Source organism: Triturus cristatus, chromosome 7 (genome assembly GCF_964204655.1).
Source record: "Triturus cristatus chromosome 7, aTriCri1.1, whole genome shotgun sequence".
Taxonomy (NCBI): Eukaryota; Metazoa; Chordata; class Amphibia; order Caudata; family Salamandridae; genus Triturus; species Triturus cristatus.
Window position 1 is genome coordinate 1,848,375,531 of NC_140590.1, and position 1,131,979 is coordinate 1,849,507,509.

The following is a 1,131,979-nucleotide window of genomic DNA, read 5'->3' on the forward strand; positions in this document are numbered from 1 at the left end:
ACTCACAGTGATCACTCTGCACTCACAATGCACTTGCGCTGTTCACCCTATACCTCACCCTGCAGTCACACAAGCACACTACTCACCCTGCATGTAGTGTTGGCGCAACGGACCAAACCATTGCCCGAGGGTCCGTGTGTGTGTGTCAGGGTCACACCCCCCCTTCAGCGTAGCCGTAGTTGGGTCAGCCCGACGTCCCCACGGACGGCACGAATGTACATCAATAAAAAAGCCCAGGGCGCTGGGCGTGGCAGGCATTCCACTGACCACTAGCCTAACACACGTGCACCCTGCGATTTATTCCTAGGCCTTAGGCACGACTTTACACTGGCGACGAGGTGGTCTCGCCACCCCATCGCGCGATCTCGAACCCACGCTCTTGCCCAAGGAGCGGTTCGCACCACCTGCAGCTGGCCTGGCCCCCGCGCTACCTCTGGCCCCTGGACGCCCTGCGAGGTCCCCCTGCTGGCCTCACCTGTTTGGCTGTGCTCCCGGTGGCTTCCCCGGGCCCCGACGACTGCCTCCTCCCTCTCCGGCAGCCTGCCTCTCCTGCGGAGCCTGCTCGCGCGGAACGCTGGGACCCGCCTGCCAAGTCTCACGCATCTCGCGTGCAACACGCGGCCCGGGCCTGCCATTTCTCACGCATCTCGCGTGAGGCCCGTTTTTGCTGTCGAGAAGGTCCCTGGTCGACCCTGCCTACTCCCCAGCGGCCCCTGGCCCTCAGCACGGCCTCCCTGCCCACGGACGACGCCAGGAAGGTTGGTGTGCCTCCCCGAAGAGAGCTAGTGACGCCCCCTGCAGCCATCCTCGGCGGCCATGGCCAACGTGCCTCCCTTGGAGCCCTTCGAAGTCACCGGCACCCCGCCGTCTCAAGCCGCACGGTGGAAGAAGTGGGTGGGACGCCTGGAGAACTACTTCGTGGCGGCGGACATCGCGGTTGTGTGGAGGCGTGCCATGCTGCTACACCTTGGAGGTGAGGCGATTCATGATATTTCAAAAGACGTGGTAGAAGGTGGGCCGCCCATGACGTACGCCACGCTGCGCGACGCTATCACGGCGTACTTTGAGCCGTTCGCAAGCGCTGACTATGAACGGTTCCTGCTCCGCCAGGCCCGCCAACTCCCAGAAGAGTCGGTGGACGTCTTCTATGCCAGGCTGAAAAAGCTAGCCAGCACGTGCACTCTCCCTGATGCGGACGACGAGATCCGCGCACAGTTCATCCAAGGCTGCGCATCGTCCAAACTCCGCGAAAGGGTGTTGGAGGCGGACAACATGCCCATGCGCGACATCCTTACGCTAGGGCGCTCAAAGGAACTGTCCAAGGCCAGAGCCGCGCACATGGAGCCAAAGCCGGCGGTCGCAATCAAAACGGAGCCGGTGTGCGCCCTCCAAACGGAGGTGGCCGACACTCGCACGAAGCAACCCCAGCAGAGAAACCCGAGACCAGTCCAGCCGTCCCCCCGCCGAGCCTGTGTGTGGTGCGGAGGAGTGACACCGCACCGAGGAGCATGCCCGGCCCAAGGCAAAATCTGCAGCGCATGTGGCAAAGCCAACCATTTTGCGAGTGTGTGCCTGTCATCGTCAAGAAAGAAGCAAGGAGGCCCGCCTGGGAGGGTAAGACAGCTGGTACCACTACCCAGCACCTCCACCAGCAGCGACATGGACGACGACGACGAGGCGGATGTAGCCTCTGTGCATGTCGTGCGGATGCTCAACACCCTGGCAGCGACGCCTTCGACAGGACCCATGTGCACAATCACTGTACAGGACCAGGCCGTAGCCGCTCTGATCGACACCGGTGCGTCAATCAACCTGATGGCTGCCAGCGTATACCGGACGCTGAGGAGCGCACCGCCACTCCATCCAACGAGGGTGCAAGTGTACGCCTACGGCACCCACCGGCCCCTACGCCTGTGTGGGGCCTTCAGGACGGATCTGTCCCACGACACCACTCGGCTGCAAACCAAAGTATACGTGTCGCAGGAAGGTACGGGATTCCTGCTTGGGTGCCGCACAGCCCAAGACCTGGGCCTGATCCACTTTGCACTCACCGTCCAAACCCGCAACTTGGACCACCTGGTGCAGGAACATGGGGCCCTGTTTGAAAGGATCGGGTGTCTCAAAGGACCTGCCATACACCTCCACATCGACAGGACAGTCGCCCCGGTGGCCCTCCGGCACCGACGCATTGCGTTTCACCTACGGCCCAAGGTGGAAGCAGAGCTACGGACACTCGAGCAGGCAGGAATCATCGAAAGGGTGAGTGGACCCACCCCATGGGTGTCACCCATCGTAGTAGCCAAGAAGCCGAAACAGCCGGATGCAGTGCGGATCTGCGTTGACATGCGCATCCCCAACCTGGCCATCAGGCGCAAGCGCCACCTGACGCCGACCATAGACGACATAGTCGGAGAGCTATCGGGCTCAAAGTGGTTCTCCAAAATGGACCTGAGATCGGGATATCACCAGATCCCCTTGCACCCGGACTCCCGCCCCATTACCACCTTCTCCACGCACGCAGGCCTCTGGCGCTACACCCGGCTCAACTTTGGGATATCGAGCGCAGCGGAGGTGTTCCAGAACATTATCCAGAACGTCCTGCAAGGGCTGGACGGCGTCTTAAACGTCAGTGACGACATTCTAGTCCACGCCCCAACCCTGGACGAACATATCCGACGCCTCCGAGCAGTGTTTTCCCGGCTTCAGGAGCGAGGCCTCACTCTCCACCGGGACAAATGCGATTTTCTGCGTAAAGACATTAGCGTCTTCGGATACCGATTCTCCGACCAAGGAATAGGCCCGGATCCGGATAAAGTCAAGGACATCCACGCGGCCCCCGCGCCTACCTCCGTGACGGCTGTCCGCAGTTTTCTTGGGATGGTCACCTACTGCGGGAGGTTCATCAGAGACCTGTCCGACCTCACTGGGCCCCTCCGCGACCTCACCAAAGCCTCCGCCACCTGGGAGTGGGGCCCGGCACAGCAAGAGTCGTTCCAGAAAACCAAGGAGGCGCTCTCAGGCGACACGACCTTGGCGTATTTCGATCCTCGGCTCGAGTCACAACTCCTAGTGGACGCCAGCCCGACAGGCCTAGGGGCCGTGCTAGCCCAGCAGCAGAGGTGTGGAGAGTGGGCCCCCGTCGCGTACGCAAGCAAAACCCTCATGCCGACGGAGCAGCGGTACTCGCAGATCGAGAAGGAGGCCATCGCCATCCTGTGGGGGTGCCGCCACTTCCACATTTACCTGTATGGACACCCGTTCGTGGTGCTCACAGATCACAAACCCCTGGTCCCGCTGTTCCAAGGCTCCTCGTCACGCCCTCCCCCGCGGATAGAGAAATGGGTACTCCAGCTTCAAGAATTCCAATTCACAGTGGAGTATCGACCAGGCGCCCGAAACCCAGCCGATTTCCTGTCCAGGCATGCCCGCCCGGCTACGGACGTGGAAGCCACGGAGGCTGCAGCCACAGAGGAGTATGTCCGGATGATTGTGGAAAGGTCCCGACCCCTGCCGATGTCACTGGAGGAAGTAGCGCTAGCTACCAAAGAGGACGACTGTGTCCAGATGGCTATCCGAGCGGTCGCGTCAGGAAACTGGAAGCCGCTCCAAAGTCCGTCGTCTTTTCGCACGCCAGAGGCTCAAGCATCACTGAAGGCGCTCCACCTCATCAGGAACGAACTGTCGGTGTCCCCTGAAGGCTGTCTCCTGAGAGGCCCCCGCCTAGTGCTGCCTAGCAGCCTCACCCAACAAGCCGCCCTCCTGGCGCACGGCGCCCACCAAGGCATCGTCAAGTCAAAAAACCGCCTCAGGTGCAAGCTCTGGTTCCCGGGACTTGACAAGATGATAGAGGACACGGTCCAGCGGTGCCCGGTGTGTTTGGCGACCAGCCTACCCGACCCCCCAGCACCCGTAATCACTGAAGAGGGCCCTACCTCACCCTGGGTATGAGCCAGTGCCGACTTCGGCAGCTTACCTGGAGGACGACACATGCTCGTAGTGGTAGACGACTACTCGCGGTACCCAGAGGTAGAGATCCTTCCCTCAACAGCCGCAACGGAGGTGATCCTCAAGCTGGAGAATATCATGGCCACCCATGGACTCATAGGTGAGCTGCGCACGGACAATGGTCCACCGTTCAACGGCGCGGAGTTGGCCGAGTACCTGCAGTCCCACCGCATCAAGCACCGACGCATAACCCCGAGGTGGCCGCAAGCAAACGGAGAGGTTGAGAGACTGATGAGGAATCCAAACAAAACTATTCAGATCGCCCTAGCAGATGGCCTAAACGTGGAGCTAGCTCTCTACCAATTCCTGCGCGAGTACAGGCTGACGCCTCACTGCACCACAGGGGTCCCTTCGAGCCGCCTGTGTCTGGGCCGAGCAATCCGGGACACCATCCCGCACCACCCCGTGTGGGAGTCGTTACCAAACCCACCCAACCGCTCCACGGAAAACCGAACAAAGACTAACCAGGAAGCCTCCCGGAAGAGGAGAGCAGCTGACAGTACAATCCAAGTCGGCGACCAGGTGCTAGTAAAGGACCGCCACCCCGGGGGAAAGTTCCGCCTGCCCTTCGAGCTAGCCCCATGGACTGTCACCAACGTCAAAGGGACCCTGATCACGGCAATCAGGGGCGGTGAAGAAGTCACTAGAAATGTATCGTTCTTCAAGAGGGTCCCGCATGAAGCGGAGGAAGACTTTCCGGAGATAGAAGACTACTACCCAACGCCTTCTCCAGGCCCTCGGAATCCCACGGGAGCTGATGAGCCACGCGTGGCGGAGAGTGCAGGAACGGGTTCTTCCACGCAAACCGGGAGAGAAGAGGTGCCACATGGAATGCAAAGCCGCCCGGACACGGTGGAGGCGGACAGTTCAGAGGACATGTTTCTCACCCCACCGGACGGGCGCAGCCAGAGCAAATACCATCTACGCCCGTGCCCGCGACCATCCCAGAGGTATCGAGACTTTGTGGCCCGCTGTCAACCACTGGAGTGATGGGAGGCTGTACCTCCACCAAAGCCAAGTAAGACTGTTCCATTGTTTTCCCTCATGAGACTCTTAGAAACTGTTAAAACTGTTGGGTCGCGCTAGGCGGCATGTTTGTTTGTTTTTCATTTCTGGGTAAAGGAGGAATGTAGTGTTGGCGCAACGGACCAAACCATTGCCCGAGGGTCCGTGTGTGTGTGTCAGGGTCACACCCCCCCTTCAGCGTAGCCGTAGTTGGGTCAGCCCGACGTCCCCACGGACGGCACGCATGTACATCAATAAAAAAGCCCAGGGCGCTGGGCGTGGCAGGCATTCCACTGACCACTAGCCTAACACACGTGTACCCTGCGATTTATTCCTAGGCCTTAGGCACGACTTTACACTGCACTCATGTGGCACTTCACTCCCCTGTCCCCCTCACTGCTCAATATTCAACTCACTCAAACAAGCCCATCAGTAATCATACATTCATTCATCCTATTCTGAACTTGCATCCGCACGTAAATTCATACGCCACCTCACTCACCCTGCAGTCACTCCTCTTGCCCTACTCTCACACTGTTGCATTGCTCACCGTGCACTCACATGGGCACTCTTGTCACCCACACAGTGCAGAGGGTTAATGTGCCTGCTACAAAGCATAGGTACCATGCAGATCACAGAAATGAGTCTGAGTAAACTATGAGTAGCGCTATAAAAAAATTAAATGTTTGTCAGAACGGTGCTATAGAGAGATGAGGTGCATTGTTGGTGAGTGCAGGTTTAGAAATTTTGGTCAGGAGGGGGTCCTTACGCCTCAAAATGTTGACAGGGGGGTCTCGGCATCCAAAAGTTTGAAGACCTCTGCCTTACAGTAACTTGCTGCGCCTTTCTTCACAGCATGACATTTGATGACGTCACATTTCCTTTATGGTTATCTTGATAAATAACTACCACGTATAGCGTGTGCTGTACAAACTGAGAAAAAGACACACCATTGATGGACAGAATGCAGGACAAATCAAAACATTACTGGTTTTGTTGCATAGAGCCTTGTGTTACCTGCAGGTCAAACGTTAAGATCTTTGTAAAATAGCTTAGTGAGTTACGCGCGACGTCCACAGGGCTCTCAGTCGCTCCCGTGGAGGTCGCGCTCGCGTGGCAGTGCGCGCTCGCCTCTGCTGCGCATGCGCACCCCTCCCCTCCCCTCTGGGACGGCAACGTGTGTCTGAATTGGCGCGCAGCGAGGCCTGGAGCAGGTGAGGCGGCCGCGTCCCTTCACGCCTCAGGGTTCGTCCGTTAGACCGCTGGGTGGGAAGCGGCTGCGTTGCACTTAGCGTGTTATCTTATCCTAACGCGGCGTTACTGTCCGCCCCCGGCCTGTGGCGTGGCCTCGGCCACCAAACGAGCCTCGTGGCGTGGCACTGCATCAGCGTTTGCGTTGGGGGCTGTCGAGCTTCGTGACACTGTTTAAATTACGAGTTTCTTGCGCCGGTGCACCAACATTATTAGCTGGCGATAGCTCATGTACTGGGTTATTACTGAGGCTGCCTTTGGGGCGCACAGCTTTTACCACCGCCTTATGGAAACAAGGTTTTGGACGTAATGTGTCACATTTGTTGTGCTGATGATCTCCTCTGTTGTTTTGTGCTACAGTGTGCTGCTTTATTTCAGTAGGATCTGTGCTACAGGGACCCAGTGAAGACCTCTGCAGCCTCTGCTGTGCATGGGGCCCATTCAAACTTGCAATGGATATGTGAGAGATGGGCGACTCTGGAGCCCCTCTCACTTTCTAAGGGGGCGGGCGGCATCATTTTGGATTAGGCCATTGATGTTGAATTGTGATTGTTCCGTGCCTGGTATTATTGTGCTTTTTGGGTAGTATCCTGTTATGTTTTATCCTTCTTTGTGTATGCCGGAAATGAGGAACAACTATTCCTTGATCACTAAACCTGGGAGCCAAGTTGTGGAATAAAGTTTGTTGGGTAACGAGGGGTGGAGGCTGATGCTCCACCTTAACATTTTTTTAAAATTGCCCAGAGACACTGGAACCAAGGACAAATGTGACAGTTAGTATTTTCTGATTTGTGTCATCGGGCACAAACAGCTTGTAGTTCAAAAATAGCTTATGGGGTTAAGCCACCTACTTCAGAGATCCTTGTCTATCGAGCCATTTCGAGATTATAATAATAAGGTTAAGATAACTTTGGTGGTTAATGCACTTGCTGAACAGATCTGTTTATAGTTAAATCACAGGTTTGATTATAAACCAGCATACATTACTAATGTACCTGTTGCAAACCGCAGCGTGTACCATGCAGTTCACTGATTTCTATTTTCTGAAACTAGTTCAGGGATTATGCTTTTTAGCCCCGATCCTTTTGTAACCTGTAGCTCACAAACCTTTTACTAAAGCACATTGTGTTATGAACATGGATTCAGGAGTGGAATGCAAACTGCAGGAACTTTTTTTTTTTTCAATCTTTGATAATTCTGAGGTTGCTAAGGACAACACCAATGACCGTGGGCCTGATGTACTAAATTTCCATTTATGAAAAGCGTTTGGAAATTTTGCACCGAATTGTGAATGGAAAGGAATTTTGCAAACCGACCTCTGCACAAATAGGTCACACATACTGGCAACAGGTCTTCACGGCGTTCGACTGCATGATTTCTATGCATGTTTCGTGGTCCCCCCTTGTGGCACTACTAGGATACACTAAACAAATTCCAGTCAAATATCGTAAATTTGTGTCCTTTGGCCTAGTTCTAGCCAAGCGACGAGTGGCTTGTAGATGGGGTCGGGGACGTGCGCCCAAATTCAATGACTTTCTTGGGGAAATGATACTATGGCAGTACCAAACATGTACATATGCTGAACTTCTCTCACGCTCCTCACGCCCTCGTGACATCTGGGGCCCACTACAGACGTACCTGCTGGAACATCCAGACAGCACTGACCATGAGTCCTGATACTCACTTTCACCATCACATAATTGACCAATCCAATACACGACATGATCTTCCCCCATATGATCCCCAGTGGGTAATAATAACCTTCTTGAACTACGCAGCATTACCTGGCAGTCCAAACGTATCACATTCCAGTATGGTAATACTATGAGACCAATTTAGAACCGAACAATTGTCCTAATTGCCTAAATATATTTGATCATAATGATACACATGCCATCTGCTCCATTTTTGTACACTTTTGCTTATTCTCTGCTGAATGTCCGCTGCATATGCTGAAACTGTAGTTGTGCAATATCGATGAAAACCTTCAATAAAAAAAATAAAAAAATCTTTAGACCAAAGACCACAAAATTTAAAAAAAACAAAAGGAAAAAACAATATTTCAGTGGCATCCCTAAACAATAAAACTCAAGCAGAATAATATTAGTCCAAACTTTCTTACTGCTAACTTGTATAACAAAGTTACATTGTATTGGCCCCTTCAGGAAGAAAAACAGGACTCTTTCACCCTCTTTTTCCATTATTTGAATGGCATTTAATTTGTGGTTGTGCAGGTGTTTTTTCAGTGTTTATATATTTTCACTGGTGAGGGCTATTCCTCTTACAGTGGGGTTTTATCAGTTATTATATAAACCTAAAACCGGACAGCCTATTCATAGGGTATTGTGCTTGCACCTGCAAACTGGTGCTTATATGTATAACATGATAAGGTTAATCTTTATCCCAACCCGTCTGATTGCGATATAACGCTGGGACATGAGCAAAAGCCCATTCTGCAGGCATATGCTGCATTAACATCTTTGCGAAAATAACGGAAAAGGTAGGTATGATTACATACTCCCCTTTTGGGACTTTCCTAACAAACTCTAGTGACCACCTCAGCCAGGAGAATGTTGTATTCATTAGTTAAATTCTGCCAGAATTTTACTTTATCAGTACGCGGTATGTCACCTTCAATTTGTGTGTCTAAATCATATACTCTATCAGGAGGGCTTAGCTGCTGATGTGGAGTTTCTACTTGTATGTAAACATTAGTCGGTCTCCCCACCTGAAACTCTTGAAGAATCTGGTGAACTATTGTGACCTTTGCTGCGCTGTCGAGCAGAGTTCTTGCTCACTTCTTGTTCCAAAGAAGAGTTCCTAGTATTTGTGCCATATTTAATGGAAATTCCAGACCCTTTCTTTTTTTGAATTGTGCTTGTTGCTCCCTCTCAGCCAAGCCCACCCCTAAGGTGTCCCGAGCTGAAGTGTCCCCGCTCCTTGGAAAATACTCTATATTTGAAGGAAAAGATTTTGCCATCAGGATTAGGGGATCTCCCCTCCCCAAAGGGAAGGTACATTCAAAGGGTGTAGTCACCCTGAAGGTAAGTAGCCCATTGTCTAGAACCTGACAATGCCTGTAACACCCCAAATTCAGTATTTAGGGGCACCAGTGAATCTTGATTCTCAGATTCCTGCAACCTACGAAGAAGGACGAAGATGATGCTGTGAAGCAAAGCCAAAGACAACTGACTTGGCCGCAGCCCTACCAGCCTCTTCCCTGCTTCAAACTCTGCAAAGAAGACGACGCCTGCCCTGTGGCCAGTGACTTCCAGAAACCCAAGGAAGTCTCTCTGCTCTTCAACGAAGACCAGATCTTCTGAGGACAGTGGCACTTTCCAGAAGAATCCAACTTCAAGGACTCCAAATCCAGCTGGAACCGCGATTCGTGGCCACTCTGAACCCGGCGTCCACGGCCGGAGTCTGAGTGGCTCATCTATCCAGTGAAGTCTCCCCAGTGATCCTGACCCCATTAGTGGCTGACTTCTCCTGGATTCAGCGAAGCCGCCTGCCGCCTCTTCATGAAGGGTCCCCACTGACCGCTACCGGCTCTAGTAAAGAAAATCCGATACTTAAAGGTACCCCTGCATCCTCAGCCCCTGATTTAGGGAAGCCCCGCCGACGGTACCCAGGCATCCACCAACTCCTCTACTTACCAACTCCTCTACTTACCTGCCCAGCTGTGGTCACCTTTGTCAAGCCTCCTGGTCCGAGCTTGCAGCCTCTTTGTGCGATCGTGTTTCCCATTTGCTTGCATTAGGCGCCCAACTCTGATTTGCACCCTGCACCTGACCGACCCAGTGCTGCTGGTGGTGTATGCTTGGTGCTGCCTTGTGGCCCCCCAGGGGCTTGGGCCCTGAAACCACGGATACTTGGCTGCAACCCGCCCCTCTCGTGGGTGACCCCAGTCTCCATTGACTAACATTGGGCCCAGTTACCTCTGCACCCAGACTTCCCAGTGTCGCTGGTGCAGTACCTACCTTAATCTGACTCGTGCCCAGTGTTGATCTAAACCCCTGAAGACTTGATGTGTAAGTCGAGCATTTACCTGTAAATGTACATAACTGCTTTCCTCCTGTAGAACTGCATTGACTTTCTTGCTTATTGCACTGGTGCTAAGTGTCTATCTTTCACATTGCTGAGTCACTGCTATTGTTGATTGACACCACAAAGTATTTTCAGTGTCACTGTAAAGTATTTTACTGCCTTTGCAAACACATTTCCACCGTACCTGAAAAGTATTGCTATTTTAAAACTGGTACTTACCTGCAACTAAGTTTATCTTGGTTTTAGAAATAAAAGTAACTTTTTTCTTTTTAACCTCTATATAAACGGCCTGGAAGTCGCATTGGTAAAGGAACAGAATGACTACCCTCGGGTAAATGGGCGCTCGATTGCCGCCCTTCTTTATGCCGACGACATGGTGCTAATGTCACGGACACAGTTAGGTTTACAAAAGGTCTTAAATGGTTTTACCGATTTTATGATTAATTTAGGACTCCAGGTGAATACTTCTAAGATGTTCGTTATGAGATGTGTCAGAGGGAGTCAGAAATGTCGGGATATGTTCATGAATGGCAAAGGAATAGAGGCAGCTAAGACATTTTCGTATTTAGGAATATTATTTCACGAGGATGACTTGTGGACCCAGGCCATCTAATCAAAAAAGTTAGCCTTCCTACGAACTATTACCGCACTTGCCCAGTTCTCGAAGAAACTAGGGAGAAAACCCCTGGTGGATATATCAGGCAAAAAGTATTCCAACGGCGTTGTATGGAGCAGGGGTGTGGGTCTGGCAAATACTCAATCACTCCAGATTGTGGAAAACAATTTCCTAAGGTACTTAGTATCAGCACCTAGAAGTATCATTTGTTTGTTACGCTGAACTGGGTTTATCACACTTGTCAGATCCTATACAGCTTGAGCCTGGTCTTCTATGGCATCGGGTATGGACCAAGGAGGAGACTAAATTAAATAGAGATATCTTAACTGATATTTTGAAGATGGAAAAGGTTTTAACGATTCCTTGGGTCAGATACGTCCGTGATTTCATGCAGAATCTAGGCCACCCAGAGTACTTTACTGAACCAACCACCATGCGAGAGGTTCGCAGAAAGATCTAAAAAAGGAATGTTTGATGATGTTGGATATGTCACAACTGACTACAGAGATTCTGAAACCCACCGTATTAAAAAATCAACTTATTTTAAGTGTTTTTAGTATTCAGCCATATTTAGAAATTGCTCCTGGAGGCTATGATAGATTTCTAATAACAAGATTCAGGTTGGGAATATTGCATAGAATTGTAAGTTTTCTCACTATTAATGATTGGTCACGAACAATGATTCTGTGCCCCTGTGATAATTCTTCCAAACAATCTACCATCCATGTCGCTCTTTTTTGTAGATTTTACTGTCACATAAGGAAAGTGGATTCTCCCTATCCTGAAATCTATGGGGATTAGACAGTGCCGTCCAGCGTTCATTGCTTTACAAACTTTGGATAACATGCACGTAATGTGGAGAGTAGCAATGTTTTTTTAAAAAGTAGTTAGTCTCAGAAAATCTATCGTCATCTAATTGATTCACGCATCACTTTTTTTTCTTTGGCATGTTTTTTAATGCACCCCACGTGCTATGATTCTATTCTGTTTTAATCTAATTTTTAATTCTGATGGACATCAATAACTTATTTTAAGCTTGGGCAGAATCATGAATTAAACTTGTAAATATAAGATATCTATTAAAACTATGTTTTTATGTGCTGCTTTTATGATAGTATTGTACAACAATCGAATAAAGCTGCTCTTTGACTTTGAGTGAGTAGGTGTATGAGTACTGGTATGGGTCTAAGAATGGGCATGTGAGCGGTTGGGCAGGTGTGTGAATGGGCGTACAAGAGGTTTTATGGGGGTGTGAGTGAGTGTTTCTGTGGATGATGTCATCAATGATTTCATTTGAGACATTATCAGTGATGTCGGCAGTGATGTCACTGATCATGTCATGAGTGATGTAAAATGTGAGATCCTATGCAGTGCATTGCGGGGAGAAATTTAGAGTTCGCTCAGGTACCTATTACTGCTGAATTTCCCTGGTTTTGTTCGAGTGAAGTCTGAGCCTAACTATAACGTCTCTGTAACCTTTGTTTTTTCCAGTGAAAAAAAAAATATATATACAAAAAAAAAAAAAAATATATATATATACATATAGATATATAATATATATATATTTATGTATTTATATAAAATTCACCAGTTATAGTAATTTCAAGTTACTATAACTAGTGTCCTCTCCATGCACTGCTTATGGCTTTGCATATTACATCACTATGACATCATTGAGAACATCACTGATGACAGCTGAAATTACATTATTGATGAGAATACACTGCATGGCAGGGAGTGAGTTATAGTTACTTAAAATAAATATAAGAGGTGAATTTTAGTGGGTTTTTTCAGTTTTAAATGTTACGTTTAAATTGACACTTTTACCTAACTATAGCATTGCTTTAACTTTTGTTTTCTCAGTGAATTTCTTACTTAAAAAAAAAACGTAAAGTAACATTATTAACATACCTAACTAGTATTTCACTTGATTGGTACATGTAAGTTATTCATCACTTGGACGCCACTACTTTATACATAAGGTGGTTACTTGATGGCTTGCTCTTTTTTTTATTCTGTCTTTGTGTGATTAGATTTTGACCTTTTTGAAGTACATAATTCCAACTTTGCTGGTTATCAGTTGCATAGACCTGCAATTTGAAGGGTTACACAGTTTGGATAGTAAAAGCAGTTCCTATATGACCGGTTTGAGACTGAGTCTAATTTGATGTGAGAGCTCAGTACATAGTGTGAGGAGAAGGTCTGTAGTTAATGTCACATCTGTTTATTTTGTCTAGCTCTTATCAGCCCATGATACTTGTGGCCTTGTATGTTCTTTGACTCCAGAGTTATAATTTTGACCTAATGCTATCCACTTTCAGTCTTTCTAGGAGAGCTTTCTTAGCCACAATGGTGAAGGTTGGAATCAATGGGTGAGTATGTATTACTGAAAGTATCTGTTATACAGCCAAACCAGTATTTGTTGTGCTTTTCTATGACTGTTTTTCTCCTTACCATCACTACTCTATCTTTGGGGATAACATTTTATTGATTTTGTCAGTTGCACATACAGGGTTATATTTGTAGCAGCAGCAACATAAAGCACTTTTCTGAATAACGTATAACAAATTACATTCCTTGGTTCAACACTCCCTTAAGTTCTTTCCGTCGGATTGCCAGATCCGCCAGTGGGAATGTACATAGGGACCCTCTGTACCTATTCCACGCTTTCCATTTCTTTTCCCACTTCCTAGGGCATCCCCGAATTATGAAGACTTCCTTTTCAGGTACCATACATCTGTCTAATTCCTGTACCCATGTCCGTATGGATGGCACCCCTGTAGCCCCCCAGTGGCGCGCTATTTCCCGCTTGACCAGGCTTAAAGCCCAGCGTCACCATCTGCTGCTCTATTTCCGTGAGGTCTGTATCCTCCCATATGTTCAGTAGGCCCACCTGAGGCGTGAGGGTCAGAGTTTTCCCCAGTGCGGTTTGGAGCTTAGTTGTAGCCCCCTCCCATATCGATCGAATCGCGGGACATTCCCATATTGTGTGATAGAAAGTGGCCTCCTGGTGACACCCTCGAATACATAGTGAGTCCTCCCTAGCCCCCATACGCGCAAGAACCACCCCCGTGATATAGGCCCTATGCAGGACTTTTAGTTGGATCAGTCGGTATCGGAGGGTGATCGCAGCCCCCCTGGGAGACATCAAAGCCTCCCTCCAGTCTTCTTCCTCAATGGGTCCTATGTCGTGTTGCCACTTCTCCCGAAGCGCCTCAAATGTATCGGGGAGGTTGTTACATAGCTTTTTGTACGTCAGGGATATGGCCTTCGAGTGCAGTTGCCCATCTAATAGTCTGTCCTCTAGAGGTGATGAGTCAGGGATATCTTGTGGGTTCGTGAATGCTGTCTGAAGGGCATGCCAAACCTGAAGGTAGCGAAATAGTTCACCTTGCGCCATGTGGTAGGTTGCCTTCAGTTCCTCAAAGCTAAGGACGGCTCCTTTCTTTATCAAGTCTCCGACCTTTGAGATGCCGATTAGGTCCCATTTGTCGAACCCTGGTTGAAAACACAGTAAACCAAGTCTTTGGGCCTGCCACAGCGGTGTCACCTTTGTAAGGACGTTTGCCCACCCTAGTCGAGAATTCGCTCGGCGCCAGTTGTCAATTGTATGGGACATGGGGCCTATATATGCATGTTTTTTCCCCTTGGAGTAAAGCGCTCCCAAATAGTCCGCACGGCCCGTCTGATATTTATCGAGCCCGAATGCTGGGTCGTCAGGGGGGTGATACAGCCGGTTATTTATAATCACCAACTGTGAGGCCCAATAGTAGAGTTTCAGGTCTGGCAAGGCTATGCCCCCGTCGTCCCACCCTTTGGTGAGTTTTTTCAGCGATATCCGGGGGCGCCTCCGTTCCATAGTAGCGAACGAACCTCACCCTCTACCGCTGTAAAGTAGGTATCCGGAACCTTATTGGGGCAGTTTTGGAGGATGTATAGGAATCGCTGGAGTGCAAGCATCTTAAAAAGGGCGGCTCGACCCGCCAGGGAGAGCGGCAGTGTCCGCCAGTGTTCAACATCGGATCTCAGTCGGGTCAGCGGGGGGGCCAGGTTGCGGCTGTAGAACAGGGCCGGATCTGCAGTAACATACACTCCCAAGTATCGAAACCCCTCCTCAGCCACCTCTAATCTGCAGGCGGTGGGGAGCATATACAGTTTAGATTTGGTCCAGTTAATCGCGTATCCAGAGTATTTACCAAAGTTAGTGAATATATCTAGAACTGCCCTGATGGACCGGTATGGGGAGGCAAGATAAAGGAGGATATCATCTGCGCATAGTGATATTTTATCCTCCAGATCTGGCGCCCATTTCAACCCTTTTACCATCGCATCTCGTCGAATCCATGCCGCCAATGGTTCAAGCATAATGGAGAATAGTAACGGCGACAATGGGCAGCCCTGTTGGGTGCCTCTCCTTAACTGAAAGGCTCGGACTACTCTATCTTTGACTGTAGCCGTAACATTGCATGTTTCTCACTGTGAAATGTCAGTTGTTGTATTGTTCAAACAATATGATAGCTTTGTAAAATAATTTGTATTCACTTACGGTTAAACAGTCCAGTAAGAACAGATTTTTTTACAATTCAGTATGTTTTCATCCAGTCTAGATAATCTCACTTCTCTAACAGTTTTAGGTGTCAGGTATAAAAAAGTTTGTAGTGTGAATTAGTTTCAACACAGCCTGGATAGCAAATACTTTGTTGATGTGTTAAGATGCTGCCATCACCTTGTTGTCCTGATGAAGACTGTCTACTCAATTGATTGTCAGGTTCGAAATATCAACATACTTGATTTATTGGCTGGACTTTTATAGTGTTAGCAAAAAGCCTAAACCAATATTTTTCTCAGCGCTTATAAGAGAACTGTTAATACAGCCAATATTTTGTTTTCCTTTCCTATTGTTCAGCTGTGCATAGTTTACTAATTACGTGCACTGCACCCTCACATGGAGCACCTACTTGTTTAGTTCAAATTTATTGTGCAAATATAAGTACGAGTCTGTATATTTTCATTAGTTCATTACACAGAAATATGTGTTTTTAGAGGTTTACTACAAGTGTTCCCACCTCTTAAAATAACTGAATTCATTGGAGAAGCAACTCAATCCTGTCATCTTTTTCACAAAGATACTTGTGCTCTGTGCTGACCTTATGTGGATTGATCTATATCCCCATTCTCTCAGTCAGCCCCTGCAACTTTACCTCTATGGGTTAGACCGCCCGCACTGTTCCCTTTTGTAGGTATGTAGCACGGAAATCAATTTAAACATGTCTCTCTGCCTGGAGAGTATCCAAGGAGGCGAAGAATGTAGAAATTTTTACTGAGGTCCATCCTGGTCCTCAGCAATCCTTTAACATGCTTTCTAAATTTGGCCTCATAGCCTCCCCAAAATGGGGCATCTGACCCTTGGGGCTCTCCAACCTTGTTCTTGTGGAGTTGTGGCTGTGGCGCTAGCCAAACATTAAGCAGCTCTAATCCATAGTCTGTCGCAAGGCGACATCATAAAAGAACTTTGAAGACAGGATTAAGGACACAGTAGGGCATGCGAGAGAAAATCATCTGCAGTTAATCAGTTTCCCAGTAAGAATTTAAGGCAATGGGCCGCTAACCTTGAAAAATTCTTTAAACTGGATCACAAGCTTCATTCTGATTTTTGTCTCTCTTCCTTTCTTACTTGCAATGTGGCGGGCACACAGTGCTTTGGTTAAGAGACCCTTCCCAAGTGAATTCTGCTTCCCGATGATTGCTAAGGTCCTCACTTACAAGGACTGAAACTCATTCTGAAAGTGCATAATCTCTGCTACCGATCCAATGTGAATCTCATCACTTGATATTTTCTGATTACACAAGAATGGAACACCGCCAAGGGACATTCTTTTACGAGGTCAAAGAGAAGCTTTGTTCAGTGAACCTCCCCTACATGTTGCTGTACGGAGTCAACCTCAAAGTTCTCTTCCAGTTCGAGATCCTTCTTGATTGAGACACCAGAAGCTGCTTAGTATTGTGTGTAGTTGAGAAAATACATTAGATCGAAACCTAGAGATCCTCAGTAACATTTATGAAACACAGTAGGTATGTTATCATATTTGGCTGTATAGAAGATAAATCTCTCAAGTGCCTGAATTTTTGTGTTTCACCTCCAGTTATGGCCTACTTTCTCTCATTCCTGAGTACAATGCTTATAGAAGCCCCTCCTGGTATCATTATAGTAAGAGGATTTCATTGGGCTCATGTAATGGGAACTAGACAGACAAAACAACACTAAGCTGACCAACTGAACTGGCCACACCCACGGTTTGACTTAATTTAACTAATGTGTGCCAAGCCTTTATCCCATGACCAGAGCCTTGTCATTTTACTCAAATGTTCACAGTTCCTTTTTCTAGGTTTTAATATATCTTTCTTTCCCTAGCCGACGTTCACCTCTCCCACTACTCTCAAAATTATATTACACTAGGGCGCGCTAATACCCATAATTGAGATCTGTGGTGATAGATCACTATTTCTCCGGCCATCATTCCAAAAAATCCGACTCCTATTTTTCAACAATACAGGCTCTGTACAATCCTTGATCACCCTCTCGGAGACCTTCATACCTATTCTTCATGGCCACTCTTAATGTTATATCTCTTGGATTAGCAAAAACAGAAAAGAAGCAGTGGCACTCTTTGAGTCTTTGCTCCTGGACCTGGAAATTAAAAATAGGCACAGCGAAGAACGTGAGCTTGCTGCTAGGAAAGGTGCTAGAATTAGGCTGAAGCTGCACCCAGCCGATAAAGTCAGGAGACTGTGCCTGCTTTATGAACATGGACACAAGACAGGGAAACTTCTTTATTGGTTGTCCAAAAGGGTCAACCCGTGTATGCACGTGGGTGAGGTCAGATACCCATCTATGGAAATCTGAACTGAATAGCAAGATGTGTTTGCCTAGCTCTACAGCTGCTGAGATAGCCCTGAATGCATGCTGAGATCTTGAATATCTACTTTAACAGCATTTCCATTCCACGCCTGCCTAGGGAAGAGAGACAGACGATCAACCTTGAGATCACAGAAGAAGACTGGTGAAGTTTCTTCATCACATCTCCTCATAATTAACCCCAAACCTGACCCGTATATTTCTTCTGGCTGCTGAGAAGGGAAATCTTTCTGCCTCATTAAGGTAGGCTAGCATTACTATACTTTTGAAGCCAGATAAGCCAGTTGACCAGTGTTCATCCTACAAGCCTGTCTCCCTAATCTACACAGGCAAAAGGTTTTATCCAAGGTAGTGGCTAGTAAGTTGCTCTGTCACATTTGCTTTCTTGTTCAGGTGGATCAAGATGGTTTCAAGCATAGTAGACCCACAGGACATTAGCTTAGATGCCAGGATAAAGGCCCTCTATCTTTCGTACTAGTAGATTTCAGAAAAATGTGTTTGACTCTGCCAGGTCTACTTGCTTACAGTCCTTACTAAATTGGGCTTTGGTCGATGTTTTTTTAAGGCAGTACCTAAAGGCCAATTTATTGCAGAAGCTGCAAAGCTCAACTAGATGAGAGAGGCACTGACAAATCAACTTAGAGCAGAACTCGAGGTGGTAGAAAAAAAGGATAAAGCAACACAGTCGCAAAAACTTTGGTCAATGGTCTTTACAGTTAGTGGAGAATGAGAAACCTAAATGCAGAAAACCTCCCCAACATACTAAAAAGTTAAACACAAAGGACACTATTCACACAGAAAAGCTTTGACCAAAAGTCTCCGTTTACAACTTTCAGTATTCGCAAGGGTAAACTTAGATCAAAGTCTAAGTTTGCGACTTTCGATATTCACAATGATAAACTTTGATCAAAAGTCTAAGTTTACAACTTTCGGTATTCACAAGGGTAACCTTAGATCAAAGTCTAAGTTTACGACTTTCGGTATTCACAAAGGTCAGTTACGAGTAGTATCTTTACATGTGCACTCTGGGCGGAATCTCCGGTCATTAGACGCTAAAAAAGCCTTTGACAGGTTTGACTGAGCCTTTCTGGAAGATACAATGAGAAGGATGGACATCCACTGCCCCAATACGAGTAAGCGAAAGGCTCACCAACAAATTGGCAGAGATGGTACTCCATCACTCTCATCAATGATGATGGAGTATCCTTTCCGCCAAACCGAAGATTTGGGTGCCTATTTTACTTCAGATGGGTCTTAAGTATGAAAGCAATGGAGACTTCTTTGTTTCTGTCGTTGATATATGCCTCCAACGGCCCGTTGGAGGCTTGCCCGTCAGAGGATTGCACATTTAACCACCCGCCCAATTTAGAGTGAATGGCCAGAAGGCCAGTTTTTGCTCTCTCTTACTGCTGCGCAAAACCTGGGGATAAGGGACACTGAAAATGTTTAAGTGATCCTCCCTCCGTGTCTGGGGAGAAAACTGCCAGCGTGTGGATTGCTTCAGTATTTGTTAATTCAAAAACAACAAGCATTTGCAATCCAAAAGGTCTTGCCTTTGCGAGAGTTTGAGCTATTGGCATTGTAAATGACAATGCCTTTTATTTATGTGTTTTGAAAACCTGCAAGCGGTGCGTAAACACACACTTTGTACTTATAGTTGTTGCTTACGAGAAGCAAGGCTGGCAATAACTGCGCCTCTTTTACTGCCAGCTATTAGTACAAACTGCGTGTTTACGGACCGCTTACAGGTTTTCAAAACACATAAATGAAAAGCATTGTCATTTACAATGACAGTAGCTCAAACTCTCACAAAGGCAAGACCTATTGCATTGCAAATGCTTGTTAATACTTATATATCACCCCTTAGGTTGGCTATAACTGTTCACTGGGCAAGGTACATAGTATTAAAAAGTAGGACATATGTTTTACAGTTGTTGTTTCTCTGTATCAGGGGAATTTAAGAGCCCATTTAAGAAAACGAGCACCAAAATGGCAAAAAGAAGCCTGGGACACTATGAGCGACCTAGAATAGGCAAATTTAAGCACCTATTAGGGATACAAGTACCATAATGCAAAGAAAACAACCTAGATGAATGAGTTCCTCTCTCATTGAGATATGAAAACGTAAGAAGAGCCCGTTCAGGATAACAAGTGCTTAATGCAAAGAAGAAACCTGGACTTGAGGACTTACACAAGCAAGGCCAGGGGAAACGTGAGAAGCATGCTTTACAATGGAATCTGGCATTTACAGGAAAGGTTTTTAAACACCTGGGGGCGGGTTGTACGCAAAATGACACCCCCTTTCAATCAAACATTGCCTAAACACAGGAAATTAAATAAAATTGATCAAAAAGACTCCGTGTAAGAACAAAGAAGGGATGAACAGAGCAAAGATAAGATACATAGGATGTTGCACCAACTTCAGCAATTGCTGATGCATTACAAAGGGAATGTGTGCGCTGCTCTGTCGACAGGGCTTTATTTTGTTGAATAACTACTGGCTGCTATCGCTAAGCCATTTGGTCACCTATCCAAACAAAGTACTACTGCCCATCATGTCTGAGTTTAGCACAACCCCGGGCATCTTAATAATAACTAAACTAGAAGGCCTCGTGGCTTGCCTGTGCTGTTCACCGCCACTCACCTGGAAGAGAGGAACTTCGAGGCTGCCATGGCCTCTTTGTGGTGGAGCTGACATTTGCCACTTAGAGCAGTACTCAGAAGGCCTCTTATCCTCCCTGTAGCGGTCCCTGTCTCTGGCCTGAAAGAGAAGCACTTAGAAGGCCTCAGTGCTGCTCACCGCCACTCACCTGAAAGAGCAGCACCTTGAAGGGGCTTCGGTTCATGAGCAGCTCGTGGCGCTCCTCCAGGCGGGTGACCTGCCCGCTGCGCACCACAGCGTGGTGCCGGGCCTCCTTCATGTCGGCGCTGAGGTGCAGGGAGCGGTCCATCAGCTTGCTGACCATGTTGCTGGTGGAGGTGTGCTCCTTGGAGAGCCGGCTCACATGGCCCTGCATCCTCTTCATCGAGTTCTCCATGCCCGTCTGCCACTGGGCCATGCGCAGCTGCTTCTGCTGCACCGAGTCCAGCATGCTGACCAGCTTCTCCAGCAGGGTCAGCACGTTCACCTGGGCCCCCTGATTGCTGGGGGTCGCGTCGGGCCCCTGGGACTGAGGCTCCTCCGGACTGAGACCCGGAGTCACCAGGTCGGGGGATTCAAAGCTGTACCTCGGCTCGGGGTTGATGCTTCTCCAGGAGTCCGGGATGGCGGCTTCTGCCATGGGGTTGGTGGATACTGTGCGCGCCGAGGCAGGCTCTAGGAGCTGTCAGACTTGTGCTGGAGTTGAGGGAAGACGTCTGACTGCTAGAGCCCAGAGAAGAGGCCGACTCCTGAAGGGTCCGTCCACGCCCAAAGTTTTCCAGCTCCTCCCAGGCCTTGATTTGTTGGATTCACTTCTGTTCCACTGTGTGTCGAGGGCAGAAGGAGTAAGGCGCGCACTGTGAAAACCCCTCCCTGCAGGTAGACGCATTCCTGCACCCCTGGCACGGCTCCACCAGCGCTGCCTCACCCCGCAGGAGGTGGGAGTGAGGAAACCTCACAAGGGCATTCCAGCAGTATTCCTTCCAGCGGCGATAATTCCTTCCCGGGGTCTCCCACTCCCTGCCCCACCCTCACCCAAAGTGTCATGGAGCATTCTTCATGGAAAAACGTGCACAGCAACCCCGGCCCCTCAGCTACAAGTGATGTGTAACGTGCTAGCGATGTGAGCTCTCAGGCCCCGCTGTAATGTATAGATAATAACAATATGCAGGGCCGCATTCTATCGGTGCCTGGGCATAAGCACGGGTACCACACACCCCCTGAAAGCCCAGTGTACGGCAGAGGTGACATGCAGCGCTTCCTCCTCTCAACTCTCGGCTTCGAGGAATAGCTAGCATACCCCCGCACTCCGCCTCTCGGAGGTTCGGAAATCTTTCTTTATGGATAAACCGAGAACACAACCCCTGCCCTGCGCGCACAAGTACATCAACTATCAGTGAATCAAGCAATGCGTATAGGTCCTCTGAGCCTGCGCAATGCACAGCATGTAGGCAGCCGCTCAACATCTGGGTGCAATGTACAGACACTTCACGGCCCAGCGCTGTCCGAAGCCCCTGAGTGCTCTGCCAGCCAAGTCTTTGAAGCGCCCTGTCCAGATATCACGTGTGATCTGGGCCGGAATATGGCGTACTGACGCTGCACCGCCCACTCATCTGCAGTGCCCTGTTATAAAATATGCAGCCTCTGAGACCTCCCAGTCTCCACCTATGAATGCACACATCTTTAAGAGTTTAGACTCCAAACTCGACTTCATGCGGGACCAGGCAGGGCTTTCTCCCAACAGGCAGCTGTGCTACTCGTGAGCCCAAATTGGACCTGCAAATAAGAGAATAGTTGCCGCTTTGAATATAGGGGTCCCCTAGACCCATGTAACCGCTGACAAGCGCTTGTAACCAAGTGCGCCAGCAGAGTTCGCGTACTGCCTAGCAACCCTCTACCCCCCGCCCCACCCCGCTGCCAGACTCCGGCAGAGTCAAATTCTCAAGGAGGGGAGATTTCTTTTACCTAGGTGCGACTAGAAGATGGCGAGGTCGTTTAAAGACAAGCACGGTCCGCTTTCACTTTCGTCCGTCACGACAGCTTTCTTGACTTTATGGGGCCATGTGTTTGAAACACATGGCCCCATAAAGATAAGAAACCTTTCGAGATGCACGGAAGGCAGACGAACCCGTCCAAGTGGGACGGTTCAAAAAGCCAAACGTGGACGTCATGAACAGCTCTTTTCCAATGGCTGGCCACCGTTTAGCATAAACGGTGACGCCGGACAACGGAAAAGAGGGACGGGGCTTAAAGCCTGTTACTGAAAATACTCCAGAACGTTAAATCTCGCCAGCGAGACAGCGCACGTGCGCAGCCCACGCCAACCGAGACCTAAAAACCTACTTTTGGATTTTTTTTCATTTATTTAGAAAAGATAAAATAAACTAATTGACAGGTACTGCCTTAAGTGAGATTCCTGTCGACGACTATAGAGATGTCTGCTAGACATCTCTAGTAAGTCAATCTGAGGGAGTACAATCTGCACTCTGACCTCTAAATCAGGCCGTATGTTCTTATCATTAAGGGAACTCAGCAGAGAATCCCTCTCTCTCCTCCATTATTTGCACTGTCTCTGTACCCTGGGTGCGGAAAATTAGAGCAAATCAAGAATGGAATCTAGCTAGGCCTGTTGAGTTTAAACTAGCCATGTCTGTTGATGATGTTCTGGTCCCTGCCTCAGTACCTTGGAGTTTGTTGCCTTTCCTGATAACAGAGCTGCAAGTCTACAAGAGTATCAGGATATAGAATTATTGCCACGAAGTCTGAAGACCTCAACATTTCGTTAAGAACAGCAGAGATAAAAACAAATCTGCAACAAATGATGCATTTCAGGTGGTCGCACACTACTATTGAATACCAAGGAACAGAGTTAATAGAAACCAAAAATTGGAAGCGCCTGGTGTTGGCTTGGGCATATTACAGCTTACAAAATGATGATTCTTTTAAATAAACTGTAGCTCTTATGCTCAGAGTATATATAGTTGAGAAAAAGGACAAGGGAACCCAACTCACTAAGGAACCTGGGTGGGTAAATTATTGTCAGAAACAATGGTTCCTCCTGTGGAATAATAGGATCAATATAGGTGCAAGGTGCACAATCGCAATGGAAGGGTTAAAATGATGTCAGTGGGCGAAGAAACCACATACACCTATGCTTTTATTTTGATACAATCATATTTTATATTTTACAAACAAAATTCTATATACAATGAAAAAGAAAAATGTGCACAGTGTCCCCAGTGAGAAACAGGAACCTAAAATATTGGTGACATAATTGTGACAGTATTGTACAAGGTTTCCAAGGTATTCAAAAAAGTCGACCAGAAACATCAAATCCCCAGTGGCTGTACACTTTAATAGCACACAACAGAACATCAGTCAATTACGTTTTTGTGTCCTGGAACAAATTCCTGTAATCAGTGGACGTGACAATTCCAAATATCTCTTACAAAGAGAAGTACATTGGATCAATTTTCTCAACTCAGTAAATCCTAAGGGACTCAATGAAAGGATTGTTTTTTGTGAACTGTGTATCTTGTATAAACCATGTAACATTTTTCAGAAGCATGAAGTAGTAAATGTCATACCTACAGGAGTTAATGCCATTTGTATCCTAATGAACCCAAAGATAAGACTATGTACAATTGACCCATGTGGAAACCATGTTGGTTGAACTTTTCTAATGCACGCGTTTTATCTTATAGTCTTAAGAAATTATTTTTACATTCACCTAGTTAAATTCCTTATGACATGGTCAATATCGGTTTGAGTGTTATTACTAGTATTCCACATATCCTTTTACTTTAGGCATCGGCCTACAGGGTACATTTTTCATCACTTTTCATGCACCCAGGTTCGTTCTATAAGTAATAAATTTTCGCAGTTCACTCACGAACGCACAAGGTAGACTTTTTCTTCTTCCTCTATTTCAATTGTAGTTTTTTTAAGACACTTTTTTTCGTTCAGATCATCGGTTCGAAATCTGTTTATAACTTTGGGTAGTTGAAGACAATAGAGATCTTTTCATTTACGCTAATCTAATTTTCTAAGATACAAACTTTCAGACAACATTCTTTTCAGTTGCTGGAAATCGCAACAGTAACTCTTGAATGTATGACGTTACAATGCATACATTTACAACGTATGCCTTAACAACGCAGTTTTTACATCGCAACATACTTTACAACGCATACATTTACATTGCATGCGATTACAACAAATTTTTTAAAACTACATTTACAATGCATACCGTTACAACACATACCATTACATTGCATTTAAGGTAAGTGTTGGATAGTGTAGGGGTACAAATTACTATTCTAACTCCAGGGGGTGCAACAGTACGGTAAGTGTTGGATAGTAGGGGTAAAAATTGCTATTCTAACTCTAGGGGGTGCAACAGGAGGGTAAGCCTGGATAGTGTAGGGGTACTATGCATTGTAATGGTATGCGTTGTAATGACATGCGATGTAATGCCTGCGTTGTAGTGACATGCAATGTAATGGCTGCGTTGTAGTGACATGCGTTGTAAAGGATGTTGCGATGTAATATAATGACTGAGTTGTAAATGTAGTGCGATGTAATGACTGCGTTGTAAAGGTTGTTTCCCGTAACTCTTCCATGGATTTAGCAAGGTACCAATCTCATTGGCTCACGGACTCTACCGGGCCTTTAAACTTCAAACCACTAAACTAGGTCACAGCAGTCTGAACGGAACACGCAAATGTTTGGATTCGCCCTCATGCCGGTAAGATATTTTGTATCAGACTCAGCTACACGTCTTTTGTCAGAGTAAATTACCCCATAAACTCGGGTTAATCTTCTTCTTCTTCTTTAATGCAGTAAATTGTACGAAGCCAATGTTATTGTCTACGAAGCTAAACCGGCCGTTCACATTTTAATGCACATTAGCTTGGTTCTACATATGAGCCGACTCAAGTAAGCTTTTTTTGCAAGCATAAGAATGAAAATAACATAAGGAACTAATGATCATAATGAAGAAATTATGAACCTACAACATTATTGACAAATAAATTGAATTGTGAAACAAACTTTATTGACAAGACCGTGATTATTTGAATACAGTGCTTTTGAGTGCGAGTGGGGGACTCCCCTCAACCTTGAGGATCGCGCTGTTAACTTTGGATAAGAATGGACTTAGGCATTTCAAGGTCATATCTATTAAGGCTGATATGTCCACACATGGGATATAGTGCACCCTGCCTTCGGACTGTAAGGCTTGCTTTAGGGTTGGCTTACCTATAATTTCATGCTGTGTCTGTAAGCATGGCATACAGTGCTGTATACATTGTCAACTCTTTGGTTTTGTCTGCATCAAGACACGTAGTCGGTAATGGCAGTATACATGATCTTCGTCAAGGGTCCTTAGGGTGGCACAGTTTGTGCTGCAGCCCATGTGGACCCTCTTCCGTCTCAATGCCTAGGTACCAGGGGTACCATTTACTAGGGACTTAAAAGAGGGGTTGAAGTTGTGCCAGTTTTGGAACAATGGTATCTTTTTAGGAAAGAGTTCTGGCATTGGGGACCTGGTTAGCAGGTACCCAGTGCACTTACAGTCTAAATCACATCAGGTATCCGGCAAAAAGTAGGGGTGACCATGTCAAAAAGGGGAACTTACCTACACAAACCCCCACCCCAAATGAAAAAGGATTAAACTAACCTTTCCCTACATTGTCTTTATGTTCTAAGTTGAAGAACCTGGAAATGCCAACTGCTTTGGCATTGTCATTTCCAGGATGGTCTTCCACTGTAAAGTCCATTCCCTTTAGGGATGTGGACCACCTCAACAGTTTAGAGTTTTCACCTTTCATTTGCAACATCCATCTGTGAGGCCTGTGGTCAGTTTGAACAAGGAAGTGGGAGCCAAACAAGTATGGCCTCAGCTTCTTTAGGGACTAACCCACAGCAAAGGCTTCCCTCTCAATGGCACTCCAGCGCTGCTCTCTGGGGTCGAATCGCCTGCTAATGAAAGCAACAGGTTGGTCATGGCCATCATCATTGGTTTGGGATAGGACATTTCTTGGGCATCTTTTTGGATGTCAATTCAGTGGGAGGGGGGCACAATGGACCCATACCCCTGCACAAACCTCTTACAGTACACAGCCAAGCCCAGGAAGGCCCTGAGTCCAGGTGGTTGGAGCTACCCAGTCAAGAATTGTATGGTTCTTGGATTGTAGAAATTTGAACTTAGCCTCCACCTGCAAAGTGGCCCAAGTATACAACTGAGCCCTGCCCTATCTGTCTCTTACTTGCCTTGATAGTGAGGCCTGCACTTCTCAGAGCCTCAAGGACCTTGTCAAGGTGGGTCAGGTGATCCTGCCAGGTGGAGCTAAATACATCAATATCATCAAGATAAGCTGCGCTAAAGGATTCCAACCCAGCAAGGACTTTATTCACCAACCTTTGGAAGGTGGCAGGGACATTCCATAATCCAAAGGGCGTGAACTGATAATGCCCATCTCGTGTTGAGAATGCTGACTTTTCATTTGCTCCAGGGATAAGACTTCTCTTCCAGTACCCTGATGTCAGATAAAAAGTACTGAGATACTTGACTGCCCCTAACTTGTCAATTAATTCATCAGTCCTAGGAATTGGGTGTGCATCAGTCTTGGTCACAGCATTAAGGCTGTATAGTCTACTCAAAACCTCAGCATTTTCTTTCCACCCTGGGTGTGCGGTTTGGGAACTAAGACAACGGGGCTGGCCCAGGAGCTCTCGGAGGGTTCAGAGACTCACAATTCCAGCATCTTGCTTACTTCAGCTTTGGTGCTCTCTTTGACATAATCAGACTGCCTGTACATTTTGTTTCTGACAGGAAGGCTGTCCCCAGTGTCCACATTATGTGTACACCAGTTGGTCTGACCAGGGGTTAAAGAGAAGAGCTCAACATACTGATGTCGGACTTGCCTGCAATCAGTTTGCTGTTGGGCAGAGAGGGTGTCGGACAATACCACTCCTTCAATTGACTCATCTTTAGGGTTGTTTGAAAGGAGGTCAGGGAGAGGGTCACTTTCTGCTTCCTTATGCTCATCCGTGACCATCAGTCACTTCAGCCCTGTTTAAGGTGGTTGCCATGGATGACCCTCTTGTGGTTCCTGCAACTGCCAAGGTCCACCAGATAGGTGACCTCCCCATGTCTTTCAAGGATAGGGTAGGGATCACTCCATTTGTCCTGGAGGACCCTTGTATACACAGGCTACAAACCTCACACTTTCTGCCTTGTTTAGTGTCAGTGTAGCCTTTTGTCTATACCACAGCCTCTTGAGATCTTGGCAGGCCTCATGTTTTTAGTTGCTTTTTTCATCAACTCAGCCATTCTGGAACGAAGGTCAAGCACATAATCCATAATGTCCTGTTTAAGTTCTTTGAGTGGCCTCTCCCATCCTTCCTTCACAAGAAACGATGGCCACCTTACAGGATGACCAAACAGAAGTCTAAAGGCGAAAAACCCTTCTCCCTTCTGTGGCACTTCCCTGAAGGCAAAAAGCGGGCATGGTAGTAAGACATCCTATCTCCTGAGTTTTTCATGGAGTCAAACAATTATTCCTTTTATGGTCTTTTTGAATCTCCCAACAAGACCAATCGTTTGTGGGTGATATGGGGTAGTGAATATATAAGTCACTTCACATTCTGCCCTTATGTGTTTTAGGTACACAGACATGAACTTTGTACCTCTGTTTGAGACCTCCTCCTTTTGGAAAACCTACTATGGTAAAGATACCAATGAGGGCCCCAGCTACTGCAGGAGCAATAGTTGTACTTATGGGAATTGCTTCAGAATACCTGATAGCATGATCCACTGCTACCAGTATGATTATGTTTCCTGAGGCTATTTGAGGGTCAAGGGGACCAACAATGTCAATCCCTACCCTCTAACGGAATCCCAACCACTGGAAGTTGTAATTAAGGGGGCCTTTAGGTGACCACCTGTATTGCCACCGGCTTGACAGGTGGCACAGGAGTTATAAAACTCCATCTGAAAGAGACTATTAGTTATAGATTCTTTACCTAAGAACTACCCCCGGGCATCAGACTGGATCCTGCGATTATTTTCGTCAGCAGTACGCCTGCGCGTTGATAGGTGGCGTCAGTCGACTCTGCGTCTGTCGTCGGCATCGTGGTGTCTGGATGACGTCCAGGTTCCTACTTAGACGCCGCCTCTGCGCACTGACATCAGTTCTTACTTTCTCTGCGCCAGCCTAGCAGATCTGGAGAGAATTTGCCCCTTATTCATTTTTTGACTAAACCTTTTTCGACGTCTGTTTTCTAGTCTTTGACTCCTGGTGCGCAAGGGATGTCCCATTGTCAGACCGGATTCAAGCCCTGTGACTCCTGTCACTAGCTGATATCCATGATGGATCTGTGCCTCTGGTGCCTGGAGTGCGACCACGACCCGAAGTCGTGCTCCGACTGTCGGGCCATGAATCTGAACTCTTTGCGGGAGCGGTCCCGAAAGCTTTTGGAGGCCCAGCAGTCGGCTCTGCGTCGCTCCGGTCTCACTCGAGGGGAAGGTCTTAAGACCGGTCGCGGGGCCATCACACTAAGTCTTCGCACTCCTTGGGTAAGTTGAAGCACAAGTAATAAAAGGCGAAGAAGCAACGTCACTCTTCACCTTCTCCCCGTTGGTCATCTGCCACATCGTGGGACCCGAAGCGTCGTCGCTCTAATGCTCTGTCTCCGGCACTTGACTCAGGGACGACTCCGTTCTTCCCCCCCTTTCCAGGATCAGAAGGGTCCCCTGCCCAGCTTTGTACATTCTACGAAACCCTCCACCGTGTGTTTGGGCATCCCGACTCCGCTGGTGCGCCTTCAGGCCCCACGGAGCTGGTTGGGGGCCCTGGTCCTTCAATAACGGCGGCTCTGGCCCCAGCTCCGCAGGGTCCCCATGGATCCGGATCCACGCTGGTCGACCTTACTCCGAACCCGGCAACAACACCCCTGGCGCCGTCCATGCCCCCTCCGGCACTGTCACCATCCTCAGCCCCGAAATAGACCTAGAGACAGATCGACGTCGGGGTACTTTAGTTCCCTTGTTCATCTCAGGTGTTTGCTATCACCCTGAGGGTGGTGATGAGGACTGGGATGGGTCGCTGGACCCTTTAACAGACCAGCTGGAAGAACTGGACTATAGAGAGAGGAAATAGGTGATGCCAGTGGTCTGGATACTTCCCCAGACTTTGTCATGCTTTCTCCCCTTACCGTGGCTACGGAGGAGGGAGTGTCCTATGCAGTGGTGGTGCGTAGGGCAGTCAAGGATTTGGGCCTTGAGCTCCTTACAGGGGCAGTCAGTATAACCTCTTGGCAGAGGTGCTTCAGCCAGCGGCCACTTCCTCTGAACCCCTCTTGTCCTTCAATGAATCCCTCACGGGCGTCCTTTTGGGCACAGGGACTCCTGTGGAACAGACGATTGCCCGCCACCACCGCGCAGCCCCGGGATATCCCATTTTCCTCAACCAACTCCCTTCCCCTTAGAGCTTGGTGGTCCAAGCCTCTTCTTCCAAAGGTGCATTCCCTTCTGCACCCCGTATAGGAAATCCAAGAAGCTTGATCATCTTGGGAAGCGCATGTTCTCTTCCTATAGCTTGGGGCTGCGGTCTGTGAACACCGCATGCCTCTTGGGCTGCTATACCCATACAGTCTGGGATACAGTTGTGCAAGTGCTGCCTCAGTGCCCCGAGGAGGCCTCGGCCATTCTCTCCCAGGCAGTGGCGAATGGGAGAGACGCAGCAAAATTCACAAACCGCTGTGGACTGGATACCACTGACTCATTGGGCACAACGATTGCCACGTCGGTAGCCCTTCGGCGCTATGCCTGGTTGAGGAGGTCTGGTTTTTCGGGGCATGTTCAGTCAACCTTCCTGGACATGCCCTTCGATGGCAGACTCGGCGCTGGAGTGCTTTAAGGATTCTCACGCTATGGCCAGATCCTTGGCCCTCGCTGTGTCCTCCTGTCCACCACAGTCTGCCTTTCGTGTTTGCGGTAGGTGCACCCCTGCACGTCCGACCCAGCCCATCCTCTGGCCCACGCAAGCTGCCCAGCCTCTACATGGCTGCGAACGTGGGACCCAGCGACGCGAGTCTGGGAACCAGCCGGGTGGGCCAGTCCACCCTTTCCCCCTGCAGCAGCCTCCAAACCCTCCTAGTCTGACCCTTCAGGCCCATCAGTGGCCAGTGGGTGGCAGGATTTGCCATCACCTCCCACAGTGGCAATCCATCACGTCAAACAGATGGGTTTTTCAGCTAGTTCGAAAGGGCTACTCTCTCCCCTTCGAGTCTACCCCTCGGAGGATCACTTACCGCTTTTCTGCCAGGAAGTCTCAGCTCTCTTGGCCAAGGGAGCTATCGACAGGGTCCTGGCGCCAGAAAAGGTCGTGGTTGGTATTTCCGCTACTTTCTGGCACCCAAGAAGGACAAAAGCCTGTGTCCTATTTTTGACCTCAGAGCCCTCAACTGCTTCCTCAGGAAGGAGAAGTTGAAGATGCTAACTTTGGCTCAGGTCCTACCTTGGAGACTGGATGATGGTGTTGGACTTGCAGGATACCTATTTTCATATCCCCGCCCTGCCAGCCCACAGACATTACAGGTGGTTCAAGGTAGGCCACAGGCACTTTCAGTTCACCATGCTCCCCTTCGGAATTACCAGTGCCCCTCGGGTGTTCACGAAAGTGATGGCGGTGGTCGCAACTCATCTGCGCAGATCAGGGGTTCCAGCCTTTCCCTATCTCGACGACTGGCTGGTGAAGGTGGGCTCGCCCCAGGCTGTCGTCTCCCACCTTCAGACTACGCTGGAATTCCTGCAGTCACTGGGGTTCACTGTCAACGTGCCAAAGTCACACCTGACTCCCTCTAATCTGAGCTGTTCTGGACACAGTGCAGTTTCGAGCATATCCTCCCGAGCAGCGAGTCCCGGATATTCGGGCTATGATACCAATGTTTCAGCCTCCATCCAGGATTTCGGCGGGAATGACCCTGACGCTGCTGGGGTCTCTTGGCCTCCTGCATCCTGCTGGTGGATCATGCCAGATGGCATATGCAGGCTATGCAGTGGGACCTGAAGTTCCAGTGGGCACAGCATCAGGGGAATCTTTCTGACTAAGTCTAGATCTCAGAGGGAACTGCGCGACAACTGCAGTGGTGGTTAAAGGACCAGGATTGTGTCAGAGGCATATCCCTCTCCCTTCCCCAACCGGACCTCTCAGTGGTTACTAATGCATCACTCCTGGGATAAGGCAGCCACCTGTGCGAGGCGGAGATCAGAGGAGTCTGGTCTTCGGCAGAGTCCAGGCTCCATATCAACCTGTTGGAGCTCCAGGCGATTCGCTTGGCACTGAAGGCAATCCTTCCCTTCCTCAAGGGGAAGGCAGTGCAGGTGTTCACGGACAACACCACTGTCATGTGGTACTGCAACAAACAGGGCAGGGTGGGATCGTGGACCGTTTGTCAAGAAGCTCTTCGCCTTTGGACATGGCTGGAACAAGACATTACCCTGGTGGTTCAAAATCTGGCAGGGTCTCTGAACGCCAGTGTGGACGAACTCAGCCGCCAATGCCTGGTGGATCACGAATGGCATCTTAATTCAGAGGTGGTGCAAGGTCTCTTTCAGCAGTGGTTAGAGCCTTGGTTATTACACTTTACCAGCTACCATCCACAGTCACAAAAAACTAGCATTCCTTTTGGACAGTTCCTACGTCTCCGTAGGAACTGTACCAATCTTGCCGATTATGACATCAGAGGCATCAAAATGAAAACCAAATTCTTGGCCAGGGGCTACACCAGGAGGCTAGTACATGATTCTTACAAACGAGCACGCTACTACGATAGGCAACATCTTTTGACATAACGAGACATCAAACTAAACATCAAACTATGAATGAACAAATGTGCCCCCTCCGTCTCTAGCATCACCCACTCTAATCTCTTATCGAACTGGGGCTTGGAGACGCTTGCAGACTCTGGCACCCGGCGACCTGACAATACACCCACACATCGGCATCTCATCACACACATGCACGACTTGACTACGTGTTCATGCCGGCCCTGGATTGTCGGGTAATTCAGGATATCACCATCCTCCCCAGAGGTGTATCTGACCACTTCCCAGTGGCGATGCGGATGGGTAACCTCCCTGAATCTTCGCGCCCGATCTGGCAGTTCAACGCCTGGTTTCTCCAGCATAAGGAATTCAGGGACTCAGTGGGCGATGAGCTCCGCCAGTACTTTATTGCCAACCAGGGCTCGATTTCCTCCCCTGGCACCCTTTGGGAGGCTGGTAAGGCCACCATTCACGCCAAGGGCCACCTCAAACTGAAACGGACGGCGCAGGACTTCTGACTTACGCTCCTAGAAGCCCAAGCTGTCCTAATCGAAGGTCAACCCCCGGACGAGAGAACTGAAACCCAGGAAAGGAGACTAGCGTTTCTGAGGGACGAGATTAAGCAGGCCTCCCTGGAGGTCGCCAAGCTGCTGTGGAGGTCCTCTATAGCACAAGTGTATGGGGGGGGGGGATAAAAATGGGAAGCTCCTTCACCGACTAGCCACTTACCCAATGGCCATCCGTATCATTCCTGAGGTGCTCGCCTCAGATGGAGCGGTCCAACGATCCCTGATGGCGGTGGCCCAATGCTTCGCCGCATACTACGCCACCCTCTACTCAGCGCAGCCTCCCAATCTCTCACTCTCGGAATTACTTCAGCACAAACGGTTTCCTTTTCCGCGACTCAGCAAACCTGAGGCAGAGGCGCTGGACCTTCCCATCACCCCAGAGGAGGTCAACGTCGCCATGTCACGCATGGCCTCTGGTAAGACACCGGGGCCAGATGGACTCGCGCAGGAGTTTTTCGCGACCTACCGCGACACACTGGTTCCCCACCTTCTGGCAATGTATCAGGAGGCGACTGACAAAGGCTTGTTCAGCTCCGAAACTGATATGGCCACTATCGTGGTGATCCCCAAGTCTCAGCCTCCCTCGAAGCACTGATCCGACTATCGCCCCAACTCTCTCATTAATTTGGAGCTCAAAGTGTTTGCCTCTGTCTTAGCCAACCCCGTACGACTGTACCTGGCCAAACTGGTCTACCCCGACCAGTGCGGTTTCATGCCCTCTTGGGGAACCAGACACTGCCTTAGACATCTGCACCTCGCTCTAGCGAACCACCAACAGCTGACCCCATACTTGTCCCTTCTTCTCTTTGATTTTGAGAAAGCGTTTTATTCAGTGGACTGGCGGTACCTGGAGGCGGTGTTGACGGAAATGGGATTTGTAGCCGCCTTCCGTAACCTTGTCAAGACGCTATATTGTAAGCCGCGGGCTCGGGTACTGGCTAATGGAGCTAATGGCCCTTTCCTATCAGGAGGGGCCCGAGGCAAGGATGCCTCCTCTCACCCCTCCTCTTTGCTTTTGCGACGGAGCCTTTTGCCTGTCTTATTCAATCTGACAAGCAGATCACGGGATGGTGATGGCCCGGCCTGGAAGAGGACAAAATCGCCCTTTACTCAGACGACGTTCTCCTATTTTTAGTGGACCCAGCACAATCGGGACCGCGGTGTCTCCGGGTGCTGAGTCTCTTCGAGCAAACCTCCGGCCTTCGACTAAACTCGGCTAAATCCGTCTTGGTCCTGCTTTACCTCTCGAGGGAGTGCTTTGACTGGCAGTCCTCGATATCTCTTTGACGGCAGTCCTTCAGGTACCTGGGAATCTGGGTTTCACTCCTCCCAGACCTTGCTTGGTCACTCAATGTAACTCCGCTAGTGAAAAAGACCCATGCTGATCTCCTTAAATGGCAGGCGCTGCCGCTGAACCCTATGGGCAGAATAGCTTTATTTAAAATGATGATTCTGCCCAGGTTCCTCTACATGCTTCAGAATATGCCCCTATCCTTCTCATGGCCGTGGTTCTGGGAGATGGACGGCTTGGCCGCCGGGTTCCTGGGAGGGGGGGGGGAGGGGGGGGGGGGGGTTGGAGGCCCCGGCTGGCCCTTGCCCAGTGCCTGATTCCGCCCTTCGATGGCGGCCTGGGGATTACAAATCTCTACCTTTATTATATAGCTACTTGGCACCTCACATTGCATGACTGGTTTAATGGTGGCTGGTCGATCCGGCATATCGCTTAGAACTGCACACCCTGGGTTTGCATAACATCCAGGGGATGCTGTATGGAAACGTCATTCCCCAAACCCTGCATGAGGTCACCGTGGGGTGCTTTTGGCTTGGCGGGCTTCCCTACGCCACACCCGCTGGTCGGACAAACTGACTCAATATACCCCCCTAGGGCGGGGTGCTTGGCTACGGGAGGTCGCCAACCTATCTGGCTGTAGAGCACGGGACCTCATCGGGATTTCCCAATTGTGAGACGTCTGGGCTGGGGATCACATACGCACCTTTCAGGACTTGCAAAACTGGTACTCCCTCCATGCTTCCCAGTTTTATCGTTATCTGCAGTTGCGCCACGCCCTTCACTTTCATATCTCAGAGGGCACCTCCTTACCCAAATACAGTTCGCCGAAGCCCAGATCATGACTGGCGACTTGGGGAAGGGGGGGATCTCCTGTATCTATCGCTCCCTTACAAACAACACACCCAACACACTATCCCGGCTCAGGGACAGATGGGAGGGATGGCTTGGGTCCCTGGAGGATGCCGATTGGAGGGATGCACTCATGGCCCCCAAAACAATCACAACCTTGGCAAGACTCCGCCTAGTCCATGTATACTACCTCCATACCGCCTACCTCACACCGCTGCGCCTCCACCGTGCTGGGCTACGACCCGATGTTTCCTGTCCCCGCTGCAATCACCCACAAGCTGATTTTTACCACATGGTATGGCTTTGCTCCGCAGTTGCGCGCTACTGTGAATCAGTGATAGGGGAGCTTACTGAAGTCCTGGGCTGGGAAGTCCCTCTCAACCCAATGAATGTGCTCCTGGGAATCACAGAGGGGATGGATGGCTCCAGAGCTGATAAACTCTTTCTGAACACGGCCTTGATGGTGGCAAAAAGAGACATTGCAGCGAACTGGCTGAGATCGACTGCTCCCACCATGGCATGTTGGTGCAGGGGGGTGGACTGGTGCGCTGCACAAGAACGGCCCTTGTATGAGACCAGAGGATGCCAGAAGACGTTTCGCAGAGTGTGGGGCAAATGGGTTGGGGTGATAGAAGATTGACACTTTCATTGAGCAGCCGAGGGCTGGAGTGGGTGCTGCTATGTCGTTCCCTTACGTGTCGGGGTCATGTACGCTGGTATAATATCATCATATTTCTGCTTTGCACCAATATGTGTTCAAACTGCTGATCTGTTGTTCTTTTTTGTTGCTCTCATAAAATCAATAAAATTGATTATCAAAAAAGACATCCAACATTATATACCTTATTCTGTGTCCCTGCAATCAAGGATATGTGGGGGAAACCTCAAGGTCAATGGCAACCCGACTTACAGAACAAAGGCCAGCCATCTTGTTGTGCTCTGTACATGAAGACACTGATAGCCATGTTGTAAGTTTCTGTGTCTTCTTTATTAGTTCCAAGCCAAGTGGTATCAATCAAGGATCAGTCATGTACCAGCTCCTACACCAGCCCCACCAGGAGCAGCCTGACTAGCTGCTCAGCCCATCTCCAACTTTCACCACTCATCCACACAGGCACCCAGGCATTCCATTCATCATAGTCACACCAACATTCCGTTACCATCTCTCACTCTGGCTGAGCAGCTAGGAAGACCTAGGCTGATTACATTTAAATGTAATACTCAGGATATAACATTATCCCTTTCCTTTTAAAATGAAAACAAAGATTACAATACTAAAGCAGAGAACTATACACAAGAGAAGCAGTAACTCAAGGATGTAACTAAAAGTAAAACATCACAAAAGAGAGAACATTACAAATAAAGAAAAGATGGGCAAAATAAGACATATAAAAACATGCATCAAAATCCCCCATCCTCTCTCATGAAGATTAAGTCATATCAAAGCGTGAAATAAATTATCAAATCACAAACGATGTTAAAACGCAGAGAAACAGACTAACACTGCGTACTTTTGGGAAGGAATAAAATTGTCAATCAATTTAAATTGCAAACTAGCAATAACCCCATCCTTCCCCATGAACATTTGAAAATAAAGTAGTGAAGGGTGCACACACCCCACGACAAACACCCGAGGCCAGAAACAGACAACAAGGGTGAACCAACACTACAGATACACGTGTACCACAATATGGACCACATAGAGGGTACACACAGTGAGGCGCAGGGCGACTTACACACGACCACATCTGAAGCGCTGGGCGACTTACACAGGACAACACGTGATGCGCAGGGCGACTTACTCACAACAAATGAAGCGCAGGGCGACTTACACAGGGCAACACTTGAGGCGCAGGGCGACTTACACACAACAACATCTGAAGCGCAGGGCGACTTACACAGGACAACATGTGAGGCGCAGGGCGACTTACACACATACAAACAGACAAGACATGCAGGGCAAGACGACTTATCAACAAACACAAAGAAGTGGGAAACCACCCACCAAGACCAGAACCACCCCCAAGAAGGAATGACATGTGATGTCCACCCACCAGAAGACTAGGACGTCCCAACAATAAACAGCGTAAAACTGTGGAATCACAACATAAAATTGCTGTAAATGTTACATTTACTGTAGAACACTAATGACCTGTGCCCCACGCCGGTGAGCGACCTCTCACCCGAATACTACTAGTCTAGGAACTCCAATGGGGCAGGATTAACAACACCTACTCTTTAAGAATTTACCTAGTAGATTTAAAACATTTGAGAAAAACTAGATCCTGTGCCACTTCGCTGCCTGTTAACACGAAAACTGTGACACCAAAAGACAGCAAGAATGGGCACAGACTTACCGGGGTGACACAACAGATATTACGCGAGCAAAAAGTGCCCAGATGTAAACCCGCTTAAATAAACATTTCAAACACACTGCATTGGAGCGCTATAATTGCAAACCTTAGCAATAGCAATCGGGTAACGTAACGTGTTTCCATGTGCAGAATGAGACTCCATAAAGAACAGCTGTCGTCAGTTGAAAAGTTAATCAGTACCTCAAAACGTCCATCTAGAACAGGAAGGCGTACACGCTGGAAAAACAGCTGAGGCCACAGTATGCTAATCAATTAACAGGCTCCCCACACGATGATAGACGGAAGAGCTAACCCAAAGGCAAAATAATAGAGCGACAACCCCACACTACATCCGTTTTTGTTCATCATACTACCGCGACATTCCCTCACCTTCTAAGTTCTATAAAACTTTATTTGGCAAAACGATGCAGCATGCTGGACTCCTTTGAAGGCTCCGATGGAGGTGTAGTGCTGCCAATCCCAACATGGTGGCACGCAGGAGGCGCCATGCCGGATGGCTCCCGGCATTGCCGTGCTGACAAATGTCTATAGGCAGCAGACATCGGGATACTTCGAACAACGTCACTGAAGGCACTGCACGATTCCATAATGCAGGTGAGGTTGCGCTCGCTGAATCTGACACGCGCCTCATTCTTTTAAACAACAACATGGCGGTTAAATAACGCTCGCCGCAGTCAAGTCTCAACAGGGCTCAAAAACAATCCCATCCTCGTCGCCAAAATTATGTTGTGCTCTGTACATGAAGACACTGGTAGCCATGTTGTAAGTTTCTGTGTCTTCTTTATTAGTTCCAAGCCAAGTGGTATCAATCAAGGATCAGTCATGTACCAGCTCCTACACCAGCCCCACCAGGAGCAGCCTGCCTAGCTGCTCAGCCCATCTCCAACTGTCACCACTCATCCACACAGGCACCCAGGCATTCCACGCATCACAGTCACACCAACATTCCGTTACCATCTCTCACTCTGGCTGAGCAGCTAGGAAGACCTAGGCTAATTACAATTAAATGTAATACTCAGGATATAACACATCTGAACCAATAAAATCAATGCCCCATTAGTCAAACACTATATGGAGGCTTAATATAGCACTCACCAAATAAGATGGCTGATCTAGGAAAAAATACGCATTAATACTGGAAATTTGAGTAGAAAAATAGCTAAACGTAGAGAGGTGTACTGGATCTCTACTTTGGATACATACAGAAATGGGATGAACAACGAAATCCCATGAGATCAAGCCATTAGGTACAACCATGGATAAGGGAGCTGCTCCTGCACTGAGCTTAGGCCCTTCTTGCTCCATTCTGTATAGAGAGAACTGAGCCTCATTAACACTATTGCCATTTGAGTATTTTCCTTTTTACCCTATTATGCTTTCTTCCCCTTCATGGGTTTTCTATTTTCACTATCACACTCTGCGATGATACATTTATGTCACTATCTGGGTTTCCACTTCTTAGTAGTGCGTTAACACTTCTCCTACCTACTATTTACATAGAAATGTTTAATCTTCAATACATTTTCGCTTATCCTCACTTTCAGTGGATTTGCATGTTATCATATTAGGAATTCATATTATATTCATTTATCAGGTAGTCTCATCTTTCTATAACCTGTATTTGCCATTCTACATAGCCTTTATGAGCACCAGCCCAAGATGGCCACCACAGGCTCCACATAGTTTATACATTAGGCTGGGACGGCATTCAGACGCTCCGAGTCAGATCCCGTGACTTTTTATCACCTATCACGGAACCACACACCTTTCAGGCGATACATCCCTCCACTGTTGGCGCGGTATTAGGCATCTTTAAATAAGGGACGGCGTCACGGCAGTCTGCTGACAAACCCAGCAAACCATTGTGCGCGTGCATGACGACCAGCGCTGGATACATCCTTAAGCAAGCATTGGAGCCTGCACTACGGTCCAAGACGACGCCGCATCAATCGGTTACGTGATCCAGCGGAGTGGTTCACCACCCGAACACCAATATCCGTCCTCCTCCCGAAGGGAAGAGCAACAAGAAAGTGAGATGCCGCACCAACCCCCTGAATGGGTGCACTGACTGGTGTCCAGAGTCGACCCTATCCTCTAGCTACTAGAAATCCAATCAGGGATACTTAGAAGTACTCTCACCGCTTTCTGTTTACTTCTTTTTCAGTGTGGGACATCGTCTTTCCCACCTCCTAGGCATTGCACAGCTGTAGGCTCGTATACAAGTGCTAACACCTTGGTGACGTAAGCTCGCTTAGCTCCTCTTATGAAGTTTATTTAGTCTATGAATAATGCCCCTTCCGCATTTATTTTGTAGTTTATCGTTTCATCTATTCCAATGGAGCGCAACTACACATCGCCTTGCACTGCCGCACCATTTACAAGCATATTGAGCGCGGCCGCATATCGAATCCATAGGTAAGTAATATTGATCCCACCCCCTTCAAGCTTTTCCTCTTCACATCCTTCTTTCATTGTTTGGTCATAAATATATCTTGCGTGGCTTTCTTTAAAGGTGCACTCCATACTCCAGCACCAGAGCTACCAGCCCATCGTTCTCTCTAGGTTGGATCATTTTCGATTTCAGATAAGGTACATCTCTTCCAAAAAACATCTGACATCTATGTGTAGCTCGGATATGTGGTTCATAGTAACCGTGAGGCACACATTGGGTATCACTATGATATGTCTGTTTTTAAAGTGGCCTCATGGTGAGGAAAATAAAAATTATGAGGCCTATGTGTCCCCATGTGCCCCCCCCCAACGCTTATGTGCACATGCATGTAACCTATGCATTTCCCCTCCATGGCCTTTCTATCATGATGCTTATGCTATAACGTGGCCTGCCATCATCCAGTCTCCCATGAGAGAAACGACAAATCTGTATTGAGGCCTACACGTTTTGTATCATGTTTTCCTGCACCACATGAAAACCCGTGTTTTGTGGCTCAGCCAGACCCGAAAAGAGGTTTCAGGCCTCAGACGTTCAGAAAGCTGCAGCTGCGTATCCTTGGCCTTGCACACTTGGGCCTCATCCAAAGGGGCCCTGTCAAAGGTGCCGAGACAGTATTGAGCACGGTTATCTGCTTACTCCTACAGAGCCGCATTCCTGCCTGGAGAAGGAGGGATAAACATAACCCATCTGCAAAGGAGAAAGCCTAGTCTCTTTCTGTGAGATTGCAAAGCTCACGTCAGTAAAAAGCCCATAGCCCCCATGTAAGGCCTCTGCAGTAAATGAAGTAAATGAAGAAATAGATGCCACATCGGCTCTTGGTGATGGGCAACCTATGTCACAAATCAGTCCCTGCTCCAGACATCAGATATCAGATAAAACAAGATGTGCTGGTCGTCCTGACACTGAAGGCTTCACTGAAGGCCTCACTTCCAGACTCCCCGGTTGCACAGTAACCCCTCCCCACGTCAGCTACACGTCATGCTCGAGTCGAGCACAAGTAAGGCAAAGTTCCAGTACAATTCCAGCAAGATCACGCAACCCTCTCCAGGTATCCACCCACCTATGACAATTACCTATTATCATCAAGTGGACGCCCACATGGACGCCCACCCCACGCCTACCTACACACCCACATGCTCTTATCTCATTCTCTTTTGCTCTTTTGCTTACGTATATTATAGAAATGTATATATACTGTACTCTGTGAATAATGTTTTGAGAATACTTTGAGACCCTTCCAGATCCCTTGTGGTGATGGTACTATTCTCCCTATGACTCGAGTTATTGGAATAAAGCCCTTTTGAACCTGATACCACAGACTCAGCCTCTTGCTTTATGCATGATCATATTGATATCATAGAAATTCCGAGTGCGTAATATTTTATTTACGACATAAATGGCGCCCGAACAGGGACAAATCTCCTTCCCCATGCGCCGGAGATGAAGGTCCAGTTTTGCCCCTTCCACAGCCGTGACGGACTTCAAGTGTACACGCCGCGGGTTTTCCCCGCCAACTCCCTCAGGCCGACGAAGGAGACGGACTGCGACCAGGCATCCATACGAGGCGAAGAGGATTGCGGATTGTCCCGACCCAGAGCCCACCCTGCGAGAGAGCTGTGTCCGAGGTTTCTAGAGATCCACCTAAGATACGCCATTCCCTGCGCAGCGTCAAGTATCCGAGGCCTTCAAGTTCAAGTTCTGCTTCCCGGTGAGTTTCTCATGGGGGTTGCAATACAGACGGGTTCATTTAATGAACACGGTAAAGACGTGTCTCACTTGTGAGACCGGTATGTTCAAGAGCATGCATTCAAGAATTAAAGTCCAAGTTTTCAGGTGCACCGATTTAACTGTATGAATGTTATTGTCTTAGTCAGGTTCAGTTAGGTTTGAATGTGTCAGGTTTTTATGTAGGTTTGTTTCATTGTGAGTTTTGTTTTTGGTTCATTGTGATTTTTGTTTTCGGTTACATTCCAACATGCCGTTGTTTTCAAAACTGCGTAAGATATGTACCAGGAAAGGTGTACTAGAGGAACCAGTTAACATTCCGCCTAGGGACACACCTGGACATTTCATGTACTGTAAGCATGGTTTAGATGCCGTGTTGTTTTTAGAATTATGGGTGGATTACACAAAGGATTTAGAGACAAAGTATAGATGGCCTATCACGGGAACGTGGGATGCGGAAAGCATTATGAAAGTAGAGGAAGAAATATGGAAGAGAAAATCTAGACCTGCTCAGAAGGACGCCATTGAGTTGTGGCGCAAGGAGTCTCATAGAAGAACAGAAAAAGAGTTCCACAAAATAGAGAGAAGTAAAAATGAGTCTGAAAAAGCCAAAGAAAAGAAATTACAGGAGGAAGGGGAACGGGTAAAAAGAGAGCAGATCGAAAGAAAAAAGAATACTGTCGTTGCTGGTATTTACCCCGTCCTTTTAGAGGAACTAGCAAAAGTGACCCCAGTAGAAAGTTCCATTAGAGAGCCACCGCCAGTACCCCGAAAAATAAAACAAACAGCATCCGAAAGGTTTATTAACACCTATCTAGAGGAATCCCCACCAGCATACGTGGACGGATCTTTCCCTGCACCCCCAACGCAAGAACAGCTCCAGGAGCTCGAGGACGGCGGGGAGGGAGGATCCGGAATAGCGTCAGGAGGGGGGCCGACAGTAAAAGTAGACATCCCCGAATGTATATACGATCCCGATCCAGGAAAGGACAGAATGCTCGTGTTTTCACTACGGCTTAGACGAGCAGTCACAGATTTGGAAAAGTTACCGGATATGGATAAACATCTAAAGAAAATGTACACATTCATAAGAACAGGGGAAGGCTCGGAGAGCATAGCAGATGCTGTACAAAATAGAAAAGTGATTATTAAGAACCATATCCTTCGCTTCCTAGTTAACTGTCTGATCAGGGAAAAAGACGAAGGTAACGGGGATGTAGACCGTCGTTATATTGGTTGGAGTGACCACATAGATGCCGGTCAGCATGATAAATCAGGACAGACAGACAACATGTTGGCCAAAATCAGAAAGGCAATAATATCGTCACACGAAGCAGGACCGAACGAAAAAGCTGCGTTATCATCTGATGATGATGAAGTAGGGGACCAAGATAAAATACAATATGTGGGCCATGCCCGACGATTCGAAAGGCCCAAGGGCCTAAACCACCGTAAACAGGGAACGGCTATAAAAAAAAGATATCCCCTTGAAAGTCTGTTCCAAATCACCGACAAAGCGGTGAATGAATGGTTAGGTAACGAACAGCCCTTCACCCCGACCGAAAAGGAACTAGCACGGTCAGCCACTCGGTGGGTATCCCAATATGATTTATATAATAATGATATCGTAGCACAGACGTTCTTGAGCCTTCCACCAAACGAACAGCGCATAGCTGGTGTTTACATGGTCCAACATTTAATAACATTGTATGAGAGCCAATATTCTGGTCCTGGTCTATTGTATAGGTTGCTGGACGACATAATACTAGACAGATGGATGAACTTGGGTACAGAATTGATTAATGTCATCTTGGATCAGCGACAAAAATATATAGTATACGTAACTAGGTCCCTCCTTCCCGCTCCACCCCAGGTTAAAGGGCAGGTGTACGACAAGTTGAACCCCCTACGGGAGGTTCATCCTGTAAAGGGTACAAATAACGAACTGCAACGGGTGTATGTCTACACCCCTCTGTCAAAATTAGAGATACTGGAAATGAAAAAAATGTTACCCTCCCATGATAAAGATCCAGGGGGTTTTCACAGGGAACTAAAAGACATTCTCCGCTTAGGGGAATATACATATGCAGACATTCTAAAGCTATTAAAAGTACTATTGCCTGCTGGTATTTACGAGAAGCTTAAAGAAAAGGACTGGGAGGTGGGAGAGAAAAAGATCGGCTGGGATGTTTTGCAAGGAGAAGAAGACGCAAGAGGCCCGGGGGTTGGTCTGGGTCCCCGAGCTAAAGAATTACCTGAACTCCTTGTGCAAGTTTTGCCGAGATTATTAACTACCAAGAAAGAAGACTGGGATGCTATTTCAGCTTGTAAACAGAAACCAGACGAGGACACTAGCGATTTTTACTCTAAGTTTGAGAAATGTTTCACTATCAATAGTGGCCTTAAGCCCGGTAGCGATTCATATCCCCATCTTTTCGTGAGCAAATTAGTAGAAAATTCCATACCTGAGGTAAAGTATAGGGTACTGAAGGTTGAGAGCACTTGGCAAGCAAGCAGCCCTTCCCAAATGTTACAGATGTTACAATATCACCAGAACAGAATTAGAGAGGAACATGACCAAGAAAAGAGACGCATGAAAGACACAAAGATGAAGATGCTGGTGGCCCAATCAACACCGGCAAACACAAACACGAACAAGAATAGCACGAAACAAACTAATGGGACTTGTAATTATTGCAAGAAACCAGGCCACTTCGTAAATGAATGTGCAGTGCTTAAACACAATATAGCAATAGGTAAAACAAAGCCTCGTCAGTATCCTCCCAAGGGCAGTAACTCACATCAGGAATCAGATACGTTTCCACCGCCGCCACCGCCTGTCCATACACCTGCACCAGCCCGAGCCACAACACAAATGTATGAGCACGCCCGAACTACCTATCCAGAATACCAAGCATATTCATGAAGCAGCCCAGAGAGGGAATTCGACTTGCCCCTTATTCCTGTTCCTGTGGACCAAGCGAGTCCCTATGTACATGCACGTTTACTAGGACAAAATAAAAAGTTTTTGATTGACACAGGGGCGAGTAGAACAACTATCAGTCATTCCGAGGTGCCAGGGGCACCCCTCTCGGGCTCAAAGAGTGTATCCCTGGGATTTTCAGGTAGACCTATTATTAATGAGGTTTCGGAACCAATCTCCTTAGGAGTTGGTCCACTAATACATACTACAGACTTACTGCTCACTAAATCATGTCCAGAAAACTTACTTGGTATAAAAACATTAAAGGAACTGGGAGCGATTATCTGTTTCTCGGCAGAAGGAGTGCGACTGTATTTACGTGATTTCAAGGGACATTTTGTAATGAAAGATATTGACATCAGGCTCCAAAATGTACCACAGCACCTATGGGCACAAGGCCCGACTGACGTAGGTTACATGAACATTACACCGCACCAGGTCACCCTCAAGGAAGGTGTAGTGCTGCCACGTATTAGACAATACAAAATACCACCTGAGGCTGAAGTAGGGTTACTGAAAATAATAGATGACCTAATTGCACAAGGGGTGGTGATTGAGACTGATTCAAATGTATGCAATTCACCAGTTCTTCCTATTCTTAAAAGAACTGACCCCAATACACCACCTGTATATAGATTAGTTGTGGACCTGCGAGAATTAAACAAATGTGTGGTGCCACAGTACCCTGTGGTCCCGGACATCTCTTCATTATTGACTGCCATTGATGCACATGCTACGTTCTTTACCGTTATCGATCTGAAGAACGCTTTCTTCAGTGTCCCAATACATCCAGACAGCCAATATCTTTTCGGTTTCAGTTTAAAAGGCCGCAGCTTCAGATTCACAAGAGCACCACAGGGCTTCACGGAAAGTCCTAGCATCTATAGTCAGGCACTCAAAAGACAACTAGACAGTATTCATATGCCTAGCTCTACAGCACTGATACAGTATGTTGATGACATTCTCATCACTGCAAGATCGGAGCGTGATTGTGAGGATGCTTCACTGACGGTCTTACACTTTCTGGCTGACAAGGGGCACAAAGTGTCCCCTTCGAAGTTACAATTCTGTGAACAGCAAGTGGCGTACCTTGGGCACTTGCTCTCCAAGGAGGGTAGGAGGCTAACACCAGAACGTATACAATTGATTTCTGGCCTTTCACAGCCCAAGACGCAAAAGGAGGTACGTGCATTCATTGGCCTCACTTCATATTGCAGGCAGTGGATCCCCCAGTATGCTTATATAGCCAAGCCCCTCATACAGTTGACGACACAGGAGGCAGCTTCTACTAATGTCCTACCTTGGACACAGGAACACACTGTAGCATTTGAAGAATTAAAAGGAGCTTTATGTCAAGCACCAGTTTTAGCGATCCCTGATTACAACAAATCTTTTATGCTTTTCGTGACAGAGCGGGATGGAACAGCACTATCTGTCCTCACACAAGATCATGCAGGAAAACACAAGCCCTGTGCTTATTTCTCTAGTACATTGGACCCAGTAGCCCAGGCCTTGCCTGCGTGCCTAAAATCTGTTGCAGCAACGGCCTTAGCCATAAGACAAAGTGACTCGATAGTGCTGGGCCACCCCCTGACAGTACAAGTACCACACGCAGTAGAGGTTCTCTTGAACCGAACACAAACACAACACCTGACTGTAGCGAGACTGACAGGTTATGAGCTGACGTTGTTTCAACCACACATAGAGATCAGACGATGCAACATACTGAATCCTGCTACACTTTTGCCCTCCAGTACAGAAAACGTTCCACCACATGACTGTGTTGAAGTAATACATACCGTGACTAAGCCAAGACAAGACTTGACAGACGTTGCACTCCCAGCCCCCGACCTAACACTCTATGTTGACGGCTCATGCATGAGGACGGGGGCGGGAGAATTAGTGGCAGCGTATGCAGTGACCACTGCTACTGAAATCATAGAGACTAAAAGAATAGACATACTGTCAGCACAAGCAGCAGAGCTCATCGCCCTGACACAAGCGTGCATAAGAGCTAAGCACCTGAGAGTAAACATTTACACCGACTCACAATACGCATATGGGGTAGTTCATGATTTCGGAGTACTGTGGGGAGAAAGAGGTTTCTTGACCTCTCACGGGGCCAAGATACAGCATGGCCCCCTTATTCAGGCCCTTCTGGAAGCGATACGTTTACCAACAGCTATAGCTATCCTGAAATGCAAAGCACATACTAAAGCCACAGATACCATTTCTCAAGGCAATGATCTGGCAGACCGAACTGCTAAACAGACAGCTCAGACCCCACTAGACATGATAAAGTCACAGGTACCATCAGTGTCCAAAGCCATGACAGTCCGGGATCCTTCCAGGGATGTACAAGACATACAGACACATGCTACTCTAGAGGAATTAAAGAAATGGTCGGAACAAGGAGGGGTACTGACTGATCAGGGTTGGATGACTAAGGGCAAAACAACATGGTTTCTTCCTGATTCGATGGTACAAGTGATCATAAATACCGCACATAGTCCTGCACACTTAGGAGAGAAAGCAATGCTACACAGCTTACAGAATATATGGTTCAACAAGCACCTGCGTGCTGCAGCGAAACAAAAGGTCAGAACATGTATGATCTGTTGCCAATTCAATCCAGGTAAAGGCATACCGATGGAACAAGGTGGATTCCATCCACCAGACCATCCTTTTGAAGTCCTCCAAATGGATTATATCCAAATGGACAGATGTAGAGGTTACAAATATGTCCTGGTAGTAGTATGTTCACTGTCAAGGTGGACCGAAGCTTATCCAGTCCCTGATTATACTGCTGTAACTACCGCCAGACAATTAGTGCGAGAGTTTTTCCCACGTTATGGATTACCGCGTGTCGTATATTCCGACAACGGTCAGCCTTTCTCCTCTGAACTCATGAAACAAGTGTCCCTTTTGTTAGGGTATACCTGGAAGTTCCATTGTGTACGACATCCTGAGGCAGCAGGCCTTGTAGAAAGACATAATCAGACCTTAAAGATAAAACTAGCGAAGATTTGCGCAGACAAAGGTGTAGAGTGGATGGTAGCCCTGCCGGTTGCCCTCTTTTACATGCGAATGGTAGCCCATTCTAGAACAGGCTTATCTCCTTATGAAGTGGTCTTTGGTAGACCACCGAATATGTGGGGCACTCCAATGCCTAAAAAGATCACTGATGTTGATAGTAACATGCTGACAGATTACCTGGCTTCCTTGATGTCTGCACTACTCTCTTGTCGTTCGCAGGTTGCTGCCGCCTTCCCTGACAACACCCAGGTCAAAGAATACTCGATCGCTCCTGGGGACTATGTACTGATTAGGAACTTTGATAGATCAAGTCCTCTTGAGCCGAGGTGGAAGACGCCAAAGTTGGTGTTGTTGACCACAAGGACCGCCGTTAAAGTCGAAGGACGGAAAGGATGGGTTCATCTTCATCATTGTAAACGCTACTTCGGGAATAACGATTCGTTCAAAAAGGACACTAACTTTTCGGACTTTGAGCCCCCTTTACTAGAGGAGACTCTGCAGCAGGAGTACAAAGCTAAACTTAGATCTCATAAGTCAGAACCCGTTTGATCAATTAAGTCCACTAGGTGGTGAAGCGGTTGAACATGTATTCTGGCTTGCATAAGATCTCGAATGATACTAAAGATAAGAAGAGCAAGATGAAAAGCAAATACTGTAAAATATTACGTGGTAGATGTATAGTGACTTTGATTTTTCTATCTCTTCTGTGTATCACGATAATATGTATCAGCTTAATACTACATGCTATTTTTCCTCCTATTGCTTCACTCTTACACTCCTCCACTAATGATACCATAGTACACACATTTAGTGATCTGCCATCCCATGAGCAAACATATCGACTTGCCTTACGCAACAATACGTTTATTCAGATGCTGCACCATTCACATCAGACTAGCAATGCTACAGACTGCTGGGTCTGTGGCCGACTTCCCCCGTATCAGAAGGTGAAGGGAGTGTTGCCTCTTTTCCCTTTTCCGTTCTCCCATAATGGATCTTGCGGAGCATGGTTTGCCTTAATGACATCCATCAACGGTGATGCCAAAGAATGTCAAGACAAGGAGTGTAGGGGCGACTGGGTATGGGGTAACTTGAATAAAGTCATGAATGAAGCATGTTTCCCAGATGAAGAGGGTCTTCCCCAAAGGAAAGGTACAGATCTAGAAAATGAAGAATATCTGCAAGGAAATGCGACCCTCGATTTTATAGTGTTGAATGTAAAGCCCATACACATGTCAGGTCCATCCTCAATTACTGTTCTGCCAGTGAAAGGGAACTTGTGTGTCAGAAAAGAAGGCTCGGTACATTTGGGACACAGCGAGTGTAATACTATAATAGTGTTTAAAGACAAAGGAAAGTCCTATTTCAGAGCATCACGACACACCTATTTTATTTGTGGCCAGACAGCCTATGTGCAATTGCCCTTAGACTGGGGTGGGACGTGTTACAAATTATTTCTTTTACCACCCGTTTTCTTGGCCCCATCGAACTATCATCAAGATCTTCGACTCACACTTGTCAGACACAGACGAAGGCTCGGTGCCTCTGGCATTGACCAGACTGAGACAGCTTGGGAGCAATACACGGATTTCAACAAAGGATTCTTTTTCTTCATAGGTCCGGTCCAGAATAGTAAACTTATCCGCAGGCTAACAAGGATTTTAGAAACAGTTGCTAATGAGACTGCATCAGCCCTGGGGAATCTGACCCAGGAACAGTCCGCTATGAGACTGGTCGTTCTTCAGAATCGTCTTGTTCTTGACGTCATCCTGGCGGATAGGGGCGGGGCCTGTAGGGTCATCGGTTCTAGCTGTTGCGTTTTCATTCCTAATAACGCACCTTCTGTATACAAAGCGATAACAAGGCTCCACAAGATTGCCCAAAGCATACACCAAGACCCAGGCACGTGGACTTGGTCCAGTTGGCTCTGGGAAACAATATCGGCATGGGGATGGAAAGTGTTGACCGTCTGTGGGTTGATACTATTAATGATATTCAGTTGTTGCCTATGTCTGCAGTGTGGCCCGGCCATTTGCGGCATTTGTGCTGCTGCATGTGTTCCACATCCCCATTTACAGAACATTGAAAATGGAAAAATAATGCTGCAAGAACAGATCGACTGTCTCATGAGAATAGATGTGACATGAAGGGTCCACTAGGGGACAAGGAGGGAATGAGGAAAATAAAAATTATGAGGCCTATGTGTCCCCATGTGCCCCCCCCAACGCTTATGTGCACATGCATGTAACCTATGCATTTCCCCTCCATGGCCTTTCTATCATGATGCTTATGCTATAACGTGGCCTGCCATCATCCAGTCTCCCATGAGAGAATGACAAATCTGTATTGAGGCCTACACGTTTTGCATCATGTTTTCCTGCACCACATGAAAACCCGTGTTTTGTGGCTCAGCCAGACCCGAAAAGAGGTTTCAGGCCTCAGACGTTCAGAAAGCTGCAGCTGCGTATCCTTGGCCTTGCACACTTGGGCCTCATCCAAAGGGGCCCTGTCAAAGGTGCCGAGACAGTATTGAGCACGGTTATCTGCTTACTCCTACAGAGCCGCATTCCTGCCTGGAGAAGGAGGGATAAACATAACCCATCTGCAAAGGAGAAAGCCTAGCCTTTCTGTCTCTTTCTGTGAGATTGCAAAGCTCACGTCAGTAAAAAGCCCATAGCCCCCATGTAAGGCCTCTGCAGTAAATGAAGTAAATGAAGAAATAGATGCCACATCGGCTCTTGGTGATGGGCAACCTATGTCACAAATCAGTCCCTGCTCCAGACATCAGATATCAGATAAAACAAGATGTGCTGGTCGTCCTGGCACTGAAGGCTTCACTGAAGGCCTCACTTCCAGACTCCCCGGTTGCACAGTAACCCCTCCCCACGTCAGCTACACGTCATGCTCGAGTCGAGCACAAGTAAGGCAAAGTTCCAGTACAATTCCAGCAAGATCACGCAACCCCCTCCAGGTATCCACCCACCTATGACAATTACCTATTATCATCAAATGGACGCCCACCCCACGCCTACCTACACACCCACATGCTCTTATCTCATTCTCTTTTGCTCTTTTGCTTACGTATATTATAGAAATGTATATATACTGTACTCTGTGAATAATGTTTTGAGAATACTTTGAGACCCTTCCAGATCCCTTGTGGTGATGGTACTATTCTCCCTATGACTCGAGTTATTGGAATAAAGCCCTTTTGAACCTGATACCACAGACTCAGCCTCTTGCTTTATGCATGATCATATTGATATCATAGAAATTCCGAGTGCGTAATATTTTATTTACGACAATGGTATCTGTAACTTAAGTGCCACATGCACATTCTTAGGGAATTCTTCTGTGCATGCATTTGATTGCCTTATTCATTTGGTGCTTTCTTAACTCACGGGCTTCACTTTGACTCCCTTTATTTGTCTTCCTATAAAACACGTTTCGGGTGATTCTAAGGATTCTTTATAAATCTATGATTCAGTCCATCTTGGACCTTTTTTACCCTTCACTTCCACTTCTTGTGACAGGGTTTTATCATTCTTTCTCTATATATCAGATCTGACTATCCTTTGAAGCAGAAATTTTATGTAGGACCCTCAAAATGTGACTTTCAAGGTTTTTTTATTCAAATATATTCCTTTAGGTTTCTTTACACACATGGCTACCTGATGAAGGTGAAACGCGCGTAGGACATGAAAAACTTCAGCCATGATAAATATGTATATTTTCTATTCATGAAACCTTTGTGATGATAATTGGTCTATAGTTACTCCATTGTTTCTTCCATGTTGTGTCACTACCTGCATATAAACTGTACACAGTATTTTTACTAAATATTTATGCTGCAAGAGGTAGAGTATGAGTGCGTTAGCGTGCCTGTACACCGAATGTAGTGACCATGGTTTAACAAATGTGCTAAACATTGAATAATTATATTGCACATATTGAGTAACTGTTTAGTATGGTATATTGCTTTCTATCTTGCTCTAACAAAGAATGTAACATTTAAAATTGGTATAAATAAACATATATTTTTGATACCTTATTTCACTTGGCTGTTCACATAATATTTTTGCATATTTACAGGTCCACTTTGCTATAGTATTTCCTAAATGTTTTTTTTACACGTGTAGAGCCTTGATTGGATCTGTTCGCCACCGAAGAGAACGCGCAGTGTCAGCAGTTTTGCGTATTGGAGTTTCCAAGGTGGCACTCACTCGGCGATGCTTTTCGTCGCAAGTGGAGCTGCGGACGCCTGTACCTAGTGCCCTGAGTGCTTAAGAAAATCAAGAAAATTAAGAAAATCAAGCTTGACCGGGCCCAAGTCCTTCTTGTGGCTCCGGACAGAATACAAAGAGTTTGGTAACCCGAGCTCCTGAGCATGGCCATCGATTCTCTGATCAGACTGCTACTTCGGGAGGATCTTCTGTCTCTTTGAGTTTCTTCACAACTGTCCTCTTAGGCTTCTCTCTCTTAAGACTGCCGTTCTTGTTGCCATCACATCTGCTCACAGAGTGAGTGAGCTTCAGGCTCTTTCTTCTAAGCCCCCTTTCGTCTCAGTCCAACCGGACAAAGTGGTGCTTCAAACTAGGCCCTCCTTCCTGCCTAAAGTTGTCCCTCCTTTTCACATCAGACAGACTATTACTCTAGCCACCTTTTTCCCGCCTCCTCACCCTTCCAAAGAGGAGAGACTCCACCGCCTGGACCCGAAATGTGTGCTGTCTTTCTACCTTGACCGCACAAAAGATTTCTTGGTGGACGATCAACTCTTCATTGGCTATGTGGGTGCCAAGAAAGGTTAGGCGGTCCAAAAGCGTACTATCTTTCAATGGGTCGTCCTTTGTATCAAGATTTGTTACGCTTTAGCTAAAAAGGAACCTTCAGTGGGGCTGCGAGCTCATTCCACTAGAGCCCAGTCGGCCACATGGGCTTCTATGCACATGTTCACCAGACATTACTGCCTGTACAATCAAGTCCAGAGGGACGGCTACTTTGCCCGTTCTGTCCTCTAGGACATTCTGGTGTGAACTTGGTTCACAGAGTGAGTGAGCTTCAGGCTCTTTCTTCTAAGCCCCCTAAGAGCCCTGCCATGTATGGCCCAAGCTCCTGGGGCTCAGTTCCCTCCGGGCTGACAGGTCTTCTCCCTGAGGAGAGGGGACCTGATCTGGTATCTTTTTAGAAACTGGTTTTCAATTCTTCTAGCCCTTTCTCTTGGAAGGTTGGTCCATTGTCTCAGGCTCCATCTCTTCTTGTGCACCCTGGGGTTTGCTCTGTGTTCTTGTTTTTACGCACACCCATTCAGGTATACCCAGCATTGCTGCATGTGTCTTTCTTTCGGCCTCAGCCGATGCTGAGGACTCCAGATCATTGTCTAGCAGACACAGTACATAAATTGCAGAATATACCAGCACTTGTGGCCAGTAATCCATCCTCATTCTAAGGATCATTGCCATGGAATGTACCTTAGCCTGATTATCAGTATTGACGACTTTATAAGTCTTACCAGTCAACTATTTTTCTTAGGACACCAGTTACTCTGTCACTATGGCACAAGTGTCTCTGTGTGCTTTAACTCTAACCCCATTGATATGTGGCTGCTGTTTATACGGCTCCAGGTTACTGGGCCAGACAGCCAGGGCAGCTACATCTACGCCACCCGCTAAGACTAGAGTTGCCTCAGTGATCTCCTTGACATGGTCAGGGCTCACCTGTGATCCCATCTGGAGACCTACCACTGTATTTACTGCAGGTGCACTAGAGGCTTTCCTTTTGCTATTACAGCTAGGGGCTCCAGTTCTGTGTCCAAGAGCTCTCCAATCCAATTATGACACCAAGACTTCTTGGGATCCCAGTCCTTACTCTGGTACCCTCCCTTAGACTGTGTAGAGGTTTGAGGCCTACCTTCCTGAGCAGGTTTTTGGGAGCCTTGAGAAGACTTTGTTTTTATCTTTTGCTCGATCCCCTTCTTTCCCTTGGGGGACGGGGGGGGGGGGTGCTTTTTTGATGGTCACCCCCACCAGTGGAAGTTTTGGTCACCCTTCTTATGACCCTGTGGTATGCCTTCATCCCGACTCTTGTGGATAAAGTGGAACTAGGTCTACCAGGAACTGATGTAATGGATAAATGTGAAATCAATGAGTACTATGATGTGTGCAGGCCCGACAGTACCTGATAAATGCAATACCAACATATGCCATAACCTGTGCCCATATGAAAATGTCAATGCTCATAAATGCAATGTAAAAATATGTTATTATCTATGCCTACACAACAGTGATAATACCAGCAGTAGCAATGTCAATTTATGCCATCATTTATGTACTAACGACAATGGTGTTACCAGTAAAAGCGATGTCAATGTAGGTTGTGATCTAGGGATGCATAGCCATGTCAATATTGGTAAAAACAATACCAATGCAACCTATGACAACTGTACACAAACTATTGAGAATGTTGATAAAAATAACACCAGTGACTGCCATATTATTTTTAGTAGTTCCAGTGAACTCGTACCATTGCTGTCGGATTTACCCAAAGTGACCTCCTCATCAACCAGAGTCAGTGATACGTGGTTAGACAGGCCCTGCGACCTGCACCCACACCTATCGAATAACAGGTCACAGGTGGGGCTTCTCTTAACCCAAAGATAAACACATGCCTATGAAATACCTTGATTGATCCACAGCTAGTTGCCGAACTTCCTGGGTGTAGGAAGAGGATCGCTTGGACTTTTGGGTGTGGTACAGAGGTAGCATGGACCCTGTGTGTTCTGTAGGGATACCATCTTGATCTTAATTTTTACCCAAATTGTTTTTCTTATGTACTGCCGGTTTCACAACTGACAGTGTCTATAGAAAGTGAAAAGTGTTTTTTTTCTTTTTGTGTAGACCACTGGGTGTTAGGCAGTTGGCACGCACTACCCCTGGGTGTGATATAGGGTGTAATTTGGACGTTAGGGAAAAATGTAGACCTTGGTGAATAACGTATAGCTTGTGTATGACCACAGAAGGCCGATAATTGTCAGCTTACTCCTTTTTTCCGCATAAATCATTGCTAATTTTTGTCCCCCAAGCTGATCTCAACAGACTATTGGGCTTAACAAATGCACGCAGTACATGCACGTCAGATGGACACCCCTGCCCCGATCAAAGTGTCACATAATTAAATGAAAATAGCCCACAGGGAAGAAGTACGCACTCTTACACAAAACATGGTATCAGCACATGACTGCTGTGGGCACCCAGACATCGGCTAGGTTGTGCTATGTCTGCTCACTGATTCCTCACGCCCTAGGTGCAGACAGACTTGACTTAATCCAAGACACACCCCCTGAAAAATCAAAATGTCTCATCCACTTGTACCTATGCAGGATTAGGGCCAAGATACAACCTAGTTGAACAGAACCCCATAGAGTAGTAGTAAACATCAGCCGGTATGAGACCAACTCCACCACACTGTCCCTTCTCACCGAGCCTAGCGATATTCAAACTGAGCTAGACAGGATATGCAGTTGGGGCAGGAGAGAACACTGTTTGTCCCTGAGATTTTCCAGAAAAGAGGCTCTTGGAGGTAGCAAGACCACCACACCAGTGCACAAACACGTCCGCTCCCATCTCCGTCTGTGGTCCCAGGTGGCTCTAAGTGTGCCTGGGGCCGTCTTCTTTAATAACAAATGGACCCCATGCATGGAGTTCCAGCCCCGATGATACAAAGGGAAATTAGTCTAGAAGGGATGACTTGAATGCCAGCCCAGATACCCCATGTCAGGAAATCTGGAATACTGAGATACATAGATACATGTGGCTTGCAGGGAAGGGGCAGCCCCTTCTTGTATGTAAAATTACACTGTATTCCTTGTGTTTCAGAGGTAACGGAACGATCCTGCTGGGCACAAATGAAAATTGTGGAGCAATACTGTATGTACCAGACATGCAATGGGGTATCTCCGTGCTGATGGATATCTACTGGCAATGTAGGGAGTTTGCCTCCCAGATAATGGGGCCTCTGGGCCCTAATAGCTATACACACCCCGACCCTGGTCATCCTTGGAGAAGATCTGTCTGAATTGTTCAAACATCTGTTACAGAAGAAAGCTCTATTGCATCAGGCTCCAGAAAAAAGAATTGCTGATTATTTTAATTAGGCTCAGTACAAGGACATTCCTGAAAAATAGACTGTTTTCTGATACTCAAGTAAATGCGGGAGGGTCCATACACTTCTTCATTCTGCAAACAAAGGAGATCCCTAACTGGTTACAAATAACCAGGTATGAATTTTCTAAAAATGATCAACAATACTGAGCTCAGCATAAATGCTATCAAGGAAGAACTAAGAGCCACATGCCTCATGGTGATGCAACATTGGTATGTACTGGACTTAAAGACTGCAATGAAGTTGGGGTGTGGGATAAAATCGGTTTATCTTGCTGTACTTTTATCCCTGGAAATGATAGGGACAACGGGACGTTAACTCTTGCTATCCAAGCATTGCATCGTCTACAAGCTGACATGGAGAAGGAGGGAGGTGTAGGAGGCTGGTTCTGTATATGGTATACACCTATTGGTGATACACCCTGCACTGAGTCCAGGCAACCTTTAGTGATAGTGTAAGTGATCCCTGATAACCAAAAGCTTTCAAGGGGTAGCTGTGGAGAGCAGCTAAGGTTTATTCAGAAGGGTGTTAAGCAGGTGCAATTACCGCATTAGGCAGAACAGCAAGGGCCACACGCAGAAAAGAACCACACCAGTGTTAGCAAATTAAAGTATTTTTGATTACAACACCAAACACTAACCTACTTGGTATATATCCTACCTGGAACCACTACACAAAACAAATATGGGGAAGTCTTGGTTAGGATTTTCAGGATCCTTTCCAGAGGATCTAGGGAACCCCGTTGAGACAAGGGAGGTTGGAGAGCACTCCCACCTGTTTATACCCAGAGAATCCAGATGCCTATATCAGGGAGCCCGGGTGCCTAGGTGTGAAGTGGTGGAGGAACTGCCCGTTGACGTCAGTGGGGACTTCGATGTTCAACTACTGCAATGACCTGTGGACCAGGCCGGTGGAACCCATACATGGATTCCGGAGGAGGAGTACCTGTGGAGAGTGGAGACAGAGTTCAAACCTCCTGGAGTTGTCTAGGAGGAGCAGGAGCACAATGCCCACTCTTCTCTGGGGTACTTCAGTGCAGAACGGAGGTCTTGAAGATGCAACTGTGGAATCTAGGCGATGCTGTTGAATCTCAGGAGCTGTCCACGAGCTATTCCACGTCGGTCGACGAGGAGCCGGACGGCCCGTGGACAGCAGCGTCACCAACAAGCCTTGGCAAATGCAACAGACATTTTGCAGGATGAAATGCAGAAAGGAGGGACCAGCAGGGTCTAGGGAACACACCCACCACAGGTACGTTAGAACTGGCCCTCAGCAAGCCGGAGAGCCAGCAGGAATAGATCGAGACCCCGGAGGGACCCTCTGGCAGCAGGCACAGGAAGTCGCAAGGAGACCTCAGTAGCACAGCGAAGATGAATGCCTCAGCAGCACAGGGAAGATGAAGCTCCACCTCGCAAGAGATGCAGTGAGGATGTTGGTTTGGATGCCAAGTGATGCTTGAGGCAGTGACTTGGAGCTCGAATATCTCGGGACTGGAGAGCTAACAAGCCTTGGTAACGGCAAACAGACAGTTTGGTTTGAGCAGCTCCACAAAGGATTGCAGTCTTTCAAATTGCACAGAAGACAGTTCAAGGCCTTGGAAGAGTCACCAAACCCCCACCTTTGTTGAAGAGCCTTTGCGAGTGCGTGGGACAGCAGGATCCATAGGCTGGTCATCATTGTTGAGGTGCCTGCGGCTGCAGGCTAGTGATTGCTTTACTCCTAGGGTGATTCCTTCTTGCTGTTCCTGATGCACACAGAGTCGTTGTGACCCTGGAGGATGCACGGCCACAGAGGTTGCAGAGTCTTTGCAGAATGGGGACAAAGTTGCAGTAGGAGTCCTCCTACCAGAAGTCGACTTGTCTTGGTTCCCGACGAAGTCCAGCAGCAGAAGAGTGTCTAGGCAGAATCTTGCAGAGGGGTCTGTAGAGGAATCGTGTTCCATACGAATCCAGGGTTCCAACCTCAGGGGAGACCTTAAGTAACCCAGGAAGGGGTTTGGACAGCTTCTGGGGTGACCCACCTATTGGGGGGGGGGGGGGGTTCAGGAATGCTACTCAGGTGGACTGACCAGTCAAATTGTCCCAGGGGCCTCTGCTTACCTTGCTTTCAAGATGGCAGAATCAAGTGGCCACTGTTTAAGCTCTGGGTATTTCCCTGGGGGAGGAGCTGGACAGGGGGGTGGTCACTCCTCTGTCCTTTGTGTGGTTTTGCGCCAGAGTGGGAGCCAAGGGCTTGTTCCCTTCAAAGCAGTCTGGAGGCACACAAAGTACCCCCGCCCTAGCCCGGAGACACCTATTTCTAAAGAAATGGTGGCTACACTTCTCCTATACAGGAAATCTTTTGTTCTGCCTTTGCCTGCCCTAGTTAGGCTCATCAGCAGGGGGGCAGTAGAGTGTCTGGGGTCGGCGGCAGAACTGGCTTGCACGCAGACCCTGCAAGTCTACATAGGCAGATATGGGGGGCTCCTCTAAGGAGCCCCCCAGTACATGGTATCAGACACCTAACACTGGAAGTGGTGTAGTTGAATGATTCCAACATGTTTGATACCAACCATGGCTAGGTTTGGAGAAGTCATTATGTGGTGGGTATCAAGTGTTGATCAGTGTCCACTATGTACTTTAAGATGGCTTCCCTGCACTTACAAAGCTCTGAGGATGGAATCGGAGGTTTGTAGGGGTGCCTCTGCTCATGCAGGGTACCCTCACACTTAGGACCATGCTCCCTGCCCTTGGGCTGAAGGGCCTACCTTGACTTATAGCGCTTAAGTGCAGTGACTGGTATATAAGGTATGCCTTATGTCTGCGTTGAAGGGTCCATGCACCATTTCACAAAGGCTGCAATGGCAGGCCTGTAGACACAGTTTGCACGTGCTCCTATTGGTGACATAATTCATGCTGCAGCCCATGGGGGACCCCTGGTATACTAATGCCCTGGGTACCTTAGTACCATCTACTCAGGATTTTCAGGGGTACACCAGTATTCCAATTGCAGGGTGTACAAAGTACTTGCAAGTAAATTTATGGGAGAGAGCACTGACACTGGGGTTCTGGTTAGCAGGATCCCAGTGCATTACAGTCTAAACACACTGACACCAGGCAAAAAGAGTGGGCATCCATGTCAGAAAGATCCTACTTTCCTACACTGAGCAGGATTAGTTCATTGATTTGTATTCCTGGCTCCCCAGGTGGGTGACCAGACTGTGCATGTCATTGCTCCCGATCGTCATTTTTGTGCTGTTTTGTATGGTTTCCTACAAGAGGGGGTTTCCTGTTGTAAAAATGCTGCCCTCAAATTAGGTAGAATGCAAGTAACTAGGGAGGTAGTAACAGACACAACAGAAACCTCAAATAATTTGACTGTCATGAAGCATGGGGAAATTGATCTAGTTGAAAATTCAACTAGAGGACGGTATGTTAATATCGATGAATACAATGTTGATGTAAGCCAGGATATATGTATGTAATAACAACGCAATCGATATGACCTCCCCATCAACCCCGATCATAAATACGTGGTTTGTAAGCCCCGGCGACATAGGCTTGTAGCAACTGATTGACAGATCATAGGTGGAGTGACACCTAACCCTTCGACAAACGTACGAACAGGAAAACCCAGATTGATCCCACAGATAGGCAGCGACGCTACAATGGTCTTAAGTGATTTACCCCAGTAAAACCCATTTAGCCGGTGGGATGCGCATTCCCAAAACACCATAAAGTCAGATGTGACACTAATTTAGGGACACTTAGCCAATCAGAACCTAGCATGCACACTACACACATGATCACTCCTTCCGCATGCCAGAGATCTGGAGACGTCCCCAATGGCCCCACATTGTGTCCACGCAAGGTCGACACCCACCTGTACTTCTTCTCAAATCATCAAATTTATGGCCGTGTGAATTGGCCCAGATTTCTGTCTCCAAAGGACTGTATAAATTGTTTTATGACGCTTCATGTAAGAGGGGGATCTTGCCTGCCCATTTGGTTCCCCCTTTCGGGCTGCGTGGACCGGCCTCTTCCCTTCCCTTACCGGGGGCTTGGGGGGGATTGCCCTCTGCGCTGGCCCGCCCTTCCTTCTTACCCCCCGCCCCCGGGATATGCTGTGAGTCCCCCCCAGACTAAGATTGTTTTCTTTGTGGCATAGTTGGGTATGGAGGGTGTGTTCCGGGTGGGAGGTGAGGTAATGGGTCAGTTGAGCGGACAACGCTCCCCTTGGGCACAATAGGTCGGAGGCTAGGAATGTAATGCTCAACACTGTGATAAACTGGTGGCCTCCTTAGTTGTATTGCGACATTCTTGATAAGCTTCGTAGACAATGCCACGATTGGCACAGATGGCGCACAATGCCTGCACTGTATCCTGAGCTCTCTGTATAACTAAAATGCTCAATGTAATGTGTACTATGATGTACCCACTAGAAAATCCCAATAAAGTTGTTTAAAAAAAAAAAAAATGACGCTTCATGTAATGTATAAAAAGACAGATGAAACCAATGGGCTTTGAGAGCCTGTTCTCCCGGCCACTACGTTTAATTAAACCAACTGCTCCTGGTCTGCCAAAAGCCTCTTGTCTTTATTTTTTCCAAAGTAAATTCATAATTGAGAAACACCTGTTCACATACAATGTCTAAAAAAGGACTTAGACTGTGCAAGGTAATTTCTGCTCCGGCAGATACGTCCACACGTGGGATATAGTGCACCTTGCCCTCAAGTTGTAATGCCCGCTGTAGGGGTGGCTGACTTATAGCTCATGTGGTGTCTGAAGGCATGGCACACAGGGCTGTGTGCAATGTCGATTCTTCAGTTTTGTTTGCACCAAGACATGCAGCCTGAAATGTTAGGTAGCATGATCTTGGTGAGGGATCCCTAGGGTAGCACAATTTGTGCTACAGCCCTAGTATACCCTCTTCAGTCCTAATGCCCGAGGTACCAGGGGTACCATTTACTAGGACTTACAGGGGGTTGAAGTTGTTACAATTGTGGAATAATGGTATATGTTTGGGAAAGAGCTCTGGCACTGGGGGCCTGGTTAGCAGGGACCCAGTGCACTTCCAGTCGAAATCACTTCAGGTATCATGCAAAAGATGGGGATGCCCGTTTAAAAAAAAGGGGCACTTGCCTACACCTGTCAACACTACTGTACATGGTAAAACTGGATCACAGGATTTGGTTTGCTGTGGGACCCATCAATCTACACAAGGACCAGCCCCTTATCCAGCTTGGTATGCAGGCACCACGAGGCCCTTAATGCCACACCTCCTGTGCACTTCCAGAGGCCATGTCAGTGTGCACCAGTTCCCTTTTTTGGACAAAGGCAAAAGTGTATCATTACAATTCCTAAAAATGTAATTATAAAAATGTTGTTAAAGAGAAGTTATAGATCGTTACTCTGAAGAGAATATTTGTTATGAAAAATACTGAATTCCAGTCAAACACCTCTGGTGAAGGGATGCCATAGTGACACTACGAAACATGAGAACCGCTTAAATTCATCAGTCAAGATGAGCAGTGCTTCTTACACTCTTTACAGTAGCTCTAACATGAATAGCATGGACTATAGTATTTCTTGCTCTTACCTCTCTGATTATCAAATGACACTTCAAGACTACTTCCTTTGCTCTTGTTCATACTACCACGGTTCTATCCTGTGCTTGGTGCTCTATGTATCTTGAGTTGATAGGTGTCAGTTCAGGCCTACTGACTGTGAAGCTGTTGACAGCAATTTTTTCATTTTTTTAGCATGTCCCTCCAAGTGGTTCCATTTTGTGGCATCTGCCTTCTTAGCTGGGATGGTAACTGTGCCCTGACTAAGCAAGCATTGCAGGTTGTGTTTGGAATGTTCTGCCTGGCTGGTATGTTGTAGGAAATTCTCTGCCTATGCTAAAGAACCCGCAAACCGTTTCAGATCTTCATGGCTTCATAGAAGCATTAACAGGCTCCACTTGGTGTGCTTCTCTCTAGCTGTGTGTGGTAGCAGAATTGTTCTGTTGTGAGGGATACTTCTACTTGCAGAGTCCCCACCTCTACCCCCAGGTGTCAGACTCGATCCAGAAACTTCAAAGCTTCGATGTCGCCAACAAAGAATGCTGGATTCTGTTGGCACTGGAAGTGTCGTCACTGGACGCCACCGAGCCCATTTAGCACTTGCCCTGTAGTACTGACCTCAGTTCCCTTTTTTCCGTGCCGTCTACGTGGATCCCGACCTTCTATTCTGAGGAAAATCTTTTCCCCACAAATTAACATGCAGTACCTTTGTTAAAAGAAGTCACAGGTCCCCATGGCTTTGTCTATGGTGTCTGGGCTCCGACCACGACACTAAGTTATGCTCTTCATGCCTAGCTATAAATCCCAATGCCATTAAGGAGCACAAGGCCAAACTGGTTATGATTTGAGCAAAGGACTATCAATGTCACCAAAAATGGTCTCACCGCTCTCGATCCCCTTAGATGTTGTCTGGGAAGAAGTGGTGTACGTGCAAGGACAAGATTCAGCCTAGAAGTAGGTCTCCTTGACGCTCTCCCTCTCCAACAGGATACTTGTCCTCGAAGTCGCAGCTTCTCTCTGTCTCTAGAGAAGATCCTCTGTGCAGCCCTACCTCCCCTGCGAAACCAGCTCCAGACCGACCTCCAGCCTTGATGCCAGTAACTCCATTGGCGCCAGCACTCCCCAATATTCTGGTGCCTAGTGTGGATCCTGCGGCATTTAACACCATGTATCCCATTCTCTCAAAGGCGTCAATGTCATCTGGAGCCGCATTGGGCCCAACAGAGCTGCAAAGCTTCCTGCTCTTCATGCCCTTCGGGCTGTTCCTGCAGAGCCAACGCCATTCTGCTTCGACCCAGCACTTTTCTTCGTGACATGACAACCACAGCGCCGATTCCGCTAAACCGGTGCCAACTCCACTACCTTCATTGGCCTTGGGTATGGAGCTAGCAGTGCCACAGCCTGACGTCAAACCATAAGCTCACTCCTGTGGAGAGGCCCGGAGTATTGTGGAAGAAGAGGAGCCCATTTCCATTAAAAATCTTCTGAGCCAACTTTGGCCCAGTCGAGCACTAGCCTGATGACAATCCAATTCAGGCATCCCTGAACTTTCAAGTATGGCCATCTGCAGGCTGACTGGAAACCTCGTGAGAACTCAATATGGATTATCCAACAGGACCGCCTTCACTAGAGGTGGTTTTATTCCACAAAGTGATGCTCAAGGCTGCTGAGATGATAGATCTGAAATTGCCACCACAAACGAAAAACTAATGTCCTCACGGAGGTTCTACTTCCTTCAGTGGCTTCAGCTAAACCACTTCTCCCGTGCAACAATGCTCTGCAGGTATACTAGCAGCATGGGGAAAAGCCTCCTCTTCCCCAGCAGCGAATCGCCTTGTGGCTCTCTGGTATCATACGGTTCCTGGTGACTCAGCTTTCTTGATTTCTCACCCATCCCAGAAAGCTTAGTTAAACTAGCTATCTGTTTAGAGGCACAATCTGGTGGCACCTTTCCGACTACCCCGTCTAACAGGGAATGAAAAGGATGGAGGCTTGGGGAAGAAAGTCTTCTCAGCAGGGAGCGTGGCCCTCAAATCTCTTAATGAAACATGTCTCCTTGCCTGATATAGCCATGCTTTGTGGGACATGGCGCAAATGATGCTCCCTCATGTAGCACCTGACGTGAAAGAACTTCCACAAAGTCGTAGCGGATGGCCAGAATGCTTCTCAGCACATCATACAATACAGCTTGTATACTGTGGATTTGGTCGCCAAAGCACTGGGCACCACCACCTTGATAAGACAGCCTACTTGGCTTTGCGCTTCAAATTGTTCCTTCAGTGTTCAAGTTATTCTCATAAACTTCCCTTTTGATGGCGTTTGACTCTTTGGAGATAAAGCTGACTCTGCCCTGGAGAGGTTTAAAACCGGCAAAGTCACCGCAAGATCCTTAAGCTTGCAACCACCGCCTGCTAAGGGCTGTAAAAGCATCATCGTTTTTGAGGGTTCATAAAAGGATTCTCCTTTTGTCGTTACCAGTACGCACTGTCACTCCTGCAGCAACAACAGCAGAAGAACCGCATGTCAGGCAATAAAGAAGCCGTGGCAAAGCAAAAGGTCTAGGATCTAATCTTTAACCAACCTATTCTACAGGTCTTATTTAGCGCATGGCTACTCAGAGGTCACCCTGCGCTAGAACAGTCAAAAGGAGGTGAAGTTGAAGAGGCACGTTTTCTAAGTCTTGTGAAATGAAAGTTCATTGGAGAGCACACACAGTTCCAAAGGGAATGTGTTACAAAGTTTGGGGGTTCAATAAGAAAAGTAGCAAGCACCCCAACAAGATCTCTCAAACTTAACCTGCAGTAGATGAGCTGAAGAAGATCTAAGTAGCCTCCCAAAAGAGTAGGGGGAAAGTAGTGGTCTTAATAAGAAGGGGCCTTTCTCATGATACAGTCTGTGCATGACGCAGAGTGTCTTACACTAAACACTCTGCTCATTTTGGAGCCAGTGGAGGTCTTGTAACTCTCTTTTTACAGATTGGTGTTTCAGGACATTCAGTAGAAGCGGAGCAGCAGCATTCTGCATAGTCTGCAGTCTCAAATGCAAAAACAACAGTTGATGGACAGAATGCAGAACAATGTCATACATTCACCCCAGTACAGAGATCTGGTCCTAAATCCATCGTTTTTTTGCTCAGCATGCCACCCCAGTTTAGACCTGGCCACATGCAAATCAGTCTTGACCCTGTGCCTCATGGGAACAGTCCAGCCCGAAATGCCAAGCTAGGTCCTCCCTGGACCGGAAACAAGCATCCTAGGTCCGGTTTCGGGGTTTCACCCCTCTTCAGCCAGGATAGCTTGATTCCAGTGGCATCGAGAGCACGGGACTCACGTCTGAGCATACCCGTCCCACTCGGGGTGACAAATGCAAAAACAACAGTTGATGGACAGAATGCAGAACAATGTCATACATTCACCCCAGTACAGAGATATGGGCCTAAATCCATCGTTTTTTTGCTCACCATGCCACCCCAGTTTAGACCTGGCCATATGCAAATCAGTCTTGACCCTGTGCCTCATGGACCGGAAACAAGCATCCTAGGACCGGGGTGGCGGAGTGAGCTAGAGAATGATGATGGATTAAACCCAGATCAGTTGACTGGGGGTGAGTGCTTGCATTGTTCAACACTCCGTCCATCATCCCCTTTGGTTTTGCTTTGTTCGCCCTAAGTTGGCAGGGTATGCCCAGACGTGGATCCCTTGCTCACTTTGCCACTGGATTCAAGCTAGCCTGGCTGATGACGGCTGAATAGCCAGAAACCGGTCCCAGGATGCTTGTTTCCGGTCCAGGGAAGAAATGGCTTGGCAGTTCGGACTGGACTGTTCCCATGAGACACAGGGTCAGACTGATTTGCATATGGCCATGTCTGAACTGGGGTGGCGGTGTGAGCTAAAGAATGATGATGGTTTAAACCCAGATCAGTTGACTGGGGCTGAGTGCTTGCATTGTTCAACACTCCGTCCATCATCCCCTTAGGTTTTGCTTTGTTCCCCCTAAGTTGGCAGAGTATGGCCAGACGTGGGTCCCTTGCTCACTTTGCCACTGGATTCAAGATAGCCTGGCAGATGACGGCTGAATAGCCAGAAACCGGTCCCAGGATGCTCGTTTCCGGTCCAGGGAAGACATGGCTTGGCAGTTAGGGCTGGACTGTTCCCATGAGGCACAGGGTCAGACTGATTTGCATATGGCCATGTCTGAACTGGGGTGGCGGAGTGAGCTAAAGAATGATGATGGATTAAACCCAGATCAGTTGACTGGGGGTGAGTGCTTGCATTGTTCAACACTCCGTCAATCATCCCCTTTGTTTTTGCTTTGTTTGCCCTAAGTTGGCAGGGTATGCCCAGACGTGGGTCCCTTGCTCACTTTGCCACTGGATTCAAGCTAGCCTGGTTGATGACGGCTGAATAGCCAGAAACCGGTCCCAGGATGCTTGTTTCCGGTCCAGGGAAGACATGGCTTGGCAGTTCGGGCTGGACTGTTCCCATGAGGCACAGGGTCAGACTGATTTGCATATGGCCTTGTCTGAACTGGGGTGGCGGAGTGAGCTAAAGAATGATGGTGGATTAAACCCAGATCATTTGACTGGGGGTGAGTGCTTGCATTGTTCAACACTCCGTCCATCATTCCCTTTGGTTTTGCTTAGTCTGCAGTCTCTTCATAACATGGCTGGGCAAGCCTAGGTAGAGAACATTGCCATAGTCAAGGAGTGAAATAATAAGAGCCAGGACAAATAATTTTCAAACAAGTAAGAGAAGCAAACTCAATACTTTCCTAAGCATTCTCAGGATGCCAAAGCACGTGACCACGAGTTTCTTTACTTGGCAGTCCATAGTGAGATGGGCATCTAGCAATATTCCAAGGCTCTTGATCACCCCTTTAGAACTGGGGAGAGATAGCAGACAACCTGGCACAGAGGATGGAGGCCTTTTATTCAAATTGTTGCCCAGTGTCATCACCTCTGTCTTTTCTTCATTAAGCTTCAGCTTAGAGTTGGCCATCCGTTTGGCCACCTCCTAAAGATAGGGATCCAGGCTGAGGTGGCTAGAGCTGGAGTTGGGGGAGATTGAGATCACTAACTGGGTATCGTTGGCATATGAGACTAACAATAACCCAATGGAGTAGACAATTTCAGCCGAGGGGCACAGGTACCTCAGGGGTACTGTGGGGTACCCCTGAGGTACCCCACAGTAGAGTGGAAAATTATCGGAGTACCAGGAGCAGGAGTGATCAAGGACCTGGAAAGTTCCATCCGTCACGAAATAAGAGAATCAGGTCGTTACCTACACCAGACATCCTATGGTTGAGTGTGGAGTGATCTACCATATCAGAGGTAGTTTTCAGGTCCAGGAGAATGATGGCCTCTGAGCCTCCTTTTTCTAGTAAAGTTATACGTTCCTCTACCACAGCCAGCAAAGCAGTTTCTGTGCTGTGGTTTGAACCCGATTTGTGTGGGGTGGAGGACACTTGGATTCCAAGAAGGCAGAAAGATAATTGTTAACATACCTCTCCAGGAGCATTGACAGGCCAGGTAAAGACGTGAGGGGGCTGATTCAGGCTTTTTTAAAAGAGGCTAAACCACCGCATGTTTTCATTGTGGCAGAACTTGCCAGCATGCAAGGGAAAGATTCAGTAACTCTACCATAGTAGGGGAAATACAATTGAACCCTTGGCGGAAGATTTAAAGAGGGACAGGATCAAGGGGTGAACCATATTTCACTGAATTCACAATGTGAAAGTAGGCTTACTGTGTGATTGGGGAAAGCCAGGTACATTGGCACGGGCTGTGTGGGGAGGGATCCGCCTCCCAGGAGCTCCTCAGCTTTTGAACTGGTAGGAAAGGAGGAGTAAATATCTCCTCTTCATCCTCCTCCCTAACACTCCTAGGAAAGCAGGCCTAGCTCTATTCCTCAACCCCACACAAGTCCTGTGGGAAAAAAGGGTGTCCCATTTTATAGAGGTCTAGAAGGCCATTACTTCGGACTAATGGGTCCTATAAATTGTAGAAGAGGGTTATTCCCTCCCCTTTCAACAGGTGATGCCTACCATCCCGACTCCCTTGTCTTGCCCCTTGGGTTTATAAGCATGTTACTTCTTGCTGCCCAAGAACGATGATGGTCTCTGCCATATCCTGGGCCTCAGGAGCCTGATCATCTCCCTAAAAAAAAAAAAAGGGTCAAGATGCTGACCCTACTTCAAGTTATAATAGCATCGGAGCTTGGGGACTGGATGGTGTCCCTAGACTTGCAAGACATGTATTTTTACATTCCTGCCTTGTAGTTTCCACAGAAGTACTTGCGATTTGTGGAATGCTCTGTACACTACCAATTTGCGGTACTGCCATTTGGGTTAATATCGGCACCTCAAGGTTTCACGAAGGTGATGGCAGTGGTGATGGCCAGTCTCAGCTGGACCGACATACCATTCTTTCTGTACCAGGACGACTGGCTCCTCAAAGCTAGTTTGCTGGAGATGGTGTTGCGCCATCTACAGTCGACAGCATCTCTGCTGTTCGACTTGAGCTTTTCAATCAATGAGCCCAAATATCACCTGTGTTCCTCCCAATTAATACAGTTTATAGGGTCTGTACTGGACACCAATTTTCTGTGTGTCTTTCCACCTTCGAAGAGAGTCCAAAACATTGTGGAAATTTCTCCCTCCTTGCAACTAGGTGCAACAATTATAGGCCTGCGGTCCATAGGACTGCTGGCTTCCTGCATTCTCCTAGTTACTAACACATTAGCACATGAGGGCCCTGCAGTGGTGCCTCTGCAGTCAGTGGCTGTGGTACGTGGGAGATCTCGTGGAATCCATGGTGATCTCCGCAAGCGCTGCGGCAGAGTGGTTTGTGGGGAAACGAGATGAGCCTTACCTGCAGGATTGTCTCCACTCCTCTGCCAGTCAAGGCTACTGTAGTGACGGATGCCTCGATCCTTGGTTGGGGTGCTCTTTAGGAGATCAAAGGCCTCAGGTCTCAGGAGGAGCAGGTGCTTCACATCAACCTGCTAGAATGGCAGGCAGTTTGACTGGCACTTAAGGTCTTCCTCCACTCCATTGTCGGTTAGTCCATCCAGATCTTGATAGACAACACAATGGCAAAGTAGTATGTCAACAAGCAAGGGGGAGTAGGATCTCCACTTCTTTGAAAGCATTGAGACTGGTCTTAGACACACAGTCAAGGGTTCTGGCTCACCGCTAATCCCCTAGCGGGGTCTCTGAATCTCAGAGCCGAAAGTCTGAGCCAGCGTCATCTTGCCAGTCACAAGTGCCGTCTTCTGCCTGAGGTACTCGAGAACATTTTTGCCCAGTGAGGCAACCCTCGGGTGCACTTGTTTGCTTCCTCGGACAATGCTCGATGCCTGCAGTTCTGCTCCCTTCAGGAACTGTCCAGGGGCGTAGTTGAAGTGGAACTATCAGCCACACTATGCATTTCCCCCATACGTTTGGTTCCCAGGGTTCTGAGGAAGACCGGGCCCAAGTCATTCTCATCGCCCTGTATTGGCCAAGAAGGGTTTGGTATGCAGACCTGCTGCGCTTCTCCACGTGTCCCCCTCTCTGCCTGTCATTCAGGACGGATCTTTTCTCCCAGGGGGGCTGAATAGTTCTACACCGCAATCACCGGGAACTGAACCTACATGCTTGGAGATTGAACGGGAACAACTGAGCTCCTTTTAGCTGCCACCCGTGGTGGTAGACATAATTTTTTATGCGTGTTGCTCCTCCACTAAAGTAGTCTGTTCCGGCAGATGGGACAACTTTGTTGCATGGTGTGCACATAATGGAGTGGATTCCTTACAGGCCAAGTTATACCATGTGTTGCAGTTTGTGCTTTTCTTGCCTCAGAGGAGATGCTCCATTGGCACTATATATGGGTGTTTGGCGCCTTGTCTGCCTTTCTTGGATGGATCAGCCATCCCTGTTTAGGTCCCCAGTTTTCATGCGTTTCCTCAAGGGCTTGACTAATCTTTTTCCTCCCACTCCCTCTGTAGGTCCTCAATGGAAATTGAGTTTGATTCTCACATTTTTGATGGGGTCTCAGTTTAAGCCCCTTCACAGTTGTACCCTTTTTATGTAAAGTGTATTTTTAGTTTTAATAGCGTCTCCTAGGAGGGTCATTGAGCTACAAGCCCTTAGCTGTTGTCCTCCTTTCACAACATTTTCCCCCAGACAACTTGGTGTCGCAAACCAAAGCTGCTTTCATTTCCAAGGTGGTCAACCCCTTCCATCTTGCCCAGTCCAACACCCTTCCTACTTTTTACCCTCCCCCTTATCCCACAAAAGAGGAGGAGCAGTTGCATTTGTTAGATCCCAGGAGAGCGGTTAAATATGACCTAAATCGCACCAAGGAACACAGTTAGGATGAGCAGCTCCTCAGTGGCTACTGTGGTGCCAAAAAGATCAAAGCGGTTCAGAAGAAGACGCTATTGAGATGGATAATTTTCTGCATTAAAACTTGCTACACTTTGGCCAAGAAAAGACTGACTGAAGGATCCATGCTCAATCTACTAGATCCAAATATACCACTTCTGCTCTTGCGCTGAGGGTTTCAATTGCGGATATCTGCAAAGCGACAACTTAGGCCCCCTTGCACACATTTGCTTAACACTGTTATCTGGACTCTAGTGAGAAAGGATGGTCACTTCGCTAAGGTTGGTCTTACAGGACTTCCTGGTATAGTCATCAATCAACCCACCTCGTAGGTGAAGTATTGCTGTGGAATCTGTTCTACAGGTGAGGAATCTGCAGGTAGAAGTATCCATCAGAAGAAAAAGTTACTTACCTGCAGTTACAATCTTTCTGGTGGGTACTCTATCTACCTGCAGATTCCTCACCGACCCACCCACCTCCCTGTGTAATGGATGACCCATACTGACCAATTAAAAAGATTCCCTGATATATTCTTTTGGTACTGCAAAAGATTTTCACTGATGTAATTCTGCTCTCTCGCCTTGAAGGCCTTGGAAAAAAACAGAGAGTAACTGTTGTGGGTACACCAGGGTGGGGTCTTTTTGGGCTCGCTGGCGTCATCTGACGTCACTTTCGGTGCAAACTGAGCCTATCGTCTTCTGTTGGTGGCCTTGATGCTTTGAAGTTTCCAGAAGCAGCCTGGCACCTAAAGTAGTTCTACTGGTGACAAATCTGCAGGTAGATAGAGTATCCACCAGAAATATTGTTACCGCAGGTAAGCAACTTTTTCTTCTTTAATCTATCTCCTTTTCACTGGACTCACTCATAGCAAAACAAAGAAACTGTGGCTCACAGGTGAGCTGGCCCATAGAAGGTAAAACAGAAGAGCAAGCCAACTGAAGCTTAATGTGTGGTGAAGTTAGGACACACGCAGCAAAACATTAGTAATCAGCATAGGTGAAGAAGGTTAGGCTGTTACTTTCAATCACTCACTGTAATAATGTTGTCCTATTTTTTAAGTTTAGGCTGTACAGTAGAATTTATATTTTGACACTGGCCCGCTCTATCCTTAGTGAGGTCAGTCCCTTTTTTAAATTAATAGCAGTTTTTCAGAAGAAACCCCATTTTTCTCTCTGGCACCTTAACAACTGATGGCTTTATTTAGAATTTGATGGAGCGGAATTCCTGCCAGAAATCGGTGGGGCTTCCCGTCCATCAAACTTGTGGTGGGTGAAGTGCCAGGATTCCAGTAGCAGAGCCTCACCATCTAACTTTTTGGGCCAGTGGCCAGTCAGCAACATGCTGTCAATCAATATATCATCTAACTTTTTGGGCCAGTGGCCAGTCAGCAACATGCTGTCAATCAATATATGTTAGAAGGTCTGTCTTATTTAGGTAAATCCTTCTGATGTTCATTTTCCCTGTTTGGGACCACCAGGAAACAGTAGAAATGACCCCATGGTATATGTTTTTGCCTTGCAGAAACAATTCCTAACTACAGTGATTTGTTCCTGAAAAATGAAGTTGTGTTTTCTAGTCAAAACAGCATGGCTACCGCTCTGCAAACTTCTCTGCCTGCTGGGCAACTGCCACACTGGCAGATGCACAGAAAGTAAAGAGAACCTGGTCAAGCAGGCAGGTGTGGAATCTAAAATACAGCCGGCAGTCCTTCGCTGAAGGAGTAGAGGCCACAGCCTCCAATGACCTGGGGGGCTGCCGGGCCACTGGCCAGGGTCTACATTTCCATCTATTCGATTATTTTCCATGACTTTTGTGATCCCTTTTAATCTCTTGGTGCTTTCTCTTTTTACCCTCAGATTTGGGCGTATTGGTCGCTTGGTGACTCGTGCCGCAGTTAAATCATCAAAAATCCAGATTACAGCCATTAATGATCCCTTCATTGACCTGCATTACATGGCAAGTCAGTCATGAGAAGATAGGGCTGGCTGTGGTAGCAGTAGTTGGTATGATTAACTAAGAGGTTTTGCAGTCTACCCAATTGGACACATTATTTTCCTCATGTAAGGCAACTTCATTTTGGCAGCTGTGCTCTTAAGCCATTGCATAAATTTGAAACTTTTTGTTGGAAAATACTATTACAGAAGGGCTGTAACAATTGCACTGTGCTGCTTAACTTTTGTAAAGAATGTAAGAAACATTAGAAGGTTGGTTGTTCAATCATGATGTTAAAAAATGAGTAAATGCACAATGTGGCATCTAAAAATTGGATATCATTTATAAAAGAACTTTAAGTGTACACTTCAACCTGTAAAGTGATCTATTGTTTTGTGTCACATATTGCTGTCATGATTAACCATTTTGAAGCGCTAGACAAGAGAGCCTTTTATATATATTTTGTTTATTTTCAGGTATTTTAAGCTGCACCCCTAATAGAGGCTTATCAACCGCCCCCTCCTTTTATTCTCACCTGACAGGTATACATGTTCAAGTATGACTCTACACACGGTCCTTTCCAGGGAACTGTGAAAGCTGAGAATGGCAAGCTGGTTGTCAATGATCAGATCATCGCAGTCTTTCAAGAGTGAGTGAGGGATGCAGATGTGGTAGTAGCATCTTAACGGGAATAGTGCTCCGATGCATCATTCTATCATGCATCTTAATGGGAGTAGTGCTCTGATGCATCATTCTATCATGCCTGTAACCTCCTCAAACTTAACTCTAGTTCTTCTACACACTTTTCTGTTGCAGGAAGGACCCTGCCCAGATCAAATGGAGCGAAGCGGGTGTGGATTATGTGGTGGAATCCACTGGGGCCTTCACAACCATTGACAAAGCATCAGTAAGTTCAACATTTTCCATTTCGATATTGATAAATATTGTGCCTTTGAGACTAAAGTGATAGTCCCAGCTCTTCAAGATCCATCTTGCAGATTTTTGTAACTTTCGTCAGATTATTGAAGATGTCTTCTTCGTTTTTGCCACATACATTATTCTCACTCTTTGCTCCAACTTTTTGTCAGAATGTAGAGCAGAGATTTCACTAGCTTGAGTTTGAGTGAAACCTTTGAATCTCTGCATCTTGCACATTTTACCATAATTTGTGCTATTGTATAGACAGACTACAATCTGGGGCTGCTTGTCACTTGTAATTTGTAAGAATGATTCTCCCCTGGGGATGTTATTAGTCACAACGACTACATTGTCCAACCAATGAGTGGGATCTCAGATCACTTCTAACAATCATATATAGTTGTATGTATGCTTTTATTTTGAACAAAAGGCATTTTTTTCTAAGAAAAAATAAACTATTTTTAACAGCCTACGAAAGGTTATTTTGGCCTGTTTTTGGCTATTTACTTTAAAAATAATAACCACTTTTAGTAGATAAACAGCCAATAGAAATAACTTTGTGAGGAGAAAACGTTTTCACAAACATTTTTTAAAGGAGAGGTGTGAGAAAATAAGGACAAAGTAGTGTACTAGCCTAAAAGGCTGAGAGAATTGCCTTATTCCTGTAAGGTATAGAATACCATCAGCATCCCATCTTGCCCTGTAGGTGGCAGTTGAGCTATTTTGTTTCTTCCAGCTTCTGCTGACAGGATTCTGGAGAACTGAGTTAAAGTATTTCTTCCTTCACAAAATGGCATCCCTTTTTATGAAGTGTCCTATGTGTGGATGATAGAGAGCCCAATCTGACCTAGATTCCCTAAGGTCTGACTCCATTTTATGTAGGCCTTAGCTCCATCTTTGATAATGAATGGTGCTAACCTCGCAATGTTAGACAATGGAAGTCGCCATCTTTTCAAAATTATTTCCATGTCTGCCATTAGATGTCATCTGACCTTATGTTTTTAAGACCTATGAAAGCGTCAAGTCGTTCTATAATGACATAGTTCTCTTCCAGGGGATCCTCATCAATAGTCATAAGTACTGAATATTCCCGCCCATGTGCGGGGACCCCGGAAATAATAAAAATCATATAAAAATTATATATGAAAAATATATATATACAGCTCTATATATATATATATATATATATATATATATATGTATTCACTGAAAAAACCATAGGTTTCAGGGGCGTTATAGTTAGCTGGACATTTCCCTCGTACAAAACCCTAGAAATTCCCCTATTCTAGTTAGTTCAGCTAACTATAACTCGCGCCCCCGCAATGCACTGCTGATGACGTCACATATTACATCACTCATGACATGGTCAGTGACATCACTGATGACATCTCAAATGACATCACTGATGACATCATCCATGTGATAAATTAGTGCATCTTCTCACACCCTAATATAACCTTTGATACTCCGACTCAAAATTTCAGACGGCCATTTTGAAAACCATAGATACTCCAATACCAATAACTACATACCCACTCATTAACTCTTAGGTCTACATACACCTCCACTCACTCACCTGTACAGTCACTCATACTTACAGTCACTCCGTACAAGACTATCATATGCATTTATACACCTATATAGACACTCACACCGCCAATCATCCATTGAGGTACTGACACACCTAGTCAGTTGTGCAAGTAATTAAACACAGTCCAATTTACTCACCTATACAGTTAAACACACTCAAGTTCACTTACTCATAAAAATAGTACCACATTCTTACGCTCTTATACAATCATTGATACAAGCACACACTCATCCATACAGCCACTCCCACAATCACACACTCTCACATATACCCACTTATATACTCTTAAACACATATATACTGCCTTTCATATATGTAGTTAGTCCCACATGTACCCCTGAGATATACATTCAATCCCTAACACACCCATACATACACTCACCCAACCATACAGTCCATCACAGATGCACTCTTAAAACCATGCACCCATAGAATCACCCACTCACACATCTATGCATAGAGTCACACACACCCTACCCACACAAACACTCAGGCACCCATACAGATACTCAGACAACCAATCAATAACCCATATAGACACTCATAGCTATTCACAAAACCATGCAGCCACTTATACACCTACCCACAGACACATACAGACATTCACACAGTTTAGTCACTAGTCTGCAGTAAGATACATAGTCAGTTACACACCTAGAAAATCATCCATTCACACACTTGTACACCCACTCATTCTTCAACAGACCTTTCCCTATATATATTAAACATATTAAAACCGTACAGAAACACATACTCACTGGATGATGTCATCAGTGAAGTCACTGACCATGTCATGAGTGATGTAATATGTGACGTCATCAGCAGTTCATTGCGGGGGAGCGAGTTATAGTTAGCTGAACTAACTATAACAGGGGAATTTCTAGGGTTTTGTACGAGGGAAATGTCCAGCTAACTACAACGCCCCTGAAACCTATGGTTTTTTCAGTGAATTTCTAAGGTTTTTTAAATGCCAATTCCTAACTATAACACCCCTGAAACCTTTGGTTTTTTCAGGGAACTTCAAAGGTTTTTTAAATGGTAATTTCTAACTATGCCTACAGAGATAGGACATGTGAAGAAAGAAGAAAAACCAACAGAAAAAAAAAAAGAAATGTAGAAAGAAGCAACAGAAGTCCTCAAAGACGAAGAAAAGTGCAGGAAGAAGGATAACGTGCAGAAAGAACAAACAGAAGAGCAGAAAGAAGCCTTGTTGCAAAATCATCCTGTACCCTCAACTTTTTCAGACGGATACTGGTGGTAACTGAGTCTGACTAACCAGTCCTAGAGCCAGTGCTATGTTAAAAGACACTCAGAATACAGTGAAAACACCTACATACACTAGGGAACACTATGCGTTGGGGTCCCCCTGTGATCAGCATGACCTCCTCTGTAAGCCCCTAGTATATAATAGGGCAGTGGATTAAAACTACCTCTTAAAACGCGCCACAGGCCCCGTCCCCTCACTTCCCCACTGTGTAAACACGCCCTGTGGCCGTTTTAAGTTGGGAGATTAAGTCCCCTTGAATCCTGAGGGTCCCTAGGGTCCAACTAGACCACTAGGTACCTCCAGTAAGCGCCACAGAGCTGCGTTGCAGAGAGATGTAAAAAGGGGCACAGCCTAGACCACCTCTCTGCAACGCAGCGCAGTGGCGCTTACTGGAAGCACCTGGTGGGCTAGTTGGCCCCCAGGGTCCCTCAGGATTGAAGGGGAATTATTTCCCCAACTTAAAACGCGCCACAGGGCTTGTTTGCACATGTTAACTCAGGCCCGTCCCCTCCCTTCACCACTGTGAAAACACGCCCTGTGGTCGTTTTTAGTTGGGAGATTAAGTTCATTTGAATCCTGAGGGTCCCTAGGGTCCAACTAGCCCACTAGGTACCTCCAGTAAGCGCCACAGAGCTGCGTTGCAGAGAGGTGTAAAAAGTGGCCCGGCCTGGACCACCTCTCTGCAACGCAGCTCAGTGGCGCTTACTGGAAGCACCTGGTGGGCTATTTAGCCCCCAGGGGCCCTCAGGATTGAAGGGGAATTATTTCCCCAACTTAAAACGCGCCATAGGGCGTTTGCGCACACGTCACCTCAGGCCCCATCCCCTCCCTTTACCACTGTGTAAATATGCCCTGTGGCCGTTCTAAGTTGAGAGATTAAGTCCCCATGAATCCTGAGGGTCCCTAGGGTCAAACTAGCCCACTAGGTACCTCCAGTAAGCGCCACAGAGCTGCGTTGCAGAGAGGTGTAAAAAGGGGCGTGGCCTCAGAACACCTGTCTGCAACGCAGCTCCCCGGCGCATACTGGAGATACCTGTTGGGCTAGTTGGCCCTCAGGGACCCTCAGTATTGAAGAGGAATTAATTCCCCAACTTACAACTGGCCAGGGGGCGCGTTTGCAGAGTGCTGCAAGGAGGTGGCGTGGCCTCCGGCGCGATGCCGGTCTTTTATTTATTTAATTTTTTTAAGAAGGAGGGCTGTGTGGCCCCCCTTCTTTTTCTAATTTACTGGCCCTGGGGACCCCATCCCCCAGGGCCTGCACCCTAATTTTTTTTGTTGAAAAAAATTAATTTGGCCCTCTCAAGGCCTTAATCGGCCCCGGGGACCCCAACCCCCGGGTCATGACCTTTTTCTTTAGGAGGGAGCTGCGTTGCCCCCCTCCTCAGGCCACTTATGGCCCTGGGGACCCCATCCCCCGGGGCCGGCCTTTGTTTTTTATTATTTAAAAAAAATATATATTTATAGAAACACCTAGGACATGCTGGACAAACCGTATGTACCTATCACCGTGACGATTTGCGTGATATTCTTTAAAAGGCGACTATGCATAGAATGAATCCACATGGAATGTATTTACACCGCTTGTGAAGCTCTGACGTGTCTGACGCCCTACCGTGCCTAATCTCGGCACCCCCGCCGGTGGGTACTCTCCAAGTAGACACCCTTGTCGTTTATTTATACAAACATGGGTAGCTATTGACAGGCACATGTAATATACACGCACACCAAGCCATTCAAAGGGGAATCGACAAAAATTCGACCAAACTATGCAAGAAATCCCCCTCACGGTTAATAAAACACACATCCACAGCCGGATGTGTAATACTTTTAATTTTACTCTCTGGAAAGGAGACGAACCTCACTTGAGAGTCACAGCATGCTCCTGGCTGAGCCCAATGCTATGTTACACCCACCAGTGCCCGCCGAGTGCCTCAAACCTCTGTGTTGTATTCCACCAGCTAGTGCGTATGCTATGACACTCTCTAGCCCATGTGCAATGTAACACCACCCCGTGAATATGTCATGCCACACTTGCCGTCGCACGGGTTATATTGCCCCATCTAACGTGCCTTCCTCGATGCCTATGGTATAACGCACAGCGCTATGCCATACATATTACAATCTGGGATCCATATCTTTGTCACAGTGCATATGCAACGTTACACTCCCCAGCACATATTTTATATTACAACTTTAGAGACTAGTTAGGTTACACAACACTGCCCTGTGCATATTACACTCCAAGGCGCATATCGCATAGCACGCGCTAGTGCCTGTGCTATCTCGCGCTCTCCAATGAATCTGTCATTGCGCACAATGTATTGCATATTATATTTCACGCCCCGGTTCATCTTATATCACACTTTTTGGTGCATAGTTTATACCATATACTATATCTAGTTTTCATTTTCAATCGTGCTCTCAGGACTATGTTCTATATACCACTGCGTCCACCTGCCCTTTTCACGGGCATTACATTTTGCGATGGGGGGTGGAGGGTCAGGGGGTGTTTCTGCCAAGTGAGCCCGGGGTCACAGTCACAAACGTCCTCTTCTTCCTGAATAAAAGTGAGATTATGGGGCATACTTGTTCATATTTTAAGTAGTTTGCACAGACACACATTTTAAAAACAATAAAGTTCCTAATACCCACCTTCTCTGAAGAGTTAGCTTGCTGCCCCATCCACCTCCTCCCTATCCTCTGTTGTCTGAATCCATGGACTAGCCTCCTCCCTCCTGCCGTGCATGGTCTAATATGCTGCTGCTGGAGCGGGTTATGCAACATTTTTGTATACCCATCCCATTTTGCATGTCGTTTTATTAATTTAATTAATTAATCATAATCGTACTAATGGTTTGGAGTGATGTGGAAATAACTAATCAACCTTATTAATGACCGAAATACACGTGGAATTTGCATCTGCATGGCCTAATTAATGACGTGAACTAAATTTTGTACGCATATTAATGATAGATAATTAGAACATTGCATGATATATGTCGCTTCGGTGATGAAATTGTGATTCGTGCTTTATTTAGTAAGTATAAACCGCATTGAGTGTTGCTTTTGGCTAGATAAATACACACACATATGGGTATTAGCGAGGGAATAACATTTCATTAAGTCATTTCTATGTATTAATTACGTTTTTGTGTTTCTTTGCTTAAGTTGACTATTCTGGCCTATCAAATGATGGCTGCTTTTGGTGCCTAACCCAACTGCCGATGCTGAACCAGGCTTGGGTGAAGTACGCCTGCGCTAAAAGATGAGCAACAATGGCCCTGTCTTGACCCCAGGCAAGCTGTACTTATCAAGGCCACTGGGAAAGGTGTCAGCGCTACAGACAAAAGGCTTTATTAAAGAACTGGAACCAGCAAGTATGCTGACAACATGGACTAAACCTTATGGGAACGGAGAGGTTGACCCCTGATCAGCCAATCAGAACAGTTTGAAACTCAATATTGTTACATTTTGCTATTGAAATTATTATAAAACCCATAGAATAGAGAGGTTGGAGGGTCGCTCCTTCGATTTCCTGATGATATGCTGACGAAGAGGACGGTGACACTGCAGGACAGGTGTTAGCCTGAATCTTTGACGGACTGAATTAATACCCAAAATCCTGATGAACTTAACCTGCTAAATTGATGGCCATAGATTTGCGAGCTTGCCAGATTTGACATAGAGGATGACTTTAGCCAGAATAGGTAAATATGAATGGCAACTTGATCAAATTAATTATTTAATCTGCAATATTAATATAAATTTGGATTTGAACATCTACAGAAATGAGTTGGGTTGTTTATTCATTGAAATGTGTTAATGAAACGGTAAATTAGAGTATTAGACATTCACTTAAATCTACAACTAACAGATCCATCCCGGTCATGAGGGGAACACCAAATGTAGAATCTAGGGCCTAATGAATATAAGAAGGGTTTGTAGGTTTGTTGCTCATTAGGGTAAAGTGGCATCTTCCTCCCTCATTATCCAGCACTTGGAAGGATAATCGCCTCTCGTACGGACTGATGGTGAGTGTGTGTTGGTGTTATGAGCCCCACCAGCGATATGTGACCAGACGTCACATATTACATCACTCATGACATGGTCAGTGACATCACTGATGACATCTCAAATGACATCACTGATGACATCATCCATGTGATAAATTAGTGCATCTTCTCACACCCTAATATAACCTTTGATACTCCGACTCAAAATTTCAGACGGCCATTTTGAAAACCATAGATACTCCAATACCAATAACTACATACCCACTCATTAACTCTTAGGTCTACATACACCTCCACTCACTCACCTGTACAGTCACTCATACTTACAGTCACTCCGTACAAGACTATCATATGCATTTATACACCTATATAGACACTCACACCGCCAATCATCCATTGAGGTACTGACACACCTAGTCAGTCGTGCAAGTAATTAAACACAGTCCAATTTACTCACCTATACAGTTAAACACACTCAAGTTCACTTACTCATAAAAATAGTACCACATTCTTACGCTCTTATACAATCATTGATACAAGCACACACTCATCCATACAGCCACTCCCACAATCACACACTCTCACATATACCCACTTATATACTCTTAAACACATATATACTGCCTTTCATATATGTAGTTAGTCCCACATGTACCCCTGAGATATACATTCAATCCCTAACACACCCATACATACACTCACCCAACCATACAGTCCATCACAGATGCACTCTTAAAACCATGCACCCATAGAATCACCCACTCACACATCTATGCATAGAGTCACACACACCCTACCCACACAAACACTCAGGCACCCATACAGATACTCAGACAACCAATCAATAACCCATATAGACACTCATAGCTATTCACAAAACCATGCAGCCACTTATACACCTACCCACAGACACATACAGACATTCACACAGTTTAGTCACTAGTCTGCAGTAAGATACATAGTCAGTTACACACCTAGAAAATCATCCATTCACACACTTGTACACCCACTCATTCTTCAACAGACCTTTCCCTATATATATTAAACATATTAAAACCGTACAGAAACACATACTCACTGGATGATGTCATCAGTGAAGTCACTGACCATGTCATGAGTGATGTAATATGTGACGTCATCAGCAGTTCATTGCGGGGGAGCGAGTTATAGTTAGCTGAACTAACTATAACAGGGGAATTTCTAGGGTTTTGTACGAGGGAAATGTCCAGCTAACTACAACGCCCCTGAAACCTATGGTTTTTTCAGTGAATTTCTAAGGTTTTTTAAATGCCAATTCCTAACTATAACACCCCTGAAACCTTTGGTTTTTTCAGGGAACTTCAAAGGTTTTTTAAATGGTAATTTCTAACTATGCCTACAGAGATAGGACATGTGAAGAAAGAAGAAAAACCAACAGAAAAAAAAAAGAAATGTAGAAAGAAGCAACAGAAGTCCTCAAAGACGAAGAAAAGTGCAGGAAGAAGGATAACGTGCAGAAAGAACAAACAGAAGAGCAGAAAGAAGCCTTGTTGCAAAATCATCCTGTACCCTCAACTTTTTCAGACGGATACTGGTGGTAACTGAGTCTGACTAACCAGTCCTAGAGCCAGTGCTATGTTAAAAGACACTCAGAATACAGTGAAAACACCTACATACACTAGGGAACACTATGCGTTGGGGTCCCCCTGTGATCAGCATGACCTCCTCTGTAAGCCCCTAGTATATAATAGGGCAGTGGATTAAAACTACCTCTTAAAACGCGCCACAGGCCCCGTCCCCTCACTTCCCCACTGTGTAAACACGCCCTGTGGCCGTTTTAAGTTGGGAGATTAAGTCCCCTTGAATCCTGAGGGTCCCTAGGGTCCAACTAGACCACTAGGTACCTCCAGTAAGCGCCACAGAGCTGCGTTGCAGAGAGATGTAAAAAGGGGCACAGCCTAGACCACCTCTCTGCAACGCAGCGCAGTGGCGCTTACTGGAAGCACCTGGTGGGCTAGTTGGCCCCCAGGGTCCCTCAGGATTGAAGGGGAATTATTTCCCCAACTTAAAACGCGCCACAGGGCTTGTTTGCACATGTTAACTCAGGCCCGTCCCCTCCCTTCACCACTGTGAAAACACGCCCTGTGGTCGTTTTTAGTTGGGAGATTAAGTTCATTTGAATCCTGAGGGTCCCTAGGGTCCAACTAGCCCACTAGGTACCTCCAGTAAGCGCCACAGAGCTGCGTTGCAGAGAGGTGTAAAAAGTGGCCCGGCCTGGACCACCTCTCTGCAACGCAGCTCAGTGGCGCTTACTGGAAGCACCTGGTGGGCTATTTAGCCCCCAGGGGCCCTCAGGATTGAAGGGGAATTATTTCCCCAACTTAAAACGCGCCATAGGGCGTTTGCGCACACGTCACCTCAGGCCCCATCCCCTCCCTTTACCACTGTGTAAATATGCCCTGTGGCCGTTCTAAGTTGAGAGATTAAGTCCCCATGAATCCTGAGGGTCCCTAGGGTCAAACTAGCCCACTAGGTACCTCCAGTAAGCGCCACAGAGCTGCGTTGCAGAGAGGTGTAAAAAGGGGCGTGGCCTCAGAACACCTGTCTGCAACGCAGCTCCCCGGCGCATACTGGAGATACCTGTTGGGCTAGTTGGCCCTCAGGGACCCTCAGTATTGAAGGGGAATTAATTCCCCAACTTACAACTGGCCAGGGGGCGCGTTTGCAGAGTGCTGCAAGGAGGTGGCGTGGCCTCCGGCGCGATGCCGGTCTTTTATTTATTTAATTTTTTTAAGAAGGAGGGCTGTGTGGCCCCCCTTCTTTTTCTAATTTACTGGCCCTGGGGACCCCATCCCCCAGGGCCTGCACCCTAATTTTTTTTGTTGAAAAAAATTAATTTGGCCCTCTCAAGGCCTTAATCGGCCCCGGGGACCCCAACCCCCGGGTCATGACCTTTTTCTTTAGGAGGGAGCTGCGTTGCCCCCCTCCTCAGGCCACTTATGGCCCTGGGGACCCCATCCCCCGGGGCCGGCCTTTGTTTTTTATTATTTAAAAAAAAAATATATTTATAGAAACACCTAGGACATGCTGGACAAACCGTATGTACCTATCACCGTGACGATTTGCGTGATATTCTTTAAAAGGCGACTATGCATAGAATGAATCCACATGGAATGTATTTACACCGCTTGTGAAGCTCTGACGTGTCTGACGCCCTACCGTGCCTAATCTCGGCACCCCCGCCGGTGGGTACTCTCCAAGTAGACACCCTTGTCGTTTATTTATACAAACATGGGTAGCTATTGACAGGCACATGTAATATACACGCACACCAAGCCATTCAAAGGGGAATCGACAAAAATTCGACCAAACTATGCAAGAAATCCCCCTCACGGTTAATAAAACACACATCCACCGCCGGATGTGTAATACTTTTAATTTTACTCTCTGGAAAGGAGACGAACCTCACTTGAGAGTCACAGCATGCTCCTGGCTGAGCCCAATGCTATGTTACACCCACCAGTGCCCGCCGAGTGCCTCAAACCTCTGTGTTGTATTCCACCAGCTAGTGCGTATGCTATGACACTCTCTAGCCCATGTGCAATGTAACACCACCCCGTGAATATGTCATGCCACACTTGCCGTCGCACGGGTTATATTGCCCCATCTAACGTGCCTTCCTCGATGCCTATGGTATAACGCACAGCGCTATGCCATACATATTACAATCTGGGATCCATATCTTTGTCACAGTGCATATGCAACGTTACACTCCCCAGCACATATTTTATATTACAACTTTAGAGACTAGTTAGGTTACACAACACTGCCCTGTGCATATTACACTCCAAGGCGCATATCGCATAGCACGCGCTAGTGCCTGTGCTATCTCGCGCTCTCCAATGAATCTGTCATTGCGCACAATGTATTGCATATTATATTTCACGCCCCGGTTCATCTTATATCACACTTTTTGGTGCATAGTTTATACCATATACTATATCTAGTTTTCATTTTCAATCGTGCTCTCAGGACTATGTTCTATATACCACTGCGTCCACCTGCCCTTTTCACGGGCATTACATTTTGCGATGGGGGGTGGAGGGTCAGGGGGTGTTTCTGCCAAGTGAGCCCGGGGTCACAGTCACAAACGTCCTCTTCTTCCTGAATAAAAGTGAGATTATGGGGCATACTTGTTCATATTTTAAGTAGTTTGCACAGACACACATTTTAAAAACAATAAAGTTCCTAATACCCACCTTCTCTGAAGCGTTAGCTTGCTGCCCCATCCACCTCCTCCCTATCCTCTGTTGTCTGAATCCATGGACTAGCCTCCTCCCTCCTGCCGTGCATGGTCTAATATGCTGCTGCTGGAGCGGGTTATGCAACATTTTTGTATACCCATCCCATTTTGCATGTCGTTTTATTAATTTAATTAATTAATCATAATCGTACTAATGGTTTGGAGTGATGTGGAAATAACTAATCAACCTTATTAATGACCGAAATACACGTGGAATTTGCATCTGGATGGCCTAATTAATGACGTGAACTAAATTTTGTACGCATATTAATGATAGATAATTAGAACATTGCATGATATATGTCGCTTCGGTGATGAAATTGTGATTCGTGCTTTATTTAGTAAGTATAAACCGCATTGAGTGTTGCTTTTGGCTAGATAAATACACACACATATGGGTATTAGCGAGGGAATAACATTTCATTAAGTCATTTCTATGTATTAATTACGTTTTTGTGTTTCTTTGCTTAAGTTGACTATTCTGGCCTATCAAATGATGGCTGCTTTTGGTGCCTAACCCAACTGCCGATGCTGAACCAGGCTTGGGTGAAGTACGCCTGCGCTAAAAGATGAGCAACAATGGCCCTGTCTTGACCCCAGGCAAGCTGTACTTATCAAGGCCACTGGGAAAGGTGTCAGCGCTACAGACAAAAGGCTTTATTAAAGAACTGGAACCAGCAAGTATGCTGACAACATGGACTAAACCTTATGGGAACGGAGAGGTTGACCCCTGATCAGCCAATCAGAACAGTTTGAAACTCAATATTGTTACATTTTGCTATTGAAATTATTATAAAACCCATAGAATAGAGAGGTTGGAGGGTCGCTCCTTCGATTTCCTGATGATATGCTGACGAAGAGGACGGTGACACTGCAGGACAGCTGTTAGCCTGAATCTTTGACGGACTGAATTAATACCCAAAATCCTGATGAACTTAACCTGCTAAATTGATGGCCATAGATTTGCGAGCTTGCCAGATTTGACATAGAGGATGACTTTAGCCAGAATAGGTAAATATGAATGGCAACTTGATCAAATTAATTATTTAATCTGCAATATTAATATAAATTTGGATTTGAACATCTACAGAAATGAGTTGGGTTGTTTATTCATTGAAATGTGTTAATGAAACGGTAAATTAGAGTATTAGACATTCACTTAAATCTACAACTAACAGATCCATCCCGGTCATGAGGGGAACACCAAATGTAGAATCTAGGGCCTAATGAATATAAGAAGGGTTTGTAGGTTTGTTGCTCATTAGGGTAAAGTGGCATCTTCCTCCCTCATTATCCAGCACTTGGAAGGATAATCGCCTCTCGTACGGACTGATGGTGAGTGTGTGTTGGTGTTATGAGCCCCACCAGCGAATGTATGGATAGTGTGCGTGTGTGAGATCTTTTGGCCCGCAACGGTAGGGAGGGATTTTGCACTCCGCGCTGGAGCACTGCCACTGCCCTCCATTTAGCATGATGTGCCAGTCCACTCCTCCTGCCCTCCATTGCCCAATTCTATGGCCCTTCATTGACCTCCTGATTAGCCTCTGTGCTTAGCTTGCTTCCCCTATTCTCCTTCCCCCTGCCCTCCGATGTCTTTGTGCATGCCCCTGCTCCATCCTTTTTGCCCACCATGTTCCATGGACCTGTCACTCCTATCTACTCTGAGTGCTCTGTTGAGCTGCCACTCCCCTCCCACCTGCCTAGCATTGTCAGATGACTTTAACCTGTCCCTGCCACCTCCACCCTGCCTGTCCACATGCCATGCCCCTATCCCCTTCCTCCTGTCCTCCATGGTCCGTTTTACTGCCACACCCTTCTGCCCTCCCTGGTCTGTTGTGCTGCAACTGCTCCTCCTGCCTGCCCGCGCGGTCTGTTGTGAGGCCCCTTCCCCTGAACTCTCTTCTCTGTGCCCAGGTCCTGACCCTCCCTTCTATCCTCCATGCCCCTGCACCCTCCTTCTTGCCCATCATAGCCATTGTGCTGCCACTAACCCTCCTGCTTGCCATGCATGGTCTTCTGTGCTGCCATGGCCCCTCCCACCTTCCCTGTGTGGTCAGCTAGCTGCCTCTGACCCCCTCCCACCTTCCCTCCATGGTCTGTGTGTATGCCATCATAGTCTCATTGTTGCTCTCCATGGTGTGTTTTGTTACTAGTGCCCAACCTGCCTGACCTCCATGGTCATCTTGCTGCTCCTGCCTTGCCCCTTTGCCCCCAGCCCTCTGTTTCCATGTGCAGACCCGTATTCCCTCCCTCCTGGCTTGTCTGTTCCAATGTAATGCCCCTGATCCGTCCCTCCTGCCCTTTATGGTCTGTTATGCTGCAGCTTTCTCTCCTGTCTGCCCATTATGATCAGCTAGCTACCATTGCCTCTTTCCCCTATGTTCTCTGTTGTCCATGTGCATGGTCCTGTCCCCTCCCTATTGCTTTCTATGAATTGTTGTACTGCACTCCTGTCCCGCATGCGCTGTGTGGTGTATTGTGCTGCTGCAAACCCTGATGCCTGCCCTGTAGGGTCAGTTTGGTGCACCTCTCCATGTCACTCCTGTCCTCTGTTATCCGAGTCCATGTCCGTACCCCAATTCCTCCTGCCTTCCATGATCCAATGTACCATACTTGCGAACATTTTGAACTTGTTAAGAGGGAGATTTTGAAAAAAAACTGGGGTATTGAATTTCCCCTTTGAGTTACATTGAAAAAGAGAAGATTGTAGACAGGAGAGAGATCAAATAAAGCCCATTTGAGCTTAAAAACATTGGACGTTTCCTGGCTGAAACGGGTCTGTTGGCATGTATGGTTGTACTACCACTGCCTCTTCCTTCTGCCCACAATGGTGTATTATATTGCCACAGCCTCTCTTGCCAGTCCTGTATTGTTGGTTTGTTGCCCCTGCCCCCCTTTCCACTGCCCTCCATAGTCTGTTGTGCTGCCACTGCCCTTCCTGCCTGCCCAGTGTAGTCAAATTGTTGCATCTGCACTCTCCTACCTGCCTTCAATTTTCAGAGTCCGTGCCCCTGGCCTCTGCCTCTCAACAGTATCCCAATGAATAACTAGATTGCTAACATTCTATATTTATTACAAAAGTGTGGAACGCCTGACGTCATCTTGATGTAATCAAAACTGTAATACCTAGAGTATTTCCTTTAGAAATTACATATATGAGAGGGTCTTATTTGCATCAAAATTATGGTTAGTGCTCTAAAAAACTAAAATGAGGACATATTTTCTGAGTTTTCAAATAGCGACAAAGAACTTTTACATTATTTGTATTCTTTATGTTTTTTTATCCAGTTGACCACTTGATTAAATGTTGCACCTAGGGGAGAGGATGTGGTGTTACTTCCAGAGCTGCAGACTTTGCAACTGGGGAACCAGGTTGGAGTTTCTGCTTCAGCTCAACATTCTGTGATTCTGGTCAAATCACTTAATCTCCCCATGTCTACAACCAAAATGAATTTGGTCTTATGTGATGTAACCCATGCTCATGTAAAGCACTCCAATACCTGACAAGTCTGCACTATATAAAACTGCAAATACTCCAAAAATAAGTGTTTTGCACACTTCTGTCATTGGGCTACATGTGGGCTACATCTGGGTGATATTTGTGCTGCATTTGGGCTCTTTTGTCTCTGGTGGCCATCTTGGGAGATTTATTTGTTATGAAGTTTCCTAATTTCCTCATTTACTGCAGTCTCCTCAGTAGGAAATGCTTTCAGTTTTTTACTTTGATTCCATCAAGAAGGTATTCAGATATGTCACACACTTGCCATACATTCTGAATGTTAGCACTCTAGTTGCTCATTAGATCACTGTAGTAAAGCTACTGCTCACCACGGAAGTCTGCTGCTGGTATTAAAAGTGCATGTTTCAGTCTGCATATCAGAAGTTTTTAATGAAATAGAAGAGGATTTGAGAAGTCACTCAAAATGTGCCCTAATTTTTCTTTCTTCAGCACTAATCATAATTTCTATGGCAAAATGAACCCCCTCATTGTGTTCCTTTTTAAATTAAATGTTTTAAGTGTTACCAGTTTTTTTCCAATCAAGATGGCTTCAGGTGTGCCATACTTTTGTCATAAGTAAGACAGTAAGTGCTCTAGTTGTTCTTAAGAACATTCTGGCACATTCTGTCATTGGGCTATACTTGGGCTATATCTGGGTGATATTTGGGCTCTTTTGTCTCTGGTGGCCATCTTGGGAGATTTATTTGTTATGAAGTTTCCTAATTTCCTCATTTACTGCAGTCTCCTCAGTGGGAATACTTTCAGTTTTTTATTTTGGTTCAATCAAGAAGGCATTCAGATGTGTCACACATTTGCCATAAATTCTGAATGTTAGCACTCTAGTTGCTCATTAGATCACTGTAGTAAAACTACTGCTCACCAGGGAAGTCTGCTGCTGGTATTCAAAGTGCATGTTTCAGTCTGCATGTCAGAATTTTTTTATGAAATAGAAGAGGATTTGAGAAGTCAAAATGTGCCCTAATTTTTCTTTCTGCCTAACTAATCATAATTTCTATGGCACAATGAACCCCCTCATTTTGTTCCTTTGTAAATTAAATGTTTTAAGTGTTACCACTTTATTCCAATCAAGATGGCTTGAGGTGTGTCATACTTTTGTCATAAGTAAGACTGTTAGCGCTCTAGTTGTTCGTTAGAACACTCTGGGACATTCTGTCATTGGGCTATACTTGGGCTACATCTGGGTGATATTTGGGCTACATTTGGGCTCTTTTGTCTCTGGTGGCCATCTTGGGAGATTTATGTGTTATGAAGTTTCCTAATTTCCTGCAGTCTCCTCAGTAGGAAATACTTTCAGTTTTTTTCTTTGGTTCCATCAAGAAGGCATTCAGATGTGTCACACATTTGCTATAAATTGTGAATGCTAGCACTCTAGTTGCTCATTAGATCAATGTAGTAAAGCTACTGCTCACCAGGGAAGTCTGCTGCTGGTATTCAAAGTGCATGTTTCAGTCTGCATGTCAGAATTTTTTTATGAAATAGAAGAGGATTTGAGAAGTCAAAATGTGCCCTAATTTTTCTTTCTACAGCACTAATCATAATTTCTATGGCAAAATGAACCCCCTCGTTATGTTCCTTTGTAAATTAAATGTTTTAAGTGTTACCACTTTATTCCAATCAAGATGGCTTCAGGTGTGCCATACTTTTGTCATAAGTAAGACTGTTAGCGCTCTAGTTGTTCGTTAGAACACTCTGGGACATTCTGTCATTGGGCTATACTTGGGCTATATCTGGGTGATATTTGGGCTCTTGCCATACATTCTGAATGTTAGCACTCTAGTTGCTCATTAGATCACTGTAGTAAAGCTACTGCTCACCACGGAAGTCTGCTGCTGGTATTAAAAGTGCATGTTTCAGTCTGCATATCAGAAGTTTTTAATGAAATAGAAGAGGATTTGAGAAGTCACTCAAAATGTGCCCTAATTTTTCTTTCTTCAGCACTAATCATAATTTCTATGGCAAAATGAACCCCCTCATTGTGTTCCTTTTTAAATTAAATATTTTAAGTGTTACCAGTTTTTTCCAATCAAGATGGCTTCAGGTGTGCCATACTTTTGTCATAAGTAAGACAGTAAGCGCTCTAGTTGTTCTTAAGAACATTCTGGCACATTCTGTCATTGGGCTATACTTGGGCTATATCTGGGTGATATTTGGGCTCTTTTGTCTCTGGTGGCCATCTTGGGAGATTTATTTGTTATGAAGTTTCCTAATTTCCTCATTTACTGCAGTCTCCTCAGTGGGAATACTTTCAGTTTTTTATTTTGGTTCAATCAAGAAGGCATTCAGATGTGTCACACATTTGCCATAAATTCTGAATGTTAGCACTCTAGTTGCTCATTAGATCAATGTAGTAAAGCTACTGCTCACCAGGGGAGTCTGCTGCTGGTATTCAAAGTGCATGTTTCAGTCTGCATGTCAGAATTTTTTTATGAAATAGAAGAGGATTTGAGAAGTAAAAATGTGCCCTAATTTTTCTTTCTACAGCACTAATCATAATTTCTATGGCAAAACGAACCCCCTCGTTTTGTTCCTTTGTAAATTAAATGTTTTAAGTGTTACCACTTTATTCCAATCAAGATGGCTTCAGGTGTGCCATACTTTTGTCATAAGTAAGACTGTTAGCGCTCTAGTTGTTCGTTAGAACACTCTGGGACATTCTGTCATTGGGCTATACTTGGGCTACATCTGGTTGATATTTTGGTTACATTTGGGCTCTTTTGTCTCTGGTGGCCATTTTGGGAGACTTATTTGTTATGGTGTTTCCTAATTTCCTCATTTACTACAGTCTCCTCAGTAGGAAATACTTTCAGTTTTTTTACTTTGATTCCATCAAGAAGGCATTCAAATGTGTCACACATTTGCCATAAATTCAGAATGTTAGCACTCTAGTTGCTTATTAGATCACTGTAGTAAAGCTACTGCTCACCAGGGAAGTCTGCTGCTGGTATTGAAAGTGCATGTTACAGTCTGCATGTCAGAATTTTTTAATGAAATAGAAGAGGATTTGAGAAGTCACTCAAAATGTGCCCTTATTTCCCACAGAGGTTTGGAAGGTGATCTATAAGCTAAACTGAGAGCTTATTTTCTGTAAATTCACATTATCTTTCTCAGTCATGTGAGAATGAAGTCTGACATTCTCAGTAAAACATGTACATCCAACAAGGACAGAGACTGTCAGTTGATTCCTTTGTGTTCTACTGCAGCTTCCCAGAGTATTCCAAAGAACAACTAGAGCGCTAACAGTCCTACTTATGATAAACGTATTGCACACCTGAAGCCATCTTGCTTGGATTAAAGTGGTAACTTTTAAAACATTTCATTTAAAAAGGAACAAAATGAGGGGGTTCATTTTTCCATAAAAAGTATGATTAGTGCTGCAGAAAGAAAAATTAGGGCACATTTTGAGTGACTTCTCAAATCCTCTCCTATTTCATTAAAACATTCTGACATGCAGACTGAAACATGCACTTTCAATACCAGCAGCAGTTTTCCCTGGTGAGCAGTAGCTTTACTACAGTGATCTAATGAGTAAAAAGAGTGCTAACATTCTGAATTTTAGGCAAATGTGTGACACATCTGAATGCCTTCTTGATGCAATCAAAGTAAAAAACTGAAAGTATTTCCTACTGAGGAGACTGCAGTAAATGAGGAAATTAGGAAACTTCATAACAAATAAGTCTCCCAAGATGGCCACCAGAGACAAAAGAGCCCAAATGTAGCCCAAATATCACCCAGATGTAGCCCAAGTATAGCCCAATGACAGAATGTCCCAGAGTGTTCTTAAAAACAGCTAGAGCGCTTACTGTCTTCATTATGACAAAAGTATGGCACACCTGAAGCCATCTTGATTGGAATAAACTGGTAACACTTAAAACATTTAATTTAAAAAGGAACACAATGAGGGGGTTCATTTTGCCATAGAAATTATGATTATTGCTGAAGAAAGAAAATGAGGGCACATTTTGAGTGACTTCTCAAATCCTCTTCTATTTCATTAAAAAATTCTGAAATGCAGACTGAAACATGCACTTTTAATACCAGGAGCAGACTTCCATGGTGAACAGTAGTTTTACTACAGTGATCTAATGAGCAACTAGAGTGCTAACATTCAGAATGTATGGCAAATGTGTGACATATCTGAATACCTTCATGATGGAATCAAAGTAAAAAACTGAAAGCATTTCCTACTGAGGAGACTGCAGTACATGAGGAAATTAGGAAACTTCATAACAAATAAATCTCCCAAGATGGCCACCGGAGACAAAAGAGCCCAAATGTAGCCCAAAATCACCCAGATGTAGCCCAAATATAGCCCAATGACAGAAGTGTGCAAAACACTTATTATTTTGTGTCTTTGCAGTGTTATATAGTGCAGACTTGTCAGGTATTGGAGTGCTTTACATGAGCATTGGTTACATCACACAAGAACAAATTCATTTTGGTTGTAGACATGGGGAGACTAATCGATTTGACCAGAATCACAGAATGTCGAGCGGAAGCAGAAACTCCAACCTGGTTCCCCAGTTGCAAAGTCTGCAGTTCTGGAAGTAACACCACATCCTCTCCCCTAAGTGCAACATTTAATCAAGTGGTCAACTGGATAAAAAACCATAAAGATAACAAATAATTTAAAAGTGCTTTGTCGCTATTTGAAAACTCAGAAAATATGTCCTTATTTTAGTCTTTTAGAGCACTAACCATAATTTTGATGCCAATAAGACCCTCTCATATATGTAATTTCTAAAGGAAATGCTCTAGGTATTACAGTTTTGATTACATCAAGATGATGTCAGGCGTTCCACACTTTTGTAATAAATATAGAATGTTAGCAATCTAGTTGTTCATTAAGATACTGTTGAGAGGCAGAGGCCAGGGGCACGGACTCTGAAAATTGAAGGCAGGTAGGAGGGTGCCAAGGCAACAATTTAACCACACTGAGCAGGCAGGAAGGGCCGTGGCAGCACAACAGACTATGGAGGGCAGTGGAAAGGGGGGCAGGGGCAACAAACCAACAATACAGGACTTGCAAGAGAGGCTGTGGCAATGTAATAGACCATTGTGGGCAGAAGGAGGAGGCAATGGTAGTACAACCATACATGCCAACAGACCCGATTCAGCCAGGAAACGTCCAATGTTTTTAAGCTCAAATGGGCTTTGTTTGATCTGTCTCCTGTCTACAATCTCCTCTTTTTCAATGTAACTCAAAGGGGAAAATCAATACCCCAGTTTTTTTTTAAACTCTCCCTCTTACCAAGTTCAAAATGTTCGCAAGTATGGTACATTGGATCATGGAAGGAAATGGGGTAGGGACATGGACTTGGATAACAGAGGACAGGAGGGACATGGAGAGGTGCACCAAACTGACCCTGCAGGGCAGGCATCAGGGTTTGCAGCAGCACAATACACCTCACAGGGCATGCGGGACGGGAGTGCAGCACAACAATCCATAGAAAGCAAGAGGAAGGGGACAGGACCATGCACATGGACAACAGAGAACAGAGGGGCAAGAGGCAATGGTAGCTAGCTGACCATAATGGACAGACAGGAGAGAAAGCTGCAGCATAACAGACCATAAAGCGCAGGAGGGACGGATCAGGGGCATTACAATGGAACAGACAAGCCAGGAGGGAGGGAGTAGGGGTCTGCACATGTATACAGAGGGCTGGGGCAAGGGGGAAGGGCAGGAGCAGCAAGATAGTCATGGAGGTCAGGCAGGATGGGCACTAGAAGCAAGACACACCATGAAGAGCAACAGTGAGACTGTGATGGCATACACACAGACCATGGAGGGAAGGTGGGAGGGGGTCAGGGGCAGCTAACTGACCACACAGGGAAGGTGGGAGGGGCCATGTCAGCACAGAAGACCATGCATGGCAAGTGGGAGGGTTAGTGGCAGCACAATGGCTATGATGGGCAAGAAGGAGGGTGTAGGGGCATGCACAAAGGACGATGGAGGATAGAAGGGAGGGTCAGGACCTGTGCACAGACAAGAAAGTTCAGGGGAAGGGGCCTCACAACAGACCGCACGGGGCAGGCAGGAGGAGCAGTTGCAGCACAACAGACCAGGGAGTGCAGAAGGGTGTGGCAGTACATTGGACCATGTAGGACAGGAGGAAGAGGATAGGGGCATGGCATGTGGACAGGCAGGGTGGAGGTGGCAGGGACAGGTTACAGTCATCTGACAATGCTAGGCAGGTGGGAGGGGAGTGGCAGCTCAACAGAACACTCAGAGTAGATAGGAGTGGCAGGTCCATGGAACATGGTGGGCAAAAAGGATGGAGCAGGGGCATGCACAAAGACATCGGAGGGCAGGGGGAAGGAGAATAGGGGCAGCAAGCTAAGCACAGAGTTTAAGCAGGAGGTCAATGATGGGGCATAGAATTGGGCAATGGAGGGCAGGAGGAGTGGACTGGTACATCATACAAATTGAGGGCAGTGGCAGCACATCAGACCATGCATGGCAGGAGGGAGGAGGCTAGTCCATGGATTCACACAACAGAGGATAAGGAGGATAGGGAGGAGGGGGATGGGGCAGCAAGCTAACTGTTCAGAGAAGGCGGGTATTAGGAACTTTATTGTTTACTTAAAATATGAACAAGTATGCAGCATAATCTCACTTTTATTCAGGAAGAAGAGGACGTTTGTGACTGTGACTCCGGGCTCACTTGGCAGAAACACCCCCTGACCCTCCACCCCCTATCGCAAAATGTAATGCCCGTGAAAAGGGTAGGTGAACACAGTGTTCTATAGAACATAGTCCTGAGAGCACGATTGAAAATGAAAACTAGATATAGTGTATGGTATAAACTATGCACCAAAAAGTGTGATATAAGATGAACCGGGCATGAAATATAATATGCAATACATTGTGCGCAATGACAGATTCATTGGAGAGCGCGAGATAGCACAGGCACTAGCGCGTGCTATGCGATATGCGCCTTGGAGTGTAATATGCACAGGGCAGTGTTGTGTAACCTAACTAGTCTCTAAAGTTGTAATATAAAATATGTGCTGGGGAGTGTAGCGTTGCATATGCACTGTGACAAAGATATGGATCCCAGATTGTAATATGTATGGCATAGCACTGTGCGTTATAACATAGGCATCGAGGAAGGCACGTTAGATGGGGCAATATAACCTGTGCGAAGACAAGTGTGGCATGACATATTCACGGGGTGGTGTTACAGTGCACATGGGCTAGAGAGTGTCATAGCATATGCACTAGCTAGTGGAATACAACACAGAGGTGTGTGGCACTCAGCAGGCAATGGTGGGTGTAACACAGCATTGGGCTCTGCCAGGAGCGTGCTGTGACTCTCAAGTGATGTTCGTCCCCTTTCCAGAGAGTAAAATAAAAAGTATTACACATCCGGCAGTGGATGTGTGTTTTATTAACCGTGAGGGGGGTTTCTTGCATAGTTGTGGTCGAATTTTTGTCTAATCCCCTTTGAATGGCTTGGTGTGCATGTGTATTAAATGTGCCCGTCAATAGCTACCCATGTTTGTATAAATAATTGACAAGGGTGTCTACCGGGATAAGGCACGGTAGGGCATCAGACATGTCAGAGCTTCTCTAGTGGTGTAAATACATTCCACGTGGATTCATTGTATGCATAGTCGCCTTTTAATGAATATCACGCAAATCGTCATGGTGATAGGTACGTACGGTTTGTCCAGCATGTCCTAGGTGTGTCTATAAATATATATTTTTTTAAAATAATAAAAAACAGTGGCCGGCCCGTGGGATTGGGGTCAAAAAAATATAATTAGGAGACAGGCCCTGGGGGATGGGGTCTTCAGGGCCAATAAATTAGAATAAGAAGGGGAACCACACAGCCCCCCTTCTTAAAAAATTAAAATAAATAAAAGACTGGCATCGTGCCGGAGGCCACGCCCCCTCCTTGCAGCACTCTGCAAACGCGCCCCCTGGCGAGTTGTAAGTTGGGTAATTAATTCCTCTTCAATACTGAGGGTCCCTGAGGGCCAACTAGCCCAACAGGCATCTCCAGTATGCGCCAGGGAGCTGCGCTGCAGACAGGTGTTCTGAGGCCAAGCCCCTTTTTACACCTCTCTGCAACGCATCTCTGTGGCGCTTACTGGAGGTACCTAGTGGTCTAGTTTGACCCTAGGGACCCTTAGGATTCAAGGGGACTTAATCTCTCAACTTAGAACAGCCACAGGGCGCGTTTACACAGTGGTGAAGGGAGGGGACGGGGCCTAAGGTGACGTGTGCAAACACGCACTATGGCACGTTTTAAATTGGGGATATAATTTCCCTTCAATACTGAGGGCCCCTGGGGGCTAACTAGCCCACCAAGTGCTTCCAGTAAGGGCCACTGAGCTGCATTGCAGAGAGGTGGCCCAGGCCATGCCACTTTTTACACCTCTCTGCAACGCAGCTCTGTGGCACTTACTGGAGGTACCTAGTGGGCTAGTTGGACCCTAGGGACCCTCAGGATTCAAATGAACTTAATCTCCCAACTAAAAACGGACACAGGGCGTGTTTACACAGTGGTGAAGGGAGGGGACGGGGCCTGAGTTAACGTGTGCAAAAACGCCCTGTGGCCTGTTTTAAGAGGTAGTTTTAATCCCCCTGCCCTATTATATACTAGGGGCTTACAGTGGAGGTCATGCTAATCACAGGGAGACCCCAACGCATAATGTTCCCTATGTAGGTGTTTTCACTGTATTTTAAGTGTCTTTTAACATAGCACTGGCTCTAGGACTGGTTAGTCAGACTCAGTTACCACCAGTATCCGACTGAAAAAGTTGAGGGTACAGGATGATTTTGCAACAAGGCTTCTTTCTGCTCTTCTTTTTGTTCTTTCTGCACGTTATCCTTCTTCCTGCACTTTTCTTCGTCTTTGAGGACTTCTTTTTGCTTCTTTCTGCACTTCCTTTTTTTTCTTTCTATGCATTTTTTCTTCTTTCTTCACATGTCCTATCTCTGTAGGCATAGTTAGAAATTAGCATTTAAAAAACCTTTGAAATTCACAGAAAAAAACATAGGTTTCAGGCACGTTATGGTTAGGAATTAGCATTTAAAAAACCTCAGAAATTCACAGAAAAAACCATAGGTTTCAGGGGTGTTATAGTTAGCTGGACTTTTCACTTGTACAAAACCATTGAAATTCCCCCGTTATAGTTAGTTCAGCTAACTATAACTCGCGCGCCCACAATGCACTGCTGATGATGTCACATATTACATCACTCATGACATGGTCATTGACATCACTCATGACATCACTGATGACATCTCAAATGACATCACTGATGACATCACTGATGATATCATCCTTGTGATAGAGTGACAGACCTCCTCTCACCCTAATCTAACCTTTGATACACACGTTCAAAAATAGAGACTAACATTTTCAAAACAATGGACATACCAATACCAGTTACAACAACCTCGTCAGTAATTCTAAGATCCACATACACATCCACTCATTCACCAACAGTCCTATACAGTCACTCATACATGTACTCACTCATCATATGTACTCATACACCTATATATCCTGTTACACAATGCCACTCATCCATAGAGTTACTCACACACATAGTCACTCATGCTAATAAAGAATCAAACATACATTTACTTGCATATACAGTTATACACACACACCACCACACTTACTTCTACACATACTTAGTCTTTTAAACAATCACTTATAGAAACACATACTTATTCATACAAGAACTCTTTCAATCTCTCACTCTCACTTATATACACCAATAGTCCCATATACTAGTTTAAAAAATATGTAGTTGCTCAGAAAGACACTATTGAGACAGTCATTCACTCAGTAACACACCCATACACACACTCATCCACCCATACAGTCCTGCACACATGCTGTCTTCAACACATACAAACAGTGAGTCACTCATTCATGCACCTATGCATTACGTAATACCCCCCACCGAACCATGCAGACACTCAAACTGATACTCAAAAAACCAACTAATAACCTATATAGACACCCATGTAGCTACTCACCAACCCATGCAGCCACTTATACACAAAGTGAGAGACTGATACAGATATTTACATATTTAAACATTACTCACTAAGCCATGTATTCACTATGATACACTTAATCAGTCAGTTACACAATCAATTTTTCAAAAACAAATCATCCATTTAGACACTTATATACCCATTTATTCTTCCTTCGACCTTGAGATATACATATATAAAACATATTTAATTTTCAGAAAAACACACATTCACTGGATGATGTCATCAGTGATGTCATCCGTGATGTCATTTGAGATGTCATCAGTGATGTCATGAGTGATGTCACTGACCATGTCATGAGTGATGTAATATGTGACATCATCAGCAGTGCATTGCGGGCGCGCAAGTTATAGTTAGCTGAACTAACTATAACGGGGGAATTTCAATGGTTTTGTACAAGTGAAAAGTCCAGCTAACTATAACACCCCTGAAACCTATGGTTTTTTCTGTGAATTTCTGAGGTTTTTTAAATGCTAATTCCTAACTATAACGTGCCTGAAACCTATGGTTTTTTCTGTGAATATATATATATATATATATATATATATATATATATATATATATATATATATATATATATATATACATACATATACATATATCATTTTTTCTCTTACCAATGCAGCCCCCATCTAGGAGGCTAAACAATGGGATAACAAATAAACTGCTTTCGCAAACACATAATGTATGTATAAAAACACAGGAGGGCAAGTACCACTTGAACTCTTTTTTAATGAGTAAACCTCATGAAAAAACTGCAAAAAAGCAGACATTGTTAGCCTACAGGCTGCATTGTAAACCAATAGCTTAGAAAATGAAAGCATTTGCACACAAAACTGGCACAATGCCTTTGGGACAGCCATGACCCCCAGCTTCCAAACATGCCTCAGGGGTGACAGTTAGGTCAGTTGTTCTTTCCGGGTCCTTCAGACAGGACCCTGGATTCACAGCTCTTCCTTTTTTGACTTTTCTGTCAAAAATGGTCTAGTTTTTTTGTGAATTTTTTGCTTTCACTCAACGTCTTTTGGCTCTAGAGTGAAGGTTAAACCTTTTTGGAGTTCCAGAAAAGTTTTTTTTCTGTCAAATATGCCTTCCTTTGCTCAGAGAGCCGAGATTTCTGCCCCGGAGGGTCGAGGCCTCCATCCTACTCGTGATCCGGGACCCACAGTGGCCGCGAGGAAAGGACTGTCGGGCGCCCGGATCGGAGCCGCACCATATGCACTCAGCCCAGGTGGAGGCTAGCTGGCACAGCTCCCCCCCCTTCTGCACTGTCAGAGGTGCCTGAAATATACTGTGAGGCTGGGGTTTCACAGTGACACCAGGACCACCACAATTAAACCTGTGCAGAGACATCAGGGACCCGTGGCTGCAGCAGTGATCACACTTCTACACCTGGAGTCTGGTGAGGGGAGGGGGCACTAAGGAGGGAGGATGGCGCGGGATGTGCCTGCCGTTCCTCTGCTGGTGAGGGCAGTGCAAGTGGGTGACACATCTTCCTCAGCCTGCCCTACTAGTGTACAGTTGTGCATGGATGCAGCAGGAGAAACACTGGGGGCCACGATTTTAGCCCATTAAGGCACCGAGGTGAGGGCCACCCCCAAACCCTCCCAGCCGGTGGCCCTTCGCAGTCTTCCGGGGTTGCGGGTCTCGCCCCCTGGGGAGAAAAGGCTTGACTTCAGGCCTCGGGGGCCTGCGCTTTGGTCGCTGATGCTCTGCATAGTCGACCTCACTGGTGTGTATTGTCAGATTGGTGCCTTTGCCTTCCCCCGGTACTTCGGCTCCTTTGGACCACACCTTGGACACCACGATGGATCGCGTCAAAGGTTCCGGGTCTCGTGGGGCAAAGCTGGTCCAGACGAATAAACTGGACAGGTACACCGTTTTAAAAGATGCCCAGCAGAACTGGCTGTCTGGAGAGATTGTTAAGGAAAATCCAGGGGAAGAGGGGCAAGAGACGTCGCTCAAGGATGTCCTGGAGGCTATCACTGGGGTCAAAACCTTACTGGAACACAAAATGGACACCATGGCGATCGACATCAATCTTATTAGGGCTGACCTAGGGAAACTCAGCAACAAAGTCAAGCAGGTGGAAATAACGACCTCCAGCCTAGTGGGTGATGTCGCACAACTACAAAGGGAGGTGCATGACCTCCAGGATTCTCGCAAATACACTGATCTCAAGTTGGATGACTATGAAGGCCGGCTCCGCCGCAACAACCTCCGCATCCTAGGAGTTCCAGAGAAATCGGAGGGGCAATCCCTGGACCTGTTCGTTTAGGACCTCATACTTAAACACCTGCAGCCCAAAGGCCTCAGCAAATTTTTTGTCATTGAACGTGCTCATAGGGTCTCGGGCGGCCGTCCCAAGCCGGGCGCTCCCCCCGCGGCCCATACTATGCCGGTCTTGAACTATCGGGACAGAGATGTTATTCTACAAAACTCCAGGGCGGGGATCCCCCTTCACTATGAAAATGCCAATATTTTCTTCTTTCTGGACTTCACGCGGAGAGTACAGAAGCAGAGGAGGTCCTTCCTTTCTGTGAAACGTGACCTGAGAGAAAGGGGTCTAAAATACTCAATGCTGTTTCCGGCTCGTCTTCGGGTTGAAGCAGAGGGAGGAGCGTGGTTCTTCGAACAGCCTGAAGCAGTGGCAGAGTGGATGGAACATCGCGAAGCAAAGAATCGGGTGGATCGAGACGCCGGAGAATAGGCGGGCATCGAACCAGCTTACATTGGAACTCTGGAGATGGCGACATAGAACTGAGTAACGGGGACTTTGATCTGGGGTGGGCGGGGTACTTAAGTTTTCATTGCGGGAGCTGGGGATATGATATATGTTTTAAGTTTCTTTTCTATCAGGGGTGTTACACTTCACATAAGTAGGGGCGGGGACACGGAGCACACTATTCCCCCTTTTTTCTTCCTTTGAACTTCTCGTTAGGGCGACAGGCACTCTGCAGGTTCCTGATGGGCAGTTCTGAGCCCAAAGTGCAGGGCAGCGGGGTGGGGGGTTGTTGGACAGGGGTAGTTGGTTTACTTGTTATTTGTTACAGTTATTTTATTGGTGCAATGGATGGGTACACATGCAGAGGAGTTGCAGAAAGATTGCAAGCCAGGGGCTTCTTGACTTACGGTTCGCATTGCAGGCATGATGGGGGATAAAAAAGTAAACATTGTGAGTTGGAATGTTAACGGCTTAGGTGATAAAATCAAACGAAGCGTGGTTCTCCAATACATTAAGAGGCACTCTCCGGACATAGTCCTGCTCCAGGAAACACATCTGGTTGGAAATTTATGTAGGGCGATGCACAGGGTAGGGTATAAACTCATTGCGCAATCTGGTTTCACATCAGGCTCTAGGGGCGTAGGTATTATGATGAAGAACACCTTCCCATTGACAATTAACTCCACATGGGTAGATGATAGAGGCAGATATGTCGGTATTTCCGGGATGTGGGAGGGACGGCTCATCACCTTTATGTATGTCTATGTTCCACCAGGCCTACAGGGTACAACATTTGCCGATCTTGGTGCAGCCTTGCTCACACTTCTGGGGCACACAACAGTCTCTCCCGCCTAGACTATTGCCTTGTGCCAGTGGCACAAGCCACATATATCAACGAAATTAAGCACTTGGCTAGGGGTATCTCGGACCACTCGCCTGTTTCGGTCCACTTGCACATAAGTATGGGTGGAGTCGGTAGATTGGCCCCAATCAACCCTTGGTATCTTCGTAACCCTAAGAGCGTAAAGAGCTAATTAAAGCTATTGACAACTATTTTTCAGAAAATGAGGGGTCAGTGTCCTCTTCGCGGTCCCTATGGGAAGCATTTAAAACTGTAATTCCGGGACAAGCCCTGTCATTCATATCTGGCTCCAAGAAAGACAAACAAAAAGCGGTCCTCGAGATTGAAGCGGACATATATAGACTGGAAGGGGACTTGGAGTCGGGTGTCACGCCGGAGAAGCTCCATCTGCTGAGTCTGAAACAGCACGACTATAAAGCATTGACCTGAGAAAGGCCCTGAGTAGAGAGCAGCAAGGCAGACTTTATGATTTGGGAGACAAAGCCGGGAAGCTCATAGCGTGGCTAGACAGAAAGGAATGGACGAGTCGATCAGTCCCGGAGCTCAGGGTGCAGGGAGGTGTCTCAATCACAGAGCCACAGGACATAGTGGACCGAATTGCGGAACATTTCCACTCAGTATATACAGCGGTGTCCTCCCACACTGTAGAGGACTCTCAGAACCTACTGCGAGATATCAATCTTCCTTGTCTCTCCCTCGATGACCGGAATTATATGGATAGCCCTCTTACAACCGATAAGATCGCACAAGCTCCTTGATTTCTGGGAAAGCGTTGGGCCCAAATGGGCTTCCTATTGAGCTATACAAGCTGAAACCGGATACGCTAGCCCCCTATTTAAAGTCTATGTTTGAAGTATCTAGAGAAGTGGGAATGATGCCCCGGGAACAAAGAATAGCAACTATTGTCATCATCCACAAGGAAGGGAAGGCCAAAACCGACTGTGCCTCGTATAGGCCCATCTCTCTTTTAAACGCTGAACCTAAGATTCTGGCCAAACTTTTAGCTAACCTTTTGATGAAGGTGATTGGTGGCTTAGTGCACCCGGACCAATCCGGTTTTATGCCACATCGAAATACAGCTTTGAACTTGCGTAGGGTACATGGGGTGATAGTCAGAGCCCATACCCTTCAGGAGCCGGCCGTGATCGTGTCATTGGACGCAACTATGGCCTTCGATACCATCGAGTGGCCGTACTTGTGGGCGGTTCTGGCGAAACTGGGACTTGGCCCGGAGTATATTTATTGGGTACGTCTTTTATATTCTGAACCACTGGCTCAAGTGGTGGTAAACAATTAGGTTTCACCCTCCTTTGTGCTTGGTCGGGTTGCCCACTATCCCCCCTTCTCTTTTCCCCGGCCTTGGAACCGCTTGCTGCCTGGATTCATTGGGACTCAATGATAAGGGGTTTGCGGTGGTCACCCGGCTGGGAGGACCGCATATCCCTGTATACAGACGATGTCTTACTCTATTTGGCCTCCCCTAGGAAGTCGCTAGCAGTGGTGCTGGACATTCTCACAGTTTTTGGTAGATTCTCGGGACTTTCCATCAATTGGGGTAAATCCTTTTTGTTTGTTCTTAGTGGAGACCCTCCCGTCCCTCCCCGGAACTGCCCAATAAAAATCAACTTGGATGGATTTAAATATTTGGGGATCTTTGTCTCGCTGGAACCCTCGGTCCGCTATGCCCAGAATCTCCTTCCCCCTCTTCGTAGACTTAAAAGTGACATTGCTAGCTGGAAGTCTCTCCCACATTTCTCTTTTGGGCAGAGCTACTCTGTTCAAAATGATGGCATTACCACGATTCTTGTATGCCCTACAAAATACCCTAAATCTAGTTCCAGCACGTTATTTCAGGGAGGTTGAGAGCCTACAGAGGGACTTATTATGGGATGGAAGGCCTTGAATTGCCTTGAATAAGCTTACGCTACATTGGTATGATGGAAGCATTAGCCTCCCGGATATTAAGAAATACCATTGGGCCGCTCATATGGCAGCTATCAATCATGGCACATATGGCCGGGCGGATGACCCGGGTTATGCCATGGACAGTTGGCTCCTTCCGGGCGGCACATATGGTAGGGCACTGTACTCCCGCCGTCAGCGGTTTCAGCTAACAGGCCCCACAAAGCATTCGGTTAAAATCTGGCACGATGCTACTAATTTTCTTGGTTGGAAAAACAGACTAACATTAGCCACCCCCTTTGGGATTCAGAGAAGTTGGGCGACCTGTGGAGGACAAAGGGGTTCGATAAGTGGGACCTTATTGGGATCTCAGCGATTAAAGATGTTTGGGGAAGGGGGGAAATTAAGTCCTTCAGCGCGCTTCAGAGTGAATATGATTTGGCAGATACTGAACGCTTTCGCTATACACAGGTCTCACATTCACTTCAGTCTTCATTGCCTAGAGGAGCTGATCCCCTGGAGGACAGTCTTAGATGGGTACCTTCCAGATAAAACGATATCATTAATATATAAAAAGTTAATTAACCACATGGCAGACCCCCTCATGCTATTGCGAGATAAGTGGGTACAGGATGGGGTAGAGCTGGACGATGAAAATTGGTAGGCAGCGGTTTCCTCCCCCAAAGTGGTAGCCATCCTGGCACGCTTGCGACTGGTTCAGCTTAAGATCCTCCACAGAACCTACATAACAGGACCTAGATTAGTGCACATGGGGTGGTCGGATGCAGGGGAATGCAGACGGCGATGTGGCCTTACCGGAACGTTTATGCACATCATCTGGGAATGCTCACATATCAACCTTTTTTGGCGCCAGGTGAATGACACAATTAACAAAGTATTACATATCTCCCTTCACCCGAGGTGAGACGGTGCCTCCTGAATATCTGGGAGCCCACGGACTTGAACACTTCACAGACCCAGTGGGCCACTCTGGGGTACATGTTGGCAAAGCGAAATATCGCTCAACTGTGGGGGGGCAGCTCACCCACCCACATTGGAAGCTTGGGAGAAAAACCTTGATTGGTGTATGTTTAGAGAAAAGACAGTGGTGCCAATTAGGATCCTGGAAAAAAATTCCCCGTACGACTCGTATCCGTTCTTTTTACCGTACGATTCGTACAAGTGCCGTACAAACTGCCAAGTACGATTCGCATGGGAAAAAGTCCATACGAATCGCATTGGGAATAATTCCCCACACGTCCTCGGGTCGGAAAATGTGCCCGACACGTCCCCGGACTAATTACCGTACAAATGTGAAAAGTGAAGTCCGACCGCGGAAGTACGATCCATCCTGTGCGTCCGATGTTACAACCGGATGGAAAAAACACCGTCCACACCGAACTCCTATAGCAACCATGGAGACATGTGCCCGCATACGCGCCCAACACCCCCCCAGCCCCCGTATGTACGCGCCCAATCACCCCCCCAGCCCCCGTATGTACGCGCCCAACCACCCCCCCAGCCCTCGTATGTACGAGTCGAACCCCCACCCGTGTATGTACACCCGTGTACGTACGAGTCGAACCCCCACCCGTGTATGAACACCCGTGTACGTACGAGTCGAACCCCCACCCGTGTATGTACACCCCCGTACGTACGGCCCGTACCCCCACCCGCGTATGTATGGAGCGTACCCCCACCCCAACCGTGTATGTACGACCCGTACCCTCACCCGCGTATGTATGGAGCGTACCCCCACCCCAACCGTGTATGTACGACCCGTACCCTCACCCACGTATGTATGGAGCGTACCCCCACCCCAACCGTGTATGTACGGCCCGTACCCCCACCCGCGTATGTATGGAGCGTACCCCCACCCCAACCGTGTATGTACGGCCCGTACCCTTACCCGCGTATGTATGGAGCGTACCCCCACCCCAACCGTGTATGTACGGCCCGTACCCTCACCCGCGTATGTATGGAGCGTACCCCCACCCCAACCGTGTATGTACGGCCCGTACCCCCACCCGCGTATGTATGGAGCGTACCCCCACCCCAACCGTGTATGTACGGCCCGTACCCTCACCCGCGTATGTATGGAGCGTACCTCCACCCCAACCGTGTATGTACGGCCCGTACCCCCACCCGCGTATGTATGGAGCGTACCCCCACCCCAACCGTGTATGTACGGCCCGTACCCTCACCCGCGTATGTATGGAGCGTACCCCCACCCCAACCGTGTATGTACGGCCCGTACCCTCACCCGCGTATGTATGGAGCGTACCCCCACCCCAACCGTGTATGTACGGCCCGGACCCCCACCCGCGTATGTATTGAGCGTACCCCGACCCCAACAGTCTAAGTACGGAGCGCACCCCAGGCCCCAACACCAGCACCTTCACCCAACATCGCGCATGTACGAGTCGTACCAAGCCAGAGACAAGGACAGCACTGTACAACAAAATGGCCGATGTACACACCGTACACACGCTAAAAACACACGTACACAACCAGGACAAAGCAAAACAACACAAGAAGACTCTATTCGAATCGCACAAAGCCACAAAACATGTCCAACAAGCACAAATACAACACATTCACTGACCTGCAACTGCCAAACTCCCAAACAGAGGCCCAAAACACAACCACTCCTTATAACACACCCACCCAAAGTTCAAACACAGCCACACCCACCAATGGACCAATAAAAAGGCCCAACACACACAAACCATGATCCTTTGCAACAGACCCACTGCTGCCAGACCACACCGAGAAACAACTGCACCATACTACAACCTCCACTACACCTTACACCTGCACACCTTCACACTACCACCTTCACAAACACCCCCTCATCACATTCACACACACACCTGCACAACCACACCCACACACCCACAACCATCCACACCCACACCCCCGACAACCATCCACACCCACACCCCTCACCATGCCCACTAACAAGAATCCAAAGTTCACTAGCCAAGAGTTGGAGGGCCTTGTCGATGAAATCCTCAGAGTTGAGCCACACCTCTTTGGAACATTGGTCAGACAGACCAGCATTTCCGAAAAAACAGCCATGTGGCAGACGATTGTCGATGCTGTGAATGCTGTTGCGTCCACCAGAAGGACCAGGCATGAATGCCAAGCCAGGTGGTACGATCTGCGGAGGAGGGTCCGAGCCAAAATGACCGACGACCACAACCAGGCCAACATCACTGGAGGAGGGCCGCCCTGCAGACGCGTACAATACCATCCCTGGGAGGAGAAGGTGATGGCCATACTGCCGGTGGAGGCAGTGGACGGAGTAGAAGGACTCCGAGAGCCTGGTGAGTACACAAACAACTCACCTCACATGGGGGGAACGTCATCCACAACCAAACTCACAATCATGCACGCAAACACCCCAAGCTATCGCATGACTCAACCACACTCCATAAACACGCACATGCCACTAGCGCCACCATGCCCCATGCAACCAGCTGGACAATCCCAAGTCACAGGCCATAGAAAACACCAATACAAGACACGGTAACCCGGATGGCGGGAGTGTGGGCCTCAAAAATCACATAGTGCAACTCAGAAGCAGACAACAATGCCCTCTGCCCATATGGCCTAGGTCACAGCCAGACAAACAGTGTGTCCCCACACAGGAAAGACTTGCCAGCAAATGGCGGATGCCTTGCATTAAGACATGGGGGTGAAGGCACTTTTTGCACATGACAGCAGCTAATGAACAGCCAACACTGTGAAAGAGTGGCAGCACACACCACCACAGCAGCAGCGCAGACACAGACACTACACCCAATGGGTGCCTGGAGATCAGAAACAAACTCACATGAACAAGCCAAGGGCCATTCAAAGATCTGCAAAAAGTGTGTGCCTTGGAAGCTGGGCTGAGGTGACAGAGGGTGACACACAGAGGGAGGGAGAGGGGGAGAGAGCGGGAGGGAGACACAGGGAGACGGACAGAGGGAGGAGGCTGACACAGGGAGGGAGGGAGAGGGGGACATAGAGGGAGTGAGTTAGGGAGACACAGGGAGACCAATTCAGCCTTGGGTGGTGTGGGAATGTCTGCTCGTCAGCAGGTGGACTGCGTGCATGTAGACAAGGGTGGCCAGTGCCTGAATCCCCCTCTCTTCTCCATGGCAAAACACTGGGCCATGTCTCAACCTGTGCACGAGCACAACGACAGCTACCTGCATTATATAAGTGTGTGGAACAACTCCATGTGCCCACGTACAGTGCAACACGGAAGGCGCCAATGCATGGCTCGCCACACCTGCTCACTCCACTGCTGACTGCAGTCACAATTGACGCAGCAAGTAAGACTGTGTAACACATAGGTAAAGTCTCAAAAGCTGTGGCCAAGGGACATACCCATGCACAAGTGCACTGTGAGTGGAATGCAAGACATATCCAAATACCCAGAGGAAATGTGCCAACTTTGAAACGAATGAAACATGGATGTTGCATGGAACAAAAATAACATTGTCTCTCTCACACACAGGTCAACGTCGTGGATCACCCCCCAACACTGGGGGGGAAGACTCACAGGACCCGGCTCTGCGGGATGACGATCCCACCGGCAGCGACGACTCTCACCACTCTGTGGACGACCCCGACCAACCTGGCCCCTCTGGTGTCCAACCACCTGCAGCACCTGCGTCAGGTACAACTGGGCCAACCACCACCCCCACTCCTGCCACATCCCAGGAGACACCCAGGATCCCTGCCCCACCACCACAACGCAGCCAGGCTGACCAGGAGGGACACGGTGTACCGGGCACCCAGGAGGAGGCATGCGACAACGCTAATGCCACCCCTCAGGGTTCCCGGAGACCCGATGTGCCCACAAGGGCAGGCCAGGTGCAAGTAGGCAGGGGTGGTGGGAGTGGAGGACGGCGGAGGCGCGAGCCTGACCAGTTGGCTGCGGAACCGGTATATTCCCATGTAAGAAACATCCTGGACACATACCGGCAGGACACTACGGGCATGAGCCAGGTTGTGTCCACCCTCAACGAGATGAAGGGGACCCTCGAGGAGATCAAGACCCAGCAGGCCCAGCAACATGCGGAGCAACATGCCTGTCAACTGCGACACCAAGGGCGGATGGAGGACAGACAGGCTGAGCTCGTGACGGTGTTCACGGGAATTCACCGTACACTCCGTCGGATAGCCGACAACATGGGCAACCCTCCCTGTGCCACCAGGCGAAGAACATCACCACCCACAGGGAGGGATCAGGAGGAGGAGGAGACATCCGACGGAGCATCCCAAACATCGTCACGGCCTGCTTCTGAGGGTTCCCGCAGGAGGGCGGGTCGTCCACGGAAAAGACCGTGAGGGTCGGCGCAACAGCACCATCTCCCAGGACACCTGGCCTGGCACCTGGCCCACTGGACCAACAGCAGCACATCAGCAAAAGACATTCTCTGCCACATGGACTTGCTGGTCACTGTCTGACCAATGTTGACAAAGACTGTGGCATGGACTCTGATGATTTCCAATGGCAAGGACACCAACTCCCCCAGTGAACTTTGGATTCCACACACCCAGAAAGCCCCTCTTGTCATACCCCCCCAACACGTACCCCAACACAAATAAAAAGTTACACGATAAAGAGACGATGCCTACATTTTGCATTATTACCTTACATGTGTCTTGTAAAGTGTAACCATGCCTGAGTTCTCATATGACTTCAACCATCCATACCCTGGGGCCTGAGTCTGGCACAGGACGCACATGGGTCACAATGTATTAGGCAAGACAGACATGGAGCACCATACACACCCGTGATGGGCCCAACCAGCTGAGGGGGTGGCCGCACAACCGTGCCGACAGACATATTGAGTACAGCAACAGTCATGCGCAGAGGTCAGGGATCATGTGGAGTGTCCTGAGGGGCACCCAGGTATGTGTAGACAGGTGGCAGAACCATGTCCTGCAAGCTTGAGTCAGGTGGATGCAGAGAATGGTGGCCTGGCCAACGTTGGATGCATGGGGATGGCACATGTCACAATACCCACACAGTCATGGACATCATGCACAATACAGAGTCTAATCCCACACAAACAGCTTGCATCTTGCTACTCTACACATAGACACATAGCCACTATCACGGAAAACCATGCCAGACATGCCCTATGCACCGTGGCAACACACCAGCATTGACTGAGAAGAGGCACCTTGGAGGCATAGGGACACCTTTATTAGTCATGTATTCCGGAATGCAGAGGCAACTCGGAGTACACATACACTGGTCATGTGGAGTAACATGTGGGTCCAACACTGGCACCCCCCTTCTGCAGCACAAATGCGTGATAGCCATGGAACTGGCACACAAGTGTCGGGTAACAGCTAAACACCCCCTGCTGCTCACGGAGAGGCTGCCATACACCATTGATCCTCTGATGTGGAAGTCCCACACCATGTCAAGCCAATGCAAACAGTATGTGTCCGAGGGCAGTGTTACACACATTGATGCCATCATCACAATCCACTATCCCATCACAGATGACTGTCAACAAGTCTGACCATCTATTCAGGTGTATCCAGCTACATGTAATGTGTCCCATGGTGATGCGACATGTCTGCAGAGGAACCAAACATCGACAGGGGCAGTGTGCACACATCGTAAACAACTGCCACACCCAATACACCCCTGATGCATCCCTTACCCTAAGGAGACTTCCAAACTTGTCAGTGCGTGTAACGCTGAGTCAGCACACGATGACGTGTCCATGAGGAATAGCAGTGCCACAACAATGCAACCAGCAGACGGCATGCGCAAGTACCTGGGGATGAGAGACACACAAGAAGTCAGCCACAAAAAGCACAGCCACTTGCATGTGCATGTACTCGACACATGTAAGGATGACAACATGCTAGGTCACAATTATGACTGTGAAAATACACTCATCACTGGCATCATCACTCGAGTGACACATCCACACACACCTCTGACTCACGTGGCATACATGCAGATGGACACACACATGGCAACACATGCCACACGGGGACCAATGCGTGCACACTCAGACACTGGTACTCACCACTAAGCAAAGAAGTCGCGTATGAGCCGACTCCGGATATCCTCTTGCGGAACCACATCCTCCACATCACTAGCCACATTGCCAAGCCCTTCGTCCTCCACGGGTGGATGGTCCTGATCATCTTGATCCAGGATGAGTGGCACAGCTTTCTCAACTGCCATGTTGTGCAGCATGCAGCAGACCATGAAGATTTTGCAGACCTTCGCCGGGGCATATGGGAGGGCGCCGCCGGTCTTGTGTAGGCACCTGAATCGGCTCTTCAGGAGGCCAAATGTCCTCTCTATCACTCGCCTTGTCCGGCCATGGGCGGTGTTGTAGCGGAGCTGGGCCGGCGTGCTGGGGTTGCGGAGAGGTGTGATCAGCCATGGCATGTTGGGATAGCCAGCGTCCCCTACATGGAAACCACATGGACATAAGTAGGACAGGAGAAGCGGTCGTGCTGGAAGTCTACGCAATATGCAGGACAGACAGAGTGTACCCACCAACAACACATGCTCGTTCGTTGCGCAGCTGCGTCATCATTTCAGGCACCCTGCTACGCCTCATGATGTAGGCATGTACCTCCTGTGCCTGTGGTGGTACCAAAGCCACATGTGTCCCATCTATGGACCCAATGACATGGGGCATCCCTCCCAGGGCATAGAATCCACGCTTGACCCCAGTCAACTGTTCAGGAGTTGGGAAATGGATGAACTCATCCAGGTGAAGCAACATGGCCTCTAAGAAATCATGCAGCACACGGCTGAACATGCTCTGGGACATGCCACCAACATGAGCTATGGTATATTGAAAGGTACCCGTGGCAAGAAAATGTAGGGCTGCCATTACCTTCAGCTTGGGTGTCAGTGCCGTAGGATACCTGTGCAGCGGTTGCAGGTGTGGTGCCAGCCTTGCCGTCAACTCCTCAATCAACGGTTGTGGGAAGCGGTAGCAGCGTATACAGTCATTCTCCCGCATGTCAGCCAAGTCCGGAATTGGTCGGGGAAGAGGCGGCGCTCTGCAGTAATTTGGAAGTGACAAGGAAGAGTGAGTGCACTACAACAACAATTTATATGTACTGAGCACATGTTAATCTGTCAATACACATATGCTACATAGGGAGTCAGGTATGTGCTACATGCCCTGGACACGTATGGCTGCCAGGTGACACTCCTACCAAGACCCAGCTACACACGGAGATTGTGAACCTCCACATCCCATGGCATGGGACTAGCTGTGTCCCAGTGTAAGTGAACAGCCAGACGCAACACAGGAGTGACATACATCAACACATCAGCAGAAGTAGGATGTTGATTGCAGAGACAGGTAGCGGAACACTAGAGCCACAGGTCACATGACATTACACTAGGACAGCCCACACACCTTGCCATTAAGGTGTACATGTCATGACTGACCACACATACATTGAGAGGATGTAGACAGGTCCTTGTTACGCTACTCCGTGTCCCCTGCATACATACACACCTTACATCCGATACCACATGTGGCCTGGTGTGCGTAACAGTGTGCCATGGCCATCTACACACAGACACATGTTGGTTGCTGCAACAGCAGATGCTTTTGAGGGAACACCAACATCAAGCTAATGTGAACACACCACACATACATGACATAGACACATCGTGCACCGTGGGTAGTCACATGTCTGGTGTGGTAACCCCTGTAGCGGGCATCAGGGGACACTTGCGTGTGTTGTTGACTGTGCCATGCCAGTGACGCTCATCCCAAGTGTGCAGTACGACATGCACACATGTCAAAGGAGTTAAGGGCATGTCTGGCACATATTGCACCGTCACACATAACATCTGTACACATCTCATCATACATCTATTGCCTTCACAACTCAGGAGTAATGTGCCACATCACAGCCTTTCACACCTGTGCCCCACACATGTAGTACTGCCCAGACAATGCCTTGATGTCCATCCATGGACAAGTATGTCAGCTCTATTCCTTCCTGTGTGCTGCCTGTCACCACTGTTATGTGTGAAAGGCACCGTACAGTCGCTCTGAGGTCGTGTGTACGTTCCCTATCACTATGGGAGTGCTGCCGTAGGCCTACCCATAGTGATAGTGAGCGTACGCGCGTGTGTACGGTCCGTATCACTATGGGTACGCATACGCGAGCACACCCATAGTGATAGTGAGCGTACGCGCGTGTGTACGGTCCGTATCACTATGGGTACGCATACGCGAGCACACCCATAGTGATAGTGATCGTACGCGTGTGTGTACGGTCCGTATCACTATGGGTACGCATACGCGAGCACACCCATAGTGATACGGACCGTACACATGCGCGTACGCTCACTATCACTATGGGTGTGCTCGCGTATGCGTACCCATAGTGATACGGAGCGTACACACGCCTGTACGGGCCGTTGCTATGCATTTGGGGTGCCCTAGGGCCCCGGAACGCACCGTACCTGTGTGTGAATCTCCAAATTACATAGGGGACACATGAGGAACAAGTATAAAGGCCTACATGCATGCTGGTTGTCATGGAGACCAAGTTTAAAGTATGAATTTTTTTCTGCAGGTGCACAGCAAAAGTCGGTTTGAATGAATCTACTTTGTTGCAAAGTGGTTGTGGAGTTGACATCATGCTCAAGAAAAAAAAAAACACTGACTGTGCTAGGTTTAAAGGGATTGGAGGAAACATAGGATGCAAATGTGAGTGACCAATCACTCTGTACTCCTGTGCATGAAACAGGCCAGCAGGGCAGATATAATGCAGCCAGGTCCCATGAGAGAGCACTTGCCTGCACATCTTTGGATTCTACGACCCTGCTGCTGCTCGTGATTCCCTGGAACCATGTCAACGTCTGTGGAGAGGGCCCAGCCTTTCACCCTGGAGATGAACCTGGCATTGCTGGATGTGATCCTCCCACAGTACCCCATGCTGTATGGGCGACCAGGGTATCAGGTGAGTGCAGAGTTCACTAGCACAGACTGTGTCCCTTTTTTGTGACTGTGACTTCTGGCATTGTGTCCAGGTGTGACACACATGCAATGTACTGTAGGGGGGTCCCAGGGGGGGAAATGCCTGATGTCTCCCAGCCAGAGCATGCTGAGGTGCATGTCTGCCGTCCTCACTTGCATTGTGTTTACTGTGACAATCACTGCATGGTGCATGCCACATTCTGCCTGTCTTATCCTCCTGGGAATGTTGCCTCTACAGTCCTCATGTGATTATGTGGTCAGCCCAGTGTGACAGTTGACTGTACCCACAGATGTGTGTTAGTTCTGTGTACCTGTGCTGAGAGTGTCCACATGATGTGTTCGTACCCTGGACATCGGTGTGTGTGCAAGTCCCCTGTCATGTAGGTGGGTGCATATGTGGAGTGTAGCACCCAAGCTGCATGAGGGATGGATATACCCTGCCCATCTGATGTGAGCAGGGAGCAGTGCTGTGTGTCTGACGTGCAGAGCCAGCCCCACACCTGTGAGCCCCCCCGTCTAGTGGCACATGTGCAGAGTGAGGTTTGTAGCTGCATTTGGCAATGGCAGGTGAATGTCCTGTGCCTGTGTGTGTCTGTGTACTCTGCTGAGGTAGTGTCAATGGCATGTGGCATGTGACTGCTTTGAGGTGCTGCACATACTCCTGGTGTAGCTTGTGATGCACAGTGTGAGCCTGGATCATTGATTGTGTCGTTGCCCTCATTCCACCTGTGTACTTTCAATGGCACGTACTGCTTTTGCCCTTCCCCAGAGGATAATGTCCCTATGACAAAGGTGCAATGCGTTGGCTGCATACTATGCCTTGTTGTAACCAGCAAATTTGTTCTAATATGTGTCTCTGTGACATGTGCCAGGTGTATTGATGTAGTGTCACTTGTTCATCCTCACAGGTAGGCGCCTCTGCCAAGAAGCAGATCTGGATGAACGCCGTCAGTGCCGTGAGGAGGACGGAGGGTTGCAAGGGGCGCCTGGCCCAGGTGAGAAAACGCTGGCAGGATATCCGGTGCTGGACGCGGAGGATCGCACGGGTCCTGCTGGGGGACTCACCTGAGACCCATAAGAACCGTGGGCGCCGCCGTCTGACCCACATCCAGAAGCGTGTGCTGGCGGTGGTCTTTCCAGACTTGGACAGGCGCTTACGGGAGAAGCAGCAGCAGGAAGGGGGTAGGTACATGTGTGTTTGTTGTGTGTCACCAGCATTTGTAAGTGCGCAGTTGCATGGATACACTGCCAGGGTTTAAATGTGCTGTGCAGATCCTGTTACCCACAGTATAGCGGTGCTCTCCTGCCTCCCTTCCCCTCCTTGCAATGTGTTCCCTGGTCTGTGTGTAGTCACTCCTTCACAAGGTTATCTAGGCTGGCAGTTTATCCACGTGAACAATGCCTGTAGCATCATGTGTGGAGGTGGTGTGTAACAGGTTTTGGGACCTTGCCTGTGACCTGTCCAGTTCAGTACTTGTGGGTTCCATGTCAGTTGGCACTGATGCTGAGTCCAGACATGGAAGTTAGTCTCTCAAGTGTCATGCCTTACAGCACGCATGTCCTATGTTGTGGCCTGTGACATGATGTGCATGAGTGTGCGATACGCATAGTGCAGGGATGGTGGCGTGTGTTGCAGTCATTCCCATTCAGGACCATGGAGTTGTGTGGCCACTACTGTCCCCTGGGGCATATTTTCCTAGGTGTCATGTGTGTCATCACAAAATGTGGACACTCTCAGTGTCTACAGCATAGGTTGTGCTCTGTGCCATTGTCCCCTGGCACCATGTATATTGACGTAAAATGTAGTACAAGTGTCCACTGTACAGCCTGACCTGATTTTCCTTGTTCATACTCACGGTGGCCAGTGCCTGTGTGTCTTGTTACAATCATCTGATGATGCCCATTTGTACATGATTATTTGGACAGGCGCACCTTGGGTATTTTGTGTCCAATCTTGCATTTTCCAGCCCATGTGTATTTCACCCAGACTAAGAGATGTAAGTGCTTCCTGTGTCTCAACAAATTGTTTCATGTAGGGGGTGGTTGGTGCGGGCAAGGCCTACATGTCAAAACCTGAAATCTCCTTGCTAGGTCTGGCCAGTGTGTGATGTTTGACTGGACATACACTCAAGGTGCAGTGAGCCAGTCATGGTGGGCATGTTTTCAGTATTACCTATGCAGCATGTGCCTCAAGTTCATGGATATGGTCCCTGCTCATCCCTATTTTCGGCAACGCTGTGTGGTGCAGATGCAGTGCTGGATTGTCCCCAAAGCCTGGCTCCTCTGTCAAAATCCATTTCATGTCATTTGCAATTGTGTCATGCTCTCCATAGTTTTTCAGTGGCATGGTGGGTCAACCAACTGTGTGTTGCAGGGCCTACATACGTACCTTGTATTGTAGATGTTACTCATCTTTCTTTTCAGGCTATGCACTGTAACCTATGTAGATTGGACTCATGTGACATATGTATACAGGTGTATGATTAATTCCTGTCTCTTCACCTTGCCCACAGCATCGTCGGGGGACACGGATGGAGACATCAGCACAGACCGTGCGGAGGGACCGAGCACCAGTGCCAGCAGTGACATCTTGGCTGGCACATCGAGTGGAACTGAGGCGGAGGGGAGTGAGGCGGAGGACCTGTCCAGTGCCACCACAGAATATGAAGCTGACGGGTCCGAGGCTGAGCTCTCCGAGTGGGCGGAGGCTGCACCACCAGCTGACAGCGGCACAACATCTCTCCCCGCCCCCTCCATTGCCATCAGCCGCCTCCCACTTGCTTGTGTCCCTTCCCAGCGTACCCGGTCACCACATGTCTCCTTCCTGCCAGGCACCGCACCCCTGCCCCTGTCTCCACTGCTGCCGCCAATGCCGAGTCTGTGGACATCCAGCGGCAGTTGCAGGTTGGTCAGGCTGCGATGCTTAATGTCCTCCATGGCCACAGCCAAGTGCTAAACAACGTGGAGGCATACTTGGAGGGCATTTTCTCATCGCAGGTTGACCAACGCAACTTGCTGAGGTCCATTGACTCGACACTGACTGCAGCAGTGGGTCTCCTGCAGCGCTTCGTCCAACCCCCTACCCCTGACCCATCCACACTTCCCACTCCCATGGCTGTCCCACGTACACCCAGACGTCAGCATGCTCCCACCACAACAGACACAGGCACCACACCAGCAGGGAAGGTCAAACGCACACCTCCTGGCACGCACACACAGGGTGAAGTAGGCACACCCACTGGGTCGGGGAGCAAACGTAAGACACGCAGCCAGAGTGGGAATCCGCATTCCACAAAATCCACTCCCTCTAAATCTCCTCCCCTCTGCTCTCCTGGCCAAGAGTCGGATACAGGGTCAGTCCTGCCCAGTCTGTCCATCAGCCCCAGTGTGGCACCACCCCGCAAGCGGTGGAGGCAGGACACCGGCAGGGGAGTTGAGGCCCCCCCCCCCCTGTCCACACCCTCCCCCAGTGGCGCTGCGACCCATCCGTCCGACCCCCCCCCCCCCCCCCTCCTTGGGGCCTGTGGTTCCTTCGGGTGCAGGGGAGACGCTGGGGGACCTTGCTAAGGTGTGCAGCGCCATCCTGACCTCCACCTTTGGCGCTGCCCCACCCCCTGTGGTGGAGTCCTCCGTCCCTGCACCCACGACGCCTACCCTTCGCCCTCATGTCCCTGCGGTGCCTGGTCCTTCACCCCCACATGATGCCCCCCCCCCCTCTGGAAGACAAAGGAGTCTGACTGTGCAGGCAAGCTAGGGGACACGCGTCCCACTGTGTCCCCCTTCCGGATTGGAGTCATGGACTGCCCTATGGGCCTTGTATATATTGACATTTATAAGGATTATTAGTTAGATCCTGCTGAATAAAGCATTTTTTTTTAAAAAAATAGAACACTACTGTTTATCTGGTATTGCTGTTGGTGGACCTGCTCCATTATTTTGGGTGGTGGTAATGTGTTGGGTGTGTGGGAATGGTAGTCTTGTGCTGGTCAAAGGGTGGACCCTGGTATCTGTGTGCCATCACAAGCTGTTGGCTACATAACTTTGTTCATGTAAGCAGTTACTGCATGGTGACATCGTCCCAAGGTGTGTTCCTTCCTCTGTGTAACCTGACATCTTCCCTGCAGGGTCATTCCAATATGTGGTGCTGAGCTGTGTCTACATTGGCTGGGTGTGTGACGGACTCGTTAGACTTGAGCCATGCATGCTGAGCGATGTCTCCACCTGCATCATTCGTGGCATCCTTGGTGGTCACTGTACTTGTGTATGTAAACTGTTGACATGACTTCATGTGGACATGTTTTCTTTTCGGCGCTATGCATGTGTATACTCCCAGCCTAGCACACATGTGGTACATGTACTGCAGGGTCTTTGTGCACCTGACTGACATTTGTGGCCATTGGATCTGTGGGTACTCCACCCTTTTCTTTCCAGGGGCACTGCTGTGAGTGTTAGGAACCCACCCCTCCTGTGTCTGGGCACTGCTGGGAGGACTCTGCACCCACCCCTCCTATGTGTGGGCACTGCTGGGAGGAATCTGCACCCACCCCTCCTGTGTCTGGGCACTGCTGGGAGGACTCTGCACCCACCCCTCCTGTTCTGGGCACTGCTGGGAGGACTCTGCACCCACCCCTCCTATGTGTGGGCACTGCTGGGAGGACTCTGCACCCACCCCTCCTGTGTCTGGGCACTGCTGGGAGGACTCTGCACCCACCCCTCCTATGTGTGGGCACTGCTGGGAGGACTCTGCACCCACCCCTCCTGTGTCTGGGCACTGCTGGGAGGACTCTGTACCCACCCCTCCTGTGTCTGGGCACTGCTGGGAGGACTCTGCACCCACCCCTCCTATGTGTGGGCACTGCTGGGAGGAATCTGCACCCACCCCTCCTGTGTCTGGGCACTGCTGGGAGGACTCTGCACCCACCCCTCCTATGTGTGGACACTGCTGGGAGGAATCTGCACCCACCCCTCCTGTGTCTGGGCACTGCTGGGAGGACTCTGCACCCACCCCTCCTGTGTCTGGGCACTGCTGGGAGGACTCTGCACCCACCCCTCCTGTGTCTGGGCACTGCTGGGAGGACTCTGCACCCACCCCTCCTATGTGTGGGCACTGCTGGGAGGAATCTGCACCCACCCCTCCTGTGTCTGGGCACTGCTGGGAGGACTCTGCACCCACCCCTCCTATGTGTGGGCACTGCTGGGAGGAATCTGCACCCACCCCTCCTGTGTCTGGGCACTGCTGGGAGGACTCTGCACCCACCCCTCCTATGTGTGGGCACTGCTGGGAGGAATCTGCACCCACCCCTCCTGTGTCTGGGCACTGCTGGGAGGACTCTGCACCCAACCCTCCTATATCAGGATATGTACGCTTAGAACATACACGGGTGTGGGTTCGCTCCATGCATACGCGGGTGGAGGTACGGTCCGTACGTACACTGTTGGGGTGGGGGGTACACTCCATACATACGGGGGTGGTGTTACGGTCCGTACGTACACTGTTTGGGTGGTGGGTACGCTCCATACATACGGGGGTGGTGTTACGGTCCGTACATACGCTTTTGTGGTGGGGGTTGGCTTCATGCATACGCGGGTAGGGGTACGGTCCGTACGTACACTGTTGGGGTGGGGGGTATGCTCCATACATACGGGGGTGGTGTTACGGTCCGTACATACGCTGTTGTGGTGGGGGTTGGCTCCATGCATACGCGGGTGGGGGTACGGTCCGTACGTACACTGTTGGGGTGGGGGGTACGCTCCATACATACGGGGGTGGTGTTACGGTCCGTACGTACACTGTTGGGGTGGGGGGTACGCTCCATACATACGGGGGTGGTGTTACGGTCCGTACGTACACTGTTGGGGTGGGGGGTACGCTCCATACATACGGGGGTGGTGTTACGGTCCGTACGTACACTGTTGGGGTGGGGGGTACGCTCCATGCATACGCGGGTGGGGGTACGGTCCGTACATATCCGTACCCACGCTGTGGAATGCTTGTGCGGGCCGTAACCAGGCCTTTGCCACGTGGGTACGAGTCCCGCCATTGTTGGGTTGACGTAGGTGTGGGTGTGGTACGACTCGTACCCACGCTCTTAAGGCGTGGGTACGGGACGTACCTGTATTGTTGTGTTACCGGTTCGCGTCGTCAACCACTTCCGTTGTGGCGGACGCTGGCTTTGCTGGACACGCCCCCACCCCCTCGTAGTGACCAGGGCCTGGGGGTCAGGTATGTCCAGGGCATGTGTGCTGTGTGACTTGGGTGGGGGTTTTGTGGCCTGCCCCTGCTCCTGCCCCCCCACCCCCTTTTTCCCCCTCCCTTTGTTGTTCTGACCTTCTGCGGCGTCTGCGTCGGAACCTGTAGAGGAGGTTGACTGCTATGAGGGCCGGGATGACACGTAGGTTCGGGTCCATGTCTGTCCGTCGCGTGCAGGTACTCCTTGTTCGCGTCGTCCTGATTTCCTGGCAGTTTTTGGCTGCCGGAAAATATTCTCCGTGCGGGATGACGTCGGTGCGAATCGTACTTCCTGGTTCGTGGAAGGCAGGCTGCGTGCGTCCCGACGTCACGTCGGCGCTTTCCCGGATCACATTTGGATGTATATTTTCGTCGGTCGGTGTTTTGTACGAATCGTACGGAAATAGTATTTCCGTGCGAATCGTACTTCCATGTTGGTATATTGTTCCGACCGGGTACGCGTCGGACGGAGAATATGCTCCGTCCGACGGTTCGTACCTGGTTTTTCCAGGATCGTAATCGGCACCAGTGTATTTGGCAAGAGAGTGCCCCAGGAAGTGGTCGCTTATTTGGAACCCATGGAACACTTTTAGAGGAGAGATCTGCACACCACCTCGAAATGTTGATCATGATGACCCTATTTTGCTGTGATGACCTTCTCATATGTACTATCTGTATATCCTTCCATTCATGCATTGTGCGAAGTGTTAACTGCATGGCTCCACTGTAATGTACCACTCACCGGTCATTGTTTAATAAAAAGAATTGTTAAAATTTTTTTTTTTTTAAATGCCTTCCTTATTTGATCCTTGCCCTGCCTTTGGCAAAAAGAAGGCTAGATCAGATACACACTCTGTGTGTATACTCTGCCTCCCTGGTTCTCACTCTTCTGCCACCTGTCATCACTACAAGAAGTTGTCGAGAAGAACCATCAAGGACAGGGAGAGAATTCGACTATATGACCTCTCTGAAAGAGGTAGGTCTCCAGTGAGGCAACAGAAAAAGAGAACACGGTTGACGTCGAGAGGCAAGGTCCAGACCTGCTCTCCTTCGGCGTCGGGATTGGCGTCGAAGCTGCTGGCGGCAAAGCAGCAGTCGTCGTCGAAGACTACGGTGGTGCAGGCGCATCACACTTCTACGAAGTCGAAGACGGCGCTCTCAACGTCGACGAAGGTAAGGGGTCCTCCGTTGTCGTCAACCAGGCGACGTTTAACGTCGAGGAGGAAATCTCCATTGACGCTGGCTAGGCGTTCGATGTCGTGACAGATCACTCTGTTGTCGCCACCTCAACGGCAATCGACGTCGAGACACAAGTCTACGTCGAGATTGGTGCAGAGATCTTCGTCGTCGAGACACAAGACTCCGTCACCGACATCGAAGCAGAAGTCTCCGTCAACATCAGCACACCAGCGGTCGACGTCGAGACACCGGCCATCGGAGCAGAGGCAGTTGACGTCGAAGCAAGGCACTCCGTCGGCGTCAGCCAGACATTCAACGTTGAGGCACCGATCGACTTCGAGATTGAGTCCTTACTCAAAGATGAGACGGTCGAAGCAAGGATCACCGTTGCCGAGGCAACATTCGAAGTCGAGGAGGCAGTCTGTCCAGAGGGAACGTTCAAGATCGACATCGAGGCCGCAGTCTGGAGGGGCCTCACATCCAGTAAGCCTTTCTCCGTCACCATCACAGACGTCGAGTACAGGTTCACACTGCTCCCCTCACAGATTATCATTGTCCAGATCTCTGGAAGTAGTGATCTCTCCGTCTAGCAGTTCACTGGACATCCTGATTCAGTGGACAGGCCTGCACAAACAGAGGGAAGAAAATCTCCTTGTGTACGCTCTCCTGAGGGACGAGAAAGGCAAAGATCGCCTTCTACTCATCTCTCACAGAGATGGAACCTGCCTCTGCATCACTGGGCAACAGATCCAGCAACACTACTCAAGCCCCTTCCACAGGTCCCTATTGGCTTAACTGGTGCAGGCTGTGGACAGGGATCGTACTCCATCAAGAGGCAGAGATCGCAGTCGCACTCCTGCGCACTCTTTGAGAAGGAGGTCCAGATCCAGAAGCGGGAGGAGAAGGCACAGATCTCCAACGCCTTCCTCCTCTCCCACACACATGTCACAGAGAGACTACTCACCGACTCTTACTGACAGCCCATTGTCGAGGGTCTCTCAGGGGATGATGTTGGCACTTTCCAGGATGTGCTGTCCAGAGGGGCAAGTAAACGGAACATCCCTATGCCGACTCGGCAGAGCTCTTCTGCAGTTATCCTTGAGACATTACACCAGAGGGCTGCATCTAGACGGCTGTTGCCATTGGTGCCGGGACTACTCCAACCGGTCATGGACATTTTCCTTACGCCGGCGACCCTCAAGACCGCGCCGGCTAGGATTCTTAAGAAATATCATCCACCGGAGGAGAACCCGTTATTTCTTAGATCGGACCCCCCACCGGATTCTGTTATACTCGCTGCGGCAAAAAAGACTCACTCAGTTGCCTCCTCCTCTACTGTTCCACCAGATAAGGAGAGTAAGGCACAGGATTCGTGGGGGAGGAAGGTCTGTGGCACATCAGCCTCTATGCTCAAGATCTCAAGTGCATCGGCTCTCTTGGGTCGCTAAGACAGGTCTTTGTGGGACTCCCTTCAAAGATTTACGGAAAAGCTGCACAAGGAAGATCACAAAGATTTTGAGGAAATCTTGAAAGAAGGCAGCTTGGTGGTGAACCAAGTGATCAGCGCCGCAGCTGATGGAGCTACTCTTTCAGCTCATGCCTATGCCCATCGGATATGCGCTAGGGGACTTCCTGGCTTCGTCTCACAGCACTTAAACCAGAAGCGCAGTCTCGGATCCTCAATCTCCCGTTCTCCAGCTCATCTTTATTCGGCGCACACACAGAGGAGGAAATGTCCCGAATGAAGACAGAGCTAGACACACTAAAGGCCGTGGGTCTAGAAAAGAAAAAAGCATTCTGAAGACGCTTCAGACCTTACATTCGACGATCCTCCCAACAGAGGGTTCAAAGCCCTCATTGGCAGAAACATCAGAACCAGCAAGGTCAGCAAAGGTCTCAGTACCAAGGCCGGCGTTCCTCCAGAGGAAGAGGAAAACAGCGTCAGTCCACTACCTCCGCTAAGACGCCGACCAAACAATGAGTGCCCACTTCCCCGTCGCCATTTACCACTCCAGTGGGGGGAAGTATTGCAAATCATCTCGAACAGTGGTGTGCTATCACAAAGGACCAGTGGGTGTTAGCTACGCTGCAGAATGGGTACTCTCAATGTTTTCAACACCATCCCCCCCTCAATCCCTCCGGTTCCATCATTGTGCCAACAGATGAAAATATTGCAGAGCGAAGTTGCCACCCTTCTGCGAAAATCAGCCATCGAGAAGGTGCCAATATCACAGCGAGGTCGAGGGGTCTACTCAAGATACTTCTTTGTAAAGAAGAAGGGTCGAAAATCAGAATACAGACCCATTCTGGATCTGCGAACACTCAACAAGTCAATCAAAAAGTAGAAGTTTTGCATGTTGGCTCTCCATCAAATATATCCACATCTTAGACAGAGAGATTGGATGTGTTTGCTGGATCTGCAAGATGCCTACTTTCATGTTCCGGTCAGTCAACATCACAGGCAATATCTGAGATTCCTGGTGGGATCGTCCCACTACCAATTCAAAGTGCTACCCTTCGGGTTTAAGTCAGCTCCCTCAGTGTTCACGAAGTGCATCGCAGTGGTGGCTGCCGCACTACATCGCAGAGGCATCTTCGTGTACCCTTACCTGGACGACTGGCTGTTGAAGGATCCCTCCCCCCACAGCGTGAGGAATCGTTTCCTGCAATGCCTAGAGCTTTGTCACCAGCTGGGCCTACATGTGAATTTCGAAAAAACAACTCAGCAACCCACACAGAGAATCCATTATCTGGGAGCGCTGGTAGACTCCGAGGTAGCAAAAGTGTTTCCTTTGGAGGAGAGACCGTTATCCATCACACATAAAGGCAGACAAATTGTGGACAGCAAAATGCCGTCAGATTGCCTCCCTGCTAGGGTCGATGGCATTCTGCATTTTCCTGGTCCCCAATACCAGGCTGTGAATGCGTCCTTTGCAGCAGGATCTGGAGGACAAATGGGATCAGCAAACAGCTCGCTGCGACGACAAGATAAATCTCTCAAATGCAGCAAGAGCATCCATCCCATGGTGGATGAAGAAGGAGAATATGCAAGTAGGGATTCCTTTTTATCAGGCACCTCCCTCTCAGATGCTGATCACGGACGCCTCCCTCCAAGGCTGGGGAGTTCACATGGGGTCTCTCCAGATAAAGGCCAATGGTCATCAAAAGAGCGCTCGGTGCTTTCCTCCCTTCAATTCAGGAAAACTCCATTCTAGTACAGACGGACAATACCACCACCATGTAATACCTGAATAAACAGCGAGGAACTCGCTCACAGACTTTGTCACAGCGAGGAACTCGCTCACGGACTTTGTCACTGGAAGCTCAAGTTCTCTGGCACTGGCTCCTGGCAAGGAACCTATCGATCACAGCGGTACACCTGCCGGGGGAGCAGAACTCACAAGTGGATGCTCTCAGTCGACACTTCAAGGACCGACAAGACTGGGTACTGAACAACGAGGTCAACGAAGACATTTTCCAGGCGTGGGGTCGTCCCAGCATCGATCTCTTCGCGGACGACGGAAATACAAAATGCCCAGACTTCGCCTGAAGGTTCTATCGGCCATGGTCGAAGGGGAATTCCCTTTTGATAGACTGGTCAGGGGCATTTGTGTACGCCTTTCCAACCCTTCCTCTCATCCCGAAAGTGGTGACGAAACTCCCACACGATCCTGATTGCTCCGGACTGGCCGAGGCAATGGTGGTTCTCATCCAGGGGATACTCATCAATAGTCATAATCTATGAATAATCCCCGCCCATGTGCGGGATCCCGGAGCATATAGAAAATACATATATATACACATATATATATACATATGTGATAACATATAAATGCAGCCTAATAATGTTCAAAACATGGCAATGCTGTAAATTACATATTTTTGCATAGTAGTGCCCCCGTAACCCATAAGGAAAAAAGGAAGCATCAGGCAAATTATAACACAGCACTGCTTTATTGCCATAAAGCAACATGTAATTGTAGGCATTCGCCAGTAGGCTGCAGTAGAGTATCAAGAAACCAAGAAAACTGACACCCTGCCTTTAAGGCATTAGAGTAGGGGGACCGTGCCTTTAAGGCCTGCCTGTGACCCCCTGCTCCCATGATGCACTACAGGTGGCAGTTGGGCCAGTTCTTTTTTCCGGCTCCTTCTGTGAGGATCCTGGAGCTTGAGCTCTTCAGTTTTTTGACTGAAATTTTGAATTACAGCTTTTTCAAGCTTTTTTCGACGTTTTCTGGCTTTTTAGGGCTGATTCTGCTGGTTTCCACTGAATTTTCCAATTTTTTCCAGTCAGAATGTCTCCTTTATTTAGGAAATGCCCTTCTTGTGGTAATAAAATGGCACTGGCGGATCCACACTCGGTGTGTATTGTGTGTTTACCATCTAAACACGATCTTGACCAGTGTCCCCACTGCCAGAAGTTCTCAAAGCGCACTCTGAGAGACAGAGAGCGCATTAAACTGCATGCAAGACTGGAGAAGGAACGAAGCCGTCGTGAAGGCGAGCATTCCTCATCAAGACCACCTTCTTCAGCTACGCAAGTACAGAAACGGCGACATACCAGCTCCCCGGGCTCCAAGAAGACCAGGAGTCCAAGAGGTTCGCCGTCGACGTCGAGGATGCCGGCGAAAAGGCAGAGAACTTCGGCGTTGAGGGATTCATCCCACCATCAAGAGTCTCCGCCGCGCAAAAGTAAGTCGGCGTCGAGAGGCGGCCCTTCGGGCTCGAAGGCTGCTAGTCTGGTGGCATCTGGACTGTCTCCGTCGAGGCTTCCGTCGACGTCGAGACACTCTCCGCCACCCTCGAGGGGGTCGACGTCGAGAGATGCGGCGACGTACATTCCGCCGCGAGTGGGCCGGTCGCCGTCGATGGTTACCCCCACTCGGCGACATAGAAGGTCGACGTCGAGAGGAAGATCGACGTCAAGATCACCAGGTCGACGTCGAGAGAGGTCGACGTCGAAGTCGCCCAGTCGACGTCGAGACAGGTCGACGGCGAAGTCGCCCGGTCGACGCCGAGAGAGGTCGAAGTCGTCCAGTCGACGTCGAGAGAGGTCGACGTCGAAGTCGCTTGGTCGACGGCAGGAGAGGTCGACGTCGAAGTCGCCCAGACGACGTCGAGAGAGGTCGACGTCGAAGACACGGCCGACGTCGAGGTCATCTAGCCGACGTCAGGTGCCAGAGAAGAGGAGATCGACGTCGAGGTCTCCGCGATCGGCGTCGAGACCGCAGTCGAGACCAGAACGGCATACCTCACACTTGCCGATGGTGACGCAGACGTCGTCGACGTCAAGGGATTCGAGGGCGAAAGCTGGACCGCCCGCAGAGAGGTCCCCAGGAGAACAGTCATCATCTCCGGGACTGCACATCGTGCAAATATCTCCGGAAAGATCACCCGAGGCTCCAGAGCGGTTTGGACTGTCACCGCGCTGGTTACGAGATGTGGGCGCTGGCGCATGTCGGAGTCCGGTATCGGACTACTCCCGCATGTATTCCCCACCGCGCAGGAGTAAATCGCCTCCGAGGGATCCAAGGCCAATTTCACCACGCCGGTCTCGTTCCAGGGACCGTCGCACCGCGCCAAAACGTCCAAGATCTCCGTCCAAGCGCAGATCAGGATCAAGGGCTCACCATAGCGAACGCTCCCACAAGAGGCGACGCACCAGGTCGTCCACTGGGACTTCATCCACAAGATCTTCAGTCCGGGACTACTCTCTTACTTTTTCATCCACGCCTCCATCGCGAGTGTCCCCGGTGGATGACATTATAACTTTCTCGGACGTCCTGGGTAGAGGGGCGCAGAAGTTGAACATCGCACTGCACGTCCCTCAGGCACCCACTTCTGTGATCTTTGACACTTTACACCATCGGTCAGCTCCCAGACCTCTGCTCCCGTTGGTGCCAGGATTGTTAGAACCAGCGATGGCCACGTTCCTTACACCGGCTACAGCGGGCTCGGTCCCCTCGAGAATAGCAAAGAAGTACAAGGCTCCGACCGAGGACCCTTTATTCTTGAGGGCGGACCCGCCAGCGGATTCGGTGATAGTGGCGGCGGCCATGAAGTCTCACTCAGCCTCAGTATCTGCTACTGTCCCCCCTGAGAAGGACAGCAAGCTGATGGACTCCTACGGCAGGAGAATGTGCAACACCTCGGCTTCGCACATGAAGGTCGCTAGTGCTTCAGCCCTGCTGGGGAGGTATGATCGTTCCCTATGGGATTCCCTGGCCAGATTCGTGGAGAAATTGCCTAGGGAGGACAGGCAGGACTTCACGGAGATCCTCCATGAAGGCGGACTGGTGGCCAACCAAGTAATAAGCGCAGCGGCGGATGCATCAGACCTAGCCGCGCATGGCTACTCCCATGGCATCTGCTCCCGCCGTTCGGCCTGGCTCAGATTAACGGGCCTCAAGCCAGATGCACAAAAAAGAATTCTTAACCTGCCGTTTAATGGATCATCGCTATTTGGAGCTCATGCGGACGACCAAATGAGCAAGATGAAAACGGAATTGGACACCGTAAAGGCTGTGGGACTGGAAAAACGCAAAGAGTTCCGCAAGCGCTTTCGCCAGGGCGACAAACGTGCCTTTCACCAGCGCGTTCAAACGCCCCAATGGTCCTCTCAAAACCAACAGAGGTCCCAGTTTCAGCAAAGGGGCCGGGGCAGAGGAAGAGGAAATGCCAAACAGCAGCAGTCCTCTAACAAGCAGCCTCCCAAGCAGTGAAAACTTACTTCCTCCACGCTCGTTCGCCACTCCTGTAGGAGGAAGTATCACCGCTCACCTGGCAGAGTGGAATGCAATTACAAACGACAGATGGGTGCTGAGTATTGTAGAGCGGGGCTACTTGCTGAGGTTCAAATCACCCCCTCCGCAGGTACCCCCACGGAAACAGCCACTCCCTACCAGCCAAAACAAGCTGTTAAAGGACGAAGTTGCCACTCTCCTCTCCAAAAACGCCATAGAGGAAGTTCCAAACAGGCAGAGAAATCAGGGAGTGTATTCCCGGTATTTTCTTGTTCAGAAAAGAGGAGCGATCGGAGACTACAGACCCATCCTCGATCTCCGCCTACTCAACAGATTTCTCAGAAGAGAAAAATTCAGGATGCTAGCACTGCACCAGATTTTCCCACATCTACACCAGGGGGACTGGATGTGTGCCATAGACTTACAGGATGCATACTTCCACATTCCTGTCTCAGCGAAACATCGGAAGTTTCTCAGATTTCGCATCCTTCGCCAACATTATCAATACAAGGTCCTGCCATTCGGCCTCAAGTTCGCGCCACGAACATTCTCAAAGTGCATGGCGGTGGTGGCTGCATTTCTCCGCAAACGGAAGATATTCGTCTATCCCTATCTAGACGACTGGCTCTTAAAAAGTTCCACTCCGGCTCGTCTCCAGAGTCATCTCTCGTTCTGCCTAAACCTTCTACACTCGTTGGGCCTTCAGGTCAACTACAGGAAGTCGATCCTCAATCCAACTCAGCGGATCCACTACCTGGGCGCCTCTCTAGACTCCGCAAGCGTGTGTCCTTCGGAGGAGAGGTTATCCTCCATGCTGCAAAAAAGCAGCACGCTTCTCAGCACGGAATATACCACAGCCAGACAAGTGTCATCTCTCCTGGGATCCATGGCCTCGTGCATCTACATCGTGCCCAACGCACGTCTGCACATGCGTCCTCTGCAGCAAGACCTAGAGGATCAGTGGTCGCAGAGGTCCGGCCGCTGGGAGGATCACATTACCCTTCATCAAGCCGCCAAAGATTCCATCCGGTGGTGGATGAAGCGCTCCCATCTGCTTCACGGCGTCCCTTTCCATCAGGCGCCTCCGACACAGACAGTGGTCACAGACGCCTCCATGCAGGGCTGGGGGGCTCATATGGGCCAGCTTCAAGTACAAGGTCTCTGGTCCACTACCGAACAGAGCTATCACATCAACTTCTTGGAGCTCCGAGCAGTCCATCTCGCTCTCAAGTCCCTGTACCCATCCCTGCAGACCGACTATGTTCAGGTTCAGACGGACAATACCACAACTATGTTCTATCTGAACAAGCAAGGAGGGACCAGATCACGGGTCCTGTCTCTGGAGGCCCAATCAATCTGGAGATGGCTTCTGGCGAGAAACCTGACGATCGTCGCGGTTCACCTGCCAGGGACCCTGAACGTGCAGGCAGACGGCCTCAGCAGAGACTTCGTCGAAGCGCACGACTGGGTGCTCAACGAAGACGTCGCTCAAGACATCTTCCGCTTGTGGGGCACACCGGACATCGATCTGTTCGCAGACGCGGACAACAAGAAATGCCCCGTCTTCGCCTCCAGGTTCCTTCAACGGGGGTCCCAGGGGAACGCGCTTTTGATCAGCTGGTCGAGGACATTGCTTTACGCTTTTCCTCCTCTCCCTCTCATCCCGGCTGTGATTCAGAAGTTCTACAGGGCCAGAACTCGGATGATCCTAATAGCACCGGAGTGGCCCCGGCAGTAGTGGTACCCAGATCTACTCCAGCTGTCGGAGGTACCACAGAGGAGGTTGCCATGCCTGCCGAACTTGCTGACCAAGGACAAGGGGAGAGTGTTCCACCCCAATCTCCCCTCCCTCCGCTTGACGGCATGGCTCCTGAATTCATCCAGTACGGACATCTAGATCTTCCACCGGACTGTATGAACATTCTTCGGGAGGCAAAGAGGCCCTCCACGAGGAAGTCGTATGGCTTTAAATGGAAAAGATTCTGCTTCTGGTGTAGAGATAACACCCTTGATCCGATCCGGGGTCAAGAACAGGTTATTCTCCCCTACTTACTGTACTTGGCGAAGTCTGGGTTAAAGTACTCTTCCATCAGAGTACACTTAGCTGCTATTACAGCCTACAGGAAGTCTCCTACCCAGACCTCATTCTTTCAGATGCCAGTGGTAAAGGATTTCTTAGAAGGGCTTAAGAAAGTTTACCCACCTGTGAGGTCTCCTTCCCCTTCCTGGGAACTTAACATCGTTCTCTCTAAGCTGATGGGAGCTCCTTTTGAGCCGATTCATAAGGCCTCCTTGCAACATTTGACCTGGAAGGCTGCCTTCTTAGTAGCCATCACTTCGGCCCGTAGGGTTAGTGAAATTCAGGCCCTCTGCTGCAAGGAACCTTACACTGTGTTTCATGCTAATAGGGTGGTGCTCCGTACTCATCCGAGCTTCCTGCCCAAGGTGGTTTCGGACTTCCACATTAATCAGGTGATCACGTTGCCCACCCTCTTTCCTCAGCCGACCACTCCCCCGGAGAGAGCTCTACACTCTCTTGACCTCCGGAGGGTTTTGAAATTCTATCTGGCTAAGACCCTTACTCTTAGAAAGTCAGACAGGCTCTTTGTTAACTATGGACCCACTAATACCGGGCTGGCTGCGACCAAGAGGTCTATCTCTAGATGGATTGTCTCTTGTATAGCTTTGGCTTACCAACTGTCCCACAAAGTTCTACAGGGGAAACCTAGAGCACACTCTACTCGAGGGAAGGCTTCTACGGTAGCACTCCTTCGCAACGTTCCCATGTCTGAGATCTGTAAAGCGGCTACATGGCGCTCAGTCCATACTTTTACGCGCCATTACTGCCTAGATTCAGACGCGCAGGCCGACGCCCAGGTGGGGCAGGCTTCTCTGAGGAAACTGTTTGCATAACTGTAAATGCAAAATGTGTTTTGCTGTTTATTTTTTAACTGTTTTTGCTCGTCCGCGAGACTTTGGGTATGGGCTTGCTACTCTATTCATAGATTATGACTATTGATGAGTATCCCCTGGATGAGAAGGATTAGTTACTTACCTGTAATCCTAGTTCTCATCCAGGGGTATACTCATCAAAGTCATAAGCGACCCACCCACCTCCCCGGACGAGCAATTTTTCTCTTTAAATAAGTGATGTATGGAAGGCAGATCTACTCAGGTGCGGAGTCACCGCCAAAAAGAACTGGCCCAACTGCCACCTGTAGTGCATCATGGGAGCAGGGGGTCACAGGCAGGCCTTAAAGGCACGGTCCCCCTACTCTAATGCCTTAAAGGCAGGGTGTCAGTTTTCTTGGTTTCTTGATACTCTACTGCAGCCTACTGGCGAATGCCTACCATTACATGTTGCTTTATGGCAATAAAGCAGTGCTGTGTTATAATTTGCCTGATGCTTCCTTTTTTCCTTACGGGTTACGGGGGCACTACTATGCAAAAATATGTAATTTACAGCATTGCCATGTTTTGAACATTATTAGGCTGCATTTATATGTTATCACATATGTATATATATATATGTGTATATATATGTATTTTCTATATGCTCCGGGATCCCGCACATGGGCGGGGATTATTCATAGATTATGACTTTGATGAGTATACCCCTGGATGAGAACTAGGATTACAGGTAAGTAACTAATCCTACCCGGACCTTCTGCACCTGTCAGAATGCCCACACAGGAGACTGCCGTGCAGACCGGACCTGCTGTCCAAAATGAATGGGGGGATTCATCACCCCAACCTTCCCTCACTGAAATTGGCAGCATGGCTCCTGAGGTCCTCCAGTATGGTCATTTAGGGCTGCCACAAGACTGCATGATCATCTTAAAAGAAGCTAGCAGACCGTCCACTAGACACAAATATGCTTGCAAGTGGAAACGTTTTTATTTGTGGTGAGTACAAAACAATTGTAGTCCCACCAAGGGGCAGGAGGAAGTCATTTTCCCATGTTATGTTATGTTAGGAGTGCTTGTATAGCGCATGGCTGCCCCAGCAACAGGGCGTCCCTGCGCTTGCGGACAGATACCACCACCATGTAATACCTGAATAAACAGCGAGGAACTCGCTCACGGACTTTGTCACTGGAAGCTCAAGTTCTCTGGCACAGGCTCCTGGCAAGGAACATATCGATCACAGCGTTACACCTTCCGGGGGAGCAGAACTCACAAGCGGATGCTCTCAGTCGACACTTCGAGGACCGACAAGACTGGGTGCTCAACGATGAGGTCGTCGAAGACATTTTCCAGGCGTGGGGTCGTCTCAGCATCGACCTCTTCGCGGACGACGGAAATACAAAATGCCCAGACTTCGCCTCAAGGTTCTATCAGCCAGGGTCGAAGGGGAATGCCCTTTTGATAGACTGGCCAGGGGCATTTGTGTACGCCTTTCCACCCCTTCCTCTCATCCCGAAGGTGGTGACGAAACTCCCACACTCACACACGAGGATGATCCTGATTGCTCCGGACTGGCCGAGGCAATGGTGGTACCCGGACCTTCTGCACCTGTCAGAATGCCCACTCAGGAGACTGCCGTGCAGACGGGACCTGCTGTCCAAGATGAACGGGGGGATTCATCACCCCAACCTTCCCTCACTGAACTTGGCAGCATGGCTCCTGAGGTCCTCCAGTATGGTCATTTAGGGCTGCCACAAGACTGCATGATCATCTTAAAAGAAGCTAGGAGACCGTCCACTAGACACTCATATGCTTGCAAGTGGAAACGTTTTTATTTGTGGTGCGTACAAAACAATTGTAGTCCCACCAAGGGGCAGGAGGAAGTCATTTTACCATGTTATGTTAGGAGTGCTTGTATAGCGCATGGCTGCCCCAGCAACAGGGCGTCCCAGCGCTTGCGGACGGCTAGCCATAGATGGTGACAGCTAGCCAGATGGAAAGACAGCCTAGAGAAGTCTGAATCTAAGAACCCGGGAAGTCGAGGCGCAGCCAGGTTTTAATCTGTTTTCTGAATGCCCAATGAACATGTGTGCTGCGCGCCATCATTGGAATAGAGTTCCATAGGTCTAGGGCCAGGGACCTAAACGAGCCCCCCCAATCCCCCCGTATCTGCTCCTGCGCACCCTAGGAGTGCAGGCCAGATGTAGATCTGCGGATCGCAGAGCTTGCGTTGGAACATAGAGTGTACAGAACCCCTGCAGTATCTGGGGTCCATGACCGTGTAGGATCCTGTGGGTGGTACAGAGAGTTTTGAAGTGAATTCTCTGTTCGATTGGCAGCCAATGTGGGCGGTATAGGAGATGGGAGGTGTGAGAAGTTGGCCTGATGTATGATGTCACTAGTTCTAGTGTACACCCTATATCAGTCCAAATACCCTTATGGTGATTGGTTGTAAAGTCAACCTTATAGACCAGCTATCCTAGTGGTAGCATGGACAAGAGCAGTCTTAGGCTAAACTCTGAATGGCATGTGAAGCCAGCTGTGATACCATATATAATCCCTTGAATACCAAATGAAAGGACACCACAACAGATATATATATAAAATAAAGTGTATTTATTCTAGTCAAACCCTCAGCACTCTTTATGAGATTAGAGGTAAGTACAACACAGTCTTATTTAAGCATACATTAAGTCACACAGGTAAGTAATACAGTTAGGCCCTAGGGGCCACGCAAACCATATACTAAGTAAGTGGTATAAGAACCACTGTCATGGAAATAGAATAGGCCTAGGCCTAGGGAATCGCTGGGGCTACACTACACTAGCGTTAGTTAGGAAGTGGGAGGCCCACGGGATTCGTGTGCAGAGTGGAAACACTCACGCGTAATGCGTAAAAGTCAATAGCAATAGTACGGTTTAGAAAACGGTAGATTTAGGACACTTCCGGAGTAGCTAGGAAGTTGAGACTTGAAAACTAGACACTAGGATAGTCACTATCCTGATGAGCACCGGAGTACCCAAGTTACCTAGCCCACAGGCTGCGGGTGCATAGGGGTGAAGATGCGTCGTTTTCGTCGTCGACTCCTATGGATGCCTGAAGAAAGATGCTGACAGGCAGTCAGTGAAGAGTGTCCGGTGGATCCCAAGGCTGGGATCAAGAAGAGAAGAAACCTGCAAGCAGAAGGGACAGAGTCAAGGTCACTAGCCAGTGACCACGTGGAACCAGGAAGGAACCAGGCGATGTCGTGAAGATTGCAGGTGAAGGTGAAGCTTGTCGCTGCAGCCAGGAGGACCAGGAAGCGTCGAGGACGACCAGGACCAGGAGGCGAGCTGTCCCACGAAGGCTCTTGCTGTCGGCGGCGTCGAAGTTGGACTAGGACTCACCAAGCCTTGGCAAGCTGAACCCACGAAGAACGGAGGACTTGCTTAAGGTGCAGACCAGGAAGGTCTGGGGTGCTTCTTCTTTGCAGAGAAGCGGGAGCCAGTCTGGAGGAGCCAAACCAGCGCAGAAGATTTCAGGGAGCGTCGTCACAAAGGCCACTAGCCAGCGGGCAAGCAACCGGACAGACGCGGCAAGCAGGAAAATGCAGAAGGGCCCCACGCAGGACTCGTGGAGTGTGGGGGGCTGATCTTCGGTGCAGATGGTGCTTGGGGTTGGGGCTTCTCAATCCCCGGTGCACAACTTCGAGGGTACCTCAGAAGCTGCGCTTTAAGTTACTAGCCACTTTTTCCAGGTAGCCGGTCCCACGTCGCTCGTCGCCTCCACGGATCTCAGCTTTGCTGTCGATGTGGATCAGGGTCGGAGAAGTCTGGAAGTCAAGGCTCTGGTCGGGCTCTGCAGTCGGTTCCTCGTAGAACGTGGGCAAAGCAAAGGGTAGTCTCTTGATGGTGCCTGTTTGCACAGGGTAGCCACTCCTTGGCTACAAGGGAGATTCTTCAGTCTTCTTCTTTCGTCGAATGTCGAAGGTCCAGAGTTTCTGTTCAGTTTTGCAGGTTCAGGATAATCTAAAGTCTTGAGGCCCAACTCCCACTCTTATACTAATCTGGGGGGCTGGAATACCTGCTAGGTCACGCCTTATGGGTGGGACCTGGGAGGGGGTGGTTACACCCACTTCCCTTTGTCCAGTTTCGCGCCAGAGCTGGGGCTGGAGTGCCCCAGCGCCGGTTTGAACTGGACTATGCAAGGAACACCTTGTGTGCCCCAGGCATGTCTCATTCCTTTCAGCCCACCCTGCCCCAATACACTAAAGGCTGTCTGGGGAGGTGCTAGCACCTCCCCAAGCAGGAAACCTATTGTCCAGGCCTCCCTGGCTGGGATCACTCCCAGCAGCAGGAGGTCAGACTTGTGTCTGTGGCAGCAGCATCCATTTTGTGATGCTGAGGCTCTGGTCAGAGTTAAACAGCAAAGTAGGATTTTAACATGTCTCTCCCTCTAGAAGGGAGGAATAATATCCTCATCACCAGAAATGGTATGGGGGTATTATTCCAAAGTGTTAGACACCTTACACGACATGTTTTGATAAAGCCAAACCATAGTTACCATAACCGTTTAAGATTATAAGGCACTTTAAGAGTATATGGTAGGATATATCATAGAACAGCTATAAGGACATGGTTCCGAAAGCTGCAGACAGGCTCAGCTCATGCTAGAGCACCATCTCACATGTTACCAAGCACTCTGCCTCCAGGATTGTTAAGGCCTGCCATAGGAGTGACTGATAGGTACACATGTGTCTATATATAAGGGTAGATATAGGCATACTATATCTAAGCAAGGGGTGATTACACGACCTTGCCCCAGCTGAGTGATCAGCCAGTTGTGTCTGATTGGAAGGCCAGACCAGGGGTGGCATAATACATGCTGCAGCCCCTGGGAGGCGTAGGGTACACCTATGCCCTGGGTACCTAGGGTACACTGTACAGGGTCCAATAAGGTGATCCTTACCAATTGGTTATGTACCTAGGGTACATGGAGTCCATTTTAAAGAGAGAGCAGACAGCCTGAGACCCTGAATGGCAGGATCTCAGGCCAACTAAGTTGAAAAACCAGCTAGACACTAGGCAAAAAGTTGGGGGTAACCATAGTCAGATATCCACCTTCCTACACAACCCCCCCCCAAACGAAAGGAGATAAGGCTGGCCTTGACAAGGTAAGCCTCTATTGCCTAAGTGGCCATATAAGGAAGAACCAGCACTGGCATGGTTACCCCCTGTCTTATGGTCCACTAGGCAATCCCTCATCCTAAAGGTATCATAGGGTCTCCACCATAGGGAATCTCTACCTTGGGTGTGTCTTTGCAAAGTAAAAGGCTGGTGTTGAGATGGAGTACTGAAGTGAGTGTCCTCAAAGTGAGGCCTCAGCTTCCTCCAATCATCCTCCACCATGGATGCCTTTCTTTCTTTAACTGAGTTGCACTGTGCTCTCAGGGTCAGCCTCTGGCTACCTAAAGCTGGAGGCTGGGTCCCTTTTGTGGGCTTACTGGAGGGACAGGTCAGTTTTGGGGCCCTAAGGTCCCATGTTTGCCTGTGCCCAACAGAATCCCTCTGGGGGAGGTCCCTAACTACCTGTAAAGGGGATCCCTCAGGAATGTTTTTACCCATCACCTGGCTAGGGCTACTAGCCAGGCAATCCTCATTCTTTTGATGGGGGGGTTCTTGTGGCCAGGGGCCCTCTTGGGGTCCACTGGCCTCCCTGACCTCTGCAGCCCTGGGCTGACTGAGGCAGGGTAGAGAGAAGCAGGCTACCTGCACCAGACTGCGTCCCACCTTGGAAGGGGTCACTGACATCAGAGGCTCTGCCAGGCCAGGCCTGGCTACCTCTGGGGCAGTTCCTTCACAAGGGGTGAGGTCAGATCCCTGAGGAGGCTGACCTTTTCCTAATGTCTGGGGAGAGGGAGACTTTTCTTCCTCCCCACTACTCTCTGTTTGTGTGGAGTGATCCATAGTTTCAGGCTTCACTACACCTATGTCAGTCTGAGTATGGGCTGAGACCATTACAGCCTTGCCAACCTTTTCAGGGAGGCACTCAGTTTGGGTTTGAGCTGTGACTGTCACAGCTCTGCCAGTCTCTACAGGGAAGTCTGTCTTTGCCTGGGCGGTGGCTACCACTGCCCTTCCAACCTTTTCAGGGAGGAAATCTACTTGGACAGGGGTTGTGGCTGGCACAACCCCACTACCCTTTTTTGAAGGCCTACCATTTTAGAATGGGTGTCTTGTTCAACTCCAGCCCAAGCTGAGAGTTCTAAGTCATTCCCCAGTAAGCAGTCCACAGGCAAGGTTGGAGACACTGCCACCCTTTTAGGGCCAGTGACACCTCCCCAGCTGAGACATACCTCTGCCATGGGATGACTGTTCTGTTTGCCATCAATGTTAGTTACCTGGTATGAGAAACCAGGCAAAAGCTGCTCAGAGGGAACTAGCCTATGGGCCACCCTAGTGTTGCTAGCTCCAGTGTCTCTGTAGGCCTCAGCTTTTCTACCATTGATGTAGGGTTCCTGTCTGTACCTACCCAAAGTGTTGGGACAGGCAGTGAAGTTGGCAAACCCCATGCCACCATCACAGACAAGAGTAGCTGCTGTAGGGGAATTGGCTAAGCCAGAATCCCCCTGTGTTCCCCAAGAAAACCCAACCAAATTTTGGGGGGCACTCCCACCACCTAAGGGATTACTGCTGACAGTAATAGGTGGTGTGACAGGAGTAGTTGGAGGAACAGTTTTGTTTTTAGCCCTTGGGCAACTGCTGTCAGTTTTCCAATGCCCAGGAGTTTTACACTCATGGCAGTAAGGCTTTTTAACTGTGGTAGAGGAGGGAGCTTGGGACCCACCACCCTGTGTGGAGTTTTGGGGCCCTGAGGAAGATTTCTCTTTTGCTTTATCCCCACCCTTCTCTTGAGGCTTGGTGGTATCTTTCTTTTGGTCACCACCCTGATTTTTAGGCCTAATCCTGGTCCTGACCCATTTATCTGCCCTCTTTCCCAATTCTTGGGGAGAGGTCAAATCTGAGTCTACCAGGTGTTGATGGAGAAGCTGGTTCTGACAATTACTAAGGATCTGCTCCCTCATAATCAAGTTGTACAATCCTGTATAGTCCTGCACCTTGCTGCCATGTAACCAACCTTCCAAAGCCTTAGTGGCACAATCCACAAAATCAGACCAGTCCTGTGTCTGTGTCTTCTGGGTGTCTCTGAACAACAACCTATATTGCTCAGTGGTTAAGCCAAACCCATCTATCAGAGCACTCTTCAGGACTTTGTAATTGTTTGCATCCTCATCACTGACTGTGAGGAGCTTGTCTCTACCTTTGTCAGAAAAGGAGAGCCACAAGATAGCTGCCCACTGACTCTGGGGAACCTGCTGTACTTTGAAGGCCCTCTCCAAAGCAGTCATCCACTTGTGGATGTCATCCCCATTCTGATATGGGGGGACTATCTTGCTTAGGTTTCTATGGTCATAAGACCTATCCCTATCTCTAGGGATGTTGCTGCCACCAGTGGGTTCTAACCCACTTAACTTTTGTTCTCTAGCCAGAGCAAGCTTCTCCTTGGCAAGGGCAAGTTCTTCCCTCTGAATCCTCAGATTAGCTTCCCTCATTCTGGCTTCATGCTCCTTTCTCTCAGGGGAAGTCATTCCCCTGTGAGAGGAAGCATTAGAGATGCTAGAGACATGGGAGTGGATGGATTCCCTTGAAGGGGATCTGTCCCTCCTGCTTCTCTTTGTAAGCCTACTTGGGGGACTGTATGGGGGACCCCATGCAAACTCCCATGTAAGCTTAGGTTAGCCTGGCTAAGTCTTCCTACTTGGCCCTGGCTGTCTACCTCTTCCTCTGAAGTCTCATCTGACTCCTCTGTGGTGGGTAGACCCTCCTCTGTACCTAGGGTACCTGCCTGAGATGCCCTAAGAGTATCATACTCCTCTAGGAGTTGTCTTAACTGAAGGAGGGTAGGGTTTGCACCCTGTTTTATTCCTCTGGAGGTACACAAGTGTCTCATCTCCTGGAATGTTAAGGTATCATATCTAGAGGGGGTCTTTTGCAGACCTGCCCCTCCTGAGAGAGCATCTACTTGATCTCCTCTCAGAGACATGATCTAGTGAGGGTGTGGTGTGTGCACCTACCTACACTAGTTGTTTCTACTAAACCTCTCTAGTAGTTGTAGTCAGGGTGTGTTACTCCCTTCAACCTACAACTACTAAGTCCAGTAGGACTTAAGTATTATAATCTTATGTTATATGTACCTAGACAATATCTGTGTGATCTTTCAATTTAGTATCTCAAGATTACAATGGTATTACAACAGCAAGCTCAGATCCCAACCGCTGCTCACCAATGTGAGAAGTTGGCCTGATGTATGATGTCACTAGTTCTAGTGTACACCCTATATCAGTCCAAATACCCTTATGGTGATTGGTTGTAAAGTCAACCTTATAGACCAGCTATCCTAGTGGTAGCATGGACAAGAGCAGTCTTAGGCTAAACTCTGAATGGCATGTGAAGCCAGCTGTGATACCATATATAATCCCTTGAATACCAAATGAAAGGACACCACAACAGATATATATATAAAATAAAGTTTATTTATTCTAGTCAAACCCTCAGCACTCTTTATGAGATTTGAGGTAAGTACAACACAGTCTTATTTAAGCATACATTAAGTCACACAGGTAAGTAATACAGTTAGGCCCTAGGGGCCACGCAAACCATATACTAAGTAAGTGGTATAAGAACCACTGTCACGGAAATAGAATAGGCCTAGGCCTAGGGAATCGCTGGGGCTACACTACACTAGCGTTAGTTAGGAAGTGGGAGGCCCACGGGATTCGTGTGCAGAGTGGAAACACTCACGCGTAATGCGTAAAAGTCAATAGCAATAGTACGGTTTAGAAAACGGTAGATTTAGGACACTTCCGGAGTAGCTAGGAAGTTGAGACTTGAAAACTAGACACTAGGATAGTCACTATCCTGATGAGCACCGGAGTACCCAAGTTACCTAGCCCACAGGCTGCGGGTGCATAGGGGTGAAGATGCGTCGTTTTCGTCGTCGACTTCTATGGATGCCTGAAGAAAGATGCTGACAGGCAGTCAGTGAAGAGTGTCCGGTGGATCCCAAGGCTGGGATCAAGAAGAGAAGAAACCTGCAAGCAGAAGGGACAGAGTCAAGGTCACTAGCCAGTGACCACGTGGAACCAGGAAGGAACCAGGCGATGTCGTGAAGATTGCAGGTGAAGGTGAAGCTTGTCGCTGCAGCCAGGAGGACCAGGAAGCGTCGAGGACGACCAGGACCAGGAGGCGAGCTGTCCCACGAAGGCTCTTGCTGTCGACGGCGTCGAAGTTGGACTAGGACTCACCAAGCCTTGGCAAGCTGAACCCACGAAGAACGGAGGACTTGCTTCTGGTGCAGACCAGGAAGGTCTGGGGTGCTTCTTCTTTGCAGAGAAGCGGGAGCCAGTCTGGAGGAGCCAAACCAGCGCAGAAGATTTCAGGGAGCGTCGTCACAAAGGCCACTAGCCAGCGGGCAAGCAACCGGACAGACGCGGCAAGCAGGAAAATGCAGAAGGGCCCCACGCAGGACTCGTGGAGTGTGGGGGGCTGATCTTCGGTGCAGATGGTGCTTGGGGTTGGGGCTTCTCAATCCCCGGTGCACAACTTCGAGGGTACCTCAGAAGCTGCGCTTTAAGTTACTAGCCACTTTTTCCAGGTAGCCGGTCCCACGTCGCTCGTCGCCTCCACGGATCTCAGCTTTGCTGTCGATGTGGATCAGGGTCGGAGAAGTCTGGAAGTCAAGGCTCTGGTCGGGCTCTGCAGTCGGTTCCTCGTAGAACGTGGGCAAAGCAAAGGGTAGTCTCTTGATGGTGCCTGTTTGCACAGGGTAGCCACTCCTTGGCTACAAGGGAGATTCTTCAGTCTTCTTCTTTCGTCGAATGTCGAAGGTCCAGAGTTTCTGTTCAGTTTTGCAGGTTCAGGATAATCTAAAGTCTTGAGGCCCAACTCCCACTCTTATACTAATCTGGGGGGCTGGGATACCTGCTAGGTCACGCCTTATGGGTGGGACCTGGGAGGGGGTGGTTACTGTGAGAAGTTGGCCTGATGTATGATGTCACTAGTTATAGTGTACACCTTATATCAGTCCAAATACCCTTATGGTGATTGGTTGTAAAGTCAACCTTATAGACCAGCTATCCTAGTGGTAGCATGGACAAGAGCAGTCTTAGGCTAAACTCTGAATGGCATGTGAAGCCAGCTGTGATACCATATATAATCCCTTGAATACCAAATGAAAGGACACCACAACAGATATATATATAAAATAAAGTGTATTTATTCTAAGCAAACCCTCAGCACTCTTTATGAGTTTAGAGGTAAGTACAACACAGTCTTATTAATGCATACAGTAAGTCACACAGGTAAGTAATACAGTTAGGCCCTAGGGGCCACGCAAACCATATACTAAATAAGTGGTATAAGAACCACTGTCACGGAAATAGAATAGGCCTAGGCCTAGGGAATCGCTGGGGCAACACTACACTAGCGTTAGTTAGGGAGTGGGAGGCCCACGGGATTCGTGTGCAGAGTGGAAACACTCACGCGTAATGCGTAAAAGTCAATAGCAATGTTACAGTTTAGAAATAGATAGATTTAGGACACTTCCGGAGTAGCTAGGAAGTTGAGACTTGAAAACTAGACACTAGGATAGTCACTATCCTGATGAGCACCGGAGTACCCAAGTTACCTAGCCCACAGGCTGCGGGTGCATAGGGGTGAAGATGCGTCGTTTTCGTCGTCGACTCCTATGGATGCCTGAAGAAAGATGCTGACAGGCAGTCAGGGGAGAGTGTCCGGTGGATCCCAAGCCTGGGATCAAGAAGAGAAGAAACCTGCAAGCAGAGGGGACAGAGTCAAGGTCACTAGCCAGTGACCACGTGGAACCAGGAAGGAACCAGGCGATGTCGTGAAGAGTTGCAGGGGAAGGTGAAGCTTGTCGCTGGAGCCAGGAGGACCAGGAAGCGTCGAGGACGACCAGGACCAGGAGGCGAGCTGTCCCACGAAGGCTCTTGCTGTCGGCGGCGTCGAAGTTGGACTAGGACTCACCAAGCCTTGGCAAGCGGAACCCACGAAGAACAAGGGACTTGCTTCTGGTGCAGACCAGGAAGGTCTGGGGTGCTTCTTCTTTGCAGAGAAGCGGGAGCCAGTCTGGAGGAGCCAAACCAGCGCAGAAGATTTTAGGGAGCGTCGTCACAAAGGCCACTAGCCAGCGGGCAAGCAACCGGACAGACGCGGCAAGCAGGAAAATGCTGAAGGGCCCCACGCAGGACTCGTGGAGTGTGGGGGGCTGGTCTTCGGTGCAGATGGTGCTTGGGGTTGGGGCTTCTCAATCCCCGGTGCACAACTTCGAGGGTACCTCAGAAGCTGCGCTGTAAGTTACTAGCCACTTTTCCCAGGTAGCCGGTCCCACGTCGCTCGTCGCCTCCACGGATCTCAGCTCTGCTGCAGATGTGGATGAGGGTCGGAGAAGTCTGGAAATCAAGGCTCTGGTCGGGCTCTGCAGTCGGTTCCTCGTCGAACGTTTCACAAAGCAAAGGGTCGTCACTTGATGGTGCCTGTTTGCACAGGGTAGCCACTCCTTGGCTACAAGGGAGATTCTTCAGTCTTCTTCTTTCGTCGAATGTCGAAGGTCCAGAGTTTCTGTTCAGTTTTGCAGGTTCAGGATAATCTAAAGTCTTGAGGCCCAACTCCCACTCTTATACTAATCTGGGGGGCTGGGATACCTGCTAGGTCACGCCTTATGGGTGGGACCTGGGAGGGGGTGGTTACACCCACTTCCCTTTGTCCAGTTTCGCGCCAGAGCTGGGGCTGGAGTGCCCCAGCGCCGGTTTGAACTGGACTATGCAAGGAACACCTTGTGTGCCCCAGGCATGTCTCATTCCTTTCAGCCCACCCTGCCCCAATACACTAAAGGCTGTCTGGGGAGGTGCTAGCACCTCCCCAAGCAGGAAACCTATTGTCCAGGCCTCCCTGGCTGGGATCCCTCCCAGCAGCAGGAGGTCAGACTTGTGTCGTGGCAGCAGCATCCATTTTGTGATGCTGAGGCTTTGGTCAGAGGCTACCAGTTGAAGTATGATTTTAACATGTCTTTCCCTCTAGAAGGGGGGAATAATATTCTCATGTCCAGAGATGGCATGGGGGTATTATTCCCGAGTGTTAGACACCTTACACGACATGCTTTGATAAAGCCAAACCATAGTTACCATAACCGTCTAAGATTATAAGGCACTTTAAGAGTATATGGTAGGCTATATCATAGAACAGCTATAAGGACATGGTTCCGAAAGCTGCAGACAGGCTCAGCTCATGCTAGAGCACCATCTCACATGTTACCAAGCACTCTGCCTCCAGGATTGTCAAGGCCTGCCATAGGAGTGACTGATAGGTACACATGTGTCTATATGTAAGTTAGGTATAGGAATACTACACCTAAGCAAGGGGTGATTACACGACCTTGCCCCAGCTGAGTGATCAGCCAGTTGTGTCAAAATGGAAGGCCAGGCCAGGGGTGGCACAATACATGCTGCAGCCCCTGGTAGGCCTAGGGTACACCTATGCCCTGGGTACCTAGGGTACACTGTACAGGGGCCAATAAGGTGATCCTATCCAAATGGGTTATGCACCTAAAGTACATAGTAGTAATTTAGAGAGAGAACAGCAGGGCTGTGGGTCTGATTAGCAGGCCCACAGCCACATCTAAGTCGTAAACCAGTAAAGCAAAAGCAAAAAGTGGGGGTGAACATAGAAAGCAGACCCTACTCTCCTACACAACCCCCCCCCAAACTTAGGGACATTAAACTAACCTTGACCAGTTGAGTCTTCATGTTCTAAGTGGAAATATCTGGAGAGTCCATCTGCATTGGCATGGTCAGTCCCAGGTCTATGTTCCACTGTGAAGTCCATCCCCTGTAGGGAAATGGACCACCTAAGAAGTTTGGGATTTTCACCCTTCATCTGATTTAGCCACAAGAGGGGCTTATGGTCTGTCTGAATCTTGAAGTGAGTGCCAAACAAGTATGGCCTCAGCTTCTTCAGGGCCCAAACCACAGCAAAGGCCTCCCTCTCAATAGCTGACCAACGTTTCTCTCTAGGGGTCAGCCTTCTACTTATAAAAGCAATGGGCTGGTCTTGACCATCTACATTCAGTTGTGAAAGAACAGCTCCCACACCTAACTCAGAAGCATCTGTCTGGACAATGAACTCTTTGGAGTAGTCTGGACTTTTCAGAATAGGTGCACTGCACATGGCCTGCTTCAGGTCATCAAATGCTTTTTGACAGCTTGCTGTCCACTGAACTTTCTTTGGCATCTTCTTGGAGGTCAAGTCATTAAGTGGTGTCACTATGGACCCATAGTTCTTAACAAACTTTCTGTAGTACCCAGACAGGCCCAAGAAAGCTCTGACCTGAGTCTGGGTAGTTGGAGGAGCCCAGTCCTTTATGGTCTGGATCTTGCTCTCCAGTGGTTGAACCTGACCCCCACCAACTAGGTGGCCCAGGTATACAACCTTGCTCTGCCCTATCTGGCACTTAGTGGCCTTGATAGTGAGGCCTGCCTTTTGCAGGGCCTCTAAAACATTCCTCAGGTGGACCAGGTGATCCTCCCAGGTGGAGCTAAAGACAGCAATATCATCAAGATAAGCTGCACAATAATCATCCAACCCAGTAAGGACTTGATTCACCAGCCTTTGGAAAGTGGCAGGTGCATTCTTCAAACCAAAGGGCATTACCACAAATTGATAATGTCCTCCTGGGGTCGAGAAAGCAGTTTTGGCCTTTGCACTCTCAGCTAGTCTGATTTGCCAGTAGCCTGCTGTTAGGTCAAATGTGCTCAAAAACTTAGCAGCTGCCAGTCTGTCAATGAGCTCATCTGCCCTAGGTATTGGGTGGGCATCTGTCCTAGTGACAGCATTGAGACCTCTGTAATCCACGCAAAACCTCATCTCTCTCTTACCATCTTGGGTGTGAGGTTTTGGCACAAGGACTACAGGACTAGCCCAAGGGCTCTCTGAAGGTTCAATGACTCCCAGCTCCAACATCTTTTGTACCTCAACTTTTATGCAGTCCCTGACATGGTCAGGTTGCCTGTAGATTTTACTCTTCACAGGCAGACTGTCACCAGTGTCCACCTCATGGGTGCACCAGTTTGTCTGACTTGGGGTCAGAGAGAACATATGTCTGTAGGCCTGCAGAACTTGTCTGCAGTCCTGTTGCTGATGGACAGTGAGGCTGTCAGAAAAGACCACACCATCAACTGAGCCATCATCAGGGTTCTGAGTCAACAGGTCTGGGAGAGGGTCACTCTCTTCCTCCTGCCCCTCATCTGTAGCCATGAGTAGCCCCATGTCTGCCCTGTCAACATATGCCTTCAATCTGTTGACATGAAGCACCCTGTGGGGGCTTCTGGGAGTCCCAAGGTCCACCAAGTAGGTGACTTCTCCCTTTTTCTCAACAATAGTGTGGGGTCCAGACCATTTGTCTTGGAGTGCTGCTGGGGCCACTGGCTCCAACACCCACACTTTCTGTCCTGGCTGGTAAACAGTCAGTACAGCCTTTTGGTCATGCCAAGCTTTTTGGAGTTCTTGGCTTGCCTCAAGGTTTTTAGAAGCCTTCTTCATATACTCTGCCATCCTGGAGCGGAGACCAAGTACATAATCCACTATGTCTAGTTTGGGTTGTCTGAGAGGTCTCTCCCATCCTTCCTTCACCAAACACAGGGGTCCTCTTACAGGATGCCCAAACAAAAGCTCAAAAGGGCTGTAGCCAACCCCCTTTTGTGGGACCTCTCTGTAAGCAAACAGAAGGCAGGGTAAAAGGATGTCCCATCTTCGCCTAAGCTTGTCTGGTAATCCTTTTATCATTCCCTTTAGGGTCTTGTTGAATCTCTCAACAAGCCCATTGCACTGTGGGTGATAGGGTGTGGTGAACTTATAGTTAACACCACACTCCTTCCACATTGCAGTCAAGTATCCTGACATAAAGTTGGCACCTCTGTCAGAAATGACCTCCTTTGGAAAGCCCACTCTGGAGAATACTCCCAGCAGGGCCCTTGCCACAACAGGAGCTGTTGTGGTCCTCAGGGGAATTGCTTCTGGGTACCTGGTGGCATGGTCCACTATCACCAGTATGAATCTGTGCCCAGATGCTGTTTGTGGGTCCATTGGTCCTACAATATCTATGCCCACTCTTTCAAAGGGGACCCCCACCACAGGTAGTGGTATGAGGGGGGCCTTTGTGGTGCCACCTGATTTGCCACTGGCTTGGCAGGTGACACAGGAGCGACAAAACTCCTTAGTATCTTCTGACATATGGGGCCAGTGAAAGTGAGGGACAAGCCTGTCCCAAGTCTTGTTCTGGCCTAAATGTCCTGCAAGGGGAATATCATGGGCCAAGGTTAGAAGGAAGCCTCTGAACTTCAGTGGTATGACCAACCTCCTGGATGCACCAGGCTTGGGGTCTCTAGCCTCTGAGTACAGTAGCCCTTCATCCCAATACACTCTATGGGTACCTTGAGCATTCCCTGCAGCCTCAGCAGCAGCCAGCTGTCTGAGGGGTTCAAGAGAGGGGCAGTCTAATTGAGCCTGCCTCAGATCTGCCCTGGAAGGTCCCCCTGTCCCAAGAAACTCAACCTGATCAGGTTCAAGTTCTTCTAGGACAGTTCCTTCAGGGCTCTCAGAACCATCCTCCTGGGAGGGCTGATCCACCACCTGAGGCAGGGGGGAAGGCACAGCCTTAACCCTACTGCTCTTTCTCTTGGATTGTGACTGGTCCATAGTTTCAGGATCCAGCACTTGTTCAGTGTTGCACTTTTTGGCCTGTGACCTGGTCACAGCAAGGACATGTGCATCTATCCCCAGCATTTCTGCATGGGTCCTATACTCCACTTCAGACCAAACTGAAGTTTCAAGATCATTGCCCAGTAAACACTCTACAGGAAGGTCTGAACTAACAACAACTTTCTTGAGGCCAGTTACCCCTCCCCAGGAGAAGTTAACAATAGCCACACTATGGGAGGTAGTGGCATTGCTAGCGTTGGTCACTAGGTAATTCTCACCTAGTATGATCTGTCCAGGGTCCACAAAAGCAGGTGTCACCATTGTGACACTAGCCCCAGTGTCCCTGTAGGCCTGAGCCATTCTTTGGTTGATAAAAGGTGTCTGTCTGTACTTGCCCAGGTTACTGGGGCCTACAGTAGAGGACAAAGCTAAGTCCCCATCACAGATCAGGACAGCCTGAGTAGGCACTCTGACTAGGCCAGAATCCTCCTCAGTTCCCAGGGTTAACCCTACTACACCCTTTTGCTGGGAACCACCACTTACAGCTGAACTAGGGGGTACAGTTGCCTTAGGGGCAATGGTGGCTGGGGGCTTATCCTTTTTGGTGCACTCACTAAACCAATGTGAGGTAGACTTACAATAGTTGCACCATGGTTTCTTTTGGCCTTCTTTCTTCTTATCCTTTTTGGAACCACCCTCCCCCTGAGCCTTTTGGGGGCCTGGTGAAGACTTCTGGTCTTTTTGTTTCTGCTCATTACCCTTCTGGTCTGCCTTTTTCTGATCACCGCCCTGGTTCTGGTTTTTCTGCTTAACTCTAGTCCTGACCCATCTATCTGCCTTCTTTCCCAATTCTTGGGGAGAAGTCAGATCAGAATCAATCAGGTGTTGATGCAATAGCTGGTTTTGACAGTTGTTAAGTATTTGTTCTCTCATGATCAAATTATACAATCCTGTATAGTCCTTAACCTTACTTCCCAATAGCCAGCCTTCCAGAGCCTTAGTGGCACAATCTACAAAGTCAGTCCAGTCCTGAGTCTGTGTCTTCTGGGTATCCCTGAACAACAACCTGTATTGTTCAGTGGTTAGGCCAAACCCATCAATCAGAGCACTCTTCAGGACAGTGTAATTATCTGCATCCTCATCACTAACTGTGAGGAGCTTGTCTCTTCCTTTCTCAGAGAAGGAGAGCCACAAGATAGCTGCCCACTGACTTTGGGGTACCTGCTGTACTTTGCAAGCTCTCTCCAAAGCAGTTATCCATTTGTGGATGTCATCCCCACACTTGTAGGGAGGGACAATCTTGCTCAGGTTTCTATTATCATAGTGCCTGTCTCTATCTCTAGGAATGTTGCTGCCACCAGTGGGTTCTAACCCACTTAACTTTTGTTCTCTAGCCAGAGCAAGCTTCTCTTTGGCAAGGGCAAGTTCTTCCCTCTGAATCCTCAGATTAGCCTCCCTCATTCTGGCTGCATGCTCCTTTCTCTCAGGTGAAGTCATTCCCCTGTGAGAGGAAGCATTAGAGGTGTTAGAGACATGGGAGTGGATGGATTCCCTTGAAGGGGATCTGTCCCTCCTGCTTCTCTGTGAATGTCTACTTGTGGGTCTGTATGGGGGGACCCCATGCAAACTCCCATGTAAACTTAAGTTAGCCTGGCTAAGTCTCCTTACTTGGCTCTGGCTGTCTACCTCCCCATCTGAAGGCCCATCTGACTCCTCTGTGGTGGGTAGACCCTCCTCTGCGCCTAGGGCACCTTCCTGTGATGCCCTCTGAGCATCATACTCCTCTAGGAGTTGTCTTAACTGAAGGAGGGTAGGGTTTGCACCCTGTTTTATTCCTCTGGAGGTACACAATTGTCTCATCTCCTGGAATGTTAAGGTATCATACCTAGAGGGGGTCTTCTGCAGACCTGCCCCTCCTGAGAGAGCATCTACTTGATCTCCTCCCAGAGGCATGATCTAGTGAGGGTGTGGTGTGTGCACCTACCTACACTAGTTGTATCTACTAAACCTTTCTAGTAGTTGTAGTCAGGGTGTGTTATTCCCTTCAACCTACAACTACAAAGTCCAGTAGGACTTAAGTATAATAATCTATGTTATATGTACCTAGACAATATCTGTGTGATCTTTCAATTTAGTATCTCAAGATTACAATGGTATTACAACAGCAAGCTCAGATCCCAACCGCTGCTCACCAATGTGAGAAGTTGGCCTGATGTATGATGTCACTAGTTATAGTGTACACCTTATATCAGTCCAAATACCCTTATGGTGATTGGTTGTAAAGTCAACCTTATAGACCAGCTATCCTAGTGGTAGCATGGACAAGAGCAGTCTTAGGCTAAACTCTGAATGGCATGTGAAGCCAGCTGTGATACCATATATAATCCCTTGAATACCAAATGAAAGGACACCACAACAGATATATATATAAAATAAAGTGTATTTATTCTAAGCAAACCCTCAGCACTCTTTATGAGTTTAGAGGTAAGTACAACACAGTCTTATTAATGCATACAGTAAGTCACACAGGTAAGTAATACAGTTAGGCCCTAGGGGCCACGCAAACCATATACTAAATAAGTGGTATAAGAACCACTGTCACGGAAATAGAATAGGCCTAGGCCTAGGGAATCGCTGGGGCAACACTACACTAGCGTTAGTTAGGGAGTGGGAGGCCCACGGGATTCGTGTGCAGAGTGGAAACACTCACGCGTAATGCGTAAAAGTCAATAGCAATGTTACAGTTTAGAAATAGATAGATTTAGGACACTTCCGGAGTAGCTAGGAAGTTGAGACTTGAAAACTAGACACTAGGATAGTCACTATCCTGATGAGCACCGGAGTACCCAAGTTACCTAGCCCACAGGCTGCGGGTGCATAGGGGTGAAGATGCGTCGTTTTCGTCGTCGACTCCTATGGATGCCTGAAGAAAGATGCTGACAGGCAGTCAGGGGAGAGTGTCCGGTGGATCCCAAGCCTGGGATCAAGAAGAGAAGAAACCTGCAAGCAGAGGGGACAGAGTCAAGGTCACTAGCCAGTGACCACGTGGAACCAGGAAGGAACCAGGCGATGTCGTGAAGAGTTGCAGGGGAAGGTGAAGCTTGTCGCTGGAGCCAGGAGGACCAGGAAGCGTCGAGGACGACCAGGACCAGGAGGCGAGCTGTCCCACGAAGGCTCTTGCTGTCGGCGGCGTCGAAGTTGGACTAGGACTCACCAAGCCTTGGCAAGCGGAACCCACGAAGAACAAGGGACTTGCTTCTGGTGCAGACCAGGAAGGTCTGGGGTGCTTCTTCTTTGCAGAGAAGCGGGAGCCAGTCTGGAGGAGCCAAACCAGCGCAGAAGATTTTAGGGAGCGTCGTCACAAAGGCCACTAGCCAGCGGGCAAGCAACCGGACAGACGCGGCAAGCAGGAAAATGCTGAAGGGCCCCACGCAGGACTCGTGGAGTGTGGGGGGCTGGTCTTCGGTGCAGATGGTGCTTGGGGTTGGGGCTTCTCAATCCCCGGTGCACAACTTCGAGGGTACCTCAGAAGCTGCGCTGTAAGTTACTAGCCACTTTTCCCAGGTAGCCGGTCCCACGTCGCTCGTCGCCTCCACGGATCTCAGCTCTGCTGCAGATGTGGATGAGGGTCGGAGAAGTCTGGAAATCAAGGCTCTGGTCGGGCTCTGCAGTCGGTTCCTCGTCGAACGTTTCACAAAGCAAAGGGTCGTCACTTGATGGTGCCTGTTTGCACAGGGTAGCCACTCCTTGGCTACAAGGGAGATTCTTCAGTCTTCTTCTTTCGTCGAATGTCGAAGGTCCAGAGTTTCTGTTCAGTTTTGCAGGTTCAGGATAATCTAAAGTCTTGAGGCCCAACTCCCACTCTTATACTAATCTGGGGGGCTGGGATACCTGCTAGGTCACGCCTTATGGGTGGGACCTGGGAGGGGGTGGTTACACCCACTTCCCTTTGTCCAGTTTCGCGCCAGAGCTGGGGCTGGAGTGCCCCAGCGCCGGTTTGAACTGGACTATGCAAGGAACACCTTGTGTGCCCCAGGCATGTCTCATTCCTTTCAGCCCACCCTGCCCCAATACACTAAAGGCTGTCTGGGGAGGTGCTAGCACCTCCCCAAGCAGGAAACCTATTGTCCAGGCCTCCCTGGCTGGGATCCCTCCCAGCAGCAGGAGGTCAGACTTGTGTCGTGGCAGCAGCATCCATTTTGTGATGCTGAGGCTTTGGTCAGAGGCTACCAGTTGAAGTATGATTTTAACATGTCTTTCCCTCTAGAAGGGGGGAATAATATTCTCATGTCCAGAGATGGCATGGGGGTATTATTCCCGAGTGTTAGACACCTTACACGACATGCTTTGATAAAGCCAAACCATAGTTACCATAACCGTCTAAGATTATAAGGCACTTTAAGAGTATATGGTAGGCTATATCATAGAACAGCTATAAGGACATGGTTCCGAAAGCTGCAGACAGGCTCAGCTCATGCTAGAGCACCATCTCACATGTTACCAAGCACTCTGCCTCCAGGATTGTCAAGGCCTGCCATAGGAGTGACTGATAGGTACACATGTGTCTATATGTAAGTTAGGTATAGGAATACTACACCTAAGCAAGGGGTGATTACACGACCTTGCCCCAGCTGAGTGATCAGCCAGTTGTGTCAAAATGGAAGGCCAGGCCAGGGGTGGCACAATACATGCTGCAGCCCCTGGTAGGCCTAGGGTACACCTATGCCCTGGGTACCTAGGGTACACTGTACAGGGGCCAATAAGGTGATCCTATCCAAATGGGTTATGCACCTAAAGTACATAGTAGTAATTTAGAGAGAGAACAGCAGGGCTGTGGGTCTGATTAGCAGGCCCACAGCCACATCTAAGTCGTAAACCAGTAAAGCAAAAGCAAAAAGTGGGGGTGAACATAGAAAGCAGACCCTACTCTCCTACAGTTACACCCACTTCCCTTTGTCCAGTTTCGCGCCAGAGCTGGGGCTGGAGTGCCCCAGCGCCGGTTTGAACTGGACTATGCAAGGAACACCTTGTGTGCCCCAGGCATGTCTCATTCCTTTCAGCCCACCCTGCCCCAATACACTAAAGGCTGTCTGGGGAGGTGCTAGCACCTCTCCAAGCAGGAAACCTATTGTCCAGGCCTCCCTGGCTGGGATCACTCCCAGCAGCAGGAGGTCAGACTTGTGTCTGTGGCAGCAGCATCCATTTTGTGATGCTGAGGCTCTGGTCAGAGTTAAACAGCAAAGTAGGATTTTAACATGTCTCTCCCTCTAGAAGGGAGGAATAATATCCTCATCACCAGAAATGGTATGGGGGTATTATTCCAAAGTGTTAGACACCTTACACGACATGTTTTGATAAAGCCAAACCATAGTTACCATAACCGTTTAAGATTATAAGGCACTTTAAGAGTATATGGTAGGCTATATCATAGAACAGCTATAAGGACATGGTTCCGAAAGCTGCAGACAGGCTCAGCTCATGCTAGAGCACCATCTCACATGTTACCAAGCACTCTGCCTCCAGGATTGTTAAGGCCTGCCATAGGAGTGACTGATAGGTACACATGTGTCTATATATAAGGGTAGATATAGGCATACTATATCTAAGCAAGGGGTGATTACACGACCTTGCCCCAGCTGAGTGATCAGCCAGTTGTGTCTGATTGGAAGGCCAGACCAGGGGTGGCATAATACATGCTGCAGCCCCTGGGAGGCCTAGGGTACACCTATGCCCTGGGTACCTAGGGTACACTGTACAGGGTCCAATAAGGTGATCCTTACCAATTGGTTATGTACCTAGGGTACATGGAGTCCATTTTAAAGAGAGAGCAGACAGCCTGAGACCCTGAATGGCAGGATCTCAGGCCAACTAAGTCGAAAAACCAGCTAGACACTAGGCAAAAAGTTGGGGGTAACCATAGTCAGATATCCACCTTCCTACAGGAGGTGTGACAATGCTTAGGAAGGGCGAAAAGAGTGCGGGCAGCTGCATTCTGTGCCCTTTGAAGTCTCTTTGTAACCGTTTTATTTGCGCCCAGTAGAAGTCCGCTACAGTAATCAAGACATGACAGCACCACCAATTGGATGATAACTTGTCGGGTGGGAGGGTAAAAAAAAAAAAACATGGGTTTTAACACACGTAGTTGGCCAAAGCATGTACCTGCCACTTTTTTGGCATGACACTCGAAGGAGAGGGAGTCGTCCATCAAGACCCATAGGTTCTTGACTGCGCTTTTCGGCTGGGGTGGAGAGACCAGTGTAGCGGACCACCACTGGTAGTCCCATTTATCGGGTCCCTGCCAACCAAGAGCACCTCAGTTGTTGAGGAATTAAGTTGGAGGTAATTTTCTGCCATCCACTCTGAGATGGCCGTGACATCCTCCCAAAATTTCAGCTGGTCTTGGGCTGGATTGTTGGAGAAAGTGAATAGCAGTTGCGTTTCATCCGCGTATGATATCATGTTAATCTTCCGGGCTTTAGCCAGTAGGGCTAGAGGGCGGACGTACACGTTAAACAACGTGATGAAATAGCGTGCCAGAGATTCACAATGTAGGTCGTGGATATGATATTTTCGCTTTCTACTGGGGGTTTTGTCATGTCCTTTATGAGAGAGAAAATGGTTTTGGAGGGATTGGAACTTGATGAAATCAAATTGGTGTAGAATGCGGCTTTAGACTTTTGGACAAGTTTGTGGTAGGCTTTAATCGCCTGCCTGTAAATATTTTTAGCTATGTGGTCGTCGACACATTTCCAGGTGCGTTCCAGAGATTTTCAATGTTTTTTTTCCAACATAAGGGTCTCGTTATACCAGGCATGCGATTGCATGCGCTTAATGCAGGTCAGTTTCTTAGGGATACAGTGGTCGAGTGAGTTGTTAATCCACCTCCTAAAGGCTCTGTCCGCTTCCTCCAAGTCAGTGGGCCATACGGGACAGGATGATTTTAAACTGGACACAAAGCTAGGGGCGTCCAGTTTGTGCCAAGGTCGTTTCATAGAAATTAAATGAGGGATCTGCCGAGGAACACCGGCTAGACCAAGGCACATATGGATAAGAAAGTGATCCGTCCAAGTTAGTGGGAGGGGAGCGTGGACTTTGAGGGAGCAGATATTAGAACATACTGGGTCCAATAGGTGGCCTGCGAGATGTGATGGGCCCTCTACTAGTTGAGCTAGTTGGCAGGCATCCATGTCTCCCAGGAAATTAGTGATCTCCTGGGAGTCAAGGCATTCCAGGTGTAAATTAGGGTCGCCCATGATACTAAAATTGGCTGTCTCTAGGGCCAAGGTAGATGTAGCGAGAGCTAGGGCTTCCATACCTGCTTCACCAAGCTAGGGCAGGCTTAAAGTTCCCTTCCATTAAGGTGCATCTAACGGCCATTACTGCATATAGGTGTTCGCCTTCTCAGCCGTCCTTCTTTCAGTTGCAGGTTGTGAAGGACTTTTTACAAGGTCTTAAAAAAGGTTTACCCTCCAGTCTGACCTCCTTCACCGCCCTGGGAGCTGAACCTGGTGCTATCAAAGTTGATGGGTCCACCTTTCAAACCTATCTACAAAGCAACCTTGCAACACCTCACGTGAAAGGTAGCTTTCCTGGTTAGCCATCACCTCCGCTCGCAGAGTGAGCGAAATACAAGCGCTCTGTTCAAAGGAACCATATACTGTTTTCCATCTCAATAGGGTGGTATTGAGGACTCATCCCTCCTTCCTTCCGAAGGTGGTGTCAGATTTCCATATGAATCAGACGATTTCACTTCTGACTTTTTCCCTAATCCCTCCACTCCAGCTGAGAGGGCTTTCCACTCACTTGACCTAAAAAGAGTTAAAGTTCTATCTGGATAGGTCCAAGTAGATTAGAAAGTCTGATCAACTGTTCGTTAACTATGAGTCGATCAGAGCAGGTTTTCCAGCTTTAAAGCTATCCATCTCCAGGTGGATAATTTCATGCATCAAGTTAGCTTATCAATTAGCTCAAAAGCCCCTTGGGCCTGCTCCCAAGGCGCATTCCACCAGAGGAAAGGCGGCTACGACTGCTATCCTTAACATGCCTATCTCTGAGATCTGTAAGGTGGCAGCTTGGAGGTCCATCCAAACATTTACAAGGTGCTATTGTCTAGATTCAGACACCAGAGCAGACACCCAAGTAGGCCAGGCCTCCTTGAGGAATCTGTTCAACAGCTGATTGCTGCTGTTGTTGTATGTTGGGTCATTCACTCTCATTTGCCTGTAGGCGGAAGATGGGCTTGCTATTCTATCCAGTGCTTATGACTATTGATGAGGATCCCCTGGAAGACATGGATAAGTTACTTACCTGTAATGCTAGTTCTCTTCCAGGGGTATCCTCATCAAAGTTATAAGCAACCCACCTGCCTCCCCAGGCAAATGAGATTACTTCATTGTTAAACAATATCTTTGTGCCCTGACCGTCAGGGTTACGCAAAGAATAACTGACCTAACTGTCACCCATGAGGCATGATGGGAAGCTGGGGGGTCATGGCCGCCTTAAAGGCACGATGCCAGTTTTGTGTGCAAATACTTTCATTTTCTATGCTATTGGTTTACAATGCAGCCTGTAGGCTAACAATGTCTGCTTTTCTGCAGTTTTTTCTTGAGGTTTACTCATTAAACAAGAATTGGCATAGCCAATAGGTCTCGCTTTTGGGACCTTATAAGTATTTAGTAATGCAGCACAATATCCTTGGTGCAACAACATCAACTGTTGCATGGCTAAACTCTTATAAGGTTCCAAAGGTGATACCTATTGGCCATGCCAATGCTTAATGTTTAACTCTCAGGGAATGAGAAAATACGCTGTTCCAAGAGCTTATCTCCCTCCTTCCGTCCGGAATGGCACCGTCTAATCACAAGGTGCTGGACAGACCCAGGTGGCTTTATGAAGAGCTGCGGCGGGCGTCATTGGTGTCTATAGGGACTGAGAAACACAGACTGCAACCAGTGAGGCGCCTAATGCACAGCCTGCAGAGTTCAAAGGTCGCCAGCCAACGTCCCGCTACATAAGATTCACAGGTTTAAAGGCCATGTTGGCACTGCCTACACTCTTCATTAGTGGTGTGTTCTACCTTCTATCCGTGGTGCTTTGACATTTAAGAGCAAGCACTGACACAACTGACCCCAAGTGTGAGGGTCTGTGGGAGATGTCAGTGGTATAAAGCACCAACGAGATATCACCAGCTCCTCCCCACTGCAGCATTACTTCTACCGTGCGCGTGAGGTGGCGCGAGGCATACGCTGGGACTCTGGCGCGTCACATCCAGAGTGGCATCTTTATGTCACTGCTCTGCACGTTTACCAGGGAACTGCAGGCGTCCCTCTCAAGTAATGTAAGCACACTTAAGGAAAGCAGCGTGGGCTCTGCAGAGTCAAGGAGCGCCGGAGCCAAGCCCTCCATGGCTGTTACTGAAGCGTGAGAAGAAGAAAGTGGGAAAAACCCACTCGGTACCTCACACTGTTCACTGAGTGGGAAAAAATCCCTAAGTACACATTATTACAAAACAATTTTTAAAGGATTAATTCTTAATTACAAGCAAAACAAATGTGAAAGGAGGGTGCTTCCTTAATGTGACATGAAAGTTTAAAGGGAGAATGGGTGTAAGGAGCACACCAATTTGTAGGCAGTACTGAAAATAATTGAAAAATTTCAATAAGGGTGTTGAGGTACTGCATCCGTTGTCACCACGGATGTGAGATTAATGAGAGAAGAAGAAAGTGGGAAAAACCCACTCGGTACCTCGCACTGTTCACTGAGTGGGAAAAAATCCCTAAGTACACATTATTACAAAACAATTTTTAAAGGATTAATTCTTAATTACAAGCAAAATAAATGTGAAAGGAGGGTGCTTCCTTAATGTGACATGAAAGTTTAAAGGGAGAATGGGTGTAAGGAGCACACCAATTTGTAGGCAGTACTGAAAATAATTTTTTTACCTGTAAAGGTGAAAAATGTCAATAAGGGTGCTGAGGTACTGCATCCGTTGTCACCACGGATGTGAGAAAAATGAGAGAAGAAGAAAGTGGGAAAAACCCACTCGGTACCTCGCACTGTTCACTGAGTAGGAAAAAATCCCTAAGTACACATTATTACAAAACAATTTTTAAAGGATTAATTCTTAATTACAAGCAAAATAAATGTGAAAGGAGGGTGCTTCCTTAATGTGACATGAAAGTTTAAAGGGAGAATGGGTGTAAGGAGCACACCAATTTGTAGGCAGTACTGAAAATAATTTTTTTACCTTTAAAGGTGAAAAATTTCAATAAGGGTGCTGAGGTACTGCATCCGTTGTCACCACGGATGTGAGATTAATGAGAGAAGAAGAAAGTGGGAAAAACCCACTCGGTACCTCGCACTGCTCACTGAGTGGGAAAAAATCCCTAAGTACACATTATTACAAAACAATTTTTAAAGGATTAATTCTTAATTACAAGCAAAATAAATGTGAAAGGAGGGTGCTTCCTTAATGTGACATGAAAGTTTAAAGGGAGAATGGGTGTAAGGAGCACACCAATTTGTAGGCAGTACTGAAAATATTTTTTTTACCTGTAAAGGTGAAAAATTTCAATAAGGGTGCTGAGGTACTGCATCCGTTGTCACCACGGATGTGGGATTAATGAGAGAAGAAGAAAGTGGGAAAAACCCACTCGGTACCTCGCACTGTTCACCGAGTGGGAAAAAATCCCTACGTACACATTATTACAAAACAATTTTTAAAGGATTAATTCTTAATTACAAGCAAAATAAATGTGAAAGGAGGGTGCTTCCTTAATGTGACATGAAAGTTTAAAGGGAGAATGGGTGTAAGGAGCACACCAATTTGTAGGCAGTACTGAAAATAATTTTTTTACCTGTAAAGGTGAAAAATTTCAATAAGGGTGCTGAGGTACTGCATCCGTTGTCACCACGGATGTGAGATTAATGAGAGAAGAAGAAAGTGGGAAAAACCCACTCGGTACCTCGCACTGTTCACTGAGTGGGAAAAAATCCCTAAGTACACATTATTACAAAACAATTTTTAAAGGATTAATTCTTAATTACAAGCAAAATACATGTGAAAGGAGGGTGCTTCCTTAATGTGACATGAAAGTTTAAAGGGAGAATGGGTGTAAGGAGCACACCAATTTGTAGGCAGTACTGAAAATAATTTTTTACCTGTAAAGGTGAAAAATTTCAATAAGGGTGTTGAGGTACTGCATCCGTTGTCACCACGGATGTGAGATTAATGAGAGAAGAAGAAAGTGGGAAAAACCCACTTGGTACCTCGCACTGTTCACTGAGTGGGAAAAAATCCCTAAGTACACATTATTACAAAACAATTTTTAAAGGATTAATTCTTAATTACAAGCAAAATAAATGTGAAAGGAGGATGCTTCCTTAATGTGACATGAAAGTTTAAAGGGAGAATGGGTGTAAGGAACACACCAATTTATAGGCAGTACTGAAAATAATTTTTTTACCTGTAAAGGTGAAAAATTTCAATAAGGGTGCTGAGGTACTGCATCCGTTGTCACCACGGATGTGAGATTAATGAGAGAAGAAGAAAGTGGGAAAAACCCACTCGGTACCTCGCACTGTTCACTGAGTAGGAAAAAATCCCTAAGTACACATTATTACAAAACAATTTTTAAAGGATTAATTCTTAATTACAAGCAAAATAAATGTGAATGGAGGGTGCTTCCTTAATGTGACATGAAAGTTTAAAGGGAGAATGGGTGTAAGGAGCACACCAATTTGTAGGCAGTACTGAAAATAATTTTTTTACCTGTAAAGGTGAAAAATTTCAATAAGGGTGCTGAGGTACTGCATCCGTTGTCACCACGGATGTGAGATTAATGAGAGAAGAAGAAAGTGGGAAAAACCCACTCGGTACCTCGCACTGTTCACTGAGTAGGAAAAAATCCCTAAGTACACATTATTACAAAACAATTTTTAAAGGATTAATTCTTAATTACAAGCAAAATAAATGTGAAAGGAGGGTGCTTCCTTAATGTGACATGAAAGTTTAAAGGGAGAATGGGTGTAAGGAGCACACCAATTTGTAGGCAGTACTGAAAATAATGTTTTTACCTGTAAAGGTGAAAAATTTCAATAAGGGTGCTGAGGTACTGCATCTGTTGTCACCACGGATGTGAGATTAATGAGAGAAGAAGAAAGTGGGAAAAACCCACTCGGTACCTCGCACTGTTCACTGAGTGGGAAAAAATCCCTAAGTACACATTATTACAAAACAGTTTTTAAAGGATTAATTTTTAATTACAAGCAAAATAAATGTGAAAGGAGGGTGCTTCCTTAATGTGACATGAAAGTTTAAAGGGAGAATGGGTGTAAGGAGCACACCAATTTGTAGGCAGTACTGAAAATAATTTTTTTACCTGTAAAGGTGAAAAATTTCAATAAGGGTGCTGGGGTGCTGAGGTACTGCATCCGTTGTCACCACGGATGTGAGATTAATGAGAGAAGAAGAAAGTGGGAAAAACCCACTCGGTACCTCGCACTGTTCACTGAGTGGGAAAAAATCTCTAAGTAAACATTATTACAAAACAATTTTTAAAGGATTAATTCTTAATTACAAGCAAAATAAATGTGAAAGGAGGGTGCTTCCTTAATGTGACATGAAAGTTTAAAGGGAGAATGGGTGTAAGGAGCACACCAATTTGTAGGCAGTACTGAAAATAATTTTTTTACCTGTAAAGGTGAAAAATTTCAATAAGGGTGCTGAGGTACTGCATCCGTTGTCACCACGGATGTGAGATTAATGTTACTGAAGCGTGCCATATGTCATGTGCGACTGCATCATCCACGCCTGACAATTCATGTATTGTAGTATAACCAGTATCCGAAATCAAATACATGCCTGAAGTCCGACAATACATACCTACTAGTAACATTGATACTCTTACAGTGACGATACCTGGATCACATACAGCCCTAAGGTTAGCAGTTGTACAGTACATACCCGTCATGGCGTCCGAGGGACAGCACCCACTTGTGAGGGGGAAGGCACCTTCTGCTGGAAGCACGCTGTGGCGGGCTTCTGACCTCCATGGGGGAGCATTCTCCTCCGGATGGGCGAGAGTCCTTTAGAAGTCCTGCGCCTCCGCAGTGTAGTGGTCTCCAGACACCCAGCCGGCCGGGCTGCGCTGTGGAGGCTGTGTGAGCCCACCCTGGCGCCATTGTCCTTAACGGAAGCTAACTGATCAAGAGGAATAACACCGAAATCCAGGAAAAAAAAGTGACTGCATAGGCAGTCCCAGCACAAAAGGGACAAAGAGACTACCAAAAAGAAATTCGTAGTGATGACAAAACGGGTAATAAGGGGGGGATTTAATGAAGTCAAACACAGGTAAAACTCGGGAGTCATTGAGAACATAAAAAGGCAAGTGCTCAAAAGTGCACAAGTAAAGCACCTATGTGTGTGTAAAATGCCAGGAGTCACAAAGCGCTAAATTATGTGGGCACTTTAGGCAGCAGTAAAGAGAACTGGGCTACACGCTAAGCATAGCAGCCGTGGGCACTGTTGTTGGGGTGAAAGGGCCACAGACAGCTCCCCGGCCTGGTGTGTGTGTGTCTGTGTGTGTGGAGTGGGCAGGCGGGGCAGAGGCGCAGAGATGGGAAGCCGAGCCTGCTAGCCCCACAAAAAGGCACTGTGTGCCAGGAAGCACAAACACACTGAAGGAGAGAGGCACACAGAAAACCAAGCCGCTATTCTGCCGGAGTGCGAGCAGGGGCACGAAGAAAGCAGCTCACATTGTGCACGCATGAAAGTACCCGAGCAAATAAAAGGTTGCAAAACACAGGAAATAAACAAGTGTCCGGCAGCCACACTAGCACCATAACACGTGCACTCACACTCACTGCAGCTGTAGTGTGGGCGGCCAAGAACAACCCTGCGGCCCGGTGCAAAGGTCTGCTGACATCAGAGGAGAAACTTGGACCTTTTCTCCACACAGAGCATTGTTTTATTCCTGCGAAACCAGGAGGGGGTAGGGGAAAAGGGACCTGGGAGCGGGATACGCTCTGTGGTGGGGGAGGGGGGAGAAGCTTTGAAGCGTGCACAAAGCAGGCTGGCGAGTGGTGTACGATGCTCAGCACCGGTGAAACCCTGCCCACTAGAAGCCCTGCCTATATCGATAAAAGTTCAACTTCGTCCGTACTTGATCACCTTGGATTGTTACTTGATTTTGCTAGCGAGAAAGTGTCACTCATGGTCGTTCAAATATCACTCATAATTACACTGAAATTATGAGAATGTCACACAGCAATTCGAAAACTTGGCAGCTATGTATGACGAGCTCGGATCAGGGGTGGGGCAGCGGCCATTCAAGGCTTGTTCGCCGTGACCTGTGGAGTGTGTCAAGGAGACATTTGAGGCGGGGACCAAACTCTGCGGCCTCAGGGCGCAGGTGGCGGTGTTCCATCACGGGCCAAGAAGGGTGCGGTACAGTCAGTGAAGGGCCGTGGGAGGAAACGCGTTATCGCGGCACGAGGCAGATGGCTATTAGAAGGCAGATGGCGCCACAGAAGCTAATACAGGGCGGAGCCCACGGTGACCAAAAGAACCAGCTTTGAAGGCCCTAGTCACCACCATCGTTCCCGTTCACACTGCTTGTGGTGCCCTTTTAGCTGCTTTAGGCCCGGGCTCTGACTCACTATGATGTGGCCTCAAAAATCACTCATTCCACAGTAAGATGCCTGCCTGCTCTATTCATACAGAAGCTCCTACGTGCAGCAGGTACAATTTCTAAGCCACTTCCCAGAAAACCCCCACAGCCAATGAAACAGTCAGTAACGTAGCTTCACCCAATCAAAACTCACACCACAATCTCCGATGTTCTACAACCTACGGGAAATAAAGAAGAACTCCATTAGCCAATCCCGTAATAAGAGTTCTTCCGACAAATGCAAGATCACCACACTTTACTACTGCTCAATCGAATATGTGTTGAACTGCTTGATTGGTTGTGAGCACCTGAGACACTCGCACGCCGGCCCTGCTTGCAATAATTACAAGAAAGAAGACGTCTGTTAAAGGAGTAAATAACGGAACACGGATTTCTTTCTCAAAATACTGGCTCTTCTTCTGAGGCATTCTGGACTGCTGGCCACCCGAGGTAACCCTAGAAAAGAGAATGGCAGTTAAAGGGCAATATGTCGGTTTGGTTGGTGTAAAGCCATAGAAAGATAAGGTTTGATGAGCGTTTTTTTTTTGTATGTCTAGACGAGGATGCTGTTAGTTGCTGCGTGACTGTGGGAAATGCTGCTGGTTGTTGCAGGGGGGCTTCTAGAGAGAGGCCGGGAGAGTGAAGGTGGAGGAAAAGCGCTCACATTGGAAAACGTAGATGCCAATTATCAGTGAAAGCATTGGCCGCGCGGCCACGAAAGTGACGCGCCCGCGGAAGTAAAAGTGAAGGATGCGCTGGCAGCAGGGGGAGGGGAGAGAGGAGGGGGCCTGCGCCTGTTTCCCTTGCGGGAGCGAGCAGGAACCATATGTTTGTAATTAACGCATGGTTTGAAAGCTCGCTCCCGCAAGGGAATCGCCAAACGTGCACGCGTTGCATTCAAAGCAATGCAATGCGTGCACGTTTTTGGCAGCAAAGCTGAAGCGATTGCTAAAGGTCTTTTCCTATGGAGCGCATGTGCGCTGCCTAGGCGAGACCTAAAAAAGAGTTTAAGTGGTACTTGCACTCCTGTGTTTTTATACATACATTATGTGTTTGGGAAAGCAGTTTATTTGCTATTGCATTGTTTAGCCTCCTAGATGGGGGCTCAATTGGTATGAGAAAAAATTATATATGTATATGTTTTTTATATATAATTTTAATTATTTCTGGGGTCCCCGAACATGGGTGGGAATATTCAGTGCTTATGACTTTGATGAGGATACCCCTGAAAGAGAACTAAGATTACTGGTAAGTAACTTATCCATACAACAACTGATGCAACATTTGTCTGGGACAAATGTCTACTTGTCACCTTGTCAAGGTTGAGTAAAAAGAAATGCAGACATATAGGCGAAATAGTGTAGTCTGAATGGATGTCCTTTCACCTTTTGTGTTCACAAGGAAGCTTCTGGGACACATACCTTGAGGCACATAATCTATATCAGACATTCCTAAACTTGTGTCAGAAATTCCAATTTCTGATAAGATTTAGTATATAAGGACTGATACTTGACCACTTGTCAAGAGAGGTAGTTCGCACAGATTATCACACAAGATTTTACCAGAGACGGTCTCACCTACTGTCTGCACACTTTGCAGATGTTACATCTTGTCTGAAGCCTGAAACAAATAAAGTAGAGTCCTGGAGGAAGACTGCTACTGCAGTGTGTGTTTGCCGTTCGTGCCCTTCGTGCCTCTGTTGATAAAGACAGCCTTTGCTGTCAACAGATTATGCAGTGCATTTCTTCTCCACAAGAAACTCTAGAATGAAAGTTGCTCTGACTTCCAGGCTCTCTTAGTATAGCCAACAAAAGAAGATGGTAGGGTGTTAGATTCTAGTGGACATTTTAACCATGCTAGAAATGTTCATTTTATTCTTGTTATCTATAACGTGCTGTTTTTTAATAATATTCTATGTGGTAATTATAGATGTACTTAGAAACAGATTATTCCTGTAGTAATACATATTTTTTTGCTTAGAAGTGTTTATTCTTAGTACTGTGTGTGTGATATTTTGACTAGCGAAATCGAAGGTAATTATTTACTGTTTGATTAATTAAAGTTGCTACAATAACATGAATAAAACAGTATCCTTTAAAACATATCTTAAAATACAATGTCCATAAGATGCTGGTATGGCCATATGCGCAACATGACTGTAAGCATCGTTGATATGCAAAATGCATTTTCCAGCACAGCGGATAAGTAGAACAATTCTATATCAAAAAGTACAAAATGCACATTAATGGACAAGTAAACTAGACATTAATTAGTGTAGGAGAGTAGGATATGCTTCACATGCTTACCCCCACTTTTTGCTGGTGTTTCACTGTTTTTCGACTTTAGTCTGGCTGGGACCCTGCTATTCAGGGCCCCAGCCTAGCTGCCTCCTCTCTAAATTGATTGCATGTACTTTAGGTACACTCCAGATTGGATTCTGGGGTACCCTTGTAAGTCCCTAGAATATGGTATACTATGTACCCAGGGCATAGGTACCCCAGAGGCCTACCAGGGGCTGAAGCATGTATTGTGCCACCCCTGGAAAGCCCTCCAAAATGACACCACAGGTCTGCTACTGCAGCCTGGGTAAGGTGGTGCATGCACCCCTTACTGAGGTATAGGTTCACTATACCTCACCTATCATTGTACATAGTAACCTATTAGTTACCCCTATGGCAGGCCTTATCATTCCTGAAGGCAGGGTGCTTGGTTTTATGTGAGAGGGAGCCCAGGCATGAGCTGAGCCCCTCTGCAGCCTTCGGAATCTCTTCTCCGGTGTTGTCAGTGGTGCAGCCTGACCATATACTCTTAAGTTTGGTTTGGTCCTGACTCGTTTCTAAGTGTCCCTAATCTTTAAAAATCTAACTGCGACTTTCCCAATAGAAGCTAACGGGAGCTCGCGGCTGTGTTCTCACACTGCACACGGCCCCCGTGGGTCCCCTATGTCACTACCTTGGGTGGTTCCTTGGGGTCCCAGCGATTCTACAGGCTCTAGGCCTTGTGTCTAGTTAAGTCGTGGCTCCTATACCACTATTTTAGTATATGGTTTGGCTCGCCCCTAGGGCCTGACGTGTATTTGTGCTTATTACTGTGATAATTGAAGTGTAACTTATGTGTTTTGACCCACAGCCTCATAAAGAGTCTAGGAGGGTGTGTTTAGAAATAAATACATATATTTTATATATATATATATATATACCTGGTGTGGTTGTCTTTCATTTAGGCACTCAAGAGATTATAGACTGGTAAAAAAAAGCTGCTTTACATTCCTTCAAGACTTAGCATGAAGGCTGCTCTCCACAGCTACCACTAGGATAGCTTTCAATAAAGGTTGTCTTTAACCTATAACCAATAAGGGGTTGTTTGGACTGGTACAGAGTGCCCACTATAATTAGTGGACAGCATATACCAGGCCAACTTCTCACAATTAGCAGTAGGATTAAAACCAGTGACTTAAAGTGTACAAGTTTGCTGGAGTTCATATAGTTGAATGATTTCATAAGTCCATAGCTTTAAGTCCACTAAATTGTAACCAGACATTGCTTAGCAGCAAAACGTATAGACACGACCAACAGAATTTGCCTATGTGCTAAAATGTAAGCAATTCATTAATAAATATCAGTCAGGACCTTCTGAGCATGTCAACAAAGATTCTGGAGCTATGTTAAAGGGCATGCAACCAATTAATGTTGTCAGTCCAAACCTTTAAATCCCAAAGTTAAAAAGGTTTTGCAAATGTACTGAAGTACATATGTTAAAAGATTTTTCCTATTCAACCATTTAGTGACAGATATTCTACTGAAAATGCAGTGACTTAAAGGCCCTGGGAGTTAATTAATTCAGCTAATTGGCTATTAACGAGTAAATAAAGCCTACTCAGTTAGGAAGCAGGTTTAATTGTAAGGCAAAAAACACTTACTGCCATGGCTCTGAGACAGCTTTGTCTCAGCTTTGGCAAAAAACTTGACACACTGGCAGATGTGTGGAATAGGGTGGCCAGGCAGACATAAAATCAGAGCTCGCTTGCATGTTTTTACCCTTGCTTGTAAGTAAAAAGGTTGCAGCAAGGATTAGAAGATTTGGGCAAATGCAAACTATGTGCAGTCATGTTTCCTCTGAGTAGTTGCAAAACCTGCATTTGCTGTCTGGCCAATCATGTTGCCATTGATGGGTCCCCTCCTTAGTTGGGGAAGCGCCAAGTCTTAGCCTCAGGAATGAATCTCGCTTGTATGAAGGAAAATGCGAGTTAGGGTAGGCTGGATGGCCAGAATTTCATTGGAGTTGATGATTGGCCAGGCATGCTTTTTTGCTATATTGGCTTCTTTGTCAAGTCTAGTCGAATGTAGGCCTGGTCAATATGCGAAAGAATCTTAAAGAACCATTTTGCTGCCTTAAACTGTAGTAGTTCCAATAGTTTGGCATCTTCCCCTCGAAAAATAAATAAGCTATACGTTAGGGTTGGGATTAATTTAGCTCATATAATATTCATGAAATGGGCATGCCAGTTTGTCAGAAAGGGCCTTAAAGGCAAAGATGTTAGCAGGGGCGTTGGCCCTGAGTAAGCTGCTCCTGAACGAGATTTTGTTGTCAAACAAGATTCCAAGGTACTTTTAACTATTTCAGTTGATTTATCTCTTAAGTACCAGGATCGTGATGTGAACGGAGATATTCCAATTGACATGTTCTTAGTTTTTTGATGTTAAGCTCAAGGTGGTGAAGTGTATTTGTCAAAGGAGTTGATTAAATTCTGCAGACCTATAAGTGTTTGACAAAGTAAAACTGTGTCATCAGCATAGTTAAGATATTTTAAAGCCATATTAGACAGCTTGGGGAAGGCAAGAGTTATATGTTTCCAAATGTTGATTGAGGTCCGCCATAAAGAGATTAAGGGCCATATGTAGGTAAATAATTTTTACCGATTCTTAAATACCGAATTTTACCGAATCGGTATTTAAGAATCGGTAAGTTATATGTAGGTCAACAATCGGTAAACATTACCGATTCGGTAAAATTCGGTAAACATGAATCGGAATTTACCGAATCGGTAAATACCGAAGTGGTATTTTCCGAATCGGTAAATACCGAATCGGTAAATACCGAATCGGTAGTTCAAAAACACATGACTTGAATCAGCCAATCCTGTGCTACCTAAACCCCACCCAACCAGGGAGTGGCCACACCCAGGCAGGTGCACACAATCAGCAGACTCTGGAGAGGCTGGGAGTGCTGAGGAGAGGAAGAGAGCAACTGCCTGATTCAGCCCTGGAGACTGCAAGAATGGCCAGCCAGGACACAGAGAGGGAAGGAGGGGAGAGGAAGCGAAAGCTGAAATTCAGCCAAAAGGAGCTGCAAGTACTGGTGGAGGAGGTCGTGAAGCAGCACCAGAAGCTTTTTGGAAAACAGTCACAGCAAGTGCCTGAGTCAGAGAAACGTAAGGATCTGGCTTGGAATCCAGGCACAGGTGAATGCCATGGGAGTGACCCCCCGGGACATCGATGTCCTCAAGAAGCGGTGGTACGACATCCGTATCATCACGAAGAGGAAGGTGGCAGAATTAAAAAAAGAGGCCAGCCAGACAGGAGGTGGACGCAACAGGGCACCAGCCCTGACAGAACTGGAGGAGCTAGTGGAGACAACCATTGAGCCAGAAAGCATCGTGGGGATTGGGGACGCTGACAGCTCCGCCAGAGGCACCTCCAAACAAGGTAAGACGCTTGCACAGCAATGTGCCCCCCCCCCCCCCCTACCCCTATCCCAACTCCCCAAATGTGCTATGAGAATCCCACTCCAGTACAGGTATTAGTGCATGCCAGCAATGCATCATGGGAGATGTAGTCCCTGAAAGCCCAAACATGATACGATTAGCACAGAATAACAGGGCATGTGACACACAGTAGCGAGAAGCAGGCAGAGGACATTGAGATACTGTTCAGAAAATGTATTGTCATGTCATCAAATCAATGCTTCAGGTACACTTAGCTGATGTCGCTTTTCTGTCCACAGGCACTACTGCGCACAGAACTGCCCATGACAAGGGAGAGAGGGCACACCACAAACACAGCGCAGAGAAGGCCACCACCAGTACTGCCCAGGGAACGGCACCACAGGCAGTCACACCACCCCAGCCAGCATCGCCGCTCCTGCCAGCATCCCCACTCCTGCAGGTGTCACCACCATCTTCACCACCTGCATTGCACAGGTTGAGGAGGCGTCCTGCAGCCAGGTTGGATGTGACCGACTCATCGTCCGAAGACTCGAGGGGGCCGGAAACGTCCACTGTACCCCAGGATGTAACCCATGCCAGTGTGCATTCCGACTCTGAGGGAGAACACACAGTTGGCAGACGGCGCCGCAGGGCTCGGCCGCAGAGTCCACCTCCCCTTGGGCAGGGCCATGGAGTGTTCTCAGGGCTTGAGGGCACCATGGTGAAAATACAACGCATCCAGGCAAGGGCAATGGTGTCCGTACAGCGACAAATGCGTGGCCTCAATAATACTTTTGGAAACATTGACAAGGGCATCAGCGCCATGGCAGGGGGCATGGCTGAGATGGCAGCGGGCATGCGGGACATGTCCCAATCCATCATGCTGCTGTGCTCAAAGTACGATGAGGACAGGGCAGCACGGCGCAGGGGACATCAGAGAAAGGATCTGACCTCGAGGGCAGTGAACCGGCTGGCGACTGCCACATCGCTGCTCTGCAGGCGCTCTGTGGCGATGCAGGAGGGCCTTGCACACTGCAGCACAGATGTGTCCAGGGGGATGGTTAGGGTCACGAGTGCACTAGAAGTGCTGCTCACCAGCCAGTCTGCAACAACTGGCGCTTTGGATGCTGGTGACACAGAAGACACGACCAGCAGGAGCAGCATAACCCCCCCTGTCCCAGACACTCGTCGGAGCAACAGGCGTCAACGTGGTGCCACTGGTACCCCAGCCAGTGAGGACGCTCCCTCAATTCCATCCCGCACTGGTGCGCGTGGGCGCAAACATTAAAGCGTCAGGCAAAACAATGACACAATTGGGCGAAGTAACCCTTAACTGACAAAATTTTATTTCTCATTGTTGTTGGAATACGTTTTCCTTTGTGTCGTGGCGTAGTGCTGCCTGATTAAACTACGTTATGGCATCCAACTACTGGCTGTGTCCCCTTACTCATTCAGAAATAGTTGCATGTGATCTCTGCCCGTCTCACTCTCCCATCTGTTGCTGTTGGCACTCCTGCTGCGTTGGCCTCTGCCTGTGCAGACTCATCATCATTGTCCTCAATATATATAATTTCGACCTCTGTGCCTCTCTTTGTGGCAAGGTTGTGCAGCATTGCACAAGTGGCAATTATCTTGCAGCAGAGGATGGGTGTGTACTGGCGTGCACCTCCACTCTTATGGAGGCAGCGAAACCTGCTCTTCAATAGTCCAAACGTGCGCTCCACCACATTGCGTGTAGATTTGTGTGCCACATTATATCGTCTCTCACTCTGGGTTGATGGGTGTAGGTAGGGAGTGAGGATGAATGACCGCACGGCATATGCACTGTCCCCTAGGTGAGTAAAAGGGAGACATCAGTCACATGCCTCAATACACTATGATTTGCACTGAGTACTATGGAGCGTCACTGTTACTTACCTAGCAGGTATCCTTCTCCAAATTCTCCCGCAAGCAGTCGTGTGTAGATCCCACTGTTCTGGAAGATGTAGGAGTCATGGGTGCTCCCAGGGAATTTGGCAACGATATCAGTGATGATGTTCCCTGCATCGCAGATTACCTGCACATTGATGGAGTGGGTGGACTTTCTGTTTCTGTAGATGTGCTCAGTGGCAGCTGGTGGGCAGATTGGGATGTGTGTGCCATCTATACAGCCAATGACATGGGGGAACTGTGCCATGTGATAAAAGTCAGTTTTAGTTTTCTGCAGTTCAGCCTGTGTGTTTGGGAAGCTGATGTAGTGGTGCATTCTCTGCATCATGGCATCCAGGAACTTCCTGAAGAAACGGGACAGGCAACTCTGGGATACACCGCCCACCGCAGCTATCACCCCCTGGTAACTGCCAGATGCAAGTAGGTGTAGGCTGCAGAGAACCTGCACATGTGGTGGTATGGCATGCGCCCTTCTTGTTGGCTGGTCCAGGAGTGGGTGCAGGTCCCTTATCAGGTCCATGATGGTTTGGGGGTGTAGCCTGTACCTTTCATGTATCTCAGCGTCAGTCATTTGAAAAAGTGTGATTCGCTGTCTGTAGATGCGTTCCTCCCGTCTCCATATCCTCAGTCCTGCTGCCTGTAGACGTAGCCGCCTTGCAATGACATACAGAGCGGCCATGTTGTCCACGCTGTTGCATTTTGGGATTGCTTATATGCACTGTTGATGCTTACCACCTGCTTTCTATCAGTGTTAATTACCGACTCTTATTTACCGATTTTCATGGATTTCTTAATTACCGAATTTACCTACATATCTTTTCCTGTTTTACCACTTCATATTTACCACTTCATATTTACCGATTCGGAAAATATGTATTCGGTAAATTTGAAGCGGTATTTTAGAATTCGGTAAATATGAATCGGTATTTACCGATTCATATTTACCGAATATGGTTTTTTGGCCTCCTACATCTCAACTATCTAAATACCGGTCGGTAACAGGTTTTTTACCGAATTTCGGCCGTTACCGACCGGTATTTAGCTACCTACATGAGGCACTAAATAAGCTAGGGTAAAAACGCACCTCTGTTTCAGGCCGTTTTAGGTTTAAGTTCTCTGGGAACTGGAGTCATACTAGAATGTCTCAAAACGGCCAAGTCACACCACTACTAAAAAAAACGTGTTCTTACCCAAACAATCCCAATAACATGTAGGCCTGTTTCCAATCTCCCATTCTTATCCAAAATCCTGGAAAGATTTGTTCTCCTCCAACTGAACCAACACATTGACAGAAACAACCTTCTGGATACTCACCAATCAGGCTTCAGAAAAGAATACAGCACAGAGACATCGATTCATGAATGTCATAGATGATGTCTACAAATCACTCGACACAGACTGATGCTGTCTACTCATACTCCTTGACATGTCTGCAACCTTCGATACGGTCAACCACAAACTGCTCATTAACGTACTCCGAGAAAGGATTGGAGCAGACGAGGTGGTCCTACAATGGTTTACCTCCTTCCTTCAGAACCGCTCCCAAAGAATAAAGATTAAAAACTTCACGTCTGACCTGCTCCCCATAACTAGGGGCGTCCCTCAAGGATCAGTGCTCTCCCCATCACTGTTTAACATCTACATGGAGCACCTCACCGACATACTCAAAAACGCCAACATCCCCTTCCACCTCTATGTGGACGATACCCAGATCTACCTAGAAAGTTCCTCGATCGGAGACATACAGAGACTAAATGACACTCTAAGAGAAGTCCAACACTTGCTATCTCACTTTCACCTAAAACTTAACCATGACAAGACCGAAATCCTCCTCATCTCCAACAAAGAGCAGACCCCCAAGTCACAGAATGGCTAAACACCATTCATGCTCTTAACTGCAATCTGACCCTGGCCAACTCTGTAAAATCCCTGGGAATCACTCTGGACCCAAACCTAAACATGGACAAACACAATAAGAACACTGCAAAAAGCTCATTCCTCAACCTAAAACTACTCAACAATATAAAACCCTTCATCCCTCCCAAGGACCTCAAACAGGCCACACAATCCCTGGTTCTGTCCAGATTGGACTATGGGAATGCAATACTCATAGGCGTGGGAAAATCTCACTTAGCTATCCTCAGATCTACTCTAAATGCAGCTGCCAGGATGATCACCGGAGTAAGGAAATACGACCACATCTCTCCCTCTCTTAGGGCCATATGTAGGTGGCCTAACATTTACCACTTCATAAATACCGAATTTTACCGATTCGGTATCTATGAAGTGGTAAATGCTATGTAGGTAATCCATCGGTAATATTTACCGATTCGGAATGGGTCGGTATTTTAGAATCGGTATTTACCGATTCGGTAATGGTAACTGGCTTCCCATTGATTCCTATGGGCCAGGAGGCCCATAGGAATCAATGGGAAGCCAGTTACCATTACCGAATCGGTAAATACCGATTCGGTAATGGGGGGAGCACAATCAAGGGTGGCAGGGTGTCACAGTGACACCCTGTTGCACCCCTGATTCCTGCATGTGTGCACATGTGGCACACATACATGCCCTAAGGGCATGTATGTCTGCCACATTGCACACTTCTAAGTGCAAAAAAATGCTTTTTCAAAGCCATTCGTCATTTACCGCCAACTTTTAGTTGGTGGTAAATAACGAATCCACACAACACCCACACACTCCCCCTACATCTCATTTCAGGATTCGGTATTTACCGAATCGGTAAAATTACTGATTCGGTAATTTTACCGATTCGGTAAATTACCGAATCCTGAAATGTGCCCCCTACATACCAAAAGCCTGAATACCGGTCGGTAACGGGATTTTTACCGAAAATCGGCCGTTACCGACCGGTATTGGGCTTCCTACATATGGCCCTTAGAGAGCTAAAATGGCTCCCAATTGAAATACGTTCCAGCTTCAGAACTACACATAAAGCTCTTCACATTGGTAAACCTGCCTACTTGGCTTCCAAACGTAACGAGGCAGGCCAGACAAGGAATCTCAGGAGTACTAACACCCTACTTCTCATTCCCCCGAAACTCGCAAACAAAAAACCTTATCACTCTCCTTCTCTGGAAATGCGCCAAAAATTTGAAACTCCAACCCATTCCACATCAGGACTAACCCCTCCTTCATAAACTTCAAAAGTCAGCTCAAAGACCACTTCCTCAACCGAATCCATTCGAATAGATAGCTGCCGCCTAAAGACACAGAGTCCCTCTGTCACTGGAATCTTGCCCAGCACAGAATATAGAATCTTCGATAAGAAGGCATCTACATCACCCGCCTTTTGACTTGCTCCTTACCCCCAACCCTGAAAAGGATTGGACACATGACAATGTTGTGTATTGATATACTTTGTGTTTGACTGCATCACGATAAATGTTTTAAAGAGCTCTGATACCTTCGGGTCTGGCCAGCGCTATATAAAACTCTTAAATAAATAAATAAGAACTGTTCCGTTCCCCAACTTGATCTGAACCCAGGTGTTCCTATAAAGGCATATTATGAGGTCCACGAGTTGTGGTGGTGCAACCCTTGCGGCTAGCTTGTGCTTGATTGATATGGCGGTCTCGACCAGGAGCATCAGCACAAGCAAGTCGGTAGTGGTTGATGGGCCTTTGCGAAATCCAGTTTGATTTAGTGGAATGAGATGCGCTGCGGCTGCCCTGGCTGCTAGCTCTTCTAGTAGATGAGAGGCAAATACTTTTACCTCTATGTCTGTTAGAGCACTTAAACAGTAATTTGCAGGTTATTTTGGGGGAATGGGGTGCTCTTACAGATGGCTTGCAAGATACTTCCTTCTCATTAATCTAGGATGGCCCTGGTCAGGGTCCCTTCATTGTAGAGGGGATTCAACACCAGTGACCACATGTCGGCCCTAAAGATGGCGTTTGACAGGCAGTTTTGACCCAGCACCCTGTTACTCTTTAATCCATTTGAGAAATGTTGATCTCTCTTCCTATTCGAGCGGCACCGTGGTAGAAGAGAACATTGTAATGTAGAACCCCTACTGAGTACCATGGTAGGCCTTTGCTGTTTTTCATGGGGCCGACCTCCTACTTTACCCTCAGTTTTTCGTGGAAATCGGTTCCTTTGGGATACCCATGGATCAAGTGTGGCTATCGACTGGGATCCATACAGGTTGGTTATGTGGTCGGCCCTGGTGGCCTCCGGGATAATGGCACCATGGGCCTTATTTCCTTATTTTCTAGGTCATTAATAATGGACCAACAACCCCTGCTGTTTTGAACTTGCTTGCAGATAGTAGTTCCAAAGCCCCTGATTGTAACAGTTCTTTGCTTTCAATATAATAGCAAAATAGGTGTGTTACTATTACCACGGTGCCCCTGACTCCTTCCTGTGGATCATTAGTAACCCAAAAGCAATAACTCTATTCCAATAACACATTGAGTATTGTTCTGCAGGGCTACAATAACCTGTCTTTCATGTTCAGTGTTGGTGCATTGAAACCACTTCACCTATGGGTGGGAAAGCACACCTTGTAGAGTTATGCCAAAGTCGTAGATTATGCAACAGAACAGACCTGCACGCAGTCTATATTGTGTTTCTTCAGGATTAACACTCCTGGCTCCTGCGAATTTTGTAAAAACATGTAAAGAGCACTTTAAAGGTCAGGGAAGAGATCAAGTTGCATGGACTTCAAGATGACTGATGCCGGCTTGCAAAAGTGTTAGGAATACATGAGGGGTGTGTTTCCAAAAACCCTCTGTGGGGGAGATCCAGATCAAGATCTGAGATAAAGAGAAGATACATTTGGTTGACGTGGAAGACCATTACATTGGAGGTAGGGTCTGTTAGTACCTGCTTGCGGTCAGGAGCTCTTCTCAACGTCAAAGCATTCTGTTTGCTAAATAGGCCCACAAATTGAAAAAGAAGAGATTGCCTCTTAACAGCTGACTCCGAATACCTCAATATGTGCCTTCCTTCTACAGATACATCTCCAGCTGTGACTCTTTCCATCCCCTTGTTTCAGTCACCTAAACATAGAGCTTCTCTACTTTCTCCTCCTTCTCTGGAACTTCCTGCAGCCTTTCTTTCTACACTGCCTCTAGCTGTAATGCAACCACCTGCTGAAGTTTCCTTAATGTGTATAGGGAGCTTGAGAACTTCAAGATGTGAATCCAGACATCCCACAAGCTGTTCTAGAAGTCCTCATCGTTTGAGGAGTAATCCACGTCACTTATAACATCCTTATTCTATATCCATTTGCTCAACAAGATGATCTATATCATCTAGATATTCAAGGTCTCCTCATGGCACATTCAGAAATTCGTCCTCCACTTCTTCAGTTCAGTAATATTCTCTGACCCTTTCTGAATCTCCACCTACAAGGAATTCATAGATTGCATTATCACATTCAATGAAGTTTTGGTGAGAAATGCTGCTGAGTTGAATTTCCCTGTTCCAGTGACTCAACCAAAGACTTCAGTCAGCTTTGGAACTTTGTCTCATCGTACAGCAGCCCTCCTCTTGCTTCTGCTAGTTCTAGAACTTCTTGACCAGCGATGGATTTAATCCTAACCCCTGCATTGGCAAAATTTGCTGTAGCATTTTTATAGAAAAAATATAAGCCTCCTGAACAGGACCATCTTTTTCTGACCTCTTACATACCTCCGGACTCAGACATAATGTGTACTACAAGCATATATCATCCTATCTTGCCATCGTCACTGATACCGCCTGAAAAGCAAAGAAGATGTTACAGTTGACAGAAAGATCTGTAGCACCTTAGTAACTGCTATGTAAACAGCAAGTGTCATTGCTTCATTTGGTTGCTCTGACAGATCCTTATGGGACACTGTTAAATACTTCCAGGAAAAACTTCCTCAAGAAGAAGAAATACAGGATTTGTCTGAGGTTGACAAGAGGAGGAGATGGTCTGCAATTAGATCATAGGTGTTCCTTCTGATTCCACAGGCTTAGATGTGCATTGCTATTGTGATGAACTAACCATAAGCCTGAAGTCCAGCAGAGAATCCTAAATGTTAAATTTTCTGGAACCACTTTGATTAGGGTGAGAGCGGTTAAGTGTGAACCCGGGAAAATAAAACATGTGGACATTGAAAGGCTTAAGAAGAAACCCCCTCAGTGTCTACAGACATTCTACCAACAATCTCAACATCAGCTACTCTTACAGGTTTGTTTAAAAGGTGGACTACAAACACAGGAAAACCTTCCAAGCATTTTTCCTGTCTTTCCCCTCATTCATTCAATTGAGGAAGCATTAGCAATCATCTGGATGAGTGGAAAAAATAACATCAGAAATATGGGTCCTGTATATTGCACAGAATGGCTATTCTGATAGAGACATTGTACTGCAGATTCCCTACAATACGAATTTTTTCCTAAGGCGCCAGACTGGATCTGAAAACTTTAATAGCAACTCCCTCACGTATTGACAGATGGTGCTGTGTGGCACTGAATGGAGTGCCTTGGTTGTGGATGTGACATCAGGGACACTAAAAGACTACCATCTCCCTGCGCTGATGTCAGTTCCTTTCTTTTTGCGCCTTTCAACGTGGATCCGGTGCTAGCAGTGCTGTCTCTTGACAGAATTTTCTACCAGAACAGTTGTTTTTCCTGAAAATTATCACAGCAGGCAGATACGTGGTCCAGAATGACAAGATTTAAAACGTGTTGTGATTGTAAATAGCGTATGTTGGTGACAAACACTCACAAAGCCTGCCTAGGAGACTTGGCGTCGTGCATGACACAAAGTCATGCTCTTGTGCTAAAATTAACTTTAAGGCCATTCAACACCACACCACCAAGCTTGTCATCGCTGAACTCTGGAAGAAGTCGCAGAAGCAGTTTGAGGGCACATCGAGATCCAGGAGATCTGATACTTTGAAAAAAACACCAAATAAATAAGAAGTTGAAGCACTATTCTCTGTCTTCCTTCCACTGTCATCCCTCAGAGTTGCTTGATGCCATGGGTACATCTAGACCTTAGACCCACTATATAGATCAGATTCCACAAGTGTTTCTGCTTGACCACATTCCCCATCAGCCAAGAGCCACGGCATTCAAGATATGTCACTCGAAGTAGGCCTTAGCAGTTATTCTTGTGTAAACCACTGGATCTCTCTGGAGCATATTTGGGCCTTCAAGGATTCGAGGTGACAGCTTATTAGAGCCTTGTTGGCAGATTCATCCCCAACGTCGACTGCAGCACTCTCCCTCCACCTGATGTCAATATCCTCCTTGAGCATGGTGCCACTGGCTCCAGGCCAAGTATAAAGTTTGATGCCATCCCCAGTCACAGAGACTGACATCACAGGTTAGAGTCTCAATGCCAACACTGATGTGGAACTATGATCTGAGTGTTTTATTTGTTTCAGAAGCTTTACCCCTTTGATCTCCACCGTTGTATTGTATTTTTTCTGATGCTGATCAGCAGTTCATGATCAGGATGCTAAAGGGGATGTATTTTATGATGAGGGCAATGATTTTCAGGACCTGCAAGATGCCAGTGGGTTGGATACCTCCCCAGGCATCAATTTAAACTGTTTTAACCCTAAGGCAATAAAAGAGTCTGCCTCCTTTGCCAAAGTTCTTGACCTTAACCTACCAATTGAAGAGGTAAGTGAAGGAAAGTAGGATCTTTCTGGCTTAGATACCCCCACTTTTTGCCCTGGTGTCAGTGCATTTTGACTGTAGTTCACTGGGACCCTGCTAACCAAGACCCTGTGGCAGTGGTCTCACCTCACAATTCCGGTAAGTACTTTGTACACCCGACAATTGGCATACTGGGGTACCCTTGTAAGTCCGTAGTAAATAGTACGGAGGCACGCAGGGCATTGGTACACCAGGGGTCTCCTATGGGCTGTATTGTGCCACCCATGGGAGCCCATGCAAACTGTGTCTGCAGAGCTGCCTTCGCAGTGTGCGTGAAATGATGCATGTACCTTTCACTTTAGATGTAAGGCTTTCCTTATATCCTGGTTACTGCACTTTTAACCTATAGGTCAACCCTAAGATAGGTCCTTCAGTCCAAGGGCAGGGTGCAGGGTTCTAAGTGTGGGTACTCCTTCACGAGCACAGGTATCCCTGCAAACCCCAGACTCCATTCTCTGAGCTTTATAAGAGGAGAGCTGCCATTATAAGGTATGTAGTGGACACTGGCGAGTCGAGATGTCCAACCACATAATGGCTTCTCTGAACCTGGTCATGTTTGGTATCAAACAGGTTGGAATCATGCAACTACACTAATTCCAGTGATAGTTGCATTATACCATGTACTGGGGGCTCCTTAGGGGACCTCCCAATACTAACTGTGAAGCCTGCGCTGCTGCCGAACCTAGACAGTGTTCTTCCCCCCTGCTGATGGGCTTAACTCAGGCAGGGGAAGCTGAACTAAGGATTTCCGCAAAGTGGAAGTGTGACCACCTCTGCTTTAGAATTGGCTAGGGTGGGGGCGCTTCCGAGCACCACCAGACTGCAACGAAGAGCACATTTGGTGCCCTCCTTATATACACAGTTTTGTCCAGCTCAGGAGCCTTTCCCTCCCGGTCTGGTGCGAAACCACACAAAAACCAGGGGACTGTCCATCCCTCTGTCCAGTTCCTCCCTAGGGAGGTGCCCAGAGCTCCTCCAGGTGGCCTCTTGATCCTGCCATGTTGAATCTTGGCCCCTAGTAGCATCTGACTCTCTAGCCAGCTGAGAAGTGTCCCTGGTAGACACTGGAACTTTGCTGTTCTTCAAGCCATGACCCAAGACAAGACTGCTTCAATGGGTAAGATTCCTGATGCATCTTTGTCCCTGTGCTTCTTCAAGTTCTGCAACTAAGTGGCCGTGCATCCTCCAAATTACCAAGGACTCTGCCTGCATCCAAGCAAGAAGGAATCTCGCTTGGAGTAAAAGAGTCACTTGTCTGTATCTGCAGGTACCTCTACTTCGACTAAGCAGTTAGCTGATCCTGTTGTCCCATGAACATCGCTCGGCTCTGCAACACAGATGGTGGTTTGTTGGTTCCCAAGAGACCTTACCAGTACTCTCTGCCACTTGGGCGATTGTAATCCCTCTCCAGCCAATTTCAACCCTTCCTGTGCACTACATCTGTTTGTCGTTACCAAGGCTTTTTGTGTCCCTTCACAAAAGATCTTCAAACTCCAAGAAGCCCTCCATTCAGCACTGCACAGTACTAAGAATGACGTCCTGCCTACATTCTCTGCATCGAAGCCCTTCACCTCCTGTGTGCTATTGAGGCTTCCCTGCGACTCCCTGTGCCTGCTGCCCGAGGGCCCTCAACAGGGCTCCATCCATTCCTTCTGGCTCTCCTGCATGTTATGGGCCCGCTCTGACTTACCTTTGCTGGGTTAGTTCCACTGACCCTGGAGGTCTGCAACATAGCATCTTTTCCCACCAACTGTTGTTTGTGTTTGCCAAGGCTTGTTGGTGGTCCTGCCGGCTTTTAACCTTCCTGAACTCGTCGACCGGCGTGGAACAGCTCGTGGACAGCTCCTGTGCTCCTTCATTGTTGTCTGGTCTCCACAGCTGCTCCTTCAACCTGACTATGCTACAGCAACAAGGTCTATTATTCTGCTCCTGTGCCTTCTGGTCACCTCTGGGTGATTTCCACGCCCTAGTTTCATCGGCCTGGTCCACGAGACTGTAGCTGCTGATCCTCTACGATCCTCCATTAGCGTCAATGATTGGGTCTGACACCACTTCACCCCTGTGCACCCGGGTTTCCTGGTGTAGGTATCTGGGTTTCCTGGGTAACCATGGGTGGAGTGATTCTCCAACCTTCCTTGATCCAAGTGGTTCCTTTAGGGTCCTTAGGGAAGGGTCCTAGAAGTGTAAAATTCCAACCACAACGTACCCTGTGTTATCCTATGGACATCTAACCCTGTGTAACCACTCTGCACCTTGGAGCCTTTGGGTCCCTGGCTACTCACCTTGGGTGGTTCCGTGCCTTCCCCGGGGTCCTCCATCCTTGGGTATTGGCCCACTATTTTAATATATGATTTGGCTCCCTCATAGGGGCCCATGTATTTTCCTATGGTACTTACATGTTTCTTATGTCTATTTGATATCTCCAGTTATGAGATTTACCAAGTTAGTGTCTAGTGTTTGCTGATAAATACAAAGTATGTTTATACTCACCTAGTTTTGTTATTTTTTATGTTTAAGCTTGCAGACTGACTATAGTGGTAAATGGACTAACTTTACACCCTCCTGAATAAGCCTTAGCTGCTCTCCAAAGCTACCCCTTTATAGCTTTGATTTTTAGGGACCTAAACACTATCACTAAGGGTTGCCTGGACTCAGTGCACAGTGCCTTGCCATAGGTGGTCACTATCTTCTGAGCACGCCTCCTATGTTGATGGTGCAGTGTTTGAGATAAAGACCTGTATTTGCTTTACCACTTTCTCATCAGTAGGGTTTCCATAAGAGACCACTACTACCATTGGTGAGTACAAAATAGTTGATAGGTAAGACATTGCTAAACGTTTAGGTTAGGCGTCAAGGGTCTAGGATAGCCCTTTGTCTAACTTTGTTTTTGGAAGTTTAGATTGCTAGAGTAGGGTACGCTACACTACACTAGTACCATGTCCACTACTGGGGAATCTAGTCAGACTCAGGAGTGTGGGTATAGTCTTTTATGTTCCAGGAACGTAGGACCCTGCAAAGCTAGAAGACTTAAAACAGGTAGTAACCCCACTAGGTCTTTTCTTAGGGAGTTACTACTCCAAGATGGCCTCCTGAATCCTGGAAGGCCACTGGAGGAGGAAGGCCTTGGAAACGGGGATGACCTTGCAGGACAAGCGCAAGAAATACGTAATACCACAGGGTCTGTCACTGGACATGGCCATGAGAATTCAGAAGACAATCTCATGGACAACCCTATACTTGGGGGTACTGATGGAACTGGAGGGGGTCATGGCAGTAGGCCCACTTCCACTCCCCCTGGGTTGGTACACAGAGTTCTCATCCAGGGGATACTCATCAATAGTCATAATCTATGAATAATCCCCGCCCACGTGCGGGATCCCGGAGTATATCGAAAATAAATATATATATATATATATATGTGTGTGTGAAAACATATACATGCAGCCTAAAATGTTTCCAACATGGCAAAAATGCAGAAATTACATAGGTTTGCCTTAAAGGAAAAATACCCTCCTAACCCATAAGGAAAAGAGGACATGCACTGAATAATTGTCATATACCAATGCTTTATTGCCACAAGGAAAACTTGTAATTGCAGGCATTTGCCTGTAGGCTGCATTGCAGAGCAATAATGAAACAAAGACAAAAAACTGACACCTTGCCTTTAAGGCTTCCAAGGGTTAGGGTACCGTGCCTTTAAGACCTGCAGGAGACCCCCTGCTTCCATCATGCACTCAGGTGACAGTTAGGTCAGTTCTTTTTTCCGGCTCCTTCTGTGAGGATCCTGGAGTTTGAGCTCTTCGGTTTTTTGACTGAAAGTGATATATTTGACATTTTCTTTGAAAATTTGACAGTTTCTGATCCCTAGAGGTATATTCTACTGTTTTTTTTCAATTTTTTTCCAGTCAGAATGCCTGCTTTATTTTGGAAATGTCCTTCCAGTGACAAGAAAATGGCACTGTCAGACCCACACTCGGTGTGTATTATGTGTCTTCCAACTTCACACACACCTGATCAGTGTTATCATTGCCGGAAGTTTTCTAAAAGGACTCTGCGTAACAAAGAACTCATCAAGCTTCATGCCCAACTGGAGAGGGATAGAAGCCAGCAGGGAGGTGGACATAGAGACTTCAGAACTCCCTCATCAAGTAAGCAACATCGAAAACGGCGTCCTTCCACCTCCCCTGAGTCCAGGAAGAAGCAGGTGACTGAATGTTCGCCGTCGACATCGAGATCGCCGTCGAAGAGGCCGAGGCATTCTTCAGCGTCGAGGGAGAAGTCATCGCCTCGACATCGAGACTCTCTGCCACATGCCAGTAAGTCGGCGTCGAGGCACAGCACTTCGGGCTCGAAGACTGTGGGCCCAGAGAGACCTGCCAAAACCCTGTCGACGTCGAGGCTTCCGTCGACGTCGAGGCATTCTCCGCCACCCTCGAGGGGGTCGGCGTCAAGAGACTCGCCGACGAAGACCATGCTGCGAGTGGACAAGTGGACGTCGAGGAGGTCGACGTCAGTGAGGCGTCATGGGAGCTCGAGGTCCCCCCATTGCCACCGACAGCCGACGTCAAGGTCTCCCCATCGCAGTGGGCGGTCGACGTTGAGACCAACGTCGAGAGGACGACGTTTCCACAGCAGATCAATGGCGATGGTAACACACACCCTATCGACGTCGAGGCGTTCGACGTCGAGAGACAAAACTGCAGAGGCCACTGAGGAGGTCCGGCGCATATCAACTTCGAGATCCCGTTCGACATCAAGGGCCCAGTCATCATCTCCAGGGCTGAATATTGTGCAGATTTCACCAGAGAGATCTCCTAGAGGTGGCGAAAACAGGGTTTATGGTCTGTCGTCTCAGTGGCTGCAGGGCGTCGGAACAGTTGACCGCAGAAGTCCGGGCTTGGACTACTCTCGGACATACTCACCCTCTAGAACCTCAAGAGACCCTGATAGAGGCGCCCCTGCAAAACCTTCAAAGTCGACTTCCAAGAGACTAAGGTCGCCTTCTACACACCGATCATGGTCAAGTGGTCGTCACAGCTTGCGCCGCGAACCTTCACACAAGAGGAGGCGCAGAAGATCATCCACCTGGTCTTCTTCCACGAGGTGTTCTGTTCAGGACTACTCGCCAACCTTTTCAGCTACTCCACCTTCAAGGGTTTCTCCCATTGATGACATTGGGACTTTCTCTGATGTTCTTGGCAGAGGAGCTAAGAAACTGAATATCAATTTGTACACTCCTGTGGTCCCTACATCTATTATATTTGAGACATTGCACCATCGTACAGCACCCAGACCTCTGCTACCTCTGGTGCCAGGCTTTATAGAACCAGCTATGGCCACATTCCTCACCCCTGCCACAGTGGGGTCAGTTCCTTTGAGGATCGCAAAGAAGTATAAAGCTCCAGACCAGGATCCCTTGTTCCTTAGGTCTGATCCTCCGGCGGATTCCGTCATTGTGGCAGCCGCCAGGAAAGCGCACTCCGCAGCCTCATCAGCTTCAGGTTCTCCAGAAAAGGACAGTAAGCAAATGGACTCTTATGGCAGGAAGATGTTCAATAATTCTGCATCATCTATGAAGATTGCAAGTGCGTCAGCCCTTCTTGGGCGCTATGACAGGTCTCTTTGGGACTCCTTGGCTAGGTTTACCGACAAGCTTCCCAAAGAAGATTGACAAGACTTCCATGAGATCCTGCAGGAGGGTGGTTTGGTAGCCAACCAGATCATCAGCGCGGCGGCGGATGCCTCAGATCTCGCCGCGCACGGTTATTCTCATGGCATCTGTTCGCGGCGCTCAGCGTGGTTGCGCCTCACAGGTCTTAAACCGGACGCCCAGAAGAAGATCCTCAACCTTCCTTTTAACGGCCCCTCCCTATTCGGTTCTCATGCTGAAGAGGAGATGACAAAGATGAAGAATGAGTTAGACACGGTCAAAGCTGTTGAACTGGAAAAGCGAAAGGAATTTCATAAACGCTTTCGTCAGAACGACAAGCGACCCTTCCAACAGAGGGTTCAAACCTCTCAATGGTCCTTCCAAAAATAGCAGAGGTCCCAATTCCAGCAGAAGCGTCCTGGCAGAGGAAGAGGAAACAACAAACAACAGCAGTCCTCCTCCAAGCAGCCTTCAAAACAGTGAGGCATTGCTTCCTCCGCACCCATTCGCCACTCCGGTAGGAGAGAGTATAGTTTTTCACCTGGAAGAGTGGGAAACCATAACAAGAGACAGATGGATGCTGAATATTGTGCAGCATGGTTACTTGCTGAGGTTCAAGTCCCCTTCCCCGCAAGTTGCCCCACAATTGAAGTGCCTTCCTCAACAACACAATCTACTGTTGCAAAACGAAGTGTATACCCTCCTCTCCAAGAAGGCCATAGAGGAGGTCCCACCTCACCAGCGAACCCAAGGGGTATACTCACGGTACTTCCTGGTCCAAAAACGAGGAGTAGTCAGAGAGTAGAAACCTATCCTCGACCTGCGCCTGCTGAACAGGTTTATAAGGAAAGAGAAATTTCGGATGCTAGCCCAGCACCAGATTTTCCCACATCTTCACCAGGGAGACTGGATGTGTGCCATCGACCTGCAGGACGCCTACTTTCACATTCCTGTTTCAGTAAAACATCGCAAGTTCCTCAGGTTCCAGGTGTCTCAACAGCACTATCAGTACCGAGTACTTCCGTTCGGGCTCATATCTGCCCAGTGACGTTCTCCAAGTGCATAGCGGTGGTAGCTACTTTCCTCCGCAAGCGGAAAATCTTCGTCTATCCCTACCTAGACGACTGCTCCTTAAAGAGTTCCACACCTTCACTACTCCAGAGCCATCTCACTTACTGTCTCAACCTGCTTCACTCCCTTGGGCTGCAAGTCACCTATAAGAAGTCAGTCCTCAACCCTACGCAAAAGATACATCATCTGGGGGCATCCCTGGACACCGCAAGGGCAAGCGTGTGTCCTTCGGAGGAGAGGTTGTCATCAGTGTTGATCAAGTGCCGCGCTCTTCTCAGCACTACATTACCCACAGCAAGACAGGTGTCATCATTGCTGGGATCGAGGCCTTGTGCATCTTCATTGTGCCCAATGCCAGACTTCACATGCGGCCTCTACAGCAGTCCCTCGAAGATCAATGGACACAGCGGTCAGGCCCTTGGAAAGATCGTGTCTCTCTTCCTCAGGCTGCCAGGGACTCCATCAAATGGTGGATGAAACGTTCACATCTCCTGCAAGGGGTCCCTTTTCATCAGGTCCCTCCGACCCAGACTGTTGTTACAGATGCCTCACTGCAGGGTTGGGGAGCTCACATGGGCCAGCTTCAGGTACAAGGTCTCTGGTCCGAGACAGAGAGAAGTTATCACACCAACTTCTTGGAGCTAAGGGCAGTCCATCTGGCTCTCAAGTCTCTGTACCCGTCCCTGCAGTCCAGCTCCATTCAGATTCAGACAGGCAACACAACAACAATGTACTATCTGAACAAGCAGGGAGGCACCAGGACACGGGTCCTGTCTCTAGAGTCCCAGACCATATGGAAGTGGCTTTTGGCGAGGAGTCTTACGATCGTAGCCGTTCACCTTCCAGCAACCTTGAACGTGTAGGCAGATGTTCTCAGCAGAGACTTCGTAGAAGCACATGACTGGGTGCTATACGAAGAAGTTGCTCAGGAAATTTTTCATCAACAGGGAGTGCCAGCCATCGACCTGTTCGCAGACGCGGCAAATACAAAATGCCCCGTCTTTGCATCCAGATTCCCACAACAAGGATCACGGGGGAATGCACTTTTGATCAGATGGTCGCAGACATTGCTGTACGCTTTTCCGCCACTCCCTCTGATCCCGGCGGTCATAGAGAAGTTTTACAGGACCAACACTAGAATGATCCTGATAGCACCAGAGTGGCCTCGCCAGTGGTGGTATCCGGACCTCTTGCAGCTGTCCCAAGCTCCACACCAGAGGCTGCCCTGCCGTCCGGACTTGCTGACAAAGAACGAGGGGAGAGTATTTCATCCCAACCTTTCGTCCCTGCGATTGACTGCATGGCTCCTAAAGTCATCCAATACGGACACTTAGACCTCTCTGCTGACTGTATGACCATTCTCAAGGAAGCAAAGAGACCCTCCACCAGGAAATCTTATGCTTTCAAGTGGAAGAGATTCTACCTGTGGTGCAAGGACGATGCTTTTGATCCGACTAAGGGTCAGGAGCAAGTGATCCTTCCCTACTTGTTATACTTGGCAAAGTCAGGCCTGCAATATCCCTCCATCAGGGTTCACCTGGCGGCTATTACAGCTTACAGAAAGTCTCCTACCCAGGGTTCATTCTTTCAAATGCCAGTGGTCAAGGACTTTCTGGAGGGACTCAGGAAGGTTTATCCCCCCGTGAGATCTCCTTCTCCGCCTTGGGAACTCAACATTGTTCTCACTAAACTGATGGGTGCTCCTTTCGAGCCTATTCATAAGGTGTCTTTGCAGCATTTGACCTGGAAGGCTGCTTTTTTAGTAGCCAACACTTCAGCCCGCAGGGTGAGTGAGATTCAGGCGCTGTGCTGTAAGGAACCTTATACTGTGTTTCATGCCAATAGGGTGGTGCTATGTACACATCCGAGCTTCCTTCCTAAGGTGGGCTCGGATTTTCACATCAATCAGGTTATTACTCTGCCCACCTTCTTTCCTAAACCATCAACTCCTCCTGAGAGATCATTACACTCTTTAGATCTCCGGAGAGTGTTGAAGTTTTACCTTGCCAAAACTCACACACCTAGGAAATCTGACCGGCTCTTTATCAACTATGGTTCCACTAACACCGGTCTAGCTGCATCTAAGAGATCCGTCTTTGTATAGCTTTATCCTACCAGTTAGCTAACAAGACCTTACAAGGCAGACCTAAAGCGCACTCTACCAGAGGGAAGGCTTCTACCACAGCTCTCCTTCGCAATGTTCCAATGTCTGAAATCTATAAGGAAGCCACATGGCGCTCGGTGCATACCTTCACACGCCATTACTGTCTAGATTCTGATGCACAGGCTGATGCCCAGGTAGGGCAGGCCTCTTTGAGGAATTTGTTTGCATGATTGCAATTTGAATGTAATGGTTTTTCATGTTCTGTATACTCTGTTGCTCATCCGCGAGATAATGGATATGGGCTTGCTACTCTATTCATAGATTATGACTATTGATAAGTATCCCCTGGATGAGAAAGATTAGTTACTTACCTGTAATCCTAGTTCTCATCCAGGGGTATACTCTTCATAGTCATAAGCGACCCTCCCTCCTCCCCGGACGAGCATTACTGGAGTTGTTCTATATTAATTGCATCCTCTACTCAGGTGTCTATACATAATACACCGTCAATAAGAACTGACCTAACTGTCACCTGTGGTGCATGATGGGAGCAGAGGGTCTCCTGCAGGTCTTAAAGGCACGGTACCCTAACCCTTGGAAGCTTTAAAGGCAAGGTGTCAGTTTTTTTTCTTTGTTTCATTATTGCTCTACAATGCAGCCTACAGGCAAATGCCTGCAATTACCAGTTTTCCTTGTGGCAATAAAGCATTGGTATATGACAATTATTCAGTGCATGTCCTCTCTTCCTTATGGGTCAGGAGGGTTTTTATCTTACAATGCAAAACCTATGTAATTTCGGCATTTTTGCCATGTTGGAAACATTTTAGGCTGCATGTATATGTTTTCACATATGTATATAAATTTCTTGCAAAGGGGAGGAAGGAAGCAGATTTGCTGCGAAGGGGATTACAAGTGAACTCACTGTGCATCTTTTCATGCTGAAACCGGCTGCTGTGGATGGTGTGCTGCCCGAGAGCCAGCATGATGTTGGGACGCCATTGTACGCCGAATAGCTAATTACATAATTGGCTCTCCTCCCGGTGTGGGCATACCGTTCTGCAGCAGCTCCAAGCATTTCGTCCAGTGGAAATCCTTAAAGAGGGATGGGGTCGCGTCATTTCCTCATTGGAAGTGGAGGCAGTAACATTCAGGAGGACCCCAGGCGAGAACAACTCTTTGTGGAACTGGCACTGAGGAAAGCTTAATGAAGCTGAAACGCGTCTGCATTGAAGTTCCACAGCCACATGGACTTTGCTATTTTGGTGAGAAATAAATCCACGAGTTAATCACCCTTGCTGTGTCGGACCTCTTCTATTGTGAGGGGGTTATTGGACTTTATGTTTAAAACAGTACGCTTTCACTGTTTACGGCACGCCCTCCCGTTCAGGTGCACCGCGATAGAAGGCAACCTTTGGAGTGGAGTACGAAAATACTACGCGGAGCCCCCCCTAGCAGTTATTGACGACGAAGTCACCATTTCTTGCAAAGGGGAGGAAGGAAGCAGATTTACTGCGAAGGGGATTACAAGTGAACTCACTGTGCATCTTTTCATGCTGAAACCGGCTGCTGTGGATGGTGTGCTGCCCGAGAGCCAGCATGATGTTGGGACGCCATTGTACGCCGAATAGCTAATTACATAATTGGCTCTCCTCCCGGTGTGGGCGTACCGTTCTGCAGCAGCTCCAAGCATTTCGTCCAGTGGAAATCCTTAAAAAGGGATGGGGTCGCGTCATTTCCTCATTGGAAGTGGAGGCAGTAACATTCAGGAGGACCCCAGGCGAGAACAACTCTTTGTGGAACTGGCACTGAGGAAAGCTTAATGAAGCTGAAACGTGTCTGCATTGAAGTTCCACAGCCCCATGGACTTTGCTATTTTGGTGAGATATAAATCCACGAGTTAATCACCCTTGCTGTGTCGGACCTCTTCTATTGTGAGGGGGTTATTGGACTTTATGTTTAAAACAGTACGCTTTCACTGTTTACGGCACGCCCTCCCGTTCAGGTGCACCGCGATAGAAGGCAACCTTTGGAGTGGAGTACGAAAATACTACGCGGAGCCCCCCCTAGCAGTTATTGACAACAAAGTCACCATTTCTTGCAAAGGGGAGGAAGGAAGCAGATTTACTGCGAAGGGGATTACAAGTGAACTCACTGTGCATCTTTTCATGCTGAAACCGGCTGCTGTGGATGGTGTGCTGCCCGAGAGCCAGCATGATGTTGGGACGCCATTGTACGCCGAATAGCTAATTACATAATTGGCTCTCCTCCCGGTGTGGGCGTACCGTTCTGCAGCAGCTCCAAGCATTTCGTCCAGTGGAAATCCTTAAAGAGGGATGGGGTCGCGTCATTTCCTCATTGGAAGTGGAGGCAGTAACATTCAGGAGGACCCCAGGCGAGAACAACTCTTTGTGGAACTGGCACTGAGGAAAGCTTAATGAAGCTGAAACGCGTCTGCATTGAAGTTCCACAGCCCCATGGACTTTGCTATTTTGGTGAGAAATAAATCCACGAGTTAATCACCCTTGCTGTGTCGGACCTCTTCTATTGTGAGGGGGTTATTGGACTTTAGGTTTAAAACAGTACGCTTTCACTGTTTCCGGCACACCCTCCCGTTCAGGTGCACCGCGATAGAAGGCAACCTTTGGAGTGGAGTACGAAAATACTACGTGGAGCCCCCCCCTAGCAGTTATTGACGAAGAAGTTACCATTTCTTGCAAAGGGGAGGAAGGAAGCAGATTTACTGCGAAGGGGATTACAAGTGAACTCACTGTGCATCTTTTCATGCTGAAACCGGCTGCTGTGGATGGTGTGCTGCCCGAGAGCCAGCATGATGTTGGGACGCCATTGTACGCCGAATAGCTAATTACATAATTGGCTCTCCTCCCGGTGTGGGCGTACCGTTCTGCAGCAGCTCCAAGCATTTCGTCCAGTGGAAATCCTTAAAGAGGGATGGGGTCGCGTCATTTCCTCATTGGAAGTGGAGGCAGTAACATTCAGGAGGACCCCAGGCGAGAACAACTCTTTGCGGAACTGGCACTGAGGAAAGCTTAATGAAGCTGAAACGCGTCTGCATTGAAGTTCCACAGCCCCATGGACTTTGCTATTTTGGTGAGAAATAAATCCACGAGTTAATCACCCTTGCTGTGTCGGACCTCTTCTATTGTGATGGGGTTATTGGACTTTATGTTTAAAACAGTACGCTTTCACTGTTTACGGCACGCCCTCCCGTTCAGGTGCACCGCGATAGAAGGCAACCTTTGGAGTGGAGTACGAAAATACTACGCGGAGCCCCCCTAGCAGTTATTGACGACGAAGTCACCATTTCTTGCAAAGGGGAGGAAGGAAGCAGATTTACTGAGAAGGGGATTACAAGTGAACTCACTGTGCATCTTTTCATGCTGAAACCGGCTGCTGTGGATGGTGTGCTGCCCGAGAGCCAGCATGATGTTGGGACGCCATTGTACGCCGAATAGCTAATTACATAATTGGCTCTCCTCCCGGTGTGGGCGTACCGTTCTGCAGCAGCTCCAAGCATTTCGTCCAGTGGAAATCCTTAAAGAGGGATGGGGTCGCGTCATTTCCTCATTGGAAGTGGAGGCAGTAACATTCAGGAGGACCCCAGGCGAGAACAACTCTTTGTGGAACTGGCACTGAGGAAAGCTTAATGAAGCTGAAACGCGTCTGCATTGAAGTTCCACAGCCCCATGGACTTTGCTATTTTGGTGAGAAATAAATCCACGAGTTAATCACCCTTGCTGTGTCGGACCTCTTCTATTGTGAGGGGGTTATTGGACTTTATAAATATATATATATATATATATTCTATATACTCCGGGATCCCGCACGTAGGCGGGGATTATTCATAGATTATGACTATACCCCTGGATGAGAACTAGCATTACAGGTAAGTAACTAATCCTTCCTAGGTGGAGGAGGTCTTCCTCTTCCTTGTCCTCACTTTCTCACAGCTTCAGTTGCTGGGTCCACTCACTCTAGTCTAGATGAGGCCATCCTAGATAGGGGGTACTATCTGCTGAAGTTTGAGAAGGCCAAACTCAAGCTGAAGAGGGGCAGTTGGCCCTTAAAATGAAAGTCCTAGAAATGGAGAAGAAAAGGAAGAACTTGGGGCTAGACCCCAAGTCATGCATTGGGCAATGAGTAATTTCTTTTATGGACCAAACAGATGAAAATACTAACAGTTGTTTACAACAAATAATATGTTATGTAAGAAACCCTGTTGAATTTAATTTAGTTTTTTGTGATTATGTCATAATAGAGTATTGTGACGTTTAAACACATGTATAAATGTATTAAAGTAATCATTGATAAATAAGACAAACTTGTGTTGAATATTATTCTGTAAAAGTTTGTATAATATTGTATTAAAGTGTTTGGCTAAGTAGTGAAATACACGCAGCACTGCACACAGGTGATTCTGTTAATTTTTCTGGAATTTGCTCTCACACTGATAAATGCACCTGCCACATAATAAAGGTTGGTGAATCAAGTTCTGTCAGGCCTGGAAGATTTTAGTGCAGCATATCTAGATGATATAGCTATCTTTAGCTCCACCTGGCAGAATCCCCTGGTCCACCTCAGGAATGTACTTGAGGCTCTGCAAAAGGCAGGCCTTACTATCAAGGCCAGTAATTGCCAGATAGGGCAGAGTAAAGGTGTATACCACCTGGTAAGTGGAGGCCAAGTTCAATCTTTGGAGAGCAAAATACAAACCAAAGTGGATTGTGTTACTCCCACTACCCAAACTCAGGTCAGAGCTTTTCTGAGCCTGACTGGGTACTACAGAAGATTTGTTAAGGTATATGGGTCCGTTGTGACTCCCCTTAATGACTTCACCTCTAAGAAGATGCCGAAGAAGGTGAATTGGACAGTTTGCTGTAAAGAGGCATTTATTGCCCTAAAGAAGGCCATGTGCTCAGCTCCCATTCAGTCCTGACTATGCCAAACAATGTATTGTCCAGGATAATGCATCTGAGATAGGAATAGGAGCAGTTCTGTCACAACTTAAATGAAGAGGGCCAGGATCAACCAGTAGCTTTTATCAGCAGATGGTTGACCCCCAGAGAGAAATGTTGGTCAGCTATTGAGAGGGAGGCCTTTGCTGCATGGCACTCACCTAATTGTTGAGATAAACTATAAGCCCCTGTTATGGCTAAAACAGATGAAGGGTGAAAACCCCAAACATTTGAGTAACCCTGGGCGTAAAACTCTGCTCCGCTTGTGGAGTTTGCGGATTTTTGGCAATTCTGCGTTCCACGTACAACAGGGGAGTTGCCGGAAAATTCTGCACTCTGCAAGGGAGCAGAGTTGTTTTTGTGTTTGCGCGCCCAAAATGCATTTTTGCGTGCGCGAGAGCGACTTACCGGGTGCCTGCGATCGCTGACGAGATTTTCCGTTCGCGAGCTCCTCGAGATTTGCTAGCTGGCCGCATAGTCCTGTAAGAGTTTGCGATCACGAACACGTCATTCAGGCGCGCCGTCAGACTTCCGGCGGAAGTTTTGTGAAGAACGCGAGCCCGAACATGCAGAATCTGCAATCTGGAGAAGGTTCTCTCCCAAACAGCATCAAAACCTTCTCGAAATGATGATTGGATTAAATAAAACTCCTCAGATTCACCTTTGGCTGTACTTTTTTGTGCATGAAGTCCGTTCTTTTTTTTTGCTAAAGTAAGGAAGTGCCCCAGAGTCTCCAACTTCCTCTCCAACAGGCTCCTCCCAGTGGTTTGTCTATCTCCTTGTTGTGTGCAGATTTAGATTCCGTATATAGGTTTCCCGATTTATGCCCTGATATAGGTACAATTCACATTGCCCTTATTTGGACACAGAAATCCGGCCCTTATTTAGACATTGTCCGTACAAACCAAATACAGGCATGGCCACCTACATCCGTCCATCCACGTCACAACGAATTCTTGGAAAACCAGACCCTTAAGCCTTTAGGGATTTCCCTCAGCTTGAATATTGATTTCTCCAAGAACATATTAAGTATGCATGAACATCTATTCCTTTGGGGTTCATTCATGACGTTCCTCTGCCTGACTTTTATGTCAATAACACCTTCAAGGTATAAATATACCAGCACTTGCCTTGGCAAATTGCGGTTCCTGGAGGATTCGATCCAACCCATACTACACGGTTCGCCACGGCAAGTTCGGAAGGAGATCGAGGTCCAGCCTGATGCTCTGACCTGACGCTGCCATCCTCCTCGCAGATAATCCAGCTCCAGTGCTCTCTAGCTTCCCTTGCGGGGGGGTTAAACTATCGAGTCCAGAAAAGAGATTTCAACCTCTCTCATTCTCAGGTATGGAGCTGACTAGAACTTAGAGAAGCTTTTGGCAATTCTTGACTAAACTAAAATATAGCTAGCTATACTTTAGAAATAGCACCTACTTCAAACCTCGTACTGCACTTAGGTTAGATACATTGGGGTAGAACAATTTAGAAGCATCAGATGAGTATCACATTTTAGCATTATGTTATTTATGTATGCGTTTTGATTAATATATGTCATAGCTACAAACCATGCTATTGCAGTATTATTTTATCTTACTGCTAACCTCGTACATATTGTACTTCGCAGTCTGTCTTACGATTGTAGCAATTCATATCTCTTGCATGAGAAATAAGACTGTTCAATAAACCCTTTTTATTATTATTATTTATTGAAACGCCCGTCTCTCTATTTCTGTGCAACTCTGTAGAAACGAAGCATTCAGGATTGACTGAGTGCATCTGTTATCTATTGTTTCCACGATTCTGAGACTGTTCCGATTCTAAAGGGAAGCAAAGTTGTCATGTTTATACGGTTGTCAGAGACTAATCCCTTCTTGTATATTCGAGAAGTTTCTAGTGACCTCTGAGTTAGCTGGCACACACAAGTAATTAAGTTTAATATACTCGATAGAGACATACTGACCTTAGTCCTATGTCAAATCTATAGTGTATGTTATTCCAATGCGCAGAGCCTATCAGGGATACAGGAACTACGCTACATGGCGCCCAACGGTTTGGTAAGGCACTAATTTAACGCTAGATACTGAAGTAACTCAGTCGTGCTTTTCACAGAGACCCTCTACTCATAAAAGTCCATAAGACGTCTGGAGTGGGTAGGGATAATATCCGCCATAGCTGAGTAGGACGAAAGTCCTATGTATTAGCTGTTTGTTTTTGTTCAACGTTGAAAGGATACAGTGTTCCAAAATATTGTGCACCTTTTTTATTTTTTTATTTTTTTGCAGCCTTATTGTTCCCTTGAACCTTGCTCTGCATTTTTCATTTCAACATGTCAGAAAACGGCACAAACACCGATGCTGGTGGAGCTGCGGCTGACCAAGTCGCAGCAGCTTTTAATCGTACAGGTTTTCTAGAAACCGACGAGGATACTATAATCATCCATCCAAATTTAAGGAGAGCCATCACTCTAAAACATCCAAGAGGTGGTAGAGCAGTTTTCGTGATAGAGGCACATGAATATCACCAGACAGAGGTATTCTATTCAGGGATAGTATTCCCGGAATCAAATCCAGTAACACACTTGTTTTACTTCTACAAAGAAGATGAACCACCAGAGGAATATATTCCTTTCGAGGATATTGAAATTCCACTCACATACCAGGAGCATGAGCTCTGGTTTAAAGGTGCTCTAAAACATTACAATCACATTACCCGGCTCGGTCCACTAGGTAGACCAGGAGCAACATGGACGATTTTAGCCAGCTAAACACCTCATCCTGACATTGAAGAAATGTCAGATGTGGATCTACTAGCTCATCTCAAGGAGCTAATCAAAATTTATAGAAAATTGGTTCAATATGTCATGCGGACTTTTACAGTCCAACCACCATTAACCATTCAAAATCCAGCCCCTCATCAGGGGAATACACTAGAAATCACTCCACAGACTTTACACACTGTCATGGGAAAAATGCCCACAAAATGTGAACAAGTTCCATTCTCGATAGCTCAAAAAATTACTCAAATCGAAGCAGTATTTCCTAATACTAGCCCTTATGAGAAACACAGATTTCTAACAATCTGTTTACCAATGGGGATTACACCACATCTGGAAGAATGCACCTCTTGGGGCACAGTCTTTGCTGCAATCTACACAAAAACACATGGTGTTCCGTCCATGGCGGCAATACCAGATGTCCTGAAACAGATGCAAAACGAATATGGGGCAGAGCGTGCTCTGAATTTAGGTATGAAGTTAGCTAAAAATTTCGGCCAGGTCTCAACAATAATATTATCCAATATTAAAGGAGAATCAGCATCAGTGGCAATCCGCCAGAAACTAAGGAAATTTGATATAACAGGACAGCCTCACAAACTAGCCAGAATAATTGAGAAATCCTATGAAGAATTAGGCAGAGACAGTTTGGGGGGGGGGGGGGAACCAGTAAAACCACAACTGTCTGAAAGTCCTGATAAGGTCTTTCCAAAAAACACTCCTACCTCTTCTAAAAAGAAGTGGGAATAATAAAGCAAACAGAATTCCAAAGAGAAGCGTCCTCATTCCCGAGGCAGGTCTCCTCCACAGAAGCAGCCCTCTGAAAGGAGGTACAACCTCAGGAATAGGGATAATTTGAGAAAACCTGACAGATATCAAGATAATGATACACATTCCTATCGTACCTTTCAGATATCATCACAGATATCCGAAAGAAGAGGACGGTCAGAAAACAAGGAAGAATGCGTGAAGTCCAAAGCCGATCAACACGTTCAGAAAAATAAAACAAAACCTCAATTCTCCAAGAAAAAGGTAGCAGGTCTGAAGATCAGACATGCCGAGAATACTGAGAACGCAACTCAGGAACAGAGAATGGGCCCAGACCATGCTGGACAGCGCAGCAGAAGTTACAATTGCTCGCCAGAACCTGAAGGGACTTCTGGAGACAGTGGACTTGAATGAAGACATACAAGTTGAGACTGTAGACACCAGGGTTAGTTTTCCACATAGGTTATATGAAATAAAACTCCGGATGGAGAGAGACATACCAAGAAAAGTGAAAGGACTCTTTTGGGAGCATCTTTCAAAGGGTTATGATATACTTCTAGCAGAACAGGACTGGCCACCAGAATTTGTCAGGGAGTGCCCACATGGCGAGGCCATCATCATGCCTGCCTTCTCCAACCATATTCCAGTTCATTTAAAATATACATTAGCCAGGAAACGGGCAGTAGCCCATGCCCCAGCACTGTATAAAAATCATGTAGGATGGGATGAGGACTCACCTCACCATAAAATCCAGTTAAAAAATCAACGACTGCACAAAGTACCCAGTTAAGCAAGGAGCTAAAAAACAGGTCAGGGAGATCTTAGATCAACGTGAATATCAGGGGGTGATTGAAACCTGCACCTCATCAATGAACAATCCTTTGTTTCCTGTCTCCAAACCAGACAATACATATTGTCTAGTTTTGGATTACAGACACTTAAATTCTTGTTGCAAAACATTTGCAGTGCAAAATGCACACAGTACAGCATTAATGAATAACATTGTGCGTAAAAAATATAAAACCACATTAGACATTTCAAATGGTTTCTTTTGTCAAAATATTGCACCAGAAAGTAGATATTTGACCGCTTTCTCTATAATGGGTACTCAGCGTTAATTTTGTCGACAGCCCCAGGGATTCAAGAACAGCCCGGGGTTATTCTCAGCAATGATAACAGAGTTACTGCAAACTGATGATGACGAGGCATTGTCGTATGTTGATGATATATATCTGACAGACGATGACCTGGATAGGCACTTGAACAGGGTGAGCACCATAATATTGGGCTTCGCCTCAGAGGGTTACAAATTCAACTTTAAAAAGTCAAGAATTGCCCACCTCAACGTCCTGTTCCTAGGATATGAACTATCAAGTGAAGATAAAAGCCTGACAGCCAACTTTTTAGAAAAGTGTGCCCTGCTCCAACCTCCAAAAACGCTGAAAAATTTACAGTCGATTCCAGGTTTCCTGAATTTTGGAAGAACTTACATTTTAAATTACGCAGAAAGGGTTAAACCTCTCTACGAATTAATCAAACCTGATTTTAAAATCACACATTGGACACAAAAGCACACAGAAATTTTGCGTTTTCTACAAACAGACATGTTAGCAACTAAACATTTGCAAACATGCATAAATGTGCGCAATTTAGTGATCCGAATAATTCCGGGTCAATGCGGATTCACCTACTTAACTTTTAACGAAGGTGAAAAAGTACCAATTGCATACAAATCCCACTTGCATACACAAGCAGAAATGAAATTCACTTCTACAGAAAAAATTCTGAGAGCAGTTCAAAGCGCTGTAGCAAAAGAAAGAGCCCTAGCACAGGGGAAACGCATTATGGTTGTGACTCCTGTACCAGCCCTAAGAGGCAGTTACAAAGACTACCCTTCCAAATGCAAAAGCTTTACATCCAAGATGGATACAATGGGTTAATTCTCTTGCTGCAACTGATGTTGAATACATTTTTGATCCATATTTAAAAACACAAGTGTTCCTGCAATATGAACATGAATGTCCTCTGCCTACTGAAATTCTCCCTCTTGACCAGTACGAATTTATAATTTATACTGATGGATCTGCACAGCCCGCTACGGGGAGTAAACAAGCTTACAGTGCAGCATGTGCTATCGTTAAAGGTCGCATGCGAGATGGCAAATTCAGACCAATGGTCACAAAAACCCAATCTCTAGGAGATTGTACAGCTCAGCGAGCTGAACTGCAGGCATTTAAGATGACACTTGAAAACACGGATTGTGAATTCCCCCCACTCATTGTCTGCGATTCTTTTTACTGCGTTCAATCTTACAATTAATATTTACAGAATTGGATTTAAAATGGTTTCAAAGGTGCAAAAGGTGGCACAATCAAGCACAAATTGCTTTGAGAACAAGTAGTTTAGTTGCGAAATGGACTACAAAACACTCACGTGATACACGTTGAAGGGAATTAATTGGTTGATGAAGCCGCGAAAGGGGCTGTGCAAACGGCTTCAGTAGCTGCAATCACTCGTTCAAAAACGAAAATAGACAGCAAAATAATGCTGGCTGTCAATGCATCAAGCAAAGGCAGCGGTGCTGCATTACCTACAAAGTTTCCACTCAAATACTCATATATAATTGATGCGAATGGCGTTCCGTTTGCTCGAATCCCTGGTGTGAGGGATAGAGTAATTCCAAACAGGGAACGTAGAGCAGCTTTGATTTACGAAGCACATCTGGGAGAGGGTCTGATACATCAGTGGATCTCAAAGAAAATTTTAGAACTAAAAGAGATTTACTGGTGGCCAGGGATGAGTACTTTCATTCACATTTTCATTAAAAACTGCGTAGACTGCAATAGAGATCGCAGTACAGAACGCAACCAGATACCTGACTAGTTCAGACACCATTATTAGACAGCATTAGACTATCTACGTGCAGGCGTCCTCTTGGACGAATGCAATCCCAGAAACACTGAGTCTTGGTTCCTATGGATGTGGACTCAGCGCTCGGCTGACGCTCGAACTGTTATAAAAGATTTGTGAGTCTTTATCGGCACATACATAATAGGCACACTACATTCTGACCAGGGCCAGTCTGGGCGTAGCATTGCGGTATTCTTCTCCATTTCATCCTGAGGGAAATTCTGTTGTGGAAAGAAAAAACCGGGACATAAAGCAGTCTATAACAGCTAGGGTATTAGGTTCGGGTGATGGGTGGGTCAAACATTTATATGGGGTCCAGCGCTCACTTAACAACTTGCCAAGAAGTTCTCTAGGGGGTGTCACTCCATATGAGGTCCTATTTGGGACTAGAATGTTGGTTCCGGACTTAGATATGAAAGGCACAGTGGTGGAAAACAAACAATTTGATATCAAAGATCGTTTGGCTGTTTTACAGAACTTAAATGAAATTAGAAAGCAACAAAGCAACGTGGTCCTGAAGCCAACCACCACTGAAGAAAATCCGGCCGTCCCAGCAGGGCCTGTCTGGACCCCAAAGCTTGAGGATCTAGTCAGAGAAAAGATCGCGGACAAGAAGGAATTTGGGCCTTCTTACAGACTACCAGTACCTGTCCTAGCAATCCACGGATCAAGAACAGTACTTTTGCCGCCCCTTGCTGGTAAAAAGGAGAAAAGATTTGTGTCCATCGACCTGATGAAACCACACTATGTGGTCGATACTGAACAGTAGGCCAAGTGGACTCCGCCAATGTAGCAGACGCACTCCTCTAGCTACAATCCAAGAGGTTCAAATTGAGAGACTCATCACCTTTGAAGATTCGACAGTAAGAAATAGAGGACTAAGCAACAATGCATGGACCTTGTACCTCTTGAGACCCAAATAACAGTTCGTCCAGATACAACTATTTACAACGAAGTAACAAGTGATCAACTGGTTCCAGCAATTTAATCAAATACGGATGCAATTCCAACCATTGACTGAACTGCTTCTGGCTATTTCATGAACTTTGATACGTTTTTCTAGGATCCCAGCGAGCCTGAAACAAAGCCAGCTCAAAGAACTTTCAAAGAACAAGCAACAGACTTTTTTCATCTACTAAAAAGACTTATCTGGTTTCACCATGGATTGAACTATGGATTGTTTTTGGAATATTCTTCTTTCTACTTTGGTTAGCTCTGGTAATAACTCTGGGTAATCTGATTAATGGAAGATATATTCAAATGGACACAGCAAGTAAAAGAGTGAACTTACTTCTCCAGCCACACAAATCATCCCATCGTGAAGCAAGAGACTTGTCAGCAGTGAACATCGCAGCTATTCCTATAACAGATGGTATAGTTTGGAGAAAACCAAATATTACATTTTTGGTCCGTCTGAGCTTTTGAAGATTCCAGATTTATTTAATTTCTTCAATTTTTTTTAATTCAAATTAATTTAAATTAAATTAATTAAAATGTATTGAAAAAATAATTTCTTCGAATTTTCGACAGAAGGCAAGCGTCACAGGCCACAGACAACGAGCTACTAGAGTTAAAACAAGGGAATCGCAAGCTGGTCACTTACCTGGCCCAATTCAATAAGCTTGTGGTCGAGACAGACTGACAAGAGAGCAGCAGTTTTTTACAGAGGGCTAAGAGAAGAATTGAAGGATGCATTGGCACAATTCCAAATCCTCCTACAGAGATCTCTGCTTTAATTGATTTGGTTTTAGAGCTAGACTTTCGAGTGAACAAAAAGGAGAACGAAAGAGAGAATTTCGAACTAGCATTCCTTGTTTCGATCGAATTAAGTCTGAAACTACTCGATCTACAGAAGGTCCTACCGGAGTTGAAACGATGCAAATTGGAGCCATTCGAGGTCCTTTGTCCAAGGAGGAAAAGGAGAAAATAATTACAGAATAAACTATGTTTGTATTGTGGAATCAGTGGGCATTTTGTGTAGGCTTGCCTGAAGAGACCTAAGACTCCAATAAAGGATAAGTAAAACTTACAGCACCACCAGTAAGCGGAGTTGTACTGGTGGATGCGAACGATGGTACAACTCCAATAAAACACAAATTGGCAAATACCCTGCAAGTTTCGTCTCCTCACCTAATTATCGCCATGACGTTTACATTTCTAAACGTGATTTTGAAGAATATCACAGTTATGGTTGATTCTGGTGCAACCGATAATTACTGCGACCTAAAATTCGCTGCACAGATAGGTATACAAGCCATCAAGAAAGAAAGAAGTGAAGTTGTGAGAGTAGTCGATGGAACCAACTTAACATCAGGACCAATCACCAGTCACAAAGAAAACGTAAAAATGATATCCAACGAAGGCCATAGTGAAATATTACAGTTCAATTTGATTGATGCCCCACAGTTCCAACTCATTTTGGAGCTTCCTTGGCTAAGCACAACCCGTCTATCGATTGGGAGGCTCGAACGGTCCAGTTAAATTCTGAATATTGCAGGAGACATTGCTTTAAGGAAAGAAATGACCGAACAGAATCCAGCATTGCCGCACAGCTTTGCGAGAATGGAGCGTCTGTGTGTGTCATTCAGATAACTGAAATTTCAGAAGAATATCGAGATTTTGCTGGTGTATTTGACTAAGTCATGGCTGAGAAGTGACCACATCACAGATCCTACGACTGCAAGATTGATCTGGAACCTGGGGCGAATTTGCATTGCAGTCGCATCTACGCTTTGACTGAAAAGGAAAATCTGCATTTAAAAGAATACATAAAGAAACACCTGGAGAATGGATTTATCAGACCATCGCAGTCCCCGGTCTCTTCTCTTCTCTTTTTCGTGCCCAAGAAGGGAAAAGATCTTAAGACTTATATTGACTATAGAGTAATAAACAGGATAACTACAAAAAATCAATACCCCTTACCTCTCATTTCTGTACTTCTAGACCAGGTAAAAGAAGCAAAGATTTACACCATGTTAGATCTGCATGGAGCTTACTACTTCGTCAGACTTCGGGAAGGTGATGAGTGGAAGATGGCCTTTAGGACCAAGTACGAACTCTACGAATACCTTGTGATGCCGTACGGCTTGTGCAACGCTCCAGCAGCGTTTCAATACTTCATCAACAATGTATTAGGTGATTTTATTGACACATGCGCAATTGTGTACATAGACGATATATTAATCTACTCCAACACAGAAGAAGAGCATCACGTGCAAGTACAAGCTGTCCTCCAGCGCTTAAGGGAAAATTCTCTATATGCTAAGCTAGAGAAGTGTATATTCAACACAAACACTGTTGAATTTTTGGGGTTTGTATTGTCACCCTCCGGCATTACAATGGATGAACAGAAGGTGAAAGCAGTAACCGAATGGAAGTCCCCTTCAACCATCAAGGAGGTTCAGAGTTTCATCGGGTTCGCAAACTTCTATAGAAGATTTATACAGGATTCCTCCCAGAAAATTCTACGTTGACACAATTATTGAAGAAGGGAGTAACCTTCAAATGGTCTGAAGAAGCGGAGGAAGCTTTTCATTTGCTTAAAAAGAGTTTCACCACTGCACCTGTCTTACTTCATGCAGATCCTTCTGATTCTTTTTACCTTGAGACAGATGCTTCAGAGTTTGCCATCAGGGGAATACTTTCTCAGAGGCATAAGCAAACTGGGCAATTGCATCTGGTAGCTTACCACTCTCGTAAGTTGAATCCAGCAGAATGTAACTACACCATCACCGGAAAAAGAACTTCTAGCCATCAAGGATGCATTTAAGGACTGGAGGCACTATTTGATGGGTGCAAATCACACAGTGACTGTGTTTACCGACCACCGTAATTTGAAGTTCCTAAGATCAGCTCGAACCCTTACTCCTCGTCAACTTTGATGGTCGGTTTACTTTGCAGATTATGACTTTGTTGTAACCTACAGATCGGGCTCAAAGAATGGTAAACCAGACGCGTTATCCAGGTTGAATACCGATAACCAGAAGAAGAATATTGACAATTAACTGATCGTACTGGAAGACAAAATCATAGGAAGCATTTCACAAGTACCTTTGGAAGAACAAATTTGATGCTCCATGAATGAAAAGGAAATCAAAGACTGGGTCTCTGAAGACCCTCAACGAATGGTTCGAGATGGGTTACCTTACCAAGACAAAACATTGTTTTTACCCACTGAAGACCTTCAAAACAGAGCAATGTATGAGTGTCATGACAATCCTCTGGCTGGCCGTAAAGGGGTACAAAAAACTGAAGACTTACTCAAACGAAAGTTCTGGTGGCCTCACGTGAGTCGAGACATAGTTCAATACGTTTTAGGATGCGAGATTTGTGCTCGTGGACAACCGGACAGACAGGCCCCAAAAGAGCTTTTACAACCACTGGCCACTCCTCCGTATCCTTGGCACACCATCTCCTTTGATCTAATTGTAGATTTACATCGTCCCAAGGTTTCGATACAATCTTAGTTTGTGTTGACACTGTCAGGAAATTGACTCACTTTATACCTTTCAAAGGAATTCCCACAGCAAAACAACTGTCCCACCTTTTTAACCAGACTGTAATTCGGCTCCATGGTGTACCTAAGGTATTAATCGCTGATAGGGGGGGTCTCAATTTTTGTCATGGTTCTGGAAGGCTTACACCAAGGGGTTGTTTATTGACCACCGATACTCCACCAGTTTCCATCCAGAGACTGATGGCTAAACTGAGAGAACAAACCAAGAACTTCAGCAGTATCTCAGACTCTATTTATTAGATGAAGAAGGTGACTGGCCAGATTACCTGTGGACAGCTGAGTTTGCTCATAATAATGCCCCAAATGTGTCCACAGGTTACTCCTCTTTTTCATGAATTATGGCAGACATCCTAATTCTCACATACAATTTGGTAATGTAGAAGTTCCAGCAGCTCAAGAAATGGTGCAACACATAATCAAGATTCATCAGGCAGTAACTCAGAGTTTAACATTAGCTAAAAACCGCTATAAACACTATGCTGATCTTAAAAGAAAGAAAGAACCTACTCTTCAAATAGGAGACCAGGTCTGGCTCTGCACCACAAATCTGAAATTAAAGGGAGTCCGTAAGGTTCAGCCACTCTTCGTGGGGTGCTATCCGATTGAAAAAATTATCAATCCAGTTACTTACCATTTAACTCTCCCAGAAAACACTAAGATACATCCAGTCTTTTATATCTCCTTACTCAAAAAGGTTCAACCAGTTTTGAGACAAAAGCCTCCTCCTGCTCCTTTGGTTATAGATGGAGCTCTGGAATATGAGGTCAAAAGAATCTTAGACTCTAAAAAGATAAACGGCGACCGTTACTACCTGGTTGACTGGAAAGGTTATGCACCTGATCAAAGATCATGGGGAAAAGGCACTGATGTTCACGCTCCACGCTTAATTAAAGCCTTTCACAGGAAATTTCCTTTTAAACCAGGTATGGAGGAAACCCCGTTGAGAGGGGGTACTGTCAGGGTTCACAGGAGGTTTCCTCCTCATTACGCTACCCTAGAAACCATTTCTGCCTTATATTTACACAAACAGGGACCAAGACCCTTCAGGGATCTCAGTTGGCTGAGTTGCTGGCGGTGCTGGATTTCCAATATGGCCACCAGCTTACACAATAGTCAACATTCTAATCTGCCATAGAATCTTGGGGTTTGGTGAAGCACGCTTCAACGTTCTAATGCACTTCACCGATAAATTTACAGTGTCAACAGCCTGTCTCCTTGTGTCCGTCGCGTTTAGCCAGTTAGGGTAGTTCTGTCGTATCCGACGTTAAGTTTCGCCGGTACGGGGCTTCCGTGTTCCTAAGGTTAAACTTAGTGTATTTCCTCACGCATGCGCTCTCTCTCCTCATTCAGTTCTACGCATGCTTGTGAGAAGACCACTTACTAAAGGCTAAGCTATCGAAGTGATTTTGCAAGTGTGAGTTTCCTCACATCGTAATTTCTCGCAATTATTTCTGGGTTCAGAGGATTTGTCCCTATACTTTCTAAGTTAATAAGTATTGTATTGTTTGTAGCTGTTACCAGAAGAAAGAAAGACGCAGTTGAGCTGGCGGAATCTAATACTTGGCAGTCTCTTCTCTCTCTCCCCACACCCTTTCCCCCCACGGTACTTACCTGCGTAGGATTTACTACACCTAACAGGGATGTATTGAGAGGGGCATTGGGAGTTAGGTTTCATTCTGGTTCGGTGCTATTTGGAAACCAAAGAGTCTATTGATCCTGACATACCATCAACACTTTACAGGAAAGGTGTCTCCTTCGGAGAAACAACTGTTATCCATTCAGTGGATAACCCATCCATCAGTCCGTATGTTCTCCTTGCGCCTCGGGTTGATGGCTTCCTGCTTATTTCTGATTTCCAATGCTCACCTCCACATTCGCCCTCTCCAGGAGTGCTTGGAGACCAGTGGAACTAGTTCCCAGGGAACTGGGAGGACAAGATCACTTTCTCCACTCATGATGTAGGATCTCTCCAGTGGTGGTGTTCCCAGAAAAATCTCCTTGGGGGAATGCCTTTTCACCACTAACTACCAACTAAGACCATTGTCACAGAACCCTCACTGCTTGGGTGGGGAGCCACATGGACCTCCTACAGATACAAGGGCTATGGTCCTCGAGAGAACAGACATATCATATCAACCTTCTGGAACTCTGTGCAGGACACCTGGCACTCAAGGCTTTTCATCCTTCATTCACGACCAACACCCTACTTCTTCTGACGGACAATACAATCACAATGTACTACCTGAACAAGCAGGGGGTAACGCGGTCCAGAGCCCTGTCACAATAAGCTCAATCGATCTGGCACTGGCTCCTCACCAGGAATCTAACGTTGGTTGCTGCGCACCTGCCAGTGGCACAGAATATCCTCGCAGACACGCTGAGCAGGGTTCTCGACGAAAACCATGAGCTGAAGGAAGAAGTTGTACAAGATATCTTCAACTTGTGGGGCACACCTTCTACAGATCTGTTCGCCATAGAGGAAAACAGAAAATGCTGCGACTTCGCCACAAGCTTTTACCATTCAAGGTCACTAGAGAATGCCCTATGAATCGACTGGTCCAACAAATTTCTTTACCCTTTTCCTCCAATACCACTGATACCGGCAGTCCTGCACAGACTGGCGTCCACGACAGCCAAGATGATCCTCATCGCCCCAGAGTGGCCGATACAACTGTGGTTCCCGGACCTCCTTCGCCGGTCTATCCGTCCACATCTCAGGCTGCCTTGCAAACCAGAACTCTCATGAAGTTTATGGGTCAACTGCTACCCCCCAGTCTTTCCTCCTTGAGTTGGGCAGCATGGCTCCTGAGATAGTGTGGTATGGTCATCTAAACCTGCCTCAGGACAGTATGGACATTCTAAAGGTAGCGAAGCGATCATCTACACGATCAGCCTATGCATTTAAATGGAGGCGATTTTGCATTTGGTGCTCCTCCAAACAGATCAACCCAACCTCTTGCCAGGAGGAGGGCATTCTCCCATATTTATTACACATTGCCAAATCTGGCCTACAATACTCTTCAATCATAGTCCACCTGCCTGCTCTCACAGCAGACAGTAAATGCCCTTCACAAATCTTTTTCTTTAGGAATCAAGTTATTAAAGATTTCCTAGAGGGGTTAAAGAAGGTTTTTCCTCCCATTAGACGCCCATCTCCATGGGAGCTGAATGTAGTACTTTCTCGCTTTATGCTTTCTCCCTTTGAACCTATGCACAAAGCTTCATTACAGCATCTCACATGGAAAACTGCTTTCCTGGTGGCCATTACGTCAGCTAGGAGGGTTATTGAGATCCGGGCCCTTTGCACCCATGAGCCTTACGCAGTCTTCCACTCTTCCGAAGTAGTGCTGCGCACCCACCCTAAGTTCCTCCCTAAAGTGGTCTCAGATTTCCACGTCAACCAGACTATTGCTTTACCCACTTTCTTTCCAAACCCTTCATCTCCAGCAGAGAGGGATCTCCACTGGCTGGATGTTAAAAGGGTGTTAAAATTCTGTTTGGACAAGACTAAGTCCATTCATAGCTCACAACAGCTGTTTATCAGTTATGGCCCAGTCCGCACAGGTTTTGCGACTTCCAAACAGTCAATCTCTAGGTGGATTGTCAATTGCATTCTATACTGTTATCAGGTAGACAACAAATCTCTTTCTGGTAGACCCAGAGCTCACTCTCCCAGAGGCAAGGCAGCTGCTGCAGCCTTAATGAGGAAAATTGAAAAACCAAAGCTGATGATGGACAGAGGTTTGAACATTGCAAGCACTAACCCCCAGTCAACTGATCTGGGTTTAATCCATCATCATTCTTTAGCTCACTCCACCACCCTAGTTCAGACACGGCCGTATGCAAATCAGTCTGACCCTGTGCCTCATGGGAACAGTCCAGCCCGAACTGCCAAGCCATGTCTTCCCTGGACCGGAAAGAAGCATCCTGGGTCCAGTTTCTGGCTAATCAGCCGTCATCAGCCAGGCTAGCTTGAATCCAGTGGCAAAGTGAGCAATAATGAGGAATATTCCTTTAGCGGATATTTGTAAGGCAGCTACTTGGAGATCAGTCCGTACGTTCACTAAACACAACTGCCTGGATACAGATGCTAGGGCATCTCTCAGAAACCTCTTTATCTAGCGGTGTACATACCTGGTGTTTTCTGTCTACTTTACCACCTCAGGGGGATGAGCTTGCTATTCTATTCAACGCTTATGACTATACATGGAAATCCCCTACAAGAGAAGGTATAGTTTCTTACCTGTAACTCCAGTTCTCATGTAGGGGTATTTCCATGATAGTCATAAGCAGCCCTCCCACCTCCCCGGTGGAGTGGACAGATACTTTCCTGCTCTGCTAATATTAGTTTAGTACTGCCTTCAAAAAGAACTGAGGTAACTGCCTCGGGCTGAGCTTGATGGGTTATTGGTGGTATCTCTGCTCTTAAAGGCACAACCTACTTTTTATTCACGTATAATGACAGCCTATGGGCTACATTGCCTTGCACTTCTTCATCTCTTGTTTTCTCATTGCAAAAGGGTATATGAAGGTTCTTTTTTTCTGTGCCAGTACAAAAAGATCATGTACTGAGAGCATATGTAATTACAATCTCTTCTTTTGCCATTCCAAGATGAAGAATTCTTACCCCTGTAGCCTACTCTCAGGCTGCATTATGACTTTCCTAAGTGACTTTTCAGGCCTTCCCGAAAGAAGTGAACTTCAGCACTTAAGAACCCATATTGGATAAAGAGCTCTGGGGTCCCCGTAGATGGGCGGGACTATTCAACGCTTATGACTATCATGGAAATACCCCTTACAAGAGAAGTGGAGTTACAAGTAAGAAACTATACCTTACTTACCTTTGGTTACGACTTATCTTGTAGAGACAGGATATAGTCCACAATGCTTTACTGATCCTCCCCTTTCTGCGCACTGGTTTCTCTTTCTACGTAAAAAATCCCTTTCTTGGCATTGTGATGCCTTTCATTAGGATTTCATAAATTTTTGATACAAAGATGTCTCTTTTTTGGCACATTGTTCCAAAGGCAGTTTTTATGAGTGGCTCCGCGTTTTTAGATGGGGAAATTAGTTATGGAAGAAACTGACATCAGTACGTCAGGGAAGGCTTATATGGACTTACGGAGTCGCTCAATGCCCTCTGTCAGTGCACAGAGATAAGGGTATAAAACATTTCCGTGTCCAATCTGGAGCCTGGGGAGAAGAAGGAATCTGCTGCTAGATCCTGTCTCTACCAGATAACCATTTGAGAAAAATTAACTCACTACATCTCAGCTAGACACCTTAGATCCACTTTCTTGCTTAAACTGTCACAGAGAAAAATTTCCTGGCGGTCGATCATTTTCCCATTTAGTTTCAATCATTTTTATTGGTCTTTCCAAGGTATACAAATGCAAGGATAAAAAGGTTGCCAGAAATTAAAAGCTTACACTTCCTGCCACCTAGGTGAGCAGGCCAAGGCCTGTAGACGTCTAGGGCATGTCAGTTCTCTGTGATCTTGGTTGAAGTATTCCAGAACGGGGTCTCACATTCTGGCGAATTTGTTCTATGCATACTGGAGGTCATGCGCTATCTTTCCATGTTCCATAAGCAGCCACGGGCCAGATGTATGACCGCTAAAAAGGGTTGTAGTATGTACAAACCCTACGTTGCGAGTCAGTAACCTATTACTACTCCCAAAATACAACTCACTATTAGGATGGGGCGTGCCAAGGGCGTCCCTTCCTAATAGCGACTAACAGTGCCATGTACAAATGTTTTACGACTGAAATGCGGTTGCAAAACATTCTCATATTACCGCCAATGGAAAGTTGGTGGTAGACGAGTCGCGAAGGGGTCCCCAAGGGACCCCTTCCATTTTGCAAATGTGGGCGCAAATAATTTTTTCAGAGCAGGCAGTAGTCCCGCGGACCACTGCCTGCTCTGAAAAAATTAAACTGAAATGTTGAATTTTTCTTTTTGAAATGCATCCCGTTTTCCTTTAAGAAAAACGGTCTGCATTAAAAATAAATGTGTTATCAAAAAGGTAGCCACAAACATGGTGGTCTGCTGATCCCAGAAGGCCACCATCCCTGTGAGTGCCGTCCATTCCCAGTGGGTTGCAAATTGCAAGCTGCCTCATGAATATTAATGAGGCAGGTCCTTTGCAACCCGTTTGGGTATCGCAAACAGTTTCTCAAACACTGTTGTACATTACATTTTGTGAGTCGCAATAAAATCGCAATTTGCCCTTCTATGTCTACTATATTTGCTAGAACTTCCTCCCGGGATCCCCCAGGCGTGGGCAAGACCACATGATGTGGACGATGGTTTCTGTCTCTCCGCATCCTCTCCAACAGTCCTTAGATTTGCTGTTGTCCATGATATGGAGTTGCGCCGGTGTGTAGTGCCGTCTATATAATATTCTATTGAGTACCTCTCAGCCCTGTGCATGTTTGGCAAAGTTTGTTGTGCGTGTGTGAATGGACCCCTGGTGCTTGTCGCTCAGTGCTACCCTCAGATCTTTCTCCGAGCCCTTCTTGTAAGGAAGGGGTTGTTTTAGTAGCCTTAAGGAGAGAGTGAGGTAGTCTTAAGACCTCTAGAGTGACCCTTGTGATTGGGGAGGTAAATAGATTGTGGCACCTCTGTCTCTTAGGGATCCATACAATCTCTGTCAGTGGCCGGGCAGTCGTGTTCTTGTTTATAAAGCACCATGGTTTATCCTTCTTGCCCTGTAGCCACTCCACCACATGTCGCACCTGGGATGCAAGGTAATAGAAGTGGAGATTAAGGATTCCCAGCCCCCTGTGTGTTGGGTGCAGTGTGCTGGTCATGTAGTGAAGTTGAGGTCGCTTTCTTGCTCAAATAAAGGATCTGCAAATGTCGGTCAAGTGTGCTGTTTCTACCTACTGCAGGGGTAGTGGGGGAGTTTGGAAAATGTAGAATATCTTGGTCGCCATTTTAAAAGAGGATAGTCTCCCCACCCAAGAAAGAGCATGAACGCACTAGGATGAGGTGAGTGCCTTAAGTGATCGCACTGTTTGTTTGAAATTAGTTCTTGTGCTGGTGTAGAGATCTAGGGTCAGACTCATCCCTAGGTATGGAAGAAAATTAGGCATCCATTAAAAGGGGGTCTCTGACTGAAGCTTGTGGAGGAGCACTCTGCCCACTAAACCACCATACCCAGTGATTTCACCAGGTTAACCTTAAGACCTGCCAGTGGCTTGTTTTCTGCAGTAGTGGCAAGAGATTCTGTAAAAATTAAGCCAGATCTGTCGGAGAAAGCAAGATATTGTCCCCGAAGGCCACTGCCTTGAAGGTGTGCTGGTAAAAAGGCACTCCCAGGATCCCCTCATGCTCTTGAATCCTCTGAAGAAGTGGCTCTGGATACAGGGCGAAGAGAAGGGGATAGGTGGACAGCCCTCTTGTACCCGTTTGGATCCAAATCTTCTGCAGTTTGGTACCACTGATGCTAACTCTGGCCCAGGGGGAGTCATAAAATGCTCGATCTAATTCTGAAAGCGTGCACTTAAGCCTGTCTTGTCTACGATAGCCCTCAGCATAGACCAGTCTACCCAATCAAATTCTTTCTCCGTATTGAGAGAAAGCAGAACCCCTTCTCTCTAACGTTTTCATGCCAGATCTATGACATTAACGTCATGTTGGGTGCTGTCAATGGTAGATCTGGACAGTACAAAGCCCATCAGATCTGTGTGGCTCAGATGGGGAAGGTGGGTCTCCAGACAGATTGCCAGGATGTTTGCCATAATTTTGGTGTCTATGCTTAAGAGTGAGATGGACTGGTAGGATTCACACCAGCTCAGATCTTCATCTGGTTTGGCTATCAGTTCTTTTGTGGCCTCTGCCATCATTGGGGTCATTCCGCAGGACCAGGACATTTGGTTGTAGACCTAAGTTAGTAGGAGTGCTATCAGTGGGGCACAGTGTTTATAAAACACAGCTGTAAAGCCTTTGGGCCCGGGCCTATCCTAGTTTCAGATGTTTTATAGTTGTCAAAACCTCTGATTTTGAGTTGGGCCTCTGTCATCACTGGAGAGGCTCGGTACGGAGAGAAACTGTATGTAGGCGTGCTGGGCCTCTGTGTCAGAGTGGTCAGCCTTATACAGAGTACTGTAGAATTCATGGCTTCTTTGATGAACACCCCTCTCACCCCTGCGTTCCATACCATTTGGGGGTTCTTCTTCCTTGTATGCTTGCATTGGGGTATCTTCATATGGAGGTCATTGTCTCATGCCGTAGTACCCGGTTTCTCGGGAGACAGTCATTCAGTCTCCAGGCACCCCGCTTACATGTCTGGTTGGGGAAGAGCCAGGACAACAACATATGGATTGGCCCAAGATCCGAAAGCGTCTTTGATTCCTGCAAAACGTAATCTACTTAGGGCAGTAGCCGCTGGTCTAACAACAATAATCAATCCTGGCATAGGTGTCATGGGCTGCTGCATAATGGGAATAGTCAGTAGTGGGTGCCTGTATCTCCAGGCATCGGTCAGACCCAATTCGTAGAGGATAGTTCTACTTGATGCCGACAAGGTTGGCATACCTCCCACCCTCTTTTTGCGACTTGTCGAGGTTAGTGTTCATGACGCAATTGAGGTCGCCCCCAATTTAAAGGGTGATCTAGAGCACCGGCTATATTCTATATTCCTGACTAGACTAATTTTCTGCAGATTTGCATGTAAAAAGGCCCAACTAACGATGTCAGAGGCCTTTTCTGCATCTAGGGAAGGGAGGCAAGCTGGAATGTCCCTATGATGAACCTTTTCGACCGAGTGGGCTATACAGTGAATATTGTTTGCGCCCTGGCGGTGACGGACAAAGCTAACCTGGTCTGTGTCAATCAGGCCGGAGAGATAAAGGTCTAGACGGTTGCCAAGATCTTGGCGTAGATCTTGGTGTCCGTTTTTTGCAAGGCATTGGGGCAATAAGGTGGGCATGAAGTTAGGTCCTTGCCAGCTTCTGGATGAGTACTATTTCAGCCGCAGACATAATAGGGGTAAGGCCTGTGACTTCATAAAACGAGTTGAAATGCCCTAGTCCTGAAACTGGGGCAGAAACATACAATAAAACGAAACCGGAAGGCCATCTGGTCCTGGCGTTTTACCCATCGAGTGATCGTGGAGGGCCCGCTGTAGCTCCGCCAGGGTGGTCAGGGCCTCTAAGGGCTGCGTATGTAGACAATCAAGGCGTGTCCACGGACAAGAGTCCAGGAAGGAGTTAATGTCATCCCGGGAGGAGCTTTCACCTTCATAGAGGGCAGTGTAAAAAGAGTGAAACGCCCATTGCTTATCTTGCTCAATGACTGCCCACGTACCATCTGCAAGTTTCACTTTGGATATGTGGGCCGTGCCGTCTGTTGGCGAAGCCAGCAAGCAAGAACGGCGCCCACCTTATCATCCCTCTCATAGAATCTCTGCTTTAAGGCATTCAAGGATCTTTCTGCCTTGTTTGTTCAGTATGCCCTCAGCTGGCCCTGGCGCAAGGCCGGCTGCCATTTGTGGCACCTAGAAGGGGCCTAATGATCCAGTCTCTCTAAAGCTTTGTTGTCCCTTGTCTGGCCAGACTCTACTAGTCTAGCTTCTCATGTACGGGCAATAGTAATAGACGTAATGACTCCCCCGATTGTCACCTTAAAGGAATCCCGTAGAGTAAAGGACGGGGTCTCGGAAAGGGTGTTTCACTCAAAATAAGCTGAGATCTCTCTCCGGATCCTAGCTACAATAACAGGGTCACGCAATAGATGAGGGGGAAGTCGCCAATGAAAGCAGAACTGTGAAGATGGTCCCCGGCACCGTGGTGTCATTTCCACATGGGCGTGGTCAGAGAGGGAAATTTCGGGAATGCGGACTCCAGGTCCGGCAGCAGTGAATGCGAGTTGAAAAAATAATCAGTGCAAAAATAGGAGTGATGAACATTGGGGTAGAAGGAATAACCTTATGAGTCAGGAAACCTATAGTGGCAGGCATCAGTGAGACCCATGTCCGTGGAGTCCCTTTTTAAAGCAGTGGACATCGCCTCCGTGCCCTGGAAAGAAGCAGCACTGTGGTCCAACTCAGGATCCCATGTGTCAATGATTAGGTGCATAGATGTTGAGGAGGGTAAGAGACAGAGCGCTGCGCTGAACCTTGAGTTTTAAGAAGAGACCTTCCCTATCCCGGACCACCCATAACACCTTGGAGCAGAAGCCCGCTTTGCACAAAATTGTAACCCCAGCTGTTTTAGTGATAGAGACGGCAAATCAGGTTGAATACTCTGAATGAGACATTCGATGCATGTCGAACTGCAAAAGATGGGCTCATGAAGGAAAATGACATCAGGGTCTTGTATAAGAAGATAAAGCCAAATTTTGTGTTTCTTGTTTGGAGCGTTGAGGCCCCAAACGTTTAGGGAGAGGAATTTGATGTGAAATCTGTCAACCATGGCCCGGGGCAAGGGAATCAGCTAGTGTAAAGGAGTGGGAGGAGGAAAGCAGCTGCCCCGAGCACATATAGGGCCATTATTGTGGGCCCCGGTGGAGGTGTATAGTAGACAAAGAGGCAAAACCCAGTCCTCGGGGTGAAATGTGAGACCAAAGAGCAACCCCAGAGCACAAAAAGGAGGGAACTACCCCACATGGCAAAGCAGGCAAAAGAGATGCTCCAAAGAACATATACCACTAGCCCTGGACCATTCAAGAAAGGGAAAAGGATAAGGGGGGTAGAACAACATAACTAACAAGAGGCCGACTGGGCCAAAGGGCTCTATTCAAGTCCTGGAATGACCCACTTGTCTTAGCTCAAGCCGTTCTGGAGAAGTCACTCTCCAAGGTGACGAATAGAGTGAGGGGGGCACGGAGGCTACAGGTAAGTCTGCCAGTCTCTAGCCTCCGTAGGTAGCGGTCGTCATGGTGGGGATCCATTCTGCCAGGATTCCAAGCTCTTTGGTGCAGAAGGCCCTGAGGCAGTGCGGGCACGGGCTCTAGATGCCAGGTCATAGGGGAAGTAGAGCTCCAGGGTGCAAAGCCGTTAGTCCCTGGGAGCAAACCCCATCAGCATATTGTGATATAGAAAGAGTCCATAACCCAGCTGTATCAGTATCCAAAAAATTTAACCACCAGGTAGCCAGCCCAAGGCGTGTTTCAGGACAAAGTAACTCCCAGGTCAGATAGAAGCCGAAGTGGAGCGGGCCAGAGAGGATGCACCGTCCATGGTGCGGAGATGGTGAATAAGGGAAGGCTTTTCCTTGCTATGCCTTCTGGGTTTGGTAGGTTGCACTGTAGATCATTCTGGACGTATCACCTGCTTGGGGTGATGTGCGAGGGGGTGATGGACAGGCCTCATGAGAGTTGGATGGGTTCTGCAAAAGCTTTTTGGATTTGGGTTCCGTAGAGAACGGATCACCCGGTGTCTGCCCTCCCACGTGACGATCAGGGCCACCACCGACTCTCCTCCGGCCTTCACGTCCAGTGACCCCATTGTCGCCCCCTCACACAGGCTTATATGAACAACGTCCTCCAAGAAATAAGGTCTGAAACTGGCTCTCTCAAGACAGAATTGAAAGCCTGCCTACATGATAAACCTGAAATCACAGAAGGGGGGGGGGGGGGGGGGTGGCTGACGATCTGGAATGCACGGTGGATGCCTGCTCGGAGGATCAGGCGAACCTATGGTGCAGAATGGCCACCCTAGAACCCTAGAGGAACAACAAATTGACCTTCAACTAATGCTGGAGTATTTGGAAAACAGGAGCAGGGGAAAAAACCTTCACATTAGTGGTATCCCCAAAGGAGCTGAGGCCTCGCACATCATGACATTCACAGTATACCTCCTTCAGATGATCCTGGGGGAAGAAGAGGCCTCCCCCCCCCCCCCCACCCCTGGACAGGGCTCATCGAGTGGCCAGGGCCCCAGGATGCCCAGCCGTCGCTGAGCACCGGAAGAGCCCGGCCCACTTAAATCCCTGGCTGTGGGTCCCTCTGCAGATGCCCGAGGTCAGCCGAAGCACATCTTGCGCAGCCACGTGCCAGCAGCAATCCCACGACCAGGCTAATTTTCTTTTCCTTTAAGTCGCTGGGGTGAAGGGGAGGGTCAGGGGAAGAACCATCACCGGCGCTAATGCTGCTGTCTCCCTGTAGTCGGCAGTATCCGGTCCCAGAGGTCAGTTCGCGTTTAGTGGGCAGGGCCGCTCGTAGGCCTCCTCGCCGCAGCTGCGCAACCTCTCTCCGCTCTGCTTAGCCCGGACAGATCTGGGCTCGTGCGGTCCCTGGACAGAGTCACAGGCTCATGCGGGCCCTGATTTCAATGGTGAGCTGGCCCCAGAACTGATAAATGGAGAGGCATGCAAGCTCCCAGCCGGAGCCCCAGCCTCAGGCCTGCACTATGTTTGGCTACTGGAGACACCCCCATCATGCTCCATTTAGGGAGAGGAGCTCTGGAACACTCTTCCTGGATCTTTGAAGTAATCTCTTTTTGCCTAATCAAACATTTCTTTAGGCTAAATCAGCTGTGGTAACCACTTGTCCTGAAGTTCCATTGTTTAATTCATTAGCACCTGAACACCCTGTGGGTACCAGTCACACTCCATAACAAGCATTTGCAATGCAATCGGTCTCACATTTATGAGACTTTCAGCTATTGTCTTTGTAAATATAAAAGTGGGTGCCCTGCTTCAACATAAAGCACGGCGGCCGTGTTGTAAATACCCCTTGGGCCTTTTATGTGCAATAAAAGAACCAGCACAGATACAAAGAAAAATGCATACACAGACACACACACAGACATGCACACATTTGGAAACACAGGTACTTGCAGCCGCATACACAGATAGATGCAACCACACAAGCATACATACACACACAAATACGCATGCAGGCACAAGCCCATACAAACAGACACACATGTGCACATAGACATACTCATAAACAAGCATGCACATACATATACAGCATTACCATGGAGAATTTACACACCACACACGTATGCACATATATACAAGCACTCCTACATACCTATGCAAATATACACGCACACACTTGTGTCTCTTGTCCCACCCCTCTAAGGTGGTTTCAATGAAATATTTATTTTACACCTTTGGAAAATGCATTTGAAGTGCTCTGATGGGGGCAGCGTCCTGGTGGAAGCAGCCTCGACGTGGGAGTGGTGTGGGAGGCAGGACCAAGTATGGACGGGGGAGGAGGGGAGACGGCTTGCTGGAACATGCACTCTCATAGAGCGCAACAACAATAAAAATGTTAATTATCTACCGAAGATGGCCCTCCCTTGTAGATGGGAGAATATTATTACCAGCGATCACTTTAACTGAATCCTTTCTTGTACAGATGACTGCACAGCGGGTCATGTAAACCTGTTTAAATACTCCGGTTTGGGAAGAAGAGAAATATATTGACCCTGCACTTGTGGTCTCTTGACACCTATTGCAGCTTAATAAGACACGTGCCACCTGTGCTGTTGTAACAAAATTAGAACCATACCTGTCCGTGTAGTGCACACATGGAACACACTTGGAAAACCAAACAGAGCGCTGGAGCAGTACAAACTCTGCATTCTTTTCAGAGAGGGGAAGTACCTTTTTGAATAACATGCTGGTCCGTGAATTTGGTTACCACAAATAAATAAATCCTGTATTTGTAAAGCGCGAACTACTCACCCTTACGGGTCTCAAGGCGCTGGGGGCTGTTGTGGAAATTAAGTGAGCTATTGCCCAGAGTCACATGGTGCTGAGCTGATCTGCCGCCGGAGCCAGGGATCAAACCATGAGCCCTGTGCTTCAAAGTTAGGTGCCCTGGCCGCTGCACCACACCTCATCACAGAAACCCAGAGGATTGTGGGCCTCCCTGCACAAAGAATTCAAGCGTTCCATCGCGCCATGGAGGCACCTATTTCAAAATACTCACATTGACCGTTTATTTAGATTTTGTTTGCTTCGTAGAAACACACACGGTAATTAAGACGGGTGCTGCACAATGACCTGCAAGGTCAGGTGTAAAAACCCAAAAATGTGGCGATATAAAAAAGCTATAGACTACTCAAATAAGATTAATGTAGCTTATTGTGATATAACGAATAGAAAACACTTATGACGTGAAAAAAAGATGAATGACTAGTTGATACAGGTGTAAATTACTAACAACCACCACACACGCCTGTAAAATTAAAGAAAAAAAAAACAATTTGGCATGTACAGGATATGGCAGAACTTAAAGGATGTGAGGAGTAAGGGGAATTAACAGCTGCCGTTACTGTACAATAAAGAAGCAGACAATGGGCAGCTCGGCGTGATGCTGTGTGAACACACATCACACCCCTGCACTCTCTTTGAAAGTCTAGGGCTGATTGGGCAGATATGGTTATTTGGGCTAAAGCGTGCCCTGCTCCCTTTCCCGAGGCACTTTAGCTGCGATGGCCGTGCCCGGAGGCATGTTTCCGTCCCTTCCTGCCTTTGTCGCACTCTTCCATTTGTAAAAGTGAAAGCAAGCATGGGGGGGGAGGGGTGGCTCCTAATGTGAAGCAGGGGGGAGGAAGAAAAAGAGCTTCAAGGAGCACGCACAGCCTGCAAAAGAAATACTAAGGGGGGGGGGACTCTTAATGCAAATTGGAGGCGAAAGAGAACTTCAAAGAGCACGCCACGGCGTGCAAAAATGTGTTGCACTCTGCCACGGCTAAAGTGAAAGCACGCGTATGGTGGGAAGTCAAATGTGTCCTGCTCCCCTCTCCCGAGGCAGTTTACCTGTGATGGCCTTGCCCAGGGGCAGGTTTTTGCGCCTTCCTGCCATTATTGCACTCTGTTGTGTATACAAGATAAAGGCACGCACGTAGCCAAGACTCTTCAAACACGATTACAACAATCATTGACCCGGGCTGCTTTGAAAGTGAAAGCGCGCATGGTGTGCTGCACGGCGTGCCTGCAGGACCAGAAACTCATTAATAAAATAGTGCTTACAAACAAAAATAAACATACCGTGTCGCAACGGAAGTAAAGGGGCCAGTAGCCATGGGAGGTTACAAATGAGGATAAGACCGTTCTAAGGAGGGACTAACAAGCCAATTACTGAATCAGAAGCCAGCAATTACGAAGGACAAAGACACAAGCCAATGAAAAATCTGGGCGGGGTTTCTCTTCCATACTCCACTACAGTAGTCTCGCAGAGCAGCGCATGCGCGCTGACTCAGGCTTGACTTAAAATTCATTTGCACCAAATTGATAGATTACATTTTGGATTGGCAGCTTGACTTGAGTTAGAAAATGTTGCCAGCTATTGACATGCTTTCTTTTTTTAAATTAATTCGAAAATTGGAAATAGGTATTTAAAACGTGTATTCTGGCTTCCTACACTGGGACTATTCTATTTTCCATAAATTCAGAGAGAATATCAGTGTGAGGAAAAGGATTGCAGGTAAGTAACTTTTACTTCCCTGCCATGATGTGCTTCGCTGAATTCACAAATAACCCAACCACCTGCTTAAAACAATATGTTCAAAGCTTCCTGTAGAGGTTTTGGTTGAGTGCGGGAATGCTGTCGGCAAATGAGAACAGGCGAAGGGGGGCGCGTACTGAATGTGTGCGCCTCAAGATAGTGTAATATTTACCTCTGAGGTGGGCACACGCCGAATTCTGCCTCAGTAGTTAGATGGTACACCTGGCAGGGCAACCCCATTTTCAAGGACACCAAACTCTTATTGTGTACGAAATCATCAATCTCCGTGAATAGATATCACTGTTTAGCAAGAAAAGTATTGCATTTAATCATCATTAATGTTTTAATGAACCCTTGTGGTATAGAAATCATTTTCTGTCTCTCTAGGTTCACCTTAAGGGTGGTGCAAAACGTATCATCATTACCGCTCCCTCTGCTGACGCCCCCATGTTTGTCATGGGAGTAAACCAGGACAAATATGACAATTCTCAAGCTGTGGTCAGGTAGTTTTGGATATGTGCAGTTTGCTCTTTGCAGCATGACTGCATACAGTTGTTTACTTTTATCTTCATAACTGTGCCTTTTAAGGACCTGCTTTTTTTGCTGATTGGTTTGTCTTTCTCTGCACAGCAATGCTTCCTGTACCACAAATTGCCTGGCTCCTCTGGTCAAGGTCATCAACGATAACTTCGGTATCATTGAAGGCTTGATGGTAGGTGTAGTGTGTGGAAAAAAAGAAGATAAGGTGGAGGGCTGTCCTGCTGCCCACTTAATCTTGCCAAGCTTGTTATGTGTTAAGAAAACCCTAATTCGAATCCCTATAAAGAACAGAGGCTTTCAGTTGTTACGGTTGGGCTTTTGGGTGAGCGTGTGTAGTGCTGAGTGGATGTGAGAGATTGAATACAAGACGTGGATTCAAATATGATCCATGCCTCTGCTCAGAAGAAACTTTTCCTTCTCAGTAGGATCCACATAGAGTTCCATGTGCACATTTTCTGTCCTAGACCACTGTCCATGCTGTGACTGCCACCCAAAAAACCGTGGACGGGCCTTCTTGTAAGCAATGGCGTGATGGTAGAGGCGCATACCAGAACATCATTCCAGCCTCCACTGGAGCTGCCACGGCTGTAAGCAAGGTCATTCCAGAAATGAAAGGGTGAGTGCTCCAGTCAGAGCTTTCATAATACAAGTGATCAAAGAAAGTCAGAATGGCTGAGGTGTGGGGGCTCTGCAGTTGTATTGGCTGATACCATCATCCAGTGTGTGGAGTGATCCAGGAGGTGAATACTGAGGCCTTGATTCTTGCTGCTATTATACGTCTCTAGGAAGCTCACTGGCATGGCGTTCCGTGTACCCGTCCCCGATGTGTCTGTGGTGGACCTCACATGCCGCCTGGAAAAAGCAGTGAGTACTCAATTTTGCACCTTCTCCTTTGCCTCTAGGCCAGATGTTCCCAACTCCCATTCTTCTTGACATTATAGCCTCATTATGAGATCCCCAGATGTAGGTGTGGGGATACTGGGGGCGGCAATCGTTGATCCCAGCTAGTATTCCTGAATCGGACTCGAGGGATTACAAGTAATTTCCCGTAGAACAGTGAATAGCACACGTATCCCTGCTTGGTAAATAGTGCTTGGAGCAGGTGGTAAAAGGGTTATTGAAGACTGGGGGAACATTAGACTAGGTGAGAGGAGAGCTGGGGAAATCATTTTCAGCTCCCCAGGTAATGCAGGAGCATGACGGGATGGGGCCAGGCACAGCAGCTAAACACAGCTCCAACAGCACCACTCATGGGTTCAGATCCTGTGTCCCTGGGCCTAGAATGTCCGATCTGATGGACCTTGGGAGTACTGGATCTGGTAACTCCGGGCCCAGAATCAATGAGCAAGTGGTGCCCAGCCCCTCCTAATGTGGCCTCGAGTCTCCTGCATACATCTGCTCTGTTTTCTGCAAGGAATAGTGGAGCCTCTCAGGAAATCACTATGTTGAAATTTAACCCCCTAATGTGTACAGTAAAAAGTGATCAAATGTAGGAGTAGCAGTAGGGTTTTAGCCTTATATGTTATATGCAGCATTTGTTCTCTTTGTAGGCCTCATATAATGACATCAAAGAGGCAGTAAAGGCTGCAGCAGAAGGACCTCTGAAGGGAATTTTGGGATACACCGAGGACCAGGTAAGGCGGGTCCACTCTGGGCTTATTATCTCCTTCTGTTCTAGTTCTCTTGTATTCCACATCCCTGGATATTCTGAGGAGGGACAGGAAACTTACTTAGAGGTGTGTAACTGGAGCTTGCTTGCCAGCACTCAGTGTTTCATTGCTTAACATGCTGGAATTATTATCGCTTATCAGGCTTGGAATCCTCTATGTTTAAGCACTAGTAGTAGTCACATTACCCCAAAAAGCATTGGTTCATCCTTGACCTATGTGCATACTTACCAGCATTCTATCACTAAAAAGAATTATGTATTTTTTTTTCAAAATGTCTGATTAGCTTAATGATGATTTAATTAGAAATGAAGTAGTGCAGGCTTTCACTTGCCCTTGCTTTTGATACTGCATATTAATCAACATAGAAAAAAATAGTAAAAACATTCTTCTTGCCTGAATAACTGTGGGGCTAGAATGATTAGTTTAGGAAGCTGGCTCTGTATTTACTAAACCAAAGTAAGATATAGTGTGCACAGAATCCAGTGGATCCTCAGAAGCTTTACAGAGGCTAAAGTAGATAACACTAATGCTCTGGTAGTGTGAGGTAGCAGTTAGGCTAATTAGAGGGCAGTGCTAAGCCTTTGTTGTACACACACAGGCAAGAAACGATTACACACACTCGATGACTAAATCCAAGACAAATTGTAGGAAAGTAGGATCTGCTATCATGGTTACCCCCACTTTTTGCTGGTGTCAGTATGTGTTTTTGACTAGTCTGGCAAGGATCCTGCTCATCAGGACCCCAGTCACAGTGCTTTCTCCCTAAATTGACTATGGAAAGTACTTCTGTAAATCCATAATTGGCTACTGGTGTAACCTTGTAAGTCCCTAGTGTACGGTGCTTAGGTACCCAGGACATAGGTCACCAGGGGTCTCCCATGGGCTGCAGCATGTATTGGGCCACCCATGATAGACCACTCAAACTGTCTACAGGCCTGCATTTGCAGCCTGTGTAAGTTGGTGCTAGCACAACTTACAACAGATATACGTTTTCTTATCTCTAAGGTTACTATACTTAAAACCCATAAGTCACCCCTAAGGCAGGCTTTTCAGTCCTGAAGGCAGGGTGCTTGGTTACGAGTGTGAGGGTGCCCCTGCATGATTAGGATACCACTACAAACCCCAAAGTTGATTCTCCAGGATTTGTAAGTGTGGTCAGCCATTTTAATACATATAGTGGACATCCGTCATTACAAGATGTCTAACTATATAGTGGTTGCGCCTAACACAGTCATTTTTGGTATCAAACATGTTGAAATCATACCCCAACACAGATTCTAGTGTTGGAAGTATGATCACGTACTGGGGGCTCCCTTGGGGTACCCCTCTGTACTCCCGGTAACAGCCTTTAAGAGTCTGCCGGCAAGCTTGTGCTGCTGCCGACCCCAGACATGATTCTGCCCTCCTGCTGCTGAGCTGAGCTCAAGCAGGGGAAGATAGAACAATAGGTTTCCTGTTACAGGGAGGTGTGACAATCTCCCAGACAGAATTTAGTGTAGTGGGCTGGGGGGCTTGCCAGCGCCACCAGACTGCTTTTAAGGGCACCTTTGGTGCCCTCCTTGCATACTCCGGATTAAGCCAGTTCAGTGAGCCCTTGGCTCCCGCTCTGGCGCAAAACTGGACAAAGGACATGGGAGTATCCTCCCCTCTGTCCAGCCCCTACTCTGGGAGGGACCCCTGAGTCATCCTAACCCCTTTCCTAGAATATTTAAGGGCTTACCTTTGGGTGGGTCCTCAGAATTATCATAGGACAAGATTCAAGCCTGAAACCACGTCACTGTTTGACCGTCTGGATACTTGGACTTCGCTGAAACTGAGACTGCAACTGTTTGACCGTCTGGCTACTTGGACTTCGATGGAACCTAGACTGCATCAAGAAAGACTCCTGCTGCTCCTGGTCTCACTGTTCTGCAAGACTTATTCATCGTCTGTGCTTCTCCCAGGATCTTCACCAGACCTGTGAACATCAAGGACACCCGAAGTAATCTTTCCTTGGAGTGAAGGAGTCTCTCCCCTGCATCTGCAGGCACAGCAAAGAACCTCTCTGCTGCTCCTGACGTCCCACAGACATCGAACAGCTCAGCAAATACAGGTGGTGGTTCTGCAACTCCCTCAAGGCCTGACCTGTCCTTCCTGCAAATTTGAGACCAGTATCCCTTATCGAAACCGCTGGGACGAACCGCTGTGCACTGCGTCAACACGCCGTTGCCAAGGCTTGCTAGCTCTGCACTCCAGAGATCTTTGGGCTACAAGAAGCTCCAGCATCTCTTCCTCCCAAGTACAGCGTTCTCACCACATCCTCTGCACCGTGGGCCTTCATTCTTAGTGCGCTGCTCAAGGTCCTCTTGCGACTCCTGTGCAGTCAGCCTGTGGGTCCTCCTGAGGGTTTCTCCTGCTTCAGTGGGCTTTCCTGCTTGCTTGGGGCCTGCTCTGACTCTTCTGCTGTTTGTGAGTCCCTTGCATCTTGCTGGTCCCAATGTTACTCCTTCTTCATTCTCCATGCCAGTTGACGCTACCAAGTCTTGTTAGTGTTCCCACCGGACACTGACCCCCGGCCACCAACATCCGACGCAGGGCAGCTCGTGGACGGTGTCTGGTCTTCCTCAGCATCGCCTGGCCCTCATATCTGCAGCAACAAGTTCACCGTCAACACTTCTGAACCTTCTGACAACGGCGGGCACTGCTCTTTCATACCTCCTGGTCTCCTCTGTGTTCTATAGCCTCTATCCCCTCTGCTTACAGGTTCTCCTCTTCAAGAATCCCCCCTTGGATTCCACCGGACTCCTGCACAGTCTTCTCTAGCGACATCTTCTTCAATTGCGGTCGGCGGCGCTTTCCGACATCACTTCCCAACAATGCATCCGGCTTCTCTGGTGTAGATATCCTGGTTTCTCGCGTACCCTGGGGTTGGGTGACTCTCCAACCTTCTGTCTTCCACGGTGTTTCTTCAGGGTCAGCTGGGGAGAGTACTTCTTCTTGAAAACTGCGGCCGCGACTTTCCCATTAACTTGAATTGAGTACGCAGCTGTGTTTCCACACTGCACACAGCTGCCGTGGGATTCCTGGGTACTTACCTCGGGGTTCCTTGTGTCCCCCGTTCTTCTGAGTCTCCTGGCCCAAGTCCCGATTTGGTTGCAGTTCGCATTCCACTTCTTTAGTATAGGCTTTGGTCTCCTGGAAACCACCGTATTGTGTGCTTTCTTACCTGTTTACAATTGAAGTATTATTGTGTATTTGTGTTTATATCTCCGGGTAGGAGATATACCAATGTGTTAGTGAGTTTTGTGTAATAAATAGAGATTTTAATATATACACTGTGGTTCTTTTTTGTTTAACCTACGCTACATTATTAGAATTGGTAAACAAGCTGCTTAACACTCCTTCATGATACGCCTGAAGGCTGCTTTCCACAGCTATCACTTTGATAGCTTTTTATGGTTATCAAAGACCACTAAAATCACCATAAGGGTTGGCTGGATTAGTGCAAGGTGCTTAACTTAAATAATTGTGAACCATATACTATGCCAGACCCCTATGCCAATAGTTGGTAAAAATATTACTTTTAGTATATTTATTTTATAGAACCAAAGATACTTTGTTGCAGTAAAATACATTTTGCAATATGATTTCTTTTCAACATAAAAAGTGAACACTGCCTTTTTCAATCAGTACAATGTTATGATATGGGTGGAAACACAATCAGCAATTTGCAGGTAAGTAATTGATTTAGAATATTGAGCTTTTGAATGAAGAATCAGTGCCAGGCAAGGTACAGGTAAGTGGTCTCACTGCACCACCAGTGGCATTGGGGCGGCCGGATGCAGAGGTCAAATTCGGGTTCTGGTGCCAATGTTATCCAATTGAGAAAGGGGGCAATTGGAGTGGTACTACTTACAGATAAATTGAACAGTTTAGTAATGCAGTCTCCAGGGCTAAGGTAAGGACAGGGGGGTCGAAAAGGCCACACCAAACCTACACCCTCAGCAGTACAAGGGTGGCCGGGTGCAGTGTGCCAATACAGCGTTGGGCTCCCAATGCAAACAAATGGAGAATCTTGAAGTTGGGAAAAGGTTACAGGCTAAGACCAGAAGGCGGGAGGAAAGAAACCTACAGCTGCACAGGTAAGATGCAATGTGCTGGAGCGTCGGAACAACATTGGTAGATCTCTCCAAGGGCCCGGGGCTCCGGGTGCAGGGGTGTCCTTCGGCATCAGAAATCAGCTTACCGGTGCAATTGGGGGGGATCGTCATGCAGAGGTTGCACGTGGAAGTGGAGTCCGGCAGAGGTACATCCACAAAGACTCTTGCTCAGGATCGCTGGGGAACCAGTTCTGGACCAGTGGTCCACTTGGACTTGGGCCGTGGGCAACACGTGCAGAGGTGGTTGGTTTTGCGGTTCAACAGGCAGGGCACTTAGTCCTTATAGTTGTTTTTCTTCTAGAAAAGGGTCGCTGTCCACAGGATATTAGGAGTCTTTATAGAAGGCAGGAAGTCCTATTAGGGTTATGGAGGTTGCTGGGCTGCAGGATGAGTAGCTCTTCTTTAGCAGGGTCATTTGGGCTGTAGACAGGCTGGTAGGGCTGGGGCCAGGTCAGTTGGTGTCTTCAACCTCCGCTGTTGCATGACTCTTCTTTGTCCTCTTCTTCATAGGTCGTTGGCAATCTGAGGATTAAGGTTCAGACGGTGCCCCTAAATACTCAATTTATGGCATAACAGGGGTTAGAAGGTAGTAGCCAGTGGGCTACAGACCTTTAGGGTGACTACACCCTTTGTATGTCCACTCCCTCTGGGGAGGGGGGCATACTGGTAACACTATTGGCTAAGGACCTCCCAAACATAATGGAGAATTTTGAAAGGAGGGAGTCACTTCAGCTTAGGGAACCTTAGGGGTGGCCCTGGCTGAGGCTGATACACCTCTCCTGCTTACTAATTTTCCCATCTACCTTTGCTGCCAAAAGTGGGGCTTGGTCGGGAGGGCCGGCATCTCCAATAGCTGGAGAGGCCTTGGTCAGCATAACAAAGGGCAGTAAGCCTTTGAGGCTCACCGCCGTTCTATGCTGTTCCTGCTTGGTGGTAGGTGTGAAGCGCCTCCACCCAGAGCTGGCTTTGTTTCTGACCCACAAGAGGAAAAAAACTCCCACCTCAGGGGGTTAGAAGCATGTCTAGTGATGGCAGGCTAGTGCAGACCAGTCAGGCACACACTAGTGGTTTGGTAGATGTTCAGGGGGCACCTCTGACGTGCCATCCGAGTGCATTTATTAATTAATCCACCTCTGGCATCAGTGTAGGCTCATTAATCTGAGATGTTTGGTACCAAACATCTTGGAATTCAGTGAAACCATCATGGGGCTGTGAAACCCGTAGTGACAAGCTCCCAGCCCATGTACTCAGTATGGCTTCACAGTGCACTTATAATGTCTAAGAATGAACTTAGACACTATAAGGGCATATGTGCTCATGCACTTTTGCCCTCACATGAGGTATAGTGCACCCTTAGGCCTGTAAGGCCTTCTGTAGGGGTGACTAACCTACGCCTCTTTCAATGCTGGTAGGCCTGGACCACAGGGATGTGTACCAGGTTGACTTTTCACTTTTATCTGCACCAAAACATGCAGTGTGCATGTGTTTGTTAAGGGGCCTCTTAGGGTTGCACAATACATGCTGCAGCCCTTAGAGACCCTTTTACAAAGGACTTATAAGTGTGCCAGAGATGTGCCAGTTGTGGAAACAAAGGTACAGTTTTGGGAAAGAACACAGGCACTGGGAACCTGGTTAGCAAGAACCCAGTGCACATTCAGTCAAAGATGCATCAGTCAGGCAAAAAGTGGGGGGTAACCATGCCAAAAAGGGTACGTTTCTACATTAACCGCATCCTTTCCCACCCATTCACCATGGCCAGCAGACTCCCCAGTCCTTTCGTGGTTGCAGATGCGGTTCCCACAAGCCTCATAGACCAACCAGCCAGAGGTCGACCCAGTACGCCAATTTCACCCCCAACCCCTCTTGCTACCGCAGCCTCCAAACCGCTTCAGTTCTTCCTCGTACAATCACGGACACCAAGTTGGTGGCAGGATCCACATCACCTGCCGCACTGGCTGTCCATAAAATCGGACAAGTGGGCACTTATCATTCATTGGGGTTACTCCATCTCTTTTTTAGAAACCCTGCTACCCATGCCACCATCTTCAGACCGGCTGATGCAGGACAACCTCTACCTGCTCTGTGAAGATGTACAGGCTCTATTAGCCAGAGGTGCCATCGAAAGGGTGCTGGCATCAGAAGTAGGTTGTGGTTGCTATTCCCGCAACGTTCTGGCGCCAAGAAAGACTGAGGCCTCCGTCCTATTTAAAGCCTGTTCCTTCTCATTTACTTCTTGAAAAAAAAATCAAGATGCTCATGTTAGCACCGGTTCTCTTGTAGGGGATTTCCATGTATAGTTAAAAGTGTTGAATAGTCCCACCCGCCTGCGGGGACCCCGGAGCACTTATTTCAGTATAGCCTCTTAAGTGCTTAAGTATGCTTTTCTTCAGGAAGGCCTTGAAAAGTCACTTAAGAAAGTCATAATGCAGCATATAGGATTAGGCTACAGTGGTCAAAATTCCTCATCTTGAAGGAGCTAAAGGGTAATATCCAAGTAAACATGCACCTAATGCGTGAACAACTTTGTACGGTCACAAAAAATTCCTTCATATACCCTTTTACTATGAGAGAGAAGGATGAAGAAATACTGGGCAATGTAGCCCATAGACTGCCATTATAAGGAAAGAAAAAGGTGACTGTGCCTTTAAGAACTGTGTGACCTCCAATGTCCCATCATGCTCAGCCGGAGGTAGTTACCTCTGTTTTTGTTCCGGCTCCTGCTGACAGGAACCTTGGAGCATTGAACCCGACCTTTTTAGGTTTTTTCTTCAAAATTAGACTTAAATATAGTGAATTATGCTTCACTCAACTTGTGTTGTCTTCATCTTAGGGTTGTCTTTTCCTGGCAGGAATAGATGCATTTTTCTGCATTAGAATGCCTTCTTTATTCAATAAATGTCCTTGCTGTGGAAGGAAAAAGGCCAAAAAGAGCCCCCTTGAGGCCTGTATCATCTGTCTGCCGTCTTCACATCTACCTGCCTCCTGTGATATTTGCAAGACTTTCACCAGGCGAACCCTACGTGACAGGGAGAAAATTTGCCTTTAAGGAAAAGATGAAAGAAGACGCCAGCAAGAAGTCAGTGAGACCTCTGAGCAAGGAGGAGGTAATTCTTTCACCAGAGCTCTTCCCTCAGCCTCCAGTGGTCGTGGAAGGTCTGAGGAGCGTTTTTCAGGAAAAAACACTATCGGTCCTGGTCAACGTCAAGGCGGGCGACATCAAGAGGAGGTACGGCACTGACATACTCGCCATCCATGACTTGCTCGATGCCGTATAAACGTCGCCGCTCGGCTGCAAGACACTCTCGTGTGACTGTAGAGATCGAAACGAGGACGGAGGTTGCCGTCGAGAAGTCTATCGACATTGAAGGGACCTCGGAAACCCTCTAAAAGAAGGTGAATCTATTCCTCATCTGATTCCCATCCAGATCTCCATCTCTAGTAGAGGTACAATCTTCTTCTATACTGGTGTCTTCACCTCCAGTACAGTCGCCAGCTCCACTGCCTCCTGTTTTGCTTGTACTACCAGCCTCTTTACCTCCAGTGGCTCCACATCCTCCAGTGTTGCCACCACCAGTTCTGCCGGCACCTGTTATTCCACCTCCTCCAGTGCCGCGTGTGCCTAGCACTCCAGCTCCCACAAGATCATGCTCAAGCTTGCACCATTGCTCACTCCATGACCATCATCCATCTGGGTGTTCTCCTAGTAGATCACAACACTCTTGTTCGCATCGCAGATTACCCCACAGATCAAGATCACGATCTCACCGTCATCACCATATATCCTCTTCCACCATGGACTATTCTCCCACCTTGGCTGACTCTCCTCAACCTCGTTCCTCACCGATTAATGACAAACACACCTTTCACAAAGTTCTTATTAGAGGTGCAGCTAAACTGAATATACCAATGGCCGTTCCAACACCATCGACAATAGTGATCTTTGAGACACTTCACCTACGCATGGCCTAGAGACAATTACTACCACTAGTACTGGGTCTTCTTGAGCCAGCCATGGAATTGTTTCTTACTCCAGCTGTGGCGAAGTCGGCGCCCTCCAGGTTCTAGAAGAAGTATTGACCCCGGAACAAGATCCATTATTTCTGCACGCAGACCCTCCCCCTGCATCTGTGGAGATTCTAGCTGCCCCTTAGTCTCATGCCACATCTCCTTCTGTGAATTTTCCTCCAGATAAAGAGAGTAAAAGATTGGACACTTCTGCAACATGACGACTACATCCTTGAAAGCGGCCCGCGAAACAGCCCTCCTGGGTAAATCCGATTGAGCCTTGTGTGATTCCATTCTCCACTACGCAGGACACATCTCAAAATATTACAGGGAGGATTTTCTGGAAATTGTTCAAGAAGGTGCCATGGTCTCTCACCAGATCATTAGTGCAGCGGTGGATTCCTGCATTCTGGCTCCTCACGGTTATTGCCATGGAGTGTACTTGCACAGGCATGCATGGCTCCGACATCATTAAAGCCTTATGCTCAGTTGCGTATACAGAACGTGCCATTTTTGGGTTCCATTCTGTTCAACTCACATGCTGAAGACGAAATGGCAAGGATGAAGGTGGAGATGGATACTTTAAAAGCCGTCGGGCTTGAAAAAAACAGCGCCGGTCGTTCCGACCCTACCATCGTTCTTTCTTGTCACAGAGAGTTCAAACCTCTAAGTGGCAGACTGGGAGATCGCAGCAGAACCAAAGGTCCTACCACTCTCACGAAAGCAGCAGAGGGGAAGTGGGGCACAACAACCTAACTAGGGGGACTGACAACCAACAGCATCAAAGCCCTGAATACTTTCTTCCCCCTCTTCCGTTACCCACTCCAGTAGTGTGAAGCATTTCAAATTACCTGGCAGAGTGGCAATGCAGAACGAAAGATGGCTGGGTCTTAAATATTGTCAAATATGGGTATTGTCTCAGATTTACTGCCCCACCACCGTCCATCCCACCAAAGTCATACACTTCCTACATCGACCTTCTAAAGGAGGAAGTCAAAACTCTGTGTCACAAGAAAGCGATGGAATCTGTCCCCAGAAGTCAGTGGGGAAAGGGCATTTACTCCAGGTACTTCCTTATTACGAAAAAGAGCAAACAAGAGTTCAGGCCTATTCTCGACCTTAGGATCGCCAACAAATTGATCCGAAAGAAGAAGTTCAGGATGTTGGCTTTGCACCAAACATACCCTCAAACTTCACCAGGGAGACTGGCTTTGCTCCAAATACCTGCACAATGCCTGTTTTCATATACCCATCGCAAAGAAGCATCGGAAGTTCCCAAGATTCGTCGCACAGCATGACCACTACCAGTGTGCCATGGTACCAAGTCAGCACCCAGGAAGTTCCCTAAATGCATGGCTGTGGTGGCAGCACATCTTTGAAAGTACTGAATCTTTGTCTACTCTTACATGGACGACTGGCTTATCAATGCATCCACCTTCCCAGAATCCCAACTGCATTTCAAATGGGCTTGCGATCTCCCCCATTGGTTGGGTCTCCAAGTCATTTTTCTCAAGTCCACTTCAACACAAGTCCAGAAATTGCACCACTTAGGAGCCACTATCAACACACTGCACGCAAGGGTGTGCCCTTTGGAGGAATGACCCTTATTTACGGTCCAGAAATGTCACACTCTTTAACAAATGTACCATCCAATAGTCCGCACAGTATCCTCACTTCTCGGCCCGATGAACTCCTGCTTCTTTCTGACTCCAAACGCTCGCCTCCACGTGCACCCTCTCCAGGAGCATTTGAGGACTAGTGGGACCAGTTGTCAGGAAACTGGGAAGACAGGATCACCCTATCCATTCATGCCATCAGGTCACTCAAGTGGTGGTGATCCCAGAACAATCTCCTGCAGGGGATGCCATTGCACCAATAGGATCCAACACAGACCATCGTAACGGATGCCTCTCTGCTCGGACGGGGAGCCCACATTGCTCACCTGCAAATACAATGCACATGGTCTCCGAAGGAGAGGACATATCACATCATCCGCCTTGAACTCTGCGCAGTCCATGAAATTAAATACACTTTTTTACCAATTCCTCTGATCCCGGCAGTCCTGCTCAAGCTTTGAACCACAACAGCCAAGATTATCCTCATCGCACCAGAGTGGCAGAGACAATTGTGGTTCCCAGACCTTCTTAACTGGTCGCTCCATCTACATCTAAGGCTGCCATACAGGCAAGACCTTCTAACAAAGTTCAGAGGACAACTGGTAAACCCCAACCTCTCCTCCTTGAATTTGGCAGCATGGCTCCTGAGATAGTGCAGTATGGCCACCTGAACCTTCCACAGGACTGTTTGGAGATTCTAAAGGAGGCAAAGCGACCATTCACATGACCTGTGTATGCCTTTAAATGGAGGCGTGTAGGCGGCTATCTTAGTATATGGGTCACACATATTTAAATGAAGCACCTTGCACTAATCCAGACAACACTTATGGTTGTTTTAGTGGCCTTAGACAACTGTAGAAAGCTCTCTAAAGTGGTAGCTGTGGAGAGCAGTCTCCAGGTCTTAGTCCAGGAGTGTTAAGTAGCTTGTTTTGCCAGATCTAATCATATAGTGTAGGTTAAATGAAAAAGAACCATACAGTGTAGTTATAAAAATAGGTCTATTTATTATGCACATTCACTAACACATTGGTATATCTCCTACCCAGAGATAGCAACACATTTACACAATATTACTTCAATTGCAAGAGGTCTCCAGGGGGAGACCAAACCATATACAAAGAAGTGGAATGCGAACTCGAGCAAATCTTGACCTGGACCAGGAGACTCAGAAGAGCTGGAGACACAAGGAACCACCCGAGGTAAGTACCCAGGAATCCCACAGAGGCTGTGTACAGAGTGGAAACCCAGGTGCTTACTCAATTCAAGTCAATGGGAAAGTCGCGGTTGCAGTTTTTAAAAAGAAGGACTCTTCCCAGTGGACCCTGAAGAAACCCAGTGGAAGACAGAAGTTTGGAGAGTCACTTCACCCGTGGATACCCCAGGAACCAGGATACTATAGGTGTGAAGTGACGTCGGAAACCGCCATAGACCACAATGGAGGACTACAGGATAAATATCACTGGCGAAGGAGGTGAAACAGTCCGTTGGAATCCAAGGGTGGCACAGTGACTGGGGTCCTGATTAGCAGGATCCCAGTCAGACTAGTAATAAAACAGATTAACACCAGCCAAAAGTAGGGGTAACCATCAAAGTAGATCTTACTTTCCTACAGACGGAAGGTCTGCAGTACGGCAGTAACCACAATGAAGGTGGCAAGCATCACAGCTCTCTTAGGCAGGTATGACAGAGTGGAAATCCCTGTGTAGGAGGCTGGCTTAGTATATGGTGCACACTTATTAAGTGATGCACCTTGCTCTATTCCAGGCAACCGTTATGGTGATTTTAGTGGTCTTTGATAACCATCGAAAGCTCTCAAAGTAATATCTGTGGATACCAACCTTAAAGCTTATCTTGAAGGAGTATTAAGCAGCTTGTTTTTACCAATGTCATCATGTAGTGTAGGTTAAATGAAAATGAACCACACAGACTATATATAAAAATATGTCTGTTTATTACACAACACTCAATAACACCTTGCTATATCTCCTACCTGGAGATATCAACACAAATATACAATAATACTTTCAATAAGGTAAGTAGCACAAATTACAGGGGAGACCAAACCATATACTAAGAAAGTGGAATGGAAAACTGCAAACACAGTTGAGACTTGGACCAGGAGAGTCAGTAGAGCTGGGGACACAAGGAATCGCCCAAGGTAAGAACCCAAGAACCCCACGGAGGCTGTGTGCAGAGTGGAAACACAGCTGTGTGCCCTATAGAAGTGAACAGGAAAGCTGTGATTGTAGTTTTTAAGAAGGACCCTTCCCAGTAGACCCTGAGGAAACTCCGCAGAAGGTTGGAGAGTCACCCCACCTGTGGATACCACAGGAACCAGGATACCTACACCAGGGATGCCAAGTGCGTTGGTGGGAATTGACGTCAGAAACCGCCATAGACCGCACTTGTTATTTTATGTTATGTTATGTTAATTTTATTTATATAGCGCATTAATGCCCTGGGGCATCTATGCGCTGGTTTTTTCAGTTGCGAGTGTGATCAAGACCGCCGGCAGAGTTACCACGATTTAAACAACCAGGGGCCATATGTAGGTAGAACGTGTTTTGCGATTCTCTAATTGCAATTTTTAGGGAATCGCAATTAGAGAATTGCAAAACGGAATGTAGGTAGGATTAGCAAATAATTTTGCGAATCCTACATATTCCTTAATTGCGAATTGCAAATTGCAATTCGCAATTAAGGAATACCTCCCCATTCATTCCTATGGGCCTAGAGGCCCATAGGAATGAATGGGAAGACATTCTCAATTTGCGGTTCTCAATTAGAGAATCGCAAATTGAGAATGCAATTTCAAGTGTGCCAGGGTGTCAAAAGGACACCCTGTTGCACCCCTGAAATGAGCATGGGTGCACATGTGGCACACATACATGCCCTAAGGACATTTGTGTGCACCACATGCCACTTTTAAAAATGCAAAAATATGCATTTTTGAAAGAAATCGCAAATTACCACCAACCTGTAGTTGGTGGTAATTTGCGATTCCTTAAGGCCAAATTGCACTTTTTTGGTGCTTCTTAAATTGCATTTAAGGAATCGCAAAATTTGCGATTCCTTAAATGCAATTGCAAAATAAGGAATCGCAAATTTAGCAAATCCTTATTTTGCACGCAGATTTGCATTCCTACATACCACTTAGCAAAATTGCGATCGCAAACGCCGAAATTCAGAGAATTTCGGCGTTTGCGATCGCAATTTTGCTTTCTACATATGGCCCCAGGTCTTTACAGCTAAAGAAAGAAGGCTGGGTTCATTTTTAATGCTTAAAGGGAGTGTATTGCATATTTTGGTTGCTTCCATCACAATGCTCTTTCCACCCCATCTAGTTTTAATAGATTAGCTGATGCCGAGCAAAGTTTCCTAGCTGGGGCATACTGCCTGAAACTATGGTTCAGAAAGGCTGGGCCAAATTGTGGATTGCTTTGTAGGTTGAGCAGAGTACCTTAAAGGTTATTCTTTGTTTAATAGGGAGCCAGTGTAGCTCTTTTCGTTTTTAATACAAAAACAACAGTTCTCTTCCAGGGGATCCTCATCAATAGTCATAAGCACTGAATATTCCCGCCCATGTGCGGGGACCCCGGAAATAATAAAATTATATATGTAAAAACATACATATATACAGCTCTGTATATGTATAAACATATATCATTTTTTCCAAGCAAATGCAGCTCCCATAAAAGGCTAGGCAATGTAAATATACACATCCAATAACACACATATATATATATATATATATATATATATATATATATATATATATATATATATATATATATATATATATATATATATATATATATATATATATATATATATATATATATAGGTATAACAATACACCTAAATCTCTTTTTTTTTTTTTTTTTTTTTTTTTTTTTTTTTATGAGGTAAACACTCATGAGAAAGCAAAAAATAAAGAGAACAAACTGTGGAAAAACACAGATGTACAACACATTGCCAGCCTGCAGGCTGCATTGCAATATAATACCATAGAGACTAAAAAGCCCTGTACAGGTAAAAACTGGCACCGTGCCTTTAAGGCAGCCCTGACTTCCATATCCCATCATGCCTCAGGGGTGACAGTTAGGTCAGTTGTTCTTTCCGGCTCCTTCAGTCAGGACCCTGGAATTCAGCTCTCTTCTTTTTTGACTCTTTAGTCAAGAATTATTACAACTTTAAGATTTTTTGGACTTCTTCTTATAACATCTGTGAGGAAGTTAGTATCCTGTGTTTTTCTGACTGATTTTTTTTGCTGTTTTGTCAGAAAAATGCCTTCTTTATTTGTTCCATGTCCATCTTGTGGAAAAAAGAAGGCTGCTTCAGACACACATGAGGTGTGTATTATCTGTCTGCCGGACTCTCACTCTCCAGCAACATGCCATCATTGTGAAGACCTTTCCAAAAGGACTTTAAAGGAGAGGGAGAGGATTAGGCTGTACGGCCTAGCAGAACGGTCGACGTCGAAGCAGTTGGTCCCTGTTTGCTCCCCATCGACGTCGGGCTCGGCGTCGAAGACTCCAGCGGCGGGATCGTCGCTGAGAGGTGAGGAGTCAAGGGGAAGTCATGCTGCAAAGAGAAAATCGTCGTCGACTTTAGATTCAGCGTCGAAGCGGAGGCGTTCGACGTCGACAGCGTCTAAAAGCTCGGCGTCGAGGACTCGGCGCCACAGTTCAACGTCGAAAAAGCATCTGTCGACGTCAAGAGAAGATCGATCGACGTCTGCACAGAGATATCGTTCGTCGTCGAAAGAAAGACATCGTTCGACGTCGAGGTCGGCGAGACATCATTCGACGTCGCAAGAAGTACGTAGGCGATCTCCACCACAGTCGACGTCGAGACCAAGATCGCCGTCAAGATCAAGATCGCCGTCGAGGAAACATCGTTCGACGGCGAAGAGGCTTTCGACGTCGTCGGAGCATTCGACGTCGAGACAGAAGTCTCCGTCAGGAGTGACGTCGAGGCAGACGCCTCCGTCAGGGCCGACGTCGAGGCAGGAGCCTCCGTCGGAGTCGACGTCGAGGCAGAGGCCTCCGTCGGAGTCGACGTCGAGGCAGAGGCCTCCGTCGGAGTCGACGTCGAGGCAGAGGCCTCCGTCGGAGTCGACGTCGAGGCAGGTGCCTCCGTCCTCACAGGTCTCCAAAGCTTTGGTGAGGTACATGAAGCCTCCGTCAAAGATAATCTCGACGTCGAGACAAGAAGCTCGGAGCCTCGAAGATTCGAGTCAAAGATCTCCGGTGATAGGCCTATCACCGTCGAGGCAGCCCTCTGTTGAGGGTACGCAGGAGGTGTCACATGTTCGCCTCACGATTCGTCCAGTCTCAAGGCGAAAATCTCCTCATAGACTGATATATACAACTCCTGAGTCACCGCGTCTCATATCTATCTCGCCTTCAGGATCAGAGGGCTCAGGTTCAAGGTCCGAATCACCAGAGCTTGTGCATCAATCTCCAGTACCTGCAAGAGAAAGTTCGCAGGAGGAGGACAATGCGGTACCTCAAAGTCCCGTAAGGGAGATGCCTCAGGACCCTGCTATGCCAGACGCAATAAAGGCATCGCTAACAAGAATAAGGGGCGTGGTATTCCCAGCGACACCGATCAGACCAAGATCTCGAGAAAGAGAATCCCGAAGTCACTCTCGAGCACCAAGAAGGCGATCCAGGTCTCCCTCCCGCAGAAGAGAGTCGACTAGATCAGAGAAAAGGCGCCGTAGAACACCTTCTACCTCCCCTTCTTCCAGATCATCCAAAAGGGATTATTCACCGACACTCTCGGAGACGCCACCCTCTCGGGTATCTCCGGTAGATGATATTTCTACGTTTCAGGAAGTGTTGTGTAGAGGAGCTACAAAATTAAATATCCCTATGCCGGTTCAGGAGACCACTTCATCCATAATCTTTGAAACTCTTCATGAACGCACAGTGTCACGCCCGTTATTGCCATTAGTCCCCGGTTTGTTACAACCGGTAATGGATATCTTTCTCACACCAGCAACCACCAAAACGGCGCCGGCGAGAATTCTAAAAAAGTACCGTCCAGCTCCGGAGGATCCTCTATTCCTTAAATCAGATCCTCCACCGGACTCTGTCATCACCGCCGCTGCCAGGAAGACACATGCAGTAGCTGGGTCTTCAACGGTACCACCAGATAAGGACAGTAAGACACAAGACTCCTGGGGGAGGAAAGTTTGCGGCTCAGCATCCTCAAGCTTAAAGGTGGCGAGTGCCTCGGCGCTTCTGGGGCGCTATGATAGGTCATTATGGGACTCTCTGCAGAGGTTCATTGACAAAGTTCCATCAGAGGACAGACGGGACTTTGAAGAGATTTTGCATGAGGGGAGTCTGGTTTCTAACCAGATCATAAGTGCAGCGGCGGACGGGGCAACACTGGCAGCGCATGAATATGCACATGGAGTCACAGCCAGAAGATCATCCTGGCTTAGATTGACGGCCTTGAAACCGGAAGCGCAGGCAAGAATTTTAAATCTGCCTTTCTCCGGTAGTTCTCTTTTTGGGTCCCATGCAGACGAAGAAATGGCCCGTATGAAGGCAGAGCTGGAGACCATGAAAGCTGTCGGGCTTGAAAAGAGGAAAGAGTTTCGACGCCGCAAGGGAAATGACAGGCGCAGTTACCAACAGAGGGTTCAAACCCCTCATTGGCAAAAGAACCAGGACCAGCAAGGTCAAAAGAAACAGCAATACCAGTCCCGCAAGCCATCCAGGGGACGGGGTAACAACAGGCAGTCTAATGCTGGAAACAAAGCTCCGGGGAAGCAATGAGAAGCCGCTTCCTCCGATGCTGTCCACCGCTCCGGTGGGAGGAAGTGTTGCACATCATCTTCCAGAGTGGCAGTCCATCACAAAGGACAAGTGGGTACTGAATATACTGCGTCATGGGTACTCGCTTCGTTTCAGAAGTCACCCCCCATCGATTCCTCCTGTCAATTCATCCCAGCATCTAAAGCAGCTCAGAGAAGAGGTAGCGACGCTTCTACTCAAATCTGCAATAGAGAAAGTGCCCATAAACCAAAGAGGAAAGGGAGTTTACTCCAGATACTTTCTCATCCAAAAGAGGAGTGTGAAGGTAGAGTTCAGACCCATTTTAGACCTACGGATACTGAACAAACACATAAGAAAGGAAAGATTTCGCATGCTGGCGCTCCACCAAATATATCCTCTTCTCCGGATGGGCGATTGGATGTGTTCATTGGACCTTCAGGATGCATATTTCCATATTCCCATCCTAAGGAATCATCGAAAATTTCTCAGGTTTGTGGTAGGCAACTCTCACTATCAGTTCAAAGTCCTCCCATTTGGCCTGAAGTCAGCTCCTCGAGTATTCACAAAATGCGTGGCAGTAGTAGCGGCTGCTCTGAGGCGCGCAGGAGTCTTCGTCTATCCCTACCTAGACGACTGGCTAATAAAGGGCTCATCACCACAGAATGTGCGGTCACAGCTGTCGCTATGCCTGAACTTATGTTGCAAGTTGGGTCTCAGAGTGAATGCCAAAAAGTCCAATTTTACACCAACGCAGAGGATCCACTACCTGGGCGCAACTATAGACTCCGTAGTAGGAAAAGTGTTTCCTTCGGAGGAAAGACAGTCATCCATTATGCTAAAAGGCAGGCAGATTATAGCCAACAATCTGTCGTCGGCAAGGCAAATCTCTTCTCTGCTAGGGGCCATGGCATCCTGCATCTTCCTAGTGCCCAATGCCAGGCTAAGGATGCGTCCTCTTCAGCAAGATCTCGAGGACAAATGGGATCAAAGGAACTCCCTGTGGGAAGAAAAGGTTTGCCTCTCCTCTGCAGCCAAACAGTCAGTCAAGTGGTGGCTAAAGCCAAGGAATCTACAAGTGAGGATCCCCTTCCATCAAGAGCCCCCAACTCAGACCTTAATCACCGACGCTTCCCTTCAGGGATGGGGTGCGCATTTTGGGACTCTGCAAACTCAGGGACAGTGGTCCAGCAGCGAGCAGTTGTACCACATCAACATGCTGGAGCTCAGGGCAGTCCACCTAGCCCTCAAAGCGTTCCTGCCTGCGATCACGACGAGTACCATTCTAGTGCAGACGGACAATACCACCACAATGTACTACCTGAACAAGCAGGGGGGTACTCGATCCAGAACGCTCTCGCTGGAAGCTCAGTCCCTGTGGCACTGGATCCTAGCAAGGAACATCTCATTGAAAGCGGTGCACCTACCAGGAGAACTCAACGTGCAAGCAGACTTACTCAGTCGGCATTTTCAAGAGCCAGAGGACTGGGTAATCAACGACGAGGTGTTAGAAGACATCTTCGGGGAATGGGGGCGTCCGCAAGTGGACCTCTTCGCGGACGAGCAAAACACAAAATGCCGAGGCTTCGCCTCAAGATACCATCGACCAGGATCCCTAGGGAATGCCCTTTTGATCAATTGGTCAATGACATTTGTGTACGCTTTTCCGCCTCTCCCACTAATCCCCAAGGTGGTGACCAAGTTGCAGAATTCATCTGCCAAGATGATCCTCATAGCACCGGACTGGCCGAGGCAGTGGTGGTACACGGATCTCCTACACATGTCGATCCGACCCCACAAGCCGCTGCCGTGCAGGCCGGACTTGTTATCCAAGATGCAGGGGAAGATTTACCATCCCAGCCTTCCCTCGCTGAGCTTAACAGCATGGCTCCTGAAGTCCTCCAGTATGGCCATCTGAACCTCCCTCAAGAGGGTATGTCCATACTGAAGGAAGCCAGGAGGCCTTCGACAAGACACTCCTACTTCTGTAAGTGGAAAAGATTTTATATATGGTGTGCTCAGCATCATTATGATCCCACTAAATGCCAGGAGGATGTAATTTTGCCCTATCTTCTACATTTAGCGAGGGCAGGGTTGAAATTTTCATCCATAAAGGTTCACCTAGCAGCCATAACAGCATACAGGCGTTCGCCTTCACAGCAGTCATTTTTTAAAGTGCAGGTAGTGAAGGATTTCTTGCAAGGACTCAAGAAAGTCTATCCCCCTGTTAGACCTCCCTCTCCTTCCTGGGAGCTAAACTTGGTTCTGTCGAAGCTCATGGGTTCTCCTTTTGAGCCTATTCATAAGGCTACCCTACAGCACCTCACATGGAAGACAGCATTTTTAATAGCCATCACTTCAGCACGGAGGGTCAGTGAGATACAGGCCCTCTGTTCTAAAGAGCCCTACACTATTTTTCATCTAAATAGGGTGGTGATGAGAACTCATCCTTCGTTCCTACCCAAGGTGGTATCGGAGTTTCATGTAAACCAAGCCATCTCCTTACCAACCTTTTTTCCCAACCCCTCCTCTCCGGCAGAGAGGGCGTTGCATTCTCTAGATGTCAAAAGGGTCCTAAAATTCTACCTAGATAGGACTAAGAATGTCAGGAAATCTGATCAATTGTTTGTGAACTATGGGGTTGTCCGTATGGGCTTTGCTGCATCCAAACGTTCCATTGCTAGGTGGATTGTTTCAAGTATTACATTGGCCTACCAACTGGCTCAGAAACCATTGGGGGCGCGCCCTAAAGCGCATTCGACAAGAGGAAAAGCGGCTACCGCGGCTTTTCTCAATAATGTCCCCCTCTCCGAGATCTGCAAGGCAGCCACTTGGAGATCTGTCCACACTTTTACCAGGCATTATTGTCTGGATTCGGACACCAGAGCAGACACTCAAGTAGGACAAGCCTCCTTGAGGAATCTGTTCCATGCATAATCATTTTCATGATTCTCTTTCTCCATGGGTGATACAACCTTAGTTTCATTTGCCTGCAGGTGGAAGGGGAGCTTGCTACTCTATTCAGTGCTTATGACTATTGATGAGGATCCCCTGGAAGAGAAGGGTAAGTTACTTACCTGTAATCCTAGTTCTCTTCCAGGGGTATCCTCATCAAAGTCATAAGCAACCCACCCACCTCCCCAGGCAAATGAGAAGAAGTGTATTATTCATTATGGAAAGGATATATCTTTGTGTTTAGGACTACGGTCCCGCAAAGAACAACTGACCTAACTGTCACCCCTGAGGCATGATGGGATATGGAAGTCAGGGCTGCCTTAAAGGCACGGTGCCAGTTTTTACCTGTACAGGGCTTTTTAGTCTCTATGGTATTATATTGCAATGCAGCCTGCAGGCTGGCAATGTGTTGTACATCTGTGTTTTTCCACAGTTTGTTCTCTTTATTTTTTGCTTTCTCATGAGTGTTTACCTCATTAAAAAAAAAAAAAAAAAAGAGATTTAGGTGTATTGTTATACCTATATATATATATATATATATATATATATATATATATATATATATATATATATATATATATATATATATATGTGTGTGTTATTGGATGTGTATATTTACATTGCCTAGCCTTTTATGGGAGCTGCATTTGCTTGGAAAAAATGATATATGTTTATACATATACAGAGCTGTATATATGTATGTTTTTACATATATAATTTTATTATTTCCGGGGTCCCCGCACATGGGCGGGAATATTCAGTGCTTATGACTTTGATGAGGATACCCCTGGAAGAGAACTAGGATTACAGGTAAGTAACTTACCCTTGATGGACAGAATGCAGAACAATGTCATACATTCACCCCAGTACAGAGATCTGGGCCTTAATCCATAGTTTTTTTGCTCACCATGCCATTACAGTTGAACCCAGCCATATGCAAATCAGCCTTGACCCTGTGCCTCATGGGAACAGTCCAGCCCGAACTACCAAGCCAGGTCCTCCATGGACTGGACATTCACAAAGATGGAGCCAAGGGGGTCATAAGGGCAGGTCGCCCCCCACTCATAACCATATACACAAAAGGACCTGCCCCGTACCCCAATCTTTATTTTCAGCACAGCGACACACTCGACACTTTCTACTCAACGTGCTGGCTAATGCACAACTTGTTGCTTTTTAGCCGTCTTTGCGGCGCTGATACCCAGTCGTTACGGAGTTCTAGTGTCTCTGGCTATCTAAATACCTGAAAACTAGGTGTGTTTGGCAAAGTGTTTCCCCTAGAGGACTGTGGTTACCCCACCACTGTGTGTGAGAAGAACAGAGGAAGAAAATGCAACCTCACATTCACCAGAACTATCCATTCTCATCCAGGGGATACTCATCAATAGTCATAATCTATAAATAATCCCCGGCTATGTGCGGGATCCCGGAGCATATAGAAAATACATATATATACATATATATATACATATGTGAAAACATATAAATGCAGCCTAATAATGTTCAAAACATGGCAATGCTGTAAATTACATATTTTTGCATAGTAGTGCCCCCGTAACCCGTAAGGAAAAAAGGAAGCATCAGGCAAATTATAACACAGCACTGCTTTACTGCCATAAAGCAACATGTAATTGTAGGCATTCGCCAGTAGGCTGCAGTAGAGTATCAAGAAACCAAGAAAACTGACACCCTGTGTAGGAGAGTAGGGTCTGCTTTCTATGTTCACCCCCACTTTTTGCTTTTGCTTTACTGGTTTTCGACTTAGATGTGGCTGTGGGCCTGCTAATCAGACCCACAGCCCTGCTGTTCTCTCTCTAAATTAATACTATGTACTTTAGGTGCATAACCCATTTGGATAGGATCACCTTATTGGCCCCTGTACAGTGTACCCTAGGTACCCAGGGCATAGGTGTACCCTAGGCCTACCAGGGGCTGCAGCATGTATTATGCCACCCCTGGCCTGGCCTTCCATTTTGACACAACTGGCTGATCACTCAGCTGGGGCAAGGTCGTGTAATCACCCCTTGCTTAGGTGTAGTATCCCTATACCTAACTTACATATAGACACATGTGTACCTATCAGTCACTCCTATGGCAGGCCTTGACAATCCTGGAGGCAGAGTGCTTGGTAACATGTGAGATGGTGCTCTAGCATGAGCTGAGCCTGTCTGCAGCTTTCGGAACCTTGTCCTTATAGCTGTTCTATGATATAGCCTACCATATACTCTTAAAGTGCCTTATAATCTTAGACAGTTATGGTAACTATGGTTTGGCTTTATCGAAACATGTCGTGTAAGGTGTCTAACACTGTGGAATAATACCCCCATGCCATTTCTGGACATGAGAATATTATTCCCCCCTTCTAGAGGGAAAGACATGTTAAAATCATACTTCAACTGTTAGCCTCTGACCAAAGCCTCAGCATCACAAAATGGATGCTGCTGCCACGACACAAGTCTGACCTCCTGCAGCTGGGAGTGATCCCAGCCAGGGAGGCCTGGACAATAGGTTTCCTGCTTGGGGAGGTGCTAGCACCTCCCCAGACAGCCTTTAGTGTATTGGGGCAGGGTGGGCTGAAAGGAATGAGACATGCCTGGGGCACACAAGGTGTTCCTTGCATAGTCCAGTCCAAACCGGCGCTGGGGCACTCCAGCCCCAGCTCTGGCGCGAAACTGGACAAAGGGAAGTGGGTGTAACCACCCCCTCCCAGGTCCCACCCATAAGGCGTGACCTAGCAGGTATCCCAGCCCCCCAGATTAGTATAAGAGTGGGAGTTGGGCCTCAAGACTTTGGATTATCCTGAACCTGCAAACTTGAACAGAAACTCTGGACCTTCGACATTCGACGAAAGAAGAAGACTGAAGAATCGCCCTTGTAGCCAAGGAGTGGCTACCCTGTGCAAACAGGCACCATCAAGAGACTACCCTTTGCTTTGCCCACGTTCTACGAGGAACCGACTGCAGAGCCTGACCAGAGCCTTGACTTCCAGACTTCTCCGACCCTGATCCACATCGACAGCAAAGCTGAGATTCGTGGAGGCGACGAGCGACGTGGGACCGGCTACCTGGGAAAAGTGGCTAGTAACTTAAAGCGCAGCTTCTGAGGTACCCTCGAAGTTGTGCACCGGGGATTGAGAAGCCCCAACCCCAAGCACCATCTGCACCGAAGATCAGCCCCCCACACTCCACGAGTCCTGCGTGGGGCCCTTCAGCATTTTCCTGCTTGCCGCGTCTGTCCGGTTGCTTGCCCGCTGGCTAGTGGCCTTTGTGACGACGCACCCTGAAATCTTCTGCGCTGGTTTGGCTCCTCCAGACTGGCTCCCGCTTCTCTGCAAAGAAGAAGCACCCCAGACCTTCCTGGTCTGCACCAGAAGCAAGTCCTTCGTTCTTCGTGGGTTCCGCTTGCCAAGGCTTGGTGAGTCCTAGTCCAACTTCGACGCTGCCGACAGCAAGAGCCTTCGTGGGACAGCTCGCCTCCCGGTCCTGGTCGTCCTCGACGCTTCCTGGTCCTCCTGGCTGCAGCGACAAGCTTCACCTTCACCTGCAATCTTCACGACATCGCCTGGTTCCTTCCTGGTTCCACGTGGTCACTGGCTAGTGACCTTGACTCTGTCCCTTCTGCTTGCAGGTTTCTTCTCTTCTTGATCCCAGCCTTGGGATCCACCGGACACTCTTCACTGACTGCCTGTCAGCATCTTTCTTCTGGCATCCATAGGAGTCGACGACGAAAACGACGCATCTTCACCCCTATGCACCCGCAGCCTGTGGGCTAGGTAACTTGGGTACTCCGGTGCTCATCAGGATAGTGACTATCCTAGTGTCTAGTTTTCAAGTCTCAACTTCCTAGCTACTCCGGAAGTGTCCTAAATCTACCGTTTTCTAAACTGTACTATTGCTATTGACTTTTACGCATTACGCGTGAGTGTTTCCACTCTGCACACGAATCCCGTGGGCCTCCCACTTCCTAACTAACGCTAATGTAGTGTAGCCCCAGCGATTCCCTAGGCCTAGGCCTATTCTATTTCCGTGACAGTGGTTCTTATACCACTTACTTAGTATATGGTTTGCGTGGCCCCTAGGGCCTAACTGTATTACTTACCTGTGTGACTTAATGTATGCTTAAATAAGACTGTGTTGTACTTACCTCTAATCTCATAAAGAGTGCTGAGGGTTTGCTTAGAATAAATACACTTTATTTTATATATATATATATCTGTTGTGGTGTCCTTTTCATTTGGTATTCAAGGGATTATATATGGTATCACAGCTGGCTTCACATGCCATTCAGAGTTTAGCCTAAGACTGCTCTTGTCCATGCTACCACTAGGATAGCTGGTCTATAAGGTTGACTTTACAACCAATCACCATAAGGGTATTTGGACTGATATAAGGTGTACACTAGAACTAGTGACATCATACATCAGGCCAACTTCTCACACCCTGCCTTTAAGGCATTAGAGTAGGGGGACCGTGCCTTTAAGGCCTGCCTGTGACCCCCTGCTCCCATGATGCACTACAGGTGGCAGTTGGGCCAGTTCTTTTTTCCGGCTCCTTCTGTGAGGATCCTGGAGCTTGAGCTCTTCAGTTTTTTGACTGAAATTTTGAATTACAGCTTTTTCAAGCTTTTTTCGACGTTTTCTGGCTTTTAAGGGCTAATTCTGCTGGTTTCCAGTGAATTTTCCAATTTTTTCCAGTCAGAATGTCTCCTTTATTTAGGAAATGCCCTTCTTGTGGCAATAAAATGGCACTGGCGGATCCACACTCGGTGTGTATTGTGTGTTTACCATCAAAACACGATCCTGACCAGTGTCCCCACTGCCAGAAGTTCTCAAAGCGCACTCTGAGGGACAGAGAGCGCATTAAACTGCATGCAAGACTGGAGAAGGAACAAAGCCGTCGTGAAGGCGAGCATTCCTCATCAAGACCACCTTCTTCAGCTACGCAAGTACAGAAACGGCGACATACCAGCTCCCCGGGCTCCAAAAAGACCAGGAGTCCAAGAGGTTCGCCGTCGACGTCGAGGATGCCGGCGAAAAGGCAGAGAACTTCGGCATCGAGGGATTCATCCCACCATCAAGAGTCTCCGCCGCGCAAAAGTAAGTCGACGTCGAGAGGCGGTCCTTCGGGCTCGAAGGCTGCTAGTCCGGTGACATCTGGACTGTCTCCGTCGACGTTGAGGCTTCCGTCGACGTCTAGACACTCTCCGCCACCCTCGAGGGGGTCGACGTCGAGAGATGCGGCGACGTACATTCCGCCGCGAGTGGGCCGGTCGCCGTCGATGGTTACCCCCACTCGGCGACATAGAAGGTCGACGTCGAGAGGAAGATCGACGTCAAGATCACCACGTCGACGTCGAGAGAGGTCGACGTCGAAGTCGCCCAGTCGACTTCGAGAGAGGTCGACAGCGAAGTCGCCCAGTCGACGTCGAGAGAGGTCGAAGTCGCCCAGTCGGCGTTGAGAGAGGTCGACGCCAAAGTCGCTCGGTCGACGGCAGGAGAGGTCGACGTCAAAGTCGCCCAGTCGACGTCGAGAGAGGTCGACGTCGAAGACACGGCCGACGTCGTGGTCATCTAGCCGACGTCAGGTGCCAGAGAAGAGGAGATCGACGTCGAGGTCTCCGCGATCGGCGTCGAGACCGCCGTCGAGACCAGAACGGCATACCTCACACTTGCCGATGGTGACGCAGACGTCGTCGACGTCAAGGGATTCGACGTCGAGGGCGAAGACTGGAGCGCCCGCGGAGAGGTCCCCAGGAGAACAGACATCATCTCCGGGACTGCACATCGTGCAAATATCTCCGGAAGGATCACCCGAGGCTCCAGAGTGGTTCGGACTGTCACCGCGCTGGTTACGAGATGTGGGCGCAGGCACATGTCGGAGTCCGGGATCGGACTACTCCCGCAGGTATTCCCCACCGCGCAGGAGTAAATCACCTCCGAGGGATCCAAGGCCAATTTCACCACGCAGGTCTCATTCCAGGGACCGTCGCACCGCGCCAAAACGTCCAAGATATCCGTCCAAGCGCAGATCAGGGTCAAAGGCTCACCATAGTGAACGCTCCCACAAGAGGCGACGCACCAGGTCGTCCACTGGGACTTCATCCACAAGATCCTCAGTCCGGGACTACTCTCCTACTTTTTCATCCACGCCTCCATCGCGAGTGTCTCCGGTGGATGACATTATAACTTTCTCGGACGTCCTGGGTAGAGGGGCGCAGAAGTTGAACATCGCACTGCACGTCCCTCAGGCACCCACTTCTGTGATCTTTGACACTTTACACCATCGGTCATCTCCCAGACCTCTGCTCCCGTTGGTGCCAGGATTGTTGGAACCAGCTATGGCCACGTTCCTTACACCGGCTACAGCGGGCTCGGTTCCTTCGAGAATGGCAAAGAAGTACAAGGCTCCGACCGAGGACCCTTTATTCTTGAGGGCGGACCCGCCAGCGGATTCGGTGATCGTGGCGGCGGCCATGAAGTCTCACTCAGCCTCAGTATCTGCTTCTGTCCCCCCTGAGAAGGACAGCAAGCTGATGGACTCCTACGGCAGGAGAATGTGCAACACCTCTGCCTCGCACATGAAGGTCGCTAGCGCTTCAGCCCTGCTGGGGAGGTATGATCGCTCCCTATGGGATTCCCTGTCCAGGTTCGTGGAGAAATTGCCTAGGGAGGACAGGCAGGACTTCACGGAGATCCTCCAAGAAGGCGGACTGGTGGCCAACCAAGTAATAAGCGCAGCGGCGGATGCATCAGACCTAGCCGCGCATGGCTACTCCCATGGCATCTGCTCCCGCCGTTCGGCCTGGCTCAGATTAACGGGCCTCAAACCAGATGCGCAGAAAAGAATTCTTAACCTGCCGTTTAATGGGCCATCGCTATTTGGAGCTCATGCGGACGACCAAATGAGCAAGATGAAAACGGAATTGGACACCGTAAAGGCTGTGGGACTGGAAAAGCGCAAAGAGTTCCGCAAGCGCTTTCGCCAGGGCGACAAACGTGCCTTTCACCAGCGCGTTCAAACGCCCCAATGGTCCTCTCAAAACCAACAGAGGTCCCAGTTTCAGCAAAGGGGCCGGGGCAGAGGAAGAGGAAATGCTAAACAGCAGCAGTCCTCTAACAAGCAACCTCCCAAACAGTGAAAACTTACTTCCTCCGCGCTCGTTCGCCACTCCGGTAGGAGGAAGTATCACCGTTCACCTGGCAGAGTGGAATGCAATTACAAACGACAGATGGGTGCTGAGTATTGTACAGCGTGGCTACTTGCTGAGGTTCAAATCTCCCCCTCCGCAGGTACCCCCACGGAAACAGCCACTCCCTCCCAGCCAAAACAAGCTTTTAAAGGACGAAGTTGCCACTCTCCTCTCCAAAAACGCCATAGAGGAAGTTCCAAACAGGCAGAGAAATCAGGGAGTGTATTCCCGGTACTTTCTTGTTCAGAAAAGAGGAGCGATCTGTGGTAAATAATTTAATTACCGGAACTTAATTTGATGCGGAAAATCTATAACAATAGCTCAGTAAAATAAGAGGCAGAATCCGTGGTATTAGAGGTTCGGAACGAGCTTTATTCCAAGATCAATTTAAATTGAGGAGCTCCATATTCCATCACCACGAAGGTTCAGGAAGTGAAGACGCTACTTTATTGATAAGTAATCATTTTTATACAATAGGCATTACAGTGAAGCAAATGCAGGAGGCGTAACAATTGATAGTAAAGATAAAACATACATGCGTAGCTAGAGTGGGTGTAACTAAAGAACGTCATCAGGTATGATGTCATAATAGGGCGGTTCCACGAAAGAATTTCGCAATGTCAGCAGAAATACCCGGCAGAAATGCGCGCGCAGCAGCATGACGTGTGATTGACGTGCAACTAGGGGGTGAAGGGGACTTGACATTTAGCTCTACATGTGGCGACAGAAGTCTGGAGGGTCAAGTCAACCTAATTCCAAATCATATCTAACATCCTATGTTTAAAGAACTGTGTTATCCAAAAAGAGAAGTCTCTTAGAGTAGAATCTTATTCTATACTGACTATACTGACTGTTAGTGCGTGTACAAGCGTCTAAGTGTCTACACTAGATGCGAGGGCAGAAATCTTCCATAGTAACAGGGCTTTGAATTACTTGTATAAAGACAGAGAAGCCGGGCCTTTTGCTCGGTAGCTGGAAGAATGTTTACTTAAACTACTAGACAGGAATGCATTGGGTAGGGAGCGGAGCAGATAATTTCGAAGGTGAAATACAGTTTTTGGCAGGCAACAGGCTGATGTCAGGCACCGTTAGCCGCGCAGAGAGTAGGGCAAAGTTCATGGATACAGATGCGAGCTCGGACTGGAGCTTTCAGAGGCAAAAGGCAAGAAAAGGCTTGATGGCAGAATCAGGGCCCACTCGCCTGGACTGTAAAATGGCATAAGTGAACCATATAAGCGGGTGGCCTTTCATACTTAGGAATAGAATATCCGGCCCATCCATGGCGGATCTGAAAGAGGACATGTTGGCGGTGGACGCACATGTGTTTGCGTCTTCATAACTGGAACTGGAGGGAACATACATGTACTTGTGATTTATACATGAAACCGTTGGGGTCCAAGATAGAGGACATAACTGATCAGAAAAATCCATATTTCCACATTCCCTCCTTGTCCCCTACTTGCCCGTCAAGAGATATCAATCTTCATCAATCCATCGATCTGTTCATATAGCATCATTTGTTCTTCTTTTTTCTTCTGGGATGAATGAAATCTTGGTGGTGGAATACACGATGTGGCACACAGACCACAGATCGCTGGTCCACATTGTAGGCATAGACAGCAACTGAATAATATGAGGAAGCCAATACCTAGGAAGGATAGGACCTTCCATCCAAAGGTAGATAATACACTCCAAAACCAACTGGACCAAGTCCAAGTGCCTGGATTCTGGTGTATCTGGCTTACAATCTTATGAAGACGAGTTATGGCTTTATATACAGATGGCGAATTTTCTGGTATGAAAATGCAACAACTTGATCCGATGACCCTACAAGCTCCGCCCCTATCGGCCAGGATGACGTCAAGGACAAGACGATTTTGAAGCACAACAATCCGCATAGCAGACTGCTCTTCTGTTAAATTGCCTAAGGCGGAAATAGTTTCATTCACTACTGCTTCAAGGGTTCTGGTTAATCTACGTATCAGCTTACTATTGGTAACTGTACCTATATAGGGAAAGAGACCTTTATTGAAATCTGTATATTTTTCCCATGCTGTCTCAGTGTAATCGACTATTGGGAGATCTCTCCTTTCTCTATTGTGTACTAAATGAGTGTTTCTGTGATAATCAGGAGGAGCTAGGAAAACAGGTGGCAAAAGGAATCCGATGTAGCAGGTACCATCCCAATCTAGTGGCAAACGTATGTATGCCATCTGACCACATATGAAGTAGGAATAGCGGGAAGCTCTAAATGTAGACTTGCCTTGATCACTAAATTCTATTACAGTGGTGCATCTACTATGGCCCATATGTATGGAACCATTCTTTCTTACACATAATTCACCTTTAACTGGAAATACTGACATGGCGGGCAAAATTGGTGTAGCTTCGGATTCGACATTTAGGATCATAAGATTAAGCGTAAAATTACCTAATCCATATACTTCATTTTCTAGATCAGTTCCTGTTCTTTTGGGAAGTCCCTCCTTGTTAGGGTGACAGACTTTGAGTAAAACTAAGTTCAGATTTCCCCATACCCAGTTATTCTGGTAAACTGCAGAATTCGAATCTAGGGAATTAATTAAACTAAACCATGCTCCACAGGAGCCGTTGTGTGTGAACGGGTATGGAAAGAGAGGTAGAATTCCTTTATAGTTCTGATAGGGAGGGAGTCGACCACATATCCAACAATTTGTAGCATTGCTAACCTGATGGGAATGATGTAACATACTAATAAAAGTGTTATTGCGCAGCGCAAATCTATAGGACAATTCATGCGGAGGTAATTCACTAAAAGAATGTTCAGCAGTAACATTATAAACATGTCTAGAAATAGGATAATATATGTGCAACAATATACTTGCAGTAATTATTAAAAGACTTAAGAAAAACAAAATTAATAACGTCACTGTGCAATGACTACGCAGTGATTTACAGTACGCATGTCGTTCCAACGTTATCCTTCTGTTTCTTTCTCCGTACAGGTCTAAGGGATACATGTCAGAGACAAATTCGACCGATTCACCTTGGAGAGGACTTAAACAATCAAATTTCCTGACTTGTTAGACCGAAGTTTTAGTTTATATAGTTCATGGTTATTCAGTTCAACCAAAGGAAGTTTTGAGTCAATCGGAGAAGACACGCAAGGTGTGTCGTTTACGTCTGACGGTAGTCCATGAAATTTCTTGATATGACTTGAATGTATCCAGCCTTTTCGTCCTTCGATCTTTACGGCTGTCCTCGTCGTTAGTAATACGAGTTGAGGCGATCTCCACCTAGGATCCAGCTGAGACTTCCGGTCAAAGTTCCTCACTAAAACCAAATCCCCTGGAATTACGTCATGGGGTTTCACCTCGGTGTTGTCGGGAAAGGCTGCAGCTACCTGTGAACGACAAGATTGTAGTGCAGACATCAAGGAAGCCAAGTAATCTGTCAGCATATTACAGTCAATATCAGTTATTTTGCGTGGTATAGGCGTCCCCCACATATTTGGTGGTCTACCGAAGATCACCTCATAAGGGGATAGCCCTGTTCGAGAGTGTGCTACCATTCTCATGTAAAAGAGTGCAACGGGTAAGGCTACTACCCAGTCGACACCTTTCTCTCTACAAATTTTGGACAATCTGATTTTCAGGGTCTGGTTATGTCGTTCCACGAGACCTGCTGCCTCGGGGTGTCGGACACAGTGAAATTTCCACTGATAGCCTAACAAAAGTGAAACGTGTTTCATTAATTCGGATGAGAACGGCTGGCCGTTATCTGAGTAGACAGCACGTGGTAAACCGTACCGTGGGAAGAATTCTCGAACTAACTGTTTGGCAGTAGTCGGAGCAGTGTAATCTGAAACCGGGTATGCCTCTGTCCAACGGGAAAGAGCACAGACAACTACGAGAACATATTTGAATCCTCGACATCGTTCCATCTGGATATAATCCATCTGGAGGACTTCAAAAGGGTGATCAGGAGGCTGAAATCCACCCTGTTCTACGGGAATGCTTTTACCTGGGTTAAACTGACAACAGATCATACAGGTACGAACTTTTTGTTTAGCTGCTGCTCGTAAATGTTTGTTGAACCAAATGTGTTGGATGCTGTCTAGCATAGCTTTTTCTCCTAGATGCGCTGGACTATGTACAGTGTTAATAACGACTTGGACCATTGAATCAGGAAGGAACCACACAGATTTTTCCTTCGTCATCCATCCTTGATCCGTTTGGATCCCTCCTAATTCAGTCCATTTCTTTATTTCGTCTGGTGTAGCATGTGTCTGTATGTCAATTACGTCAAGAGCGGGATCCTTAATCATCATGCAATATGTTGGTGTCGGGACTATTGTCTTTGTCATGTCGGATGTTTGAGTTTGAGCAGTCTGTTTAGCTGTTCTGTCAGCTAGATCATTGCCTTGAGAAATGATATCAGTAACTTTCGTATGAGCTTTACATTTCATAATTGATATTGCAGTGGGTAGATGTATTGCATCTAATAAGGCATGAATGAGGGGTCCGTGCTGAATGTGGGCACCGTGAGAAGTTAAATAACCTCTCTCGCCACAGCACGCCGAAGTCATGTACAACTCCGAATGCATAACGTGAATCAGTGTATATGTTGACTTTTTTATTTGTGGCTTGAATACAGGCTTGTGTCAGAGCGATGAGCTCTGCTGCTTGAGCTGACAGGGTATTTATGCAATTTGTTTCAATGATTTCAGTGTCTGTTGTGACTGCGTAAGCGGCCACTAGCTCTCCTGTACCTGTTCTCATACATGAACCATCTACATACAACGTCAGGTCTGGGTCTGACAATGGGACATCTGTCAAATCTTGTCTGGGTTTCGTCGTGATAGTGATAACTTCAATACAATCATGTGCTAGTGGGTCTGTTCCATTTACAGGTAACAGTGTGGCAGGATTCAATGTACTACAACGTCTGATTTCTATATGTGGCTGAAACAATGTTAATTCATAACCAGTGAGTCGTGCTATAGTCAAGTGTTGTGTTTGTGTGCGGTTCAAGAGAACCTCTACTGCATGTGGTACTTGTACTGTCAATGGATGTCCTAATACTATGGCGTCGCTTTGTCTGATTGCTAAAGCTGTTGCTGCCACTGATTTCAGGCACGCAGGCAAAGCCTGAGCTACGGGATCTAATGTACTAGAAAAATAAGCACATGGTTTGTGTGATCCTGCTTGTTCCTGTGTGAGTACTGACAAGGCAGTACCTTCGCGTTCTGTAACGAAGAGTGTAAACTGTTTATTATAACATGGTGTTGCTAAAACAGGTGCTTGGCATAAGGCTTTCTTTAGGCTTTCAAAAGCTTGTGTATGTTCCTGAGTCCAAGGGAGAACAGTCGATGTGGCTGCCTCCTGTGTTGTCAATTGAATGAGTGGTTTCGCTAGAAATGCATACTGAGGGATCCACTGCCTACAATATGAAGTGAGGCCTATGAAAGCCCGCACCTCCTTTTGTGTCTTGGGTATTGGCATATTAGCAATTAGCTGGATGCGATCTGGTGTAAGCTGCCTTCCCTCCTTGGACAGCGAGTGACCAAGGTAAACAACTCGCTGGACACAGAATTGCAGCTTAGAAGGGGACACCTTGTGCCCCTTTTCGGCCAAAAATTGTAAAACCGTCAGTGAGGCTTTTTCACATTCAGGTTCGCTTCTAGCGGTGATCAGCAGATCATCGACATATTGAAGCAGGGCAGTGTTGACTGGCATGTGGATACTGTCGAGTTCTCGTTTCAGTGCTTGGCTATAGATGCTGGGGCTTTCGGTAAATCCTTGAGGTGCGCGTGTGAATTTAAAGCTACGTCCATTTAAACTAAATCCGAACAAGTATTGGCTTTCCGGATCTATTGGGACGCTGAAGAAGGCATTCTTGAGATCAATTACAGTAAAGAATGTTGCATCGGAATCAATGGCTGTCAGTAATGAAGAAATGTCTGGGACTACGGGGTATTGTGGTACTATGCATTTATTTAATTCGCGCAGATCAATAACCAATCGATATACTGGCGGGGCTGTTGGATCGGTTCGTTTAAGAATCGGAATTATCGGTGAATTACATACATTGGAGTCAGTTTCCACAACCACTCCTTGGGTAATAAGCTCGTCAATGATTTGTAGTAAAGCCACTACAGCATCTGGGGGTAACTTGTATTGTCGCATTCGTGGAAGTACCACTCCTGCCTTTAGTGTGACTCGATATGGTGTAATGTTCATGCAACCAACATCTGTAGGGCCTTGTGCCCATAAATGTGTCGGTAAAGTCTGCAGTCGGTGATCCATGTCTCGGGACACGTAGTGCCCTTTGAAATCACGTAAAAACAATCTTACTCCTTCCGGAGAACAACATATAATAGCTCCTAGAGCTTTCAAAGTTTTTATGCCTAACAAGTTTTCTGGACATGATTTAGTAAGTAATAAATCTGTAGTTCGTGTCAAGGGACCGATCGTAAGTGGAAGAGGCTGTGTTACTTCGTTAATGATAGGTTTTCCTGAAAAACCAAGGGAAATATTCTGTGAGCCTGAGAGGGGTGCCCCTGGAACTTCACTACGTTTTATTGTTGTTCGGCTTGCCCCTGTATCAAGTAAGAATTTTCTATCTTGACCTAACAGTTCACTGTGTACATAAGGTCCTTCTTGATCTACAGGGACCTCAATAAGGGGTAAGCCAACTTCCCTCTCTAGGCTGTTTCATGAGTATCGTTGATAATCAGGATAGTCATACTGTGCGGTCTGATACATCTGTCGGGTCGTTGCTTGTGTGGCAGCAATAGGCTGCGGTGGTGGAGCTGGCATAGACTGTTGCGGAGCTGGCATGGACTGTGCATGCTGCAGTGCTCCTTGTTGGTTCTGATCCTGTCTAAGTGGTCGTGGTCTTTCTTTTGTGTTACCTATGGCGATATTATGTTTTAAAACGGGACAATCGTGTACATAATGACCTGGCTGTTTACAATAGTTACATGTCCCTTTTACAGGACCTGTTGAAACACTGGACTGTGTTATACCCTTCTTATGACCATCAGCTGGAACTGTCTGGGAAACTAGCATTTTCATTTTCGTGTCTTTCATGCGCCTATGTTCATGTTCTTGTTCTTCTCTAATTCTATTGTGATGGTACTGTAGCATTTGTAACATTTGTGACGGAGTGTTACCTTGCCAGGTACTCTCGAACTTCAATACTCTATTCTTAACTTGGGGCAAGGCATTTTCAACCAATTTTGTCACAAACAGATGTGGATACGACTCGCTACTTGCTTTTATTCCACTATTTATACCAAAACATTTTTCAAATCGGGAATAGAAATCACTAGTGTCTTCATCTGATTTTTGTTTACAGGCTGAGATTGCACCCCAGTCTTCCTTTTTCGTAGTTAATAAACGTGGCAGTACCTGTACTAGTAAACCTGGTAGTGCTTTGGTCTTGTCCCCGAGCCCTGAACCTGGACCTCGAGCTTTTTCTTCGTTCTCTAATCCTGTCCATTCTATCTTCTGGTCTCCCACCTCCCAATCCTTTTCCTTGAGTTTTTCGTAAATGCCCGCAGGCATTAATACCTTCAATATTGTCATAATGTCGGGGTAGGTATATTCTCCCATGAGTAACATATCTTTAATTTCACGGTGGAAACCCGCTGGGTCTTTGTCATGACTGGGTACCACTTTCTTCATTTCTAATAGTTCTATTTTAGATATGGGTGTGTATACGAACACACGTTTAAACTCATTGTCATCACCCTTTATCGGGTGCACTTCGCGTAAGGGATTTTGTCTATCCATGTAATACGTCGTTCTTTCCTTGATGGGCAGTGAGACATGTTCAGGACATACAAAAAGAATGTACTGCCTTCTAGATTCTAGTATTTCTCTAATTAACTTGGTACTGGAACCTCTCCATTTATTCGTGAGTAATTCAGTCAATATATCAGGTAAGGGGCCAGGATCGGAGTGTTGGCTTTTATATAATATAAGGAGTTGTTGAATCATATAGATACCAGCTAAACGCTGTTCATCTGGGGCGAGGTTCAAAAACGTATGTGCTAGTGTATCATCACCATATTTTCCAGGACTATCAACCCAGTGTACGGCTGACCTGGCTAATTCTTGTTCGTCCATAGAATCGAGTATATGATAACCCCTTCGTTCTCGGAGTAATTTGTCAGCGGCTTGGAATGAATGTTCGGGGGACCTTATATTTATTATAGGAGTTTGGAATTTTCTGTTATTATCTGGACGTATCGGACATATCGGATCAGTAAAGCATCTAGTATTATTGCAAGATCTTCCTCTACCTACATAGGCCATGGTTTCTAACTGTCCTGTGGGCAGTTCTAATTCTTCCTCGTCCTCGGTTTGTTCAGGCTCGTCTACTGCTAATCTTTCTTCGTGTATTCGTTCTATCTCTTTGCGGATCTTTCGGCTCATAGCTACTATACATGATCGTTTATCGTGTCTCCCCTCCGATATATTCTTACCCCAGGTGGTAAGAATTTGCATTTCTTCCGGATTTACCCCTGGTTGATCTTGATTTCTGATCACACAGTTTATGAGGAAACGTAACAGTTCCCCCTGTATTTCCACCTTTTGGTACTCCATGGCTCTGGTAATACTCTCAGGGTCTCGCCCTGACTGAACAAAATGATATATATTTTCTAAATGTGCAGTCATTCCTGGTAGCTTCCCTAAGTATATTGCAGCTCGTCGGATACGTAACGATGCCAGCATCATTTCGTCCCCTTTTCCGGGCACAGGGTCATATCTACAATCTATTAGAAGTTCCTTGAGCGTGTTGGGAGTTACTAGTTTGGGTGTACGTTGGTGGGCTAATTCTTGAAAGGAAAGTTTATTTGTTCTGGGTGGCGTAGAAAAAATGCTTGATGTACCTCCGGTAGCACCACCTGGGGTGCTGGATGTGAAAGGATTCGTTGAACGGGATATAGCAACCATAGGTGTGGACGCGGATGTAGAAACAGATGTGCTTGCCGGAACTTGTGTCGGAGTTTGCTGTTGCAGAGGTACAGACGAAGGAGGGTCTTGGCGTTGAACCCCCTCGGCAGGCGGTCTATGTGGCGCAGCATTAGCATACTCGGGAGCTGCGTCGTCTAAATAAGAGGAAAGAAAAACATCTTCTGCGGTTCTGGGATGCCCTTTGGGATGTGCTTTTATCGGAAACAATGGGGGTGGCAAGTCTTTTGGTATCTCCGGAGTAGCCTTAGGTAATCCTTCGGCCAGAAGAGGATACATACCATTCACAAGGGCATTTCTTTGTCTGTCTGTTTGTTCTGACTTTACTCGAGTACCTTCTTCAATTAATACACTTTCTCGAACTTTATTTGAATTCTCCTTACTTTTCTCTTCCTGTCTGAGCGCTTTTTCTGTACGTCTATATGATTCTTTACGCCATAATTCAATGGCATCTTTCTGTGACTGTCTAGCTTTCTTTTTCCATAATTCTTCTTCTACTTTCATAATGCAATCTGCATCCCAGGTCCCAGCTGCGGGCCACCTCTGACTTTCTGGTAATTCCTTGGTGTAGTCTACCCATAGATCAAGAAATAATATGGCGTCTAGGCCATGTTTATGATACATGAAGTACCCTGGAGTGTCCCTAGGAGGAATGGGAACAGCTTCTTCGAGTACCCCTTTTCTGGTTTTGATCTGTCTTAATTTCGAAAAGAGCGGCATATTGAGAACTGATCTGATACCTAATTTTGAACACGTTTAATACCATAAAACACAATAATGAACAGTCATTCACACCACAATATACGGAACGTATTTAAAACATTTTAACATTTAACATTTAATGAATAAACAATGATGGTCATTTAGGGAACTAGTCACTAAGCATAATACTCGATATTAACTAGGTAATTCTGAATTATATACTAGACATACTTGATATACTGCTAAACAGTACAGATACACTGCTGAAACAGTGCAGACCGGATTTGTGTACCCAAACCCGTCTTGACCGGCACAACCTATGTGCACGTCAGAACGCCTCCCCGATAATGGTACTCACCGGGTAGCTCGGAACGGAAGGCCTCGGAACTGAACTGAACTTGAACCGGACTGGACTCGACTCGAAACTTCGGAAACTTCGGAAACTGGTGGGCCTCTGTATACCTCGGATCTTGCTCTCTCAGCTAGGCTCTGGTCGGGATACTTCGCACTTCTCACCGCCTCGTCTGGGTGTTGATCGCAGCCTCAGTTACCCCCGCTCGGCAGGAGGGAGATACAGGAAATCCTGTGGGTACGCGTTGTTGTCCGTCCAGCTGTGACAGGAGACCGGGCCTGCAACGCACCGCCGGCGCGTGAGATGAGAAAGTGTCCCTATTCGGGCGCCATTTATGTGGTAAATAATTTAATTACCGGAACTTAATTTGATGCGGAAAATCTATAACAATAGCTCAGTAAAATAAGAGGCAGAATCCGTGGTATTAGAGGTTCGGAACGGGCTTTATTCCAAGATCAATTTAAATTGAGGAGCTCCATATTCCATCACCACGAAGGTTCAGGAAGTGAAGACGCTACTTTATTGATAAGTAATCATTTTTATACAATAGGAATTACAGTGAAGCAAATGCAGGAGGCGTAACAATTGATAGTAAAGATAAAACATACATGCGTAGCTAGAGTGGGTGTAACTAAAGAACGTCATCAGGTATGATGTCATAATAGGGCGGTTCCACGAAAGAATTTCGCAATGTCAGCAGAAATACCCGGCAGAAATGCGCGCGCAGCAGCATGACGTGTGATTGACGTGCAACTAGGGGGTGAAGGGGACTTGACATTTAGCTCTACATGTGGCGACAGAAGTCTGGAGGGTCAAGTCAACCTAATCCCAAATCATATCTAACATCCTATGTTTAAAGAACTGTGTTATCCAAAAAGAGAAGTCTCTTAGAGTAGAATCTTATTCTATACTGACTATACTGACTGTTAGTGCGTGTACAAGCGTCTAAGTGTCTACACTAGATGCGAGGGCAGAAATCTTCCATAGTAACAGGGCTTTGAATTACGTGTATAAAGACAGAGAAGCCGGGCCTTTTGCTCGGTAGCTGGAAGAATGTTTACTTAAACTACTAGACAGGAATGCATTGGGTAGGGAGCGGAGCAGATAATTTCGAAGGTGAAATACAGTTTTTGGCAGGCAACAGGCTGATGTCAGGCACCGTTAGCCGCGCAGAGAGTAGGGCAAAGTTCATGGATACAGATGCGAGCTCGGACTGGAGCTTTCAGAGGCAAAAGGCAAGAAAAGGCTTGATGGCAGAATCAGGGCCCACTCGCCTGGACTGTAAAATGGCATAAGTGAACCATATAAGCCGGTGGCCTTTCATACTTAGGAATAGAATATCCGGCCCATCCATGGCGGATCTGAAAGAGGACATGTTGGCGGTGGACGCACATGTGTTTGCGTCTTCATAACTGGAACTGGAGGGAACATACATGTACTTGTGATTTATACATGAAACCGTTGGGGTCCAAGATAGGGGACATAACTGATCAGAAAAATCCATATTTCCACAGATCGGGGACTACAGACCCATCCTCGATCTCCGCTTACTCAACAGATTTCTCAGAAGAGAAAAATTCAGGATGCTAGCACTGCACCAGATCTTCCCACATCTACACCAGGGGGACTGGATGTGTGCCATCGACTTACAGGATGCATACTTCCACATTCCTGTCTCAGCGAAACATCGGAAGTTTCTCAGATTTCACATCTTTCGGCAACATTATCAATACAAGGTCCTGCCATTCGGCCTCAAGTCCGCGCCACGAACGTTCTCAAAGTGCATGGCGGTGGTGGCTGCATTTCTCCGCAAACGGAAGATATTCGTCTACCCCTATCTAGACGACTGGCTCTTAAAAAGCTCCACTCCGGCTCGACTCCAGAGTCATCTCTCGTTCTGCCTAAACCTTCTACACTCGTTGGGCCTTCAGGTCAACTACAGGAAGTCGATCCTCAATCCAACTCAGCGGATCCACTACCTGGGCGCCTCTCTAGACTCCTCAAGCGCAAGCGTGTGTCCTTCGGAGGAGAGGTTATCCTCCATGCTGCAAAAAAGCCGCACGCTTCTCAGCACGAAATATCCCACAGCCAGACAAGTGTCATCTCTCCTGGGATCCATGGCCTCGTGCATCTACATCGTGCCCAACGCACGTCTGCACATGCGTCCTCTGCAACAAGACCTAGAGGATCAGTGGTCGCAGAGGTCCGGCCGCTGGGAGGATCACATTACCCTTCATCAAGCCGCCAAAGATTCTATCCGGTGGTGGATGAAGCGCTCCCATCTGCTTCACGGCGTCCCTTTCCATCAGGCGCCTCCAACACAGACAGTGGTCACAGACGCCTCCATGCAGGGCTGGGGGGCTCATATGGGCCGGCTTCAAGTACAAGGTCTCTGGTCCGCTACCGAACAGAGCTATCACATCAACTTCTTGGAGCTACGAGCAGTCCATCTCGCTCTCAAGTCCCTGTACCCATCCCTGCAGACCGACTATGTTCAGGTTCAGACGGACAACACCACAACTATGTTCTATCTGAACAAGCAAGGAGGGACCAGATCACGGGTCCTGTCTCTGGAGGCCCAGTCAATCTGGAAATGGCTTCTGGCGAGAAACCTGACGATCGTCGCTGTTCACCTGCCAGGGACCCTGAACGTGCAGGCGGACGGCCTCAGCAGAGACTTCGTCGAAGCGCACGACTGGGTGCTCAACGAAGACGTCGCTCAAGACATCTTCCGCTTGTGGGGCATACCGGACATCGATCTGTTCGCAGACGCGGACAACAAAAAATGCCCCGTCTTCGCCTCCAGGTTCCCTCAACGGGGGTCGCAGGGGAACGCGCTTTTGATCAGCTGGTCGAGGACATTGCTTTACGCTTTTCCTCCTCTCCCTCTCATCCCGGCTGTGATTCAGAAGTTCTACAGGGCCAGAACTCGGATGATCCTAATAGCACCGGAGTGGCCCCGGCAGTGGTGGTACCCAGATCTACTCCAGCTGTCGGAGGTACCACAGAGGAGGTTGCCATGCCCGCCGAACTTGCTGACCAAGGACAAGGGGAGAGTGTTCCACCCCAATCTCCCCTCCCTCCGCTTGACGGCATGGCTCCTGAATTCATCCAGTACGGACATCTAGATCTTCCACCGGACTGTATGAGCATTCTTCGGGAGGCAAAAAGGCCCTCCACGAGGAAGTCGTATGGCTTTAAATGGAAAAGATTCTGCTTCTGGTGTAGAGATAACACCCTTGATCCGATCCGGGGTCAAGAACAGGTTATTCTCCCCTAATTACTGTACTTGGCGAAGTCTGGGTTAAAGTACTCTTCCATCAGAGTACACTTAGCTGCTATTACAGCCTATAGGAAGTCTCCTACCCAGACCTCATTCTTTCAGATGCCAGTGGTAAAGGATTTCTTAGAAGGGCTTAAGAAAGTTTACCCACCTGTGAGGTCTCCTTCCCCTTCCTGGGAACTGAACATCGTTCTCTCTAAACTGATGGGAGCCCCTTTTGAACCGATTCATAATGTCAAGAATTCCTGTCATACGAGGGGAGGAAAACGGTAACCAGCGAAAACGGACTACATCTCCCAGGATGCTTAGCGGTTGAGAGGTTATGTAAACAGGAGAGCTGTTACATAACTCAAGGGAAACACGCCCTTATGTAAACAGGAGAGCTGTTACATAACTCAAGGGAAACACGCCCTTATGTAAACAGGAGAGCTGTTACATAACTCAAGGGAAACACGCCCTTATGTAAACAGGAGAGCTGTTACATAACTCAAGGAAAACACGCCCTATAAAGGGAGGAACCGGGAGGTACAAGGCTGTCGGATATTGTGTTTACACCGACGTACCTGCTTCGTGAAGAGCAGTGTTCCGGAGTGGTGCTCCAGTAAGGCAAGAACGGAGGTAGGTCGAGTCGTTACTCCCTGGGCCGTGTCTTGCCCCATCGTCACCTGTGAAGGACCCGGAAGCTCTACCGGTCAACCATTGAGCTTCGCTTTTTGACTCGGCTGAGTCCAAGCGCAGTGGCGCTTTTGCTGGTTGGAGTCGTAACTCCCAGCCCGACCAGAGACACAGGGACTGCCAGCTGTAACGCACACCAGGAGGTGTTTGCCGCGTTACAGACTCGGAAGTCCACAGGATCGATCGAGCGGCTGCTCTCGGTTCAGTCTTCTTGCTTGTGATTGGGGAATCGGTGACGCATCACCAGGAGGTGACTCCGCGTCCCGGTGCAGTCTGAGGAAGAGGTTGAGCGGCTGCTCCCTTCAGGTAGAGACCCCGGCTGGGTGTTTCCCTGACTCCTCGATTCTCCCCAACACTCTTCGTGCCCCTCACAGCCTACCGATTGGCATTGTCGGCCATTTCATTTCTGCCCTCTGTTGGCATACGCCGGGATCGGCGTATATGCAGAGGACGGTTAGGACCATCCGTGCTGTGGGCTGGTAACGTACTTAGCCTGGAGGATTCCAGTGACTATAACTTTTGTTTGTTCTTTGTATTTTATTTGCCTTCATTAAAAGAACTAACCCTTCACAAGTGGTTGCGTCCTCATTGTCGTGTCTGTTAAACGATCCTGAGACGTTCAGGGCGTTACACATAAGGCCTCCTTGCAACATCTGACCTGGAAGGCTGCCTTCTTAGTAGCCATCACTTCGGCCCGTAGGGTTAGTGAAATTCAGGCCCTCTGCTGCAAGGAACCTTACACTGTGTTTCATGCTAATAGGGTGGTGCTCCGTACCCATCCGAGCTTCCTACCCAAGGTGGTCTCGGACTTCCACATTAACCAGGTGATCACGTTGCCCACCTTCTTTCCTCAACCGACTACTCCCCCGGAGAGAGCCCTACACTCTCTTGACCTCCGGAGGGTTTTGAAATTCTATCTGGCTAAGACCCTTACTCTTAGAAAGTCAGACAGGCTCTTTGTGAACTATGGGCCCACGAATACCGGGCTGGCTGCATCCAAGACATCTATTTCAAGATGGATTGTCTCTTGTATAGCTTTGGCTTACCAACTATCCCACAAAGTTCTGCAGGGTAAACCTAGAGCACACTCTACTCGAGGGAAGGCTTCTACGGTAGCACTCCTTCGCAACGTTCCCATGTCTGAGATCTGTAAAGCGGCTACATGGCGCTCAGTCCATACTTTTACGCGCCATTACTGCCTAGATTCAGACGCGCAGGCCGACGCCCAGGTGGGGCAGGCTTCTCTGAGGAACCTGTTTGCATAACTGTAAATGCAAAATGTGTTTTGCTGTTTGTTTTTTAACTGTTTTTTGCTCGTCCGCGAGACTTTGGGTATGGGCTTGCTACTCTATTCATAGATTATGACTATTGATGAGTATCCCCTGGATGAGAAGGATTAGTTACTTACCTGTAATCCTAGTTCTCATCCAGGGGTATACTCATCAAAGTCATAAGCGACCCACCCACCTCCCCGGACGAGCAATGTTTTCTCTTTAAATAAGTGATGTATGGAAGGCAGATCTACTCAGGTGCGGAGGCACCGCCAAAAAGAACTGGCCCAACTGCCACCTGTAGTGCATCATGGGAGCAGGGGGTCACAGGCAGGCCTTAAAGGCACGGTCCCCCTACTCTAATGCAGGCAGGGTGTCAGTTTTCTTGGTTTCTTGATACTCTACTGCAGCCTACTGGCGAATGCCTACAATTACATGTTGCTATGTGGCAATAAAGCAGTGCTGTGTTATAATTTGCCTGATGCTTCCTTTTTTCCTTACGGGTTACGGGGGCACTACTATGCAAAAATATGTAATTTACAGCATTTCCATGTTTTGAACATTATTAGGCTGCATTTATATGTTTTCACATATGTATATATATATGTATATATATGTATTTTCTATATGCTCCGGGATCCCGCACATGGGCGGGGATTATTCATAGATTATGACTTTGATGAGTATACCCCTGGATGAGAACTAGGATTACAGGTAAGTAACTAATCCATATGGTATCTGTTCCAATGCCTCAAAAGAAAGAGGTGCAAAAAAGTGAGGGGGACGGCAGTACCTCACGGACGAACCCCCACGAGGTATATGCAGACAGGTACTCGCCCGCTACCTCACCTTCTCATCATCGGCAACTGCCGTCCGAAATGAAAATAAAGAGTGAACTAAAGGTCTAGTGTCTGTTCTAATACCTAATGTGAAGTGGAACTAATAATCTAGGCTGTGTCTATGTTCCAAAGAAAAAAAGGAGAAAGAAGTGGGTGTCGACCCTAAGACAAGGGAGAATGAGTCTGATCAGGACCCACAATACTCCCAATTAAAACCGGGCAATACCACACTGGCTAAATGAGACTTTTATTCAGTGCTGTGTGGCTGTCCACTAAAACCAACATGTTTCGTTGCCTGTATGGATCGGCGGCAACTTCTTCAGGGCTAGGGTCGACTAGCCTCTCTGCTTTGCTTGTTCTGACCAGTGTGGTATCTGTCAGGACCTACGGGAAACATAAAGTAGACACACATTCATTCAGCTAAGCACCCCAGTTGCTCATAACGGGGAGACATACATTCAATCAGACATTTTGGCAGTTTGCATTAATTAACTGCAATTGGCACTATGCCTACATCATTTGTATCAATCATATTTACCGTTGGGGTTGCTCACTTACAGCATACCTCACCCCTCAAAATGGGAGGATCTGTGCTACCTCAGATGCTCCTGAGCTGCTTACCCGCAACCCGCGGATTCATATATCTAAAATGCATAGAAACAGAAAATTATCACATTGCATATCAATATTCTACAACATACACACATATGTTTGTTACTAGCTGTGTGTGGGCCCACTACCCTGTAATAACCGGCTGCTCGAAATCCTATAATTGCCCCATGTAGCTGCCACACTTGTGTCGTTTTATACCAGACACATCCCCTCATATGAGGCTGGCCATATAAAAGACTGCACTTCGCTTCCTCATCGCGTTCGTGGTATTAACCATATACCTTCCTAGTTGTAGTGTCTGTATATAGTTAGTTTATAGTGACGGAATACCTCCAGAGTAGGCTCTCCGATGTCAACACCCCGTTCTCCAAAATCAAAAAGGCTAGATATGCTCGATGACCTCTAGCGAAAACTAAGAGTATCTATCTTCACCTTACTCTGTATTCAGTCTCCCGCCCATAACCCGATGTCGGTCTCACCTCGTCAGTGTTGCGCTCCGGGTTCTGTCAAGCCTCCATCACGGGCTCTATGGCCCTTTCCTGTTTAAATGCTACGCGCACGTTGGTTATGCCCATGCGCGAGCGTGTACTGAAGGCTGTAGCGGCCATCTTGTGTAAACCAGAACTAGCGTGTATGGTGTCATTGGCATGCACGAACGTGCATTGAAGGCAGTGGCGGCCATCTTGTGTCCACAGGGATACATACCCATACTAAAGATGCCTGTATGGTATAATTATGTCATTGTCCCTTACATCACCCTGCTCAATTGGCTTAATGTGTTAATTAATGGCTACAACATAGCAGAAAAATTGCGTGTGTGGTGTTATTGGCATACACGAGCGTGCATTGAAGGCAATGGCGGCCATCTTATGTCCCCAGTGAAACATACCCATACTAGGAGATGCGTGTATGATATACTTATGTCATTGTCCCTTACATCGCCCTACTCAATTGGCTTACTGAGTTAGTTAGTAGCTGCAGCATTGCACAAACTCCCAACCCCATCAACGATTATGTATCTTACTAACGTGTAATGCAAATAATTACCAATGCTCTCCCATGAATGGTCCTGCAGGATATGAGTCGGGGCTACATAGGTTGCCCTAACCAACCTGTCACTATGTGTGTGCTTGGTGATATAGATAATGCAGTTCATTTGGATGCGGTTGCAATGTGATGTAAATATTAATTTGCAACCTGATTCCACTCTATATAATCGTTGAGGCCATGTCGATCTGCTCCCTCCTGGTAGATCCACTGTGCCTCCTTCGTTGTTAATCTGGCGTTCATGTTATAGCTATCACCCCAGACCCGCTCCAGTACTACCCAACGTAGTTCGTGAGGGCCATGTGTGGCTGTCGTGCAATGCTGGACCAGCTTTGTAGTTAATTTACCCGTCCGGATGGTACTCAAATGTTCTTGCACACGAACCTTCACTTTTCGCGTGGTCAATCCAATGTAGTGGAGGCCACATGGACATGTCAGTCTGTATATAACGTTGTTCGTATTACAATTGCTGAACGCATTCAAATACCAACTCTTGCCATTTGCCAATATAACACTCTTAGTTGGAGTGGTTAGTTCGCATACATTACAGCCGCCGCATTGATAATGTCCTGGCGGGATCCCTGTGGACTTAATCTCACACTTGGGTCGTGAGTGCACAAGGCGATCGCGTAAACTGGTGGAGCGCTTAAAGGCAAAACAGGGTTGGGGCATGGTTATAGTAGGAGTGTGAAGTAATGGCCAGTGTTTCCTGATCACTTGTCTGATTTGAGTTGACAAGGGGCCAAAAGTGGTGACTACGGGAATACATTCTCCTGGGGTTTTAGGTGTTCTCTCCAAGAGGGCCGCTCGTGGGGTATTGAGGGCTCGTTTTTTAGCCTGCTTGATGACCTTAGTAGGGTAAGCTCGGGCCTCCAGTTTGCATGATAAGGTTTCTGCTTGTCGTACAAAGTCCTCGATGTTAGAACAATTCCTGCGGTATCGCAGGAATTGTCCCACCGGCAGATTGTCCCTCAATGCCCTAGGGTGATAGGATCTATAGTGAAGGAGGGAGTTCTTGTCGGTAGGTTTCTGGTGGACATTGGTGACCAATTTCCGGTTCGCTGCACTGATGTCAAGATCCAAGTATGTGGCTGTGGTATTACTGATGGTCCAGGTAAATTTAAGGCATTCATCGAGGCCATTGAGCCACTGAAGAAACCTGTCAAGATCTACAGCAGAGCCTGTCCAAATACAGAGCACATCATCGACACTAGAACTCCGTAATGACTGGGTATCAGCGCCGCAAAGACGGCTAAAAAGCAACAAGTTGTGTATTAGCCAGCACGTTGAGTAGAAAGTGTCGAGTGTGTCCCTGTGCTGAAAATAAAGATTGGTGTACGGGGCAGGTCCTTTTGTGTATATACCTCCATGGACTGGAACCAAGCATCCTAGGACCGGTTTCGGGATTTCACCCCTCCTCAGCCAGGATAGCTTGATTCCAGTGGCATGGAGAGCACGGGACTCACGTCTGTGCATACCCGTCCCACTCGGGTGACAAATGCAAAAACAACAGTTGATGGACAGAATGCAGAACAATGTCATACATTCACCCCAGTCCATCAATTGTGTGTCTTTTGCTTTCTCGCCATAAGTGCGCCAGGTATGCTCAGACGTGAGTCCTGGGCTCACTGTGCCACTGGAATCAAGCTATCCTGGCTGAAACCGGTCCTAGGATGCTTGTTTCCGGTCCAGGGAGGACCTGGCTTTGCAGTTCGGGCTGGACTGTTCCCATGAGGCACAGGGTCAATACTGATTTGCAAATAACCAGGTCTAAACTGGGGTGGCATGGTGAGCAAAAGAATGATGGATTTAACCCAGATCTCTTGACTGGGGGTGAATGTACTGATTTGTTCTGCATTCCGTCCATCAATTGTGTGTCTTTTGCTTTCTCGCCCTAAGTGCGCCAGGTAAGCTCAGACTTGAGTCCTGGGCTCACTGTGCAACTGGAATCAAAATATTCTGCCTGAAGGGGGGTGAAACCCCGAAACCGGTCCTAGGATGCTTGTTTCCGGTCCAGGGAGGATCTGGCTTTGCAGTTCGGGCTGGACTGTTCCCATGAGGCACAGGGTCAAGACTGATTTGCATATAGCCAGGTCTAAAATGGGGTGGCCTGGTGAGCAAAAGAATGATGGATTTAACCCAGATCTCTTGACTGGGGGTGAATGTTTTGATTTGTTCTGCATTCCGTCCATCAATTGTGTGTCTTTTGCTTTCTGGCCCTAAGTGCGCCAGGTGGATCACTGACATAATATCGACTACCAAAATATAGACATACAAAAATATAGTTAATCAAAATATCGAATTTTTTAAATGTCTTAAAAGTAATGTAAAATGAATGAAATAATACATATAGTTAACTGACACATACTTAAAAATACTTAAATAACATTAAAATTAATAAATAATTAATGTAAGTTAAAAAAAAACATTATACATATATATTAACGTAATATTAATTAAAAATATTCAATATTTTCTGCGTAGGATAGCGGGCGGGTAAAATTTACTATTACCACTCCAGTAAGTGCAATAGTAGGGAAAGCGTTGGATAGCGGGAGGGTCAAAATTACTATTCCCACTCCAGAGAATGCAACAGTAGGGAAAGCATTGGATAGCGGGAGGGTAAAAATTACTATTCCCACTCCAGTGAGTGCAACAGTAGGGAAAGCGTTGGATAGCGTAGGGGTATAAATTACTATTCCCACTCCAGTGAGTGCAACAGTAGGAAAAGCATTGGATAGCGTAGGGGTAAAAATTACTATTCCCACTCCAGAGAGTGCAACAGTAGGGAAAGCGTTGGATAGCGGGAGGGTAAAATTTACTATTCCCACTCCAGTGAGTGCAACAGTAGGGAAAGAGTTGGATAGCGTAGGGGTAAAAATTACTATTCTCACGCCAAAGAGTGCAACAGTAGGGAAAGCATTGGATAGAGTAGGGCTAAAAATTACTAATCCCACTCCAGAGAGTGCAACAGTAGGGAAAGCGTTGGATAGCGTAGGGGTAAAAATTACTATTCCCACTCCAGAGAGTGCAACGTAGGGAAAGCGTTGGATAGCGGGAGGGCAAAATTTACTATTCCCACTCCAGTGATTACAACAGTAGAGAAAACGTTAGATGCCGTAGGGGTAAAAATTACTATTCCCACTCCAAAGAGTGCAACAGTAGGGAAAGCGTTGGATAGCGTAGGGATAAAAATTACTATTCCCACTCCAGAGAGTGCAATGGTAGGGAAAGCGTTGGATAGTGGGAGGGTAAAAATTACTATTCCCACTCCAGAGAATGCAACAGTAGGGAAAGCGTTGGATAGCGTAGGGGTAAAAATTACTATTCCCACTCCAGTGAGTGCAACAGTAGGGAAAGCATTGGATAGCGTAGGGGTAAAAATTACTATTCCCACTCCAGAGAGTGCAACAGTAGGGAAAGCGTTGGATAGCGTAGGGGTAAAAATTACTATTCCCACTCCAGTGAGTGCAACAGTAGGAAAAGCATTGGATAGCGTAGGGGTAAAAATTACTATTCCCACTCCAGAGAGTGCAACAGTAGGGAAAGCGTTGGATAGCGGGAGGGTAAAAATTACTATTCCCACTCCAGAGAGTGCAACAGTAGGGAAAGCGTTGGATAGCGGGAGGGTAAAATTTACTATTCCCACTCCAGTGAGTGCAACAGTAGGGAAAGCGTTGGATAGCGTAGGGGTAAAAATTACTATTCCCACTCCAGTGAGTGCAACAGTAGGAAAAGCATTGGATAGCGTAGGGGTAACAATTACTATTTCCACTCCAGAGAGTGCAACAGTAGGGAAAACGTTGGATAGCGTAGGGATGAAAATTACTATTCCCACTCCCAAGAGTGCAACAGTAGGGAAAGCGTTGGATAGCGTAGGGGTAAAAATTACTATTCCCACTCCAGAGAGTGCAACAGTATGGAAAACGTTGGATAGCGTAGGGATGAAAATTACTATTCCCACTCCCAAGAGTGCAACAGTAGGGAAAGCGTTGGATAGCGTAGGGGTAAAAATTATTATTCCCACTCCAGTGAGTGCAATAGTAGGGAATACGTTGGATAGCGTAGGGGTAAAAATTACTATTCCCACTCCAGTGAGTGCAATAGTAGGGAAAAAAATTAATTCATATTTTATTAAAAATAAATGAATTATTAATACCCAAAAAAGTATTACAATTAATTACCAATCACACAATATTTAACAATTAATTAATTATAAATACCAATAAACTTTTTGATTAATTAATTACCTATTAATAATTAATTAACAACCAAATATTTTCATATAACAAACATTAATAAATGCAAATAATACCAATTAATAATTAATTAATAATATATTAATTATCAATATACACAAATTATTTAAATAATTAATGTTTTTAAATTATATTACTTCCCACCATATTCCCCTATAAACCCACTACTCGCTACAAATATTAAATGAATACAATTAACATAATTATCAATTAAACAATGAATACAAATTAATTACCAATTAATACAAATTATTTACCAATTAATAATTAATCAACAACCAATTAATTTTCAATACTAATTAATAATTAACTAATAACAATTAAATTACTTCCCACCCTATTCCCCTATAAACCCACAACCCGCTACAGAAGTAAAACGCAAAATTAAATTAAAAATAATTAATCATTCCTATAAATTATTATTTAATGTACTATAATTAAATTACTTCCCACCCTGCTCCCCTATAAACCCACAACCCGCTACGGAATTATATTACACAAAAATGAAATAACATAAAATTCATTACTTTAAAAATATTCTAACATACATTCCAATATTAATACATACTTTTAACACATATACTAACACTTAAAACACTATAAAAAAATCGATATTTTTAACTACTATATTATGACTGTCGATATTACTTACTTCTATATTATTTAAATCAATATTTCTTACCTGATTTTCGATATTCTTCACCACTATATTTTGGCAATTCGATATTCTGTCCATTCTATAATAAAAACTCGATATTCTGTCCAGTCGATATTTTTTTTTCGATATTATGTCTATTTACCGCGCCAGGTATGCTCAGACGTGAGTCCCGGGCTCACTGTGCCACTGGAATCAAGCTATCCTGGCTGAAGAGGGGTGAAACCCCGAAACCGGTCCTAGGATGCTTGTTTCCGGTCCAGGGAGGACCTGGCTTTGCAGTTTGGGCTGGACTGTTCCCATGAGGCACAGGGTCAAGACTGATTTGCATATAGCCAGGTCTAAACTGGGGTGGCATGGTGAGCAAAAGAATAATGGATTTAACCCAGATCTCTTGACTGGGGGTGAATGTTTTGATTTGTTCTGCATTCCGTCCATCTTTTCCGTGTGTCTTTTGCTTTTAGTTTTTGAGGCACTGAGCAACATTTAGGGATTTTTAGTAGGAGTCTGGCTGCGGCGTTTTGTAATACCTGAAGTTTGTTCAAATTATATTTTGGAGTTGTCAGAAGCAGACTCTTGCAATAATCTATTTTAGAGAGAACTAATGCTGTACCCAGGTCTTTTGCAGGTTAGCCGGTATAAAAGGCAGAACTTTTTTGATTATTCTGAGGGTGTTAAAAGTAGAGGAAGTGACTGCATTTACTTGTTTTGTAAAATTTAGTTTTTAATCGATAATCACTCTTAGGTTTCGTGCTTTTTCTTACGGGGGGACTGGACCCATAGTGGTTGGCCTAACATCAGGGCCCCAAAAATGTAATTCAGGCCCAAACAGCAGTACCTCAGCTTTTTCCGAGTTCAGTTTAAGGTAATTTTTCTCCATCCAACTGTGAACAGCTACCATACAGTTCTGAACTCTGTATCCAGTACTACCATCATTTTTCTCTACGGAGACAACAGTTTGGGTGTCATCAGCATAGGACGTGAGTGAGAAACCAAACTTTTGTATCAGTGTTGCTAATGGAGAGACATACATGTTAAAACAAGTAGGACTCAGTGATGATCCCTGTGGGACTCCACAAGGCAGGGAGAATGAGTGAGAAGTGAAGTTTTCTAATTTCACTACTTGTTCTCCATCTGCCTGGTAGGATTTCAGCAGGCTCCACGCCTGACCTGTGATTCCGCATCTCTTTAGGAGGTTTAGTAGTAATTGGTGGTTGACAGTGTCAAAAGCCGGCGAGAGATCAAGCTGGATCCGGGCAGCGTCTTTTTCCTGATCTAATACCTGCCTGATCTCTTTGGTTGCCTTGAGCAATGCTGTCTCTGTGTTGTGGCCTGTTCGGAAGCCAAACTGTGTCCTATCCAAGAGTTTATTTGTCTCAACAAAGGAGACCAATTGGTCGTACAAATATTTTTCCGCTATTTTCACGGGTAGTGGAAGACGGGAAATTAGTCTATAATTGCTTGGATCTTTGTGATCACAAGAAGCTTTCTTTAGATGAAGGATCACAGCTGCTTTTTTCCTTTTCTTAGGAAACATTCCTGTCTCACACATATTTGGGAATATAGGCTTTAATTTAGATGCAGCAGTTTCTGCTGCTAGTTTTATTATATTAGTTGGACATGGATCCTCTGGCGATCCCGAGGTGACTCTGTTTAATAGCTTTATGATGTACTCTGTTGATGGAGGGCTAAATTCCTTCAGGGGCTTGTTCAAATTAAGGTCACAATCTCCCTCTTTCCAAGTGTTGGCTCTGTGCATGCTTGATCGTCTGGGAAGTTTTTATTAATTTTTTCGACTTTCTCTAGGAAGAAATCTGCTAGCATGTTAGTAAAGGGCTGATTGGCATTTGTAGTTTTGGTATTGTGATTGGTTGTTAATTCAGTTACTGTGCGAAAAAGCTCTTTGGTTGAGTCTTTAGTGCTCTCGATCTTATTTGTACAATATGCTACTTTAGCTTTTACAATCCTGTCTTTATATACTGCTATTAACTGTTTGTATTTTTCTTTTTTTTCCTCCTTATATGAGACTCTCCATTTTCTTTCCTGCAGTTTTTCTCATATTTTCTAAGCTCTGGGGAGAACCAAGGGGTTTGTTGGATTTTGGCGTTTGTGTTTTATCATTTTAACAGATGCTACTTGATTTGATGCTGTTTCCAGCCATTTATTATATTGTTGGCTGCTGTCTCCACGTCATTTCCTGTCTCTACCTTAATCTGTTTTAGGGTATTATTGAAATAGTCCTCTTTCACATTTTGCCAGTTTCTTGACTCGTGGCAGGTGTCATTTTTCGCTGTGTTCTGGTTGGATTTCGGAAGCAGCAGGTCAAAAAATATTGCTTTATGATCCGTCCAAGTTACCTGGGTAGTCTTTATATTGACTAGGTTGGGATTGTTAGTAAAACTGAGGACTTCGAAGAAGATGCCACTGGAGAAGACTGTGCAAGAGTTCGGTGGAATACAAGGGGGGGATTCTTGAAGAGGAGAACTTGTAAGCAGAGGGGACAGAGACTATACCGCTCGGAGTTGACCAGGATGCATGGAAGAGCAATGCCCACTGTTCTCGAACGTTTCATAAGTGTTGACAGTGACCCTGTCTTTGTAGTTCTTATGACCTAGCTGCAGCCACCGTGGAGAACAAAGAAGGAGCAACAGTGGGACCAGAAATGTGCAAGGGTCTCACAAACAGCAGGAGAGTCAGAGCAGGCCCGAACAAGCAGGGGAGCCCACTTAAGCAGGAGAAGACCCTCAGGAGGATCCACAGGCTGAAAGCACCGGAGTCGCAAGAGGACTTCATGTAGCGCACCAAGAAGGAAGGCCCATGGTGCAGAGGATGCGGTGAGGACACTGTAGTTAGGAGGAAGGGATGCTGGAGGCTGGAGCTTCTTGTGGCTCAAAGATCTCTGGAGTGCAGAACTAACAAGCCTTGGCAACGGTAAGTCAATGCAGTTCACAGGGGTTTGGTTCCAGCGTTTTCGACGAGGGATACTGGTCTCTCTTGTTTACTTTAGGCTTTGCCTCATTAAGTAGTCTCAGCACGAGGACACACCAGTTGGTGTAACCAGGCGCTTTACAAGTGATAGTATTATTATTTAAATTGCAGAAAGGACAGGTCAGGCCTTAAGGAAGTTGCAGAACCACCAACTGTATTTGTGGAGCTGTTCGAAGTCCGTGGGACGTCAAGAGCAGCAAACAGGTTAGCTTTGTTACGCTGCCTGCAGATGCAGGGGAGTGACTCCTTCACTCCAAGGGAGATTACTTCTGGTGTCTTTAATTCCCAGAGGTCTGGTGAAGATCATGGAAGAAGCACAGATACAGACGACGAATAAGACTTGCAGAACAGCTAGACCAGGAGCAGCAGGGGTCTTCCTTGATGTAGTCTGCGTTCCAGGTGAAGTCCAAGTTTCCAGACGGTCAATGAGTGATGTGGTTTCAGGCTTGAGTCTTGTCCCACAATGAAGGATAAGTTACTTACCTGTAATCCCAGTTCTCTTCCAGGGGTATCCTCATCAAAGTCATAAGCACTGAATATTCAACAGGAGGGCAAGCATTACTTGAACTCTTTTCAATGAGCAGACTCAAAACCAATCTGCAAAAGAGCAAGCATTGTTAGTGTTAACCTATAGCTGTGGCTGCATTGGAAACCAATAGCATAGAAAATAAAAGCAATTGCAAACACAAAAAACAGGCACCGTGCTTTTAAGGCAGCTTGACCCCCAGCTTCCCATCATGCCTCAGGTGTGACAGTTAGGTCAGTTGTTCTTTGAGGAGACCCGAGGGTCAGGGCAGAAAGATATTGCTTAACGAAAATCTAATTTGTCTGGGGAGGTGGGTGGGTTGCTTATGACTTTGATGAGGATAACCCTGAAAGAGAACTAGGATTGCTGGTAAGTAACTTATCCTTCTCTTCCAGGGGATCCTCATCAATAGTAATAAGCACTGAATCGAATAACAAGCCCATCCTCCACCTGCGGGCAAATGAGATAAAATGACCAAACAAACAATCAAAGCTTTTTCAGCGTTGGAACAAATTTCTCAAGGAGTCCTGGCCTACTTGAGTGCCTGCTCTGGTATCTGAGTCGAGACAGTAGTCTGTCGTAAACGTATGTATCGATATCCAAGTGGCTGCCTTGCAGATCTCAGCAATAGGTACATACAGAAAAGCAGCAGTAGCCGCCTTCCCTCTATTGGAATGAGCCTTGGGCCTAGACCAAAGCAGCTTTTGTGCTAATTGATAAGCCAGTTGTATACATGACACTATCCACCTGGAGATGGAACGCTTGGAGGATGGAAAACCTGTTCTGAATTACCCGTAATTAATGAACAGTTGATCAGATTTCCTAATTGCTTTAGACCTGTCTAAGTAGAATTTCAAAACCCTTTTCAGGTCCAAAGCATGAAGGGACCTCTCTGCTAGTGTATAGGGATTATGAAAAAAGGTAGGCAATGAGATGGATTGTAGGAGAGTAGGGTCTGCTTTCTATGTTCACCCCCACTTTTTGCTTTTGCTTTACTGGTTTTCGACTTAGATGTGGCTGTGGGCCTGCTAATCAGACCCACAGCCCTGCTGTTCTCTCTCTAAATTAATACTATGTACTTTAGGTGCATAACCCATTTGGATAGGATCACCTTATTGGCCCCTGTACAGTGTACCCTAGGTACCCAGGGCATAGGTGTACCCTAGGCCTACCAGGGGCTGCAGCATGTATTATGCCACCCCTGGCCTGGCCTTCCATTTTGACACAACTGGCTGATCACTCAGCTGGGGCAAGGTCGTGTAATCACCCCTTGCTTAGGTGCAGTATTCCTATACCTAACTTACATATAGACACATGTGTACCTATCAGTCACTCCGATGGCAGGCCTTGACAATCCTGGAGGCACAGTGCTTGGTAACATGTGAGATGGTGCTCTAGCATGAGCTGAACCTGTCTGCAGCTTTCGGAACCTTGTCCTTATAGCTGTTCTATGATATAGCCTACCATATACTCTTAAAGTGCCTTATAATCTTAGACGGTTATGGTAACTATGGTTTGGCTTTATCGAAACATGTCGTGTAAGGTGTCTAACACTGTGGAATAATACCCCCATGCCATTTCTGGACATGAGAATATTATTCCCCCCTTCTAGAGGGAAAGACATGTTAAAATCATACTTCAACTGTTAGCCTCTGACCAAAGCCTCAGCATCACAAAATGGATGCTGCTGCCACGACACAAGTCTGACCTCTTGCAGCTGGGAGTGATCCCAGCCAGGGAGGCCTGGACAATAGGTTTCCTGCTTGGGGAGGTGCTAGCACCTCCCCAGACAGCCTTTAGTGTATTGGGGCAGGGTGGGCTGAAAGGAATGAGACATGCCTGGGGCACACAAGGTGTTCCTTGCATAGTCCAGTTCAAACCGGCGCTGGGGCACTCCAGCCCCAGCTCTGGCGCGAAACTGGACAAAGGGAAGTGGGTGTAACCACCCCCTCCCAGGTCCCACCCATAAGGCGTGACCTAGCAGGTATCCCAGCCCCCCAGATTAGTATAAGAGTGGGAGTTTGGCCTCAAGACTTTAGATTATCCTGAACCTGCAAAACTGAACAGAAACTCTGGACCTTCGACATTCGACGAAAGAAGAAGACTGAAGAATCTCCCTTGTAGCCAAGGAGTGGCTACCCTGTGCAAACAGGCACCATCAAGAGACTACCCTTTGCTTTGCCCACGTTCTACGAGGAACCAACTGCAGAGCCTGACCAGAGCCTTGACTTCCAGACTTCTCCGACCCTGATCCACATATACAGCAGAGCTGAGATCCGTGGAGGCGACGAGCGACGTGGGACCGGCTACCTGAAAAAAAGTGGCTAGTAACTTAAAGCGCAGCTTCTGAGGTACCCTCGAAGTTGTGCACCGGGGATTGAGAAGCCCCAACCCCAAGCACCATCTGCACCGAAGATCAGCCCCCCACACTCCACGAGTCCTGCGTGGGGCCCTTCAGCATTTTTCTGCTTGCCGCGTCTGTCCGGTTGCTTGCCCGCTGGCTAGTGGCCTTTGTGACGACGCACCCTGAAATCTTCTGCGCTGGTTTGGCTCCTCCAGATTGGCTCCCGCTTCTCTGCAAAGAAGAAGCACCCCAGACCTTCCTGGTCTTCACCAGAAGCAAGTCCTCCGTTCTTCGTGGGCTCCGCTTGCCAAGGCTTGGTGAGTCCTAGTCCAACTTCGACGCCGCCGACAGCAAGAGCCTTCGTGGGACAGCTCGCCTCCTGGTCCTGGTCGTCCTCGACGCTTCCTGGTCCTCCTGGCTGCAGCGACAAGCTTCACCTTCACCTGCAATCTTCACGACATCGCCTGGTTCCTTCCTGGTTCCACGTGGTCACTGGCTAGTGACCTTGACTCTGTCCCTTCTGCTTGCAGGTTTCCTCTCTTCTTGATCCCAGCCTTGGGATCCACCGGACACTCTTCACTGACTGCCTGTCAGCATCTTTCTTCAGGCATCCATAGGAGTCGACGACGAAAACGACGCATCTTCACCCCTATGCACCCGCAGCCTGTGGGCTAGGTAACTTGGGTACTCCGGTGCTCATCAGGATAGTGACTATCCTAGTGTCTAGTTTTCAAGTCTCAACTTCCTAGCTACTCCGGAAGTGTCCTAAATCTACCGTTTTCTAAACTGTACTATTGCTATTGACTTTTACGCATTACGCGTGAGTGTTTCCACTCTGCACACGAATCCCGTGGGCCTCCCACTTCCTAACTAACGCTAGTGTAGTGTAGCCCCAGCGATTCCCTAGGCCTAGGCCTATTCTATTTCCGTGACAGTGGTCCTTATACCACTTACTTAGTATATGGTTTGCGTGGCCCCTAGGGCCTAACTGTATTACTTACCTGTGTGACTTAATGTATGCTTAAATAAGACTGTGTTGTACTTACCTCTAATCTCATAAAGAGTGCTGAGGTTTTGACTAGAATAAATACACTTTATTTTATATATATATCTGTTGTGGTGTCCTTTCATTTGGTATTCAAGGGATTATATATGGTATCACAGCTGGCTTCACATGCCATTCAGAGTTTAGCCTAAGACTGCTCTTGTCCATGCTACCACTAGGATAGCTGGTCTATAAGGTTGACTTTACAACCAATCACCATAAGGGTATTTGGACTGATATAAGGTGTACACTAGAACTAGTGACATCATACATCAGGCCAACTTCTCACATTGGTGAGCAGCGGTTGGGATCTGAGCTTGCTGTTGTAATACCATTGTAATCTTGAGATACTAAATTGAAAGATCACACAGATATTGTCTAGGTACATATAACATAGATTATAATACTTAAGTCCTACTGGACTTTGTAGTTGTAGGTTGAAGGGAGTAACACACCCTGACTACAACTACTAGAGAGGTTTAGTAGATACAACTAGTGTAGGTAGGTGCACACACCACACCTTTACTAGATCATGTCTCTGAGAGGAGATCAAGTGGATGCTCCCTCAGGAGGATCAGGTCTGCAAAAGACCCCCTCTAGATATGATACCTTAACATTCCAGGAGATGAGACACTTGTGTACCTCCAGAGGAATAAAACAGGGTGCAAACCCTACCCTCCTTCAGTTAAGACAACTCCTAGAGGAGTATGACATTATTAGGGCATCTCAGGCCAGTACCCTAGGTACAAAGGAGGGTCTACCCACCACAGATGAGTCAGAAGGGACTTCAGATGAAGAGGTAGACAGCCAGGGCCAAGTAGGAAGACTTAGCCAGGCTAACCTAAGCTTACATGGGAGTTTGAATGGGGTCCCCCCTTACAGACCCCCAAGTAGGCTTACACAGAGAAGCAGGAGGGACAGATCCCCTTCAAGGGAATCCATCCACTCCCATGTCTCTAACATCTCTAATGCTTCCTCTCACAGGGGAATGACTTCACCTGAGAGGAAGGAGCATGAAGCCAGAATGAGGGAAGCTAATCTGAGGATTCAGAGGGAAGAACTTGCCCTTGCCAAAGAGAAGCTTGCTCTGGCTAGAGAACAAAAGTTGAGTGGGTCAGAACCCACTGGTGGCAGCAATATCCCTAAGGATAGAGACAGGCACTATGATAATAGAAACCTGAGCAAGATTGTCCCTCCCTACAAGTGTGGGGATGACATCCACAAATGGATAACTGCTTTGGAGAGAGCTTGCAAAGTACAGCAGGTACCCCAAAGTCAGTGGGCAGCTATCTTGTGGCTCTCCTTCTCTGAGAAAGGCAGAGACAAGCTCCTCACAGTTAGTGATGAGGATGCAGATAATTACACTCTCCTGAAGAGTGCTCTGATTGATGGGTTTGGCCTAACCACTGAACAATACAGGTTGTTGTTCAGGGATACCCAGAAGACACAGACTCAGGACTGGACTGACTTTGTAGATTGTGCCACTAAGGCTCTGGAAGGCTGGCTAATGGGAAGTAAGGTTAAGGACTATACAGGATTGTATAATTTGATCATGAGAGAGCAAATACTTAACAACTGTCAAAACCAGCTATTGCATCAACACCTGATTGATTCTGATCTGACTTCTCCCCAAGAATTGGGAAAGAAGGCAGATAGATGGGTCAGGACTAGAGTTAAGCAGAAAAACCAGAACCAAGGCGGTGATCAGAAAAAGGCAGACCAGAAGGGTAATGAGCAGAAACAAAAAGACCAGAAGTCTTCACCAGGCCCCCAAAAGGCTCAGGGGGAGGGTGGTCCCAAAAAGGATAAAAAGAAAGATGGCCAAAAGAAACCATGGTGCAACTATTGTAAGTCCAACTCACATTGGTTTAGTGAGTGCACCAAAAAGGATAAGCCCCCAGCCACCATTGCCCCTAAGGCAACTGTACCCCCTAGTTCAGCTGTAAGTGGTGGTTCCCAGCAAAAGGGTGTAGTAGGGTTAACCCTGGGAACTGAGGAGGATTCTGGCCTAGTCAGAGTACCTACTCAGGCTGTTCTGATCTGTGATGGGGACTTAGCTTTGTCCTCTACTGTAGGCCCCAGTAACCTGGGCAAGTACAGACAGACACCTTTTATCAACCAAAGAATGGCTCAGGCCTACAGGGACACTGGAGCTAGTGTCACAATGGTGACACCTGCTTTTGTGGACCCTGGACAGATCATACTAGGTGAGAATTACCTAGTGACCAACGCTAGCAATGCCACTACCTCCCATAGTGTGGCTATTGTTAACTTCTCCTGGGGAGGGGTAACTGGCCTCAAGAAAGTTGTTGTTAGTTCAGACCTTCCTGTAGAGTGTTTACTGGGCAATGATCTTGAAACTTCAGTTTGGTCTGAAGTGGAGTATAGAACCCATGCAGAAATGCTGGGGATAGATGCACATGTCCTTGCTGTGACCAGGTCACAGGCCAAAAAGTGCACCACTGAACAAGTGCTGGATCCTGAAACTATGGACCAGTCACAACCCAAGAGAAAGAGCAGTAGGGTTAAGGCTGTGCCTTCCCCCCTGCCTCAGGTGGTGGATCAGCCCTCCCAGGAGGATGATTCTGAGAGCCCTGAAGGAACTGTCCTAGAAGAACTTGAACCTGATCAGGTTGAGTTTCTTGGGACAGTGGGACCTTCAAGGGCAGATCTGAGGCAGGCTCAATTAGACTGCCCCTCTCTTGAACCCCTCAGACAGCTGGCTGCTGCTGAGGCTGCAGGGAATGCTCAAGGTACCCATAGAGTGTATTGGGATGAAGGGCTACTGTATTCAGAGGCTAGAGACCCCAAGCCTGGTGCATCCAGGAGGTTGGTCATACCACTGAAGTTCAGAGGCTTCCTTCTAACCTTGGCCCATGATATTCCCCTTGCAGGACATCTAGGCCAGAACAAGACTTGGGACAGGCTTGTCCCTCACTTTCACTGGCCCCATATGTCAGAAGATACTAAGGAGTTTTGTCGCTCCTGTGTCACCTGCCAAGCCAGTGGCAAATCAGGTGGCACCACAAAGGCCCCCCTCATACCACTACCTGTGGTGGGGGTCCCCTTTGAAAGAGTGGGCATAGATATTGTAGGACCAATGGACCCACAAACAGCATCTGGGCACAGATTCATACTGGTGATAGTGGACCATGCCACCGGGTACCCAGAAGCAATTCCCCTGAGGACCACAACAGCTCCTGTTGTGGCAAGGGCCCTGCTTGGAGTATTCTCCAGAGTGGGCTTTCCAAAGGAGGTCATTTCTGACAGAGGTACCAACTTCATGTCAGGATACTTGACTGCAATGTGGAAGGAGTGTGGTGTTAACTACAAGTTCACCACACCCTATCACCCACAGTGCAATGGGCTTGTTGAGAGATTCAACAAGACCCTAAAGGGAATGATAAAAGGATTACCAGACAAGCTTAGCCGAAGATGGGACATCCTTTTACCCTGCCTTCTGTTTGCTTACAGAGAGGTCCCACAAAAGGGGGTTGGCTACAGCCCTTTTGAGCTTTTGTTTGGGCATCCTGTAAGAGGACCCCTGTGTTTGGTGAAGGAAGGATGGGAGAGACCACTCAGATAACCCAAACTAGATATAGTGGATTATGTACTTGGTCTCCGCTCCAGGATGGCAGAGTATATGAAGAAGGCTTCTAAAAACCTTGAGGCAAGCCAAGAACTCCAAAAAGCTTGGCATGACCAAAAGGCTGTACTGACTGTTTACCAGCCAGGACAGAAAGTGTGGGTGTTGGAGCCAGTGGCCCCAGCAGCACTCCAAGACAAATCGTCTGGACCCCACACTATTGTTGAGAAAAAGGGAGAAGTCACCTACTTGGTGGACCTTGGGACTCCCAGAAGCCCCCACAGGGTGCTTCATGTCAACAGATTGAAGGCATATGTTGACAGGGCAGACATGGGGCTACTCATGGCTACAGATGAGGGGCAGGAGGAAGAGAGTGACCCTCTCCCAGACCTGTTGACTCAGAACCCTGATGATGGCTCAGTTGATGGTGTGGTCTTTTCTGACAGCCTCACTGTCCATCAGCAACAGGACTGCAGACAGGTTCTGCAATCCTACAGACATATGTTCTCTCTGACCCCAAGTCAGACAAACTGGTGCACCCATGAGGTGGACACTGGTGACAGTCTGACTGTGAAGAGTAAAATCTACAGGCAACCTGACCATGTCAGGGACTGCATAAAAGTTGAGGTACAAAAGATGTTGGATCTGGGAGACATTGAACCTTCAGAGAGCCCTTGGGCTAGTCCTGTAGTTCTTGTGCCAAAACCTCACACCCAAGATGGTAAGAGAGAGATGAGGTTTTGCGTGGACTACAGAGGTCTCAATGCTGTCACTAGGACAGATGCCCACCCAATACCTAGGGCAGATGAGCTCATTGACAGACTGGCAGCTGCTAAGTTTTTGAGCACATTTGACCTAACAGCAGGCTACTGGCAAATCAGACTAGCTGAGAGTGCAAAGGCCAAAACTGCTTTCTCGACCCCAGGAGGACATTATCAATTTGTGGTAATGCCCTTTGGTTTGAAGAATGCACCTGCCACTTTCCAAAGGTTGGTGAATCAAGTCCTTACTGGGTTGGATGATTATTGTGCAGCTTATCTTGATGATATTGCTGTCTTTAGCTCCACCTGGGAGGATCACCTGGTCCACCTGAGTAATGTTTTAGAGGCCCTGCAAAAGGCAGGCCTCACTATCAAGGCCACTAAGTGCCAGATAGGGCAGAGCAAGGTTGTATACCTGGGCCACCTAGTTGGTGGGGGTCAGGTTCAACCACTGGAGAGCAAGATCCAGACCATAAAGGACTGGGCTCCTCCAACTACCCAGACTCAGGTCAGAGCTTTCTTGGGCCTGACTGGGTACTACAGAAAGTTTGTTAAGAACTATGGGTCCATAGTGACACCACTTAATGACTTGACCTCCAAGAAGATGCCAAAGAAAGTTCAGTGGACAGTAAGCTGTCAAAAAGCATTTGATGACCTGAAGCAGGCCATGTGCAGTGCACCTATTCTGAAAAGTCCAGACTACTCCAAAGAGTTCATTGTCCAGACAGATGCTTCTGAGTTAGGTGTGGGAGCTGTTCTTTCACAACTGAATGTAGATGGTCAAGACCAGCCCATTGCTTTTATAAGTAGAAGGCTGACCCCTAGAGAGAAACGTTGGTCAGCTATTGAGAGGGAGGCCTTTGCTGTGGTTTGGGCCCTGAAGAAGCTGAGGCCATACTTGTTTGGCACTCACTTCAAGATTCAGACAGACCATAAGCCCCTCTTGTGGCTAAATCAGATGAAGGGTGAAAATCCCAAACTTCTTAGGTGGTCCATTTCCCTACAGTGGATGGACTTCACAGTGGAACATAGACCTGGGACTGACCATGCCAATGCAGATGGACTCTCCAGATATTTCCACTTAGAACATGAAGACTCAACTGGTCAAGGTTAGTTTAATGTCCCTAAGTTTGGGGGGGGGGGGGGGGGTTGTGTAGGAGAGTAGGGTCTGCTTTCTATGTTCTCCCCCACTTTTTGCTTTTGCTTTACTGGTTTTCGACTTAGATGTGGCTGTGGGCCTGCTAATCAGACCCACAGCCCTGCTGTTCTCTCTCTAAATTAATACTATGTACTTTAGGTGCATAACCCATTTGGATAGGATCACCTTATTGGCCCCTGTACAGTGTACCCTAGGTACCCAGGGCATAGGTGTACCCTAGGCCTACCAGGGGCTGCAGCATGTATTATGCCACCCCTGGCCTGGCCTTCCATTTTGACACAACTGGCTGATCACTCAGCTGGGGCAAGGTCGTGTAATCACCCCTTGCTTAGGTGTAGTATTCCTATACCTAACTTACATATAGACACATGTGTACCTATCAGTCACTCCGATGGCAGGCCTTGACAATCCTGGAGGCAGAGTGCTTGGTAACATGTGAGATGGTGCTCTAGCATGAGCTGAACCTGTCTGCAGCTTTCGGAACCTTGTCCTTATAGCTGTTCTATGATATAGCCTACCATATACTCTTAAAGTGCCTTATAATCTTAGACGGTTATGGTAACTATGGTTTGGCTTTATCGAAACATGTCGTGTAAGGTGTCTAACACTGTGGAATAATACCCCCATGCCATTTCTGGACATGAGAATATTATTCCCCCCTTCTAGAGGGAAAGACATGTTAAAATCATACTTCAACTGTTAGCCTCTGACCAAAGCCTCAGCATCACAAAATGGATGCTGCTCTCACGACACAAGTCTGACCTCCTGCAGCTGGGAGTGATCCCAGCCAGGGAGGCCTGGACAATAGGTTTCCTGCTTGGGGAGGTGCTAGCACCTCCCCAGACAGCCTTTAGTGTATTGGGGCAGGGTGGGCTGAAAGGAATGAGACATGCCTGGGGCACACAAGGTGTTCCTTGCATAGTCCAGTTCAAACCGGCGCTGGGGCACTCCAGCCCCAGCTCTGGCGCGAAACTGGACAAAGGGAAGTGGGTGTAACCACCCCCTCCCAGGTCCCACCCATAAGGCGTGACCTAGCAGGTATCCCAGCCCCCCAGATTAGTATAAGAGTGGGAGTTTGGCCTCAAGACTTTAGATTATCCTTGTGAGAAGTTGGCCTGATGTATGATGTCACTAGTTATAGTGTACACCTTATATCAGTCCAAATACCCTTATGGTGATTGGTTGTAAAGTCAACCTTATAGACCAGCTATCCTAGTGGTAGCATGGACAAGAGCAGTCTTAGGCTAAACTCTGAATGGCATGTGAAGCCAGCTGTGATACCATATATAATCCCTTGAATACCAAATGAAAGGACACCACAACAGATATATATATAAAATAAAGTGTATTTATTCTAAGCAAACCCTCAGCACTCTTTATGAGTTTAGAGGTAAGTACAACACAGTCTTATTAATGCATACAGTAAGTCACACAGGTAAGTAATACAGTTAGGCCCCAGGGGCCACGCAAACCATATACTAAATAAGTGGTATAAGAACCACTGTCACGGAAATAGAATAGGCCTAGGCCTAGGGAATCGCTGGGGCTACACTACACTAGCGTTAGTTAGGAAGTGGGAGGCCCACGGGATTCGTGTGCAGAGTGGAAACACTCACGCGTAATGCGTAAAAGTCAATAGCAATGTTACAGTTTAGAAATAGATAGATTTAGGACACTTCCGGAGTAGCTAGGAAGTTGAGACTTGAAAACTAGACACTAGGATAGTCACTATCCTGATGAGCACCGGAGTACCCAAGTTACCTAGCCCACAGGCTGCGGGTGCATAGGGGTGAAGATGCGTCGTTTTCGTCGTCGACTCCTATGGATGCCTGAAGAAAGATGCTGACAGGCAGTCAGGAGAGAGTGTCCGGTGGATCCCAAGCCTGGGATCAAGAAGAGAAGAAACCTGCAAGCAGAAGGGACAGAGTCAAGGTCACTAGCCAGTGACCACGTGGAACCAGGAAGGAACCAGGCGATGTCGTGAAGAGTTGCAGGTGAAGGTGAAGCTTGTCGCTGCAGCCAGGAGGACCAGGAAGCGTTGAGGACGACCAGGACCAGGAGGCGAGCTGTCCCACGAAGGCTCTTGCTGTCGGCGGCGTCGAAGTTGGACTAGGACTCACCAAGCCTTGGCAAGCGGAACCCACGAAGAACAAGGGACTTGCTTCTGGTGCAGACCAGGAAGGTCTGGGGTGCTTCTTCTTTGCAGAGAAGCGGGAGCCAGTCTGGAGGAGCCAAACCAGCGCAGAAGATTTCAGGGAGCGTCGTCACAGAGGCCACTAGCCAGCGGGCAAGCAACCGGACAGACGCGGCAAGCAGGAAAATGCTGAAGGGCCCCACGCAGGACTCGTGGAGTGTGGGGGGCTGGTCTTCGGTGCAGATGGTGCTTGGGGTTGGGGCTTCTCAATCCCCGGTGCACAACTTCGAGGGTACCTCAGAAGCTGCGCTGTAAGTTACTAGCCACTTTTCCCAGGTAGCCGGTCCCACGTCGCTCGTCGCCTCCACGGATCTCAGCTCTGCTGCAGATGTGGATGAGGGTCGGAGAAGTCTGGAAATCAAGGCTCTGGTCGGGCTCTGCAGTCGGTTCCTCGTCGAACGTTTCACAAAGCAAAGGGTAGTCTCTTGATGGTGCCTGTTTGCACAGGGTAGCCACTCCTTGGCTACAAGGGAGATTCTTCAGTCTTCTTCTTTCGTCGAAGGTCCAGAGTTTCTGTTCAGTTTTGCAGGTTCAGGATAATCTAAAGTCTTGAGGCCCAACTCCCACTCTTATACTAATCTGGGGGGCTGGGATACCTGCTAGGTCACGCCTTATGGGTGGGACCTGGGAGGGGGTGGTTACACCCACTTCCCTTTGTCCAGTTTCGCGCCAGAGCTGGGGCTGGAGTGCCCCAGCGCCGGTTTGAACTGGACTATGCAAGGAACACCTTGTGTGCCCCAGGCATGTCTCATTCCTTTCAGCCCACCCTGCCCCAATACACTAAAGGCTGTCTGGGGAGGTGCTAGCACCTCCCCAAGCAGGAAACCTATTGTCCAGGCCTCCCTGGCTGGGATCACTCCCAGCAGCAGGAGGTCAGACTTGTGTCGTGGCAGCAGCATCCATTTTGTGATGCTGAGGCTTTGGTCAGAGGCTAACAGTTGAAGTATGATTTTAACATGTCTTTCCCTCTAGAAGGGGGGAATAATATTCTCATGTCCAGAAATGGCATGGGGGTATTATTCCCGAGTGTTAGACACCTTACACGACATGTTTTGATAAAGCCAAACCATAGTTACCATAACCGTCTAAGATTATAAGGCACTTTAAGAGTATATGGTAGGCTATATCATAGAACAGCTATAAGGACAAGGTTCCGAAAGCTGCAGACAGGCTCAGCTCATGCTAGAGCACCATCTCACATGTTACCAAGCACTCTGCCTCCAGGATTGTCAAGGCCTGCCATAGGAGTGACTGATAGGTACACATGTGTCTATATGTAAGTTAGGTATAGGAATACTACACCTAAGCAAGGGGTGATTACACGACCTTGCCCCCAGCTGAGTGATCAGCCAGTTGTGTCAAAATGGAAGGCCAGGCCAGGGGTGGCACAATACATGCTGCAGCCCCTGGTAGGCCTAGGGTACACCTATGCCCTGGGTACCTAGGGTACACTGTACAGGGGCCAATAAGGTGATCCTATCCAAATGGGTTATGCACCTAAAGTACATAGTGTCAATTTAGAGAGAGAGAAGAGCAGGGCTGTGGGTCTGATTAGCAGGCCCACAGCCACATCTAAGTCGAAAACCAGTAAAGCAAAAGCAAAAAGTGGGGGTGAACATAGAAAGCAGACCCTACTCTCCTACAATCCTGAACCTGCAAAACTGAACAGAAACTCTGGACCTTCGACATTCGACGAAAGAAGAAGACTGAAGAATCTCCCTTGTAGCCAAGGAGTGGCTACCCTGTGCAAACAGGCACCATCAAGAGACTACCCTTTGCTTTGCCCACGTTCTACGAGGAACCAACTGCAGAGCCTGACCAGAGCCTTGACTTCCAGACTTCTCCGACCCTGATCCACATCTACAGCAGAGCTGAGATCCGTGGAGGCGACGAGCGACGTGGGACCGGCTACCTGGAAAAAGTGGCTAGTAACTTAAAGCGCAGCTTCTGAGGTACCCTCGAAGTTGTGCACCGGGGATTGAGAAGCCCCAACCACAAGCACCATCTGCACCGAAGATCAGCCCCCCACACTCCACGAGTCCTGCGTGGGGCCCTTCAGCATTTTTCTGCTTGCCGCGTCTGTCCGGTTGCTTGCCCGCTGGCTAGTGCCCTTTGTGACGACGCACCCTGAAATCTTCTGCGCTGGTTTGGCTCCTCCAGACTGGCTCCCGCTTCTCTGCAAAGAAGAAGCACCCCAGACCTTCCTGGTCTGCACCAGAAGCAAGTCCTCCGTTCTTCGTGGGCTCCGCTTGCCAAGGCTTGGTGAGTCCTAGTCCAACTTCGACGCCGCCGACAGCAAGAGCCTTCGTGGGACAGCTCGCCTCCTGGTCCTGGTCGTCCTCGACGCTTCCTGGTCCTCCTGGCTGCAGCGACAAGCTTCACCTTCACCTGCAATCTTCACGACATCGCCTGGTTCCTTCCTGGTTCCACGTGGTCACTGGCTAGTGACCTTGACTCTGTCCCTTCTGCTTGCAGGTTTCCTCTCTTCTTGATCCCAGCCTTGGGATCCACCGGACACTCTTCACTGACTGCCTGTCAGCATCTTTCTTCAGGCATCCATAGGAGTCGACGACGAAAACGACGCATCTTCACCCCTATGCACCCGCAGCCTGTGGGCTAGGTAACTTGGGTACTCCGGTGCTCATCAGGATAGTGACTATCCTAGTGTCTAGTTTTCAAGTCTCAACTTCCTAGCTACTCCGGAAGTGTCCTAAATCTACCGTTTTCTAAACTGTACTATTGCTATTGACTTTTACGCATTACGCGTGAGTGTTTCCACTCTGCACACGAATCCCGTGGGCCTCCCACTTCCTAACTAACGCTAGTGTAGTGTAGCCCCAGCGATTCCCTAGGCCTAGGCCTATTCTATTTCCGTGACAGTGGTCCTTATACCACTTACTTAGTATATGGTTTGCGTGGCCCCTAGGGCCTAACTGTATTACTTACCTGTGTGACTTAATGTATGCTTAAATAAGACTGTGTTGTACTTACCTCTAATCTCATAAAGAGTGCTGAGGGTTTGACTAGAATAAATACACTTTATTTTATATATATATCTGTTGTGGTGTCCTTTCATTTGGTATTCAAGGGATTATATATGGTATCACAGCTGGCTTCACATGCCATTCAGAGTTTAGCCTAAGACTGCTCTTGTCCATGCTACCACTAGGATAGCTGGTCTATAAGGTTGACTTTACAACCAATCACCATAAGGGTATTTGGACTGATATAAGGTGTACACTAGAACTAGTGACATCATACATCAGGCCAACTTCTCACATGGATTGATTGACATGGAAATCCACCACCTTCGGAAGGAAGGAGGGGTGGGTTCTCAGAACTACCCTATTGAGATGGAAGACTGTGTATGGTTCCTTAGAACAAAGAATTTGCCCCCCTTGTAGCCCTTAACCCCCCCACCCAGTGCAAACCACCTCTGCAGCCCCTTCCCCAAACCCCCCCCCACCTCCCTACAATCACCCTGCCACCCCCATAAGGCATTGGGACCAAAGTCCCTTGCGATGCAGAGTCGGGCACCCACCTCTCCCACTCCCCTCTTCTCCTCACCCAAATCCAAAATAAATCTGCTTATCTGCTTTTCAGATTATCAATCAAACGAATTACTATAACCAGGAAATCAAGAGCTCCTAATTGACTGAAAGCCTTACTATTCAAAAAGATTAACACAGTCATCAATTAAATGTTATAAGGATTTAAGAAACTCCTTAGCTGACGGCTCATCAAAGAACACCAATGTCCGCCCTTTAGCAACAATCTTCAGCTTTGACGGGTTCTGGAGGAAGACTTGAGCGCCTTTAGCCTGAAACTGTGGGATCAGCTGCTGCATCCTCCAACGAAGATCAACTGTGGACTGGCAGAAATCAGGCCTCACAAAAAAATCGAAGTCCTTCGCATGGCCTTTCTTACTAGGTCGTGCGATATCATACAGGGCTTCACGGGCCAGAAAGTTATTTAACGATATAAGAATTGCGCGAGGAAAGCAGCACTCTGGCCTGGCTTCTTTCTCTGGCTAGCTGGAAAACGGTGCGCTCGTTGTATCTCTACTCGCCAGTCCCATTGTACAAGCTCCGGAAAAGCCTCTCCCAACAGTTCGGCTACAAACTTGCACGTATCAGCTCCTTCTTTGCCTTCAGGAACCCCTAAAATTCTAAGATTGTTACGTTGTACACGATTCTCTAAATCGATCATCTTCCACTGTAAATCATCACGGTGAGCTTTCATAGATCCCGTAATTTCTCTCTGCTTGGTGAGGTCATCCTCCAGAGCGGAGATCCGTGTTTCAGCCTCGCTGATTCTATTAGACATATCCGCACATGTCTTCACCACCCTCCGAATTGAGTTCTGTAATTTCCTGGATGAATTTTGCATACGAATACTCTCGGCCTGAGTTTCTGCCCTATGTGCCACAATCAGGTCGTAGATAGTTGCCAGCGTTATTTCCCCTTTCTCACTCCCTGCAGCAGCATGCCCAGCTGATAAGAGTAAATAGGATTCTGAAGGGGGAACGATTGTATTTGGCGAGCCCTCATAATCCCAGGAAAGTGATGCATCTGATCCAGGCGGACTCAGTCTTTCGGCTCCTTCTGCTGCAATCGTACCGCATATTACATGCTCTGTATTCATTCCAATTAGAGGCCTTGCCACTTTATCAACAACTTTGCCAGATCCCGCTTCCTCCATCCCATCTTCTAAAAAGCTCTCATCTGAGGAATGGTCCGACAAAGAAAAAAAATCGTCTGCATTGGATATTTTATCAGGTGGCTCACAGAGCTCCACATGATGCTGATTGTCTGCCACATTAAAGACCACAACAGGATCCGTAGCGACAGCGGTCCTTTCATCAATCCTGGCATTCTCATTTATAGTATTTCTAGCTCCTCCACTGTCATCCACAAATGCTAAAGAGACATTATCAACAGGCTGTTTAATTAAATCTGCTAACTGGACTTCATCTCCCAGAATGCCATCTGTAAATGCATTACCACCCGGCTCAGCACCCTGCAGGGTAGCTAAATGAATCGAGACTGGAGGCAAAACAATATCTTCCGCTACCCCCGATTTTGTATTCTCCCCACTCGTCACTGTCACAGTACCTTCATTGCACACCGGGCCATCCGAATCCTCACCCTGATTCACCCAGGTAGCGGTCTCATTCTTTCGTTTCTTTCTGCTCACCTTTTGTGTGAACATCGCCGGTATAGCCGGTATTGCCGGACTCTGCACTTTCTCCGCGCCTTGAAAACCATCCATCGAGCTTTTTGTACCCTGTCCCGAGGCTTCCATCGCTGCTACTGACCGTGGTTGAATATACCTCCGAGCCCCTTCAGAGTCGGGTAAGGTTAAAAAAAAATTGTTTAAAGCAGCATTAGCGGCATTAGCGGCCAACCGTGTTTTAGCCGTCGTGCCGGTCTGCGGTGCAGCAGTTCGTGGTCCTGCTGTGCGCGATGACAATTTAGTCGCCATAGCTTGTGCTCCGTAGTCAGGCAGCCTCAGCATGAACCAGCAGCAATCCAGATAAGAGGGCCGGTGAAGGGACTTACGGAACAGCAACAGCCGCCAGCACATCAGGAGTTTTCCACAGTTCGTTCTTTTTCCTTCAATCTCATCTAGTCATCATCAAAGCAGAATCGGCCAAAGCAGAATCACAGCGTCTGTAACAAAGATGAGGGGAGTGAGGAGCAGCACGCTCAACCGGCCAGCGGCGCGGCCGCCATCTTGCCTCTGCGATCCTTTCCCAGGCTTGTGATCAGAGTACGAATAAGACATACGGCTTGAAGTGGAAGAGGTTCTGTCTCTGGGACCAGAATTTGGGAGTTCATCCTTTCTCCAGTATTAGGGTGTCTTTCATAGATTCACATGCTTGAATATTCCACGTCGTCGGAGTGGGAGTCCCACGGTAAATAAAATAGCAATATATATATATATATATAGTAAAATATATACACAAGTAATCATATAATTAGCGCATGTAGGTGTAAAACACACATAGTGTACCTATAAGAGAAAACTCCATAGGAATACAATGGAGAGAGACAAAAGACCTTTGTAGTCTATCTCTGTCATTATGTAAGTCCGAACTCCAGCCAATCAGGCGTCAGCCCCTCTCTAGAACCTTCTCCTCAGAGCTTCTCACCTCAGATTTTCTACCGCACGTCGTGTGACAGGGAGTCTCCCTGAGCTCTGCTCAGTTTTTGTCAGTGAGGATGTCTTCTAGTAAGAAATCTTTGTTTAGACCATGTTCTTCATGTGGAAAACTGCGTTTGTTCTCTGAGGACCCACACAGTAAGTGTATTTACTGTTTATATCCTGACCATGAGGTGGCAAAATGTAAGTTTTGTAGAACTTTTTCTACAAAAACTCTATAGGACAGAGAAGGCCGCCTGCTATTATGGCTACAGAGACTGAAGGACAAGGATAACCCTCTCTCTGATGTGGAAAGTCTCTTTTCTGGTCGTTCTCAACCAGCCTCTAAGCGCAGTAGTGTGCAGGAGTTACCATCTCCTTTCCTGAAGAAAAAGAAGCTGGCTTTGCCTCTGACAACTGCCACCTTTGTGGTTTCACCTACTGCTTTGTCGCCTAAGGGACACTGTTCTCAGGCTGCTGAGGCGTCTACTTCCCATTCCTCGGGAAAAAACTTGTCAGCCTCGTCGACGATGCTCCCGACGACGAGATCTGCTGTTTCTACCTCGTCGACGGTGACCCCGACGACGACGTCAGCTGCTTCGTCGTCGACGAGCGTTATGTCGACGTTATCCTCGTCGACGATTACCATTAGTTCTTCAAGGGCGGTGACTTCTGTTGTGCCCATTACTTCGACGTCGACGAAGAAGGTAAAGGTTCCGTCGACGAAGACTGTGTCGTCGACGAAGACGTCGTCGAGCTCGTCGGCGCCCATTCCGTCGGCGAAGAAAAAGAAGATCCCGACGACGACACTGTCGACGGTGGTTCCGTCGACGAAAGCCTTGTCTACGAAGACCTCCGGCTCCGTCGACGGCGAATCCGACGACGGCAATTTTGTTGCCACAGACTTCGTCGACGATAATTCCGTCGACCATCATTCCTTCGACGACGGCTCCATCGACGAGTACATCTCCACAGACATTCGTAAGGGTACGAATAAGCGGTGTGGCGGCTACCCAGAAAACAAGAAGGGAAGGAGTTTCTTGGACACCATTACCTCCTACTGTGGGCTCGGAGAGCCAGGAACATAATATTCCTTTGGGAGTTGCACAGCCTCCCTCACCATTATTCGCTACAGATTCGGATCAGGAATCCGAGGGGTTACCGGAGTCTTTCGGAACGGCACAAAGTCCATCCGACTTGGTTATTAAGTGCCAGGATGTCAGTAGTGAGGATGAGGATCCGGTATATATACACCAGGCCCCTCCGAAGCATAAAACGGCGACTCTTCCTCTGTCGCTTATTACTAATCTCCAACGCATGTTGGACGACTACAACCAACGGTTCCCTCTATCCCCTCAACGTTCAGAGGTTCCGTTAACCCCGGTGATTCCAGCAATTATTCCACCGGTACCTATTGTAAATCCTGCTCCTCAGATGCCGCCTGTACCTCCACGACAGGTTCCGGAAAGGTTGTTGCCTCATTATGAGCCTGTAGAGGAAGGCCCTCAGGACACAGAAGAGGGTGAAATCCCAGATGATGATGGGGATGTAGATGACAATGATGATGATATGGCGGAGTGGGACAATTACCAGGCACAAACACCATCCCCCTCACAGATAGTAACAGGGGATTCACCTCCAGTGGACATAGCCAATTTTCACCAACTGATGGAAAGGGCATCACACCGTTTTAAGTTAACAACGGAGCGCAGGGAGGAAGATTGCTTCCTTTATGATTTCAAGAATCAACCCTACAAACAGACTCATGCTATTCCCATAGTTGAGTTTATTTGGGAAGAAGGCAAGAAATTAATGCAGACACCGAATACCTTGCCAGCTCAGGTGCCTCGATTAGAAAAGAAATATAAGGCACCAATAGGAACCCCAGCATGCCTCACGGGTCAGGCTAAACCTGAGTCGGTCGTTACGCAGGCAGCGCAACGTAAGGCGAAAAATCCGGCATCTTCTATCACCTCGGGATCGTGACGGACGTCGGATGGATGCCATAGGGCGTAAATTCTCTTCTATGGCCTCTACGGTGGTTAGAGCAGCTAATGCCTTGGCCATCCTGGGATGATATGACAGACAAGTTTGGGCTGATATCTCGGATGTGGTTCAGGAGTTACCAGAGCCATCTAAAGTGGAGGCAATGAAGTTGCTCCAAGAGGGAGAAGCGGCATCGGCGGAAATAATCGATTGTGCAGTAGACATTGCCTGCATGGGTTTCCGTCAGCTTGCCGGAGCGGCTGTTCTGCGTAGGCAAGGATGGTTAAAATCTACATCCTTTCGTCAGGAGGTTCAGTCCATGATCCTAAACATGGCATATGACGGCGAGTCTTTATTTGGGAGCCACGTCGATGAAGCTCTACAGTCCATAAAGAAAGACACTGAAACAGCTAGATCACTAGGAAACCTTCAATTTCAGCGGAGTAATTTTCGTGGTGCACGCGGACGCGGCACCTCCTCAAGTTTTCGAAGAGACAATAAACAATACAAACCTTACAATCAAGGGTCCAACCGTTACTCTTATGGACAGCAACAGCAAACATCACGGCAGCAAACCTCCAAGTCATATAGAGGAAAATCCTCATACAGAGGAACCGCATCAAAGAGACAGTGACTCTTACCGGACAGACAAGGTTGGAGGTCGAATCTCTCTGTTCTTTTCCCAATGGTCCTCCATCTCAAAGGACCGTTGGGTTTTGGACATTGTGAAGAAGGGACACGCCTTAGAATTCACCAAATTCCCTCCTCCCACTCCACCCTCCGGACCGCCACCAGCTCACATGAAAGAACTGTTGCATCAAGTACGACTTTTAAGGCAAAAAGGAGCTATAGAACTGGTACCAGTGTCTCAGAAGGGAAAAGGTTTTTATTCCCGGTTCTTTTTGATCACAAAGAAAAACGGAGAGTGGAGGCCCATCCTCGATCTAAGAGCACTAAACAAATATATAAAGAGCCAATCCTTCCGTATGATGACGCTGGTAGACATCTTGCGCTTACTCTTGCAGGAAGATTTTCTGGCGACGATAGATCTCCAGGATGCCTATTTTCATATCCCTATTTTACAGCGGCATCGAAAGTTCCTGCGTTTTCGAGTGGGTCAACACGATTACCAATTCAAAGTGTTACCATTTGGCCTGCGCTCGGCCCCTCGAGTGTTCACGAAGGTACTGGCTCCAGTAATAGCGTATTTGCGCCTCCAGGGAGTGCAAATATTTCCATACCTGGACGATTTTCTCCTGAAATCTCAGTCAAGCACTCACCTGCGACAACACACTCTTCTGTGCCAGAACGTGTTTCGCTCTTTAGGCCTGTCCGTAAATGTGGAAAAATCCCAACTTCATCCGTACCAACAAAGAGATTTCCTGGGCGCAACTCTGGAGACTGTGTCAGCGAAGGCATTCCTCTCCCAGGAGCGTCTCAAAAAGATGCTGCGACTGGTGGCTCTGATCAGATCAAGAGAGTCAGTTTCTGTGAGACTATTAAAATCATTTCTGGGGATGGCGTCATCATCCATTGCCTTGATCCCTCATTGCCGGCTGAGGACACGTCCTATACAGGAAGCTCTGGATGCTCAGTGGCGTCAGGTAACGGGATCTTTCCACGACATGATATGTGTCACAGATCAGATGAAGTCAGCACTCGCATGGTGGGCAATTCCAGCCAACTTGACGGAAGGCATGTCCTTTCTGTCGCTGCCACCGGACAGAACACTCACAACAGACGCCTCATTGGAAGGATGGGGCGCTCATTTGGAGGATCTCTCTGTGAAGGGAAGATGGTCCACACATCAAAGATCTTGGCACATCAACAAGTTGGAGCTCATGGCGATTTTTCTGGCTCTAAAATCGTTTCTGCCTTTGCTCCAAGGAGAGTCAGTGCTAATACAGACAGACAACACAACCTGTATGCACTATGTCAACAAACAGGGCGGAACAAAATCCCCAAGTCTCTCCAGGCTAGCTCAAAGAATTTGGGACTGGTCTCTCAGTCATCAGATCTTGCTTACGGCAGTCCACCTGCCAGGAGTATCCAATGTCCTAGCGGATTCCCTGAGCAGGTCCTCCTCGTCGACCCACGAGTGGGAGTTACACCAACCCACTCTAGAGAGGATATTCCAACTATGGGGCCGTCCGCAACTCGATCTCTTTGCCACGCCGGAGAACCGGAAATGCCGAAATTACGCAAGCTGGCATCCCCACAAGCAATCACAAGGGAATGCCCTTTTGATAAACTGGTGCAATCTATTTGCGTACGCCTTTCCTCCAATACCCCTCATACCTCGGGTTCTTTGGAAGATGAGGAGACAACCTTGCCACCTGATCCTAATAGCCCCGCGCTGGCCACAGCAAGCGTGGTTCTCAGAACTGCTCCTCCTGTCCCAATGCCAGCCAATCCTCCTGCAACATCGGACGGATCTGCTCACAATGAGCGAAGGGAGAATTTGTCATCCAAATCCCTCCTCACTGAGCTTATCAGCATGGAACCTGAACACCATGAGTTCGCCCACCTAGACATCCCCCAGGATTGTAGGGATATTTTGGCCCAGGCAAGAGCACCTTCTACAATCAGGACGTACAAGTTTAAATGGAAACGATTCTGCCATTGGTGTGCTGCTAACGGAGTTCATCCGATACATTCCACGGCAGAGCAATTGCTACCATTCTTCTTGCACCTAGCCAGTTCTGGACTGTCGCATGCAACCCTAAGGGTTTTTCTAGCAGCCATTTCCCGTTTCCGGCAAGATGGATCAAGTTCCCTTTGTTCCTCAAGAATAATCCGCCAATTCTTTAAGGGCCTATTCCGGAAATTTCCGCCAGTTCGGCGTCCTCCTCCGTTGTGGCACCTCAACGTTGTGTTGGCACAATTGATGAGACCTCCGTTTGAGCCCATTCACAAGGCCGACCTAAAATATCTCACTTGGAAAGTAGCTCTACTTCTGGCACTAACGTCTTCTCGTCGTGTCAGTGACATCCATGCTTTTACCATCAAACCTCCGTTCCTGCAGTTCAAACCGGATGCTGCAGTGTTACGCACCAATCCATCATTTCTACCCAAGGTGCCTACTGACTTTCACATTAATGAGCCAGTAATATTAAAGACCTTTTTTGCCAATCCTCAGACACCTGCAGAACAAAGATTACATTCTTTGGACGTCAAGCGGTGTCTTAAGTTCTACATCAGTAAGACAGCTTATTTCAGGAAATCCGATCAACTTTTTATAGCATATGGACGCTGTCATAAAGGACGTCAGGTTACTAAACCAACGATTGCACGCTGGATCTCGGCAGCTATTGTCTTTTGTCACCAAAGGGCAAATAAGCCTCTGCAGTCTCCAGTGAGGGCACACTCCACTAGGGCAGTATCATCATCTACTGCCTTATTTGCTGGAGTATCTTTGCAACACATCTGCAGAGCAGCTACGTGGTCGACCAGACACACGTTTACTAAGCACTACTGCTTGGCAACTTTAAGCGAGGAGGATGCTGCAGTGGGACAGGCAGTGCTGCGCAATCTTTTTAAGTAAGGTGAGCCTCTTCCTCCCGCCTCCATATTGTTTCCATATATGTATATTATGCATTTACAATGTTACAGTTGTTCAATACTGTTTTTATGCATAAGAAGATTGATTATCTATATATGTTGAATCTATTTTGGCATGGAAACAATGGTGATTGTTACTGCTAGCTATTCTATATTCAAGCATGTGAATCTATGAAAGACACCCTAATACTGGAGAAGAACAATTGTTACTTACCTGTAAACAGGTGGTTCTCCAGTATTGGTGTCTTTCATAGATTCACATGCGACCCTCCCTCCTCCCTTCAGAGGCTCTCTTCTCCTCATGCACTTTACAGTCACTCTTGTGCTACGAAAATCTGAGGTGAGAAGCTCTGAGGAGAAGGTTCTAGAGAGGGGCTGACGCCTGATTGGCTGGAGTTCGGACTTACATAATGACAGAGATAGACTACAAAGGTCTTTTGTCTCTCTCCATTGTATTCCTATGGAGTTTTCTCTTATAGGTACACTATGTGTGTTTTACACCTACATGCGCTAATTATATGATTACTTGTGTATATATTTTACTATATATATATATATATATATTGCTATTTTATTTACCGTGGGACTCCCACTCCGACGACGGGGAATATTCAAGCATGTGAATCTATGAAAGACACCAATACTGGAGAACCACCTGTTTACAGGTAAGTAACAATTGTTCTTCTCTTCCTCGGCTCAGGAGATTCTTCCGTACCTCCTTTCCTTGGCAAAAGCTGGTTTAGCTCACACATCCATCAAGGTTCATCTCGCAGCCATCTCTCGTTTCAGAAGAACTTCTTCAGGCCCTTCTCTATGGTAAGCAAGGATAATTAAACAATTTATGAAGGGGTTTTTTCGGGTGTTTCATCCGATCAAACCTCCTCTCCCACTCTGGCACCTTAATCTGTTCTTGGCTCAGCTAATGAAACATCCTTTCGAACCTATCCATAAAGCTGAGTTAAAATTACTTTCTTGGAAGGTGTCTCTTCTTTTGGTGCTAACATCTGCAAGAAGTAGTTACCGAATTGCAGGCACTCACAATTCAGGAGCCCTTTCTTCAGTTAAAAAATGATACAGTGGTTCTTCGTACTAACTCCAAGTTCGTCCCTAAGGTGCCTTCGGACTTTCATCTGAATGTACCCCTGGTTCTTAAGACTTTTTTCCTTCAGCCCACTACTCCGGCTGAGAGATCGGTTCATTCTCTGGACATTCAGCGTTGTTTAAAACTCTATTTTCAAAGAACTAAACACTTCAGGAAGTCACCTCAGCTCTTTGTGGGTTATAGTGCTCCTCGTAAGGGTTTTCCCCTATCTAAGTAAGGTATTGCACGTTCGATTTCCAGCTCGATCCAGTACTGTCATCTATTGGCTGGGAAACCCCTCCAGGGAAAGGTTTGTGCTCACTCTACGAGGGCAGTCTCTTCCTCTACGGCCCTCTTTGGTGGGGTACCCATCAGGGATATCTGCAGAGCGGCTACCTGGAAGAGCATCCATACTTTTACCAGATATTACTGCTTGCATTCTTCAACGCACAGTGATACTGCAGTGAGCCAAACAGTCCTGAGGAACTTGTTTCATTAGCGGTGCGGTTTCCCTCTCATCCCTCCTTCTTTTTCTTTCCTAAATCCTCGCACATTCTTTGATAAATGTATAATTTCTGACTATAGGGTCTGCATATAAGTTTTGATGATGCCTTTTGTTTTCTTGCTACTTCTTTACATTTTCTGTAGGATTAAGCTTAATGTAGTCTTGATGTTTTACAAAGCATAGAATTGAAGAAATGGTTTCCTTTCCATCTTTTTCTATATATTATGTATGGTTCTTCAAGACAATAAGACCAAACAATGTGCTCATAACTGCTAGCTACTCTGATTAAAGCATGTGGATCTATGAAAGTTCCAATACTGGAGTAAGAAAACAAGTTACTTACCTGTAACTTTAGTTCTCCAGTATTGGAATCCTTCATAGATTCACATGCGAGCCACCCTCTCCCCTGGGAAAAGCTCAGCCTTTTGCGTTTTATGGTTACCCTATAGCACTACGGCTACGAAAATCTGAAGGTCTGAGGTTCTCTCAGGAGGGTTCTAAAGGGTGAGGCTAATCTGATTGGTTGTGTGTTTTATTTGGTCTCTTTTACAAAAAGAGGTGTATATGTTATATAACTGGAATGGGCCTAGGCCTGGTTTCTAGCTTGTAATATCTACACATTGTGAGAAGTTGGCCTGATGTATGATGTCACTAGTTCTAGTGTACACCTTATATCAGTCCAAACAACCCTTATGGTGATTGGTTGTAAAGTCAACCTTATAGACCAGCTATCCTAGTGGTAGCATGGACAAGAGCAGTCTTAGGCTAAACTCTGAATGGCATGTGAAGCCAGCTGTGATACCATATATAATCCCTTGAATACCAAATGAAAGGACACCACAACAGATATATATATAAAATAAAGTGTATTTATTCTAGTCAAACCCTCAGCACTCTTTATGAGATTAGAGGTAAGTACAACACAGTCTTATTTAAGCATACATTAAGTCAGACAGGTAAGTAATACAGTTAGGCGCTAGGGGCCACGCAAACCATATACTAAGTAAGTGGTATAAGGACCACTGTCACGGAAATAGGATAGGCCTAGGCCTAGGGAATCGCTGGGGCTACACTGTACTAGCAATAGTTAGAAAGTGGGGGGCCCACGGGATTCAGGTGCAGAGTGGAAACACTCACGTGTAATGCGTAAAAGTCGATAGAAATAGTAGTTGTTAGCAATTAACAGTTTAAGGACACTTCTGAAGTAGCTAGAGAGTCGAGACTCGGAAACTAGACCCTAGGATAGTCACTACCCTTGTGAGCACCGAAGTACCCAAGTTACCTAGCCCACGGGCTGCGGGTGCATAGGTGTGAACTTGCGTCGGGTTTCGTCGTGGACTTCTATGGATGCCTGAAGGAAAGTTGCTGACAGGCAGTCAGTGAAGAGTGTCCGGTGGATCCCAAGGCTGGGATCAAGAAGAGAGGAGACCTGCAAGCAGAAGGGACAGAGTCAAGGTCACTAGCCAGTGACCACGTGGAACCAGGCGATGTCGTGAAGATTGCAGGTGAAGGTGAAGCTTGTCGCTGCAGCCACGAGGACCAGGGAACGTCGGGGACGACCAGGACCAGGAGGCGAGCTGTCCCACGAAGGCTCTTGCTGTCGGCGGCGTCGAAGTTGGACTAGGACTCACCAAGCCTTGGCAAGCGAAACCCACGAAGAACGGAGGACTTGCTTCTGGTGCAGACCAGGAAGGTCTGGGGTGCTTCTCTTTTGCAAGGAAGCGGGAGCCAGTCTGGAGGAGCCAAACCAGCAGTGAAGATTTCTGGATGCGTCGTCACAAAGGCCACTAGCCAACGGGCAAGCAACCGGACAGGCGCGGCAAGCAGGAAAATGCAGAAGTGCCCCACGCAGGACTCGTGGAGTGTGGGGGGGCTAATCTTCGGTGCAGATGGTGCTTGGGGTTGGGGCTTCTCAATCCCCGGTGCACAACTTCGAGGGTGCCTCAGAAGCTGCACTGGAAGATACTCGCCACTTTTCCCAGGTAGCCGGTCCCACGTCTCTCGTCGCCTCCACGGATCTCAGCTCGGCTGTGGATGTGGATCAGGGTCGGAGAAGTCTGGAAGTCAAGGCTCTGGTCGGGCTCTGCAGTCGGTCCCTCGTAGAACTTCAGCAAAGCAAAGGGTAGTCTCTTGATGGTGCCTGTTTGCACAGGGTAGCCACTCCTTGGCCACAAGGGAGATTCTTCAGTCTTCTTCTTTCGTCGAATGTCGAAGGTCCAGAGTTTCTGTTCAAGTTGCAGGTTCAGGATAATCTAATCTCCTGGGGCCCAGCTACCACTCTTACCCAAATCTGGGGGGCTGGGTTACCTGCTGGGTCACGCCTTATGGGTGGGACCTGGGAGGGGGTGGTTACACCCCCTTCCCTTTTATCCAGTTTTGCGCCAGGACTGGGGCTGGAGAGCCCCAGCACCGGTTAGAACTGGACTATGCACGGGACACCTTGTGTGCCCCAGGCATGTCTCATTCTTTTCATCCCTCCCTGCCCCAATACACTAAGGCCTGTCTGGGGTGGTGCTTGTGAGAAGTTGGCCTGATGTATGATGTCACTAGTTATAGTGTACACCTTATATCAGTCCAAATACCCTTATGGTGATTGGTTGTAAAGTCAACCTTATAGACCAGCTATCCTAGTGGTAGCATGGACAAGAGCAGTCTTAGGCTAAACTCTGAATGGCATGTGAAGCCAGCTGTGATACCATATATAATCCCTTGAATACCAAATGAAAGGACACCACAACAGATATATATATAAAATAAAGTGTATTTATTCTAAGCAAACCCTCAGCACTCTTTATGAGATTAGAGGTAAGTACAACACAGTCTTATTAATGCATACAGTAAGTCACACAGGTAAGTAATACAGTTAGGCCCTAGGGGCCACGCAAACCATATACTAAGTAAGTGGTATAAGAACCACTGTCACGGAAATAGAATAGGCCTAGGCCTAGGGAATCGCTGGGGCTACACTACACTAGCGTTAGTTAGGAAGTGGGAGGCCCACGGGATTCGTGTGCAGAGTGGAAACACTCACGCGTAATGCGTAAAAGTCAATAGCAATATTGCAGTTTAGAAATAGGTAGATTTAGGACACTTCCGGAGTAGCTAGGAAGTTGAGACTTGAAAACTAGACACTAGGATAGTCACTATCCTGATGAGCACCGGAGTACCCAAGTTACCTAGCCCACAGGCTGCGGGTGCATAGGGGTGAATGTAGGAGAGTAGGGTCTGCTTTCTATGTTCACCCCCACTTTTTGCTTTTGCTTTACTGGTTTACGACTTAGATGTGGCTGTGGGCCTGCTAATCAGACCCACAGCCCTGCTGTTCTCTCTCTAAATTACTACTATGTACTTTAGGTGCATAACCCATTTGGATAGGATCACCTTATTGGCCCCTGTACAGTGTACCCTAGGTACCCAGGGCATAGGTGTACCCTAGGCCTACCAGGGGCTGCAGCATGTATTGTGCCACCCCTGGCCTGGCCTTCCATTTTGACACAACTGGCTGATCACTCAGCTGGGGCAAGGTCGTGTAATCACCCCTTGCTTAGGTGTAGTATTCCTATACCTAACTTACATATAGACACATGTGTACCTATCAGTCACTCCTATGGCAGGCCTTGACAATCCTGGAGGCAGAGTGCTTGGTAACATGTGAGATGGTGCTCTAGCATGAGCTGAGCCTGTCTGCAGCTTTCGGAACCATGTCCTTATAGCTGTTCTATGATATAGCCTACCATATACTCTTAAAGTGCCTTATAATCTTAGACGGTTATGGTAACTATGGTTTGGCTTTATCAAAGCATGTCGTGTAAGGTGTCTAACACTCGGGAATAATACCCCCATGCCATCTCTGGACATGAGAATATTATTCCCCCCTTCTAGAGGGAAAGACATGTTAAAATCATACTTCAACTGTTAGCCTCTGACCAAAGCCTCAGCATCACAAAATGGATGCTGCTGCCACGACACAAGTCTGACCTCCTGCTGCTGGGAGGGATCCCAGCCAGGGAGGCCTGGACAATAGGTTTCCTGCTTGGGGAGGTGCTAGCACCTCCCCAGACAGCCTTTAGTGTATTGGGGCAGGGTGGGCTGAAAGGAATGAGACATGCCTGGGGCACACAAGGTGTTCCTTGCATAGTCCAGTTCAAACCGGCGCTGGGGCACTCCAGCCCCAGCTCTGGCGCGAAACTGGACAAAGGGAAGTGGGTGTAACCACCCCCTCCCAGGTCCCACCCATAAGGCGTGACCTAGCAGGTATCCCAGCCCCCCAGATTAGTATAAGAGTGGGAGTTGGGCCTCAAGACTTTAGATTATCCTGAACCTGCAAAACTGAACAGAAACTCTGGACCTTCGACATTCGACGAAAGAAGAAGACTGAAGAATCTCCCTTGTAGCCAAGGAGTGGCTACCCTGTGCAAACAGGCACCATCAAGTGACTACCCTTTGCTTTGTGAAACGTTCGACGAGGAACCGACTGCAGAGCCCGACCAGAGCCTTGATTTCCAGACTTCTCCGACCCTCATCCACATCTGCAGCAGAGCTGAGATCCGTGGAGGCGACGAGCGACGTGGGACCGGCTACCTGGGAAAAGTGGCTAGTAACTTACAGCGCAGCTTCTGAGGTACCCTCGAAGTTGTGCACCGGGGATTGAGAAGCCCCAACCCCAAGCACCATCTGCACCGAAGACCAGCCCCCCACACTCCACGAGTCCTGCGTGGGGCCCTTCAGCATTTTCCTGCTTGCCGCGTCTGTCCGGTTGCTTGCCCGCTGGCTAGTGGCCTTTGTGACGACGCTCCCTAAAATCTTCTGCGCTGGTTTGGCTCCTCCAGACTGGCTCCCGCTTCTCTGCAAAGAAGAAGCACCCCAGACCTTCCTGGTCTGCACCAGAAGCAAGTCCCTTGTTCTTCGTGGGTTCCGCTTGCCAAGGCTTGGTGAGTCCTAGTCCAACTTCGACGCCGCCGACAGCAAGAGCCTTCGTGGGACAGCTCGCCTCCTGGTCCTGGTCGTCCTCGACGCTTCCTGGTCCTCCTGGCTCCAGCGACAAGCTTCACCTTCCCCTGCAACTCTTCACGACATCGCCTGGTTCCTTCCTGGTTCCACGTGGTCACTGGCTAGTGACCTTGACTCTGTCCCCTCTGCTTGCAGGTTTCTTCTCTTCTTGATCCCAGGCTTGGGATCCACCGGACACTCTCCCCTGACTGCCTGTCGGCATCTTTCTTCAGGCATCCATAGGAGTCGACGACGAAAACGACGCATCTTCACCCCTATGCACCCGCAGCCTGTGGGCTAGGTAACTTGGGTACTCCGGTGCTCATCAGGATAGTGACTATCCTAGTGTCTAGTTTTCAAGTCTCAACTTCCTAGCTACTCCGGAAGTGTCCTAAATCTATCTATTTCTAAACTGTAACATTGCTATTGACTTTTACGCATTACGCGTGAGTGTTTCCACTCTGCACACGAATCCCGTGGGCCTCCCACTCCCTAACTAACGCTAGTGTAGTGTTGCCCCAGCGATTCCCTAGGCCTAGGCCTATTCTACTTCCGTGACAGTGGTTCTTATACCACTTATTTAGTATATGGTTTGCGTGGCCCCTAGGGCCTAACTGTATTACTTACCTGTGTGACTTACTGTATGCATTAATAAGACTGTGTTGTACTTACCTCTAAACTCATAAAGAGTGCTGAGGGTTTGCTTAGAATAAATACACTTTATTTTATATATATATCTGTTGTGGTGTCCTTTCATTTGGTATTCAAGGGATTATATATGGTATCACAGCTGGCTTCACATGCCATTCAGAGTTTAGCCTAAGACTGCTCTTGTCCATGCTACCACTAGGATAGCTGGTCTATAAGGTTGACTTTACAACCAATCACCATAAGGGTATTTGGACTGATATAAGGTGTACACTATAACTAGTGACATCATACATCAGGCCAACTTCTCACATTGGTGAGCAGCGGTTGGGATCTGAGCTTGCTGTTGTAATACCATTGTAATCTTGAGATACTAAATTGAAAGATCACACAGATATTGTCTAGGTACATATAACATAGATTATTATACTTAAGTCCTACTGGACTTTGTAGTTGTAGGTTGAAGGGAATAACACACCCTGACTACAACTACTAGAAAGGTTTAGTAGATACAACTAGTGTAGGTAGGTGCACACACCACACCCTCACTAGATCATGCCTCTGGGAGGAGATCAAGTAGATGCTCTCTCAGGAGGGGCAGGTCTGCAGAAGACCCCCTCTAGGTATGATACCTTAACATTCCAGGAGATGAGACAATTGTGTACCTCCAGAGGAATAAAACAGGGTGCAAACCCTACCCTCCTTCAGTTAAGACAACTCCTAGAGGAGTATGATGCTCAGAGGGCATCACAGGAAGGTGCCCTAGGCGCAGAGGAGGGTCTACCCACCACAGAGGAGTCAGATGGGCCTTCAGATGGGGAGGTAGACAGCCAGAGCCAAGTAAGGAGACTTAGCCAGGCTAACTTAAGTTTACATGGGAGTTTGCATGGGGTCCCCCCATACAGACCCACAAGTAGACATTCACAGAGAAGCAGGAGGGACAGATCCCCTTCAAGGGAATCCATCCACTCCCATGTCTCTAACACCTCTAATGCTTCCTCTCACAGGGGAATGACTTCACCTGAGAGAAAGGAGCATGCAGCCAGAATGAGGGAGGCTAATCTGAGGATTCAGAGGGAAGAACTTGCCCTTGCCAAAGAGAAGCTTGCTCTGGCTAGAGAACAAAAGTTAAGTGGGTTAGAACCCACTGGTGGCAGCAACATTCCTAGAGATAGAGACAGGCACTATGATAATAGAAACCTGAGCAAGATTGTCCCTCCCTACAAGTGTGGGGATGACATCCACAAATGGATAACTGCTTTGGAGAGAGCTTGCAAAGTACAGCAGGTACCCCAAAGTCAGTGGGCAGCTATCTTGTGGCTCTCCTTCTCTGAGAAAGGAAGAGACAAGCTCCTCACAGTTAGTGATGAGGATGCAGATAATTACACTGTCCTGAAGAGTGCTCTGATTGATGGGTTTGGCCTAACCACTGAACAATACAGGTTGTTGTTCAGGGATACCCAGAAGACACAGACTCAGGACTGGACTGACTTTGTAGATTGTGCCACTAAGGCTCTGGAAGGCTGGCTATTGGGAAGTAAGGTTAAGGACTATACAGGATTGTATAATTTGATCATGAGAGAACAAATACTTAACAACTGTCAAAACCAGCTATTGCATCAACACCTGATTGATTCTGATCTGACTTCTCCCCAAGAATTGGGAAAGAAGGCAGATAGATGGGTCAGGACTAGAGTTAAGCAGAAAAACCAGAACCAGGGCGGTGATCAGAAAAAGGCAGACCAGAAGGGTAATGAGCAGAAACAAAAAGACCAGAAGTCTTCACCAGGCCCCCAAAAGGCTCAGGGGGAGGGTGGTTCCAAAAAGGATAAGAAGAAAGAAGGCCAAAAGAAACCATGGTGCAACTATTGTAAGTCTACCTCACATTGGTTTAGTGAGTGCACCAAAAAGGATAAGCCCCCAGCCACCATTGCCCCTAAGGCAACTGTACCCCCTAGTTCAGCTGTAAGTGGTGGTTCCCAGCAAAAGGGTGTAGTAGGGTTAACCCTGGGAACTGAGGAGGATTCTGGCCTAGTCAGAGTGCCTACTCAGGCTGTCCTGATCTGTGATGGGGACTTAGCTTTGTCCTCTACTGTAGGCCCCAGTAACCTGGGCAAGTACAGACAGACACCTTTTATCAACCAAAGAATGGCTCAGGCCTACAGGGACACTGGGGCTAGTGTCACAATGGTGACACCTGCTTTTGTGGACCCTGGACAGATCATACTAGGTGAGAATTACCTAGTGACCAACGCTAGCAATGCCACTACCTCCCATAGTGTGGCTATTGTTAACTTCTCCTGGGGAGGGGTAACTGGCCTCAAGAAAGTTGTTGTTAGTTCAGACCTTCCTGTAGAGTGTTTACTGGGCAATGATCTTGAAACTTCAGTTTGGTCTGAAGTGGAGTATAGGACCCATGCAGAAATGCTGGGGATAGATGCACATGTCCTTGCTGTGACCAGGTCACAGGCCAAAAAGTGCAACACTGAACAAGTGCTGGATCCTGAAACTATGGACCAGTCACAATCCAAGAGAAAGAGCAGTAGGGTTAAGGCTATGCCTTCCCCCCTGCCTCAGGTGGTGGATCAGCCCTCCCAGGAGGATGGTTCTGAGAGCCCTGAAGGAACTGTCCTAGAAGAACTTGAACCTGATCAGGTTGAGTTTCTTGGGACAGGGGGACCTTCCAGGGCAGATCTGAGGCAGGCTCAATTAGACTGCCCCTCTCTTGAACCCCTCAGACAGCTGGCTGCTGCTGAGGCTGCAGGGAATGCTCAAGGTACCCATAGAGTGTATTGGGATGAAGGGCTACTGTACTCAGAGGCTAGAGACCCCAAGCCTGGTGCATCCAGGAGGTTGGTCATACCACTGAAGTTCAGAGGCTTCCTTCTAACCTTGGCCCATGATATTCCCCTTGCAGGACATTTAGGCCAGAACAAGACTTGGGACAGGCTTGTCCCTCACTTTCACTGGCCCCATATGTCAGAAGATACTAAGGAGTTTTGTCGCTCCTGTGTCACCTGCCAAGCCAGTGGCAAATCAGGTGGCACCACAAAGGCCCCCCTCATACCACTACCTGTGGTGGGGGTCCCCTTTGAAAGAGTGGGCATAGATATTGTAGGACCAATGGACCCACAAACAGCATCTGGGCACAGATTCATACTGGTGATAGTGGACCATGCCACCAGGTACCCAGAAGCAATTCCCCTGAGGACCACAACAGCTCCTGTTGTGGCAAGGGCCCTGCTTGGAGTATTCTCCAGAGTGGGCTTTCCAAAGGAGGTCATTTCTGACAGAGGTGCCAACTTTATGTCAGGATACTTGACTGCAATGTGGAAGGAGTGTGGTGTTAACTATAAGTTCACCACACCCTATCACCCACAGTGCAATGGGCTTGTTGAGAGATTCAACAAGACCCTAAAGGGAATGATAAAAGGATTACCAGACAAGCTTAGGCGAAGATGGGACATCCTTTTACCCTGCCTTCTGTTTGCTTACAGAGAGGTCCCACAAAAGGGGGTTGGCTACAGCCCTTTTGAGCTTTTGTTTGGGCATCCTGTAAGAGGACCCCTGTGTTTGGTGAAGGAAGGATGGGAGAGACCTCTCAGACAACCCAAACTAGACATAGTGGATTATGTACTTGGTCTCCGCTCCAGGATGGCAGAGTATATGAAGAAGGCTTCTAAAAACCTTGAGGCAAGCCAAGAACTCCAAAAAGCTTGGCATGACCAAAAGGCTGTACTGACTGTTTACCAGCCAGGACAGAAAGTGTGGGTGTTGGAGCCAGTGGCCCCAGCAGCACTCCAAGACAAATGGTCTGGACCCCACACTATTGTTGAGAAAAAGGGAGAAGTCACCTACTTGGTGGACCTTGGGACTCCCAGAAGCCCCCACAGGGTGCTTCATGTCAACAGATTGAAGGCATATGTTGACAGGGCAGACATGGGGCTACTCATGGCTACAGATGAGGGGCAGGAGGAAGAGAGTGACCCTCTCCCAGACCTGTTGACTCAGAACCCTGATGATGGCTCAGTTGATGGTGTGGTCTTTTCTGACAGCCTCACTGTCCATCAGCAACAGGACTGCAGACAAGTTCTGCAGGCCTACAGACATATGTTCTCTCTGACCCCAAGTCAGACAAACTGGTGCACCCATGAGGTGGACACTGGTGACAGTCTGCCTGTGAAGAGTAAAATCTACAGGCAACCTGACCATGTCAGGGACTGCATAAAAGTTGAGGTACAAAAGATGTTGGAGCTGGGAGTCATTGAACCTTCAGAGAGCCCTTGGGCTAGTCCTGTAGTCCTTGTGCCAAAACCTCACACCCAAGATGGTAAGAGAGAGATGAGGTTTTGCGTGGATTACAGAGGTCTCAATGCTGTCACTAGGACAGATGCCCACCCAATACCTAGGGCAGATGAGCTCATTGACAGACTGGCAGCTGCTAAGTTTTTGAGCACATTTGACCTAACAGCAGGCTACTGGCAAATCAGACTAGCTGAGAGTGCAAAGGCCAAAACTGCTTTCTCGACCCCAGGAGGACATTATCAATTTGTGGTAATGCCCTTTGGTTTGAAGAATGCACCTGCCACTTTCCAAAGGCTGGTGAATCAAGTCCTTACTGGGTTGGATGATTATTGTGCAGCTTATCTTGATGATATTGCTGTCTTTAGCTCCACCTGGGAGGATCACCTGGTCCACCTGAGGAATGTTTTAGAGGCCCTGCAAAAGGCAGGCCTCACTATCAAGGCCACTAAGTGCCAGATAGGGCAGAGCAAGGTTGTATACCTGGGCCACCTAGTTGGTGGGGGTCAGGTTCAACCACTGGAGAGCAAGATCCAGACCATAAAGGACTGGGCTCCTCCAACTACCCAGACTCAGGTCAGAGCTTTCTTGGGCCTGTCTGGGTACTACAGAAAGTTTGTTAAGAACTATGGGTCCATAGTGACACCACTTAATGACTTGACCTCCAAGAAGATGCCAAAGAAAGTTCAGTGGACAGCAAGCTGTCAAAAAGCATTTGATGACCTGAAGCAGGCCATGTGCAGTGCACCTATTCTGAAAAGTCCAGACTACTCCAAAGAGTTCATTGTCCAGACAGATGCTTCTGAGTTAGGTGTGGGAGCTGTTCTTTCACAACTGAATGTAGATGGTCAAGACCAGCCCATTGCTTTTATAAGTAGAAGGCTGACCCCTAGAGAGAAACGTTGGTCAGCTATTGAGAGGGAGGCCTTTGCTGTGGTTTGGGCCCTGAAGAAGCTGAGGCCATACTTGTTTGGCACTCACTTCAAGATTCAGACAGACCATAAGCCCCTCTTGTGGCTAAATCAGATGAAGGGTGAAAATCCCAAACTTCTTAGGTGGTCCATTTCCCTACAGGGGATGGACTTCACAGTGGAACATAGACCTGGGACTGACCATGCCAATGCAGATGGACTCTCCAGATATTTCCACTTAGAACATGAAGACTCAACTGGTCAAGGTTAGTTTAATGTCCCTAAGTTTGGGGGGGGGTTGTGTAGGAGAGTAGGGTCTGCTTTCTATGTTCACCCCCACTTTTTGCTTTTGCTTTACTGGTTTACGACTTAGATGTGGCTGTGGGCCTGCTAATCAGACCCACAGCCCTGCTGTTCTCTCTCTAAATTACTACTATGTACTTTAGGTGCATAACCCATTTGGATAGGATCACCTTATTGGCCCCTGTACAGTGTACCCTAGGTACCCAGGGCATAGGTGTACCCTAGGCCTACCAGGGGCTGCAGCATGTATTGTGCCACCCCTGGCCTGGCCTTCCATTTTGACACAACTGGCTGATCACTCAGCTGGGGCAAGGTCGTGTAATCACCCCTTGCTTAGGTGTAGTATTCCTATACCTAACTTACATATAGACACATGTGTACCTATCAGTCACTCCTATGGCAGGCCTTGACAATCCTGGAGGCAGAGTGCTTGGTAACATGTGAGATGGTGCTCTAGCATGAGCTGAGCCTGTCTGCAGCTTTCGGAACCATGTCCTTATAGCTGTTCTATGATATAGCCTACCATATACTCTTAAAGTGCCTTATAATCTTAGACGGTTATGGTAACTATGGTTTGGCTTTATCAAAGCATGTCGTGTAAGGTGTCTAACACTCGGGAATAATACCCCCATGCCATCTCTGGACATGAGAATATTATTCCCCCCTTCTAGAGGGAAAGACATGTTAAAATCATACTTCAACTGTTAGCCTCTGACCAAAGCCTCAGCATCACAAAATGGATGCTGCTGCCACGACACAAGTCTGACCTCCTGCTGCTGGGAGGGATCCCAGCCAGGGAGGCCTGGACAATAGGTTTCCTGCTTGGGGAGGTGCTAGCACCTCCCCAGACAGCCTTTAGTGTATTGGGGCAGGGTGGGCTGAAAGGAATGAGACATGCCTGGGGCACACAAGGTGTTCCTTGCATAGTCCAGTTCAAACCGGCGCTGGGGCACTCCAGCCCCAGCTCTGGCGCGAAACTGGACAAAGGGAAGTGGGTGTAACCACCCCCTCCCAGGTCCCACCCATAAGGCGTGACCTAGCAGGTATCCCAGCCCCCCAGATTAGTATAAGAGTGGGAGTTGGGCCTCAAGACTTTAGATTATCCTGAACCTGCAAAACTGAACAGAAACTCTGGACCTTCGACATTCGACGAAAGAAGAAGACTGAAGAATCTCCCTTGTAGCCAAGGAGTGGCTACCCTGTGCAAACAGGCACCATCAAGTGACTACCCTTTGCTTTGTGAAACGTTCGACGAGGAACCGACTGCAGAGCCCGACCAGAGCCTTGATTTCCAGACTTCTCCGACCCTCATCCACATCTGCAGCAGAGCTGAGATCCGTGGAGGCGACGAGCGACGTGGGACCGGCTACCTGGGAAAAGTGGCTAGTAACTTACAGCGCAGCTTCTGAGGTACCCTCGAAGTTGTGCACCGGGGATTGAGAAGCCCCAACCCCAAGCACCATCTGCACCGAAGACCAGCCCCCCACACTCCACGAGTCCTGCGTGGGGCCCTTCAGCATTTTCCTGCTTGCCGCGTCTGTCCGGTTGCTTGCCCGCTGGCTAGTGGCCTTTGTGACGACGCTCCCTAAAATCTTCTGCGCTGGTTTGGCTCCTCCAGACTGGCTCCCGCTTCTCTGCAAAGAAGAAGCACCCCAGACCTTCCTGGTCTGCACCAGAAGCAAGTCCCTTGTTCTTCGTGGGTTCCGCTTGCCAAGGCTTGGTGAGTCCTAGTCCAACTTCGACGCCGCCGACAGCAAGAGCCTTCGTGGGACAGCTCGCCTCCTGGTCCTGGTCGTCCTCGACGCTTCCTGGTCCTCCTGGCTCCAGCGACAAGCTTCACCTTCCCCTGCAACTCTTCACGACATCGCCTGGTTCCTTCCTGGTTCCACGTGGTCACTGGCTAGTGACCTTGACTCTGTCCCCTCTGCTTGCAGGTTTCTTCTCTTCTTGATCCCAGGCTTGGGATCCACCGGACACTCTCCCCTGACTGCCTGTCGGCATCTTTCTTCAGGCATCCATAGGAGTCGACGACGAAAACGACGCATCTTCACCCCTATGCACCCGCAGCCTGTGGGCTAGGTAACTTGGGTACTCCGGTGCTCATCAGGATAGTGACTATCCTAGTGTCTAGTTTTCAAGTCTCAACTTCCTAGCTACTCCGGAAGTGTCCTAAATCTATCTATTTCTAAACTGTAACATTGCTATTGACTTTTACGCATTACGCGTGAGTGTTTCCACTCTGCACACGAATCCCGTGGGCCTCCCACTCCCTAACTAACGCTAGTGTAGTGTTGCCCCAGCGATTCCCTAGGCCTAGGCCTATTCTACTTCCGTGACAGTGGTTCTTATACCACTTATTTAGTATATGGTTTGCGTGGCCCCTAGGGCCTAACTGTATTACTTACCTGTGTGACTTACTGTATGCATTAATAAGACTGTGTTGTACTTACCTCTAAACTCATAAAGAGTGCTGAGGGTTTGCTTAGAATAAATACACTTTATTTTATATATATATCTGTTGTGGTGTCCTTTCATTTGGTATTCAAGGGATTATATATGGTATCACAGCTGGCTTCACATGCCATTCAGAGTTTAGCCTAAGACTGCTCTTGTCCATGCTACCACTAGGATAGCTGGTCTATAAGGTTGACTTTACAACCAATCACCATAAGGGTATTTGGACTGATATAAGGTGTACACTATAACTAGTGACATCATACATCAGGCCAACTTCTCACAGTGAAGATGCGTCGTTTTCGTCGTCGACTCCTATGGATGCCTGAAGAAAGATGCTGACAGGCAGTCAGGGGAGAGTGTCCGGTGGATCCCAAGGCTGGGATCAAGAAGAGAAGAAACCTGCAAGCAGAAGGGACAGAGTCAAGGTCACTAGCCAGTGACCACGTGGAACCAGGAAGGAACCAGGCGATGTCGTGAAGAGTTGCAGGTGAAGGTGAAGCTTGTCGCTGCAGCCAGGAGGACCAGGAAGCGTCGAGGACGACCAGGACCAGGAGGCGAGCTGTCCCACGAAGGCTCTTGCTGTCGGCGGCGTCGAAGTTGGACTAGGACTCACCAAGCCTTGGCAAGCGGAACCCACGAAGAACAAAGGACTTGCTTCTGGTGCAGACCAGGAAGGTCTGGGGTGCTTCTTCTTTGCAGAGAAGCGGGAGCCAGTCTGGAGGAGCCAAACCAGCGCAGAAGATTTCAGGGTGCGTCGTCACAGAGGCCACTAGCCAGCGGGCAAGCAACCGGACAGACGCGGCAAGCAGGAAAATGCTGAAGGGCCCCACGCAGGACTCGTGGAGTGTGGGGGGGCTGATCTTCGGTGCAGATGGTGCTTGGGGTTGGGGCTTCTCAATCCCCGGTGCACAACTTCGAGGGTGCCTCAGAAGCTGCGCTGTAAGTTACTAGCCACTTTTCCCAGGTAGCCGGTCCCACGTCGCTCGTCGCCTCCACGGATCTCAGCTCTGCTGCAGATGTGGATGAGGGTCGGAGAAGTCTGGAAGTCAAGGCTCTGGTCGGGCTCTGCAGTCGGTTCCTCGTAGAACGGTCGCAAAGCAAAGGGTAGTCTCTTGATGGTGCCTGTTTGCACAGGGTAGCCACTCCTTGGCTACAAGGGAGATTCTTCAGTCTTCTTCTTTCGTCGAATGTCGAAGGTCCAGAGTTTCTGTTCAGTTTTGCAGGTTCAGGATAATCTAAAGTCTTGAGGCCCAACTCCCACTCTTATACTAATCTGGGGGGCTGGGATACCTGCTAGGTCACGCCTTATGGGTGGGACCTGGGAGGGGGTGGTTACACCCACTTCCCTTTGTCCAGTTTCGCGCCAGTGCTGGGGCTGGAGTGCCCCAGCGCCGGTTTGAACTGGACTATGCAAGGAACACCTTGTGTGCCCCAGGCATGTCTCATTCCTTTCAGCCCACCCTGCCCCAATACACTAAAGGCTGTCTGGGGAGGTGCTAGCACCTCCCCAAGCAGGAAACCTATTGTCCAGGCCTCCCTGGCTGGGATCACTCCCAGCTGCAGGAGGTCAGACTTGTGTCTGTGGCAGCAGCATCCATTTTGTGATGCTGAGGCTTTGGTTAGAGATAAACAGCAAAGTAGGATTTTAACATGTCTCTCCCTCTAGAAGGGAGGAATAATATCCTCATCACCAGAAATGGTATGGGGGTATTATTCCAAAGTGTTAGACACCTTACACGACATGTTTTGATAAAGCCAAACCATAGTTACCATAACCGTTTAAGATTATAAGGCACTTTAAGAGTATATGGTAGGCCATATCATAGAACAGCTATAAGGACATGGTTCCGAAAGCTGCAGACAGGCTCAGCTCATGCTAGAGCACCATCTCACATGTTACCAAGCACTCTGCCTCCAGGATTGTTAAGGCCTGCCATAGGAGTGACTGATAGGTACACATGTGTCTATATATAAGGGTAGATATAGGCATACTATATCTAAGCAAGGGGTGATTACACGACCTTGCCCCAGCTGAGTGATCAGCCAGTTGTGTCTGATTGGAAGGCCAGACCAGGGGTGGCATAATACATGCTGCAGCCCCTGGGAGGCCTAGGGTACACTTATGCCCTGGGTACCTAGGGTACACTGTACAGGGTCCAATAAGGTGATCCTTACCAATTGGTTATGTACCTAGGGTACATGGAGTCCATTTTAAAGAGAGAGCAGACAGCCTGAGACCCTGAATGGCAGGATCTCAGGCCAACTAAGTCGAAAAACCAGCTAGACACTAGGCAAAAAGTTGGGGGTAACCATAGTCAGATATCCACCTTCCTACACAACCCCCCCCCAAACGAAAGGAGATAAGGCCGGCCTTGACAAGGTAAGCCTCTATTGCCTGAGTGGCCATATAAGGAAGAACCAGCACTGGCATGGTTACCCCCTGTCTCATGGTCCACTAAGCAATCCCTCATCCTAAAGATATCATAGGGTCTCCACCATAGGGAATCTCTACCTTTGGTGTGTCTTTGCAAAGTAAAAGGCTGGTGTTGAGATGGAGTACTGAAGTGAGTGTCCTCAAAGTGAGGCCTCAGCTTCCTCCAATCATCCTCCACCATGGATGCCTTTCTTTCTCTAACTGAGTTGCACTGTGCTCTCAGGGTCAGCCTCTGGCTACCTAAAGCTGGAGGCTGGGTCTCTTTTGTGGGCTTACTGGAGGGACAGGTCAGGTTTGGGGCCCTAAGGTCCCATGTTTGCCTGTGCCCAACAGAATCCCTCTGGGGGAGGTCCCTAACTACCTGTGAAGGGGATCCCTCAGGAATGTTTTTACCCATCACCTGGCTAGGGCAACTAACCAGGCAATCCTCATTCTTTTGAAGGGGGGGTTCTTGTGGACAGGGGCCCTCTTGGGGTCCACTGGCCTCCCTGACCTCTGCAGCCCTGGGCTGACTGAGGCAGGGTAGAGAGAGGCAGGCTACCTGCACCAGACTGGGTCCCACCTTGGAAGGGGCCACTGACATCAGAGGCTCTGCCAGGCCAGGCCTGGCTACCTCTGGGGCAGTTCCTTCACAAGGGGTGAGGTCAGATCCCTGAGGAGGCTGACCTCTTCCTAATGTCTGGGGAGAGGGAGACTTTTCTTCCTCCCCACTACTCTCTGTTTGTGTGGAGTGATCCATAGTTTCAGGCTTCACTACACCTATATCAGTCTGAGTGTGGGCTGAGACCATTACAGCCTTGCCAACCTTTTCAGGAAGGCACTCAGTTTGTGTTTGAGCTGTGACTGTCACCGCTCTGCCAATTTCTACAGGGAAGTCTGTCTGTGCCTGGGCTGTGGCTACCACTGCCCTTCCAACCTTTTCAGGGAGGAAAGCTACTTGGACAGGGGTTGTGACTGGCACAACCCCACTACCCTTTTTGGAAAGGCCTACCATTTTAGAATGGGTGTCTTGTTCAACTCCAGCCCAAGCTGAGAGTTCTAAGTCATTCCCCAGCAAGCAGTCCACAGGCAAGGTTGGAGACACTGCCACCCTTTTAGGGCCAGTGACACCTCCCCAGCTGAGACATACCTCTGCCATGGGATGACTGTTCTGTTTGCCATCAATGTTAGTTACCTGGTATGAGAAACCAGGCAAAAGCTGCTCAGAGGGAACTAGCCTATGGGCCACCATAGTGATGCTAGCTCCAGTGTCTCTGTAGGCCTCAGCTTTTCTACCATTGATGTAGGGTTCCTGTCTGTACCTACCCAAAGTGTTGGGACAGGCAGTGAAGTTGGCAAACCCCATGCCACCATCACAGTCAAGAGTAGCTGCTGTAGGGGAATTGGCTAAGCCAGAATCCCCCTGTGTTCCCCAAGAAAACCCAACCAAATTTTTGGGGGCACTCCCACCACCTGGGGGATTACTGCTGACAGTAATAGGTGGTGTGACAGGAGTAGTTGGAGGAACAGTTTTGTTTTTAGCCTGTGGACAACTGCTGTCAGTTTTCCAATGCCCAGGTGTTTTACACACATGGCAGTAAGGCTTTTTAACTGTGGTAGAGGAGGGAGCTTGGGACCCACCACCCTGTGTGGAGTTTTGGGGCCCTGAGGAAGATTTCTCTTTTGCTTTATCCCCACCCTTCTCTTGAGGCTTGGTGGTATCTTTCTTTTGGTCACCACCCTGATTTTTAGGCCTAATCCTGGTCCTGACCCATTTATCTGCCCTCTTTCCCAATTCTTGGGGAGAGGTCAAATCTGAGTCTACCAGGTGTTGATGGAGAAGCTGGTTCTGACAATTATTAAGGATCTGCTCCCTCATAATCAAGTTGTACAATCCTGTATAGTCCTGCACCTTGCTGCCATTTAACCAACCTTCCAAAGCCTTAGTGGCACAATCCACAAAATCAGACCAGTCCTGTGTCTGTGTCTTCTGGGTGTCTCTGAACAACAACCTATATTGCTCAGTGGTTAAGCCAAACCCATCTATCAGAGCACTCTTCAGGACTTTGTAATTGTTTGCATCCTCATCACTGACTGTGAGGAGCTTGTCTCTACCTTTGTCAGAAAAGGAGAGCCACAAGATAGCTGCCCACTGACTTTGGGGTACCTGCTGTACTTTGCAGGCCCTCTCCAAAGCAGTCATCCATTTGTGGATGTCATCCCCATTCTGATATGGGGGGACTATCTTGCTTAGGTTTCTATGGTCATAAGACCTATCCCTATCTCTAGGAATGTTGCTGCCACCAGTGGGTTCTAACCCACTTAACTTTTGTTCTCTAGCCAGAGCAAGCTTCTCTTTGGCAAGGGCAAGTTCTTCCCTCTGAATCCTCAGATTAGCCTCCCTCATTCTGGCTGCATGCTCCTTTCTCTCAGGTGAAGTCATTCCCCTGTGAGAGGAAGCATTAGAGATGCTAGAGACATGGGAGTGGATGGATTCCCTTGAAGGGGATCTGTCCCTCCTGCTTCTCTGTGAATGTCTACTTGTGGGTCTGTATGGGGGGACCCCATGCAAACTCCCATGTAAACTTAAGTTAGCCTGGCTAAGTCTCCTTACTTGGCTCTGGCTGTCTACCTCCCCATCTGAAGCCCCATCTGACTCCTCTGGGGTGGGTAGACCCTCCTCTGTGCCTAGGGCACCTTCCTGAGATGCCCTCTGAGCATCATACTCCTCTAGGAGTTGTCTTAACTGAAGGAGGGTAGGGTTTGCACCCTGTTTTATTCCTCTGGAGGTACACAACTGTCTCATCTCCTGGAATGTTAAGGTATCATATCTAGAGGGGATCTTTTGCAGACCTGATCCTCCTGAGAGAGCATCTACTTGATCTACTCTCAGAGACATGATCTAGTGAGGGTGTGGTGTGTGCACCTACCTACACTAGTTGTATCTACTAAACCTTTCTAGTAGTTGTAGTCAGGGTGTGTTCTTCCCTTCAACCTACAACTACAAAGTCCAGTAGGACTTAAGTATAATAATCTATGTTATATGTACCTAGACAATATCTGTGTGATCTTTCAATTTAGTATCTCAAGATTACAATGGTATTACAACAGCAAGCTCAGATCCCAACCGCTGCTCACCAATGTGAGAAGTTGGCCTGATGTATGATGTCACTAGTTATAGTGTACACCTTATATCAGTCCAAATACCCTTATGGTGATTGGTTGTAAAGTCAACCTTATAGACCAGCTATCCTAGTGGTAGCATGGACAAGAGCAGTCTTAGGCTAAACTCTGAATGGCATGTGAAGCCAGCTGTGATACCATATATAATCCCTTGAATACCAAATGAAAGGACACCACAACAGATATATATATAAAATAAAGTGTATTTATTCTAAGCAAACCCTCAGCACTCTTTATGAGATTAGAGGTAAGTACAACACAGTCTTATTAATGCATACAGTAAGTCACACAGGTAAGTAATACAGTTAGGCCCTAGGGGCCACGCAAACCATATACTAAGTAAGTGGTATAAGAACCACTGTCACGGAAATAGAATAGGCCTAGGCCTAGGGAATCGCTGGGGCTACACTACACTAGCGTTAGTTAGGAAGTGGGAGGCCCACGGGATTCGTGTGCAGAGTGGAAACACTCATGCGTAATGCGTAAAAGTCAATAGCAATATTGCAGTTTAGAAATAGGTAGATTTAGGACACTTCCGGAGTAGCTAGGAAGTTGAGACTTGAAAACTAGACACTAGGATAGTCACTATCCTGATGAGCACCGGAGTACCCAAGTTACCTAGCCCACAGGCTGCGGGTGCATAGGGGTGAAGATGCGTCGTTTTCGTCGTCGACTCCTATGGATGCCTGAAGAAAGATGCTGACAGGCAGTCAGGGGAGAGTGTCCGGTGGATCCCAAGGCTGGGATCAAGAAGAGAAGAAACCTGCAAGCAGAAGGGACAGAGTCAAGGTCACTAGCCAGTGACCACGTGGAACCAGGAAGGAACCAGGCGATGTCGTGAAGAGTTGCAGGTGAAGGTGAAGCTTGTCGCTGCAGCCAGGAGGACCAGGAAGCGTCGAGGACGACCAGGACCAGGAGGCGAGCTGTCCCACGAAGGCTCTTGCTGTCGGCGGCGTCGAAGTTGGACTAGGACTCACCAAGCCTTGGCAAGCGGAACCCACGAAGAACAAAGGACTTGCTTCTGGTGCAGACCAGGAAGGTCTGGGGTGCTTCTTCTTTGCAGAGAAGCGGGAGCCAGTCTGGAGGAGCCAAACCAGCGCAGAAGATTTCAGGGTGCGTCGTCACAGAGGCCACTAGCCAGCGGGCAAGCAACCGGACAGACGCGGCAAGCAGGAAAATGCTGAAGGGCCCCACGCAGGACTCGTGGAGTGTGGGGGGCTGATCTTCGGTGCAGATGGTGCTTGGGGTTGGGGCTTCTCAATCCCCGGTGCACAACTTCGAGGGTACCTCAGAAGCTGCGCTGTAAGTTACTAGCCACTTTTCCCAGGTAGCCGGTCGCTCGTCGCCTCCACGGATCTCAGCTCTGCTGCAGATGTGGATGAGGGTCGGAGAAGTCTGGAAGTCAAGGCTCTGGTCGGGCTCTGCAGTCGGTTCCTCGTAGAACGGTCGCAAAGCAAAGGGAAGTCTTTTGATGGTGCCTGTTTGCACAGGGTAGCCACTCCTTGGCTACAAGGGAGATTCTTCAGTCTTCTTCTTTCGTCGAATGTCGAAGGTCCAGAGTTTCTGTTCAGTTTTGCAGGTTCAGGATAATCTAAAGTCTTGAGGCCCAACTCCCACTCTTATACTAATCTGGGGGGCTGGGATACCTGCTAGGTCACGCCTTATGGGTGGGACCTGGGAGGGGGTGGTTACACCCACTTCCCTTTGTCCAGTTTCGCGCCAGAGCTGGGGCTGGAGTGCCCCAGCGCCGGTTTGAACTGGACTATGCAAGGAACACCTTGTGTGCCCCAGGCATGTCTCATTCCTTTCAGCCCACCCTGCCCCAATACACTAAAGGCTGTCTGGGGAGGTGCTAGCACCTCCCCAAGCAGGAAACCTATTGTCCAGGCCTCCCTGGCTGAGATCACTCCCAGCTGCAGGAGGTCAGACTTGTGTCTGTGGCAGCAGCATCCATTTTGTGATGCTGAGGCTTTGGTTAGAGATAAACAGCAAAGTAGGATTTTAACATGTCTCTCCCTCTAGAAGGGAGGAATAATATCCTCATCACCAGAAATGGTATGGGGGTATTATTCCAAAGTGTTAGACACCTTACACGACATGTTTTGATAAAGCCAAACCATAGTTACCATAACCGTTTAAGATTATAAGGCACTTTAAGAGTATATGGTAGGCCATATCATAGAACAGCTATAAGGACATGGTTCCGAAAGCTGCAGACAGGCTCAGCTCATGCTAGAGCACCATCTCACATGTTACCAAGCACTCTGCCTCCAGGATTGTTAAGGCCTGCCGTAGGAGTGACTGATAGGTACACATGTGTCTATATATAAGGGTAGATATAGGCATACTATATCTAAGCAAGGGGTGATTACACGACCTTGCCCCAGCTGAGTGATCAGCCAGTTGTGTCTGATTGGAAGGCCAGACCGGGGGTGGCATAATACATGCTGCAGCCCCTGGGAGGCCTAGGGTACACCTATGCCCTGGGTACCTAGGGTACACTGTACAGGGTCCAATAAGGTGATCCTTACCAATTGGTTATGTACCTAGGGTACATGGAGTCCATTTTAAAGAGAGAGCAGACAGCCTGAGACCCTGAATGGCAGGATCTCAGGCCAACTAAGTCGAAAAACCAGCTAGACACTAGGCAAAAAGTTGGGGGTAACCATAGTCAGATATCCACCTTCCTACAGTGCTTGCACCTCCCAAGGCAGGAAACCTTTTGTCCAAGCCTCCCTTGCCGGGATCACTCCCAGCAGCAGGAGGTCAGACTCGTGTCTGTGGCAGCAGCATCCATTTTGTGATGCTGGGGCTCTGGTTAACTTTAACCGGGTAAGTAGGTTACAACATGTCTTCTCCCTCTAGAAGGGAGGGATAATATCCTCATCCCCAGAAATGGGATGGGGGTATTATTCCAAAGTGTTAGACACCTTACACGACATGTTTCGATAAAGCCAAACCATAGTTACCATAACCGTTTAAGATTATAAGGCACTTTATGGTAGGCTGTATCATAGAACAGCTATAAGGACATGGTTCCGAAAGCTGCAGACAGGCTCAGCTCATGCTAGAGCACCATCTCACATGTTACCAAGCACTCTGCCTCCAGGATTGTTAAGGCCTGCCATAGGAGTGGCTGATAGGTACACATGTGTCTATATGTAAGTTAGGTATAGGAATACTACACCTAAGCAAGGGGTGATTACACGACCTTGCCCCAGCTGAGTGATCAGCCAGTTGTGTCATAATTGAAGGCCAGGCCAGGGGTGGCATAATACATGCTGCAGCCCCTGGTAGGCCTAGGGTACACCTATGCCCTGGGTACCTAAGGTACACTGTACAGGGGCCAATAAGGTGACCCTATCCAAATGGGTTATGCACCTAAAGTACATAGTATCAATTTAGAGAGAGAACAGCAGGGCTGTGGGTCTGATTAGCAGGCCCACAGCCACATCTAAGTCGAAAACCAGTAAAGCAAAAGCAAAAAGTGGGGGTGAACATAGAAAGCAGACCCTACTCTCCTACACACATTGCTATTTTATATATATCGGGGACTCCCATCTTGATGACTGGGAATGATTCAAGCATGTGAATCTATGAAAGATTCCAATACTGGAGAACTAAAGGTACAGGTAAGTAACTTGTTTTTTTCCTCTTGCCCCTTGGTAGGATGGCAATCATTTTACACACACTACAAATAGAAACGCTTCCATTTACAAGCATAAGAGTGTCTTGTGGAAGGTCTTCTTGCTTCTTTCAAGATGGTCATGCAGCCCTGAGGGAGTCCTAAATGACCATATTGGAGGACCTCAGGAGCCATGCTACCAAGTTCAGTGAGGGAAGGTTGGGGTGGTGAATGCTCTAGTTCATCTTGCACGGCAATCTCTTGTGTGGGCATTCTGATAGGTGCAGAAGGTCCGAGTACCACCACTGCCGTGGCCAGTCCAGAGCGATCAGAATCATCCTTGTCTCTGAGTGGGAGAGTTTGGTTCTCATCCAGGGGATACTCATCAATAGTCATAATCTATGAATAATCCCTGCCCACGTGCGGGATCCCGGAGCATATAGAAAATACATATATATACATATATATGCATATGTGAAAACATATACATGCAGCCTAAAATGTTTCAAACATGACAATGCTGAAATTACATAGGTTTGCATTGTAGTACCCCCTAACCCATAAGGAAAAAAGGAAGCAATAAGCCAATTGTCACACAACAATGCTTTATTGCTATAAAGCAAACTTGTAATTGCAGGCATTTGCCTGTAGGCTGCAGTAGAGTATCAAGAAAACAAAGAAAACTGACACCTTGCCTTTAAGGCATTAGAGTAGGGGGACCGTGCCTTTAAGACCTGCAGGAGACCCCTTGCTCCCATGATGCACCACAGGTGACAGTTAGGTCAGTTCTTTTTTCCGGCTCCTTCTATGAGGATCCTGGAGCTTGAGCTCTTCCGTTTTTTGACTGAAAGTTTTTTACTTCAGATTTTTTCAAACAATTCGACATTTTCTGGCTCCTGAAAGCTTATTCTGCTGGTATCCTGAATACTTTCTAATTTTTTCCAGTCAGAATGCCTGCTTTATTCAGGAAATGCCCTTCCTGTGGCAATAAGATGGCACTGGCGGATCCACACTCTGTGTGTATTGTGTGTGCCAACTTCACACAATCCTGACCGGTGCCCCCACTGCCAGAAATTTTCCAGGCGCACTCTGCGCGATAGAGAGCGCATTAAGCTGCATGCCCAGCTGGAGAAGGAAAGAAGCCGTCGTGAAGGCGACCATTCATCCTTAAAACCACCCTCTTCAGCTAGACGACCTCAGAAACGGCGACATACCACCTCTCCTGACCCCAGGAAGACCAAGGTTCCAGGAGATTCACCGTCGACGTCGAAGGTACTGTCTAAAAAACCCAGGACGACTTCTGAGTCGAGATTCATCTCGACGTCAAGATTCTCCGCCGCATACAAGTAAGTCGGCGTCGAGGCACAGCCCTTCGGGCTCGAAGGCTGTTAGTCCGATGAGATCCGGACAGTCTCCGTCGAGGCTTCCGTCGACGTCGAGACACTCTCCGCCGCCGTCGAGGGGGTCAGCGTCGAGAGCTGCGACGACGTATGTCTCGCCGCGAGTGGGTCGATCGACGTCGAGAAGATCAACCTCCACTCGACGTCATGGAAGATCGACATCTAACACACCGGACCGCCGGCAAAGGTCGACATCAAAGTCGCCATCTCGACAGCAAAGGTCGACATCGAAGTCACCAGCTCGTCAGCAAAGGTAGACGTCGAAGTCACCGGCTCGACGACGAAGGTCGGTGTCGAAGTCACCGGTTCGACGACGAAGGTCGACATCGAGGTCTCCGCAACGCCGTAGGCGATCGGCGTCGAGACCACCGTCGAGGGTGGAGCGGCATTCCCAGCAATCGGCACCGATGGTGACACAAACATCATCGAGGTCGAGACGTTCGACGTCGAAGGATAGAACTGCAGTGGCCACGGAGAGGATTAGAGCCAGATCTAGATCTTCAGGAGATCGCTCATCATCTCCAGGTCTTCATATCGTGCAGATCTCTCCGGAGAAATCACCCAAGGCACCAGAGAAGTTTGGTCTTTCACCTCACTGGTTGGAGAATGTGGGTATAGGTGACAGCAGAAGTCCGGGCTCAGACTATTCTCGCACGTACTCTCCCTCCAGGATTTCTCCGCGTAGAAGCAAGTCTCCTCCTGGTAGACCAAAGTCACCTTCTCCACGCCGGTCACGGTCCAGGGATCGTCCTTCCTCTCACAGAAGGCCAAGATCTCCTTCTAAACACTGATCACGGTCCAGGGCTCATCACAGTGACAGTCCCCACAAGAGGTGATGCACTAGATCACCCACCTGGTCCTCCTCCACAAGGTCCTACGTCCCGGACTATTCTCTGACCTTTTCCTCTACACCTCTATCACGAGTGTCTCCTATTGATGACATTGCTACTTTCTCTGACGTTCTGGGTAGAGGTGCGCAGAAATTGAACATCACGCTGCACACCCCTCTGGTTCCCACATCAATTATATTTGATACCTTACATCACCGTTCAGCACCCAGACCTTTGCTGCCATTGGTGCCAGGACTGTTGGAGCCAGCTATGGCCACATTTCTCACTCCTGCTACGGGGGGCTCTGTGCCTTCTAGAATCGCTAAGAAATATAAGGATCCCTTATTTCTAAGAGCGGACCCGCCAGCGGACTCGGTTATTGTGGCGGCTGCCATGAAGTCCCATTCTGCGTCTGTGTCCTCTTCTGTCCCCCCGGTGAAAGACAGTAAGCAAATGGATTCGTATGGCAGGAAGATGTGCAACACTTCTGCTTCATACATGAAGGTGGCTAGTGCTTCAGCCCTTCTGGGGCGTTATGATCGCTCACTTTGGGATTCCCTCTCCAGATTTGCTGATAAACTGGCAAGGGAAGACAGACAGGATTTCAATGAAATTCTCCTTGAAGGTGGGCTTGTAGCCAATCAGATCATAAGTGTGGCTGCGGATGCTTCGGACCTCGCCGCACATGGCTACTCTCATGGAGTATGCTCTCGGCGCTCAGCCTGGCTGCGGCTAACGGGCCTCCAGCCTGATGCTCAAAAGAAGATTCTTAATTTGCCTTTTAACGGGTCATCCTTGTTTGGGGCTCACGCTGATGACCAAATGAACAAGATGAAAACAGAGATGGACACCGTTAAAGCTGTTGGTCTGGAAAAGCGCAAGGAATATCGGAAGCGCTTTCGTCAGGGCAACAAGCGCGCTTTTCATCAGCGCGTTCAAACACCCCAATGGTCCTCTCAGAACCAGCAGAGGCCCCAGTTCCAACAAAGGGGTCGTGGCAGAGGGAGAGGAAACGCAAAGCAACAACAGTCCTCCACCAAGCAGCCCTCCAAGCAGTGAGATCTTACTTCCTCCGCGCCAGTTCGCCACTCCAGTAGCAGGAAGTATCAGTTTTCACCTGGAAGAGTGGGAAGCCATTACAAGAGACAAATGGGTACTGAATATTGTACAGCATGGCTACTTGCTGAGGTTCAAGTCTCCCCCTCCGCAAGTATCCCCACGGAGCAGCACCTTCCTCAAATTCAAAATCGGCTTTTACTGGACGAAGTAGCTACTCTCCTCTCCAAGAACGCCATAGAGGAAGTACCTCCCCTGCAAAGAAATCAAGGAGTATACTCCCGGTATTTTCTAGTTCAAAAACGAGGAGTAGTCAAAGAGTACAGACCCATTCTCGACCTGCGTCTGCTCAACGGATTTGTCAAGAAGCAAAAAGTTCAGAATGCTAGCCCTGCATCAAATCTTTCCATATTCCTGTCTCAGTGAAACATCGAAAATTCCTCAGGTTTCAGATCTCTCGTCAGCACTACCAGTACAGAGTTCTGCCGTTTGGCCTCAAATCCGCCCCACGGACATTCTCCAAGTGTATGGCGGTGGTAGCTGCCTTCCTCCGCAAACGGAAGATATTTGTCTATCCCTATCTAGACGACTGGCTCCTGAAGAGTTCCACTCCTGTTCGACTCCAGAGCCATCTCTCGTTCTGCCTCAATCTGCTACAGTCGCTGGGCTTACAAGTCAACTGCAAAAAGTCGGTCCTCAATCCCACTCAGCGGATTCACTACCTGGGCGCCTCTCTGGACTCCGCAAAGGCAAGCGTGTGTCCTTCGGAAGAAAGGTTATTATCCATGCTTCAGAAATGCCACACACTTCTCGACACTGCATTCCCCACAGCCAGGCAAGTGTCGTCACTTCTGGGGTCGATGGCTTCGTGCATTTACATTGTACCCAATGCACGTCTTCACATGCATCCTCTACAACAAGAGCTAGAGGATCAGTGGTCGCAGAGGTCTGTTCGCTGGGAAGATCTGATCTCTCTTCACCAAGCCACCAAAGACTCCATCAGATGGTGGATGAAACGCTCCCATCTGCTTCACGGCGTCCCCTTCCATCAGACGCCTCCGACACAGACAGTGGTCACAGATTCCTCCCTGCAGGGCTGGGGTGCTCATATGGACCAGCTTCAGGTACAAGGTCTCTGGTCCAATGCCGAAAAGAGTTATCACATAAACTTCTTGGAGCTACGAGCAGTCCATCTGGCTCTAAAATCCCTGTACCCGTCTCTCCAAACCAGCCACGTTAAGATTCAGACAGACAACACAACAACTATGTTCTATCTGAACAAGCAAGGAGGCACCAGATCACGAGTCCTATCTCTGGAAGCTCAGTTCATTTGGCGATGGCTACTGGCGAGAGGCCTTTCGATCATCACTGGTCACCTGCCAGGGACCATGAACGTGCAGGCAGACGGCCTCAGCAGAGACTTCGTCGAAGCGCACGACTGGGTGCTCAACGAAGACGTCGCCCAAGAGGTCTTCCGGCAGTGGGGAGTACCGGACATCAACCTTTTCGCAGACGCGGCAAACAAAAAATGCCCCGTCTTCGCCTCCAGGTTCCCTTAACAGGGATCTCAGGGGAATGCCCTTTTGATCAGCTGGTTGCGGACATTGCTGTACGCTTTTCCTCCTCTCCCTCTCATCCCAGCGGTGATACAGAAATTCTACAGGACCAGAACGCGGATGATCCTTATAGCTCCGGAGTGGCCCCGCAAGTGGTGGTACCAGGATCTACTCCAGCTGTCAGAGGTGCCACACCGGAGATTGCCTTGCCTGCCGAACTTACTGACCAAGAGCCAAGGGAGAGTGTTCCATCCCAACCTCCCCTCTCTTCGCTTGACGGCATGGCTCCTGAACTCATCCAGTACGGACATTTAGATCTTCCGGCGGACTGTATGAACATTCTTCGAGAAGCAAAAAGGCCCTCCACTAGGAAGTCTTATGCCTTCAAGTGGAAGAGGTTCTACATTTGGTGTAGAGATAACGCCCTTGATCCAATCCAGGGTCAAGAACAGGTTATTCTCCCCTACTTATTACACTTAGCAAAGTCTGGTTTGAAGTATACATCTATCAGAGTCCACTTAGCTGCTATCACAGCTTATAGAAAATCTCCTACCAAGGCCTCATTCTTCCAGATGCCGGTAGTCAAAGATTTCCTAGAAGGGCTTAAGAAAGTATTTCCACCAGTGAGGTCTCCTTCCCCTCCCTGGGAACTCAACATTGTTCTCTCTAAGTTGATGGGAGCTCCTTTCGAGCCTATTCATAAGGCATCCTTGCAGCACCTGACCTGGAAGGCTGCCTTCTTAGTAGCCATCACTTCTGCCCGCAGGGTTAAGTGAAATTCAGGCCCTCTGCTGCAAGGAACCTTATACTGTGTTCCATACCAATAGAGTGGTGCTACGTACTCATCCGAGCTTCCTGCCCAAGGTGGTCTCGGATTTCCACATTAATCAGGTTATCACGCTGCCCACTTTCTTTCCTCAGCCAACCACTCCTCCGGAGAGAGCTTTACATTCTCTAGACCTCTGGAGGGTATTGACATTTTATCTTGCTAAAACCCTTTCGCTTAGAAAGTCTGACAGGCTCTTTGTCAATTACGGTCCAACAAATACCGGGCTGGCTGCCTCCAAGTGGTCTATTTCTAGATGGATTGTTTCATGTATAGCCTTGGCTTATCAACTGTCTCACAAGGTTCTACAGGTTAGACCAAGAGCACACTCTACTAGAGGGAAAGCGTCTACTGTAGCTCTCCTTCGCAACGTTCCCATGTCTGAAATTTGCAAAGTGGCTACATGGCGATCCATACATACCTTTACAAGCCATTATTGCCTAGATTCAGACGCACAGGCCGACGACCAGGTGGGGCAGGCCTCTTTGAGAAATTTGTTTGCATAACTGCTATGCTAATGTGATGTTAATGCATGTTCTAGATGCTATATTGCTCGTCCGCGAGACTTTGGGTATGGGCTTGCTACTCTATTCATAGATTATGACTATTGATGAGTATCCCCTGGATGAGAAGGATTAGTTACTTACCTGGAATCCTAGTTCTCATCCAGGGGTATACTCATCAAAGTCATAAGCGACCCACCCACCTCCCCGGACGAGCATTTCTCCTCAAGTTATTGTTTATTGATTGCAGATCTACTCAGGTGCGAGTGCACCGTCAAAAAGAACTGACCTAACTGTCACCTGTGGTGCATCATGTGAGCAAGGGGTCTCCTGCAGGTCTTAAAGGCACGGTCCCCCTACTCTAATGCCTTAAATGCAAGGTGTCAGTTTTCTTTGTTTTCTTGATACTCTACTGCAGCCTACAGGCAAATGCCTGCAATTACAAGTTTGCTTTATGGCAATAAAGCATTGTTGTGTGACAATTGGCTTAGTGCTTCCTTTTTCCTTATGGGTTAGGGGGTACTACAATGCAAACCTATGTAATTTCAGCATTGCCATGTTTGAAACATTTTAGGCTGCATGTATATGTTTTCACATATGCATATATATGTATATATATATGTATTTTCTATATGCTCCGGGATCCTGCACGTGGGCGGGGATTATTCATAGATTATGACTTTGATGAGTATACCCCTGGATGAGAACTAGGATTACAGGTAAGTAACTAATCCTTACGACCTTCGGAATGAGAGCAAGGGGAGGAAAAGCGTATACAAAGCCTCCTCACCAATTGATCAAAGGGGCATTCCATCTCGACCCTGGACGGTAGAATCTTGAGGCCAGGTTGCGGCATTTCTTGTTTGTGTCGTCCGCGAAATGATTGATGCTTGGACGACTCCATTCTCAGAAAATTGCATCGCTGACTTTGTCGTTTAGAACCCAGTCCTGCTGGTCCTCGAAGTGACTACTGGGAGCGTCTGCCTGTGAAGTCTGCTACCCCGGCGGGTGCATTGCTGTAATGTCAGATTCCTTGCAAGGAGCTAATGCCAGAGAGCTTGAACCTCCAGAGACAGAGACTGCGAACGAGTCCCTCCCTGCTTGTTCAGGTAGAACATGGTGGTTATTGTCTGTCTGTACTAGAATGGAGCTGGACTGAATAGATGGGAGGAAGGCCTTGAGGGCTAGATGCACTGCTCGTAGCTCCAGCATGTTGATGTGATACAATCATTCTTTTGCCGACCATCGACCATGAGTCTGGAGGGTCCCCATGTGTGCTCCCCATCCCTGGAGGGAAGCATCTGTGATTAATGATTGAGGGGGAGGGGACTGATGGAATCAAACTCCTACCAACAGATTCTCCTGTCGCAGCCACCATGGAATCGATGCTCTGTCTGCTTTCGACAGATTTATCCTGTCTTCCCTTCGAGCCGTTCGTTGATCCCACTTGTCCTCTAGATCGTGCTGCAAAGGACGCATCCTCAGCCTGGCGTTGGGGACAAGAAAAATGCAGGATGCAATCAACCCTAGGAGAGAGGCTACCTGACGGACTGAAAGTAAGTTGCTGCGCAGAATGTGTCTGCATTTCAGAGTGATAGATGACAGTCTCTCCTCCGAAGGAAACACTTTTCCTACTGCGGAGTCTATTGTTGCACCCAGGTAGTGGATTCTTTGCGTGGGATGCTGAGTCGTAGGCAAAGTGCTAGATATTGTTGATGGTGTGCCCTCACACTCTGGGGTGAAGGGCCCTTCCGAAGCCAGTCGTCGAGGTAAGAGTAAACAAAGATTCCCTGTCACAGCAGTGCAGCTGCTACTACTGCCATGCATTTTGTAAGCACTCGGGGACCCAAAGGGCAGGACTTTGAACTGATAATGGGTCGATCCCACCAGAAAACGCCGGAACTTTCGGTGATGTGGATTGACTGGGACTAGAAAGTGTGCATCCTGCAGATCTAATGAACACATCCAGTCCCCTAGATGTAGGTTGGGATATATTTGATGGAGAGCCGTCATGTGAAACTTCTCTTTCCGGATGGATTAGTTGAGGGCGTGAAGATCCAGGATAGGTCTGAATTATGATCTCCGACCTTTCTTCCTCACTAGGAAGTACCTCGAGTATACCCCTTGATCTCAATGCTATATAGAAACTTCCTCGATGGCTTATTTTCGCAGAAGGATGGATACTTCCTGCTGCAGTACCTGCAGCTGGTGGCACGCAGTTTTTACTGGAAGGATCGTAGGACGTCGATGTCTGAAACGTAGAGTACCCATTCTACAACATACCTAATACCCATTGGTCTTTTGTGATGCTGCGCCACTCTTCCAGGTGGTTGGCTATACTTCCCCCCCACTGGAGTGGGAAACGGCAATGGGGGAAGTGAGCATTGATTGCTTTGAAGGGTTTTTTGCTGAGGCAGTAGATTGACGAGGAGCTCCTCTCCCTCTGGGAGCCCGACGTTTCTGATATTGGGATCTTGATTGGCTCTGCTGGTGCTGGTGCCTCTGCCACTGAGGGCATTGAACCCTATGATGGAAGGGCTGCCGATCGTATGGCCTGTATCGGTGCCTGAACTTCTTTTTCTCTCAAGCCCCACTGCCTTCAAGGAATCTAGCTCCACCTTCATCCTTGACATTTCCTCATCTGTGTGAGTGACAAACAAGGAGGATCCTGAAAAAGGGAGGTTTATGATCCGTGATTGAGCTTCAGGTTTTAGAGCAGTTAGTCGAAGCCAGGAAGAAAGTCTGGCACAGATCCTTTGTGCGTAGGAATGTGCAGGCAAGATTGCCCCATCAGCTGCGGGGCTGATAACTTGATTTGCCACCAAACTTCCTTCCTGCAACAGCTCTTTAAAGTCCCTACGGTCTCCTTTGGGAAGTTTTTCCGTAAACCTTTGCAGAAAGTCCCACAAGGATCTATCGTAGCGCCTTAAGAGCGCCGAGGCGCTGGAGACCTTCAGCATGGAAGCCGAAGTGCTGCAGACTTTTCTTCCCCACGAATCCTGTGCCTTGCTCTCCTTATCAGGAGGAACTGTTGATGAGGAGGCCACTGCATGTGTCTTTTTCGCAGCTGCAATTATCACAGAGTCAGGAGGTGAGTCTGGAGCCCTGTATTTCTTCAAGATCCCCGCTGGTGCAGTCTTGAGCATTGCCGGTGTAAGGAATGTTTCCATAACCGGCTGTAGAAGCCCCGGTACCAAGGGTAATAACGGTCTGGCTGCTGCTCTTTGATGCAAGGTTTCAAAGTTTACTGAGGATGAACTCTGATGAGTAGGCATAGCAATGTTCAACTTTGTTGCACCCCTGGACAGAACGTTCTGGAAAGTACTGACATCGTCCACCGGAGAGTCCCTCGAAGGTGGGCTGTCTGTAAGGGTCGGAGAATAGTCCCTCTTTGAAAAAAGGGTAGAAGAGGGTGAAGGTGTCGTGACCTGTGCATTCTCTGATACCCCTGAGATGTAGATCTTCTTCTTGTGGAGGCTGCCGGCATAGCCGTGTGATCTCGAACCCTCGAGGGAGTGGTAGGAGAGTAATCTACTTCTTGTACTAGCCGAGCCAGTGGAGCCTGTGTAGAGGACTGGAGTAGACCTGATTTCTGCCAGTGATGCAGAGGTAATATCCACCTAGGAGAGAGGTGCACCGATGGAGATTTCTGCCTCTCTTCTTGTGCAGAGCATGAACGGTGGCGTACCGGTGGAGATGCAGGACTGCTTCATGGCTAAATATTCACCTCAGGTGATCTTGAGGTTGATGATGACATGCGTCTTGAACTTGACCGTGCGTGATGGGTTGACACTGACTGATGTGAATGTCTCGACGTTGGACGTGGAGTCACTATGTCCTGAATCACCGAAGGTGATTTGGCCCTCAACGTTGGGGATGGTGATGGAGAGATGCTCACCGGACGCAAGACCGACGGAGACCGATGCCTTGACGTCGACCGTGTCAGTGACATTGGCCGTTTTCTGGAGATAGATCCATGCTTTGACATCGATCGTCGGTGAGTTGACGACGGCGGAGGTGTGCGTCTCAACGTTGATCGTCCTTGAACTGACGACAGCGGAGTCCCCTGTCTCGACGTTGAGCACCCCTGAGATGGCGCGGACGGAGTCTTGTGCCTCGACGTCGAATGTCTGTGTGATGAAGTTGACAGAGTCATTTGCCTCAACGTCGAATGCTTTTGAGATGATGCAGATGGGGTCTTATGTCTTGATGTCAAACGCTGAGCCAACGCCGACGGAGACCTACTCCTCGATGTTGAGCGTCGCCTGGTTGATGCCAACGGAGGATTTGTTACCTGATGACTCGAGGTCGAAACTGTTGTCTTCAATCTTGACATCGATTGGTGCACAGGAACCGTTGACTGTGGAGGTCTCACAGACGACATCCATTTCTTTGCCACTGGTGGTAAATTCGACGCCGATCCCGACGCCGATGAGGAACAGATCGTGATCTTACTCCTAGATGTCGATCTGGACCTCTTTTTCTTCTGACTCACCGGAGAACTTCCTCTGGAAGTAGATTCCTTCCTCTCAGAAAGCCCATCGAGACGTATCCTTTCTCTCTCCTTGAGAGTCCTCCTAGACAGCTTTTTGCAATGCTGGCAGGTCTCTGCGGAGTGAGAGTCAGGAAGGCAGAGAATACACACAGAATGTGTGTCAGATTTGGCCTTGTTTCTTACCACAGGAGGGGCAAGGATCAAAAAGAGATGGCATTGAAACAGAAAAATAACCAATTTCTATATTACCTCACTCTAAGATGTAAAAGACGTTGAGTGAAAGGTAAAAAACCACAATTAAATTTAGGAATATTTGATAGAAAAGTCAATAAGTGAGAGCTGTGAATTCCAGGGTCCTGACTGAAGGAGCCGGAAAGAACAACTGACCTAACTGTCACCCCTGAGGCATGATGGGAAGCTGGGGGTCATGGCTGCCTTAAAGGCACGGTGCCAGTTTTTTGTGTTTGCAATTGCTTTCATTTTCTATGCTATTGATTTTCAATGCAGCCTATAGGCTAACAATGCTTGCTCTTTTGCAGATTGGTTTTGAGTCTACTCATTATAAAGAGTTCAAGTAATGCTTGCCCTCCTGTTGTCTGTATTCTATAGTATTTGATTGCAAAATCAGTTGTTTCTTGTTACATTGATTATCCTCTTTTTATAGGGGCTGCATTCATGTGTAAAAAAATGATATATGTATATAAATTTATAGAGCTATATATATATATCCCCAAACGTGTGTGGATATTTACAAGTTTATCCGAAAATTAGAATCACGAAAATATCATCTCCTAAGACAGGACAAAAATAAGGAGGAAATATCACAGGAAGCATCTGACAGCACAGGGAGTGCATTAAGAGCCTCAGATATTAGCCTAATATGTGACCTCCAGCAACTGCAAAATGACGATATAGAATCATCACACAATGAGTCAACACAACAAACAATGCCACAACAAGGAATCAATGTCAAGTTGGCGCCAAAAACAAAGTTTAAACCAAAATCCAAGTTTATCCCAGTATCATTAAGGAACTCCATTGACACATTCAATGAAATCCTAATAAAAGATGTGAGATCTTTACACTATAAAACTCAAGCTCAGAGAAAAAATCAAAATGTACATCAACTGAAATATCAGCAATTAATTAAAAAACTACGAGACAATGACACAGTCGTGGTACGTAATTCGGACAAAGGCGGAAATGTGGTCATTTGGCCAAAAACCCAATACTTAGAGGAAGCCTCTAAACAACTAGGTGATCGTGCGTGCTACACAATAAGCAATAGAACAACAACCAAGACAGCGCAAAATGAGCTGCATGGGAAGCTATTGGCTTGGAAAAGTAGTGGCCTTATTAACCACTGTGAGAAGTTTGCCTGATGTATGATGTCACTAGTTCTAGTGTACACCTTATATCAGTCCAAACAACCCTTATGGTGATTGGTTGTAAAGTCAACCTTATAGACCAGCTATCCTAGTGGTAGCATGGACAAGAGCAGTCTTAGGCTAAACTCTGAATGGCATGTGAAGCCAGCTGTGATACCATATATAATCCCTTGAATACCAAATGAAAGGACACCACAACAGATATATATATATATAAAATAAAGTGTATTTATTCTAGTCAAACCCTCAGCACTCTTTATGAGATTCGAGGTAAGTACAACACAGTCTTAGTTAAGCATACATTAAGTCACACAGGTAAGTAATACAGTTAGGCCCTAGGGGCCACGCAAACCATATACTAAAGAAGTGGTATAAGGACCACTGTAACGGAAATTGGATAGGCCTAGGCCTAGGGAATCGCTGGGGCTACACTACACTACCAAAGGTTAGGAGGTGGGAGGCCCACGGGATTCAGGTGCATAGTGGAAACACTCACGCGTAATGCGTATAGTCGATAGAAATAGTACAGTTTTGAAATAAGCAGTTTAAGGACACTTCTGAAGCAGCTAGAGAGTCGAGACTCGGAAACTAGACCCTAGGATAGTCACTACCCTTGTGAGCACCGAAGTACCCAAGTTACCTAGCCCACGGGCTGCGGGTGCATAGGTGTGAACTTGCGTCGGGTTTCGTCGTGGACTTCTATGGATGCCTGAAGAAAGATGCTGACAGGCAGTCAGTGAAGAGTGTCCGGTGGATCCCAAGGCTGGGATCAAGAAGAGAAGAAACCTGCAAGCAGAAGGGACAGAGTCAAGGTCACTAGCCAGTGACCACGTGGAACCAGGAAGGAACCAGGCGATGTCGTGAAGAGTTGCAGGTGAAGGTGAAGCTTGTCGCTGCAGCCAGGAGGACCAGGAAGCGTCGAGGACGACCAGGACCAGGAGGCGAGCTGTCCCACGAAGGCTCTTGCTGTCGGCGGCGTCGAAGTTGGACTAGGACTCACCAAGCCTTGGCAAGCGGAACCCACGAAGAACAAGGGACTTGCTTCTGGTGCAGACCAGGAAGGTCTGGGGTGCTTCTTCTTTGCAGAGAAGCGGGAGCCAGTCTGGAGGAGCCAAACCAGCGCAGAAGATTTCAGGGAGCGTCGTCACAAAGGCCACTAGCCAGCGGGCAAGCAACCGGACAGACGCGGCAAGCAGGAAAATGCTGAAGGGCCCCACGCAGGACTCGTGGAGTGTGGGGGGCTGATCTTCGGTGCAGATGGTGCTTGGGGTTGGGGCTTCTCAATCCCCGGTGCACAACTTCGAGGGTACCTCAGAAGCTGCGCTGTAAGTTACTAGCCACTTTTCCCAGGTAGCCGGTCCCACGTCGCTCGTCGCCTCCACGGATCTCAGCTCTGCTGCAGATGTGGATGAGGGTCGGAGAAGTCTGGAAGTCAAGGCTCTGGTCGGGCTCTGCAGTCGGTTCCTCGTAGAACGGTCGCAAAGCAAAGGGTAGTCTCTTGATGGTGCCTGTTTGCACAGGGTAGCCACTCCTTGGCTACAAGGGAGATTCTTCAGTCTTCTTCTTTCGTCGAATGTCGAAGGTCCAGAGTTTCTGTTCAGTTTTGCAGGTTCAGGATAATCTAAAGTCTTGAGGCCCAACTCCCACTCTTATACTAATCTGGGGGGCTGGGATACCTGCTAGGTCACGCCTTATGGGTGGGACCTGGGAGGGGGTGGTTACACCCACTTCCCTTTGTCCAGTTTCGCGCCAGAGCTGGGGCTGGAGTGCCCCAGCGCCGGTTTGAACTGGACTATGCAAGGAACACCTTGTGTGCCCCAGGCATGTCTCATTCCTTTCAGCCCACCCTGCCCCAATACACTAAAGGCTGTCTGGGGAGGTGCTAGCACCTCCCCAAGCAGGAAACCTATTGTCCAGGCCTCCCTGGCTGGGATCACTCCCAGCTGCAGGAGGTCAGACTTGTGTCGTGGCAGCAGCATCCATTTTGTGATGCTGAGGCTTTGGTCAGAGGCTAACAGTGGAAGTATGATTTTAACATGTCTTTCCCTCTAGAAGGGGGGGATAATATTCTCATGTCCAGAAATGGCATGGGGGTATTATTCCCTAGTGTTAGACACCTTACACAACATGTTTTGATAAAGCCAAACCATAGTTACCATAACCGTCTAAGATTATAAGGCACTTTAAGAGTATATGGTAGGCTATATCATAGAACAGCTATAAGGACAAGGTTCCGAAAGCTGCAGACAGGCTCAGCTCATGCTAGAGCACCATCTCGCATGTTACCAAGCACTCTGCCTCCAGGATTGTCAAGGCCTGCCATAGGAGTGACTGATAGGTACACATGTGTCTATATGTAAGTTAGGTATAGGAATACTACACCTAAGCAAGGGGTGATTACACGACCTTGCCCCAGCTGAGTGATCAGCCAGTTGTGTCAAAATGGAAGGCCAGGCCAGGGGTGGCACAATACATGCTGCAGCCCCTGGTAGGCCTAGGGTACACCTATGCCCTGGGTACCTAGGGTACACTGTACAGGGGCCAATAAGGTGATCCTATCCAAATGGGTTATGCACCTAAAGTACATAGTATTAATTTAGAGAGAGAACAGCAGGGCTGTGGGTCTGATTAGCAGGCCCACAGCCACATCTAAGTCGAAAACCAGTGAAGCAAAAGCAAAAAGTGGGGGTGAACATAGAAAGCAGACCCTACTCTCCTACACAACCCCCCCCCCAAACTTAGGGACATTAAACTAACCTTGACCAGTTGAGTCTTCATGTTCTAAGTGGAAATATCTGGAGAGTCCATCTGCATTGGCATGGTCAGTCCCAGGTCTATGTTCCACTGTGAAGTCCATCCCCTGTAGGGAAATGGACCACCTAAGAAGTTTGGGATTTTCACCCTTCATCTGATTTAGCCACAAGAGGGGCTTATGGTCTGTCTGAATCTTGAAGTGAGTGCCAAACAAGTATGGCCTCAGCTTCTTCAGGGCCCAAACCACAGCAAAGGCCTCCCTCTCAATAGCTGACCAACGTTTCTCTCTAGGGGTCAGCCTTCTACTTATAAAAGCAATGGGCTGGTCTTGACCATCTACATTCAGTTGTGAAAGAACAGCTCCCACACCTAACTCAGAAGCATCTGTCTGGACAATGAACTCTTTGGAGTAGTCTGGACTTTTCAGAATAGGTGCACTGCACATGGCCTGCTTCAGGTCATCAAATGCTTTTTGACAGCTTACTGTCCACTGAACTTTCTTTGGCATCTTCTTGGAGGTCAAGTCATTAAGTGGTGTCACTATGGACCCATAGTTCTTAACAAACTTTCTGTAGTACCCAGTCAGGCCCAAGAAAGCTCTGACCTGAGTCTGGGTAGTTGGAGGAGCCCAGTCCTTTATGGTCTGGATCTTGCTCTCCAGTGGTTGAACCTGACCCCCACCAACTAGGTGGCCCAGGTATACAACCTTGCTCTGCCCTATCTGGCACTTAGTGGCCTTGATAGTGAGGCCTGCCTTTTGCAGGGCCTCTAAAACATTCCTCAGGTGGACCAGGTGATCCTCCCAGGTGGAGCTAAAGACAGCAATATCATCAAGATAAGCTGCACAATAATCATCCAACCCAGTAAGGACTTGATTCACCAGCCTTTGGAAAGTGGCAGGTGCATTCTTCAGACCAAAGGGCATTACCACAAATTGATAATGTCCTCCTGGGGTCGAGAAAGCAGTTTTGGCCTTTGCACTCTCAGCTAGTCTGATTTGCCAGTAGCCTGCTGTTAGGTCAAATGTGCTCAAAAACTTAGCAGCTGCCAGTCTGTCAATGAGCTCATCTGCCCTAGGTATTGGGTGGGCATCTGTCCTAGTGACAGCATTGAGACCTCTGTAATCCACGCAAAACCTCATCTCTCTCTTACCATCTTGGGTGTGAGGTTTTGGCAAAAGGACTACAGGACTAGCCCAAGGGCTCTCTGAAGGTTCAATGACTCCCAGCTCCAACATCTTTTGTACCTCAACTTTTATGCAGTCCCTGACATGGTCAGGTTGCCTGTAGATTTTACTCTTCACAGGCAGGCTGTCACCAGTGTCCACCTCATGGGTGCACCAGTTTGTCTGACTTGGGGTCAGAGAGAACATATGTCTGTAGGATTGCAGAACCTGTCTGCAGTCCTGTTGCTGATGGACAGTGAGGCTGTCAGAAAAGACCACACCATCAACTGAGCCATCATCAGGGTTCTGAGTCAACAGGTCTGGGAGAGGGTCACTCTCTTCCTCCTGCCCCTCATCTGTAGCCATGAGTAAGCCCATGTCTGCCCTGTCAACATATGCCTTCAATCTGTTGACATGAAGCACCCTGTGGGGGCTTCTGGGAGTCCCAAGGTCCACCAAGTAGGTGACTTCTCCCTTTTTCTCAACAATAGTGTGGGGTCCAGACCATTTGTCTTGGAGTGCTGCTGGGGCCACTGGCTCCAACACCCACACTTTCTGCCCTGGCTGGTAAACAGTCAGCACAGCCTTTTGGTCATGCCAAGCTTTTTGGAGTTCTTGGTTTGCCTCATGGTTTTTAGAAGCCTTCCTCATATACTCTGCCATCCTGGAGCGGAGACCAAGTACATAATCCACTATATCAAGTTTGGGTTGTCTGAGAGGTCTGTCCCATCCTTCCCTTACTAAACATAGGGGTCCTCTTACAGGATGCCCAAACAAAAGCTCAAAAGGGTTGTAGCCAACCCCCTTTTGTGGGACCTCTCTGTAAGCAAACAGAAGGCAGGGTAAAAGGATGTCCCATCTTCGCCTAAGCTTGTATGGTAAACCTTTTATCATTCACTTTAGGGTCTTGTTGAATCTCTCAACAAGCCCACTGCACTGTGGGTGATAGGGTGTGGTGAACTTGTAGTTCACTATTCAGACAAAGGGGGGTCCCTAGTGTGGGATGGGTAGACAGGGGAGGTAGGGAACAAGGAGGTCTACGGCGAAAGAAATAAGACCCACTGTCTACACTAGCTCTGATGTCATTGGGCCCAGAATTGGGTCACATTGATGAGAAAAGACCAGGGGCAGAATTAGACTCAGAATAATAGGGGAATCAGGGAGATAAAAATAGAACAATTTTTTATTTCAATCACAATATTCAACAAATGATGATTTTGATATAAAGGTTAGGTCATGTAACATACAAAATATTTGGTATATGCATAAAGGTCCCACACGAAAAGACCTGATGAAGGTGTAGTTCACACCGAAACGTGCGTTGGCCTCTGCTACCTCGTGCTCCCTGAGCGAATTCATTTATCCCCATCTATCGGAAATGAACGAGTTTACCTGAAATGTTACCTCCTTCCCTTTTGTTGAAACCCCATATCGCTGAGGCGATTTTTAAACCTTATTGACAAACTATATGTATATTGTTTGTATTTGTATTGGATTTGGTCTATATATGAATATGTCGTCTGAATGAGTGCATGTTTGTTTGTCTTTTCGTGTGGGACCTTTATGCATATACCAAATATTTTGTATGTTACATGACCTAACCTTTATATCAAAATCATCATTTGTTGAATATTGTGATTGAAATAAAAAATTGTTCTATTTTTATCTCCCTGATTCCCCTATTATTCTGAGTCTAATTCTGCCCCTGGTCTTTTCTCATCAATGTGACCCAATTCTGGGCCCAATGACATCAGAGCTAGTGTAGACAGTGGGTCTTATTTCTTTCGCCGTAGACGAACTTGTAGTTCACACCACACTCCTTCCACATTGCAGTCAAGTATCCTGACATGACGTTGGCACCTCTGTCAGAAATTACCTCCTTTGGAAAGCCCACTCTGGAGAATACTCCAAGCAGGGCCCTTGCCACAACAGGAGCTGTTGTGGTCCTCAGGGGAATAGCTTCTGGATACCTGGTGGCATGGTCCACTATCACCAGTATAAATCTGTGCCCAGATGCTGTTTGTGGGTCCATTGGTCCTACAATATCTATGCCCACTCTTTCAAAGGGAACCCCCACCACAGGTAGTGGTATAAGGGGGGCCTTTGTGGTGCCACCTGATTTGCCACTGGCTTGGCAGGTGACACAGAAGCGACAAAACTCCTTGGTATCTTCTGACATATGGGGCCAGTGAAAGTGAGGGACAAGCCTGTCCCAAGTCTTGTTCTGGCCTAAGTGTCCTGCAAGGGGAATATCATGGGCCAAGGTAAGAAGGAAGCCTCTGAACTTCAGTGGTATGACCAACCTCCTGGATGCACCAGGCTTGGGGTCTCTAGCCTCTGAATACAGTAGCCCTTCATCCCAATACACTCTATGGGTACCTTGAGCATTCCCTGCAGCCTCAGCAGCAGCCTGCTGTCTGAGGGGTTCAAGAGAGGGGCAGTCTAATTGAGCCTGCCTCAGATCTGCCCTTGAAGGTCCCCCTGTCCCAAGAAACTCAACCTGATCAGGCTCAAAGTCTTCTAGGACAGTTCCTTCAGGGCTTTCAGAATCATCCTCCTGGGAGGGTTGATCCACCACCTGAGGCAGGGGGGAAGGCACAGCCTTAACCCTACTGCTCTTTCTCTTGGGTTGTGACTGGTCCATAGTTTCAGGATCCAGCACTTGTTCAGTGGTGCACTTTTTGGCCTGTGACCTGGTCATTGCAAGGACATGTGCATCTATCCCCAGCATTTCTGTATGGGTCCTATACTCCACTTCAGACCAAACTGAAGTTTCAAGATCATTGCCCAGTAAACAGTCTACAGGAAGGTCTGAACTAACAACAACTTTCTTGAGGCCAGTTACCCCTCCCCAGGAGAAGTTAACAATAGCCACACTATGGGAGGTAGTGGCATTGCTAGCGTTGGTCACTAGGTAATTCTCACCTAGTATGATCTGTCCAGGGTCCACAAAGGCAGGTGTCACCATTGTGACGCTAGCCCCAGTGTCCCTGTAGGCCTGAGCCATTCTTTGGTTGATAAAAGGAGTCTGTCTGTACTTGCCCAGGTTACTGGGGCCTACAGTAGAGGACAAAGCTAAGTCCCCATCACAGATCAGAACAGCCTGAGTAGGTATTCTGACTAGGCCAGAATCCTCCTCAGTTCCCAGGGTTAACCCTACTACACCCTTTTGCTGGGAACCACCACTTACAGCTGGACTAGGGGGTACAGTTGCCTTAGGGGCAATGGTGGCTGGGGGCTTATCCTTTTTGGTGCATTCACTAAACCAATGTGAGTTGGACTTACAATAGTTGCACCATGGTTTCTTTTGGCCATCTTTCTTTTTATCCTTTTTGGGACCACCCTCCCCCTGAGCCTTTTGGGGGCCTGGTGAAGACTTCTGGTCTTTTTGTTTCTGATCATTACCCTTCTGGTCTGCCTTTTTCTGATCACCGCCCTGGTTCTGGTTTTTCTGCTTAACTCTAGTCCTGACCCATCTATCTGCCTTCTTTCCCAATTCTTGGGGAGAAGTCAGATCAGAATCAATCAGGTGTTGATGCAGTAGCTGGTTTTGACAGTTGTTAAGGATTTGTTCTCTCATGATCAAATTATACAATCCTGTATAGTCCTTAACCTTACTTCCCACTAGCCAGCCTTCCAGAGCCTCAGTGGCACAATCTACAAAGTCAGTCCAGTCCTGAGTCTGTGTCTTCTGGGTATCCCTGAACAACAACCTGTATTGTTCAGTGGTTAGGCCAAACCCATCAATCAGAGCACTCTTCAGGACAGTGTAATTGTCTGCATCCTCATCACTAACTGTGAGGAGCTTGTCTCTACCTTTCTCAGAGAAGGAGAGCCACAAGATAGCTGCCCACTGACTTTGGGGTACCTGCTGTACTTTGCAGGCCCTCTCCAAAGCAGTTATCCATTTGTGGATGTCATCCCCACACTTGTAGGGAGGGGCAATCTTGCTCAGGTTTCTATTATCATAGTGCCTGTCTCTATCCTTAGGGATATTGCTGCCACCAGTGGGTTCTGACCCACTTAACTTTTGCTCTCTAGCCAGAGCAAGCTTCTCTTTGGCAAGGGCAAGTTCTTCCCTCTGAATCCTCAGATTAGCTTCCCTCATTCTGGCTTCATGCTCCTTCCTCTCAGGTGAAGTCATTCCCCTGTGAGAAGAGGCATTAGAGATGCTAGAGACATGGGAGTGGATGGATTCCCTTGAAGGGGATCTGTCTCTCCTGCTTCTCTGGTTAAGCCCACTTGGTGGTCTGTATGGGGGGATCCAATGCAAACTCCCATGTAAGCTTAGGTTAGCCTGGCTAAGTCTTCCTACTTGGCCCTGGCTGTCTACCTCTTCATCTGAAGTCCCTTCTGACTCATCTGTGGTGGGTAGACCCTCCTTTGTACCTAGGGTACTGGCCTGTGAGGCCCTAAGAGTATCATACTCCTCTAGGAGTTGTACTAGCTGAAGGAGGGTAGGGTTTGCACCCTGTTTTAACTTTCTGGAGGTACACAATTGTCTCATCTCCTGAAAAGTTAGGGTATCATATCTAGAGGGGGTCTTCTTCAGACCTGCCCCTCCTGAGAGAGCATCTACTTGATCTCCTCCCAGAGACATGATCTAGTGAGGGTGTGGTGTGTGCACCTACCTACACTAGTTGTTTCTACTAAACCTCTCTAGTAGTTGTAGTCAGGGTGTGTTACTCCCTTCAACCTACAACCACTAAGTCCAGTAGGACTTAAGTATTATAATCTATGTTATATGTACCTAAACAATATCTGTGTGATCTTTCAATTTAGTATCTCAAGATTACAATGGTATTACACCAGCAAGCTCAGATCCCAACCGCTGCTCACCAATGTGAGAAGTTGGCCTGATGTATGATGTCACTAGTTCTAGTGTACACCTTATATCAGTCCAAACAACCCTTATGGTGATTGGTTGTAAAGTCAACCTTATAGACCAGCTATCCTAGTGGTAGCATGGACAAGAGCAGTCTTAGGCTAAACTCTGAATGGCATGTGAAGCCAGCTGTGATACCATATATAATCCCTTGAATACCAAATGAAAGGACACCACAACAGATATATATATAAAATAAAGTGTATTTATTCTAGTCAAACCCTCTTTATGAGATTAGAGGTAAGTACAACACAGTCTTATTTAAGCATACATTAAGTCACACAGGTAAGTAATACAGTTAGGCCCTAGGGGCCACGCAAACCATATACTAAGTATGTGGTATAAGGACCACTGTCACGGAAATAGGATAGGCCTAGGCCTAGGGAATCGCTGGGGCTACACTACACTAGCAACAGTTAGGAAGTGGGAGGCCCACGGGATTCAGGTGCAGAGTGGAAACACTCACGCGTAATGCGTAAAAGTCGATAGAATTACTAGCAGTTAGAAATTAACAGTTTAAGGACACTTCTGAAGCAGCTAGAGAGTCGAGACTCGGAAACTAGACCCTAGGATAGTCACTACCCTTGTGAGCACCGAAGTACCCAAGTTACCTAGCCCACGGGCTGCGGGTGCATAGGTGTGAACTTGCTTCGGGTTTCGTCGTGGGCTTCTATGGATGCCTGAAGGAAAGTTGCTGACAGGCAGTCAGTGCAGAGTGTCCGTTGGATCCCAAGGCCGGGATCAAGAAGGAAGGGTACCTGCAAGCAGAAGGGACAGAGTCAAGGTCACTAGCCAGTGACCACGTGGACCCAGGAAGGAACCAGGTGATGTCGTGAAGATTGCAGGTGAAAGGTGAAGCTTGTCGCTGCAGCCACGGGTACCAGGAGACGTCGAGGACGACCAGGACCAGGAGGCGAGCTGTCCCACGAAGGCTCTTGCTGTCGGCGGCGTCGAAGTCGAACTAGGACTCACCAAGCCTTGGCAAGCGGAACCCACGAAGAACGGAGGACTTGCTTCTGGTGCAGACCAGGAAGGTCTGGGGTGCTTCTCTTTTGCAAAGAAGCGAGAGCCAGTCTGGAGGAGCCAAACCAGCGGTGAAGATTTCAAGGTGTGTCGTCACAAAGGCTGCTAGCCAACGGGCAAGCAACTGGACAGACTCGGCAAGCAGGAAAATGCAGAAGGGCCCCACGCAGGACTCGTGGAGTGTGGGGGGCTGATCTTCGGTGCAGATGGTGCTTGGGGTTGGGGCTTCTCAATCCCCGGTGCACAACTTCGAGGGTGCCTCAGAAGCTGCGCTGGAAGATACTCGCCACTTTTCCCAGGTAGCCGGTCCCACGTCTCTCGTCGCCTCCACGGATCTCAGCTCGGCTGTGGATGTGGATCAGGGTCGGAGAAGTCTGGAAGTCAAGGCTCTGGTCGGGCTCTGCAGTCGGTCCCTCGTAGAACTTCAGCAAAGCAAAGGGTAGTATCTTGATGGTGCCTGTTTGCACAGGGTAGCCACTCCTTGGCCACAAGGGAGATTCTTCAGTCTTCTTCTTTCGTCGAATGTCGAAGGTCCAGAGTTTCTGTTCAAGTTGCAGGTTCAGGATAATCTAATCTCCTGGGGCCCAGCTACCACTCTTATACTAATCTGGGGGGCTGGGTTGCCTGCTAGGTCACGCCTTATGGGTGGGACCTGGGAGGGGGGTGGTTACACCCCCTTCCCTTTTTCCAGTTTCGCGCCAGGACTGGGGCTGGAGTGCCCCAGCACCGGTTTGAACTGGACTATGCACGGGACACCTTGTGTGCCCCAGGCATGTCTCATTCTTTTCATCCCTCCCTGCCCCAATACACTAAGGCCTGTCTGGGGTGGTGCTCTCACCTCCCAAGGCAGGAAACCTATTGTCCAAGCCTCCCTTGCCGGGATCACTCCCAGCAGCAGGAGGTCAGACTCGTGTCTGTGGCAGCAGCATCCATTTTGTGATGCTGGGGCTCTGGTTAACTTTAACCGGGTAAGTAGGTTACAACATGTCTTCTCCCTCTAGAAGGGAGGGATAATATCCTCATCCCCAGAAATGGGATGAGGGTATTATTCCAAAGTGTTAGACACCTTACACGACATGTTTTGATAAAGCCAAACCATAGTTACCATAACCGTTTAAGATTATAAGGCACTCTAAGAGTATATGGTAGGCTATATCATAGAACAGCTATAAGGACATGGTTCCGAAAGCTGCAGTCAGGCTCAGCTCATGCTAGAGCACCATCTCACATGTTACCAAGCACTCTGCCTCCAGGATTGTTAAGGCCTGCCATAGGAGTGGCTGATAGGTACACATGTGTCTATATGTAAGTTAGGTATAGGAATACTACACCTAAGCAAGGAGTGATTACACGACCTTGCCCCAGCTGAGTGATCAGCCAGTTGTGTCATAATGGAAGGCCAGGCCAGGGGTGGCATAATACATGCTGCAGCCCCTGGTAGGCCTAGGGTACACCTATGCCCTGGGTACCTAAGGTACACTGTACAGGGGCCAATAAGGTGATCCTATCCAAATGGGTTATGCACCTAAAGTACATAGTATCAATTTAGAGAGAGAACATCAGGGCTGTGGGTCTGATTAGCAGGCCCACAGCCACATCTAAGTCGAAAACCAGTAAAGCAAAAGCAAAAAGTGGGGGTGAACATAGAAAGCAAACCCTACTCTCCTACAACCACGATGAACTAAAATATCTAAAAAAATGTTCACCCTGTACTGCCTGTAATGTACTTTATCCCCAAAATTCACAAGGATAGCTCTAATCCCCCTGGTCGACCAATCATTTCCGCTATACAAAGCCTCACAGAAAATGTTTCAGTGTATATCGATTCATTTCTACAAGAATCAGTGAAATAATTACCATCATACATACAAGATACTACAGATTTCCTGAGGCAGTTACATGGACTCAATTGGCAGGAAGATTACCTATTGATTTCCATGGATGTATGTAATCTCTATACATCAATACACCATCGTGATTTAACTAGGTTTTGTTTGCATAACAATTACTTTTTATTTCAACAGCAAGTATATCATCAAGTGAGGGGCGTAGCAATGGGCGCAAACTTTTCACCCAGCTACTCCTGCCTCCATATGGGATGGTGGGAGGAGGTAGTTGTAAAAAACAAATATGCGGAAATCTGGAATAACAACATAATCAAGTGGGTACGGTTTAATGATGACCTCTTTGTAATCTGGCAGGGGGATAAAATAAGTGCAGAGGAATTTATTAGGGAGTTGAATGTAAATGATGTTAACATTCAACTTACATATACCATCAGTGAAAGTGTAATATGTTTCCTAGATGTAGAAGTTTATGTTTCAAATAATAAGCTGGAAACACGTTTACATCGCAAACCTACATCGGGTAACACAATTCTGCACTCTAAGCTTTCACCCCAAGCATACAATTTTTTAGCATACCCTACGGGGAGATGCTAAGAATTCGAAGAATATGTAGCAAGAAGTCAGACTTAACCAAAGCACAAAGTGAATGTAAGACTCGTTTCTTAGCTAGGGGATACACAGAAAAAAACAATAAAGGAGGCAATAAGTCGAACTCGATCCAAACTACGAGAGGACTTACTTTTTAAACCTTCCACCAGTAAAAACAAAAAGGGAAAAGATCTAACCACTGAAAGCAGCCCCCGACTAATCCTTACGTATAATAAACAAAGGGACAGCCTAAGGAAAATTGTCAAAAACAACTGGCATTTAGTGAAGAATGACCCAGTAATTTGCAATAAAATGCCGGCAAATCCCTTAATAACATACAGGAAAGCGCCGAGCACAGGGGATTATATAGTCAGCAGCAGCCCCGAACTGTCCAAGGGTACTACTTGGCTGTCCAATAGAAAAGAATTTGTCCGTTGTTCAACATGCAGGGCTTGTAAATGGGGTGAAAGTAAGACCTCATATTCTACAACATTCAAGGATAGATTTCCAGTCATCAATAAATTGTTGACATGTAAATCGGAGTTTGCACTATATGTGCTGGAGTGCTCTTGTGGACTGCGTTACGTGGGAAGCACGAAGCTGCAGGTCCACAAGAGGATACTCCAGCACATACGGGCCATCACTTATAAAGATATGAATTATCCGGTGGCCCGACACTTTGAAGAGGTCCATGCTAGTAGCCTGGACCATTTAAAATACTTTGTAATTGATAGCATTCCGCCACCAAGAAGAGGAGGAGATAAGGAGGCTATGCTCCGGCGATTAGAAACAAAGTATATCCTTGAACTAGATAGCAAGACCCCGCATGGGCTGAACACCACTGAAGATTTATATACATGGCTATAACTGTAATTATGCAAGCTGAAAACAGCAGAAACTGTAGCCAGTAGATGTGCATTTTGAAATTATGAAAACAGAAAGTTCAGTTATCAATTATTTTTAATTTTAGTTTAGGAAAAGACCCCTCCCCCGAAAATAGTTGGGTTTTATCTTCTTGTTTGTAGTTGTAAAACATGGGCTCATGTGACAACACAAAATTGTTTGTATATACAGTATTTTTCCACAGGTGAATGGTAATGAATATTAGCACTGTTTTGCACAATATAAAGCACTTTTTTTGCTAACATTTGCACAGTAGAAACAGGTCTGAAGAGAATAAAACTTTACATTGTTTACATGTGAATGCGTATTTTGCACAGAAATCCATATGAGACCAGGATTTTTATCATATTTTAAGGGTATTTCATTTAAATAATAACAAAAATAATGTATTTAGACAGTTATTTTTAGAACCCGTAGGCGTATATTGCACAAGGTCGAGGATGATCTACTCTGATTTGATTAATTAGAAATGTTAATCTAACATGTAATGTGATCAAAACATCTACAAGTGTAAACTAATATCATAATGTAAAATTGCAATGTATTTATACAGCCAGTAAAATGGTTATTGATCCTCTGAAATAAGACCGTTTTCACTATAGAGGTTTCTTAAATGTGTAAATGAGGAAGTCAAACGGATAGTCTGTTTTCCAGTTTCATCGTGTAAAATAATGAGCACTTGGCACTTTAAATAGTGGAAGAAAACCATGATATGTCATGTGATCAAGGACCCTAGAGGTCTTAAACGCTTCAATGCGGCTATGCACTGTGAAAATAAATAAAATAATGAGCACTAAGTAAGTGGAGTTCGTGCCTTTTATATATATATGTTTTTCATATATATTTTTTATTAATTCCGGGGACCCCGCGCATGGGCGGTAATTTTCAGTGCTTATGACTGTTGATGAGGATCCCCTGGAAGAGGATCTAAGGAACCACCCACAGGTAAGCCCTTAAGTGCCCTAGGAAAAGGGTTGAAACGACTCAGGGGTCCCTCCTAGAGGGGATACTCCCATGTCCTTTGACCAGTTTCGAGCCAGAGCGGGAGCCAAGGCCCCCATGAACTGGCTCAAACTGGAGAATGAAGGAGGGTACCAAATGTGCCCTTCAAAGCAGTCTGGTGGCGCCTGCAAGTGCTCTCACCCCAGCCCAATACACTAAGTCTTGTCTGAGAGGTGGTCACATCTCCCTGTGACAGGAAACATGAAGTTCTACCTTCCCCTGCTCGACCATGGCTCAGTTGCAGGAGGGCACTAGCTTGCTGTCAGACCCTGAAAGGCTGTTACCGGTAGTACAAGGGAGCCGCCCAATACATGGGATCATACTTCCAACACTGGAATCGGTGTTGGGGTATGATTTGAACATGTTTGATACCAAACATGAGCAATCACTATATTGTTAGACATCTCTTGATGACAGATGTCCGCTATATGTATTAAAATGGCAGACTACACTTACAAAGCCTGGAGAATCGACTCTGGGGTTTGTAGGGATAGTATCCTACTCATGCAGGGGCACTTTCACACGTATAACCAAGCACCCTGCCCTCAGGACTGTAGAGCCTGCCATAGCGGTGACTTATATGTTTTATGTGTAGTGAACCCAGATATAAGGAAACATATCTGTGGTGAGAGGTGCAAGCACCAACTCACACAGGCTGTAATAGCAGGCCTCTAGTCACAGCTTAAGTGGACTCCCATGGGTGGCACAATACATGCGGCAGCCCATGGGAGACCCCTTGGTGTACCTATACCTTGGGTACCTTAGTACCATAAACTAGTGACTTACAAGGGTGCAGTAGTAGGCAATTGTGGATGTACAGAAGTACTTACCATGATCAATTTAAGGAGAACGCCCAGTGGCTGGGGTCCTCATTAGCAGGATCCCAGTCAGACTAGTCAAAAACATACTGACACCAAGCAAAAAGTAGGGGTAATCATGAAAGTAGATCCTACTTTCCTACACTCTGCAACAGTTTGTTGAACATCTCCCAAGAGACAAATGTGAGGACTTTACGGAAATCCTGAATGAAGGGCTAATGGTCTCTAATTAGGTCATTAGGGTTGCAGCAGATTATCCCCTACTTGCAGCTCCTAAGCACTGCCACAGTGTCGCTCTCCTCAAGCATTTTCGGCTTCTCCGTACCTCTCTCAAGCCAGAATCACAGCAAAAAATATTCAGTCTTCCATTCTCCGGTACCATCCTCTTTGTCAGTCATACTGATGACTAGATGATGAGCATGAAGGCAGAAAAGAAGACTTTAAAGGCAGTTGGCGTAGAAAAACTTAAAGAACCAAGGAAATATTTCAGACCATTCCAACTCTGTTTTTATTCTCAGAGGGTTCAAACTCCTCACTGGTATCAGGGACGCCAGCAAAGCAGTGCACATCAACAGCACTAACGACCTTATCAGCCTCACCTGAGAATGCAAGCTAGAGGAAGATCAACCTAGCTGCTGTCTCAAGGAGGCAAGCAACCATCTAGGTCAAAACCCTGAACCAAAACCCTGAATCATTACTTCCCCCTCTTCCGTTACTCACTCCGGTAGGGTGAAGCATCTAACATTATCTGGCAGTGTGATAAAACATCACACAGAACACCTAAGTTCTGAATATTGTTTGCAATGGATACTCTCTCAGGTTTACCAACCCTCCACTGTCCATACCTCCAAAACCATCCAGTTTCCAGCTCCCTCGCTTACGATCGGAGTCAACATCCTCTTACAAAATCATGCGGTGGAACCTGTTCCTCACCAACAACGAGGGCCAGGCATTTATTCCAGGTACTTTCTCATCAAGAAGAAAGACAAGAACAAATTCAGACCCATTCTCGTCCTCAAGACAGCCAACAAGTGGACTCAGCGAGAGAAATTCTGGATTCTAGCATCACACCAAATGTATTCCCAATTACACCAGGGCGATTGGCTCTGTTCCATCGACCTTAAAGATGCATACTTTCATATATCAATCGCCAGAAAGCATTGAAAGTTCTTAAGGTTTGTAGTGGGGCAGGACCAGTATCAGTTCCAAGTGCTTCCTTTTGGCATGAAGTCAGCACCCTGGACATTCTCCTAGTGCATGACAGTAGTTGCTGTCCATATCGGCCTTCATGTCGACAAAACAAAGTTGACATCTGTCCCGGTCCAAACCTTACACTATCTGGGAGCATCCATCAACACACTGCAGGCAAGAGGAGAGATGCTTATTTATCCTTTGGAAATCTCATGCTCTTATGCAATCCTCTCATCCAAAGGTGAAAACAGTATTCTCTCTCCTCTGCTTGATGGCCTCCTGCATCTTTCTAACACTGAATGTCCGTCTCCACATGAGACTCTGCTGGATCTTGAGGACTAGTAAGACCAACTGACAGGTAATAGGGACAACAGGATACACCTTTCCCTTCCTGCAAAGCTGTCCCTGAAATGGTGGTGCTCTCCAAACAGTCTACTTCGAGGTATGCCATTTCATCATGAGATCTCTCCTCAGACCATAGTTGTGGATACCTCACTACTGGGATGGGGAGCCTACATGGACCACCTCCAAATTTAGGGCAAGTTGTCGCAGAGAGAATCAACGTTCCATATCAATGTCCCAGAGCTACGTGCAGTCCATCTGGTGCTGAAGGTGTTTTATCCGTACAGTAAGGGATGGTCCCAGTAAACAATATCATAAGCAAAGGGAATAAAATAGGCAAATACTCACAATACGTAAAAGACAATACATAAATCAATGACTGAGCAATGTTATTTAATCACACCCTCGTATTTACAAATATATGAAAAACACATTTAGATTACATTGACATTGTGCCCAGGAGGAAAGAAAGGGGGTATTAGAAATAGTGGGTGATTTGTGTGAGGATGGAGTGTCATGGACAGGTAAGAGAAATGGTGCAATCAACCGATTTACATTAGGCGTCCAAATTAGGCTTGTTATTTCGCCACTATTACACATAAATTTGCACAGTTGTTACTAGCCAAGCTACACAGTGAAACACAGTAAAAAATATATCCGTTGTTTGTAGGCTGGTTTAAATAGAAGTGTCGACATTTTGACCCCAGAGAATCGTAGATTATTGTCCACCTTACATAGGGGTCTTCCTCAGGACTGTGAAGGGGGAAAAGGGCACCTAGGGTAAAGTGAAATAGTATTAAAAAAGGGTTGTCTCACTGGAGACATTAAAACATAAACTAGAGGCGAGAGGTCTTCACATTTACCATATACTGCCCTACATGAACTGCTGAAGCATGAAAAAGTCGGGCACGTGGGCTTCGACGAACAGAGAGCACGGCAATTGCATCTGCAAAAGTAAGGTATAGTTTACATATTCGCCCGTTCATGAATGACATATGGTCAAACTTCCATTATTAACCAAATACTACAAACGTTAGTGACCGCTTAAACACTTACACTCCTCTGATGTATTCCGGTATGTCCCAACAAGGCCATATTAAATTATACTAGCCGTAATCATCAGCTTTGACCACTTGTTAAAAATCTAAACAAACGGAAAGGTGATATATTAACCAAAAAGGCGAAGGCCTCGCAACATCTAAACTAATTTTGAATAATTGGCCACCACCCAAAACGCTCAAAGGATTACCTGCTCTGCTCCCAGAGGTGCATCACACGAGGGCACTCGATCTGGGGAGAGAGGGAAACGGTGCGGAAACATTAGTGGCAACATCCACCTCGGCATGGGAAACGTGAGCGGGACAGACTCTGAAACTAAGAACTCACCGCTCCTCGGTGGTCCCGCCTCAGTCAATGGTGACGCTGTGCACAAATCTAGGGTTAAAAAGGGGGCCAGAATTAGGTCGGGATGCGGACTCCACATAGATGATTACAAAAAAGAGGACGCCTCAAAGGAAATATGGAGCGCATATTGCTCAGATGCGCTTACCGTCAGTATGCTGCCAGCTGTCTCAAAGGGAACGAGGGAATCGAGCCGGTTTCCCGTTCTCCAGTATTGGGGTGTCTTTCATAGATTCACATGCTTGAATATTCCCCGTCGTTGGAGTGGGAGTCCCACGGTAAATAAAAATAGCAATATATATAGTAATAATATACATAAATAATACCATAAATAGAGCTATGCAGGTGTAAAAACACCAAGAATGTACCTATATGAAATCTCCATAGGGATACATGGAGAGAGAAAAAAAGACATTTGTAGTCTATCTCTGTCATTATCTTGGTCCAAACTACAGCCAATCAGGCGTCAGCCCCTCTCCAGAACCTTCTCCTCAGAGTTCCTGACCTCAGATTTTCTACCGCACGTCGTGTGACAGGGAGTCTCCCTGAGCTCTGCTCAGTTTTTGTCTGTCAGAATGTCTTCAAGTAAGAGATCTCTGTTTAGACCTTGTTCTTCGTGTGGAAAACTGCGTTTATTCTCTGAGGACCCACACAGTAAGTGCATTTACTGTTTGTACCCGAATCATGAGGTGGCAAAATGTAAATTTTGTAGAACTTTTTCTACAAAAACTTTGAAGGACAGGGAAGGCCGTCTCTTATTGTGGCTACAGAGACTTAAAGATAAGGAGGATCCAGTTTCCGATATGGAAAGCCTTATTTCTGGCCGTTCCCAGACAGCCTCAAAGCGCAGTAGTGTGCAGGAGTTGCCATCTCCTTTCCTGAAGAAGAAGAAACCGTCTTTGGCTCTTACATCTGCCACATCGGCTGTTTCACCTACTGTTTTGTCACCTTCGAGACCTAGTTCTCAGGCTATTGAGGCGTCTACTTCCAAGTTTTCTGGTAAAATACTGGCAGCCTCGTCGACGATGCTTCCGACGAAATTTGCAGTGACCGGCTCGTCGACGGTGACTCTGACGACGACATCAGCAGCGTCTTCGTCGACGATTGTCCCGTCGACGTTAGCCTCGTCGACGGTAACCATCAGTACCACAAGGTCGGTGACTTCTATATTACCCATTACATCGTCGTCGATGAGAAAAGAAAAAGTTCCGTCGACGAAGACTTCGTCGTCGACGAAGGGTGTGAGATCGACTTCGTCGTCGAACTCGTCGACGGCTATTCCGTCGACGAAGAAGAAGAAGATTCCGACGACAGCTTCGTCGACAACGGCTTCGTCGACGATGGGTTTGTCGACGCAAATTTCGCCGATGATAGTTCCGTCGACCACCGTTCCACCGACGGTAGCTCCGTCGATGAGGCCCTCTCCGAAAACGTCCTCGGTGAATAACATGCAGCCGTCGACGGCAATTTCATCAGTAAGGATAAAGGTGAAGAGATTATCATCTGCTCAAAGGTCATTGAGAGAGCAGCTGCCTCCCGCGACTTCAGCGCCGGTTTCATCTTTCGCTGTGGTCCCTTTGATGTCACTGCCACCTAGTACTGGCCTAGATAGGCAAGACGAGATTATTCCTGTAGAGGAGTCGCAGCTTCCGTCACCATTATTTGCGACAGATTCTGAACAGGAGTCCGAGGAAGGTTTACCTGACTCTTTTGGTACGGCGCAAAGCCCATCCGACTTAATAATTAAATGACAGTAGTGAGGATGAAGATCCAGTTTACAGGCAGCAGGTTCCTGCGAAACATTCAACGGCGACTCTGCCATTGTCACTCATAGCTAATCTCCAACGCATGTTGGACGATTATAACCAACGTTTTCCTCTGTCGCCGCAACATCCTGGGGTTCCGTTAACGCCTGTGGTTCCGACAGATATAACTCCGGTGCCGATTGGAAATCCTTCACCCCTGATGCCGTCAGCACTACCAAGACAGCCTTCAACGAGGGTTTTACCTCATCATGAGTTCGTGGAGGAGGTCCCTCAGGAAAGAGAAGAAGGTGAAATCCCAGATGATGATGGTGATGTGGATAATGATGATGATGATATGGCGGAGTGGGACGAGTACCAAGCACAAACACCATCCCCCTCTCAAGTGGTATCTGGTGACTCACCTCCAGTGGACATAGCGACTTTTCACCAACTAATGGAAAGAGCGGCACAACGTTTTAGGCTGACAACGGAGCGCAGGGAGGAAGATTGTTTCCTTTATGATTTCAAGAGTCAACCTCTTAAACAAACGCACACTATTCCCATTGTGGATTTCATTTGGGAAGAGGGCAAGAAGTTGATGAAAACACCTAATACCTTGCCAGCACAGGTGCCTCGATTAGAAAAGAAGTATAAGGCGCCACTAGGAACCCCAGCATGCCTCACGGGTCAGTCAAGACCTGACTCCGTCATTATGCAGGCGGCGCAACATAGGGCGAAAAATCCTGCATCTACTGTCACCGCACCACCGGATCGTGACGGACGTAGAATGGATGCCATAGGGCGTACGTTTTCTTCTATGGCCTCTACTGTGGTTAGAGCGGCTAATGCCTTGGCCATTTTGGGTCGTTATGACCGACAAGTGTGGGCTGACATTTCGACCTTGGTTCAAGAACTGCCGGAGCCATCTAAGGGCGAAGCAATGAAGTTGCTCCAAGAGGAGAAGCTACGTCGGCGGAAATGATTGATTGTGCAGTGGACATCGCATGCACGGGTTTCCGTCAGCTTGCTGGAGCGGCTGTTCTGCGCAGGCTGGGGTGGTTACGATCGACATCCTTTCGCCAGGATGTGCAGTCCATGATTTTAAACATGGCTTATGACGGAGAGGCGTTATTTGGAAATCACGTCGATGAAGCTCTCCAGTCCATAAAGAAGGATACTGAGACGGCTAAATCTCTCGGAAATTTACATTTTCAAAGACAAAATTTTCGTGGTGCACGCGGACGCGGCACCTCCTCAAATTTTCGAAGGGGAAATAATCAATATAGACCCAATAATCAAGGATCCAACCGCTATTCATATAGCCAGCACCAACAATCATCACGACAGCAGGCCTCCAAGTCGTATAGAGGGAAATCCTCATACAGAGGAAACGCGTCAAAAAGACAATGACTCTTACCAGACAAGCAAAGTTGGAGGTCGAATCTCTCTGTTCTTTTCCCAATGGTCCTCAATTACAAAGGACCGTTGGGTTTTGGACATTGTGAAAAAGGGGCACACTTTAGAGTTCCCGAAATTCCCTCCCTCCACATCACCCACCGGACCACCACCAGCTCACTTCAAGGAACTTTTACATCAAGTTCGTCTTCTAAGTCAAAAAGGAGCTATAGAGTTGGTACCAATATCTCAAAGGGGGAAAGGATTTTATTCCCGGTTCTTTCTTATCACAAAGAAGAACGGAGAATGGAGGCCCATCCTCGATCTGAGGGCGCTCAACAAATATATAAAGAGCCAATCCTTTCGTATGATGACGTTAGTAGAGATCTTGCGTTTACTCTCGCAGGAAGATTTCATGGCAACGATAGATCTCCAGGATGCCTATTTTCATATCCCTATATTACAACGTCATCGGAAGTTCCTGCGTTTTCGAGTGGGTCAACACGATTTCCAATTCAAAGTGTTACCGTTTGGTCTACGCTCGGCCCCTCGAGTGTTTACAAAGGTACTAGCTCCAGTGATAGCGTTTCTGCGACTCCAAGGTGTGCAAATATTTCCATACCTAGACGATTGTCTACTAAAATCACAGTCAAGCGCTCGCCTGCGACAACACACACTTCTATGCCAGGAGATGTTTCGCTCATTAGGTCTCTCCATAAATGCAGCGAAATCCCAGCTTCATCCTTCGCAACAAAAGGACTTTCTGGGAGCCACTCTAGAAACGGTATCAGCAAAAGCGTTTCTATCCCAAGAGCGTCTACAAAAGATACTACGGCTGGTGACTTTGATCAGGTCAAAAAAGTCAGTTTCTGTAAGACTGTTGAAATCATTTCTGGGGATGGCATCATCGTCCATTGCCTTGATTCCTCACTGCAGGCTAAGGACACGTCCTATCCAGGAAGCACTGGATGCTCAATGGCGTCAAGTGTCGGGATCTTTCAACGACATGGTATGTGTCACAGATCAAATGAGGTCAGCACTCGAATGGTGGACAATACCAGCCAACTTAGCAGAAGGCACTTCATTTCTGTCGGTGACACCGGACAGGACAATCACGACAGACGCCTCATTAGAGGGATGGGGCGCTCATTTGGAAGATCTTTCTGTAAAAGGAAGATGGTCAACACATCAAAGAACTTGGCACATCAACAGGTTGGAGCTTATGGCGATTTTTCTGGCTCTAAAATCATTTCTACCCTTAATCCAAGGAGAATCAGTGCTAATACAGACAGACAGCACAACCTGTATGCACTATGTGAACAAACAGGGCGGGACGAAATCCCCGAGTCTGTCCAGGTTAGCTCAATCAATTTGGGACTGGTCTCTCAGTCATCGCATCATGATTACAGCAGTTCATCTACCAGGAATATCCAATGTCCTAGCGGATTCCCTGAGCAGGTCCTCCTCATCGACCCACGAATGGGAATTACACCAACCAACTCTAGAGAGGATATTCCAACAATGGGGGGTCGTCCACGGCTGGATCTCTTTGCTACGCCGGAAAACCGAAAATGCCGAGATTATGCAAGCTGGCATCCCCACAAAGGGTCACAGGGAAATGCCCTTTTGATGAACTGGTGCAATCTATTTGCGTACGCTTTTCCTCCAATTCCCCTCATACCTCGGGTCCTTTGGAAGATGAAGAGACAACCTTGCCACCTGATTCTAATAGCCCCAGGTTGGCCCCGACAGGCATGGTTCTCAGAACTGCTCCTGCTGTCCCAATGCCAACCAATCCTCCTGCAGTCTCGGACAGATCTGCTCACGATGAGCGAAGGGAGAATTTGTCATCCGAATCCTTCCTCACTGAGTTTATCGGCATGGAACCTGAACACCATGAGTTCGCCCATCTAGACATCCCGCAGGATTGTAGGGACATTTTGGCCCAGGCAAGAGCACCCTCTACAGTCAAGACGTACAAGTTGAAATGGAAAAGATTCTGCCACTGGTGTGCTTCTAACGGAATCCACCCAATACATTCCACGGCACACCAATTACTACCTTTCTTCTTGCACTTGGCTAGTTCCGGACTATCCCATGCAACTTTACGGGTTTCCTAGCAGCGATTTCCCGTTTCCGACAGGATGGCTCAAATTCCCTTTGTTCCTCAAGAATAATCCGCCAATTCTTTAAAGGCTTATTCCGAAAATTTCCGCCAATTCGGCGTCCTCCTCCGTTGTGGCATCTTAATGTTGTGTTAGCGCAATTGATGAGACCACCGTTCGAGCCCATTCACTAGGCCGACTTAAAACATCTAACTTGGAAAGTGGCCCTACTTCTGGCACTAACGTCTTCACGTCGTGTCAGTGACATCCATGCTTTTACCATCAAACCTCCTTTCCTGCAGTTCAAACCGGATGCTGTAGTGTTGCGTACCAATCCATCATTCCTACCCAAGGTGCCTTCTGATTTTCATATTAACGAGCCAGTCATATTAAAGACTTTCTTTGCTAATCCTCAGACACCTGCGGAGCAAAGGTTGCATTCTTTGGATGTGAAACGATGTTTGAAGTTCTACATCAGCAGGACAGCTTCGTTTCGAAAATCCGATCAGCTTTTTATAGCGTATGGACGCTGTCATAAAGGACGTCAGGTTACTAAACCGACGGTTGCACGCTGGATTTCGACGGCTATTGTCTTCTGCCATCAAAAGGCAAACAAACCACTGCAGTCTTCAGTGAGAGCACGCTCCACTAGGGCAGTATCATCATCTACCGCCTTATTTGCTGGAGTACCTTTGCAACACATCTGCAGAGCAGCTACGTGGTCGACCAGACACACGTTTACTAAGCACTACTGCTTGGCGGCTTTAAGCGAGGAGGATGCTGCAGTGGGACAGGCAGTGCTGCGCAATCTTTTTAAATAAGGTGAGCCTCTTCCTCCCGCCTCCATATTGTTTCCATTTCCTGTTCAATATTACTCATTGCATTTAGATACATGCTGTATGTCAACAGATATATGTATATATATATATATATATATATGTGATGTTTTGATAAGAAGGTTATGATCATTGCGATCTCACGTTGATGTCATTATGGAAACAATAATTTGGTTACTGCTTTCTATTCATATTCAAGCATGTGAATCTATGAAAGACACCCCAATACTGGAGAAGAACAATTGTTACTTACCTGTAAACAGGTGGTTCTCCAGTATTGGTGTCTTTCATAGATTCACATGCGACCCTCCCTCCTCCCTTCAGAGGCTTTTTCCTCCTCATAAACTATGCATACACTTTGGTGCTACGAAAATCTGAGGTCAGGAACTCTGAGGAGAAGGTTCTGGAGAGGGGCTGACGCCTGATTGGCTGTAGTTTGGACCAAGATAATGACAGAGATAGACTACAAATGTCTTTTTTTTCTCTCTCCATGTATCCCTATGGAGATTTCATATAGGTACATTCTTGGTGTTTTTACACCTGCATAGCTCTATTTATGGTATTATTTATGTATATTATTACTATATATATTGCTATTTTTATTTACCGTGGGACTCCCACTCCGACGGCGGGGAATATTCAAGCATGTGAATCTATGAAAGACACCAATACTGGAGAACCACCTGTTTACAGGTAAGTAACAATTGTTCATTCCACTTATAAACGTGTACGTGTCCCGCGTCATGGACAACATGTACCGCTCACTGACGCTAGATGCTGATAAGGCAGCATCACCGCCTTACCGTCCCTAGCATGGAAAGGGACAATAGACTCAGCCACGTTAAAAGATATTATATGCTTGTGCTTGTATATTTAAGAATAGAGGAAAAAACCCTTCCAATGATTACAATAAAGAGTGTATCAAAGTCCCGTCGATATGAGGAAGGTAACCCCTAATTAAATAGAAAATATAGCCGTTATTACTGCATATGAAGGACATTTCCAAAACTGATGTATTAACTTAAACATGTGGCATTATAGACAGGGTTCGATACATTAAAACAATGAATTTACAATGCGTTTTTACTGTATAGGTCACATGTTATGCTAACATACTGTATGCTACATTTGTTCACGTTAGGGTAGTTATCTTACCCACACGGCTAACCATTAGAGCACAGTTTAGGATATGGTAGATGCACATATAAACACACAGTTTAACCTTGGTCTTGAGTAAAGTACATTCCATCAAGGAAAGTGTATTACATTAGAGTCAGGACGGCAGACCCAATGCGGAATATACTGTTTCTTTCTAGCAAAGTGGTTATGAGAACTCACCCAAAGTTCCTTCCTAAAGTTGTTCTGGACTTCAATGTCAACCAGACAGTCTCATTGCCAAAATTCCCAAGAATCCCTCTACACTAGTGAAAAGAACACTCTATTCCCTGGATGTGAGGAGAGTTCTAAAATTCTATCTAGACCAGACATGAGACATCAGCAAATCGGACCAATTGTTAATCAACTACGGTCCAGTCCGTACAGGCTTATCCACCTCCAAACAATTCATTTCACAGTGGATAGTTTCATGTATTTTGCCGTGCTATCAAAAGGCAAACAAAACACTACCAGCTAAACCTAAAGCACACTTAACCAGGGGGAAAGCGGCTGCGGATGCTTTACTGTGCTACATTCCTATTACAGAAATTTGCAAAGCAGCCACCTGGAAATAAGTACATTCATTCACCAAGTGCTGCTGCCTAGACTCTGACGTAAGAGCAGATGTTCAAGTAGGGCAGGCTTCCCTCAGAAAGCTATTTGCTTACACTTTTTCGTTGATCCTTATGTCTCCACCTTGCTATATGGGAATGGGCTTGCTACTCTATTCGGTGATTATGAATATACATGGAAATCCCCTATGAGAGAAGGAATAGTTTCTTACCTGAAACTCCTGTTCTCTCATAAGAGCACTTCCATGACAGTCATAAACAACCCTCCCTTATCCCTTATCCCCTGTGGAATGGACAGGTGTATCCATACAATCTACATCTGTTCAGACATCGCCTTAAAAAAGAACTGAAGTAACTGCCACCTGCTGAGCATGATGGTACTGGGGTTCTCTGGGTTCTTAAAGGAAAAGTCTCTTTTTTAACATATAATGACAGTCTATTAGGCTACTCTGTCCTCCTCCCCCCCCCCCCCTTCAGCTCTATCATAAAAAAGGGTTTATGAGGGAGATTTATGCTGTTTGAAAAACATCTTGAAATTATACACAAATACTTTGTGCTTGCCCTTTGTTGACTTCATGATGAAGAATTCAGCAAATGTAACCTATGTATGTAGACTGCATAATCTGTCTTTCTTAAGTGCCTTTGCAGGCCTTCCTGAAGAAAAGTGACAATTTTACACTTAAGAAGATTTATATTGAAGAAGTGCTCCAGGTTCCCGCACATGGGCGTGTCTATTTAGTGATTATGACTATCATGGAAATTCTCCCACGAGAGAACAGGAGTTGCATGGAAGAAACTATTCCTTTGGAATTAACCAGACAGTTTGTAGGTAATTCCCCAATTTTGAAACATGCATAAAACAACTGTAAAAGGTAGGAGTGAATGCATTTCAAAGTGGCAACTAGAAGTGAACACTCTGATATTCCACGAAGTATAGCTCAAAAATATTTTCCCACTGGAAAGGGAAAAACAGGCATTGGCATAACCAATGGGTCTCGCCTTTGGGACCTTATAAGTTTAGCCATGCAGCAGATTATCCCCTGTTAGCATGCACACACACTCAACATTTTCGAATAATCATACACTTTTTATTTAAAGTCGATATGAAATGAGCCAAGATGGGTTGGAGATAAATGGCCAACTCTCATGCCATAATTCAAAAATCAAGACTTCAATGAAAGTTATTAAAATTTTAAAGAAGCTGAAGGAAGCACTGAACCCAAGAGAGCTGATTTAAAGTATGGCAGCATTAAGATTTCCCAGACTGTCCCATGTTTGCGCAGCATAATTGTGCTTTTCTTAGAAACACAACGGCAGAGATTTCTGCCTGTAACATTCACTGCATCTGCAAAAATTACTGGGAACCTAAAAAATGTAAATGTCGCAAAAAAATCAACCTCTCTAGGGAGACAAGTTTCTGAAAAGTCCCACTTTTAGGTAGAGGTGGAACTTAAAATCGCCACTGCACTTTCCAAGTCCCTGCAGAGGAGATGGAGATTAAACAGGCACCCAGGCATAGCAGTATTTCCCCCACACTCTCTTCCATATTATTTGAATTCTTTTGCTGTGAGAAGACCAATTAATGCCGGGGAGAAAGCGCTGGTGTGGTGACACAGCCTGAATAGACAGCATTGTGAGGTTTTTGGCACGCCTCTCAGTTTTTGGGCTTGCATGGTTTCAATGCTGATCGCAATTACATATGTGAGTGTTAAACTACATTTTTATCTAACCTTGACACGTATAAGGTCTAAAGATTTCTAAATCATAATCAATGTGTCACCATTAATGTATTCTTACACTACAAGCCTTAACAATTCTGTTGCACAAGGAAGCAAATACTGTGGCAATTCATAAAGGGCCTTAATTTAGTGAGAGGTACAACCAAGGGGACATGTTTTAATCAATGTTTATCTAATACAGTAAGTAAAAATCAGTCCGGTGTTCAGAACGACTAATACACATGGAAATAATCTGCATTGAAATTCACTGCATGCAAACCTCTCTCATACATATTCATTATGCATGCACTCAAAACCTGACTGGATTCAGTGGCTCAAAAAGCTCGGCCCTATTTTCACCCATTTCTTTTCTCCACTTCAAACGCAGATTTGTTCAGTTTTGCCGGTTTGGTTGAATCAAATGCAGATTTAAACTGACACACAAACACAATGACGTTTATAAAATCAGAGATATTGATCACACAAGAGTGTTAGCCTTTAACAATATTACACAGCCAGTGGTAAAGTTGTGGAGGGTCGATGGCAGAAAGACACAGATGTATACAAATATTAAGCACGATGGGAAGAAAAGACGGCCGCCCCTGAGTTCTGCATAGATAGTCGGATTCTGCAAATGCTCCCTAATTTTCTATTCCGCAAAAAATGCTGTTTAAGAGCTTTGAAAGGGTTTGTTATTAACTTGCACAAATCTTTCCACTCATGAGAAAGGGCCACACGTTAAATTCCTAAAACTAGAGTTATGTATTAAAAAACCCTCTCTCTGGTGTGTATTATACGCACTTGCTTTGCTGTGAAAGGTTTTCAGGTTGCGTACAGCACAAAAAGACACAGACATTAATTCAAAAAAGCGGAAGCAGAGGCAGGGATTAACAATGCCTGGGAAGTACGTGTGCCGGGCTACTCTGGGAAGGGTTTACAGGAAGAAAGTGACGTTATGGCCTGCTCCCAAAAAAAAGCTTATAATTAGGCATGACGCAGTGCTAATGGAGGAGCGTGGTGTCTGGATGGAGGGGCCGACGCCTATTAATGGACAAAAGCCCACGACAACCGCGCGCGAGTCTCAAGTCAGCTGTGCATTTTGCACATATTGTGAGAAAATGAAGAAACACGAGTCTGTCCAAACGGGACACTCTGAACACTGCTGATGCTAGAATCAGGCTGGGAGAATGATCAACTTTCAAGGCGCTGGTGCTGATGTCTCACGGGGCCGTTAGGAAAGCATGATTGATATGTCACGTGTCTTCATAAAAATAAAAATCAACACTTGATATCTACCCTGTCTTAAATTGATCTGAAGTCAAGTTGTACTTCCACTGAGCCATCTTATTACAAAGCAGACCGTCGTAGAGTGCCCTCCATCTCATCATGTGTTACACCGGGAAACATCCTTTACCACGCAACCATTACAACGCGGTATGGTTACATCGTGGTTTTTACAACGAAAGTCGTTACACCGACTTGCACTGGAGGGCGCTCTAGACTAAGGAATAGTGTGAATTACTCTTCCAACACCTTCCCTACTGTACGTAGACTGGAGTTGGAATAGTAATTCACACTATTCCTAAAGCCAGCGCCCTCCAACGCAAGTCGATGTAACAACCTGCGTTGTCAAAACCGCGATGTAACATACCGCGTTGTGATGGTACGCGTTGTACCATCATACATCCGTTACACCACCAGTCAGTGCCGGCAGTAGGAACTTGTATTGTGTAAGCGCTAATTTTTTTGTGCTAAAGCGAAGCATACCGAAAATAAAGCGCTGCAATGTGTTTGTAAGTGACAAAAAGCTCAGCGCGGTGCCATGAAGCGGAGAGTGTGAGAGAGAGGGGGGCAGGAGGTGAGCCTGCGAGTGGTGCGCGCGCGCTTGGGAGAGCAGTCTTCACTTTTCAAGCACTGCACTCGTGCTTGTGGTGCGCCTCTGCTCGCTCCCGCAAGGTGGATGACGCCACAAGCACGAGTGCAGTGCTTGAAAAGTGAAGACTGATGGCTAAAGGTCCTCCTAGAGCAACGCATACGCGCTGCCTAGGCGAGACCTAACAGCATGTGCAGCTTTCTGGCATGAACACAATCACAGATGGGCTGCCACTCAGGTAATAAAGATTAATCCAGGAACAACGGTGGTGCACATGAAATCTAACTTCCATGTGTATGTATGCAGACTGAGAGAATCCCCGAAACTTATGACACTTACACAAATAGTAGGGGTACATCTTTAATCACTCTTTTCCATCTTTGCAGTCGAACCTTTATGAATGGCATGAGATATTTGAAGTGACTGGGTGAGACGCGAGGTCATTAAGGCCTTGTTTGGATTTACTTTGTCCTTTGGTTATTAAACAGGTGGTGTCTTCTGACTTTTACTGTGATGATCGCTCCTCTGTCTTTGATGCTGGTGCCGGAATCGCCCTCAATGAGCATTTTGTGAAACTGATCTCTTGGTGAGTAAAAGTCTTAAACTTCTTCTTGGCATTTTCAGGGCCACCAGCACAGGGTGCTCCTTTATCACTGATTATGAGGTGCTCCTGTGACATGTTTTGGGATTTCCTTCTGGCAGCGTCTGCTTTAGTATCCATCAGTGCCTACGAGATAACACTCTGGTCTCCAAGGAGTTTACCTTATATGGTGTTCAAGGCTAGTGAACTGGCCTTGCAGATAGGTAGTTCATACTAAGTGAACCATTTTGTTTTGGTTTTCTTTCTGATTCATAGGATCTTTGTTGATAGTTATGAACTTTTAATATTATTTGCTTCTTGCAGGGATCGTGGCTCAATTCAAATCTATACAGTGGATGTATCAGTAATAGAGCTGAGATCTGACATTATTTTCAAATGCAGTGATAACCTCTAATGTCTAACCAGGCACATTTTTCCATAGTGTACTTTGTGGTAGATAAGACTGCTTTACAGCAACATTTCCTGAGGCCCTTACATGTAGGAGCCTTAGTTCAGAAATGTAAATTTCAAAAAGTGAAAAATACCCTAATAGACATGACAGAAGAAACTGGAGAGAGGGGAGACAACAATTTCAATCTCCCAGCTTACCCCATGACGAAATTGCTGGTGAGCATTAGTTTATTTTGTTATCATCATGCAGCGAGGATCTCAGAAAACCTCAAGGCTTTTTCAGTCTTTTTTGTGAGGATTTTCCTTCACAGTAAAATTAATCTTTGCTTCACTCAACATCTTTTAAGCATCTGAAGCATTTTCGCTCACTTTCAGTTTCTTTTGAAGGAGTCTTTTTTAAACAATGTCTTCACTTTTTGGTGAAGTGCCCTTCTGTGAGAAAAATAAGTCAGCCTCTGCTCCATGTACTATGTTTTGTGATGGGTCCACTATCGTTATATTCGGTTGAAGAATGTGAATTTCATGAAAAAAAGATAAAGCAGTCACTGAAATACATGAAGGATATTTGCCTCAGAGGCAAGCTGGAAGACCTCAAACCTAAAGAGGAACGAAAACATTACTGCTGGATGGCCAAGAAAGACCCCATCTACTGCGTCCAGGCCTTCGCCTCAAAATGCTCCCACAGAGACACAACCGTCTGCCTCAGTTAGACCATTGCCACCACCCCTGTGACTCCTGATCGATGATGAAGATCCCACTGTCAATGCACAGTTCCATACCAACCTGTTTGCTGTCCTTGTTGTTAACACATTCAGCATAATGACACCAATCGTTATCAACGGCAGTTGATGTCAAAGCAGTCACTGTCAATCTCATCGTCCCACTATTTGCTGTCACACCGCTTGACATCAGGATGTTGAACGCCAGTTCGACATTGACAGTGGCCTCTCCATCACCACCTGGACACTCACCTCTATCTCCTTCTCCAGTGAAGACTCCTCTGCCTTTGAAATCACCACATTTGCTGATACCAGCTGAAGACCCTCTTAAGGAACCCCTCCAGCCTTGTTTCCGCCTCTAAAGCTAGTCATGATTACTAGTCATACTGCAGTTTCTCAATTCAGGAAGGTGCCTATCCCAGAGACATCTTATCTGCTACCAACAGTATTGAGCCATTCCAGAGATACGTACTCCTGCATTAATCCTGAAGATTCAAATAGAACAAGGACACCTTTGCCACTTTCAGAAAAAACGTTATGGTCGGGTACAGATATCTCCACTTCATACTTAGTATGTTCTAGTTAAGGGGGAAAATAAACTGAGAATCACTTTGAAGGGCACATGAACATATGAAGACCTCTCAGCCACAAACCCCGCCCAGATCTTTACTTCTTTTGGTTCCAAGTTTTGCAGAGCTTGCAGAGGAAAGGTTGCTTATCCCAGCAACTACGAAGGCTGCTACTTCTAAAAAAATATTATGCACCAGATCAAGTCCTATCTACCTATGTCGTGAGTCTAAACCACATAGAGTGACTGTATCGGCAGCAAGGGCGTAACACAGGCCCCCGCATCCCCCTTTCGTTACGCCAGTGATCGGCAGCCAGAAAACGACATGCATCTGCACCTGAATTATCAGTCCCTTCTGAAAGGAAGAGTTTATAAAAGGATAGATGACGGTGGAAAAATGTTTTGTGGTATAGTGACTACAGCCTTTAAAGTATCTAGTGCAATAGCTCTGCTGCAGAGACATTACAGACCTATGTGGGAACCCTAACAGATCTTTGCAGATGATCTTCCCAGAGAACGAAAACAAGACATTATGGAAAAAGTCCAAGAAGGAATACTAATTTGCAATCAAGTCATCAGGGCAGCAGTGGATTTAACGGATCTTTCTGTCTCTGAATTCTTCCACAGAGAATCAAAAATAAGATAGTCCTGGCTGCAATCAATTTCTTTAAAGCCAAAGGTAAAGTTAAAATTCTGACCATGCCTTTCTTTCACGGGTCTAGTTTTTGTCTCTCCCCATATAGACCATGAAATGCAGCTCATGAAGAATGAGTCTGAAATATTTAAAACTGTTGGCCTGCAGGAAAAAAAACATTTTTCAAGTCGCCTGACTGCCACCATCACCCAAGGAAGATACTTCAATCGCCTTGGAGGCCATTTCAAAATCAGAAGGTCAACAAAGATCATCCTATCAAAGGATAACAGCTAGGGCCTGCTTACAGGTTGCGGCGTTATTTATTGCCCCTGATAAATCATGGTACCACATGGTACGTGATTTATCAGGTGCGATAAATAACACCTAATATGACTTTATGGTGAATAACATGCAGATTTTGGTGTTTTAACGCATTCAAATCCGCATGATACGGAAATTGCTGTACATTTTCGCCTGCTAAATCTCGCAGGTTTGACCTGCCAAAATTTAACAAATATTTGATATTTAACACATCCGATAATTATCTGCTGCATCACATAAAATCAAACTTGTAATTCCGATCTGTGTGTAAATACGTGTTTTCGTAACGGATGGAATTAACCGCCCAACTTGTAATCAGGGTCCTAAAGATAGAGGTCAACAGTAACAACATCAGCCTCATCTGGCAAAACATCCCAGGCTGAACAATGACTACCTCACTTCGTCTGGCAAAACATCATCTCACGCCGGACGATGACTGCCTCACTTCCTCTCTCTTAGCTCCACTTTTTAGGTCTCGCCTACGCAGTGCGCATGCACTGATTAGGCAAAAAGACCTTTTGGAATAGCTTCGGCTTTTCAGCCAAAAACGTGCACACGTTCCATTGACTTCAATGGCAACGCGTGCACGTGTGGCGATTGCCTTGCGGGAGTGAGCTTGACACCATATGTTTGTAATTAACTTACAAACTCATGGTGCCCGTGGCTCGCTCCCGCAAGGGAAATGCTTTGTGTGCTCTCGAACTCCCCCCACCCCTCCTACTTTCAGCGTGAGGCGCGCGCTGGTTTGTGCTGTAGTTAATTAAAGAAAATAATCACGCCATGCTTTCTAGCACCGTTATTCTTGGTGACTGAACAGATAAAGGTTTTTGGGACACTGAACATAGCTGCCGGTGAGATGTTCCAGAAATGTTCAATTTTTTTTTTTAAACATCCGTGACAATATTCCTTTTTTTTCACTATGCTATTTCCTGCGTATATCCTGGTGTTTGCCTCTTTTTGAAGCCAACAGCCAGTCTCTTTAGACAGACCAGCATAGGCGAAAAATCACACCTGTGGCAGAGGATCGTCGATAGGGTGAATGCTGTTGCACCCATCAGAAGGACCAGGACTGAATGCCAAGCCAGGTGGTACGATCTGCGGAGGTCGGTCAAGCGAAAAATGAATGACGACTACGCCCAGAGCAACATCACTGGAGGTGGTGGGCCCCACAGACCAGTACATTTCCATCCCTGGGAGAAGAAGGTGATGGCCCTGCTTCCGCAGGTGGGAGTACATGGACTTCAAGGACTTCCAGAGCCTGGTGATTACACAAACAACTTATGTAACATGGGGGTAATGGCATCCACACCCCAACTACACAAAATGCACGCAACTACCCCCAAGCCCTCAACGGCCAGAACCACAGTCAAAAACAACGCTAATGCCACTAACATGTGTATGCCCCATTGAGAAAGCAAGGCCATGCTACACGAAGCACTAACCCAAGAATGGATGTCCGGTATGCTGGGAGGGTGGGTGTCACAGAACGCATTGTTGAACTCCAAATCAGACACAATTGCCCTCATCCCATATGGCCCAGGTACATACCCATGCACCATGCGCAATGCACAGGGACTGGGAAAGTACGGACAAGATAGCTGACACTTGGCTCTGGTGTAGGCAGCACAAGGCCCTCCTGTGAACAGTGCAAACACAAACACCAAGACAACAAGGTCAGATATCTAGGACAGGAACTCACACTCACTGTCATGGCAGCATGCTCCATGGGGGGACAGCTACATCACCTGGGAGCCACAGTGCCAAATCACACTACACCCACCAGCAGGCCCTGTGACACACACCCCTTACACAAGCAGACACCCCCGGGACAGGCAATGGATTTACCCACTGTCACAATGGACATGTAACACAACAAGACCAATACATAGCCGAAGAAGCATCCAAGCCAAAAATCTACATGTCAAAGACTCAGGAGAACATATCAATCTGTCCCCCGCAACATACCTATCCACAAGTGAACATTGAGGAGAATGCTAGGCACATACAACTACCTGGAGGAACAGTGCCAACTTGAATGTGTATGAAACATGGATGTTGCATGAAACAGCATTAACATTGTCTGTCTCTCACACACAGGGCAACGTGATGAATCTCCCCCCAACAATGGGGGTGAAGAATCACAGCACCTGGCTCGGGAGGAACCTGATCCCACCGGCAGCGACGCCTCTCAACACTCCGCAGGTGACCCCGACCGACCTGGACCCTCTGGTGTCCAAGCCCCTGCAGCACCTGGTTCAGGAACATCTGTGCCAACCACCACCCCCATTCCTGCCACATCCCAGGAGACACCGAGGAGCCGTGCCTGCAGTGAAAAACTGAGCCAGTCTGACCAAGAGGGACAAGGTGCGCCGGGCACCCAGGAGGAGGCAGACAACACCGCCACTGCCATCCCTCAGGGGTCCCGTGACCCGATGTGCCCACAACGGCAGCCCAGGCTCCTGTGGGCAGGGGTGGTGGGAGTGTAGGCAGGCGGAGGCGAGAACCTGACCAGCCAGCTGAAGGGACCGGTATGTCACACATACAGAACATCATGGACGCATACCGGCGTGACACCAGGGAGTTCAGCCAGGTAGTGGGGACCCTCACAGAGATAAAGAGGACCATAACAGAGATGAAGAACCAGCAAGCCGAGCAACACGCCAGTCAACAAGAACACCAAGGACGGATGGAGGCAAGACTGGTTGAGCTCCTGGCGGTGCAAAGGGACATAAGCCATTCACTCCGTCGGATCGCCGACAACATGGGCAACCCTCCCTGTGCTACCAGGCGAAGACCACCACCAGCCACAGGGAGGGAGGATGAGGAGGATTCATCCGACGGAGCGTCCCAAGCATCGTCAAGACCTGCATCTGTGGGTCCCCCGAGGAAGGTGGGTCATCCATGGAAAAGACCGTGAGAGGCAGCGGCCCATCCACATCTCCCAGGTCACCTGGCCTGGCACCTGGCCTTCATGTGCGACAGCATCACCTCATTGACTGACATCATCTGCCACATGGACTTGCTGGTCACAGTCTGACCAATGATGCCAAACACTGTGGTCTGGACTCTGCTGACTTCAAATGCTAAGGGTCCCATCTCCCCCTGTGAACTTTGGATTCTATGGTCCCTGTATTGCACCTTTTTCTTTGCACAAATCACGCCCCAGACCTATAATACAAAACAGAATGGGATCTGAGTCCGGTCGAGGACACACATGGGTCACAATGTATCATCAAATACAGACATGGAGCCCAATACTCACCCGTGATGGCCTCAAGCTGCTGAGGGGGGGCTTGCAATACTGCTCGGACAGACCAATTTGGAAGAGTATCATGAAGGCGTAGAGGTCATGGGTCATGTGGAGGTGCCCGGGGAGGGAGTCCCAGCTCTGTTTGGCGAGGTGGGAGAACTATCTCCTGCATGCAGTTGTTCTGTGGATGTTATGAATGGTGGCCAGGGCATGGTTGGCTGCACGGAGTTGGGCCAACGGGGTGTTGGATGACAGACGTCCAAGGTCTGGGGTTGTGGACTGCCTCCTGAGTGTGGTTGAGGAGTCTGAAGGTGATCCTGTAGCAGACAGTGAGCCATTGTAGCTATCTCAGGTGGACGGTGATGTGGCTGGGGCGGGGGATGTTGAAAATGAGGTGTGCGGATGCACCCTAGATGTGGACAAGTTCTCCTGCAGTTTTGCTGTTGTTCCTCCGTAGAGGGCGGTGCTGTAGTTGACCCGGCTGGTGTCGTGGACCTGGCGGACGGTCTGTCTTGCCTTGGAGTGGATCTATCTGTGGATCATTTGCAGCATGCGGAGGGTGTTGCAGCATGGGGTGCAGATGGTGTTGAGTGGCATGGTAATTGTGAGCGATGAGTCCATGATGAACACCAGCTTGCGTGCATGGCCACTGGGTGCTGGTGCGGTGCCCAGGCCGGTGGGACACAAGGAGTTGACCCAGCCGTAAGGGAACAATCCTCAGATGATGACCTCAGTCCTGTCCAAGTCCAGCCTCAGGTGACTGATGTTCAGCCATTTGTCAACGGATCTCATGCCTTCTTGAAGGTTGGATCTGGCAATGGCTGGGTCTTTGGTGAGGGTGAGGAGCAGCTGGTTGTCAATGGCATATGAGATGATGATAAGGTCGTGTGCGCATGTGATGGTGGAGAGGGGGGTCATGGAGACATTGAAGATCGTCACGCTGAGAGATGAGCCCTGGGGCATGGGCCAGATGACCCCAGTGTACTACATGCTGAAGGGTGGAGGCCGACTCCCTGGGCCTTGCTGGTGAGCTACTTGTTGTTCTCTTCCAGGGGATCCTCATCAATAGTCATAAGCACTGAATATTCCCGCCCATGTGCGGGGACCCCGGAAATAATAAAATTATATATGTAAAAAGCATACATATATACAGCTCTGTATATGTATAAACATATATCATTTTTTCCAAGCAAATGCAGCTCCCATAAAAGGCTAGGCAATGTAAATATACACATCCAATAACACATATATATATATATATATATATATATATATATATATATATATATATATATATATATATATATATATATATATATATATATATATATATATATATATATATATATAAGGTATAACAATACACCTAAATCTCTTTTTTTTTTTTTTTTTTTTTTAATGAGGTAAACACTCATGAGAAAGCAAAAAATAAAGAGAACAAACTGTGGAAAAACACAGATGTACAACACATTGCCAGCCTGCAGGCTGCATTGCAATATAATACCATAGAGACTAAAAAGCCCTGTACAGGTAAAAAAACTGGCACCGTGCCTTTAAGGCAGCCCTGACTTCCATATCCCATCATGCCTCAGGGGTGACAGTTAGGTCAGTTGTTCTTTCCGGCTCCTTCAGTCGGGACCCTGGAATTCAGCTCTCTTCTTTTTTGACTCTTTAGTCAAGAATTATTACTACTTTAAGATTTTTTGGACTTCTTCTTAGAACTTCTTTGAGGAAGTCTGTATCCTGTGTTTTTCTGACTGACTTTTTTGCTATTTTGTCAGAAAAATGCCTTCTTTATTTGTTCCATGTCCATCTTGTGGAAAAAAGAAGGCGGCTTCAGACACACATGAGGTGTGTATTATCTGTCTGCCGGACTCTCACTCTCCAGCAACTTGCCATCATTGTGAAGACCTTTCCAAAAGGACTTTGAAGGAGAGGGAGAGGATTAGGCTGTATGGCCTAGCAGAACGGTCGACGTCGAAGCAGTTGGTCCCTGTTTGCTCCCCATCGACGTCGGGCTCGGCGTCGAAGACTCCAGCGGCGGGATCGTCGCTGAGAGGTGAGGAGTCAAGGGGAAGTCATGCTGCAAAGAGAAAATCGTCGTCGACTTTAGATTCAGCGTCGAAGCGGATGCGTTCGACGTCGACGGCGTCTAAAAGCTCGGCGTCGAGGACTCGGCGCCATAGTTCAACGTCGAAAAAGCATCTGTCGACGTCAAGAGAAGATCGATCGACGTCTGCACAGAGATATCGTTCGTCGTCGAAAGAAAGACATCGTTCGACGTCGAGGTCGGCGAGACATCATTCGACGTCGCAAGAAGTACGTAGACGATCTCCACAGTCGACGTCGAGACCAAGATCGCCGTCAAGATCAAGATCGCCGTCGAGGAAACATCGTTCGACGGCGAAGAGGCTTTCGACGTCGTCGGAGCATTCGACGTCGAGACAGAAGTCTCCGTCAGGAGTGACGTCGAGGCAGACGCCTCCGTCAGGGCCGACGTCGAAGCAGGAGCCTCCGTCGGAGTCGACGTCGAGGCAGAGGCCTCCGTCGGAGTCGACGTCGAGGCAAAGGCCTCCGTCGGAGTCGACGTCGAGGCAGGTGCCTCCGTCGGAGTCGACGTCGAGGCAGGTGCCTCCGTCCTCACAGGTCTCCAAAGCTTTGGTGAGGTACATGAAGCCTCCGTCGAAAATAATCTCGACGTCGAGACAAGAAGCTCGGAGCCTCGAAGATTCGAGTCAAAGATCTCCGGTGATAGGCCTATCACCGTCGAGGCAGCCCTCTGTTGAGGGTACACAGGAGGTGTCACATATTCGCCTCACGATTCGACCAGTCTCAAGGCGGAAATCTCCTCATAGACTGATATATACGACTCCTGAATCACCGCGTCTCATATCTATCTCGCCTTCAGGATCAGAGGGCTCAGGTTCAAGATCAGAATCACCAGAGCTTGTGCATCAATCTCCAGTACCTGCCAGAGAAAGTTCGCAGGAGGAGGACAATGCTGTACCTCAAAGTCCCGTAAGGGAGATGCCTCAGGACCCTGCTATGCCAGACGCAATAAAGGCATCGCTAACAAGAATAAGGGGCGTGGTATTCCCAGTGACACCGATCAGACCAAGAACTCGAGAAAGGGAATCCCGAAGTCACTCTCGAGCACCAAGAAGGCGATCCAGGTCTCCCTCCCGCAGAAGAGAGTCGACCAGATCAGAGAGAAGGCGCCGTAGGACCCCTTCTACCTCCCCTTCTTCCAGATCATCCAAAAGGGATTATTCACCGACACTCTCGGAGACGCCACCCTCTCGGGTATCTCCGGTAGATGATATTTCTACGTTTCAAGAAGTGTTGTGTAGAGGAGCTACAAAATTAAATATCCCTATGCCGGTTCAGGAGACCACTTCATCCATAATTTTTGAAACTCTTCATGAACGCACAGTGTCACGCCCTTTATTGCCGTTAGTCCCCGGTTTGCTACAACCAGTAATGGATATCTTTCTCACACCAGCAACCACCAAAACGGCGCCGGCGAGAATTCTAAAAAAGTACCGTCCAGCTCCGGAGGATCCTCTATTCCTTAAATCGGATCCTCCACCGGACTCTGTCATCACCGCCGCTGCCAGGAAGACGCATGCAGTAGCGGGATCTTCAACGGTACCACCAGATAAGGACAGTAAAACACAAGACTCCTGGGGGAGGAAAGTTTGCGGCTCAGCATCCTCAAGCCTTAAGGTGGCGAGTGCCTCGGCTCTTCTGGGGCGCTATGATAGGTCATTATGGGACTCTCTGCAGAGGTTCATTGACAAAGTTCCATCAGAGGACAGACGGGACTTTGAAGAGATTTTGCATGAGGGGAGTCTGGTTTCTAACCAGATCATAAGTGCAGCGGCAGACGGGGCAACACTGGCAGCGCATGAATATGCACATGGAGTCACAGCCAGAAGATCATCCTGGCTTAGATTGACGGCCTTGAAACCGGAAGCGCAGGCAAGAATTTTAAATCTGCCTTTCTCCGGTAGTTCTCTTTTTGGGTCCCATGCAGACGAAGAAATGGCCCGTATGAAAGCAGAGCTGGAGACCATGAAAGCTGTCGGGCTTGAAAAGAGAAAAGAGTTTCGACGCCGCAAGGGAAATGACAGGCGCAGTTACCAACAGAGGGTTCAAACCCCTCATTGGCAAAAGAACCAGGACCAGCAAGGTCAAAAGAAACAGCAATACCAGTCCCGCAAGCCATCCAGGGGACGAGGTAACAACAGGCAGTCTAATGCTGGAAACAAAGCTCCGGGGAAGCAATGAGAAGCCGCTTCCTCCGATGCTGTCCACCGCTCCGGTGGGAGGAAGTGTTGCACATCATCTTCCAGAGTGGCAATCCATCACAAAGGACAAGTGGGTACTGAATATACTGCGTCATGGGTACTCGCTTCGTTTCAAAAGTCACCCCCCATCGATTCCTCCTGTCAATTCATCCCAGCATCTAAAGCAGCTCAGAGAAGAGGTAGCGACGCTACTACTCAAATCTGCAATAGAGAAAGTGCCCATAAACCAGAGAGGAAAGGGAGTTTACTCCAGATACTTTCTCATCCAAAAGAGGAGTGTGAAGGTAGAGTTCAGACCCATTTTAGACCTACGGATACTGAACAAACACATAAGAAAGGAAAGATTTCGCATGCTGGCGCTCCACCAAATATATCCTCTTCTCCGGATGGGCGATTGGATGTGTTCACTGGACCTTCAGGATGCATATTTCCATATTCCCATCCTAAGGAATCATCGAAAATTTCTCAGGTTTGTGGTAGGCAACTCTCACTATCAGTTCAAAGTCCTCCCATTTGGCCTGAAGTCAGCTCCTCGAGTATTCACAAAATGCGTGGCAGTAGTAGCGGCTGCTCTGAGACGCGCAGGAGTCTTCGTCTATCCCTACCTAGACGACTGGCTAATAAAGGGCTCATCACCACAGAATGTGCGGTCACAGCTGTCGCTATGCCTGAACTTATGTCGCAAGTTGGGTCTCAGAGTGAATGTCAAAAAGTCCAATTTTTCACCAACGCAGAGGATCCACTACCTGGGTGCAACTATAGACTCCGTAGTAGGAAAAGTGTTTCCTTCGGAGGAAAGACAGTCATCCATTATGCTAAAAGGCAGACAGATCATAACCAGCAATCTGTCGTCGGCAAGGCGAATCTCATCTCTGCTAGGGGCCATGGCATCCTGCATCTTCCTAGTGCCCAATGCCAGGCTAAGGATGCGTCCTCTCCAGCAAGATCTCGAGGACAAATGGGATCAAAGGAACTCCCTGTGGGAAGAAAAGGTTTGCCTCTCCTCTGCAGCCAAACAGTCAGTCAAGTGGTGGCTGAAGCCAAGGAATCTACAAGTGGGGATCCCCTTCCATCAAGAGCCCCCAATTCAGACCTTTTTTTTTTTTTTTTTTTTTTTTTTTTTTAAAAACCTTTATTCGTGCATCTTAAAAGAACAAATACGGGCCTACAACCGTCAGGCCGGCCACGATACAATGAAGCACTGATACCCCCATTAAATCCCCCGTGCGTCAACAGTCAGGATTAACAACAAGTTATGGATCACATGCTGGAGATATCTTTGACACCCGGGGAAGGAGAAGTGAAGGTTAATTTTAAGTTTTTTAGATAATTTTATCAAGAAAAAAGTCAATGAAGGATAGGAACAAAGGAGACTCGAGTCCGCAAGATAGCCTCACCACACGGGAGAGCAGCAACAGCAGTAAGAACAACAATTGAAGTAAAAACTCAAACAGTGAGGCGGTGCAGAAATATAAAAGGATAGTCACATGAGCAAGTACGCACCCCTCCGGAGCCGCCCCCACTCGATCCACCCCACACCCGGACCCCGAATCGAAGAAAGTAGAACGCAGAGACATAAAGGAAAAAAGGCCCATAGAACTAATTAAGAACAGAGTATTACCCCCCCACCCTACACCAATGCGGAGGCTACGGCCTACCCCCCCCCCAGCATAGTGCCTGTCGCCCAATGAACCCGAAATATAGAGGAGAAAGAAAGTAGGAATAGAGGAAAGAAAGTAAGAAAACAGAAAAGAAGGCGGGGAGGAGCCCACGGGACACCAGAGCGCCCCAAACCATCAGCCAATCATGGCCCCCACACACTGAGAGCCCACTACGCCAAAAAACGGCATGCGAAGATACCATGGCACCACAGTGTAAGCGAAGGGATACAAGTCGCAACAGTGCGCGCATAACATACATACAGTTCCAGTCCCAGGCCAGCCCGTCCATAAACCATGACAATAGAAATCAGTCTAGCCCTGGCCCGATCGCGGGCTTGGGATTAAACCAGCCCCTGCATGAAGGCCCCGTGTCCCGAACAAACAAAAACAAGATGGTCGCTTGTGAAAGGATGGTGAAGTAGGATCACGAAATGGCCGCCGCCCATCGATTAAGGTCCCTCTTTGCACCACATAAAATCCAAACCTGGCAAGTAAGGTACAGGAGTTCCACAAAAAGTCAGCAGTGGGCCACCGCGAACGGTTCCTCGAAGCCGTTAGGCATCTCTCAACAGGATAGTCCAGTGGACGCGGTGAGGCAGGCAACAATGAAGCAGGCAGCCATGACCAGGGGGACAAAGCATCCGCAGTTGAGGTGTAGAGCGGTGTACCCTGGGCGCCGGGAGCGCCAGGTGAAGGCACCAGTGTAACACAGTCACACACCGCCGTTGCGTCCCCGCAAGCGGACAAAAGCACCGGGAGACCCACGCCCTGTAGATGGCACACAGTGCGCTCACGACCCGCGGCCGACAGTATGGGGTCAAACCGCTCACTCAGCGCCTGCAGGCCAGCGCACATCTGTAGTTGGAAGTCCCGCAGGGCAGCCAGAACGGAGCCGCATGTAAGCGGAGGCTGGGCCCCCACAGCGGCAGCAATCCGGGACGGCACCGTGGAGCTGGTGTCCGGAAGAGGGGGGGCGAAGTGGGCAGCAGGCGAGACCGGAGTATCGCCCCCCAGCCGCAAGCAGGCACTAAACGCCATGTTTTGCCGCTATACGGTGCAATGGCCGGGGGGGGGGTCGTAGCAAGGAGTCAATTCCCCTCAGGTCTACGCCGCAACGGGAAAGGCCAACAGTCGCTTCTCTTCTCGCAGGTTCCCTCCGCCGCTGGCTAGGCAATAGGTGAAGGGGGCAGCTGCCTCCCACAGCGCGGTCCTCAGAGCGGGGCAGGGGACCCGCCGCACCGGGGCCCACCCCACAGCTCCAGCCCGTCCGGCACAGGGTGCAGAAGGTGTCCGGCCGTCCCTCTCCGGGCTCGTCCGGCAACGATCCGTGGTGCGAGGTGAAATCGGGACCGCGGGGCTCAGGTTAGCGCTAGCTGGTCCGGCAACTGCGGAGCTTCCAGGGGGCCAGCAAAGGCCGTAATGGCGCAGGGTTTCAGTGCAGAGGACAAAAGCACCCAGAACTCGGGCATCCGGGCGGGCTGAGACTCCGGGAAAGCGGCAGCGCGGTCAGCGCGTCTTCGCACACGTTGCACCTCGAAAATCGGCGAGGATGGGCATCAGGATAGTAGTCCGAGGCCACGGACCGACGGAGCCGGGCGCTCAAGCGTCTGCTCCGGTCGCCATCTTGGCTCCTCCCCCAATTCAGACCTTAATCACCGATGCATCCCTTCAGGGATGGGGTGCGCATTTTGGGACTCTGCAAACTCAGGGACGGTGGTCCAGCAGCGAGCAGTTGTACCACATCAACATGCTGGAGCTCAGGGCAGTCCACCTAGCCCTCAAAGCGTTCCTGCCTGCGATCACGACGAGTACCATTCTAGTACAGACGGACAATACCACCACAATGTACTACCTGAACAAGCAGGGGGGTACTCGATCCAGAACGCTCTCGCTGGAAGCTCAGTCCCTGTGGCACTGGATCCTAGCAAGGAACATCTCATTGAAAGCGGTGCACCTACCAGGAGAACTCAACGTGCAAGCAGACTTGCTCAGTCAGCATTTTCAAGAACCAGAGGACTGGGTGATCAACGACGAGGTGTTAGAAGACATCTTCGAGGAATGGGGGCGCCCACAAGTGGACCTCTTCGCGGACGAGCAAAACACAAAATGCCGAGGCTTCGCCTCAAGATACCATCGACCAGGATCCCTAGGGAATGCCCTTTTGATCAATTGGTCAATGACATTTGTGTACGCTTTTCCGCCTCTCCCACTAATTCCCAAGGTGGTGACCAAGCTACAGAATTCATCTGCCAAGATGATCCTCATAGCACCGGACTGGCCGAGGCAGTGGTGGTACACGGATCTCCTACACATGTCGATCCGCCCCCACAAGCGGCTGCCGTGCAGGCCGGACTTGTTATCCAAGATGCAGGGGAAGATTTACCATCCCAGCCTTCCCTCGCTGAGCTTAACAGCATGGCTCCTGAAGTCCTCCAGTATGGCCATCTGAACCTCCCTCAAGAGTGTATGTCCATACTGAAGGAAGCCAGGAGGCCTTCGACAAGACACTCCTACTTCTGTAAGTGGAAAAGATTTTATATATGGTGTGCTCAGCATCATTATGATCCCACTAAATGCCAGGAGGATGTAATTTTGCCCTATCTTCTACATTTAGCAAGGGCAGGGTTGAAATTTTCATCCATAAAGATTCACCTAGCAGCCATAACAGCATACAGGCGTTCGCCTTCACAGCAGTCATTTTTTAAAGTGCAGGTAGTGAAGGATTTCTTGCAAGGACTCAAGAAAGTCTATCCCCCTGTTAGACCTCCCTCTCCTTCCTGGGAGCTAAACTTGGTTCTGTCGAAGCTCATGGGTTCGCCTTTTGAACCTATTCATAAGGCTACCCTACAGCACCTCACATGGAAGACAGCATTTTTAATAGCCATCACTTCAGCACGGAGGGTCAGTGAGATACAGGCCCTCTGTTCTAAAGAACCCTACACAATTTTTCATCTAAATAGGGTGGTGATGAGAACTCATCCTTCGTTCCTACCCAAGGTGGTATCGGAGTTTCATGTAAACCAAGCCATCTCCTTACCAACCTTTTTTCCCAACCCCTCCTCTCCGGCAGAGAGGGCGTTGCATTCTCTAGATGTCAAAAGGGTCCTAAAATTCTACCTAGATAGGACTAAGAATGTCAGGAAATCTGATCAATTGTTTGTGAACTATGGGGTTGTCCGTATGGGCTTTGCTGCATCCAAACGTTCCATTGCTAGGTGGATTGTTTCAAGTATTACATTGGCCTACCAACTGGCTCAGAAACCATTGGGGGCGCGCCCTAAAGCGCATTCGACAAGAGGAAAAGCGGCTACCGCGGCTTTTCTCAATAATGTCCCACTCTCCGAGATCTGCAAGGCAGCCACTTGGAGATCTGTCCACACTTTTACCAGGCATTATTGTCTGGATTCGGACACCAGAGCAGACACTCAAGTAGGACAAGCCTCCTTGAGGAATCTGTTCCATGCATAATCATTTTCATGATTCTCTTTCTCCATGGGTGATACAACCTTAGTTTCATTTGCCTGCAGGTGGAAGGGGAGCTTGCTACTCTATTCAGTGCTTATGACTATTGATGAGGATCCCCTGGAAGAGAAGGGTAAGTTACTTACCTGTAATCCTAGTTCTCTTCCAGGGGTATCCTCATCAAAGTCATAAGCAACCCACCCACCTCCCCAGGCAAATGAGAAGAAGTGTATTATTCATTATGGAAAGGATATATCTTTGTGTTTAGGACTACGGTCCCGCAAAGAACAACTGACCTAACTGTCACCCCTGAGGCATGATGGGATATGGAAGTCAGGGCTGCCTTAAAGGCACGGTGCCAGTTTTTTTACCTGTACAGGGCTTTTTAGTCTCTATGGTATTATATTGCAATGCAGCCTGCAGGCTGGCAATGTGTTGTACATCTGTGGTTTTTCCACAGTTTGTTCTCTTTATTTTTTGCTTTCTCATGAGTGTTTACCTCATTAAAAAAAAAAAAAAAAGAGAGATTTAGGTGTATTGTTATACCTTTATATATATATATATATATATATATATATATGTGTTATTGGATGTGTATATTTACATTGCCTAGCCTTTTATGGGAGCTGCATTTGCTTGGAAAAAATGATATATGTTTATACATATACAGAGCTGTATATATGTATGCTTTTTACATATATAATTTTATTATTTCCGGGGTCCCCGCACATGGGCGGGAATATTCAGTGCTTATGACTTTGATGAGGATACCCCTGGAAGAGAACTAGGATTACAGGTAAGTAACTTACCCATTTAATCCTGGGCCCTCCTCTGGATACCATTGTTGGAGATGTGTGAGCTGACAGTGTGGTAGCACATGGTGTAGAATGCCGTTGAGGGGTCATGGGGGGTGGTCTCACCATTGTTGAGCAGGGCAAAGTTGTCGTTGGTGGTGGCAATGATGATGGTTGCAGTGGTGTGATTACTGTGGAAGATGGTCTGTTGCCGGTTGCCTGGAGCTGTTTGCGTGGAGGAAGTTTGTCAGTTGCTCGTTGAGTGATTTCCTGATGACATTTGCTGGGTAGGGAAGCAGGGTGATGTTCCAGGAGATCCTGTGGTACTGCCGTCCGTTGTTTAAGAAGGGCCTGGGTCTCTGCATGCCTCCAGCTCCCATGGAATGTGGCAAACTCAAAGGAGACATTCATGACGCGCTGGACGTGGGCTTCAAGGATGGGGAATGATGTGGTTGAGATGTTGTGTGGGGAGGGGCCTGATGGAGAGCCATAGTGGATGGTGCACATGAGCCAGGTGGTGTATTTGCTGCTGACGGTAGTCCAGAACCTGAGGGGGGTTTGTCCCGCGGATAATAGTGCTGTCTGCCTCTGTGTGCCAAGGCTGTCGTGTATGTCCATGAGCTTGCAGTGGTAGAAAGTTGCAAGGGATTTGATCTGCCTTGCAAGGGTGGGGTGTCTTTTGGATGGAGATCTGCTGTCAGTTCACTCACAATGCTGATGAGCTCCTTGAAGTCATGTGTTTTGGTGCCTCAGCCCTATCTGAAGGATCTCCACTTGTCCTTGCTGATGATATGGTGATGGCTGTGTGTGGCGTTTTCCAGGGCTGTAAGATAACTGATGGTTCTTTGTGTTGCAAGGTTTGCACAAGAGTCCGGCTAGTTCTGTATGAGTCCAGTAGGTCTGCCTTGACCCAGGTGGCTTAGCTGTAGTTGTGCTTCACAGGAAAGTCCGTCAATGTGGCAAGATTGTTGGATCAGTTGCTGATCCAGTGTGTGAGGTTGCAGGGTGTGGCGGTGGTGTTGGTTCGAGTGTCCCACACAGCTTGTCTGTGGTGACTTACATCAAGCATCTTTGGGGGATCCTTAGCGGGGTGTGGGGCAGTGTGTTGCTTGTCGGAGACGTGGATGCAAATGTTGATGGACCAATGATGGATGGTGGTGTGGTTCTCCTCCAGCAAGAAGTTACTGGCCCCCAGCCACATGGTGGAGGTGAGGGCGTGCGTGCAGATGTACGTGTTGATGGCTTAGCGCAATTGTGGATGTAGGCCTGGAGATCTGTAGATGAGTGTTACTCTGAGGGTTGCCAGGGGGTTGGTACGAAACCGGATTTGTGACTCTGAGGGTGTACTTGTGAATAAATTGCAATTCATCCTCCGGGATTGTTGGTGCCGTCCCTGCGGGTGATCTTGTATCCGTCTGAGATGGCAATGAAGAAGTTGTGTGCTGAGGATGCTTTTATCCAGGTTACTATCATGAAGGTGATGTGTGGGGCTGTTGTGTTGAGGAGGTAACAGTGTCCAATGGCGTGCTGGTGGACGGAGCGGGTGTGGAGTAGGAGGCACATGACCTGGTTGTTCTGAGAGGGTCTGGTAGGCGGGGCAGCGCTGTGTAGGCAGTTGGAGTTGTCGTGTGTGCTCTTAGGGGTCGCCTGATAGCAGGCGGTTGATTGTCTGGAGGACATTGCTTGGAAGGTGGCTGCAGCATGAGCCTGTTGTGCAAGGACCAGAGGGTCGTGCACGTTGCAGGCGCAGACGGTCCTGCCTTTGGCACGGCGTTGGCTACAGTGGCACAGACAAGCTGCTGGCTGCATTAAGAATGGGTGGAAGGGGGAAGGGAGGAGCATTTTGGAGGCGTGTGGGTTGCAGAATCAGGGCACTCGGTGGGGCGGTGCCGCAGGTGAGGCAGCAGCAGGCGGAAGGGGTGAGAAACTAGGCAAAAAGTAGCACACAAAGACAAGGAGGTCAGAAAGGCACAGTGCAACAGGTGTATGTAAAGGAAGGAGTGTCAGGTTACTCATGGGTCACTCCGAGAAAATGTATGAACAATCACCAAAAATGACGGCCACAGGATCAGGCAACAAAATGCGGAGCTGTGCACAGGAGACACACCGTCAGCAGGCGTTGACGTCCCGTTGTGGGGAGCAACCTGCACAAATACATACACAACCAGGTACTTCATGCACAATAGAGATTATTAGCCATGAAGAACTGCATGCATGTTGCCGAAGTACACATACACTCATATGCTCAATCTTTGACAATTATGCCATAGATGACTGTAAGACCTGGGGTCTCCAGGCCCTAAGGGGGTAACGTGACACGAGCGGCTGGGCACCCAAAGGCCTGTGTGTTAAGCGACCATACAACACACGCATCCTCTGAAGCAGTAAACGCACATAATAATGGACGCCACACAATAAGGTGAATGCAAATTAATCAGGTTTTATCTAATCAAAGGATCACACGCGGTGATCTTGGAGGGCAATATATCTTAGCTTATACACATTCACATTTGCATTACAGTTTCTCATTACTGGTACACTTTAACATGTGCATTACAGTTGTTCATGACCTGAACGCTTCAACATGTGCATTACAGTTGTTCATTACCTGTACGCTTTAACATGTGCATTACAGCCTCTCAGTACTGTTACCTCCGCAACCCCTGCAGTATGAACTTCCCTAGTGCTGCGGGCCGGGGCCTGCACACGTGGCGCTACGGGTGTCTACGAAGAAACAAAGGCACATGAGCATAACTGGCGGTCGTATAATGCCTGCCTAGCACCCTGAGCATAAGCGTGGTGGGCACAGTAAGCGCCTTGCACTTGGGACCTTCACTGGCGAAAGGAGCGCTCGTGGGTTGGTGAATACACAGGAATGATTAGCGCTACTGAGACATAGAACGCATTGAGCACTGTTGAATACAATGGAACGATCAGCGCTATTCTAACATAGAACGCATTGAGCACTGGTAACTACACTTGAGCGATCAACGCTACTCTAACATAGAGCGCATTGAGCATTGGTAAATACAATTGAGCGATCAGCGCTACTCTACCATAGAACGCATTGAGCATTGGTAAATACACTTGGACGATCAGCGCTACTCCAACATAGAACGCATTGAGCACTGTTGAATACAATTGAACGATCAGCGCTACGGGGACATAGAACGCTTTGAAAACTGTTGAGTACAATTGAACGCTCAGCGCTACGGGGACATAGAACGCTTTGAACACTGTTGAGTCCGGCGAACGGCAGTCCCCAGGAGAGGGTAATCCCACGGAGGGGAGACTCACAATTACGGCGGGAAATCCCACGGAGGGGGGAAAGTCACAGTTCTTGCATGCGGTGTCCTTCCCACGACTCCCGGGGAGCAGGGGGGGGGGCGAGTCTCAGGCCTCCACACGGCCGCGCTACCTCCCAGCCCCCGGGGGTTACCTTGATCTCGTCGCTCGGTTCCGCTCCGGGTCCTCCTTCCGACGCGCGCAACGGCGCGGGACACTCCCGGACACTCGCTCTTCCTTCGGACGCTGCGACGGCAGCGGCGGGGCCCCGGGCTCCGACTTGACACTGACACTTCCCTGAGGCCTACGGGCCGCGGCGGTGATCGCGTTGCGGGTCCTGGCACCCGGGGGGGGGTCACAAATTAAGCGGGAGCTCGGCCAGCTCCGCGCTCAACAACAGATCTGCACAGGGGGTCACAGGTCGGGTCTGGCAGCGCAGGAAACACAGCGCCAGCACCTGGTCGATCCCCAGCAGTTAGGCAATCAGTCGTTTCACGAAGTTACAATAGTCAGCTTGGCATGAAGTTTCAGGAGGGTACTTCTGCAGTTTCAAAAGTCAGTCTTTGTGGTGCAGATGATACTGGCGCCCTTGGGGTTCTGTTCCTTGGGGGGTAGGGGATGAGTTGGCGACTAGGTCCTTCCTAGTCAGGCTGAGCAGAGGTTCCCTGGGTCCTCCTACTGCTGGGCAAGATCAGTGGGTTTCACAGGATCCCTCACTCACTTAAGAGGCAGCACCTAAGCCCTGTCACTCTCAGGGGCATAAGTCCCTGGCTAGGCCCTACCGCCTACACTCCTGCGTGGATTCTCCAGCTCTGCTTCACCCCAACTGGCCAACTAACTAGAAAAAGTTCCCCCCCTCACTTAAGTAGCCCTAGGTCAGGTGACCTCTATCCAAGGCGGCAAAAATAAAACCACACCTCCCTTCTAGAAGGTTCCAGCACATTCCAGGAGCTTCCCCATTCTACCTATGGGACAAAAAAGGCGGGCTGGTGTCGCAACATTGTTGTGGGGTTCCAGCCAGCTCCTGGCAGCTAGGGTGCTACTAATAAAGACCACTCTGCAGTAGCAGGGGTCTGTGGCAGCCATCTTGGGAGAAGGGAGCACCTGCACCTTAACACTGATTATCTGTATTAAAAAAACGAAAAAATTCAGGGAAAAAGGCCAAGTCCAACAATGACGCATGCAAACTGGGAAGAAGAGATCTGCAGTGACAGAGATGAGGCACTTTGGATTGTGGTGAACACCTTTATTACACAGACTCACACAAAGGGAAATGCATCCATATGAACAGACTCACAGGTCAGTTGGCATAACATGTGGGACATACGCTGGAACCCCCCTTCACAACACGGATGTTGTAAATCCTAATGAACTGGCACACAAGTTAAGGGGATGAGCCAAACACATCCTGCTGCACACGGAGAGGCTGCAATTCCTCATAGAGCCTGTTGTTGTGATGTCCAACACTATGTCCACCCGTAGCATCCGCAATGTTTCAGAGGCAAGGTTTACACACATTGATGCCTTCATCAGACTCCACACTCCACTACAGATGACTGTCAAGAAGGATGACTATCATGTCATGGGAGTGATGCTACATGTTATATGCTCCATGGTGAGAAGACATGTATGCATGGTACCACAACATGCACAGAAGCAGTTCCCACACATTCCCAACCCGTACCACCACCAAAAAGCCTTGCTCCAATCCTTACCCAAACTGACATTTCCACATGTCCGTGCATGGAATGCTGATTCAGCACACGTTGCAATCCTCATGAGGAATAGCAGGAGGACAAAGATGACATGAGCAGACAACAGGCGCAAAAACCTGGAAATGACAGACACACAAGAAGTCACCTAAAACAATTCTCGCCGCACACATGGTCATTTACGAAACATGAACAATGTTGGACACATGCAAATTTCAAAGAAAGTCTCTCCGCAAAAATGTGTGGCATGACATCATCACTCGAGTGACACATCAGAACACACATCAAAGTCACTATGCATTCAGTCAGCTGGACACACACATTGCAACACATGCCACTCAATGCTACAAGCTTGCACACTCATACCCAGTGACTCACCATTATGAGAAGAAGTTGCGTATGAGCTGACTCCGGATATCATCCTCCTCCTCTTCCTCCTCATCACTTGCCTCTTGACCAAGCCCTTGATCCTCCACGGGTGGATGTTCCTGCTCATCCGGATCCAGGATGAGTGGCACTGCGTTCTCAACTGCCATGTTGTGCAGCATGCAGCACACGATGAAGATTTTGCAGACCATCTCCGGTGCATATGGGAGGGACTCGCCTGTCTTGTCAAGGCACCAGAATCGGCTCTTCAGGAGGCCAAACGTCCTCTCAATCACTCGCCTGGTCTGCCCGTGTGCATTGTTGTACCGGTGATCTGCAGCTGTTCTTGGGTTGCGGAGAGGAGTCAGTAGTCATGGCATGTTGGGATATCCAGAGTCCCCTACATGGAAACATCATGTAAATAAGTGGGTCAGGAGATGCCGTAAGAGCCAAAGATACCGCAACACACAGGACAAACAGAGTATACCGACCAACAAGACATGCTCGTTCGTTGTGCAGCCGCAGCATCATTTGTGGCACCCTGCTACGCCTCATGATGTAGGCATCGTGTGCTGATCCTGAAAAACGTGCACAGACATGGGAAATCAGCATGTTAGCAAGACACACCACAAGGTCATTTATTGAGTGGTAATGTTTTCGGTTGCGATAGGCTTGCTCCTGTGCCTGTGGTGGTACCAAAGCCACATGTGTCCCATCAATGGACCCAATGACATGGGGCATCCTTCCCAGGGCATAGAAATCACCCTTGACATCTGTCAACTCCTCAGGATTAGGAAATTTGATGAATTCATCAAGGTGCTCCAACATGGCTGCCAAAACATCACTCAGGACACGGCTGAACATTGTCTGTGACATCCCACCAACATCAGCTATGGTCAATTGAAACGAACCTGTGGCAAAAAAATTTAGGGCTGCCATCTTGGGGGTCAGCGCAGTAGGATACCTGTGTCGCGATTGGAGGTGTGGTGTCAGCTTGTTAGTCAAGTCCTCAATCAACTGTCGAGTAAATCTGTAACATCAGATGCAGGTACGTTCCCTCATGGCAGCCAAGTCTGGCATTGGTCTTGGGACAGGCGGTGCTCTGCAGGACATTGTTTGGAATAATGAAGATTGAGAGTCTGCCAACATCAATGTCAATGAACATAGCACATGCTAAACTGCTATTAAACATCAGGTAACTATGGAGTCTGGTGTGTGCAATACATCCAGGACACATATACCAGTTTGCTGGCACTCCTACGAAAAGCCAGATACACCTGTTGATTGTCAAGTCTACATGACATGCCCTGAAATGAGCTGGGGGCCAGTCTGAGTGAACAGCCAGAGATATCACCGGTGTGAAACACATCCACATAGCTGCATTGGAAGGATGTCATCTCATCCAGACAGCTGACTGCAAGGCACACGCACAGGTCACATGGAATGTCAAATGTACATATCAAACACATTGCGAGGAAGGGGTACACGTGACAACAAAAAAAACACAGCCATTGAGACGACGCAGACATGTATGCCTGGGAAAATATGATGTCCGATGCACACAGACCCTACAGCCGTGGGAATCCACATGTGGCATGGTGTACGTAGATGTGTGCCATGCCCATCTCCACACAGACCCATGTTGGATGCACCAACAGCAGATGCAGTTGACTGGACACTAATAGCAAGCTCATGGGAACACATGACACACACCTGACATAGTCACATAGGGGCATGCTGATCGTGACATGTCAGTTGATAGAGTGTCCCTGTCCCTGGCATCAGGAGACAGGTGCGGGTGTTGATGACTGTGCCATCCCACTGCTGCTGTGCATGACACAGTTGGACTACAGACACACATGTGGCAAGTGTCAAGGTGATGTGTGCCACATAGTGCCCCATCACACATGACATGTGTCCACCGGTCATCACACATCAATTGTGCAACTAGATGAGATGACCTGTGCAATATCACTGGCTGCCACACCTAGGGCCTGCACATAAAAGTATGCAATGACATGTACTTGATGGACATCCTTGTGCGACTCGTAGCCCTCTATTCCTGGCGTGTGTACACCTCGTATCACCGTTGTAAGAGTGTGAAACGCCTCGTATCACTATAGTACTGGTGCCGTACGGGTACGTGTGAAACGCACCGTACACCCGCATTCATTGCGTGTGTACGCCTTGTATCACTATTGTACTGGTGCCGTACGGGTACGTGTGAAACGCACCATACCTCCGCATTCATTGCGTGTGTACGCCTCGTATCACTATTGTACTGGTGCCGTACCTGTATGTGTGAAACACACCGTACCCCCGCATTCATTGCGTGTGTACGCCTCGTATCACTATTGTACTGGTGCCGTACGGGTACGTGTGAAACGCACCGTACCCCTGCATTCATTGCGTGTGTACGCCTCGTATCACTATTGTACTGGTGCCGTACGGGTACGTGTGAAACGCACCGTACACCTGCATTCATTGCGTGTGTATGCCTCGTATCACTATTGTACTGGTGCCGTACCTGTATGTGTGAAACGCACCGTACCCCCGCATTCATTGCGTGTGTACGTCTCGTATCACTATAGTACTGGTGCCGTACAGGTACGTGTGAAACGCACCGTACACGTCCACTTCCGTTGTTGCGGTATGCAGGGGTTGCTCTACACACCCCCCCCCCAAGTGACCAGACCCTGGTGGTAATGTATGGGCTCCATATTATAGGTTTGACTTTGGGTATGGGGTATGTGAGAAGTTGGCCTGATGTATGATGTCACTAGTTATAGTGTACACCTTATATCAGTCCAAATACCCTTATGGTGATTGGTTGTAAAGTCAACCTTATAGACCAGCTATCCTAGTGGTAGCATGGACAAGAGCAGTCTTAGGCTAAACTCTGAATGGCATGTGAAGCCAGCTGTGATACCATATATAATCCCTTGAATACCAAATGAAAGGACACCACAACAGATATATATATAAAATAAAGTGTATTTATTCTAAGCAAACCCTCAGCACTCTTTATGAGATTAGAGGTAAGTACAACACAGTCTTATTAATGCATACAGTAAGTCACACAGGTAAGTAATACAGTTAGGCCCTAGGGGCCACGCAAACCATATACTAAGTAAGTGGTATAAGAACCACTGTCACGGAAATAGAATAGGCCTAGGCCTAGGGAATCGCTGGGGCTACACTACACTAGCGTTAGTTAGGAAGTGGGAGGCCCACGGGATTCGTGTGCAGAGTGGAAACACTCACGCGTAATGCGTAAAAGTCAATAGCAATGTTACAGTTTAGAAATAGATAGATTTAGGACACTTCCGGAGTAGCTAGGAAGTTGAGACTTGAAAACTAGACACTAGGATAGTCACTATCCTGATGAGCACCGGAGTACCCAAGTTACCTAGCCCACAGGCTGCGGGTGCATAGGGGTGAAGATGCGTCGTTTTCGTCGTCGACTCCTATGGATGCCTGAAGAAAGATGCTGACAGGCAGTCAGTGAAGAGTGTCCGGTGGATCCCAAGGCTGGGATCAAGAAGAGAAGAAACCTGCAAGCAGAAGGGACAGAGTCAAGGTCACTAGCCAGTGACCACGTGGAACCAGGAAGGAACCAGGCGATGTCGTGAAGAGTTGCAGGTGAAGGTGAAGCTTGTCGCTGCAGCCAGGAGGACCAGGAAGCGTCGAGGACGACCAGGACCAGGAGGCGAGCTGTCCCACGAAGGCTCTTGCTGTCGGCGGCGTCGAAGTTGGACTAGGACTCACCAAGCCTTGGCAAGCGGAACCCACGAAGAACAAGGGACTTGCTTCTGGTGCAGACCAGGAAGGTCTGGGGTGCTTCTTCTTTGCAGAGAAGCGGGAGCCAGTCTGGAGGAGCCAAACCAGCGCAGAAGATTTCAGGGAGCGTCGTCACAAAGGCCACTAGCCAGCGGGCAAGCAACCGGACAGACGCGGCAAGCAGGAAAATGCTGAAGGGCCCCACGCAGGACTCGTGGAGTGTGGGGGGCTGATCTTCGGTGCAGATGGTGCTTGGGGTTGGGGCTTCTCAATCCCCGGTGCACAACTTCGAGGGTACCTCAGAAGCTGCGCTGTAAGTACTAGCCACTTTTCCCAGGTAGCCGGTCCCACGTCGCTCGTCGCCTCCACGGATCTCAGCTCTGCTGCAGATGTGGATGAGGGTCGGAGAAGTCTGGAAGTCAAGGCTCTGGTCGGGCTCTGCAGTCGGTTCCTCGTAGAACGGTCGCAAAGCAAAGGGTAGTCTCTTGATGGTGCCTGTTTGCACAGGGTAGCCACTCCTTGGCTACAAGGGAGATTCTTCAGTCTTCTTCTTTCGTCGAATGTCGAAGGTCCAGAGTTTCTGTTCAGTTTTGCAGGTTCAGGATAATCTAAAGTCTTGAGGCCCAACTCCCACTCTTATACTAATCTGGGGGGCTGGGATACCTGCTAGGTCACGCCTTATGGGTGGGACCTGGGAGGGGGTGGTTACACCCACTTCCCTTTGTCCAGTTTCGCGCCAGAGCTGGGGCTGGAGTGCCCCAGCGCCGGTTTGAACTGGACTATGCAAGGAACACCTTGTGTGCCCCAGGCATGTCTCATTCCTTTCAGCCCACCCTGCCCCAATACACTAAAGGCTGTCTGGGGAGGTGCTAGCACCTCCCCAAGCAGGAAACCTATTGTCCAGGCCTCCCTGGCAGGGATCACTCCCAGCTGCAGGAGGTCAGACTTGTGTCGTGGCAGCAGCATCCATTTTGTGATGCTGAGGCTTTGGTCAGAGGCTAACAGTGGAAGTATGATTTTAACATGTTTTTCCCTCTAGAAGGGGGGGATAATATTCTCATGTCCAGAAATGGCATGGGGGTATTATTCCCTAGTGTTAGACACCTTACACGACATGTTTTGATAAAGCCAAACCATAGTTACCATAACCGTCTAAGATTATAAGGCACTTTAAGAGTATATGGTAGGCTATATCATAGAACAGCTATAAGGACAAGGTTCCGAAAGCTGCAGACAGGCTCAGCTCATGCTAGAGCACCATCTCACATGTTACCAAGCACTCTGCCTCCAGGATTGTCAAGGCCTGCCATAGGAGTGACTGATAGGTACACATGTGTCTATATGTAAGTTAGGTATAGGAATACTACACCTAAGCAAGGGGTGATTACACGACCTTGCCCCAGCTGAGTGATCAGCCAGTTGTGTCAAAATGGAAGGCCAGGCCAGGGGTGGCACAATACATGCTGCAGCCCCTGGTAGGCCTAGGGTACACCTATGCCCTGGGTACCTAGGGTACACTGTACAGGGGCCAATAAGGTGATCCTATCCAAATGGGTTATGCACCTAAAGTACATAGTATTAATTTAGAGAGAGAACAGCAGGGCTGTGGGTCTGATTAGCAGGCCCACAGCCACATCTAAGTCGAAAACCAGTGAAGCAAAAGCAAAAAGTGGGGGTGAACATAGAAAGCAGACCCTACTCTCCTACACAACCCCCCCCCAAACTTAGGGACATTAAACTAACCTTGACCAGTTGAGTCTTCATGTTCTAAGTGGAAATATCTGGAGAGTCCATCTGCATTGGCATGGTCAGTCCCAGGTCTATGTTCCACTGTGAAGTCCATCCCCTGTAGGGAAATGGACCACCTAAGAAGTTTGGGATTTTCACCCTTCATCTGATTTAGCCACAAGAGGGGCTTATGGTCTGTCTGAATCTTGAAGTGAGTGCCAAACAAGTATGGCCTCAGCTTCTTCAGGGCCCAAACCACAGCAAAGGCCTCCCTCTCAATAGCTGACCAACGTTTCTCTCTAGGGGTCAGCCTTCTACTTATAAAAGCAATGGGCTGGTCTTGACCATCTACATTCAGTTGTGAAAGAACAGCTCCCACACCTAACTCAGAAGCATCTGTCTGGACAATGAACTCTTTGGAGTAGTCTGGACTTTTCAGAATAGGTGCACTGCACATGGCCTGCTTCAGGTCATCAAATGCTTTTTGACAGCTTACTGTCCACTGAACTTTCTTTGGCATCTTCTTGGAGGTCAAGTCATTAAGTGGTGTCACTATGGACCCATAGTTCTTAACAAACTTTCTGTAGTACCCAGTCAGGCCCAAGAAAGCTCTGACCTGAGTCTGGGTAGTTGGAGGAGCCCAGTCCTTTATGGTCTGGATCTTGCTCTCCAGTGGTTGAACCTGACCCCCACCAACTAGGTGGCCCAGGTATACAACCTTGCTCTGCCCTATCTGGCACTTAGTGGCCTTGATAGTGAGGCCTGCCTTTTGCAGGGCCTCTAAAACATTCCTCAGGTGGACCAGGTGATCCTCCCAGGTGGAGCTAAAGACAGCAATATCATCAAGATAAGCTGCACAATAATCATCCAACCCAGTAAGGACTTGATTCACCAGCCTTTGGAAAGTGGCAGGTGCATTCTTCAGACCAAAGGGCATTACCACAAATTGATAATGTCCTCCTGGGGTCGAGAAAGCAGTTTTGGCCTTTGCACTCTCAGCTAGTCTGATTTGCCAGTAGCCTGCTGTTAGGTCAAATGTGCTCAAAAACTTAGCAGCTGCCAGTCTGTCAATGAGCTCATCTGCCCTAGGTATTGGGTGGGCATCTGTCCTAGTGACAGCATTGAGACCTCTGTAATCCACGCAAAACCTCATCTCTCTCTTACCATCTTGGGTGTGAGGTTTTGGCACAAGGACTACAGGACTAGCCCAAGGGCTCTCTGAAGGTTCAATGACTCCCAGCTCCAACATCTTTTGTACCTCAACTTTTATGTAGTCCCTGACATGGTCAGGTTGCCTGTAGATTTTACTCTTCACAGGCAGACTGTCACCAGTGTCCACCTCATGGGTGCACCAGTTTGTCTGACTTGGGGTCAGAGAGAACATATGTCTGTAGGCCTGCAGAACTTGTCTGCAGTCCTGTTGCTGATGGTCAGTGAGGCTGTCAGAAAAGACCACACCATCAACTGAGCCATCATCAGGGTTCTGAGTCAACAGGTCTGGGAGAGGGTCACTCTCTTCCTCCTGCCCCTCATCTGTAGCCATGAGTAGCCCCATGTCTGCCCTGTCAACATATGCCTTCAATCTGTTGACATGAAGCACCCTGTGGGGGCTTCTGGGAGTCCCAAGGTCCACCAAGTAGGTGACTTCTCCCTTTTTCTCAACAATAGTGTGGGGTCCAGACCATTTGTCTTGGAGTGCTGCTGGGGCCACTGGCTCCAACACCCACACTTTCTGTCCTGGCTGGTAAACAGTCAGTACAGCCTTTTGGTCATGCCAAGCTTTTTGGAGTTCTTGGCTTGCCTCAAGGTTTTTAGAAGCCTTCTTCATATACTCTGCCATCCTGGAGCGGAGACCAAGTACATAATCCACTATGTCTAGTTTGGGTTGTCTGAGAGGTCTCTCCCATCCTTCCTTCACCAAACACAGGGGTCCTCTTACAGGATGCCCAAACAAAAGCTCAAAAGGGCTGTAGCCAACCCCCTTTTGTGGGACCTCTCTGTAAGCAAACAGAAGGCAGGGTAAAAGGATGTCCCATCTTCGCCTAAGCTTGTCTGGTAATCCTTTTATCATTCCCTTTAGGGTCTTGTTGAATCTCTCAACAAGCCCATTGCACTGTGGGTGATAGGGTGTGGTGAACTTATAGTTAACACCACACTCCTTCCACATTGCAGTCAAGTATCCTGACATAAAGTTGGCACCTCTGTCAGAAATGACCTCCTTTGGAAAGCCCACTCTGGAGAATACTCCAAGCAGGGCCCTTGCCACAACAGGAGCTGTTGTGGTCCTCAGGGGAATTGCTTCTGGGTACCTGGTGGCATGGTCCACTATCACCAGTATGAATCTGTGCCCAGATGCTGTTTGTGGGTCCATTGGTCCTACAATATCTATGCCCACTCTTTCAAAGGGGACCCCCACCACAGGTAGTGGTATGAGGGGGGCCTTTGTGGTGCCACCTGATTTGCCACTGGCTTGGCAGGTGACACAGGAGCGACAAAACTCCTTAGTATCTTCTGACATATGGGGCCAGTGAAAGTGAGGGACAAGCCTGTCCCAAGTCTTGTTCTGGCCTAAATGTCCTGCAAGGGGAATATCATGGGCCAAGGTTAGAAGGAAGCCTCTGAACTTCAGTGGTATGACCAACCTCCTGGATGCACCAGGCTTGGGGTCTCTAGCCTCTGAGTACAGTAGCCCTTCATCCCAATACACTCTATGGGTACCTTGAGCATTCCCTGCAGCCTCAGCAGCAGCCAGCTGTCTGAGGGGTTCAAGAGAGGGGCAGTCTAATTGAGCCTGCCTCAGATCTGCCCTGGAAGGTCCCCCTGTCCCAAGAAACTCAACCTGATCAGGTTCAAGTTCTTCTAGGACAGTTCCTTCAGGGCTCTCAGAATCATCCTCCTGGGAGGGCTGATCCACCACCTGAGGCAGGGGGGAAGGCACAGCCTTAACCCTACTGCTCTTTCTCTTGGATTGTGACTGGTCCATAGTTTCAGGATCCAGCACTTGTTCAGTGTTGCACTTTTTGGCCTGTGACCTGGTCACAGCAAGGACATGTGCATCTATCCCCAGCATTTCTGCATGGGTCCTATACTCCACTTCAGACCAAACTGAAGTTTCAAGATCATTGCCCAGTAAACACTCTACAGGAAGGTCTGAACTAACAACAACTTTCTTGAGGCCAGTTACCCCTCCCCAGGAGAAGTTAACAATAGCCACACTATGGGAGGTAGTGGCATTGCTAGCGTTGGTCACTAGGTAATTCTCACCTAGTATGATCTGTCCAGGGTCCACAAAAGCAGGTGTCACCATTGTGACACTAGCTCCAGTGTCCCTGTAGGCCTGAGCCATTCTTTGGTTGATAAAAGGTGTCTGTCTGTACTTGCCCAGGTTACTGGGGCCTACAGTAGAGGACAAAGCTAAGTCCCCATCACAGATCAGGACAGCCTGAGTAGGTACTCTGACTAGGCCAGAATCCTCCTCAGGTCCCAGGGTTAACCCTACTACACCCTTTTGCTGGGAACCACCACTTACAGCTGAACTAGGGGGTACAGTTGCCTTAGGGGCAATGGTGGCTGGGGGCTTATCCTTTTTGGTGCACTCACTAAACCAATGTGAGTTGGACTTACAATAGTTGCACCATGGTTTCTTTTGGCCTTCTTTCTTCTTATCCTTTTTGGAACCACCCTCCCCCTGAGCCTTTTGGGGGCCTGGTGAAGACTTCTGGTCTTTTTGTTTCTGCTCATTACCCTTCTGGTCTGCCTTTTTCTGATCACCGCCCTGGTTCTGGTTTTTCTGCTTAACTCTAGTCCTGACCCATCTATCTGCCTTCTTTCCCAATTCTTGGGGAGAAGTCAGATCAGAATCAATCAGGTGTTGATGCAATAGCTGGTTTTGACAGCTGTTAAGTATTTGTTCTCTCATGATCAAATTATACAATCCTGTATAGTCCTTAACCTTACTTCCCATTAGCCAGCCTTCCAGAGCCTTAGTGGCACAATCTACAAAGTCAGTCCAGTCCTGAGTCTGTGTCTTCTGGGTATCCCTGAACAACAACCTGTATTGTTCAGTGGTTAGGCCAAACCCATCAATCAGAGCACTCTTCAGGACAGTGTAATTATCTGCATCCTCATCACTAACTGTGAGGAGCTTGTCTCTTCCTTTCTCAGAGAAGGAGAGCCACAAGATAGCTGCCCACTGACTTTGGGGTACCTGCTGTACTTTGCAAGCTCTCTCCAAAGCAGTTATCCATTTGTGGATGTCATCCCCACACTTGTAGGGAGGGACAATCTTGCTCAGGTTTCTATTATCATAGTGCCTGTCTCTATCTCTAGGAATGTTGCTGCCACCAGTGGGTTCTAACCCACTTAACTTTTGTTCTCTAGCCAGAGCAAGCTTCTCTTTGGCAAGGGCAAGTTCTTCCCTCTGAATCCTCAGATTAGCCTCCCTCATTCTGGCTGCATGCTCCTTTCTCTCAGGTGAAGTCATTCCCCTGTGAGAGGAAGCATTAGAGAGGTTAGAGACATGGGAATGGATGGATTCCCTTGAAGGGGATCTGTCCCTCCTGCTTCTCTGTGAATGTCTACTTGTGGGTCTGTATGGGGGGATCCCATGCAAACTCCCATGTAAACTTAAGTTAGCCTGGCTAAGTCTCCTTACTTGGCTCTGGCTGTCTACCTCCCCATCTGAAGCCCCATCTGACTCCTCTGTGGTGGGTAGACCCTCCTCTGTGCCTAGGGCACCTTCCTGAGATGCCCTCTGAGCATCATACTCCTCTAGGAGTTGTCTTAACTGAAGGATGGTAGGGTTTGCACCCTGTTTTATTCCTCTGGAGGTACACAACTGTCTCATCTCCTGGAATGTTAAGGTATCATATCTAGAGGGGATCTTTTGCAGACCTGATCCTCCTGAGAGAGCATCTATTTGATCTACTCTCAGAGACATGATCTAGTGAGGGTGTGGTGTGTGCACCTACCTACACTAGTTGTATCTACTAAACCTTTCTAGTAGTTGTAGTCAGGGTGTGTTATTCCCTTCAACCTACAACTACAAAGTCCAGTAGGACTTAAGTATAATAATCTATGTTATATGTACCTAGACAATATCTGTGTGATCTTTCATTTAAGTATCTCAAGATTACAATGGTATTACAACAGCAAGCTCAGATCCCAACCGCTGCTCACCAATGTGAGAAGTTGGCCTGATGTATGATGTCACTAGTTATAGTGTACACCTTATATCAGTCCAAATACCCTTATGGTAATTGGTTGTAAAGTCAACCTTATAGACCAGCTATCCTAGTGGTAGCATGGACAAGAGCAGTCTTAGGCTAAACTCTGAATGGCATGTGAAGCCAGCTGTGATACCATATATAATCCCTTGAATACCAAATGAAAGGACACCACAACAGATATATATATAAAATAAAGTGTATTTATTCTAAGCAAACCCTCAGCACTCTTTATGAGATTAGAGGTAAGTACAACACAGTCTTATTAATGCATACAGTAAGTCACACAGGTAAGTAATACAGTTAGGCCCTAGGGGCCACGCAAACCATATACTAAGTAAGTGGTATAAGAACCACTGTCACGGAAATAGAATAGGCCTAGGCCTAGGGAATCGCTGGGGCTACACTACACTAGCGTTAGTTAGGAAGTGGGAGGCCCACGGGATTCGTGTGCAGAGTGGAAACACTCACGCGTAATGCGTAAAAGTCAATAGCAATGTTACAGTTTAGAAATAGATAGATTTAGGACACTTCCGGAGTAGCTAGGAAGTTGAGACTTGAAAACTAGACACTAGGATAGTCACTATCCTGATGAGCACCGGAGTACCCAAGTTACCTAGCCCACAGGCTGCGGGTGCATAGGGGTGAAGATGCGTCGTTTTCGTCGTCGACTCCTATGGATGCCTGAAGAAAGATGCTGACAGGCAGTCAGTGAAGAGTGTCCGGTGGATCCCAAGGCTGGGATCAAGAAGAGAAGAAACCTGCAAGCAGAAGGGACAGAGTCAAGGTCACTAGCCAGTGACCACGTGGAACCAGAAAGGAACCAGGCGATGTCGTGAAGAGTTGCAGGTGAAGGTGAAGCTTGTCGCTGCAGCCAGGAGGACCAGGAAGCGTCGAGGACGACCAGGACCAGGAGGCGAGCTGTCCCACGAAGGCTCTTGCTGTCGGCGGCGTCGAAGTTGGACTAGGACTCACCAAGCCTTGGCAAGCGGAACCCACGAAGAACAAGGGACTTGCTTCTGGTGCAGACCAGGAAGGTCTGGGGTGCTTCTTCTTTGCAGAGAAGCGGGAGCCAGTCTGGAGGAGCCAAACCAGTGCAGAAGATTTCAGGGAGCGTCGTCACAAAGGCCACTAGCCAGCGGGCAAGCAAACGGACAGACGCGGCAAGCAGGAAAATGCTGAAGGGCCCCACGCAGGACTCGTGGAGTGTGGGGGGCTGATCTTCGGTGCAGATGGTGCTTGGGGTTGGGGCTTCTCAATCCCCGGTGCACAACTTCGAGGGTACCTCAGAAGCTGCGCTGTAAGTTACTAGCCACTTTTCCCAGGTTGCCGGTCCCACGTCGCTCGTCGCCTCCACGGATCTCAGCTCTGCTGCAGATGTGGATGAGGGTCGGAGAAGTCTGGAAGTCAAGGCTCTGGTCGGGCTCTGCAGTCGGTTCCTCGTAGAACGGTCGCAAAGCAAAGGGTAGTCTCTTGATGGTGCCTGTTTGCACAGGGTAGCCACTCCTTGGCTACAAGGGAGATTCTTCAGTCTTCTTCTTTCGTCGAATGTCGAAGGTCCAGAGTTTCTGTTCAGTTTTGCAGGTTCAGGATAATCTAAAGTCTTGAGGCCCAACTCCCACTCTTATACTAATCTGGGGGGCTGGGATACCTGCTAGGTCACGCCTTATGGGTGGGACCTGGGAGGGGGTGGTTACACCCACTTCCCTTTGTCCAGTTTCGCGCCAGAGCTGGGGCTGGAGTGCCCCAGCGCCGGTTTGAACTGGACTATGCAAGGAACACCTTGTGTGCCCCAGGCATGTCTCATTCCTTTCAGCCCACCCTGCCCCAATACACTAAAGGCTGTCTGGGGAGGTGCTAGCACCTCCCCAAGCAGGAAACCTATTGTCCAGGCCTCCCTGGCTGGGATCACTCCCAGCTGCAGGAGGTCAGACTTGTGTCGTGGCAGCAGCATCCATTTTGTGATGCTGAGGCTTTGGTCAGAGGCTAACAGTGGAAGTATGATTTTAACATGTCTTTCCCTCTAGAAGGGGGGGATAATATTCTCATGTCCAGAAATGGCATGGGGGTATTATTCCCTAGTGTTAGACACCTTACACGACATGTTTTGATAAAGCCAAACCATAGTTACCATAACCGTCTAAGATTATAAGGCACTTTAAGAGTATATGGTAGGCTATATCATAGAACAGCTATAAGGACAAGGTTCCGAAAGCTGCAGACAGGCTCAGCTCATGCTAGAGCACCATCTCACATGTTACCAAGCACTCTGCCTCCAGGATTGTCAAGGCCTGCCATAGGAGTGACTGATAGGTACACATGTGTCTATATGTAAGTTAGGTATAGGAATACTACACCTAAGCAAGGGGTGATTACACGACCTTGCCCCAGCTGAGTGATCAGCCAGTTGTGTCAAAATGGAAGGCCAGGCCAGGGGTGGCACAATACATGCTGCAGCCCCTGGTAGGCCTAGGGTACACCTATGCCCTGGGTACCTAGGGTACACTGTACAGGGGCCAATAAGGTGATCCTATCCAAATGGGTTATGCACCTAAAGTACATAGTATTAATTTAGAGAGAGAACAGCAGGGCTGTGGGTCTGATTAGCAGGCCCACAGCCACATCTAAGTCGAAAACCAGTGAAGCAAAAGCAAAAAGTGGGGGTGAACCTAGAAAGCAGACCCTACTCTCCTACAGGGTATGTTTTCTGACCCCCACCCTGGCCCCTGGGTATTGTTCTCACCTTCTGCGGCGTGTGCGTCGGTTTCGGTGCACCAGGTCGTAGGCTAAGAGGACCGGGATGACACGTACGATGGGGTTCATGGCATGTACATCGCGTACCTGGGCTCCGTTTTTAGGACTCTGCTTTTACGGCTGTTTTTGGCTCCCGTAAGAAAAGAGCCGTGCGGAGTGCCTTAGGGACGAATCATACTTGCTGGGCCAGAAACCGCTGCTTAAATACGTCCAGACGTCGCGTACAGGCTGTTCCGGATCTGAATCGTTTTTTTTTACCCGTACGGTCTTTTGTACGATTCGTACGGAAAGAGGCTTTCTGTACGAATCGTACTTCCTAGGTTGTAAGGAAAGTTTACCAGGTACGAGTCGTACGGAGAAAACGCTCCGTACAACGATTCGTACAGCCTTTTTCCAGGATTGGAATCGGCCCCTAATTAGGGTTTAAAAGAAAAAAGTATGTATTCGTTTGTGATGTGACTTTTCTGTCTTTGTTCCCTTTAATTATCAATCATGGATCAATTAGGCAGCCCTGCAACACAATTAAAAGTGCTTTTTTTAATTATATTTGCTGTTCGAAGTATGCACAGATACGTGCTGAAAATACGGCTTTAGGTGATTGCTTATTTTTGTACCGTCTGGGACATCAAAATAATGAGCTGGCAACCCTAATCATAAGACTGGAAGTTTGTTGCAATAGTTTAACTTATATCTGAAACCCTACGCTGCCATCAATAGCATGCTGAGTTACTTCAAGTGTCTGGGAATGCACCCTGCATTCAGACAACGCACTCCTCATTCTCGCTCTTCACTTTCATGCTCGCCCTGCACACTGATCACCATGCACTCACACCATTCACCCGCACACCCTGCACTCACAGTGATCACTGAATGGTTAGGCAAGAGAATACCTACTTTCTAAAAGTGGTATTTTCAAACACAAAATGTAAAAATCACCCTCACTAAAAGATGTATTTTAACATTCTGGGTTCAGGCATACTAAACTTTATTTTTAGACCTTGTTCCTAAGGTCATTTATGTTTATAAGATGTTATAAACAAACTCCCCATTCTGTCCTATAGGAAGAGGTAGCCTTGCAATAGTGAAAAACAAAATTAGCAGTATTTCAGGACATGTCACACACATCAGTGCATGTCCTACCTTTCAGATACACTGCACCCTGCCCATAGGGGTACATTGGGCCTACCTTAGGGGTGACTGATATGTAAGAAAAGGGAAGGTTAGGGCCTGCAAGTGTGTGCACTTGCAAAGTCGACATGGCAGTCCCAGCAATGGCAGGCCAGAGTTACATTTTACAGGCTGCTTCTGTGGGTGGCACAATCAGTGCTGCAACCCACTAGCAGCATTTCATTTACAGGCCCTTGGCCACACAGTGCACTGTACTAGTGTATGACTAGTAAATCAAATATGCCAATCATGGAATCACTAATCCATAACAACAATTTACAGGGAGAGCATATGCACTTTAGCACTGATCAGCAGTGGTGAAGTGCCCAGAGTCATAAAACCACCAACAACAGATAAGAAAAAATATAGGAGGAAGGCAAAAAGTTCTGGGATGACCCCGCAGAAAGGGCCAAGTCCAACACAACTCCCTTTGAGCCTAATGCCAGGGTAGACTAATCAATACCTTGATAGGCTTCCGTGCTTGAGGCGATAAAACATGGACCCTGGCCCGCAACTGCAGGGGCTTATTCCAGTTATATGCCAATCTGAACCCATTTGAAGATCTCTGTCCGTACTCTCAGGGCCCACTATGCTAACCCATGGGGAACCCTTCTCCTCACCAGTGGACACCATCTGTGCAGCACCTAACCTTAGCTTGGGCACAGGTGCATCCCAACAGACTGACAGTACCCACATAGCCAACACAGTGGTGTGGCCCAGCCCACCCCCTCAGGGGCCACTCTGTCCTCCAGGACTGCAAGCCACAGTGGCCACTGACAGTTGTCAGTGGTGACACCCAGGCCTCATGCCTCTCAGGGCTCTCAAACCTCTGTGGCGTCAGAGAGTGGGGGCAGTAGCCCCAGGGGCCTGGCACCTTTTGTCCACTCTCCCTCCTGTCAGGTCAGGTATGACATCCTGACACTGACCCACAAGCCCCGGGCCTGTACCCGGCAGCTGGACAGGAGACTGGGGTGGGCTTTCCCACACCCGGTCCTCCTCCTCGGGTCTATGCATCCTCCCACCTGGAGCGGTACCCCCTTCTAGAACGGTCAGGGCACCTGCGGCAGGTGTCCTGCACAATTCGCCCACCAGTTCAGGGGTTCTATCCTGCAACCGAATTCCCAGATTAGGGTCTGTGCCCTTAGACTGGGCAGTGGTCAGGGGTGAGGTTGCCCTCTCCCCACCGCCCTTACTGAGGCCCTGCACCCTCTCTCCAGGAGCGGTGCCCCCAGATGACAACCCTGGGTCTGTACCCTTAGGCTGGACCTGTACCTGGCAACTCACAACTTCTGGGGGAGTACACCAACTCCTCTCCTCCCAAGGGAAACACACTCCTCTGGAGTTGTGTTAGAGTCTTCCTAGCGCAGGTCTCCAGCCTCCTGTCCACCTGACAGAGCACAAAGACCCCGCCAGGCCAGAAGTGGCCTCACCAGGGTCAGTCCTGGTGTGCTTTGACTCCAGAGCTAGCAACCCTTGACCCACTGGTCCTCCCACTGGGGACGGTGTCCCCCTCTCACCTCTCTCTGGACTCATGCCCTCTCCCTACTGGAGAGATGCTGCTAGACACCAGAGCTGGTGGAATGCTAGTTACAGCAGTCTCCCCCTGCTCTACTGACACCTTGGGATCCCCCTCAGGGGATGGCCTCCCGGTACAGCCTAGGCTCCCCACCTGGTGTTCCCTTAGGGAACCCTCCAGGCCCTGGGACTGGGTTTCGGGCACCTTGGGACGCATCCCATTCTCACTCCTCCGCAGAGACAGGACGTGAGTCTCTACACCCCTCTCACTACACTGGGACATATCTGGGCTACTAAGAACCTTGCCCATCCCCCTCGGTCTGGAAATACCTGATCCACATCCATCAGGATCACCCCCAGATGCCTCCTCAGACCCTCTAGAATCCACCAAAAGGCCTGCCTCCATTGTGAGCTCCCTGGGGTCAGAGAACTCACTCTGTACCAGGCGTTGATATAAGTCTGGAAAACAGGGACTTAAAATATGCTCTCCACCAATTAAATCACACTGCCCCACACAGGTATTAACCAAGCTATCCTTTGCCTTACCATCCAGTGCCTCGCACACGTACCCCACACCACTCTCCTGATGGCAAGACAATGTCTGACTACTTCTGCCACTTAACCCACTCTCTTCTGGGCACTCTCCACAATCACACACCAGGACTTCTACCATGGCGGAACCCCTCTTCCTGCACCTCTCATCTAGAGTCCGCAGAGTGTCCCTCCCACAACTAGGACTATGAACTCTCTGTGCCAGTTCCCCAATCCAGTTCATGCACACTGCGCACCACTAGAGCTTCCTCGTATCCTTGAACCCCCTCGTGTATGTTAACCACCTGCTTCAAGTCAGGCACCACATCTCTGGGTGTGTGTACTGCTCCCTCAGCACTAGATAACATCATTTTGCTGCCACCAACTGAGCTGGACTCCACCTCCAACCCAGCCAAGCTCACTTCCTGAGCTACACACATTTCTTCTTCTTGGGTTAAGGCCCTCTAGGCCTCAGCCCTCTCAAACTCCTCATCAAGCTCTCTCAGCCTCTGCTCACAAGCTAGAAGCAAGACATCTTTTTCTGTTTCTCATTTTCAGAGAAGTCCTCCTCCTCAGACTCCACTGGTAGTGTTGGCCCCCAGCAGGGTAACTCATAATGAAATAGGGATGCATCTAGATCCTCCCTGGACCTTCTTTTCACAGATATCCCTCTTTCCTTGCAGAACACACATAGCTCCTTCATTGTGTAGATGATCATGTGCCAGAAGTTAAGTTCCATTTTGCAACAACAAACCAGAGACCTAGTATCAAAAAATACTTCGAGGAGGACACCAGAAAAAACAGTATGTGGTTGTGTAATGGCCTGCACTACACTAGTAGTGTACACCAATCACTGTATGTAAGACACAAATGCAAGTCCAGATCCTCACCGCTGACCACCAATGTTAGAAATGGGGGTCTCTAGTTGGCAACGGTAGGTACCATTGTCCAAATAGGGACTCTTGCTTCTAGTCAGTGTAAGGGGGATACACTTCTAAAATAACCCCTGCGCACACCCTTGGTAGCTTGGCACAAGCAGACAGGCTTATCTCAGAGGCAATGTGTATAGCATTTGTGAACACACACAGTAATACAGTGAAAAAACTACAAATGGACACCATACCAGTATAGAAAAAAAGTAATCTTTATCTAAACCAAAACAAGACCAAAGAACAAAAATCTACAGTACAGTAATAAAAATATGACTTTCAGATGGTAGAAATAGTTCAGGTCAAAGCAAATTGCGGTGGCAATCCACCCTACATCATACCCCGCCCGCCACCCATTTCCCCCGCCATATTAGTATGGCAGGGGGGACCCCGGCGGATGGAAAGACAGTTTGCCGGTTTTCCGCCGGTCACACAGGGACCGGGCGGAAAAGGGGCCTGATATGGTGGCAGTGTCTGCTAGACACCGCCATCCATATTAGGATGGCAGCGGGAAGCAGCCTTTCCGTGGCGGCGTTCCCACCACAGAAAGGCATGCGGTTGCCTCAGTTGGGGGCCCGTTGCGGGACCCCATGATGTTTTAGGGGTGGGGGAGGCACATGGGTGGTACCTATTGTACCCCCCAGCATTTGCATGGACGACGTGGCAGGCACCGCGCCACGTTGTGCATGCAAATGCACACATGCCTTTTTTTATTGCGGCGGGTGCTGCTGACAGAACCGCCCGCCGCAATACAAAAAATGCGGGATGCGACCGTCAGTAAGGCGGGCACATCCTAATTGCCCATGCGGGACCGCCGCATCCTTAGTGGGCGGTCCCATTTGCCGGGGCGATGTGGGTGTCCGCCCGCCATCATAATAGACCCCTATGTACCTGGGGTGCGTCACGCAAACAAACAAAATGGGCCCCAGGGAAGGCGATGAATCGGTTCCTTACACTCAGGGAAGGTGATGAGTTGGTTCCTTGCTCCGGGGGAGGTGATGCGTTGGTTATCCAGTATTGGGGTATCTTTCATAGATTCACATGCCTGAATCATTCTTCGTCGTCGAGATGGGAGTCCCACAGTAAAACATACAAGCAGTGCCATAAATAATACATAGGCTAAAATGGCCCAAGGCCATCTAATAGTAGCCTATCTATGTCCTTTTTTTTAAAAAAAGGACCAAATGTCGGCTTCAGCCAATCAGCTGTTAGCACCCTCTAGAAAACTACCAGCAGAGGCAAGTTCTCTTCAGATTTTCACTGCACATCGTTTGGAAGAGAGTCTCCCTGAGTGCTACTCAGTTTCTTCTCTTCAACAATTCTGGACATCATGTCAGAGAAAAAAGTCCTTTTCCGCCCTTGTAGTACATGTGGGAAGAAATGGGTCCATGTGGATGATCCACACAAGGAATGTTTTTATTTCCTGTATCCTAGACATGAGGTGAGAGATTGTAATATCTGTTGCACCTTCTCAAATAAGAGCCTCAAGGAAGAGAGGGAAGACTGTTATTGTGGCTCCAGACCACAAAACAGCAATCTCATTCCTTGGATGAAGAAGAGGGCAGAGCTTCATCATCCCAGAAGAGGGCGAGATCCAAGGACAGTTCCTCAGATTAGTGGAGAAAACACCTTAAAACTTCCCAGGAAAGGGCTTCAAGTAAGGAGAAGGAGGCCAAACACGCCTCTGAAACGGCGTTGTCTGTGCCCTCTACACCTGTTAGGAAAGAAAGAGATTGCCCTAAAACCTCCTCTTCTGATCCTGTGAGTAAGGAAACTTTAAAAAAAAGCCATCGCCGATGACAATCTCTCCCTCGTCTACGACAATCTGTGTAACATCGTCGACGGCAACGGTAGTGACAACAGCGATCCAGTCTCCTGTTCTTTCTGTCAAAGTTTCCACATTGACGAAGGCTTCATCGTCGTCAAAGACCGCCGACGGCTCTCCGCCGGCTTCGACGCCGTCAACGAAGAGCCCTGTGGCAAAAGACTCATCCACTGAATCACTGACAAAATATCGAAGGATAGAATATCGACCTACAAAAATATCGAAGCAAGAATATCGAAGTCAAGAATATCGACATCCTATCTACATTATGGTAAGTACAAAAATATCGAGAGAAAAAATATCGATGTCAAAAATATCGTTGTTAGAAATATCGTTTTTTATTTAAGTTAAAATAACTGATGTAAAATAAAGTAAATAATACATATAATTAAAATAAACAGTTACAAATATTTTAAAATGTTTAGAAATTATAAGTAATATATATATATAAAATGTAAAAATAAATGAAACATACATATAAATTATAATAAAAATACTTACTAATAATTTTTAATAATTATTTTAATAACTTATACTTTAAAAAAATCATATAAATTATAAATACATCTATGCACCAAAAAATAATATAAATAAAAATTAAAATAATATATATGACATTTTTTTTAAACATTATTTTTCATTTTTTTAATATTAATTATATATTACATTAACTAAAACAATACAAAAAATATTAGATAGTGGAGGTAATAAAATTACTATGCTAACTCCAAACAGTGCAACAGTAGGGAAAATGTTGGATAGCGTAGGGGAAAAAATTACTATTCCCACCCCAGTAAGTACAACAATAGGGAAAGTGTTGGATAGCGTAGGGATAAAAATTACTATTCCCACTTCAGTGAGAGCAACAGTAGGGAAAATGTTGGATAGCATAGGGGTAACAATTACTATTCCCACTCCAGCGAGTGCAACAGTAGGGACAGTGTTGGATAGCTCAGGGGTAAAAATTACTATTCCCACTCCAGGAAGTGCAACAGTAGGGACAGTGTTGGATAGCGTAGGGGTAAAAATGACTATTCCCACTCCAGTGAGTGCAACAGTAGGGAAAGTGTTGGAAAGCGTAGGGGTAAAAATTACTATTCCCATTCCAGTGAGTGCATCAGTAGGGAAAGTGTTGGATAGCGTATCGGTAGAAATTACTATTCCCACTCCAGTGAGTGCAACAGTAGGGAAAGTTTTGGATAGCGTAGGGATTAAAATTAATATTCCAACTCCAGTGAATGTTTTTTTATTTAAATAATTTTTATTAATTTTTATGTCACAAGTATCAGCACAAATCTGAGTAGCATATACAGCACATAGAAAACAACCACTCATACATGAAGAAAAGGAAATAACAATCTTAAAATTATAGAATTAGAAATACATGATTTGGTTGTAGGCACAGTAAACCAGATAACAAAAAATCCAGAGAGACAAACAAAGGGACCCCAAAGGAGGGGATCCCCCCAGCCCTTCATCCCACATTAATCCCACTGAAGACTTGACCAAATCCTTCCAAATTTAACCTTAAAACTTATTCCCCGAGCTTTAGCAACTGCGGATTCCATTTCATAAACCCCTCTCAATAATACCCAAAAATCGGTAATCTTGGGACATACTGGGTCAATCCAGGCCCTAGCGATACACAGCCGAGCAGTACTAATACATATTGAAACTAGAGAAGTCGAAAGGTGCCCTGGACCCAATACCATACCCAAAACAATTTCTTTCTCCGTTAATTGTATTTCCTTACCAGCAAGCCGACTGATAGCATTATAGCATTTCTAACATCATGCCAAAATATAGTAAGAGCAGGGCATTTTATAAACATATGTCTAAGATCCGCCGCGTATTCCTTACATTTGGGACAAAATGACGTTGATGAAGCCTGCACTGTAATCCATTTAGAAATAACCTTCGGAGTATAATATAACATAAACATAATACGATGATGTTGTAGTTTTAAATTAATTGAGATAACAGCCGAGTTAATTATGGCCATAGAGTCAGTAACTTCTTCTATATTAATATCTGTTAAAAACATAGAAGAAAGTTTAGTCGCTATCAACAAGCCGTCGCTTTCACTTACAGATCGAAAGCTCTTATACATTTTCCCAATCTGACCCCGGCCAGAGATCCTATAAACAGCCCGTAATACCTCAGTAGTACAAGGGAGGGTAGATAAACCCTTCCCTTGTAGGAAATAATCCCTGATTTGTAAATACTTGAAAAACATCTTATGGGATAGTCCAAACTCCTCTTGTAAAGAGGCAAACGATCTAAACCCACAATCATCGTATAACTGCCCTAACCAAATTATACCCGAACCTAACCACAGCCTGAATGCTGAGTCTGAGAATATATCCGGAAATCGAGGATTTCCCCATAGAACAATAAATTTGTGTAGCTCTGGTAGGGCAAACTTTTTAGCAATATCTTGCCAAATATAGTAAACATGTTTGACTAACTTAAAACGAACTCTTTTAAAGTAGTTAGGATCCGACATACTATGTAAAAAAAAACCTGTATTAAAGCCAACAGCAAGCTGATACGCTAACCATGTTTTAACTACATAAGGTCCCAGGAGTAAACTCTGAATCCGATTAATGAAAGCTGACCAAAAATACGTTTTAAAATCAGGAAGAAGGAAACCGCCTTGCTCATATGCCATCTTTATGTATTTAAGTGCTCTTCTGGATTTTCGAAAGCCCCAAATAAAACTGCCAATGGCTGAATAAAGCCGCTTAAAAAAGACATTGGAACTCGAAAAGGAATGGATCGAAAAAGAAATAGAAATTTCGGCAAAATATTCATTTTTACTATATTACATCTTCCAATAATGGTTAATGGTAATCTATGCCATTTACTTAAATCCGCTATAGTTTTCTTGAGTAACGGTTCATAATTTAGGAGCATAAAGTCCTTAATACGGCAACTGATACAGACCCCCAAATACGTAGCCGAATTGGCTAACCCCAGATATGATATTGGAGATAAAGTAACTACCTGAGCAAGTCAAGTAAACAAGAACCTAACCAGGAAAAGGTACATAGACGATGTGTTGTTAATCTGGGAAGGGAATGAACAAGAGGCTGAAAATTTTCTAATCTGGCTTAACCAACAAGACCCCTTCCTGAAATTTACTTTTACAATGAGCAGATCCAGTATGGTCTTCTTAGACCTTAACATATCAGCACACGACGGACATCTCATCAGTACCACACATTTCAAGCCAACAGCAAGAAATTGCCTACTGGTATACGATAGTTTCCATCCTCGCAGCCTAAAAGACAACCTTCCTTTTGGCCAATTTCTGCGCCTCAGACGGAATTGTACGACACAGCAGGATTATAATACCCAAGCCAAAGAACTATCAGAAAAACTGATACGACGTCAATACCCACAGCATCTTGTGTCTAGAGCCAGAAAAAGAGCACTAAACAACAACAGGGAGGCTCTGTTGGAAGATAAACCTGTGGCCACACAAAATGAGCCACGAAAACAAATCTGCATTACCACGTATAATATTGCATCAAATTTGGTTAGTAAAATAATCAAGAAACACTGGCGCATCCTGAATAGTGGTGGTTTGGACCTACAGAAACCTATGTTCAGCCATCGTAAAGCTAAAAATTTGAGGGACTTTCTAGTCCATACCCGTCCCACCTCGACAAAAACTACAGGCCCCCAACGTCTGCTCCATCCCTTACCTGAGGGCCATTTCCCGTGTGGTAACTGTAGTGTATGTCACCTCACCAAGGTGACCAAGACAGTGACCTGCAATAATGGAATGACATGGAACCTTCGGTCTTTCACTAATTGCAATACAACAGGGGTGGTTTACCTGATCACCTGCGTTTGCAATTTCCATTATGTAGGGATGACCACAAGGAAGGTAAACACCCGAATGATTGAACTCCGGAGTAATTTCAGGTGTAAACGCGACAACACCAAGATGACAACCCATTTTCTGGAAAAACGGCACACACCAAACGACTTCAATTGGGTCATCTTGGAGCATGTCAACAATCACCCTAATATGGAAAAACAACTACATGAAAAAGAACAACGCTGGGTCTTTAAGCTACGTTCAGACAACAAGGGTCTGAATGATGACATACCCTGGAGCCAGTTCTCTTGAATATCCTTTTTTCCCCTGGTGAATTTGGTTAATTAGCCAAGTTCATCTCCCTTTCTCTACCCTTTTGTGCCCTGTGAAACTATGTCAATTAATTTTCTTCTAGTAGCTAAGGATTCGCCTAGTTATTAGAAAACATCACTACCATTGATCACCTGACTGGTCACCAATGTTTAACTGTCAGTACTATGAATAAAGTTTTGTGAAAATTCCCCTATATACAAAACATAGGAAGGAAAACGCCCGGGTAACGAATATCTCGCCCCCACCACAACCTTCCATACTTTTGGGCAAATTGTGACTATCCACATAGGGCTAAAGCGCATTATTAACATTAGTCTCTACTCTTTTATCGTTATTTGATTCCAACTTAATATTTTTGGCTTTATTCACTTGGCTTCCGATCCCTATCCAAGATGGCGGCTCAACTCGCGTACTGGCACAGAAGCCCTCCTCGCTTTCTTTTGCAGGCTCACTTGCTGATAAAACAGCTCGGCTGCGAGGACACGCCAGAATGCGGTCCGTGAGGTTTGGCTCCTATTAGGTACTAATGAGTGTGGTGTTCGACGTACAAGTAAGTGTTCACTGAAGGGTTAGATCTCCATACCCGTACGCTACGAGGTGATCATATCTTTCATCCCTTCCCCCGTAGGGCGAACCTTCACTACGGAGCACGCCATTACCCTAACGATCTCAATTACTATCCTCTCCTAGATGTACGAGATCGCCGCACCCCCTCCGTTGACCATGAAGCACATTGTTGCTTTTTACTAAGTATGTTATGTCTTTTTTATGTTTATTGTATGTTTGTGTGTGTGTTATGTCAGACATGTCAGTATTACGTATTTCGATTCACTATTTTTTAGCACAACGCCGGCATGAGTGAATAACTATATTTCTCTTCATTTTAAATCACAAAACGGCACATCAGAAAGAAAAAATGTGCGAACACTTGGGTGTAGTGTGCTCACAGTTAACATTGACTACAGTACTTATTATCAAATATTTTTTCCTTATTAACTTTTGTTTTATATCCTACAGAATATTGCTGACGTACATTACGTATGTATTTTAAAACGCATGCCTTATAATTACGGCATCACACTTATTGCACCTTATTCAGGTTAACTAGGAGTGGAAAGTTTCTCGACACTGGGCTGGTCCCAGTGTAGTCCTGAAGAAGAGCTGGGGAAGCTCGAAACTAGTTGACCAGATCATATGCTAGGCACACCTTTCCATTATAGTTAGGTTCCCCTGGCATATTACCCCGTTTTTAATCTTTTCAGCTTGGAGCACTAATAAAGTCTATTCTTGGCCCACTAGCTGATTATTTTAATAATCCCACTCCACCACATTTTCACTTACACTACACATAGTCCAAAATTTTTCAGTGCTCCTACGTAACCTCGCAAGTTGTAGCACGCCTCAGTCCGTAGAGGACTGGGAGGACCCCTATGATGAAGCATGTCACCGTGGGGAAACCCTGGTGAGTGAGGGGACTCAAGAAAGAGATAATTCTTCCCTTTCTTTCCAATCGGTGTTTTTCAGGATCAAATTGACTTCTGACACCACCTGTTTGACACCACCTGTTTTTCCTGGTTAGGTTCTTGTTTACTTGACTTGCTCAGGTAGTTGCTTTTGAAATATGTATTAGTGGAGGGTGAACCTAACCTATAACCTCTACTTCCCCCCGTTTTTTGGTAATTGGAGATAAAGTCTCATAATTTAAGATTGATTGTGTTTTATTAACATTAAGCTTATATCCCGAAAAAGAGCCAAAAAGTTCGTCCGATTGCGGTATTGCAGTAATTGCTATATCGGGATTAGTAGTAAACACAGCAATATCATCTGCATAAGCCGTAACTTTTAAAGTTATACCGTTGAGTATTACCGGTGCTATAAAAATATTCTGAAGTAGGTGTCTAATAAAAGGCTCAATATATAGAGCAAACAATAATGGGGAGAGTGGACATCCCTGACGCGTGCCCCGCTGAATCTGAACAGTTAGATGTAAACCTGTTAACTTTAATAACAGCAGATGGACTAAAGTAGAGTTGCTGGACCGCCGAGACAAATCCTCGACCGAGGCCTAAAGAGAGCATAGTGCTCCAAAGAAACCCCCAGGCTACTCGATCCTGCATTAACATACCTATCTGATGACCCTCTTGACTAGCAATATCAAAAGCCGCATATGCAGTATTTATATGAGTTACTGTATCTCTACCAGGAACAAAACCATGTTGTTCATCTGAGACCAGCCGGTGAATGTACAAAGAGAGACGAGAGGCGAGGAGTTTTGCAAAGATTTTCGCATCCGAATTGATAAGAGAGATCGGACGGTATGACCCCAATTCTTCTGCAGGTTTGCTCTTTTTAATAAGGGTGGGCGTAGTTCGCGATGTAGCACTTCGCGAAGCTACGCAAAGTGAAGTTCGCACTACGCGAGCTACGCGTAGCACTACGCGAACTGCGTAGTAACATGTTCGCACTATGCAAGATGTTGTTTTCAATGATTGCACAGTGCGGACAAGCAACCGGCACTGTGCAATCATTGAAAATGGCATCTTGTACAGTGCGAGCTGTAGTTTTCTGCTGCTCGAGTAGATTTTTACTCGAGCGGCAGCTTTCTCAACGCGAACTGGTAGTTTCTCATTGCGAGCGGTCGCGAGCATACGCAACCCCTCGCAATGAGAAACCTGACCTCCTCGCGTTGGGAATCTCGCCGGGAGGTTTATTTTCCATGCTCGCGATCGCCAACTTGATGTTGCGGATCGCGAACAAGGAAAAAGTCTCGCCGGGATGTCATTTTGCTTGCTCGCGGTCGCCAACTTGATGTTGAGGACCGCGAACAAGCAAAAAATGACCGCAGCACTACGCAACACTACGCTACGCGTGTTCGCACTGTGCTACGTGCAGTTCGCGTAGCGCGAAGTAGCGCGAACTTCGCAAACTACGCGAGCGTAGCGTAGTGCTTCGCCCAGGCTTACTTTTTAAGGAAAACCATGATATTAGTTCGATTCCAAGAAGAGGGAGCCACCCCTCCCTGAAGTATATCATTAATCAGCTCGAGAAGGAGCGGCATCAACAGGTCCCAAAAGATTTTATAGAACTCAAGAGGAATTGTATCCTCGCCTGCCGCCTTGCCATTAGACAAAGAGCTGGTTGCTAAATTCAACTCCTCCAAATCTGCACTTTTCTCCATATTCAGAGTTTGTGGTAACTCCAAAGATGGTAGACCACTTTCTTCTAAGTACTTCATAGCTATCAGCTGATTGAAACTACCAGACTGTTTATATAAACTATCATAAAAAATCCTAAATTGCTCTGCTATATCCTCTGTTCTTGTGTATGTGATACCGTCTACCCCTTTAATAATCTTAATGTGCGATTTAGCCTTTCGATCCGCTAGTTGATAAGCCAATACTCTGCCAACTCTTTCCCCATATTCATATTGCAAGGATCTAAACTTAATAAAATTATTAGCAGCCTTATCCTTCATCCCTCTAATCAATTTAGCTCTAACTGCGATAATTTGAGCATGGATTAATGATTCGCTACTATCTTTTGAAGCAATTGCCTGGGCATGTTGCTGCTCCAATTCAGAAATTTGCCGACGTTCATAGTTCATTTGAATATTATTAAATCTATTTTGCTTAGCTATAAACTGAGTGGTAGCACCTCTGACCACAGCTTTTAAACAATCCCATACCACCGCAGGAGAAGATGTATTACGATTATTAGAAATATATTCCTTTAAAATAAGATGCATATGATCAATAAAATCCGAGTTACTTAACAAATGCCGAGGAAATGAAAATTCCCTAACTTGGCCCTGTCTAGATAAGCCTAAATTAATCGACAGCAAAATAGGGTTATGATCCGAGGTTATTTTAGGACATACAGCCATGTGTGCATTAGTCAAAAGCCGACCAGCAATAAAAATCATATCAATCCTAGAATATTGTTTATGAGGATAAGAGAAAAAAGTAAATCCAGGGCTAGTAGGAAATAATATTCTCCAGGCATCTTCCAGTTGATGAATATGCAATAAGTCCCTTATCGCGTCCCTAACCCGAACCATTCTAGCTCGGGCAGATGCATTTGTAGTATCAATTTTTTTATCTAAAATGCAATTAAAGTCGCCCATCACAATAAGATCCCCATCCCAATCCAACAATTCGGAGTTCAGATAAGAAATAACCTCCGGACAATCCACATTAGGGCCATAAACCATAGAAACAGTGACCTTCCTGCCAAGAATAAGGAATTGCGCAATTGCCCCCCTACCCCGGCTATCGGCAAGAGTTCGCAGTACAGTGATTTGAAAAAACCTATCTTTTAAGAGAGCAACCCCGCGTATAGAGACTGTCTGCGAAGTGCATACCACTAAGTCATACCCAAGCTGCTTAAACAGATTTCTATCTTGATAAGACAAATGAATTTCTGCTAATCCGATTATTTGAGGCTTAAATCCTTTAAGCTCTTCAGCCACCAATCGCCTTTTACTGGCTAAATTCAGCCCACAAACATTCCAACTCATAAATTTCACTCTAGCCATTCCCAGCCAATTCATTTTCTAAAAAACTAAATGATTCCTCCTCTTCACATTTCTCAAATTTATTTTCAGCAGTTTCCTGTGCCGTTTTAGCACCCCAGTGACTATTTCTCCCCACCAACCCGACCCCCCCTAAAGCCAACCCCAAACCCCTCCCCCCAGTTTCTAAAGAAAGGAATCGCCTCCCTTAACCCTGTCCTAACCGACAGCATATAAAGGACGCTACCACCAACCCCCCAACCCATCAGCCTGCCAGCACACCCCACCTCCAAAAGTAAAATTCCAATAATTATGCTCTGTTCCTCTAATAAACGCCCTTCAAAGGAACATCACCTAAATCCCCCCAAACACTAAAGCTATCAGAGAAAAAAAACATCCAACCCAATCTTAGCTCTCAACCTTTTAGTAATCAAGGCTTAGAAGTGGTATGCCAGTTAGCAAGTGCTGTTTTAGCCTCCTGCTCATTTGAAAAAAAATATGAGCGACCATCCCTTACCACTTTAAGCCTAGCAGGCTCCTGCAAAAAACTTGAGGACATAATGGCTTAAAGGAATCTATAAGTTGCCGTAACTGCCATCTTTTCTCCAAAGAAACCTTACACAGATCTGATCTAACAAATATTGTCATAGATTCCACCTGTACCGGAGCCGTCGGTCTAGCTTTAAAGAAAATAGCCTGGCGTAATAAAAAATTACCAAAAAAACCCAAAATGGGCCTTGAAAAATTCGATTTAGCTTGTAAGTTTGGTTTTAGAATTAAAGGGAGACGATGTGCCCTTTGAACCTGTGTGTCCTAATCCCAATCCCCCAACTCAGGGAACGATTTCTGAAGTAAGTCCACAATGAATGCACGAGGGTCGGAGCCCTCCTTCCCTTCAGGTATCCCAAAAACCCTAAGATTATGACGGCGCTGTCTATTTTCGATATCTTCAATCTTTGACTGCAAGTAGACGAGCTGCGACAGATTTAATAACTTGAGTATTGACTTCAACGTCTGCGACGCGCTGTTGCAACTCAGTCACGTCCACTGTTAAATGATGAACTTTGGCATTAACTTCAGATAATGCTTTTTTGATTTCCGCGGAGTTCACCCTCGCTTGTTGATAATGTCCTTGTGCCTCTGCTCTCTGTATATTTAAAGCCTGCATTATATTAGAAAGAGTAGGCTCATCATCAGCATCCCTACCATCTTGTTCATCCAACTGTTTCGACAGAGATGTATGATTTGTAATGCCTTCTGTATCACCCTGCGTGCCTTGGGAGGAGAGGGGGACAGAGGAATGTGATCTTATAAATACATTATTACACTCAGCTGGTATAGAACCCTTAGAGTGATGGGGGGCCCCATCAGCAATATTTTGACCACATTTGGTAGACTGGCCAGTGAGTGAGGCTTGTACATAGTCCAAAGCAGATGCATCGGTATAAGCGGAAGAGAAGCCACTAGTCGTTAAAAGAACTGGAAGAGAGGGGGTAGTCGTATCTGAGACTACATCAGCCATCACATCTGACCCATTTCGCAATAAATGGATATTTATCCCCCACCCCCCGAACCTGAATTAGACAGTTTAGAAACAATGTTTCTTACTCCACTCTTTGAAGATACCCACTTGCGTAATGGGCTAGCCCCCCCAGAACCAGTCTTACAGGAACTAGTACCCTTCAATCGGCCAAAAACATCAGTAATTTGAGCCACATTACCGGTGCTGCCTCGGCCACGTCCTCTGCCACCTTTACCTGACCGGTTTAATTTAACACCTTTAGTTTTTGGTGTATCGCCCACTGAGCCATGTACAGCGCCGCTAATCCTCATGTTCGAGGCATGTGGGCTGCTGAATTCATATCTGTGCATAGATCGCCGCCTAGTGTTGGGTCCGGATGTTTGCACGTTGTTGTCCTGGAAGAGTATTCGAAGTATCACGAGATAGGTGATTCCTCCCCTGGACCACAGTGCGCATGGGCATCCTCTCCATCCCTAGATTGTTTTTTTCCGCCATTTGGTTCGGATGTGCTTATCTTAGCTCAAGTTAGGAAAATTTAGTTTAAGGCCAAAAGGCCTTTAATTTTCGTCGGTACTGTTCCCGCTCGGTATCGACTGCTTTCTTAATTAGTTTAGAAACTTCTTCCAGGTCCGAACATCGACCTTACATCGACGATGGAATCGAGGACCCCATTCAAACGGTGTCCTCTCTACCACGCCAAATACCCACACATCGACGTCCACCCGGTATGCAATAAATGTCTCTCACCGGATCACAACATATCGAAATGTATGGCCTGTGCCCGATTCCGATCGAAGAAGACTCTCCGGAACCGGCGGTCAGCGAGATTAGAAGCGCAACAATCGGCGCCTGCCCCGGCCAACATCTTCAGCACCGAGGACGAAGATGTTGAGAGCGTGGAAGAAGTAAACTCCAGCCCCGCTTCCGACCAAGATTCCCGATCGGAAGACGCCGATGAAGCGCTTTTTCACAGGGAAGAAGCCGTCGACGAGGTAGGAGACTACGATGAGGCCTTTGGGGCCGAAGAAGATAGCTCTAGCGAAGAGCCAGGCCTACCCGTCGATACGGAGGCCGTCAAAGTGCGTCATTCTACGGCTCTGGTCAAGGGATCGCCTCCGGGCCTTACCCGAGATCAATCCCAAAGTTCTTCAGCCCCGCCTTCGGGCCCGGCCTCGAACATCCAGCACGAGCCATTGTTACCAAAGACGACTGGTTTCCCTTCTACGAAACCGATCGTCGCAACAGTTCCACCGAAACCAAAAGTGAAACTGGCCATCGTCGGCTCGAAGCCCTCAAAGACCTCCACTCCTTCGACGCCAGCACAAACCATCGGCTCCGAACGCACTAAAAGAGATTTCGGCGCCGAACTCGCTGCAGCGGATATCGGAACCGACCCGAAAAGGAAGGCCCTCGGTCCCACTAAAGCGCCTCGGCCCCTGGCACCGAAACAGCGGCCCCGACCACCAAAGTCAAAATGGCCGCTCCATCTGAGTCCACTTCCAAAACGGCGGCACATGCCAAGTCATCGACTCCGACGACCACCGATACCTCTCTTCGGATCGATGACCCTGGGGCTCCAAAGCAGTCGGCGCCTACCTCCACGGTACCGACCAGCACCAAAGAACCTTCGGCGTTCTCGGTGCGACAAGTCGCGGCGTCGTTGCAACGCATCAGAGAACGGGCTGCCCTCCGATCCACATCGGGCCCCGACACCACCAAGGCACCCTCGGCACCAACCAGCATCACTTTTGATTTGCCGCCATCCACGGCGCCGAAGATGTTCGAGATCCGAACACGTGTCCGCCAGTCACAGTCCCCTTCTACTGGACACTCACCTTCTGAGCCTTCACAGCCACAATTCATCGACGCCGACACTGGCAGACTGATGCTCCGCAAACAGAAGATCACTCCAGAAAAAGCCTTGGACTCCTACAGAATACCTCTGAAGCATAAATTGCCATCAGAGTCGGAACCGGTTCTGTATGAACGCTTACACACCTCCTATCAGGATCCCCAGTCCTTTTCTCCTACGCCCTCCGAAACGGACGCTATGGAGGACTACATGGGTGATGATACCACCTACCCTAGGGATATCGATCCTGAAGAGCAGCAGGACCCAGATCAAGCATGGGATGACCCTACAGACCAGGGTACCGCGACAGATACCCAGGACACGCAGCTTTACGGCGCCAAAACATCTCCCACAGAGGACACTGCTGCCTTCAATGCCCTCATAGAACGTGCTGCCGCCAATCATGGAGTACAACTCCACTCTGACACGGTTGAGGAAGACTTCTTAGTGGACACTTTCGCCTCCTCCGAGAGGACTGTCAAAACTTTGCCCATGTTGAAAGGTGTTCTCAAACCTGCAAAGGACATTTTCAAGGAAACAACCAGGGCACGGGTGCTAAACCCCAGGATTGAAAAAAAATACAAACCTGCGCCCGGAGACCCTATGTACATTAGAGATCAGTTACCTCTGGACTCCATGGTGGTTGCTAACGCTCGCAAACGAGCCCACTCGCAAACAGGTGATGCTCCTCCCCCAGACAAGGAGTCCAAGGTGCTGGAGACCTTAGGCAAAAGAATTGCAGCTCAAGCAGCAAACATCTGGCGCATTGCCAATACACAGGCCCTCCTGGCCCGCTATGATCGTTCGCACTACGACACGCTAGAATCACTACTCCAGCATCTGCCAGATGAATTCAAAGAGGCAGCGGAGCTCCTCGTCAGAGAGGGACAACTCCTTACCAACGCATCCATTAAGTGCGCACTGGATGCTGCCGACACTGCAGCTAGGGCGATTAACACTAGCGTCATGTTACGCCGACACGCTTGGTTGAGAATCTCCGGATTCAAACCAGAGATTCAAAACAACATCCTGAATCAGCCAGTCAACCCCGACTACTTATTCGGCCCAGAGGTTGACACCACCTTAGAAAAAATAAAGAAAGACACTGACACTGCGAAGTCGATGGGGGCTCTGCAAACGCAGCAATTTCGTAGTGGCTCCTTTCGTCGCCCCGGGAATAGAGGAGCAGCTAGAGGCCAGGGGTCACAGCAGCAATACCCTAAAGGGGGCACACAGAGTACCTACGATAAAACCAACAGAGGCGGATATCGTGGCTCCAGCACCAAGGGCAGAGGACGTGGTTACGGCAACACCAGGTCCTCAACCAAAAACAAACAGTGACGCCCTCTCCCTTCCCCCCGACCACATAACACCTGTCGGGGGGAGACTCCAGCGGTTCCTGTCCACGTGGAAAACCATCACCACAGACAGGTGGGTCAGGGACATTATCCAGCATGGTTACTGTCTCCAATTAACCTCCACTCCACCAAACATACCGCCAAAGCACCGTCCTATGTCCGTAGAGCACTTAGCATTCTCCAGTATTTGGGGTGTCTTTCATAGATTCACATGCTTGAATATTCCCCGTCGTCGAAGTGGGAGTCCCACGGTATATATAAAAAGCAATAAGTATCATGTATATATACATATACACATACCTAACCACATAAGAGTATATACATACCCAAATAAACATATATATATATAGTTCAAATAACATATCAAGTTAAAAATACCATAGGATAGCATTGAGACATAGGAAAGCATTGAGAAAAAGAATCACTTTGCTAACATATCACTGTCACTTTATAGTCCAAACTCCAGCCAATCAGGCGCTAGCACCCTCTAGAACCTTCTCCTCAGAGGCTCAGGCCCTCAGATTTTCTACCGCACGTCGTGTGAAGGGAGTCTCCCTGAGCTCTGCTCAGTTCTTCATCTGGTTTGAGGTTTTTTATCTCTCATCATGTCTGCAAGTAAGAAATCTCTTTTCCGTCCTTGTTCATCTTGCGGAAAGTCAAGACTTTTCTCTGAGGATCCCCACGAGAAATGTATTTATTGTCTGTATCCTGATCATAAGGTGGCTAATTGTAAGATCTGCAGAACTTTCTCTCACAAAACTTTGAAAGATAGAGAAGGTCGCCTTTTAATATGGCTTCAAAAACTAAAGGACACAGACAACCCACTTTCTGAGGTGGAAAGTGTAGCCTCTGTCAAAACAGGAGTCTCCTCAAAGCGTGGAAGTGTCCAGGACTTGCCATCTCCTTTTCTGAAAAAGAAGAGACTTCACCTTGAGGAAGTGTCTACAGGCAAAGTCTCTGTCTCCACGTCTGCGCCCCCGAGACGTAGCTCTCAGGCGTCTGTGACTCCGTCAGCACATGTTTCCAGTCAGAAACTTTCAAAACCGTCGACGGGCCCGTCGACGGCCCCTCCGTCGACGAGATCGGCTACTTCATCAGCCTCGTCGACGACGGTGACGACGGTATCGAGTAGATATCCTTCGTCGACGACACTGACTTCGTCGACGTCTTCTCCGTCGACGATAGTATGTGTGTCTCTTAGAACTGTCTCGTCGACGATACCACTCACTTCTTCGTCGACGACTGGGAAGCTGGCGCTTCCGTCGACGTCCACAACTCCGTCGACGATGGGTAAAAAGAAGAAGAGGAAATCTTCCTCGTCGACGACAGCCTCGTCGACGACAGCCTCGTCGACGACAGCCACACCGTCGACGACAGCCACACCGTCGACGACAGCCATTCCGTCGACGGCAGCCACCCCGTCGACGGCAGCCACCCCGTCGACGACAGTCCCGTCGACGGCAGCAACCTCGTCGACGGCAGCTCCGTCGACGATTGCTTCGTCGACGGTCGCCTCGACGACGGTAGGGTCAAATTTTGCGACAATGCCATTGGTGCCAATGTCAACACCAGCACCGGGGTCTGTGGACAGCTCCTTAATGCTTCGTCGTAAGGCCATGCTAGACCCAGTTATGTTACCACCTGGACCACGGCCACCTCGTCAACTATTTCCCTCAGGGGATGAGGACGATTCGGATGAAGGCGATCAGTCTCTTTTTCGGGATGCTCATAGTCCTTCGGAGCTCCATATAAAATGCCAAGAGTCTGAGGAGGATGAATTTTATGAACAGGAAGAAGAGCAAAATACCTCTGCTCCGGTTCCTATGATGCAGCTTCCTGTGCAGCTTGTTTCCAACCTCCAATATATGTTGGAAGACTATAATCGTCGTTTTCCAGCATCCCCTCAAAATACTCCACGTGAAGCACCATCTGAGGTTCCACCTCCTATATTGCCAACGATACCCACGCCCTCCACACCTGCACTGCCTTTCAATGCAGAGGATGATAATATGGACAATCCGGATACGGAAGAGGGCGAGCTCCCAGAGGACGACACTATGGCGGACTGGGATGATTACCAAATCAATTCGCCCGCATCACCGCCAAGGTCACCAGTCAACTCGCCACCTGTCGACATAACAGGGTTCCATCAGCTGATGGAGAGAGCAGCACAACGCTTTCACCTTCCCATGGTGGTTAGGGAAGAGGACTGTTTCTTATATGACTTCAAGTCCCAGCCTCAGAAACAAGTACGAGCTGTGCCAATCATAGACTTCATATGGAATGAAGGCCTAAAATTAATGAAGACACCTAATTCTATTCCGGCGGTGCTCCCACGCCTGGAGAAAAAATATAAAGCTCCGGATTCTTCCCCAGCCTGCTTGGTGTCTCAACCTAAGCCGGACTCAGTGATCACACAAGCGGCACAGCGCCGCTCCAAGAATCCATCATCTCCAATGTCGGCGCCTCCGGACCGCGACGGCCGTCGCCTGGATGCTATAGGCAAGAAGTTTTCAACCATGGCGTCAACAACGGTCCGGGCTGCGAATTCCTTGGCTATCCTCGGCCGTTATGATAGACAGATGTGGTCGGACATGGCTGCATTGGTCAAACTTATACCGGAGGATTCAAGAGCAGAAGCTCAGAAAATCCTGCAAGAGGGAGAAAGGGCGTCATCCGAGATCATTGACTGCTCTGTTGACATCGCATCCACCGGTTTTCGCCAATTGGCGGGAGCAGCCGTCCTAAGAAGACAGGGCTGGCTTCGGTCAACCTCTTTTCGGCAAGAGGTCCAGGCTAAGATTTTGGACATGCCATATGACGGGGAGTCATTATTCGGCCAGCATGTAGAAGATGCCTTGCAAACCATTAAAAAGGATACGGATACGGCTCGTTCCCTCGGCACTCTACAGTTTAAGAAGCAGCCCTTTCGAGGTGCGCGCGGCCGCGGCACCTCCTCATCATCATCCTTTCGTGGCTCCTCGTCCCAATACCGCTCGTACAATCAGGGGCAACAGCGGTACTATTCACAACCGCAGCAGTCCTACAGACAGCAAACTAGCAAGTCATACAGAGGAAAGTCGAATTACAGAGGAAATTCAACCAAGAAGCAGTGACTCTGTACGGAAAGAACTTCCTTTTCCCAGTTGTCCTCTAGTTCTTGTTGGAGGAAAAATCTCCCAGTTCTTTTCAACCTGGTCCTTAATCACTTCGGACCGCTGGGTCCTGGATATAATTTCAAGGGGCCACGCCCTAGAGTTTGTGAAGGTTCCTCCACGCACACCTCCATCCGGGCCACCACCCGCCCATCTCAGAGAACTTTTCAAACAAATCCAAATAATGTTAAACAAGGGTGCCATCGAAGTGGTTCCGAAATATCAAAGAGGGTTGGGATTCTATTCCCGTTTTTTCCTCATACTAAAGAAATCAGGGGAATGGCGTCCGATCCTCGATCTCAGATTGCTCAACAAATTTCTCAAGACTCAGTCCTTTCGGATGCTCACATTGAAGGACATCCTCCAATTCTTTTCTCAGGAGGATTACATGACAACGATCGATCTGCAGGACACATATTTCCATGTGCCCATTCTACCACGCCACAGGAAATACCTACGGTTTCGAGTGGGCCACAGGGACTACCAATTCAAAGTCCTACCCTTCGGACTCTGCTCAGCCCCGCGGGTCTTTACAAAATTTCTAGCCCCGGTGGTGGCTCACTTACGACAAGAGGGTATTCAGATATACCCCTACCTGGACGATTGCCTCATCAAAGCTCAATCCTCTCACCAGGCGGCCCTCGATACCCAGCGCTGTCTCGATCTGTTTCAGTCCCTGGGGTTGTCGATCAATGTACAAAAATCTCAACTCACGCCGACTACGTGCAAGACTTTTCTCGGCGCTTGTATCAATACGAGCACAACCATGGCCTTCGCTTCAGCAGAACGTCAGGAACGGATTCAACAGCTTGCGAGCTCCATCGCAGCAAAGCAGTCAGTTTCAGTCCGCATATTAAAATCCTTTCTGGGAATGGCGTCCTCATGCATCGCTTTGATCCCTCTCTGCAGACTAAAAAGTCGCATCATCCAAGAGGAGTTAGACAAGCAGTGGCGCCAGGTTTCCGGTTCCTTCAACGATCAGGTCGTGGTGTCACCCCGCATGGCTCAAGCGCTGCATTGGTGGACTTGTCCTGCCAACATCGCAGCAGGAACATCCTTTCTGTCGTCAACCCCAGAACTCGTCCTTACCACGGACGCATCCATGGAGGGTTGGGGCGCACATTTTCAAGATCTATCCGTCAAGGGCCTATGGTCAGCGGCTCAGCGTTGCTGGCACATCAACAGACTGGAACTGATGGCCATTTTCTTGGCGTTGAAATCCTTCCGCCTGCAGTTCCAAGGGAAGTCAGTCCTCATTCAGACGGACAACACCACGTGCATGCACTACCTGAACAAACAGGGCGGGACAAGATCTCCACTGCTCTCCCGTCTGGCGCAGAGGATTTGGAGTTGGGCCATACTCCATCAGATGACGTTACAAGCAATTCATCTGCCCGGCATTTCCAATACTCTGGCGGATGCACTCAGTCGGTCAGCATCATCAACCCACGAGTGGGAGTTACATCAACCGACGCTGGAATTCGTCTTCAACCTTTGGGGTCACCCGACAATCGACCTCTTCGCAACCCCGCAGAATGCAAAATGCCAGTCCTACGCAAGCTGGTTTCCCCACGAAGGGTCGTGCGGAAATGCCCTTTCGATCAATTGGTACGGGATATTTGCGTACGCTTTTCCGCCGATTCCGTTGATTCCACGAGTGCTGCGGAAGATGAGACAACAACCGTGCCATGTACTTCTAATAGCTCCACGGTGGCCTCGGCAGGCATGGTTTTCGGAGTTGCTTCTCCTATCCCAACGCGAGCCCATCCTTCTCCACCTGAAGCCGGATCTGCTCACAATGAACGATGGTCGGATATGCCATCCGAATCCCAGATCTCTCAGCTTGTCGGCTTGGAACCTGAGCACCTTGAATTTGCTCATTTGAACATTCCTCCAGCCTGCAGGGAGGTGTTAGCTAAGGCAAGAGCTCCATCCATAGTGAAAACGTATAAGCTCAAATGGAAGCGATTTTGTCATTGGTGTGCTTCCGCCCACATTCATCCTGTGCACGCTCCTCCAGAACACATTCTGCCGTTCTTCCTACAACTAGCGCAGTCTGGATTATCGCACTCTACCTTAAAGGTCTTTCTAGCGGCAATATCTCGCTTCCGACAAGATGGCTCGTCCTCTCTCTATTCATCCAGAGTCATTCAACAATTTTTCAAGGGTCTCTTCCGCATGTTCCCGCCCATTCGGCGTCCTCCACCCACGTGGCGCCTGAACATCGTGCTGGCTCAGCTTATGAAGGCGCCCTTCGAACCTATCCACTCAGCGGATGTCAAATTTTTAACTTGGAAAGTGGCCCTCCTCCTTGCTCTGACCTCTTCCCGCAGAGTCAGTGACATTCACGCTTTTACAATAAAGCCTCCGTTCCTTCAATTCAGATCGGATTGTGTCATCCTCCGCACTAATCCGGTTTTTATACCTAAAGTGCCATCCGATTTCCATCTTAACGAACCAGTGCTCTTAAAGACTTTTTTCCCGCATCCACAAACCCCGGCGGAGCAAAGCTTACACTCTCTGGACTTGAAGAGATGTCTAAAATTCTACATTAGCAGGACTCAATCCTTTCGCAAATCTGACCAGTTGTTTGTGGCCTACGGGCGTGCTTGCAAAGGACAATCTGTCACCAAACCTACTATTGCCCGTTGGGTTTCATCAGCAATCTCTTTTTGCCATCAAAAGGCTGGTAAGCCTCTGTCTTCGGGAGTGAGAGCCCATTCAACGAGGGCTATGTCATCTTCCACTGCCCTGTTCGCTGGTGTGCCCATCCATCAAATATGCCGGGCAGCTACGTGGTCCAGCAGGCACACGTTTACGAAGCACTACTGTCTGGAATCCATTAACGAAGCAGACACGGCTGTGGGACAGGCAGTTCTACGAAATCTGTTTAAATAAGGTGAGCCTCTGCTACTTCCCTCCTCCTGGGGTATTATTATTATTATTGCGCTTTAAATACATTGTTTGTATTACATGCAATATCAATACGGCTTGGTCAGCCGAATACTGTTTACTGCTTACTATTCTATTCAAGCATGTGAATCTATGAAAGACACCCCAAATACTGGAGAAGAACAAATGTTACTTACCTGTAAACTGTGGTTCTCCAGTATTGGTGTCTTTCATAGATTCACATGCGACCCACCCTCCTCCCCTCAGAGGCTCTCTTCTCCTCTTTCGGCTCTATGGTCACTCTCGTGCTCGAAAATCTGAGGGCCTGAGCCTCTGAGGAGAAGGTTCTAGAGGGTGCTAGCGCCTGATTGGCTGGAGTTTGGACTATAAAGTGACAGTGATATGTTAGCAAAGTGATTCTTTTTCTCAATGCTTTCCTATGTCTCAATGCTATCCTATGGTATTTTTAACTTGATATGTTATTTGAACTATATATATATATGTTTATTTGGGTATGTATATACTCTTATGTGGTTAGGTATGTGTATATGTATATATACATGATACTTATTGCTTTTTATATATACCGTGGGACTCCCACTTCGACGACGGGGAATATTCAAGTATGTGAATCTATGAAAGACACCAATACTGGAGAACCACAGTTTACAGGTAAGTAACATTTGTTCTTATTGCAGCAGGAAGTGCTAAGTATGCAGCAAAAGGGTGCAATAGAGGTCGTGCCCGTCAACCAGCAGGGGACAGGGGTGTACTCTCTGTACTTCCTCATCCCAAAAAAGGACGGGTCGCTCAGACCTATCCTAGACCTGAGACCCCTCAACCACTACATTCTGTCAGAGCATTTCCATATGCTCCCCCTACAGCAGGTTCTCCCGCTGCTCAGCCAGGGAGACTTGCTAGCCACACTAGACCTCAAAGATGCGTACTTCCACATACCCATACACCCATCACACAGGAAATATCTCAGGTTCACTATTCAGGGACAGCACTATCAATTCAAAGTCCTCCCCTTCGGCGTGACAACAGCACCCAGGGTTTTCACCAAGTGCCTGGCTACAGTGGCTGCACATCTACGGAGACAACACATTCACGTCTACCCTTACCTGGACGACTGGCTTGTTCAAGCAAAGTCAGCCCAGCAATGCGCCAGCCACATGCCCCTCAACATCCACCTTCTTCACAGTCTGGGATTCTCACTAAATTACCCAAAATCTCATCTCCAACCCGCACACATACAACAGTACCTGGGCGCAACCATAAACACTCTGGCAGCCACAGCTCAGCCAAATTTAGTGAGGATCAACAGCATGCAACTGCTGATCTCAAAGTTCAAACCTCAACACTCCCTTCCTGCGTGAGTGTTCATGCAGTTGATAGGCATGATGGCCTCCTGCATCTTCATAGTCCCGCACGCGAGACTACATATGCGCCCGCTTCAGGAGTGCTTAGCACGTCAATGGAATCAGACTCAAGGACAGTTGAAAGACCTGGGTGCCGATCACAATCCGGTAAAAAATTCCCCCGTGCGACTCGTATCGGGTCTTTTTACCGTACGAATCGTACAAGTGCCGTACGAACTGGCAATCACGATTCGCATGGTAAAAAGTCCATACGAACCGCACTGGGAATCATTCCCCACACGTCCTCGGGTCGGAAAATGTGTCCGACACGTCCTCGGACGATTTACCTTACAAACGTGAAAAGCCAAGTCCGACCGAGGAATCACGATCCATCCCGTGCGTCCGAGCGTACAACCGTATGGAAAAAACACCGTCCGCACCGAACACCCATAGCAACCATGGAGACATGTGCCCACATACGCGCCCAACACTCCCCCCAGCCCCCGTACGTCCGACACGTACCCCCCGTGTATGTATACCCCCACCCGTCTAGGTACACCCCAGTACGTTCCAGTCGAACCCCCACCCCAGTACGTGTCATACCCCCGTCAATGTACACCCCCCCACCCCTGTACGTGTCGTACCCCCGTGTACCCCCACCCCAGTACGTTCCAGTCGTACCCCCACCCCTGGACGTGTCGTACCCCCCGTGTACCTACACCCAAGTACGTTCCAGTCGTACCCCCACCCCAGGACGTGTCGTACCACCGTCAATGTACACCCCCCCACCCCTGTACGTGTCGTACCACCGTCTATGTACACCCCAGTACATTCCAGTCGTACCCCCACCCCAGTACGTGTCATACCCCCCGTGTACCTACACCCCAGTACGTTCCAGTCGTACCCCCACCCCAGTACGTGTCGTACCACCGTCAATGTACACCCCCCACCCCTGTACGTGTCGTACCCCCCGTGTACCTACACCCCAGTACGTTCCAGTCGTACCCCCACCCCTGGACGTGTCGTACCCCCCGTGTACCTACACCCAAGTACGTTCCAGTCGTACCCCCACCCCAGGACGTGTCGTACCACCGTCAATGTACACCCCCCACCCCAGTACGTGTCGTACCCCCCGTGTACCTACACCCAAGTACGTTCGAGTCGTACCCCCACCCCAGGACGTGTCGTACCCCCCCGTGTACCTACACCCAAGTACGTTCCAGTCGTACCCCCACCCCTGGACGTGTCGTACCCCCCGTGTACCTACACCCAAGTACGTTCGAGTCGTACCCCCACCCCAGGACGTGTCGTACCCCCCGTGTACCTACACCCCAGTACGTTCCAGTCGTACCCCCACCCCAGTACGTGTCGTACCCCCCGTGTACCTACACCCCAGTACGTTCCAGTCGTACCCCCACCCCAGTACGTGTCATACCCCCCGTGTACCTACACCCCAGTACGTTCCAGTCGTACCCCCACCCCAGTACGTGTCGTACCCCCCGTGTACCTACACCCCAGTACGTTCCAGTCGTACCCCCACCCCAGTACGTGTCGTACCACCGTCAATGTACACCCCCCACCCCTGCACGTGTCGTACCCCCCGTGTACCTACACCCCAGTACGTTCCAGTCGTACCCCCACCCCAGTACGTGTCGTACCACCGTCAATGTACACCCCCCACCCCTGTACGTGTCGTACCCCCCGTGTACCTACACCCAAGTACGTTCCAGTCGTACCCCCACCCCAGTACGTTCCTGGCGCACCCCCAACACAACCTCCTAAGTACGGAGCGCACCCCATGCCCCAACATCACAACCGCATGTACGAGTCTTACAAAGCCACACACAAGGACAAAATCGTACAACCAAATGGCCCATGTACACACCGTACACACGCTCAAAACGCACGTACACAACCAGGACAAAATAAAACAACACAAGAATACACCAGTCGAAAGGCACACAGCCACTAAACATGGCCAACAACCACTTAAATAACACAATCACTGACCTGCAACTGCCAAAAACAAACAGAGGCCCAATACACCACCACTCCTTATAACACACCCACCCAAAATTCAAAAACTGCCACACCCACCCATGGACCAATAAAAAGGGCCCACACACACAAACCATGAGCCTTTCCAACAGACTCACTGCTGCCAGACACCACAGAACCAGACTACAAGCTACACCACACCTTACACTTGCACACCTTCAAACGACCACCCTCACAAACACCCTCTCATCACATTCACACACACACACAACCATCCACACCCCCCCCCCAACATCCACACCCCCCCCACACCCACACCATCCCCACCCACACCCCTCACCATGCCCACTACCAAGAATCCAAAGTTCAGTCACCGAGAGTTGGAGGTCCTTGTTGATCAAATCCTCAGAGTCGAGCCACAGATCTTTGGAACATTGGTCAGAAGCACCAGCCAGGCAGCCAAAACAGCCATGTGGCAGACCATCGTCGATGCTGTGAATGCTGTTGCGGACACCAGGAGGACCAAGCAGGATTGCCAGAACAGGTGGTACGATCTGCGGAGGAGGGTCAGAGCCAAGAGGCAGGAGGAACACGACCAGGCCAACGCCACCGGAGGAGGGCCCTCCCGCAGAGCCGTACAGTACCATCCCTGGGAGGAGAGGGTGATGGCCATACTGCCGGTGGAGGCAGTTGAAGGAGTAGAAGGACTCCGAGACCCGGGTGAGTACACAAACAACGCACCTCACATGGGGGGAACTGCAACCACAACCAAAATCAATAACAGGCACGCAACCACCACAAGCCATCGCATTACTCAACCACACTCCATGAGCAGGCACATGCCACTGCTGCCACCATGCCCCATGCACCCAGCTGGACAATGTCAAGTCACAGGCCACAGAAGACAACAACACATGACACGGTAACCCGGATGGCGGGAGGCTGGGCACCAAGAATCACATAGTGCGACTCCAAAGCAGACAACAATGCCCTCTGCCCATATGGCCTAGGTCACAGCCAGACAAACACTGTGTCCCAACACAGGAATGACTTGCCAGCAAATGGCGGACGCCTTGCATCAACACATGGGGGTGAAGGCACTGTTTTGCACATGCCAGCAGCTAATGAACAGCCAACAGTGTGAAAGAGTGGCAGCACACACCACCACAGCAGCAGCGCACAGACACACAGCAGACAAAATGGGTGCCTGGAGATCAGAAACAAACTCACATCAACAGGCCAAGGGCCACTCAAAGATCTGCTAACAGTGTGTGCCCAGGAAGCTGGGCCAAGGTGACAGAGGGTGACACACGGAGGGAGGGAGAGGGGGACACAGAGGGAGGGAGACGGACAGAGGGAGGAGGCTGACACACGGAGGGAGGGAGAGGGGGACACAGAGGGTGGGAGAGGGGGACAGAGAGGGAGGGAGAGGGGGACTGAGAGGGAGGGAGAGGGGGACAGAGGGAGGAGGCTGACACACGGAGGGAGGGAGAGGGGGACACAGAGGGAGGGAGACGGACAGAGGGAGGAGGCTGACACACGGAGGGAGGGAGAGGGGGACACAGAGGGAGGGAGAGGGGGACAGAGAGGGAGGGAGAGGGGGACAGAGAGGGAGGGAGAGGGGGACAGAGAGGGAGGGAGACGGACAGAGGGAGGAGGCTGACACACGGAGGGAGGGAGAGGGGGACAGAGAGGGAGGGAGAGGGGGACAGAGAGGGAGGGAGACGGACAGAGGGAGGAGGCTGACACACGGAGGGAGGGAGAGGGGGACACAGAGGGTGGGAGAGGGGGACAGAGAGGGAGGGAGAGGGGGACTGAGAGGGAGGGAGAGGGGGACAGAGGGAGGAGGCTGACACACGGAGGGAGGGAGAGGGGGACACAGAGGGAGGGAGACGGACAGAGGGAGGAGGCTGACACACGGAGGGAGGGAGAGGGGGACAGAGAGGGAGGGAGAGGGGGACAGAGAGGGAGGGAGAGGGGGACAGAGAGGGAGGGAGACGGACAGAGGGAGGAGGCTGACACACGGAGGGAGGGAGAGGGGGACAGAGAGGGAGGGAGAGGGGGACAGAGAGGGAGGGAGACGGACAGAGGGAGGAGGCTGACACACAGAGGGAGGGAGAGGGGGACACAGAGGGAGGGAGAGGGGGACACAGAGGGAGGGAGAGGGGGACACAGAGGGAGGGAGAGGGGGACACAGAGGGAGGGAGAGGGGGACACAGAGGGAGGGAGAGGGGGACAGAGAAGGAGGGAGACACAGGGAGAGCAAATCAGTCCTGTGGTGTGTGGGAATGTCTGCTCGTCAGCAGGTGGACTGCGTGCATGTAGACAAGGGTGCCCAGTGCCAGAACCCCCCCTCTTCATCATGGCAAAACGCAGGGCCATGTTACAACCTGTACACGAGCACAAGGACAGCCACCTGCATCATATGAGTGTGTGGATCCACTCCATGTGCACATGTACAGTGCTACAAGGAAGGCGCAAACGCATAGCTCGGCACACATGCACACTCCACTGCTGACTGCAGTCACACTTGACGCAGCAAGTAAGACTGTGCCACACATAGTTAAAGGGGCCAAATTGGTGCCCAAGGGACACACACATGCACAAGTGCACTGTGAGTGGAATGCAAGACAGATCCTAATTCCAAGAGGAAATGTGCCAACTTTGTAACGGATGAAACATGGATGTTGCATGGATCAAAATTAACATTGTCTCTCTCACACACAGGTCAACGTCGTGCTGCACCCCCCAACACTGGGGGGGAACACTCACAGGACCCGGATCTGCAGGAGACCGATCCCACCGGCAGCGACCACTCTCACCACTCTGCGGACGACCCCGACCGACCTGGCCCCTCTGGTGTCCAACCACCTGCAGCACCTGCGTCAGGTACAACCGTGCCAACCACCACCCCCACTCCTGCCACATCCCAGGAGACACCCAGGATCCCTGCCCCAACACCACAATGCAGCCAGGCTCGCCAGGAGGGACACGGTGTCCCGGGCACCCAGGAGGAGGCAGGCGACAACGCCAATGCCACCCCTCAGGGGTCCCGGAGACCCCATGTGCCCACAAGTGCAGGCCAGACGCAAGTGGGCAGGGGTGGTGGGAGTGGAGAGCGGCGGAGGCGCGAGCCTGACCAGTTGGCTGGGGATCCGGTATTTTCCCATGTCCGTAACATCCTGGACTCATACCGGCAGGACACCACGGGCATGGCCCAGGTTGTGTCCGTCCTCGAGGGGATCAAGGTCCAGCAGGCCCAGCAACATGCGGAGCTAATAGCCTGTCTACAGCTACACCAACGGAGGATGGAGGACAGACAGGCTCAGCAAGTGACGGCGTCCCAGGGGATTCACGCTGAACTCCGTCGGATGGCCGACACCATGGCCGACCCTCCCTGTGCCAGAAGGCGGAGAACATCACCACCCACAGGGAGGGATCATGAGGAGGAGGAGGAAACATCCGACGGAGCATCCCAGACGTCGTCACGGCCTGCTGCTGAGGTTCCCCGCAGGAAGCCGGGTCGTCCACGGAAAGGACCGTGAGGGTGGCTGCTACATCACCATCTCCCAGGACACCTGGCCTGGCACCTGGCCCACTGGAGCAACAGCATCACAGCATCAAGAGACATTCTCTGCCACATGGCCCTGCTGGTCACTGGCTGACCAATGTTGACAAAGACTGTGGCATGGACTCTGAGGATTTCCAATGGCAAGGACACCAACTCCCCTACTGAACTTTGGATTCCCTAATCCCGGAAAGGCCCTCACTTGGCCCCCCCCCCCCCCCCAATAATAAATCACACTATTAAGAGTAGATGCCTGCTGGTAGCATTATTACCTAACATGTGTCTTGTACAGTCTAAACATGCCTGAGTCATCTGTTCACTTCAACCATCCACACCCTGGGGCCTGAGTCTGGCACAGGACACATGGGTCACAGTTTTCTAGGCAAGACAGACATGGAGCACCATACACACCCGTGATGGTCAGAACCAGCTGAGGGGGTGGCCGAACAACCGTGCTGACAGACACATTGAGTACAGCAACAGTCATGCGCAGAGGTCAGGGATCCTGGCCCGTGTCCTGGGGGGCACCCAGGTACGTGTAGACAGGTGGCAGAACCATGTCCTGCAAGCTTGAGTCCGGTGGATGCAGAGAATGGGGTCATGGACAACGTTGGATGCATGGGGATGGCACATGTCACAATACCCACACAGTCATGGACATCATGCCCATTACACAGTCTCAGCACACACACACAGCTTGCATCTTGCCACTCGACACATTGACACATAGCCACAATCAGGGAATACCATGCCAGACATGCAGGATGCACCGTGCCAACACACCAGCATTGACTGAGAAGAGGCACCTTGGAGGCATAGGGACACCTTTAATAGTCATGTGTTTGGGATTGCAGAGGCAACTTGAAGTACACATGAACACATCATGTGGAGTAACATGTGGCTCCAACACTGGCACCCCCCTTCTGCAGCACAAATGCGTGATAGCCATGGAACTGGCACACAAGTGTCGGATAATAGCTAAATACCCACAGCTGCTCACGGAGAGCCTGCCATACACCATACATCCGCTGATGTGGAAGTCCCACGCCATGTCAAGACAATGTTAACCGTATGTGTCCGAGGGCAGTGTCACACACATTGATGCCTTCATCACAATCCACCATCCCATCACTGATGACTGACAACCAGGCAGCCCATCTATTCAGGTGTACCCAGCTGCATGTCGTGTCCCATGGGGATGCCACATGTCTGCAGAGGACCCAAACCCCGACCGGGGCAGTGTGCACACATCGTGAACAACTGCCACACCCAATACACCCCAGATGCATCCCTTACCCCATGGAGACTTCCAAACGTGTCCGTGCCTGTAACGCTGAGTCAGCCCACGATGCCATGTCCATGAGGAATAGCAGTGCCACAACAATGCAACCAGCAAACGGCATGCGCAGGTACCTGGGGAAGAGAGACACACAAGAAGTCAGCCACAAGAAGCACAGCCACTTGCATGTGCATTTACTCGACACATGTATGTATGACAACATGCTAGGTCACAATTATGCCTGGGGAAATACTACCATCACTGCCACCATCACTCCAGTGACACACCCACACACACCTCTGACCCACGTGCCATACATGCAGGTGGAGACACACATCACAACGCATGCCACACGGGGACCAATGCGTGCACACTCAGACCCTGGTACTCACCACTAAGCAAAGAAGTCGCGTATGAGCCGAGTCCGGATGTCCTCTTGCGGCTCCACATCCTCCACATCACTAGCCCCATTGCCAAGGCCTTCGTCCTCCACGGGTGGATGGTCCTCGTCATCTTGATCCAGGATGAGGGGCACAGCTCTTTCAACTGCCATGTTGTGCAGCATGCAGCAGACCATGAAGATCTTGCAGACCTTCGCCGGGGCATATGGGAGTGCGCCGCCGGTCTTGTGGAGGCACCGGAATCGGCTCTTCAGCATGCCAAACGTCCTCTCTATCACTCGCCTTGTCCGGCCATGGGCGGTGTTGTAGCGGAGCTGGGCCGGCGTGATGGGGTTGCGGAGAGGTGTCAGCAGCCAAGGCATGTTGGGATAGCCAGCGTCCCCTAAATGGAAAGCACATGGATATCGTTAGAACTGGCGAAGCGGTAGTGCTGCTCGGCCAAACAGAATACAGGACAGACAGACTGTACCCACCAACAACACATGCACGTTCGTTGCGCAGCTGCATCATCATATCAGGCATCCCGCTACGCCTCATGATGTAGGCATCGTGTGCTGATCCTGGAAAACGAGCACAGACATGTGAAATCACCATGTTGGACAGACACACCACAAGGGCATTGATGGAGTGGTAGTGCTTCCGATTGCGGTACGCCACCTCCCGTGCGTGTGGTGGTACCAAACCTACATGTGTCCCATCTATGGACCCAATGACATGGGGCATCCCTCCCAGGGCATAGAAACCACGCTTGACCTCAGTCATCTGTTCAGGGGTTGGGAACTTGATGAAGTCATCCAGGTGAATCAACATGGCCTCCAAGAAATCATGCAGCACACCGCTGAACATGCTCTGGGACATGCCACCAACATGAGCTATGGTATATTGGAAGGTACCCGTGGCAAGGAAATGTAGGGCAGCCATTACCTTCAGCTGGGGTGTCAGTGCCGTAGGATACCTGTGCTGCGGTTGCAGGTGTGGTGCCAGTCTCGCCGTCAGCTCCAGAATCAACGGTTGGGTGAAGCGGTAGAGCCGGATCCTGTCATTCTCCTGCATGGTGGCCAAGTCTGGAATTCTTCGGGCAACAGGAGGCGCTCTGCAGTAATTTGGAAGTGACAAGGAAGAGTGAGTGCACTACGAGAACAACTCATGTCTACTGAGCACATGTAAATCTGCCAATACACACATGCCACATAGGGAGTCAGGCATGTGCTACATGCCCAGGACACGTATGGATGCAAGGTGACACTCCTTCCAAGACCCAGCTACACACGGTGATTGAGAACCTCCCCATGCCACGCCATGGGAATAGCTGTGTCCCAGTGCAAGTGCACTGCCCGACGCAAGACAGGAGTGACATACACCCACACATCAGCAGAAGTGTGATGCTGATTGCAGAGACTGGCAGCGGAACACTTGAGCCACAGGTCACATGACATTACACTAGTCCAGCCCACACACCTTGCCATGAAGGTGCACATGTCATGACTCCCCACACATTCCTTGTGAGTTTGCTGACATGGCCTTGTCACGCTACTCCGTGTCCCTTGCATACATGTGCACCTCACATCCGGTAACACATGTGGCATGGTGTTGGGAACAGTGTGCAATGACAATCTACACACAGCCACATGTTGGTTGCTGCAACGGCTGCAGCTTTTGAGGGTGCAACAACATCAACCCGATGTAAATCCCGGACACATATATGGCATAGTCACATTGTGCACTGTGGGTAGTGATGAGTCATGTGTCATGACCCCTGTACCGGGCATCATGGGACACTTCCGTGTGTTGGTGTCCGTGCCATGCCAGTGACGCTCACCCCAAGTGCGCAGTCCCACATGCACACATGTCAAAGGAGTCAAGGGCATGCCTGGCACACATTGCACCCTCACACAGTACACATGTACACATCTCATCATACATCTGGTGCCTTATCCACTAAGGAGGCATGTTCCACATCACAGCCTGTGACACCTGTGCCCAACACATGTGGTAATGCACAGACGATGCCTTGGTGTCCATTCCTGGACAAGTATGTCCATCCATGGACAAGTATGTCCGCCCTATTCCGACATGTGTGTCGCCTATCACCACAGTGATGTGTAAAATCCGCCGTACTGCTGCTGAGAGGGCCTGTGCATGTTCCCAAATCACTGTGGGAGTGCTGCCGTATGTGTACCCATCGTGATGGCGAGCGTAGATGCGAGTGTACGGTCCGTACCACTACGGGTACGCATACGCGTGCAGACCCATAGTGATAGTGAGCGTAGATGCGAGTGTACGGTCCGTACCACTACGGGTACGCATACGCGTGCAGACCCATAGTGATAGTGAGCGTAGATGCGAGTGTACGGTCCGTACCACTACGGGTACGCATACGCGTGCAGACCCATAGTGATAGTGAGCGTAGATGCGAGTGTACGGTCCGTACCACTATGGGTCTGCACGTACCCGTAGTGGTACGGACCGTACACTCGCATCTACGCTCACTATCACTATGGGTCTGCACGCGTATGCGTACCCGTAGTGGTACGGACCGTACACTCGCATCTACGCTCACTATCACTATGGGTCTGCACGCGTATGCGTACCCGTAGTGGTACGGACCGTACACTCGCATCTACGCTCACTATCACTATGGGTCTGCACGCGTATGCGTACCCGTAGTGGTACGGACCGTACACTCGCATCTACGCTCACTATCACTATGGGTCTGCACGCGTATGCGTACCCGTAGTGGTACGGACCGTACACTCGCATCTACGCTCACTATCACTATGGGTCTGCACGCGTATGCGTACCCGTAGTGGTACGGACCGTACACTCGCATCTACGCTCACTATCACTATGGGTCTGCACGCGTATGCGTACCCGTAGTGATAGTGAGCGTAGATGCGAGTGTACGGTCCGTACCACTACGGGTACGCATACGCGTGCAGACCCATAGTGATAGTGAGCGTAGATGCGAGTGTACGGTCCGTACCACTACGGGTACGCATACGCGTGCAGACCCATAGTGATAGTGAGCGTAGATGCGAGTGTACGGTCCGTACCACTATGGGTCTGCACGCGTATGCGTACCCGTAGTGGTACGGACCGTACACTCGCATCTACGCTCACTATCACTATGGGTCTGCACGCGTATGCGTACCCGTAGTGGTACGGACCGTACACTCGCATCTACGCTCACTATCACTATGGGTCTGCACGCGTATGCGTACCCGTAGTGGTACGGACCGTACACTTGCATCTACGCTCACTATCACTATGGGTCTGCACGCGTATGCGTACCCGTAGTGATAGTGAGCGTAGATGCGAGTGTTCGGTCCGTACCACTACGAGTACGCATACGCGTGCAGACCAAAAGTGATGGAGAGTGTAGGCATGCATGTACGGGCCGTTGCCATGCATTTGGGGTGCCCTAGGGCCCCCACACGCACCGTACCTGTGTGTGATGCTCCAAATTACATGGGGGACAAGTATTAAGGCCTACATGCATGCTGGTTGTCATGGAGACCAAGTTCAAAATTGGAAATTGTTCTGGAAGGTGCACAGCAGAAGTCAGTTGGGATTTGTCTACTTTGTTGCAATGTGTTTGTGGGGCTGACATCATGCAGGAGAATGAAACCGATAGAGAACCCACAGACTGCTAGGTTTGAAGGGATTGGTGGAAACATAGGATGCACATGTGAGTGACCAATCTCTCTGTACTCCTGTGCATGAGACTGGGCAGAAGGGCACATATAAGGCAGCCAGGTCCCATGAGGGAGCACTTGCCTGCACATCTTTGCATTCGTCGACCCAGCTGCTGCTACTGATTCCCTGGAACCATGTCAAGGGCTGTGGAGAGGACACAGCCATTCACCCTGGAGGAGAACATGGCTCTGCTGGATGTGATCCTCCCACAGTACTCCATGCTGTATGGGCGACCAGGTTATCAGGTGAGTGCATAGGCCACTGCCACAGACTGTCCCTATGTGGTGACTGTGACTTCTGCCATTGCGTCCAGGTGTAACACACATGCCATGTACTGTCGGGGGGGTCCCAGGGGGGGGGGTGCCTGATGTCTCCCAGCAGTGCCCTGAGACAGGAGGGGTGGGGGCCTATCACTCACAGCAGTGCCCTGAGACAGGAGGGGTGGGTGTGGAGTCCTCACAGCAGTGCCCTGAGACAGGAGGGGTGGGGGCCTATCACTCACAGCAGTGCCCTGAGACAGGAGGGGTGGGTGTGGAGTCCTCACAGCAGTGCCCTGAGACAGGAGGGGTGGGGGCCTATCACTCACAGCAGTGCCCTGAGACAGGAGGGGTGGGGGCCTATCACTCACAGCAGTGCCCTGAGACAGGAGGGGTGGGGGCCTATCACTCACAGCAGTGCCCTGAGACAGGAGGGGTGGGGGCCTATCACTCACAGCAGTGCCCTGAGACAGGAGGGGTGGGTGTGGAGTCCTCACAGCAGTGCCCTGAGACAGGAGGGGTGGGGGCCTATCACTCACAGCAGTGCCCTGAGACAGGAGGGGTGGGGGCCTATCACTCACAGCAGTGCCCTGAGACAGGAGGGGTGGGTGTGGAGTCCTCACAGCAGTGCCCTGAGACAGGAGGGGTGGGGGCCTATCACTCACAGCAGTGCCCTGAGACAGGAGGGGTGGGTGTGGAGTCCTCACAGCAGTGCCCTGAGACAGGAGGGGTGGGGGCCTATCACTCACAGCAGTGCCCTGAGACAGGAGGGGTGGGGGCCTATCACTCACAGCAGTGCCCTGAGACAGGAGGGGTGGGTGTGGAGTCCTCACAGCAGTGCCCTGAGACAGGAGGGGTGGGGGCCTATCACTCACAGCAGTGCCCTGAGACAGGAGGGGTGGGTGTGGAGTCCTCACAGCAGTGCCCTGAGACAGGAGGGGTGGGTGTGGAGTCCTCACAGCAGTGCCCTGAGACAGGAGGGGTGGGGGCCTATCACTCACAGCAGTGCCCTGAGACAGGAGGGGTGGGTGTGGAGTCCTCACAGCAGTGCCCTGAGACAGGAGGGGTGGGGGCCTATCACTCACAGCAGTGCCCTGAGACAGGAGGGGTGGGGGCCTATCACTCACAGCAGTGCCCTGAGACAGGAGGGGTGGGGGCCTATCACTCACAGCAGTGCCCTGAGACAGGAGGGGTGTGTGCAGAGTCCTCACAGCAGTGCCCTGAGACAGGAGGGGTGGGTGTGGAGTCCTCACAGCAGTGCCCTGAGACAGGAGGGGTGGGGGCCTATCACTCACAGCAGTGCCCTGAGACAGGAGGGGTGGGTGTGGAGTCCTCACAGCAGTGCCCTGAGACAGGAGGGGTGGGGGCCTATCACTCACAGCAGTGCCCTGAGACAGGAGGGGTGGGGGCCTATCACTCACAGCAGTGCCCTGAGACAGGAGGGGTGGGGGCCTATCACTCACAGCAGTGCCCTGAGACAGGAGGGGTGTGTGCAGAGTCCTCACAGCAGTGCCCTGAGACAGGAGGGGTGGGTGTGGAGTCCTCACAGCAGTGCCCTGAGACAGGAGGGGTGGGGGCCTATCACTCACAGCAGTGCCCTGAGACAGGAGGGGTGGGTGTGGAGTCCTCACAGCAGTGCCCTGAGACAGGAGGGGTGGGTGTGGAGTCCTCACAGCAGTGCCCTGAGACAGGAGGGGTGGGGGCCTATCACTCACAGCAGTGCCCTGAGACAGGAGGGGTGGGTGTGGAGTCCTCACAGCAGTGCCCTGAGACAGGAGGGGTGGGTGTGATGCACAGTGTGAGCCTAGATCATTGATTGTGACATTGCCATCATTCCACCTGTGTACCCACTGTGGCACGTACTGCTTTTTCCCTCACCAGGGGATGATGTCCCTATGACAAAGGTGCAATGCGTTGGCTGCATGACATGCCTTGTTGTTACCAGCTAATTTGTACCCATATGTCTCTCTGTGACATGTGGCTGGTGTATTGATGTGGTGTCACTTGTTCCTCCTCACAGGTAGGCGCCACTGCCAAGGAGCAGATCTGGCTGACCGCCGTCAGTGCCGTGAGGGGTGTGGATGGTCGGAGGCGGCGCCTGGCCCAGGTGAGGAAACGCTGGCAGGATATCCGGTGCTGGACGCGGAGGATTGCACGGCTCCTGCTGGGGGACTCACCTGAGAGCCACAAGAACCGCGGCCGCCGCCGTCTGAGCCACCTCCACAGGCGTGTGCTGCCGGTGGTCTTTCCAGACCTGGAGAGGCGCTTACAGGCGATGCAGCAGCCGGAAGGGGGTAGGTACATGTGTGTTTGTTGTGTGTCACCGGCATTTGTAAGGGCACAGTAGCATGAATCCACTGGCAGGGTTTAAAGGTGCTGTGCAGATCCTGTTTGGCCCAGTATAGCGCTGTGCCCCTGCCACCCTTCCCCTCCTTGCAATGTGTTCCCTGGTCTGTGTGTAGTCACTCCTTCCCAGGGTAATGTAGGCTGGCGCTTTGTCCACGGGAACAATGTCTGTAGCATCATGTGTGGGGGTGGTGTGTAACAGGTTGTGGGACCTTGCCTGTGCACTGTCAAGTTCACTGCATGTGGGTTCCATGTCAGTTGGCACTGATGCTGACTCCAGACATGGGAGTTGGTCTCTCATGTGTCATGCCTTACAGCGCGCATGTCCTATGTAGTGGCCTGTGACATGATGTGCATGACTGTGCGATACACATAGTGCAGGGATGGTGACGTGTGTTGCTGTCATTACCATTCAGTAGCATGTAGTTGCGTGCCCACTACTGTCCCCTGGGGCACCTTTTCCTCAGTGGTGTATGTGTCATCATGAACGTGGCCACTGTCAGTGTCTACAGCGTAAGTTGTGCTCTGTGCCATTGTCCCCTGTCACCATGTATATAGACGTGCTAATTTGTACAGGTGTCCACTGTGCAGCCTGACCTGATTGTCCTTCTTCATACTCACAGTTGCCAGTGCCTGTGTGTCTTGTTATACTCATCTGAGGATGGGCACTGGTACCTCATTATTTGTACAGGCGCACCTTGGCTGTTTGGCGTCCAATCTTGCTTTTTGCCTGCCCCTGTGTGTATCACCCAGACCATGAGATGTTGGTGCCACCTGTGTCTCCACAATTTGCCTCGTGTAGGGTCTTGTTGGGGCGGGCAATGCCTATGTGTTAAATCCTGATTACCACTTGCTGGGTCTGGGCAGTGTGTGATGTGCCTGGACACACACGCAATGTGCAGTGACCGAGTCATGTTGTGCATGTATTCAGCATTACCTATGCAGCATGTGTCTCAAGTTCATGGATATGGTCCCTGGTCATCGGTATTTTCGCAAACGCTGTGTGGTGCAGATGCAGTGCTGGATTGTCCCCAGGACCTGGGTGCTATGTCAGACTCCTTTTCCTGTGTTTAGCTATTGTCTCATGCTCTCCATGGTATTTCAGTGGCATGGTGGCTCAACCAACTGTGTGTTGCATGCCCTACATCGGTACCCTGTTCAGTAGATGTTAGGGATCTTCCTTTTCAGGCCATGCAATGTTACCTATGTAGATTGGACTCATGTGACAGATGTGTACAGGTGTCTGAATAATTTCTGTCTCTCCACCCTGCCCACAGCATCGTCGGGGGACACAGAGGGAGACATGGACACAGACCAGGCGGAGGGACCGAGCACCAGTGCCAGCCGTGACATCGGGGCTGGCACATCGAGTGGGACAGAGGCGGAGGAGAGTGTGGCCGAGGACCTGTCGACTGGCACATCAGACTACGAAGCTGACAGGTCCGGGGACGATGTCTCCGAGTGGGCGGAGGCTGCACCAGCAGCTGACAGCGGAACAACACCTCGCACCGCCCCCTCAGTTTCCACCAGCCGCCTCCCACTTGCTCGTGTCCCTTCCCAGCGTGCCCGGTCACAGCATGTCTCCTTCCTGCCAGGCACCGCGCCCCCTGCCCCTGTCTCCACTGCTGCCGCCAATGCAGAGTCTGTGGACATCCAGCGGCAACTGCAGGTTGGTCAGGCTGCGATCCTTAATGTCCTCCATGCCCATGGCAAAACCCTCACCAACATCGAGGCTTTCTTGGAGGGCATTCATTCATCGCAGGCTGACCAACGCAACTTGCTGAGGTCCATCGACTCCACACTGACTGCAGCAGTGGGTCTCCTGCAGCGCGACCTCCCCCCACCTACCCCTGCCCCATCCACACTTCCCACTCCCATGCCTGTCACACGTACACCCAGACGTCGGCATGCACCCACATCAACGGGCACCACACCAGCAGGGAAGGTCCACCGCACTCCTCCTGACACGCACACACAGGGTGAGGTAGGCACACCCACTGGGTCGGGGGGCAAACGTGTGACACGCAGCCATAGTGGGAGTCCGCATTCCACCCAGTCCACTCCCTCCAAATCCCCTCCCCTCAGCTCTCCTGGCCACATCTCCCCCAAGGACTCCTTCATGGCCGCTCTGTCCCTGAGCCCCACAGTTACACCACCACGCAAGCGGTCACGGAGGTCCCCGGTCAGGGTGGTTGAGTCTCCCCCCCTGTCTCCACCCTCCCCCGGTGGCGCTGCGACCCATCCCTCTGACCCCCCCCCCTCCTTGGGGCCTGAGGTCCCTTCGGGTGCAGGGGACTCCCTGGATGACCTTGCAAAGGTGTGTAGTGCCATCCTGGCCTCCGCCTTTGGCACTGACCCACCCCCTGTGGTGGAGTCCTCCATCCCTGCACCCACAACGCCGCCCCTTTGCCCTGATGTCCCTGCGGTGCCTGTTGCTCCCCCCCCCCCTGATGCCCTCACCAGTGTGGAAGACGATGCCATTTGACTGTGCAGGCAAGGTAGGGGACACGCATCCCACTGTGTCCCCCATCCAGCTGAGAATCATTGACTGCCCTATGGGCTTTGTGAAGATTGAACTGCCTGCGATCCACGGACATTGTGCTCCTGCAGAATAAAGCTTAATTTTGTTTTCATTATCACACTACTGCTATGCTGGTATTGGTGTTGGTGGGGCTGCAACATGGTTTTGGGTGGTGTGTAAGGGTTTGGGTGTGTGGGATATGTAGTAGTGTACTGCTCATTGGTGGGACCCTGTGATCTGTGTGCCATCACAAGGTGTTGGCTAACTTTCTTTGTTCATGTAGGCAGTTACTGCATGGTGCACTTGTCCAAGGGTGTATTCCTTCCTCTGTGTACCCAGCTTTCTTCCCTGCAGGGTGTTCCCAATGTTTAGCGCAGAGCTGTGTCTACATGAGCTGTGTGTGTGACGGAGCCCTTCTACTTTGGCCATGCATGCAGGGCCATGTCTCCACCTGCGACAATCGTGGCATCCTTGGTGATCACTGTACTTGTGTGTGGAGTCTGTTGACATGAGTTCATGGGGACATGTTCCCTTGTAGCCAGTATGCATGTGGATAATTCTGGCCTCACACACATGTGTTACACCCCTCCAGTCTCAGGGCACTGCTGGGAGGACTCTGCACCCACCCCTCCTGTCTCAGGGCACTGCTGGGAGGACTCTGCACCCACCCCTCCTGTGTCAGGGCACTGCTGGGAGGACTCCACACCCACCCCTCCTGTCTCAGGGCACTGCTGGGAGGACTCCACACCCACCCCTCCTGTCTCAGGGCACTGCTGGGAGGACTCCACACCCACCCCTCCTGTGTCAGGGCACTGCTGGGAGGACTCTGCACACACCCCTCCTGTCTCAGGGCACTGCTGGGAGGACTCCACACCCACCCCTCCTGTGTCTGGGCACTGCTGGGAGGACTCCACACCCACCCCTCCTGTCTCAGGGCACTGCTGGGAGGACTCCACACCCACCCCTCCTGTGTCAGGGCACTGCTGGGAGGACTCTGCACACACCCCTCCTGTGTCAGGGCACTGCTGGGAGGACTCCACACCCACCCCTCCTGTCTCAGGGCACTGCTGGGAGGACTCCACACCCACCCCTCCTGTCTCAGGGCACTGCTGGGAGGACTCCACACCCACCCCTCCTGTGTCAGGGCACTGCTGGGAGGACTCTGCACACACCCCTCCTGTCTCAGGGCACTGCTGGGAGGACTCCACACCCACCCCTCCTGTGTCTGGGCACTGCTGGGAGGACTCCACACCCACCCCTCCTGTCTCAGGGCACTGCTGGGAGGACTCCACACCCACCCCTCCTGTGTCAGGGCACTGCTGGGAGGACTCTGCACACACCCCTCCTGTGTCAGGGCACTGCTGGGAGGACTCTGCACCCACCCCTCCTGTGTCAGGGCACTGCTGGGAGGGCTCCACACCCACCCCTCCTGTCTCAGGGCACTGCTGGGAGGACTCCACACCCACCCCTCCTGTGTCAGGGCACTGCTGGGAGGACTCTGCACACACCCCTCCTGTCTCTGGGCACTGCTGGGAGGACTCTGCACCCACCCCTCCTGTCTCAGGGCACTGCTGGGAGGACTCCACACCCACCCCTCCTGTGTCTGGGCACTGCTGGGAGGACTCTGCACCCACCCCTCCTGTGTCAGGGCACTGCTGGGAGGACTCTGCACCCACCCCTCCTGTGTCAGGGCACTGCTGGGAGGACTCTGCACCCACCCCTCCTGTGTCAGGGCACTGCTGGGAGGACTCTGCACCCACCCCTCCTGTCTCAGGGCACTGCTGGGAGGACTCTGCACACACCCCCCCTGTCTCTGGGCACTGCTGGGAGTGATGGGCACCCACCCCTCCTGTCTCAGGGCACTGCTGGGAGGACTCCACACCCACCACTCCTGTCTCAGGGCACTGCTGGGTGGACTCTGCACACACACCTCCGATTTCTGGATATGTGCGCTTGGCACATACACGGTGGGGTTACGCACACTGCATTAGAGGTGAGGGTACGAGTCTACTGACACTGGTGTGGTGGGGGTACGCTCCGTACGTCCGCGGGTGTGGGTACGGGTCGTACTTACACTGTTGGGCAGGGGGGTACGCTCCTTGCATTCGTGGGTGGGGGTTCGAGTCGTACTTACACTGTTGGCATGGGGGGTACGCTCCATGCATACGCGGGTGGGGGTACGGGTCGTACTTACACTGTTGGGCAGGGGGGTACGCTCCTTGCATTCGCGGGTGGGGGTACGGGTCGTACTTACACTGTTGGGCAGGGGGGTACGCTCCTTGCATTCGCGGGTGGGGGTACGGGTCGTACTTACACTGTTGGGCAGGGGGGTACGCTCCTTGCATTCGCGGGTGGGGGTACGGGTCGTACTTACACTGTTGGGCTGGGGGTACGCTCCGTACGTCCGCGGGTGGGGGTACGGGTCGTACTTACACTGTTGGGCTGGGGGTACGCTCCGTACGTCCGCGGGTGGGGGTACGGGTCGTACTTACACTGTTGGGCTGGGGGTACGCTCCGTACGTCCGCGGGTGTGGGTACGGGTCGTACTTACACTGTTGGGCAGGGGGGTACGCTCCTTGCATTCGTGGGTGGGGGTACGGGTCGTACTTACACTGTTGGGCTGGGGGGTACGCTCCTTGCATTCGTGGGTGGGGGTTCGAGTCGTACTTACACTGTTGGCATGGGGGGTACGCTCCATGCATTCGTGGGTGGGGGTACGGGTCGTACTTACACTGTTGGGCAGGGGGGTACGCTCCTTGCATACGCGGGTGGGGGTACGGGTCGTACTTTCACTGTTGGGGTGGGGGGTACGCTCCTTGCATACGGGGTGGGGGTAGGGTCCGTACATATCCGTCCCCACGCTATGTGATGTTTGTGCGGCCCGTACCCAGGCCTTTGCCACGTGGGTGCGATCCGTCCCGCCATTGTTGGGGTGACGTGTGTGGGCGTGGTCCGACTCGTACCCACGCTCTTCAGGCGTGGGTACGGGACGTACCTGTCTGGTTGTGTTGCCGGTTCGCGTGGTGACGGACTTCCGTTGTGGCGGTCGCTGGATTATCAGGACACGCCCCCACCCCCTCGTGGTGACCAGGGCATGGGAGTCAGGTATGTCCAGGCCATGTGTAGTGTGTCACTCATGTGGTTGTTTTGTGGCCTGCCCTGGTAGTGCCACCCCCACCCCACCCCACTTTCCCCCCTCCCTTAGTTATTCTGACCTTCTGCGGCGTCTGCGTCGTAACCTGTAGAGGAGGTGGACTGCTATGAGGGCAGGGATGACTCGTAGGTTCGGGTCCATGTCTGTCCGTCACGTACTGGTCCTCCTTGTTCGCGTCGTCGTCTGTCCGTCGCGTACTGGTGGTCCTTGTTCGCGTCGTCCTGATTTCCCGGCAGTTTTTGGCTGCCGCAAAATATTCACCGTGCGGGGTGACGTCGGTGCGAATCGTGATTACTCCAGTATTGGAGCCTTTCATAGATTCACATGCCTGAATCATTCCCCGTCGTCGAGACGGGAGTCTCCGGTACATAAAAAAGCTTTGCTTAGTATCATAGCAAACAGAAAAAAGGCCTAGGCCCATTTTCCTTTGCAACCCATAACCTTCGTTATGTAAAAAAGGACTAAACCAGTCCCTGAGCCAATCAGAGCCTCTCACCCTCTAGAACACTCCTGAGAGAACCTTCTGCCCTCAGATTTTCTACCGCACGTTGTGCTAGGGAGTCTCCTTTGAGCTCTGCTCAAATTCTACAGTTGGTTTTAGATTGAGGAGATTTTTTCTACTGAAATTTCTACATCATCTAGGAGAATGGCTGATAAAGAAAAGAAAGGCTTGTTTAGGGCCTGTGCCACCTGCTCAAAGAAGAGATTATATACTGATGATCCTCATAAGGACTGTATATACTGCCTTTACCCACACCACCAGGCGAAGGAGTGTAAGGTATGTCGCACCTTTTCTAATAAGACTTTAAGGGATCGTGAAGGCAGACTGCTAATTTGGCTCCAAAAACTTAAAACCAGGAAGGACGTCGTGTCTAGTGACAGTGAGGAGGCGTCAAATGTTTCAAGGAGATCTCAGAAGAGAGGCAGATCTCCTCAGGCTCATACCTCAGGGGAGAAACCTGAGAAGGCTCTTAAAAAGACCACTGCTGGGTCTTCAGAGCGCAGTCCCTCAAAATCTCCTAAAACTAAAGAAAAGGAGAGCAAGGGTCATGCTTCAGGGGTGGAACAGCCAAAGAAAACAAGTTCTGAGCCTTCAAAATCACCCCTTAAAATTAAACATGCGCTTAAAAAGCCAGCGTCTACTTCACCTGAGGAGAAATTAGGAAAATCTACATCGTCGACGGGATCGTCGACGAAGAAGGTAGCGTCGTCGACGACGAAGAGTGAAGTAAAAGTCATTATTAAGCCTGTACTCTCGTCGATGATGGCATCGTCGACGGCAGTGTCGACGACGAGAGCGCCGACGGCGACGGCAATGACGACGACGACAACAACTACATCGTCGACGGCACCGTCGACGACGGTGACAACTACATCGTCGACGGCGGCAACGACGACTATGTCTACAGCGTCGACGACGGCATCGACGACGACGATGTCGACGGCGGTTAAAATGGCAATCTCGTCGACGGGCTCGTCGACGAGGGAAAAAACCCCGGAAAAGCGGGGTTTTGACAGGAAAAGAAGGATTACCCCGGATATTACGTCTCCTAGTAAGGTAACGCCTCTGGTTCCATCCCATTTATTGGAAGAAGAAGATTCGCAGGAAGAGGATAATGAGGGCCCGTTTGGCTATGCAAGTAGCCCCTCTCAGTTGCACGTTAAATGTCAGGAGGATGACTGGGAGGATGAGTATGGGGGTTATCAGGACCCCCCCCGACAACATGAACAGGAAGAGATGGTGAGTGTTCCAGCTTCTCTTCTGACGGATTTGCAGTTCATGTTGGATGATTACAAGAAGAGGCATACTTTGCCTCAGTCTACCCAAAGGATGCCAGTGGCTCCGGCGCACTCTGTGCCATGTACACCACTGCGAAGACAGGAGATACCGGTTCCGCGGCCACTAACACCTTTGCCACAGCCGGCTCTGGACACTTCTGAGGATGAAGAGCAGGAGGAAGGGGAGATAACAGATCCTAGTAAGGAATGGGATGAGTATTTGATTCCGTCCCCTTCATCTCCGTCACCAAGACCTGTGGATTCCCCTCCGGAGGACATTGGAGGGTTCCATAATCTGATGGAAAGAGCCGCTCAGAGATTTGCGCTCAGTATGTCATCAGATAAAGCAGAATGCTTTTTATATGATTTTAAAGAACCGTTTCGCAAGACTGTTAGATCTCTTCCAATTGTGAGTCATCTATGGGAGGAAGGTCTCAAAGTGATGGAGACGCCGGCAACGGTTACTCCAGTGCTGGCTAGGCTGGACAAAAAATACAAGGCGCCTTCCGATGCTCCGGCTTGTTTATTAGGTCACCCCAAACCGGACTCGGTTATAACTCAAGCGGCGCAGCAAAAGTCGAGGAATCCCTCTGCTCCAATTTCCACGCCACCGGATAGAGAGGGTAGGCGCTTGGATAATGCAGGAAAAAGGTTTTCGTCCATGTCTGCTCTTCTGGTTAAGGCAGCAAATGCACTAGCCATCCTGGGCAGGTATGATAGGCAGATGTGGTGCGACCTATCACCATACATTGATAGCATACCTGAAGCGGACAGACAAGAGGCTAGAAAAATCCTCCAGGAGGGTGAAAGGACTTCGGCTGAAGTCATAGATTGTGCAATGGACATTGCGACCACGGCCTTCAGATCTCTGGGAGGAGCGGCGGTTTTGCGCAGACAAGGATGGTTGAGAGCAACATCTTTTAGGCCTGAAGTCCAGAATAAGATCTTGGATCTTCCGTTCAATGGGGAAGATCTGTTCGGAAAACATGTGGATGAGGCCTTACAGAGTATAAAAAAGGATACGGAAACAGCGAAATCTCTGGGAACATTGCAGTATAGGAAAGTTCCTTTTCGTGGCTCACGTGGTAGGGGCCAGTCCTCTTATAGAGGGGGTTATCAACAAGGCCGTTATTCTTCCTACTCCACATCATCTCAACCATAGCGTCAACAACAATATTCACAAAGAGGAGGTTTCACAAAATCTACTCCTAGAGGTCGAGGAGGTCGTCAAGGGAAAGACACCACCCGAAGACAATGACATTCTGGTGACACTTACTCCTCATATGTCACATATTCCCCTGGGTGGAAGAATTTCCTATCATCATCAAAATTGGCAGCAGATAACGACGGACCAATGGGTCCTCCAGATAATTCAATTCGGTCATACTCTAGAATTTCTGGAAAGCCCCCCTTGTTCACCTCCAAGATTTCAAGAGGTCAAGTATTTGCATCAGATGCGTCAAGAAATTCGGACAATGCTCCGAAAGGGAGCAATAGAACCGGTACCGAATTCCCAGAAAGGAAGGGGATTTTATTCCCGGTTTTTTCTGATCAAGAAAAACATTCTTCAATGGCGCCCCATTTTGGATCTCAGATCCCTAAATACTTACCTCAAGGATCAGACCTTCAGAATGATTTCCCTCCAGGATATTCTGCTGCTGTTAAACCCAGAGGATTATATGACCAAACTGGATTTACGGGATGCATATTTCCATATTCCAATCCATCCTTCACACAGGCAGTACCTTCGGTTCGTGGTGGCCGAAGATCATTACCAATTCAGGGTGCTTCCTTTTGGTCTGAAATCGGCCCCGAGGATTTTTACAAAATGTCTGGCTCCAGTGGCAGCGGTACTAAGGAGACAGAAACACCAAGTGTTTCCTTACCTCGACGACTGGCTAGTCAAGGCTCCATCGAAAGCGTCAGCCCAGTTGTCAACAGAGGCTTGCATAGAACTATTTGCCAGTTTAGGCCTCACTCTAAACGAGGAGAAGTCGACTCTACAACCTTCAAGAAATATAACTTTCTTGGGAGCGATTCTGGATACGGAGGTAAACAGAGCGTTCCCCTCCGAGGAGAGACAGCGCGGAATAATATCTCTATCCCAGGCGTTTATAAAAAGAAAGTCTCTTTCAGTACGCAGGTACAAGTCTTTGCTGGGAACGATGTCATCTTGCATTCCCCTCGTACCTTGCTGCAGACTACGGATGCGTCCGTTACAAGAGCAATTGGATCTTCAGTGGCATCAAGCGACAGGATCCTTCGAGGATATAATCAAAGTGACGCCGATCATGGTCCACGCGGCGACATGGTGGACCCGAAAACGAAACATCTCACAGGGTCTTTCTTTCCTGACTCAGCCAGCTCCATTGGTCATTACAACAGATGCATCCTTGGAAGGATGGGGAGCATTCCTTCAGGATCTGCAGGTCAGCGGTCGTTGGAAAGCGGACGAACAACAATTGCATATCAACCTTTTGGAGCTCAGAGCCGTCCGCTTAGCATTGTTAGCGTTCCTGCCAAGGATTCAAGGTGCAGCCGTGTTGGTAAGAACAGACAACACAACAGCAATGCACTATTTGAACAAACAGGGAGGCACAAGATCTCTCTCCCTGTCTCGGGAAGCCCAGTGGATATGGGAATGGGCTCTACGACACGAAGTATCCATTACAGCGGAACATCTTCCAGGGGACCAGAACACCAAAGCGGATACTCTAAGCAGACTAAAGTCTGTCTGTCACGATTGGGAAATCGACAACGGGATTTTGGACAACATCTTCCAGAAATGGGGAACTCCAATAGTAGATCTTTTTGCGACAAGGGAGAACAGAAAATGCCGGTTCTTCGCAAGCTGGCTTCCCCAACGGGGATCTTGGGGGAATGCGTTTTTGATGGCATGGTCAGGCATCTTTGCCTACGCCTTTCCTCCAATTCCCCTCCTGCCGCGGGTTCTTATGAAGATCAAGAAAGAACCATGCAGGTTAATCCTGATAGCTCCGTGGTGGCCCAGACAGCATTGATTTGCAGAGCTTCTTCTACTGTCAGAGGAGCGCCCGATTTGCCTGCAGCCGATACCGTCTCTGCTGACAATGTTCCAGGGGGAAGTGCTGCATCCGGATCCGAAATCTCTGCAGTTAGCAGCCTGGCTCCTGAATACCGTGAATTTCAACATCTGAATATCCCTACGGAGTGCAGAGAGATTCTATCTAGAGCTAGAGCGGATAGTACAAACAAGACATATCGGATGAAATGGAAAAGGTTCTGTTTATGGTGCAAAAGGTCTAACATTCATCCGCTGCTTTCAGAAGCTCACGAGATTATTCCATACCTCTTGCTTTTGGCTAAGTCTGGTTTGGCGCATGCGTCTATAAAAGTACATCTAGCTGCAATTTCACGCTTTAGAAGAACGGCCTCTGGTCCATCTCTGTGGTCTGCTAGAGTCATCAAGCAGTTTATGAAAGGTCTGTTCCGAGTTTTTCCTCCAATAAAACCACCACCACCTCTCTGGCAATTGAATGTCGTTCTTTCCCAGTTGATGAAACAGCCCTTTGAACCAATTCACAGGGCGGAACTGAAATTTCTTTCCTGGAAAGTTGCGCTTCTCATTGCACTCACTTCAGCCAGGAGAGTGGGAGAAATTCAGGCTCTCACGATCCAAGAGCCTTTCTTGCAGTTCAAGGAGGACAGGATAATACTCAGGACTAATCCAAGATTCATCCCTAAGGTTCCAACTGACTTTCATTTGAACGAACCTTTAATTCTCAAAAGATTTTTTCCACAACCATCAACAGCGGCGGAAAGAGCTCTCCACTCGCTGGATGTCCAGCGTTGTTTGAAATTCTATTTGCTGAAAACTAAGCCTTTCCGCAAGTCTTCACAGCTTTTTGTGGCCTACAGCGCACCCAGAAAGGGTTTCCCTTTGTCAAAGAGAGGAATTGCCAGATGGATATCAAGTGCCATAGGGTATTGTCATCAGGCAGCTGGCCGACCTTTGAATGCACGAGTCCGTGCTCATTCTACAAGAGCAGTCTCCACCTCTACTGCTCTATTTGCAGGAGTACCGATCCAGGATATCTGCAGGGCGGCGACCTGGACGAGTGTACACACCTTCACCAGGCATTACTGCTTGGATGCAGCCACAGAGAGAGATGTGGCAGTGGGAGAAGCGGTGCTGAGGAACCTTATCCAGTAACGGTGAGCCTTCTTTACCATCCCTCCTTCCTTTGTTATGTACGTTGGCACATTTTATGGTTGTTTATTGTATTACCATTTGCAAAGAAATTTTGAGAGGTGGAATTTGGTTTACAGATACCATTTTTATCACACTGTATATGTTTCCTGGATTCACTTTCTAGGTAACAAAAAATGTGCATTTATTTACTGCTCGCTATTCTGATTCAGGCATGTGAATCTATGAAAGGCTCCAATACTGGAGTAAGAAAACAAGTTACTTACCTGTAACTGTAGTTCTCCAGTATTGGACCTTTCATAGATTCACATGCAACCCACCCTCCTCCCCTGAGAGGCTCACCTCGGATTTAGCACAAAGAGTGTTATTGCACAAGTGCACGAAAATCTGAGGGCAGAAGGTTCTCTCAGGAGTGTTCTAGAGGGTGAGAGGCTCTGATTGGCTCAGGGACTGGTTTAGTCCTTTTTTACATAACGAAGGTTATGGGTTGCAAAGGAAAATGGGCCTAGGCCTTTTTTCTGTTTGCTATGATACTAAGCAAAGCTTTTTTATGTACCGGAGACTCCCGTCTCGACGACGGGGAATGATTCAGGCATGTGAATCTATGAAAGGTCCAATACTGGAGAACTACAGTTACAGGTAAGTAACTTGTTTTCTTCCTGGGTCATGAATGGCTGGCTGCGTGCGTCCCGACGTCAGGTCGGCGCTTTCCCGGATCGCATTGGTAGGTGTTTTTTGTTCCGTCGGTCTTTTTTACGATTCGTACGGTTATGGTGTACCCGTGCGAATCGTAATTCCATGTTTGTATATTTTGACGACCGGGTACGCGTCGGACGGAGAATATGCTCCGTCCGACGGTTCGTACCCGGTTTTTACCGGATTGTGATCGGCACCCTAGTGTTGGTGAGCGGTCGGGCATACAACTCTCTGCATTGGTGGAATCCACAAAACCTTTGCAAGGGCCGACCGTTCCAAGAGCCTGTTCTACAAATAATACTGACAGCGGACGCCTCTCTCCAGGGATGGGGAGCTCATGTGCTCAGCTACACAGTGCAGGGACTATGGACGACACAACAAAAGAAGATGCACATCAACGTTCTGGAACTGATGGCAATCTTCCTCGCCATGAAGGCATTCAAAGTACACTTGTGCAACAAAGTCGTGTTGATCCGGACGGACAACATGACTGCCATGTACTACATACAGAAGCAGGGAGGAACACACTCTCCACAGTTGTCTCATCTGGCTCAGAGCATGTGGAAGTGGGCCATTCAGAGGAACATATTCCTCATGGCGGAACACCTCCCGGGCAAGGACAACCAGATGGCGGATCTGCTCAGCAGACACAGCCACCAGATGCACGAGTGGGAGCTACACCCATCAGTACTCCAACCGTACTTCCAACAGTGGGGTCATCCAGAGATAGACCTATTCGCCACAAACGAAAACGCAAAATGCCAAAGCTTTGCCGCCAGGTTCCCACATCCACAGTCGCAGGGCAATGCGATATGGATGAACTGGTCCGGCAGGATTTGCGTACGCTTTTCCCCCAGCGCCATTAATACCGCTGGTGGCACGCAAACTGCGACAGCACTCACTGACACTCATCCTAGTTGCTCCAACGTGGGCGCGCCAGCCATGGTACACCACCTTTCTGGAACTTTCCGTGGTGCTGCATCAAAGGCTGTGGATAAAACCTGCACTCTTAACGCAGAGCCATGGCGAAATTCAGCACCCAGATCCGCAACAGCTGAACCTGGCAATCTGGCTCCTGAAGTCTTAGAGTTTGGCTACCTAAACCTGCCACCTGACTGTATGGAGATCATCAAGGAGGCCAGGAGACCCACTACCAGAGCTTGCTATGCAGCTAAATGGAAGAGGTTTGTCATTTACTGCACCAATAATGACATTAACACGCTAGACGCATCCATTCAAAACATAATCTGTTACCTCTTACACCTATACCGATGCAATCTGGCATACACCTCAATCCGTATCCATTTAACCGCAATAGCAGCCTACCTCCAAAACAGGCAGCACCTCTTTTTATTCTGAGTGCCTGCCATCAAAGCCTTCTTGGAAGGACTTAAACGAGTGATTCCCCCAAGACACCCACCAGCACCGGTGTGGAACCTCAACTTGGTCCTCACCAGACTGATGGGTCCACCCTTCGAACCTCTCCACTCATGTGAGATTCAATTCCTCACCTGGAAAGTAGCTTTCCTAGTAGCAATCACTTCGTTAAGAAGAGTTAGTGAACTCCAGGCACTAACCATTCAAGAGCCATTCATACAGGTTCACGCAAACAGGGTCGTACTACGTACCAACCCCAAATTCATGCCTAAAGTAATATCGCAGTTCCACATGAATCAAACTATTGAACTGCCTGTTTTCTTTCAAAATCCACAAAATGTCGCTGAGAGAATGCTCCATACACTAGATGTAAAGAGGGCCCTCATGTACTATATAGACAGGACTAAAGATTTTAGGAAAACAAAACAACTTTTCGTTGCCTTTTCTCCACAACACAAGGGCAACGCCATTTCCAAAGCAGGGATAGCCAGATGGATCGTTAAATGTATTCAAATTTGCTATCAAAAAGCTAAACGCACACTAACGATTCCCCCACGAGCCCACTCAACACGAAAGTTAGGGGCGTCCATGGCTTTCCTGGGAAACATTCCTTTACAGGAAATATGTAGAGCAGCCACATGGTCCACTATACATACATTTACCAAACACTACTGTGTAGATGTACACTCAAAACAGCAGGCAGCTGTAGGACAGGCTGTTCTCAAAACTCTTTTTCAGACTGCTGCAGCTGGCACTGGTAGCCGCCGCTAATAGGAGGTACTGCTATGTATTCTATGCACAGATATGAATTCAGCAGCCCACATGCCTCGAACTGAATATGCTACTTACCAGTATGCTTCTGTTCTTGGCATTTAGGGCTGCTGACATTCATATCGCCCACCCTCCTCCCCGGCGCCTGTCGCAGCTGCAGCTCTCAGAATTACTGTATAGCATGGTCATCACTTACTGTATCCACTCCATCACTGCCACAATGGCAAAAAACAATCTGGGGATGGAGAGGATACCCAACACTAGGTGGCGATCTATGCACAGATATGAATGTCAGCAGCCCTACATGCCAAGAACAGATGCATACTGGTAAGTAGCATATTCAATTAGCACCAATGCATCCCAAAAAGTCAATGTTTTCTTGAGAGAGCACCTCCTTACCATTTTTCGTAAGTAACTTCTTCTGCTCCTCAAGCCCCCCGATGACACCCTCATTATCCTCATTATCAATCGCATTACCAGCATCAACAGTCAGTCCGCTACCAGGACTATTTAGACTTGCCTCCCGACCGGGGACTTCCGTGCCCTCCTCACCCATATTATTAAGATCTTCATCTCTGCTATCCACATGAGCTAGCATGTTCACCTCGGTTGTGTCACCAAGAAGAGATTCATCGGAAGATAGCAAGCCGTCAGTTACCCCTGGCGTACCGGCATCAACAGATCTTGTCCGTAGAGTATCAGAGGAAGACTTCGTGCTCCCCTGCCCCTCAATGACCGTGGCGTTAAGGACTTCAGCCATCTGGGAGTGAGGGGGTACAGACTCAATGTCACAGGATTTCCCTGATCGTAAAAGTTTTAAGATTGGCTTCACCACGTGAGAGTCCGCTGGGCTAACTAAAACAGCATTACCAGGTAGAGCTCCCCGTGTCGAATTAGCCTTATCCGGTACTGTAGTAATCAAAGAGGGAGTCTCACCTGCCAAGCACTCCCGAGCAGTAGAGTGAGCGTCCTTCTCTGCTTGTGCTTCAGCTCGTCCTCGACGAGTCGACCGTGGAGGGGCCATGAAATCCGGCTGTGCTTCCAGCCAACTCAGACAACTCCACTTAATGCGACCGCCGCCTCCACTCCTACCTCCAATCCACAGAACCCCCACAAGTCCGTCGATGAGTGAAGACCGAGTCTCAGACAGCGTAAGTGGAGCGGCAGATTCGAACATGCCCCCAGCTGAGAGCCATCCCGCTGCTCGAGCAATGCGGAGCACAGAGCCGACACCCACCAGCCGGCACATCCGCACAGCCGCAGCCCGCAGTCAGAGAAGCCGAGAGCACACAGAGCGCCGTAAACAGCAGAGAGAACGCCAAGTATTCAAAAATAAGAGTTATTTTTGTAAAAGCGGCATTAATCTCTCATCCCGCATCCTACGATAAGACTTGGAGGCAGCGCGGCAGGCATCCGGAGCCAGGAGAGGGCAGCCGCGTCCTTCAGCGGCGGAAGCAACCCGCCATCTTCCTTTCTCCGCCGGAAAAATTACTATTCCCATTCCAGTGAGTGCAACAGTAGGGAAAGTGTTGGATAGCGTAGGGGTAAAAATTACTATTCCTACTCCAGGGAGTGCAACAGTAGGGAAAGTGTTGGGTAGCGTAGGGGTAAAAATAACTATTCCCATTCCAGTGAGTGCATCAGTAGGGAAAGTGTTGGATAGCGTAGGGGTTAAAATTAATATTCCAACTCCAGTGAATGTAACTGTGTAAAATGTAGGATAGCGTAGGGGTTAAATTAACATACTTGCTAATTAAGTAATTTAAAAAAAATAAATAACAGTAAAAATTAATTAGCTCAAAAATTAATAATAAATACCAACAAAATTAAATTAATATTTACTTAAAAACCATTAAATTACTTCCCACCCTATTCCCCCATAAACACATAACCCGCTACACATAAACATACACAAATCATTTAATTGTCAATTAATCAATTAATACAAATTAATAATAAATTAATTAACAATAACAATAAATAAAAAATAATAATAAATTAATTATAATTAATATAATTATAAATTAATGAATTAATACAAATTCATTACCAATTAATAATTAATTAACAATAAATTAACTGTCGATATCAATAAATAAATAAAATATTAATTAATTATAATTAAATTACTTCCCACCCTGTTCCCCTATAAACCCACAACCCGCTACACATACAAATTAACATAATTAATTTAGTTATCACCTAATCAATCAATAAAAAATAATTTCCAATTATTAATTAATTAACAATCAATTAATTATCAATAACAATAAATAAAATAATACATGAATTATAATTATGATAATGATAAATTAACCAATTAATAAAAATTATTACCGATTAATAATCATCAATAAATTAATAATCAATAACAATAAATAAAAACATATTAATTAATTATATTTAAATTACTTCCCACCCTATTCCCCTATAAACCCACAACCCGCTCTGATACTAAAACACATTTACTCAAAAAAATTACTAATTTCTAAACATTTAATACATATATTTAAAAATAATAAAAATACATTACAAAAAATATTAAACATACATATAAAATACATACTAAAATACATAACACTAATATAAATATCAATATTATTAACAACAATATTTTTGATAACGATATTACTTATTTCGATATTACTAACTTCAATATTTAAAAAACAATATTCCTTACCTAAGGTCGATATTCTGGTCAACGATATTCTTCACATTGATATTCTGTCCCCACGATATTAAAAACTCGATATTAGTGTAGGTTGTTATAAATAAAATCTATATTTTGACTGCTCACCTTGTCCACTGTTTGTCCGTCGACGAAGATACCGTCAACGGCAGAGACATCGTCGACGAAGGTACTGTCGACGTTTACACCGTCGACAAAGCCACCGTCGACTTCTACACCGTCGACGATGATATCGTTGATATCAGCTCCGTCGACGACTGCACCGTCGACAAAGGAAATACCTTTTCCAGTGATTTCTGCACCATCGACGAAGGTACTGTCAATGAAGACATCGTCGATGAAGACACCATCGACGAAGACACCATTGACGAAGAACACCGTCAACGACGGAGACACCGCCGAAGACAACACCATCAACGAAGATATCGTTGATACCAGCTCCGTCGACGACTGCACCGGCGATGAAGGAAATGCCTTTTCCAGTGATTTCTGCACCGTCGATGAGGATCACTCAGGTCACTGGAGTGACAAAGACAATCTTACACCCGTCTATGCAGGACTATAGCAAAGTATCGCCTTTACTTCCTTCACATCTATTGGATGGGTATGTAGAGGAAGAGGATGATGACGATGATGGCCTACATGGTATAGCTGACAGCCCATCTGAGCTTCTCGTGAAGTGCCAGGAGGATGACGAGGAGGATTAAGAATTTCAAGAAGAGGTGCAGTATTACCAACAAGGGTATATTCCACGTCATAGTTACCTATTCAATTTCCGACTGGAACCACGTCCTAGGGTCACGGCCCTTTTAACACCAACCTTAATTGAGGACCTTTAAGCCATGCTGGCGGATTATAAACAAAGATTCCCTCCCACGCAACATCAGTCAGGGAATCAGTTTCCTCAAGTGGAAGAGCCTACAGGAACACCAGGTCCTCAACTGCCTATCACACCTGTGAATTTACCAGGCTCCGCGGCAGTCGACCCCGAAGCACACAACACTTCCTCCTCTGAAGAAGAGGTAGAGGAAGGTGAACTGCCAGATCCAATATCTGCTCCTGATCCTTGGGGTGACTATGTGATTCCTACACCATCCCCTCCTTCACACCTACCATCAGACTCTCCTCTAGAGGATTTCGGGGGTTTCCCAATTTAATGCAGAGGGCAGCCAACAGGTTTCATCTACCCATGACTGTGAAGCAATCTGAGTGCTTCCTATACAATTTCAAGGAGGACACAAGGAAAGTGCTACGCTCCATACCTATCATTGACCATATATGGCAGGAGGGCATAACAATTATGAAGACACCAGTGTCCATTCCACCAGTACTACCTCGTGTGGAAAAGAAGTATAGAGCGCTGGATGATTATCCGTCTTGCCTTATCAGACATCCTAAGGCAGACTCGGTCATCTCTCAGGCTGCACAAAGACAATCTAAAAACCCAGCTCCCCGGTTACTACCCCTCCTGATAAGGAAGGGCGTAGAATGGACATTCTTGGCAAAAGATTTTCTTCTATGGCAGCTGTAACTATCAGAGCAGCGAATGCTCTAGCCATTATCTGCTGATATGACCGCCAGATGTGGTCCGATATGGCAGGGCTAATAGACTTCATCCCGGAGGAAAGCAGACAGGATGCACGCAAGATACTGCTGGAGGGTGAGTGTGCAGCTTCTGAAGCAATTGACTGTGCCGTTGATGTGGCTAATACTGGTTTTAGACAGTTAGCTGGAGCACCATGCCATGAATCTTTACTTCACCCTCTTATGATACCCACTCCAGTAGGGGAAAGTATTTCCAATTTTCGGACAGGTTGCAATCCATCACAAAAGACTCCTGGGTGATAAATATTGTTCGGAATGGGTATTGTCTCAGGTTCACCAATCCTCCACCGAATATTCCAGCAAAACTATCCAGGCACCATCTACAGATGCTGTGCTTGGAAATCAACATCCTTCTGCAGAAGCATGCGGTGAAAACTGATCCTCTCATACAACGGGGAACAGGCATTTATTCCCTATACTTTCTGGTGAAAAAGAAAGGCCGAGAAATTAGTTCAGACCAATTCTTGATTTGAAACTGGCCAACCAGTGGATTCAACAAGAATATTTTGAATGCTGATACATCATCAGATCTATCCCCAGTTACACTAGGGAGACTGGCTCTGCTCTGCCTCTAAGATGCTTACATTTATATACCAATAACCAAGAAGCATCACAAATTCTTGAGGTTTGTCATGGGTCACGATCATTACCATTACAAAGTGCTTCCATTTGGCCTCAAATCAGCCCCCAGAACTTTCTTGTGAAGCATATGGCAGTGGTAGCTTCCCACCTCAAGAAGCATCAAGTTTTCGTCTACCCCTACCTAGACGATTGGCTCATCAAGGCATCGACTCATCAGGAAGCCTGCACAGGGGGAGGATGAGAGGTAATATAATTAGTAAACAGTACAAAGCAAAGTAAACAGTATACAAAACAATCCGTATTCTTTAGTTTGGAGTCTTTTTCTTTTATTTCAAGAGCGATTGATTTGCACCCTCACTACTGCCACCCCCACTCATAGGGCTTATGTTGCCCATCACTCCTGCCACCCCCACTCATAGGGCTTATGTTGCCCATCACTCCTGCCACCCCCACCCATAAGGCTTATGTTGCCCATTACTCCTGCCACCCCCACCCATAGGGGACCTGTTGCCCATCACTCCTGCCACCCCCACTCTTAGGGCTTATGTTGCCCATCACTCCTGCCACCCCCACGTATAGGGGACCTGTTGCCCAGCACTACTGCCACCCCCACTCATAGGGCTTATGTTGCCCATCACTCCTGCCACCCCCACTCATAGGGCTTATGTTGCCCATCACTCCTGCCACCCTCACTAATAGGGCTTATGTTGCCCATCACTCCTGCCACCCCCACTCATAGGGGACCTGTTGCCCATCACTCCTGCCTCCACCACCCATAGGGGACCTGTTGCCCATCACTCCTACCACCCCCACTCATAGGGCTTATGTTGCCCATTACTCCTGCCACCCCCACTCATAGGGCTTATGTTGCCCAGCACTCCTGCCACCCCCACCCATAGGGGACCTGTTGCCCATCACTCCTGCCACCCCCACCCATAGGGGACCTGTTGCCCAGCACTAATGCCACCCCCACCCATAGGGGACCTGTTGCCCATCACTACTGCCACCCCCACTCATAGGGCTTATGTTGCCCATCACTCCTGCCACACCCACTCATAGGGGACCTGTTGCCCATCACTCCTGCCACCCCCACTCATAGGGCTTATGTTGCCCATCACTCCTGCCACCCCCACTCATAGGGCTTATGTTGCCCATCACTCCTGCCACCCCCACCCATAGGGGACCTGTTGCCCATCACTACTGCCACCCCCACCCATAGGGGACTTGTTGCCCAGCACTAATGCCACCCCCACTCATAGGATGTTTGATGCGCCACACATCCATCATACACCAACATTAGGTAAATCAGCAAAATACATCACCCCTAACATCATGACAACAGTGTGTAGTCTGTGACAAATGCCCACAACAGTGATCATGACTTCGAACATACAATGTAACTACCACCACATGTGTGACCAAAAACTGAGTGTGGCCTACACAAGGCAAGCATCACTAGCACTGTGGCAATGTAAAAATAACACCCCCTCACTGTGTAGAACAAAAAGTTAAGTGTGGGGTTCCAAACTGCAGCAGCTGTTGAGCATTGTGGTGATGGGGTCCAAAACCCCTCTCATCACAGTAACCAAAAGGTAAGTGTCATCATGGACAAAGCTGCAAATGCCAAACAGCATGTATGATTTCTGGTCCCAACACATGAAACACTTTTGGGCCAAAGTAGTGGTTGTGTCCCATACCCACAGAGATGTGGTGAGGCTAACAGTGCTGTGATAACCTAACATACTCTTGGCCATGTGCAGACAAGCACCACCCATGGGGGCTGACAATGCATACAGTGTACAATGACACAAACGCAGAAGTGACCAGCACAAAGCATATACACACTAATCAAAACAACCTGTGTAGACTGTAGGTGTCACAAACTCCCATTCCATGCCAGCAATGGCACCTAACAACCAGGATGAATGTGCAGAATGATGTGATGTGACTCACAGGGACAGCAGGGAAAATCACAAAAACAACATCCAGACAATGGCCCACAACAGCAATACCAATGCACACAAACAGGCAACCTCACACTGCACATCAGTCACAACGTGTGTGTGTGTGTATTTCTCAGTATCCCCAGGCAACTACACAACACATGAGGGAGGCTGAACCACAGTGACACAGATGTGGACACAGTGCCTACAAAAGTAACCCATCAATGGGCCCTCCTAAGTGGGCAATCATGCATTGTGAGATGGGAGGGAGCACAACAGACACATGACACAAGCTGGAATGAACACCAACTAACACAGCAAGAGACTGACACACAACAGCACTACCCCCAGGGAACAGACATTGGGGTGACACAAGCATGCATGACACCTCCACTGTGCTGACAAAGGTAGATGTCGTACAAACTGTGACAGCCAGACATGTGTCCTGTGCCACAAACGTACATCACACCTACACAAACACAAATCACTCAGCTTGGCCCGTCATCCATGGACAAACGAGAGCTAGGGGCCCATCCATGCAAACATTTACATCAGTCCACCCTCAACACCACACACCCTGAACTGCACCAATGTGCATCTGTGAAGCCCACATGGACAGGTGACATTGCACATGCACCCATGACAAACACAGTAATGTTGGGAGGAACTAAGGTGCACAGACTCATCACACAAGGACAGTTTACAACCCTGGTGAATGACAATACTGCACAGTATGCGGTACATGGCCATGACGTCAAAGGTCACGTAACCTGCGGAATACCTGCCACAGTCCCAGGACAATGAAGAAGCCAAGGATTACCACAAGGCACACGTGCTAACACCTGCAAACATTGCAGCCCTGAACCAGACAAGTGGGAGCAGTCACACACGCATACACATGTCTCAATCACTGAAAGGTACCACCTAGGTACAACTACATGATATTGCGAACAAACAAGTGCCTTGGGGACCCCTGACTGGGTCCCATCTGCGTCTGACAACATCATCACCAGTCAGAACTGACAAATCCCAATGATGAAACACCAATTAACAGTAGTGTGTCATGCAGTCACACATCTGGTAGCCCAGGACAAAGATGTGGGATAAACACAGTACAACTCAGCAAGCATCAACAACAGGAACATATCAAGGGAACACTGCCTGTGTATGAAAAGTGATGTGGACACACACACACACAAGCTCACACAACATACACCATGGGCCCAGGCAATGTCACAGAACAACACACATACTTTTAGGGGACTCAACTCCTGTGGAAGCTCAGCCGGCCAAACATAGTCACAGCAGGTCTCAGTCATGTCAGCAGAACACTTGGTCAGTCAGCCATCAGTTACCACACAATGAAGGCTCTGGTCACAACAGCCTGGGTACGGGAGTGTCCCTTAAGTCATCTGCACATACTCAACACATATGTCCAGCAAGTTGCACAGAGGACCCAGTTGCTCCTACACCAATGATGCCCACACCTGCAGGTCCAGTGGAGATGCGCCCACAGTCAGGGAAATAGACAAATTGGACAATGGGAAGCACATCATATGTACATGTGTGCAAGCCACAGATGTGACCATGCAAATGAAATGTTTACAGAGATGTTCACAAATTGTTAACCATGACACACCCAGTTAACTGCAAAGGATGACATGGATACCGACCAGAATAGGATACATATCTCATGGACCACATGGAGTACCTCACATCAACACCTCAGTATTCAACATTTTAAATACAGCATTAGAACTGCAAGGTCATGGTAAATATCATCAACATAATGTACAGCTAAATCAAATTCACAAGGATAAAGAAAAAAGCTTTATTCAGCATAGGAAAAAATAAAAGTCAGTTCAAAAGAAAGGCCAATGGCCAGTCCATTATCAAATGACAAGAAGTGAACTTGAGTGACAACTGTCACACGTTGCTTGCCTGCACTGCTAAGGACAGGGGACATCCCTTCGGAGGGGCATACATGGGGGCAGGCCAGGCACCGCAGGGACAGGATCAGGGCGCAGCAGAAGGAGGCAGTGAAGGGGTGGTGGATGCAGGAGAGTCACTGGCAACTGCAGTGAAGCTGACTGAAGTAGTGGGTGCAGTCACAACTGTGGGGCACAAGTCAGATGGGGTGGGTGCCGGCACAACTGCAGTGGGCAGGTCAGATGGAGTGGATTGGGTCCCCACTGCAGTGCTCAAGTCAGACGGGGTGGTTGTGGACTCCACTGCAGTGCCTAACTCAATGGGAGCGGAATGGGGTTCAGGTGAGGTCGGCAGGACAGAGGGGGGGATACGGTCCCCACATCAGTGGCCCTAACCGTCTGACCGGAGATGGAAGAACAAGTGGTAGAGGGGGAGGGCCTGAGCATTTTGGGGATGGTGTATCTGTGGGTGGGGGAACCTAGGGCAGGGTGTGGCGGGGGAACCTCTGGAGTGGTGGCCTGGGAGATGGAGGACGGAGACTTCGCCGTGGAGCTGCGTGCGGGGGTGGGGTCTTGCTCTTCTGGCTCCGGGAGGACTTGCGGGTGGGGGCCTCAGTCTGACTGCGCCTGGGGGAGTGTGTCCGGGTGTGAGGGGCACTCCCCTCTGTGTGTGGGGACTTCTCCTTCCCCTTGTAAGATGGATCTGCTGGGTCGGTGGGGAAGAGGCCAAGGTCACAGAGGAAGAGCTTCTGTGGAGATGGGGTTGCAGGTGAGGCAAGGGAAGGGGGCTGGGAGGGAGAGTTATCGGAGGACTGCGGAGTGGTTGTGGATGACTGTGTGTGTCTGCAAACCATCACCTGTGAGTGTGGTATCAGTCACCAGCACTTGCTTGTGTGCACATCTAGACCTTGTTTTGGGTGTTTGTGTGCTGCCCGCGTCTGTGGCTTTGTGAGAATGTGCAGGTGTGTGTGTGCTTGGGACAGGTAGGGTGCTAGGAATCGTGGGTGGTGCAGGGGTAGGAGGGGTGCAGGACTGTTGGAAGAGGGACACTGCTGCCGTCGGGGAGGAGGCCACGGGTTGATTGGTCCTCTGGAGGGCAGACATGCCCGATGAAATGGATTGGTCCTCTGGAAGGCAGACATGCCCGATGAAATGCCCTCCATGAACGACACCAGTTGCGTCAACAGACTGGTGTGTGCATGGAGGACACTCAGAATTGATGTCTGCCCTACATGGATCTGTCTAAGTAAGTTCACAGACTCCTCACTCAGGGCAGCAGGGGACACAGGGGCACGGGGTGTGGTGCCTGGCACAAAGGAGACATGCTCACGAACACGGGAGACTCCACGGACCTCTGGGATGGAAGCCGATGGGGGTTGGTGGGGGCGGTGGCGGGGACAGCCTCACTAGCTGGGGTTTGGTGGCTGCTGACACCCGCCTCCAGCAGGGAGTCATCCTCCGAGCTGCTGTGGCCCTCAGCTGGGGTAGATGGTGCTGAGGACTCCTCGGTGTGGCTCCACTCGCCCTCCGTGCCACTCGGTCCCCCGACCCCTCGCATTCTGTCCCAGTCAGGCTCTGTGGCTCCTCCTTGTCCGTGGAGCTGTCCCCTCCTGTGGCCGTGGATGTATCTGGATAGAAATAGGAAAAAAGAGAACAATATCAGTCACCTGCAGTGACTGCACACACCACAGTGAGTACATCACATCATAGGGTAAGCCCTGGCATCATCAGCTGAACCCTGCTCAAAGTGCTCACACTGTTTAGAATAAGCCAATTGTCATTCTCATCATCAACCATGACACTGATATCCCTCCTGGACTTGCACCCATATGTCTGTTGCATGTTGGATGCTAATACCCCAATGTGCCGACATGCACCACCCACACATTTTCTGGACATGCAAGTGAACATGTAGGAGTATGTCACTATACACACAGCACATCTCTTGCCACTGACTCAGTACAGGTGTCCGGATGAAGGGATGGGCAGAGACTCATTTCACATGCTTGTGATTCATGCCAGCCACACACACTATGATGTTCTCATGTCCTGATAGTCAATGCCACAATGGGGTGCATGTAGCACACTTGAACACAATGCAGGATCACTCATAGCAAGTTAAATGACATGGCACTGGCATGCCTGGAAAGTCAGTCAACACTGTCTCCTGTCACAGGGGCAGGGCATCCAGACAACAACAGTATGCACTGTGTCACAATCACAGCTCAGGGGTAAAGCAAACTCTGCAGCTGACAAGTGCACTTGCCCATCCCCTGCAAACAACATATCCCGGACCCAGAAGACCCCACATCATACAAATCAGACATATGAGTCTCTGCGAACACAACTCCCTGTACATTAGCACATCACAGTCTGCTGTGCATGTAACCAAGCTGCATGAAGTGCGCATTTGCATACTCCACTGTGCTCTGTCAAATGATCACACACCTATATGTCACACAGGTCTTGTCTCTCATAGTCACATCTCAGATGTGCTGCTGACCCTCAAACTCATGAACACCCCAGTTGTACGGTAAAGGAAGCCACACCACAATGACAGAGAGGCAGACACCTGAATGCACATGTCACTAAGCACAACCTGTAAGTTGATACACAGGAGTGGGATTACAGAGTGTTTCTAAATGCCCTTGAGTAGGCATGACTGCCCAGGTCTACGTGAAACAGTGTTTGGCCCTGGACAGTAGTTAGGTGGCTAAGCAAGTGTCACACACTTTATATACATACTTCTGAGGCACACAAATTGGAGTCACCTGCTGCATGGGTTTGTTTGAAATACCCCAGCCACATGTGGCGAGTCAGACCAGTAATTGGAACACATATCAAGGGCACACACAGATCACGTCAGATCTCAGGCATTGGGTAAGTAATTGACCCACCCATGAAACACACAACAGAGTCACAGGAACATATGCTGTCCGGAAGCTGAAGCATAGCTGACTGCAGGGACACAGTGCCCTAGTGATACAAGCAACAGACTGTAGGGGCCACACCTGTGGATCAGATGAGGAGGGTGCATCACACAATTGAGGGACATGCGTATTGGACTACAAGACCTACGTAATGTGAGAGTGTGACCAGGCCAAAAGACTGCAATTAGCATGTCAGACATAGTACACAGATTAGGCATGGACTTACCCCCTCCTTGCTGCTGTCTGGTCTTCAGCAGCCTATCCAGGTCTGGGAAGACCACCGCCAGTATCCAGAGCATGTGGGGGTCAGGGTCCGGTGTCCGCCCTTCCTGCGAGGAGGGGACAGCTTCAGCTGGACCCTTGCGATCCTCCGGGTCCAGCCCTGAAGGTCCTGCCACCTCTTCTGGCAGTTGCGGACCCGGCGCGTGTAGACCCCCACCGAACGAACTGCCCGGGCGATGGTCAGCCATATCTCCTTCTTCAGGTGGGTATCAACCTGTGAGGATGACAAAGTAATAAGTCCATTAACACACATGCCCCATATTTGTGCTGCACACATTTGGATATACATGTCATCATCACAAAGGGGAATGAGTGACCCAGGTAGTGCACCCATGGAAAAGTACAAATGACCTGCATGTCTGACATGTTAACAATGCCTGGGAAGTTTAAGCTTGCTCAAATACACTTTAGCTGAGGAACACCTGTTCATTACATGTAACTACACACTTTGGGGGATGAAAGTACTCAGTGAGTATGCTTGCCACTGGTGTACACACTGCTAGTACTGCTAGTCAGACAACATGCATAATTAGGAAGGCAGTGGACTGCACACTCACCTGCTCTCCTGCTTTCCCATACAGCTTGCTGTACTGCAGAAGGAGCCCGTCCAGCAGGACCTGGTTCTCCTCCTCAGTGAAGGCTGGGGCCCTCTCCAGAGTACGTGCCATAGCAGTAGCCAGAGGATGCAGAGACAGCAGCAGTGGTTGCAGGGATGTGGTCCAGTAGCATGTAGTGCAGGCAAGTGAGCTCCCTGGGGGCCAGCCAGCCTTATATCTATGCTGCAGAGGCAGACTCTGTGCCATGTGTCCACAGTGATAGGTCCAATACGGTTGCATTCTATGAATCTGGCCAATCCATGGAAATGTACGACTCCTACACATCTTCCGCATCGTTCAAATCTTCACCTTCATAAAACCTCAATCTGCATCCGTCTCCATGATAGTCCAGAGCCAATGGGTGTGCCCGGCTTTGTCAACTGACTGTACAATGCGTATTTTGAAAATACACATGCACCCGTCTCCATACAATTTAATGGCCAAGGCGTACGCGCATGCATGATAGTCCCTGCGTCGGACCTCATTGCAGTCAATGGCAAAGCGTACGCACGGCTCGGTCATTTACCGTGCAATGCGTACGCATTGTCACCCACGTCGGACCTCATTGCAGTCAGTGGAAAAGCGTACGCACGGCTCGGTCATGAACCGTGCAATGCGTACGCATTGTCACCCGCGTCAGACCTCATTGCAGTCAGTGGCAAAGCGTACGCACGGCTCGGTCATGAATCGTGCAATGCGTACGCATTGTCACCCGCGTCGGACCTCATTGCAGTCAATGGCAAAGCGTACGCACGGCTCGGTCATGAACCGTGCAATGCGTACGCATTGTCACCCGCGTCGGACCTCATTGCAGTCAATGGCAAAGCGTACGCACGGCTCGGTCATGAACCGTGCAATGCGTCGGACCTCATAGCAGTCAATGGCAAAGCGTACACACGGCTCGGTCATGAACCGTGCAATGCGTACGCATTGTCACCCACGTCGGAACTCATTGCAGTCAATGGCAAAGCATACGCACGGCTCGGTCATGAACCGTGCAATGCGTACGCATTGTCACCCGCGTCGGACCTCATTGGTGTGACTATTTGACGGCTTCAACATACAATTACTTGCCAGGGACACATGTGCACACCTACCACACTACAGCATTGGCCACACAGTGTCCCATGGCATGTAAGGCTGCATTCCCTGTGTGCAGGGGGGTGGGCAACATTTGGTTCATTGTGTGGCACTTTTGTTCAGCCACTCCCAGGCTGTGCACGTGTTCATGGGGGCAGAATCCTTTGTGTGTTGTGCACATTACCTCTGTGATGTGCAACTGTACAGTTATGGGCATGAGTCATGGACACAGTTGCATGTTGGATATGTTTAGGACATGTCACATACACCCTGAGTCCTGGCGGTGATGGCATGTACGTCACAGTGAGACCTGTAGCCACAATTCTGATGTACATCTACAGTCTATGTGCATGTTGTGTCTCAGATATGGCTGATCAAATGTGCCCAATGGGAGACAGTCTCCACATCCATGTGGTATGTGCAGCAACCTTGATGTTGTGTGTGTGTCTAAGAGACGTCCATGTAGGGCCTGCAGAGAAAACACTACCTGTGGGACTCACGCTTGCCTTGTGGCATGTATGTGATACGCCATGTCATGCCAGTGTCGATGTGGCAATACAGAGACCCTGGGTATCTGCATGGCAAAGATCTGTGATGCCTGGGAGACATCAGGCCTCACTTGTCACTGTCGTGTGTGTTTGTAATGTCACAGCAGTACATAGGTAGGGTGACACAGCCCAATGATTGGCCATTGCACTACATGGGATTTATGTGGACATGTGGACTTGAGATGTGAGGTGATGTCCATGTAGGCGACATATGTGTCCATACCCAACAGCACACACCTCAGTACAATGTGTATTGTCATGATGTATCATGTGATATTTTGCTTGGTAATGGCCATATGGGTGGATGAACCAACCATCTTCCTTTGTGCATCTCTGTTCTGCAGGGCACCAGCTGTCCATCGACCGTTCCCAGACCTTGAAACCATGCAGGAACGCGACTGCATCCGATGGTACCGCTTCACCAGGCCACTGATTGAGGAGTTGGCGGAGCAGTTGGCGCCACATCTGCTACCTGGCCGGACATACCCTACAGCACTGACCCCAGAGGTGAAGGTGATGGCAGCCCTGCACTTCTTTGCTACTGGTACCTTCCAGTACACTGTGGCTACTGCTGGTGGTATGTTGCAAACTATGTTTAGTCGTGTGCTACGCAATGTCTTGGAGGGGATGTTGCATTTCTTTGACCTGTACATCAAGTTCCCAGCCCAGCTCAACTCCCTGAAATAAAGGATGCCTTTTATACACTGGGGAGGATGCCGAATGTCATCGGATCTATTGATGGTACACATGTGGCCCTGATACCACCACAGGCACATGAGCAGGCATAGCATACCGGAACAGGAAACATTTCCACTCGATCAATGCTCTGGTGGTATGTCTTGCAGACATGTGTATCACACATGTGTGTGCACGTTTCCCCGGTTCTCTTCCAGGGGATCCTCATCAATAGTCATAAGCATTAGAATATTCCCACCCATGCGTGGGGACCCCGGAAACACTATATTATATGTGCCCCACATATATATATCCATATATATATATATATTTTTTTTTTTACTGCCAATGATGCGGCACACAGGGATTCAGTAAGTTAAGTTAATTTATTCAGCAACACTCAACCAACGCGTTTCAGCCTCCTGGCTTTGTTCACGGTTAGTGAGCCCTCTTCTCTTTCTACATTTATACCATATATCCATTATGAGGCATTATGGGATATGTAGTTTAACATTGAAAGTTACACAGTTAACATAACTTTTCTGAGGGACAATTAGACAATAAAGTTATTCAATTCATAACTATTATTATTATACATTGCCGTTCATATGGTTCGCGTTAAGCAGCAATTACCTTTGAATCTCGTGTAGTACCATGAGATTCCTCAAGTGAGTATAACTATGTATTGGTAAAGTACCATACGGCTCGCGCTAAGCAGTCAATGGGCATATCATTTTCTCCGAACTATGCCAATATCACCATGGGCTGGTGGGAGAAGGTGATAGCATGGAGCTCTGAAAATCAAGCAGAATTGGATAACATAATACTATGGGTCCGATACATTGACGACTTGTTTATAATTTGGAACGGATCTCAACAGAGTTTTGAACAATACTATTCAAAATTGAAAAATAATGACATTGGTTTATCATTCACATGCACCTCAAGCTGTAAAGAAATTGACTTTCTGGATACCAAAATCTACATTGCAGACAATAAAATCCATTCCACACTGTTTCGCAAAAAAACAGCGACAAACAGTATTCTTCATGGCACGAGCTTCCATCCGATCAGTCTGATTAAAAGTATACCCTATGGAGAGTTCACCCGGTTAAAACGAAACTGTTCTGAACCGAAAGATACAGAGAATCAGATTGCAGCATCAATGGATAGACTCAGAGCAAGAGGCTACAATGAAAGAAACCTACAAAAAGCCAAGAGAAGGATTGACACGAAATCCAGAACAGAAATTCTTAAACCCAGATGTAAAAATCAGGAAAAAGACCAAATACCGAGACTCGTTACAACCTACAGTAAGGAGAGTGGCCAAATAATAAACAAAATTAAGAAGTATTGGCATCTGATCTCTGGTGATCCTGATATTGGAAAAACTTTAGGAAATGGACCAATGGTATCGTACAGAAAGACTAAATCTCTGAAAGATGCATTAGTACCGAGCCATTTTAAAGCAAGTGACCAAACAAATTGGCTAGAAGATCAACAAAGAGGCTTCAAGAAGTGCAATACATGCAAGGCATGCAAGATCGGAAAAAACATGAACTCATTTACAGAACCTGATGGAAAAATCTTTAAAATAGACCAAAGAATTACATGCACATCAACACATGTGGTATATGTAATTGAATGTAATTGTGGAATGCGGTACATCGGCAGCACAATCTGTATGTTGAAGAAGCGCATCCTTGAGCATGTGAGAGCAGTAAAAAACAAAGATATAACCTACGCAACTGCCAAACATATGGCATCATGTCAAGGAAGTAATTGGAGAGCGATGAGCTTCTTTGGAATCCACATGATATCACAAGATGAACGAGGAGGAAACCGTACAAAGAAACTACGCCAAATTGAATCTAAATGCATCATTCGACTGAGAACGAAGACCCCCAAAGGGATGAACAATGACGAGGAACTTTATGTACATTTGGACTGAGAATTAATTGGAATCGAATAATATGGCAAAGATAGACATGTTAAAACCGCTGTAGATACTAATATTGGGTACTATACCAAATCACACCAAATGACATAATCTTTTGCAAAAACCGTTATAAATTGGTACTATACCAAGATACAACCATATTTATCAAAATAGTGACTTACGGTACTTAACATGTCTCTATGTGATTGACTGCTTAGCGCGAGCCGTATGGTACTTTACCAATACATAGTTATACTCACTTGAGGAATCTCATGGTACTACACGAGATTCAAAGGTAATTGCTGCTTAACGCGAACCATATGAACGGCAATGTATAATAATAATAGTTATGAATTGAATAACTTTATTGTCTAATCGTCCCTCAGAAAAGTTATGTTAACTGTGTAACTTTCAATGTTAAACTACATATCCCATAATGCCTCATAATGGATATATGGTATAAATGTAGAAAGAGAAGAGGGCTCACTAACCGTGAACAAAGCCAGGAGGCTGAAACGCGTTGGTTGAGTGTTGCTGAATAAATTAACTTAACTTACTGAATCCCTGTGTGCTGCATCATTGGCAGTAAAATTGATGAATTGGGTCTGGATCCGACCCCTATGCAGAGCACCCGCAATTGAGCGCGCAGGATCGATTGGATCCCATTGTGGCAAATATATATATATATATATATAAAATAAGCTAATGCAGCCTAATAAACACCAGAGCTGAATCATGCTGTAAGGAATTTCCACCACACATGAAAAATGTGCTTTAGAAACAGGAGAAACAACAACAAAATTTGTTTAGAAACTGTTTTAATGCTCAGCAAACAGTAGAAATTCTCCTAAATCACTGAAAGCATAGGAAGCTCCCAGGCTGCATTGCAAATACCCAGTCTAAGAAGACTGAAAAGCTAACCTGTAGCTGCATAGCAATAAACTGAGACCGTGCCTTTAAGGCACACCTGACCCCCAGCTTCCCATCATGCCTCAGGGGTGACAGTTAGGTCAGTTGTTCTTTCCGGCTTCTTTAGGAAGGATCCTGGCAACACAGCTCCACTCTTTTCTGCTTTTTGTCAGAAAAATCTTGTCATTTTTCACAACTTTTATTCCTTACTTCGACGTCTTTCATCTTTTGACGTAAGAAGCTGTCTTTTCTGACAGGTTTGGGCATTTTTTAACAACTTAAAATGCCATCTCTTTTTGACTCTTGCCCTTCTTGTGGTAAAAAGAAGGCCAAAACAGATTCTCATGAGGTCTGTATTCTTTGTTTGCCTGAGGATCATGATCCTAAGACCTGCCAGAACCTGTCCAGAAGAACCTTAAAGGACAGGGAAAGAATTCGCCTGTATGGCCTGGCAAATAAATCATCTAGAGGAAGGTCTCCAGTAAGGAAGGGCTCCAAGAGGTCTAGAACACCTTCTAGAAGCAAGTCCTCGCGTCCTTCTGCTTCAGCGTGGGGCTCGGCGCTGAGGCATGATCTTCAGGTGGGTCATTTATCAAAGAAAAGACCTTCGACAGCGGGCTCGCCGTCGAGAAAAGGTACGTCGTCGACGCCGAAGATTCGAGATTCTCCGTCGCCGTCAACCCGGCGACGATCGGCGTCGAGAGATAAGACACCTCCGCCGTCGTCAACCCGGCGACGATCGGCGTCGAGGGGCAGAGACCCTCCGCCGTCGTCAACTCGGCGACGATCGGCGTCGAGCAGTGTCACCCCTCCGCCGTCGTCAACTCGGCGACGATCGGCGTCGAGAGAGAGAGACCCCCCGCCGTCGTCGGTACAACGTTCGGCGTCGAGGGCAGGCTCACTTCTATCATTGCAGTCCCATCAGCGATCGACATCGAGAACAAAGGCTCCTCCGCCGTTGTCAGTTCGGCGACAATCGGCGTCGAGGATGAGGTCTCCGTCGTCGTCTCAACGGCGTTCGGCGTCGAGGGCGAAAAATACCCCTCCGCCGTCGTCTCGCAGACCTTCAACGTCGAGATTGGACACAGCTCCGCCATCGTCTAGACGACGCTCGGCGTCGAGAGAGAGAGTCCCTCCGTCGTCGGCTTCACATCGCCGTTCAACGTCGAGACAGCATTCTTCACCTGCTTCTCATCGGCACCGGTCGCCGTCGAGACGGCGTTCGACGTCGAGCAGACGGGAGGCCCAACTAGCGAGAAGTAAGGAGCCAAGATCGACGTCTGGAATGCGTGCAGGTTCGGCGTCGAGAGCACGCTCGACGTCGAGACAGGCCTCGGTGAGGTCTGGGAATGGATCGGTGGTCCTGGTGACGGAGTCAGCCTCGCGTCATTCGTCCTCTCACTCTTCCAAGACGGCTCCTTCAAGGTTAGCCACTCCGGACGCTCAAGACAAAAGGAGGCCCCTTCTGCTGTTCAGTTGTCCCCAAGATGGCTGCTGCCCTTTCGTCACTGGCAGGACTCAGGGGCGACAAGGCGAATGCAGGAATATGCCAGTCTGGCTCATAGATCTCCTCTTCAGAGATTGGTGGGCGAAGTGGACAGAGTGATTTCTCCCAGGAGGTTCCCTGAGAGACGGCACTATGGATCGCGTTCCCCCAGGCGAGAAGAACGCGTAGTCAGATCACAAGAAAGGAGGCACCATGCTCATCGGCGCAGTAGAAGAACACCATCTACTTCTTCGACTTCCTCTACCCGGTCCTCCAAGAGGGATTATCCCTCCACACTATCGGACAGCCCGGTTTCCAGGGTCTCTCCCATAGATGACATTAATACATACCATGAGGTTCTGCAGAGGGGTGCTCAGAAGCTCAACATTGAGATGTCTGTCCCGCAAGTCACGACAACAGTGATTTTCGAGACTCTTCATCAGAAAACTGCATCTCGACCATTGCTTCCATTGGTTCCTGGGATCCTCGACCCGGTCATGGACACTTCTCTTCCAGGGGATCCTCATCAATAGTCATAAGCACTGAATATTCCCGCCCATGTGCGGGGACCCCGGAAATAATAAAATGATATATGAAAAACATATATATAGAGCCCTGTATATGTATAAACATATATTATTTTTTCCAAGTAAATGCAGCCCCCCTAGTAGGCTAGACAATGTAGATATAAATATCCAATAACACACCAAAGGTATAATAATACACCTAAATCTCACTTTTTTTTTTTAATGAGGTAAAACTCATGAGAAAGAAAAGAGAACACTGTGCAAAACACAGATCCACAAAACATTGTTAGCCTGCAGGCTGCATTGCAATACAATACCATAGAGACTGAAAAGCCTTATGCAGGTAAAAACTGGCACCGTGCCTTTAAGGCAGCCCTGATTCCAATATCCCATCATGCCTCAGGGATGACAGTTGGGTCAGTTGTTCTTTCCGGCTCCTTCAGTCAGGACCCTGGAATTCAGCTCTCTTCATTTTTGACTTTCTAGTGAAGAATTGTTACTTTTCTAGTGACTTTTTTGCTTCCTCTTAATATATCCTGTTGGGGAAGCAGATTTCCTGTGTTTTCTGACAAGATGTAAGAATTTTTTTTCTGTCAGAAAAATGCCTTCTTTGTTCATGCCCTGTCCATCCTGTGGCAAAAAGAAGGCTTCTTCAGACACACACGATGTGTGTATCGTCTGTCTACCGGATTCACACTCTCCTGCGTCCTGTCGTCACTGCAAGGATCTTTCAAAGAAGACTTTGAGAGAGAGAGAGAGAATTAGGCTTTATGGCCTTTATGAACGGTCGACGTCGAAGCAGCTGATCCCTGTGTGTTCTCCATCGGCGTCCGGCTCGGCGTCGAAGACTCAAGCGGCGGGATCGTCGTTGAGAGGTGAGGAGTCCAGGGAGAGTCATGCTTCAAAGAGAAAATCTACGTCGACACTCGATCCGGCGGCGAAGCGCATTGGTTCGTCGTCAGCAACTTCGACGTCAAGAAAACATCGATCGGCGTCGAAGGAGAGACATCATCGTTCGACGTCAAGAAAACATCGATCGACGTCAAAGGATAGACATCGTCGATCGACATCGAAATCAACATCAAGGCAAAAGTCGACGTCACAAGAAGAACGCAGGCGTTCGGCATCGAAATCTACAGCGACTTCGAGGCAAAGATCGTTGTCAAAAGATCAGGGAAGATCTTCGACGTCAAGACCTAAATCGCCGTCGAAAGCATTACCGACGTCGAGACGAGGATCATCGTCGGAACATTCGACGTCGAGGCGGGCGCCTCCGTCGGGATCGACGTCGAGGCAGGTGCCTCCGTCGGAGTCGACGTCGAGGCAGGTGCCTCCGACGGGATCAGCGTCGAGGCAAGTGCCTCCGTCGTCAAAGGTCTCCAAATTGTCGAAGAAGATACTGACGTCGAGGCGAAGTTCCCCGTTGGGTTCTAGGCCTCCGTCCAGGACAAGTCCTCCGTCGACTACAATGCTCTCGACGTCGAGGCAGGACACATCGCCGGTTATCCACTCGGCGTCGAAGTCCAGATCTCCGGTGATAGGCATATCACCGTCAAGACGGTCCTCCGCCGGGGAGTACCGCGAAACGTCACAAATTCGATCGACGTTCAAACCAGTGTCGAGACGCAAATCTCCACATAGACTGATTTATACCACATCGGAACATGGTTCATCTCGACCTATTTCAGTTTCACCTTCAGCCTCAGAAGGCTCAGGATCTCATTTGTCTATTTCAAGATCCGGATCGCCAGAGGTGAGGAGTTTCTCTCCTGCTCTTCCAGTAGAAAAGAGCCCTCAAGTGAGAACGCCGACGAGACCATTAAGACAGGAAGAGGGTCATACTCTGAGTCACAGTCCCACCAGAGTACTGCCTCAGGAAATTTCTATGGCACAGGCGGTTAATATTTCCTTAGCAAGGTTGAGGAATCTGGCTCAACCGTTAAGACCAGCAAGTTCCCATTCTCGAGGAAGAGAATATCAACGACGCTCACGTTCGCCCAGGAGACGATTCAGGTCCACCTCTCGTAGGAGAGAGTCGGTGGGATCGGAGAGAAGACGACGTAGGTCTCCTACATCCTCTTCGTCAAGCCAGTCGTCCAGAAGAGATTATTCACCCACACTCTCAGATACCACCATCTAGAGTTTCGCCAGTGGATGACATTAGCACCTTCCAAGATGTTTTGTGCAGAGGAGCGGCAAAATTGAACATTCCAATGCCTGTTCAGGAAACCACTTCCTCTGTCATCTTTGAGACCCTTCACGAACGAGCGGCGTCTCGTCCACTGTTGCCTCTGGTCCCTGGGTTGCTTAAACCAGTCATGGATATCTTCCTCACGCCGGCTACTATCAAATCAGCTCCGGCACGAATACTTAAAAAATATCGTCCAGCCCCGGAGGATCCTCTTTTTCTCAAGGCGGACCCTCCACCGGACTCTGTGATCACTGCTGCAGCCAGAAAAACTCACTCAGTGGCTTTGTCATCTACAGTGCCGCCGGATAAGGAAAGTAAGACACAAGACTCTTGGGGAGAAGAGTATGTGTGTCGGCGGCCTCCAGCATAAAAGAGGCCAGTGCCTCAGCGCTTCTGGGGCGCTATGACAGATCACTCTGGGACTCTCTTCAAAGATTTATAGAAAAAGTTCCTCCTGAAGATAGAAAGGACTTTGAGGAGATATTGCAAGAGGGCAGTCTAGTCTCAAATCAGGTGATAAGTGCAGCAGCTGATGGAGCAACGCTGGCAGCGCACTCTTATGCTCATGGGATTTCCGCCAGAAGATCATCTTGGCTAAGGCTAACGGCTCTGAAGGCTGAAGCACAAGCAAGAATTTTGAATCTGCCTTTCTCTGGTAGCTCGCTTTTCGGTTCACATACGGATGACGAGATGGCTCGCATGAAATCAGAACTCGAGACCATGAAAGCCGTGGGGCTAGAGAAACGAAAAGAGTTCCGTCGTCGTAGGGGAACCGACAGGCGTAGCTACCAACAGAGGGTTCAAACCCCTCACTGGCAGAAAAACCAAGACCAGCAAGGGCAGAAAAAGCAGCAATTCCAGTCCCGCAGATCATCTAGAGGACGAGGAAACAATCGCCAGTCCAACAGTGGAAACAAGGCTCAAGGCAATCAATGAGCTATCGCTTCCTCCGAAACCGTCCACCGCTCCGGTGGGAGGAAGTATTTCGCGACATTTTCCAGAGTGGCAAAACATCACCAGAGACAAGTGGGTTCTGACTATACTGCAACATGGATACTCTCTCCGTTTCCGGAGTCCTCCTCTGTAGGAGAGTAGGGTCTGCAATCCTATGATCACCCAGATTTTTTGCTTTTGCTTCATTGGTTTACGACTTTCTCCGGCTGTGGGCCTGCCAATCAGACCCACAGCCTAGCTGTTCTCTCTCGAAATTAACACACATGTACATTAGGTGCATCCACTAATTAGAACTGGGCCGCCTTGTCAGTCCCTGTCTCAGCATACCACAGGTATCCAGGGCATCGGTGTACCCAGGGCCTACCAGGGGCTGAAGCATGTATTATGCCACCCCTGGAATGGCCGCCCAAATCTGACACAACTGGCTGCACGACAGCTGGGGCCACGTGGTGTAATCACCCGTTGCTGTAGGTGTAGTATTCCTACACCTAAAACCCTAAAATGGACACATGGATTCCTATCAGTCACTCCTATAGCAGGCCTTATCAATCCTGAAGGCAGAGTGCAGGGAATCATGTGGGACGGTGCTCTGGCGCGAGCTGAGCCCGTCGGCGGCTTGCGGAACCAAGTCCTAATAGCCGTTCCATGGTGACGCGGGCCAACTACTTTTAATGCATTATAATCCTTGCGGTTATTTGCTAACTTTGGCATTGCATCACCTACACATGTCGAGTAAGGTGTCATACGAATGGGAATACGAACCCCTCGCCAGCCCCGGCGACGGGGTTAGCATTCCCCCCTTTTAGAGGGACACGACATGGAAGTAACCTTGAACCCCGGTTAAAGTTGACTCAAGCCTCAGCATCACAAAATGGATGCTGCCACCAGACACAAGTCTGACCTCCTGCTGCTGGGGGACCTTCCAGCAAGGGGAGCTTGGACAAAGGGTTTCCTGTCGAGGGCGGTGTTAGCACCATCCCAGACAGGGTTTGTGTATCCCAGGTAGGCAGGGCTGAAAGGAAGGTGATTGCCAGTGGCACCCCGGTGCTCACTGTGCATAGCCCGGCTCAAACCAGTTTCGGGGGCACACCAGCCCCTGAGCTGGCGCGAAGCCGGACAAAGGATAGGGGTGTAACCACCCCCCTCCTGGCTCCACCCATAGGTAGAACCTAGTCACGGGCCAGCCCCTTTTCTTAGAATAAAGGTAGGAGCGAGTCCCCTTCCCAAATTGGATAATCAGATAATCGGATAACTCCGAATCACGAACTACTTTCCACGAAAGGAACTCTTGACTACTTCTGAAGACTCTCCCTTGTGGCTAAGGAGTAGCCACCCTGCACCAGCAGGCACCATCTAAGCGCTTGCGGTTTGCTGTAAGTCCCTCCTACGGATCAAGACTGCCCAGCTCGACGAGACCCGAGTACCCTGCCATCTCTGACCTTTTACCTACCTCATCAGCCCAACTGAGAGTCGTAGGTGTGACGAGACCTGCGGGACCGGCTATCTTCAGAACCTGCACGACGCTTATCTAGCACGCCCACCGAGGGACCCTCGAGTGAGTGCACCTAGGGTTTGAGAAGCCCTAACCCTGAGCAGCTCCAGCATCGAAGTCTGCATCCCCGAGATCTGCGTGGGGGCCCTTCCGCTCCTTGTTGTTCACCGCGTTGTTCGACCACTTGCCGACCGGCTTGTGGCCCTCTTCACAACGCACCACGATTGTTTCATCACTAGTCTGGTTGCTCCAGACTGGCTCTTGCTCCCCTTCAACAGAGGAGTACCACGGACCCTCCTGGTCCACTCCCGACGCCATCTTGACTCCCCCGCTTGGGTTGCCACTGCCAAGATCCGCTGCCCCTGCCTGGGCCCAGCATAATCGACAGCAGACACCTTCGTGGGACAGCTCGCCCTCCATCCTGGTCGCCGCCGCGCCTCCTGGTCCGAGGAACAGCCGAGTCCGGCGTCACCCACTCACCTGGTCGAGGTGACTTCAGCCGGTACCCCCCTGGTACCCACACGATCGCTGGCTAGCGGTTGAGAACTGAGTCCCCTCTGCTTTCAGGTTTCCTTCATCACCGATCCAGGCTTGGATCGCTCCGAACATCGTCACTGGTCGCCTGCCAGCAACTTCTTCTTTCAGGCTCCTGAGACTACACGAGGACTCCCGACATCTTGCCGAACTTCACGCAGCCGCAGCCTCCGGGCTAGGTAACTCGAGCATCTCGGTGCTCCATCGCAGGTTCGCTCTACAAGTGTCCAGTTCCTTTTTCGTTTAGTCCCACTGATCGGATCACTCCGGAATCAGTACCTCCAGACTCTAACCATTCGCAATTCACTGTTAGTGTAGATGGTTTCTCGTGCCCCTCGGGCATTTGTGTAAATTGTGCAACTGAAGTATTTTCCTAAGAGTTTTGTAGTGTGCTTAGCTCCCTGACTCATAAAGAGCCAGGGTAGTCTTGTTATAAATAAATATCCTTTTATTTTCATAACAACTTGTGTGGTGTCCTTTCACTTGGTGTTCAAGGGGTATATGTGATGGTAAACAGCTGGCTTAACACGCCCTCTAGAGTTTAGCCTAAAGACTGCTCGTATCCACGCTACTAGGATAGCTGGTCTAAAAGGTTGACTTACAACCAATCATCAATAAGGGTCGTTTGGAATGATACACAGTGATCACTAGAATAGTGAGCACTACATATCAGGCCAACTTCTCACATTGGTGAGCAGCGGTTGGGATTTGAGCTTGCTGTTGTTTTACCACACACGTATCCTAAGAATATCGCAGTGAAAGATCACATAAGTACCCAGGTACATATAACTTAACTTAGAATACTCCGAGTTCTACTGAACCGGCTGTTGTAGTGTAACAGGGCTTAGCACACCCTGACTACAACTCTTAGCAAGGGATCAGTAGGTAAACCCATAGTGTAGGTAGGTGCAACACTTACACCTCACTAGAAAAGCATGTCGGTCCACGGAGAGTCTGCAGGGACTCCCTTAGTGGTCAGTGACCCTCCACAGGTCGTGTCACGATATGCAACTCTTAGCTTCAAGGAGATGAGACAACTGTGTGCCTCCAGGAAGCTAAACCAGGGTTCTAACCCTACCATCGCAATACTGATAGGTCTCTTAGAGGCGTACGATGCTAGGAGGTCCTCTAACCCAGGTCCCCCCAGTGCAGATGGGAACATGCCTCCCTTAGAGGGAACCCTCGGTGACCCAGACCTCGACCTCCACACAGAGGAGGAGGACGAGGACGAGTTATCGGGAGACGAGGCAGACAAAGGTCCAGTGGTAGTCGGCAGGCTTACAAGGACCAACTTAAGCAGGCATGAGAACGGAACTGGGGGAGCCCCGGGCCCACGCTCAAGCAGGCTTAACCTTGGGAACGGACGAGCTAGGTCTCTCTCCAGAGGCTCTGGCAGATCGGTTCATACACATGTCTCTCAGGCACCTTCTCAGAGAGGAATGACTTCCCCTCAGAGGAGGGAGCATGAAGCGAAGATGCGGGAGGTCAATCTGAGGATCGAGCGGGAAGAACTTGCCCTCGCCAAAGAAAGACTTGCCTTAGCCCGAGAGCAGAAATTAAGTGGGTTAGATCCCACTGGTGGCAGCATTCTCAATAGAGAGAAAGACAGGGGTATAGACACTAGACACCTGAGTAAAATAGTGCCCCCCTTTAAACAAGGGGACGACATCCACAAGTGGATAACTGCCTTGGAGAGGGCCTGCACTGTCCAGTGCGTCCCCCCAAGTCAGTGGGCAGCTATACTGTGGCTTTCCTTTGAAGGTAAAGGAAGGGACAAGCTCCTCACTACAAGAGCTGAGGATGCTAACAACTACCAAGTCCTGAAGAACACACTGATTGATGGGTTCGGCTTAACCACGGAACAGTACCGGGTGCTGTTCCGGGACACCCAGAAAATTCAGTCTCAGGATTGGGCTGACTTTGTCGATTGTGCCACTAAGGCTTTGGAAGGCTGGTTGCTGGGTAGCAAGGTTACTGATTACACAGGATTGTACAATCTTATCATGCGAGAACAGATTTTAAACAACTGTCAGAACCAATTGTTGCATCAGCACCTTGTCGACTCGGATCTGACCTCTCCCCAAGAATTGGGAAAGAAGGCAGACAGATGGGTCAGAACAAGGGTCAAGCAGAACCAGAATCAGAATCAGGGTGGTCAGAAGAAAGCAGACCAAAAGGGTAACAAGAACGAACAAAATGACCAGAAGTCTTCGACAGGTCCCCAACAAACCAAAGAGGGTGGGGGTCAGGCTTCACAGAAGAAGAAGACTCAAGAAGGCCAGTCAAAAAGGTGGTGCCAGTACTGTAAAAGTAAGACTCACTGGTTTAGTGAGTGCACCAAGAAAGGAGGGCAAACTCCTACCACTGCAGCCCCTAAGGCACCTGCGCCCCCTAGTACAGTCAGCAGTGGTAGTGCGCCTCCCAAGGCATTAGTTGGGTTAACCTTGGGAACCGAGGGGAGTGACGACTTAGTCGGCACGCTCACTCAGGCCGTCCTTGTCTGTACAGGGGATATGGATATGTCCCCTGATGCCAGTCCCAATACTTTGGGCAAATACAGGCAGACACCTTTGATAAATGGAAGAGTGGCTCAGGCCTACAGGGACACGTGTGCCAGTGTCACCATGGTGACGCCTAACTTCGTGGACCCTGGACAGATCATGCTAGGTACCAGTTACCTAGTGACCAATGCCAGCAACGTCACTACCAATCACAGTATGGCAGTTGTTGATTTCTCCTGGGGAGGGGTAAGTGGCCCGAAAAAGGTTGTGGTTAGTTCAGACCTCCCCGTAGAATGTCTGTTGGGCAATGATTTGGAAACGTCACAATGGTCAGAAGTGGAGCAAAGGACTCACATGGAAATGTTAGGTTTGCCAGCACATGTCCTTGCTGTGACCAGGTCACAGGCCAAAAGATGCCCCACTGAACAGGTGCTGGATCCTGGAAGAACGGACCAGACACCTTCCAAGAAAAGGAGCAGTAAGGGTAAGGCTTCGCCTTCCCCCTTGCCCCAGGTCGTGGATCAAGTCTCCGAGGAGGCTGACCTTAAAGAACTGAGGGAAACTGAGCCGCAAGAGCTTGAACCTGGTCAGGTTGAGTTTCTGGGCTCAGGGGGACCCTCCAGGGAAGACCTGGGGAAGGCACAGTTAGACTGCCCCTCACTTGAACCCCTCAGACAGCAGGCCGCTGCTGAGGCTGCAGGGAACGCCACAGGTACCCACAAAGTGTACTGGGACGATGGACTCCTGTACTCTGAGGCAAGAGACCCCAAACCTGGTGCGACCAGGAGGCTGGTCATCCCCTTGTCTCTGAGAGGTTTCCTTCTCACCTTGGCCCACGAGATTCCCCTTGCAGGTCACTTAGGCCAGAATAAGACTTGGGACAGAATTGTTCCACACTTTCACTGGCCCCACATGTCCGAAGATACGAAGGAGTTTTGCCGCTCCTGTGTCACTTGCCAAGCCAGTGGTAAGTCAGGTGGCACGACAAAGGCCCCCCTCATACCACTACCAGTGGTGGGGGTACCCTTTGAACGAGTGGGGATCGACATTGTCGGACCAATGGAACCCCAGACAGCATCAGGGCACAAGTTTATACTGGTGGTGGTGGACCACGCCACCAGGTATCCTGAAGCTATTCCCCTTAGGACCACTACGGCACCTGTGGTGGCACGGGCCCTACTTGGAGTGTTCTCCAGAGTGGGCTTCCCTAAGGAGGTCGTCTCAGACAGAGGTGCAAACTTCATGTCGGGATATCTGACTGCTATGTGGAAGGAATGTGGTGTCAACTACAAGTTCACCACACCCTATCACCCACAATGCAATGGGCTTGTTGAGAGATTCAACAGGACCCTAAAAGGGATGATTCACGGGCTACCTGAAAAGCTTCGGCGGAGATGGGATGTCCTGATACCCTGCCTCTTGTTCGCCTACAGAGAGGTCCCGCAGAAGGGGGTTGGCTACAGCCCTTTCGAGCTTCTGTTCGGACATCCTGTAAGGGGACCCCTTTGTTTGGTAAAGGAAGGATGGGAGAGACCTCTCAGAAAGCCGGCATCAAACATTGTGGACTATGTGCTCGGTCTCCGCTCGCGGATGGCGGAGTACATGGAAAAGGCGTCTAAAAACCTGGAGGCGAGCCAAGAATTACAGAAAGCTTGGCACGACCAAAAGGCTGTCCTGACTGTGTACCAGCCTGGACAGAAGGTGTGGGTGCTGGAGCCAGTGGCCCCAGCAGCACTCAAAGACAAATGGTCTGGGCCCCACACGATCATTGAGCAAAAGGGAGAGGTCACCTACTTGGTAGACCTGGGAACTCCCCGGAGCCCCCACAGGGTGCTCCATGTAAACAGGCTCAAGGCATATGTCGACAGGGAGGGCATGGGCTTGCTCATGGCCACAGATGAGGGACAGGAGGAGGAGAGTGACCCTCTCCCAGACCTGCTCTCTCAGAACCCTGACGATGGATCAGTAGATGGTGTTGTCTTTTGTGGCAGCCTCTCTGGACATCAACAAGAGGATTGTAAACAGGTTCTTCAATCCTTTCGACATATGTTCTCTCTGACACCCAGTCAGACCAAGTGGTGTACCCACGAGGTCGACACTGGGGACAGTCTGCCCGTAAAGAGTAAAATCTATCGGCAACCTGATCATGTCAGAGACTGCATCAAGACAGAGGTGCAGAAAATGTTGGAGCTGGGAGTCATTGAACCCTCGGACAGCCCCTGGGCTAGTCCCGTAGTGCTCGTGCCGAAACCTCACACCCAGGGCGGTAAGAAAGAGATGAGGTTTTGCGTGGACTACAGAGGTCTCAATGCGGTCACTAAGACCGACGCCCACCCGATACCAAGAGCAGACGAACTTATCGACCGGTTGGCCTCGGCCAACTACTTAAGTACGTTTGACCTGACAGCTGGGTATTGGCAAATCAGGTTAGCTGAGGAGGCCAAGCCCAAAACAGCATTTTCTACCCCGGGTGGGCATTATCAGTTCGTGGTAATGCCCTTTGGTTTGAAAAATGCACCTGCCACCTTCCAAAGGCTGGTGAATCGAGTTCTCACTGGGTTGGACGACTTCTGTGCGGCGTATCTGGACGATATCGCTGTCTTTAGCTCCACCTGGGAGGATCACCTGGTCCACCTGAGGAAAGTGTTAGAGGCCCTGCAGAAGGCAGGCCTCACTATCAAGGCCACCAAGTGCCAGATAGGGCAGACACAGGTTGTATACCTGGGCCACCTTGTAGGTGGAGGCCAGGTTCAACCATTGGAGAGCAAAATACAGGCCATCCAGGACTGGGCTCCTCCAACCACCCAGACTCAGGTTCGAGCTTTCTTGGGCCTGACTGGTTATTACCGGAAATTTGTCAGAAATTATGGATCCATTGTGACCCCGCTAAACGACCTGACAAGTAAAAAGATGCCAAAAAAAGTTCAGTGGACAGCAAGCTGTCAGAAGGCATTCGATGACCTAAAGCAGGCCATGTGCACAGCACCTATCCTAAAGAGTCCAGACTACTCCAAACCATTTATTGTCCAAACAGACGCTTCGGAGCTGGGTGTGGGAGCTGTTCTATCGCAACTGAATTTTGATGGTCATGACCAGCCCATAGCTTTTATTAGCAGGAGGCTGACCCCCAGAGAGAAGAATTGGTCAGCTATTGAGAGGGAGGCCTTTGCTGTGGTTTGGGCCCTGAAGAAGTTGAGGCCATACTTGTTTGGCACTCACTTCAAGATTCAGACCGACCATAAGCCCCTCTTGTGGCTAAATCAAATGAAGGGTGAAAACCCCAAACTACTTAGGTGGTCCATTTCCCTACAGGGGATGGACTTCACAGTGGAGCATAGACCTGGCACTGATCATGGCAATGCAGATGGGCTCTCCAGGTATTTCCACTTAGAGCAAGAAGACTCACCTGGTCGAGGTTAGCTTATTGTCCCAAAGTTTGGGGGGGGTCATGTAGGAGAGTAGGGTCTGCAATCCTATGATCACCCAGATTTTTTGCTTTTGCTTCATTGGTTTACGACTTTCTCCGGCTGTGGGCCTGCCAATCAGACCCACAGCCTAGCTGTTCTCTCTCGAAATTAACACACATGTACATTAGGTGCATCCACTAATTAGAACTGGGCCGCCTTGTCAGTCCCTGTCTCAGCATACCACAGGTATCCAGGGCATCGGTGTACCCAGGGCCTACCAGGGGCTGAAGCATGTATTATGCCACCCCTGGAATGGCCGCCCAAATCTGACACAACTGGCTGCACGACAGCTGGGGCCACGTGGTGTAATCACCCGTTGCTGTAGGTGTAGTATTCCTACACCTAAAACCCTAAAATGGACACATGGATTCCTATCAGTCACTCCTATAGCAGGCCTTATCAATCCTGAAGGCAGAGTGCAGGGAATCATGTGGGACGGTGCTCTGGCGCGAGCTGAGCCCGTCGGCGGCTTGCGGAACCAAGTCCTAATAGCCGTTCCATGGTGACGCGGGCCAACTACTTTTAATGCATTATAATCCTTGCGGTTATTTGCTAACTTTGGCATTGCATCACCTACACATGTCGAGTAAGGTGTCATACGAATGGGAATACGAACCCCTCGCCAGCCCCGGCGACGGGGTTAGCATTCCCCCCTTTTAGAGGGACACGACATGGAAGTAACCTTGAACCCCGGTTAAAGTTGACTCAAGCCTCAGCATCACAAAATGGATGCTGCCACCAGACACAAGTCTGACCTCCTGCTGCTGGGGGACCTTCCAGCAAGGGGAGCTTGGACAAAGGGTTTCCTGTCGAGGGCGGTGTTAGCACCATCCCAGACAGGGTTTGTGTATCCCAGGTAGGCAGGGCTGAAAGGAAGGTGATTGCCAGTGGCACCCCGGTGCTCACTGTGCATAGCCCGGCTCAAACCAGTTTCGGGGGCACACCAGCCCCTGAGCTGGCGCGAAGCCGGACAAAGGATAGGGGTGTAACCACCCCCCTCCTGGCTCCACCCATAGGTAGAACCTAGTCACGGGCCAGCCCCTTTTCTTAGAATAAAGGTAGGAGCGAGTCCCCTTCCCAAATTGGATAATCAGATAATCGGATAACTCCGAATCACGAACTACTTTCCACGAAAGGAACTCTTGACTACTTCTGAAGACTCTCCCTTGTGGCTAAGGAGTAGCCACCCTGCACCAGCAGGCACCATCTAAGCGCTTGCGGTTTGCTGTAAGTCCCTCCTACGGATCAAGACTGCCCAGCTCGACGAGACCCGAGTACCCTGCCATCTCTGACCTTTTACCTACCTCATCAGCCCAGCTGAGAGTCGTAGGTGTGACGAGACCTGCGGGACCGGCTATCTTCAGAACCTGCACGACGCTTATCTAGCACGCCCACCGAGGGACCCTCGAGTGAGTGCACCTAGGGTTTGAGAAGCCCTAACCCTGAGCAGCTCCAGCATCGAAGTCTGCCTCCCCAGCATCCCCGAGATCTGCGTGGGGGCCCTTCCGCTCCTTGTTGTTCACCGCGTTGTTCGACCACTTGCCGACCGGCTTGTGGCCCTCTTCACGACGCACCACGATTGTTTCATCACTAGTCTGGTTGCTCCAGACTGGCTCTTGCTCCCCTTCAACAGAGGAGTACCACGGACCCTCCTGGTCCACTCCCGACGCCATCTTGACTCCCCCGCTTGGGTTGCCACTGCCAAGATCCGCTGCCCCTGCCTGGGCCCAGCATCATCGACAGCAGACACCTTCGTGGGACAGCTCGCCCTCCATCCTGGTCGCCGCCGCGCCTCCTGGTCCGAGGAACAGCCGAGTCCGGCGTCACCCACTCACCTGGTCGAGGTGACTTCAGCCGGTACCCCCCTGGTACCCACACGATCGCTGGCTAGCGGTTGAGAACTGAGTCCCCTCTGCTTTCAGGTTTCCTTCATCACCGATCCAGGCTTGGATCGCTCCGAACATCGTCACTGGTCGCCTGCCAGCAACTTCTTCTTTCAGGCTCCTGAGACTACACGAGGACTCCCGACATCTTGCCGAACTTCACGCAGCCGCAGCCTCCGGGCTAGGTAACTCGAGCATCTCGGTGCTCCATCGCAGGTTCGCTCTACAAGTGTCCAGTTCCTTTTTCGTTTAGTCCCACTGATCGGATCACTCCGGAATCAGTACCTCCAGACTCTAACCATTCGCAATTCACTGTTAGTGTAGATGGTTTCTCGTGCCCCTCGGGCATTTGTGTAAATTGTGCAACTGAAGTATTTTCCTAAGAGTTTTGTAGTGTGCTTAGCTCCCTGACTCATAAAGAGCCAGGGTAGTCTTGTTATAAATAAATATCCTTTTATTTTCATAACAACTTGTGTGGTGTCCTTTCACTTGGTGTTCAAGGGGTATATGTGATGGTAAACAGCTGGCTTAACACGCCCTCTAGAGTTTAGCCTAAAGACTGCTCGTATCCACGCTACTAGGATAGCTGGTCTAAAAGGTTGACTTACAACCAATCATCAATAAGGGTCGTTTGGAATGATACACAGTGATCACTAGAATAGTGAGCACTACATATCAGGCCAACTTCTCACATCCTCCATCTGTCCACCCGGTACATTCGTCTCATCAACTCAAGATGCTAAGAGAAAAGGTGGCAACCCTCCTACTCAAATCGGCCATAGAAAAGGTTCCGAGAGCGCAGAGAGGGAGAGGAGTCTATTCCAGATATTTTCTAATTCAGAAGAGAAGTACAAAAACAGAGTTCAGACCCATCTTGGATTTACGAACACTCAACAAACATATCAAGAGGGAGAATTTTCGCATGCTTGCACTTCACCAAATATATCCACATCTCCGTCGAGGCGATTGGATGTGCTCTCTGGACCTGCAAGACGCGTATTTTCATATACCCATCTGCCAGCGTCATCGGAAATTCCTAAGATTTGTGGTAGGAACCTCCCACTACCAGTTCAAGGTTCTACCATTTGGCCTGAAATCAGCCCCTCGAGTGTTCACAAAGTGCATGGCGGTGGTAGCTGCTGCCCTGAGACGCGCAGGAGTCTTCGTCTATCCCTATCTAGACGACTGGTTACTAAAAGGTCCATCGCCTCAGGCTGTACGTTCACAACTGACACGCTGCCTGGATCTGTGTCACCGATTGGGGCTCCAGGTGAATCATAAGAAATCCACCTTCACACCAACGCAAAGGATACACTACCTGGGAGCGATTGTAGATTTCGAACTAGGAAAAGTGTTTCCTTCGGAGGAGAGACAGTTATCCCTCTCTCAAAAAGGCAGGCATGCGATAACCAACAGGCTGTCTACAGCGCAACAGATATCATCCCTGCTAGGGGCCATGGCATCTTGCATATTCCTAGTGCCCAACGCCAGGTTGCGGATGCGTCCTCTCCAGCAGGATCTAGAGGACAAATGGGACCAAAAGTCTTCTCTGTGGGAGGACAAAGTGTGCCTTTCGACTACGGCCAGGCAGTCAATCAAGTGGTGGCTGAAGTCGAGCAATCTGCAGGTGGGGATTCCTTTCCATCAGGAACCTCCATCGCAAACGCTGATCACCGACGCATCACTACAAGGTTGGGGCGCGCATCTGGGGTCTCTACAGACTCAGGGGCTGTGGTCCAGCAGTGAGCAGCTATATCACATCAACATGCTAGAGCTCAGGGCAGTACATCTCGCCCTCAAGGCGTTCCTGCCCTCAATCAGCACGAGTTCCATTTTAGTACAAACGGACAACACCACCACAATGTACTACCTGAACAAATGGGGTACTCGTTCCAGAACACTCTCGCTGGAGGCTCAATCCCTGTGGCACTGGATCCTGGCAAGGAACATTTCCATAACGGCGGTGCACCTGCCAGGCGAGCTCAACGTTCAAGCGGACTCACTCAGTCGACATTTTCAAGACCCAGAGGACTGGGTCCTCAACGACGAGGTGCTAGAGAACATTTTCGAGGAGTGGGGCCGTCCGCAAGTAGACCTCTTCGCGGACGAAAACAACACAAAATGCCGAGGCTTCGCCTCAAGGTACTATCGACCAGGGTCTCTGGGGAATGCCCTTTTGATCGACTGGTCAATGACATTTGTGTACGCCTTTCCTCCTCTCCCGCTAATCCCGAAAGTGGTGACCAAGCTGCAACACTCGATCACCAAGATGATCCTAATAGCACCGGACAGGCCGAGGCAGTGGTGGTACCCAGATCTCTTTTCACCTATCGATCCGACAGCACAAGCGCCTGCCGTGCAGGCCGGACTTGCTAACCAAGATGCAGGGGAGGATTTACCATCCCAACCTTCCCTCGCTGAGCTTAACAGCATGGCTCCTGAAGTCCTCCAGTATGGCCATTTAAACCTTCCCCAAGAATGTATGACCATATTGAAGGAAGCTAGGAGGCCTTCTACGAGACACTCATACTTCTGTAAGTGGAAGAGATTTTATTTATGGTGTATTCAAAATCAACATAATCCTACGAAATGTCAAGAGGAAGTGATATTACCCTATCTGCTTCACTTAGCCAGGGTAGGGTTAAAATTCTCCTCCATCAAAGTGCACCTGGCGGCCATTACGGCCTATAGGCGCTCTCCATGTCAGCATTCATTCTTTAAGATTCAAGTGGTAAAAGATTTTTTGCAGGGACTCAAAAAGGTTTACCCCCCAGTGAGGCCTCCTTCGCCTCCTTGGGAGCTGAACCTGGTTCTTTCAAAGCTTATGAGTCCACCTTTCGAACCCATACATAAGGCTACATTACAGCACCTTACGTGGAAAGCAGCCTACTTGGTAGCTATCACCTCAGCACGTAGGGTGAGTGAAATACAGGCCCTCTGCTCAAAAGAACCCTACACGGTTTTACACCTTAATAGGGTGGTGATGAGAACTCATCCTTCATTTTTACTTAAGGTGGTGTCCGACTTTCTTGTGAATCAGTCTATCTCACTACCAACTTTCTTTCCCAATCCCTCCTCACCAGCTGAGAGGGCGTTGCATTCTTTGGATGTTAAACGAGTTCTCAAATTTTACCTAGATAGAACTAAGGCTGTCAGGAAGTCTGACCAATTGTTTGTGAACTATGGTGCTGTCCGTACAGGTTTTGCAGCATCTAAACGTTCTATTGCCAGATTGATTGTGTCAAGCATTAAATTAGCTTACCAACTAGCTCAGAAACTGTTATGGCCTCTACCTAAGGCACATTCCACATGAGGGAAAGCGGCTACTGCTGCGTTTCTCTATAATGTCCCACTCTCCGAGATCTGTAAAGCAGCTACTTGGAGATCTGTCCATACATTCACAAGGCATTATTGTCTGGACTCGGACACCAGAGCAGACACTCAAGTAGGGCAAGCCTCCTTGAGGTATCTGTTCAACAACTGATTATTTCAGTTGTTATCTTCAATGTATAGTGCAGTTCTCATTTGCCTGCGGTGGAAGATGGGCTTGCTATTCTATTCAGTGCTTATGACTATTGATGATGATCCCCTGGAAGAGAAGGATAAGTTACTTACCTGTAATCCTAGTTCTCTTCCAGGGGTATCCTCATCAAAGTCATAAGTAACCCACCCGCCTCCCCAGGCAAATGAGAGAACTGTATTATTAAATATGGAAGAAGTATATCTTTGTGTTTAGGACTACGGTCCCACAAAGAACAACTGACCCGACTGTCACCCCTGAGGCATGATGGGATATTGGAATCAGGGCTGCCTTAAAGGCACGGTGCCAGTTTTTACCTGTACAAGGCTTTTCAGTCTCTATGGTATTGTATTGCAATGCAGCCTGCAGGCTAACAATGTTTTGTGGATCTGTGTTTTGCACAGTGTTCTCTTTTCTTTCTCATGAGTTTTATCTCATTAAAAAAAAAAGAGATTTAGGTGTATTATTATACCTTTGGTGTGTTATTGGATATTTATATCTACATTGTCTAGCCTACTATGGGGGCTGCATTTGCTTGGAAAAAATAATATATGTTTATACATATACAGAGCTGTATATATATGTTTTTCATATATAATTTTATTATTTCCGGGGTCCCCGCACATGGGCGGGAATATTCAGTGCTTATGACTTTGATGAGGATACACCCCTGGAAGAGAACTAGGATTACAGGTAAGTAACTTATCCTTTTTTAACTCCAGCAACCATCAAAGCGGTGCCGGCTCGCATCCTAAAGAAATACAAGCCGGCTGCCTCAGATCCGGTCTTCGTCAAGACGGACCCTCCTGCGGACTCAGTCATCGTGGCGGCAGCAAAGAAGACGCATGCTGTAACGGCCACTTCTTCTGTTCCACCGGATAAAGAGAGCAGGTCTCAGGACTCGTGGGGTCACAGAGTCTGCACTTCTGCGGCTGCATCCCTTAAGGTCTCCAGCGCGGCTGCGTTGCTAGACCGTTATGACAGGGCTCTCTGGGACTCTTTGGAGCGGTTCAAAACCAAGCTCCCAAAGGAAGACCAAAAGGATTTTGAAGAGATAGTCACTGAGGGATCTTTGGTGGCAAATCAAGCGATTAGCACAGCGGCAGATGGTGCGGTGCTATCAGCGCACTCTTACGCGCATGGAATATGCGCCAGGAGATCGTCCTGGTTAAGATTGACAGGTCTAAAACCAGATGCGCAGCAGAGGATCTTGAACCTCCCATTCTCTGGCTCTTCTCTCTTCGGCACACATGCAGATGAAGAGATGAATAGAATGAAGACCGAGTTGGACACCCTCAAGGCGGTTGGGTTGGAGAAAAAAAAGGAGTTTAGACGCCGCTTCAGACCCAACCAGCGCAAGGGGCCTCAACAGAGGGTTCAAACCCCTCAGTGGTCCCAGAACAAAAACAAGGGGAAGTCCCAGTTTCGAGGAGGAAAGTCCAAGAGGTAGAGGGGGTCACCAGCAACAGTCCTCTACCACAGCGAGAGCGGGAGGGAAGTCATGAGCAGTGGCTTCCACTGCCGCCGTTGCCCACTCCAGTGGGAGGAAGTGCTTCACAACATCTGGCAGAGTGGGACAGCATCACAAAAGATCGCTGGGTGCTCAGTATACTGCGCAATGGATATGCGCTACGTTTCCGTGCGCTTCCAAAGGACATACCACCGAAAAAGTCTCGTCCTCACCAGTTAAAGCTGCTTCGAAAGGAGGTGAGGGCTCTTCTTCAAAAGCAGGCTATAGAAGAGGTTCCACCTTCTCAAATAGGAAAGGGAGTTTACTCCAGGTACTTTCTTGTCCCCAAAAAAGATCGGGAGCACAAGTTTCGACCGATCCTGGACCTTCGGCTACTGAACAAGGTCATAGTGAAGAAGAAGTTTCGCATGTTGGCCCTTCATCAAATATGTCCACATCTGCAAGTAGGGGATTGGATGTGTTCGGTGGACCTTCAAGATGCGTACTTCCACATTTCCATTACAAAACGCCATCGCAAGTACCTACGGTTTGTGGTCGGCCACAAACATTATCAATACAAGGTCCTGCCCTTTGGACTCAAGTCGGCTCCGCGAGTCTTCACCAAATGCATGGCGGTGGTGGCAGCTTTTCTTCACAAAAAAGGTATCTTCGTCTATCCATATTTAGACGACTGGCTGCTGAAAGGTCCATCCCCGCTGCAGGTGAGGCACGACTTCCAGATTTGTCTACAACAGTTGCATGATCTCGGCCTTCATGTCAACATGGCGAAATCAGTGCAGCAGCCCACCCATACCATCCACTACCTCGGCTCCGTTCTGGACACAAGCGTGGGAAGAGCGTATCCTTCGGAGGAGAGACTGTCTTCGATGAGACAGAAGTTCAGGCTTCTGCTCCAGGTGCAGAATCCGAAAGTCCGGCAGGTGGCATCCCTGCTAGGATCCATGGTGTCCTGCATCTTTCTCATTCCCAACGCCAGGCTGAGGATGCGGCCTTTGCAGCAGACTCTGGAGGATTAGTGGGATCAGTCAACAGGTCGCTGGGAAGATCAGATATGTCTCTCCCAGGCGGCGAGATCCTCCCTCACATGGTGGACTCAGCAGCGGAATCTGATGGTGGGAGTCCCTTTTCACCAGCCACTTCCAGTGCAATCGGTGGTGACAGATGCGTCTCTGCAAGGCTGGGGGTGCCTTCAGACAGAAGGACGGTGGTCGGCGAAGGAACAGACCTACCATATCAATATGCTGGAGCTACGAGCAGTCCACCTTGCTCTGAAAGCTTTCCTACCGGCAATCGAGTCCGATTCGGTCCTGGTCCAGACCGACAACACGACGACCATGTTCTACCTAAACAAACAGGGTGGAACTCGGTCGCGTCCTCTTTCCCTGGAGTCACAGGCGATCTGGCACTGGCTTCTCGCCCGGAACCTCTCGGTGGTGGCAGTACACCTTCCAGGAGAGCTAAATGTCAAGGCAGACGCACTCAGCAGGCACTTCGAAGATCAGCCAGACTGGGTGCTACACGACGAGGTGGTGGCGGACCTTTCCCATCGTTGGGGTCGTCCGGAAATAGATCTATTCGCAGACGACGAAAACACAAAATGCCACGCCTTCGCGTCCAGATTCCACCGTCCAGGGACAAGGGGGAATGCGCTTTTGATGGACTGGTCAGGGACATTTGCCTACGCCTTTCCTCCTCTGCCCCTGATCCCGAAGGTGGTGTCCAAGCTACTCAGATCCAGCCTTACGATGATTCTGATAGCTCCAGACTGGCCACGGCAATGGTGGTACCCGGACCTTCTTCATCTGTCGGTACTTCCACACAGGAGACTACCTTGCAGGCCGGACCTGCTGACCAATGTGGGCGGGAGGATTCTTCATCCCAACCTTCCCTCACTGAACTCGACAGCATGGCTCCTGAGGTCCTGCAATACGGACATTTGAATCTGCCTCCTGATTGTATGCATATTTTGAAAGCAGCGAAAAGACCCTCCACAAGAGCGTCATATGCGTTTAAGTGGAAGAGGTTTTTTCTTTGGTGTAGAGAACATCACCTTGATCCTACGAAGGGGCAGGAGGATGTCATTCTCCCTTACCTTCTGTACTTAGCAAGTATGCTTCTATCAGGGTGCATTTATCTGCCATTACGGCGTACAGGAAGTCTCCTAGTCAGCCCTCCTTTTTCCAAATGCAGGTGGTCAAGGACTTCTTACAGGGGTTGAAGAAAGTGTATCCCCCTGTTCGAAACCCTTCTCCTCCGTGGGAGTTGAACCTGGTGTTATCTAAATTGATGGGCCCACCTTTTGAGCCAATCCACAGAGCTTCCTTGCAGCATTTGTCTTGGAAGGCCGCTTTTCTGGTAGCCATTACATCAGCGCGCAGAGTAAGCGAGATCCAAGCGCTGTGTACCAATGAGCCTTACACTGTTTTTCCCCATAACAGAGTAGTTTTAAGGGCGCATCCATCTTTTCTCCCTAAGGTGGTGTCTGATTTTCATATCAATCAGTCCATTTCCCTTCCATCCTTTTTCCCAAATCCAGCTACCACGGCCGAGCGGTCGCTTCATTCCTTAGACCTCAAGAGGGTGCTCAAGTTCTACTTAGAAAGTACCAAGGGCATAAGGAAGACAGATCAGTTATTTGTCAATTATGGCGCCATGAGAACAGGCTTCCCAGCAGCTAAGAGATCCATTTCCAGATGGATTGTATCCTGCATTACCTTAGCTTACCAGCTGGCGAAAAGACCCTTACCGTTGCCTCCTAAGGCGCATTCCACTAGGGGGAAAGTGGCCACAGTTGCTTTCTTACATGACGTCCCAATGTTAGAGATCTGCAAGGCTGCAACCTGGAAATCGGTTCATACCTTTACGAGTCACTACTGCCTAGAATCGGATTCCAGGGCTGATGCTCAAGTAGGCCAAGCCTCCTTGAGGAATCTGTTTGGATAGTTTTTGCTCTATCCGAGCTTGGTTTTCTAAGCTTACTGATCACATTTCTGTGTTCTCCTTTGCCCGCAGGGAGATGAGGTGAGGCTCGCTATTCTATTCTAATGCTTATGACTATTGATGAGGATCCCCTGGAAGAGAAGGATTAGTTACTTACCTGTAATCCTAGTTCTCTTCCAGGGGTATCCTCATCAAAGTCATAAGCAACCCTCTCGCCTCCCCGGGCAAAGGATTGTTATATTTTGAAGATATTGTTAACTCTTTGTACCATGCCTTTTTCAGTCTCTGCAAAGCACAACTGACCTAACTGTCACCCCTGAGGCATGATGGGAAGCTGGGGGTCAGGTGTGCCTTAAAGGCTCGGTGTCAGTTTATTCCTATGCAGCTACAGGTTAGCTTTTCAGTCTTCTTAGACTGGGTATTTGCAATGCAGCCTGGGAGCTTCCTATGCTTTCAGTGATTTAGGAGAATTTCTACTGTTTGCTGAGCATTAAAACAGTTTCTAAACAAATTTTGTTGTTGTTTCTCCTGTTTCTAATGCATATTTTTCATGTATGGTGGAAATTCCTTACAGCATGATTCAGCTCTGGTGTTTATTAGGCTGCAATTGCTTATTTAGATATATATATTCAGTGAAAAAACCATGGGTTTCACACACGTTATAGTTAGGAATTAGCATTTAAAAAACTGCAAATTCAGTGAAAAAACCATAGGTTTCACACACGTTATAGTTAGCGGACATTTTACTCATAAAAAACCAATGAAATTCCCCCGTTATAGTTAGTTAAGCTAACTATAACTCGCGCACCCGCAATCCACTGCTGATGACGTAACATATTACATCACTCATGACATGGTCAGTGACATCACTCATGACATCACTGATGACATCTCAAATGACATCATCCAGTGAATGTGTGTTTTTCTGAAAATTACATATGTTTTATATATGTATATCTCAAGGTCGATGGAAGAATAAATGGGTATATAAGTGTCTAAAAGGATGATTTGTTTTTGAAAAATTGATTGTATAACTGACTGATTAAGTGTATCTTACTGAATACATGGCTTAGTGAGTAATGTTTAAATGTGTAAATATCTGTATCAGTCTTTCACTTTGTGTATAAGTGGCTGCATGGGTTGGTGAGTAGCTACATGGGTGTTTATATAGGATATTAGGTTGTTTTTTGAGTATCAGTCTGAGTGTCTGCATGGTTCGGTGGGGGGTATTACGTAGTGCATAGGTGCATGAATGATTGACTCTCTGGTTGTATGTGTTGAAGACAGCATGTGTGCATGTCTGTATGGTTGGATGAGTGTGTGTATGGGTGTGTTAGTGAGTGAATGACTGTCTCAATAGTGTCTTTATGAGTTACTAAATATGTTTTAAAGAAGTATATTTGACTATTGGTGTATATAAGTGAGTTTATGTGAGAGTGAGAGATTGAAACAGTTCCTGTATGAATAAGTATGTGTTTTTATAAGTGATTATTTAAAAGAGTAAGTATGTGTAAGTTTCCGTAGAAGTAAGTGTGGTGGTGTGTGTATAACTGTATATGCAAGTAAATGTATGTTTGATTCTTTATTAGCATGAGTGACTATGTGTGTGAGTAACTCTTATGGATGAGTGGCATTGTGTAACATGATGTATAGGTGTATGAGTACATATGATGAGTGAGTACACGTATGAGTGACTGTACAGGACTGTTGGTGAATGAGTGGATGTGTATGTGGATCTTAGAATTACTGAAGAGGTTGTTGTAACTGGTATTGGTTTGTCCATTTTTTTGAAAATTTCTGTCTCTATTTTTGAATGTTTGTATCAAAGGTTATATTAGGGTGAGAGGAGGTCTACCACTCTGTCACAAGGATGATGTCATCAGTGATGTCATTTGAGATGTCATCAGTGATGTCACTGACCATGTCATGAGTGATGTAATATGTTACGTCATCAGCAGTGGATTGCGGGTGCGCGAGTTATAGTTAGCTTAACTAACTATAACGGGGGAATTTCATTGGTTTTTTATGAGTAAAATGTCCGCTAACTATAAAGTGTGTGAAACCTATGGTTTTTTCACTGAATTTGCAAGGTTTTTTAAATGCTAATTCCTAACTATAACGTGTGTGAAACCCATGGTTTTTTCACTGAATTTGCAAGGTTTTTTAAATGCTAATTCCTAACTATAACGTGTGTGAAACCCATGGTTTTTTCAGTGAATTTGTATGGTTTTTTAAATGCTAATTCTTACCTATAACATGTGTGATTCCCATGGTTTTTTCATTGTTTTTGTATGGTTTTTTTAATACAAATTCTTATATTAAACGTGTTTTTTTTTATTTGCAAGCTTATTTACTTTTTTTTATTTTTTTACTTTATATTCTCTTAAAACACTATGCTTAATTTTTTAAAAATCAGCAATATATTATTTTTTCTCATTTTTTTTTTTGCCAAACAGGTAAGATATATTAGTATAACATAGTGATTTTTTTTTTTTTTTTTTTTTTTTACGTGCGCGTACGGTAAGCTTACGGTTTGCGTAATGTTCGTAATATTTCTACTCTTTTTGCGTATGGTTACGCAATTTACGTAGCCGTGCGTACTGCGTACGTGGCGCGTAAGCCTGTACGCTACACGCGCACGTTACGCGGAAGTGTTGGGGCGTGCCTGTTATGCGCATGCGCGCGAGCGCGTGTCTTTTTTACGCGCATGCGTACTTTTACCGTAAGCGCTCCGTAAGCGCTCCGTAAGCGTAACGTACGCGCACGGTGGGTCATGTGATCAAGAAACAAAACTTTTGATTGGTTCAAAGTAGTTTCAGTTCTAGAACTCTCCTACACCACACCCATTCCCCTCATTTCTGCTTGTGATCCCTTAGGAGAAGGAGCTGAGTTGTCTTTGTGATACGATGGCAGACCAGCACTCCTCTGCTGAGAGTGAGGCTAGTAGCACCACCATCAGGCAGAGAAAGAGGAAACAGAAGAGCTCTTTTATATGGGAGTATTTTACTTTTCCTGAGGGCGAGAAAAAAGTCAAAGCTGCTTTGGTGACTTGTAAGCTGTGCCAGCGTGTACTTTCAAGAGGTAATCCTAACAAGAAGTATTCCTTCGGGAATCACACTATGTTACGACACCTTGAGGATGTACACCCTAGGACACATGCACGACATACTAGAGGTAACCGTTCAGTAAGTCGAGCAAGCACATCCACAGCAGCTCAGCCGAGTCCATCTTCGGAAGCTCAGCTGAGCCCTTCATCTGTGGGGGCAGATTCACCTTTTTCTGGTCCTGTGGAAACTAACCATCGGTTTGCGAGGGTTACAATGCGGTGTTCATTTTGCCATGGTCTAATTGTTCATAGGGAGACCAGTCTTCCCCTCATTAACAACAAAATAGACCAGCACATTTGTCCTACCAGCTAATGTTCCCATTCTTCCTTTCCTCTGTCCCTGCATGAACACAACGGCTCTTTTAAGAGCCAACCTTACCTCTCAACTTTTTTTAATTTTTTCTTAAAAACTTTTTTTTTTTTTTTTACCGTAAGCGTATTTTTTTTTTTTTTTTTTAAAAAAGTCTAAAAAACAATTACCACATTACAAGGTCCTTGAGGGATTAATAACTAAATACTGAAAATCTGTTTGAGGAGAAGTGGAAGAAAGGGACCATCTAATTTCTGACTTACCTGACCCACCCAACAATTTAATTTTTAATTAAAATTTAATTGAAATTACTTGTAAAAATGGTTTTTTTTTCCGAACATTTTCTTTCACAATCTGAAAAAAAAGAAAAAAGTATTAATATTTAATAAATCATTATATAATACAGTATACGTATTTACATATTTTCCAAAAACAATTTTTTGCCATTTTTTTGCTGTTTTCAGAATATATTGCATCTCACTATAAATCGTGAAAGCAATTGCATTCATCACTTAACAGCGGGCAAAAAAAAAATAACAATCTCAAAGATTGTTTTAAAAAAGCCCAGAATCTCTTGCAAAATATTCCAAAAAAATATCATCTAATAACAATAACTATTTCTTTAAAATATCGTCTGACAATTTTGTTACAGAAGCATAATCACAAAAATAATATATCTCAAATAACTCCACAATACATCTGGTTACATTTCCTTTAGGCCAAATGGTAATTTTAAAATTCTTTTTTGATTAAATTTCCAATGGTAATCTAATAAAATTCCAAAATTTTAATTGTACAGATGTTACCGATTCTCTCTAAAATTTTGGTTTCCGAAAGATTAATTAGTAATTAAATAAGTCCACAATACAATTGGTTACCTTTCCTTATGGCCAAATGGTAATTTTAAAAATCTTTTTTGATTAAATTTCCAATGGTAATCCAATAAAATTTCAAAATTTAAATTGTACAGATGTTACCGATTCTCTCCAAATTTTTGGTTTCTGAAAGATTCATTGGGAATTAAATAAGTCCACAATACAATTGGTTACCTTTCCTTTAGGCCAAATGGTAATTTGAAAAATCTTTTTATTTGAAAATTCAAATGGTAATCCAATAGAATGGTAAAATTGTTTTGTACAGATCTTGCCAATTCTCTCTAAAATTTAGGTTTCAGAAAGATTAGATAGGAATTTGCTAAATCAAAAGGCAAACGTTGCTTGAAAATCAATTGGGAATCATTACACAGTGTCCAGCCTTTTTCACATTTAAGATAAACTGTGTAATGTCCAGAAGTTACAGTAGGTCCTTCATGGAAAATTATTGCAACTGTTACAAAAGTTTTTCCTGAAATTGATAATTGCTGTCCTATAAACTTCTTTATTAAAGTATCCAATTTTGAACCATCAGCTCTACATCGTTGCATCATTAAAATTACATACTGTCCGTAGTCCTTTAAAATTAACGTTGAAAACATGTCAGATTTACACTCACCGCATTCCATGCTATGATTAGCATCTTTAACTAATTTAGCAAAAGTGACTGTTTTACTGTCTGGCAATGTTAAATAAATAAACCTTTCAGAATCAACATTAGAGCCACATGTATTGAAACAGTTTTCACAACTATGTTCCAATTTATAAGAGACACCAAACATATTTTCAATGTGTACCCCTTCTTCTTCCAGTACCTGAAGAAAATACATCAAGAATTCCTGTGCGTCTTGCTGTACATTTTGAGAAAACTGTTCGTCCTGAACATACATCTAAAAGTTTTCTAATTTCAGTAGCACTTTCTATTTGAGTTTTATCATTACTCAGCTTTTGAAAAAGGAGACTCAACTCAGAACAGAATCTTTCTCTGATTTACTATTATCTGCTCTTGCAAACTTTCCAGATAAAATGCAACATTCAGCAGTACATTAGCGTAGCAGTTGACACCAGAGCTATTTTCAAAATGACAACCTACAACCTCTTCAACATTTTCCTTTTTCTTTTTGCTTGCAATTACATTAGTCTTCTTTTTTTTTCTCCTCTCTACATCCTCATTACAGATATTCTCAATTCTCCTTTTTCGAGAAACTACACGTTTCTCCAACACAGGATACTGACCTAAATGAGGAGCATAGGTTCTTCTTAATCTATTATACTCCTTTACACAGTTTGTATCAGCACTAACTTTTGAATCATCAAAGTCTATCATGAATAAACCAGATAATGTTTTCACTCGTGACAAAGCTACATAAGCCATACCTTCTTTGAACACAGTTGAACCAATGTTTACAAATGCACAATCTACAGTGAATCCTTGAGACTTGTGAATAGTTACAGCATAAGCTAGAGAAAACGGAAACTGTTTCCTACGTACATATAAGTCTTTCACAAGCATGAAACGAACTGTACAACGACAAATGTCTATAATTCCTTCTATCTGATCAAATTTTATTTTTAAACATTCAATTCCATCTTTTTTCTGATAATTAATAAAACCCACAACTCTTCCCATAGCTCCATTTACTAAACCTTTTTCAACATCCAAATTTCTCCTTAAAAATACTCTACAGTTCATGCAAACATATAGATTTTTTTCTAATCCAGCAGTTTTTGAAATGTTCTTCTCTAGTGAATCCAATTTATTTTTCAGTTTGCCTGTTAATGTAATAGTAATTCTTTCATGCTGAATTTTGTCCACTGCTTCCAATTTCCTAATCTCTTCCTTTTCCAATTTCAAAAGCTCCTCATTGAATATTGAGCATTCACGTAGAGTTGGCATTAAGCAGATGACACTTTTCTTTTCTGCAATGTTCTTGTATATCTTCTCTGCAACTATTTCTTCCTTTGGAAATAAATTATGTAGCAACCGACTCTGTAATGCTTTCGTGCCAGCTTCAGTGAGTAGTCCAATTCTGATATCTTTCAGAATACTTCCATATTCTTCATCGTTTGCTTGCCTCATATTAGTAGTAAGTTCCTTGTACTCAAAGAAGGACCAAATATTTGCATTACCAATGCTTCCCAATGACTTCTTTGTGTCTTCATGTGTCACTGTATTAAACACTGGTTGTCCTTTAACTGGAGTAAGCTGTAGAAGATCCCCAAAAACTATGACATGTTTTCCACCAAATAACACGTCATAGTCTGTCCTTAGAATTTGCTGCATTCTTAAATGCACAAAGGCAAGCATTAAGTTTGATACCATGCTCACCTCATCAATAATGAGAACTTGCATCTTCTTCAGTACTCTTGAAACTTCCAAGCATGCTTCTCCAGTTAGCTTGTGGTATTGTATTTTGTTCTCATGCTCCACTGGTAACATTAGCAAATGATGTAAGGTGATTCCTTTTATGTTATATGCTGCTAACCCAGTTGGAGCAGTAACCACACAAGACAAAGTTGAATCCGTTTTTTGCTGTAGGTAGCTTCTGATGACTTTTATTAAGAAACTTTTTCCAGTTCCAGCTTGTCCGCTTACATACATCCTGGTTGGTTGAAATGATGTGCATGAGCACTCTTTTTTTTCATGTAGTAATCCGTGATCAATTTTGTTTCTGATCTCTTCATAAATTTGTTGCTGCTCTTCATTCAGTTGTCTTTCTGAATTTGGTAAGTCTATTAATTCTTCTTGAGCTTGATTCATAGCCGTTTCCACTTCAGCCATAGCTACTGCAGCTTCATTTTCTACGATTGGTTGTCCTAGGGGATCTTGACTGAGTGTTCCAGCACTTTGGCTGTCTTGAGAACTGTCTCTAGCTACTTCAGCTGCAATTGTAGTTTCTCGTTCAATTTCTTCATTTAACATTTGGACATAAGTTATGAAAGTACTGCATTCTATGCTGTCTTTGCAAGCATTAAAGGAATCTTCATAGCTTTGAAATTCTCCCAGTAGTTCGTCCTCTGAACGCCATGGATTAAACAGCTGTAAAAGAGCCAAATAGTAAAATTCCTTTTTGTCAGTAGTTTCGCAACTGAGCTTCCTGTGATTTATCAAACTTCCTTTTGTTTGCTTCACCAAACATCCTTCCTCACCAATGACTTTATATTTTCCATTGTTGATGTCTTCTGTGGCTTTCCGTGAATAAATGTAGTTCTGCAGCACTTCATAGAGACACATGTTCTCAAGATGATGACTTCTCTTTGGGTAATATGTGTCCAACATGTTTGATTTCAAAATATCTGTACTTTCTGGGTCATTCTCGGCCAAATATTCAATTTCTCCAACAGATTTCAGTACCCGATTTCTCATTGCTGCAAGGCCTAAACTTGCCCAAATTATTCTTCGTGATTTCGAGTAAAGACTTGCAGAAGATAACCTATCTGAACATTCGTAGGATCCAATTTCTCGATGCGATAACATCTTTAAACTGAAACTGTACAGCTTCTTACTGACAGTCTTCTCGTGAGAAATCTCTTCCCACATTTCTTTCAATTCAGTTTTTTCTGATTTAGTAATGTAAGACGTTACATATCGAGCAACAGCAATGGAATTGTCAGCTACATACTGTATATCCATGTTAGCATTCCACATGGATAAAATGACTGGGTTGTAGTCATTTATATTTTTTGATTCTTCTTTTCTTTTAAGGTTGTAGGTATTCTTAGGTGATTTTCTTGTAATAGTATGTCTCACAGATGACATAAAACTGTTTACTCTTCCATTTGAAAGAACAGGTCTAGGAAATCCAAATCGACATTTAGTGTAGTATTTATCTTTGCTCTTGTATTTCCGTCGACAGTATTTTCCACACCGATGACTTTGGAAACGTGAAACTTGCTCGTTTAACTTTTTCTCTTCTGTGCTTTTTGGTATAGCACATGTTGCATATTCTTCAATGAAAGATAACACTGCTTCATCAGTATCTGTTCCAAACTTTGGGGCATCCTTGATCCACAACAGCATATGAATATGAGGAGCACCTCTTGCCTGGTACTCTTTTCTCCAAAAGAAATCCACTACTTCTCCAAGAGGTGGATTTTTTTTATTGCAGATGAAGGACATCATAGCCTCAAATCTATGATTGAAATATCTGCAAACATTAACCGGATCCAATGAGCACAGTTCTCCTGCTGTCTTGTATTCAATGTTTTTAATGTTTGAATTTGCCTCTCGTAGAAAATCCAGTAAATCATCCCAAGCGTACTCGGCACAGCTTAGGGTAAGGAACCATGTTGGAGTTCCTAAATTCCGTAACATGCATTTTAATTCACCATGGCGTCGGTACCAATATTCATTTGTCCCACGCTGACAAGCCATCAGATTGATCAGTTGGGTTTCCAAATGATCATCTCGGTGCTGCACTTTCTCCATAAAATCCTTAGCAGACACATTTTGTAAATGTACTCCACTTTTTAAAATGTGATTTACTGCATAAGATAATGCATACAAGTCGCTTTCAAATAAAAGATGGAACAAATAAGGAATACTTTGTCGAAATCTTGGATCTTCTGCATATAGTCTTGTAGTTCGATACTCAGAAGCTGGAATCTGTTCTGGACGTTCATCGTATCGTCCTCCTTTTCCTGTAGGAAACAGCTGGGGAAAACATCGAGCTTCCAAGCTCTCCTCCCATACACTCACAGGAGTTCCTTTTGCTTTCTTCATCTGAAACAGATCAATATGGTCTCCCATAACTTCTTTTGAATGAAGAGGATGTATGCTAAAATGTTCATAAATTTCTTCTTCCTTTGACTTGTCCACTTTTTCAATTTGTCCAGTTGGTGTTTCTGTGTCTTCTTGTAAATCTTCTTCTTCTTCTTCTATATAAATTGATTCATACCATTTGTTATTCCTTTTCAAATACAAATTTGCTCTTTGTACTTTCCGTACATCTACCAGCTCCTGCCAAATCTTCTTATTCTTTGTAGGTACACCATTAACCAGAATAACTAAGGGTTCAGTTTCCAAAGTATCTGCATCAATAGTTTCCATATTTTTTTTTCAAATCCAAGGGCAAATACACCACTCTACCTTTTAAACCTCTCAGTAAATCTGAAGGAGGTAATTTACCAGTTTTGGGCTCCATACGTACTATGGTCTGGAACGGATGAACACATTGAATAAGAATAGACTCATATGTATTTAATTCAGAAAGTTCGTCAGGAATAGCATCCAATTCTAAATTATTATGTACAGCTCTGGTTGGCATTCTATTTTCTTCTAACTTGTTGTAACAGTATTTACAAATACGCTGATCTTCAACCAATTCAAAACAATTTTCAAGAAATATATATGTGGCAAAATCCTTCCACTTATAATTATCTTCATTTTCACTTTTTCTGTAGAGATCAACATTCCTGGTTTGTTTTCTATAATGAGTTCTGCGGCAACAAATACAAGTAATATTTGGTCTTTCATTAGAGATTATTGCAAATTTTGTTATGTGATCATTAAATTTCTTACTCACAGAGGGTTCTACATTCTCTTCCACTTCTTCCTCATTTACTGTGTCCTTTTCTGCACTTTCTTGTTCTGGACCAAAGTAACAAAACTGAATTTCATCAGTAACTTTCTCTACATCTGATACCGATCCACGGAACAGAGCCCTATTCAATTCATCTAACTTTATTGCTGGACTTTTAGCAAAATACAATCGTCTCACAAACTTTCTCATTTCAGTATGATGAACAGCCAGCATCCTAAAATGATGAAAAACACTTTTACACACTTTTCTAGATAGACAAGCCAGAGAATGTCCCTGCAAACCAGTATTCTCTCTCACTCTGCATGGATCTAGACTTTGAAGCACCTTAATCTTCTGTTTAACACTTTTTTTACTATATTCTCTTAGAAACTCACGAAATTTATCAATAGATTCCTGACGCACAGTGCAAATACTACTACAATTCCAAGTGTACACTGGGGCTTTAGGACGTCTCCCCATAGCCTCATCCGCCATCACTTGTTCCTCATCTCTTGGAACCATTTTCTCCTTCTCCATTATACAACCATTTTTCACTTCATAAGCACGACCTCTGGTGTCAACTGCATGCAGCAAACTATTACTTTGAAAATAACTCTCTTCATTAAAAAAAGGTTCACTACTTGAACTATGCATCCATTCTCCTAAAAACACTTTACAAAAGTTTGTTCTTTTCACTAGTCTTTTCCCTTTGCTTTGTGATTTCAGTACATTGACCATTTTATCTAATGTACGCATCCTGTTCAAAATTAAAATGAATAGTTTCCTTTTTAATTCTAAAGCCTTTGCTGCAATGGCTTCAATTTCTTTTTTTCTCTTATAAAATTTAGCTTTTTTCTTATATTTCTTCACATCCTTTATCAAATTGGACATAACTCTTCTCTGAAACATTTTTCTACGAATCTCTTTAAACGCTGTTTTTCTTTTTAAGTTAATCTTTATTGTTTCTGAAGGTATATTTTCATTAACTAAATGCTAAATTTTTTCCTGTTGTTTTCTATTTAAAACATTCTTTCCAGTACAGACATTTTGTACATTTTTCCTTTTTTTGAAGATATTGTTTAAAAAATCTTTTGTCTGCTTACCAGAAGACTTTCTCTTTTTCCCAACATGAGCATCTCCAACTAACTTAGGTCCTCCAGTTGTCTTCAAATATAGATTTTTTTGTGGTTTTTCCTTAGTCTGGATTTTGTAGGCATCTTAAATTTTGCTCACTGCTCTTCAGCAATACCTGAAAAAAACTAAACAAAAATTCCTTTATTTTATTTAAATATATTACTACATTTTTTATGATCTTTTCAAATCTTAAAATACTATGTACCCCTTTCCTACAAGTGAAAATCACAATAACACCATCACAAATTAAATATCTAAAAACAATTCCTGTGTGCACACAGAGTCATGGTTTGATATTAGTCAGAAAACGAAATTTGTTTGCCAATTGGAAAGCACACTTACTACTCTTTTTTTGGCAAGTGATAAGTACTTTTACAGTCTGACACATTTTCAATCCACTTTTCAGATTCTGAAAGCAGCACATGTCCAAACAGCTTTTTGAGACCAGCAACATGTGTAACCTGGGTGACTGACTACACTCCAGCAAGGGCAACCAGCCTTAGTGATGCTGAATGTATTTGCATTACTGACTGCAACCTCAAACCCCACTCAGTTGTGAATACTATGCATGATTCTACAGGATAAGCAGCTGGGTGTGTGCTAAGAGTCTGCTTCTGCAGAAAAAATAGCTCCCCTTTCCTACTAATGCAAATGTAAAATTACCAGAGTAATACGCAATAAATCTCTGTCTATAATTCCTCTTTGCACACACAGTCATGGTTTGATATTAGTCAGAAAACGAAATTTCTTTGCCAATTGGAAAGCACACTTACTACTCTTTTTTTGGCAAGTGATAAGTACTTTTACAGTCTGACACATTTTCAATCCACTTTTCAGATTCTGAAAACAGCACATGTCCAAACAGCTTTTTGAGACCAGCAACATGTGTAACCTGGATGACTGACTACACTCCAGCAAGGGCAACCAGCCTTAGTGATGCTGAATGTATTTGCATTACTGACTGCAACCTCAAACCCCACTCAGTTGTGAATACTATGCATGATTCTACAGGATAAGCAGCTGGGTGTGTGCTAAGAGTCTGCTTCTGCAGAAAAAATAGCTCCCCTTTCCTACTAATGCAAATGTAAAATTACCAGAGTAATACGCAATAAATCTCTGTCTATAATTCCTCTTTGCACACACAGTCATGGTTTGATATTAGTCAGAAAACGAAATTTCTTTGCCAATTGGAAAGCACACTTACTACTCTTTTTTTGGTAAGTGATAAGTACTTTTACAGTCTGACACATTTTGAATCCACTTTTCAGATTCTGAAAACAGCACATGTCCAAACAGCTTTTTGAGACCAGCAACATGTGTAACCTGGGTGACTGACTACACTCCAGCAAGGGCAACCAGCCTTAGTGATGCTGAATGTATTTGCATTACTGACTGCAACCTCAAACCCCACTCAGTTGTGAATACTATGCATGATTCTACAGGATAAGCAGCTGGGTGTGTGCTAAGAGTCTGCTTCTGCAGAAAAAATAGCTCCCCTTTCCTACTAATGCAAATGTAAAATTACCAGAGTAATACGCAATAAATCTCTGTCTATAATTCCTCTTTGCACGCAGAGTCATGGTTTGAAATTAGGCAGAAAACGAAATTTCTTTGCCAATTGGAAAGCACACTTACTACTCTTTTTTTGGCAAGTGATAAGTACTTTTACAGTCTGACACATTTTGAATCCACTTTTCAGATTCTGAAAACAGCACATGTCCAAACAGCTTTTTGAGACCAGCAACATGTGTAACCTGGGTGACTGACTACACTCCAGCAAGGGCAACCAGCCTTAGTGATGCTGAATGTATTTGCATTACTGACTGCAACCTCAAACCCCACTCGGTTGTGAATACTATGCATGATTCTACAGGATAAGCAGCTGGGTGTGTGCTAAGAGTCTGCTTCTGCAGAAAAAATAGCTCCCCCTTTCCTACTAATGCAAATGTAAAATTACCAGAGTAATACGCAATAAATCTCTGTCTATAATTCCTCTTTGCACACACAGTCATGGTTTGATATTAGTCAGAAAACGAAATTTCTTTGCCAATTGGAAAGCACACTTACTACTCTTTTTTTGGCAAGTGATAAGTACTTTTACAGTCTGACACATTTTGAATCCACTTTTCAGATTCTGAAAACAGCACATGTCCAAACAGCTTTTTGAGACCAGCAACATGTGTAACCTGGGTGACTGACTACACTCCAGCAAGGGCAACCAGCCTTAGTGATGCTGAATGTATTTGCATTACTGACTGCAACCTCAAACCCCACTCGGTTGTGAATACTATGCATGATTCTACAGGATAAGCAGCTGGGGTGTGTGCTAAGAGTCTGCTTCTGCAGAAAAAATAGCTCCCCCTTTCCTACTAATGCAAATGTAAAATTACCAGAGTAATACGCAATAAATCTCTGTCTATAATTCCTCTTTGCACACAGAGTCATGGTTTGATATTAGTCAGAAAACGAAATTTCTTTGCCAATTTGAAAGCACACTTACTACTCTTTTTTTGGCAAGTGATAAGTACTTTTACAGTCTGACACATTTTGAATCCACTTTTCGGATTCTGAAAACAGCACATGTCCAAACAGCTTTTTGAGACCAGCAACATGTGTAACCTGGGTGACTGACTACACTCCAGCAAGGGCAACCAGCCTTAGTGATGCTGAATGTATTTGCATTACTGACTGCAACCTCAAACCCCACTCGGTTGTGAATACTATGCATGATTCTACAGGATAAGCAGCTGGGTGTGTGCTAAGAGTCTGCTTCTGCAAAAAAATAGCTCCCCCTTTCCTACTAATGCAAATGTAAAATTACCAGAGTAATACGCAATAAATCTCTGTCTATAATTCCTCTTTGCACACAGAGTCATGGTTTGAAATTAGGCAGAAAACGACATTTCTTTGCCAATTGGAAAGCACACTTACTACTCTTTTTTTGGCAAGTGATAAGTACTTTTACTGTCTGACACATTTTGAATCCACTTTTCAGATTATGAAAACAGCACATGTCCAAACAGCTTTTTGAGACCAGCAACATGTGTAACCTGGGTGACTGACTACACTCCAGCAAGGGCAACCAGCCTTAGTGATGCTGAATGTATTTGCATTACTGACTGCAACCTCTAACCCCACTCGGTTGTGAATACTATGCATGATTCTACAGGATAAGCAGCTGGGTGTGTGCTAAGAGTCTGCTTCTGCAGAAAAAATAGCTGCCCCTTTCCTACTAATGCAAATGTAAAATTACCAGAGTACTACGCAATAAATCTCTGTCAACAATTCCTCTTTGCATACAGAGTCATGGTTTGATATTAGTCAGAAAACGAAATTTCTTTGCCAATTGGATAGCACACTTACTACTCTTTTTTTGGCAAGTGATAAGTACTTTTACAGTCTGACACATTTTGAATCCACTTTTCAGATTCTGAAAACAGCACATGTCCAAACTGCTTTTTGAGACCAGCAACATATGTAACCTGGGTGACTGACTACACTCCAGCAAGGGCAATCAGCCTTAGTGATGCTGAATGTATTTGCATTACTGACTGCAACCTCAAACCCCACTCGGTTGTGAATACTATGCATGATTCTACAGGATAAGCAGCTGGGTGTGTGCTAAGAGTCTGCTTCTGCAGAAAAAATAGCTCCCCTTTCCTACTAATGCAAATGTAAAATTACCAGAGTAATACGCAATAAATCTCTGTCTATAATTCCTCTTTGCACACACAGTCATGGTTTGATATTAGTCAGAAAACGAAATTTCTTTGCCAATTGGAAAGCACACTTACTACTCTTTTTTTGGCAAGTGATAAGTACTTTTACAGTCTGACACATTTTGAATCCACTTTTCAGATTCTGAAAACAGCACATGTCCAAACAGCTTTTTGAGACCAGCAACATGTGTAACCTGGGTGACTGCCTACACTCCAGCAAGGGCAACCAGCCTTAGTGATGCTGAATGTATTTGCATTACTGACTGCAACCTCAAACCCCACTCAGTTGTGAATACTATGCATGATTCTACAGGATAAGCAGCTGGGTGTGTGCTAAGAGTCTGCTTCTGCAGAAAAAATAGCTCCCCTTTCCTACTAATGCAAATGTAAAATTACCAGAGTAATACGCAATAAATCTGTCTATAATTCCTCTTTGCACACACAGTCATGGTTTGATATTAGTCAGAAAACGAAATTTCTTTGCCAATTGGAAAGCACACTTACTACTCTTTTTTTGGCAAGTGATAAGTACTTTTACAGTCTGACACATTTTGAATCCACTTTTCAGATTCTGAAAACAGCACATGTCCAAACAGCTTTTTGAGACCAGCAACATGTGTAACCTGGGAGACTAACTACACTCCAGCAAGGGCAACCAGCCTTAGTGATGCTGAATGTATTTGCATTACTGACTGCAACCTCAAACCCTAAAAGTATTCCTCTTTTATACCAGTACACCTTAATTTATGGTGAAAACATAGTCCATATTATTTTACATGTTCCTTACATTTAAATTTCTCCCAAAACACAAAATGATAAACACAACTTCAACAAAAGGAATTCCAATTCTATTATTCATTTCTTAATTTACCATATACATCCCCTCTCAAACTCATAACTCAGCTTTAAAATTAGTTAGTTGTGAAAGAAATGTGGCACTCAAACAGCAGATTATCAGAGCCAGGATCTCTGTTCTGTACACCTCTCTCTTCTCAGCAGAACCAGATAATGGCAATGTTTCCCTCTCTTTTTCCACACATATACATGTTAATTTCAAATCTCAGTGCTTCCCCCTTTTTTTCAAATGTAATCACACATTTCTATTGGTTGAAAACCAACCCTTTTCCAAAAGTACCCTTCCCCCAACTTGACTTCTGCCTAGTACCCTCCCCCAACTTGACTTCTGCCTGCTACCATAGCAACAGCTCATGGAACACTGCTGTGTGGAGTTAGGTCAGAAGTTCACCACACAATGTTTCATTTCCAAAGAGCAAGAGTGCTTGACTTTTCAAACCTAACAGCAAATCCATAGTACTGTTCTTTGGTAACACATTTTTCTGTAGCAATACAAAACATGCTTCTATAAATTGACACATACAGCCTAGTTTTTAGTGTAGAATGGTATGAAACAGCCAATGAGTTCTTTTTATTTTAAAAAAATATGTATGCCTCCATTTCCAAAATGTGTTTCATTTCTTTTTCCCATTCTACTGAAATACACCTCCTGAGTGCATCCAGATCTCCTTTGAAGATGTTCACAGTGTGGATTGTAGGGCACAGCTATGTCTTCTGGAGTGAAAAGTATGCAGAGAAAACAGGTATGGTGAGAGACCTTGCTTTGCCAAATGTAGACATTAAATGGATTGGTCAGAGAGGGTTAAAGTGGCACCAATTGATGCCATTGGTGAAATCCTTCATGCAAATCCAACACCCTGACCGCATAATAGTGCACTGTGGTGGCAATGACCTAGGCACTTTGACTGGGGTAGGTCTGGAAATGCTTATGAAGGAGACCTTTGCACAACTGTTTTCACTTTTCCCTAAAACTGCCTTTGCATATTCTAACATATGCCAAAGGCAAAAATGGAACTGGTCCAATCATTCTTGTCCGCAGATTGACAAAGCAAGAAAGCACGTCAACAAATCTGTTTCTGCTTTCCTCCGAGACTATGGTATGGGTTCCATTTACCACAACAACTTGCGTTACGACATGCAAGACATTTATAGAGGAGATGGTGTACACTTCACTGATGAAGGGAACAGAGTCTTCCTCTTGGACCTTAGACTCTGCATCGGTACTTACTTGTAGGTACCACTAAAAAATCACTTCATAAACACAACGGCTCTTTTTAGAGCCCCCTAATATCTAAACACTTAAATCTGAATTTTATTTCTTTTTTTATTTTTTTTTTCTACCGTACGCGTACGGTAAGCTTACCGTAAGCTTACCGTACGCGTACCCCGCGATTTTTTTTTTAAATTAATAAATGTTTTTTTTTTACTTTTCTGTCCTTCTTTGACCCCCTTTCAAATGTTAGGGGGTCTGTAACTCTCTTCCTTGCCCCCTTTTCAAGTTATCTCCCTTTTTTTTTCTGTGTGAAACACACGAAATGGCGGCCGACACTTCCTGATTTCGTCCGATTCGAATGTTTACAGTCATGTGACAACCAATCAGATTTGAGCTCGCGCACGGCACCGTACGCGTACGGTAAGCTTACCGTAAGCGCACGGTAAGCGCACTGTAAGCTGCCACAGATATATATATTGATTTAAATGCTATTTTCTCAGGAACTACTGAACAGATTTACACCAGACCTACAAAAGGCACTTCCTTGACCTGTAGACTACCTCTCTGCCAAATTTCAAGTAACTCTGTTCAGCCGTTCGGGCTGTAGCTGTGTCTAAAGGTCCTATGGAAAAATGCATGGGGAAAACGCGTTTTGGGACCCCCCTTTTTTCTCAGCCCCCGCTTGACGAATCCCCCCGAGACTTTCAGGGTAGGAGCGGAGCGTAGCGCCCCATTAGTTTTGAAAATTTCGCGAGGATTCGTCGACCGGCGCCAAAGTTATTCAAAATAGAATGTTGCGGTTTTCCTATGGAAACAGGGTCCTAACTATAACTACCTACTGGCGACCGCCAGTAGGTAATATATATATATGGATATATATATGTGGGGCACATATGATATAGTGTTTCCCGGGGTCCCCGCGCATGGGCGGGAATATTCTAATGCTTATGACTTTGATGAGGATACCCCTGTAAGAGAACTAGGATTACAGGTAAGTAACTAATCCTTCTGCACACGATGCCTACATCATGAGGAGTAGTCGCATTGCAACGCTGAATTCACAGATGCCGGACCATCGTGCCTGGCTTGTCGGTGTGTACTGACTGTTTACCAATGTGTGTGTTTGGCAATGTTGTATTCCGCACTCCTACAAAATTCTGCTAATTGTTCAATTGTTTGTGTGTAGGTGACTCCGGATACCCCAACATGCTGTGGTTGCTGACACCCTTCAGGAACCCTGTGACACCAGCTGAGATGCGCTACAATGAGGCACATGGTCAGAGCAGGAGAGTGATTGACCGGACATTTGGCCTCCTGAAAAGCCGCTTCCGCTGCCTGGACAAGACCGGAGGGGCCCTCCCATATGACCCTGCAAAGGTGTGCAAAATTATCCATGTATACTGCATGCTACACAACATGGCAGTGCGGAAGAAGGTCTCTCATCCAGGATGACGATGACCTACCTCCGCCACCTGTCGAGGATCCCGGCCTGGGCCACGATGCCAGTGATGATGAAGATGAGGGTGACGTCCGCACACAGCCCATCAACAACTTCTTTACCTGAATGTGAGTTTACAGTGTTGTCATGTCAATGTATGGAATTAGCCTGAAATGTGTTGTGGCTGCTCTGTTGCTGTCTGAGTGTGTCTGTGTGCCACTTGACTGGATGCGTGCAGTGATGTGTCCATTCAGGTGGTCTGTACTCCACAATAGTGTAGTACTGCTAACTTGTTTCTGTGTAGGTTTCTTGTGACATGTTTTGTGCATGTGTGTTGCATTTCTCTCCTGTACTGCTGTGCTTTTGACTGTGTCTTGTGTCTGTCCTTCCCAGGGTACTTTGCCTGTTGTTTGGTCAACATTGACCCCCAACACCCAGAATCCAACACCAGAGGGGGAGTAGTCAATTGCCATCAAGTGATGTGCCACACTCCCCTGGACTTCAATTCTCTGACACTCTGTGACCGTGTGTCCACCGTAACGTACAATTGCCTTGCAACTATTTGAGAAAAAACATGTTGCTGATGTGTAATGAACCTGTGCTATGCTTTGTTAGGTGCGTTGTCTGTCTTCCCACATCTGAGTGACATTTGCTTACCTCACATGTGGACTTGTTACCACTGACTGTGGATAGGTGTTGTGTCTGTGCATACCAATGTGTTTCAGGTCAACATCATTGTGTGGGATGAGTAACATGGCCATGGTGAGTATGTGTTGTGGTGCCATAGTGGTGTGTCTCCCTCACATGTGTCACATCACCATGACTCACCTAACGGTGGTCACATTGTTGTAGTATTTGGCCTGCACTGTGTTGTTTAGCAGATCAATACTCCATGACACATGACAAGTTGGAATCACAACAGAGGCAAGTATGGTGTACTGGTGAGTTTATTTTCGAACATGTGTGAGGAAAGTGCACCGGATGGTGGGTGCTGTACATTGGGTTTTGAATCCAAAGTTCACAGTAGAATTGGAAGTGTTGGTAGATGAAATGTCCAGAGTAAAGTCCACAGTCATCTGCTACATTGGAACAACATGAACCCTCCATGTCATGTGGGTGAGTTGTGTCCGATCGGACAAGGTGAATGGGTTGCGCACAAAGAACATTGTCCAGAACAGGTTTAGAGGCCCTGGGGGATGTGCAGGGACATCTGTGTCTCACATGTCCTTCTTCGGACGACCCCTCTTCTTCTTGGGTGGGGATCCTCAGGTGCAGGCCTCTGCGGTGCAGGGGACTCTCCGCCAGAGTCTTCCTCCCTCCCTGTGGCACTGGCAGATGGTGTGGCAACAGATGTTGTGGCCACACAGGGAGGTGTGGACATGTTTGTGCTGATCTGGCGGAGGCATTGGAGTATGTCCCGATGCACCGCAGTAAGTGCATCCCACTTTGCCTCCATGCGGGCATGGTGGGCAGCCTGCTCCTGTTGTATGTCCTTGAGGATCCCCACTACCTGGCCAAATCCTCCGGTGCTATCCTGGTACGCATCGATGATGCGTGCCAGTTGGGAGTCATTATGCAGTCCAGACCCCTCTGCAAGGCGCGCCCTCTGCCTCCCACCCCTCTCAGCACCCCTATCCACACGGGCAGGACCAGCGGCGGCACACACAGGTGACACTGAGACCCCTTGGGTGGTGTTGCTGGTGGTGTTGGATGCAGCTTCCGGGGGGTGCCCTGTCTGTTTCCAGATGCTGGAGGCGTGGGTACAGGGGGTGCAGATGTTGGTGCTGCATGATGACTCACACCGGAGGTGCCAGGTTGTTCGTCGTCATCCGAAGAGGACAGAGACAGAATCAAACCAGAGAGCTGAGTGTCCATCTGGGACTGGGAATCCTCTTCATTTGGTGCTGTGTCCCCAGCACCACCTATATTTGGAAGAGACGCACAGTGAAAGTTATGTTTCTACAGGCATTAATGGTTCACAAACATGACATTTTCTACTGTGCAAACGGACAGAGATTGATATTGTTGGTGCACATTGCCCAGCCAAAATGAAACATTTCAATGTGCATGTCGAAGTGTGTGCATGCTCAGCTCATGGATAGATTTGTCGGTACATGACCTTTACTACTCAAGGGCCATCACGTTGCTGACACAGGTGTGTCATCCCTGTACACATGTGAGATTTAACAAGGACATACGTGCTATTCCACTGGGGAAATGTTGTACTATTGGTGCATGTATGGTAGCAGAGTTTGCTAGTCTTTGTGTGCCACATTCGTACGACCTGGTCACCTGTCCGGTATGCCTGTGATCTCTTTGGAGGAAATGTATTTTTCCAGTGTTCCTAGTTCCCATCTCATTTCATACAAGTGATGATGTCACCATCGTTAATGAGTCTGGTGCTGAGTTTTGTACGTGCATATGTGATTTGACTTGTCAATGTTCTCCATGGTATGGATTGGGCAATGTAGCACTCTGGCTTTTCAATGCTCATGACAGTGAGGGCCGGTGGTGTGTGTGTGTTGCAGTTTGGCTGCTATGAGTAGCATGTCTCCTCCAATGCTATCCAGGTTTGACCTTGTGTCTACAGTGTCTATGTCAGTGAGTGGTGTGTTGTGTGAAGGATGCCTATGTTTCAGCACGATGTAGGAGTGGAATGCAGCTCACAACAGCACCGGGATGTATGTCGTTACAACGCACACTTTTACAACGCATGCACTTACAACGCATTTTTTACAACGCAACATCCACTACAACGCATTCCATTACATAGCATGACACTACAACGCATGTTTACCTTTACAACGCATTCCATTACATCGCATACTACCTTTACAACGCATACCATTACAACGCATAGTATAGGGGTAAAAATTACTATTCTAACTCCAGGGGGTGCAACAGTAAGGTAAGTTTTGGATTGCGTTGTAATGGTATGCGTTGTAAAGGTAGTATGCGATGTAATGGAATGCGTTGTAAAGGTAGTTTTTAAACATGCGTTGTAGTGTCATGCTATGTAATGTAATGCGTTGTAGTGGATGTTGCGTTGTAAAAATTTCGTTGTAAGTGTAGTGCGTTGTAACAGTTGCGTTGTAAAGGTTGTTCACCACAGCACCGAGTGTGAATGCGACCATGCTATGGTGTCGGATATATTGGTGTGTCCATTCCATTCACTGTCAGATGTCCCCAGTCAATGATGTATATGTGAGTTCCTGTGTGTTTTGTGCAATGTACCATATATGGGTCTCCACATTTGTCATCTGCAAGACACACCTCCCCTGCCTGGCCAGGGGGCACCCCTGGACACTGCATCCCCAGACAATGATTTGGAACATATGGTTGCAATGGCTGTGTGTGCGACCGGGTTTTGTTTGGCCAGTGCATATGTGTGATTGTCAGCCACATCATTTCTCAGGCACAGTGTCAGACATCTTGTCAGTCCCTTCCCACTTCCTGTGAGGCGAGCATGGTTCAGTGTGAGCTTGCTGGGCCATGTGGGTGGCTGGTATTGTCTGTGACTGCAACTCCCATCATGCTCTTGGCTACACCCCCTTCCCAGCATGCCCATACTTCCTTCCTCTTGACTCTGCTTCCCTGTGAGGGGGTGTGACAGCAATGGCAATATGGCTGACTGTGCAGTCCTGGTGTTTGTTGTTGCCCAGTTCCCATCACGGCCTTGTGCTCCCCACAACAGAGCCCAGTGTCAGACATCCTGTCAGTCCCTTCCCACTCCCTGTGAGGCGAGCTTGGGTCAGTGTGAGCTTGCTGGGCCATGTGGGTGGCTGGGGATTGTCTGTGACTGCAACTCCCATCATGCTTTTGGCTACACCCCCTTCCCAGCATGCCCATACTTCCTTCCTCTTGACTCTGCTTCCCTGTGAGGGGGTGTGACAGCAATGGCAAGATGGCTGACTGTGAAGTCCTGGTGTTTGTTGTTGCCCAGTTCCCAGCATGGCCTTGTGCTCCCCACAACAGAGCCCAGTGTCAGACATCCTGTCAGTCCCTTCCCACTCCCTGTGAGGCGAGCATGGTTCAGTGTGAGCTTGCTGGGCCATGTGGGTGGCTGGGGTTTGTGTGTGACTGCAATTCCCATCATGCTCTTGGCTACCCCCCCCCCTTCTCAGCATGCCCATACTTCCTTCCTCTTGACTCTGCTTCCCTGTGAGGGGGTGTGACAGCAATGGCAAGATGGCTGACTGTGAAGTCCTGGTGTTTGTTGTTGCCCAGTTCCCAGCATGGCCTTGTGCTCCCCACAACAGAGCCCAGTGTCAGACATCCTATCAGTCCCTTCCCACTCCCTGTGAGGCGAGCATGGTTCAGTGTGAGCTTGCTGGGCCATGTGGCTGGCTGGGGATTGTCTGTGACTGCAACTCCCATCATGCTCTTGGCTACACCCCCTTTCCCAGCATACCCATACTTCCTTCCTCTTGACTCTGCTTCCCTGTGAGGGGGTATGACAGCAATGGCAAGATGGCTGACTGTGAAATCCTGGTGTTTGTTTGGCTACAAGTCCAAAGAGACCCCCTGTGCTTCACACAGCAGCACCCAGTACAGTGTATCTTTTGCTGAGATTTCACTGAGGTGTGGGTCAATGCATTCTACCCGGTGAGTTGTGTGGAGTTTGTGTTGGGGGGTGGTGTCTCCACATGCTGGTAAGTATGGTCAGAGCTGTCAGTCCTCCTTCCCACCCGGCCAGACATCCCACCATGAAACATGCTTTCATTGGAGGGCGTGCATGTTGTCTTTCAGGATGTCAGTCAGTGGTGTCCTGCTTCTGATTTGTACACAACCCCTACCAGGGCCTTGTGCTCCCCACAGCAGGACCCAGTGTCAGCCATCTTGTCAGTCATTTTCCACTCCCTGTGATGTGGGCATGTTTCAGAGAGGTCTTGATGGGCCAGTTTGGAGGGGGAGCATTGTCTGTGACTACAAACCCCATCATGCTTTTGGATACACTCACGTCACCTGCATACCCACTATTTCTTCCTGTCAGTCAGCTGCGCTGTGGAGTAGTGTGTTTGTGTTGGCAAACTGTCTGACAGTGTTTATTTGGCTTTGTGTCACTGCCTTGCTCTATTTGTTGGTAAGTTTGTACATGTCATGATACAGTTCCAAGTCCCTATGAGATAGCAGGTATTGTGTTTGTCTGACTGGCATACACATATTGGGATGATTATCTATTGGTTACTGTGGCTTTGCTAACGGTGCATGGTTTCACTGTCCCCTTGCCACACAATATTGAGTATGTTGTTTGTGTACTCACCAGGCTCTGGTATGTCTGTTAGACCATGGACGCTCTCTGGTGGTAGGATGTCCCGCACCTTCTCCTCCCAGGTCCTGAAGTAGACTGGTTTGTCAGGAGGGCTACCGCCGGTGCGCTGACTCAAGGCGTGATCTTTCTCGATGAGTTTCTTGACCCTCCTGCGCACGTCATACCACCTGTTCTGGATATCGTCCTTTGTGCGCCTTGATGGTGTTTGAGCGTTCACCTTGTCCACAATCCTCGCCCACATCTTGGTTTTCTGTGACATGGTGGTCCTTTGGACCAATGTACCAAACAAATGTGGCTCTACTCTGATGATCTCGTCTACCAGCACTTCTAACTCACTATCTGTGAACTTTGGATTCTTTTTTGGGGGCATGGTGATGGGTGGTGGTGGTGAGGGATGTGTGTGTGAGGGTGCAAGTGAGGGTGGGTTGGTGTTGGTTTTGCTGGCTGTATTTGTGTGTGCTTTTGGAAGAGGTGCTGATGGTGTGAGTTGTGAGTGTGTCTGGGGTTGCTGTGTGGTGGTGTTTGCTGCTGGCTGTGTCTCCTATTTGCAAAGGATCATGGTAGTGATTGATGTCCTTTATATAGGTGGAGTTGTGGGTGTGTCTTTGTCCCAGGTTTTTTTTTTATATTTATTGGCTTTGTCATTGCTTGTTTGGTCCTTTTTTTGTCTTTTTTCCTTTGGGTTTTCTAGGTATGAAGGAGACGTTCTTCTGACCGAGACGGACGCTGATGTTGGCTCGTGCAGGCTTCTCCGCCTCGTTCGCGCTGACTTTCTTCTGTGTTTCATACGCGTCGGTCTCTGAGATCTCCATTGCTTGAGGTCCCTGTTTTCTGTGCGTGCCGGTCATGCGGCTTGGGCTCCCTGTGAGTCGGTCTGGGTTTACACGCATTGCATCGTACTGCGCAGATCGGACATCGCGGGTACGTGTCGGTCGGGTTCATTCCGGGTTCGTGTCGGTCGGTGCAACTCGTGTCGGTTTTCCAGCCGGATCACTATTTTCCCTACGGCTCGGTCGTACGGCTTGTATTCCGTACATGTCGGTTGTAATTCACATGCGTTGCATCGTACTGCACGGATCGTACGGCGCCGGACCATGTCGGTCGGTCTCCGTTCCGGTTCCGTGTCGGTCGGTACGTTTTGTGGCCGGAATCAGAATCGGCCCCTTAGTGTTCAAAATGTTTAAGCAGACTCCCTAAGAAGAGTCCTGCAGGAAAACCATGAATGGGTCATACGCAACGACATCATGCAAAACATCTTCAAGCTGTGGGGTGCTCCATGCATCTACTTGCTTGACACGGCAGAAAACAAAAAAAAATGCCCAGGCTTCGCCTCAAGGTTCTTCCAACCAGTGACACTGGGGAATGCCTTATGGATCGACTGTTCCTGCTAGTTTCTGTACGCCTTTTCTCCGATCCCCCTGATCCCATCAGTCCTTGTCAAACTGTCTTACTCATGAGACAAAATGATCTTGACTGTTCTGGAGTGGCCACGTCAATGGTGTTTGAAGGAACTTCTTCACCAGTCAGAGAATCCACATTTCAAGCTGCCATATAGAATGGATCTTCACAAAAAAAATTCAGGAGCCAGATGGTTCATCCCAATTTCTCCCCCTTGCATTTGGCAGCATGACTCCTGAGCAAGTCCAATATGGACACCTGAACTGCTTGCAAGAATGCATGAACAATCTCAGGGAAGCTAAAAGAATATCAACTCGTTCTGCCTATTTATTCCAAAGGAACAGGTTTTACATTTGCTGTTCTAAAAAGAACGTGGACCCAACAATCTGCCAATTAATATTAATGAGCCTCGCAATTTGCGACCCCATTGGGAATCGCAAAACAGTGTTAACACACTGTTGTACATTTAATTTAGCGCCTTGGAATTTGCGACTCGCTAATGTGTCACAAATTGTGAGGCGCTAAATGAAAGGGTTGTACATCTGGCCCTTAAAGTTTTATCTGGACAAAACACGACATACGTAAATTGGGCCAATTATTTGTAAACTATGGCCCAGTCCGTACAGGTCTAGCCACTTCCAAACAGTCCATCTCCCAAATGATAGTATTTTGCATCCTATTATGTTACACAAAAGCTAATAAGAATGTGTCTGCTACACCTAAAGCTCACTCCACCAGGGGAACAGCTGCTACTGCTGCTTTGATGAGAAATGGCCCTATAGCTGAAATTTGCAAAGCGGCTACATAAAGATCTGTTCACATGTTTACCAAACATTATTGTTTGGACTCGGATGCTAGACACAGACTAGAGCAGATGCTCAAGTAGGACATGCCTCCCTGAGAAATGTAGTTGCTTGATCTGGTGGTTTATTGATTCTCTGTCTTATCCACTGCCGTTGGTGGAGATGGACTTGCTACTCTATTCAGTCCTTAAGACTATCAATGGAGATTCCCCAAGAGAGAACAAACAGTTTCCTATTTGTAGCCCTAGTTCTCTCTCAGGGGAATCTCCATTGAAGTCATAAGCAACCCTCCCGCTTTCTTGGTGGAGATGACATGGGGAGATTATAAGACCTAGTTCTCACTGCCACATTTAGTCAAAAAAACAGAAACAAATGCCACCCGCTGAGCATGATGGAATACTTGTGGTCTCCGGGCCCTTAAAGGCACAGGTGCTGTTTTTGTACTCACATAATGACAGCCTATATGGCTACACTGCCCTTCTGTCCTTTATCTTTCTACTTTTACAAACAAGCATTGGCAATGCCAATAGGTCTCGCATTTGCGAGAATTAGAGCTATTGGCGTTGTAAATGACAATGTCTTTTACATAGGTGTTTTGGAATGGATGTCTGGTGTGGAGGAGAATAATGCAGGTTGGATTGGAATTGTTAGTTGTGGAATTTTTTGGAGTGAATGTGTGTCTGCATGGTCTGCAGTGGAATTATGTGGATAGAAAGTATGTGGTTTTGGGTGTACTGGAATGTGGAGTGGGATTGTGTGTCATGGAGTGGATATTATGTGGAATGGCACTTTAGGATGTGTAGTGGTATTTTGTGGAGTTTAATAATGTGGTGTGCTGTTGAATTTTGTGACATGATGTGTTATTCTGTCGTGTGGATTGGATGTACGTGGTGTGTTGTGTAAATGTGTTGTTGAGTTGAAATATATGGTTTGTTGCTGAATTATGTGATGTGGAGGGGAACTTGTGGCGTTGAGTGAAATTATGCTGATTGGAATTATGTTTGCATGATGTGGAGTGTAAATGTATATGGATTGTTGCTATTTGGCTGTTGCCTGTGTCCTAGAGTGGAGTGGTAGAACTAGATGTCATAGACTGTATTTTTTGGAGTTGGGGGAGTAGAGTTGAGTAATTGGGGGCAGAGTTCGGTGGCAGAAAGTGTCATAGAGTGCAGTGTTGTCGAGTGGTGTGGAATAGGATGGAGTGGGTTGGAGTGGATTGAGGTACTGGGTTGGATTGGATTAGGGTAAAATGGGTTGGATATTAGTGGGTGGACTGGTGCAGTGGATTGAGTTGGGTGAATTATATTGGGGTGGGGTGGGGTGGATTGGAGTGCGATGGATTGTTTTGGTTTGGAATGGGCGATTGGAGTGTGTGTGACGCTAAAGTGTATTTGGAGGCTTTGAAAGAAAGTTAAATAAAAGGTGTTTTTTTTAGGCTTACTGTTGGTAGGGTCTGTGATGGAAACCAAACTTTTATCAATGTATGTTAAAATGTTATGAAGGAGCTGTCAGTCAGCTCCTGGACACACTCTGCCTGCATGAGGTCAGGGAGTGTACCCAATAAATCCTTAATCAGACTTCAAATGAGTAATTTGATGAAGCTCTTCTTTCCGCCACAATTGTTCTAAGGCAGATTTATACCAATGTGCTGGGCTTTGCAAAGATCTTTAATTCATTAAAAGTTATTAGATTTTGGTTGGGCAAATTGTGGTCTCTCTGTAGTGCATGGGATGTTTTATGAGCAACAACCACATCTTTATATGATTATCTCCAGTGAAACTGACTTGGTCTTGGTCCTTGATATAACATAGTGCTTCCATCACTTAATCAGACAGTATGGAGTGGGTGGATCAGGTGACAAATAGGAAGGAAGGTTGTAAATCCTTTAGAGTAACAAATAACAGTAGGTTACTTCATAGAAAAACACTGGTGCATGCATTAGAAGCCATTTTTTAGGGGGGGGGGTGATATCTTCTTGGCTTGTCATACATATTGCACAATAGTTTCTTGGTAATTTGTAATACTGCAGGATTAGCCAGACACCACACAAAATACATATTAAGCACACACAGACACTCAAAGCAAACATGCACACACATACTCGAGCACACACAGTCAAACTGAAGCACATGCACACAAACACACTCAGTCACACAAGCCCACACACTCACTCAAGCACACATACAAACACAAGCACACACACAGAGACACTTGAGCACTCAAGGACACACACAGATACATACAAGCACACACAGACATACAGTTCCAGTTTATAACGCTGCAGAACTCATTTTATACACCTCAGAGGTAAGAACAACGGAGCTGGAAAAAAGTGCCCTCATTACGAGTATGAGCCCACAGATTATCACATTTATACTTGACAGACAATAGTATCGACTGGTAAGGCATCTCAGTGGGTTTCAGTGCTTGCTGCAGAGACACATGCAAAAAGAACAATTGATGGACAGAAAGCAGAACAATGTCATACATTCACCCCAGTACAGAGATTGGGCCTAAATCCATCTTTTTTGTTGCTCATCATGCCATTCCAGTTAGGACCCAGCCATATGCAAATCAGACTTGACCCTGCGCCCAATGGGAACAGTCCAGCAGGGATGACCTGGCCTGGCAGTTCGGGCTGGCCTGTTCCCATTGAGTGCGGGGTCAGGACTGATTTGCATATGGATGGGTCCAAACTGGAATGGCATGTTGAGCAAATAAGCGATGGATTTAGGCCCAGATCTCTGTACTGGGGTGAATGTATGATTTAGTCAGCATTCTGTCCATTATTTGTTTGCGTAGCACTTTTCACCCTAAGTGGGATGGGTATGCCCAGACGTGGGTCCCTTTCTCACTGTGCCACTGGATTTAAGCTAGCCTGGCTGATGTAGGTTAATACCCAGAAACCGGTCCCAGGATGCTTGTTTCCAGTCCAGGGAGGCCTTGGCCTGGCAGCGCGGTCTGGACTGTTCCCATGAGGCACAGGGTCAAGAATGATTTGCATATGGCTGGGTCTAAACTGGGGTGGCATGGTGAGCAAAAGAACAAAGGATTTAACCCAGATCGCTTGACTGGGGGTGAATGTATGATTTGTTCAGTATTCCGTCCATCATTTGTTTGCGTAGCACTTTTCACCCTAAGTGGGCTGGGTATGCCCATACGTGAGTCCCTCGCTCACTGTGCCACTGGATTCAAGCTAGCCTGGTTGATGAAGGGCAATACCCAGAAACCGGTCCCAGGATGCTTTATTCCGGTCCAGTTAGGACCTGGCTTGGCAGTTCGGTCTGAACTGTTCCTATGAGGCACATGGTCAAGACTGATTTGCATATGGCTTGGTCTAAACTGGGGTGGCATGGTGAGCAAAAGAACAATGGATTTAACCCAGATCTCTTGACTGGGGGTGAATGTATGAATTCTTCAGCATTCCGTCCATCATTTGTTTGTGTAGCACTTTTCACCCTTAGTGGTATGGGTATGCCCAGACATGTGTCCCTTGCTCACTGTACCACTGGATTCAAGCTAGCCTGGCTGATGAAGGGTAATACCCAGAAACCGGTCCCAGGATGCTTGTTTCCGATCCAGGGAGGACCTGGTTTGGCAGTTCGGTCTGGACTGTTCCCATGAGGCACAGGGTCAAGACTGATTTGCATATGGCTGTGTCTAAACTGGGGTAGCATGGTGAGCAAAAGAACAATGGATTTAGCCCACATCTCTTGACTGGGGGTGAATGTATGATTTCTTCAGCATTCCGTCCATCATTTGTTAGCGTGCTGCAGAGACACAGCAGCTCTCAGATGCCAATTCGTGTATATACACCAGTTGCTAAGGGTGTTTTTGTAGAGATCTGTGAGTAATCCAGGTTGAGGGTATGAAAGACTTAATGGACCAGTGAACTCTGAAGCAGCCATTTATTCAATCGTTCAATCCATTTGTAAAGCGCACTACTCACCCGTGAGGGTCTCAAGGCGCTAAGGGGGGGGGGGGGGGGGTGGTGCTGCTACTGCTCGAACAGCCAGGTCTTGAGAAGTCTCCTGAAGGTCAGCAGGTCCTGGGTCTGTCGTAGGCGGAGGGGTAGGGTGTTCCAAGTCTTGGCGGCGAGGTGGGAAAAAGATCTACCGCCGGCGGTCGCTCGTCGGATGCGGGGGACGGTGGTGAGGGCGAGGTCAGCGGAGCAAAGCTGGGGGTTCGGGGTGTAGAAGGTGAGTCGTTCGTTGAGGTACGCTGGTCCGGCATTGTGGAGTGCTTTCTGAGTGTGGGTGAGGAGTTTGAAGGTGATCCTCTTGTTGACGGGGAACAAGTGCAGGCCTTTCAGGTGGGCTGTGATGTGGCTGTGGCGGGGGATGTCGAGGATGAGGCGTGCAGAGGCGTTCTGTATGCGTTGTAGTCGTTTCTGGAGCTTTGCTGAGGTTCCTGCTTAGAGGGCGTTGCCGTAGTCCAGCCTGCTGCTGACGAGGGCCTGGGTGACCGTCCTCGTTTTGGTGGGGATCCATCTGTAGATCTTGCGAAGCATGCAGAGGGTGTTGAAGCAGGAGGAGGAGTCGGCGTTGACTTGCTGGGTCATGGATAGTGACGAGTCTAGGATGACTCCGAGGTTGCGTGCATGGTCGGTGGGCGTCGGTGGAGCCAGCCACCATGAGTCTTCCCTGGCGAAGGGGGTGGATCCGATGATGAGGACCTCCGTCTTGTCCGAGTTCAGTTTCAAGCGGCTGTTCTTCATCCATTCGGTTTAGACTCTTTTTCAAGTGTCTGTCTGGGGCCCTTCTCCGAGTTTCCTTTGAGGAGGTCTAGGGCGGGGAATAAAGCAAAGTCACAAACAAGCGAGAGGCAGGCAACAGCACAGAGCAGCCGTACTTTGCCTTGCGCGGTAACTCACGAATACTCAAGCCTGAGCTGTTGTCAGTGCGGGGTAAGGTAAGAAATGAGGATCAGATCTGCCTCGTGGAGAGGTGGGTGCAGTGGCTGGGACAGTGTAGTCCATCACAGCAAAAATGAAACAAATGGAACCCCGAACGTTACTTCAGTAACACTGGTTGCATATACACCCGTCATGGTGGCCACAGTGGCGATGCTGGTCCGAGGTGGGTTGTGGAAGTAGCAAATCAGTTGGCCTGGACACAGATGTGCCATTCAGCAGCAACGGCATTGGCGAGACCACATGAGGTGCTTGGAATACAGTGACTGAGGAGGACGCAGGAGGTGACGCACTTAAAGGCCGTGTCGTTCTCGGCGATGGATAGCTGCACAAATGCCAGCGACTAGTTGGAGTCCTTTTACAAAGTTGGGGAAGAATCTTCTTACCAGCACCGAGACCCTCTCTCTGCATCACAAAGGCCCTGTCGAGCTCTGCCCCGACCACCTCTAATTCAAATAATAAAAAACAACCATGACTCCCTTCAAAAGAATCCCAAAAAGTCATATCCTACTAAAAGAAGCCCAACCATGAAAACAAAAAAAAGACGATTGTTTAATAATAAGAACGAAATAGGAGGTAGTGTGAAGGGGACAGCACACGGCGAAACCGTAGGTGGAAGGGGAAAGCAGTTACACAGGTTGCAAACATCAATTGCGCTCATACATCAGAACACAGGGCAATGTAAAAAAAATAGTGCGCAAAACGAATTGAAATGGACAGAAGCAAAATGAGACATGTAATGGGGCCTATCGCCATAGGAGGGAATGACATTACAAAAGGAGTGAGAAATGTACCACTATTTACACTATTTACCTCTCCAAAGTAAAGAATTTAGAAAGGCGCACGAAAGAACCAATGAAAAGCGATGGGTGGCTTTGAAGCCCATATGGTGAATATAGCATGTCTTGAAGGCAGCACATGCACGCTGCCTAGGCTCGACCTCAAAAAGTGTTTGTGAAAGAGATTTAAGCTTTCTACTAAAGAATTTGGCTTTAAATGTACATATATATGGGTTCCTTCACCATTAACCTTTTTAAGTACAATCTGAAGAGTTTGGCCATTGTAGCCTTCCTTATAGGCTGCATATTCTTCTTATCACAAGTGTTTGTACAGGCCTTATTGAAGAAAGGCAAACATCTACACTTAAGCAGAAAGATAGGTCTCTTTATGTGCGTAAACTCAATAATTTTTAAAGATACTACTTGTAAATCCCTTTGTGACTAGCAAGCAATCGTAATATTACACATATGTGTATGTTTAGCTTTGTGAATCAGGCCCTCGTTGCCTTTAATGAAAAAAAAGGCAGTAGCAGTCATCACATCACTCAAAGCTGTCAGTAGTTCTTTTACTCTTGAGATGTCATTGCAGACCTTTTCATCCATGACACTTGATGTTAACTGTCGATACTGTTGGGAGGTCTCTTACGGCAGGACGTTTTCTTGACTGATCGTACTAATTGGGTTAAAAAATGTCTCATGATTAATTACAACTTCTGTCTTCTTGTAGGTATGATAATGAATATGCTTACAGCCAACGTGTTGTGGACCTGATGTGCTACATGGCTGACAAGGAATAAATATTGTTTCTGATTTAACTCTACTGTTAATTGCAGATGTGTAATGTGTTCTATACTATCCCATGTTCTGTGCAAGCATATTAACATGCACCATGAATATATGAGATATATATCAAACTGATAGCAAAGACAATAGTTGTGTTTGAAAAACGTGAAAATAAAAATTAATGTTGCCACTAAATGAGAAGTGTAGTCTGTCTTTTGAGCTTGTTAAGTTTCTTTGATCAAATGTTTTATGGCACATGGCTCGATTAGTTGGAGTATTGTATTTAGCTCAATTCACTGTTTATTTTAAAGGCATTGTGCATCATGGAGGTCTTGCTGGCTTTTGAAAATCGTTCAAGCATCCTGCCCCTTTTTAATTTTCCTCATGGAAGCACATTATTTTTGGGTCTGATGTGTCCCAATCAGGATGAAGAATAGGCTGGAGCAAACTTAATAGGAACAAAACACAGAAGCCATTTGAACAGAAAAATTACAAGGCATCTGAATTTATTTAAAACCCCTCTGTTGCATTGGGTACAAATGAGCTTGTCTCACAATTAGATCACCTTCTCTATTAAAATTCAACCTGCAAATCCTCAGTAGACATTGTGAAATAAGCATTTTCAAGTACTTTAGCTTACTTTGTTTGTGAATCGCTATACGCAGTACACACAAATTTCAATGTGGAAGACCTATAAACACGAGGCACTTTTGTTTTTCCTTCCTGGGATCTTTGATATTCATAAACAGTGTGGCATCTCATCCTGTGTGTGGGATTGTTTTAGCTTTAAAAGTTATTATATTAATACTATTTGACACTATGAGATTCCATTCTTTTTTTTTGTTTTAATGAGATCAATTGAAATCAAACCAAAGCACTATAGGACTTATTTGGCTGGAAAACCCTTGAAATGGCCCCAAGAAAAATATTAGAAAGCAGTAAATTGTACCTTCAGGTGTTGCCCCTAACAAAAAAATAAATTTAACACTGACCCTTTAAGCAGTCCAGAAGCTCCACTGTACCAACGTTCACAGCAGTATCAACACACAACTCATTTTGCTGCTGTGCTCTGAACAGAATTGGGCATTTTTTGTTTTTGTTTAAAATTTGTTTATTGGGATTTTTACATTACTTATTGCACATTAACATTTGGCATCATCGTGTTGTATTGACACATAACTGCAATTGGGAATGGAATGATTGTGCGATATAGCTTACACATGTTTACTGCATTACAGCAAAAAAGAAACCCAAGGGGAATCATGACAACTGTGTATTAGTACAAGTTTCTGTGAGGATCCCTCCTGTTGGTCTGTACTTATCAGTGGTAGTGTCTTATGCCCTGGTTGGGCCTGCTTTCGATGAATATGTAAATGTATTCCACTCTCATGTTTTCCTTCCCTATGTTATCGTGCCTAATTGTGCCTGTATGTATTCCCATCTAACTGTCATCGGAGTCTAAGCTACCGATGTGAAACGGCTAATTGCCAACTATGGGGGTAAATCTAGGGGAAGCGCAGAGGAGCTGTCAGATTGTGCATAGATAATGTCACTAGTGTGGATGGTGTCATAGTCTGTGTACTGTGTGGTGATCCGTAGGTGCAATGGTGCGCATGCGGCGGGGAGGGTTAAAGCCCTCATGGGAGGTACCCCTGTGTGGAGGAGGAGAGCTCCCGATATTACTTCAACGGGACCTTGAGTCTAGGCGGAAGGGTCCTGATGTGGGACTTCTGCTATTGCCTCTGCAGGGGACTGGGGTGGGGTCTGGGATTGAAGGGCTACCTGTGCTTCTGTCGCGGTTGTTTCGTGTGTGAATGCATACAGCAAATGTGTCCATTCTAAGGAAATGGGGTGGTTACGAATGCCCTTTACTTCCTCGTCTCTCAGCACCTCTTCTTCTGCTTAACCCCACTTTTCTACAGCGCCTATCCACGCTGCTTCCGGCGGTCCCGTTGGGGCCCGCCAGTGCATAGCTATTCCTCTTTTTGCTAAAAGAACGGCAAGAGATACAAAGTGGTTTTGCACTTTTTCTGGTCTTCCGCCTGCAGAAGATCCGAGTGCACATGCTTCCCATGTGGTCATGGTCATAGTGTCGGTCGTCGCCCTGAGCGTCTTGTGAACACAATCCCAGTAGCCTTGGATTGTGGGGCAGTCGCAGAGCATGTGCTTGAAGTCTGCCTCAAGGGTCTGACAGCGGGGGCATGCAAAGTGTGTGTCTGGATAGAAACGGTGAAGTCGGTGAGGTACGCTCTGTGAAGGACATTAAATTGAATGTTCCTAAAGCGTGCATTTCTGGGGACCTTTTTGGGATATTCTAAGGCAGTATCCCACTCATTATCGTTAAAAACTCTGCCTACTTCCGTTTCCCATGTCTGACGCAGTGCCTGTAACGGGGGAAGAATCAGTTTCCGGATGGCCTTATAGAGCCACGTGACCAGGTGTCGGCCCGCTCCCATGTACAAGATGGTGTGTATTACTGGATGCGTTGGAGGTTACCCTCCGTTGGGGTCCCAGTAATGGCGGCTACTGTCTATGAGTTGCCTATTTGTTAGAAACTCTCCCGCCGGGAGGCAGTATTGGTCCGCTACCTGGGCGTATGTCCGAAGTTGTCCCTCCTCAAACAGGGACTCCATCTCTGTAATTGCAAGATCAGTCCAAATCTGAAGAGTGTCTGCAGTATAGTATTTCTCCTCTGGGAAAGCCCACCAGGGGGAGAAGGGGTGAGTACGGGGGTCTACCTTTCGACATGCGATGGATTCTCATCATGCATGTACGAGTTATGGATATCTGGAGGGGTCGAGTGCGCATGGGTTTGGTGCCTGGTAGCCAGAATTGGGCATTTTAGGTCTATTTTTCTCTTACTCGCCCTCATCTTAAGAGCATTTTTTGACTTGGGTTTATGCCTTTTGTGACCACTGTGAGAAGGTGGCCTGATATATGCTGTCCACTAGTTCTAGTAGGCACCTTGTATCAGTCCAAACAACCCCTTATGGTGATAGGTTAAAGACAACCTTTATTGAAAGCTATCCTAGTGGTAGCTATGGAGAGCAGCCTTCAGGCGAAGTCTTGAAGGAATGTAAAGCAGCTTGTTTAACAAGTCTATAATCTCTTGAATGATCAAATGAAAAGACAACCACACCAGGTATATATTTAAAATATATGTATTTAGTATAAAACACACCCATCTAGTCTCTTTATGAGACTGGAGTTCGAAGTACTTAGTTTACAAGTCAGCAATTATCAGTAATAGCACAAATACACGTTTGGGCCCTAGGGGTGTACCAAACGATATACCAAAAAAGTGGTATAAGAACCACGACTGGAATAGACACTAGGCCTATAGCCTCTAGAATCGCTGGGACCCCAAGGAACAACCCAAGGTAGTGACACAGGGGATCCACGGGGACTGTATGCAGTGTGTAAACACAACCGGGGGTTCCTGTTATCTTCTATGGGCAATGTCGCGGTTGGAAATTTAAAGATTAGGGACACTTCTAATCGAGTCAGGACCAAACCCTTTTGGACTTAAGAACTCTAGGGCTAGCACCCACGAGAGCACCGGAGTACTCGAGTTACCTCACCCAGGGAAGCCGGGTGCTTAGGTGTCTTTTGGTGTTGGGTCGCGTCGTCGATTTCAATGGGAGCCTGCAAAGAACTGCTGCTGCCGTGCAGAGGAGAAGTGTTCGCAGAGATCCAAGCCTGGATCTGGGATGGAAGGAACCTGAAAGCAGAGGGGGCAGAGTCTGGGTCACTTGCCAGTGACCTAGGGCAGGATGGACCAATGCCCACAGATGACGGGTGCTTCAGGTGAGTTGATGGGTGTCTTGACTCTTCAGCCACGAGGTCCAGGAGACGTCGACGAAGTCCATGAGCCGGATTCAAGCTGTCCCACGAAGTCTGTCGAGTGCTGGGGTGTCGGCGACCAGAAAGGACCCAACAAGCCTTGGCAACGGCAAGTCACTGGAATTTAGAGAAAGGACTGCGGTGCAGACCAGCAAGGTCTGAGGGACTCACCCAGCGAGGGTAAGTCAGGGCACGTCTGGAGCAACCAGGAAAGCCCAAGCAGAAAAGGAGTTGCCTTCGTGGGGACCTGCTAGCCAACGGGCTAGTGATCGCGACGGAGCCTCGAGCGGTCGCAATTGAAGCAGGCCCACGGGTCACTTGTGGAGTGGAGGCCAACAATCTTCGGTGCCGGAGGTGCTCAAGGCTGGGGCTACTCGGAGCCCAGAGCACAACTTCGAGGGGGACCAGGAAGATAGTGTTGCTGCAAAAGTTCACGGTGTCCAGGGGTCACAGTTCCACGTCACCCACAATAGCCACGGGCCTCTGAGATTTCTTCAGTCTTCTAGTTAAAGTAGAACGTCAAAGGTCCAGGATGTATGTTGCCGAGTTTCGTCCAGAGTAATCTAAAGTCCTAGGGACTGGATTCCTATACTTATAGTAAGTTTAGGGGATGGACTAACTCTAAGGCCCCACCTATGGGTGGGCCTGGAAAGAGGGGTGGTTACACCCATTTCCTTTGTCCAGTTTCGCGCCAGAACATGGGCAGGTAGCCCAGTCGGTTTGAACTGGACTATGTTCAGGGACACCAAGTGTGCCCCCAGTGCAGGACTTCAAAGCACCAGAGAGTGCTCCCGCCCAGCCCCAATACACATCTGCCTGTCTGGGGAGGTGGATACACCTCCCTGCGACAGGAAACGTATTGTCCAGGCCTCCCCTGCCAGAGGTTCGGTCAGCAGCAGGAGGCCAGATCCATGTTTGTGGCAGAGGCATCCATTTTGTGATGCCAGAGCTCAGGAAAGTCCTACCGGGTTTAGCCAGTGTGAACATGTCTACCCCTCTAGAAGGGTGGAATGCTACCCCTGCTACCAGAACTGGCGGGGGGGGGGGGGTAGGATTCCAAAGCGTTTGACACCAAACACGACATGTTTTGATGCAGCCATTCCAAAGTTAGCATTTACCGCGAGGTTATAGTGCACTTAAGAGTATATGGTATGGCTGTATCACAGAACAGCCATAAGGAAGTATTTCCGAAAGCTGCAGAGGGGCTCAGCTCATGCTCGAGGCTCCTTCGCGATCACAAGCCCGTTGGCTAGCAGGTCCCCACAAAGGCAACTCCACTTCTGCTTGGGTTTATCTGGTTGCTCCAGACTTGCTCTTACTTACCCTTGCTGGGTGAGTCCATCAGACCTTGCTGGTCAGCACCGCAGTCCTTTCTCTGATTTCCTGAGACTTGCCGTTGCCAAGGCTTGTTAGGTCCTTTCTGGTCGCCGACACCGCAGCACTCGACAAACTTTGTGGGACAGCTCGAATCCGGCTCATGGACTTCGTTGACGCATCCTGGACCTCGTGGCTGAAGAGTCAAGACACCTATCAACTCACCTGAAGCACCTGACATCTGTGGGCATTGGTCCATCCTGCCCTAGGTCACTGGCAAGTGACCCAGACTCTGTCCCCTCTGCTTTCAGGTTCCTTACATCCTAGATCCAGGCTTGGATCTCTCCGGGCACTTCTCTTCACGGCAGCAGTAGTTCTTTGCAGGCGACACGACCCGACACCAAAAGACACCTATGCACCCGGCTTCCCTGGGTGAGGTAACTCGAGTACTCCAGTGTTCTCGTGGGTGCTAACCCTAGAACTGTCTAAGTCCAAAAGGGTTTGGTCCTGACTCGATTAGAAGTGTCCCTAATCTTTAATTGTGTTTCCACACTGCATACAGTTCCCGTGGGTCTCCTGTGTCCCTACCTTGGGTGGTTCCTTGGGGTCCCAGCGATTCTAGAGGCAATAGGCCTAGTGCCTATTACAGTCGTGGTTCTTATACCACTTTTTTAGTATATGGTTTGGTATGCCCCTAGGGCCCAAACATGTATTTGTGCTTTTACTGATGCTTAAACACTTGTAACTAAAGTAATTCGAACTCCAGTCTCATAAAGAGACTAGAGAGGTGTGTTTTATCTTAAATACCTATATTTTGAATATATACCTGGTGTGGTTGTCTTTTCATTTGATCATTCAAGAGATTATAGACTGGTAAAACAAGCAGCTTTACATTCCTTCAAGACTTCACCTGAAGGCTGCTCTCCATAGCTACCACTAGGATAGCTTTCATATAAGGTTGTCTTTAACCTATCACCATAAGGGGTTGTTTGGACTGATGCAGGGTGCCCACTAGAACTAGTGGACGGTATATATCAGGCCACCTTCTCACAAATATCATCAACATATGAGTAGGCATCAGGGTCAATGCTCTCTAACAGAGAGAAAACACGTGCGGCAAAGACGCCTGGACCATTTTTATTGCCCATGGCTAACCTTTTAAACTGTTTCTGTTTGCTGCCAGAAGTAAAAGCTGTCCATTGACTACTAATAGAGGACAGGTTATGACTATAAAAGCCATTTGAAATGTCAAGTGTGGTCTTAAACCTTTTTCTCACGAGACTATCCACGAGGGCAGAACTGTGGGTATTCTGTACGGCGCACGTACGAGAATGAGAGTTCAAATGGCGATAATCCAAAAATAGGCGGTACGACCCATCAGGTTTGGCTACAGTGAAAAGAGGATTGTTCATGGGTGACACACATGTTTCAATTATGCCTTGATATTCCAATTGTTCAAGGATTTCTGCGATGTGAGCTCTAGCTTCTCAGCGCATGGGATATTGGGGTTGTGGCTGTGGCATTGACCGCAATGGAATCTCATGGCTTGGCGATAGTTTTTCCCAACCAACCTGAGTACAGTACAACGCTGGTGCAAGCACCTGAGCCCATTCGTCTGCAAAGTTCTGAGCCTGCTCCTTCGGCATAGTGTGCACAAAAGATGGGAGGATTACCTCCTCCCCTCTCGGAGCTGCCAAAACGAAAGCTTGGGGCCAGTACGCCTCTGCTAACAAAATGTCATATGTAGAGGTCAGATTTTCCCCAAAAATCCCTTTTATTGTGCGTTGTATGTCACCTTCAATTAAAAGGACTATATCATATAGCCTGTCAGGGGGAGCCACTCTAGTGTCAGCAGTTTCTACAGTAATAAATGTGTCAGTTGCTGTCGCCTTCAGATATGAGCACAGTGCTTGCCGCACTATTGTAACCTCCGCTGCGCTGTCTAGCAGCGTTAGTGCCCATGTCAGGTTCCGAAGCTGTGTTCTCACTATCTGTGGCATACCTTGCTATTAGTGCAGCAACTTTCTTTTTCTGAAACTGAGGTCGTTGACGTGTTCTGTTTGCCATTACCGTCAACCGGGCGGGGCTGCTCACGTCCTTGAGAGGCACCCCGACCTCTGCCGTGTTCACCTCCACCTCCACTGGCTTGTAAGACCGATGTTTCCTGTGAAGAACGAGAAGAACGTTGATCATGAACCGGAAATCTATCAGGAGACCTAATTCGCGTGCGATCGCGCAACTTAACCATCTGAGTTTGCGGTTGTGCTGTTATTTTTGCAAAAGGCTTAACACCCAAACTATTGCGGCCAATGGTCTTATAAGCCTCCGCAATAATCCTCGGTAACTGCCGGGGTTTCGGCATCGGCGAGGAGGCGCAGCTCATTCGACACCTGAAAGTTAACTGCATCTCCCTTGACGTTAGCAAGGATGAGATCAGCAACTACGTCAAACACGCCGACAAGCCTCATTCCCAACTTGACCGCCGCCTCTGGACCGTGCTCATCCTGAACACACTTAATCACGGAGGGCAGTAAAGTCATAGACGGTGTGCCGAAGCACTTCGCGTAGACTGCTGCAAATACTTTACCCCAGTTCTCACAATCTGTTACCTCAGGTACTAAGTCTTTCTGTAAACTAATAGTTAGAATCCTGTGTTTCTCCACAGGCGTTGTATTAGGAAATACTGCTTCCAGCTGGTCAAATTTCTCAGCAAGCCAATAAGGCATATCGTCCTTATTCTGGGGGCGCTTGCCCATTACCGAATTAACCATGACGAGACTAATAGAATTCCTGGCCGGTCCAACTGGTTGCGTCGCATCACCAGGTGCCCCCACCTGGAGATTGCGTGAGATGTATTGTACCAAAGCCCTATACACCGCTCTTAAGGTGGTATGTATCTGACATAAGTCGTCCACCGGGGCTAGTAAATAACGTGGATGAGGTGTGAACCCGGCCAAGACTGGCCAAGTGGCCTCAGGGATGGACAAGGGACCTAACCGAACCGGAGTTACGGTGTGGGGGAGGGCGCCATTGAACCAAATACGATGCTGCCATGCGGAAATTGGAATTTCCTGCGTCCTACAAGGCGTGTAATTCGCAGGAACTGCCGTAGGAGTGTAAGAGTGGAACGTGTTATCCGCATCCACTTCAGGAAACGTAACCCAAGAGTAGAAAAGCTCATAGGGGAACGATGCATCGGCACTCACTACAAAGATTACTGACATTCCATCGTCGGGCACCCCAAACTGCGTCAGATGATTAGCGGAGTGGTGCGCGACTATGCGCTGCAATAGCAACATCAGCCATGAGGACGCAGAGAAGAAAAACAATCTATAGTAAACTGTAGCACAAAAAAGGGTAGTAATTCAAAATGAAACCTTTTTAATTGTCAAGCTTGAATGAACCTATAATTTATTCATATAGGTAGGTTAATCCGTCACTTCTGTCAACCGGAAACAGGAGTGAGGGTGTCGTGGACAAATATAAGCACTACTACTCAAGCGTCTCGAATAAAAGACCAAACCTTAGGTGCGCCATGTTGCAGGGATTCTGCTCATGCACAGAACTATGCTCAGGAAACCAGGACCTCAGTGAATTGTGGTGTACCAAAAACTCACCTCAGTACCCAGAACCCCTATCCGACTAGCATCAGTGTCTCATTCGTTCTCCGTACTACAGCGAAGCTACCAATGATTTGACAACCCAGAACAAGCGACTTAGGTTACTCTCAGGAATGGTGGGAATCAAGACCACTCTTTCGTTTTTATTCTCATATCAGTCCACGACGTGAGTAATCAGAGACACGGAAAAGTTTAAAATGTTTATTTTTAACTACGTGCTCTAAGATGCAGTATTTTGGCTAACATAAGCAGGCAAATGATTAGAAATAAAACAATCAGCATTGTTACAATTCCATAAAACACAAAAGGAGAAATCATATAATGATAGTGAAACAGGTCTTATAGCGCCTTGTGTACCACCCTCCCCTGGCTAGAAGCTAGTTTTATAATAATAGAAGGACTCTAGGTTTGAATGGGGAACCCCATTCCTCCAAGATCAGCTTAGGTGAATCACATCACAGGATCAGCAACGCTCTCTGTAGCTGGAAAGGTTTTCTTCAAGTGCCAGCATCATGCATGCAATGCAATATTAAAGGCACCCGAGTTTCAGATATTTGCAGCTGTGTGCTTGTTGTGTCTAGAGTGTGGGCCGATCGACCTGAATTCAACAGCATACATTGTTATTTGACCTTGAAGGCTTCTGCACACAGTGGAGCAAAAAAAAAGGTAAAAAATTTGAGTTAGTACGTGTTGAAGATGGACGACTGCCAATTTAATCCATCAACGTATAGGCACAGTATGTTGCAACAGCGTCCAAGAGGAAGTCATTGTAATCATCAGTAAAGGATTCAGCCATCCAATCTAATAAATTAAATAAACATACATGTTCTTCGATAGCCAGAGCCTCTAGCACCATCAGAGGCAAACTTGCGTGTTCTTCGAGATAACTTCGCGCCAGGAAGTCATGGGCCGCTGCACATATATCCCAATTTCCTAGGATTCCATGCGCAGCCGCACAGGCCATAATCCGGATACCAGAACAGTCCAACTCATGAGCCACTAAAGGACTCATCAGTCGATCATAATCCGGGGCAGGAGACGCCGTGTTTGAGAGGCACAAATCCAGGGCCCATTCAAATGAACAATCTAGGCAATGGGAAACAGGTTGCACGCAAGTAAAGTATGAGAACCGGAAGGACAATCCATAGGCTACACTCAAAGTGGTCAGAGGTAGTGTTCCATAGTATTCAAGCATCCGGTTGCGAAGTTGGAGCAGTTGGGCAGGCTGTCATGTGACACAGATTGTGCAGCCATTGCGGAGCAAACAAATCAACAGCAGCACACCAGCAGCCAAGGTGAGGATTAATGGGAGCCCGCCGGAGACACTGGAAAAAATAGAAGGAAAAAATGCCGGTATCACACTAAATATAGTTTGGAACGAGGTCACAAGGCCGGAGCCCACAACTTTGAAAAAATGCGCCAAGCCAGTTGTTGACGAAGCATTGAATATAGTGTGAATCAGATCACCAAAATGAAGTGGGAGATCAGTATTCAAAAGCGCATGCACCTCGGTGCGGGTGTTGGCTACGTGAAGAACAAATGTTTCACAAGAGGAAGTTAGGGTGGCTTCTTTTTGGGACAATAGAGCCCTTATTCTGCTCATCTTGTTGAACTCTGCTTTCAAGGTTGGTATGGAAGGCCAGATGGATATATCGAGTCTCCCATGCGGGGGCAGGAAAAGCACATTCTTACAACAGACTACAAGTTGTGAGACAGTTACAATATACAGATCCCTGCTAGCATCCCACAACACGCCTCATTATTTAAAAACAAATACCGTTAGCTAGTAAACTGAAAGTTGGTGTAATAGCTGGCACAGGATTTCCCTTTCAAATGCAAGCTAAATTCGGTGCGTGATCGTTGCACGCGCCATGCAATTATATATTCTTGCAAACTAACGAGTGATCAGGTGTGGAAGTGCACTCCTCTCCTTTTAAATAAACCTCTTTACCCTCTCTCAGGCACCTGTATGGGAGTGACCAAACTTCATGGAGAAAAGCGCTACCCAATGGTTCATATCTGCCTAAGGCACAGTGTTTCATACATGAACTGAACTTAAACAAAGGAAAAGGTAGTGTGATCAACCCATGAATAAGCCACACAGCTGAGTTCGATTCGGCCACAGAAAATGGCAAAGGTTCCAACTTTTCAATATGCAATAGCGAATATGTTGCATCTTTCATGGACATGAACTGTTTATCTGTCAGATTAAACGGCAAAAATAAAGATGATGTATTCATGTAGTCCCAGGGAACTTTCCCAGCCTTCAATGTTTGTAAAGTCCATGCAAACTGCATTATAGTACGCAATTGATTTTGACCATGGTATAAAACAGACATGTCATCCTGTACAATATCCACAACAGAAGAAACAATATTATCCAACATGTAAATTCTGGAAGAAAGAGTATTAATGCTATTATCAATGACAGCAAGAACTTTTTCCAAATTAGCTTGATCAATAGCCCTCAATCTAGAAGCAGCTTCAATTTGAGATAATTTCCAAACTTCGTTGTAAATATCATATACCCATCTTTTGGACCTGCCTCCCACAGGGCCTTTAACAAACTCTTTCAAATCAACATCGTCAGTCAATTGGGACAAATGAAGTTTAACTGACGCTAAGGTGGAATGTTTAAGCCAGTTTTGACATAATATCCCTACTGAATAGGTAGTAACAGAATGTGAAGTTTCAAACCGGGGGTCCACCCTAACCTGTGTATAGCCTGATCTCCGACCCAGAAAACAAAGTTGGCCTGAATCTGAAGTTTTTTGTCACAATAACCATCCTTGGGGAACTAAGTTGGAAATATTGAAGGATGTATTTGTAATTAGTGACTGCAGTTCATCAAGGGACAGATCTGTGTGATTGCCCCAGGTAGGATAAGCACCTAGATCAGGAATGTTAGGGGCAATCATTTTTTTAGAAGTAGCCAATCCAAAGCAAGTGGTTTGAAAAATAGCAGAATTAAAAAACAACATGGTTCGGGATAAGGCACGCACGATGTAAAGCCTCGGTGCCCTACGCACTTCAGCCTTTAGAACCCCAAACAGATTTAAGATCAATGATATCTTTCTATATCTCATAGCCCCCTATAGCTAATTCTTCTATAAAGGACTTTGAATACAGTAATTTAGTGTGTGTAAGTCTAACTTTGGAAGTGGATTTAGCCGACACTTTGAAATAAAATGCTTCAGGATTGGATTCACTGAAATATGTAAAATATGTAAATTGTTTCAATAGAGTTTTCAAACTACCTTCAATGGGAGCTGGGCAATGTTCCCATTGTGTATAATTAACAATATTTCTAAATGTATTTGCTTTATGCAGGAAATGATTGCCATAGTGCTGGTAACAAAATAATTCTCCACAATTCACTGAGTCTAAGTACAAATCTTCAGCATCAAAAGCAGCATAATATTTCAAATCAGAAAAAAGAGCCTCAACGGCTTGGACATCCCAATCATCGGAGCGTATGTTTTGTTTCACAACATCCCCCATAGAAACACGAAGTACATTGGGGACATTAATCACCTCTGTAGGGCCATGAATTTTAAATTTTACAGCATCCCATACAATCCCATCTAACACAGGCTAGGCAGTAATATTAACAAAAGTCTGGTCCCTCTTCATGATGTGTGATGAGGAGTGGGGTACCAAAGTTCCATCAATTAATTAATTTAATTGCAGATCTTTCAGTAAGATAATGTCCATTCACTAGACAAAAAAAGACAACCACAAATCCAATCGACATAAACAAAAAAATAGATATGAGCACTAGCCAAATGTAAGTCCAAGGGGAAAATAAAAAAATTATTTTTAACCAAACAGCAAAAATAGAAATTTTTGATGGGGCATTCAATGTTGTAGAGTTAGTGTCAAATGAAAAACGTGACTGGTCAGCTGCACGTGATTGCACACCAGGCAACGACACATCTGTGGGATAGGTATACTCAGTATCTTCATGGGGACCACCAGCCGATGGAGTCAATAAAGGATTAGTAACTGTATGCATCTCAATGGCAATGTCAGGCCTGTTCGTATTTGCCGGAGCCAAAACAGAATTTCTCAGCATTGCTGGACAAGAGACCGTTGGAGTCATACTAAGAAGAATCAGCCACTCGTTGTAGTTTGACATTGTCAATGGAGATGTACCTGTTATCCTTGCAACCAGGAAGTGGAGGTAAAATGACTGTTCTTGTACCCTGCACGCCAAGCACTGGAACAGGTGCACGATAAGAGGGGCCGAACTCCTTCTTGGTCTCCACCTTCTCACGGACCAGTTCACCGACTCGAGGTAGCCAGCCAACTACCGGAATCTGAAGTGCAGCATCAGTTGTGGAGGGCAAGTGTTCCTTTGTAAAACTGTCTCGAGCCTCTTGTAGATTCTGTAACACAGCAGAATGATAATCTACGTCACAGGATGCGGCCGACGCCTCCATGTCTAGACCATCAAGGTCCGGGACAAACATTTTTATGCCAAAGACCATTTCGTATGGGGTCCGCCAAATCAGAGACCTTCTAGGGAGATTATTAAGTGCACGCTGTACGCTATACAAATGGGCCAACCAGTTTCTGCCAGTACCTAAAACCCTAGCTGTCAAGGATTGCTTTAAGTCACGGTTCATTCGTTCCACAAGAGAATTGCGCTCAGGCCTGTATGGAGACGAAAATTTGACTTGGACCCCCAAAGACATCATGGCTTCCTTGTACGCCTTAGAGGCGAACTCCGGACCCTGGTCCGAATGGAGGGTACCACATGCAAAAATTCCCACAAAGACACGCAAATCCCTGATGACAGTTCGAGCATTGGCACTCCTTTGTGGCCAAACCCATATAAAACGTGTGCACGAATCCACTGCAACTAAGATGAACTTATAAGCAGTATCAGAGGAGAAAGGACCACAGTGATCTAAATAAACACACCCAAGTGGTTTATTAGATATGTACAACTGTGTTTGAGGCGGATGCGCAGCAGTCGAAGGTTTAATCTGCTGGCAAATGTCACAAGTAAGGACATAATCACAAGTCTGTTTATACAATCCGCGCCACCAGTAACGCTGTTGTAAGATAGTGACAGTCGCTGAGATGCCTGCATGAGCCGAGGCCATACCTTCGTGAGCGGCTGTTATCAAAGAAAGCCTGCGGTCCGCGTTGGGAATCAATCTGTCACCAATGTTGTTAATTCTCACATAGGGAACTTTATCAGGACTTAAACGATAAGAGTATTTAGAAGGGAAACGTCTAGGGTAAGGTTCACAGGAAGTTCACATTCATGAGGTTCACTCCCAGCTCACATGAGGCTCATAGTAAGTTCGCGACTCATCCTGGGCATCATTCATGAGGCTCACTCCCATCTCACATGAGACTCACAGCAAGTTCACGAATCATCCTAGAGTTCGTTCATGAGGCTCACTCCCAGCTTACATGAGGTTTACAGGAAGTTCACAACTCATCTTGGGCTTCTCTCATGAGTCTCTCTCCCACCCCACATTAGGCTCACAGCAAGTTACCGACTCATCCTGAGCTTCATTCATGAGACTCACTCCCAGCTCATATGAGGCTCACAGGAAGTTCACAACTCATCCTGGGCTTCATTAATGAGGGTCACTACCACCTCAGATGAGGCTCACTGCAAGGACACGACTCATCCTCGGCTTCATTCATGAGGCACCCTCCCAGCTCGCATGAGGTTCACAGCAAGTTCACGACTCATCCTGGGCTTCATTCATGAGGCTCACTCCCAGCTCACATGAGGCTCACAGAAAGTTCACCGCTCATCCTGGACTTCATTCATGAGGCCCACTCCCAGTTCACATGAGGTTTACAGGAAGTACACGACTCATCCTGGGCTTCACTCATGAGGCTCACGCCCACCTCACTTGAGGCTCACAGAAAGTTCACTACTCATCCTGGGCTTCATTCATGAGGCTCACTCCAAGCTCACGTGAGGCTCACAGGAAGTTCACAACTCATTCTGGGATTCATTCATGAGGGTCTCTCTCAGGAAGTTCACGACTCATCCTTGACTTCATTCATGAGGCTCACTCCCAGCTCACATGAGGTTCACAGGAAGTTCGCAACTCATCCTGGGCTTCATTCATAAGGCTCACTCCAAGCTCACATGAGCTTCACAGGAAGTTCACAACTCATCCTGGGCTTCCTTAATGAGGCTCTCTCCCACGTCAGATGAGGCTCAAAGCAAGTACACGATTCATCCTTGGCTTCATTCATGAGGTTCACAGGAAGTTCACAACTCATCCTGGGCTTCATTCATGAGGCTCACTCCCAGCTCACATGAGGCTCACAGCAAGTTTGCAACTCATCCTGTCCTTCATTCATGAGGCTCACTCCCAGGTGACATGCGGCACACTGCAAGTTTGTGACTAATCCTTGGTTTCATTCATGAGGCTCACTCCCAGCTCATATGAGGCTCACAGCAAGTCCACGACTCATCTTGGTCTTTGTTCATGATGCTCACTCCCAGCTCACATGAGGCTCACAGCAAGTTAATGACTCATCCTGGGCTTCGTTCATGAGGCTCACTCCCAGCTCACAAGAATTCACAACTCATCCTGGGCTTCATTCATGAGGCTCACTCCCAGCTCACATGAGGCTCACAGAAAATTCACGACTCATCCTGGGCTTCATTCATGAGGCTCACACCCAGCTCACAGGAGGTTCACAACTCATCCTGGTCTTCATTTATGAGGCTCACTCCCAGCTCGCATGAGGTTCACAGGAAGTTCACGACTCATAATGGGCTTCATTCATGAGGTTCACTCCAAGCTCAGATGAGGTTCTCAGGAAGTTCACGACTCATCCTGGGCTTCATTCATGAGGCTCACTCCCAGCTCACAGCAAGTTAACGACTTTTAGAAATGGGGGTCTCTAGTTGGCAATGGCTGGCCACTGTCCAAGTAGGGATCCTTCTTCCTAAGTCAGAGTAAGCGGGCTACACCCTTTTGATAACCCCTGCTCAACCCTGTGGTAACGTAGCACGAGCAGTTAGGCTTATCTCAGAGGCAGTGTGTGAAGCATTTATGACCATACGCAGTAACACAGTGAAGAACACTACAAAGGGACACCACACAAGTAGTTATAAAAAATAAGTATCTTTATATATAGACTTAACACAAGACCAATAACAGTAAAAAGCCACAATACTAGAAAAATAGGGTCACTCTTGAAATGCTGTAAAAATAGTTCAAAGTGTGCAAAGAGGAGTTCAGTTCAAAGCAGTGGTCTCTGCGACCCTTTTACTTACAAAGTACCTGGATTCTGTAGCAAAACAACCAAAATGTCGCAAAGGAGCTGTAGCGATGATTTTCCTCACGCGATGCCAGCGATGCGTTGAATCCTTACCGCAAGGGAGGATGATGTGCTGATCTGCAGAAGCGTGTGGGACAAAGCAACAAACTTCTCCACGCTAAGCCGGCGATGCGTTGAAATCCTTGCCGCGAGGGAGGATGATGCGCCGAGCCTGTTGCGTGTGCGATCTTGTTGCGATGAAAAGAAATGGCACTCTGCGAGGGAGCGACGATCCAGGTGCGATGCGATGAAAATGGCGGGTGCCTGGCGTCCGTGCTGCGATGTCGTGAAGCGAGGAGCTCGATGCGATGATCTTTAGTTAGCGCGCACTTGGAGGCCCGCAAACATGCGATGCGATAATCTTTGTGTTAGCGAGCAGTTGACAGCCTGCAAACGTACGATGCGATAGTCCTCGGGTTAGCGAGCCTTTGGCAGCCCGCAAACATGCAATGCGATGATCTCCGGTAGCGAGCCTTCAGCGGCAGCAGCGCGATGATTCTTCGTACGTGCTTCAGCTGCGGCAGCTCGCAAACGGGCGTTAGCGACGATTTTCAGCACTCTTTTCTCTGTAGTAGAACTAGAGGCCCTGGAACTCACAGGAGCCTCACCTGCAGATAGAAATCCTCGCTGGGAGGAAACAGGAGGCTGGTGGTGGAGTCTGATGTGCCTGAGACTCCAGCAGGAGGCTAGCTCTCTTCTAGCCCTTGGGTGATTGCTTTAGCAAGTTGAAATAAAAGTTCTCTTCAAAGTCCTTTTCCTCTTCTTCCAAGTCCAGTGAAAACTACTGCAGGCCAATCCAAGAAAAAGCACACAAGCACAAGGACAGTCACCTCCTGCAGATTCCTTCAGTTTCACGGACAGAGGTTCTTCTTGTTGTCCAGGAGCAATACAAATTTTAGAGGTTTCAGCACAGATATTTATACCCCAAAAGTCTTTGTTCTCAGAAGCTACAAGTCACTGAACCCAGCCAGAACCAGTTCTGCCCAGTCCTGGAGCACTTTGTTTACCACGCTGCATCCTTCCTTTCAGAAAGAGGGGGTCTGCCATCAGACGCACAGTGGGAGGTGGAGCCAGCATTCACCTTGCCAGGCACAGCCCTATTCAGGTCAAGGAGCTACCCCTCCCCATACTCCAATGCAGATCTCTCTATTCAACTCAGGTCAGACTCAGCCTGCCCTGTCCCTCCAAAACCAGACAGCCAATACACATAACAACAGAACACACTGGAAGGCTTAGGTAAGAAAATACCTACTTTCTAAAAGTGGTATTTTCAAACACAGAATATGAAAATAAACTTCACTAAAATATGTATTTTAATATTCTGAACTCAGGCATACTAAATTCGTTTTTCTACCATGTTCTTTGGGTCAGTTAGGACTATAGAATGTAATAGTCAAACTGCCCATTCTGACCTATGGAGAACAGGTAGCCTTACAGTAGTGAAAAACGAAATTGGTGCAATTCACTACTAGGACATGCTACACACACCAAGGCATGTCCTACCTTACACATACAATGCACCCTACCATACACATGATGCCAAGGGAAGGTTCAGGGGCTGGGAAGTGGGTGCACTTCACAGCCAAGATGGCAGTTCTGGACTGCACACAGACACTGCAATGGCAGGTCTGAGACACACTTTACAAGCTGCTTCTGTGGGTGGCGCAAACCAGCGCTGCAAGCCCACCAGCAGCATTTAGTTTACCAGCCCTGGGCACACACAGGCCACGCTACTAGGGACTAACGGGCAAACAAAATAAGCCAATCATGGATATACCAATTCACATGTGTTGGACCTGGCCCTTTTGGCAGGTTCACCCCTAAACTTTTTGCAATTATCCTGGCCTTTTTCCCTATGTAGTGTTAGTAGTTTTAGGCCTCTAGGCACTTTAGCACTGTGTCCCAGTGTAAAGTGCGTGCGCTCTGTGTTACATGTAGTGAGACTGGCCTGCCCTCCCATAGGAATGCATGGGGGATATGTGTGTCCATGGTAGTTCCTGATGTGAGAGGAGTGCAGGGGCGAGTTTGGTATGTGTGAACTCGTGAGAATAAATGCTGCGCAATGATGTGCGCAAATTTATTATAACTATAGGAGAAGTGCCACTTCTAGAGGTTGGCATGTCTGTGTGCTGTATGATGTGAATTGCCTGTCTGGAGTTTGAGTGACAGGGCTGGGGAATTCCAGGAGCCAGGGTGAGTCTGCCCGGTGGTGAATGGAGAGATCTCCATGTAGATGGGAGGGAGTAGTTGCACCTGGGACCTGAATAGGGCTGGGCCTTCCCTCCACTATGCTGTCTCCACCCCCGTGGTGCGTCTGATGTCCCTGGCCTGTGAATAGAAGAGAGGGGCTGAGCAAAACAAAGTGCTCAAGTGCTCCTGAACCAGTTGTATCTGGTTCCCCCCTTGCCTGTGCTGTGTCACAAAGGGAAATGTGTGTATAAAAGAAGGGGCTGTGACCCCAAGAAAATGTTCTTGTTATTGACTTGAAACTACCAGGGGAGTGCTGCTGCTGGGGCGCAGGGGAAGGCTTGCCTCCCTGGGCCCTGCCCAGCCCCTGGATACCTGGAAGACTTCTGGGACCTTTTTGACTTTATTTTCTTTGACCCAGGACTTTATTTGCAACCTTTTTGGGCACCCTGGGAGCACTGTGCTCTGTTTCCTCTAAATTTCCCCAGGAAGAGGAACTGGGGCTGTGCAGTGTTGCACTGCTGAGCGAGAGAGAGAGAGAGAGGGAATCCCCAGGTTAGGGATTCCCCTGTGACGCCTGCAGCGTGGGTGCCCACTCTGCTTATTTTTAGTTACCGTGCGCAGGTGCCCACCCTGCGTCTTCGCTTGCATCGTTTGATAAGTGCGCGGGTGCCCACCCCGCGACTTTGCTTTATTGATGGTGCGGGTGCCCACCCCGCGTTTCTGCCGAGTCTTTCTGTATTTAGGAGAGGAGGGAGCCCACCCCGCTTATTGTTATTCTTAGTTGCGAAGGTGCCCACCCTGCGTCTTCGTTTTTGTTGTTATAGCCAATGCGGGTGCCCACCCCGCTTTCTGTTTTATTTTTAATAGCGGGAGCCCACCCCGCGTTTCACCGCTGCGGGCCGAGCCGCTAACGAATCCCTCACGGGGCCGCGCTCAGCGCGACCCGGAAGTCAGGCGAGCCTTGCCCGGGACGTGGGCGGGGCACCAGGCGGAAATGCGGCCAGACGGAAAGGCCGCATGCAAGGAGAAGGGGAGTCCACCCCGCCTCCGCGAGTCGTGGTGAGCTAAAGTCCCGGGTCCCAGGAGGGGGCCCGGGTGAAGGCAGGGAGGTGTTGTGAGGTTCAGCAGGGCTCCCATGTGCAAGGGAGAGCCCCGCCTTGGCCGCAGGAGTCCCGGGTCCCAGGCGGGGGCCCGGGTGAACAGGATAGGCGGCTGAGTCCGCCAGTAGCAGCACGGGGCGAAGGGAAGCCCCGCGGACCGAGAGAAGACCGAAGGAGTCCTGCCCTGGTGAGTGAGCACCTCTCCTGTGTTTGGGCCGATCGTGGCCAGTATCAATTTCGATTTCCTGAGTGGCCCCCGCCTGATAGGGGGTCGCTCCAACAAAGGGGACCTGTTCATTTTTAGAGCCTGTGTGTGGCTCCACCATGCGCATAAATATTTACAGCGCCAGTGCGCGCCACGTTATTAGGGGCATTATTTGTTTGCAGAACCCCGTACGGCTCCAACACTGGCATAAGCATTTTCAGAGCCCCGAGTGGCTCCAACGTTTGGGGGCATGGGTATTGCTAGAGCCTGTACGTGGCTCCACAGTGACATTATTATTCTAGAGCCCCAGATTGCTCCAACGCTCGGGCCATATTTATTTACGGAGCCAGTGCGCTCCAGAGGAGCAGATGATTTTTAGAGCCCAAGTGGCTCCAACGTTTGGCCCCTTTTGTGTTAAGGGCTACTGAAAGCCCAGGCCGCATTTGAGTCTTTACAGCTGCCCAGCAAGTAGTGGGCAGCTGCATCGTTTAGGCGTACCGTTCTTTTGGGGTCTTGTGAAGTCAGGAGTCAGATGCGCTCCTTTGCCCCACACTTTCCCAGCTGCCCAGCAAGTAGTGGGCAGCTGCCACGTTTAGGTTGGCGCAGTGGCGCACCCTTGACTTTCGCTGCCTAGGCAGCCACCCCGACTCTTGGGACCTAGGGCATTTGAGCCCCTTTTCTGAGATGGCCAGTTGGCTAGGGGGGGATGGTTAGATTTATAGGGCGCCAGGCCCTAATATGATTTATGTTCATGTGATTATGCCTACTGTGAGTTATAATTAGGACGTTGGTGTCTAATGCGTTAGACTTCTAATGTGACTTTTGTGCTAAATATGATGTGGTGCTAGGAAATGTAATGTATGATTACGCACCCTGTGTTGATACCTCTAACTGTGCGTTATGATTATGAGGTTGGTTTGCATATAATGGTTTATGCTAGTGAGAGTTATTCCCTAAGATGAGTTATGCTTAGGAGGTTAGGGTCTAATGTGTTTAGACTTGTGAGAGAATTGCTTAATGTGGTTATGCTGATGAGGTTGGCATACAATGTGTTTGGAGCCTGATGTAAGACTGAGCCTAATGTAGTTGATGTTACAGGCTGATGCTAAGTGCAGTGATTACCAGTAGTACTAGTTGTGTTCTATGTTTATGCTAAATTCTACCTTTACTAAGTTCACTTTGGGATGGTTCTGACAGTGGTCCATGTGACCCTGTCATGTGTACATAATCCCTTGTAAATATTGCCCAGTGCCAGTTGGCACAGTGTATATGTGCATACTATTCTAATGTGTTATGATAATACAAAGGCTATTTTTGTATATATAACCTTGTGTGGAGTTTCTTTTGTGGTGGACCTGGGATGTTGTTGCTGTGTGCGTGCGCAAATGCTTTACACATTGCCTCCGGGATAAGCCTGACTGCTCGTGCCAAGCTACCCAGGGGGTGAGCAGGGGTTATCTTTATCGTGTAACTTCCTTGCCCTGACTAGAGTGGTGGTTTCTGCCTGGCTTTGGCGCAAGCCCTAGCCAACCAGAAATCCCATTTCTAACATTGGTGATCAGCGGTGGGATTAGGACTTGCATTTGCGCAGTACCACAGCGACAACTGGCTACACTACAAAACTCTGCATTTTAGATAGTCACATGGAAAGGGATTATTGTGTCTAAGTTTGTTTTAAATGTCATTTCTTTAGAAATGTGGTTTTTGTTGCACTATGAGTTGGGTGTCCTGCCAAGGACAGAAACCAGAGAATCTGGAGGAGTGACTGCCCTTGTGCAGACTGCTATTTCTTGGGTTTGCCTGAAACTGAAGGAGTATTGTACCGCTCTTGTGCAGATTGGTATTTATGGGGTTGGCCTACAGTGGTAACTTAATTGGCATGGAGTAACTAGCTCGGGAGGGTAGATTATCCCCTAAGTGCAGTTTTTTGTTTCAGTTTTCTGGTATCCCCAGGAGGGTGGGATCCAGTGGTGGCAGCGATTTTTAGTCCAGTGCAAGAAGTCCCATTCCCAGTTCCCAGAGTATGGTACCAGGTTGCCAGTTGAGTGAGGTACAGGTTGTGTTTCAGGGGCAGTAAGATGCTGTCTCACCAGTATTGGGGGGAGTGTGGATGAATGTTGTGTTGCACTGGACGATTGAGTGTTAAATGGTGTTAAAAGGTTCTTCAGTCTGTTGTGTCAGAGAATCTCCCAGTAATTGTTTTCCGAAGTCGCACCAACACCTGGAGTGTGTAAATTCTTTTGAGTCTTTGGAGCTTGTTTCAGGGAGTGACCCTAGAAGAATGGTGCAGGTATCTCCACAAACCCTTGCGGCGGAGATGGTTCAGAGTAGCCCAGCTAGGTACCCTTATTTGTGAGGAGGTTGTGTGGTCTCACGCCTGAACTGGTTGAGGGGGTGACACTGGGTTGTATGCCAAACCCCAACCTCAGTCTCCAGGACTGGTTGGTTCCATGAGGGAACACCAGGTAGGGAGCCTAGTCTGTCCTGTTGGACTGTTCTTCGAGGTGGTTTTTCCTGTTTTAGGTAAGCTGGGAGTGTCTGTAGTCAGGCCTCTATCAGTTTTGGTGTCTAGCAGTGCCACTCCTAGGTGGAGGGTGCAGAGGTTCAGTTTGAGGGGTGAGAGGGGGAAAGAGTCCCCAGTGGGAACCAGTGGGTCAGGGGCCGGCCAGAAGGGCTGAACCACCAACGAGTGACTATGGTGACGCCACTTCTGTCCTGGGGCATCTTCACGCACTGTCAGAGGGACAGGAGGTCGTGAGCTCTGCATCAGGCAGACTGTCACACGACACGCTAGGTATGTGTCACCCTCGGGAGGGTATATGTACCCCCAGGAAGTCCTGGTTCTCCGGGCAATTGTGAGGTGGTACCCCCCTGAAAGCAGGTGGGGTCCGGCTGTGAGGAGTGAGAGGGGGAGAGGGTCCCCAGTGGGAACCAGTGGGTCAGGGGCCGGCCAGAAGGGCTGAGCCACCAATGAGTGACCATGGTGACGCCACTTCTGTCCTGGGGCATCTTCACACACTGTCAGAGGGACAGGCGGTCGTGAGCTCTGCGCCAGGCAGACTGTCACACGACACGCTAGGGATGTGTCACCCTCAGGAAGTCCTGGTTCGCCAGGCATCTGACCAAAGGGTACGTCCCTCGGTTGGGGAGCCAGTAGCCGGTGTTTCCGGACCTGGACGTAAGGGCGACTGTAGTCAGTGTCCTGGATGTTAGATATGTATCAAGCTTGTGAAGTCCTGGTTCGCCGGGCATCTGACCAAAGGGTACGTCCCTCGGTTGGGGAGCCAGTAGCTGGTGTTTCCGGATCTGGACGTGAGGGCAGCTGTAGTCCTGAGGGCAGGTGGGGCTCATCTTAAGTGAAGAGACCCTGCTCTACAGTGGAAGGGGGTGCAGAGGGAAGGAATCCTCGCCTCTGACCCCGGTGGTTCCCAGATGGTAGACAAGTTGATGGAGAGAGGTCCTGGACTGGTGGAAGGGTTGTGTTCTGGTGGGTGCTTCCCTGGGAGGGTGCGGAACCCCAGAAGTAGAGGTAGGGTGGGGCATTCTTGCCCGTGACCTCTGGTCAGCCTGAGGTTGCAGACTAGGTTGGAGGATGAGTGGTAGTTTGAAACTACCCTGAGAGGGAGAGTGGAGAATGGTTATTGTATACCAGGGGTTACTGCCCCCCACTCTGTGGTTTGGCAAGGACCAGTGGTATCTGGGTGGCCTAGGGCCTGGTCCTGGCCATGGGCAACTAGGGAGTACCCATGGGGTAGCCTAGTTGGGCCCACATTTTTTTAATTTTTTTTTTATTATTGTTGTTGTGTTTTATTATTTAGAGAAAACAACGTGAGTTCAGGGTGGAATAGAACCGGAGGGTGTCCCTGCAGTGCGGGCCCACGTCCATGTTTTCTCGCCTGAAAGCAGGGAAGCCCATCAAGGGAGTGATTGGTCTACCCTGCGTTTTGGCTGGAAGGGGGTCGTGTTGGACCTGGCCCTTTTGGCAGGTTCACCCCTAAACTTTTTGCAATTATCCTGGCCTTTTCCCTATGTAGTGTTAGTAGTTTTAGGCCTCTAGGCACTTTAGCACTGTGTCCCAGTGTAAAGTGCGTGCGCTCTGTGTTACATGTAGCGAGACTGGCCTGCCCTCCCATAGGAATGCATGGGGGATATGTGTGTCCATGGTAGTTCCTGATGTGAGAGGAGTGCAGGGGCGAGTTTGGTATGTGCGAACTCGTGAGAATAAATGCTGCGCAATGATGTGCGCGGATTTATTATAACTATAGGAGAAGTGCCACTTCTAGAGGTTGGCATGTCTGTGTGCTGTATGATGTGAATTGCCTGTCTGGAGTTTGAGTGACAGGGCTGGGGAATTCCAGGAGCCAGGGTGAGTCTGCCCGGTGGTGAATGGAGAGATCTGCATGTAGATGGGAGGAAGGAGTTGCACCTGGGACCTGAATAGGGCTGGGCCTTCCCTCCACAATGCTGGCTCCACCCCCCGTGGTGCATCTGATGTCCCTGGCCTGTCCTGTGAATAGAAGAGAGGGGCTGAGCAAAACAAAGTGCTCAAGTGCTCCTGAACCATTTGTATCTGGTTCCCCCCTTGCCTGTGCTGTGTCACAAAGGGAAATGTGTGTATAAAAGAAGGGGCTGTGACCCCAAGGAAATGTTCTTGTTTTTTACTTGAAACTACCAGGGGTGTGCTGCTGCTGGGGCCCAGGGGAAGGCTTGCCTCCCTGGGCCCTGCCCAGCCCCTGGATACCTGGAAGACTTCTGGGACCTTTTTGACTTTATTTTCTTTGACCCAGGACTTTATTTGCAACCTTTTTGGGCACCCTGGGAGCGCTGTGCTCTGTGTCCTCTAAATTTCCCCAGGAAGAGGAACTGGGGCTGTGCAGCGTTGCGCTGCTGAGAGAGAGGGAATCAGGTGCCCACCCTGCGTCTTAGCTTGCATCGTTTGATTAGTGCGCGGGTGCCCACACCGCCACTTTGCTTTATTGATGGTGCGGGTGCCCACCCCGCGTTTCTGCCGAGTCTTTCTGTATTTAGGAGAGGCGGGAGCCCACCTCGCTTATTGTTATTCTTAGTTGCGCAGGTGCCCACCCTGCGTCTTCATTTTTGTTGTTATAGCCGATGCGGGTGCCCACCCCGCTTCCTGTTTTATTTTTAATAGCGGGAGCCCACCCCGCGTTTCACCGCTGCGGCCCGAGCCGCTAACGAATCCCTCACCGGGCCGCGCTCAACGCGACCCGGAAGTCAGGCGAGCCTTGCCCGGGACGTGGGCGGGGCGCCATGCGGAAATGCGGCCAGACGGAATGGCCGCGTGCAAGGAGAAGGGGAGTCCACCCCGCCTCCGCGAGTTGTGGTGAGCTAAAGTCCCGGGTCCCAGGAGGGGGCCCGGGTGAAGGCAGGAAGGTGTTGCGAGGTTCAGCGGGACTCCCATGTGGACCGAGAGAAGACCGAAGGAGTCCTGCCCTGGTGAGTGAGCACCTCTCCTGTGTTTGGGCCGATCGTGGCCAGTATCAATTTCGATTTCCTGAGCGGCCCCCGCCTGATAGGGGGTCGCTCCAACAAAGGGGACCTGTTCATTTTTAGAGCCTGTGCGTGGCTCCACCATGCGCATAATTATTTACAGCCCCAGTGCGCGCCACGTTATTGGGGGCATTATTTGTTTGCAGAGCCCCGTGCGGCTCCAACACTGGCATACGCATTTTCAGAGCCCCAAGTGGCTCCAACGTTTGGGGGCATGGGTATTGCTAGAGCCTGTACGTGGCTCCACAGTGACATTATTATTCTAGAGCCCCAGATGGCTCCAACGCTCGGGCCATATTTATTTACGGAGCCAGTGCGCTCCAGAGGAGCAGATGATTTTTAGAGCCCAAGTGGCTCCAACGTTTGGCCCCTTTTGTGTTAAGGGCTACTGAAAGCCCAGGCCGCATTTGAGTCTTTACAGCTGCCCAGCAAGTAGTGGGCAGCTGCATCGTTTAGGCGTACCGTTCTTTTGGGGTCTTGTGAAGTCAGATGCGCTCCTTTGCCCCACACTTTCCCAGCTGCCCAGCAAGTAGTGGGCAGCTGCCACGTTTAGGTTGGCGCAGTGGCGCACCCTTGACTTTCGCTGCCTAGGCAGCCACCCCGACTCTTGGGACCTAGGGCATTTGAGCCCCCTTTCTGAGATGGCCAGTTGGCTAGGGGAGGATGGTTAGAATTATAGGGCGCCAGGCCCTAATGTGATTTATGTTCATGTGATTATGCCTACTGTGAGTTATAATTAGGACGTTGGTGTCTAATGCGTTAAACTTCTAATGTGACTTTCGTGCTAAATATGATGTGGTGCTAGGAAATGTAATGTATGTAGTATGATTACGCACCCTGTGTTGATACCTCTAAATGTGCGTTATGATTATGAGGTTGGTTTGCATATAATGGTTTATGCTAGTGAGAGTTATTCCCTAAGATGAGTTATGCTTAGGAGGTTAGGGTCTAATGTGTTTAGACTTGTGAGAGAATTGCATAATTTGGTAATGCTGATGAGTTTGGCGTACAATGCGTTTGGCGCCTGATGTAAGACTGAGCCTAATGTAGTTGATGTTACAGGCTGATGCTAAGTGCAGTGATTACGAGTAGTACTGGTTGTGTTCTATGTTTATGCTAAATTCTACCTTTACTAAGTTCACTTTGGGTTGGTTCTGACAGTGGTCCATGTGGCCCTGTCATGTGTACATAATCCCTTGTAAATATTGCCCAGTGCCTGTTGGCACAGTGTATAATATGTGCATACTATTCTAATGTGTTATGATAATACAAAGGCTATTTTTTTTATATATAACCTTGTGTGGAGTTTCTATTGTGGTGGGCCTGGGATGTTGTTGCTGTGTGCGTACGCAAATGCTTTACACATTGCCTCCGGGATAAGCCTGACTGCTCGTGGCAAGCTACCAAGGGGGTGAGCAGGGGTTATCTTTGGCATGTAACTTCCTTACCCTGACTAGAGTGGTGGTTTCTGCCTGGCTTTGGCTCAAGCCCTAGCCAACCAGAAATCCCATTTCTAACAACATGTGATATTTACACAGGGAGCATTCGCGCTGTGGCACAGAATGGCAGTGGCACAGCACCCAGAGCATCTAATACCAGCAAAAACAGAGGAGACAACAGCAAAAAATGGAAGGGAGACCCACGCCAATGGTGCCAGGTCTAACAACGACTCATCCTGGGCTGCATTCATGAGGCTCACTCCCAGCTCACATGAGGCTCACAGCAAGTTCAGAACTCATCCTGGGCTTCATTAATGAGCCTCACTCAGAGAGCAGATGAGGTTCACAGGAAGTTCACGACTCATCCTGAGCTTCATTCATGAGGCTCACTCCCAGCTCACATGAGGCTCACAGAAAGTTCATCACTCATCCTGGACTTCATTCATGAGGCCCACTCCCAGCTCACATGAGGTTCACAGGAAGTTCATGACTCATCCTGGGCTTCACTCATGAGGCTCAATCCCACCTCACATGAGGCTCACAGTAAGTTCACTACTCATACTGGGCTTCATTCATGAGGCTCACTCCAAGCTCACATGAGGCTCACAGGAAGTTCACGACTCTTTCTGAGCTTCATTCATGAGGCTCACTCCAAGCTCACATGAGGTTCACAGGAAGTTCACAACTGATCCTGCACTTCATTCATGAGGCTCACTTCCAGCTCACATGAGGTTCACAGGAAGTTCACAACTGATCCTGGGCGTCAGTCATGAGGCTCACTCCCAGCAGAGAGGAGGTTCACAGTAAGTTTACGACTCATCCTGGCTTCATTCATGAGGCTCAATACCAGGTCACATGAGGCTCACAGCAAGTTCGCGACACTTCCTGGGCTTCATTTATGAGTCTCATTCCCAGCTCACATGAGGTTCACACGAGGTTCACGACATCCTGGGCTTCATTCATGAGGCTCACTCCCAGCTGAGATACAGTAAGTTCACTGCTCATCCTGGGCTTCATTCATGAGGTTCATTCCCAGATCACATGAGGCTCATAGTAAGTTCACGACTCATCCTGGGCATCATTCATGAGGCTCACTCCCACCTCACATGAGGCTCACAGCAAGTTCACGACTCATCCTGGAGTTCATTCATGAAGCTCACTCCCAGCTTACATGAGGTTCACAGGAAGTTTACAACTCATTTTGGGCTTCACTCATGAGCCTCTCTCCCACCCCACATTAGGCGCACAGCAAGTTCATGACTCATCCTGAGCTTCATTCATGAGACTCACTCCCAGCTCATATGAGGCTCACAGGAAGTTCACAACTCATCCTGGGCTTAATTAATGAGGGTCACTAACACCTCAGATGAGGCTCACTGCAAGGACACGACTCATCCTGGGCTTTGTTCATGAGGCTCACTCCCAGCTCACAGGAATTCACAACTCATCCGGGGCTTCATTCATGAGGCTCACTCCCAGCTCACATGAGGCTCACAGGAAGGTCAAGACTCATCCTGGGCTTCATTTATGAGGCACACTCTCAGCTCTCATGAGGCTCTCACGAAGTTCCCAACTCATCCTTGGCTTCATTCATGAGGCTCACTCCTGGCTCACATGAGTCTCACATGAAGTTCATGACTCATTCTTGGATTAATTCATGAGGCTCACTCCCAGTTCACATGATGCTCACAGCAAGTTCACGACTCACCCTGAGCTTCATTCATGAGGCTTACTCCCAGCTCACTTGATGCTCACACCAAGTTCACGACTCATCCTAGGCTTCATTCATAAGGCTCACATGAGGTGTACATCAGGCTCACATGACGTATACACAAGGCTCACATGATGTGTACAAGAGGCTCACATGATGTTTATATGAGGCTCACATGAGGTGTACACGAGGCTCATATAAGGTGTCCACAAGGTTCACACGAAGCTAACATGAGTTCCACACTGACTCTAGTGAGGTCCGCACATGTGAGCTCTGTAAAAAATTCATTTGAGGTCCACAAAAGGATCAAACAGCGCGTGCACAGAGCTCATCTAAGGTACCAATGAAGCTCAAGTAAGGCCAAGAAGCAATTCTTATGGGGCGACCAAGGACGCCACAGGAGGCTCAAAGGAAGTTCATGACTCATCCTAGGCTTCATTTATGAGGCTCACTCCCAGCTCACATGATGTTCACAGCAAGTTCACAGCTCATCCTGGGCTTTAGTCATGATGCTCACTCCCAGCTCACAGGAAGTTACAACTCCTCCTCGCCTTCATTCATGAGGCTCACTCCCAGCTCACATGAGGCTCACAGCAAGTTCACAACACATTTTGGGCTTCATTTATGAGGCTCACTCCCCTCACATGAGGCTCACAGCAAGTTCTCTACTCATCCTGGGCTTCATTTATGAGGCTCACTCCCAGCTGACATGAGGCTCACAGCAAGTTCACGACTCTTCCTGCGCTTCATTCATGAGGCTCACTCCCAGCTCACATGATGCTTACAGAAAGTTCACGACTCTTCCTGGGCTTCATTCATGAGGCTCACTCACAGCTCACATGAGGCTCACAGCAACTTCATGACTCATCCTGGGCTTCTTAATGATGCTCACTCCCAGCTGACATGAGGCTCACAGCAAGTTTACGACTCATCCTGGGCTTCATTCATGAGGCTCACTACTGGCTGAGATGAGGTTCACAGTAAGTTCACGACCCTTCCTGAGCTTCATTCATGAGGCTCACTCGCAGCTCAAATGATGCTTACAGGAAGTTCACAACTCTTCCTGGGCTTTATTCATGAGGCTCACTCACAGCTCACATGAGGCTCACAGGAAGTTCATGACTCATCCTGGGCTTCCTTCATGAGGGTCACTCCCAGCTCACATGAGGCTCACAGCAACTTCATGACTCATCCTGGGCTTCATTAATGAAGCTCACTCCCAGCTGAGATGAGGTTCACGGTAAGTTCTCGACTCATCCTGGGCTTCAATCATGAGGCTCACTCCCAGCTCACATGAGGCTCACAGTAAGTTCACGGCTCATCCTGGGCTTCATTAATGAAGCTCACTCGCAGCTCACATGAGGTTCACAGTAAGTTAACGACCCATCCTCATCATCATTCATGAGGCTCACTCCCAGCTCACATGAGGTTCACAGTAAGTTCACGACATCCTGGGATTCATTCATGAGGCTCATTCCCAGCTGAGATAAGGTTCACAGCAAGTTCACGACTCATCCAGGAGTTCAATCATGAGTCTCACTCCCAGCTCACATGAGGCTCACAGCAAGTTCACGACTCATCCTGAGCTTCTTTCATGAGGCTCACTCCCACCTCACATGAGGCTCACAGCAAGTTCATGACTCATCCTAAGCTTCATTCATGAGGCTCACTCCCAGCTCACATGATGCTCATAGGAAGTTCACAACCCATCCCGGGCTTCATTAATGAGGCTCACTACCACCTCAGATGAGGCTCACAGCAAGGATACGACTCATCCTGGGCTTCATCCATGAGGCTCACTCCCAGCTCACATGAGGTTCACAGGAAGTTCACAACTCATCCTGGTCTTCATTTATGAGGCTCAATCCCAGCTCGCATGAGGTTCACAGGAAGTTCACAACTCATCCTGGGCTTTATTCATGAGACTCACTCATGAGGCTCACTCCCAGCTCACATGAGGCTCACAGCAAGTTCATGACTCATCCTGGACTTCATTCATGAGGTTCACTCCCAGCTCACATGAGGTTCACAGCAAGTTTACGACTCATCCTGTGCTTTAGTCATGAGGCTCACTGCCAGGTCAAATGAGGCTCACAGGAAGTTCACAAATCATCCTGGGCTTCATTCATGAAGCTCACTCCCAGCGTAGATGAGGTTCACAGTAAGTTTATGACTCATCCTGGGCTTTATTCATAAGGCTCACTCGCAGCTCAAATGAGTCTCATAGAAAGTTCACGACTCATCCTGGGCTTCATTCATGAGGCTCACTCACAGCTCACATGAGGCTCACAGCAAGTTCACGACTCATCCTGGGCTTCATTCATGAGGCTGACTCCCAGCTTACATGAGGTTCACAGGAAATTCACGACTCATTCGTGCTTGATTCGCGAGGCTCACTCCCAGCTCACATGAGGTTCACAGGAAGTTTGCGACTCATCCTAGGCGTCATTCATGAGGCTCACTCCCAGCTGACATGAGGCTCACTGCAAGTTTACGACTCATCCTGGACTTCATTCATGAGGCTCACTCCCAGCTCACATGAGGTTTATAGGAGGTTCAAGAATCATCCTGAGCTTCATTCATGAGGCTCACTCCCAGCTCACATGAGGCTCACAGGAAGTTCATGACTCATTCTGGGCTCCATTCATGAGGCTCACTCTGAGCGCACATGAGGTTCACAGGAAGTTTGCGACTCTTCCTAGGCGTCATTCATGAGGCTCACTCCCAGCTGACATGAGGCTCACAGCAAGTTCATGACTCATCATGGGCTTTAGCCATTTGTCTCACTCCCAGCTCACATGAGGCTCACAGAAAATTCACGACTCATTCTGGACTTCATCCATGAGTCTAACTCCCAGCTCACATGAGGCTCACAGGAAGTTCAAGACTCATTCTGGGCTTCATTCATGAGGCTCACTCTGAGCTCACATGAGGTTCATAAGAAGTTCACGACCCATCCTGGGCTTCATCGGCTCACAAGTCGTGAACATAAGGCTAACTTGAGGTCCAGAAGAGGATTACATGAGGTCCACAACAGGTTCACATGAGGTCATCAGGATACTCATAGGAGTGTCACATGAGGCACAGACAAGGCTAAAAGGAGACTTCCATTTGCCAGTCATGAACCTCATATAGTGCTTATAATTCCTCACATGAGGCGCACATAAGATGCTTCTTTTGATATTAACACCACCATTTCAGATGTTCATATGCTAGTGAATGTGAATCAGGAAAGGGACTCTCTCCCTTGGGGTGGTTTCTACTGATTTATCGATATGCAGATATTCTTGGGAGACAGAACTTCCACCGAGGCCTTGATCCTGACCCCTCAGTAGGATTGTCCCTTTGCGGCACACCTGCACACTTTACCCTGTCTTTTATGAACCTTCTGATTGGATCTGGATATGTTAAGTCGATTGATGACTCTCTCTTTGAGACTCTTCCTCCAGTCGAGAAGATGCCTCACTGGTCCCCATCCTCAGAGACTTGCCCTGGATTCTAAACCCAGATCTGGGGATGTAGGAGAGACGTCCCACCTGCTCCTGGAGTCTGCGTGGGGCACCCTCCCACTGGCTTCATGCCGGCCCTCCCGATCTAAAGGAATCATCATTGAATAAGGTAAACCTCTCTGTAGGTGTTTGATCTTTTATCTTCTGAGAGCTGAATAATACAGGGGACCAGAGAAGATGGCCGCGTCTTCCCTATACAGGCCTCCATTGACAGGCAACAGCAAGGTCTAAGGTGAGGGCTGAGGTCCTCCACCATTAGGGTGACCAGATTCTCAAAACAAAAAACGGGGACAGGTCATAGACATAGAAGTAGGACTACGGTTTGCAGTAACCATCGACATAAAGTAGGACTATTTGACACTGTCATAGACATAGAAAAAGGACTACAATGACAGCTCCCTCCACAGACCGAGATGAAGCATTACAGTCAACAAATCTGCGGTCTTTTATTTTGCACCCCTCTCCTTTACACAGCAGCATTAGTATTTTTTATTACATTTACTCTTTTAAGGACTTTAGCATATATTTGCCAAAAATCAATAAAACATCACAGGCTAGCAAACGCCAGATTTACTAGCTTTATCGATGCTAGTTTCTATAGCTGCGCATCAGCACCACGTAAAGTACAACTCACCAATGTTGCTTAGTTGCTCGTGACAGAAAAGCATGGGAGGTAAACTGCGAAATGCTAAATTGCCAAAGGGCAGCCATGTACCAATGTAAAAAACCCACTTCTCTCCAGGTATTACTGCCTTAGGGTCTTAAGGATCGCAAAGGCTGGTCGACCACACAGTTCTCCCACATTTGCGTGGTCACTGCTGGGATGTCATGTTACCTTACTGGGATATGTATAGTGCACTCTAGCCATTGGTATCGTCTCATAGTGCAATAGTGTGAAGACCTGAGCAAAAAGCTCGAGCAGCGCTGCTCGCCTCTCCCACAGGCGTAAACCCTGCTCCTTTAAGTCCTTTCCAGCTAAACAGTTTGCCGTGATCTGAAAGGTCAGTCAAAAGGTCAAGTCATAGCTTTGATATGGAGAACACAGAGTATGCATCAATTGGGTAGGAATAAAACATGCAATGAGCAATGCATTAATCCTTGCACGGAATGCATAAAGGCTACTGAAAAGTTTGTATGGCTATGAATACAAGCTACAGGGCGAAGAAACATTGTTTTATCCAAAGTAGAAACTTTGGCTGGCACGATGAAGTAGGTGGCGCTGCGTGTAAAATGTCTCTCTTCAAAGGATTTCCCTTCTTGCTACAGCGATCACCTCAGTGACAACACATGACGTAAACAGTGCAAAGAGAGCATGCGCGCGCCTGCTCAACCAGAACAATGAAAAACAGGGACATTTCTGTGTTTAACCTGGACACTGTTTGAAAACAGGGACATTTGAGTCACTTGGAGAAAAGTGTCGGGACACGGGGACACTTCTCCAAAATTAGGGACCGTCCTGGGAAAACGGGGACGTCTGGTCACCCTATCCACCATCCACAGCAGATAAAGTGGCCTCAACCAAAGTGCTGAATACAAAGGAACATGGCAGGGCGCTCAGAAGAGAGAGAAGGAAGCTAGCAAGGCCGCCTGGGTACAATCCAACCAAGAAGAAACCAATCTTCGAGGTAAGAGACGTCTCAAGTGGACGCCCAGCATCAGAGACGCCTAAGAGACGCCACCCGGCAAGTGATGCAAAGTCTCTGGTCACAGAAGGAAGAAATTAATGCAAATACAGTGAAAAGACACTCGCGTTCTCTTTCACAGCACCCAAAAAAACATGACAGACACTAACAAAGAGCGCATAACGCACAAAAAGCAGCAAGAAAGGAGGGATCTATAGGTGACAGATCCTATGCATAGTTTTTGTTGTCCTTTCTTTGTGTCTACTTCTTGCCTACTGGAGCAGGTGTGTAGTAAATGTAGTGTGTCTTAGAATGTATGTGCAGCTGTATTAAAGTAGTAAGAAGGGAAACTACATAACAGAGCCTCCTGACTTGTAGGAAAATGATATTTTCCCTCATAAATTGGCACCAGTGAACAATACTTATTTTAATCGAGCCTAAATCATTCTTTTCCCTTTCTAACTACATTAGAATATTTTTCACTATTATTTGTCATCTTGGGGGTTGGGGGGGGGGTGGGGGGGGCAGCCAAAGAGATCTAAAGTTGGTCCTTCCCATCAGATGTGCTGTCTTGTGGACTCAGAGTAACTCTCTGGTCTTTGCATCCGGTGCCACTCCCCAGAGCGGAGGGTTATCGTCCCGGATGCTGAGGCGCGCGGCGTCTCTCCCAGTGCACACCCCTCTGATAAGAGACTTCCGCCCATAGATAAGGTTCAAGGCCTCTGGGGTGCGATAATCCGGGGTTACACTTCTCACACAGTCAGTCAGTTGACCCTGTTCCGGGTGTGCATCAGTCCTCTGCACCTGTCAGTCATTCCCATATCCCCCTGTGCTCATTCTTGACAATGATGAGTTGATAAAGTCCTTTTACATTTTTACTTCATAATTCTGATTCCATTCCTTTCGTTTCTGGGGCTCCACATTTGTAAATTGACATTTTGAAGTTTTCTCTTTGTCCGTCTGGATCAGTCTGAGGGTCTGTATTCATTCCTGGTCCGTGGAGGAAGCAGTTTGAGTTTCCTCTTTAGGGGCGGTGTGCAGACCTGGGATGTGAGGTGTCTGTGTAGTCACTTCTGTCAGACCCAAGCCCCACCAGCTTCTCAGATGTTTAGTTTAGTCTTAGCAGAAGCTGCTTCTTGTTTTAGTCTAACTTGTTTTTTGTTTCTATCTCACCTGTTCCAATCTTTTTTTGTCATTTATATCCGCCTGAAACTGCAGCACAACATAAAGTTACCTTTCATCTTGAACTGTTGCAGCTCATAAAACTAAAAGTCAGTCTTAGGTACAATTTATTTCCACATTAAGGGGCTTCTCTTGGGCTGGGCATTCTACGGTGCAGGTGGTCTTTTTGGCCACAACATAAATGGGCTCTTTCCCCTTATTTTGCTGGTTCCAGAGGCACATGGTCCTCTCGCGGACACTGCCAATTTTAAGAGTCGCCAACCAGTCGATCGCGAGCGACCACTAGCTCGCAGACGCCTTCAGAGCAGCTCACAGCCTTGAGTTCACTTTTAAATAAGTACAGCCTCACATTTTCTGTTTAAAGATAATGGGAGGCTATGTTATTTTACATTATTATCATCAGGCTGCCGATACCTGGGCCTGATAATGAGCAGTGCTCAGTCAGATTCATGCCCCAGGCCTGGGGCAAAGGAATGAAGAACTGAAGCACTGAGGTAATTAACTCTTAGATAAAAGTTCTTGACAACTCAATATTGGAGTGTGAGATCAAAATGATGTTTCTGAATGCTTTTAAATTGGAGAAAATGAAAATGAAAAGTTACCTTAAAGATTAAGTTAACTCTTCATTTACATTTTCTCCCATTTCAAAGTGTGGCATTTGCAAACAGCAGGCCTCTTGCCCCCAGTAGCCAGTAGGCACTATGTCATATGTATAACTCAAAAATACTGTAATTTTGTTTTATGTGGGAGAAATTTAAAGTGCAGAAAAATGTCCCTTTCTTTGAACATTTATGCAGAAAAAAAATTCAGCACTTTAAATTCCTCCCATAAAAAAAACGATTGTATGTTTGTGTTACACATGTAATAGAGCCACATATGGTGAATGGTATGTCCTGTACCACAGGCGCATACGACACAGGCTCCCAGTCACCCATATAAATATATCTCATTCATACAGACACATGGTCAAATGTTACTTGGATATGAATTTACTTTTGAATAAATGAAAAGATAAGAGGCGTTTGGCAAAACAGGAACACGAAGGTTTAATTGAACACAGGGGCCGGTGGAGTATTGACAGAGGCGTGTCTGAAGACAGTTTCGAAGTACAGAAGTTTTGGTAGCACATATATACATTTTGTGAGTGAAATAAAACAATCTGACATTTTTCTCAGTCATAAACAAGTACAATCATCTAATAAGGGGGCACAGTTGTCTGTCGACTTTGTGTAGAGCTAGTGTGGATATGTGTGCGTGTCCAGATGTCCGGTGTGGGGAGTGTGTGATCATCCCATGCAGTGTACATGTCGTGTCCTGATTGACTTAGTATTCCTGACTACATGTGGCATCTAACTTTGTGGTATTTTGGGAACGCGAGCCTTTGGCCAAACAGGTTTTATTGGGGTCAATCGCCTCGGTCCTGTTTGTGGTGTGACTACCTATCTGTGGGATCAATCAGGGTTTTCCCTGGGTGCGCGTATGTCTTCAGGTTAAGTGCAACCCCACCTGTGACCTGTCAATAGATAGGTTTGGGTTTGGGTCACCGGGCCTGTCTGACCACGTATCTCTGACTCAGAGTTGATGGGGAGGACATCTCGGATGAATCCGACAGCAATGATACAAGTTTGTGAGTGTGCGTACGTGTAACATGATGGTTATTGATGTCGGATTTACTGACATTCTAAAAAATATGTGTACAGTTATTACAAGGACTTTTGTCACTCCTCATCTAGACATTGGGTTTTATCACTCCTCATCCAGACATTAGGTTTTATTATGCTGTAGTTTTCCCTATGTTAGCCTAACTGTGCACGTTGTATGCATAATTTTCCTTTGCACTCGTTACTATGTAAACACGCTTGCTTTTGAGCCACATTGTACTTTTGCATGGAGCCTGCATATGTTTTCACATTCTGTTCTTTCCCTGGGATTTAGTCTGAACACCATAGACAAGGTAAAACAACAATGTACCTTGTTATTCTCTCTGGTCAGGCACTGGCACCTAGTCATAACATGAGAATGCAGCTGTTGCTTATGCGCACACATGTCTTGTCATAGAGATGAGCACAGGAGTCCTAAAAAACACATGGAGAGAGAGTTCTGAGACAAGAGCACTGCGTCTGCTGAGATGCAGAACGTCCACCTGTGAAAGCTAAGGTCTTGGGTCTGCCAGTACTCCCAGAGTTTTGATATATAACCATTTAGTTTCAGTAGCAAGGGAGGGGTTTTAGGTTACTTTGTCCTATAAAATTACCAGGCTTTCCATGATATATAGATTATTATGCTAACAATATTTTTAGTGTGCATTTGTTTACTAGCTGTGTCATGCATACTGCATTTCAGAGCACAATAGTTTAAATAAATATTCTAAACTTCCTTCGTGTCTTCTTATTATCATATTGTGGGTGAGTACGAGTGAGAGAGCGAAAGGGTGTGTCCTGTTACCGCCATCCCTGAGAGGGTCGAGAGTGTTGTGTTCCAGAGGTGCAATTCACTTATTTCTCTGGTAAGGTTAGGAGGGCAAATGAGGCACTATAGCTATTCGGACTCAGGCTCCTAAACACTAAAGTAGTATGGTGACTCAGTCCCTAAATACTGATGTTCTATGGTCGCAAGCATAGTTCTGTTCCAGAGCTGAAACCCTGCAACATGCTGCCGCCAACATTTGGTCTGGTTCTTACTTGCGGGAACCCTGAGTAGGGCTTTTGCTTGCCCACAATATCCCAGGACCTTTTCCCGGAGATGTCTGTGGTGCTGGGGATTTTACCTCTGCAGTGATTAGGCAGCACTTTGGTTCTGGTGGTTTTTCAAGCTTGAATATTAAAGGTTTGTTAAACCCTGACAGTGCTTTGCCTTGAATCCTTTCTCTGTTAACTATGTCACAACCTGTAGTTATTTCTGTTATTTGACTCCCAGCGGTAACTCAACATTTATTTCAAGATTTTTATTCATGGGTCACTTTCCCGGCTGTGGATGGTAATGATAATACTTCCATGAATATACAGTAGCACCCGCTCCGGCTGCATATAGACTGTATGCTCTTACTGAGATTCCCCTTATGGTCTGGGAGCGCCAGACTTGGTTTAATTGCACCTTCCCCAGGTGTTTGCCACTGTCCGAATGTCCCCTTAAGTACTGAAGAGGCCACCTGGTAGGCACCCCGAATCCAGATTCAGGACATATCAATTTAGTACAAACTCATGCTTTATATAATGGTCTTGTTGCCCCATATAGATGCATGACCCAATTTGTTTCACGAGCCTTGCTGGACAGAGCACCCAGGGTTTCCCTTCAGGGACAACCACAGGTGCCTGAAGGTGATGTCATCAGTCCTGTAATTGTTAATTCAGTTATGGGCAAACGGCCTGCAAATTGTGAAAAAATACCCTTTTGGATTGCCCAAACAATAGATCAACTTGAAGCTGTTTTTCCCCTTACAGGGCCACAAGACAGGCACAGAATGCTGACTATATGTTTACCCAATGGCTTGGTCCCCCCTCTAGCAGACTACAACACCTGGGAGACTATATTTGCCACAGTTTACACTCTTTGTAATGGCCCTCCCTCAATGGCCATTCTACAGAACGTCCTTAAACAGATACAGAATGAGGTCCTGCCCTCGATTTAGATATGAAACGAGTGGGAAATATTCCTGTTGTCTCTGAAATTATTCTTTCTAATGTTAAAGGTGAAGCAGCATCTTTGGCTATATGCTAGCGACTTGCCGCAGTGGCAGTAGCCAACCGCGAATGTGCGTGCATGTATCTCACCTCGAGTGCGCAGTGTGGTTTGTGAAGAGTGCACAGAGGTAGGTAAGTTCAGCATCCTGAACTTGCTGCATTTAGCTTGTTAAAAGGGCATGGCTGCGGGGCAGACTGTATGCCTTTGCGAAAGTAATCATGTTAATCCCAGCTCCCGCCATGTGCTGCCATTATCATGATTACTTTCACAAAGACACACAATCTGCCACGCTCTTTTGACAATAGAAATGCAGCAAGTCCACAAGCACGACGTGTTCTTTCAGGTGATTCTGAAAGCACAGATCATGCTTGTAGACTTGCTGCACTTCTTTTGTTAATAGAGAAAGGCAGATTGTGTTCCGCGCTCTATTAACAAAAGAAATCCAGCATGAAGCTGCTTTCTCAGATCGAACGTCAGTAGCTCTAGCCTTACGTCACAACCTCACCTACTGAACTGAAGCATTTTCAATATTATATACAACAAAGTCATAGTTTTTGCTTATTTCTCTTATGCAATTTACAATCATTGACAAAGCCAGGAGCCCTGGCTTGTTGTAGGTGTAATGTTAGTTGTTGTGTTATATATATAGATATTTGGACAGACGCAGCCAAATACCAGTGGGGCAGCATGTAGGAGAGTAGGATCTGCTTCACATGGGTACCCCCATGTTTTGCTGGTGTTTCACTGTTTTTCGACCTTAGTCTGGCTGTGGTCCTGCTAATCAGGACCACAACCTAGCTGCTTCCTCTCTAAAATGGTTTCCATGTACATTAGGTACATATCTAATTGGATTCTGGAGTGCCTCATAAGCCCCTAGTATATGGTATACTATGTACCTAGGGCATAGGTCCCTCAGAGGCCTACCAGGGGCTGCAGCATATATTATGCCACCCCTGGGAAGCACTCCAAAATGACACCACAGGTCTGCTACTGCAGCCTGGGTAAGGGTGTGCTTGCACCCCTTACTGTGGTATAGGCTACCTATATCACTACCCTATACAGACACATATAAACCTATAAGCCACTCCTTGACAATCCTGAAGGCATAGTGCTTGGTTTTATGTGAGAGGGTGCCCAAGCATGAGCTGAGCCCCTCTGCAACTTTCGGAAATACTTCCTTATGGCTGTTCTGTGATACAGCCATACCATATACTCTTAAGTGCAGTATAACCTCACGGTAAATGCTAACTTTGGGATGGCTGCATCAAAACATGTCGTGTTTGGTGTCAAACGCTTTGGAATACTACACCCCGCCAATTCTGGTGGCGGGGGTAGCATTCCACCCTTCTAGAGGGAGAGACATGTTCACACTGGCTAAACCCGGTAGGACTTTCCTGAGCCCTGGCATCACAAAATGGATGCCTCTGCCACAGACACGGGTCTGGCCTCCTGCTGCTGACCGAAACTCCGGCAGGGGAGGCCTGGACAATAGGTTTCCTGTCGAGGGGAGGTATATCCACCTCCCCAGACAGGCTGATGTTTATTAGGGCTGGGCGGGAGCACTCTCTGGTGCTTTGAAGTCCTGCACTGGGGACACACTTGGTGTCCCTGTGCATACTCCAGTTCAAACCGGTTGCAGGGGCTACCTGCCCCTGCTCTGGCGCCAAACTGGACAAAGGAAATGGGTGTAACCACCCCTCTTTCCTAGCCCACCCATAGGTGGGGCCTTAGATTTAGTCCATCCCCTAAACTCACTATAAGTATAGGAATCCAGTCCCTAGGACTTTATATTAGCCTGGACGAAACTCTGCAACGTACATCCTGGACCTTCGACGTTCTATCCTGACTAGAAGACTGAAGAGATCTCCCTTGGGGTCAAGGAGTGACTCCCCTGCTTGGCAGGCACCAAAGAAGCAACTGACTGGTCAATTCTGAAGCTCCCGCCGGATGCCGAAGTCTCTGCATCCCCAGAGGTGGATTTCCAGACTTCCCCGAGGCTACCCTGAGTCCACAGCAAAGCTGAGGCCTGTGGCTACCGTGGGTGATGTGGAACCGTGACCCCTGGACACCTTGAACTTTTGCAGCAACACTATCTTCCTGATTGTCCTCGAAGTTGTGCTTTGGGCTCTGAGTAGCCCCAGTCTTGAGCACCTCCTACATTGAAGATTGTTGGCCTCCACTACCCGTGGGCCAGCTTCAAGTGCGACCGCTTGAGGCTCCTTCGCGATCACTAGCCCATTGGCTAGCAGGTCCCACAAAGGCAACTCCTTTTCTGCTTGGGCTTACCTGGTTGCTCCAGACGTGCCCCGACTTACCTTCGCTGGGTGAGTCCCTCAGACCTTGCTGGTCTGCACCGCAGTCCTTTCTCTGAATTCTAGTGACTTGCCGTTGCCAAGGCTTGTTGGGTCCATTCTGGTCGCCGACACCGCAGCACTCGACAGACTTCGTGGGACAGCTCGAATCCGGCTCATGGACTTTGTCGACACCTCCTGGATCTTGTGGCTGAAGAGTCAAGACACCCATCAACTCACCTGAAGCACCCGACATCTGTAGGCATTGGTCCATCCTGCCCTAGGTCACCGGCAAGTGACCCAGACTCTGTCCCCTCTGCTTTCAGGTTCCTTACATCACAGATCCAGGCTTGGATCTCTCCAGATACTTCTCCTCTTCACGGCAGCAGCAGTTCTTTGCAGGCTTCCATTGAAATCGACGACGCGACCCGACACCAAAAGCAGCCGGCTTCCCTGGGTGAGGTAACTCAAGTACTCCGGTGCTCTTATGGGTGCTAGCCCTAGAACTTCTTAAGTCCAAAAGGGTTTGGTCCTGACTCGATTAGAAGTGTACCTAATCTTTAAAATTCCAACCGCGACATTGCCCATAAAAGATAATAGGAACCCGCGGTTGTGTTTTCACACTGCATACAGTCCCCGTGGGTCCCCTGTGTCACTACCTCGGGTGGTTCCTTGGGGTCCCACCGATTTTAGAGGCAATAGGCCTAGTGCCTATTCCAGTAGTGGTTCTTATACCACTTTTTTGGTATATGGTTTGGTATGCCCCTAGGGTCCAAACGGGGATTTGTGCTTTTACTGATGCTTGCTCACTTGTAAACTAAGTACTTTGAACTCCAGACTCATAAAGAGATTAGAGGGGTGTGTGTTAACCTAAATACATATATTTTAAATATATACCTGGTGTGGTTGTCTTTTCATTTGATCATTCAAGAGAATATAGACTGGTAAAACAAGCTGCTTTACATTCCTTCAAGACTTAGCCTGAAGGCTGCTCTCCATAGCTACCACTAGGATAGCTTCATATAAGGTTGTCTTTAACCTCTCACCATAAGGGGTTGTTTGGACTGATACAAGGTGCCCACTAGAACTAGTGGACAGCATATATCAGGCCACCTTCTCACATTGGTGTGCAGCGTATGGGATTCCAGCTTGCTATTGTTTTACCAGATAATCTCAATTGAATTGATCAACTGAAAACCGCTAAAGGTACCTGAGGTACATATAATATCAAGTTTACCTACAGTAAGTTCTACTGAACTTAGAGTTGTGTGTTAAGGGATCGCACACCCTTTCTACAACTCAAGAGAGTTTACTAGGCCACACTAGTGTAGGTAGTGCAATACACCACACCACATTAGTAATGTCTAACCAGCCAGGAACCAGTGGGTCCCTACCAGGAACCAGTGAGCTCCTTCCCTATAAATATGAGGATCTCTCCTTTGCTCAGCTTAGGGCCTTATGTTCCATTAGGAAGCTGAAGACAGGCAAAAGTCCATCCACCCAGCATCTCATAAAGATACGGAAACTTGATGATATCACAGGGCCTAGTGGGCCTGATGATTTAGACAGTGCGGGTGGGTCAGCACCTGAGGGTGGGTCCAGGGGTGGAAACTCCCCTGACCCTAACTCTAATGCTGACCAGACTGGTGACAATGACCAGACTCTGGTGAACACAGACCACCAGGATGAGGATGAGGAGGATGACAATAATGCCACTTTCTTTATTCCTCCTGTTAGGCCTGACAACAGGGCTAGAAGGGATAGATCTCTGTCTAGGGGATCTATCCAGTCTAACCCCTCTATTGGAACCTCTGTTTCTTCTCACAGAGGGAGGGAAACCTCCCAGGAGAGGAGAGAGAGAGAGACTGTTGAAGTATGAGCAAGACAAGTTCAACCTCAGAAAACAGCAGATGGCCTTAGATAGGGAAGCCCTAGAGCTCTACAGAGCTAGTAAAAAGGAGGGACTAGAGTCCCTTGGTGGCAGCAATTTCCCTAGAGTTAGGGAAAGGTATTATGACCATAGAAACCTAAGTAAGATTGTCCCTCCCTACCAGAGTGGGGATGACATCCACAAATGGATAACTGCCTTGGAGAGGGCCTGTAAAGTACAGAAGGTCCCTCAAGGTCAGTGGGCAGCAATCTTATGGCTCTCCTTTGCAGACAAAGGTAGAGACAAGCTCCTCAGTGTAAGAGAAGAGGATGCTGATGACTACAAAGTCTTGAAAAGTGCTCTGATAGATGGGTTTGGCCTAACCACTGAACAATACAGGTTAAAGTTCAGAGACACCCAAAAGGCACAAAATCAGGACTGATAATGAGGGAGCAGATTCTTAATAACTGTCGAAATCAGCTGTTGCACCAGTTCCTGGTAGACTCTGATCTGACCTTTCCCCAAGAATTGGGAAAGAATGCAGACAAATGGGTCAGAACCAGGGTGAGGCAGAAGGTACAGAACCAAGGTGGTGACCCAAAGAAGCAAGATTCCAAAAACTCTGACAAGGGTGGGGACAAGGGTAAAGACCGGAAGTCTTCTCAAGGGCCCCAAAAATCTTCTTCAGGTGGGGATACACAGTCAGGAAAGGGTAAAGGCCAAAAGAAGCCCTGGTGCAAAATCTGTAAACAGAAAACTCACTGAACTAGTGACTGCACCAAGGCCAAAGAAAATACTCCAGCCCCCACCAATGCCGCTAAGGCACCTGCTCCCCCTAGTGCAGTTACAATTGGTGGTGGGAACACACAGAATAAGGGTGTAATAGGGTTGACCCTGGGTTCTGAGATGGACTCTGGCCTAGTCAGAGTACCAACTCAGGCTGTGCTTGTTAGTAATGGGGGCATGGCTATGTCCCCCTTTGTGAGCCCCAGTAACCTGGGCAGATACAGACAGCAGCCTTTAATTAATGGAGTAGAAGCTTGGGCATTCAGGGACACAGGAGCAAGTGTCACAATGGTGACAAAAGATCTTGTGGATCCTGGGCAGATTATACTTGGTGAAATGTACCAAGTGACCAATGCTAGCAATGTCAGAACAGACCATTCTCTGGCAGTTGTTAACTTCTCCTGGGGAGGGGTAACTGGCCTTAAGAAGGTTGTGGTAAGTGCGGACCTACCTGTACAGTGCTTGCTTGGCAATGATCTGGAAACTTTTGCTTGGGCTGAAGTGGAGCTCAGGACACATGCAGAAATGTTAGGGATCCCTGCACATGTCTTTGCTGTGACCAGGTCACAGGCAAAAATGTCAAAAGCTGGACAGGCCCTGGATTCTGGAATAATGGACCACGTGCCTCACAAGAGGAGGAGCAGTAGGGTTAAGGCAGAGCCTTCCCATCTGTCTCAGGATACTGATCAGTCTCCTCAGGGAGATGATCTTGAGCCTGCAGAAGCAACTGTCCCAGAGGAGCTTGAACCTGACCAGGTTGAGTTCTTGGGGTCAGGGGGTCCTTCCAGGTCTGATCTGAGCCAGGAGCAGTAAACCTGCCCCTCTCTTGAAACCTTCAGACAGCAAGCTGCTGATGAGGCTGCTGGGAATGCTAGTGGCACCCATAAAGTTTATTGGGATGATGGACTCCTATACTCAGAGAGTAGAGACCCCAAGTCTGGTGCATCCAGGAGGTTGGTTATACCTCTGAAGTTTAAGGGTTTCCTATTGACACTAGCCTATGATATTCCCCTAGCAGGACACTTAGGCCAGAACAAGACTTGGGACAGAATTGTTCCTCACTTTCACTGGCCCCACATGTCTGAAGACACAAAGGATTATTGTCGCTCCAGTGTAACCTGCCAAGCCAGTGTCAAAGCAGGTGGCACTACAAAGACCCCCCTGATAACACTACTTGTGGTGGGGGTGCCCTTTGAAAGGGTAGGGATTGACATAGTTGGTCCCATGGATCCCCAAACAGCATCTGGGCACAGATTTATACTGGTGGTAGTGGATCATGCCACCAGGTATCCAGAAGCAATTCCCCTAAGGACCACTACAGCACCTGTAGTGGCAAGAGCCCTCTTGAGTGTGTTTTCAAGAGTAGGTTTTCCAAAGGAGGTAGTATCTGACAGTGGTGCAAAGTTCATGTTAAGTTACTTAACTGCTATGTGGAATGAGTGTGGAGTGAACTTCATGTTCACCACACCCTATCACCCGCAATGGTTTAGTTGAGAGATTCAACAAAACCTTAAAGGGCATGATCAAAGGACTCCCAGAGAAGCTTAGGCGAAAGTGGGACCTTCTCTTGCCCTGCCTTTTATTTGCATACAGGGAGGTGCCTCAGAAGGGAGTTGCCTACAGCCCTTTTGAACTTCTGTTTGGTCACCCTGTCAAGGGTCCATTGTGTTTGGTGAAGGAAGGATGGGAGTTACCTCTCAAGCCCCCAAAGCAAGACATAGTGGACTATGTACTTGGTCTCCGCTCCAGGATGGCTGAGTACATGAAAAAGGCATTCAAAAACCTTGAGGCTAGCCAGGAACTGCAAAAAGCCTGGCATGACCAACAGGCTGTACTGACTGTTTACCAGTCAGGACAGAAAGTGTGGGTGTTGGAGCCTGTGGCCCCGGCAGCTCTCCAGGACAAGTGGAGTGGACCCCACACTATTGTTGAACAGAAAGGGGTGGTTACCTACTTGGTAGACCTTGGAACCCCTAGGAGTCCCCACAGGGTACTTCATGTCAACAGGCTAAAGCCATATGTGGACAGGGCTGACATGGGCTTGCTCATGGCAACTGATGAGGGACAGGAGGAAGAGAGTGACCCACTCCCTGACCTCCTCTCACGGAACCCTGATGATGGGTCAGTTGATGGTGTAGCCTTGGCAGGCAGCCTCACTGCCCAGCAGCAAACTGATTGCAGACAGGTTCTCAATCAGTTCAGACACATGTTCTCACTGACTCCAACTCAGACTACCTGGCGCACTCATAAAGTGGACACTGAGGACAGTCTGCCTATTAAAAATAAGATTTATAGGCAACCTGACCATGTCAGGGACTGTATCAGGACAGAAGTCCAGAACATTTTGAATTTGGGTGTGATTGAACCCTCAGATAGCCCTTGGACTAGTCCAGTGGGCCTTGTGCCAAAACCTCACACCAGTGGCGGAAAAAGAGAGATGAGGTTTTGTGTGGACCACAGGGGTCTCAATGCAATCACTAGGACTGATGCCCATCCAATACCAAGGGCAGATGAGCTTATAGATACTTTGGCCTCAGCCAAGTACCTTAGCACATTTGACTTGACAGCTGGCTACTGGCAGATCAGACTAGCTGATGATTCAAAGCCAAAGACAGCATTTTCTTCCCCTAGTGGGCACTATCAATTTGTGGTAATGCCCTTTGGTTTGAAGAATGCACCTGCCACTTTCCAAAGGTTGGTGAATACAGTTCTCACAGGCCTGGAAGCCTTTAGTGCAGCATATCTGGATGATATTGCTGTCTTTAGCTCCACCTGGGAGGATCACCTGGTCCACCTAAGGAATGTTTTGGAGGCCCTGCAAAAAGCAGGCCTAACTATCAAGGCTACTAAGTGCCAGATAGGGCAGAGTCAGGTTGTGTACCTGGGCCACCTTGTAGGTGGAGACCAGGTTCAACCATTGCAGAGCAAGATCCAGACCATAATGGAATGGACTGCTCCAACTACCCAGACTCAGGTGAGAGCCTTCTTAGGCCTGACTGGGTACTATAGGAGATTTGTCAAAGGGTATGGATCAATAGTGACACCCTTGAATGACTTAACTTCTGAGAAAATGCCCAAAAAGGTTCAGTGGACAGCAAGCTGTCAAAAGGCATTTGATGACCTGAAGCAGGCCATGTGTACTGCTCCCATTCTGCAGAATCCTGACTACTCCAAGAAGTTCATTGTTCAAACTGATGCATCTGAATTGGGGGTTGGGGCTGTACTGTCACAAATGAATGAAGAAGGTCAGGATCAGCCAGTAGCTTTCATAAGCAGAAGGCTGACGACTAGAGAGAAACGTTGGTCAGCCATTGAGAGGGAGGCCTTTGCTGTGGTTTGGGCTCTGAAGAAGTTAAGGCTATACTTGTTTGGTACTCACTTCCTTGTTCAGACAGACCATAAGCCCCTCTTATGGCTAAAACAAATGAAGGGTGAAAACCCCAACTGCTTAGGTGGTCCATTTCCCTACAGGGAATAGACTTTACAGTGGAACATAGACCTAGGAGTAACCATGCCAATGCAGATGGACTCTCTAGGTATTTCCACTTAGAACATGAAGACTCAACTGGTCAAGGTTAGTTTAATGTCCCTGCGTTTTGGGGGGGGGGGGAGGTTGTGTAGGAGAGTAGGATCTGCTTCACATGGGTACCCCCACTTTTTGCTGGTGTTTCACTGTTTTTCGACCTTAGTCTGGCTGTGGCCCTGCTAATCAGGACCACAGCCTAGCTGCTTTCATGGTTTCCATGTACATTAGGTACATATCTAATTGGATTCTGGAGTGCCTTATAAGCCCCTAGTATATGGTATACTATGAACCTAGGGCATAGGTCCATCAGAGGCCTACCAGGGGCTGCGGCATATATTATGCCACCCCTGGGAAGCACTCCAAAATGACACCACAGGTCTGCTACTGCAGCCTGGGTAAGGGTGTGCTTGCACCCCTTACTGTGGTATAGGCTACCTATATCACTACCCTATACAGACACATATAAACCTATAAGCCACTCCTTGAAAATCCTGAAGGCAGAGTGCTTGGTTTTATGTGAGAGGGTGCCCAAGCATGATCTGAGCCCCTCTGCTGCTTTCGGAAATACTTCCTTTTGGCTGTTCTGTGATACAGCCATACCATATACTCTTAAGTGCATTATAACCTCGCGGTCAATGCTAACTTTGGGATAGCTGCATCAAAACATGTCGTGTTTGGTGTCAAACGCTTTGGAATACTACCCCCCGCCAATTCTGGCGGCGGGGGTAGCATTCCACCCTTCTAGAGGGAGAGACATGTTCACACTGGCTAAACCCAGTAGGACTTTCCTGAGCCCTGGCATCACAAAATGGATGCCTCTGCCACAGACACGGGTCTGAAACTCCGGCAGGGGAGGCCTGGACAATAGGTTTCCTGTCGAGGGGAGGTGTAACCACCTCCCCAGACAGGCTGATGTGTATTGGGGCTGGACGAGAGCACTCTCTGGTGCTTTGAAGTCCTGCACTGGGGGCACACTTGGTGTCCCTATGCATACTCCAGTTCAAACCGGTTGCAGGGGCTACCTGCCCCTGCTCTGGCGTGAAACTGGACAAAGGAAATGGGTGTAACCACCCCTCTTTCCTGGCCCACCCATAGGTGGGGCCTTAGAGTAAGTCCATCCCCTAAACTCAATATAAGTATAGGAATCCAGTCCCTAGGACTTTAGATTACCCTGGACGAAACTCTGCAACTTACATCCTGGACCTTTGAAGTTCTATCCTGACTAGAAGACTGAAGAGATCTCCCTTGGGGTCAAGGAGTGACTCTCCTGCTTGGCAGGCACCAAATAATCAACTCACCGGTTTGCAATTCTGAAGCTCCTGCCGGACACCGAAGGCTCTGCATCCCCAGAGGTGGATTTCCAGACTTCCCCGAGGCTACCCTCAGTCCACAGCAAAGCTGACGCCCGTGGCTACCGTGGGTGACGTGGAACTGTGACCCTTGGACACCGTGAACTTTTGCAGCAACACTATCTTCCTGGTCCTCCTCGAAGTTGTGCTGTGGGCTCCGGGTAGCTCCAGTCTTGAGTACCTCCTGCACCGAAGATTGTTGGCCTCCACTCCACGAGTGACCCGTGGGCCAGCTTCAAGTGCGACCGCATGAGGCTCCTTCGCGATCACTAGCCCGTTAGCTAGCAGGTCCCCACGAAGGCAACTCCTTTTCTGCTTGGGCTTACCTGGTTGCTCCAGACGTGCCCCGACTTACCTTCGCTGGGTGAGTCCCTCAGACCTTGCTGGCCTGCACCGCAGTCCTTTCTCTGAATTCCAGTGACTTGCCGTTGCCAAGGCTTGTTGAGTCCATTCTGGTCGCTGACACCGCAGCACTCGACAGACTTCGTGGGACAGCTCGAATCCGGCTCGTGGAATTCGTCAATGCCTCCTGGACCTCGTGGCTGAAGAGTCAAGACACCCATCAACTCACCTGAAGCACCCGACATCTGTGGGCATTGGTCCATCCTGCCCTAGGTCACTGGTAAGTGACCCGGACTCTTTCCCCTCTGCTTTCAGGTTCCTTACATCACAGATCCAGGTTTGGATCTCTATGGACACTTCTCCTCTTCACAGCAGCAGCAGTTATTTGCAGGCTTCCATTGAAATCGACGACGCGACCCAACACCAAAAGACACCTATACACCCGGGTTCCCTGGGTGAGGTAACTCGAGTACTCCGGTGCTCTCGTGGGTGCTAACCCTAGAACTTCTTAAGTCCAAAAGGGTTTGGTCCTGACTCGATTAGAAGTGTCCCTAATTTTTAAAATTCCAACCACGACATTGTCCATAGAAGATAATAGGAACCCGCGGTTGTGTTTTCACACTGCATACAGTCCCCGTGGGTCCCGTGTCACTACCTCGGGTGGTTCCTTGGGGTCCCAGTGATTCTAGAGGCAATGCTATGTACACATATCTGACACTACACACAACATGCAACCATCATCTTCATCAATATTCATGCTCTGTAAAGTAGCCTTCCACCTGTGATATCCATGCATCTAAAAGCTACATAACAGAAGTTTTCCCCACTGCCAGAGGTAACATGGTTGCATACCCTGTCTACAGCACAATGTAATGTGGTACGGCCCAGGGGCAGTATCATGCATAGATAATGAACACACAGACACAGATAGATGGTGGAAGTGGGTACGGCACATGCGCTCGACTCCTTTTTATTACCAGGGTCACATATCCAGTGATGTCTGTGCTGAATGCGTGTGGGGTGAATGTAAACCAGCCCTCAGGGAATGGTTGCTGCTAGCATCAACTACAATAGTAATCATTGGATCACACACAGAGATTCAATAATAAAAGGGTCAATAGTTTGTGCTGCAGTAAGGTAGGGACACTAGATGTGAAATAATACAGAAAAGATTCTATCATAAAAGAACCATAACTTGTGTATACTGAGATACAGGCAGTAGATCTGAAATAATACACAAAAAGATTGTATCATAAAGGGTCCATCAGGTCTAGTGCACTCAGATAGCCACATCAAAAGCATTCAGCATTCAGCCAGCGATGATGCGTGCTGCGGGCGGGCCGTACTAGGAACAATGTCTGTTGCCCACAGGACTGCGTCATCTACAATAGCGACTCGATCTGAATTGTAAACTCTGTTGTCTGCAGTGTAGGCCAGAGAGCGGTCAGCAAGGGCCCACAGCCACGTGGCGTTTACTTGAGCTGCCCAGTTTGTCATACGCGAAGCAACAAAAAACGTGTGCGGACCCTGTGATGATGCTTATGCTTGATGCGGACAGAGCACCCTGGAGCAATGTCTTTTGCCTACATGACTGCGTCATCTACAATAGCGACTCGATCTGAATTGTGAACACTGTCTGCAGTGTAAATTGAAGGCAGTAGTTAGCACAGTCATCAACAGGGGAGAGGAGTTGGCCTAACGGCTAGGGCGCTCGACCTCGGACCTGGGGAACTGTGTCTCGGTAATGACGCTGAACATCCTGTGATTCTGGGCAAATCACTTAATCTCCCTGTGCCTAACAAAAAATGAATGTGCGTCCGCATGTAACGTAACTGGTGCTATGTAAAGCGCTCTGATACCTGATTGGATTCGGGTCAAGTTTGCGCTATATAAAACTTTGTAAAAAAAAAATTAAAAATAGGCCTAGTGCCTATTCCAGTCGGGTTCTTATACCACTTTTTTGGTATATGGTTGGTACGCCCCTGGGGCCAAACGTGTATTTGTGCTTTCACTGATGCTTGCTCACTTGTAAACTAAGTACTTCGAAGTCCAGTCTCATAAAGAGACTAGAGGGGTGTGGGTTAACCTAAATACATATATTTTAAATATATACCTGGTGTGGTTGTCTTTTCATTTGTTCATTCAAGAGATTATAGACTGGTAAAACAAGCTGCTTTACATTCCTTCAAGACTTAGCCTGAAGGCTGCTCTCCATAGCTACCACTAGGATAGCTTTCATATAAGGTTGTCTTTAACCTATCACCATGGGCCATATGTAGGTAGCCTAACATTTACCACTTCATAAATACCGAATTTTACCGATTCGGTATTTATGAAGTGGTAAATGATATGTAGGTAATCCATCGGTAATATTTACCGATTCGGAATGGGTCGGTAATTTAGAATCGGTATTTACCGATTCGGTAATGGTAACTGGCTTCCCATTGATTCCTATGGGCCAGGAGGCCCATAGGAATCAATGGGAAGCCAGTTACCATTACCGAATCGGTAAATACCGATTTGGTAATGGGGGGAGCACAATCAAGGGTGGCAGGGTGTCACAGTGACACCCTGTTGCACCCCTGATTCCTGCATGTGTGCACATGTGGCACACATACATGCCCTAAGGGCATGTATGTCTGCCACATTGCACACTTCAAAGTGCAAAAAAATGCTTTTTTCCAGCTATTCGTCATTTACCACCAACTTTTAGTTGGTGGTAAATAACGAATCCCCACAACAACCACCCACTCCCCCTACATATCATTTCAGGATTCGGTATTTACCGAATCGGTAAAATTACCGATTCGGTAATTTTACCGAATCAGTAAATTACCGAATCCTGAAATGTGCCCCCTACATACCAAAAGCCTGAATACCGGTCGGTAACGGGATATTTACCGAAAATCGGCCGTTACCGACCGGTATTGGGCTTCCTACATATGGCCCCAAATGTTTGGACTGATACAAGGTGCCCACTAGAACTAGTGGACAGCATATATCAGGCCACCTTCTCACACAGCACACTATGCTAAGTATAGATTTTTAGCTTGATTGTTTTAAGCCACTCCCTTAATTACATTGGCCACTACCATATGAAAGACCCCCAAGTTTTTTCATCCCACTTAAAGCCCTGACTACAAGAATGACGTGCTTTGATGTACCATCTCGTGGTGTCAACGGACTTACTTCACGCCTGTGACTCGCTGTGCAGGAGAGAGGACGTACACAGAAACTAACCCCAAACCCAGGGCTTTTAGTGGGTCGGGTCCTGCCAGTGCTCAGCAGGTGCTGAGGCAGGTCCCTATCGGGCTCTCCATTTTCACCCGCGCCCTCAGAGTGAAACCAAAAAATCTTAGCTCTGCAACAGTACCACCCTTCACTGCCTTTTAGGTAACTACAAAGAGACTTGTTATAGTTCTTTCAGTGTCAACATGTCAGAACTGAACCATTTGCAATGTTATATACAACGAAGACATAGTTGGTGCCTATTTATCATATACAACTAAGAAGCATTGACAAAGCCAACAGTCCTGGCTTGTTGTAGGTGTAATGTTACTTGTATTAGAGAGATCGGAATTTTCTCCAGTGGAAGTTTTAAGGTAGCGCAGAGGGTTAATATGCCTGCTGTAAAGAACGTGTACCATACAGATCACAAAGTGCATAGAATGAAAATTGGTTAGTGGGTTACTACTTTTTTCAGAGAGGTCATTTTGTTACTTGCAGTTTATAAGTTAAAATCCTAATATAGAACAGTAAACTATTAACTGTCATCAAAGAACTTCATCCATACCTCAAGGTATAGATTAGAGCGTTATGATTTTTTCCCCAGCCATTCACTATCCTAATGCTGCATTTGGGTAGGATGCAATTTTTATTAAAGAGAAACCCTAACCATGGTGTTACATTTTAAATTCATAGTTTGTGCTTCTCCAGACAAAGCACTCAAACTATACTGCCTACCAGAATGAATGACGTGTCACTCCTATGCCTTGCAATCCTCTGTCATATGTAACATTTCGTACACACTGATTTACATACCTATGATTGATTGTGTCTGTTTAATGTGTGTGCAATGTAAAGTACACCCTACACTGGTATGAGTGGCTTTAAAAACCGATTAAATGCATCTCAGAAAGAGTGGTAATGGAGACTTGAGGGGCACTGTTAAAGGGTAATAGTGAGGGAATCACTGGCATAGATGATCATTGGGGGGCGCCAACAAACATTGTCACACAGGGTGCCACCAGCGCTAAGGCCGGCCCTGTGTGTGGGGCATATTGTGTGCCTCTGAGAAAGTATTCATGTGAATTGCAGCACATGACTGGCGTTGCGATTAACATGACTACTCACACAATCTGCACTGATATTTGTCGCTGTACCCACATGCGCGGTTGGGTTCCTTGCGCACAATGCCATGGCTGCAGCTCACAGAGACCTGACACTGCCGCACACAGAGGAAAACAATTAGAGGGAACATTGGTGGTGAATCTCCTTGACAGCGCAGCAGAAGTCACCATAGTACACCAGAATCTCTGCCAATTTCTGGTAGTGAAAGCAACTGAAACATGTATTACTGTTGAAACCGCGGACAGCCGCGTAGTTCCCCTTGATAGACTATATCATGTGGGTATACAAATTAAAAGTGACGTTAAACGCACCTTTAAAGCAATCTTCTGGGACAATTTAACTACATCCTATGATATTCTTACCGCGGAGGTTGACTGGACCCCACCTTTTGTACTTGCATGCCCCCAGGGAGAGGATATCATTCTCCCTGCTTTTTCACACCTTGAACCTGGCGAAGTTTAATACGCTTATGATTCCGAATGGGCTTTGGCCCCTGCACTTTACCGTAACACTACGCTTTGGATGTGGATTCTCCTTATCACATTTTTCCTATGCAGCCAACACCTCAGGTACAACCACAGTATCCTATTAAACGGGATGCTAAAGAACAAGTTAAGGATATTCTTTCCCAACTTAGAGTAATTGTGTCTCTCAAATTAATAAACCTATTTTCCTGTTTTGAAACCTGATAATTCCTATTGCATTGTCTCAGATTACAGACATTTAAATAGTCATACTCGCACTTTCTCTGTGCAAAATACTTATAGCACGACACTGATCAATCATATCATCTGTAAAAAATATAAAACCACTTTAGATATTTCTAATGTTTTTTTAGTCACAATTTGGCTCCAGAGTGCCGCATTTAGTGCCCTCGGCTTTCAGAGGCGCTATGCCAGACTTCCTCTAGGGCTACAAGAGCAGCCCAGGAGTCTTTGTGGCACGCATTACATCAATTCTTTATGAGATCAACTCTGATACACTGTCCTATGTTCATGATATCTACATAACCGATGATGAATTGAATCCCCATTTGGTGAGAGTGGAACACATCATTTTGCGATTTTCTGAACTTGGTTACAAGTTCAACTTCAAAAAAGTCTTTCATAGCTTTTCCCAGTGTCCTTTTCTTAGGATATGAACTAACCAATGAGGGAAAAAGTCTTGCCCCTCATTTTCTGGAAATGTGTGTTCAACTGCAGCTGCTGAGTACACTGAAAAAATTGCAGTCTCTGCTAGGGTGTTTACATTTTGGCAGGAATTACATACTTGATTATCGCCAACATATTAAATCTCTTTATGCCTTAATACGCCCTGATATTTCTGCTCCCTGCTGGATGTCGGAGCATACTGACACGCTCAGATCTTTACAGTTTGATTTACTGGAAACCCGCCATTTATATACAAGTGTCAATACTACCAAGTTGCCCATCTGGGTCTTGCTGGGTGCGATTGGATTTACTTATGTGACCTTTAATGACAGTGCCCATTGCACATAGATCACATTTGTATTCTTCTGCAGAACTGCGTTTTGCTACTACTGAAAAAATTCTCACTGCTGTCCAAATGGCCATCCTAAAGGAATGGCCACTTGCTCATGGTAAATGCATTATTGTCGTTTCTCCAGTGCCAGCCCTAGAGGACGTCACGAAAGCCAGCGTTCCTAATGCTAAAAGCCCTCCACCTTCATTAGATACAATGGGCTACGTCCTTATCAGCCGTGGATGTCGACTTTGTCTTTGATTCCTCTTTGCAAACACAAGAATTTTTGCCATATGAACAAATGATTCCCTTCCCTTTTTCAATTCTGCCTCTTGACCAATATAGATCCATAATTTATGTGGATGGATCTAGACAACCGGCTATAGGTTCTAAGCAGCACTATTCTGCTGCATGCGCTATCGTTCTATCGTTTCACCTGCAATCAACTCACACACAGTTAGCTGAATTGAAGGCTTTTTCTTCTGGCACTTGAAAAAACCTATCCTAGATTTGCTACTCTTATAGCGTGTGATCCATATTATTGTGTACAATCATTTAACAACAATTAGCATTTTTGGAAACAAAATGATATCAGGGATTCTAAAAGTAGCACAATCAAGCGCAAACTGCTTTAGGATAAAGTGGCAGATTTTAAGGATAAGTTGCCCCAAGCTCATGTAATACATACTTTGAGCCAAAAAATGCAGGACGCATTCTCGAATATAAAAACCCCATCACTGAATGCATGGTTGTTGTGGATTTTGCCAGGGTGGGAAAACGAGAAGCCAAAAAGGACGCTCAGTGCCTCCGAAGAGCCGTCACGTACCAGGTGGCCGCGTGAGACCAAAAACGCTGGACATACAAAGCGGCGGCCCTGCAGCGGGAAAACAATGGGAGAGTGGACGCTCGTCATCGCAAACCACACATAACGCATGCAAAAATTACCTCTGATCTCACTAAACAGTTCAGAATGAAAAGAACCGGCTGTCCTGGTGACGTGCTTCCCCCTTTATGCATGCTGGGTAGGCAGCGCCATATTAGGGGAAGTATTTTGACCTCAACTAGGTGATAGGTCCTGTGGAGCAGGTGAACTGATTATATGTAAGGAATGGGTTGGGAAGACAGATGAAGAGGTAATGCTCTATATAAAGCACTCTGTCAACTCCATAGCGCTATAGAAAAACTATGTAAATAAATGGCTCATCCTGAATAAAACTGACAACCTGTGTGGCCAGATCAACAAAGTGCTGCAGACCAGTGTTGGACCCTGTGAGCCTCTCACTCTGCAGGTGTGAGGCCAAAGTCTGACTCTGCGAGAAGAACCATACAAGGAGGTGCGACATTCTGAGCTTATAAAAATGTGCAGTTATGATTCTTGTGAGTGACACATGTGTTCCTTGAACTAGATGTTCAAACCTCACCCCCACTTGCAGGGGTAAGTGTTGACTGTTTGACCCCCACTGACCCATGAAAGTTTAAGCTTTAAAAGGAGCCCCTTGGGTTAAGCAATGGGAGGGATGCATTCCTACGGAACCTTTCCGAATGTCCCCAATATGTCTTTGCACCCTGACAGCTGGGCTGGCCGGCCGGCTTCAAGCTAATAAATCTGTGTAATGTATTGTCGTGCTCATGTAAAGCGCCATATTGCCTTTGGGCCGAGGTCGTGTTATGTAAATACTGCACTCCCAAAAAAACAGATAAACTATAAGGAAGTCAGGGTCACAGATAAGATTATTTATTTAAAAACCCGCATTCCTAAATTGGTACTACGCATTAAATTACAGTTTCAAGAGCACTTTACTGAGTTTAGAAACTATGCAATATGTACATCATCGTTGTGATCACACCCATGCTCCAAAGCAGTGCGATAAAAGAACCTGCAAAACTGTAGCATAAAACAAAAGAGCTAATGTTTCTCAGCAGGATATGCTAGTGTGGGTGGGGGAGTGTGGCAGTTTTTGCTCCTGGTCAGAACCTTACCGTCCCGCCCTCCCGTCCCGCTGCGTGACCCCTTGTTGCCAGATGTGGTTTTGAGGAAGTAAATTAACAGCCGGGTAAAGGCCGGTAATGAGTTGCAGAAGGCGGGCAGGATGGCCGTGCTTGAGAATTCATATAGAGCGCGGGAAGGACTTTATTTAATAGTGTCTCAGGGGACGGACTCCGCGTGCTGCACGTTATTGACTTTGGATGAAAAGTTAGAATGTTTTCTGTCATTCACGCTTTAGCAATAAATCCCTAGACGTGGAGTTAACAAGAAACGCAAGTGGTGCACGTGAGAAAAGTGAAAGTAGGCTGCGCGCGTGAAAGTGAGCGCGGCTGTACATATTGCAAAGCTGCCGGCTGCGCGCGTGCACACTCGCGTGAACGCAAGCTTGTCGCCAGCCAGCAGCACTTTGAAAACTCACCTACTAAAGGTCTCTCTGAGCAGCGCATGCGCACTGACTCAGCGAGACCTAAAAATGAGTTACGTTGTACCAGCTAGCACCGTAAAAGTGTGCTTGGTTAGTTAGAGAATGGTAGAATAATAAACAGTGATTTTAAGATCATTTTTATAACTACTTATATTTTTAACAAAGATGTCATGAAAATATAACATGAAAACTTAGCATTTATTTCAGACTGACTTGAGAACACTAAATCGGTGCAAAACATATATGTTACATTAGAGCATTGAAATGTTTAATATATATTTAAAAGATTCTGGATTTATGAAAATGATTTGCACATTATGTGTATTAATCACCGAAAAACATTTCAGAATGCTTATACATGATATATTGGAATGTTTTCTTTTTTTAACAAAAAGATGGAGTTTTACTCTAAATGAAGTGTGAACTTTTAAAAAGATGTTTGAATTAATGTTTAATCTTTAGGCTGTGCTCTTTCCTTTGCCTGATACAACGAACTTTGACACGTTTTCAAATGTTGCTAATTTGTTCTGATCATGCCACGTGCAAAACGGGACACTTTTCTTACATTTTCTTTGTGGGGTTTCCAAGAGAACCTGACCTTTGGATCCTGTCCATGCATAACTACGTTGTAAAAGTTTTTTGTCAACAAACCTGTGAGGATGCGATGTACTATTTTTTCTCATGAATCTCATGGGAAGATGAACTGGAGTATCAATTTCTACCTGCTACCTGCCTGATCCAATGGGATCGCACCACAATGGACAGACTATGATGTCCATGATGACGAATGCGCTCTATGAAGACTATTGGACCTAGGAGGAGTCAAACATTCTTTTTTGAGCTATTCTTGGTCCATTCCTTTGCCTTTTTTGCACACATCTGTTTGACTTCCTGAGGACTCTTTGGTGATGTTCTTGAGAACTGTAGTCATTGCCATTCTTCCAAACTTCCTTGACTCTTGCCTGCATGCCAAGCTACTTACCCTTGTCGTTTCTTATACAGACTTGCATTTTCTACTTGATGCTCCATTTTCCTTTGCCCATACTTATGGACTCTCCCCAAGTGGACTTTAACTGGAATCCTGTGTCTCTTTGAGGCATTTCTAATGGAACCATTCTTTTATCTTGGAATCCATCCTCGGCATTCTTTGATTTAATTTGACTAAATGGTTGGATTCTTACTGCATGCTTTAGGATGCATGATAGAATTGCTAAAGATGTTCCTTACTTGTATTGATTTTGAATCTCTAATACAATAATCAATTTAGGTTAAAGATCTGTTGTGAGTCATTTATTTGAAGCTGTGCTTGGAGGTTGGTTACCAATTAATGGTTCTCATAGGGTAGACCAGAAGTGAGTTATCCTAGATTTTCAACCCTTCCTACGACGAACAAAGGTCCATCGGAAGACCAATGCCTCTATGATAAATTTAGAAAGTAGACTTGAATTTAGCACTCGTATGGGCCCAGAGCTAGACAACCATTAAAAGTGCTTCTGCTGCCACACAAGCAGGCACTTCTGTGCCCTCCACGCCCAGTGCCCCAACCCCTCTACTGAGACATCCCCTATCGGGTCGTAACTATGTGTGCTCCAGGCCAGGTGCTAATGTTCCCTCCATCCCCCGTCTTGATGTGACCTCTAAAAGGTGCTGATATGCCCTCCATATCAGGCGCTGATGAGTTCCTAGACCTTGGCACTGATGTGCCCTCCACCCTCAAGGCAGAAGTTATGCTGATGTTCCCTGCTTCAGACATGTTGTTGCACATTCAACTCTAGGCATTAAATTCTTTCCATCCCTGGCATTCATTCACTCATCACCCCAGTTGTGGATATTCCACCACTATAGAAGCTGATGTGCTCTCCACCACAGCTGCTACTGGGCCCTCCAACCAAGGCGTGGATGAGTCCTCCATTCCAGGTGATGATGGCCCCTTCTCTGAATCTTCTCATGTGCCCTCCACCCCAATGGCTGATGTTCCTTTGTCCCAAGGTTTTTTTTATGTTCTCCACTTGAAGCACTGGGATGTCCTCCGACCCTGGTGCTTAATTACTCTCCACTCCATCTACTGATGTGCCCTCCACCGAGGAGCAGAGCGACCCTCACTCTTGTGTTTATGTGCCCCCAATTCCAGGGCCGTATGTACCCTCCACCCTCAAGTACTGATGTGCCATCAAACCCATATGCCTCCAGCCCTCATACGGATGCACCAGACACCCGAGTGTTCATGTGCCCACAAATACTGGTGTCCATATGCCCTCCATCCCAGGTGATGATGTGCCCTCCAGACAAGGCGTTGATGGGATCTACATCACAGGTGGTTCTGAGCTGTCTACCCCTGGTGATGATGTGCCCTCCACCTGTAATGCTGTGTGCCCTCCTTATCTTAAGGTACAAATGTTCCCTCCTCAATCAGTGCTGATATGCTCTCCTTCCCAGGTGCTGATGTATCCAAAGTCCCGGGTGTGTTCTCCTCCCCGGGTGATGATGTACCCTCAGTCCCAGGTGTGCTCTCCTGTCAAGGTGCTGATGTACTCTGAGTCACAGGTGTGCTCTCCTCCCCAGGTGCTGATGTACCCTCAGACCCAAATTTGAACTCCTTCCCTGGTACTGATGTACCCTCAGACCCAGGTATGCTCTCTTTCACAGATGCTGATACCCCTTCAAACCCAGGGGTGCTCTCCTCCCCAGGTGCTGATGTACCCTTAGTCCCAGGTGAACTCTCCCCCCTAGGTGCAGATGTACCCTCAGTCCCAGGTGTGCTCTCCTCCTTGGGTGCTGATGTGCCCTCAGTCCCAGGTGAGCTCTCCTCCCTGGGTGCTGATGTACCCCCAGTCTCAGATGTGCTCTTCTCCCTGGGTGCTGATGTACCCACAGTCCCTGGTGTGCTCTCCTTACCGGGTGCTGATGTACCCTCAGTCCCAGGTGAGCTCTCTTTCACAGATGCTGATACCCCTTCAAACCCAGGAGTGCTCTCCTCTCCAGGTGCTGATGTACCCTTAGTCCCAGGTGAGGTCTCCTCCCCAGGTGCTGATGTACCCTCAGTCCCAGGTGTGCTCTCCTCCTTGGGTGTTGGTGTACCCTCAGTCCCAGGTGTGCTGATCTCCCTGGGTGCTGTTGTACCCTCAGTCCCAGGTGTGCTCTCCTCCCTGGGTGCTGATGTACCCTCAGTCTCAGGTGTGCTCTCCTCCCTGGGTGTTGGTGTACCCTCAGTCCCAGGGGTGCTGTTCTCCCTTGGTACTGTTGTACCCTCAGTCCCAGGTGTGCTCTCCTCCCTGGGTGCTGATGTAGGCTCAGTCCCAGGGGTGCTCTCCTCCCTGGGTGCTGATGTACCCTCAGTCTCAAGTGTGCTCTTCTCCCTGGGTGCTGATGTACCCTCAGTCCCAGGGGTGCTCTCCTCCCTGGGTGCTGATGTACCCTCAGTCTCAGGTGTGCTCTCCTCCCTGGGTGCTGATGTACCCTCAGTCCCAGATGTGCTCTCCTCTCTGGGTGCTGATGTACCCTCAGTCCCAGATGTGCTCTCCTCCCCGGGTTCTGATGTACCCTCAGTCTCAGGTGTGCTCTCCTCCCTGGGTGTTGGTGTACCCTCAGTCCCAGGGGTGCTGTTCTCCCTTGGTGCTGTTGTACCCTCAGTCCCAGGTGTGCTCTCCTCCCTGGGTGCTGATGTAGGCTCAGTCCCAGGGGTGCTCTCCTCCCTGGGTGCTGATGTACCCTCAGTCCCAGGTGTGCTCTCCTCCCTGGGTGCTGATGTACCCTCAGTCCCAGATGTGCTCTCCTCCCTGGGTTCTGATGTACCCTCAGTCCCAGGGATGCTCTCCTCCATAAGTCGTCATGTACCCACAGTCCCAGGTGTGCTGTTCTCCCTGGGTGCTGATGTACCCTCAGTCTCAGGTGTGCTCTCCTCCCTGGGTGCTGATGTACCCTCAGTCCCAGGTGTGCTCTCCTCCCCAGGTTCATATGTGCTCTCCACCCTAGATCTTGATGAACCCTCCTCCGAAGGTGCTGAGGTGCTCCTCAGATGTACCCACCACCCCAGGTGTTGCTGTGCCATTTTTCCCAGTGTCAATGTACACCCAATCACGGGTGCTAATGTGCCCCCCCCCCCCATTGCAGACACTAATTGGCCCTCCACCTGAAGAAGGGTTATGCCGTATACAAGCGATGCTGATGAGCCCTCCCCCCATGGTGCTGATTAGCCCATCTCCCCAGGGCCTTCTCAGCTGGAGATAGCTCAGTGGGTTAAGTGACTGTAGTAGATCACATCCATGTGTTCTGTAGTTCACATGTTTGAGTCCTGTTTAACCCATAGCTGTTATCATGTGTCAATCAGGGACACCCAGGTGTCGACAGGTGAGCTGTACCTCACAAAAATCTCTGCAAAGAGGGCATTTTGTAGTTTAAATATGCTTCGTCGAAAAAGTAATTAAACAATTCTGATCAAAATTTAGATAGAAAATAAGAAAGAAACTAGTACAAATATGCAAATATAAAGGCAGTATCCAAACATAAATATGGTACAAAAATGCACATGATAGTAATCATAAAGGAAAAATATATTTTATAATTTGTTATAGAGAGAAAAGAGGAGAAAAAGATAGAAAGTGACGGAAGGGGCACAGGGAAAGGAAAAAGAAATCCATGAATAAAATACATTGAATATGTTAATATGTGAAATAACCAGATGTTAACAGACGGCCTGGGCAGAACTGCAAGTACGAGTAATCAGAGTGCATTACATTTTGAGGTGGAATACTGATAACTACATGATAACTACTGCTTAGGTATCAGAGTAATTTGGGAGGAAAAGTCCTTCTGCGAGAGCACATTTAGAGCGCGCAAGTGGCTGCTCGCAGCGCTATGTGTTCCGTTGCGTAAAGCGCCATGTTTTAGCGAAAATGCTGCGTCCATTTTGAGCGGAAGACAGCATGTTTGAGCTAAGAAATAACACCAAACCTACAATTACTCTTCTCGCATGATTCAAGCATAATCTCACGGACTTCTTACGAAATTCCACACGATTACTCTACACTGAATTACTCGAGCGAAATCCTCCCCGAGTTAATAGTAACCTCAAGAATAAACCATGCTTACAAACATCTCCTCACAAAATAGAGAAAAAAATACAATTCAAAGAGGATAAAAATGCCAACCATATTAGAAGCATCATCTGGAAAGAAAGTAAGACAGAGGCATCCATAACAAATATCTTTTAATAGTAATCTGAATAAATGGTGAACAGGCTCTGCCCAACCTAAGATTATAACCAACCACGTGACACCACTTAGCAGCAGCAATATCTTTGGCACTTTTCCAATTGAATGTCATTTTTGGTGGGCATTAGCGATGGGAGGTCTAAAAATGTACCCATCCCATAATTATGTAACATGGAAGAAATAAATAAAGCGCTTAAAATTTTGAAGTAATTTAACTGTGCACCATATACATTTTAGAGCACTTAATTCGATTTGTCTCCAGGACTACACTAGTTCTATTTCATGGGTGCACATGTGTACATGCGGTCCATGTGTGCGGAATATGTCTGTGGGCCAATTCCAAATTACTTTCATTTCTAAAATGATAGAGCAATTTATAGAGTAATTTGAGGAGCAGTGTTTTGGGAGACATCATCAGTGATGTCATCAATGATGTCATAAGCGATGTTACCTATGATGTCATATAACATGTCATGAGCGATGTTATATATGAAGTCATAAGCAATACATGGCAAGGGAGCAAGTTATAGTTAAATTACTGAGACATACCAGGTGAATTTCAGTGTTTTTTTGTTTTGAATTTTTAGTGTTTAACTAATTCAACAGCGAACTATATTATTACTTTAACCTTTAGTTTATTCAGTGAATTTCTGAGGTTTTAATATAAATGATTTTTTTATTACCATATTTAACTGTAATGTCACTAACTTTTTTATTAATTAATGAATTTCTCGAGTCATTAATGTTAGGAGGGTCATATTATCACACCTGACTGCCGTCTATTTAACCTTTGTGTGACCTTTGAGGAGCCGGTTCTATGGTTAGAGAGTAAGCGAGCAGGCCCGGTTGGTTCTTTTGGGACCAGCGAACCCAGGTCAAGAAGACATCCCTAGGGAGGACTCTCCACAGGCTGAACCAGAACCAGGACAAATAATTCATGAGGCGGGAAGGCCGTGTTCAACAGGAGCCAAGGAAAACCAACCAGGGTCCTCTACAAGGAGCCACAACACTCTTCATAAATACTTTACGAGGGTAGGGCAGTCCCTCCAAACCCACTGATAACCAATAAAGCTCATGTGATGAAACAACTCTCAAGGTCCAGTTCTACACTTAGCCATAGGCAGGCCTCCGATGAAATAACACCAGAGGAGAAGGTGGGCAAGCTAATGGAGGCAAGCGATCAAAGGGCTTCAGGACCTCGCCCAGAACTAGGGCCTCAACATGAGGACGTGGACATGAAGATCAGAGAGCTCTCCTCAACAATCAAGAGAGACACCATATCCAAGGCATGTCAATATGACTTTATGAGACGAAGGAGTCCAACAGGAGGAGCTTGATGGGCTAGCGAACGTGAGGACGTGGAGATGAAGATCAGAGAGCTCTCCTCAACAATCATGAGAGACACCATATCCAAGGCATATCAACAGGACTTTATGAGACGAAGGAGCCAAACAGGGGGGGCTCGATGGGCTAGCGAAGGGGCTGAACGTGAGGACGTGGAGATGAAGATCAGAGAGCTCTCAACATTGATGAGAGACACCATATCCAAGGCATATCAATATGACTTTATGAGACGAAGGAGCCAAACAGGAGGAGCTTGATGGGCTAGCGAAGGGGCTGAATGTGAGGACGTGGAGATGAAGATCAGAGAGCTCTCCTCAAAAATCAAGAGAGACACCATATCCAAGGCATATCAATATGACTTTATGAGACGAAGGAGCCAAACAGGGGGGTCTCGATGGGCTAGCAAAGGGGCTGAACGCTGAACGTGAGGATGTGGAGATGAAGATCAGAGAGCTCTCCTCAACAATCATGAGAGACACCATATCCACAGGACTTTATCCACGTCAGTGAGACAAATGAGACCAATAGAGGGGACTTGATGGGCTAGCGAAGGGATTGAACATGACCCAAATCAATCAAACTACCAATCTTCAATACAGCCTGGAGAGACAGCGGCCCAAGGGCCTGGAAATGGATGAGTTGGCAAGCTCTAGTCTAATTGACAGTCTCAATGAGAGACGTTGGTCACTGCCCAACTACTCCGATCAAACCTTCAATGGAGTCTTAAAGTTAAAAAGCCCAAGTTTTTCCAAGCACTTTACATATGAACCATTTAGGGCAGACAAAGCTGCAGGGTCAGAGGACGGGGCACTCACCTTAGAAAGGGTAAAGAAGGAGACAAGGCCTTGTGCAAACTAATGAACAAATGCTCACAGAGGAACATGCATGCGCCCCAATATGATTGGCAGCCAAAAATAAATTTGTTCACAAGGAATTCATTTCAACCAAAAGATGAAATTAAGCAAGGAGTATTAGTTTCTTGCATCTAAATTAGAATTGCAGTTAGAGCGGAAAAATATAACATTCTAACACTATTGTTTCATAGGTTATGGTACAGAATCAATCAAAGTTAGAAAAACTGAGAAAATGGAATAAAGCCCAGATACAACAGAAATTCTGTAATGCACTTCTGCCGAAAATTGGCATAATTTTATTTGCAGAAACAATCATTAGAAAAAGTGTAAGACATCTACTGTGTATTCACACTATATACAAGATTTTAAAAAAATGACTGATGTGCCCCAGTGTTGTGACCATAACCAACAGTGAAGTATTTATACAGTGACAGTAAAAAGAAGCAGTTGGTTATTGGAATAATAAAGGAGGTAACTTGGGAGATATGGTTTTTATCCATTTTTTGAAATTATTTCTTGTGTTCTGGGACTCTCCCTTCCTTTGTTGTCGACGATGTTTCGACCCTCTCGTGTTACGGGGTCTCTTCAGGACGGGGGGTTCTGGGGACCTAGGCACTCTGTCTTGGCCGAAGGTGTTGTGGAATCAATCGTCTTACAGTTGTGGTAGCCAGGCGGCTAGTAACCATATCGTTGTGTAATAGCACTCGCAGGACTCTCTCAATAGATCAGCAGAGTACATTCCTTCAAAAATGATTGCTGACATCCAGAAGGTACCAGTAGTCAGGGTGGCTGGTTAGAACAGTTTGAAGAGCGCTGATTACGTGGGAGCCAGTCGTGGTGATTCCTTGCTGCTGTTTTCAGTATGGATCTAAATCTCCGATCAGTGCATCCATATGAATCTGGAGCATGAATGATATAATCCTAACACCATCAACTCCTCCCTAGTAGCCACTGTCCAAGCCCTGACGTGGCAGTCACATAGACTAGAGGTTCAAGCGGATCTCACACAACAGCTGTCTCAAAGTATTGCAACGCTTAATAAAAAGATGGCGATGCTTAATCACAAATTGGCCACCTTCATGAGCAGTTCCAAGCCACATGGTAAGTCTGGGGATGATGGGAGTCATGACGCCAAATTGATAAACTCTCCACCTTACCTGATTTGCTATCAACACTAGTGAACCACATAAAAGCCACAGGCTCCAGTCAAAGCTTGGCTGATGCCACATGCATTAAAGTAACAAAAGAAGTCGCCCTTGAGCAGGCAGGCAATGGCACCATGGCTGGCCAAGTAGGGCGTCAGGTACTCACTGCCACTAGAGAGGCTGGGCAGAATAGAACATCCCAAAGAACGGAATTTAAGGAGCACCTACACGACAACACTAAACGAGCATTTAGTCACCCAATGCACAGGTGACAGTGTAAAAAAAAACAGTAGGAACACCGCATGTGGAGACCTCTCAAAAGAAGGAAAAGCGACTAAAACCCCTTTCTCACAGAGAAAAGAAAAAACTACGGTAATCTATGAAAAGACTTAAAAGAAGCGAAAGTTACATTGTAAGATGCTGGCTCTCTAGATAGTGCACTAAAACGAAGTGCAGAGAGCCCAGTGAGTCCCTGATTTGTAAACAGAGGCTAAAGTAGATAATACTAACGCTCTATTTGTGGTAGTGTGGACGAGCAGTTAGGCTTATCAGAGGGTCGTGCTAAGCATTTGTTGTTACTCACAGAGGCCATAACTGAGACACACACTCAAGAATAAATACGAGACCAATTTATAAAAATAAAATTGAATTTTATGTATTTTTTTAGATCAAGTTCTTCTTTCTGCAGTAAATACTTTTTAAGATAGCATCCTTTTATTAGCAGCGAATCGTAGTGGGTCACAAATTGCGACCTACTCAGAGTTAAGTAGCCCTCCATTAAAGGGGGCATGGCCAAAACCCCAGAGCGAAGCGCAGGCTAGCAAATAAAACTTGTGTCGAAATAAATAAAGAGGGTCTTTGAACGGGGGTACAGCAACCCCAGCAGCTCTCACAGGCTCCACAAAAACATAACATTTAATCACACATAAAACATTAAGCAATATAAGAATACATTTTACTAAAAAAGTATTATACGTTACAAACATTACCAATTAAAAACAATATAGGTGCCGATTCCGATCCTGGAAAAACCGGGTACGAACCGTCGGTCGGAGCGTTTTCTCCGTCCGACTCGTACCCGGGAAAAAAACCCTACAAACTTGCAAGTACGATTCGTACGGAAACACCATTTCCGTACGAGTCGGACAAAACACCGACCGACAGTAAAATACATACGAATGTGATCCAGGACACCGCGGACGTGACGTCCGGACGGAGTTAGGCATGTTTTTACATACCAGCAAGTACGATTCGTACCGACAGCAGTCCGGACGGCAATATTTTTACGGCACCCAAAAAGTGCCGGAAAAGGTAAGTACGCCGCGATGCGAGCGGTATAGGGGGCCCGGAACACGCCGCCCCCCCCAGCCCCCGTATGTACGCGCCGTCCCCCCCCAGCCCCCCGTGTATGTACGAGACGTACCCCCACCCGTGTATGTACACCCGTGTATGTACACCCGTGTATGTACGAGACGTACCCCCACCCGTGAATGTACACCCGTGTATGTACGAGACGTACCCCCACCCATGTATGTACACCCGTGTATGTACACCCGTGTATGTACGAGACGTACCCCCACCCGTGAATGTACACCCGTGTATGTACACCCGTGTATGTACGAGACGTACCCCCACCCGTGAATGTACCGTGTATGTACGAGACGTACCCCCATCCGTGAATGTACACCCGTGTATGTACACCCATGTATGTACACCCGTGTATGTATGAGACGTACCCCCACCGTGTATGTACACCCGTGTATGTACACCCGTGTATGTACGAGACGTACCCCCACCCATGTATGTACACCCGTGTATGTACACCCGTGTATGTACGAGATGTACCCCCACCCGTGAATGTACACCCGTGTATGTACACACGTGTATGTACACCCGTGTACACCCGTGTATGTACGAGACGTACCCCCACCCGTGTATGTACGCGGGTGGGGGTTTTCACCGGCACAGCACTACCAAAGCCATGCAAAGACCATCCACCTGATTACAAGTTGAACCTGTGCAGGTAGGCGATCCTTTTGCCAATCCCATGGCGGTGCCCTGATAAAAGGCACCGCAATGAGAATGGCAAAAATGTTCCAGCACAGCACTGTGAAGTCCATGACATGTTGGAACTAGGGGTGCAAACAGACAGGGGGTCACAAGCTGTGCCCCCTAGAATGCATCTCCATGGTAGGGGGTATGGGGGCCCTGTAGGGCCCCCTTTGTTTCCTCAACGCCAGCCTTTTCGTTTTGGGCTCACCGCCATGAAAAGGCTGGCGGTGGAGGAACTCGAAATATGCTCGGCGTGACTGTGTCAGTCCTGCTCACCATACTGTATTGCCCCGCCGCTGCGCCACCGCCAGGGAACGGCAGTTCCCTGGCACAGCTGTTAGTCCACTGACGGAACGACGCAGACAGTCGTAATCCGGCGGTCAGACCACCGCCACCGTGAGTCTGGCAGTCCATGGACCACCAGACTCAAAATCAGCCCCTTAGTATTCCCACTTCAGTCTGTGCAACAGTAGGAAAAATACTTCACTTCAAACACATACCTTATTTTAATGCAAGTATTAATTTGATAAAATTATAGAACTATTAACATAAAATTAAATATATACATAAAAAAACAATTAAAATAAATATACATTTGTTAAATATTTAATATAAGAACATTTGTAATTTAATAATCATTTAATTAAATTCCCACAGTATAATCACACATATCAAGAAAAACACATTTAACATATATCTTACTTAAAAGAATTAGAGTAATTACACAATTTACATAATTAACTAACAATTAATTTATTGATAATACCTAAACATTTTTTAATTAATTAATTATTATTTAATTAACTTCCCACCCTATACCCCTACTAGCCCAACAACCCACACTTAAAATACAGCTTACAAAAGTATAATAATTACACAATTTACGTAATTAATTAATAATTACTCAATAATTTGTCAATAATTAATTATCAATTATTTAAATAACTTCTGACCCTATACCCCTACAAAACCAACAACTTGCACATAAAGTGTAACTTAAAAAAATATTATTTACACAATTTACAGACTTAATAATCAAATAAACAATTAACATCATAAAAAAAAATATATTATATTTAACTTCCCACCCTGTACCCCTACAAACTTCACAATCCGCTACAACTCTATAAATTAATATTTTACAGTTACATTAAAAATATTACATGAAATTGCAAACTATATTAAAAAACATTAACAATTACACAAACAATATAAAATATATACAATTAAAATATTTGTAATCACATAATGAAAATTTAAAAACAGTATTTACCTTAAAAAATCAATATTTTCTCCAACTTTATTTTTGTGCATGATATTTCTGTTTCACTTTTTTTTCAACTCGACATTTCTGCAACTCAATATTTTTAACTCAATATTTTGTCCGAATACCGTTTCATACTTTATAATTCGCAAAAAATTGCAATTAGGCAATCGCATTCCTGGCCCTAAAGTCTTTATCTTAAAGGTATTTTTAGCTGATTTGTAAGATAGGTTTGAAAGTTATGCTACCGTTTTCAGTTCCTCAAAGAGAATGTGCACATATTTTAACAGTGCTGCCTTACAGCATCTATTTTTATATCTTCATTTCTTAAGCACTTGAGAAGGAGAGAGTCTTTTAGTTAATTATTTTTGTTAATTAACACTTACATAGCACGCACTTTGCCATTGCACTGCAGCCTTTCAGTCCTCCAGGATCTGACTTTCCACATCTCCATCTCTGACTTTAATCTGATTTGTTTAAAGGGCTGAGTGAGTCATCTCTATTAAACTGTGAATTTTGGAGAGCGGTCGAGGTTGCAGGGCAGTATACGTGTGTTTGGTAAGTGACATTAGCAAGTGCTTGTTGAATGTGGGGCAGTGTTATATCTAAGTAAACAAAGGATGAACCAGCAAGACAGGGAGTGAAGGGGTTTGAGTGCTGGATTACAATTTAGTGCAAAGTGCACATCTGCTAATATTGGTTATCAGGGAATGTGGTAATTATCAGGGGCTCAATTTGCCTCCTCCTTTGAGGGTCTCCATGCATTACATGTAAATTTCACATTTGCATAAATAGGCACTTTACATTATCTCTCCTCTCCATCCTGACTTCTGCTGGGTTTGCCTGGTGAAAATCTAGACAAAAAAACCTTGTGAATGATAATACAAATGCAGACACAAGTGGAGTTTACTCTTGATATAGAATTAGTAATCCAATGCGAGTAACAGCCTGAATGAACTAGCAGGTAAAGGGGCTGGAGTGATTATGAAAGTGTAAGAGTGTTAGCAGTGAGTCAGAAAGCAAGCAAGAGGGAGTAGAATGAGTCAATGAATGAGTGACTGAGTTAGAGAGAGTATGCCTGAGAGTATTAGAACACAGGACAGGTACCTCTATCCAATGTAAACAGACATACAAACGGACAAGCACAGTAACAAGGTCATGTGTGGCATAATTCTCTCTACCATAATTACCTAATTGCAACAAAATTACAACAAAATGTCTCATAATGATCCACAACTAAGGGTCATATCAGCAACACCCGGCGATAATTATCGCTCAGCGCTCTTAGCGTGAGGATAATTATTGCCGGGTAACGTGGATTTTTATCGCTGAGATAGCGTGGTATTAGCAACGCTTATCTCCTCAGCGATATAAATCCTCACGCTAACTGCCTAACGTGAGATTATCGCTGGAAACCCAGCGATAATCTCACGCAATGTGGCGTTAGCTTGCTGATAGGGACTCACAAACTTAGCCATGATATCCACCTTCCGTAGGATATCATGGCTAAGTCAGTCCTGAAGCAGGCGTAAGGAAAGTAGCGATAACAGGGGTTCTGTAGTAAGGGATCTCTGTGTATAGTCATAATCTAGTGAATAGTCCCGCCCATGTGCGCGGACCCCGGAGCAATAAAAATAATCTCTTAAATTGTCAAGCCATGAAGACCTGCATCTACACTTAAGAGAGGATTCAAAGACAGATAATGCAGCCTATATCCACAGGCTACACTGTCCAGTACTTCAACTAGAAAATTCCACCAACATCCACCAACAGCACTGCCTGCCCAGCTTTTTCCACAGAGAAAAACCTGCCTCTACCAGCAAAAGCCTCTGAAATGATAGAGAGGGAGGAATGGACAGACAAGCCCCATAGGCTGCCATTATGTGGCTCAGAACAGGATACTGTGCCTTTAAGAAAACTTTCCAGAACTTTTCCAGTATCCCAGAATGCACAGCAGGTCCCTTTTACTTTCAGTTCTTTTTTCCAGCTCCTGCTAGCAGGACCCTGGAGCATTGAGCTCTCCCTTTTCAAGGGTTTATTTGGATTTGTTCGCTTTTCAAGTGCTTATTAAGTACCTTGTTGCCTTCCTTCTTGTGTGTGCTCTGTGTTGTCAGCATGCCTGGCTTGTTTGACAAGTGCCCAGAGTGCAAGAGAAAGAAGGCCAAGTCGGACCCACACAGGGTGTGCATCGTCTGCCTTCCCCAGTCCCATGCTCCAGAGGAGTGTGACATTTGCCAATCTTTCTCAGCCAGGACCCTGAGAGAAAGGATGATATCAGGCTCCAAGGCCTGGAGGACAGAAGGCTGAGGGAACAAGGTGGGTCAGGACAGGCTGGTTCTGCCCATGCTGAGGCCCCTGGGGGGCTCCCCAGGGGCAGGAAGCCCAGCAAACGTCCCCATTCTCAGTCGATTGCGTCGACTACGGCATCGAGGGGGATGGCTGCAGTCTGTTCACCGTCTCCCCAGGGCTCTGGGGAGAAACGGCGTCGACGCTCGCCGTCAAGGGAGCTGAGCAGTCCGCCGTCGACGACATCATCATCTTTGTCGACGCCGTCGACTTCTCCGTCGAGTCATCGGCGTCGAGACCAGTCCCGGCGTAGGCGCTCGCCGGCGAGGCGAGGTCGCCGTTCGCCGTCGGCAAAGAGGAGAAGGTCACCGCCGAGAGGATCCCCGACGTCGAGGACCTGTCGGACGCATTCGCCGTCGAGGAGACGTTCGCCGTCGAGGAGGCGTTCGCCGTCGAGGAGGCGTTCATCGACACCGAGGCAGCGCAGGAGGAGTCCTGACGCCGGGAGTCCCAAAGGAAGAGAACGGAGTCACCGGGCTCGGTGTACTCAGTGGTGTGTATGATAGAGATCAGGGTGTGTATAATATTCCCACTACCACAGATAGAGTAATCTCACAGTTACACGCACATACATTCATCATACGCTAGGGCCCATTTCACTAACATACGCTCAAATACTCTACCAGCAGCAATAAACCAGTGGAAAGAAAACTCCTAATCACCCTGCATCTATATCGAGGTTGATAAGACCTGGTTATTGTGACTGTCCATAAACATAATCTATACAACCTATACGGCAATAATCAAAAATAATACGCAATAATTGACAAGAAATAATATCCAACACATGTTCAAGTTATATTGCTTTATCTAAAATTAGTCAAAGAAAATCAAGCAGCATAAATCATTTCTTCTCATAGTTACCTATTCTAGCTAAATGTCAGAACGGGTCAGGACAAGTCTCTCGGTAAAGTCTCTCAAGACGAAGTCCCTTCAGCATCAATCCTCAACATAGCAGATTCGGTACGCGGCAAAGGCAAATGGCAAGTGGCAAGACCCTCTCTAGGCTAACAATTCTTATACTGAATCGAACAAAAGAAAGATACATAGAAAAGTTGTAATGTCCGCTGGACCGCTGAGCAGAGCGAGAAGGAAAGGATGTAACATTGCTACATTCGAAAATCTCCGCTCAGGAAAAATCACAAAATAAAGACTACGGAACAGGAACCAAGAATCACAAATGTATCTTGTTAGTTCTACTTCTCCTCGGCAATGAGACCAATGCTCAGAGTCTTTCTCTAAGGCTCCTTTGTTTTCCCAAGGCTGCCAAGGACGTTCCATTTCACTCGAAGATTACCCAGGCTGCTGATGTCCTCACGGAAAATTTCACAAGGCAAGCAAGGACTGTGGTCAGCTGACTTCAGGACCATATTCAGCAGGGCTCTCTTCCATCACAGTTTTCTACTTTCAAATCGAGGCCAGGATTACAAAATCGACCATCTTTAACTAGGCCACCATAGGCCACAATAGACCATCTTAATCAAAAGAAACAAAAACAACGTTACCACAGCATAGTGATTAAACAGTGTTAACCCCACTAATACCCTTATGTGTATGCATCTATCTAGCACTTGCAACATAGAAAAGCATTAATTCGGAAAGCGTTTTGTGCTCAAAAATAAACAGCACATACCCTTATGTGTATGCATCTATCTAGCACTTGCAACATAGAAAAGCATTAATTCGGAAAGCGTTTTGTGCTCAAAAATAAACAGCACATGGCAACGTTTAAACATGAAAACACGCACGTTATTGTTAAACAGCACATTTATGCGCACCCACGTGTAACTCTCTCTTATTAGGACAAACGGATTGATTAATATAAACACACTTGCACAAGACAAATAATTAATTGCTAGTAATTAATACAATTAATATGACAAATAGACATGCCAGAGCTTCACAAACCAACGAATTTTCAAACAGAAAACTCTGCTCCAGCAATCCCCCCTTTGGTGATTTTATCACCAAATAAACCCAAAAAAAAAAAAAATTAGTGAAAATTTAGTCCCATTTTAGGAGAAATCGGAAATGTCTTTTCCCCTTACACAACATTACACACCAGTCACTCTTTCATCATCCCTTTTTGTCTCTAAGTAAACACTCTCCCTCAATTCTTCTAATTCAATTTTTTGAGGTTCTCTTTTCAACCTCTTGTTTTTCTTCTCTTTATTCAATTTCTTCCTCCCTCCCCTGTTTTTACAACACACACACACTAATCTTATTATCAATAAAGCAACAATTATACAAGTTAAAGGAAACAATATTCTACCTATAATAGTACTACCTATTTTTGCAATAAAATCCATAACAGCTATCATTTTATTAGCTATTTTAGTCCATAAATTCTCAGCTTCAAGTGGTACTAATTCTTCATGCAAATCAGTAATATTTTTGATATAGACCTTCAGGTCTTTGCTTTCGTCTGGAATGTAAGTGCAACAATGTTGAACTTTCAGCATTCCACAGACTCCACCCTCCTTGGCCAATAGAATATCAAGGGCAAGTCGATTTTGCATAGACATGGCACGTACGGCACTTAATTCCGTATTCACCAAAAGAAACCCTCCAGCGGTATTTGTCGATAAGCGATCAACCACTGTGGACAGTTTCCGAATTCCATAAGCATTCAAAGAAATTCCCACTGCTGGAATCAAAACTCCAAAAATGTCACCCACTATTTCAGACCAAGTTTCTCTCTTAAAACGCATTAGTAAATTAATATGTTCTACATCTGTTATTTTATCTATATGAAAAATCTTTGGAAAAACTAGGCCCACATAACACGTGCCATACCAATGGTCAGGCAACTTGTAATAAGCCTTGTTCCCACAAACATAGTATACTCCTGGAAAAATTGTATCTTCTCCACCTCTGAAACCCCAACCTGTTGCAATGAAGTATGTATCATGGCACTCACTAGTCCCAACAAAATATGTATCATATTGGGATTTCCTTCTTGTAATACAAAGTTTACCCTTCTGTGGTGCATCTAAAGCTAAAGTTGGACTAGCCCCATTCTTCAACTCTTTTCCCATCTCAATGTCCCAGATTGTCTCACTCACTTTATATTTTCCTGCTTTCTCCTGCATGTTCAATCTCCTTTCCTCTACCATATCCAGGAAAGCTTTCTCCTCTCCTTTCAGACTGCAAGTTAAATTATTCTTAAAAATGTAATCTAATGTTAATCCTTTTTCTTCAATAAAAATTTCACCAAAAGTGTTAGCTTCTTTAGCTGGATTCAGCTCTTTGTTCATTGTCAAATGCCCAAAAATACTATCTCTGTTAGACATCTTATAATCTACTTTCCCTAACAAATAAAAAACACTACTTAAAATACTACAAGAAATACCATAGGTAGCTGGTAAATGATGATAAGTAACACCCTCTGAAACGGATGCAGGTAATTGCATACAGACGTAGCAATCCCTTACTTCCATTGTTTTCACATATTCATATAACAATTTTGAAAAAACATTACTAGAAAAGTTATTAATTGACCTATCTTTGTGTATGTAAGTATTACTAATTCTAATTGGAACTACCTTTTGCGAATTCTTCTCTATATTTGTTACATTCTCTGTATGCATTTCAAACTCTACTTTAAAAGTAATTAATAAAACTAAAACACCCCATAGAAGCATTAATAATCCAGTACAGCAGCAGCACATTCTACACCACCTTTTAAAGAAAGCACATCTATTTCGATTATCTTCTATGTTAGCCATTTTACTACTTTAGTTTAGCCTCTACTACTCCACTACTGAAATTGGAACTCTTAAATTCTTCAGCAATTCTTCAGGTTTCAGTTTTTTCAAATGATCCTTTCGTTCACTTAATCCAAGTGAATCCTTCCTTTATTCAGTTTGGATACTTGTCATTCTTCACTTCAATTTCTTCAACATCAAATTGTATTAGATCTCCAACATCAAGATCCTCAGTACTCGACTCTCCTCCAATGTCAGTCAAGAGTACTTTCAGAATTTCACCAGTATCTTCCTCAACCACTTCTCTCAAGATCTCTTCCGGATTATCTCGAGTCACTGTTTCTTCTTTTCCTCCTTCAGACAGTGCCACATAAGACCATTCCGGTGATCTGTACTTTTGGTTGGGTCTTCTTACTCTTTTTATTTCTACTGGTTCTTTTGACTCCTTTGATTCTTCTCCTTCAGCTTTTGAACTTTGACTCGAAACTTCATTCACTTGTTCAGCTTTCGATGTACTTGCTCTTATTATTTTGTATCTCAGCTTCTTAACTCTGTTGTTAGGCCAACGATCTCCTTTTATCACCTTTTTCTGCTTTATTTCTTTATTACTTCTTTCTCCAATCCAAGTTCTCTTTCTCAGAACTCGACCCTCTGTTTGTTCATTTTCATCATCCAATTCTGTTTCAAGTGCCTCTTGTTTCCGTTTTCTAGCAGCTTTCTTCTTTTCCACAGATTCTTTTACCACTGTTTGAGATTTCCCTACTTTTGTCCCTCCTCGAGTCTCCGACACGCAATCTTCTTGCTGTCTACTTGTCCCTTCACCTAGCTCATCAAGAATGTTCCCTACACCTCCTCGGGGGTCTTCCGCAATCTGTCCCTCTCTATCTTCTTCTGACCCTACTTCTTCAAGTATAATCTCAAGTGGTTCTTCAATCTCCTCCTCTTCTGATTCAGGAGTAGTCTCTGTGAAATTTCTCTTTTCTTTTCTTTTTCCTTCACTGCTTTTTGAAACTTCAGGCTCTCTTACAGAATCTGATCTCTTCTCTGATACTCGCAGTGGTTCATTCGAAGCTTTTCCTACTTCTTTCCCCACTGATTCTGTATCTTCATCATCACTGGAATCTGACTCTTCAAAATACTCTTTACCAGTCCCTTCTTTTGGGTTTGGAACTCTCAGAGTATGACTTGCATGTACCCAGTGTCTCACTCCAGCACACTTTACTGCAGTCGTCGTAGTCAGAATAACTTGTCTTGGCCTTCCCCACCTTGGAACCAAGCAATTTCTTCTTCTGTGTACTTTAATCCTCACCCAGTCTCCTGGACTCAGATCATGGGCTTGCTTCTTCTCAAGTGTGGTAGCTTCTTCTCCAACCTGGTGAAACACAGAATGAACTGCGTCAGCCAGGCCTTTACAGTAATCCAAAATCATGTCATCAGTTATTGTCACCAACTTATTGACAGGCACGAATGCATGGCGCATTGCACGTCCCATAATTATTTCGTGCGGACTCAAGCCAGTAGTTCTATCTGGAGTAGATCTAATAGTCATCAGCACTAGAGGTAAAACATCTGGCCATTTCATGCCAGTGGCTAAGCACATTTTTCCAATCCTGTTCTTGATTGTGCCATTAATCTGCTCAACCACACCAGAAGCCTCTGGTCGGTATGCACAATGTAGCTTCTGCTGTATTTTCAATGCCTCACAAATCAAACCCATTAGTTCATTTTGAAAATGTCCACCTCTATCAGACTCAACTGTTACTGGAAACCCATACCTAGGAATCAACTCTCTTAACAGTAACTTTGCCACTGTTATCCCATCATTTCTTCTAGTCGGGTAAGCTTCCACCCACCTTGAAAACAAACAGACTACCACTAGAACATACCTCAGTCTGTTCACTTGGGGCATTTCAATGAAATCAATCTGCATTCTTGTAAAAGGACCTCCTTCTCTGCCTATTGTTCCCAGACTCACCACTGTCTTTTTCCCAGTGTTAAATTGCTGACAAACCAAACACCTTTGACAGATGCTTTCTGCAATTGTCCTGAACTTTGCATTGTACCAGGTCTGTTTAAATGACCTTACCATCGCATCCCTCCCCAAATGTCCCTGGCCATGACACATTCTTGCCATTGACGACAAAATGGAGTTAGGCATTACTGGTCTGCCATCTCTGTAGACCCAAACATGGTCTGTTTCTCTTGGAGCACATCCTGCCTTAATCCAATCTTTTTTCTCTTCCTCTCCTGCCTCATCTTGCAACTGTTTCACTTCATCCCAGGTTTCTAAGACATTAGTAAACATCACAGAGAGAAAAGACATTTCCCCCTCTCCGTCCCGATTCATGGACTGATTTGTCTTAGCACAGTATTGCGCAACATCATTGGCGTAACGGTTTCCAACCGTGATAAAATCTTCTCCCTGTCCATGGGCAGCACATTTTACAACTGCTAACTCTTTAGGCAGCTGTATCGCCTCAAGCAATTTACCAATCATTTCAGCATTCTTTATTGGAGTTCCACTCGATGTCAAGAAACCTCTTTGTAGCCAAAGCTGGCCAAAGTCATGCACCACTCCAAATCCATACTGACTATCAGTCAACACAGTCGTCCTCAAATCTTTCCCAATTTCGCAAGCTTTTGTCAATGCTATCAATTCAGCAACTTGTGCAGACTTCACTCCTTTCAATGGTGATGCTTCCATGACCTCTGAAACTTTGCACACCGCATATGCTGCACATAACACACCATCATCATTTCTCAGGCATGAACCATCCACAAACAACACATGATCACTCTCATGCAAGGGAAGATCCCTTATGTCTGGTCTCGGTTTTGTACAGTACTCAAGCACATCCAAACAATCATGATCATCTTCCATTTTCACACCCACGTTTTCAATATCCGGCAAGAGTGTCGCTGGATTCACATTCACACATCTCTCAAGAGTCACATTTGATGCTCCCAGAATCACTTTTTCATATTTAGTCAACCGACTATGTGACATGTACTGGGTTCTGCTTCTTGTCAAAAGAATTGCCACATTGTGAGGTACGAATACCCTTACAGGATATCCCATTATGATTCCCTCACTTTGTTCTAGACTTCTGCATGTTGCAGCCACGGATTTCAGACAACCTGGTAAACCCACAGCTACAGGGTCAAGTGTCGATGAGAAGTACGCAATAGGCCTCCTCAGTAATCCATGTTTCTGAATTAACACTGAAAGTGCACATCCATTTCTCTCACTGCAGTACAGCTCAAACTCCTTTTCGTAGTCAGGCATGCCTAAAGCTGGAGCCTCACACATTTTACTTTTGAGCTCTTCAAATGCTGCCATTTGTTCTGCATCTAGACTCAATGGGTCTGTCATCTCACTTTTTATCAGTGGCTTTGCTATCAAGGAAAAATTAATTATCCACTGACGACAATAACCCACCATACCCAGGAACATTCTCACTTCTCTCTGAGTTTTTGGGGCTTTCATTTCTCTGATTATTCTGATTCTGTCGTCCGTCACTTTTCTCAGACCCTTTTCAATATTGTGTCCAAGATAATGCACCTCTTTCTTGCAAAATTGCAATTTGGCTGGAGATACCTTTAACCCTCCATCTGCCAGATGATTCAGTAAAGCTATGGTATCTACTTCACAAGCTTCACGTGTCTTTGATGCCACAAGTAGGTCATCAATGTATTGCACTAGTACTGAGCTCTCAGGCATGATCAAACTCTCCAACGATTTCTTCAATAACTGATTGAATATCGAAGGACTCTCCGTATACCCCTGTGGGATTCGACACCATGCTAAGATACGCTGGCCAAACCTAAATGCAAAAATCGGCTGGCTATCATGATGTAATGGAATTGAAAAGAACGCATGACACAAATCAATTACTGTATACCACTCGGCATCATGTGGAATTTGATACAGGATCACTGATGGATTTGGCACGATAGGACAACATGCCACCACAATTTGATTAACTTTTCTCAAATCCTGTACAATTCTAAATTTCCCATTAGGCTTTTTCAGTCCCATTATCGGTGAATTACACGGACTACTCAGTAGTTCTCTCAGGACTCCCTGCTGAATCATTTTCTCAATTATAGGAGTTATCCCTTCAATTATTTCTGGTGTCATTTTGTATTGAGGAATGTTAGGGTATGTAATTCCCTCTTTTACTGCAATTTTCACTGGATCTACATTATTCATCAATCCCACATCCTCTCCAGTAAAATCCCAAACTGTCCTTTTCACTGTGTCTCTCAGCTCTCGAGGCAAATCCTCCGGATTAAACACAGCAAATGCACCAATTAACTCACTTTCTCTATTTTCTAGAGTCACTCGGTACAAAACATCCTCATCTGGTGTCTCAAAGGCTATCCCATCCGGTGTACAAAAAATTGTGCAGTTCATCTTGCACAACAAGTCCCTACCTAACAGGTTCACTGGACTCGTGTCACAGACAATAAATCTGTGCATGTCTGAAAATTTCCCTATCTGTACTCTTACTGGTTCAGTAAGACGTGTTCTGATTTGCGTATTGGCTACACCAACTACTTGGATTGCTTCATCCGAGAGAGGAAGATTTCTAACATCTGTTGACCTGACAGTTGATCTTGTCGCACCTGTGTCTACCAAAAAAGTAACACTCTCCTCATTTATTTTCCCATCCACAAATGGTCCTGCCTGGTCTATTTCTAGAGTTGCACCAAGTATGCACTCTTCTTCCTCTCCTCGGCACCGTCAATAATCACCCTCAGATTCACTCCCTTCACTCTTTAACAAGTACTGTTGTACCTTGTTTGAACGCCTTGGTTTGTTTACCTGTTCATCATTGTAGAATCCTGAATCCTGATTATACTTTTGTAACCCTTTATTCTGCGGCAAGGGCGGTTTTGGCTCTTGACTCTGCTGTCTCACAACTTTCTGTTGTTGCTGCTGTTGATTATTTCCTTCATTCTGCACCTGTTGATTTAAGGATTTATTCTCATTACTCACTAATGGTGGATTAGGACACTCCGATCTCCAATGCCCCAATTGGCCACAGTTGTGACAAGGAAACTTTTTCTTCGCTTCCTCAAGACTTCCTTTTCCTTTCCCTGCATATCTAGGTCTATTCCCTGCATTATTTCCTGAATTATTCGCCTGTTCCACTAACTGTGCTTCCTGTCTTTCCGCAACTTTCACTTGTGCCCACATTGCTTTCTCTTTCAGCTTTCTTTGTTTCGCTTCAATTTCATCACTGAAGTATTTCGCATGTCTCAGAATCTCATCTACTTTCTTACTCTGCCAATCCACTGTATGCTCACGAATTCTCTCACCAATTTCAGGTCTAAGGCCATATACAAATCTGTATACAAAATGACTCAAATCTTTGTCACCCAGGTGTTCATCTCCACTGAATTGTTTAAATGCTAGTATCAGCCTCTCGTAAAAAGCATGAACTGATTCTTTCGCTTCCTGTTGTGTTCGATCTATCTTTACCCAGTCTGTCTCTTTTGCAGGAACTTTACTCTTCAGGTATACCATCACCTGATCATACTTTCTCATTACCTCTGGATCTGGTGCCCCTGTTCTTGGGTCTCTTGGATATTCCTCAGTAGGCCAACTCACAACTATTTTACACTCAGTCCACAAGTCTGCTGGAACAATTATATCAAACAGACTATTCAGGTCAACCCACAGCACTTTTGACAATTTCACAAACCTATCTACCTGCCTATACCACTCGACGGGCTTTTCTCTCAATCGAGGGAAATCATTCGTGAATGATAAAATATCCTGTCTGGTCCATGGAACATGTACATATCCTCCTCCAGGTATTTCTCTCATAGGATAATTATCCACCGGTTTCTCTTTTTCTCTCACTGGAAATGCTGAATAAGTTGTTCTATCTTCAGCTTCGTCTCTTTTCTTATACCACCTATCCTTCCACTTTTCTACATCACCCCATCTTCGCAATAATGCTACCATTTCCTTAATCTGTCCTGTTCTACCAGTAGCATTCAAATTTTCAATATCCTTCTCTGTAAAATCCATCCTGTAGGTTTTTTGTAAAGCTTTCACTTTATCAATGTCAACTCCCTGTTCATTCGCTATTGCTCTTAGCCTGTCATGTGTATTTCTTGCTCTCCAGGTAATGTTCTTACACATGAACATTAGTTCACCATCATGATGACTCTTCAGAATTTCTGTTGGAACTGTTCCTGTAACAAGCTCTTCTAGTTCTACACGTAACCTAGCCACATCAATTACTTGTGAATCTTTATCCTTTTTCTGTAGAACTTTCATCCAATCATTCAAATCTACAACTGTTATTTCAGCAGTTTTTCTCACTGGAACCACTCTCTTCTGCGGTTCTAAAATTGGCATCCCTGAACAACTAGCTTCACTAGCATCCAATATTTCACTACCTATGTCATGTCTTGATTGTCTCAGGTCACTTCTTTCTGCTCTTTTGCCTGAATCTCCTGAAGGACCAACTGAATTTGTCAAATTATTCCCAACATATGGAATCACCAGTCCATTCTCACCTGTCCTCTGTTTGTCAAACACAGGCATAACCGGACCTATAGTTACAGGCACTGTAACAGCTTCCAGATTCTTCGTTAACTCCCTAATCTTCTCAGTCAACTCTGTTGTAGTTCTGGCTAATTGTCTGGCATTCTCATCAAGGTAGTGATCACTTCTTACCTCAGGTGTCTCATTTTCTGTCTCACTAACACAAACTGTATCTCTTATCGGAGAAACAACTGGTGTACTTTTGTCTGGTTCTGGTCTATATGGAGGTGGTCTCTTGTAAATCATGTCATTCAAGACCTCATCCTCATACTCATTAACTCCATATTTTCTCATTTCTGACTCAGGAACCCTTTCTGCTCCTCCTTCAACTGTTCTCATCGGATATAATCCCTCTGACATACTAACATCTCGCCACCTTTTCATTCGATCATGATGAGTCTCACGATCATGTCTCCTCCCAAACATGTATCTGTAGTACCCTCCAGATCTCTGTTTTTCTCGCTCATGTACTTCCTCTTCCCATTCCACTAAAGCCTCGAACTGTGTAGGTCTTGGTTTCGGGTCTAGACATAACATCTTTTCCCGTAAATTTCTCAACACGGCCAGATTAAATGAACCATGTTCTGGAAATGCTAGAACACCATCTTCTTTAGTATACCTAACCCAATTCTCCAACCATATACAGGTATGAAACCCATGTCTTGCAGCCATAAAGGATGCAGGTGTTTTCGGTGGAGGTAACAACTCACCCTCTCTCGTTTTAACATCTTTATCCTTGTTAAACCACTTTTTAATTTTACCAAAAAATGTTTTCTTCTTTTTCTCTTCTTGGTAATACATTTTAGCGTTTACCAAAAACTCTCTACTCTTTCCGTATTATAAATATACAATACGAATTTTCAACCAATAGCAGCGCGACTTACACTAACGCACCAATCCTGGAGCGTCTACGTCACTAAATAGCTCTTCCAATCCTTGCGCGGCTCACACTAACGCACCAATCCTAGCGCAAGCACTATTCTGATCTACTATCCAATCAGAGCGCGGTCTTTCTGACGTCAACAGTCGCTGCAGTCGCTTGTCTCCTGTCTTCTGTCACTCGTCTACCCCTCCTTTACAAAATCTTTTCAGTAGACTTCGTGTCAAAATTTCTACAAAATCTATTAGTTACAACATAAAAACATCTCCATTGTCTGCTTCGCTAACCACAGAATAGTAAAAGAGAGTCTATTTCACAAGAAACCTCTCATTGACACAGTAGCACTTCCCTCTACTCTGCCCTTCTAACATACATTCATTAACTGTTTCCTCTAGGACTTGTCCAAAGAGTCTTACAGTCAATTAAATATACGAACATTCACGCACATTCATACAAGGAAATATAGTTCATACATACAGAATTCTGCTTCCCGAGAACAGCGAACAATCTGCTCCACTACAGAATTATAACATACATACATCAACTAAACAGCTTTCCTCTGTTCAGTTTCTCAAATAAGCTCAGAGAATACCTATTACTTCTCCCGCGATAAGCTTTAACGGTAATCCTTACGGATCCCTGGGACTTAAGACCAGAGTTTCACAGATAACCTTCACTATCATACACACTCCTTATATACCAGAAATATCTAATAGTAACATACGACGATGTCACTGATTCCGAACCCAGACTATGTGACGCGCAACTTCAATTGTCACACGTTATTCCTTACAATTCCGTCTTTCCCGAGAGCAGCATATACTTCCCTCTGCCCTACTACGGAACTGCTACCAGCTCCCAAGTTCCAGAAGCACTACATATAACTCAACATTACGACTCCAACATATAGTATTAGTACATATACCAACATCAATCAATAATCAATAATCAATAAGCTAATGTACAAGCAATCTTATCAGATCAAGACAATCATCAATAACCATCCTACTCTGCTACCAGGAAATTGATAGAGATCAGGGTGTGTATAATATTCCCACTACCACAGATAGAGTAATCTCACAGTTACACGCACATACATTCATCATACGCTAGGGCCCATTTCACTAACATACGCTCAAATACTCTACCAGCAGCAATAAACCAGTGGAAAGAAAACTCCTAATCACCCTGCATCTATATCGAGGTCGATAAGACCTGGTTATTGTGACTGAACATAAACATAATCTATACAACCTATACGGCAATAATCAAAAATAATACGCAATAATTGACAAGAAATAATATCCAACACCATGTTCAAGTTATATTGCTTTATCTAAAATTAGTCAAAGAAAATCAAGCAGCATAAATCATTTCTTCTCATAGTTACCTATTCTAGCTAAATGTCAGAACGGGTCAGGACAAGTCTCTCGGTAAAGTCTCTCAAGACGAAGTCCCTTCAGCATCAATCCTCAACATCGCAGATTCGGTACGCGGCAAAGGCAAATGGCAAGTGGCAAGACCCTCTCTAGGCTAACAATTCTTATACTGAATCGAACAAAAGAAAGATACATAGAAAAGTTGTAATGTCCGCTGGACCGCTGAGCAGAGCGAGAAGGAAAGGATGTAACATTGCTACATTCGAAAATCTCCGCTCAGGAAAAATCACAAAATAAAGACTACGGAACAGGAACCAAGAATCACAAATGTATCTTGTTAGTTCTACTTCTCCTCGGCAATGAGACCAATGCTCAGAGTCTTTCTCTAAGGCTCCTTTGTTTTCCCAAGGCTGCCAAGGACGTTCCATTTCACTCGAAGATTACCCAGGCTGCTGATGTCCTCACGGAAAATTTCACAAGGCAAGCAAGGACTGTGGTCAGCTGACTTCAGGACCATATTCAGCAGGGCTCTCTTCCATCACAGTTTTCTACTTTCAAATCGAGGCCAGGCTTACAAAATCGACCATCTTTAACTAGGCCACCATAGGCCACAATAGACCATCTTTATCAAAAGAAACAAAAACAACGTTACCACAGCATAGTGATTAAACAGTGTTAACCCCACTAATACCCTTATGTGTATGCATCTATCTAGCACTTGCAACATAGAAAAGCATTAATTCGGAAAGCGTTTTGTGCTCAAAAATAAACAGCACATACCCTTATGTGTATGCATCTATCTAGCACTTGCAACATAGAAAAGCATTAATTCGGAAAGCGTTTTGTGCTCAAAAATAAACAGCACATAGCAACGTTTAAACATGAAAACACGCACGTTATTGTTAAACAGCACATTTATGCGCACCCACGTGTAACTCTCTCTTATTAGGACAAACGGATTGATTAATATAAACACACTTGCACAAGACAAATAATTAATTGCTAGTAATTAATAAAATTAATATGACAAATAGACATGCCAGAGCTTCAAAAACCAACGAATTTTCAAACAGAAAACTCTGCTCCAGCATATACTCCTCCTCCTCCTCCTCATACCATTCCGCCTCACACACCGTCGGGCCCACCTGTGGCCCCGTCACGGTCAGTGTCGTTGCCTAGGTATCCGACGCCGCCGAAGAGAACTCCGAGGCCGCGGCACCAGGTTACGCCACAGTCGCCTGCGCCTGCGAGGCCGGCTGCGTGGCCGAAGCCAACCAGATCGCGCTCCCGCTCCGGACGGAGAGGAAGATCACGGAGCCGTGGACGGTCGTCATCGACATCTGGGCAACGCCACAGGAGGCGCGGAGCCAGATCCCGCACCCAATCGTCTGCCAGGGACTACATGCCGACGCTGTCGGACTCACCAGGGACGGGAGTATCGCCTGTCGACGATTGTTAGACCCGGCCTCGTAGCATAGCCATCCCTGTCCCCGCACCACATAACCTGACCCATGCACCTCACGCAGCCCCCGAGCCCACGGCCTAGCCGCTCCTTCCCACCAGAACCCACACACACCTGACCCGGACTGCCCCGTCCGTGGCCTTCCTCCTTTCGGCTACACCGGGCCCGCGTGCCCACTTCATGCACCATGATGGCCGCCCGGCCCCAGCGCGACCCTGGCCCAGAGGCGCCACTCCGGCTGGGGGACATCGCGCTCCCCTTAGGATGAGAGAGGGAGGAGCAGTTTCCATCGCACCTCCGAGCTCCCCTGGGAAGGTGGGTTTCGATCGGCCCGCCGGCCTCCCCGAGGGCTGGCTCCACGCCTGCTGGGTGTCTGGGACTCCTCCCGACCCGGCCCTGAAAGGATCAAAAGACAATGGCAGAAAACCCCGACAAGCGACCCCCAGGTGACAAGACCCCTGCCTGCACAGACTCCGGACATCAAAGAGGAGTCGTCCTATAACAAGGGGTGCTCTGGGACTGTCCGGCAGATTCGCCTTTGGAAACACCTGAGCCCTGCTGAGTGACTCGCGGCTCCCTGAAGATCGTAAGACCTCCGAACTTGTGCTTGAGCCCTGCTGAGTGACTCGCGGTTCCCTGAAGATCGTAAGACCTCCGAACCTGTGCTTGAGCCCTGCTGAGTGACTCGCGGCTCCCCGAAAAGATTGTAAGACCTCCGACTTGTGCTTGAGCCCTGCTGAGTGACTCGCGGCTCCCACAGACTCTCTTGGTCCCGCCGGACCCCGACGACGACAGGCGTATCCCCCAGCTCAAGGATTGTGAGCTGTGCGCCGGGTACGCCCCTGCATTTGATCCATATCCCCAAAGACTGTCCCGCTACCTCCTACCCCCTCCAAGACTCTGTGAGCCCGCGCTCCACGTGTATATATTTGCCTTGCTGATCATAAAGATCCTACAACTCCGATCTGATAAAGGTTCGTTCTTAAGAACTCCCGGTGTGGTGTCTCTTTGTCGTGTGGTGCCGAGTGTACGATCCTAGATACGAGATTCCTCCCCTGAGGAGTCTCCCGCCAGTGCCCGGCTACGATACCTTGAGGGTTGGTCTCAGGATAGTCAGGGCCCCCTCCGGGCTCCTCTGAGGTCGCCTTCTAACATTGGTGGCAAGCGACGGGATTCGGGCCCATAATCTAGAGATCGTACCGTGAACGGCTGACGCACTACCGACAAAGATGGCAGAAGGAAACGCCGTGGTTCTCACAGAAAACGACACCAGTACTGTGTTCCAGGCGGAACAACTGGAGGAGTACACACACAGAGAACTGAAGCAATTCTGCAAAGAACTCAAAATCGCTACCACTGGTCTCAACACCAAAGAAGATATGCAGAAGGCACCGAAAGCTTGGGTGGATTCTGGAGCCCCCCGCCCAGAAGGAGCGGTGGAGCCCCACGACGAAGCTGGACCCTCCCAAGGAGAACGCAGCAGCAACCAGGTGCGAGGCTTCGTACCAGACGGGGGCCTATCCCCGGAGGAACTCGCAGACCGAGAAAGAAGTCGCCATCACAAACTCGAATTAGCCAAACTCAAAATCGAGGGCGAGTTGAAATTAGCCGAGAAAAAGCTAGCAGTGGAACAGATGCGGGTGCAAGGAGAACTAGAAGAGAAGAAACTCCAACGGGAACACGAAGGAAGGAGACTTCAACTGGAGCACGAACGCAGCTTGAAGGAAATGGAGCTAAAAGCAAAAAGCGAAGAAGCACGGCCCCCGGGGAACCGAGAGACGGCCTCCCCGGTGGAGCAGAAGGTCCACATCCCCAAGGATGTGGTCAAAGAATATTATAAAAACGATGACATTCAACAGTGGTTCAGGGCCTACGAGGTCGCCATGACCTCCCATCGGGTCCCGCAGAAGGATTGGGGGGCCGGGTTGTGGGGACGATTCCTGAGCGAGGGGAGAGACACCCTGCTCGACCTACCAACCTCCATGCAGACCTCCTACGACCACATGAAAGAGGCCCTCCTCACCAGGTACGGCCTCACCCCGGAGATGTACCGCCAGCGGTTCCGGGACTGCAGGAAGATCCCGGGCACCACCTGGGTGGAGTATGTAAACTTCTTCAGCCGCGCCTTCGATGGGTGGATCAAGGGCAGCAAGGTAACCACCCTAGAAGAACTAACCGACCTTATGTTGTGGGAACACCTGGCTGCGAACTGCTTTGTGGAACTGCGCCAGCATCTGCTCGACAGCAAGCTCACGGATCCGAGAAAGTTGGCTGTCGAGGCGGATCGATGGACCAACACCCGGGTCTCCCGGGGCCCTGTAGGAGAGTACCCCCGAGCCAGTCAGGGACCACCCCGCCAGAGAGGGGGGGTAACCAGGGAGGGCAGAGAGAGTCCCAGTCCAGTCCCCCGAAAACCCAACCTCCGCCTTTCCCGGCACCCCCACCAGCTGTATCCGCCCCCCCCTGAGACGGGGGCACCGGGTGACCATCACTTGCTTCCGTTGTCAGAAACCCGGGCATTACGCCAATGACCCTGAATGCCCCATGGCCCCACACATCACCCAGGCAGCACCCCCCGCTAGACAGATAGCCAGTGTAGCACTGGGGGAGGAGGTTGAGGAGACCGTAGAGTGGGAACCCGCAGCCATGGCCCTAGTATCCTTAGGAGATAGAGAAATGGTCCCTGGAAGCCTCCTGCCCTCCAACACGAAGAAATATGGACAGCTCGTAACGATCAATGGCCACCAAGTAGAAGCCCTTCGTGACACCGGGGCCAGCATCACCGGTGTCCTCAGTCATTTGGTCAACGAAGACCAGGTCCTTCCCAACGTCTTTTGCCCGGTCATTTCCGCTGACAATACGGAAAGTCTGTGTAAAGTAGCCCTGGTGCCTTTTGAATGGGGAGGGGTGGTCGGTAAACTGAAAGTCGCAGTGAGAACCTCCCAGCCAGTCGACTGTCTCCTGGGGAACGACCTGGAAAGTTCCCCCTGGAAACAAGTCGAGCGCAAGACCCACCTAGGGATGATGGGTCTCCCTGAGTGGGTGTGTGCCACCACCCGATCCATGGCAGCCCGACTGACCCCCCTTGGGGAAGTCGACGACGCCCCGACCACTGAAGACAGGATGGTCCCCGCCGAGGGTCCCCACATCCCCCCACAAGGAGGGTCGGTCGCCAGTGACGAACCCCCACCTTCCGACGCCGCACAGGTCACCGAGTTAGGCGATCTGCCCGAATTGGCCGAGTGGCGCCACAAGGGGGGCCCCTCCCGAGAGGAGTTCTGCCGAGAGCAGGCTACCTGTCCTTCCCTGGTCGGGCCCCGGCAACAGGCAGAGGCCCAGGCCGCGGGCGACCAAACTGGAACGCACCGGGTGTATTGGGAGAATGACCTTCTGTACAGCGAGCAGAAGTCGGTGGAGCTAGGATCCGCCCGGGTGCTGGTGGTGCCCTTACGCTTCCGAGACCTCCTCCTGGGCTTGGCACACGACGTTCCCCTCGCAGGCCACTTGGGCCAGGACAAAACCTACAGTTGCCTCGTGACTCACTTCTACTGGCCCAGAATGAAAGCAGATGTAGAAGCCCACTGCAAGTCCTGTCCCACGTGCCAGGCCAGTGGGAAGAGCGGAGGAAAGCACAAGGCTCCCCTCCAACCCTTCCCTGTCGTCAGTACCCCTTTTGAACGGGTCGGGATCGACATCGTGTGGCCTCTGGACCCCCCAACCTCCCAAGGGCACCGCTTTATCCTCGTCCTGGTGGATCATGCCACCCGATACCCTGAAGCCATACCCCTGCGCACCGTCACAGCCCCCGTGGTGGGCCGGGCGTTGATGGGAATCTTTTCCCGTATGGGTTTTCCCCGCGAGGTCGTGAGCGATCGCGGTACGAACTTCATCTCCAGATACATGACGTCCTTGTGGCAACAATGCGGAGTGTCCTATAAATTCACCACCCCGTACCACCCCCAAGGAAACGGCCTGGTAGAGCGGTTTAACCGGTCTCTGAAAGGGATGATCGCGGGCCTGGAAGAGCCCCTCCGGCGTAAGTGGGACGTCCTGCTCCCCTGCCTCCTGTTCGCATACCTATAAGTTCCCCAGAAATCCTTGGGGTTCAGCCCCTTTGAGTTACTCTACGGGCACCCCGTCCGGGGGCCCCTCAGCCTGGTCAAGGAAGGGTGGGAGGCGGCGCACCGAGGCCACCCCCGAGATGTGTTCCGATACATCCTGACCCTCCGAAACCAGACTAGGAAGTTCCGAGAGATGGCCGAGGCCAACCTGGAGGCGAGCCAGGAAGAGATGAAGCGCTGGTACGACCAGAATGCCACTCTGGTCGAGTTCCAGCCGGGCCAGCAGGTATGGGTCATGGCCCCCGTGAAACCCTGCGCCCTCCAGGATAAATGGACCGGGCCCTTCAAAGTGATTGAGCGGAAGAGCCAGGTCACGTACTTGGTGGACGTCCAGTCACCACGGGACCCCCTCCGGGTCCTCCACGTGAACCGCCTCAAGCCCCACTTTGTGCGGATGGAGCTGAGCCTCCTGCTGGCCACTGATGACGGGGCCGAGGAGTAGTCGGATCCCCTCCCTGATCTCCTGTGCCCCAAAGAGAAGGACGGCTCCGTAGAGGGAGTGAACCTCTCCCCATCCCTCGCTTCCCAGCAACGTGAGGATTGCCGCCAGCTCCTAGGGCAGTTTTCCGACCTCTTCTCCCTGGTCCCCCGAGTCACCGACTGGTGTGTCCATGACGTGGATACCGGAGACAGCCCGCCGGTGAAACACCGAGCCTACCGAGTCCCTGATCGGGTCCGGTCCTGCATTCAAGTCGAGGTCTCGAAGATGTTGACCTTAGGAGTGATCGAACCCTCAGACAGTCCCTGGGCCAGCCCCGTGGTCCTGGTCCCGAAAGCAGCTGCCCCCGGTGTCGCCCCAGAACACCGCTTCTGCGTGGACTACCGGGGACTCAATGAAGTCACCCGAGCCGATGCCCACCCCATTCCCCGAGCCGACGAGCTCATTGACCGACTCGAGGCTGCTCGGTTCCTCAGCACCTTCGATCTCACCTGCGGCTACTGGCAAATTGCGCTCACAGAAGGAGCCAAGGAGCGGTCCGCCTTCTCCACCCCGGATGGGCACTATCGCTTTCGCGTGATGCCCTTCAGGATGAAAAATGCCCCGGCCACCTTCCAGCGACTGGTAAATAGAGTCCTGGCCGGGCTGGAAAAATTCAGCGCTGCCTATCTGGACGATATCGCAGTTTTCAGTTCCGAATGGAGTGAGCACCTCCAGCACCTCCGGAGGGTGCTAACCGCCCTGCGCCAGGCAGGCCTCACCGTGAAAGCCAGCAAGTGCCAGATTGGGCAAGGTTCGGTAACCTACCTGGGGCACCAGGTCGGAAGCGGCCAGGTCGCCCCTCTACAGCCCAAAATCGACGCCATCCTAGCCTGGGAACCCCCCGCTACCCAAACGGAGGTCCGAGCCTTTCTGGGCCTAACGGGCTACTACCGGAGATTCATCCGGGGGTACGGCAGCCTAGTCGGTCCCCTCACGGGACTCACGTCCAAGAAACAGCCCAAGAAAGTGCAGTGGACCCCTGCCTGCCAAGAGGCGTTCGATGCCCTAAAAACGGCCATGTGCACAGCCCCCGTCCTTCAGGCTCCTGACTACTCCAAGGAGTTTGTGGTACAAACGGACGCCTCCGAGCATGGGATTGGGGCCGTCCTGTCCCAGGTGAATGACCAAGGCCTAGACCAGCCCGTAGCCTTCCTCAGCCGAAGGCTGTTGCCCGGAGAACAGAGATGGAGCACCATCGAGCGCGAGGCGTTTGCCGTAGTCTGGGCCCTCAAGAAGTTACGCCCTTATCTGTTCGGCACCCATTTCAAGGTCCAAACCGACCATCGCCCCTTGCGATGGCTCATGCAGATGCGAGGAGAAAACCCCAAGCTACTGCGGAGGTCAATCTCCCTCCAGGGGATGGATTTCACCGTGGAACATCGCCCTGGTACTGACCACGCCAACGCCGATGGCCTCTCCCGGTTCTTCCGCCTCAGCGAAGAGAACCCCCAAGAGGATGGGTAGTTCTCTCCGGCTTTCAGCTGGGGGGGACGTGTGTTAGACCCGGCCTCGTAGCATAGCCATCCCTGTCCCCGCACCACATAACCTGACCCATGCACCTCACGCAGCCCCCGAGCCCACGGCCTAGCCGATCCTTCCCACCAGAACCCACACACACCTGACCCGGACTGCCCCGTCCGTGGCCTTCCTCCTTTCGGCCACACCGGGCCCGCGTGCCCACTTCATGCACCATGATGGCCGCCCGGCCCCAGCGCGACCCTGGCCCAGAGGCGCCACTCCGGCTGGGGGACATCGCGCTCCCCTTAGGATGAGAGAGGGAGGAGCAGTTTCCATCGCACCTCCGAGCTCCCCTGGGAAGGTGGGTTTCGATCGGCCCGCCGGCCTCCCCGAGGGCTGGCTCCACGCCTGCTGGGTGTCTGGCCCTGAAAGGATCAAGACAATGGCAGGAAACCCCGACAAGCGACCCCCAGGTGACAAGACCCCTGCCTGCACAGACTCCGGACATCAAAGAGGAGTCGTCCTATAACATGGGGTGCTCTGGGACTGTCCGGCAGATTCGCCTTTGGAAACACCTGAGCCCTGCTGAGTGACTCGCGGCTCCCTGAAGATCGTAAGACCTCCGAACTTGTGCTTGAGCCCTGCTGAGTGACTCGTGGCTCCCTGAAGATCGTAAAACCTCCGAACCTGTGCTTGAGCCCTGCTGAGTGACTCGTGGCTCTCCGAAAAGATCGTAAGACCTCCGACTTGTGCTTGAGCCCTGCTGAGTGACTCGCGGCTCCCACAGACTCTCTTGGTCCCGCCGGACCCCGACGATGACAGGCGTATCCCCCAGCTCGAGGATTGTGAGCTGTGCGCCGGGTACGCCCCTGCATTTGATCCATATCCCCAAAGACTGTCCCGCTACCTCCTACCCCCTCCAAGACTCTGTGAGCCCGCGCTCCACGTGTATATATTTGCCTTACTGATCATAAAGATCCTACAACTCCGATCTGATAAAGGTTCGTTCTTAAGAACTCCCGGTGTGGTGTCTCTTTGTCGTGTGGTGCCGAGTGTACGATCCTAGATAAGAGATTCCTCCCCTGAGGAGTCTCCCGCCAGTGCCCGGCTACGATACCTTGAGGGTTGGTCTCAGGATAGTCAGGGCCCCCTCCGGGCTCCTCTGAGGTCGCCTTCTAACAACGATGTAGTCTCCTTCCAGGAGGTGCTACTGAGGGGTGCGGCCAAGCTAGGGATCACGGTGACGGTGCCAACACCTACGACGTCCGTGATCTTCGAGACGCTGCACAAGAAGCACCTGCCTCGCCCCCTGCTGCCACTAGTGCCGGGATAGGTGGAGCCCGCTACGGAGTTGTTCCTCACTCCGGTGGTGATGAAGCCAGCCCCCTCAAGGCTCCTGAAGAAGTATTGGGCGCCGGAATTGGACCCGACCTTTCTGAGGATGGACCCGAAACCGGACTCGGTCATTGTGACGGCGGCAAGGAAGCAGCATGCTACCACTCCTTCCTCGACAGTGCCGCCTGATAAGAATAGCCGTTGGCTAGACTCGGCGGGCAGAAAGGTCTGTGGGACGGCTTCTACCACCAGGAAGGCGGCAAGTGCCGGGGCTCTGTTGGGGCGCTACGACCGTGCCCTATGGGAGTCTCTCCAGTAGTACGCGGAGCTGCTGCCTCGCGACAAGAAGGAGGACTTTCTAGAGACTTTGCGGGAGAGGATGCTGGTGTCAAATCAGATTATCAGCGTGGTGGTGGATGTGTCTCTGTTAGCGGCACATGGATATTGTCATGGCATCAACCAACGGCGTCACGCTTGGCTTCGCCTTACCTCACTCAAACCGGAGGCACAACAAAGAGTGGCCAACCTGCCTTTCTCGGGGGAAACCCTGTTCGGCCAGCATGCGGACGACGAAATGGCCCGCATGAAGACGGAGGCAGAGACCCTGACGGCTGTCAGGTTAGGGAAGCCTGAGAAGAAAAAGCGCCCGCAGAGGGCGTGGGCAGGCCTCGGGACAGCAGCAACAACAGCAACAGCAGTTCCGGAAACCCTTCCAGAAGCGCCAGAAGGGTAGAGGAGGCTAGCAGTCCGCTACAGCGACCAAGGGCCCGGCTGGGTCTCGGCCCTGAGCGATTACTTCCCCTGCAACCGTTACCCACTCCAGTGGGGGGAAGCGTTCAATCTTTTCTGGCAGAGTGGAGAAAAATTACTCGGTACAAGTGGGTGCTGAATATTATTTGCAATGGATACAGTCTTCGGTTCATCAGCCCGCCTCCAGCGATTCCGCCGGTAAGCTCACATTATCAACTGCGAGAGCTCCAGCCGGAGGCAGACATCCTGTTGAGGAAAAAGGCGGTGGAAGACGTACCTCTGTCTCAAAGGGGAAGAGGTCTGTACTCTCGGTTCTTCCTGGTTCGCAAGAAGGACAAGAACGAGTTCAGGCCCATTCTGGATTTGCGGCAAGCAAACAAATGGATTCGCAGAGAGAAATTCCGCATGCTATCGTTGCACCAGATTTACCCTCAGCTGCAACGAGGAGACTGGTTCTGTGCCATAGACCTACAGGATGCGTACTTCCATGTGCCCATTGCACAGGAAGTTCCTGCGATTCCAAGTCGGCGCCACTCATTATCAATACACAGTACTGCCATTTGGGCTAAAGTCTGCGCCCAGGACCTTCTCGAAGTGCATGGCAGTGGTAGCTGCACACCTGCGGAGGAACAAGGTGTTTGTCTACCCGTACCTGGACGATTGGTTGATCTTCTCCTTCTCGGAAGCACAAGCGCACTTCTAGAAGATGTGCGTTCTCTTGAACAAACTGGGGTTGCACGTCAACATGTCCAAGTCTGTCCCGACTCCGGTCCAGTGCATACAGTGCTTGGGGGCCTCCATCAATACGCTGTCAGCAAGCGTGTCTCCTTCGGAGGAGAGACGGTTATCACTCCTTCGGAAGGCTCAGGCTCTTATGACCGCTCCATCGACGACAGTGAGGAAGGTGTCTTAGCTGCTGGGATCGATGGCCTCATGTATCTTCCTCATTCCTCACGCACGGCTGCACATGAGACCACTGCAGGAGTGCTTGGAAGATCAGTGGGATCAGAGGACAGGTTCTTGGGACGACAAGATATGGCTGTCTCTGCATGCTCTTCAGTCGCTGAGGTGGTGGTGTTCGGCGGAAAATCTCCTCAGGGGGGTTCCCTTCCACAAGGACATTCCCACGCAGAGTATCGCGACGGATGCGTCTCTCCACGGCTGGGGAGCGCATTCCGGACACTTACAGATACAAGGAAAGTGGTCCCCGTTGGAGTCGACGTACCACATCAATTTCCCGGAACTCAGAGCCGTTTACTTGGCATTGAAGGCCTTCCATCCGTCCTTCCAGACCAACTCGCTGCTTGTACAGACGGACAATACAACCACGATGTATTACCCCAACAAGCAGGGGGGGTCGAGATCACGCACTCTGTCGCAGGAGGCGCAGTCGATCTGGCACTGGCTTCTGGCCCGAGGACTGACGATTACGGCCACGCATCTGCCAGGTGTGCAGAATGTTCAGGCGGACGCGCTGAGGAGACTGATTCAGGAAAACCACGAATGGGTCATAAACGACGAAGTACTAGGGGACGTCTTCGCATGGTGGGGGACTCCAGACGTAGATCTGTTAGCCACCGCCGAAAACAGCAAATGCCGAGACTTCGCATCCAGGTACTACCAGCGGGGGACGCTGGGGAATGCGCTATGGATCGACTGGTCGAACAGCTTTCTGTACGCTTTTCCACCCATTCCCCTGATTCCGGCGGTGCTCATCAAGCTGTCCCAGTCCGGGGCGCGGATGATCCTGATTGCCCCGGAATGGCCCAGACAGTGGTGGTTCACGGACCTGCTTCACCGGTCTCTCCTTCCTCACATACGGCTGCCGTGCAGGCCGGACCTTCTCACGGAGTTCGGGGGCAGTTGGTGCACCCCAACCTCTCGTCTTTGAGTTTGGCGGCATGGCTCCTGAGATAGTGCAAAATGGCCATTTGAATCTACCAGCAGATTGTATGGATATACTGAAGGAGGCTAAGCGACCTTCCACTAGAATGTCCTATGCTTACAAGTGGAAGAGGTTCTGCATCTGGTGCAAGTCCAAGCACTTTGACCCGACGACATGTAAGGAAGATGTCATCCTTCCGTACCTTTTGCATTTGGCGCAGTCTGGCCTTAATTTCCATTCCATTAAGGTCCATCTCGCTGCTTTGACTGCTTACAGGAAATGCCCTTCACAGACTTCCTTCTTTCAGATCCCTGTGGTCAAGGATTTTTTGGAAGGCTTGAAGAAAGTGTTCCCTCCTGTCAGACTTCCTTCGCCTTCATGGGAATTGAATGTGGTGCTGTCCAGATTGATGAAGGAGCCTTTTGAACCTATTCACAAGGCTTCGTTGCAGCACCTGTCTTGGAAGGCGGCGTTCCTAGTGGCCATTACGACGGCCAGCAGGGTGAGTGAACTTCAGGCGTTGTGTTGCCTAGAACCTTATACGGTATTTCATGCTGCTAAGGTTGTTATACGTACTCACCCTAAATATCTTCCTAAGGTTATATCTGATTTTCATGTCAACCAGACCATAACTTTACCTACGTTTTTTCAGAATCCTTCTTCTCCAGCGGAAAGGTCTCTACATTCCCTGGACGTTAGGAGGGTGTTGAAGTTTTATCTTGATAAGACCAAAGATATTCGTAGGTCAGACCAATTGTTTATCAATTATGGATCAGTCAGGACCGGTCTTGCTACCTCCAAACAGTCCATCTCTCGGTGGTTTGTGTCCTGTATACAATTGTGTTACCAAAAGGCTAATAAGACCTTAGGGGGTAAACCTAAGGCTCATTCCACCAGGGGCAAAGCTGCCACGACTGCTTTGCTGCGTAATGTTCCGATTGCAGAAATCTGCAAGGCAGCCACTTGGAGGTCGGTCCATACCTTTGCTGCGCATTACTGTCTGGACACGGATGCCAGGGCAGATGCTCAGGTTGGGCAGGCTTCGCTGCGAAATTTGTTCGCACAGTAGTGGTATTATCTTGTAGTCTTCTCCACCGCCGTTTTGGTGTGGGGATGGGCTTGCCATTCTATTCACTAGATTATGACTATACACAGAGATCCCCTACTACAGAAGGAGTAGTTTCTTTTCTGTAACTCCAGTTCTGTAGTAGGGGTATCTCTGTTATAGTCATAAGCGCCCGCCCTTCTCCCCGGTGGAGAGATAAATGTTAATGTAAGGAATGCTACAGGTCTGGCGTGTTACGCCTTCAAAAAGAACTGAAAGTAAAAGGGACCTGCTGTGCATTCTGGGATACTGGAAAAGTTCTGGAAAGTTTTCTTAAAGGCACAGTATCCTGTTCTGAGCCACATAATGGCAGCCTATGGGGCTTGTCTGTCCATTCCTCCCTCTCTATCATTTCAGAGGCTTTTGCTGGTAAAGGCAGGGTTTTTTCTCTTGTGGAGAAAAGCTGGACAGGCAGTGCTGTTTGTGGATGTTGGTGGAATTTTCTAGTTGAAGTACTGGACAGTGTAGCCTGTGGATATAGGCTGCATTATCTGTCTTTGAATCCTCTCTTAAGTGTAGATGCAGGTCTGCATGGCTTGACAATTTAAGAGATTATTTTTATTGCTCCGGGGTCCACGCACATGGGCGGGACTATTCACTAGATTATGACTATAACAGAGATACCCCTACTACAGAACTGGAGTTACAGAAAAGAAACTACTCCTTATCGCTAGTTTTCCTGACGCTATGCTTCATAGCGTGGGGCTTGATGATAGGAGAAATGTCACTTAGCGACATTTCTCCTGTCATGTTAGGTCAGGAACGCCCACTTTGCATCTCATTAGAGATGCAAAGCTGGGCGTTAGGAATCCTGACGCTATAGCAAGGTTTCAAGCATTAGTGTGGCCTTGCTAATTAGGCGATAAAATTATCGCTGCTTTTCGGCTGAAAACGGCCACAAAAGCGGCGATAATTCTTTATCGCCTGCTTGTAAATATGCCCCTTAGTGAGAAGCGTAATCTAGTATTTAGCGCTATTTTCTTAGTGCAAAATGGACCCTTGCTCCTAAAATGGGCCAGAGGGTGTGTTTTGCACTAAGAAAATAGCGCTACCTGCCGCAGGGCATAAACAGCAGTAGCCGCAGCCGCTCGCTCCCTCTTAGTTTGCTGTTCCTGCGCTCCTGCGGCACAATGTGTGCCCCACATTACTGGCATAATTGTATAAATTTGGTAATTGTGCATCCCAAGAGTAATGCGCAATTATTGACATTACTCCAATTATTCTGGCGTAATAAACATTTCTCCCAGGACTATCACATGTGCGGTTACGTCTAAGATGACGTGCTGGAGTGGGCCGCACGCAGGGAACTGTTTGATGAAGGAGTAAATGAATCGTTGGAATCTTGTGGCAAATGCTTGTTGACACATTACCTCTGAATGGCATATGTAGATGAATTAGATATTGATACGCTTTATATCTATATATAGATATATATATATATAGGTTAGATATTTACACATACCTCTGCTAAGAGCTTATTTTTTCTCTGCACCGTCCTTCTGGAACAATAACTTTATAGTGCAAAGAAATTCCGATTGACAATTCAGCAGCTCTTGAGAGTACATGAGACCGCCATTACATCTGCTGTTATGGCATATATGATGGATGTATTCACCTGCCACAGGAATTAGGAATTAGTGCATGAGACCGCCATTACATCTCCTGTTATGGCATATATAATGGATGTATTCACCTGCCACAGGAATTAGGAATTAGTGCATGAGACCGCCATTGCCTCTGCTGTTATGGTATATATAATGGATGTATTCACCTGCCACAGGAATTAGGAATTAGTGCATGAGACCGCCATTACATCTCCTGTTATGGCATATATAATGGATGTATTCACCTGCCACAGGAATTAGGAATTAGTGCATGAGACCGCCATTACTTCTGCTGTTATGGCATATATAATGGATGTATTCACCTGCCACAGGAATTAGGAATTAGTGCATGAGACCGCCATTACATCTGCTGTTATGGCATATATAATGGATGTATTCACCTGCCACAGGAATTAGGAATTAGTGCATGAGACCGCCATTACATCTCCTGTTATGGCATATATGATGGATGTATTCACCTGCCACAGGAATTAGGAATTAGTGCATGAGACCGCCATTACATCTCCTGTTATGGCATATATGATGGATGTATTCACCTGCCACAGGAATTAGGAATTAGTGCATGAGACCACCATTACATCTGCTGTTATGGCATAAATGATGGATGTATTCACCTGCTACAGGAATTAGGAATTAGTGCGTGAGACCGCCATTACATCTCCTGTTATAGCACATGTGATGAATGTATTCACCTGGCACATGAATTAGTCCATGAGACCGCCATTACATCTCCTGTTATGGCATATATAATGGATGTATTCACCTGCCACAGGAATTAGGAATTAATGCATGAGACCGCCATTACATCTCCTGTTATGGCATATATAATGGATGTATTCACCTGCCACAGGAATTAAGAATTAGTGCATGAGACCGCCATTACATCTCGTGTTATAGCATATGTGATGGATGTATTAACCTGGAACAAGAATTAGTGCATGAGACCGCCATTACATCTCCTGTTATGGCATATATAATGGATGTATTCACCTGCCACAGGAATTAGGAATTAGTGCATGAGACCGCCATTACATCTGCTGTTATGGCATAAATGATGGATGTATTCACCTGCTACAGGAATTAGGAATTAGTGCATGAGACCGCCATTACATCTCCTGTTATGGCATATTTGATGGATGTTGTAGGAAGGTGGATATCTGACTATGGTTACCCCCAACTTTTTGCCTAGTGTCTAGCTGGTTTTTCGACTTAGTTGGCCTGAGATCCTGCCATTCAGGGTCTCAGGCTGTCTGCTCTCTCTTTAAAATGGACTCCATGTACCCTAGGTACATAACCAATTGGTAAGGATCACCTTATTGGACCCTGTACAGTGTACCCTAGGTACCCAGGGCATAGGTGTACCCTAGGCCTCCCAGGAGCTGCAGCATGTATTATGCCACCCCTGGTCTGGCCTTCCAATCAGACACAACTGGCTGATCACTCAGCTGGGGCAAGGTCGTGTAATCACCCCTTGCTTAGATATAGTATACCTATATCTGCCTTTAAAATAGACACCTGTGTACCTATCAGCCACTCCTATGGCAGGCCTTAACAATCCTGGAGGCAGAGTGCTTGGTAACATGTGAGATGGTGCTCTAGCATGAGCTGAGCCTGTCTGCAGCTTTCGGAACCATGTCCTTATAGCTGTTCTATGATATAGCCTACCAAATACTCTTAAAGTGCCTTATAATCTTAAACGGTTATGGTAACTATGGTTTGGCTTTATCAAAACATGTCGTGTAAGGTGTCTAACACTTTGGAATAATACCCCCATACCATTTCTGGTGATGAGGATATTATTCCTCCCTTCTAGAGGGAGAGACATGTTAAAATCCTACTTTGCTGTTTAACTCTAACCAAAGCCTCAGCATCACAAAATGGATGCTGCTGCCACAGACACAAGTCTGACCTCCTGCTGCTGGGAGTGATCCCGGCCAGGGAGGCTTGGACAATAGGTTTCCTGCTTGGGGAGGTGCTAGCACCTCCCCAGACAGACTTTAGTGTATTGGGGCAGGGAGGGCTGAAAGGAATGAGACATGCCTGGGGCACACAAGGTGTCCCATGCATAGTCCAGTTCAAACCGGTGCTGGGGCACTCCAGCCCCAGTCCTGGCGCGAAACTGGACAAAGGGAAGGGGGTGTAACCACCCCCCTCCCAGGTCCCACCCATAAGACGTGACCTAGCAGGTAACCCAGCCCCCCAGATTTGGATAAGAGTGGTAGCTGGGCCCTAGGAGATTAGATTATCCTGAACCTGCAACTTGGACAGAAACTCTGGACCTTCGACATTCGATGAAAGAAGAAGACTGAAGAATCTCCCTTGTGGCCAAGGAGTGGCTACCCTGTGCAAACAGGCACCATCAAGAGACTACCCTTTGCTGAAGTTCTAAAAGGGACCGACTGCAGAGCCCGACCAGAGCCTTGACTTCCAGACTTCTCCGACCCTGATCCACATCCACAGCCGAGCTGAGATCCGTGGAGGCGACGAGAGACGTGGGACCGGCTACCTGGGAAAAGTGGCCAGTATCTTCCAGCGCAGCTTCTGAGGCACCCTCGAAGTTGTGCACCGGGGATTGAGAAGCCCCAACCCCAAGCACCCTCTGCACCGAAGATCAGCCCCCCACACTCCACGAGTCCTGCATGGGGCCCTTCTGAATTTTCCTGCTTGCCGCGTCTGTCCGGTTGCTTGCCCGTTGGCTAGTGGCCTCTGTGACGACGCATCCTGAAATCTTCACTGCTGGTTTGGCTCCTCCAGACTGGCTCCCGCTTCCTTGCAAAGGAGAAGCACGCCAGACCTTCCTGGTCTGCACCAGAAGCAAGTCCTCCGTTCTTCGTGGGTTCCGCTTGCCAAGGCTTGGTGAGTCCTAGTTCGACTTCGACGCCGCCGACAGCAAGAGCCTTCGTGGGACAGCTCGCCTCCTGGTCCTGGTCGTCCTCGACGTTTCCTGGTCCCCGTGGCTGCAGCGACAAGCTTCACCTTCACCTGCAATCTTCACGACATCGCCTGGTTCCTTCCTGGTTCCATGTGGTCACTGGCTAGTGACCTTGACTCTGTCCCTTCTGCTTGCAGGTATCCTCTCTTCTTGATCCCAGCCTTGGGATCCACCGGACACTCTTCACTGACTGCCTGTCAGCAACTTTCCTTCAGGCATCCATAGAAGTCCACGACGAAACCCGACGCAAGTTCACACCTATGCACCCGCAGTCCGTGGGCTAGGTAACTTGGGTACTTCGGTGCTCACAAGGGTAGTGACTATCCTAGGGGCTAGTTTCCGAGTCTCGACTCTCTAGCTGCTTCAGAAGTGTCCTTAAACTGTTAATTTCTAACTGCTAGTAATTCTATCGACTTTTACGCATTACGCGTGAGTGTTTCCACTCTGCACCTGAATCCCGTGGGCCTCCCACTTCCTAACTGTTGCTAGTGTAGTGTAGCCCCAGCGATCCCCTAGGCCTAGGCCTATCCTATTTCCGTGACAGTGGTCCTTATACCACTTCTTTAGTATATGGTTTGCGTGGCCCCTAGGGCCTAACTGTATTACTTACCTGTGTGACTTAATGTATGCATAAATAAGACTGTGTTGTACTTACCTCTAATCTCATAAAGAGTGCTGAGGGTTTGACTAGAATAAATACACTTTATTTTATATATATATCTGTTGTGGTGTCCTTTCATTTGGTATTCAAGGGATTACATATGGTATCACAGCTGGCTTCACATGCCATTCAGAGTTTAGCCTAAGACTGCTCTTGTCCATGCTACCACTAGGATAGCTGGTCTATAAGGTTGACTTTACAACCAATCACCATAAGGGTTGTTTGGACTGATATAAGGTGTTCACTAGAACTAGTGACATCATACATCAGGCCAACTTCTCACAGATGTATTCACCTGCTACAGGAATTAGGAATTAGTGCGTGAGACCGCCATTACATCTCCTGTTATAGCACATGTGATGAATGTATTCACCTGGCACATGAATTTGTCCATGAGACCGCCATTACATCTCCTGTTATGGCATATATAATGGATGTATTCACCTGCCACAGGAATTAGGAATTAGTGCATGAGACCGCCATTACATCTCCTGTTATGGCATATATGATGGATGTATTCACCTGCCACAGGAATTAGGAATTAGTGCATGAGACCGCCATTACATCTCCTGTTATGGCATATATAATGGATGTATTCACCTGCCACAGGAATTAGGAATTAGTGCATGAGACCACCATTACATCTGCTGTTATGGCATAAATGATGGATGTATTCACCTGCTACAGGAATTAGGAATTAGTGCGTGAGACCGCCATTACATCTCCTGTTATAGCACATGTGATGAATGTATTCACCTGGCACATGAATTTGTCCATGAGACCACCATTACATCTCCTGTTATGGCATATATAATGGATGTATTCACCTGCCACAGGAATTAGGAATTAGTGCATGAGACCGCCATTACATCTCCTGTTATGGCATATATAATGGATGTATTCACCTGCCACAGGAATTAAGAATTAGTGCATGAGACCGCCATTACATCTCGTGTTATAGCATATGTGATGGATGTATTAACCTGGAACAAGAATTAGTGCATGAGACCGCCATTACATCTCCTGTTATGGCATATACGATCGATGTATTCACCTGCCACAGGAATTAAGAATTAGTGCATGAGACCGCCATTACATCTCCTGTTATGGCATATATAATGGATGTATTCACCTGCCACAGGAATTAAGAATTAGTGCATGAGACCGCCATTACATCTCGTGTTATAGCATATGTGATGGATGTATTAACCTGGAACAAGAATTAGTGCATGAGACCGCCATTACATCTCCTGTTATGACATATACGATCGATGTATTCACCTGCCACAGGAATTAAGAATTAGTGCATGAGACCGCCATTACATCTCCTGTTATGGCATATACAATGGATGTATTCACCTGCCACAGGAATTAAGAATTAGTGCATGAGACCGCCATTACATCTCGTGTTATAGCATATGTGATGGATGTATTAACCCGGAACAAGAATTAGTGCATGAGACCGCCATTACATCTCCTGTTATGGCATATACGATCGATGTATTCACCTGCCACAGGATTTAAGAATTAGTGCATGAGACCGCCATTACATCTCCTGTTATGGCATATATGATGGATGTATTCTCCTGCCACAGGAATTAAGAATTAGTGCATAAGACCGCCATTACATCTCCTGTTATGGCATATATAATGGATGTATTCACCTGGCACATGAATTTGTCCATGAGACCGCCATTACATCTCCTGTTATGGCATATATGATGGATGTATTCACCTGCCACAGGAATTAGGAATTAGTGCATGAGACCGCCATTACATCTCCTGTTATGGCATATATGATGGATGTATTCACCTGCCACAAGAATTAGGAATTAGTGCATGAGACCGCCATTACATCTCCTGTTATGGCATATATGATGTATGTATTCTCCTGCCACAGGAATTAAGAATTAGTGCATGAGACCGCCATTGCATCTGCTGTTATGGCATATATGATGTATGTATTCTCCTGCCACAGGAATTAAGAATTAGTGCATGAGACCGCCATTACATCTCCTGTTATGGCATATATGATGGATGTATTCTCCTGCCACAGGAATTAAGAATTAGTGCATGAGACCGCCATTACATCTCCTGTTATGGCATATATAATAGATGTATTCACCTGGCACATGAATTTGTCCATGAGACCGCCATTACATCTCCTGTTATGGCATATATGATGGATGTATTCACCTGCCACAGGAATTAGGAATTAGTGCATAAGACCGCCATTACATCTCCTGTTATGGCATATATGATGGATGTGTTCACCTGCCACAAGAATTAGGAATTAGTGCATGAGACCGCCATTACATCTGCTGTTATGGCATATATGATGTATGTATTCTCCTGCCACAGGAATTAAGAATTAGTGCATGAGACCGCCATTACATCTCCTGTTATGGCATATATGATGGATGTATTCTCCTGCCACAGGAATTAAGAATTAGTGCATGAGACCGCCATTACATCTCCTGTTATGGCATATATAATGGATGTATTCACCTGGCACATGAATTTGTCCATGAGGCCGCTATTACATCTCCTGTTATGGCATATATGATGGATGTATTCACCTGCCACAGGAATTAGGAATTAGTGCATGAGACCGCCATTACATCTCCTGTTATGGCATATATGATGGATGTATTCACCTGCCACAAGAATTAGGAATTAGTGCATGAGACCGCCATTACATCTCCTGTTATGGCATATATGATGTATGTATTCTCCTGCCACAGGAATTAAGAATTAGTGCATGAGACCGCCATTACATCTCGTGTTATAGCATATGTGATGGATGTATTAACCTGGAACAAGAATTAGTGCATGAGACCGCCATTACATCTCCTGTTATGGCATATACGATCGATGTATTCACCTGCCACAGGAATTAAGAATTAGTGCATGAGACCGTCATTACATCTCCTGTTATGGCATATATGATGGATGTATTCTCCTGCCACAGGAATTAAGAATTAGTGCATGAGACCGCCATTACATCTCCTGTTATGGCATATATAATGGATGTATTCACCTGGCACATGAATTTGTCCATGAGACCGCCATTACATCTCCTGTTATGGCATATATGATGGATGTATTCACCTGCCACAGGAATTAGGAATTAGTGCATGAGACCGCCATTACATCTCCTGTTATGGCATATATGATGGATGTATTCACCTGCCACAGGAATTAGGAATTAGTGCATGAGACCGCCATTACATCTCCTGTTATGGCATATATGATGGATGTATTCACCTGCCACAAGAATTAGGAATTAGTGCATGAGACCGCCATTACATCTCCTGTTATGGCATATATAATGGATGTATTAACCTGGCACATGAATTTGTCCATGAGACCGCCATTACATCTCCTGTTATGGCATATATGATGGATGTATTCACCTGCCACAGGAATTAGGAATTAGTGCATGAGACCGCCATTACATCTCCTGTTATGGCATATATGATGGATGTATTCACCTGCCACAAGAATTAGGAATTAGTGCATGAGACCGCCATTACATCTCCTGTTATGGCATATATAATGGATGTATTAACCTGGCACATGAATTTGTCCATGAGACCGCCATTACATCTCCTGTTATGGCATATATGATGGATGTATTCACCTGCCACAGGAATTAGGAATTAGTGCATGAGACCGCCATTACATATCCTGTTATGGCATATATGATGGATGTATTCACCTGCCACAAGAATTAGGAATTAGTGCATGAGACTGCCATTACATCTCCTGTTATGGCATATATGATGTATGTATTCTCCTGCCACAGGAATTAGGAATTAGTGCATGAGACCGCCATTACATCTCGTGTTATAGCATATGTGATGGATGTATTAACCTGGAACAAGAATTAGTGCATGAGACCGCCATTACATCTCCTGTTATGGCATATATGATGGATGCATTCACCTAGCTCATCTGTTTATGTATTTATTCGTTTAATTTATTTAGTTTATTTATTGATTACCAATTTTATGTTCAAATATATTTTGTATGCCTCTTATTAGGTGGTTTATTTTGTATTTCTTGATAAAACTGTGTATTGTTTGTGTGTGAACCCTGAGCAGGATGCCTCTGGTGCAAGAGCTACTTATCCCAGTTATTGTCACCCCTGTACACACGCATCTGTCGGTGTGTGCCATGTGTGCTCTTGGTGTCATACTTAAAACACAATCTTAGTGAAACACACACTTGCACGAAGGTGGGCGACTCGCCCCCGCGGTGCTGTGGGCGTCTGTGTGTGATGTCTGTCTGTCTGTCCAACAATAGGGAAGGGGATCTTCACTTGCAGGCAGGTGTGAATGACCCCTTATTGGACCTGGGCAGCAGGCAATCTGATCAGGTGTACTAATACCCGGTGAATTGAACTGCTTCCAATGATTACCGCTAATGAAGTGACCCGTAGTGGGCGCTAAGTGCCAGCTTCCAAGGCCGCAGGCCGGGGCACCGCCCACCCGTGTCCAGTGTGACTCCAAGGCAGGGAAACATGCCTGACTCTGACGCCAGGGTCAGGCACCTCCAGGAAAGAACACAAAACACGCGAGAGCCCAGGCACGGCACGGTTCGCCTGGGAAGAGTCTCCGAGGCAGAGGGGCATTAATAATAATAATGACCTGTCGCCCATGCACTGCAAAGGCTGGCTCTGTGCACGGGCAGCAGGCCATTATTAAAACGGGCCCTGGCCTCAGAGACAGAGGGTGGGCTCACGCGGCCGCAGTGCCGCACGTTCACATTTAGTGCGCCGCCTGCGCGCCATCACGCATTGCTCTGCAGGGTGGGGCAGGGTGGGCCATGTGCCACCTCAGCACCAGTCATCTGCGCCTGCTCTCCTGGACATTACTGAAGCAGCCTGCAAAGCATCTGTTAGGTCACGTCTCCTTCCATTTCCTCAGGCACATTTTTTTCTCTAGTCATTAAAATGTTTCCATTACAACGGGGCCACATAGTCAGAAATTCAAATTTGGTGCTAATGCACATATTACTGCATTGGCACACGTGATGGTCGAGGAGGGGGGTTTATGGCCATCTCTTGACCCGGCTTCCTTTGCACCCTTTGTGGCCTTGAAGGGTGACTTTACGAGTTGTTTTACATAAAGGCGCGGAGAAAGCCCACGGTCTGCAGGGGGAGAGGGGTATGTTTAAATGAAGGAACTCTCATTAGAGGCTCTCCAAGCCGGGGCAGCTTCTGTGGGCAAACTTTGCAATTAGAGGGCCTGACGAAAAGAGCAGAGCTCCCCCACCCCACTCCCAACAAACATTTGGGGGCCGCCCTAATGATTTTAAGAGCTTAAACCCTTGAAGGTTTAAGTAAAGTGTAACAAGTCTTGGGGTGGAGTTGCTGTGAGCAGATGATGTCCGTTGCACGGGGCCTCGAAGCCTTGAAGTCAGAACTCATCTACACAGGATGTCTCTGGGAGCACTTGTGCACATGAATTGCATTGAAATTCCATGTATATAGCGCTTACTATCCCCGACGAGGCATCGAAGCCCTAGTGCGTCAGTGATTTGAGCAGTCCCAGACTTTGGTTTACTTCTTTATTGGTTGGTATAGCGCCAATCAATGTCGATGACAACACATTCGTTTTCAAATTGGAAACATATTGTAGGTTCTAGGTCGAGAAATCTCCCAGACTTAAACTATAAAGCCCCACATTGGTCTCTGTAGGTAAATGATGATCACCGGTGACAGTAAACGCCACGGTAGTGTCAAGGGCATTAACTCTCTGCGCCCGACTGTAGGGCTGCACAGACTCCAAAAAGAACTTGTTTTTTGCAGAACACCACATAGCAGAAGTGTCATTTTCAAACACTGTGAATTACAGATGTTACATTACCTAATTTAATCGTTTTTAATTGTTTAATATCAGAAGGATGGAAAGTGGCCTTGCTCCTAGTAGAGTTCAAACTGGTGACTTGCAAATTACAGTCAATGTCAAATGATAAAGTTAACACAAGGAGCCATCTTGCTGGCTTTATTCATGTTATAATTCGTTTTGCTGCGTAGTTTGATTTTTTTTGTTTGTAATTAGAAAGGAAACATTGGTAAACTCAATAGGCCTGGTTTATATAGGTCTGGCTATCAAATGTGAACGCAGGCATGCATATATATTGGTTGCAGGCTTTGCAAAAGAAATTCTGCTTAGCATAGTAAAGCCAGACCTATTGACTTTGCCAGACTTGGGAGCCAGGGAGAGTAGCGAAATAGCAAACAAGCACTAGAAATGGCAATAAGTATGGGAAAGCAACACACTCAAGGATTACTGGCATCAGATATGGACCCATCTCTCTCCTACCTTTTTGGATAAAGTGATGGAGAAATGTGAATAATCCTGTGGTGGGCTTCTTAGAGAAGCATCAGACAAGGGCGTAACATAGGCCCCCACAGCCCCGTGGTGAGGGGAGGCCCCCAAGCTCCAGGGTCCCATCAGCTCAGTACCCCGACCTGAGGGGGGCCCTCCTTGCACCTTGCAGGGGGGCCCCCTCAAGTTTCGTTACGCCACTGCCCTGCAATCGGACAGGCGGCCTGGAAACAAAGCAATGGTTCGGGCAAATAAGGTATTGTCTACTCTTCCTCTACGGTGTCGGGGTTAGCGGAACGCATTGCCTGACAGACCGCCATTATTTGTTGTAGCATATATGATGGATGTATTTGCCGCCGCATGAATTAGTATATGAGACCGCCATTACATCTCCTATTATAGGATCTATAATGGATGTATTCACCTGCTGCACGAATTAGTACATGAGATCGCCATTATATCTCCTGTTATGGTATATATGATAGATGAATTCACCAGCCACATGAATTAGTTCATGAGACCGTCGATACATCTCCTGTTATAGCGCATGTGATGGATTTATGCACCGGCCACATGAATTAGTTCATGAGATCGTCGATACATCTCCTGTTATAGCGCATGTGATGGATGCATTCACCTGCTACATGAATTAGTACATGAGGCCGCCATTACAGCTCCTGTTTTAGCATCTATCATAGATGTATTCACATGCCACAAGAATTAGTGCCTGAGACCGCCATTATATCTCCTGTTATAGAATATGTGATGGATGTATTCACATGCGACTTGAATTAGTACATGAGTTCGCCATTGCAGCTCCTGTTATAGCATCTATGATGGATGTATTCAGTGGGCACATGAATTAGTACATGAGACCATCATTACATGTTGTGTTGTAGCATATATGATGGATGTATTCTATGTTTAATGAATTAGTACATTAGATCGCCATTATATCTCCCTGTTATGGTATTTATGATAGATGTATTCCCCGGCCGCATGGATTAGTTCATGAGACCGCCATTACATCTCCTGGTATAGCACATGTGATGGATGTATTCACCGGCCACATGAATTAGTACACAAGACCTCCATTACATCTCCTGTTATAGCACATGTAATAAATGTATTCACCAAGCATATTCATTCGTTCATGAGACTGCTATTACATCTCCTGGTATAGCATATGTGATGGATGTATTTAACCGCTGCATAAATAAGTACATGAGACGGCCATTACATCTCCTGTTATAGCATATGTGATGGATGTATTCACTTGCCACACTAATTAGTACATGAGACCACCATTACATATCCTGTTATAGCGTATATGATGGATGTATTCACCTGGCACAATAATTCTGGCAGAGGAAGTTAAACATTGCAGGGCTTATTTACAAGCCCCTTGTGCCATTGGTGTGTCACTTTTGTGACGTGCGGGCACCATATTTACAAGGACATGTAAAGCCACCCTGCCTGGCTTTTCGTGTCCTTGTAAATATGCCTCCTTTACACGGAACACTTTGAGTGAAAGGGGCATGCCATGGGTGTTGCTGTGGGTGATCCCACGCAACACTCAATATGTGGTATTGGAGCACTCCCAGCTATACCTTCTAAATAAACTAATTATATAACCTTAGCATGCTACATTGGTAGGCATGATGTCGAGCATGCCTGTTTACCAACACAATCATATATCAAGTACTAGTACTTGTTCCAATGGGCATTATCGCAAAAACAAATGTTACTCTCAATTATTAACTTTAAATTCTTACAACAAATGTTTTTATATACATCATAAACACATACAAAATCTCAGAAGTGTACGTTAACACTTTTTGTAATATTAGACAGTGCCAGTTTGTTTTTTAAGGAAGAATAATGCCACACCCTGCATTTTGTCACTTGAGATTTATTTTTGTTATTTACAGATTTCGGCCCATGACGAAGGGACACATGTCCCGAAATGCATTGCGCATGGATGAACAGCATATTTGTATATGAATAATCAAACGAATACATCTCTGGGATATGAACAGAATAAAAAAGTGTTAATGAACACTTCTGAAAAATTGCATTTGTACGTGTTTATGATGTATATGGAAAACATTTGTAGTAATAATTTACCATTTTTGAAAGTAAATAATTGAGAGTAACATTTGTTTTTGTGATAGTGCACATTGGAACAAGTACTAGTACTTGATATATGATTGTGTTCCCACACAACACCCATGGCTTCTGCCACATTTCCAGATTTACGAGAATAAATTACTTCCCAGGGGAGGCATAAGAATGCGTAATGAGGAGAAATGTTTTCATTACTCCTCTTTTTTTCCTCTTTCGATGCGGGCTGCATTCTGCAACACACATAGAACGAGGACATCACCTCTTGTGATTGTTAATGTGCAGGAAGGTGTCCCTCCCTGCACATAAACAATCATTTTTTTAAAAACTTACGTTTTTCAACTTCTACGTGCGCTGCTTTAAAATGCCATTTCAGATTGTTTATGTGCAGGAAGTGACACCTTCCTGCACATAAAGAATCTTTTCCCTCAACACAGGCACCCTTGCACTGTGGTGCAATGGTGCCTGCATAGGTGCATGGCAGCATATTCTGTGCCAGTGCAGGGGAGAACAAAGTAATCCGTCATATGGTTGTAGATGTAATCCATCCCTGTGCTTTGGAATTAACGCAGCGCGGCGAAGCCAAATGGCGTGCGGCACCGTGCTGCATTAATTCCTTGTAAATGAGGCCCTACATCTTCTAATATGATGGATGATATAAAACACGGTTTCATTTTGTGGATTACCATGATTAATCCTGGGCCACTGACAGGTTCTACCATGCACCTAACACGGACCTGCCATGCACCTACCATACACCTGCCATGCACCTGCCATGCACCTGCCATGCACCTGCCATGCACCTACCATGCACCTACCAAGCACCTGCAATGCATCTGCCATGCTCCTGCCATGCACCTAACATGGGCCTGCACAGCTTCTGGCACTTCAAAAATACATACCAAAGTACATAACAGGATGTTGTGTCTCAGAGTTATAATTGTAGTGGAGGTGCTGGAAGATGTTGGAATATTGTATTATATTAAAAGCTCTACGAACCCGTCTAGAATTGTCTCTAAAACCTAGGACCTTTAGCAACGCTAGTAGAAGTTAAATATTCACCTTTCAGTCCATTTCTTTTAAAAATTAAATTGATAGGTTGCCTCAATCACCCTTAGAACCGGCTAGCGAGGTCGTACTGTTGAGTGTTGTTTGTACACCAAGAAAAATAACTAGAGGGAACATTGGTCCTGGCACTAAATACAGACTGCCCGTCACTAACTGTGATTAAAATGCGTGGTAATGTGCATGAATGCCGAGCCCGCAACAGTATCGAAAACAGGTACAGAAGCGATGGTGGATGAATGCCAAACCCGTGACAGGACTGTAAGCAGGTACAGAAGTAATGGTGTATGAATGCCGAGCATGACAGGTCTGTAAGCAGGTACAGAAGCGATGGTGCATGAATGGCGAGGCATGACAGGACTGTAAGCAGGTACAGAAGAGATGGTGCATGAATGCCGAGCCCGTGACAGGACTGTAAACAAGTACAAAAGCGATGGTGCATGAATGCCGAGCCCCTGACAGGACTGTAAGCAGGTACAGAAGCGATGGTGCATGAATGCCGAGCCTGTGACAGGACTGTAAGCAGGTACAGAAGCGATGGTGCATGAATGCCAAGCCCACGACAGCACTGTAAGCAAGTACAGAAGCGATGGTGCATGAATGCCGAGCCCCTGACAGGACTGTAAGCAGGTACAGAAGCGATCGTGCATGAATGCCGAGCCCGCGACAGTACCGAAAACAGGTACAGAAGCGATGGTGCATGAATGCCAAACCCTTGACAGGACTGTAAGCAGGTACAGAAGCGATGGTGCATGAATGCCAAGCCCACTACAGCACTGTAAGCAAGTACAGAAGCGATGGTGCATGAATGCCGAGCCCCTGACAGGACTGTAAGCAGGTACAGAAGCAATGGTGCATGAATGCCGAGCCCCTGACAGGACTGTAATCAGGTACAGAAGCGATGGTGCATGAATGCCGAGCCCCTGACAGGACTGTAAGCAGGTACAGAAGTGATGGTGCATGAATGCCGAGCCCGTGACAGGACTGTAAGCAAGTACAGAAGTGATGGTGCATGAATGCCGAGCCCGTGACAGGACTGTAAGCAAGTACAGAAGCGATGGTGCATGAATGCCGAGCCCCTGACTGGACTGTAAGCAGGTACAGAAGCGATGGTGCATGAATGCCGAGCCCCTGACAGGACTGTAAGCAGGTACAGAAGTGATGGTGCATGAATGCCGAGCCCGTGACAGGACTGTAAGCAAGTACAGAAGTGATGGTGCATGAATGCCGAGCCCGTGACAGGACTGTAAGCAAGTACAGAAGCAATGGTGCATGAATGCCGAGCCCCTGACAGGACTGTAAGCAGGTACAGAAGTGATGGTGCATGAATGCCGAGCCCGTGACAGGACTGTAAACAAGTACAAAAGCGGTGGTGCATAGATGCCGAGCCCGTGACAGGACTGTAAGCAGGTACTGAAACAATGGTGCATGAATGCCGAGCCCGTGACAGTACTGTAAGCAGGTACCGAAGCGATGGTGCATGAACTAATACACACAGGCATAATACACACAGGCACACAATACTTTGTCACTAACCACAGCGTAGGTGAATAAAGTTGCATTTATCAATTTCCTAACCCTAAGATTGATTAATTAGAAATAGAGTCGGTCAAAGCTTCTAAGTCGGTCTGACAACTGACTTTGAGTTTAACCAGTCTAGCTGCTACCTAAACCTGGACAGACTGGTCAGACTCCTAAACTCAAGTGAGTCTGACTACTAAGGCGTTCTGAGTCCTTGGTGCATATATAATCAGATCTATAGCTGCTTCCTGAATCTATAAAAACATGTCTGACTTTAAAGATTGAGAGGCCACTAACAGGAGAACAGATGGACAGACAGACAGACCTACTTTCTGTCTGGACTCAGGGCAGGAAACTCACAAAGTCTTCTGTTAACAGAACACTCCCCTGGATTGGAGGAGACCTGAAGCCCTCTGATTGGTTGTGGGAAGCACCGAAACCATCAGGGAGTACAGGTACGGGGCCCTTCTGCCAGTACTTGGTTCATTGTCATTGACCGTTCATCGGAGGTGATGGAGCACTGGGCCTTACAATGTAATATCTTGGTCCAGTCGTTTTTCCACATTGGTCGTATGGACCATTGATAGCTGACATGAAGCATTGAAAGGGAGAGAACATCAACAATGCATTTCTAGCTTGTGAAGCCTACGCGACTCCACAATAAGGACCAGGAATCACTGAATATGCTTAAAGGGTTTTATTTCGGTCTGCCAATCACTCCGGTATATACACAAACCAAGAATAAGTGCAGTAAATGCAGCAATACAATTGGTAAACTGAAATATCTCAGTAGGTTAAGGCACAACAGACTGACATATCGAATTGTAACAATCACAATTGATAAGCAGAGATAAAAGCAAACAGGTGTTCCATAAAGAAACTTCCCTTCTCTCTCCTAAACATGGATCAAAAATAGGGTTATCTATCAAGGGTCTCTAAATCAGAAGCACAAAATAAGATTCAGACACGTTCTTATCTCCTTCACACCACCAGGGACCAATCAGAACACCACTTGAGTTCATCTACAATATGGATTCAGGGTCACATCGCATTGAACTAACGCTTCGGTTCTCAACCTTGAACAGCTCGCCATCCTGGGACATGATGAACATCAGGCCTTTTTCGACCATTGTTTCTCCACGTTCACTGCCAAGACTCTCTCAGGCCTCTCTATCAGCCGTCTAATACAGACAATAAACCTTTCTCTAGCTAACGTAATTTATGATAATGAACCTGCAAGGATAAGAGAACACATGCTGGAGAAGCAAAATGCATTTCAACTGAGGCCTGTAGCCAGACTAACTTTATTCAAGCATTTAATGTGCGCTTCGAATACATGGTTGCAATACATAATTTGCAAAAGAATACATGCTTACAATACATATGCAAATATAACATGAAGTGTAAGTGTAAACCGTGAATAAGAAAATACATGTCTTCATGTTTAAACTAAACATTACTGCACATATATATATCACAATGGCCTCAATAATGATTTTTTGCAGTGAGGGCAGAGCCGCAGGCATTCCTGCTGTGCTACCCTATGGCGAAAGAAAAAGGGCAGGAATGCGCCATACCTATCAGATATGGTGCATTCCTGTCATTTTCCACTGGTTGGCGCACAATGGGCTGCCCTGCACCAACGCAGGCACCTTCGCACCATGGTGCAAGGGTGCCTGCATTGCAGGGATGATTGTTTTTGTGCAGGAGGTAAACCTTCCTGCACAAAAACAATCACAAGAGGCGTTTTCCTCTTTCTATGTATGCTGCAGAATGCCTATTGCACACCCCTTCAACGCAGAAAACTGTGTTAAAGGGAACTATATTTACAAGGCAGCATTAAGCCAAAAAAAGTGGCTTAGTGCTGCCTGGTAAATATGGAGCAGGCTCCTGCGCCACCGGAGCGTCACAAAAAGTGACGCAACGGCGACACAATGGGCTTTTTTATAAGCCCCCTAGTTTCTTCTGCTAGAGATGAGACCCCATGTGTCGGTGCTGCTGAGGAGGGAGGCTGCCTTTTGTGCTTAGAAGCCGCCTTGCAATGCTAGAGGCAGAGACCCCATGCGTTGGAGCTGCAGTGAGGTGCTTAGCTCTGCTACTTCCATCAGAGGCTGAAGACAACGCTCCAAGGCCCCTACATACCTAACTTCTGGGTACAAGACCATCTCAGACTCTCGTCCATACATTACGTAGTAGCCCAACTCTGAGGGCAATTTTAATTCAATTAATTTCCTTAGCATGTAGTTTTGTTACTTAACCCCTCGAAGAGACCCCTCTCACTCTCTCCCTCCCCTCCCCTAACCTCCTTGTTACCCTTCACCTTGTCACTTAGTTTTTGCTTGGTGTTGTTTGTAAGTTTATCCTGCACATACAATTAATGTTCTATGTAAAGCGCTCTAATACCAGCTGGTAAAGTAGCGATATATACCTAAAATAAGGTATCATAAATGGCTCATCCCGAAAAAACTGACCACCCGATGGTCAGTACAACAAAGCGCTGCAGACCAGTGTTGGACACTCAGAGAAGAACCAGACACAGTGGCCTGTCACCTCCGTGAGACCCTCTTTCTGCAGCTGAGAGTACGAAGTCTAACACTGTGAGAAGAGCCCTGTGTCATTCTTGTGAGCGACACATGTGATGATTGAACTAGATGTTCACACCTCACCCCCACATGCAGGAGTAAGTGTTGACTGCTTGAACCCTGCTGACCCATGAAAAGTCTATGTTTTAAATGGAGCCCCTTGGCTTTTCAGCGAGCTTGCAGCAATATCTGCACACTATTACCAGGGCCCTTGAGTTGTGCCAGACAAATCTACTGTACACCAGCAACAAGCCCCATACTCTTCACTGCTACAACTGTCATGACGGATGTGCAGAACGTAAGCAATGAGAATGCAGAAAGCATGCCGAGCTCGATCTTCCAACGCCCTTTACCCTTTGACCTGTCTGAATCCCAAGCAAAGGGCGCTCGATGGGAGAAATGCATTCAGAGCTTCGAGCACTATCTGCTCGCCACCTGCAAAAACCACACGGATGAACAAGCCAGGGACCTGCTCCTAAACCTGGTCGGCGATGATGTGGAAGATCTGCTCATCACGTTCCCGCCTGACTCAATCACGACATACAAGGGCATAATAAAATGTCTTACCGACAGTTTCGACCACCCCAGCAAATTGTTGACTTTGAACGATACACATTCAACACAGCGTGTCAATGAGCGATACGTTTCTTGATGATTTTGCAATCAAATTTGACAATGAGGCGGCCATCGGGCTGTTCATCATTGAAGGTTGTTACTCAGTCGCCTTTGGCACAAAAATACTGAAAGAAAGACAAGCTTGACAGAATACTGACCATGGCATGATCAGAAGGCAGGGCCTCATCACACGCCATTCATATGGAAAATGGGAAGGCTAGAACCATAGAACAAGCCCATCACATGGCAGGGTGCCGTGGCAGCAAACATGAAAAGCCTACGCCTCCTCCAAAAGACATGAGAGAGCATGCTATCGCTGCACATCGGTGCCTGCCCGGCCATGGACACAAATGCCGGAAGTGCAGCAGGGACAATCACTTTGCGAGCTTGTGCAAGGGTGGACACATCCAACCAGAGAAAAGGTGACTTGCTAGGCTGCGAGCGACTTCCAGTAGAGATGGACAACACACAGAAGCCTGCAGTCGCAACCCATTCACTGACTCTGATGCTGCCTCGACCCGGGGAACCACCAAATGCCTGTACCTCGTGATGGATGCCTCAGCACAGATCCCTGATGCTGAACTTATCCAGCTAGTTGACGAACGGTAAATTAAGAAGACAGCAACGGTGGAGCTCCAGGTCAGGAATCACAGAAGGCAATTTGCACTCAATTGTGGAGCCATGTGCAACATACTGTGTGACTCAGAACATGAGAAAATAAATCACAAACCTCCCCTGTCACTCTTTATGGTTGATGTTTTCATATGGGGGAACACCGGGTAGTGAACGTTTGGAACTTTGTGAAGATGCTCACGGACAAGGTAACATCTGTTAAGGAAGAGGTACATGTTCTACAGTGAAACATTCCAGCTCTGTGTCTGCTCAGCAATTTCATGGCTCAAGTAATCGGCCTCCTGGCCCTGACATACCACATGACTGAGCATCCCATCATCTCAAGAGAGTTCCCATCACTCAACAACGTGCTTGGGAAGCTGAAGGATGCACAAGTCACCCTTCACATTAATGAAGCAGTCAAACCGACGGGTCAGAATCACCTTCAGCTGCAAGTAGAGGAAGAGATAAAGAATCTCTTAGCACAAGACATCATTGAGCCTGCTGATGGGCCAACTCCATCGGTGTCTCCCATTGTGACTGTTCCAAAGAAAAACATGCAGAAAATACACATGTGTGTTGAAATGCGTTTACAAAACACGGCCATTGAAAGAAAACGGAACCCAGGCCCTCACCTAAACGACATGATCAGCTGGCTAAATGGAGCCTGCATGTTCTCCAAGTTAGACCTATTCAAAGGCTATCACCAGCTGGAACTCGACCCACAATCACAGTACATTACCACATTCTCCACTCACCTGGGGCTATTCCGCTAGAAATAGCTAAGCTTTAGTGTGTCATCGCCAGCCGAAATATTACAAGAGACAGTGCAAAGAGTGATAAGGCTGGTAAAAAACTGTTTGAACTAGAGTGATGACATTTTGCTATTCAACCACACAACTGAGGAGCATGACATGGCTCTCCGGGAGGTATGCAGGGCGTTGGAGAAGGCTGGCCTGAAGCTGAAAAGGGTTGTTGCAAGCTCCAAAAGGGTGAACTGGTCTTCTTCCATCACATATTCCCCTGAAAGGGAATGAGACCAGACCCCAGCAAAGTTGAAACACTCAGCAAAGTTTAGCCCTCTGTGAACGTAGCAGAAGTGAAGTCATTTCTGGGACTGGCAAGCTACTGCGCTTGCTGCATCAAAAACTTTGCCACAGTGAGCACCACACTTTGAGAGCTCACAAAACAATGTCGACCATTTCTCTGGAGCTCAGAGTGCGACAAGGCATTTGTGGACATCAGAAATGCTGTCACAGCGATGGATCACCTTGCCTACTTCAACACAGCACTGTGCACAGAGCTACCAGAAGATGTGGGCCAGGTGGGCTTAGGGGCCATCCTTGACCAATACACACCTGAATGGGACTCGCTAAGGCGCATTGTGGCGTACTTATACACACAAGGGAGCTATAGAGGGAAAATAGATCAGGTCGCCCTCCACTCAAAGCAACAAACAAACGCAATTAGACCTGATCAACAAGGGCACTGGATTCTTTTGACTTCCTGAGTGGGACTTGGAATTCATTTTCTACCCCAACAACAATCATATTTCTAAGGTATCGTCCCTACTCACGCTGGCCCTATCTTTTCATTTGTTATAAAACTGACCTTCAAATTAACAGTCACTGTGTTATCCACAAATACCCGCCACTTGAACAGGTGTATTTAAGACATAACATTGTGAATGAATTTATGAAAAAACTGTGAAAAAACAAGATAGCTCCTCACGTGCGCAACACCAACAGAGCTTACTGGTTAATTATCACCAGTTGTGCCCACGTTTTTCATCATCGGACGCGATCTCGCAAAAAATAATGGTGTCCAGAAAACCAGTGAAAAATAGATATGTGTCTGCTGACAACAAAAATAAATCCAGTTAAGTTAAAATTGAGATAGGCCACACCGTCACCAAACCACTTTATTCTGATCTCGTGGGTCTATTCAAAGTAAAGCCAAGCTGCATGCTTGCAGACCATTTAATGATGGGCCGACATGTTTCATTGCCTGTATGTCGTAGAGGCAATTTCTTCAGGGCATGGGGTCTTAATCCACCTTTCTGGACCCTTGTTCTGTACACACAGTGACCGTTAAACGCAAAGAAGGTTCGTTAAAGAAAGGACGTCCAACCAATGACTTATCAATCTCACTTCTTAAAACACACGTATCTTGTATCTTCACACCATAGGGTCATATTTACCGGGTAGTAGCCAAGGCTCCTCGTACCAGCTGACCACCTCGTCACGCAGGAACTCAATTCTATTGTGAGCCCTGTTTCGTTGTTAGGACACTTGTGTTGTCCCACTTCTAAAAAAAAAAGACAAACAGACGTACATGACTGGGTGTATTAAAATGCTGCACCCCCATGTCACTAATGCGAGTACAGCTCTTTATGATTATAGCTACACATTACTGTGCCCTCCTCATGTCCAAATCCTGTCATTAGCATATTACTCGGGCGCGCCTCTTTCTCACTTTCTAAATCGCCCCATCGATGAGTCGCTATTCCGCTCAAAGATGTCAATTTCTGCGCTCACATTGAGTATTTTCAAATGTAAATGGTTACAATTCTGCACCCCCGTGTTACTCATGCAAGTCCAGCTCTTTATAAGTATAGTTACACGTTACTGTGACCTCCTCATATCCCAGTCCTGTCATTAACACATTACTCGGGTGCGCCTCTTTCTCACTTTCTAAATCACCCTCATCGCTGAGTCGCATTGCCACTCCGAGATGTCAATTTCTGCGCTCACATTGGGTATTTACACATGTAAATACCTATTTACACATGTAAATACATATATAAAAATACATATTTTATATATGTATTTTAATAGATGAAACAGATGTAATGTACACTTTTATGGTTGTAACAAACTAAATAAAGTTAAATTGACTGACTGACTGACTGACACATGTAAATGATTTTTCACCCACCCCTTTGCGCATTTCACCTTCCATTCTCCCGTACACCACCATACCTGTGCCCCAGACCTCTTACCGCGTGTACCGCCGGACGAGCGTTTTCTCGTTCCCGTGTGGGTAGAGGATGCCGGTCCTGATTTAAATGGCGCAGTTCGTAAAACCGGAAACACACTTGTTTCCGTATCACTTGATCGCACTGTTCTATGGGGGCCATATTGGAGTGGGGAACTTAAACCATACTTGACTCCTGATGTAAGCAACTATTGTAATTCTCTTGTGAGCTGTCCCCTAATGTTGTAATATTTTCCTAAATAAACAAACCAAGCGCCTGTCTCCTTTACAATATACGCCATACAGGAACCATACCATTACTTCCCAATATGATATCTCACATGTATCACATGTGTAGGCATCTGGGGCTAATTCTTGTATCTAGCTGAACAGTCCAGAACTTATATTGAAAACAGATCCTTATGAATTTGTTAATTAGTTCTATCTGCAGCTGAATGTTCTGGGACTGTTATAAAAGCACGCAGCCTGCAAGCATTTATTGGATAAGGGAACACGCAGTATTACCACCAATTTGATTAAAAAGTCTTCCAGAGGATTTTATTAAAAAAACCTTATGCAGATACCGTCTACTGATCAAAAGAGCAGTTGTGTGATCCATATCAGGGCCCTGATACAATCACTCACACGCTGACCTTATTCCACTCAATATAATCGTTAAGGCCAATCTGGTCAGCCTTCTCCAAGAAAATCCAACGGGCCTCCCTTTTGGATAATATTTTGTCAATATTATGGATGTCTCATACCACTTTCTCAAGTACCACCCAAGTTAGTGATCTAGCATCATGGTTCTTCTCTTTAACATGTTGTACTAGCCTTGTCGTGAGTTTTCCTGCTCGGATCGTACTCAAGTGCTCCTGAATCCAAATCTTGATTTTTCGAGATGTGAGCCCTATATAATGCAATCCATATGAACAGGTCAAACGGTAGATCACATTCACCGTATTGCAGTAGCATCGTGGCGTACGCCAGCAGAAGTATGATGGAAGTTGAAAGGGTGTGCTCTCAACCGGAGAGGGCGAGCCTGGTAGTTGTGTGGGCCTGCGAGCACAACCACATGCTCATCTATGGGAAGCCATTCACTATGTGGCAGATCATCAAGCACCGGTATAAGGTAACTCGAATCCAAGAATTCCACCGTGTATTGAGAGGTGGGGGATTTGCTTGATGTACTAAGACTTCAAAATTGTCCACAAACCCGGGAAGGAACACAACTCTGCAGACTACATGTCACAATACCCCCTGCCGTGTGCAAAACAGACAGTCTCCATGCCTGAAGAATATCTCAACTTTGCTCTACGACAAAACACACCTGCTTCAATAACGATGGAAGAACTGGCACAACAAACAATGTCAGAGGCTACGCTGGAGGCAGTCAAAACACTCATACAACAACAGAGGTGGAGACATGTGAACCATAACAGCCCAGTGAGTGAAGGGGTCAGGAGAGAGGAACTACTTGAATTCAAACAAGTACAGGAATAGCAATGCGAAACAGAGTGAGGAATACTTTTTCGAGGAACCAGGATAGGGATGTCCCACACCCTTCAGCGGCAGACATTAGCACTGCACATGAAAGTCAAAAGGGAATGGTGGCCACCAAGTAAATGCTTGACTGTCTGGTATAGGACATTATCAGATAACAGGAAGGCCATCCAAACCACAGCAGCTACGCATGTCTCACCTCCCTGATGCGGTGTGGTTGACTCTGGCCGCGTACGTCTATGGACCTTTGGACGCTGGTGTCTACCTGTTGGTTGTCAGTGACGAGCACTCTTGTTTCCCCATAGTGTGCCAAGTGTGGTCCACATTGGCAATGGCCGTACTACCAGTCCTAGATGATATCCTTGCAGCGTGGGATGCCCCTCTGATACTAAATGCAGACAAATGAACCCCCTTCTCAGGAGAAACATTTCGCAAGTTCAAGACCTACCGGGGGTACACCATCAGAAACTAACACCCTTTTGGCCGCAGGCCAATGGTATGGAGGAACGATTCACGGGAAACATTAAGAAGGCTGTCGAAAGAGCAAAGCTGGTGCAGATCGACCTCCAGGCAACCCTTCTCAATGGGTATCAAACTTTGCAAATTTTATTACTCCCTACTATATGTCATCAAGCAATTTTTCCCTGCTGGGTGATCTAAATCTACACCTAGAAGATCCCACTATCCCCTCATGCTCTAATCTGTTGGAAGACCTAGCTGCACTAAATTTGTTCATAATAAATTCCAGCCCTACTCACATAGCGGGCCATTTGTTGGACCCCATAATATCCAACATCAGGGAACTTACGTACATTGCCACCGTACCTTCTGGCTGGTCCGACCACCATCTCATTAATTTTAGCATTACTTTTCCACCCTCCCCCAGTTTGGAACAAAACACTGATGTCACTTTCAGGAAAAATTGGAAGTCAGTCGACATCGATGCTTTAAATGCGGCACTAAAACATAACCCTCCAAGCCTAAACTCCAACATGGACCGCGTAGCAATTGAAACACAAAACTGGCTAACAAATGCAGCAAATAATTGTCTGCCCTCTACTCGCACCAAAGGGAGTAGGCATCGTCCTCCAGCCCCATGGTTTAACGACAGCCTTAAAATAGAAAAATCAAAATGCAAAGTACTAGAACGCAAATGGCGTAAAAAGTACGACCCTAATGCCAAAAGAAGCTATCATGAAGCCAGAAATCATTATCATGCTGCCTGTACAAAAGCGAGAGCTGCTTTTGTCTCTAAAACAATTATCGAAGCAACTAACATGCCTAAAACTCTTTTTTCCAAAGTCAAGGAATTGGCGGGCGCACATACTACAGCTGTTGCACCCCCACTAAGCACACAACAATGCCAGGCGTTAGCTTGTTTCTTTACTGAGAAAATCGATAAAATTATCTCAGACATCAAGACAAAAAATTCTGATCCTGACCCTCCCCCTCTTTCTGACCCATTTTTGCCTCAACCCATTGCTCTGGCTGAAAATTTACTGGAAGCCTGGCCGACTCTTTCATTAGAGAAATTGAAAGGAATCCTAAAAACTGTTAAATCCGGCTCCCCTAGGGACCCCATCCCTATTAAAATTATTAAAAAATTGGATGACCTGTCTTTGGAAATCATTGCCAATCTCTTAAACTTATCCCTCGATCTCGCCACTGTCCCAGCCTTATGGAAGCATGCCATGGTGACACCCCTTTTGAAAAAGCCTACTGCAAACCCAGAAATACTGGCCAATTATAGACCTATATCTCTGCTCCCTGCTTTTTCTAAATGTCTTGAGAGACACGTACACTCTACTTTAGCCATTTTTGCAGAAGAAAATTCCCTAGTCCATCCTTCGCAATCTGGCTTCAGGGCTGGTTTCTCGACTGAAACCGCCCTGTTAGGTGTCACTGAACACATCAGAAAACTTCTTGACCAAGGCCAGACGGTCGCACTTGTGTTATTGGACCGAAGTGCGGCGTTCGACACCATCTCTCATGAAATGCTTATTAAAGAGCTATATACAAATGGTGTAAGAGGAAAGGCTCTGGATTGGATCAAATCCTTCCTGGCAAATAGAACCTTTCAGATCGCATCTGCACAAGCCGTGTCAGACACCCTACCTGCATCACATGGAGTGCCTCAGGGGTCCATCCTGAGCCCTCTGTTTTTTAATATCTATCTTAAACCTCTGGCAGAACTTGTTGAAAAGTTAGGTCTAACGCTTATGAATTATGCCGACGACACCCAAATCATTTTTTCCCTATCTGAATCTTGTCCCCACTCCCCGTCGTTACTCAAGGAATGACTATTAAAAATATTGAACTGGATGACAACAAACCAGTTAAAATTGAACGGCGACAAGACGGAAATACTGATTTTGGGTAAGGATCAAGTTCTCTGGAACCCTGCACATTGGCCGGACCAGATGGGCACCTTTCCTACCCCGGTGTCCCATGCTCGAAATCTGGGCTTTATATTGGACAATGCCTTATCCATGGACAAACAGGCCAGCAAAGTAACCGGCCTTTGTCTCACCATAGCTAAATGGTTGAGGAAGATCCTGTGGATGTTGCCAGTGTCAACGCAAAAGACCGTAGTCAATGCCCTTATCACATCAAGGCTTGACTACGGCAACATCCTCTATCTGGGCGCAAATAAATCTGTGATCGGACGACTACAGGTAGCGCAAAACGCTGCGGTCAGACTCCTTTGTAATATTCCGAAGAACTCTGGAGTCTCGAACCATCGTCGGAATCTTCATTGGCTCAGGATAGAGAGCAGAATCCGCTTCAAGGCCCTGAACTACATGTTCAGAATAAAAGCAGGAATAGCACCAAAATATCTCCAATCTCTTGCCTGCCTTTATACGCCCAAGAGAAACCTCCGGTCACAGACAGCAGCCTGTTTCTGCATACCAAGGTTTAAACGTGCAAGAACAGGTGGCAGATCTTTTGCCTATCTGGGACCCTCCCTGTGGAACACGCTTCCCTCCGGTATCCGGAAGGAAGAAAACTACTGTAGGTTCAGAAAGCTTGTAAAGACCTGGCTGTATAAACAATAACCACTTAACAGTCACCTCCTTCTCTGTCCTCAATCTAGCTGTGTCTAGGCGCCGGGAAACCCTTTTTGGGTAGCTGTTGCGCCCTATAAATTGATAAAATAAATAAATAAATAAGATCTCTGTCGGCTAAGCACTGTGCCAAGTGCTCCAGGACTAACACAACACCCCACACAGCACCACTGGGCAGTGCCCATTTCAACTGGTACTGGGACGAAAAAGCAGGGCCTGGTTGCCGCAGCGGAAGACAACGCCCCACCAAAGCCCAGTGACATTGCCGCACATGACCAGGAGGCTAAGAGGAAAATGAAACAACAAGCTGACATGCGCCGTCACGCTACGCCTTCCAAACTGAGACCCGGAGACCTGGTCCGGGTGCGCCAGCGCCAAGTACGAAAATCAGACAGTCATTTCTCCAGTCGGTCACTGAAGCTAATGAGTGTCAAAGGGCCAATGATCACAGCAGGGGCGGCGCTTACTCCATCACCAGAAACAGCTCTCACTTCAAAGAGCTCAGAGTGTCAGACGATGATGAAGGAGATGAAAGAGCAGGGGCTGAAAGGAGGCCTGAGAGCAACTCAGTGGCAGGGCCGCTGATGCCAGCTCCTCCAAGTGGTGATGGATCCCTCTGTGTTGAAGCTGGGGATGAAGACCGAGGCTGTGGAGCATAGAGCTCACGCCCAACCAGAGTGTCTCGGAAGCCCAGACAACTAATTGAAGAACTATAATGCATGGGACGAGACACAATAGTGATCTTGGAGGCAGATATTGATTCTCTCTCTCTCTCTCTCTCTCTCTCCCTCTCTCCCCCTCTCTCTCTCTCTCTCTCTCCCCCCATCTCTCTCTCTCTCTCTCTCTCTCTCTCCATTTCTGTAATTGGGGAATGTGTTCATTTGTCACCATAGTGGGAAGATGTCGTAATGACCGAGTGCACAGTGGGCACTAGACCCTGCGCAGGGGACTAGACACTGGGCACCACTTCTGGTCAGCTCAGCAGGGGCAGGAACTGGTCACCACACACTGCCGAGGTGGACACGAGGCAGGAGAACCAACATACCAAGACTGCAAGAGGGAAAAGAATAAGGAAGCCTTGTACTCACAACTAGCCTCCCTGTGTCCCTCTTTTGGGGCGGGGGGCAAGAGGATTCGACAACTACGTCTCTCAGAATGCATTATATTGTTAAAAAAGAACCCAGGTCTAACAACTTATACCACTGATGACACAGATTTATTAGGTAAGCTTTGGGGCATATTTACTACAAATTGGCGGAGCGCAGCGTTAGCCTCCTTGGTTTAATGCCGTGCTCCGACACTTCTGAAATTGAGGGCTGCACCATATTTACAAGTATATGGGGACATCTCCCTCCCTCCCTCTCTCTTTGGGGACATCTCCCATTCTTCCCTCCCTCAGGGACATCTCACACTCCCCCCTCCCTGGGAAACATCTCCCGCTCCCCCCTCCCTGGGGGACATCTCCCGCTCACCCCTCTCTCCAGGAGATCTCCTGCTCCCCCTTCCTATGGGGACATCACCTGCCCCCTCCCTCCTCAGGGACATCTCCCACTCTCGCCCTCCCTTGGGGACATCTCCCACTCCCCCCCTCCCCCAGGGATATCTCCCACCCCCTCCCTCCTCAGGGGCATCTCCCACTTCCCCACCTTCCTGGACATCTTCCGCAACCCCCTCCCTCAGTGACTTCTCCCGCTCCCCCCCACTCAGGGACATCTCCTGCTCCACCTCCCTGGGGACATCTCCTGCTCCCCCTCCCTTGGGGACATCTCCTGCTCCCCCTCCCTCGGGTACATCTCCTGCTCCACCTCCCTGGGGACATCTCCTGCTCCCCCTCCCTTGGGGACATCTCCTGCTCCCCCTCCCTCGGGTACATCTCCTGCTCCACCTCCCTGGGGACATCTCCTGCTCCCCCTTCCTATGGGGACATCTCCTGCCCCCTCCCTCCTCAGAGACATCTCCTGCCCCCTCCCTCCTCAGGGACATCTCCCACTCCCCCTCCCTTGGGGTCATTTCTCACTCCCCCCTCTTTTGGGGACAACTTCTGCCCCCTCCCTCAGGACATCTCCCGATTCCCCTCCCTGGAGACCTCTCCCGCTCCTTCCTCCCTGGGGGACATCCCATGCTTCCTCTTCCCTCAGGGACATCTCCCACTGCCCCCTCCCCTAGGGACATCTCCCACCCCTTCCCTCCTCAGGGACATCTCCCACTCCCCATCCTTCCTGGATATCTCCCGCTACCCCCTCCCTCAGTGACATATCCCGCTCTCCCCCTCGGGGACATCTCCTGCTCCTCCTTCCCTGGGGGACATCTCTCGCTCACCCGTCCCTCGGGCATCCACAGGGCAACACTACCCCTCCAAAGGTGGAGGTCTATCAGTGGATGAAAAGAGGTGTCAGGTCTGTCTCTGGGCAGTAGAAGAAATAGGGGTGCAGCCCCAAGTTAAAGAGGGTGGGAGGGTTAATACCAGGAGATGCAGGAAATCAAAGAGTGGGGGTTATGAAAGGAGGTGGGTGGGTGGGTTGTCTCTCCCTGCCCTGTTATTGACCGGGGGGGGGGGGCGGTGCTGCTGCTCTCCTACACCAGGCGCAGGACTGTCTCCGGCCCGACCCAGAAGAAGGGGTGCAGCGCCCCTGTGAAGGTGTCATTGAAGGTGCTGAGATGCTCCCAGGTGTCTGCGTTGTACAAGGTCAGCTGCCCCCCCTCATAGTCAAGGTAGAGCCCTAGCTTCGGGGGGCCCTGAAGTGGGGACATGGGGATGGGATAGAAGGAGAGAGTCCTGTACCGACCATCATCCCATCGCTGCACAGCCCAGAGCCCGTCCCTAATGTGCTGTCTCGTAACTGCTCCCCCTCCCATAATCTCTTGTGCGACCCCCAATGCCCACCGCCCCACATGCAACACCTGCACCTCCCAGTAATGCCTCCCTGAGGTGAACTCCTCCCTCCCCAGCACAGTGAAATAGTCAGTGAATGTCTTGGGATTGTCGGTCCGGGGCTGCCAGAGTCTGTCTGTCCGTGTTACACGTCTCCCGTCCTCAGACAGGATCAGGCCTCCATGAGCTGTGTCTGGATCCAGGGTCACCAGTGCTGCGGAGAGAGAGAGAGTTAATAACACGCTGTGTAACCTCAGACAAATCACTGCCCAACCTGGAGACCCCAGCACTGCAGAGAGAGGAGAGAGTTAGTGACACACTGTGTGACCTCAGACAAGTCACTGTCCCGCTCAGAGACCCCAGCACTGGAGAGAGAGAAGACAGAGTTAATGACACACTCTTTGATCTCAGACAAGTCACTGTCCCTCCCACAGTCACAAGAATGCACTGATGTGCCCTCCACACCTAGTGCTCCAACCCTTCCACTGGTTCACCCTCCATCACCGGTAATGATGTGCGCTCCAGTCCAGGTGCTAATGTTCCCTCCATCCCACGTCTTGATGTGACCTCTAAAAGGTGCTGATATGCCCTCCATACCAGGCACTGATGACCCTCAGACCTTGGCACTTACGTCCCCTCCACCCTCATGGCTGAAGTTATGCTAATGTTCCCTGCTTCAGACATGTTGTTGCACTTTCTATTGTAGGCGCTAAGTGCCCTTCAACCCTGGCACTCAATCACTCATCACCCTGGTTGTGGGTATCCCCACCACTAAAGAAGCTGACGTGCTCCCCACCACAGCTGCTAGTGTGCCCTCCAGCGAAGGAGTGGATGAGCCCTCCACTCTAGGTGAAGCGGCCCCTCCTCTGAATCTTCTGATGTGCCCTACACGAGGAGCTAATGCTCCCTCAACCCAGAGACCCCAGCACTGCAGAGAGGAGAGATAGTTAATGACACACTGTGTGACCTCAGACAAGTCACTGTCCCGCCCAGAGACCCCAGCACTGCAGAGAGGAGAGCTAATGACACACTGTGTGACCTCAGACAAGTCCCTGTCCCACCCACAGTCACACGTATGCACTGATGTGCCCTCCACGCCCAGTGCGCCAACCCTTCCACAGGTTCACCCTCCATCACTGGTAATGATGTGCGCTCCAGTCCAGGTACTAATGTTTCCTCCATCCCGTCTTGAAGTGATCTCTAAAAGGTGCTGATATGCCCTTCATATCAGGCGCTGATGAGCCTTCATACTACCCTGGGTGTTGCAGTGCCCCCTTTCTCAGTGTCAATGTACACCCCACTGCGAATGCAGATGTGCCCCCCTATTGGAGGCGCTAATTGGTCCTTCACCCCAAGAAGGGTTGTACCCTACACATGCGATACTAATGAGCCCTCCAACCAAAGAGCTGATTAACCCATCTCCCCAGAAACTTCTCTGCCTTCAACACATGTCATGATGTGCCTTGAAACTCTTGTACTGGTAGGTCTTCCAATCAAGCTGGAGGTGAAAACTTCAGCTAAAGATAGCTCAGTGGGTTAAGTGTCTGCAGCAGATACACATCCATGAGGTCTATAGTTCACATGTTTGAGTCCTGTTTAACCAATAACTGTTATCATGTCTCAATCAATGGAGCCCAGGTGTCAACGGGGGAGCTATACCTCACACAAATCTCTGCACAGGGGCCATTAACCCAAAAGGTTGCATTTTAACAGGCTTTAGTTCCTACTGGTATTTATAATTGTTAGCAACTTTTCCAGTGTTATTTAAACTCTTAAATTACCTTTGTGACTCAAAATGTGTGTGATTTCTTCAGGAAGTTATAAGTGGGTTTTGCAGCAATGGAACAACAAACCGAAGAATTCATTTTATCATTTACATTTGGTTTCTAATCTCAAAGCTTAATTATAGACACATTTATAAAAACAGTCACCACAGTTTTGAAGGTGAAGCACAATTCCCCTCTGAGTGGCAGACGCCTAAAACATTTCGGGGCAGATCTATGTTGGAGTTGCGCCACTTTTACGCCGCCGTTGCGTCACTTTTGTGACGCAGCGGCAGCGTAAACACTGCGCCACGTTGCGCCCTATTTACATCGTGACGCATCTATGGAGATGCGTCACGGTGTAAATCCCTGCGCCACATGAAACCTGCGTCAGGTTTCATGTGGGCGTTTCCACGCAGGGGGGGCATTCCGTCGCAGGAACGCCCCTGAAAAGTGACTCAGTGAAATCTATAAGATTTCAGAGTCACTTTCCCAACGCTGATGCGTCAAAACCCTGCGCCTGCTTGAAGCAGGCATAAGGCTTGACGCACCATATTAGGTATGGGGTAAGTTGGCACAGTGCTGAAGTTGCGTCGCGCTTGCGACACAACTTCAGCACTGCGCCAACCTTACGCCGGCAGATACGTCACGTCAAGGGCAAACTTGCGTGACGCATCTTCCCTGGCGCATCCATGCTGATTTGCAGGGATGCGCCAGTGAACATAAATCTGCCCCTTCATGAGCACAAGCTTAACATGAATGGATTTAAGTGCACAAACCTCACTGGTTTCACCAACCCGTCTTTCAGCACCCAAGCGTCACCTAAGCTTGAGGAAAGTCTACCCTGATTGCAGTTATTTCCAAGTGAGTGACATTGCATGAGGACCAGTTGGTGTGAGTGACACCTGCAGGATGAGCAGTGGATGTGAGTGACACCTGAACGAGGAGCAGTGGATGTGAAAGAGACACTTGCACAAGGAGCAGGGGGTGTGTAAGTGACATTTGTTCAATGAGCAGTGGATGTGAGTGACATCTGGTGCACAAGGAGCAGTGGGTGTGTAAGTGACACCTGGATGAGAAGCTGTGGATGTGTAAGTGACACCTGGATGAGAAGCCGTGGATGTGTAAGTGACACCTGCACGAGGAGCAGTGGGTCTGTGAGGGACACCTGCATAAGGAGCATTGGGTATATGAGTCACACCTGCACAAGGAGCAGTGGGTGTGTAAGTCGAATGCACAGGGAGTAGTGGGTGATTGACACCTACACGAGGAGCAGTGGGTGAGTGAGTGACACCTGCATGAGGAGCAGTGGGTATGTGAGTGATACTTGCATGAGGAACAGTGGGTGTGAGTGACACATGGTGCACAAGGAGCAGTGGGTATGTAAGTGACACCTGGATGAGGATCAGTGGATATGTAAGTAACACCTGCATGAGGAGCAGTGGGTGTGCGAGTGACACCTGCACGAGGAGCAGTGGGTGTGTAAGTCGCATGCACAGGGAGTAGTGGGTGATTGACACCTACACAAGGAGCAGTGGGTGAGTGAGTGACACCTGCATGAGGAGCAGTGGGTGTGCGAGTGACACCTGCACGAGGAGCAGTGGGTGTGTGAGTGACACCTGCACGAGGAGCAGTGGGTGTGTAAGTGACACCTGCATGAGGAGCAGTGGGTGTGTGAGTGACACCTGTATGAGGAGCAGTGGGTGTGCAAGTGAACCGTTCAATGAGCAGTGGGTGTGAATGACACCTGGTGCACAAGGAGAAGTGGGTGCAAGTGCCACCTGTAAAATAAGTAGTGGCTGTGTAAGTTACACCTGCACAATGAGCAGTGGGTGTGTAAGTGGCAACTCACGAGGAGCAGTGAGTGTGTAAGTGACACCTGCATGAGGAGTCGTGGATTTGTAAGTGACAACTACATGAGGAGCAGTGGGTATGAGTGGTGCCTGAATGAGGAGCAGTGGGTGTGTAAGTTACAACTGAATGATAAGCAGTGGGTGTGTAAGTGACACATGCATGAGGAGCAGTGGGTGTGTAAGTGACACCTGCACAAGGAGCAGTGGGTGCATAAGTGATACTGTACCAGGAGTAGTGAGGTTGTAAGTGACAGCTGCACAAGTAGCAATAGGTGTTGGAGTGAAACCTGCGCAAGTCGCAATGAGTGTGTAAGTTGCACTTGAGGAGCAGTGGGTGTGTAAGTGAGACGTGCATGTGGAGCTGTTACGTGCCCGGGTTAGGCCCATGTGGTGAAGCTGCTCATTTCTTACATTGTCACATTAACATTTCTGCTGTGACCTGTTGCACATATTTGCGTGAACGACAATGTTGGATTTGTTTCTGTGAAACTACTTTGTTTACACAGCTCGCTTTGCACAATATTATCACGATGCCTCGAACATCATGTACAAGGTCCTTCTACATAGTATGTGCAAATATCATTTCTATCTTCATCCACAGGGCGACAGGGCTAGCTACACATCCATAACATCACTAATCTATACGCACATCACAAGGCTGCTTTCTATTATAAATATAGAGCATCCCATAAGATTAGTAGAGGAGACACTTCAGGTGACACTGGGGGTTCTGCATGCTGAGACGTCACCATGCAGTGGTCTGACATCTACGTGAGGGGGTGTCCAGTTCATGACCAAGACGGGTTCCTACATTCTCTCCCACCAGGTAATAGGGTTGGATTGTCCCTTGTAGGAATTCTTGGCGCTACACCTACACACACTCTAGGTATACTTAGAGTAGGGGTATGCATTGTAGGAGTACACCTGATTACTGCCTTGTTTATATGCCTGTATATATACAGTGTTTTAGCACTGTGGTAGAACTATATCTACTATTTACGCTCTTGGGGCTTGCAATCACTTTCATCTGCTTCTGTCTCCTGATTATCGCAGCACATGTATTCTATACAGAAATAACGTTGGTTCAATAAACATATTGACAACATCCCACTGTGTATTCTCTGTATACTTCTCTGAGTACTAGTAAGCACGACTGACTGAGCGAAAGGTTCTGGTCTGTTTCCACGATCCCTGAGGGGTCAGGGTTGTCATGGTCATTAGTTACCAGAAGCCATTCGCTCCCTGATAAGGTTACGGGGGAGCTTATGGTGGCACTGTGCGCCAGCTGGTCAATAGGCCAACATATCCTGTGGGGGTGCCCAGAATCAATCTAGGCACCTCACCCAAACTTCATGCTGTCCAACAAATGCACAGGTCCTACGGATTAGTAGGAACTACACGACATTGCGCCACCAATGTTGGTTGGGTTCTTAGTTAATAACCTATTTGAGTAGTTCATTCGTCCTTTTCTCAGAGAGCTGTACTCACCTTCAAACTGGAGAAGTCCGTGGTGAGAAGGGAAATCCGCCTCAGTTGAGTAAGTATACCCTATGTTTTGGCTGTAGGTTACTCAAGCTCGAAGGATAACATTTTCCCACATTGTGCTAACCCTATCTCCATAATTTCATTAACTAGATTACTTCTCTCTCCACAATGTCCGTAAACGGAGATAACGGGGGATAGTGAAGATCAAGAAGTTGGACTAAATATTACAGAAAATTGCAGACATGCAGTTACTATGAAATTATTACATTACAGCCTCCCGGCAACAGGGGGGGGGGGCGGGGGTCGTAACCTTCACGGTTGAGGCACACAAAGCATTCAGAGCAGAGGTATTCTATTCTTAAGTTACATTCCGGGCTGCGGATGCTTGCATAAAATCGTTCCACACTTACATTGAAGATGAAACACCAGAGGAATACTTTCCATATGTGGAAATAGAAATTCCGTTAACTTACCAAGAACACATAAACTGATTTAACGGCACCCTCCTCCATACTGTAGAAAATGTGAGACTTATTCCGCTCAGTAAAGAAGACTAAGAAGACAGAACGCCATTAGTACAGACTAGAACATTAATTCTATCGCTACCTGCTTGTTAGCAAAGGCTTAAGCCATAGTTTTAAAATTACTGTTATTTTACTGTTTTTTAAATGTGATGGAATTGTACCTTTTTTAACGAGGCTACTTTGCATTTGGCCAGCATATTTTACACGTATATTTTTGAAGGAGTGGAACAGCATTTTTTTGCTCTCTGAGATCCCCTGGTCCACCGCAGTCATTAGCGGGCTGTTTGTTGTGGAGGGAGATCTCGTGAAATCTAGAATAAATAGGTGACTCACTTCCTGGTTGGGCCTGGTTGGGCACTGGTTTGCCATCTTGTAAAAGGAACGGTCTAGTTCTCCCGCTCCCACACTAAGCCGGGCACTACAAAAGGAGGCTATGGCGCGTGCGCGCAGATGACTAAGAAGACAGAACGCCATTAGTACAGACTAGAACATTAATTCTATCGCTACCTGCTTGTTAGCAAAGGCTTAAGCCATAGTTTTAAAATTACTGTTATTTTACTGTTTTTTAACTGTGATGAAATTGTACCTTTTTTAATGAGGCCACTTTGCATTTGGCCAGCATATTTTGCACGTATATTTTTGAAGGAGTGGAACAACATTTTTTTGCTCCCTGTGATCCCCCTGGTCCACCGCAGTCATTAGTGGGCTGTTTGATGTAGAGGGAGATCTTGGGGAATCTAGCATAAAAAGGTGACTCACTTCCTGGTTGGGCCACACTTAACCGCCATTTTGTAAAAGGAACGGTCTAGTTCTCCCGCTCCCACACTAAGCTGGGCACTACAAAAGGAGGCTATGGCGCGTGCTTGCCAAAGGCAAGCCCGTCCACGCCTGGACCGCGCCCAGCGCCGGAACCCCTGGTCCTGTGGCACCAAAGCCCACCAACACTATCAGGTATTCGCGCGAGAAACTATTAGCACTAAGACAATGTAGCTCCAACAATGCCCCCTATTTCCCCTATCAAGGTAACACTACTGACCAAGTCCAAGTCAAATGGTCCCCTGATAGTCATACACCAGAATGTATCGGACCACCTGAGCATAAGAATCAACAGGGTCCCCTCAAACAAATAAAAGTAGCATCCATTGCCTACTCCTAAATACTAGATCTCTGGTGAAACATCAGCTGGAGTTTCACGATTTTGTCCTAACACTAAATATAGATGTAGCATTTATAACAGAAACGTGGGCAGATGACAGCTCCGGTCCTGATACTGTTGCTGCTATAAATCCTGGGTAGATCACTTTCAGATTAGATAGGCAATATAAAAGAGGAGGGAGACTGGCAATCCTTTATCGAGACAACTATAGTACTACATTCCAACCATTAGTCATGGTGGGCTTCGAAGCAATGACTTTCTCGATCGAGCCGCCAGACTCATCAGTTTTAAAAGGAATTCTAGTTTATCGTCCTCCAAGAGATAGGAACAGTTTCATTGATAAACTCGGTACTGTGATGGAAACTTTAATAATCAATGAGAACTTCACGGTGTTGGGAGATTTCAATTTCCATTTGGAAAACTCTGAGGACCCTGACTCGCTAAAATGTATTGATATAATGGATGCATTTGGACTGCCTTTAGTTACCAAGGGCCCAACACACAAGGCCGGTCATATGTTGGAAAGTGTATTTTCCAACCGGGAGGACATTGTGGTGTCACCTACCCTCCCAATGACTTGGTCGGATCATTATGCGGTCAACTGGCTTATGATGACCAAAACAGTCCCCCAACATAGACCAACCATACAACAAACCATCGGTAGAGCTTGGCATAAAGTCTGCCCAGATGAACTTGAAAAGGCGATCACGGCCACCCCATGCCAACTGGAGAACAATGTGGATCATAATGTTGAGATCCTCTCTTGTTGGCTTAATACTGTGCTGGATAAGATAACACCTATCATTAGCAAAACAGTAAAAAGAAAGATGTCCCAACCATGGTATAACGAGAATCTAAGACTATCGAGACAGGAATGTCGTAGACAGAAACAAAAATGGAGAAAAAACTATGAGGTAGAGGAGAAAACCACATATAAAGCCAAACTTGCAAGGCATAAAAAAGATATCATTCAAGCTAAAACAGAATACTTCACTAAGCACATACAAAAAGTGTGCGATACTAATAAAACCGCCTTCTCGGTTATCAATAAGGCTGGTCAAACCTAATAAGGCTAGTCACACGGAATCAAATCAGGACTTTTGCGATCTATTGGCCAATTGTTTTCAGGAGGAGGTGGTCAATATCTATGACAAATTTGCGTGTAACAACACTCGGACGAAGCACGAATCGGACACCAGGAAAAACATAAATAGTCTTTCTATGTTTATGAACCCCTCGGAAGACCAATTAAAAGACCTTATCCTGTCAATTAAGTCTGGCCCCCCAGACGACCCCTGTCCGCCTAGCATAATGCATCTAATACCCTCCCAACTGGCAGTGAATATGGGGCAAATTATTAATAAAGTATTTTCTAGCGGAATTATTCCCGCCCAATGGAAACGTACTTCAATTCTTCCACTTTTAAAAAAAAGACAACCTGGACAGTACTGAACCCTGCAATTACCGCCCTATTGCAAGACTCCCTTTTTCCGCCAAATGTATAGAAAAATTAATGAACAAACAAATCACAGAACACATTGAAACAAATTAATTGCTAGATGAAACACAACATGGTTTCAGGAAGTATCATAGTAGTGAATGTGCTCTTATAATAGCAACTGAGGATGTCCGTGTGATTCTTGATGGAGGTGGTTCAGCAGCATTGGTGCTGCTTGACCTCTTGACGGCCTTTGATACGGTCAGCCGTGAGATCTTGGCTGACCGTCTCCAGGAGGCAGGAGTAAAAGGCACAGCATTTGAGCTTTTAAAATCATTTTTAACAGATCAACAGCAAAATGTAGCAATGGGGTCAGCAATTTCCAAGCAGTTCTCCCTACCATGTGGAGTCCCTCAGGGCTCAGCCTTGAGCCCCACCCTTTTTAACATATATGTAGTGCCATTAACCCTGATCATAAAAGAGGTGGGTTTCTCATTAGCTTTATACACTGTTGTGGTGTCCCTTACAAATGGAGGAAAGAAACCGGGAGAGGCTTTTAGTGCATGTATGAAGAATGTGAGTGAGTGGATGGATGGAAACTATCTGAAGTTGAACGCATCAAAAACAGAGGTTATCATATTTGGTAACAAACCTTCCCTCTGGACGCCCAATTGGTGGCCAGCAGAACTGGATGCGCTGCCCACACCCTCTACTAAAATCAAGGGGCCCGATTCACAGAACTAACTTAAGACAAAATCCTAACCTTACTACTTTTGGTATTCACAGAAGGCATTTAGTAGTAGTAAAGTTAGGATTTTGTCTTAAGTCTGTCTTAAGTCTGTCCAAAGTCTGTCTTAAGTCTGTCTTAAGTCTGTCCTAAGTTTGTCTTAAGTCTGTCTTAAGTCTGTCCTACTCATTTTGGTATTCACAGAAGGCATTTAGTAGTAGTAAAGTTAGGATTTTGTCTTAAGTCTGTCTTAAGTCTGTCCAAAGTCTGTCTTAAGTCTGTCTTAAGTCTGTCTTAAGTCTGTCTTAAGTCTGTCTTAAGTCTGTCCAAAGTCTGTCCAAAGTCTGTCTTAAGTCTGTCTTAAGTCTGTCTTAAGTCTGTCTTAAGTCTGTCTTAAGTCTGTCTTAAGTCTGTCTTAAGTCTGTCTTAAGTCTGTCTTAAGTCTGTCTTAAGTCTGTCTTAAGTCTGTCTTAAGTCTGTCTTAAGTCTGTCTTAAGTCTGTCTTAAGTCTGTCTTAAGTCTGTCTTAAGTCTGTCTTAAGTCTGTCTTAAGTCTGTCTTAAGTCTGTCTTAAGTCTGTCTTAAGTCTGTCTTAAGTCTGTCTTAAGTCTGTCTTAAGTCTGTCTTAAGTCTGTCTTAAGTCTGTCTTAAGTCTGTCTTAAGTCTGTCTTAAGTCTGTCTTAAGTCTGTCTTAAGTCTGTCTTAAGTCTGTCTTAAGTCTGTCTTAAGTCTGTCTTAAGTCTGTCTTAAGTCTGTCTTAAGTCTGTCTTAAGTCTGTCTTAAGTCTGTCTTAAGTCTGTCTTAAGTCTGTCTTAAGTCTGTCTTAAGTCTGTCTTAAGTCTGTCTTAAGTCTGTCCTAAGTTTGTCTTAAGTCTGTCTTAAGTCTGTCCTACTCATTTTGGTATTCACAGAAGGCATTTAGCAGTAGAAAGTTTGGATTTTGTCTTAAGATTGACTTAAGTTTGACTTATGACAGACTTAGGACAAACTTAGGACAAACTTAGGACAGACTTAAGACAGACTTAAGACAGACTTAAGACAGACTTAAGACAGACTTAAGACAGACTTAAGACAGACTTAAGACAGACTTAAGACAGACTTAAGACAGACTTAAGACAAACTTAGGACAGACTTAAGGCAGACTTAAGACAGACTTAAGATAAAATCCTAACGTTACTACTACTAAATGCCTTCTGTGAATACCAAAAGTAGTTAGTTGAGGATTTTGTCTTAAGTTAGTTCTGTGAATCGGGCCCAAGGACTTGGGCGTCATCATAGATAAGGAATTCAAATTCAAAGAACAAATTAGTAAAATCACATCTGTTTCCTTTTGTGGTATAAGATGAATCAATAAAATTAAGAAATACATACCAGGGGAACTCCTGAAAACAGTGACACTGGCCATGGTCCTCTCACGTATAGCCTATTGCAATAGCCTATATCTAACCCTCAACTCAGGTCTGGTCAACAGGCTCCAGATCATACAAAATGCGGCAGCCAGTCTCATTTTAAAGATCCCTAAAAATATAACAGCAAGAGAAGCCATAAAAAAACTGCACTGGCTGCCGGTTAGACAGAGATGTAAGTTTAAAGCCCTTTGTTTGGCTTTTAAATCTTTGCACGGTCAAGGACCAGTGCAATTTAGGAAAAAACTAAAGTGGTATGTTCCCAACAGAACCTCACGGTCAGGATTGGCTAGGAACATGGTAATTACTCTTTTCAAGAAGGCCACCTGGGGAGGCAGGAGCCTCTTCAGATCAACAGCGATGCTTTGGAACAAATTACCTATTACCCTAAAAACTGCTTCATCTCTGCTGAGTTTCAGGAAAAGCTTAAAAACTTGGCTATTTACACAGACTACATGAACTAACTAATTTATGCTTTTACCTATCCCTAGTAGTAATGCCCCTTCTGTCCTCAGTCTTTATAGCGCCAAGACTTCTTCGGGCAGTAGTTGCGCTTTATAAATCTGATTTACATTTACAATTACAACTTGGCCAGTCCTAGTTGCTTATACACCGCATCCTAATCTTGCTAATTTAGGTGCAGCAGAAACAACAACACTATATGAAGATCTAATACAATTTTACAGAAATCTCACAGAGTTCATTATGCGAACATTCACAGTTAACCCTGTGTGGACTGCTCAGGCTGCACAACCTCAATTGGCTGCTCCGGGTATCAGCCCTCAAACGCTGAATGCCGGTATGGGAAAAGTTCCAACCAGTCAGGAGCAAATTCAGTTTGATGGGGATGACTCCCCCGGTGGAAGATTATACCACTAGGGGTACAGTCTTCGCTGCGGTTTACACCAGATCTCATAGTACCCCTTCAATAGTAGTTTTACCTGATGTACTGAAACAAGTACGGAATGAGTACGGGGCAGGACCTGCCCTGGACTTGGGGATGAAACTGATGGGCAATTTTGCCACCGTATTAACCATTATGTTAAGTAACATAAAAGGGGAAGCAGCAGCATTGGCTATAAACCAATACCTAAGCGAAATTCACTCTTGCACAGCAGGAGCTGGGATAACCTAAAATGATCAAAGAAACCTATGCTACACTAGGAAGAGATGATTTGGGAGCCAGACCTGGGAAAGCATAGGTTAAGAGCAATTCTGAAAATGATAACTCTAAGCAAGCACCCGATTCTTCGAAGAAGAAATGGGACAACAAACAAAAAAATTAACAAAACAATACACGATCTTGGAGTGGGTCTCCTCAACAGGAAACCATTGAGAAAAAATACAATTTAAGAAACTGTGATGATATTTGAAAGCCTGAAAGGTATCAGGATACTGATACATGTTCCTCTCGTTCCTTTTAGGATTCACCCAATCCATGTTCGGAGGTAGTGTATGGTCAGAGCGCAGATCAGAAGAGTGTGTGAAGTCGAAAAGGGAAACACACTGCACTTCAGACTACATCCATATGGAAGACAAAGGACTCCTAAACCTCAACTAAAAAAGAAAAAGGTAGCTGGGATTAAAATAAGCCATGCCCATGGTACTGAGGACTCTGCTTCTGAATGGGGAATGAGCAGTGACGATGCTGGACAGCGTGGCAGAAGTAACAATAGCTCGCCGAATCCTGATGGATAATCTGGCAATAGTAGCGCTGGATGAACATATCACGGTGGAAACACCTGATACAAGGGTAAGTGTTTCACATTGTTTATACAAAATAACACTTCAATTGGTGGGGGACATACCCAGAAACATCAAGGCTCTCTTTTGACAGAACTTGACGTATGGTTACAATATTCTTTTAGCTGAAAAAGATTGGCCACCTGAGTTTGTCATGGAATAACCACTGGGAGAAACTGGGGGGACTCTTACAAACTCCTGGGGGCAACTGTGCTCCTCACCTGTTTTCTGCCATTGTGTTTGGTTCGCCCTCCCGCCGCCATTTATCCACCATACGGCCGCAGTGAGGAGGCAGGTACCACACCACCCAGACTACCTAGCGGCTCCTCCCACAGCCGCCACCAGACAATCACGCGCCTGGAGGCGCTAGAAACCGGCAGCCTAGCCCCCGCATCGCGAGACGCATGCGGGTGACGCCGGGAGAAGCCCGAGACAAGGGCGGGACCATCTGCGACCATCAGAGGCCAGAGGAGGCCGGGCTGGGCCACCCCCATTGTGACTGTCTCAGAGGTACTATATTACTAACTCCACCCCAGTAGCACGTTTTTTCAGACATCTACCCATTCTGGAACTGATTGCAAGCAAAAAGACATTATAAACAGTGGATTATAGATCATTGTACAATCGCGGGAGGGTTTAATTTTTATATATCTTGTTGTAAAGCAGGGAGGATTCAATCACCAGCTAATCAGGCAAGGAGGTAGTGTAGTGGCGGGTTGCTGCAGTGTAAGTTTCGTTCCTACGCCTTCCTCCTTTCCTGTTTCAGTTATGTCCAACAGAACCAAAACGCGCTCTGTTACAAGCAAAGTAAATTCATCTCGGACCTCGAATCCTTTAGGGTCTGAACCAAATGTTGCGTTACAACCTACTGCGATTGACCTGATGTTGCAAAATGTTAATAGGGAGATTGAGTGCACAGAGAGAAGTCTGTCTATTCCAAATACACCCACACAACCCACTGTTCTAAACACATCAGCAATTTCTCATACCGACTCTCCAAACAATTTCACTGAAGGTATTCCTTGTGCGCAGGTGGTAAAAGAAGTAGTCATAGACACAAATAGGGAATCAAAACAAGGGGGAAGCAAGAAGGGCCAACTTCGGAAAAACAAACAAAGCAGGGTTACACACGGTTCGAAAGATAGGGAGGCAGCAGTCACCGAAGTGCCAGTGACACGTCATCAAACTCCACCTGGATGGATGGACGAAGTAATAGGAGACCTCCAAAAACACATGGAAACTTTCATTATGAATCAGCTGAAACCAATAATTAGCAGGCTAGATAAAGTGATTAATGAATTGACAAAGCAGGGAAGATCTAAGGGCCTTATAGATTGTAATTTAACAGCAAACCGTTCCCTAGCAGGCCCCACGTTAGCTGGTCAGATAGTCGGTAATAATAATTGTGCGAGTAACAAGCAATGCACAATTGTACAAGTCCACGAAATACCCAAACCTACAGGCCAGGTAGAGAGGGGAAGTACTCAGAAGGGGGGGACAAAGGACACGGATAAGGCCCAACAGCGAACAAATGCCCTGCTAGCTCAAATAGGAAATCTAATAACCCATGTCCACACTAACACAAATCTGACAAGCCATGAGCCGAATGACAGATTTGTTCATCACGCACCACCACATATTAATTTGCCCATTGAAGCATGCCCTTTTGTTGTTGCCTTTACAGGGGTTCCCAAACTCAGGGAAGGGGAGAAAGAGTCATACACGGAACTGAAAAGCAAAATAATAAAGTGGTTAAACATACACAGGCCCCTGCGGGGAGGAGAGTGCGGAGAGATTGTCCATGTGAGAAGGGTAAACTGGATAGGCGGCAGGAGGAAAGATATCACAGGGGATTGCATCGTAGTAAACTTTAGGAACGCTGATCTAGTGAAATACATATTAGGCAGCTATAATAAAAACCATACGAGCACCATATGTTCCTTACCATTAGGATACTTCTACCCGAGAAGACGCGCTGCAAACGTCTATGCTTATGCTAGAACAGGAAACACACCAACAAGACATTGGGCCAGAATGGAAGAGCAGAGAGGACAGGATTATACTCAGTGGGCAAATACAAACAGGTTTAGCCCGCTACAGTCCCTTGACGAAAACGACTGACTATCCCAAATTGGGAAATGTCATGAAAAGATGGCTGAAAGGGTGGACAATAAATTAAGTGCACAGAGGGTCCCAGAAAGCTATCAAGCAAAGAGGGTGGGTGTACATCGAACATCTGTAGGTGAGGATGATCAGGGAGTGACATTGCTTTGGAAGGATGATCTAAGGACACACAACCAGGGAGGAGAGGTTGGAAAAGCACCGAGAGAAGGTCTGATGTTACTGTCCTGGAATATTGCAGGCTTGGCAGGGAAATTTGAAAATTGTGATTGGAAGAAAATCTTCCGTGGCTATCATATATTAGCTTTCCAGGAGACATGGGCGGTAGAATCCTCCCCTTATCAAATAGAGGGTTACAAGTGTTTCTTTGTACCAGCTATAGAAGGCAGATCAGGCAGAGCTGAGGGAGGGCTGGCTTTGTATGTCGATCTAGATGTAGAAGGCTCATGGTCACAACCTTCCTAGACATCGCACACCTTCCAGGCAGTTGTATTTCAAGGTCAAGGGCTGAGATTACTGATATTCAATATCTATAATTCAGGGCCAGTGGATGGGAATTACTCAGTAATCCAGGAACTAGATTACAGACTTAATTATGAGATTAGTCAGAGGAAAGGGGTGGGAGAACCTATAGTCTTGATTATGGGTGATTTAAATTGCCATCTTTTCCCAAAATTGTCCCCCGTAAGTGCTGACTGGTCATCATGCCCGGCAGAGAGTGGGCCACACTTTGAGCACAACAAGGAGGGTACAACCTTTATGAAGCTATTAGACACTTATGCTCTAACACATACAATAGACTTGGTGGCCCCGGGTAGGGATGGTACTCTCACTCCAACATTCAAAGGTAGGGGATGCCACTCCATTATAGACTATATTATGATATCTACCTTTGCAAAGGACCGGGTCAAGGAGGTGAAAATAGATTGGAGTCCCTTCAGTGACCATAACCCATTGACGATGGAACTAATATATAGTGGTCGCTCTATTAGAAGTAAACCGGCAGCCATCGAATTGCGACCAGTGGACCAGGGGAGGCGACTTAGATGGGCAAAAATTAATGCCCAGGAGTTCTATGGAACTCTAGTAGAAAAAGGTAAAAAACAGATTTATGATTGTCTTGATCCCTTAGCAGAGGGAGGTGTGCTGGTCTCAGTGTTCGAGTCATTAACTAACTTGGTGGGTGAACTACTGAAAGTAAAAGGGACCAAAAAGAACGGAACCCAACCACGTTGGTTTGATTCCGAATGCTCGCGAGCACTGAGAGACTTAAAATCATGCCTTAAAACCCAACTTAGGGACAAGCAGAAAGTAGCTCTCTATAGAAACATATACAAAACAAAGGTAAAACAGAGGAAAACCACGCTTCAAGCGGAAGTCTGGGCTGACCTAAGGGAGGCTGGGGAGAATAGAGATTTTAATGAATTCTGGAAAATCATCAATAGACCCTGCTTTCAAGACAGTAATGCTCCGGTGCTTAGCAATAATATACTCCCCGAACAGTGGGTGGCTCATTTTAAGGGCCTTTACAATCATAGCAATGATACTGTGTCTGTAGGGGGTTGGGACGGGGTTCAGCTCGGTGAATCAGAATTTTCACTTCAAGAAATCACCCAAGCAATCCAAGGCCTGATACGTAACAAAGCTCTGGGGCTTGATGGTACGCCACCAGACCTCTATCTAAGCAACATCGAGCTTTGGGCCCCTTTTATGACAAGGGTGCTAAACGCAGCTATAAAATCTGGTCTTCCGCGATCTTGGTCTACAGCATTGATTGTCCCTATCTTCAAAAAAGGGAGTAGGGACAATCCTCAATGCTATAGACCAATCTCGTTGATAGACGTGTCAGACAAATTGCGGGGCAGGGCGGTTTTAAATCGCCTTATGGCCTGGACATAAGAGCACCACGTCATGGTAGACACCCAATATGGCTTTAGATCGGGTAAATCAACAAGCGATCAATGCATTAACCTTTACTTATGAGCAGCAAAATACATAAAGGCTAGTAAAGGTACACTCTACATGGGTTTTATGGATCTGGCTGCGGCTTTTGATAATGTAAATAGGAGTAAACTTTGGGCCATGATGAGCAATCTGGGAATTGATCCCGGACTTATTAACATTCTCAAGGAATTACATTGGAACACCACGGCCAAGGTCCGCTTTAGCACGGGGGGGGGAGTACCGATCCCTTCCCGTGCACCAGCGGAGTGAGGCAGGGATGTATCCTTGCCCCCTTTCTATTTTCCCTTTATATAAATGAGTTGGAGAGAACACTGGTTGACTTAAATGTGGATTGTCCCAAAGCAGGAACGCGTCATATCCCGGTACTGTTGTACGCGGATGACGCGGTCCTGCTTGCTCGAACAGCTCTGAGTCTACAACATCTCGTTGATGGGTTTGTGGAATTCATGGACAAATTAGACCTGTCCGTGAATCTGAACAAATTCTACGTGATGGTGGCGGGCAAGAAACCATGTAGAAAATTTGTATTTAAAATAGGGTCCCACACACTAGAAACTGTAAACTCCTTCTCCTACTTGGGCCTTTTGTTTGATGGGGAGATAAAGTTCGACTTTTTAATTGAGGAAAGGTGTAGAAAGCTGGTCTCCGCAAACGGTGCGATACTCAACTTTGCCCGAAGACTGGGTCGTTGGTCACCAGAGCAAGTAATGAATCTATACGTAGCTGTAAGTACTGCAAAGGCCTTATATGCAGAGGTCTGGGGCTTCAGGGATGCAAAAACTTTTACAGTTGGAGGAAGACAAATTCCTACGTAGGATCCTGAAGCTACCACAGAGTACCCCAGCAGGAACTGTACACGCTGAGCTTGGGATTCCATTTATCACAGACCAGGTGAAGGTGAGGCCTATTATGACATGGCTCAGAATTTGGGTGAATCCCGAAGCTGAGCTAAGTAGGGTAATAGTTGGCGATTGCTTACAAAAAGACAATTGCCTCCAAATTCCTTGGCTGAAGTATATCAAGGATACATTAGGAATCATCGATCAGTCGCTACTATTCACTGATCCGACTTCCATTACCACCGCTTGCAGACATCAAATTAAAAAACAGCTACTAGAAAAACTTGAATTGCGAAGATTAAGTTCCGAATCTGCAAAAAAATCGATTGTGGCACACCGTCTAGTGAGTAATGGAGAAGGCATGGAGCCCTATTTATTTTTAATGTACAACCAGCAGGATAGATTTTTAATGTGTCGTTTTAGGCTCAATTTGTTACATAATATTTTAGCATATCCATCAGGTTTTACTTTAACAATTGAGCAGAAGGGAGTATGCGGCTGCGACAATAGGTCTCCGCAGGACACCCTTCAGTTTGTACTTTTGTGTTCTTTTTATCGAATTCCCCGCCGCAGATTTCTTGTTGATATTTTAAAAGAAGTAAAACTCCGTCAAGCCAAGACTGCTCTACTATTTTTGCAAAAGGCCAGTGATATGCGTATCCTGTGCTCTATTATGAATTTTCTGAAAATAGTAGTAAGACTAAGAAATACAAGAGACTGAGCAGCGATGTATATAATGCCATATGTTTAAATGTTTTAACCCTCCTTTTAATGATGTATGGTTCAGAAATGTAACTAATGTATTTTGTATAATGTATTTTTATGATGGTTTTTAATCATCGAAATAAAGATCTACTGAACTGAACTGAACACTGGGAGAAACAGTAATTTTACCTGCTTTTTCTGACCTCATTCCGGAATCAGTTAGACATTCATATGCCAAGAAGTGGGTGTTAGTGCTAGCTCCTGCACTTTACTGAAATCGTGTTGGGTGGGATGATGAGTCTCCTCATCACGAAATCCTGTTAAAATCAGTTCCTCAACCCCAGAGACAGTACCCAATGAAACATGAAGTTAAAAAGCAAGTTAGGAAAATCCTAGAACAAAATTGCACCTCGCCCATGAATAATACCTTGTTTCCCTTAATAAAACCGGACAATTCATAGCATCTAGTCGTAGACTACAGACCTTTGAGCACTACACATGCACATTTGCTGTACAGAATGCACATAGTGGCGCACTAATGAATAACATTGTGCGGAAGAAATACAAAACAACACTTGAAATCTCAAATGGATTTTTCTGACAGAATATAGCGCCTGGAAGCAGATATTTGACCACATTTTCAGTGCTAGGTTCACAAGGTCAGTTTTGCCGGTTACCCCAAAGGTATGAGAAGAGCCCTGGGCTGTTTTCAGGTAAAGTAACAGAGTTACTTCAAAATGTTAATGAGGTGGCCTTGTCCTATGTAGATGATATTTATCTAACAGATGATGAGATAATGAACACTTGGCTAGAGTGAACCACATAATTCTTGGTTTAGCTCACCTGGGTTACAAATGTAATTTTGAAAAATCCAAAATTGCCCACCTCAATGCCCTGTTTCTGGCCTATGATTTGTCAAATGAAGGCAAAGGCCTGGCATGCACCGCTCCAACCTCCAACAACTCTGAAAAGACTACAATCCATGTAAGGATCCCTAAATTTTGACGGAACATACATTTTGGATTACGCAGAATGAGTAAGACCATTCTAGGATTTAATCAGACCAGATTTTTCAATCAACCATTGGACACAAGAACACACAAACATTTTACGTTCTGTAAAAGCTGACACAGCTAACCTGGTGATCCACGCAGTCACTGGGCCTACCGGATACACCTGTATCACTTTCAACAAAGGTGATACAGTACCTATTGCTTACAAATCACATTTGTACACAAACGCTGAAATGTGTTTTGCACCCACTGAGAGAATTCTCATAGCGGTACAGACTGCAATATTGAGAGAGACAGCACTGGCTCGGGGTAAGCGAATCATTGTCGTTACCCTTGTACCAACCTTAGAGGCCGTTACTGAGCAAGTGTTTCAAATGCAAAAGCATTGCATCCATGATGGATTCACTGGGCTAACTCTCTCACTGCAACAGATGTAGATTGCAAATTTGATTCTACACTACAAACACAAGCATTCCTGCATTACGAACAAGAATATCCACTGCCGAATGAAAGAATGCCTCTAGATCAATATGAATACATCATTTATATCAATGGATATGCTCATCCTGCCGTGATTCATCCAACTATGTCCAGTCCTATAACGAATATCTTCACTATTGGGGCCAGAATGGATTTCAAGATTCCAAGGGTTGCACAATCAAGCACAAGCTGCTTTTGGTACAAGTGGCGAAGCTGAAAGAATGCTTGACACAGGCTCATGTTATCCACACATTGAGTCATCAGCATGTTGGCGTTCACGTTGAAGGGAATTCCATGGCAGATGAGGCCACTAAAGCAACAGCCCACACTGCTGCCATTGCAACAATCACTCATTCAAGTATGAGATAAGACAGAAACGTCATGGTGGATGTCAGTGCTGCCCACAATGGCACCCACCTGCTGAATGGTTTTCCACTGAAGTACTCCTACAATTTAAATGCACAGAATATTCCATATGCTCAGATTCCAGGGGTGGGGGATAGAGTAATACCAAATGCCGACCGCAGATTGGGACTGATACTAGCTGCACACGAGGGTCTGGCTTCTGCACACACAATGGTTACTGCTACAGTCTTGTTACTGAAGCAGTGCTATTGGTGGCCAGGTCTAACAAAACAGACCAAGAACTTTGTCCTTAAATGTGACATCTGCCAGCAGATGAAGGGATCAACCATAGCATGACCACCTCAAACACCTCTATTGATCTCAGACAAACCTCTAGGGGTTGTTTATTAGGATCACTGTGGTCCCTTACACTCAGATGGACCCTACAAGTGCATCTTGGTGCCAGTGGATTCATGCTCCAGATTCTGGTGGGATTGGCCACAGTGCTTGGATGACGCTCTAACTGTTATAAAGGAGTTGCGAGTCTTCATCTGGACCCATGCAATTGGCACACTACAGTCCGACCAGGGCCCCACGTTTAGCTCTTAGACTTACAAAAAAGCCATGGGAGGTTTGGGTGTGGCCTTGCGGTTATCCTCCCCCTACCATCCTGAGGGAAATTTGGCAGTTGAGAGGAAAAACCATGACTTAAAGCAGTCCTCAACAGCAACGGTATGAGGCTTGGGTGGCAGTTGGGTCAATCACCTATATGGGGTCCAGGGGGCACTCAATCACATGCCAAGAAAATCCCTGGGGAGGTCATACTCCTTATGAACTCCTGTTCAGTGTGAGAATGTGGGTGCCAGACCTCGATAATGTCAGCGCAGTGGTGGCAGAAACACCATTTGACAACAATGAACGTTTGGCTGCTTTTTTTTTTGATAAACTAATTTTATTGTTTTCACACACAATTTCAACCACATATTGCAATGCATAAAAAGCATAGATATATACAAAAGGCAAGATTTTCCCGATGTACAAATCTGGCAGGGTATAAAATAATATAAGCAGACATTTCCTATAAATCTAAACCAGTCCCCCCAACCATTTCCCCCACACCCTACGATATTTCTTGGGACAACCACGTGCCACATAAAGAGTTTTCTCCTGCGTGGCGCACCAGTTAACCCCGCTCCGCCAGCGTCCAACGCTCGGGGAGTCTGAACATATCCAGGAGGCGGCTATGTCCCTTTTAGCCACGGCCAATGAAGTAGTGAGAAACAGTTTTTTATTCCTGGACCGGTACAGCCCATCCGTAATCCCCAGAAGTGCGTATCGAAGATGGTGGCAGACCTCCCAACCCAGCACCTCCACAAGTTCTTTTTCAATGTCACCCCAGAACCGTGTCAACTTGGGACAAGCCCATACCATGTGGAAGAAGTCAGCGGGATCATTTGCACACCTGGTGCATGCGGGGGATGGGCGAAGTCCAGCCTGATGAAGGCGTGCTGGGGTCAGGTAGGCTGCGTGCAAATAGTATAGTTGGACCAAGCGAAGACTGGCAGAAGCAGTGACAGTCCTAGGGGCCATAAGGGCTTCATGCCAATCCACCTCGTCCAGAGTTCCCACCCATTTCTCCCATTGATGTCCGAGTCGGTCTAGAGTGGTCGGGGTATTATTGATTAGTGTGCGGTAGATGCGGGAGACTCCCCCTTCCCCAGGTCCCCAAGCATGATCTGTGCCTCAGGCGGGCTGTGCTCAGGGATCCGCGTGCCCCCAGGGAGGTGTACATGGAGGGCGTGGCGCAGCTGCAAATATTTGTAGAATTGGGACTGGTGCATGGAATACCGGGACCGCAGGTTCGCAAAGGAGTGCATATGGTCACTCGCCCATACATCGCCCAACTGAGAGATCCCTATAAGATCGCAGGAGCAAAAGACCTGTAAGCCACTCACCTCCTTAAGCCAGGTGCCGTGCCAGAGGGTGTGCACCGGGTCAACTTGTGTTTCCACTGAGTATGCTGCAGCGCAGCCCACCAGGCAAAGAGCACGGAGCGCGTCACGTCTGGTAGTCGAGATGGAATGGGGTCCCCATAGAGCATGGATTGGATGTCAGTCAGCGTCATTGTGTGCAGCTCAAGCCTGTAGGCCGGGTCGGACCACACCCGTTAAACCAATCGTGTATGGAGAGTAAGCGCGTGGCCAGGTAATAAAGATATAAGTGAGTCATCCCCAGACCCCCGTCAAATGATGGTATCCTGCAGGTGTTTAGGGCCAGGCAAGCCCTTCCCTTCCCCCATAGGAATTTAGAGACCATACTGTCTAGCTCCCGGAACCAGGTCCTTGGGAAACAGAGGGGGGTATTTTGAAGAACGCAGAGGAACCTGGGAAGAATCATCATTTTAAACAGGGCGACTCTCCCCATGAGGTTCAGAGGTAGCGTCTGCCATTTCTGAAGATCCGATTTGGCTTTCTTAAGCAAAGGAGTAACGTTAAGGGCCCATCCCAAGTCGGGGAGCAGGGTCACCCATGTCCCCAGGTATTTAAACGAATGGCGCCGGATTGGTATGTTGGACTGCCAATCATAACAATCTCTGAGTAGGTGTAGAGGTACCAGGAATGAATTGTCTGGGTTCAGCCAGAGGCCAGAAGCCCGTTCAAAGGACTGGAGAATCCGGAGAAAGTGAGGCCCGGACCAAGAGGGTCTGCCAAATAAATAAGAACATCGTCCATGTAGAGGGCGATCTTGTCGGCCCCTGCATTGGGCCAATCCCAACCCTGCACACATCTCTCGGACCTTATCAAAGCCGCCAAGAGTTCCATCACCAGGGCGAAGAGTAGTGGAGAGAGTGGGCACCCCTGTCGCGTTCCTCGGCAGACAGGAAATGGCTCCGACAAAACCCCGTTGACTAAAACACGAGCTCTTGGGTGGGCGTAAAGGACACGGACCAGGCTCTGGAAATGTGGACCAAAGCCTACCGTGGTGAGAACGGCGTCCAGAAACCCCCAATCCACCGAGTCGAAGGCTTTCTCGAAATCCACCAGGAGGACAGCCAAGTATGGGGTGAGCAAGTGATGGTGGGCCAGGGCCAGGTGCAGTCGCCAGAGACAATGCCGGGTTCCACGGGAGGGCATAAACCCGCACTGGTCCGGGTGAACCAAGACGGACAGGTGTGGCTGGAGCCGCTGAGCCAGGATTGTGGCAAAAAGTTTTAAATCCGGATTAATAAGAGAGATGGGGCAGTAGTTCGCAAATCGTGGAGGGGGTGGCTGGGATTTGGTAAGAACCACAATGGTGGCCAGGTCTGTCTTAGGTGGGAAGGATCCCTTGTCAACCACTTCCGCAAACAAGCCAGCAAGGTATGGAATGAGGGTCTCGCGATATAGAGCATAGTATTCTTGGAGGAGGCCGTCTGGACCCGGCAATTTGCCGGAGGAAGTAAGGGTTATTGCCTCGCCGATCTCCTCATGAGTGATAGGGCGGTCAGGATCCGCCTAGACCATGGGGTCTATTTGCGGAAGGCAGGCGCTCCTGGTTTCTAGCAAGCCCTTGAGTGAAAGTGTCGGGGATTTGGCCGCATATAGTTGGCGGTAGAATGAAGCGAAGGCGCGGGCCATCTCTGTAGGGGAGCGGTGCACCGAGCCATCCAGATCAACTATTTCAAGAATAATGCGGTTCACCCTGGGATAGGTAGCTAGCCTGTGAAGGAGGGAGCCATTCTTGTCACCCCATGCATATACCCTGGCAACTGACGAATGCTAGAGAAGTTTAGCTGCATCCATGGAAAGTTGGCTAATCTCTGCATGGAGGTGGGCAAGAAGTTTTTCCCCGGGCGTGTCCACAGCTACAGACAAGTTTTGTTTGAGGTGCAGCACCTGCGCCTCGCGGGAGGAAATCTGTTGCAGTTGCTCCTGCCGCTGACGCTTAAGCTGGCCCTTAGCGACACCACGGATTGCGGCCTTGCTCGCCTCCCATAGGATACCCGGAGAGGACACAGACCAGTCGTTGGCCAAAAAATACTGCTTGAGTTCCTGCCCCACTGCCTTTTGGAACTCCTTATCTTGGAGGAACCACGCGTTCATCCTCCGCGTCTGACGCATTGAGGGAGGAAGGGGTCCCGTGCAGAGTAGGACCGGCGAGTGGTCAGATAGACCCCTAGGGTAAATACGTACATCTTGAATCACGGCACAGTCCGTCGAGGGTACAAAGATAGCGTCGATGCAAGCGTGCGTGTGGTGGGCTGCCAAGGTGTGGGTGAACTGCTTGGTCTGTGGATGCCAGATACGCCATGTGTCGCAAAGCCCCAGTGATTCGGACCAGGTCAGTAATTGTTTCACCTGTGCGGTTCTACTGTGGGACGGGGGGCGGACGTGTCTAGAACAGGAGAGGAAACCGTATTAAAGTCCCCTCCAATGAAAGTGGGGCCCTGGGGCAAGGAGGACACGAGGTCGATTGAGTTGGCCAAGGTCGCTGCAAGTAATGAAGGGGGTGAGTATATGGATACTAAGTTCAGGGGGTTACCATTCAAAGAGCCGCAAAGGGCCACTGACGTGCCCTGCGGGTCGTGAATGACCTTTGAAGTCACGTAGGGAAGGGAACGCTTCAACAGGATTGTGACCCCGTGGGAACCCCTGGTAAACCCAGATTGCCAAACCCAATGAAACCCGTAACGTGGCAGAAAGGGACAATGATTCCCCAGCAAGTGCGTTTCCTGCAGTAGGAGTACCTCTACCCTGAGGCGTTGTGCATACCGCAATACAGCCATACATTTGAAGCGGCCCAGAAGGCTATAGACGTTCCAGGACAATAGGTGAAGGGAGGCCTTGGTACTGGTGTATCAGTCATGGCTGTAGGTGGTCGTAAGGATGGAAGGAGGCCATACCAAAAGTCATGGTCATGGGAGGGGTCGCTAGCGCGTCAGACCAGGTGTCAGGAAGAGGCTTGAAGAAGGGTTGGTGTCGTGTGAGTGCTCGTGTGACAAAACAACAAAAAACAAAAACAAACTGTGGGAAAAAACAATCCCAACCCCCTACCCACCCCACCCCCCACCCCATACTTCGAGAACAGAAGCATCTGTCGGCCCCCCTAAAGAATTAGAAACCAAACTAAAACGCTCGGGTTGAGATGCGTGGATGGACCCCTCCATATGAACGGATGTGTAGTGTCTTGGCAGAAAGACGAAGATTCAGAGCAAACAGTCTGCCATAGCTCCAGGCCCCCAGCAGGTCGGGGCATGACCCCAAGCGCTTACAGGTGCAGCAGACACCCGCCAGCCCATCAGAGGGACTCCCGCCGGGTTGACAGTGGGAAATCCACAGGCGAGCCTCCAGAAGATTGCGGCTTGAGATGGGGAGGGGAGGTCCAGGGGCTTGAAGAGTCTTGGAGTTTCTGTGCTGTTAGGCTGGAGGATCTCTGGGACGCCTCCTGAGACCGAAGCCTCCTGCAGGAGTGCGTGCCGCTTCGGCGCTGGCGCCCCGGAGACCGGGGCTGCGAGGGCAGGGCGCTCGGCGGCTTGAGGGTCTGACTACACAGCAGCCTGAAGGGTTGTTCCTCTGTTAACCAAGTCCAGGCTGCTTGAGGAGGCTCGAAGAAGTGCGTCTTGTTCTGGAAAACAACCCACAGACGTGCTGGAAACTGCAGTTGGCATTGGAGGCCCAGGGAGCATAATTTCTTTTTGACCTCGATGTATGAGCGACGCTGGTCCTGTACTTCTCTGGTGTAGTCCGGGAACACCATGATGGTGTGGTTTTGGAATTTTAGGAGACCCAGGGAGCACGCCTCACGCAGGATGGCATCCCGGTCCTTGAAGTTGAGAATCTTCAGGATGATAGGACGAGGAGCGTCCCCGACCGGCGGTTTGGGGGCAAGGGACCGGTGTGCCCTCTCTATCACGAACCAAGCTGAGAGGGAGTCCTTCGGCATCCAGGAGATGAACCAAGCCTCCACACAGGCAGCTGTCTGGTTCTTCCCAGCCCCATCCGGAAACCCCACCAGTCGGAGAATGTTGCGGCGCGCGCGATTTTCATTGTCTTCTGCGCGCCAGTGGAGTTCCTTGGTGTGGGAACTGAGGTTGGCCAACTGATCTTTAAGCTGATGGATATCATCTTCTGCCATCGAGATTCGGGATTCAGCTTCGGATATTCGGGCCGTAGCATTACGGAGGTCCTGCCGGAGGAGAGACACATCCACCTTGACCTCTTCTATCTTTTCCTCCACCGATGCTTGCGAATTACTTATGGCCTGCAGGATGGTCGCTAGGTCTGTGCCCAGGACGAGGGGAGCGCCCTCGGCCTGTCCAGGTGGCTCGTGCCCAGGGGTGGTGAAGCGGTCCATTTTGGTTTGTGTAGGGGCGACCGCCGCTTTGGATGTCTTATCCTTTCCCATGGTCGTCGGCTGGGTAGGGCCACTGGGACTGCAGGGGTCGGAAAGAAGGGACGCAGACCCCAGCCTAAGGGCCCAACCGCGGGCGTGGGAATCTTCACAGTACAGCCACCGAATCAGGGGGAGCTCCACGGGTCACGAGATCAACAAGGATATCCTAGGGGCCCCCCAGTTGGCATGTGGCAGAGCAGTCTGTCGGTGTGACTAGCGAGGTGGACGGCAAAGGCCGCATGTGCCCTCACCGGTGAGCCCCTGGTCGGTTGTCATCCAGGAGGGAGGAAGCAAGGGGGCCGCCTGAGGGGGGGAGCCACACAGCAGTACCCCGCCAGCCGAAATGGCGGTCAATAGAGGGATAAGGCTGGGTACGTCTGGAGTAGGCCTCACAGGCCAGGGTGATGGCAACAAGTCTGGGGGGCAGCACAGCATCTGGCCCCGCACACCCCCCTTGCAGGACCTCAAGGACCAGGTCAGAGAGAGGCGGGGGTTCGATGGGTCAAGATCACTGAGGAGAAGGGGACCCTTCCATCCAAGGTGCAGCGCCGGCAGAACTCCCCAGGGCCTCACCGGGCAAGGCCAGATGCAGACTCCTGGGATAGCGGATCACTCTGGTGGACAGGGGGAGAGGGGGAGAGGTGGGGGGTCTCCCTCTGGAATGCACAACGCCTACCTCCCGACCCCGCTGTTCGATAATGCAGCCGAACCCCAGGCCCACTCCCCACTCACCAGTGAAGTCGAATGCTCGGTCCCACTAACTTCGTGGGTCGCCCAGCCACAAGGAATTCACCAACCCGGGAGGCGATGCCTAGGAGAACACCTTGTATGGAAGATGCGTGGGGAGGAAGAGGCGCCCGCTGCTCGACACCTCCAGCCGAAGGGCTTCCCGCCGTGAATAGCGGAGATCACCTGATGGATGAGGAGGAGGGGGCCCGAGAGGGCCGGGCATCAATCCTACACCCTGCTCCCCGGTTTGGTAGCCGTCGCTTCAACGGTCCGCTACGCGCTGCCTCACCTCATCGGCTGCAGGCGGGCCCCAGAGCTGAGCCGATGCACTGCTACCACTGGCTGCCCCGCCTCCTTCGTGGGCTCGGAGGACACAGGAGTACCACAGTGGAGGCCCAGTCTGCCCCCCGCACAGCAGGCCCTCACAGCAGGAATGGAGGCAGCCCGTCCAGGACACCGGGCACCGACACCTCACATCCGCAGAATACAGAGAGGTTAGGTGAAATCCGGGAGGCTTTGGAGTCCGCCGCAGGACCAAGGAAGAGCCACGATCTCAAGCGGCACCCCCAGAGCAGGAGCTTCGGGTCCAACGGCTCAGAGCGGTGAAGGCCGCCATCGAACAAATGAGAGGCCTCGGAGATGCAGCAGCTGGCCGGCCGCCCCGGAGGCCGATCCGGCTCACAAACGGCCCCCGGAGGACGCCCCACACACCGGGGGCTATGGCAGGTACGTGAGGAGGACGGATGGGTGCCACAGATTGCAGGATGCGAGGCAGATGACAGAGGGGTCCCAGAGCACTCTTAGAGTGCGACCGCCATCTTGACGCCTCAGACCATGCTCTACGTTTGGGTGCTTTACAGGAACTCAATGAATTCCGAGCACACAAAGCAACATCCATGTAAAACGCACCTCCACTGGAGGTGTAAAGGTTGCACAGGCAATACCTGCCTGGGTCCCGAAGATTGGGGACCTGGTCAAAGAAAAGATTGTGTATAAGAAATAATGTACCTGTCCTGGCTGTCAAAGGTACTAGAACTGTACTTCTTCTGCCCCTTGCCGGTCGCAGAGACACAAGGTTTGTCTCAATTGATCTGATCAAACCACACTATGTTGCCGATTCTCAACAGTAAGCATCGTAGGCTCCTGGGTAGCCGCCACACTCTTCTTGCTACTGTTCAGGAAGTACAGATGGAAGCTTTAATAACCACAGAAGATTCCTTACTCCAAAGAGAAGCTGTAAAAAACAATGAAGCAATACTTCTTCCTATTGAAACAACTACACCTGTACAGTCAACAAGTACATAAATCCCAATTTGAAAAATTGACGACGTCTATGTGAATATGCCACAGATAGAGTCTTCTCCCAGATCTACAAAAATGGCTGAGCTGCCAAAAATAGATCAGAAGCCATCTGGCTACTTCATGCATTATGATGACTCTTCATCGGATTCAAGTGAACCAGAGCTGCCACCTCCACCTCTCCCTTTCAAGCTGCCAGTTTATACTCTCTGTCTTTGGTTGAAAAACACATCCTTTGTTGTTCCATGGATACATCTCTGGATTACAATTGGATTAATTTTGCTGGGCCTCTGGATTGGTTTGGTAACCGTCTTTTTCCTACTTCTGAATGGACAAAATCTCACAGAACGCTCTGCAGTACCACTTGTGAACTTGGTTCTGAAACCACATGCATCATCGTACCATGAACTAAGGGACCTGTCCCTGGTGAATATTTACAGCAGTTCCAGTTCCAGAAGGAACAGTGTGGGACAGGGTATCGTATAATGTATATGATCCTACTGAACGTTTGCAAATACCTTATTTGTTTAAATGTTCCTCAAATGAGATCATCACCTCTAGTACTTTCTCTGATGATTGGGACATTGAAACTGTGCATAATTTTCTTGAAGTATCTAGAGCAATCAGCTACATTTTCTAATGATGAATTGCATGATGTTACATCTAAATTTGGCAACATGTTATTAACATCATGGTCACCATTTCTTACACAAAAGCAGTATCCCACGTGCTGTTTACAATTACACAAACATTTGTACAAAGTTTGCTTATTTTTCTGGTTTGGGCACATCAGACCCATCCTCTTACTATTATAGGCTTGCACCTACACCTGAAAAGAAAAATATCGTAACAAAAACCAAGCTGATATACTCTGCTTTCTGTATTTCCCAACTCTTCGTTTAGGTACGTATAACACCCAAATAAGGGGGATGTGAGCCGTTGCTGAAAATGTTGTGAATAACATGTTATTCAAATTTAAAGCATGAATATATTTTTAGGACGAGCATCAGTGCGCATGCGCTGTCTGCAAGATCTTCTGAAATCACTCGCACTGAGTGTAATCCCGCCTGCCATTTGCCATTGGTTCCCTCGTGTGTTGCTTTTATTTCCTGGCTCCTTATTGGTTGGTGCTCCCCATACACCACTTCCATTTTTAGGCGAGGAGCACCGGCCAACTACAGTTTCCCTACACTATAGGTCATTATGTATTTTATAGCCACCATCGTCAGTAGCTACGGAATAAACATCATCTCCTACGCTGACGACACCCAACTCATCCTCTCCCTCTCCAACGAACCCAACAAGACCAGACACAACTTCCACGAAGGCATGAAAGCAGTCGCCGACTGGATGAGAGACAGCTACCTTCAACTCAACACAGACAAGACAGAAGTACTCATCATGGGCCCTCAACCCAACGCATGGAGCAACTCCTGGTGGCCTCCCACCCTCGGAAACCTGCCCACCCCCGCAAACGAAGCCTGTAGCCTCAGAATCATCCTGGACCCCGACCTCAGCATGAACCATCAGATCAACTCAGTCACCTTCACCTGCTTCGGCGCCCTCCGCCTCCTACGCAGGACCTTCAAATGGATCCCCCTCGAACATAGAAAGACCGTCACACACACCCTTATCACCAGCAGACTGTACTACGGCAACGCACTCTACGCCGGTATCAAGAAAAAACTCACCCACAAATTGCAAAACACCCAGAACGCCGCCGCCAGACTGATCCTCGACCTACCCCGACACTGCCACATTTCGCAACACCTACGTACACTGCACTGGCTCCCCATTGAGAAAAGAATCACTTTCAAGATCCTCACCCACGCACACAAAGCGCTCTGCAACACCAAACCAGCCTACCTGAACCAATGACTAAACCTCCACGTACCCCACAGGACCCTACGCTCAGCCCAGCTCTCTCTCGCAGAAGTACCCTGCATCATGAAAACCAGAACAGGAAGACACCCTTTCTCCTACCCCGCAGCCACCGCCTGGAACACCCTACTCATCCACATCAGACAAACCACCTCCCTACCCAGCTTCACGAAGGAACTGCAGACTTGGCTTTTTTAATCCACCTCACCGGCACACGCTACACTCCCCCCAGCGCCTTGAGACCCTAATGGGTGAGTAGCTGCACTTTATAAACTTTGATTGATTGATTGGGGACTACTTATTTCTTAAAATGGTGCACGCTTCACTCGCAGCCACGCAATACATTTTATGTATACGGGTGCCGACTACTTACTTACTAACATGGCGCCCGCTTCACTCGCAGCCATGCAATACCTTTAACATGCACGGGTGCCACGCTTTGTTTCAGCACTGCACCCACTTTCCTGTAATCTCTCTTGGTCCACCTTAAAAGAAGCAGCAGCGGCGCTGCCGATCACCTTCCTGGCACTGCACGTCTTCCGCTGCTGCCGATCAGACTGTGAACGTTTTAAGAGCCTAGTGGGGTGGGAGGGAGCCCCGCAGGACCGAGCCTCTGCCCCCACTACCACTGCACGTGCTGTTATAACAAACATCCTCGCAGACGTCTCTTACCCTCACAAAAGGAAACTGTATGGTATGGTTAAATTTAGTGGATGCATTTCGCTCTCATTTTCTTAAGCGTTTTGTGTCGCCAAATAATTTACAGTTCTATTCCCCTACATGCTGCCAACAATGGTGTGCTTTGGCTTGCCGTTAGCCACTTTCAGGTACTTGTTCCAAATGCAGAACAGCACTGTGTCCCTCTGCAGATGCAAATGGGTCCCGAAGTTTGTTTCACTTTGGATGCTTTTTGAAATGTATTGAATTTGTCACACTTCCATGCTTGTTTAGCATTTATGCATTGCTATATTAAGTATTGGTACTTTTTTTTAAACATATTTTTATTGACATTTTGCATTTACTGTGACATTTTGCATAATTTAGCAAGTCATCAAACCACATATCCCGGCAGTTAAAACATAATGCATTGTTATTCGTACAAGTATTGGTACTTTTTATGATTATTTATATATAATCTTAATCAACTTTGTATTGATTGATTGTTCCGCTACTGTTTTTTATGCATGAGCATGCGCTGTAGACAACTTGATTTCCTTGCCTAAGCGTTTAAATCTTTTTTTTATGATGCAATCTAGCTCCATTCACCTAGTTGAGTCATTAATGGCTATCCCCACTTCGACCCATCTTTTTCATTGACATGTTGTGATTCAGCCACTTGCACCTTGCAAGAAACACTCACATCTGGATGTCAGCTTGGAGATTCCACCCGCCAAGGCAAGGATAAAAGAAGAGAATTATCCCAATTGATGCAGTATCTGAATATTCACCATAAATGCGAAAGATCTGCAGTATCCTGTCAATTGACTGTTTCGGTCTCCTGACATATAGGAGGATATTGTCTTCATGCAATGAGATGCGTTCCTCTCATTCTTCCCCAAACAGGACTCCCCAAATCAAGGGGTCCTGCTATATGCACACTGCCATGGGCTCCAGGTCCAGAGCTAATAATTTTGCCCTCCATTTGACTAAATTCCACCACACTTTACAGACCTATTGCGTTGTTTACATTAGGTAAGGATGGAACTTTTACGATGGCTTGTCAAGGGGGTGCAAAGTTGAAACAGGCTCCTAAAACACATTTGGGCACCACTGCATTTTTCCATAGACTCTGCACTCACACGTAGCAGCCCAACTCCCAGTCGGATATACATGAAATTATTATTTATTTATATAGCATGAACTAGACCCGTTGAGCGTATCAGAGCGCTTTACAAAAGTTACATCAAATGAAAAGTTTTGAGCTAGTCACATAGATATGAGTAGCTACCATGAGATTGTATATGTTGTAGGTACTCTTTAAAGGTCAGGAGTTTGTTAGTCAATCTCGCTTAGAGTTCATCACGAATCCTGGTAGGTAAGCAGCATCTGGTTGGTATCCAACCCACATCAGAGCTGGTATCAGGAGAGAGTTTTATTCATTAGAAGTAGTTTGACTTTTTTTTTTAAGGATGTGGTAAATAATTTAATTACCGGGACTTAATTTGATACAGAAACATAATAAAATAGCTCAGTAAATAAGAGGCAGAATCCGTGGTATTAGAGGTTCGGAATGGGCTTTATTCCAATGGTCGATTATAATCGATTGCTCCAAGTTCCATCACCACGAAGGTTCAGGAAGTGAAGTACATACGTTATTGATAATCAATTACTTTTATACAATAGGCATTACAGTGAAGCAAATACAAGAGGCGTAACAATTGATAGTATGGATAATATATTCGTGCGTAGCGAAAATGGGCGTAACTGGGAGTGATGAAAGAACGTCATTAGATGTGATGTCATAATAGGGTGGTTCTATGAAAGAATTTCGCAATGTCAGCAGAAATACTTGGCAGAAATGCGCGCGCAGCAGCATGACGTGTAATTGACGTGCAACCAGGGGGTGAAGGGGACTTGACATTTAGCTCTACATGTGGCGACAGAAGTCTGGAGGGTCAAGTCAACCTAATCCCAAATCATATCTAACATCCCATGTTTAGAGAACTATGTTATCCAAAAGAGAGGTCTCTTCGAGTAGAATTTTATTCTATACTGACTATACTGACTGTTAGTGCGTGTACAAGCGTCTAAGTGTCTACACTAGATGCGAGGGCGGAAATCTTCCATAGTAATAGGGCTATGAATTACTTGCATAAAGACAGAGAAGCCGGGCCTTTGCTCGGTAGCTGGAAGAATGTTTACTTAAACTACTAGACAGGAATGCATCGGGCAGGGAGCGGAGCAGATAATTTCGAAGGTGAAATACAGTTTTTTGGCAGGCAGCAGGCTGATGTCAGGCTTCGTGAGCCGCGCAGGGAATGAGACAAAGTTCATGGTCACAGATGCAGGCTCAGACTGGAGCTTTCAGAGGCAGAAGGCAAGAAGAGTTTGATGACAGAATCAGGGCCTACTTGCCTGGACTGAAAAATGGCATAAGTGAACCATATAAAGCCGGTGGCCTTTCATACCTAGGAATGGAATATCCGGCCTATTCATGGCGGATCTGACAGAGGACATGTTGACGGTGGACGCACATGTGTTTGCGTCTTTATAACTGGAACTGGAGGGAACATACATGTACTTGTGATTCATACATGGAACCGTTGGGGTCCAAGATAGGGGACATAACTGATCAGAAAAATCCATATTTCCACATTCCCTCCTTGTCCCCTACTTGCCCGTTAAGAGATATCAATCTTCATCAATCCATTGATCTGTTCATATAGCATCATTTGTTCTTCTTTCTTCTTCCGTGATGAATGAAATCCTGGTGGTGGAATACACGATGTGGCACACAGACCACAGATCGCTGGTCCACATTGTAGACATAGACAGCAACTGAATAGTATGAGAAGGCCAATACCTAGGAAAGATAGGACCTTCCATCCAAAGGTAGATAATACACTCCAAAACCAACCGGACCAAGTCCAGGTGCCTGGGTTCTGGTGTATCTGGCTTACAATCTTATGAAGGCGAGTTATGGCTTTATATACAGATGGCGAATTTTCTGGTATGAAAATGCAACAGCTTGATCCGATGACCCTACAAGCTCCGCCCCTATCGGCCAGGATGACGTCAAGGACAAGACGATTTTGAAGCACAACAATCCGCATAGCAGAATGCTCTTCTGTTAAATTGCCTAAGGCGGAAATAGTTTCGTTCACTACTGCTTCAAGGGTTCTAGTTAATCTACGTATCAGCTTACTATTAGTAACAGTACCTATATAGGGAAAGAGACCTTTATTGAAATCTGTGTATTTTTCCCATGCTGTTTCAGTGTAATCGACTATTGGGAGATCTCTCCTTACTCTATTATATACTAAATGAGTATTTCTGTGATAATCAGGAGGAGCTAGGAAAACAGGTGGCAAAAGGAATCCAATGTAGCAAGTACCATCCCAATCTAGAGGCAAGCGTACATATGCCGTCTGACCACATATGAAATAGGAATGGCGGGAAGCTCTAAATGTAGACTTGCCTTGATCACTAAATTCTACTACAGTGGTGCATCTACTATGGCCCATATGTATGGAACCATTCTTTCTTACACATAATTCACCTTTTACTGGAAATATTGACATAGCGGGCAAAATTGGAGTAGCTTCGGATTCGACATTTAGGATCATAAGATTAAGCGTAAAATTACCTAATCCATACACTTCATTTTCTAGATCAGTTCCTGTTCTCTGGGGAAGTCCCTCCTTGTTAGGGTAGCAGACTTTAAGCAAAACTAAGTTCAAATTTCCCCATACCCAGTTATCTTGATAAACTGCAGAATTCGAATCTAGAGAATTAATTAAACTAAACCATGCTCCACAGGAGCCGTTGTGTGTGAACGGGTATGGAAAGAGAGGTAGAATCCCTTTATAATTCTGATAGGGAGGGAGTCGGCCACATATCCAACAATTTGTAGCATTGCTAACCTGATGGGAATGATGTAACATACTAATAAACGTGTTATTGCGCAGCGCAAATCTATAAGACAACTCAAGCGGAGGTAATTCACTAAAAGAATGTTCAGCAGTAACATTATAAACATGTCTAGAAATAGGATAATATATGTGCAACAATATACTTGCAGTAATTATTAAAAGACTTAAGAAAAACAAAATTAATAACGTCACTATGCAATGACTACGCAGTGATTTACAGTACGCCTGTCGTTTCAACATTTTTCGGGTGTGGTTTCTATTCAGGTCCAAGGGATACATGTCAGAGACAATTCAACCGCTTCACCTTGGAGAGGACTTAAACAATCAAATTGCTTGACTGATTGGACCTAAGTTTCAGTTTATACAGTTCGGAATTACTCTTTTCAACAAAAGGAAGTTTTGAGTCAATGGGTGAAGACACACAAGGTGTGGTATTCACATCTGATTGTAGTCCATGAAATTTCTTGATATGACTTGAATGTATCCAGCCTTTTCTGCCCTCGATCTTCACGGCTGTCCTCGTGGTGAGCAATACCAGCTGCGGTGACTTCCACCTGGGTTCCAGCTGAGTTTTTCGATCAAAGTTCCTCACCAGGACCAGGTCCCCCGGGACTACGTCATGGGGTTTCACCTCAGTGTTGTCAGGAAAGGCTGCAGCTACCTGTGAACGACAAGATTGTAGTGCAGACATCAAGGAAGCCAGGTAATCTGTCAGCATATTACAGTCAATATCAGTTATTTTGCGTGGTATGGGCGTCCCCCACATATTTGGTGGTCTGCCGAAGATCACCTCATACGGGGATAGCCCTGTTCGAGAGTGTGCTACCATTCTTGTGTAAAAGAGTGCAACTGGTAATGCTACTACCCAGTCGACACCTTTCTCTCTGCATATTTTGGACAATCTAATTTTCAGAGTCTGATTATGTCTTTCTACGAGACCTGCTGCCTCGGGGTGCCGAACACAGTGGAACTTCCACTGATAGCCTAACAAAAGTGAAACGTGTTTCATTAATTCGGATGAGAACGGCTGGCCGTTATCTGAGTGAACAACACGTGGTAAACCGTATCGTGGGAAGAATTCTCGAACCAACTGTTTGGCAGTAGTCGGGGCAGTGTAATCTGAAACCGGGTACGCCTCCGTCCAACGGGAAAGAGCACAAACAACTACGAGAACATATTTGAATCCTCTACATCGTTCCATCTGGATATAATCCATCTGGAGGACTTCAAAAGGGTGATCAGGAGGCTGAAATCCACCCTGTTCTACGGGAACGCTTTTTCCTGGGTTGAACTGGCAACAGATCATACAGGTACGAACTTTTTGTTTGGCTGCTGCTCGTAAATGTTTATTGAACCAAATGTGTTGAATGCTATCTAGCATAGCTTTTTCTCCTAGATGTGCGGGACTATGTATAGTGTTAATTATAACCTGGACCATTGAATCAGGAAGGAACCACACAGACTTTTCCTTCATCATCCATCCTTGATCCGTTTGGATCCCTCCTAATTCAGTCCATTTCTTTATTTCGTCTGGGGTAGCATGTGTCTGTATGTCAATTACGTCAAGAGTAGGGTCTTTAACCGTCATACAATGTGTTGGCGTCGGGACTATTGCCTTTGTCATGTCGGATGTTTGAGTTTGAGCAGTCTGTTTAGCTGTTCTGTCAGCTAGATCATTGCCTTGAGAAATGATATCAGTAACTTTCGTATGAGCTTTACATTTCATAATTGATATTGCAGTGGGTAGATGTATTGCATCTAATAAGGCATGGATGAGGGGTCCGTGCTGAATGTGGGCACCGTGGGAAGTTAAATAACCTCTCTCTCGCCACAGCACGCCGAAGTCATGTACAACTCCGAATGCATAACGTGAATCAGTGTATATGTTGACTTTTTTATTTGTGGCTTGAATACAGGCTTGTGTCAGAGCGATGAGCTCTGCGGCTTGAGCTGACAAGGTATTTATGCGATTTGTTTCAATGACTTCAGTATCTGTTGTGACTGCATAAGCAGCCACTAACTCTCCTGTACTTGTTCTCATACATGAACCATCTACATACAACGTCAGGTCTGAGTCTGACAATGGGACATCGGTTAAGTCTTGTCTGGGTTTCGTCGTGATAGTAATAACTTCAATACAGTCATGGGCTAGTGGGTCTGTTCCGATCACAGGTAAAAGTGTGGCAGGATTCAATGTGTTACAACGTCTGATTTCTATATCAGACGTTCTATACTCGTACCCTGTAAGTCGCGCTATAGTCAAGTGTTGTGTTTGCGTTCTATTTACAAGAACCTCTACTGCATGTGGTACTTGAACTGTCAATGGATGTCCTAACACTATGGCATCGCTTTGTCTGATTGCCAAAGCTGTTGCTGCCACTGATTTCAGGCACGCAGGCAGAGCCTGAGCTACGGGATCTAATGTACTAGAAAAATAAGCACATGGTTTGTGTGCTCCTGCTTGTTCCTGTGTGAGTACTGACAAGGCAGTACCTTCACGTTCTGTAACAAAAAGTGTAAACTGTTTACTGTAACATGGCGTTGCTAAGACAGGTGCTTGACATAAAGCTTTCTTTAAGCTTTCAAAAGCTTGTGTATGTTCCTGAGTCCAAGGGAGAACAGTCGATGTGGCTGCCTCCTGTGTTGTCAATTGAATGAGTGGTTTTGCTAGAAATGCATACTGAGGGATCCACTGTCTACAATATGAGGTGAGGCCTATGAAAGCCCGCACCTCCTTTTGTGTCTTGGGTATTGGGATGTTAGCTATTAACTGAATGCGGTCGGGTGTAAGCTGCCTTCCCTCCTTGGACAGCGAGTGTCCAAGATAAACAACTCGCTGGACACAGAATTGCAGCTTAGAAGGGGACACCTTGTGCCCCTTTTCGGCTAGAAATTGTAAAACTGTCAGTGATGCTTTCTCACATTCGGGTTCGCTTCTCGCGGTGATCAGCAGATCATCGACATATTGAAGCAGAGCAGTGTTAACTGGCATATGGATACTGTCGAGTTCTCTTTTCAGTGCTTGACTATAGATGCTGGGGCTTTCCGTAAATCCTTGAGGTGCGCGTGAGAATTTAAAGCTACGTCCATTTAAACTAAATCCGAACAAATATTGGCTTTCCGGATCTATTGGGACGCTGAAAAAGGCATTCTTGAGATCAATTACAGTAAAGAACGTGGCTTTGGAATCAATAGCTGTCAGTAATGACGAGATATCTGGGACCACAGGGAATTGTGGCACAATGCATTTGTTTAATTCGCGCAGATCAATAACCAATCGATATACTGGCGGGGCCTTCGGATCTGTTCGTTTAAGAATCGGAATTATCGGTGAATTACATACATTGGAGTCTGTTTCCACAACCACTCCTTGGGCAATGAGCTCGTCAATGATTTGTAGTAAAGCCACTACAGCATCTGGTGGTAGCTTGTATTGTCGCATTCGTGGTAGTACCACTCCTGCCTTTAGTGTGACTCGATATGGTGTAATATTCATGCAACCAACATCAGTAGGGCCTTGTGCCCATAGATGTGTAGGTAAAGTCTGCAGTCGGGGATCCATGTCTCTAGACACATAGTGACCTTTAAAATCACGTAAAAACAATCTTACTCCTTCCGGAGAACAACATATTATAGCTCCTAGAGCTTTCAGTGTTTTTATTCCTAACAAGTTTTCTGGACATGACTTAGTAAGCAATAAATCTGTAGTTCGGGTCAAAGGTCCTATCGTAAGTGGAAGAGGTTGTGACACTTCATTAACAATAGGTTTTCCTGAAAAACCAAGGGAAATATTCTGTGAGCCTGAGAGGGGTGCCCCTGGAACTTCACTACGTTTTATAGTTGTTCGACTTGCCCCTGTATCGAGTAAAAATTTTCTGTCTTGGCCTAATAATTCACTATGTATATAAGGTCCTTCTTGATCTACAGGGATCTCGATAAGGGGTAAGTCAACTTCCCTCTCTAGGCTGGTTCATGCGTATCGTTGATAATCAGGATAGTCGTACTGTGCGGTCTGGTACAGTTGTCGTGTCGTGGTTTGGGTGGCAGCAACAGGCAGCGTGGGTGCAGCCGGCACAAACTGTATAGACTGTGGTGGAGCTGGCATGGACTGTGCATGCTGCGGGGCTCCTTGTTCATTCTGATCCTGTCTAGGTGGCCGTGGTCTTTCTTTTGTATTACCTATGGCGATATTATGTTTCAAAACTGGACAATCGTGTACGTAATGACCTGGCTTTTTACAATAATTGCATGTCCCTTTTACAGGTCCTGCTGAATCACTGGAATGTGTCGTACCCTTTTTATGTCCTTCAGCTGGAACTGTCTGGGAGACTAGCATTTTCATTTTCGTGTCTTTCATGCGTCTTTGTTCATGTTCTTGTTCCTCTCTAATTCTATTGTGATGGTACTGTAACATTTGTAACATTTGTGATGGAGTGTTACCTTGCCAGGTACTCTCGAATTTTAATACTCTGTTCTTCACTTGAGGCAGGGCATTTTCTACTAATTTTGTCACAAACAGATGTGGGTATGATTCGCTACTTGCTTTTATGCCACTATTTATACCAAAACATTTTTCAAATCTGGCATAGAAATCACTAGTGTCTTCATCTTGCTTCTGTTTACAGGCTGAAATTGTACCCCAATCTTCCTTTTTCGTAGTTAATAAACGTGGCAGTACCTGTACTAATAAACCTGGTAGTGCTTTAGTTTTATCCCCAAGCCCTGCTCCTGCAGTTCGGGCCTTTTCTTCTGCTTCTAATGTTGACCATTCTATCTTTTGGTCTCCTACCTCCCACTCTTTTTCCCTGAGTTTTTCATAAATGCCAGCAGGCATCAATACCTTTAATATTGTCATAATGTCGGGATAGGTATACTCTCCCATGAGTAACATGTCTTTAATTTCTCGGTGAAAACCTGCTGGGTCTTTGTCATGACTGGGTACCACTTTCTTCATTTCTAACAATTCTATTTTCGATATGGGCGTATATACAAATACGCGTTTAAACTCATTGTCCTCGCCTTTTATAGGGTGTACTTCTCGTAAGGGATTCTGTCTGTCCATGTAATACGTGGTTCTTTCCTTGATGGGCAATGAGACATGTTCTGGGCATACAAAAAGAATATACTGTTTTCTTGATTCTAGTATTTCTTTAATTAATTTAGTACCTGAACCTCTCCATCTATTCATGAGTAATTCAGTCAATATATCAGGTAAGGGACCAGGATCCGAATGCTGACTCTGATATAGTATAAGGAGTTGTTAAATCATATAAATCCCAGCTAAACGCTGTTCATCTGGGGTGAGATTCAAAAATGTGCGTGCTACTGTATCATCACCATACTTTCCGGGACTGGCAACCCAATGGACGGCTGACCTGGCTAATTCTTGTTCATCCATAGAATCGAGAAAATGATAACCCCTTCGTTCTCGGAGTAATTTGTCAGCGGCTTGGAACGAATGCTCGTTAGACCTTATATTAATTATAGGTGTTTGGAAATTCCTGTTATTATCTGGACATATCGGACGTATCGGGTCAATAAGACATCTATTATTATTACAAGATCTTCCTCTACCTACATAGGCTATGGTGTCTGACTGTCCTGTGGGCAGTCCTGATCCTTCCTCCTCGCCTTGTTCGAACTGGTCTACCGCTAATCTTTCTTCATGTAAACATTCTATTTCTTTACGGATCTTTCGGCACATGGCTATTATACAATTTTGCTTATCATGTCTCCCTTCTGATATATTCTGGCTCCATCTGGTAAGAATTTGCATTGCTTCCGGGTCTACCCCCGGTCGGTCTTGATTTCTGATCACACAATTTATGAGGAAACGTAACAGTTCCCCCCGTATCTCCACTTTCTGGTATTCCATAGCTCTGTTAATACATTCAGAATCTCGCCCTGTTTGGACAAAATGGTATATATTATCTAGATGCGCAGTCATTCCTGGTAACTTTGCCTAAATACACCGCGGCTCGTCTGATACGTAATGATGCCATGATCATTTCGTCCTCTTTGCCGGGCACAGGGTCATATCTACAATCTACAAGAAGTTCCTTAAGCGTACGGGCATTTATGAGTTTGGGGGTACGTGAATGTGCTGACTCTTGAAAGGTAAGTTTATTTATTCTGGGTGGCGTAGAAAAAATGTTGGTAGCACCTCCCGTAGCCCCATCTGGGGTATCGGGCGTGAAAGGATTCGTTGAACGTGATACAGCAACTATAGGTGTGGACACAGCTATAGAAGTAGCTGCAGGAACAGATGTAGAAACAGATGTGCTTGCCGGAACTTGTGACAGGATTTGTTGCTGTAGAGGTACAGATACTGGATCTTGGCGTTGAACCTCCCTGGCAGGCGGTCTATGTGGGGCGGAATTAGCATACTCGGGAGCTGCGTCGTCTAAATATGAGGAAAGAAAAACATCTTCTGCGGTTCTAGGATGCCCCTTAGGATGTACCTTTATTGGAAATAATGGGGTTGGTAAGTCTTTTGGTATCTCCGGAGTAGCCTTAGGTAATCCTTCGGCCAGAAGGGGATACATACCATTCATAAGGGCATTTCTTTGTCTGTCTACTTGTTCTGATTTCACTCGTGTACCTTCTTCAATTAATAGATTTTCTCGGACTTTATTTGAATTCTCTCTATTTTTCTCTTCCTGTCGGAGGGCTTTTTCTGTACGTCTATGAGATTCTTTACGCCATAACTCAACGGCGTCTTTCTGTGACTGTCTGACTTTCCTTTTCCATAACTCTTCCTCTACTTTCATGATGCACCCTGCATCCCAGGTTCCCGCTGTGGGCCACCTCTGACTTTCTGGTAATTCCTTGGTGTAGTCTACCCATAAATCAAGAAATAATATAGCGTCTAAGCCATGTTTATGATACATGAAGTACCCTGGAGTGTCCCTAGGAGGAATAGGAACGGCCTCTTCGAGTACCCCTTTTCTTGTTGTGATCTGTCTTAATTTCGAAAAGAGCGGCATATTGAAAACTGATCTGATACTTGATTTTGAACAAACTTAATACAGTAAATACGATAATGAACAGTCATTCACACCACAATATGCAGAACGTACTTAAAACATTTAACATTTAACATTTAACTGAGCAACGATGATGATGACGATCTAAGGAAAACGTAATCACTAAACATAATACTCGACTTTAACTGAATTATTCTGAATTTATATACTTGATATACTAGATATACTGCTAAACAGTACAGATACACTGCTGAAACAGTGCAGACCGGATTTGTGTACCCAAACCCGTCTTGACCGGCACAACCTATGTGCACGTCAGAACGCCTCCCCAGTAATGGTACTCACCGGGTAGCTCGGAAACGGAAGGCCTCGGAAACTGAACTGAACTTGAACCGGCCTGGACTCGACTCGAACACTTCGGAGACTGGACTCGACTCGGGACTTCGGAAACTGGTGGGCCTCTGTATACCTCGGATCTTGCTCTCTCAGCTAGGCTCTGGTCGGGATACTTCGCACTTCTCACCGCCTCGTCTGGGTGTTGATCGCAGCCTCAGTCGCCCCCGCTTGACCGGAGGGAGATACAGGAAATCCTGCTGGTACGCGTTGTTGTCCGTCCAGCTGTGGCAGGAGACTGGGCCTGCAACTCACCGCCGGCGCGTGAGATGAGAAAGTGTCCCTGTTCGGGCGCCATTCATGTGGTAAATAATTTAATTACCGGGACTTAATTTGATACAGAAACATAATAAAATAGCTCAGTAAATAAGAGGCAGAATCCGTGGTATTAGAGGTTCGGAATGGGCTTTATTCCAATGGTCGATTATAATCGGTTGCTCCAAGTTCCATCACCACGAAGGTTCAGGAAGTGAAGTACATACGTTATTGATAATCAATTACTTTTATACAATAGGCATTACAGTGAAGCAAATACAAGAGGCGTAACAATTGATAGTATGGATAATATATTCGTGCGTAGCGAAAATGGGCGTAACTGGGAGTGATGAAAGAACGTCATTAGATGTGATGTCATAATAGGGTGGTTCTATGAAAGAATTTCGCAATGTCAGCAGAAATACTTGGCAGAAATGCGCGCGCAGCAGCATGACGTGTAATTGACGTGCAACCAGGGGGTGAAGGGGACTTGACATTTAGCTCTACATGTGGCGACAGAAGTCTGGAGGGTCAAGTCAACCTAATCCCAAATCATATCTAACATCCCATGTTTAGAGAACTATGTTATCCAAAAGAGAGGTCTCTTCGAGTAGAATTTTATTCCATACTGACTATACTGACTGTTAGTGCGTGTACAAGCGTCTAAGTGTCTACACTAGATGCGAGGGCGGAAATCTTCCATAGTAATAGGGCTATGAATTACTTGCATAAAGACAGAGAAGCCGGGCCTTTGCTCGGTAGCTGGAAGAATGTTTACTTAAACTACTAGACAGGAATGCATCGGGCAGGGAGCGGAGCAGATAATTTCGAAGGTGAAATACAGTTTTTTGGCAGGCAGCAGGCTGATGTCAGGCTTCGTGAGCCGCGCAGGGAATGAGACAAAGTTCATGGTCACAGATGCAGGCTCAGACTGGAGCTTTCAGAGGCAGAAGGCAAGAAGAGTTTGATGACAGAATCAGGGCCTACTTGCCTGGACTGAAAAATGGCATAAGTGAACCATATAAAGCCGGTGGCCTTTCATACCTAGGAATGGAATATCCGGCCTATTCATGGCGGATCTGACAGAGGACATGTTGACGGTGGACGCACATGTGTTAGCGTCTTTATAACTGGAACTGGAGGGAACATACATGTACTTGTGATTCATACATGGAACCGTTGGGGTCCAAGATAGGGGACATAACTGATCAGAAAAATCCATATTTCCACAAGGAGGTGGTGGAGGGGTTCATTCTGACTGCTGGGGTCAGGGCATTCCAGATCCTAGGTGCCAGGCCAGAGAAGGCGCGTGTGTAGGTTTTCTTTTTCATAAATTTTTGCAGTTTCAATAGCAGGGGGTTGGAGCTTCTCAACGTTCTGCTATTGCCTAATAATTCCAGTGCATTGGCTAGACACTTTGGTGTGTTGTAGGGCAGGGCTTTGTGTGTCATGCACGCAATATTTAGCTGTGATCTTGCCTCATAAGGGAGCCAATTCAGTGCCTTTAGATCAGGGAAGATGTTGTTGTTCTTTGAGGAATCAGTGACGAGTCTTGCAGCCGCATTGAGTGAGGCTCTTAGAGGAGCCAGACTGGATCTCGGCAAGCCACATAGGGTTGTATTTTCATTATGCATTGCATATGATTCTTTTTGGGGTTACAGGTGACAGAATTACACAAAATTTGGCAGAAAGGTAGATTCTGTTCCGTAGGTTCTGTTTTTTGTTATTTGATATAAATTAGTTCAGCAATTGTTGAGAAATTTAAGGAAATCTAAATTTGGATATCTAGGGCTGCGGATTTTCCATAACGATTTTGTAATTATTGCGGCGTATGCGCGAATTCGCAAGCCAATAGAAATGCTGTGATTGGCTGTCCACAACCTGAGCATAAACTTACGACCTTGATTGTAGCTAAAGGGCCACGGTCCCCAGGGATGAAAATCAAAATCAAAAGTGCTACAAGGAGTCATGGTAGAGCTACCCTGATCCTATGTGTGTAATATAGGGGTGATTGATGCACCCCTGATGTGTATATGAGTTGAAAACCAGGTCTTTTTTCATAGGCAATATTCATGAATTCATTGCAATTGTCAGCGCGGGACCTCGTGTAACATCGCAATGAATTTGTGATTATCGGCAAGGAAATAACATCATGAAGAATTTGTGAATTTGGGAAAAAATACATTCACAGATTCATTCAGGTACTAATGGATTCACTCATAGACACACTCAGAGACTAAGGCACCTATTTACACACCCACTGAGACCCCCATGCACACAGTCACACACTCACGTACCCACTCAGAGACTCATGCACCCACTCACACACTCACTTAGAGACACACATGCCCACTCACAGACCCAATCAGACTCACGCACACAGTCACAGACCCAATCAGAGGCTCACAGACCCACTCAGATACTCATGCACCCACTCACAGACCCACTCACTCACGCACCCTCTCACAGACCCACTCAAAGACTCATGCATCCACTCAGAGCACTACTCAGGGACTCATTCAACCACTGAGAGACCCATTCAAAGACTCACACACCCAGTCACAGAGCCATTCAGATACTCACGCCCTCACTTACAGACCCACTCAGATATCCTGTGGGAGGTTGGCCACAGGCCATGCATGGAGTGGAGTTGGATGCCAGAGCCATCCCTGCCACGCATGACCACGAGGTTAGATGCATCGGCCAGGCCCCTGCTGCATTAAAAAATAGAATAATTCACAAAAAAACTAAGGTTTCAGGGACATTATAAAGGTCGCAGGGACGTTATAGTGAAGCTCACATTTTATAACAATGTAACTCGTGCGCTTGCCATGCACTAATTACCCCAAATATTACAACACACATGACATCTTTGACAACATCATTGATTATAACAATGTAATATTTGCACTAACATTATTAATTAGAAAACTGTGTATGGCGGGGTGGAAGTTATAGTTACCTTAGGGCACAAGATATAGTTACTTGAAATAACTCCACCCAGAACATTTAAATTTCTGTGGCTTTGTACGGTTTAAATGTGAGCCTAACTATAACGTCTCTGTAACCTTTGTTTTTTTAAGTGAATTTGTAAAGTTTCTTAAATGCTAACTGCTAACTATAAGGTCTTTGTAACCCTTGTTTTTTCAGTGAATATATATAAATACACACACACACACACACACAAAAGGTACATTATAGTTAGGAAATAGAATTAAAAATACCTTAGAAATTCACTGAAAAAAACAGAGGTTACACAGTCATTATAGTTAGGCTCAGATTTCACTTGTACAAGACTGTCTACATTTTTAAGTTATAGTTACCTGAGTGAACTTCAACTTACACCCCCACAATGCACTGCTTATGACTTCACATATTACATCACTCATGACATGATCAGTAATTTAACTGATTATGTCATCCAGTGAGTGTAAGCGTTTAGAAACGTTTCTGAGACTTAAAGATACAAACTAAGCTACTGTATTAGTTAAATTATTATTATTTTTGTACTACTAATGAGTGATACTTTTTCTAATATATGACATCAGAGTGGCTGTGTGTAGGAGAGTAGGATCTGCACTTATGTTGCCCCCACTTTTTTTCTGATGTTAACACTGGTTTCTGGCTATAGTCTGGCTGGGTCCCTGCTAATCAGAGCCCCAGTCTCTCTGTCCTCTCTAAGCAACTTGGAGTGCATATTAGATGCACTAGTGATTGGATACTGTGGTACCTTATGAGCCCCTAGTATATGGTACCTTAGGTACCAAGGGCATAGGTACTTCACAGGCCTACCAGGGACTGAAGCATGTATTATGCCACCACTGGGAAGCAGACTAAATCTAACACCACAGGCCTGCTACTGCAGCCTGGGTGAGGTAGTGTTAGCACTCCTCACTGAGGTACATGTTCCTATATCTCACCATACACACACATATAAACCTATCAGTCACCCCTAAGGCAGGCCCTATCAATCCTGAGGGCAGGGTGCTTGGTTTACAATGTGAGGGGGTGCCTCTGCATGAGCAGGACCCCTCTGCAGCCCTCAGAGTCTATTCTCAGTGGCTGTTTGTGGATGCGGTTAAACCATATACTCTTAAGTGCATTATAACCTACCGGTAAATGCTAACTTTGGAATGACTGCATCAAAACATGTCGTGTTTGGTGTCAAACAACTTGGAATCATACCCCCACACCAGTAACTGGTGTGGGAGTATGATCCCACCCTTCTAGAGGGGACGACATGCACCCACTGTGGAAACACAGTAGAAATCTGAAAGAGCCCTGGCATCACAAAATGGATGCCACCAGCACAGACACTGGGCTGCCCTCCTGCTTCTGACTGAAATTCACAGTGGAGGAGGCCCAACAATAGGTATCCTGTCACAGGGAGGTGTCACCACCTTCCAGACAGGATTTAGTGTATTGGGGCTGGGGTGGGTGCACTCCTAGAGTGCTTTGAAGTCCTGCACTGGGGGAGCAGTAGGCTCCTCTGTGCATATGCCAGCTCAAACCGGTTCAGGGGCTACCTGTCCCTGCTCTGGCACGAAACTGGACAAAAGGAAGTGGGTGTAACCACCCCCTACCCTGACCCTCCCAGAGGAGTGGTCATGAAGCTAGTCACTCCCTTTCTTTTAGTATAAGATAGGGAACCCTTGCCATTGCAAATCTGGACGACGCTTTACAAGAAGAATCCTGGCCCTTCGATGTTCCACTACCTTTGGAAAATGGAAGAATCTCCCTTGGAGTCAAGGAGTGACTCCTCTGCTTGGCAGGCACCAAAAACTCTAATCAACGGTCGCAAACTTTCCTGCTTCCTCTCCCGCTGGAGTCCGGAGTCCCTGCAGCCCCAGAAGTGGATTTCCTGGCTTCTCGATGGTCATTGTGAGTCCCCAGCAGAGCTGAGGCAAGTGGATCCTACGAGTGACGAGGAACAGCAATACCCGGGTACCGTGCACTATTGTCAAGTGCAACCCTTTCCCGACGTTCTACGAACTTGTGCACTGGACCATTTGTGGCCCAAGCCTCCAGCAGGTTGTGCACCGAAAATCAGAGGCCTACCCCATCCCGAGTGACCGTGGGCTCCTGTGAAGAATTTCCTCATGAGGTGTCTTCGCGATCCCTTGCCTGTTGGCTTGTAGGTCCCCTGAAGACTTTCTCATCAAACCAAAGGGCTCCCCTCATTGCTCCAGGCCTGCCCTCACTTACCCTTTCTGGGTGAGTCCATCAGACCTTGCTGGTCTGCACCGCTGACTTTATTCACTTTCCACAAGACTTGCTGTTGCCAAAGCTTGTTGGCTCCAATCCGGGTGCCGACACCTCAGTAAGCTGCAGACTTCGTGGGACACTTCGAGTCCAGCTCTTGGTCATCCTTGACGCCTCCTGGACCTCGTGGCTGAAGAGTCAAAACACCCTTGATCACCTGAAATCACCCGACTTCCGTGGGCATCCATCTTCCTGGCCCCGAGTCACTGGCAAGTGACTGTGAACACTGTCCCTTCTGCTTTCAGGTCATCTTCATCTTGAATCCAGCCTTGGATTCCACTGGATACTTCTTCAGTCTTCACAAGCAGCAAAACGTCTTCGGCTTCCATAGAAAACAACAACGTGACCCGATACCAAAAGACACCTATGCACCCGGCTTCCCTGGGTGAGGTAACTTGTGCACTCCAGTGCTCTAGTGGGTGTTGGGCCTCAAACTACTTACCTTGTAAGTGACTTGCTTGTAGACTTCCTAGAAGTACCCTTAAACTTTAAAAATGCAACCGCGACTTGCTCCATTGAAATCAATAAGGAACCCGCGGCTGTGTTCTCACACTGCACGCGTCTCCCGTGGGTCTTTTATTTACCTGCCTTGGGTGGATTAGTGAAGCCCCAGCGATTCTACAGGCCCTAGGCCTTGTCCCTCTGCAAGTCGACATTCCTAAACCTCTTTTTTAGTATATGGTCTGGTACGCCCCTCGGGCCCCAGCCATATTTGTGCTTAACTTACTGTGAAACGTTGATATTTGAATGTGTTCCTGACTTCTAATCTCATAAAGAGATTAGTAGAGTGTGTCTAGTAATAAATACATACATATTTGATATATATACCTGTGTGGTGTCCTTTCATTTGGTAATTCAAGAGATTATAAGGTAAAACAAGCTGCTTTACATTCCTTAGCCTGAAGGCTGCTCTCCACAGCTACCACTAGGATAGCTTTCTTTAAAAGGTTGTCTTAAACCTATCTACCATAAGAGTCGAATTGGACTGGTGCAAGGTGGCCACTATAACTAGTGACCAGCATATGCCAGGCCAACTTCTTACACTGTGTGACTGTATCTGTGTGGGAGAGGCTGTGTGAGTGACTGCATGGGTGTGTGAGTGGGTGTGTAAGTGGCTGTATGGGTGAATAAGTGGGTTTGTGAGTAGCTGTGTGGGTGAGTAACTGAGTATCTGTATTGGTGAATGAGTGGGTGGGTGTGTGAGTGGCTTTATGTGTGGGTGAGTGGCTATGTCAGTAACTCTATGGTTGGGCGAGTGTATGTGTGGGTGGTTGTATGGGTGGGTGAGTGGCTGTATCGGTGACAGAGTTGCTCTGTGAGTAGCTCTATGAATAATTGAGTGGGCGTGTGAGTGGGTGCATGGGTGAGTGAGGGGGTGTATGAGCAGCTGTATTGTTCAGTCACTGTCTTATTGAGTGGTTATATAACTGAGTGACGTGGTGTGTTAGTGCTGGTTTTGATGTGTATATGGGTTTGTAAGTGGTTTTATGAAAGAGTGAATGTATGTGTGAGTGGCTGTATGGGTGAGTAAGTAGCGCTGTTAGTAGCTGTATTGGTGGGTGAGTAGCTGTGTGAGTGTATGTATGGGTGGGTGAGTGGTTGCATGAGTGACTGTATGAGTGAGCAAATGGCTGTGTTTCAGTAGTTGTTTGGAGCTGTGAATGGTGTGAGTGGTTGTGTGGGTTTGTGAGTGGGTGTCTGAGAGGTTGTATGGGGTGTGAGTAGGTGTGTGAGTGGTTCTGTAGATAATATCATCAGTGATGTCATTTGAGACTTCATCAGTGATGTCACTGACCATGACATGATTGATGTAATGCGTGAGGTCACAAGCAGTGCATTGCGGGGGCGTAAGTTACAGTACGCTTAGGTAACTATAACTGTAGAATTTCAATGGTTTTGTATGAGTGAAATCTAACTATAACATCGCTGTAACTTTTGTTTTTTCAGCGAATTTCTATGTTTTTTTAAATTCTGTTTCCTAACTATAAAGTCCCTGTAACCTTTGTTTTTTTATTCTGTGAATTTTGAAGGTGTTTTTAATTTTATTTCCTAATTGTAATCTGTAACCTTTCAGAGTGGGTATTTGAGTGACTGTATAGGCTGGTGAGTGGGTATGTGAGTGGCTGTATGGGTCTGTTACTGGGTGTGTGTGGGTGTGTAAGTAACTATGTGGGTGTGTGAGTGGGTTTGTGAGTGGCTGTATAGGTGTGTGGGTGGGTGTGTGAGTGGCTGCATGCGTCTGTGAGTGGGTGTGTGAGTGGCTGCATGGTTCTATACAGTGGGTGGAGAAAGGGGGCAGGGTCTCCGGTGAGCTCTCAGCAATCCTGCTGTGTGGGGCTTACTGGTGGTAACAAACACCCTCAGCATTCAAGGGGACTTCATTCCCCAACCATTAGGGTGCCTGAAGACACATTTGCAGAGTGGTGGTCAAAGGGGGCGGGCCTCTGATGAACTCTCAGTTAGGATAGGATAGGATAGGATAGGATAGCCATTTGTTAAGTGCGAACGAATGCCGAAGCGTCTTGGCGCTGGTAAGTAGAGAGATACCGCCCCATCTTAAGCCCTAGCCACATCAAAAAGCAGTGTTTTTAGCAGTTTTCTGAAAATGCGATGACTGTCTGTTAGTTTCAGAGAGCCAGGAAGCTTATTCCAGAGACTGGCAGCATGAAACGAAAAGGCTCTGCCGCCCCATCTGGCTTTCCTGACCCGGTTTAGCTTAAGAAGGCATCGAGAAGAGGACCTAAGTGTTCGACCCGGGGAATAGGGAGTAAAAAGCTTCTGAACCTCCTTGGCTCCCCCCCAAACACAGCCTTATGTACTAGGCATAGGGCCTTAAAGTCTATACGCTGCTGGACTGGGAGCCAGTGCAGTGCCTTGAATTCCCTCGGCGACAGACTGATCTCTAGGAACGTCTAGCAGGAGTCTGGCTGCCGCATTCTGCAGAACCTGCAATCTCCTCATCAAGGTCTTATTAATTCCTAGTAGTAGTCCGTTACAATGGTCCATTCTGGACAGGACTAGGGCCACCACCACATTCCTGCGCAGATCAGGTTCGATAAAAGGGAAGATCTTCCGCAACGTCCTGACTAGATAAGAGCAAGAGGAGGCAAGATTACTGACATGGGCAGAAAAATTGAGCTGATTGTCAAACACCACTCCCAAGTTCTTGACCTTAGATACGGGGCAGGGGCATTCGCCGGCCTCTGCCGGCCACCAAGAGTTATTCCACACGTGTCCCCGGCCAAACTCTATTATCTCGGTTTTCTCCGTATTGATTCTCAGACAATTTTCTCGCATCCATCTCATGATTTCAGACATGCAGCTATGGAACTTAGTAGCCGTGTCCTTTGCTTCTTCACCAGCAGACACAATGAGCTGGGACTCATCAGCATAGGAGATGATAGTGAAACCATGCACCCTAATGAGCCTGGCCAAAGGGGCTACATAGATGTTAAAGAGCGTTGGCGATAAAGCAGAGCCCTGTGGCACTCCACATGGTAAGTGAAACGGGTCGGACTGTAGACCATCCCATGACAGACTCTGCTCCCTACCCTCCAAGAAAGAGGCTAGGAGGGCCAAAGCCGTTCCCTAGACACCAAACTCCTGGAGCCTTCGAATCAGCATCTTATGGTTAACGGTATCGAAGGCAGCCGAGAGATCTAACATCACCAGGACTGCCTGCCCTCCTCCATCAACTATGGTCCGAACATTTTCCGCTGCCATCAAAAGTGCTGACTCCGTGGAGTGCTGGGCGTGGAAGCCATGCTGAGAAGAGTCGAGTAGATTGTGGGACACCAAATATGCCATCAAGGAGCGATTTAGCTCCTTCTCCAGAATCTTGGCCGCCATGGGCAACGCGGCAATGGGCCGATAATTTTTTAGGACAAGGGGGTCTAGTGTAGGTTTTTTTAGCAGTGGCTGGATTATTGCCCTCTTCCAGCTAGCGGGATAGCAACCGGACTGCATTGCTATGTTAATTAGCTGAGCTAACTCCTCTGCAATCACATCGGCAGCCAAATAAAAAACTGATGGCAGACAAGGATCTAGGGGTGATCCTGAATTGATTAAGAGGATCAGCCTACGAGTTTCCTCCAACGTAATCGGAGCAAACTCTCTGAGAACCGTAGAGCCCCTAGAGCCCAGTTCCTGGCTCTGCTCGCTCCACTCTACGCTAGGGGACATACTGCTGAACTCATTGTAGATAGTCTGTACCTTCTCCTGGAAATATACTGCCAGCTTTTGGCAGGTTTCCAGCTCAGGTCGGTAGGGGTTGTCCTGCGGTGGTTTGGCAAGAGATGTTATAGTCTTGAAAAGCTCCTTGGCCGAGTTGCCAGCCTTCCTAATTTTAGTAGCAAAATAGTCGCTTTTGGCTGCCACTATTGCATGCCTGTAAGCTACAAGAGTGGAACTATAATGTAATTTGCCCTCAACACTATAATCCCTTCTCACAACCGCTCGGCTCTCCTACATGCCCCCTTCAAAATCTTAAGCTCATTGTTATACCATGGCGCGGATGGTTTGGCTCTCCTAGAGCCAAGCAGCTTCTGAGGAGCTACTATCTCTACCGCCGCAGCCAACCAATCCTTAAAGAGCAGCGACGCCTCTGTGATATCATTAGTGTAGGAGGGACGTTAGTCTCGCAGGATAGGGAGGAGCTTATCAGTGGTCACCTGTGACCATGGTCTGATCATATGTTTCTCTGCCCTATGGCCTGGGGGAGTAACCGATGTCCCGGTCATGACAGTAAAATTCACTGCCTTATGATCGGACCAGGGAAACGGCAAAGTATTGGCCTCCTTCAGATCCATGTTATTAATAAAAATGCCGTCTAATGTGTGTCCCAAACTATGAGTGGGGCTCGTGACCATTTGAATGAAATCCATTGCTGCAAGACTGTCAATTAGCACGGCCACCTCAGACTGATCTACGTGTTCTAGGTGATAATTTAAATCACCGAGGATCATAAAAGGATGGTGATCCATCCGGGATTCTAAAAAATGCATAAGCATTGCAGGGAAAGTGGACTTGGGACCTGGCGGGTGATAAAGTAGAATTCCTTGGAATTTATACAAATTGGCTACATAAATAGTGAAAAACAATGCTTCCGCGGGGAGGTCAAAGTGGGTTTCCACACGAATTTTGAGCCGTGTAGAATGAACAACTGCTATTCCCCCTCCTTTCTTGTCTAGTCTGTCCTGGGAGGCGACCACATACCCACTGGGTAAAGCAATATTCCAGTCCGGACCGGATGTATTGTCCGTCCATGTTTCAGTCAAAAAGATTAAATCATACGCCTCTTTCTCAATCAGGTCATGAATTTGATAGCAGTGTTTATGAAGCGACCGAACGTTCACCAAGACACAACTGAGCGATTGGGGTGGTCGAGACCTCATTATTGGAAGGGACCTTGCCCGATTCATATTCGCTGACTCTCCCCCATGCTGCCTATCCGGTATGGTCTGGCCACCCATCTCCCTGTAATACTTCCGGGACTGGACATTACATTCACAACATGAACTTGGCCCTGAAGCCTCCCGACACAGATCCCAATCATGGGGCCTGCATGGGGCGTTGTCCAGAGCCAAAGGCTGTCATCATACTCGTCTTGGAGGAGTTTGCACGACCAGTAGTTTAAAAAGCACATGCCTGACTCAAATTGCAGTAGATACAAAAGTGTGTATACCAGGGGGGATAAAGATAAAGTCAGGGCTGGTCCTAGGATTTTTGAGGCCTTTGCATGTGACATCACAAGAAGTGACATCACGGAAAGTGACATCATGGGACTTCTGATCTTCTTGGGTATCGCCAAAAGACCTTGAGTGTGCATATCAGAAACATGGATAAAAAGATAAACACCCAAATGAAATAAGTCAGACTATTTTAAAGCTGTATTAGGTGGATTACATTAGTCACATTGAACGGAAAGCTAGGCACAGGTCAAAAAGATGGACTTCCATACTCATAGTTAACTGATTGCTTCTGGATCAGTGCATGATAAAAGGTTCAGAGCTCTGCAGAATCTTATTTGAATGGCATCACTACGATAACAATTATGCAACCGGATATAGCGAAATAAAGTTGAGTTCAAATGCATGTACCTTTTCATTTGATAGCTTTAAAAATCACAGGTCAGAACTAGAAGGGCAGGAGAATTCTGTAGAAGAAAAGAATGTTTTGTAGACTAGCTCCTTGCCCCCCTGTGAAGCTGCATCAAAGAAGGGTTCACATCACCCCTGTACTGAAATGGCTGTTTAAAATGTGAGTTTTGACAGTTCCCAAACCTATACGTCTTTTGATTTATTCCTTTTATTTGGCTCTTGTGCTGCTGCATTTATAAAATAAAAATCAAAACTCAAGTTCCAGAATGCGAGAAAATAACAGCAGAACTACTTACACATGATTTAAAGAAGCAACTTGAACCCTCCTCTGGTGGAAGTCTGTGCTAGTGAGAGTTACAGTTTTCATATAAATCCCTTGCACTGGGAGCGGAAAATGTTTGATGATGCACTTATTTTGGAACCAATAAGGAAGCCAGTTGTGAAGATAAAGCAGTGGACAACTTTGGTGTGACTGTGTTCACACAAGTGTGTGCTTGTTGCAGCATTATACCAGTGCTGTTTATTCCTGCTGCTGTGATGAGAGTTTAGGCCTTTGTATCCTCTGGACAGAGAAACAATATCAGCAATTAGGTTTTGCCTCAAGGCTACTATGGAACCGCTCTGTTTCTTAGCTAGAAACTGGAAGCTGACACCTTACTCACCCCCAGAGAATTGGTCTTATATCATTAGTGGCTGCTACCAGACCTAGGTGGTGAGGCGGGGCAGGAGTTTTTTTTTAAAACACCTATCTGTGACAGCCGGCAGCCGCCTCTCCTCCGTCCTCTTCTTCCTGACTTAGGTCCCGCAGCAGGAAGCACCCGGCTCCCAGCCACCTGATAGCCAATCACAACGCTACAATGCAGTGTTGTGAGTGGTCTGAGTGCCGTGTCTCAGAGCTGAGCCAGGGAATGGGGGCCTGGGCATGTTCTCCACACAGGCTGTAATGCAACCTGCATGGAGAAGGTGCGAAGTGTACAAGAATGTGTGGCCCAAGAGGGCCAGCCAAACAGTCATGTGCACTTAGGAGTGGTAAACTACTCCTCCCCTGCTCCTCTGTCGTTGGAGCAGCCCCGCCCCAAATGCAAAGCTGCAGCAGCAGGAAACATAAAATGATAATAACGTGAGTTATTATCTTTTTATGTTTCTTTTGCTCTACTGCAGCGAAGCAGTGGGGCGACGCCCCTCCGCCTTAAAAGAGGAGCCGCCACTGTCTTATATACTCCCATTAAGAAGTTCATGCATTGCATTGCTGAGGGGATGTTACTAAAGAGCTCTTGCTGTGGGGGTGAAAAGGGGGGGCTGCTGTGGGGAACACACTATAGGGGGCGCAAGTGTATCAACAAGTGGGACTTAAAATAAAGAGTCCACACTACGTTTATGAGGGCATTTCATAGAGCTGCAATAAGTTTGCCATACCGAGAGGCTAGCACTGGCTGGCAGGGGCCCCAGAGTTGCTTTTCTCTGCAGCACTCTTGAAGAATGCACATCGAAAAAACATTTAAATCGTTTATTTTGGACACCTTGCCTATTGCTACAAGCATGTTATATACCTCAATACAAATACTAGTGTAACATTCAAGTAGCTGTTGTATGGCACTTAAAATGTCATGCATATGATATAGATATACCATAAGTAAACACAGGGCAAATACAGAAATGTCACCCATAGGTAAGTGAATAGGCAGAATACTAAAATAGTCCCCACCAAGCAAGTCATTACAACCCTCCTCAAAAGAGCTCTTTTGTCTCTTACATCTGAGCATCTATCCATTCATCCTTTCACTCACCTGCTGATATCCATCCTTTCCCCTTTACATTCTTTCATCCATTCAGTCTTTCACATTTTGTATGTCTGTCCGTCTGTATTCCCATCCATATCCAACCTATTCACATGTCAATTCACTTATTCATCCCTCAATACACCCATTTACTCATCCATCTATCCTTTCACTCATTTACCTATCTGTTCACTCATCCGTCCATCCACCATTTCACTCCATCCATCATCCCTTTCACTCTTTCATCTACCCACCCATTTAGCAGGGGATTTATGAACCACAGTGCCAAGCTGTGAGGTGACTATCACATGGCATTGTGGTTCCTTTTTTTGCACTTTTATATTGCAAAAACTCAGGCCAAGGTATTTGGAGTGCTTTACAAAAGTACCTATACCATTAAAAAAGTTCAGGGTTTTTTTAGGCATTGGGAGGTTTAATGATTTCCCCAGAAACACAGGGGCAGATTTACAAGAAGTTGTGCATCTCTGCATATTATCAGAGATGCGCCAGTTAATTTGCGTCACCTAAAAAAAACCTTGCGCCACCATGGATGCATCGCATTTACAATGCAGAGCACTGTGGTGCACCCGTAGCGCAAGGATAGACGGATGCATGACGCATCTTTTGGCCTAAGGGCAGCGCATTGCTGGAGTCATGTCGCAAGCACGACGCAACTTCAGCAATGGTCAGGAATGCCCATTCCTATCATGCTTAACTCCTTACGGCTGCTTCAAGCGGGAGCAAGGTTTTGACGCAGTGGCGTCGTAAAAGTGACTCAGTGCATCACTTTTATGAGACTTTCTTACGTCGGAACGCCCACCCTGCATACATTATACCTGACTCAGGTATAATGTAGTGCAGGGCTTTACAACGTGATGCATCTCCCTCGATGCGTCACATTGTAAATATGTCGCAACATGATCTTTACCACCTTCAGACCTTTCTCGGTTATTTTAAGCGAATAGTCTCTCTTTGGACATGTTTTGCGTTGAGTGTACCCTGTTCTTAGTAGATTATTTTTAATACTCTGTGGCGTAGCACTCACGAGATTTCCTTGTCTGCAAACAGTGTGGTAGAGAGTAAACTGTCCAGTGTTAACACTGTTTACAGTTCTCACTTTTCTACAGATATCCACTTCCTGTCTCCCTGTAGGCTCAGTGACTGTCAGGGGTTTGAGCAGGTAAAGACGGTTCATAGTAGGACATTAGTTATGTAACAGGAATTGGGCTACTCATTAAGGGCCATATGTAGGTAGCATACAAGTTACCACTTCTTAAATACCGAACTTTACCGATTCGGTATTTAAGAAGTGGTAACTCGTATGTAGGTAATCATTCGGTAAATATTACCGAATCGGAGAAATTCGGTAATTACCGAATCGGTATTTACCGATTCGGTAATGAGGCATACCTTCCCATTGATTCCTATGGGCCTGGAGGCCCATAGGAATCAATGGGAAGGTATGCCTCATTACCGAATCGGTAAATACCGATTCGGTAATGGGGGGAGCACATTCAAGGGTGGCAGGGTGTCACATTGACACCCTGTTGCACCCCTGATTCCTGCATGTGTGCACATGTGGCACACATACATGCCCTAAGGGCATGTATGTCTGCCACATGGCACTGTTCGTTCAGCAAAATATTGCTTTTTGCAATGAATTCGGTATTTAGCACCAACATATATTTGGTGCTAAATACCGAATTATTTTCCCTACACATCACTCATTTGAGTGTCACCTACATCTCATTTCAGGATTCGGCATTTACCGAATCGGTAAAATTACCGATTCGGTAATTTTACCGATTCGGTAAATTACAGAATCCTGAAATGTTCCCCCTACATAGCACAAGCCTAAATACCGGTCAGTAATGGGATATTTACTGAAAATCGGCCGTTACCGACCGGTATTAGGCTACCTACATATGGCCCTAAGTGTATTGTATAGGGTCAGTGTTGCACAAAACACACACTTGCTTTACCTATGGGGGTTGTTTGTACGATAACAGTAATTATGCTCCATATTATTCTTGGTTATTTTGCACTTACTTTCATAACTCTAATGCTTGGATGATGTCATTGATGTTCTCATCAGTGATGCCATAAATTATGTCATAGAACATGTCATGAGGGATGTAATATGTGAGGTTATAAGCAGTGCAGGGCGGTGGCGCAAGTTAAGTTAGCTATGCCACTTATAACTGGTGAATTTCTGTGTTATTTTTAGTTCAAAACGTTAATGCTGTCACTTACATATTCACCTAACTATAACCTTACTTTAACCTTTGGTTTTTTAGTGTGTGTGTATATATATATATATATATATTTATAGATTTAATCATAATGTGCATGTTTCTGTGTCTGTGTACGTAAATCCTCGCGCCTCTGTGAGACTATCCAAGTATTATGTGATTCTGGGTGTCTGCTTAAGTGTGCATGCACATGTGGGTCTGTGTGTGTTTGTTTGTGTGTCTGTGTTTGTGCATGTGACAGCATTGAGTGTTTCTCTCTTTCTTTCTCCCTCTTACCCTGTCTTTCTTAGTATTCCTTTCTTCTTCTCCAAACACAGATCCCAAACATGTCCAATGTGCTGAACACAACTGGAGTGAAAGTGCCAGGTAAAGCCACCCCCTCTCTTCACTACATCTCACAACCCCTCCCCGTGCTCTGCCTCCCCTTTCACTGTCTCCTTGGAATCGAACGGAGAACGCTCTAGAAAACTTAAACTATTTTCAGAGTTGTTACTCTGATCTGTCCAAGAGCACAGGTGTTTTACAATATATGCAAACTAGGGGCCTGCAAAACACACATACATGACAAGCAGTGCTCTGTAGAAGTCTTGTAATTACATTGTAAATGCCCAGAGCAATATGTATTTAAATTCAAAAATCGAATGTGTGCGTAGAAAGTTACAAAGTAAAATATTCTCACCTCTGTGGAGACACAGAGTCTCTCTCAGATGAGGCTGTAAATCTCTCCATGGAGAGGAATCTTCTGTTCCAGGCTCATTCCTCACCCTGGGGCAGCTCTGTCCAGGGAGACGTCCTTGTCTGTCATGAAGGTTGCACTGGGAAACTGGTACAGAGGAGGGACAGACAGGTACAGAGAGCTGGAGGGAGGGAGGAGGGAGAGACAGGTCAGAGAGGTGGGGGGAGGGAGGGAGAGACAGGTACAGAAAGACAGAGGGAGGGGGAGAAGAGAAAGGTACAGAGATGGAGGGAGAGACGGGTACAGAGAGATGGAGGAAGGGAGAGACAGGTACAGAAAGACGGAGGGAGGGGGAGAAGAGAAAGGTACAGAGAGATGGAGGGAGAGACAGGTACAGAGAGATGGGGGAGAGAGGAGGGGGGGGAGACAGGTACACAGAGATGGAGGGAGGCAGGAGGGAGAGACAGGTACAGAAAGACAGAGAGGGGGAGAAGAGAAAGGTACAGAGAGATGGAGGGAGAGACGGATACAGAGAGATGGAGGAAGGGAGAGACAGGTACAGAAAGATGGAGGGAGGGAGAGAGAGAGGCAGGTAAGAGAAGAACAAGGGAGGAGAAAGAGATAGGTATGAGAGACGGAGGGAGGGAGGGGGAGAGAGAGAGAGAGAGAGCCAAGGAGGGGAAGAGACAGGTGCGGAGAGACGGAGGGAGGAGAGAGAGACAGGTAGAGAGAGATGGAGGGAGAGACAGGTACAGAGAGAAAGAGAGGGAGAGACAGGTACAGAGAAATAGAGGGAGGTAAATTGACAGGTGCAGAGTGATAGAGGAAAGGAGGAGGGAGAGAGATAGAGGGAGAGAGGAGGGAGAGACAGGTACAGAGGAGGGATGGGGGAGAAAGGAGGGAGAGACCGGTACAGAGAGATGGATGGAGGGAGTGGCAGGTACAGAGACAGATGGAGGGTGTGAGCGAGAGAGAGAGAGATACAGAGGAGAGATGGAGGGAGGGAGGAAAGAGAAACAGAAAGAGAAATAGAAAGATGGGGAGATCAAGAGAGAGAGATAGATATAGGAAAAACGAAGAGGAAGAGAGTTGGTAGAGAGACAGTGGAAGCGAGAGAGAACGGGTGTCAGAGAAGAAGAGAAAGAGAAAACGAGAGGAGTCCAGATCAACCTGATAAAGTGGTTCATGCAACAAAGTGTTGAAATGTTTGATGGGCTTTGAAAGTGACTCCTCCTTGCGGGTCTGGCAGCAGAATATTGTGGAATAAATATTGTCTGACAACATTATTGTGCCATAAGTATTGCACATTAAGGTGAGAAAATCTACACTGAGAGAGATTCACTTTTTGTAAATTATATTTTAGACACGATATTAAAGTCAGACACGATGTGTGTCAATGACACTCTGACACACAACCCTCTGTATGTTTGTGTTTCTTTGCACAGTTGTAGATAGAAGTGCTGTCCACAGTAACACAAGAGCATCAGCAGTGGTGCAGGTACCACAGACCAGGGATGAAGGACTGTGAGTGGTGTGAGCTTGAACAGTCTAGTACATACAACATGACATATTAGGAACATATTTACATGTGAGAGTGTGAGGTGGGAGTGGTTTGCAGCAGGGGGATACCTACCAAGTGTGCATCACGTGCAGTGGCACCGGGGCCCAGGGCTGAGTGATGTGAGCCTGAACAGTCTAGTACACTACAACATGACATGTTAGGAACATATTTACATGTGAAAGTGTGAGGTGGGAGGGGTGTGAGGCAGGGGCGTACCTACAAGCATGCAGCAGGTGCAGTGGCACCAGGGCCCAGGGGTGTGAGGGATGTGAGCTTGAACAGTCGATTACAATACAACATGACATGTTAGGAACATATTTACATGTGAGAGTGTGAGGTGGGAGGGGTGGGAGACAGGGGGATACCTACCAAGCGTGCAGCAGGTGCAGTGGCACCGGGGCCCAGGGCTGTGAGTGATGTGAGCCTGAACAGTCTAGTACACTACAACATGACATGTTAGGAACATATTTACATGTGAGAGTGTGAGGTGGGAGGGGTGTGAGGCAGGGGCGCACCTACCAAGCGTGCAGCAGGTGCAGTGGCACCGGGGCCCTGTGCTGTGAGTGATGTGAGCCTGAACAGTCTAGTACACTACAACATGACATGTTAGGAACATATTTACATGGGAGAGTGTGCGGTGAAAGGGAGTGAGGGAGCGGAGTACCTACAAAGCGTGCACCAGGTGCAGTGACACTGGGGCCCAGGGCTGTGAGGATGTGAGCTTGAAGAGTCTAGTGCAATGCAACATGACATGTTAGGAACATATTTACATATCAGAGGGTGAGGTGGAAGGGCGTGAGGCAGGGGGGATACCTAGCAAGCGTGCAGCGGGTGCAGCAGGTGCAGTGGCACCAGGGCCCAGGGCTGTGTGGATGTGAGTTTGAAGAGTCTAGTACAATACAACATGACATGTTAGGAACATATTTACATATCAGAGGGTGAAGTGGAAGGGCGTGAGGCAGTGGTGTACCTATCAAGTGTGCAGCAGGCTGTGAGGGGCCCTCTGCACTACAATCGTAGCTGCTTCAGAGCTCCTAGCATTCCTGCTACACCACTGGTATGAGGCAGATATGTTCATCGAGCTGCACTCGGTAGTAGTAAGAAGCCTGCATTTACCACGACTACCCAGGACTGAACAATCCCTGTGTCTACAACCCCCGCCCTCACTTACAGCATCTGCTGTCCCAGAGTGACGGTCACCAACATGGCTGAACCCTAACACACATGAAGGCCAGTCCATGCCAGGCTGGAACTATGCACATCTGGCACGATGCATGTACCTCAACATGCAGAAACAAAAGACGAAAGGGTGTTTACCTGGACGGAGGCACAGAGAGGTTTTCAGAAGGGAGCGCGGAGGATTCTGGGAAGACCCTGGACCATCTCCAGCCTCATCTCGGAGACCAGCAGAGCTCTGCACCCTGGGGCTGTAGAATACTGCTCTCTCCACTGAAGGGGGGAGAACCAGAAGAGAGGGGAGGGGAGGAGAGAGAGAGAGGGAGAGGGGAGAGAGGCAGAGGGAGAGGGAGAGGAGGGGGAAAGGGAAGGGAGAGGGAGATGGAGAGGGAGATGGAGAGGAGGGGAAGGGAGAGGGAGAGGGAAGGAAGGGGAAGGGAAGGGAGAGGGAGATGGAGAGGCAGAGGAAGAGGGAGAGGAGGGGAAGGGGAAGGGAGAGGGAGAGGGAGAGGGAGAGGAGGGGGAAGGGAGAGGGAGATGGAGAGGGAGATGGAGAGGGAGAGGAGGGGGAAGGTGAAGGTGAAGGGAGAGAGAGAGGGAGAGGGAGATTGAGATGAAGAGGGAGAGGGAGATGGAGAGGGCGAGGCAGAAGGAGAGGGAGAGGAGGGGGAAGGGGAAGGGAGAGGGAGATGGAGATGGAGAGGGAGAGGAGGGGGAAGGGGAAGGGAGAGAGAGAGGGAGATGGAGAGGAAGAGGGATATGGAGAGGGAGAGGCAGAGGGAGAGGGAGGGGAAGGGGAAGGAAGAGGGAGAGAGAGATGGAGAGGGAGAGGCAGAGGGAGAGGGAGAGGAGGGGGAAGGAGAGGGAGATGGAGAGGGAGAGGAGGGGGAAGGGGAAGGGAGAGAGAGAGAGGGATAGGGAGATGGAGAGGAAGAGGGAGAGGGAGAGGAGGGGGAAGGGAGAGGGAGATGGAGAGGGAGAGGGAGATGGAGAGGGAGAGGAGGGGAAGGGAAGGGAGAGGGAGAGGAGGAGGAGGGGGGAGGGGAAGGAGAGGGAGATGCAGATGGAGAGGGAGAGGAGGGGAAGGGAGAGGGAGAGGGAGATGGAGAGGGGGAGGAGGGGGAAGGGGAAGGGAGAGAGAGAGAGGGAGAGGGAGATGGAGAGGGAGAGGGAGATGGAGAGGGAGAGGGAGGAGGGAGGAAGGGAGAGGGAGAGGGAGAGGGAGAGGGAGAGGGAGGGAGGAGAGGAGATGGGAGAGGAGAGGGAGAGGGAGGGGAGAGGGAGAGGAGGGGAGGTGGTGGTGGATGGAGTGGGGTGAGAGAGGAAAGAAAGAGAAAGAGAAGAGAAAGAGAAGAGAAAGGAGAAGGAAAAGAAGAGAAAGAGAAGAGAAGAGAATGATAGAAAGAAGGGGGAAGGGAGAGGGAGAGGAGGGGGAGGGGGAAGGGAGAGGGCGATGGTGAGGGAGAGGCAGAGGGAGAGGGAGAGGAGGGGGAAGGGGAAGGGAGAGGGAGAGGGAGAGGGAGATGGAGAGGGAGAGGAGGGGGAAGGGGAAGGGAGAGAGAGAGGGAGAGGGAGATGGAGAGGAAGAGGGAGATGGAGAGGGAGAGGCAGAGGGAGATGGAGAGAGGGGAAGGGAGAGGGAGAGGGAGAGGAAGAGGGAGAGGGAGAGGGATAGGAGGGGAAGGGAGAGGGAGAGGGAGAGGAAGAGGGAGAGGGATAGGAGGGGGAAGGGAGAGGGAGAGGGAGATGGAGAGGGAGAGGAGGGGGAAGGGGAAGGGAGAGAGAGGGAGAGGGAGATGGAGAGGAAGAGGGAGAGGGATAGGAGGGGGAAGGGAGAGGGAGATGGAGAGGGAGAGGGAGATGGAGAGGGAGAGGAGGGGAAGGGGAAGGGAGAGGGAGAGGGAGGAGGAGGGGGGAGGGGAAGGGAGAGGGAGATGGAGAGGGAGAGGGAGAGGAGGGGGAAGGGAGAGGGAGAGGGAGAGGGAGAGGGAGATGGAGAGGGAGAGGAGGGGGAAGGGGAAGGGAGAGAGAGAGGGAGAGGGAGATGGAGGGGAAGAGGGAGAGGGAGAGGGAGATGGAGAGGGAAAGGCAGAGGGAGATGGAGAGGGAGAGGCAGAGGGAGATGGAGAGGGAGAGGAGGGGGAAGGGGAAGGGAGAGGGAGATGGAGAGGGAGAGACAGAGGGAGAGGGAGAGGAGGGGGAAGGGGAAGGGAGAGGGAGAGGAGGGGGAAGGGAGAGGGAGATGGAGAGGGAGAGACAGAGGGAGAGGGAGAGGAGGGGGAAGGGGAAGGGAGAGGGAGAGGGAGAGGAGGGGGAAGGGGAACGGAGAGGGAGAGGGAGATGGAGAGGGAGAGGCAGAGGGAGAGGGAGAGGAGGGGGAAAGGAAAGGGAGAGGGAGAGGGAGAGGGAGATGGAGAGGGAGAGGAGGGGGAAGGGGAAGGGAGAGAGAGAGGGAGAGGGAGATGGAGAGGAAGAGGGAGAGGGAGAGGCAGAGGGAGATGGAGAGGGAGAGGCAGAGGGAGAGGAGGGGGAAGGAGAAGGGAGAGGGAGAGGGAGAGGGAGATGGAGAGGGAGAGGGAGAGGGAGAGGAGGGGGAAGGGGAAGGGGAAGGGAGAGGGAGATGGAAAGGGAGAGGGAGATGGAGAGGGAGAGGAGGGGGAAGGGAAGGGAGAGAGAGAGAGGGAGAGGGAGATGGAGGGGAAGAGGGAGGGAGAGGGAGATGGAGAGGGAGGGGAAGAGGGAGAGGGAGAGGGAGATGGAGAGGGAAAGGCAGAGGGAGATGGAGAGGGAGAGGCAGAGGGAGATGGAGAGGGAGAGGAGGGGGAAGGGGAAGGGAGAGGGAGATGGAGAGGGAGAGACAGAGGGAGAGGGAGAGGAGGGGGAAGGGGAAGGGAGAGGGAGAGGAGGGGGAAGGGAGAGGGAGATGGAGAGGGAGAGACAGAGGGAGAGGGAGAGGAGGGGGAAGGGGAAGGGAGAGGGAGAGGGAGAGGAGGGGGAAGGGGAACGGAGAGGGAGAGGGAGATGGAGAGGGAGAGGAGGGGGAAAGGAAAGGGAGAGGGAGAGGGAGAGGGAGAGGGAGATGGAGAGGGAGAGGAAGGGGAAGGGGAAGGGAGAGAGGAGAGATGGAGAGGAAGAGGGAGAGGGAGAGGGAGAGGGAGAGGCAGAGGGAGAGGAGGGGGAAGGAGAAGGGAGAGGGAGAGGGAGATGGAGAGGGAGAGGGAGAGGAGGGGGAAGGGGAAGGGGAAGGGAGAGGGAGATGGAAAGGAGGGGAAGGGAGAGGGAGATGGAGAGGGAGAGGGAGAGGAGGGGGAAGGGGAAGGGAGAGGGCGAGGGAGAGGGAGATGGAGAGGAGGGGGGAAGGGGAAGGGTGAGGGCGAGGGAGAGGGAGATGGAGAGGAGGGGGAAGGGGAAGGGAGAGAGAGAGGGAGAGGGAGAGGGAGAGGGAGATGGAGAGTAAGAGGGAGAGGGAGATGGAGAGGGAGAGGCAGAGGCAGATGGAGAGGGAGAGGCAGAGGGAGAGGGAGAGGAGGGGGGAGGGAGAGGAAGAGGAGGGGTAAGGGGAAGGGAGAGGGAGAGGCAGAGGGAGAGGGAGAGGAGGGGGGAAGGGGAAGGGGGAGGGAGAGGGAGATGGAGAGGGAGAGGCAGAGGGAGAGGAGGGGGAAGGGAGAGGGAGAAGAAGAGGAGGGGTAAGGGGAAGGGAGAGGGAGAGGCAGAGGGAGAGGGAGAGGAGGGGGAAGGGGAAGGCAGAGGGAGAGGGAGAGGCAGAGGGAGAGGGAGAGGAGGGGGAAGGGAGAGGGAGTGGGAGATGGAGAGGGAGAGGGAGAGGCAGAGGGAGAGGGAGAGGAGGGGGAAGCGGAAGGGAGAGGGAGAGGCAGAGGGAGATGGAGAGGCAGAGGGAGAGGAGGGGGAAGGGAAAGGGAGAGGAGGGGGAAGGGGAAGGGAGAGGGAGAGGGAGAGGCAGAGGGAGATGGAGAGGGAGAGGGAAAGGGAGAGGAGGGGGAGGGGAAGGGAGAGGGAGAGGGAGATGGAGAGGGAGAAATCAAATAGGAGAGATTAAGTGAGGCAGAAATGGGTGAATTTATGTTCTTGTCCAAACTGCAGGGCCCTAACTCACTTCACTGACAATAACCAAGAAGTACTTCAGCCCTTTCCACCCTCGAGTAGCGCAGTAGCAGGTGTTAGACATGTTTAGCTTCAATGCGCTATTAATAGAGTTTTTCTTATTCACTACAAGACCCTTTACTGTACATCTCTGAATGTAGCTCCTTTCTCTCAATCTCAATAAGATGTGGAGTGTTCCTTGGCGATGAGTTCAGGGAGCTAAGTCTGGCTGCAGCAGCACACTGGCCCCAATATACACACAGGGCCTGGGGTAGAGTTTGAGGGCAGTGAACTCTGTTGCAAACATGAGGGAGCCGCCTGTCCATCAAACACTCAGGGGCATATTTAGGGGTGAGGGGGAGATGGAGAGGTATCAAAGCAGCACAAATCACTGCGTTGCCTTACTCTGTGCTAGCGAGGCGTTGCGTGGGTCATGCCTGCAACTCCCATGGTTTGTGAAGAATTCGCAGGCTTACCATGGTAAACCTGGGAATGTGCCTAGAAGATATGCCCTCCCAGGAGTGGAATAATGTGCAGAAATATCTTTATTTCTCCTCATTCCTCCCTCTTTCTATGTGTTCTGTATTCTGCAGCACACATAGAAAGAGGAAAAAGCCTTCCAGCTTTGTTTTTGTGCAGGAAGGTGCCCAATGGTGTACCATGGTGTCTGTGTTGGCGCAAGGCAGCCAAAAAGGTGCCACAGCAGTGACAAAGACAGGAATGCGCTGTATTTTTTCAAGTACTACACATTCCTGCCCTTTCCGTGTCACACAGCGCAGCATGGTGACTTGCTGCGCTTCACTGCGTGACAAATCTCATAAATATGCCCTGAGTGTTTGATGGGGTGAGGTGGAGAGGGAGAGAGGGAAAGGAGAAGGGAAAGAGGGAGAGGAAGAGGGAAGCGCGGTTGAAATTCTGCCTTTTTATGACACTTCGTGAGTGGCACTGGACCCCTACAAAGATACGGAGAGCTAACCCCCTGTCCCACTCAAGGTGTTGGAGATGCCCAGACACCTGCTGCGACCTCCCCCACATTCTCTGGGACTGCCTTTCAATTCGGTCTTTCTGGTCCTATATTGGAGACACCTTTGGAGTGTTCATGCCTCTCCATCTCCCCCTAACCCCTGTTCTCCTCCTACATTACACCAGAGACTCCCTGGACATCTCTCGCTTACAATGCCACCTCTTACACACAGCTGGCAGTGATGCTTCAAACAGCGTCCTACGAGCACGTTATCTATGGCATGCAGGTGGAGGTATATGCACAGACAGGGACCCCCTTCCTGGGGGAGGCCCCTCACTAATGCCCTACTTAGCAACCATAGGCCCGAAATCCCTGATCGCGGCAAACATGGGTCAGATAGGCCTCCTCCCCCACCCCCTCCTTTCCTCCCCTTGCAGCAACCCTGATCACCCCCACCCCCTCCCTTCTCACCCCATACCCACCTCGCCTCTCCCCTCTCCCCTCTCGCCCTCCTCTCACCCCAGTCCCTTTGTCCCCACTCTTCCCCACGTCCCCTCACCCCTCCCAGCCCCTCCAATGTTGTTTTTTTACCCTCCCCCTGTCTTCCCCTCTCTCTCACCCCCCCCCACCAGACACGTATGCAGGCGCCCACATCCCCTACTCAGCACGGGCATTCGCCTTGCGACCCCACGTACCACTCTCCCCCCATCGGGCACACTGCACTTATGGGGGCTCCATTGGCACGTCATCCCCATATGGACCCATAGAGATACCCCGCCAACCACAGGCCAACCTCCCCCGAGACTCATGATGACCTTACCACCAGGGCCCAAACATTGGACCTCCACACCCCGAGTCCCCCTCTATCCCTCCTGCGCCCTCCACCGTGAGGGGGGTCTTTCAGACTTGGAACCCCTTTCTCCCCTATTTCAGGTATCTATGACCCGTAGCCTCTACCTCTGCTGCTGGCACTGACAATGACTGCTGTACCCTTTCTGACCCCCAGGGCATTGGGCTCGGCGCCCAGCACCAAATTGTTTGATCTACCAAACTGTTTTTGCTGATGCTATGTCTTTCTTCACTGTTCCACCTACCCCTCCTTAACCCCCACCTCTTTCCCCATGGCCCCTTTATTGATGCATCAAATGTTGCATCTCCCATCTTTTGCCACATTGTGTGTAACCCAAAAAATTGACGACACAAAAAAAAAGAAAAAAACTGACATCTGTGAATATTATGTGATAGGGCGGGACAGCATCAGGGGTTTCATAGCACAACACACCTCTTTCTTCACTGCTAAGAGCCTAAGGTCTCCAGGCGCTACTCACAAACGTAACTTACACTTTTGAGTAACTTACACATGTATTTACTCTTACACCATTGAGTATTTTACACATGTATTTACTCTTACACTCTTGAGTAACTTACACATTAATTTACCCTTACACTCTTGAGTAACTTACACATGTATTTACTGTTACACTCTTGAGTAACTTACACATTAATTTACCCTTACACTCTTGAGTAACTTACACATGTATTTACTCTTACACTCTTGAGTAACTTACACATGTATTTACTCTTACACTCTTGAGTAACTTACACATGTATTTACTCTTACACTCTTGAGTAACTTACACATGTATTTACTCTTACACTTTTTTGATAGCTTTACTACTTTTTGCTGTTCTCAATATCCAAGTGCAAAGTTACTTAAAAGTGTAAGAATAAATTACATGTGTTCATTACTCAAAGTCCATGTTACCTATGAGAGTAGCCCCTGCCGTGTTTCCTCCTTTGCATTGGGCCACACCCCATGTGTGCAGGAAGTGAGTGCCTTTAGCCACCCATTGTGCCCAAAGGGCACTCACTGTAACACGGCCCCTGATGAACATCTAAGTGATGGAAAATGAAAGGGTCCTCGTGGCCACAGTGAAAAACAAGCATTTGCAATGCAATAGGTCTCGCATTTGCGAGAGTTTGAGCTATTGGCAATGTACATGTGTTTTGAAAACCTGCAAGCGATGTGTAAACATGCACTTTGTACTTATAGTTCTTGTTTACGAGAAGCAAGGCTGACAGTAAAAGAGGCGCAGTTACTGCCAGCCTTGCTTCTATTAAGCAACTACTATAAGCACAAAGTGCATATTTACGGACTGCTTGTAGGTTTTGAAAACAAATAAATAAAAGACATTGTCATTTACAATGCCAATAGCTTAATCACTAGCAAATTCGAGACCTATTGCTTTGGAACATGCCTTGCAATTTAGGGGTTAACTAGGGCCTACCATTTCTAAAAGACAACTGCCTTTCTTAAAGGTGAGGAGGGCTGCAGTTTGCCTACAAGCAGCTTACCGTGGCTAGGCTGTCTGTAGCAAAAGCAACATACTGCTGCTGCGGTGCTTTAGTACTCCTACAGGAAGGTACTGGCTCAAAAACTGTTTGCTTGCCCTTAATAAAGACGCATGCATTTTTCCCATATTAAACAAAAATGTCAGGGGGCTAGTCCTGCTTACCCTACTGCCGCTTTGGTGAGGGAATGTTGCATAATGGCCATAGCTGTCGACATGGGAACTGGGGAACCAGACTGAGCCTCGGCATTGCCTCAATATGCTGTGAGTCTGTGCAAATCACTTAATTTCCCTGGAATTATGCGGCATAGACAACTCGGGTTGCAGTGTTTTAGTGACTTTCGATCTGTTTAAGTGTGAATTATTTTTTTATTTAGATTTGCAAATTACTAGGAAGATGATAAATTATGTGGCACGTGCGGAAACTCGATAATGACACAGAAAAGACCACAGCCACAGAGCAGCATAATTCCAGTGGCCCTGCGTTTAAACCATCATTACCTAATAAATTAGTCCTTACTTCACTTGCTACAGTGTTAAGTGCCATGGGCCATACAAATGGCAAAATTCTGCTATACAAAAGCACTTAACATACGTGCACTAATTCAGGTTTTTCTTGTCAAAAGCAATATGAGGTGCACATCTCAATTCGCTCCATAAGCGTCTCTCTCTGATAGTGGTCGCTACAAAAGACCCAATTCAATAGAACTCATTGAGTCGACCTTGCAAGGATGAAAGTCTAGGATGACCCTGCTGAGAGAGTCAAACTTCTGACCTTCAAATTACTCGCAGATCTCTGCAACAGGCACACGAACCCACGGAGGAAATCTGGTGAGTACCTCCTGCACACTGATGGCGCTTGGTCCCTGGCCCGTCCTGTGACGCAAGGTCACAGGCTGAGAGAGAACATCAGGAGTGCACTGAGAGCAGGTAAAGTGACACCTGTAGCTCTGTGTGTGTGTGCGCTAGTGCCTGTGTGGGCCTGTATATGTTTTGCTGACTTCAAAGAGAACGCTTTCCGCTTATGAGTGCATTTTTATCGCGGTCTGCATCACTTTCACTGCTTTTTCTTCACACTTACCTCCCACCCAGCACCTTGGGTCTCACTGTCTTCGCTTTGAAAGCATTACGCTTTTTTCTCTCTCTCATGTGTCTCATTCTCACAGCTTTCTCCTCTAGTATTCAATAACCCGTTTTTTATTTTTATTTATGGCTCTTTGTCATAGTTTCGTTTTGACAGTAAAATTCTACACAGAGCTCAAACATCTGGCTGCAAAGCGCTCAAAGCTGCCCAAACGGATAATAATAGCAGCACATCAACACTCTAGTGGGGGTGCTCAGGGAAACAAAAGAGGAAGGGGTTTAGGGTGGGTGCATAGTGGGAGTGTATCTCAGTGAGCGATACAAAGGCAAACAACCATAAAAAATGCTGGTTGTTTAGTGAGAGAGGATCATGTGGTATACTATTCCGACCTGCGGCCTTTGGAATTGGGGAACTGGGTTCGATTCGAGGCTGGCCCCGTCCATACAAAAAAAACATCAACGCAGAGACATGCCCGCCTGAAAAATGTAAATAAAAGAATGACGAAAGCTGTAAACAAATGCCTCAAGTTTATTAGCAATACAGGCAATCGGAAGTGTGAACCCGTACAGACGACATTTCAAACACACGTACAGAACAAAATAAACCAGAGACAGCTGACGCTGTGAACAGGAAGATGGTGCATTAAGCGCTTCTTAGGATATAAGCGAAAGAGAAAGCTACCAGTGCAGCGCCCATCTGAGATAGAAAACCGCTCCATTCTGGCAATGGGTTAACACGTCCAGGAAGAAAAGACCACATCAAAGAAAACAAGGCGCGAGGGGCGGGTGGTGATGAGGGGGGGCGACAACACCGAGGAAAACGGCCGTACAACACTGAGCAGCCGTGCATATTAAACGTATGCGTGAACCAGGCGCCATGGCAAAAAAACAACAAAGTAGTCCGTAAGTTAAAAGATACAGCCCTGCAGTGTAACTTAACTGTAGTTGGTCGGTGCTGCTTCCTTCAAAAACGGAAGTGATGTATCGCATCCACAGCCAACCATAAGCCTGCTAACAAAAGCAATGCCACAGTTAACCAATGGCAAGCAGCAGGTGAAATTACCCTCAATATTGTATTTACTACAGGTCTTGCGACAGCGCATGCGCTGTCTAGGCTCGACCTAACAACTGATCATCGGCAAGTGAGGTTCATGCTTCCAAGGCCTGGATCAGCCACAATCTTCTGATGCGCTGCACATGGTAGGTGTCACGTGGTTGTCTGTGCAAACCTCATTTCTTAAAACATCGGTCCACAAAACAGGAATGTTTTTTCCCTTCTTAGGTGCTCAGTGCTTGAATCTGCCTTTCATTATGACATCGTATTAAGTGCCCTTGCACATTGATTTGTGTTACTTTGCTATTGTTGGATGTATGTCTCTTTTGTTTACAAGGTAAAGACTTGACCACAGAGGCTTTCTTAACGATTCAGGGCCATATATATAACCTGAATTGCATTGTGTCTGCACCACAGGACATGGTACATACACTACGCAAACTTTAACTTATATTTATCAAGCCGCGCAAGGCCTCGTTGCGTGGCCCTGAGTGGTTTCATAAATCTGGAGTAACGCAGCGCAGACTGCTGTGTTGCATTACTCTGCCCGGGGAAGGAGTTCCATGGGCGTTCCCACACAACTCTCATGGTTTTCGACAAATTCCCAGATTTACCATAGCTGGTAAACCTCGGAATGTTCCAGAAAGATGCACCTCCCCAGGAAAGGTGTCACGAGGAGAAATATCTTTAATTCTCTTCAGTACTACATAGATAGGGGAATTTGCCTCTCAGGATCGTTTTTGTGCAAGAAGGTGCCCTGTCCTGCACAGAAACAATCCTACATGCAGCACGGGCACACTTGCACCATGGTGCAAGGATGCCTGCATTGGAGCTAGGCGGCAAAAAAGTCCCCACGGGAGGGGAAAAGGCAGGAGTGTGCAGTGTTATTTTAAATACAGCGCATTACTGCCCATTCCCTGCCACTCGGTGCAGCGCTGCAAGGTGACTTGCTGCGACACACGGCGTGACAATCCCCATAAATATGCCCCACAGTGAAAATAATTCAATGAAAATACTTGCCCTAAGTCAAAGCTACCAACTGTGTAAAATGTTGAATTGTCTGCTTTTGCACTTACAACTTCATCTTCTCTCTCCTTTTCATAACACTCTTCTTTGAGGACTCAGCTTTAGCTCAACAAAGTGTTAGCTGTTTGACAAGACCTCGTGTCACCACCACACACTACAGAATACACATTATAGAAAAAGCACAACACACACAAGACAACATATCATCTTCAGAAAGAGGCTTTGGTCAACCCTTTTACCATTGGCTTGTCTGACAAACATAATGTACCACATCTAACCAACCATCCCTTCCAAAGCCATCTGATCTGCCTAACTAGTATTACTTCAATACCTAACCCAACTACCTTCCTACCATTCCTACTTCAAACCTAACCTACCATATATAACCAACCATACCTTCCAAAGCCATCTGACCCGCCTAACTAGTATTACTTCAATACCTAACCTAACTACCTTCCTACCTCAAACCTAACCTACCATATATAACCAAACACACCTTCCAAAGCCATCTGACCTGTCTAACTAATATTACTTCAATACCTAACCTAACTACCTTCCTATCAAACCTACCTCAAACCTAACCTGCCAAATATAACCACACACACCTTCCAGAGCCATCTGACCTCCTCACTACTGTGCCTTCAAGCTAACCCTCTCCAGGTACAGACCTGCTGTACCACCATCCCCACCTACCTACCACACCCACCTACAATATGCATCCTTGCATATCTATCACACCTAACCTAGAACACCTAACCTACCATACCTTCCAAAGCCATCTAACCTGTCTAACTAGTATTACTTCAATACCTAACCTACCTTCCTTCCTAACAATCCTACCTCAATCCTAACCTACCATATATAACCAACCACACCTTCCAAAGCCATCTAACCTGTCTAACTAGTATTACTTCAATACCTAACCTACCTTCCTTCCTATCAAACCTACCTCAGACCTAACCTACCATATATAACCAACCATACCTTCCAAAGCCATCTAACCTGTCTAACTAGTATTACTTCAATACCTAACCTAACTACCTTCCTATCAAACCTACCTCAGACCTAACCTACCATATATAACCAACCATACCTTCCAAAGCCATCTAACCTGTCTAACTAGTATTACTTCAACACCTAACCTAACTACCTTCCTATCAAACCTACCTCAAACCTAACCTACCATATACAACCAACCATACCTTCCAGAGCCATCTGACCTCCGCACTACCGTGTCTTAAAGCCAACCCTCTCCAGATACAGACCTGCTGTACTACCCTCTCCACCTACCTACCACACCCACCTATAATAGGTATCCTCCCATATCTATCACACCTAACCTAGAATACCTGACCTACCCATTAATATCTACCATAACTACCAACCATCCTGTACATAGCTGGAATACCTACCATACTTAACCTACCCTTATTCAACACTCCATACATCCTGTACTTAAAATAGATATCTAACCTACAATACCAAAACGACACCACTTAACCTGCCCACTTGCCATACCTACCACACCTAACCTACCTTACCTCTGTATTGTGTATACTGTGGTACCTTTGTGTGTTTATGTGGAATTTGACAACATTGAAAGATAAGTCTTTAAACATTGAACCCTGTGATTAAACTAACACATCCCACAAATGCTAATTACACACTTCACACACTCTAATCATTTGCACAATAACACAAACTTACATTCACACATCATACAAATGTACAGGCATCAAGTATCACACTTTAGAAACACTCACAGTAAACTTTACAATAACCTAAAAACAACCTCACAACACTGTCACAACAGTCACGCTACTTCAAAATATGAACATTTAGCAAATGAAACTACAGCTCTATTGACTTCACTTGCGGACAATTCCACTCTCCTTAAAAAACTAAAAAAAGGAAACAACTACAAACACATTTCTATAAACACCTCGTCCTCTAATCTATTTATATTTGACTAACTTTGTGCAAGTGCACAGTGACAAGAGTTTCATATTATGAAAAAATATAAAACTAAACTATCAATTGTAGCATAACAATGAAATAATTAAATATTGAGAGAGACCTTTGGGCATTGACAGTGCTTGTTTTACCTGGTACAGGCGATGACCTACATCCCCCTCCCATCTCACTCTGTTCTCCACTTGTAGGTCTGGCTTGAGCCAGCTCTAGCTTTCTAGCAAAATGTAAACCAGTAATACACAGAAAGAGGTGTGGTAGATCAGCCGCTCTCAGCCATTGGTTGTTGCGTGTGTCATTCACCTGTTGACAGGGCCTTGTTACAGCCATTGTGTTGAGAGACTGTAATTCATGATATATTGGATATGGCCTGTGTAGTGGTGCCTGTTAATTTCATTCATTCATTCTTTTAGTGGGTGAAGGGTGGGAGATTTTCTCTATTTCTACTGACCATACTTGTATTATTGTTTCATGACCACTATAGCCTGCTCAGCAGAACTAAAGTCTCGCTCCAGGTGGGGCTGGAAGATGGCTGGAGTTCAAAGAAGGGTGAAGGGGTGGGGAGAACCAAACTGTGCAGATTTTAGACACAACTGGAGTGTAAAGTACAGGCAGGCGGGAGCCTTGAGCTCCAGACAAGAAGGACAATGAAAGTCTGTACCTCAGGAAACTAACTCATCCAGGCAGGGGAGAGAGGTGGCCTACACCCAAACCGGAAGTGAGCAAAGAGTGGCCGGGAGTTAGAAGAGAACGGGGCATACACCCAAACCGGAAATGAGAAGAGCGCGGGGCTATACCCAAACCAGAATTGAGAAGAGAGGAGTTCGGGGACTGTAACCAGCCGTTGGCGGAGTCTCGGAGGCAGGACCTGTGCTGGTACTGACTCTCCATGGGGCATATCTACAAGGCGGCGATAGAAAATTATCGCCGCTTTTGCGGGCGTTTTCGGCTGAAAAGCGGTGAGAATTTTATCGCCTAATTAGCAAGGTCACGCTAACGCGTGAAACCTTGCATTAGCGCCCGAATTCTTAACGCCCAGTTTTGCATCTCTAAAGAGATGCAAAGTGGGCGTTCCTGACCTGACATGACATGACATGACATGACAGGAGAAATGTCGCTAAGCGACATTTCTCCTATCATCAAGCCCCATGCTATGAAGCATAGCGGCAAGAAAAGTAGCGATAACCCCTGTTATCGCTACTTTCCTTACGCCTGCTTCAGGACTGACTTAGCCATGATATCCTATGGAAGGTGAATATCATGGCTAAGTTTGTGAGGCCCTATCAACAAACTAACGCCACATTTCGTGAGATTATCGCTGGGTTTCCAGCGATAATATCACGTTAGGCAGTTAGCGCTAGGATTTTTATCGCTTTTGAGATAAGCGTTGCTAATAGCACACTATCTCAGCGATAAAAATCCACGTTAGCCGGCAATAATTATCCTAGTGCTAAGTGCGCTTAGCGATAATTATCGCCGGTTGTTGCTGATATGCCCTTTTGTTTGTTCGGTAATTGGTAGCGAGAGTGTCCAAAACTGTTTTGAATTACAATGCAAGTTTTCAAAAATGTGGTAGCAACAAAACTGCATCTGCGAAATTGCTGATGTTAAAACCAAAACATGTGCATAAAAGAAAACATTTTGAACAATGGCAAACAGAGGTATGCATTCATACCACGCTTAAAGTATGGATTGAACCTTTACAAGAGTAATTACAAAGAAGACATGAACTCCATGAACACAGTGCTGGTAAAAACGTGGACTGCCAAGTTCATAACGTATAAAACAAGCATTTGCAATGCAATAGGTCTTGCATTTGCGAGAGTTAGAGCTATTGGCACTGTAAATGAAAATGTTTTTCCCCATGTGTTTTGGTTTGGAGTGTACAAATATCGCTGCACTAATAAACATAGGCTTGCCCCAAAACCAACCAGCAGCCATTGCTAGAGTCTCAAACCATTCCAATGGTATTGTAGACTACGCTTTCGTTGATATTGAGCCGTTCCAATCGATCAGTAGTTCTCAAATAAAACCAAGACTGGAGAGTGACCACTTCCCCCGACTGGTAGAGCTCACCATTCATCCATCAAGAGTTCCACGAAGTAACGATATAAGCCTCCTATCTAGCGCAAGCAACCTGAAAAGGCTCACGTAGAACCGCACGAAGGCATCTACAATAATGGAGTTCATTGCCAGGCACACTATATGCACACCCGATAACAAATCACAGACTCTGTGGAATATATGGGAATTCACAACAATGTAACTGATTGATCATTTTTCTGCTCACCACTCACACCATCTGACGAGTCAAAGAAAAGATGCACCTTGGTTCACCAAATCGCTTCTAGGAAAAAAAGGAAACTAAACAAGCAGATTGGAAAACTCTGGAAACAAGATTCAATGCAGAGCTCAGACACAGGACAGCAAATATTCTAAGGCGCCTCTAGGAAATCTGGTCAGCAAAAAAAGTACATCAATCAAACATCTGGATAAAGCTCTTTCTCACGATCAAAACAAAGAATAACAAACAGTTCTGGGCAGAAATTAACATTGTAGCCAATGGCAGATTCCACCACCACAACGCAAACATCACGGGGGCAGACAGGACAACACACCTGGAATCCTCGAATGCACAACCATCAATCCTCGAAGATTTCCAATGTCGAATAACTCAGGCAAACACGTATCCTGACAACCAACCTGAAGAAAAATGGCTGAATGAACTATAAGTCCGTAAAACCTTAAAAAGACTGAGAGCATCATGGAGAGGTAGTATCCTCCACCCAATCTTTAAAGCAGGTAGAAGATCAGATCCTACGAACTACCGACTGATCCCTCATTGACGTCAAAGCCAAACTGTACGCCTCTAATCTTCTTTTAGACCTCAATGCACGGGTTACGGATAAGAACATCATTCCAACCACGCAAACTGGCTTAAGACCGGGCACTAGCAACCTTTTGGACCTTTCCCTCCTTGTCGAAAAAGCTTTTCACAATGCCATCAAATTGTATACTTGCTTCGTAGATTTAAATGCTGCTTTCAACATGGTCATAAGAGAGTGCTTATGGTAAAAGATGGCTAAATTGGGTATTCCCTCCAAGCTACTCAAGGCCATAGTTAACCTTTACTCAGGAACATGTGTCCACATCTATATGGGCAAAGATGTCAGGACAGCGGAGAACGTTCCTACGTACACAGCTCTAAAACAAGGGTGCATTCTTGCCCCCAGCCTATTTAATATCTATTGGGCGGATCTAGATAAATGGCTGTCAGAAGCTGAAACCGATCCGCCCACGCTAGCAAATCATCCAGTGAGGTGCTTACAATATGCGAACGACATAGTCCTATGAAGCCAGACACCAATTGGTCTCCAGCGTCTGATACATAAATTACACAAAAACATGGAGGAGCTTGGTTTGAAGTTAAACTACAACAAAACAAAGGTGATTTGTTTTTCTGCAATCGGGCACTTCACAATGTGAAGATCGGTAGTAGGTTAAAAATGAGATCTTGCTGGATCGAATAAATATATTGGGGTGGTCCTGGACCCTAAATTAAGATACAAAGATCACCTAGTCCACATACGGGCCCAGGCGAACAAACTTCGATTCGCACTTAACACACTACAAACAAAGTTAGGGTGCCTGTCCCATGCTCACCTTTTACAAGTGATTGCAGCCAAGTTCAGAACTCTTAAAGGGGAAGGACGTGACTGTACTGAATCAACAGCAATCCACTCTGTTTAAATGTATCTTCCGCCTCCCGCAATTCACTTCTCAGGCACAGGAGCAATTGGAATTCTGCCTATTCCACCAATCTCTGGTTAGGACAGCCCCACTTATTAAACTGTGCTGTAGAGCGAGAGGAGCACAGCCAGACTCGTTGGTCGCCCTATGTTGGACAGAAATAAAGAACCAGCCAAAATCTAGGACTGGCCAACAGTGCTCCAACAGGCGCTAATCTCTCTTAAATTGAATTAAGCATGGGACCTTAACATCAGTTTCACCGCCATTAAAAAAATCGGCAGCATAGTATCAAAAATACTGACCTGGTCACTCGATAAAGCTGAAATGGTCTTGCAGTCATATGGAAGCTGGGGCCCACAACCCTACCTCATAAGTTATATATCCCCATCAATACAGTATTCTCTTCTCCTTATTCGTCTGGGAGCTTTTACATCAAAAGACCAAGTCCCATTGTGGAAACAAACCTGGCCAAACCTCCATTGCCGTTTATGCAGCATTTCCGACGAAACCATTTTACATCTCCTGTGCATCTGCCCCGTGGTCGGCCCGCTGAGATGACAAATATTACTACCAGCTCTCTGGTCACTTCAGATAAGACCTTGTCGATCAGCTGTGATGACAGTTTTGAATAGCCAGTCGCTGCAGCTTGCTTGCTGGGCAATAAAGTTTCTTCGATCAGTCAACAGACAGTTACAAACACAGTGGTAGGAGAGCGAGAGGTCCGAGAGAGTCAGCGTGGCACATGGGAAGGATACTAAACCTAAAACCACAATTACCTAAGCTACAATGGCACATCAGCAACATCTGGGAATCCGTATCCCCTTGAGTTGTTCAAAAGTCCACGAGGTTCTATCAGACCAGGGGCCACACCTGAAGCAAAGTTGCTGGAGTGTTTCCCCCCCAGCCATATGGAATCACACATCTCGCAAAAGGCCGTCAGTGAGGGTAGTGTGGGTAGTGGGTAGCAGTGCGCGTGTTCCAAGATCAAATCAGGCTCCGCTTCCGATCCTCTGAAACCTGACCAGTTTATGAGATCACTACCTTTGCTCTTGTCACCTCTAAGACAGGTTATTAATAACTCTCTGTCTAGTGCGACTGTCCCTAATTCCTGGAAGCGAGCAAAGGTGATTCCTTTGCTTAAGAAGCCTGCTATGGACGCTGCTAAATTGGAAAATTATCGTCCGATCTCCCTCCGCTCATGGATTGCCAAGATTACTGAGACTTACGTCCATTCCATTCTTGCCAGATTTCTGGAAGAAAACAGCTGTCTGGACATCTCTCAGAATGGCTTTCACTCTGGATGAGGAACATACGTCGGCGCTGGTTTTGTTAGATCTCAGCACCGCATTCAACATGGTCTCTCATGAGATCTTGTTACGTAGGTTAAAAGAAGCAGGTGTGGTGGGCTTTGACCTAGTGGTGCTTCCTTTCTTTCACATAGGACCTTTCAGGTTATAGCCCCCCCCATTCGCCTCTACGTCTCATGCCAATAAACAAGGGGTCCCGCAAGGCTCCGTATTGAGCCCTCTGCTTTTCAATCTCTATGTTCAACCCCTGGCAGCCCTGGCTCAGAGCAGAGGGCTCACCATCGTATCATATGCTGATGACTCACAGCTAGCGGTAGGCCTCTCCTGACAGCTCTGGGAGTGCAGCACCTAAGTTTTGGGACGATCTCACGGCTGTTGCAGAGTGGATGACTGACAATTGTCTCCAATTGAACTCCAGCAAGTCTGAGGTCCTGCTGGTGGGCAACCATCAAGAGCTATGGGGGGACGGGTGGTGGCCAGCCATATTGGGTTGTGCACCAATTCCTAAGCAGGTGGTGAAAGATCTTGGAGTCTGGGTAGATTCTGGTCTCAGTTTTCAGCACCAAACCAAAAAAGTCACGGGGACCTGTTTTGGCATACTTAGGGGGCTTAAACTGCTGCTCGGGTTCTTTGACTCACCAGTCAGGCAAATGATCATCCAGGCCTCCATCCTATCAAGACTGAACTATGCCAATGCACTGTATCTAGGGATGATGAAGATCGAAACCCTGAGACTTCAGGGAGTCCAAAACACGGCGGCTAGAACCCTGCTGGGCCTCCCCAGAACCTTCCCCACCTCTATGGCTATCCATCGGCTGCACTGGCTTCCTGTTGCCAACTGATTGGAATTTAGGGTCCTCTGTACGGCATTTAAAATCCATAAATTCTCCTCTCCGGCCATCCTGACCAATCTGCTGTCACCTTACCACCCTATGTGCCAGCTCCGCTCTACTGGACAACTGGACAACATCTGGCAACAGTGCCTCAAATGAGGAGGGTACGGTTGGGCGGACGCTCTTTCCGTCTTCTGGCTGCCAAGCTCTGGAATTCCCTACCATACTCCATTCGCGCCATGGAGAACTACTTGGCCTTTCGTAAAGCCATTAAAACCCATCTCTTCCCTGTAGCCTAATGTTCTCTCTGACTTGCATCCTCTATGTTCTGCTTCAGCGCTGGGACGCCTCTTTGCTGGGGCAGCTGTGCGCTATACAAGACCGATTAACATAACATAATATAACGTGGCAAATCGAGTTTTATGCGATTCCACTCTATGAGAGGCTTACTTAATTCTGCGGGACAGCTCCACTTACACTGAACTATAAGCTTATAAAACAAAGTGTCTCTCAATATTGCCCAAGCCCCCTGATGGCGATTTGAGCAGGACCTTGCTCTTTAGTTGATCAAAAACATCACTACGGACAATTTTATTCCTATTAGTTCAAAAATTCATACCCTTTGTTATTTGTGTGCGGTTTTCAACTTGCAATGCAATTTTAAATACTAGCTGCCATGCAAATGTTTCATACTATTATAAAGGTTTTAACTGACCAAACAATAAAGATTTTTTTTAAAATTGGTTTAGAGTTGAATTATGCATGAAATGAAGAGGAAATTGCAATTATTGATTGTTTATGTGCAGGAAGGTGTCACTTCCTGCACATAAACAATCACTCCTGCGGTGCAGGCACCCTTGCAACATGACGCAAGGGTGCCTGCGCTGGTGCTAGGCAGCTTTTTTCGCGCCAGCACTAGGGGAAACACAGGGGTGCGCCATATTCTTGTGAATACGGCACATCCCTGCATTTGAAAAATGTCAGAGCGCGGCGTGGCCAAATTTGGCATAGCACCGCGCTCTGACATTTTTGTTGAGCTTTCATGAGAAAAATACAAGTCTTTGGACTATTGCTCAACATAGGAACAATCGAATAATTGTTCATTCTCTGCTGCAAAGATGTCAGAGACGTTGTGACCCTGATTGAATTGATGGGTCATCATCAGGACTAAAAGCAAGGAGCGCAGTGGATAAGCGATTACACTAAATGGTTACAAATAAGGATCATTTATAACCTTGGTAAGGGGTATTTACTTACACAGGATATAGCAAGAATTATCAGCTCTTGTTGACAAAAGATGCCCGCTATCAAATTAGGAGACGGGTACTTTAGAACTAGAAAAGAAAAGGAATAAATTACAGGAATAGGGAAAAAGGCACTAGTGGGCATATGTGCGAAGGTGCATAAAGAGTGTGAATTAACAACTCCCGCGGGGCATCTGGCATCAACTAAATGACAATGGCAATGCATGACCACAACTCAGCACAGATTACCATTCAAGCAAGCATTTTTTTTAAAAGACACATGCACAGGCCAATTGCGGGCTAGTAAAACAAGCATTGGCATAGCCAATAGGTCTCGCCTTTGGGACCTTTTAAGTGTTTAGCCATGCACCACATTATCCCCACTCACATGCTCACACACTCCAACAAGACATATCACACTGGGACCTGTAGTGCCAATCTTATAAGAAGAAATGTGAATAGACCAGGCCTACTCTTGTTGGTTACAAATAACAGAACTGGAAGAAGTACATCATCAGGCATGGGTCAACTTAAAATCTAAGCAGTCTTCTAAAACTGTCAACAACCACAGACACTAATTGCCCTGTTGGCGCTAGTGAGGGGCAAAGATGCTTGAAGGGTGGTTAAATAGCAATTGTAGTGTCAGTAGATGACGGTTCTCAGGCTAATCCAGGCTGTCAGATCCCTACAGGAGGCATCATTCTAAGTCCTAGTTGGTTTGCAGCCGAGTCCATACATGTATGCAGCACAGTATTGCGCTACACTGGAGAACACATCATGCACAGCCTCAAAAGACAGTGGGGCAGATTTACAAGCCCCTTGCGCCTCTTTTACGCCGCCGTTGTGTCACTTTTGTGACGCAGCGGCGGCGCAAAACCAGTGCCATGCTGCAGGGTATTTACAACGTGACGCATCAGGGAGATGCGTCACGTTGTAAAGCCCTGCACAGGGGGGGGCGTTCCGTCGCAGGAACGCCTCCTAATAGTGGCTGAGTGAAATCTACAAGATTTCACACAGTTACTTTTGAGCCCATGCTGCGTCAAAACCCTGCGCCTGCTTGAAGCAGGCTTAAGGATTGACGCAGCATTGTAAAGATAGGGCACCCCAGAGCCTTGCTGGAGCTGTGCCGCGCTTGCGACGCAACTCCAGCAATGCGCTGCCTTTACGGCACAGATGCGTCACGCATCTGTCTGTTTTTTCCCCATGGTGCGCCCCATTGTAAATGCGGCGCTTCCATGGTGGCGGAGCCATGACGCACAACAACTGGCGCATCCCTGCTGATATGCAGGGATGCGCCAGTTATTGTAAATCTGCCCCAGTGTGTCAATCTGATGAACACATATGGCACTCGTGCGTATGCGTTGGCGTGGAAATATTTAACATCTCCGGTGGTGGGATCGTGGGATCGTGGGACGGATTGCAGGGCTGCTCTTTTCAGTCAAGGAGGAAGCCTCCCTCATGGGAGCCAGTAGCAGTGACTCATTAAGGGCTGTATTTACTTCTCAGAGGTCAGCATTGGATCATCATGTGCGATGTATCTACCAAACACATATTCGTTTCCTTTCTTAAACGCTCACAATTGAGGTTAAATTGTAATTGCATTGCCACTTTTAGAATATGTTTACCATATATACTTGTATTAAAAAAAAAACAAGAGATACTTTTTTCTGCAACACATTGGCTACTGTTTCTACAAAATGAATGTAGTCCTTATGTAACTATATTGTTGCTTCACCTGGTGCTAGCCTGCATTCAGTTCCTGAACGTGCTCGTGACGTCTTAGGCAGGTGTGTGTGGAATAGTTATGCACATGGATAGTGTCAAAAAGCTTCCCAAGTGTGTATTCTTTAAACGTTGAATTCATGCGCAGCTACGACATATGGGTGCGTCTTCTATTCACGTGGGAGAGTGTGCTATGCATCGGGTTCTAGGTGGCATAGGCATTTGTTGGAGTAAGGCGTTGAGGTGTGGTGTCTGCAAGCCAAGTGCATGTGTGTATGCTCTATGTGCTACAATATGTTGTGCATTGCTTTCTGTACGGATTTCACTTGTGCCAGTGTATGAATGACCTGCAGATGTATGTTAAGTATGCAGGTGCAGGATTCAGTGTGTCCCAGTGTGCTGTGGACGGTGTTTCAGATGTGTTAGTCAGAGGGTTCAAGAGAGCAGCGGGGATCTTGTCTTGGTTTCACAACGCTGGTTTCTTAGACATCTGATGTGGGTGCTTCACAAATGTGTATCTGTTTATTTTGTTAACAAATAACAGAAATGAGTGCTCCAAGCTCCTTTGCGGCCATTTCAGACATCTTAATACAGGGATACATTTTCAAAAGTAATGGGGAGAGCACTGATATAATGTGCTCATCCCCAAGCAGGGAAGGCTACAGAATGCCACTGGCCTCCTTTATTGCCACCATCACTCCCCCTTATCAGCCCTGTCAGTGCCCACATGCAGCAGTCGGACGCTTAGGCTCACGTTTCAGGGAAATTCTTGCAGCTGAAAATCTAGCAAAACATCCATGGAAAGGACAAAAATAAAACCTGGTCGAGAGCTTTATCTAATGACCAGACTGGACTTGCATTTATTTTATTTTCAGCCATGAGGCATACCTGAGGCCTGTTTTTAGGTCTCGCCTACGCTGCTTAGGCAAAAAGACCTTTTGCAATCGCTACGGCTTTTCAGCGGAAAGCGTGCACGCGTTCCATTGCCTTCAATGGCAACGCTTGCACGTGTGGCGATTGCCTTGAGGGAGCGAGCTTGACACCATATGTTTGTAATTAACTTACAAACACATGGTGCCCCTGGCTCGCTCCCGCAAGGGAAACGCTTTGTGTGCTGTTGCACTCCCCCCACCCCCACCCCTCCCACTTTTAGCGCAAGGCGCGCACGCTTGTTATTATTTTATATTGCACCTCCATTTAAAAAAAAAAAAACTTTACACTATTCAGTGCGGCACCAATTTCACGAGCGCCGTGCTTTGAACTTTAAAGCTCCATCTCCGTAGGGTGCCCTCCCTCCTTGTACATGCTTATCTAGATTTGAAAACCTTATTTGGGGAATGTAATCGCATGCTATACACCTATAAAAAGTTATTGTATTTATGATTATATCTGGACTTATCTATCTACCTTTCATAAATTAGGAGCCCTTCGCACCCTTTTCAGTGTACAGTCAAAGCGCATATGTTAATCATCAGGTTTGTGGTGTATTTTGTTTTGAGCGGTCACTGGGTTGTGTAACTGTTTCTACTTTGATGGCAGAATGCAGAAATTAAATTCCTTGGGATATTACATCACGTCCTGTCTGATCCAAAATGGATCGTGCAAGTGGGGGGGCCCTTATCAGCTGCCCCCACACCACCAGGTGTCTCTTGTGCTCATGACAGCTTGTTCAGGTGAACGGTGGCGGAGAGGTTTGTGACCTGAGCCAGGCAGTCTTTACAGTGGGTCCAGCACATTTACAGACAATACCCCAAGCCCAGCCTCTGTAGGATCAAGATGACGACAGAGCAGCGTGGCGGCGGGCCCAAGGGGCATAGCTTGAAATACCGGTGACCCCCGTGGACACTATGTGGAGCAAGGTGAGGGTCAGGCTGTGTTTACAGAGGAACAGAAAGCAGAACCCCAACTCGCCCTGGGCCTTTCTCTTGGAGATCCCAATCTCTCCGCATTTTAACTCATTTCCAAAAACCACATACGAGGTACATAGTTTGAGTAGCGCCTAAAACACTTAAACACACTCAAAGCACTAAGTGGCATCAGCACTCCTTTCCTACCCCATTGGACAGAAGGGAGAGTGCTCTAGCGGGACACAGACGAGCCATCGCATTGATACATTTGGCGACACCTCGCCATTTCTTTTTAAGATCCATTTTTCGTTAACTGTCTGATAAAATGCAGAGCCTTTTCTAATGTGTCACACAATATGACCCGCTTCCAGCATTGAAACAACAGCTTTCAGTGGCTTTAAACTCTGCATGGCTAGGAGGTGATAATTACTGCTATGCCATACAATGATGACATATACTGCACTTCTCATGACACTCTTAAAAGTCCTGCCATTTTCTCTGCTCCACTTTGCAGTTTATGTATTTGTTCTTTGAAAGTGGGAGAGGACGTTGGGTCAGCAGCTGAGGGGACTAATGTCTCTTTTGTAAGATTCTGTGTTTTCCCTCATAGTCACAGGTCTGCATCCCGGCGGGCCTTTCCTCCCTGAAAAGGTTGATAAAATGAGTATCACTGAGTTGGGTAACAACAAGCATCTTTTATTTCAGGGGCAAGAGACCCTTGGATGACTGTGTGCTTTACAAATATACGTTATATGTCTTGTGCCCACAACATATATATTTCTGGTGGTCGCCAAAGTGCAGTTTGTTTTTAGGTTGAGCTTACTGGCCCCTATGTAAGGCACAGTGTAGTTAAATGTATGCTGTCACTTTCTGTTAGAAGATGTGCTGAATGTCTTTTACTGAAGCGTGCCATTCACTGTAGCAGAAACACAGGTACTCCATGACATGGCGAGTGTAGGGACACAGAGAAACAGGAGTACTGGATGTCTGGACTTCCTGGTTGACTTTCACCTGCTCCTCATCTCTTCTCTACTCTACTCAGTACGCCCTTTCATTCTGCCAGGTTTTATAGGTCCTGAAATACGACTAATGCCGCGTTATGTAACGTAAACACTGCTCGTGGACATGTGCAGGGAGATCCTTGTCGAGTCTCCAAGGGCTAGGATCTGTTTAGCACTGTCGCTGTGTTTGTTTCTGTCGTGGGGACTTGCTGTGCCATGTGGATCCTGCTGAGATGCGATGGTTTTCATCTGGTGTCTACTGGCTGTTATTCTGTCTGTGTCAAACACAACCAACACAGGGAGCCCAGAGGTCGCATCTATCCTGGGCCCTCATCCAGATGCAGAACACGCTACTATGGCCTTAGCTCGAGTTACTGGGCAGGCTGTGAGATGACTTCCTCTCTGCTGGAATGCCCATGGCAGCCTGGTGCCAGCGGGCCAAGACTGGCAGTGCACGTGCGCGCCCGCTACACATCATGGCCCACTGTGGATGAGACCACAGACCTCAGTGCTGGAGGAATCCGTAGCAGCATCAGCACTGGCTCCCCCTCACAGCTCTGCCCCTTGGTCCTGCTCTGCTAGTACATCCCAATTCTGATAATGCACCTAAGCACTGGCGCGCACTCCAGTGGCATCCCTGAAACAAAACACATCCCTCCCAATACACACCACAAAACACCCTTCTCAACTTACATGGACACCTTCTCCCAGGTTGGTAGGCTGCATTAGTTTATCTCAATCCTGCATCACGCTTCAGTACTCAAATTTCGGGGAAGGGAGGTGTTAGAACTGGGGTCTCTAGTTGGCAGAGGTAGGTACCTTTGACCAAATAGGGATCATTGCTTCTAGTCAGGGTAAGGGGGTACACTCCTAAAATAACTCCTGCTCTCCCGCTTGGTAGCTTGGCACTAGCAGACAGGCTTATTTCAGAGGCAGTGTGTAAAGCATTTATGAACACATACAGTAACCCAGTGACAACACTACAGATGGACACCACACAGGTTTTATATAAAAAATAAGTATTCTTTATATAGACTTATCACAAGACCACAAACGACAAAAATCCACAATACTGTACTTTAAAAATGATAGAAAATAGCTTAGTTCTCTTAAGATGTAAAATGAGACACTTTGAGTTCAATGTACCGTAGTATGCATAACGCTATACAACGAAAGTGTTGCAGGGAAGGTGATGCGTCGGTTCCTTACACGCAAGAACGGTGATGCGTCGGGTCCCTACTGATGCGTAGGGGATGCATCGGTTCTTCTCTGCGAGGGGAGGTGATGCGTCGGTTTCTTACTATGCTTTCGTGGCGATGCAATCCGCAACGCCGTGATGCGATGAAGATCCGGTGCAATGAAACAAAGATGGAGTCTTCTTCTTGATGCAACACGATGCGTGCATGCCCGACGGCTGTGCGGTGACTCAACGAATCTTCTGAGCCGCGACAGGCCCTGCGACACGCTTCCCGGTGATGCGGCAGCATCTGATGCGACGTCAATCCTCTTCTCCAGCGATGCGAGGCACTTCAGGCAACGATGCGACAACTGCAGCGGCGACACGCTTTCCCATCGATGTGATGACAGCGGCTGTTGCTGCGACACACTTCTCCGATGATGCGTCTGGTGCGACGTCGATCCTCTTCTCTGGCGATGCGAGGCGCTTTCGCATTGTGAAGCGACAGCGGTAGTTCAGCGACACGCTTCTTCTTCGTGCATCGCACTTCCAGATCATTGTGACACGCAGTCCCTCAGAAAGCCCAACACAACTGCAGGCACTTCCAAAGAACTCTTGGGGAGCCGGTGGTTGAAGTCAGTTGTCCCTGAGACTTCAGCAGGAGGCAAGCTCTATCTCAAGCCCTTGGAGATCCTTCACAAGTTGAATAAAGTACTCACAAAGTTATTTTCTCCTCTCTTTGGCAATCAGGCAACCACTGCAGGCCAATCCCTCATGCTTAGTGATAGTCTCTCCTCAGACTCTCTGGTTCCTCTCCTCAGCAAAGGTTTCTTCTTGTTTCCCAAAAGTGATCTAAAGTTCTGGGGTCTGGGTCCCCCCTTTTATACTCATTTTCTCTTTGTTCTCTGAAGGCAGAGAGGCCTTTGCCTAGTCCAAACCAGTTCTGGTCAGTCCTGGAGCACTTTGTTGACAAGACTCGTTCTTTCCTTTCACAGTGCAGGCCAGGGACATCAGACACACCACAGAAGGTGGAGCCAGCATTGTGGAGGGAAGGCGCAGCTCTATTCAAGTCCCAGGTGCAACTCCTCCCACCCATCTACATGTAGATCTCTCTATTCAGCCCTGTGCTGACTTACCCTGTCTCCTGGAATCCCCCAGCCCCTGTCACTCAAACTCCAGACATGGAATACACAACCTAGCAGAGGCAGGCTTGGATAGTTAGGCAAGAAAATACCTACTTTCTAAAAGTTGTATTTTCAAACACCGAATGTTAAAACCAATTTCACTAAAAGATGCATTTTATCATTTTGAGTTCAGGTATACTAAACTCGTATTTCTACCTAGTTCCCTGAGTCAGTTAGGATTATAAGATGTAATAATCAAACTGCCCATTCTGGCGTATGGGGAACAGGTAGCCTTGCAATAGTGAAAAACGAAAATGGCTGTAATTCACTATTAGGACATGCCACACACATCAGGGCATGTCCTACCTTTTACCTAAAATGCACTCTGCCCTTGGGCCGACCATAGGGTTGACTAATATGCAGAAAAGGGAAGGTTTAGGGACTGGCAAGTGGGTGCTCTTGCCCAGTCAACATGGCAGTACCAGTCTGCACACAGGCTCTGCAACGGCAGACCTGAGACACACTTTACAAGCTGCTTCTGTGGGTGGCACAACCAGTGCTGCAAGCCCACTAGCAGCATTTGATTTACAAGCCCTGGGCACACTCAGTACACTGTACTAGGGTCTGACAAGTAAACCAAATCAGCCAATCACGGAGTCACTAATCCATACATCAATTTACAATAGGAAGAGCATATGCACTTTAGCGCTGATCAGCAGTGGTAAAGTGCCCAGAGTCATAAAACCAACAAAAACAGGTCAGAAAAATACAGGAGTAAGGCACAAAGTTCAGGGATGACACTGCAAAAAGGGCCAAGTCCAACAGGAGCCATAGGCAAAATTGTGACAAATAGGGTCGGACAGGGACAGAAAATAGGCCCGGCGGGAACCAAAATAAAAGTGGCTCCTATCAGTGTATTAGACACCTGCAAAAGTGGCCCTGTTTGGAAATTATGGCAGTTTTGACATTGCAGAATATACGCTGTATTGGTGTTTCGCAAGGTATGGAAGACTACATGAACTTGAGCTTGCTACCGGCTATGTTTGTTTTAATATAAGGGAAATCAACAGTGAAAATTGGCCCACCAGACCTTAAAACAGGCCCAAAACCAGCTAAAACAAGCATTTGCAATGCAATAGGTCTCGCATTTGCGAGAGTTTGAGCTATTGGCATTGTAAATGACAATGCCTTTTATTTATGTGTTGGTTGTTAAAACATAAATAAAAGGCATTGTCATTTACAATGCCAATAGCTGAAACTCTCGCAAATGCGAGACCCAATGCATTGCAAATGCTTGTTTAAAAATCTTGCTGCCAAGTCCGATTCCGGGGCCGGGGCGAAGTGCACGCAATTTCTGTAGAAAAGTGGGTGCCCCTTTCAATCGACTGCTCTGTGCTGTGGACTGAGGGAAGAGCTGGATGTGCTGAGCAGGGAGTAAGGAGAGAGTGTTTCCAAGCAGCCAGAGAGACCGGGACGGGCCAGAAACAGACCTGTTCTTGTAATTTGGAGTGAGGCCGGAGCTGCTGCGTTAACTGCGAAGTGCTCTCCGGCCTTGACTGGTGGGGACAGAGCGGTGGAAAGGGGCTTCACGAGGAATGTTAAAGGAGCACTGTGCCATCTACTGCCAAAAAATATGAATAAAATTCAAGTCCTGCAACTAATGCAAGCGCGCTGCTTTTGCTCATCCTAGTGGCTAATTAGTTATGTAAGGCTCAGAGCACAGGCTGCAGGAGGGGGCTTCGGTCTCGGAGGGAGCCCGGTGGACACTCGTAAGCATGGTCAGTGACTCACTCTGCAGCCAGCTTCATGAAACGGCCAAGGAAGGTGAACAAAAAAAAACCCGAGCACCATCTGTTTCCAATTACCACCAACGCGATAATTGGAAACAGATGGGATTAAATCTCGCTCTTGCGGACCCTAGGCCATGGAACAAACAAGGCGGACAATCAACCACCTCGCACCAATTGCTTGCTGTGTTTTTAAAAAAGACACATGCACAGGCCAATTGCGGGCTAGTAAAACAAGCATTGGCATAGCCAATAGGTCTCGCCTTTGGGACCTTATAAGTGTTTAGCCATGCAACAATTGATGTTGTTGCACTACGGATATTGTGCTGGATAACTAAACACTCATAAGGTCCCAACGGCGAGACCTATTGGCTATGCCAATGCTTGTTGTAATCTGAATTCCAGCAGACGGCAGGCACAAAGTACTGTTCCATATTTTCAATGCTACAGATTTTAGGCAGTAGACTACTGCTTTTTTATGGCAACACAACAACCTACAGATGTCTTGGGGCAGCTGTTTTTTTACCTTTTGGTAGGCGAATGCCAAGTTTGTGTGTCAGAATCAAGTGTAAAAAAATTCCATGTGACATAAATATATTCCTAAATATCGCCCAGGGGTTGTAAGCCATTTGCCGACAAGCCTCGAAGTACAGTGCAAATTCACGCCCATTCAGAGCAACTACATAGTTCCTGGAATGCTTCTGCAGTAACTCGACGCTCAGATTTCCCTAATGTACTTGAGCAACAGGAAAAACAAGCACAAGCGCGCACGCCTCGCATGGCAGGAGGGGGCCTGCGCGATTCCCTTGCGGGAGCGAGTAGCATGGCGCGATAATTTATAACATATGGTGTCAGCTGCTCGCTCCCGCAAGTGAATCGCCAGATGTGCACGCGTTGCCATTGGAAACAATGCAACGCGTGCACGTTTTTGCCTGGAAAGCTGTGCCGATTGCTAAAGGTCTCTTTCCTATGCAGCGCATGCGCGCTGCGTAGGCGAAACCTAAAAAACTTTTGCCCCAAGCATCAGATTAAAATTTCCTGAAAAGTACAAACTCTGTACTCAAATGGCAGGTTTTTAGGTCTTACTTGCACAACTCATGAGTTGTGCTTCAAGACGCATTGTTTACAATTTAGTGGACTTACAACGCGCCCACAGTGTATCATTACTTGTTTTCATTGTCACTCTCATTTGAATCTTTCGATTGCTTAGCTCCCATAGGCTTACCATCTTTTCTTGTATTAGCTCCTCCCTGGAGCATGTACCAAGTACAAGTACATTGCAATATAACTCTTGGACGCGCAATTTGCTTTGCTGCTTTCCACACAGGTATACGGCTCCTTATTTATGTTGCTTTCACCTTATCTACTGCCTCCATTGACGCTTTAATCACTTACAACTACAACTGTACTGCTTTATGCCACTCTACTCTATGCTACTCCTCTCTACATCACTCTATTCTACATCACTCAACTCTACTATTACCCTCTCTACTCTATGGCACTCTATTCTACTCTATGTTACTCTACCCCAATCTACTATACTCTAGTCTGCACTTGTTTACACCACTCTCAACTACGTCACTCCACTCAATTCTATACCACTCTGCTCTACTTTAGGCCATTTCATTCAACTGTACACCACCCCACTCCACTGTATACCACTCCACACAATGCCATTCTATGCCACTCCACTCCGTGCCACTTTAATCTATGACACTCTCCTCTGTGCCACTCTAGCAACACCACTCTACTCTACACAATGCAACTCTATGCCACTCCACCCTACACCAATTTATGCTACTCTACTGTACACCGCTCTACTCTACGCTACTCTACTCTGTGCCTCTCCACTCCATGCCACTCTACTCTATGACACTCCACTCTCCGCCAATCCGTTCTACTCTACACCACTCAACGCCACTCAGTACCACACTACGCCACTCAACTCAATGTCACTCTCCTCACTTTGCTCCAGCCCACTCTATGCCACTGTACTCTACACCTCTCTACTCTATGCCTTGCCACTCTATCCACTCTACTCCACTCCACTCTACGCCTCTGTACTCTACCCCACTCTACTGTATGCGATTCTAGTGTACATCACCTAACTGTATGCCACTCCACTCTATGCCTCTCCTTTCTATGCTACCCTACTCAACGCTACTCCACCCTACACTACTCCAGTCTCTGCCACTCTTCTCTACTCTATGCCACTCCACTCTATGCTTCTCTACGCCTCTCCATGCCACTCCACTCAATACCACTCCACTCTCCTCTCTGCGACTCTACTCTATGCCATGCCACACATGTTTAACCATGCTGAACAGCAGCCACGCTGCTGTACAAAATGGCCAAAAGGCATTAGCAGAGCCAATAGCTCTCACATGGGCGAGACGTATTGGCTTTGCCGATGCTTGTTACTTTTTCTAGTTTTCTTCACAATGGCACTGCTGTGCCTCTTCAAAATATCCTGCTCCCTTGAAAGAAGGGAGCAGTCTGTAGTATTTGCCCCCATGGCTGCCCCTCCAGCTACTACACTGAACAGAATGCATGTGGGTCTTTACATGTACATAAGGGCCAGGTGTGAGCCTTACGCTGCCCATGTGAGGATTGTGTAATCCTAGTATGAGCTTCCTGGCCATCTCTGGAGAGCCCCATGCAGGTCTCCATGCAGACCCCATGAAGAGCCTCACATGAGCCTTGAGTGGGTTTTGTGTGTCTTCATGTGGGCTTCATGTTATGAAGGCATCGTGAAAGCACATTATGGCTTTGTGTAATCCACAAGGCAGTATCACGTTAGTCTTTTGTAAGTATTATCACAGCCTCTCGTGAGCCTTATGTGGTCTTCAGGTGAGCTCATGTGACCTAATTCTGGGCACGTGAGCCTCATGTTGGCCTCATTTGAGTCTTTTAGAAGCAGCAGGTAAGCCTCATCCATGACCATCTCTCTCTTACTTTGCTTCTGCTCATGGTGATCTTGTTAGGCCTGTGCCTCCATCAGTCTCTCCATCTAGGGGGGGGGGGGGGGGGGGGGTGAGAGAGAGGGAGAGAGAGCGAGAGAGAGACTGACTATCAAGACTGTGCTTCTTCTGACTGTACCTTCATTACCTCAGTCTGTCCCAGCTCCACAGTTTGTCTGAGCTCTCAGAGGTACGCTGCACAATAAAAAGGCCTTCAACTTCAAGACTTGGAGTGCTTGTTCAGTTCTTCATGCAAATCGGTTCAGAAGTTGGGGTTCTGTGGAACTGAAGCTGAAGTCAAAGAGGACCGCAGACCACTCTGCCCCCGCTCTCAATAGGTCTGCCATTGCTCCTTGGTGCCACAGGACACTTGCTGCAAAGGCTGTAATTACTTGAATTGTGTGGCTGTATCTCATCATGGTTCTTTGGGTAATTGAGATGAGTATTCAAAGCTTTGTCATTGTTTTTTCAAATATTTCTTGGAATTGGTGAACCCCAAACTTCCTAGGGGTGGGTCAGGCTTGTTTGACACACAACGCAAGTATTGTCCTACTCAGTGAGTGTCACTGCACAACCTTTGGCCGTTCAGCCAATTTAGTTGAAATAATATTTTCTTGGCTGAATTATTTCATGCACAACTGTGCACTTATTTCAGTCAGTTGAAGTCAGTGCATGTATTTACAGCACTTTCACATTTCATCAGCGACAGCACTTCACAGTAACACTTTCTAACACATTATCATCCATCACTAACCGGGGCAGCCCCTTCAGGAGCCTTATGTCACTCTCAACACTAAGAACACTTAATAATAATAATATTAATAACCATAATCACCATCAATATCATCTCCATCGTCAGCATCAACATCATAATCACCATCAACATCATCTCCATCTCCATCATCAGCATCATCACAATCACGATCAACATCAGCTCCATCATCAGCATCATTATCATCATCATCCATCACTAACTCTCAGCACAGGGAACACTTAATCATCATCATCTCCATCATCAGCATCAGCATCATCACAATCACGATCAACATCAGCTCCATCATCAGCATCATCATCATCCTTATCCATCACTAACTCTCAGCACAGGGAACACTTAATCATCATCATTTCCATCATCAGCATCAGCATCATCACAATCACGATCAACATCATCTCCATCGTCAGCATCAGCATCATCACAATCACGATCAACATCAGCTCCATCGTCAGCATCAGCATTATCATAATCCATCACTAACTGTCAAGCATTCAGAACACTTAGGGCCAGATGTATCAATCGTTTTACCATTCGCAAACGAGCCAATTCGCGGAATTGGCCCGTTTGCAAACGGTAAAAAGCCTTTCGGGATGTATCATCTCAAAAGTCATTCACAAAATAGTGAATCACAATTTATGCGATTACCTATTTTGCGAGTCTATTTAGGGAATCTCAATTTGTGATTCCTTAAATGCAATGCTGGAAGTAAAAAAATATTGCGACCGGGCTTCAAGGAATCACAAATTACCACCAACTTCAAGTTGGTGGTAATTTGCAAATTCCTAGAAAAAAGCACTTTTCTAGGTGCCATGTGGCGTACATGCATGCCCTTAGGGCATGTATGTGTGCCACATGTGCACACATGCATATTTCAGGGGTGTAACAGGGTGTCATTTTGGCCCCCTTGCACCCTTGAAAATGCATGCGCAATTTGCGAGCAACTATTGGGTACTCGCAAATTGCGCATGCTATTCCATTCATTCCTATGGGCCTCTAGGCCCATGGAAATGAATGCGAAGCCATTCCTTATTTGCGACTCGCAATTTGCGAGTCGCAAATAAGGAATGCGTAGGAATCGCAATTTTATTTGCGAAACCAACATACACTGCATTTTGCGAGTCCACAATAGTGAATCGGTAAAATTTGCTATTAACGACTCGCAAAATACAATGCTGATACATCTGGCCCTTAACACTTACTAATAATAATAACCATCATCATAATCACCATAAATATCATCTCCATCATCAGCATCATCATCATCATCATCCATCACTAACTCTCAGCACTCGGAACACTTAATTATCATCATCTTCAGCATCATCACCATCTCCATCATCTTCATCATCCAGCAGAATGTACATATTAAACAATGTTTATGACAAAACTTTGTATCAGACATTACTGCTGAGGCCGACGGCCACCTCCTAACTGTAATTCTGTGGTTACAATGTAGAATCAGGAGCCTCTATTTCTATTCATCTGTAGTTTTTCTAACCATGTCTGAGGCAGAGAGGCCCTTTCACATGCCATGGGGGGGGAGGGGGTCTTAGGGTGTATAAAACTCAACTCCACACTTCTTACCCAGACGGTAGAGCACGATGTTTATGAATATGTTGACTGCAACCATCACTCCCAGGGTTATCGCCTGCCTCCTTAGACGAGGGATGACCTGGCCACCTGGAGAGGAAATCACAGAATCCTGCGTTAACTTTACTTGTGGGAGTGGATCACCTGCCTGGAGCTGGAGTACAATATCACAGGACGACTTGTATCCGCAGTTAATGTGTGCCAAGTCCCTCCAATGACTGTCAGTATGTGCCAAGACTGGTCAAGATGTCTCAATGTATGCCAAGACTGGTCACTGAGTCTCAGTTTATACCAAGGCTGGTCACTGAGGCTCAGTGTGTGACAAGGCTGTTCACTGATTCTCAGTGTGCCAAGACTAGTCACTACGTCTCAATGTGTGCCAAGGCTGGTCACTGAGTCACAGTGTATGCCAAGAATGGTCGCTAAGTCTTAGTTTGTGACAAGACTAGTCACTGAGTTTTAGTTTGTACAAAGACTGGTCACTGAGACTTCGTGTGTTGCAAGACGGGTCACTGAGTCTCAGTTTATGCCAAGACTGGTCACTGGGTCTCTGTTTGCCAAGACTGGTCGCTGAGCCTTAGTGTAGGCCAAGACTGGTCACTTAGTCTCAGTGTGTGACAAGACTGGTCACTGAGTGTCAGTGTGTACAAAGACTGGTCACTGAGACTCAGTGTGTGACAAGACTGGTCACATACTGAGTCTCAGTGTGTGACAAGACTGGTCACTGAGCCTCGGTGTGTGCAAAGACTGGTCACTGAGTCTCAGTGTGTGCCAAATCTGGTCGCTGAGTCTCAGTGTGTGCCAAGACTGGGCGCTGAGTCTCAGTGTGCCAATACTGGTCACTGAGTCTGTGTGTGTGCCAAGACTGGTCGCTGAGTCTCAGTGTGTGCCAAGACTGGTCGCTGAGTCTCAGTGGGCCAATACTGGTCACTGAGTCTCTGTTTGTGCCAAGACTGGTCACTGAGTCTCAGTGTGTGCCAAGACTGGTCGCTGAGTCTCAGTGTGCCAATACTGGTCACTGAGTCTCTGTGTGTGCCAAGACTGGTCACTAAGGGCCTGATTCACAAAGGACCACCACACTCATGGCGGAGTCCCCACAGTCATGCAGGAGAGTCTCCCCACTCAGGGCGGAATCTCTGCAATGAAAATTCTCATTACGGAGATTCCGCTCGAGGGTGGACACTCCCCCACGACTGTAGGGCCTCCGCCACAAGTACTGAGGCCCTTTATGAATCAGGCCCTGAGTCTCAGTATGCACGAAGGCTGCCCACTGAGGCTCAGTGTGTGACAAGACTGGTTACTGAGCCTTGATGTGTGCAAAGACTGGTCACTGAGTCTCAGTGTGTGCAAAGACTGGTCACTGAGTCTCAGTGTGTGCAAAGACTGGTCACTGAGTCTCAGTGTGTGCTAAGACTGAAAGTGCTTCTCCGTACCTACCAAGTTTGACCCTCGGCCAATATTGAATATTGAATCTTATTGAGCACCCAGAAAAATCAGTGTGGATTGGTGCCAGCTAAGAATCTGTGAGAAAAATGATTGACCCTCAGTGTTTGCCAGGTCTGGAAGTAAGTCTCACTTTGATGCAAGACAGGACAGTGACTCAGTGTTTCCACAGGGACTGACTGGTGACTGTCAGTGTGTGCAATGTCTTGACTGAAACTTACTGCATGTACCAATTCAGCATTATACTTCACTGTGTGTGCTGCATCTGGACTGCCACTTACTGCATATAAGGCTGGTCTGTGACTCACTGTATGTACCATTTGTGGACTGTGGCTCAGTGTGTGTGCCAATGTTGTGCCAAATCTAGACTCAGTCTATGAATGTGTTCAAAGTCTTAACACTGAATCTCAGTTGATGCAGAGGTGGACCAGAGACTTTGGTACTTTTCAAAGTATGACAATGTCTGTTTGTTTGTGTGTGTGTATCAATGCTGATCATAGCCTCTGGGTGTGTGTCAGTGCTGACCATAGCCTCTTGGTGTGTGTCAGTGCAGACCATAGCCTATCGGTGTGTATCAATACTGACCCTAGCCTCTTGGTGTGTGTCACTGCTGACCATAGTCTCTCGGTGTGTGTCAGTGCTGACCATAGCCTCTCTGTGTGTGTCAGTGCTGACCATAGTCTCTCGGTATGTGTCATGCAGACCATAGCCTCTTGGTGTGTGTCAGTGCTGACCATAGCCTATTGGTGTGTGTCAATGCTGACCATAGCCTCTCGATGTGTGTCAGTGCTGACCAAAGCCTCTCAGTGTGTACCTGTGCTGACCATTGCCTCTCAGTGTGTATCAGTGCTAATAATAGCCTCTCAGTGTGTATCTGTGCTGACCATAGCCTCTTGGTGTGTTTCAGTGCAGACCATAGCCTATTGGTGTGTATCAATTCTGACCCTAGCCTCTTGGTGTGTGTCAGTGATGACCATAGTCTGTCGGTGTGTGTTATGCAGACCATAGCCTCTTGCTGTGTGTCAGTGCTGACCATAGCCTATTGGTGTGTGTCAATGCTGACCATAGCCTCTCGATGTGTGTCAGTGCTGACCATAGCCTCTCAGTGTGTACCTGTGCTGACCATTGCCTCTCAGTGTGTATCAGTGCTAATAATAGCCTCTCAGTAAATTTCAGTGCTGACCATTACCTCTCAGTGTGTGTCAGTGCAGACCAGAGCCTCTCGGTGCGTGTCAGTGCTGACCATAGCCTCTCGTGTGTGTCAGTGCTGATTATAGCCTCTTGGTGTGTGCCAATGCTGACCATAGCCTCTGGTTGTGTGTCACTACTGACCATAGCCTCTTGGTGTGTGTCAGTGCAGACCAGAGCCTCTCGGTGTGTGTCAGTTCTGACCATAGCCTCTGGGTGTGTGCCAGTGCTGACCATAGCCTTTCGGTGTGTGTCAGTGCTGACCATAGTTACTGGGTGTGTGTCAGTGCTGACCATAGCCTCTCATGTCTGTCAGTGTTGAATATAGCCTTTCGGTGTGTGCCAATGTGGGCCATAGCCTCTTGTTGTGTGTCACTGCTGACCATAGCCTCTCGTTGTGTGTCAGTGCAGACCAGAGCCTCTCGGTGTGTGTCAGTGCTGACCATAGCCTCTCGGTGTGTGTCAGTACTGACCATAGCCTCTGGGTGTGTGCCAGTGCTGACCATAGCCTTTCGGTGTGTGTCAGTGCTGACCATAGCTACTGGGTGTGTGTCAGTGCTGACCATAGCCTCTCAGTGTGTGTCAGTGCAGACCATAGCCTCTTGGTGTATGTCAGTGTTGACCATAGCCTCTCGGTGTATGTCAGTGCTGACCAAAGCCTCTCGGTGTGTGTCAATGCAGACCAGAGCCTCTCGGTGTGTGTCAGTGCTGACCATAGCCTCTCATGTCTGTCAGTGTTGAATATAGCCTTTCGGTGTGTGCCAATGCGGGCCATAGCCTCTGGTTGTGTGTCACTGCTGACCATAGCCTCTCGGTGTGTGTCAGTGCTGACCAGAGCCTCTCGGTGTGTGTCAGTGCTGACCATAGCCTCTGGGTGTGTGTCAGTGCTGACTATAGCCTCTTGGTGTCTGTCAGTGCTGACCATAGCTACTGGGTGTGTGTCAGTGCTGACCATAGCCTCTCGGTGTGTGTCAGTGCAGACCATAGCCTCTTGGTGTATGTCAGTGCTGACCATAGCCTCTCATGTCTGTCAGTGTTGAATATAGCCTTTCGGTGTGTGCCAATGCGGGCCATAGCCTCTGGTTGTGTGTCACTGCTGACCATAGCCTCTCGGTGTGTGTCAGTGCAGACCAGAGCCTCTCGGTGTGTGTCAGTGCTGACCATAGCCTCTGGGTGTGTGTCAGTGCTGACTATAGCCTCTTGGTGTGTGTCAGTGCTGACCATAGCTACTGGGTGTGTGTCAGTGCTGACCATAGCCTCTCGGTGTGTGTCAGTGCAGACCATAGCCTCTTGGTGTATTTCAGTGCTGACTATAGCCTCTTAGTGCATGTCAGTGCAGACTATAGCCTCTCGGGGTGTGTCAGTGCAGACCAGGTAACTCCAACCCGAAGCAAAGTAAAGCACGGCAGCGCAATGTATTTACTAAACCACGCAGAGCAACGCAAAGTGCAACCATGAAAACCCTTTTCTCAGTGCGAAAAGCTCTTTCTGTCGCTTTGCACCAAGTGGATGATTTTGAGGTGTTACATGGGTGGAGCAACACAAACACCCCCAATTGTTTATTTGAGTATAAAGCTAATACTTCCCTGAAACAGGCATTAACAAGGGGACATTTTTTATTTCTGCAAAAAATCTACAGACTGCATGTGAGTTGCAGGACACAGAACTAGTCCAAATAACTGTCATCCGTCTGCATTTCTGTTGGTGCAGGAATTTGCACTGGAAGGGTGTGCTTCCAGTACAAATCATGCACTATACTACACAAACTGACCACTGCACCATGGTGTTAGGCTGTGCATTGTGTAAGGCATCCTAATTATAGCAGCATCACAGGTGACAGCAGCAGCAGGGCCATCTCAGCTGATATGGTCATACACAGTTTTTAACTTTCCCCTGCGCTATAGAGTGCAGCAAATCCATCTGCTGCGTTGGGAGTGCTGCTGATAGGTGTGATTCTGTCAGTTGACCTGCAATCACCCTGTGAAGAATATCATTATTTTTTTCTGGACAGACTGCATGAGACACACTACTAGATAAGGCGGGTCTTTAGCTACTCTACACAGACTGCATTTCACTAACCCTTGTCTTCATAGCAGGTGTACTCACCTCTGTCCTGAGAGAGTGCATCAGAATTACCTGTAGATGAGTTTTGATTCATTCTGTGAGCCCTCCTCAGTGCCGCATCAGAATTACCTGTAGATGCAGTTTGATTCATTCTGTGATCCCTCCTCAGTGCCGCATCAGAATTACCTGTAGATGAGTTTTGATTCATTCTGTGATCCCTCCTCGGTGCCGTCAGAGCCTCCACTAATGCTCAGGATACTCAGAGGTGCAGGAAGCAATGAGAGCTCCTCGGGTTTGAGCCACATCGGATGAGCAGCCTCTGTGAGTGTTCTATAAAGCAGGCACAGATACAGGAAACTGCACCTAGAAGGAGCTGAGGGTGGTATTGTGAAATCTGTGTGAGAGGGAGGAAATGATGAGTGTGCAGAAACCAGCCTAGAATAAACTCCATATCTCACTCCTGAGGAGTGTGCGCATGTGGTGAAACTCTAGACAACACTCCAACATAAGCCATGAGTCACCATGGAATGTGTATGTGAGTGTGTCTGAGTGTGTGTGTGTGACAGAAAGTGAGAAAGAGAAGGAGATGACCAGACTGAGGACAAATGATATGCCTCCTAAGCCATGTGTCACCGTGAACTGTGTGACAGGGAGCGAGAAAGAGAGGAGAAGATGATCAGACTGAGGATAAATGATATGCCTCCTAAGCCACGTGTCACAGTAGTCTGTGTGTATGTGTGTGTATGTGTGAGTGTGTGTGTGACAGGGAGAGAGAAAGAGAGGAGTAGATAATCAGACTGAGGATAAATGATATGCGTCAAAAAGAAGGGGGTACCGGGAGCAGTTATTTAAACAGGTCCTGCACACAAGGCTCCTAGTTACCTTAGCTGCAAACCGGTATGCAGTTCCTAAAGGGGACAAGGGAAGGACAGGTCTTTCTTCGTGATGCCATCACACACTCCGAAGGATGTCATGCTTCATCATTGGGCTCTGCTACTGATCGGGCCGGCGCTGCAATGCCCGACGGGCTCCCATAAATGGGACTCTTTGGCGGAGATCTTTTGAAGAAGCCGTGGGGTGCGTGCGGGTAAGAGGGCAAGGATAGTGTAGTGCACAGGTAGTGGGTATTAAAATAAGTCTGGAGCAGTCCTGTTCAGAAATAATTTTAATGGTTCAGGTAGTTCCAGCTTAGTTAAAATATATGTGGACGCCCTACATGGATGCAATGTTCCTAGAGGGCTATCGCTATGTGATGGGTCGACATGTTTCGTGCCCTTATTGCTCCTAACTAGTCGTGTGGCACTTCATCAGGACCTAAGTGAGTGGATGGTGCACTACTAGAGGTCTGGTTCCCTAAGTGTATTATGGTAACCAGACACAATAGAGTGGAGCCCTAGTAGACCTTTACTGGGCAGTTGGAGACCTGTAAGGGGAGGCAAGGGGAGAAACAAACAACAACAATGGAGGTTAAAACCTGAATGAACAGGGGGTATCTCTTATGAGTATAAGACCTAACACCTGGCTAAGTAGTGGTGGGTCCTAAGCATGCACGCATAGTGGTACTTGATAGCATGCAAGTGCTTGTATAGTAGGGGCATAGTCGCATTGTGCCGCTCACAAACACCAATGGTTGCGGTGATAATGCCCCTAGTGGTAAACGGTGTTGACCACTTAGATAGTACGTTGTGTAGTTTGGATGCATACTTGATGGTGGTCAGGATAAAGAGCCCCTGAGACGCATGCTCAGTTAGAGGCTCGTGAGTTATTTGATGTTTAAATTGGTGCATAATTGAGCAGTGGAACCCACTACAGACAACGTGCGATTCGTCGTTGGATTCATGTACATGCCATGCCGCAGACCGAGCAAATGAAAGCGGTCCCACGCACTCGGTTAGAAAACCATTGGTAACTGTTACATTGGTAGTGTGCTAGCCAGAGAGTCCTGGCTCACCGAGTTTCACACGCTTAAAAACGATGCACACTCATACTAGGACACACACGTGTGGCATACTTAGGAAGCTGAGGAAGTTCCAGTTCGTCATAATGCTCATATGCACGCTAATTGGCATTGGTGTTTGAGAGAGGGAGAGTAAGAAAGAGAGGAGATGATCAGACTGAGGATAAATTATATGTCTCATAAGCCACGTGTCACCATGGACTGTGTGTGTGTGACAGGGAGAGAGAAAAAGAGGAGAAGATGATAAGACTGAGGATAAATGATATGCCTCCTAAGCCATGTGTCAGCATGGACTGTGTGTGTATGTGTGTGTGCGTGTGCGTGAGTGTGTGTGTGTGTGACAAAGAGAGAGAAAGAGAGGAGATGATGATCAGACTGAGGATAAATGATATGCCGCTGGAAACAAGCTGTATCCTACTGATGAGCTCCAACTCAGGCAAAACAGGTTTGGTGTGGTATGTGAGTGTGTCTGAGTGTGTGTGTGACAGAAAGAGAGAAAGAGGAGAAGATGATCAGACTAAGGATAAATGATATGCCTCCTAAGCCATGTGTCGCCATGGACTCTCTGTGTGTGAGTGTGTGTGTTTGTGTGTCTGTGTGACAGAAAGAGGAATAGAGACAAGATGATCAGACTGAGGATAAATTATATGCCTCCTAAGCCATGTGTCATAGTGGAAAGTCTGTGTGTGAGTGCAAGTGTGTGTGTAACAGGGAGAGAAAGAGAGGAGAAGATGATCAGACTGAGGATAAATGATATGCCTCATAAGCCATGTGTCACCGTAGACTTTGTGTGTGTGTGTGTGTGTGTGTATAGTCTGCTTGGCCTAGGACACAGCGCCAGCATCGGGCCGGTTATTTGCAGGTGTTACTGATGTCCTCTGTGTTACTTGTGAACAGGGCGTGCTTCTGTGGTAATTTATTCTAGTTCTGCAACTGCTAGGGTGCACGCTGTTGGCACAAGTACCTCAAGGAGCACAAAGGTAATCAGCAAACAGCTCGATGAACCGCTGTCAATAATCAGAGACCACCTGGCCAACAGTGTGGGGTGGCAGGAGACAGGCGCCGGCTGTCCGGCGGTGTGGGGTGGGTGTGCTAGGAGGGAGGACAGGGCTTGTTCGGTGGAGTGTACTGGAGGAGTGAGTTTTAGGAAGGACTCTGCGGAGGGCACCAAGGTGAGGCTGACTTTGCTGTCGGTGAAAGATTGATCCACCTATTAGATGTTTGATTGGAGGAGATGCAGAATCGCCTATCTTGCAGGACCTCATGTGTCTGGTCAGAAAGCAGCCGCCTGGCCGTGCAGTGTTGCAGGATGCTTCTGCGGGGGGAGGTTAGCTTGGACTAGATTAGCATATGTGTGTGAGTCAAAGGGCTTCACTATTAACACTGGAGACTATTGTTTCTCCTCTATTGATTGTATTGGTGATTTATTAAACATATGTGCATGAACCTCCTGACAATGAAGCTTCATCGTTTGGTGTCTTTGACTGACAGACTCTTGTTAATGGAACCACTGGTGAGTTCCTCGGTGTGTGTTAGGCGTGTTATCTACTGGATGGTACCTGAAGGAGCTATTACCGCGTGTTGTATTTAATGGTCGAGGTTCACGGTAGCTCAAGAGGGCCCTTTCTGTTGTCTAACTCTCGCTGCTGACCAGGTCACCATTGAAGCACTGGACCCAGTGTTGAATATTTTGGTCTTGCCAAGGAGCAGGATTGACAGCAATTACCCTATTCTTTGAGGGACCCCATGGAACATCAGAAAATGTCCCAGCGTCTGCCTTGGTGAAAGACTCATCTCCCCTATGTCTTCTGCTCTGTAGGACACCACAGGTGATTTCCCACAGACCGAGCTTGGCCACTGGTCGAACACCATCCATAAAGTCAGGTGACAAATGCCATAGCTCTCAACTCTAGGAGAGTCTTGAAGGCAGACCAGACAGACTGCAAGCTTGTCCTTCCAAGACTTCTTCTCATGAAGATTTATCAAAAGGAGGCAGCAAAGTCACCTAAAGAAAACAGGTGAAGTGACCTCCCTTCATGAACAGAATCTAGATATCTCCCAACTCACGGAATAACATTTAGAGGCAGGACTCTTATAAGGCAAGGGAATGGTTCCAGTCAAACATAAGCCTTGGGTAACAGGCGATTTTAGGCCTCCGCCGCATAGACTTGGAAGTGATGACACACACAGGTCAGTGCTTTATATGTCATATGCTGGGCACTGCCAGACAACTCATTGCCCTTCACTGGAAGAAACTCTCTGCTCACCAGGTAGCCCAATGGCTTCCCCACCTCGGGCTTGTCATGGCCATGGAGCTTCTGGCCCATAAGATAGCGCACACGGACCCCAAGCTCACCCGTGTTTGGCTGCCCCGGATAGATGATTTCACTCCTCTGGAAAATGCCTGCTTTACACCGCCCAGGCTCAGAGCGCGCCAACTCTTTGATTAGGACATCACCCGGCTATACTATGAGGTCCACCCCTCCACTGCCCTTTCCCACCCACCTCCCTTGCCTTTTTCTCCCCCTTAAAAGGCCTTGTTTCTCTTTGGCCAGGTGCCAGGCATTTTTTCGACCTCTAATGCTCAAAAGTTCCCTTGTGTTGTCTTGCATATTGTTTTCAAATATGTGTGCAGATTTAATATAAAGTCATCAATAAAAAGATTTCTAGTAAAAAAATAAATAAGCCTTTGAAATTTGGATGTGTTCAGGGCTCTTTGCTAAGTTGGGAGAAATAAAGTTACTTTCTGACTGATCCTATTGTGCATTCGTGTATGGGGCGCCTCGGGGGGGGGGGGGGGCATATAAATATATTTTCTGGCAAATAGTTGGGTACAGGCGCTTTCAGCCGAGTATGGTGAGGTGTCTGTCCGATTTCAAAAGGAATTTTTGCATAACCGCAGGCAAAAAGGCGCGCGCCCTCCCTCTCTGCTCTGAAGGAACGTTGGTTATTTTACAGAAGATTGTATTTTCTCTTGTTTACTACCCCTGCCAATCCACATTTGTCTGCCTTCCCACTGCCCCTTTAGCCCCTCTCATGGGCCTTTCTTGGTTGGAACGATGAAGCTCACGCCCCCCCCCCCCCCCCAATCTTATTGCCAAGTCACGCCCCTGCGCTTCGGGAATCCCTGAGCGAACCCCCTAATATTTGTACCCGCAAAATCGTATCATTACTAGCACATATTATGTTTTTTTCTTTCTTTGATCATAAATGGTTTGGGAGTTCTGTTTTCAGTTAATTGTACTTAATGTTGTAACTAGAAATTAGCTGGGTATATGTAAAAAAACACAGGAAATGTTGCACACCAACACACGTGTTTTGATTACATCAGTATTACAATTTAAAAAAATAGAAATACTGTAGACTTGAAATGGAATCTGGAATTCTGCAAATGTGCAGAAATATTCTACTGTTTATGAATATTAAAGAATATCCCATGGTGGGAACCACTGTTCTGTGTCTAAGAGTAACTTTAAAATGTAAATATTTCGTGTGAAGCTAGGGAACAATGCAGTGTTTTGAAAATCAATGAGGCTTGAAGACCGGTGTGTGAGTAGATTGCATTGATTCCTCACAGTGCACAGCTGCACTGACCGGCTGCTCAGGTGAGCTCTGGGAGGCAGGTGCACAGCACATTTACTCCTGGGTTACAACATCTGTTCCTCCTGCACCACAAACAGTTCCTTTCCATAGCATTCTCTTTCCATATCTGATGTACACAATCTCCTAATGAAGGGTGCTTACAACAGATGGAGTGTGAAATATACACTGGCGGGAAACAAAGTTACAAAGAGAAACTTACAGACTGTTCACAAATGAAGCTCACTTCTCCCACAGACCATGTCCTTGATGGAAGGTCATGTCTTCTGCCTTCCCTCACATCCTGTGGTAATGGCTGTCCCTGAAGCCCTCCTCACAGACCCAGAGAAGGGGTGACCAGAAACATGTGTCTAAAGGCCACCTAGAGCGCCCTGGTACTCCTCCAGAGGCCCTCACCCTACCTCCTTGGCACAAAAGAGAATGCTGAGCAGGCATTACAAGACCCCTGCTTGATGGTGAATTCAACCATGTGGATGTCTCGTGACATGGCTCACATCAGTACCACTCCCTGTTGCTGGGTGGGCCCGGTGCTGAGGATCAGGGTCTGAAATACTAAGGAGGTGTTCATATGTTCTCCATGTATGGGCAATGCCAACTCTATTCTGCCTAATATGTACTCACGGCCTAAGAGGAGTATTTTCCCCATAAATAGAGGTTGACCTTCATCAATCTAGTCTAACATCATGAACTCTAGTAAAACTGAGATCTTGCTATTCGGCAAAGCTGAGGAGTTATGGTCCTCGGAGTTATGGTCCAGAAGAATTAGGGGAAGTCCCCATTTCAAAAATATGTGCTAAGGTCCTGGGTGTGGTTATTGACGACAAACTCTCGATGGAGGAGCACGTAAAAATCACCTCGGGCAAGTGCTTCGACATAATGTGCATGCCAAGAAAGGTCATTCCCTGGATTCCCCTTCACACCAGGAAAGTTCTCATTCAGAGAAGATCTGTTATCACGGCTGCAGGTTGTACAAAATACGGCAGCACGCCTGGCCCTAAACAAGCCGCCACAAACCCCATCACTACCTCTATCACAGCACCTTCATTGGCTTCCAAATAGGAAAAGATCAATTTTTAAACTCCTGTGCCTGGTATTCAAAGCCCTGCAAGGACAGGGACTGACATATTTAACTGAACAGCTCCAACGGTACTCCCCCGGGCGCCTCCTGAGATCTAGCAGTCAAAGGCTGCTCTGTACCTGCAGAATTAGAACAAGCATTTGCAATGCAATAGGTCTCGCATTCACGCGAGTTTAAGCTATTGGCATTGTAAATGACACTGCCTTTTATTTAAGTTTTAAAAAAGAAAACAAAAATAAAAGGCATTGTTATTTGTAATGTGAGTAGCTCAAACTTGCGTAAATGCGAGACCTATTGCATTGCAAATGCTTGTTCTGCAAATGTAGAGGGGAGTAGAATTACGTGTTGTCAAGTAGAGTGGAAATATGCAGAGTGAAATTATGATGTGTGGGGTGAAATTATGTGGCATGAAAGTATGTTGAGTGGCTTGGAACTGTGTGGCATGGAGCTGAATTGTGAGATGTGGAATTCTTTGGCGTGGTGTGGCATAGACTGCAATTGTATGGAAATAAATTATGTTACCTGGAGTTAAATTATGTGGCATGGTGTGGAATTAAGGGATGTGGTGTGGAATTAGTTGGCATGGCGTGGAGTAGGATTATATGGTGTGGTGTGGAATTGTGTGGAGTGGAATTGTGTGGCATGGAATTGTGTGGCATGGAATTGTGTTGAGAGGAATGGAAGTATATGTCATGGAGTGGAAATATGTGGCATGTAATGAAATTATGTGGTCGACTTGAATTATGTGCCGCTAAGTGGAATTATGTTATTGAGTGGATTCATTAATAGTGGAGTGGAATTATGTGGCATGGAATTACGTTCCATGGAGTGGAATTATGTGGTATGGCATGGAATTAATTGGTGTGGATTTGTGTGGTGTGGCCTAGAATTGTGGGGTGTTGAGGGAAATTGTGAGACATGGAATTGTGTGGCGTGGTATGCAATTGTGTGACATGGAGTGCAATTCTGCGGAGAGGAAGTATGGGGGTGGAGTGGAATTATGTGATGTGGTGTGGAATTATGGGGTGTGGTATGGAATTATGTGGCATGCAATTGTGTGCCATGGAATGGAATTATGTGGTGTGGATTTATGAGAAGTGGAGAGCACTTTATGTGGCATGGAATTATGTGGAGTGGAATTATTTTGCATTCACTGAGATAGACATGTTACTGTGTGGCGTGAACTACAATTATGAGACGTAGTGTGCAATTGTGTGGAGAGGAATTCAGTGCCGTGAAGTGGAATTATGTGACATGGTGTGAAATCAAGTGGTGTGCCATAGAATTAGGTGGCAAGGAGTGGAATTATGGTCCGTGGAGTAGAATTATGAGATGTGACATGGAATGGTCTGGCATGGAATTGTCTGGTGTGGAATTGTGTGGTGTGCAATTATGTTGGTTTGGGGAGATTAAATTTAGGTGGTACAGTGTGGTACAATGTGGAATTATGTGGTATGAAGTGGAATTATGTCTCATGGAGTGGAATTATGTAGCATGATGTGGAGTCGTGATGTTGCATGGAGTGAAATTATGTGGGATGGAGTTGAATTGTGTGGCATGGAATTGTGGGGTGTTGACTAGTGGAATTATGTGGTGTAGAGTAGAATTAGGTGGCGTGAAATTATGTGGAGAAGAATTGTGTTGCATGGAATTGTTTGGCATGGTATTGTGCGGCATTGAGAGGATTGGAATTATGCGATATGGAGTGGAATTAAGTGGCTTGGATTGGAAATATGAGGGTGGATTGCACTTAGGTGGCATGGAGTTGAATTGTGTGGTTCAGAATTGTGTTGCATGGAGTGTAATTGTGTTGACTGGAGTGGAATTGTGCAACGTGGAATTGTGTGGCGTGAAATGCAATTGTGTGATGTGGAGTGCAATTGGGTGACATGGAGTGTCACTGAGTGGAGTGGAAATCATATAGCATGGAGTGGAATTATGTGACATGGTAATGAATTGTGTGGTGTTGAGTGGAATTACGTGCCGTGGAATTATGTGGCATGGAGCCGAATTATGTTGATTTGAATTGTGTGGCATGGCATTACATGCCATGGATCGGCTTTAAGTGGCGCAGAATTTTTTGGCATGGAATTGTGTGGTGTGAAATTGTATGGTGTGCAATTGTGTGCCATGGAGTGAAATTTTGAGACATGGAATTGTGAGGAGGGCCACTGTGTGACATGGAGTGCAATTGTGTGGAGTGGGATTAAGTGATGTGGAGTGGAATTATGTGAAGTGGTGTGGAATTATGTGGTGTGGAGTGAAAGTGTGTGGCATATAGTAGAATTATGTGGCATGGATTTATGTGATGTGCAATTGTGTCGCATGGCAAGGAATTGAGTTGAGTGGAAATATGTTGATCTGAATTATGTGGCACGAAAGGGAAGAGGCATTATGTGACACAGAGTGGAATTATGTTGTAGGGAGTGAAATTATGTGGCATAGTATGTGGCATGATGTGGAATTATATGTTGTGCACTGAAGTGGAATTATGTGGTATGGAGTAGAATTATGTGGCATGGAATTGTGTGAGTGGAAATTTGTGGCATGAGTGGAATTATGAGATGTGGAATTGTGTTGCATGGAACTGCGAGGCCTTGAGTGGTGTGGAATTATGTGGCATGGGGTGAAATTATGTGGTATGGAGTGGATTGAAAATAGGTGGAGTGGAATTATGTGACTTGGAGGGGTAATATATGGCATGAAATTATGTGGTGTGGAGTTGAATTACGTTGCGTGGAACTTGGTTGCGTGGGATTCTGTGGTGTGGAGTCGAATTGTGAGACATGGAATTGTGCAGCATGGAGAGCAATTGTGTGGCATGAAGGGCAGATGTGTAGCTTGGAGTGCAATTGTGTGATGTGGAATGCCATTGTGTGGAGTGGAGTCATGTAGGGAGGAGTGGAATTATGTTACACTTTGTTGAATTATGTGGTGTTCTGTCAAATTATGTGGCATGATGTGGAGTGGCATTATGTGATGTGGATTAGAATTATGTGACATAGAATTGTGTAGCATGGCGTGGAATTGTGTTGCATTGAGTGGTGTAAAATTATGTGGCATATAATAAAGCATGATTATGTATAGAGGTCATTTAAGTGCCTGCTGCTTGTTTCCTCTGACAGATGGTCACTTGAGAGCAATGTATCGGAGTTTGGAGCTGATCAATAACGTGTCCACAGGACCCGATGTGTTCTCGGCTCAGAGGGGAAACAGCAATTAAGGAGGATGTCTCTGTCTCCCTTCACGCCCAGGGAGGAGGGAGATGTGAGCAGAGCATCAAAGGGCTGGGTGAGAAGGGAGGGGGGAATGCAAGGGTCAAAGCGGCGAAAGTGAAAGTAATCGAGCAGACCATCAAAGGACTGGGTGAGAAGGGAGGGGGGAATGCAATTAGCAGAGGAGCAGCTGTGCACGTGCATGTGATCTCGTGCACTCAAGGTTTAGGCCAGCCAAAAGTGTGGGTAGCACTTTGAAAATCCCACATATAAAATGTCTCTTCTAGCCTTTGGCTCACGAGACCTAAAAACGAATATGAGAGGAAGGGCATTCTCTTATCTAGCCCCCGTCCACTGGAATAGCCTAACAGAGGAGCTGTGAGCATGTCCTAACCTGTCACAATTCAAGAAGCTTCTTAAGACATGGCTGTTTTGTTACAGCACCACCCTTCCGGTAATCTACCTCCCAGGCACCGAGAGATCCCTTAGGGGATGATTTGTTGCGCCCTACAAATATTAAAATTAAAATTAAATCACCAAATGTGTCATCATTCTCTGCCCCTAAGCAGTATGTGTTGTGCCCTGGCTAAGTATTGTTTCACAAGATGTCAGAGAGTTATGTGTTGAACTGTAACTGTGCATAATGCGGGTGGGGTGTTAGGAGAAGGTTAGTAAACAGTTCTAGGGGTGGGTTCTGTTTCCTCAGCTCTGAGAGTGATTGGCATCTCTTGATGGGTGCTGTGAACCTGCAGCAGGAGGTGGAGTTAGAACCCCCCCCCCCCCCCAGAGCCCACCAGGCAGACAAGGACACTCACTCATGTGTGTTCCATGTATTCTTTACTTTATTCTGCAGTCCCTCTGGACTTCACGCTAAGTTTGAGGACCGATATATTTACAGTCCAAAGGTGCAAGTTTGATATCGTATTTATTTACTTTAGGAATGTATACAAGGTGGGCTCAGTTGCAACGTCAGTGGAGCACTTTACACCCAGTAAGCTGTGGGTACTGGGAACGAGCATTAAGTAAACAAGGCATTCAGAGAGGGAGGGGCCTAGGAATAGAACAGCACAGCCGGAAGTGACAGAGGCTTGGACCGGAAGATGCTCCTTGAAGGGAGGAGTCTTAGGTCTTGACTGACAGGAGGGTTCGGTTCATTCTGGAGGCGTCGGCGATGGAGTCCAGTGTCGAGGAGCCAGGAGCAGAAGGCTTGGTTAACTGTTTTGCTTTCCCTTGTTTTAGGAATTTTTAGAAGTTTTTTTTCCCTGCTTGTAGGTCTTTCGCCACCTGTGGAGTTCGTCTGTGAGGTGAGGTGGACCAAGACCATGGGTGACCCTGTGGGCCTCACAGGCGGCTTTGAGGCTGACGTGGACTCCCAGAGGCAGCCAGAGTAACGATGAAGGAGTGGGGAGAGGGGTCCTGATGAGGCCTTTAATGCACAGCGCGGCTGAAAAGTGTCAACTGTGAGGGTTATGAGGACTGATACAAACCAGGAATGCATGAAATAAGAAGACACAATGTATTGAGTGGCTTGAGTGGGGGCATTACACTCCTCTAAATAGCTTCTTCCTCTTTATTCACATGAATAGGCGCTCAGCATCCAGAGAAGATAATAAGGCCTAAAATGATGTACTAAGATGATGATGAAATGTCAATCATCCAACCGATTTAATTATACATTAATCAGAAAAAAAAGGTGCATTGATGAAATAAGGTAACTAAGTATATTCGCCAAAACAACGGTGAAGTAGTAATTCCGTAATTAGTTTTACTACATCCAATTGGGTCTAAGTGAATACATTTCGAACCCCTTCTGTTTTATTTGTCACTCTTCATACACTGGCACGAGGAGGCCCCAAACACAACCATGAATCCTAGGTCTGGAGTACAAGAGGTGCTCAGGAGTAGATGGAATTCCAAGCTAGCCACCTTAGGGACAGCGTCAGGGCTTGTGCCCCAAATGCTTCGCCTCCTTCATATTTATTCCTCTTGATCTCTGAACCACAAGAGAAGGAGAAAGAGAGCGAGGACACAAGGGAGGAGGATTTATTGGACATGTGCCTGTGCCGGCCAATGGGGTTCTGCAGGCAGCTGATGAGGTGCCTGGAAATGGAGCAGCTTCTGCAGGACCACTGGCAGCTCGGGCACCAGGAGGAAATGTGCAAGTCAATCTATCAATCAGGGTTTGTAAAGCGCGGCTACTCATCCATGAGGGTCTCAAGGCGCTGGGAGGGGTGGGGGGCTGCTGGTCCCTAGGCGCTTAGGTATTCAGTCGGAGAGCCAGGTCTTGAGGTTCTTCCTGAATAGGGTCAGCGATGGGGATTGTCTGAGGTGGGTAGGCAGTGTGTTCCAGGGCTTGGCAGCGAAGTAGCAGAAGGATTTTCCTACGGTTCTTATCTTGCGGATCCGAGGGACGGTGGCCAGAGTCAGCTGGGCAGAGTGGAGATGTCTGGTGTGGTGTGGAATGAGAGGCGGTGGTTCTGGTATGCTGGGTCTGCATCGTGGAGAGTTTTGTAGGCATGAGTGAGGTGCTTGAAGGTGATTCTTTTGTTGACTGGGAGCCAGAGGAGTTCTCAGAGGTATTCGGAGATGTGGCTGCGCCGAGGGCTTCGAGGACCAGTCTGGCTGCGGCGTTTTGAACGTTCTGAATGTTCCTGAGAAGTATCTAGGTGACGCCAGCATAGAGTGCGTTGCGGTAGCCTAGTTTGCTGATGATGAGTGCCTGGGTGATTGTTTTTCTGGATTTGGTGGGGATCCATTTGAATGTCTTTCGAAGCAGGCAGAGCGTGTAGATGCTCAATGAGGCGACGGCATTGATCTGATGGTTCATTGTGAGCGAGGAGTCCAGTATGATGAGGCGATGTGATTAGCAGGCATTACAGCTACTAGGTCGGAGGTTGATTCCACTACTGTGGATCAGTCTAGAGCAGACACACATTCCATAGCAGGACGTAGAAGCCAAAGGAAACAAAGGCCCACTATTGCCTTAGAGAGCTTGAGACAGATGACAGGATGACTGCCTCGAACGTGTTTACCCACCCTTCATTCACGTGATGATGAGAGCTCTTCTTCCACTCTTCTCCCCTTGAGGGACTAATCCTGAGGCAGAGGGACGAGTTATGGTCCATGTTCCTTGTGCCCCTCTAATTTAATGTGTAACAATTACCCCGATATTTGGGAGAATCCCACTCAGTTCTGGCAAGAACTACAGAGTGTGTTTGAGGTATACAAGGCCAAATGGGCAGAGGTGAATCCGCTATTGAGGCTGGCGGTGCCGACTGAGGGCTAAAACTATTGACCCTCAAAGTGGCCATTGATCAGATGCAAGCTTTCAACCCACTGTCTATTTTAACTCCCTGTCTGTCAGCGCCGCAGACTCGGGTACGACGCATACGCATTCCAACCCCGCGCAGTGACGTGTCAGTATAAAACCCTCCCAGTTTTCCCTAAGTACAGCAAGGATCGCAAAGCCCTCCCTCAAATATTTGAGGACTGGAGGTAGAATAGGAAATCTTCATTCCTTTAGTATTTTGGGGTGTTCATGTGCTGCTCCTCTGTGGTCCAGGGAAACAAAGTGCAGTTACTTCCAGGAGGCACGGGCAGGCGGGGGTTGGATGGTTGACAAATCAGCAGTCCGCTGCAACCCCCCTGGGCACACATAGCTGCACTTGAAACTGGGGCGTTCCCCTTCAACGCATTAAACAGTAACATATACAATCTTTTGCCCCGGTGCCACTGCACCTACTGCACTCTTAGCCGTGCTCCTGGCGACACTCAGACTAAAGTGTTGTTTGTTTAGTCTCTGCTTAAACCAAGTATACTCTTTGATTTGGAGCCTCCTTGCCGGACTGTGAGTGCCAAAGCTAAGGCACAGCAGACATGGAGCAGCCAGAAGAGGAGCCTGGTCATGAGAACACAATGTTCACACATTATCCACACGTGTGTCATCAGAATCATCATGTGGAAAAGCAGATGGCATGGGTTGAATTGGTGGTATGCTGGAGCAAAGTCCAATGAGACTGGAAGTACGAATGCGCTTCTGCCATTGGTCAGGGTGGATGCCAGTCACACTAAAGGTGATGGGAGGAGTGCTGGCAAATAGTCTAACCACTGACAATCCCCCAGGACAGCATTCCAATCCATTGTTTTATGACCCCAGTGCAGCTCTAGACAGAAACCCCTTATGCCTTCAGGACAGCATTCTAACCCATTGTTTTATGCACGCTGTGCCGCTGTAGACAAAGACCCACCTTATCTCTTCAGGACAGCATTCTAACCCATTGTTCTATGCTCACTCTGCCGCTGTAGACAAAGACCCACCTTATGCCTTCAGGACAGCATTCTAACCCATTGTTCTATGCTCACTGTGCCGCTGTAGACAAAGACCCACCTTATGCGTTCAGGACAGCATTCTAACCCATTGTCCTATGCTCACTGTGCCGCTGTAGACAAAGACCCACCTTATGCCTTCAGGACAGCATTCTAACCCATTGTTCTATGCTCACTGTGCCGCTGTAGACAAAGACCCACCTTATGCCTTCAGGACAGCATTCTAACCCATTGTTCTATGCTCACTGTGCCGCTGTAGACAAAGACCCACCTTATGCCTTCAGGACAGCATTCTAACCCATTGTTCTATGCTCACTGTGCCGCTGTAGACAAAGACCCACCTTATGCCTTCAGGACAGCATTCTAACCCATTGTTCTATGCTCACTGTGCCGCTGTAGGCAAAGACCCACCTTATGCCTTCAGGGCAGCATTCTAACCCATTGTTTTATGCTCACTGTGTTGCTCTAGACAAAGGCCCCCTTATGCAAATCAGTACTAACCCTGCTCCCCATGGGAAAAGTTCATCTCTAACAGCCAGGCGCGGCCCCCCAGAGGGGAACACAAGCGTCACCAGGCCAAAACCAGTCTTGGGTTGCTTCTGTTCCAGTTCACGATGGACCTGGTTTGGCGATTCAGGCTGGGCGAATAATACCAGTTGATAAGCCTAACTGCCACTCATTTGGGCTCTCGTGCTCAGTTTTACGATATTTATTTTTTTATAATGTTTTTATCTGCATGTATTTATTTTTATTATTTTTTCTCATCCTATTTTTATTCTATCTACATCTATTATGTCATCTTTGTGTTTTGTTAACTGATATATAGCCACATTTGTTTAACCAATAAAAGTAAACTCTCACTTGCTACCTGTGGTACCTATATATAATAAGTAACCGAAGATAATAAACCCATGCACTCCTCTATAAACGCAGTACAAGTACATGCGCTAATGAGAAGCTCTTTAAATCAACGTTTTTATTAACTCCCTATGTGTCAATCTGCACCAATGTTCAAGTCATGGTTGACGACATGGAGAGTCACTCCAAACAAGGCCCGGCGTCTGTATTTTTATGTTTAAAAAAAATACAGAGAAAGAGACAACAACATTTTCTGTATTTATCTGTAAAAATTGGTCAGAACGGTAAATTCAGCGCCTTTACAATAATTTTTTCCCAAAAATATCTTTTTATTAGCATTTTATCAATTATACAACCACAGATGTATATCAAGGCAATGCACAGAGAGAAATAGGTACTTATACAATAAAGGAGAAATAAAGAGAGTTTTAAGTAGTTTACTGTGCAATAGTAATTCACATTTGTTCATAATTATACCTGTTAACTGCTAGTTACAGAGCTTTGCCTTGAGTAGAAACAACCCGTTTGAGCTCTCAAGGTTTGCTAATGACATATCATTCTTTTCATTATAATAAGCGTAAACATATTTTGCAAACATATTAAACCAATAACAACCAATTCCGCCTGGGGTATAGTTCTCTATTGACCATCCTTCATACATAGTACTTGTCGGATAGGATTCTACAGTACTTTGAGGGGACGTGAAGTTAAGGGGTTCTCAGGGCATCCAGTCTTACTGAGTGATGGATTTTTTTAATGCTACTTAATTACCTTCTCTCTAGCGCCTTTACAATAATTAGCACACACATAGGGGCATATTCTCAAGGAAGTATCGTTGAGTTAACGGCACTTTATCGCAGCCAAAGTTGCGATAAACTTAACGCCCCATTCACAAGATGGTGTTAACAGCCCATAACACCAGTTTACCCGCGATATCAGCCACAAAAAACATCACCACAGATGATCCCCGCAACTATCGCTAATGAGATGCAGAGTAGGCGTTCCCGAGCAAAAAGCCGCAACAACACCACTCCTCAACATTCTCAACGACCAGCCACATCGACGATACGATCACAAAACAGGCGATAAGGCGCATTAGCAGCAGGAAACTAACAGCTGCTCTTACCTGGTGAAAAGTCGGACGACAGCCTGCACCACAAAACGGAGCCCAGCCCAGAGCCACACCTGAAGGGCAACAGATGCCATGGAGCCACTGATCATGCAGCTCGGAGCCCCAACAGGGCCCATCACCCACCGCCACCACCCCCAGGATTCCCCCCCCCCCCCCAGGTACCTCCCCCCGGACAAAGACATGCCACATCAACCACACGGAATCATGTACCAAATAATCCTCCTGATGTTGCGTAATCACATTTGGTGACATGCATGTGTCGTCACAAAAATGAGTATCACACATTCACCTTTGATGTAACAAATGAAAATGTATTCAAAGAAACACAGAACAGAAATGAAGACACATGGCGCATCCCCTCAGGACAATCCATAGGTCAGAGCCTGCAAGACAAAAATCACGATGAGAAGGTGTGTCTTGCGCACATCAAAGGACAGAGAGAGAGCGAAGGAAAGAGAGAGAGAAAGAGAGGAAGAGAGAGAAAGACGGACAGAGAAGTGGGGAGAGAGATAGATGGACAAAGAGGGGGAGCGAGAGATAGACGGACAGAGAAGGGGGAGAGAGATAGACGGACAGAGGGGGGGAGAGAGATAGACGGACAGAGAGGGGGAGCGAGAGATAGACGGACAGAGAGGGGGAGAGACACAGATAATAGAAGAGATGTACAGGGAAAGAGAGTGCCAACAATGCGCACCCAGGCCACACTGCTCACCTGCTGCCACTGGTGTGGCTCCAACCACGTGCCGGTATGTAGTGTATTTCACCAGGTCACACATCTGAAACAGATCCGTCATCTGAAACAGAGTCCAGACACATACATGAATGGCAAAGTACATACAATTGCACAAGACATCCTCGCCTGTCCGCCCCTGCGCACCCAGGCAGATGCACCCCAGCCCCTCTCACTGCCCAGCGGTGCATACCCGCCCCTGCGCACCCAGGCAGATGCACCCCAGCCCCTCCTGCCGCCCAGCAGTGCATTGCCTGCCCCTGCGCACCCAGGCCTCACTGCTCACTTTCTGCCCTTGGCGTGTAGCGATGAGAGCCCACCACATGTCGCTGCAAGCCACATGCACGGGGCCCATGGATATGGCACCCTCCACATCATGCAGCCCCACTCCGCCGGCCACCATTTGATGCTGGGTCTTGATTTCCCATGGCAGAGGACATACCAGTGCACCTGGAATCATTGCAGGCTGCACACCCGCTCAGCCTTTAGTGTGCCACTAACTCCGTGATCCAGGAAGCGACGCCAAGAGGCGGTAGGCCCCCGCTGGCTCAGGCCTACACTGAGGTCCAGCAGGCCAAACAAAACTTGAGCAGTCCGGAACGCCGGGACGGGGCATCATCGCAGGCTGCACACCCGCTCAGCACTTCAGGTGCCCCTACCTCAGTGCACCGAAAGTCACCGTCCCGTGGCAGTGTGCCTGTGCCGGTCGCAGTGTATTCGGTGCCACCAAGTCTGTGCCCCGCTAGTCATGGACCGTCTATGATTGGGTCTCGTGGTGCGGGTGCCATCATGTCACCCCCGGGCAGGCTGAATGTGATGTGGCTGGCCCCTGGGCCCCCATGCCCACAACACGGATGCACCCAGGGAGAGGCTGGAAATGGCGTCGAGCACGTGCGCTCGGCCCTTTTTATTGGCAGGGTCACATGTCCTGTTACACGTGTGCTGGATGGGTGTGTTGTGGGTTACTACTAGCCGTGAGGGAGTGGCTGTGACATGCTGACAACTAGATCTGTGATCAGCAGATTACTACAGGGCAGACCTGGGACATGTAGTGTTGCCGTCCCCCCATGTGAGCATAAGCAGAGTGGGCTGGCCTGGCGTATGCCAGTCCAGCATAAGGGTTTGAACAATGACCCCGGGGCTCTGTGTGTGGTTCCGTACGGGGCTGGACAAGGAAGTAACAAATGCGTGTGTCTCTGTTGTTGCGTCGGCACCACCCGGAAAACATTCGGCAATGTGTCACCCTGTGACCCAAGTCCAACGACATGAGCCACATGGACGTAAGAGGAATTCACGGACCCCACATTCATCCATACTCCCACACTTGAAAGGCCATAGACACGACACATCTGTGTGATTATGAATGTTTAATGCACATTCAGTGGAGTGTTGCATTTGAGAAGTACAGGGCCATGTAAACCCCACATGACGATGTTGGCCCGTGTAGGGCCAGCAAGAGTCCTTCAGGGAATAACAAGTCCAAAGAAAGAGAAAGTGTTCAGTCCGCAGTCTGATTGCTGTGTCATTGACGATCAAACAGTATATGGCAGTCCATGTATTGGTCCAAGGTGAGTGTCACAGGGTGTATCGGGGGACAGTGGAAGGTGATAATGCAGAGGGAACAACCAAGCAGAAACAGGCCCATAGGTGGAGATGCATGCTACTGCGTCCTTCTTAACATGAAGCCAGATTCATCCGCATCTTCATCCTCTGCTGTTTCAGGTGCCCCATGTGTGAGTGGTGGTGCCCTTTCTCCAGCACTGTGTGTCAGAGACACCTCAGGGGCCGGAGATGGAATGTCTGCCGCACTGTGTGGCACTGACACTTCAGGGGACGGAGATGTGGATGTAGTGGTAGCATCAGGATGCATCAGTGCCAGGCCTTGTGGCAGCAATGCCATGAGGATGGTCTTGAGGTCATTGAGGAACCCAGCTACCACTCGCTGGCATGCAGCCGTGGCAGCCGCACTTTCCGCATTCGCCCGCTCCATGCTCTCCATTAATCCCCGCATGTTTCCCAACTCCCGTGTGACATCGCTAGAGCCACTCTGACTGGACAGTTGCTCTATTCTATGAGTCAGGGCTCCAGCGATGTCAGCCATGGTTCGTTGGAGAGCATAGAGCAGACTGTGGGTGTCCGTCAGGGACCGTGAGTGGTCCCTGATGGGACTTAGACACCCACGTATGGCATCTAGTTTGTCTGCCGTGCTGTCGAAGCCCACCCGCACCTGTTCAGCCAGCTGCTCCTGGCACCCCAACACACGGCGTTAGAAGGCCATGTGTTCTTCGTGGGGGCCCTGGGAGGCAGCCGTGGTGGTGGGTGCTTCCTGCTGTGTGGTCTATGCAGGGGGTGGGGTCTCCTCATAGCACCTGGGCTGCCCAGCTCCTGGAAGTGGGCTGCGGAGGCTGTCCACGAGCAGTTGGAGGGTGTTGGAGTCGAAGTTGTGGCGGTTATCTTCGTCATCAGAGAAGATAGGTTTGGGCTGCTCTGCAGGAGGTGTTGATTCTCCCTCTGCAATGTGAAGGAGAGATGCAGTCTGACAATGTGTTCACATGTATGTTGTTGCATTGTACATGTTTATATACAGACTGCATGACTGTGTACATCGTGGCTGTTTGTGAGGAGCTGCCTATTTGATGTGGGACAGTGGACATTTCGACAACAGACGTGTGTGTGTTTGTACTTGTACGTTATCAACTCCATTTCCCTGCAATGCCAATTGTGATTGACCAGTGTCTACACCCAGTCGGCACCAGTTGTGGCCTGTGTTCTATTGTGTATTTTAAAGAACAAAGGTCCTTAGCATAAGAGTAAATAGTGAAAGCATTTCTACATAGACTACAATGAGCACTATGAGTAGTCTTCCAATGTCCAGCCGGAAAAAGGAACATTTATTCAAACAAATAAAAGGGGAATGAACGGAATACGGGAAACAACAAGGGTGGAAAAAGGCACAATCCTGTACCGAGCTTGGAAGTAAAGGGATGGAAAGAATGGAAACAAGAAAGAAATAACAGGCAAGACTTGTTTAGCAAACACCACAATTTAACCACTGTGTAAATTCTATTGTGCTGTTTGAGCTTACTTAAGATTATTGTGTAATGTAAGCCACCTTTTGCTCTTCAATCAACTAATTTCTTTGCCTGTTATTTCTTTCTTGTTTCCCAATCATGTTCAGTTCAGGGACTTGTATTTTGAAATATATCTGTTGCATACAGACTTTCTATAGGAGGGGGCACCCAAAGGTCTGGGGGCACTCTCTACAGCTAACAAACGCACCAGTGGGCACCTTGAGACTTTGTTGGCACAGGAGTACTTTCCAGGGGTCGGAAGTATTTAGGCTTGTAATAAAATGCTATCATTTCTGACATCGGTACTGTAGGAAGCTGTCTCTTTATATAGTGGACAAAAAGAGGTACGCTGTGTAAAGAGTCCAGGCAAACCCCAAAGGAATTACAGAGACATAAATGACACCCCAAATGCTCTCTTTTGTGGTAGCATGGGTGAGCTGTTAGGCATATCACAGGGTAGTGCTAAGCATATATTGCACATACAAAGGCAGTAAGTGATACCAAACTCAATAAAGAAATCTGACACCAATTTATAAAAGGAACACGTACTTTTATATAAATTTAGATACAAAGATGATTGGAATCAGGTAAGTACTTTTTGAATTATGAATTTTTTCAGTTTTTAAAAATGGACACACTGCAATTTCTGGAGCAATAATGTTACGCTCTGGAGGAAAGACATACACTGCATACAGGTACTTCACAGCGACTTATAGGAACAATCTCCTGGACTTAAGGTAAGTATGGGGCAAGGTCTAAGGCAGCACCAACAGGTCACCTCTGGCAGCACTGGGGCGGCTGGGTGCAGAGCTACTTTTCAACGTAGGTGTCCAATGCTATCCAAGGGGAGGGAAACAAGTACTGCATCCGGGCACTTCGCAGCGACTTACTGTTACTGAATTTAAGGATGAATATGGGGCAAGTTCCAAGGCCAGACCAACAGTTCACCTTGGGCAGCACTGGGACGTCTGGGTCCAGAGCTACTTTTCAACGTCAAGGGGCCGATTCTGATTCGGGTCTGAAAGTACTCCGACTGAGTTGGATCCGGAGTGTTTTCCGACCGAGCCGGACCCCTACAGTCCGACCGAGCGAGTACGATGCGCACATATGCTGTCGGACTCGGTTCGGTCGGACTCCCATAGAAGTCAATGGGAGCCAGTTGTACGATGCGTACATGCGCTCCCATTGACTGAATGGGTACGTCTCGAAAAAGTGCGCCCCCTACAGAGGGTACGCGTCAGTGCCATCCGCACCGTACATGCCTGTGTTGGGGACGCGGACCCCTGAAGTCTGACTCCGGGAGCTTTTGCGAACCGGACACTCCGGCTCGCACAGGCTATCCGACGCGTGAATTGTACTGGCTCGGTCGTGAATCGCATCCATTGCACGCCACGGTTAGCTTACGACTGAGACGTACGGAGCGGTTTGGACCCGGAAACGACTCGGTCGGTGAATTTCATGTAGCTCGCATCGTACTGGCTCGCTCGTACAGCTTTACGAGTCGGCCGGAAAACACGCGTACAGCTCATAGTTTTTCTGGCTGGATCGCATTCAGTGCCCTTCCGACCCAGATCGGAATCGGCCCCTGTTAGACCTGTCAGCCCTTTGGGTGGTCCCTCCTCATCATTATTTATTTTGTCCCACTTTTGCCTCAAACCCTGTTTGAATTTTTCCTTTTTGGGAACCACCAGACTTTTTCGTGTTGCTACAGATTCAGGGAGCCATTTTAGCTACCCCTGAAACTTCTGTCTGAGGGCCTGGAGCACAAAATGGTGGCCACCTGTGACATCACCAGCATCCACTGGAACCTACCAGCACCTTCCAGAACATTCCAGAACTCTGTGACAGTTGGAGGCGGTTTAGAATGTTGGGAGGTTAAGACAGAGTGTTGGCAGTTGGAGCTGGCAGTTGGCACCTGACTGGTGAAGGGAGAGCAGCACAACAGTGAAGGAGGAAGGAGTGAAGCAGCAGGGGTGGAAACTTGTGCCTGGAGTGGGGTCCATAAACCCACCCTTGATACTAGTCCCTACTGATGGATCCCAGCCTGTAGCCCTGTGTGGGAAGAAGCCAGAAAAACTCATCCTAAGGACCTGGACAGCAGGAACAGGCCTTAGAAACAGAAAGCAGCAAGATCCTGACCTGGAAACTGGTTTCCCTGGAGTCCGGCGTCGAGTAGCCTGAGACCTGGAGCCCGAGGTGGAGAAGCGGCGCTGACTGAAGAAGCAGACGTCGAACCCGGAGCCGCCTGAGGTCGTAAGAGGGCGCCGACGGAGGTCGTGAGGAATACCAGAGGTCGAGGAGGAAGTCAACCGAGGTCGAGTGAGCGGCGTCATCGGAGGAGTGAAGTCCGCCCTCCGGAGTCGTCGGAGACCGAGGTGAAGTGTACCGGAGGTCGGGAGTGAGGATCGCACTCCGGAGTCGCCCGGAACCTGAGAGGAGGAGCACCGGAGGTCGGGGGTGAGGATCGCACCCCGGAGTAGCCGGAAGTCGACATCGAGGCCAGGCCGGCTGACGTCATCGAAGCCGAGAGCGCCATCGGACCGGAGCCGCCCGAAGTCGACATCGAGTAGAGACTGCCCGACGCCGTCGAATCGGAGGTCGAGATCGAACCGAGGCCGCCGACATCGGACCGGAACCGCCTACCGGCGTCGTCAAAGAACTGACATTGTGCCGAGGCCGCCGAGATCGAACCGGAACCGCCTCACGGCATCGACACGACTCCAGCGGCGTCGGAGCATCAGAAAAAGGGCAGTAAGTGGAGTAGAGGGCGCCTAAGGCCCTGTGGAGACCTGAGAGACTACTCTAAGGGGCTAGGGAGGTGCTGAAACCAACCTGACTGTGCCAGGGGTGAACTGGGACTAACCTAGAGAGGTTGTGTGGAGAGAGAAAGCCAGGGCACTGGTATTCCCCCCTTGATCTACCTCAGTTTAGGCCTCAGCCTTGTCCCAGCCAGGGAGTAGCCCCCCTCAAGCCTTCCACAACCCTACAAGCTGTGCCTGGGCCAAATCAGCCCTTAGGAATTGAAAAGTGATCTGTTTACATGAGTGTTGCTGTATACTTTTAATTATTTATTGGGGGCACTGTATTTATTGTGTTTTACCTATTTATTGCTTTACTATATTTATTGGTCCACAGGACTTGTTGGTGCACAATATTTATTGGTACAGTATTTATTGCCTCCGAATATTTAATTGCCTGTATTACCTGCACTTATATTTATGTCCTTTATATTTATGATCACCCCTATTTATTGAATCTTCAGACAGTATTTATTTGACCTGCACTATTTAAAATTTGTATATTGTGATTGACTTATTTATTTTTCCAATCAGCAACTAAGAGAAAAAGATAAAGAGAGATATTTTCATAATTTTTACGGTGTAGAGTCGTTTTTGGAACGGATGCACGCATGGTTATTGTATGGGTATATTGTATGCTTAGCACGGTGCCTGACTCCTGACCACTCGAGCCAAGCTACCACAGTGTGTCCGGAAGACCACCACCACCCCTTCTAGTGTGGGAGTGGTTTTCCAACATAAATTGGTGTTCAGTGGTGGGATTGAGCTGTGCCTACATATACTCAACAATAACTGTGGGTAGTCCATAGGCCTACACCGGGAGTTTTCTCAAAGCGGCCTTCCTAATTGTGGGATTTTGTTTTTTCCAAATTTACTCTGGTGGTGGGAGGAGGTATTATTAAAGGTACCCCCCTGCATTGTTACTGCACAAAACCTGTCCTCTAACCTGAGTGGGCGAGATGGAGTTTGTACTAGAAAATCTAGAAACGTACACTGTGGCCCAACTCAGGGAGTTTTGCCAGCGGGAGGGGGTGTACTGTCCCCCAGGAGCAAAGAAGGGTGCACTCCAAACCAGCTTAAGGGCTTGGGGGGAGGCACGCAGGGAAAGCAAGGCTGAGGAGGAAGACAGGGATGGAGAGCCTGACCCCGAGGGGGCTGAGATGTACCAACCTGAGGTGGGGAACCTGTCAGCAGGGCCCAGGACACTTTCTAGGAAGGGCAGCACTGTCTCTAGTGGGGGCTTATCCGAAGTGGAGTTAGCAGATCGGAGGGAGAAAAGACAGCTCACATGGGACTTAGCAAAGCTGGAGAAGGAGAAGGAGGAACAGAGGATGGCTCATGAGACGGAGAAACAGAAGATGGCTCATGAGATAAGACTGAAAGAGATAGAGCTTCAGATCCTAAGAATTGGGGCACCAACTGTTCCTAATGGTGGCAGCAAAGACCAAGAGATCACCAGGGAATCCAAACCCTACCTGCCAAAGGACATAGTAGCTAGCTATGGGTTGGGTGATGATATCGCCAAGTGGCTAGCGGCCTATGAGGTCTCGTTAAGGGCCCATGGGGTTCCAGAGAAGTACTGGGGAGGGGGATTGTATAAGTACATGCCTCCAGCTGGTAGGGATGCTTTATTGGCCCTCGAAGAGGATGAGCAGACCCACTACCCCACCATGAAACTGGCGCTCATCAGAAAGTTTGGACTAACACCTGAAAAGTACAGACAGAAGTTCAGGGGTAGTCACAAACTGGGCACACAGAATTGGGTGGACTTCCTGGACTATGCAAAGAAGGCATTGGAAGGTTGGATTCAGGGCAGTGAAGTGAGGAACTACGAGGAGTTGGTTGACCTAGTACTGAAGGAACACCTGCTCGAGAAATGTTTCCCTGAACTGCGGCAACACCTGGTGGATAGCAAGCTGACCAGTCCCCGGAAGCTTGCTGAGGAGGCGGACATTTGGGCTAGTACCCGGGTGTCCACAAGGGGGACTGGAGGGGATACTCAAAAGGCCGGACAGGGCGCCCCCCAGAAGAAAGAGGGAGGGGAAAAGAAAAAGGAGTTCTCCAAAAGCCCCCAAAATAGCTTCCAAGGAAAGGGAACAGGATTCACCCCTAGGGCTAACCCACCCAGAAACCCTAATCCTGGCCAGATTCAGCAGCCAAGGGTTGTCCATTGCTACGAGTGCGGTGGCGTTGGACACTATAAAGGAGATCCGAAGTGTCAGAAACGATCACCCCCTCCCACTGGAGGAAAGACCCCCGGAGTAGCTAGTGTAGTGCTCGGGGAGGAGATGCCCTTAACTAAGGGAAGGGAGTGGGCGGGTGTCACTTTAGTGTCCCTGGGAGAACGGGAGATGGTTCCTAAGATCCAGGTGCCCGCAAATACCGCAAAGTATGGGCAGTGGATCACCATCAACGGCCAAAGAGGGGAGGCTCTGAGAGACACAGGAGCCAGTATGACTATGGTGCGTAGCCAGCTGGTGTCTCCAGAGCAGGTAATTCCCGATGTACTCCACCCAGCCGCGATGGCTGACGGCAGAACAGGCCACTATCCCGTGGCCGAGGTTCCCTTTGAATGGGGGGGGGTTGCAGGTTCACTTCGAGTTGCCGTAAGCCCTGCCGTGCCAGTCGATTGTCTGCTGGGGAATGACATGGAGCACAACGCTTGGAAGGAGGTGGAATACCGGACTCACACCGAGATGCTGGGTACACCTGACTGGGCCTGTGTTAGCACAAGGTCCGCGACTACCCGAAGAGGGAGTTCATTCCGGCTGGAGCCTGGAACAAAGGCCCAGCCAGCTGCCAGTCAAGGGAAGAACCGAGGACAGGAGGAGCCTGCCTCGGCGTCTCCACCCCGTAGGACGGATAGGCCACCGGAGGTGGTGGACCAGGAGTCTGCGGAGGGGGACGTTACCAACCTGGAGGACCTACCCATCCCGGCCGAGTGGCACGTGGAGGGAGGCCCGTCCAGGGAGGAATTCTGCCAGGGCCAGAGGGAGTGCCCTACCCTTGAGGGGCTGAGGCGACAGGCCGAAGCCCAGGCAGCAGGGAACGTTGAAGGGAACTACAGTGTTTACTGGGAGGATGGCCTCCTCTACAGTGAACCCAAGGCACCCCTACATGGATCGTCACGAGCCTTGGTAGTTCCTCAACGTTATCGAGCCTTCCTTTTGGAGTTGGCTCACGAGATACCATTGGCAGGACACCTGGGGCAAGACAAGACCTTCGCCCGTCTTGTCCCACACTTTTATTGGCCTCAGATGAAAGTGTCGTCCGATACCTACTGCCGGACATGTGTGTCTTGCCAAGCCAGTGGGAAAACAGGGGTGAAGCTGAAAGCTCCCCTGGAACCACTTCCTGTCGTTAGCACCCCCTTTGAAAGGGTGGGCATCGACATTGTGGGTCCATTAGATCCACCAACTACAGCTGGTCACAGGTTTATCCTGGTTCTGGTGGATCATGCCACACGGTACCCAGAGGCAATACCTCTGAGGACCATAACAGCACCTGTTGTGGCTAGGGCCCTGATGGGAATCTTTACCCGAGTGGGTTTTCCCAAGGAAGTTGTGTCCGACAGGGGGACCAACTTCATGTCAGCATATATGCGGGCAATGTGGAAGGAGTGTGGAGTGACCTACCGGTTCACAACTCCTTACCACCCCCAGATCAATGGTCTGGTGGAAAGGTTTAACAAAACCTTAAAAGGCATGATCAGAAGTCTGCCTGAAAGCCTGCGGAGGAAATGGGACGTCCTCCTACCCTGTTTACTCTTTTCATACAGGGAAGTGCCACAGAAGGGAGTGGGCTTCAGCCCCTTCGAGCTTCTGTATGGGCACCCTGTACGTGGACCTCTTAACTTGGTGAGAGACGGATGGGAAAGAACTCCCAGAAAGCTCCCCCAGGATGTGGTGAGCTACATGCTGACCTTCCGGAGCCAAATGGCTAAGTTGTGGAAGCAAGCTTCTGACAACTTGGAAGCCAGCCAAGCAGTGATGAAGGCGTGGTATGACCACAACGCTCACCCGGTGGAGTTGGAGCCTGGCCAGAAGGTGTGGGTGATCGAACCAGGAGAGCTTAGTGCCCTCCAGGATCGCTGGTCAGGACCCTTTGAGGTGTTGGAGAAGAAGGGTAAGGCTACCTACTTGGTGGACCTGAAGACCCCTCGTCAGCCCCTGCGGGTGCTGCATGCCAACCGCCTCAAACCCCACCACGAGAGGCCCGAAGTCATCTTGATGATGGTGACTGACGGAGGAGAGGACGTGGAAAGCGAGCCTCTCCCTGATCTGTTTGCGTCTCAAGAAAAGGATGGGTCGGTGGAGGGAGTGATTCTCTCCCCATCTCTAACTCCTGAACAGCAGGAGGACTGTCGCCAGGTCCTGGGGCAGTACTCTTCGTTGTTCTCCCTTGTCCCGGGTAGGACTCACCTGTGCGTCCATGACGTGGACACAGGAGACAGCCCACCTGTGAAGTCCAAGATCTACCGGATGTCAGACAAGGTGAAGGCCAGCATTCATAGTGAGGTCACTAAGATGCTGGAGCTAGGAGTGATTGAACCTTCTAGCAGCCCCTGGTCCAGTCCGGTGGTGTTAGTACCAAAAGCTGCACCACCGGGTGCCCAACCAGAACTGAGGTTCTGTGTGGACTACCGGGGACTGAATTCAGTGACAAAAACTGATGCTCATCCGATCCCTAGGGCGGATGAATTGATTGACCGGCTGGGAGCTGCCCAATATCTAAGTACCTTTGACCTTACTTCGGGGTACTGGCAGATCTCTTTGACTGATGGAGCAAGGGAAAGGTCAGCCTTCTCCACGCCCAATGGCCACTACCAGTTCTGTGTGATGCCCTTTGGGCTCAAGAACGCACCTGCCACGTTTCAGCGCCTGGTAAACCAGATCCTCACCGGAATGGAGAGTTTCTCTGCTGCTTATCTGGATGACATAGCCGTCTTCAGTAACAGCTGGAAGGATCACTTGCGTCACCTGCAAGCTGTTCTCCAGGCCCTGAGACAAGCTGGATTGACGATCAAGGCCAGCAAGTGCCAGATCGGGCAGGGGTCGGTAGTGTACCTTGGACACTTGGTGGGTAGGGGAGCGGTGCAACCCCTCCAGGCGAAGATCGAGGCCATCATGGCCTGGGAACCCCCCAAGACACAGACTGAGGTCCGAGCATTTTTGGGCCTCACGGGATATTACCGCCGCTTCGTGAAGGGGTACGGTACCATCGTAGCCCCCCTCACGGAGCTCACGTCCAAGAAACAACCTCGACGGGTAGTCTGGACGGAGGCTTGTCAGCAAGCCTTTGAGAGATTGAAGAAAGCCATGTGCGAGGCCCCGGTCTTAAGGGCCCCAGACTTTTCCAGGAAGTTCATTGTCCAGACAGATGCATCAGAACATGGCATTGGGGCAGTGTTATCGCAACTCAACGAAGAGGGCCTGGATCAACCCGTGGTCTTCCTATCCAGGAGACTACTTCCCAGGGAACAGAAGTGGAGTGCAATAGAGCGTGAAGCCTTTGCAGTGGTATGGGCTCTGAAGAAGTTGCGGCCATACCTGTTTGGCTCGCACTTCCTGGTTCAGACCGACCACAGACCCCTTCGCTGGCTGATGCAGATGAAGGGGGAGAATCCCAAGTTGTTGAGGTGGTCTATTTCCCTACAGGGGATGGACTTTCAGGTGGAACATCGGCCTGGAGTGGACCACGCCAATGCAGACGGTCTCTCAAGGTATTTCCGCCTTAGTGATGAGAACTCCCAAGGGGTTGGGTAGCTCTCCCCACTTTCAGCTGGGGGGGACGCGTGTTAGACCTGTCAGCCCTTTGGGTGGTCCCTCCTCATCATTATTTATTTTGTCCCACTTTTGCCTCAAACCCTGTTTGAATTTTTCCTTTTTGGGAACCACCAGACTTTTTCGTGTTGCTACAGATTCAGGGAGCCATTTTAGCTACCCCTGAAACTTCTGTCTGAGGGCCTGGAGCACAAAATGGTGGCCACCTGTGACATCACCAGCATCCACTGGAACCTACCAGCACCTTCCAGAACATTCCAGAACTCTGTGACAGTTGGAGGCGGTTTAGAATGTTGGGAGGTTAAGACAGAGTGTTGGCAGTTGGAGCTGGCAGTTGGCACCTGACTGGTGAAGGGAGAGCAGCACAACAGTGAAGGAGGAAGGAGTGAAGCAGCAGGGGTGGAAACTTGTGCCTGGAGTGGGGTCCATAAACCCACCCTTGATATTAGTCCCTACTGATGGATCCCAGCCTGTAGCCCTGTGTGGGAAGAAGCCAGAAAAACTCATCCTAAGGACCTGGACAGCAGGAACAGGCCTTAGAAACAGAAAGCAGCAAGATCCTGACCTGGAAACTGGTTTCCCTGGAGTCCGGCGTCGAGTAGCCTGAGACCTGGAGCCCGAGGTGGAGAAGCGGCGCTGACTGAAGAAGCAGACGTCGAACCCGGAGCCGCCTGAGGTCGTAAGAGGGCGCCGACGGAGGTCGTGAGGAATACCAGAGGTCGAGGAGGAAGTCAACCGAGGTCGAGTGAGCGGCGTCATCGGAGGAGTGAAGTCCGCCCTCCGGAGTCGTCGGAGACCGAGGTGAAGTGTACCGGAGGTCGGGAGTGAGGATCGCACTCCGGAGTCGCCCGGAACCTGAGAGGAGGAGCACCGGAGGTCGGGGGTGAGGATCGCACCCCGGAGTCGCCGGAAGTCGACATCGAGGCCAGGCCGGCTGACGTCATCGAAGCCGAGAGCGCCATCGGACCGGAGCCGCCCGAAGTCGACATCGAGTAGAGACTGCCCGACGCTGTCGAATCGGAGGTCGAGATCGAACCGAGGCCGCCGACATCGGACCGGAACCGCCTACCGGCGTCGTCAAAGAACTGACATTGTGCCGAGGCCGCCGAGATCGAACCGGAACCGCCTCACGGCATCGACACGACTCCAGCGGCGTCGGAGCATCAGAAAAAGGGCAGTAAGTGGAGTAGAGGGCGCCTAAGGCCCTGTGGAGACCTGAGAGACTACTCTAAGGGGCTAGGGAGGTGCTGAAACCAACCTGACTGTGCCAGGGGTGAACTGGGACTAACCTAGAGAGGTTGTGTGGAGAGAGAAAGCCAGGGCACTGGTATTCCCCCCTTGATCTACCTCAGTTTAGGCCTCAGCCTTGTCCCAGCCAGGGAGTAGCCCCCCTCAAGCCTTCCACAACCCTACAAGCTGTGCCTGGGCCAAATCAGCCCTTAGGAATTGAAAAGTGATCTGATTACATGAGTGTTGCTGTATACTTTTAATTATTTATTGGGGGCACTGTATTTATTGTGTTTTACCTATTTATTGCTTTACTATATTTATTGGTCCACAGGACTTGTTGGTGCACAATATTTATTGGTACAGTATTTATTGCCTCCGAATATTTAATTGCCTGTATTACCTGCACTTATATTTATGTCCTTTATATTTATGATCACCCCTATTTATTGAATCTTCAGACAGTATTTATTTGACCTGCACTATTTAAAATTTGTATATTGTGATTGACTTATTTATTTTTCCAATCAGCAACTAAGAGAAAAAGATAAAGAGAGATATTTTCATAATTTTTACGGTGTAGAGTCGTTTTTGGAACGGATGCACGCATGGTTATTGTATGGGTATATTGTATGCTTAGCACGGTGCCTGACTCCTGACCACTCGAGCCAAGCTACCACAGTGTGTCCGGAAGACCACCACCACCCCTTCTAGTGTGGGAGTGGTTTTCCAACAGCCCCCAAGTGTCCAATGCTATCCTGGGGCGGGGGGAACATGTACTGCATCCAGGCACTTTGCAGCAACTTTCGGTTACTGGGCCCAATTCACAGAATTAACTTAAGACAAAATCCTAAACTTACTACTTTTGGTATTCACAGAATGCACTTACTACTTTTGGTATTCACAGAATGGATTTACGACTACTAACTTTACGTCCGCACTCGGGCCGGAAATTCCGGCCCGAAGGCGGGGCTTCCGGCTCGGAGGCGGAGCTTCCGGCCCGGTGGCGGAGCTTCCGGCCCGGAGGTGGAGATTTTGGCCATGGCTAAATCTCCGCCACTGGACGGAATCCCCACCTCCGGGCCGGAAGCTCCGCCTCCGGCCCGGAAGCCCAGGCACACACTTGCCAGGCCCAAACCTTCACTTTTACTACATGTAAGGCCCCCCTAAGGTAGGCCCAAGGTAGCCCCATGGGCAGGGTGCAGTGTATTTAAAAGGAAGGACATGTAGTGGTGTGTTTTGCAAGTATTGATAGTGAAATACTGTAAATTGTGTTTTTCACAATAGCAAGGACTATCTCTCCCATAGGTTATCATTAGAACTGTCTTGTAACCTCTTACAGGTGTGAAGAGATAGAGATTTGAAGTGTGGGGTCCCTGAACTCACAATTTAAAAATATATATTTTAGTGATTAGGGCCTGTTCTCACACATAGCTGTCTCCATCCCCTGTAGTGTGTCTGAAGCCAGGTCAGGGAAAGGCAGGGTCTTGTGCACTACAAAGACTTTCCTTTGAAGTTTGCCTACTTCAAATGCAGAAACTGGTATAAGTACTGAAGCTGTGACACCAGAACACATCACCTGATTTGTAGCTGGGCATAGACGCAGCTCCTGTTCTGCCGCTACATCGACCCAGCACATCTGGATTTTCAATGCATTTTCCCTGTGTGCTAAGTTCTTCCTCAACGTAGCCCAGCAGTAAGGAACCGAGGCTGTGTGTCCGGAGATCGACGCATCACCTTCCCTTGCAGTAAGGAATCGACGAATCACCTCCTCTGACAGTAAGGAATCAACTAATCACATCCCCTGCGTTGTGGTAAGGAACCAATGCATCACCTCCTCTGGCAGTAAGGAATGGACGCATCACATCCCCTGGGAGTAAGGAATGGACGCATCACCTTCCCAGAAAATAAGGAATTGACGCATCACTTGCTTTTCCGGTGCATCACCTCCCCTGCGCCTGTTTTCGTCTTTGATTTTGATGCATCACTGGTACTTTGTGATAAAAGTGACGCATCCATAGTTTCCTATGGACTGTATTGATTTGAACCTTTTAAAAGTGATATCTTTGCTTGTGTATGTTGGATATTTGTTGTTTTGGTATTGTTTTATTCAGATCAACAGTGGCTATTTTTCTAAACTGGTGTGGTGTCCTTTTATAGTGTTTTCACTGTTGCTGTATGTGTTTGTACAAATGCTTTACACACTGCCTCTGCGATAAGCCTGATTGCTTGCCAAGCTACCAAGGGGTGAGCAGGGGTTATCTTGGGTGTGTAACTCCTTTACCGTGACTAGAATAAGGGTACCTACTTGGACAGGGTGAAAACCACTGCCAACTAGAAACCCGCATTTCTAACACTACCTAATTTGAGGACTGCGATTTTACTGCAGAAAACCCCCACTTGTAGGAAACCAAATAACAGAAGTACAGTAATGAAAACTGGCATTAATGATGTGAATAGTTTGGATACCTATAGGAGGATCCACGAAAAAATACTATCAACCAGTCCTGCTCCAGAGCATCTCCCTCCTTCTTCATGGTGGATTGCAGACAATGCATTTCTTGCATGGCAGAAGCTAATGTCCCATTATCCATATCATTTTTGGGAATAAAAGTACAACAGGAAGCACCAATCTTGGCACACACCCCACCGTCCATCGCGGTCATCAAGTCCAACACTTACCGATGTTGCATTACCATAAGGCGAATGGCTCTCAGTTCTTCCTTGCTAGAATTTAGGCTGAGCTTCGTATTATTGATCATCTTCACCATTTCTCACCTAGTTATTTGCAACCAGCGGGCGTTTGCCTTTCTTTGCATGGTGAAGAAAGATATTGACCCAACAGCATTTTCTTGAGTCTATGAGAATTGTTTACATTCTTCTGGAATTTCCTTGTTCTGAGCCCAGTCAAAATAATTGGGAATTCTTCATCAAATGATGCAACAGAGTTGTTTTCTTCTGTAACGGATTTTGAGACAACTCAGATAGATCTTCTACATGGATGACCAGCATTGGGATGTGTATGATCACGAGGGTGCAGTGGCCCCGCCATCCGGGGACAAGCTGGGTGTGGGCAAGGTCACCACATTGCCAGTAAAAATGTATCAATGTGTAGGTGCCCCATTGTAGGTCCGTTATGTGTAGTATCACGCCACAGTTCTCATTATTGCACAACGGTATGATTCCTTTGCCTCTAAAACACATAGAGTATAGTGTAAGTTTCCATACAATTAAGGGTTGCTCCTTCCCCTCCAACAACGTGTACCTATTAATCTCTGTATCTCACGCAGGAGGCTGGCCCAGTATACAGTGTCTACCTGTGGTGAAGCACTTTGCAAACAGTCCAGGCAACCCTTAGTGGTAGTGTTTATCTCCCTGAAAAACAGAGCTCTCAGGTGGTAGCTGTGGAGAGCAGCTAAGGCTTATTTAGGAGGATTAAGGCAGGTGCATTTACCACTACAGTCAGTCAGTAAGCTTTCAACACAAGAAAGGCCCTCACCAGGTGAGTATAAAAATACTTTGTATTTATTAACAAACAGTAGACACTAACTTGTTATAGATACTATCTGGAGATATCATCTACACACTAACACGTTAGAAATAGGTAAGTAGCATAAGAAAAAGCATAGGGCCCAGCTGGGGGGCCAAGCCATATACTAAAATCGTGGGATGTGAAGTAAATGCCAACACAGGACTAGTACTCAAAGATGGAGGGCCACAGGGAAATCACAGAACCACCCAAGGTGAGTAGCCAGGGACCCCAAGGCTCCTGGGTGTAGAGTGGTTACATCGGGTCAAACGTCCATAGGATAACACAGGGTAGGTAGCGTTTGGATTTTTACAGATCTAGAACCCTTCCCAAAGGACCCCGAAAGTACCACTTGGATCAAGGGAGGTTGGAGAGCCACACCACCTGTGGATACCCCAAGATCTAGGATATCTACACCAGGGATCCCAGGGGCATAGGGAGGAAGTGGTGTCGGAACCGCCCGTAGATGCCAATGGAGGTTCATTGAAGATCAACAGCTACATCTTGTGGACCAGGCAGGTGGAACCAGGATGTGGAATCCAGACACAAAGAACCTGAAAGCAGATGGGACAGAGTCCAAACCACCGGTAGATGACCAGGGGGCACAGGAGCACAATACCAGCCCTTGTCGGACTATCTTGCTGTTGCACGGTGGGGTTGAAGCAGCAGCTGTGGAGCCCAGGCAGCGATACAGGAGAACAAGAGCCTTCCACGAGCTGTCCCATACCGGTCAACGAGTGCAAGAGGGTTAGTGGCTGGCAGGACCACCAACAAGCCTTGGCACACACAAACAGATTGTGGATGCAGATGCTGTGTTGCAAACCAGCAAGGTCTGTAGGACTAACCCAGCAAGGGTAAATCAGGACCGGCCCTCAGCACACAGGAGAGCCAGCAAGAATCAGTGGAGCCCACTCAAAGACCCTCGGTCAACAGGCACAGTGAGTCACAGGTAAGCCTCGTCAGCCCACAGAAGAACAAGGCCCACAATGCAAAGGATGCAGGCAGGACATTGTCCTCGTAGCTGTGAAATGCTGGAGGCACGGGATTTTTGGAGCTTGAAGATCTTTTGTGAAGAGAACCAACACGCCTTGGTAACAGCAAACAGACACAGTGCACAGGGTGGTGGTTCACGTCAGCTGGAGAGGGATTACAGTCACCCAAGTTGCAGGGAAGACTGGTCAGGCTTCTGGAGAACTAAGAAACCTCCACCTGTGTTGCAGAGCCGGGCAATGCCTACTGGTACTGCTTCAACCCTTGTGTGCATGTACAAAGGACTGTACCCTGGCCTACTGGTACTTCTCTAACCCATGTGTGCATGCACAAACAACTGTACCCCAGCCTACTGGTACTGCTCCCATCAGTGTGTACAGGTACAAACAACTGTACCCTTGCCCACTCGTTATGCTTCACCCAGTGTGTGCAGGTACAGAGGACTGTACCCCAGCCTACTGGTACTGTTCCCACCAGTGAGTATAGGTCCAAAGCCACTTGACTAGGGAGGCTCACTTTGGTTGCCCCTTCACATCTGAGGCCGCTCTTATGTCTCATGCTGTGTAAGACGTGAGAAGCCTCAGTGGGCTCACATGACTGCCTCCCTCACTGAATGTAAAACGGCAGAGAGCTATGAAAAAACATGTGAGTACAGAGCAGCACAACTTCAGCAAGCCAGGCAGAGGGCTTGTGTCCCATCAAATGCCTCGTATTTTGTGAAAGAGCAAAGTCACCACAGCTAACTATCCACCCCAGCCCCTTGCTCTAAGGATGTAAGCCCTGTTGCAGCCTTTACTGGGAAAGAGAAGAAAGCCAAATTCAGACAGATCCTGGCTTAGGAAATGGTGTCAATCGTGACAATGTATTAGTCAGCTTTGAGATCGCCACCTCATCACAAACGCATCACTAACTTTCAGTGACATCTTACAAAAGATAACTGTAGTGTCCCCTCTTGTAAGTGAAACCAGTCACCTCGAAAAGAGGCAGAAACACTTCAAAACAAACCTTTCATAGCCCACCTGCACCGAGAGTAGCTTTGAATCCACAACCATCCTGAGGTTTCCGCCCCTGGCAGGATCTCACGAGACCCATCATAGGTGTCACTGTGGATGTCGGTGTGAAAGGACAGAGACTGGATGAGATGGGTGGGAGGAGATGGGGTACAGCCTGCAGGGGGTTTGTGTCTCATTCTCTAGTCAGCAGGCATTCCTCCTAGAGCCTTGTATGAGAGGGCAGTAGCCCGTCTCGGTGATTTGGGGGTACACTGTGGATGTGCCTTTCTGTCCGGAAGAGTCCACAGCTCTGCTCTTATTAGGGAAGTCAGAGAGCCTCATCAGCAGGCTCACAGTTTGTTTAGTCAAATGAGGAAAACACAGAAAATGCCACAAAAGGTGGAAGTGTGGTGGTGTGCACAGCTTTCTTGGGATTTTTACCTCTTTACCCTACATATAGCTCCAGCCTCCACTACAAGTCCTAAAAAAGGTGACTTTCTGCCCAATCTCTTAGGAAGACTTTGTCCCAAGCTCAGGTCATGATGTACTTTGATCATTTTTGAAGGCATAATTTTCACCTTTGCAAGAACAGCTTGCCTACCTTGTTTATAAGAAAATATCAGCAATCAGGGTGTCTGAGAACACTGCCTCCCTTGATGTGGCCAGCACCAAGTATTAAAGCAGCTGGAGTCCCATCCGGCACCAGTCGCACACGGCTTCCTTCATTCTCCTGGTGATCCGCTGCCTGCACCCAGCTATGCTCACCATTGTGGTTCTGTGTACCTTCCTGGCCCTGAACATGGGTAATCCTCTTCCTATTTCTGGTAAGAGAATTCAGGATGGAGAAGCAACAGAGGAAGGGAAGAGAGGCTGGTGCATCTAGAAGAGAGGATAGGGGGAACATGTGAGGCTGTGGGCAGGACATAAATACCCTGCTGTAGAAATAGTGTGCATTCCCAGATACACTTATGTATCCTAAAGGGGTACTCATTCCCACACTCCGCTTTATCAGTGGGATCTCCCTCATTCCCACACATCAATGGCCTTTGCCCGTTTATTGGATCTTAACTCATTTGCACATAGTTCCAGCCTTTACCCATTCAGAGTGATCTCACTCACTCACACATCACTAGTATTGCACATTTAAATAGTTTTCCCCTCACTGCGACATTTTAATGCATTGCTTTATGCTTTCAGGATGGTCTCATTCATTCATACATCACTAATATTGCACATTTAAATGGTTTCCCACTCATTGACACATTGTATTGCATTGTCCGCTGAAACGAGCCAGGCTAGTGATGTGTGAAGGAGGAAGCCCATACTGAAGGGGTAAACGGGGATGCAATACTGTGGCAATGAGGGAGGACCTGCTGAAATGTGCAAGGCTAGTGATGTGTGAAGTAGGAAGCCCATACTGAAGGGGTAGAAGGGGATGCAATACTATGGCAATGAGGGAGGATCCGCTGAAATGTGCCAGGCTAGTGATGTGTGAATGAGGAAGAACATACTTAAGTGGTGAAAGGCGATGCAATACTGTGGCAATGAGGGAGGATGCGCTGAAATGTGCAAGGCTAGTGATGTGTGAAGGAGGAAGCCCATACTGAAGGGGTAAAAGGCGATGCAATACTGTGGCAATGAGGGAGGATGCGCTGAAATGTGCAAGGCTAGTGATGTGTAAAGGAGGAAGACCATACTGAAGGGGTAGAAGGCGATGCAATACTGTGACAATGAGCGAGGATCAGCTGAAATGTGCCAGGCTAGTGATGTGTGAAGGAGGAAGCCCATACTGAAGGGGTAGAAGGCGATGCAATACTGTGGCTATGAGGGAGGATCCGCTGTAATGTGCAAGGCTAGTGATGTGTGAAGGAGGAAGCCCATACTGAAGGGGTAGAAGGCTATGCAATACTGTGGCAATGAGCGAGGATCAGCTGAAATGTGCAAGGCTGGTGATGTGTGAATGAGGAAGAACATACTGAAGTGGTAAGGCGATGGAATACTGTGGCAATGAGGGAGGATCCGCTGAAATGTGCAAGGCTAGTGATGTGTGAAGGAGGAAGACCATACTGAAGGGGTAGAAGGCGATGCAATACTGTGGCAATGAGGGAGGATCCGCTGAAATGAGCCAGGCTAGTGATGTGTGAAGGAGGAAGCCCATACTGAAGGGGTAGAAGGCGATGCAATACTGTGGCAATGAGGGAGGATCCGCTGAAATGTGCAAGGCTAGTGATGTGTGAAGGAGGAAGCCCATACTGAAGGGATAGAAGGCGATGCAATACTGTGGCAATGAGGGAAGATCCGCTGAAATGTGCAAGGCTAGTGATGTGTGAATGAGGAAGAACATACTGAAGTGGTGAAAGGCGATGCAATACTGTGGCAATGAGGGAGGATGCGCTGAAATGTGCAAGGCTAGTGATGTGTGAAGGAGGAAGCCCATACTGAAGGGGTAAAAGGCGATGCAATACTGTGGCAATGAGGGAGGATGCGCTGAAATGTGCAAGGCTAGTGATGTGTGAAGGAGGAAGACCATACTGAAGGGGTAGAAGGTGATGCAATACAGTGACAATGAGCGAGGATCAGCTGAAATGTGCCAGGCTAGTGATGTGTGAAGGAGGAAGCCCATACTGAAGGGGTAGAAGGCGATGCAATACTGTGGCTATGAGGGAGGATCCGCTGAAATGTGCAAGGCTAGTGATGTGTGAAGGAGGAAGCCCATACTGAAGGGGTAGAAGGGGATGCAATACTGTGGCAATGAGGGAGGATCCGCTGAAATGTGCAACGCTAGTGATGTGTGAAGGAGGAAGACCATACTGAAGGGGTAGAACGCGATGCAATACTGTGACAATGAGCGAGGATCCGCTGAAAAGAGCCAGGCTAGTGATGTGTGAAGGAGGAAGCCCATACTGAAAGGGTAGAAGGGGATGCAATACTGTGGCAATGAGGGAAGATCCGCTGAAATGTGCAAGGCTGGTGATGTGTGAATGAGGAAGAACATACTGAAGTAGTAAGGCAATGCAATGCTGCGGCAATGAGGGAGGATCTGCTGAAATGTGCAAGGCTAGTGATGTGTGAAGGAGGAAGCCCATACTGAAGGGGTAAAAGGCGATGGAATACTGTGGCAATGAGGGAGGATCCGCTGAAATGTGCAAGGCTAGTGATGTGTGAAGGAGGAAGACCATACTGAAGGGGTAGAAGGCGATGCAATACTGTGGCAATGAGGGAGGATCCGCTGAAACGAGCCAGGCTAGTGATGTGTGAAGGAGGAAGCCCATACTGAAGGGGTAGAAGGCGATGCAATACTGTGGCAATGAGGGAGGATCCGCTGAAATGTGCAAGGCTAGTGATGTGTGAAGGAGGAAGCCCATACTGAAGGGGTAAAAGGCGATGCAATACTGTGGCAATGAGGGAGGATGCGCTGAAATGTGCAAGGCTAGTGATGTGTAAAGGAGGAAGACCATACTGAAGGGGTAGAAGGCGATGCAATACTGTGACAATGAGCGAGGATCAGCTGAAATGTGCCAGGCTAGTGATGTGTGAAGGAGGAAGCCCATACTGAAGGGGTAGAAGGCGATGCAATACTGTGGCTATGAGGGAGGATCCGCTGTAATGTGCAAGGCTAGTGATGTGTGAAGGAGGAAGCCCATACTGAAGGGGTAGAAGGCTATGCAATACTGTGGCAATGAGCGAGGATCAGCTGAAATGTGCAAGGCTGGTGATGTGTGAATGAGGAAGAACATACTGAAGTGGTAAGGCGATGGAATACTGTGGCAATGAGGGAGGATCCGCTGAAATGTGCAAGGCTAGTGATGTGTGAAGGAGGAAGACCATACTGAAGGGGTAGAAGGCGATGCAATACTGTGGCAATGAGGGAGGATCCGCTGAAATGAGCCAGGCTAGTGATGTGTGAAGGAGGAAGCCCATACTGAAGGGGTAGAAGGCGATGCAATACTGTGGCAATGAGGGAGGATCCGCTGAAATGTGCAAGGCTAGTGATGTGTGAAGGAGGAAGCCCATACTGAAGGGATAGAAGGCGATGCAATACTGTGGCAATGAGGGAAGATCCGCTGAAATGTGCAAGGCTAGTGATGTGTGAATGAGGAAGAACATACTGAAGTGGTGAAAGGCGATGCAATACTGTGGCAATGAGGGAGGATGCGCTGAAATGTGCAAGGCTAGTGATGTGTGAAGGAGGAAGCCCATACTGAAGGGGTAAAAGGCGATGCAATACTGTGGCAATGAGGGAGGATGCGCTGAAATGTGCAAGGCTAGTGATGTGTGAAGGAGGAAGACCATACTGAAGGGGTAGAAGGTGATGCAATACAGTGACAATGAGCGAGGATCAGCTGAAATGTGCCAGGCTAGTGATGTGTGAAGGAGGAAGCCCATACTGAAGGGGTAGAAGGCGATGCAATACTGTGGCTATGAGGGAGGATCCGCTGAAATGTGCAAGGCTAGTGATGTGTGAAGGAGGAAGCCCATACTGAAGGGGTAGAAGGGGATGCAATACTGTGGCAATGAGGGAGGATCCGCTGAAATGTGCAACGCTAGTGATGTGTGAAGGAGGAAGACCATACTGAAGGGGTAGAACGCGATGCAATACTGTGACAATGAGCGAGGATCCGCTGAAAAGAGCCAGGCTAGTGATGTGTGAAGGAGGAAGCCCATACTGAAAGGGTAGAAGGGGATGCAATACTGTGGCAATGAGGGAAGATCCGCTGAAATGTGCAAGGCTGGTGATGTGTGAATGAGGAAGAACATACTGAAGTAGTAAGGCAATGCAATGCTGCGGCAATGAGGGAGGATCTGCTGAAATGTGCAAGGCTAGTGATGTGTGAAGGAGGAAGCCCATACTGAAGGGGTAAAAGGCGATGGAATACTGTGGCAATGAGGGAGGATCCGCTGAAATGTGCAAGGCTAGTGATGTGTGAAGGAGGAAGACCATACTGAAGGGGTAGAAGGCGATGCAATACTGTGGCAATGAGGGAGGATCCGCTGAAACGAGCCAGGCTAGTGATGTGTGAAGGAGGAAGCCCATACTGAAGGGGTAGAAGGCGATGCAATACTGTGGCAATGAGGGAGGATCCGCTGAAATGTGCAAGGCTAGTGATGTGTGAAGGAGGAAGCCCATACTGAAGGGGTAGAAGGCGATGCAATACTGTGGCAATGAGGGAAGATCCGCTGAAATGTGCAAGGCTAGTGATGTGTGAAGGAGGAAGAACATACTGAAGTGGTGAAAGGCGATGCAATACTGTGGCAATGAGGGAGGATGCGCTGAAATGTGCAAGGCTAGTGATGTGTGAAGGAGGAAGCCCATACTGAAGGGGTAAAAGGCGATGCAATACTGTGGCAATGAGGGAGGATGCGCTGAAATGTGCAAAGCTAGTGATGTGTGAAGGAGGAAGACCATACTGAAGGGGTAGAAGGCGATGCAATACTGTGACAATGAGCGAGGATCAGCTGAAATGTGCCAGGCTAGTGATGTGTGAAGGAGGAAGCCCATACTGAAGGGGTAGAAGGCGATGCAATACTGTGGCTATGAGGGAGGATCCGCTGAAATGTGCAAGGCTAGTGATGTGTGAAGGAGGAAGCCCATACTGAAGGGGTAGAAGGGGATGCAATACTGTGGCAATAAGGGAGGATCCGCTGAAATGTGCAACGCTAGTGATGTGTGAAGGAGGAAGCCCATACTGAAGGGGTAGAAGGCGATGCAATACTGTGGCAATGAAGGAGGATCCGCTAAAATGTGCAAGGCTAGTGATGTGTGAAGGAGGAAGACCATACTGAAGGGGTAGAAGGCTATGCAATACTGTGGCAATGAGCGAGGATCAGCTTAAATGTGCAAGGCTGGTGATGTGTGAATGAGGAAGAACATACTGAAGTGGTAAGGCTATGGAATACTGTGGCAATGAGGGATGATCCGCTGAAATGTGCAACGCTAGTGATGTGTGAAGGAGGAAGCCCATACTGAAGGGGTAGAAGGCGATGCAATACTGTGGCAATGAAGGAGGATCCGCTAAAATGTGCAAGGCTAGTGATGTGTGAAGGAGGAAGACCATACTGAAGGGGTAGAAGGCTATGCAATACTGTGGCAATGAGCGGGATCAGCTGAAATGTGCAAGGCTGGTGATGTGTGAATGAGGAAGAACATACTGAAGTGGTAAGGCTATGGAATACTGTGGTAATGAGGGAGGATCCGCTGAAATGTGCAAGGCTAGTGATATGTGAAGGAGGAAGCCCATACTGAAGGGGTAGAAGGGGATGCAATACTGTGGCAATGATGGAGGATCCGCTGAAATGTGCCAGGCTAGTGATGTGTGAAGGAGGAAGCCCATACTGAAGGGGTAGAAGGCGATGCAATACTGTGGCAATGAGGGAGGATCCGCTGAAATGTGGAAGGCTAGTGATGTGTGAAGGAGGAAGCCCATACTGAAGGGATAGAAGGCGATGCAATACTGTGGCAATGAGGGAAGATCCACTGAAATGTGCAAGGCTAGTGATGTGTGAATGAGGAAGAACCTACTGAAGTGGTAAGGCAATGCAATACTGTGGCAATGAGGGAGCATCCGCTGAAATGTGCAAGGCTAGTGATGTGTGAAGGAGGAAGCCCATACTGAAGGGGTAGAAGGCTATGCAATACTGTGGCAATGAGCGAGGATCCGCTGAAATGTGCAAGGCTGGTGATGTGTGAATGAGGAAGAACATACTGAAGTGGTAAGGCGATGGAATACTGTGGCAATGAGGGAAGATCCTCTGAAATGTGCAAGGCTAGTGATGTGTGAAGGAGGAAGACCATACTGAAGGGGTAGAAGGCGATGCAATACTGAGGCAATGAGCGAGGATCAGCTGAAATGTGCCAGGCTAGTGATGTGTGAAGGAGGAAGCCCATACTGAAGGGGTAGAAGGCGATGCAATACTGTGGCAATGAGGGAAGATCTGCTGAAATGTGCAAGGCTAGTGTTGTGTGAATGAGGAAGAACATACTGAAGTGGTAGAAGGCGATGCAATACTGTGGCAATGAGCAAGGATCAGCTGAAATGTGCCAGGCTAGTGATGTGTGAAGGAGTAAGCCCATACTGAAGGGGTAGAAGGCAATGCAATACTGTGGCAATGAAGGAGGATCCGCTGAAATGTGCTAGGCTAGTGATGTGTGAAGGAGGAAGCCCATACTGAAGGGGTAGAAGGCGATGCAATACTGTGGCAATGAGGGAAGATCTGCTGAAATGTGCCAGGCTAGTGATGTGTGAAGGAGGAAGCCCATACTGAAGGGGTAGAAGGCGATGCAATACTGTGGCAATGAGGGAAGATCTGCTGAAATGTGCAAGGCTAGTGTTGTGTGAATGAGGAAGAACATACTGAAGTGGTAGAAGGCGATGCAATACTGTTGCAATGAAAGAGGATCCGCTGAAATGTGCTAGGCTAGTGATGTGTGAAGGAGGAAGCCCATACTCATTGCCACAGTATTGCATCACCTTACCACTTCAGTATGTTCTTCCTCATTCACACATCACTAGCCTTGCACATTTCAGCAGATCTTCCCTCATTGCCACAGTATTGCATCGCCTTCTACCCCTTCAGTATGGGCTTCCTCCTTCACACATCACTAGCCTGGCTCATTTCAGCGGATCCTCGCTCATTGCCTCAGTATTGCATCGCCTTCTACCCCTTCAGTATGGGCTTCCTCCTTCACAGATCACTAGCCTTGCACATTTCAGCGGATCCTCCCTCATTGCCACAGTATTGCATCACCTTCTACCCCTTCAGTATGGGCTTCCTCCTTCACACATCACTAGCCTGGCACATTTCAGCGGATCCTCGCTCTTTGCCACAGTATTGCATCGCCTTCTACCCCTGCAGTATGGTCTTCCTCCTTCACACATCACTAGCCTTGCACATTTCAGCGGATCCTCCCTCATTGCCACAGTATTCCATGGCCTTACCACTTCAGTATGTACTTCCTCATTCACACATCACCAGCCTTGCACATTTCAGCTGATCCTCCCTCATTGCCACAGTATTGCATCGCCTTCTATCCCTTCAGTATGGGCTTCCTCCTTCACACATCACTAGCCTTGTACATTTCAGCGTAACCTCGCTCCTTGCCACAGTATTGCATCGCCTTCTACCCCTTCAGAATGGCACTGAGGGAGGATCCGCTGAAATGTGCAAGGCTAGGGATGTGTGAAGGAGGAAGGCCATACTGAAGGGGTAGAAGGCAATACAATACTGTGGCAAGGTGCGAGGATCCGCTGAAATGTGCAAGGCTACTGATGTGTGAATGAGTGAGGCTATATTTAAGAGGTAAAGAATAGTAATGGCACATATAAATCTTTATGTAGACTTGTACTCATTTTGTCATGATACAAGTTACATTCCTAGTATAAAAAATTAGGTTGTGACTGCATATCAAGTGCACATATTGGGGAAAGGAAGCATATCACTATCGAATAATGTGTTGGAGGCCAATGTTGTGGATGCTGGAGGGCAATGGGTAGTTGGAAACAGTATTCCGAAAGAGATGATATGTTTTATGAGAGAAGGATGGTCAAGAGAGAAAATGTTACAGTCTGGTGGGTCTCACCACTTAGGGACAGTTTGTGCCTTACGATAAGCGAAAGTTATGGAACTCACATCTTGCCAAACTTGTCACTTTTGAGGTTTCTCATTCAGAAAAACAAAAAAATGATGGCTGGAATTCTGAAAGTATTCTCAGCCATTAGTAATTACTCCGACGACAAATGTCTTTCCATTGTTTTTTCTCTCCATGCCACTACATACAGGGAGCTAATGTATGTATAGTGCATTGGCCCTGGCTGGGAATGGATTCAACAAGCAGACAGCTTCAGCCAGCTGTGGCTTCTGAGCCAGCCGTACTGTTGAGAATCAGCAAGAAACTACTGAAACGAGCCAGGCTAGTGATGTGGAAAGGAGGTAGCCCATACTGAAGGGGTAGAAGACGATGCAATACTGTGGCAATTAGCGAGGATCCGCTGAAACGAGCCAGGCTAGTGATGTGTGAAGGAGGAAACCCATACTGAAGGGGTAGAAGGAGATGCAATACTGTGGCAATGAGGGAGGATCTGCTGAAATGTGCCAGGCTAGTGATGTGTGAAGGAGGAAGCCCATACTGAAGGGGTAGAAGGGGATGCAATACTGTGGCAATGAGGGAGGATCCGCTGAAATGTGCCAGGCTAGTGATGTGTGAAGGAGGAAGCCCATACTGAAGGGGTAGAAGGCGATGCAATACTGTGGCAATGAGGGAGGATCCGCTGAAATGTGCAAGGCTAGTGATGTGTGAAGTAGGAAGCCCATACTGAAGGGGTAGAAGGCGATGCAATACTGTGGCAATGAGGGAAGATCCGCTGAAATGTGCAAGGCTAGTGATGTGTGAATGAGGAAGAACATATTGAAGTGGTAAGGTAATGCAATACTGTGGCAATGAGGGAGCATGAGCTGAAATGTGCAAGGCTAGTGATGTGTGAAGGAGGAAGCCCATGCTGAAGGGGTAAAAGGCGATGCAATACTGTGGCAATGAGGGAGGATGCGCTGAAATGTGCAAGGCTAGTGATGTGTGAAGGAGGAAGACCATACTGAAGGGGTAGAAGGCGATGCAATACTGTGACAATAAGCGAGGATCAGCTGAAATGTGCCAGGCTAGTGATGTGTGAAGGAGGAAGCCCATACTGAAGGGGTAGAAGGCGATGCAATACTGTGGCAATGAGGGAGGATCCGCTGAAATGTGCAAGGCTAGTGATGTGTGAAGGAGGAAGCCCATACTGAAGGGGTAGAAGGGGATGCAATACTGTGGCAATGAGGGAGGATCCGCTGAAATGTGCAACGCTAGTGATGTGTGAAGGAGGAAGCCCATACTGAAGGGGTAGAAGGCGATGCAATACTGTGGCAATGAAGGAGGATCCGCTAAAATGTGCAAGGCTAGTGATGTGTGAAGGAGGAAGACCATACTGAAGGGGTAGAAGGCTATGCAATACTGTGGCAATGAGCGAGGATAAGCTGAAATGTGCAAGGCTGGTGATGTGTGAATGAGGAAGAACATACTGAAGTGGTAAGGCAATGGAATACTGTGGCAATGAGGGAGGATCCGCTGAAATGTGCAAGGCTTGTGATGTGTGAAGGAGGAAGACCATACTGAAGGGGTAGAAGGCGATGCATTACTGTGGCAATGAGGGAGGATCAGATGAAATGTGCCAGGCTAGTGATGTGTGAAGGAGGAAGCCCATACTGAAGGGGTAGAAGGCGATGCAATACTGCGGCAATGAGGTAGGATCCGCTGAAATGTGCAAGGCTAGTGATCTGGGAAGGAGGAAGCCCATACTGAAGGAGTAGAAGGTGATGCAATACTGTGGCAATGAGCGAGGATCTGCTGAAATGTGCCAGGCTAGTGATGTGTGAAGGAGGAAGCCCATACTGAAGGGGTAGAAGGCGATGCAATACTGTGGCAATGAGGGAAAATCTGCTGAAATGTGCAAGGCTAGTGATGTGTGAATGAGGAAGAACATACTGAAGTGGTAAGGCGATGCAATACTGTGGCAATGAGGGAGGATCCGCTGAAATGTGCAAGGCTAGTGATGTGTGAAGGAGGAAGCCCATACTGAAGGGGTAAAAGGCGATGCAATACTGTGGCAATGAGGGAGGATCCGCTGAAATGTGCAAGGCTAGTGATGTGTGAAGGAGGAAGACCATACTGAAGGGGTAGAAGGCGATGCAATACTGTGGCAATGAGCAAGGATCAGCTGAAATGTGCCAGGCTAGTAATGTGTGAAGGAGGAAGCCCATACTGAAGGGGTAGAAGGCGATGCAATACTGTGGCAATGAAGGAGGATCCGCTGAAAGGTGCTAGGCTAGTGATGTGTGAAGGAGGAAGCCCATACTCATTGCCACTGTATTGCATCGCCTTACCACTTCAGTATGTTCTTCCTCATTCACACATCACTAGCCTAGCACATTTCAGCGGATCCTCCTTCATTGCCACAGTATTGCATCGCCTTCTACCCCTTCAGTATGGGCTTCCTCCTTCACACATCACTAGCCTGGCACATTTCAGCTGATCCTTGCTCATTGCCACAGTATTAAGGAAGGGAAACCTTTCTGTACAAAAATAATCACAAGAGGTTTTCCCTCTTTGTATGGGTGCTGCAGAATGCAGCACACATAGAAAAAGGAAAAACGAGGAGAAATAAAGATATTTCTCCCCGTTGCACCTCCCTTACACTTCCCCTGGGGAGGCGTAAGCTTTTGGCGCTGCCTCAGATTTACGATTTCTCGTAAATCTGGGGCAGTATCAAAAGGCCATTGATGTTGCTGGGAATGCCCCCAGCAACACCCATTGCACGCCCCTTTAACGCAGAACACTGCGTTAAAGGGACTGATATTTATGAGGCAGCATTAAGCCAAAAAAAGTGGCTCAGTGCTGCCTGATAAATATCACGCAGGCTTCTGCGCCACGGAACGTCACAAAAAGTGACGTTCCGATGGCGCAACGGGCCTCATAAATGAGGCCCATAATCTCTTTCGGAATACTGTTTCCAACTACCCATTGCCCTCCAGCATCCACAACATTGGCCTCCATCACGTTATTCGACAGTAATATGCTTGCTTTCCCCAATATGTGCTCTTGATATGCAGTCACAACCTAATTTTTCATACTAGGAAATGTAACTTGTATCCTGACAACATGAGTACAAGTCTACATAAAGATTTATATGTGCCATTACTATTCAAAGGCACCAACACATATCTGTGACCTATCCTAATGCAAAAGGACTTCCTCTACATGTAGAGTTGGGGGCCCAAAACCCCATTTACAAACGTAAGCCTCCCACTCAAGGGTGAAATGACTACTTTCTGCACTCGAAAAGGATCAGGATGCAAATGTTACAGGGTTTTTTCCTGCTCTTGACATTTCTGAGTTAAGTCTGCCTGAAGTCCTTCGGAACTTGTATCAACCATTTCCCTAAGCCCTTCACAACTGCATCAGCCATTGCCCCAACCCCTCCATAACTTGCATCAGCCATTGCCCCAACCCCTTCACAACTGCATCAGCCATTGCCCCAACCCCTTCACAACTGCATCAGCCATTGCCCCAACCCCTTCACAACTGCATCAGCCATTGCCCCAACCCCTTCACAACTGCATCAGCCATTGCCCCAACCCCTCCACAACTGCATCAGCCATTGCCCCAACCCCTTCACAACTGCATCAGCCATTGCCCCAACCCCTTCACAACTGCATCAGCCATTGCCCCAACCCCTTCACAACTGCATCAGCCATTGCCCCAACCCCTCCATAACTTGCATCAGCCATTGCCCCAACCCCTTCACAACTGCATCAGCCATTGCCCCAACCCCTTCACAACTGCATCAGCCATTGCCCCAACCCCTTCACAACTGCATCAGCCATTGCCCCAACCCCTTCACAACTGCATCAGCCATTGCCCCAACCCCTTCACAACTGCATCAGCCATTGCCCCAACCCCTTCACAACTGCATCAGCCATTGCCCCAACCCCTTCACAACTTGCATCAACCATTGCCTCAAGCCCTTCAGACCCTGCTTCCACTGTCACGTATCTTAGCAGCTTTAGAAAACCAGCTGAGAACACGAGCTTGCAAAATAGACTCCTCAAACTCATTTGAAAGATTCTTCTGGTTCTTTTCATCAGCTGTATCTGAAACCCTTTTAAAAAACTGAGCAAAGGTGCTGCAATCCTGGCAAAATTCGTGGCTAATCTTGAATAAAATGTGCATAATCATAAATAAATAGTGACCTTCCTAGACATAAAAGTAGCTGCTAGGTCATTCCATTGCTATGTCATTTAAAAACAAATAAAATGCTGCAAATATTCGACTATATTGCTGTACAGACCTGCCACAAAGAAGGATGTTGTCCTGGCAAGTGACCAACCACTCCACGTCCTTCTTTAATGTAAACATTCATTTTTGACGATAAACACAGAAGATACCATCCCACAGGGCATCAGGATGTGATGAAATACACCATCTAGAGTGGCAACTGTGGACGAATGTCCACATTCAAAGGCAAGTATAATTATTAGATATGCTGCCATAAATGCAAGCCGACAAAACCTAGCCACTTCAAATACTGCTAGTATTTTTTACAATCTTGGTAAATGATGGCAATTTATTATCATTGTCTTGTTCAGGCAGAGAAGGTCTACGCACAATCTAAGATAGGCTGAATTTGTTTATGCTAAAACTATGCAGGAAACCCATCCACTCTGTCAACAGATTCAATAACCTCTCCTTCACTCATCTTTCAAGATCTGGCTTAGGTCTTCTCTGCTACTGATAAGAACATTCTTAAGCTTGTGTTTCACAGGAATGGCATTTCCATTTAATTTCTTTCTATGCAAAACCTCTTCAATTTTACAGAAATCCCTGCGAAAAACATCATCATATCTTCTGATCATTTCTTTAATCCATTTACCCTACATGCTTAAAATCTACACATGAATAAGTGCCATTGTCACGTGTCATCCCCAATTAACCATGTGACATCACCCGAAAACATATTTGTCTTGCTAAGACATGTAAAAGTTTCTCCAAATTCTTCAAGAGTTTGAGGAGCGCTGTGCATGGACAAAGACATGTCCATTTCCCTTCTTTCAAGTTCTCATGGACATGCTTTCTAGTGCCTCATTCATTCACTGTCCATGAGTGGACTATTGCATTTCAATGGAATATGAGTCACATCCCCTAAACTGTTTGATGCTGTTCAGTGGAAGCTGGTTCACTGGCCTGCCTGAGATAGTTTAAGTCTCTCTCATAGTTGCTTTGGTGGCTTTACACACTTTAGATGAGTCTTACTTGTGGGTGTTTAATTGTCTCACTCATGGTTGCCTTACTAGTATCATACACTTTGACTGACTCTCACTAAGGTTGCTTCAGTGAGCACCAGCATCAGATGAGGTCTCACTCATGATTGGTTTGCTGGATTCTTACACTTTGATAGTCTTGCTCCATGGTTACTTTATTGGCCTCATAAAATTTGAGTATCACTCAGGATTGTGTCACTAGGCTTGACTATGTCTCACTTGGGGGATCCTTCAGTGACCTCACACTATTATGATGCAAAAGAAATCCTGTTTTAACAGAAACTGCCATTAAATAAAAAAAAATACTTCAAAAGACGAACTTCCGGAACCAAATTGGGCTAGGAACTCACAAGTCACATCACAACAGAGTGTTAAGCTACAGACTTTATAAATGTAACCAAAATACTGCAAACAATATATCTGAGCCCTCCTAAAATGGAAAAACGTGGACTGCTAGATATTGGAAAGTGCTGCTTGTGGCAAACACAATATGCTGATTATATTTATTTGATTATCGATCTCCCCAAAATTTGGACTAGCGGACACAAACTAATACGGAAAATGTTATGACATTATCACCTAAAAGAATCTTTTCGTTGTCACTTCGGAATATTTACATTTAGGAAAAGGGCGAGAACTATGGCTTCTGCATTGATTGTTTACCATGTCAAAAAATTAAGTCGGAAATTAATTGTCAAATCTCAGATAAATGCATGTCTACTGAAAATGGCAAACCTCGATAAACAAGAGAAAATGAGGATAAAACTCAAAGGTCACATGAATCTGTTCAGTTTCGTATGGAAGGACGTTTTGGAGCTACAAGACTGACTGTTAGACCAACACCCTGATAATGAGGCGCCTTTCTAAGACACTTTCTGTAAGGCTCTGAATACTCTTTTTACAAAAAAAATATTTTTATTGAGCAGAGCAGATGGGCAATTCATATAATATACACTAATCGATGATCGGGAATAATAATAAAAAAACTTTAAGAAAGACAAGCGAAGACTGGAGAGATCTTCTGGTCAATAACATTATCAAGAAACAACAGAGGACAATGTTTCTACTACCATGTTTAAAATACAGCAGGGTAGACCAATAGCATACATTATTGGTGATGTTTACCTTTACCCCCCAAAACAGGTTGTATTCATTAAACGAGTAAACATTCTATCCAATCAACAAAGCCCTGCTACATAAAATATCATTTTACCTTCCCTTAAACATGTAAGAAGAAAGTGCCAAGTGCTAACGTTCCTACCGTCCTAATTTCAAAAGTGCTAACAGTGCTACATATTAAAATATTGCTGGGTCAAACATCATTATTGATGTTATTTACCTTTCCCCCCCAATATCGATCGTATTCATTAATTGAGAAAACATTCTATCTAGGCAAAAGAGGCTTGCGGCATTAAAGTGCAATCGTGGCTATCCTTAAACATACACAAATAAAGTGCAGAGTGCTAAAGTGCTAACTATCAGTCATAGATTCCCAGATATCAGAGAACTTCCAACCATTAGTAAACCTTTTCGTTGCCCCGACTCTCTTGGCGTAAGCCTCTTCGAACGTCCTTGTCCTTAGCATTTTGTTCACCCATTTTGAGTAAGATGGTACATCCTCAGACCTTTAATTTTGGAGGATTAGGAAACGAGCTACTAGGGAACAGATCACCGTGTATGTCTCTTCGGCTATGGTTAGATCAGACCTTTTTTTGGAGATGCCAAAAAGAGCCACCTCGGCCTCGGGGTCAAGCGTTTTATTAATGGCCTGGCTTATTGACGAAAAGATCTTGATCCAAAATACTTCACATTTCGGACATGTAAAAAATATATGGAGCGAATCACCTCGCCTCGAGCCTGACAACGAAAGCCTTTATTTTCCACTCCCGGAAAATGTTTATTAAGAGCTTTCAGGGTGAAATAGGCCAACCGCTGGGATAAAAAGGCCATCCTTTTGAAATTGGCTGCTCTAAGGGCCTTACTTCCTAACTGCTATATCCTCCCACTCCCGCCCGAGAAGGAACAGTTGGTTTCATGGGTTATTTTGGCCAGAACTTCTTCAACCAGGGGGGGACTCTTCACCCTTTCTCAGTAAGGTATACTAATTTCCCACCCCCTTCAATTTGGCTTTGTATAAGGTGTAAGCCTGAACTGATTGCATCCCATCTGACAACAGATTATATTTATTTATAAAATTTACAATCTGGAGATACTCCAAAAACCCCGGTTGTAGTCGATTATCAGATCTATGTAAGACCTCTTGCCAGGTAATAAGTTTCCGTGAGGTAAGAAAGAGACCCAGTTCTCCTAGATCACAGTCCTTCCATCTTTTGAGCCTGCTGGAGTGAATTTGAAGCCCAAAGATTTTGCACTCCTCTAATTTCAAATAATAAAAGCCAGCAAACCCAGCTTGTTTAAAAAAGGACTGTGGTCTATCGGAGAAATCTCGGACAGTCTTGTATTGGGTCTTTTTTGGTAATTTAGCTGTTTTTAAAAATGTAGGAACTTGCGATCCAGACTCCTGGATCATTCTGTCATAGAAAAACATATCTATCAGACCATTAGGTTCCAATAAACGTGCTGAAAAATCCAAGATCGCTGCCATATAATAAGTACGAATATTTGGTAGCGCTAAACCCCCCTGAGCGGTTCCCAACTGTAATATGGGCAGTTTAACCCTAGAGGCTTTCCTATTCCAAACAAAGTCCCTGATCATCGACTCAATCTCTTTAAAATAATGGGAATTAATCTTAAGCGGTACATTTATAAAAAGAAAAACCAATAAAGGAAGAATAGACATTTTGATAAGTGCTAAGTGGCCAATCACAGTTAACGGTAGAAGAGTCCACCTATCGAGCAGAATTTTAATTTTGTTACGCATCGCCAAATAGTTCAAACTAAATAATTGTTCAAATTGATTGGTGACATATATACCCAAATATCAAATAGGTTCTGCCTTCATGGCTTGGGATTTAAAATGTAGGGGTAAAAAATTACAATCCACATTCAATGTTATAACCTTGGTTTTGTTTTGGTTTACTTTATATCCGCCAATCAGTTCAAATTGACTCAATTCGTGTAGAGCCTGATCGAGATTTTGTTTGTCAGGGCGCAGATATAGGATTATGTCATCTGCGAATAATTTTAATTTCGCCATCCCTTCTATTGGGGTTTCATTTCGGGATTTCCATGAATTCTTATAGCTAAAGGCTCGATAAAAAAGATGAAGAGTATGGGGGACATCAGACAGCCTTGTCTGGTGCCCCGATTTATATGTATTGCCCCTATGGTATTGGCATTTACTACCACCCGGGCTTGGGCACCTTGATAGATGTTATTCAACATATTAATTATCTGAACAGGGATGCCAAATTTTTGTATTCCAAAGAAAAGTGCATCCCAATTTACTAGGTCGAAAGCTTTTACGGTGTCGACCATCGTAACTAGAGTTGGAGTTTTGTTGTTTGTAGAAAAATAAAGGGCCTGGATTAAAAACCCAGTATTGGCGGACACTGACCTCCCTGCCACAAACCCGGACTGATCAGGAAGGCTCTGAATACTCAACTTTGTTTTATCGTATTCACTGTTTGCTTAGATTTCACTATAACAAAACTCGCCACACTTGTGCACTGAAATGTTGTCAAGGCACGGCTGCACAACCCTTTTTATCCTTCTTCTACCAATCTTCTTATAATGAATTTCCTGTTTTTATTGTATATAGTATGTTATTATGTCATGTGATGTAGTCTATTTTAGCCATAATCATGATAGTTGATCCTTTTTAACTTTTATTGTATGTTGTGCTTTTATGATATTTTTATCGAATAAAGCTATACCTACCTACCTATAACACAACTTGGATTGAATCAACTTTTAACAGGGGTTAGAAACCTGCCTCATGTAAACAGTGTGGTAATTCACACCAGTGTAATGACAACGACTCAAATTAGTTAAAGGAAATAAAAAAAATTGTACACATTTATAGGTTTATTCAAATTCTTGAATACGGTTTCACTTTAAGTTTAGCCTAATTTTATTAAATGATTTTAAGTAATATCAAATAATGTATTGAATTGCATTTCACCATCATTTGAATCTTACAGTACCCTGTGTCTACTCTCTAAAACCTAATTAATTGTCTATCAACACAATTAAAAATGGCCATTATAAAACACACTTCTGGAGCTAGTTACTGTATGTTGAAGTCAGGATACATCCATTCAGGGCCCTCTTTTTAACTATTCTTCTTTTACTCCCAGGTGCTGAAGAGAAGACCTCAGAGGTTGACTGTGAGAAAACTCTTACAATTTCCATTGTTTGTTTTGATTTCATGTTGGGTGGTGAAGTCCCCATGTGACTAAACTCATGTCATCATGACTTTCCAAAATAGTACTTGTTCGCCAAGTGATGGGGAACTGCCATGGGTAGCAACTGCTACTGCACACATACTGCAGGGAAACCACTGTGGACTGCTTTGCAAACCCTTTGATTTAACCAGGATTTGGTTGTTTTTGACGCGCTGTCAATTAATATGCTTCAGTTTGGAGTATTCTAAAGCATTCATTAACTGGTCATCTAGTACAAATTATGTGATATGTTATGTTGTACTGTTGTTTGTTACTGGGTATTCGAATAGCTTTCTTGGTGTTTAGGACAAATATTTTACTGCAAACAGAAAAATAAAGAGAACACTACGGGGAATGGGGATCATGCCACGTTTTAGGTTGTTTCGCAAAAATAATCAGTAAGGAATGAACACAGAATGGAAGAGTACGGTGTTCCGAAGCTTGGGCTAGACCACGGAGTGGGCCCGATTTAGATCATGGTGGATCAGATCCATCCGTTGATTTTTCAACGCTATTCCTGCTTGCTGACTTGATGGTCCGCCAGCCTGATTTAGATGTTGGCAGGTCTATGGGTAAAAGACCGCCACAGGCCGTCACGTCTGCCCGGAATCCTTTCCCGCGACAACAGCGCCATACGAAGAAGTGGCTGGCAGCGGAACTCTGGGCTGGAGTACCGCCGCAAGCCACTTCTGCGCATGGGTATGATGTGCCTTTCCGTTGAACCAACTGTGGCGGGAATCCCCCCAACTTCTAGTCGCGGAATCGGAGGAAATTGGGTAAAAACGTACCTTAGTTCATGTTTCCTGCTTCCATTTCCGTCATGTACCCCATCGTCCAGGCCCCTGCTTTGCTACTTTGACTTCACCACAACGCTAAATGACTCGGTTGTTGCCGAGATCCAAGTAAACCAACTTGTACTACTCTCCCATGTATTGTGTGTTTCCCATTGCTGTAGCATCATGCATTTCTGTATTGCTCTTTCATGCAATATTTGTATTATTTATAAATGCAATAGTGTTCATTTTCCTAATTATCAAGGTAAATTAAACACACTTGTATTGACATTTCATAAAAACATATTTGTTGTTGTGGTGCTTGAGGGAGTTGTGCTAGTGATTCCTGTTGTGCTAGTGGTGCCTGTGGGTGGGCATTAAATTGTATGTGTAAGTTATGTGTGGCATGCAATATGCAACACAGAGGGACAGAACACATTGCCTACATTTTCTTTACATGCAAACATGACACACGTGTATTGACCATTAATATGTTGTACTTACCAGTCTCCACTCCACCATGAAAACACTTTGTCAGCAAACCGCCGCTAGAACACCATTAGCGCAACATGAACATCGAAATCGGTTCGATGCAAACCTGCCGACCTGACGGTGACGGAGTACAGTTCACCCTGGTGGTCTTCTATCTATTGCTGCCAACATCTAAATACGGTGGGCGGACCGCCGTCATCTTGATGGAGTACTTAGAACCGCCATCGTGGTGGGATGACGGCAGTCCTGCCAAGATCTAAATAAGGCCCTCTATCTCCAGAGCTGGCCTTATGTCAGTGAGTTGGGAATCTCAAAGATTTATTGAGCTGAAGATTTCAAGGTGCAAGGCAACTAAACTTAGATGCCAAATGTGGGGGCTGAGGAAGAATAGAACAAAAGAGGAGGCAGCTGGTGCATTGTTCCTCGGTCCTTGCACCAAGAAGAAGCCCTGGAACCAGTCTTAATTACACATTTTCTAGCATTCTTTCTAGTATCCATGTTCAAAATGCATGCTAGAGGCAGTCACAGCAAAGACAGTAAACACGAATTATAAAGACAAGTAACAGCTAAAATGATAGATACACATAATAAGAACAAAAACGTATTGATGTTTGGATTTTGGAATAGTAATGATAACAGAATTAATAATTCTTAAGGTTTCTTTATTTCTTTAGTGAGAGAACATACCTCATTAGCGGATTACCTTAATAAGCACTCCGTGCCCTATTCACAAAAGAAATCAGTAGAACTTTTAGTCGTGCTACAATAGTACTACCAAGTACTACAGAATGCTACTCACAAACCTACGAGCGAAGATCTCCACCGCCGCCTCTCCTATATTTTCTTTGGGGCAATCCTCACTCTTGTATGTGAAGCAAATGTTGAAGGAACCAGAGGGAGTGGTTAAAAATGGTGTATACTTATTACACAGTAGGCAGAGTTAAGGAGGGGTATGTGAAGTGACAGACACCCACCCACAAAAGAAGTAATCCAATTACTATTCACAACTGCAATTTTAAAGTGACTACAACCAAATCTGACCCAATACTGCAAGAATTTCTCTCCAGCTCAGCGATAAATTACACACATATGGCCCATCTCTTGTACTGCAACACCCTCCCATAGAAATATAAAGAGATAAGAACTTAAAATAAAACCCTGTAGAAAATAAAGTCAAATTAAATCAAACTATTTAAACTATTTACAAGTATAAATACATTTAATTTATTATAAACTAAATAATATAAATACAAATTTAATTATTAGTAAATGTAAAATAATATAATAACTTTTTATTTAAAGATTAATCTGACATTTTTTTATTTAGTTACATTATTTTTAATTATACACATTACTTTTATCACTCTTAATAATTGTAAATGCATAATCAAAAATATAGTTTCTTTGCTTTAGGATGGATTTTTTCAATTTATACTTCAGAAACATGCTTTTGCTTACTTTAATGTATTTAAAATAATCACATATTTAATTTAAAATGATTTTAATAATGCTGCAGCATTTTTTACATTGCACTACATTTCAAATAAACATATGACATTATGTTACATTAATATATACCATACAAATATGTTTGTTATTTTTTCAAGTTTGATAAACTTGTATACATTTCAAATTCTTTACTATAGTGAACTCTTCATAGCCAGAGTGAAAACCTCCCTACAGTAAACCATAAGGAATATTTTAAAAGCTTATTAAACTTTAAATAGTGAAAATATTTTTATGCTAAATATTATTGTAAATTGATTTTATATTTTATTTATAAATGTAGAGCAAAACAAAAGAAAGCTGTAACACTATTGACCTTTTTCTGAACAATATAATGTATTAATTTAAATATATTCAATTTAATTAATAATATTTTTGCAAAGATTAACAAAAAATCTCACTTAAAGTAACATGCTTCTCTTTATTTACTATGCATTAAAAATTACAAAACCATATGCCGAGAAAGGATTTGAATTATTTTAATTAATATTTTTGAAATTAGTCACATTTAATTTTAAATGTAAAAAAATATTAAGATAGTTAGTTTTCTTAATTATATTTAAGTCTTTTAACATTTCATGAATTTTATATATCTATTCAAAAAGCCAAGATAACGTAATTTATTGTAAAATTGATTCAAATGTGATTCAAATTTAAGTCCCTGCCACCCATTATTTTCTGTTGGAGGGTGTTGCAGTATCTGTGGATGGCCATGTGTGGTGCTGGACTTACTACTGCTCCTTCTTTATGACAGTAACTTAACAGTCGTAAACTTTGCGCCATCCTGTTTCAAGAGGTGGAGACATGTGGGTCTATACTTTTAAGTAATTTACACTTGAATTTTGTGAATAGCAAAAGTATAAAGTTTCTCAAAAGCGTAAGAGCAAATTTACTAGTAGTAAATGTACGTGTAAATTCACCTTTGTGAATTGGTCCCTCACAATTTACTTACTGTACCTATTTGTTAAAGATGCCTATTTATAAAGGGGTAGTGGATGGGTGGAGAGGGATAGCAGGCTTCTTGGAATATGGCCCTGCAGCTAATGTTTGCCTCAGGCCCCACAAAATTGTCTAAGTGACCTGAGCTTAATATTGCTGCAATTTGCAGTTCCAAGGTCAATGGTGTTGAAGACCTCTGAAAGATTAAGCAAACTCCGTGCCTCCTCACCACCTTGATCACCCCTGTCCGAAGGTGGTGTGGCGCTCAACATCTCCTGTCCTGCTGGTGCCCAATAATTATGAATGGTCCCAGTGGCTGCAGCAGTACCACTAGGAGTGTGGTCGCATAGTACACCATGGAGTTGAGGTTGTTTAGAGGAGCCCAGAGACAGGTGTTAGAAGCTGGAGGCAGGTGCCATTTGGGTGTAGGTGATATCTCCAGTAGTAGCTAATATAGTTAAGGCCAGTTGGTAGTGGACTGCAAAGCTACAAATTAGGTCACAGAAACCCAGAATATTGATGTGGGAATCTCAAAGCTCCACTTAAGCCCTAGATTCCTCATAATCTGCGCTCTCAGTGGTCCTATTCATTACATTATCTCATCAGGGAGCTAAGAGGGTGAGGACAGAGTTCAGCTGGGCTTTGTTTATCAATCAGGGGAAGCAGGAAACATATTGTGTGCCCCAGTGAAGTCCACTGGTGTTTGAAGTAGAGTTTAAATAAGTAGATGGACTTAAGAAAGTGCTGAATGAATGAATGGTGAGGAAAGATAAGGGCTTTGCGTGTTCGTGGTTGTGCTTTCCAATGCCTGGTGAGTATTTTAAGGGGTAGAAGATGGTGTCTGATGAAACTTGCTGCCCTTCACACCCTGCCGTATAAAATAAGAATATCAGCTTTTTCATTCCTCGTTTTTTTCACATTTTCTTCAGTGATTTCACTTCTGCAGATATTATTATTATTGATCAGACCTTATACTTTATTATTTATTTGGCTCCACAGAGTTTAATAACCAGAGACTTTAATAAAAGGGCCGAAATCCCCGCATTTTAAGGACTATTATACATGGAAACTATTCCTGCCATAGCTACTGTAGGTTTGTTTCAGCCTATGCTTCAGTGTTTTAATGTCCTACTTCTTTGTGACGGTAATCGTTTGTTAAATACCGAATAATTTTATTGAGGAATTAGTATTTTCCTCTAAAGGACTCAGTCGAAGATAAATTAATTTATATTACTTCAAATATCTGATATTAATAAATTATGAAACGTTTCTCATGCACAAATCGGCTCCTTCAGTTGGACCCTCGCCCGCCCCAAGGTATATTAAGATTGGGTACAATTTCACGTATTGAAGGGACAAAAGGGGAGTTACCTTCGACCTCAAAACTTCTGGTGATTCTGATGAGCTCATATTCTGGACCTAAATTTCCACACACATCTTTGTAACTAAGCACTTTAATCCTACGCATGGTCCACTTCTGGTGATTCCTCATACCACTCCTAGAGATAAATTCAAAGTGGGGCATAGTATTGAGAAAATAAATCAACCGGAGCCCTTACTGACTGGAATCAATGAAGAAACCTCCAGACTCATCCTCTCTATTATTGTCTTCACAATTCATCTTATAACAGGCATAAGCCAATATCCCAATATAGCTCTTTAACAATGTTATGGGAAGCATACCATCTCCCCTTCTGGAAACTGAGACAGAGATTTAGATGAAGGTTAAAGAACTTGCACAAATTTGCAAGACACAGCAAACCTGGTTAAAAGTGTGAATGCCGGCCCTTCTTCAGCTTCTTCCATGCTTTGTGTGCTTCTTCTAATGCAAGGCAAGGTTGAAGGCATGCTTGAGGCACTAGTAATAGTAAATAGAAATCAACAAACCTAGGCAGATTTACCGAAAGAGATCTCGCTAGAATTCTGTCTGATCATTACCCGTCTTCTGAGACCTGTCACCAATCCAACCAGTGAGCTGAAGCTCGAGCCTGTAGCAGAAGTGGGAAATACTAATATTACCTCTTCGGACTCCTGCTATAGTGCAGTGCTACTATTACATCTTCGGCCTCCTCACTTACCTCTTATCATATATTTCCCTGAGGGCCCTGCTAGTTAAAAATAGATATTCAAATATTAAAGTTAATCTATAAATCTTTAATGGAGCTAATAAATGGGCCAAACAACATAGTTGGAATCGGAAGAACGCTCTCAAAAGGGAAACGTGGGATCAGTTAGTGACCACATGTGAGTTAAGAGCTAGTTCAACCTTTTAGAAATCAGTGACCAGCCCATTTTCAATGAAGCAGTTGCACCAGACTTGGTCCGAAATATCCCAGCGCAGGATTGGGTCACTCACTTTGAATCCATTCATTCTGTTGAATGTTATTCTCCTTCTGACATTAATACTTCCTTCTTCAGAGGGGGGAGAGTTACATTTTGAGGTGACCGACGTAGCAGAAGCCATATTGGCCCTTTGATCCAGAAAAGCGTGCACCTGATGGAGTGCTAGGGGATCTTTTTTAATTCTGTGTTGACCACTGGTCTCCCATAGTCACTCAACATCTATATACAGCTGTGTGAGGGCATAGCCCCCTTCCTGCCAAACGTTTGCACACAGAGAGGTGCTGCAGAAGGGAGTGGGATTCAGCTCCTTTGAACTTCTGTATGGACACCCAGTCAGAGGACCTCTGAGCTTGATGAAAGAAGGGTGGGAGCACGCTCCCTCGAAGATTCCCCAGGATGTAATGAGCTAAATGATGGCCTTCAGAAGCCAAATGGCTAAGTTGTGGAAACAGGCTTCACTCAATTTAGACACCTGTCAGGAAGTGGTGAAGCAGTGGTATGATCAAAATTCTACCACCGTAGAACAACAGCCTGAGCAGAAAGTGTGGGTTATGGAACCTGTGGAGCCCAGGGCACTTCAAGAGCTTTGGACTGAACTCTATACGGTGATTGAGAGGAAGGGTGAGGCCACCTACCTGGTGGACCTTAAGACCACTAGGCAACCCCACAGGGTTCTCCATGTCAATCGCCTCATACCCCACTTTGAGAGGCCTGAGCTCACCATGCTGTTGGTGACAGATGGAGAAGAGGAAGAGGAGCGTGAACCTCTCCCTGACCTATTAGACTCCAAGGAGAAAGATGGTTTGTAGGAACAAGTAATTCTTTTACCCCTGTCTGACTCCTGAACAGCAGAGGGTCTACCACCAGGTACTGGGGGAGTACTCCTCTCTGTTTTCCCTCATTCCTGGGGCTACCCACCTGTGTACCGATGATGTGGACAAAGGAGACAACCTTCCTAACAAGAACAAATCTTAGAGGTTGTCTGATAAGGTGAGAGCAAGCATTAAGGAAGACGTCTCCAAAATGCTGGAGTTGGGGGTGATAGACCCCTCCAGTAGCTCCTGGTCTAGTCCTGTAATAATAATAATAAAAGGCATTTGTAGAGCACGCAGCTACCCCAAATGGGGTGTCCCGGCGCTATAGCAGACAGTGAACAGGATAGAGGAGAGAGCAATACTAGATATTCTGGCTGAAAAGCAAGGTTTCCAAGGCCTTTCTGAATTTTTGTTCAGACTGCATCATACGTAGATGGGGAGGGAGGTTATTCCAACATTTTGTGGTCCCCACCTCGAATGTTCTACCTCCCATTCTTACTTTCGAAAAGCACGGTATGGAGAGAAAGCATTTGTGGTTGGACCTTGAAGGCCTGTCTTGTTGATAAGGGCGGGGTCTCGTCCTCAGGTAGATGGGCCCCTTCCCTATGTATGCTTGAATGGCAAGTGTCAGGGCCTTAAATTAAATCCGTTTGGCTATCGGAAGCCTGTGCAGTTGCCTGAGGTAAGGAGAGATGCGGTGTCGAAGCGGAACCCCACAGACCAGTCGTGCTGCAGCATTTTGAATAATGTAAAGTCTATGGATTAGACCAAGCAGCAGACCCATATACAGGCTGTCCGCGTAATCGAGGTGGGAGGTGATTAGAGCATGGACTACTGTTTTGCGGGTTGAGTTTAGCAGAAAATTTATACATTTTCTGATAGTTTTAATTTTGCCAAAACAAGCTGCCGAAACCAGTTGTACATGGGTCGTGAGGGACAGATCTTTGTCCCATCTCAAACCCAGATGTTTTACCGAGTCCTTGGGGGTGGGAGCGTCAGCCAATTCTGATGGCCACCAAACGTTGGACGGTGGGAGGATGGTTTGGTTAAAAAAGAAGACCTCTGTCTTGTTAGCGTTAATTTTTAAGAAATTACTTGTACCAAAAGCTGCCCAACCGGACACCATACCTCAATTCAGGTTCTGTGTGGATTATAGAGGGTTCACTTCAGTCAATAAGATGAGCTTATTGACAGGTTAAGGGCTGCCCAGTACTTAAGTACCTTTGATCTTACATCAGGGTACTTCCAGAGTGCCCTAACAAAGGGAGCAAGGGAGAGTTCAGCCTTCTCCACCCCAGAAGGCCACTATCGGTTTAGAGTGATGCCCTTTGGAAAAATTACCCTGCCACCTTCCAGAGGTTGGTGATACAGGCCCTTGTTGGTATGGAGGCCTTCAGTGCTGCCTATCTAGATGATATAGCTATCTACAGTAGCAGATGGAAGGACCACCTGTTACACCTTCAGTAAGGGCTTCAGGTTCTGCAACAGGGAGGCCTGAATATCAAGGCAAGTAAGTACCAGCTAGGGCAGGGGTCTGTGGTGTACTTGTGACACCTGTTGGGCAGGGGGAAGGCACTGCCGCTTCAGGCCAAGATAGATATTATCATGGCCTGGGAGCCCCCCTAAAACCCAGACTGAGATCAGAGCATTCTTGGGCCTCACTGGGTACTACAGGAGGTTTGTTAAGGTATATGGCACCATTGTTGCACCCTTGACAGGTCTGACTTCTAGGAAGAAGCCCAGAAATGTGATTTGGACAGAGGCATGCAAAGCTACATGTGACTCTATTAAGCAGGCCATGTTCACTGCCCATGTGCACACTAGGCCCTGACTTCTCCAAGGAGTGTATCATTCAAACATATGTGTCAGACCATGGCATAGGGGCAGTACTATCACAACTTAAAGAAGAGGACCTGGACCAACCTGGACCCACTTTTAAAGACTGAGCATTTCTCTGATCTTACAGCTCTGTGTGCCTGCAGCCTGTCTCCAATACACGTCCGGGGAGCGATGACAGCTTTACTTTGGCATTCCCTCTAGACAAACACAGACAGAGTATGAGTGTCTGAGTGCCCATCTTTATTCTGATGGCTCATCCTGGGAAGGATGGGAGGGAGGATCTGACACTTACACCTAAATGGGCAGTGTCCTGTCCCCATACAAAGGGCTGATTACCCCCTACAGACAGTCTGGAGCCAGGGCTGGGAAGAAAGGACTTCTATGCATTTCAAAGATCCTTCTTTGAAGTCACCCCCACTTCAAAGGCATAAGTGGGTATAAGTACGTACTGAGTCTCTGACCCCTTCCAATCAGACATCTGGACCTGTAAATAATCTCTGTCAGCAGAACTGCTGTGCTGCATCAAGGACTGACACTCTGTGGGACTGTTGATCTGAAAGACTTGCTTTTCTACTGTGCTGCCCTGCAACCAAAGTGCTCTCCAAGGGCTTGTTGGCTTGCCTCCAGTTGCTTGAGACTCAGGGCTATCAAAGTCTCTACCGCTGCTCCTGTGCCTGGTTCACTGGAGGTGGACTCAGATACTTGCACCAGTAAAATCAATGCATCTTTTTTCTGCTGGCAGCAGAGCCCGGTGCATCAAGTATGCATCGCATTTGGGGCCCGAACAGCATCATCAGAACCGCTGCATCGACCAATGCATCACCGCCACAACAGAAGGAAAATTGACGCATCCCATAATAGGTACTGTATCATGCTGTAGTCTCCTATGGTCTTTGTAGATACCAGTCCTGTGTTGAAAGGATCAGGTCCTCCATCGGAGGAGCAGTAAACAGACCAGCCTTCCTCCCTCCCTCCCTCCACTTCCTTAGTCATTTTGTCTTGTATAATCTGTTCTCTGCCCAACATGAATTTATGTTGTCTGCCTACTTCCTGATCCTCTGGCCTGTTTATGGTATTCTGAAACCCTCCGTAAAGCCCCTCACCAGTTATCCCTCCAATCTGCATTCTTTGAACAACCTTAACATTGTTGTAGCACCTACACTGTAATTGGTGTAACTGTCTTTTCCATGTATCCCCTTGCCTCTGTCCTCTTGCAGGCTCCCTTCTTCCCCTACATAGTTGTGAGGTGGACCAAGACTGATCTCGTTATACATCTCTACCTCCCGTACCTCCAACATGCAACCACAAAAAAAACCTGTAAAAAAAGGTTCAAACAACCACATGGCAGATGAAGCCCAAGCCCCACCTCAGCAATAGGCACCAGTATGACATCCCCTCACAGGGCTTCAGCCGCCATTCTGCCAACTAGCTGACCCAGCGACTGCCTCACCACGATCAAAAATATGGATCGAGCAAGTCAAAAACGACTTTGTCACTACGAGGGAGACCGATGGGCTGTCAAGAGGTCACTACTCCTCCACCATGCCGGAGAAGAAATATATAAACTATTTAAACACTTACCAAACACTGGCTTTGCCACAGACTACAATGCCGCTATATGGGCAGCCCTGCATCAACTTCCTGATCTCCCGAAGCACCTCCGGGAGCGACGCCTTGCTTTTACGAGACTGCTAGTCTCTTTTAACTTTGCACTCCTGTCAGCACTTGTGCCTTCCGCGCTCCTGCCATAGCGCTCCTGGATCGCTGCCTCGTCCCTTGCACACGCCCCAGACCGCCGCTGCTGGCCGCCCCCTCCTCACCTGGCTCTCGGTGCAAGACGGGCTGGTCTTCCATCTTGGGCGGGTCTGGGTGCCGCGTTGCAGCTCTCTGGCTCCTCCCCCCCGGCAAAGTACTTCAGGCTGACGGCTGATGGCACGCCCAGCCCTGCATCAACTTCCTGATCTCCCGAAGCACCTCCGGGAGCGACGCCTTGCTTTTACGAGACTGCTAGTCTCTTTTAACTTTGCACTCCTGTCAGCACTTGTGCCTTCCGCGCTCCTGCCATAGCGCTCCTGGATCGCTGCCTCGTCCCTTGCACACGCCCCAGACCGCCGCTGCTGGCCGCCCCCTCCTCACCTGGCTCTCGGTGCGAGACGGGCTGGTCTTCCATCTTGGGCGGGTCTGGGTGCCGCGTTGCAGCTCTCTGGCTCCTCCCCCCCGGCAAAGTACTTCAGGCTGATGGCTGATAGCACGCCCAGCCCTGCATCAACTTCCTGATCTCCCGAAGCACCTCCGGGAGCGACGCCTTGCTTTTACGAGACTGCTAGTCTCTTTTAACTTTGCACTCCTGTCAGCACTTGTGCCTTCCGCGCTCCTGCCATAGCGCTCCTGGATCGCTGCCTCGTCCCTTGCACACGCCCCAGACCGCCGCTGCTGGCCGCCCCCTCCTCAGCTGGCTCTCGGTGCGAGACGGGCTGGTCTTCCATCTTGGGCGGGTCTGGGTGCCGCGTTGCAGCTCTCTGGCTCCTTCCCCCCCGGCAAAGTACTTCAGGCTGACGGCTGATAGCACGCCCAGCCCTGCATCAACTTCCTGATCTCCCGAAGCACCTCCGGGAGCGACGCCTTGCTTTTACGAGACTGCTAGTCTCTTTTAACTTTGCACTCCTGTCAGCACTTGTGCCTTCCGCGCTCCTGCCATAGCGCTCCTGGATCGCTGCCTCGTCCCTTGCACACGCCCCAGACCGCCGCTGCTGGCCACCCCCTCCTCACCTGGCTCTCGGTGCGAGACGGGCTGGTCTTCCATCTTGGGCGGGTCTGGGTGCCGCGTTGCAGCTCTCTGGCTCCTCCCCCCCGGCAAAGTACTTCAGGCTGACAGCTGATAGCACGCCCAGCCATGCATCAACTTCCTGATCTCCCGAAGCACCTCCGGGAGCGACGCCTTGCTTTTACGAGACTGCTAGTCTCTTTTAACTTTGCACTCCTGTCAGCACTTGTGCCTTCCGCGCTCCTGCCATAGCGCTCCTGGATCGCTGCCTCGTCCCTTGCACACGCCCCAGACCGCCGCTGCTGGCCGCCCCCTCCTCACCTGGCTCTCGGTGCGAGACGGGCTGGTCTTCCATCTTGGGCGGGTCTGGGTGCCGCGTTGCAGCTCTCTGGCTCCTCCCCCCCGGCAAAGTACTTCAGGCTGACGGCTGATAGCACGCCCAGCCCTGCATCAACTTCCTGATCTCCCGAAGCACCTCCGGGAGCGACGCCTTGCTTTTACGAGACTGCTAGTCTCTTTCAACTTTGCACTCCTGTCAGCACTTGTGCCTTCCGCGCTCCTGCCATTGCGCTCCTGGATCGCTGCCTCGTCCCTTGCACACGCCCCAGACCGCCGCTGCTGGCCGCCCCCTCCTCACCTGGCTCTCGGTGCGAGACGGGCTGGTCTTCCATCTTGGACGGGTCTGGGTGCCGCGTTGCAGCTCTCTGGCTCCTCCACCCCCCGCCACGCCCACTGACCATCCCCCCTCATGTGCCCCTATAACATGGCCACCCACCCTCGGCAGCGCAGCGGACGAGCGCAGCGGGCGCGACGAAGGCGCGCCGAAGTTGCGCCTAAGTTAAGCCCGTCTGCACCCGTCCGCGACGGGCCGGGACTAGGGCCTATACATACTACTCCTACATTGGTCTATACCGCAGCTCAACTCACTGCTCTGTCGTCCTCCCTCCCTCCTCCTCTTTCGTTACTCCAACATTTGGATTCCCATGGCATCGCTTCCTCTCCCCCCTCTCACCCTGTACCCATCATTCATTGCCCCATTCCCCGCTCCTCCGACTCCCTTTCTACCCCTCGTTCCCTTCCCGTTCCCACTCTTGCCTCCGCCTACCTTCTTAACACCCGTTCGGCAGTCAAACACCAATCAGCACTTTTCAACCTTCTGTCCACGGATTCCACCGATTTTCTGTTTCTGATTGAAACCTGGTTCTCTTTTGATTCCCTACCTGATCTTTTGGCTATCCTCCCCGATTCCTATTATGCTCTTCGAGCTGACCGCCCGGCTGGCAAGGTTGGGGGTGGTGTGGCGATGATCATTCGGTCATCTCTTAAATTTCAACTTCTTACCTACCCTCCTATACCCAATGTTGACTACTTGGTGGCCCGTTCACTTAATCTCTCTGCCCCTCTTACTGTTGTTCTTGTATATCGTCCCCCCCAATCCATGCCCTCTTTTGTTGCTTCCCTCCAGGACTTATTGGCCACTTTGGTGGTCAATAACTCCTCTGTTCTCCTGCTCGGCGATTTTAATTTTTGGCCGGGAGATATTAGGGAAGACTCTCACTCCAAAGATTTCGCTGCCACTCTTCACTGTCTGAATTTCATATCTCACGTCACAGCTCCCACCCATGTTCAAGGACACATTTTGGACCAAATTTGGTCTACACGCTCGGTTATTTCATCCCCTTCTATTCTTCCTTGTGTCTGGTCGGACCATTCCATCATTTCCTTTTCTATTCACTTTGGTGCGGCTGACAAGCTTTCTTTTCCTAAAAACCGTTCAGCCCGCAATTGGAATCAGGTTGACCTTGATTCCCTCTCTCTCACTTTGGTTTCTTCTGCCCCGGTCCTCAATGATCTTCCTTTAGAATCCCAGGCCGAGATTGTTAACACCTGGCTTTCTTCCTCCTGCGACCGAGTTGCCCCGCTTAGTAAGATCAAAGCGGTCCGTCCTTACGACGCGCACAAATGGTTTTCCCCAGAGCTAAAAGCACTTAAACTCGACCTCAGGAGGGCGGAACGCCACTGGAGACGGAATTACAGCTCCTCTCTGCGCGCTAAATACAAATCACTCCTTAATGTATACAAAAAGGCGATCTTAGTGGCAAAAACCTCTTACTTTACTGAGAGAGTGGCTCTTGCCGCCAATAAATCTCGGGAAATTTTTTCCCTGGTCCACAATCTTGCCACCTTTGATCGCTCCACCCCCAGTCTTCTTCCCTCCCAGTCCCTCTGCTCATCACTCAATGATTTCTTTATAGACAAGATTCTGAAGATCAAAGCCAACATTCCCACAGTGGCCCAACCTAGCCCTACCTGTCTTCCCTCCCCCCCTCGTTCTTCCTTTGCCTCTTTCTCTCCCATTTCTCCTGAATTATTTTTTAAACTCCTAGCTAAAGTTAGGTCTGGTTCTCCTGCGGACTGCGCGCCAGCTCGTATCCTCAAAATTCTTTTCACTAATTGTCCCGCCCCTCCTCTTGCTCTTCTCAATTCTTCTCTGGTCTCTGGATTAGTTGCCTCTTCTTTCAAATCTGCCATAGTCTTTCCCATCTTAAAAAAAAACGGTCTGGATCCCTCTCTTCCTTCTAATTTTCGACCCATTTCCCTTCTTCCATACCTTGGCAAAATCCTGGAAGCCCACGTCACCTCCTGCCTTTCCACTTACGTTGGGGAGAACGGCCTATTGGCATCCCATCAGGCGGGCTTCCGCCCGGGCCACTCTACGGAGTCGGTGGTTCTCGCGGTTCTGGACGAACTAAAGGGAAAAGCCGATCTTAACCTTCCCCAAGCCTTGGTTCTCCTCGATTTATCCGCTGCGTTTGACACGCTCGACCATTCCATCCTTCTCGACCGTGTCAGATCAGCGGGCATCCGGGGCGCGGCCTTTTCCTGGCTCGTGTCCTTTCTCCGTGAGAGATCCCAGGCGGTTCATCTTTCCGGCTTTTCCACCCCCTCCCGCCCGGTCACTTGTGGGGTTCCCCAGGGCTCTTCTCTTTCCCCCCTTCTTTTCAATCTCTATATCCAACCTCTTATCACATCTCTTCTTCAGCTGGGGGTCTCTGTGTACAACTACGCAGATGACCTTCAACTCATCTTCGATCTGTCCTCTTCCCCTGATTCTCTTCCTAAATTCTGTTCTACTCTAGTTTTTATTTCTGAGTGGATGAGTGCCAATCACCTGAAACTTAATCCGGACAAGACGGAACTTGTCCTCACTGGTGGTCCCTCCAATCCCTGGTCTCCCGCACACTGGCCCCTCTCTTTCGGTCCCCCTCCCTTACCTGTTACCTCTGTTCGTACTCTTGGTATCAAAGTCAGCCATGACCTTTCAATGCACAACCAGATTAGCTCTGTTGTATCCTCTTGCTTTTTGTCCCTCCGTCTTATCCGGAAGATCTCACGGTTCTTTTCTACTGATGCTCTTAAAACCATAGTCGTGGCCCTTGTCACCTCCCGCCTCGACTATGGAAATGGTCTGTATGTGGGTATTCCCGCCTTTGAATCCCGCAGACTTCAGGCCATTCAAAATCAAGCTGCCCGACTTATTCTCTCCCTCCCTAAATCCTCTCACATCACTCCTGCGCTCAAGTCTCTTCACTGGCTCCCTGTCCGCTATAGATCTTTTTTCAAATTGGCCTGCCTAGCCTTTCAGGCTTATTCCCGTTCTGCCCCACTTTTCATCACTTCTCTCATTTCCTCGTATGCTCCCTGTCGCACTCTTCGTTCTTCCTCTATGTCCCTTTTGCACATTCCCCGCTTTCGTAAATCCAGAACGGGTAGCACGCGGTTCTCAGTCCTGGCCCCTCAGTTCTGGAATAGTCTTCCCCTTTCTATTCGTTCTATTCCCATCTACTCTCACTTCTGTAAGGCCCTCAAAACTTTTCTTTTCTCCCAGGCGTTCCCCTCCTAAGTCCTTCGAGCTGATCCTGTGAGTCCTGATTCAGGTCCCTAGCGCCAGGAAGCCGCTTGGCCACAGTGCGCTTTATTAAGTACCTTTTTTCATTTCATTTCATTTCATGGGCGCTCAACGCCCAACTTGACCCCCAGCTAAACCTGGACTTTGAAAGGTGCAAGCAATGCCAGGCCTGACAACATGAGGATAAGTCCATTGACGTCTTCTACGCCAGGCCACGCAAGATAGCCAGTACCTGCACAGCAGATTACCTACTAGAAGAAATCCAAGCGCAGGTTATTCAAGGTTACAGTGACAAGACATTGCGAGGCTTGATTCTACACCAACCTAACATCAGCCTCAAGGATATCTTGACCCTAGCGCGCATACACAACCTGTTCGCACCCCAGGACAACAAAATGGACCAGGCCTTTACATGGGCCCCAGAGAAGCCAGAAAGCATCAAAGTGGAACATGCCGATGATATCCGAACAAAGAGTCAGTGTGACACAGCCAGAGGATGGACATGCCCAACAAGTAGCCTGAGATGCGGGTACTGTGGCAGGGAAGAACACCCCGTCAGCGAGTGTCCTGGGCAATGCCACACCTGCTCCAACTGTGAGATATACAATCATTTTGCGTCACTCTGCAGGAAAAAGATCTGGCGCAAAGGACCCAAAGACTACAAGTCGCTAACGAGGACAGTGCGCCAACTGTCCCTCATGAACCTAGCACGCCAAGATGACTCCAGAGGGTCAGGGAAACAGAATCGCCACCTCGAGGATTCCTCCCCAGAAGAAGTCGCACCAAATTGAGGATCTGCTAGACCAATTTCCTGAGTTATTCAAAGGGCTGGGCTATCTCAAGAATCCTCTAGTGAGACTCCACATCGACCCTTCCATCGCACCTGTCGCGTACAGACATCGCCGCATCCCATTGCTTCTTCAGCCGCTAGTGAAGAAGGAACTTGAGGGGCTTGAACAACAAGGCGTAAAAGAAAAGGTGTCAGGACCAACCCCCTTGGTCTCCCGAATGGTGATCGCGGGAAAGCCCAAACAGCCTGGAAAAATCAATTTATGTATTGACATGCGGCTCCCCAACCGCGCCATCAAAAGGGAGCGGCATAATATGCCCACCATGGATGACATCATAGCTGATGTCAACTGCTCCCGTGGTTCTCAATGCCGGATATCATCAGTTGCTACTAGCAGAAGAAAGCCAATATATCAGCAGCTTTAGCGCCCACCTGGAGCTATGCCGAGACAAGCCCCTGAACTTCAGAAACTCATCGGCTGCCGAGGTATTTCAAAATGCCATCTGCAAGATCCAGTCTGGGCTACCCGGCTTCTTGAATGCCAGCGATGACATATTGATCCACTCACCACCTGCTGCTGAGCACCACAAACACTTGAAAGCCACTCTCAAACACCTCAAAGAACACAGAGTGACTCTACACAAAGACAAATGTTTATTGTTTCAGCCACTTATTGAGATCTTTGGGTACATCTAAAACCAAGATAGAATACAAGTAGACCCCCGCAAGTCCCAAACAACCAAATGAGCGCCAGCACCCAACACACCTTTGTAAGTGAGGAGCTTCCTAGGGATGGCCACGTATTGCTGGAGGTTCATTCCCAACCTTGCAAACCTTGCCCGAACCACTGAGGGCCCTCACAAAGACAGACACTAAGTGGACCAGGGGCTGTCTTGAGGAAGATCCATTCCAAAGATGCCCTCCTCGACAATTCCATGCTCGTATACTTCGACCCTGACAAATGCACCGAACTGTTAGTAGCTCAGGAACAAGAACCAGGGTGGTGGGCAGCACTGGCATTCGCAATTAAAGCATTGAGACCAACTGAAGCACGTTACACACAAATTGAGTGAGACACCCTGGCAATCAATTCGGCCTGCAGGCATTTCCACCTGTGCCTGAGTGGCCAACCCTTCAAGATTGTCACTGACCACCAGCCATAGGTCCTGCACTTTCGAGGGTCAGCTCCTCACCCACCCCTCAGATCGAGAGATGGGCCACTCAATTGCAAAATTACCAAATGGAAGTAGTTTACAGGCCAGGATCGAAGAACCCTGCCGACTTCCTATCACGCCTCACCACACCTTCAGAGGTTCAAGACGACCCTGATAGAGTAGAAGACTATGTCAACATGACTTCAAGTGCCGCCTACCCCCAAGCACCAAGCCTGAAAGACATCAAGGAGGCTGCTGAGGCAGACACTGTCATTAGCCGAGTATGCAACGCTGTGCAGAGCGGCACGTGGAAAGACTTCCTCCCAGATGCCAACAATTGGACGCGCGAAGACAAGGAGAGTTTGACGAAGATGTGGAGGATACGAGACAAATTCAGTACCACCCAGGACGGGATCCTACTGCGAGGGTCTCGCATCATGGTCCCAAAGGCCCTGAGACACCATGTCACGCAGCTAGCGTATGGAGGACACCAAGGCGCCACGGAAATGAAGTCAAAAATGCGAGAAAGGGTGTGGTTCCCTGGGCTAGAAGAAATGGCCGAAGACCTTGTGAGTAAGTGCCCCGCATGCCAATTAACGTGTGCACCAGAAAGGCTGGCATTGGTAATTATTTAAGAACCATGCACAGACCCGTGGTCCAAGATAAGCGTTTACCGACAGAAGCACCACTCTTGTATTGGTAGACGCCTACTCTAAGTTTCCTGTTGTGGAAGTAATCAACTCCCCGGTGTTCATCTATGTGGCTCTTCTCCTTGATAAGGTGTTTTCAATTTGTGGCCTACTGCTGGAGATCAAAAGTGACAATGGACCGCCATTCCATGGTGCGGAATTTGCCGACTTTCTCAAACTGCAAGGGATATGTCAATGTTGTATCACTCCCCGGTGGCCACAGGCTAACGGTGAGGTCCACAGGTTCATGTGCACGCTGAATAAAATGCCTTTTATCGCCACAACTGAACAAGCTGACCCGGCACACCACCTACAATTACTCCTTAGAGAATATCGAAGCACTCCCCACTACACAACTCAACAGGCCCCGTGGACCCTGATGTTCAACAGGCCATGACGGGACTTCATCCCCACATGCCCAGGGTAGGCACCACTGCCTCATGATGTTCACAGAACCCAAGCACGGTGCGAGCGGCGCAACACTTGAGTCAGTCAACACTGACTGGCAAAGACAAGATTGCTTTTACCCAGCGAACCTGTCGTCATCAAAGATCGCAGACCTGGGTGCAAATTTAGAACACCGTACAAGCCTGGGATATGGACCGTCATCAAAAGTGATAGAACTTTGATGACAGCCACAAAAGAGCAAGAAGTGACAGCAGGGAACGTTTCATGGTTCAAGAAGGTTACACCCCCATCTCAGTCCTCAGTTTCATATCATAATGAAGACAACGCTGGCTGGCCGGAGTATGAGGAAAGTGTCACAGCTGGGAGTGATCCCGCAAGGTCAAAGGCTGGTGAGTCCTGAAGGAAACCAGTTCAGATGATACGCCTGTTGATCCTCCTGCCCGTGATCCGTCTATTCACAGTCAATCCCACCGATACAGTCTCCGTCCCAATCCTCAAACAAGCCAGTGACTCAAAGACTTTTTATGTCGAGTGAAATGAACTCTGATCTTCGAAACCAAGTAGGGAGGGATGTAGCAGATTAGCGGTCCTGCTCTTCGGGGAAACCATTAAGAGTTAATACCCCAAATGTTAGTACAATTCATGCATACGCCCATACCACCCTGAAAGCCCCTGATCTCTTCTGATCTCAGAAGTTGAGCAGGGTCGGGACTCATTAAAAACTGTATGGGAGACTGCCTGGGAATACCAGGTGCCATGTCTGACTTGCTATGGTTCCACTGAATTGGAACGAAAACAGCTATGGCCCCAAATGTCATTGCATTTCATGCCTGCAGCCACTCAACCCTGAAAGCACCTGAACTCTTCTGATCGCCCCGCTCTCCATAGGACAAGTGAGATACAACACTACATTGGAGACGAGGTGGGTGTTTGTCCCATACCCCGCTCTCCATAGGACAATTGAGGCCCGACACTCTCCATAATACAAGTGAGGCACGATACTGTACTGGCGATGAGGCAGGTGTGCCGGTCCCATGCCCCGCACTCCATAGGAGAAGTGAGGCCCGACACTACATTGGTGATGAGACGGGTGTTTGTCCCATGCCTCACTCTCGTAGGACAAGTGACACTACACTGGCGACGAGGCAGGTACGTCCCATTTCCCGCTCTCATAGGACAAGTGACACTACAGTGGCGGCGAGGCTGGTTCGCCCCGTGCCGTGCCCGTCTTCTGTGTAGTGATCTGCTGATCACTTGTCTAGTTGTTGTAATGTACCAGCCACTCCCCGAGGGCTAGCTTACACCCCACCACACACCCATCCAGCACAGGCGCCACTGGACGTGACCCTGCCAATAAAAGGGTTAGGGCGCTCGTGCCCTGGGCCAGTTCTACCAACCAAGTACTGTATCTGTGTCCAGTCATTTAGCATGCATGAGGGCCTAGGGCCCTGCACCATTACATTCTGTACCCGTGCGAGTGCTGTCTGTGCTGGTAAAGACACTACAGTCCTCCCTTCCTCTCGCGGAAACCTTATACCCCTGGTCAAGTCCCAAAAAGTCGGGGGCAGCTGGGACGTCTTTGGTGCTGCTGTTTGGCCATGAACTAGGGTCCGCCCTGCCTGCCTCTTTCGGCTCCTGCCAGGCAGCTTCCCTTTTCTGGCTCCCTTCGCTCCTCAGGTGTGGGGTGCCCGCTCTGGCACCTCTAACTCTTTGCACCAGAATCTTTGCCCGCTGCAACGTCTGGAGGGTCCTGCCAACCAGGGCTTCGCTGAGGACAAATTACCCTTGGTTCTGCCACCTCCTCTCCTGTCATGTCTGTGGGGCCCCCTGTACTCCGACGCCTGGCCTCCAGCTGTGGTGGAAATGCGCCTCTCACCTATGGTGTTCCTTCCATTTTTGCCACCAGGCCCACCTTTACAGGGCCTGAGGGGGCCTCGGATCATCTAGCCCTGTGCCTGTGTCTTCCACATGGGGGGGGGGGGGCAGCCCCAACTTCCTTGTCCGCCCTTCTTGGGTGGTCCCCCCCGAGGTTGCTGGCCCTCGTGGCCCCTCCGCATTCCCTTTGACAATGGAATACTGCCCTGTGGCCCTCGTGTCTTAGTGGTGGACCCCTGTCTGTCCTGGTGCCCTTGGAGAATCCGTGGGGTCCAAGACCCTGATGCGCTTCTGCCCTTCCTGGGGGCATCTCACAAGCCGCTCCCTGCGCTCAGGGCGCGCTTCAAGGTGCCCCTGCTTGACCGTGCCTCTCAGGAGACTAACGAAATTGGAAATGTAACAACCTAATCTCTATTTACATGGGCTCGGACCCCTCCACCACCTGTAAAACTGTCTAACAAACTGATGGAGGCATCGCTCAGTGACTTAAACAATTATGACAAATCGCAGGTTTCAGTGACTACCAAGTTGAGGATTTTAAATGGTGTCAGCAAGATGCTCTGTCTGCTGCTCCGGGTAAGATTGGGCTGGAGAACGCACAATTGGGCTATATGTATCCTGGTTGTGCGGTAAAATATTAGTTTGTGCTAGCTGCCAGATTTGGGGCTATTTGATAACTTACTTTGTGCTATTTTTAACTTATTGTGCTCGAACTCTTTATCTGTTCTCGCTGTTCTCCTTTCACTGCCTTTCTCAGAATCCTTTCCTCTTCTGGTGCCCTTTTCTGCCCCAGAAAGCAGCTCACGAAAAGGAGGGCAGCTGACATGAGCAGAACCCTAAACAAAACAAAATAAAACCGAAAAAGATGGCAAGCCTTTGTTTGGGATTCATGAAACTCAAGAGCAGTGAACACTTTCAGAGTAAGTAAAACATTTTGTTTTCCAAATGCTTTGGACTCCCTCAAGTCCCTGCCACCCTTCACTGAGCAGGACGGTATTTCATGTGAGCAGGAGGAGTTTATCTGTCACTTAAATGTTGACAAACAGAATTTAAGAGGATGTTGTTCTTCTCTCTTCAAAGATGTAAAGGGTCTGCTCACGGTGATCTACTGTAAGTAACCTCTTGTTTTTGAAGTTTGTCTCGTGCATGTGATGTGTGCCAGGGTTTGTCTTTAAATGCCACAGAACCAGGCTGCTAAGATGGTCAGTGGGAGAGATGTGCCCTGAACCCTGCAGCGCATCAAGGATGCCAGCCCCTGGCCAGGCACCACAATACAGGCATTGTTGGGGTGCAGGGGCCCCTCAGAACCCCGGGCCCTGGGTCCAATGCACTGAAAGTGCTCAGACTCCCGAGGTGAGAAACGTCCCAGTGACTCTTGTTCCTCATCTATAATGTATTGTATTATGGCCCCCCAAAGTCATCTGTCTCTGCTTTCACCTCGTAGGCAGGGGAGGGGGAGTAATGGGGGAGCCATACAGAACATGGCCTCTCCTCGGTATCCCAAATATTTCCCAAAACGCAATTCACCCCACCACTCCCTCTGCCCTCCCCTCCCCTCCAGAAGCTGCGCTCTCTGCCCCCCAGCACCCCATAAAGCCCTGCTCCTGGAACTCCTTTAGAAGGCGTCAACAGCGAGTAACAGGTTTTGTTGAGGTGGAATCACTTATTCATGCTCGAGGCACGAGAGCCAATCATATGAAACCGGTGAAGCGGAGAGGTTCGGTTTGTGTGTGGGTGCCAATAGGAACAGAAGGAGCAGAGCGCCACCTGCAGGCGCAGGCCCTCAAGTACGACTGCAGAGGGAGGGGCAAAAATCTTAACAATTCATTACTATAATGATTTTCCTCCCAAAATAATCCTGCCAGAGCTAGAGGGTGAGTGAGCAGTAAAGACGCCTTTACAGTTTGTTTCCATCTTGTCAAAGACAGAGCTCAGGTGTGGGTCATGTCCTATGCCAGATTGATGCGTCTGCTAACATGGGGGTGCTGGTTACCCTTCTTTCCCTGGCACCAAAGTGAGAGCCCTTCTCAAAGTGAAATAAGTATTTGACAGTCTTGCCGAGGTGCAGGGAGTGTGAAAGCAAAGGCAGCTAGTGTGTCATTTTGTCTGTTGTAAAACACAAGAAATTAAAAAAACCTTCCAATTAACTTTACTATTACATCTGTGACTTCACTGTAGGTTTTCCAAGTTATGTTTATTCCACAGCAAGACAACTGGACAGGCAGGGAGACCAGTGCAACTGAACTTCCGACCACACAGTTCCATGGTGGAACCAGAGCACACACTGAACATGTGCAATCTCAGCCTTCTGATTCCAGGGGGTGAGTTCCAAGTTAAGTAGGGCTGTGGTTTGTTCCCCAAAGCGCTCCCACATATCACCACATTGTATGACTGGGACTGACTGAAGTCGTAGGGCCCGATTCACAGAACTAACTTAAGACAAAATCCTAAAGTTACTACCATTTTGGTATTCACAGAAGGCACTTACTCATTTCGGTATTCACAGAAGGCACTTACTCATTTCGGTATTCACAGAAGGCACTTACTCATTTCGGTATTCACAGAAGGCACTTACTCATTTCGGTATTCACAGAAGGCACTTACTCATTTCGGTATTCACAGAAGTTAGGAGTCCTAACTTTAGGACTTCTAAATGCCCACAGATTCCATTTAATCTGTGCAGTGCACTAGCCTGGGAAAGAGCCCTGCTTACACAGAGCTTAATGTGTTCACTATCCCGCCCAGTGTTTGAAAAGACCTTTCCAAGATAGAAATAAGAATCAACCAATTCAAGTTTTTCGGAACCCAGCAGCCACTGAAAATATCTCTTTATTCTAAGCCCTTTCTTACGGAAGCCCAAGATCTTACTTTTGGTGATGCTGATTTTCAAGAAATGGGCTTCTGCATATTTGCTCAGGGCTTCCAAACGACGTTGCAAGCCAATCGGCATCATATCAAGGATAGCCACATCATCGGCATATAATAGAGAGCCAACTGACATTGAACCAATTCCAGGGGCGTCTCCCCTCACAGAATTTAGGGTGCCAGTGGGATCAAATATATGTAGAGAAAGCTAGAGGGGGGCCAGTAGGCAACCCTGCTTGAGCCCAATACGTCTTCTAATCCTACTGGATAATCCCTGCGACCCTCCCATTAAAACCTGACGTCAGTGTCTGAGTGTAGCTGCAGAATGAGACCCAAGTGATGATGTGGGGCGCCCAATGTAAAGAGCTTTCTGCACAGCGTTTGTTGGTCCACTCTATCAAACGCTGTGGAGAAGTCGATAAATGCAATGTAAACTGGCATACCCCGAAGAAAACCATATTTATTTGCAATAGTCTGGGGGACTGCAACATTATCTAGAGCACTATGCTTCCTTCTGAAAGCGGCCTGCTCTGGGGGTAAGATGTTCTGGTCATGAGCCCCTTGTTGTGAATGGCGGAGGATGCTGTTAGCAAACAGTTTGCCCGAGGCGTCCAGCAAAGTAATCTGTCTGAAGCTTGATGGAGTGGGTTTAGGGCTCTTCTTGTACAGAGGGACTACAACACTCCCCTTCCAGGGAGGGGGAATTTCCCCAGATCGAAAACAATAACTAAACAAGGGGGCAGGAAAGGCTCCCGGGCAGCAGCCTCCTTTTTGATTCTCACAAGAGTTCCATCAGGGCCTGCGCTCCAGATGTTGTGGCGTTCTTTATAAACCCCACTAATTCCTCCCCTGAAGGGGGGCATATGCCAAAAGAGGAGCCACGTCCACACCACTTGTTACAGGAGCGACTGGTCCAATCTCTGCGTAAAATAGAGAGATATAATCAGCAACACGTGTGTGGCATATAGGTGGGGAGAGAAGAGACATAGTCAAAAGTTCACACCTGCTCGTTACCACAGACGAGAGAGGGGTCTTTTCTTGTTTTGAAGAATCCTCCTCATTTTTGGCATTTATCCATTTTATCGAGCTGGGGGGCGCTAATTACAACTTTGTGAATTAAGGTTGAGTGAGAAGAGAGAATATCCAGGGTTCAAACTAACCTTTGCCACAAAATGTCAGAGGAGTTTTTGTCGTTTTTTAAAATAAATGTTTTTGAATTCCATGGTCTTTTAATGTACCGAGCTGGAGCGCGGAAATCACAAATCTATGAATTTAAATGATGGAGTTTGGCATAATGCCAAACACTTGTAGTGCTGGACTCAAACACCAGCGTCCACTTCGGGCCTCTCTATGGACCAGGGTTATTAAGATTTGACTCTTGAGGCGGCATCAACCTCTAAGGTTCCTGATGTTTCATTGACTTGAATAGAGCCTTTCTGGCGGGAAACCCTTCAGGGAGCACCAGCTCGGTGCCGGGCGCCTAAAAGCCGCAGGGAACCGCTTTCGCTTGGGGTTACGCCATGCGGATTAGGGGTTAGTTAAGATCGTCACCAATAAAACTATCAGAACAGCCGCCCAGCATCTGGTTATTCCTGGGTGTGGACCCTACAGACCGTCATTACCTTACGCTGTGGGATACCATGGGAGCCGATGCGACTCTGACCTCTGACCTCATAGTGGGAAACCTGCCAGCGGACCTTTGCTTTCACGTAGTAGCGCCAAAGGACTACGGAAGCAGCTCTGTTGTGAATGTAAGGTGTTCAGTCTAGGAGGTCACTATCAAGTCACTACTAGATCACTATCGAGTCACTAGTTGGTCACTGCTAGGTCACTATCAAGTCACTACTAGATCACTATCAAGTCACTAGTTGGTCAGTACTAGATCACTATCAAGTCACTAGTTGGTCAGTACTAGGTCACTATCAAGTCAATAGTAGGTCACTGCTAGGTCACTATCAAGTCACTACTAGATCACTATCAAGTCACTAGTTGGTCATTACTAGATCACTATCAAGTCACTAGTTGGTCAGTACTAGGTCACTATCAAGTCACTACTAGATCACTATCAAGTCACTAGTTGGTCAGTACTAGGTCACTATCAAGTCACTACTAGATCACTATCAAGTCACTAGTTGGTCAGTACTAGGTCACTATCAAGTCACTACTAGTTCACAGTGAAGTCGCTAGTAGGTCACTATCAAGCAGCTGTCGAAGTGAGGGGGATCTACAGGGCCCGATGTGCCCATTCTTTTTTAACTTATGAAACTTTGTTCCCCTACTTTTTGTGAAAAGACAACCATCCTCGTATGCTCATTTCCAATGGTCAAAATGCTTCAGCAGAAATATTGCAGGGAGTCTCCTGTGCTGTGAACCCAAAGGCGGGCAGACAGCAAAACAATAAACGAGCCTTCCTGCCAGGGTGCCTGTTTGCCTTGAAGAAATGCAAATGTGCGCAGCTGGTTGATCTGCAAATGCAAAAGGTGCTTGAGTCAGTAGCGGCTTCAATTGATGGAATCACTTGAAGCTTTGTGATGACAATGATCTACTCTTTTTGAGTGGCAGTGCAAGGGAGTTACCAGCTGAGCTGTGAGCTGCTTGCTTTTAAGGGACAGTTTTATTTTTTTTTAAATGCATTACATACAGTCAGGGTATTACTTAAATCTATATTTTGGATGCATTATTTTATCTTAAACCCTTCTGTGAATTGTGTAGCATTCTATCTCATAGTGTGTGTAATGCACGTTTCAAATAATGACTTACATATTCACAGTGTTTTCTGTCACAGGGTGGAACCTTGTAGCACTAAAGATACACAGGTCACTGTTTTCCTCTGAACCATCCAAGATATCATTTTGTGGCTCTCTGGTTACCGCTAGAACTCTGTAGTGCATTGACTAATAGAGGTTTCTTAACCTATTATAGTGCACTTGCCACCGATTAACGTACGTTTTTATTTATTTCCCATTTAAGATGTGCCCTATTTTATATGTAAATACCTGAAGGTATTTTTGTATGTAGTTATAGAACATTTCGTTTTTTTTTTAGCCTCACCTTTGACCCCACTCCCATGCTCACTGACTCCCCACCCCATTGCATGTAGCATAACAGTTCCCATACTTTTTTAATGCACTTCCACCACTGCTATCAATTCACTAGTAGGTCACTATGAAGTCACTAGTAGCTCACTAGCAAGTCAGTTTCAAGTCAGTAATAGGTCACTATCAAGTCACTAGGTGGTCACTATCAAGTCACTAGTAGGTCACTATCAGGTCACTAGTAGGTCACTATCAGGTCACTTGTATGTCACTACTAGGTCACTATCAGGTCACTAGTAGGTCACTGCTAGGTCACTATCAGGTCACTAGTAGGTCACTACCTGGTCACTATCAGGTCACTAGTAGGTCAGTACTAGGTCACTCTCAGGTCACTAGTAGGTCACTGCTAGGTCACTATCAGTTCACTAGTAGGTCAGTATTAGGTCACTATCAGGTCACTAGTAGGTCACTGCTAGGTCGCTATCAGGTCACTAGTAGGTCACTACTAGGTCGTATCAGGTCACTAGTAGGTCACTAGTGGGTCACTATCAAGGTTTGGCGTAAGCATGGTTGCACTGATGGTCTTTTTGTGCGCCTTCTTTATATTCTTTCCTTGTTGGTGACTGTAGTGAATGCGATTGGTGTTGACGGTGGGACACCTTCCGTGTTATTCTGTTTGGAGGACTCGCGTAAAGATTCTTCTGACGCTGCTTCATAGCGCGGCAGACCTTTTAGATGAATGGGATCTGACCAAGGGCGTGACTGTGCAAAAAGTGCATAACATCTATAGCACCTATAAACCATCAGAAGAGGAGTAGACGCTCCACTTCAGATTTCTGGAAGTCAGACCTCTCCCTTCCCTGGGGTTCAGATGCACCTTCCGCCCCCCCCCCCCCCGCCCCTAGGGTTAGAACATCTCCCGGATGAAGGTGCCAATCCACCCCTCATGGATGGTCTCCCAGGATTAACCGTACATGGGTGTTGGACAACTTTCACCATGGGCTGGCAGGGAATGTTAGAACTAGAGGGGGTTTCTTTCACTAGGATGTTAGATCAGCAGGAATGCTATGAGTCCTCCCGATAGTATGTTTCATTAAGATGCGGATCGATGTCGCGACAATAACGACTCTTCTTGATTCCAGACTCGGAGAAGCCGGAGACCTTCTTCCTGCCGGCAGAGCCGTGTCGGTTCATCGCAGCGGACGTTGACTCTGGTTGTAAATCACTCCTTATGTAATCTGTGCACGAGGAAACTCATTCCTATTGTGAATTCTCTCATTGTGATATCTGAAGATTAAGATGTAATTAATGAATGCAAAACATGTTTGACCATTAATGTGAGTAAGAATTGCAGGAGCTCCCTCGAAAAGAACTCTTCATCCTGACAATATCGCCTGGCGGGGAGGGGGGGGGGGGCAGCCTGCACAGGGCCATCGCTATCTTTGCCCAAATATATTTAATCTATCCGTGAAAACTAAGGGGCATATCATCAAGGACATGCGATAATTACCGCAAAGCGCACTTAGCGCTTTTGTATTTATCGAGTCGAACGCTGGAATGTACCACCCGGTTAGCGCGTTATTTACAACGCGTTTCTCCTGGACGATACATTTCCAGCGATAGGGGGGAAATGGCAACAACATCGCCTGAAAACACGAGTTGAACTGATGGATACGGCGATAATCTTGCTGATACGACCATGTGGTCGTATCAGCATAATCCACCAGCAATGTTAAAATACACAACACAGGGGTATATTAGCAACGCTTTGCGATAAATATGCCCCACAGGTTTTTGGCAGACGTCTGGAAGCAGCGTTAAGGGCGAGTTAGCTCTGAAATGAATATCGCTATGCCGGACGGGGCTTCGTTGTAAATATCGCGAAGCCCGGTTAGCGATATTCCACAATGAAGTTTCACGAGGCACGCCCACCTTGCATCTCATTAGGGATGCGAGGCGAGGCGGCATGAAACCGGCTCTAACGCATGGAAACACGTGCTAGCATGTCCTTGTAGATAGAGCGATAAGTTCCATACTTTACTGTTTAAGCTATAGTTTTTTCAGTAAAACGGCAAACATCCAGGTCCTTTCAACACTAAATGTGCTGCCTTTGACTGTCACTGCACCATGCTTTAGAGATATGTGATGGGGTGCGTCGAAGTGCACCCCTCACCCCCACCTATATATCACACCCTTACTGCTCGTGTGCTACACTTGTTCTTTGTGTGACGCTTGAGTTTTTCACAATCCATTTAACTGCAGTGATGCAGGGGTGTAATGGAAGGCCCCCATCCCTGGCAGTGCCAGGGGGCTCCCACACATTACATTTCAGAGGGAGCCCCCACGGAGGCTGCAACAGAATACACTTGAATAAAACAGTTTGAAGGCTCAGTGATCAGGTCTGCCAAGGGTCATGACCCAGGCAGTGTATTATTAATGTGTTTGTGCCCTATGTCCACATCATGACAAACCCCACATGGCTCATAGCAGCAGACTGGCTTCTGCCCTGGAAGGAGGCGGCTGCTTGAGTCCACTCGGTGGAGCTCAGAGCAGACACGTGAAGTCATGTTGCAGCCACGGGTTTTGTTCAAGTAAGAGCTACTAGGGGTAGCTTAAATTGGGGAGTCAGGCACAGATCGCCTGTGGCTGGGGTTGTACTGGTGCTAGTAAGATTTGAACCTTGATGGACTAGAAAAAAGTAAATGAAGAATGTAACTTTCCTTTGCACTGTCAAAAGTGAAACACATTCCCTTCTGGCAGTGCCGCCAAGCTGCCTCCTGCTGTGCATGAATCTGAGTAACTCCTGGTGCTTTGGTCACCGACACGAAGCATCATGGGATTTGAAGTTCATTTTAATCATTAAAATCATGGGAGACGAACCCCAATAATCACCCGAACCCTAATGTTATGAACACCCTAGTTTTTACCGAATCAATTTGGCTCCAAAGTTTCCAGTTGCTCTCGCAGTTCGAGACGCCACTCCTCAACAAAAAGCACAGAATTTAGTAGAGTACAACAGGACAAAATATGGAAGCCCTAATGACTGAGTTATAGATCTATTACAGATAAATGTCGTGTCGTGCAGGGAAATAATGCATGAATCCCACTGAAGGCCCAGATACAGAAATACAGACTCATAAAACTCAGTAAAATCCCTAATTAGACAAGTCCAGGCAAAAAAACCAAGTGCCAGATTTATCATAATTTGACGCTGCTCAACAACCGGCTGTGCGGCGTCAAACGGAGAGGGCAGGAATGCCCCGCATTTACCATAATATTGCGCAATCCCGCTCTCTCCTTGCGCTGACGCACTCTGTGCTTTCTAGTGCAAACTCAGGCACCCTTGCGCCATGGTGCAAGGGTGCTTGCGTTGCTGCAGGATTGCTTTTGTGCCGGAAGGTCCTTGAGCCAGCTCCCCCCTCGCTGCTCGATCAGCGGGCCTTCCTGAGTGCCGATGGCGTCACTCTGCCGCCGCTTGTGTTCTCCACATTGCCAGCCCCACCTCTGTTTACTGCTGTTACATACTGCCATTCTACTGTCTTGCCTCTAATCGGTCGCCTTTAACTTTTTCATTACTTAACAGTTGTAACCGAAAAAGCCTAATTTTGTAACACTGTTGTCATTAATCATATAAACCGCAGTAGCCAAATGTTACACGGTCGCTACTTCTCTGTGTTGGATACATTGTTACGTTCTCTGCACGTATCAATGTACTTGCTATTTAGTCCGCTTCCCCGCTTGCTCTTTTCCTGCTGTTTTTGCTGCTCTCGCTTCCTGCCACCTAGCGCCCTTCCCTCCTTTCAAGACCTACTTAACTGAGGCCGCAGTGTGAACCCCGTTGAGAAGGTCCTTCAGCCAGCTCCCCCCTCGCTGCAGATCAGCAGGCCTTCCTGACTCTACCGCTCGTCTCTCTGCTGCCTCTTGTGTTTTCTGCATTGCTGCTCCGGCCTTTGTTTACTACTGTTATGTACTGGTATTCTACTGTCTAGCCTTTAATAGGTAGCCGTTAACGTTTTCCTTTGTTACCATTAGTTTTACTGACTTACCAGAAAACCCTAACTTTGTAACACCAAAGTCATTATGCATATTAAACATAATCGCCTCATTTTGTAACACTCTTGTTCTTTATATTAACCGTAGAATAGCCTACTTTTGTAACCCTGCTGCCATCATTTATGTTGTTTAATCCGTAAGAGACTCATTTTGTAACACTGTTACTAATTCTGTGTATTTGGTGTACATTCTCTACCCATATTGCTGTACTTGTTGTTTTTTCTGAGCTGGCCCACCTCACTGCCTGCTCTTTTCCTGTTGTTTTAAGCCGCCACCCCCCTTCCAGCCCCCCAGAATCCATCACTCCTCACAGGATATACTTAACAGAGGCTGCAGAGCAGGCACTCAAGAGGCAAGTCCGTCTGTGCCTGGGTACCCTGGCCCTCCCAGTACGCGCAGATACACCGCTGCTGAAATTCGAGCCCTCAAAAATAAAAACATATGTGTTTTTATTTTTGAGTGGGCTCACTGTCTTGAATAAAGAGGGTGATTGTGACGTGAGTCTACAACTCAATTTTAAAGATTGCTTTGAACAGTCGTTCCTTGCAATTCACGGGTTTTGTGTCTTTTCTCTTTCTGCTGGGAACAGGAACACAGTTTTCTCTTGCGACCTGTTCCCTCCTTTCTCTTCACTGGACTCTAATCTCTTTCTCCCATGAGTGGGCACCCGATGATGAGAAAACGTGGGCATACTAGCGAGAACCGGCTGGTAGCCTCCCTGGTGGTGCGTACGTGAGGGGCCCACTCATGTTTCACTTTCTTTTTTGCTCAAATACTGTTGATTTGTCTCTGTGAAGGTGATGGGTAGTGAAGGGCTGTTTGTTGTTTGAAGTTTGATAAATTGAGGGTGGCTGGACTTAAATAATTTCTGGATAAGAATACCAGTAGCAGAAGAAAAATTGTTTTCTCTCTAAGCAGTTTTTGGGTCCTTAGCTAAAATTTAGACCCCTCTTTGGTGCCTAGCCTTGTTTGATATATCAACTTGAAAATAGCAACAACAACCAAAAATAACTACTTGGGGATTTGGCTCATGAGCAACGGAAAGCCTACAGCACACACTGCATCCATCGAAATAAAAGCCAAGGCAGTGACGTATGCCCTATGCAAACTGAATTCTAATCTAAGCAGCCCATCAACCAAACCCACTCGAAAGGTCATAAGTGCTACGCTTCTCCCCTCAGTTACATACAGCCAATTAGCATTCCCCGCAGCATTTATCAATATCTTGGAACGCATCAACTGTCGAGCAATCAAGCAGATCTTCCAGATTCCAGCCCATGCCCGGAATGCCCTGGTACGATTGGAATTCGGGATAAACAAACAAAGTTATGAGCAGTGGGCATCTATTGTTCAGAATTATCGAGGGACCTGTGCGGCCCCTCCACACACAATGAAAGCAATTCTAAAAGTACATTTTACGAAAGGAAACAACTCGTGGAGTAAAGGCCTGCACACTGCCTGCACTGATGATATGACCAAATGGCAGGATTTTATTCATCAGCCGGGTACTTTAAAATCTATATTAAAGAAACAAGTTAGACTACTATCCAAGGAAGATGACTTGAAGGTACTGGAGCTCTCGAGCAGTAACATCAGGATATTAGCAAGCTCCTACAAAGATCGACTAAGGCAGCCATATCTTGATGCCGCCAAAACAAGTCAATCTTAAAGCAAATCTTAACAGTGAGACTTATGGTATTGCCAATAAAAGGTATTAACATGCGCTGGAAAGCTTTAGAGGCGGTCTCCACTTGTAGACATTGTCACCAGTATGCAGAATCCATGGTTCATCTGGTTTGCATATGTCATAGCTCGGCCCTTGCACATCACATTTTACTGAAACCTTTGTTCCTAAAATATGGAACGCGCACTTGCACGGATGCCATGAAACTTCTTTTTAATTTGGAGATCCCAATGGAACTGGCCAGATTTGCGAAATTTGCACACAAGGTGAAAGAAATTTAGGCAAAGCCACGCACGCCGCACTTTACTGAAACCACTGCCCTTAAAACATCGAATATGTATTTGCACTAAAACCTTTTTTAACCTGGAGATCCCAATGAAACTGGACACATCAGCGAAATTTGCACACAAGGCTAAAGAATTTTAGTCAAAGCCTTGGTCACGGACTAGAACTAATTTATGGGTTTAACATCTGTTCTTATACCGATTTTATACGTTTCGCACCTCCTAAGTGCTGTGCTTTTAGATCTATTTTTTATGCTTTAGTGACGTATATTAGATCTGTCAAACATGTATCAACTACAATTGAAGAAAGTAAGAGTTGGAGACATTTTGCTTAACCTCCTTTGTAACAATTTTTGCTAATTGACACAATACATTTTTTATTCACATGAACTCCACACCGGCGGCAAACCCACTTTCAAAGGTGTCTTCGCGTACAGACCCCCCGGGCCTTGCTCCAGCTTCTGCAACGCCATCCCCGAATTCATGTCCGCTCGCCGATGACTCCAAAACTGCAGTTTCCTCTGCGATCTCAATTTTCACCTCGCCAACCACATCAACACGGCCATCTTCCTCGATTTCATGGGTAACATCGGCCTCCCCGCACTGGAGGACACACACTTAACCCTATCTTAACGGCAAGCAACAGAGTCCAATACAGCTACGTCACTGAGCTTACCTGGATAGACCACACCATTGTATACTTCACCATTGCAGGACCCCCAGGCACTGCCAACAAGTCATCCTACACCGCTTACCAAAACTGGAGCCAAGTATTAGAGAGCCAGTGGTCCAACTCCCTCAATGCCACAGGCACTGACACCGCAAACAACCTAGAACAGGCTGCCAAGAACGTCTCCACTTGGTTCATAGATTGCGCTAACAGAATCGCCCCCGTCGAACCCACCAAACTCAAAAGATCTCCAAACTGACCGGTTTATGCACCATGGAACTGAAAACCATCAAGCAAAACAGCAGGCGACTCGAAAGAAAATGACATGCCAGTTAGAAGCCACAGACCGTGCCTCCTTCAAGACCTCCCTCAACCAATAACCAACAAAGGAGCGTCCTTGTTGAACGCATCAAAGCCAACTCAAACCACAGCAAAGAACACTTCAACTTCATCAGAGAATTATCCTACCCATCAGGCACTGAAAACATCATCACCCCTTCCCACAAACTCTGAGACACCCTGGCTGAAGTCTTCAACAACAAGTTCCCTACTAACTACAAAAGCTTCGAGCCCTAACCCACACCTCCAACCACCTCATCCTCCTTGCTTCAACAGACATGAACCCCAACCACATGCTCACACCTGAAATCAGCTCACCACTGAAACCACCGCAGCCATCATGAACCCTGCCCATTCAGGAGCACCCATGGACCCCTCTCCCCACCACATCTTCAACCTCGGGAACAAGATGATCAGCGACAAACTCGTCACCATCTTCAATGCATCCATTGCCACAGCCACCTTCCTTGAAGAATGGAAACGCACAGAAGTCAAACCCCTTCTCAAGAAATCTCCTGCCTCCCCCAAAAAACTCAAGAACTGTCCTCCTATCTCCCTGCTCCATTTTCATGCCAATGTCCTTGAAAAGGCCATCAACCACCAACTCAGGGAGCACCTGGAGAGAAACAACCTTCTGGATACCTCCCAATCCGGATTCCGCTGTAGCCACAGCACCAAAACCACTCTAGTTGCTGCCACAGATGACGTACAAACCCTTCTTGACTGGGGAGATACGGCGGTACTGATCCTCCTCCACCTCTCAGCAGCGTTCAACACCGTATCCCATCACACACTTATCAAAAGGCTTCACCACATTGATATCCAAGGAGACACCCTCAAATGGATTGCCTCCATCCTCACCAGCAGATCCTAGAGAATCCATCTACCTCCTTTCACCTCGAAACCTAAGAACTTCACCTACAGCATCCCTCAAGGCTTCTCCCTCAACCCTACTCTGTTCAACGCCTACATCACCCCCTTGCAAACATCGCCAGAACCTATGGACTAAACATAATTTCCTACGCCAACAACACCCACCTCATCCTCTCGCTATCAGAAGACCCGTCCACCACCATGACCAACTTCTACAGGTGCCTGACAAGCGTTGCCCAATAGATAAAAGGTAACTGCCTAAAACTCAACACTGAAAAGACTGAAGTATTGTTCTTGAGGAACAACACCTCCCTGTTGAGCTACTCCTGGTGGCCTTCCGAACTAGGATCCTCACCCATGCTGACAGACCACACCCACAACCTTGGCATCATCCCCGACTGTAAGCTCACCATGAAAAGCCAGAATAATGGTCTCCTCTGGCTGATTTTTCTCCCTTCGCATGCTCCGATGCTCCGTAAGAACTTCAAATGGCTCACTGGTAACATCAGATGAACCATCACTCAAGCACTTGTCACCAGCCGGCTGGACTGTGGCAACACATTCTACATAGGAATCACCTTTCACCTCCTGAAGAGACTGTAGACCATACTGAATGCAGGGGCCGGACTCATCCTCTACCACTCCAAGCGGACCCACATCACCCCCACCTCCAGAAGCTCCACTGGCTTTCCATCCGGAAGGGATGTCAATTGAAGATGCTGATCCACACCTAAAAGGCCCTACACAAGCAGGACTAGCATAGAACAACCAGCACCTGAACTTTCACCAACCCTCCAGACACCTGTGCTCAACCTGCCTATCCCTTCCTCACGAACCCGAATCTGCCGGTGCAACAGTGGCGGGGGCTCCTCCTACTTTGCTGCAAAATTCTGGAACAACCTCCCCTTTCCCCTTCAGACAACAACCTCCTTCTCATTAAGCCCGGTCGTAGCAGGCGGAGTTGATCTACGCAGAGCTCTACGGAGTTGGCTAATAAGTCCGTGGATCTCTGCTACACGCCTCCCACCCACCCGCAATAAATATTTTCTAAATACAATTTACAAGTAAAGTAAAATAAAACCGCACTTACCTTATCACAACCTCCCAGGCCGCCCTCTCCTCCTTGCTGTAATCCCGTACAACATAGTAGGACTGCGTATGTGCAGTCCTACCATGACGTATGTCTGACATAGGGGATTACGGCGAGGTGAAGGGCAGCCCGGGACACCGCGATAAGTTAAGTGCAGTTTTATTTTACTTTCATTGTAAATTGTATTTAGAAAATATTTATTGCGGGGGGTGGGAGGCGGGAGGGTTCGGGGCTGAACTCCGCTCCGGGGCTGAACTCCGCTCCTCTGCGGGGTCTGAGGTTTTGCAGGAACTTTGCATTCTCCGCGTACCGCAGAGTATGCAAAATTCCACAATATCCGCCAGCGGAGCGGAGTTCAGTGCCCAGGGTTACTTCTGATCCTCCTTCGCAGCAGGGTTATCAGTGTCTGGTTACCCTCACGGGTGGCAAGTCATGCTATATAAACATTGTTTATTTGATTGATCAAGGGTAACATCATGTCATTGGTCACAATTGTGCATCATTAACCTCAATTCTCACAAATAATTGTCACATGATATTTGCACATTTTGCACTTTAAAAAAAAACTACCACATAAGTATAAACAAAAAGATCTGAGCATGCTCTTGGCTAAAAATGTATAAAGCTACTTGCCAGTCTAACTAATACTGCCTGGTCCTGTTTTTAGGTCTCGCTGAGACAGCGAAAGCTGTCTCTTTGAGACATTTTGTAAGTGGGCTTTCAAAAGTGCTACCCACATGGTTTTGCTGGCCTAGGGCTTGAGTGCACGATGGCGTGCACGTGCACAGCTGCTCCTCTGCTCCTTGCATTCCCCCCTCCCTTCTCACCCAGCCCATTGATGCTCTGCTCAATTACTTTCACTTTAGCCGCTTTGACCCCTGCATTCCCCCCTCCCTTCTCACCCAGCCCTTTGATGCTCTGCTCGATTACTTTCACTTTCGCCGCTTTGATGTTTGATCGCAAACGCGATCACTCCCGCTTGGCATAGCCTGTACTTGTTCTCTTTGTCCTCACATATGCTCTTCCCTCTATGTTTTTCTCTCTGGTCTCACATGCGCTATTCCCTCTGTATTTTCACTCTGCCCTCACATGTGCTTTTCCCTCTCCATTTTTCTCTCTTTCCTCACACATGCTATTCCCTCTGTATTTGTCTCTCTTCCCTCACATGTACTCTTCCCTCTGCATTTTTTCTCTATGCTCTCACATGTGCTCTTCGCTCTGTATTTTTTTCTCTGCCCTCGCATGTGTTCTTCTCTCTATATTTTTCTCTCTGCTCTCACATGCTCTCTTCCCTCTATGTTTTTATCTCCGGTCTAACATGCGCCCTACCCTCTGTATTTTTCGCTTTGCTCTCACATGAGCTCTTCCCTCTCTATTTTTCTCTCCTCCCTCACATGGACTCTTCTCTCTGTATTTTTCTCTCTGCCCTCACGTGCTTTTCCCTCTGTATTTTTCTCTCTGCCCTCACATACTCTTCCCTGTATGTTTTCCTCTTTGCCCTCAAGTGCACTCTTCCCTCTGATCACATGCATACACAACTATGCACACATACAAACACACACATGCATTTACACACACATATGAACATATACAAACACACACAGACATGCATAAACATATGCATATACATGCACACCAACACACCAACCCCACATACACATATAAACAAGCACGCACACCAACATACTCAAACACATATACATACACACAAACATGCATACACAGACATAGGTATACACACAAACATATGTGTACACATCCATGAAGACAAATGAACACAATGACACACCCATACTTGCACACCAACACACACATGCATACACAAACATATACACATACAAACACACACACATGCATACACACACAGATATATACATATAGACACACACACTATGCACACGCACGCATCTCCCGTACTGTCTCAGGGGAAGAGTCGGTGTCAGCTGTCTCCTAGAGGGAGATCTCGCATGAGACAGTAAGACTCAGAGACATGTGGCGGTGGGGAGAGACAGACATGCCTCCCTTTAATTGTGTTGTTGCAAGATGGTGACTATCTTCTGCCACTGGTGCATTCAGATAAGCGGCAGGAAGTTCGTCGGACACATGCACTGGTTTCAATTTCGAGAAAGTGGGGTGAACGTTTCACAGATCGGGAGTGTGTGTCAACACGTGTTTCTCCTTCACGGCAAGGCCAATCAGTACGTTTTGTTTAACCGTGTGATCATGAATCCTTTAATTGCATAAGTGAGCGGGTATGGATGTAAACAAAAATGTAACACTAATACCACATTTTCTGTCACTCTTGTGAACAGGTTTGCTGTGAATGTATGAATGAGAATGGCGTTTTAGAATACGTTGCATGGAAAAGGGTCAACATGGTGTATACGTGTTTTTGGGTGTTTTTTTATTTTTTTTAAATTTATTTTTTATTGCATGGTTAACGTCATGATATACCAGATTCGGATGCTTCATTGCAGATCAGTTGATTGGCCCGTGGTTATTTACGAGTTTGGAAAATACTTTTGTATTGTTTCGATTCTTTTTGTCTCTGCTCTATCTCTTGGCTGCGTCCTTACTCTCTCCCATCTTCTCTCTCCACCTCTTTCCTACATGTTCTCTCGTAATGTTTTCATTTTCCCCAACTCTCCTCTTTACTCTCTCTAATTCTTTTTTTGCTCCTTTTCTGTCTCTGTCCCTTCTCTCCTCTTTCTCTCCCCACCTGTCCCTTCTCTAACCCCACTCCTCTTCCTCTGCCCTCCCCCCATCCCTCTCTCTCGCAGTACTGCAGCATAGGCAGCACCAGGTCTCTGATGCCTTCTCAGTGTTGGCCCTGGGGGTGGAGGAGGTAAGTCAGCCCCCCAAGTGAATCCCATTATCAACAGATAGTGAACTGCTATTTACCAACAAGTACGGAGCGGTCTCGGGTGACGGCTGATGTGAACAGTGATCTGCTCTCGGCCCCGGCAGGGCCTGTGGGGTGGGGGCGTTACCTTACACTAGGAGAGGAAGTAAAAGTGATATCCTCCCCTCCCCCCCCACTCCACCACTGTCTCTCCTCACCCTCCACCTCTCTCTCTCCCCCACTTCTGATTCCCTTCCAACTCGGTCTCTCCTTACCCTCCACCTCGGTCTCTCCTTACCCTCCACCTCAGTCTCTCCTTACCCTCCACCTCGGTCTCTCCTTACCCTCCACCTTGGTCTCTCCTCACTCTCCACCTCGGTCTCTCCTCACCCTCCACCTCCGTCTCTCCTCACCCTCCACCTCCGTCTCTCCTCACCCTCCACCTCCGTCTCTCCTCACCCTCCACCTCCGTCTCTCCTCACCCTCCAACTCTGTTTCTCCTCACCCTCCACCTCACCCTCCACGTGTCTCCCCTCACCCTCCACCTCACCATCCTCACCTTCCACGTGTCTCTCCTCACCCTCCACGTCTCTCCTCACCCTCCACGTGTCTCTCCTCACCCTCCACACGTGTCTCTCCTCACCCTCCACGTGTCTCTCCTCACCCTCCACACGTCTCTCCTCACCCTCCACACGTGTCTCTCCTCACCCTCCACACGTGTCTCTCCTCACCCTCCACACGTGTCTCTCCTCACCCTCAACACGTGTCTCTGCTCACCCTCCACACGTGTCTCTGCTCACCCTCCACATGTGTCTCTGCTCACCCTCCACGTGTATCTCCTCACCCTCCACACATCTCTCCTCACCCTCCACACGTCTCTCCTCACCCTCCACACGTCTCTCCTCACCCTCCACACGTCTCTCTCCTCTCCCTCCACCTCACCCTCCACACGTGTCTCTCCTCACCCTCCGTGTCTCTCCTCACCCTCTACGTGTCTCTCCTCACCCTCCACGTGTCTCTCCTCACCCTCCACGTGTCTCTCCTCACCCTCCACACGTCTCTCCTCACCCTCCACACGTGTCTCTCCTCACCCTCCACACGTGTCTCTCCTCACCCTCCACACGTGTCTCTCCTCACCCTCCACATCTCTCCTCACCCTCCACACGTGTCTCTCCTCACCCTTCACACGTGTCTCTCCTCACCCTCCACACGTGTCTCCTCACCCTCCGCCTCACCCTCCACATGTGTCTCCTCCTCACCCTCCACACGTGTCTCCTCCTCACCCTCCACAGGTGTCTCCTCCTCACGCTCCACATGTGTCTCTCCTCACCCTCCACACGTGTCTCTCCTCACCCTCCACACGTGTCTCTCCTCACCCTACATGTGTCTCTCCTCACCCTCCACGTGTCTCTCCTCACCCTCCACATGTCTCTCCTCACCCTCCATGTGTCTCTGATGCACGCCTCACACTGCTGCACGCCACATACTGCTGCACGCCTCACACGGCTGCATGCCTCACACTGCTGCATGCCTCACACTGCTGCACGCCTCACACTGCTGCACGCCACACACTGCTGCATGCCGCTGCACGCCACACACTGCTGCACGCCTCACACTGCTGCATGCCACACACTGCTGCACGCCGCACACTGCTGCACGCCGCACACTGCTGCACACCACACACTGCTGCACGCCACACACTGCTGCACGCCGCACACTGCTGCACGCCGCACACTGCTGCACGCCACACACTGCTACATGAAACATTGCTGCACGCCACACACTGCTACACGGCACACACTGATGCAACCGGCACACTGCTGCACACCACACACTGCTGCACACTGCTGCATTACTCACTGCTGCATGCTGCATGACACTGCTGCACGCAGCACACTGCTGCATGCCGCACACTGCTGCACGCCGTTGAACGCCACAGTGCTGCATGCCTCACACTGCTACACGAAACACTGCTGCACGCCGCACACTGCTGCACGCAGCACACTGCTGCATGCCGCACACTGCTGCACGCCGCTGCACGTCACAGTGCTGCATGCCTCACACTGCTACACGAAACACTGCTGCACGCCACACACTGCTGCACGCCGCACACTGCTGCGTGTCGCACACTGCTGCACGCCTCACACTGCTGCACGCCGCATACTGCTGCACGCCGCACACTGCTGCACTCCACACACTGCTTTTATGCGAGTTTATGCTACTGACATTGTAAATGACAATGCCTTTTATTTGTTTTAAAACCAAAACATAAATAAAAGGCATTGTAATTTTACAATGCCAATAGCTCAAACTCTTATAAATGCGAGACCTATTGCATTGCAAATGCTTGTTTATGTTTGGAGCAGAGTACGTGTCCCTGAAAACATTTATAATTTTGACTTAAAATACTCGGCAGAGGTCATATCAAAGTGAAAAGATAACTGGTGAATTTTATTAGAAAATATGTTTTTCACGAGTAATTTTATTTGGGGGGAGGGCGCTCCCCTCTCAGTGTCTTGCAGGGAGCCCCCCATGGGTTCATCATGCCACTGCGGTGGCGGAACATTGATCGCAGCAGTTCCACTCTGAAAATTGTTCCAGCACCACTGCCTACAGGGTAGTTTGCACATCACACCACACACCAGATTTATTTTTAACACTCCCATCTGTATGTGAGCTGAGTAGCTGCCTTGTAAAGTTCACAGAAAAGAATGATGCTAGCCGGTCACTGTGTCAGATATTTGAAAGGTGCCTTGCATGTACCCTGCACCCCTGTTTCAGCCCAGATGGCCCCTTTATTATTCATTTCTAGGTCATTGACCACGGGTAAAAGCCCTCAACCTTGAGTACCCCCATTACCTGTGGTCAGCATAGAGTGGTAGGTGAAGCCTCCTTTGGGTACACTCTCTCTCTTTTTCAGGCTAGGGGCTGGGAGGTGTAAGAAGGTGTGTCAGGAATAAACCCTCTCCCAGGACTGGCTACATCATGCAGAGCTCAAAGTCCTGTGGAGGGGTGGATTGCCAGGGAAGCAGACGTTCAAACACAAATATAAAAAGTTATTCACTAAATACAAGTTAAGGCTGATATTACCTATATGCCCCTGCAGTTACGCTCATTATTGTATAGCAACGTCTTCATATGTCGCATGCCACAGACTCACAATAAGACATGTCTGATTGTCTGTCATTTGTTTGCATCAGCACTAAATACAACTATCTAGGAAATGATGGGTAAGTATACACCTTTGAATTGTAAAAATAAAGGGGCATATCAGCAAGGGCCTGCGATAATTATCGCTCAGCGCTCTTAGCGCGCGGATAATTATCACAGGCTAACGCTGGATTCTATCGCGGAGATAGCGTGCTATCAGCAACGCTTATCTCCCAAGCGATAGGAATCCATGTGTTAGCTGGAAAACAGTGTGATTATCGCTGGAAATCCAGCGATAATCGCACGGCGACCAGCGATACCTTGCTGATAGGGCAGGGTGGTCTTAGCCATGTAATCCACCTCCCGTTGGATTACATGGCTAAATCAGATTACAAGCAGGCGTAAGGAAAGTAGCGATAACTGTGGTTAGAGCTACTTTTCTTATCGCTCTGCTTGTTTGCGTGCAGCTTGATAATTGGAGAAATGTCGGTTAGCGACATTTCTCCAGTTATTTTGGCATGGAACGCCCACTTTGCATCTCATTAGAGATGCAAAGCTGGGCGTTGTTGTAAGGGGCGCTAAATCAGCAAAACACACAATAGCGTGTCTTTGCTGATAAGGCGATGAAATTATCGTCGCTTTTCGCCCGAAAACGGACGCAAAAGTGGCGATAATTTCATAGCGCCGCCTTGCTGATATGCCCCAAAGACTTTCTTCTCATGACAATCACTCAATAGTGCCCCTTCACCAAATCTCATCATCTGTCTAGGCAGGACTACCTCATTCCACCACACATATCTTCCTTCAAGGACTTGATTGTTTTGAGGGGTCAGACGGGCACCCCAAACCCTGATCTCTTAAAGGCGAGAGTAAGATTTAGCTGGAGAGGGTCATACACTGTCCACTCGACACCTCCATCAGATGCTTCTTTAGGAAGACTGAGGTCATGAGTGGTTTTGAAACTGACCAACGCTCACTCAGTTAGGAGTTACTGTGTAGAGAGACTAGAACATAAATATGTTATGGGGGGTCCATTCCTGTCTCAATTCTTAAGGCTATCCCTTCTCAGACAAAGATCAATGGCGCTCATATCCCTGCAACCAAACTTTGACCAACTTGAACTTGAATATTATATGAAGAGGACAACGAATGGAAACAAAGGATGAGCATGATTGTCAGCTAAGAGAAGTGACCTCTTGGGAGAGAGTCGCAGCACTTGAAGCGCCTCAAGACTGAACTCCGCTCTCATTCAGTAGAAGTGATATCGCTTTAGAAAGTCCAAGCACTGAATGGTCGTAGACACTGAACTCCAGTTCTGTAGAAAGTCCAACAGCTGAATGATCATAGAGACTGAACTCCACCCTCATGGATAGAGGATACCTCTGTAGAACATCTATTCACTGAATGATCATAGACACTGAACTCCACTCTTGAGCTATATTCTCATGCGATAGAGGTTGTATCTCGGTAGAAAGTTCAGGATTTAATGAAGGTAGAGCCTAAACTCTGATTTAATGGGATAGAGATGATAACTATGTAGAACGTTCAAGCACTGATTGATCACTGAGGCCCAAACACACTCTCATGGATATATGAGAGTCTTTTCTAGAAATTCTGAGCACTGAATGATCATAAATTCTAAACTCTGCTCCCATGGAATAGAGGCGACCCCCTGTAGAAAGTCCAGCATTTAATGAGCATGAGACTGAATTCCACTCTCATGGATGTGAATGATACCTCTGTAGAAAGGTCAGCATTGAATGATCATGAGACTGAACTCCACTCCAATGAGATAGAGGCGATCCCTCTGTAGAAAGTCTAGCATTGAATGAGCATGGAACTGAACTCCACTCTCATGGGATAGATGTGATCCCTATGTAGAACATTTAAGCCCTGAATTATCATAGAGCCAAACTCCACTCTTGTGGGATGGAGGAGATTACGCTGCATAAATTCTAACCATTGAATGATCATAGAGACTGAACACCACTCTCATGGTATAGAAGGAGCTTATTCCTTTGGAGGTGGTTACTAGCCCTACAGGCAATAATATCAGTCCGGCCAGAGACAGTTCAGCCCTAGAATGCACCACAGCAACAAAACCAACAACCACCCATGGCTGCATATATATGTGCAGCCTGAGGAGAGTTATCTGCCCGCTGCAGAGATTCTAACTAGAAACAGTGACCACAAGTTAGTGTCGACTACCCCACACTCTTCACCAACCTGTATAACGGGGCAAATTTGAAACCATCTTTACCAATGTTCTAGGATAACATCCGACAAGTGTGTGCTCAATGTGATCTCCCAAGGACAAACACTCGAGTTTCTCCAAAAACCTCCTAACACCCCACCAACAGGACGACCTCCCTCTCACTTAAAACAACTCCTGAGCCAGATCTCCATCATGCCAAAGAAGGAAGCTATAGAAGTCATTCCAAAACCTCATCTATGCTTATGCTTTTCCACTAATCCTGGTGGTCCCGAGGGTGCTCAACAAACTGAAGAGAGAACCTTTCAGACTTCTCCTCATAGCTCTCAAGTGGTCCAGACAGTTCTGGTTCACAAGCTCCTACTCCTCTTGGAACAAAGCCTTATATCCAGCCCAAACGGATAACAACACTGCTGACCATGAACCAGGGCCAGGTTCATCATCCCAACCCGACATCGCTACATGTATCAGCCTGTCTCCTGAGTTCAAGGAGTTCTCCATGACAGACATTCCTGTCAGATTGCAGGGAAATCCTTGCCAACGCAAGAGTGGACACCACGGAAGGAACTTATAAAGTCAAGTGGAAACGCTTCTGCCTCGGTGTGCGTACTCTAAGATCCACCTTCTCACATCACAGCTGGAGCAAATTCTCCCATCTGTATCCCAACTGGCAAGATCTGGCTTGACTCTTTCGTCCATCAGAGTGCACCTAGCAGCAATTTCAAGTTTTTAGGTGATCCAGTAATGCACCTTCTTTGCTGTCTAGTAGAATTTTAAGAAAATTCCCCAAGTGCCTATTCAGGACATTTCCTCCAGTAAGAAATCCTCCGCAATCGTGGTACCTGAATGTGGTGATGGGTGATCTCATGAAAACACTTTGTGAGCTCAATATCAAGACAGAATTAAAGCATCTTACTTGGAAAACTGGTCTTCTCGTGGCTCTCACATCTGCCAAAAGAGTAAGTGACATTCAGGCCTTTACCATTAAGGAGCCTGAAGGAAAGTGGGATGTTTTTATGGTTACCCCCACTTTGTGCCAGGTATCAGTGTGTTTTGACTGTACTTTGCTGGGATCCTGCTTACCAGGACCCCAGCATCTGTGCTATTTCTCCCAAAATGGCTTTGGTAAGTAATTTTGTACCTGCACAATTGGCTACTGGTGTACCCTTATAAGTCCCTAGTATATGGTACTAAGATACCCAAGGCCTAGATACACCAGGGGTCTCCCATGGTCTGCAGTATGTATTGTGTCCCCAAGGGAGTCCACTTAAACTCTGACTCTAGGCCTGCCATTGTAGCCTGTGTGAGATGGTGCTTGCACTTCTCACAACAGATATAAGTTTTCTTAAATCTGAGGTTGGAGTAAGAGTGGTGGCTATGAGGGCTAGGTTAATTGTCATACAGCAGCTCCTAAGGAGGCTACCGGTCTGCAAACGACTGGGGGTATGGCGCCAGGCGCAGTCTGCTCATGGATGGGCTTGCCTTCGGTGTGTCCACGGCACGGATGCGCTGAGAGTATCTTCAAATAGCTCTCCATCGGAGGGGGGTGTTACAAGGGGGGTGTGGCCAATGGCCCGTCACTGCGAAGCGAGTTGCCGAATAGTTGGGGAAATATTAGCACAAACAAGGGTCCAGTAACTCCACTTACAGACCTACAGGCTCCCCTGAGGACAATAAGATACTGGCGACATTAAAGGTAAGCAAAAGAAAAGTGCAAAAGTGAACATACAATAATTTAAAATGGGTCGCGGCCCAGACAGCTAGGGTGCGAGTGGGTGGGTTAACCTCATACCCTATCACCATAGAGAGGGGTACGCGCCAGGGATGTCCGCTATCACCACTACTGTTTGCTATACTACTAGAGCCACTGGCATGCGCTATTCGACAGAGACACAGGGAAACAGCATTACATTTTACATATCATCCAGTGGCCATCTCACTATACGCGGAAGACATGGTGCTATTTGTGCGTGACCCATCTCGATTCCTGGCGCAGTTGTTGCGTGAATATGTTCGCTTTGGCCACCTGTCGGGTCTCCTTGTAAATTGGGATAAATCCATCATTATTCCGTTGACGGAATCCACCCAGCAGCCAGATGTGGAATTCCCGCTGGTGTGGTCCACGGATCCGGTTAAGTACCTTGGAGTGTGGATCCATCGAGATCCCAGTGTAGTGATACGTGAAAATTATGGGAGAGCATACTCTCGGCTAGAACAACAGGTGGACGTGTGGGTTTCATTACCAATGTCTCTCGCAGACCGCATCGCCTTAATTAAAATGGTGGTGTTGCCGCGATTTCTGTACCTATTTATAAACATTCCGGTGGTGCTGACGATGGGTTTCTTTCAGAACATACGCAGAGCTCTGATACGATTGGTGTGGGGTGGTAAGACTGCACGCGTGAGCTGGTCGACGCTAACTAACGGGTACGATCGGGGAGGCTTTGGAGCACCGGATTTTTATGTCTACTATCTCAGTGAACAGGCGCAATACATTTACTATTGGATGAGACCGCACGTGTACACTCCACACGTGGCGGTGGAAGAGGGAGACGCGCATCCGGTTCCGCTACATAGTATAATCACCCATTGGGTGCTTGGAACTCCGATAACCGAGATCAATGCTGTGGACACCACCATAGCAGCATGGCAGGCGATCGGGCGGTTGGCACGGAAGTTACCGGTATATGCTCCAGCCATGTCCATTGAATATCATGCGGCGCTGTCAGTCACTCATGAGGTGCCCTCGATGCGTCTGCTCAGGGAGGCAGGCTTCCAGCGGATGCAGGACGTAGATCAGGATGGGTCATGTGTCACCACAGATTCTCTTCAATACATTAGCAATCAATCACTACTATTTAGATTTGCAATGCACAGATTGCGCCAGGCGATTAGGGTACACTATACCCCCTACCCTATGGAACCTCCCAAACTATTAACACTGCAGCTTGCCCTTACCACACCCACCAACAAGAAACTGATCTCCAGGTTATATAAGTCAATTAAGGGTGAAAGCAGCATAAACCGGACAAGAGCTTGGAACGCTGGAATGCCTGTCTATCTGAACCAATTCGGGAGAAAGATTGGAAATATGTGTGTGAGTTGACGGGAACACTCATGAATGGAAATTTGCGCATTATACACTTTAAATATCTACATCAGGTATATCATACACCGGCACGGTTACATGGCTGTGGAATACGTGAGACAGATTGCTGCGTGCGATATGGGCAGGGGAATGCAGATTTTTTGCATTTGGCGTGGGGATGCAGCAAGGTGTATGAGTTTTGGGAAGTGGTAGTGAGAAATTTGAAGACTATGGTGGCTGTGGAACTCCGGTGTGCGCCGAGTGTCTGTTTGCTTTGTTGTGTGCCGCATGTTAAGGGAGCGGAAGGGAGGTTTGTGAGATTAGCATTATTGATAGCGGTGCGAAGGGTGGCGATTACGTGGGGAGGGAGACGAAGCCCGAAAGAGGAGCACTGGCTGCGGGATCTGGTGTATTGTAAGGATAACTTGGAAACATACGCGGAGGAACTACCTGAGATTTCAAGGCCCAGAGACATTTGGGAACCTTTACTTTTATTTTTATTGAGTAGGGCGGCGGATGCCGAGTAATAGGATGTATCTCAAATGGTTCGAAGTGTGGTGGCGGGAGGGCAGGGGGGGTGAATGACAAGTAGACTGACATGCGCTGCATTTCTCCAACTGTTAGAGTAACCTTTGATTAGAATATTGGTGAGGATTTTTTGTCCTTTTTTTTGTTGTTTTTTTTTGTTTTGTGTTGATTAACATGTGAAGATGTGAATATACGAGGAAGAAGATGAGTGGGGATAATTGACTGATTTATTATAGTGTTGCTTTGTATTCCTCTATGGGGACTGAGACGTATTGTAATGTTCTTTATTTGCTTTTTGAAATCATTTAAAATGGGTAAAAAAACCTGTTAAATATGTCGCCCAGTACTGCAGGAGCCAGGCACTTCCTGAAAAGGGCCCCGCGTGCATACAAGGAAACAAAGAGCAGTGGGCTAAACAGGTCTCCGTAGCTCACCTCTAGTTGGGGGTAGAGGATTTTTACCTGCAACAGTGGTGCACAGGTCATCCTGGTTCATCTGGCCACTTGCTGAGCACTCACAAATGCCCCTAATTGAGCCAGACAAACCCAGAGTCGAAAAGACGGTCAAACCAGTCACCCCTGGTCCAGGCGTTTACCGGGGCTAACAAGGATTTGCCTGAGGGTCTGAGGGAGTCGCGGAAGCTTACGTTTTATTCTTTCAGGTTGAATCAAAAAGGCAGGGAGCACTCACTTCTGAACATAAAATGGCTTCTCTTGAGAGGCCAGGTTATTTGGGCATGGCTGGTGCTAGACAATGCTTCTTCTGCCAAGACTTGTGAGGTGTCAGAAGACACCAGAAGGCGATTGGCCTGGCAGGGGTCTCTTTCCTGGTTCACTCATGCAGTAGTCAAAAAGTGAGAGTGCTGACCTCACCTGATCGCTCACACTTGTAGTGACACCAAGGAGTGCTCAACTACTGGCATGGAAGATGTAGAGGTATCCACACCCCTCAGAGAAAGAGAGGCCATATATTGAATGGGAAGTTGCAGCTGGCTGTCAAATATTTTGCTCATAAAATAAAAAAACATTTGGCTAGATGCAAATAAAGAGTGATATCTCCAGCTATAGTAACTCACAGCAGTGAATGTAAATGTCTACTTACCTTGAAATTCTTGAAATAAAAATAATGTTTTTTTTTCATTTTCTTTGTTTGTCCCAGCAGCTAAAAAACCTGAAACCGGTAAGTAAACCAAGTGTGAGTCCTGGTGACATGTTAGATATTGCGAATGAGCGGCCCTCACCCCAGAGAGGTTCTCTTGAGACTGAAGCCATAACACATTTGTCAGTGAGGTTTACTTCCTATGTCCTTCTTTAAATAAGTCTCATTCAGAAAGAGACCCGCTTTGGCCATGACCCCAGTGTTACACTTGAAAATTGACATTTGATTGGTCATAACCCCGGGGGCTTCACTTCTCTGTGCCTCATCTTAAGCAAATGACGCATCTTTTTCCTCCAATGTGATATCATTATTTCTTTTGAGATGGTGAAGGTTCAGTCTCTCTTTGATTATCCATTATGTGTGCAATTGGCACCTATAATTGTATCTTATGGTAGACAAGTCAGGACATGTTTCTTGAATATTTCCTTTTTTTTCGGGGCTGAAACAAAGTGAAATCCACAAATGAGATCGAATCATAATATCCCATATTTGTGCCACATGTAACTCATATATAAGGTTAGTGCACAGTAAAGGAGCTAGAGAACAGAGGGAGGTGGAAAAAGTGAAGGAGAAACAGATGATATGATTGAAAGAAAAAGAGACTGGAGGATTCAATTGATAATAAAAAGAGATCAGTGAGAATGGGAGATGAGAAACAAGCACAGGATCTCAGAGCAGACATCTAAAGAGGAAGAGGCGTGCACCGAAGGGATCTAAACGCTGTGTCAAGGGTTCCCACTAAAGTATAGAGTCGCTGTCTCAGTTCTTTTGTTAGCGTCCAGAAACGTTGTACATAGTTGAATAAAATGACGCATGGCAGGGGTCAGACACGTTGTTTGCCTCTTGTCTGCTTGTGTAGAACATGGAATGTGGAATGGAGAAGGATGAATGTTGAATGGAAAAGGAGGAACATGGAATGTGGGATGGAGAATGATGAACGTAGAATGTGGATGTAGGAGACTGGCTCGATATATAGTGTACATCTATGTTGAATCCTGATCAGGCACCAGCCGTGCCATTGCGACATTGCCCGGCATCAGCACCGACGCTCTAGGTGGCACTTGTGCCCTCCGATGGTGCAAACCCCATTCTGATTCCTTACGACACAGAGCCGGTACTGCGTTGACCGACGCCAATAGTGGTGCTGACAGAACCTCCAGGTCCTATGTTGTTTTCTGAGCCCTATTCTGAAGGGCTAGAAGTGGGAGCAGATTGGGAGGGGTCGCTTGACCCTTTAGAATACCAGCCTTATAACATAGACTGGTGTGAGGAGTTGGCTGAGGCCAATGGACTGGACACCTCTCCAGATACTGGCATGCTTTTTGCCCCGACCGTGGCTACCAAGGAGGGAGCCTCATTTGCTATGGTAGTGCGAAGGGCAGAGGAGGTCCTGGACCTTCAGCTCTGTTCAGTGGTGGTCAAGACTAATATCTTAATGGAGGTCTTGCAGTCAGGAATCTCCTCTTTGGAACCCTTCCTACCTTTCATTACGGCCATTACAGTTGTCCTACTAGGTACCTGGTCCAAACCCAGCACAGGGGCTCCTGTGAAAAGAAAGGGTAATCGGCCACCGCCACCACCCTAGATGACAAAGCTTCTGCACCATCCACCCTATCCCGGAGAGCTTGTTGGTCCAAGTCTCTACCTCCCCGGGCACATTCCCTTCTGCACCCCGGACTGGTAATTCAAGAGAATGTACAGTTGGGGAAAGAAAATGTTTTCTTCCACCGGCCTGCATTACAGTCAGTGAACACTGCATGCCTGTTGGGCCATTATTCCCCCTCCCTGTGTGAAATGGTTGCGAAAGTGCTGCCTCAAGTCCCGAAGGAGAGCCGGGCCATCCTCTCCCAAGCGGTAATAGACGGGAGTGATACAGCAAAGTTTGCTGTCCGTTGTGGTTTTGACACAACTGACTCGCTGGGCAGACCCATTTCATCGATGGTGTCTGTTTAACGCCATGCCTGGTTAAGGACTTCTGCCTTTTTGGGGGATGTCCAGGCTTCTCTCATGGACATGGCCATTGATGGTACAAGTCTCTTTGGAGACAAGGCAAACATGGCCCTGGTGCGCTAATAAACTCACGTCTGCTTTTCGCCCCTTGCATGTCTATGGAAGGAGCTATCAGCTGTGCCAGCTCATCTCAGCCACAGGACTGTGCAGGTTCAGCAACCTCAGTGTGGCTGAGGGCACAGCTCATTCCGACCTAGTGGGTTCGGCGGCCAGAGGTCGGGTCAGTCCAACTCCCTGCAGACTCAGCATCCAAATCCTAGTCCTAGTCTTGCCTCTCAAGATCATGGGTGAAGTGTTGATGGCAGGATCTACCATCACCTCTACCACTGGCTCGATGTCACATCGGAGAGGTGGGTTCTCCAGATAATCCCACTGGGCTACTCCCTCCCATTCGAGACTAACCCTCCCTCCATGCCTCCATCTTACGACCGGCAGATGGAGGACCATCTGACTTTGCTTCAAGAAGAAGTCATGACTCTCTTGGTGAAGGGAGCCATAGTGTGGCACCACAAGTAGGCTGTTAACAATTCCAGCTACTTTCTGACTCCAAAAGAGGTCAAGGGCCTCTGTCCTAGCCTAGATCTATGAGCCCACAACTACTTCCTCAAATAGGAAAAGTTCAAGATGCTCACATTGGCTCAGGTCCTGTCTCCCCTGGACCCAGGAGACTGGATGGTAGCAGTGGACTTGCAGGATGCCTATTCCCATATTCCCATCCTGCCTGCTCATCTGCGCTATCTGTGGTTTATGGTAGGCCATGAGCATTTTCAGTTCACCATGCTTCCCTTTGGATTTACCAGCACCCCTCAGGCGTTCACCAAGGTGATGGCAGTGGTCGGAGCTCATCTGCACAGATCAGAGGTGTCAGTCTTCCCCTATCTCGACAACTGGCTGTTTAAGGCGTGTTCGCCCCCGGCTGTCGTCTCCCACCTCCGGACTACGGCGAACCTCCTGCATTTGCTGGGGTTCATAATCAACGTAACGAAGTCACACATGACTCCCTCTCAGAGGCTCCCTGTCATCGGAGCTGTTCTGGATACAGCGCAGTTTCGGGCCTATCCTCCCGAGCGGCGGGTCCAGGACATTCAGGCAATGATACTGATGTTTCAGCTTCTATCCTGGATTTTCATGAGAGTGACACTGAGGCTGCTGGGCCTCATGGCCTCCTGCATCCTGTTGGTGACACATGCCAGATAGCATATGCTTGCTCTGCAGTGTAACCTGAAGTTCCAGTGGGAGCAGCATCAGGGGAATCACTGATATGGACCAGTTCTCGAAGGGAACTGAACAGGATTTGCAGTGGTGGCTCACTAATCGCCATTTGGTCAGAGGCAGACCCTTCTCCTTTCCTCAACCAGATCTCACAGTAGTGACAGATGCATGCCTCCTGGGATGGGGCGGTCACTTGGGAGAAGTGGAGATCAGATGACTCTGGTCTCCTGCGGAATCCAGATTCCACCTCATCCTGCTGGAACTATGAGCTATTTGTTTGGCATTCATAGCCTTTCTTCTTCCCATCAAGGGGAAGCTAGTGCAAGTGTTCACAGACAACACCACTGCCATATGGTACTGTGACAAACAGGGCAGGGTGGGGTCATGGATCCTTGTCAAGAGGCTTGTGTCTTTGGACTTGGTCGGGACACCAGGGCACCTCCCTGGTGGTTCAACACCTGGCAGGTTCCCTGATCGCCAGGGCGGTGAACTCAGACGGTGATGTCTAGTGGATCTTGAATGGAGTCTCCAGCTGGTAGTGGCGTAAGGTCTCTTTCAACTGTGGGAAGAGCCTTGGTCAGATCTGTTCGCATCTGCTGAGAATACACAATGTGAACAACTTTGTGTGCTGCAATTTCCAAGGTTGATCTCGCTTGGAGACACTTTTCACCTTGAGTGGCATTTAGGACTCCTGTATGCCATTCTGTCCATACCATTCCTATCCAGAGTTCTCAAGAAGATCAGATACGACCGGGCCCAAGTTATCTTTGTGGCCCCGGACTGGGCCCAGTGTGTCTGATATCCTGAGCTTCTGCAAATGATCATGCTGGCCCTTCAAGAGGATCTTTTGTTGCAGCAGCAAAGGAGGGTCATCCACTCGAACCTGTCAACTCTACACTTTCTTGGGTGGAGATTGAGCATCAGCAGTTGACAGCATTCAAGCTTCCTCCCGAAGACTGTAATATCATTTTGGCAGCCAAGCTCTCCTCAACCAAGTCGTGTATCCCTGCACACATTTAACAAGCACTACTGCCGGGACAGTAAAGTCCGCAGAGGCTGCCTTTTTGGCTGCTCTGTCCTGCAGGACCCCTGGTTTAAACTTGCCCTCAGTCCCTCCTTGAGGGATGGTATCGCTTGGGTATATCTTCAAAGGTAAGGAATCTGTGGCTAGATGTCTCTTTTAGATGGACATGTTACTTACCATTGGTAACGCCTTACCTGGTAGAGACATGATCTAGCTGCAGATTCCTTACTGACCCACCCATCCTCTCTGCATTGCGGACAGGTTTTTAGGGTCAGGGCTGATCCCTTTCTGGAACCTAGTTGTTCAAAACACGCCAGTGCACTTTATGGCTCCGCGCTTCTGGCATGGAAAGTCATGAAAAGTGACTGATGTCAGTGCACTGAGGAGGTGCGTATATAACTAACGCAGACATCACTATTCTGCAGATGACTGACATCACTTACCGGCGCGCAGGGGTATTGCTCGATGAAAAATCTTCAGAATCCAGTCAGGTGCCTGGGAAATTCAAAGGTAAGGGATCTGCGGCTAGATCATGTCCCTAACAGATAAGGCGTTATTGAAGGTAAGTAACTTGTCCTTTAGGGATGATTCAAGAGGGGTTTAGGAAAGGGATACACAAACCTATAAAAAAGTACACTCATTGCTATTCTCAAACTGCCCTTCTATTAATTAATTAACTTATTCTAATTGATTTTATACATCACTTGTAATTATTTTAACACATTTTAAAAAATACTGTATTTTACTTTTGGTTGGAATTTTTTAATTAAAAAGAATTGGGAAAAATAATTTTACTTTAAGTTAAAATATTCAAAATATTTACATTTCCTGATATAGAATTAAGTTCATTATGCAGTAACATTTTTATACTGTCATGCCATTAAAATAAATATACAAAACGAAAAAACATTAATATTTAACATAAAAATATGTTTTCCCAATTTAAAAAAAGTTTACTAAACTTTTCCTCATACTTTATCATAGGGAGATAAAGAGCGACCTGCTGTTAAGTAGTCATGTTTTTTGCTGGTTTGTGAGTCCTCCCTGAATTTTGCAAGAAATGGCTCCTTTTTCAGAAGGGTCAATGTGATGATTTTTCAATTGAATCTCCAAGTGTGGAGACCCCACTCAGGATCTGATTTAAATGTAGTAGATTCAGAAGAAAATTCATGTGTAGTGAAACGATTAGGCAAGGCAGCTTTATTGGTGACCATTTCATCCTCTGGACAAACTGTCAGCTTTCAACAGTTCTCCATAGAAGATCTCTCCACAGGGTTCCAAAAGATTATTCCAAACACATCCTTTCATTCCACCAAAAGTCTTTTTCAGATTTTCATATGAAATGATAAATATATTTCCCACTGCATTACCCAACCTTAATTGGAACAGGTGAGGGTGACAGGTAATGGTATTTGTCCAATAGTCTGTTCTAATGAGATACCTCCATTGGGCATCAGTGGATACGGATTCAAATATACAACGGCTCATAGTGTCTGATAAGCTTGACTGCCAGATACTCCCCTAAAAGTGAACTTCGACCTTCGAACCTAGCTGGTGGTGCCCCCATATCATGAGCGCACTGTAAAAAAATGCCTTTTGAGGATACAGAGCCCGCAATAAAACACCGTTGTCTTGGGGAACAGGTTTCTTCAACTACCGGCCCTCTTACGTTGGACCTGCTGCCACTGTACGTAAAACTCTACAAAATCTTGATTTCTTCACCTCATGTGCCCCTGACAGCTGTTGCTTCAACTCCATGTAAGTGGGTAAATGGGTGCACAGACAGAATATCGAGTTTTAAATGTCGACATACACATATATCGAGTTGGAAATATCGACAGCAACAATATCATAGTCAAGAATATCGGCTTGGAGGTAAGAAATATTGTTTTTTCAAATATCAACGTCATTAATATCGTTTGAAAAATTATAGTTGTTTAAAATATCAATGTTTTAATTAGTGTTATGTATTTTAGTATGTATTTTGAAAGTATGTAATCTATTTTTTATGTATAAGTATTGCTTTTTTCTTTTAATATATGTGTTACATTTTTAGTAGTTATTAATTTAATTTAATTACATTTTGGGGCCGATTCCAATCCTAGAAAAAGGCTGTACAAATCGTTGTATGGAGCGTTTTTCCCGTACAACTCGCACCCGGTAAACTTTTCTTACAACCTAGGAAGTACGATTCGTACAGAAAGCCTCTTTCCATACAACTCATACAAAAGACCATACAGCTAAAATAAACCAACGATTCTGATCCAGAACAGCTTGCACGTGACGTCTGTATGTATTTAAGCAGCGGCTTCCAGCCCAGCAAGTAGGATTCGTCCCTACGGCACTCCGTACGGCTCTTTTCTTACGGGAGCCAAAAACAGCTGTAAAAGCAGAGTCCCCAGGGGTACGAGTCGTACAGGCATACACCCCCGTGCGTTGTGTATGTACCGTGCGTACCCCAACATCACTTATGTACTGTGCGTACCCCCAACATCGCGTACCCCAACATTGCGTACCCCATCATCGCATACCCCAACATCGCGTATGTACTGTGCGTACCCCCAACATTGCGTATGTACTGTGCATACTCCCAACATCACGTACCCCAACATCACATGCCCCAACATCGCGTATGTACGCACCGTACATACGCAATGTTGGGGTATGCGATGTTGGGGTACGCGATGTTGGGGTACACGATGATGGGGTATGCGATGTTGGGGGTACGCACAGTACATACGCAATGTTGGGGGTACGCACAGTACATACGCGATGTTGGGGTACGCACCATACATACACAACGCACGGGGGTGTATGCCTGTACGACTCGTACCCCTGTACGACTCGCACCCCGGGAACAACTTTTTCCGGGATACGAGTCGTACAAAGTTCGTTTCGTAGCGGGTAATGGCATTCCCCGTGTACGGGACGTTTTCCGTACAAATCATAAATCGGAAAGCCGGTCCAGATCGTACTAGTACGGTTGGACTGCATTTTTACAATTTGTACGGAAAAGTGTCCGGGTCCGTCTGGTACAACTTTTCCCGATCCGATTTGTAAGGATCGGGTCGATCCGTACAAATCGGATCGGGAAAAGTTGTATTTTTCCTGTACGAATCGTACTTCACGGGTCGGACGGGACTTGTACGATTTGTATGGAAAAATTTACCGATACGAGTCGGACGGGAAAAAAAAATACAGGATCGGAATCGGCCCCCTTGTGTTGTTTAGTTCTGTAGCAGGTTGTGGGTTTATAGGGGAATATGGTGGGAAGTAATTCAATTGTAATACATTATTTTTTATTTTTTAGTATTTATTAAATTAAGATTTTATAGTGTTAATTTTGGAAATTAATGTATTGTTAATGAATTATTAATTGGTTGTTAATTATTATTAATTATTCATTTGGTATTTATGTTAATTGTGCCATTTTTTAAGGAGCTGGTTGTGGGTTTAAAGGGGAATAGGGTGTGAAGTACCTTAGTTATAATAAAGGTATTAATATGTTTTATTTATTAATATTTACATTTTATTGTGTTAATTGTGGGAATTCATTTATAAATAACTATTTATTAATTGTTTGTTAATTATTATGAATTATTTAATTTGTAATTATGTTAATTGTGTCATTTGTTTAGGAGCGGTTTGTGGGTTTATAGGGGACTGGGTGGGAAGTAATTTAATTATAATAAATGCATTAATATTTGTTATCTATTAATACTTATTTAATTTATATTTTATAGTGTTAATTGTGGAAATTGATTTATAAATAATTATTTATTTATTGCTTGTTAATTATTATTAACTAATTGGTCATTCATTATGTTAATTGTGTTGCTTTTTTAGGAGTGAGTGGTGGGGTTTATAGGGGAATAGGGTGGGAAGTAATTTAATTATAATTAATTAATAATTATTTGTTAATTAATGCTAATTATTAATTAAAATTTAATTATGGCATTTGTGTAATTAATTTTAGATGTGAGTTGTAGGGTTTATAGTGGTAAAGGATGGGAAGTAATATCTTTTAAACTAATTAATAAGTTGTTGTTAATTGATATTAATTTATTAATGTTAAGTTATTTATGGAAATTGTGTAATGATTTTTAGGTGCGGGTTGTGGTGTTTACTGGGGTAGAGGGTGGAAAGTTATTTATGTTTAATGAATCAATAATTAGTTGAACTTATTATTAATTCATCAAATCTTAAATATTTATGGTAATTGTTTATTTCTATTTTGTGTGTGGGTTTCTGTTTTATAGGGGCAACATTTGGGGAGTAAATTCATTGTTATCATTTTTAATTTGTTTTGAAATTAATTATATTTCTTTAATTGATAATTAACTTTGTTTATTATGTTTTTATTTTTTTTATTTAGATGTTTGTTGTGAATTATGTGATGTTATAGAGTAGGAAATAAAAAAGATTACATTTATGTATTAATTAATGTTTTTGATTATAAATAATTTTTATTATAAATAGTTGTTTGCAAATTATTTTTACATTGATTAAAAAAATTATTTTTAGTTATTTGTTAGATATTTTTAACATTATATTATTCTTTTCTCTTTTGTACATTTTTTATATTTTTATATATGTTTTCTTTTTTTGTTTTGCAAAAATGTTTGTGTTGTAGTTGATATTTTGTTTGTTTTTAATTTTGAACTGACTCCAATGGGAATATTAATTTTTATCCCTTTGCTATCCAACACTTTCTGTAAAGATCTCTCCACATAAGTTGAAGTTGAATATCTTTATTGGTAGAACAAAGTATCAGGTACCTCCAGCTTCCTTCTCCTGCTCTCTAGCTCTAACCTCCCCTTCCTTTAACAACAACATTCCATCCTAGCAACACCTCTAACATTCCATATTAAAGGAGTCTCCACACATCTTTCCCCCTTACACAAAATACAATTGAAAATACAAAATGAAAATGTACTTATACAATAACTAAAAGAAAACAAAAATTTACATTGCTATAGAAACATTACCCTTTTTCCAATTGCATTGCTATACAAGTACATTAAGGAGCACGGCATTTAGAAACATTTCCCGTGCTCCAAGCAGATCCATCCGCAAGAATGAGGACATTCCTGTTTACACATTTCACTTGTACAGGTTGAGAAAATGTACTCTCTCCCTTAATGACAACTCCCCCTCTTCTCACTACAACCCAATCGCCTTCTTTTATATCAGTGTCCTTTACTGCTTTCCTCATATTGTAATACTTTCTAGCTGTCTCTTGCTGGCTTGCTACACTGTTTCCCACTGCATCTCGGTCCACCCAAACACATTCCTTATTTTTGAGCCACCCCGGAAATTCTTTTACTCCCGATTCACGCCCTTTAAGAGATACAAATGGAGAGACACCAGTAATTGAATGCGGTGTCACTCTATACGACCATACCAATTTCTTAAGTTCCTCTGACCACGACAACCCATTTGCTAATGAGAGCTGAATGTTCTCCATCAACAATCGATTAACTCTTTCAACTAAACCATTGGCTTGCGGCCTGAACATTGCCACCCTCTCATGAACAATACCTAGACTCCCAAGAAAGTCTGTCATTCTTTTAGAAACAAGCTGGACCCCATTATCCGAAACAAGAGTCTTAGGTATTCCCTCACTCATGAATGTCCTTTCCAAAAATCCAATCACCTTCTCAGTATCAATACATTCAGTAAATTCAACAACAAACCATTTAGAATGGTAGTCCACAAGCACCATCAAGAACTTTCCACGTGGACCCAGCTTAGAAATGGGACCAAGAAAATCAATCGCTAATCTCTCCCACGGATTCTTTGGAAATTCCCTACACGTAAAAGGAGGTTGCCTTACAACCTTTGTTTTATCACTCCTGGCACATGCGTAACACTCCTTCACAACTTCCTCAACATCGCTGTCCATATTTGGCCACCAGAAAGACTGCCTAACACGCCTCTTGGTCATATTTCTCCCCAGATGCCCTTCATGAGCTATACTCATTATTTTACCTCTTAAGGTGATCGGGGGAACCAATTTGTTCCTCCTCCACAACTTCCCTTCACTCACACTCAATTCACTTTCCACATGATAATAACCCCTAAAGCGCTTATCTTGGCAGTGACTCTCCTTCCATCCTCCTGATACACATCTCATCACTTCTGGTAAGACTTCATCGCTCAACATCGCGGACTCCCACTCCTCTTTGCCAAAGGCTTGTTCTTCATTAGACTTAATCACATCCACATCATCCTCACAATCTGTATCCACCACATCCACTGGCATCCTGGACAGACAATCAGCTACTTCATTTTTCAGACCTTTCACGTACTCTACTTCAAAATTGTACTCAAGTACAGATAAAATCCATCTCGAGATCCTAGGAGTCACATTTCCTTCCAGACCTCTGCCTCCCTTGAACAAATGCACTAAAGGTTTGTGATCTGTGCGGACCTTGAAGGGCAAACCCCAAACAAAATAACGCAAATGCTTAGTTCCCCAACAGCACGCAAGAGCCTCCTTCTCAATTACTGAGTATGAAACTTCAGCACCCTGGAGTCTTCTAGAGGCAAACCCTATGATTCTTTCTACACCATCACATACTTGAGATAAAACCGCTCCGATTCCTACTGCACTTGCATCAGTTGTAATAAAAGTTTTAGCATTGACATTAAAATGTCCTAAAGTGGGTGCATGCAGGATACCTCTTTTTACACTAGAGAATGCTTTTTCACATGAGTCATTCCAATTGAAAGCAACTCCATTTTTCATCAGTAACCTCAATGGCTCAACAATCTCTGTAAACCCTTTTATAAATTTGGAACAGTACTCAGCTAGTCCTAGAAATGACTTTAGTTGGTCCTTATTGAGGGGAGTAGGAGCATTATTAATGGCAGAAACAATACTTTTCTTAGGCTTTATCCCATCTCGCGAAATTTCATGCCCCAAGTAGGCCACGCACTTCCTTTTCAATTGACATTTTTCTTTCTTAATGGTCAACCCATTACTACCCATACGTTTCAGTACTTCATACAATACTTCATCGTGGTGCTCACTACTCTTTCCCACAATCAATACATCATCTTGAAAGCATAAGACATTCTTTACACCTACAAAAATCTGTTGCATGACTCTTTGGAATACCGCAGAGGCAGACGCTAAGCCAAAAGGCATCCTTAGATAACGAAATGCACCTAGAGGTGTCACAAACGAAGTGAGATGCCTTGATTCTTTATCAAGATCAATTTGGTGGTATGCTGCAGACATATCGATAACACTAAAAACTTCCCCTCCGCCCATGGCAGTCAACATTTCTGATATGTTGGGCAGGGGTTGTCTATCGACCCAAATGTTTCGGTTTAAGTCGCGTAAGTCCACACACAAACGAATCTTGGCACCACCATCCTTAGGTGCGACCACAATCGGAGCCAACCACTCCGAGGCTTCAATTGGCTCTATGATCCCCTCACGCAATAACTTGTTAAGTTCATCTTGAAGGGGACCCCTCATCAGGTGAGGTATATTCCTCACTCTATGAACCACAGGTGTCGCATTCTTTTTGAGGATTATCCTATGAGAAAAGTTTGCAAGCTTTCCTAACTTATCAGAGAAGACGTTAGAAAACTTCTCCATTATTTTACTCTCAAAGTTGTCAACATTATTAATGGTTGTGAATTTGACCGGGTCGATGGCGTTTGGATCCAACATTATTCCCAAATCCTTCTGATGGCGCCACCCCAACAGATTGGACCCTTGTTTTGTGAGATAGACTCGACCAAAAACTTTCCTTCCTCCAAACTCAATTATCATCCATTTCAAACCCAAGATGTCAATAGTTTTACCTCCGTAACCTACAGCTCTGATATCGGGTTTACACCAGGATTCTATATCACTCTTGACACCCCATGCTTCAAGATACATTTCTTTGGATAATAAAGTATATAGGCTGCCTGAGTCCACTAGCATCCTTACATTATTTGTATCAAAGCTTATGATGCAATGCGGTTTTTCTAGTTTGTCCGTGCTTTCAGTGGTTACATCAACATTACCAACAATGTCGGAACACTCTCCATCAAGAACAGAGAATCCTTCAACACACAACATAAATTCTTGAACACTTTCACAGGTATCATCGACCTCGTGCACATATTGGGTTTTAGAATGACATACTTTCGCGTAATGACCCCTCTTACCACACGCTCTGCACAAGGTATTCCTGGCCATACATCTAGTGCTAGAAGCAATATGTCCAGGCGAACCACACCTGTAGCATTTAAAGACACGGGTATTGATTTGTGAAGTCATACTGCTTGAGTTGGGAACCTCCGCAGTTTTATTGGGGGGCTTAGGATGTACTTTTCCAGCTGGTTTCACCATAGGTCTAGTACTTTTTGTCTCGTTGACACTCGTGTGAACTTCTTGTTCCTTAGAATCTAAATTCTTTGGTACTAAATCACTTGACCGCACATCCCTAGGAATTGTAGAATTGGTACACTTGTCCATCTCTTTTATCCACAGTCTGTGTGTTCTAGACCTTTTGCTATTTGAATTGCTTCTTCTAACGTAGAATCTTTTATGAGCAACTTCTCACGTACTCTTTTATTGTTAGTACATCTCACAATCTGATCACGTATAAGTGAATCAGCTAATCCCTCAAAGCGACAAGTTAAAGAAAGTCCCCTCAACGCAGCAACATAAGTTGCAATATCTTCATCCGTTTTCTGCGCACGACAGAAAAATTTGTGCCTTTCTAACACTGTATTAATTTTTGAAATAAATCTTTTTTCTAACATCAACATGCTCATATCATAAACATTTATAGGTTGCCCATCACCTACACCTAACGATATCTCGGGGAGGTCTTCATAAAGGCGACGCCCTTCAACTCCCAAATGATGGAGTAGTATGGCTTGTTTATGTACAGGTCCATATTTGTCTGCACCTGTTGCCAAAACATAAGTGAGAAATAGTTTCTTCCATTCTTTCCAAGGGATAGGGGGGTCCCCAGGAGTAGGAAGGAAAGAAGGAGGGGCTGCCAAACCCTGATCAGCCATTTGAATAGTTTTCTTGGAACACAATAATAATGTTTAAGAAATTACTCTGAAAAGAAAATTTGTGTTAGTAACAATAAGAAAATTAAAAATGAAAACTGGTGTGGAAACTGCAGAGAATATAAACTATTGTCACTTAAATCTTAGAATTGTCAGTTACTGAATACTTGAATAAAAGTTATAAAGCGGTGAACACAACACCTCCTGGCCGTCGATATGATGTCCCTGCTTTTAGGCTGTGCAGCAATGAACGAAGGGCACACGGAACAGAACAGGCATTAAAAGCGCCTGGAGAGTTTCCAGTTCCAGGGCGCGTACATTTGGCTTATTTTTCAAAGAAAATTGGGCTCATTTCGCATGCGGATGACGTATGCACGCTTCCGCGCATGCTCGTTCTTTGAAATCCTCCCTTAGGCGCGATCGCTTCAAGATCGCTCTGCTCTCGAGCCGGTACAGAGACTCGCGCTTCTACAATGGATCCGCTGATGGCGCCGAACTCACGCGCAACCACTTAATTTAGAAGATGCAACAGCAACGGTATGTTTACGAAAACATATCCCTTCATAAATTTACGGGTGGAGATCCAATTCAATATTGTAGAATCAACGTAAATGAAAAACACTTTCACCTCCACAGTTAATTGTAGAAAGAAGTAACCTGGTTTCAACGTTAACGGTTACAGTCTAACACTTGAAGCGATCATCAATTTAAATGTATAATTCTTATAGATGAATTCGCAGAAACACAGGATGGATATCCAAGAAGCTCTCCGTATTAACAAGAAAGAGAGTTGAACAGTATTGACTATAAAAATTTAGATGGAGGCAAAATCCATGTAGATATGAGGTGAAGAAGTATAGTAAAGTTCAGGATTCAGAGAGTTCGGAGAAGGTACATACCAATTACTTTAGGTATCTTTTTCTTTCTTCTTTTCTTTTCTTTTTGAAGTAGTGGGTTCGTGAAAATGAATGTAGGTTTCTTTCCAGGGGTGGGAGTACTCCTTGTCTGCCCCCTGCGCACATGGTCTACTCGTCGCCAATGTAAAGATCTCCCCACAGAAGTTGAAGTTGAATATCTTTATTGGTAGTACAAAGTATCAGGTACCTCCAGCTTCCTTCTCCTGCTCTCTAGCTCTAACCTCCCCTTCCTTGAACAACAACATTCCATCCTAGCAACACCTCTAACATTCCATATTAAATGAGTCTCCACACTTTCCCTACTGTTGCACTCACAGGAGTGGGAATAGTAATGTGTACACCTCCGCTATCCAACATTTTCCCTACTGTTGCACTCACTGGAGTGGGACTATTAAGTTTTACCCCTCCGCTATCCAGAACGTTCCCTACTGTTGCACTTACTGGAGTGGGAATAGTAATTTTTACCTTTCCGCTATCCAAAATTTTCTCTACTGTTGCACTCACTGGAGTGGGAATAGTTATTTTTTAACCCTCTGATATCCAACACTTTCCCTACTGTTGCACTCAATGAAGTGCAAAATGTAAGTTTAAAGACTATTAAATATTTGTATGTTTTAATTTATAATATAATGTTTTTTTTAATTCGATTTTATGTTATAGATGTATGTATATACATATATTTGTACATTTGTATATATTTATAAAATGCAAAAATAAAGTAAAGTTAATAGTTTAATATTTGTTTTAAAGTAAATATATTTATATATATCACATTGATATATGTATGTTTATTTTTTTTTTAAATAACTGTGTTTCTTATATTTGTTAAAATGTATATTAAATCTAAATAATTTTTTTAAGTTTACTTTATTATTTAATATATTTAACATTATTTTATACATATAGAAAAAATCGATATTTTGTACATCAATATTTTTACATTGATATTTTTTGGGGGATATTTTTATACTTGTCATTATAAATATAAGATGTCGATATTTTTGACATCGATATTTATGACTGGACATTTGTGTATAGGGATATTTTCGGCGTCGATATTCTATCAGTGAACCATGCTGCAGCATGTCTCATCCAGGGCTTGAAAAAATGGGCTCACATCACCCCCATTCTGATGGAGCTCCATTGACTCCCCTCGTTGGCCTGTACCATGTTCAAAGACCGCTGCATTATTTACAAAGCTTTCATGACTAGCACCCCGGCTTCTCCTTCAGACAAGCTATCTCAGTGGATTTCGGCACACTCTGGGGCAGGACACAATCAGAGAGTAGACTCTGAAGTATTACAAAAAACAAGACAGAAGGACTTTCCCATCCCAGGGTCTGGATTATCATCTCTGTATCGCTCAAGACTTTCCCAACGCTGCTCCAATCTAGGGAAGAGTTGAAGACTCGCCTCTTGAAAGAGCGCAACATCACAACACATTAACCGTCCGTAAAGCAGATTCTTCTCCTATTACTCGTTTACTTTATGCTTGTCTTCGAACATGTACAGCACTCCACTGCCTTGTGGCTGGGTTGACACTATAGAAATACTCTATACATACCTATACATACTTAATTTGTACCCTCGATTGGCTATGGCAAAGCACTCTACACTGGTATCTCCAACCAACTCAGCGAAGACTGCTGGCCATTCAAACCATCGCCGCCAGACTCATCCTATACACCCCCAGAAACGCGCACATCACAACCTACCTCATGAAACTGCACTAGCTACCCACCCAGAAATGCTGCAAATTCAAACTTCTCATCCATACCTACAAAGCCCTCCACAACGCAGGATCAGCCTACCTCAAAGACCAACTCCATCTCTACCAACCCTCCGGACAGCTACGCTCCACCTTTCTCACCCTGGCACGAATCCCCGGCCTCCTCTGAAGCAAGAGAGGAAGAGAGGCATTCTCCTATCACTGCTCTAAGCTGAAACAAACTCCCTCTAAACAAAAAGCTGAAGGCCTGAATGTTTGACTTGGAGCGGCGCCAGACCTACGCTTCTGCTCCGGGGCCTGGATACCCTCATGGATGATCAGCTGCACCATACAAATCTACATAACACAACTCTTTTTAGTGTCCTCTTAGAGAGGAACAGTGTGATATGACTGAGTTCTCTCCTCCCTTTTTTGATTATATACTTGGCTCCTCCTGCCTATTGATCCAAGTTTAAGCCTTTAGTTAAGTGCAGGTAAATCCCAGCCTAACATAAAGTTATTGGAAAGCATTCAATGTGATTACAATGCAGCTGCTGAATGTCACACCCAAGGTTGCTTCACACTCTCTCTCTTCCAATGCACAAAGCCTTTGGGGCACCCACATTCAATTCATGTCAAATACCAGAATTTACTCGTGCAAATTCAGATTTGTAAGTCTCTAAACCTGAATTCACACCTGTAAGTCGCTTTACTCACATGTAATATTACACTGTTATGTGTAATGTTATATGGAATAAATCTGCTCCCTTGTGCTGGGACCAGACATTCCAGCACATCATTCTAGGCTAAATAGCTGAACACCAAACCTTGAAATGGATTTTAGATTTTCTCTATTCAAAGTCAGGAGTAGATTTGTATTCCAAGTGGAAATGTGGAGGTAGCACTGTAGGAATTTTGAGGGTGTATATTAGAGAGTTTCTCATCAGAAACAATATTTCCCTCCCTGAGGAAAAAAAACATACCATGTGCCAAAACACTTTTGCTGTTCATTTACGCATGCTTAAATGTGCACCTTGTATATTTATGCATGTGTAAATACTAACACGTGAGTATCCTGGAAATCAATGGCGTTTGCAGATTTCCAGGAAGTTTATGTGTATTTCAATCATTGGTAAATCTACTCCAAACGTAGGTGCAAACCTAGGGGAGTAAATTTATAATATTTCACTTGTTTATTTCCACAAGTGGCGGTTTGTCGTTTACTGAGTACATCTTTTTATCATAACTGTAGCGTCCTACCCAGCCTGGTAGCATGCTGATGAATACCTCACACACGGAGCACTGTACTGTGCATCTTTATTCAACGTAAATAACTATGTTAACTACACTTGCATTGCATCATGAACTTATATCAATACACCTAGACACACCCAACTCTTATGCCATCCTACGTAGTCTTTTGGGGACCAGAATGGTCCCCCTATACAACTATATACAAGACATTACATCTCCCCCTTTGTTAAATAAAAAGTACCAAATTTATATGTACACATTACAGCTCCTTAATGAGGCGTCAAGGCACTCGAATCAGCCTTCCAGATTGTGTTGTGTGAGGTTGCGGAGGCGAAGAACAGACGCGTGACTCGGCTGCAGGGGATGCAGAGGCAGGCCGTGAACTCAGACTCTTCAGACTCTCAGGAGGGTATACCTCAGTGCAGACGGTAGGAGCTGACAAACATTGAGGCAGAAGTTTGAAACGGGACGAATCCCATGTAATGGACTTGCCGGGACTTTGAGCGGTCACCTTATGTCCCTTGCTACTCATGATCCGCAGCGGGTCAGCCTCACTCGGAGTATCAGACTTGCACTTCTGTTTCTGCTTAACCAGAACCCGGTCTGTCTCCTTGAAGACCATGTCCCGAGTACCTCCTCATCGAGCTGCATAAGTCTTCATTTTGGACTTGTTTACAAAATCTGTTTAACGGATTTCATCAGCACCAATCATTCTCTGATGGCTCCATTGGGGCCTATTTCATTCCCATGGCTCTCTCAAACATCTAGGCGGAAGGGCTTTCCCCTGTTGTGGAATGGGGAGTGGACCTGTACGCACGAAGGGCGAACACAGAGCTTATCGAAGGTCACTTTACTCCAACGCAGCACGCTGAACCACTCTCTTTAGTGTACTCATAAAGCGTTCGACAACCTTGTTTGTCTGGGGCCAGAGAGGGGTGCTTTTATGATGTTTTACATTTAGATTTGAAAGAAAATCTTTAAACTTTCGACTGTTGAAAGGTGGGCCGTTGTCAGAATTTAAAACCGATGGAACAGCCCATGTGGCAAAACCATAATTCACGACCCTAATGACTTTATCATGCATCATTGAGGACATGTCTTTTACAAGGGGGAACCTGGAATATTCATCAACCATTACCAGTAGATTATGTGCATTGTTGAGGGGACCCAAGAAATCAATGGCAAACCTCTCCTGCGCTTGCTTAAAAAAATCAGACCTGGGCAGAGGTGTTGCGTTGTCTTGGGAGACAGACAGTTATACAGATGACAGGCCTTTAACTCTCTTTCAACTCTTTCATCAAGTCGAGGAAATCACACTCGGTCTCGGAGAGCTCTCTTAGTGGCTACAATGCCACGATGACCCTCAGGGGCCAGTTCAATCACTCGCTGTCTCAAGCTATCGGGAGTGGCAATCCTTATGCCTTGCAAAATATTGCCGTCTTGAACAACAGACGGTTCTTCTCTGTCATTTTTAAACTTTTGATATTCAAAATCATCTGTCAGAGGTCCTCCAGGATTGCTGTGAAATAATGTCCTTGAGGATAATCATGTCTCGATCTTTGTTTGTCGCAGCTGGAATTTGTTCTACAGGTAGAGCAGGCAGCAAACTAGATTTTAGTATGAAGTTAACATAGGCCTCAGCTCTTTTGGACATAGCTTCATGGCACTGCCATCGCACTTGTGAAAAATTGCCATCAAGATTTTGGTCTTTCCCTGTCTGGTGCACAATCGTGTAATCATACTCTTGCAGTCTCAAACCCCACCTTTCAATTCTAGGGGGAATCTTGGCTTTTGGATTCTCAAAATTGGTGAACGTCTGGTGGTCAGTGACAAGTGTAAAACGTTTCCCGTACAAAAAGACATGGAAGCCATTCCACAGCTAGACTTTCTTTTTCAGGTTCGGTAGCAAGTTCGGACTGCAACAGACTTCTGCTTGCATAAGCCACGATGTGTCTCTGAACATCTTCATGACTATTGTGCTGAGCAAGGATCGCACCCAACTCCACTGGGCTTGCATCAACCACAATTTCAGTATGCAGGTTTGGATCAAAATAGGCCATCTCAGTAGCTTTTTCTATGCCATGTTTTATTTTCTTAAAACTGTGATTACGCTCATGCGACCACCTGAACACAGCTTTCTATTTTGTTAGGTCTCTCAACGGTGCATAAGCAAAGGTACTCCTACAAACCCCGGACTCCCTTCTTTGGGCTTTTGTAAGTGCACAGCAGCCATTATAAGGTATGTAGTGGACATTGGCAAGTAGAGATGTCCAGCTGCATAATGGCTTCACCGAACCAGATCAAGTTTGGTATCAAACATGTTGATAAAACGCAACTACACTGATTACAGTATTAGTTGTTTGATACCAGGTACTGAGGAGCTCCTTAGAGGATCCTCCAATACCTACCTGTGTAGCCTTACGGTGTCTGCCTGTCAGCCCCTGCTGCTGCCGGCATCAGACACTGCTCTGCCCCCTGCTGGTGAGCTTCACTCGGGCAGGGGAAGCTGAACAAAGGATTTCCTGTGAAGGAGAGGTGTGACCTCTCCTTTAGAATTAGGTAGGGTGGGGGTGGTCAGAGCACCACCAGACTGCATTAAAGTGCACATTTAGTGCCCACTTTGCATAAACCAGTTTGGCCCACTTCAGGAATCCGTGGCTCTTGCTCTGGTGTGAAACTACACAAAGGACAGAGGTGTTCCCCCTGTTAGGACCTGCGCCTATAAAAAGAAACATGCAAAATGTTTCTCTCTGATCCTTGTTAAAGATTTGTTAGAAAGCATAATCTGGAACAGATCTGGGGACTGCAGCAAAGCTAGGCGGACAAAGATCTTACCCTGCGGCAAGGCAAAAGGTACCGAGCTCTCATTACCTTCCGCAAGGCAGAAGGTGGTGAACCCTCATTACCTGCTTCAATGCAGAAGGTATGGTGCTCTCATTACCTGCACCATGGCAAAAGGTACAGACATCTCATTACCTGCAGCAAGGCAGAAGGTACTGAGATCTCATTACCTGCAGGAAGACAGAAGATATGGTGCTCTCATTACCTGCACCAAGGCTGAAGGTACAGACGTCTCATTACCTGCACCAAGGCTGAAGGTACAGACATCTCATTACCTGCACCAAGGCTGAAGGTACAGACGTCTCATTACCTGCAGCAAGGCAGAAGGTACTGAGCTCTCATTACGTGCAGCAAGGCAGAAGGTATGGAGCTCTCATTACCTGCACCAAGGCCAAAGGTACAGACGTCCCATTACTTGCACCAAGGCCAAAGGTACAGACGTCCCATTACTTGCACCAAGGCCAAAGGTACAGACGTCCAATTACTTGCGCCAAGGCCGAAGGTACAGATGTCTCATTGTTAAACACAAGTGGGGCTGCTCCTAGAAAAGTGACCTAAAAGTGCTTGAAACTAAATTGTGAGTGTGGACATCTCACAAAAAGTGAAGGACCGGCCTCACACACCTCCTGGTGTCATGCTTCATCATCGGCCGTCCTCGGCCTCTAAAAACTTAGTTTGATAGAGGGCGGGCATACACCTGACGACAGGGATGCACTTCTAAACTAAGTGGGGGCCCGTGAGTAGTGAATGTGATTTAAAAACCATTACAGTTGTCAAATCAATTTTAAATAGGTGGGCAACTGTATGGTATTAAAAAAGGTGTACGGTGACCTGGGGAAATTATTGTCCCATCACCGTGATATATGGGGTCAACATGTTTCTGCCTGGTGTCCCAGATGTCTCATTACCTGCAGCAAGGCAGAAGGTACAGAGCTCTCATTACCTGCAGCTAGACCAAAGGTACAGAGCTCTCATTACCTGCAGCAAGGCAGAAGGCACAGAGCTCTCATTACCTGTAGCTAGGTAGAAGGTACAGAGCTCTCATTAACTGCAGCTAGGCAGAAGGTACTGAGCTCTCACTACCTGCAGCTAGGCCAAAGGTACAGAGCTCTCATTGTTAAAGATTTGTTAGAAAGCATAATCTGGAACAGATCTGGAGACTGCAGCAAAGCTAGGCGGACAAAGATCTTACCCTGCGGCAAGGCAAAAGGTACCGAGCTCTCATTACCTTCCGCAAGGCAGAAGGTGGTGAACCCTCATTACCTGCTGCAATGCAGAAGGTATGGTGCTCTCATTACCTGCACCATGGCAAAAGGTACAGACATCTCATTACCTGCAGCAAGGCAGAAGGTACTGAGATCTCATTACCTGCAGGAAGACAGAAGATATGGTGCTCTCATTACCTGCACCAAGGCTGAAGGTACAGACGTCTCATTACCTGCACCAAGGCTGAAGGTACAGACATCTCATTACCTGCACCAAGGCTGAAGGTACAGACGTCTCATTACCTGCAGCAAGGCAGAAGGTACTGAGCTCTCATTACGTGCAGCAAGGCAGAAGGTATGGAGCTCTCATTACCTGCACCAAGGCCAAAGGTACAGACGTCCCATTACTTGCACCAAGGCCAAAGGTACAGACGTCCCATTACTTGCACCAAGGCCAAAGGTACAGACGTCCCATTACTTGCGCCAAGGCCGAAGGTACAGATGTCTCATTGTTAAACACAAGAGGGGCTGCTCCTAGAAAAGTGACCTAAAAGTGCTTGAAACTAAATTGTGAGTGTGGACATCTCACAAAAAGTGAAGGACTGGCCTCACACACCTCCTGGTGTCATGCTTCATCATCGGCCGTCCTCGGCCTCTAAAAACTTAGTTTGATAGAGGGCGGGCATACACCTGACGACAGGGATGCACTTCTAAACTAAGTGGGGGCCCGTGAGTAGTGAATGTGATTTAAAAACCATTACAGTTGTCAAATCAATTTTAAATAGGTGGGCAACTGTATGGTATTAAAAAAGGTGTACGGTGACCTGGGGAAATTATTGTCCCATCACCGTGATATATGGGGTCAACATGTTTCTGCCTGGTGTCCCAGATGTCTCATTACCTGCAGCAAGGCAGAAGGTACAGAGCTCTCATTACCTGCAGCTAGACCAAAGGTACAGAGCTCTCATTACCTGCAGCAAGGCAGAAGGCACAGAGCTCTCATTACCTGTAGCTAGGTAGAAGGTACAGAGCTCTCATTAACTGCAGCTAGGCAGAAGGTACTGAGCTCTCACTACCTGCAGCTAGGCCAAAGGTACAGAGCTCTCATTACCTGCAGCTAGGCAGAAGGTACAGAGATCTCATTACCTGTAGCTAGGTAGAAGATACAAAGCTCTCATTAACTGCAGCTAGGCAGAAGGTACTGAGCTCTCACTACCTGCAGCTAGGCCAAAGGTACAGAGCTCTCATTACCTGCAGCAAGGCAGAAGGTACTGCGCTCTCATTAACTGCAGCTAGGCAGAAGGTACAGAGATCTCATTACCTGCAGCTAGGTAGAAGGTACAGAGCTCTCATTAACTGCAGCTAGGCAGAAGGTACTGAGCTCTCACTACCTGCAGCTAGGCCAAAGGTACAGAGCTCTCATTACCTGCAGCAAGGCAGAAGGTACAGAGCTCTCATTACCTGCAGCTAGGCTGAAGGTACAGAGCACTCATTACCTGCAGCAAGGCAGAAGGTACTGAGCTCTCATTACCTGCAGCTAGGTAGAAGGTACAAAGCTCTCATTACCTGCAGCAAGGCCAAAGCTACCGAGCTTTAATTTCCGGCAGGAAGGTCGAAGGTACCGAGCTCTGATTACCTGCAGCAAAGGCAGAAGGTACTGAGCTACCGTAAGATCTGTCAAGAAGTAAGAAAGAAAGATTCCTTGGATGATGTTCCTTCATTCTCTCAATAGTACAAGTTGAGTCTTTGGTCAAGTCTGGCAAACTTTCTGGTTCTCTGAAAAATCTTTTCCTCTGAAATCAAAGGAAACACTCATGTATAACCTGCTCTGGGTAGCTCCCTTTTGAAAAATCCAACACCTGTGGAAAGGTTTTGTGTCACTGTAATCCGAGATGTGTCCTGATACCCAGCCAACCTCCCAGAGAGAGAGACCGCTAATAACTCAGCTACAGAAATACAATCCTCCTGCACCACCCACTTCTCCTCCTTACCCAGGGTACTGCCCTTAAGAGGAGTGAGTTATTTCTAAAGGTCTGATGTCCGCAAGTAAACAGATGGCATGAAGAGTCCTGTGCAGTCCAACACTGGGGAGTACAAAGGTCTCTGCCTTTCCGCTGCTTTTCATTGGCTACCTCTGCACCGTAGAGCCTTGCTTAGGTGGGTCATTTTTCAACTATTAGTCTTACACAGCGATTATTGTCCGGCTGAGCCCGACATCTGATAAATACACCACAGGGACGTATTTAGAGTTTGGAAGACAAGTGCTGTAGACTCGAATGCATTTGTATAACAGGGGATGGCACATCCGCCATGTTTGTAATGGAGTATCCTGTTTGCCATATTACAAGTGCCGCAGACTACAATGCATTTTTAATTTAGGGGATGGCACATCCTCAAAGTTTGTGATTAAGTTTTATGTCTGCCATATTACATGTGCTGTAGACTATAAAGTATTTTCAATACAGTGGATGTCACATCTGCCGTGAGTGTGATGGAGTGTCCTGTCCGCCATATTACAAGTTCTGTAGACTGAAATGCATTTGTAGTACAGAGTATGGCACATCTGCCATGATTGTGATGGAGTGTCCTGTTCTCCATATTGCAAGTGCCATAGACTATAATGCATTTGTATTTTAGGGGATGGCACATCCACCATGTATGTGATGGAGTATCCTTTCTGCCATATTACAAGTGCTGTAGACTATAATGTATTTTCAATACTGTGGATGGCACATCCGCCACGTTTATGAGAGATTATCCTGTCCGCCATATTGCAAGTTCCATAGACTATAATGCACTTGTATTTCAGGGAATGGCACATCCACCATGTTTGTGATGGAGTATCCTATCTGCCATATTACAAGTGCTGTAGACTATAATGCATGTTTAATACAGCGGATGCCACATAAACCATGTTTGAGATGCCATATTACAATGGCCATAGGCTATAATGCAATTTGTAATACAGCGGATGGCACATCCACCATGTTTGTGATGGAGCGTCCTGGCCGCCATTTTGCAAGTGCCTTAGACTCTACTGCATTTGTATTACAGCAGATGCCACATCTGGCGTCTTTGTGATAGAGCGCCCTGGTCTCCGTATTGCAAGTGCCGTGAATTGTAATGCGTTTGTAATACAGCGGATGCCACATCCAGCATGTTTGTGATGGAACGCCCAAGCCCCCCTATTGCAAGTGCCGTAGACTGTAATGCGTTTGTAATATAGGCAAATGCTATACTTGGTGTGTTTGTTATGGAGCGACCTGGCTGCCATATTGCAAGGGACGTGGATTGTAATGCGTTTGTAATACAATGGATGCCACACTCGGCGTGTTTGTGATGGAGCGACCTGGCCGCCATATTACAAGTGGCGTAGACTGTAATGCGTTTGTAATACAATGGATGCCACAATCTGCGTGTTTGTGATGGAGAGTCCTGCCCGCCATATTACAAGTGCCGCAGACTGTAATGCGTTTGTAAAACAGCGAATGCCACACCCTGCGTCTTTGTGATGGCGCGTCCTGACCCCTATATTGCAAGTGTTATTGACTGTAATGTGTTTGTAATACAGCGGATGCCACATTCGCCATGTTTGTGATGGAGCATTTTGTATGCCATATTGCAAGTTCCGCACACTGTAATGCCTTTGCAATACAGCTGATGCTACATCGCCATGTTTGTGATGGAGCGTCATCTCGCCATATTACAAGTGCTGTAGAATGAAATGCGTTTGTAAAACAAGGGATGGCACCTCAGCCATCGGCGAATCCTGTCCGCCATATTATAAGTGTCCTAGAGTACAATGCGTTTGTAATACAGGGAATGACACATCCACCATGTTTGTGATGAATTATTCTGTCCGCCATATTACAAGTGCCATAGATTACAATGCATTTTTAATACAGGGGATGGCACATCCGCCATGTCTGTGATGGAGTATCCTGGCTGCCTGATTCTAAATGATTCGCAGGGATGAAAAAAACTTTCAAGGAAAGATAAGTGGACAGTGAGGGCAGGGTGGAGGAAGTGTAAAAACTCAGCAGCCTCGGTATTCGACAACCCGACATTCGACATTCGTCATTTTTTTGTTTGTTTTTTACAAGTATTGTTATGCAGTGACAAGTTAAGAATTTTTGGGACCCCAGGCAACAGATATTTCCGACCCCGTTTGAAATGGAAAAACTTTGCATTTATTACCCCTACTTGGCTCATTCAATCTCTTGTGATGCTAAAAAAATATTGAATTATATAAGTTAAACCTTCAGAAATGGGGGCTGTGAAAATGCCGAAGGCTGAAGGTAACAGGTGTTCGTCAGTAAAATAGAACCAAGAGAAAGCCTGGACAAGCACTGATAAAGGCATTTGTTTTTGAGCGTGAATCTTGTTTGTTTTTTTGCTTACAATAAAAACATTTTATGTGGACTTCAGTGTCTAACCAGCTTGTTACTCTCTCAATAGTTAAAAGATGCTAAGGGTGATGTGGTTGATTTTTAGTGGACTAGAGCACACCATTAAAATAAGACATTCGCACAGCACTTGAAATGTTATCTTTTTTGACGCCTGATTGTATTCATGAATATGTAGCCATTCATTAGTGGCCTTCTTGCAGAAAAAAATCTAAGTTCTGCTCTGAGGATCACCATTCATTGTTTAAAATCTGATACTTTCTCTCCCCGTCTTGTCCCACTTTCCCTCTTCTGTGTGTGTCTCCTTCTTTGGCTGGAGAGTTACCCGTGACCTGCTGAGTTAGAGACAATGAACAGCAGAAGATACTGGAGAAGGACAGAGACATAAAAAGAGCATGAAATGTGGAGTAGAGGAGAATGTGGTAGAGACAGAGGTTATATAGAAAGATATGAGGTAGGAAGAGAGGTAAAGTATATAGATAAAGCTGAGGTGGTCAGGAGAAAAGATAAATAAAGAGAGGTGAAGGGGGCTGATGTAGGTGGATAAAGAAAGTAAGAGAAGTAGGTATGGTTTTAAAGTGAGGCAGAGGGAGAGATGGGCAGAAGGAAATGGAGAGAGGGAGTATAGTTCGCCAAAGGGGTGAGGTAGAGAGGGAAGTTATGTAGAAAAAGAGGTCAAGGCACTGAAAGGCTTGAGTAAAAAACAAAGAGATGCGAGGTATAGAGAGAGCAACATGGGAAGAGGTATAGAAAACCAGATCAGGTGAAGAGATTGGTGTGGAAGGGAGAAAGGTAGAGAGAAGGGTGAAGGGTAGGAAGAGCAATGTGATGTAGAGAAGAAAAAACAGGATGCTGAGAGACCAATGGGAAGCCCAGGAAGTCGGTGATGTTGATACAGATGCAGACAGAGTTCTCAGCTAGTGGAAGAGACAGTGAGGTAGAGAGATCTATAAAGAAGAAGGTACAGGAAGATAGTTGAAATGAAGGGAGTTAGTTGAAATGAAGGAGGCCCAGAGAGATGGGTTTGTGCAAGAGAGAAAGAGACAGAGAGGATTTGATGATTGAAGTAGAGGAATAGATATAGCGAGAAAGGAATGAGATGTGTAAAGAAGCATATGGAAGGGAGAAGAGGCCGAATGAGAGCAAAGGAAGGTGGAGAGAAGAGGTGCTGAACCAATGGTGAAGCAAATTTAAAAGGTAAGCAGCTAGAGATCTGCCGGAAGGGAAAGGTGAGGCTGATGTGAGGTAGAGAGAGAAAGAGATAGAGAGGTAAAAGGCCGCGTTGAGGGGGAGAAAAGGTTGAGAGAGAAGTAAGGTACAGATATGGAGAAGGAGGTAAGGTAGAGAGGGAGTTGTGTGAGAAGTGAAATGACAGAGGAGAGGTACAGTGAGGTCAGAAAGAGCAGAGCGGTACGGGGAGGGATGAGGTACAGAGAACCTTGAGGTACAGGGAGGTGATTGATAGCGATAGATGGTAGAGGTAGCCCAGAGATTGATGTAGATGCAAAGCCATGAGACAGTGGTGGGGGTAGATCATCCACTATAAACAAATCTGTGTGCTTCCCTCCAGATAGATGCAAAACAAAGGATGAGTTGGCATGGGAAAAGGACTTTTCACAAGAATGGCCTATTACTACTTGGGATAAAGTATGGTCCAAAATTCATAAGACCTCTTGGGCTGCAAACACCACACAAACCCTTTTTTTCATTTATCATCGAGCGCTATTTTCCCCTGTGTCTTTGGCATCTTTTTCATCAGAAACACCCCCTATTTGTTTGTCCTGCCCTTACCCCACGGCTGGCTTAAAGCATATGTTGTTTGAATGTCCTCCAATTCATCAGTTTTGGAAACTAGTCGAGTCTTAAATTCAAATTTATTTTAGAGTCCAGATCCATTTTTCTTACATGCACATTTTCCTTGGCACTCTCTCCCCCCAATGGCCTCAGTCACCCCTTAGTTTTAAGCTTCTAGATTTATTGTTAGCGATTGCATTTCATTTAATAACCTCTAATTGGAAACAGGCTGATAACGTCACTTTTAGATTTTGGTGGAACGCAGTCTGTTTTCACCATGGGCTAGATACTGATTATGTTTCCCCCATATGTCTAGCAGTTAAAAGAGATCTTCTATGGCTCCCTCTGACAGCCTATTTATCCCTAGCCGCCTCTTTAAATGTTACGTCTACGAACAGACCAGATGACGTACGGAAACCACCTTCATTTCTCCCTTTGCCTTCTTATTTTCAGATGATTAGTCAGTCCTGTACTATTGAATGTATATTATTCTGTTTTCCCTTTTCTTTTTTCTTTTAATCCTATTACTGTTATGCTTACAATGATACTTATTTAGACAGTTGCCTGTTATCTTTAATGGTTTTTATAATATTTGCATTTTTGCATTCTCTCCCTCCTCTTCCCCCATTCTTTATGTGATGCATCATTCTTTGTGTACAGCGTCAGATTTATATCTTTTTATGTTTCTACTTTATCTATTCATTTATGTAAAATAGGTTTCGTTATATCAGTATATTACTGTTTCTTTCTTTTTTGCTTTGTTTCTTCTTTAATAAAATCAAACTTTAAAAAAGTGGCGGGGTAGATGAAATGGAGTGAGGTATATTGGGTATAGTGAGAGGGGTGAGGTATATTGGGTATAGTGACAGGGGTGAGGTATATTGGGTTTAGTGAGAGGGGTGAGGTATATTGGGTATAGTGAGAGGGGTGAGGTATATGGGGTGAGGTATATTGGGTATAGGGAGAGGGGTGAGGTATATGGGGGATAGTGAGAGGGGTGAGGTATATTGGGTATAGTGAGAGGGGTGAGGTATATGGGGTATAGTGAGAGGGGTGAGGTATATGGGGTATAGTGAGAGGGGTGAGGTATATGGGGTATAGTGAGAGGGGTGAGGTATATGGGGTATAGTGAGAGGGGTGAGGTATATGGGGTATAGTGAGAGGGGTGATGTATATTGGGTATAGTGAGAGATGGGTGAGATGGACAAAAGTGAGCCGAGATTGAGAGAAAGGATGTAGGTACAAAGATCTGTAGAGGGAAAGCGAGCGGGGTAAGGTGGAAGAGGTGAGGTGAAGTAAGGAGGAAGAAATGACACCCATGACCTTTCACTGTTACTGCCACCACCTGCCTCAGAGAGTGAGGACTGAGGCTGGGCCGGCCACACGTGCACTAAGGGCCTGATTGGTCGCCCTTTCAGCTGCTGCAAAGCCATCACAAGTGATGCAAAGAGCGCAGAGTGCAGATTTGTGCCTCACACTCCAGATCAAAGTGTGTTGTGCACTGGAAAGTTTACTGAAAGTAATGTTAAAGCAGTGCTAAGCTCTCCTTAGCATTACTTTGCATCAAGGGGCCGCCCATGGGTGGTATATGGACATTCCTAGGCGACATGACATTTCTTCCCTTTGTACTTTTATTGCACAAATCCCTATATACTAACGTTTGTAGAGGAGGTTTTGCTCTTAAACAACATACACCATCTTAAAGGCAGGCACAAAGTTAGAGAAAATATTTTTTTCTTCCAATTTACATGCGTGCCGCACTGTTCAACACACATGTGAAGTAGGAAAAGTTTTAAAGTTTGTTTTGTGCTGGAAGGCCACCTTTCCAGAACAAAACCTGTGCTAGACTCACACCCTTACCTTTGCAGTATGGTACAAAAGTGTGTACAGTGCACAAGGCAACCAAAATGTGCGCTAGTACTCAGTAAGAGATCAGCAGTACAATATCTCAGTAGACACAACACCGTCCTGCTCCCTCCCTTTCATGCATTGCAGTGCAGCAACTCTTGCCGCGGTGCCTGAAATAATAATATAGCCTCCATGTTCCTGTTAAACATGCACAGCTGTCAGTTTTAAAAAGAATCTAGTTTTTATGAGAATTTTGACTTTCCTATTCACTTCACCGGTAGGGGACCTTGGAAGGTGGGCACTGGGCGATTGCCCACTTTGCCCATCCGTTAAAGTTCTTTGCTGCTATATCCCTTCTAGCTACACCACATTTCAGCACTTTCTCACTCTCACACACGGTTATTCTAATATATTTTATTTATCCTGCAGTGAAATACTTACTAAAAGCCTGACCCTGACAAGTACACATTTCATCATTGTAATTACATGCCTTCTCTTCACACAGATAATGGCGGGCCACTAGAAAAGGATTCTGCCCCAAACTGAGGACATTGAATGGTTCAGAACATGGTAAGAAGGAATATGTTGTTCAAGGAAAAACAGAGTTATAGTTAATGAATGTGTGCATGCATCGGCATGAGTGTGTGTGTTTGCATGAGTGTGCACATTCGTGCATCCGTATGAGTGTGTGTGTTTGCATGAGGGTGCACATGCGTGCATCCACATGAGTTTGTGTTTGCATGAGTGTGCACATGTGTGCATCCGTATGAGTGTGTGTTTGCATGAGTGTGCACATGCATGCATCGGCATGAGTGTGTGTTTGTATGAGTGTGCACATGCATGCATCCGCATGAGTGTGTGTGTGTTTGCATGAGTGTGCACATGTGTGCCCACGCATGAGTGTGTGTGTTTGCATGAGTGTGCATATGCGCGCATACGCATGTGTGTGTTTGCATGAGTGTGCACATGCGTGCCTACGCATGAGTGTGTGTGTTTGCATGAGTGTGCACATGTGTGCATCCGTATGAGTGTGTGTTTGCATGAGTGTGCACATGCATGCATCCGCATGAGTGTGTGTGCTTGCATCAGTGTTTGTGTTTGCATGAGTGTGCACATGTGTGCATACCCATGAGTGTGTGTGTTTGCATGAGTGTGCACATGCGTGCATCTGCATAAGTGTGCACATGCATGCCTATGCATGAGTGCGTTTGCATGAGTGTGCACATGTGTGCATACACATGAGTGTGTGTTTGCATGAGTGTGCACATGCATGCTTACACATGAGTGTGTGTGTTTGCATGAGTGTGCACATGTGTGCATCCGTATGAGTGTGTGTGTTTGCATGAGTGTGCACATGCATGCATCCGCATGAGTGTGTGTGCTTGCATGAGTGTGTGTGTTTGCATGAGTGTGCACATGTGTGCATACCCATGAGTGCGTGTGTTTGCATGTGTGTGCACATGTGTGCATCTGCATGAGTGTGCGTGTTTGCATGAGTGTGCACATGCATGCCTATGCATGAGTGCGTTTGCATGAGTGTGCACATTTGTGCATACACATGAGTGTGTGTTTGCATGAGTGTGCACATGCGTGCATACCCATGAGTGTGTGTGTTTGCATGAGTGTGCACATGCATGCATCCGTATGAGTGTGTGTGTTTGCATGAGTGTGCACATGCGTGCCTCCGTATGAGTGTGTGTATTTGCATGAGTGTGCACATGAGTGTATCCGTATGAGTGTGTGTGTTTGCATCAGTGTGCACATGCGTGCATACGCATGAGTGTGTGTGTTTGCATGGATGTGCACATGCATGCATACGCATGTGTGTGTGTTTGCATGGGTGCGCACATGCATGCATACGCATGAGTGTGTGTGTTTGCATCAGTGTGCACATGTGTGCATACGCATGAGTGTGTGTGTTTGCATGGGTGCTCACATGCATGCATACGCATGAGTGTGTGTGTTTGCATCAGTGTGCACATGCGTGCATATGCATAAGTGTGTGTGTTTGCACAGTATTTACACAGAATAACGGAACCAAACATATAGTGGGACAAAATATTGTGTTAAGAATATCGAGGACAAAAATATCATGAAGGTACGTTTCCATAGGTAAGTAGAATTGTTCTATATATAGCTCCCCATATATGTACCTTGATGATATATATGTCCTCAAGGTATGAAGATGTGGAGTTAAGAATAGTAAATCTGTACTTACCTATTTGCACTTACCTTCTCGATATTTTGGTCCTCTATATTTTTGATATGATATTCTGCTATTTTTGGTGCATGTTTGCACATGTGCACCTACATGCATATGCATGAGTGTGGGTGTTTGCACATGTGTGCATGCATACGCATGAGTGCATGTGTGTGCACATACACCAATATGTCTGCGCTCCTCTTTGTAGCATGTATGTGCCTGTGTAAATCAGCTGGTGTTTCCTTTCCTGATCTGCATCTCAAGAAGCAATTTACAAACACTGCAAGGCATTTACCTGTTTTTAGCATCGTTGAGTTGACACAGTCAGCATCATAGAGATCACGCAAACACCCGCTCCACAGGGTGAAAAGTGCCACAAGCTAGACCCCCTGCAGAGGCGAGCCCACCAATGTGAGGGTGCTGACTCAGGAGTACATCTGAAATGACCATCAAGGAAGCTACATCTCTAATCTTGACACTGCACTCAACCAGTGCCCGCCTCCTCTCCTTCGTGGGGTGTGCACCTGAATATCGACACCGGAATACTAATGTCACACGATATCGTGCTTAAGATATTTGAAATAAAATATCAACAGGGAAGTCATTCTGGATTTTTTTTAACCTACCTCTACAAATATGCAGATTGACTAAATATATATATATATATCTATCTTTAAGGTATGTAGATGTGATGTTAAGAACAGTAAATCTATACTTCCCTATATGCACTCACCTTTCATACTTTTGTCCCTCAATATTCCTGTACCCCGATATTCTGGAGGTCGATAGTCAGGGGTACAATCACTCGCGGCACATTGGAGGTTTAATAACTCCCAGACTCACCATGAGGCCGACCTTCAAGCACACACTCGACAGGACATGAGCATCACTGGTAGGAGTAGTTTTCACATTATCTTTATTTCATTGGGTGGTAGTAGGAGGAACAGTGAATAAGAAATCACTCCAGCGAGGGATGAACCATCATGGAGTAGGCAGCAGTGCTACCATGACCAAGCTGAGCTCCCGCTGTCGCCGATCTTACCAGCACTCTCCTCTGGCCTCCCGTTGGGTCTGACACGGCTCCGGGCTACCATTCCTTGCAGAAGTCGATCCCAGGGCCATCTTGGCTTCAGATCCCTCCATCCGCCCTCTCGCTCTATCAGCTTCCTTCATGAAGAAGCCCTGCTTGGACCAAAGGAATATCAACCTTTCTACTAAGACCCAAGATGCTCCCGGACTGCACAATTTGGTTTTTTTTTTTTTGATAAACAAATTTTTATTGTGTTTTGCGGCATAAAAGACAGTATCAAGAGTAAGATACAGCAGTGCATTAAACAAGGCATCAGTAACTGCATTTGGATAAGCATCAATAAACCATTGCAAAGACCCTCCCACCCTCCCCCATCCTCCGTCCCCACCCCCCGCGCCCCCACCCTTCAAATCATGCCCCCCAGCCACTTCCCCCATATCTTGCGGAATTTTTTGGGGCAGCCTCGCGCAGCACACAACGACCGCTCCTGGGCCGCACACCAGTCCACCCCTCTACTCCAGGTAGCCACTCTGGGTGGGTCCGGTTGTGACCATACTGCCGCTATGTCTCTCTTAGCCACCATAAGGGCAGTGGTGAGGAAGTACTTTTCGTTACGGGATCCGTCGATCCCATCCATGATGCCCAGCAGGGCCATTCTAGGCTCATGGGGAACCTCCCAACCCAAGACCTCCGCTAGCTCAGTTTCAATCGCTGCCCAGTAATCGTGTAGACGGGAACAAGACCACACCATGTGGAAAAAATCTGCCGGAGCCACCCCACACCGGGTGCAGGAGGCGTCCACGCGGAGACCCGCCCGGTACAGGCGGTCTGGGGTCAGATAGGCGGTGTGTAGGTAGTAGATTTGGATGAGCCGCAGCCTAGCGGAGGTGGTAAGCGACCGAGGGCCCATAAGGGCGTCCCTCCAGTCCGCCTCGTCCAGGGGTCCCACCCAGGCCTCCCATCGCTGTTTGAGCCCGCTCCAGTCCACCGGGGAATTGTTAATCAGGGATTTGTAAATGCGGGATATACCCCCCTTTCCCAGATACCCCAGCATCACCTGAGCTTCAGGTGGGCTATGGGGAGGCAGTCTGGAGTCTAGAGGGACGTGAGCCCGGACCGCGTGGCGCAGTTGAAGGTAGCGGTAGAATTGGGAGGGCCGCAGCGAGAAGCGGGTCTGAAGCTCTTGGAAGGAACACATGCGGCTCCCACGCCATAAGTCGCCCAGACAGGAGATACCAAGAAGATCCCACTGCCGAAAGCCCGCCAATCCCACCACCTCCCGCAGCCAGGTCCCGTGCCAAAGCGGAGTGAGTTGTGTGGACGTCCCCGACCATCTAGTGTACCGCAGTGCCGCGCGCCACGCGAGGAAAGGAGCCCGCACGACGTCGGGGAGTGATAGGGGGACCGTTGTGCCATAGAGCATGTTTTGGATGGAGGAGAACCCAAGGCCTTGCACCTCGAGACGGTAAGCCGGGTCGCCCCAGCCTCCCGAGAACCAGTCATGGATCACCAGTAACTGGGTGGCCAGGTAATAAAGATATAGATTGGTCATGCTCAGACCGCCATCATAGGAGGGGACCCTGCATCGATCCAAGGCCAGCCGAGGCCTACCGCCGCCCCAGAGGAATTTGGTCACCATTTTATCCAGGTCTCGGAACCACGGGCGCGGAAAAGGGCATGGAGTATTTTGTAGTATGTAAAGAAATTTGGGGAGGATCATCATCTTGTATAGAGCGACTCTCCCTAGCGGATTCAATGGGAGGGACTGCCACCGGAGCATGTCTGACCTGGTTTTGTTGACTACCGGAGCCACATTAAGGGCCCAGCATAGTTCCGGAAGGAGGGTGACCCAAATCCCCAGGTATTTAAAGGAGAGTCTCCGGAGGGGGATGTCCGACTGCCAGTCGAAGCATTCCCGCGACGGGTGTAGCGGGACTAGGACGGATTTTTTGGGGTTCAGGTGAAGACCGGACGCTTGGCCAAATCGATGGAGGATCCGACGGACCCGGGGTCCCGAGGTCGCTGGGTCCGAGAGATAGAGGAGGACGTCGTCCGCGTATAGGGCGATTTTGTCGGGGGCCACATCCGGCCATTCCCATCCTCGAAGAACAGGATCCGCGCGAATCAGCACCGCCAGGGGTTCCATCGCCAGAGCGAAAAGGAGGGGCGAGAGCGGACAACCCTGGCGCGTCCCCCGGCCTATGGGAAATGGGCGAGAAAGTGCCCCATTGACCAACACACGGGCCCGCGGGCGCGCATAGAGGACCATTACCATGGCTCGGAACCGGGGGCCGAAGCCCATACGCTCCAGGACCTCACCCAAGTACGCCCATCCCACGGAATCAAAGGCTTTTTCAAAGTCGACCAAGAGGAGGGCCAGATAGGGGGAAAGGCGGCCGCGGTGCGCCATCGCGAGGTGGAGGCGCCGTAGACAGTGTCTGGTCCCCCGCTCCGGCATAAAGCCACATTGGTCCGGATGGACCAGGGAGGCGAGCGATGGGCGTAACCGTTGCGCCAGGACCGTGGCATAGATTTTGAGTTCTGTGTTAATAAGGGATATCGGCCGGTAGTCGGAGCAGGACCGCGAGGGAGGCTGTGTCTTGGGGAGTACAACTATGGTTGCTGTATCCGTTTCGGGCCGGAACGAGCCCGTCTCCACCACGGCCGCAAAGAGGTCTCGAAGCCTCGGGGCCAGTGTCTCACGGTAGTGAGCGTAATATTCCTGGGGGAATCCGTCAGGTCCCGGGGTCTTCCCGGGTGCCAGGCGGCCGATCGCTTCTTCAATCTCCTGTAGCTCGATCGGCGAATCCAGGGTCTCAGAAATCTCAGGCTGCAGCCGCGCAAGTGTCGCCCCGTTTGTTCCCAGTAGCTCGTTCAGGGAGAGCGTGGACGGTCGGAGACGGTACAGCCGGGAGTAGTAGTCAGCGAATGCCTGGGCTATCGCCACTGAGACCGTGTGGACTCCACCCGCGGGGTCCGCGATGGCTGGAATGATCCTGCCCGCCCGGGGATAGGTCGCCAGGCGGTGGAGAAGAGTGCCGTTTTTGTCTCCCCAACCGTACACCCGGGCCACCGAGGAGCGCCATAGGATCTTCGCCGCTTCCAGGGAGTGCAGGCGAATCTCTTCCCGCAGGAAGGCCAAGCGACGAGACCGTGCGGCATCGGCTAAGTTACCCAGACTACGCTCCAGTTCTAAGGCCTGGGCCTCACAGTCCGCGAGCTTCTGGGATTGAGCCCGTCGTTGACGGCACAATTTGGTTTTAAGAAAAGGAAATCCATTTGTAAAAATGTCATCCTCAGGGCCATCGATGCGTAGTGGAGTCATTGTTAAAATGGCCTTCGCGTAACCAGCACGTGTGCACAGCAGGCTGTAGATGTGTGGTGCAGGGATCCAGGCTCCTCATATGGTGCTTGCTGGGATCCAAATGTACTTCCCTCTTCAAGAGCTGTTCTCAAAGGCTTGGCCAACCCCTATTGTGTCAGTGCTTGGAATTACATCTAGGCCTCGTCTAGATGCCGCTCTTGTGTCGTGGACCATCTAAAGATGGACCTGGTCAGAGATGAGCACCGTGGACTCACATGTGGTGCCCACGCACTGGGGCAAGGCTCCTCTCACGAGCTGTGGTGCAGGTGCAAGGCGTAAGAGCCAATGAGCAAGTGAAATGTTTCCTAGATAGCGACTTGTTAGCAAAGAACCAAGAGGTGAACAGCTTCGCGTCACTCTTTATGAGAGCATTTTGCAAAACTACCTTATTTGGAAGATCCTGAAGAAATGGTGGAACTCCCGTTTCTGAGACACAAACCAGGATCATTTAATTGAGTTCAGGGGAAGTGACATGTGGTTCAATTGGAGCAAAATAACAAGAAAATGCAGTTGTAAAAGTACAAGAGCAGGCGATTGGGAGTGTGGGATTCCACGTCTTCCTTATAAACGACTGTGAACATTATCATATCTCTGCTCTGATGTGAAGGTTACAAAGAGGACCAGAAACATACATAGGGGAGCCATGTATCTTTATGGCAACCCGGGAGTGAACTTCCAAATGGCAGTGGTTGCAACAGAAATTATTCAAATCATACATTACCATTGATTCATACATTTACTAAGTTGTACAATAGATGGCTTTCTGTACAAATGGCTGTTAATCATGTTATGCAAGGGCAATCATTTTGTAATTACATACACAAACTGCATAATGACAAACATAGCAACAGTGAATATGGCACAATGCACACCAGCTCATTGCTTAACACCCACTTATTTTCTGTATATTCCATATAGTGCTGATGGTAGCCATATTCGTACCCCAGTTACATAAACAATGGCCTTTCCATGGGCACGTCTATTGTAGATGCATCGTTTCACCCCTTGGTTGAACTTCACTGGGTCTGCATCAGGACCAAATGAATTCAGTAGGATGCTCCACAGATTGCTTAAAAAGTGAAAGAGAACTACCATCAGCCTGAAACATCAAACACAAAGCCTTAACTTGCTCTATTGAAATAGGAACAACATTATTTACACAGCATATTACATAATTTTCTGTGGAGGAATATAAGTATACCTCCCCCTTACCAGGAGGATGATGTGGAGTAATTTCTACCTATTAAATATCTGATATTAGCCTTGAAATAAGGCATTTGTATCATAAAACAATTCATGTAAGCAAAACATGTCAAATGCTGATTTGCCCTAGAATTGCACCGGGATTGTCTGTCAAATTGAACTGTAAACTAGGAATATTTTTTCTGTTTTTTTAAATGTTTAAATATTGCATTCGACACTTGAGAAACAACTACAGTGAGTATGAGTTATTGATAGATTGCATAATATATGGATTGATTTATTAAAAGTTCTTGTCTCTTTTCTTTTTTTCTCCTGTGTTTCTTCTTTCAGAAAACAAGTGGATGCTGATGCCTCATCTGAAATATTATATTTATCATTCATTTTCTGAGAGGTGGAAGAATAGATTATTTTCATCAGACTCAGTTTATAATTAATAAATGAATTAACGTTTACATTGAAAAATGATTGTTATTTGTTTTACATTTATTTTGAATTTTTTCAGAAATATCAGGGTGCATCTTGAAATGTCCAACTGCTGTGGCAAACAGTAGTGAGTGTTGATGGTTCGGGCAGTGATTGTTTCTGGTTTGGGACTTGTTTCTCTTCTCCTGCGTAAACTCCATGTTTGCTGTAGTTCATCTTCTCCTGCGGTGTCAGGTGTGAGCCACGGACGAGACTACACCATCAATTTCTAATTCTCCCACCCAAAGATCCATGCGTCAATTATCTAAATCCTAAATTAGCCAATGTCCACCCTCAATCTGCCCATCCAACCTTGAATTTCTCAAAATATTCAACATCCCTCACTCAGTCAACCATTCATACACTTGTCGTCCATCCAATTTGCCATCCCAAGCTTTGACAAGAATCCCACCACACGCATGGGGTTGGCTCAAGCCATTAGAGAAAGAAGTGGGCTCAGACCATCAGAATCAAACCCTCTGCCCACCCCTGCTTCTGCTGGACCGTGAGGAATCCCTCTGTGAGGAATACATCTACTGGCTTCCATGCTTGGAACTCCTAAGTTACTTTACGAACACTCAAAAACACAGTGGTCGATCTTAAACCCATACAAAAGATTACCTTCCCTTTCCTTCATCCACCCATGTGAATACATCATTGGTTCGTATTTTTGATACTGACTCCTATTCCTTCATGCATCTATTTATCTGTTGACCCACACAACTGGTGAATTACTCGCCTCATATTCACCCACTTGTTGACCTGTTTCTTAACTCTCCCATCTGTATCTCGCTCATCACTCGTATATCCAACACCCAAGCATGCATCCTTAAATAAACTCTGTGGTTATTCAGTTAGCCGAGAACCCACTCACCCATCCTTGCACCGGCTCTGATGCTGAGTTATGGCCCTCAGTGTCCCTTCCATTCGCGAGGGACTGTATCGGGTTCTGCTGGTTTTAGTCCAGTGACACCGCAGAGGGACCCTGTTAAAATCACCATCTCGGCCCAGAGGATGCTCAGGCATGTGTCACTTGAGAATCCTCTGGTACACTGAGGAGCCATCCCTTTTTAGGTCTCGCATAGGGCAGCGCATGTGCTGCCTCTACGAGGCATCAAGTAATCAGTATTACTACTGAAACTCCACCCATTGCAATTGTCTTTGTTTTGTCGCTTGCCATTGGTGGAATCTGGCATTACTGTTCTTATCTTGCTCATTGTTGGCTTGTGGTCCGATACATCACTTCCTTTTTCTTCCGTTCCTGGAGGAAGCAGCATTGACCAACTACAGTTAACACTGCTGGCTGTTATCTTTTTAATTAGGGACTATTTTTTTTCTTTGCTGCTCACATCTCCACATCTGGCAGCTTCCTGCACTTACCCGACCCTGTTTGTTTATTTATTTAGGTTTAATTTATTATTTTTAAATGATGCAGCCCACACTGAGGCTCGAACCCTGTTCTCCAGCTCCAAAGTCAGCAGCTTCAGCAGCGCGCGCAGCCTGCCATCTGTTTTGGGTTAGGTTACAAATGCTTTCACTTTCCTGGCTTCGCTGCCGCTGCCCAGCGAGCACACACCACTCACTTTCTTGTTTCGTTTGTCACCGTTTTTGTATTTTTTTCAGTTTACACCAGGAGCATTCACGTGTCAACTAGGCATGCTTGGCGAACACTGCAAGAACAATTCAACGGATATTTATGGAGCAATGTATTGTAATTAATCGTGCCTTGCAGCACCGAATGTCCCTAGAAGCGCTAACCTGTCCCCATCAGGGCACTGAAAGCGAGAGTGGGAAGCTGGGCGCTCCTACGCCTGCTTTCTGAGACTGCGAGGTATTCGGAAATTTCCAAAGGGTGCTTTTCGGTCACAGCATTAGCTCAGTCTCTAAACGGATTAACATCTCCATGTAATCGCTAACCTGTCCCTGTCAGTAGCAGCTGCCCTTGTGTTCCCCAGAGGAGTTGGGTGTTTTAGTGCTATTTCGCAATTCGAAATTAAAGGGCATTTTTAAAACGCTAAAGTATAACACTGCCAAGGAAGTGCTGCAGATACAGAAAAAGCTTTTGCAGAGCGAGCTGCATGTATGAAAAAAACATGGCAAACCCGGGGGACATTCAGCCCCCTTAATCTCTGGAGTCTCAAAATTTTGCGTTTGTCTAAGCGTGGGCACTGAAAGCGAGAGTGGGAAGCTGGGCACTACTACGCCTGCTTTCTGATACTGCGAGGTACTCGGAAATTTCCAAAGGGCGCTTTTCGGTCACAGCATTAGCTCAGTCTCTAAACGGATTAACATCTCCATGTAATGAGTCTCTGAGCGTTTCAGTGGGAATCTCGAAGCAGTAACGTAACGCAAAATGATGGGGTCCCCTGTAGAATGTGACGAGGGGCTCCGAGTCTCCCATATCTCACAGACATTAATTGGCCTTGGGCTGAGTTGGACTCCCTGACAGGTTGGGGTCCTTGAAGGGCCAGGGGCCCCCTGCTTTGCATCTCTTCTGCATTCTCTTATTCCCGTTGTCAAACCCTGTGCTTAAAATCTCTCTTTCCTTTTATTCCTGCTCCTCTGCTTTATGCGGTATATTTCCCTTGCTCTGTTCCTCCTATGACTCATCCCCCTGTCATGCTCAGTCTCTCATTTTCTTTGCACTTTTTCCTCTCCCATGTCTGACCCCTTCCCCCGCCCCTGGGCTTTCCCTTTCTGTCTTTCATACCTCTGTACCTGCATCTCTCTCCCGGCATCTTCTCTCTAATGTGCATCTTACTGTCTCCTATCATCTGTCTGCCCATGTCCTTTGTTTCCATCTACCGTTGCCTCAGTATATCATCAGAGGGGGAATGTGGGTGCACGTTCCCTGTCTCCCATCGTGTCCTGCGGAACGCACCTCACTTGTTGCATGACGCACTGGCCTGCACATACCTCATTAGAATAATAAGGTGGGATTCCTGCAGATACATATCCACCCCTAGTATGACAAGGTATTCACACACACTGTAGCGTGGAGTGTATGCATCTTTACTTCCAACAGCACAATACTAGCTGCTTTGTACTTCAGAGCAGAGGTGCAGTCACAACGCGGGCCTACTCCGGCTGGAATTACAACAAAAGCAATGCCTTCTCTGTAAGCTGTACCAAAAAGGGCACCCACAATTAGAATGCGCTGCATGGAGGGCTGGCAGGCCAGCATTGATGGTCTTGTGATGACGAGGCGAGAGGTGGGATGAGGGATGCGCTCCCCCTGTCGCCACTTCCACTGCCAGGCATACTGCAGAGGGCGTGCACCTCTGCCCGATTCCGCCCCCACTGACGTGATCGATGGGGACAGGCACGTGCAATCCAATTAGCAACTAGATGGGTGGTGCTGTCTGCTGGGGGGGGCAGGGTCGCGGAGTTAGGGCTAGCATGAAAGTTACCACTAAGGTTCTTCTCTTTCATGTGCTCCCATTGGTCCTGGATGGGATGCTGAACTGTTTATTTCTGACATGCGCATTATTGCCTTTTGAGAGCAGTGCATGGCCTCATTTGGTTTAATTTCGCAATTGTATTGAAGTGCCCTTTTTCAGGGATCATATGTATGCCTTCTGCCCTTTCGCTTCCAATGACACTTTCAGGCCCTATTCTAGATAGCCAACAATACACCCTGGCCTGTCGTTGTTGTTCTTGCCAAGACATAATATACTTGTCAACTGGCATCACTATTGTATACTGCGTTCCTGCCATTTCTGAAATTGTAATAATACAAAAAGCAATAAACATATCTAAAGAAAAGTCAGAGGCAACGTGTAAAGCGTTTGCACAACAAACACCAGTGACACAATGAACACTCCACACAGGATTATATAAAAATATATAGTATATTGTACAAAATGTTGCTTGGGTTAAAAAAAACCTTTAAAAACAAAAGACAAGCGACCGGATACATTGGCGCCTCACCTCCGCGCAATGTTCCTTGCGGCCCACTCAGTGGGCTCCCTCCCGCTTGACCAGCGTCTGGCTACAATCGTGGTGATCCACAAGGAAGGGAGACCTCGAGACCGGGTTACTTCATATCGGCCTATCTCACTACTGAATGCGGAGCCTAAAATTCTCGCTAAGGTACTCGCCAATCGGCTGGTCAGTGTGGTGGGAGATCTGGTTCATCAGGACCAGTCTGGCTTCATTCCCCATCGCAATACAGCCCTTAATCTGCGGCGTTTGCATGGGGTGCTTGCGCGCGTCCCATTCATACGGGAACCGGCCATTCTGGCGTCCTTAGACGCCACCATGGCGTTTGATACGCTTGAGTGGCCATACATCTGGGCGATGCTTGCTAAGTTCGGGTTTGGCCCAGGATTCATCAGTTGGGTCAAATTGCTGTATGCGGGCCCATTGGCACAGGTGGTCGTGAACGGAAGAGTATCGGCCCCGTTCGAGCTGGGCCGGGGCACGCGGCAGGGCTGTCCCCTGTCGCCGCTTCTTTTTGCGCTTGCCTTGGAGCCCCTGGCGGAGTGGCTGCGGTGGGAGCCTTCCATCCGAGGTCTCCGTTGGACCCCCGAGTATGAGGATCGCGTATCCCTATACGCTGATGACATCCTTCTGTACCTAGCCTCCCCACGCAAATCACTTATAGTCCTAGTTGATGTTTTACACTCGTTTGGTCGTAACTCCGGTCTCGTCATCAATTGGGCTAAATCGTGTGTGTATGTTCTCTCTGGGGAGGCTCCTATTCTCCCGCGGGGCTGTCCGATCCGGATCGCCCCGAAGGGATTTCGGTACCTGGGTGTCTTCATTACTCTGGACCCGGAGGCCCGGTATGAACGGAATCTGCTTCCCCCCCTCCAGCGTCTGCGGGTAGATGTCGCAAGCTGGCGGCGCCTGCCGCTTTCGCCGCTCGGCCGGGCAGCATTGTTCAAGATGATGTCTCTGCCGCGTTTTCTGTACGCTTTGCAGTACACTATGGACTTGGTCCCGGCGCGCTACTTCCGTGAGGTGGAGAGTCTGCAACGCCGCCTGTTCTGGGACGGGAGGCCGCGCATTGCTCTGGCTAAGCTGACGCTCCCATGGTTTGACGGGGGGATTGCCCTCCCGGATATTAAACGGTACTATTGGGCCTCCCAGCTCGCTGCCATTAACCATGGCCTCTACGGGCCCGCCTTAAACCCGGCTTTTGAAATGGACAAGATGCTCCTGCCAGGTGGCGACTACAATCGAGCGCTCTACTCTAGCGCGCCCGACGCTCGTCTGACGGGCCCCACGCGTGTCATGGTGCAAGTCTGGCACGCGGCCAATGCAGCTATGGGGTGGAAGGACCGTTTGACCCGGGCATCACCACTATACGCGTCTGAGCGGTTAGGTTCCCTGTGGACCTCTAAGGGCTTCGAGAAGTGGGACATGATAGGTATCAGTAAAGTGGGGGATCTTTGGACGAGGGGAGGATTTAAAACGTTCGATATGCTGCAGACGGAATTTCAGTTGCAGGGCAGTGAATACTTCCGGTATTTGCAGGTCCGTCATGCGCTGGGTTCCGTCTTCACGGATGTTGCCTCCATCCCGGAATATTCCCCCCTGGAAGATAGAGTGCTGGATGGGCATGTCCCGGACAGCACGATCTCACTTATATATAAAAAGCTGATAAACGACCGCTCGGGCCTGTTGACTGCCCTTCGTGCGGCTTGGGTTGCCGACGGGCTGGAGCTGGACGACGAGGACTGGACCTCCGCGGTGGCCTCCCCGAAGGAGGTGGCCATACCGGCTCGTCTTCGCTTCGTCCAGCTCAAGATACTCCACCGGGTCTACATGACGGGGCCAAAGCTTCTGCGTATGGGCTATGCCGGAGATGGGTTATGTAAGCGTGGGTGTGGTGCTTTGGGGACCTTTATGCATATTTTGTGGGAGTGCCCGGAGGTAGAGGGGTTCTGGCGTGGTGTACATGAGGTGCTGCGTCTGGTTACGCATGTGGCGCTGTCGCCTGAAGCGAGAAGATGCCTGTTGAATGTGTGGGAACCGACTGATTACTCAGCGCCGCAGACATGGTGGGTGACTCTGGGATATATGGTAGCCAAGCGTGATATTGCTCAACTGTGGGGATCCCAGAGGCCCCCGACGGTCTCGGCCTGGAAAGAACACATGGACTGGTGCATGTTTCGCGAAAAAGTGGTGTATGTGGCGAGGGGTAAGCCTGGGACATGGGTGAAAGTATGGGGCCCCTGGAACGCCTACCGCGGGGGTATCTGTGCGCCGCCGCTGTTGCCTGATCCCTCGCCAGCCCCATCCCCTTAGCCGACTCATTCCCCCGCTGCCGGGCATTGGGTTCCCCCAGTCCTCGCTTTGCTCTCTTCCCCCTCTTCACACTTCTGTGTATAGTTGGGATCCCCCCTTATGGGGAGCAAGTGCTGCTATGTTTGATTGTGGGTTGCCTTGTGGGTGTGGTTTTAATTTTTGTTGTTTTAATTTAAAATGAAACCGCATAATGGGGCCTGGATGATGTGGTTTTTCGACATTGTTATCTATTAAGAAATGCTCCCTCTGTAATACCACGTGTTCCATGTATATATGTCGTGTGTTCCTACTATTGCTAGCGGCCGGCCGGAAGGTTGTGGGCCCATACTTGTATACTTTTAAGACCTGTAATAAAGGGTTTCAAAAAAAAAAAAAAAAAAAAAAAAAAAGACAAGAGGTGTTTGCCAAAACAAGAACCGTTTGTTTAACAAACATTACGACTAGGAGAACAGTTACAGGCACGGGGTCTGAGTATTGTTTCAATTTGCAATCTGTAAATATCCTTCTTTTATACAAAACATGACAGGTTATAAAAGTTTCCAGCGTACCATATATGGTGAGGAATGCTGGGAAGTGTCTGTGGACTCATAAATGAACGGGCTAATGGTTACAGCAGGTGGGTCTCGACCTCGCGTGGACACGCTATGGCCAGTGGATAATGTGTCCAGATGTCCGGCATGGGGAGCGCGTGATCACTACGTGTGCTAGGTCCTAATTGGCAATATGTTCCCAACTCATGTGGCATCTGATTCTTTTATGGTGTTTTTAGGAGTACGTACCCCCACTGGCCATATGTGCTTTATTGGGGCCATCTCCCCTGACCATTGTAATGCCGCTACGTCTATCTGTGGAATTGAACAAGAGTCTCCTGCCCGAGTGCCAGCTACGCACCATCCCACCTGTGACCCATCAATCAGTAATCCTGGGCCTAGGTCTCAGGGCCTGCTTGACGACATAATTGTGAGTCGAGGTTGATGTGCAGTTCCGAACAGATGATTCTATTAATAAGGACGAGATTTCATTTTTATCGATGAAAGCATTGATTTCCATATTAACTAAAACACATCGACCAAAACGACATGAATCATATATAGTATTAATGTGGGAGAGTAAGGTAAATTGGCCACACTAAACACAGTATACAGTGAGTATAACTGAAATAAATTAGAGCGGTGCTCAAAAGAGCAGGGATGTCAACCCTGCATCCCAAATGTTATCATTGAAGGAAAACAGAACTCTGAGCACACCCTATTTCAAGTCCAAAAGGAAGTCGTCCAGTATGTAGACATGTCCTTCAGATCTTTTCTTCATTCAAATAATGCTTCTTACCCCAACCAACACGTGTTTCGTCTGTTCGTGAGTTACCCTGCGACTTCCTCAGGGCTGGAATAATAAATCCAAGAAAAACCCTTCTCCAAAGTTTTTTGGCCAGATTTTCCAAATCCAAGATGGTTCCAATCATCTTTCCTGTCACGTCCTGACAAGACCATACCTAGGAAAGCTTTGGTCATGGAAAAATGCACCACAATGCATCCGTTCCCAATTTTCATTGCGTTCATTGCCTGCCTAGTTGCTTTTTGTCCTTGGTTTCTTCCTTCCTAGCTCTGCAACTGCATTCATTATAGGATTTCATCACCTGGAAAACTATATTCTGTGCTCTTTGTCAATCAGGACTCAGAATAGTGTTGGTACCTTGCTTATCACCGCCTGCATTATCCATCATCTTCATTCTAGAAGCACCAATATTGCAAAGCAGGATTCTTTCTGCCCTTTGTGGCTTTTCCTCCTAACTGGGACCGTCTCATGGAAACCTTTGGCACCTTTCATTTGTGTCTTAAGTGCAGGACGGAACCAGGGCTACTGCCAGAAGTAGCCGTTTCCTTGGGCAATCCGGACGTAAGCTAGAAAGACCATCATGGCGTGTAGTTCTTAACAGTATCTTATGCGCACATCTTTGGATATATTTATTGTCTCAGATGTTTTAACATTTCATACCTTACTTTCAGTTCCCTCTTCTAGTTTATAAACATTTATTGGAACTCTCCGAATCTCCTCTTTATGCAGGATGAGGTCCTGGTACTGCAAGCTTTACTTTCGATGCTTTGAATCCGTTTTAGCATCCTCAATCAATCAACTACTCACCCGCTAGGATCTCAGGGCACTGGGACACATCAAGAATTTATCATTAGTCTTCGAGTGCTCTGTGCAAAGGCTTTACTGGACCCAAGAATGAAGCTCCTACCTTCATCTTTGACTATTTTTAGTCCTTCAGTGAAATAAATTGTAGAGTTCTTTGTCGTGCTGCTGTGGCTTAACTTGCATTGGTGCATCATGATTTTGCTTTTATTTTTACAAGCTCAGGGCTAATTCTGATTTCTGTACAAACGCCTGTTTTCACAGGAATCTCATTTAATAGTGAGTGATAACTATCACACCCTTGCAGTTTTACCCTGATTGATTTAAGCAGGTCAAGGAAAAAGGCTCATAAGAGAGGTAAAACATGCCAAACTCTGTGTTAAATACCAGTTCTGCATGTTATGCCTTATTTGCATGTTGAAAAAGCTGAATAGGAGATATTTACCACAAATGGTAAATATCTCACCCTTTGGGAATAGAATTTAACAGGTGCTGTAAATTCCTCACTCTTGTCCACCTAACTTGTAAGAAGGACCTTTGACATCCCTGAGTGAAGGACGGCTGCACTGCACAACCATTGAAGTCGGCCAGGAGGCACACATCAACAATGGTACAAGACACAAAGGGGCCGATTCCGATCTGGGTCAGAAAGCTCTCCGACCGAGCTGGATCCAGAGTATTTTTCGACCGAGCCGGACTCCTGCAGTCCGACCGAGCGAGTATGATGCGGCCGCATGCTGCTGGACTCGGTTCGGTCAGACTCCCATAGAAGTCAGTGGGAGCCGGTCGTACGACGCGTACATGGGCTCCCATTGACTGAATGGGTACGTCTCGCACAAGGGCTCCCCCTACAGTGGGTACGCATTGGTGCCAGCCGCACCGTTCATGCCTGTGTTGGGGAGACCCTTAGGTCTCCCCCTGCGTCCGAGTTGTAAGGCTGCGGGTGATGGGGGGTCAGACGCGGACCCCCAAATGCAGCTTCCCGGATGTTTCGTGATCCGGAAACTTCGGCTCTATCCGGCTGTCTGACTCGTACATCGTACTCACTCGGTCGTAAAACGTCTCCATTGCACGGTGCGATTCGTGTCCGTACGAGTCAGTCGGAGCGGGTAGGATCCGGAAACAGTTTGGTCAGAACACACGCGTGCAGTCGCATCGTACTTGCTCGCTCGTACAGGTGTCCGAGTCGGTCGGGAAACACGTGTCCGACTTGTACCTTTTCCCACTGGATCGCGTTCTGAGCCCTTCACATATGCAAAGTACCACTGACCATTCTCACCATAATCGGTAGGGGGGAGTGAGAGGGAGAAGGGAGACATGGAGAAAGAGTGAGGGAGAGAGGAGAGTTGCATGCAGAAAGAGCAAGATGAAGAAGTGAAGAGGGCAGAGAAAGAAAACTGGAGATGAACTTTAGAGGTGAGATAGAAAAGGGGTGAAGAAAGGGAGGAAGGACATTAAGGTGAGTGTGAAAGAAGGGGAGGAAGAGACAGAGTGGAAGTGTATGAAAAGAAGAGTATTCAAAGGAGTGAAGGAAATGAGGGAAAAGAGACATGAAAACAGGGAAGAGAAAGAAAATAGGTATAATAAGTAAGCCAGAGACTGATAAGCAGATGCATAGCTACCATTAGTGCAGGGGCCTCAGTAGCACTGGTGCCTGGAGAAGTGAGCCTTTCATTACCTGAATTATGGATATTTTTAATATGTACTGAGGGGGCGAGGGGAGCCATTTTCTTTCCTTGCATTAGGCCCATGACACCCTTGCCATACTACTGCACTTTTAATTTTTCCTTGTGATTAAAGGGTCACCTCCCTACAGCTGAGCATGGTAGGAAGCACCTGTCCTCATTCTTCCTGCCTCGCCTCTGTAGTGTCCTGCCCGGGCACTCGCCAATAACTACACCACACACGGAGAGTAGTTATGCAAGTCTTTATTCTTCAGCGTGCAAGAAGAACTCAACGTTGTAAACATACATTCACTCTTTTACCCACCAACAGTTATGTCACGGGTATATGGAGTCCATCAGGAAGCAAAAGAGTTCTGTCATTCTTTAATTTTACAACACTACATCTCCCCCTTTGTTAAATAAAAAGTTACAACTTTTTACAATAAATAAATACAGAAATAACTAAATAAATATTTACAAATACATATGCACTTAGAACTCTTCAATGAGCCTTCGTGGCACTTGAATCACCTGTCTCGATCGGGTCATCGGAAACCGGGAACTGGCAGTTGAAGTGTCAGTGATCTGCATGTTGTGGGATCATTAACTGTCTGTCTGGACAGATTTTCGTTTTCTGGACTGTCGAACTAGTACTCGATCTCCTCTCTTGAAAGTGAGCTTTCACAGGACGTCGCTTGTCAGCATAAATTTAGATTTTTTGTTTGTGACCAGAATCTTCTGTACTTCTGTGCAGATGTCTTTTCCAGTCTTTTATCTGAGATTAGTCCATTGCGGTAACTTGGTCGTCATGGCATGCCCAAACATGAAGGTTGCAGGGTTTTCGCCTATAGTTGTGTGCGGTGTCAATTGGTCAGCTTGAAGAGTGGTATTAAAAACAACATTGAGGTAAAGCTTTTCTAATGCAGCATGATGCACAGCTTTCTTTCGAGCACTCATGAATCATTCTACAAGGCCATTGTCCTTGGGCCAAAAGGATTGCTTTTCTGATGCTTTACATTGTGATGGCTTAAAAAGTGTCTGACCTCTCGTCGATTGGAGGACGGGTCGTTGTCAGATTTCAGGATCACAGGGACACCCCATGTTGCAAAGATGCCATCTAATTATTCAATAACCTTTCATGACTGTTGGACGGAAGATCTTCTATCTATGGAAAATGGGAGTATTCAACAACCGTGATAATTAGATGATGTCAATTGTCAAGATCATGCCCATATCAGCAGAGGTGTTGAAACTGAGCAGACAGGCACCTGAATACATACCTTGAAATACATGCATAGTCGCTTGTACCACTATTTTTTGTGTTTCATCGTAGCTAGAAATGAAACTTGACTTTATAAAGGTGTCAACATGGGCGATGTATATATGTTAGTTTTCGATTGCGTAAGTTGTGGCAATGGAGACAATTCACAATATTTCTCCTCAGGCATAATGTTGATCGACGTGCCTCTATCAATAATGAGAGGTATCGAACTCCCATTTATTTTCAGGGTAATCTTCTGACAATGTTTGTAGGTCTTTGGTGCTTTTTCATGTCGATCTTACTTTCGGCTGTGTTTTTTCTCACATTCGACTAGTCCCACATGTGCATGCTTCAGGGCCACCCTTGACAGCTGGAGGAGCTTTGGCCTCGCCCTTGCCCCTCCATTGGAGTACTTTACTTTGACAGAGATCTATAGTTTTGTTCTGAGCCACCACTTGGCAGCTTTTGATGGTGGGCCGCTTCATTTATTGACAGCTCTACTTGTATAACCCCGGGCCTCTCTCTGGGGCCACTCCAAAGCAGGCTGTGGTATGATGACTCTTTAGTTGATTCGGTAAGTATAGAAGTCTTTTCATATTCAAATGATTTGATAAGCAGATAAAGTTATGATATTCAATTGCCTTTGCGCTTAAATGTCTCTTTGTCACCACCTGGTTGATCTCTGCTTCATAGCACATCAGATTACAACTTAACGTGCACTAGATTGTCACATCGAGCCACTTTTCAAGACCTGGTTGCATCTGCCTTTAACATTATCACTCTGTATGACATATAGCATTTATTTTCATAGTAGCAAGGTACCTCTGTTTGTGGCCTTTTCATTCAATTCTTGGACACCAATGTGTAGATTTCCAATGATGCTTTCTTTGTTCATAAAAGCTTTACACAGGCTGGTGTTGCACTGATTCTCCACAGGTGCCAGTGTCGATTATGCACTTCGTCTGCAGCACATGTGACATGCATGAGCAGTTTGCTGGCCCATGGCATACTCTTTGAGAGAGCGATGTTCATCTATTGGTTACTTATCCCCTACTCGTCACCAGTTGTAGCATCCTATTCAGCCCAGGGCACTCACGAATGGCTACGTCACACACGGAGAGTAGTTATACACGTCTTTATACTTCAGCGTGTAAGCGAGATCTCAACGTTCTGAACCTGCATTCACTTCATTGCCCTCCAACGCTTATATCACCGGTCTACAGAATCCATCAGGAACCAAAGAGTTTCGTCATTGTTTATTCACACAACACTATAGCCTCCAATTTATTCCCTAAGATACAGAGAAAGGATTTTGATGACTTAAAATCAAGACCTGGTAAAGAATATAGGACAGCCCCAACTAACCCCAGACAGAGTAGCAGCCGGCACTGATCGGGGGTGGCGGAGAGAGGGCAGGGGGTCGTAAGAGGATATTTAAAAACAAGAAGAAAAGAACCCTTACCTTACCGCCGTGTCTCGATGTTGTCTCTCCGCGCATCAGGAATGAAACAGGAAGCAGGCAGCCAGGCTCACCTGACGAATCACAACGCTGCAATGCAGTGTTGTGATTGGTCTGAGCGCTGTGGTTCGGCACTTAGCCAGGGACCAGGGGCCTGGGCATGTTCTCCATGCATGCTGAAATGCAGCCTGCATGAAGAACAGGGAAAGTGCGCATGACTGTTTGTCTGCCCCAAGAGGGCCAGACAAACAGCCATTGTGCACTTAGGAGGGTGTTACCCCTCTTCCCCTGCTCTGCAGCCCCGCCCGTCATGCAAAGCTGCCACAGCAGGAGGACAAAATAAAATGATACTAACATCACGTTATTATCATTTTATTTTTTCCTTTCTTCTACTGTTTCAAGGCAGTAGGGCGACGCTCCTCCACCTTAGCGGAGGGGCCGCCACTGCCCAGACATCCGTTCACACTCCCATAAGACTCTCATAAGGCCAATGATCCTTTCAGAGCCCTTTAAGCATTCCACACGTGCCAAGTATTCCAAAGGGGGCAGTCCAGAGAGAGTAAGGCACCTTCAGAAGAGAGCTGTGAACGACAACAACTTGTAGAGACTGCTAGGACAGCATTTTCCTTCTGTTAGTTTTTGTGCAAATATTTGTTGATGACACTTGCTGCTGAAAGTATTCATGTTTCTTTGAAGCACTTCCTTTACTGTGTTGGGGCGACAATCTCTGGTGTATTTATCCTGTGTGTCCTAATCTTCCATTCAATGTTTGTGACTTACCCAGTAATTTTTTGCACAGGAGACTCTTGCCATGAGCTCCCTGGAAAGTGCTCTTTATATTGTTTAACACTTTTCTCACTAGAAGAGTCCTCTGCTCTCCACTCGCTGCGGTTCACCCAAAGTGATACTACTTTCAACATTATTGACTACCTTCCCCATGTTCTACCAGTGACATGGCTAATGGTGAGGGACAGTTGCTTAATTGTCGTGGAATGCAGGCCGATTTTACCTGCTGGGAACTTCGAATTATTGGGGTGTGTGTGTGTGGGGGGGGGGGGGTTGTGTGTGTGTGTGTGTGTGTAATGTGTGTGTATTGGATGCATGTGTCTGTGTGCATGTGTTTGTTGGATGTATGTGTGAGGGGGGGGTCTACTGAGGTGTTTTAGGGTACACCAGGATGGGAGTTTTCAAGTCTCCATGTAGTGCCCAGAAAGTGGGCTGCCTTGAGGAAGTGGACACCCTGCATGTGATAGAGATCAGGGTGTATATAATATCCCTACTTCCACGGATAGAGTAATTTCACAGTTGCACGCACATACATTCTTCATACACTAGGGCCCATATCACTAACATACGCTCAAATACTCTACCAGCAATAACCTGTGGAAAGAAAAACTCCTAAACACCCTGCATCTATATCGGGGTCGATAAGATCTAGTTATTGAGACTGCCCTTAAACATAATCTAAACAATCTATACAATAATAATCAAAATAAGATACTCAATAATTGACAAGAAAAAATAACCAACACCATATTCAAAATTATATTGCTTTATCTAAAATTAGTCAAAGAAAATCAATCAGAATAAATCATTTCTCTCATAGTTACCTATTCTAGCTAAACGTCAGAACGGGTCAGGACAAGTCTCTCGGTAAAGTCTCTCAAGACGAAGTCCTCTCAGCAACGATCCTCACCAACGCAGATTCGAAACGCGGCAAAAGGCAAATGGCAAGTGGCAAAAACCCTCTCTAGGCTAACAATTCTTATAGTAAGTTGAACAAAGGAAAATATAATTTGTATTAACTTCTTCCATCAAACCTCTGAGCAAAGCGAGAAGGAAAGGATGTAGCATCGCTACATTTGAAAATCTCCGCTCAGGAAAAATCACAAAATAAACATAACGGAACAGGAACCAAAAAATACATTTGTATCTTGTAGTTTCCACGTCTCCTCGGCAATGAGATCATAGTTCAGAGTCTTTCTTTAAAGCTCCTTTGTTTCCCAAAGCTGCCAAGGACGCTTCATTTCATTTGGAGATCGCCCAAAACTGCTGCTGTCCTCATGGAAAATTTTAACCAGGCAAAGCAAGGACTGTGGTCAGCTGACTTCAGGACCATATTCAGCAAGGCTCTCTCTCGTCACAAATTTCTACTCAAGGCCAGGCTTTACATTTCAGCCATCTTTGTTTAGGCCACAATAGGCCACAATAGACCATCTTAATTAAAAGAAACAAAAACAACGTTACCACAGCATAGTGATTGAACAGTGTTAACCCCACTAATACCCTTATGTGTATGTAATTATCTAGCTCTTGCAACATAGAAAAGCATTAATTCGAAAAGCGTTTTATGCTTAAAAATAAACAACACACAGCAATCTTTAAACATGTAAACACGCACATTATTATTAACCAGCACACTTATGCATTCCCACGTGTAATTCTCTCTTGTTAAAACAAACGAGTTGATTAGTATAAACACTTACACAAGACAAATAATTAATAATTAATAAATTAATATAACAAATAGACATGCCAGAGCTTCAAAACCCAGTTAATTTTCAAACTGAAAACTCTGCTCTAGCACATGTCCCTGCACCATTGTAGCCAGCTTGCTGAATATCTGGTTGGCCTCAATAAATGTATCATTGGAACAGGGAAGGACTCTTTTGCTCACCTCACTGGATCAGCTTGTGGTCTTGACAACTACTATGGTGAAGGAGCATGGTCACCACTATGATGTGCACAGTAGAAGAGAACTAACTGTCCAGCCCCTGTGGTCAGCTTTGGCAGAGGAGAGCTGAAGCAAGCACTCATAATTGTCCCCAGTTTGCCTTGATGGCTGTGGGTGACTGATTCTCCTTTGAGGTCACCCCAACAGCAAGTGGTTGCGTGGCTCCTCTATATAGCACTGCTCCTTTCCCGGATGTATGTCTGCCGCTTCTTAATTCCTGCGCTCCTCTACCATTCCTGGTCTGGGTCTGCTCTCCACCTTTTCTTACATGGGTCTTCGCTACACCATTTCTTTCCTGGGGATCTTTCCTGCCATTCTTTCTCAGGGAATTCTGAAACTCCTTGTGTTGTCCCCCCTCTGAGACTCCTTCCTTCAGGTCCTCACTCTTACACTCCTTCCTTCAGGTCCTCAGTCTGCCACTTCTTTCGTGGGGTCCACCATCTGCCACTTCTTTCATGGGGTCCTCCCTCTGCCACTTCTTTCATGGGGTCCTTCATCTGCCACTTCTTTCATGGGGTCCTCCCTCTGCCACTTCTTCATGGGGTCCTCCATCTGCCGCTTCTTTCATGGGGTCCTCCCTCTGCCACTTCTTTCATGGGGTCCTCCATCTGCCACTTCTTTCGTGGGGTCCTCCATCTGCCACTTCTTTCATGGGGTCCAACCTCTGCCACTTCTTTCATGGGGTCCTCCCTCTGCCACTTCTTTCATGGGGTCCTCCATCTGCTACTTCTTTCGTGGCCTCCACCCTCTCCCACGTCTTTCGTGGGGTCCTCCATCTGCCACTTCTTTCATGGGGTCCTCCCTCTGCCACTTCTTTCGTGGGGTCCACCATCTGCCACTTCTTTCATGGGGTCCTCCCTCTGACACTTCTTTCATGGGGTCCTCCATCTGCCACTTCTTTCATGGGGTCCTCCATCTGCCACTTCTTTCGTGGGGTCCACCATCTACCACTTCTTTCATGGGGTCCTCCCTCTGCCACTTCTTTCATGGGGTCCTCCATCTGCAACTTCTTTCGTGGCGTCCACCCTCTCCCACATCTTTCGTGGGGTCCTCCATCTGCCACTTCTTTCGTGGGGTCCTCCCTCTGCCACCTCTTTTGTGAGGCCCTCCCTCTGCCACCTCTTTCGTGGGGTCCTACCTCTGGGGTCCTCCATCTGCCACTTCTTTCGTGGGGTCCTCCATCTGCCACTTCTTTTATGGGGATCTCCATCTGCCCCTTCTTTCATGGGGTCGTTCGGCTGCCACTTCTTTCGTGGGGTCCTCCATCTGCCACTTCTTTCGTGGCGTCCTCCATCTGCCACTTCTTTTGTGTGGTCCTCCGTCTACCCCTTTTTCCCTGCAGTCCTTTCTTTGCCACACCTTCCCTGGACTCCCCTTGACACACCTTCACAATCAGTACTTTGTGTGGGAGTGGTGAGTGTGTGTGCTGCTGCATGTACTGCACATGTGCTTTGTGCCAGGTTCACACTGTTGCTACCTTTGTGGTACCAGTTCCCCGTGCAAGGCTGCGCGGTTACCTGTGCTGAACCTGTCATTTGTGTGTGGGAGGGTTGTGCTTTACCTCTTCTGTGACTGTAACACCTATATTGTCTCTGCCTGTGCTCAGTCTGTTGTGACTGTGTGTGGGTGGTAGGTACTTCGTGTGTGATGTGCACTCCTGCTGCCAGTGCTGTTCCTGCTCTTCCTATGTGAGGGAAGCTTACACTGCAGCTGTCAGTGCTGCAGATCAGAGCTTATAAATTCTCCCTACTTCCACGGACAGAGTAATTTCACAGTCATACGCACATACACTCATCATACGCTGGTGGGGCCCATAACACCAACATTCATTCTTTTACTCTATCCACACTGAATATGAGAGAGAACTCCTTGATCAATGTGCATCTAATTTGAGGTCAATGCAACCAAATTGAATTGTCTCGAGTCATGATATAAACAATTTAAACACATTTGAGATCTCAATAATATGACAAAGAAATAACCACCCGACACTGAAATTCAAACAAGAATGATTTATCTAAATTAGTTCAAATGAAAGGTCATTCAATAGCAAAATAATTATTCTCATATTTACCTATTCTAGCTAAATGTCGTATTATAAGTCAGGACAGGTCTCTCAGTAAAGAATCAAAGTCTCTCGAGTCGCCGTCCTCTCAATCAGCATCGATCCTCTTGAGCATAAGTTCAGGAAGAAGTGGCCTTAGACCCTCTCTGGTCTAGAAATATTTATACTAAAATTTACATACTAAAAGTTACAAACAAACTCTAAACGTCCGTTGAGCAGAGCGAACAGGAAAGGATGTTAGCTCGCAACATTTAGAAAAATCTCCACTCTCGGATATCTCAAAAATAAAAACACGGAAATAGGAAATCCAAATCCAGTTTTGCAACATCTATGGATGCTCTTCTCCGGAATTGTTTCACTCGCAGTGAAGCCACCGTAAGTTTATCAAAAATGTTCATTTGTGACAAATGTTCTCCTCCAAGGATATTTGGTGAACATCCCAGAGTTGTCGTCTTTTTCATAACTTTTAGCTCAGACAGAGGCCGAGGTCGTCACATTCAGCGAGGCCTCTCTTCATATTTCATCTACTCAAATGCAAGCTGTAGATGTCGGCCATTTTCTCAACAGGCCAAAATGGACAACTTAATTAAAAAGAAACACAAAACAACGTTACTACATTATATTGATTATACAGTGTTAATTCCCACTAATACCCTTATGTGTATGTATTTATCTAGCCATTTGCGACATAAAAAAGCATTAAAGCATATTATTTTAAAGCGCAAACACAGAACAAATAGCACTTTAGCCACACTTATTTAATTAATTTGCTCACCAACTTAGTTCACTTATTAATTAAGCCATGCAATTGCATTCCCACGTATAATTCTTTCATTAGTAAGGTTGATTAATTAAAACACTCGACAAAACTTAATACCTAGTAATTAATCCTTAGTAATTTTAATTATGACATATAAAAATATAAGCTGATGTTTGGGTTTAAATAGAAAACCCTGCTCCAGCAATCCCCCCTTTGGTGATATATCACCACAAAAATCCAACCCAAAACATTTAGTCCCCTTTTTTAGGAGAAATTCAAATGTTTTTTTGCTTTTACATAACACTCCAGTTTCTCTTTCATCATCTCTTTTCGTTTCTAAGTACATGCTTTCCCTAAATTCTTCTAATTCTATTTCTTGTGGCTCTCTTTTTGACCTCTTTTGTCTCTTTTCAATATTTTCTTTTATTATTTTCCTTTTACCTCTCCTGTATCTACAACATAAACACCCTAATCTAAGAATCAATAAAGTAACAATCACACATGTCAATGTAAATAATATCTTACCAAAAATGGTACTACCTATCTTAGCTATAAAATTCTTAACAGCAATCATCTTATTAGCCATTTTAGTCCAGATACTTTCAGCTTCCAGTGGTACTAATTCTTCATGCAAATCAGTAATATTTTTGATATAGACCTTCAGATCTTTGCTTTCATCAGGAATGTAAGTGCAACAATGTTGAACTTTCAGCATTCCACAGACTCCACCCTCCTTTGCCAATAGAATATCAAGGTCAAGTCGATTTTGCATAGACATGGCGCGTAAGGCAACCATTTCTGTATTTACCAATAGAAACCCTCCAGCGGTGCTTGTTGATAAGCGATCCACCACTGTTGACAGCTTCCGAATTCCATATGCATTTAGTGAAATTCCCACTGCTGGTATCAAAGCTCCAAAAATATCTCCTGCAATTTCTGTCCAAGTTTCTCTTTTAAAGCGTGTTAGTAGATTAATTTGTTCTGCATCTTCTATTCTATCCATATGAAAAATCTTTGGAAAGACCAGGCCAACATAACATGTGCCATACCAATGGTCAGGCAACCTGTAATAAGCCCTATTCCCACAAATATAAAACACTCCCGGGAAAACTGGATCTTCTCCTCCTTTGAATCCCCATCCCGTTGCAATAAAGTATGTATCATGGCACTCACTAGTCCCAACAAAATAATTATAATATTGGGATTTCCTTCTGGTAATGCATAGTTTACCCTTCTGTGGTACATCTAAAGCCAAAGTTGGACTGGCCCCATTCTTCAATTCCTTTCTCATCTCAATGTCCCACACTGTCTCACTCATTTTATATCCTCCTGCCTTTTCATGCATGCTCATTCTCCTTTTCTCTACCATGTCTAGGAAAGCTTTTTCTTCTTCCTTCAAACTACAAGTTAAATTGTTTCTAAAAATGTAATCTAATGTTAATTCTTCTATTTCAATAAAAATCTCACCAAAAATGTTAGCTTCTTTAGCAGGATTCAGTTTTTTATTCACAGGCAATTGCCCAAAAATGTTATCCTTATTAGACATCTCATAATCTATTTTTCCTAACAAATAAAAAATACTACTTAACACACTACATGAAATCCCATACGTAGCTGGAAGATGATGATAAGTAACTCCCTCTGAAACGGATGCAGGTAATTGCATACAGACGTAGCAATCCCTTACTTCCATTGTCTTCACATATTCGTACAATAATTTTGAAAAAACATTACTAGAAAAATCATTAATCGACCTATCCTTATGTATGTATATATTACTAATTCTAGTTGGTACTACTTTCTGTGAACTCTTCCCTATGTTAGTCATATTCTCGGTATGTATTCCAAAAGTATCTATTGTAACTCTAAAAGTAACTAATAAAGCAAGCACACCCCATAGTAACATTAATAATCCTGTACAGCAGCAGCACATTCTACACCATCTTTTCAGAAAGGTACATCTACTTTGATTATTTTCTGTGTTAGCCATCTTATTACTTTGACCGTGTCTTTTGACTTAGCCTCTACTACTCCACTACTGAATCTCTAGAACACTAGATCGTTAAAATCTGTTAATTTTTAGATCTCTTCTTCTTCACTCTTCTCCAAGTGACTCCTTCAGTTCACTCAATTTGGATTTTCATCACTTTTCACTTCTTCTTCAGCAACATCAAATTGTATCAGATCCTGAACATCTGTCTCTTCTCCAATGTCAGACAAGATAACTCTCAGGATTCCAACAGTTTTCTCCTCCTCAACCACTTTCTGTAAGGTCCCCTCTGGATTTCCTTGACTCTCTGCCTCTTCTTCTTCTTCAGACAGTGCCACATACATCCATTCTGGTGACCTATACTTCTTGTTGGGTTTTCTGATTCTCTTGATCTCCTCTGGTTCCTTTGGTTCTTTTCGTTCTTCTTCTTTCGCTTGATTTTGACTTGACACCTCGTTCACCTGTTCAGCTTTCGATGAATTTACTCGTGTCAGTCGATATCTCAGCCTCTTTATCTTGTTAGGCCAAAGATCTCCTTTTACACTTCTTTTCTGTTTCACTTCTCTATTGTTTCTTTCTCCAATCCAAGTTCTCTTTCTCAGAACTCGACCCTCTGGTATCTCATTCTCACTCTCATCCGATTCTGTCTCATTTGCCTCTTGTTCATCAACGATTCTCTCTTTTTCCACAGTCTTCTTCTCCACCGATTGAGATTTCCCTACTACTGTCCCTCCTCGGGTCTCCAACACGCAATCCTCTTGCTGTCTACTTGTCCCTTCACCTAGCTTATCATGAATGTTCCCTACACCTCCTCGGGGGTCTTCCGCAATCTGTCCCTCACTATCTTCTTCTGACCCTACTTCTTCAGAAGTTATCTCAGGTGGATTCCTCTCAATCTCTTCATTTGACTCAGATATAGTCTCTGTGGAAACACTCTTTTCTTTTCTTTCTTTCTCTTTATCTTTTTCACTGCTCGTTAGAACTTCAGGCACTTTTCCAGAATCTGAACTCTCTTCTGAGGTTCTCAATGTTCCTCTTGAAACTCTTGAAACTTGAATCACCTGACTCTCTTTCTGACTCTCTTTCCCCCCTTTCAGGATTCTTTTTTCTTCTCACTGTTTCAGTGTCTGCATCATCACTGGAATCTGACTCTTCAAAGTACTCCTTCCCAGTTCCATCCTTTGGATTTGGAACTCTCAGAGTATGACTTGCATGGATCCAGTTCTCCACTCCAGCACACTTCACAGCAGTCGTCGTAGTCAGAATGACTTGTCATGGCCTTCCCCACCTTGGAACCAAGCAATTTCTTCTTCTGTGCACTTTTATTCTCACCCAGTCCCCTGGGCTCAGATCATGGGCTTGCTTCTTTTCAAGTGTAGTGGCGTCTTCTCCAACCTGGTGAAACACAGAATGAACTGCGTCAGCCAGGCCTTTACAGTAATCCAAAATCATGTCATCAGTTATAGTCATCAGCTTGTTGACAGGCACAAATGCATGTCTCATTGCACGTCCCATTAATATTTCATGTGGACTCAACCCCGTAGTTCTGTCTGGAGTAGATCTAATAGTCATCAGTACTAGAGGCAAGACATCAGGCCATTTCATTCCAGTGGCTAAGCACATCTTGCCAATTCTGTTTTTTATTGTGCCGTTCATCTGCTCAACAACTCCAGAAGCCTCTGGCCTGTATGCACAATGTAGCTTCTGCTGTATGCTCAATGCTTCACAAATTAAACTCATGAGTTCATTGTAGAAGTGTCCTCCTCTGTCTGACTCAATTGTCACTGGGAACCCGTACCTAGGAATCAACTCTCTTAACAGCAACTTGGCCACTGTTATTCCATCATTTCTCCTAGTCGGATAAGCTTCCACCCACCTTGAAAACAAACAGACTACCACTAGAACATACCTCAATCTATTGACTTGGGGCATTTCAATGAAATCTATTTGCATTCTTGTAAAAGGACCTCCTTCTCTGCCTATTGTTCCTAGGCTCACCACTGTTTTCTTTGCAGTATTGAACTGCTGACAAATCAAACATCTTTGACAGATGCTCTCTGCAATCAGCCTGAACTGTGCATTGTACCAAGTCTGCTTGAAGGACCTAATCATAGCATCCCTCCCCAAGTGTCCCTGGCCATGATTCATTCTTGCCATTGTTGACAACATAGAATTTGGCATGACTGGTCTTCCATCCCTATAGATCCAAACATGATCTTTTTCTCTTGGTGCACAACCTGCTTTGATCCAATCTCTCATTTCCTCATCTCCTGCTTCATCCTGCAACTGCTTCACCTCATCCCATGTTTCCAGTACATTAGTAAACATCACAGAACAAAAAGACATTTCCTTCTCCCTTCCCTTGTTAATGGAATGATTGTTCTTTGCACAATACTGTGCTATGTCATTAGCAAACCTGTTACCAAGAGTAACAAAATAATTTCCCTGTCCATGAGCAGCACATTTTACAACTGCTAATTCTTTAGGCAGCCATATCGCCTCAAGCAATTTCCCAATCACTTCAGCATTCTTTATAGGAGTTCCACTCGAGGTCAGGAAACCTCTTTGTAGCCAAAGCTGGCCGAAGTCATGAACAACTCCGAATCCGTACTGACTATCAGTCATTACAGTCACTCTCACGTTTCTCCCAATCTTGCAAGCCTTTGTCAATGCCACCAATTCCGCTACTTGAGCAGATTTAACTCCTTTCAAAGATGAAGCTTCCATAACTTCTGAAACTTTACACACCGCATATGCTGCACTCAGCACACCTTCTTCTGTTCTCAGACACGATCCATCCACAAACAGCACATGATCACTTTCAGGCAGTGGCAGATCTCTTATGTCTGGTCTCGGTTTTGTACAGTAATCAAGCACATCCAAACAATCATGATCAACATCATCTCTCACACTCACATTCTCAGCATCTGGCAACAGTGTCGCTGGATTCACATTCACACATCTTTCAAGAGTCACATTTGATGCTCCCAGAATGATTTTCTCATATTTAGTCAGCCGACTATGTGACATATATTGAGTTCGGCTTCTTGTCAAAAGAATTGCCACATCATGAGGTACGAACACCCGTACAGGACATCCCATTATTATACCCTCACTCTGTTCCAAACTTCTGCATGTAGCAGATACTGCTTTCAGGCAACCTGGTAAACCCACAGCTACTGGGTCAAGTGTTGATGAGAAGTACGCAATTGGCCTCCTCAGACGTCCATGTTTCTGGATTAACACTGAAAGTGCACATCCATTCCTCTCACTAGAGTACAGCTCAAACTCCTTCTCATAGTCTGGCATTCCTAGAGCAGGAGCTTCACATAATCTGCTCTTTAATTCTTCGAATGCTGCCATTTGTTCTGCATTCAGTTCCAATGGGTCTTTTACTTCACTTTTAGTTAATTTAATCAGTGGCTTTGCTATCAGGGAAAAGTTACTTATCCACTGATGACAGTAACCCACCATTCCCAGAAACATTCTTACTTCCCTCTGGGTCATTGGTGCTCTCATTCCTCTGATAATTTTGATCCTGTCAATGGTCACTTTTCTTAGACCCTTTTCAATATTGTGTCCAAGATAATGTACTTCTTTCTTGCAAAATTGCAACTTGGCTGGAGATACCTTTAATCCTCCATCTGCCAGATGATTCAGTAAAGCTATGGTATCTACTTCACAAGCTTCACGTGTCTTTGATGCCACAAGTAGGTCATCAATATACTGTACTAGTACTGAGCTTTCAGGCATAGTCAGACTCTCCAAAGATTTCTTCAGCAATTGATTGAATATTGAAGGACTCTCTGTATACCCCTGTGGGATTCGGCACCATGCCAAAATACTCTGTCCAAACCGAAATGCAAAAATCGGCTGGCTGTCATGATGCAATGGGATCGAAAAGAAAGCATGGCACAAATCAATTACTGTGTACCATTCAGCATCATGAGGAATCTGATACAAAATCACTGATGGATTTGGCACAATGGGACAGCATGATACCACAATTTTGTTAACTTTTCTCAAATCTTGCACTATTCTGAACTTCCCATTAGGTTTCTTCAGTCCCATTATAGGTGAATTACATGGGCTACTCAGTAACTCTCTCAAAACACCTTGCTGAATCATTTTTATCAATTATAGGTGTTATTCCTTCAATTATCTCTGGTGTCAATCTGTATTGTGGGATATTAGGGTAAGCGATTCCCTCTTTCACTGTAATTTTTACTGGATCTACATTATTCATCAATCCCACATCCTCTCCAGTAAAATCCCAGACTACTGCTTTTACTGTTTTTCTCAACTCTTGAGGCAAATCATCTGGATTAAATACAGCATATGTTCCAACAATCTCACTTTCTCTATTATCTAGAGTCATCCTGTATAAGACATCCTCATCTGGTGTCTCAAAAGCTATTCCATCCGGAGTACAAAAAATTGTGCAATTCATTTTACACAACAAGTCCCTACCTAACAAGTTCACTGGACTAGTGTCACACACTACAAACCTGTGCATGTCTGTAAATTTCCCTATCCTTACCCTTACTGGTTCAGTAAGACGAGTCTTAATCTGTGTATTAGACACACCAACCACTTGGATTGCTTCGTCCGAGAGAGGAAGATTTCTTATATCTGCTGACCTGACAGTTGATCTCGTTGCTCCTGTGTCTACTAAAAAAGTAACACTTTCCCCATTTATTTTCCCATCTACAAATGGTCCTGCCTGGTCTATTTCTAGAGTTGCTCCAAGTATGCACTCTTCCTCCTCTCTTCGGCACCGTCAGTAGTCCCCTTCAGACTCACTCCCCTCATTCTTTAACCAGTATTGTTGTACTGGATTCGTACGTCTCGGTTTGTTTACCTGTTCATCATTGAAGAATCCCGAGTCCTGATTGTATTTCTGGGATCCTCTGTTCTGTGGCAAAGGCGGTTTTGGCTCTTGATTCTGCTGCTTGACCACCTTCTGCTGTTGCTGCTGATGATTACACCCCTCGTTCTGCACCTGTTGATTCAAGGATTGATTTTCATTACTCACTAATGGTGGATTTGTACACTCGGATCTCCAATGCCCTAATTTTCCGCAGTTGTGGCACGGAAATTTCTTCTTCGCCGCTTCGATGTTTCCCTTTCCTTTTCCTGTACCATATCTAGGCCTATTTCCTGGATTATTTGCTTGTTCAACCAGCTGTGCTTCTTGTCTTTCTGCAACCTTCTCCTGTGCCCACATTGCTTTTTCCTTCAGCTTTCTTTGTTTCGCCTCAATTTCATCACTGAAGTATTTCGCATGTCTCAAAATCTCATCAATCTTCTTACTCTGCCAATCAACTGTGTGCTCACGAATCATTTCACTGATTTCGGGTCTCAAGCCATGTACAAATCTGTATACAAAATGACTCAAATCCTTATCACCCAGATGTTCATCTCCACTGAACTGTTTAAAAGCCAGTATCAACCTTTCATAAAAAGCATGAACTGATTCTTTTGCTTCCTGATGTGTTCTATCTATCTTAACCCAATCTGTCTCTTTAGGGGGTACTTTATTCTTCAGGAACACAATGACCTGTTCGTATTTCCTCATAACCTCCGGGTCTGGAGCTCCTGTTCTCTGATCTCTCGGGTATTCCTTAGCAGGCCAATCTACAACTATTTTACACTCTGCCCACAAGTCTGCTGGAACAATTATATCAAACAGACTATTCAGGTCAATCCACAGCACTTTTGACAATTTCACAAATCTGTCTACCTGCCTATACCACTCGACAGGCTTTTCTCTCAGTCGAGGGAAATCATTCGTAAATGACAAAATATCCTGCCTAGTCCATGGGACATGTACATATCCTCCTCCTGGAATCTCTCTCATAGGATAAGCATCCACTGTTTTTGCCTTTTCTCTCATAGGGAATGCTGAGTAAGTCCTATCCACTGTATCTTCCCTTTTCTTATCCCACCTATCCTTCCACTTCTCCACATCACCCCATTTTCGCAATAAGGAAATCATTTCCTTAATCTGCCCTGTTCTGCCAACATCATTTAGATTCTCGATATCCTTATCAGAAAAATCCACTCTGTAAGGCTTCTGTAAGGCCTTCACCTTATCCATGTCAATTCCCATTTCACTCGCTATTCCTTTTAACCTGTCATGTGTATTCTTAGCCCTCCAGGTGATACTCTTGCACATGAATAACAACTCTCCATCATGATGATTTTTTAACATTTCTGTAGGAATTGTTCCCGCTATAAGCTCCTCCAGTTCTATACGCAACCTAGCTACATCAATTGCCTGAGAATCTTTGTCCCTCCTTTGGAGAACTTTCATCCAATCATTCAAATCCTCAGCCGTTATTTCTGTAGATTTTTTCCCTGTACTCACTTGTTCTGCCATCCTCTGTGGTTCCAAAATTGATCCTCCCATCATAACATTTCTTTCTACATAACCAGTATTCAATCCTGAATTAGGCTGTACATCTGACTCTCCATCACATGTGGTATGTCTCAACTGATTCTCTCCTGTCCTCATTCCTGACTCTCCCGAAGAACCAACTTGTCCATTTCCTACATATGGAACTGTTAAACCACTCTCACCCCTTCTTTGCTTATCAAAAATAGGCATAACCGGACCTATGGTTACAGGCACTGTAACAGCTTCTAGATTCTTTGTCAATTCCCTGATTTTCTCTGTCAACTCGGATGTGGTTCTTGCTAACTCTCTTGTTTTTTCATCCCCGATTGCACTCTCTCTCTCTCGCTCTCTCTCTCTTTCCCTTTCCGCGAAAGAGCTACCACTTTTCAGATCAGGTGTCACAACTTCTTTTTTAATGATTTGCAAAGTATCTCTCATTGGTGTAGCAACTGGTGTTCTCACTTCTGGTTCTGGTCTATATGGAGGTGGTCTCTTGTAAATCATGTCATCCAAGACTTCATACTCATATTCATTAGCCCCATACCTTCTCAATTCTGCATCATGTACTTTTTCCGTAACTTTCCTCCCTTCTGCTTCTTCAACAGTTCTCATAGGATACAGTCCCTCTGACATACTAGCATCTCGCCATCTCCTCATTCGATCATGATGAGTTTCACGATCATATTTCCTCCCAAAAATGTACCTATAGTTACCTCCACTCCTCTGCTTTTCTCGCTCATGCACCTCATCTTCCCATTCTACCAATGCCTCGAACTGTGTCGGCCTTTGTCTTGGCTCTAGACACATCATTTTTTCCCGTAAATTTCTCAACACGGCCAGATTAAATGAACCATGTTCCGGGAATGCTAGAACACCATCTTCTCTAGTATACTTAGCCCAATTGTCTAACCAAATACAGGTATGATACCCATATTTCGCAACCATGAAGGATGCAGGAGTTCTTGTCGGAGGTAATAATTCACCTTCTCTAGTTATTATGTCCTTATCCTTGTCAAACCATTTTTTAATTTTACTAAACAAGGATTTCTTTTTCTTTTCTTCTGTTTGGTAATACATTTTTGCGTTTACCACAACCCTCTAGTCCCTTCCTCAACTGTACGATCTTTTGTCCAATAACAGACCGACTCACACTAACGCACCAATCCCGGAGCGTCTACGTCACCCTGTACTTCTTCCAATCCCTGCGCGGCTCACACCAACGCACCAATCACAGCGCTTTCGCTGTTCTAACCCACTGTCCAATCACAGCGCGGTCTTTCTGACGTCAGTAGTCGCTGCAGTCGCTTCTACTCCTGTCTCCTGTCACTCGTCTACCCCTCCTTTACAAAACCTTCTCGGTAGACTCTGTTTCAGATTCTACAAATCTATTAGTTACAACATATAAACATCTCCATTGTCTGCTTCGCTAACCACAGAATAGTAAAGACCTTTCCCACGAAAATCCCGCTTCTCTCTAGAACAGCGCTTACCTCTGCTCTACCACGGAATTATTACTTTCGTTGACACAGTAGCACATCCCTCTACTCTGCCCTTCTAACATGCATCCATTAACTGTTTCCTCCTGGAATGTTCCTAAGAGCTTCACAATCAACTAAATGCCCATACATTCACGCACTTTCACACCAGAAAATATAGCACATTCACACAGAATCCTGTCTTTCCCGAGAACAGCGAACAATCTGTCCTACTACAGAATTATAACATACGTTAACCAAGCAGCGCTTACCTCTGCTCTGTCCTTCAAACAAGCTCAGAGAATACCTATTACTTCTCCAGCAGTAAGCTTTAACGGCGAACCTTACGGATCCCTGGGACTTAAGACCAGAGTTTCACAGATAACCTTTGCTACCATACACACTTCTCTTATACAGAAAATATGTCTCTAGTAGTAACACACGACGATGTCACTGAATCGAACCCAGACAATGCGACGCGCAACTTCAATTGTCACATGCTTTTCCCTGCATTCGTACAGGGCCAACAATCCCGTCTTTCCCGAGAGCAGCACTCACTTCCCTCTGCCCTACTACGGAACCATCACCGACTCCCTACGTCCCAGAAGCCGTACACACTACATATAACTCAATACGACGACTTCAACATTTAGTGTTAGTACATGTATCAACATCAATCAATAAATCAATAAATCCAAAGCCTATGTACAAGCAATTTATTAGATCAAGACAATAATCAAAACCATCATACTGCTACCAGGAAACTGCTGCAGATCAGAGCTTATAAATTCTCCCTACTTCCACGGACAGAGTAATTTCACAGTCATACGCACATACACTCATCATACGCTGGTGGGGCCCATAACACCAACATTCATTCTATTACTCTATCCACACTGAATATGAGAGAGAACTCCTTGATCAATCTGCATCTACTTTGAGGTCAATGCAACCAAATTGAATTGTCTCGAGTCATGATATAAACAATTTAAACACATTTGAGATCTCAATAATATGACAAAGAAATAACCACCCGACACTGAAATTCAAACAAGAATGATTTATCTAAATTAGTTCAAATGAAAGGTCATTCAATAGCAAAATCATTATTCTCATATTTACCTATTCTAGCTAAATGTCGTATTATAAGTCAGGACAGGTCTCTCAGTAAAGAATCAAAGTCCCTCGAGTCGCCGTCCTCTCAATCAGCATCGATCCTCTTGAGCATAAGTTCAGGAAGAAGTGGCCTTAGACCCTCTCTGGTCTAGAAATATTTATACTAAAATTTACATACTAAAAGTTACAAACAAACTCTAAACGTCCGTTGAGCAGAGCGAACAGGAAAGGATGTTAGCTCGCAACATTTAGAAAAATCTCCACTCTCGAATATCTCAAAAATAAAAACACGGAAATAGGAAATCCAAATCCAGTTTTGCACCATCTATGGATGCTCTTCTCCGGAATTGTTTCACTCACAGTGAAGCCACCGTAAGTTTATCAAAAATGTTCATTTGTGACAAATGTTCTCCTCCAAGGATATTTGGCGAACATCCCAGAGTTGTCGTCTTTTTCATAACTTTTAGCTCAGACAGAGGCCGAGGTCGTCACATTCAGCGAGGCCTCTCTTCATATTTCATCTACTCAAATGCAGGCTGTAGATGTCGGCCATTTTCTCAACAGGCCAAAATGGACAACTTAATTAAAAAGAAACACAAAACAACGTTACTACATTATATTGATTATACAGTGTTAATTCCCACGAATACCCTTATGTGTATGTATTTATCTAGCCATTTGCGACATAAAAAAGCATTAAAGCATATTATTTTAAAGCGCAAACACATAACAAATAGCACTTTAGCCACACTTATTTAATTAATTTGCTCACCAACTTAGTTCACTTATTAATTAAGCCATGCAATTGCATTCCCACGTATAATTCTTTCATTAGTAAGGTTGACTAATTAAAACACTCGACAAAACTTAATACCTAGTAATTAATCCTTAGTAATTTTAATTATGACATATAAAAATATAAGATGATGTTTGGGTTTAAATAGAAAACCCTGCTCCAGCATCAGTACCATGACTTTTCTTCGTAAGTGAAGCTCGCACTGCAGTTGTCAGACTTGGACATGTTGTCATTGGCCTGGCTGTGTGGTACATACACGTAGATTCTCTTGACCTTGAAGGTAGCACAGTGAGGTAAATGCTTGCTGCCAAGATCTGCTGGGATTAACCAATACAGATTATATTGACATTAAGCAGTACATCTCCCACTGACTAGTTCAATTTGCCGTTTTTTTCATTTAAGGTATGCGATACTTTGTATGGAGTTAACTGAAGGTGAAAGACCAACAACATAGTTCCAGAATAATTTGCTCTTTTTAGCCACGCCTTTAGCCTCGCCCCCAATTCTTATTGACCCCGCCCCCACTGCACTCAGGATCCAGTTTTCATACATTTATGAATGTACTTCAGCCAGGGCCGGTGCTAGGCATGGGCAGTATGGGCAGCTGCCCAGGGCCTCGATCTCAGCCCAGCAGCATGGGGCCCCGCACCAGTGCAACACACCCCCAAACCTCTTGCGGCCCTGCTGATCCCATTGAAGAAAGGTGTCTGTTTGCATTTGGGATTACAGGAGGGGCCCCCTCCCTAGACCTCTCAGGGATGGTGTGGGGAGGCCTAGGGAGGGGGACAATTCATCTTGTGCCAGTTGCAAGGAGGCCTAATTGCAGGTGTGTCCTGCAATTAGGCCACACACCTGCAATTAGGCCTCCTGCCTGGCTGCCCATTGAGAGACACTGCGGGACACCTATTGTCCGCACTTTACAGACCACACAGTTTTACCACTCAGCCCCCAAGCTATTCTCACACCTTCAGCCCAATATGAGCAGTGAAAGAGGTGCTTGTAGGTGGCAGAGAGGAGAGCTGTGGCCCAGGAGGAGTCTGCACAAAGCAGCTTCTGGAGCCCTGAAGATGTCACCTATGTAAATTAGAGGGGCCTCGCACATTCCTCTTCCCCTGGGGCCCCAAAAGTTCTAGAACCTGCCCTGACTTACGCCCCTGCAAGTTGGTGTCTTTTTTATATGGGTGGTGGGTTTCAGTGCCCAGGGCAGGCCTGCAGTGTGGCCGACTGAGGCCAGTGACACATTCCTGAAAATACTGGCAGAGGATGCCAGGTGGGCGTTGTAGGAAGGTGGAATCTGACTACATGGTTGCCCCCACTTTTTTCCTGGTGTTTTGATGGTTTTTGACTTAGTTTGGCTGGGAATCTGCTATTCAGGTCCCCAGCCTAGCTGCTTCCTCTCTAAATTGATTCCTAGGACCTTAGGTACACAACAGATTGGATTCTGAGGTGCCCTTATAAGTCCCTAGTATATGGTATACTATGTACCCAGGGCATAGGTACCCCAGAAGCCTACCAGGGACTGAAGCATGTATTATGCCACCCCTGGGAAGCCCTCCAAAATGACACCACAGGTCTGCTACTGCAACCTGGGTAAGGTGGTGCATGCACCCCTTACTGAGATATAGGTTCACTATATCTCACCTATCAACCTATCAGTCACCCCTATGGCAGGGCTTATCAATCCTGAAGGCAGGGTGCTTGGTTTTGTGTGAGAGGTTGCCCATGCATGAGCAGAGCCCCTCTGAAGCCTTTGGAATCTCTTCTCCGGGGTTGTCTGTGATGCAGCCTGACCATATACTCTTAAGTGCATTACAACCAAACGGTAAATGCCAACTTTGGACTGGCTGCACGGAAACAGGTTGTGTTTGGTGTCAAACACCTTGGAATCATACCACCACACCAGTATCTGGTGTGGGAGTATGATCCCACCCTTCTAGAGGGAGAGACATGACAGCACCGGTATACCCGGTACCAGCTTAAAAGAGCCCTGGCATCACAAAATGGATGCTGCAGCCACAGACAGGAGTCTGGCTTCCTGCTGCTGACCGAAACTCCAGCAGAGGAGGCCTGGACAATAGGTTTCCTGTCACAGGGAGGTGTTACCACCTCCCAGACAGGCTTAAGTGTAGTGGGGCTGGGTGGGTGCACTCTGAAAGTGCTTTGAAGTCCTGCATTGGGGGCACATTTGGTGTCCCTGTGCATAGTCCAGCTCAAACCGGTTCAGGGGCTACCAGCCTCTGCTCTGACATGAAACTGGACAAAGGAAATGGGTGTAGCCACCCCTCTTTCCAAACCTTCCCATAGGTGGGTCCCCTGTGTTAGTCCAACTCCTTCCTTGGGTATAAAGAAGGAACCTCTGTAACCAGAATTTTAGATATCCCTGGACGAAACTCTGAAACTGAATCCTGGAACTTCGATGATCTGTTCAACGCCAGATGACTGAAGCATCTCCCTTGCAGTAAAGGAGTTACTCCCCTGCTTGGCAGGCACCAAAGACCCATCTGTCTGGTCTGCATCTCCGAAGCTCCTGCCGGACGCCGAAGACTTTGCAACACCAGAGGTGGATTTCCAGACTTCCCAGAGGCCGAACCAAGTCCCCAGCAGAGCTAAGACCCGTAGCCCTCGTGGATACCGTGGAACCGGAATCCCTGGACACCGTGCACATTTCAAGTGCATCAGCTTCTCGACGTCCCCTGAGGCTGTGCATTGGGTTACTTGTAGCCCAGACCCTAAGCAGAGAATTCACTGAAGATTGTTGGCCTACCCACTCCAAGTGACCCGTGGGCTGCCATTTTGTGATTCCTCTTGAGGTCCCTTCGCGATCCCTGGTCCGTCGACTGGTCGGTCCCTGTGAAAGTAACTTTGACTTCCCTTGGGCTTCCCTGGTTGCTCCAGACGTGCCCTCACTCCTCCTTGCTGGTGGAGTCCCTCGGACCTTGCTGGTCCGCACCGAAGCATCTATCTCCTTTCTGTGTGGGTTGCGGTTGCCAAGGCTTGTTGTGTCCAATCTGGGCACCGATGCTGCAGCACTCAACATCCTTCATGGGACAGCTCGAATCCAGCTCCTGCTTGTCCTCGACGCCTCCTGGTCCTCGTGGCTGAAGAGTCAAGCTTCACCTTCTTCACCTGAAACACCTGACATCAGTGGGCATTCGTCTATCGTGCCCCTGGTCACTGGCAAGTGACCCAGACTCTGTCCCCTCTGCTTTCAGGTTCTTCACATCTCCGATCCAGGCTTGTATCCCTTCTGACACTTCGCATCTTCCTGGCAGCAGCACTTCTTCACCAGCTTCCATTGAAAAAGACGACGCGACCCGACACCATTTGACACCTATGCACCCGGCTTACCTGAGTGAGGTAACTCGAGTACTCCGGTGCTCCCATGGGTGAAGACCCTTGAACTGTTTAAGTCCAAGAGGGTTTGGTCCTAATCCACTTCTAAGTGTCCTTTAACTCTAAAAATCTAACCGCGACTTTCCCCATAGAAGCTAACGGGTGCTCGCGGCTGTGTTCACACACTGCCCACGGCCCCTGTGGGTCCCCTATGTCACTACCTTGGGTGATTCCTTGGGGTCCCAGTGATTCTACAGGCTCTAGGCCTTGTGTCTAGTTAAGTCGTGGTTCTTATACCACTTTTTTAGTATATGGTTTGGTCCGCCCCTAGGGCCTGACGTGTATTTGTGCTATTTTACAGTACTATTTGAAGTGTAACTTAAGTGTTTGGACCTCTACCCTCATAAAGAGACTAGGGGGGTGTGTTTAGAAATAAATACATATATTTTAAATATATACCTGGTGTGGTTGCCTTTCATTTGTTCATTCAAGAGATTATAGACTGGTATAACAAGCTGCTTTACATTCCTTCAAGACTTAGCCTGAAGGTTGCTCTCTATAGCTACCACTAGGATAGCTTTCAATAAAGGTTGTCTTTAACCTATCATCAATAAGGGGTTGTTTGGAACGGTACAGGGTGCCCACTATAACTAGATTATGTGTAATCAGAGAAAGAAAAACGAGAAGGCCGCGTCACTCGTCGGATGCAACTTTTGATCCCAGGAGTTCCAGATTTTGAAAGATTCTTTTTCATCGGAGCCCCCGTCTGAGGTGTTCAGTGGTGGTCCCATGACATGTCCTCCTGTGAGACTCACCTGGCCACGAGACCCTCAGGGGCCTACACCCTCTGACAAGAATGTCCTTCACTCCCAGTCCTGAGACAAGCTGCAGCCCTGTGCTGGTCCTCACGGTTGTAGGGTTACACCACTTCCTGTGGTTGAATGTCTGGAGTACCGAGGCTAATGACGTGGCTGTATTAGGAGTGGAAAGTCCAAAACACCCTCCTTCCTATACAAGGGGTCTTTGTTGAGCTTGTCATAAGGAGGCCCCGGTTACCGAGCCAATGACGTCCTGCAAGACCCGTGATGGGAGCATCAGAACCGGAAGTACCTGCTTCTCCTGATGAGGGGCGGACAGGGATTCTGATGGGCTTTGTCCTCTGGTTTCTCATGGTTTCCAGTGTCCAGTGCTTTCTTGGAAATGGTCACTTGTGACGATGACGTCTGCAATCCGAGCTGCGGAACACAAACTAAATCTGATAATTATAGCTTCCCGGGTTTCCAAGGCGGTGCGGGCGAGACACCCCCGGGGTTGAGCTTAAAAGGAGCGGGTGGTGGGCTCCGTCCACGGCTGGCTCCTGTCTTCACCCCCCTTGAGGAAGAAGCTACCATGAGGGCCCTGCTGCTGTTCACCGCCTTGCTGGGCCTGGCCATGGCACACTCAGAGCCCCCCGAAGGGTCTGGTAAGTCACCTCAATTGACATCACAGGTTTAGAGCATTGATGATAAAATACAGAGCTCTCTCTCTTCTCCACCCGCGGATGGGACATGCAGTAAGAGGGGGGGGGGGGGGGAGGGGGGGGAAAGCTCGAAGAAAGAGGTGAGAAGGAGGCAGGTGTAAGGGAAGAGGGCGCGAGAGGCGGCTCACGAGAGGGGAAAAGATCACCGGGGACTGACTGAGGGAAGGAGTACACATCTCTACAGCACTGAAGCAGAATAGTGTGCCTCTAGGCACTTGCCATTGGAGAGACTGAGAGTGATTTACTAGTATTTTGCCCTCGGCTTGCGTCATAAAAGTGACGCAAACCAACACAAAATGTTTTTTAATCATTTACTTTCCACCACATAACTTGTCCTGCACCGGAAATTGAATAAAAAATAATACAAAGTTGCGCACACGTACAGAGTTGGAAAAGTTTTAGAATTTGTCTAGTACCGGGGCTTATTTCTGAGAGGCTTACGCTGTCAGGGGGTCGTTTTTTTGACGCTCCGCAGTGCAAGCCTCTCAATCATATCTATGAAGTGACGCAAAGCCGCCCTGCGTGTCTTCGGATGGCCTCATAGATATGGAGTAAGACGAAGCAGCAAAAGTGGCTTCAAGGAGCTGTTCCATGGGCGTTGCGGTGCGTGTTCCCATGCAGCACCCATGTATTCTGACGGTGCCCCAGATTTACTTAATCACTTAAACATGGAACAGCGGCAAAATCTTACGCCTCCCAGAGCAGGTGTAACGATGAGGAATATTTTTATTTCTCCTCGTTTTTTCCTCTTTTCACGTGCGCTGCATTCTGCAGCGCACAAAGAGGAAAACGCCGCTCTGGACTGTTTCTCGGCAGGAAGGTGCCTCTTCCGGCCCAAAAACAATCCTGCCTGCAATTACCTACGCTGGCGCTATTGCAAATTATTTGTGGAGCTTGAGAACCAGATCGACCTTGTTAAACCTTCAGACACTGGAGAGCACAGGATACAGGGGAAGCACAGGGTACTGGAGAGCACAGGATAGAGGGTACGTATCAGGTGCTGAAGAGCAGAGAATACAGGGGAAGCACAGGGTTCTGGAGCGCATAAGATACAGGGGAAGTGCAGGGTATAGTGGGAGAGCACAGGATACAGGGGAAACGTCAGGTGCTGGAGAGCGCAGGGATACAGGGGAAGTGCAAGGTATAGTGGAAGAGCATAAGATACAGGAGAAGTGCAGGGTGTAGTGTGAGAGCACAGGATACAGAAAAAAGCGCCAGATGCTGGAGAGCACAGGATACAGGGGAAGCACAGAGTACTGGAGAGCATAAGATATGGGGAAGCATCAGGTGCTGGAAAGCACAGGATACAGGGGAAGCGTAAGGTGCTGGAAAGCACAGGATACAGGGGAAGCGTCAGGTGCTGGAGGGCACAGGATACAGGAGAAGCGCCGGGTGCTGAAGAGCAGACGATACAGGGGAAGCACAGGGTGCTGGACAGCATAAGATACATGGGAAGTCTAGAGTATAGTGGGACAGCATAGGATAAAGGGAAAGTACAGGGTGTAGTGGGAGACCACAGGATACAGAAGAGGCACAGGGATCTGGAGAACACAGGATACAGGGTAAGCACCGGTTGCTGGAGACCATAGGATACAGGGGAAGCATCAGGTGCTGGAAAGCACAGGATTCAGGGGAAGCATCAGGTGCTGGAGAACGCAGAATACAGGGGAAGCGTCAGGTGCTGGAGGGCACAGGATACAGGAGAAGTGCCGGGTGCTGAAGAGCAGAGGAAACAGGGTGCTGGAGAGCATAAGATACAGGGGAATTCCAATGGATAGTGGGACAGCATAGGTTACAGGGGACGTAAAGTGTGTAGTGGGAGAGCACAGTATACAGAAGAGGCGCAGGGTGATGGAGAGCACAGGATACAGGGAAAATGTGAGGTGCTGAAGACTACAGGATACAGGCTAAGTGTTGGGTGCTGGAAACCATAGAATACAGGGGAAGCTCCGGGGGCTCGAGAGGGCAGGATACAAGGAAAACGCCAGGTGCTGGAGAGCACACGATACTGGGGAAGCGCAGGGTGCTGGAAAGCACAGGATATAGGGGAAGCATCAGGTGCTGGAGAGCATATAATACAGGGGAAACATCAGGTGCTGGAGACCACAGGATACAGGGGAAGATTCAGGTACTGGAGAGCACAGGATACAGTGGAAGTGCCGGGTGCTGGGGAGCAAAGGATAGAGGGGAAGCAAGTGCCAGGTGTTGTAAAGTGCACGATAAAGGGGAAGCAAAGGGTGCTGGAGAGCACAGGATAGAGGGTATGCATCAGGTGATGAAGAGCAGAGGATACAGGGGAAGCACAGGGTTCTTGAGAGCATAAGATACAGGGGAAGTGCAGGGTATAGTGGGAGAGCACAGGATACAGGGGAAACATCAGGTGCTGGAGAGCGCAGGATATAGGGAAAGTGCCGTGTGCTGGAGAGTGCAGGGATACAGGAGAAGTGCAAGGTATAGTGGGAGAGCATAAGATACAGGGGAAGTGCAGGCTGTAGTGTGAGAGCACAGGATACAGAAAAAAAGCGCCAGATGCTGGAGAGCACAGGATACAGGAGAAGTGCAGGGTGCTGGAGAGCATAGGATACAGGGGAAGTGCGGGGTGCTGGAGGGAACAAGATACAGGGGAACTGCCGGGTGCTGGAGAGCACAGGATACAGGAGAAGTGCGGGGTGCTGGAGAGCATAGGATACAGGGGAAGCGCCGGGTGCTGGAGAGCGCAGGATACAGGGGAAGCAGAGAGTGCAATAGTAGATCACAGGATATAGGAGAGCACCACCTGGAGAGATCAGTGTAGGGTGAAGGGCAGAGCATCACAGGGGAGAAACACAGGAAGCAGGTGGAGAACACAAAGAGGGTGTAGGGGAAGGAGCAGGAGAGAGCGGTGCAAGGGGAGAAGAATGCAGCGAAGGGGAGAGCACCACATGGTGCAGAGGGGGATCAGCCTAGGGTGCACGGGGCAGCAGAAGAGGGTGCAAGGAGAGCACAAGTAGGAGAATGGTGGAGAGAGTTCAGAGGAGATGAGCTTAGGGTGCAGAGGGAGACCTTAGGGAGCAGTGAGAGAGCAGCACAGGAAGCGGGGTGTCGAGCATCTCTGGATGAGGGAGGTACTTCTTTAGTAGGGGGAGCATTGCATCGCACAGAGGGAGAGCAAGGCAAGATGGACGGCAGGTGCAGGGTGCAGGGGGGGTCTCGCTCTAGAGGCTGCTCCAGCACTGCAACCAGGGAGGGGCTCCCCTTCCACACTGCTGCCCCAGAGTGCACTGGTGAAAAGAGGGCCACCAATACACCAGCCAACCTATCAGTTACCTCAATGCATTCTAGCCCTTTGTCTAGGAGTTTTCTTCTCTGACATACTTGAAAGCCTGAGGAAAGACATTGCTTGAGATTTACTCCTGTCCTTTCTTCACACAGGGTCTATGGACGAGAGCAGCAGCCGCGAATCAGGAAAAGGCCAAGGGCCACACCCACCTCCCCCAGACGGCTTCGGTGGTGGACGACGGGGACCCCCAGAGGGGCCCGGTGGCCCCAAAGGTTGGCATTCCAGAGTACAAATCCAGAAGCGCAGAATTTAAATGTTGGGGGAAGGGAGACCGACACAGATGTGGTTGCAGTGAATTTACTAATATGCGACCTACATTCCAGCTATCAGTTATTTGGCGTTCATGAACACGTACCAATTGGTTGTGTGGCGATAAGGCAAGATCAGTTTACTGTTGGTGTGTGTGGAACACACCAAGTAGGGAAAGATCTTCCCTTCAAACACATTACATATATGAGTAATCTCATGAATGTAGAAAAAATATTAAACTCTTAATATAAAAATTATGGTTTATCGCAACTTAGAAAAGTTATTGGGTTGAGCGATGGTTGAACAGAAACCTATGCAAGTTCCTTCTCCCACCAGCCCATAGTGAGGGTCGCATAACTTGGGGAAAAGGAGGTGACCACAGCAGTTCCGCGATTTTGTCAAAATAATGTTTGATTAAACAAAAAAAATTGCTTTGAAACATATTTCTGTCATGTAAAAAATAACATTTGAAAGTTTTGAAATCCACCCACATTCCTCTGTTTCAAGAAATAGGCACATGCTTATAAGCCCACAGTGTGTGGTGTGGAGGTGTAAAGTGACACTACATCCATGGTTACAAGAGGAGAGCCAGGACTCCAGGTCATATGAGCGGGTATCCTCAGGCAGCCCCCGGTGTCTCTTATCTAAGATGTTAATCAATATATGTTTTCACCATCGTTATTTCACATTCGGAAGGGTGAAAATCCACTCCAGTCTAAACAACAGTAGGGAAAGTGCTGAACTTCAAGGGGTTAAATGTAATATCCCCACTTCAAACAGAGCGAAGGTAAGGAAAGTTTTGGCCTTAGGAAGGGTAAAATTGACTAATTCCTGCTGCAAACAGCGCAACAGAAGGGAAGGTGTTGGACTTCGGAGGGGTTAAAATGACTATTCCCACTCCAAACAGCGTAACAGAAGGGAAGGTGTTGGACTTCGGAGGGATTAAAATGACTATTCCCACTCCAAACAGCGTAACAGAAGGGAAGGTGTTGGACTTCGGAGGGATTAAAATGACTATTCCCACTCCAAACAGCGCAACAGAAGGGAAGGTGTTGGACTTCGGAGGGGTTAAAATGACTATTCCCACTCCAAACAGCGTAACAGAAGGGAAGGTGTTGGACTTCGGAGGGGTTAAAATGACTATTCTCACTCCAAACAGCGTAACAGAAGGGAAGGTGTTGGACTTCGGAGGGGTTAAAATGACTATTCCCACTCCAAACAGCGTAACAGAAGGGAAGGTGTTGGACTTCGGAGGGATTAAAATGACTATTCCCACTCCAAACAGCGCAACAGAAGGGAAGGTGTTGGACTTCGGAGGGGTTAAAATGACTATTCCCACTCCAAACAGCGTAACAGAAGGGAAGGTGTTGGACTTCGGAGGGGTTAAAATGACTATTCTCACTCCAAACAGCGTAACAGAAGGGAAGGTGTTGGACTTCGGAGGGGTTAAAATGACTATTCCCACTCCAAACAGCATAACAGAAGGGAAGGAGTTGGACTACGGAGGGGTTAAAATGACTATTCTCACTCCAAACAGCTTAACAGAAGGGAAGGAGTTGGACTTCGGAGGGGTTAAAATGACTATTCCCACTCCAAACAGCGTAACAGAAGGGAAGGTGTTGGACTTCGGAGGGGTTAAAATGACTATTCCCACTCCAAACAGCGTAACAGAAGGGAAGGTGTTGGACTTCGGAGGGGTTAAAATGACTATTCCCACTCCAAACAGCGTAACAGAAGGGAAGGTGTTGGACTTCGGAGGGGTTAAAATGACTATTCCCACTCCAAACAGCGTAACAGAAGGGAAGGTGTTGGACTTCGGAGGGGTTAAAATGACTATTCCCACTCCAAACAGCGTAACAGAAGGGAAGGTGTTGGACTTCGGAGGGATTAAAATGACTATTCCCACTCCAAACAGCGTAACAGAAGGGAAGGTGTTGGACTTCGGAGGGGTTAAAATGACTATTCCCACTCCAAACAGCGTAACAGAAGGGAAGGTGTTGGACTTCGGAGGGGTTAAAATGACTATTCCCACTCCAAACAGCGTAACAGAAGGGAAGGTGTTGGACTTCGGAGGGGTTAAAATGACTATTCCCACTCCAAACAGCGTAACAGAAGGGAAGGTGTTGGACTTCGGAGGGGTTAAAATGACTATTCCCACTCCAAACAGCGTAACAGAAGGGAAGGTGTTGGACTTCGGAGGGGTTAAAATGACTATTCCCACTCCAAACAGCGTAACAGAAGGGAAGGTGTTGGACTTCGGAGGGGTTAAAATGACTATTCCCACTCCAAACAGCGTAACAGAAGGGAAGGTGTTGGACTTCGGAGGGGTTAAAATGACTATTCCCACTCCAAACAGCGTAACAGAAGGGAAGGTGTTGGACTTCGGAGGGGTTAAAATGACTATTCCCACTCCAAACAGCGTAACAGAAGGGAAGGTGTTGGACTTCGGAGGGGTTAAAATGACTATTCCCACTCCAAACAGCGTAACAGAAGGGAAGGTGTTGGACTTCGGAGGGGTTAAAATGACTATTCCCACTCCAAACAGCGTAACAGAAGGGAAGGTGTTGGACTTCGGAGGGGTTAAAATGACTATTCCCACTCCAAACAGCGTAACAGAAGGGAAGGTGTTGGACTTCGGAGGGGTTAAAATGACTATTCCCACTCCAAACAGCGTAACAGAAGGGAAGGTGTTGGACTTCGGAGGGGTTAAAATGACTATTCCCACTCCAAACAGCGTAACAGAAGGGAAGGTGTTGGACTTCGGAGGGGTTAAAATGACTATTCCCACTCCAAACAGCGTAACAGAAGGGAAGGTGTTGGACTTCGGAGGGGTTAAAATGACTATTCCCACTCCAAACAGCGTAACAGAAGGGAAGGTGTTGGACTTCGGAGGGGTTAAAATGACTATTCCCACTCCAAACAGCGTAACAGAAGGGAAGGTGTTGGACTTCGGAGGGGTTAAAATGACTATTCCCACTCCAAACAGCGTAACAGAAGGGAAGGTGTTGGACTTCGGAGGGGTTAAAATGACTATTCCCACTCCAAACAGCGTAACAGAAGGGAAGGTGTTGGACTTCGGAGGGGTTAAAATGACTATTCCCACTCCAAACAGCGTAACAGAAGGGAAGGTGTTGGACTTCGGAGGGGTTAAAATGACTATTCCCACTCCAAACAGCGTAACAGAAGGGAAGGTGTTGGACTTCGGAGGGGTTAAAATGACTATTCCCACTCCAAACAGCGTAACAGAAGGGAAGGTGTTGGACTTCGGAGGGGTTAAAATGACTATTCCCACTCCAAACAGCGTAACAGAAGGGAAGGTGTTGGACTTCGGAGGGGTTAAAATGACTATTCCCACTCCAAACAGCGTAACAGAAGGGAAGGTGTTGGACTTCGGAGGGGTTAAAATGACTATTCCCACTCCAAACAGCGTAACAGAAGGGAAGGTGTTGGACTTCGGAGGGGTTAAAATGACTATTCCCACTCCAAACAGCGTAACAGAAGGGAAGGCGTTGGACTTCGGAGGGGTTAAAATGACTATTCCCACTCCAAACAGCGCAACAGAAGGGAAGGCGTTCGACTTCGGAGGGGTTAAAATGACTATTCCCACTCCAAACAGCGCAACAGAAGGGAAGGCGTTCGACTTCGGAGGGGTTAAAATGACTATTCCCACTCCAAACAACGCAACAGAAGGGAAGGTGTTGGACATTGGAGAGGTCAAGTTTTGTATTCACACTCCAGGCTGTGCAGCAGTAGGGAAAGCTTTGGACTTCTGAGGGATTAAATTGACTATTCCAACTGCAGTCTAAGCAATGGTAGGGAAAGTTCTGCACTTCAAGCACATTACATATATGAGTAACCCACATGAATGTATTAAAAAATATTAAAACATTTAATATAAAAATGATTAATTAACATATATATATATGCAAATGTATTACAAAACTAAAAACAATTCATCAATTTACATAATTAGTGTACAGTAATGATCTAATAATAACTAACTGCTATTGAATTATTATTTAATTAACTTCCTATCCTATACCCTACAAACCTAGCAGCCCACATCTAAAATATAACCCCAAAAAAGATTCCCTAATATAGATATTTAAAATTCAGTTAATAATTAATTTATAAATATGAATTGTTATATTATGCTACTTGGAATCTATAGAGCGCACATACACCGGGTCGGTTCCTTGGCCCTAGGGTAACAGGACCCGTTACGCTACACAGGGTTTAGTCCTTTGCTTGTCTAAAGACCCATGTTTTTAGGAGTTGCCTGAATAATTGGGGGTGGGTCGGATGTCAAGAAGGGAATTCCATATGCAGGGTGGGGGTAAATACAGGGAATCTAGCTCCACCGAAATTCTTCTTTTTGAATGTATGGATTGTTAGTAGATTCCCATGGATGGACCTCAGGTTTCCACTAGGGGCGCACTTCTGAATTCTGGATGATATAAAGGCCGGGCTCCTTCCATGGAGGGATTTGAAAATAATGCATCCAGCTTTGAAGATGGTCCTTCCTGCTGCTGGGTGCAGGGGTAGCTTTCTCATCAGCGGGCTGATGTGCCAGTGCCTTGCCTGGCTGTCTGGTTCTGTGCTGTTTGTAGTCGGTGACTGAGGTCTGTTGGAACCCCCCGGTGAAGGGAGTGGGCGTGGTCTATCCCAGAGATGACTGTGGTGATGATCACTTGGATAATGGCTTCAAATGTTGGATCTTTTCAGATTTTCCTAATTCTCCGGAGCTGGGGGAAGCAGGAGGAGGTCACTGCTCCTCGGGGTGTTATAGGGAGCTCCCCAGCAATGAAGACCCCAAGGCTACAAGGGGAGAGCAGCACAAGGGAGATCAGCCCGGGGTACACGGGGAGAGCCGCACAAGGGAGATCAGCCCGGGGTACACGGGGAGAGCCGCACAAGGGAGAGCAGCCCGGGGTACACAGGGAGAGCAGCCCGGGGTACAAGGGGAGAGCAGCACAAGGGAGAGCAGCCCGGGGTACAAGGGGAGAGCCGCACAAGGGAGAGCAGCCCGGGGTACAAGGGGAGAGCAGCACAAGGGAGATCAGCCCGGGGTACACGGGGAGAGCCGCACAAGGGAGAGCAGCCTGGGGTACACGGGGAGAGCAGCCCGGGGTACAAGGGGAGAGCAGCACAAGGGAGAGCAGCCCGGGGTACACGGGGAGAACCGCACAAGGGAGAGCAGCCCTGGGTACAAGGGGAGGACAGCATGAGGGAGAGCAGCCCGGGGTACAAGGGGAGGAGAGCACAAGGGAGATCAGCCCAGGGTACAAGGGGAGGAGAGGACAAGGAAGAGATGCCCAGGGTACCAGGGGAGGGGAGCACAAGGGAGAGGAGCTCAGGGTACAAGGGGAGAGCAGCACAAGGGAGAGCAGCCCGGGGTACACGGGGAGAGCCGCACAAGGGAGAGCAGCCCGGGTACAAGGGGAGAGCAGCACAAGGGAGAGCAGCCCAGGGTACACGGGGAGAGCCGCACAAGGGAGAGCAACCCTGGGTACAAGGGGAGGAGAGCATGAGGGAGAGCAGCCCGGGGTACAAGGGGCGGAGAGCATGAGGGAGAGCAGCCCTGGGTACAAGGGGAGAGCAGCACAAGGGAGAGCAGCCCAGGGTACAAGGGGAGGAGAGCACAAGGGAAAGCAGCCCTTGGTACAAGGGGAGGGGAGCACTAGGGAGAGCATCCTGGGGTCCAAGGGTAGGAGAGCACAAGGGAGAGCAGCACCGGGTATAAGGGGAGGGGAACACAAGGAAGAGCAGTCTGGGGTACAAGGGAAGGAGAGCACAAGGGAGAGCAGCCTGGGGTACAAGGAGAGGAGAGCATATGGTAGATTAGCCCGGGGTGCAAGGGGAGGACAGCACAACGGAGAGCAGCCCGGGGTAAAAGGAGAGGAGAGCATATGGGACAGCAGCCTGTGGTACAAGGGAAGGGGAGCACAAGGGAGAGCAGCCCAGGGTACAAGGGGAGGGGAGCACAAGGGGGAGCAGCCCGGGGTACAAGGGGAGGAGAGCACAAGGGAGAGCAGCCCGGGGTACACGGGGAGAGCCGCACAAGGGAGAGCAGCCCTGGGTACAAGGGGAGGAGAGCATGAGGGAGAGCAGTCCGGGATACAAGGGGCGGAGAGCACGAGGGAGAGCAGCCCTGGGTACAAGGGGAGAGCAGCACAAGGGAGAGCAGCCCTGGGTACAAGGGGAGGAGAGCACGAGGGAGAGCAGCCCGGGGTACAAGGGGAGGAGAGCACAAGGGGGAGCAGCCCAGGGTACAAGGGGAGGGGAGCACAAGGGGGAGCAGCCCAGGGTTAACGGGGAGAAGAGCATGAGGTAGAGCAGCCCGGGGTACAAGCGGAGGGCACGGGGGAGAGCAGCCCAGGGTACAAGGGGAGGGGAGCACATGGGAGAGCAGCCCAGGGTACAAGGGGAGGAGAGCACAAGGGAGAGCAGCCTGGGGTACAAGGAGAGGACAGCACAAGGGGGAGCAGCCCGGAGTACAAGGGGAGGAGAGCACAAGGGAGAGCAGCCCAGAGTACAAGGGGAGGAGAGCACAAGGGAGAGCAGCCTGGGGTATAAGGGTAGGGGAGCACAAGGAAGAGCAGCCTGGGGTACAAGGGAAGGGGAGCACAAGGGAGAGCAGCCTGGGGTACAAGGAGAGGAGAGCATATGGTAGATTAGCCCTGGGTGCAAGGGGAGGAGAGCACATGGGAGAGCAGCCCAGGGTACAAGGCTAGGGGAGCACAAGGGGGAGCAGCCCGGGGTACGAGGGGAGGACAACACAAGGGAGAGCAGACCAGGGTACAAGGGGAGGGGAGCACAAGGGAGAGCAGCACAGGGTACAAGGGGGGGAGAGCACGAGGGAGAGCAGCCCAGGGTACAAGGGGAGGAGAGCACAAGGGAGAGCAGCCCTGGGTACAAGGGGAGGAGAGCACAAGGGAGAGCAGCACAAGGTACAAGGGGAGGAGAACACAAGGGAGAGCAGCCCGGGGTACAAGGGGAGGGGAACACAAGGAAGAGCAGTCTGGGGTACAAGGGAAGGAGAGCACAAGGGAGAGCAGCCCTGGGTACAAGGGGAGGAGAGCACAAGGGAGAGCAGCACAAGGTACAAGGGGAGGAGAACACAAGGGAGAGCAGCCCGGGGTACAAGGGGAGGAGAGCACAAGGGGGAGCAGCCCGGGGTTCAAAGGGAGAATAAAAAAGGTAGCAAGGAGAAAGCAAAAGGTGAGAGTGCAGTGAGAGAGCACAGGCTGGCTGGGGGGGTGGGGCTAGGGTGCAAGAGAGGGTAGCCTGAGAGGCAGGGGGAGCGTCACCGGGTGTGGGGGAGGGCAGTGCATGCTGTAGGGGCACAGTGCTTTAACCGACTTAGACTTCTCGTGGAGAGTACGGTACGGGTGCTCTCTCTGTGGACATGCCGTCCATTTGAAGCACTGCAGGCACAGCGGGGGGGGTGTTATTACAGGGAGAGGGTCGCGCAAGGTGGGGGAGGAGTGCAGGATACAGGGGATACAGCACTGTAGAAAGGGGCTCTCATTCTAGCCTCAGCCTCCAGCACCCCGGCTTTTTCTTCTCTAAAATATATGCCAAATCATTTTTGTAACATTTTCAGAAACGTAAGAAGCCATGAAACTGTAGCCTTTTCTTCACACAGGGCCTTTCAAAGAGGACGGTGGCCACGAGCGACCCATGGACGCACCAATGAGAAACAGGGGCCCTGCAATGAACCATGATGAAAGAGACACGGGGGGAAGACCCGGGAAGGGCCCAGAGCCAGAGTTTATTCCCCCACAATTCTTCGGCGGTGAACGAGGGGGTCCTCAGCAGAGGCCAGCTGGACCTGGTCAGGATCCCAGATGGCCAAACCCAGAAGGGCCCAGACCAAGACATTAGATGATGGTGAGAAGACACAAGGACACTGGGGAAGAGAATTCATGTTGAATGTATGTGTGCGCGTGCATCTATGTTTGTGTGTGTCTGGCTGTGTGCGTGTGTGTCTGTGCGTGTGTAAGTATATGTGTGTGTGCATGTTCACCTGGGTGTGTGTGTGTCTGCACCTGTGATTGTATGTGACTGGGTGTGTGCGAGTGTCTTTGTCTGCTCACATGTATGCATGTGTGTGTGGTGTGGCACAATCCAGTTACTAGATTCCAGGACCTGTCCACCTCCTTGCAGAGTTATTCGACTTGTATCAGCCCCATTCTCAGAGATCACATGAATGCTACTATTACTGTGTCAGCTCAGCATTCAGTCATCCCTGCTGGCATGTGCCACCACCAGTGAGGGTGCAATGCAGAGGGTACTCCAAAAAGGGTCCAAATAGGGCAATCACTGCAGGGCACACAGCGGTGACCCCCAGGCCTTCCCTGAGTTACATTAAGAATAAACCACAGACCGGCCTCGTTGAGACCCGTGAAGAATTTGCTCAGTTCTGTGATGAGAATATGAAAGCCATCCAGCTCTTGTTGCCACATCTTCCCAGTCCTGCAAAAACCCTGAGTTCCAGGGGTGAATCTAATGATGCCGGGTGCCTCTTAAAGAAATTTAAAATAATGACCTACTGAGGACTACCGCGAAGGTGAAACCATCGAAGGGTTCCACACATCCAGCTCCGGAAAACAGTGCTAAAGCTCCACCCTATAAGCTATGGCACTGTTAGACCGATGGGGTGACCAAACCCCCACCTAATGTTCTTTACTGGGGGGCTTTGTGTACAAAGATAAAAGGGGTTGCAATTTGCACCCAACGTTTACCAAATCCATTCTTAATTTGCAAACAAATCTATGTACAATTAGGTCGATTCACAAAATACAGAATTTCACTGGGTCACAATTCGACCTACCACCTAAATATGAATGAGGTAGGTAGCAAATTGCTACTCAATACGATTTACTAAATCACAGGCGTGGGGGCTTGCTGTGGTCATTGCAAATGGGTTACCACCTTCTTTGGGTTGGCGCTACATATCAATGTTTTGCAACCTGATTTTGGGAGCAAAACATTACAACAGAATAAGGAATCAGTATTTGGAAGAGACACCATTAAGACATCCCTTCCAAAAAGTGATTCATTAATATTTTCTAAACCCATTTAACAATTCCAAAACCTTTTCCAAATAGTTAATTTGGTATAATATATCTAAAAAAGGGTCACAAGCCCTCTGATTTGCCAAATTAGAAGGTTCACAAATGACAAATGCTTTAGTACATGAGGTTTCACTCTGTTAAAAGAACCCTCTGTTGAAGATATTAATAAACTCCAAACTTTCTCAGGACCTGAGGTCTTCTCAAAGGTCATTGGAAGCTGTTAAACTGGGCAATCTAATCAACATAATTCTAGTAGTTAAATACACACATTTAAATCGGGTTTTATCAGTTGTTGTAGAGACTGCGGGCCATATCATCAATTATCGCTGGCCGTGCTTAGCGATAATAATATTGTCGCAGGCTATCTCTGAAATGTATCGCCCTAGTAGCGCATTATTAACAACGCGTTTCTCCAGGGCGATAAAAATTCCAGAGATAGCGAGGTTATCGCCCTTTTGCAGGGAACATCGCTGGTTTTCCAGCAATGTTCCCTGCAAAACGGCGATAACCTTGCTGATACGACCCACAGGGTCATATCAGCATAATCCACCCCCTATGTTAGGATTGGCTAAGTCAGGAGTTTAGCAGACGTTAGATTTTGCCGAAAACGACAGTTTTCGCCAAAATCTAACATCTGCTAAAATCATCTGGGCTGCCTTGTAAATATTGCGATGTAAACATCAGCGATATTTGCAAGGTAGTCCATCCGGGGTATGCCCAGTAACGCCCACTTTACATCTCATTGGAGATGCAAAGGTAGGCGTTGGGAAAAGGGGTGCTAACATGCGATTATGCATGTTAGCACCCTCTTGTAAATAGGGCACTCGTTTTATCTCCGCTTTTTTGGCTTTGCAAACCAAAAAAGCAGAGATAAAGCCCTTGTAAATATGCCCCTCCCTTCCTCCAGTGTGTTTACAGCGGGCTTCGCGTTCTTGAAACATAATTTAATATCTAGGGGGACTCTTACAAACTCCTGGGGGCAACTGTGCTCCTCACCTGTTTCCTGCCGCTGTGTTTGGTTCGCCCTCCCGCCGTCGTTCATCCACCATACGGCCGCAGTGAGGAGGCAGGGACCACACCACCCAGACTCCCTAGCGGCTCCTCCCACAGCCGCCACCAGCCAATCACGCGCCTGGAGGCGCTAGAAACCGGCAGCCTAACCCCGGTGGAGCGGGGGACTCTTACAAACTCCTGGGGGCAACTGTGCTCCTCACCTGTTTCCTGCCGCTGTGTTTGGTTCGCCCTCCCGCCGCCGTTCATCCACCATACGGCCGCAGTGAGGAGGCAGGGACCACACCACCCAGACTCCCTAGCGGCTCCTCACACAGCCACCACCAGCCAATCACGCGCTTGGAGGCGCTGGAAACCGGCAGCCTAACCCCGGTGGAGCGGGGGACTCTTACAAACTCCTGGGGGCAACTGTGCTCCTCACCTGTTTCCTGTCGCTGTGTTTGGTTCGCCCTCCCGCCGCCGTTCATCCACCATACGGCCGCAGTGAGGAGGCAGGGACCGCACCACCCAGACTCCCTAGCAGCTCCTCCCACAGCCGCCACCAGGCAATCACGCGCCTGGAGGCGCTAGAAACCGGCAGCCTAACCCCGGTGGAGCGGGGGACTCTTACAAACTCTTGGGGGCAACTGTGCTCCTCACCTGTTTCCTGCCGCTGTGTTTGGTTCGCCCTCCCGCCGCCGTTCATCCACCATACGGCCGCAGTTAGGAGGCAGGGACCACACCACCCAGACTCCCTAGCGGCTCCTCCCACAGCCGCCACCAGCCAATCACGCGCCTGGAGGCGCTAGAAACCGGCAGCCTAACCCCCGCGTCACGGGACGCGTGCGGGTGACGCCGGGAGAAGCCTGGGACAAGGGCGGGACTATCTGCGACCATCAGAGGCCAGATGAGGCCGGGCTGGGCCACCCCCATTGTGACTGTCTCAGAGGTACTATATTACTAACTCCACCCCAGTAGCACGCTACTTAGACATCTACCCATTCTTGAATTGATTGCAAACAAAAAGACATTATAAACAGTGGACTATAGATCATTGTGAAATCGCGGGAGGGTTTAATTTTTATATATCTTGTTGTAAAGCAGGGAGGATTCAATCACCAGCTAACCAGACAAGGTGGTAGTGTAGTGGCGGGTTGCTGCAGTGTAAGTTCCTACACCCTCCTCCTTTCCTGTTTCAGCTATGTCCAACAGAACTAAAACGCGCTCTGTCACAAGCAAAGTATATTCGTCTCGGACCTTGAATCCTTTAGGGTCTGAACCAAATGTTGCGTTACAACCTACTGCGATTGACCTGATGTTGCAAAAAGTCAATAGGGAGATTGAGCGCACAGAGAGAAGTCTGTCTATTCCAAATACACCTACACAACCCACTGTTCTAAACACATCAGTAATTTCCCATACCGACTCTCTAAAAAATTCCACTGAAGGTATTCCTTGTGCGCAGGTGGCAAAAGAAGTAGTCATAGACACAAATAGGAAATCAAAACAAGGGGGAAGCAGGAAGGGCCAACCTCGGAAAAACAAACAAAGCAGGGTTACACACGGTTCGAAAGATAGGGAGGCAGCAGTCACCGAAGTGCCAGTGACACGTCATCAAACTCCAACTCCACCTGGATGGATGGACGAAGTAATAGGAGACCTCCAAAAACACATGGAAACTTTCCTTATGAATCAGCTGAAACCAATAATTAGCAGGCTAGATAAAGTGATTAATGAATTGACAAAGCAGGGAAGATCTAAGGGCCCTATAGATTGTAATTTAACAGCAAACCGTTCCCTAGCAGGCCCCACGCCAGCTGGTCAGATAGTCGGTAATAATAACTGTGTGAGTAATGAGCAATGCACTATTGTACAAGTCCACGAAATACCCAAACCTACAGCCCAGGTAGAGAGGGGAAATACTCAGAAGGGGGGGACAAAGGACACGGATAAGGCCCAACAGCGAACAAATGCCCTGCTAGCTCAAATAGGAAATCCAACAACCCATGTCCACACTAACACAAATCTGACAAGCCATGAGTCGAATGACAGATTTGTTCATCACGCACCACCACATATTAATCTGCCCCCTGAAGCATGCCCTTTTGTTGTTGCTTTTACAGGGGTTCCCGAACTCAGGGAAGGGGAGAAAGAGTCACACACGGAACTGAAAAGCAAAATAATAAAGTGGTTAAACATACACAGGCCCCTGCGGGGAGGAGAGTGCGGAGAGATTGTCCATGTGAGAAGGGTAAACTGGATAGGCAGCAGGAGGAAAGATATCACAGGGGATTGCATCGTAGTAAACTTTAGGAACGCTGATCTAGTGAAATACATATTAGGCAGTTATAATAAAAACCAAACGAGCACCATATGTTCCTTACCATTAGGATACTTCTACCCGAGAAGACGCGCTGCAAACGTCTATGCTTATGCTAGAACAGGAAACACACCAACAAGACACTGGGCTAGAATAGAAGAGCAGAGAGAACAGGGTTATACTCAGTGGGCAAATACAAACAGGTTTAGCCCGCTACAGTCACTTGACGAAAACGACTGACTATCCCAAATTGGGAAATGTCATGAAAAGATGGCTGAAAGGGTGGACAATAAATTAAGTGCACAGAGGGTCCCAGAAAGCTATCAAGCAAAGAGGGTGGGTGTACATCGAACATCTGTAGGTGAGGGTGATCAGGGAGTGACATTGCTTTGGAATGATGATCTAAGGACACACAACCAGGGAGGAGAGGTTGAAAAAACACTGAGAGAAGGTCTGATGTTACTGTCCTGGAATATTGCAGGCTTGGCAGGGAAATTTGAAAATTGTGATTGGAAGAAAAACTTCCGCGGCTATCATATATTAGCTTTCCAGGAGACATGGGCGGTAGAATCCTCTCCTTATCAAATAGAGGGTTACAAGTGTTTCTTTGTACCAGCTATAGAAGGCAGATCAGGCAGAGCTAAGGGAGGGCTGGCTTTGTATGTTGATCTAGATGTAGAAGGCTCATGGTCACAACCTTCCTGGACATCGCACACCATCCAGGCAGTTGTATTTCAAGGTCAAGGGCTGAGATTACTGATATTCAATATTTATAATTCAGGGCCAGTGGATGGGAATTACTCAGTAATCCAGGAACTAGATAACATACTTAATTATGAGATTAATCAGAGGAAAGGGGTAGGAGAACCTGTAGTCTTGATTATGGGTGATTTAAATTGCCATCTTTGCCCAAAATTGTTCCCTGTAAGTGCTGACTGGTCATCATGCCCGGCAGAGAGTGGGCCACACTTCGAGCACAACAAGGAGGGCACAACCTTTATGAAGCTATTAGACACTTATGCTCTAACACATACAATAGACTTGGTGGCCCCGGGTAGGGATGGTACTCTCACTCCAACATTCAAAGGTAGGGGATGCCACTCCATTATAGACTATATTATGATATCTACCTTTGCAAAGGACCGGGTCAAGGAGGTGAAAATAGATTGGAGTCCCTTCAGCGACCATAACCCATTGACGATGGAATTAATATATAGTGGTCGCTCTATTAGAAGTAAACCGGCAGCCATCGAGTTGCGACCAGTGGACCAGGGGGGGCGACTTAGATGGGCAAAAATTAATGCCCAGGAGTTCTATGGAACTCTAGCAGAAAAAGGTAAAAAACAGATTTATGATTGTCTTGATTCCTTAGTAGAGGGAGGTATGCTGGTCTCAGTGTTTGAGTCATTAACTAACTTGGTGGGCGAACTACTGAAAGTAAAAGGGACCAAAAAGAACGGAACCCAACCACGCTGGTTTGATTCCGAATGCTCGCGAGCACTGAGAGACTTAAAATCATGCCTTAAAACCCAACCTAGGGACAAGCAGAAAGTAGCTCTCAGTAGAAACATATACAAAACAAAGGTTAAACAGAGGAAGACCACGCTTCAAGCGGAAGTCTGGGCTGACCTAAGGGAGGCTGGGGAGAATAGAGATTTTAATGAATTCTGGAAAATCATCAATAGACCCTGCTTTCAAGACAGTAATGCTCCGGTGCTTAGCAATAATATACTCCCCGAACAGTGGGTGGCTCATTTCAAGGGCCTTTACAATCATAGCAGTGATACTGTGTCTGTAGGGGGGTTGGGACGGGGCTCTGCTTGGTGAATCAGAATTTTCACTTCAAGAAATCACCCAAGCAATCCAAGGCCTGACACGTAACAAAGCTCCGGGCCTGATGGTACGCCACCAGACCTCTATCTAAGCAACATCGATCTTTGGGCCCCTATTATGACAAGGGTGCTAAACGCAGCTATAAAATCTGGTCTTCCGCGATCTTGGTCTACAGCATTGATTGTCCCTATCTTCAAAAAAGGGAGTAGGGACAAACCTTAATGCTATAGACCAATCTCGTTGATAGACGTGTCAGCCAAATTGCTGGGCAGGGCGGTTTTATATCGCCTTATGGCCTGGACAGAAGAGCACCACGTCATAGCAGACACCCAATATGGCTTTAGATCGGGTAAATCAACAAGCAATCAATGCCTCAACCTTTACTTATTAGCAGCAAAATACACAAAGGCTAGTAAAGGTACACTCTACATGGGTTTTATGGATCTGGCTGCAGCTTTTGATAATGTAAATAGGAGTAAACTTTGGGTCATGATGAGTAATCTGGGAATTGATCCCGGACTTCTCAACATTCTCAAGGAATTACATTGGAACACCACGGCCAAGGTCCGCTTTAGCACGGGGGGGGGAGTACCGATCCCTTCCCGTGCACCAGCGGAGTGAGGCAGGGATGTATCCTTGCCCCCTTTTCATTTTCCCTTTATATAAATGAGTTGGAGAGAAAACTGGTTGACTTAAATGTGGATTGTCCCAAAGCAGGAACGCGTCATATCCCGGTACTGTTGTACGCGGATGACGCGGTCCTGCTTGCTCGAACAGCTCTGAGTCTACAACATCTCGTTGATGGGTTTGTGGAATTCATGGACAAATTAGATCTGTCGGTGAATCTGAACAAATCCTACGTGATGGTGGTGGGCAAGAAACCATGAAGGAAGTTTGTATTTAAAATAGGGTCCCACACACTAGAAACTGTAAATTCCTTCTCCTACTTGGGCCTTTTGTTTGATGGGGAGATAAAGTTCGACTTTTTAATTGAGGAAAGGTGTAGAAAGCTGGTCTCCGCACACGGTGCGATACTCAACTTTGCCCAAAGGCTGGGTCGCTGGTCACCAGAGCAAGTAATGAATCTATACGTAGCTGTAAGTACTGCAAAGGCTTTATATGGTGCAGAGGTCTGGGGCTTCAGGGATGCAAAACTTTTACAATTGGAGGAAGATAAATTCCTACGTAGGATCCTGAAACTACCACAGAGTACCCCAGCAGGAATTGTACACACTGAGCTTGGGATTCCATTTATCACAGACCAGGTGAACGTGAGGCCTATTATGACATGGCTCAGAATTTGGGTGAACCCCGAAGCTGAGCTAAGTAGGGTAATAGTTGGCGATTGCTTACAAAAAGACAATTGCCTCCAAATTCCTTGGCTGAAGTATATTAAGGACACCTTAGGAATCATCGATCAGTCGTTACTATTCACTGATCCGACTTCCATTACCACCGCTTGCAGACATCAAATTAAAAAACAGCTACTAGAAAAACTCGAATTGCGAAGATTAAGCTCCGACTCGGCAAAAAAAAATCGGTTGTGGCACACCGTCTAGTGAGTAATGGAGAAGGCATGGAGCCCTATTTATTTTTAATGTACAACCAGCAGGATAGATTTTTAATGTGTCGTTTTAGGCTCAATTTGTTACATAATATTTTAGCATATCCATCAGGTTTTACTTTAACAATTGAGCAGAAGGGAGTCTGCGGCTGCGACAATAGGTCTCCGCAGGAGACCCTTCATTTTGTACTTTTGCGTTCTTTTTATCGAATTCCCCGCCGCAGATTTCTTGTTGATATTTTAAAAGAAGTAAAACTCCGTCAAGCCAAGACTGCCCTACCCTTTTTGCAAAAGGCCAGTGATATGCGTACCCTGTGTTCTATTATGAATTTTCTAAAAATAGTAGTAAGACTAAGAAATACAAGAGACTGAGCAACGATGTATATAATGCCATATGTTTTAAATGTTTCAACCCTCCTTTTAATGATGTACGGTTCAGAAATGTAATTAATGTATTTTGTACAATGTATTTTTATGATGGTTTTTAATCATCGAAATAAAGATCTACTGAACTGAACTGAACTAATATCTACTTATTCACCTTCATTTATCTGTTGCCTTCAACATGACTCATCATTTCACCCTAATCATTGTCCTGAAACTGTGAGCACTAGCGGCATTCCTATTCTTAACTGCTTCCTAGTGCCTCTTCCGGGCCACTTAAAACCACAAATTCATCTAAATAGAATCAATAACAAACTTCTAGCTCATCTTTAGCTATTCATGACACTTAAGATCTGTATGCTGCACCAATGTGCAGAGACTTTATTTTCATAAATCGAGCTTTTCCGAGAGTTGAGAAGATTCTGAGCAGCTTTTGTACAATGTGGCGCATAATCTGGAGTTGAAACCAGACAGCAGTGATAACGTTAATAAACAAAAATGTAATTGTTTTGTGGTGCAGAATTAAGGGCCAGATGTACGACCAATTTTTGCGGTCGCAAACGGGAAATCGTCCCGTTTGCGACTGCATAATAGGTCTGTACAATGTAAAACCCTATTTTACGAGTCGGTAACCCATTAGCAACTAGCAAAATTGGCTTTGCGAATCGCTATTAGGAAGGGGCGAGCCAAGGGCGTCCCTTCCTAATAGCGAGTTGCACTTCAATGTACGATTGTTTTGCAAACAAAACACTCCCATTGCAAAAAGGTGGTAAGCCACTCGCCAACGGCTGGCAGCGGAAATATTTCTTAAGAGCGGGCAGTGGTCACATGGACTACTGCGTAATCTTAAAAAAAATGAATCAGAAAACGTTTAGTTTTTCTTTTTTAAATGCATCTCGTTTTCCTTTAAGGAAAACGGGCTGCATTTATAAAAAAAAATCTACTTTATTTAAAAAGCAGTCACAGACATAGTGGTCTGCTGACCCCAGTAGGCCACCATCCCTGTGAGTGCTGGCCATTCCCAATAGGGTTTCAAATCGTAGGAATATTAATGAGGCAGGTTGTTTGCAACCCCATTGGGACTTGCAAACAGTGTCTGAGACACTGTTGTAAATTCCATTTTGTGAGTCGCAAATTGCGAGTTGCAAAACGATGCAAATCGGAAATTGGAAGGGTGGTACACCTGGCCCTAAGACCCTCATTTAGAGTTTCACAGACAGGATACTCCTTTGCAAACTCGACAGAGTACTGTGCCCACCAAACCCTCGGTCTGTCCACCTCATTTAGAGATAGGCAGAGCCTAAATATCCCATTGACGGAACTCCTGTTTGCTCCGTCGACAGAGTACTTCCTCTGATGGACCGATACGGTAAGGGCTATCAGAGGAAGAACATTTCAGCCCCCTTTCGGAGGAATTGTTTGATTCTTTTCGGGAGGAAGAGCTGTTTCCTGGCCTTCAAGGGGATGTGCTCCTGGAGTGAGAGGTTGGTGGTGAGCGTGAATCCGAGTGACTTGGCCTTGGTCAATAGGGATGAAGGGCCTGATCTAGATCTCAGTGAATGGGTTCTTCCATCACAATATAAATCCTATTGTATCCTATGGGATTTATATTTCTGCGGCCGAGTTATCTGTTGCTGCTGTGACGGAGTAACCCATCTGCCAAGATCTAAATCATGCCCTAAGTCATCCAAGTTCATGCCGTCAACCCCGGGTTGGACTAGTTGCTATTTCTTGTTGTTGATGAGTAGAAGAAATGTGGTCAGGTGAGGCTGAGTTTTAAGTGGACACTGGGCAACCAAGTCTGTATGAGGTGGATGGGTTGCCTGAGTCGCTGAACATGGAGAGCTGAGGAGACCTTCCAGTAGAGTTGTGTGTTGTCGGGCTGTTGGTGAATTTTGACGTGCCTTATGTCTTTTTTCATGCTATTTTCTCTTTTTCCAGGACTGAAATGGAGCCTACAGTCTCTCGTTGACTGACCCCAACCTCCCTTCCTGAGTGGTCGAACAGTATATCACTTTGATAAGACCTACATTATAATGAATAGAAGGCACATAGATCTTGTATTAAAGATTTCACTCATTCTTGTGTGTTTCTTATGTTTTTTATCTTTTGTAACTTTTCATCATGTAGCGGGGCAAGAGCACTCCCTCCGGAAGGGATGCGGTTGATGCCCCGTTTGGGCTGGTCGGCAACCCTTCCCTCTCTGATCCATGTATCAATAACCTGCCAACTCGGCCTTCCATCAACTGATCTGTTTATCCATCAATGTTCCTCTCCAGCCCTGAATGCATCCAATCATTCACCCATTCATGTACACATGAAAACACTGATCAAGCCATCTAATCAGTCTTATGCTGATCAGTCATTGAAGACGCCTACCATCGATCCAACATTGACATTAACCATGTTACATTTACCCATTTTCTAGCTCCGGATTCAAGAACCCATTGATTTTCTATTCAGGCAACCAGCAGTGTTTGTGAATGAAGCCCTCCAGCACCTCATGACCCAGTCATGAATCCACCAGGCGCTTCATAGGACCGCCCACCTTCGTGTATTCCGAAAACAGGCATTTATTCTTCCATCCATACATCTGACAGTCCCCCAAAGCACAGATTAAACATCTGTTAACACACTTCTTTTAATTCCATAGACTCGCCATAACTTTCATCGAAGTGTCTATCAGTAGGTCTCAAACACAACAAAGTAATCCTGTATAGTTGCGTTCAAGGCCTATTGGTAGACGCTTCTTTAAGGGTGAAGTAGGAGACAACTATGATTGTAGTTTCACTAACTGGTTTGACTATATGCTGTTCTTTAATTATATTTAGCTTTTAGATGTTATTATTTATTGGTATACACATAGTGAGGTCATAAGCATTGCATTTGGGGTGCGAGCTATGGTTTGCATGGCCGTTGTGTAGGAAACGAATTGTGGTGCCAACCATAATTTGTGAATTTCAGTCTTTTTATGCTTTTAATTCATAACCATAACTGCGCTTTGATCGTGACTTGTAGATAAATGTCTGTTTTAAAAAAAACATATTTTAAGGTGTTACATCAAAAGTGACCATAATAATTGTTCTTTACAGGGATCTATTTTATAAGATACCATATCCAAGGCTTCCCTGTGCCCCTGCCTGAACCAGCAGCAAACTGCTCAGGGCCACACTCTCTGCCCATATCACTGCGGACAGCCAACCCTCAACTGGCAGCCAACTTCCACTGCCCAGTTCCTTGGCCGTGCACTGAGTAGTTCCCAAAAGGGTCTGACCCCGTACACCTATCCCGACACAGGCTTGCAGCCCCTGCTACATTTGACCTTTGGTCATATGCAGCAGGGTTTGGCCCCCAGGCCTGGCCTCCATTCCACTGGCCTCCGCAGACCTGGCCTCCAGCACAGATCCTGCACGGTGGGTATTGTTTGCAAGGCGTGACCAGTGACAAGACCTTGTGCCCAGCTATCCACAGGTGGCCAGCCCCAGCTTTACAAAGCTAGTGGGTTTCGGTAACTCCTGGCCAATCCCTAATCGATGGGTAAAAAGATCCTGGGGCCATCCCGACCCATTTTTTCAGATGTACCTGTTTGCCTAACTGCAAACAGGCACAAAATACCATGAGTCACTGCATTTTCAATACATCAAAAGTATTCAGCCGTACTTAACTTGGTCTCTGAGGGCTGGGTATGTGTGTGAGTATTGTACAATAGTAAATCTATTGTACTCCCATATCAAACACTAAAGTCAAGTTTGAAGCTGGCAATGTACTCGCAAAAAACCCAGAGACTGTCACCTGGAAAGACAAAAGCAGGGTCCTTCAGTAACCAGATGTGGGAGACACTGTTCTCTTCCTTTCAAGTGTGTCTTAAGTGCTACATGTGGCTTAACAGACATGTCAAGCAGGAATTGGCAGTGTTGTGTCATTGGATGCCCACAGCCCCCATTCTGAATATTCTTTCGAGTTCAGAGGAGTCATCTGTACCCATTCAAGTAAGCCTATTGTTTGCTCCTGGGAGGCAAATGCAAATTAGCCACAAGGAACTTCAGGCAGGGAAAAGGTGACTTTTTAAAAGGCATTTTCCACAATATTTATTAAAAACCTACTTTAACATTTAATTGAATTTTTAATAACTAGTTGTCTACCTCCATATACTATGGCCTTATAGAAAAGTTATATATGCCAATCAGGGATTTCTCAAATTCTCCTTGTTTAAGTAGGCAGAGCACATACACTAAAAAGAAGTGCCCTAGTATGCAGAGTCTGAAAAACAGCAGTACCATTGGGCCCAGCAAAAGGTGAAAAACTGGCATTGACCATACAGAAAAGACAGATTTCCTACTCTCACGGTATTGGTAATTCTGGCTGTGAGAATACTGATGCAGTTTTTCCAGGCCATTGAGAATCAGGGCATAAATAGTGAAGCACAGGAAGGTGAGAACGGGACATTTCTGCAAGGATGCAGTGCACGAAAAATTGAAAAATGCTGTGAGAAGTGAGAGGCTGTGGAGTTGCAGCACACTCTCACCTGCTCCATGCCCCCACACTGAACTGCAACTACAGGGGGCAGCCTCAGCCTTGCAATCACTGGTGGAGAGAGATGTTTGAAGGGATTGGCAGAGTGGTCAATTCCCGAGGTCCCCCAGCTTTAAAGGGCTCACTCCCTTTGAAGGTGATCTCTCTCTAAATCACCTTTGTCTATTTTTCGATCTCAACTTATCCCGATCTCCAGTTTGATCTTTGATCGGGGATTTTTGGGACCCCATGGACAGCATGTATTCCGTTTCTAAACGTTTAATGTAGTTAAAATTTTGGGGATATTATGCTACATTAAATTACCACAAAAGGGGTAGTAAAATTCAAAATGGGATAGTATGCTACATTAAATTACCACAAAAGGGGTAGTAAAATTCGAAATTGTTCCAGCAAGGCGATAAGTAATATTGCTACAAATTCACATTGGTTCTGCAGTGACTGGGATAAACATATGTTAGACCCTACCTGTGAACAACCACGATTCAGGAGTGATGGTGCCTGAGATAAGAAATCAGAATAGAGTCTGAAAGCAGCTGCTACGCCTGTTCCAATCAATTCACTGTCCTGAGTCCAAGGTTCACCTGCTTTAGGGATCAAGCATTTGTTGTCAAAATCCTTGAGCAACACAGAACACCGAGTTCTACCTGACATTTTTCTCATATTACACAGAAGGGACTTTACCTGTCACCTCACACAACCTTTCTACAAGAACAGCTCTGTGCTCCAAGACGAAAGCTCTCTGTGCCTCATATCGCTGAGCCTCCTCTGAAGAGCCTTGGGCCATTGCTGCGTGTCTCCCTGTACCATTTCATTGCATGTTAAACTTGTCTTCTTACCTGAGAGGTGTATATAGGACTGGGTACCTATCTTGCAACACTGATGAGGGCCAATCAGGAAAGAGAGGTTTGTTAGGTCGATTGTGTTCTCATATAGAGGGCGAGTGATGCACGAGTGAGGGCTTACCTGCCCCTTTGGGGTGAAAGAAAGGCTGACTGGCATAAACATGTTCCCATCTCTGATGGTGGAGAAAACATACAATGCAGTGGAATTGAGTGCTGTCAAGAGGAATGCTTGATGGGTGTCATAATTTCAATCTTATCTGTCACACTGAGGCTTGTTTATGCGTGTCTCTGCAGCTGCTGCAGGAGAGAGTCTTCTCAGGAAAAGCTCCAACATGAGGATTGTTGCTGTCTATAGTGGCCACCTCGTGCGTTACCAAAGGAACACACCGACTCAGAAGCCTGCTCCTCGGGCTTATCCAAACGAACCACCCACTACCAGGACAAAAGTGTCTTAATCACCAAAACCTACACCCTACCTAACAAACCCTACCCACAAACAGAGGCAGAGGCTTCTCAACCACCACCTACTAGAGCTTATCCTGACAAACTAACCACAGCCAGGGGGCACAAGCATCACAACCACCCCACCTAAAGCCTATCATGACAAACTACTCCTAGCCAGGGGCACAAGCATCTCAACCACCCCCACCTAAAGCCTATCATGACAAACTACTCCCAGCCAGGGGCACAAGCTTCTTAACCACCACACCCTACAGTGTATCCTGACAAACCTCGCACAAACAGGGGCATACGCATCTCAACCACCACCTACTAGAGGTTAGTGTGACAAACTACCCCCAGCCAGGGCCACAAGCTTCTAAACCACTGCCTACAAAAGCCTATCCTGTCAAACTACCCCCAGCCAAGGGCACAAGACTCTCAACCACCACCTACCAGAGGCTACCATGATAAACTAACCACAACCAGTGGCATTAGCTTCTCAACCGCTGCCTACTAGAATCTATCCTGACAAACTACCCTCAGTCAGAAGCACAAGCTTCTCAACCACCACCTCCTAGAGCTTAACCAGATAAACTACCCACAACCAGGGGCACAAGCTTCTCAACCACCACCTGCTAGAGCTTAACCAGATAAACTACCCACATTCAGGGGCACAAGCGTCTCAACCACCCCCTACTAGGGGCTACCATAATACAGTACCCCAACCAGGGGCACATGCATCTCAACCACCCCCGCCTAGAGGCTATCATGACAAATGTTAGACCTGGTACAATTAGCGTGGGTCTCCCTTCCATTTTTTCTGATTGCCTCCTCTGTTTTTTATATGTTTTGCTGGTTTAGATGCTTTGGGCACTGTGCCACTGCTATTCAGTGCACAGTGCAAGTGCTCCCTATGTTAAATTGATGTATTGATTAGTGACTCCATGATTGGGTTATTTGATTTACTTGTCAGACCCTAGTACAGTGCATCATGTGTGTCCAGGGCTTGTAAATCAAATGCTGCTGGTGGGCTTGCAGCACTGGTTGTGCCACCCACAGAAGCAGCTTGTAAAGTGTGTCTCAGGTCTGCCATTGAAGAGCCTGTGTGCAGTCTGGTGCTGCCATGCTGACTGACCAAGTGCACCCACTTGCCAGTCCCTAAACCTTCCCTTATCTTCATATCAGACATCACTATGGTAGGCCCAAGGGCAGGGCGCATTGTAAGTATAAGGTAGGGCATGCCCTGGTGTGTGTGGCATGTCCTAATAGTGAATGACAGCTATTTTCGTTTTTCACTATTGCACGGCTACCTGTTCTCCATTGGCTAGAATGGGCAGTTTGATTATTACATCTTATAATCCTAACTGACTCAGGGAACATGGTAGAAATTCGAATTTAGTATGCCTGAACTGATAAAATACTTCTTTTAAGTGAAGTTGGTTTTAACATTCTTGTTTGAAAATACCACTTTTAGAAAGTAGGTTTTTTCTTGCTTAACTGTCCAAGCCTGCCTCTGCTAGGTTGTGTATTGTGTGTCTGGTTCTGTGAGTGACAGGGGCTGGGGATTCCAGGGGAGAGGATGAGTCAGCATAGGGCTGAATAGGAAGATCTGCATGTAGATGGGTGGGAGGAGTTGCACCTGGGACCTGAATAGGGCTGTGCCTTCCCTCGACAATGCTGGCTCCACCTCCTGTGGTGTGTCTGGTGTCTCTGCCCTGCAATCTGAAAGGAAAGAAGGAGTCAGGTAAACAAAGTGCTCCAGGACTGACCAGAACTGGTTTAGACTAGGCAAAGGCCCCTCTGCCTTCAGAGAAGAAAGAGAAAAGTAGTATAAATATGGGGACCCAAACCCCAAGACTTTAGATCACTGCTGGAACAACAAGAAGAAACCTCTGCCAAGGAGAAGAACCAACGGAAGCTGTAGGAGTTGGACTGCCCCTCTGCCAGTGTGCTGTGTTGCTGAGTTGGCCTGCAGTGGTGTCTTCATTACCAAGGAGAGGAGAAGGAACTTTTACAGAATTTTCATCATCTTGCAGAATATTTCTACAAGGGCTTGAACTTGTGCTTGCCTCCTGCTGAAGTCTCAGGGACAACAGACTTCACCACCAGCTCTCCTCTGAATTTCCTTGCTGGGAATTCTATCTGCAGAAGCCTGCGTGTTGCTTGGAGCTGGAAGCGCGACGCAACGAGAATAAGCGTGTCACCGCCGTAGCTGTAGTCATCGCATCGCCGGAGAAGCGTGCCACCACCGCTTCTCCCAGAAGCGTGCCTTTGTCGCAGCTGTCTGCTGTCGCATCACCGGAGAAGCGCGTAGCAACCATTAGGGTCGCCGGCGCATCATTGGAGAAGCGTGTCGCAGGGCCTGTCGCGTCTCCAAAGTACAGAGTCGCCGCAAGGCTGCCAGGGCGTGTCACATCGTCTCAACGTTGTCGCATCTAGGGCGCCATCTTATCGTATCGCCCCGGATTGTCGCATCGCATCGAGGCGCCATCTTGCCGCATCGCAACTGGTCTGCAGCATGATATTCTACGCATCACCTCCTCTCCGGTAAGGATCAAGACGCATCCCCTACTCTGCGCAAGCATTGAGGCGCGACGCATTGTCTACCGCGAAGCAAGGAACCGACGCATCTCCAATGCTGCGAGACTTTTGTTTATTTTGCGTTACGCATCCAGGCACTTTTATGAAAACTGTGTCGCATTTACAAACACCTTGAACTAAGTTAACTCTACCATCTTTAAGTCAATTTTGAGTACAGTATTGTGGATATTTGTCGTTTGTGGTCTTGTGTGAAGTCTATATAAAGAATACTTATTTTTATAAAAACTGTGTGGTGTCCATCTGTAGTGATTTCACTGTATTACTGTATGTGTTCACAAATGCTTAACACACTGCCTCTAAGATAAGCCTGTCTGCTCGTGCCAAACTACCAAGGGGGTGATCAGGGGTTATCCAGTAGTGTAATCCCCTTTCCCTGAGTTAGAAGCAAAGGTCCCTATTTGGTCAAAGGTACCTACCTCTGCCAACTAGAGACCCCAGTTCTAACAACAAACTACCCCCAGTCAGAGGCACAAGCATCTCAACCACTGCCTACTAGAGGCTATCATGATAAACTAACCACATCCAGGGGCATTAGCTTCTCAACTACCATCTACCAGGGCCTATCCTGATAAACGACTCCAGCAGGGGACACACGCTTCTCAACCTCCAGCTACTAGAGCTTAACCAGGCAAACTAATCCAGCCGGGGCACAAGGGTTTCTACCACCACCTACTAGAGGCTATCCTAACAAACTACCCGGAACCTGGGGTGAAAGCTTCTCAACCACCACCTACTAGAGCTTATCAATCAATCAATCAGTCAGGGATTGATAGAGTACGACTACTTACCAGTAAGGAACTCAAGCTGCTGTCAATGCAAACTATGCCCAGCCAGGGGCACAAGCTACTCAACTCCTGCCTACTAGAGCCTATTCTTACAAACTATCCCCAGCGATGGACACAAACTTCTCAACCACCACCTACTAGAGGCTAACATGACAAACCACGCACGGTCAGGGGCACAAGCTTCTCAACCACCACCTGCTTGAGCTAAACCAGATAAACTACCCCAGCCAGAGGCGCCAGCTTCCTCAACGACCACACCCCACAGCGTATCCTGACAAACTTCCCACAACCTGGGGCATAAGCATCTCAACCACCGCCTACTAGAGGTTATCATGACAAACTACCCCGAGCCAAGGGCACGAGCTTCTCAACCAGCATCTACTAGAGGCTATCATGATAAACTACCCACAGCCAGTGGCATTAGCTTCTTCACCGCTGCCTACTAACTACCCTCACTCAAAAGCTTCTCAACCACCAGATAACCAGATAAACTACCCACAACCAGAGGCAGAAGCTTCTCAAGCCCTACCTACTAGAGGCTATTATGACAGACTACCAAAAGCCAGGGGCAGAAGCTTCTCAACCACCACCTATCATGACAAACTACCCACTGTCAGAGCCACAAGCTTCTCAACCACCATCTACTAGAGCCTATCAATCAATCAATCAATCCATCAATCAGGGGTTGATAGAGCACGACTGCTCACCCATGAGGAACTCAAGGTGCTGTCAATACAAACTACGCCCACCAGGAGCACAAGCTTCTCAACTCCTACCTACTAGAACCTATCCAGCAAACTATCCCCAGCCAGGGACACACTTGTCTGAACCACCTCCTACTAGAGGCTATCATGACAAACTACCCACAGCCAGGGTCAAAAGATTCTCAACCACCACACCTTACCGCGTATCCTGAAAAACTTCCTACAACCAGGGGCATAAGCGTCTCAACCACCGGCTACTAGAGATTATCGTGACAAACTACCCCCAGCCAGGGGCACAAGCTTCTAAACCACTGCCTACAATAGCCTATCCTGACAAACTACCCCAAGCCAGGGGCCCAAGACTCTCAACCACCACCTACCAGAGGCTCCCATGAGAAACTACCCACAACCAGTGGCATTTGCTTCTCAACCGCTGCCTACTAGAACCTATCCTGTCAAACTACCCTCAGTCAGAAGCATAAGCATCTCAACCACCACCTACTAGAGGTTATCATGACAAACTACTCCGAGCCAAGGGCACAAGCTTCTCAACCAGCATCTACTAGAGGCTATCATGATAAACTACCCACAGCCAGTGGCATTAGCTTCTTCACCGCTGCCTACTAACTACCCTCACTCACAAGCTTCTCAACCACCACCTGCTAGAGCTTAACGAGACAAACTACCCACAACCAGAGGCACAAGCTTCTCAAGCACCACCTACCAGAGGCTATCATGACAGACTACCCAAAGCCAGGGGCACAAGCCTCTCAACCACTGCCTGCTAGGGTTTATCCTGAAAAACTACCCTTAGTCGGAGGCACAAACGTCCAACCACCACCTCCTAGAGCTTAACCAGATAAACTAACCACAACCAGGGGCACAAGCTTCTCAACCACCACCTGCTAGGGAGGAACCAGATAAACTACTCACAACCAAGGGCACAAGATTCTCAACCATCACCTGCTTGAGCTAAACGCCAAAAAAAACTAGCACATCCAGAGGAACAAGCTTCTCAACCACCACTTGCTTGAGGTAAACCAGACAAACTACCACAGCCAGAGGCACAAGCTTCTCAACCCCCACCTGCTTGAGCTAAACCAGATGAACTACCCCAGCCAGGGGCACAAGCTTCTCAACCACCACGCCCTACAGCGTATCCTGACAAACTTCCCACAACCTGGGGCATAGGCGTGTCAACCACCACCTAGAGACTATCATGAAAATCTACCCCCAGGCAAGGGCATAAACTTCTCAACCAGCACCTACTAGAGGCTATCATGATAAACTACCCACAGCCAGTGGCATTAGCTTCTCATTTGCTACCTACTAACTACCCTCAGTCAGAGGCACAAGCTTCTCAACCACCACCTGAAAGAGCTTAACCAGATAAACTACCCACAACCAGAGGCAGAAGCTTCTCAAGCCCCACCTCCTACAGGCTATCATGACAAACTACCAAAAGCCAGTGGCACAGGCTTTTCAACCAGCATGTGCTGGAGCCTATCATGACAAACTACCCACTGTCAGAGCCACAAGCTTCTCAACCACCACCTACTAGAGACTATCATGACAAACTATCCACAGCCAGGGACAAAAGATTCTCAACCACTACACCCTACAGCGTATCCTGACAAACCTCCTACAACCAGGGGCATAAGCGTTGCAATCGCCACCTACTAGAGGTTATCGTGACAAAATACCCCCAGGCAGGGGCACAAGCTACTAAACTACTGCCTACAATAGCCTATCCTGACACACTACCCCAAGCCAGGGCCCAAGACTCTCAACCACCACCTACTAGAGGCTCCCATGATAAACTACCCACAATCAGGGGCACAAGCATCTCAACCACCCGCACCTAGAGCCTATCATGACAAACTACCTCTAGCCAAGGGCACAAGACTTCCAACCACCACCTACTAGAGGATACCATGATAGACTACCCACAACCAGTGGCATTAGCTTCTCAACCACTGCCTACTAGAACCTATCCTGTCAAACTACCCTCAGTCAGAAGCACAAGCTGCTCAACCACCACCTGCTAGAGCTTAAGCAGACAAACTACCCACAACCATAGGCACAAGCTTCTCAAGCCCCACCTACCAGAGACTATCATGACGGACTACCCAAAGCCAGGGGCAAAATCTTCTCAACCACCCTCTGCAGGAGCCTATCATAACAGACTACCCAAAGCCGGAGGCACAAGCTTCTCAACCACCACCGCTAGAGCTTAACCAGACAAACTAACCACAACCAAGGGCACAAGCTTCTCAAGTCCCACCTACTAGAGGCTATCATGACAGACTACCCAAAGCCAGGGGCACAAGCTTCTCAACCACCACCTGCTGGAGCCTATCATGACAAACTACCCACTGTCACAGCCACAAGCTTCTTAACCACTGCCTACTAGAGGCTTTCATGACAAACTACCCACAGCCAGGGGCACAAGCTTCTCTACCACCGCCTACTAGAGGCTCGTATGGCAAACTACCCCAGCCAGGGGCACAAGACTCCCAAACGCTGCCTACTAGAACCTTTTATGACAAACTAACCAGAGTCAGAATCCCACAAGCTTCTCATCCAGCACCTACTAGAGCCTTTCATGACAAACTGCCCACAGCCAGAGGCACAAGCTCCTCAACCACCACCTGCTTGAGCTAAACAAGACAAACTACTCCAGCCACAGGTGCAAGCTTCTCATCCACCACCTACTTGATCTAAACCAGAAAAAGTACTATAGACAGAGGGACAAGCTTCTTAACCACCATCTGCTTGAGCTAGACCAGAAAAATTACCCCAGCCAGAGGCACACGCTTCTCTACCACCACCTGCTTGAGGTAAACCAGACAAACTACCCCAGCCAGGGGCACAAGCTTCTCCACCACCACACCCTACAGCGTATCCTGACAAACTTCCCACAACCAAGGCACAAGCTTCTCAACCAGCACCTACATGAGGCTTTCATGATAAACTACCCACAACCAGTGGCATTAGCTTCTCAACCGCTGCCTACTTACTACCATCAGTTAGAGGCACAAGCATCTCAACCACGACCTACTAGAGCTTAACCAGACAAACTACCCACAACCGGGGACAGAAGCTTCTCAAGCCCAACCTACTAGAAGCTATCATGACAGACAACCCAAAGCCAGGGGCAGAAGCTTCTCAACCACCACCTGCTTGAGCTAAACCAGAGAAACTACCATAGACAGAGGGACAAGCTTCTCAACCACCACCTGCTTGAGCTAAACCAGACGAACTACCATAGACAGAGGGACAAGCTTCTCAACCACCACCTGCTCGAGCTAAACCAGACAAACTACCCCAGCCTGAGGCACAGGCTTCTCTACCACCACCCACTTGAGCTAAACCAGACAAACTACCATAGACAGAGGGACAAGCTTCTCAAACACCACCTGCTTGAGGTAAACCAGACCAACTACCCCAGCCAGGGGCACAAGCTTCTCCACCACCACACCCTACAGCGTATCCTGACAAACTTCCCACAACCAAGGCACAAGCTTCTCAACCAGCATCTACATGAGGCTTTCGTGATAAACTACCCACAACCAGTGGCATTAGCTTCTCAACTGATGCTTACTATCTACCCTCAGTCAGAGGCACAAGCATCCCAACCACCACCTACTAGAGCTTAACCAGACAAACTACCCACAACCGGGGGCTGAAGCTTCTCAAGCCCCACCTACCAGAGGCTATCATGACAGACTACCCAAAGCCAGGGGCAGAAGTTTCTCAACCACCACCTGCTGGAGCCTATCTTGACAAACTACCCATTGTCAGAGCCACAAGCGTCTCAACCACAGTCAACTAGAACCTATCAATCAGTCAATCAATCAGGGGTTGATAGAGCACGACTACTTACCCGTGAGGAACTCAAGGTGCTGTCATGACAAACTACGCCCATTCAGGGGCGCAAGCTTCTCAACTCCTGCCTACTAAAGCCTATCCCTACAAAGTATTCCCAGCCAGAGACACAAACTTCTCAACCACCTCCTACTAGAGTTTATCATAACAAACTACTCCCAGCCAGGGGCACAAGCTTCTAAAGCACTGCCTACAATAGCCTATCCTGACAAACTTCCCACAACCAAGACACAAGAATCTCAACCACCCCCCACTGTAGGCTACCATGACAAACTAACCCAACCAGGGGCACAAGCATCTCAGCAACCCCCACCTAGAGCCTATCATGACAAACTACCCAAAGCCAGAGGCACAAGCATCTCAACCACTGCCTACTAGAGGCTATCATGATAAACTGACCACATCCAGGGGCATAAGCTTCTGATAAGCCCTGACGTTTGTCAGGGCTTATCCTGACAAACGTCACCAGCAGGGGGCACAAGCCTCTCAACCTCCACGTACTAGAAGTTAACCAGACAAACTAACCCAGCCAGGGGCACAAGCTTTTCTACCACCACGTACTAGAGGCTATCCTGACAAACTACCTACAACCATGCACACAGGCTTCATAACCACTTCCTATTAGAGGCTATTCTAACAAACTACCTGGAACCTGTGGTACAAGCTTCTCAACCGCGACCTACTAGAGCCTATCAATCAATCAACCAATCAATCAATCAATCAATCAATCAATCAATCAATCAGGGGTTGATAGAGCACAACCACTTACCCGTAGGTAACTCAAGGTGCTATCATGACAAACTACGCCCAGCCAGGGGCACAAGCTTCTCAAATCCTGCCTACAAGAGCCTTTCCCTACAAACTATCCCCAGCTAGGGACAGAAACTTCTCAATCACCACCTACTAGAGGCTAACATGATGAACTACCCACAGTCAGGGGCACAAACATCTCAACCACCACCTACTAGAGCTTAACCAGACAAACTACCCACAGCCGGGGACAGAAGCTTCTCAAGCTAAACCTACTAGAGGCTATCCTGACAGACTACCCAAAGCCAGGGGCAGAAGCTTCTCAACCACCACCTGTTGGAGCCTATCTTGACAAACTACCCATTGTCAGAGCCACAAGCGTCTCAAACACAGCCTACTAGAACCTATCAAACAGTCAATCAAACAGGGGTTGATAGAGCACGACTACTTACCCGTGAGGAACTCAAGGTGCTGTCATGACAAACTACGCCCACTCAGGGGCACAAGCTTCTAAACTCCTGCCTACTAGAGCCTATCCCTGCAAATTATCTCCAGCCAGGGACACAAACTTCTCAACCACCTCCTACTAGAGTTTATCGTGACAAACTATGTCCAGCCAGGGGCACAAGCTTCTAAACCACTGCCTACAATAGCCTATCCTGACAAACTACCCCCAGCCAAGGGCACAAGACTCTCAACCACCACCTGCTAGAGGCTACCATGATAAACTACCCACAACCAGTGTCATTAGCTTCTCAACTGCTTCCTACTAGAACCTATCCTGACAAACTACCCTGAGTCAGAGGCACAAGCTTCTCAACCACCAACTGCTAGAGCCTAACCAGATAAAATACCCACAACCAGGTGCACAAGCTTCTCAACCACCACCTGCTTGAGCTAAACCAGGCAAACTACCCCAGCCAGAGGCACATGTTTCTCAACCACCACCTGCTTGAGCTAAACCAGACACACTACCCCAGCCAGGAGCACAATCTTCTCAACCACCACACCCTACAGCGTATCCTGACAAAGTTCACACAACCAGGGGCACAAGCTTCTCATCCAGCACCTACTAGAGGCTATCATGATAAACTTCCCACAACCAGTGACATTAGCTTCTGAACCGCTGCCTACTAATTACCTTCAGTCAGAGGCACAAGCTTCTCAACCACCACCTGCTAGAGTTTACCAGAAAAACTACCCACAACCAGGGGCAGACCGTTCTCAAACCCACCTACTAGAGACAGACAACCCCAGCCAGAGGCACAAGCTTCTCAAACACCACCTGCTTGAGCTAAACCAGACAAACTACCCCAGCCAGAGGCACAAGCTTATCAACCACCACCTGCTTGAGCTAAACCAGACAAACTACCCCAGCCAGAGGCACAAGCTTCTCAACCACCACCTGCTTGAGCTAAACCAGACAAACTACCCCAGCCAGAGGCACAAGCTTCTCAACCGCCACCTGCTTGAGTTAAACCAGACAAACTACCCCAGCCGAGGCACAAGCTTCTTAACCACAACCTGCTTGAGCTAAACCAGACAAACTGCCACAGACAGAGGCACAAGCTTCTCAACCACCACCTGCTTGAGCTAAACCAAACTACCCTAGCCCGGGGCACAAGCTTCTCAACCACCACCTACTAGAGGTTATCGTGACAAACTACCCCCAGCCAAGAGCACCAGCTTCTCAACCAGCACCTACTAGAGGCTATTGTGATAAACTGCCCACAACCAGTGGCATTAGGGGATACCTTGTTTGCCTGGACTTCGCCGTGGGCTGTTCCCTGCACCTGTGGTGTTTTTCTTCTGCCGCAGCTCCTCGCCGGACCCGCTCCGCGGGTCCCGCTTCGCGGTGTGGAGAGAGGCGCCTTGAGCATAGAGGGGCTCTGATCTTGGACACCGGACTCTGGGCTTTGGCAGGCAAGTACAGGGCTGCGAGCGGACCCGCAGGGACTCCAACTCCCAGGAGCCCCTGCGTGAGGTCAACCCACAACACCTGGGTCGCTCTCCCTGACTGCCACGCCCCCGCCCTAGCACTTGAAAGCAGCCCCCTTCCTGATCGACGTGGGATACCTTGTTTGCCTGGACTTCGCTGTGGGCTGTTCCCTGCACCTGTGGTGTTTTTCTTCTGCCGCAGCTCCTCGCCGGACCCGCTCCGCGGGTCCCGCTTCGCGGTGTGGAGAGAGGCGCCTTGAGCATAGAGGGGCTCTGATCTTGGACACCGGACTCTGGGCTTTGGCAGGCAAGTACAGGGCTGCGAGCGGACCCGCAGGGACTCCAACTCCCAGGAGCTCCTGCGTGAGGTCAACCCACAACACCTGGGTCGCTCTCCCTGACTGCCACGCCCCCCGCCCCACCTCCTTCTCTTTTATTTTTGCACTAGGATCCCGCTGCGCGGGAGCGTGCGGGAGGGCGCCGGGAGAAGCCCGGGACAAGGGCGGGGCCGTCTGTGGCCGTCATAGGCCGGAGTAGGCCGGGCTGGGCCTCCCTCTTGGTTCTGCCGTTTGCCATCAAGTCCCTAGCACTACAAGCTGATAAATTGCCACATAGCTATCATCACACTCTAAGATACCATGCCGTCCCCGGTAAAGGAAAGTACCCCCATAAGGCAGGCAGGAACAAAAAATATGACCTTAGAGAATTACTTTCCTCGGGCGGGGGGAGATGGGGACAAGGAGAACACATTAAGCCGGCTCAGAGCTGAGCGGAGACGCTCTATAGATAATTTGAAAGGTAGACCTCTAGGAGACTATCCTCCCACACCTAGCGAAGACTTGACACTAAATGAAGATGTTCCGATCCTGCTTAGGGATGTTACAAAAACGCCCCCAGTGGTACTTATGAGCTCAACCCCAGTGAGTAGCACAAGCCCAAGTAGGGGGACGATTGACTTAATTTCTCAACCGCCCCCAGCATCAAAGTCTAGGAAAGCCAAACCTAAAATAGCTGTAGCACAAGGGGTTTTTGGGCCCCCACCAAACAAACGTAGGAGGAAGTCGAGGGGTGCCCAGGCTAAAAACAAACCAAAGATCCCTCATTCTGATTTTGGGAAGTCATCCAAACCCTCCATATCAACTGTGACAACGGTGGCTGACTTACATTCTAAACCCGCTGCACAGGATGGTGTGGCTCCCGTCCTGACTAAAGAGACGGCTAGCGACATTGTTAATGCCCCCCTCTCTGTTGCTCCGCTGGGTAATTTGGAATTCCTGCTTAGGTCACTTTTGTTACCAATTAGTGAAAGCATCAAAAAAGTGGAAATCAGACTAACCATTCTTGAGGCTACACTAAGCAGTATGAAAAATCCGGCCAATTCTCATGAGAGGGCTCCTAAACCTATTGCCACCCCAACAGCTCCAAAAAGTGTTATGCATCTTGCTCCCTCACAGGTTGCAACTGCGGCAGCCCCACCACAAACCCAGAGGAATAACCCTGCCCCAAATAAGCCACCTAACCCCATAGGACCTATACCCCTGCAAATGCTGTTCCCCCGGTACAGCCCCCAGATAGTGTTGCACCTACTCCACTAATGAAGCTTCCCCCCAGGCCACGTAGACCCAATTTACCACCAGAGGCGAATGACTTTACAGTAGTCATGGCGGGCGTCCCACCACTAGAGGCAGGTGAAGCCGAGGATTTCTGTGCTCTGAAAAGTAGGGTGATTAAGTGGCTAAATTTGAATAGACCCTTACCCGTACACTTAAGCAATGAGATCATAATGGTCAGAAGGGTGCCTTGGATAGGGAGAACACGCAAATCCATCATAGGGGATTGCATATTGGTGAGCTTCAGGGATGCTGGAACAGTTGCTCACATATGCCAGGGAAAGAATAGATCACAGGTAACAACAATTCAAACACTTCATGTGTCTTTCTTCTTTCCCCCCACCCCAGCCCCTGTACACGTGACCCGTTCATATGACAACTGGGAAAGGGTGGGTCGAAGGGGTGTTCATCACAAGTTCAATCCCAGGCCATTATTTAGCCGCCCAGAGCTACCCTTCCACACATTCAATCGGTTCCACTGCCTGGATGGTCTTGAGGGGGTAGATTGACAAAGAGATAATGGTATATGGGGTATAGGGGGTAGAGGGGTTCCAAATGCTGAGTGGGAGAAGCACAGCCCCGAGGCAAAACAAAAGTCATCAAGTTGCGCCCGGAGTTATGTGCTGGATGAACCTAGGGTTGTAGATATTGCATGTATAGGTGACGCACAGGGACCGGAATTGGGAAAACAAGTGCGAGAATCACCTGGTGGGTCACAGGGAGGAGGGGTCCAGGGGGGTGAGGCACTAAAAATCATCTCATGGAATATAGCTGGCCTGGCTGGGAAATTTAATAACAAAGAGTGGCTTGACTATATCAGAAAATTCCATGTAATTTGTCTGCAGGAGACCTGGGCCCAGGAGAATAATTTCCATCTGCAAGGGTATAAGTGTTTTTTTGTTCCTGCTCAAAAATCAAGATCAGGGAGAGCCATGGGAGGTTTAGCTATTTATATAGATCTGAGCTTTCCGGGAAGTTACACTTGCCTTGATTGGAATTCCCACAGGATTCAGGCAGTCAGGTTCACTGGGAAAGGTCTTAGATTTGTTGCAGTAAACCTTTATAACAACGAGATAGCGGGATCTAACATCTCTCTTGTTACTGAATTAGATAATAGGTTGGGCCAGGTCATAACAGGCCAAAAAAATGGGCAGCCACATGGGTTGGTGGTTATGGGAGATTATAATTGCCACTTGTGCCCGGTACTGGTCCAAATAAGCACAGATTGGTCCCGATGCCCTATGGAGAAGGGACCGCATTTCTCTCATACGCCGTTGGGCTCAGCTTTCAGAATCTTACGGTTTAAATATGACCTTGAACACACCATTAATATGGTAGGGATGCAGGAGGATGGCACACTCCCCCCCACATTTAAGGGTAGAGGATGCTCTTCCTTCATAGATTACATTCTGGTCTCAAGGTCCTTAATTAATAAGACAACTAGTGTAGGGATCGAATGGAGTGGCTTTAGTGACCATAACCCTCTTGTTTTGGAGCTGCAGTATATGGTGGGTCTAAGTATTAGAGTTCAACGCACCTTCACTGAGAGAGCAACAGACCAAGGCAGGAGACTAAAATGGGCTAAAATAGACGGGGAAAAGTTCTACAAGGGCCTGGTGGACGCAGGCATACTTGCTATTAATGATTGTTTGGACACAGAAGTCCGCGGACCGAGGATAATGGAAGCTTTCGACCAGATCGCTAATCTGGTCGATGGTTTGCTAAAGACTAGTGACCCATTTAAGAACCACGGGAATCCCCGATGGTTCGACAAAGACTGCTCTAAAGCTTTGAGGGAGCTGAAAAGCTGCCTTAAAACTAAACCAAGGGTCCCCCACAAAGTTAAGGTGTGCAGAGAAATTTATAAAAAGGAAATTAAGAGGAGGAAACTTGCCTTGCAGGCGGAAGCATGGGCAGATTTACGAGAAGCGGGGGAAAGAAAGGACCTAGCAGGCTTTTGGAAAATAATTAATAACCCAACTTTCCAGGAAAAAGATACCCCGGATATAGGGGCCAATATTCTCCCAGAGCAGTGGGTCAACCACTATAGGGGCCTGTACAATCATGAGCCTGGTTCTACTGTAGACCTACCGGCCATTCCAACTGAGGCTCCACTGGTAGAATTCTCCATTAAGGAGATCATTGCAGGGATTGAGGGCCTGACCAAAAATAAAGCTCCGGGGCCTGATGGAATCCCCCCTGATCTTTTTTTGAGTAACATCGAACTCTGGGCTCCCCTAATGACAAGGGTTATTAATACTGCTATCATCTGTGGCCTGCCCCCGTCTTGGTCCACGGCAGTAATTGTGCCGATTTTCAAAAAGGGCAACAGGGATGACCCAAAGTGCTACCGCCCGATCTCCCTGATTGATGTGTCAGCAAAACTTTTGGGGAGGGCAATTCTTAATAGACTGTCCGAGTGGACCGAGGAAAAAAACATCTTCTCGGACACTCAATACGGATTTAGGGCAGGGAGGTCCACTAGTGACCAGTGCCTCAACCTTTATTTGCTGACTGCCAAGTATACCATGGCTAGTGATGAATCCATTTACATGGGTTTCATGGATCTGGCAGCAGCATTCGATCACGTCAATAGGGAAAAATTGTGGGGCATGATGCTTAGTATGGGGATAGAGAGTGGTCTAATTAATATATTGAGGGAATTGCACAGTGACACCACCGCCAAAGTCCGCTTTAATAGGGAGGGGGGGCTGACTAGTTCTTTTCCCTGTAAGAGTGGAGTCCGACAAGGCTGCATTCTTGCTCCCTTTTTGTTTTCCCTTTATATTAATAATTTGGAGCAGTTTCTGTTGGGTCTGAAGGCAGATTGCCCAAGGGTTGGGTCGCGTCATATTCCTGTTCTGCTTTATGCAGATGACGCGGTACTGATCGCACGGACACCAAGGAGCCTACAAATCCTGATTGATGGTTTTGTTAGGTTCATGAGTGCCCTGGACCTTTCTGTAAATCTGAGTAAATCCTATGTGCTCCTGGCGGGGAAAAAAACCACCTCTAAATTTACATACAAAATAGGGAGCCACATTGTGGAAGAGGTCAAAACGTTTCCATACCTTGGTGTAACATTCGATGGTGCCCTGCGGTTTGATACCCTGGTGGAGGAACGTTGTGGTAAAATGATTGCATCTAACGGGGCAATTGCTAGCTATGGCAGGAGGCTAGGAAGATGGTCCCCGGAACAGGTGATAAATCTGTACAGCTCAGTATCATGCTCCAAGGTAATTTACGGGGCAGAAGTATGGGGCTTTGTCAATACCACTAGTATCCAACGTGAAGAAAATAAATATCTGAAATCACTCTTGAGGGTACCACAAAGTACTGCTGGTTTGATTGCCCATAGGGAGCTAGGGAGACCATATATAGAAGATCTGATAAAATTGAGGCCTATTATCGCTTGGTTAAAAATCTGGTACAATCCTGATGCGACACTTAGTAGAGAAATCTTATCGGACTGCCTAAAAAGGGACAAGTGTATGCGCATCCCCTGGCTCCTTTATGTAAAGAATACCCTGGAGGAGCTACGTTTTGGGAACCTCTTTACTCATCCTGTAACTATTGTAGCCCAGAATAAACTGCATGTAGGGAGAATTTTTCTAGAGCGGAAAAACCTACGCAGAGATGAGGCTGAAGGGTGCAAAAAGACAGTGAGGGCCCATCACCTAGTGAAGAGCGTGGAAGGTATGGAGCCATACTTGTTCCTCATGTACAATGCACAGGATAGGTTCCTGATGTGCCGTTTCAGATTGAACCTTCTCCCATTTATGTTGGCATCACCAGCGGGGTTTGCTACATCAATAGAACAGAAGGGGCCCTGCGGCTGCGACAACAGGTCTCCGCAAGACTCCCTTCATTTTGTTCTACTCTGCCCATTTTACTCAATGCCCAGACGCAGATACCTTGTAAATATTTTGAAAAATGCTAATTTGGTCCACGCTAGGGAGGCACTTGTATTCTTACAGAAAGCTGAGGAACCCCTAACACTGTGTAGTATTATGAACTTTATCAAGGTAGCACTTCGTTTAAGGCTTACTAGAGGAGAAGACTGAAATGTTTTTACTTTAACTTTTAAGTGTTAAATATGGCTATATTGTTGTATTTATGTTTTGTTAATTCACTGTACAAAGAACCCTGAAATGTTTAATGACTTTTTAACATGTAAATATGAGTGTGCTTTTATGGTGTTTTTTAATCACCGAATAAAGATTCTTTGACTTGACTTGACAGTGGCATTAGCTTCTCAACCGCTGCCTATTAACTACCCTCAGTCAGAGGCACAAGCATCCCAGCGACCACTTGCTAGAGCTTAACCAGGCAAACTACCCACAACCGGGGGCAGAAGCTTCTCAAGCCCCACCTACCAGAGGCTATCATGACAGACTACCCAAAGCCAGCGGCACAAACTTCTCAACCACCACCTACTGGAGCCTAAAGTGACAAACTACCCACTGCCAGAGCCACAAGCTTCTCAACCACAGCCTACTAGAGGCTATCATGACAAACTACCCCAACCAGGGGTGCAAGCTTCACAAATACCACCTACTAGAGCCTATCAAGGTAAACTACCCCCTGCCTGGGGCACAAGCTTCTGAAGCCCCACCTACTAGAGGCTATCATGACACACTTCCTACAGCCAGAGGCACAAACTGCTCAACCACCACCTACTAGAGGCTCTCATGACAAACTACCCCAAACAGGGGCAAAAGCTTCTTAACTACCACCTACTCGAGACTATAATGACAAACTATCCATAGCCGGGGTACAAGCTTCTCAACTACCACCTACTAGAGGCTATCCAGACAAACTACCCTCTGCCAGGGGCACAAGACTCTCAACCACCAACAAGTAGAGACTACCATGATAAACTACCCACAACTAGGGGCATTAGCTTCTCAACTGCTGTCTGCTAGAACCTGTCCTGACAAAATACCCTGAGTCAGCGGCACAAGCTTCTCAACCACCACCTGCTAGAGCTTAACCAGACAAACTACCCACTACCAGGGGCACAGACTTCTCAACCACTGCCTACTGGAGCGTATCATGACAAACTGCCCGCAGCAAGAGGCACACGCTTCTCAGCCACCACCTGCTTGAGCTAAACCAGACAAACTACCCCAGCCAGGGGCACAAGCTTCTCCACCACCACCTGTTTGAGCTAAACCAGACAAACTACCCCAGCCAGAGGCACAAGCTTCTCAACCACCACCTGCTTGAGCTAAACCAAACTACCCCAACCAGAGGCACAAGCTTCTCAACCACCACACCCTACAGCGTATCCTGACAAACTTCCCACAACCAGGGGCATAAGCATCTCAACCACCACCTACTAGAGGTTATTGTGACAAACTAACCCTAGCCAAGGACCCAAGCTTCTCAACCAGCACCTCCTAGAGGCTTTCATGATAAACTACACACAGCCAGTGGCATTAGCTTCTCAACCGCTGCCTACTAACTACCCACAGTCAGAGGCACAAGCATCCCAGCCACCACCTGCTGGAGCTTAACCAGACAAACTACCCACAACCGGGGGCACAAGCTTCTCATGCCCCACCTACCAGAGGCTATCATGACAGACTACCCAAAGCTAGGGGGACAAGCTTCTCAACCACTGCCTGCTAGAGGCTATCCTGAGAATCTACTCACAGCCAAGGGCACAAGTTGTTATACCAGAGTAATCTCCCTGAATGTGCCAAGGCTAGTAGATGCAGGACCTCGCTACCTGTCAACACTCCTGGGGACTATGAAGAGGAATCTACTGTTCATCGGAATAGTCTTCTCTGTCTGTCACTCCTGAATCCTACTGAGAATACCAGTGATTACTGCTCTAAACTTTGCACCTCCATCTATGCCTTGTTCTTCCTTCAAAGTAATGATAGGTACTCCGCTGCGTAATGTTATTCCTTCAATGTACGTTTTAGGTACTTCTCTCCAGGATGTTCTTCCTTCAGTGTAAGTGTTAGGTACTTCTCCCCAGGATGTTCTTCCTTCAACGTAAGTGTTAGGTACTTCTCTCCAGGGTGTTCTTCCTCCAACGTAAGTGTAAGGTACTCCGCTCCAGGGTGTTCTTCCTTCAGCGTAAGTGTTAGGTACTCCGCTCCAGGGTGTTCTTCCTCCAACGTAAGTATAAGGTACTCCGTTCCAGGGTGTTCTTTCTTCAATGTAAGTGTTAGGTACTCCGCTCCAGGGTGTTCTTCCTTCAGCGTAAGTGTTAGGTACTCCGCTCCAGGGTGTTCTTCCTCCAACGTAAGTGTAAGGTACTCTGCTCCAGGGTGTTCTTCCTTCAACGTAAGTGTAAGGTACTCCGCTCCAGGGTGTTCTTCCTTCAACGTAAGTGTTAGGTACTCCGCTCCAGGGTGTTCTTCCTTCAGCGTAAGTGTTAGGTACTTCTCCCCAGGATGTTCTTCCTTCAACCTAAGTGTTAGGTACTTCTCTCCAGGGTGTTCTTCCTCCAACGTAAGTGTAAGGTACTCCGCTCCAGGGTGTTCTTCCTTCAGCGTAAGTGTTAGGTACTCCGCTCCAGGGTGTTCTTGCTTCAGCGTAAGTGTTAGGTACTCCGCTCCAGGGTGTTCTTCCTTCAGCGTAAGTGTAAGGTACTCCGCTCCAGGGTGTTCTTCCTTCAACGTAAGTGTTAGGTACTCCGCTCCAGGGTGTTCTTGCTTCAGCGTAAGTGTTAGGTACTCCGCTCCAGGGTGTTCTTCCTTCAACGTAAGTGTTAGGTACTCCGCTCCAGGGTGTTCTTGCTTCAGCGTAAGTGTTAGGTACGCCGCTGCATAATGTTATTCCTTCAATGTACGTTTTAGGTACTTCTCCCCAGGATGTTCTTCCTTCAACGTAAGTGTTAGGTACTTCTCTCCAGGGTGTTCTTCCTCCAACGTAAGTGTAAGGTACTCCGCTCCAGGGTGTTCTTCCTTCAGCGTAAGTGTTAGGTACTCCGCTCCAGGGTGTTCTTCCTCCAACGTAAGTGTAAGGTACTCCGCTCCAGGGTGTTCTTCCTTCAACGTAAGTGTTAGGTACTCCGCTCCAGGGTGTTCTTCCTTCAGCGTAAGTGTTAGGTACTCCGCTCCAGGGTGTTCTTCCTTCAGCGTAAGTGTAAGGTACTCCGCTCCAGGGTGTTCTTCCTTCAACGTAAGTGTTAGGTACTTCTCTCCAGGGTGTTCTTCCTCCAACGTAAGTGTAAGGTACTCCGCTCCAGGGTGTTCTTCCTTCAGCGTAAGTGTTAGGTACTCCGCTCCAGGGTGTTCTTGCTTCAGCGTAAGTGTTAGGTACTCCGCTCCAGGGTGTTCTTCCTTCAGCGTAAGTGTAAGGTACTCCGCTCCAGGGTGTTCTTCCTTCAACGTAAGTGTTAGGTACTCCGCTCCAGGGTGTTCTTGCTTCAGCGTAAGTGTTAGGTACTCCGCTCCAGGGTGTTCTTCCTTCAATGTAAGTGTTAGGTACTCCGCTCCAGGGTGTTCTTCCTTCAGTGTAAGTGTTAGGTACTCCGCTCCAGGGTGTTCTTCCATCAGCGTAAGTGTTAGGTACTCCGCTCCAGGGTGTTCTTGCTTCAGCGTAAGTGTTAGGTACTCCGCTGCATAATGTTATTCCTTCAATGTACGTTTTAGGTACTTCTCCCCAGGATGTTCTTCCTTCAACCTAAGTGTTAGGTACTTCTCTCCAGGGTGTTCTTCCTCCAACGTAAGTGTAAGGTACTCCGCTCCAGGGTGTTCTTCCTTCAGCGTAAGTGTTAGGTACTCCGCTCCAGGGTGTTCTTGCTTCAGCGTAAGTGTTAGGTACTCCGCTCCAGGGTGTTCTTCCTTCAGCGTAAGTGTAAGGTACTCCGCTCCAGGGTGTTCTTCCTTCAACGTAAGTGTTAGGTACTCCGCTCCAGGGTTTTCTTGCTTCAGCGTAAGTGTTAGGTACTCCGCTCCAGGGTGTTCTTCCTTCAACGTAAGTGTTAGGTACTCCGCTCCAGGGTGTTCTTCCTTCAGTGTAAGTGTTAGGTACTCCGCTCCAGGGTGTTCTTCCATCAGCGTAAGTGTTAGGTACTCCGCTCCAGGGTGTTCTTGCTTCAGCGTAAGTGTTAGGTACTCCGCTGCATAATGTTATTCCTTCAATGTACGTTTTAGGTACTTCTCCCCAGGATGTTCTTCCTTCAACCTAAGTGTTAGGTACTTCTCTCCAGGGTGTTCTTCCTTCAGCGTAAGTGTTAGGTACTCCGCTCCAGGGTGTTCTTGCTTCAGCGTAAGTGTTAGGTACTCCGCTCCAGGGTGTTCTTCCTTCAACGTAAGTGTTAGGTACTCCGCTCCAGGGTGTTCTTGCTTCAGCGTAAGTGTTAGGTACTCCGCTGCATAATGTTATTCCTTCAATGTACGTTTTAGGTACTTCTCCCCAGGATGTTCTTCCTTCAACGTAAGTGTTAGGTACTTCTCTCCAGGGTGTTCTTCCTCCAACGTAAGTGTAAGGTACTCCGCTCCAGGGTGTTCTTCCTTCAGCGTAAGTGTTAGGTACTCCGCTCCAGGGTGTTCTTCCTCCAACGTAAGTGTAAGGTACTCCGCTCCAGGGTGTTCTTCCTTCAACGTAAGTGTTAGGTACTCCGCTCCAGGGTGTTCTTCCTTCAGCGTAAGTGTTAGGTACTCCGCTCCAGGGTGTTCTTCCTTCAGCGTAAGTGTAAGGTACTTCTCCCCAGGATGTTCTTCCTTCAACCTAAGTGTTAGGTACTTCTCTCCAGGGTGTTCTTCCTCCAACGTAAGTGTAAGGTACTCCGCTCCAGGGTGTTCTTCCTTCAGCGTAAGTGTTAGGTACTCCGCTCCAGGGTGTTCTTGCTTCAGCGTAAGTATTAGGTACTCCGCTCCAGGGTGTTCTTCCTTCAGCGTAAGTGTAAGGTACTCCGCTCCAGGGTGTTCTTCCTTCAACGTAAGTGTTAGGTACTCCGCTCCAGGGTGTTCTTGCTTCAGCGTAAGTGTTAGGTACTCCGCTCCAGGGTGTTCTTCCTTCAACGTAAGTGTTAGGTACTCCGCTCCAGGGTGTTCTTCCTTCAGTGTAAGTGTTAGGTACTCCGCTCCAGGGTGTTGTTTCATCAGCGTAAGTGTTAGGTACTCCGCTCCAGGGTGTTCTTCCTTCAGCGTAAGTGTTAGGTACTCCGCTGCATAATGTTATTCCTTCAATGTACGTTTTAGGTACTTCTCCCCAGGATGTTCTTCCTTCAACCTAAGTGTTAGGTACTTCTCTCCAGGGTGTTCTTCCTCCAACGTAAGTGTAAGGTACTCCGCTCCAGGGTGTTCTTCCTTCAGCGTAAGTGTTAGGTACTCCGCTCCAGGGTGTTCTTGCTTCAGCGTAAGTGTTAGGTACTCCGCTCCAGGGTGTTCTTCCTTCAGCGTAAGTGTAAGGTACTCCGCTCCAGGGTGTTCTTCCTTCAACGTAAGTGTTAGGTACTCCGCTCCAGGGTGTTCTTGCTTCAGCGTAAGTGTTAGGTACTCCGCTCCAGGGTGTTCTTCCTTCAACGTAAGTGTTAGGTACTCCGCTCCAGGGTGTTCTTCCTTCAGTGTAAGTGTTAGGTACTCCGCTCCAGGGTGTTCTTCCATCAGCGTAAGTGTTAGGTACTCCGCTCCAGGGTGTTCTTGCTTCAGCGTAAGTGTTAGGTACTCCGCTGCATAATGTTATTCCTTCAATGTACGTTTTAGGTACTTCTCCCCAGGATGTTCTTCCTTCAACCTAAGTGTTAGGTACTTCTCTCCAGGGTGTTCTTCCTTCAGCATAAGTGTTAGGTACTCCGCTCCAGGGTGTTCTTGCTTCAGCGTAAGTGTTAGGTACTCCGCTCCAGGGTGTTCTTCCTTCAACGTAAGTGTTAGGTACTCCGCTCCAGGGTGTTCTTGCTTCAGCGTAAGTGTTAGGTACTCCGCTGCATAATGTTATTCCTTCAATGTACGTTTTAGGTACTTCTCCCCAGGATGTTCTTCCTTCAACGTAAGTGTTAGGTACTTCTCTCCAGGGTGTTCTTCCTCCAACGTAAGTGTAAGGTACTCCGCTCCAGGGTGTTCTTCCTTCAGCGTAAGTGTTAGGTACTCCGCTCCAGGGTGTTCTTCCTCCAACGTAAGTGTAAGGTACTCCGCTCCAGGGTGTTCTTCCTTCAACGTAAGTGTTAGGTACTCCGCTCCAGGGTGTTCTTCCTTCAGCGTAAGTGTTAGGTACTCCGCTCCAGGGTGTTCTTCCTTCAGCGTAAGTGTAAGGTACTTCTCCCCAGGATGTTCTTCCTTCAACCTAAGTGTTAGGTACTTCTCTCCAGGGTGTTCTTCCTCCAACGTAAGTGTAAGGTACTCCGCTCCAGGGTGTTCTTCCTTCAGCGTAAGTGTTAGGTACTCCGCTCCAGGGTGTTCTTGCTTCAGCGTAAGTATTAGGTACTCCGCTCCAGGGTGTTCTTCCTTCAGCGTAAGTGTAAGGTACTCCGCTCCAGGGTGTTCTTCCTTCAACGTAAGTGTTAGGTACTCCGCTCCAGGGTGTTCTTGCTTCAGCGTAAGTGTTAGGTACTCCGCTCCAGGGTGTTCTTCCTTCAACGTAAGTGTTAGGTACTCCGCTCCAGGGTGTTCTTCCTTCAGTGTAAGTGTTAGGTACTCCGCTCCAGGGTGTTCTTTCATCAGCGTAAGTGTTAGGTACTCCGCTCCAGGGTGTTCTTGCTTCAGCGTAAGTGTTAGGTACTCCGCTGCATAATGTTATTCCTTCAATGTACGTTTTAGGTACTTCTCCCCAGGATGTTCTTCCTTCAACCTAAGTGTTAGGTACTTCTCTCCAGGGTGTTCTTCCTCCAACGTAAGTGTAAGGTACTCCGCTCCAGGGTGTTCTTCCTTCAGCGTAAGTGTTAGGTACTCCGCTCCAGGGTGTTCTTGCTTCAGCGTAAGTGTTAGGTACTCCGCTCCAGGGTGTTCTTCCTTCAGCGTAAGTGTAAGGTACTCCGCTCCAGGGTGTTCTTCCTTCAACGTAAGTGTTAGGTACTCCGCTCCAGGGTGTTCTTGCTTCAGCGTAAGTGTTAGGTACTCCGCTCCAGGGTGTTCTTCCTTCAACGTAAGTGTTAGGTACTCCGCTCCAGGGTGTTCTTCCTTCAGTGTAAGTGTTATGTACTCCGCTCCAGGGTGTTCTTCCTTCAGCGTAAGTGTAAGGTACTCCGCTCCAGGGTGTTCTTCCTTCAACGTAAGTGTTAGGTACTCCGCTCCAGGGTGTTCTTGCTTCAGCGTAAGTGTTAGGTACTCCGCTCCAGGGTGTTCTTCCTTCAACGTAAGTGTTAGGTACTCCGCTCCAGGGTGTTCTTCCTTCAGCGTAAGTGTTAGGTACTCCGCTCCAGGGTGTTCTTCCTTCAGCGTAAGTGTAAGGTACTCCGCTCCAGGGTGTTCTTCCTTCAACGTAAGTGTTAGGTACTTCTCTCCAGGGTGTTCTTCCTCCAACGTAAGTGTAAGGTACTCCGCTCCAGGGTGTTCTTCCTTCAGCGTAAGTGTTAGGTACTCCGCTCCAGGGTGTTCTTGCTTCAGCGTAAGTGTTAGGTACTCCGCTCCAGGGTGTTCTTCCTTCAGCGTAAGTGTAAGGTACTCCGCTCCAGGGTGTTCTTCCTTCAACGTAAGTGTTAGGTACTCCGCTCCAGGGTGTTCTTGCTTCAGCGTAAGTGTTAGGTACTCCGCTCCAGGGTGTTCTTCCTTCAACGTAAGTGTTAGGTACTCCGCTCCAGGGTGTTCTTCCTTCAGTGTAAGTGTTAGGTACTCCGCTCCAGGGTGTTCTTCCATCAGCGTAAGTGTTAGGTACTCCGCTCCAGGGTGTTCTTGCTTCAGCGTAAGTGTTAGGTACTCCGCTGCATAATGTTATTCCTTCAATGTACGTTTTAGGTACTTCTCCCCAGGATGTTCTTCCTTCAACCTAAGTGTTAGGTACTTCTCTCCAGGGTGTTCTTCCTGCAACGTAAGTGTAAGGTACTCCGCTCCAGGGTGTTCTTCCTTCAGCGTAAGTGTTAGGTACTCCGCTCCAGGGTGTTCTTGCTTCAGCGTAAGTGTTAGGTACTCCGCTCCAGGGTGTTCTTCCTTCAGCGTAAGTGTAAGGTACTCCGCTCCAGGGTGTTTTTCCTTCAACGTAAGTGTTAGGTACTCCGCTCCAGGGTGTTCTTGCTTCAGCGTAAGTGTTAGGTACTCCGCTCCAGGGTGTTCTTCCTTCAACGTAAGTGTTAGGTACTCCGCTCCAGGGTGTTCTTCCTTCAGTGTAAGTGTTAGGTACTCCGCTCCAGGGTGTTCTTCCATCAGCGTAAGTGTTAGGTACTCCGCTCCAGGGTGTTCTTGCTTCAGCGTAAGTGTTAGGTACTCCGCTGCATAATGTTATTCCTTCAATGTACGTTTTAGGTACTTCTCCCCAGGATGTTCTTCCTTCAACCTAAGTGTTAGGTACTTCTCTCCAGGGTGTTCTTCCTCCAACGTAAGTGTAAGGTACTCCGCTCCAGGGTGTTCTTCCTTCAGCGTAAGTGTTAGGTACTCCGCTCCAGGGTGTTCTTGCTTCAGCGTAAGTGTTAGGTACTCCGCTCCAGGGTGTTCTTCCTTCAGCGTAAGTGTAAGGTACTCCGCTCCAGGGTGTTCTTCCTTCAACGTAAGTGTTAGGTACTCCGCTCCAGGGTGTTCTTGCTTCAGCGTAAGTGTTAGGTACTCCGCTCCAGGGTGTTCTTCCTTCAGCGTAAGTGTAAGGTACTCCGCTCCAGGGTGTTCTTCCTTCAACGTAAGTGTTAGGTACTCCGCTCCAGGGTGTTCTTGCTTCAGCGTAAGTGTTAGGTACTCCGCTCCAGGGTGTTCTTCCTTCAACGTAAGTGTTAGGTACTCCGCTCCAGGGTGTTCTTCCTTCAGTGTAAGTGTTAGGTACTCCGCTCCAGGGTGTTCTTCCATCAGCGTAAGTGTTAGGTACTCCGCTCCAGGGTGTTCTTGCTTCAGCGTAAGTGTTAGGTACTCCGCTGCATAATGTTATTCCTTCAATGTACGTTTTAGGTACTTCTCCCCAGGATGTTCTTCCTTCAACCTAAGTGTTAGGTACTTCTCTCCAGGGTGTTCTTCCTGCAACGTAAGTGTAAGGTACTCCGCTCCAGGGTGTTCTTCCTTCAGCGTAAGTGTTAGGTACTCCGCTCCAGGGTGTTCTTGCTTCAGCGTAAGTGTTAGGTACTCCGCTCCAGGGTGTTCTTCCTTCAGCGTAAGTGTAAGGTACTCCGCTCCAGGGTGTTTTTCCTTCAACGTAAGTGTTAGGTACTCCGCTCCAGGGTGTTCTTGCTTCAGCGTAAGTGTTAGGTACTCCGCTCCAGGGTGTTCTTCCTTCAACGTAAGTGTTAGGTACTCCGCTCCAGGGTGTTCTTCCTTCAGTGTAAGTGTTAGGTACTCCGCTCCAGGGTGTTCTTCCATCAGCGTAAGTGTTAGGTACTCCGCTCCAGGGTGTTCTTGCTTCAGCGTAAGTGTTAGGTACTCCGCTGCATAATGTTATTCCTTCAATGTACGTTTTAGGTACTTCTCCCCAGGATGTTCTTCCTTCAACCTAAGTGTTAGGTACTTCTCTCCAGGGTGTTCTTCCTCCAACGTAAGTGTAAGGTACTCCGCTCCAGGGTGTTCTTCCTTCAGCGTAAGTGTTAGGTACTCCGCTCCAGGGTGTTCTTGCTTCAGCGTAAGTGTTAGGTACTCCGCTCCAGGGTGTTCTTCCTTCAGCGTAAGTGTAAGGTACTCCGCTCCAGGGTGTTCTTCCTTCAACGTAAGTGTTAGGTACTCCGCTCCAGGGTGTTCTTGCTTCAGCGTAAGTGTTAGGTACTCCGCTCCAGGGTGTTCTTCCTTCAACGTAAGTGTTAGGTACTCCGCTCCAGGGTGTTCTTCCTTCAGTGTAAGTGTTAGGTACTCCGCTCCAGGGTGTTCTTCCATCAGCGTAAGTGTTAGGTACTCCGCTCCAGGGTGTTCTTGCTTCAGCGTAAGTGTTAGGTACTCCGCTGCATAATGTTATTCCTTCAATGTACGTTTTAGGTACTTCTCCCCAGGATGTTCTTCCTTCAACCTAAGTGTTAGGTACTTCTCTCCAGGGTGTTCTTCCTTCAGCGTAAGTGTTAGGTACTCCGCTCCAGGGTGTTCTTCCTTCAGCGTAAGTGTTAGGTACTCCGCTCCAGGGTGTTCTTGCTTCAGCGTAAGTGTTAGGTACTCCGCTCCAGGGTGTTCTTCCTTCAGCGTAAGTGTAAGGTACTCCGCTCCAAGGTGTTCTTCCTTCAGCGTAAGTGTTAGGTACTCCGCTCCAGGGGGTTCTTCCTTCAGCGTAAGTGTTAGGTACTCCGCTCCAGGGTGTTCTTCCTCCAACGTAAGTGTTAGGTACTCCGCTCCAGGGTGTTCTTCCTCCAACGTAAGTGTTAGGTACTCTGCTCCAGGGTGTTCTTGCTTCAGCGTAAGTGTAAGGTACTCCGCTCCAGGGTGTTCTTCCTTCAACGTAAGTGTTAGGTACTCCGCTCCAGGGTGTTCTTCCATCAGCGTAAGTGTTAGGTACTCCGCTCCAGGGTGTTCTTCCTTCTGCGTAAGTGTAAGGTACTCCGCTCCAGGATGTTCTTCCTTCAGCGTAAGTGTTAGGTACTCCGCTCCAGGGTGTTCTTGCTTCAGCGTAAGTGTAAGGTACTCCGCTCCAGGGTGTTCTTCCTTCAGCGTAAGTGTTAGATACTCCTCTCCAGGATGTTCTTCCTTCAGCGCAACGGCCTGTGTGGCCGGTCACTCTACGTTACTGATCTTTAGCTTGCACTGTTGTGGTACTCTTTCATACTAGCTGCTAAACTTGCTTTGTTGATTTAGCACTCATTTTATCTTTCATTCTCTGTTTCTCCTAATTTATCATTAGCTCTCATTTTGTTCCAATTACCTGACAGTTTATGGGCTTTTAAATTGTATCAAATATAAATTGTTTTAGTGTCACTCACCGCACTGTCTTGAATCTGATTTGCTGGCATATCGGGGAAGATTTGTGCCTCTCCCGATCCGTAGTTCCCTTCATTGTTGGGACAACTAGAGACGCCATCTTGGGGCGTGTGTGCTGTAGTCATCCGTAGGGGATTACATTTAAAGATGCATGCTGCGCGGACGCGCCACTGGCACACCAAAGGCAAGCCCGTGTGCGCCCATGCTGCCCGTGCCACCTCCTACAGTATGTCTGTGCATCTCCCATATAGCTGGGATGAGCTGTTATTGTTCAACCCCCCGATATGTAATGAATCCTGTAGGTGGGACACCTTAGCTAATATGGCCACTGCTCGCAGCCACTGTAAATTTGTCTATCCTCAGGGTCTGTGTACCTCCCTCCTCTCAGTAATGTACCTTGGAATAGTCAGAGGGAGTGCACAATTAGAACAGCTGTGATTAATGCGCGTTCAGTTGCCAAACACTCAGGACATTTTCGATTTGCTCTCAGATGATCCTATAGACATGTTTTTCATCACTGAGACCTGGTTAACTGAAATTCTAACCCAATGATTGAGCTGGCCATCCCTGATGGCTTTAAAACTTCGAGAGCTGATCGTAAATCAGGAAGAGGGGGCGGAGTGGCGTTAGTGTTCAAGGAAAATTGGAAATTTCAACGGGGCGACATAAGGGAGTTTAGGGAGGGAGAAGTCCTCGACTTCTGCATTACTATCTCCCCCCATTTTTCATTGGGTGGTATCCTGATTTACAGGCCCCCTGGTCCTGCAGGCCCTTTCCTTAAAGCCCTAACGAGTTAATCATCCCACAAGCTCTTCGCTTTTCCCACTTTATACTCCGCAGGGATTTTAACATTCACTTGGAATCGGTGAAGATATGGAAGCGCTGTTTGCTAAGGTAAAATCACTGCCTCCAGATAATCCCCTGAAAACTGACTTCTTCTAAAAATTCCAACAGTGTTTTCTGCCTTAGTGCCTGGAGCTGAATAATCTGTCCCTATCTTGGGCGTTGGTCCCCAAGTCTTGGAAACATGCCAGGATGGTCCCCCTGCTGAAAAAGCCAACACTAGACATGTCCGAGCCTAAAACATTTCGACCCATCTCACTGCTCCTGTTCTAATCCAAAATCATGGAATCATATGTCAACACGCTTCTAACTCAATATCTGGAAGTGAATTCAATACTGGACTCATCCCAGAATGGATTCAGGCCACGGCATAGCACTGAGTCCACTCTGTTTGCGGTAACGGAACAGCTACGGACCTCTCTAGATGCGGGCAAAACAACGGAATTGGTTCTGCTAGATCTGAGTGCAGCTTTAGACACGGTCTACCACGAGATCCTGCTACATCGCTTGGCCGAGATCGGTGTCGGTTACAAGGCCCTCTCATCGTTCTCGTCCTTTCTCGACAATCAGACATTCTAAGTTATTGCCCCTCCTTTCTCTTGAGGTGTTCACCCATTGTGCTGCAGCGTTCCTCAGGGGTCAGCATTGAGCCCGATGTTATTTAACATCTACATCAGACCATTGGCTCTGATGGCTAAAACCCAAACATCTCTCTGGTGTCAAACGCAGATGACACCGAGTTGGTGATCACCTTCTCCAACCATCCTAGCCAGGATTCTGCAAAATTCAAAGCTGATCTACCGGCCATTTCGGAATGGATCGCAACCAACCACCTGCAGCTAAATTCTGCAAAATCAGAGAGCCTGCTGGTAGGGAAGGACTCTCATCTGTGGGGCAACCACTGGTCACCGCCTGCTCATGGCGTGCCCCCCAGGCCCCAACCTGTGGTCAAGAACTTGGGATTTCTGGTGGGCAAGGATCTCACCTTTGAAGCCCAGACCAAATTAGTGGCAGGTAGATGCTTCGGACTGCTACGTGGCCTAAAACTAATTCTAGGTCTCTTTGATTCTCAAACTCGGCAGTTGATCATCCAGTCTTCCATCATGGCTAGACTGGATTACTGCAATGTGCTACTCCTGGGAGCCAATAAGTAAGTAACCAAGAGGCTTCAACGCATCGAGGGCCATATTCTCAAGGAGCTATCTCTGAGTCAACGGCACTTTAGCGCAGTTGCGATAAATCTATCACCCAATACACAAGCTGGTGCCAACAGCCCACAGCACCAGTTTATCTGTGATTGCAGCCGCAAAATACATAGCCACGGATGACCCCCGTAACTATCGCTAATGAGATGCAGAGTAGGCGTACCCGTGCAAAAAGCCACGACAACACCACTCCACAACATTCTCAACTACCAGCCACATCAGCGATATGACCACAAAACATGCGATAAGGCGTGTTAGCACCATTAAATTAACACCTGCTCTGACCTTGTGTAAACTCTGACGGCAGCCCGCACCACAAAAGGGAGCCCAGGCCGCAGCCACACCTGAAGAACAACAGATGCCATGGAGCTACTCATCATGCAGCTCGGAGCCCCAACAGGCCCACAACACCCACCGCCACCACCCCCAGGCCCGGCACCACCCCCCGGACCCCCCCCCGCACCCTCCCCCGGACCACCACAGAGGCAGTGCAGACACAGACCGCGGACCTTCCAAAAATGCACCAGCCTCACAGACATGACACCAGAGTATGTCATTGCCCACTACAGGCTCAAAAGGACAACCATCCTCCGCATCCTGAACATCATTGCCCACGGGCTGACAGTACCAACACAGCGGATAACCAACATCCCTCCGCAGACAAAGCTGCTGGCTGTGCTGCACCTGTTGGCCTCTGGTACCTTCCAACCAACAACTGCCAGTCGGAGGGGTCTCACAGCCAGCCCTATCAAAGTTTCTCAAACCTGTCCTGGATGCCATCATCAGCTTGGTACCCCAGTACCTATACTTCCCCCACACTGTGCAGGAACATCTGGAGACCAAGCAAGGCTTCTACACCATAGCTGCATTCCCGCACGTGTTGGGGGCAATTGACTGCACACATGTCCTACTTGTGCCCCCTGCCGACACGGCACACAACTACCGCAACAGAAAGCACACGCACTCCATCAATGTGCAGGCAATAGTGGACCACTGGGGACTCTTCACCAATGTCGTCGCCAACTACCCAGGCAGTGTGCATGGTTCTTACATCTTCTGACAGTCCATCATCAACCGACGCTTCCAGGATGGCACCTACGGAAATGCCCTGCTCGTTGGTAAGTCCCAAATGAACACACCACACACCTCAACTCCACAATCATGCAACTCACAAGTCTGGGAATGCACACGTTACAAACTCACATGCAACATGCCAAACAACATGCCCACCTACCACACACAACAGCACAACTTACTGTGGTAACCTGGGCTAGCCATGTACATGAGCCACCAACGACATGGCACATCAGCCACACAATAGCAGATTGTGGGGAGCGGTGGGAACAAGACATGTGCGAAGGAGGCAAGTGACCCATTAATAAGCATGTACACAATGCCAAGTGTGGCGTGGATGTGCTGGCCAGACTTCAGTATGCAGACCACACACATATCCATGTCGACACACACCGCTGGTGTAGTGGACAGTGGAAGCAACCATGTCATCCCAGCCAGTGGGGAAGATCCCGTAAATGTAGCTTGTTATGTCCCCCCTGTAAGTGTGAGCGGAGTGGGCTGGCCCGGCGTATGACAGTACTGCATAGGGGTGTGACTCCTACACACGTGGATCTGGGTGTGGTTCAGTGTGGGCCTTGCCAAGGATGTGGCTGATGCGTGTGTCTCTGCTGTAGTGTCTGCGCCACCCATCACGTAATTGACAATGTTGATTCGTGGTCGGCCGAAGGGGTACATGGGGGAGTGCATGCCCGCTCGGGGTCAGGGATCACACATGCCAACTGTTGTGTGTGTCGCTATTAGCGCAGCATGAGCCAAAGATGTACCCTCAACGGCATGTCAAGTTCAGCCAAGCAGGTGCTTTACATCTGTGTCAGCACTGTCCTTGCAATGGGCCTACACACACGTGGCCGGCCACATTCTACGCAGCATCATGACTGTCTCATACTCTGGCCTGTAGACATGCACTGACAGGCATGACAATGGTCACGTTTCAGGTGCCTGGACGTCACAGGTGGTAAGCTCATGTACAGCCCAGACCTCGTGTACAAGATGATTGTTGCATGTTGTGTGTTGCACAACATATGTGTACGCAGCAAAGCCCCATGGATACGAGTGCCAGATGCACCGGACGATGATGATGAAGATGAGGCAGGTGGACCACACCCCACTGCAGCAGCATCAGGAATAGCCCATAGGGACTACAACATTGACAGTTTCTCCTCTGGTTGACGTCACATTGTGTGGTTCCTTCGCAGTAATGGCACAGTACCTTGACTTCCACAGGCACTGCATGTGCTTATAAAAGCATTCCGAAACACATTCCCTGCGTGCATGTCACTCATCTGTACAGGCACTTCACTCAGACAAGTGTGGGTGCGACATGTTGTGCTGTCAATTGAGGGATTTGTTGATGGATGGTGGGTGTGTCACCTCTGTGCAGTGAGGCTGTTTATGGTGTCACGTATTCTAACTGCCAGTTCTGTGTGTTACAGTTGTTAGGGTATCCCACTCTTTGGCGTTTCACAGGTGTCCCATATCATTCAATTTTGGCTGTCATTTGTGGCCTACAGGTGACAACTGGGATTCTTTTGTGCTCTGATATGTGCCGCCATGATGCAGGGATGCACCCTGTGACGCAAGGCCTATGACATGGGCAACATGTGGTAAGGGGGAGTCACGGCCCCTGCATTGGTCCTTGCTCTCATTCTTGTCTGGTCATGTACATGGCACGTCGGTGTGCAGGGGGTGTTGTTTGTCCCTCTGCAATGTGAGGGGGAGATGTGGTTTCAGAGTGTGTATCATGTTTTGTTCTGGATTGTCGCAGGTTACATACTGAATGCATGTCTATGTGCATTGTGACTGTTTGTGGGAAATGCCTATCTGATTTGGACAATGGTCATTTGTTCTGCGTCACAGCTGTGGGGTTGTGCTTGCAGGTTGTCATCTCACTGTTTGTTTACTCTGCTTTTAGGTTTCATTTTCCCGCCAGACGCGTGAGATTTGCAGGCCGATCGCTGGTTTTCAGTGCTTTTTGTACCGCGATTGTCCTCATCGCAGGATTTATTGCGTTCGCGTTTCACATTTTTGCGGCGTGGCGTTGATTTTAACGGCGTCAGTTGACGCGTTATCTGGTAACTATGGCAAGGTACTGCCGTGTTGTGAAGACCTGGTTAACAGGGCGTAAATTTCCTGCGATGGACTGCGATGTTGTAGGTTGCATTAAGTAACTTTTGCGATGGTTATCACACGTTCTTGAGAATATGCACCCCAGAAAGCTGCTGCCCGCGCTCTGTTTGCTCTCCCTAAGCACTACCATGTCTCTAACCTCCTCCGACGGCTACACTGGCTACCTGTAAAACAGAGAATACACTTTAAAGCCCTCTGTATCAATCATTAGATCCTTCTGGGCATCGACCCAGGAATCCTGAGTGATCTTTGCTCCCACTATGTACCCACACGCCCTCTGTGCTCTGCAGATCTGCACTTGAACAGAGTTCCTCGGATACGGAAGGCTAGAGCGGGTGGCCGTTCTTTTAAGGCACGGACCCCCACTCTGTGCAATTCCCTGCCCCTTTCTATCCATAGCACCCCCTGACCACTTGACCTTCAGAAGGATGGTGAAGACATGGCTTTTCTCTAACTATTAACTCCCTGGTGACTCCCCACTCTATGTTCAACTGTAGCGCTGGGATGCCCCGTTGTTGGGGCAGCCATGCGCCTTACAAATAATTTAACGTAACATAACAGTATCTCTAGGGCTCTGTGGTCCCTGTTCTCTCAGGGTCTGCTCGATGATTTGAATTACAGAAACACACAAGCATAAGAACAGCCTCCAGTGGTGCCATTTAATCTCCATTACTTATACTTGGTCTCACTCACAGGTCCTTGCAGGTAAGACCTTCCTTGAGCTTTGGTATTAAAAGTGAGGCATTGTGGGTTGGCTTTTTATGCCCACTCCCTAGAGAAGAACAGTGCTTAAATTTTAGCCATGGATTCCGGTGCTCAGCACTGGCACCAAATTGTCAACAGCTGCACTTATGACGGAATGCCACATGGTGGCGCTGTTTGTGTAATTTGGAGATGAGAACAACAACAGTTCTTTATTAGTTCAATATACATTAAAAAGGAGTAATACATGCCGCCAAAGCTGTATCTTTGGAGGCCTGGAAAAGTCTAAATTCTCACACCTGTAGGAGTGCGATGGGTAATAATCGTGTTGTTACTGGCACTGGCTGCCCTGGTGGGGGCAATGGGTGGTGCAAGCTGCAGTGGCCTCCTGATGATGGCCTGGCACCGATTTATTCACAAATTGAGCACTGGAGGGAAGGGGCAGATAGACACATGCCAACAGACCTGATTCAGGCAGTAGAGTCCTGAGTATTAAAGAGAGAATTGCTTTATTTGAGCTGGCTTCTGACTAAAATTGCAGCTGCTTCAATGTAAGTCAATGGGGAAAATACATTTCCGTGATTTCCTTTTAAACTCTTTGAGCGTTTGCATGCATGGGTGTAAGGGCCTCCAGCTTTGGATGTTGGCATGCTTGGGTGTAAGGGCCTCCTGCTTTGGATGTTGGCATGCATGGGTGTAAGGGCCTCCAGCTTTGGATGTTGGCATGCATGGGTGTAAAGGCCTCCAGCTTTGGATGTTGGCATGCATGGGTGTAAGGGCCTCCAGCTTTGAATGTTGGCATGCAGGGGTGTAAGGGCCTCCAGCTTTGGATGTTGGCATGCATGGGTGTAAGGGCCTCCAGCTGTGAATGTTGGCATGCATGAGTGTAAGGGCCTCCAGCTTTGGATGTTGGCATGCATGGGTGTAAGGGCCTCCAGCTTTGGATGTTGGCATGCATGGGTGTAAGGGCCTCCAGCTTTGGATGTTGGCATGCATGGGTGTAAGGGCCTCCAGCTTTGGATGTTGGCATGCATGGGTGTAAGGGCCTCCAGCTTTGGATGTTGGCATGCATGGGTGTAAGTGCCTCCAGCTGTGAATGTTGGCATGCATGAGTGTAAGGGCCTCCAGCTTTGAATGTTGGCATGCATGGGTGTAAGGGCCTCCAGCTTTGGATGTTGGCATGCATGGGTGTAAGGGCCTCCAGCTTTGGATGTTGGCATGCATGGGTGTAAGGGCCTCCAGCTTTGGATGTTGGCATGCATGGGTGTAAGGGCCTCCAGCTTTGGATGTTGGCATGCATGGGTGTGAGGGCCTCAAGCTGTGAATGTTGGCATACATGAGTGTAAGGGCCTCCAGCTTTGAATGTTGGCATGCATGGGTGTAAGGGCCTCCAGCTTTGGATGTTGGCATGCATGGGTGTAAGGGCCTTCAGCTTTGGATGTTGGCATGCATGGGTGTAAGGGCCTCCAGCTTTGGATGTTGACATGCATGGGTGTAAGGGCCTCCAGCTTTGAATGTTGGCATGCATGGGTGTAAGGGCCTCCAGCTGTGAATGTTGGCATGCATGAGTGTAAGGGCCTCCAGCTTTGAATGTTGGCATGCATGGTTGTAAGGGCCTCCAGCTTTGGATGTTGCCATGCATGGGTGTAAGGGCCTCCAGCTTTGGATGTTGGCATGCATGGGTGTAAGGGCCTCCAGCTTTGGATGTTGGCATGCATGGGTGTAAGGGCCTCCAGCTTTGGATGTTGGCATGCATGGGTGTAAGGGCCTCCAGCTTTGGATGTCGGCATGCATGGGTGTAAGGGCCTCCAGCTTTGGATGTTGGCATGCATGGGTGTAAGGGCCTCCAGCTTTGGATGTTGGCATGCATGGGTGTAAGGGCCTCCAGCTGTGAATGTTGGCATGCACGAGTGTAAGGGCCTCCAGCTTTGAATGTTGGCATGCATGGGTGTAAGGGCCTCCAGCTTTGGATGTTGGCATGCATGGGTGTAAGGGCCTCCAGCTTTGGATGTTGGCATGCATGGGTGTAAGGGCCTCCAGCTTTGGATGTTGGCATGCATGGGTGTAAGGGCCTCCAGCTGTGAATGTTGGCATGCATGAGTGTAAGGGCCTCCAGCTTTGAATGTTGGCATGCATGGGTGTAAGGGCCTCCAGCTTTGGATGTTGGTATGCATGGGTGTAAGGGCCTCCAGCTTTGAATGTTGGCATGCATGTAAGGGCCTCCAGCTTTGGATGTTGGTATGCATGGGTGTAAGGGCCTCCAGCTTTGGATGTTGGCATGCATGGGTGTAAGGGCCTCCAGCTTTGAATGTTGGCATGCATGTGTGTATGGGCCTCCAGCTTTGGAAGTTGGCATGCATGGGTGTAAGGGCCTCCAGCTTTTAATGTTGGCATGCATGGGTGTAAGAGCCTCCAGCTTTGAATGTTTGCATGCATGGGTGTAAGGGCCTCCAGCTTTGAATGTTGGCATGCATGGGTGTAAGGGCCTCCAGCTTTGAATGTTGGCATGCATGGGCGTAAGGGCCTCCAGCTTTGAATGTTGGCATGCATGAGTTTAAGGGCCTCCAGCTTTGGATGTTGGCATGCATGGGTGTAAGGGCCTCCAGCTTCTAACGTTGGCATGCATGGGTGTAAGGGCTACCAGCTTTGGATGTTGGCATGCATGGGTGTAAGGGCCTCCAGCTTTGGATGTTGGCATGCATGGGTGTAAGGGCCTCCATCTTTGAATGTTGGCATGCATGTGTGTAAGGGCCTCCAGCTTTGGATGTTGGCATGCATGGGTGTAAGGGCCTCCAGCTTTTAATGTTGGCATGCATGGGTGTAAGAGCCTCCAGCTTTGAATGTTGGCATGCATGGGTGTAAGGGCCTCCAGCTTTGAATGTTGGCATGTATGGGTGTAAGGGCCTCCAGCTTTGAATGTTGGCATGCATGGGTGTAAGGGCCTCCAGCTTTGAATGTTGGCATGCATGAGTGGAAGAGCCTCCAGCTTTGAATGTTGGCATGCATGGGTGGAAGGGCCTCCAGCTTTGAATGTTGGCATGCATGGGTGTAAGGGCCTCCAGCTTTGGATGTTGGCATGCATGGGTGTAAGGGCCTCCAGCTGTGAATGTTGGCATGCATGGGTGTAAGGGCCTCCAGCTTTGGATGTTGGCATGCATGGGTGTAAGGGGTGACAGTCGGGTTTTTAAATCGGCACTAGTAGTGCGGAGCCGCCTCACCTCAAATATTAAGGACTGGGGCGAGTAATGGGAGATGCAGGTAAGTAATCAGGGGGGCAGTGTTCTGCACAGAGGGCCAGTCCAGAAGAAGGGGCCGGGCAGAGGGGACAGGAGAGAAGGGTAAAGAGGAGACACAGTAGAAGGCAGGAAGAGTGTACGGGAAGTGGTGTAGAACACAAGCAGGAAGCCAGGGTACAGGGCCTGGTGAGTACATGTAAGAAGGGCAGAGCAAAGGGCGACAGATGGCCGGCAGTGAGTGTCAATGGCAGGAGCGAGAGACAACATGCTGCTTAGGGGGCAGGGCACAAGTCGTCCACTCTGCGAAAAAGTTGGGCCCCACTGTAACTTATGCTGAACAGCCCCTGTGTAACTTTCAGACACCAGGACATATTCAGCAGTGCCTGCTCGGTGTCTGCTTCCTATACGAGCAGCACCCTGCAGGCGGGGACGGGGCGTTGTCACCTGAGACTCCAGCTGGGCCATTCCAAAGGCTGAACTTCAGGGGCCATCAGCCCTCCTTTTGTTCGAGGATCCAGGCTGGGAGCTGCCTGTAGCCTCACCTAGATGTAAATGCAATGGAAGGGAAACAAAAGCACACAGGTTCACATGCATGATTTTGACTTTGTTCAGAACGCCACATATGATATTTATGCTCTGTAAGAATGGCAGATGTGTTGCTCTGTTCCAGTACAAAAGAACAATTGAACCAGTAATTTGTATTTCTTTTATAGCGTTAATCATGCCAATGTAGGGTGTCAAAGCGCTTTACATCACATGTACACATTATATTGAAAATAAATCACACAAGTTTGTAAATCATTGTACAGGATGTGTTACATAAGACAGTGAGGGTCACAAGGTGTAGGGGTCACATATCATCCTTCATAGCTCACTCTGCTACACTAGAAGGATTACAGCGCAGCTGCAAGTAACAAAAGGCTCTCTGTGTAACCTACTTACGCGTCTACATAAAATAAAATCTGCCTTCTGCATGTTACATGATGTGCTTTGCAGGAGATACATTAACCCTTTATGCTACTTTGAGTCGAAACTGGGATTTGACAAAACACAGATCTTTCCATTAAAGTGTTCACCACTAGAGTTCTCTCACCATTATTACTTTTCCTTCAGATTTACTGGAAAAACAAAAATCTCTGCAGCAGGTGCCTTAACCCTATAAGATATTTTAAAATTCAGACTTTGCAACCAATTAAGCAGGCCAGATTTACTGCTACATGTCTCCTCCTTGTTGCCAAATTCTTTGTGGCAGAGATTTAAAAAATAAATGCATAAGTTGAGGCCCAGATTTTGTGCTGGGGTTCCGTCACCTTTTCGGCACAACCCAGACGCAAAATCTATTTTGGGATCTACAGTGTTGCAGAAATCCTGTTTGTTAGGCTATGTTTAAAAAAACACACACACAAAATTAACTCATGGCAGCACTTTGCCTTGCCTTGCGTTACCTTGTGTCATGTGGGCATTGAGTGGGCGTTCCTGTGCATTCGTCCATGTATTTGGAAGCAAACCCATATGTACAAAGAGTTGTAAACATAGCTTTGCACTAGACTGGTGAGTCTAGGTGTCACAAGGAGAAATATCTGTATTTCGCCTCATTATTCCCTCTTCCATGTATGCTGCACCACACATGCCAAGAGGAACGAGCCGCATAGGATAGTTTTCCTCTGGCTTTGTTAAAAAAACAAAACTAACGCAAGGTAGACTATTGTGCTGCCTTGTGTTACTGTGTGTCGGGTAAGGTACATGGTCATTCCCTTACATCCACCCATGTATTTTGTGTATAAATAATAAACGCAGACTTCTTAAGGCAACAAAATGTGCTTTCCCCGGGTCAGCTCTCGAGTGCCACTACCCTTTTAAAGGATCATGGTTATTCCCCATTTATGTGAAGTGACTTCCAGCTAGGCCTCACCAGTGAGTTGAAGTCTTAGAAAGAAGAAGTCTTCGAAAGCCTGTCGCGTATCAGTAAGCCCAAGCTGCTCCAAAGGGCGGCGGCCAGGATTCAGCGCTACCCGCTCTTGCTGGAGTGGAGGCTTGGAGTGCCCTGGGACACGTCTACGGCCCGGTGGTGAGTAGAAGTCTTGATGCTACGGTAGAGGCGCTCCTCCACCTACACGGTAAGACTCCCTGAATCCGGTGGCAGGTCTTGGGTCCGCCTGGATTTGCCCAGGATCACACAGTTTGGTCAAGCTAGGAATCTGGAATCAATCACAGGTTTTCCGCTTTCACATTGCTCATTTCATCCATTAGATTGACATCTCTTTATTTCTCCTATTTTACTTTAAAGGTTAATGTTTTGCCTTTAATTCTTGGCATGTGAGTTTGGAGCATGGGTGGCAGGCAGACACAGCCACTGTGCATTTTTTACAGCAACAAAGGACTCTCTGGCATAATCCTTCCTGATCCTCCAGAAATAGCTAAATCGGTCACACCACAACAAAAAATAATTTCCAAACTTTCACAATGATCTGCTTTATTTACCATTTCCTATCACTAAATGTTGAAGAGCTGTGCTCCTTAAATGGAAGGCAAGTTGCTTTTTTGTCGCTCTGGAACTTCCAGAGCGCTGGATACGGCTGTGTTAAACTTTCCTAGGTTGTTCTCCTGCCGTGGAGTGGGGGGTCTTGTTTTCGGCCCTTCTCACACCTGCAAACAGCGATGCTGTAAAGTTTTGCGATGTACTGCCTTATAAAGGGTCGCTTTGCTGGTATAATGCTCTTAGGTTTGGGAAACTGATGTAATTCAGAGTTATGCTATGTATGAAGTGAAAGATCATGTGTGCATGCTTAGGGCTGTCTCCGGCGGCATGAGGTTCAGCGAATACGCGAGACCACAGGTTAGTGTTATTGTAAACAAGAAGCTCAGGTAGGCTGTCTCCAGTGCGCCATCTTGGCGGCGTAATGTGCAGGATATGCCAACTTCTAGAGCGTAGTCTAGTGTAGATTCTGATTACTGCCCATCGTTGTGGCGTCTCACGCTGTTCCCACATCTCCCCACTTGGGTACTTTTTCTATACAAACTAGCGATATATCCTTGTGAAGGGCAACATTTTCTTGAACGTGCTACTTGGTTCTATAATCGCATGCCCCTTTTTCTTGTCAGTTACCTCTGTCGCCGTTCCCTTCTCATCTTTGGATACTGTGAGGCTGACACTTATTTTGATGTGGAGCTGATACCTCTTACTATGACATTTATGGTCTATTTTAATGTGGTTTTTCTGGTTGTACTGATTCCAGGGTGAGCTGTTGTGTTGGTAAATGTGAGGATGGTTTAGATATAGTAATGCCAACAACAAGAACATGAGAGATGTCTGCTGCTAAATGTGGACGTGACATTTGCGGAGGGGGCAGTGTGTAATTTGTGAAAACTTAAATGCAGAGCCTTAAACTTTTCCTTAGGGTCCTATTGCTGAATGTCAATGTTGCCATAACCTTTTTCTTTAACCACTCTACACTTGCTTATTCTTGCTGGTTCTTCTTTCATCCTATTTTCTGCCTTCAGCACTGTCTTCCTATCTCTCTTTCTCCTTCCTTCCCTTTCTGTCTTTCTATCTTGCTTTGGGTCATGGACTGTTGTTGTAAAATGAGCCCCCATCCCCTAAAATGAGTGCAGGTGCCATCCCAGGCATAGTAAGTGGTGGGTAGGGTTGAGTAAGCATACTTTGCATAGGAGAGTGGTCTCACCTCCGGGGAGTGCAGGCAGCTAAACCAATCGCATCTACTTGGAAATATGCTGCCTATGGAAATCACGCGTGGTGGGGTAGCCTGCCGGCAGAGTTACTTTGTTCAGTCCTTAGGTAAAGGAAGTTTACGCTGACAAAAGACAGCATTGTTTTATGTGTAGCTTACAAAACCTTGAAGCTTGTGCCTATATTAGTAGGGTTTGTGTGTGTACTCGTAATGCGATCAAATGTACTCCTGTTAGACCTACTATTTTTTTTTGTTTAAATCTGTTTTTATTGTTTTAAGCGAAAACACTCTTTGGCAGCGTACATGACAGAAAGGAGTTCGTAAGCATGTGCAGGTGATTATGCCGTACTGGGGCCGGTGACTGCTGTACCTTAACATGCTATCAAACTATGCTTCAGCCGCTTCCCACTCCAGAGCTAACTGTAGTATCTTTAGCAGTTCTGGTGCAGTCTCACAAGGAGTGACAGGAGCAACCGTACGTCAACCAAGGCTCCGTACCTGTAAACATATGCCGCCCGCTCAGTTCAGGTATTTAAAACAGACAGGTTACATACAATTCCCCAGGGCTAATCATAACAATAACAATAACAATGGCAGCATGGATTATTTATGCATACATGTTACTCCCCCTTCCACCACTATCTCCCCACCCTTCCATCCCCCCTCGGGTTCACTTGTGTGCGCCTCAGCTTTGACCACCCCTGTGTGATTACTGCCACCGCAGCGTTGGGCTAGAGGATGTAGGGGCATACTATCCCGTCAGTAGAGTAGCCCGCGGTCCACCCTCACTCGCGCAGACACTGTCAACCGCCTCCGAAGGCCCCGCGCAACCCTCCGCGCCCAGGCGTCTAAGTTCCCCCAGTAACTGCCCCCATCGGTCCGCCATGGGTTCCCTCCGCAGGCCCAGAGTTTCCTCCCTCCAGATAGCGGTCCCCTCCGCCCCAGCCCATGCCTGAAATGAGGCGCTCGATGCCCGCACATGTGGCGATTCATGTGCCTTCCATCGCCTCGTAATAAGACGTTTTGCTACTACTAGCCCCAGGTCTAGGAACGGGACGTCACCTTGTCTTTGCGTGATCTTTTAAAGTGGTGCAGAATGTGTTCAGGCCAGTCGAATGGGATGGTACGACCCACACTCCCCTGCAACAGCCCACTGACTGCTCTCCAATAGGCGCCCAACCTCGGACAGCTCCACAGCATGTGTAAGAAACCCGCCCCCGGTTCACTGCACCTAGGGCACATTGCGTCGGTGCGATGAAAGTACCTGTTAATCAACTCTGGTGTGAGGTAAGCCCTGTGCACAATGAATAACTGAATTTGGTGGAACCGCATGTTTCTGGGTATACCTACTGGACCCCTAAGTATCCTTTCCCACTCCTTGTCCGCCAGCGGCCTTCCCAGGTCCAAGTCCCATTTGGAGCGAAGCCGGTCCAAGCTGATCGACGACAGCTCCCTTAGTGAAGCCGCAAACCAGCGAATCAGGTGCCCACCTCTCCCCATGACATGTAGGTATTGCATGGTTAGGTGCTGGCTGGGCTCCGTGGTCATGTCCCCCCATTTGGCAGTCAATCTCACTATCAGTGAGCGGTGTGTCAGGAACCCACCGGGCGGGAGCCCGTCCTCCGATACCAGGGTCTCGTATGGTATAAGCTCGCCCTCCCGATACAGATCCCCCAGCGTACGCACATCAGCTTCCCACCAGTCCACCAGTGTGGGGGCCGCGAGCACTCCTCCACCACCAGGGGAGCCCTCCAGTGGTATTGCCGGCGCATATGGGACAACAGCACGAGTGAGGTATAAGGCCCTCCGGAAGCACCTATGTGCCACTGTCAGAAGGAGCGGCAGCGGGCGCGCAACTGTGTGAAGGGGATGAAAGGACCTAGTTATACGCTCCAGTGAGTAAGGCGCCAATACCGTGGCCGTATCATCCCTGCCTCTATCAGCCAACCAGAGGGCCACCCATTGCAACTGAGCGGCCAAGTAGTAGTGTTCAAAGCAAGGAGCTGCTAGACCACCCCTGGCTGTCGGCAGAAACAACTTCGCGAGCGCCAGCCCGTGCCTGGCAGCGCCCCAGATGAAGTCCCGCAGCATCTTATTTAGTTTACCAAAAAATGCGGGGGGAATATACGTCGGCAAGTTAGCAAAGTAATACAGGAGACGGGGAAGCATGACCATTTTGGCGAGCGCCACCCTGCTCGTAATCGTCAGTGGGAGTGTGCTCCAGAAGTTCACCTGCGACTTAAGCGCCGTAACCGCCCTTCCCAAGTTCCCATCGAATAGGTCGGCCGGGCAACGGTAAATTTGTATCCCCAGGTAGCGGAAGGTGTCTTCCTTCCATTGGACCAGCGTACCATCCAGACAGTATCCCGGGTCTTCAGTCCCGGCACTAAAAGCGTACAGACAGGATTTGGCTGCGTTCACCCGGAGTCCCGAGATAGCGGCGAACGTCCGCAGCAGCTGAGGCAGCCCCTCCGGAACGCGCCCCACATCTTTAACATAGACCAACAGGTCATCAGCATAGAGCGACACTTGGTGGACCGCGTCCCCCAGCGGTATACCATCCCCCAAAGTCGCCCGCATAGCCACAGCCAAGGGCTCGATCGCCAGGGCAAACAGGAGCGGGGACAGAGGGCACCCCTGCCGGGTGCCGCGGCCCACCGGTACTGCGTCCGAGACGTAGGGGCCCAGTCGGACACAGACTGTGGGGCGCCTGTAGAGTAGGTCGACCATCCTGAGGAATCCCTCGTCCAACCCATATTGCAGCAACACCTCAGATAGGTAGCCCCACTCCAGACAGTCGAACGCCTTCTCCAAGTCTAGGATCAGGCACCCCACTCTGGGCCACCTGTGCACTGCCTCAGTTGCCACCCTGAAGTAACTTCGAATGTTTAACGACGTAGACCGCGCAGGGACAAAGCCGTTCTGGTCTGCTTGTACCAGATGGGGAACCACTGGCGCCAGCCGCTCCGCTAGTACTTTTGCGAGGATTTTGTAATCCATGTTAAGCATCGCCAGGGGTCGATATGAGCCCAGTGCCGTGTGGTCTCTGTCTGGCTTAGGCAGGGAGACCAGGAACGCCTCCCGCATGGAAGGGGGGAGCGACCCCTCCTCCAACGCTTTGTTGTAGAGCTCTCACAGTAGCGGCGTCAGGGACTCGCGGTATGCTTTATAGTACTCTGCAGGTAGGCCGTCTGGCCCCGGCGTTTTCCCAGATGCCATTGACTGAATTGCCTCCCCAATTTCCTCTAGGGAGAGAGGCCCAGCAAGCGCCGCATTGTGTGCCTCTGTGGCCTCAGGCAACTGGATGGAGGCTAGAAATTCCCCAAGAAGGTGTCGAGGACCAGTCCCCTTTGCCTTGTACCGTTGTTTATAGTGGTCAACGAAGGCCCGGTGTATTTCGCATTGCGTGTTCACCAGCACTCCGTCCTCCCTTCGAACCGTTCCTATTGGGGCGCGCCGGTCCTCCTGCCGTATCAGCCAAGCCAAAAGGCGGCCCGCTCTATCCGCTCTAGCGTGTGTTCTGACCGTATGTGCAGCATAATTGTGGCACCAGAGTCTCTCCAGGAGCTCCGCGTGCTTTCCTCAGAGGTCCTCCAGACTGTGCGAGTGCCTACCCCCTCCTTCTCCCTCTCTCTCGTACCGCAAGAGTTCCTCCTCCAGGCGCACCAAGGAGTCCGAGAGGTCCCTACGTATGTTCCAGTTGGCCCCCAGGCAGTGCCCCCGTATGGTCACCTTGTGGGCATCCCACTCTACCAATGCACTGCTCGCCGACCCTTCGTTTGCGTCAAAGAATGCCAATATAGCCGTACCAAGGGAGGAGCGGAACTCCGAGTCCTCCAGCGCACTTGGTTGGAGCCGCCAGGTGGGCACTGACGGCCGGTCCGCCACCCAACTAATCTGAAACCACAAAGGGTTATGATCGGAGTGCGTCCGGCCCAGATATTCTGAACGCGCAATGAGCGGGAGCAGCGACTGGGAGCCCACCATCCTGTCCAGTCGGACGTGCAGATCGTGTACTGCCGAGTAGTAAGAGTATATCCTGTCCCTCGGGTGAAGGGTGCGCCACAGATCCTGCAACGCCCAGTGCGCGAGCCAGTCCCCCAGTGCCCGAGCATTGGACTCCGCCATCGCGGCACGCAGGGGAGGAAAGGATCTGTCCAACTGGACATCCAGTACCATATTAAAGTCTCCCCCCAACAGCCAGGGGAGCCCAGCGTAAGGATGTAGGAGCTGCGTCAGTCGCCCCAGGAAGGACGACTGATCCACATTGGGCGCATATAACGAGGCTAGCAACATCTCTTGTCCATTCAGCTTCCCCCGCACCAGCGTGTACCTGCCCTCACTGTCCACCACCACCTCCTCGCAACTGAAAGGGACGCCCGCTCGCACCCAGATCAACGTGCCTCGCGCATGCGCCGAGTAAGTGGTGCCATACGTGTGCCCTCTCCAGCGTCTAGGAAAGCCTGCCCAGTTCCAATTGCGTCATATGTGTCTCCTGCAAGAGGGCAATCCCGACGGAGTGTCTCTGTAAGTAGGAGAAGATGGAGTAACGCTTTGACGGCGTGTGCATGCCCCGTATATTCCAGGTCACAATGTTAGTGTGAGTCATCGTAAAGCTGGTTGAGCAAGCAGGGCTGGGAGTAAAGTGCCCGCACCAGGGGGGAGGGTGTGTTATGGCCCAGGGGGAACATATGAATGCGCTGCCATGCAAACAATGTAACTACTGTGAACAGTTTAACAAAAAGGGCGTATTCCCAACGGGGCATCCGTCCAAACCTCAGAGATGCTAATTAACGATGTGGTATGTCAGTATAGTGCCTGGTGGGGTTCGTGTGCTATTATCGACATGTTGGTACAATTCCCCCTCCCTAGCCTCCTCTAGGTGAAGGGAGTGCAGTATCTCGTCTAGCATTAAACTGCCGCGCTATCCGAGCGTGAGGTGCAGCAGCAGAAGCCCACTGATGCAGCAGCCGGTGTCGCATGCTATGCGCAAGCCGCCCCCGCGTGGCCGTTCGCCCCCAGCACTAGTCCCACGCCCCCCACAGAGTCCCACGGGCCCCCATATTACGCAACGCAGCTCCAGGGCAAGTGTGTGGTTGTGTCTAGTATGCATGGTTCCCACCCAAGCGTGGTACAGTGGCATCCCATCACACAATCAAGTCAGCAGTCTGTGGGGTTACCACTGGCAAAGTCAGGTCTTCCGAGATCGCCGTGGACGGGGACGATGCACCACTGGTCCCCGGAACACTGTGCACACCAATCTCCATGCAATCGCTGCTGTGCGGTGTTCCCAGTGTCTCCACCGCTTCGAGTACCTCCTGCCGCTCCATTCTGATTCTCTCAAGGCTAGGCGCCACCGGTCCCGGCCACGTCGACTGCCGAACTCCCCGTCGCTTACGCTTTCTGGGCCTTCTCTCCGGGCGGCCGTCGGGATCCGAGCTCGCGGGTCTCGTTCCCTGTCCACTGCCCCGTCTCCTCCAGCCAGTCCCAGACATCCGCCGGGGAGTCAAAGAAATGGGTCCCTTCCTTTGCCACCACGCGTAGACGGGCCGGGAACAGCAGAGAGTAGGGCAGCGCCAGCTCCCGAAGCTGCCGTTTCACCGCCAAGTAGTTGCTCCTGCGCCGCTGCACGGTTGCGGTGTAGTCCGGAAAGAACATGACTCGGCTACTGCCAACTGTCTGGTCCCCAGATTTGCGAGTTTCACTCAGGACCACATGCCTGTCGCGATAGTTAAGGAGCCTGAATAGGAACGGGCGGGGTCGGGCCCCCGGTCTAGGCTGCTGCGCCGGCACGCTGTGCGCTCTTTCCACCACAAAGTGTTGAGATAACACCCCCTATGGCAAAAGATCCTGCAGCCAACGCTCCACATACTGCTCCGGGTTTCTTCCTTCCACTCCCTCCGGAAGTCCCACGACGCGTATATTATTGCGGCGGGAGCGCCCTTCTGCATCATCAACCCGGTCTTCAAGCGCATTGACCCTGTCCAGCACATCTTGCAGCGCTGCGCTATGGCTCTGAGTAATGGGCTGGAGCTCCCGGAGTGTCTGGCCGTGTACCGCAACCCTCTCGGCCAGCTTACGATGGTCAGCATGAAGGAGTGTGAAATCTGAAGTGACTTTGTCAATCCTTGTTTCTAGGGACTCCCTTGTCTGCTCCAGGGTGGTGCTGAGCCTCTCCACCGCCGCAAGCATGATGTCCATTTTGGCCGAGAGGGCCGCCGATTGCGGCTCCATGTCTCCCCCTGGGCGCCCCTGTGTGGTGTCCAGGCTCCCCGTGCGTGACTGTCCCTGTTGTGTTTTGTCACGGAGCCGACCCATCGCGTACTGCTGAGCAGTCGGCATCCACAGTCCGTCCACTGGTGGCGTGGGCGCAGCCAGGTGCAAGTCCCCCTGTCCCTCTGTGGTACACCTCCCTGTGCGACTGCTGGAGCCTCCACTCAAGTCCCAGGGCCCAAATGACCGACCTCAGACAGACGGGGAAGCAGAAGTAAGCCCCCCCCGCTCGTGCAGACAGCAGGCTCCGAGGGGAGAAGCTGTTCCGTGCGGCGGCGACGTCCCCGGATCAGCAAGGGGCTCCCAGATCGTTGTGTCCTGTGTCCCCCTCCAGGTCAGCACGTCTCTTCCCTTGTCTCGCTGGTGCACCGACCAGTAGGATCTCCTGTGTCTCCCCTCAGCAGCGCTGATGGCGATCAAACCAGTCCCACACCGGCCTCACCAGGTACACCCGACAGGCGCCCGCCAGGACCTCCTGTGTCTCCCCTCAGCAGCGCTGATTGCGATTAAGCCAGTCCCACACCGGCCTCACCAGGTACACCCGACAGGTGCCCGCCGGCTATCCGCTGGGTCCCCAGGTTCATGGGGTGTCACCGATCCGACTCTGTGGTCACCGGAGTACTTCCTGGGCCTCCACACCCAGTATCCAGCACACAGTCTCGTAGAGGGTCCCCTACCTCCCCACTGTCTGGCCCTCGCCGCAGCTTGCAGCGGTAGACTCACCGCTCACAGGAGCTGCCGCCGTCGCCCTCAAGATGGTGTCTTCCACGAAATGGCGCCCGCCGTCGTTTGCACCAGTCCTCAGGCCCTCAGCAGCGAGCCTCCAGGCTCTCCAGGCCGTCCGGTCACGCTCCCTCTCCACTGCTGTGCCCCCAAACGGCCGCTCCGCTCTGGATCCCCCGATGTGCGCCTGCCCCGGGGCGCAGCAGTCCGATCACCTCTTTCTGCGTCTCGCCGCAAGTGTGACCACAGATCACCCGGGCCTCCGCTCTCCCCACAGCGGCAGCAGAGACCGTTCCCCAGGCTCCGCAATCGCCAGCAGCCCACTTCTCACCCATTCGCCGCAGGACTCACTGTGCTTGTGGGGCCCACGTAGGCCCGAGGCCCCAGCGCACCGTCCGCTGCTCCACCGCTAATGTCTCAACAGCGGCGACAGTCCCCTCCGCTCAGGGCGACGAACCTCACGTCCTGCAGGCTGCACGGCCCTCCGGGTCACGCCACTCCCCCGAGTCGCGGGTCCGCTGCACTCAGCCACCAGTCGCTCCGCAGGCCATGACAGGCCCCCATGGCTCAGCTCAGATCGCCGCCCCTCCTCGTCACGTCACCTCAGCTGGGCCCTCCGTCGCACCGCAGCACCCGGTAGGGAGCCCCCAGGCATTCCCCGCGGCCAGCCTTCGGAAGCTCGCAGTCTTCGGGGTGCACTGCCCACCTGAAGGAACGGCCGCTCACTCAGCACGTCCCCAAAGCCGACTTCCAGTGCGGCTTCGGCTTCCAGCGGCCAGCTCTGCCGCGCGGGCGGCCACACACGCCCTCTCCTCCTGGGCCCCGCTAGGTCGCGGCGCCCCGCAGCTCCCAGACCGCTGGACCTTGCAAGTCTCCCCGCCGCTTCCCCACACCAGACCAGCGTCCAACGGGCTCGATCTGTCCCTTCACAGGAGAACTTGCAGGATTTATCGGAGGTAACGGTCGGAGCCTCAGGCACTGGCGTCCGCCATGTTAGCCGGTTGGCCACTCCCCCCCCACTCCTGTTAGACCTACTAAACATGTCTGAGGTTTTAACATCTGTCACTTCTTGTGATGTCACTTCTTGTAAAGTCATGGCTGTGATTCCACTTCCTCTGATGTCACTTCCTGTGATGCCACAAGGGATGCCACATTCGATGTCACGCGCCGTGATGTCATGGGCCATGATCTCACTTCCTGCCAACTTGGTTAGACCCCCATTTATTTTTGGGGGACTAGTGCCCTAAGAAAGGGTAAAGCGATGAGAGTAGAGGGCACATTGGTGACATACAGGAAAGTGAGAGAGAAGCGAGGTTAGAGAATAGACAATGCCAGAGAGCATGGACGCAGAGTGAAAGGTCAGAGGGTAGGGCTTGGTGATATTGTACAGAGTAAGGAGGAAAGACGTCGGGTAAGGCATTGGCTGACATGGCAAGGAATCACCTCACATACCGAGATCAGGGGAAAGGACTCTGTGACCTCTGTGCACCACCTTAACTTCATTCATGCATATTAATGGAGTCTGTCGTTATTGCCTAGTGACTCTAGCGCCCCCTGGGGGATGGCCTTCAGATAGTTGTGTCACTTGTTGTGGCAAGCTTCATCCTGCTCAGGAAGCTGGTTTTTACCTCTTAGCCCACGACTAACAGTAGGATCGGCAATGTTACATCATGGATGACGCACAAGGGAGGTTGCCCCTAATGCCTCCACCAATCTTGCCTTTTGTCTTGTACAAACCTTATCTTGTCCTTTGGTAGTGTTTCTTCTTCCGTCTCTTATTTCTAATCTGACTTTTGATTGGGTGGATTTTATTAAATGGGTTTTTAATATAACAGTTTATTAACCAGTAACTCATATTATCTGAAATGTTGTGCATTCGCACATTCATCGTAACCATCTGTTCATTTTTTAAGTGGGTTTTATTAAAATAGGTCCCACTGTAGATTTGCTCATGTTTCAATGCACATAAATATATCCATGTTGTCCTCTTTACGCTAGAGTTAGTTATTAATATTATTAAACATGATCATTTAGCTGGAGTACTCGAGCCCTTCCATGTCGACTGCGCTGTTTTTGCTTCCACGGTTTAGGCGTCGGCAGGTCCTGTGGTTCTGCTGTGTCACTTCAGCAGTAGGATAGAATGTTTGTGGTTGATGAGGGACACTGTGTGGATTGTAGGGGGCGAAGGTCACCATTCCACCTGTGTGCCCCAGTTCAGGAAGGACCTCAAGACCTGGCTCTTCGGATGACCCCAACACTCAACCGACAGTGGGGAGGTAGGGGACCCGTCATCTCCTCCACCGTCCACTATCTCTACCTCAATACACCTCTCGCTCCTCCTCTCCGCTATGTCCGCCGTGGCATGTCTCCCACTAGACGGCTCCTCTCCTCTCCCATCCCTATCTCCTTACATTCTTTCAATCCCCTTTAACTCATAGACACCCCCATTCTCGCTCTCAGAGCTCTGTTGAAGATCCCAGAGGCCGCCATGTTGTCGAAGAAGGGAGAAGTTCCTTAAGTCTGTAAGTGTGAGAGCAGCTTCAGGTCAGAGGAGGATGTAACATCATGTGCAAGGCTCAAAAGGAGGGCAGCCACTAGCAGGAAGACCAGAGGGTTATCCTTTTGCCACCTGTAGACATCACTAGCCAGGCAGGGAGGGTGTGGGCCAGCCCAGAGGGGCCGGCCCTCCCTGTCCACTGAAGTCCATGACCAACAAGAGTCATTCACAGCACAGAGCAGACTGAGCCTAGATACTGCGGCGCCCCTGAGCACACCGAGCCTAGATACTGCGGCGCCCCTGAGCACACCGAGCCTAGATACTGCGGCGCCCCTGAGCACACCGAGCCTAGATACTGCGGCGCCCCTGAGCACACCGAGCCTAGATACTGCGGCGCCCCTGAGCACACCGAGCCTAGATACTGCGGCGCCCCTGAGCATACTGAGCCTAGATAATGCGGCGCCTCTGAGCATACTGAGCCTAGATACTGCGGCGCCCCTGAGCATACCGAGCCTAGATACTGCGGCGCCCCTGAGCATACTGAGCCTAGATACTGCGGCGCCCCTGAGCATACCGAGCCTAGATACTGCGGCGCCCCTGAGCATACCGAGCCTAGATACTGCGGCGCCCCTGAGCATACCGAGCCTAGATACTGCGGCGCCCCTGAGCATACCGAGCCTAGATACTGCGGCGCCCCTGAGCATACTGAGCCTAGATACTGCGGCGCCCCTGAGCACACTGAGCCTAGATACTGCGGCGCCCCTGAGCACACTGAGCCTAGATACTGCGGCACCCCTGAGCATACTGAGCCTAGATACAGAGGCGCCCCTGAGCACACTGAGCCTAGATACTGCGGCGCCCCTGAGCACACTGAGCCTAGATACTGCGGCGCCCCTGAGCACACTGAGCCTAGATACAGAGGCGCCCCTGAGCACACTGAGCCTAGATACAGAGGCGCCCCTGAGCACACTGAGCCTAGATACTGCGGCGCCCCTGAGCATACCGAGCCTAGATACTGCGGCGCCCCTGAGCATACTGAGCCTAGATACAGAGGCGCCCCTGAGCATACTGAGCCTAGATACAGAGGCGCCCCTGAGCATACTGAGCCTAGATACTGAGGCGCCCCTGAGCACACCGAGCCTAGATACTGCGGCGCCCATGAGCAGACCGAGCCTAGATGCTGCGGCGCCCCTGAGCACACTGAGCCTAGATACTGCGGCGCCCCTGAGCATACTGAGCCTAGATACAGAGGCACCCCTGAGCATACTGAGCCTAGATACAGAGGCGCCCCTGAGCATACTGAGCCTAGATACAGAGGCGCCCCTGAGCATACTGAGCCTAGATACTGAGGCGCCCCTGAGCACACCGAGCCTAGATACTGCGGCGCCCCTGAGCAGACTGAGCCTAGATGCTGCGGCGCCCCTGAGCATACCGAGCCTAGATACTGCGGCGCCCCTGAGCATACTGAGCCTAGATGCTGAGGCGCCCCTGAGCATACTGAGCCTAGATGCTGAGGCGCCCCTGAGCATACCGAGCCTAGATACTGCGGCGCCCCTGAGCACACCGAGCCTAGATACTGCGGCGCCCCTGAGCATACTGAGCCTAGATACTGCGGCGCCCCTGAGCACACCGAGCCTAGATACTGCGGCGCCCCTGAGCACACTGAGCCTAGATACTGCGGCGCCCCTGAGCATACCGAGCCTAGATACTGCGGCGCCCCTGAGCATACCGAGCCTAGATACTGCGGCGCCCCTGATCATACCGAGCCTAGATACTGCGGCGCCCCTGAGCATACCGAGCCTAGATACTGCGGCGCCCCTGAGCATACCGAGCCTAGATACTGCGGCGCCCCTGAGCATACCGAGCCTAGATATTGCGGCACCCCTGAGCATACCGAGCCTAGATACTGCGGCGCCCCTGAGCATACTGAGGCTAGATACTGCGGCGCCCCTGAGCACACTGAGCCTAGATACTGCGGCGCCCCTGAGCATACCGAGCCTAGATACTGTGGCGCCCCTGAGCATACCGAGCCTAGATACTGCGGCGCCCCTGAGCATACCGAGCCTAGATAATGCGGCGCCTCTGAGCATACTGAGCCTAGATACTGCGGCGCCCCTGAGCAAACTGAGCCTAGATACTGCGGCGCCCCTGAGCATACTGAGCCTAGATACTGCGGCGCCCCTGAGCATACCGAGCCTAGATACTGCGGCGCCCCTGAGCATACTGAGCCTAGATACTGCGGCGCCCCTGAGCATACCGAGCCTAGATACTGCGGCGCCCCTGAGCATACTGAGCCTAGATACTGCGGCGCCCCTGAGCACACTGAGCCTAGATACTGCGGCGCCCCTGAGCATACTGAGCCTAAATACTGCGGCGCCCCTGAGCACACTGAGCCTAGATACTGCGGCGCCCCTGAGCACACTGAGCCTAGATACTGCGGCGCCCCTGAGCACACCGAGACTAGATACTGCGGCGCCCCTGAGCATACCGAGCCTAGATACTGCGGCGCCCCTGAGCATACCGAGCCTAGATACTGCGGCGCCCCTGAGCATACCGAGCCTAGATACTGCGGCGCCCCTGAGCATACCGAGCCTAGATACTGCGGCGCCCCTGAGCATACCGAGGCTAGATACTGCGGCGCCCTTGAGCACACTGAGCCTAGATACTGCGGCGCCCCTGAGCATACCGAGCCTAGATACTGCGGCGCCCCTGAGCATACCGAGCCTAGATACTGCGGCGCCCCTGAGCATACTGAGCCTAGATAATGCGGCGCCTCTGAGCATACTGAGCCTAGATACTGCGGCGCCCCTGAGCATACCGAGCCTAGATACTGCGGCGCCCCTGAGCATACTGAGCCTAGATACTGCGGCGCCCTGAGCATACCGAGCCTAGATACTGCGGCGCCCCTGAGCATACTGAGCCTAGATACTGCGGCGCCCCTGAGCATACCGAGCCTAGATACTGCGGCGCCCCTGAGCATACTGAGCCTAGATACTGCGGCGCCCCTGAGCATACTGAGCCTAGATACTGCGGCGCCCCTGAGCACACTGAGCCTAGATACTGCGGCGCCCCTGAGCACACTGAGCCTAGATACTGCGGCGCCCCTGAGCACACTGAGCCTAGATACTGCGGCGCCCCTGAGCACACTGAGCCTAGATACTGCGGCGCCCCTGAGCATACTGAGCCTAGATACTGCGGCGCCCCTGAGCATACTGAGCCTAGATACTGCGGCGCCCCTGGTCCTCTGGGATTCACTTACTATCAGAATTCCTTCTACAGCTGACATGTTCTTCTGGTTGTTTTTAGAGTGGAGTTGACACACATTTGTCTCACGCATGGTTGTTGTAATATTATGGACAAACTACGGACTGCAGATAAGTGTGTCTGAATGCTTTTCTCTTTACACCTATTACTCTATGGTATTCTAGAATGTGCATAAAGTGACAGCAATAGCTTTATTTTTGTATTCCTATTTTTCATTTTTCATTCATTTTGTTACCCATCATTTATTTTGTTTGTCCAGTTCAATTGATTTGTGCGTTTGCTTAACTCAGTTAAACACTTGATGAAATGAGATTATATTGATTGATTGAATGCGTCATTTCCGCCTCCTCCGCCCACTCCTAATCCGGGGCTTCCGGGAGAAGTGCTGTCGAGCAGTCGCCCCTGCAGTGCGCTTGAGTATACAATCGCCCTTAGGCGCTATATCTGAAGCTTTGTTTGCTGCAGAGGGCATTATTTGTAAACGGGATTAGCGGTGCGCGGTATTTCTGGAGCTTCGCTCAGGTTTTCTGAGTTGGACTAAAGCTTGATTCACTTCTGCAATTTGTATTTTGAAAGGTTTTGATTACTAAAAAGATCTGAATAAAAACTTGCTTGCTGTGTCTGAGTGATGCCTACAAACTCTGAATTATTTTTTTTCTTCCCTTTTTTCCTTCCTTTAAAAAACCTTCTCACAATGCTTTAAAGCCGGCGGGGGGGGAGGGTGGGGGGCGCTTCATCTGCAAAAACTAGGGGCTTGAAAGAAGCTTTTGTTGGCCTTCACCCTGCATCCTTGACAAGTCCTTACTCTGCATATGCGCTAGAAGTAGGGTACGAGAGCTGCTGCGGCACCATGCTGGGGTTCAGAAGGTGAATGAGCAGTACAGATGCCTTTCATTTTTGTTTTCATCTTGACACATTCATGCATTCAAGGACAGAGGTCAGAATCATTGCTGCTCATTCTTTTAACATGGGGATTGGTGTTTACTTCTCTTGGACTGCAAAGGCAGAGCATTTTGTAAGGTGAACTGTCTGATAATCCTACAGGGCTTTGGGGAGTGTGAAGGGAAAGGCTGTAGGGTGGCCCTTGATGGTAACATTACACTCTTTAAATACCCTTAAATGGACTGTACACATATTTCAAAATATATCAGCAGTTAGCTAAGCCAAAATGAAGCACTTTATATTGTAATTCTGATGAAAACACAGATTTTAATAGGATCAAAGCAAATCAAGACACTTCACTTGGTGATGTGAAAACGATCAGTATTTGCTGAACCCCGAATTTCACACACATTATCATTCGTGCCCTACAGTATTATTAGTAAAACTGCACGTCAGTGCAAAGTTTTTGGCCATTTCAATGGAAATTGTGCTGTCTGTAAAACAAATGTATTTACAAGAATGTGCTACAAAAGGCACCATGTGCTGCACACCACCCTCACCACTCTGCGGCTGAACGGGCGTGGCTCATTTGCTACTCTGTGTGATACTTGGATTATTCAAAACCCCTATGACTTCTGCGATGTGACATTGAGGGCAGCACCCCCACTCTAAAAATTGTCAGAACACCACTGGCTCTCTGGGGCATATTATCAAGAACGGCGTTAAAATTATCGCCGCTTTAGCGGCAGGAAACTGCCACTAAAGGGGCGATAAGGGGCTCGATAATATGCCCTTGAGAATTCCAATAGAAGCCCAGGTTTGATGTCCTTCACACCAGAACCTGGTGTCAATGATGGAGGCTTCCTAGGGAAGCCATGCGCAACATAGGCACACAAGGCAACCTTAATACATTCAGCGACTTAGTGGGAAAGACGGCTGTTATTGCCACACTTATATACTATTCGCATTACCTTCATATTTACTGCTGATTTTCTAGTGCACCGCTCCGATGGATTACACAGCCTCACTCTCTTTATATATTTTCCTTGTAATGCCTGAGTTGTTTGTATAGTTGACACTTTAAGCACTTTCTACTCATTTGGACGGATGATCGAATCACTGCTGCTTTTAATTATGGCAACTAATGTAAAATCTTGAAACTCACTGCTATGACGTAGCAACAGTTGATAACAGAACTCCTTACCCACTGTCCCTGCATCAGAAAGGCCTTTCAGGCCGGGCTGACAGAGGACCCTCTGTGAGCTGCTTAGCACAGCCCTGCACACCTGTAGGAGGGCGAAGGAAGGCAGGGAAGGTGGTGGGTGTTGCATAAGAATAGCAAGTAAGGTATTTTTTCACATTTGGGTCAGGGAGGAGAGGACTTGCTATATGTGGCTCGCTGTCGCTCTGATGCCGCTGCTTGGCAGCTGAAAACAGAGGCAGTTGATTTTTGGAGCCAAACATAACGTGCAAAGTGTATCATGTGGATGTTTCTTACTTCAGGGTTCTGAGTGACATCATAGACAACTCAAGCTTCGCTCATGTCTGTTTGAAGTCATTCAGAGCCCATCTGTGAAATACATCCCCGGACTGAAATCTTTCTCTCACTCTATCTTACTTTTGCCTGTTTCATAGCACCTGCCCCAGTTTCTGTAACGCCAGCCCCTATTTCACCGCCACGCTCACCATCGACTCCAATCACTATGGCACGCCCTAGCTTCTACCTTGATGACCGCAAAGACAACACCACCACCAGCGTCCTGGAAAGCCTCACCCAACTGGTCTCCAACCCCATACACAGCGCAGGACACACACTCCGCCCAATCATCACAGCCAGTGACAAAGTCAAGTACAGCCACACCACCGAACTCACCTGGACTGACCATGTCATCATTCACTTTACCATCACAGGAGCACCAGGCTCCACGACCAAGACCCCCAACTCCTCCCATCGCAGCTGGAACAAAGTGACAGACACCCAATGGGCAGACACCCTCAACCCCACCCGGCCTGACCCCGCATCCTCCATCAAGGAGGCAGTCAAGAACCTCTCCACTGGATCACCAACTGTGCCAGCAGAGCCGCCCCCATCCAACCCTCCAAGACTAGTTGATCCACCAAACAAGTTAACTAGTACACATAAGATATCAGGATCACAAAATGTATGGAGAGACACCAGCAAAGACCCCACAGACAGAGCCACCTTCAAATCAGTCCCCCACAACTACCATCAACACCTAAAAGACACGACCAACACGCCCTGGCAGACCACATCAAAGCCTCCTCCAACCACAGCAAGGAACTCTTCAAAATCGTCAGAGAGTTCGTTAACATTGTCAGAGACCTCTCCCTTCCATCACTCGCTGAGATCACAATCCCCCCAATCCCAGGAACTCTGCAATATCCTGGCAGACTACTTCCACAACAAGATATCCACCATCTACTGTAACTTCAAACCCCAACCCACTGACCTCTACAGCCTCCTCACGCTGACAGACCCCCACCCAAAATCCTCTGCTCACCACTTAGGAGCAGCTCACTAGACAGAGCACCATGGCCATAATGAACTCAATCCACTCTGGAGCACCCTTTCTTCAACCTCAGAAGCACGGAAAACAGCAGCAAACTCGCCTCCATCATCAACGCATCCATCATGACCGCCACCTTCTCTGATCAATGGAAACACACAAAGGTCAGACCCCTCCTCAAGAAACCCCCCACTGACCACAGTGAACTCAAAATCTACTGCCCCATTTCTCTGCTCCCTTTTCATGCCAAAGTCCTTGAAAAGGCTATCAACCAACAGCTCACCGATCACCTGGAGAACAACAACCTGCTGGGTAACTCCTAGACTGGATTCCATGCAAACCACAGCACAGAGATGTGGAAAAGTAGCTCGTAACTGAACATTATCTGCGCCATCTTGTCTCTCCCCAGCGCGACACACAGGAAAGCGCACGGCAGCCATTTTAGGCACCCTGGTCTCTCTCCCTGCTCATTGCCGATCGCCAGCGCGTCCCCCTGGCGCTGCGAACATTCCCCCGCGCGCCGGCCACCCCACCGCTCTCTCATACATGGGCCATAAACCCTCTCCTTCTGCGCGACCCTGCCATGGAACCACATCCCACGCCTGACCGACATCCCATACATGGTCATACATCTCTTTGATAACCCCCTTCCTCTGCTCCCAATTGTCCGAACCGATCCCAGGCCATCACCTAGCCCTGCGGATGCAGTTTATTGCCCCTACTGTAAGGGAAACACCCCACATCAAAGGGATTACAGTAGATCAAGGCCCCCCACCCCCTGAGACCCGACCAGTCGCACACACCCCCGGGAATTGGCGGAATGTCCAGCTGTGTGATAGCCATCTCCTACTGTGTGTGGGGTGGGGACTTCCACTGTAGATATGTGTAGGAACGAGCTTGAAGTGGGGATTCTGAGGATGTTCTTTCATGTATCAAAGCGATCTCAAGAATGTGCCATGTATGATAAACCTGCAATAAAGTCATAAACCTGTGAATAAGAGGCCAGGCCTCAGAGATGTGGTTAGAGCACCTCGTGACGATACCTTGCTGTCTGATCTGATGTGTTCTCCTCCGGAGAGAATAAACCTTGGTTTCCTGCCTTCCAGTCTCCGGCGCCTGCCTCTTTGTTGGTTAATTATCGAATGGTATAAGAGGCGATTACCGCCGGGCAATACTCAAAAGGTTATCGACTGCAACTGCCGCTACCTTTTAACAATTGGCGCCCAACGTTGGACCCATCAGCGACACGTGGATCCAGTGGGAGAGGTCCCGAAGACAGAGTGAACGACTGCAACGATCGGAAAGAGCTCCTGCCCGATAGACCCTCGTCTGGCAGCCGATCATCCGAACTTCACTGGTTCCGAACCAACCTCTCTCGAGTGATCTACGGTCCTGACTGGGAACCATCAGGAGTGCCACGGCAAATACGGAGAGTAGAGGACGATCGGGCGCTGGAGGCGGAAGACGAGAAACTGTCCATGCGGTCCGGGTAAGGTCGTGAAACACGACAAATTGCGAAACGATTGATTGATTGATTGAAAATACTAGTATTGCTTATTGATTGTTCTCTTTGAGATATTCGCTGTCTACAAACGGGGAGGAGTAGAAATACTCTCTCTTCCTTTGCAGATAGTGAAGGGTAGGTAACGCAGACTTTTGTCCCCATTGTAACCCGTCGTGCCTATTTTTATCTCCCCACTGATTGATTGTCCGAATATTGATAGTTTTGAAGAATAGTGCTCTTTGAGATATTCTCTGTTTGCAAATAACGTAGAATAGAAATATTCTGTCTAGTCTTTGCAAATAGTGAAGGGTAGGTAACGCAGACTTTTGTCCCCATTGTAACCCGTCGTGCCTATCTCTTTCTCACCATTGATTGATTGATTGTCTGAACACTGGTTGTTCGATATTGGTTCTTTGGAGGTATTCTCTGCTTACAAATAACGTGGAACAGAGATATTCTGTCTAGTCTTTGCAAGCAGTGAAAAGATAGGTAGTGCAGACTTTTGTCCCCGTTGTAACCCGTCATGCCTGTCTTCTCCCCACTGATTGGTAGTTGGTTCTGCCCGGACCGCTTATTAGAGATGAACCATCCGGCTCCTCTGGAAGGCACCCCTAATAAGGACATGTTTACTAAATATGGACTAGTCGCTGTAGCTTATAGCAAACTATGGCATAAATATACAAAGAAGGACTCCGAAAACCAGTAGACCACTGATGGGATCCTTTTTCTTTTAAGAAACACTAGGAAATAGCCCTTTGCGAAAAATATGAAACTAGGGGAAGTAGCCAAGCTCACGGTCAAGATGGCCACGAGGTAGCTCAGCTCCATCGCTCTCGCTGCCTAAACATGTCTGCCCTACCACCCACCCCGCCCAGTAAACACGACAAAATCCTGCACAACCGGAAGCCTGCTGATACCCACCATCGACGTCACCGAACTGGGCTAGATCACGCACAATTGGGCTATGTCATTTTCCGATTACGCAGTAACATCCTTGTGCTCGTTGCCAGATTGCAAATATGTACAACACTCCAACAAAGTAGTATGATTAAAACATTTTAATAACTTATAGGTATAACAACATTCCGACAGGGTGAACACGTTAAAACACGTTTTTTAACAGCTATTTACATGACAGCCTGCCGCAACCTCCATCCCAAAGCATTCACGTCCGCGTGACACAGTCCTCACCCTCCTTCCTCGAAGTAGCAGCATTGGCTTGTTTGGGTGGTCCTTTTAGTCGGCTTTGGGCTATAAAAGACATGCAAAATCCATCGGCCTGTAGGGCGGCATCAGTGGCGGACGGTTGTGCGAATAGGCCGGAGGCTACACGCAGCGCTGGGACCCTGGCGGCGCCGAGGAGGAGTCTAGCGGGTTTTTGTACTGGTCTTGCCATTCTCTTCTGCTGCACAGATCGACAACGAAGGGTGCCCTGGCGGGGGGGAAGCGACGCGAACGGGCCTCCCCCGCCTCCCCAGGTGGAGGCTCACCAGCTGAGAAGGCACCCCTGCCGTTTCACTCGCCGTCCAGCTGAGTAGCCGCCCCTGCACTCACCAGCCAGCTGCAGCAGGGGAACCATTTACGTCTCGCCTATCGGACAACCACCCAGGCGCGGGTTCCTTTCTGCACCAAGATTGCCGTCAGCGTTCGACGCAAGAAGTGGGCCCCCGCAGCCAAGTGGTCGGAGGGACCCACCCCGGTGGCTGTAACGAAGAGCTACTGCTGCTGCTGCCACTGGACTCTCCAAATGGCGGTCGGCTCTTCAGATTCAGGCCTGGTCCACTAAAAGATGGCTCTGGGCTACCTTGGAACTCGGAAGCTTGCCTGCTCGGGCATGGGCCACACCCTTGAAAACGCCCTCTCAGCTTTGCAGATTCTGCGGGAGTCATTGGCCTTCGACTCCCGTGGACTTCCGGTGGGGGCAACCGCCGCTATTGCTTGATCATTCCACATTAACTTGTCTTTGCCCCGGGTGGCAGCCATCTTGCCTCCTTTTGGTGCCCTGAGAGAGACTGATTCAAGGCGTCGGCAGCGAGACCCGCCTGCTGTCCCGCCCTGAGAATGGATCATGGCATTGCTGCGAGACCGTGGTGACGCCATGCGGATGCAAGCTTTTGTTTGAATTATCAGGAGACACTGTAGCCTAGCCGCTCGGATCAGTTCCGGTGGAACCTCAACATGACCCGGTAGGAACAAAAACTGTGCTTCCCCACCCCCGAATCACGATTCATGCTGTCTGTTCTTTCCGTTGGCTCTAACGAAAGTTCTCGAACTGCCGAAAGGGATTCTGGTCTGGCAGCTAGTTAGTGGAAGGACTTAGACTGTACGCTGGACCCGCCCGACCTCGCCCCAAAATGGCGCCGATGTAGGAAGGGCCTACAACTCCTTATGGCGTTTCAGTTATTTGGCATTTATGTTAAAAGGATATGAATGCGATGTTTTCACACATGATGGGCAGAGGGACGGGGAGGGTACTGATCGGGCATACGGACGACCTTATTGATGCTGTCCTCCCCATTTTTATTATCATTTTTTATTTTTTTTCGTGTTAAGGTAGTGTTGCTCGTGATACTCGACGCCTCTCACACCGTGGCCGGCCTGTAACGGTTGTAGGCCCGTATTTGTATACTGACATTGTTTTAAATAAAGGACTTCTTAAAGGAATTACGGAATCAGCGTCATGACAAATCATCTAGGTTGGTGGAGGTTTTTTAATGACTGTTACTCACAAGCAATAGAAGGCAGATAATGCAGACCCTTTTTCTTTTTACCTGAATCTTTGGATCGATGAAAGTTGTACCCATCACGCCTTTTTTTTTTCAGAATTGTTAGAAAACGGTTTACTATAGCTTAAGGTATCTGCCGAATGCAAGGTACGGTACCTTACCCTATAATATGCGGCCGATTGAGAAACAAATGCACGACAAGGGAACCCGAATTTAGGAGACGAATAAAATGGAGCGTCTTGTATAGTCGAAGGGAAGGATATAGTAGGTCTGTGGTATTACCCGCCCCTGCAACTAGCCTGGCACGTGGTAAGTAGAACTTTTTCGTGTCTACGCGCGCTAACGTACTTTGAATGCTGCATACCCCCCCCTCTTTTCTCCTCTGTAGGTCACATCGGAGTTCCGACTGAAGAATGGAGTGAACATGGACCGCACCGTGCTCAATATAGGGAAAAACCTAGACAAACGTTGTGGGATGGTGCGCGAAGTGCAGACCACCACTGGGAACGTGAAAAACTGTATGGTATGACTGTGCGTACGTGCCATGATTATACGGTATGAATGTGTATGCATTTCGTATGCTTGGGTCGCTGGAAGAGAACGTCATCGCATGACTGAAGTGCTTGTCTATCGATCAAAGGGAGGGGAGTAAAAGGTCCGACACCCCCCCCCCAAAATGAATCACGGAAAATACTAAAGAGGACAGGAAACGAGAGGTCCCCATACTCAACGTAGCTCTGTGTCTTCGTCTTAAGTTTCTGCGCTTGATGTATGTACTGTCACGCCCTATCCGGTATTTATGTGTACGTGATCGCCGAATTTATGTCTTTTCCCCGCTTGTGTTTTCTTACATAGACTTGACCCGTGCTACTCCATGTTGTGTGTGCACCAAGTGGCCTATTATCGTACACATGTCTCTCTCTCTCTCGTTTTGTGTCGTACGTATACCAAATAGCCTACTTGATGCACATGTCTCTCTCTCTCTCTCTCTCTCTCTCTCTCTCTCTCTCTTTCACTCTCTCTCTCTCTCTCTCTCTCTCTCTCTCTCTCTCTCTCTCTCTCTCTCTCTCTCACTCTCTCTCTCCCTCCCTTGCTGAAGGCTCTCTTGCCCTCTTTCTTTTTGAATAAATTAACAACACTATACCTCCTCAGTATGTGTATAATTGGCCTCAAACACGACAGTGTTCGAACAAATTGACAGAAGCAAAACAACCATATTTTCCCACATTACTACCTCTCCTTTCTGTAAAATGTTGACCTCAACTGGCTGAGAAAGAAAGGACAGGTAAGACGACTGATGTCTCCCAATCTGGCCCTCACCACGGGGACTATATGTCAGTGGTTTTCGTTTTAGAGCTCTAACGGCACCACCTCCACCGCTCAGAGTCGCCCCGCCCAATTGCCCAGAACTGGAACGTCTAAACACCCCGTCCTCCCAGAATAGCCCCAGTTTGGTACTAGCCATCCCAGGGTATTTAGAACAGTACAGCTGATGACTTTATTTCCTGAAGACACGTCGTCTAAACTAATGAGGGTTACCTATTATCTTTAGCTTGTGTCCCTCCCCAAAATAGACATTGCGAACCCATGACTGTAGCATCTCGCACTTTTTCATAAACTTAGCAGTCCTAGGGGAAAAATGTGAATTAACAAGAGCTTGTGTTAGAAGAACGAGTCTCTACCGGAGAAGCCGGTTCGAATTTTTGATAGACCAGAAAGTTGACCGATGTCAGGCCTCCCGCAACGATTATAAGGTACAGGAATGGACACCTAGCAGGACAGACGATGGAAATTAGCAAGAACACCCACAAAACATGCACCACAGCAATGATTAATAAGTTAGTAACATACACCGACATAAGAATTAATAGACATCCATTATAGAGCGACCGACAAAACATTTCCCCGACTACTCGGTGGTTGGGAGAGAGGATGAAGTGCGTAAATGTCTTCCCTGCCAACTCTCCAAGATTTTGTTTTTTTGTACTCATTCAAAGATAACATGCAGTCATCGGAAGAGAAGGGGTCGGACGTGACGCACAGCCTGGCTGCGGATCATGGAACACCTATGGCATAGACCAAGTGGGAGCCACGAAGCAAAAAGGGCACGGGACGAGGCACCATTATCAGCATGAAAAGCGATAGAACGAAGGGCTATCCCGAGGCCCCCTGCTCGCTGATCAACGTGCCTGAAGTCCCAACCCGTCGGGCCCGATTGATGGGCCCAGTGCTGAAAGATTCTGCTCTCCTTGGTCCGCTTTTTGATCCGATCCCACTCCACCCCCTCTTCCCTCGGCATCCCAAAGCACGCCCCTATTCCCCCCCCCTCTCTTTTATATGGGATCTTGAATTTGACTTGACAACAGAAGAACAAAATGCGGGTACCCCGTCTCAAGGTACCTATGATAAGATGAGTTAGGGAACAGGACTGTGATCCGAGAACAATGAATGGTCACACCCTGCTACGTGAAAACTTGGATTTGAGCTGGACCTTAGCTCCACCGCCGGTGCTCAACAGTGCCAACAAAAGAAGAAGAACAATGAGAGCTTACCAGTGATGGCTCGCTATAATAGGACACTGGAAAGAAGAACTCCCTTCCCTGACTGTAATCCTTGTTAAGTTGAATTCCTCTCCCAACCGCTTTCATATTGACTATCTTCCAATCGAGTTTTCATGATATTGCATCGGTCACTTCCAACTGTACACTGATAGTTAAGAAATTCTGACTTTGTATAATGACACTTGTATAACACCAGCCGTGCACATGACTATACTGTCTATTTTTGATCCACACAAAGTCTAGGCCTTAAGTAATGTACGTAATATTCCTTGTTTTGCCAGAAACATTTTTTATTACTTTACGGTATCATGTTTGTGTTCAAGCGAGCTTCCCTCCTCCTATCTCCGGGGCTGACATGTGACGCAGCTGACGTAATTTTGTATGCACTTCCTCCTCACCTATCCCATCAACCACATGTAATTATGTACAAATGTGTCGGATTATTCCTGTCTGCCCTAAAACTCTGAACTTTGAAGCAGAATATATGAAAGCTCTATACGAGGTAGAAGTTTGTGGCATTATGGGGATAGATCCGAACTAAACAAGCTGGCGAGATATGTTAAAAGGGAGGACTGTGGAAAAGTAGCTCGTAACTGAACATTATCTGCGCCATCTTGTCTCTCCCCAGCGCGACACACAGGAAAGCGCACGGCAGCCATTTTAGGCACCCTGGTCTCTCTCCCTGCTCATTGCCGATCGCCAGCGCGTCCCCCTGGCGCTGCGAACATTCCCCCGCGTGCCGGCCACCCCCCCGCTCTCTCATACATGGGCCATAAACCCTCTCCTTCTGCGCGACCCTGCCATGGAACCACATCCCACGCCTGACCGACATCCCATACATGGTCATACATCTCTTTGATAACCCCCTTCCTCTGCGCCCAATTGTCCGAACCGATCCCAGGCCATCACCTAGCCCTGCGGATGCAGTTTATTGCCCCTACTGTAAGGGAAACACCCCACATCAAAGGGATTACAGTAGATCAAGGCCCCCCACCCCCTGAGACCCGACCAGTCGCACACACCCCCGGGAATTGGCGGAATGTCCAGCTGTGTGATAGCCATCTCCTACTGTGTGTGGGGTGGGGACTTCCACTGTAGATATGTGTGGGAACGAGCTTGAAGTGGGGATTCTGAGGATGTTCTTTCATGCATCAAAGCGATCTCAAGAATGTGCCATGTATGATAAACCTGCAATAAAGTCATAAACCTGAGTATAAGAGGCCAGGCCTCAGAGATGTGGTTAGAGCACCTCGTGACGATACCTTGCTGTCTGATCTGATGTGTTCTCCTCCGGAGAGAATAAACCTTGGTTTCCTGCCTTCCAGTCTCCGGCGCCTGCCTCTTTGTTGGTTAATTATCGAATGGTATAAGAGGCGATTACCGCCGGGCAATACTCAAAAGGTTATCAACTGCAACTGCCGCTACCTTTTAACAGAGGCCACCCTGATCGCTGTCACAGACAACATGAGAACCCTCCTCGCCCGAGGAGACACCACAGCCTTGATCCTCCTCAACCTGTCAGCAGCATTCGACACTGTATCCCACCACACCCTCATCACTAGACTCTGCCACATCGGGATCCAGAGAGATGCCCTCAACTGGATTGCATCCTTTCTCGCAGGACGAACCCAGAGAATCTGCCTACCACACTTCACGTCTGAACCCAAGAGCATAAACGTTTGATGCTAAGGAAAATGTACACATCAGAGCAACATCACCACCTCACTTTTTAATCTTACCATTGTATACTGCACTCATATTAAATGTCAACTTTTAGATACAGGAGGTAAATATAGTTTTTTCACTACACGGATCCCACCAGTACTTTCCCTCAAACGAGGCAGTACTCACCTGGGGAAGTAAGTACCTAGATGCGAAACCCACTGATGCGCCCGATACTACACCATAGTGGTGACCACTTAACACCACTAGTGGCAAATATTGGTTGATGATTTCGGGTAGGTAACTGGAACATAGAGACGCCAGAAAACGTTTAAGTTCACTCTCTTTTGATTAAGATATGCTACACGAGTGGAAGCAGAGTGACCTATTCATATGCTTCTTCCTCCCCCCATTTGATTTTTCACCTCTTTGGGTAGTCCAGGTACCATCGCTCATGTGGATGGACACCGTTCAGCATCTCCAAACAACAATCGACCGACAAGTCCCATAGCTGGTGAGGCCAGGGAGGCACCCGGTAGGGTGAGCGGAAGTGAAGATGGGGTCCGGAGTCAGAGGTATGATCTGCATCCAAACCCCGCTCCCAGCCAGAGATTGAGAGACCCTGTGTGTCCATTGCGGACGGTCGGACAACCAATTGCAATTCAGTAAATGTTGGAAGGGATGTAGAGTGCCACTCGACCCCTACCATACATTGTTACTGCATGCACTTCGAGGGCTGAGCCACGGTCCAAGGATATAAATAAAGGAGTGGTCGCTCGAGCCACTGCTGATACCAGTACGGCTAGCGCGTGTCAAGTTTTTATGTTTGCAGCTCGGTAGCCCTATCATTGACCATTGTCCACCAGGCCGTGGACACGACAGCAGCCATGTACAAGCTGAGGAACCTGAGGCCAAGCAACTGTCTACCTCCGAGCACCCAGTAAGAGGTAATGGGAAGTGTTGGAGCCCCTTGTCACAAGGGCAGCAGCGAGGGGCTTGGGAGAAGTTTATAGGTTCTGTAAATCCAAGTGTTTGCATGCCACTCCTATTTTATCTACCTCCATTTTGTGTCTGGATGTGCTTCAATTGTCTACCAGCAACCTGAGACTGTCTGTTCTGAGAGCAGTCTGTGAGAGACGTCCCTTGTCAAGAGAACACCACGGCAGGCATCTCATGCACTCTGTTTACTATAGTATGCCCAGGAGCTCTGGGGGGGCAGTTCTAGGAGTCCCCTTTTCCATATTACAGGAAAGAACCATTCTAAAAAGACAATAGCTCTGACTTTTGTTATAAATGCCTCTTCAAAGGGTGTCAATGGATGGTGAAATGGGTGCCGTCATCCATGCACTCGGCATCTCTTTAGCCATACACACAGTCACTCATCCTTCCTCTCATATATTTACCCATCCACCCATTGACGTATTCCTACATTCACCCACTCAGACATCTACAATGCCACAGATGACCTCACCCATCAGTGAAGAGGCGCATTCACTCTTGAGCAAGACTGCTGACTTTACCAGTGCTCGTTTATAACTAATGTTGTCTGTGATATACGGAATGGCAATAATGGATGTTTCTAGTTTGTAAATGAGACTGTTTATTGTGTTTACCTGCCATCAAACTACCGCTGTGTCTTGCTGCTCACTCAAACCGTGTTCTTGCGTCTGGCTGCAGCGCTTGAGGCTTCTGGGCGCTTGGCAGATACCCCCAGAAGCGTCATGAAGCCACCATGGCATCCCTGCTCCGGTGCTTTCAGATAACCTTCTCTTCAATGATGCGTTTATTGACCTATGTCATGAAAAGGATGTTGGTGACAGGTCAATAGGTGACTGCGCCAACAATGCCGTGACTCCCTTGAAGAGCAGATTGATGGAGGCGTGCCTGGGCGTGGGGGGATCTGATCTGCCTGTGAGGGTTGAGGCTGTGATGGGGCTCAGTTCCCATGGCAGCCTCTCAGGCCCTTGCATGCATGGTTCTGAGCACAGATGAAACCACTAGTACTGATCATGACATCCCCCTGTCCATTCCTTTGACATGGCCTTAGACACCAGTCCAGCAGGCGCTGCTGAGGGACACTTTAGTGACACCAGGTAGCTTGGCTGAGCTGGTTCTAACGCGGGGTCGCCCAAAACTCTTTGGAAGGTGATACCATCTAGTGGGGAACTTAACTGTGGAACCTAGAGGTCTGAGCTCAATTACAGGCTTTCACTCTCCACCAAACCTGCCTGATCCTCAACACATCAATGTTTAAGCCACCTGCCAGCCCCTGGAGTAAGACCTGAGGGCTTCTAGTGCTACCCTTGGACAGTTGAGTGTACCAAGAGAGTGACTTGATTGTCCAGTTTTAGTGCAGTGGTACCCGGATTAGAAGACACAGCCTTGGCTTCCTGAATGAGGCAGTCTTCTTGCCATCTGCCCCTGAGCCCATGTAGAATCTGTTTCCAGCCAGTGCTACAGTGGGGCAGGTACAGGGTGGGGGAGAACCTGCAGCACTCTGCGCCTTCAGCATGGTGGCCTCAATGCAGAGACAGTCCTTTCGAATGCAGAGTGGGATTACAACTAGGACAAGTAAAGCTGGGACTCACAGAGAGGTGGGAGTAAAGATATAGGGGCATATGTTTGAGTTTAATGGTGTAGGGCAGCACAGCACCCGGCGTTACAGGGAAAGAGCAGGGGGACGCCATATTTATCCAATATGGTGCATGCCTGTTCTTTTCCCTTGAGCTGGCGCCGTTTCGGCAGCCTAGCGCCAACGCAATCACCCATGCATTATGGTGCAAGGGTGCATGCATTGTTAGTAGGATTGTTTTTGTGCAGGAAGGAACACCTTCCTGCACAAAAACATTCCATAGTGTTGTTTTCCTCTTTCTGTGTGCGCTGCAGAAATCAGCACACATAGAAAGGGGAAACAACTTGGAGAAATTAAGATATTTCTCCTGGCTATGCCTCTCCTGGGAAGTCATATCTTTTTGGTGCATTCTCAGGTTTACAAGGTCTTGTAAGTCTGAGAATGTGTTAAAAACCATGGGAGTTGCGTGGGAACAGCAGCTGCAATGCCCATGGAAGGCCTATACAGGGCAGAGTAACGCAACCCAGCGATTTGCGCTGCGTTGCATTCCACCATATTTTTGGAGCCACTGAAAGCCACTCAACGTGGCTTTGCTTGACTTCAAACATATGACTTAAGGTTTGCGCTGCTTTTGCACCAGTTCTAAATATGCCACACAGTGTGTGTGTGGAGGGTTGAACAGACCTATTTGAAGGCTAACCAAGCCTTCATTGTGTATCAAACCTTATGTAGTCCCATAAAAACAAATGGACTGACCTGAAGTTTTGAAGGACAAGTAGTGCCTTGTGGTGAAGAACAAATAATGTTAGAAGGAAAAGAGAACTCAAAGAGATACAGTGAATGAAGGTAAGAGAGCAAATGTTCACACCAAAGGCAAATGCACAGGAAAAAGGAGACAAACACTTGTTTGCAGAAAGGTGGAATTGTAAGAGAGAGTAGAGAGTGGTGTTGGAGGAATAAACCAGTGTACTGTGTGTAGTTTGTGGGATTATTCACTGCAGAAACAAATGGGATGAGATGGGATGCATGATAAATGAGTGAAAGAGGATGCAGAGGAGAATCAATAGAGTGTAGTGTGGTGCTTCATTACTGCAGAGGATCACACTCGGTGGAACATCTTGAAGCAGCAGTTGCAGCTGCCACGCAGCAGTTTCCTTCACCGGGAGACGGTGGTACCAAACTAGTCTCAGATCTATTTCATGGTGGGACTCAGGAAGTACAGGATTAAATAACAGGTCAAGTTCCTACCTAGACCCAGTAAGACCTGATGAAGAATGGGCTGTTAGTGAGAACACCAGTTCTGGGTTCCAAGTTAGATATCTCTTTGAACAGCCAGGAAGAGTGACTGGAAGTGGAAACCAAAGCTGTCCAAGAACTATAGACCCTGCAGCATCCAAACTGGGGCCGGACTTGGTACGCTGATTTACAGATGTATGAAAAAAGACAGGTGCATGGATTGCTGGGGATCTGTAAGGATACAAGCATGGGCCACATGAAGAATGAGAAGATCAGTGGATTATTATGTGACGGTCATCACCCAGTGGCATAGATTGAAAAGATGACTACGGCATGGATGGATGTTTAGAGTATCAACAAATGGGCTAACCAATTAATGGGTTTAACAGAGTGATGGTTGGACGAATAAAAGCATGCTGTCTGCGTTGGTTCAGGAAACAATCTGTACATTTAATACATTTTGCTACATTTTGCATTTTGGAAATCCCTTCAGGATTTGTTTCCTCACCTCAAGTGCTTTGGGATGGAAGGTCCAGACATTTAAGCCTTTCATTTCAGGTAGATTTCCTAGTAATACAACAGATGATAGCAAGGTGATAAAGTTGGCTTCAGATAGCCTGAGATGGCTTCAGATGGCCTGAGTTGGGTTCCACTAGCTACAGCTTTCTTCTGCTGGCCTGAGTTGGCTTTTGCTGGTCTGAGTTGACTTCTGCTGGCCCGAGTTGGCTTCAGCTGGCCTGAGCTGGTTTCTGCTGGTTACAGCTTGCTTTTGCTTGTCTGAGTTGGCTTCTGCTGGCCTGAGTTGGCTTTCGCTGGCTACAGCTTGCTTCTGAGGGCCTGAGTTGTCTTCCGCTGGCTTCCGCTTGCTTCTGCTGGCCTGAGTTGGCTTTTGCTGGTCTGAGTTGACTTCTGTTGGCCTGAGTTAGCTTCAGCTGGCCTGAGATGGTTTCTGCTGGTATGTGCTGGCTTCTGCTATTCTGAGTAGGCTTCTGCTGGCCTGAGTTGGCTTCCGCTGGCTACAACTTGCTTCTGCTAGCCTGAGATGGCTTCTTCTGGTCTGAGTTGGCTTCGCTGGCTACAGCTTGCTTCTGCTGGCCTGAGTCGGCTGGTCTGAGTTGACTTCTGCTGGCCTGAGTTGCCTTCAGCAGGCCTGAGCTGCTTTCTGCTGGTTACAGCGTGCTTCTGCTTGCCTGAGCTGGGGTCTGCTGGTCTGAGTTGGCTTCTGCTGGAGTTGGCTTCTACTGGCCTGAGATGGCTTCTGTTTTATGTTATGTTATGTTATTATAATTTATAGAGCGCACGATTACCTTACGGTGGCCTGGCGCTAAGCACTGATAACCTACGCTAAAAGAAACTAAAACTGAGAGAAGAACCATGTTTTGAGATTTTTCCTAAAAAAACTGAAGTCCGAGGCATTTCTCAGCATAAAAGGGAGTTCGTTCCAGATTTTTGATGCACCGTAAACAAAACTCCTTCCTCCCCAGTTTACCTTTTTAATGCAAGGTGTTTTCACTAGCTTAGCCCCGGTAGATTTGAGCGTTCTACAAGGAGTGTACCAAAAAAAACTTGTTTTTTAGAAACTCAGGACCTGTCCCGTTCAAGGCTCTAAACACTATACACGAGGCCTTGAAACGAGCTCTCAGGTGGATAGGGAGCCAGTGCAGCTTCTTTAGTTCTCCTTTGACTGACACAGTCCTAGGAGTCCGAGTCAAAAGTCTGGCAGCGGCGTTTTGAATAACCTGCAGCCTATTTTGATGTTGTGATTGCATATTGACATAAAGACTATTACAATAGTCAAGGCGTGATAATATAAGTGCAGTCACCACCGTACGGAGACACCCCTCAGATAGGTATGACCTGATTTTTCTGATCATTCTGAGTACCATAGAGCATCCTAATGTGATCTTGCTCACCTGGTCCCCCATGTTGAGTATTTCATCTACCACCACTCCCAGGTTTTTGGCTTTCCTACAGGGTGTGGGGCAGAGACCAAGCGAGTCAGGCCACCAATCAGGTGTCCACATCAGAGGATTATTGCCAAACCTCAAAACCTCTGTCTTAGCTGAATTCAGCTTAAGACAATTTGCCGACATCCACCTAGAAATGGATACCATGCATTCTGAAAAACGTGCGCCAGTTTCCTTTTCAGCTCCCTCCATCAGAGACAGCACAATTTGTGTGTCGTCTGCATAGGAAGTGAGCTGAAACCCGAATGATCTAATGATGCCAGCCAGGGGTGCCACATAGATATTAAAAAGTGTAGGGCTAAGAGATGAGCCCTGCGGCACCCCGCATGGCAAAGAGAAAGGTTCAGAGGTATCGCCATTTAATTCGACTGTTTGTGATCTATCCTTCAGAAAGGAATCAAGCAGATTCCATGCTCGTCCTCCTATCCCGATCTCTGATAACCGTTTAAGCAGTACCTTGTGATGCACGGTATCAAAGGCCGCGGATAGGTCTAAAAGGATCAACATCGCGTTCCCTCCTTTGTCCATTACCTCTCTAATCTCCTCGGTGGATTTGAGAAGCGCCAGCTCGGTGCTGTGATGAGCTCTGAAGCCATATTGAGAGTGATCCAGAGAGTTGTTCACAAACTTTTTAAATCTGGGATTGCGTGGATTCCATGGTGGATGCACAGGAACGCCCATGTTCCACCCTTGGAACGCCTTCCAGAATGAAATGTAATGCGATGCAGTGTAAGCCGCTGCATTGCGTTACATTTGTTTTACAAAGCCATGTAAGGCGGTGCGAATAGCCCCTTGCATGGCTTTGTAAATATCTACTAGCATTTTGCGACGTGGATGCGCCACAAAAGTGGTACAACCATGATGCAAAAGGTTAATAAATCTGGGCTTGGGTTTGGACCCTATTGAGTTCTGGCGCTGACTGATATATGAGTGGTTGATGAGCACCTGAAAGTGCTCTGAGCGCAAGAAAGAGTGAGGGTTGGGACAGGATCAAGTGCAGACAGGGAGATTGATGGGTTGGAAGCTCAGTTGAGGGATGGCTGAGAAGGTCAGTACTGGATCCATGGACCTCTGGGTGGGTGCAACAGAGTTGTGATAGACACTCCTCAGTGATTCGTGTCTGGTGACGAGGTGTTGTCCGGTGGACAGGGACTCTACACGGGTAAGTTGGCCAAGATCAGACTTGCATTGATCACTTGGTTAACTATAAACCCTCCAATGGCAACTGAATCATCCTCTAAATCCTGCACAGGTGTGATCTCTTCCATGCTTCCTCTCCTATGTATGAAACATTACAAGAGAAATTAAAACAAGCCAATCAAAAACACAAGAACAAGTGACATCTTAAATGTAGACTCTAGAAGATGTTTTATTTCTTATAATCAGAGCCTGGTTAGGACAATCTTCTGTTCCACAGAACTGGAGGCTGAGACCATCGAGGTGGGACCCAGGATTCAGTTCATTTCTGAAATTAGAAAGAACAAAAGAAAATGTTATCTATGCATACCTTATAATAACTGTGCTACATTTGAAGGGCAGTTTGTAAAATATGTCTATTGTCATGTTTGAAATGTATAAGAAAAAGGAGCTCATGAAACAAAGTAAAAACACAGGACAATCTGATTTACTGTGCAAATAATGATTGCCTTCAAAGAAAGAACTAAGCAATATGCGTTAATTTATCACTACGTTTTGTTTACATACATTGCATTTTCACCATCATGCAATCTCCACATTTCCTGTTAATTTCCCATATTTGATCAGTACACAAAGTCCCATTTGCTTCCCCCAGATGTTTGAGAGTTAAATGTATACGGCTCCATACAAATCTATTTAATATGTAGGTTGTCATACCAACAGCCATAAATGACATGCCCCACCAGGGACAGAGATTTCTAATGAAATTTTACCAAGTAACTGGTTTCACCACATGCTTTTTATACTGCTGATATCCCTTTGTCTTTGTGAACCAGGAAATCGTGCCGAAACCAGGGCACAGTCTTTAATTAATATTATCCGGATTAATGACCCATGTTTTTAGCTGATGGCCGAAACCTGATGTCTTTATGAGTTATACCTATGGATTAGCTAAATGTAAGAATAATTTTACAATAACACTTTATGTACTGTAATCAAATAAAAATATTAAGATTAATCTGAATATCACATTTCTAGCTGTTATGTAAGAGCTGAGCTCTCAACTCTGTCTGGTAATGAAGGGCCCCAGTATCCCTGAAGCAGGCAGTATTTACACAGGACAGCTTTGACCACTACGTTTATTTTTTTGAGTGATTGTATCCTAGAACTGTTCCTACTGTATCAACAAGGAATCTTAGACCTGTTCCACCTGGAGTAACGAGAAACCCTAGACCTGTTTGTCTTGGAGCGACAAGAAACCCTAGACGTGATCCTACTGGAGAAACAAGAAACCCTAGACCTGTTCCTACTGAAGCAACATGAGACTCAGGACCTGTTCTTACTGGTGTAACAAGAAACCCTAGTCCTTTTCTTACTAGAGCATCAAGAAACCGTATACCTGCTGCTACTGTACCGACAAGAAACCCTAGACCTGTTCGTATTGGAGTAACAAGAAACCATGGACCTGTTCCTATCAGACTAACAAGAGACCTTGGACCTGTTCCTACTGGAGCAAGAAGCAACCCTCGACCTGTTCTTACTGGAGCAACAAGAAACCCTGGACCTGTTCCTCCTGGAGCCCCAAGCAACCCTAGCTCTGTTCTTACTGAAGCAACAAAAAAACCCTAGACCTGTTCTTTCTGAAGCAACACGAAACCCTAGACCTGTTCTTAATGGAGCAACAAGAAACCCTAGAATTGTTCTTACTGGAGCAACAAGAAACCCTAAAACTGTTCTTACTAGAGCAACAAGAAACCCTAAAACTGTTCTTACTGGAGCAGTACTAAGACTGATTTGCAAATGGCTGGGTCTATTCCTAGGTTTCATGGTGGCCATAAACAATGGACCGGGATGTGGTCTGAGTAATTACCAGAGGCTGAGATTAATTCATGCATTCCATGTTTTACTTTTTTGCATACTTCCTTCTGATGCCCTAAGTGTGAGTAGTGTACCCATACATGGATCCCTTCTCACTGCACCACTGGAACCAAGTTGCACCTGACTGAGGAGATCCAAATAGGCCAAAATCAATCTTGGGCCACCCGTATCCTGGTTTAAATTGACCTGGCCTGGTAGTTTTGGCTGTTATAGTCTGTTTCCATTGCAGCAGAACCAAGGCTAAATTGCATATGGCTATATGCATATGACCAGGAACACCCAATGCACCATACCTCCCATCAGAATGATGATGATGAGGGACCCTGGATGCACTATCCCCCATTTGAGCGCAGTTTAGTAATTGTCCATTTCGTTTGCTCATACACACACCATATAGAGCATACATATGTGCCCAAAAACGCATTTGCATTTAGCTGATGGCTCACATGCACATCTGCATGCATACACACGTATACACAGACATTCAAACACACACATACACTCTAACTAAAGTGGCATGTTCCTAGTAGATTGTGCTTCTTACATGGATTATTCCTTTTCTTACCGTCTTTTAAAACTATGCTTTTGGTTGTTTGGCTCCTGGTGGCTTTCCTGAAGGAGGTGGTGGTGGACCAGCAGAGCCTTGTGGTGGAGGTGGGTGTGGCCCTGATCCTTCTGCCTTATTACCTCCTTCACCTGGATTTACTCCATGATTGCCATTATCCTGTGCCATGTCCCTAGGTGGCTTGTCATCTGCTGGAATGTCCCTCTGTGGCTTGCCATCACCGCCTTGGGGAGGCCCTGTGTGGAGAGAAGTAAAAATAATGAAGAAATCAGTCACTTCTTTGTCCAGGTTTTTCAGGTTTTCATTCAGCCTCCGTGAGCATTCAGTTATGAAAATAAATTAGCAGGGCTATCAGAAAAGGGAGACAGGAGCGTCTAGAGCTTGTGAGTAGCATATGTCTATATAAGTATGCATTGTTTTTTTTTGAAAAACTCTGTTTATTTAACTTAGAGAAACTTTGGTCATGTTATACACCCTTGCACCTTACAATTTCTTTTGCATCAGTTTTGATCACGTGTCATTACATACTTTCCGCCTTAGTGGGCAACGTTACAATATATGCATTGCAATTCTTTAAACTGTACAGTGGTCTTCTGGGGACGAGACGATCGGTGGTTCACATAACCCCCCCCCCCCCGGTATACATTCCATTTAGACCAGATTGCTAACCATTTTTTGGGACAGCCCCGTGCAACATATACCGTTTTCTCGCGAACCATACTAAGTATGCATTGTTCACAGGAGACCAGGGAAGGGGGAGGGTTGGGTGGCAGGAGATGGATTGATGAGGGACTAGAAGCAGTATCATCAGAGCCTGAGTTAGAGGTGGATGGGAGAGGATCATACAGATTCCTGTGGTTTCTGGAGAAGAGGCGGTTCCCTTTGTCAAACCACTCTCATATTGTACCTTTTCAACCTTTCGGTTTATTGGTGGTGCCTTCAGGCCTTATCTCATCTTTTTTTTTCTTCTTTTTTTAGGAGTTTTATATAGTGGGAACTTGACCCGCATTGTATATCAGAGTGCTTTATATAGAAAAGATTCTTCACTTGGTCAGAGTCTGGTGTTCTGTGTTTTCAAAGAAGGGAGAGGGGTACATACAGTTTCCTGAATAAGGAAATGATGTGATCATTTAAGCATACTACTGAAATATGTTAGCCATCACCATCTCTGCAAGATTGTTCGATGTTTTTTAACACATTATATGGCATATGTCAGTATGAGTGATACATTTTGATCTCTGGGAACTGGGACAACAGACATTCATATTTCTAGGTTAGAGATGGAAGAAAGAATCCACTGATTAACAGTGACATGTACTGCAGCCGACTGCCCCTGCTCTGTTTACCTGAGCACCCCCCCCTCAGATCTATGTCCGTTCATGGATTGAAAGTCGATGAATTGCCCAATGGGCTCTTTCTTGTGAGGTCATACCATAAGGGCCAGTGGAAATGAGAAATTCCCACAAGTGGAAATGTATCTACTATCACCCAAGACATACAAGTGGCTTGCAGATTATTCTATGTGGCATAGCTTTGGTACAGCAGCACTTTCCTTTGGTGGTGGGAATGCCCACCTCCTGCCTTACATTGATGTTAACAAAGAGAATCTATTGTTTTTTATATTACACTTACTACAGTCTAAGGAGTTCCATACTGCATACAGGCGATCCATTACCCAACTCAAGCGACAGAACTCAGCAGCAGGTGCTTGAATTACTAAATTATCTTACTGTCACAAAGGATACTTCATACAAACTATGTTAGTTTGAGCCATAGTGAATAAAAGCTGCAGATGCGGGTACGGTATCAAAATAGGCAAATTATGGTTAGGGCATGAGTTATAGTTACTTGAAATAACTCTCACTATAACAGCTGAATTTCTTTGGGTTTTGTGCATGTAAATTCTGAATCTAACTATAACATCTTGTAACCTTTGGTTTTTTAGTGAATTTCTAAGGATTTTTAAAATTCCATTTTTAATCTTTAATATCCCTGTAACCTTTGTTTTTTTCAGTGAATTTCTAGGGTGTTTTATCATTAAGTAAAATGCCCATCGCAATGCACGGTGTGGGGGAGGGAGTTGGACACAGGGCCTGGCATTGTGCTGCCCCCACCCAAGCTTGCTGCTCCTGCTCCCCTCCTCCTTGTCATCCATTGTCCACAAGCATGCCCAGCTCCATCATTACAGCCCTTTGTGGTTGTTGTTCTGCCACTGCCCGCCTGTCTGCCATTAACATTTCGCTTGCTGCCCCATCCACCTCCTCCCTCCTGTCTGTTGTCTGAGTCCATGCTCCAACCCACCCCCCGCTCGCCCTGCATGGTCTGATGTGCTGCCACTGCTCTCCATTTAGCTTGATGCCCCTGTCCACTCCTCCTGCCCTCCCTTGCCTAATTCTATGCCCCATCTTTGCCCTCCTGCTTAGCCTCTGTGCTTAGCATGCTGCCCCTACCCTCCTTCCCGTGTCTTCCAATGTCTGTGTGCCTGCCCCTGCTCCCTCTTCTTTGTTCACCATGTTCCGTGGACCTGCCACTGCCCTTCCTATCTACTCTGAGTGTTCTGTTGAGCTGCCACAGCCCCTCCCACCTGCCAAGCATGGTCAGATGACTGACACCTGTTCCTGCCACCTCTACCCTGCCTGTCCAGGTTCTATGCCCCTATCCCTTCCCTAGTGTTCTCCATGGTGAATTTTGCTGTCACTCCCTTCTGCCCTCCATGCTCTGTTGTGCTGTAACTTATCCTCCTACCTACCCCACATGGTCTGTTATGAAGCCCCTTCCCCTGCACTCTCTTACCTGTGTCCAGCCCCTAACCATCCCTTCTGTCCTCCATTGTCCTTTACGTATGCCCCTGCCCCTTCCCTCTTGCCCACTATGGCCATTGCACTGCCACTGACTCTCCCGTTTGCCATGCCTCTCCCACCTGCTCTGTATGGTCAGCTGCCACTGGCCCCTCCCACCTTCCCACCTTCCCTCTGTGGTCTGTGTGTATGCCATTAGAGTATCACTGTTGCCCTCCATGGTCTGTTCTGCTTCCAGTGCCCAACTTGTCTCCCCTCCATGGTCAACTTGCTGCTCCACCCCACCCCGCCCCCAAAACCCTGCACTCAATTTTTCATGTGCTGGCCCCTATACCCTCCTTCCTGCCTGATCTGGTACGTTGTCATGCCCCTGCCCCCTCCCTCCTGCTATTTAGGTCGGTTATGCTGCAACTGTTCCTCCTGTCTGTCTGGTATGGTCATCCTGCTGCCCTTGCTCTCTGTTGTCCATGTGCATGGCCCTGTCCCCTCCCTATTGCTTTCCATGGTCTGTTGTACTGCACTACTGTCCATTTGCCCTATGTGGTGTATTGTGCTGCTGCAACCCCTGACGCCTGCCCTGAAAGGTCAGTTTGGTGCCCCAACCCATGTCCCTTCTGCCCTCTGGTATCCAAGTCCATGTTCCTACCCCATTCCTCCTGCCCTCAGTGTTCCAATGTACCATACTTGCAAACATTTTGAACTTGGAAAGAGAGAGATTTTGAAGAAAAAACCTGGGGAATTGATTTTCCCTATTGACTTACATTGAAAAAGAGGATATTTTAGGCAGGAGACAGATAAAATAAATCCCTATTGGGCCTAATAACATCGGGAGTCTCCTGCCTGAATTGCATCTGTTGGAATGCATGGTTGTTCTGGCACTGCCTCTTACTTCTGCCCTCAATGGTCTGGTATCTTCCCACAGCCCCTCCTGCCTATCCTGCATGGTTGGTTTGTTGCCCTGCCTCCCCTTTCCTCTGCCCTGCATTGTCCATTGTGCTGCCACTGCCCCTTTTGCCTGCCCAGCATGGTAAACTTGTTTCCTGTGCACTCTCCTTGCTGACTTCAGTTATCTGAGTCCGTGCCCCTGACATCTGCCTCCCCACAGTATTCTAACAAACAACTAGATTGCTAACATTCTTGTTAGACCTGCCAGCCCTTTGGCTGTCCCCTCCTCATTTTTCTTCCTTTACCCTCTAATTTTTCTGTCCACTAGTTTTTATTTGGTGTTGACTTAGAGGCTCTGGGTGCCACATCATCACTAATTGATGGTGTGGCGCAAGGTGCTTCCCTAAAATGGATGGAGGGAGAGAGCTCCTGCACAAAATGGTGGCCTAAACTGTCACCTCAGAACCTGGGCCATAGGCTGGCATGAGGAGTTCCAGAACCTTCTGGGCCACTCTAGCCAGTCAGGGCCCAGGCTATATATAGAGGTGAGGTGCGACGGCCATTTTGTGTGAACTGAGGTAGTCAGGAGGAAGGCACCTGAGTGGGGAGGTAGGAGCACAGGAGGGGGGGAACTGACTGTTCTTAGGGCCTGCTTTTTCTCCCCCCTCGGTTGACACTACCCCCACCTCGTGACCTAGCCCTGCCTTCATCCTCTGACCCTGGGATCACGCCAACTTTTTGTGCTCCCCGCCTAGTCAGGACCCCTGAAGAGAACTGGGGAAGAGAGTTACCATCTCCGACCTTATCCACCATTTTCCTGACTGTGCCTGGGTCCCCCCTATCTTGTTCCGCCACTGGCGTGTGGCCTGCCGCATTCCAACCAACCTGCCCTGAGCCTGGGCGTGGCTGTGAGGAAAAAGGAGGCGCTAGGCGCCGAGCACTTCGCCACCCCTGAACTGCAGGCCACCCCTTAATTAGTGCCATCCCCGTCGGGGCTGTCCCAAAGAATAGCTCACTGCTGCGGCCCAGGGCCGGAAAGATCGCCCCATAATCATCGGGGCCCATGGAGAAGCCCGGGGCCCCATCGCTGCTGTCAGAAGGCAGAATAGCCCACTGGAATCCTGCAAAGGCCTCACCAGGCCGCGCAAGGCCGAGAAGCAGATTCCCCCCATCACGTGACGGGGCAGACTGCGAGACGCCGCCCCCGCCGCCGTGTGATTTGCCGACTGGGCCGCGCCCCCGCAGGTCGCACCGCATTGGCGACTGCGGGCGCGGGCCCTGGAAGTCTGAGGGAAACTCCGGAGCCGTCTGGAGTCCTGCAGAGCCCCCACCACCTCTCCGGACCGCGCCGAGTGGAGCGCTGACTGAGAGGAGGCCCGTGAGGGGCGAAAACCAGCGCAAGAAGGCAGAGGAGAAAGGTAACCCCTGGGGAGGCGGGCGGAAGGCCGTAGAGAGGCCCAGAGTTCGCCCCTCCCCTGGGGAGGCCCAGTGAACCACGACATTTCCCCCTGACCCGGGACCCTCCTCACCAGCATCTCCTGCCTCTGTAGGGCTCCAGGACAAGGGAGTTTGGGGCCCGAGGACCTCGCCCCAGGCAGAGAGTCCCGTTAAGGCCTTATGTACTTGCCGGGGATAGCGCTAATGAGGTACTGAGTACGCCGCTAAGCGGAAGGGCCACTTTTGAGGCGCAAATGTTCTGCCGGGTGCGGTGATATGTCACAGGCCATGTCTTCAAGTGCTATGAAATTGCCATGGGCAGCGTTATGTTAATGACTCTATTTAAGGCGCTATGAAATTACCAAGTGTAATGCTATGTTAATGACTCTATTTAAGGCACTATGAAATTACCAAGTGTAGTGCTATGTTAATGACTCTATTTAAGGCACTATGAAATTACTATGTGCAGCGCTATGTTAATGACTCTATTTAAGGCGCTATGAAATTGCTATGTGCAGCGCTATGTTAATGACTCTATTTGAGGCGCTATGAAATTGCTGTGTGCAGCACTATGTTTAATGACTTTATTTAAAGCGTTATTAAATTGGCTGTGCTGTGTTTGACCACCAGGTGGCGCGCTTGATTTTACACCAGGGCTAAGGTACTTAAGTACTGCCAATTTAACCACAATGAAATGTTTTGACCCTAATGTGGTGCAGATAAAAACTGATGGGTTTCATTTGAAAGAAAAGAGAAACCTGATAAAAGGAAAGATAAAGCTTTTCTAACTTTTATAATTCCTTGGTGTAGTGTCGTTTTTAGTGGTGATACGCTGGAGTGCTGAGGTGAGTGTGATGCAAGCACGACATGTTACTCTGGAACGAGGCCTTTCCACCTGAGCCAAGCTACCCTAGGTCTTTAGGTCCAACAATTCTATATTTATTATAAAAGTTTGGTACGCCCAATGTCACCTTGATGTAATCAAAACTGTGATACCTAAAGAACTTCCTTTAGAATTTATAAAATTGAGAGGATCTTTTTCCCACAGAGATCACGGTTAGTGCTCTGAAATACTAAAATGAGGACACATTTTCTGAGTTCTCAAATAGCGACAAAGCACTTTTAAATTATTTGCTATCTTGATGTTTTTTTATTCAGTTGATCACTTGATTATATGTTGCACTTAGGGGAGAGAAGGTGGCGTTACGGCCAAAGCTGCAGACTTTGCAACTGGGAACCCAAGTTTGAGCGTCAGTTAGTTCGACATCCTATGATTCTGGGCAAATCACTTAATCTCCCCATGTCTCATTCCCAAAAGGAATGTAATGTAACTGATGCTCATGTGACGAACTCCAATACCTTTGGGTCAAGTTTGCGCTATATAAAACTGCAAAAAAAAAACAAAAACCAATTAAGTGTTTTGCACACTTTTGACATTGGGGTATACGTGGGCCACATTTGGGTGATGTCTGTGCTACATTTAGGCTCTTTTCTCTCTGGTGGCCATCTTGGGAAACATATTTGTTATGAAGCTCCCTAATCTCCTCATTTACTGCAGTGTCTTCAGTAGAAAATGCTTCCAGTTTTCTACTTCAATTCTATCAAGATGGCGGTCAGATGTGCCACACCTTTGTCATAAATTCAGAATGTTATCCCTCTAGTTGCTCATAAGAACACTGTAGTAAACTTCTCATCACAAGGGAGTTAACTGGCAGTCTGCTGCTTGTGTTGAAAGCACATGTTTCAGTCTATATGTCAGAATGTTTTAATGAAATAGAAGAGGAAGACATTATTAAAACTTGTCCTATTTTTTCTTTCTATGGCAAAATGTAACCCCTCATTTTGTTCCTTTAAATTAAATATTTTAAGTTTTACCAGTTTGATTCAATCAAGATGGATTCAAGTGGGCCATCTTAGTCATAAGTCACACTGTCAGCACGCTAGTCGTTCTTTAGAACGCTCTGGCAGGCTGCAGTAGAACACAAGGGAATCAACGTGCGGCTGCTCCTGTTGGAAGTACATGATTTACAGAGAATGTCAGACTTCATTTGCATACAGATGAGAAAGATAGTATGAATTTACAGAAAATATGATCTTGTTTTAGCTTCTGGAGCACCTTCCATAACCTCTATGGGCAAATCATGAGAACACAGTTTTCTCTCTTCATCCCAGCAGAAAGCTTTTTCACAGGGTAAAATCACCTTAGAATACACCACAATTCTTGAAATTAGTATGGTGCCATCAACAAATGATTTCTCCTTTTTGTGACCCTCAAAACCTGCCATTCACTACAATGCATTTCGATGGGGTGTCATCATGTATATTGATCCCAAGGCGGCTGCCAGCACTGCCTGGTTGAAGTGCTGACAGGCAATCAGATCTCAACATGAGATCTGTGCTTTGGCTCCTCCCAGATATAATTATTTGCTTTCCCTTAAATTTCTCAACAACTACTGAACAGATGTACATCAAATAACAAAGCGTGATCTGGGAACTGAAATCTGCCTTCCTGCCAAATTTGGTGTAATTCCGTCCAGCAGTTCGGGCTTTAGTCACATTCAAAGCACCTATGGGAATCAACAAGGGGAATCGATTTGTTTTACTCCCTTTTTTCTCTGCCCCCGCTTGACAGATCATCCTGAAACTTTCCATACACAACAAGACTCACTGTGTCACTTTTTTTGGAACAGTACGTGAGCATTCGTCATATGACGGCAAAGATATAGGCAAAAAAAGCTTTTGTCTATAGAAACATGGTCTTAACTATAACTACCTACTGGTGACCACCTATCTATCTATCTATCTATCTATCTATCTATCTATCTATCTATCTATCTATCTATCTATCTATCTATCTATCTATCTATCTATGTCATGAGTGATGTAATATGTATTATGTGAGGTCATAAGCAGTGCATTGCGTTGCTTAAGTTATAGTTAGCTCAGGTAACTATAACTGCTGAATTTCTTTGTGTTTTCACAAGTAAAATATGAGACTAACTATAACATCCCTGTAACCTTTGTTATTTTCAGTGAATTTCTATTGTTTTTGTATTCTATTTCATAATTATAACGTCCCTGTAACCTTTGTTTTTTTCAGTGAATTTCTAAGATCTTTTAAATTCTATTTCCTAACCTTTGTTTTTTTAGGGAATGTATAAGGTTTATGGAATTTTTATTTCCTTTTTTTATATATTTTTTTTTATTCATATATCCATGAACAAGCATTGAATAAAAGAGATTGACAAAAAATACATTCCCGACCTTAAGCATTTCCAGCAGCAGAAAAAAAAACTAGTCAAAACCATTTTTTGATAAATTCCCACATTTGCAATCTTTTTTTACCCGGTCGTTTAAGCCTATACAATGCAGTTTCTAGGTGGTATATAGCCAATATCCTAGTTCTCCATTTGCCAAAAGCAGGGGGAGCCGAATCGACCCATTTGGAAGTAATGCAAAGTCTCACAACAGACATACAAATAAATAAAAATCGATACACTGGCGCACGTGCCCCAACATTACCATCGGGGGTTACTACCCCAAACAGTACAGCTTCTGGAGTCAATTTACATGTTATACCTAACGAAGCATTAAGAAAGTGTTGGACCTCCAATTAAAAGTCCGACAACTTGGGGCAAGCGAAAAACATGTGAACAGAATCTGCGGCATAAAGCTTGCATCTAGGACACTTGTCCCCCCTTCCCGTCCTCCATTTAGCAATTTTTGAAGGAGTGTAATACAAATTAAAAATGGACATATAAAACTGACTCCTCAAATTTCCCGCAAGTAGAACTGAATTAGCCATTTCCAGCATTGACTGCATATCAATCGTAACATCAACAAGTTTCCTTTTCCAGTTTTCCTGGTGAGTCTCTAGATCATCCGGTTGAGCTGATGTTAGACATCTATAGATCTGTCCTATTTTACACTTAGCTGTAATCAGAATAAGAAAATTATTTCGCCCTTCCTGAAAAAGGCCTTTAGCCCGGGCATTATCCAAATAACTATGTATCTGAAGATATTTAAATAAATCGCCCCTCCCCAAATTAAATTTATTCTGTAGCTCTACGAAAGACAATCGCTGTCCAGAATCGTATAGATGCCCAATATCCCAAATCCCCGATTGCTCCCACTGCCGGGACACCGCATCTTCAAAAATGCTGGAGAGAACCCCTATAGATTTAAAAGGGGTCAAACATGAAATTTGGGGAATTTTATACATAGTGCATATCTTTTTCCAAATCAAAAAGGCGGCCTCCAGGACCTTGAATCTAGTCCTTTTATAATAACTTGGCTCTAGAAACCTTACTAAGAGATGCCGAGCATTATCACCTAAAATCATCCTATAAATTGACGGTGTAAAGGCAGGGTCATACATACATACCCCCGATATTAGGACCCCCAAATGCTGCAACAGAGAGGCCCAGTAATAGAATCTAAAATTGGGCAAATCCCATCCGCCACGTACTCTGGGTAAATTAAGCCACTTAATTGCCCTCCTAGTTCTCTTATATCCCCACATAAAGCGTGAACACATTCTATCAGTCTTCTTGAATAATTCATTCGTGAATACCAGGGGTATGGCACGAAATAAATAGAGGAATTTTGGAAGAATTACCATTTTCAGTACATTGGACCGCCCATATAGTGATAAATGTAATCTATTAAGTTTTTGTAAGAGCATATTCGAGGAGCCCACAATCGGGTCTATATTAATCTCGGGTATTTTCCGTACATCTGCAGAGATGCGAATGCCCAAATAGACTGCCTCAGACACAATCTCCACCTGTTGCGGGATACCCACCTCTGAATGAAGAACCTGAGTCTTGCTCAGATTTAGTTTATAGCCTGAGACAGCACCAAATGCCTTAGTATTAACTACAATTCTAGTCAAAGCAGTTTTAATATCAGACGATATTACTGCCAAGTCGTCCGCAAATGCCAGAACCCTAGGGGCCACTATCGGGGAGGCCACCGGAAATATCAGAGAATCTGTCTCTAATTTGGAGATTAGAGGTTCCAAATACAATGCAAATAAAAGAGGTGAGCAGGGGCAGCCCTGACGGGTCCCCCTGCCAACCACAAATTCATCGGACTCGCCACCTAAAATCCTAATAGTAGCCAGGGCATTCCTATTTATAGCCTGGATCGCTTCGATAAATATAATCGGAAGGCCCTTCCAGATTAATACTGCCCATAAGAAGTCCCATGACACCCTATCAAACGCCTTTTCGGCATCTAAAAGGGCCAATCTCATCTGGGATCTTGTTATTTGAGCCCAATCAAATAATGCTATGACCCGCCTAACGTGGTCCGTTGTGCTTCGCCCACCAATAAAACCATGCTGTCTCACGGAAACTAAAGGGGCAATGACTTTCCCCAACCGGATAGCAAGAATTTTAGAAAAAACCTTGCTATCAGAATTTATTAAAGAGATAGGGCGATAAGATGAAAGCTCAAGGGGGTCCTTTCCTTTTTTTTTAAATACTACAATCGTGGTCCTTGCCCACGAGTTTGGGGGTGCACCTTCAAAAGCCCCCTGCATTATAGCAAGCAATTCCTTTTTGAGCACGTGGTGAAAAATAATATAAAATTCGAGGGGGATTCGATCTCGGCCCATAGCCTTTCCGCGGGAAAGAGACAGGAGTGCCAACTCAACTTCTTCCCAGATAATTGGAGCACCAAGATAATCTTTTTTACATTGTGACAATACCGACCTTTCTATCCCTTCCAAGTATCCTTCAGCAGATATAGTCTCTTCATTGCTATAAAGTCCCTGATAGAATTCCCTAAATGCCAGTCTTATATTTGTGGGAGATTTCTGGAGTTTCCCACGCAGATCTTTAATTTCCCCAATCTTATTCTGGGACTCCCTCTGATGTAATCTATTAGCTAACACCTTTCCGGTTTGCTCCCCAAATTCGTAGCACTCTCTCTTATGTATCTCAAATTTTAAAGCTACATCTTCCGCAAAATGTTGGTATATTGATGGTCGTTTAATAGCCAGTCTTCCCTGACAATCCACTAGATCTAGTTCATGTTTAATTTTAAATGTCATTTCTTTCTCTACCTCGGCTAGAATGGCTATATTACGATCCAGTTCATCTTTAGCTTTTTTCCTTTTATATGCAGCAAAGCTTAATGTTTCCCCACGAATCCCAGCTTTGAATACAACCCAAACCATAGGGAGAGTGGCAGATCCCTTATTGGCTACAAAAAACATTTTAATCCATTCTTCAAGATGAATGCAATATTCTTGATCCAAAAGAAGTTTCCTATCAAAGGACCAATTATTAACAAAAACCGAAGAGTAACTACCGGACATTTCCAGAATGAGCGGATTATGGTCCGATACAATTCTAGGTAACATTTTCACATGAGCTTCAGCCAATAATGAATAGGAAACCATAAAATAATCCAGCCGTACCAACTTACTATGGGGTGACGAAAAGAACGTGTACCCGGGTTGATGAGGTCTTAATCTAGCCCAGGCATCACAGAGTCCCTGATCCTGTATCAGTCCCTGCAAGGCCTTAAAAACCCTAGGTTTTCGCCCCCTGTATGGCTGGCCCATACCCTCATTAAGCTCATTCCCCAAATGTATGTTAAAATCTCCACATACTACTAGGGGTTGTGGCCAAAGCGACAGTTCGTTATTAATTGAATCCATCAGTTCAGGGTCATCAAAATTGGAACCATAGAGACTACAAATTGTGAGGCCCTCCCCTTTAATCCTCACCTCCACAATCACCCACCGCCCCCAGGCATCCTCCTTTTTTCTTCTACATTCTAATAGCCCTTTCCTTGACAATATGGCCACCCCCCTAGTATTGGTTGTTTGCCTAGAGCAGCACAATAATTCCATCCCCAATATACCCAACCAATCCTTGTGGGCCCATGAAATATGGGTCTCCTGCAAACAAACTAGGTCCCAGCCTTGTGACTTAATAAGCCCAGCTAGCACCTTTCGTTTTTTTAGATTGTTGAGCCCCGAAATATTAAGAGTACATACAACTAATTTCCTCATTAGCTAAAGCAATTACCCTAAAACCCGAGCAATTAAACTTAAGATGACCCCAATAATATTCGATACCACCTAGGCGAAGGGGGCACAAATATTCTTGCAAAATCCTGCAAGGCTTAAAGTAATTTTCAAAGGGCATACACAGTTTTTCTTTTCTGAGGTTAAGGCCAATGAATACTTACAGTCTTTGGGTACATAATAAGTAACAGGTGGTGTCTCAGTCTTAGGCCTCCTCGACCTTATACGGGCTTATTGGGCTTCTTCTAGCCTGGTTCGATTGTGTGCTTACATCTCTGTTGGGGGCTTTTCCCCTTATTCGTGGCTTTCACTGTGACGGCGAGGGGGGGGGGGTCTTGTGGGAGATCGACTTTCCCTCAAAGGGGGCGATAGCCCCCAAGCTCCTTGGGTTGGGTAAAGGGGGCGGTAAAGGGGGGGAGGAGGGTGTGTTCTGGGGTGGGGTTTGGTGGTGGTGTGGGTGATGGTAAAGGGGGGGTGAGGGGTAAAAAGGGGAAAAAAATATCCATGAAAAGTGTACTCTTGAGTTTTTCATTGTTTAACGGCTCTATTATCCAGCAACTTGGGTTACAGCTATCCTGTTTTTTCCATTACTGTGTTTTTTGTGGCCCTTAGATTGTGTTCGTGAAGGTTATTCATTCATTTTTATTTCCTAACTTTAACATGTAACATTTCAGAGTGTGTGTGAGTTGCTGTATAGGTAGGTGAGTCAGTGTGTGGGTGGCTACATGGGTCTCTGCCTGGGTATGTGAGTGGGTTTATGGGTGTGTGTCATGCTGTATAGGTCTCTGGCTGGGTGTGTGAGAGACTGTATCTGTGTGTACATGGGTGTGTAAGTGGGTGTAGGAGTGCCTGTGTGGATCAGTGAGTGTGTGAGTGTCTGAATGGGAAGGGATCTGAATTTAGACTATGTCTCTACCAGATAAGGCGGTACCAAATTTACGTTACTTGTCCATCTAATAGAGACATCTAACTGCAGATTCCTAACCCTGATAGTTTTTCCTAGGTGCCAGACTAGTTCTGGAAAGAAATGTAGTCCATTAAGCAGATTAATATGAGAAATTAATTTGAGCAATGAGAAACTCTAAGAAGATGTTGAACCTGATGGAAGACATATGATCTTTGCTGAAAGCTCATTAACAATTTTTGCTAATTTATGGGCTGTAAAAAGTACAATCTCTATACAGGAGCAATATTAATCATCAGTTAACTTTGATTTGTTTGCATTGCTTGAACATTGCTGGACAATTCAGTTGGTGTACAGCAAGTGCTTTTAATCCCAAAAGATATTAATATGCGCACCTTGCTCCTCAGCGGCAGCGCATGGGGACCAGAAGTAAGGAAAAAATGTCTGTAACAAAATCAATAACACACTGAGCTAGCCATGATATGCTGGTAATTAATGCTGCAGCAGGAATGTTTGTAAAACAGTAGTTTGCACCAGGCATATTTGTAATTCAGTCCTGCTGTGACTGTGGTGTTGTTGTGGCCGCTCTCCCCAGGCCAATTTCAGCCCTGAGGACCCCATCCCCCGTGGCCTGGCCTTGTAACGCTGGATGCCCTGGAGCCCACCTAGGGCACCCAGTTACCAGCATTGGGGACCGTGGGGAGCCTGATTGCCCCTGCAATCCCTATTGGCTCCCCACCTCCTGTGGGAGCCAGCATTGCTACCGCAAGCAGGAAGCTGCTTTAAATAGTAGCTCCCTGCTTGCGGAAGCAATGCTTTCATCTGTTTCCCTGCACGCATATTTGCATGCAGGGAAACAGTTGAAAAGTCTGCTTTCTGAAAGGGAGAGCTGTTTGACTTATGTTTGCTTTCAGCTGTCAGCTCCGACCAGCCAAAAGCAAACAGCTACCTCCCAAAGGTGGACACCTTGGGAATTAGCAGGCAGCAGTCCTGGGGGTGGCAGTCCCCAGGCCCCCCTACAATGTGTATTTTAACCCCGGGGAGGTGGCGGTCCCCGGGGCTAGGGGTCTGCAATAGACCCCATACATTAATTTATTTGAGCCTCAGGGAGGTGGAGGTCCTAGGGGCTGCAGACCAAAACCTATCTTTCTACCACATTTGGTGTAATTCTGTTCAGCAGTTTGGTCTGCAGGTGTGGCTAAAGAGTCTATGGGAATTAACATGGGTAAACGTGTTTTGTGACCCCCCCTTTTTCTCAGCTCCCGCTTGACGGACCACCCTGAATATTTCCAGCCAGTAGCCGAAGTAAGTAGCGTAATAGTTTTGAAAATTTAGCGAAGATTTGCCAAAAGGGGCTAAAGATTGAGGCAACTGAAAATCACCTTTGTAATAGAAATTAGGTCCTAACTATAACTACCTACTGGCAGCTCCCAATAGGTAATAGACATATCCATATATATATTTGACTCAGTAATCCTGCCTAATTCCTCTGCCAATTCCCACAACAGCTCAGAAATTCTATTGCATTATTCTCAAACACCCTGCAACAGTACAGCTTTGCAAATATACCCCCCAACATCTCCACAGCAGTTTAACAGTTCTCCCTCGTTCACAGCTGTCAACACAGACAGATGAATTTTCTCAGGTTCCCTATTTTTGCCATGTTACCAGTACACAAATATTGAAAAGCATGAGAACTGCTCCACACACAGGTTAAATCTATGACAGAAGCCTCTTTCAATCCACGCAGAAGAGACCGATAGGAGAGCTGTGTTAAAATACCATTCAGAGAAGAGGGTGTGAATAATTGTCGAGCCTTCTGGTAGCAAGACTCAACTCTTTGGAAATCCTTAATCCCATCATCAAGGCTCGATTGAAACAGAATATGCTGAAAAAAACATCTTTTCTTGCACAGTCTCTAGCCAGCAAAACTAACTGTAGACTTTATAGCCTGCATCCGGCTTCTGTGGTCTGATGTCTAGGACCAATGATCGGCTGTTAGTCAATGACGAAGGCTTTTCAATCTACTCACCGCCAGAAGACATTAACTATGATTCGACTACTCACCGTCAGAAGACATTAACTATGATTTGATTACCTACCGCCAGAAGACATTACTTATGATGCAACTACTCGGCTCCAGAAGACATTACCTATGGTATGACTACTCACCACTAGAAGGTATTACCTGGGATACAACTACTCACCGCCAGAAGACATTGCCTGTGGACATCAGCGTCCATTTTAAGTAGGGACTTGGATCTACTGTCTCGATCACCATCAGATAATTAATTTCTGGACTTGCTTAAAATGTTATTGCACCTTCCATGGTGCTCCAGGCATCATTATCCATAGGGCTCCTGGTTTTATGGTGTTTATTTTTTAACATTTCCATCCGTATTTACCCATATTTATTTTTTGACCATCTTATTTGTTTTTATATTTATTTTGTGTTTTCTGAATAAATTAAGTTAGATTTTGTATATTTCCACAATAATTTAACAGAGAAATATGCACTCCTACTTTGCTGCCTGTCAAGTTTTAACACATTAAATAGCAAAATATAATAAAACAACACACCTATATGAAAGTATCAGCATTATACAACACATATATGTTTAGACAGCCTTGATTTAGGGGAATCTCAACCAGTTTTTTAACTCCCCTCGCTGTCAGTCTGCCCAGCCGTTGGCTTGGAATTCATGCATGGAGAGTCACTCAAATTAAGGTCAATGTTCTGTATTTTTCTGCTTTTAAAATTAAATCGAAAAGGAAACATTGTTTTCTTTCTGTATTTATCTGTAAAATCAGTAAAAATGGAAAACTGGGCGCCTTAATTATCCAGTTTAAAGACTCTTGTAAGACCCATACATGCATGATTGAGCCTCATGTCGAGTCAGTGGTGCTGGTCACTGTTCAGCTTGAATTACAGCAGAACCCACTATCAGCCCTTTATCAAGTAAAGTCAGAATGCCCGAATCCAGAGTTACTACCCTTGAATGTTTAACTTTTTTATTGGACAGTGGTTTGGAGAGCTCTGTTGTTTGGAGTGGATTTTGATGCATTGCAAGTAAATGTACCTTTCTTATAATTGTGCACATTTATGGGCAGAGTCCTGTGACTCCTCCTAAACATTCTTTTAGAGTTTTTGCTATTCAGAATCGGGTGTAATAATATGTATTGAAGGGCACAGGTTTCCAGTTGTACTTTCACATCTGTTAAGTGACATTCTTAAGGCTGGCTTGCCTGCGTGGAACTGTACGTAGTGCGCAATAGCGTACAATTACGCAGAGTGGGAGGGGCTGACGATTGTGCACAAGCACATTTTGTTCTCTACAGGAAACGGGTAGGGAAAGCCCTTCGCCTCCATCCTAACCAGATCTGGGGTGAGCTGCCCCTTCACATCCTGGAATGGGAGTTACTCTCACCCATTGCCAACCATCTGCAGGTTGGAAAGGGGTCACATTTTGATTTGTGAAACCTTACAAGTAAATCACTCCGTGTGTTCAGCACATCCCTCCCCTTGTGTGGGATTTACTACTGCAGACTCCTCTACACTCACGCTCAATGTACACCTGCAAGGAATCCTCTTGGGGGTTCCTGACAGCCTTAAATGTGGCCAGGATGAGTTTTATGGACCGGGTTCGTGACCTTTTCCCATCTCTTTACGCGGGTGCCTGGTGCTTTAATGCTCCTCCCTTTTTGTCCAGGTCCATGGCTTCCTTCAGTCTTGTGTCTCAGAGTTACTTGTCTCCTTTCCTCTCCAAGCTCCACCACCTGCCCTTCATGTACTTCTCACTAACTGTTAATTCCCCCCCACCCCCCGAGGACCCCTGACTCCATCTCCGCCTCCCTGTCCAGTCTTAACTCAAGAAGGAAGCTCTACCTGATCTGGGACAGAGAAGTGAAGCAAAGTCCCCAACTTGCAGAGGAAAGTCTCTCTTCTACCACACTATACCCATTGTCAAGACAATTCCACTGGTGGCTTCTGATTGCAACACTCCTTCCAGATATCTGAGAGTTCCCCATCACCATCGGGCTCTAAATGAGCCCATATATTTCTATATATAATATTTCTGGAGGGAATGACCCGGCCACTCACCAGGAGCTCCAGGAGGAGGTGAAGGCGGGGCGGCCAACGCCAGGGACAGCAAGGCGGCGAGGAGCAGAAGGACCCTCATGGTATGTAGCGTCTGTCTCTCAAGAAGGTTTCAAAAGTGAGGAGCTAGCGATGGATACAATCCATAATCCTTTGCCGCAATATATACGCAACCAAGGAGCGGCCTCAGTCGCGACACAGGAGCCGTCATGGAAACATTGAGATTCGGAAGCCTATATTTATCAGATTTTCATGTTTCCAAGAAGCTCAAATTCAAAAGCTTCTGCGTCACCGAAGAGATCAGTTCCATGAAAGCCAAACACTGAAAATGAACCAAACCTCCAATACACAGTGTAATTATTAGTCCAATTGTTCATGAATTCTCCACCTCTGGGCTTGTAGGAAGTCTTTGTTGACACAATAGCCAGGAGCTATGAGGCCACTGAATGTACAGATCTATGGCCAGTTCCACAAAGACCCTTGCAAATTAAGGAGGCAACAAGATGTTTCCGCTCCAGGAACAGACAGGAATAGCCCTTGTCTTCATATCATCTGATACAAAGAGGTGGAGTCACCTTACAACAGGGAGGGGCAGCTCTCCATTCCTGGCCATAGGCCTATGAGTGAAGAGCACAGTGTTGTGATACGTTGTTGCAGTAAAAGGACAGTGAAATTCTCTGGGGATCTCATGTGCGGGTGTGTGCTCCAGAGAAGCGCAATTGCAGCACCGCCACTGATCACCAGAAGCCTTAAATAATCTAGAAAAAAGTAGCAAATCACCACATCATTTCATCCCTCCTGCATTTTAGCAGATTTGCACAATGCCCGGGAGTACTCTAGGAAATCTTTGCAAATTATAGGTTTGCTTGTCGACTCCTTAACCCCAATACTTACTCCTGCAGAAGTGTATTTGCGATTCAATTTATGAACAAAACATGGCGGTGCTAATGGAACCTTTCTGCGTCTTTTGTGAATATATTACAACTCTTTTAGGAATACATTTATAAGGATAAACCATTGGGCATTAATGTGAATATCCACAAGTTTGCAACTTTATAGATGTTCATCGTCTTCCCAATATCCTGGTAGATGCTTCTCCCATCTGACCACACGTTCCCACTTCTACCCAAAACTTCAGACAGCAGGAACTCAACCTCACACATTTATCGTAGCCGCAGTTTCCACCTCCAGAAGTATATGGTAGCGTTCCTAATTCTGTGATGTGGAATCGAATACTTATGTCCGCAGAAAGCCTATCTTGACCACCGCAGCAGAACTTTACTGCCCAAGCAGTACTGTGCACTGAACCCAATGTGAGTTGCTTGGGCTTGACTGTACTGAGTTTACGGTTTTTGGATCTCGCTTGAGAGCTCAGCTGTCACCAGATCTTACACGATCAACCTAAAAAAGAGCTTTTGACAGTGCTAGAGAGAGAGAGAGACATTTGCTCTGCCCACATGTTGGTGGACATGTGGACATGTTTTAAATGTGCAGAAGTTGTGTACTACAGCAGAAAAAAATATTTCCTTCTACACAGCTGTGATTATGGTGTTTGTTCATCCTACTGTCTGAGCCGGCAGCAGTATATCAGCCCAGAGGAGACTCACTATCACCCATTAATCATCAAGCTTACATGACACATTTCGGGGGCCACACATGCAGCATTAACAGCAATGCGGTCAAAGTGTCTTAAATATGCAGTCAATTTACATTGTTTGTTTTTTGGCAGACGCACAGATGGAAGGAGGACAGTTATGGGGAATGTATTGCTATTTTCCAGGCTCAGCACATTCCCTTCCCTTCCCATCTTTAGCCTTAGACTTCAGAGTGCAGTTGTGTGTTTGAGAGCAGTGTGGGATACCCAAGGCTACACTAATCTACATGCATTCCTCGGTGTGGATTGACAGCGCACCTGTCTTCAGACCATATGTGATAAACATAGAGAACGTTCAGCGTACCATTGAGACAGGGGCTTAGGCTCCACCCACATGGTGGTGTCCCGAGTACGGAATTTGATTGGGCCGAATGTGTGTGCTTCCACTAACAAGAATGCTTGTCTGGCACTTTTTGTAATGCTGCAAAGCTTGTACTCGATACAGCAGGACTGAGCTGATAATGGCTAGTCAGTGATGATGGATGTTGGCCTTATATGTTTATTATGAATTGTTACGATAAAGGCAGCGGACCTGGTGTATTTATTGTGAAAAGCATATCTTAAAATCAATAGGCATCCGAAGGTGCATTGTTATTACTCTGTATTAAAGTCTACAGATAGATATTTTGTTACATGGAATCTCACAGATTACTGTAGTAGGCCAGAATGTTGGTGTTGGTTACCCCCGACAAACCATGAGTATAGAAGATGTGTTCTATGAGAATACTTATTAGGCCCTCTTAGGAGAGCTAGTCATCTGCTCAGCCAATTGTAATTTTGTATAACTTCAGTATTTTATGACTGGGTTCCTGATGGTCGCCATATGGGAAATCACCCACTTAAAAAAACATAGCCCTGAGTTGGCATTGTTGATAAGCAATAAGCCTAATTGGTGCAAGCAGCCGTAACTGATTATAGTTGATCAAGAGAACCAACATATACTCTGGCCTCAAAGGAAAACCAGAAAAGCTTAAGTATAGATCAAATGACAGACTAGCATAGTGTCTGCATAGTCAGCAAGTCAAAGAAAATCATAGCATATATCCCCAAAACGTTATCTTATATGAGGATTTAGACAGAAAAGCCACACATATTCAGTAGTGAGATATGACACAATAGGATTGAACCAGGAATTCATCATTCTTGTGAGCCAATGAACATTCTAAAACATAAGCTGCAGTCAATAAGATACATCTAGAAAAAGCTGCTTCTAATGCATATTAATGCATGAAGTGTGCATAGTAAATAAGGGAAATGACATGGTGTTCAGGGCCGGAGTGGGAACGCAAATCAGCCCTGGTGATTAAGTCGGACTGGCCCTGGGGGTGGAGGGATGAGGGGGAGGGGGGTTTGTGGGGGGATGATAGTTGGAAACACTGCTGCTGCAAGTTTGTTACAGGGGGCCAATTTTGCAACACTGCTGTGAAACTGGCACCCAGTAACAACAAGCATTTGCAATGCAATAGGTCTCGCAGTTGTTAGAGTTTGGGCTATTGGCATTGTAAATGGCAATGCCTTTTATTTATGTGTTGGTTTTTAAAACATAAATAAAAGGCATTGTCATTTACAATGCCAATACCTTAAATTTTGTATTAATGCGAGACCTATTGCATTGCAAATGCTTTTTCTGCGACTGGGCGGTTAAAAGCCATCACTGGGTGCAGATGTCTAAGAAAGTCTCAAATTGCATGAGCTAAAGACATCCTCCCAAAAACAATTCAACAATTATTCATCAAAGACAGTCAACTCCATATACAAGACAACACAACTTCTCTCACTCACTGACTGGTCATCAACGTGCTAAGACTTGCAACAGCCATACCAGCGACAACTGACACGCCTGAGTAATGAGATGCAAGACCCAAGAGTCCACTGTGCCACACGGATGCTTTTGTACATTAGTGCAGTGTTGTCAACACGCATCTGCAAAGCGCCAGGATGGCCATCCCAGGCAGGAGATGGCGGCCCTCTTGGCACTATGCAGTTCCCTACACTCTTCTTTAAGGGTATCCCACCATTAACATTGACACTGCTGTTCCAAGCAAACCAAGACCACTTTCGTCCTTCGCCAGCAGGGCACTGGACCATCAGCACACACTGGGCGACAGGTTTATTGAGATTCCAAGAGCACCTCACTCCTCACAAGTCAATCGCTAGAACATGAATGGGTTTCTCCGTTCAACAAATCAAGAGAATGTGGCGTAACGGCCAAAGCTGCCGACTAATGAACTGGGGAACAAGATTTGAATCTCAGCGTCGCCTCAACATCCTGTGATTCTGGTAAAATCACTTGATATCCCCGTGCCCACCAAAAATGAATGTGACCTTGTGTGTTGTAACTTGTGCTCATGTAAAGTGCTCCAATACCTTCGAGTCGAGTTTGCAATCTAAAACAAGAGTTAAAGCTATTGCCATTGTAAATGACAACTGGCATTGTAAAATGTGGGACATGGTCTGGTTTAAAGTGAATGTCCAGCATAAACCACGTTGCAAATGACACCATTGGTTCAAAACATTAGCATCTTATTATACCAACGATTTCCCGCATAGGAGACCCCAATGACCCATGCATGGGCTCCATAATGCCAAAAATGTCCACAGTATGCCAAGGACGGTCAGAATTATGCCATGGATGAACACCATCAAGGATGCCCACAAAATGCCAATTATGAAGCGTATTTTTGCCAGGGGTATGCCAATGATTCTTAGTGTCAGAAAGGTGGACATCATTACACCAAAGCCAGGCACCATTGTGCCAAGAATGACTAGAATATAAAATGAATTGCCAGCACTATGCCACGGGTAGCATTGGAATTCCAAGGAGGCCCACAATATAGAATGATTCACCTCAATAATGTCAGGGACTGCACTGTGTCATAGGTTAGAATCATCATATAATGGGTGTCGACTGCATGTCAATCATACCACCCTCAGTACAGTATTTTGGGCCCAGTAATGCCTCAGGTGTGCATCAAAATGCAAAGCAGTAGATCTTATATATGTCCAGAGATGCCACTGCTCAGGTCACGCTGGCAGCCACAGGGGGACTGCCCATGCTGTGCTAGAACACAGACACTAGCATTACCACTCCCACTCACACACAACATACTGATTGACACACCCACTCGTGCAGACAAATGCAGATACGCCAACATGCACACAGTCCCCCGGGAGCAGCAGTTCAGTGCTGTGGACCACAGGCGTGCCATCAAACTATGTCTTTCAACTTTGGTGATGGAGCACAGAAAAATATGTCCTTGAACATGAATCAGAAACCTACATCTAGCATCGACCCAACTGTATGAATTGCCCAACTCAGCACAATGCCTGGGAGTAGCATTAATAAAAAAAGCCAGTCAATAAACAAGTTTCGATCTGAAGAAAGCATTATGATGACAACGGGGCAGTGAGCCACTCTGCACCCACAACTCAACGGATGACCTAGGGCTGGGCGCAACCAAGGGGTTGAGTAAAGTGCGACTGCTCGCACGAGAGCAGTGCGTGTGCCAGACCCAGTGCCGTGCTCATTAAAACCACACATTTCTGAATTGTCCATGTATCCAGTATAAGAATGCCTAACATTGTTTCTGTACACTATTAGGAATAATTACCTTACAAGCATGGAAAGGTAAACAAGCTGGTGAGGGAGCCAGAGCTGAGGCTCAGCACCACCATGTGTGCTGTGCAGACAATAATACTGGTCATGTGGCAACGCAGGGACCAATCAGGGTGCAAGATTTTATTCACCACTAATGTGAAAAAAGAGCACTGGAATGGATGCCGGATTGTACCCCGGGGGACCGTAGAGTGCCTACAAATACAGGAGCACTCTAGTCTGGCCTTGCTTGAGTTCGGGGCACTGTACAGTGCACACTCAATCTGAGCGACGGAACGCACAACACACGTTAAATCACGCTGATCAATTAAAACGCACTACTGTGAGACATGAAAGCGCAGTGACAAGACTTACAGGCACCAATCAAAGGAACGCCCCTAAGTACCCTTTCCCTCGTTATGTACCTTGGTCTCCTGTCCATGATTGCGAACCGGGGTATTAACAGAGATAAGGCATGAAACATTCATAATTAGTCCGTGCACGTAAACAGGGTAGTGATACAGTGAAAGAGTTGAAACCCACTGAAAATATCATAAGCTTTAAACAGTTATGCGATATTTTAAATTCACCGTAAACAGATTTTGCCAAACATTGCCTTGGTTATGAGGTTAGACAAAATTTGTTTCTGTGGATTTTGTTTTTATGTTTGTATTCTTTCTAAATCAATTATCCTAAGATGCAACTACAGTGATTTAATCCGGCACTTATTTTATTATGTCAAAGCAGACGTGTTCACGAAATAATCAACGAGGGTGGTACAAGGCCACTGATTATGTCTGCAGGCTCCCTTGTGTCAGTTGCCTGGTTCCAGCTGTACAAACACAGCATCAAAGCCCTGGTATGGACGTGTAAGCGTGAGCGCACGGTGGGGGGTAGGGAAGAACCCACAAACAAGGACAGTTTTCACGTCTCAGCAAATAGCGCTTTGCCTTACGTGGAACAGAGATGGAACCGCCGAACAAAAGCAGGAAGATGCGAAATGAAACAGAAATCCCGTCCGTGTACGATTCTGATTAGTAACACCTCGCCGAGCTTGCAAGGCGCTGGGGACCCTGGTCAGCTCTTGCCCGAGGAATCACAAAGTATAACATTACAACAAGGGGCCGAAAATGCGTTTCTAACAATATTCCAAAATGAAACCCCTGCACGGGAAGCGTTCAGCTCGACAGAAGTGACGAGGAGAACAAGCCCAGCAGAGCATGGTGCGCGCGCGCTTGGGGGCGGGGGAGCGCATTCCAGGCGGGGGAGTGGACCCTTTGAAGTGCTCCCAAAAAGCGGATTGCATGGCGGCACGATGCGCGTGATTGGGCGCGTGCTAGCAATGCAATCCGCTTTTTGGGAGCACTTTTCAAACCCGCTTTCAATAGTCTCGCTTTGCGATCCCTTACGCGATAGCAAGGCGAGACCTAAAAATGGCACGATACGGTCAAAAAACGGCCCCCACCCTTCCGGCCCACTGGGAAAACACCCGGTGCCCGCTATGGCCAGTCCGGCCCTAATGGTGTTATGTAATATAATATACAATAGACGGTTCAACTCATGAATAGTCAGTAGAAAGGCTCAAGAAAAGGACCTTGAAAGATACGAAGACAGGGACTTCCTGAACGGGGTTTCTAGGACAGGAACACAAAATAATACAATGTATTAATACAGAAACTATGTAGCAGGTTCTATTTTGGTGGTTTTCTGAAAGGAGAAGCTCACAGAGAAAGATACACCTGGAAAAGCTTTTTCACATAAAATGAAAGTGCACATTTTAGAGCCATGCTAACTTGTGCTTACCTGAATTAGGTATTCATTTTCTAATTATTAAAAGCACTCTTACAGCTGCATGAAGGAAAGGCTGCCTGGAAGTAGGCCCTCAAGGAGCTGTGAATGAAGAACTGGATGACGGCCCACTGTGGACTCATGAAAGGTCTGTACTGCTGGGCCGGTTGGTAAGGCCATGTGCCACTGACCCTCCGCAGGGTGCCCCAGAGTGCAGGGACTTGCTTACCAAATCTGTGCTCGCATTGGCACTCGTGGGCACCACCTGACTTGTCCACAGAGAGTGGCAGAAGGTGCCAGAGAGGGCTCAAAGCCTGACGGGTGGCAATGACTGCTTTTTGCCCCTTTCACATGCAGCATGGTGTTTTTATCCTTTTTCAGCGACTTGTACTCATTCGTCCTGGCTAACCTTTCGGTGTTTCTCGCATCACATGAGTTTTTTTTTTCATATCTGCCTCTTTTAGGAGGTTTCCGTGATTGTTTACCAATATAAATCCTTGTCCCTGATAAAACCCACCAAACCCCACGGCTTTTAGCATTTCTGGTGATTTTGTACCTGATAAAATGACTATAAGAATGTGTTTTGTTTGTGGTACAATAGTGAATTATCCCCTGATGAAGAACCCCTGGAAGGTTCAAACTGCATTGAGGGCTGCAAGAGAGGCGGGCATGAAAGGATTCATAGTCAAGACTCACGCCATCAGTGTTACCAAACATGGATTGCTGTGTTCCCACCAAATAATTTATCGACTACTGATGTCGCCCGGCAAAAATAATAAGAAATGAAGCATTTAAAATATAGCATCACTAGACTGCAGTGGCAGCCGGTACCCTAAATATTTGGTGGGCTACCACTAGCCAGCAATGCTTTTAAGGTCCAAGCCAAAGCTGTCAGTCATGGCTCGTTTATAAACAGTGTTTAAAATTAACCATGACTGTGAGCTCTAGGTTGAGCCAGATGACAGTGCTTGTCAGTGGGTTCTAATAAAAAAAATAAAAGCGTACTTACCCTCTGCATGCGCGTGCTCGCCTCCACCGGGCCTCGTGCTCCAGTCCCTTGGCGCTGGTCTGCAGTAAGTCTCCACTCCAATCCAGCGGATTGGCTGGACTCTCCCTTGGGCACTGGGGGCCTGTGCCTGATACCCAAACCGCTGTCTGGGTGGAGAGGTTTAAAGTGCGCATGTCAGGCCGGCTCTCACAAGACAGCCGGCCAAAGTGACATGTGAACTCTATACTGGTGGAGTGAGACCACTCCCCTGCTGCCAGTCAGCAGCAGTGGCTCCGCCCCCAAACACGGCTCGGGCTGGAGAAAGTCGAAAATAAAATGGTAATAAATGAGTTTTATTTTTCACCTTCGGGGTGCTGGCAGCAGGGGGGTGGCGATCCTCCGCCCTAATGCATGGGCCGCCGCTGATATGAATGAAATCATTCACATAGAAAGATTGTCCATTTAAGCTTTGATTGATGCTGGTGATGTGCAGGGGCCACACCCCTCCCGGGGACAGCTTGTTTTTGATTCACTCATTATTGTAAATTGCCCTGATTTGCCACAAACCTGTAAAAAGGTGCAACATCTCCCTGAAGCTCGTACCGGCTGGCTCCATCAACGGAGTTCTGAAGACCAATGTTAAAAAACACAGCTCTGCAGTTACACTCCAGTCACCACTAAAACTTTATAGAAAGAAATATGACTTTAATTCACACAAGGATTGTGTAAAAATGTGAGTGTTGGCTTGTAGCACGAGTTTTATCCTAATGGGGACAGACTCCCCTTCTTTAGCAGATATAGCTTATACTGTGCATTTTCAGAGCAAATGGGTAGAATCTGGTATTTGTTCTACTAGTGCTTCTAGGCACTGTGTATCTGGTTGGGCATGGTTTTTGAGCATGTTTCAGTAGAGTTTTTCTTATTTGTTGGCTCAAACACAGTGGCGGAGCACCAACCGCCATCGGCTAGGGCGGTCGACCTTGGAGCTGGGGAACCAGGTTCAAGTCTCAGCAGGGACGCGCAACATCCTGTGATTCTGGGCAAATCACTTATCTCTCTTTGCCTAACAAAAATGAATATGTCCTCATGTAACGCAACTCTGGTACCCGATACCTTTGAGTCGGGTTCGCGCTATATAAAACTTCGTTAAAAAAATGAAGATCAAAGTGGTGGATGCAGTGTCCACTGGGTCAAGGAGACCAGCCCCAAAATGATGACACCGATGGCCAACACCCAGTGCCAGAACTGTCGGTGAGACGAACACCTCATAGAACACTGCCTGGCCCAAGGCAAGACTTGCTCCAACTGCGGGAAGTGCAACCATTTTCCAATGGTGTGCTGAGGAGTCCTGAAGATGGATAGTAACAGAAGACAAGTGCCAGCGACAAAAACAGCCTGACAACTCTCATAGTCTGACTCAGGTGATGAAAGTCCATCCCCACGACGTATGTGGGCAAACAACCCCCCCCAGACGAGTCAACCTCCTCGTCTCTTTCACAGAGCACCTTAAGAGAAGTGACACAGGCAACCCAACCCATGTGCAAACTCGAGGTAGAGGGCATGACCATCAAGACAATCATCGACACTGGGGCATCCGTCAACTTAATGTGTTACCCCCAGTCCCGCGGCTTCTGCCCAAGGCCAATGATATCAACATCCATGACCAATATATATATCTGCGGGGGGCACACACCCCTGCCACTCACAGGAACAATGACTGCAATGGTTCGATCCAAGGGCAATGAAATACTGGTGAAGTTCCACATCATCAAGGGGGAAACTGAGACTCTCCTCGGGTGACACACAGCAGAGGCCATTGGTCTTGTGTCCTTTGCCCTGAATATGCAGGCCTTTTAAGTAGATAAACTTCTACATCAGTTCCTCAGTCTATTCCAAGGGTGTGGGGGCCTCAGAGCACCCCCGATTAAACTACACATCCAACACAGAATCAGACCAGTGGCAATAAGACACCGGAGAATCCTATTTTAAATGCATCGCTAGTTGAACAGAAGCTGGACAAGCTGGACAAGCTGGAGAAAATGGGCGTCATCAAGAAGGTGTCTGGTCCTACTTCATGGATGTCACCGATGGTCATCGCCGAGAAGCCCAAGCAACCAGGCAAGATCTTCCTGTGCATAGACATGCGCCTTCCAAACAAGGCTATCAAAAGAGAACAACACATCATGCCAATGATAGATGACATCGTCACCGAAGCCAACAGAGCCCAGTGGTTCTCAAAACTCAACTTTAACTCTGAATACCAGCAACTACAGCTCGATGACAGCAACAGATACATCATGCCATTCTCCACGCATCTGGGGCTGCGGCAGTCCAAGCGCCTGAACTTTGGGATCTCAGCCAAGGTGTTCCACAACATGATTCGGGAGGTCCTCTCTGACCTCCAGGGGGTGATGAACGTCAGCAATTACATATTGATATATTTCACAATTGCAGATCATCACCGCAGATTCAGTACCACCCTACAGCGACTGTGTGATCACGGCATCAGCCTTCATCAAGAAAAATGCTCCTTCTTCGAGACAAGCATTGAGCTCTTTGGCTATGTATTCTCCATGGACGGCATCCAGTTTGATCTCCGAAAATCGCAAGCCATTCAAATAAGCATCAGCGCCCCGCAATGCGATGGAGGCCAGCAGTTTCCTGCGGATGGCCACATATAACGGGCGCATCATCCCCAACCAGGCAAACCTTCACAGGGCCTCTCAGAGCCTTACAAAGGCCATCACCCGGTGGGCCTGGTGTTCCAGGAAGGATGAATAATTCCAGCGTATCAAGATGCTATGCTCAGTACATTGTCCATGGCCTATTTTGACCTCAACCAGAGAACGGAGCTCCTTGTTTACGCCAGCTCAGTGGCTCTCGGGCAGTACTGACAAAAGAGGTGAAGCTGGGATGACCAAACAAAACATTTGCAAAGCTAATAGGTTTGCCCAAATAGAAAGAGAGGCCTTGGCCATCAAGTGGGCTTGTGGCCACTTCCACCGGTACATCAGTGGGCGACCCTTCTGTGGTCATAGATCAGCCACTAGTTCTGCTATTCAAGGCCAGAGCAACGCATCCCTCGCCCAGGATAGAACGGTTGCCGGTACAGATTCAGCAATATGTATATGAGGTAGTTAACCGCAAGGCTCCCGAAACCTGGGTGATTTCCTCTCCCGACACCCATCTCCAAGAAACAGCAAAGGGGAGGGGAACGCAAGACGGACCGTGGAGCACATCTGGATTTTAATCAGGGGAGGATGCCCGAGAGCACTGATGCTCCAAGAGATCAACCAAAGCACCAAGGAGGACGTAGTGCTTGGAAAAGTTACAGCAACGCCAGAGAAGTGTGATTAGAGCATGTTCTTGTAAGACGCCAACCAATGGGGAGGCCCAGACAAGGAGCGGCTGACACAGCTCTGGGGAGTCAGGCATGAGCTAAGCTCCACGGCTGACGGGCTCGTGCTAAGCGGGTGCCGCTTAGTCATGCCAGCCCGACTAACAAAGCGAGTGGTGTAGCTGGCTCACGAAGGACACCAAGGAGCCACCAAGACCAAGAGCGGCCTGTGACAAAAGGTCTGGTTCCCTGGGCTAGAAGCCGCTGTAGATGACCGAGTACAACAGTGCAAGGCCTGTCAGATCACCAGCAGTCAGGGGCCCCCGGCAGCAGTCATCTCAGAGGAGCGATGGGAGGCTCCGTGGAAGAAAATCAGCCTCGATTTCTGCAGTTTCCTGGATGGTCGCACCACCCTGGTGATACAGCTGCTCACGATACCCAATCGTAGAGTTAGTCGAATCAACAGCATTTCTCAACCTGAGCCCTGTCTTAGAAAAGGTTCAGGCCCTCTTAGGATGGACAATGGCCCGCCGTTCCAGGATTTTAAATTCCAAAGCCTCTTTCAACATCCCGGCATGCAAAACACCAACGTATTACTGCTCAGTGGCCGCAGGCCAATGGCGACGTCGAGGGCTTCATGCAAACTTTGAGGACGGCACTGAGGATCACCATACATGACAAGGCGGACCCAGAGAACAGTTTACGCCAAGTCCTACGGGAATACAGGGGCACCCCACACTGCACAACCAAGTGTGCCCCATGGGACATCAGTTGAAAGGGCATCAGTGGGACACTAGCCTTGTCCATCCCAGGTGATCCCGCCTGAATATGACCCGGACAGCACACAAGCAAGGAGAGGACAAACCAACACAACTGCAAGCCGGTAGCGGGGGACGCCATCGCCAGGAAGAACCTGGGGAGCACGCACTCGGAGAGGCCCCCGCCCAGGATGGAGGTTTCACACACCCTATGAGCCCGGAGCATGGAAGGGAACAAGCGTTTCGAGCATGATGGTGACTGCTCGTAAAGATGAGGAGACAGGAACCAGGAACATCTCATGGTTCAAGGGGGTAGGAGCCCCTGGTGGAAGACAACGAAGGAAGCCGGGCGGAGCTGGACACAGAGGGCGGAGATGGTTTCACCAACCACCAGGACGCGAGGAGTGACCAGATCATGTCCACCATGAGAACCCGACCTGAGGCAGGGGAGCAGTGGGAGCCATGAGGAGCCTGTCAGTGGCCCCAGAAGCCAACACCGTGATCTGCGCCCAAACCCCCCAACCAGCCTAGCCAAAGACTGAATGACAGTGTATGCTGGACACGGCCACGGAAATCAGAGCAAAGGTGAGCCACGCGGCCAGTATGACCCTCCCCCGTGACCCGGAACTGTTGCAGCACAACCCTCAAGGCCACGCGGTGGAGGGTGTAAATAAAGGAGTATACGTATGACAGCTCGTGGTCTTACGCACACTGCCCAGATATCTGTGTGCCCGGTATTATTTTAGGCCCACTCTATACGGCCTACTCATGACCCTCGACCCCACCCACCACCTCTGGTGGTCATAACTGTGCATGTCAGGCCAGCCCTGCCGTACCTGGGCGCCCTCAAAGGTGCTGTGAACCAGCAGTGACTGCCCCCGCTGCATCCGAAGGACAGGGCAGTGGGCACAGCTCACTGAAGCGCCAAGGATCCCTCTTGGCGCTGTGACTCTGACGAGGGTGGGAGGTCAAGGGTTACTCTTGACTAGCCTGGGTTGGGTGGAAGCCCTGGTTGTTACCTCTGAGCACCCGAACACTGCGCTATCAGCTAGGGTAGGAGCCCAGACACCAGGGCAGACGCATGGACAGTGCGCTCCACCGTCCCTGCTTCCCTGGAGACTGAGCAGACACCTGCCCAGGTAACACCAGGACAGACGCACGGACAGTGGGCTCCACCGTCCCTGCGTCACTGGAGACTGAGAAGACACCTGTCCAGGTAACACCAGGACAGACGCACGGACAGTGGACTCCACCGTCCCTGCTTCCCTGGAGACTGAGCAAACACCTGCCCAGGTAACACCAGGACAGACGCACGGACAGTGCGCTCCACCGTTAGGGTGACCAACCGTCCGTAAATTTCACGGACAGTCTGTAATTTCAGCCGTCTGTCCGTTGTCCGTGAAGGTTTCTTTAACGGACGCCAGTTGTCCGTAATTTTAACCGGACAGCGGTCGCACCACCCTAAAGCCGGCACAGCTTCCACCCACCTTCCTGCTTGACTCCGATGCTGCTGAGGTGGGTGTAATAGACTCCGATGCAGTACCAAAGCTCAGATCCCCAGCAGCATTGGAGAGGCACAGCGGGGTGGCTACCCTCACACCTTCCGCCCTTGATGAGCTGCTAAGAGGTGCTTGAAGGTGACTGAGAGGGAGGGGCTGCAGCTTCAGGAGCAGGGGCATCTATTCAGATGCAAACAGCCCTGAATGCGTCATGTCTCTGCAATTTAGAGGGGCCTCACATTCCCTTTCTGCCCAGGGCCCCAAACATCCTAGAACCGGCCCTGATTACCCCAGCACGTGGCTCTCTTCACAGAGCTAATTACTGTCACTAAATTGTAAGCAAACCTCGGTTCTTCAAACATGCAGTCTATAATGTAATAAAATAAAGAAATGGCACAATCCCACCCACATTAACAAAGTATGGAGGACAATCAGTTAAATCAGTTCTCTTGGAGTATCTCCTTTAAGTACTGTACGTCACAGTGGTGGGTGGCAAAACTAACATTTTGGAAAGAGAGCCTGTCTTCTTGTTGTCTTGTCCAGGAGGGGGTGAGGAGCCCAACCCCACCCTGGAAGAGACCAAGATGATACTAGAATACTGCATGCCCACCCCGGTGCCCACCCTGGTGGATCCTGTTCCCCCTCCTGTGATGGCTCCTGCCCCCCCCACCAGTGATGGCTCCTGTACCCCCATGTGGTGGCTCCTGCCCCCCCCCCCTGTGATGGCTCCTGTCCCCCCCCCCTGTGGTGGATCCTGTCTCCGCCCTGGGTGGCTTCTGTCCCAGTCCTGGAATGGCCCCTGCAGCGAGGGTGAAGTTCTTGATGGGCCTCTTCTCAAAAAGGCTCAGCTCAAAATTAATATGAAAAGGTGAGCGAGTGAGTAAGTGAAGGGATGGGTGGATGGCTGGATGAATTTGTGAAAGGATGAATGGATGAATGAAAGATTGAATAGATGGATAATGAGAGAGGATGGATGGATTGATGAGTGAGTGGAAGGATGGATGAGGGAAAAGGTAAATAGCTGGATGTATGGGTGGAAGGGTAGCTGAATGGGTAAAAGGGTGGATGGATGAGTGAAAGGATGGATGAGTGAAAAGGTGGATGATGAGTGAGTGGGTCGATGGATGAGTGAAATGATGGATGGATTGATGAATTGATAAGTGCAAGGGTGAATGGATGAACGGATGAGTGAAAGGGTGGATGTAAGGATGGATGAGTGAGTGAAAGGGAGGTTAGATGGACAAAAGGATGAATAGATGAGTGAAGGAGTGAAAGGCTAAATGGATGAGAGAAAGGATGGATGAGTGATAGTGTCAATGGATGGATTCATGAGTGGATGAGTAGATGGATGCGTGGGTGGATGGAAGGAAGGATGGCTAAGTGAAAGGGTCAATGGAGAGAGAAAGGGAGGATGGATGGATGACTGAAAGGGTGGATGGGTGGAAGGATGAGTGACTGGGTGGATGGATGGATGAGTAAGTGAAAGGATGGCTGGATGGGTGAAAGGGTAAATGGCTGGATGGATGAGTGAATGGATGGATGGGTAGAATAGGGGATGGATGAGTGTACAGATGGATAGGGTGATAGGGTGGATGGATGGATAATGGATAGATGAGTGAAAGGATGGATGAAGGGATGGATGAGTGAAATGATAGATGGAAGGATACATGATGGATAGGTTTGCAAATGGTTGAATATGTTTGGATATGGCTGGGCTTACTTATATACTATTGCGCGACCTCCTCTGATGTGTCTGTAAAACTTACCTATTGTCCTGAAGTTTTGTCCTGAATTTTGACCTTCTGTCCTGAATTTGTGTCCTGAATTTTGACCCTTTGTCCTGAATTTTTACACTCACCGTCCTGAATTTGTACCAAAGCCAGTTGGTGACCCTATCCACAGTCCCTGCTTCCCTGGAGACTCAGCAGACACCTGTCAAGGGACAAACCCTGTGATGTCAGCTCGAGCACGTTTCATTGGCTGCCCTGCATCAGAGGTCCATGATGGACACCAGACCGTGAGGGTAGGCTTAGCATCAGAGCAGGTATTTATAAACATGCATTGGTAACGACAACTGGAGGAGTCTAATGCCCGCCACCTCCTCTGGTTCTTAAGAGACTCCCTGCACAAGCTGAAAATGCTCACTTTGTGCCTGCTCCTGGTTAACACCCCCTCCCCCCCACACCCACACACACACCACCTGCCTCACATGGACACGCCTGGTGTCATGTTCAGGGTGGGGGCCTCCCAGTGCGCACTGGATGCCCCCACAGCAGGTCACTCCTGATTGGTGGAGCCAGTCTGCTTCCTGGCTCAGGTGAGCACCTGACACCTGCCGCAGCTGTGACGCTGCTCATGTTAGTGAACATTTGAATGCCTGAGCACACATACAAATACCACACGCACCACACACCAAGACACCTGGCCCCCCAAACACACACGGGCCCCAGCTGCCAGTGTGAAAGTACACACCTGAGACGCTTCCGGGTCAGGAGCGCAGGGCACATGTGCCTCATTCTGTGTTTGTGCAAGCAAGTGCAACCATCCTAGCGCCTCCCGCCCTTCCAAAGCGCAGCGCTAGAGGTAGTAATATGAGCAAAACAGGTGCAAATACTATTTGTACATGTCATTCCTCATTATTTTACACCGAGTCCTAAGCTAAAGGCGGACAATACTCTGAACCTTGATCAGACTGCACGTGTGCTTGGAACCTGGTGCCACTGCACCCGCTGTTTACACTGAGGTGTAAGTGACGCCTATAGTGTCAAGGATTGCAGCACTAGGAGCACGGTCTTCTGACGTCAGAATGCTGGTGCAAAGAGAAGTGTGCACTTGAAAGCACTGGAAGAAGGAAATGGTTTGGAGGGTCTCAAGGGAGAAATGGTGATGCTTGGATGAGGAGGGCTGAAGAGTTACTGCAGGGACAGTCACATGCGTGCGGTGTGATGTGCATCGGTGAAAAAAGTGCACCACCGTCCAAAAGAATACAGCGCGTGCACGACCTCTAAAGACCGTCTTACAGAAGGAAGACCCACGTGTGGCGTAACCACCAGAGCATCCACGCTGGGGTTCAAAGGTGAGCGAAGAATAAAGATGACATAACATTTTCTGTTTATCTTGCCGTATTTGCTGTGAGTTCATATACAAGGTCAACTTGATCACACCTTTTAACCATGAAGCGGGAAAGAAATGTTAACATGAAGTCCCATGCTCCTCGTCAAACATCCCTCCAAGAAGTTTGTTTGAAAATTTGACATCATGCTTGAAGATTATGGCTTAGGGTGATCTTATAACCTTCAGCTTTGAAACAAAAAAAGAGTCCCTGTATCTTTCTTGTAGCCATTGTTAGGGTTCGCCTGCGACAATGCATGCGCTGCATGTGCGCTCGCTTGTGAGACATTGTATACGACAAAGGGCTTGAAGCCCGCCCATTACTTAACATGTCCTGGCTTTATTGTCACTCTTATTTGCTGCCTCCTAATTGGCCAGCGCCGGCTGGCTTCACTTCCTCTTCTTTCGGCTGGAGCATGGACCAAGTACTGATTGCTTCAGTTATATTTCTGTCCTTGCGCTGATCGCGCTGTGATTCAGACACTACTTTTATTTTTTCTTCTTCCCTGTTGTCCTTTTTAACCTCTTTGTAGCTCAGTTTTACTGTGCCACACACATTCTAAACAAGCTCTTTCATCCTTTGAAATGGATGTTTATTGTGACAACAGATGCTATCTGCTTCGAAATGTACTTTCACTAACACATTGACAATTGCTTTCTATATGTGATTGGATTTTTTCTGTTTCACGCATGGGGAGGCTAACTGATTTGCTCAGAATCACAGGGGTGTTGTGCTGAGACCTAACAAGCATTGGCAAAGCCAATGGGTCTCGTGTTTGAGACAATTGGCTCTGCCGCTGCCTTTTGCTCATGTTGTATAGCATAGGCATTATCGACTTTGGAAATGGTGTTTGCTGTATAGCAGGGGGGCTGCTGTGCAGCATGAGGTAAAAGAATAAAGAATAAAGGACTATGATGCATCCAATACTAATGCACTTAAAAAAAAAACTCATTAACCCTGGATGCGTCATAGCGCTTTTTTATATTAATTTCAGCCACACTGCACAGTAACCACACAGCTGTACAGCATGGCTACAAAGCATTGCAAAAGGCTAATAGTTATCATAGGTGAGACCTATTATCTTTGCCAGTGGTTGTTTGGTCAGCCAGCGCTGAGGCCAGGATTTACTCACAGACGCTCGCTCATACAACACACAATGGCACTTAGTAGCGCCAACCGCAGAGTGCTAAACTTTCATCCTCCATCAATATTTAGCGCCAAACGTTGACTTTAGTCAGGCACCAAAATCAGTCTGCGCGGTGGAGCACTAGGCTCCCTCTAACCCATTCAAAAGGGCAGACTCACCAGCGGAGTGTGACACAGCTCTGTGTTAGCGCTAGCACCAGATGACTCCAGGCGCAAAGAATGGGCACGGTGGATTCCATGTGACGTGCCTTTGGGTGGGAGATGTGATGAGGCTATCCTGTTGAAATCTACAGTGAAGCACAAACCTCGTGCAAGGCACCAGTAGGTCATCTTTGTGTCATAGTGCAAGGCCTAAGATTGTGTGCAGCTGAACACATCATTGGGGCACAGGTCTTGCTAAATCTGACACTGCACAATTGTCCCCATAGCAGCTAGAAGGGCACCCCCTCTTTTACTTTATTAAAGCTCTTGGTGTCAATGGAACTGGTTTGGGTGTTTTTTAAGCAGTGTTTTTACACAGATGGTAACTAAGAAAGAGGACCAAGGGACCCCACCTCCATTCTGACCATCACTGGACCTGCCTGGTTTTTCCTTCTGACTTCACCTCGCTTAAATACTCGGGGGCAGATTTATGAGCCCCTTGCGCCACTTTTGCGTCACTTTTAACATGGGAAAAGTGACGCAAAAGTGGCGCAAGGGGCTCATAAATCTGCCCCTCAGTTTCTATTCGTTATCATCTTTTAGGTGACAGTTTCGGAGGCGCACTTCACTGATGCTGGACAATGGCCAGAAGGTGAGGCTAATGGTCTGATTTCATTAGAGCCACTGGTTGAAGAAGAGCACCCCTCTTTTTCATGGTCGCCCCCACTGTTTGCCACTGGTACTGCTGTTTTTCGAATGATGTGCACGGGTCCCTGCTCACCCGGCCCCTGTGGCAATGCTCTTTCCCTAAAACAAGGTAAATGGTCTAATTGGCACACAATTGGCACACGCTTGGGCACCCCTGTAAGTCCCTAGTAAGTGGTAGCCCTGGTCCCTAGGGCCTGGGTATCAAAGAGGATCCCTAAGGTCTGCAGCTTGTATTATGCCACCCCAAGGGAACCCCATACAAACTGCGTGCAGGCTGCCATTGTAGACTGTGTGCCACTGGACAAACCATGAGTGAAAAAACAACATGACACACTCACTGTGTGCCATGCTAAACGTCACTGCCTGTAATATGTAAGCCGCCCCTACAGCAGACATTGCAGCCCTAAGGCAGGGTGTATTATATTACAGGTGAGGGCATATATGCATGAGCAGATATTCCCTCGTACTGTCTAGTTCAATTACTAGATGGTGCAAGTGAACAGGGAAGCCATCCTAAGGAAGTGTATGTGGCACTGGTCATTACAAGTTCCCCTACATGATGGCTTCACTGATAACTATGGTGTTTGGTATCAAACACCTTGTCTTAATAAATCCGTGCTGCTGCCTGTACAAGATTTATCATGAAATGCACCCGGGGGCACCTTAGAGGTATCCTCTGAAAGACCTTCCACTAGCTAGTGTGCTGGCTGACTGATTGCGTCCACCCTGCCATGTTTCTGGCCCCTTGCAGGGGAGAGCCCATGTTCTCTGAGGCCAGAAACAATGCCTGCTCCAGGGGAAGGTGTTCACACCTCCTCCAGCAGCATGGCTAGAGATTTAGCATATGAAGGCCAGGGGCTTTAAAGTGCATGCTGACTTTGATATATGACCCTAACATCCTCAGTCCCCTGAAATGCCATCCCCTGCCCTAGTACACATTTGGCACCAGGACAGGTGGGAAATTAGCTATGCTAGTAGGCGTGCTGCACCAACAGACTAGTCACAACCCTAAGGTGGGCAACCTCATGCGCTCAATGGAAGAAGGATTCCACCATTTGTGTTTGGGTGGAATTAGAAACTCTGGAACATGGTTATTCCCACGCCCCACAGGAAATGGTCGTATAGGGAGTGTAGTGACCCCAAGTGTAAGTAGCCCATTAGCTACTACCCTTCACTCCTATTAATGCCCCTAAATTCAATACTTAGGTGGCCCACTGACACCAGGAACTCAGATTCACCTAACCAAAGAATAAGGAGGACAAAAAAGAGCCAAAGAATGCAAGAACTGAAGACTGGCTGTAAACTTGCCGCCAAACTCTGCCTGCCTGCTCCTGTCTCCACAATTGCAAAGACCCGACTCGTCCTGCAGCTGTGCATCCTCTGAGAGCCGTGGAGGGCTCCCAGCACTTTGCACACCAGCCAGCATCTCCCTTGAAGTTGAGGAACCACTTCCCTACAGCCTGCGGTCCTTGACCTCAACGTCCGGTTCACCGATCTGCTGACCACCGGATCCACTGATGCAGCAGCCACCCAGGAGGAGGTCACTGTGCTTCAGGTGGTCAGTTCCGTCTCCACACCAAGAATGGAGATGCCAGAACCCCAGGAGTTGCCCTGCACCAATACCTGGAGAACCGGACTTCTTTCAGCAGCCAGGGCTTGTTCAGTATCTAACCCGGACACCAACACCGCCAAGACAGACCTACAGATGAGGGACATCAGCAGCAGTGAGGAATCACAGCCTGATTCCGAACCCACGTACTGTGCACCCTTGGTTCAGAGACCCTCAAGAACCAAGCCCCCCTTTCCGACAAACTTTTCCTCAAGTCCTCTCTTGCAACATTTTTCTGTTACAGGTTTTCTCCATAGACTTCAGGGGTAGTGTTCGAGGCTACCCTTGCGACCTGCACCTCTGCACGTGGATACACCAGGGCAGGTGAAGTGAAACTGCTGGTGGTTCTGAGAACCTGGGGCCCTACTTACCTTAAGTCCAGAACAACTACCCTGTAACTCGATTGCAAGTACCCCTATGCAGTGTGTGTTTCTCCCGTAGAATAACTTTACTGCGTTCGAGGCTCGATCTGACAGCTGTATTTTCTGTGTTTCTGAAGATTTCTAACTCAAAAAAGTACTTACCTAAACTCGTAGATCTGAGTGTCTAAATAAATATCTAAAAATCAATGTTATTTTTTTCTAAATTGGTGTTGGATTTCCTTATTGAGTGTGTGTCTCATTTTTTGACTCGGTGGATTCAACAATTGTCCAACACTCCCCTCTGATTAGTCTATGGCTGCTCGACCACACCACCACAAAGAGAGCGCCTCGGGATTGTTGCCCCTGTACACTCATAAGAGTACCTGGACTCTCTGCACAGTGCACCTCATTTTGGTACACTATATAGAGAGCCAGCTTCCTACATGGGCCCACTATGGCTTCTTGTATGTCACCAGAAGGACCAGTTCCAAGCTGGCTCCCATCGGTTTAGGTTCTGTGGACACATGAAGAGCCGGCTGCCTGCATGCCTGCTGGAGAGCCACGTCCTCTAAGAGGGTTAGCAAGAGTTCTCTGATTCCTAAATCACCTTTAGATACAATCTTTTTTGCCCTGGAAAATCTTTTTGAGGAAACCTAAACTCTACATTTTCCTACTTGTAGCCTTTTAATATGTCATGAAGATTTCCTTGACCTACTGTGCAATCAACGTTGAGAGCCTGATACGGAAAAGGAAGGGGCGGACAAGAAATCCAGGTAGAAACAAGACGGAGAGTGTCTCTGTGTGGACGTTTAGTATCCTATGCCAGGGGTTTTGTAGTGTAAAGCGGAGACTCTAGCTGCCTCGCCTGGTACTCCACCCCTCTTCAGAGGCCAGGCTTGCTTGGCAAACCAGAAATTCTATGAGCACAATATTTTATTAGTTTTCCCTTATAAATGCGTATAAGAACTGTATTTTGGTCCATTTATTACAGAAATAGTGATGAAAATTGCACGTATAAGCACCTTTTTTTTTTACCTGTTCTCAGTGATTATAGCTTTGGTCGCTTGCTAGCAAAAATATGTGAATTTTCCTTGTGCCACTCAACTTTCATATTCCACCAGCTGCCACTGGCTCACTTTATGTGATCCATTCCCCTGTATCCAGAGATATGCAATTTTTCCTGTCTGGTGGCCAGTTTTTGGTTCACTAGATTTTTAGACAAATTTTCCAGCACAATCAGCCCCCGAGTCTAAGACCCAATACATGGCCCGTGTTTGAACCGGGGGCACCAGAGAAGCTAAGGCAGGAGGCAGAGGTATCACAGCAAGTTTACTTCACTGTCACCTTCTGTCTGGGGTGATGCCTTGAGAGAGGAAGGTGTTGAAGATGGTGAGCGGAAGTGGTAGAGCTTCCACACAGAGGGCCATATTTACGAGAAAATGTCAGAGCTGCGCCAAATTTAGACCATGGACCACTGGGTGGGTGCGACAAAGTTGTGATAGACTCTCCTCTGTGACTCACGTCTGGCGACGAGGAGATGCTGACCGGTGGACATGGGCTCTGCGCAGGTAAGTGAGCCAGAACCAGACCTGCTTCGATCACTGGGCTAACCATAAACCCTCTACTGGCAGCCGTCTCCCCTCCAATCCTGCACTGATGGCAGCCCTTCCATGCTTCCTCTTCTGTGATGAAACCATTGCAAGAGACATTACAACAAGCCAATCAAACACACAAGAACAAGTGACGTCATTCATGCAGAGTCCACAAGAGGCTTTATTTGTTTCAATCAGAGCCTGGTTAGAACAATCTTCTGTTCCACAGAACAGGATGATGGAGACCATCGAGTTGGGACCCAATATTCATTCCATGCCTGAAATTAGAAAGAACAAAAGAAAATGTTATCTACACAAACCTTAGAATTACTATCCTACATTTGAAGGGCAGTTTGTAAAATATGTCTATTGTCATGTTTGAAATGTGTAAGAAAAAGGAACTCATGAAACAAAGTAAAAACACAGGACAATCTGATTTCCTGTGCAATAAGTATTGTCTTCAAGGAAAGAACTAAGCAATATGCTTTTATTTATCACTACGCGTTTTGTGTAAATACATTTCATTATCATCGCCATAAAATTTCTAAATTCCCTGTTAATTTCACATATTTGACCAGAACTAATCACCTCCTGGTGCTCGGGAGTTAAATGTATATGGCTCCATATAAACCTATTTAATATGCAGGATGTAGTACCAACGGGCACCAATGATAGGCCCCACCAGGGACAGAGGTTTTCTTATTACATTTTTCCAAGTCACTGGTCTCACCACACGCTTTTTAAAAGGATGATATCCCTTTGTCTTTGTGAACCAGGGCATCGTGTGAATCTAGGGTACAGTATTTAATGCATTTTACCCAGATGAAGGACTCATCATTTTAGCTGATGGCTGGAACCTTATGTCAACGTGTGTTAAACCTATGGATTGACTAAACTTAAATAAGAGTAAGGTTACAACAACTCTTCCTGTAATTAAATACAAATATTAAGATTAATCCGAATGACATATTTCAAGTTCTTATGTAAGAGTTGAACTCTCAGCTCTGTCCTGGTAATGAAGGGCCCAAGTATCCCTGAAGCAGACAGTATTTCCACAGGACAGCTCTGACCACTACGTTTATTTTTTTGAGTAATTGTGTCCTACTCCTGAAAATTCAGGGCCAAGTCACACAGCGTCACACAGAATAAAAGTTAATTAGTCTCAGGAGAAAGCTTTGTGAATCAGCCCCACAGATGACAGAGGGATGGTGCCAACAATGTTTGGGCGATGGAGAGTGTGGTCCAGTCGCCGCAGATAGATACAGAGGTAAGATAGGAGCAGCCCACACCGCCAGGCCAGGTTCTCTCTGAATGAGAACACAAGCAACGGTAGACTGTCCGTACTTGAGCAACAAGAAACCATAGACCTGTTCTTACCGGAGCAACAAGAAACCCTAGTCCAGTTCCTCCTGGAGCAACAAGAAACCCTAGACCTGTTCCTCCTGGAGCAACGAGAAACTCTAGACCTGTTCCTCCTCGAGCAACGAGAAACCCTAGACCTGTTCTTACTGGAGCAACAAGAACCCTGGACCTGTTCCTCCTGGAGAAACAAGAAACCCTAGACCTGTTCCTACCGGAGCAACAATAAACTTTAGACCTGTTCTTCCTGAAACAAAACTAAAATCCTAGAACTGTTCTTACTGGAGCAACAAGAGACCCTGGACTTGTTCCTACTGGAGTAACAAGTAACCCTAGACCTTTTTGACTACAGTATCAAGAAACCTTATACCTGCTCCTACTGTAGCAACAAGAAACCTTAGAACTGTTCCTACTGGAGCAACAAGAAAACCTAGACCTGTTCCTACTGGAACAACAAGAAACCCTAGGTCTATTCCTATTGGAGCAACAAGAAACCTTAGACCTGTTCTTACTGGAGGAACAAGAAACCATTGACCTGTTCTTACTGGAGCAACAAGAAACCCTAGACCAGTTCCTCCTGGAGCAACAAGAAACCCTAGACCAGTTCCTCCTGGAGCAACAAGAAACCCTGGATCTGTTCTTACTGGAGCAGTACTAAGGCTGGTTTGCAAATGAATGGGGCTAATCCTAGGTTTTATGGTTCCAAAAACAACTTACTGGGATGTGGTCTGAGTAATTACCAGCGGCTGAGTTTAATTCATGCATTCCATCTTTTACTTTTTTGTGTACATCATTCTGACTCTAAGTGTGACGAGTATACACAGACATAGGTCACGTGCTAACTGTGCCACTGGAACCAAGTTGCACCTGACTGAGGAGACACAAATAGTACAAACTCAATCTTTGGTTGCTCGTATTCTGGTTCAGAGAGGGCCTGGCTCAGCAGTTCGGGCTGCACTGTTCTATTGGAGTAGAAAGAAGGCTGATTTGCATATGGCTCTATGCATATGGTCAGGAAAGTCCACTGCACCATACTTGTCATCAGGGTGATGATCAGGACCCCCCGATACATCATACCCCATCTGATGCAGTGTAGTGATTGTCCATTACGTTAGTTCATACACACACCATATACAGCATGTATGTGTGCCAACAGACACATTTGCATTTAGGTGAAGGCTCACATGCACTTCTGCATGCATGCACACATGTGCATACACATACAAACACACACACGCTCTCTAACTAAAGTGGCATGTTCCCAGTGGATTGTAATTCTTCTTACCGTCATCTAAAACTAAGCTCTTGGTGGCATGGGTCCTGGTCCCATTCCTGGAGGAGGTGGTGGTGGACCAGCAGGGCCGCGTGGTGGAGGTGGCTGTGGCCCTGATCCTCCTCTGTTATTTCCTTCACCTGGATTAACTCCATGATTGCCATCTGCTGGCATGTCTCTCGGTGGCTTGCCATCTGCTGGCATGTCTCTCGGTGGCTTGCCATCTGCTGGCATGTCTCTCGGTGGCATGCCATCTGGCCGCATGTCTCCCGGTGGCATGCCATCTGGCCGCATGTCTCCCGGTGGCTTGCCATCACCACCCCCTTGGGGAGGACCTGTGTGTAGAGAAGTCAAAATAATGAAGAAATCAGTCACTTCTTTGTCCATGTTTTTTGGGGTTTTTCATTCAGTATCAGTGGGCATTGAGTTATGAAAATAAATGAGCACAGGTTTCAGAAAAGGGATTTAAGGAGTGTCTAGTGCATGTGAGTAACATATGTCTATATAAGTATGCATTGTTCACAGGAGACCAGGGAAGGGGGAGGGTTGGGTGGCAGGAGATGGATTGATGATGGACTTTAAGCAGTATCATCAGAGCGTCAGTTAGAGGTGGATGGTGATACAGATTCCCGTGGTTTCTGGAGAAGAGGTGGTTGCCTTTTCCAAACCACACACATATTGTACCTTTTCAACCTTTCGGTTTACTGATGGCGCCCTCAGGCCTTATCTCATCTTCTAGAAGCACCACCATGAATGCATCTGTCACACACAGGCCCTGCACTTTGTAATACCTCCTTCTGCTCTGTTGCATATGGAATATAATTGGACTAAATCCTGTTCTCTAAAGAGTTCTTCATTTAGCCAATGAAAAACCTCTGAACAATATGTAAATCTAGAGCTGGCTTATTGCCATAACTACTGACATCCAATTGGCTTTCCTGGCAAGCTCCAGGCTGAGCCTTCACTTGGGAATAGGGGTGTGTGACGTTGTCCTGCTTGGGAAGTGTCTTGCATAGATACTAAGACCTGTTCCTTGAGCACCAGGGTCAGTACTGATTAGCATAAGACGGGCCTCTGTCTAGAGTGGCACAGTGGGTGAAAAATGATGGGTGGGAACACTACTCAGCCTGATTTCAGTGGTTTTAACTTTTTGAAATATTCCTTCCATCACCGTTTGTTTCTTTGAGGTAACAACATAAGTAGCCAAGGATTTGCGTAGACGTGGGTCCCTTCCTTGTTATCCACAAAATCCAATCTGTACCTTAGCGATGAGTTGTAACAAGGCAAAAATGGGTTTGGGGTTTGTTAGAAATGGGGGTCTCTAGTTGGCAATGGCTGGCCACTGTCCAAGTAGGGACCCTTCTTCCTAAGTCAGAGTAAGCGGGCTACACCCTTTGATAACCCCTGCTCAACCCCTGTGGTAACGTAGCACGAGCAGCTAGGCTTATCTCAGAGGCAGTGTGTGAAGCATTTATGACCATACACAGTAACACAGTGAAGAACACTACAAAGGGACACCACACAAGTAATTATAAAAAATAAGTATCTTTATATATAGACTAAACACAAGACCAATAACAGTAAAAATCCACAATACTAGAAAATGGGGTTACTCTTGAAATGCTGCAAAAATAGTTCAATGTGTGCACAGCGGAGTTCAGTTCAAGACAGTGGTCTCTGCGACCCTTTTACTCACAAAATACCTGGATTCTGTAGCAAAGCAACCAAAATGTCGCTAAGGAGCTGTAGCGATGTTTTTCCTCACGCGTGACCAGCGATGCGTTGAATCCTTGCCGCTAAGGGAGGATGATGCGCCGAGCCTGTTGCGTGTGCGATCTTGTTGCGATGAAAAGAAATGGCGCCCCGCGAGGGAGCGACGATCCTGATGTGATGCGATGAAAATGGCGGACGCTCGACATCCGCGCTGCGATGTCGTGAAGCGATGAACTCTATGCGATGATCTCTGATTAGCGAGCCTTTGGCAGCCCGCAAACAGGTGATGCAATAATCTTGAGGTTAGCGAGCCTTTGGCAGCCCGCAAACCGGCGATGCGATGATCTCTGGTTAGCGAGCCTTTGGCAGCCCGCAATCAGGTGATGCGATAATCTTGAGGTCAGCGAGCCTTTGGCAGCCTGCAAACAGGTGATGCGATGATCTCCGGTAGTGAGCACTCAGCGGCAGCAGCGCGATGATTTTCCTTACGCTCTTCAGCTGCGGCGGCTCGCAAACGAGCGTTAGCGACCATTTTCAGCACTCTCTTCTCCACAGTAGAACTAGAGGCCCTGGAACTCACAGGAGCCTCACCTGCAGATAGAAATCCTCGCTGGGAGGAAACAGGAGGCTGGTGGTGGAGTCTGATGTGCCTGAGACTCCTGCAGGAGGCTAGCTCTCTTCTAGCCCTTGGGTGATTGCTGTAGCAAAAATAAAAGTTCCTTCAAAGTCCTTTTCGTCTTCTTCCAAGTCCAGTAGTAACCACTGCAGGCCAGTCCAAGAAACAGCACACAAGCACAAGGACAGTCCTCTCCTGCAGATTCCTTCAGTTACACGGACAGAGGTTCTTCTTGTTGTCCAGGAGCAATACAAATTGTAGGGGTTTCAGCATAGATATTTATACCCCAAAAGTCTTTGTTCTAAAGAGTCACAAGTCACTGAACCCAGCCAGAACCAGTTCTTCTCAGTCCTGGAGCACTTTGTTTACCAGGATACTTCTTTCCTTCCAGAGTGCAGGGCAGAGACATCAGACGCACCACAGGAGGTGGAGCCAGCATTGTGGAGGGAAGGCACAGCCCTATTCAGGTCTCAGGTGCAACTCCTCCCACCCATCTAGATGCAGATCTCTCTATTCACCACTGCGACACCTCACCCTGTCTCCTGGAATTCCCCAGCCCTGTTACTCCTGAACCAGACAGCCAATACACATAACAGCAGAGCACACTGGAAGGCTTATTCAAGAAAATACCTACTTTCTAAAAGTGGTATTTTCAAACACAGAATATAAAAATAAACTTCACTAAAAGATGTATTTTAATATTCTGAGCTCAGGCATACTAAATTCGTTTTGCTACCATGTTCCTGGGGTCAGTTAGGACTATAGAATGTAATAGTCAAACTGCCCATTCTGGCCTATGGAGAACAGGTAGCCTTACAGTAGTGAAAAACGAAATTGTGTGTAATTCACTACCAGGACATGCTACACACACCAAGGCATGCCCTACCTTACACATACAATGCACCCTACCAGAGGTGTGACTTACATGATGCCAAGGGAAGGTTCAGGGGCAGGGAAGTGGGTGCCCTTCACAGCCAAGATGGCAGTTCTGGACTGCACACAGACTCTGCAGTGGCTGGTCTGAGACACACTTTACAAGCTGCTTCTGTGGGTGGCGCAAACCAGCGCTGCAGGCCCACCAGCAGCATTTGGTTTACCAGCCCTGGGCACATATAGGCCACGCTACTAGGGACTAACAGGTAAACCAAATAAGCCAATCATGGAGATACCAATTCACATGTCATATTTACAAAGGGAGAGCATATGCACTTTAGCACTGATCAGCAGTGGTAAAGTGCCCAGAGTCATAAAGCCAACAAAAACAGGTTAGGAAAAATCCAGGAGGAAGGCAAAAAGCTTAGGGATGACCCTGCAAAAAGGGCCATTTCCAACAGGGTCGCTTATCTTTTGTTGCAGAGGGGATGTCGCCTGCAATTAGAAATGGACTGTTCCCATGACGGACATGTTCAAGAGTGATTTACATTAGACGGGCATCTGTCTCAAGGGGCAAGTTAACTTTAAAACTGTTATGTTTGTGATTTTGAAACTGGTTGGACATTGGTGATCGCTTGTCTTTTTTCTCGAAACAGCTCAGAAGGGCATACAAATTCCTGTTTTAATGTGAAAGTCGGGTACCACACAAAAAGAGAAAAGGGGGGTCCAAGGGAATGAGTTTAGAGACCTGCAAGAAGTTTTTCCCCAATTAATAGTCACAAAACACACAAAGAACCTCTCGGGTCTGAGCAACCTTGAACCATAGGCATGGACAGGAAAAATATTGTGATTAAACTATATCTTAAATGATAGTGCCCTAATAAGTAAAGGAATCCCTTTTAAGGATGAGTGCCCTCACTCACCAAAAGGTGACATGCTTCATCATTTGGGCTTTCTCCTCTCAGTGGGAAAACCTAGTCCCACTGAGGGCTACAACCACCGCACTGAGAGGTGGGAGCTCAGGGATGTTTTACAATAGTATGGAAAATAAGGATGCTAAAATCCCAAAGAAAAGCACTTTAGTGATGTGAGGGCGCAGCGCAAAAAAATATTTAGAAGATAGGTGAATGTGATCTAAAACTGGCCAGTGCTAGTGAAAAACAATTTTTATTAGCTCATTAGCCCTGCCAGAGATAAAAAACAGTGCAAAGCAGTAACTATTGAAAACTCCTTGATGACCTTTTGTGTTTAATGTGAAAGTCAACATGTAAAACATTACAAACTATAAGCATTCATTGAAGAATTCACAAGAGTTGCAAGAATTTGAGGACAGAAAAAAATTGCCACTTAACACATTCATGCTCTTGAAAAGATTCTTCACTTCGTCAGAACCTGGTGTCCTGTGTTTTCAAAGAAGGGAGAGTGGTACATACAGTTTCCTGAAGAAGGAAGTGATGTGATAATCTAAGCATAGGGCTGAAACATGTTAGCCATCACCATCTTTGCAAGATTATTCAATGCTTTTTCACACTTTATATGGCGCATGTCAGTATGAGTGATACATTTTGATCTCTGGGATAAACAGACATTCACATTTCTAGGTTAGAGATGCAAGGAAGTATCCACTGATAAAAGTGAAATGCATTTCAGCCTACTGTCATAGCTGCACCAGTCCTCTGCTCTGTCTATCAGAGCACCCCCTAGGATCTATGTCAGCTCATGTATTGAAAGTCGATGAATTGCCCAATGGGCTCTGTCTTGTGAGGTCATAACATAAGAGCCAGTGGAAATGGGAAATTTCCACGAGTGCAAATGTAGCTACTATCACCCAAGACATACAAGTGGCTTGCAGATTATTCTATGTGGTATTACTTCAGTACAGCAGCACTTAACTTGGGTGGTGGAAATGCTGATCTCCTGCCTTACACTGATATTAACAAAGAGAATTCCTTGTAAGGTCGAGCATCAGCGCTCATGCACTGTATGCAAGACCTGCTGTAATCACTATACAGAGTGTAATTACAGCTGAAGCTTGCCATTGGTTCTTAACTCCATCGCTTTTGTTTCCTGGCTCCTTATTGGCTGGTGCTCCAGATACATCACTTCCGTTTGTAAGCAGGGGCACTGGCCAACTACAGTTTCCTTACACTGTAGGTCTTTATGTATTTATTTATGGACTACTTTTTTTTTTCTTTAACAAGCACCCCATTCCGCGCTTTCACTGTAATGGTGGCCCCCTACTTTCTTTAGACTGGGCTCTCCCTAAACAAAGGTGCGCTGCCGCTAGAAAAGGGAAATACGAGACCTAGTGGATTGCACATGCTTTTTGTATCTGTGCTCTGCGCACTCCGCCGTACCCTTTATACTACCCTTCTGATGGTATCACTGCGTGTAATGCCGCTTATTACGTGTACGTCTGTCAGCACTGGGTAATTCTTCTGAAATCCCCAGCCCTGTCTGTTTTCCCAGCCTTTTTGAAACACTCGGGAATAAAAACCAATACTAAAACAATCTAGGGCGTGAAAACAATAAAAGATTAAATGTACTGGCACAGCTGTTTACCTTTTCGAAACAAACACTAACAAAGCCAGTCAGTCGAGGTTCATATGAGACCAGTGAAGTCCCTGTGAAAGGGACTTAACGAGTATGAGCACAAGTTGGGCGCAAGGATGCCAAAAAATAAGCCTCATAAAACAAGCATTTGCAAGAATTTAAGCTATTAGCATTGTAAATGACAATGCCTTTTATTTATGTTTTAAAAACCAAAACATAAATAAAAGGCATTGTCATTTACAATGCCAATAGTTCAAACTCGCGTAAATGTGAGACCTATTGCATTGCAAATGCTTGTTTTTTATATTACAGTTACTACAGTCTAAGCAGTTCCATACTGCATACAGGCGGTCCATTACCTAACTTGATGGCTTTCCTTTTATTTTAATAAGGAGCTCATCTGTCATTCAAACCACTGACCCACCGGCTGTGCACAGATCTCAGCAGGAGTCACTTGAATTACTGAGCTATCCTACTGTCAGAGAAGGTACTTTATACAAAACATGGACCATAATTAGAACAAGCCCTGGGTGTAGGTTCTGTATCACAATTTCCTTGTCAGAATATATTCTGACATAAATATCTTGCCCTAAATATTATTTGCAAATGGCGTTAATTGGAGGTAATATTAGAAAATCTACAACTGGCAGGTCCATATTTTTGTAAATGTTAATTAGGACTTGATTCTCTGCGTACGATATTCTGACATACAACCTTGGAGTTCCCTTTTGGAGTAAACCAGAGCCAGCCTTTGGCACTTGCACGGAGGTACAGCTAGGGGGCAGCACAGAGGCTTGACCGGTGCTCTGGCGGGTAGGAGTCAGGGTGGAGGTGGATGGCAGTAAATTCCTAGAGAGAGCCATCATGAGTGATGTAATGTGTGAGGTTATAAGCAGTGCATGGTGGGGGCACAAGTTATAATTAGCTCTATAATTGGTGAATTTCTGTGGTTTGGTTAGTTTAAAACGTTGATGTTGTCACCGACATATTCACCTTACTATAACATTACTTTAACCTTTGGATTTCTCAGTGAATGTCCAAGGTTTTTATAAAACAAAAACAGATCTTTTTTAATCACATCTAATTATAACGTTACTTTAACCTTTGTTTTTTTAAGTGAATTTCTAAGTTCTTTAAAAAGAAAACGAAAACAGACCTTTTCATCACACCTCACTCTAAGGTTACTTTAACCCTTGGTTTATTTCAGTTATTATCTAGGATTTTTTAAATTAATAAAGCCACCCCCCACCCCCACACGCTGCATAGGGCCTTTGGCCGTGTACAGCGGAGGCTTAGCCACAGGGCTAGGTCTGTGGTCAGGTCCTGCAGCCAACCTCTCTCAGGCTGCCAACCCACGCTGCGCACAGCTTTTTTATTTCTTCTTCTCTACTTTTGTACTTGTTTATTTTTATGTTTATTTTTTGAACTTCTTAGATAGTTAGAGACAAGCTAGAATCTTCCATCATGTTTATACACATTATGAGCTACTACAGCTTCCTTTGTTTTGAAAAACTAAATGGCTTGTATTAAACTGTTTCTAAAATCTGTTTGCAACAAATATTTAACATGCTTTTGATGGATTAATTTTTGCACTAGAGGTTTTCTTTTTATTCTTCCTGTTTGCAAACATGTTTGCTCTTTTATATGACAGAACTACACATTAAGGTTTTAAGTGGCTTGTGGGAAAGGTGATGGTGTGACCATGTATTATATGGGATAAAGTACCCCCTGGAACATATGATATGGATATTGCGAGTCACCTCGGAGTTCCATAACCTTATAAACTAACTTGGCCTTCAGTCTTACTCCTCTATATAGTTATGGAATGCCTCAGTGACTTGCAATATCCTTATAATATACGGCAGGGGGTACTTGTATATATAATATATATACATATACTGCTTAGCGATCCTGCCTCAATCTTCTGCCCAATTCCCATAACAGCTCAGAAATTCTATTGACTTTTTCTCAAGCACCCTACAACAGTGCAGCGTTGCAATTACACCCCCCAACATCCCCAGAACATTTTGTCAGTTCTCCCTTCTTCAGTTGTCACCGCAGACATACATTTTCTCAAGTTCCCCAGTTCTGCCGTGTTGCCAGCATACAGATATGGAAATGTTTGGGAACTGTGTCACACACATATGCAACCTGTTGAGGGAATGCCCCCCCACCCCTCAACAATGCACTGGGTTTATAGCCTGAGCTTATGCAATGCAGCAGGTGGTTTGACAGTGTTTGAGGTTCCTTTCTCTGTTTGCAGAAGCAGCTAAACATCATGGCCACACACCTTTAAGGGGCTCCGGACAGCACATTAACATGGTTACACATACTCCAATGAATCTGCATTTGAATTACTTCATTCCGTCATGACCAGCTTGGATGGTGGCAGGGACCTTCCAAAATGGACAGTTCTAACTTTGTTTTTGGAATGTTCCAAATGTTTGCCCTTAATCCACAGTCAGATTCATGATGTGCCTCCTTTCCAGCCTTTCACCCCCCCCGGATGGCGGTCACAAAGGGGAGCAAAATTCCCCCTTACACGTTCCCAGAGTCTCTTTGATTTAAGCTAGCTGCGGTTGTCCTGACTTCCTACATTTGAACCATTCTGGAAAAATTGTAATTATGTTCCACCTTGGTGACTGTGCAAACCAATGAGAGATGATTGTTTTGACGGGAAATTGACAGTGTGGGTAGTGCTGTGATAGACATAGGTTGATACAACGTGCAGCTTGATCTATCGGCCCCTCATGGTGGTCGCCCCTTTAAATTGACTTGGATCTATTTCGCAACATCTTCAACGTGGCAGACCTACGACTTCCACGATTCGAGAGGATTCACTTTCAAAATCATGACTTGGAACATTGGATTTAGCTCTAGTTAGAACTGTTAGAATTTCACCCAACCATGCCTGGCGTTTGTTGAAGAAGGGGGTCCATTAGCCAGAACATCTTACTTTGGTTGAAAGAGATTGGAACAGCTACGGCTTCTACCTCCTGGAGGTTTGACTCAAGGAATATCTTGGTCTTTCAGGCCAACTTTCTTGCAATCTGAGATCACCGTCTTGCTTCTGTCTGTATTTAAATCTATGACAGAAGCCTCTTTCAAAGCCACGCAGAAGCGACAGATAGGAGAGCTGTGTTGAAAGACCATTCAGTCAAGATGGTGTGAATAATGGTGGAGCCTTCCAGCAGCAAGCCTCAACTCTTTGGAATTCCTTAAGATTCAAAGAGAACAGAATATTCTGTAAAAACATCTTTTCTGCACAGTCTCTCGCCCGTGGAATTTGCCGTAGACTATAAAGCCTGCATCCAGCTTCTCTCGTCAGATGTCTGCTCTGTTTTGCCTTTTCTGCTTGTTTTTCTGCCCTCTGTTTTGTCTTTTTCTGCTTGTTTGTTCCCCCTTCCCTCCGTTTCTCAAGACCTGGCTTTTTAACGGAGACCTAACACCCCAATGTCCAGATACCCCCAGGGTATCAGTGAGGCGCTCCACAAATGCTGATTGATTGATGTCTAGGATCAATGATCGGCTGTTGGTCAATGACCAAGGCTTTTCAATCTACTCACCCCTATAAGACATTACCTATGATACGACTACTCTCCGCCAACAGACATTACCTAAGGTATGACTACTCACCGCCAAAAGACATTGCCTATGATATGACTACTCACCGCCAAAAGACATTACCTATGATACTATTACACACAGCCAAAAGACATTACCTATGAAATGACTACTCACCGCCAAAAGACATTACCTATGATACGACTACTCTCTGCTAATAGACATTACCTAAGATACGAATACTCACCGCAAGAACACATTACCTATGATACGACTATTCACCACCAAAAGACATTACCTATGATACGACTATTCACCGCCAAAAGACTTTACCTATGATACGACTACTTACCGCCAAAAGACATTACCTATGATACGAATACTCACCACCAGAAGACATTCCCTATGATACCACTACTTACTGCCAAAAGGCATTACCTATAATACGACTACTCAGCACCAGAAGGCATTACCTATGGTACGATTGCTCACCACCAGAAGAAATTGCCTATGATACGACTACAGACTGCCAGAAGACATTACCTACAATACAACTACGCCACCAGAAGACAATACCTCTAATATGGCTAGTCACTGCCAGAAGACATTACCTATCATACAACTACACCACCAGAAGACAATACCTCTGGTATGACTAGTCACTGCCAGAAGACATTTCGTATAATACGACTACTCACCACCAGAAGACATTACCTATGATACGACTGCTCACCGCCAGAAGACATTACCTATGATACGACTGCTCACCGCCAGAAGACATTACCTATGATACGACTACTCACCCCCAAAAGACATTACCTATGATACGACTACTCACCGCCAAAAGACATTACCTATGATATGACTACACTCCCCCAGATGACATTACCTATGGTACAACTGCTTACCACCAGAAGATATTATCTATGAAACAACTACTCAACATCAGAAGACATTCACTATGATACGACTACTCACTGCCAAAAATACATTACCTATGATACGACTGCTTACTGCCATAAGAGATTACCTATGGTATGAATACTCACCACCAAAAGACATTACCTATGATACGACTACTCACCACCACAAGGCATTACGTATGATAGGATGTATGTCGTTACAACGCACACTTTTACAACGCATGCACTTACAACGCATTTTTTACAACGCAACATCCACTACAACGCATTCCATTACATAGCATGACACTGCAACGCATTTTTAAAAACTACCTTTACAACGCATTCCATTACATCGCATACTACCTCTACAACGCATACCATTACAACGCATAATATTACACTACACTATCCAACACCTACCCTACTGTTGCATCCCCTGGAGTTAGAATAGTAATTTTTACCCCTATACTATCCAACACTTACCCTAAGATTTTGATGCATTACAAGTAAATGTACGTTTTTTATAATTGTGTAAATGTATGGGCAGAGTCCTATGACTGCTCCTGAACATTCTTTTAGAGTTTTTGCTATTCACAAAACAGGTGTAATAATATATATGGAAAGGTGCAGGTTTCCAGGTGTACCTTCACATCTGTTAAGTGACATTCTTAAGGCTGGCTGGTCTCTCTGCGTGGAACTGTACGTAGCGCTCAATAGCGTACAATTACGCAGAGTGGCAGGGGCTGGTGACTGTACACAACCACATTTTTTTCCCTACAGGGAACCTGTAGGAAAGCCGTTCGCCTCCATCCTTACCAGATCTGGGGGTGAGCTGCCCCTTCACATCCTGGAAGGGGAGTTTCTCTCACCCTTGGCTGCTGTATTACCATCTGCAGGTTGGAAAGGGGTCACATTTTGATTTGTGAAACCTTACAAGTAAACCACTCCATGTATTGCGCACATCCCTCCCCTTGCGTGGGATTTACTACTGCAGACTTCTCCACACTCACACTCCATTTACACCTGCAAGGAATCCTCTTGGGAGTTCCTGACAGCCTTAAATGTGGCCAGGATGAGTTTTATGGACCGGGCTCGTAACCTTTTCCCATCTCTTTACGCGGGTGCCTGGTGCTTTAATGCTCCTCCCCTTTTCTCCTGGTCCACGGCTTCCTTCAGTCCTGTGTCTCAGAGTTACTTGTCTTCTTTCCTCTCCTAGCTCCACCTCCTGCTCATCATGTACTTCTTGCTGTTGTTTCCTCCTCTGAGGACTCCTGACTCCATCTCCGCCTCCCTGTCCAGTCTTAACTCAACAAGCAAACTCTACCTGATCTGGGACAGAGAAGCGAAGCAAAGTCCCCAACTTGTAGAGGGAAGTCTCTTTTACACCACACTATTCCCATTGTCAAGACAATTCCACTGGTGGCTTCTGATTGCAACACCCCTTCCAGATATCTGAGAGTTCCCCATCACCATCGGGCTCTAAATGAGCCCATATATTTCTATATATAAATATTTCTGGAGGGAATGACCCGGCCACTCACCAGGAGCTCCAGGAGGAGGTGGAGGCGGGACGGCCAACGCCAGGGACAGCAAGGCGGCGAGGAGCAGAAGGACCCTCATGGTAAGTAGCGTCTGTCTCTCAAGAAGGTTTCAGAAGTGAGGAGCTAGCGACGGATGCAATCCACAAACCGTGCTGCATTTATACGCAACCAAGGAGCGGCCTCAGTCATGACACAGGAGCCGTCATGGAAACATGGAAATCCAGGAACCCATCATTATCAGATTTGCATCTTTCATGAAGCTCAAATTCAAATGCTTCAGCGTCAACAAAGAGATCAGTTCCAGGAAAGCCAAACACTGAAAACCATGAGGAAATCCTAAAACAAAAAGTACCAAAATTCCAACACGTAGGGCAATTTCTAGTCCAATTGTTAATGAATTGTCTACCTCCGGGTTTGTAGGAGGTATTTGGCGACTTGATAGCGAGAGCTATGGCCCACTGAATGCACAGATCCAATGGCCATCTCCACAAAGAGCTTTGCAAATTAAGAAGGGTAAATTATTTTCCAGGAACAGAGACAGGATAAGCCCTAGGTTTGCACACCATCTGCTACCAAGAAGTAGCCTTGCCTTACAACAGCGAGGAGCATCACAGGTCAACACCTCATACCTGGTCACTTGCCTATGAGGGAAGGACCCATAGTTGCGATAGGTTGTCACACTCCAAGGGCAGGAAGACTCGGGGGGGGGGTCTTGTGTGCAGGTGTGTGTTGCACAGAAGCACAATTGCAGCATCCCCACTGATCACCGGGAGTCATAAACAATCTAGAAAAAAGTAGCAAATTATCCTATCAGATCATCCTCCTGTATTTTAGCACAAATTCTCAGGAGTACTCAAGAAAATCTTTACAAATTATAGATTAATTGTCCACTCCTAAACCCCAATACTTATTCCTGCAGGAGTGCATTAGCAATTCAATTTTTAAATTTGCGTCACCAGGAAAATATTTTTGCAACAAAACATGGCGGTGCTAATGGAACCTTTCTGCGTGCTTTGTGTATGTACTCCAACTTTTTTAGGAATACATTTATCAGGATAAACCATTGGGCATGGATGTGAATATCCACAAGTTTGCATCTTTGTAGATGTTCATCACCTTCCCAATATCCAGGTAGATGCTTCTCCCATCAGGTCACATGTTCCCACTTCTACCCAAAACTTCAGACAGCAGGAACTCAACCTCACACATTTATCCTAGCCGCAGCTTCTACCCCCAGAAGTATATGGTAGCAGATCCTAATTCTGTGAATCGGAATCAAACGTTTATATCCAGAGAAATCCTATCTTGACCTTTACCTGCCCAAACAGTACTGTGCACTGAACCCAATGTGAGTTGCTTGGGCTTGACTTTACTGAGTTTACAGTTTTTGGGTCTGGCTTGAGAGCGCAGCTGTCACCAGATCTTATGTGATCAACCTAAAAAAAAGCTTTTGGCAGTGCTAGAGAGAGAGACCTTTTTCCTCCCACATGTTGGTGGACAGGTGGACATGTTTTGATTGGGCAGAAGATGTGTACTACAGCAGAAAAAGTGCTTCCCCTCCACACACCTGTGATTATATTGTTTGTTCATCTTACTGTCTGAGCCGGCAGCAGTATATCTGTCTAGCGGAGGCTCACTATCACCCATAAATCATCATGCTTACATGACACATTTCAGGGGGCACACATGCAGCATTAACAGCAATGCTGTTAAAGTGTCTTAAATAGGTAGATAATTTACATTGTTTGTTTTTCCAGCACAGATGGAAGGAGGACAGTTATGGAGAATGTATTATTATTTTCCGGGCTCAGCCCCTTCCCTTTCTGTCATTAACCTTAAATTTCAGAGTGCAGTTGTGTGTTCGAGAGCAGTATGGGATCCCGAGGGCTACACTAATCTACATGCATTGTTAGGTCTGGCTTGACAGCGCACCTGTCTCCAGACCATATGTGATAAACAAAAAGAGCTTTCAGAGGACCATTGAGACAGGGGCTTAGGCTTCGCCCACATGGTGGTGTCCTTAAGTTCAAAATGTGATTGGGCCAAAGTTGTGTGCTTCCACTGAAAAGAAAGCCTATATGGCACTTTTTGACACGTGCCAAAGCTTATACTCCATACAGCGGGACTGAGCTGACTTGGCAAGTCAATGACGATGGACATTGGCCTTGTCTGTTTATTCTGAATTGTTACAATAAAGGCAGTAGGCCTGGTGTATTTATTGTGAAAAGCATTGCTGTAGTTGGCAAGGGTTTTGGTGTTGGTTACCCCCCTGACAAACCATGGATATAGAAGATTTGTTCTGTGAGAATAATTATTAGGCCCTCTTGGTAGAGCTAGTATTTTGCTCAGCCAATTGTAATTTTGTATAACTTCATGATTTTATGAATGGGTACCTGATGGTCGCCATATGGAAAATTGTACACTTAAGAAAATAGACCTGAGTTGGTTTTGCTGATAAAGAATAAGCCTGATTGGTGCAAGCAGCCTGAACTCAGTATAGTTGATTAAGAGAACCAGTATCTACTCTGGCCCCAAAGGAAAACCAGAAAAGCTTAAGTATAGATCAAATGATAGACTAGCATAGTGTCTGCATAGCCAGCAAGGGAAAGAAAATCATGGCATATAGCCCCAAAACATTATCATATATGGTGTTTTAGACACAAAACCACACACATCACAGTAAGATATGACATAATAGGGTTGAACTAGCAATTCATCAATCTAGTGAGCCAATAAGCATTCTAATGCATAGCATGCTGTCGCTAAGATACATCTAGAAAAATCTTCTTCTACTGCATATTAATGGATGAAGAGTGCATAGTAAATGAGGGAAGTGGCATGGTGTTATGTAATACAGAAATGCAATAGGCAGTTCAACTCACGAATAGTCACTAGAAAGGCTCAAGAAAGGACCTTGAAAGTTACAAAGACAGGAACTTCCTGGATGTGATTTCTTTGAGGGGAACACAAATGAATAGCATTGAATGATACAGAAACTATGTATCAGGTTCTATTTTGCTGAAAAGGAAAAACACCCAGAGAGACACATAAACCTGGAAAGCTTGTTCAAATAAAATAATAGGACACACTTCATTCTGCAAATAAGAACAGATGTCAGTGCGAGCTGGCCCATCATTAATAGGTGATTCTGCTTGATAAAACCCACCAAACTGCAGGGTTTTTAGCTGTTTGCCATGTCTGTTGATTTTGGTTCCTGGATCAAATGATTGTTATAATATGGTTTGTTTGCAGAGAACTATAGGTAAATTTCCCCTGATGAAGACCCTCTGAAAGGTTTCAAAATGCATTGAGGACTGCAAGAGAGGCAAGTACAACATTATTCATAGTCAAGACTCAGGATATCATTGCTGTCAATATCAACTATATACTACTTATGTTTCCTGGCAAGAATAATAATAATACAATGAAGTATAGTAGCGTGTGTAGCATGCAGTGGCAGCTGGTGCCCTAATATTTGGTGGGGCAATCACTGACTAGAAGCGCCTTTGAGGTCACTGCCAAAGATCAGGGGCTTAGCTAGCCCTTGTGCCGCCCACGGCGGCCGCATGCAAGAGCGGGAGGGAGGGGGGTGCTGGCGATTCCTGCGATGGCCGCAGCTAGAAGCGGGTGGGGGTGCCACCCCCAAACTTGGACCACCCCTCCCCCGCAAAGCTGTCAGTCATGGCTCGTTATAAACAGTGTTTACAATGAACCATGATTGAGAGCTCTGGCATTGAGGCTGAAGGCAGTGCGTGTCTCTTACAGGGCTTGTCAGTGGGTTATAAATACAAATTCTAAATGTCCTTACCTCCTGCATGGCTCCCCTCCTCCGGTCCTCGTGCTCCAGTCCCTCGGCTCTGGTCTGCGGTAATTCTCCACACCAATCCAGGTGCTGCTCTCATGCTGCTGGTAATTGTAAGCAGCATGAGAGCAGTGCCCGGATTGGGTGGAGCGGATTGGCTCAACTGTCCCGCATACACTGGGGCCTGTGCCTGCACTCCACCCAGCTGTCGAAGAGCGCTGGGTGGAGAGGTTTAAAGTGCGCATGTCAGGCTGGCGGTCACAAGACAGCCGGCCAAAGTGACATGTGAACTCTAAATTGGGGGAGTGAGACCATTCCCCTGCTGCCAATCAGCAGCAGTGGCTCCGCCCCCAAACACGGCTCGGGCTGGAGAAAGTGGAAAATAAAATGGTAATAAATTCGTTTTATTTTTCACCTTTGGGGTGCTGGCCGCAGGGGGGTGGCGCTCCTCTGCCATAATGCAGGGGCCGCCGCTGATATGAATGAAATCATTCACATAGAAAGATTGTCCATTTAAGCTTTGATTGATGCTGGTGATGTGCAGGGGCCACACCCCTCCCGGGGACAGCTTGTTTTTGATTCATTGTAAATTGGCCTGATTTGCGACAAACCTGTAAAAAGGTGCAACATCTCCCTGAAGCTCGTACCGGCTGGCTCCATCAACGGAGTTCTGAAGAACAATGTTAAAATACACAGCTCTGCAGTTACACTCCGGTCACCACCAAAACTTTATAGAAAGAAATATGACTTTAATTCATACGAGGATTGTGTAAAAATGGGAGTGTTGGCATGAAGCACGACTTTTATCCTAATGTGGACAGACTCCCCTTCTTTAGCAGATATAGCTTAGATTGTGCATTTTCAGAGCAAATGGGTAGCACCTAGTGCTTGTTTTACCAGTGCTTCTAGGCACTGTGTGTCTGGTTGGGCATGGTTTGTGAGCATGTTTCAGTCGAGTCCTTCTTGTTTGTTTGCGCAAACACAGAGGTGGAGCACCAACCGCCATCAAGATCGAAGTGGTGGATTCAGTGTCCACTGGGTCAAGGTGACCTGCCCCAAAATGATGACAGCCATGGCCAACAGCCAGTGCCAGAACTGTCAGAGAGGCCAACACCTCATAGAACACTGCCTGGCCCAAGGCAAGACGTGCTCCAACTGCGGGAAGGGCAACCATTTTCCAATGGTGTGCTGAGGAGTCCCGAAGATCGACAGTAACAGAAGACAGGTGCCGGGGACAAAAGCAGTCTGACAACTCTCACAAACTGACCCAGGTGATGCAGGTCCATCCCCACGACGCATGTGGGCAAACAACCCCCCCAGACAAGTCACGCTCAGAAGATGAAGATGTATTCCTCGTCTCTTTCACAGAGCACCTTGAGAGACACAGCGACCCCACCCCATGTGCAAAGTCAATGTAGAGGGTATGACCATCAAGGTGCACAACGACACGGGGGCATCCGTCAACCTAATGTGTTATCACCAGTACCACCAACTCCACCCAAGACCAATGTAATCCATGACCAAGATGTATATCTACGGGGGGCACACGCCCCGGCCACTCATAGGGACAATGACTGCAACGATTCGATCCAATTGCAATGAAATACTGGTGAAGTTCCACATCACCAAGAGGTGAAACTGAGACTCCCTTCGGGTGACACACAGTGGAGGACATTGTTCTTGTGTCCTTCGCCCTGAATGTGCAGGCTTTTCAAGCAGATGAACCTACACATCAGTTCCCCAATCTATTTCAAGGGCTTAGCTGTCTCTGAGTGCCCCCGATTAAACTACATATCAACCACAGAGTCATATCAGTGGCGGTAACTGTGAGACCGGCCTCGTGGCGTGGGCCCTCCCGACCAGCAAGACACACTACAAGCACGCCGAACCTCGTGGGCACGGCCTTTCGGCTTCCGTGGACCAACATCCCGAGGACCGAACAGATCCCCAACACGCATGCCCGGCCGAGGGAGAACGACACCCCCCCCAAACCAGACCGAGAGGCGTCGACTCTGTCACACCTCTGGTCTCTTCCCCGAGGGAGGTTTCGATCGGCCACCAGGCCTCCGGTGAGCGGGCGCCTCTCCTACTGGGCGTCTGGAGTCCCTCCCGGACACATCTGAATAGATCAAGGGGCTGAGCGACAGGAAACCCCGACACACCGCCCCCAGGCACCAGACCCCTCTCCGCGAGGACCCCGGACTTCAAAGAGGAAGGGGAGTATAACAAGGGGTGCTGAAGGGACGAGAGGTAGAGAAGACCTGGACTGACGAGAGCCTGCTGACCTGGTCGCGGCTCGATCGCTCACCGAACTGAAGAACGCTATCCAAACCCTGAAACCACCTGAGCCCTGCGGACGCTGTCGCGGCTCCCCGAACTCTGGAACCATCTGAGCCCTGCTGACGCCGTCGCGGCTCCCCGAACCCTGAGACCATCTGAGCCCTGCTGACGCCGTCGCGGCTCCCCGAACTCTGATCCATCTGAGCCCTGCTGACGCCGTCGCGGCTCCCTGAACTAAGACCCTCCGGTGCCTGCTGAGTGACTCGCGGCCCGTTCCTCCAAGAAGATCAGTAGAGATCGCCGGGAGAAGCAACATCCCCTCGGCTCGAGGATTGAGAGCTGGGCGCCGGATAACTCGCAGAGACACTGATTCTAAGACTGTCCCGCTACCCCCTTTTTCCCTCATCACAAGAACGCTGCCGCTTGTGGCCTCTACTTTGGTACCTGCTTACCGGATCATAAAGATCCCTGACAACTACCGATAAAGACTTATTACCTTGTAAACGACCTACTGTGTGGTGTCCCTCTGTCTGAAGAGAGAGTAAGCGCAGCACGTGCGATCCTAGGTGTGAGACCCTGCCAGGCAGGGCCTCTCTGCTCTTGCTCGGCCTAATTCTGGGAAAGGTGGGCCCCAGGGTGGACGGGAGCGCACCCCGCAGCCTCTCCGGGAACCGCTTTCCAACATTTGGTGGCAGACTACGGGATCCGAGCCAACACCTAGAGATCGTGCAATAGATGGCTGACGCACTACCGAGAAGAATGGAAGGAGAAACTTCCCTAGGTGCCGCAGGCACCAACCCAAGCACGGCATTTCAAAAAGACCAGTTAGAATCTTATACGCACTGAGAACTGAAGCAATTTTGCAAAGACTTTGGAATCGCTACCACCGGACTGAGCACGAAAGAGGACTTCCAGGGGGCATTAAAAACCTGGGTCGAGGCAGAAGCTCCCCGGACACGAACAGAAGGAGAAACCCCCAACGAACCACGAAGCAGCCCGGGGAGGAACGGCGCCCCCGAGGGGGGCCTATCCCCTGAGGAACTAGCGGACCGAGAAAGAGGTCGCAACCACGAACTGGAACTAGCAAAACTAAAAATCGAAGGAGAGATAAAACTGGCCAAGAAAAAACTGGCGGTGGAACAGTTACACCTACAAGGAGAACTAGAGGAAAAGAAACGACAGAGAGAACACGAAGAAAAGAAACTCCAACTAGAGCACGAACGTAGCCTAAAAGAAATCGAGCTCCAGGCCAAGAGGGCGGAGGCCCGACCCTCGGAAACCCAACCCATCTCCTCCACCGTGGAACTGAAGGTCCACATCCCCAAGGATGTGGTGAGAGAATATTATAAGAACGACGACATTCAGCAGTGGTTCAAGGCCTACGAAGTCGCCATGACCTCCCACCGAGTCCCGCAGAAAGACTGGGGGGCTGGGCTGTGGGGCCGGTTCCTGAGTGAGGGGAGAGATACCCTGCTGGACCTGCCCTCCACGGTAATGAACTCCTACAGTCACATGAAAGAGGCTCTAGTAGCAAGATATGGGCTCACCCCTGAAATGTACCGGCAACGGTTTAGAGACTGCAAAAAGATACCCGGTACCACCTGGGTGGAGTACGTGAACTTTTACAGCCGGGCCTTGGACGGATGGATCAAGGGCAGCAAGGTCTCCACCTTTGAGGAGCTGTTTGACCTAATCGCATGGGAACACTTGGCCGCTAATTGCTTCGTAGAGCTGCGCCAGCACCTCCTGGATAGCAAACTCACAGACCCTCGGAAACTGGCCGTCGAGGCTGACCGGTGGGTGAACACCCGGACCTCCCGGGGGCCCGTGGGAGACTACGGTCGCCACAGTCAGGGACCCCCCCGCCAGAGGGGCGGGGGGGAACCAAGGCCGGCCAAGGGAGCTCCCGGGGGGATCCCCACTCAGCCCTCCCAGAGGACAATCTCCACCCTTCCCCGCTCCACCTCCGGCCAGCACAGGGCCACCCGGGAGGCCGGGGCCCCGAGTGAGGATCACCTGTTTCCGCTGCCAGCAGCCCGGACACTATGCCAGTGACCCTCAGTGTCCCCTGTACCAGCGGACCACCACCACAACCCCGCCGGCTCGACAGATGGCCTCTGTAGCCCTGGGAGAAGAGGTGGAAGACTCCGAAGAATGGGAACCAGCCGCCATGGCCTTGGTCTCCCTAGGGGACCGGGAGATGGTCCCCGGAACGCCCCTGCCCGCCAACACAAAGAAGTACCGACAGCAGGTAATGATCAACGGTCACCGCATCGAGGGGCTCCGGGACACGGGGGCGAGTGTCACGGCGGTCCATTGCCACCTAATTTCCGAGGATCAAATCCTGCGTGACGCCTTTTGCCCCGTCATATCATCAGACAATTCCGAGAGCCTCTGCCGAATGGCCCTAGTCCCCTTCGAATGGGGGGGAGTCACCGGCCAGTTAAAAGTAGCGGTCCGAACCTCCCAGCCCATGGACTGCCTCCTGGGCAACGACCTGGAGAACTCCCCGTGGGGACAAGTGGAACGAAGGGCCCACCTCGAGATGATGGGCCTACCCGAGTGGGTATGCGCCACCACGCGCTCAATGACTCTCCGGGCGCCTTCCTCCGAGGGGGGAGAGGCCAGGCCCCTGAGCACCGCCACTATCCCCGAGAGCCAGGATACACCCCCAGAAGCCAACGACCGACCCCCTTCTGGACGAACCAACCGCTCCCGGCGAGGAATCCGGGCCTTCCGACCCCGAAGCCCTGACCAAACTCAGGGACTTGACAGAACTGGCCCCGTGGCCCTGCGAAGGGGGCCCCTCCCGTGAAGAGTTCTGCCAAGAACAATCCACCTGCCCGTCCCTCATTGGGCCCCGACAACAGGCCGAGGCCCAAGCAGCCGGCGACCGGACTGGCACCCACTGGGTATACTGGGAGAACGGACTGCTTTACAGCGAACAGAAGTCGGCCGAGTTGGGATCGGCCCGAGTGCTAGTCGTACCCCTACGCTTCCGAAATCTCCTCCTGGGCCTGGCCCATGACGTACCCCTGGCCGGACACTTAGGCCAGGATAAGACCTACCAGCGACTCGTCACCCACTTCTATTGGCCCAAGATGCGAGCAAATGTGGAGGCCCACTGCAAGTCCTGCCCCACGTGCCAGGCCAGCGGAAAGAGTGGGGGCAAGCGCAAGGCTCCGCTCCAACCCTTCCCCGTTGTCAGTACCCCTTTTGAGCAGGTAGGAATCGACATTGTCGGACCCCTGGACCCCAAGACCGCCCAGGGCCACCGATTCATCCTCGTCCTGGTGGACCATGCCACCCGTTACCCCGAAGCCATCCCTCTCCGCACCGTGACGGCCCCCGTGGTGGGCCGGGCCTTGATGGGGATCTTCTCCCGCATGGGGTTCCCCCGCAAAGTCGTGAGTGACTGGGGCACAAACTTTATCTCCCGCTATATGAAGTCCCTCTGGCAGCAGTGCGGAGTATCGTACAAATTCACCACCCCGTACCACCCCCAAGGAAACGGCCTAGTCGAGCGCTTTAACAAGACATTGAAGGGGATGATCATGGGCCTCGAGGAACCCCTACGCCGGAGGTGGGACGTCCTCCTCCCATGTCTCCTGTTCGCCTACCGAGAAGTTCCCCAAAAATCCCTGGGATTCAGCCCATTCGAACTGTTATACGGACACCCCGTCCGAGGACCCCTGAGCCTGGTCAAAGAGGGGTGGGAAGCGACCCCCCGGGGGACCCCTCCGGACGTGTTCCGTTACATCTTGGCGCTCCGCAACCAGACCCGAAAATTCAGGGAACTCGCAGAAGCAAACCTTGAGGCCAGTCAAGAAGAGATGAAGCGCTGGTATGACCAGAATGCTACACTGGTCGAGTTTCAGCCGGGCCAACAAGTCTGGGTCATGGCGCCGGTGAGGCCCTGCGCTCTCCAAGATAAATGGACTGGGCCCTACAAGGTGATCGAGCGGAAGAGCCAAGTCACCTATCTCATCGATGTGCAGTCCCCGCGGAACCCCCTCCGGGTTCTCCACGTGAACCGCCTCAAGCCCCACTTTGTACGGACCGAATTAAGTCTACTCCTAGCCACCGACGATGGGGCCGAAGAAGACACCGAGCCCCTCCCAGACCCCCTGGGGGTGAAGGAAACCGATGGATCCGTGGAAGGAGTGAGACTGTCGACCGCCCTCACAGCCCAACAGACCGACGACTGCCGTCAGCTACTAGGCCATTTCGCGGACCTCTTCTCCCTGACCCCTGGGTCACCAGCTGGTGTGTCCACGACGTGGACACCGGAGACAGCCCGCCCATGAGACATCGAGCCTACCGGGTCCCTGATCGGGTCCGGACCTGCATCCAGACCGAGGTAGCAAAGATGCTAGACCTCGGGGTGATTGAACCCTCCGACAGCCCTTGGGCCAGCCCGGTAGTCCTGGTTCCGAAAGCGACTAGCCCGGGTGTTACCCCCGAGCTGAGATTCTGCGTGGACTACCGAGGCCTCAATGCGGTCACCCGAGCCGACGCTCATCCTATCCCCCGTGCCGACGAACTCATTGACCACCTTGGGGCCGCCTGCTACCTCAGCACCTTCGACCTGACCAGTGGATACTGGCAGATTGCCCTCACCGAGGGAGCCAAGGAGCGCTCCGCCTTCTCCACCCCGGATGGGCACTACCGCTTTAGAGTGATGCCGTTCGGAATGAAAAATGCCCCGGCCACCTTCCAGCGGCTGGTGAACAGGGTCCTGGCCGGACTAGAGGGGTTCAGCGCGGCATACCTTGACGACATAGCAGTCTTCAGCTCCCAATGGACCGAGCACCTCCAGCACCTCCGTCAAGTCCTGCTGGCTCTGCGCCGGGCCGGCCTCACCATCAAAGCTAGCAAATGTCAGATTGGGCATGGCTCCGTAACTTATCTGGGGCACCAGGTGGGGAGTGGGCAGGTCGCCCCCCTCCAGCCGAAGATCGATGCCATCTCTTCTTGGGAACCCCCTACAACCCAAACGGAAGTCCGAGCCTTCCTGGGCCTCACCGGCTACTACCGTAGGTTCATTAAAAACTATGGCAGCATCGCCGGCCCTCTCACAGAACTAACCTCCAAGAAACACCCCAAGAAAATACACTGGACTCCCGCCTGCCAGAAGGCGTTCGACACCCTAAAAGCCGCAATGTGCGCGGCTCCGGTACTCAAAGCACCCGACTACACCCAGGAGTTTGTGGTCCAGACGGACGCCTCGGAGCACGGCATCGGGGCAGTCCTCTCGCAATATGACAACAAAGGCATAGATCAGCCCATCGCCTTCATCAGCTGAAGGTTGCTGCCCCGGGAACAGCGGTGGAGCACGATTGAACGAGAGACGTTCGCCGTAGTCTGGGCCCTCAAAAATCTACGGCCCTACCTGTTCGGAACACACTTCCGAGTGCAAACGGATCATCGACCCCTGCGGTGGTTGATGCAGATGCGAGGGGAAAACCCAAAGCTGCTACGCTGGTCCATCTCTCTCCAGGGGATGGATTTCACTGTGGAACATCGCCCCGGGACTGACCACGCCAACGCGGACGGCCTGTCCCGATTCTTCCGCTTCAGCGAGGAGAACTCCCAAGTGGATGGGTAGTTCTCCCCGCCTTTCAGCTGGGGGGGGCACGTGTGAGACCGGCCTCGTGGCGTGGGCCCTCCCGACCAGCAAGACACACTACAAGCACGCCGAACCTCGTGGGCACGGCCTTTCGGCTTCCGTGGACCAACATCCCGAGGGCCGAACAGATCCCCAACACGCATGCCCGGCCGAGGGAGAACGACACCCCCCCAAACCAGACCGAGAGGCGTCGACTCTGTCACACCTCTGGTCTCTTCCCCGAGGGAGGTTTCGATCGGCCACCAGGCATCCGGTGAGCGGGCGCCTCTCCTACTGGGCGTCTGGATTCCCTCCCGGACACATCTGAATATATCAAGGGGCTGAGCGACAGGAAACCCCGACACACCGCCCCCAGGCACCAGACCCCTCTCCGCGAGGACCCCGGACTTCAAAGAGGAAGGGGAGTATAGCAAGGGGTGCTGAAGGGACGAGAGGTAGAGAAGACCTGGACTGACGAGAGCCTGCTGACCTGGTCGCGGCTCGATCGCTCACCGAACTGAAGAACGCTATCCGAACCCTGAAACCACCTGAGCCCTGCGGACGCTGTCGCGGCTCCCCGAACTCTGGAACCATCTGAGCCCTGCTGACGCCGTCGCGGCTCCCCGAACCCTGAGACCATCTGAGCCCTGCTGACGCCGTCGCGGCTCCCCGAACTCTGATCCATCTGAGCCCTGCTGACGCCGTCGCGGCTCCCTGAACTAAGACCCTCCGGTGCCTGCTGAGTGACTCGCGGCCCGTTCCTCCAAGAAGATCAGTAGAGATCGCCGAGAGAAGCAACATCCCCTCGGCTCGAGGATTGAGAGCTGGGCGCCGGATAACTCGCAGAGACACTGATTCTAAGACTGTCCCGCTACCCCCTTTTTCCCTCATCACAAGAACGCTGCCGCTTGTGGCCTCTACTTTGGTACCTGCTTACCGGATCATAAAGATCCCTGACAACTACCGATAAAGACTTATTACCTTGTAAACGACCTACTGTGTGGTGTCCCTCTGTCTGAAGAGAGAGTAAGCGCACCACGTGCGATCCTAGGTGTGAGACCCTGCCAGGCAGGGCCTCTCTGCTCTTGCTCGGCCTAATTCTGGGAAAGGTGGGCCCCAGGGTGGACGGGAGCACACCCCGCAGCCTCCCCGGGAACCGCTTTCCAACAGTAACACAACGGAGAATTCAGTTCTACCTGCGTCGCTGGTTGAGTAGACACTGGACAACCTAGAGATCGAGAAGGTGTCTGGGCCTACTCCATGGATGTCAGAGATAGTCATCGCCGAAAGGCCCAAGCAACCAGGCAAGATCTTCCTGTGCATAGACATGAGCCTTCCCAACAAGGCTATCAACAGAGAACACAGGCGAACGATAGATGACATCGTCACCGGCCCCCCCTACAGAGCCCAGTGGTTCTCGAAACTCAACTTTAATGCCAGATACCAGCAACTACAGCTCGATGACAGATACATCATGACATTCGCCACGCATCTGGGGCTGCGGCAGTACAAGCGCCTGAACTTTGGGATCTCAGCCAAGGTGTTCTAGAACGTGATTCGGGAGGTCCTCTCCAACTCCCATGGGGTGATGAACGTCAGCAATGACACATTGATATATTCCACAATTGCAGATCATCACCACAGATTCGGAACCACCCTACAGTGACTGTGTGATCACGGCATCACCCTTCACCAAGAAAAATGCTCCTTCTTCGAGACAAGCATTGGGCTCTTTGGCTACTTATTCTCCATGGACGGCATCCAGTTTGATCTCCGAAAATCGCAAGCCATTCAAATAAGCACCAGCGCCCCGCAATGCGATGGAGGCCAGCAGTTTCCTGCGGATGGCCACATATTGCGGGCGCATCATCCCCAACCAGGCAAACCTTTACAGGGCCTCTCAGAGCCTTACAAAGGCCATCGCCCGGTGGGCCTGGTGTTCCAGGAAGGACGAATCGTTCTGGCGTATCAAGATGCTATGCTCAGTAAGTTGTCCATGGCCTAGTTTGACCTCAACTAGAGAACGGAGCTCCTTGTTTACGCCAGCCCAGAGGTTCTCACACAGTAGTGACAAAGGAGGTGGAGCTGTGATGACCAAACAAACATTGGCAAAGCTAATAGGTATGCCCAAATAGAAAGAGTGGCCCTGGCCATCAAGTGGGCTTGTGGCCACTTCCACCTGTTCCTCAGTGGGCGACCCTTCTGTGGTCATAGACCATCAGCCACTAGTTCTGCTATTCAAGACCACAGCACCGCATCCCTCGCCCAGGATAGAACGGTTGCCGGTACAGATTCAGCAATGTGTATTTGAGGTAGTTAATCGCAAGGCTCCCGAAACCTGGGTGATTTCCTCTTCTGACACCAATCTCCAGGAAATAGCAAAGGAGAGGGGGATGCAAGATGGACCGAGGAGCACATCTGGACTTTAAGCAGAGGAGCATGACTGAGCGCACTGATCATACAAGAGATCAACCAAAGCACCAAGGAGGACGTAGTGCTTGGAAAAGTTACAGCAACGCCAGAGCAGTGTGATTAGAGCATGTTCTTGTAAGACGCCAACCAATGGGGAGGCCCAGACAGGGAGCGGCTGACACAGTTCTGGGGAGTCAGGCATGAGCTAAGCTCCACGGCTGACGGGCTCCTGCTAAGCGGGTGCCGCATAGTCATGCCAGCCCGACTAACAAAGCGAGTGGTGTCGCTGGCTCACGGAGGACACCAAGGAGCTGCCAACGCCAAGGGCGGTCTGTGACAAAAGGTCTGGTTACCTGGGCTAGAAGCAGCTGTGGGTGACCGAGTACAACAGTGCAAGGCCTGTCAGATCACCAGCAGTCAGGGGCCCCCGGCAGCAGTCATCTCAGAGGAGCGATGGGAGGCTCCGTGGAAGAAAATCAGCCTCGATTTCGGCAGTTTCCTGGATGGTCGCACCACCCTTTTGATAATACACAGCTGCTCACGATACCCAATCGTAGAGTTAGTCGAATCAAAAGCATTTGTCAACCTGAGCCCAGTCTTAGAAAAGGTTCAGGCCCTCTTAGGATGGACAATGGCCGCCATTTTAAATTCCAAAGCCTCTTACAACATCCCAGCATGCAACACCAAGTTGTGGCGGTTTTTGCGTTGGGGCAGTGGGGCGTTGCCCCACTTAATTATTTGTGTACATTTTCGAGCGCGCCGCTTTCAATTATTAATACAATTTCAACTTTCAAAGTTGAAATTGTATTAATAATTTAAAGCGGCGCGCTCGCATAACTCGCGGCCGTGGTGTCCCGTCACGTGACAACAACTCGGACTCCATGTCCGTTAGGCAGGAGGCAGGCAGCATTGATTTTCAATGGGGCGCGGCCTCGCACAATGTGCGCCGTGTGGTCACATGGCGTGCACGTGTTGGGTTTGGCCGGCTGCCTTTCCTCGGCCAGGAACCCAGCATGCGCATAGTGGCTTTGCTACAGCAAGCACAAGGTGACTGGGGGAGGTGCCCAAAACAGCAGATCCCAGTAGGAGCAAAATGAGCGGCGAGTTTGCCTGCTCATGCCCATCCTATGACAGCAGCATCTGCGTCCGGATTGGCTGCTGCAGCCGAGGGGTATAACTTATTTGGAGTTGGAGTTGGCACTGCATTGCAATCCGCAGGGGTGGGAGGGCCCGCCCAGTGCCTAACGTAGCAATGGCCAATCAGTGTCATGGTTTATTATTGAGCCATGCAGTGATTGGCCATTGTGCCATTGCTGGGCAAATTCCTCTCACTCTCAGTAGTCGAGACTAGCGTGTGGAGAGAGTCAAGACTACTAACTAGACTGTCTGTGAGACACCGTCCGTGACGCGATTCAATTCATCATTCATCGAGACATCGATCATTTCTTGGATCGGATCAACTGCTCCCCATTGCCCGGCCTTAGCAGGTCAGTCCTCTAGCCTCTACTACATATCCCCGCCGCAGTACTGCATCTCCAGCCCAGCAGCCCATGCACATCACACTACTAGTTGCAATGCAAATGCAAGCACAGGTAGTGTGTGGTACATACAAACAGTACGGTGTGAGAGCGCGAGGCTTGATCTGCGGAGTAGTAGCAGATGTGCGGCCATGTGCGAGAGGCTGGGGGTATGCTGTGGACTGTGGTACAGCGGAGATCAGGCCTGTGAGTGTGAGCGAGCGTTACGTTACCGTTAGTGTGCGAGAGGTCTGACCTCTTTCATCTATCATAACAGAACGTATAATTCCTTTAGTTTTACAAACTGTAACAGTTCCAATCTCATCTATGTGATAAGGTGTCCTTGTGACTTCTTGTATGTGGGCCAAACCACACAAAAAATAAAAGTCAGGATACTTCAGCATATAAGTCGCATTAGATGCAAGACACAGGGGGCCCCCATGGTTGACCATTTTCTTGCACAAAACCACCAGCCTGAAGACATCAAAGGGTGGGTGCTAGAAAAAGTAAACCTAGCACCAAGAGGTGGTTCAATTGTGTTTAACCTAAAGAGAAAGGAGTGTAGATGGATTCACTCTCTTAACACTGTTCAGCAGGGTTTGAATAGCCTTGAGGAAACATCTAGAGAAATGGGTCAATTATAAATTCATCTTGATATAATTGCTAACTCGCTGACTTATTCCTAAAAGTAACATGTAATTTTGACGTTATGGTTCTGAATAGTAACCATTGCATTTTGATAATCTTATTGCAGCGGTTCATTTTACGTGTAAATTAGATATAGCCCTGTTGCCACATTTATTAAATGCTCTTTTTGTAACTTTGTTGTTTATATTTGTATAGGTGATGTAAGTAATGTAATTTTATGCTCCACTGAAACAAATGTCACTTTGAACATTGTATGTTCCCTTGCTACTTGCTGTGTACGCCTGTACAGGTGTTTCAATTAACAAACCTTGATGCTTCTCTGAAACACACGTCATTTTTAACATGCCTTATTTAAACAAATGTTATGGTTAACAATCCGTGTGGGCAACTTACTCTGTGTTCTGTTTTAATCCATTTTTTGGCCCATACTCACTCTACAAACTACCACGTGTAAATGGTTATTTTAACTCCCTTTGTTGGGCTTGGATCATAACACACTGCGTTTGATTTACATATAGCGTTTTGATTCTAATCTGTACAACATAAGGTTTTTGACAACACAGGACCTTTGTGCCATACTCTTTCAATTATATGTGTAAATGACTAGTCCACGCACATTGACATGTGAATGCTTTCTCACTTGTCGATTGAAACTACGTTAAATATTTGCAGCATGGTCGGCCACTTGTCGATTTAAATTACGTTAAACATAGGCAATGCGTGCTTATTCTCCAGTTGGCCCCCTTCTGCCTATTATATCTAATAAATTCGGCTGACGTCAGCCCAGCGCTTCGAAATACTCGCGCTCACTTCAGCTGCCTCAGGTCTTTGACGCGACCATGGTTGCCTGGCAACCTTTTGGTACGTCATCTTGCCTACGTCAAACAGGGTGGAACTGGCTTGTCTACATATAGCAGCCGTCCTGTCATTTGCGGCTTCCCCCAACTACGAAAGGTGGTGTGGCAGCGTGAGTCGTCATCGCTGGACAGCAAACATCTTTGAACCAAAGTGAGTTTTCTTCCAAAGCGTTCTCCCGTAATTTTTTCCCCCTCAGCCATGAGCCCAAATTTATTCATTTATTTAATACGCATTTTTCGTCCCTTGCAGACACTGGTACAAACTTTTATCATCGGATTCGATCCGACGCATAGTATTCTACAAACACGATTTTTCGTGTAGGAAAACGCCTTTTGAGGTGAGCTTTTCTCAGTGCTTTAGACTCTTGTGCTTACTCTGTAATTTATTTCACGAGTTTGTTGCTTGAGCACTCTGTTTATGAATTTCATTCTTGACTTAAAACCTCCCAAAACGGTTTGTGCTTGTAGGTTGTTACTCGTTTGAGTTACTCCCTGGACTGGCTGAAGTTTCTAACAGGGCTATTTTTTCTAATTAACTATATATCGCCTTTTGACGCATTTTTTGCGTTCTAATGGTACTTAGGCTTGACCTCAATTTATTATGATTAGGGGGTGTTCGAATGTTTTGAATTGCCTCCACTTCAGATGTAGCCCCTTGTTGGGATTATGACAATTGGTACTAGCGGTATCTTAAATCATCCCGCGTTCAATTTTACTTTCAGACACCCGCCTTGGATGGGGTACTCGTTTCTTGAACGCTTGATTGTTAGGCCATCCTAGACCATCGGCTAGGTGAGTCATGGCCTCCCTATTATTATATTACAACGTTGTATATTTAGGACCACACACTGAATAATTACATATCACACTTTGATACGTACTTTACTTGCTTCTGTAGGTTGCCATCGTTTATTTTAAAGTCCTGATGAAGACCCTGCATGACGATTTAATGTCGCTTATACTGGGTTGAAACGTCGATGACAATAGCTAGGACCAGTTCAAGACCTGTTTCTATGCACGTTCTGATTTATTCGTGAAACTTCGTCATTGCAATTCTCTTCAAAACTGGCCCACCTTTTATGTATATCGTGTATATAAGAATATTTTGTATTCAATTTTTGTATATATTATGCACAATTTTGTCACCTATGTCACTTTGTCACTGATTCACAAACTCACTTTATGGTTCATTACTTTGGTAACCGTGCTTTATAAATGATATGGGTGTCTATATAAATGATGCAATTTATATATAAAGAACAGCATTTCACCCACCAAATTTGATTTATATTTTGACATTGTGTATGTGATTTGTACTTCATAATTTATGTGGTCCTTGTCATTCTCTTTTATAATTGATTTTCTCATTTCTGGATTAATATATTTAATATATTCAATTTCTCTCGAGTCATCCGAAGTAATTGTCAAGTCCATACCCGACAGAACCACTGTTGCTTATAATAATCACACCCAGGTTCTGAGGGACACAGGGTTGTTTAGATAATATAGGCCTGAGGGTGGCAGTTGGTGTGTGAGAGCGAGGTGTGGTCTCTGCTGTGTGTCTGCACCACCCCACCCCCCGTTCATCAATAATTAGATAGAGCGCCTGCTCAGAGCAGCAAGAGGCCCTTCAGCACCATGAAGTGAGTGACTATACCTATACATATGGCACTGACTACTTTAAAAGAGCTCACTGAATTCCATAATTCCACTGCTAAGAAATGTGCAACCTTTTGCAAAACATAGTAAAAAACAAGTCTAATAACTTTATTGGTTAGTAAACACTAACGAGCAAAATAATGTATTGAACACAGGCATTTAAATTGCTACTCGAATCGACAACTGACAACATTCTTCTGCCGGCCAAAAGTAGAACCATCACAAGAATATATCAGTTCATCAAATTATTGTGCTGGAAACAAGGAATTAAGTTCCAAAATAAATTATACTGTTTCCCAGTGCTTTCTCAAATTTGCTTGAAAATGCACCATTTGTCCACTCTTTTTTCAAAATTTTCTTTGGGGGGGGGAAACCCCCCAATCCCTCCTTTACGCTTCACCACAGTAGATAGGGGCCTCAATTCCAAAGAAGATTGGATGAGCATCATTACAAGATAAGAGACATTGGAGAGAGCCTTTGCTCTATTGGGTTGCAGATAGTTCCAACTGTAATAATGGCTCTGGGACATCGCCTGGGTATTTATTTGCAACCTTCAGACCTTAGTAGTCGGTGTTAGGAATGGTCCCATATATCTGTTTTTGTGAGGTTTTCATATTTAATCCGGTCAATACCTGAGTTTCCGCGACAATTGAGAATATTGATGCCATCGCAATTTCGGTTAGTAAGACCTCGAATGTACAGGGACACTGGTTAGAACAGGGTGGTTAGGATACATATATCCTTTTCCACACACATAGAGTGTGTATAAAATGCTGTTAGGATAAACTACTAGAGGTAAGGGGTAGTTGGCCTTTCCTCTCTATAGACAATAAAATGTGGCGGACGTTGTCGGGTAATTCATAAAACGTATTACCCACATTCCTTAAGCACATAAAGGCTATTTGTCCGAAAATATGGAGGGTGAGTAGACACATATTACTATTTAGGTTAGTGAGGAAACAACAAAACAACAAAAAAACAAACAAAGACGCAATAGAGACAAAAACGAATAAAATTCGTTTTTTTCTTGTGTTAACCTGAGTTGTGGAACAAACTCGTAAAGTTTTAATTGAAATCATTTCCAAAAAAAAGACGAGGAAAACAAAACCACTAGATGGATGTGGGTATATGAGAACCAATGAACGGGGTTCTACTTTAAAATTAGAATACATCATGTTTGCATCTGCGTATGAGCAGGCAGATAACATGTAATAACTACAAGCTACATGAATGAGACTAGGGGATTGGCCCATGATAAGTCACAAGATGAAGGCAACAAATCAGAAAGGGAGTTTGTTAAAACAAATAGAGGACATCGGGAGGCAATAGCGGTAATCACAAACCGCATCTAGGAATTATCCCCGCATGGACGACAGAACCTGTATCTCCAAGGTAAGAGTAACGAGGAGTAAAACCTAACAGTGAAATCAGTCGTTTTTCGCTGTAATGGGATAAAAAACCGTGGGTTTTAGAGAAACTTTGTATGGGGCACACTCCTAAAATTTCTCCAATATTAATTTCAAAACCGTTTTTTTTTTTCACCTCAGAATAGGGGTATTGTCAAACAGGGAGGACGCTCCATTCATTGCCGGTCCTCGAACAGGTCGCAATTGTACCTGCTTTAAATTGGAAGAAAAGGAACGACATGCGGGCCATAGTATAAACGCCACGAAAAAGGTAGGAAAAAACTTCATACAACAAAGGGCGAACGATAGGAATGGAGGAGGTCGTACATAGCAGGGATATGACCATAATATGTATGTATTATAGATCACGATTAACGGACAACAGTAGCTGGGCCAAGTGAACAGATAAAGAACAGTGCCCCATTTCCCTAACAAGCCGTAGCAGTATTACACAAGCCTAACGGTAAGAATGTAAATTATACCCAAACTATACAATCTATAGGTATTGAGTGAGGCAGTGAAGTTGAGTTAACATGAAAAAGAATGGACATGAGGTAATTTATATGCTTTGCAGATTGCATATAGGTGAAGAAGGAAGGTGGAACATTAATTCCCGTTACACAAGAAGTGTCGCCCAATCATCCGTAGTGGGCTGTATCAATAAGGAACAAAGAGTAAAATATACTCAGGTGAGAATACTCAACGAATGTAGACCGCAAAAACATGAACATGTAGTATAAATATAAACATAAGTAACATAATGCCTTAAGTGCTAAGAGTGAAAGTGATAGTACCTCAAAAATTCTTGGACATGGAGTTATCCAGTTATAATGATATGAGGATTAGGGCCAGTCTGGACAGGGCATAGCCCATTAGAAATAGTTATGAAATAGATGCAGGTGATAACCCATCTAAATATAATTATAAATCTTTTTCTTCCTTAGCGGAAATTTAAAAATCAACACTGAACGAGAGAAAAACATCGATTACTGGTCTTGACAAAGATAGCGGCATAAATTTAGCCCATCGAAACGCGGCGACGCATAGAACAAATACAATCCAAAGAAACGGATATCCACTTGATAGGATAAATGGTTTAAGATCTCACAAGTGTTTAATCCCCAGAGCTGTCTTAGATTGGATGTATAGTTTATGACAAAGTGTAGTGTCTTCTTCATGTTGTATTCTCTCTGTTATGCGGGCTCATAAGAGGGTTGTGTATTTTATTAAATCATTTGATTTGTTTATGATAAATTTGTAATTTTGTCTTAGGCTTTTTTTGTATTTGCGAGTCATTATATGTTCCATGTGATTAGACTCAGGGTGTTGATAAGAACAGGAAATCAATACTAAGTGATGTTTTTAAATGTGATGAAATACATGTTTCTTATAAAATAAATGTATATGGCCTTTTTAATTTGATTGTGTGCATAGTGACTATCTTTGTAAATCTACATTGCTTTAATATATTTGGGTTCAAGGGACTGCTAGTTGTTACTTGGAAGAGTACCCTATTCCCTTGAATCTCACAAGGGGTCTCTCTCTATTTTTAAATACCAATCCATAGATCGACCAATGTCGAAAACTTGTCAACCCGCTCCAATGAGTTATTAAGTTCGTCCTTCACAATGGTCCTTATTTGGACCTGGAGCTCCTCCACCAGGTTGGTCACCCATGCTGGCTGCTCCATGCCTGCTTGAGTTAAAGCTGCCGGCCTCCCCAGGGTCACTGGTCATTACGTTGTCCTCAGATTGTTTTTCGCATTTGGTTCCCATGATTGCAGCAGGTTTGTGTCTCCCTTTTTTAGGACGAACAACCTCCGGGTGCGACTCAAAAGTATGTGTCACATAACCCATTGTACGTGCCCTTAGGTGGACTATTGGGGAATCCTGGGCCGCAGCAGACGGGGAGCTTGCAGAGTCATGGATGGTGCAGGGTAGGGGTAAATCCGGAGTTAGTGATAGGATCCTTTCAGTCAGTTCAATTTCCATGGCAACTACACCGAATGCCCACTGGAGCATTCTATCGATTGAAGTTGGTTGTAAAGAGGATACAGGTTGCGAAGATGCCGTTTGAGTTTTCCTCACGAAAGTGTGCTTTCCCATGTTTGCAAGTGGTGTATAAAAACAACCCAGTCCTTTTTAATGGCTATGGACGCGGTGAAGCTTCTTGGTGATTCGCGTTAGAGGCGATTACCAAGTGCAAGAGTCAAAATTTTGAATTTTTTGAATAAATAATGGACAACAATGTGGGCAGCCACAGGGAGTATAAGCTGCTTACAGATACTGGGGCAGCAGAACGGACGAACATGATGTTTGAAATCACTAACCTTGTCTCTACAGCAAAATTAGAACTTCATGCCCAGGGTTCTCCAATGGCAGGTCTCAAAGGGGTGGCCCAGCCCGGCCTCCTCCGGCCTCTGACGGGCGCAGACGGGCCCGCCACTGGCCCGGGCTTTGCCCGGGTGTGGTCAGGGTGTGGCCTGCGGGCTTAAATGTGCCTCCTGGCGCGAGCAGATGTCCAGCCGTGCCTCCTGGCGCTGTGCGTGCTGGGTGATATAGGTGGCGGTGTGGAAGCAGGTACCCAGCGGTAAAGAAACAGAATCCAGCACTGCGGGATCCCTCGCAGGCTTAAATGCACCTCCTTGCTCAAGCAGATGTCCAGCCGTGACTCCTGGTGCTGTGCCTGCTGGGTGATGTAGGCGGCGGTGTGGAAGCAGGCACCTGGTGGTATAGATCAGACTCCCCAAGAAAAAATTACCTGCTGCCCAAGTCATTCTTTTAGCTTTGAGGGCCTGGAATAGTCTAAAAAGCATCGCTTGTAGGAGTGTGATGGCTACTAGTTGTGTTGGTTCGATCATCAGCATGCTGGTAGGGGCAATGGATGGTACCAGTGTGCAGTGGACCCTTGAAGAGAGCCCTGGCACCTATTTTTCACAAATTAAGCACTGGAAAACTCTCTTTATGTCAGGGTTCTTTGATTAAAGATGGTTCCTGATTAAGCCAGAGCTCTCCTGAGGACGTCAGATTTTGAAGAAACCTCTCAGGGTCAGTACTCAGTATTTGGTTTCATACATTTCTTTGACACGGAGAACACAATTATAAAAAAGGTTACAGAACGTGTCTGTTAATAAATCAAAGGTGTTGAGACCCAGTGGCGTAGGAGGCAAATGAAAAGCAAGGAATGAAATCTCAACAACTTCGCTTGATCATATTGTGTGATCCTCATCAATTTCATCTCACTGTTGCTCATATCTCCCAGTACCTGAAATTGTTATGACTAGCATTAAGCACTGAATTAACGCCCCAGAGTCCGAGTCTTCCTCACCACAGATATTCACACATGAGCTTTAGGCTCCCACAGAAACTCCAAGTAAAATAAAGTTAGCCTACAAGTCTCCCATCCCTTCAACATGGCCCCCACCGTCCTCCACCAATAGGATAAAAGGAGGCATCATACACCACAACGACCTGTAAATAAAGCTATAGAACATGAATCCCCAACAGAGGTCCGGAGGGAAGGTAAACAATAATGTGGCGAGGAAGACTAGGACTCGGGGTAATGAAGATTACCTGTATGTAACCGGGGCATTACCTCCTCGTCTGTCCTCCTTACCACAGTAATTTACACATGAGCAGATACCAAAGCAACACTGGCTTCATGGATAACAGAAGACAGCCCACACACGGAAGTCAGCAACAGCAGGTTTAATTACACCACATGGGGCTAAACATTTCAAGAATCAACAGAACCCAGACCAGAAGTGGCAAAAGCAACAGAAGCGCCACCCCCAACCTCAAGCCAGCAATGCGTCAGAAAGGTATGAGGAGAAGACCATGTGGACGCCCTGCAAATATCCTCCATGGACACCCCCATGAAAGCGGCCTAAGAAACAGCCACAGAACGAGTAGACAGTCCCTGAACCGGATGAGAGAGAACCCCGGCTTGTACACCATAAGCAGACAAGATGGCCTCCTTAAGTCAACAACTATGGGGTCAATTATGATTCTGTTCGGAAGGCCTCAGACTCAGATTTGGGATTTCAAATCGGATTCGGAAAGCTGGCTTCCGACCGATTCAGAAACCATTCTGAAAGACCAATTACGATGTTCAGACTTTCCAAATCGGTTCTGAATCTGAACCGAACGGCATTCGGGAAGTCCGAGTCATTTGGAGCCGAATTGTGTGTTTCTACGGGCTGCGTTTCCGAACAACTAGGAAGCTTTCCGAACGAGCAATTACGATGACAGATTCGGACAACCCTTCCGAACTGGCCGTTCCAAATTGGAACGGCTATCAGAATCTGACTTTAGGAGCCCATAGCAGACTCCCCTTCACAGGGGCTTTCGAATCAGTCCAGTGGGTGTACCCAAGTGACCCCCCTTTCCAACCATGCAGAGTGTGGTGCCTGCCATAGGGTGCATGATTTTCCCTAACCACCCAGTCTTCAATGGGAGCCTGTGTATTCGTTTGGTACTTAGGCTCCCATTGAATTCAATGAGATTACGACTGAATCGCATCCAGAAAATTACGGATGCATCATAATCGGTTGTTCGGACTCCACGGATCTGTCTCAGTCGGAAAGCATTCCAAAACTGATTCGGTCAGAATGCTCTCTGACCGAGATGGTAATCGACCCCTAAGAGTAGAAAGGAAGGGCTGCAAGCCTTGGCTAGCCAAACCGAAAGTGACAAACAGATTGTCCACCTTACAAAAAGAAGCAGTGTGGGACTAGTATATCAACAAAGAACGCTATAAATCCAAAATACGTAACAGAGACTCCTCCCCAGACTGAGGATCCAGAAAGAAAATAGGACCGCCTCCGCAGCCCTTTGAAAGAATTAAGCCACCCTAGGCACAAAAGTAGGGTGCGTTCTCAACACCATCTTATCCTCCCAAATCCGCAAAAAAGGGGCAGACTTCCAGAAAGGCCCTAATTCACCAACATGTCTGGCAGAGGCTATCACCACCAAAAAGACCACCTTCAAGGTCAAAAACTTCAAGTCTACATACTCCAGGGGCTTAAAGGGACCCCTCTGTAAAGCCCTTAACACCAATGGAAGATCCCAACGGAGGGGGAGACAACAATGGCTTAGGGTGCTGCAAAGCCAGAGATCTCAACAGGCAAGCCACCAGAGGCTCAACATCCACATAAAGAGTACCTCGGAATGCCCAAATAGCCGCCCACTGGTCCCGTAGAGTAGAAATGGCCGAACCCAGATCAAAGCCCTCCTTTAAAAAATCCAGAACACTAGCCAGATCCACCACATTAACAGACCACCCCTGGCATAGACACCAACCACAAAAATTGTCCCAATGCTTAGCATAAGCTCTCAAAGTAGAAGGATGCCTGGAATTCTGAATGAGGCCAGCCACCACCAGGGAACCACTCTGGATCAGAGATTGGTGTACAAGAGCCAAGCCTGAAAACTCATGGATTGGGAAACTGGAAGGGAACTCGAGGACCCAACAAAGGATACAGATGAAATGGCAACGTCCAACCTGGGACCACTAGAAGCACCAAAGCCCCGTCCCTCCTGATTTCCTGCAGAACCGCAGGAATCAGGGGAACCACAGGAAACACATACAATGCACCCTGAGTCCACCGTCAGAGACTCAAACCTTCCCTGCAACATCTGGAACACCTCCGGGGTCACAGACAGCAAACACCTGGAGGGAAAAACCATGCTCAGCCAGTCTGCTAACACATTCTCCTTGCTCGGTAGGTAAATGGCAGAAAGGGATGCCAACCTCATCTCTGCCCAAGAGCAAATGACCCTCCTGAGACAACTGAGGGACCGCACTCTGCAACCCCCCTGATGATTCAAGTACAACATGACAACCTGGTTGTCTGTCCTTACCTGCACATGGTGACCCACCAGAAGGGCTGCAAAGACTAAGAGACCCAAGTGAACTGGCTTCAGTTCCCTCTAATTTGAAGAACAAGACATCAGGGCCCAGGACCACTTGCCCTTGACCTAAGACTCCCCGAGGGTAGCACCCCAGCCCAACAGACTGGCATCTGTTGTCACCACTCAAGAAGGCACTACCAGAAACTGACAATCCCTGGAGAGGTTCCTCTTGTCCAATCACCACCCCCTATACTTCCTGGCCTGGGCAGTCATTGGCACCCATTAACGGAAATCCTGACCACCTGTGAGCGAGTGGCACAAAATATGGTTCACAACAGGATACATATGTAGGCGGGCCCAGAGAACCAACATCAAGGAAGCAGACAACAGGCCCTGCACCCGTAACCAAAGTCTCATAGGAGGACAGGGCATGGACAACAAGGCACAAATCTCCGACATAAGTGTCAATCTTTGGAACCTGAGGTAGAAAAACCATCCCCATCAGATTTAAGAATCGAGACCCAATGTACGTGAAATTCTGAGTTGGAACAAGGCAAGATTCCCTCAGACTCACCACAAATTCATGGGCTCCCAGAACTCGGCAAACCTCCTGGACATGACACTCCGCCTTAGGAAAAGAAGAGGCAGAAATCAAAAGATCAACCAGGTTAAGGAAAAATCTTAATTCCCCGCCCATGCAACAGCCAAATCAGAGGAGCCAGCAATTGAGTAAAAACTCGGGGAGAGGAACAAAGACCAAAAGGCAAAACCTTGAACTGATAATGATGGCTCAACACACAAAAACGTAGACACTTTTTGGACTCCCGATGGACTGGGACATGAAGATAAGCATTCTGCAGGTCAAGGGAAGCCCGAAAATCCTCCTGATTGATCAAGGGAAGAACCAGCTGTAGTGACACCATGTTGAATTTCACTGGGGGGAATGAACTAATTCAGCCATTTCAGATCTAACAAGGGCCTGAGGTAGCTGGTATGTTTCTCAACCAGAAAAAGAATGGAATAAACCCCCAGCTTCACCTGCTCTGGGAGCAACGATACCACAGCACCAGTTTCCATGAGACTCAGAACCCTGGCCAGGAGAGCCCCCCTTCTCAACCCATCCCGGGGACAAGGTTTGATCTGAAAATTGTCGGGGTGTGTCACTGAAAAACCAATGCAAAACCTCTCCAACACCACCTGAGGGACCCACTGATCCGAAATGGAACATCTCCATCTGTCCACAAAGAGGGACATGCGTCCCCCCACCTGCACCCTGTGTACAGCCATATAGTTAGAATTGTGAGGAGAGAGAAGAGGCAGAAGAAGAGTTAGGGAACTGGGACTTGTCAGTGGAAGGAGCACCCTGGTCACGCCCCCATCCATGAAAGTGCTGGTAAGCCCTCCCTTGCTGAACCAGACCAAAGGCCCTCCGAGCACCAAAGAACCATGTACGGGCCGACCTCTCCGGAGCCAGAAGCTTGCAATCCTCAGCAGACTTCTTAACCATATCTTCCAAAGAAAACCCAAAGAGCATCAACCCTGATAAATGAAATATTCATCAGCAAATCCTTCGGAACCGCATCTGCCTTCCAGGAACTCAACCACATCTGGTGGCGAGCTGGGACCGAAGAGGCCGCCGCCATTAAGGAATCAAAAGAAATGTCGGACTTGTTGCTCCATCAGAGTGAGAGTGTGAGAGATATCGTCGCCCTGGTCCATCAATTGCACCAAGGATTGAAAGTCTTTCATTAAAGACTGAATAGTATAAGATGAATAGGTCGCAGCCCTAATAGCAAAATTGGAAGCAGCAAAAGTATGTTTCACAGCTGTAGCCACCTTTTCATCCACAAGGTCAGCTGGAGAAGCATCTTCTGAAATATTAGCGCCCTGGGAGGACATACCAGCCATCAAGGACCCTATCTTAACAGAAGCAGGAAACTTATTCACAAAGTCCTGCAAGGGATAATGTCTCACCAGAAACCGGGGAAACCCATGTTTATCAACATCCTTCTATTCATTCTCCAAAATCCCAAGAACCAAAGAGGAAAAAGGTAATGATTCTGGTTCTTTCTTCTGATATTGGGAAAAGAAATCCATGTCCTCCTCAGACACCCCGAACTCAGGAAGCAAAAGATTTAAGTGAATGTGCTGAAGGACGTCCTTCAAGTCCAAACCCCGCACACAACGCCCCTTAAGTTCCACATCCTCCTCCCTCGTCAGAGTCATGGGAGGTACCAGGATCCATCCTTGTCTTTTTAGGTCGAGCATTCGAGACCTCTCGTATATACTTTAGTACCAACTTATTATATACTTATATGTGTATGTACTATGTGGGCTCTGGAGATCATCCCTAGGACTTGTCTGCTTATGCTTAGGGACTTTGTTTTCTGTTCAACTGCCTCTATTTAACTGTCTTGATAGAAAACGACCAGCAGAGGTCAGTAAAATACCAGAATTGCCTTCTGCTGAGGGACTTTCTTTTTTTAGGTCTCGGCTAGCGAAGGCTGCGCTTGCGCAGTCTCGCTCGCTAGATTTATTGACTTGGAGAAGAGGGGCTTGAACCCGCACCTCTTCTCTCCTCTTCTCCATTGGCTGGCCTCTTGAATGCTGGCCAGCCATTGGAGAAGAGGTTTGTCACTCCGAACAGGCCCCGTCCTTTTCGGATTCGGGGGCGTTTTTTTTTGTGCCATTTCGCCCGGGCGTGTTTTTCTCTCCTCCAGCCAATGGCAAGAGGAGAGAAAAGAAAAACACGCCCCGAATCCGAAACCGCCGCTGCCTTTCTCCGAGGCATTTCTGCTTCGCCTCGGAGAAAGGCAGTGGTGTGTTTGTTTACTGCATTGTAGCGCGAGAGTCTATAAATCCCCCACTGGCCAAAATTACAGCTCAGAGCTCAATGGGGGCCTGTTGGCTCTGCTGCCGCTCCCGCACAGGCCTGTGATTTGCGGCCAGGCATGTCAGGCTGCATTGTTCCGGGCGCCTTTGGTTCGGGCAGGCGGACAATCCCGGACTCTACCGTCAATGGCTGGCTCTTCGCCGCCTGCTGTTCCCATCCCTGCGGTGAGTCATTCACTCTGAGGCTCCCCTTTATTCCTTTATCCTCGGTCACACACACAAAAATACCTCTGCGAAGCGCTACTGCGGGGTCACAGCGCCTCGCTCCAAGTCCAAAAGTCTTAAATCTGGTGCCAGCTGCTGTCTGAGGGCGAGGCTGGTGGGTGCTGCCACACGTGCCTGAGAGCTGTGTCCGTCTGTTGCGAGGTGACCCCGCCACTGGACGACTCTTGAGAAGTAGAGTTGACGTTCCCAAAATGTCTTTTTGTTACCCTCCTCACCCTGTTAACCCTTAAGACCGCGTTACCACAAGGCTGCACGTTACCAAGGGGCAATACTCAGTCTCGTACTGTCCTTTTACAGACTGTTGGTTTTTGGTGTATTAGTCCAAATGGTGCCACTTTAGTGAAGCAAGACTACAACCCCCAGAATGCATTCTGCTGTTAAACAACTGAACCTCGGGAAGCAGCCTAAAAGCCCTTGAACACAATAGCGTAAACAGAGCTCATTGACTGGCGCAGACGCATAAGGGATCCGGATGCTGGCTGCATGCGCAGGCGGCCTCTGCTCGGTGGAATCGCCTCAGTGCGCAGGGGCGGCGGGTCCCGGATTGTAGCCGCAGACGCGCACGCGCAGTGCCCTGGATGGTGGTCGGCTCACGCAGCCCCCTAAGGCAGACCCCGAGGGAGACCGAGGAGGAGCGACGGGTCCGCGAACAGGTGAGCCCCGGGGGATTGAACATGTCACTGCAAGGGAAGCGGGGAAGTCGAGTAGGAGTTGTCAAAGCGCTGCCAGGTAAAAGTCGGTGGGAATGACTAGGGCGACCCGAGAGGGAGCACAATATGAACTGATTTGGGGGCTGATGGAGGTTGGAGCTGCGGGTACAGGGCAAGAGAGACAGGGGTGTAGCTGCATGCAGATGGAACTAGGGAATGGTGACGAAATTTACAAATCTTGGGGGCCAGGATTGCATGCGAGAGTCAGTGGATTCATTTAACTGAGTGAATGAAGGGAATCGAAAAGATCGAAGGCGGGCTGTCACGGTACAGGCAGGCGACAGATGTGGAGTGGCCGTGTCACTCAAGAGGGAACGCAAGCATTAGGTGGGGTGTGCCCGACTAACCGGAAATTAGTTGAACCCAGCGGACCAAACCGGACCGTGGGAAAAGAGATTTTAAAATCCTGAAGGACTGCATATGATGATAGATGCAACCACGAAGAGGTGCGATTTTATCTGTGCAGTATTAATTTGTCATGGTTAAGGAGAGGGAGGGGCCATGCTTTCACAGGGGCTTTGGAAAGGGGTGACCTGTGAGGATCTGGCATCTAGGTGGGGAAGCCGAGTAGATATGTTAAGACCCGGCAGTGCTAGGGCGCGGCCAGGCTGGTGAGACACGAGTCTCTGCCCTTCCTGTCTAAGCTTCCGCTACCTCCCGCGTTAGTGCAGAGGTCTGCGCTCGACCAGAGCGTAAAGGGAGGAAGGAGCATGGTTATACATCGTAACCTCCGTGAGTGGCGGCATAACTGCACATGGAGCCACGTTAAGGGTGGCGATGGGTTGCAGCATACCAGCCGGATTCTTGGGAGGTGGTGTCCAGTACATTTGGATGGGTTTTACGGTTACCATTTATTGCTGCAAGCAGCAAGTAAACGGCCTTTGCCGCACTCCAGCAGCATTATTGGGATTACGTGCCACGAGCGTTTGTCTTGTGGAAAACGATGCTGCGTAACCGGCGCCGCAGCCTCCCTAATGGAGGCAGTCACGAGCAGACGATGTTAATGGCTGGTACTTCGTGTGAAGTGACTTGTTTCCTTGTACGGGAGCCAGCCAAACGAGACTTACATACAGCAGACTTGGATAGAGATCCGGTGTATAGCCGTAGAAGCAGCTAAGGAGAGGGCTTTTACCACTCGCAGTAGGGTACCAGACTCAACAGGTGCTTAGGGTGTGTGATTCATTGTGCGTTCCTTCGAATCTGCTGGGATTTATTTTAACGTTTATTAAAAAGCTTGTTGGTGGTGGCAATTAAGGGATAGCATTGATTGGCTGATTTGTTCTAGCCTATTTTGTGGAGTCCCGGCGTTTTATTTTTACAGTGGCGTTTTGCTGCAGAGTCGAATGTGTATACACAGCTTCCTTTCCTTCTAAAACAGTATAGTGAGCCTGCTGCGTTGTTCCCTGTGTATTCTACAGGGTACAGAATCAAATCCTGGATAGTCGGCTCAGTGGGTTAATGTGTTTGCTGCAGAGGTGTGTGTGTGTAGCTTTTTTTGTAGGTGGCTCTGTGTGGGTGGCTCTATTTGTGTGTTGGTTGCTCTATGTGGATAGCTCTGTGTAGGTGGCTCTGTGTGTATGGCTGTGTGTGTGGGTGGCTTTGTGTGTGTGGCTCTGTGTGGGTGCAAATGCAATAGGTCTCGCATTTGAGAGAGATTAAGCTATTGACATTGTAAATAACAATGCCGTTTCTTTAAATGGTTTAAAAACAAAAACATAAACAAAAATGTCATGAGCAATGCCAATAGCTCTAACTTTAACAATGCCGAGACCATTGCATTGTAAATGCTTGTTTTTCTGGCAACTGCCTCTATTTAACTTTCTTGATAGAAAACGACCAGCAGAGGTCAGTAAAATACCAGAATCACTTTAGCATTCTCTAGATTCCAGTCCATAGAAATTGTCTTCCACGAGCACCCGTAGACAATATTTTTTTCAAATCTTGTATTTTCAGTAATATGACCACCGAAGGCCCTGATTCTGTTTTAACAACAGAGCTTTGGACTATACCATTTCCCGCTGAAAGGCAATATTTCTCTCCATGTGTTCCCATACCTGGCATGTCAAGCAGTTTGGTGTTTACTTTCCCTCCATGTTGAAGAACAGTAGATGTTTCAGCACCCAGGCTAATGTGCTGCATAGCTAAATACATATAAGGTCCCAAAGGCGAGACCGATTGCATGGCAAATGCTTGTTAAAAGGAGGAACAGCCTCCTGGTTTGCAGACCACCGATTCTTCAAACACAAAACGTAAAAAAACGTGTGGTTGCCAGGGAAACACACCCACAATGCACTGTGACAGCTGCCGGAACGTCCGAAGCGTGCACGCCATCAAACCAACAAGAAAACACACCTAGGGCTACCCGCAAACAGGAATCAGCTCCTGCAACAAGTCACACCCCACGCCTTCGACAGGAAGACAAGGAAAACAAAAGGAGGTGAGCACAAAATCAGAGGTCCGACCCTGTTCAACTAAGAGCAGACGAGATCAGGTGCATTCTGGGGTAAGGCCCTAAAAGAATCTGCTCTTGGGCGAAGACAGGTAGGTCAGGTCCAAGGAAAAAAACCAAAAGACAAAGACCGCGCACCACTGGCAAGTCTGCTTAGTTAGGACAAACCCGGCATAGCGTGCGTCACGTATTGCACATTAGGCAACTGCAGAATAAAGCTAGGCTCAGCTTATGAAGATTGCTGAAAGCAAGACACCGCCACTGTCTGCCAGTCTGAAACATTCTTTCACCTTTACTCACAATCTGACCTTTCAACGCAGGGGAGACAGCGTTTACAAAGCAGTCATTACATTGCAGTTCCTTTACAACGCGTTTGTTACAACAACCGCGTTGGTAGAACGCAATGCCTTTACAACGCAAGCCATTAGATCGACATGCTGTAGGGGGCGCTCTAACATAAGGAATAGTATGATTTACTATTTCAACACCTTCCCTACTGTTGCGCAGGCTGGAGTTGGAATAGTAAACTCGCATTGTAAAGGAACGCAATGTAATAGTAAACCGCATTGTAAAGGAACGCAATGTAATAGCATGCAATGTAACATGCTATATTCTCAACGCACTGGCTGCATAGTTACTGGCTTTAAGCGCCGACCCTCGTATTTAATCAAGCCCTTTTTAGCCTATCCTTCAAGCATACCACGTGGCATGATAGCACTGTGTGTGGTAAACAAACATAGCTGCGACAATGCAGTGTGTTGATCGGCCCCTGACATTGAGGTGGTGGGCACAGCTTCCTTTTTCATTGCGGCAGCAGAGGATGGTTTATCTGTTGATTAGTTTGGTAATGGTTATTGAATATTGATTACTTGTCTTAACATGAAGAGTTAGTGTCCTGCTCTATGTTGTCTAGAAGTACAGGTAGGAAGTTGCCTGAGGAATCCCGACAGGAATTAGCCTGAAGTAGGCAGAAGAGTGTGGTAAAGAAATCATACTGCAGAAGTACTTTGTCTGTTGGAAATAATACTGAAAAGCTATGTAAGGCTGTCAGTGTCATAATTAGGGAAATTTTCTCATGTAAGGAGAGTGTCTGAGATAGCGAAGGGTCCCTTTTGAAACTCTGGCAGTATCTCCTGGAGAAGTAACAGGACACCCTTTTTGTATGTCAAAAGGCCCTCTTGTGAAACCTCATATTTATCCCTAGAGGAGTAGTAGGTCTCCCTGGAGCTTGTTAGAGAAGTGAGATAACGCTGGTCATTATTTTTGCTTGCAGTGTAAGAAAATCTCTTGGAAAAGTAAAGACTATCTCTTTATTTAGTGGAGCAGACAAGGTAGCATTGTCTTTTTATGTTGTCACTGACAGATTTTTGAATTAAGAAAAACTCAGAAAAATATTGTCGAATGATTTTGTAAAGGAGGGGTCAGTAGAAGGAGTGATACCGACATCTCAAATTGCGGCGCTGGTATTGGACAAAGCAGTGGGCGTGAATTGAGGTCAGATTGTAAAGGGAGGGTCAGTTGAAGGAGGAATACTGACGTCACACAAAGGCCGCGCTGGCATTGATCAGATAGCGGGTGTGAAAAGAGCTGTAATTGGGTTGCAAGGAGCGAGACGCACTGACATTGGTTAAGACTGTAGTTATGTAGTGAGCTATAATTGGTTAGTTGGTGTGAGTCTCGCTGGTATAGCTCGGAATTTACAAATAAAGAAAAGAGAATTACGGGAAAGTTTGTTATTCTGTCTGTTGAGCAATTGTAAGACAAGAGTCTGAAAATGGGTCTGATTAAGACAATAAAGAATTTCTTCCAGAAAGACAAACCAATTGTGACTAGAGAGGGAATTCCGATTCCACCGCCAAAAACGCCTACATCTTACATGATGATGGAGCAAGGTTATCATACGTGTGTGTGGTTAGAAAATGGGATGATATATACGAAGGATGATGGGATGTTAGCTTTTCCTGAGTATGGTACATTTAATGTAAGAATTTTACAGAATTTGAGACCCAGGATGAACTAGCTAGGGCCAAAACCAAGACTTACTCAGTATGAAGCGTTGGAGGAATGGGAGGTAGAAGCGTATGAGCGAGAAAAAGATCGAAGTGGTAGACGACACAGAGAGTTTATGCCTAGATTTTCAATTGAGAAACAAGAAGATCAAATGAAAAGATGGAGAAGAGCTGTAGTAACCGAGGGTCTACATCCAGTTTTACAGTAGGGAATCAGACAGGTACGAAGTGTAAGGAGAAGAAGAAAAATATAGAAATGTCTGGAGAAGGTTTGGATGAATCCGATGATGAATTGTTGGAAGATACGATGACTAAAAGACCTCCGCCACATAAAGAGAAATCAGGGGAGGTGATTCCAAGTGCCCCACAAATGGTAACTCCATTAACTCCCCAAGCTACCAAAATAGCTAGAATAGTGCGAGAAAATGAAGTGAGTTTGTTAAATAAGGCTAGAATGGAACAGGTCCAGAAAATAAATCAGGTAAATCTGAATGCCGAAGCTTTGACGGTGTCAGTGACAATTGGTCCTGTGGTACCATTATTTGGACAAAAATCTATGTTGCCAAAAGTGCACACATTGTGAGTTCCAAGAAGTAGTGTAAGGAGTGAAGTAGTGTCGGTAACAAATGAGAATAGACAGGATGATCAGAATAACACACTGTTAGACCTACTGGTTGGTGACTTGCTAACAGAAACCCAGAGAAGAGACATTCAATGAGACCTAAGAAAAATAAAGCCCAATTTTACTCCAATAGCAGGGCGTTCAGCAGGTCCCTCCCCAGAAGACTTAACTAATTGGATAAAAGAAATTACCAAGCCAAAAGCTCAACCACAGAGTTTAAATGTGAGCCAATTGAAGGTAGACTTAGAAGAGATGATTATTGGTACCGTAAACCCAGATAGATTAGGGACATACAGTGATGAGGAGCTATTGTTTTTGTGTAAAAGTATTACTTGGAGTGCGAAGAACTTTAATGAAAAATTATCGGAGGTTGCGAGTGAGTTTGGCATGGATATAGAAAAGTCGAAAATGTTGCAGAAAATGTATAGAATGGCTTTTACTGACAAGGATTTAGAGAGTTTAAACATGTCATGGAGAAGACTGCAGATAAAGGAATTAATGAATATCTTAAAGAATGGGGAACTGTAGAATGGTGGAGGAGTAAATGGATGAAAAAGAAAGAAGAGACTACTGGTAAAGGAAGTTCCATGTTTCCGATAAAGGAAACCAAGCAAGTTGAAAGGGCATGTCCCATGAGAGAAGTTCCAGGTGGTGAATATGTTAATGTGCCTTGAACTAGACAGGATATATTGTCATTCACAAATGATTTTCCCAGATTACGAGAGAAACCTGTTAAATGGTATGAACAAGCGGACGGATCTGTAAAGGTTTCAAGGGTGTTGTTGAAAAATTTAGATGTTTTTTTTAAAATAGTGGTTCCGGCTGATTTGTGGACAGAATGTGAAATTACTGTCAACTGGCTGAAAGAGGAATATCCCAGAGATGTAAAAACAGGTGCACCTTCTGAAGAGGTGATGAAAAAGTATCATCAGGTCATCAGATTTTGAAAGGAAAGATTTCACCTAGGGAAACGGATAGGGTTAAGATTGACAGAACGACCCAAGAGCCCAAAGAGTCAATTCACGCGTATTATGAGAGATTGCTACAGGTGTTTAAGCAATACAGTGGGTTTGAGAATATTGGAGATAAAGATATGGGACATCTTGTGTATTGATTTGTGTATGGATTGAAACCAGAAGTTAGTGCCATGATACAGCAGCATATGCTTTGCTGGCACAGTAAGTCAATAGAGGAAATTTTGAGGTATGCAAAATATTGTAGTGATGACATTGAGTCAAGGCTAAAATTATGTGGGCACAAGTGAAAATGGCAGAACAGCAACAGGAAAATAGTAATGTTCGACAAAGTCAGAATCAAGCTGGTCAGATAAATAGTGGAGGCAGGGGAACATTTTAAATTAATAAGGAGGAAGCTAAAAAGAAATTTCCTTGTCATGCGTGCGGAAAGTTTGGACATTGAAAGAACGAGTGTAGATCTTGACAAAAGGGAAACGAAGCAAATCAAAATTTGAGTCCTCAAATGCAGAATGAGGTGGTTGGGAATCAGCAGCAGAAGCAGGTAGTTACTCCACAGTTACAGGTGCCACAACCACCTATTCCCTGTAATGTGAATGCTCATATGCAGATGTACAGTGCAAGTTCTGGATTCCGAGGAGAAGAGCAGTTTGGTAAGAATCCACTGGTTTCACAGTATTTGGTGCATTGCAATGAGAGTGATTCAGATGCATCTCAATGACAGTGCCTGAGCGGAGAGGAAGAGTGTGTACTTGGCGCATCTTTTGCGGTAGATCAGTCAGGTCCATTTGTTGATGGAAAGGTAGAAGGTAAAAACATCACCTTCTTGTTGGACACTGGTGCTACCCGTTCTACTGTGAGAGCAGCAGAAATTCCAAACCTATCCCTCTCGGGAGAAACTATCCAAGTTGTTGGTGTTGCAAATAAACATATCAGACCTCATGTCACAGCCTCAATAGAAGTCCATGTTGGAAAGTTTAAAGACATGCATAGGTTTGTGGTATGTGATACCAGTCCCGTTAATCTCTTGGGCAGAGATTTGTTATGCAAAATGAATTGCACTATTTATTGCACACCGCATGGTGTTGCATTTAAGACACCTGATGAAGATGTTGAATACAAGGTATTGATGGCCCAACAAGAGTCAGAAGTGAGTGAATTGTATTCAATGCTAACCGAGGAAGATTTGCCTAAAGAGTTAAAAGGTACAGTGAGAGCAGATGTGTGGGACTTTTCAGGAAAGGAGATTGGATTAATGAAGAATGTAGATCCAATCCAGATTACAGTGAAAGATGGTGCTGTATATCCCAATACCCCACAGTACAAAATGAGTCCTGAGGTAATTGCTGGAGTCACACCTGTGATTGACCAAATAATTGAACAGGGAATTCTAAAGGAAATAATGAGCAGTCCCTGTAACTCACCCATTATTGGAATCAAGAAGCCTAGTGGAAAATATAGAATAGTCCAAGACCTGAGAAAGGTAAATAAAATAGTAGTGCCATGTTGTCCAGCAGTGCCAAATCCAGCAGTAATATTTTACCAAATTCCCTGTGATGCTGAGTGGTACACTGTCATTGATTTGTGTCAGGCATTTTTCTCCATTCCTTTGCACCTGGAAAGTCAATATTTATTTGCCTTCCGGTTTGGAAACCATGTTTTGACATGGTGCTGAGTTCCTCAAGGGTACATTGAGAGTCCCTCAATCTTTAATCAGATCCTGAAAAATGTTTGGAAACCTTAGTCATGCCTGGAAATTCTGTTTTGGTCAGTACATTGATGACCTACTGGTGGCATCAAAAACCCGAGAAGCATGTGTGTCAGACACAATTGTTCTAATGAACCATTTGGCAGAAGGAGGACATAAAGTGTCACCATCAAAATTGAAATACTGGAGACAGGAAGCTCAGTATCTAGGTCACAAGATTGAAAAGGGGGTCAGAAAGGTGACGCCAGAGAGAATCAGGGTGATCAAGAAAATGAATCCACCCAGAAAATCAAAAGGAAGTGAGAATGTTCTTGGGAATGGTTGGATATTGCAGACCGTGGATCTGTGGTTTCTCGTTAATTGCACAACCTCTGCAGAGGTTGACACAAAAGGATGTGAAAGATCCAATTGTGTTGGGCGAAGAGAGCATGGAATATTTCTGTAGATTGCGAAACAGTCTTTGTCAAGCGCCTGCTTTGGGAATGCCAGATTTACTTACGCTAAAGAATTTGCATTGTACTGTTGTGGGAGAGATGGATGTGCACTTGCAGTCTTCACTCAGAAACACGGAATGGAGAGACGTCCAGTGGCATATTTTTCTGCTAAACTGGATTCAGTGGTTGCAACATTGCCAGGCTGTTTAAAAGCAGTAACCGCCACTTGTGTGAGTCTGGAACAAAGTGAAGCTATTGTGATGGGCTACCCTGTAAAGGTGTATGTACCACACTCTGTTGAGATCCTCTTAACTCGCGCTCGGACTCAACACATGACCTCTAGTCGGCTGACTAAATATGAAAGAGTGATTCTTGGTGCTAAAAATGTGACGGTGGTAAGGTGCACTACTGTGAACCCTGCCACTTTGTTACCTAATTCAAGATGTGAGGAAGTGAAAGAGGAAGCAGAACATGATTGTCTGAAAGTGACAGAACTCTGTACTAAGCCCTGTCCTGATATAGAGGATGAACCCTTGGAAGAACCGGATTGTGAGCTGTTTGTGGATGGATCTTGCATGAGAAATGAAAAGGGTGAATTATGTGCTGGATATGCTGTCTGCACTTTAGCGGGAGCGCTAGTAGCATCTTGTTTGAAAGGGGTCAACTCCACTCAGGTCGCAGAGTTGATTGCACTGACCAGAGCATGTAAATTGACAAAAGGTCTAAAAGTAACAACAGTCAGTACGGATTCGGAGTCGTACATGACTTCTGTCAACTATGGATGCAAAAAGGATTCTTGCCTTCCTCAGGGTCACCAATTCGGAACGGGAAAACTGTAAAGGAATTATTGGAAGCTTATTAGTTACCAAAAAGAATTGCAGTTGTAAAATGTGCTGCACATCAATCAGGAGATGATAATGTGACAAAAGGCAACAGATACACGGATCAATTGGCGTGTTTCTGTTCCCAAAATACAATGGCCATAAACAGATCAATTGAAAAAAGAAATACCGAATGTCACCTTATGCTCACAGCCACATTTGAGACTTGGGATGAAATAAGGCAAATGCAGGAAGAGACCAGTGATATGGAGAAGGAAGAGTGGAGTAGATCAGGTTGTAGGAAAAATGCAGATGACGAGGTATGTGTTTACTTTGATGGAAGGCCAGTATTACCAGATTCATTACTTTCTCACATGGCCAGGTAGCCATGGACTGACGCATGTTGGAAGAGACACCATGGTAAGATTCTTCAAGCAGACATGGTACAATCCAAAGTTCAGGGTCATCGCAGAAAGTTTATGTCAGAGGTGTGCCATATGCAGAAAACAAAATCCAGGAAGGAAGACAGTTGTAAGTTGGGGTGTAATTGGGAAAGCAGGAGGCCCTTTCACCTGACTTCAGATCGATTTCATAGAGTTGCCGCCATGCAATGGGCTGAAGTATGTCCTTGTCATTGTCTGTTTTCTTGCTGGGTAGAGGCCTATCCGACGAGGAGGAATTGCAGGCTCACCGTGGCAAAACTGTTGTTGAGATAACTGATCCCTAGGTTTGGTTTTCCAGTCACTTTGGAATCAGACAGAGGATTACATTTTAATAATGAAATAAATCCGATGATTTGTGCAGCATTAAAAATTGAACAGAAGCTACATTGTGCCTATCGACCAGAGGCATCTGGTATTGTTGAACAGATAAATGGCACAATAAAATCGAGATTAGGAAAGGTGTGTGCATCTACAACACTGAAGTGGCCTGACGCTTTACCCCATGTACTAATGAGTCTTAGAAACATACCTGACAAAAAGACTGGATTAAGCCCCCATGAAGGACTAATGGGAAGAGCCATGAGACAAGCATACATACCTGCGAACAAACTGATGGATATGTCTGATGATTGTGTGCTTGATTACTGTAAGGGACTGGCTGACCTGGTACTTTCTGTGTCTCGCCAGGTTGGAGGAGATGCCACACCGACACAGTGGAACCAAGCACATGATTTGAATCCTGGTGAGTGAGTTCTAGTCAAGAAACACGCCTAGAACCCCTGGAGCGGCCCTTACCAGGTCAGGCTGGTGGCGACCAGAGTGACAGATTCTGATGAACATTTTGACAATGGACAGCCGAGCACTAGTCGAGTAGAATGGCCACCATACTGGGACTGTAAATGACTGCTGTTGAGTCTGGAAAAGGTGAGGTTGCCGTTAAGACAGAAGAAAGTGAAGCAGCTGTCGAGACAGAGGGAAAAGACACAGCTGATGAAACAGAAGCAGGACCAGAGGAGGGTGAAGCCACAAAGGAGCTAGAAGAAGGAGAACTTACTGATGAATCAGAAAAGAGTGTAGAACCTGCAGAAACAGAAGTACAAGAAAATAAAGAAAAACAGATAGAAAGAAGATTAAATAAAAGAAATGGTGAACAAAACACAAAAGGTGAAAGCATAGTACAGAAAAAGAGACCAAGACAATGAGAAAATTGGCCAAGTGGAGCAAGAAGACTGCAATATAAGATAGTCAGGAGAAGATTAAGGAAAAGACCAGAACAAAGTAACGATGTCTCAAGTCGGACAGAACAAGAAAATTCAAGAAGAAACCCCGAAAATCCAAAAGGGCAAGAGTACCATGTAGAATGGACCTACATTATTTTGGAAGAATTTGAAAGTTTATTTTCAAGCGAAGAACATGACAGTAGTGACATTGAAAAAGAAGACAAGAACAAAGTGAGACCAACTTAAAAGGAACTGTAAAGAGATTAAGGTGAAACATTTTTTCAGATGAATTGAATAAAAGACTCAAGAGAAACCAAAAGGACTAAAGAATACAATGGGTGAAGAAGAAAGTCATTAAGTGTGGGATCACACAAGAAATGTTTCCTTTCCTGTTAGAATTTTTTTGTTTAGAAATAGAGTTCATTTTTAGATTATTGTATGTTTGTAGTATCTCAAAATGGCAGAAGCAGAAGTGACTGGACAACCAAAATCTAGTTTAATACGTAGATGTATTACAACCCACTTATGTAGTGTTTTCCAATTAACAATTATATGGGTCCTATTCATTGTTGTCATATCCACCTTTAATGTGAATAATATTGGTAATAATACTAATGATGTGTCAACTGAAGGAATGAAAGATGTTTCTAAACAAACTGTGAATACTAACAAGGAACAATTGGATGGCAGTATTCTCCATCATGACAAATCAATTAGTGATTTTTCATTAAATGTCTTTACTAAGCTGTTGTATGAGTATACTGACACTATGAATGTGAGTGATTGTTACGTCTGCCTGAAATTACCTTCGTCTGTTTCTGAGATATAATATACCACCACCTGTCACTAACATATGGTGGCTCCTGTAGTGTCTTTAGCAGCCTATTTTACATGACATGTAAACTAGAATATCAATATACTGATAAAGATTTAGTATTTTCAGAAGTACCAATTGTAAGGGAATTAAATAAAGTAATTAGTGGTAAAAATGCACGTTATATGGGAGAATTCTTCCATATTACTAAACCATTAGATTCAGAACATGCTTATAAGAACAATCTAACATGTAGTTTGCATGTCGAGGGAAAACTATTCCTGAACATGGTAGAAAATAGAAGAGTAAGTTTCCAGAAGAAAGCTGATGAACAGAAATCACAGACACCACCTTGGGCATTTAGAGAGGGAAATTATGAGAAGGGTGAGACATATGCTGCGATGTCCCTGGACTGGTAACAGAAAGGGAAACTATGTTTATTTAGATCAAAGACTAATTATAACAATTATTTCATCGGCACTAGTGAAAGTGAGCATACTTTCCAAATTACTGGAGGATGGGGATTAAAGGGTGGAATGGATCCTGTATTTTCTGGGGATATATTATGTGTGTGGCAAGAAAGCCTATTATAGGTTACCTCCACATTGGTACGGGAGCTGTTATTTTAGGATTGCTTTTCCAAAAATGTATCATGTAGACCGTGAGGTCAATAGTGTCAATGAAATAAAACAGGGACTAATATGTAGTAAGAGAGCAAGTTTTTCAGAAATAGTAGGTGATATCTTTAGTGCACTGATACCCTCAGTTGGAGTTGTTCTGAATAGGCCTGGGCTAAAATTTCGTTCCGTTCGTGGAAATTTTGATAATTTGACATTTTCGCGTTCCGCGGAAAGCGCAAAAATGTCGAAATTACCGCATTCCGCAGCTTGGCGATAATTTGATTCTTGCACTCGCTGTAAAATAATACATTCTCGCGTGTGCGCGATCGCCTTACCTGAATCCCTGCGTTCGCCGACAAGTTTTCTTGATCCGGTCGCGTTCTCCATGAGATGTTGTATTGTTTTCAGCCATTTGCGCTGTCTCGCGACAGTTCGCGCCCGCAGTGACATCATGCGTCGCGCGATCACGTCTTTCTTCTCGCGATCATGCACCGCGAGACAACTGAAAACAAGATGGCCGCGCCCACGAGCAACCACATTGGTAAGTTGGCGAGCCGCAACCATGCAGAAAATCTCGCGAACATGCTGGAAAAAAACTTCCGTATCTTCGCGATATTTCCGCATGTTTGCGATAATTTTGAACATTTTCGCGATGATTTGCAAAAGTGGATTTCGCAATTTTCGCCCACCCCTAGTTCTGAATTCACAACAAATTCAATTGTCCACAGTGGTTGATCATTTATCAACAGATACTGCTGGTGGTTTCTTGATGATTGATACGGAAATGGTGGCAGAGCAATGATTATGCAAAATCGACCAGCCCATGACATTCTTTTGGCAAAAGAGGGTGGAGTCTGTGGCATGTTGAAAATTCAACACTGCTGTACTCATATTCCGGATAAAAGTGAAAGGGATAGAAGGATATATTAGAAATATTACACAATTACATAAAGTTTTAACCCAAGTGGAGGTTGACGGTGTTTGGTAGAGACTTGGTAAGAGTTTCTCTGCAGTTAGTAAGTGGTTTTCAATCTTGGGAAGTAGTTTATTAGGAAAAATAATAATTCCAATACTTTCTATAGAAATAGTAGTTCTAGTGATCTTAACAGCATATAAGTGTTGTAAATGCATAAAAGAAAGAAAAGAAGTAGCAGACAAAAAGAATACAAGAAAGGGAATAAAAAGAAAGAGAGAAGAGATAGAATTAGAGGAGATAAATGAAGAATATTATGAGAGAATGAAAAAGCTAAATGAGGGTGCCATAACAGAAGAGAAAGAAAGTAGGATCTAGATAAATTGAAAGGTGGCACTGGGTATAGTGAGTATTTATGATGGCTCCTAAAGCCATCAGAGGGGGGATTGATGGAGCAGGATTTCGCGAAAGAAACCTGCTCAGTCGAACACCCCTATAACATGTACTAACAGTAGTGTTAGAATGACTAATCCTCACAAATACACTACACGTGGGAGGCTTGCTTTGCAAATTGCATAAACTAACCAAAATTTAATGCGCAAATAACCGGAAATGTAATAATCTTGTGTATAGTATGAATTAAGAAGGTTTTCCATGGCAAGGTCGCATGTATACGTAGTAAAAGGCATGACGTATGCTGCTTTATCCCAATAAATAATGCTGCTTTCCTGCTTATGCTATGCCAGGAAAACCGATAACATGAAGTAGAGCTAAGGTGGGTGGTAAACAGTGAAAAATAGATTATCACATAATTCATAAATGTCTGTTTTCCGTTTTTTCAGTAATGGACGAATCCTCCATCTTATTAAGTTGACCACCTGGTGGGCGGGTGGAGATATGTGCGTGAGGGAACCATGTGACCACATGACTGAGCTGTTGGACAAGCTGAGAAAGCGTGACCCGGTGAAGCACAGAACATTTGTCAAGCGGCCAAAGCCAGTGTCTTCATGGGAGTGGAAGTCAAGTCGTTGAAAATATTAATTGTATAATAAAATTGAGCAGATGTACCAGTGAGAGAGAAGCTGAAATTGTTGACTGTATAAAAAAAATGTTTAGAACAATAGTGTAGTCAAGAGTAGAATGATTTCACGATGGGGTGACATCCCACCCCCAGAACTTAACCAATCCCTTAGCTAGAAAGTATGGACATAGCAACTACTGTGGGACAGGCGTGTAGTTTTTGGGGGGTATAAGAATAGGTGCATTGGAGGTGTGGTTAGAGTTGCTGCAGGTCGCATAAGCTGAAGGTGTCCGAGTGAGGGGTGTGTCACTGATCGTCGGGTTGCAGAGAGGCCTAGCTGTTCCTGTCCTGTCCCTGTCCTGATTCCTGAGTCTTTGATCCCTGACTCTTGGTCCAGGGGTCTCCCACTGCTACCTAGGCCTGGGTGGTGGTTTTCCTTACAGACCCCTTGGGTTTGTATTTGATCTAATCTAGCATTGCAGAATAATTTTGCAGTAATATTTTTTGTCTCCGTACCTTCTGTCTCTTCACCTATCCCTCTGAATTGACAGTTTAAATCAATATATTTTACTTGCATATGATGTCTCTCCATCTGTCCACTCTTTTGCAACGTACATTTGAAATATTGGTTCTGTTATTGTGATGTTTAAGTTTTGCTATCTCTCTCTCACGAGGTTTCCAGTATTTGACTTTATGAAATAACCAATATAAGCATTTATTATTACTAGATAAAATTATTAAATCTCACTGAGAGTCTGTGATTATTTTAGTCAGTTTTATTTGATCAGATGTTTCCTTAGAATTCCCAATTGCCATCAACTCTTCAACTAGTTGGTCCATCGACCAAGTAGATGAAAAGTCGATTAAGATTATTTCAGATGGCACAAATATACAAATGTTTAAGGTTTAACCTGAATAGCGATTTAAGGCAAGTTAACAAATTCGACCCCAGCACATCAGGGACCTGGGTGAATGTGTATGGGCCAATGTATATGATTTATTGAATATTTATCCCTGATCAAATTATTGGGTTCGCGCTGGATCACATGTATTTATATTGTATTTAATGATTTATTTTTTAAATAAAGCATGGCCTTAGAGCAACAAATGGCAGATCTAATTCAGATCAAATGGGGGCCCATACGTTCAACAGAGTAGGGCATTCCTCACGGATTGACTATATTCTGCTGTACTATCGTTTGTGGGCTCACCTGGTGGATATGGTGGTCCTGCCGTCCATTGACAGTGACCACAACCCTCTGTCTCTGTCTTTGTCCCCTCTGTGGATGGGATGTTCCCTACCCCCAATCCCCCACGTGTGGAGAACAACACATGAAGTGTGTCCCTCTAATTGTGGTAGGCGCCTGAAATGGAAGAATATTGTTGGTAATGAGGGAAAGATCATGGAGGTAAAATCTATAATGGCTAATATCGTACCTCGTTTAGATTCCCCCTCTATCAGTGCGCAGGAGGTACCCACACTGTTTGCCCAAACTACGAATGCACTAGGCGAACTGTTCTTAGTCCATAATGCGGGAAAAAGGGATAACAAAAGAGGCAGCACGAAGAGCAATGCTGTGTGGTTTTCACCTGCTTGTCGCGATGCCAAAAGGGAATTAATAAAGGCAGTGAAATCCAAGAATGGAGCCCTGATAAGTGTTGCAAGGGGCAATTACAAGAGGGTTATATTTAAGGCAAAGGTAGAATGGGAGAACCAGTTTTGGTACGACCTGAAGGTAGCAAGCCTAAGGGAGGACTCGAAGGGTTTCTGGGACCTATTAAGAGCTAGGGATAAACCCGCGGATACAATGATAACATGTAACATACCGGAGGGCGCGTGGTTAGACCATTTCTCCCAGCTCTATACAATGGTCCCGGGTAAGGGGGTAAGTTTGCCAGAACAGCATCCCTTAGTGTCCTGCGAGCTTAATGATGAGCTCCTGTTCACAGCCAAGGAAGTGGTAGGGGCGATTAAATGTCTTGTCCCCAATAAAGCAGCAGGCCCGGATGGCATACCAGGGGATCTGCTACGCATTAATCCGGAGGAGTGGGGAAAACTTATTGCTGCCCTACTGAATGCTAGCTTTGATGGGGTAACTTTCCCGGTCTCATGGAAGGGTGCTGAGGTCGTCCCAATTTTTAAAAAAGGGAGCCGGAACGACCCAGCCAATTACCGCCCCATAAGCCTTTTAGATTCTTCGCAGAAGGTGGCGGGAAAAGTGGTCTTGGGCAGGGTATTGCAGTGGGTTGAGGATAAGGGTATTCTTTCTGACTTCCAGGCCGGTTTTAGATCGGGTATGGGGACGATAGAGCAATCCTTCCGGCTTATGATGCTGTATTGGAAAGTGGTTGTACTGGGCAAAGGCAGTCTGTATCTCGCTTTCATAGACCTGCGGACTGCCTTTGACCTGGTCCCACGCAGCCAACTCTGGAGTGTGCTCGATGAACAGGGTATTCCACCATATTTACTAAGCATGCTGATAAAACTGCATGCTGATAATTTTGCACAGATCAGGTGGGGTAATCAGGGGCAAAAAACAGCCAGAATACCTGTAAATAGAGGGGTACGCCAGGGATGTGTTTTAGCCCCCACTCTGTTTTCATTGTATGTCAATGGAGTGGTGGAGCAACTGCTCCAACATCCTGCAGACGCACCATCCCTGGCTGGCAGAAGAATACCTACCCTCCTATTTGCAGATGATACCCTCCTGATCTCTAAAACCCCGGTAGGCCTGCAGAGTCTGCTAACTAGCTTTAAATCCTTTTGTGATGCAAGGGGGTTAGTTATTAATACAGGGAAAACCAAGTACCTGGTCCTAAACCCTCAGAAAAAGATAGCTAAACCACCGACCTTAGATTCTGTTTCCCTCGAGAGGGTTACGGAGTTCAATTACCTTGGCATTCATCTCTGCGACTCTATGAGTTGGAAATGTCATCACCAAAAGATGCTGCTGACCCACAAGAGGGTGGTGGGTGCCCTTCTTAAGGAACAACGTGCCTCAACCCTCAAACCCATTGCGCCTATTCTAGATATCTATAGGGCAAGGGGTGTTAGTGCAGCACTTTATGGGGCCGAAATCTGGGGGGTACATAATGTTGATCAGTAATCTTGTTCAGAAAGTAAATTCCATAAAGATCTAATGGGGCTCCCCTAAAGTACCCCAACCCTTCCACTGCTTTTAGATATGGGTACTCGGTCAATTAGTAACCAGGCTAGGCTCCCTCCTCTCCTCTTATGGGCGCGAATCTGGAGAGTTCCAGAAATGTCTAGCTACGCGGATGGCTTAACTGATGTGATGGGGTTGCCAGGCTGGCCCAAGATCTGCTGGTTGAGGGAAGTCAAGCGTCTTCTCGCCAATCTTGGCCTTGGCGACGCTTGGATCAATAGAACTGCCCCCCCAAAGTCTGTCCTGAAGAAGATATATTGGAGATGGGTAGCCGATGGTAGAAGTAGTAATGCCAATTTGTGCAGGACCACCTTGGATTTCCTTTTGGTAAAGGACGTGTCTTTTTTGCGAACCATACTTGGATGTCATTACAAACCGCAGGGACAGGGCTCTTTATTTCCAATTCAGGGTAGGTCTACTTCCCGTTGGGGAACTGACCTCTAGGTGGAAGGTTCCGGCCTAAACAATTTCTTCTTGCCCATTCTGTGAAAATAGGACAGAGTCAGTTCCCCATTTGTTGTTTGAATGCCCGGCCTATGTAGTCCCCCGCAGTAGATGGTTAAAGCCACTCTGTAGAGAACTTGGAATAAGACATTACAAGGAGGCCCTGCGTATATTGAAAAACGACCCACGGCCCCTCTTTGCTTGTGGCTTAGCAAAGTTCCTAGGATGGGCTTGGCGTATCAGATCAACTAGGCTTTTGTATCTTGTTTAATCTGTATTTTTAACTGCTCTTATCTAATTTATTGGTGCCACTTGTAGTATGAAATGTATGTTTATTTTTCTATGTATTGGCTCCTTTTATTGTTTTATTGTCCAGTAGTCTATGTACTGCTTTTTAAGATATTCATTATATCGAAATAAAGCCAATTGAACTGAAATAAAGTGAATAGGTTTTTAAGTTACAGATGCCTTTTTCTTTTTGTTTAGAAGAGTACTTTCAATGAACATTCCTCATTTTTTAATAATTACACTTCTTAATCAGTTTTAGTAATTTTAAGAAATATGTATATTTTTTTAAAATAATGTTAGTTATATTAAACACTGTGTTTTTAAGTCGAATCTTTTTAATTACATTACTTGATATATAATATTTTGTAGTCAGTATTTTGATAGTAGATGCTTTACAGTCAATTTTCTGATCATTTACTTTTTGTCTATAGACATCAAAAAGATATAGATATTTTGGTCATAGATATTTTGCTGCCCTTAGGGATGAGTATATTTTGATTGCCCACCTCTATCACTGCTGTCGCTATGAATATGTGTGTGATTTTCACTCCTTGTATCAAGAATATGTGAACTTTGATCCCCTGACACTGCTGTGAGGATTTACTTCTGAAAGTGAATATATTGAATTTCTACTCCCTCATCTCTGGTGCCCTTATGAATGTGTATATCTTTTTTTCATCCACGCCTCTATCCGTATAAATATGTACATCTGTTTTATAATCCCACATTTCTGCTGCCCTATGAATGTCTATATCTATTTTACCCTCTGCTCCCCCCCAGCTGGCCCCTGTGAATGTGTATATCTATTTTACCCTCTGCTCCCCCCAGCTGGTCCCTATGAATGTGTATATCTATTCAATCCTCAGCCCCCTCACCCCAGCTGGTCCCTATGAATCTATATATATATATATCTGTTTACCCTCTCATTCCCCCCAGCTGGTCCCCGTGAATGTGTCTATCCATTTTACCCTCCACCCCCCTCCCCCCAGCTGGTCCCTATGAATGTGTATATATATTTTACCCTACCATTCCCTTCAGCTAGTCCCTATGAATGTGTATATCTATTTTACCCTCTGCCCCCCCCCCCAGCTGGTCCTTATGAATGTATATATCTATTTTACCCTCTCCCCCCCAGCTGCTCCCTCTGAGCCCCCTCCCCCAAGCTGGTCCCTGTGAATGTGTATATCTATTTTACCCTCTGACCCCCCCTCCCCCAGCTGGTCCCTATAAAAGTGTATATCTGTTCGATCCTCAGCCCCCTCACCCCAGCTGGTCCCTATGAATCTATATATATATCTGTTTTACCCTCTCATTCCCCCCAGCTGGTCCCTATGAATGTGTGTATCTATTTTACCCTCCGCCCCCCTCCCCCCAGCTGGTCCCTATGAATGTGTATATATATTTTACCCTACCATTCCCTTCAGCTGGTCCCTATGAATGTGTATATCTATTTTACCTTCTGCCCCCCCCAGCTGGTCCCTATGAATGTATATATCTATTTTACCCTCCGCCCCCCCAGCTGGTCCCTCTGAGCCCCCTCCCCCAAGCTGGTCCCTGTGAATGTGTATATCTATTTTACCCTCTGAACCCCCTCCCCCAGCTGGTCCCTATGAATGTGTATATCTATTTTTCCCTCCCCATCCCCCAGTTGGTCCCTATGAATGTGTATAACTATTTTACCCTCCAAACCCCCTCCCCCCCAACTGGTCCCTATGAATGTGTATATCTTTTTTACCCTCTTCCCTCCCCAGCTGGTCCGTAAGAATGTATATATGTATTTTACCCTTCGCCCCCCCAGCTGGTCCCTCTGCCCCCTCCCCCCAGCTGGTCTCTATTAATGTGTATATCTATTTCACCCACCTCCTCCCCCAAGATTGTCCCTGTGAATGTGTATATCTATTTTACCCTCCGACCCCCCTCCCCCAGCTGGTCCCTATAAATGTGTATATCTATTTTACCCTCCACCCCCACCCCCAGCTGGTTCCTATGAATGTGTATATCTATTTTACCCTCCCCCCCAGCTGGCCCCTGTGAATGTGTATATCTATTTTACCCTCCCCCCAGTTGGCCCCTGTGAATGTGTATATCTATTTTACCATCCCCCCAGCTGGTCCCTATGAATGTGTATATCTATTTTACTATCCCCCCAGCTGGCCCCTGTGAATGTGTATATCTATTTTACCATCCCCCCAGCTGGTCCCTATGAATGTGTATAACTATTTTACCCTCACCCCAGTTGGTCCCTATGAATGTGTATATCTATTTTACCCTCTGTCCCCTCCCCCAGCTGACCCCTGTGAATGTGTATATCTATTTTACCCTTCGCCCCTCCTCAAGTTGGTCCCTCTGACCCCACCTCCCCCCAGCTGGTTCCTATGAATGTGTATATCTATTTTACCCTTCGACCCCCCTCCCCCAAGCTTGTCCCTGTGAATGTGCATATCTATTTTACCCTCCACCCCCCTCCCCCAAGTTTGTCCCTGTGAATGTGTATATCTATTTTACCCTCCATCCCCCTCACCCCCAGCTGGTTCCTATGAATGTGTATATCTATTTTACCCTCCCCCCCAGCTGGCCCCTGTGAATGTGTATATCTATTTTACCATCCCCCCAGCTGGCCCCTGTGAATGTGTATATCTATTTTACCCTCTGCCCCCCCCCAGCTGGTCCCTATTAAAGTGTATATCTATTTTACCCTCCAAACCCCCTCCCCCCAGCTGGTCCCTATGAATGTGTATATTTATTTTACCCGCTGCCCTCCCCAGCTGGTCCCTAAGAATGTATATATGTATTTTACCCTTCGCCCCCCCCAGCTGGTCCCTCTGCCCCCTCCCCCCAGCTGGTCTCTATTAATGTGTATATCTATTTCACCCGCCCCCTCCCCCAAGATTGTCCCTGTGAATGTGTATATCTATTTTACCCTCCACCCCCAGCTGGTCCCTGTGAATGTGTATATCTATTTTACCCTCCCCCTCAGCTGGCCCCTGTGAATATGTATATCTATTTTACCCTCCCCCCAGCTGGCCCCTGTGAATGTGTATATCTATTTTACCCTCCCCGCAGCTGGCCCCTGTGAATGTGTATATCTATTTTACCATCCCCCCAGCTGGTCCCTATGAATGTGTATAACTATTTTACCCTCCCCCCAGTTGGTCCCTATGAATGGGTATATGTATTTTACCCTCTGTCCCCTCCCCCAGCTGGTCCCTATGAATGTGTATATATCTATTTTACCCTCCCCCCCAGCTGACCCCTGTGAATGTGTATATCTATTTTACCCTCTGCCCTCCCCAGCTGGTCCCTATGAATGTATATATGTATTTTACCCTTCGCCCCCCCAAGCTGGTCCCTCTGACCCCACCTCCCCCCAGCTGGTTCCTATGAATGTGTATATCTATTTTACCCTTCGACCCTCCTCCCCCAAGCTTGTCCCTGTGAATGTGTATATCTATTTTACCCTCCCCCAGCTGGTCCCTGTGAATGTGTATATCTATTTTACCCACCATTCCCCCTCCCCCAGCTGGTCCCTGTGAATGTGTATATCTATTTTACCCTCCCCCCAGCTGGCCCCTGTGAATGTGTATATCTATTTTACCATCCCCCCAGCTGGCCCCTGTGAATGTGTATATCTATTTTATCATCCCCCAAGCTGGTCCCTATGAATGTGTATAACTATTTTACCCTCCCCCCAGTTGGTCCCTATGAATGTGTATATTTATTTTACCCTCCCCTCTCCACCCCAGCTGATCCCGATGAATGTGTATATTTATTTTACCCTCCCCTCTCCCCCCCAGCTGGTCCCGATGAATGTGTATATTTATTTTACCCTCCCCTCTCCCCCCCAGTTGGTCCCTATGAATGTGTATATCTAGTTTACCCTCCCCTCTCCCCCCCAGCTGGTCCCGATGAATGTGTATATTTATTTTACCCTCCCCCAGCTGGTCCCTGTGAATGTGTATATCTAGTTTACCCTCCCCCAGCTGGTCCCTGTGAATGTGTATATCTATTGTACCCTCCCCTCAGCTGGTCCCTGTGAATGTGTATATCTATTTTACCCTCCCCCAGCTGGTCCCTGTGAATGTGTATATCTATTTTACCCTCCCCCAGCTGGACCCTGTGAATGTGTATAACTATTTTACCCTCCAACTCCGCTCCCCCAGTTGGTCCCTATGAATGTGTATATATATTGTGCACGTCATTTTTACCCCCATGCCTCTCTTGTGAAGTCGCTCCTTGAAATGGGTATATCCGATTTTCACTCCCTACCTCTGGCACAAGGCACCCCCTAGGATTGACTGTAGCTCTATCATTCAGTCATTCATTCATATACCTCATTACGCAGTGCTCCTGCATTCTCGAGCTACCCACCCCGGGGGCATCTCAGAGTGCTTGCTACGTCTGGGAGGAGGTAGCACCGAAGAAAGCGCTTCTTGTGCTGCTTATATCCTTCTGGAATATGAACGCCTCTACCTCACTGTTCCCCCAGTGTACACGTGTGCTCCTAGTCACATAGGTGCCATGTTTCATGACATTTGTTCCATCAATGAATCAATCAGGATTTGTAAAGCACGGCCAATCAGCCGATAGGGTTTCCAGGCGCTTGCAGATCCCAGCGACATATTCGAACAGCCAGGTCTTGATCCATGTCAAATTGCCATTTTGGGTCTTGTTATTGGCAACTTTAGCTGTCTCGGAAGTAATACATTTACATTATAGAGTGGGGAAAAGGTCAGCCCCCTCAGCCTTTGGTTTCTGTAAGTGCCATTCACACAATGATCAGCCGACGTTCATCAGCTGCTGGTTGGCTGTTCTGTCACTCATCTATTCTGGAGATGTGGCTTCTGTAATAAAGCATGGTTCTTCAGGACGGGTCATGCTAGTGCCACCACAAGGGTGATATATCCTGCCGTTTCTCCCTGATCAACTGCTCCCGGTCCATCCTACCATTTCTCTCGCAGTTGCCATGGCTTTGTCACATGTGCATATCATATCAAAACCACTAAGGGAGGGTAGGGGCAAAAGGAGGTAGACTCGTCCTCCAAACTGAATTCCGATAACCAAAGAAGAGTCCCTCCTGCTAGAGAAGAATGGAGATGCAACCTCGTTGTAGGACGGGAAAAGACAATGTTCTTTTAAATAACCATCACCCACCAGGGTTGCCCCATGATGGCATGCTTCATCATAAGGTTCATCCCTGACCTTATACGGACAGGGATGTGCTACTACCTGCGAAGACGCTGGAGTAATCCACATATAAATGTTCCTATACACCTATGTTGATTGGAATTATGGAGTGGGTTACTTATATATACAAAGAAAAGGTAAAAAATATCTAACTAGTGGGAAAAATAACTTTATTCTTTCCACTAGTCGATATGATAAAATCTGGGGATGTCAGGAAACGCTGAAGGTATTAAGGCGTGACTGTTCTGAACTCAGTGATTAAAAATCCCAAGCAACAGACCTGGAACTTAAACTCAGAGCACGCAAATACGCTCACAACATCGTGACAAAAGCAATAAAAAAGGGCAAAAAATAACAATAGGAATGCCGTTCTGGAACCTACCACACCTAAAGAAAATGAGGCACGACCTACTTGCATCACTACTTACAACACCGCATCCAATGCGTTAATCAAGATTATCAACAAACACTTAAGGATTTTAACCCGTTCTATGCTGCATACGGCTCCTGGGGGCCGTCCGAACCCCACCCACTCATTAATTCTCCAGCACCGCGGTGAAATTTGCGCCGCGGTCAAGGTGTTAAATGGCAGTGCCACATCGTAACCTTTAAGATATGCTTGTACATACACGACCAAACCCATCCCGGGAAATGCAACCTTGTCAGGGCTTCATCACTCCCATCAGTGGACACCACCCATGTGGAAACTGCAGTGTATGTCACCTTACACAAACTTGCAAACCTATTACCTTCAACAACACCACCACCACGTGGGACTGAGAAGAGTTACTAACTGCAACACAGAAGGGGTGACATACATGATCACCTGCCCCTGTAATCTTCACTGTATAGACATGACCTCCAGGAAAATCAAGACCAGAATCTGTGAACATCGGAGTAATTTAAGATGCAAAAGAGCAACAACCAAAATGACCGCCCACTGCATCGAACAACACCACACAACAGGTGATTTACGGTGGTTGGTAATCAAAAAAGTGAGCAATGAGTCCCGCTTGTTCGAAAAAGAACAACGTTGGGTCTCAAGATTAAAATCCCATGAGGTGGGATGGAATGAAATAACCCTTGGGGCCAATTCTTATGAAGCATTTAGAAGAGAACATCCACAGTAACCTGTTTCTGTTGTGAGGGTGGCCACCGATAACTGACTGATTGACAACCATCCTTGTTGTATTGATTTCTTCTCTAACCTATTCACTCTGTCGTTTGTAAGGGTCCTGGTCATCTGAACCTTCCGCGAAGAATATGGCCTTTGCTTTTCACAGTACAGCAAGGGACTCAGCCCACTAAGCCTTACGTCCCTCAAAGGATTCAAGCACAACCGAGGTGTTTAGTTTAATGCCTCACATCCCTTTCTTTTCTTTCATCCTCTATGCCTTCCCTCGTATTGATGAGGTGTTCTTTTCCTTTTTTTCTCCCTGAAACTTCATTGACCATTTGTTCATTTACAAATTTGGCTGCTTCCAAAATGAGGAGTCACTCCCGAAATAAATTTTCGGGTTGTTTTTGGGCCAGTTTTTACATTTAACAACTCCTCTTAGTTCTGATATCATTGTATGAATTATCTATGGTTTATGACTATTAGGTTTTAATGAGGTACTGTTCCCATAATGCAGAACAGGCCATTGAGTTTCCTGAGTCTTAGTTTATTTAGGTTTTCCACCAGCTTTTAGCTTTTTTATGATGGCAATCAGCTTCATGCAGACTTCGGGCTACCGGTGCAGACACGCTGTACCAGCACTATACTTTAGCAGGAGGGGATGCCCACCGGTCACCTCTCCCTTCAGGAAGGGAGTATCTTTCTTCCCCAGGGGTTGGGGTTCCAGCTTTGGCAGCCACGAAGACGCCAACAGGAAGATGCTTAGAGCGTACAAAAAGGACCCGCCATGTCCCTCCGGCATCTCCGGAGGCACGGGCGAATGGGTCAGTTTCCCAGTGAGGGAGTAGCCTTGATGAAGTAAGTGATTATATTAACCGAATACCCTCGCACTGCATATGAGAGCAAACTCTGCATTATGGGCCGCATTTAACTCCCGTGGGGATTCCTCGTTCTCTACAAACCTACAGGGCTTGACTTCAGGCGTCCCTTCTTCCCCGCTGGACTCATGAGGCACATTCATGGTCTCTCTCATGTATGTAATCATATAGCGCAGATTGTATATTATTGTCTGTCTGTCTGTCACTCTCTGTCTGTTTGTTTTGTATATGAGTGTCACTGGTCTCCGCTCACGTGTTTGGACTATTTTGATCACTATTTCCACCAATTACAATCAATGTTGATTTTTAAACATTGAGAAGGGCCGCGCCCTGTGCATTTTTTAAACTATTTTGTTTCTTTCTCTCCCAACCTCTGTAGGTTTTTTTTATTTATACAGACCAATTAGTTGCTTTTATAACTTTTACTTCTGCACATTTTGCTTTTTGTGTTAATTATGAGTCAATGCAACTCCCTCTTGTTGGTCCTGAAGAAAATCCTAGGGGTAGGGCTTGAAACTAGTTGACCAGGGAAACGGCGGGTCATATTACTTCAGCGTTTCCACGACATCCCCAGATTTTAACATATAGACTAGGGGAGTGAATAAAGTTATTTTGCCCACTGGTTAGGTATTTTTAACCTTTTCTTTGTAAATATAAGTTACCCACTCCATAATTCCAATCAACATTGGTGTATAGGATCATTTGTTTGTGGAGTGCTCCAGCGTCTTCGCAGGTAGTAGCACGCCCCTGTCCGTAGAAGTTCAGGGATGAACCGTATGATGAAGCATGCCACCATGGGGCAACCCTGGTGGGTGAGGGTTATTTGAAAGATAATTTTCTTTTCCCGGCCTACAAGGAGCTTGCATCTCCATTCTTCTCTAGCAGGAGGGACTCTTCTTTGGTTGTTGGGGTTACCACCTCCCATCTCTTTATCTTCTTATTTGAGTCCCTTCTTGTCCCTCACATCATCAATTCATCCTGAGATGTACTTGTAAAAAATGGTGGAAAGTGGTTTTATTTGTAACCACGTATTGGAGCGTAAACTATCCAGTCTGCATTTCTGAACACTCATGTCAGTTAACATTATTTCTTATCACTATCTTTATGTATAAGGATTTCTAATTTCACAAGTTTTTTTCACTTTGAACAAGTTTTTTTCACTTTAAACGGCTTCCTTTTCTGTACC

General features: G+C 47.5%; 3 protein-coding genes, 3 long non-coding RNA genes and 1 pseudogene across 10 annotated transcripts; 3 read left to right on the forward strand and 4 right to left on the reverse strand.

The window, feature by feature from the left end:
- Positions 1-6,195: 6,195 nt before the first annotated feature.
- On the forward strand, positions 6,196-522,702 carry LOC146813428 (glyceraldehyde-3-phosphate dehydrogenase-like). Of its 5 annotated transcripts, none has more exons than XM_085620195.1 (12): positions 6,196-6,224; positions 13,246-13,296; positions 71,517-71,616; positions 72,135-72,241; positions 72,409-72,499; positions 216,091-216,206; positions 216,334-216,415; positions 216,708-216,859; positions 217,029-217,107; positions 217,794-217,877; positions 359,837-359,934; positions 508,309-508,688. In XM_085620195.1, the coding sequence occupies exons 2-12, from the start codon at positions 13,274-13,276 to the stop codon at positions 508,310-508,312; spliced, it is 936 nt and encodes a 311-aa protein (XP_085476321.1). In that variant the 5' UTR covers positions 6,196-6,224; positions 13,246-13,273; the 3' UTR covers positions 508,313-508,688. The 5 variants fall into 5 exon arrangements, with proteins under 5 accessions (XP_085476321.1, XP_085476320.1, XP_085476319.1 ...); XM_085620194.1 differs by lacking the exon at positions 508,309-508,688 and adding an exon at positions 364,679-365,007; XM_085620193.1 differs by lacking the exon at positions 508,309-508,688 and adding an exon at positions 522,452-522,702 and having other exon boundaries at positions 6,197-6,224.
- Positions 20,627-21,370, reverse strand: LOC146813429 (caveolae-associated protein 1-like; annotated as a pseudogene).
- Positions 522,703-547,384: 24,682 nt separating the features above from the next.
- Positions 547,385-887,374, forward strand: LOC146813430 (uncharacterized). The gene is made up of 7 exons (XR_014966977.1): positions 547,385-547,547; positions 801,614-801,643; positions 823,078-823,107; positions 829,040-829,111; positions 849,872-849,889; positions 879,623-879,687; positions 887,248-887,374. It is a non-coding gene; the product is annotated as an uncharacterized LOC146813430 (long non-coding RNA).
- On the reverse strand, positions 648,689-748,371 carry LOC146813431 (E3 ubiquitin-protein ligase TRIM39-like). Its single transcript, XM_085614204.1, has 5 exons — positions 748,263-748,371; positions 743,520-743,615; positions 710,000-710,131; positions 707,125-707,268; positions 648,689-649,200 (listed from the first exon to the last, which is right to left on the reverse strand). Exons 1-5 carry the CDS (start codon positions 748,369-748,371, stop codon positions 648,689-648,691), a joined length of 993 nt encoding a protein of 330 aa, XP_085470330.1.
- Positions 887,375-922,139: 34,765 nt separating the features above from the next.
- On the forward strand, positions 922,140-944,162 carry LOC146813432 (uncharacterized). Its single transcript, XM_085620198.1, has 4 exons — positions 922,140-922,285; positions 925,754-925,873; positions 933,559-933,803; positions 944,023-944,162. The coding sequence occupies exons 1-3, from the start codon at positions 922,213-922,215 to the stop codon at positions 933,795-933,797; spliced, it is 432 nt and encodes a 143-aa protein (XP_085476324.1). The 5' UTR covers positions 922,140-922,212; the 3' UTR covers positions 933,798-933,803; positions 944,023-944,162.
- A 75,537-nt stretch (positions 944,163-1,019,699) lies between these two features.
- LOC146813433 (uncharacterized) lies at positions 1,019,700-1,039,301 on the reverse strand. Its single transcript, XR_014966034.1, has 3 exons — positions 1,039,117-1,039,301; positions 1,021,949-1,022,184; positions 1,019,700-1,019,833 (listed from the first exon to the last, which is right to left on the reverse strand). It is a non-coding gene; the product is annotated as an uncharacterized LOC146813433 (long non-coding RNA).
- Positions 1,039,302-1,061,565: 22,264 nt separating this feature from the next.
- LOC146813434 (uncharacterized) lies at positions 1,061,566-1,075,927 on the reverse strand. The gene is made up of 3 exons (XR_014966033.1): positions 1,075,800-1,075,927; positions 1,064,047-1,064,369; positions 1,061,566-1,061,680 (listed from the first exon to the last, which is right to left on the reverse strand). It is a non-coding gene; the product is annotated as an uncharacterized LOC146813434 (long non-coding RNA).
- Positions 1,075,928-1,131,979: the final 56,052 nt, after the last annotated feature.

Bases quoted from the DNA above. Each gene is read 5' to 3' on its own strand.
- LOC146813428 (XM_085620193.1), top strand. From the start codon at position 13,274: ATGGTGAAGGTTGGAATCAATGG. The intron at 72,500-216,090 runs GTAAGTTCAACA...CTGTCTCTCTAG, and splicing joins CAACCATTGACAAAGCATCA to GTTCACCTTAAGGGTGGTGC. The intron at 217,878-359,836 runs GTAAGGCGGGTC...GTTATTAAACAG, and splicing joins TGGGATACACCGAGGACCAG to GTGGTGTCTTCTGACTTTTA.
- LOC146813431 (XM_085614204.1), bottom strand. From the start codon at position 748,371: ATGAATCAAACTGCATCTACAGGTAATTCTGATGCGGCACTGAGGAGG. The intron at 710,132-743,519 runs GTAAGAAGTGTG...TCCCCCCTTCAG, and splicing joins CATCGTGCTCTACCGTCTGG to TGGAGAGAGCAGTATTCTAC. The intron at 707,269-709,999 runs GTAAACACCCTT...CCTCTGTACCAG, and splicing joins CTCTCTGTGCCTCCGTCCAG to TTTCCCAGTGCAACCTTCAT.
- LOC146813432 (XM_085620198.1), top strand. From the start codon at position 922,213: ATGAGGGCCCTGCTGCTGTTCACCGCCTTGCTGGGCCTGGCCATGGCA. The intron at 922,286-925,753 runs GTAAGTCACCTC...TTCTTCACACAG, and splicing joins AGAGCCCCCCGAAGGGTCTG to GGTCTATGGACGAGAGCAGC. The intron at 925,874-933,558 runs GTTGGCATTCCA...TTCTTCACACAG, and splicing joins GGGGCCCGGTGGCCCCAAAG to GGCCTTTCAAAGAGGACGGT.